The sequence below is a fragment of the Phyllobates terribilis genome, unplaced genomic scaffold (genome assembly GCF_046119375.1).
Source record: "Phyllobates terribilis strain yellow unplaced genomic scaffold, ASM4611937v1 Scaffold_8__6_contigs__length_399053987, whole genome shotgun sequence".
Lineage (NCBI taxonomy): Eukaryota > Metazoa > Chordata > Amphibia > Anura > Dendrobatidae > Phyllobates > Phyllobates terribilis.
The window spans coordinates 109,914,947-111,068,379 of record NW_027362768.1 but is presented as its reverse complement, the minus strand read 5'-3'; the positions used below and the strand labels follow the sequence as shown (position 1 = coordinate 111,068,379).

Here is a 1,153,433-nt window from a genome sequence, read left to right as displayed (position 1 = left end):
CCTCCGGTTTCTAGCTGAGGGTCATTTCCCGCCTCCACTAGTTTCGGGGACCGGTCTCCCCCTTTGGCCTGACCCCTCCACGCAGGTGGATTCGGGCGTGCGGTGGCAACTCACCCGTCCGCACCCCTGGGACCCCTTCATTCCTCGTTCATGGAGCCTTCTCCGCTCCTCTTCCTTCCTTCTCCCTCTTCCAGGCCTGGGCCTCTGTTACTAGGCCCGCCTCCGGAGCAGAGCTCATGCAGAGCCCCTGCTCCCTGCTACTTCTGCTCAGACTTCTCTGCACTGAACTAAGATGGTGCCCACCTTTTATACTCCCTTCTCAATGCACCCAGGAACTGCTTCCTCCCTGCTCCTGCACTACAGGGTTCCCCTTCCTCAGTGTTCCCTCCCCCCACTCCAGCCAGGGACAGGGACTGTCGTGCCCATCTCAGAGGCATATTGGTCGCCCTGCCCCACGGCAATGTGGTGTAATGCATGCAGGTGTCGGGTCCTGATCCACACTCCATCCTTACCTGAGAGTGAGATATCACACCTCTGGGTGAGGTGCAATACCTCTGTAGCAACCGAGCCCTCAGGGTGCTACAGTTCCATTTATCTTCAGTCTAGGTGACGTATTGTGATACAGGGCCGTGATTTTGGCTATAAAAGGGTCCCCTAGACCCCTACCCCAAGCTTTTTAAGAGAATCATATATGGCGTGCCAGGAGACTCTATGGAATGCTTTCTCAGCATCCAACGAGAGTATCTAATTACAAATTTTTAACTGCATCTAGCCCAGGAAATACTTTGTGCCTAGTAGCAGTGTCTGCTAGTCAGCGGATTATCCCGGCTGTTAAGCAAGCTACACCACCTGTAGTTTAGACACTTAATTTTTTCAAAGGAAATGCTTCGGGACCATGGGATACTCAGTGAAGAGCATCAGGAGGCACCCCAAGGCATAGGGGCTGGGACTGGCAGTAGGATGCCTTGCGGTGGACAGCCGAGCTCGATCCTTATAAAAGCTTTTTAACTGCAGCAGCTTTAGTGGACGCTACTGGAGCTGGAATTACGCGGCTGCTGGCATGAGACTTGCCCTCCAATAGATCCTTGTAAATGGATTTAAAGTGTATTCATTCAAATTAGAGAGACAATTTAAATTAAAAAGCTTAGAGCTGCCTCCACCACAGGGGGGCTCGCTCGACCCACCAGCGGACAGGCACCAGTATTGGGAGAGGGGGGCTGGCCATCAGGGTTCACCGCGGCTCTGGCACAAACCCGGCGACACGGAGGTGGCACGGGCAGGAGCGGACTGGCCGTGTCGGCTTCTCACTTTTTGGATTTTAGAAGGGCATGACATGCCTATATCTGTGTCTCCCCCTCCTTTTACTCCTCCACCTCTTTTATTTTCGCATGACTATATGTACTTGTCACTTTTCCATGTGTTAGTTATGTCTTCTGAGCAGTTTGTCAGCTTTTGGACACCTTTGAAGGTGTTTTCTATGTGTTTCTATGTGTTTTTGTTTGCCTGCCATTGGTTTTAACGGTGTTCGAAGGTGTTCGACGAACAGTTCGACGAACAGTTCGGCGAACACACGGGTGTTCGACGAACCGAACCAAACTCGAACACTACGGGGGTGGCTCAACACTAGTTGTTACGTTTATAGCTATGAGTAGATCCATAGTCCTCACGTGATTTATTCTTTCCAAAATATCTTGTCCGGATGGGTCGACTGGTGGAAATTTCGTTCTCAAAACCAGAAGTGCCATTACTGGCTATTGATGAAATGGATGACATAGAAGAATTTCTTATCATCTTATTTTTATCCTCCATATTTTTATATTGCCAGCGGAATACTCTCTTATTCTCATAATTACCAAGATCACGTAAGTATTTTTTAGATTTTATTTTGCTGACATTGTCTTCCCACTTTTCCATCTCTTTGTTCATATCCAGAAAAAAATTGTCCACGTTCTTGATCTATTTCTCCCAATATAATAGTATTCTTCTCGTTAATAATTTCAATGAATGTCAATGAGCAAGATGAAGTCATCAAATCCAAATTACCTCAAACAAAAAATTATACAGAGAGGGTTGAGAATCCAGTTATTCCCCACATTTGGATTTGATGACGTTAAACTCAATAAAAAATGGGAAATAGCAGCTTCATCTTGCTCATTGACATTCATTGAAATTATTAACGAGAAGAATACTATTATATTGGGAGAAATAGATCAAGAACTTGATCAAATTCAGAAACAAATGTCCCGTGACATCTCTGCTGAATTGATGGACAAATTTTTTCTGGATATGAACAAAGAGATGGAAAAGTGGGAAGACAATATCAGCAAAATAAAATCTAAAAAATACTTACGTGATGTTGGTGATTATGAGAATAAGAGAGTATTCCGCTGGCAATATAAAAATATGGAGGATAAAAATAAGATGATAAGAAATTCTTCTATGTCATCCATTTCATCAATAGCCAGTAATTCCACTTCTGGTTTTGTGAACGAAATTTCCACCAGTCGACCCATCCGGACAAGATATGGTGGAAAGAATAAATCACGTGACGACTATGGATCTACTCATAGCCATAAACGTAATAACCAACCTAAGGTAATAAATCTATCCACCCATATCCTCACACAACAACAAATTCATGTGCTGGAAAAAGGCTTAGGCTGAGTTCACACGATGCGTTTTTCATGCGTTTCCGCGGCGTTTTTGCAGTTGCAGAAACGCCGCGGAAACGCATGAAAAACGCATGGTAGAAGGGCAGCAATGTTCCCCAATTGAAATCCGCATGTGCTGTGCCCATGATGCGGATTTTTCCGCAGCGTAAACGCTGCGCTCAAAAATCCGCAGCATGTCAATTAATTTTGCGGAAACGCTGCTTTTTTGGCACCATTGACTTGCATTAGACCGCATGGAATCCGCATCACTGTATATGTTGATGCGCTTTTCATGCGGTCTAATGTGCGGATGGTACCCGGGTGTGGATGAGAGGACTCTCATCCAGACCCAGGTACCATTAAAAAAAAAAGAATAAAATAAAAAATATATATATACTCACCTTCTGACAGCCCGCGCAGCGCTCCTGCTTGGTTCCCCGCACTTCGCGGTTGAACGAAGAAGGACCTTCGCTGACGTCAGAGTCATGTGACGGGTCACGTGACGCTGACGTCGGCAGGTCCTTCAGTCTTCACTGCCGGTAGCCAGGACCGAGCAAAGCAAGACACCGGGGGCCATCAGAGGGTAAAGTATATATTTATTTTTTATTTTTTGACATTCACACACTATATAAATCCATGCCGGCTGCATGGATTTATATAGTGTGAAGTTGACAAGCACTTTCCAAGTGATGCTAAAATCTCTTGGGAAGCGCTTGTCAACCCGCATGCGGAAATGAAAGTGAAGACCGCTTCATTTCCGCATGTCCCTGGCAGGAAACCGCATGTACAATCCGCATGCGTTTTTTCCTGCCAGGGAGATGCAGAAATGCTCAGGAAAAAATCCTGAGCATTTCCGCATCGTGTGCACATACCCTTAATATTTTCTCCTCAATCCCTAGATGCCTTTACGGCCGTAAATAATGTACATCTTTTCACAAGAAAGCTCATATTTAAAAGAATTCATGAGAAAAAGAGCTTGGGTCTTACGTTAAGTACTGAGGAAGAGAAAGCTGCCTTGTCTATCCTTGAATCATTGGCCAACGATGAACCTGAACTGGTAAGTACTTTCCCTATCCATCTAGTCAATAAATCTAATAAATTTCACAATTTAAACGTGTCCTGCTGTGGACATTTTTGTCAGATTGGTTACTAGAGATATAGAACAATTAAAAACTATTGGCCTTCCATACCATGGTAACAAACAATTTATGGAAGTCATTCAAGAAATTGGGAAATGGGATGATTGCTTTCTAAAAACTGCTGATAAAGGCGGCAATTTGATTATTTGGCCTAACTGTTTATATGAAAAACAGACACAAAAATTGTTACTTGACCATCATTGTTATAAAAAATTACCTCAAAATCCTTTAAATAAATTCCAATCCCAATTGATAGAAATACTTGAAAAAACATATGACAATGGCATTATCCCCAAGAAATTTCTGGATAGTATACAAAAATTAAAACTCTGCATCCCTACCCTATATTTAATTGCAAAGATTCATAAAGATATAGTGGACCCCCCCCAGGCAGACCACTAGTGTCTGGCAATAGGGGAGTATGCGGGTTAATATGTCTAATGATTGATCACTACCTAAAACCCATTGTAGCCACCCTTCCGTCTAGACCAGCTCCACCTTGATAGCCAAATGATACTGGTGACTGCCGACGTTGAAGCGCTTTACACCTCTATCATGCATACACACGGATTGAGGGCCACTTCTTGGTTCCTCAACAGTAGCAATCTTGATGCAGAGCTGGTTGATTTGATTATGTTGTTGCTTGAGTTTGTCCTGACACATAATTGTTTTCTTTTTAAGGATGAGGTTTTTTTGCAAATACAAGGGACAGCAATGGGGGCGGCATGTGCCCCCTCTTATGCCAATTTGTTCTTAGGAGCCTGGGAGAGGGAGATCTTTCAAAGCCCTGCCTTCCCTGGAAGTGAGAATATTCATAATTGGGCAAGATATATTGACGACATCCTATTTGTGTGGGATGGCAGTATCAATGATCTTCATGAAATCATGCGTTTGATGAATAACAATCATCTCAATATCAAATTAACTTATACCTATGGACGCAAAGTCAATTTTTTGGATATTGATATTGAGGTGTTCCCAGATGGGGTGATTCATACTGATATATTTCGCAAACCTACGGCTACTAATTCTATCCTAAGGGCAGATTCATCTCACCTTCCTTCTACCATTCGAGGCATACCGGTTGGGCAATATTTAAGAGCCAGAAGGATCTGTTCTACTGATGAGGCATTTGAGCAACAGGCTTCTGAACTTTATGTCCGGTTCAGAGAAAGGGGATACTGACATAGACAAATCCGACAAGGATATTGGCAGGCTAAGAAAATCAGTAGGAATCAGTTACTTTACTCCACAAATATCCCCAAAGTAAAACCAAGTTCCAACCAAGTGAGGCCGATCACTCCATATAATTGCCAGTGGAAAGACTTTCTGAAATTATCCACAAACACTGGTCTGTTTTACAAACTGACCCAGTATTGGGCAAGATCTTACCTGGAAAACCCTGTATCACTGCAAAGAGATCGAAAAATTTTAAACATTTTTTGGTCCGCAGTGAATACCAATCTGCGAGGACAAAGTGTGGCACCCCAGGGGTCTGATTTCCACAGTAATGTAATGTTATGTCTGAGAGCAGGTGGGAGGTCCTTTGGTCAGGGATCCTGTGCATACCACACCTCCTGCCCAGTCTTGGGAGGGGAAGAACTTCCCCTATATAAACCCGGGGCTGAAGCAGGGTTAGCAGTCTAGGAGAGTAGAGACAAGAAACAGTCATAGGAAGAAACAGCAGAAGCTCAGTGGGAGCAATACTACTACAAGTCAGGGGCTGGCAGCTGCAGAGCTCGCCCTGACTGAGAAGCTTTCTTACCGGACCCAGCGTCCGAGGCTGTGGGGACTAACTCTTACCCAGCAGCAGAAGCCGACCGGCAGGGGATTTCAGGTCCTCAGGCCCAGAAACCCGAAGGCACGGTCCCACGCGTGGGACCAGCACCGCCATCGTGGAGCGGAAGCTACTAGAAGGCCCCGAGTCACCAGCCATACGGGTGAGCACCACACGGTACACTCAGGGACGTGGGCTACTTATATCCGCTTCTAGCAAGGTAGCCAGAAGAGTACAGCCAGTTTGGGAGGCCTACAACTCCGCCTGGCCAGGGGAGATCCCATCTGCTCAAGGACTGACCAGGCCCCGTTCGCTAGCAAGTACTCCAGGAGGGTCTATCGTTGTTACCAGTAAAGACCCTGAATTACACCGCACCGTCTCTGAGTGGTTCCTGCTACCCTCATTTTCCACGTCGGCTGCCCTGAGGCCATACCCCTCCCGTTGGGGGTTATACTATCACGCTGCACAATTCTACACCGGCCTCAGCGGTCTGCCCTGCAGCGGCAGCTCCATAGCTGCAAATCAAAGGGTGGCGTAGTCGTCACTCAAATAACATCTATCAAGACTGCCACACACTGAGTTTGACTCCCTGGGCACGGACCGGGTCCCCGCCACTCGGAGACTACAACCCTCATCTGATCCGGTTCCGGGTAAGCCCCCGTGTGCGAGACGCTGCGCGACACAGCAGGCCCAGGGGCGCGTCAACTTTGGCGTAGTCGGCAGGATTTCGTGCCCGCAACCACCGGGTACTGCGTGCCTGAAAAAGAGACTTTTCAAACTTACCTGTGGTGAAGATTCCCGCCATCCGGCGCCATCTTCAGCCTTCTTCCTGCCATCGGTGAAGTTTCCCGCCATCCGGCGCCATCTTCTGCCTTCTTCCCGCCATCCGTGGAGTTTTCCCGCCATTGGACGCCATCTTGAGGACGCCGCGCGGGAAGAAGAGGGGCGTGGACTCCGAAAGCGCGCGAGAACTGAAGCCCCGCCTCACGTCCGGACGTTGCGTAAGGTCCTGGAAGGAGCCCAGCAGACGCCGACGTCACAGGAGCGCGACGGAAGGTCCTCAACCCTGACGATCCACTGCGGAGCCGCGGCCTACGGAAGAGGATCATCGCAAGGTAGGCCACGGTCCACTAGGGGGGAGAAGGATGTCGGATACGGAGGAGAGCTTCACTGCCTCAACCCCCGCCAGCGCTACCGCTGCTGCAGTTATGCCCTTCACCATGCCCTATATCCCGGGAGCAGCTTGGCTACCCCAGTACTCAGGGGAGTCACATACCCTGCATGACTTTAGAGAAAAGCTGGATAGCCTCTTCCAGGTGTACCCCCTCACAGAAGAGCAGAAAGTGAGCATCCTGGTGGCCCAACTAACCGGGGCAGCCAAAAGGGAAGTAAAATCCTGGCCACCTGGGAGGAAGACTGTCGCAGGGATACTAACCCGGCTGAAGGACACCTTTGATACCCGCACCTCAGCCGAGATTAAGCTTAGATTCTACGGGTGCAAGCAGCGAGCGCATGAGAGTATAAGGGACTATGCACTAAACCTACAAGAGGCCCTGAGGGCCATTAAGCAGACCGACCCTGATGGAGTGGGAAACGAGGACAGGCTGTTGACCGAGCAGTTTATAGAGGGACTATATTGTAATACCCACCGAACCCAGTTGCGGGCAATGGCCTTACAGGATCCCCATCTGGGCTTTGCACAGTTCAAGGACAGAGCCATCCGGGTGCTCCGAGAACCGGCACCGGGTGGCGTTGTGACCCACAGGCGCCCTGCTATCACTTACCACCAGGATGCGGCGCCTTTGTCGGCAGGGCCTGTGGGAGCTGATGCGCAGGCTTTGGACAATGACCCGGCTCCAGACCTACACTATCAGGTCCAAGAGCTAGCTAAGAGCGTTGCTGCGCTAACCCGAACTGTGCAGTCTTTACAGGCTTCCACCCCAGGGAAGATCCAGCTGGCATCCGAACCGGAGGACATCCCGTGGCGTCGACCAAGGAGGACCCCACCGGCCAGAGGAAGACCCAGTGACCGATACAGCGAGGACGGACGACCCATCTGCCGCCGCTGCAATCAACCCGGACATATGGCAAGGTACTGTTCTTTAAACGGGCACAACCTGGGGTAGAGGGCCAACCCCCAGGAAAAAGATCACCAGGCCCATCGAACTGGCGCGACAGATATGTGGGAGGACGACCAGTCTTGCCTGTGGTACTGGATGGCATTCCCATGAGTGCCCTACTGGACACCGGGTCACAGGTCACCACTATCCCGTACGTGCTCTTTAAGCAGTACTGGAATGACTCGGATATTACCCGCTACCCTGACGACGACTTGAGTATCATCGCCAGCAATGGCCAGCCCGTGCCACAGATCGGATTTAAAGAGGTGACCATCAAAATCGGTAGAGTCGAACTGGCAGCACAGGGACTGATCATTGTAGATATTGACAAACATGAGAGTCACCCAAAAATAACTCTAGGAACTAATGTAATTGAAAATTGTCTTGCAGAGGTGATTTTCCTTTTACAACAGGTTGCCAAGAACGCCAGCTCCGGCGAGCAGCGGGTGCTCCAGAAAGAGATCCGGGCACTGATGCGACGGCAACAGGTGGAACTCTCCGGCGGTGAGATTGGTAGCGTAAGAATGTGTGACCCTTTTCCTATTGCCATGCCCCCAAAAAGTGAAATGATGATTTGGTGCCGGGCAGCTATTGGTCTGAGAGGTAGGGATTACCAGGCAATGGTAGAACCAGTTTACTCGGACAGTAGGCCCACCATTTTGACAGCACGGGGGGTGGTTGATGTACGCCATGGGAGGGTGCCCGTTCGCATAATAAATATCGGGGAGAGGGAAGTGTACCTGCCCCGGTATGCCACGCTAGCCAAATTATATACCATTAACCAAAATTCTATACAATCTGTGGAACCCTTGCCTCCATCTCACCCGCAGGAAGGTAACGGCTCTAAGAAAAACATGGAGGACTGGTGTCAGCAACTACATCTGGGTACTGACTCCACTCCCGCACACCAGAAACAAGGAGTCTATCGGGTGGTTCAAGAGTACGAGAGAGTGTTCAGTAAACACCCGTTAGACTTCGGGCGAGTCAAGGGGGTAGAACACCACATCCCCACGGGAGACCATCCTCCTATAAAAGAGAGGTATCGACCCGTACCTCCTGCCCACTACCAACACGCCAAGGGGATGCTTAGAGACATGAAGGAGGCTGGGGTGATCAGGGATAGCTGTAGCCCCTGGGCAGCTCCACTAGTCTTAGTCAGAAAAAAAGACAACACCATGAGAATGTGTGTAGATTACCGGAAAATCAACCGTATCACACACAAGGATGCGTACCCCTTACCAAGGATAGAGGAGTCATTGGCTGCTTTAAGATCTGCTAACTTCTTCTCTACCTTGGATCTCACTAGCAGGTACTGGCAGGTTCCTGTAGCAGAGGCGGACCGGGAGAAGACCGCATTTACCACCCCGATGGGACTTAGCGAGTTCACCTGCATGCCGTTCGGACTCTGCAACGCACCAGGAACCTTCCAACGACTAATGGAGTGTTGTCTGGGCCACAGAAACTTCGAGACGGTCCTGTTGTACCTGGACGATGTCATCGTATACTCCAAGACGTATGAGGACCACCTGAAACACCTGGCGGAAGTGTTCGAAGCTCTGGCGAGTTACGGCCTAAAGGTGAAACCCTCCAAGTGTCACCTCCTGAAACCAAAGGTGCAGTACCTGGGACACGTGGTGAGCACTGACGGAGTGGCTCCCGACCCTGATAAGATCACCGCAATTAAGGAATGGCCAAGCCCCTCCAGCGTAAAAGAAGTGCGGCAGTTCCTCGGGTTGGTAGGCTACTACCGAAGGTTTATTCCCGGTTTCACCAAAAAGGCAGCACCTATGCAGGACCTCCTGATAGGCCAGTCCCGGAAGGCCAAGAACCAGAAGCCGCCCTTCAAATGGGAGGAGCTGGAAGAAGAGTCCTTCCGCCAGCTGAAGATGGCCCTCACGGGGGACGAAATCCTGGCGTACCCGGATTATAGCCAGCCCTTTATCCTCTACACCGACGCCAGTAACATCGGGCTAGGAGCCGTACTGTCCCAGATCCAGCAGGGGAAGGAACGAGTAATCGCCTACGCCAGCCGAAAACTGCGACCCACCGAAAGGAACCCCGAGAATTACAGCTCATTTAAGCTAGAGTTCCTGGCCGTAGTATGGGCAGTCACCGAGCGCTTTAAGCATTACCTCGCTTCTTCCTGGTTCACCGTGTACACGGATAACAACCCGTTGACACACCTGGACACGGCAAGACTCGGTGCCCTGGAGCAGAGGTGGATGGCCCGTCTGTCCAACTACGAGTTCACAATCAAATACCGGGCCGGACGCTCCAATACCAACGCGGACGCCCTGTCCAGGATGCCCAACCTGCCGGACGAAGGAGAAGATCCGGAGTGACTGGAAGAAGTTGAACTCCCTGCGTTCCACCGTCATGGGACTATCCAGTATTCCCACCGGGTAAGGAGTAAGCAGGCTGTTACGTTGAACCCCTTACCTCATTACAACTGGGCGGAAACGCAAGACAGCGACCCTGCCGTCCGACTGGTGAAGGAGATGCTGACTCGCCCGGAGGCTTGCCTTGAACCAGACGCTCCGGAGGAAGCCAAACAACTATGGGCAGAGAAGAGTCGACTGTTCCTTTACAAGGGGAAGTTGTGCCGCAGAATGGTTAACTCCCGGACGCATGAACTACTCTGGCAAGAAGTGGTGCCACGAAGAGACGCAGCCATGGTGATGGAGGCATACCACGACGGAGCTGGACACTTCGGGTGGAAGAAGCTGGAGTTCCTGCTGCGCGAGCGATTCCACTGGGTAGGCATGAGGGGAACCATTGAGAAGTGGTGCAGAGACTGTGGCCCGTGCAACCTGAGAAGGAAGGACCGTGCCAGCCAGAAGACTCCCCTGCAGTCCATCGTCACCCGGCAACCGTTGGAACTGGTAGCCTTGGATCATGTAAAACTGACCCCAAGCAGAAGTGGCTACGTCTACGCGTTAACCATCGTGGATCATTACTCCCGGTTTTTGGTTGTCGTCCCCGTCAAGGACTTAACGGCTCAAACAGCAGCTAGAGCCTTCCAGCAGCACTTTTGCCATCCACACGGGTACCCGGACCAAGTGCTGACGGACCAGGGACCTGCCTTTGAAGCGGAGGTCTTCCAGGAATTCTGCAATCTGTATGGCTGCCGGAAGATAAGGACGACACCCTACCATCCGCAAACTAATGGACTTTGTGAGAAAATGAACCAGGTGATAATGGATCTTCTAAAAACGTTGCCCCTGGAAGAACGCAGTCTGTGGCCTGAGAAGTTGCCCGATCTGGTGGACCTATACAACCACATCCCGGTAGGTTCCACCAACTGTACCCCGGCTTACCTAATGAGGGCAAGACCTGGTAAGTTACCTGTTGACCTGGAAATGGGAGTCCTGACACCCGAGGACACTTCACCAGAAACAGACTGGGACACAGAGAGGCAGCAGCAGTACCGGAGAGTACAGGAGAGCGTGGAGCAAAGTCTCTGTCAGGCTAGGGAAAGACAAGAGAAAATTTACAACCAGTATGCTCCCGCTGTTCCCCTGGTACCCGGAGAGCAGGTCTTGAAGAGGAAGAGACGGCTCCACAAGTTGGACGACCAGTGGGAGAAGGACCCGTACACCGTACTGCCCTCAAGCCACGAAAACCCGAAGGTTTGTACCATCAGTAAAGACGGAGGGGAAACCACAGCCATTGTATCCCGGGACCACCTGAAGAAGTGTCCCGAACAACTGAGGAACCCTGAAGAGGAACAAGAAGACCATCGACCCGTAGAGGAAAGGGAAGATATGGTTAGTACTGTGCTCGGGGACTTCCCTCGGTCTTGGACTCAAGTCAATGGTGCAGTTGTGGTACCCGTACTCACCTTCCTCCAACCAGCATCCCAAGCACCTACGGAGCAACCGGTAGAGCTGGAGCAACAGCCGGTCCAGGAGGCCGAAGACCCCACACCCGCAGACCAGGAGGATCAACCCTCTGCTTGCAGTGGGCCTGCCATATCCCTAGTGAGTCAAAGAGCCGGTAGACAGCTACCCAGTTTACCCTTGACAGCTCCTACACCCTGTAGTTCAGGGCTAGGCAGTCAGCTCCGTAGGTCCACTAGGGCCACTAGAGGCCAGTTACCCGCACGCTGGAGGATTTAAAGTGTATAAATTGTTTTATTTATGTTTACCTGTGTATTGTTGCTTGTGTATAATTTTGTGTTTCTAGTTATTTTTAGGAATCCTTGGTGGATCTACCGGGAATCCTTGTACAATTAGTTGGAGCGTAACCCAGGATGGACTAGAGACTGTTAAGGACTCGGGGTAGGACAGACCCCTACCTGGTTATGTCTCCCTGTTTTGGTGAAATGGACACCTTGCTTCCCCTCAAAGACTGCACCCGGTTGCGGACACGCCGTGACCATTGTTATGTGTCTCTTTATTATAATGTTTTGGTTGTACTCTGTTATGTTTACAAAAATGTGTTTAGTCCCGGAGTACTAAATTTCACTAGGGGGGAATGTGGCACCCCAGGGGTCTGGTTTCCACAGTAATGTAATGTTATGTCTGAGAGCAGGTGGGAGGTCCTTTGGTCAGGGATCCTGTGCATACCACACCTCCTGCCCAGTCTTGGGAGGGGAAGAACTTCCCCTATATAAACCCGGGGCTGAAGCAGGGTTAGCAGTCTAGGAGAGTAGAGACAAGAAACAGTCATAGGAAGAAACAGCAGAAGCTCAGTGGGAGCAATACTATTACAAGTCAGGGGCTGGCAGCTGCAGAGCTCGCCCTGACTGAGAAGCTTTCTTACCGGACCCGGCGTCCGAGGCTGTGGGGACTAACTCTTACCCAGCAGCAGAAGCCGACCGGCAGGGGATTTCAGGTCCTCAGGCCCAGAAACCCGAAGGCACGGTCACACGCGTGGGACCAGCACCGCCATCGTGGAGCGGAAGCTACTAGAAGGCCCCGAGTCACCGGCCATACGGGTGAGCACCACATGGTACACTCAGGGACGTGGGCTACTTATATCCGCTTCTAGCAAGGTAGCCAGAAGAGTACAGCCAGTTTGGGAGGCCTACAACTCCGCCTGGCCAGGGGAGATCCCATCTGCTCAAGGACTGACCAGGCCCCGTTCGCTAGCAAGTACTCCGGGAGGGTCTATCGTTGTTACCAGTAAAGACCCTGAATTACACCGCACCGTCTCTGAGTGGTTCCTGCTACCCTCATTTTCCACGTCGGCTGCCCTGAGGCCATACCCCTCCCGTTGGGGGTTATACTATCACGCTGCACAATTCTACACCGGCCTCAGCGGTCTGCCCTGCAGTGGCAGCTCCATAGCTGCAAATCAAAGGGTGGCGTAGTCGTCACTCAAATAACATCTATCAAGACTGCCACACACTGAGTTTGACTCCCTGGGCACGGACCGGGTCCCCGCCACTCGGAGACTACAACCCTCATCTGATCCGGTTCCGGGTAAGCCCCCGTGCGCGAGACGCTGCGCGACACAGCAGGCCCAGGGGCGCATCAAAAGCATATCTCATTCAGTGAACAAATTCATGGCTTTTGCCCTTGTGGTCAATGTAAGGCCTGTCTCAACACTGTTCGGAGTAAGGAATTTTTTAATTCAACTAAGGATCGAAAATCTGTGATAAGACAGTTCCTTACTTGTTCAACAAAGGCGGTGATCTATGTGGCGGAATGCCCATGCCACAAAATATATGTGGGCATGACCACCAGGGAGTTCAGGATTCGCGTAAGAGAACATGTACGCGATATCGAAAAGGCCTAAAATTCGGATGAAGAGGAACAGCTAAAAACTCTCCCCAGACACTTCAAACGCTTTCACAATGCTGATGCAACATTTTTAACAGTGAAAGCCATAGACAAGGTATCCTTGGGAAGTAGGGGGGGTGATTTATTTAAGACCCTATCCCGTGTTGAAAGTCGGTGGATCTATCGATTAAATTCCATAGTATCCCATGGGCTTAATGAAAATTTTGGTTTTGGTTCATTTTTGGAGGTTACTGTGTATTTTATTCCTGTGTGTTCTTAATTGTTTTTAATATCATCTTTTGTTCATTTTTATATATAGTGGAGATTTCTTACTATCCATCTTTTTGCTGTGATCATTGTGGTCGTTTGTCGTTTGGGAATCCATTTCGCTTGAGTATATGCGTGACGGAGATTATCATGAGATTTTCATGATGGAGGATCAGCATAAATGTGTGGGTTTTTTGTTTTTTTTTCTTCATATTTATTCATGACAGTATATTATTTGGATTTAATGTCATATTGATACATGTTTGTCTGTTCACCATTTTATATGCACTGTTGTTTCAGACCTATTTGGTCTTTTTACATTTGGCACTTTAATTCATGTGTCACTTATTCCGGCACACACTTGAATTTAATGTTATATTCATGTTATTATGATCTTCATTCATCTATTTCATACATGCATTTGATATTTCCGACCTATATGGTCCATCGGCACTTGACACTTTCAGTACGCATCACTTATGTTAGCACACACTTGGTCCCATGTTCTAACCTAATATGTTATCACACTGTTTGTATATTTATTATATATAACTCAGCAATGTCTTTGATCTATATCATCTCTTGGCACTTGGCACGTTCATCATGCATTATTTATTTTATTATGTAATTATTTAACATATCATTATTCATATTAATTTTTATTTTTCATTTTTTCTTTTATTCTATGCATAATATATGAGGTTAATTATATTTATTGTATATTTATTGCTATTTCATGTATTTGATATATATATTTTTTATGTATTGTGTGATATATTTTTTTAATTCATTTTGGTTATTCAAAATATTACAAATATAATGAATTTCATATATATATTTTTTATGTATTTTTGTACACTTCTATGTAATTCTCCTCACATGATTTTTCAATATAGCATAAAATTCTCAATACATTCATTCATAACATTTAGTTAATACAAAATAACCCATGTTACTAAAATCGCCTTAATTTTGTACATTTATAATAATACTTATTCATTTGGGTATACTCTGCTCGGCACTGACCTCTCTATATATTCCCTGTAGTGCAGATGGGTGCGCGCATGTAGGATAGACTAACTTCCTGGTTCTTTCCAACATGGGCAATGTGACCGCTGGCGTTTGTATTGCTAAGCAACCCAGCGCTTACGGGTCACGGACCATGAACGGAAGTCCGCCTTTCATAGGAAGTCATCATCTGACACGCGCGCCGAGCACCATCTGACTTCCGGCGGCTGTTGATTGAACAGCTGCAAATGCTGTTCTAACGATCAGCAACCCCTATATATAACTCACATTACACATCTAACATTGCGCTCCCTGAAGAAGGCTGATGAAATGCGCGTCGGAGCGCGTCTTGTTTGTTCACCCCTCTATTCCACCAGGTAATGGACACCACGGCAAACACTGTACATGTGATTATATGTATATTGGGTTTATTTTAAACCATGAATGCGAGCTACTAACACCAATTCCATGTCATAAGATTGCTGTGCAACTTTATTTATATTTTTGGGCATGTTATAGCTACTGGGTCCAATTTGTATACTTTATATACCACAACTTTGCTGTTAGCACCTTGTGAGCCATTTGTATGGTAACGTGATTCAATGCCATTTTTTTGACGATACCCACCTTATGAAGTTACTGGTGTGCTTTTTATCAAGCTTTTATTGTGTTATGACTTTATTTAATAAAAGTTAAATTTTATGATCTGATATACTCAATTTCTTGCTCTTTTTTGGATTAATATCCTATATGCAAGTAGTCGCTACATATTGTTTGAGTTTTTTGTGATCAACATCACTATATATGGGATACCATTGTGGGACTTTTGTAAGCTCATATTTAATATTCTGTTTTATTACAGATTTAGTTCCAGGATAATAGACCTCAAAGCCAGGATGCAGTCCTGGCAGGATAAGGCCTCCTATACCTGATTATAAACATTACCTTGTACGGTAAATTGTCTCTTCAAAGAGAAAGAGGGCTTGAACTCTAGTGCCACCTTTTGAAAGTAACAATTCTAAAAGTCAAAAAACAAAAAAGCAGCCTCACCGTGTCCTATTTATATGACTCAGTCCGTCTTACAATGTTGTGGGTCTCCAACCAGTAGCCGTGACTTACGGCTTCACATCGGAAAATAATTTTGGTGAGTCCCAAAAATAATTAAAATCCTCAATTTATTTCAAAATAATTTAAAAGATCATACAGGTTGGGAATACATCTCAACGCGTTTCTGGCAAAAAGCCCTTATTCACTGAGATACAGATTCCTTATGATACATGGTATAAAAACAAATGGTAACCAACCCGTTGATCAATAAACACATATGTTGACAATCAATCACATTTGAGAATAGTTGGCATAATCACAAGGCTAAATCACAAGGAAAACCAGAAGGAGAGAAAAAAAACAGAAGAAGAGAAAAAAAAAAAACTCTATGAAAAATGTGTTTATGATATCCTGGATGATAATGAGACGTATAAAAGGATACAATTTAATCCTACAGAATCATGAGAAAAATCTTGAGTAAATTGGTTGAAGATGGAGAAAAAATGGGGGTGTTTACTGAAAAAATGAGTTATAATATTATACCTGATAATCCGAAAACACCAATTTTCCATGGGCTTCCTAAAACCCACAAACTAGAATTTCCTACACCTTTACGCCCCATTATATCGAGTATCTCTTCTTTGAATGAAAATTTGGAATGGGTAGATTTTTATCTAAAGCCATTAATTCCCAGAACATCGGGTTACTTAAAAGACACGTCATCAGTAATTGATTATATGAAAAATGTAAAATGGTCTGAAAAATCTAAATTTCTGTCTTGTGATGTGGTAAATCTGTTTTCATCTATTCCACATAATCTGGCATTAACTGCTGTGTTCCACCATTTACAAAAATATAGCGGCTATACGGACGAAATGAAGGAAATGATTATCCGTAGTATTGAATATCTCTTTGGGCATAATATTTTTATGTTCAATGAAGAATATTATTTCCAAATCAAAGGTTGCCCAATGGGCTCATGTTTCTCCCCATCTTTAGCCGTACTTTTTGTATCATGGTGTGAAGAAAGCGCTATTTTCACAGACAAAAATCCTTTTAAAAATTACATTGAACTATATGTTAGATATTTGGACGATGTTTTACTAATATGGGTAGGAGAAGTGGAAAAAATCCCATATTTTTTATCCTATATCAATGCTAATGATGTTAATTTAAAATTTACTTATGCTGAACCGCAAGACAAAATCAGATTTTTGGATTTGTATCTCATGGGGGATGTAAAACAACAAAAGGTTAGATATCGCAACTATAGAAAACCTATTAGTGGGAACACTACGCTTAGAGCAGACAGCTGCCGCCCCGCCCATTCTGTGAATTCAATCCCCTATGGTGAATTAAATAGAATTTATAGAAATAGCTCTGATATCACACTATTCAATGAACAAGCAAAAGTATCAACATCTAGATTAATGGAAAGGGGGTATAAGAAAAAACATATTGATTCAGCATCAAAAAAAAAGTTCTTGTAAGAAATACAAGTACAATACAAGTATTAATAACAACCAGAAACAACCAGAAACCAATAACAATAAAATCAAATAATATGGACAAAAACACCATCTTCAATACCCCATATAGTTGCCAATTTCAGGAAATAAAAAATATTATAAACAGATATGTCCCTGTATTATTCCAAGATCGGGACTTAAATAAAATCCTGAAAAATTGATTAGTATGTGTGCTGAGAAAAGGGAGATTAATAGGTGCTACTCTTTCCCCAAGTCTATACATACCACGAAAAAGTGATAAAAAAACCTGGCTAAGTTGTAAAGGTTTTTTTAAATGTGCATGTTCCAAATGTACGATGTGCCAGTATACATTGCAAACTCAAAAAAATTGATGCAGCCAATGATATTAAAAGATTTATTAATTGCAATACAAATTATGTTGTGTATTGCATATTTTGCAAAGAATGTAAAATAAAATACATTGGCTGCACAATACGTAAATTAAAGAAAAGGATGGCAGAACATGTCACCAACATCAAAAATAAAAACACATCCTATTCAGGAGCATGCAAGCATTTTGTAGAGAGACATAAAGGGGAATTAAACAATTTTTCATTCTATGGGCTAGAAAAAGTGGATATTCCTATTAGAGGAAAAAACTCCTCCTAAGAGAATCATTTTGGATCATTAAACTTGATACAAAATACCCCAACGGCATGAACCATAGGAATGATACTCTTTACCTATATTAAATCTTAGGGATTTGAATGCAGGTTTTTGTTTTTGTTTTTTTTCTTATGTTTTTTTTTCTCTCCTTCTGGTTTTCCTTGTGATTTAGCCTTGTGATTATGCCAATTATTCTCAAATGTGATTGATTGTCAACATATGTGTTTATTGATCAACGGTTGGTTACCATTTGATTTTATACCATGTATCAAAAGAATCTGTATCTCAGTGAATAAGGGCTTTTTGCCAGAAACGCGTTGAGATGTATTCCCAACCTGTATGATCTTTTAAATTATTTTGAAATAAATTGAGGATTTTAATTATTTTTGGGACTCACCAAAAATTACTTTCCTAAAAGTCAATATCGACTCTTTAATGAGCCTTGCCACATGACTTAGGATAAAAGCCAAACAAGAATCTCAATTTGCAGCCCCATGTTCCAGGGTGTTGCGCCTCCTCAGTGCAAAGCATGATATCTGATTTGGCTATCTAAGGAATAACATTTCTCCTTGTGCAGAGAGTGATATGCCTGACATGCCAGTGTAAGGAGACTTATAGGCCATGCAATGCTCCTCTGGAAAATGTAATATGCCAATTGCCTATATTAAATTTCCCAACCGAGCATTGCGTGGCCTATAAGTCTCCTTACACTGGCATGTTAGCCATGTCATTCTCTACAAGCAGAGAGATTACATTGAAAGCCTATTGTTCTTTCATTTTATGTATGTATCCTTCTATCTATCTACGTACAAATCGGTCTATTTCTCATACATCTACAAATTATTATATTTTATTTTATTTTCATTAACTATATAGCTAATTAATTACATATTTTAGTTAATTTAGCATGTATTATTTTATTTTAGTTAATTATATCCTTTTTATTATTTTTATTAATTTATTAATTTATTTAATGCAATAATTTATTGTAATGCATTTATTTTATTTTAGTTAATTATCTAGTTAGTTAATTATTTATTTTAGCTTTATTTTAGCTAACTCATCATGTATTATTTTATTTTAGTTAATTATGTCCTTTTTATTATTTTATTAATTAATTTTATTTAATAATTTATTTTAGTATTTTATTTTAGATAATTATGTAGTTTAGTTATCGTATATACTCGAGTATAAGCCGACTGCTGCAGCTACTAGGTGTGCCCGTTGCTAAAGGAAAATGAATATTTACCCTTCTCCACGCCCATGGGAGTGGAGAGGAATGAATATTAATTTCTTTAATAGCGTGCGCACAGTGTCAGTGTAACATACCTGGCGGCGTCCTTGCATGGTGGTCCATCTCCCACTGTGCAAGAGCGCGCACTTGATCTCCAGTCCAGAATGTCTCTCTGGCTTCCCTCCATGCTGTCTGTTTGTGTCTGTTTCTGCTGCTTAAGGGCGGCGCCCGATCACTTCCTGCTTTTTGTACCTGCTGTGGGTCACACCCCTTGTGCGTCCTCAGCCTATTGCTGTCTGTCACCTGGTATATAGCTCAGCTGCTCCCATCTATCCCTGCCTGAGCATAGTGTTTCATCCAGTGTGTGCTTGCACTCTGAAGGTGCCAGGTCCTGTTCTTTGTCTCCTGCCTTGCGGTATCAGTTCCCGTGTCTGAACTGAGTCCTGTCTATGTCTCCTGCCTTGCGGTATCAGTTCCCGTGTCTGAACTGAGTCCTGTCTGTGTACTCTTGCCTGCTGCCTTTCCTGGAGGCTGTATTTCCAGGCCTGTCTGAACACGCTCCTAGCCTGTTCCTCCCACCTTCTAGGGGCCGATTACCTAGATCCGTTCCTGTATCTTGTCTTTCATTTTGTCCTTTCTTCTGTCCTTTCTGCCATCAGATATGTCCCCGTCATCCTCCTTTCCATCGCTTTCCCCTGTTGTTTTACATATTCTTTCTCCCCTTTGTCCGTACCCTGTATCTGGGTCTCCGCCCCTCTCTTACATCGCCGCATTCACTTGGGTATTTCCCTTTTAGTATACATGGGTACCGCCCCCTATCAACACCGCTATCTCCGTATGGGGATTTTCTCTTGGAGTGTGCGCATGCGCCTGTACGGACCCGCGGACTTCCTGTCATGCGCACTAGACACGCCATGCGGTTCACCGCGTGCGTGTGAAGCGCTTGCAAACAGGAAGTCCATTTAACACGGCGGTCTTTCCTGTACATGTACGCATGCGCCGAACCCCTCCAACACTCACCTCTATTACTGACAGCTGGCTGAGATGTATTTAAAACCAGACAGGATTCATACACACACACGCCCCCTCAGAAGAAGCACTCGCGAAACGGCGTCGTCGGGGTGGTTCCCTACAAGCTCTTTTCTCTGGCAAGTAATATATCCTTATTCTTGGACTTCCTTTATACACTCTATATATATTTGTATTTCTATATGTGCAACATTTATTTTTTTATGTATGAGCATTCTCTATATGCATTAGCATCTTACACTTACCAAGTATGAATATCCTTTATATGCACTAGCACTTTATATTATTAAGCATTTATTACCAATACTATTTTTCAGTATTTATGCCCTTGTTGGGTATGAATATCCTCTAGTTGCACTAGCATTCTATATATTTAAGGATCCATTATTAATGTGATTTTGAACCTATGTATTCGCATTTCCTATGATTGCTATTTGTAAGGAGATATACTCCTACCTAAACATCGGACTCATTATTAGCATTAATTGGTTCAGTGAGCTATTGTGTAGGGAACTCAAGGGTTCCTGCCTTTTTTTAACATTTTTTTATTGTTTGTCTACTTTTTATATGTATACCTCAATAAAATTATATTTTTAATTATGAGTTTTATGCTTTCCGGTTATAGCTGCACTTATTTGCGGCAGTTTTTGTGTCTTTAGTGTATCTTGTCTGTCCTGTCTGAACATGCTCCTTGCCTGTTCGTCCCGCCTCTCTGGGGGCCGATTACCCAGACCTACTCCTGTATCTTGTCTGTCCTGTCTGAACACGCTCCTTGCCTGTTCCTCCCGCCTCTCTGGGGGCCGTATTCCCAGACCCGCTCCTGTGTCCCGCTCCTGTGTCGGTCTCGTCCGTACACTCAGTTCCAGTCTGTACTCTCTCCTATCTTTCATCTGTCTTTTCTCTATGTCCGTTCCTTTCCTTTTTCTGCAGAGTCTGAACTCGTACCTAACTCCTGCCTGTTGTCTCTGTACTCCCGTTTGTGAGTTTGTGGTCCACTCGCTACTTCACTGCAAGTACCCTGTGGGTGTCTGGCTCTGCCTTTCCCTTCCTGTCTGTTCAGTGTGAACAGAGCCCTGTCCCCCCTACTCAGCCTTGCCTGCTCTGACTCCTTTGCTCACCGCTCCGGCGGTTCTAGTCTGCTCTGACTCCTTTGCTCACCGCTCCGGCGGTTCTAGTCTGCTCTGACTCCTTTGCTTACTGCTCCGGCAGTTCTAGCCTGCTCTGACTCCTTTGCTCGCTGCTCCGGCAGCCTTGCTCCGCTCTGACCCTTTTGCTCGCTGCTCCGGCAGTCTCGCTCCACTCTTGCTCACCGCTCCAGGCGGCCTCGTCCTGCTTTACTCTTGCTCACTGCTCCAGCAGTCTCGCTCAGCTCTGATCCTTTGTTCACCGCTCCTGGCGGCCTTGTCCTGCTCTACTCTTGCTCACCGCTCCAGGCGGCCTTGTCCTGCCCTGTTCTCGCTCACCTCTCTGGGCGGCCTCACTCTGCTGTGTTTGTCCGCCACATCTGTGGTTCTGTTCCTGAGTCCCAGTGTGTACTGGGTCCTATCCCGCCAGTGTCCCTACCTGCTAGTGCCTCCCTGTCTGCACTCTAGCTGTGCTTGCCTGTACCCCCCTGCCTGCATACCCGCCTGCCTGCATACCAGTCGTGCCTGCCTATACCCACCAGTCTGTGTGCCAGCCTACCAGTCTGTTCCTGTATTCCCCTGTGTGGGTCAACAGCTGTGTCCGGGGTCTGTCCTGGAGTAGCACCTGGTCCCTCTGCTCGGTTCCTCCTTGGTGCACTGGCGTCGTATGCCGTCGTGCGACCCTAGTCGGATCGGGTGAATACCTAGTTAAGCCCCTCCAGGCATTCACTCTCCGGCACGGTCCAGTGGAATCACTACAATCACACGCACACGCCGCTCAGCCCGGGCGTGTGCATAACAGCATGCTCAGGCCATGGTTCCCGTTGAGCCCCACGGCCTTCGCTCTCTGAGAAGTTTTCCAGCGAATACATGCATTAAAATAAATAAGTAATTTTTTTTTTCCTTAGCTGAGTTCCAGGCGAATTACGCACCGTCCAGATGGATCTATCAGCTCTCGTTCCTGCGGATCCGCCACGTTACTATGGGGATCCAAGACAGTGTCGTGCATTTGTGGAGCAATGCATGCTACACTTTAAGGCCTACCCTCTCTATTTTCCTTCCGATTGGGCTAAAGTGGCCTTTATGATTGACTACCTAGCGGGTGATGCCTTGAAATAGGTCACCCCCCTATGGGAAGCATGGGATCCTGTCGTCCTTGACCTGCAGGCCTTCCTGGTGGCCTTTCGTATGGTCTTCGAGGACCCTAACCCTGAAGCCCCTGCTGAAGCTTCACTTCCCAATATCCCGGAGCAGCCCCGACGGGTAATGTGTGTGGGTAGCGCAATAGTCCTCCAGCCCAATGAGACTACTGCCCACCCAGAATCCTCACAGGGTGACTACGCTTTCTGGAATACTTCTCCCAACCTCAAGAGGCAGTCCAGACGTGCTAGACGTAGAGGCAAGCCGTCACGCCAGGGTCTGTCCTCCCTGAGACCTCCTGACCGCAACCTTGAAGTCCCTACTGAAGCTTCATCTCCCTGTATCCCGGAGAAGCCCCAACGGGTAATGTGCGTGGGTAGTGCACCAGTTCTCCTGCCCGAAGAGACTTCTGCCCATCCAGACTCCACACAGGAGAACTTCCTGCACCCGGCATCAGATGCTTCACCCACTTTAACCGGTGTGCATGTCCAAGGATGCTCCAAAGCTGTGGTTACCTCAGAGTCTGTGCACCTCTACTACCTGGTGGAGGACCCCCTGTTGCCTCCTGAATCCTCCGGGATACCACTCGATGACAAATGGAGAGAGACTTCTCTACACCCGGTACTCGATACTTTGTCCGCTTCGTCCTGTGAGCCTGACAATGGGTACCCCAAAGTGGTAGCTACCCCCGAGTCTCTACACCCCTCCGACCAGGCGGAGGACCTCCAGTTGTCTCCTGAACCCTTCGGGGTGCTACCTGGTAGCGAAAGGACAGAGACTCTCCTATACTCTGTACCTGATACCTCGCTCGCTTCGTCCAGTGAGTCCAACCTAGTGTACTCCAAAGCAGAGGTTACTCCCGAGTCTCTACACCCCTCCAACCAGGCGGAGGACCTCCAGTTGTCTCCAGAACCCTTCGGGGTGCTACCTGGTAGCGAAAGGACAGAGACTCTCCTATACTCTGTACCTGATACCTCGCTCGCTTCGTCCACTGAGTCCAACCTAGTGTACTCCGAAGCAGTGGTTACTCCCGAGTCTCTACACCCCTCCGACCAGGCGGAGGACCTCCAGTTGTCTCCAGAACCCTTCTGGGTGCCACCTGGTGGTGAATGGACAGAGACTTTCCTATATCCTAGATCTGATACCTCGCTTGCTTCGTCCAGTGAGTCCGACCTAGTGTACTCTGAAGCAGAGGTTACCCGTGAGTCTCTACACCCCTCTGACCAGGCGGAGGACCGCCAGTTGTCTCCAGAACCCTTCGGGGTGCCACCTGGTGGTGAATGGACAGAGACTTTCCTATACTCGGTACCCGATACCTCGCCTGCTTCGTCCAGTGAGTCCGACCTAGTGTACTCTGAAGCAGATGTTTTCTCTGAGCCTCTGCACTCTTCTGACCCGGCGGAGGACCTCCAGTTGTTTCCTGAATCCTCCGGGGTACCACCAGATAACAAAGAGACAGTGACTTTTCCTCATTATGTACCTGATAACCCGTCTATTTCTTCCTGTGAGCTTGACAAGATGTACCTCGAAGCAGAGATTACCCCCAAGTCTCTGTCCCCCTCCAACCCGGTGAAGGACTTCCAGTTGTCTCCTGTACCCTCTGGGGTGCCACCTGAAAATATGTGGAGAGAGACTCCCTTGTGTGCTGTTCCTGGTACTCCACCCGTTTCGTCTGTTGCTGAGGATGGCTGGATAGGAGGTAGCATCCTAGTTAACCAGATGAGATCAGTTTTTCCTGTGGACAGTGGAAGTGATCTCCTTGAAGTGAACGACTGGTCCTCGAATTCCCTGCGGAAGATTCTGGCAGGCCTGAAGAAGAGGGGGCGTAAGGGGGGGGGTACTGTAACATACCTGGCGGCGTCCTTGCATGGTGGTCCATCTCCCACTGTGCAAGAGCGCGCACTTGATCTCCAGTCCAGAATGTCTCTCTGGCTTCCCTCCATGCTGTCTGTTTGTGTCTGTTTCTGCTGCTTAAGGGCGGCGCCCGATCACTTCCTGCTTTTTGTACCTGCTGTGGGTCACACCCCTTGTGCGTCCTCAGCCTATTGCTGTCTGTCACCTGGTATATAGCTCAGCTGCTCCCATCTATCCCTGCCTGAGCATAGTGTTTCATTCAGTGTGTGCTTGCACTCTGAAGGTGCCAGGTCCTGTTCTTTGTCTCCTGCCTTGCGGTATCAGTTCCCGTGTCTGAACTGAGTCCTGTCTATGTCTCCTGCCTTGCGGTATCAGTTCCCGTGTCTGAACTGAGTCCTGTCTATGTCTCCTGCCTTGCGGTATCAGTTCCCGTGTCTGAGCTGAGTCCTGTCTTTGTCTCCTGCCTTGCGGTATCAGTTCCCGTGTCTGAACTGAGTCCTGTCTGTGTACTCTTGCCTGCTGCTTTTCCTGGAGGCTGTATTTCCAGGCCTGTCTGAACACGCTCCTAGCCTGTTCCTCCTGCCTTCTAGGGGCCGATTACCTAGATCCGTTCCTGTATCTTGTCTGTCCTGTCTGAACACGCTCCTTGCCTGTTCGTCCCGCCTCTCTGGGGGCCGATTACCCAGACCTGCTCCTGTATCTTGTCTGTCCTGTCTGAACACGCTCCTTGCCTGTTCCTCCCGCCTCTCTGGGGGCCGTATTCCCAGACCCGCTCCTGTGTCCCGCTCCTGTGTCGGTCTCGTCCGTACACTCAGTTCCAGTCTGTACTCTCTCCTATCTTTCATCTGTCTTTTCTCTATGTCCGTTCCTTTCCTTTTTCTGCAGAGTCTGAACTCGCTCCTAACTCCTGCCTGTTGTCTCTGTACTCCCGTTTGTGAGTTTGTGGTCCACTCGCTACTTCACTGCAAGTACCCTGTGGGTGTCTGGCTCTGCCTTTCCCTTCCTGTCTGTTCAGTGTAAACAGAGCCCTGTCCCCCCTACTCAGCCTTGCCTGCTCTGACTCCTTTGCTCACCGCTCCGGCGGTTCTAGCCTGCTCTGACTCCTTTGCTCACCGCTCCGGCGGTTCTAGTCTGCTCTGACTCCTTTGCTCACCGCTCCGGCGGTTCTAGTCTGCGCTGACTCCTTTGCTTACCGCTGCGGCGGTTCTAGCCTGCTCTGACTCCTTTGCTCGCTGCTCCGGCAGCCTTGCTCCGCTCTGACCCTTTTGCTCGCTGCTCCGGCAGTCTCGCTCCACTCTTGCTCACCGCTCCAGGCGGCCTCGTCCTGCTTTACTCTTGCTCACTGCTCCAGCAGTCTCGCTCAGCTCTGATCCTTTGTTCACCGCTCCTGGCGGCCTTGTCCTGCTCTACTCTTGCTCACCGCTCCAGGCGGCCTTGTCCTGCCCTGTTCTCGCTCACCTCTCTGGGCGGCCTCACTCTGCTGTGTTTGTCCGCCACATCTGTGGTTCTGTTCCTGAGTCCCAGTGTGTACTGGGTCCTATCCCGCCAGTGTCCCTACCTGCTAGTGCCTCCCTGTCTGCACTCTAGCTGTGCTTGCCTGTACCCCCCTGCCTGCATACCCGCCTGCCTGCATACCAGTCGTGCCTGCCTATACCCACCAGTCTGTGTGCCAGCCTACCAGTCTGTTCCTGTATTCCCCTGTGTGGGTCAACAGCTGTGTCCGGGGTCTGTCCTGGAGTAGCACCTGGTCCCTCTGCTCGGTTCCTCCTTGGTGCACTGGCGTCGTATGCCGTCGTGCGACCCTGGTCGGATCGGGTGAATACCTAGTTAAGCCCCTCCAGGCATTCACTCTCCGGCACGGTCCAGTGGAATCACTACAATCACACGCACACGCCGCTCAGCCCGGGCGTGTGCATAACAGTCAGCAGCGCCGCAGCTACAGCTGTGGCTCAGTGATCCTTTGTGCCAGCTACTAAAGAGAATGCATATTCACTCTTCTCCACACCCATGGGAGTGGAGAAGGGTGAATATAAATTCTCTTTAGCAGTGGGCACGGAGGATCGCTGAGCCGCAGCGGGAGCTGCGGCACTGCTGACACTGTGCGCACGCTATTAAAGAACAGGGATATTCACTCCTCTCCACTACCATAGTCCCGGCATGGAGAGGAGTGAATATCCCCGCAGCTCACCTCGTTATCTGAGGGCACATGGCAGTGACGTCATGTGCTGTTCAGATGCCAAGGTGAGCTGCTGGCAGAACAGGAGCAGCGCTGGAGTAGAGGGAAGGAAGGTGAGTAGAAGTGTTTATTTTTTTAATGTGTGCAGTGCTGGGGGGCCATGCACACCAGGATTGGGGATGATGGGGGCCATGTATACTAGGATTGGGATGAGGGGGCCATGCATACCAGGATTGGGATGAGGGGTGCCATGCATACCAGGATTGGGGATGATGGGGCCATGCATGCCAGGATTGGGGATGATGGGGCCATGCATACCAGGATTGGGGATGAGGGGTACCATGCATACCAGGATTGGGGATGATGCGGCCATGTATACCAGGATTGGGGATGAGGTGGCCATGCATACCAAGATTGGAGATGAGGGGTGCCATGTATACCAGGATTGAGATGAGGGGAGCCATGCATACCAGGATTGGGGATGAGGGGTGCCATGCATACCAGGATTGGGGATGAGGGGGCCATGCATACCAGGATTGGTGATGAGTGGGCAATACTTACCAGGATGGGGAAATTTACCAGTAGCTGCTGCATTTCCCACACTAAGCTTATACTCGAGTCAATACGTTTTCCCAGTTTTTTGTGGTAAAATTAGGTGCCTCGGCTTATACCCGGGTCAGCTTATACTCGGGTATATGCGGTGATTATTTATTTTAGTTAATTTATTATGTATTATTTTATTTTAGTTTCTTATGTCCTTTTTTTTAATTATTGTATTCATTTATTAATTATTAATCAACACATCTGTCCTTTTTATTAATTATTATTTGCTTCCTATGAAGTCTCTAGTATTTGGATACATTTTTTTTTATTTTTTCTTTGAGGTAAAACATTGATTAAAAAACAAGCAGTGAAATGTTTTACCTCACAGAAAGAATCAGTTGTGATCCCATGCTGTAATGTCTGCATACTCTTTTGCGTCCTCCCCTGCCCAGGAGATGTGGTATGATCAGACCATGTCCCTGTACGGTCAGACACAGCCATTACACAGTACACAGCAGGGGACATTTATAAGATTATCTCAGCACAGGAACATTTTATTTAAACACATCCAATTGTGGAACTTATTATTATTCCAAGATCTATTCATTAAAATGTACTTTGTTCGTGGGAAAACACCTTTAAGGGCTATGGATTTTAGAATGGAGGGTCATAAAGGCTCTTGTAGGTATTAAAGGTAGATATCCCAATGTTTTTATCAATATAGTATCCGAAGTAAAGTAAAAATCATTATTCAGCTATAAATTCTTGTCAACCAGCATGAAAAAGGAGTGATAGGTGCCTGATAGTTGTAGATAAGATTTGTACATATGGGTAGAGAATTTATAGGGGGTATAAAATGCCGATATAAGATGTGTTATAGTCGACAGTGTAGATGGTTCTCAGTTCATTTATGTAATACTGATCTCCAAGTTCCCATGAACGTTAAACTCCTTCAAGACAGCAAATGTGAAGTTTCATTTTCAAGTTCATATGAAATCCACGTGTCTGCCGCCTGCATGTGGCTTTGCACATCATGTTCCCAGTTTGTGTTTTGACTCATATACACAGACGGGTCTTTGGCTCTTGGATGACTGCGGTTCTCCAGAGAATTTGGCTTACCACCCATGCTGGATGATTCTTTTTCATCGAGGTGATTCATATTTTTCCCAAGCATGAGAAAATATACAAAAGCTCATATACTTCTATTTCTGTATCTGCTATTGTTTAATTCTGCTGACAACTGGTATCTACATAAATGTTCCTATCCTAAAATAAGTTTGTTCCAATGTCTTCATAGAAATGTTTGAAGCCCGTATTCTGAATATCTCAGACGAAATCCTGAGCAATTATGGTAATTATTACATAGGATATAATAATCACCTCTCACAAAGTATAATTAACAACTTACAAATTTCCCCAAAACTTTGACCCCTTTATGGCTATTTTCTGTGTTTTTGTTGTTTTTTTCCTCCCCTTCTTCCAAGAGCGATAACTTTTTTATTTTTCTGTACACATAGCCATATGAGGGCTTCTGTTTTGCGGGACAAGTTGTTCTTTTGAATGACACCATTCATTTTACCATATAGTGCACTGCAGAGTGGGAAAAAATTCCAAGTGCGTTGAAATTGCAAAAAAAAAGTGCAATTCCACAATTATTTTTTTTATATTTTATTCACTATGTTCATTATATGATAAAACTGACCTGGCAATATGATTGTCCAGGTCAGTACGAGTACGCAGATACCAAACATGTATAGGTTTTTTTTTTATTTAAGTGGTGAAAAAAAATTCAGAAATTTGTAAAAAAAAAAATGTTTGCTTTTGTTGGCATTTTCCGAGACCCCTAACATATTCATTTTTTCAGGATATGGAGCTGTGTTATGGCTGGTTTGTTTTTACTGATACCATTTTGGGGTATATACGATGTTTTGATCGCTTCTTATTGCATTTTATTGCAATTTTGCAGCTGCAAAAAAAAGTAATCCAGTGTTTCAATTTTTTTTTCGTTGCGCTGTTTACCGATCGGATTAGTTAACTTTATATTTTCACAGATCAGATTTTTATAAACGCAGTGACACCAAATATGTGCATTTTTTTAAATCTTTTTATTTGTAATGGGGCAAAAATCGGGTGATTTGAAGTTTTGTATTTTTTTTTTTTTTTTTTTCTCACTTCTTACTGTCCTTATTAGTCCCCTTAGGAGACTTGAAGCTGCAATCATCCGATCGCTTGTACACTTGTACTGCACTACTATGTATAGAGAAAATCAAGATCTCCTATGAATTCCTGCTAAACGCTGGCATTCACAAGAGTACAGTAATGAAAGGCATGGGAGTCTTCAGCAGACCCCTTCAGTGTCAGAGATTAACAGCAGAATTTAACATGTTAACAGACGTGGATGGAGCTCTGCTCCACCCACAGCTGTTAGAGGCAGTTGATGGCTGAATAAATCAGCCATCATCTGCTGGGAAAGTTAGGGACACAACATATGACGTAACTGTACGTCATGTGTCTTGAATATCATAAATAGATGGATATATTTCAGATTTACTGAGATTTGTATACTGTTGTATAGAGTTCATTGGACTCTATGGGGGAATTTATTATTCATTCTATGCCAGTGTCCAAAAAGTCACTAATTTATTTAGTAGAATTTAGCAGATCTTCCAAAATTAATTTCCACAGATTCACTCAAAATGTCTTGCAGATTTGATTCAGTCCGAATAAAATTTGGGCCAAATCGAATCTTCTCCAGTAAAATGTTTATTATGATCTGCGGTCTCTCCTGACCCTAAATAACAATTGTTGGTTCCGGAAGGGGATCAAAATTAATAAAAGTTTATGCTTACCTTTCCTAGGCCAGCCCCTCACCTGTCACACCACCACATCTCCTCACCCAGTCTTCTTGTTGTCTACTCTTCCAACTGGATCTTCCAGTATTGACTAGGCTTCACATGACACAATGGGACACATCACACGTCATTAACATCATTGATGTGCGTTGTGCTCGACATGACGATGTGAGGTCTACTCAGTGCTAAAAGACCCGGACTGAAGACCAAGCCAAAGACTGACCTGAAGCAAGAAGAGGATAGGAGGGGAGCTGAGGTGACAGGAGAGATGAGAGATTGGTCTAGGACAGGTGAGCATGATCTTTATTATTTTTTAATCCTTTCTTGACATTAAAAAGAATCTAGCAAAATGATGGCTAATTAATTACAAAACTTTGTGCTCATCTCTAATAGTTAGTGCATGTAAACCTTACAACTATATGAATCCATAATGTTAAAAGGACTCTGTGAGCACAGAATGACTGTTCAAACCAAGTTCAGGTGCTTGGTGCTTCATGATGGGGCCAATAATTTAAGTACACCTTCACATCTGCTTGGTTTCCATCTATCTCCAGTTCTCCACCCTTCTCTGGCTCTATGAAGGCAGAGCAGTCAATTAAATAAGGGGGCGGTGGAGGTAGAGAGACAACAAGCAGGTAGGAAGGTGTATTGGAAGGACTGACTCCGCCATAACGCACCGAGTGCCGGGACTCGGTTTGAGCAGTCATTCTGTCCTGACAGAGTCCCTTTAATAGATTCTTACGTATATTGAGGTTTGTAATAAGACTTTAGCTTAGTGAGTTTTGTTTCATTCTTTTCTTGCCTTCATATAAGGTTATTTATTGAATAACCGAACAAGTAAAACTGAGATCATGTATCCCAGTATTCATTTGTCATCACCACACAACCAATTTTCATTACATGTAACTGACTGTTTTGTCAGGCACACACTTCTGCCGTCTGTTTCCTGGCCCTTGGACATGACTACAAATTTGTGGCAAAGGATTTGTTATAGACAGTGGTTGAATGATACTGAGCCAGTGGAAGTCTGAAGTTATTGGGAAACACGTAAACTTTATTCATCTATTCAAGGGGTTTCCTACTTAAATCTGTTTCACATTTAGGAATACATTTTAGGCAATTGTAAGTTCCGATAATTTTCAAAGCTGAGGGAAATGAATTCTGGGCAGAGAAGGCTATCAATAGACTAGCCGATGGGTGGACAGGGCGGGCTACTAGGATTTTCCACTTTTCCAGACAGCCTTGCTATTATTATGGGAATAATCCAGCTGTTTAGTTGAAGTATTTCTAATTTCCGACTAGTAAACTGAGCAAGGTCAATGTTGTAATAATGAGTTATATATGTGTGATGTCCAAATCATTCTCAAGTCATTTTTTCGACTCCGGTTAGATACCTAGTCTGGTCGGCAGCAATGTGTATCAGTGATGTGTCTGTACAGCTTCTTAATCATTGATTCCTGCTCCATTGTCGCCTCCAGGTTTTAACTATGGTTGGTGCAAAATGCTGTGGCTACCAACGCTACCTAGTAAAGTCATCATTGTTATTATAGACAATTTAATCTAGAATTTCTGAATTCCAGTCTTCAAATTAACCTCCAACAGGTTGTGTTCAGGATTTCTTAGTATTGTATTTGTATTATACTCATTTTTTATTGGATTAGGAATTGCCATAATTGTTCTCTCTCTGGAAAAACCTCAATTCATAACCTGTTATGGTCACTTTAAGACTGGAGTTGAGAAACATTAATTGAAAGAGGATCTGTCTCTGCTCCTAAAATGGTTGTTTTATGAAATACTTGTAAAGGTGGGCTCAGGGCCGGAGGTGTGGGCCAGTTCTGACTTCTATACACCCTGAATCCCTTCTTCTAAACAGATATTTTTCCCATGTGTACTGTGTTGCAGTATTTACTCTGCTATTACTTGTAGGCCGGAAGCTTCTGCTACATCTCTGTCATTTGGACTGAGATTAGTAACACACGCCAGGAGACCTTGGTTACGGTTCAACAGGTTCGGTTTTACATATATAGTTCAGATACATTCGGCTGCGACATACAGTATGGAGCAGAGCCCTCTCTGGTTGATGTTCCCATTGCACAGTTCCCATTACACAGTACGCTTCAAGGTCCTGCCTTCGGTCTGCCCGAACTGTCCCCACATCAACAGCTTCTGTTGGCACAGGTACTCCCTGTCCGGCAACCCAGCTTTCCTGAGACCCGCCACCGTTCCCTCTCGCTTTTTCCTGACTGGCCCCTTCCTCTTGGGAGAGAATGAGACATGGACTCCAATGCCTCTTCCGGGCCATAGGCCCCAGTCTATCAAGGGATCTGCGCTACACTTCCGATGCGCCCTCATGCTATTTGGAAGCTTGGTAATGTTGCAGCTTGTACTTGAACTGACCTTGACCCTTGCACTAACTGCCTGAGACACTCTATCTAGGAAGTGCTTCCCATTTTTGCTTGCTATAATCCCTCCCAGTAGATAGGCTATTTCTAGTGTTGAGCGAGTATGTTCTATTAACCCTTTTGCCGAGTATGCTCGGGCCGAGCTCTGAGTAGTTACAGCTGCTTGGTGATAAGGTTAAATCGCTCCCGTGTGCATGATTTGCAACTGTTTGACAGCTTTATTACATGTGAGGAATGTCTATTTCTTACACATTCCTCCCATGTAATAAAGCTGTCACAGTCGCCACAGAGGTACTGCATCTCACCCAGAGGTGTGGTATCTCACTCTCAGGTAAGGAAGGAGTACTGCCCGGGACCCTAACACCTGCATCCAACACTACACTACTCCAGACCGGCAGGAGGGGCAAGATGCGCTGCTCTTCTGCTGAGCCCTGTCCCTGGTTGGAGCGGGGGAACCAAAGTAGGGGGATCCATGTAGTGGGTGTGGGTGGAGGAAGAAGTTCAGGGGAGCTCAGTAAGAAGCGATATAAAAGAGAGGGTGGAACATTCTAGAGGGGGGTTCTGAGGAGATTGAGTCAGAGGAAGAGTTGGGAGCAGGAGCTCTGCAGGAGCTCTGCTCAGGGAAGCGCGGGCCTGAGTGAGTAGGCTCAGGAGAAGGAGAGGAGGAAGGAACGGGAGCAGAGAGAAGGCTCCAGGAGTGAAGAAAGGATCCCATGGGTACGTCCAGTGCTGGAGGCCACCCGTACGCCCGAGTCAACCAGGCGGTGGAGGGATCGAGTCGCAGAGGGGACCGGCCCCTAACTTGTGAGAATTGCAATATTCAACTAGGTAACCGGAGGGTGCAGCATTTCAGGTGCTGCAGCCACAAGCCACATCTATCTCACCGAGAAGGTGGCAATAGAGGACCCAGGGGACAGAGAAGACGTCGCCCTACAAGGTCCGCGGTCACTGGATTGGGACACTAGGTGTGAGGTGCAGGGAGATGACCAGAAGGAACACACAGAAGGGGGTCCCGTTATGTACTCCGGAGGTACCTAGGGTTGGCTGAACCCCTCCCTGAGTAAGCACAGGACGACGTGGGAAGTTATGATCTGCGGTTGTAACCAGGAGCAAAGTGAGAACTGTGAGTAAATCCGGAAGACTGCACCCCACTGTCTCTGTGAATTATTACTGCTGCGCCATCACTCCCTGCACTACACTGCACTGCAACCTCCATAACATCACCATTTACTGCCCTGGAGCTAAGCTCTACCTGTGGAGAGCTAAACCAACTCTGCTGCATTAACAACAGCTCCAGAGGACCAGCTCCACAGCGGCGGCTCCCTTTAGCCGCATACCACAGGTGGCATCACGAACTGTATATAAGAACTATAAATCCCCTGTAAATAACCCCTTTTGTTGACAGCCCTGGGTCACAGACCGGCTCACCGCCACTGTGACATCTCCCCTAGCAACGACTGGGCCAGCACCGAGTACTCCACAGCCCAGGGGGCGCGTCATTTACAATTAGCTTCTTTTGGATGTGTTAAAGGTAAATTTCATGCAGTAGTTTACCAAGTGCCCCTCCAATCCTGGCACATAAATTTCATTGAGAATTTCATTGCATATGTATTGATAATTTAATTTGTATTGCCAGGGACTTATAATATATTGTCTCTAAGTTTACATAAAAATTAGGCAAATATTTGTGAGTTAGAGAAAACCACAGTTTACAAATACCCAAAAATATTTGAATGTTACTCATTTTACGTAAAAAGTTAATTTCTAGCTATGCAAGATACATTCAATAGTAATATGTGATCTTAAAGACCGTTGGGGGTCTTGTTTTGTTAGGGGTCCATTATTTGTACAAAACTTGGGCCAGTAAAAACTTCACCATTTTAAATAGAAGATCATGTCTGACAATGACTTATAAGACAATGATAATTTCTTCCAGTACAGGCAAGTTAAGGTTATTGCAAATATCTGGAGTTTTTGTATCACCTTACTCTAAATATCAGCTCTGTAAAGATCATAATGTGCAGTGAGTTATGTTTATTCAGTCTTTTGATCTGTCTTATGTTTATTTTGCATCCGGCAGAAAATCTAAAACGGGACCACACTTGTATCGAGAGCAGCATTTCCATTTATTCCACTTCCATGTGCCGTCACCACACGTTCAAGATGGGGCTTGTCCGCAGGTGGCTCCACTCCAACATCGGCTAACAGCAGATATGGGCCTGCTTTCGGAAATACCCAGAAACTGATTGCAACATTCAACATCCAGTTTTAATGTTTCTTCTTTTCCTTAGTATTTATAGTATTGGGAGATGTCAAATATTTTTTAGCCTAATCTTTATTTATGAGCAGTTCCGACCCCTGCCGGCACCACCGATCGCACCTAGGACCTATAACTGAGGATGGGCCATGAAGTCTCAGACAACCCCTTTAAAGTGTGTCTGTGAGCACAAAAATGACTGTTCAAACCAAGCACATATCATGTGCTCGGTGCACCCTTAGCGTGGCCTTCCAACCTATTTGTCCATCTATCTCTGCCCTTCTCTGGGTTCTGTAAAGTTATAGCTGTCAATAAAGGAAGAAGAGGGCGAAGATAGATGGAAAACAAGTAGGTGGGAAGGTGCCAAAAAAGTAGAAAATTCTAGCTTTTTAAAATTCTGAAATTTATTTACTTATTTTAAAATCGAAATACATGGATCCATAATGTGATCAAAAGGAACGCGTTTCAAGCGCTTTCCATCGTTCTTTCTCAAAGCTGGGAAGGTGCTCACCTAAATGTCACCAAGGGTTCATTGAGTACCTGTGCTTGGTTTGAACAGTCATCTTGTGCAGAAAGACTCTCTTTAAAGCAGAGATTTAAGAATTTTTTTTGAAGCCAAGGTTGAGGTTTTTCGTCGTAGTACCATGGATAACAGTGATATGGATAACCTCAAGAACCAGCACGATTAAAAAAAGGGAAAAAATTATTCACAAACCTGCTGCACGGGTTCAGCAAAATGCACGACCCAATGTGAGTCACTTAAATCACTTCTTCATATGGATTAATTATGCTTAAATAAATATTGGTAAAGCCTTATGGTTTGTGAAAATCACAAGAATGTAAGAAATGCTTAAAGAGGTTCACCACAAGAGTCGAGACTTGTTCCCTAGACCTAACATTCCTATACAGAGGCTGTCCACCATTAGAGACATTGTGGTCTTATCCCTCCATTCAGTCACTTGTGACTATGGGTCATTGATGATGTGATTAAAGATGAGCTCACACTAAGAAGTGTTTCATGTAATCCTGTGTTTTTCTCTGGAAATAGGATGAGAGGTGTGTTTTTTTGGCATTAGTAACAGGAACTGCAGGTTGGATGACCACACAGCTATGGAGAAGCAGGAGCCTTTACAAAGAGTAACACAAAATAACATTATAATGAGTTATGTATGACTTTTATAGTGTTGGAAGAATTACTGTATGGAAAAAAAGAAAAGGTTTTCATTCAAGGAGTTACTCAGTGATACACTGACTACTTTTGGGGTCTTTTGCCTGAAAAGTTTTTGACCATATAAAGCAATAATATTAAGATTTATACATATAATGGCATGTCAATGAGCTGTAAAAAGAAGTAATAATGTAATATATTTGGAAGTCTAGCAGATAAGTCTAACGGCTTGTTCAGACGATTGCCTTTTTCTGGCTACGTAGAGGCTTAAAAACATAAAAGCTTTTCTGAATTTAATATGACACGGGCTTCTGTGCTTTTTATCCCTATAAGAACACTTTTTTTTCTATACACTTAAAATGTAAATTCTTTGTTCTCCATCCATTCCCTCTTCCAGATGACTTTAGGGGTTAACTTGAACTTGGAACCCGCAAACTTGTGATTACACTTTGCTTTCCGGGAACAAGGCAAGATGTTTTGTCATGTGGATGCAAGCACATGAATGGATAACACAGGAATATATTGCCGATAGCTCAGCAAAAAAATAAAAAAGATATTCAATTCGAAACATTTTTTTAACCAGATTGGGAAAGTTTTACAGAACTTATGGGAGTTCTCATCTAAATTCACTATTAACTATTACAAAACTTATCATCCTATTGCTTAAAAAAAACTTTTAATTTGTAGAAATTATAGTATGATAGTCACTTATTACAATTATATGACAAGTAAAGCTTGGACATAAAAGAAATCTGTCAGCAGGTTTTTGCTTTGTAATCTGAGTGCAACATTATGTAGAGTCAGAGAGCCTGATTCCAGTGATGTATCACTTATTGTGCTGTGTGCTGTTTCAATAAAATCAGTGTTTTATCAGCAGGAGATTATCACTAGAGGACTAGGTGTCTCGTGCCTCCTAGTCAACTACTCTATGTAACCCCGCCCCCACCACTGATTGGCAGCTTTCTGTCAATATACACAGAAAGCTGCCAATTAGTGGTGTGGGCGGGGTTATAAAGGGCTCAACATTTTGCTCTCTGCTAGATCTGCAGCAGAGAAATCTGTTATATCAAAATGACAGCAAGTAGACAACAAAGTGACACATTGCTGGAATCAGGGTTTCTGCCCCTACATCATGCTGTTCTCAGGTTACATAGAAAACACCTTGTGACAGATTCCCTTTAATTGTGAATTCATAATAGATACTATATTCTAGGGTCCCAAGAGGTAAGGGGGTCCATTTTTACTTTCAATTCAGCAAAGGTACTTCACAAACACAAAGAGGGGCCCATATACTATTTTTTCACAGGGGCCTTCTTGCATTTGTGTCCGCCGCCGATAGGGCGTATCATGATATCCGTACATGTTTGTCAATGCAATTACTCAATTTTCTGTTGCTATTATAGAAAAATGGAACTTACATTGGAGCCAATGAATGTATCTCACTTGTGGACGTGTAATAAAGGGAAGCCCACCAACAAAAGGTATAACTGGGCTTGGTGCATCTGGCTGGCAAGGTTCTGTGTAAGACTGTGTTCACACTAGGCGTTTATTCAGCTTTTTTTTTTCTGCAGCTAAACCTGATCTCTTGGCTGGAAAGAAGCCACTTCAGAAACGCAGGTATTGGTGCGTTTTTTGATGCATTTTTGCTGCATTTTTGGTGCGTTTTTCAGGATCTCAAAGTTCAGCTTTGCTTCCACCACAGAAGCATAAACACAGGTCACCAATGCAAGACATATATGAAACCATATTAACCAGAATTACAAATGTAACAGTTGGGGAGGTGAATTGTTTTTCTAAGACATTGGCAGAACATTGAGATTGTAGGTCACTGTTTATTTTCACACTATAGTCTGCCATTCAGTTGCTCAGAGATTTTTCAATTTCACACCTCCATGGACCACAGGTTTTGTTCAATCTCATACCTAGGTGAGCCAATGTTTACACTTCTACACATCACTAACTTAACAAAACTCTCCTAATCCAAACTGCCATCTCAGGTGACCAAGACAAGATAGTAACATCATAAAAATAAATGAGTTTCACATACTGCTCTACTTTTTTTTCACTAAAAACATAGCAAAACCTGATAGCTATGTTCACACTAGGCATTTTTTCACCACCCATTACTTTCAATTGGTGAAAAACACTGAAAAAAAGCTGAAAAAATACTGAAGTGGCATGTTCTATTGTGCAAAAAAACACGCAAAGCACAAAATACTGAGGACAAAAAAAACAATGTGTGTGCATGAGATTTCTGAAATCTCAGACTTTGCTGGAACGGTAAAATGCAGCTGAAAATTTGCATAAAAAAACGCTGAAAAAACACCTAGTGTGAACATAACCTAACAGTGACTGTCATATAACAAAGTGGCTGCAACAGGGGGGTTTGGGCTAGTATCTGAGCTATTCAGAGCATTAGTGTCGCCATTGACAGCATTGCATCCGCCGAGGAAACTATGGCTGGCATAATACCCATTATGTCTGTTATGTGGGCATTGTGGTTGGCATAGGAGTGATGTTAATGAATTTGTGGTTGTCACAGAGACATTGTGGTTTCCGTAAGGGGTATTGTGGCTAACATTGGGTCATAACTTTGAGCCATATTGAAAAGAGATTGAATGGGATATTAAAATAAAACCTCAAACTCTTTTTCTTTGACAGTTTCATAATGTCAGGAAAAACGGGATGGCTTTATTGTTGCATATATTACAGAAAAGAGCGATAACAAGTAATGCTTTCATTAACACTTTGCACGTGAGGAATATGATGCAATCTGTATTCAAAAATATCAATAATATCAGCAAAAACAATATAAGCATCAATATTTACCCTATGGTAATACAATTAGTTATACCACCTTTAAAACAAAGAAGTTGCAGATATGTAGGACATGGCAAATGCCCTAAGCATGAATGGGATTTAAAGCCTCACAACTAGTGTTGAGCATTCCGATACTGAAATATCGGGTATCGGCCGATATTCGCGGTATCGGAATTCCGATACATAATTCCGATACTTTTGCAATATCGTATACCGGAATCGGAAGTTCCCATAATGCAATGAGCCATTTTCATTTTATTCAGCCAATGAGGATCCTAAGAAGTGTGGGCACATCCTGTTAGGCATGTAGGCATCTTAACTAATGGCATGGCTGTGATTGGCTGCTGAAATGATGTCATGATGCACTATAAAAGCCGCCGCCGCCATTTTGAGCTCACTCTGCTGTGAATTCAGTTAGGGATAGGATGCTGTTGTTCTGAGGGACAGTTTTAGCTACCTATTTGGTCTATTCTGCTTTACCCAAGCTACTTTATAAATCGCTGTGCCTTGCAGTGCTAGTGCACAGTTCTCTGTGCTGTTCACCGCTTTCTGCAAGGTCTCTGTGTGTGAGTGCAGCTCACCCTGTAGTGTGTGCTTCAACCACGTCTGGTTGTAGTGCACTCAGTGTGTGTCACTGCCTCATACATTGTCCTTTTTTGCCAATTCATAATTTTTCCTGATATCTCCTATTAGTGTGGTGGTTCCATCCGTATTCAGCTAAATTGGTTCCAAACACACTATATAGGAGTAGATAGAGAAATTTTTTTGGTCTTGCAGCGCTAGTGCACAGTGCTCTGCATCTGTACTGTTCACCGCTGTCTGCAAGGTCTGGTGTGTGAGTGCAGCTCACCCTGTAGTGTGTGCTTCAACCACGTCTGGTTGTAGTGCACTCAGTGTGTGTCACTGCCTCATACATTGTCCTTTTTTGCCAATTCATAATTTTTCCTGATTTCTCCTATTAGTGTGGTGGTTCCATCCGTATTCAGCTAAATTGGTTCCAAACACACTATATAGGAGTAGTTAGAGGAGCCTTTCTGCAGCATTGGACCCTGCAGCCCCAGCCAGATTAGTATTAGCCTATTTTTTGCAGCCTCATCTATTGCATTGTAGGTTACCTTCCTACATTGTAATAGCTACAAAAAGTTTGTGATACTATCGTTATTACATCTTTAGGCACATCCAGTGTCTTTTTGGGACAAAAAAAACCTAAATAAAGTTCACCAAACACTCCACTTTACAGTTGTGTAGGCCACATTAGCTCATATTAAAGTCTAGTCCACACTTTATAAAATTAGTGTTTCTTATACCTGTTAGCAGCTGTTCAGGAATAAGCACACTAAGCCCTTAGTATTTTTCTGCCTATCTTTATCAGTCTACCAAGATGAAGAAGGCAGGGAGTAAGGCATGTGGTCGTGGGCGTGGGCGTGGAGTTTCTGCAGGGAGAGGACGTGAGGATTCTGTGCCTGCAGGGAGAGGAAGTGGGGATTCTGTGCCTGCTGCGGGCACCAGTGACTCAGCATCCCCCAGTTTTACCAGGGAACAGTCCTTTATGCGCAGCTTTGTAGGAGCTAGCCGTACCCCACTGCTGCGGGAGGACCAAATTGAAGCCGTTGTCGGATGGATGGCAGCTAACGCATCGACTTCAATTAGTTCCAGATCCTCTCAGGTCCTGAGCACTGAAGAGCACCCATCTGTCTCTTCACCACCTGCCAAATTGCCCAGGCAGTCAGAGAGCCCTGGACAGGAGCCATCTCTACTTCTGTTCTCTGAATCTCTTGGCTTGGAAAGAGGGGGCCAGCCAAGCAGAATTCGAGAATTTGAAGAAGAGGTAGTATGCAGTGATGCGCAACCGTTTTGTCTCTCTGAATCTGAAGAGGCGGGTGGGCCAGTGCCTATGGTCAGCAGCACACCTCAGTACGCATCTGATGATGAGACTCAGGTGCCACTTTCTGGTGCTTACTGTGCTGTCGAGACTACCCAGGAGAAGCAGTTGTTTGAAGAGGGTGGTGTAGATGATGAGGTCCTTGACCCATCATGGCGTGAGGGACAGGAAGGTGGTGGGAGCAGCTCTGAAGAAGAGATTCCCCGAACAGCTCAAAAAGGAGGGAGAGGGAGGGGGCAGACTTGGTTGCCTGTAGCCTCCACTTCGGCACCCATTAGGAGCATGGCTCTTCCAAAATCCAAAGCGGGCACTCCCAAGACTTGCAGTGCCCGGTCCTTTTTTGACACAGTTGCAGATGACATTTGCTTTGTCAAATGCAAGCTGTGTAATCAGAAGGTGAAAAGAGGGAAAAGTGTCAGCAACCTCAATACCACAAATATGTGGAAACATGTGCGGACCAAGCACGTGGTGGAGTTACAAAAACACACTGAAGACCTAGGCGAACCTACAGCGCCACCTACCACCTCTTCAGCTCGTGTTGTAGCCTCTTCCTCCAGCTCACACACAGCTGGTTCGGCTTCCTCACAGGATCGCCATGGAAGAATCTCTGGCTCTGTTGTACAGAGACACAGTGTAATTCCACCCACAGCACCACTTTCCCAGTCATCCTCACACTCCCAGGCCAGTCTACAGCCATCATTAGCACCGGCATGGGAGAAAAGGCGCCCATACTTGGCAAACCACCACCGAGCACAGGCTCTGAATGCTGGCATTGCTAAACTACTGGCCCTTGAAATGCTATCATTCAGGCTGGTGGAGACTGACACATTCCGTAACTTTATGGCATTGGCAGTCCCACAATACAACGTGCCCAGCCGATTTTATTTCAGCAGGCAAGCCGTCCCTGCCCTGCAACATCATGTGGAGGGAAAAATTAAACATGCGCTAAAAAAACGCCGTCAGTAGCAAGGTCCACCTGAACACCGATGCGTGGACCAGTAAGCATGGACAGGGACGATACCTTTCCCTCACTGCCCATTGAGTAAATGTTGTGGAGCCGGGTACAGATCTTGAGAGTGGCGCTGTACGTGTTCTGCCAACTCCAAGGATTGCAGGAATCCAGTCTGTACACATTGACTCCTCCTCATACTCCAGTTCCTCTGAATCAGCGCTGCAGGAGCCGTCACGGTCTACCTCCACATCGACCCGTGAACGGGTTACCTGTTATGGTGACCAATATGAGCACAGCCGTGGCCAAACGTCAACAGGCCGTATTAAAATTAATTTCTTTGGGGAATCGAAGCCACACAGCGCAGGAGCTCTGGAATGCCATCAAGCAGCAGAGCGACGTGTGGTTTGTGCCAGCGAATCTCCAGCCAGGCATGGATCTTGATGCACTGCTTCACAAGGTCCGCATAGAGTGCGCTCACTTGCGGCGTTCCAGCAATGCAAGATCACGCATTGCAGCTCTGCAGCGCCGATTACGTCTTCCGGAACATCGCATCATATGTGACCTACCCACCAGGTGGAATTCAACGTTACATATGTTGGAGAGGTTGTGTGAGCAGCAGGCAGCAGTAATGGAGTACCAGCTGCAGCAGGCGCAAAGAAGTCGCAGTGCGCGCCGTTCACACTTCACCACCACTGAGTGGGCCTCTATGAATGACATTTGCCACGTTTTGCGTGCCTTCGATTATTCCACGCGGATGGCGAGTGCAGATGATGCACTAGTCAGCATGACTATCCCCCTTATCTGCCTGCTTGAAAAAACACTGCAAGCACTAAGGGGCGAGGTTTTGGAAGAGGTGGAGGATGAGGAGTCACAAATGCCATCTGCTTCTCTACAGTCTGCGCAACGTGGTTCCTCACAAAGGCCTAGGCAGGGGACACTTTGTGAGGAGGATGAGGAGGAGTCAATGGATGAGGAAGACATCTGTCCAGAGGAGGGAGGTACACAATGCTCTAGTAGTCAGTATCTAGAGTGAGGGTAGGGTGATGCAGAGCAGGCAGAGATCACGCCTCAAGCAGGGGACAGCGTTTCTTGGCCAGTTGGCAGTCTGCAGCACATGGTTGATTTCATGCTGCAGTGCCTGAGAAACGACCGCCGCATCGCCCACATTCTCAACACGGCTGATTATTGGGTGTCCACCCTCCTAGATCCTCACTACCGGGACAACTTACAAAGCCTCATAACACCGTTGAACCGGGAGCGTAAAATGCGGGAGTACCAAGACGCACTGGTGCATTCCATCATGTTCTCCATTCCAACCGAGAGCAGTGCTGCTAGTGCTTTACAAAGCAGCTCAGTGCGTCGAGGCAGTGGAGGAAGCTCTGCACAAAGAGGGAGCAGAAGCAGCGCCTCAGCACAAGGCAAGACCAGTATGGCCGAAATGTGGCAAAGTTTTTTGCCCCCGCCGCCACAAATGTCTACACCATCACAGACGGCTCCAGTCAGCAGGAGGCAACGTTTCCGTTAGATGGTGACAGACTACATGTCTTGCCCTCTTAGTGTACTCCCAGACGGCTCTTCTCCCTTCAAGTTTTGGGTTTGTAAGCTAGATACATGGCCAGAGCTAAGTCAGTATGCATTGGAGGTGCTAGCTTGCCCTGCTGCTAGTGTATTATCGGAACGCGTCTTTAGTGCCGCAGGTGGTGTACTAACAGACCGTCGCATGCGACTATCCTCCGATAACGTTGACCGGCTTACTTTTCTCAAAATGAACAAGGCCTGGATCTCTCATGAATTTGCCAGTCCTCTTCCAGAATAAATAATTGTTGGCAAAAGTATCCAGGTCTCCTGTTCTGTTCATGTTTCTACCACCTGAACTGTAATCCCTGAGCTCCAACACCGCCAGTTGGCGCTCGGAAGTGCCATCTGCACAGTCAATACTTGCTGCCGTGTCATTGGGGTTCAGTAACGTCAGCTGTTCCCCGGCTGTGCGGACGGCAATTTCTCCTGCTCTGTCCACATTCTCACTACTACAGATTTTAAAGTTGCTCCAATTACACCTCTGGCTCCTCTGTTTTCAGTATTATCCCTGAGCTCCAACACCGCCAGTTGGCGCTCGGAAGTGCCGTCTGCACAGTCAACACTTGCTGCCATGTCATTGGGGTTCAGTAACGTCAGCCGTTTCCCTGCTGTGCGGACGGCAATTTCTCCTGCTCTGTCCACATTCTCACTACTACAGATTTTAAAGTTGCTCCAATTACACCTCTGGCTCCTCTGTTTTCAGTATTATCCCTGAGATCCAACACCGCCAGTTGGTGCTCGGAAGTGCCGTCTGCACAGTCAACACTTGCTGCCGTGTTATTGGGGTTCAGTAACGTCAGCTGTTCCCCTGCTGTGCGGACGGCAATTTCTCCTGCTCTGTCCACATCCACTGTACTACTGATTTAAAACCTCCTCCAAATACACCTCTGGCTCCTCTGTTTTCAGAATTATCCCTGAGCTCCAACATCGCCAGTTGGCGCTCGGAAGTGCCGTCTGCACAGTCAACACTTGCTGCCATGTTATTGGGGTTCAGTAACGTCAGCTGTTCCCCTGATTTGCAGACGGCAATTTCTCCTGCTCTGTCCACATTCTCACTACTACAGATTTTAAAGTTGCTCCAATTACACCTCTGGCTCCTCTGTTTTCAGTATTATCCCTGAGCTCCAACACCGCCAGTTGGCGCTCGGAAGTGCCGTCTGCACAGTCAACACTTGCTGCCGTGTCATTGGGGTTCAGTAACGTCAGCTGTTCCCCTGCTGTGCGGATGGCAATTTCTCCTGCTCTGTCCACATTCTCACTACTACAGATTTTAGAGTTGCTCCAATTACACCTCTGGCTCCTCTGTTTTCAGTATTATCCCTGAGCTCCAACACCGCCAGTTGGCGCTCGGAAGTGCCGTCTGCACAGTCAAAACTTGCTGCCGTGTCATTGGGGTTCAGTAACGTCAGCTGTTCCCCTGCTGTGCGGACGGCAAGTTCTCCTGCTCTGTCCACATTCTCACTACTACAGATTTTAAAGTTGCTCCAATTACACCTCTGGCTCCTCTGTTTTCAGTATTATCCCTGAGCTCCAACACCGCCAGTTGGCGCTCGGAAGTGCCGTCTGCACAGTCAACACTTGCTGCCGTGTTATTGGAGTTCAGTAACATCAGCCGATCCCCTGCTGTGCGGACGGCAATTTCTCCTGCTCTGTCCACATCCACTGTACTACTGATTTAAAACCTCCTCCAAATACACTTCTGGCTCCTCTGTTTTCAGTATTATCCCTGAGCTCCAACACCGCCAGTTGGCGCTCGGAAGTGCCGTCTGCACAGTCAACACTTGCTGCCATGTCATTGGGGTTCAGTAACGTCAGCTGTTCCCCTGCTGTGCGGACGGCAATTTCTCCTGCTCTGTCCACATTCTCACTACTACAGATTTTAAAGTTGCTCCAATTACACCTCTGGCTCCTCTGTTTTCAGTATTGTCCCTGAGCTCCAACACCGCAAGTTGGCGCTCGGAAGTGCCGTCTGCACAGTCAACACTTGCTGCCGTGTCATTGGGGTTCAGTAACGTCAGCTGTTCCCCTGCTGTGCGGACGGCAATTTCTCCTGCTCTGTCCACATTCTCACCACTACAGATTTTAAAGTTGCTCCAATTACACCTCTGGCTCCTCTGTTTTCAGTATTATCCCTGAGCTCCAACACCGCCAGTTGGCGCTCGGAAGTGCCGTCTGCACAGTCAACACTTGCTGCCATGTCATTGGGGTTCAGTAACGTCAGCTGTTCCCCTGCTGTGCGGACGGCAATTTCTCCTGCTCTGTCCACATCCACTGTACTACTGATTTAAAACCTCCTCCAGATACACCTCTGGCTCCTCTGTTTTCAGTATTATCCCTGAGCTCCAACATCGCCAGTTGGCGCTCGGAAGTGCCGTCTGCACAGTCAACACTTGCTGCCATGTTATTGGGGTTCAGTAACGTTAGCTGTTCCCCTGATTTGCAGACGGCAATTTCTCCTGCTCTGTCCACATTCTCACTACTACAGATTTTAAAGTTGCTCCAATTACACCTCTGGCTCCTCTGTTTTCAGTATTATCTCTGAGCTCCAACACCGCCAGTTGGCGCTCGGAAGTGCCGTCTGCACAGTTAACACTTGCTGCCATGTCATTGGGGTTCAGTAACGTCAGCTGTTCCCCTGCTGTGCGGATGGCAATTTCTCCTGCTCTGTCCACATTCTCACTACTACAGATTTTAAAGTTGCTCCAATTACACCTCTGGCTCCTCTGTTTTCAGTATTATCCCTGAGCTCCAACACCGCCAGTTGGCGCTCGGAAGTGCCGTCCGCAGAGTCAACACTTGCTGCCGTGTCATTGGGGTTCAGTAACATCAGCTGTTCCCCTGCTGTGCGGACAGCAATTTCTCCTGCTCTGTCCACATTCTCACTACTACAGATTTTAAAGTTGCTCCAATTACACCTCTGGCTCCTCTGTTTTCAGTATTATCCCTGAGCTCCAACACCGCCAGTTGGCGCTCGGAAGTGCCGTCTGCACAGTCAACACTTGCTGCCGTGTTATTGGGGTTCAGTAACATCAGCCGTTCCCCTGCTGTGCGGACGGCAATTTCTCCTGCTCTGTCCACATCCACTGTACTACTGATTTAAAACCTCCTCCAAATACACTTCTGGCTCCTCTGTTTTCAGTATTATCCCTGAGCTCCAACACCGCCAGTTGGCGCTCGGAAGTGCCGTCTGCACAGTCAACACTTGCTGCCATGTCATTGGGGTTCAGTAACGTCAGCTGTTCCCCTGCTGTGCGGACGGCAATTTCTCCTTCTCTGTCCACATTCTCACTACTACAGATTTTAAAGTTGCTCCAATTACACCTCTGGCTCCTCTGTTTTCAGTATTATCCCTGAGCTCCAACACCGCAAGTTGGCGCTCGGAAGTGCCGTCTGCACAGTCAACACTTGCTGCCGTGTAATTGGAGTTCAGTAACGTCAGCTGTTCCCCTGCTGTGCGGACGGCAATTTCTCCTGCTCTGTCCACATTCTCACTACTACAGATTTTAAAGTTGCTCCAATTACACCTCTGGCTCCTCTGTTTTCAGTATTATCCCTGAGCTCCAACACCGCCAGTTGGCGCTCGGAAGTGCCGTCTGCACAGTCAATACTTGCTGCCATGTCATTGGGGTTCAGTAACGTCAGCTGTTCCCCTGCTGTGCGGACGGCAATTTCTCCTGCTCTGTCCACATTCTCACTACTACAGATTTTAAAGTTGCTCCAATTACACCTCTGGCTCCTCTGTTTTCAGTATTATCCCTGAGATCCAACACCGCCAGTTGGTGCTCGGAAGTGCCGTCTGCACAGTCAACACTTGCTGCCGTGTTATTGGGGTTCAGTAACGTCAGCTGTTCCCCTGCTGTGCGGACGGCAATTTCTCCTGCTCTGTCCACATCCACTGTACTACTGATTTAAAACCTCCTCCAAATACACCTCTGGCTCCTCTGTTTTCAGAATTATCCCTGAGCTCCAACATCGCCAGTTGGCGCTCGGAAGTGCCGTCTGCACAGTCAACACTTGCTGCCATGTTATTGGGGTTCAGTAACGTCAGCTGTTCCCCTGATTTGCAGACGGCAATTTCTCCTGCTCTGTCCACATTCTCACTACTACAGATTTTAAAGTTGCTCCAATTACACCTCTGGCTCCTCTGTTTTCAGTATTATCCCTGAGCTCCAACACCGCCAGTTGGCGCTCGGAAGTGCCGTCTGCACAGTCAACACTTGCTGCCGTGTCATTGGGGTTCAGTAACGTCAGCTGTTCCCCTGCTGTGCGGATGGCAATTTCTCCTGCTCTGTCCACATTCTCACTACTACAGATTTTAGAGTTGCTCCAATTACACCTCTGGCTCCTCTGTTTTCAGTATTATCCCTGAGCTCCAACACCGCCAGTTGGCGCTCGGAAGTGCCGTCTGCACAGTCAAAACTTGCTGCCGTGTCATTGGGGTTCAGTAACGTCAGCTGTTCCCCTGCTGTGCGGACGGCAAGTTCTCCTGCTCTGTCCACATTCTCACTACTACAGATTTTAAAGTTGCTCCAATTACACCTCTGGCTCCTCTGTTTTCAGTATTATCCCTGAGCTCCAACACCGCCAGTTGGCGCTCGGAAGTGCCGTCTGCACAGTCAACACTTGCTGCCGTGTTATTGGAGTTCAGTAACATCAGCCGATCCCCTGCTGTGCGGACGGCAATTTCTCCTGCTCTGTCCACATCCACTGTACTACTGATTTAAAACCTCCTCCAAATACACTTCTGGCTCCTCTGTTTTCAGTATTATCCCTGAGCTCCAACACCGCCAGTTGGCGCTCGGAAGTGCCGTCTGCACAGTCAACACTTGCTGCCATGTCATTGGGGTTCAGTAACGTCAGCTGTTCCCCTGCTGTGCGGACGGCAATTTCTCCTGCTCTGTCCACATTCTCACTACTACAGATTTTAAAGTTGCTCCAATTACACCTCTGGCTCCTCTGTTTTCAGTATTGTCCCTGAGCTCCAACACCGCAAGTTGGCGCTCGGAAGTGCCGTCTGCACAGTCAACACTTGCTGCCGTGTCATTGGGGTTCAGTAACGTCAGCTGTTCCCCTGCTGTGCGGACGGCAATTTCTCCTGCTCTGTCCACATTCTCACCACTACAGATTTTAAAGTTGCTCCAATTACACCTCTGGCTCCTCTGTTTTCAGTATTATCCCTGAGCTCCAACACCGCCAGTTGGCGCTCGGAAGTGCCGTCTGCACAGTCAACACTTGCTGCCATGTCATTGGGGTTCAGTAACGTCAGCTGTTCCCCTGCTGTGCGGACGGCAATTTCTCCTGCTCTGTCCACATCCACTGTACTACTGATTTAAAACCTCCTCCAGATACACCTCTGGCTCCTCTGTTTTCAGTATTATCCCTGAGCTCCAACATCGCCAGTTGGCGCTCGGAAGTGCCGTCTGCACAGTCAACACTTGCTGCCATGTTATTGGGGTTCAGTAACGTTAGCTGTTCCCCTGATTTGCAGACGGCAATTTCTCCTGCTCTGTCCACATTCTCACTACTACAGATTTTAAAGTTGCTCCAATTACACCTCTGGCTCCTCTGTTTTCAGTATTATCTCTGAGCTCCAACACCGCCAGTTGGCGCTCGGAAGTGCCGTCTGCACAGTTAACACTTGCTGCCATGTCATTGGGGTTCAGTAACGTCAGCTGTTCCCCTGCTGTGCGGATGGCAATTTCTCCTGCTCTGTCCACATTCTCACTACTACAGATTTTAAAGTTGCTCCAATTACACCTCTGGCTCCTCTGTTTTCAGTATTATCCCTGAGCTCCAACACCGCCAGTTGGCGCTCGGAAGTGCCGTCCGCAGAGTCAACACTTGCTGCCGTGTCATTGGGGTTCAGTAACATCAGCTGTTCCCCTGCTGTGCGGACAGCAATTTCTCCTGCTCTGTCCACATTCTCACTACTACAGATTTTAAAGTTGCTCCAATTACACCTCTGGCTCCTCTGTTTTCAGTATTATCCCTGAGCTCCAACACCGCCAGTTGGCGCTCGGAAGTGCCGTCTGCACAGTCAACACTTGCTGCCGTGTTATTGGGGTTCAGTAACATCAGCCGTTCCCCTGCTGTGCGGACGGCAATTTCTCCTGCTCTGTCCACATCCACTGTACTACTGATTTAAAACCTCCTCCAAATACACTTCTGGCTCCTCTGTTTTCAGTATTATCCCTGAGCTCCAACACCGCCAGTTGGCGCTCGGAAGTGCCGTCTGCACAGTCAACACTTGCTGCCATGTCATTGGGGTTCAGTAACGTCAGCTGTTCCCCTGCTGTGCGGACGGCAATTTCTCCTGCTCTGTCCACATTCTCACTACTACAGATTTTAAAGTTGCTCCAATTACACCTCTGGCTCCTCTGTTTTCAGCATTATCCCTGAGCTCCAACACCGCAAGTTGGCGCTCGGAAGTGCCGTCTGCACAGTCAACACTTGCTGCCGTGTAATTGGAGTTCAGTAACGTCAGCTGTTCCCCTGCTGTGCGGACGGCAATTTCTCCTGCTCTGTCCACATTCTCACCACTACAGATTTTAAAGTTGCTCCAATTACACCTCTGGCTCCTCTGTTTTCAGTATTATCCCTGAGCTCCAACACCGCCAGTTGGCGCTCGGAAGTGCCGTCTGCACAGTCAACACTTGCTGCCATGTCATTGGGGTTCAGTAACGTCAGCTGTTCCCCTGCTGTGCGGACGGCAATTTCTCCTGCTCTGTCCACATTCTCACTACTACAGATTTTAAAGTTGCTCCAATTACACTTCTGGCTCCTCTGTTTTCAGTATTATCCCTGAGCTCCAACACCGCCAGTTGGCGCTCGGAAGTGCCGTCTGCACAGTCAACACTTGCTGCCGTCTTATTGGGGTTCAGTAACGTCAGCTGTTCCCCTGCTGTGCGGACGGCAATTTCTCCTGCTCTGTCCACATCCACTGTACTACTGATTTAAAACCTCCTCCAAATACACCTCTGGCTCCTCTGTTTTCAGTATTATCCCTGAGCTCCAACATCGCCAGTTGGCGCTCGGAAGTGCCGTGTGCACAGTCAACACTTGCTGCCATGTTATTGGGGTTCAGTAACGTCAGCTGTTCGCCTGATTTGCAGACGGCAATTTCTCCTGCTCTGTCCACATTCCCACTACTACAGATTTTAAAGTTGCTCCAATTACACCTCTGGCTCCTCTGTTTTCAGTATTATCCCTGAGCTCCAACACCGCCAGTTGGCGCTCGGAAGTGCCGTCTGCACAGTCAACACTTGCTGCCGTGTCATTGGGGTTCAGTAACGTCAGCTGTTCCCCTGCTGTGCGGATGGCAATTTCTCCTGCTCTGTCCACATTCTCACTACTACAGATTTTAGAGTTGCTCCAATTACACCTCTGGCTCCTCTGTTTTCAGTATTATCCCTGAGCTCCAACACCGCCAGTTGGCGCTCGGAAGTGCCGTCCGCAGAGTCAACACTTGCTGCCGTGTCATTAGGGTTCAGTAACATCAGCTGTTCCCCTGCTGTGCGGACAGCAATTTCTCCTGCTCTGTCCACATTCTCACTACTACAGGTTTTAAAGTTGCTCCAATTACACCTCTGGCTCCTCTGTTTTCAGTATTATCCCTGAGCTCCAACACCGCCAGTTGGCGCTCGGAAGTGCCGTCTGCACAGTCAACACTTGCTGCCGTGTTATTTGGGTTCAGTAACATCAGCCGTTCCCCTGCTGTGCGGACGGCAATTTTTCCTGCTCTGTCCACATCCACTGTACTACTGATTTAAAACCTCCTCCAAATACACTTCTGGCTCCTCTGTTTTCAGTATTATCCCTGAGCTCCAACATCGCCAGTTGGCGCTCGGAAGTGCCGTCTGCACAGTCAACACTTGCTGCCATGTTATTGGGGTTCAGTAACGTTAGCTGTTCCCCTGATTTGCAGACGGCAATTTCTCCTGCTCTGTCCACATTCTCACTACTACAGATTTTAAAGTTGCTCCAATTACACCTCTGGCTCCTCTGTTTTCAGTATTATCTCTGAGCTCCAACACCGCCAGTTGGCGCTCGGAAGTGCCGTCTGCACAGTCAACACTTGCTGCCATGTCATTGGGGTTCAGTAACGTCAGCTGTTCCCCTGCTGTGCGGATGGCAATTTCTCCTGCTCTGTCCACATTCTCACTACTACAGATTTTAAAGTTGCTCCAATTACACCTCTGGCTCCTCTGTTTTCAGTATTATCCCTGAGCTCCAACACCGCCAGTTGGCGCTCGGAAGTGCCGTCCGCAGAGTCAACACTTGCTGCCGTGTCATTGGGGTTCAGTAACATCAGCTGTTCCCCTGCTGTGCGGACAGCAATTTCTCCTGCTCTGTCCACATTCTCACTACTACAGATTTTAAAGTTGCTCCAATTACACCTCTGGCTCCTCTGTTTTCAGTATTATCCCTGAGCTCCAACACCGCCAGTTGGCGCTCGGAAGTGCCGTCTGCACAGTCAACACTTGCTGCCGTGTTATTGGGGTTCAGTAACATCAGCCGTTCCCCTGCTGTGCGGACGGCAATTTCTCCTGCTCTGTCCACATCCACTGTACTACTGATTTAAAACCTCCTCCAAATACACTTCTGGCTCCTCTGTTTTCAGTATTATCCCTGAGCTCCAACACCGCCAGTTGGCGCTCGGAAGTGCCGTCTGCACAGTCAACACTTGCTGCCATGTCATTGGGGTTCAGTAACGTCAGCTGTTCCCCTGCTGTGCGGACGGCAATTTCTCCTGCTCTGTCCACATTCTCACTACTACAGATTTTAAAGTTGCTCCAATTACACCTCTGGCTCCTCTGTTTTCAGTATTATCCCTGAGCTCCAACACCGCAAGTTGGCGCTCGGAAGTGCCGTCTGCACAGTCAACACTTGCTGCTGTGTAATTGGGGTTCAGTAACGTCAGCTGTTCCCCTGCTGTGCGGACGGCAATTTCTCCTGCTCTGTCCACATTCTCACCACTACAGATTTTAAAGTTGCTCCAATTACACCTCTGGCTCCTCTGTTTTCAGTATTATCCCTGAGCTCCAACACCGCCAGTTGGCGCTCGGAAGTGCCGTCTGCACAGTCAACACTTGCTGCCATGTCATTGGGGTTCAGTAACGTCAGCTGTTCCCCTGCTGTGCGGACGGCAATTTCTCCTGCTCTGTCCACATTCTCACTACTACAGATTTTAAAGTTGCTCCAATTACACTTCTGGCTCCTCTGTTTTCAGTATTATCCCTGAGCTCCAACACCGCCAGTTGGCGCTCGGAAGTGCCGTCTGCACAGTCAACACTTGCTGCCGTCTTATTGGGGTTCAGTAACGTCAGCTGTTCCCCTGCTGTGCGGACGGCAATTTCTCCTGCTCTGTCCACATCCACTGTACTACTGATTTAAAACCTCCTCCAAATACACCTCTGGCTCCTCTGTTTTCAGTATTATCCCTGAGCTCCAACATCGCCAGTTGGCGCTCGGAAGTGCCGTGTGCACAGTCAACACTTGCTGCCATGTTATTGGGGTTCAGTAACGTCAGCTGTTCGCCTGATTTGCAGACGGCAATTTCTCCTGCTCTGTCCACATTCCCACTACTACAGATTTTAAAGTTGCTCCAATTACACCTCTGGCTCCTCTGTTTTCAGTATTATCCCTGAGCTCCAACACCGCCAGTTGGCGCTCGGAAGTGCCGTCTGCACAGTCAACACTTGCTGCCGTGTCATTGGGGTTCAGTAACGTCAGCTGTTCCCCTGCTGTGCGGATGGCAATTTCTCCTGCTCTGTCCACATTCTCACTACTACAGATTTTAGAGTTGCTCCAATTACACCTCTGGCTCCTCTGTTTTCAGTATTATCCCTGAGCTCCAACACCGCCAGTTGGCGCTCGGAAGTGCCGTACGCAGAGTCAACACTTGCTGCCGTGTCATTAGGGTTCAGTAACATCAGCTGTTCCCCTGCTGTGCGGACAGCAATTTCTCCTGCTCTGTCCACATTCTCACTACTACAGGTTTTAAAGTTGCTCCAATTACACCTCTGGCTCCTCTGTTTTCAGTATTATCCCTGAGCTCCAACACCGCCAGTTGGCGCTCGGAAGTGCCGTCTGCACAGTCAACACTTGCTGCCGTGTTATTGGGGTTCAGTAACATCAGCCGTTCCCCTGCTGTGCGGACGGCAATTTTTCCTGCTCTGTCCACATCCACTGTACTACTGATTTAAAACCTCCTCCAAATACACTTCTGGTTCCTCTGTTTTCAGTATTATCCCTGAGCTCCAACACCGCCAGTTGGCGCTCGGAAGTGCCGTCTGCACAGTCAACACTTGCTGCCATGTTATTGGGGTTCAGTAACGTCAGCTGTTCCCCTGCTGTGCAGACGGCAATTTCTCCTGCTCTATCCACATTCTCACTACTACAGATTTTAAAGTTGCTCCAATTACACCTCTGGCTCCTCTGTTTTCAGTATTATCCCTGAGCTCCAACACCGCAAGTTGGCGCTCGGAAGTGCCGTCTGCACAGTCAACACTTGCTGCCGTGTCATTGGGGTTCAGTAACGTCAGCTGTTCCCCTGCTGTGCGGACGGCAATTTCTCCTGCTCTGTCCACATTCTCACTACTACAGATTTTAAAGTTGCTCCAATTCCACCTCTGGCTCCTCTGTTTTCAGTATTATCCCTGAGCTCCAACACCGCCAGTTGGCGCTCGGAAGTGCCGTCTGCACAGTCAACACTTGCTGCCGTGTTATTGGGGTTCAGTAACATCAGCTGTTCCTCTGCTGTGCGGACGGCAATTTCTCCTGCTCTGTCCACATCCACTGTACTACTGATTTAAAACTTCCTCCAAATACACCTCTGGCTCCTCTGTTTTCAGTATTATCCCTGAGCTCCAGCACCGCCAGTTGGCGCTCGGAAGTGCCGTCTGCACAGTCAACACTTGCTGCCATGTTATTGGGGTTCGGTAACATCAGCTTTTCCCCTGCTGTGCGGACGGCAATTTCTCCTGCTCTGTCCACATTCTCACTACTACAGATTTTAAAGTTGCTCCAATTACACCTCTGGCTCCTCTGTTTTCAGTATTATCCCGGAGCTCCAACACCGCCAGTTGGCGCTCGGAAGTGCCGTCTGCACAGTCAACACTTGCTGCCGTGTTATTGGGGTTCAGTAACATCAGCCGTTCCCCTGCTGTGCGGACGGCAATTTCTCCTGCTCTGTCCACATCCACTGTACTACTGATTTAAAACCTCCTCCAAGTACACTTCTGGCTCCTCTGTTTTCAGTATTATCCCTGAGCTCCAACACCGCCAGTTGGCGCTCGGAAGTGCCGTCTGCACAGTCAACACTTGCTGCCATGTTATTGGGGTTCAGTAACGTCAGCTGTTCCCCTGCTGTGCAGACGGCAATTTCTCCTGCTCTGTCCACATTCTCACTACTACAGATTTTAAAGTTGCTCCAATTACACCTCTGGCTCCTCTGTTTTCAGTATTATCCCTGAGCTCCAACACCGCAAGTTGGCGCTCGGAAGTGCCGTCTGCACAGTCAACACTTGCTGCCGTGTCATTGGGGTTCAGTAACGTCAGCTGTTCCCCTGCTGTGCGGACGGCAAGTTCTCCTGCTCTGTCATCATTCTCACCACTACAGATTTTAAAATTGCTCCAATTACACCTCTGGCTCCTCTGTTTTCAGTATTATCCCTGAGCTCCAACACTGCCAGTTGGCGCTCGGAAGTGCCGTCTGCACAGTCAACACTTGCTGCCATGTCATTGGGGTTCAGTAACGTCAGCTGTTCCCCTGCTGTGCGGACGGCAATTTCTCCTGCTCTGTCCACATTCTCACTACTACAGATTTTAAAGTTGCTCCAATTACACCTCTGGCTCCTCTGTTTTCAGTATTGTCCCTGAGCTCCAACACCGCAAGTTGGCGCTCGGAAGTGCCGTCTGCACAGTCAACACTTGCTGCCGTGTCATTGGGGTTCAGTAACGTCAGCTGTTCCCCTGCTGTGCGGACGGCAATTTCTCCTGCTCTGTCCACATTCTCACCACTACAGATTTTAAAGTTGCTCCAATTACACCTCTGGCTCCTCTGTTTTCAGTATTATCCCTGAGCTCCAACACCGCCAGTTGGCGCTCGGAAGTGCCGTCTGCACAGTCAACACTTGCTGCCATGTCATTGGGGTTCAGTAACGTCAGCTGTTCCCCTGCTGTGCGGACGGCAATTTCTCCTGCTCTGTCCACATCCACTGTACTACTGATTTAAAACCTCCTCCAGATACACCTCTGGCTCCTCTGTTTTCAGTATTATCCCTGAGCTCCAACATCGCCAGTTGGCGCTCGGAAGTGCCGTCTGCACAGTCAACACTTGCTGCCATGTTATTGGGGTTCAGTAACGTTAGCTGTTCCCCTGATTTGCAGACGGCAATTTCTCCTGCTCTGTCCACATTCTCACTACTACAGATTTTAAAGTTGCTCCAATTACACCTCTGGCTCCTCTGTTTTCAGTATTATCTCTGAGCTCCAACACCGACAGTTGGCGCTCGGAAGTGCCGTCTGCACAGTCAACACTTGCTGCCATGTCATTGGGGTTCAGTAACGTCAGCTGTTCCCCTGCTGTGCGGATGGCAATTTCTCCTGCTCTGTCCACATTCTCACTACTACAGATTTTAAAGTTGCTCCAATTACACCTCTGGCTCCTCTGTTTTCAGTATTATCCCTGAGCTCCAACACCGCCAGTTGGCGCTCGGAAGTGCCGTCCGCAGAGTCAACACTTGCTGCCGTGTCATTGGGGTTCAGTAACATCAGCTGTTCCCCTGCTGTGCGGACAGCAATTTCTCCTGCTCTGTCCTCATTCTCACTACTACAGATTTTAAAGTTGCTCCAATTACACCTCTGGCTCCTCTGTTTTCAGTATTATCCCTGAGCTCCAACACCGCCAGTTGGCGCTCGGAAGTGCCGTCTGCACAGTCAACACTTGCTGCCGTGTTATTGGGGTTCAGTAACATCAGCCGTTCCCCTGCTGTGCGGACGGCAATTTCTCCCGCTCTGTCCACATCCACTGTACTACTGATTTAAAACCTCCTCCAAATACACTTCTGGCTCCTCTGTTTTCAGTATTATCCCTGAGCTCCAACACCGCCAGTTGGCGCTCGGAAGTGCCGTCTGCACAGTCAACACTTGCTGCCATGTCATTGGGGTTCAGTAACGTCAGCTGTTCCCCTGCTGTGTGGACGGCAATTTCTCCTGCTCTGTCCACATTCTCACTACTACAGATTTTAAAGTTGCTCCAATTACACCTCTGGCTCCTCTGTTTTCAGTATTATCCCTGAGCTCCAACACCGACAGTTGGCGCTCGGAAGTGCCGTCTGCACAGTCAACACTTGCTGCCATGTCATTGGGGTTCAGTAACGTCAGCTGTTCCCCTGCTGTGCGGACGGCAATTTCTCCTGCTCTGTCCACATTCTCACTACTACAGATTTTAAAGTTGCTCCAATTACACTTCTGGCTCCTCTGTTTTCAGTATTATCCCTGAGCTCCAACACCGCCAGTTGGCGCTCGGAAGTGCCGTCTGCACAGTCAACACTTGCTGCCGTGTTATTGGGGTTCAGTAACGTCAGCTGTTCCCCTGCTGTGCGGACGGCAATTTCTCCTGCTCTGTCCACATCCACTGTACTACTGATTTAAAACCTCCTCCAAATACACCTCTGGCTCCTCTGTTTTCAGTATTATCCCTGAGCTCCAACATCGCCAGTTGGCGCTCGGAAGTGCCGTGTGCACAGTCAACACTTGCTGCCATGTTATTGGGGTTCAGTAACGTCAGCTGTTCGCCTGATTTGCAGACGGCAATTTCTCCTGCTCTGTCCACATTCCCACTACTACAGATTTTAAAGTTGCTCCAATTACACCTCTGGCTCCTCTGTTTTCAGTATTATCCCTGAGCTCCAACACCGCCAGTTGGCGCTCGGAAGTGCCGTCTGCACAGTCAACACTTGCTGCCGTGTCATTGGGGTTCAGTAACGTCAGCTGTTCCCCTGCTGTGCGGATGGCAATTTCTCCTGCTCTGTCCACATTCTCACTACTACAGATTTTAGAGTTGCTCCAATTACACCTCTGGCTCCTCTGTTTTCAGTATTATCCCTGAGCTCCAACACCGCCAGTTGGCGCTCGGAAGTGCCGTCCACAGAGTCAACACTTGCTGCCGTGTCATTAGGGTTCAGTAACATCAGCTGTTCCCCTGCTGTGCGGACAGCAATTTCTCCTGCTCTGTCCACATTCTCACTACTACAGGTTTTAAAGTTGCTCCAATTACACCTCTGGCTCCTCTGTTTTCAGTATTATCCCTGAGCTCCAACACCGCCAGTTGGCGCTCGGAAGTGCCGTCTGCACAGTCAACACTTGCTGCCGTGTTATTGGGGTTCAGTAACATCAGCCGTTCCCCTGCTGTGCGGACGGCAATTTTTCCTGCTCTGTCCACATCCACTGTACTACTGAATTAAAACCTCCTCCAAATACACTTCTGGCTCCTCTGTTTTCAGTATTATCCCTGAGCTCCAACATCGCCAGTTGGCGCTCGGAAGTGCCGTCTGCACAGTCAACACTTGCTGCCATGTTATTGGGGTTCAGTAACGTTAGCTGTTCCCCTGATTTGCAGACGGCAATTTCTCCTGCTCTGTCCACATTCTCACTACTACAGATTTTAAAGTTGCTCCAATTACACCTCTGGCTCCTCTGTTTTCAGTATTATCCCTGAGCTCCAACACCGCCAGTTGGCGCTCGGAAGTGCCGTCCGCAGAGTCAACACTTGCTGCCGTGTCATTGGGGTTCAGTAACATCAGCTGTTCCCCTGCTGTGCGGACAGCAATTTCTCCTGCTCTGTCCACATTCTCACTACTACAGGTTTTAAAGTTGCTCCAATTACACCTCTGGCTCCTCTGTTTTCAGTATTATCCCTGAGCTCCAACACTGCCAGTTGGCGCTCGGAAGTGCCGTCTGCACAGTCAACACTTGCTGCCGTGTTATTGGGGTTCAGTAACATCAGCCGTTCCCCTGCTGTGCGGACGGCAATTTTTCCTGCTCTGTCCACATCCACTGTACTACTGATTTAAAACCTCCTCCAAATACACTTCTGGCTCCTCTGTTTTCAGTATTATCCCTGAGCTCCAACACCGCCAGTTGGCGCTCGGAAGTGCCGTCTGCACAGTCAACACTTGCTGCCATGTTATTGGGGTTCAGTAACGTCAGCTGTTCCCCTGCTGTGCAGACGGCAATTTCTCCTGCTCTATCCACATTCTCACTACTACAGATTTTAAAGTTGCTCCAATTACACCTCTGGCTCCTCTGTTTTCAGTATTATCCCTGAGCTCCAACACCGCAAGTTGGCGCTCGGAAGTGCCGTCTGCACAGTCAACACTTGCTGCCGTGTCATTGGGGTTCAGTAACGTCAGCTGTTCCCCTGCTGTGCGGACGGCAATTTCTCCTGCTCTGTCCACATTCTCACCACTACAGATTTTAAAGTTGCTCCAATTACACCTCTGGCTCCTCTGTTTTCAGTATTATCCCTGAGCTCCAACACCGCCAGTTGGCGCTCGGAAGTGCCGTCTGCACAGTCAACACTTGCTGCCGTGTCATTGGGGTTCAGTAACGTCAGCTGTTCCCCTGCTGTGCGGACGGCAATTTCTCCTGCTCTGTCCACATTCTCACTACTACAGATTTTAAAGTTGCTCCAATTACACCTCTGGCTCCTCTGTTTTCAGTATTATCCCTGAGCTCCAACACCGCCAGTTGGCGCTCGGAAGTGCCGTCTGCACAGTCAACACTTGCTGCCGTGTTATTGGGGTTCAGTAACATCAGCTGTTCCTCTGCTGTGCGGACGGCAATTTCTCCTGCTCTGTCCACATCCACTGTACTACTGATTTAAAACCTCCTCCAAATACACCTCTGGCTCCTCAGTTTTCAGTATTATCCCTGAGCTCCAGCACCGCCAGTTGGCGCTCGGAAGTGCCGTCTGCACAGTCAACACTTGCTGCCATGTTATTGGGGTTCGGTAACATCAGCTTTTCCCCTGCTGTGCGGACGGCAATTTCTCCTGTTCTGTCCACATTCTCACTACTACAGATTTTAAAGTTGCTCCAATTACACCTCTGGCTCCTCTGTTTTCAGTATTATCCCGGAGCTCCAACACCGCCAGTTGGCGCTCGGAAGTGCCGTCTGCACAGTCAACACTTGCTGCCGTGTTATTGGGGTTCAGTAACATCAGCCGTTCCCCTGCTGTGCGGACGGCAATTTCTCCTGCTCTGTCCACATCCACTGTACTACTGATTTAAAACCTCCTCCAAATACACTTCTGGCTCCTCTGTTTTCAGTATTATCCCTGAGCTCCAACACCGCCAGTTGGCGCTCGGAAGTGCCGTCTGCACAGTCAACACTTGCTGCCATGTTATTGGGGTTCAGTAACGTCAGCTGTTCCACTGCTGTGCAGACGGCAATTTCTCCTGCTCTGTCCACATTCTCACTACTACAGATTTTAAAGTTGCTCCAATTACACCTCTGGCTCCTCTGTTTTCAGTATTATCCCTGAGCTCCAACACCGCAAGTTGGCGCTCGGAAGTGCCGTCTGCACAGTCAACACTTGCTGCCGTGTCATTGGGGTTCAGTAACGTCAGCTGTTCCCCTGCTGTGCGGTCGGCAAGTTCTCCTGCTCTGTCCACATTCTCACCACTACAGATTTTAAAATTGCTCCAATTACACCTCTGGCTCCTCTGTTTTCAGTATTATCCCTGAGCTCCAACACCGCCAGTTGGCGCTCGGAAGTGCCGTCTGCACAGTCAACACTTGCTGCCGTGTCATTAGGGTTCAGTAACGTCAGCTGTTCCTCTGCTGTGCGGACGGCAATTTCTCCTGCTCTGTCCACATTCTCACTACTACAGATTTTAAAGTTGCTCCAATTACACCTCTGGCTTCTCTGTTTTCAGTATTATCCCGGAGCTCCAACACCGCCAGTTGGCGCTCGGAAGTGCCGTCTGCACAGTCAACACTTGCTGCCGTGTTATTGGGGTTCAGTAACATCAGCTGTTCCTCTGCTGTGCGGACGGCAATTTCTCCTGCTCTGTCCACATCCACTGTACTACTGATTTAAAACCTCCTCCAAATACACCTCTGGCTCCTCTGTTTTCAGTATTATCCCTGAGCTCCATCACCGCCAGTTGGCGCTCGGAAGTGCCGTCTGCACAGTCAACACTTTCTGCCATGTTATTGGGGTTCGGTAACATCAGCTTTTCCCCTGCTGTGCGGACGGCAAATTCTCCTGCTCTGTCCACATTCTCACTACTACAGATTTTAAAGTTGCTCCAATTACACCTCTGGCTCCTCTGTTTTCAGTATTATCCCTGAGCTCCAACACCGCCAGTTGGCGCTCGGAAGTGCCGTCTGCACAGTCAACACTTGATGCCGTGTTATTGGGGTTCAGTAACGTCAACTGTTCCCCTGCTGTGCGGACGTCAATTTCTCCTGCTCTGTCCACATCCACTGTACTACTGATTTAAAACCTCCTCCAAATACACCTCTGGCTCCTCTGTTTTCAGTATTATCCCTGAGCTCCAACACCGCCAGTTGGCGCTCGGAAGTGCCGTCTGCACAGTCAACACTTGCCGCCATGTTATTGGGGTTCGGTAACGTCAGCTGTTCCCCTGCTGTGCGGACGGCAATTTCTCCTGCTCTGTCCACATTCTCACTACTACAGATTTTAAAGTTGCTACAATTACACCTCTGGCTCCTCTGTTTTCAATATTATCCCTGAGCTCCAACACCGCCAGTTGGCGCTCGGAAGTGCCGTCTGCACAGTCAACACTTGCTGCCGTGTCATTGGGGTTCAGTAACGTCAGCTGTTCCCCTGCTGTGCGGACGGCAATTTCTCCTGCTCTGTCCACATTCTCACTACTACAGTTGCTCCAATTACACCTCTGGCTCCTCTGTTTTCAGTATTATCCCTAAGCTCCAACACCGCCAGTTGGCGCTCGGAAGTGCCGTCTGCACAGTCAACACTTGCTGCCGTGTTATTGGGGTTCAGTAACATCAGCCGTTCCCCTGCTGTGCGGACGGCAATTTTTCCTGCTCTGTCCACATCCACTGTACTACTGATTTAAAACCTCCTCCAAATACACTTCTGGCTCCTCTGTTTTCAGTATTATCCCTGAGCTCCAACACCGCCAGTTGGCGCTCGGAAGTGCCGTCTGCACAGTCAACACTTGCTGCCATGTTATTGGGGTTCAGTAACGTCAGCTGTTCCCCTGCTGTGCAGACGGCAATTTCTCCTGCTCTATCCACATTCTCACTACTACAGATTTTAAAGTTGCTCCAATTACACCTCTGGCTCCTCTGTTTTCAGTATTATCCCTGAGCTCCAACACCGCAAGTTGGCGCTCGGAAGTGCCGTCTGCACAGTCAACACTTGCTGCCGTGTCATTGGGGTTCAGTAACGTCAGCTGTTCCCCTGCTGTGCGGACGGCAATTTCTCCTGCTCTGTCCACATTCTCACCACTACAGATTTTAAAGTTGCTCCAATTACACCTCTGGCTCCTCTGTTTTCAGTATTATCCCTGAGCTCCAACACCGCCAGTTGGCGCTCGGAAGTGCCGTCTGCACAGTCAACACTTGCTGCCGTGTCATTGGGGTTCAGTAACGTCAGCTGTTCCCCTGCTGTGCGGACGGCAATTTCTCCTGCTCTGTCCACATTCTCACTACTACAGATTTTAAAGTTGCTCCAATTACACCTCTGGCTCCTCTGTTTTCAGTATTATCCCTGAGCTCCAACACCGCCAGTTGGCGCTCGGAAGTGCCGTCTGCACAGTCAACACTTGCTGCCGTGTTATTGGGGTTCAGTAACATCAGCTGTTCCTCTGCTGTGCGGACGGCAATTTCTCCTGCTCTGTCCACATCCACTGTACTACTGATTTAAAACCTCCTCCAAATACACCTCTGGCTCCTCTGTTTTCAGTATTATCCCTGAGCTCCAGCACCGCCAGTTGGCGCTCGGAAGTGCCGTCTGCACAGTCAACACTTGCTGCCATGTTATTGGGATTCGGTAACATCAGCTTTTCCCCTGCTGTGCGGACGGCAATTTCTCCTGCTCTGTTCACATTCTCACTACTACAGATTTTAAAGTTGCTCCAATTACACCTCTGGCTCCTCTGTTTTCAGTATTATCCCGGAGCTCCAACACCGCCAGTTGGCGCTCGGAAGTGCCGTCTGCACAGTCAACACTTGCTGCCGTGTTATTGGGGTTCAGTAACATCAGCCGTTCCCCTGCTGTGCGGACGGCAATTTCTCCTGCTCTGTCCACATCCACTGTACTACTGATTTAAAACCTCCTCCAAATACACTTCTGGCTCCTCTGTTTTCAGTATTATCCCTGAGCTCCAACACCGCCAGTTGGCGCTCGGAAGTGCCGTCTGCACAGTCAACACTTGCTGCCATGTTATTGGGGTTCAGTAACGTCAGCTGTTCCCCTGCTGTGCAGACGGCAATTTCTCCTGCTCTGTCCACATTCTCACTACTACAGATTTTAAAGTTGCTCCAATTACACCTCTGGCTCCTCTGTTTTCAGTATTATCCCTGAGCTCCAACACCGCCAGTTGGCGCTCGGAAGTGCCGTCTGCACAGTCAACACTTGATGCCGTGTTATTGGGGTTCAGTAACGTCAACTGTTCCCCTGCTGTGCGGACGGCAATTTCTCCTGCTCTGTCCACATTCTCACCACTACAGATTTTAAAGTTGCTCCAATTACACCTCTGGCTCCTCTGTTTTCAGTATTATCCCTGAGCTCCAACACCGCCAGTTGGCGCTCGGAAGTGCCGTCTGCACAGTCAACACTTGCTGCCGTGTCATTGGGGTTCAGTAACGTCAGCTGTTCCCCTGCTGTGCGGACGGCAATTTCTCCTGCTCTGTCCACATTCTCACTACTACAGATTTTAAAGTTGCTCCAATTACACCTCTGGCTCCTCTGTTTTCAGTATTATCCCTGAGCTCCAACACCGCCAGTTGGCGCTCGGAAGTGCCGTCTGCACAGTCAACACTTGCTGCCATGTTATTGGGGTTCAGTAACATCAGCTGTTCCTCTGCTGTGCGGACGGCAATTTCTCCTGCTCTGTCCACATCCACTGTACTACTGATTTAAAACCTCCTCCAAATACACCTCTGGCTCCTCTGTTTTCAGTATTATCCCTGAGCTCCAGCACCGCCAGTTGGCGCTCGGAAGTGCCGTCTGCACAGTCAACACTTGCTGCCATGTTATTGGGATTCGGTAACATCAGCTTTTCCCCTGCTGTGCGGACGGCAATTTCTCCTGCTCTGTCCACATTCTCACTACTACAGATTTTAAAGTTGCTCCAATTACACCTCTGGCTCCTCTGTTTTCAGTATTATCCCGGAGCTCCAACACCGCCAGTTGGCGCTCGGAAGTGCCGTCTGCACAGTCAACACTTGCTGCCGTGTTATTGGGGTTCAGTAACATCAGCCGTTCCCCTGCTGTGCGGACGGCAATTTCTCCTGCTCTGTCCACATCCACTGTACTACTGATTTAAAACCTCCTCCAAATACACTTCTGGCTCCTCTGTTTTCAGTATTATCCCTGAGCTCCAACACCGCCAGTTGGCGCTCGGAAGTGCCGTCTGCACAGTCAACACTTGCTGCCATGTTATTGGGGTTCAGTAACGTCAGCTGTTCCCCTGCTGTGCAGACGGCAATTTCTCCTGCTCTGTCCACATTCTCACTACTACAGATTTTAAAGTTGCTCCAATTACACCTCTGGCTCCTCTGTTTTCAGTATTATCCCTGAGCTCCAACACCGCCAGTTGGCGCTCGGAAGTGCCGTCTGCACAGTCAACACTTGATGCCGTGTTATTGGGGTTCAGTAACGTCAACTGTTCCCCTGCTGTGCGGACGGCAATTTCTCCTGCTCTGTCCACATCCACTGTACTACTGATTTAAAACCTCCTCCAAATACACCTCTGGCTCCTCTGTTTTCAGTATTATCCCTGAGCTCCAACACCGCCAGTTGGCGCTCGGAAGTGCCGTCTGCACAGTCAACACTTGCCGCCATGTTATTGGGGTTCGGTAACGTCAGCTGTTCCCCTGCTGTGCGGACGGCAATTTCTCCTGCTCTGTCCACATTCTCACTACTACAGATTTTAAAGTTGCTACAATTACACCTCTGGCTCCTCTGTTTTCAATATTATCCCTGAGCTCCAACACCGCCAGTTGGCGCTCGGAAGTGCCGTCTGCACAGTCAACACTTGCTGCCGTGTCATTGGGGTTCAGTAACGTCAGCTGTTCCCCTGCTGTGCGGACGGCAATTTCTCCTGCTCTGTCCACATTCTCACTACTACAGTTGCTCCAATTACACCTCTGGCTCCTCTGTTTTCAGTATTATCCCTGAGCTCCAACACCGCCAGTTGGCGCTCGGAAGTGCCGTCTGCACAGTCAACACTTGCTGCCGTGTTATTGGGGTTCAGTAACATCAGCCGTTCCCCCGCTGTGCGGACGGCAATTTTTCCTGCTCTGTCCACATCCACTGTACTACTGATTTAAAACCTCCTCCAAATACACTTCTGGCTCCTCTGTTTTCAGTATTATCCCTGAGCTCCAACACCGCCAGTTGGCGCTCGGAAGTGCCGTCTGCACAGTCAACACTTGCTGCCGTGTCATTGGGGTTCAGTAACGTCAGCTGTTCCCCTGCTGTGCGGACGGCAAGTTCTCCTGCTCTGTCCACATTCTCACCACTACAGATTTTAAAATTGCTCCAATTACACCTCTGGCTCCTCTGTTTTCAGTATTATCCCTGAGCTCCAACACCGCCAGTTAGCGCTCGGAAGTGCCGTCTGCACAGTCAACACTTGCTGCCGTGTCATTAGGGTTCAGTAACGTCAGCTGTTCCTCTGCTGTGCGGACGGCAATTTCTCCTGCTCTGTCCACATTCTCACTACTACAGATTTTAAAGTTGCTCCAATTACACCTCTGGCTTCTCTGTTTTCAGTATTATCCCGGAGCTCCAACACCGCCAGTTGGCGCTCGGAAGTGCCGTCTGCACAGTCAACACTTGCTGCCGTGTTATTGGGGTTCAGTAACATCAGCTGTTCCTCTGCTGTGCGGACGGCAATTTCTCCTGCTCTGTCCACATCCACTGTACTACTGATTTAAAACCTCCTCCAAATACACCTCTGGCTCCTCTGTTTTCAGTATTATCCCTGAGCTCCATCACCGCCAGTTGGCGCTCGGAAGTGCCGTCTGCACAGTCAACACTTGCTGCCATGTTATTGGGGTTCGGTAACATCAGCTTTTCCCCTGCTGTGCGGACGGCAAATTCTCCTGCTCTGTCCACATTCTCACTACTACAGATTTTAAAGTTGCTCCAATTACACCTCTGGCTCCTCTGTTTTCAGTATTATCCCTGAGCTCCAACACCGCCAGTTGGCGCTCGGAAGTGCCGTCTGCACAGTCAACACTTGATGCCGTGTTATTGGGGTTCAGTAACGTCAACTGTTCCCCTGCTGTGCGGACGGCAATTTCTCCTGCTCTGTCCACATCCACTGTACTACTGATTTAAAACCTCCTCCAAATACACCTCTGGCTCCTCTGTTTTCAGTATTATCCCTGAGCTCCAACACCGCCAGTTGGCGCTCGGAAGTGCCGTCTGCACAGTCAACACTTGCCGCCATGTTATTGGGGTTCGGTAACGTCAGCTGTTCCCCTGCTGTGCGGACGGCAATTTCTCCTGCTCTGTCCACATTCTCACTACTACAGATTTTAAAGTTGCTACAATTACACCTCTGGCTCCTCTGTTTTCAATATTATCCCTGAGCTCCAACACCGCCAGTTGGCGCTCGGAAGTGCCGTCTGCACAGTCAACACTTGCTGCCGTGTCATTGGGGTTCAGTAACGTCAGCTGTTCCCCTGCTGTGCGGACGGCAATTTCTCCTGCTCTGTCCACATTCTCACTACTACAGTTGCTCCAATTACACCTCTGGCTCCTCTGTTTTCAGTATTATCCCTGAGCTCCAACACCGCCAGTTGGCGCTCGGAAGTGCCGTCTGCACAGTCAGCACTTGCTGCCCTGTCATTGGGGTTCAGTAACGTCAGCTGTTCCCCTGCTGTGCGGACGGCAATTTCTCCTGCTCTGTCCACATTCTCACCACTACAGATTTTAAAGTTGCTCCAATTACACCTCTGGCTCCTCTGTTTTCAGTATTATCCCTGAGCTCCAACACCGCCAGTTGGCGCTCGGAAGTGCCGTCTGCACAGTCAACACTTGCTGCCGTGTTATTGGGGTTCAGTAACATCAGCTGTTCCTCTGCTGTGTGGACGGCAATTTCTCCTGCTCTGTCCACATCCACTGTACTACTGATTTAAAACCTCCTCCAAATACACCTCTGGCTCCTCTGTTTTCAGTATTATCCCTGAGCTCCAGCACCGCCAGTTGGCGCTCGGAAGTGCCGTCTGCACAGTCAACACTTGCTGCCATGTTATTGGGGTTCGGTAACATCAGCTTTTCCCCTGCTGTGCGGACGGCAAATTCTCCTGCTCTGTCCACATTCTCACTACTACAGATTTTAAAGTTGCTCCAATTACACCTCTGGCTCCTCTGTTTTCAGTATTATCCCTGAGCTCCAACACCGCCAATTGGCGCTCGGAAGTGCCGTCTGCACAGTCAACACTTGCTGCCGTGTTATTGGGGTTCAGTAACGTCAGCTGTTCCCCTGCTGTGCGGATGGCAATTTCTCCTGCTCTGTCCACATCCACTGTACTACTGATTTAAAATCTCCTCCAAATACACCTCTGGCTCCTCTGTTTTCAGTATTATCCCTGAGCTCCAACACCGCCAGTTGGCGCTCGGAAGTGCCGTCTGCACAGTCAACACTTGCTGCCATGTTATTGGGGTTCGGTAACGTCAGCTGTTCCCCTGCTGTGCGGACGGCAATTTCTCCTGCTCTGTCCACATTCTCACTACTACAGATTTTAAAGTTGCTCCAATTACACCTCTGGCTCCTCTGTTTGCAGTATTATCCCTGAGCTCCAACACCGCCAGTTGGCGCTCGGAAGTGCCGTCTGCACAGTCAACACTTGCTGCCATGTTATTGGGGTTCGGTAACGTCAGCTGTTCCCCTGCTGTGCGGACGGCAATTTCTCCTGCTCTGTCCACATTCTCACTACTACAGATTTTAAAGTTGCTCCAATTACACCTCTGGCTCCTCTATTTGCAGTATTATCCCTGAGCTCCAACACCGCCAGTTGGCGCTCGGAAGTGCCGTCTGCACAGTCAACACTTGCTGCCGTGTCATTGGGGTTCAGTAACGTCAGCTGTTCCCCTGCTGTGCGGACGGCAATTTCTCCTGCTCTGTCCACATTCTCACTACTACAGATTTTAAAGTTGCTCCAATTACACCTCTGGCTCCTCTGTTTTCAGTATTATCCCTGAGCTCCAACACCGCCAGTTGGCGCTCAGAAGTGCCGTCTGCACAGTCAGCACTTGCTGCCCTGTCATTGGGGTTCAGTAACGTCAGCTGTTCCCCTGCTGTGCGGACGGCAATTTCTCCTGCTCTGTCCACATTCTCACTACTTCAGATTTTAAAGTTGCTCCAATTACACCTCTGGCTCCTCTGTTTTCAGTATTATCCCTGAGCTCCAACACCGCCAGTTGGCGCTCGGAAGTGCCGTCTACACAGTCAACACTTGCTGCCGTGTCATTGGGGTTCAGTAACGTCAGCTGTTCCCCTGCTGTGCGGACGGCAATTTCTCCTGCTCTGTCCACATCCATTGTACTACTGATTTAAAACCTCCTCCAAATACACCTCTGGCTCCTCTGTTTTCAGTATTATCCCTGAGCTCCAACACCGCCAGTTGGCGCTTGGAAGTGCCGTCTGCACAGTCAACACTTGCTGCCATGTTATTGGGGTTCGGTAACGTCAGCTGTTCCCCTGCTGTGCGGACGGCAATTTCTCCTGCTCTGTCCACATTCTCACTACTACAGATTTTAAAGTTGCTCCAATTACACCTCTGGCTCCTCTGTTTTCAGTATTATCCCTGAGCTCCAACACCGCCAGTTGGCGCTCGGAAGTGCCGTCTGCACAGTCAACACTTGCTGCCATGTTATTGGGGTTCGGTAACGTCAGCTGTTCCCCTGCTGTGCGGACGGCAATTTCTCCTGCTCTGTCCACATTCTCACTACTACAGATTTTAAAGTTGCTCCAATTACACCTCTGGCTCCTCTATTTGCAGTATTATCCCTGAGCTCCAACACCGCCAGTTGGCGCTCGGAAGTGCCGTCTGCACAGTCAACACTTGCTGCCGTGTCATTGGGGTTCAGTAACGTCAGCTGTTCCCCTGCTGTGCGGACGGCAATTTCTCCTGCTCTGTCCACATTCTCACTACTACAGATTTTAAAGTTGCTCCAATTACACCTCTGGCTCCTCTGTTTTCAGTATTATCCCTGAGCTCCAACACCGCCAGTTGGCGCTCAGAAGTGCCGTCTGCACAGTCAGCACTTGCTGCCCTGTCATTGGGGTTCAGTAACGTCAGCTGTTCCCCTGCTGTGCGGACGGCAATTTCTCCTGCTCTGTCCACATTCTCACTACTTCAGATTTTAAAGTTGCTCCAATTACACCTCTGGCTCCTCTGTTTTCAGTATTATCCCTGAGCTCCAACACCGCCAGTTGGCGCTCGGAAGTGCCGTCTACACAGTCAACACTTGCTGCCGTGTCATTGGGGTTCAGTAACGTCAGCTGTTCCCCTGCTGTGCGGACGGCAATTTCTCCTGCTCTGTCCACATCCATTGTACTACTGATTTAAAACCTCCTCCAAATACACCTCTGGCTCCTCTGTTTTCAGTATTATCCCTGAGCTCCAACACCGCCAGTTGGCGCTTGGAAGTGCCGTCTGCACAGTCAACACTTGCTGCCATGTTATTGGGGTTCGGTAACGTCAGCTGTTCCCCTGCTGTGCGGACGGCAATTTCTCCTGCTCTGTCCACATTCTCACTACTACAGATTTTAAAGTTGCTCCAATTACACCTCTGGCTCCTCTGTTTTCAGTATTATCCCTGAGCTCCAACACCGCCAGTTGGCGCTCGGAAGTGCCGTCTGCACAGTCAACACTTGCTGCCGTGTTATTGGGGTTCAGTAACGTCAGCTGTTCCCCTGCTGTGCGGACGGCAATTTCTTCTGCTCTGTCCACATCCACTGTACTACTGATTTAAAACCTCCTCCAAATACACCTCTGGCTCCTCTGTTTTTAGTATTTACCCTGGGCTCCAATACCGCTAGTTGCTGCTCAGAAGTGCCGTCTGCACAGTCAACGCTTGCTCCAGTGTTATTGGGGTTCAGTAACGTCAGCTGTTCCCCTGCTGTGTGTACCGCAAATTCTCCTGCTTTGTCCACATCCACTGTACTACTGATTTAAAACTTGCTCCAATTACACCTCTGGCTCCACTCTGTTTTTAGTATTTACCCTGGGTTCCAGCACCGCCAGCTGGTTCTCGGTAGTTCCATTTGCTCTTGTACCTTCTAGTACCCATCCGGGTTCCAGTACCGTCAGCTTGTTCTCGGCAGTGCCTTTGGATTAGGTGCCTCCTTCTCGGTATCCAAGTTCCACCAACGTCTGCTGGTTCTTGGTAGTGCTTTCTGGCACAGGTACCTCCTGCTTAGTAACCGAGTTCCAGTACCGTCAGCTGGTCTTCGGCAGTTCCATTGGCTCTTGTACCTTCTGCTACCCATCCGGGTTCCAGTACCGTCAGCTGGTCCTCGGTAGTTCAATTTGCTCTTGTACCTTCTACTACCCATCCGGGTTCCAGTACCGTCAGCTGGTTCTCGGCAGTGACTTTGGCACGGGTACTCCCTCCTGCCCAGCCTGGTTCCAGCACGCCAGCTGTTTCCGGGTAATGTCAACGTCACTTTGCCTCCAATGCGTTGTCCTGTCGTGTTGCGGTCGGGTTAGCCGACTCTATGGTGCCTGCAGTTTAGGTGACTCCTATGTGGGCTGCGGGATCTGGCAATGAAGGCTGGTTCCATAGTGCCAATAGGACAAGCACCCCCTGTAGGACTGTGGGTTTTGGTAACTGCGGCCGGCTCGCGGCCTTGAACTTTTTTTTACATGGGTACCTTCTGCTACCCATCCGGGTTCCAGTACCGTCAGCTGGTTCTCGGCAGTGCCTTTGGATTAGGTGCCTCCTTCTCGGTATCCAAGTTCCACCAACGTCTGCTGGTCCTTGGTAGTGCTTTCTGGCACAGGTACCTCCTGCTTAGTAACCGAGTTCCAGTACCGTCAGCTGGTCTTCGGCAGTTCCATTGGCTCTTGTACCTTCTACTACCCATCCGAGTTCCAGTACCGTCAGCTGGTTCTCGGCAGTGTCTTTGGCACGGGTACTCCCTCCTGCCCAGCCTGGTTCCAGCACGCCAGCTGTTTCCGGGTAGTGTCAACGTCACTTTGCCTCCAATGCGTTGTCCTGTCGTGTTGCGGTCGGGTTAGCCGACTCTATGGTGCCTGCAGTTTAGGTGACTCCTATGTGGGCTGCGGGATCAGGCAATGAAGGCTGGTTCCATAGTGCCAATAGGACAAGCACCCCCTGTAGGACTGTGGGTTTTGGTAACTGCGGCCGGCTCGCGGCCTTGAACTTTTTTTTACATGGGTACCTTCTGCTACCCATCCGGGTTCCAGTACCGTCAGCTGGTTCTCGGCAGTGCCTTTGGATTAGGTGCCTCCTTCTCGGTATCCAAGTTCCACCAACGTCTGCTGGTCCTTGGTAGTGCTTTCTGGCACAGGTACCTCCTGCTTAGTAACCGAGTTCCAGTACCGTCAGCTGGTCTTCGGCAGTTCCATTGGCTCTTGTACCTTCTACTACCCATCCGAGTTCCAGTACCGTCAGCTGGTTCTCGGCAGTGTCTTTGGCACGGGTACTCCCTCCTGCCCAGCCTGGTTCCAGCACGCCAGCTGTTTCCGGGTAGTGTCAACGTCACTTTGCCTCCAATGCGTTGTCCTGTCGTGTTGCGGTCGGGTTAGCCGACTCTATGGTGCCTGCAGTTTAGGTGACTCCTATGTGGGCTGCGGGATCAGGCAATGAAGGCTGGTTCCATAGTGCCAATAGGACAAGCACCCCCTGTAGGACTGTGGGTTTTGGTAACTGCGGCCGGCTCGCGGCCTTGAACTTTTTTTTACATGGGTACCTTCTACTACCCATCCGGGTTCCAGTACCGTCAGCTGGTTCTCGGCAGTGCCTTTGGATTAGGTGCCTCCTTCTCGGTATCCAAGTTCCACCAACGTCTGCTGGTCCTTGGTAGTGCTTTCTGGCACAGGTACCTCCTGCTTAGTAACCGAGTTCCAGTACCGTCAGCAGGTCTTCGGCAGTTCCATTGGTTCTTGTACCTTCTACTACCCATCCGGGTTCCAGTACCGTCAGCTGGTTCTCGGCAGTGTCTTTGGCACGGGTACTCCCTCCTGCCCAGCCTGGTTCCAGCACGCCAGCTGTTTCCGGGTAGTGTCAACGTCACTTTGCCTCCAATGCGTTGTCCTGTCGTGTTGCGGTCGGGTTAGCCGACTCTATGGTGCCTGCAGTTTAGGTGACTCCTATGTGGGCTGCGGGATCTGGCAATGAAGGCTGGTTCCATAGTGCCTATAGGACAAGCACCCCCTGTAGGACTGTGGGTTTTGGTAACTGCGGCCGGCTCGCGGCCTTGATCTTTTTTTTACATGGGTACCTTCTGCTACCCATCCGGGTTCCAGTACCGTCAGCTGGTTCTCGGCAGTGCCTTTGGATTAGGTGCCTCCTTCTCGGTATCCAAGTTCCACCAACGTCTGCTGGTCCTTGGTAGTGCTTTCTGGCACAGGTACCTCCTGCTTAGTAACCGAGTTCCAGTACCGTCAGCTGGTCTTCGGCAGTTCCATTGGCTCTTGTACATTCTGCTACCCATCCGGGTTCCAGTACCGTCAGCTGGTCCTCGGTAGTTCCATTTGCTCTTGTACCTTCTACTACCCATCCAGGTTCCAGTACCGTCAGCTGGTTCTCGGCAGTGACTTTGGCTCGGTTACTCCCTCCTGCCCAGCCTGGTTCCAGCACGCCAGCTGTTTCCGGGTAGTGTCAACGTCACTTTGCCTCCAATGCGTTGTCCTGTCGTGTTGCGGTCGGGTTAGCCGACTCTATGGTGCCTGCAGTTTAGGTGACTCCTATGTGGGCTGCGGGATTTGGCAATGAAGGCTGGTTCCATAGTGCCAATAGGACAAGCACCCCCTGTAGGACTGTGGGTTTTGGTAACTGCGGCCAGCTCGCGGCCTTGAACTTTTTTTTACATGGGTACCTTCTGCTACTCATCCGGGTTCCAGTACCGTCAGCTGGTTCTCGGCAGTGCCTTTGGATTAGGTGCCTCCTTCTCGGTATCCAAGTTCCACCAACGTCTGCTGGTCCTTGGTAGTGCTTTCTGGCACAGGTACCTCCTGCTTAGTAACCGAGTTCCAGTACTGTCAGCTGGTCTTCGGCAGTTCCATTGGCTCTTGTACCTTCTGCTACCCATCCGGGTTCCAGTACCGTCAGCAGGTCCTCGGTAGTTCCATTTGCTCTTGTACCTTCTACTACCCATCCGGGTTCCAGTACCGTCAGCTTGTTCTCGGCAGTGCCTTTGGATTAGGTGCCTCCTTCTCGGTATCCAAGTTCCACCAACGTCTGCTGGTTCTTGGTAGTGCTTTCTGGCACAGGTACCTCCTGCTTAGTAACCGAGTTCCAGTACCATCAGCTGGTCTTCGGCAGTTCCATTGGCTCTTGTACCTTCTGCTACCCATCCGGGTTCCAGTACCGTCAGCTGGTCCTCGGTAGTTCAATTTGCTCTTGTACCTTCTACTACCCATCCGGGTTCCAGTACCGTCAGCTGGTTCTCGGCAGTGACTTTGGCACGGGTACTCCCTCCTGCCCAGCCTGGTTCCAGCACGCCAGCTGTTTCCGGGTAATGTCAACGTCACTTTGCCTCCAATGCGTTGTCATGTCGTGTTGCGGTCGGGTTAGCCGACTCTATGGTGCCTGCAGTTTAGGTGACTCCTATGTGGGCTGCGGGATCTGGCAATGAAGGCTGGTTCCATAGTGCCAATAGGACAAGCACCCCCTGTAGGACTGTGGGTTTTGGTAACTGCGGCCGGCTCGCGGCCTTGAACTTTTTTTTACATGGGTACCTTCTGCTACCCATCCGGGTTCCAGTACCGTCAGCTGGTTCTCGGCAGTGCCTTTGGATTAGGTGCCTCCTTCTCGGTATCCAAGTTCCACCAACGTCTGCTGGTCCTTGGTAGTGCTTTCTGGCACAGGTACCTCCTGCTTAGTAACCGAGTTCCAGTACCGTCAGCTGGTCTTCGGCAGTTCCATTGGCTCTTGTACCTTCTACTACCCATCCGAGTTCCAGTACCGTCAGCTGGTTCTCGGCAGTGTCTTTGGCACGGGTACTCCCTCCTGCCCAGCCTGGTTCCAGCACGCCAGCTGTTTCCGGGTAGTGTCAACGTCACTTTGCCTCCAATGCGTTGTCCTGTCGTGTTGCGGTCGGGTTAGCCGACTCTATGGTGCCTGCAGTTTAGGTGACTCCTATGTGGGCTGCGGGATCAGGCAATGAAGGCTGGTTCCATAGTGCCAATAGGACAAGCACCCCCTGTAGGACTGTGGATTTTGGTAACTGCGGCCGGCTCGCGGCCTTGAACTTTTTTTTACATGGGTACCTTCTGCTACCCATCCGGGTTCCAGTACCGTCAGCTGGTTCTCGGCAGTGCCTTTGGATTAGGTGCCTCCTTCTCGGTATCCAAGTTCCACCAACGTCTGCTGGTCCTTGGTAGTGCTTTCTGGCACAGGTACCTCCTGCTTAGTAACCGAGTTCCAGTACTGTCAGCTGGTCTTCGGCAGTTCCATTGGCTCTTGTACCTTCTGCTACCCATCCGGGTTCCAGTACCGTCAGCAGGTCCTCGGTAGTTCCATTTGCTCTTGTACCTTCTACTACCCATCCGGGTTCCAGTACCGTCAGCTTGTTCTCGGCAGTGCCTTTGGATTAGGTGCCTCCTTCTCGGTATCCAAGTTCCACCAACGTCTGCTGGTTCTTGGTAGTGCTTCTGGCACAGGTACCTCCTGCTTAGTAACCGAGTTCCAGTACCGTCAGCTGGTCTTCGGCAGTTCCATTGGCTCTTGTACCTTCTGCTACCCATCCGGGTTCCAGTACCGTCAGCTGGTCCTCGGTAGTTCAATTTGCTCTTGTACCTTCTACTACCCATCCGGGTTCCAGTACCGTCAGCTGGTTCTCGGCAGTGACTTTGGCACGGGTACTCCCTCCTGCCCAGCCTGGTTCCAGCACGCCAGCTGTTTCCGGGTAATGTCAACGTCACTTTGCCTCCAATGCGTTGTCATGTCGTGTTGCGGTCGGGTTAGCCGACTCTATGGTGCCTGCAGTTTAGGTGACTCCTATGTGGGCTGCGGGATCTGGCAATGAAGGCTGGTTCCATAGTGCCAATAGGACAAGCACCCCCTGTAGGACTGTGGGTTTTGGTAACGGCGGCCAGCTCGCGGCCTTGAACTTTTTTTTACATGGGTACCTTCTGCTACCCATCCGGGTTCCAGTACCGTCAGCTGGTTCTCGGCAGTGCCTTTGGATTAGGTGCCTCCTTCTCGGTATCCAAGTTCCACCAACGTCTGCTGGTCCTTGGTAGTGCTTTCTGGCACAGGTACCTCCTGCTTAGTAACCGAGTTCCAGTACCGTCAGCTGGTCTTCGGCAGTTCCATTGGCTCTTGTACCTTCTACTACCCATCCGAGTTCCAGTACCGTCAGCTGGTTCTCGGCAGTGTCTTTGGCACGGGTACTCCCTCCTGCCCAGCCTGGTTCCAGCACGCCAGCTGTTTCCGGGTAGTGTCAACGTCACTTTGCCTCCAATGCGTTGTCCTGTCGTGTTGCGGTCGGGTTAGCCGACTCTATGGTGCCTGCAGTTTAGGTGACTCCTATGTGGGCTGCGGGATCAGGCAATGAAGGCTGGTTCCATAGTGCCAATAGGACAAGCACCCCCTGTAGGACTGTGGATTTTGGTAACTGCGGCCGGCTCGCGGCCTTGAACTTTTTTTTACATGGGTACCTTCTGCTACCCATCCGGGTTCCAGTACCGTCAGCTGGTTCTCGGCAGTGCCTTTGGATTAGGTGCCTCCTTCTCGGTATCCAAGTTCCACCAACGTCTGCTGGTCCTTGGTAGTGCTTTCTGGCACAGGTACCTCCTGCTTAGTAACCGAGTTCCAGTACCGTCAGCTGGTCTTCGGCAGTTCCATTGGCTCTTGTACCTTCTACTACCCATCCGAGTTCCAGTACCGTCAGCTGGTTCTCGGCAGTGTCTTTGGCACGGGTACTCCCTCCTGCCCAGCCTGGTTCCAGCACGCCAGCTGTTTCCGGGTAGTGTCAACGTCACTTTGCCTCCAATACGTTGTCCTGTCGTGTTGCGGTCGGGTTAGCCGACTCTATGGTGCCTGCAGTTTAGGTGACTCCTATGTGGGCTGCGGGATCAGGCAATGAAGGCTGGTTCCATAGTGCCAATAGGACAAGCACCCCCTGTAGGACTGTGGGTTTTGGTAACTGCGGCCGGCTCGCGGCCTTGAACTTTTTTTTACATGGGTACCTTCTACTACCCATCCGGGTTCCAGTACCGTCAGCTGGTTCTCGGCAGTGCCTTTGGATTAGGTGCCTCCTTCTCGGTATCCAAGTTCCACCAACATCTGCTGGTCCTTGGTAGTGCTTTCTGGCACAGGTACCTCCTGCTTAGTAACCGAGTTCCAGTACCGTCAGCAGGTCTTCGGCAGTTCCATTGGTTCTTGTACCTTCTACTACCCATCCGGGTTCCAGTACCGTCAGCTGGTTCTCGGCAGTGTCTTTGGCACGGGTACTCCCTCCTGCCCAGCCTGGTTCCAGCACGCCAGCTGTTTCCGGGTAGTGTCAACGTCACTTTGCCTCCAATGCGTTGTCCTGTCGTGTTGCGGTCGGGTTAGCCGACTCTATGGTGCCTGCAGTTTAGGTGACTCCTATGTGGGCTGCGGGATCTGGCAATGAAGGCTGGTTCCATAGTGCCTATAGGACAAGCACCCCCTGTAGGACTGTGGGTTTTGGTAACTGCGGCCGGCTCGCGGCCTTGAACTTTTTTTTACATGGGTACCTTCTGCTACCCATCCGGGTTCCAGTACCGTCAGCTGGTTCTCGGCAGTGCCTTTGGATTAGGTGCCTCCTTCTCGGTATCCAAGTTCCACCAACGTCTGCTGGTCCTTGGTAGTGCTTTCTGGCACAGGTACCTCCTGCTTAGTAATCGAGTTCCAGTACCGTCAGCTGGTCTTCGGCAGTTCCATTGGCTCTTGTACATTCTGCTACCCATCCGGGTTCCAGTACCGTCAGCTGGTCCTCCGTAGTTCCATTTGCTCTTGTACCTTCTACTACCCATCCAGGTTCCAGTACCGTCAGCTGGTTCTCGGCAGTGACTTTGGCACGGGTACTCCCTCCTGCCCAGCCTGGTTCCAGCACGCCAGCTGTTTCCGGGTAGTGTCAACGTCACTTTGCCTCCAATGCGTTGTCCTGTCGTGTTGCGGTCGGGTTAGCCGACTCTATGGTGCCTGCAGTTTAGGTGACTCCTATGTGGGCTGCGGGATTTGGCAATGAAGGCTGGTTCCATAGTGCCAATAGGACAAGCACCCCCTGTAGGACTGTGGGTTTTGGTAACTGCGGCCAGCTCGCGGCCTTGAACTTTTTTTTACATGGGTACCTTCTGCTACTCATCCGGGTTCCAGTACCGTCAGCTGGTTCTCGGCAGTGCCTTTGGATTAGGTGCCTCCTTCTCGGTATCCAAGTTCCACCAACGTCTGCTGGTCCTTGGTAGTGCTTTCTGGCACAGGTACCTCCTACTTAGTAACCGAGTTCCAGTACTGTCAGCTGGTCTTCGGCAGTTCCATTGGCTCTTGTACCTTCTGCTACCCATCCGGGTTCCAGTACCGTCAGCAGGTCCTCGGTAGTTCCATTTGCTCTTGTACCTTCTACTACCCATCCGGGTTCCAGTACCGTCAGCTGGTTCTCGGCAGTGACTTTGGCACGGGTACTCCCTCCTGCCCAGCCTGGTTCCAGCACGCCAGCTGTTTCCGGGTAGTGTCAACGTCACTTTGCCTCCAATGCGTTGTCCTGTCGTGTTGCGGTCGGGTTAGCCGACTCTATGGTGCCTGCAGTTTAGGTGACTCCTATGTGGGCTGCGGGATCTGGCAATGAAGGCTGGTTCCATAGTGCCAATAGGACAAGCACCCCCTGTAGGACTGTTGGTTTTGGTAACTGCAGCCGGCTCGCGGCCTTGAACTTTTTTTTACATGGGTACCTTCTGCTACCCATCCGGGTTCCAGTACCGTCAGCTGGTTCTCGGCAGTGCCTTTGGATTAGGTGCCTCCTTCTCGGTATCCAAGTTCCACCAACGTCTGCTGGTCCTTGGTAGTGCTTTTTGGCACAGGTACCTCCTGCTTAGTAACCGAGTTCCAGTACCGTCAGCTGGTCTTTGGCAGTTCCATTGGCTCTTGTACCTTCTGCTACCCATCCGGGTTCCAGAACTGTCAGCTGGTTCTCGGTAGTTCCTCAGCTTTCTTGTACCTTCTGCTACATTTCCAAGTTCAACCTTTTTGAAATGGTTCTTGGTAATCACTCTGGATCTCCCTGACGAGGACCCTGAAGACGAGGACCCTGAAGACCAACCCTAAGAAGACGAGGACCCCGAAGACAATGACCCTGAAGACGAGGACCCTGAAGACCACCCCGAAGAAGACGAGGACCCTGAAGACCACCCCAAAGAAGACAAGGACCCTGAAGACCACCCCGAAGAAGACGAGGACCCCGAAGACGAGGACCCAGAAGACCAACCCGAAGAAGACGAGGACCCCGAAGACGAGGACCCCCGAAGACGACTCTGAAGACCACCCCGAAGAAGACCAAGAAGATGACCCTGAAGAAGTTGACCAAGAGGACAAAGAAGAGAAGACAAGCACCAAGATACAGAAGAACAAGAGACAGAAAACCAAGAAGCAGAAATACAAGAAGCTGCAGAACAAAAAGCGGAAGAACATTAAGCATAAGACTAAAAATCAGAGCAAAAGATAATATCTAAATTATAAGCAGAAGATGACTAAGCATTGTATGGGGGTGAGTCCGTTCCTCCTCTTGGTGCCCCTGGAAAAGACCTGCTGCTGCAGGCCAAACTGAACGCGGACAAATCCTGTTGTAAATCTTTTGTGACGGGCAGAACGAAAGGTGTAATGTCCAACCTTTTATAGATAACAACTACAGGAATGCCTGTCACAAATAAGAATATGATGAAGAAGAAGAATATGAAGAAGATGAAGAAGTAGAATATGAAGAATGTAAAAAAAAAGAATAATACGAAGAAGGTGAAGAAGAAGAAGATGAAGAAGGTGAAGAAGAAGAGGATGAAAAAGATGCTGAGGATGATGAAGGAGAAAGTGTGGGAGAAGTAAAAAAGAAGGTGAAGAGCATGGAAGTAGTGAAACATAAATATCTGACAAAATATAAAAATACTTAACATAGTCAATATTTCCGTAACTCAGAACGTCTTAAAAAAAATATTAATTCCTGCTATTCCATTTGATTGGGCTAAACCTCTATGCCTTTATTGTCTCCCCCACCTCCCCCAATACATTCTACATTATTCTTAGTTGTTTTCCTTCATGTAGAATTAACCTACAAGGAAAGAAAGGGTTTATTTTCATTCCGATATTTCTGTCCCATTGACTTGCATTGGTTTCCGGTATCGGAATCGGCGATATCCGATACTTTTTCGGTATCGGTCCGATCCAATCCGATCCGATATTTCCCGATATCGGAAGGTATCGCTCAACACTACTCACAACATAACCTTTTCCCATGGTCTCTTCTGTTTACGTCTCTGATGGTTTGCTATTGGACACAAAAGACATTACAACAAATTGCCGGAATGTTGGATGGTGCCAGGGAACATAAAATTGTCTACTTTAGTCATTATCGGTCTTTACTCCTCTTTGGTCAGACCTCATCTGGAATACTGTGTACAGTTTTGGGCACCACATTTTAAAAAAGACATAGACAAACTGGAGCAAGTTCAGAGAAGAGCGACCAGAATGGTGACTGGTCTGCAAAACATGTCCTATGAGGAACGGTTACAGGATCTGGGAATGTTTAGCTTGCGAAAAAGAAGACTGAGAGGAGACTTAATAGCTGTCTACAAATATGTCAAGGGCTGTCACATTGTAGAAGGATCATCTTTATTCTCATTTGCACAAGGAAAGACTAGAAGCAATGGGATGAAACTAAATGGGAGGAGACACAGATTAGATATTAGAAAAAACTTTTTGACAGTTAGGGTGATTAATGAGCGGAACAGGCTGCCACGAGAGGTGGTGAGTTCCCCTTCAATGGACGTCTTCAAACAGAGGCTGGACAGACATCTGTCTGAGATGATCTAGTGAATCCTGCTTTGAGCAGGGGGTTGGACCAGATGACCCAGGAGGTCCCTTCCAACTCTACCATTCTATGATTCTATGATTCTATGATTCATTATCATGGCAACGTACTTTATTGTAATCACTGAAGACATAAAAAAGAATACTGCACATTTTGGCAGAAATTGAGATTATGAGCTAAACCAAGATAAAATTCAAGATTTTCCAAGAAAAATGACAATATTTATTGATACTGATAAGTTAGGCTGCACAAGAGTATGGCACAAGGACATGTGGTTCAAACCACTAAAGAATTGTATCTAATGGTGCAACACTGAACCCGTGCTTAGTGGTCAGTCATACATTTCAATGTTAACTCTTTCTAGTTCTGAATTATACATAGTTTTAAAATAGAGATACCTTTTTGGGGGTGATATTTACTTTGGTATGAGATCTATGTAATAGATAGGCAGAGGAAACTGCATGAGCCATCTCCATGAAGGCTAGACATTGACTTTATAACAAGAGAATTTGCTGCCAAATACTCACTAATTTTCTCAAATATTGATTATTTTTCATTTTATAAAAAGAATATGGCTTTATTTTCAGTAAGTCCTTTGCTTTCTGCAACTTTGTTGGAAAAAAAAAAGTCTGAAAGCATACCTGCCCATTCACACAAACCATGCAGGAAAACATGATCTTGTAGCCCTCAACCCCAACCGTTACCAGTCGGTCATAAGACTGCCCATAGAGCGCTCACTTTTGCAAGCAGTAGTGCTTAGCTCCTGCATGAGCACATGAGCAGACCTATAGACTTTTTATTGAGCACCTAAAACTTTTTGACCATGGGAGTATTAGTTCCTGGACACTCGCCAATCTATAGCATGTTTAATGGGAAAAAATGTTATAAAAAAATTTAAGTGATAGGTGCACTATAAGATGAGATGGCCAAAAGCTTGTTTGATCTGATTACTCCGAAAACATTCACACTCATGGAGATGGTAAGAAGCTGCTGCCAGCGATGTAGATTTTCTGCACCATTTCTACACTCATTAAAATAGGTTTCTTGCATTTTTTCAAAAAATATGCAGCTTAAAAAACGAACCAAAAACTCATCATGGGAATGTAACTTTACTAGTTCCCTGACCTCTGTTATTAAGAGGTCTGGAGTTCCAGTCCTGCCATAATCACTTTGTCTTATGTGTATGGCCAGCACTATTTTTCCTTCTAATCTATTGATGCCCTAATTTAAAATGAATTAACTACTTAACCATGAACTACCTAGTGCAGTCTACATTTGCCCAATCACATGGTGAGATTTTTAACTAAAATATATGGCAACAAACCATCTGCAGACTATCTCCAATGCTCCCTTTGCAGTATGATCTGATGTCATGGCTTCTTTGGCTTCCATAGATCGCACTTCCATCATTTGTCATTTACTAAACATCCTCATGTCACCCATTAATCTATTCCAGAACATCAGATTTATCTCTTATTTCTTTGGTTTTCGGGAGATCTTAGCAGACCCATGGGAATAAGGGACAGTTTAATTCTCTGTTGCTTGACGAGATCTATTTCCTATTAAGTAATACCACAATTAGCTATTCCGTAGATGTAATGCATGGGAAAGCGCAGTATAATGCACATACTATGGAGTAATTAGTTCCATGCTAGGCATCACGTATATATGTCTGGTATTTTTACACAGTACAAATTTCCATAGTAAAAGAATATTATAGTGGTTTTCTGCTTTTAAGGGAATGTCTGTGATCCATTTTATTAAGGCATGACATGAAAATAGAAAACTAAGCACATTGAATATTTGGGGTAAATAACTTCATATGTAGCAATATACATGTGATATTTCAGTTTTTCTTTTTTAATAAATTTGCAAAAATTTCTACATTTGTGGGTTTTTTTCAGTCAAGATGGGGTGCAGAGTGTACTTTAATGAGAAAAAAATGAACTTTTTAGAATTTACCAAATGGCTGCAATGAAACAAAGAGTGAAACATTTAAAGGAGTCTGAATACTTTCCGTACCCACTGTACATATACTAACCCTCTGTCTTATCTCTATGCTACATGACAAATGCTGTACATCATGTTTGATCTTTGCCTTCCAACCTTCCCATTGGTAATCACGATTAATATCACAATAATATCACAAAACTTTGATAAAAATGTATTTTCATGTTTTTTTTCTAAATTAATTATTCTAAGTACATGGTATCCTCAGTGAAACATGGTGGTGGCAGTGTCCTTATGTGGGGCAGCATGAGCGCTGCTGGTGTCAGGGAGCTACATGTCATTGATGGTAACATGAATTCACAGATATTCTGCTCTATATTGAGCCAGAAAGTTATTATCATCACTCTTGCCCTTGGTAGACTTGCACTTTTCCAATATGCCAATGATGCAAAATACACATTTGTTGTATTTCTGAAGAAGAACAGGGTGAAAGTGGCCAAGTGTCTCCTGATTAGTGTTGAGTGATACCTTCCGATATAGGAAAACATCGGATTGGATTGGATCCGACCGATACCCAAAAAAGATCAGATATCGCTGATTCCGATACCGGAAACCAATGCAAGTCAATGGGACACAAATATCGGAATGAAAATAAACCCTTTCTTTCCTTGTAGGTTAATTCTACATGAAGGAAAACAACTAAGAATAATGTAGAATGTATTGGGGGAGGTGGGGGAGAAAATAAAGGCATAGAGGTTTAGCCCAATCAAATGGAATAGCAGGAATTAATTTTTTTTTTAATACGTTCTGAGTTACAAAAATATTGACTATGTTAAGTTTTTTATATTTTGTCAGATATTTATTTTTTACTACTTCCATGCTCTTCACCTTCTTTTTTACTTCTCCCACACTTTCTCCTTCATCATCCTCAGCATCAGCATCTTTTTCATCAACTTCTTCACCTTCTTCATCTTCTTCTTCTTCGCCTTCTTCATATTATTCTTTTTTTTTACATTCTTCATATTCTTCTTATTCAACTATTATTCTTCTTCATATTCTACTTCTTCAGCTTCTTCATATTCTTCTTCTTCATCATATTCTTATTTGTGACAGGCATTCCTGTAGTTGTTATCTATAAAAGGTTGGACATTACACCTTTCGTTCTGCCCGTCACAAAAGATTTACAACAGGATTTGTCCACGTTCAGTTTGGCCTGCAGCAGCGGGTCTTTTCCAGGGGCACCACGAGGAGGAACGGACTCACCCCCATACACTGTTTAGTCTTCTTTTGCTTATAATTTAGATAATATCTTTTGCTCTGATTTTTAGTCTTATGCTTAATGTTCTTCCGCTTTTTGTTCTGCAGCTTCTTGTTCTTCTGCTTCTTGGTTTTCTGTCTCTTGTTCTTCTGTATCTTGGTGGTTGTCTTCTTGTTCTTTGTCCTCTTGATCATCTTCTTCAGGGTCATCTTCTTGGTCTTCTTCGGGGTGGTCTTCAGGGTCGTCTTCAGGGTTGTCGTCTTTAGGGTCCTCGTCTTCTTCGGGGTTGTCTTCAGGGTCCTCGTCTTCAGGGTCCTCGTCTTTGGGGTCCTCGTCTTCTTTGGGGTGGTCTTCAGGGTCGTCATCTTCGGGGTCCTCGTCTTCTTCGGGGTGGTATTCAGGGTCCTCGTCTTCAGGGTCCTCGTCTTCGGGGTCATCGTCATCGGGGTCCTCGTCTTCTTCGGGGTGGTCTTCAGGGTCCTCGTCTTCAGGGTCGTCATCTTCAGGGTCCTCGTCTTCTTCGGGGTGGTCTTCAGAGTCCTCGTCTTCAGGGTCGTCATCTTTGGGGTGGTCTTCAGGGTCCTCGTCTTCAGGGTCGTCGTCTTATGGGTCCTCGTCTTCTTCGGGGTGGTCTTCAGGGTCCTTGTCTTCAGGGTCGTCGTCAGGGAGATTCAGAGTGATTACCAAGAACCATTTCAGAAAGCTTGAACTTGGAAATGTAGCAGTATGTACAAGAAGGCTGAGGAACTGCCGAGAACCAGCTGAAGGTACTGGAACCCGGATGGGTAGCAGAAGGTACAAGAGCCAATGGAACTACCGAGGACCAGCTGACGGTACTGGAACTCGGTTACTAAGCAGGAGGTACCTGTGCCAGAAAGCACTACCAAGGACCAGCAGACGTTGGTGGAACTTGGATACCAAGAAGGAGGCACCTAAGCCAAAGGCACTGCCGAGAACCAGCTGACGGTACTGGAACCCGGATGGGTAGCAGAAGGTACAAGAGCAAATGGAACTACCGAGAACCAGCTGACGGTACTGGACCCCGGATGGGTAGCAGAAGGTACAAGAGCCAATGGAACTACCGAGGACCAGCTGACGGTACTGGAACTTGGTTACTAAGCAGGAGGTACCTGTGCCAAAAAGCACTACCAAGGACCAGCAGACATTGGTGGAACTTGGATACTGAGAAGGAGGCACCTAAGCCAAAGGTACTGCCGAGAAGCAGCTGACGGTACTGGAACCCGGATGGGTAGCAGAAGGTACAAGAGCCAATGGAACTACCGAGGACCAGCTGACGGTACTGGAACTTGGTTACTAAGCAGGAGGTACCTGTGCCAGAAAGCACTACCAAGGACCAGCAGACGTTGGTGGAACTTGGATACCGAGAAGGAGGCACCTAAGCCAAAGGCACTGCCGAGAACCAGCTGACGGTACTGGAACCCGGATGAGTAGCAGAAGGTACAAGAGCAAATGGAACTACTGAGAACCAGCTAACGGTACTGGAACCCGGATGGGTAGCAGAAGGTACAAGAGCCAATGGAACTACCGAGGACCAGCTGACGGTACTGGAACTCGGTTACTAAGCAGGAGGTACCTGTGCCAGAAAGCACTACCAAGGACCAGCAGAGGTTGTTGGGACTTGGATACCGAGAAGGAGGCACCTAAGCCAAAGGCACTGCCGAGAACCAGCTGACAGTACTGGAACCCGGATGGGTAGCAGAAGGTACACATGAAAAAAAAAGTTGCAAGGCCGCGAGCCGGCCTGAGTTACCAAAACCCACAGTCTCACAGGGGGTGCTTGTCCTATTGGCACTATGGAACCAGGCTTCATTGCCAGATCCTGCAGCCCACATAGGAGTCACCTAAACTGCAGGCACCATAGAGTCGGCTAACTCGACCGCAACATGACAGGACAACGTATTGGAGGCAAAGTGACGTTGACACTACCTGGAAACAGCTGGCGTGCTGGAACCAGGCTGGGCAGGAGGGAATACCCGTGCCAAAGACACTGCCGGGAAACAGCTGGCGGGGCTGTAACCCAGAGTAAATACTGAAAAAAGAGTGGAGCCAGAGGTGTAATTGGAGCAAGTTTTAAATCTGTAGTAGTAGTGAGAATGTGGACAGAGCAGGAGAATTTGCTGGACACACAGCTGGGGATCAGCTGACGTTACTGAACCCCAATAACACGGCAGCAAGTGTTGACTGTGCAGACGGCACTTCTGAGCGGCAACTGGCGGTGTTGGAGCTCAGGGATAATACCGAAAACAGAGAGGAGCCAAACGTGTAATTGGAGGAAGTTTTAAATCTGTAGTAGTAGTGAGAATGTGGACAGAGCAGGAGAATTTGCCGGACACACAGCAGGGGATCAGCTGACGTTACTGAACCCCAATAACATGGTAGCAAGTGTTGACTGTGCAGACGGCACTTCTGAGCGGCAACTGGCGGTGTTGGAGCTCAGGGATAATACCAATAACAGAGAGGAGCCAGAGGTGTAATTGGAGCAAGTTTTAAATCTGTAGTACAGTGGATGTGGACAGAGCAGGAGAATTTGCCGGACACACAGCTAGGGATCAGCTGACGTTACTGAACCCCAATAACACTGGACCAAGTGTTGACTGTGCAGATGGCACTTCTGAGCGGCAACTGGCAGTGTTGGAGCTCAGGGATAATACTGAAAACAGAGAGGAGCCAGAGGTGTAATTGGAGCAAGTTTTAAATCTGTAATTGTAGTGAGAATGTGGACAGAGCAGGAGAATTTGCCGGACACACAGCAGGGGATCAGCTGATGTTACTGAACCCCAATAACACTGGACCAAGTGTTGACGAAGGCTTCAGGAGAAACGCGCGTCGGGGTGGGCGCCTTCGCAGAGCAGCAGTCCATCATCCACGTGTGAGTATGCTCACCTCTTAGCAACACGTAAGTTCCAAACATTGCATGGGATTTGTCTTTATGTACCATTAGTGCCCCACAGATAAGCATGTTCAGTTTGTGAACTTTCTGGGTTACTTAGAACCATGATCATATCCACTTATATACACCTGTCAAAAACAGCAATGTGAACATTGTTTTACATCAGCACTGTGCTGTTTATTTTCTTCTTCTGGCATATCGTACAATTTTAGGCTATTATACAGGCCAGATACGCCAAATGGATATTGAATGGGCTTGGTTTTTCACATACTATTAGTGCCTCAGTGGTAAGCTTGTCCGGCTTATTTATTTTAGGTTGCTTAGAACCATGTTTACATTTATGCACATTTCTCAGAAACAAGAATGTGATTTTTCATACTAGCACTGTGCCGCTTACTCTTTTTCCAGGCACATTGTACATTTCTGGTCATTATATATGCCAGATACGTTAAACAAATATTTGACTGTCATCCATACCTAGATGGGTCTGCTGTGGCGCCCCCTTTTTGTATGTTGTTTTTACTCCCTTGTCCGCGTGCCACACTTTGTCGTTCATGTCAGCACTTTGAACAAATAAAATTTGCTTCATTTATATTGGATCGGTATTCAAAGTTTTTTTCCTTGGTTTTTGTTAATTTATCTCATTCGATGGTCCGTTTTCTACATAAGTCCATACGTGGGTTATATAATAAATGGTACATAAATAGGTACCTACAAAAATATTTACTTACCTTTGTATATCTCTTGTCTATATGGTTTTTCCTAAGTGTTGACTGTGCAGACGGCACTTCTGAGCGGCAACTGGCGGTGTTGGAGCTCAGGGATAATACTGAAAACAGAGAGGAGCCAGAGGTGTAATTGGAGCAAGTTTTAAATCTGTAGTAGTAGTGAGAATGTGGACAGAGCAGAGAATTTGCCGGACACACAGCTGGGGATCAGCTGACGTTACTGAAACCCAATAACACTAGACCAAGTGTTGACTGTGCAGACGGCACTTCTGAGCGGCAACTGGCGGTGTTGGAGCTCAGGGATAATACCGAAACAGAGAGGAGCCAGAGGTGTAATTGGAGCAAGTTTAAAATCTGTAGTACAGTGGATGTGGACAGAGCAGGAGAATTTGCCGGACACACAGCTGGGGATCAGCTGACGTTACTGAACCCCAATAACACTGGACCAAGTGTTGACTCTGCAGACGGCACTTCTGAGCGGCAACTGGCGGTGTTGGAGCTCAGGGATAATACCGAAAACAGAGAGGAGCCAGAGGTGTAATTGGAGCAACTTTTAAATCTGTAGTAGTAGTGAGAATGTGGACAGAGCAGGAGAATTTGCCGGACACACAGCTGGGGATCAGCTGACATTACTGAACCCCAATAACACGGCAGCAAGTGTTGACTGTGCAGACGGCACTTCTGAGCGGCAACTGGCGGTGTTGGAGCTCAGGGATAATACTGAAAATAGAGAGGAGCCAGAGGTATAATTGGAGCAAGTTTTAAATCTGTAGTAGTAGTGAGAATGTGGACAGAGCAGGAGAATTTGCCGGACACACAGCAGGGGATCAGCTGACGTTACTGAACCCCAATAACACGGCAGCAAGTGTTGACTGCGCAGACGGCACTTCTCAGCGGCAACTGGCGGTGTTGGAGCTCAGGGATAATACATAAAACAGAGAGAAGCCAGAGGTGTAATTGGAGCAAGTTTTAAATCTGTAGTACAGTGGATGTGGACAGAGCAAGAGAATTTGCCGGACACACAGCTGGGGATCAGCTGACGTTAATGAACCCCAATAACAATGGACCAAGTGTTGACTGTGCAGACGGCACTTCTGAGCGGCAACTGGCGGTGTTGGAACTCAGGGATAATACCAAAAACAGAGAGGAGCCAGAGGTGTAATTGGAGCAAGTTTTAAATCTGTAGTACAGTGGATGTGGACAGAGCAGGAGAATTTGCCGGACACACAGCTGGGGATCAGCTGACGTTGCTGAACCCCAATAACATGGCAGCAAGTGTTGACTGTGCAGACGGCACTTCTGAGCAGCAACTGGCAGTGTTGGAGCCCAGGGTAAATAGTGAAAACAGAGAGGAGCCAGAGGCCTAATTGGAGCACGTTTAAAATCAGTAGTAGTGTGAATGTGGACAGAGCAGGAGAAATTGTCGGGCACACAGCAGGGGAACAGCTGACGTTACTGAACCCCAATAACACGGCAGCAAGTGTTGACTGTGCAGACGGCACTTCTGAGCAGCAACTGGCGGTGTTGGAGCCCAGGGATTACAGTTCAGGTGGTAGAAACATGAACATAACAGGAGACCTGGATACTGTTGCCAACCAATTATTTAATCTGGAAGAGGACTGGCAAATTCATGCGAGATCCAGCCCTTGTTCATTTTCAGAAAAGTAATCCGGTCAACGTTATCGGAGGATAGTCGGATGCGACGGTCTGTTAGTACACCACCTGCGGCACTAAAGACGCGTTCCGATAATACACTAGCAGCAGGGCAAGCCAGCACCTCCAATGCATACTGGCTAAGCTCTGGCCATATATCCAGCTTAGAGACCCAAAACTTGAAAGGGGAATAGCCGTCTGGGAGTACACTGAGAGGGCAAGACATGTAGTCTGTCACCATCTGACGGAAATGTTGCCTCCTGCTGACGGGAGCCGTCTGTGATGGTGTAGACATTTGTGGCGGGGACACAAAACTTTGCCACATTTGGGCCATACTGGTCTTGCCCTGTGCTGAGGCCATGCTTCTGCTCCCTCTTTGTGCAGAGCTTCCTCCACTGCCTCGACGCACTGAGATGCACTTCTCTCGGGTGGAATGGAGAACATGATGGAATGCACCAGTGCGTCTTGGTACTCCCGCATTTTACGCTCCCGGTTCAACGGTGTTATGAGCCTTTGTAAGTTGTCCCAGTAGCGAGGATCTAGGAGGGTGGACACCCAATAATCAGCCGTGTTGAGAATGTGGGCGATGCGGCGGTCGTTTCTCAGGCATTGCAGCATGAAATCAACCATGTGCTACAGACTGCCAACTGGCCAAGAAACGCTGTCCCCTGCTTGAGGCGTGATCTCTGCCTGCTCTGCATCACCCTACCCTCACTCTAGATACTGACTACTAGAGCATTGTGTACCTCCCTCCTCTGGACAGATGTCTTCCTCCTCCATTGACTCCTCCTCATCCTCCTCACAAAGTGTCCCCTGCCTAGGCCTTTGTGAGGAACCACGTTGCGCAGACTGTACAGAAGCAGATGGCATTTGTGACTCCTCATCCTCCACCTCTTCCAAAACCTCCTCCCTTAGTGCTTGCAGTGTTTTTTCAAGCAGGCAGATAAGGGGGATAGTCATGCTGACTAGTGCATCATCTGTACTCGCCATCCACGTGGAATAATTGAAGGCAAGCAAAACGTGGCAAATGTCCTTCATAGAGGCCCACTCAGTGGTGGTGAAGTGTGAACGGCGCGCACTGCGACTTGTTTGCGCCTGCTGCAGCTAGTACTCCATTACTGCTGCCTGCTGCTCACACAACCTCTCCAACATATGTAACGTTGAATTCCACCTGGTGGGTAGGTCACATATGATGCGATGTTCCGGAAGACGTAATTGGCGCTGCAGAGCTGCAATGCGCGATCTTGCATTGCTGGAACGCCGCAAGTGAGCGCACTCTATGCGGACCTTGTGCAGCAGTGCATCAAGATCCGGATAGTCCCTCAAAAAACTCTGCACAACCAAGTTGAGCACATGTGCCAGACATGGGATGTGAGTGAGTTTGCCTAGGCCCAGAGCTGCCACCAGATTTCGGCCATTGTCACACACTACCATGCCTGGCTGGCGATTCGCTGGCACAAACCACATGTCGCTCTGCTGCTTGATGGCATTCCAGAGCTCCTGCGCTATGTGGCTTTGATTCCCCAGATAAATTAATTTTAATACGGCCTGTTGACGTTTGGCCACGGCTGTGCTCATATCGGTCGTAACAGGTAACCAACCGTTCACGAGTCGATGTGGAGGTAGACCGTGACGGCTCCTGCAGCGCTGATTCAGAGGAACTGGAGTATGAAGAGGAGTCAATGTGTACAGACTGGATTCCTGCAATCCTTGGAGTTGGCAGAACACGTACAGCGCCACACTCAAGATCTGTACCCGGCTCCACGACATTTACCCAATGGGCAGTGAGGGAACGGTATTGTCCCTGTCCAAGCTTACTGGTCCACGCATCGGTGGTCAGGTGGACCTTGCTACTGACGGAGTTTTGTAGCGCATGTTTAATTTTTCCCCTCCACATGCTGTTGCAGGGCAGGGACGGCTTGCCTGCTGAAATAAAAGCGACTGGGCACGTTGTATTGTCAGACTGCCAATGCCATCAAGTTACGGAAGGTGTCAGTCTGCACCAGCCTGAATGATAGCATTTCAAGGGCCAGTAGTTTAGCAATGCCAGCATTCAGAGCCTGTGCTCGGGGGTGGTTTGCCGAGTATGGGCGCCTTTTCTCCCATGCCTGTGCTAATGATGGCTGTAGACTGGCCTGGGAGTGTGAGGATGACAGAGAACGTGGTGCTGTGGGTGGAATTACACTGTGTCTCTGTACAACAGTGCCAGAGGTTCTTCCATGGCGATCCTGTCAGGAAGCCGAACCAGCTGTGTGTGAGCTGGAGGAAGAGGCTACAACACGAGCTGAAGAGGTGGTAGGTGGCGCTGTAGGTTGGCCTAAGTCTTCAGTGTGTCTTTGTAACTCCACCACGTGCTTGGTCCGCTCATGTTTCCACATATTTGTGGTATTGAGGTTGCTGACACTTTTCGCTCTTTTCACCTTCTGATTACACAGCTTGCATTTAACAAAGCAAATGTCATCTGCAACTGGACCAGGCACTGCAAGTCTTGGGAGTGCCCGCTTTGGGTTTTGGAAGAGCCATGCTCCTAATGGGTGCCAAAGTGGAGGCTACAGGCAACCAAGTCTACCCCTCCCTCTCCCTCCTTTTGGGGCTTTTCGGGGAATCTCTTCCTCAGAGCTGCTCCCACCACCTTCCTGTCCCTCACGCCATGATGGGTCAAGGACCTCATCATCTACACCACCCTCTTCAAACAACTGCTTCTACTGGGTAGTCTCGACAACACAGTATGCACCAGAAAGTGGCACCTGAGTCTCATCATCAGATGCATACTGAGGTGTGCTGCTGACCATAGGCACTGGCCCACCCGCCTCTTCAGATTCAGAGAGACAAAACAGTTGTGCATCACTACATACTACCTCTTCTTCAAATTCTCGAATTCTGCTTGGCTGGCCCCCTCTTTCCAAGCCAAGAGATTCAGAGAACAGAAGTAGAGATGGCTCCTGTCCAGGGCTCTCTGACTGCCTGGGCAATTTGGCAGGTGGTGAAGAGACAGATGGGTGCTCTCCAGTGCTCAGGACCTGAGAGGATCTGGAACTAATTGAAGTCGATGCGTTAGCTGCCATCCATCTAACAACGGCTTCAATTTGGTCCTCCCGCAGCAGTGGGGTATGGCTAGCTCCTACAAAGCTGCGCATAAAGGACTGTTCCCTGGTAAAACTGGGGGATGCTGAGTCACTGGTGCCCGCAGCAGGCACAGAATACCCACGTCCTCTGCCTGCAGAAACTCCACGCCCACGACCACGACCACATGCCTTACTCCCTGCCTTCTTCATCTTGGTAGACTGATAAAGATAGGCAGAAAAGTACTAAGGGCTTAGTGTGCTTATTCCTGAACAGCTGTTAACAGGTATAAGAAACACTAATTTTATAAAGTGTGGACTAGACTTTAATATGAGATAATGTGGCCTACACAACTGTAAAGTAGAGTGTTTGGTGAACTTTATTTAGGTTTTTTTTGTCACAAAAAGACACTGGATGTGCCCAAAGATGTAATACCGATAGTATCACAAACTTTTTCCTTACAATGCAGGAAGGTAACCTACAATGCAATAGATGAGGCTACAAAAAAATAGGCTAATACTAATCTGGCTGGGGCTGCAGGGCACAATGCTGCAGAAAGGCTCCTCTATCTACAACTATATAGTGTGTTTGCAACCAATGTAGCTGAATACGGATGGAACCACCACACTAATAGGAGAAATCAGGAAAAATGATCAATTAGCAAAAAAGGACAATGTATGAGGCAGTGACGCACGCTGAGCGCACTACAACCAGACGTGGCTGAAGCACACACTACAGCGTGAGCTGCACTCACACACAGAGACCTTGCAGCCAGGCGTGAACAGTGCAGATGCAGAGCACTGTGCACTAGCGCTGCAAGACAAAATAAAACTTCTCTATCTACTCCTATATAGTGTGTTTGGAACCAATCTGCCTGGATACAGATGGAACTACCACACTAATATGAGAAATCAGGAAAAATGATCAATTAGCAAAAAAGGACAATGTATGAGGCAGTGACACACACTGAGTGCACTATAACCAGACGTGGCTGAAGCACACACTACAGCGTGAGCTGCACTCACACACAGAGACCTTGCAGACAGCGGTGAACAGCACAGAGAACTGTGCACTAGCGCTGCAAGGCACAGCGGTTTACAAAGTAGCTTAAGTAAAGCAGAATAGAGCAAATAGGTAGCTAAAACTGTTCCTCAGAACAGCAGCGTCCTATCCCTAACTGAATTCACAGCAGAGTGAGCTCAAAATGGCGGCGGCGGCTTTTATAGTGCATCATGACATCATTTCCGCTGCCAATAACAGCCATGCCATTAGTTAACATGCCTACATGCCTAACAGGATGTGCCCACACTTCTTAGGATCCTCATTGGCTGAATAAAATGAAACTGGCTCATTGCATTATGGGAACTTCCGATTCCGGTATCCGATATTCTAAAAGTATCGGAACTAAGTATCGGAATTCCGATGCCACGAATATCGGCCGATACCCGATATTTCAGTATCGGAATGCTCAACACAACTCCTGATCTGAACCCAATAGAACACCTATGGGGAATTCTGAAGAGACAAGTCGAGCATTACTCTCCATCCAGCATCCAGGCTCTGAAAGAGGTTGTTCTCGGAGAATGTGAGAAGATAGATGTTGCAATATGTCGCCAACTTGTTCATTCCATGCCTAGAAGACTTGGTGCTGTCCTTAAAAATCATGGAGGTCATACAAAATACTAGATCTAGTAGTTTATGATGTGCGATGTACTCATTTTTGTATCAACTACTTTGAGTGAATCTGAACATTTTGTAATGAAAGCTATATTATTACCTTACTTTCATATCATGGGTTAAAAAAAACTTAGTCTTCTCAAAATTTTGGAAATAACTCTTGTATTCAGTGAAATATTGATTCAAATTTTACTTTAAATGGGGTGTACTCATTTATGCTGAGCACTGTATATTTTTATCCCCAATGCTGGGCTATTTTTTAAAATTTGGCATATACTGTAGGAAATGCAATGCACTTAGTGTGTCTGGGAGAAGTTGTGTTCACCAACAGAAGAGTAAAGCTGAAAACCTGGATGTAAGTAAGACGCAAAGGAAATAATTATTGAAAGGAATTTGTCACCATGTTTTTGCAACCCCATCTGAGAGCAGCAGTGTGTAGGGGCAGAGACTCTGAATTTAGCAATGTATAACTTACTGGGTTGCTTGCTGCAGTTTTGATATGAGCTCTGATTTCTCAGCTTCAGATCTACTAGTTCTCTGAAATCGGAGCTTTGTATAACCCTACCCACATCATTGATTGGCTTCTTTCTGTGTACACTGTGCATAGGCAGAAAGCTGCCAACCAGTGTTAGGAGGCGGGGTTATACAGAGCTTATGAATATAGAGGACTACCTTGCAGCAGGTTTACTCTTCCTCTAGTGATAATCTTCTGCTGATAAAACTGTGATTTTAATGAAAACTACATTAAGCAGCCCAGTAAGTGACACATCGCTGGAATCAGGGTCTCTGTCTCTACATTATGCTGCTCTCAGATTAGGCTTGGTCATAAATAGAAGCTTTGACACTGGTGTGAACTGATCCCAAGACCCATATGTACACATTCGGTCATGTTTCACTTGCAAGTTTTTTGATTACAGTGAGATAAGGTTAAAACATCTATTATCTAAAAAATGCATTATCTCGTCTCTATATCAACATTATTGAGAAACTCGGCTGAAGTAATGCTTTATTAAGAATTAAGAGGAATTCTGAAACTGAAAATCTCCTTAAAAAACAAGGATTTACCGAAAAGCAAATCTTTACTTATCAATCAGAAATCTGAATTGTCCTTAAATAATGGAATGATTCTGATAAATGCAACCACATCCCATGGATTTATTCTAATGGACATTTTGCAATCTAAAATTTATAACATTATATGACATGACAAAGACTGATAAAAGGTTATTTTAGAGAAAATATTTGTGGAATATCAGATAAACCAATTTTATTCTATGGGAACATTTATTTCGTATAGAGAACTGCACAATATTACAGTAGTTCTAGAAGAATAACAACAATTAAAAACAATTGTAACAATTTCACCCCTCAGTGCTGAGCTCTCTGTGCAGTGATTGACAACTCAGTTGTCCAGTCTGGTGCAAGGGCATGATGAGCTGTCTGTGCAGTGATTGACAGCTCAGTTGTCCAGTCTGGTGCAGGGGCGTGCTGAGCTGTCTGTGCAGTGATTGACAGCTCAGTTGTCCAGTCTGGTGCAGGGGCGTGCTAAGCTATCTGTGCAGTGATTGACAGCTCAGTTGTCCAGTCTGGTGCAGGGGCGTGCTAAGCTATCTGTGCAGTGATTGACAGCTCAGTTGTCCAGTCTGGTGCAGGGGCGTGCTAAGCTATCTGTGCAGTGATTGACAGCTCAGTTGTCCAGTCTGGTGCAAGGGCATGCTGAGCTGTCTGTGCAGTGATTGACAGCTCAGTTGTCCAGTCTGGTGCAGGGGCGTGCTAAGCTATCTGTGCAGTGATTGACAGCTCAGTTGTCCAGTCTGGTGCAGGGGCGTGCTGAGCTGTCTGTGCAGTGATTGACAGCTCAGTTGTCCAGTCTGGTGCAGGGGCGTGCTGAGTTCTCTGTGCAGTGATTGACAGCTCAGTTGTCCAGTCTGGTGCAGGGGCGTGCTAAGCTATCTGTGCAGTGATTGACAGCTCAGTTGTCCAGTCTGGTGCAGGGGCGTGCTAAGCTATCTGTGCAGTAATTGACAGCTCAGTTGTCCAGTCTGGTGCAAGGGCATGCTGAGCTGTCTGTGCAGTGATTGACAGCTCAGTTGTCCAGTCTGGTGCAGAGGCGTGCTAAGCTATCTGTGCAGTGATTGACAGCTCAGTTGTCCAGTCTGGTGCAGGGGCGTGCTGAGCTGTCTGTGCAGTGATTGACAGCTCAGTTGTCCAGTCTGGTGCAGGGGCATGCTGAGCTGTCTGTGCAGTGATTGAGAGCTCAGTTGTCCAGTCTGTTGCAGGGGCGTGCTAAGCTGTCTGTGCAGTGATTGACAGCTTGGCTGTCCAATGTGAGACCGGGAGGTGCTGAGCTCTCATTAGTTCCCATTATTTCTCAGCTATTTAACTGAGCTGGCAGTCCCAGATAGCTGTCAGCCATAGCTTCAGCTAAACATGTTGGTTTACTCTGTGCCTTATATTTTGCTCATTGATCTATTTCTGCCTGACCTTGGACCTCGTGCTGACCATCCCTCTGTTTAACCCCTTTGCTCTGATCCGCTATCCTCCTGGTATTTTGACCTCAGACCGTTACCTGACTACGACTTTGTCTCTTCTCTCTGTTTATGATGTACCCTCCTGGTTATTGACCTTGGACTCCTCGACTATCCCGACTCACGATTTGTCCGTGAGATGTGACTCAATGTCACAGTAATCAATTACGAGACTCCATAAAGTAAAACAATGGGACCTTTCTACTGTTACATGTACCATTTGTATACTCTTCAAAGGTCATTCTATAATCTGAAACATTTGATAATCTTTCACCTATCTGTTCATATTAATTCTGGATAAAAATTGGTAAAAATAACAATATTTTTTAGCTTAACGATAGGAAAAAGGTAACAAACAATTAGTGAGCATCCTATTGGGATCTTCGTTTTCCATGTGTTCTATTAGGGCATGTGGATAATATTGAGAGCAGGCACTTGGGACCCTCTCTATAACACAGAGCTGCTCAGAAGAATTTGGTGCGACTACAAGTTATATGGTCAGCCACTAATTGTAGCTTCTCCAGGCAACAACAGATGACAATTGTGGGGTTCCGCAGCCAGAACCCCTTTGATAAGCTGATTACAAAGAGGTTGTTTTTATGGTGGGATGTAAAATGCAAGGGAAAAACTAAAGGGGTTGTCCACACCTGGAAAAAAAATACAGGCCAGAAATGTGTAAGATAAAAAAAATAGATATGTATACTCACCTATTGATCCGCCATGGCTCCTTTCTACCGGAATATGACTGCTTCAGTCAATTACTGCCTTGGTCACTTCTGCAGCTATTGACTGGCTACATCAAGCATATGTTTTACAGATAGAATAGTATATACAGAGACCGGCTGTGTACATCTTGTTATGACCACTGCTGCCAATCACTGCCCACAGCGGTGAGCAATATGTCAGCCACTGATTGACTGCAGCAATCATACGCCCATCTCCTCCGGAAGGGAAAGCACAGATACCGTTGTGGGATCCGTGCAGCACTAGGAGAGGAGCAGTGGGGGATTGGTAGGTGACTACATTTTATTTTTATGTTGCAAAATGCTGGGACATTTAAAGAAAATAATAATAGTAACACAGTAAGGCTATGTGCCCACGATGCAGAAATGCTGCATATTTTTTCCGCTTCTCCCTGGCAGGAAAAATGCATGCGGTTTTTACATGCGTTTTTCCCGCCAGGTAGAAGCGTTTGTCAAGCGTTTTTGCAGATTATACTCACCTTCCGATGTCCTCCCGGTGTTTTCTCCGCTGCGTCCGGTGTCTTGGGTGGCTCGCGGTGGTGTGAAGGACCTGTGGTGACGTCATTGAGTTATGTGACAGGTCACATGACTCAATGACGTCATGGCAGGTCCTTCACAACACCGCGACCCATACAGCAGACCAGACGGAGGGGAGAAAACACCGGGAGGACATCAGAAGGTTAGTATATTCTTTAATTTTTATATTAAATTCTTTTTTTACAGTTTCTATGGTACCCAGGTCTGGATGAGAGTCTCCTCTCCTCCAGACCCGGGTACCATCCGCACATTGAACCGTGTGATATCCGCATGTGCAGATGCAGTGATGCGGATGTCACGCGGTCCAATGCAAGTCAATGGCGGCGATTATGCTGCGTGTCTGCAAAATTAATGGACATGCTGCGTATTTTTCCGCAATGATAATCCGCAGCGGAAATTTCCGCAGCATGTGCACAGCACATGCGGATTATCATTGGGGACCATGGGGCACGTATTACCAAGCTTTTTTTAAGCGTTTTCGTTGCGGAAATTCCGCGGCAAAAACGCTTGAAAAATGCATAGTGGGCACGCAGCCTAACATAGTTTTTAAGGTTGAAGGAAGACTAAGTCCATCTAGTTCAACCCATAGCCTAAGATGTTAATGGGGTGGACAATCCCTTTTAATGTTTGCATGAGTTAACCTAGTGCAAAAAAAACTATTTCTCAGGAAAGTTAATCATTATCTCTTCATTGCTACTGACACAGCTTTGTTATTTCTACCGAGAAACTTTGTCACATAGAAATGTTTGTTTCTGCGGGCTGCGATTATTTGTTCTCTGTTGAGAGCAGAAATGAATGCCAGCAGAAACTATCAATGTAATTGACGCGCCCCCTGGGCCATATTCTTTAGGGGGAATATCCGGAGCCGGATCAGATGGGAGTTGTAGTCTTCCGAGTGGCTGTGACCCGGTCCGTGCCCAGGGTGTCAAACTCAGTTGTATGTGGCAGTCCTACAGATGTTAATAAGTTCTTAATGTCGACTACGCCACCCGTTGTATTGCGGTCACTACGGCCGCCGCTGCAGCAGGGTCCGCTGAGGCTGATGGTGTAGGTGCAGCTTTGGTGATATAACCCCCAACGGGTAGGGTATAGCCTCAGGGGGATCAGGTGCAGAGGATGGGGGTTGTGGTGATGCAGTGTGGACGGCAATCAGAGACAGAGTCGGGTTATGCAGTTTAGGATGTTTACTCACTGCTGATGTTCCGGTCACTCCAGCTTCGAGTGACCTCCCGAGCCGTGCTGCGTCCACCAGGTTCTGGATCCAGCCAACCCCCAAATAAGTCCGGAGCGTGACCCTGAGCTCTCCTTCTGTCCTTTCTCTGGCCGTCCCCACTATTGATCCACCCAGGTCCAGCTCCCTCGGGCCTTCTGTTGGGAGACCCTTGGCCTTGGGTTCCCTGACCCTCCACGTGGTATGCCTTCGTGGTGGATGTGGTGGGTGGCCGTGGCAGACGCTGCCCACGGCCTCCGGTCTCTGGCTGGGGTGTGTTTTTGCCCCCACCAGCTTGGGTTCCGGTACCCTGATGCCGACTCTTCACCCGGGGATTTAATTTGGGTTCTTAGAGTCCTCTCTTCTGTTTCCCCCTCTGGGTCTCTCTTTCTCCTCTCTCACTCTGGGTCTCTCTTCTCCTCTGCTCGCTGACTTTCTCTCTGCAACTGACCCTGTTCTTAGTTGGTGCCCACCTTATATATCCCTCTATGTGTGAGCTCAGGTGACCAGCACCCAATGAGCTCCTATCTTTACCCAGGCTGCTCCCCCTATCTGCCCCTACACTACTTGGGATGTACCACCCCCCTCCCACTCCAGCCAGGAACAGACTCGGTCGTACCTGCACATTTCTAAGTGGGAGTACCGTCGGTCTGCTCCTCGGAAATGGGATGTATGTAGTGCATGCAGCCTACCGAGCTCCGTTCCACACTCCATCCTTACCCGGGAGTGGAATATCACACCTCTGGGTTGAGGTGCAATACCCCTGTAGCAGCCGAATCCTCAGGGTGCTACATAATTCCTCTATAAATCTAACCTGGTATTTATAACCTAAAAACAATGTGGACTTTGTAATCCAAGATGATTAAAATCTTTACAAAAATCACCAATCTGGAACATAATGTGGGTATTTGGAAGCTTCTCATATCAGCAAAGCCGGGAACAAGAATGCTACAAAGAAATGTGGGACTGATACTCTATCAGCCAAAGGCAATTAACAATCCAGAGGGACAGACTTCTATCGAGGAGCATTAGGAATTGCATGCATAGTGATAACCAGGGGTTGTTCCCTATCAGATCATTTCTGTCCATGCTGCATTTTGCTAGAACATAACAAACCGCTCTATACTCACCGTCCCCCTAGTCTACCGCCGAGTGTCCACCGCTGCTGCTGATGTCTGACATTGGCTGCAGCGCTTACATCATGGCGACAGCACTGCAGTCAATCCATACGCTCAGCGGCTCAGAAGGGGACGCTCCATCTATACAAGCAGAGCCGCTGATGTTGGCTGCCACGCTGTTGACCTGATGTCAGTGCCACAGCCAATGCTCGATTACTGGTTCCAGTAGATAACATCGTCTTTAACCATGAGATATTTCAGGCAGTTTACACTATGCGTTTATAGACATAGCTACAATGTGGATGAAATGCTAATTAACCATAGAATCACTGTTTATTAGTATCCATTAAAAAATTGCAAAAAACAAACAAAAGGCAATTCCCTCAAAAAATTTGACCATGTCCAATATAAAGATAAAAATAAAAAATGAGGTACTGTGAGAGTAGGGGCCAGTCACCGTAAAATGACCACTGACCTTGTGGAGATTGGCACCCTCTTGGACCAAAATGGCGCTCCCACTCCACTGCGGCTCTCCCTTATAGTCCCTAGAAGACCCTAGTCTAATAAGAAATCATTGGGCCAATACACAATCTAATTACAAATGATCAAAAGAGATAGGATTGAAAATGTTGAGATGAGTGAATCACTTCGAGGTAAACTGAATTCACATCAAATTTTACAAAAAAGTTTGTGTTCTCACAAATTTGAATTTTTCGTGATTCACTTCCAAAAAAATAGCGTCCGTGAAAGGGATGAAGAAAAGTAATACCTTGCTGCTCACCTGTCTCGCCACCACAGCCTCCTGTCAGGTCCTCTGTGTAGCTCCTTCTGGTCTCCTCTTTGTCTACTTCTCTCCGACAAATGGGCATGCAACATCTACTTCCTCCATCTTTACACTGTGCTGGAGCTTCTGGGGTCCTCCGGTGTCATAATGCATGGCCTACTGGAAGCCTACTCGGTGCTGGAAGCTGTGGTGGAGATTAAAGATGGTAGAAGAGCATATTTCATTCCACGGAGAACCAAAGAAGAGGCCAGAAGGAGCTTTGTGGTGAGTGGATGGGGGGCAGGGTGGTTGGACTGGTGCTTGGCCAGGTGAATATACGTTTTTTTTTTCATCCCTTTCCCAATCGTTTGCAAATCAGCAAACTAACAGCCAGCTGGCCTCTTTGCTCCCCACTCTCATACTTGGTAATTCCCGTACACTGGCTATTTGAATACTGATGTTTACTGATCAGAAGGTGTAAGAATTTTCTTAAGAATCATGAACAGGGCATTGTAACAGTACTTCAGCTTGGTATTTAGGAGGGGGGATGCAAAATAAGGTAATGAAGTATATTATAAAAAAAATCATCACTTTGCGATGTCTTGAGGATAATAAAACAAAAAAAAAATTGTAAAGTTAAGTTACTCAGTAAGCTTAAAAGTATTCACGGAAATCAATAGGATGTTTGTCTACTGCAGAAATGTTGGTTCTTCCAGAGTAAGAGATGATCTTTGTAGCCATTTTCTGCTCAAACTATTTGACTGCTGTATTAAATGTTGTAATTAATAATGCCCTAATACAATGGCAACTTAATAAATGGGTTTTCTAAACCCCACAATCCCGTCAATAAGTGTATAAGTGACTGTATAATGCATATAAACATTTCCAAACATTGCTCTGTCCTTATACACGCTAGCTCCCTATAGGTGGCAGTAAAGACACAGTGTTCTTCTGGTGGCGAGCTATCTTCTAGCACACTTTTCCAATCACGATGCAATAAATGATTTTGCAAGGAACTGAAGCAAACTTTGAGAAGTAGTCCTTTTCATTATGTCAGTGCCTTGTAACTAGGAGCAAAACTGAATATAAAAAGAAATCTAAAACATTAAAGGGGTTGTCTCTAATTCATAAATTAAAATGTAAAAAACAAGCAACTTTGTAATTTGCCCCTTATCAAGAATACTCTCTGTTCTCAAAAACAGAGTTTTTTATTTTAAATGTTATAGTGCACAGTTCATTGCCTAGTTTGCTGGCCACTCACAGTTCCAGCCTGGCCAGTCTCTTAGGTAAGTAGGCTATATGCCTTAATGCCTGTTCACACAACACGCTGAAGATAGCCGGATCGATGAATTTGACCAGCCTCAGTCCCCTGCTGTGAAGCCTCTGCTAGCAACTTGGGAGAGAGCACACTTCGGACCAGAGAGCACTCTGTCCCCATCAAAGAAGGAAGCTTGGGGCTGTTAGCGGTGTGTAATGAGGTGGACAAGAGAGAAGACGAGTACAGTTGATGCCTAGCTGAGTAACTGCAAGTGAACACCGCCATCTGCTGGTCAAAGGTGAAAGTAAAGAATGAATTATAGTAGTAGGAACCACAAGAGTGGAAGTGAATGTTGCCGGGGAAGAGATTGAAGACGATACCGGGTCCGGTGACACCTGTGTCACAGTTACTAATTCTAAAAGGCCTGACCGGGCCAAGAAGGTGGCATTTGAACCTATACCAGCCATCATCGCAACAGCAGGGTCCGAGAGCAGTCAGATGCCGGAGAAGGCCTGAGTTGTGAGGAAGACTGTGACCCGCGCCAGTTAAAGACTGTAAGCAGCGCCAGTAGAAGTCCATAAGCAGCACCAATAGAAGACCATGACCAGATCTGAACCAGGCTCGGGAGACTGTAACAGAGGACCGTTCCTGTGGGCCGATACTTCCAGCATAGATGCACGGTACAGGGTCGTCTTCAAAGGAAGTCGGGGCCGTGCTTCAAAGAATTGAGACAGCCAATGCAATGAACACACTGTATATCTAGTGATTCGCATATCTAGGACTTGCAGCCTAGCAGGAAACACCGCTGACCCCCGTTAGGTCCAGTGTAACGATCAGAGGAGCTTACAGAGACTACGACAGAGACGGGCCTAGTACTGAGAGTGACGCCTGTTAAGCTGAGACATAAAGGCATTAATAGTCCTTTAACTGCTAGATAATAAGAACTGTTAGAACTCTCCTGTTAGGTTTTTTCTATCTTGCTGGTCACATGACCTTTTTTGCCTATTTAATCCTGCTCCGCCCTCCTGGCCGTGCTGGACTTCATTGTAATTTCTACTCTTTAGCTAGCCTGGTGCTTAGTTACCTTTCTCAGTCAGTTTTGCTAGGTCTTCGGACCTTTATGTTCTATGTTGTGTGTTTGTCTTTTACTGCTACAATTTCTGCTAGGAGGTGTCCAACTTTATCCCAGTCCCTAGTTCTTGTAGGGATCCCTCCCTTGCATCTATAGGTCTTCGTACAGACTAGCCGAGGACTTTAGCGGGTCTGATCGCAGGATCAGGTTCCCCGTTACATCGTAGGGATCTAGCTTAGTTCTATTGTAGGGACAGATCTCCTTTCTTTCCTTAGTGCTTGTAGCAGATCATAACAGTAAGTCCAGCATTTTTTCAGAATCTTATTAATGACATCCTTAGACCTTTGATCGGCAAAAATGTGGTTGTGTATTTGGATGACATTTTGATTTATTCACCGGATCTGGAGTCTCATTGGCGGAGCGTACTTGAGGTATTACAGTTATTAATTGACAATTCGCTTTTTGCTAAGCTGGAGAAATGTGAGTTCGCTGTACAGAGAATTCGTTTTTTGGGCTACATTATCTCCACCGAGAGCTTTGAGATGGACCCTGTGAAAGTTCAAGCTGTGCAGGAATGGCCTAGGCCTATTGGTTTGAAATCGATACAGAGGTTTTTGGGTTTCGCCAATTATTGCAGAAAATTCATTAAAAGTTTTTCTATTATTGTCAAACCACTGACCGATCTCACCAGGAAAGGTGCTAATGCGGTTCAGTGGACTACTGAGGCCATTGATGCTTTTGTGTTTCTAAAGGAGAGGTTCAGCTCTGCTCCCATCCTTATGCAGCCTGATGTGACTAAGCCATTTTTGGTTGAGGTTGATGCTTCTTCGGTGGGGGTCGGTGCGGTGTTGTCTCAGAAAAACAAGGATGGAGTACATCCCTGTGCTTTTTTTTCAAAAAAATTTTCTGAGACTGAACTTAATTACGATATTGGTAATCGGGAATTGCTGGCTATTAAACTCGCATTTGAACACTGGCGTCATCTCTTGGAAGGTGCTGAATTTCCCATTCAGGTTTTCACTGATCATAAAAATCTGATCTATCTTGATGCTGCCAAGCGCTTGAATGCCCGTCAGGCTAGGTGGGCACTTTTTTTCTCGCGGTTTAATTTTTCCGTTACTTACATCCCGGGTACCAAGAATGTTAAAGCTGATGCTTTGTCTCGCAGCTTTTCTCCCATGGTCGGTGCTGAGGAGGAGGGGAGCATTTTACAAGAAGGTGTTATGATTGCTGCATTGGACTCCGTTTTGGAAGATGAGATTCTTAAAGCACAGGAGAATGCCCCATCTAACACTCCCCATGGGAGGTTGTTTGTGTCTAGGACCTTTAGGAGAGATTTGTTTGTTGAGTGTTATGAGTCTCGGTTGGCAGGTCATCCAGGAATTTCTGAGACCAAGAGACTTGTGGGTCGCAGTTTTAAGTGGCCTGGATGGCAGAAGGAAGTCATTAAGTGGGTGCGTCAATGTACGGTGTATGCTAGATCTAAGTCTTCACATACTCCTGCAGCGGGGTTGCTTTGCCCTCTGGAGGTTCCTAGTGCACCTTGGACACATCTGGCTATGGACTTTATTACTGACCTTCCCCCCTCTGAGGGTTTCACAGTCATCTGGGTGGTCTTTGACCGTTTTAGCAAGATGTGTCACTTGGTTCCTTTCATCAAACTGCCCTGCGCTAAGACACTCGCTAAGGCCTTTGTCAAGGAAATTGTCAGACTACATGGCATTCATACTGACATTGTTTCGGATAGGGGACCTCAGTTCGTGGCTCGTTTTTGGCGTGCTTTTTGTGACAGGTTGGGAGTTCATTTGTCGTTTTCATCCGGATATCATCCTGAGTCTAATGGCCAGACAGAAAGGAAGAATCAGGATTTTGAGCAGTTCTTGCGTTGTTTTGTGGCAGACAATCAGGAGGGGTGGTCTGAGTTTCTGCCACTTGCTGAGTTTGCTCTTAACAACCATACATCCTCTTCTGCTGGTTGTTCGCCTTTTTTTTGATGTTCTGGGAGACATCCGTCTTTTGGGTCATTCTCCAAATTGGTATCGGCTGTGCCTGAGGAGGAGAGTTTTTCCGGTGATTTGGAGCGAGTTTGGACGGATGTGCGTGGTAATCTTCAGGAGGCTAACAAAAAATCTAAGAGGTACTTTGATAGGAAACGGCAAGAGGTTTTGTTTGCTATTGGTGACATGGTATGGTTGTCCTCTAAGAATCTGCGGTTGAGGATTCCTTCTAAAAAATTGGGTCCCAAGTTTGTAGGGCCCTTTAAGGTGCTTCAGGTAGTTAACCAATCTGCTGTTAGGTTGGAGGTTCCTACCTCCTGGAAGATTAATCCGGTGTTTCATGTTTCTCTGTTGAAAAGAGCTTATGTGTCGGATGGAGACGCCTCTGCCACTGTTCCTCCGGTGGTGGAGGACGGGGAATACGAAATTTCCCGCATCCTAAATTCTAGACGGTATAGAGGGAGTTTGCAGTATCTCGTCGCTTGGAAGGGTTTCGGACCCGAGGATAACTCATGGGTGAGGGCGGATGATGTTTCTGCTTCCAGACTTGTCAGAGCGTTTCACAAGAGGTTTCCTGATAAGCCTGGGCCTAGGGGATCCGGAGGATCCTCATAGAAGAGGGGGTACTGTTAGAACTCTCCTGTTAGGTTTTTTCTATCTTGCTGGTCACATGACCTTTTTTGCCTATTTAATCCTCCTCCGCCCTCCTGGCCTTGCTGGACTTCATTGTAATTTCTACTCTTTAGCTAGCCTGGTGCTTAGTTACCTTTCTCAGTCAGTTTTGCTAGGTCTTCGGACCTTTATGTTCTATGTTGTGTGTTTGTCTTTTACTGCTACAATTTCTGCTAGGAGGTGTCCAACTTTATCCCAGTCCCTTGTAGGGATCCCTCCCTTGCATCTATAGGACTTCGTACAGACTAGCCAAGGACTTTAGCGGGTCTGATCGCAGGATCAGGTTCCCCGTTACATCGTAGGGATCTAGCTTAGTTCTATTGTAGGGACAGATCTCCTTTCTTTCCTTAGTGCTTGTAGCAGATCATAACAAGAACATTAAGAACAGTATATACAATAGAACGTTGCATAGATATTATATTTAGTCGCATCGCTGTGTTCTGATAGTGTCATAACATACTGTATTAACCTTGCTACTGTTACCCATAATACAGTGCTTACTTGTATGTACCATATTTTTCGGATTATAAGATGCACTTTTTGCCCCCCCAATTTGTGAGGAAAAAGGGGGTTTGTTTTATAATGGAAAGATACGGTATTTTACCTAGGAGGCAGCGTTGGTGGAGCGGGGTCACAGATTCAGGAGGTTGGCGTTGTCTGTGGCAGGAGTGGGGTGATGCTGCAGACCCTGTGCTCTCAGAAGAAGTTGGCGGTGAGCTGAGGTCCCCTCTCCAGTACATATATAATGAAGAACTTGAAGCTCAAATAGCTGAAATAACCTTGAAAATTTAATGGTGAGAAGGTAGCACATAGGCACAAACGTTTTGGTCAAATGTGACCTTCATCAGTGTAAGAGATGTTAGATAGAGGACGTATAGGGGAAGTATAGTATCCAGCCTCTGTATTAACCAGTAACCGGTTCCTATGTGTGTGAGATACGGGGGTGAGAACGAGGCGTCCACCACTTGTTCTGGGAAGCGCTCCCAGGTAAAATACTGTAACTTCGAATTATAAGACGAACCCCCTTTTTCCTCCCAAATTTGGGGGGAAAAAAGTGCGTCTAGGACGCACGGCCCCGACCCACACCCTGTACCGGGTAGCGCTACCCAGAACAAGTGGCGGACATCACGTTCTCACCGCCGTATCCCTCACACATAGGAACCGGTTACTGGTTACTACAGAGGCTGGATACTATACTTCCCATATACATCCTCTATCTAACATCTCGCACACTGATGAAGGTCACATTTGACCGAAAGGTTTGTGCCTATGTACTACCTTCTCCCCATTAAATTTTCAAGATTATTTGAGTCATTTGAGCGTCAAGTTCTTCATTATATATTATTGGCATTGGACTCTACTTGTGCACCAACCATTTCCAGGAATGCGGTAGTTTGTCTTATTATCCCTCTCCCGTCCATAGTCCTGTGGTGGACGGAGCATGAGCAGATTGAGTTCTCGGGAGACGAGATCTCGGGAGACGAGATCTCGATCTGCGTTTGAAATTTGTACAAGAAATACCCAAAATACTGTATATAAATAATAACACCATACAGTGCATAAATATTACCAAACAGTATACAAATAATGCCACCATACCGTCTATAAAAAAATACCATTATACAGAGTAGAAGTTAAACTATCTTACAGTGTATAAATAATACTGCCAAACAGTTCAGATATAACACCTCTCCTAAATAGCTATGTATTCATGATTAATATTGTACAAATGCTGCAGATTACATATCATGTCATTTTGCATATGGTTATATTTTCTACATCTAATATATAGATTAATTTTCCATCGAATATAAAGCTCGAGCCATTTATGGGACGTGAAGCTGAAACAGAAATGTCGGTTGGCGTCAAGTATCTGTAATCACGACCCATGTGTAATCTCTGATTCATTGCCAGACAAAGCACTCAACAGCTTATTGTTTTCTGGAACAGATCATACAGCCGCTGGCCCATGTAGAGATCAGCAACCTCTCCACCAGGATGACAAGGTCAGCTCATTCTGTAAATGGGATTAATTTACTGAAAACCGACTTCCGAAACTCCTCATCAGATCTTTGTCTCGTTGACGTGTAAAAGTTACTGGGGACATGGTAATGGAGTATTAGCCCAGTATAGCCAATGTTAAATAGTCACGATTTATGTTACATTTGTGAACATTGGTCAGGCTTTATTACACGAGGACCTCAATAAGCCAATTTTATAATAAAGTAATAAAACTTCAATTTTTTAGTTATTATTTTCCCATCATAGCCCTTTTAATACTGGTTATATCTTTGTGCTTTTAGCTTTGTCTTTTTTGTGAAAATTTAAGAACGATTTCACAAAAAGTTCCTACTTTATTTTGTGTTTTTTGTTCAGTTGTGTTTTTTATACAGGTAAATGCACTTTTATACAGGTAAAAGTCAAAGGTCCTGATTCATCAAAGTGATTACGCCAGAATTCTGACATAAATCTATTTGGAAAGTCACAAAATTTGCACAAAAAAGTAGCGACTTTTGGAATTTTCACGCCAGTTTCACCCAGCTCCTCCTGTATACAGGGGAAGCTGCGATGGGGCTGTGACGCCACAGGTCAGAGGCGTATTCAGGGGAGGGCAGCGGGGGCATGTGCCCAGGGCACAGCCTGCAGGTGGGGCACAGTCGGGTGCCCCCGGCAGCAGCATTGTGACTGAGAGTCGGCCGTTCTCTGAGCCGGGTGTCAAGCTGACAACCTCCTCACAGAACGTGCAGCGCGCCAGCTCCCAGTGATTGTACTCGCGGCTGAAAGATGAGAGTACAATTGAAGCTCTGACCGAAGGGTCAGAGCGATGCCAGCAGCGTGATCAGGTCATGTGATCACGCTGCTGACGTTACTTGTCGGCGCTGCAGACAGGGGTGCGCATTGATGGTAAGTGCTCCACACTGGAGCTGAAGACACCAGAGACTTAGTGTAACGTGGGGGGAATTCAATGTGTGTTGGTGGGGGGGGGGATTTTTGATGGGGGTATTCAATGTGCATGGAGGTTTTTATGATTGGGGTATTCAATGTTCTTAGGGGGTGATTTAGGATGTGGGCATTTAGTGTTTGGGAGGAGATTTGAGATGAGCGTATTCTATGTGCGTGGGGGGTATTTAGTGTGTGGGGAGATTCGGGATGGGGGTATTTAGTGTGTGGGGGTGATTAATTTAGTGTAATGGGGGAGGGGTTGGGGAGATTTGAGGACACTAGTTTGAGGAGCAAGGAAGGGAAAGGTGCAGACACAATATGGGAAGCGAGATAAATTTGAAGACACAATATGAAGAACAAAGGGCGGTGATGGGGGGCATGTATGAGGAAACGGTATCGGGGGATGGGTGTGAACACAGTATGGTGAATGGGGGGATGATGCGGACACAGTATGAGGAGTCTGGAGGCGGGGTTAGTAAGAGTTAGAGAGAGGAGTTGAAGACAGGACAGCGATGAGGAAAGACCTGGGGAGTAGAGCTGTGAGTCAGCTCACCCCAGAGGGAAGCGCAGAAGAACCGGACACCGGAGTCCGAGGTTGTGGGGCACTGAAGGCCCAGCAGCAGAAACCGGAGGGCAGGAGACTGCAGTTCTCCTGGCCCCATCAGACTCCCGGAGGCTCAGCAGCACATAGGGCCCAGCACCGCCATGTGGAAGAGACACTCCAGGAAAGTCCGAGCTGCCTGCCATACGGGTGAGGAACAGACATTTTACTCAGGCATGAGGGCCGCAGCACAGCTATAAGCAGCAGGGCTAAAGAGATTAGCGCAAAGGGAAGGCCTACAACTCCACCCGGCTAGGTGGATCCCCCAACTTGCTTCCAGGCCACCCGGACCTCTACTACCAGCTAGTTCCCGTACCCCGGTCTGCTTAACAACCGCAAGTAAAGATAAGAGGAAACAGCCATTAAGTTGTGGACTGGTCATTATCTGCTCCATCACCTGCATTACACCGCACCAACCACATCTACCCTATAGTACCGCTACATCCTGCCCTGGTGCTTAGCTCTGCCTGTGGAGAGCTGAACCAACTCTGCTGCGTCACCATCAGCTCCAGAGGATCTGCGCCGCAGCGGCGGCTCCATATAGCCGCATACCACAGGTGGCGTCACGAACAATATATATAAAAAACTTTATTCCCCTTCTACCTTTCCCTTTTAATGACTGCCCTGGGTCACGGACTGGGTCACCGCCACTGTGATATCCCCCAGCATCGACCGGCCCGGCTACCGAGTACCCCACGGCCCAGGGGGTGCGTCACATGCATGGCCTTACTCAATGACAATGAATTGAGGCTGGACACGTCTAGTCAGAATGTGGCCAGAAGTATACAAATCGCATACTTGTGCTGACATGAGCATCCACTCTTGCCACCGGCAAGGAAGAATCCTAAAAGTGTGTGTGGCGTCCTGCTGCGCACTGGTGCCACAGAACCCAGAAGGGTGCATGGATGGACTTCTCCACAAGAGGCCCTCACACATTCACACACCTCCACCCTACCACCTCAGACCAGCAGAGGGAGCCCGTTAGGGATATATATATGGAGGGTGGAGCTAGGCAGTTAGTCAGTCTCTCAGTCAGAGAGAGAGTGTGCTGACACTTAGACCAGTGAAGAGGCAGCACGCTGGCTGCTGTGCTTAGGCGAGCCAAGGCCTACAGCATGAGTGAAAGCCTAGTGAGGGCCCTGAGTTTGGCCGAAAGCGAGAGGAGAAAGAAGAAGTAGCGAGGGGGCAGAGGAGCATACCAGGCTCACCCCGAGATATATACCGGACACCGGTTCCGCGCCTACAGGGTCCCCTTATACCCAGTAGGGACCACCGGAACCCCAGGAGGACTACAGGTCCCAGGTTTACCAAACGCTGACTACAGTACCAGGGCTAGGAGTTACGGAGGCCCCAGCATCCAGGGAGAGTGATCTCCAAGAGAAGGCCCTACCACCAGGTCAGCAGGTGCAAGAGAGAGACAGTAATCAAGCTAGGCCTAGCTCCAGTCAGGTCAGAAGCTTAGCGAGTAAAGCCACGGATCAGGATGCCCTATACCCGCTCACTGGGGAGAGTCCAAAAGTGCACCCTTCGTCCGGAGGACCCTGGACCGTGCCTGCATCATCACCAGTAAAGGTACTGAAGCTTACCCCCATGTGAGTGTCCGTCTTTCCTCCGGGACCGTCCTGCCGTCTCTCACCAGCATCCACCATCTGCCCCTACACTGCCCTGAGGCCCGCTTCACCTGTGGGGAGCCGTCCTAACAAAGCTGCCAAAACACCTGCCTCAGAGGACTGTCGCAGCGCTGGTAATCCACACAGGTGGTGTCACGAACTTATTACAAACACTATAAACCCCCTATAAAAACCCCCCTTTTTATTGACCGCCCTGGGTCACGGACCGGGCCAGCCACCGTGATATCCCCCACCAGCATCCATAGGGCAGGCTGCCGAGTACCCCCACGGCCCAGGGGGCGCGTCATGTGCAGTGCATGCTCTGTGAGAATTCAGAAGCTTCAGTTACCTAGAGTGACTGCAGTCTTTCATCTCAAACTTGGACAAGCCCTTTAATTATAAAATAAAGCCCTGCAGCATGCCGATCCTAACAGCGTGTAACTGAATGGACTGGCCGGCACCTTTCCTGACCTGAGCATAACAGCGTGATGGATTTCTATGCAGCTGTCAAGCTCCGGTAAGGAGGACAGAGAGCCAGTACGAGGTTTATGATGCGATCCTCGCACAAGTTGTACGGACGTCTGTCTCTGCCCTTAGGATCCAGCTCTGCTTGCAGGTTTCAGCAGTCATCACATGGCCCCTTCACTCATATGTGATTTTCATACTTACGGTCACGTGATAATGAGCTATCTTTTTGCTTCTGTCAGTTTTTCACTGAACATTTAATTAGGGAGAGCAGCTTGTCGGCACATGACTAAGTGTACAAATCGCATATGTGCTTGGGGTTGTGGGGGGTTGGGGGTGGCCGCCAAATTGAATTCTTGCCCTGGGTGCCAGAAAACTTAGATACACCTCTGCCACAGGTTGTGTAATTCATGACACCAGAAATTGTATTCCAGTCACGGACTGGAATTAGATTTGCGACGAGGCACACACCACTTGTCAGACTTTCTGATTCATTAAGAGGTCTGCCCATCTTAAAGAAGCACTCCTCCCATCAAAGTTTTTATCTTCTTAATACTACTGCAGTCATCATATTATACAGCACTGTGTACTTACAATTGCTCATTTTGCCTTTCTATCTAGTTAATTATTTTCTTTTCACTGCTCTACGTAGAAACAGGAAGTCTCTTTTGCCTGCATTTATCATTTCCCTCTTTAACTACTGACCCAGCTGCTCCTCCTCCCCTACCTGTGACTATTGCAGTCACTCATGACTTGTGCAAAGAAAATTGACCTCCTGCTTCTACATTGAGCTTAGAAGGATTCAGCTAGTCAGTTTTTAATCACGTGATGTCATAAACCTAATGGAAAAGAGAAGAATTAACTGGGTAGAAAGGCAAAATGAGCAATTGTAAGTACACAGTGCTATATGATATGATGATTGCAATATTTTAAGAAGATAAAAACTTTGATAGGAGGAGGAAGAGGGCTTCTTTAATGAATCAGGAGCACCTGACTCCAGCATACCACCTCATCGAGAACGATATGAACACCGCTGGTCTTGATCAATCGAAGCCAAATATTTTTTCAATGGTCCAAAATGGGATGTTCTCCAGCAACAAAGGAAAGTCGTTAACACTTTATGAGCACATATTAAAAAAGAGATCCCATAATGTTTACGCATTTCCAGCTATGAATAAGGGTTTTTCTACCAGAAACGCATCTGTATTATGGGTTTTCTTTTTTAATATGTGCACACTCTACCCTTTTTTTTTCTTACATGATTAAAGGCTAAGTTTCAACTACTTTCCTTTGGTGCTGGAGAACATCCTCTTTTGGAATAGTGAAAAACTCTTTGGCGGTGTTCATGTCATTCTTGATGAGGTAGTATGCTGGAGTCAGTCACTCCTGCTTCATTAAGAGGCTTAAGCCTCTTAATGAATCAGGAGTATCTGACAAGTAGTAGATCTCTGTGCCCCTCGCCACAAATCTAACTCCGGTTAGGGACTGGAATAAGATTTCTGGTGTAAGGAATGCTACAGCTCGTCATGAATTACACAAGCTCTGGCATCACACCATTTAGGAGGGGGCTGACCACAGGGCCAAAAATTACTAAAATGAAGGAGATGGGCAGATCTTTTGTCTCTTTAGTCCTTTAACTTAAAGGAAGTCTTAAAGGGGTTATTCACTACTTTTACATTGATGCCCTATCCGTAGGACAGGGCATCAATGTATGATCAGCCAGGGTCCCGCACGTGGCACCCCCGCCAATCAGCTGATATCAGTGCCGATGGTGGCTGGCACCAGCCGGATGTCCTTACCTGCGGGGCTCGGCAGTCCATGTATAGTGGCCGCTGCTTGTTACTGCACATCCGCCTGCTATTCAATTGAATGGGAGGCGGATATGCAGTACACCGGCACCAATAACAGCTGATCGGCTGATAGGGCATCAATGTAAAAGTAGTGGACAACTCCTTTAAAGTCAATTCATGCTGCTCAAACTACAGGCAACATGAATCAGATCCTGGTTGCATGATTGTACCAAGTTTATTTATCTCATAAACACTCAGGCATTTCGGAGAAAATTTAGTTAAAAGCTCCAGACGGGGTCCATAGTTGGCTTTTTCCAGTACCGCTCCAGATGATTGACAGGTGTTTCAATATGAGAGAGACCTGTCAATCATCTTTAGCAGTGCTGGGAAAACCAGACAGGGACTCATCTCCGGCTATGGTCCTCGTCTAGATATTCTAACTATATTTTCAGTTAAACGCTGGAGAGATATATCCAAGTTTGCAGCCAGGCTCTGATTCATGCAGCTTATGGTTTGGGCAGCATAAATTAGCTGAGCAGTTCAATTTAACATGACTGCACACTTTATAGGATGCAATTCACAGGAAAACAATTCATCTTCCAGATTTTAGATCTGTGGGGAATCAGTTTGTTGCAAAAATCTTGTAGCATTTTCCCATTAAACCGAGTGCAACAAGGCTGCATTACTGGGCACCACTATGACTAAGTATACAGATCCCCTTTGACCTCTACAATTACCAGTACCATTATTAGCTACAATAATTGCAACTAAATGTTCCCTAGAATTTTTATTGATCTTTTACATCACAAGTGAGGAATTTTACTGGAATTTTACTGCACTGCCTTCATTCAGACACATTAGTGGGTTTTTATAAATGAACTACTTATTTCAGGACCCCCCCATGACATCTCTATTGAGTTCCATTCAAGAATGTGTCTAGTTCACTCTGAAACGTTAGTCCCAAACCTCAGACTTTTGTATTTTGATCACTGCATTGTTGTGTATGCCAATTAAGTCTTCTGCTTTAGTTTAAAGACAGATGACCAGATAATCTCCTGAAAAAGTTTTTAGCACTTCATTGTATTTTTCAACAATGACAAACTGGCCAGGTCAGGAGACAGAAAAGCATCAGCACACGGTCACACTACCGGCCTTTCATTGTGGAATGCAGACATTGTGGAATTTGACCCATGGAGGCCAGAAAAAATGATGGGGCTTGAAGTTTCCTCTTCTTGGCAAATATGGTCTATCAGGAGCTGTTACTTAAAAGGGTTGTCTGAGCTTCTGATAAGTCTGCAGTCACTCTATATGACGGCATACTTCTGAAACCTGACAGTGTATGGTGCGCACGCTGTAAGGATTCACTGATATTGCCAGCAAGATCAGGCTATCGGCTCATGGCAATTATACAATTTGCATACACGCAGTCTTGTGCTGACTTGACGTTCTCGGTTTCTCTTACCTAACTTGTCTTCAGAGAAGTGTTATGCGCTGTGTAGAGGGACCCAGCAAGACTGACACCAAACCAGCAAAGGCGCAGCCACAGACGCACTTGGCACAAGCTGCCCATCTAGGCGAGCCCTTGAGGGCCCGGAATATTCTTCACCCAGCTTCCAGTAAATGGAAGGGGGACTTTGGCAGAGCCCTTCCCAGGCCCACTGTCGCCGGACAGCTGGCGTCTGGTGATGCAGCTGGTGCCCAGTCATGAACCAGTTGAGTACCGCTGCAAGAACCCCAGAAAGTGAAACCAGAAGAGAAAATGAGAAAACCCCTGAAAAGACAGCAAGACTAATGCTAGCACCTCTCACCACCAATCACATAGGGAACTGCAATAAACAGCAATTGACTGAGCAGGGAGCAGGATTATATAGCCCGTCTAATGATCAGGTGTTGATTACCTCCCAATCATCCCCAGATAGCCACTCACTGCTAGCTTCAACAGCAGACCGGACAACATCCCACCACTGCATAGTACCAGACAAAACAGACTCCTGCATTGCCTGGCAACCAGGGAAGACAGCATCCCATCTTCCCTGGACAGAGAAATCAGTGATAAACACGGCGTCCAGTGTCCTCATACATCCCACAACACCAGAACGCGATGCTCCACAAGAATGAGACAGTTTCCCTGCATGTGTAGTAACTCTACCTCCAGGGTAAGGACAATGGCAGCGCTTGCAACTGGAGCAGCATAGCACTGGACCTGCTCCATTCCCAGGTGGGAGCACAGAGCCACGATTCGTAACAAGAAGCCAGGCATGTCTAGTGTCTAGTTGGAATGTGTCTGGGAGTATGCAAATCGCATACTTGTGGTCACGTGACTTCCCGCTCTCACGGCAATGCCAGTGAATTGTGACAGTGTGCACACCACATGCAGTCAGATTCAGAAGTCTGCAGTCACGCAGAAGATTGGACAACCCCTTTAAGGAATTTATTTGTAATGTGGCCTTGTAGAAATGGTAGTGAAACATCTTCAGTGTCATAATAAAGGTGCCCCTATACATTAGATAGCACAATCCCAGATCCCCCGATGTCAGCAGGATCAGTATGCAATCTAATTTGCATTGAGCCCTCCCGATTCTCCTCTGATAAGAGATACCTAGAGACAAAAAAAAAGCATTTAATATGTTAGATTTTAATATTCCCAATCTTTTGGATCCAGAGAAATTAATCCATTGCCAGTGATGGCTGGCAGTAACTTATTTTCCTCTCTTCATCGAATGAAACATGCAGAGCGTTCATATTTATGGAGGAGTCTCTGGGAAAATGACTAGCTATGCTGATAGTATGTAAAGAAGGCCTGTTACCACCAGGTCAAAAGAGGACATTTTTTGCTGATATTTTTTCCTATTGCTCCCATCAGAATTCCAATTTTTTTATTTTTAAAATCCACCATACAATACCAAAGATATAGACCTTTTTATTTAGTAATGACTTTGATGGTTTTTTACCAAGTGGGCATGGCTCACAGGATCCTCTAGGGCGTGTCATTAGACTGATTTCTACACCCCATTGTAAAACCATAAAAGTTAGCACTAAATAAAAAGGCCCATATTTCTGGAAATGTATGGCGGATTCTATGCTGCCATTATTTGTATGATTGCCTGCCAGGTAGAGGAAAGACAAGAGATCATTGACACAACACCAACCTTATTTATTTTATTTCCTAACAATAAATGCATTATGGATTACCCATATTCTCTTTCTATAAAAATAGGTAGTACAATTATTATTAATTCTTGATTAAAAGCAATAAAGTATATCCCACTAATCACTGAACAATCAATGATACAATAAAATGGTTGGAGGAAATCACTTTGAAATCTTAATGTAAAACACACAACATAGAAATTGCCATCTGACTACATAAGGATCAGACTGACACTGACTTCACTAACACATGGTGACAACCACTGGATATTGCTTTCTGTTTAGATTATTCACCTCCTGAAAGAGCCGGTAGCTAAGGCTGGATCTAATATACAGCCACATAAGTGCTTACTCTGTCTGCACAGGGGAAAACATGGAGCGTTTTACCAGACTGGATGTTCCATAAGTCAGCAAGACTGCAAAAATGTGAGTCATCCGCAGAGTTACCTTGTGAGTCAGTGCTCACATCATTTATGGCAGACGGCTCCATGTGTCAGAGCAGGAATGCAGAAAAGTGTATGGAAGGTGCTACACTCGCCAATGTTGACCGTCTTTTTACATTGTATATCACATACAGTAGAAGTGCTGAAGCCTTAAAATTCCCTGGTATTGTATGTAAGGCACCACTCCAGCATTTTTCTTTTATTTCAGCGTTGGAGTGGTGCTATTAATCTAAGTTCCCTGCCCCTAATATTACACTTACCAGCTGCCATCTTCAGCTCTTCCCAGTGCCACTCTGGTCCCGATCAACCATCTTGTGACCGCAGCTCCTAACTGACCGGAAATCAGAGGTAACAGTCACAAGCTCTCAATGTAAGTCTATAAAAACCTGGTTCTCATAGATTTACATTGAGCTTCGGCTTGCCCAGCAAATACTGGAGCAATTTGACAGGTCACAAACAGCAGAAGACCCTTCCCGTATCATGGACCGAATCTGGAATTAAAAAACTCAAAAGATATTCATAACGGAAAAATAATTTCTTAACATTCAAAGACCTCAAATCAAAATTCGGCCTATTATCCTCAGAATTCATATTCTTTACCATTTTAAAAGAACACGTCCATTTCTCTCTAACAAATCACCAAAATCTGAAATAATCTGTTCCCTCCTAAGTAACGTTGAGCACAGTATTTTTTGGAGTACCAAAGTCTATATAATTGTTTTAACAAAGACAATACTTTTAATAAAAATATCTACATGTCTAGATGGGAGGCCGATCTGAAAATTACATTACATCCTGAACAATGGGAAAATGCCATCAATTATTCCTACGCCTCAAATATTTCTATGAGGCTCCACGACTCCTTTTACAAACTTCTAGTTAGATGGTATTACACCCATTCCAGATTAGCGCATGTGTGGCGCCCCTGAGGGTTCAGTCGCCACAGAGGTACTGCATCTCACCCAGAGGTGTGGTATCCCACTCTCAGGTAAGGATAGAGTGCTGCCTGGGACCCTAATGACGCGCCCCCAGGGCCGTGGGGTACTCGGCAGCCGGGACACTGGTTGCTCGGGGGATATCACGGTGGCTGGCCCGGTCCATGGCTCAGGGCGGTCACCCAAAAGAGGGGTGTTTGTTATAGGCAATTTAAGTGTTCGTGACGCCACCCGTGGATCGCGGCTAGAGGGAGCCGCCGCTGCGGAGCAGTCCTCTGGAGCTGGTGTTACGGCAGCAGGGGTGGTGTGGCTCTCCACAGGTAGAGCTAGCTCCAGGGCAGTGTAAGGTGGTGTGGTCGTTGCGCTGGGCGTTATAGTGCAGGGAGGGAATGATTGTGCAGACGAAATAACTGGACACAGGCGGTGCGGTGCAGTCATCCGTGTCTTTACTCACAGATCCTTAGTTTCACAGGATGCACTGTCAGATTACAGCCTCCCACGTCGCGCTGCGTTCACCAGACAGGGGTCCAGCTCTTCCTCAGGGGATTTAGGAATGCCTGACAGAACCCCACTTTCTCATGTTCCTTTCTAGACCGACTTCACACTGGGTCTTTCGCTCTCCTGCCCTGCGCTGCCCACTCTCAATCCCACTCGGGTGCTCCGAAGTCCTTCCTGTACGTCAGATCCCGGACCTGCTTGACCCTCCTGGGGATTAGAATGCGGCTTACGATCCTTCTGTCTTCTGGCAGATGCGGGGCGTACGGGTGCCTTCCTGCACTCGCCGTACCCCCTAGGATCCCTTCTCAGAACGGAGTCTACTCCCTGCTCCCCTCCTGGGCCTCCGGACTTGGCCCTACTTGTGGAGCAGAGCTCCTTATGAGACTCTGCTCCCAGACTGTTCTTCTGAACTGTCCCGAGCTGTTCTTCTGAACTGCTCTCCTCACTGAACCTAACTCTGATCTCTCCTGCCACCCTAAGATGGCTTCCCTATATATACTCCTACTAAAGTGCTCCCTCTAACTACTTCCTCCTCCCACACCCACTACTGGTTCCCCCTACCTTTGGGTTCCCCCCACTCCAGCCAGGGTCAGGACTCAGCAGCTGCGCTCTGCATGTTGCCCCTCCTGCCGGCCTGGAGCAGTGTAGTGTTGGATGCAGGTGTAGGGGTTCTGGGCAGCACTCCTTCCTTACCTGAGAGAAGAGAGACACCACACCTCTGGGTGAGGTGCAGTACCTCTGTGGCGACTGAACCCTGAGGGGCGCCACACTAACACCTGCATCCAACACTTCCACTTCAGTAGGGCAGGGCGAGATTGCTCCTAAGGGAGAGCACAGTCCCTGGTCCCTGGCTGGAGTGGAGGGGAAGCAAGTGAGGGGGAACCATGTAGTGGGTGTGGGTGGAGGAAGAAGATTAGGGGAGCATGAAAGGAAGTGATATAAAAGAGGGAACCATCTTGGGAAGTGAGCTCAGTCAGATCAGTCAGAGGAGGAGAAGTGAAAGGAGAAGAGGCTCTGCAGGAGCTCTGCTCGGGAGGCGGGCCTAGCCCGAGAGGCCCAGGACTGAGAGAGGAGAGGGAGCAGGAGAAAGGCTCCAGGAACAGAAGGGATCCCAGGGGTACGGGAAGAGCTGGAGGGCACCCGTACGCCCGAATCTGACAGGCGGTGGAGGGATCGAGCCGCAGAGGGGACCGACCCCTAAACTAGTGGAGAACTCCAAGGCTCAGCTAGGAACCGGAGGCTTCTGTACTTGCAAGGTGCAGTGGCCATAACCACAATTATATCACCGAAAAGGTGGCCACAGTGGGTCCAGGGGACTGCAGGTCGCCCGACAAGACCCAAGGCTACCGGATTGGGACACTGATTGTGAGGAAGGCACATAGAAAGGGTTCCTGTCAGGCACTCTTGAACTACCTGAGGGATTGCCGAACCCCTGCCTGGTGAACGCAGCACGACGTGGTAGGTTGTAGTCCGGAACCTGTAACCTGAGGAATTTAACAACTGTGAGTAAACTCGGAAGACTGCACCCCACTGTCTCTGTGATTATTGCTGTGCCATCAAACCCTGCACTACAACGCCCACCATCACCTATAACATCTACACTGCCCTGGAGCTAAGCTCTACCTGTGGAGAGCCACGTCAGCTTTGCTGCACTAACATCAGCTCCAGAGGACCTGCTCCGCAGCGGCGGCTCCCTTTAGCCGCATACCACAGGTGGTGTCACGAACTTTGTACATAAAAGCTATAAAATTCCCTTTTTACTGACCGCCTTGGGTCACGGACCAGGTCACCGCCACTGTGACATCTCCCCTAGCAATGACCGGCCCAGCACCGAGTACCCCACGGCCCAGGGGGCGTGTCACATGTAAACCCTGAAAATTCCCCATTATGCTAGAGGAACTGTGGTTTTCCTGGCAACCTACTCCACATCTTTTGGAGCTGCCCAAAAATAAAGAATTTATGGAAACAAACTTCACTTATCATAAATAGACTCCTTGGTAGAACGCTCCTAATTACTCCTCAGATGGCTCTCCTTTCCATAGACCTTGAAGACTTAGGCTGTGTGCCCACGATGCGTTTTTCAAGCGTTTACGCTGCGGAATTTCCGCAGCATAAACGCTTGGGAAACGCTTGGTAAACCTTCCCCCATGGTCTCCAATGCAATTCCGCACTTTCAATGCCCATGCTGCGGATTTCTCCGCAGCGTTTATGCTGCGCTCAAAAATCCGCAGCATGTCCATTAATTTTGCGGAAGGGCTACGTTTTCGCCGCCATTGACTTGCATTAGAACGCGCCAGTTCTGCAAGACTGCATCTGTACTTGTGTAATTGGCACGTTCTAATGTGCGGATGGTACCCGGGTGTGGAGGACAGGAGACTCTCATCCACACCCAGGTACCATTAAAAGATGTTAAAAAAAGAATAAAATAAAAAATAGAGATTATATTCACCTTCCGACGGCCCCCGGACTCCATCCCTGTGCTGGCTGCTGGCAATCGCGCAGGACTGAAGGACCTGCGGTGATGTCACAGTCATGTGATGGTAGGTCTTTCAGTACAGCGTACCGCGATCTGCCGGCAGCCAGCACAGGAGCGCAGCAAGTCTCAGGGGCCATCGGAAGGTAAGTAAAGGGTTTATTTTTTTATTTTTAACCATTCTCTCGGGTCACGCTATATAAATCCTTGCCGGTTGCATGGATTTATATAGTGTGACCTAGTTGTCACAAGCACTTTCCAAGTGATGCTAAAATAGCTTGGAAAGCGCTTGTCAACCAGCATGTGACGTGCCCAGGAGATGGGGACGACTACTCGGCACCCGGGCCTTGCTGTTAGCTTTGGGGGGATGCCGCGGTGGCCGGCTCCCGGGCCCGTACCCTGGGGTCACTCTTAAAAGGCAAGGAATAATGGGGGGAAAGGTGTATGGGATAGGAAAAGTTCGTGACGCCACCCGTGGTGTCTGGTGAGGATCAACAGCGCTGCTACAGTCCTCTGAGGCCGGTGGTCAGGCAGCTTAGTTGGTGCGGCTCCCCACAGGTGGAGCGGGGCCTCAGGGCAGCGTAGGAAAAGGAATGCAGGACTGAGGGGACCCAGCCGGGTCAGGAGAAGAATAGGCACACTCACAACAGTTCACTTCAGTACCTTTACTGGTGGTGTTTCAGGCACGATCCAGGGCACTGTAGGGTGAAGGGTGCATTTCAGGACTCTCCCCAGTGAGTGGGTGTGGGGCCTTTTGTTTCTTGCCTTTTCCTTGTAAGTTTATGACCTGCCTGGAGCTAGGCCTAGCTTGGTCTCTGTCTGGCACCTGCTGACCTGGTGGTAGGTCCTTCTGTTGGAGATCACACTCCCTGGTCTCTTGGGCCTCAGTGATTCCTGACCTTGGGATAACGGTCATCTTTTGGTGTTCCTGGGACATGTAGTTCGCCAGGGGTTCTGGTTGTTTCTGCGGGTCCTAGAGATCCGTGCAGACACGGACCCGGTGTCCGGTATATGGTCTTGGGGTGAGCTGGCTAAGCTCCTCTGCCCCCTATGTAGCTCGCTTACTCCACTTGCCTTCGGCCACGCTCGGGGCCCTCACTAGGCTTCACACTGGCAGTGGGCCTCACTACTCTTCACCGCTCTTATGGCGTCGGCACGCCTTGGGCTCACTGACCTGAGCTCCCTGAATCTGGGCTGGACTGACAACCTCTCTGGCTGCAGCAGACTGACTTTAGACTGTGTCTCCAGGCTGTAGATTCCAGACTCGACCGACTGCCTAGCTCCACCTTCCCTATTTATATCCATATCCGGGCTCCCTCTGGTGGTCTGAGGTGGAAGGTGGAGGTGTGTGAATGCTATGAGGGCCTCTTATGGAGGAATCCGTCCATGCACCCCTCTAGGATCTGTGGCACCAATGTGCAGCAGGGCGCCACATTCCCCCCTAGCAAAGCTCAGTACTCCCGGACTGAAGTACTTTTTATAACAACAATAACAATAACTCTTCCCTTTATGGGAGGCACTTTGCTTAAACATTACATATACAGCATTATAAATAATAAATAGATATATACAATTCAATAAGCAACCCCAGAATTCAAGTCTCTTCCGGTGAGGTTCCCCGACAGGATGACCATCTCACAGGGTAGAGTACAGTCATGGCCAAAAGTATTGAGAATGAGACAAATAGTAATTTTTCCAAAGTTTACTGCTTCATTTTTTGTAATGGCAATTTGCATATACTCCTGAATGTCAAAGAGTGATCAGCTTAACAGCAATTACTGTACTTGCAAAGTCAATATTTGCCCAGAAAATGAACTTTAACCCCCAAAACACATTTCAACATCATTGCAGTCCTGCCTTAAAAGGCGCAGCTAACATCGTTTTAGTGATTGATCCATTAACACAGTTGTGGGTGTTGATGAGGACAGGGCTGGCGATCAATCAGTCATGATTAAGTAAGAATGACATCACTGGACACTTTAAAAGGAGGCTGGTTCTTGGTATCATTGTTTCTCTTCAGTTAACCATGGTTATCTCTAAAGAAACACGTGCAGCCTTCATTGCACTGCACAAAAATGGCCTAACAGGGAAGAGTATCGCAGCTACAAAGATTGCACCTCAGTCAACAATCTATCGTATAATCAAGAACTTCAAGGAGAGAGCTTCCATTGTTGTCAAAAAGGCTCCAGGGCGCCCAAGAAAGACCAGCAAGCGCCAGGACCGTATCTTAAAACTGTTTCAGCTGCGGGATCGGACTACCAGCAGTGCCGAGCTTGCTCAGGAATGGCAGCAGGCTGGTGTGAGTGCTTCTGCACGCACTGTGAGGCGGAGACTCTTTGAGCAAGGGCTGGTTTCAAGGAGGGCAGCTAAGAAGCCACTTCTCTCCAGAAAAAACATCAGGGACCGACTGATATTCTGCAAAAGGTACAGGGAGTGGACTGCTGAGGACTGGGGCAAAGTCATTTTCTCTGATGAATCCCCTTTTCGATTGTTTGGGACATCTGGAAAACAGCTTATTCGGAGAAGAAGAGGTGAGCGCTACCACCAGTCTTGTCTCATGCCAACTGTAAAGCATCCTGAAACCATTCATGTGTGGGGTTGCTTCTCAGCCAAGGGAATCGGCTCACTCACAGTCTTGCCTAAAAACACAGCCATGAATAAAGAATGGTACCAGAATGTCCTCCAAGAGCAACTTCTCCCAACCGTCCAAGAGCAGTTTGGCGCCCAAAAATGCCTTTTCCAGCATGATGGAGCACCTTGCCATAAAGCAAAGGTGATAACAAAATGGCTCATGGAACAAAACATAGAGATTTTGGGTCCATGGCCTGGAAACTCCCCAGATCTTAATCCCATTGAGAACTTGTGGTCAATCATCAAGAGACGGGTGGACAAACAAAAACCAACAAATTCTGGCAAAATGCAAGCATTGATTATGCAAGAATGGACTGCTATCAGTCAGGATTTGGTCCAAAAGTTGATTGAGAGCATGCCAGGGAGAATTACAGAGGTCTTGAAGAAGAAGGGGCAACACTGCAAATATTGACTTGCTGCATTAACTCATTCTAACTGTCAATATAACCTATTGGTACTCATAATATGATCGCAATTATATTTCTGTATGTGATATAAACATCAGACAAACACTAATAAAAACCAGAGGCCAGCAGATCATGTGAAAATATAATTTTGGTGTCATTCTCAAAACTTTTGGCCATGACTGTACTTGGTAGCTTGAGGGACCCGTCCAAAGCAAACCCTCCACGTAGGCCCTGAGGTGGCTGCAGGGCATGGCGATCCTGAGTTGGACCTTCGCTTGTGCCACCCAGACAGGTTTTTCTTCTGAGGTCACCTAAAGGGGCACTCCAGGGAGTGCAATTATTTACAGCAAATAGTTTTTGGGCTGCACACAGTCCTCAGCCACAAAGTTCTTTATGTACCCTGACAGGTAACTAGAGGTCACAAGGGAAGTGTCCATATCACTTAAATTGTCCATCATAAGGCAAAACACAAGTTAATAAATACATATACATGAAGATACACAATATAATACCCCAGGGGCAACTATTTACACTGTCAGAGTTTCTTTCTCTACTCTCTGTATCTGACAGGGGTCTGACCTCGGGTGCTACGTGTCGACCTACGTGGTACTGGGATACGTGAGGCACTAGTATTTGCACTACCTCCCATTCTGTCAGTTCTAAGTGTTGGGGGACTGCAGGGTTGCCTTAACCTCGCTACAGGACTGGCAAGTATACCATTGGCTGGGCCTTCTAGCTCTGCTCCAACCGGGGATTCTTCTTGAGCAGGCTCTTCTGAAGCACTTACAGGCTCTACTTGCTGTGGAGGGTCTTCTGGCTGTTGAAAGAAGTGGATCACAGGTATTATTACTGCTCCTCCTAGTTGAGGCCAATCTGCCGGGAAATCTCCTAAGTCAGTATGGAGTACTGCTTCTTTAGGCTCCTCCGGTACGGTGAGAGGCACTTCTCCTTGGGGCTTTAGCAGGTCTGGACACAACTTCAGATGGTCTCTAGATACCGTTGCAGTCGTTATTCCTCCGTCTTTACTAATCAAACAGGTCTTCTTGTTATCAAATCTTGAATTTAACACAGTGTAGGGTTCTCTCTCCCACTGGTCATCAAGTTTGTGGTTTCTCCTTTTCCTCTTTAACACCACTTCTCCTGGTGTGAAGGGTTCTGCGGGCGCACTTTTATTGTAGTGGGCTTCCTGCTTGTCCCTCACCCGAGTGAGACTGTCTTCGACACAGGCCTGTACGCTTCTGTACTGCTCCTGTCTAGTCGTGTCCCAGTCCTCAGTGGACATATCTGCTTCTGGTTCTACTACACCAAGCTCCAGGTCCATGGGCAACTTCCCGGGTCTGGCTCGCATGAGATATGCTGGAGTACAATTGGTGGAACCTGGTATGTGGTTGTACAGATCTACCAGGTCAGGTAGTAGGTCTGGCCACTGATTTCTCTCCTCTAGTGGTAAGGTCTTCAGCACGTCGATGATGATGTAATTCATCTTTTCACAGAGACCGTTGGTTTGGGGGTGGTACGGTGTAGGCCGGATCTTTTTACACCCGTACAGATGGCAGAACTCCTTGAACAGTTCAGCTTCAAAGGCTGAGCCTTGATCCGTCAGCACCTGCTCCGGGTATCCGTGGGGCCTGCAGAAGTACGCCTGGAATGTCCTCGCTTCTGTCTCTGCCAGCAGATCCTTGACGGGGGCGACCACCAGGAACCGGGAGTAGTGATCCACCATGGTCAAGGCATAGAAATATCCTGACCTGCTGGGTGACAGCTTGACATGATCTAGGGCCACGATCTCCAAGGGTCGAGTTGTCTTGATGGGTTGCAGGGGTGCCTTCTGGCTGCTGTAGTCTTTTCTTCTGAGGCTACAGGGTCCACAATTCCGGCACCACCTCTCAATGGAACTGCACATTCCTACCCAATAAAACCGACCCTTCAGCAGGGTTTCTAGCTTCTTCCAGCCAAAGTGCCCCGCCTGAACATGGTAGGCCTCCAACACCATCTGGATGTCTGTCTTGGGCACCACTATCTGCCATACCATCTCATGGGTTTTGGGGTTGACGTACCTCCGGCACAGCTTCTCTCTATAGATGAACAGCCGGCTCTTCTCATTCCACAGCTGCTTGGCTTGGAGAGACGCTTCCTTCTCCAGGGAGGAACCTTCCTGGGTTTATCAGTTCTTTGATACGGCTGACAACCAGGTCGCTACCCTGGGTCTCCTTCCAGCTGTGGTGAGGCAGGGGGTTTAACGTCTTACCACGTTGCCTCCTGGAGGCTCGTTGCTCATGGACCATTCCATTCCGATGAAAGGCAGGTAGTTCAATCTCCTCCAGGTCGTCCACTTCTTCTTCAGTGTCCGACTGGTGGGGCATCCTGGACAGGGCATCGGCGTTGGCGTTCTTGCGGCCCGCCCGGTACTTAATAGTGAATTGGTAGTTTGACAGCCGAGCAATCCATCGTTGTTCCATGGCTCCTAGCTTGGCTGTCTCCCGATGTGTCAAGGGTTTGCTATCAGTGAAGGCAGTGAATTTACTGGAGGCTAGGTAGTGCTTGAACCTCTTGGTGATGGCCCAGACCAGGGCCAGGAACTCCAACTTACTTGAAGCTGCTATAGTTCTCTGGGTTCCTCTCGGACGAGCGGAGCTTCCTGCTTGCATAGGCGATCACCTTCTCTCGGTCATTCTGCTTCTGACTCAGTACAGCTTCTAATCATTCATTGCTGGCATCAGTGTACAGCAGGAATGGTTGGCTGTAGTCAGGGTAGGCTAGGATCTCTTCGCCGGTCAGGATCTCCTTCATCACCTTAAAGGATTCAGCTTGCTCCTTACCCCACTGGAACAGGGGGTTTCTGCCTCTGGGGGACTGTCCTACCAGGAGGTCTTGCAGAGGCGCCGCTTTCTTGGTATAGTCCTTCACAAACCTCCGGTAATACCCGACTAGTCCCAGGAACTGACGGACCTCCTTGAGGCTCTTCGGCTCCGGCCATTTCTGGATGGCAGTGACCTTCTCCGGGTCTGGTGCTACTCTCTCTGGACTAACGATGTGCCCCAGGTACTGTACCTTTCTCTTGAGCAGGTGGCACTTTGAGGGCTTCAGCTTCATCTCATACCGGGACAGCGACTCAAATACCTCCGCCAGGTGCTTCAAGTGGTCCTCATACGTTTTGGAGTACACTATCACGTCGTCCAGGTATAGTAGCACAGTCTCGAAGTTGCGGTGTCCCAGGCAGCACTCCATCAATCTCTGGAACGTTCCAGGGGCGTTGCAGAGTCCAAACGGCATACTATTGAACTCGCAGAGTCCCATCGGGGTGGTGAAGGCCGTCTTCTCCCGATCCTCCTCAGCAACAGCTACTTACCAGTACCCACTAGTGAGGTCAAGGGTGGAGAAGTAATTTGCAGACTTTAAGGCAGCCAGGGATTCCTCTATACGTGGTAAAAGGTATGCATCTTTATGTGTAATGCGATTTACTTGTCTGTAATCTACACACATTTTCATGCTTCCGTCCTTTTTCCTGACTAGAACTAGGGGAGCTGCCCAGGGACTACAACTATCCCTTACTACTCCTGCCTTCTTACTATCGTGCAACATCTCCTTTGCCTTCTGGTAGTGTGCTGGTGGTATAGGCCTGTAACGTTCTTTGATGGGTGGATGGTCACCTGTGGGGATATGGTGTTGAACCCCCTTAATCCTCCCAAAGTCAAGTGGGTGCTTACTGAATACCTGCTCGTATTCCTGAACCACCCGGTGTACACCCTGCTTCTGATGGGCAGGAGTGGTGTCTGTCCCAACATGGAGCTGTTGACACCAATCCTCCACCTGCGTTCCCGGGTCATTATCCTCCACTTCGTCTGGTGAGGTTAAGGACTCCGCCGTGTGTATAGAGTTGTTATTTACGGTGTACAGTTTGGCAACAGTGGCGTAGCGTGGTAATCTAACCTCGTCCTCCCCATAGTTTAGGAGGCATACGGGCACTCTCCCATTGCGTATATCCACTACCCCTCTGGCAGTTAAGAGTGTAGGTCTATTCTCTGAGCTAAGGGGCTCTACTACCGCCTGGTAGCTCCGTCCTTTGAGACCTATTGCTGCTTTACACCAAATCAGCATTTTACTCATCGGGGGAATCACAATGGGTACCGGGTCTGTCACCCGTACATTACCAATTTCACCGCTTGTTAGCTTTACCTGTTGCTGGTACATAAGGGCTCAGATCTCTTTCTGGAGCACCCTTCTCTGCCCTGGTCTGGCAGTGTCAGCTATCTGTTGGAGCAAGAACAACACTTCTCCCAAACAGTTACTAACAATATTAGTGCCAAGTACCATATACAAGTCTGTATCATCAGGATTAGTCTCTACTACAATTAGTCCCTGGTCCTTCAGTTCCACTCTTCCCACCTTTACTGCCACATCCTTAACCCCGACTAGGTTAAGGGGGAGGCCGTTTGAGGCATACACGGAAAGATTTGGATCTGGTGGGTGAAGTTCGTCTATGGACCAGAACCTTTTGTAGAGGACATCAAGCATGATGGTTACCTGAGATCCTGTGTCCAGCAGAGCGAGTGTCGCGATGCCGTCCAGCACAATGGACAGGAAAGGTCTTCCTCCCACGAACCTGCGGTACCAGTTTGATGGGCCTGGGGGGTCTACTCCTGGGTTTCAGCCCTCGGCCCCAGGGTTTTCTCGTTTATAGGACAGTTCTGGACAGCGTGACCTGTCTTGTGGCAGCGGTGGCAGACAAGGTCCCTCGGCGGGCGGCGTTGGTCGCTGGTCCTCCCAGGGGATGGCGTTGTCCTCTTCCTCCTTCTCATCCAGGGGACATCCTCAGGGCTGTCGGCTAGCAGGATCCTTCCTTCTGCCTCGGGCTCCGTCCTCAGCTGCAGGGCATTCAGTACAGTAAGTAGTCTGAGTTTTGTCCAACTGACGCACTTCAGAGCGCAGGCTGTCCAGCTTACTAGGGGACATTGCTTGCACTTTGGCTTCAGCAGCCACCGGGGAAAAGGTGCATGCTGCAGGCACTGGGGTGGCCCCACCCTGGTAACAATGGATAGCTGTTGTTTCCAGAGGCTGCAGTCCTTTTATAGCCATGTCCTTAAGGGTGTCAAAGGTGGCATCTGGATGATCCAGGGACCACCAACGCACAGTCCTGCTCTCCTCTTGGGACCTCAGTTCCCAGATAAACTGTTCCTTCAGCATTTTATTTTCATTATCGATGCTGGTTGGACTGACCTGTTTCAGAGCTCGCAGGGCCCCTTGTAAACACCAGGCATAGTCCCGAACACTGTCCTCCGGTTGCTGAGAGAAGTTGTAGAACCTCATCCGGAGGTCTGTCTCAGTACGATTCTCAAAGACAGTCTGTAACTTTTTAAAGATGGCGGAGACTGACTCCTGGTCTGCGGCCGACCAGGTTTCCACTTCTCGCTCCGCAGCACCAGTCAATTGTCCCAATACAACAGCGGCTCTTTGCTTGCCTGTCATAGAGTACATGTCCACTATACCGCATATTTTCCTTTTGAATCCAGACAGGGTATCTGGTTTGCCGCTGTACTGGAGGAGCCACTTCGCTCCAGGGATGTACGGTAGGGCCATGGGTATGACAGGGGTTACAAGCCCTGCTGGTGGAGCGGCTGCTTCGGCCTGCTCGGCGCCGAGCGCGGGTTGAACTTCAGGGCGGTTAACTGGTACTCCGGCGTTGTGCTGCTCTTTGGACATTCTGGCACCCCCCTAGCGAACCGTGGCCTACCTTCTTTTCTTTTCTTCCGGTAGGCCGCAGCTCCGCAGGTGACGGTCTTCCTTCAGGACCTTGCGTCGCTTGCGTCCTACGTTAGAGCTTTCACCGGCGCTCCTTCCAGGACCTGGCGCTTCCTTGTTTGACGTCGAGACGTGGGGCGTGTCCGGGACTTCGCGTGCTTCAGCAGGTACGCCTCTCAGTTTTCCCGCGGTTACACCCTTCTTCCCGCTCGGCTGCACAACAATGGCGGCGATCTTCGCCACAGTTAAATACACAGTTCTGATTAAAGGCTAACAGTACCCGGTGGCAACGGGCACAACACTCCGTCGTTGCAGCGGGCACGGAATCCTGTTCGTGACGCCAGGAAGAGATGACACGCCCAGGGGATGAGGACGACTACTCGGCACCCGGGCCTTGCTGTTAGTTTTGGGGGGATGCTGCGGTGGCCAGCTCCCGGGCCCGTACCCTGGGGTCACTCTTAAAAGGCAAGGAATAATGGGGGGAAAGGTGTATGGGATAGGAAAAGTTTGTGACGCCACCCGTGGTGTCTGGTGAGGATCAACAGCGCTGCTACAGTCCTCTGAGGCCGGTGGTCAGGCAGCTTAGTTGGTGCGGCTCCCCACAGGTGGAGTGGGGCCTCAGGGCAGCGTAGGAAAAGGGATGCAGGACAGAGGGGACCCAGCCGGGTCAGGAGAAGAATAGGCACACTCACAACAGTTCACTTCCGTACCTTTACTGTTGGTGTTTCAGGCATGATCCAGGGCACTGTAGGGTGAGGGTGCATTTCAGGACTCTCCCCAGTGAGTGGGTGTGGGGCCTCCTGTTTCTTGCCTTTTCCTGGTAAGTTTATGACCTGCCTGGAGCTAGGCCTAACTTGGTCTCTGTCTGGCACCTGCTGACCTGGTGGTAAGGCCTTCTGTTGGAGATCACACTCCCTGGTCTCTTGGGCCTCAGTGATTCCTGACCCTGGGATAACGGTCAGCTTTTGGTGTTCCTGGGACATGTAGTTCGCCAGGGGTTCTGGTTGTTTCTGCTGGTCCTAGAGATCCATGCAGACACGGACCCGGTGTCCGGTATATGGTCTTGGGGTGAGCTGGCTAAGCTCCTCTGCCCCCTATGTAGCTCGCTTACTCCACTTGCCTTCGACCACGCTCGGGGCCCTCGCTAGGCTTCACACTGGCAGTAGGCCTCGCTACTCTTCACTGCTCTGATGGCGTCGGCACGCCTTGGGCTCACTAACCTGAGCTCCCTGAGTCTGGGCTGGACTAACAACCTCTCTGGCTGCAGCAGACTGACTTTAGACTGTGTCTCCAGGCTGTAGATTCCAGACTCGACCGACTGCCTAGCTCCACCTTCCCTATTTATATCCCTATCCGGGCTCCCTCTGGTGGTCTGAGGTGGAAGGTGGAGGTGTGTGAATGCTATGAGGGCCTCTTGTGGAGGAATCCGTCCATGCACCCCTCTAGGATCTGTGGCACCAATGCGCAGCAGGGCGCCACACATGCGGAAATGCAAGTGAAGAACGCTTCATTTCCGCATGTCCCTGGCAGGAAAACGCATGTACAATCTGCATGTGCTTTTTTCTGCCAGGGAGATGCAGAAACGGTCAGGAAAAAATCCTGAGCATTTCTGCACCGTGGGCACATAGTCTTAGACCCCTCAGTTATACATGTTGTGATTCATGTCTTTCTGGTGGCAAAAAACACAATAGCTCATTTTTGGAAAAAAACAAACGTACCTAGCTTATCTGATGTTTTAGAAAAGATGTCATTACATAATTCACTAGATCTCAATTTTGCTACCTATAATAATTGCCTGCTAAAATATTCAAAGAAATGGGATCGTTGGAATTCCACATTCCCCAACTCTTAGTTTCATTCTAACATTTTTTCTTCTTTTTCTTCTAGTCTTATTCTCTCTAATGGCTTAAATCAATATACTATTATGTTTATCTATTCCATAGTATGCTTGTGATAGGTTTTTGTTATGATATTGTATGTTTATACATAGGATACGATAATTAAGTTGTTAACATGTTATATTTACACTTGTAATTGAGTATCCGGGTTCTCTCTTTTCCCCCTTCATGCCTATCTTCCTGTACCCCCTTTTACACCCCATCTCCCCCCACCCCTTGTTACTTTATCTTTAACCCCCTTTACCACACTTTTTGAAAAATGTAATAAAAATTATTGAAACACAAACAGCAGAAGACACAGAGGAGCGACACCAATAAAAGAAGAAGTCCGAGGCTGGTAAGTATAAGACCGGGTGCAGGAAATTTAGATTAATGGCACCACTCCAGTGGTAAAATTAGAAGAAAAAAAAACGCTAGAATGGTGCTTTAATAACACTGGGTTAAAAAGTAAATGGCATATAATGGTATTTAAAACAGGCCTATAATTGTGGGCTAGCTCATTATAACATTTATGGATTGATACTTCTTGGTGGTTACCTCCACTTGACCCTTTGCAGGTTAATGAATGACATATGTGAAGTGGATAAACCAGTTTTTCTGCATTTTCTACAGTATTTCTTCAACACACAATAATGGTTAATTCTACTTTCTTATCACATTTTCTTTTCTACACTGATCTTGTAGTTCACAGTCCATTTTTCATGCCTGAAGTTCTATTCAATTTCTCCGCAGACATTATACCAGTTCAAGAGAAAGTAAGTAAAAGTTGTCTACAATTGTATATCTTTAGAGATCAAATGGGTATTTGAGTGAATAGGCGACTGCTCAATCCCTGGAAGCTGGTAAAGTCTTTAGAAAAGTTTCTCATGTCTGAAGTTGGACCTATCTTTAATAGTTGTCAACGTCATGACCACCCTAAATGCATGCACATTTAGTTTGGCTGAGAGTCCATGTGTTCTCATTGGGAAAGGAGACTAAGTCACTGCCAGGAATTTCTGGCTGCAGCGTATCCTCCTTGAGAACAAATGATCGGAGATCTAACATAATCCATCCTTCTTCTGGCTAACACGGTACCAAAACCTTTTTTTCTTGTGACAACTCGAAGGCAAGTTGTCATAGAAAACAGGTAGAAGACTACAATTAGAAAAATAATGGGGTACATTATTTCATATTAAATATAGCTCATGTGCTGAAACCCCTAAATATCCACAAAAAATGGGAGCATTATGTCAATGTGTCCTGTATGTGATATGCAAAACTTCCCACAAATACTGGCCACAGGCATAGCCCCATCATGCCCCCAAGTTCCAGCCACGAGGTCATAAATAGAACAGACAGGGCCACTTAGCAAACTTTTAAATTGGGCCAACACCTATTCGCCTCTGCCATCTGCCTTTGGTGCTGCCCACTCTGACACCTACCCCCTCACATTTAGAATTGCAGGCGGACCCGGCGGAAATTAACAAGGGTTGTGTCTCACTGGGTGGCCTTCAGAAAGGTTTGGTGATGTGCCCACATGTTTTCTTCTTGCCTACTAGTGTCCCGGGTCTAGAAACCACTAAGGCTATAGTTCTGCTCCTGGGAGGAATGCAACGATTGTGGTCGCAGAGGGTGCAACCACATCCAGGCCCATGCTGCAGGGGGGCCCAACAATGCCAGTGCCAACTTTAACTGGATGAACATTCAAGGATGCACATTCAGCTAAAATGTATTGTAGTGTCGAGATCCGTCGGGTCCCTGCAGCGTAATACACGCTGCTGGGCAATCAGAAGCCAGCATGCCAAGCATTGGCATCACATAATAGTGATGTCATGCGTCGCCATAGCAGGCATGTCAATGTCAGCTGCCAGCCTCTGCACCGGTTACAGAAGAGGCAGCCGTGTGCCGTGGGAGCGGAGAAAAGTGAGAAGAATGGGGGATTTATGCCTTAGAGAGCAGTTGCAGAACCAGGGACATATATACCAGGGAGGGACCCAGGATGTGGGACATATATACCAGGAAGGGACCCATTATGGGTGACATATATATCAGGAAGGGACCCAATATGTGGTGCCCCTGCGGGTCCAGTTGCCACAGAGGTACTGCATCTCATCCAGAGGTGTGGTACCCCACTCTCAGTTAAGGAGGGAGCACTACACGGGACCCACACATTCACATCCAACACACACCACTCCTGAGGGAAGGGCGAGATTGCTCCCGAGGGAGAGCACAGTCCCTGTCCCTGTCAGGAGGGTAGAACTAAGTGGAGAAGGTGGGTGGAGGAAGGAGTTTAGGGGAGCACTGACAGAGCAGTATATAAGGAAGGTGGAAACTTCTAGAAGGGGAGAGTCTCCTGTTCCAGTGCTTGGAGCAGGAGCACGGTTCAGTGGAAAGTGAGGAGTAGGGCCCAGCCAGAGAGGGCCAGGAGGAAAGTGACGAGAGGAACCAGAGCAGTGAGGAGGGCTCCAGAGAGAGAAGGGATCCCAGGGGCACGGCGAGTGCAGAGGCCACCCATGCACCCGAATTCACGCTGACGTGGAGGGATCAGGCCGCAGTAGGGGACCGGCCCCAGCCTAGTGGAGTACTTTAGGGCTCAGCTAGCAAACCGGAGGTTGCAGTATTTCATGTGCTGTAACCACATTCCACACACAATCGCCGAAAAGGTGGCCATATAGGACCAAGGAGACAGACCAGACGTCGCATGACAAGGCCCGCGGCCACTGGCTTGTGACACTGAGTGTGAGGCGCAGGGCAGGAGGGCGAAAGCCAGCACAGTGAGACGACCTGGAGAGGTGCACAGAAAGGGGTCCCATTCAAGTGCTTCCAAGATATCTGAGAGTTGGCTGGATCACTTCTCCGGAGGATACAGGATGACGTGGGCAGTTACAGACCGGCAACTGTAACCTGGAGAACTTAACAACTGTGAGTAAAACCTGAAGACTGCAAACCACTGTGTCCTTGAATAATTGCTGCGCCATCACCTGCCTTGCACTACACAATCTATCTCATCAATCCCCATATACTGCCCTGGAGCTAAGCTTTACCCGTGGAGAGCTGAACCAACTCTGCTGTGTCACCATCAGCCCCAGTGGATCTGCACTGCAGCGGCGGCCTCATATAGCCGCATACCACGGGTGGCGTCACGAACATTATCCCCAAATCTTTATTTCCCCAAGTTGACTGTTCTTTATTTAACTGCCCGGGGCCACGGACCGGGTCACTGCCACCGTGACATCCCCAGCACCGACCGGCCCGGCTACCGAGTACCCCACGGCCCCTGGTGGTGCGTCACATATATATCAGGAAGGGGACAAAATTGGGGACATATATACAAGGAAGTGGCCTAGGATGGGGGACATATATACCTGGATGGGGGGCATATATACCAGGAAGGGGCCCATGATGGAGGACATAAATACCAAGAAGGGACCCAGAATAGGGGACATATATACCAGAACGGGGACATATATACAAAGAAGGGTCCCAGGATGGGGGACATATATACCTGGAAGAGGCACAGGATGAAAGACATATATACCTGGAAGGGGCCTAGGATGGAAGACATATATACCTGGAAGGGGCCCAGGATGGGGGACATTCGTACAAGATGGGGGACATTACTACATAATGAAGAGGGGCAACACGCACTGTATGTCTTTATAGGATTTAGAACGCTACAAGGGCCCATTAATCTGACCAACGTTCTGGGGTTTGCCCAGGTCCAAATTTTGCATTAGGGCCCATCGGACTCCGATGACAATTATGACACTGGCTCCTTTCATTGGCAGCCTGTATATACGCATTTGTGGCACCCCTGAGGGTTCAGTCGCCACAGGGGTACTGCACCTCATAATGAGGTGTGGTATCTCCTCTCCAAGGTAAGGATGGAGCACCACGCAGGACCCCACCACACACTCAACACTACACCACTCCATTTCTGTAGGGGACGTAAAAGCACCATAGTGCTGCCCTGGGCCTGAATGGAGGAGTTGGGGGGAACCAAAGTTATGGGGAACCAAGTAGTGAGTGAGGGTGGAGGAAGTACTTTACTTTAGCACTTAATAGAATCATATATAACTGGAGGCCATTTTAATAACCGGGTCTTTAGTCGTGGGTCTTTGGGACGGCAAGTTAGCACAAGGCTGCTGCCGGCTGGAGGGTCCACGGTTCCCGGTCTCAGGCCTCGAGACAGGGGACTGGGGCCGAGTTAAAATCGGCTCTGTCCCCTGTCAGAGTCCAACCAAGAAGGCCCAAGAGGGGAGCAGAGGAGTTAGGCTCCACAGGCGAAAGGATCTCAGGGGGTGCGGACGGAGCGGAGTCGCCACCTGCATACCTTATTCTGGCCCTGCCAGAGAGACCCTGCCGCAAGAGTGGGTACCGGTCTCCGATTATCTGACTTTGCACTTCACGTCTCTGTCGGAAAAGTCCGGAGGCTTATGTGGATCCCAGGGGGATACGGACGGAGCGGAGTCGCCACCTGAATTCCTTAATGTGAGTTAATCCAGAGTGACCCGGCCTTTCGACAAGTTCTCACCACTAGTAACTAAGAAGGGCACCCAGTCGGTCCAGGAGCTACAAACTACCCATCAAGGACATCGCAGTACCCGTACGGGACGCAGTGGGGGACACAAGGCGGGAAAAGCTTCACAAGGAGAGGAACACTTTACAAGCGGGGGGTCCTGTCAAGCGCTCCTGAACTACCTGGAGTGTGCTGAAGCCCACCCTGGCGGTCGCAGCTCGCGGTGTGACAGCAGAGAGAAGCTCTGAGCTGAGAAAGCACTACCGTGAGTAAAGACTTGGATGACTTCAAATCCTGCCTCTGTCTGTTCTTTCCTCCGCGGCTCTGCACTCGCCAGCGCTCTGTTCTGCATCCCTTCTCCTACGCTGCCCTGAGGCCCCGCTCCACCTGTGGGGAGCCGCACCAACTAAGCTGCCTGATCACCGGCCTCAGAGGACTGTAGCAGCGCTGGTGATCTTCACCAGATACCACGGGTGGCGTCACGAACTTTCCCCTATCCCATAAACCTTTTCCCCATTCCTTCTTGCTTTCAAGAGTGACCCCAGGGCACAGGCCCGGGAGCCGGCCACCGCGGCATCCCCCAAAACTAACAGCAAGGCCCGGGCGCCGAGTCCCCATCCCTTGGGCGCATCACATTTGCATGATCTTTATTAGACTGTGTTTGCCAGTAGACAGATGATTGACACCTACATACTGTAGCATCGTTCATCCTCGTATGATTGGCTCACTCTAATCTCAGAGCACAAATATTGTACAAATACAAATATCCTTGCACATTGATATATTATAGATGCATTTTGCAGACTACACAGCTCGATTTAGTATTATTACACAATATCTTAAATAATATATATTAAATAAAACAGCATTCATTAGCCAATCCACCTATATTTTATTACTGCAAAGTAAAGAATAAAGAATGAGCTGTATATTTGTGTCTGTTTTTGAGTTGCTACGAGCTTCTCAGTAGGAGTCCACACTACTACATTTTGAGGTTATATGCTCTAAAGTAAAAGGAAAAATGCTGCAGGTAGTAAAAAATGACTCATACAAACCCCGCAGACCGCTGCGTGTAATATAAGTCACATTGAGTTTCCATGTTAAGCCGTAGCCACAGATGCGTCCGTCTGCACTTCTCATTATATGTGAGTGAAAGTTATGAATAACAAATATCTCCAAACCACCGGAAGCATCGGAGAGATGAAGAATTGTATGAATGGAATTACAGTGTCATTTATAAGAGGCTTTCTTGTCTGAGTAACATGGTGCTGAGGTCATTCATTCATTGCTGGTAGTAGGAGACCTGGCTGCAGTCTGCGGCTGATTGCATGCCGCTGCTATGTAGGGCACAAGCCAGAAGTGCGGCTGCATTATGCAATGTACAGCAGTGATGTCATCGCACAGCTACTTATATATACACATAGTTCTGCTGAATGGTAATGACAGGTGGATTAGAAATAAAGAAAGTTCTTTACTATTTAATGGACTGCTAATAGGCTGTAATGACTCAGCCTGACTTCTCAACTCTTGGACGTATCAATCATACAAGGATATGTCACTCACCGCTAATAATCTATTGTCCAAAATGTGGGAAAAATAGCAACATTTATTGTAATAATACCATAACTATAATAATTCCATAACTATAATGATGCCATAACGTCTCTTTTGTCAAATACTATATACAAATTGTTGAAAAACTATATTCTATATTGACTCACCCCCATATCACAACATACACACATCAGCTATGAATATGTTTTTTGTTAATGGTGTTCTTCACTTTGGACAATCCCTACAGGATTTATTAAAAATAAACTGATCCCAAAATGTTCCCCTGTTGGGACCCACAGGGATCAGTTCTTATCCCTGGGGACCCCTCGGAATAAGGATTCAATTTCTCTGCAGCGCTATTGCAGAGGAAATGAAGTATTACACTGTGACTATTCAAATCTTTGGGTTATTTGTGTAATGCCGTTCCACCAGAGACACACTTTGTAACCACTTTATACTCTGGCCAAAATATAAAGATCTAGAACAATGGATCCAACTTTATATTAATCCAGAGTTTCTAACAGGTTAGAGGAAAATGGGTTTTCTAAACTGGAAACATCCCTTTAAGAAAATAGATGGCAAGTGACTAATATGGTGATTTTTATCTAATAGAAGATAAAGCATTTGTAGCAACATTTTCAGTGTTTCTGAAGCAGAGACAGGTGACTGAAACATGAGTGACCTGTCACTCAGAGACAGGAGGCAGGCAGCGGGTGGGGAATATTGAGAGAAGCAGAAGAGCTGTAAGTGCAGCGCTCGCCCACTGCATTTACAACTCATTAGCATATCATTTCAACTATGGATTTCTCTAAAACCAATTTCTACAAGCAAGGTGAGGATTTACTCAGTATTAAAGCACCTTTACATACACATCATTATTTTGGGGTAAAAAATCCTTATAGCAAATTCTCTTCAAATCCTGATTTGTGTTTCACTTTTACAGTGGTTATATTTGAGTGAAATTATAGCCTGGTAAATAATTCTAGGGTGTTTTACCCACCCCTGCATCAAGTTATTATTTACTTATTTTTTTTATTAAATACAGAATTGGTATTAGGGGTTCCCCAAGAGTAGAAACTATTTTTGACGAGTTTCCCTGCAGCAATACTATAAATATTGCAATTTTTTTGCAATTATTCGTTTCTATAATAATGCAATTACTGTTTGAGTGCTTTCCCTTTTAAAAAACAGAGACCGACTAAATAGTTTTTAAGAATAATTTACCTCCTTTCCTTTTTCATAATACAGGGGTACAACACCACCTGATGGTTATAGTTCTCATATGAGGCACAGAAAAGCACAAACACACTTGAATCATTTATAGAATTTATCACGTACCTGTTGACTTTCCATTGGCCTACAGGTCAGTATTTTAGTAAGTTGTGATGGCCACCACCTTCATTTTAAATACTGCGGCAACTTTATCTCTAAAGTGGCAAATAGCTTAACGGGTTCACATCAACATAAACAGTTCTGTTAAACATCAATTAATGAACATTCGAATTACAACCCCAAAACAAAGCTCAAAGCCCTAATTCCCCTCAGACTGACTTATTGCATTCACTCAGTCTCACGCTTCAGCGACAGCCCACACAGGCTTATACAAGTTGCTACTTCTCGGACTAAGACTTTCCTAGCCCTTTACTCAACAATGGTACTGATCTCCCCCAGGTCATCTCACTATCTGCTTATTACTCTCCTGGCATCACTCGGTAATGCCAGTGATCACTTATGGTTCTCCCAGGCCTCCTGTCAGTAGAGCTAAGCAAACCTTTACCAGGTAGAACAATGCATGTTCACCTCCTTAACGTGCCTACTACTGCTGCAGTCCCTTGGTAAAAAAAAAAATGTTTGCTGGCAGCCTCCACTAGAGGGAGCTCGTTGTATACAGATTTGGACAATGTAAAGGGGTAGTCCAGCCTAAAACGTCAAGTCTGCAGTCACTCTATGTGACTGCAGACTTGTTAATCCTCACAGCGCATGCACTGCGTGTCAGCACTGGGAACGGCGGTCACGTGACCGCAAGTATGCGATATGCAAACTCCCAGCCAGAATCCAACTAGACGCGCTAATTGCAAGGCTGGATACAGTCTGGTCGGATTTTGCCCGGGAGTTTGCATATCGCATACTTGCGGCCACATGACCGCTGTTCCCGGCGCTGACACCGGAGAATCCTCACCGCATGCAGTGTGTTCGCTGTGAGGTCACAAGTTTGCAGTCACATCGAGTGACTGCGTTTTTTTCGTTTTAGACCGGACAACCCCATTTAAAACAGTTTTCCTCTTTCTGTAAACTTTTTGCCATGTTCTGAGTTATTTAAAAAGATAAACACAACTGAGTATTACTCATCATCCCCAGGATCCAGAGCCGTCTCTCCGCCTGGTGTCTGTTGTTTTGCTGCAGTGGTAATGTCAAATCAACATTGCTACGGCTCATCGGATAGTGCCATCCACATGGACAGAGCTGCTGAACTCAGTGATTGGCTGCAGTGCTGTTCACATGATGTTACCACTGCAGCCAATCAACAGAGATAGGGACAGTGACGGAGAATCAGCACCGGACCCGGGGAGGGTAAATAATAGTCAGTTTGATTTTTTTTATTACTAACTCAGTGTATGGCATAAAGTTTTCGGGAAAGAGAACAAATCCATGTTCAGCATAACCACAGAAGTTGTGTCTATGAGACTCATATAAGAAGCAGTACCTTCAAAGTTTCTTTTTCCCAAATACTCCACTGTGGTTTCCTTCTGGCCATAGACTCTTTTTCCACATTTTTTATTTTTCTTTAAACATACAATATGAAGCCAATATTCCTTTATGTGCTGGTTTACAGCTCGGAAATTCTTACTTCATACTCATTAAGCCTATTATTCAGCAATTCGGTGAAAGTCAGCTATTTGAACTTGTTATGAATGACTCTTACTGTGCTTCATAGCTAAAAATGAACTAAGGAAACTTTGTGCAGTAATAGACAGTCTCCCTAAAAGAAAAGCTGCATGACCAGTCTTCTGTAGCCAATATATATATATATATACCTGTCATTCAAAAGAATGTGATCTCATTCGCAGAATCAAACAGGTCCAATGTGCTGTATGTTTGGATGTATGGCTTAAAATCACAGACCACTAGCATTTTACCAAGTTTCTTCCTTACTGATATTACTCACTTCAAATTCCCCACTATGAACATCACATATGGTGCGTTCATCATAGATGTGAAATACAGTGGTGGCCAAAAGTATTGGCACCCCTGCAATTCTGTCAGATAATACTCAGTTTCTTCCTGAAAATGATTGAAATCACAAATTCTTTGGTATTATTATCTTCATTTAATTTGTCTTCAATGAAAAAACACAAAAAGAATTGTCCTAAAGCCAAATTGGATATAATTCCACACCAAACCTAAAAAATGGGGTGGACAAAAGTATTGGCACTGTTTGAAAAATCATGTGATGCTTCTCTAATTCGTGTAATTAACAGCACCTGTAACTTACCTGTGGCACCTAACAGGTGTTGGCAATAACTAAATCACACTTGCAGCCAGTTAACATGGATTAAAGTTGACTCAACCTCTGTCCTGTGTCCTTGTATGTACCACATTGAGCATGGAGAAAAGAAAGAAGACCAAAGAACTGTCTGAGGACTTGAGAAACCAAATTGTGAGGAAGCATGAGCAATCTCAAGGCTACAAGTCCACCTCCAAAGACCTGAATGTTCCTGTGTCTTCCGTGCGCAGTGTCATCAAGAAGTTTAAAGCCCATGGCACTGTGGCTAACCTCCCTAGATGTGGACGGACAAGAAAAATAGACGAGAGATTTCAACGCAAGATTGTGCGGATGGTGGATAAAGAACCTTGACTAACATCCAAACAAGTTCAAGCTATCCTGCAGTCCGAGGGTACAACACTGTCAACCCGTACTATCCGTCGGCGTCTGAATGAAAAGGGACTGTATGGTAGGATACCCTAGGATACCCAGGAAGACCCCACTTCTTACCCCGAGACATAAAAAAGCCAGGCTGGAGTTTGCCAAAACTTACCTGAAAAAGCCTAAAACATTTTGGAAGAATGTTCTCTGTTCAGATGAGACAAAAGTAGAGCTTTTTGGGAAAAAGCATCAACATAGAGTGTACAGGAATAAAAAAGAGGCATTCAAAGAAAAGAACACGGTCCCTACAGTCAAACATGGCCGAGGTTCCCTGATGTTTTGGGGTTGCTTTGCTGCCTCTGGCACTGGACTGCTTGACCGTGTGCATGGCATTATGAAGTCTGAAGACTACCAACAAATTTTGCAGCATAATGTAGGGCCCAGTGTGAGAAAGCTGGGTCTCTCTCAGAGGCCATGGGTCTTCCAGCAGGACAATGACCCAAAACACACTTCCAAAAGCACTATAAATGGTTTTAGAGAAAGCACTGGAGACTTCTAAGGTGGCCAGCAATGAGTCCAGACCTGAATCCCATAGAACACCTGTGGAGAGATCTCAAAATGGCAGTTTGGAGAAGGCACCCGTCAAATATCAGGGACCTGGAGCAGTTTGCCAAAGAAGAATGGTCTACAATTTCAGCAGAGCATTGTAAGAAACTCATTGATGGTTACTGGAAGAGGTTGTTCACAGTTATTTTGGCTAAAGGTTGTGCAACCAAGTATTAGGCTGAGGGTGCCAATACTTTTGTCCGGCCCTTTTTTGGAGTTTTGTGTGAAATGATCAATGATTTGACTTTTGCTTCATTCTCTTTTGTGTTTTTTCCTTGCAAGCAAATTAAATGAAGATAATAATACCAAAGAATTTGTGATTGCAATCATTTTCAGGAAGAAACTGAGTATTATCTGACATAACTGCATACTTTTGGCCACCACTGTACATTGTCTAATTTTATTTTTAATTGGAATGTATTAATCTACCAACTTTAAAAATTAAGAATAAATTTAGTGTGCACTCTAGTTAAAAACAGATTTAATATAAAGCCAATTGTAGCAATTGTAATATAATATACAGTATACCCTTTGATACGCTTTCATGCTTTACCCAGATTTAGTGGGCACCCTTGGAGAAGGGTGGACCACCTTGAACCCTCCAGAGAAAATGAAAGTGATTGGACAGAACAATGAAAAGTCCCCTTTAATTACATCATAAACTCTGTGGATCTCAAAAGTCCTGTTGGGTCAAGGGATCATGTGCCCCCATAGGATTCTACTGTCCTCCTATATTGAACCTTGTGAAGAAGGACAGAGACATGTCTTTAAGTGCCATCTATAATATTCACTTGGTGGGACCTTGTTAAAGAGTAAAATATCCTGATTTATACACAACATAAAGATCATTATTGATCTTGATTGTTATTGCTAATTTTATGGATCCATTGGCATTTTACTATGTGGTAAGATGGTTCATGAGATTATATAAATCACCCCAAATAGGATCCCAGTTGATTTTAATGTCCATCACAGTCCAAATCTTGTCATGTACCTGCGATTGTTCTTTTTTCTTGGGATGGTGATCACACATGACGCTGCTCTATGCAAAGTTTATGGAATTAGAACTGTCTCTCTTCGCCATTCCCATAGAGATTGAATGAACTGTTAGGACACATGGATGACCATCATTCTCTTTTTTGGGAACCTGTCTTTTGATTCATGCTTCACAAACCACGGGCAGCATGAATGAGAGCCTGACTGCATGATTGCAACCAGGTATGGTTCTTCGAGGTCGCTGCAGTATTTTGCAAAAACAGGCTGAAAAGACAACCGGGGACAATAGCGATGAGACTAGTCTGGCTTCACCCCTCGTCACTGTAGTTGACAGGTTTTTCCCATGTATATACATAGGGAAACATCTGTTAATTAACTGGAGCATAGCCAGAAGGAGCAATCTACCTGACTGCAATCAGGCTGCCTATGGTTTAGGCAGTATGAATTGAGTTCCCTTTAAACTCCTCTTTGGTTCCCCATCGATAATACATTTATCACATCCTCTACATCAGTGTTCCCCAACTCAAGTCATCACGGCCCCCCACAGGTCATGTTTTCAGGATCTCCTTAGCATTGCACAGGTGAGAGAATTCCTGATGCCTTGATGATACTTCAATCACCTGAGTATTACTAAGGAGATCCTGAAAACATGACCTGTGGGGGGCCGTGTTGATGGGGTTTGGGAAACACTGCTCTAGATGGATGCTCAATTCTTATTCTTGTGGGACAACCCCTTTAAGGGATTTAAATAATGAGTTCAAGTCTAGTAAAACCCCATTTCTCATCATTCTGCGCACCAGGACCCCATTTACCTCTTCAACCCCACAGAGCTGTACCCCTGTAACATATCCTTAATTTTAGTTCATATAAGCTTCAAAGGAAACCCTGGATTGTAAAAAAAAAAAAAAAAAAAAAAAGAAGACATACGTAATTATTACAGAAGCAGCTGGTTTCTAACAGACTGGAAAGCAATTAGAAGGATTTCCAAGTGAGTAGCAGAGCAGCCGGCTCGGCAGCACACTGTGCCACTGTTACGGGGGGCTCTCTGATGAGGTTATCCGAATCTACCATGGTGATGACCAACTACACTGTCCTCAGATTCAGAAGGGATTCTATGACAATGACTAATGATAGAGCAGTGGAAAACCTTCCGTAGATCCTTATCCAGCTTGTGGAGTTCCTGGAAATATACAGTACGTGCCTCTGAGAAGATCTCAATGCACGTTGCTTCATTTTTCAGCTACATGTAGTACTAGGCTGTGAGTCTGCACAATACCAAATTATGTCTATATCAAACACAAGATACAGGCACATTGTTTAAAAGGCTATATAGACATTTCTGTCCATATCTTTCTTATAAAAACATTTTGTGTCTACAACTCCTTTGCAGACTTGTGTGTCTCCATGATTACGGACTGCAAACAAATCTTGCCTAGTCTGACCGTGTAGCCATACTCCAGACCAGTAGTGTTTTGATCATGGAATTAGGGATTTAATTTCTTGTCACAAGACTAAGGCCTCCAACATACACTACATTAATGTCGGCCTGAACACGCCGATATTGACAGGCTCGGCGGTCAGTCTAATGTGTATACGGGCCCTGGACAATTGATTTCCAAGGAAGTTAGAGGGGTGGTCCAGAAGTAAAAATTATTTTAATCCTAAATGTCTATCTACTAGATAAATTAACCTATGGTAGATAAATTATATATCTATATATATCTTGTATATATGTATAATTGCATATCTACTACGGACACTTAGTGGTTCCCTGTCCAAAAATTCGCTGCCTTTGATAGTGAGTAGCCTAATAGCGCCTCCTACACCTACAACACTAAATGTCTATCTATTTAATGCCATAATCTAATCTCTTTTCTAATTTACTTTCATTAAAAAGTCTATCGCCCCCCTGTTCTCTGAGGAAATTTTTTTTACTACATCCTCTTTGATGACATTCTTTTGAGAATCCCAGTGCATTCTGGGATAGTCAAAGGAGTCATTATCAGGGGGCAGAGGCTGTGGTCACTGCTGGAACCTCTGCCCTCTTTCTGAAAGCGTCATCAGTGGCGTCACTTTCAGGGGTTGAGCTTGTCCCTGCTCTACTAAGCATGTGTCGGTTTTCGATTCCGACATATGCTCAATTGATTCTTGTTACTGTGCAACATGTACAGTGACAGTGCGCTCGCTCGCCAGCTCTGATCAGAAGTAAGGAGCCAGAAAGAGAGCGCACTGTCAGTGTGCATTGTAAAAAGAATACCCGGAGTGCAGAAAAATCAGAGACAAGAAGGACAGCTGTAATTGCAGGGCCCACCCACTGCACTTGTGACTCATTAGCATACAATTTCAAATATGGATTTTTCTAAAACAGCAAAACTTTTTTTGCAACAAAGGTGAGGATTTAATCAGCATTAAAACCCTTTACATGCATGGCATTAGTTTGGAGTATAAAATCCTGATGACAGGTTCTCTTTAAAGATCCGGCATGTTCGATTTTGGACTACAGATCCTTTTGTACTCCTGAAGCCTAGATGCCTCCAGAGATGTCTGTCGGTGGCTTTCTCATAGAGAACACAGGAGCGCTCGGCTGAGCGCGTGCTCCTGTGTATATGACTCGCCCCCTGGGCCGTGGGGCACTCGGATCCGGGCAATTAGGGAAACGATGGGAGTAGTAGTGGCAACCCGGTTCCGTGGCTCAGGGTGGTCAGGCCAGTGGTAGTCCGTTATATTGATTATGTCCGACTACGCCACCCGTGGATTGCGGTTATTAAGAACCGCCGCTGCATGCAGACCGCTGGGGCTGATGAGGTGTGCAGCTAGGGTAGTGTGACTCCCCACGGGAAGAGTGCGGCCCCAGGGCAGTATAGTGGATGGTGGGAGTGATGGTAGTGAGAGTCCCAGTGATGACAGTGCTGGAGGAGCAAGGAGCACACAGACAACAGGTTGCAGTCCAGGGTCTTTACTAAACAGGTAAACTGACCCACAAACAGTCCCAGCTAGGAGGGGACCTGGATGTCTGAGAGCAACGGGGAAATTGGCCCTGGCCAGGGTGAGGGTGTAGGCCTACCGTGCTTTCTGCGCTCCTTCTGGCTATCTCCTCCTGATAGGATAACAGCCCACGTTTCAGAGCTTTCCGTGTACTCTCGCCTGTATGGCCTGCGACGTGGGTTCCTTTCTGCTCCCAGCCTTGTACGGCTTTACTGGTCCCTTCGGTTGTGGCAGGGCCTCCAGGCTTCTTAGGCCAAGGAATGTACAGTCCCTTGCGAACTGGTTCTCTGCTGGGGGATGTGGAATCCTTCCAGCCTCAGACACCAAAGTCTGGTAAAATGAAGTCTTTTCTCTGCCAAGACAGGCTCTCTTCGCCTCTTGTCTCTGGCTTGTGGCTCTCTCCTCCTGCCACACTTCCTCTTAGGTGCAATCAACTTTCTGTCCCTGCTCTGGGACACGTCTCAAAGCTGAGACAGGCAATCCAGTTCTCTCTAACCCTGTCCCCAGTACCAGCTTTTATAGGGGCAGCCTGCTCCCCCTACTGGCCTGAGACAGGAGGCATTGCATGCTAATGTTCCCCTGACCAGAGAACCTCCCCCTTGCTCTCAGACACAGCTTTATTACACTTGTGGCATCCAGGTAGGGTGACACATTCCCCCCTAGTGAAATTTAGTACTCCGGGACTAAACAATAAACAAGGATAATATACATAACCATAAAACATTAATAGACAGACGGCGCACAAATTGAGTTCTTTAGGTCACAGTGTGGTCTGTGACCGGGTGTCCATATCACCAAAACAACGGGGAGCCTTAACCAGGTGGGGGTCTGTCCTACCCCAAGTCCTTCACAGTCTTAGTTCATTCCTGGGTTAGGCTCAGAATGCAGTCCACACAAGGTCCCGGTTATAAAAAGTCCATAACCTGTGAGTCCTTACGGTTGCTGCAAGAGACTGAAACACACTATCAATAAATATGCAGTTAACTTTGGCAAACAATTCAACATTTGGCAACAAGGTTATTTACAATTTAGTACACTCTGTATTCTCCAGCGAGCGGGTATCTGTCCCTTTGTGCTCCTGGTTGACCTACGTAGCCCACTGTCTGGTGGTGGACCAACCTGGCTTTCCTCACTAGCGTTAGGGGTACAGCTACCAGCTGGGTGTACAGGTAGGGCAGGCAGCTGTCTGCAGGTTCTTTGGCTCACCGCAGGCATGGCAGGCTCACTGTCAGCAGAGGGTTGACTCTCCTGGGCTGCTGGTACAGGCTCTTCTGCCTCTGGAACCGCTTGCTCCACTTCACCTTCCGGCTCTGGTGTTGGTTGTTGCTGGGCCGGTTGCAGGAAATGCAGGACAGGTACCACTATGGCATCATTTATGCGAGTCCAGGACTGAGGAAACTCTCCAAGAACGGTGCTGATCATTTCTTCCTTGTCCTCTGCGGGTTCAAGGTCACTCTGATCCTCTTCTGCACTACGGAGTTGCTCGGGGCATCTTTTGAGGTGGTCCCTGGAGACGACACTAGTGGTTTCTCCTCCGTCCTTGGTGATTACGCACACCTTTGGGTTGTCGTGGTCAGACTGCAGTACGGTGTAGGGTTCCCTTTCCCATTGGTCGTCCAACTTATGTAGCCTTCTTTTTCGCTTTAGGACTTGTTCACCAGGTTCTAGGGGACTAGCAGGGGCGTGTTGATTGAAGAGTCTTTCTTGCTTCTCTCTCACCTGGGCCAGGCTCTTCTCCACACTCTCCTGTACCTTCTTGTACTGCAGTTGCCTATCCGCATCCCAGTCCGCATCCGGGGAGGTGTCCTCAGGTATTAGGACTCCCATCTCCAGGTCTACGGGCAGCTTACCTGGTCTAGCTCGCATCAGGTAAGCCGGGGTGCAGTTTGTAGCGTTCACCGGGATGTTGTTGTACATGTCTACCAGGTCCGGCAATTTTTCTGGCCACAGGCTGCGTTCCTCCAGGGGCAACGTCTTCAGGAGATCAATGACTATATTGTTCATCTTCTCACACATCCCGTTGGTTTGGGGGTGGTAAGGCGTTGTCCGAATCTTCTTACAGCCATAGAGGTTGCAGAACTCCTGGAAGATTTCAGCTTCGAACGCTGGACCCTGGTCTGTCAGGACCTGTTCCGGATACCCGTGTGGACGGCAGAAGTATTGCTGGAAGGTTCTGGCCGCTGTTTGGGCTGTCAAGTCCTTTACCGGGACCACCACTAGAAAACGGGAATAGTGGTCCACGATTGTCAGGGCATAGATGTATCCGGACCGGCTTGGAGCCAATTTGACGTGGTCCAGAGCTACCAGCTCAAGAGGCTGCGTGCTGACGATGGGCCTCAAGGGTGTCTTCTGGCTGGTGCGGTCCTTCCTCCTCAGGTGACAAGGGCCACAGTCTCTGCACCATTTTTCTACAGCTCCTCTCATGCCGACCCAAAAGAATCTTCCTCTTAGCAGGAACTCCAGTTTCTTCCAACCAAAGTGTCCCGCTCTGTCATGGTAAGCCCCCAGGACCATAGCTGCATCCCGCCTTGGGACCACGACTTGCCAGGTCAGCTCGTGCGTCCGGTGGTTGACAATCCTTCTGCACAACTTGCCTTCATAGAGGAACAGCTTGCTCTTCTCCTTCCATAGCTGCTTGGCTTCCTCTGGGGCATCTGGATCTAGGCGGGCGTCTTCCCGGGTCAGCAGATCTTTCACCAGGCGGACTGCAGGGTCACTATCTTGGGTCTCGGCCCAGCTGTGGTGAGTTAGGGGATTCATCATCACAGTTGTTAGATCCTCCTCCTTCACGCGGTGAGAGTGTTGAGCGGCTCCATACCGGTGAAACGCGGGGAGTTCTACCTCTTCCAGCTCTTCTGGGTCTTCGTCACCTTCAGGTAAGTGAGGCATTCTTGATAGGGCGTCCGCGTTGACGTTGGTTTTGCCTGCCCGGTACTTGATCACGAAGTCATAGTTGGAGAGACGGGCCATCCACCGCTGTTCCAGGGCACCCAGTCTTGCATTGTCCAGGTGTGTCAACGGGTTGTTGTCCGTGTACACGGTGAACTTTGCAGAGGCCAGGTAATGCTTGAAGCGTTCCGTCACGGCCCACACCACCGCCAAGAATTCTAGCTTGAAGGAGCTGTAATTCTCCGGGTTCCTCTCGGTGGGCCTCAGCTTCCGGCTGGCGTATGCGATCACCCGTTCTCTGCCCTGTTGGTTTTGGGACAGTACGGCTCCCAGTCCCACATTACTGGCATCTGTGTGGAGAATGAAAGGCTGGCCGTAATCAGGGTAGGCCAGGATCTCATCCCCCGTGAGGGCCAACTTTAGCTGGCGGAAGGACTCCTCTTCCGGTTTATCCCACTTGAAGGGTGGCTTTTGACTTCTGGACTTGGACTGTCCGATCAGGAGGTCCTGCATAGGAGCTGCCATCTTAGTGAACCCGGGGATGAACCTTCGGTAGTAGCCTACCAAACTGTCTCACCTCTTTGATGTTCGAGGGGCTTGGCCAGCTCTTGATTGCCGTGACCTTGTCAGGGTCGGGGGCCACTCCTTCCGCGCTTACCACGTGCCCTAGGTACTGGACCTTTGGTTTCAGCAGGTTACACTTCGATGGTTTCACCTTCAGGCCATAGCCTGCCAGGGCTTCGAACACCTCAGCCAGGTGCTTGAGATGGTCCTCGTAGGTCTTCGAATAGACGATCACGTCGTCCAGGTAAAGGAGGACCGTCTCGAAGTTTCGGTGCCCTAGACAGCATTCCATCAGCCGCTGGAAGGTCCCTGGTGCGTTGCAGAGCCCGAAGGGCATACAGTTGAACTCACTCAGTCCCATCGGGGTGGTGAAGGCGGTCTTCTCCTTGTCAGCCTCTGCCACAGGAACCTGCCAGTACCCGCTAGTAAGGTCCAAAGTAGAAAAGAAGTTAGCAGATTTTAGTGCGGCTAAAGACTCTTCTATTCTAGGCAGCGGATATGCGTCTTTGTGGGTGATACGGTTGATTTGTCTATAGTCCACGCACATTCTCATGGTGCCGTCTTTCTTTTTGACCAGAACCAAGGGGGCTGCCCAGGGGCTACAGCTGTCTCTAATGACCCCAGCTTCTTTCATCTCCCTTAGCATACCCTTGGCGTTCTGATAATGTGCAGGGGGTACAGGCCTGTGTCTCTCTTTTATTGGTGGGTCGCTCCCTGTGGGGATGTGGTGTTCTATCCCCTTTACTCTGCCGAAGTCTAGCGGGTGCTTACTAAAGACTCTCTCGTACTCCTGTACCACCCGGTAGACTCCTTGTTTTTGGTGCAGGGGAGTGGAGTCAGCACCCACATGGAGTTTCTGGCACCAGTCCTCCTTTTGTTTCTGGGAGCCATTACCCTCCGCCTGTGGAGATGGAGGCAAGGGTTCCACGGCCCTGATAGCTTGGTGTTCGACGACAAACAGTTTGGCGAGTGTAGCGTACCTGGGTAAGTGTACTTCCCTCTCCCCAATGTTGAGGATGCGGACGGGCACCCTCCCATGACGGACATCAACCACCCCCCGGGCTGTCAAAATGGTGGGCCTGCTGTCTGAGTACACGGGTTCTACCATGGCTTGGTAGTCTCTACCTCTCAACCCGATTGCAGTCCGACACCAGATCATCATTTCACTTTTGGGAGGCATGGAAATGGGGAATGGATCACTGAGTCTTATGCTACCGATCTCACCACCAGACAGTTCTACCTGCTGCCGTCTCATCAGGGCTTTTATCTCCTTGTTGAGGACTCTCTGTTGGCTGGAACTAGCATTCACCGCCACCTGTTGTAGAATTACAATTACTTCTGAAAGACAATTTTCAATTATGTTAGTACCCACAGTTATTTTAGGGTGACTTTCATGACGGTCAATGTCCACAATAATCACTCCCTGTGCCGGCAGTTCAACTTTACCAATTTTAATGGTCATCTCCTTGAACCCCATCTGCTGCACGGGTAAGCCATTACTGGCGATGATGCTCAAGTTACTGTCTGGATACCGTGTGATATCAGCATCAGTCCAATACTGCTTAAAAAGTACATAAGGGATTGTGGTTACTTGCGACCCAGTATCCAGCAAGGCGCTCATGGGGATACCGTCCAGCACCACGGGTAAAACCGGGCGCCCCCCAACGTACTTATCACGCCAATTATAAGGGCCTGGTGATCTTATGCCTGGGGGTCGGCCCTCTGCCCCAGGTTGGACCCGTTTAAATTACAGTACCTGGAAATGTGTCCGGGCTGGTTGCATCGACGGCAAATGGGCTGTCCATCCTCTGCGTAGCGGTCTGTGGGCCTCCCTCGGAACGACGGGATCCTCCTCTGTCGACGCCACGGGACATCCTCCGGACTTGAAGCCAGCTTGATGGGTCTTGACGGGTCCACTTGCAATGCCTGGACGGTCCTGGTCAACGCCGCGACGCTCCTGGTCAGCTCCTGGACTTGGTGGTGCAGGCCTTTCGACGGGGCTTGGTTCAGGGCCTGTGCATCAGCCTCCACGGAGTCCATAGAGGAGGGCGCCGCCTCCTGGTGGTAGGTGATAGCAGGGCGCTGGGGGTTTATAGCGCCACTGGTTGTAGATTCACGGAGCACCCTTATGGCCCTGTCCTTAAATTGGGCAAAGGTCAGGTCGGGGTTCTGGAAGAACATGAGGCGCAGCTGGGCCCTGTGGGCGCTGGACAGCAGACCCTCTATGAATTGTTCTGTTAGCAGCTTATCGGTTTCCTGCACACTGCCAGGGTCAGTTTGTTGAATAGCCCTCAAGGCTTCCTGCAGATTTAGGGCATAGTCTCTGATGCTGTCCTGTGCCCGCTGCTTACATCCATAGAACCTCATTTTAATTTCAGCGGAGGTACGTGTATCAAAGGTACCCCGCAGCCGGGCCAGAAAACCCTTCACAGTCCCTTTCTCCTCAATGGGCCATGATTTTACCTCCCTTTGGGCTGCGCCAGTTAACTGCCCTGTCAATATGCTGACCTTCTGTTCCTCTGTCAGGGGGTAAACTTGGAACAAACTATACAGTCTTTCCTTGAAGTCAGTTAGGGCATGGGGCTCCCCTGAGTATTTGGGCAGCCAGGCCGCTCCAGGGATGTAGGGCAAGGAAAAGGGCATCACCGCTGCTGCAGCTGTGTTGGTGGTAGTGGGCGCCTCTGTGTCCGACATCTTCCTCCCCCCCTAGTGAAGTGTGGCCTACCTTCCGACGATCCTCTTCTGTAGGCCGCGGCTCCGCTGCTGCTCTGGACGAGGACCTGGCATCGCACTCCGATGACGTCAGCGTCGCTCTCTCTCCCTTCCAGGACCTTGCGCAGCGTCGGTGCGTGGGGCAGAGCTTCGGATCTCGCGCGGTTTTGACGTCCACGCCCCTTTTCTTCCTGCGCGGCGTCCTGAAGATGGCGTCCGATGGCGGGAAACAGCTGCGGATGGCGGGAAGACGGCAGAAGACGGCGGGAAAAGGTCCAAGATGGCGTCTGATGGCGGGAATCGGCTCCGGACGGCGGGAAACTTCGCCACAGGTAAGTTTACAACAGTCTTTTTCAGGCACGCAGTACCCGGTGGTTGCGGGCACGAGATCCTGCCGACTACGCCAAAGCTGACTCGCCCCCTGGGCCGTGGGGCACTCGGATCCGGGCAATTAGGGAAACGATGGGAGTAGTAGTGGCAACCCGGTTCCGTGGCTCAGGGTGGTCAGGCCAGTGGTAGTCCGTTATATTGATTATGTCCGACTACGCCACCCGTGGATTGCGGTTATTAAGAACCGCCGCTGCATGCAGACCGCTGGGGCTGATGAGGTGTGCAGCTAGGGTAGTGTGACTCCCCACGGGAAGAGTGCGGCCCCAGGGCAGTATAGTGGATGGTGGGAGTGATGGTAGTGAGAGTCCCAGTGATGACAGTGCTGGAGGAGCAAGGAGCACACAGACAACAGGTTGCAGTCCAGGGTCTTTACTAAACAGGTAAACTGACCCACAAACAGTCCCAGCTAGGAGGGGACCTGGATGTCTGAGAGCAACGGGGAAATTGGCCCTGGCCAGGGTGAGGGTGTAGGCCTACCGTGCTTTCTGCGCTCCTTCTGGCTATCTCCTCCTGATAGGATAACAGCCCACGTTTCAGAGCTTTCCGTGTACTCTCGCCTGTATGGCCTGCGACGTGGGTTCCTTTCTGCTCCCAGCCTTGTACGGCTTTACTGGTCCCTTCGGTTGTGGCAGGGCCTCCAGGCTTCTTAGGCCAAGGAATGTACAGTCCCTTGCGAACTGGTTCTCTGCTGGGGGATGTGGAATCCTTCCAGCCTCAGACACCAAAGTCTGGTAAAATGAAGTCTTTTCTCTGCCAAGACAGGCTCTCTTCGCCTCTTGTCTCTGGCTTGTGGCTCTCTCCTCCTGCCACACTTCCTCTTAGGTGCAATCAACTTTCTGTCCCTGCTCTGGGACACGTCTCAAAGCTGAGACAGGCAATCCAGTTCTCTCTAACCCTGTCCCCAGTACCAGCTTTTATAGGGGCAGCCTGCTCCCCCTACTGGCCTGAGACAGGAGGCATTGCATGCTAATGTTCCCCTGACCAGAGAACCTCCCCCTTGCTCTCAGACACAGCTTTATTACACTTGTGGCATCCAGGTAGGGTGACACATATAGGAGAGACAACTGAGGTGGCTGCTGGTCAAATGATCTTCCGAATCATCATTCAGCCATCATTCATCTAATGTGTATAGTGGGCTTAAGGAGCCCCATATAAAATAGATAGCCGTTGGACATACAATGGCTTGGCCAATTGTTTATGTGGCAGCTATCTCTCCTGACTCCTCCATACATAGGAGCGCTTGGCCATGTTGACTAAGAAAAAATCGCTGGCAGACTCCTCTGGCGGCAGCTTATCTCACCAAGAACAAAAAGATTGACAGTCTGAAATCAGATTCTTACCTTCCCTGGCATCATTTGTCATGTGGGTGACGCGCCCCCTGGGCCATGTTCAAGGGATACCCGGAGCCGGATCTGCATGGGGGTAGTAGTCCTTGTGGCGGTGACCCGGTCCGTGCCCAGGGTGTCAAACTAAGTGGCAGTCTAAGGCAGTAGATGTTGTTAAGTGTCGACTACGCCACCCGTTGAGTGCGGCTTTGAAGCCGCCGCTGCAGAGCAGTCCGCTGAGGCCGGTGGTATATGTGCAGCAGTGATGGTATAACCCCCAACGGGAGGGGTATGGCCTCAGGGCAGCAGGTGTAGATGATGGGGGTTGTGATGGTGTAGTAAGAAGACTCAGAGTCGGGAGATGCAGTTCAGGGTTTTTACTTACTGGTGTCCTTTTAGTCACTCTGGCCTTGATTGACCACCCGAGCCGTGCTGCGTCCACCAGGTCCTGGACTCGGCCAACCCCCAGGCAATTCCGGAGCGTGGTCCTGAGCTCCTTTCTGACTCTCCCTTCCTCTGGCCGTTCCCACCAGGGATCCACTTTTGGCCGGCTCCCTCGGGTCTCTTGGTGGTCAAGCCTCCTCTGGGCTCCCTGACCCTATACTTGGTGTGCCTTTCTAGTGGATTTGGTGAGGGTCGCGGCAGATCCTGACCACGACCTCCGGTTCCTGGCTAAGGTTTACTTCTGCCTCTGCCAGCTTGGGTTCCGGTACCCGTGTCCGCCAACCCTTCACCCTTTCTGGTCTGTTTCTGGGTTCTTGGAGTTCCTTCTGTTTCCTCTCTGGGTCCTTCTGACTCCTCTCTCTCTCTGCAGGCTCTGTTCTGGAGCTGGGCCCAGCCGGAGCCACAGCTCCCTGTCAGCCCTCCTGGCTGAGCTCCTCTGCTCTGCTTCTCCTCAGGCTGAACTCACCCTGATCTAAGATGGTGCCCACCTTTTATACTCCCTCTATGTGTGAGCCCAGGTGACCAGCACCCAATGAGCTCCTAGCTTTACCCAGACTGCTCCCCCTATCTGCCCCTACACTACTGGGATGTTCCACCCCCCTCCCACTCCAGCCAGGGACAGACGCTGTCGTACCTGCACATATACTGGTGGGAGTACCGTTGTTCTGTCCCCCGGAAATGGGATGTATGTAGTGCATGCAGCCTACTAAGCTCAGTTCCACACTCCATCCTTACCCGGGAGTGGAATACCACACCTCTGGGTTGAGGTGCAATACCCCTGTAGCAGCCGAATCCTCAGGGTGCTACATGGGCATCAGGGAATCCCCTTACATATTAGACTGTTGTCTAAGCCTAACAGCATCAGTGAGTTTGGCCAATGTTAGAATAATGTGTATTTTTCCTATTTTGTAACATCACCGTGAGCAGTATTTTTATAATAACCATTTCCTATGATATCACAGGGTTGATTAGCAAAGAACTTTGAACTCACTGTGTTTATTATCCATGTTCTGTGACATCACTGTGTGCATTATAGTGTTTGCTTAATCATTATGTTTATTACTGCTGTATTTGATGAGAAATACTAATTCGAGACGGGCCCTCAATGCTGACCTCCGTATAACTGCACAATAACCATTTATGGAACATCCTGGTTCATAACGAACATGTCCTCTCTGCCAACAAATGCTTTATTCACCCTTGATACACCTGAATTAAAAGAGGGTTAATATATGAACTATATAAAGAACTGACATAATTGATTACATTTGGAAAAAAAATATTGGTTGAGATCAGGTTTTATTACTTGAAGATAAACAGATGACGCCAACAATGGTGATACATCGTCACGGCTTGTTCTACAATCCTCTTGTTTGAAGGGAATGAGAATTGTGTCATTGGTTTCTGCCTGAAGAACAATGCTTCACCAATGACAAAGTGTTTCATTAAATAGGAATCTTTCCTTATAGGGACTAAGATGTAGCACGGAAGTAGGCTTGGCTTCTACTTTTCAGAGGACGCATGCTCCCTGCTCCCGGTATTTGTTCTTGTTCTCCTATTCGGTGGGTGGGGTAGTGAATAACACTTTAAAAATGTAGAGTTCTGTGACAATGATCAGTGTAAAGTTTCTTTATAACTCTTGCTTCACTTTCTGCAGCCGAGAGAAGAATGTCGTGTAAAATTAGAAAGCCATATTGCATTTTTACTCTAAGTATGGAAATGGCATATTTAATGAGAAAGCTGTTTTAAAGTTTGTTTATCTGTACTGAATGTAAGACCAAGCAGGATACATCTAGGTGCACAATGAGGATATCCATTTTTCTTTCTTGCTTAAATATCCTCCCTTGAGGAGCCCACTGACCAAATCGGATCATCCCCATCTCCTGTATATCATGGCCTGCAGGTACAGTTTACAGTAGCTATGCTATGTATGCACTTGTTTATTATATAAGTCATTCTGACATGCCACCATCCATCCTTCTTCTGCACTCATTAAAGCCTACCTGTAGTTTCAGATAATTTTTCAGAAAAAAAACTGTCAAGTCTGTACAGGAGAAATAACACCATTTCTGGCCATTATATGACTTGTGTCCTGCATTTGTCAACAGTTGTCTCATCTTCAGGTTCTACTTCTAATTTTCAGCTGTCTCTGAGCTAGTGAGTGGAGACTAGTAGCTATGATGCCTCCCATACACAGCACATACAGTTGTGAGGGATTCCTACTCTCCTCTCTCTATGTAGCATATGCTCAGAAGCTGCAACCGCAGCATAAAGAACATTATACAGCAGTTCTGAGCAGTTTAGCTGTGAAATCAGTTCTGGGGTGAAACATAACACTTACTAGAAAGCAGCAGCACCATGTGTGAGTCTATCTCACACTGCCAGTTTCACATATCAACATTTAAAATCTGTGTGATAAATGTGTCTTCAGAACCAGATGCTAGTCTTTAGACCAAAATTTAACAGCCTCATATATACCTATGAGTTTCTTGAGTTCAAACCAAAAGACCCATAGCCAGCCAGACCCAGACCATTAAAGGGTTATTCCCATCTCCAATATCCTATACCAATATGTTGTAGGTGTAATAATAATAATACTAGAAAATACCTTCAATTAGAAAAGTAATATAGTTCTTCTGATAAGCTATGATGTTGCTTACCCCATGTGCAGGCCATTGCGGTAGCTTAGGTATCCATGGTCACAACCACTCATATAGTGACAGTTAGTTAGTAGTCAGTGGTCGTAACCATGGATACCTAAGCTACTGCAAAGCCCAGCATATGTGTTAAATGTGATAGCTAATCTGAAGAACTTTCTAATTGGAGGTATTTGCTAATTTTATTTTTATTACACCTACTACATATTGGGATAGGGTCTTGGAGATGGGACTACCCCTTTAATATCAGATTTGTTAAACCAGTCTTATTGGAAAAGTAGGATTGGAACCTCTCTTGCATACAGGTGACTTATAAAAAGTCAATATCCCATGGGTCCATCAGTCATTAAGCAAAGTATTAAAGGGAATCTGTCACTACTTTGGAGTTATCAGACCTCTACTATAGGCATACAGGTTATAGAAAAGTAAATCTATACACACCTGTATGGCCCATAGTAGAGGTCTGATTACAGAGAAATCTGTTTTTATAAACTCCATTTTGCATAGGCTTGGTGTCCCCCAGACGCCAAGAAATCCCCGCCTGTCTGTTTATTATTCACCCAAATCCCCGTCTATATGCTTAATTATCATATTCCCCCCCTCCCCTGCACATCACAGGGCCCTATGACGTGCACTGTGCTCCCTGACTTCCGGGAATGCGCAAAGCACCGCTCACATAGAGCTCACATAGAGCGCACTTTCCATCCTCCCGGACAGTCTCTGTGCACTGCGCCGCAGGGTTCTATTGCGCAGGCGCCGGGAAATGACAGTGACTCCCCGGCGCCTGCGCAATAGAAACCTGCAGCGCAGAGCAAAGGCAGACGGGGCCGGGATGAAGCAAAGCACGCTCTATGTGAGCTCTATGTGAGCGGTGCTTTGCGCATTCCCGGAAGTCAGGGAGCACAGGGCCCTGTGACGTGCAGGGGCAGGGGGGATATGATAATTAAGCATATAGGTGGGGATTTGGGGGAATAATAAACAGATAGGCGAGGATTTCTTTGCATCCGGGGGACGCCAAGCCTATGCAAAATGGAGTTTATAAAAACAGATTTCTCTGCAATCAGACCTCTACTATGGGCCATACAGGTGTGTATAGATTTACTTTTCTATAACCTGCATGCCCATAGTAGAGGTCTGATATCTCCAAAGTGGTGACAGATTCCCTTTAAATGGAGAACCTGTCTATGAACTAACTGATCTCTGCAAGCCTGACTTCATGAATCTTGGATTATAACAGGTGATCTCTGTGGGTTTCTAAAGTGACAGGAGAAATGTAATATTGGTTGCACTTGGAAGTCTCCCTCTAAGGGCTCATGCAGACGTCCATGATACTCGGTCCGAACATGGACCACAATCCACAGACTGGCCTCGGGTCTGGTGACCATATATGCCTATGAGGCTGTTAGGTTCGGGCCATGAGACCCGCGGCCAGTCCATGCATTATGGTCCATGCTCGGACCGAGTATCATGGACGTCTGCATGAGCCTTACGACTGAGCTCACGTGCCAGCAATCATCTGCTTGAAACGGATCCTCCATTAATCAGTTATCATAGCAGGATCAATAAGTTGAGCAGACACAACTTATTTGTCTGAAAAATAAAGCGGATTTTAACTTGATCGGATTTTTCTTTTTTTAGCTTTGAAGCCTATGGCAAATGGATCCATTAAATATCCATCCATTTTTCTTCCCTTTGAAACTGACGTTTTTGGGTTTTTTTTGCTTTCTGGATCTGTTTTACACAGGTGATTACTGGACATATGAGCTTCGCCTAATATATTTATGACGCGACTTGAAAAAAATTGCAGTGAATTTGTACAAGTTTAAAAGTTTTTTTTCTCTTGTCAGTTTGGATTCAGGCTTAATTTGCAGGTGACGTACTGTACTATGCTAATGAACACACCTTTGTTGAACATTCAGTTGAAGATTTATAGACATAAAGGCTCTCAGACTTGCAGGTCAATAGTTAGGTAAATAGTCCACGTACAAAGATGCTCACTTCACTTATTGTGGTTTCGCAACAGGAGTGTCTGAGGTACATTATTCATTATTCGTGCTTTTTTAAAAAGAATAAATAAAATATGTTGGGTTTTTTTCCAATTTTATAAGGTATTTATTTTGTCTTGTGATAATATGAGTTTGAATTAGGCCATACATTTATTAGGAGGGTTTCTAAAACTTATAAAACTTTTTATATAAAACTTCTGTTTGTTTTCATGACTATGCACTGCACTCAGGGTATAAGGAGTGTCTGGCAAAATCTAATTATTTCTTCAAATTATGTCATGTAACATAAAATGTTTTAGTATTCACGAGGTTTACATCCGTGTGTCCATGAGATAAGGTTTAGTCCTCTTCACACGTCCGTGTTTCCGGTACGTGTGGCATCGATTTTTTTTCACAGATACCACACGTACCTATTATAACCTATGGGGCTGCTCACATGTCCATTTTTTACTGGCAGCACCGATGACAAGGGCCAATACAAGTCTATGGGTCTGTGTAAAGGCGTACAGCACACGGATGGCATCAGTATACAGTCCGTGTGCCTTACGTATTTAGCATTGCAAAATATAGGAGAAGCTTTGTAATTTCTTTTTCTTTAGCCATACCGGAAAAACACTGATCCAAAACACTGATGGCACACTGACCTAAAACACTGATGGCACACTGATCTAAAAGACTGATGGCATACTGATCCAAAACACTGATCCAAAACACTGATGGCACACTGCTCTAAAACACTGATGGCACACTGATCTAAAAGACTGATGGCATACTGATCCAAAACACTGATCCAAACCACTGATGGCACACTGCTCTAAAACACTGATGGCACACTGCTCTAAAACACTGATGGCACACTGATCCAAAACACTGATGGCACATTGATCTAAAACACTGATGGCACACGGATTTAAAACACTGATGGCACACTGATCTAAAATACTGATGGCACACTGATCCAAAAATCCAAAAAACTGATGGCACACTGATCTAAAACACGATGGCACACGAATTTAAAACACTGATGGCACACTGATCTAAAAGACTGATGGCACACTGATCTAAAACACTGATGGCACATTGATTTAAAACACTGATGGCACACTGATACTGATGGCACACTGATACTGATCTAAAACACTGATGGCAAACTAATCTAAAACACTGATGGCACACTGATCTAAAACACTGATGCCACACAGATATAAAACACTGATGGCACACTGATCTAAAAGACTGATGGCATACTGATCCAAAACACTGATCCAAACCACTGATGGCACACTGCTCTAAAACACTGATGGCACACTGCTCTAAAACACTGATGGCACACTGATCCAAAACACTGATGGCACATTGATCTAAAACACTGATGGCACACGGATTTAAAACACTGATGGCACACTGATCTAAAATACTGATGGCACACTGATCCAAAAATCCAAAAAACTGATGGCACACTGATCTAAAACACGATGGCACACGAATTTAAAACACTGATGGCACACTGATCTAAAAGACTGATGGCACACTGATCTAAAACACTGATGGCACATTGATTTAAAACACTGATGGCACACTGATACTGATGGCACACTGATACTGATCTAAAACACTGATGGCAAACTAATCTAAAACACTGATGGCACACTGATCTAAAACACTGATGCCACACAGATATAAAACACTGATGGCACACTGATCTAAAACACTGATGCCACACAGATCTAAAACACTGAGGGTATGTGCCCACGTAGCCATTTACAAGCGTATATGCTGCGGAATTTCCGCAGCGTAAACGCTTGTGAAATGCTAGGCAATCCGCCCCCCATGGTCCCCAAGGGGAATCCGCAAGTTCAATGCCCATGCTGCGGATTTTTCCGCAGCGTTTCTGATGCGCGCAAAAATCCGCAGCATGTCAATTAATTTTGCGTTTCTGCAAGCGGAATTGCCTTGGCAATGCAATAAAAAACGCACGGCAATTCCCCATGTCGAAAACTCGTGCGATAAATGCACGATAAACACGTGCGGAATTCAGCATGCGTTTTTCCGGGAGAGGACATGCGGAAATGAAGTGTGGCGCCCCTGAGGGTTCGACCGCCACAGGGATGCTGCACTTCTTTAATGGAGTGTAGTGTTCCTCCTCTGAGGTAAGAACAGTGTGATGGTCGGGACCCAACCTTGGCATCCAACACCACATTTCTCCACCAGAGGGGGCTAGTATGCACCAGGTGCTGCCCTCCTGGTTACAGGGAGACTGGGGAACCAAGAGTGAGGGGAACCAGTTAGTGGGTGAGGGTGTAGGACTCACATTTTAGTGACACTGTAAATTTCATATTTAATAAAAAGCCATCTTTGGTTTTGGTCTTTTCTGCTGTCAATTACTGAGTGGTACTGAGATCTCCCACCCTGAATGCGGATCCTGTGTGGGCCTGCATTGGATGGGGACACAGCCCTCGTACCCCGGCCTTGGGACGAGGGGCAGGTTGTAGACGAGGAATGTCTCAACCCGGTCAAAGACCATGACCAAGAAAGCCCGGAGCTCAGGAGTGTAGCTCCACAGCAAATGGATCCCAGGGAGGATGCAGACGGAGCGGTGTACGCCACCTGTCCTCACCACCTGATATATTCAGAGGGAGTCCGGCTGCAAAAGGGGTACTGGCCCCCGACACCCGACCTTGCTACTCCATGTCCTGGTCAGGAAAGCCCGGTAGGCCCTGAGGATCCCACCGGGTATCGGAAGGAGCGGAGCTGCCACCCGTGCCCTTGTTCTGAGAGGAGCTCAGAGGGAGACCCGGCCTATTCACACACACAGACAGGAGAGGATACGGTCTGTAGTTCAGGAACACTCTGGTGGATGGTCCAGATTGAATGCTGGACTTGCTCGGAGGTTGTCGGATCCCCGTGCCTGGTGACCGCAGGACTGCGCGGGGAGCAGGGAGTCGCCTTCCTTCTGCCATCTCTAATGTGAGTAAAGCCTTGGAAGTTCACCCCTATGGCCTCCGGACTGTTTATTCTGCGCTACACCGCACGACGCGGCACCCGTACTCCTCTACTACTACCCTCTCCATCCTGTCCCTCTGCCCTGAGGCCTCGCTCCGCCTGTGGGGAGTAGTAATAACTTTGGCCGCCATAACACCATGCATGACAGTGTCGTGCAGGGCCGATGGCGCAGGCAATGAACAGAAAACACATTAATGGCGGTTTCCTCTTATCGTTACTTGTGGTTTGTCAGAGCACACCGGGGCATGGGTACTATCTGGTAGTGGAGGTCCGGGCGGCCTAGAAGCAAGTTGGGGATCCACCTCGCCAGGTGGAGTTGTAGGCCTTCCCTCTGCGCTATTCTCTTTGGCCCTGCTGCTTGAAGCTATGCTGCGGCCTTCGTCCCTGAGTAAAACGTCTTTTTCCTCACCCGTATGGCAGGCAGCTCGGGCCTTCCTCAATTATCACTCCCACGTGGCGGTGCAGGGCCCTAGCGTGCTGCTGTGCCGCCGGGCGTCTGGTGGGGCCAGGAGACCTACAGTCTCCTGCCCTCCGGATTCTGCTGCTGGGCCTTCAGTGCCCCACAACCACGGACTCCGGTGTCCAGTTCACTTGCGCTTCTCTCCTCTGGGGCGAGCTTGTACACAGCTCCCTTCCCCAGGTCATTCCTCATCGCTGCCTTGTCTCCAACTCCTTTCCACTCACTCTTACTAACCCCACCTCCAGATTCCAGTGTGTAGGGGAGGAGCTCCCCTTTCTGTTCTGGAGCCAGGAAAGTGTTGTATGCTGGTATACCTGATTAGGGGACCCCTCCTTGCTTCCAGGCATGGCATCACCCCTTGTGAGGGAGGCAATGCCACTGTGGCAACCGGACCCCTGGGGTGCCACATTTCTCCCCCAGGGAAGAGCAGAGGGGCTAGAAGAGCAATATTGATTGTCTGTTATTTGTAATTCTTTCACAGGTATAAATTATTTATGCCAAAATGATGCATATACAATCCATATAAAGCATGAATAATGAAACAGCACATGGCAGCAGTATTTAACAAACAACAGTAGATTCACTTGGACTATATGCAATTTTACATTTCTAATAAATTAGGATGTTGGAACTGAATAGTAAGCATGCATTTCACATGGGAATAAATTATCTGCAGGGATAATTGTGTTTAATATAGTTGCAGTTTGTAAAAGGCTCAACCATGCCATGATATGGGCGCTCCATGCTCGGTCTCGACAGTTGCTATGGTCTAAGGCAGTGTTCTCCAATTCCAGTCCTCAAGAGCCACCGACAGGTCATGTTTTCAGGATTTCCTTGGTATTGCACAGATGATGGAACTATTATCTGGGCAATACTAAGGAAATCGTAAAAGCATGACTTCTTGGTGGTTCTTGAGGACTGGAGTTAGAAACACTGGTCTAAGTCATATCTTGTGGTTACAATTTCTACTGGTCATCACTTATAGTCATCACTGATCTACATTCTCTACTTTACTCATAAATGAGTATTATACATTCTGACCATTCATGAATAATCCATAGGGGACATCAATAATCTGATGGGTTGTGTGCGCTCATGTCTTTGCTACAAAGTTGGGCTACAGTCCCACAAATTCAATGTGACATTGGAGTAGGTCTTCTACAGTGCAACTATTAAAGAGGAGATATCACTTGCCATAAATACAGGTATGTTGTTATTTTTTAACCTGGTGTAAATGCTGCTGTTCTCCTGAATCCGTCATTATTCTTCTTTTGTCCCCATGGTTCTCCATTCCTCAGATATATCTCCTTCTTTTCTATATATAATTCTATTTTTTTAGCCAAATAGGCATGTTTATTGAGAAGACTCCCATGCAGAAGAGTTAAAGGTAACACCTACTTGGCTATAAAGACTACATGCAGGGAAGAGAGGACCATATCTCAGGAAGAGATAGGCATAGAAACAAAAGAAAAATAACACCAAATTCAGGAGAAAAGCAGCATTTACATCAGTTTAAAAAACATATTTATGGTAAATTACAGGTCTTTTATAAGTAACAATTAGTGACCTTAGTATAATCTCTATTGTTTTAGAAATGTTGGCGCCTAAAGTTAAGTTGAGGAACATTTATCCACTTAAGGAAACAAGTAAGGCTGTCACCATCTAACCCAAGTCATGTCCGGTAATGTCCATAGGCAAGGATGACATCTGGGAAAACTCACATGGACCACAGCCTGCTTAAACCAGACAAATCACAGAAGCCTTGGCTTCTAGCTATACAGTGTTATGGTCCAAATTTTTGTTAACAGAACAAGTGACCCGAGAGTGAACTCCACAAGGACCCTGTTTGCGAAATAAAAACCTTTTTTTGTCTTTTTTTTTTTTCATATAGTCTGGAACCAGATAACTATTCCCAAAGACTTTGGAAATTGCACAAAATTGTATTAATATATAAAAATATTGTGAGCGAGCTTCTGAAAGGATCAATTAGCATTCATCATGCTTTACAATAAACAGCCAGACCACCAGAGGTATTGGCACCCGTCCCCTTCACGTCTCTGGACCACCTAGTATTTTGGAGTTATTTATTCTGATTGTAGACCACCAGGGAAACGACACTAAATTGTACTTGATGTGGGAACTCTGGGCAGAATAGGGTTACACTAGTGGTACCATCTCCATGAAAAGCATGAAAACTTAGAAGAGCTAAAAAGTTGGTGGAAACAAAAATAGAAGCAGATCGTAAACAGCTAGATTATAACTTTATTGAGTTAGTGAAATCTTTTAGCAAATATGTAAAAGTGAGGCAGATGATGAAGGCGAGTCCTTCCCACTAAATAAACAAGATAGCATTAGTGTTATCAAATATTAAAAGTTCCCTGACTCATTTCCCTTAACAAGGCTCTCGCTGCACCCGATGCCTACTAATATGACATCCTGGAACAACAAATTCTAGAATGTGATCGTTTACAAGGTTCTTTTTACTTCTCACCTTAATTTATGGATCAGTATGGATCCAGCAATCAACAAAAATAAGGCAACATTTTTTTTACTGGGTCAATAATTGTGGGGTTTTTTTGTGCTAAATCTAAAATTTGCTTAGAATACTTTAATTTTCCATTGGCAAATTCAATCCAATCCAATGAGAGGACAATTTAATGCATATTTTAAAGGAATTGTCTCAACAAAGATATTGGCAACATATTACTCGAATATGCAAGTAATATACCAACAATGTCTCTTCCAAGACAATGCCTCTAAGGTGAAGAGTTCTGTTAATTAAGAAATACAGATTGCATGACTGAGGATATGTCTCTGTGTTTTAACTGATCTTAAAACTTTAGGAAAGTGCATAGAGGCCATGCTTCAATATATGGACTGGGTTACTAAAAAAACAGAACTCTTTCTTTTTGAAGGAAACAATACTCCGTTGGCTGTGCATAGACGATGTCCATGTTCATTGCTACGTTCACATTTTCATGAAAGAAACACAATCAGCGTAACAAGACCTCACACCAACCTGCAATTTTTGGATCATGAAGTGTCTGTTGGTGCAGCTTATGTGAATTTTTTTGTGTGCCAATAATTAAAGGAGTGTTCTCATCTTCTGTCTTCAGGAGCTCATCGCTCCTCTGCCTCTCGGCTTCCAGAAAACAGTGGCGATGTGCTCCTGATGATTGGTAGTTCAGACCAGCAGCGTTGTCGTCCTGCTGGTCCTGAATACTCTCACATGCTGCTAGTAGTGGTAACGTTATGTCTTCGGCATGGTAAAGGTTTCAGAGGAGCATGTGCAGGCTTTAAAGCATAGTTCCTACAAGAGGGTTGTGCTCCTTGCCTAGGAAACTGGCCACTTTGAGAAAGCAGAGGTGACTGGTAATCTTGGCAAGTCAAGATTTTTGACTCGCACTTGGCAGTGTAAATTCCACAGTCTGACTTCACTCACAGGGGAGATTGTGTTACACTTAGAAGAATTCTCAAAGAATGTTTCCTTGTCATCTGCTTGGAGTAAGAAAAATTTCCATTCTACAACCTGTACGGTAACTAAATCCCCAGCAAAGGACATTTAGGAGCAGGAGTCTTGTGCAATGCAGGAAACATGCATTTTTTTCCATTCTGCATACGCAACAACTTTAACATCTTTAACGTTTTCCCTGCAGTGTTTATTGGACAGGTAGATAAATATCCCAAGAAGAAATATTGGTGACAGGAAATTGTTAGGTTATGTGCACACAGTGCATTTTTTATGCGGTAATTCCGCACGAAATTGGCCTCAAAAACGTATTGCAAACCTTATCCCAGCATTTTCTATGTGATTTTGCCAGATCTGTACACATGATCAGGATTTTTCCTTACAGAATTTTATGTGCGTTAAAAGAAGCAACATGTCAATACTTTTTGCGTTTTTGCCTTCATTTTTCCTATACAATATATTGTAAAAAACGCATGGCAAATCGACAGGCAAAAATGCATCGAAAATGCTGCAGATTTTCCACAGTGTTTTTGCCGCCAAGAGGTGCAGAACCTTGCAGAAACGCTGCAGAAATTTCGGCAAGCAAATCCTGATAGTGCGCACAAAACCTTAGGCTATTAGCAGCAGTGTGCTACAAATGTGTGGCTATAGGTAGATAATTTAGTCATGCAGATTAAGTTTAAAGTGTCCCAACCCGATAAAAAATTATATTTTTATATTACAAATATATCAATTTCTTGTATGTGCGTGCCGGTATTTCTGAGAATCTGGTTAAACTGAAAGACAAATGCTTGTACGAAGGATCTTTAATTGTAGCCATATTGATTGTTACAAAGTGTCACAACGAAGAGATGTAACCAAGACATGTTTAAAATTCCGTCTTTAGAGCAAGACACTTTAGAATAGCCTTTAATGATTTTTACGTTTTACAATGAAATGTGCTTTAACATGAAGGAGCATCTGAAATGGACAACACGATAATGAACAATGGGAATATATATGATTTCACCTACAACATGACCATATGAATGCCCTTGAGACAAATCATAACATATACAGAAATAGACCTTTCAGATTTACCACAAACTCTTCTCTGGAGGCATGCACTTTGTCCTGTGTATGACATTGACCAATCATAAGCAGATAGCGTCATATAGGGGAAAAAATAACATGCCCTGCTCTTAGCCCGTATTTGTACAGCTACTGTACTGCCATACATCCACTTGTTCACTGAAGCCAATCACTGGCCTCAGGAGTGAAGTTTGTATGTACGACTGGCTGCAGCGGTCATGTGGATGTATGTGATATCTTTGCTAGAATGGCAGGGATTAGGCAGATAAGTATTGGGTTTGTATTGTTTTTTTATTTTTAAACCTTTTCCTGTTGCTCGTTTTGTGTGTGTGTGTTTTTTTTAACTATGGGCACCCTTTTTAATAAATGCTGCCTACAGTACACACATAGAAACAAATGTACCAAATATACAGTACAGACCAAAAGTTTGGACACACCTTCTCATTTAAAGATTTTTCTGTATTTTCATGACTATGGAAATTGTACATTCACACTGAAGGCATCAAAACTATGAATTAACACATGTGGAATTATATACTTAACAAAAAAGTGTGAAACAACTGAAAATATGTCTTATATTCTTGGTTCTTCAAAGTAGCCACCTTTTGCTTTGATGACTGTTTTGCACACTCTTGGCTTGATGAGCTCCAAGAGGTAGTCACCGGAAATGGTTTTCAGTTCACAGGTGTGCCCTGTCAGGTTTAATAAGTGTGATTTCTTGCCTTATAAATGGGGTTGGGACCATCAGTTGTGTTGTGTCTGGTGAATACACAGCTGATAGTCCTACTGACTAGACTGTTAGAGTTTGTATTATGGCAAGAAAAAAGCAGCTAAGTAAAGAAAAACGAGTGGACATCATTACTTTAAGAAATGAAGGTCAGTCAGTGCGAAAAATTGGGCAAACTTAGAAAGTGTCCCCAAGTGCAGTTGCAAAAACCATCAAGCGCTACAAAGAAACTGGCTCACATGAGGACTTCCCCAGGAAAGGAAGACCAAGAGTCACCTCTGCTTCTGAGGATAAGTTTATCCGAGTCACCAGCCTCAGAAATCGCAGGTTAACAGCAGCTCCGATTAGAGACCAGGTCAATGCCACACAGAGTTCAAGGAGCAGACACATCTCTACAACAACTGTTAAGAGGAGACTTGATGCAGCAGGCCTTCATGGTAAAATAGCTGCTAGGAAACCACTGCTAAGGACAGGCAACAAGCAGAAGAGACTTGTTTGGACTAAAGAACACAAGGAATGGACATTAGACCAGTAGAAATCTGTGCTTTGGTCTAATGAGTCCAAATTTGAGATCTTTGGTTCCAACCACCGTGACTTTGTGCGATGCAGAAAAGGTGAACGGATGGACTCTACATGCCTGATTCCCACCGTGATGCATGGAGGAGGAGGTGAGATGGTGTGGGGGTGCTTTGCTGGTGACATTGTTGGGGATTTATTCAAAATTGAAGGCATACTGAACCAGCATAGCTACCATAGCATCTTGCAACGGCATGCTATTCCATCCGGTTTGCGTTTAGTTGGACCATCATTTATTTTTCAACAGGACAATGACCCCAAACACACCTCCAGGCTGTGTAAGGGCTATTTGACCAAGAGAGAGAGTGATGGGGTGCTACGCCAGATGACCTGGCCTCCACAGTCACCAGACCTGAACCCAATCGAGATGGTTTGGGGTGAGCTGGACCCCAGAGTGAAGGCAAAAGTGCCAACAAGTGCTAAGCATCTCTGGGAGCTCTTTCAAGATTGTTGGAAGACCATTTCCGGTGACTACCTCTTGAAGCTCATCAAGAGAATGTCAAGAGTGTGCAAATCAGTCATCAAAGCAAAAGGTGGCTACTTTGAAGAACATAGAATATAAGACATATTTTCAGTTGTTTCACACTTTTTTGTTAAGTATATAATTCCACATGTGTTAATTCATAGTTTTGATGCCTTCAGTGTGAATATACAATTTTCATAGTCATGAAAATACAGAAAAATCTTTAAATGAGAAGGTGTGTCCAAACTTTTGGTCTGTACTGTATATGCACATATAAATTGACACCTGGAAGAAGTGAACGCTGTGGCTGCACTCTGGCGTCATCCGGGTGTCAGTTACATCCAAAGTAAGTGAGAGGGAATATGCTGCTGATTGGCTGCAGGGTTCATGTGACATAACAATGTTACCCAGCCCCTGAGAGACCAGTTGCCAACATCATAGGAACAGCATTGCCACCAGAGGTGAGTATAGGTGTTTCTATCTCTAGAAATCCCATGTCCACTATGCATGCATCAGACGCTGCAAATCACCCGTGGACACTGACATACGGCGCGTCTTTCAGGACCGCAGCATGTCAAATTCTCTTGCGGAGTCGCTAGTGTCCATAGCAGAAATTTGACCACTAGAAGGTCTAGAATGTGGTAAATACGCATGGTTCAGTGTGGATTTCCCTGCGTTCAATAGAATGAAACGTTTTGGACGCAGCAAAAAATATGCGTCCAAAGCGCTGCTACATGCGGATCATGTTCGCAGAGCCTAAATGAAAAAAATGAAATGGCATGGGCTCATTTTTATAACCAGCAGAGGGAAGCCTGGCAGTACAGTACCTGCGGTGACTTGAGAGATCAGCTGATCGCTATGTCACCGCAGGTCCTGGCAGTATAGTACATTTCTGGGAGCCAGCTCGCTCCCGTCAGTGTACCGCCTGCCACCGGGAGGAGAGGATCGCCGCCGGGGACCAGGAGCACACCGGGGGGTACAGGGCAGGTGAGTATAAGGTTTTTTTTTATTTTTACTTTTTCTTTTCTTTAACTACCGTGGGCACGCAGGCTGGGCAGATCAGACTACTGCTCCTCCCAGTCACGCCGCGCTCGCTGTTATCAGTGGGAGCGACGGTTGGATGAGAGGAGTAGTAGTCCTCTCCTGATCCGGGCACCACCCGCAGCGTGTTTCCGGCGCGAATTTGCGCCCATTGGCTTTAATTGAAATGCAGCAAATCCGCAGGTACAGATATTATACCTGCGGGTTTGCTACGATTCAATGTAAGTCAATGGGTGCAGATTCGCGGCGGAAACGCCCAAACAATGGCCATGCTGCGGGTTTGTTCCGCAATGGTAATCCTGAGCGGAAATTTCCGCATCTTGTGCACAGCACATCAGGATTACCATTGCTATAGCTGGCAGACCTATTAACAAGCGTTTCCGTGGCGGGAAAACCGTCGCGAAAACGCATCACAAACGCTCCCTGTGCACATAGCCTAAAAGGGGTTGAGGAAAGGAGTGATCTTTTTGGGGTCACAAACCAAAGAGAAGTCAAAGACTGAGCGCTACAGAACATAAACCACAGCAGTAGGAAATTAACACATTATTCCAGCTTTATTTCTGAGCCTAAACAAACTTGTTCTTATCTAGACAAAAACAACAGCAGCAGGATGGACAAAGCAATATACAGCATGTGTACTTAAAGCCTACCAGCCATGTCAGTCTTCTTTTCAGAATAAGCTATTATATGTGTATACATGAGGAATAATACTATTTCTGGCCATTATATGACTTGCATCCTGAATTTTGCATCAATTTTTCCCTCTGAAGGCTCTGTCTCTAATTTTCAGTTGTCTCTGAGCTGCTTAATGAAGACAAGCTCCTATGATGTCTATCATAAACATGTCACTGATGGATTCCTGCTCTTCTTTCCCTGTAGCACCACTAATAATAATACGCTCTCCGATAACCGCTTGGCATTTGCAAGCCGCTGACATGGAGCGCTGATTTATAGTGGTCGGTTTAGTTACCCTGGAGTCCCCTTATGCACCTCATATTGGAGGGACAGAATGGGATAGTGCAATGCTACTGAACTCTCAGATGAATATATATCTCATAGGATGTTAATACACTATTTCATACATATTCGTTTGTTTGGACCATTCTATATTTAATACTTTATATCAGTTATTTATGGGTGTTTGGCGCCCAATCATGGGCAGCACGATTCAGAGTCTGGCTGCATGATTGCCTATTCCAAAGCCCCTCAACTGGCTTCTATCCTCCCCGCTCCGGATGACTGACAGGTCTCTCCCTATATACACATTGGAGATAGTGATGAGTGAGTATGTTCTGTTAACCCTTTCGGCAAGCATGCTCGGGTGCTCGCCGAGTATCTTCAGCGTGCTCGGGTGTTATATTTTAGTTACGCCATGCACATGATTTGCGACTGACAGCTTTAATATATGTGAGGAATTCCTAAGAAACAGGCATTCCTCACATGTATTAAAGCTATCAAACAGTCGCAAATCATGTGCACGGAGCGACTAAAATATAACACCTGAGCACGCTGAAGATACTCGGCGAGCACCCGAGCATGCTTGTAAATCTCAAGTAACGAGAATGCTCACTCATCACTAATTGGAGAGATCTGTCATTCAACTGGAGCGAGATGGGTTGAAGATGGACTGGGGCACACCAGACGAGTCACATCTATTCCTATGGTCCCTGGTCAGCTTTTCAAACTATGTTTTCTCGGAAACACAAGAGCGTTTAGGAGTAAAATATACCTGGATGCAATCATGGAGTCAGTTTCTGATTCATGCTGCCCATGGTTTATACAGCATTAGTTGAGCAACAAGTTCTCTTTAATGCATATCTAATAAAATTAGTATTTTCAGACGGCGTTTTCATGTACTTTATAATAGTTTATATACTTTTATATAGTTTTATATTTTATAGTTGTTTGTGCTACTGCCCCTCACTCCTCCTCTCTTCCCATCTCCATAGAGTATAGTGAGAGATGTAACCTGATACCTCACCGGGTTGGCATAGTAAGTTTAGGAGGCATAGGGGAGGGGAAGAAGTGGCTCATAAGTGGAGAAAGAAACAGATTTCTCTGATAAGGTATATTACAAAGTTCTTATATTTTCTTGATTTATGCAAAGATTGTGGACACAACAATGACCACTTAAAGAAATACTTCCATATAACCAATAGATGCAGTATCTATGGTCAACAGTATGGTCAGAGCACTTTCACTGTTCCTTTAGAGTAGTGTTATTTATGAAACATAAAATAAGGGGTGTTACAGTACACTTAGGCTGTAAATATATTCCAGTCTACCATTCAGTGACACGCTATCTGGTTGCATTCATGCACAAACAAATAAAGTGAAAATGCAGACATCATTTTTTTTAAAGAATGGTTCACAGTTTGTTCCACAAAGGCTTCAGACAGGAACAAGTTTTGGGATTTCTCCAGCAAGGAATTAACCTTTTAACTTTGCTCAGTGTTTATTGCATGCAGTCTGTGATTTAAATTCCATATTAATGATGTTCTTACACCGAGCGCTGGTTAATGTTTGTTATGTATCTTGTGGACTGATATAACGACCTATGTGACTTTGTATGCTGTAATATAAATATGCAGAATAGTTTTAAAGGGCTCGAGGGACTTCTAAACTCAAAGGTTTCATTACAAAAACAACATACTGACTATATTACATGAGCCAAAGTCTCTGGATACTAAAAAGATTTTAGACCACCATATGCATGTGGATGCCAAAATGGGATTATTGAAATTACAAAAATAATATCACATATTCTGCTCACATTTACTAAAAGCAACTTCCCGTACAAATAGATACATTATGATTTATATTCAGATTTGCATGCCATTAATGTTTAATAATAATAAAACAACATTCATTGCCCTAAACAATCAGATACATTGGCACCAGGCTGACCTTGTGGGGGGGGAATGCAGATTTTTATTAGCATTCTTTCTTCTAGGTAAAAAAAATAAGAAAGGAAATATATAAGTATTATACACTGTAAAGTCATTAGAAATATGCATTATTATGTGTCTTTGATATTTAGATTGCAGCTGTCATGTATGAAGAAACCTGATTGGGTGATATTACCAACTCTTCTCCTTTGCACCAATTTTTCTCAGTGCACAGTGACAGTGCGCTCCCTCTGCGGCTATAATCAGAAGTGTAAGGCCGAAACAGAGAGCACTGTCAGTGTGCATTGTATAGAAATAAGGAACACGGTGAGACCAGTTTCCCCCCCAAAAGTGATGTCTTTTTTGGGGGCGTGGCTGGTCACTGCTCACCAGGTTATTTCCTTAGGCCACTGCCCCACTATCAGTATTTGATCAGTATTCGGTCAGTATCTTTTCTTAGGAGTGGGAGCAAAACCAGGTGAGAAACAATTCAGAGAAAAGGTATAATAGAAACAAGTGCACCAATTCTGCATTTATCACCCACTTCTGGTTTTGGCTCCCACTCCTGAGAAAAAATACTGACCGAATACTGACCAAATACTGATAGTGGGGCTGTGGCCTTCCAATGCAAACTGACAGTGCGCTCTGTTGCCGCCTCATTACTCCTAATTAGAGTTGGCTATGGAGCGAACTGTCACTGTGCACTGAGAAGAATATTGCATAGTACTAAGGGAGCTCATACCCCTCATCAGTGCAAAGCAGGAATTCTGATTTGGCTGGGTGAGAGGACTCTGGCTTGATGCTTAAGGGCAACATTTCTCTTTGTGGAGAGTGCCAAGTCAGAGTAAGGAGACTTACAGGTCATGCAATGCTTTTCTGGAAATTTAAATAAGACAATATCCTCTTCAATGAAGAAGAGGACTTGAAGTCTATTTGCATATTAAAATTCCCAAAGGAGTATTGCATGGCCTATAAGTCTCCTTACGCCAGCTTGGTACTATCCACAAGGAGAAACGTTCCCCCTTAGACCGCATGTCTATAAGGCAACATGCTTCAGCAGACACCTTTCCCCACCTTATGCAATAGAACAGTCACAAATTATTCAGACTTAGTCTTTGTTCACACAGTTTTCTGAACAGTTTTTTTAGATTCAGTCTAAAGGCTGCTTTAGAACAGTTTGGTAAGCTCTTCTTATTGACCTCTATTCACTTTGCTGCTCAAATGAGGAGATTTTTAAGCTTTTTAACTGAAGAAGTTTTGAAAAATGTCTGGTGGGACAAAAAATTTCATGTCACTTCTTTGAAGCAGATGTTGATTAAATCTAATTCGAGCTACTGTAAGCCCTGGCAAATCGAATAGCTGCAAAAAAAAAAAAAAAAAAAAAATTCAGTCATTTTTTTTTCCAAAGCTCTTACGGAAACAAGTAAGGAAAGAGACTTTGTTAGAAACTCCCCAAAGAGAAGTGTTTCTTGAAGACATTTTTGCTTAAAAAAATAGTGAATAGTTCCCTGTGAACATAGCCTAAAAAAATGTACAATATTTTTCTTATGTTAACTTGCATTATTCACTTTACCATTCATTTCCTTCATCAATTCTGAAATGTTTTCTGCGCAAACAAAGTTTATTTAGCCATAAATTGGAGTTAATCCTTGAGTGTAAGAATTACCCACCTGTATGCCAGGGGATTCACCTTTCCATATTCACACCAGATGTACTGTAAGGCTGTGTGCCCACGATGCGTTTTTCAAGCGTTTATGCTGCGGAATTTCCGCAGCATAAACGCTTCAAAAACGCATGGTAATCCACCCTGTAATGCACGCGCCCGGACTGACTGGCGTGTGCGTGTTTATGTAGTGATTCCACTGTGCCATGAACCGGAGAGTGCCTGGAGGGGCGTAACTAAGTCTCTGCCCGATCCGACCAAGGTCGCACGACGGCATACGACACCAGTGCACCAGGGAGGAACCGAGCAGAGGGACCAGGGTCTACTCCAGGTCAGACTCCGGACACGGCTGTTGACCCACACCGGGGAATACAGGAACAGGCAGACTAGAGCGCAGGCTGGGTAGGGTCCAGTAGAGACTGGGAGACAAATTCGAAACCGCAGACGCGGTGGACAGGGCAGAGCAAAGCTAAACCGCAGAAGCGGTGGACAGGGCTGGGCAAAGCGAAACCGCAGACGCGGTGGACAGGGCAGAGCAAAGCAAAACCGCAGACGCGGTGGACAGGGCTGAGCAAAGCGAAACCGCAGACGCGGTGGACAGGGCTGAGCAAAGCGAAACCGCAGACGCGGTGGACAGGGCTGAGCAAAGCGAAACCGCAGACGCGGTGGACAGGGCTGAGCAAAGCGAAACCGCAGACGCGGTGGACAGGGCTGAGCAAAGCGAAACCGCAGACGCGGTGGACAGGGCTGAGCAAAGCGAAACCGCAGACGCGGTGGACAGAGCTGAGCAAAGCGAAACCGCAGACGCGGTGGACAGGGCTGAGCAAAGCGAAACCGCAGACGCGGTGGACAGGGCTGAGCAAAGCGAAACCGCAGACGCGGTGGACAGGGTTGAGCAAAGCGAAACCGCAGTCGCGGTGGACAGGACTGAGCAAAGCGAAACCGCAGACGCGGTGGACAGGGCTGAGCAAAGCGAAACTGCAGACGCGGTGGACAGGGCTGAGCAAAGCGAAACCGCAGACGCGGTGGACAGGGCTGAGCAAAGCGAAATCGCAGTCACGGTGGGCAGGGCTGAGCAAAGCGAAACCGCAGACGTGGACAGGGCAGAGCAAAGCGAAACCGCAGACGCGGTGGACAGAGTTGAGCAAAGCGAAACCACAGACGGGGTGGACAGGGCTGAGCAAAGCGAAACCGCAGATGCGGTGGACAGGGCAGAGCAAATGGAAACCGCAGACGCGGTGGACAGAGTTGAGCAAAGCAAAACCGCAGACGCGGTGGACAGAGCTGAGCAAAGCGAAACCGCAGATGCAGTGGACAGAGCTGAGCAAAGCGAAACCGCAGACGCGGAGGGGACAGGGCTCTGTTCAGACGGAACAGACTAGAAGGGAAAGGCAGAACCAGATACCCACAGGGTACTTGCAGAGAAGTAGCGAGTGGACCACAAACTCACAAACGGAAGTACAGTGACAACGAGCAGGAGTTAGGTACGAGTTCAGACTCTGCAGAAAAAGGGAAGGTACGGACATAGAGAAAAACAAAACAGGCTAGGAGAGTATTCAGACAAGAACAGACACAGCAGCAAGATACAGGAGCGGGTCTAGGTATGCGGCCCCTAGAAGGCGGAATGAACAGGCAGGAGCGAGTTCACACAGGCCTGGAAATACAGCCTCCAGGATAGGCAGAAGACAACAGGCTAGAAGATAATACAGACAGGACACAGTTCAGACACGGGAACTGATACCGAAGGCAGGAAACATAAACGGGACCTGGCATATCAGTGACCAAAGGCCAACTGACAGAACACAATGCTCAGGTAGGGATTCATTGGAGCAGCTGGGTTAAATACCAGATGACAGACAGCAATAGGCTGAGGACGCACAAGGGGTGTGCCTGCAGCAGGTACAAAAAATCAGGAAGTGATCGGGCGCTGCCCTTAAGCAGCAGACACAGAGACAAACAGACAGCATGGAGGGAAGCCAGGCTAGCAGACTGGACTGGAGATCAAGTGCGCGCTCTTGCACAGTGGGAGATGGACCACTATGCAAGGATGCCGCCAGGTATGTTACACACCCCCCATGGTCCCCAATGACAAGCCGCACTGTCAATGCCCATGCTGCGGATTTTTCCGCAGCGTTTATGCTGCGCTCAAAAATCCACAGCATGTCCATTAATTTTGCGGAAGCACGGCGTAATCGCCGCCATTGACTTGCATTGAGACGCACATAATCCGTGTCAGTACATTTGTACTCACGGATTATATGCGTTTCAATGTGCGGATGGTACCCAGGTCTGGAGGAGACCTCATCCAGACCTGGGTACGATTGTACCTGTAAAAAAAAGAATAAAATAAAAAAAAAAGATTATATTCACCTTCCGACGGCCCCCGGTCTCCTCCTCTGTGCTTGCGGGCAGGACTGAAGGACCTGCGGTGACGTCACAGTCATGTGACCGCAGGCCCTTCAGTGCAGTGTCCCGCGATCAGCTGGCAGTCAGGAAGGAGCGCAGCTACACACCCCGGGCCATCGGAAGGTAAGTATATATTTACTTTTTTATTTTTAAACATTCTTACGGTCACACTATATAAATCCATGCTGTTTGCATGGATTTATATAGTGTGACCTAGTTGTCAAGCACTTTCCAAGTGATGCTAAAATCGCCTGGAAAGTGCTTGTCAATCCGCATGCAGAAACGCATGTGAATAAGCTTCAAATCCGCATGTATTTGGCAGGAAAAACGCATGCACAATCTGCATGCGTTTTTTCTGCCAGGGAGATGCAGAAATGCTGCAGAAATTTTCTGCTTCATTTCTGCATCGTGGGCACATAGCCTAAGTGGAACATTATTCTTTCCTAGGAGGTTATAAATATTGCTGATGATCTCCAATCATTTTTTTGGACTCCACACATATTTCTGGATGAACATTTAAGGTCATGAGATCAACTGCAGATACATCAATTATGCATTTTGCAGGCTGCAGCCCAAGTACTCATGGAAAGGTGCAGAAGTGTTAAATATACTGCTATATAAGTACATTCCGGTCTAGAAAGCATTCCTATATAGATCATAGCAAAGCCATCACCGGCTGGTACCCCTGCTTATCGGTAGCTGGACTGAGTGGACTTGTCTAACATCTGTTTTCATTAGCTATGCCCGGAGTATGGAAACTTGCCAGCAAACCTGCTTTATGTCAGAATATATACATCACAGCCACCTGACCAGCTACCCATTTGCTGTGGTATTACAGCAGCTCCAGGTTCCCACACTGAGGAATTCCCAGCCTTGTGTTAATAAAGAAGACCACAAACCACTCTGCCGAACACCCTCTGATTATTATTGTTCTTCACTTCTAAGGGGAATGAGCAATTAACTTGGTGGGTGATAAGTGTATGAAATGTTCTACAAATCTAATATCCCACAGTTTATCAAAGCATTACCCTGATGAGTCAACTGTTACCTCCCGAAAATACTTTCCTCCTCCGAGATTTCTTCCTCTTTCAGCGGTTCTAATACAGATATACTAAAACAATGTAACTCCAGTATAAACATGAATACGATGGTTTAAATTTTTTTTTTTTGCATGTTTGTTCTTTCCTCCCCCTCAACACCCCCAATAACATTTGTTCTTTCCTCCCCTTTCCTCCACCTATGTCCACATTTTCATTTTTCTGAGAACATAGCCAAATGAAGACTTGTTTTTTTTGCAGAACAAGTTAAAGTTTTGAGTAATACCATTCATTTTTTGAAAAAAAATCTAAATGGTGTGATATTGTGGAAAAAACGCACTTCTATTGTGTTTCAGGTTTTAAGTCGTTCACTGTGCAGTAAAAATGAGCCAATAACATCATTACAGTTACACAAAACTTAATATTTTTTTTTATTTTAGTGGTTTAAAAAAATACAGAACTTTGTAAAAAAAAAAAACATTTTATTTTTGTCTTTATACACTGCTCAAAAAATAAAGGGAACACTTAAACAACAGAATATAACTCCAAGTAAATCAATCTTCTGTGAAATCAAACTGTCCACTTAGGAAGCAACTGTAGCGTTGGCGTCCCTGCCTCCTGCTAGGCAGGGACGCCGTTCCCCTCACCTCTCCGCTCCGTGCCCGGCGTCCTCCTCCCGCTCTGCTGGCAGCGCGCGCTGCTTCCCGGTCACTGTGCTTAGGGCGCGCGCGCACTCCCTCTCTCTTAAAGGGGACGCGCGTGCCGTCCTAAGGAGTCCCCGGCCAATGGCCGGAGGATCTCACCATATATAAGGCACCTCCTCCAAAATGGAGGTGCCCGAGCAATGTTGTTGCAAAGCCTTTCAACTCTGCTTCAGCCCTCAGGTCCCGTTGCCAGCTTGTTTTCCAGTGCTGTTTACCTGTTTGCAATCCTGCGGTCCGACAGTCTGCCTACCAGCATCTGCCAGTCTGTCTATGGATCAGTCCGCCTGCGGACCAGGAAGCACCTGCCAGATACCTGCCTGATACCTGCCTGATACCTGTCTACCTGCTTGCAATCCTGCGGTCCGACAGTCTGCCTACCAGCACCTGCCAGTCTGTCTATGGATCAGTCCGCCCGCGGACCAGGAAGCACCTGCCAGATACCTGCCTGATACCTGCCTGCCTGCCAGCCTGTCCAGAGACTCTTACCCGCGCACCTGGGAGCGCTCACCTGCTACCCGCCTGCTAGCCTACCTGGAGGCTTAGCCGTCACTTGCTGTGACCACCTGCCTGTCCAGAGACTCTTACCCTGCTGTCACTTGCCGTGACCACCTGCCTGTCCAGAGACTCTTATCCTGCTGTCACTTGCCGTGACCACCTGCCTGTCGAGAGACTCTTACCCTGCTGTCACTTGCCGTGACCACCCGCCTGTCTAGAGACTCTTATCCTGCTGTCACTTGCCGTGACCACCCGCCTATCAAGAGACTGTCCCCGTCACTCGCCGTGACCTCCTGCCCTTCTACCCAGAGAATATCCCTGTCACTTGACGTGACTGCCTGCCCGCTTTCCCTGGGAGCCACCCGCTTCCTTACAAGGACTGCCCCTTTGTATAGTAGCTCAGAGGTTCCACCTCCCAGACCCGTTACAGCAACACTGATTGACAATCAATTTCGCATGCTGTTGTGCAAATGGAATAGACAATAGATGGAAACTATTGGCAATTATCAAGACACATTCAATAAAGGAGTGGTTCTGCAGGTGGGGACCACAGACCACATCTCAGTACCAATGCTTTCTGGCTGATGTTTTGGTCACTTTTGAATGTTGGCTGTGCTTTCACACTCGTGGTAGCATGAGACGGACTCTACAATCCACAGAAGTTGCTCAGGTAGTACAGCTCATCCAGGATGGCACATCAATGCGAGCTGTGGCAAGAAGGTTTGCTGTGTCTGTCAGCGTAGTGTCCAGAGGCTGGAGGCGCTACCAGGAGACAGGCCAGTACACCAGGAGACGTGGAGGGGGCTGTAGGAGGGCAACAACCTAGCAGCACGACCGCTACCTCCTCCTTTGTGCAAGGAGGAACAGGAGGAGCACTGCCAGAGCCCTGCAAAATGACCTCCAGCAGGCCACAAATGTGCATGTGTCTGCACAAACGGATAGAAACAGACTCCATGAGGGTGGTATGAGGGCCCGACGTCCACAGATGGGGGTTGTGCTCACAGCCCAACACAGTGCAGGACACTTGGCATTTGCCACAGAACACCAGGATTGGCAAAGTCGCCCCTGGCATCCTGTGCTCTTCACAGATGAAAGCAGGTTCACACTGAGCACATGTGACAGACGTGACAGAGTCTGGAGACACCGTGGAGAGCGATCTGCTGCCTGCAACATACTTCGGCATGACCGGTTTGGCAGTGGGTCAGTAATGGTGTGGGGTGGCATTTCTTTGGAGGGCCACACAGCCCTCCATGTGCTCGCCAGAGGTAGCCTGACTGCCATTAGGTACCGAGATGAGATCCTCAGACCCCTTGTGAGACCATATGCTTGTGCAGTTGGCCCTGGGTTCCTCCTAATGCAGGACAATGCCAGACCTCATGTGGCTGGAGTGTGTCAGCAGTTCCTGCAAGATGAAGGCATTGAAGCTATGGACTGGCCCGCCCGTTCCCCAGACCTGAATTAGATTGAGCACATATGGGACATCATGTCTCCCTCCATCCACCAACGCTGTCCACCACAGACTGTCCAGGAGTTGGCGGATGCTTTAGTCCAGGTCTGGGAGGAGATCCCACAGGAGACCATCCGCAGCCTCATCAGGAGCATGCCCAGGCATTGTAGGGAGGTCATACAGGCACGTGGAGGCCACACACAATACTGAGCCTCATTTTGACTTGTTTTAAGGACATTACATTGAAGTTGGATCAGCCTGTAGTGTGCTTTTCCACTTTAATTTTGGGGGAGACTCCAAATCCAGGCCTCTATTGGTTAATAAATTTGATTTCCATTGATGATTTTTGTGTGATTTTATTGTCAGCCCATTCAACTTTGTACAGAACAAAGTATTCAATGAGAATATTTCATTCATTCACATCTAGGATGTGTTATTTGTGTGTTCCCTTTATTTTTTTGAGCAGTGTATATTGAGACCTGTAATTTTTTTGTTTTTTCCATTGAGGAAACTGTTAGTTAGGACTTGTTTATTGGGCAGAGTTGATGTTTTTATTGATACCAACTGGGGTACATATTGTCGCAGAGTGCATCTTCTTACAGTCACCACTGTACTTACAAGAGCTTCAATCAGCAAGATATCTTGAGTAAACAGTATTTACTTCATACTGGTTAAACATGAGATACAATTCAGTGTCACACAGTCCGTGTGCTGCTGACATAACACATTCAGGAAAAGAAAGAAAAACACAGGGAGTAAAAACAACCAACAATTGAGAGCTTTTCTCCCACATTTACAGCAAGCATATAACTTTACACACTATCGCCATCTGCTGTCTGGTTAGCATAAAGTCCTCCTTTCACTTATAATAAGTCCTAATCTGTTGTGTATGCCAACACATATAACATTTTGATAGCTTTTTATTGCATTTTTGGGGAAAGTGCTGCAACTGAAATTCTGTAAATCTAGTGTTTTGATTTTTTTTTTCTTTTTGGGTTTTAATATATGGTTTAAATGTATGGTTTAAATACTTTTATATTTTGATAGATCGGACTTTTATAGACACAAGACCAAACATTTTTTTTTCTTTATTTTAAAAACTGGGAAAAGGGTAGTTATATAAACTTTTATAATTTTTTATTTTAGATTTTTAATATAATATTTTATTCAATATTTTTAAAACTTTTTATTTTGCAGCACTTTATTTTTGGTCCCCGTAGGGGACTTGAACCTGCAATCATTTGGTTGCTTACATTATTTATTACCAGACTGCAGTATTGCAGTATATAGTTAAATTTACATCTTCTTAAAAAGGCCAGCTATAGACTGGGCTTTATGTGATGACTGGAATGGGAGAGATGGGGACCTTCAATATGCTGCTGGCTTCCAAAATAATCCATCGAAACCTTGAGATTGAGTCGCGGTAGGGCCGACCACAGCTGGTCCATGAGTGCACTCGCGAGATTGTGCCATTTAATCGCTACTGTGCATGATTGACAGCAAGATTTGTAAAGTTAAACAGAAGCACTCGGAGCTACATTTACAGGGAGATGTCGACTGTGTTACACAGCCGGAATTTGCCCACTGTAGAGCGGGCTCATCTTCCATACACGCATACCATTACTGTGGTGAATGGTTACATTAGGGTGTGCAAAAGGGTTAAAAGCACGGGACAAGGGCTCTAATCTTATATTTACCTATACTAGTAATTACAATTTGTTAGCTTGTTTTTAAATGATTGAAACAATTACTGTCTAATCTTAATACATTAGATCAGACTGGCTGCCCAGCACTATATAAGTGCACTTGTCATGGACAGACACCCCAAATCCCCCCACCAACGGCATAGGGCATGAATGTACCCTACAAAACATGGAAAAAATACATGACCTATTGGTTGGTATTTTGACCAAAGTGCGCAAACTCGCAACCCAACAAGGGTCCTCACTATCTTGTGAGCCGCTACATTAAAATGAAAGGCAATTCACTGAAAAGGACCTGAAATCCCCAAAATATTACAGAAAAAAAAAAGCAGCCATCATTTCCCAGCAGATGATGGCAGAATTATTCAGCCATCATCTGCTTTTGACAGCTGCGGGTGGAGCAGAGTTCCACCTGTGGCTGTTAAAATTTTCAATGCCGCTAACACCAGCATTAAACATGTGCCAGCAGGGGCGGCGGGTTATTCCATGAAGCCATTGGCGTGCCTGTGATGTGATTGAGGTGCACCAATGGGTTGCATTACAGCCAGGGTTTGCTGAAGACTTCTGAGCTTGTTATGACTATTCTCTTGTGAAAACCAGCCTGCAGCTGACGTTCATAGGAGACCATAATTTTCTCTATACATTGCAGTGCTGTAGTACTGCTGTGAATAGTACAAGCGATCAGACGACTGCAGGTTCCAGTCCCCTAAGGGGACTAATAAGTAGAGTAAAAAGTGAGAAAAGTGTTTTTAAAAATATAAAAAATACAATAAAAGACAATGAAAACATTGTATCAACTCAAAAATGGTATCAGTAAAAAACGTCAACTCAGGGCACAAAAAATAAGCCATCACATGGACCCATATCCCGAAAAATGAAAACGTTAGGGGTCTTGGAAAATGACAACACAAGCAAAAAATTTTTTTTTACAACTTCCTGAATTTTTTTCACTACTTCAATAAACAAAAACTATACCTGTTTAGTATCTCATAGTGACTTGGAGAACCATATTGCCAGGTCAGTGTTACTGTATAGTGAAAATGGTAAATAAAAAACCCAAAAACAATTGTGGAAATGTACTTTTTTTGCAATTTCATCGCACTTGGAATTTTTTTCCCACTTTCCAGTGCATCACATGATAAAATGAATGGTGTCATTCAAAAGTACTACTCTTCCCTCAAAAAACAAGTCCTCATACGGCTTATGTGTACGGAAAAATAAAAAAGTTATGACACTTAGAAAAGAGGAGGAAAAATCGAAAACGAAATAAATGGAAAATGGCCCGGTCATGAAGGGGTTAAATGATGTTAATATTATGAAGAATGCCTAAGTATTAAAAAAATATTAAGAGATTTCTGATTAATATTTTTAATCTACGTATATTTTTGGATAGCTTTAGGATCATCTCACTAATTATGCAAACTCAGTTTTAAAAAGGAACCAAAAGTTTGTCTAAGTTTATTAAAGTTTGGCAAGAAAATATATTGTTAGCTTAGCATTATGATAATATTATTATATAATGGGTATTTTACTAGGCTCTTTCTGTAGACATAATATCACTTACCTTTTATAGTCAAGCTGTTCATATGATGATGGGTTCACTACTTATCACACAGATAAATCTTTCGAAAAGATTGGAAGCTGTTGAAATGTGATACTTAATAAAATCTCCAGCTGCAGACACAGTGAGCATTTCCATGGGATGACATTACATTAATAACACAGATATATTCATAAGATAAAAATATTACAGACGTGTTAGATCCTTTCTTAGATAAATTCATAAACTGCAACAAAGATGTTTTTTCCTGTGTGATTTTGTGTCCTTTCTATTTAAATTGAATGTCTCATGTATTTAATCCTATTGTACTCCATTAGATAATGAGAAGAAACAAAATAAAATATATTTCTTTAGCTATTTATTTTTATTTATAAAATCCTCATTGGGTGGCTGTATTGGAGACATAATTTTTCTGTATGGTCTGCATAGACAATACTGTAAGGAGTGTGCTTTGTTGCAGCTGACGATTGGGAGTCATAAATCATCAGTCGCCAAAAAGTTATGGAGTACAGCCACCTCTCCTGGAGACCAGGGAAGATGGATAAGTCTTTCTATATGTGTCAAGGATTTAGGCTGTGTGCCCACGATGCATTTTTTAAGCGTTTCCGCAGTGGCAAAAACGCTGCAGAAACGCTTAAAAAACGCTTGGTAGAAGGTCTGCCGTGTTCCCCAATGATAATCCGCATGTGCCGTGCACATCCTGCGGAAATTTCCGCTGCGGATTATCATTGCGATAAAAAACGCAGCACTACCAATTATTTTGCGGAAGCGCTGCGTTTTGCCGCCATTGACTTGCATTGGAACGCATGGATTACGCATCACTATGACTCGCCCCCAGGGCCGTGGGGTACTCGGCAGCCGGGCCTCCGGTAGCCGGGGGATATCACGGTGGCTGGCCTGGTCCGTGGCCCAGGGCGGTCACTGAAAAGGGAAATTATTGGTTGGGGAAATTGTCGTGACGCCACCTGTGGTGTCTGGTGAGGATCACCAGCACTGCGACAGTCCTCTAAGACAGATGATAGGGCAACTTGAGATGGAACGGCTCCCCACAGGTGGAGCAGGCCTCAGGGCAGTGTAGAGAATATGGAGGAGGTGCGCTGGGCGTTGTAGTGCAGGGAGGGAAATGGTACCGGCAAAATGAAGGAGCGGAGGCAGTTCAGTGCAGTCATCCGAGTTTACTCACAGTTCTGTTCAAATTCCTCAGGTGCACAGTACTGGTGCAAGCCTCCCGCGTCGCACTGCGTTCACTGGGCAGGGGTTCAGTCCTTCCTCAGGCAGCTCGGGTGTACCTGGCAGAACCCCACTTTCATATATACCTTCCTAGACCGACTTCACGCTGGGTCTTTACTCCCTCCTGCCCTGCGCTTCTCACTGTGAATCCTGTTCGGGTGCTGCGAGGTCCCCCCTGTCCGTCGGAGTTGCACAGATCTGCTCGACCTTACTTGGATTGTAGTGAGAGTTTGGCTTCTGGCTATAGAAGTGAGAAGTCTCCGTTTTTTCCAGCCGAGGCTTGAAGCTGCACGACTGGGCCAGGGGCCGGTCCCCTTCTTGCGGCCTAGATCCTCCTGACACTTGGCAGGTTCGGGGTGTACGGGTGCCGCCTGCACTCGCCGTACCCCCTAGGATCCCTTCTGTAGAACGGAGCCTACTCCCTGCTCCCCTCCTGGGCCTCAGTCCTGGGCCCTTGTACTGGAGCAGAGCTCCTAGAGAGACTCTGCTCCCGAACTGTTCTCCAACTACTAGTCCACCGCCCCAAGATGGCTTCCTTATTTTATATCTTTACTGAAGGAGTCCTCCCATGAACTACTTCCTCCACCCACACCCACTACTGGTTCCCTCTAACTTTGGGTTCCCCCCGCCCCAGCCAGGGTCAGGGCTCAGCAGAAAACTACATTGCATCTTGCCCCTCCTGCTGACCAGGGGTAGTGTAGTGTTGGATGTAGGTGTTGGGGTTCCGTGCAGCACTCCCTCCTTACCTGAGAGAAGGGAGACACCACACCTCTGGGTGAGGTGCAGTACCTCTGTGGCGACCAAACCCTCAGGGGCGCCACAACTGCATCTGTACATGCGGATTCCATGCGCTTTAATGTGCGGATGGTACCCGGGTCTGGAGGACAGGAGACTCTCCTCCGGACCCGGGTACCATAGTGCCTGTAAAAAAAAGAATAAAATAAAAAATAAATATTATATTTACCTTCTGATAGCCCCCGGTGTGCTTGTCTTCGCTTGCCGGCAGATTGCGGTGGACTGAAGGACCTGCACTGACGTCATTTAGTCATGTGACGGCAGGTCCTTCAATGTACCGCGAGCTGCCGGCAAGCCAGGACGGATGGAATAAAGACACCGGGGGCCATCAGAAGGTAAGTATACATTTTTTTTTTTTTTTTTTACCATTCTTTAAGGTCACACTATATAAATCCATGCCGTTTGCATGGATTTATATAGTGTGACCAAGTTGTCAAGCACTTTCCAAGTGATGCTAAAATCGCTTGGAAAGCGCTTGTCAACCCGCATGCGGAAATGCATGTGAAGAACGCTTCACATCCGCTTGTCCCTGGCAGGAAAAACGCATGTACAATCCACATGCGTTTTTTCTGCCAGGGAGATGCAGAAATGCTCAGGAAAAAATCCGGAGCATTTCTGCATCATGGGCACATAGCCTTAGTGTTGCTATCTTTTCTTATCTAAGGCTCCAGCTGGAAAACAGAGCTGTGATAAAATCATCAATACAGTAATTATACTGAGAAGACTCTGCTAATTCTGACCCAGTCTACAAAGCAAAGCTGAAACATCGACTGCAAAAAAATAATATATAAAAATGTAAAAAATACATTTTCATGAAAGCCTTAACTAAAAAAAGGCATTTTTTTATTGTAAAGGTAATTTACATCTTCTCAACCAATTCACAGGACAATTTATTCTTAAACAAAAAAAAATAATAATAGGCACCAGAAATAAAAGTCAAATAAATTGCAAATTAGACTGAATCTTTTTTCCATAAAACTATATATAAATCTACTCAACAAATATAACATGCAAAAGCAGATGAAACTATATGTTCAATGTAACTGGTTCAGTATAAATGTAGCGCCCTGAGGGTTCGGCCGCTACAGGGGTATTGCACCTCTGCCAGAGGTGTGATATTCATCTCCCGGGTAAGGATGGAGTGTGGACCAGGGCCCAGTTAGCTGCATGCATCACACACACCCCATTTCCGGGGGACAGCTCAACGGTGCTCCCATTAGTACAGTAATGCAGGCACGACAGACCATGTCCCTGGCTGGAGTGGGGAGGGGGGAGGAAAACCCAGTGATGTAGGAGCAGAAGGGGACGGTTTCTGAGCATAGGTAGGAGCTCATTGGTTGCTGGTCACCTGAGCTCACACACTAGGGAAGGGTATATAAGGTGGGCACCATCTTAGTTCTGGGTTGTGGAGTTCAGTGAGAGAAGGAATTCAGCCAGAGAGGGCTGACAGGGGGCTGTGGCTCAGTCTGGGCCCAGCTCCACGAGGCAGGCCTAGGGTGAAGGCCGGAGCCAGAAGGAAGGAACAGAAACAGCAAGGAACAGTAACAGAAAGGAACAGCAAAGAAAAGAGAAGTACCCAAAGTGTAGAAGGGCTCAGAAACAAGAAGGCAGAAGGGACCCTAAGAGCCCATGAGAATACCGGGTGAAGGGTCAGGCAGATTAACGGTACTGGATCCCAAGTTGGTGGAGGAGAAACTACCCTCAGCCAAAGACCGGAGGTCGTGATCATTTATTGGTGCGACACCTCACCAAACCTGCTAGGAAGGCACCATATAGGACAGCGGGGAACGGGGCCCACGTTTACCAGCACAGATCCGCGGTAGCTGGACAAAAGTTGGTCACTGGTGGGGCAGGCCAGAGAAAGGATGGAATTGGGTCCTGTGCCATATTCCTGAACTGCCTGGAGGTTGACCGAGCCCCTCACTTGGTGGACGCAGCACGGCTCGGGCGGTCATTGCTGACAGAAGTGACTGGGAATATATGAACTGTGAGTAAAAGACCCTGGACTGCAACACGTTGTCTTTGTGCTTTTTGCTTCGCCAGCACTAACGGTACTGGGACTCCCTGCACCATCACCCCCACCATCCACTACATTGCCCCGAGGCTATACTCCTCCCGTGGGGAGTTATACCATCTCAGCTGCACGCACCATCAGCCTGCAGCGGCGGTTCATAGTAGCCGCAATCCACGGGTGGCATAGTCGGACATTACCTAAACACATAGTAGACTACCACTGGTCTGACCACCCTGTGCCACGGAACTGGGTCGCCACTACTACTTCCAGCATTGCCCGGAAGCCCGGTTCCGATTGCCCCACGGCCCAGGGGGCGAGTCATAAACACTAGACTTTGAAGATCTCAATAGAAACAGAGGACTGTCGTTAAGGTAATAATGTAAGATCCTGAGCTGGTGTGTAAAGACTCCCCATACACATTAGACTTATGTTGTCTCATATCGACAGGTTTGGTTGACACTCTGGGGCAGATGTCAATCAGGTATGTCCAATTTCGGACTGCCAATCGCTTGTTCTCAGGGAGATTAACCTGCCGACAGAAATGTCTGTCGGCAGCTTTCGCATAGAGAATGGCCAAACCAATTTTATGGGTCAGCTTAACACTTTGTCTTTGACTAATGCACAGTTCAATGGTAACTGTTGTTTTTTTTGGCTGGAGAAAGGCCATTGTGTGGCCTAAATGATGCTGTTGTTTTTGCCATATCTTTAATGAAATTAAGATTGAATTGAGGTGAAGTTCCACTGACTAGTGCACAGAAAGTATGAACAATGTGGGCTGCAGTAGAGTAATTTATTCTCAAAAAGTAGATCATGATTGTCCGGCTAAGCTCTGATTTTACACTTTAAGTCTATAGAACAGCAGATGATGCGGCAGAGCACGCACAGGACTTCAGAGTCCCAGGGCAGTGACAACATTGTACAGCACCGAGACTCTGATGTCCTGTGCGTGGGATGACAGCGCGCCGATCAGCCAGCTCTTTGCCAGAGAACTCATCAGGATCCTGGATTAGGTAAATATAGGATGTTTTTTATTTTATTTAAAACGTGTGAGGTGAGACTGTGGGGGCATCATAAAGTATGGGACCTAAAGTGTGGGGCATTATACAGCATGGGAGCTAATCCGGGGCCCTTATACAGCATGGGAGCTAGTCTGGGAGCCCTTATACAGTGTGGGAGATAATCTATGGGCCCTTATACTGCGTCTGAGCTAATCCAGGGTCCCTTAGTTAATCCAGGGGCCCATATAAAATGTAGGAGCTAATGCAAGGGCCATTATACAGTGTAGTAGCTAATGCTGGGGCCCTTATACAGCGTGAGAGCTAATGTCAGGACCCTTATACAGAGTGGGAGCTAATCCAGGGGCCCTTATACAATGTGGTAGCTAATACCAGGGCCATTATACACTGTGGGAGCTAATGTGAGGAAATTATACAGTTTGAAGGCTACTGTGGGAGCACTTATACAGTGTGGGGGCCCTTAAAGTGTGAGGGCTACTGTGAGGGCCATTACACAGTGTGGGGGCTACTGTGGGGACCATTAAACAGTGTGGAGGCTACTGTGGGGACTATTGTGCAATGGGGGGCCATTATACAGTGTGTGGACCATTATGCTGTGTTTTGGAGAGGCTGTGGTGACAACATACTGTTTATAGGGGAGCTGTAGGCCCATCATACTGTAAATAGGGTAGCTGTGGGCCCACTATACTGTGTGTAAAGGTGCTGTGGGTCTATCATGCTGTCAAGAGGGGAGCTGTGGGGGCATTATAATGTGTATAGGGGATCTATAGGGCATTATACTGTGCATAGGGGAGCTGTGGGGGCATTATACTGTGTATAGGTGAGCCGTGGGGTTATTATTCTGCATAGAGGAGCTGTGGGCCCATCATACCGTGTATAGGAGAGCTGTGAAACTATCACACTGTATATAGAGGAGCTGTGGGACCATCTTACTGTGTATAGGAGAGGTATAGAGGCATCATACTGTGTATAGGGGAGCTGTACATGGGGGGACTCAGGGGACATTATTAAAAGTTAACTGGACACTTAAGAAGCATTACTGTTATAGGGGCACTCAGAGTATTGTGACCGTCAAAGGTGCACAAGGGGCATTATCACTTTCTAGGGCATTTGCACAGGGCATTAATATTTTCTAGGGGGCAATTTTACCATTTAGAGGGCACAAAGGAGGTATTTTACTATGTAAGCGGAACAGTGGTGGCATTATTATGTAGGGCACTAAGAGGAGCGCTGTTTTTGTACCACACAGCAGGTGCAGTAATTGGGGTATCATAAGGATGAGGAGTTTGTGCAGGTTGGGAATAGATGAGGACGGTGCAGGATATGTGAGAAGTCAGATATGTGTTTGTTGCAATCTCTGCCAACGAGACCTGGCTGGAGAAGTTGTCATGTCAGACTGAACAGATGGAAAAGGCGGATGAAATGAACGACTCCATCAGAAAGAACATCAGCTATAAATCACCATTTATAACTTTACTGTGATCTCTTATATGTTCTGCAGGACTGATATCTACCACTATATGGTCACCATATTTATTTTTATTTATTTTACTCACTTATATAGCACCATTAATTTCACAGAGCTTTACAGACATTATCGTCATTGTCACCATTGGGGTTCACAATCTAAATTCCCTATCATTATGTCTTTGGAATATGGGAGGAAACCAGAGAACCCGGAGGAAACCCACACAAACACGGGGAGAACATACAAACTCCTTGCAGATGTTGTCCTTGGTGGGATTCGAACCTAGGACCCCAGTGCTGCAAGGCTGCAGTGCTAACCATTGAGCCACCGTGCTGCCCTATATGGCAATAATATCAGTGTTGGTCTTTTTGTAGAGATTTATTTTCGGCAACAGCGAGGTCAACTGCTGAGGTTCTCCTACACCAACTATTAGGGTGCGCCACCGTAGTTGTAATCAGGGTTACCTGGTTAGGGGCCCACTCAGATCTTTCGCCCCCCTTAGCTGAACCTCTAGCTATGCCCATGGACCCAAAAACTCCAAAAGAAGGCAACCAGATATGGAGTTGATTTTGGGGCCATTCATTTGCCATTCGGGTCTTTTTCAAACGGGTGATTCACAAACAAGCGATTGAGCTTATTTATATGTCCTACGTGTTCAATGACTACAAGAAAGATGATAATTAAATAAAAGTGGACGTTCTGTATAGTTAAAGGTGGACTCACAAAATCCATGTCCTGTGGACAGAAGGACTTTAAATGGCAAATAAAATTTGGGGGACCCTAGTACAGGTTTTGTATGTTTGTGGCTTCTTTGGCCACCATTCAGCTCTGGCCCCATTAACCACATAGGTATGTTCATTCTTTTTCTCCTCCTGGCCATAAATTTCCAGACCCATCTGTACTTTATACTGTATATTATATTAATGTCATCATACCAAATATATAATAACTAGGTTCAGGCTCAGCTACGAGGAAAAAGTTGCTCGAGGCATTTATTGAAATGTTGTTACCATTGATAAATTTGTTTTGTAAATTAGGCAGGTCGATGAACTTCTACATTCTTTGTCATGATCAGACATGAACGTGGTAAACTTGAGTCAGCTAAGAAGATAAATAATGAATAAAGAATATACAGGGTTATGCAAGAAATCCAGACAAGTTCATGTTCACACATTCTGTACAATGAAACTGGGAAAGAGTCAAAGTAAAACTCAGAAATAACCTGATATCGCTCCAATAAGAATTGACATCCCAGAGGCTTCACCACCAAGTTCTCTATCCAGCATCTATCAACATAGGTCACTTCATGACCACCACACGACCATTTACATCAGGTTCATAAGTATGACCAAACATTTCTATCTGTTCCATGTATGCTCTTTTTCATTAGTTGTAGGGTTTCCCGACGAATCTGACACATGGACAGTGGAAACATATTACAACTTGCTTAAAGCAGGATTCTACCAGATGTAGAGTAATAAAATACATACATTCAGTCATGGCCAAAAGTGCTGGCACCCTTGAAATTGTTCCAGAAAATGAAGTATTTCACGAATAAAATTATTATAATTACACATGTTTTGATATACACATGTATATTTGTGTGTATTAGAACAACACAAAAAAAGAGAAAAAAGGCAAATTGCACAGACAAAACCCCCAAAATGGGCCGGACAAAATTATCGACACCTTTAAGAAATTGTGGGTAATCAACTTTGTTTCAAGCATACGATGCTCATTCAAATTCACCTGTGGCAAGTAACAGGTGTGGGCAATATAAAAATCACACCTGAAACCACATAAAAAGGGGAGAAGTTGACTCAATTGTTGCATTGTGTGTCTGTGTGCGCCACGCTAAGCATGGAGAACAGAAAGAGGAGAAGAGAACTGTCTGAGGACTTAAGAACCAAAATTGTTGAAAAATATCAAAATCTCAAGGTTACAAGTCCATCTCAAGAGATCTTGATGTTCCTTTGTCCACGGTGTGCAACACAATAAAGACGTTTACAACTCATGGCACTGTAGCTAATCTCCATGGAGGTGGACAGCAGAGAGAGTTTGATGAAAGGTTGCAATGCAGGATAGTCTGGATGGTGGATAAGCAGCCCCAATCAAGTTCCAAAGAAATTCAAGCTTTCCTGCATCAGTGTCAGCGCAAACTATATCTTGACATTTAGCTGAGGCTCCACTATACTAGGTGAGTAGTTGACACTGACCTGTGGTGGGGATGATGAAAGTACAATGATGCTTTATCTCGCTACTTGTAAGCTTGTTGCTATAATTGATGTGGTGCTCCATGCTGGTAGGTCGTGGCACCATGATTCAGACGGCATCCCAGCCGGTGGGTTGCATCTGAGGTCGGATCAAGTTCTGCGTCTGGATTCTAAGATGATTCCCCGATGCTCGGTGAACTCCTGCAGTCTTGTTAGTGACGTCACAGTGATGGTTATAAGGATTTTAGGACCAATTCCTAAAACTACTCACCTAGTATAGTGGAGCATCGGCTAACTTTGACAGCTATATTCACAATATACGGGAAATAGAGAGAGGGATAAGGAGACAATCTTCTCTCAGTGCACAGACACATACGCTGTATGCCTATGTACTGATCAATTTGCGCAGCATTGGGACAGAGTATTAATGACTTTCCTTTATAATTTAAATTATCTGAAGTCTATATAACTGCATCATTGTCTAACTACAAATAACAATAGTAGGACAGAGTATACCTCCCCTCTTAGTATCACCATCTACCAGGATCATTTGCTATTTTAATACTTTTTAGAGATGTGGAAGATATTAACCTAGAAAATATTCCTATATAGGAACAGTGACCTTCCTGATAAATAAAGCCCTTATTGTCACGGGTGTGTCAGGTGTGACAGACAGTCGCTCTGGAGCCGGCTGTAGAAGGTCACTGCGCTTGGCATTGCAGACGCCTTCTTGATTCCCTCATCTCTGTAGTACAGGTATATCCTTCTTCCTTTAGGACCCAGCGGAGACCTCCACCTTCTGTTGCTGATTGGCACACCCTTGCTGGGTAGTTAAATAGTTTAAGTTTCTCCAGAGAATCGCCGGTGATAATTCTATGTACCTCTGTGAAGGCTTGGAGAACTAGCAGTCAGCTAGTTTCTTCTGTGGTGCCCTTGGAGGACAGTTGGCATTATCTCTCTGGTGTTTGCTCAAGCTAATTGTATCCCCTTTGTTTGTCTACCTTGTTGTATTTGTTTGTAGTGGGGCCTGACTAATGCTCACCCTGTCCCCTCCCTATCTAGGGCCAAGCTCTAGGGATATTCAGGGCTTACGTTTCTGCTTGTAGATAGGCGTGGAACCTATATAGAAACGATAGGGTAGGCAGGGTATTATTAGATCTGCCTAGGGGTCTCCACTCCCCCTAGTGTTTGGGCTTCCTCCCCCTCTTCCCTTCATGTTGCACTTAGTCTTTCCCTCATCTTGGGTGACACTTATGTACCGCTAACCACCAGTGCTAATTGGGTACAATTTACTTGTTTTCATTTTTACCGTATAGCAATATGTGGAAGTTGTCATTCCAATAAAGCAGCGGGGGAAAGTTTTTGTAAAAGCTTCTGGAAACGATCAGTGAAACCGAGCGCCAGTGCTACCATTTTCTAATATAAATCTGTTGACATTTGAATGAAATTAAACGCTATGGCAGGAGGCCCAGGAGGACCCTACTGCTGACACAGAGACATAAAAGAGCTAGATTGCAGTTAGCCAAAATGTACATGAGTCCAGATCAGGGATAAGCAGCCCTCCTGTTATCTCTCCTGTAAATTTTATAAATAAACTCACAACTAAGTTGTTACCAATTTTTTTGTCAAAGGGTGTGACCCGACACAGTCCGATAATGACATAAAAAAATTGGACAATGTCAGTGTGTAGGGTCATACCTCATGTGGTAACACCTAGCTGTGAATTAATTCATTAAATTCAATAACAGTAGAACAGCACAATGTATATATCTAAGAAATGATGCTCCAGAATAGTTATTTCTTGGGGAATAAATGTAAAAAATAAAAAAGTCATGAGAGTTAATAGGTCCTATTGGTCCAAATTGAACCCATAGGGGGGAAAATAAGTCCCTGGGTGCATCTCACGTTCTCCTCCATTGCTAGCGCACATGAATGTGAAACGTTCAGTCATATTTACTGAAGCTATCTAATATTGGGACACCATAAACTTTTCAAACATTTGAAATGTGAGTTTACATCTAGTTTACATCTAGGTGCATTTCCAGTGTAAATTGTTGCATCTTAATTGAGATGCTCTTGCTGAGCCAGAAAATCTAGACAATTGAGCAAGTGGATTATTTTTTGGTGCATTTGTTTCTTCAATAAGTTGAAAACACAATCCAATATTATATGCCAGAAATTTGCCAAATTTTGGTGAATTTCATGTCAAGGTTTTGGCCTCAGGTTGGGTGATGATACGTTTAACTTATTTCCCTGCCTATTCCCCTGACTTCTGTATTGTCATCTGACTCTGACTCTGGTTCTGTCCCATCAGTTCCTGACCCAGCTGGTTTGACTATCCTAGCCTTAGGCTCTCTCCTTTCTCGAGCAGCTAATCCATGAACGCAACCAAGGTCCCCGTTGAAAGTCCAGATACCTAAGAAGTCGAGGGTTCCTCTGAGACGAAGTGGCAAGCGCCACGTCTGTCCAAGGTAGCCCTTTTCAGCTGCTGGCATATGACAAAGCTCACATGGATACAGACTACTTTAAAAGAAAAACATGCCATGTTGCAATATACAGTACAGACCAAAAGTTTGGAAACATCTTCTCATTTAAAGATTTTTCTGTATTTTTAGGACTATGAAAATTGTACATTCACACTGAAGGCATCAAAACAATGAATTAACACATGTGGAATTATATACTTAACAAAAAAGTGTGAAACAACTGAAAATATGTCTTGTCTTATATTCTAGGTTCTTCAAAGTAGCCACCTTTTGCTTTGATGACTGCTTTGCACACTCTTGGCATTCTCTTGATGAGCTTCAAGAGGTAGTCACCGGAAATGGTTTTCACTTCACAGATGTGCCCAGTCAGGTTTAATAAGTGGGATTTCTTGCCTTTTAAATGGGGTTGGGACCATCAGTTGTGTTGTGCAGAAGTCTGGTGGATACACAGCTGATAGTCCTACTGAATAGACTGTTAGAATTTGTATTATGGCAAGAAAAAAGCAGCTAAGTAAAGAAAAACAAGTGGCCATCATTACTTTAAGAAATGAAGGTCAGTCAGTGCGAAAAATTGGGCAAACTTTGAAAGTGTCCCCAAGTGCAGTTGCAAAAACCATCAAGCGCTACAAAGAAACTGGCTCACATGAGGACCGCCCCAGGAAAGGAAGACCAAGAGTCACCTCTGCTTCTGAGGATAAGTTTATCCGAGTCACCAGCCTCAGAAATCGCAGGTTAACAGCAGCTCAGATTAGAGACCAGGTCAATGCCACACAGAGTTCTAGCAGCTTACACAGCTCTACAACAACTGTTAAGAGGAGACTTTGTGTAGCAGGCCTTCATGGTAAAGTAGCTGCTAGGAAACCACTGCTAAGGACAGGCAACAAGCAGAAGAGACTTGTTTGGGCTAAAGAACACAAGGAATGGACATTAGACCCGTGGAAATCTGTGCTTTGGTCTGATGAGTCCAAATTTGAGATCTTTGGTTCCAACCACCGTGTCTTTCTGCGACGCAGAAAAGGTGAACGGATGGACTCTACATGCCTGGTTCCCACCGTGAAGCATGGAGGAGGAGGTGTGATGGTGTCGGGGTGCTTTGCTGGTGACACTGTTGGGGATTTATTCAAAATTGAAGGCATACTGAACAAGCATGGCTACCACAGCATCTTGCAGCGGCATGCTATTCCATACGGTTTGCGTTTAGTTGGACCATCATTTATTTTTCAACAGGACAATGACCCCAAACACACCTCCAGGCTGTGTAAGGGCTATTTGACCAAGAAGGAGAGTGATGGGGTGCTATGCCAGATGACCTGGCCTCCACAGTCACCAGACCTGAACCCAATCGAGATGGTTTGGGGTGAGCTGGACCACAGAGTGAAGGCAACAGGGCCAACAAGTGCTAAGCATCTCTGGGAACTCCTTCAAGATTGTTGGAAGACCATTTCCGGTGACTACCTCTTGAAGCTCATCAAGAGAATGCCAAGAGTGTGCAAAGCAGTCATCAAAGCAAAAGGTGGCTACTTTGAAGAACCTAGAATATAAGACATATTTTCAGTTGTTTCACACTTTTTTGTTAAGTATATAATTCCACATGTGTTAATTCATAGCTGTTATGCTCGCGCCTGGACTGACTGGTGTGAGCGTGATTAGTGATCCCACTGTACCATGAACCGAGGAGTGCCTGGAGGGGCGTAACTAAGTATCAACCCGATCCGACCAAGGTTGCACGGCGGCTCAGTCGACTCCGTGAACCAAGGAGGAACCGAGCAGAGGGACCAGGTGCTACTCCAGGTCAGACCCCGGTCACAGCTGTTGACCCACACCGAGGAATGCAGGAACAGGCAGGTAGACTGGCATGCAGACAGGTGGGTATTGGCAGGCACAGCTGGTATGCAGACAGGTGGGTACTGGTAAGCACGGCTGGTATGCAGACAGGTGGGTACTGGCAAGCACAGCTGGTATTCAGACGGGTGGGTCCTGGCAAGCACGGCTGGTATGCAGACAGGTGGGTACTGGCAAGCACGGCTGGTAAGCAGACAGGTGGGTACTGGCAAGCATGGCTGGAGTACAGACAGGGAGGTACGAGCAGGCTGGAGCGCAGGCTGGATAGGGTCCAGTACAGACTGGGAGACAGGAACAGAGCCACAGATGCGGTAGACAAGCAGAGTAAAGCGAAACCGCCAGAGCGGAGGACAAGGCAGAGCAAAGCGGAACCGCCGGAGCGGTGGACAAGGCAGAGCAGAGCAAAACCGTCGGTGCAGTGAGCATGCAGAGCAGAGCGAAACCGCAGGTGCGGTGGACAAGGCAGAGCAGAGCGAAACCGCTGGAGCGGTGGACAAGGCAGGGCAGAGAGGAGCCGCCGTAGCGGTGGACAAGGCAGAGCAGAGAGGAACTGCAGGTGCGGTAAACAAGGCAGAGCAGAGAGAAACCACCGGTGCGGTGAGCAAGCAGAGCAGAGCAAAACCGCAGGTGCGGTGGGCAAGGCAGAGCAGAGCGAAACCGCAGTTGCGGTGAGCAAGCAGAGCGAAACCGCAGGTGCGGTGGGCAAGGCAGAGCAGAGCGAAACCGCAGGTGCGGTGAACAAGGCAGAGCAGAGCGAAACCGCAGGTGCGGTGAGCAGGCAGAGCAGAACAGGGCTGAAGGTGCAGGCAGAGAGGACAGGGCTCTGTTCACATGGAACACACTGGAAGATACAGGAAGAAGGCTAGAACACAGGAGGTAGATACGGAGGAAGGGAAAAGGGACAAGCAGAACCAGATACACACAAGGTACTTACAATGAAGTAGCGAGTGGACACAAAACTCACAAACAGAAGTACAGAGACAACGAGTTGGAGTTAGGTGCAGGTTCAGACACTGCAGGAAAAGGGAGGGTACGGACATAGAGACAGAGGGGTAACAGGCTAGGAGACAGTTCTAACAGGAACTGATACTGAAACAAGATACAGGAACGAGCCTGGGTATACGACCCCCAGAGGCGGAAACAGACTAGAAGTCACAGGTAAGAGGCCTGGGTATACAGCCCCCAGGGTGGCAGAAACAGACTAGAAGTCAGAGATAACAGGCCTGGGTATGCAGCCCCCAGGGTGGCAGAAACAGACAAGATACAGGACAAGACCTGGCAACTCAGAGGCAGAGAGCACACTGATAGTTAGTGTTGCTCAGGCACCTCCTTCTGGGTGGAGGGGGTTTAAATATCCAGTGACTCACAGCAATAGCCTGGAGACGCATTAGGAGTGCGCCCACAGCAACTATAAGAATCAGGAAGTAACCGGGCCGCCGCCCTAAGCAGTCAGACAAGAGACATGCACACAACATGAACTGGAGCAAGGTTTGCAGGCTGGACTGGTGGGTAAGATTGCGGTCTTGCATAGTGGGAGGTGGTGCACTATGCAAGCATGCCACCAGGGATGTTACAGTACCACCCCCCCTTTACGCCCCCTCTTCTTCAAGCCTGCAAGGGTCTTCTGCAGAGAATTTGGAGGCCAATCCTTCTCTTCAAGAGGATTACCTTTTCTGTCCACTAGAGGAAACGAAACTGGTCTCATCATCTTGGTGACTAGGATGCTTCCTCCTATCAAGCCATCCTCAGCAACAGATGAAGTGGGTGAAGTACCAGGAACAGCACACAGGAAAGTCTCTCTCCATTTGTTATCAGGTAGCACCCTGGTGGATTTAGGAGACAACTGAAGGTCCTCCGCCTGGTTGGAGGAGTGCAGAGACTCGGGGGTAACCACCGCCTTGACGAACACTTTGCCAAGCTTACTGGATGAAGTGGGCGGCGTACCAGGTACCGGGTGTAGGAAAGTCTCTCTCCGTTTATCAGGTAGCACCCCAGGGAATTCAGGAGACAACTGGAGGTCCTCCGCCTGGTTGGAGGGGTGCAGAGACTCAGGGGTAATCACTGCTTCGAAGTACACTTTGCCAAGCTTACTGGATGAAGTGGGCGAAGTACCAGGTACAGGGTTTAGGAAAGTCTCTCCATTTGTTATCAGGTAGCACCCCGGAGGATTCAGGAGACAACAGGAGGTTCTCCGCCTTGTTGGAGGGGTGCAGAGACTAGGGGGTAAACACCGCCTTGATGGACGTAAGGCCAGATTTATTAGAGATGGAGGGTCCTTGCTTTGGGACCATCTTCAATCTAGTTTCAGAGATGACATGTCTGTGAGGTGGGACGGTACCTGAAGCCAGATCATTGGTACAATCGTCGAGACTGTGTGGGGACATCGCCTCCCCTTCTCTTCCTTTGGAGACTTCAGCGCACAGCGAGTCAGCGACTAGCAGATCTGATGAAGAAGAAGAAGAAACTGCTGACTGTCCTGAAGATATGAGGATTGGACACCCCTTGTACCTTAGCAGTCCCCCAGGATACACCATGCAGGATCTCCAGACCTGAGTGGGCACTAGATCTCTCGGCTCTGGACGACCTGTGGGTAAACCAGTCAGCACCTGGAATGTGAACTTCTTCATGTGTAATGCTCCAATCTGGAGCTTAATTTGTACAGACATATTTTGACTGTTTCTGAGTAGGGCCCGTCCTTCCACTGACAATGCCCAAACCGGCTTCTGGAGTTTTCGGACCGGAATCAAACACTGACTCTTCAAGGCTTTAAGCCCGAAACTTCCGGTTAATCCGAGGCCTTCACTTGCCACGGAGACAGTCATGGTCATCTGTGGAGAGGAAACACTAATGCCAAAGGCAGCCTCTCCTACAGGCCTAATGTCTTGGGATTCTCCAACCTTCGCTGGACAAAGACCGTCAGGGGGTCCCAAACAACAAGTTTCGGCCTCTGCTTTGCCTGACGAACATGGTCCGCCTTCATGGATTCAGTGCGGATAGCTAACTTTACAGGCTGGGGAACAGGAGGTCTTTGGGAGGACAGAACCTGGCGTAATGGTTTACCTCTACGCCTTTGTGGCGCCCTGCTGCGCACTGGTGCCACAGATCTCAGAGGGGTGCATGGATGGAATTCTCCCCAGTGGCCTCAATACATACAGACACCTCCACCCAAGTCCACTAGAGGGAGCCCTGTCAGGTATATAAATACTGGGGGGTGGAGTTCAGGGAGTCAGTCAGTGGGAAGCAGACAGTGTGACACCATGCTGCAGCTCCAGACAAGCTGAAGTCTGTGTGGCTGAAGGCCAGGCTAGGCCCAAGCTGCGGGCTAGTCTGGCCAGTGAGAGCCTGGAGTGGGCTAGAAGGCAAGTGAGAGTTCCGGTCAGGCACATACAGGGACAGAACTCAGAGAGTCTGCTCAGGGAGGCTGCATGAGAGAGTCTGCAGACTGAGGAGAAGAAGGAGAAATGCATAGGGGGCAGAGGAGCATAACAGGCTCACCCCGAACCAAATACCGGACACCGGGTCCGAGCCTACAGGGATCTTTATGACCAGTAGGAACAACCGGAATCCCTGGAGAACTACAAGTCCCAAGTTAACCAACCGCTGACCACAGCAACAGGGTTAGGTACCACTAAGGCTCCAGCGACCAGGAATAGTGGGAACCAGGAGAAAACCCTACCGCCAGGTCAGTAGGTACAAGAAGCAAGCAGTAACCAAGCTAGGCCTAGCTCCAGGCAGGCCCGAAGCTTAGAGCGTAAAAGACACAGATCAGGAGACCTTACACCCGCTCACTGGGGAGAGTCCAGAAATGTACCCTTTGCCCTGAGTGCCCTGGACCGTACCTGCATCACCACCAGTAAAGGTATTGAAGTTTACCCTTGTGTGTGTGCCTGTACTTCCTCTGGAACCGTCCTGCCGTCTCCCTCCTGCTTCCACCATCTTTCTACACCTCTACACTGCCCTGAGGCCTGCTCCACCTGTGAGGAGCCGTTCCATCATAGCTGCCCCTAACATAAGCCTCAGTGGACTGTCGCAGCGCTGATGATCCTCACAAGACACCACAGGTGGCGTCACGATAAATCCCCTATAAATATTCTTCCCCCCATTTAACTGACTGCCCTGGGTTACGGACCGGGCCAGCCACCGTGATATCCCCCGGCAACCAGAGGCCCGGCTGCCGAGTACGGGGCGAGTCACCTTGCACATCTGGACTGCCTCTTGAGGTTGGGAAGAGAAGTATTCTGTAGAGCATAGTCATCCTGTGTGGATTCTGGGTGGGCAGCATTCTCTTCGGGCTGGAGAACTGGTAGGCTACCTACACACATTACCCATCAGGGCTGCTCCGGGATATTGGGAAGGGAAGCTTTAGCAGAGGCTTCAGGATTAGGGTCATCGAAGACCATTAGAAAGGCCACCAGGAAGGCCTGCAGGTCAAAAACGATAGGATCCCATGCTTCCCATAGGGGGGTGATCCATTTCAAGGCATCACCTGCTAGGTAGGACATCATAAATGCCACTTTAACCCGATCGGTAGGAAAATAGTGAGCATAGAACTTGAAATACAGCATGCATTGCTCCACAAATGCACGGCTTCGTTTTGGATCCCCATAGTACCGTGGTGGATCAGCAGGAACGAGTGCTGATAGATCCATTTGAGCTGGTGCGTAAATCGCCGGGACCTCGGCTTGCGAAAAAAAAAAATTTCTTGGTGCACGTATTCGCCAGACAAGGATTCAAAATGTCTCTGAGAGCGAAGGGCCGTGGGGCTCAACGGGAACCATGGCCTGAGCAAATTGTTACGCTCGCGCCTGGACTGACTGCCGTGAGCGTGATTAGTGATCCCACTGTACCATGAACCGAGGAGTGCCTGGAGGGGCATAACTAAGTATCAACCCGATCCGACCAAGGTCGCACAGTGGCTCAATCGACTCCGTGAACCAAGGAGGAACCGAGCAGAGGGACCAGGTGCTACTCCAGGTCAGACCACGGTCACAGCTGTTGACCCACACCAGGGAATGCAGGAACAGGCAGGTAGACTGGCATACAGACAGGTGGGTATTGGCAGGCATGGCTGGTATGCAGACAGGTGGGTACTGGTAAGCACGGCTGGAATGCAGACAGGTGGGTACTAGCAAGCACGGCTGGTATTCAGACAGGTGGGTACTGGCAAGTACGGCTGGTATGCAGACAGGTGGGTACTGGCAAGCACGGCTGGAGTGCACACAGGGAGATACTGGCAAGCACGGCTGGAGTACAGACAGGGAGGTACTAGCAGGTTGGAGCGTATGCTGGATAGAGTCCAGTACAGACTGGGAGACAGGAACAGAGCCGCAGATGCGGTAGACAAGCAGAGTAAAGCGAAACTGCTGGAGCGGAGGATAAAGCAGAGCAGAGGGGAACCGCCGGAGCGGTGGACAAGGCAGAGCAGAGCGAAACCGCCGGTACGGTGAGCAAGCAGAGCAGAGCGAAACCGCCAGAGCAGTGGACAAGGCAGAACAGAGCGAAACTGCCGGAGCGGTGGACAAGGCAGAGCAGAGAGGAACCGCCGGAGCAGTGGACAAGGCAGAGCAGAGAGGAACTGCAGGTGCGGTAAACAAGGCAGAGCAGAGCGAAACCGCCGATGCGGTGAGCAAGCAGAGCAGAGCGAAACTGCAGTTGCGGTGGGCAAGGCAGAGCAGAGCGAAACCGCAGGTGCGGTGAACAAGGCAGAGCAGAGCGAAACCGCCGGTGCGGTGAACAAGGCAGAGCAGAGCGAAACCGCCGGTGCGGTGAGCAAGCAGAGCAGAGCGAAACCGCAGGTGCGGTGGGCAAGGCAGAGCAGAGCGAAACCGCTGGTGCGGTGAACAAGGCAGAGCAGAGCGAAACCGCAGGTGCAGTAAGCAAGGCAGAGCAGAACAGGGCTGAACGTGCAGGCAGAGAGGACAGGGCTCTGTTCACATGGGACAGACTGGAAGATACAGGAAGAAGGCTAGAACACAGGAGGTAGATACGGAGGAAGGGAAAAGGGACAAGCAGAACCAGATACACACAAGGTACTTACAATGAAGTAGCGAGTGGACACAAAACTCACAAACAGAAGTACAGAGACAACGAGTTGGAGTTAGGTGCAGGTTCAGACACTGCAGGAAAAGGGAGGGTATGGACATAGAGACAGACAGGTAACAGGCTAGGAGACAGTTCAGACAGGAACTGATACTGAAACAAGATACAGGAACGAGCCTGGGTATACGGCCCCCAGAGGCAGAAACAGATTAGAAGCTAGAGATAACAGGCCTGGTTATGCAGCCCCAGGGTGGCAGAAACAGACTAGAAGTCAGAGATAACAGGCCTGGGTATGCAGCCCCCAGGGTGGCAGAAACAGACAAGATACAGGACAAAGAACCTCGGCACTCAATCGTCCTTTGCAAGAGAAAATTTATTGATTTTGTGGAACAAATCTGCACACAGAAATAACACCAAAACGTTTCGGTCTTAACGACCTTCTTCAGTTGACTGTAGAAAATAGGACAATGTCATAAAAGATGAAATACAAAAAGGTCAGAATATCTCTCCTAGATAACATAGTGAAATAGAACAGTATATTCCAAAAAGTGAAAAAAACAAAACGAAAACATTTTTTTCCTTTCTATATACAAGTGTGCACAATAATGCATAAGTGAAAAACCCAATAATAATTGAGAAGTATATAAGTTAGTAATATGCAGAGGGATTACTAGGGGGGGGGGAGGGGAGAAGGACTGGGAGAAGGGGACACAGGGATGGAACAAATGGGCTAGAGGGGAAGGGGAAGAAAAAACAAAATCGCTGACAATAGTGGGTAGGCACATACCGGATAGATCTGCGGGAGGTGTGAGCAACAAATGATTCCCAATGGGGCTGCCTAGAGGTGAAAGGGTAAAAGGAATGAGAGGCTAAGACCTCACAAAGAACTCAAGAGTAGCGCGCTGAGCCAAAAGTTACCTGCTGAGAAGCGCGTAGGGGCATGGACATCGCAACGCGGTCTCCACCGCTAGTTGGAGTAGCTCCCAGAGCAAGGAGAGAGGTTTATAAAGGGCCTATATGGGCAAATACGAAAAAAAAAACGTGGCGCCCGACCACGCATGACCGGAAGCGCCAAATGACGCAACCGGAAATGATGATTGCGGGTCACCGTATGTGTTCCACGTGAAGGAGAACGCATACCGGAAGTTCCGGTGTGACACGAACAGGAAGTGACGAAAGCCGGTGCGTTCCACGGAGAGATCTTTGCGTTCCAGGAAGATGCACGCAGCCAGGAGAGGGAAACAACGAGAGGTACAGATGGATAACGAAGGGGAGGTGGGAGAGGACCACAGTACAAGGTGAATCTGCAACAAAAGAGACAGAAGTTAAAACGTACATAGGATCTTACACAACAACAACTGTCAAAATAGTAATGATGGATTGGCTATAGGGTCACAGTGTGTCAAACAAGTAATAAATAACAGACTCAATATTTGATAATATACAACAACGGACCGGAAGGACAAAAGTACCTTGGGCCTAAATGTATGGAATGGTCTACCTAGATAGAGAACCCAGATGATAGTGTACCAAGAGGTGTATCACAACAACCCTGCATACAACCAGATGGAGGAGCAAGGAAGACTTTAGTTAAAGGAGAGGAGATTGTATCCCCTATTTAGTCCCCTGGGAGAAAGGGTGTCCAACGTGTGGATCCAGAAGGCTTCCCTCTGTTTAAGGAGCAGGGTTCTGTCTCCACCGCGGCGCGGTGGTGCCACTTGTTCCAGAACCTGGAACCTCAGCTGGGAAATGTTGTGACCTGAGGTAATGAAATGGTGGGGGATGGGTAAGAGTAGATTTTTACATCTGACCTTAGACTTGTGCTTTGAAATTCTGTCACGAATCGGTTGTGTGGTTTCGCCTACGTAAAGAAGGCCGCATGGACATTTAATGAGGTAGACGACAAACGAGCTGTCACACGTGAAGTACCCTTTGATAGTATATTTCCTGCCGGTGTGTGGATGGTAAATTAAATTCCCTTTAGTGACGTTGTTACACTGTCTACAGTGAAGGCAAGGGAAGGTACCAGTTTTGGGTTGTTGAAGGAAGCGTTGTGTCGAGAGAGATCTATTAGTACCAATGTCAGCTCTGACAAGTGAGTCTCTCAAGTTTGGGGCACGTTTGAAGCAGGGCATAAAAGGTCTTTGAAAGCCAGTAATAGAGGGATAGCCAGTGCATAATATACCCCAATGCCTACGGATGGTTTTGTGCAATACATAGGCAAATGGGTGGAAAGTGTGGACAAAAGGGATACGACAAGAGTTATCAGGGCGTGTACGGGAAGAATCACTAGGGGATTGGAGAAGCGCTGGTAGATAGCCCCTATTAATGAATTTGCGATTCATTTCATGAAGTCTGTGTTGGCGGGTGACAGGATCGGACACTATGCGTTCCACCCTTTTGAACTGGGATTTGGGTATGGATTTTTTGACATGCACAGGATGGTTGCTGGTATAGTGCAACAGTCCGTTGCGGTCCGTGGGCTTGGAATACAGGTCTGTAGTGAGTAAGCCATTTTCGTCTTTGATGACCAGTGTATCAAGGAAGCTAATCTGGTTTAGATCGTATGTAATAGTAAACATAAGGTCGAGCCATGCAGAGTTAAGGTCGGTGAAGAATGATTCAAGTGTAGATAAAGGACCATCCCAGATGCAAAAAATGTCGTCAATAAATCTCTTCCAGACAACGGAATGTGACTGGAAGAGGGGATGGGTGTAGACAATGTGGTCCTTGAAAGCCGCCATATAGCAATTAGCGTAAGGTGGTGCCACATTAGAGCCCATTACAGTGCCTTTTGTTTGTAGAAAGTATCTGTCTTGAAAAAGAAAATAATTTTTGTGAAGTATGATGGATAATAAGTCTATCACTAAGTCAGTAATCTGTGGGTCTGTATGGGACTGGGTCAAGAGAGATTTGACTGTATGGATGCCCATGTCATGTGGAATAGACGTATAGAGACTCTTCACATCAAATGAAACCAAAAAGGCAGATGTAGAAATCTGTCTGTGATCAGCCAGAACCTTGAGAAAAGAGCCCGTGTCGAGTAGGAAAGAGGGGCTTTTTTGGATGAGAGGAGTGATTATTTTTTCTACAAAGATAGAAAGAGGGGAGAACAATGAGTCTGTAGAAGCTACAATGGGACGACCCGGGGGTTCTATAAGGCTCTTGTGTATCTTTGGTAGGATGTGGAACACTGGGGTAATGGGGTTTGTTTTAGTAAGGTATTCACTTGTTTTGGCATCGATAGTCCCTGCTCTAAGGTGACGCTCAATGGTATCGCGTATCAGATCCCTGAATTCGGGGGTGGGGTCCCGAGGTAGCTGATGGTAAGTCGTGGTGTCACTCAGTTGGCGTTCCACCTCCCTAGTATATTGGGCTTTGTCCATAACGACAATAGCACCCCCCTTGTCCGCCGGTTTTATAATCAAGTCATTGTCATCACGCAGGCTGCGTAGTGCCTGTTGGTCTAAAGCGGATAGGTTGGGTTCGAAGTGTAATTTCCCTCTATCCATATTGGACCGTAATCCTCTAAAAGCTGAATCAATAAAACCTATGAATGTTTCGAGAGCATGAGAGTTGTGGGGGGGCCTGTATGTGCTCTTGGTATAAAGACCCAAACTTTTAGCAGTGATGGCTACATTAGTGTTAGATGTCTGAGTTTGTTGTGTAGCACCGGAGGGTATAGGGCTTTGATCGAAATGGACCTTGAGCCTGAGGGAACGATAGAATCGTTGTAACTCCATGTCCAACTTAAAGGTATTAAACCTCATTGTTGGACAGAAAGTAAGACCTTTCTTCAATACAGATAGCTGGGCCATGTTCAGAGTCTTTGAAGAAATATTTACCACCAAGTGGGGCGCGTCTGGGACCTGGTCACTCTGCCGTAGTCTGTGCTGTCTCCGATGCCAGCCGCCCCTCCTCGTTTTCTTCGTGACGGATATCTCCGCGGATGAACTAAAAAACTAGAGGGATTTATGAGCCCGTCCCGTCTCTCAGGTTCGGAGCCAGAGGAGGACGCGTCAGTCGAAAGGTGGGTGAACCGTGATGAATGGCCACCTGGTGGATATCGCTCCTGCCACCAGTACACCCTATTCGCCTCGTAGTCCTCTGTGTCGCGTTGGAACTTGGCCCTTTTCTTGGATTCAGTATCTCTCTTATGTTGGTCAACGTTGGATTGGATTCTGGTTTTCAGGTTGGACCAATCATCCGGTTACAGATGTTTCTCCCGCTCAGGTTTTGACTCCTGTACTACTATAACATTGCTGACCAATAGCCAGTATTAACATCTTCCAATAACAGACACCAGGAGAAGTGGAGGAGACTCAACACGTGGGTTACAAGGGGATTCTGAAACTGGAAAACCCCTTTAATGCAAAAAAAAGACTCATTTATTTAAGTATCTCTAAAACTGATCATAGACATAGGACAATCACTGGCTGGAGCATGATAATACTGCCTATTGGTCAGCAATGTTATTGTAGAACTGAAGTCAAAACCTGACCCAGGGAAACATCTGCACAGAGCTTTCTGTTCTCCCTGTGTTTTACCTAGATATCCTTTTTTCATAGGCTCCAAAAACATACTGGTAGGTTAACTGGCTTCCTATTAAAATTATAATGATATAATGATATTATAGTGTGCAGGGACAGGGATAAAGGATAAAGATGACAACCTTTGTACAGAGCTGCAGAATATGTTGCAACTATGTAAGAAATGGAAAATAAATACATTATTAGGTACCATTGCCAACCTCCTATTAACATGTTCACTTGGTTGAAAACACACATCAGTTTTAATCTAATCAGGTAGGGTGTTAAGAGCTGGACAACCTTGGACTAGATAGATAGATAGATAGATAGATAGATAGATAGATAGATAGATAGATAGATAATAGATAGATAATAGCTAGATTGATAGATAGATAGATAGATAGATAGATGATAGATAGATAGATAGATAGATAGATGATAGATAGATAGATAGATAGATAGATAGATAGATAGATAGATAGATAGATAGATAAGATACATAAAGAGTTGTAGATAGATAATGGATGGATAGATAGATAGATAATGGAGAGAGAGATGATAGAATAAATAAATGGATAGATAGATGGCTAGATAGATGGATGGATGGATAGATAGATCTATATTAATAATAATATTTTTATAAATAAATTTATTATTATTATTATTATAGTTTGATAATGGAGAGAGATGATAGAATATATACATAGATGATTGATAGATAGATAGGACTATATTCTGAGAGATAATAGATAGGTATCAGATAATAACTAGACTGCTCTGAGTACTAATAAATCTGCAGACCAGCCATGTGATCCGCACTTTATCACCAGTGACCACTGTCTGTCCTGATTACAGAACTTCTGGCTCCAGGAGACTCCGAACTTCTGCAATTTGTAGAAGTAATTAGCGCAGAGAGCGGCCTCTGGCGGCACAGGGCGGTAATGACAGGAAGAGCTGTGCAGTGAGTCAGGCAGAACTCCCCTCCCAGTCAGGTGAGTATAAAGGCAGCTGCAGGCAGGACAAGGCACACAGACAAGGCAAACACAGCTCTTCATACAGCAGCATAGCCGGGGAGGACTGACAGTATCATCTACTCTGCAGTGTCAGCGTCTGCTCCCCGGATTATCAGAACTACTGCCATAATCTCACCCCCCCGGATTATATCACATCATGCGCTGTCTACAGACTCTGCTGCTTGTGGCTGTCTTCTGCTGGCGGGGGACCTCAACACAAGGTAAGACCACCAGCCTGTAATCACAGTATGCCATTCTACCATTAAACCCCCTATAAATGTCATATAAAGTGATGAGCCAAAAAGGGACACTGGACATTTCTTCTAAAACACTTTGCCCTGCTTAAACTGTATTCTTGGTCACTGAATATTTAGTATTTCCAATGGCAAATCCCACTGTTGGTCACAGTGAAATCCAGTACGTGTATCAGTTATCTAAACATTGTGTTATTCAGAGTATAAACTCTTATTATATTGTTGTAAATATTTATAGTTCTAATGTTCTGAAGATTCTAAGAATATTACAAATTCCTTGCCCATATAAGGACATGACACTGAAGGTCAAGTACAGGATGACACCTAGATCAAGGCAGAGATTCATCTAATATTCTGATATCATCATAAAAAGTGTTAACTAATATATTATATTACAATGCATGTTATATTCACACTGTCTCATACTATATTACGATGTTAGTCTACAAGTGATTTTTCAATAAAAAATAACAGTGGGCTGCAACATGAAATATGTAAAGCTTATGTTCACATGGAGTTTTTTTAGGCAAGTTTTTCAAGTGGAAACTTCTTCAGGGAACGCTCCTTTATGGAGATGTTTTCTTTACCTGAAGGTTATGTAGAAATGGAAGGTCTGTGTGTGGGGTGTTATTTATTTATTTATATATATATATATATATATATATATATATATATATATATACATACATACATACATACATATTTTGAACCAGACCAACTTCAAAATCCATATATAAAATCTCTCTTCAATGCAGTTTTTGAAATGAATCTGCATGGGGAAAAAAAACAGTTTGATCATACCTGAAGGGTTTCCTAAAGATTTTTTGAAAAAGGGTTGTTTTTGTTTTTTGATTTGACAATGACTAGTGTGGAGTAGATTTCAACAGGATCCACTTCAAAGAAGCAATGTGCACTTTTCTTTTTTTTATTTATTCCAAACTTCTGCAGGAAAAAAAATGCTTAAAAACCTCAATTCCCTATAGAAATTAATAGGAAGTGTTTTGAAGGGTCTAATCTCAGGATTACCGCAAGAGTTTGGTTTAACTGACACCCCACATGGGATACATCATTTCCAGACAGCTCTAATGTTATCTGAAGCATCTGCAGTAAAGCAAGGTGAACAGATCTGGTTTGGAATTTTGTACACTCCTACTTCCTCCAGCCTATAGGACATCAAGCAAGGAAGGGTATGGGGTTGCATGTGTCTCCTCCTAATTGGCTCCACCCAGATGACTCTTCAGGGAGTTATTCTCATATAGCGCATCCTTGTCCCTGTATGCACCTGTCAAGGTAGAGCCTCTCTTTGTATATAAATAATCCTAAAAAGCTCCATCCTGAGCAAGGAAGACATGGCTGCAGGAGATCTAGGCTTTCTCCACATTTCACATCCTTTTTTCCCCATTCTGGTATATGCTGCATACCATAGTATCAGTACCTTGTGTTCTCACATTCTGTAGCCCTGGGTATTATTGGGTGTACAGCCCTTTAATCTTCACATCACAGGAAGAACATATGGGTGCATTCTACACAACCAGGAGGTCACAGAACTTCTGTGATTGCAGAACTCCGACTAAATGACAGTGTCCAATGTTAAACATATGTTCATGGGATAAAATAATTTACAGGGATCTTCTGAAGTCAGAGCCGCACTCTCAGGAGGACTTCGTTTTATTGTGACCCCTAATTAACTCCGTATGTTTTACATTTACAAGCGGAAGATAAATCCATGGAGAGAATTGTGAAACAAGTCATGTTTTAAGGATCAGTTATCCCAAAGTCTTGCACAATGAATGCAAAAATAATATCTTCACACATAATTTTTGTCTTGTGACATTTCACATGATACTAACACATTTGTGGGACGGCATCAGGCACCATATTGTTCTGTATTGGCCATTCCAGATTGGGGAAAGGCTGGGTACAACTTTCATTGGTGGGATTACTGGGCAGGAAGTCTAGAACATCATATCATGTATCATTGGGATTAATTAGATAAAGACTGTGTATGTGCAGCAATCAGGAAAGAAAAAATAGTTTGTCATCTAAAAATATTTTTGTGCTTTTTGTTTTGTTTTTTACCTGAGATTTTTTAAGGCCCCGTCACACTTAGCGACGCTACAGCGATCCCGACAACGATACGACCTGTCAGGGATCGTTGCTGCGTCGCTATGTGATCGCTGGTGAGCTGTTAAACAGGCAGGCTCACCAACGATCAGGGGAGCAGCGACATCGTGGGAAGAATCTTTCCACGATGTCCTGCTCCTGGTTACCAGCCTGCTGAAGCAGGAGCAGGCTGGTAACCATGATAAACAGCGGGTTACCAGGGGCACACCCGCACCTAGTAACCCGCTGTTTATCATGGTTACGAGCCTGCTACGATGAGCGGGAGGTTACCGCTCACCGTAGCAGAGTGGTAACCATGATAAACAGCGGGTTACTAAGTGCGCGTGTGCCCCTAGTAACCCGCTGTTTATCATGGTTACCAGCCTGATCGCTGCTCCCGCTGGTCACACACAGCGATGTGTGCTGACCAGCGGGAGGGCAAAGACCGAAAAATGGTCCAGGACATTTTGCAGCAATCAGCGACCTCACAGCAGGGGCCTGATCGCTGCAAAGTGTCACATATAGCGACATCGCTGGTGAGGTCATTGTTGCGTCACCAAAACCTTGACTCAGCAGCGATCTCGCTAGTGATCTCGCTATGTGAGACGGGGGCTTTAGGTATTTATTATCACTGCTCATTGTTTGTTTGGCAAGAGACATTGTTTTAGTTAGGTGGTCAACTGGCCATGCATGGTCTCTATATTGTAATGTATGCTGGGGGTGAACTACTGTAGAATAATATTGCTCCCTTGAATATGGTGAGACACCTAATTTTGCATCTTTAAGTGTTTATAGAATTTGTCTTGGTCATGTATAAATCTATGGAAGCATTCTCTTTATTACATTTTCCTGGTTGCTGCTTATATTTTCTCTTGTTATATTGTACTTGCTTTGTAGCATCAAGTCTCATATACTGTAGTCAGTGCCAGTCTTTTCTCTTTTTTTTTCTTTTTTTTTTTTTTTTTTTCAGTGGGTTTAATTGTTAATATTAATGTTTCAGAATAAATTTTCTTATCTGTTATTCTCCTTTTAAATTCCACTGTTAGGCTATGTTCACACATGTTGGGTTTTGCAGCGTATTTTTATGCAAATTTTCAGCTGTTTACACATAATTTTTTTTTTTTTTTTGGGCTGCGTATTTTGTGGCTTGTTTTTGGAGAATAGAGCATGTCACTATTTTCAGTGTTTTTGCAGCAGAAAACACACTTGTGTTTTTGCAGCGTTTTTTCACCCATAGGAAGTAATGGGTGGTCAAAAAAAATGCACCAAACCCTGCGTTTTTAATGCAGCTGTTTTCCTGCCAGAGAAAAGTTAGCACCAGATTTGCAGCAGAAAAAAACACAACGTGTGTGAACATAGCCTTACTGTAACCCATGTGTTCTTCAGACATACTTTGTTCTCAGCAGCCTGGTCACGCTTTATGGCCATATAGGATGTGGACATGCAATATCTGAACAATTTAAAAAAGGTTTCCCACTTTCTATTACCTCATTTAGATGATCGATTTTTCACATACGTGTTCTACCTGTGTTTTTCATGGATAACACATGTACCTATTAGGCTCTCTGTTTGCTGAATGTTCTCCCTTTTCAACTAGTTAATCGGTAGGAGAAGCTTGGAATTATTATTTTATTTTATTTTTGCATTTTAGACACAGATGACACACTGATAGTAAAAACTGATAGACCGACCATACGCTGATGATCCAGCACACTAAAAGAAATCGGTCCTTTTTTATTTTTTTTCACATACATGAAAAAAAAATGGACATCTGAATGAAGCCTTAGACAGCATCAGAAGTTTTGATTTACTGTTCTGCTTTTGCTAATAATGTGATCCCACAGACAAGTTTTCCGACCTTTGCCGTATAAAAAGCTGCATTTACTATGTTTTCATAGCAAAAATCAATATGACGATATTTTGTGTTGCCTTTTGTATATTTTGTGAACTTTTAGAAAGTAGCAATGACTAGAAATTAAGTTTAATTTGGAAGTACATGATCAGAACTCTTCGAACAATATCATTCAATTAGAAATCGTATTGCCCCATCATCTTTATGCCTCCTTCAGTTTGATGGTATTTAACACTTGAAAAGGGATACAGAACATTGTGCAGCCGGAGCTCATGCAAGTTGATGTCTATTGTCGACTTTCCTTGTTGCTCACCATTATACCTCCATATGCTATAATGCACAGCCCATAGACATCCATGTAGTAGCAGGGCCACCGTGTACTCACTGATTTTATTTATTTTTTTTAAATAAATACATAAATGAATAAATGCTCCCTTGCCGCGTGGAGTCCTCTTCTGATGCCGGCCACGGACTCCAGCGTGGAAGGGACGAGAGAACATGACATCTCTTTCATGAGCCCCCGGTAATGTGCACGCCAACGTCAGCTGCTGGTCTCTGATTGGCCGGCAGAATGTATTGTGGTGCAGGAACCCGATGGGTCTGTGCACTGCAATACACTTCAGCTGGATTTGCATCCAAGGACGGACATCCAGCTGAAGTATTTGCAGGCGCCTTACCTGCCGGACCTGGTCTCAACCTGAAAAAAAGACATACCCTAAGTGGCAGAGCAACCACGTAAACCTCTAATATCACTTACTTTTGAGTTGTAGAATTAAAAGCGAAGTATCTTTGAAACAGAAGCTTGTTAACCCTTGAAATGCCATTCTTATTTTGTAGATGTGAACTTTCCCACAGCAACAGACATCATGTGGTCTTCCATCAACTTTAAAACCATTTTAGACTGGAACCCCAAACCTATAAACTATACGTACTCTGTTTTGTTGAGAAGGTGAGTCGTAAAGGACTGTCATCATTTTATAGATGGTGGCTTAGACTTTAAAGTTATAAAAAAAAAAAAAATATGTATATAAATATATTTAACAAGTTATATTGTTTTTTTGGTAAAGATAGGTGGCACCCCCTGCGGGTAGGCATTGGTTTTAATATTGGCCACCGCATTGTGGCACCCCCAGAGGCACAGCAAATTATTCATTAATCACAGCTATTGCTTTACTTTGCTGGTAGAATTATCTGACAATACTTGTCTGCCAATGATTTACTGGAATAGCTGGATGGAAGTTGCTTTGTCAGGATCTTTGCCTTTTACCTTTTTTGTTTTTTGAGGTGTGGAACATTTATTCTAGATTACTTGTACCTGCCGAATTGCTGATAGTGGAGGTATTAACATTCTGTAGGGGTAGTCTTAATGTGGGCTTGTTCCTGCATGTTATGTTACAAGTACTTGTGAAGTTTTACATTAGAAGGAATGAGAAGAGCTGCAAGGTAATACGATAACGTGCATTCCACATTTATTTATGACTCAAAGGATCAGTAAACCTGGTTCATAAGCTACAGAATAGGTGTAGGAATAACAACGCACAGTGCTGTGCAAAAGTTTAAGGCAAGTGTTGCAAAAATGCTGCGAAGAATGCTTTCAAAAAATGGTTACAATTTTATTTCTAACAAAATGTAAAGTGACTGAACAAAAGTGCAAGCTTTCTTTTCTTTTCATTTTTTTTTAAATCATTCTTGCATGGCATTTTTTTTTCCACACCTGCCTAAAACTTTTGCTCAAATCGGTATACATTAGACAATCTGGATTATAGGATGATGAGAGTATATAAAATGTACTTGCTGATAATGGAGAACTGCTAGAAGTAGAATTGTAACTTTAAATATGTTGCTACCACCCGATTACACACTGGTGGTCCCCCTAATTGGATATCTTTGATCTGTCCTCTACTTCTGGGCTTGTGAGATTTCAGTTTGTTGGATCTATCTTCCCAGAAGAAAAGAGTAAATTGTTTCTTCAGAGAGGAGAGGACTAGAACTTTACTGCCACCTATTGGAGGTAGCAATCCTAAAAGTCAATATCGACTCTCTAACAAGCCTTGTCACATGACTTAGGATAAAAGCCAAACCACAGCGTCTGCAAATTGAGATTCTGGTTCTGGCTTTTATCCTAAGTCATGTGGCAAGGCTTGTTAGAGAGTCGATATTGACTTTTAGGATGGCTACCTCCAATAGGTGGCGCTATAGAGTTCTAGTCCTCTCCTTTCTGAAGAGATAATTTGCATATTTCCAAGAGGAGCACAACAAGGTTAAAAAGTCTCCTCACTTTGGCATGTCAGGCTTGAAATGTCACTATCCGCAGGGAGAAACATTACCCCTTGGATCCAGGAGAAAAGAGAAATTTTGTCCTCTTTGCTGCTGTTGGGTTGAATGAGAGCTGATAAACAACCATATATATATTATGTGCAAATTATTATTTTTTTCACCAATTCAGAGGGACCATTAATTGTGCATGATATCATACCCATTGATTTAGCATTTTTAGGATATCTGTCTTCTCTTTACGTTTTTACGTACGTCTCAGGTTGCTCACGGGAATCTGGCAGCCATCTTATACACAGAGATAAAGAAATGTCAACTAATATCTTCAATAAACAGTTGAATTATGAAATTGAAATCTGTGTTTGTCTTTCTAGTTCACTTTCTCCAGACTGGAAGAAGAAGTGTCCGTACATCATGGACACCACATGCGATGTGTCAGATCTTATGCGGGATATTAACAGCACTTATGAAGTTCGGATTGTTTCAGAAATCAAATCATCAGAAATTCTTGCCGAGGAGTTTCCTTATGCGGATGGACCAACTTTATTACCTTATTTGCAAAGTATGTGTTCTTTATATTCTAATAATAAAAACTTTGTGGGGGGGTCAAGAAATCTGTAATGAATATATGAGGATGAAACCTTATTACTATAATTGCACTGTTCTCATAAAATTATTGAAGGATCTCTGTTTATTTTCTATTGAGTTGTTGCAGGGGTTTTTTCCCGTTTTTAGTCCTTATGTATTGAATATTGAATATCTGAATCAATTGACTGTTGGATGTCACGCACAACTGGGCATTTAAAGGGTTTTTCAGCCTAATTTCCATTGTTAGGATCCACTTTGAAAGCAAATGATTTTGCTTCTGGCACCAGCAGTTGACATGTTGGAAATTTGGGGTTTCTCTTCGACTGTATTGACTTCCATGCTTTTCAGTCTTTAAAGTATTTATGCTGTAAATCATTCTTGACAATAACTGATAGGGCCATTTTTGATGTTTGGATCAAAACATACCCTAAAAATTTAGGCAAGCCCTTAAGTTGTGTCATCCGTCAGTATCAGCGGATCCATATCTTTGGCATAGAGTTGAATTATCGAAACATGAACTATGTGTTTTTGTTTTGGGTTTTTTTGGGCAAATATTCCTGCTTTTTGTTCTAGAATATTACTTTGTTGCCATTGCTTACATGATCTTATTTCTTTTTTTGTTGTAGCAAGAATTGGAAGGCCGATAATTCAAAACTACACATTTGATAAAGACCACAGCCGTCTCACTGTAGTTGTCAGAGATACCCCGACACCCTACAGAAATGCTGATAACACTCCGATCACAGTTCGGGATATGTTTAAAGATGACTTTGCCTATACTTTATACTACAGGAAGGCTTCGAGCACAGGAAAGGTAAGCAGAGGTCCTTATATCATTATCATGTCCTACTGGAAGAGATGAGAAATTCAGACTACCCACCCTGGTACAGCATTCTTCATACTTCATGGCAGCCCGACCTTTCTTGGCCATCACCTAAATACCTGAACCCTGGGAACCTCTTCATTACTAGGTCTCTGATGTCATTACATGTGGCGCAATATCATGACATCACAGGTACCTAGTAATCGTAAGAGGCACTCAAGATGCCGACATTTGAGTGTGGGCCAAGAAAGTTCACTCTGGTCTAGTCCAGCTGGAATATTGATGTGGAATCCGGACCAGGTTAATTCAAATCTTTTTGCTCTTTTCTAACTATTGGTATGAAACCCTTTTGTATTTTTGGGCTGATCTAGACTATATTGGACCCTTTTTTTTATAGTAAATGTCAAAATTCAATGCCATCCTGAAGAAGCACTCCTCCCATCAAAATTATTATCCTCTTAATATATTGTAGTCATCATATTATACAGCACTGTGTACTTACAATTGCTCATTTTGCATTTCTACCCAGTCAGTTCTTCTCTTTTTTTCCATCACGTCTATAACATCACATGATTAGAAACAGACTAGCTGAATCCTTCTAAGCTCTATGTAGAAACAGGAAGTCTCTTTTTCCTTGCATGAGTCATCATTAGAACTACAATTCTACATCTCTGTGGGGAAGGAGTGGAGAAGCTGGGTCAGTAGTTAAGGAGGGGGTGACTCATGCAGGGAAAAGAGACTTCCTGCTTCTACAGACAGTAGAGAAAAGAAAAGAATTGACTGGGTAGAAACTGGCAAAATGAGCAATTGTAAGTACACAGTGCTATAAAATGATGACTGCGATATATTAAGAGGCTAAAAACTGATCGGAGGAGTGCTTCTTTAATATGAAATCTCCTACTGATCCAATATTACCACATGTATAATAGACGAGCATAGTTTACAATTTTAATGGGTTCAGAGCTGAAATATCTCACTGTTCCTTACATTTTTTCCTGCATAGAGCCTGCTTTGATCTGCATTCTGGCAAGTGCTTGCTTTACATATGGCACTGTACAATCTGATAAAGGACAAGTAGTCTGCAATGTTGCTGATTGTCTGCAATTATTATTTTTTTTTTTATTATTGTCTTCGCAGAAGTCACAATCATCCGCCACCAATGAGATTGTCATAAATACAGAGAAAGGTGAAGGTTACTGCTTCTATGTCCAGGCATCTGTTCCATCTCGAACGAAGAACCGTGTGAGCCAAAACTCTGAGGAACTGTGCACCCCATCAAATGGAAATGGTGGAGGTATGTGTCCAAAAAAAAGTTTTTTGTGTGTATGTTTTGATGGAAAAAAAATACAATTCTGCTCAAAAATGTAAGAAAGAATGTGGAAGAACAAACTGGCTGTAAAACGAGAAAGGGGAGATTTTTCTGCCGCTCTGATAGATATTGCCTATGGCAAGGTCATTATGCTTCCATCTAGCTGTTGGAAAGAATCAGGTCCCATGACGGTGAAAGTGATCCGTAATGGAATGTGCCATAGATAACAAGGCGCCTGTGTACTACGGTATGAGGATCTTTTCCTAGACCTACAGGTGAAGCAGCATTTTTCTGTTTCGCCGTCTGCACAGTATCTGATCTATTGATTCAATTAAATCTCCACCTGTAAAGAGTGATTTTGTCAAGGATTTGTTTAAAACAAATTCTTAAAGCCCCTAATAAAAAAGATATATATGTAGTTGGTCAATATTTGGGAATGGTGTCACTTGCCTTACAAGCAGAGAAGACTCATGGGATGTGTTCTAGACAGCCATAACCCACCATGTCATGCCTTCATATGGCATCACACTAGCGCCGTGCATTCCACCACTCCATTCATGGTCTATGGGATTGTCAGTATTCAGCTTTCTCCCTCAGTCCCATAGATAATAAAGTAGTTTCGCTCATGTGCCAGCCACCGCTTCATTTCAATGATCCTTTTTTGGAAGCCCTTTCTTGGGATTAATGGGAGTCGCAGCAGTGATCAAAAAGTTATCACCTATCCTGTCGATAGCTACTAACTTTCAAAGTTGGGAATAGCGCTCTAAGTAAAAAAAAAAAAAAATACATTGTAATTCCTGAAAAGTTTTAGTTTCTACAAATTCTATGGGTCCTTGGAGAAGCCTTTCTACTTTTAATGTCTAAGCCAATGTAAATGTCATCGACTCTGAATTTGCTTTTGCTTTCCAACTGCCAGTGGGTATTTACCCTCCACTGGAGTTTTGTGCCTCATTGTAAGTTGACTCCTCTCGTATGACCTCGGTACACATGTGGGAGTTGGGTCCTATTGCATAACACTTTTATTAATTCTTCGCAGTCCGTTCCCACCACGCAATTAGGTCAATAAGTCAAATGTGCTTCCATGTAGACTCCTCTCTGTTCCCACGAGTTCTGCTATTTTTCTGCCCCCTCTTTTTAACCAACACATTACGTGCAATGTGTTGTGGCTTCCTATCTTACTAATTAGGGGACTTGTACAGGGCGGTGTGTATGAAGCTGAAGCAACAACTATGGGTCCAAAATTGGATTTTACCATTTCAGACATTCATGACCTATCCCCAGGATCTGCTGTTAATACCTTGTAGGTGGAGATGCCACCTCGGGAAGCCACTGTCCAGAAGATGGGGGTATCCTCTACCACGCATGGCAGCCACATCCAGACAGTGTGAATGGCAGGATGACTCTACATGTGCTTGGCAATTTCCATCCAAGTCTTTAGAATTTTATTTTTTGTCAGAAACTGAGCAGAATCTCCAGTGTTTTGAGTTTGAGGAGGATTAGGAGTTTCTGCTCCAAAACCTCCCGAAAAAAGAAAAATTGTGTGCACACAGACCCTTAGACATGAATGAAAAATTGCCACACATGCACAACCACTTCTGCATTAAGTTTGGATTTGTCTGACCAGATGGGCATCAGTGGACCCCACTTTTTTTTCAGTAGGTGGGGATCCCTAAGTTAGCACATCTATGGCAAATCCATATGGTGTTTGAGATGGGAAAACCCTCTTCAATGGGCCGTACATCACTTATGTCCTGAAATGTGGTAGCTACATAATGCATTCAGGTACTGCTCTTGCTACAAAGTTTCTGCCTCTCGTGAATATAATAAATCCCCTAGAACTATTTTAACTGCTGCAATACATGGAATATTTTACTAATAGGAGGTGGAGCTTTGGTGAAGAAGGGAATAACCCCCATATGTATCTTGCCAGTATATGAGATACATATTTTATTTCATGCTATATTTAATGCATGCTTATATAAAGTTAATTATTTAGTGTTTTTGACTTCCTCTAACCCACCTTTTGTCTCGCTTTTCTCTTTCCAGATGTGGATATTACTATATTAGTTGCTGTGGGAATAGCAGTGGCTCTCATCGTGTTAATAATAGTGCTGTCAGTCGTCCTCTGCAAATGCGGGAAAGGGCAAAAACAAAACACAAAGGAGACAACGCCGCTGAATTCTGTATAGACGAGGGTTGCTGTGAACCCACTTCATGCGGATTGACTACTGCTCTCATGGACTTCTCAGTGCACACTACCTGCTGCTCTCCGAGCAGCACAGGACTTTCCTGGTTTCTGTGAAACTTATAATTTTATATTTCTTGATCACGTCAACATTTGACAGGGTACAAATTCCGGATGCATTCCTATATATGTAACACTATATGATGATGGATGCTTTGTGTGTCGTCGGTTGAGGCCGTTGGGCATTATCAGCGTTACTGGACTTGGTGCTGAATGAGGAATTTCTAAGGATAATAATAGTAAAATAAATAATATGTTACTTTCAAAGCACTACCAGCAAAAAGGTACAATAATATTCAGTCTATTGTGTATGACTTTCCATTAGATGCTTCCTAAAATGGGAAATGCAGTGCTACGCTGCCCATAGAAGTCTATGGAGGTGGCAAAATAAGGAGCTCAGTCATGATTGGCGATGCTCTTCAGGATTCCAAATCCTACAAAATCTGACCTTCCTTTGGTGGATGAGCAGTGACTAATTCCTGTTTTTCAGTGACGGTCAAACTAATCATTTTAACTTAAAGGAACATTATAGGAAATGCATAGATACTGTGCTATGCCTATTGCAGGCACTTAAAGGGGTGGTGCATGACCCCCAAAAAAAAAACGTAAAGGGTTGTTGTCACATGTAATTTTCCCAAGTTTACCTCTCCCCTGCCCCCTGGCTTCCTGCTTGCTGATTGGGAGGCAATACTAAAAATTAACCGTTTGGATCAGTGGCATGGCCATTAGACCAATCTATGCACTCTCCAATGCTGCAACAGTGAGGGATGGCAGGGGTCAGCTCATGCACGCCAGCTTTAGATCAGAATTTTCAACTTCTATTAAAACAATTTGTAAACAATATGCATATTCAGCATATTTTTTTTTACAAGTACTTTGCAGTTTTAACTATTAGGACTATTGCGACTAACCTTTTAAAAGCATCCAGGGAAGCTTATTCAGGCACCAGTCCCAACTTTTAGCGGTGTGTGTATACCTTTAAAACCCTCACTTACAGAGCAACATGCTGTGTATCACAAATATATATAGGTTATGCTCACATTAGAGTTCCAAGAAAATTGAAGAAAAGCAGCACTCACCAGTTATGTGATTCAAGAATCCTTAATTTCTAGTACATTGGAACAGGATCCAACTGAGCGGAGGGCAGGGAGTGTGCAGGGGAAGGAAGGAGAACTCCCTGCCCTCCGCTCAGTTAGATCCTGCTCTAATGTACTGGAAATTAAGGACTCTTGAGTCGCATACCTGGTGAGTGCTGCTTTTCTTCAATTTTCTTGGATGCATTATAACCTTTTAAAAGATTACCAGAAAGTATGCTTGTAACATGCACAGCCCCCTCGGACCCTGCACTGGGCTTACCACAGTTTTTGACATCACTCAGATGCCATCCATGTGGTGGTCAATTTACTGACTGCTAGGAGAAGCTTGAGGAATCCCTCCCCCCCCAATACACCCAATACACCCAATACACCCAATACAAGAAAAACTGACCAAACTCCAATGAGAATTGGACTTTTTTTTTTTTTTTTTTTTTCCCCCCCATGCAAGAAAAATCGCTGCCGCCTGAATGAGCCCTTACTCATTAGGTACTAATGGTGAAACCTATTAATGGATATTACAAAGCTGCTTCTCTACTTGTGAAACCATATAGATGCCTTAAGGTTAACACTACTGTAAAAGTATACTGCTCCTATCACATAGATCTAAGAAACACTACCTGCAAATCACTGCAGGACCGCACCCTGCACGAGAGATGTAGATACGTGTCCATGCCAGACACACAGCACTTATCAGGACAATATTGTATTTTTATAAAGGGACTTGCATAGGATATTGTTGTGTTTGGTGATAACTTTTCTACATTGACAATCATGGGTACTATTTATATAATATATGATTTTTTTATGGATATGGTTATTATGAGATGAATTTATTTCTATTTGTAAAAGGATATAGCTTATTTTTATAGGATTTATTTTCAAAATAAAGGTGAATGGGAAATTTAATGGAGTCTTGTAATGATTGATGCTACATCTATTGGATTGCGCTTTATTTTCAGCGTCCTTTGTTTTCTCTACTTTGTCAGGTTATAACAATGAGAAACTTTTAACGTTTCTCTCTCCTCAGACAATCGGCGGTAATCTCCAGCAGTAAGTGTTCAGTTTCCCTGCAGCGCCACCACAGGGGCAAACTAAGCACTACACAGCGCCCATTCAAATCAGTGGACTGTATGTGTTATGCTGGGTTGGTCATCCACAGATGTTCTTTGTAACTCTTTTCCCTGGCCAGGGGATCGGGGTCCCAAATAGATGGTCGCCTTCTTTTTTAACTCATTTGCAAATGTTTTTGAGGATCTTTAAGTCCCAACATGGGAATGCCCCCAAATCCTCTCAGTAATACCCCAAGTCAGTCTCAGAACACCCACTTTGGGGCAGTTTGTATATTGAGAAATCTGGGACCATTGGTAAGTATGTTAGTTCTAAGAGTGTGTTCACACTGAGGTTTTTTTTTTTTGTGGGGTTTTTTTTTGGAGTGGAAACTCTCCAAGTTCTTAAACTTTTAGTTTCCACTCCAAAACTCAGCAAGGAGATTCCAAGTGAACACACCACTAAGTTTTTGTTTTGGAGCAGAAACATAACCAGATCCATCAACTGCTTCCCATTATAGGGGTTGTCCCAAAAGGATAGCTCTTTCTATATGTCCCGTAAGAGCCCATGTGTGCCATAAATGGGGTCCACAGCTTGGCGGGCTACCATATCTGAACACATATAATCGCAAGTATGGACACATAAGATTGGTGGGGTGCTGGACCCCAAACCAGATACTTGCAGCTCTGGATGTTGTACATTGCTGATATAGTGCAGCTCCATACACTGTACAGTGGACATTTTCCGGTACCCGCAGTACCTGTGAACAGCCACTGAGCAGTGTATGGCGCTGTTATTCTTGCTACATACATCTGCTCCCCACAAAAGCCGCAAGCAGCTGATGGGTGGGAGTGCCAGTTTTTGTACCCCAACCGATCTTATATTAATGGCCTATCCTGAGGATATATCATAAATATCTAAGTAGTGGGCAACCCCTCTAATGGGTAAATTAGCTACATGATGTGGAACTTCACCTTTGAACACTATTTGCCAGTTTACATATTGATAGAATTTATTCCAGTCAATATTTTATTACTTTTATCTTATCTGTACCGGATGTAAAGACTACACCTCACACAAAATAAAGAGATAAATGGTGAGCAGATGCCCTACTAGAGAATACACATAAACTGTCCATACAAGAGGCTGAGAAAGCCAACAGCTGCTTCTCACAACTCGCCCATAATTGTGCACATTCACCAGAGGGTGCAAGACCTGCGCAACAAAGTTATGAAATCCAAAATAACAGATCCATTTTTTTCCCCAACAGGTCCTAGAGGATGAAACCGGAGACTTCGGGGCTCGTGTGATCATCGGTAGGTTACTCTTGTAGACAGAGGTAGTGTAGAGAAAAAGGTGCATGTATCATATGGAGACAACTTATCTAGCTGCTATGGGACCTCTGGAGAGAGGGAGAAGGAGTCCAGCTCATGTTGGCTGAGTCCCTTATTCCAATGGATGGGAAGAGCCTGTGCAGGAATTCCCTCTACACAGGTACTAAAATGCATAAAACTGTGAATTAAGCCATGGATGAAACAAAATAAATAATTGGCAAACAAGTATTAAGTCTTGCACTCAGGAGTGTTAGGCAGCACAAGAAGAGCCCCAGTATTTTGTATGAGGCCTTTTTACCTATAAATGCTCCTGGTCAGACCTACTGTAAGGAATATTGATGAAAAATATGAGAAAGTGGTTAACAATTCAGGCACTGTATGCCCCTGCCAGGAACACATTGATGGAATATCCTAGGGATATGCCACATATGTTTAAAGGTCATAAAACTATTTGTACAAATGAGAGAATAAAAGCAATTCTACCTTTTTAACTTCCATGGTGGTCATAGATTAAGATGTTGGTTTAAAACCTTTTCAACATTTTTATATTTATTGTTATGGCTGTAAGTATATGGCGTCAACTGTTATGTTCAATCATGATAGTTGTATGGATTCACCCTCTCTGGTAGATATTATGCCTTAGGTATAGAGATGAGCGGTGTTCGACTCGAACTGTTCGCCAATCTCAAATTCGAGCTGTTTTGGGCGGTGTTCGAGCCGTTCGGCGAACACGAACAATTTGAAAAAAATTCGGCTGTTCGAGGTTATGTTCGATAACTGTTCGTGCACCAAAATCACAACTGGATTTTTTCTCAGTAATGATGAAAATTAATGTTAATACGCAGTTTGAGTGTACAGCGGGGCGGGGGGAGGGGCAGGGGATGGATCTCTGCAGGAATAATGAAGATCTCCATTTTTTTTTCTCTTTCCCGCATTTACAGTGGGGAGGTGCAATCTGTCAGCCTATCAGCAGCGCACACACGGAGCGAAGTGCTTTTTATCACACAAGCAAGGGCATGTGTCATTGGCAGTGTATGTCACATGTCCTTGCCCTATAAGACCAAGCCATTTTCCCCGTCGCCACCATTTTCTCACTGCTGCAGCTGCGTGTTAGACGGCACCGCTGTTGCTGTGTGCGCTATACCATGTTAATTTCAAGCCAATTTTCGCACAAATCTACAGATAGCTTGGGAGTAGGGAATAGTTGTGATTGCAGTCCTTTTAAGGACTAGGTTACAGCATTTCCTACGACTTTTATCAGGCAGGTCTGTGCTCTTAAATAGATAGGTTGTGGGAGTAAAGACTAATTGTAATTGCAGTCCTTTTCAGGACTAAGTTACTTCAGTTCCTATCAGTTTTTGCCAGGCAGGTCTGTGCCAGTGCTGTGCAAGTTTTTTTCACAGCATTTGGCTAAATCTAGCAAAGCAAATCCTTTTTGGCCTCTTGCAATGTGTGTTAGACAGTGGTGAAGCCTATCTGTATAGCAAGCTACACCACCTGTGTATAGAATACAAATTTTTTTTTACTGCACCTAGTGAAGTAAAACCTTTTGGGCATAGCATCATTCTATTAGTCCATCTATACTGACCTCCACCAGGTTGCAAATTCAAAATAATTTTTATCTGCATCTAACCCAGCCAATACTTTTGGGCTAATACCACAGTTTGGCCACTCAGCTCTGCTCGGTTCCCATCCATTGTTTTTTGTGCAAACAACTCCAGAGTTGTCAAATAGTTAACCACCAAAATGAGTAGAAATAGGCCTGCTGCTGGTGGAAAAGGGAATAGGCGTGTTGGGAAGGGAAAAAAAGGTTGTGTCCGTGGGGTAGGTGTTAAAGCAACAGTAACATCTGTAGAAGAAAGACCATCTTCCAGCCAAACTAAGATGTCAACTTCTTTTAGCGGACAATGTGATAAGATCCCTTTCTTACGGCCACGCCAATCGCTACAAATTCCAGATGAGGCACAAAAACAGCAGGTGCTTCAACGGATATCAAGTGTTCCTTTAAGTGGGCTCTCCTCCACATCAACTTCAACATCACAAATACTCCAGTCCTCAAAGGTGTCACCCCAATCGCACTTGCTTCCTCACAGCTCCCAAGTCTCCAGCTGCCCATCTGAGTATGGGGTAGAACAGATGGTTGAGTCTGCAGAGCTGTTTACTCATACTATAGCCTGGGAATCAGAGGTCGGCTCCAGAGCTTCTGTGAATCCTGACGAGGAAATGATCTGCACTGATGCCCAGAATCTTTATGAGTCGGATCCAGGACCAGACGCAGAAGGTTCTGACTATAATGTAGACCCTCGTTCCCAAACTGTAACTCCTGTTGGTGGAGACAATGAGGAAGACGATGATGAGACTCAAATACCTGATTGGAGCGATAACTTTAGTTTTTTGTCAGGGCAGGAAGAGGTTGGCTCTGAGGACGACGGGTGTGATAACACACAGGGTGATGATGACGAGGTTGGAGTTCCAACTTACTGTCAACCCACAGTCAGCCAGTCGATGAGGTCAGCAGAGGAGGTGGAGGAGGATGCTAGTGACGACAAGGTCAAGTTGCGCTTTCCTGGACAGAGACGTAGTACTGGAAGCACGTCAACAACTGCATCCTCAAACACAACTCTGCCTCTGACCACAAGTCATGGTGGCTCTTCAGGTCGCATGGGTGCTAAGCCTTGCATAGCCTGGGCATTTTTTCAGATCGATAAGGATGACCCAACTCGTGTTATCTGTAACATTTGTCAGCAAAAGCTAAGTAGAGGCCAAAAAATACATAGTTTGAGTACTTCATGCATGAACCGGCACATGGATATGAAGCATAAGTTGCAGTGGGAAGCTCACTGTGCTACAATGCGGCCTAGCCGGCCGGGCCAACCACCGTCTGCCACATCTTATGCATCTGCGGCCTCTTCATCCTCTGTGACTGGGGGGACAGCAGTCACACCTGTTTTGGGACGCAGACCTGCAACCTCTTTACCCGCAACAGCCAGCGTGATTGGCAGGTCATCATTTTCTTTGGAGGTGGAAACACCAGCTGGTGTTCAGCGCTGTCTGACATCGATAGCACCACCTTTGGATCAAGGCAACCTAACATGTCCGCCTGCATCTTCCTCACAGACCGGCAGTTTGCCGGGGACACCCTTCTCAACCCAGTCTAAGCACAACAGCCAGCCCTCGGTCCCTCAGATGTGGACAAGTAAAAGACCATTTCCTCCTAGCCATGAGAAAGCTAAGAGGTTGAATTTCACCATCTGCAAGCTCTTGGCTACAGAAATGCTGCCTTTCCGCCTGGTGGACACAGAGGATTTTCGAGACCTTATGTCCATCGCAGTGCCCCAGTACCAGATGCCCAGTCGGCACTACTTCTCAAAGAAAGTTGTGCCTGCACTGCACCAGCATGTCGCACACAACATCACCGCTTCTTTGAGAAACTCTGTGTGTGTCAGGGTGTATTTCACCACAGACACTTGGACGAGTAGGCATGGACAGGGGCGTTACAAGGGGCTGCTGTCCAAGTCTTGCCGTCCCCACGAGTTGTGCATCAATCCTCTTTATCTCGAAGTTCCTCCACTGCTTCTACCTCCTCAACCTCCTCTCGGTCCTCCACCTGCACCCAAAGCCTGTCTGGTCATGCTACAAGCTTTCTAACTGCGCAGAAGGGATCCTGCACACCTCCTTACTATGCTGGCAGCAGGGCTCAACGTCATCAGGCGGTTTTTACTTTGAAATGTCTGGGAAATGTGAGTCACACAGCTGAGGAGTTGTGGTCAGCTCTGGAGAACCAGTTTCATGAATGGTTGTCTCCACTGGACCTGAAACCAGGGAAGGCCGTGTGCGACAATGCTGCAAACCTGGGTGCGGCCCTTCGCCGGGGCAATGTCACACACGTGCCTTGTATGGCTCACGTGTTGAACCTGGTTGTCCAGCAATTTTTAGCCATTATCCCGGACTAGATGGCCTTCTGCAGAGGGCACGGTTGCTGTGTGCTCACTTCCGCCGTTCGCATCCTGCAGCTCAGCGACATACATCTCTACAGAAGTCGTTGGGCCTGCCACTTCACCGGCTAAAATGCGATGTGCCTACCCCGTGGAATTCAACTCTGCACATGTTGCAGAGACTGTGGCAGCACCGACAAGCCCTGGTGCAATACGTTCTGACGTATAGCCTGGGGCAAATCACGCTGGAGGAGTGGTCTCAGATCAGGGACCTATGCACCCTTCTGCACAGTTTTGAAATGGCGACAAAGATGTTTAGTGCTGACGATGCCATTATCAGCATGACTATTCCGGTGATTTACATGCAGGAGCACATGTTAAACAGAATTCGGAGTCAGGTGGTGACACAAGAGGAGGTGGAGGAAGTAGAGGAGGAGGAGTTGTATGCGGAAGGGCTAACATTTGCAAGGTCCAGACGGTCGGCAGCACCAAGGCGGCAGGCATGTGAGGGTGGGGGAGATGGTTTTACGAGGACGCATGGTAGCAGCCAAACTAGTGAGGAAGGTGCAGGAGCCCAGGAAGGAGTGGAGGACGAACTGATGGAAGACTCATCAGATGAGGGAGACCTTGATCACACTTCTGTTGTGCGAGGTTGGGGGGAGAGGGCAGAGGAAGGAAGCATGATTGTTACCTCGCTACCAACACAACAGGGACTTGGTGCTCCTGGATGCGCAAGACACATGAGTGCCTTCTTGCTGCACTACCTGCAACATGACCCTCGAATTGTGAGAATTAGAAATAATCCTGACTACTGGGTTGCCACACTGTTAGATCCCCGGTACAAAAGTAAATTTGCAGAAATTATTCCTGCCATAGAAAGGGATGCACGCATGCAGGAGTATCAGCAGAGACTGTTGCAGAATCTTACATGTGCTTTTCCACAAAACACTAGTGGTGAATCTCCCAGTTCCAACTTGCCAACCGTGGTACCGTCGAGTGTTCAGCACTCAAAACGTAACAGAAACACAGTATCTGCTGGTAACATCAATTTTGTGGAATCATTTCACCACTTTTTTAGCCCATCCTTTGCAAGGCCACAGGAGACAAGAAGTCTGACACATAGTCAACGCCTAGAGACGATGGTAAATGAGTATCTCCAAGTAAACATTGAAGCCATGACTGTGTCACTGGACCCTTGCTCTTTTTGGGCTTCCAATCTGGATAAATGGCCGGAGCTTGCCACTTACGCCTTGGAGATCTTGTCATGCCTCGCAGCCAGCGTTCTGTCTGAACGTGTGTTCAGCGCTGCTGGTGGTGTGCTGACAGATAAGCGCACGCAGCTCTCCACTGATAATGTAGACAGACTCACGTTCATAAAGATGAACAAATCATGGATCCGAAACAACTTTTCTACCCCTGTGTCATCCTGGGGAGAGTAAAAGCTTGATGATTTGTTAAAATCACCTCACCAACCGTTTTACGCTTTCAAATTACGAATCATGTTTATCTGTATCTTGGCTGGAAAATAATTTGGGCCTTGTAGCAGTGTGCAGTACTGATTCTATTAGGCCATCTAAATGTCACGCTGTCTCTGTATACTGGAGGTAGGGGGCCTAAGCTGACCCTAAGCTGGGGCCCTGACTAATCCCTCAACCTGGAGGTACTGTTAAAGGTACAGAGGTCCAGGCCGCCAGCGTAACCCCTACCTCCTGAGGATCCCTGCACCTAAGTAATCTAGTCCTGAGAAGGACCCCGATCACAACAAAAGAGGACAAGTAAAAATATGCCCACACACAGTACTTAGACGAACGAGACAGTACAAGGGAAAAACCAAAACCACCTTGCATACAAAAACTACACAACTACAACAGAGGGAACACCAACGGGAAAGGAGATAAATGATAAAGCGAGGAAGGGAAAAACCACTCCAAATACACTTATCTCAGAAACTCCAAATACCACGATCCGCTCTGTAAGTCTGTATGAAATGCTTTCACCGACACTTCCCAAACAGACCAGCAGGCATTTGAAGGAGACTCACTACAGCAGCATTGATTGCAGCTGGGCGAGGCTGGACCTCGTCTAGCACAGAGAGAGAGAGAATTAACTCCCTCACTGCCGAAAACACAAAGCACCAAAAAGTCAGCTGCGAGAAGTCAGGCTGTGTAATCGTGACGATCTTCGTGGCGACACACCCGTGACAGTACCCCCCCTTCTACGAGGGGCCTCCGGACCCTCAGGGCCAGGTTTATCCGGGTGAGTCGTGTGGAAGGCCCGAACTAATCGGTCTGCGTTAATATCCGACGCAGGAACCCACATCCTCTCCTCAGGACCATACCCTTTCCAATGAACCAGGTACTGAAGGGACCGGCGATTAAAACGTGAATCGATGACCCTTGATACCTGGAACTCCAAGTTACCATTGACCACCACTGGAGGGGGAGGTAAAGGTGACGGTACCACCGGCGCCACATACCTCTTAAGCAACGATCTGTGGAACACGTTGTGAATTTTAAACGTAGGGGGGAGGTCAAGACGGAATGCCACCGGATTAATAATAGAGCTGATTCTGTACGGCCCGATGAACCTGGGACCCAGTTTCCAGGAGGGAACCTTAAGTTTAATATTCCTGGTAGACAACCATACCAGATCGTTCACACTTAGGTCCGGACCAGACACTCTCCTCCGATCAGCCATACGTTTGTATCGGTTCCCCATAGTATTCAGATTCTTCAGCACCCCTCTCCATACTGAAGCGAGTGATGAGGAAAATCGTTCCTCCTCAGGAACCCCCGAAGAGCCCCCCCTACTGAAAGTACAAAACTGGGGGTGAAAACCATATGCCCCAAAAAACGGGGACTTACCAGTGGACTCGCTCCGCCTATTATTAAGAGCAAACTCTGCCAGAGGTAAGAAAGAAGCCCAGTCCTCCTGGTTCTCTGACACAAAACACCGGAGATATGTCTCCAAGCTCTGGTTCATACGTTCCGTCTGACCATTGGTCTGAGGGTGAAAAGCCGATGAGAATGACAAATGCATCCCCCGCCGTGCACAAAACGCCTTCCAGAACTTGGACACAAACTGAGACCCCCGATCAGACACCACATCGGAGGGTACCCCGTGAAGCCTCACAATCTCCCCAATGAACACCTGCGCAAGAGTTTTAGCATTAGGGAGAGCCGGAAGAGCGATAAAATGTGCCATCTTGCTGAACCTGTCCACTACAACGAGTATGACCGTTTTACCCGAAGACGGAGGGAGGTCCGTAATAAAGTCCATAGACAGATGAGTCCAAGGACGCTCCGGGATCTTCAAAGGTAAGAGGGCCCCAGACGGACGGGTATGTGAGGTCTTAGAGCGCGCACAAACCCCACAGGACGCGACAAAAGTTACCACCTCCTTATGTAAGTTAGGCCACCAAAACCGACGCGAGAGGAGATCCACAGTTGCTTTACTCCCCGGGTGTCCTGCCAAAACTGAGTTATGGTGTGCCTCGATCACCTTTTGTCGCAACTGATCTGGAACAAACAGTCTCCCCGGAGGTCCAACAGGGGCGTCCCCCTGAGCCTCCAATACCTCCTCCTCCAGCTCAGAGCATACTGCCGAAACCACCACCCCCTCCTGAAGGATAGGAATCGGGTCGTCCGTATTCCCGGCCCCAGGGAAACTGCGAGATAAGGCATCCGCCTTTACATTTTTTGACCCAGGACGATATGTAACGACAAAATTAAACCTGGTAAAAAACAATGACCACCTAGCTTGTCTGGGATTCAGACGTTTCGCGGACTCCAGATATAGCAGGTTCTTGTGATCGGTGATGACGGTGAACGGATGGACTGCCCCCTCCAAAAAATGGCGCCACTCCTCAAAAGCTAACTTAATGGCCAAGAGTTCCCTATTGCCGACATCGTAATTCCTCTCAGCGGACGACAATTTTTTAGAGAAAAAGGCGCACGGATGCCACTTACCAGGGGACGAACCTTGTGACAATACTGCTCCCACCCCTACCTCAGAAGCGTCTACCTCTACAATGAATGGCTGTGACGCATCAGGTTGAATGAGTATGGGTGCCGAGGCAAAACATTTTTTCAAGCAGGAGAATGCTTGACAAGCCTTGTCAGACCACCTAGAAAAATCCGTCCCCTTTTTAGTCATGTCTGTGAGAGGCTTAACCATGGACGAGAAATTACGAATGAACTTCCGGTAATAATTAGCAAACCCCAGGAAACGTTGTAGTGCCTTAAGATTCTCTGGCCGATCCCACTCAAGAACTGCCCGCACTTTCCCAGGGTCCATACGAAAACCGGAAGCCTAAAAACTGGAGTTCCTGTACGGCGAACACACACTTTTCCCATTTGGCATACAGTTTATTATCCCGCAAGATCTGTAACACCTGCCTAACGTGCTCCTGATGAGACACCAGATCCGGCGAGTAAATTAAGATATCATCCAGATATATGACAACAAACTGTCCCACCAGGCGGCGAAAAATGTCATTAACAAAGTGTTGGAACACCGCCGGGGCATTAGTCAGACCGAATGGCATGACAAGGTTCTCATAATGCCCCTCCGGAGTGTTAAACGCCGTCTTCCACTCATCCCCCTCCTTCATCCTAATCAGATTGTACGCCCCCCTGAGATCCAACTTAGAGAACCATTTGGCGCCCACGATCTGATTAAAGAGATCGGGAATAAGTGGGAGTGGGTACGGATCTCGGACCGTAATCCGATTAAGTTCACGGAAATCCAGGCAAGGGCGTAGGCCTCCATCTTTCTTCTTAACAAAGAAGAACCCCGCAGCCACCGGTGAAGATGAAGGTCTAATATGCCCCTTAGCCAGACTTTCTGAAATATAATCCTTCATGGCCTGCCTCTCAGGACCAGAAAGGTTATACAACCTAGCTTTAGGTAACTTGGCCTCAGGGAGCAGTTTTACAGAACAGTCATACTCGCGATGAGGAGGTAGTTCCTGACACCCTTTCTCCGAGAATACATCCTCAAAGTCCGCCAGAAATGGAGGTAAGACCCAAGGAGTAACCGCACCGATGACCGTGTTCATGCAGTTTTTATTACAGAATTTACTCCATTGGCTTATCTCTCTGGTTTGCCAATTAATAACCGGGTTATGCTTAGTTAACCAAGGAAGGCCCAACACTATAGGAGTGGGAAGACCCTCCAACACGTAGCAAGACAACAGTTCTTTATGTATCGCCCCCACTTGAAGTTTTACGTCATGCACAGCTTGCAGAAAACTTCCCTGACCGAGAGGCCTGGCATCGATCGAGAATATGGGGATGGGTTTAGCCAACTCACTCAATCGCATACCTTGAACCCGGGCAAACCGAGCATCAACCAGATTAGCCCCGGCCCCACTATCCAGAAGAACAGATATCCTCTCAGTTCTCGTACCCACCACCACCTCCGCCGGTACGAGAAACTGAGACGAACCTAGGGACGAAATACCTACTCCCAGATTGCCGTCCACCACACAACCTGGGATCAACAGTTTTCCGACGACTCTTCACTCTGCAAGGGACGGGATGGACACCCCCCAATAAAATGTCCCTTTCTCCCGCAGAAGAAACACCTTCCTGTCTTATGGCGCACCACCGGTCCCCTCCCCCGAAATGATGTCCCTCCTAATTGCATAGGCTCCTCTGGACTGACCAGGGGAACCACCATATGAGGGGACCTTGTAGGAGGTGGAGTCATCACAGGGGGTCGAGTTATCCCGCACCTCTCCCGAAGCCGTCTGTCAACGCCAATAGCCAGGGCCATAGCGGCTTCCAGTGACGCGGGAGAGTCATACTGTGCCAACACATCCTGTAATTTGTCTGATAAATCTTGACAAAACTGGCTCCTAAGAGCCGGGTCATTCCACTGGGTGTCCGTGGCCCACCTACGGAACTCCGAACAGAATTCCTCCGCCGGACGATCTCCCTGCTGGATCCTACGTAACTTAGACTCAGCAAGGGAGATCCGATCTGGGTCATCATATACGAGTCCCAGAGCAGCGAAAAACCTATCCACTGACTGGAGAGCCGGGGAGCCCGGGGGAAGAGAGAACGCCCAAGATTGTGGGTCCCCTTGTAGGAGCGAGATGACAATTCCCACCCTTTGTTCTTCACTCCCCGATGACCGAGGCCGCAGCCGAAAGTACAATTTGCATGCCTCCCGGAAAACAAAAAACTTGTCCCGCCCCCCAGTGAACCTGTCAGGGAGAGCTACTTTAGGTTCTGGTCCGGCTTGCTCCTGAGGATGCAAAACCTTGGACCTAACGTCCGCCAGCTCCATGGACAAACTCTGCAACTGCCGAGCTAGACCGGCTACTGGATCCATGGTAGCTGGAGAAAAACTAAGTGGGTCAGTGAAAATGTCACGCTGTCTCTGTATACTGGAGGTAGGGGGCCTAAGCTGACCCTAAGCTGGGGCCCTGACTAATCCCTCAACCTGGAGGTACTGTTAAAGGTACAGAGGTCCAGGCCGCCAGCGTAACCCCTACCTCCTGAGGATCCCTGCACCTAAGTAATCTAGTCCTGAGAAGGACCCCGATCACAACAAAAGAGGACAAGTAAAAATATGCCCACACACAGTACTTAGACGAACGAGACAGTACAAGGGAAAAACCAAAACCACCTTGCATACAAAAACTACACAACTACAACAGAGGGAACACCAACGGGAAAGGAGATAAATGATAAAGCGAGGAAGGGAAAAACTACTCCAAATACACTTATCTCAGAAACTCCAAATACCACGATCCGCTCTGTAAGTCTGTATGAAATGCTTTCACCGACACTTCCCAAACAGACCAGCAGGCATTTGAAGGAGACTCACTACAGCAGCATTGATTGCAGCTGGGCGAGGCTGGACCTCGTCTAGCACAGAGAGAGAGATAATTAACTCCCTCACTGCCGAAAACACAAAGCACCAAAAAGTCAGCTGCGAGAAGTCAGGCTGTGTAATCGTGACGATCTTCGTGGCGACACACCCGTGACACTATACTAAACTCCACCAGATTTAAAATTACTAATCATGTTTATCTGTATCTTGGCAGGAAAATAATTTGGGCCTTGTAGGAGTTTGCAGTACTGATTCTACTAGGCCATCTATACTAAACTCCACCAGATTTAAAATTACTAATCATGTTTATCTGTATCCTGGCTGGAAAATAATTTGGGCCTTGTAGCAGTTTTCAGTACTGTTTCTATTAGGCCATCTATACTAAGCTCCACCAGCTTTCAAATTAATAATAATTTTTAGCTGCATCTAGCCCGGAAAATAATTTTGGGGCTCCTAGATGTGCAAGACACATGAGTGCCATCTTGCTGCACTACCTGCAGCATGACCCTCAGATTGTCAGAATTCGAAATAATCCTGACTACTGGGTTGCCACACTCTTAGATCCCCCACACTCTTCGATCAACCTTTTCATATTAATAAAGAACAAAAAAATGGTCATTTTTGAAATTATAAGCATTAGCAGGTTATTAGAAACTGAAATCAAACAGTTTTCAACTCAAAACTTTATTCTAGGTGATGTTACATTTGCACATAGGACCCCTTGTTTGAAAGGAGCTTCTGAACTCTCTCGTCCATTGAATTTGTCAGGTTTTGGATGGTTTCTGCTTCAATTGTTTTGCATGAAGACAGAATACCCTCCCAGAGCTGTTGCTTAGATGTGAACTGCCTCCAGCCATCATAGACACTCCTTTTGATGATGCTCCAGAGGTTCTCAATGGGGTTGAGGTCAGGGGAGCATGGGGGTCACACCATAAGTTTGTCCCCTTTTATGCCCATATCAGCCAGAGATGCAGGTGTGTTATGTGCAGCATGAGATGGTGCATTATCATGCATGAAAATGATCTTGCTGCGGAATGCACGGTTCTTCTTCTTGAACCATGGCAGGAAGTGCTGTTTGAGAAACTCCACATACATAATGCAGTTCATCTTTACCCCTTCAGGGATCCTAAAGGGGCCGACAATCTCTCTCCCCATGATTCCAGCCCAAAACATTACTCCACCTCCTCCTTGTTGGCGCCGTAGCCGTGTTTGCATGGGATGTCCATCAACCAGCCATCCTCCACTCCATCCATCTGGACCATCGAGCGTTGCACGGCACTCATCGGTGAACAAAACAGTTTTGAAGTCAGTCTTCATGTATTGTTTGGCCCACTGGAGCCGTTTCTGCTTGTGTGCAGTGGATAGAGGAGGTCGACAGGATGGCTTACGAACAGCTGCAAACCTCTGAAGGACCCTGCATCTTGTTGTTCGGGGGACGTTGGAGGCACCAGCAGCTTCAAAAACTTGTCTGCTGATATGACAAGGCTTTTTTGCCGCTGCTCTTTTAACCTAACGTAATTGCCTGTAGGAAAGAGTCCTCAATTTTCCCTTATCAGCACGCACACGTGTGTACTGTGAATCAGCTACATACTTCTTGATTGATCAGGATGAAGTGTCTTGGCAATGTTGATTGTAGTCATGCCTTGACCTAAACACTCCACAATTTGTTGCTTCTCAGCAGCTGACACATCCTTTTTCTTTCCCATTTTGGCAGAAAATGTAGGCTGCTTAATAATGTGGGACAGCCTTCTTAAGTAGTTTTGCCTTTCATTGGACACACCTGCCAAACTAATTAGCACAGGTGTCTGCAATTGCTTACAGTGATATAAAGAGCCCTGACACACATCACCATCAATGAGTTTAACTGACAAACAAAAAAATTCTTACCTTATCACTCCTAAACACTTTTTGCATAATAATTTGGAACACAGTGTACATGTGCTTTTCCACAAAACACCAGTGGTTCACGTAGTGAATCTTACAGTTCTAACTTGCCAACCGTGGTCTGTATGGAGTTGTTCAATAAAGGACCCAAAATTAAGATAACATAGACGGGAGAGGTCTCTATGAATACGAATTCCTAAGTATTTGATACCCTGTGAGGGCCAGGCAAAGGGAAAGTTGGACTGGATGGAATCCTGTATGGATTTGGGGAGGGAGACATCGAGGACCTCAGACTTCACTGCATTGATTTTAAAATTTGACCATGTAACAAAGTGATCTATTTCAGCCATAACAGCAGGGATGGATATATGTGATTGAGTGATATATACTAGGACATCATCAGCAAATGCAGAGCACTTGTACTCGGTGCCTCCCACCTCAATCCATCTAATATTGGGGTTATGGCGAATTGATGAGAGCAGGTGCTCCATCACTAGGATGTATAAGAAGGGGACAGAGGACATCCCTGCCTTGTCCCATTGGTGATTATGAAAGGTGATGAAAATGTTCCATTTATCTTCAGCCTAGGTGACGTATTGCGATACAGGGCCGTGATTTTGCCTATAAAAGGGTCCCCTAGACCCCTACCCCAAGCTTTTTAAGAGAATAATATATGGCGTGCCAGGAGACTCTATGGAATGCTTTCTCAGCATCCAACGAGAGTATCTAATTACAAATTTTTAACTGCATCTAGCCCAGGAAATACTTTGTGCCTAGTAGCAGTGTCTGCTAGTCAGCGGATTATCCCAGCTGTTAAGCAAGCTACACCACCTGTAATTTGGACACTTAATTTTTTCAAAGGAAATGGTTCGGGCCCCCGGGACACTCAGTGAAGAGCATCGGGGAGGCACCCCAAGGCACAGGGGCTGGGACTGGCGGTAGGACGCCTTGCGGTGGACCACCAAGCTCGATCCTTATGAAAGCTTTTTAACTGCAGCAGCTTTAGTGGACGCTACTGGAGCTTGAATTATCGCAGCTGCTGGCATGAGACTTGCCCTCCAATAGATCCTTGTAAAAGGATTTAAAGTGTACTCATTCAAATTAGAGAGACAATTTAAATTAAAAAGATTAGACCTGCCTCCACCGCAGGGGGGCTCGCTCGACCCACCAGCGGACAGGCGCCAGTATTGGGAGAGAGGGGCTGGCCATCAGGGTCCACTGCAGCTCTGGCACAAACCCGGCGACATGGAGGTCGCACGGGCAGGAACGGACTGGCCGTGTTGGCTTCGCACTTTTTTGGTTTTAGAAGGGCATGACATGCCTATATCTGTGTCTCCCCCTCCTTTTACTCCTCCACCTCTTTTCTTTTCGCATGACTATATGTACTTGTCACTTTTCCATGTGTTAGTTGTGTCTTCTGAGCAGTTTGTCAGCTTTTGGACACCTTTGAAGGTGTTTTCTATGTGTTTCTATGTGTTTTTGTTTGCCTGCCATTGGTTTTAATGGTGTTCGAAGGTGTTCGACGAACAGTTCGGCGAACATACGGGTGTTCGACGAACCGAACTCGAACACTAAGGGGGTGGCTCAACACTACTTAGGTAGCGTTCATAAAGGCAATACAATTTTGGTCCAAAAACGTGCAGTTTTTATTGCTTTCCACAGGTTGCACAGCACCAACATAAACTAATAAACATAGCCTTGTCCAGTCGCTAACTAAACAGAACAGACCCTAGTTACTCATACACAGCTGAGCTAGCCCCAGCTCGGTCAAACAAAACAGCTATGGTCCATAGCAACCAATGATACCTGCAGTTCTCTGCACAAGGCCTGTGCAGACTCTTCTCAGAGAGGGATTCTGTCCTGTCTCTCTCTTGAGATCCAAGACACATCCAGTCTGGTCAGCTTCCCTGAGCTGACTGACTAAGGAGAACAGCTAACCTAGTTATATGCAGGTGATCTAATCAGAACCTGTACAGCTAGGATTTAACCCTAGCCTAGCTGCTTTTGCTACATACCTCCCGTCCTGCCCAAAGCCAAACTGGGAACCATCTGCCAACACATAGAGCCTACAGGGCTTTAAATTGACCTGGACGTGAGGCTTATGCTTGATGACACGAGGGTGACCTAGTAACTCCAAGAACCTGCCCCTATTTTGGGTACCGATTTTCAGCAGTGCTAATTCTTGGAAGGTGGCAAAGTTCCTGCCACTTTGACAACCGCAAGGTTGGCTTCTGAACGGGCCAACCAGCAAGGGATTTTGAGCGGATCCCTACCTTTCCTGGGTTTTAGTAGATTGCCATAATATATGGGAAAGGCCTTCCTTTTCCTCGATCGGTGTACTGTATAGTTGACCTCTCCCACTTTTTCCACCACCCTATAGTGCCCCTGCCACTGGTAAGAAACTTGCTCTCTCCTGTGGGCACTAACACAGGTAACCGATCCCCAGTCTTAAATTGTCTCACTTGAGCCAATCGATTATACCCCCTGGAATTTCCCTCTTGGCCCTTGAGGAGACGCTCTTCTACCTCTCCCTTCACTTTGTTCCCATGGCAAAACAAATCATTAGGCCTGGCCCCTTGTGAAAACTGACTATTGGCTCCCGTCTCCTGGGAAACATCATTTACATTTTTCAGAGTAACTTTTACTGCTAAGTCCCTGAGCTGGGCAATGCCATTGTTGTCCTGGGACTCTTCCAGGTCAGGGATATTGGCTTCAATAGAGGCTTCCTCATCTTCTTTTCTAGCCACTACAGTGAGTGGAAATTCACCATTAAAGTGCTGTGCTTTTGATACTACAGCTGATTTCTGGCGACATACTGGACTACTGTGTCCCACAGCTTTAGCCCATAAGTCCCAGAACAAAGGAAAATCTCGACCTATAACAATAGCATACAACAAGTTCTTCACCACTCCCACTTGGTGGGACAGGGGACCACAGTCATATGCAGACCTGGGCCATGGATAGTTCATGACCACCAAAAGCATTCATGGAATCAGTGTAGGATATCAACATATTATGTGCAAATTGCCATAGGCAAATAAGTCCCTAATAAAGGTTTCTAAATATAAAAATTAACTTTTAATAATTCTCTTAATAGATATATGTAAAAAAAAGTGCTCAATTAAAATGTCATTTGACGTGTATCTCCTCCATTACGGGAGAACGTGACCATCACATTATATGCGATTTTAATTGAGCACTATTTTTTCCATATATAAAGAGAATTATTAAAAGTTAATTTTTACATTTAGGAATCTTTAGTTAGGAATTATTTGCCTATTGCAAATTGTAAATAATGGGCCAGTTCTTGGCATTTCCATTGATACACCTTAGCCCCATCCCCTTCCCAAGGATTAGCACAGGGTCACAAAACTCCTTGAGTCCAGAAGTCCCGTCACTTGGACACCGTTCACATTCACCTGGCATTTCTGAGGCCCCTCGCAAGGATGAGGAACAGCACTGCACGCTGGGTAGGCAAAGTAGGAGTGGTGCAGCCTACGCTTCAGTCCATCGGCTTCGAGGTCAAGGGACAAATGGCAACTATATGACTTGGGACTCGACACCCCAACAGATAATGGTACGAGATGTAACCTTTGAACCCAGCCCTGACCTTAGGTTCCCTTGATTGCTCCAAGGCCAAGTATCTTTCCACGAGGGTCACAAGGTCATCTGCATTCTGTGGATCTCATTGGGCAACCCAGCTTTGCACGGATTTGGGTAGGGAGAGGATATATTGGTCTACCACCACTGACCGAATCGGTATGGGAATAAAATCTCAGCATGCACTAGTTTCTTCTGTAAATCTGATGAAACTCACCCATTCAAGTCTAAGGGTGAGTATAAAAAAATTGGATGCTATGCGAAGCCACAATATCTGATTTTTATGGATACATTGCAATTTTATAACGCAGGAAACTGTAAATTGTCTTGTAAATGATTTATAGCTGCTGCTGTAAAAACAGAAATTGCACACGGATGTCAAAGGAGAAAAAAAAATTGTCCCACTTTTCTAGATGAAACTCACATTTTTTTTTATACTCATATGAACTTACCCTAACAGAAATACAAAAATGACAGAACTGCCGGACTCCCTGTATAGCAACACCAGATAGATCCCATTAACTATAGAGTCTATCTAGTTTCCATCATGGTGTCCAGCATTTAAAGGGACTCTGTCAGCACAGAGTGACTTCTCAAACCAAGCACAAGCGCTTGGTGCACCCTTGGCACGACCAAACAGATCAGTGCAACTTTGCACCTACTTGTTTTCCACCTATTGCCCCCATCCTCTACTTTGATTGACAGCTCTGACATTACAAGTGACTCGCCCCCTGGGCCGTGGGGCACCCGGAATTGGGCTTCAGTGCGATGATGGGGGTACTAGTGGCAACCCGATCCCGTTGCTCAGGGTGGTCAGACCAAATGCTGTGGCAGTCTATTTGTAGAGTTATGAATGTCCGACTACGCCACCCGAGAATTGCGGTCAGGGATGACTGCCGCTGCAAGGCACACCGCTGAGGCTGATGTTGGTGTGCAGCACATGGGATAGGATAACTCCCCACGGGAAGAGTGTAGGCTCAGGGCAGCGTATGTGAATGCTGGGGGTGATAGTGCAGGCTGCAATAATAAGAGTTCAGAGTCCGCTTCAAACAGTCCAGGGTCTTTATTGTAGGTATTACTAATGACCCAACAGGAGTACCGGGTAGGAATGGGCCTGGTGTCTGAGAGCATTCAGGCGAGCCCCACTGGTCAGGGTGAGTGTGAAGGCCTACCGTTCTCTCTCTGCCCTTGCTGACTATCTCCCTTTTCGCGGTGTAATAGCCCACGTCCCTGAGCTGGCCGTGTACTTCGCCTGTATGGCTTGCGACTCGGGCCTTAGGTACCTTTTGCTTCTCCGTGCTGTACTGGTCCCGCTGTGTGGCGGAGCCTCCAGGCTTCTTAGGCCAAGGGACCTGAAATCCCTCGCGGGTTGGTTCTCTGCTGCTGGGCTTGCAACCCTGACAGCCTCGGACCCCAATGTCCGGTAGTGTAGTTCTCTAGGCCAGGACCGGCTCTCGTCGCCTCTGTCCCTGTCTCGCAGCTTCTCCTCTGCCTCCCGGACTCCTCAGCTACAGCTGAACTGTCCCTCCTTCTCTGGGACTAGTCTCAGTCCTGAGCTAGGTCATCCAGTTCTCTCTAACCCTGCCCTCAGTTCCAGCTTTTATAGGGGCAGCCAGCTCCCCCTACTGGCCTGGGACAGGAGGTGCTGTATGCTAATTGTCCCTGACCAGGGAACCTCCCTCCTGCTCTCAGACACAGCCTTTAATATTTGTGGCATCCAGGCCTGGGGTGACACATTCCCCCCTAGTAAAATTTAGTACTCCGGGACTAACAGGAATCACAAATACAAGGTATAAACAATAACATATTTACAAGTGCATTTTGTCCTTAAGGTCACGGCGCTTCCGTGACCGGGTGTCCACATCACCCACCTAGGTGTAGTTTTCCACAATATGGGGACCTGTCCCTATAAACCCCAAGATCCTGGCCTTGGGCGTGGCGGCAAGGTAAAAGGTAACTACTTTGGACCACAAGGGAGCCACTCCGGACAGGTTTTTCTTCCGTGGTCATCTTCGAAAGAGGGCACCAGGTGCAACTATCTACATGGTAGTTCCGGTTATTCACTGTCCATAATCTGTCAGTCCATTGTATCTAGGAAAACTGGAAAAACATTATTAATAACCAGGGTACAAACATAAAACATTAAATATATACACTGTGCATTTAGATCTTCCAGCGAGCTGGTGTTTGACCCCTAGTGCTCCGGGTTGACCTGCGTAACCCACTGTCTGGTGGCGGTCTAACCTGGCTTTCCCCACTATCATTAAGGGTACAGCTACTAGCTGGGATCACAGGCAGGGCAGGCAGCTGTCTGCAGGTCCTTTGGCTTACCGCAGGCATGGCAGGCTCACTGTCAGCAGAGGGTTGACTCTCCTGGGCTGCTGACATGGGTTCTTCTGCCTCCGGGGCTGCTTGTTCCTCTTGTTCTTCCTGCTCTCCTGTAGGCTCCTGCTGGGTAGGTTGAAGGAAGTGTAGGACGGGTACCACTATCGCGTCATTTATCCGAGTCCAGGTCCGGGGGAACTCTCCGAGAACGGTGCTGACCATTTCTTCCTTGTCCTCTGAGGGTTCAAGGTCATCTTGATCTTCACTTGGACTCTGTAGTTGCTCGGGGCACCGTTTTAGGTGGTCTCTGGAGACGGTGCTAGTGGTTTCTCCTCCATCCTTGGTAATTACACATACCTTCGGGTTGTTGTGGTCGGACTGCAGTACTGTGTACGAGTCTCTCTCCCACTGGTCGTCCAGCTTGTGAAGCCTTCTCTTCCGCTTCAGGACCTGCTCATCAGGTTCCAGGGGACCAGCAGGGGCATGATGGTTGAAGAGCCTCTCTTGCTTTTCTCTCGCTTGAGCCAGACTCCTCTCCAGTCTTCTTCTCCTTCAGGTAGGTGGGGCATTCTTGATAGGTCGTCTGCGTTGGCGTTGGTTCTGCCTGCCCGGTACTTGATTGTGAAGTCATAATTGGATAGCCGAGCCATCCACTGCTGTTCTAGGGCACCTAGTCTTGCATTGTCCAGGTGTGTCAGCGGGTTGTTGTCTGTGTACACAGTGAACTTTGCGGAGGCCAGGTAATGCTTAAACCGTTCTGTGATGGCCCACACCACTGCCAAGAATTCTAGCTTGAAGGAGCTGTAATTCTCTGGGTTTCTTTCAGTGGGCCTCAGCTTCCGGCTGGCGTACGCAATCACCCTTTCTCTGCCCTGTTGGTTCTGTGACAGTACTGCTCCCAGCCCCACATTACTGGCGTCTGTGTGGAGGATAAAAGGCTGGCCATAATCGGGGTAGGCCAGGATCTCATCCCCCGTGAGGGCCATCTTCATCTGGCGGAAGGACTCCTCTTCCGGCTTGTCCCACTTGAAGGGTGGCTTTTGGCTTCTGGATTTAGACTGGCCTATCAGGAGGTCCTGCATTGGAGCTGCCATCTTTGTGAACCCGGGGATGAACCTTCGGTAGTAGCCTACCAACCCGAGGAACTGTCTCACTTCTTTGATGTTTGAGGGGCTTGGCCAGCTCTTGATGGCTGTAACTTTGTCGGGGTCGGGGGCTACTCCCTCTGCACTCACCACGTGTCCTAGGTACTGGACCTTCGGTTTCAACAGGTGACACTTTGAGGGTTTCACCTTCAGGCCATAGCCTGCCAGGGCTTCGAACACCTCGGCCAGGTGCTTTAGATGGTCCTCGTAGGTCTTCGAATAGACAATAACATCGTCCAGGTAGAGTAGGACCGTCTCAAAGTTTCGGTGCCCTAGACAGCATTCCATCAGCCTCTGGAAGGTCCCAGGTGCGTTACAGAGCCCGAATGGCATACAGTTGAATTCGCTCAATCCCATTGGGGTGGTGAGGGCGGTGTTCTCCTTGTCAGTCTCTGCCACAGGAACCTGCCAGTACCCGCTAGTAAGATCCAAAGTAGAGAAGAAGTTAGCTGATTTTAGTGCGGCTAAAGACTCCTCTATCCTAGGTAACGGGTATGCGTCTTTATGGGTGATACGATTGACCTTTCTATAGTCCACACACATTCTCATGGTACCGTCTTTCTTTTTTTACCAAAACTAAGGGAGATGCCCAGGGGCTACAGCTATCTCTAATGACCCCAGCTTCTTTCATTTCTCTCAGCATGCCCTTTGCGTTCTGATAATGTGCGGGAGGTACAGGTCTGTGTCTCTCTTTTATTGGTGGGTGGCTCCCCGTGGGGATATGGTGTTCCTCTCCCTTTACTCGCCCAAAGTCTAGCGGGTGCTTACTAAAGATTCTCTCGTACTCCTGAACCACCCGGTAGACTCCTTGTTTTATGTGCAGGGGAGTAGAGTCAGTACCCACATGGAGTTTCTGGCACCAGTCCTCCTTGTGTTTCTGGGAGCCATTACCCTCCACCGGGGGAGATGGAGGCAAGGGTTCCACGACCCTGATAGCATTGTGTTCGACGGCAAACAATTTGGCTAGTGTAGCGTACCGGGGCAAGTGTACTTCCCTTTCCCCGATGTTTAAGATCCGGACGGGCACCCTTCCATGGCGGACATCAACCACCACCCGGGCTGTCAAAATGGTGGGCTTGCTGTCTGAGTACGCGGGTTCTACCATGGCTTGGTAGTCTCTCCCTCTTAACCCGATTGCAGTCCGACACCAGATCATCATTTCGCTTTTGGGAGGCATGGCAATGGGGAACGGGTCGCTCATCCTCACGCTACCGATCTCACCACCAGACAGTTCTACCTGTTGCCGTCTCATCAGGGCTCTTATCTCTTTCTAGAGGACCCTCTGTTGGCTGGCGCTGGCATTCATCGCCACCTGCTGCAAAATCACAATTACTTCTGAAAGACAGTTTTCAATCACATTAGTACTCAAGGTTATTTTAGGGTGACTTTCACGACGGTCAATGTCCACAATGATCACTCCCTGTGCCGGCAGTTCAACCTTACCAATCTTGATGGTCATCTCTCTGAACCCCACCTGCGGCACGGGTTGGCCATTGCTGGCGATGATGCTTAAGTCATCGTCTGGATAGCGGGTTATGTCAGCGTCACTCCAGTACCGCTTGAAAAGTACGTAGGGGATGGTAGTCACTTGAGGCCCGGTGTCCAGCAGTGCACTCATAGGGATACCGTCCAGCACCACGGGTAAAACCGGGCATCCCCCCACGTACTTATCGCGCCAATTAGACGGGCCTTGTGACCTTATGCCTGGGGGTTGGCCCTCTGCCCTAGGTCGGACCCATTTAAAGTACAGTACCTGGCTATGTGTCCTGGCTGGCTGCAACGGCGGCAAATCGGCTGTCCATCCTCAGTGTAACGGTCGGCGGGCCTCCCTCTGAACGACGGGATCCTCCTCTGTCGACGCCACAGGACATCCTCCGGGCTGGAAGCCAGCTTGATTGGTCCTGACGGTTCCACCTGCAACGACTGTACGGTCCTGGTCAATGCAGCCACACTCTTTGTTAGTTCTTGGACCTGATTGTGCAGGTTTGCAGGCTGGGATGGATTTAGGGCCTGTGCATCAGCCCCCACAAGGTCTGCGGGGTAGGGCGCCACCCCCTGGTGGTAAGTGATGGCAGGGCGCCGGGAAGCTACAGCGCCACCTGGTGCGGGTTCTCGGAGCACCCGGATTGCCCTATCTTTGAACTGTGCAAAAGTCAAATCGGGGTTCTGTAGGGCCATCAGGCGCAGCTGGGTTCTGTGGGCGCTGGACAGCAGACCTTCTATGAACTGGTCAGTCAACAGCTTATCGGTGTCCTGCACGCTGCCAGGGTTAGCTTGTTTGATTGCTCCCAGAGCTTCTTGCAGGTTTAAGGCATAGTCTCTGACACTATCTTGGGCCCGCTGCTTACATCCATAGAACCGCATTTTGATTTCTGCTGAGGTACGGGTATCAAAGGTGTTCCGTAGACAGGTCAGAACCCCCTTTACAGTCCTTTTCTCCTCAGCTGTCCAAGACTTTACCTCCCGCTGGGCCGCACCAGTTAACTGCCCTATTAGTATGCTTACTTTCTGTTCTTCTGTCAGGGGATAAACTTTGAATAAGCTATACAGTCTTTCTTTGAAGTCGCCCAAGGTATGCGACTCGCCGGCATACTGTGGCAGCCAGGCCCGCTCCGGGGATATAGGGCATGGAGAACGTCATCACAGCTGCAGCGGCTACGCTGGTGGTAGAGGGTCCCTCCACGTCCGACATCCTCCTCCCCACTAGTTAACCGTGGCCTACCTTCCGATGATCCTCTTCTGCAGGCCGCGGCTCCGCTCGCGCTGCTCTGGGCGAGGACCTTGCGTCACGTCCTAGTGATGTCAGCATCACTCTCTCTCCTTCAAGGAGCTTGCGCAGCGTCTCAGCGTAGGGCGGAGCTTCAGGTCTCGCGCGTTTTTGACGTCCACGCCCCTCTTCTTCCCGCGCGGCGTCCCGAAGATGGCGTCCGATGGCGGGAAAACGGCTGAAGATGGCGGGAAACGGCTCCGGATGGCGGGAAATGGCCCCGAATGGCGGGAAATCTCTTTTTAAGGTACGTATACAGTCTTTTCAGGCGCGCAATACCCGTTTGTGGCGGGTTGGTCACAATCCTGCCGACTACGCCAAAGCTGACTCACCCCCTGGGCCGTGGGGCACCCGGAACCGGGCTTCAGTGCGATGATGGGGGTACTAGTGGCAACCCGATCCCGTGGCTCAGGGTGGTCAGGCCAAATGCTGTGGCAGTCTATTTGTAGAGTTATGAATGTCCGACTACGCCACACGTGGATTGCGGTCAGGGATAACCGCCGCTGCAAGGCAGACCGCTGAGGCTGATGTTGGTGTGCAGCACAGGGATAGGATAACTCCCCACGGGAAGAGTGTAGGCTCAGGGCAGCGTATGTGAATGCTGGGGGTGATAGTGCAGGCTGCAATAATAAGAGTTCAGAGTCTGCTTCAAACAGTCCAGGGTCTTTATTGTAGGTATTACTAATGACCCAACAGGAGTACCGGGTAGGAATGGGCCTGGGTGTCTGAGAGCATTCGGGCGAGCCCCACTAGTCAGGGTGAGTGTGAAGGCCTATCGTTCTCTCTCTGCCCTTGCTGACTATCCCCCTTTTCGTGGTGTAATAGCCCACGTCCCTGAGCTGGCCGTGTACTTCGCCTGTATGGCTTGCGACTCGGGCCTTAGGTACCTTTTGCTTCTCCGTGCTGTTCTGGTCCCGCTGTGTGGCGGAGCCTCCAGGCTTCTTAGGCCAAGGGACCTGAAATCCCTCGCGGGTTGGTTCTCTGCTGCTGGGCTTGCAACCCTGACAGCCTCGGACCCCAATGTCCGGTAGTGTAGTTCTCTAGGCCAGGACCGGCTCTCGTCGCCTCTGTCCCTGGCTCGCAGCTTCTCCTCTGCCTCCCGGACTCCTCAGCTACAGCTGAACTGTCCCTCCTTCTCTGGGACTAGTCTCAGTCCTGAGCTAGGTCGTCCAGTTCTCTCTAACCCTGCCCTCAGTTCCAGCTTTTATAGGGGCAGCCAGCTCCCCCTACTGGCCTGGGACAGGAGGTGCTGTATGCTAATTGTCCCCGACCAGGGAACCTCCCTCCTGCTCTCAGACACAGCCTTTAATATTTGTGTCATCCAGGCCTGGGGTGACACACAAGAGCCAAAGAAGAGCAGAGATAGATAATAAGTAGGTGCGAAGGTGCACTAAACTGCTCAGCTCAGCCACACCAAGAGTGCACCGAGTGCCTGCGCTTGTTTTCACCAGTCAATAGTCTCCCTTAATCCAGACAAAAAAGCTAAGTATGGTATTTTTGGACAGATCTGCAATGATGGCTTCAACGTAGGGGTGAGCAAAGCCTACATTATGATGTTAAAACTGGAAAGCTGCGGTGTGGCCTGCAAGACAAGGTGGCAGCAGCTTAACTGCATAGCTCCAGCCAGCCAGGATTAAAACCAGCTAAAAGCAGCACACAGCATCGTCCTACAGCCTATTACCTAACACCCAGTGGCAGCAGAATACCCAGGGCCCATGATGACCAGGGGAAGGTCTCAAAAAAGAGGATCCCCGGCGAGATTGGAGGCTTTCTTTCAAAGGGGACAAACAACCAGAACAGTGAGTAAGATGGCACCTGCCTCTCCTGCAACTTCTTCACACTCCTCAGGGGGAGGGGAAGCAGAGAATGTGAAACACAGCAGCAGGGATAATGAGCCCACAGCACCAATGACAAGGGGAGATATGCAAGAATTTCTGGCTGCAATTCGCTGCTCCATGAAGGAAAATATGCAGGCAATGTTACTGGAGATGAAAGGGGAGATTACTTCCATAGGGGATCGTACTTCCCACATTGAAAACAAGATGGAAGAATATGCCAGAACGATCAATGCCTTGGTAGATGAAAATGAGGTACTCAGGGAAGAGATGTCTCGAGTCACTGATAAAGTTTATGACTTAGAAGATAGATCCAGACGTAACAATGTGAGGCGTAGGGGAATCCCTGAAGAAGTGCCAGATAAGGATCTCTCTGAGTTCATGCGACGCTTCCTGGTGGCTGTATTACCTGAGGTTGCCCCTAATGAATTAATGGTGGACAGGATTCACAGAACACCGAAGCCCAGACACGTAGATCCTACCCCGCCTAGAGATACCTTGGAACACATTCATTTCTTCACTACGAAGGACATGTTCCTATACCAACTAAGGAAAACCCCCAGGCTGCCTGAGGAATTTCAAAATCTGCAGGTCTTTCCAGATCTTTCTGCGGCTACCCTGGCAAAGAGAAGAGAATTTGCCCATTTGTGCAGGGCATTGAGAGAGGCCGGCATATGGTATAGATGGGGATTCAACCCAGTAAAAATTGGATTTTTGTATGCGGCTCATAACAATTTCCTCCTTTATGTGTAACTATGAGTATACAATTTTTCTCGTTGAAATGGTTAAATTCACCTGCCAAACGCTCTATGTTGTGGAGGGAGGTGAGGAAATCGAAGGCAGATATTGTGTGTCTGCAGGAGACGCATTTATTGGCAGCTGATAATCATAGATTGCATCAGGCACAATTCCCCCATATATTCTTTGCAAATGCCCAGACTAAGACAGCAGGAATCTGTATTATGATAAAAAATTCAGTGGCCTTCCAGAACATTCAGATGTGTACAGACCCCATGGGTAGATACTTGGTGTTGGTGTGTACATTGAATGGGACCCCTCATACGATTTCAGCACTATACGCCCCAAATTCTGCCCAGCTCCCATTTGTGCGAAAAGTCCTCTCTACCATTTCAACACTTAAACAAGGGGAGGTTATTGTATGCGGGGATTTCAACATGCCAATGGATGGTACTTTAGGCTGCTCATCTAGATCAGGTCGCCCTCGGAGAGAATTGGGCAAGTTGGTCCATGAATTTGGTCTGCACGATTTTTGGAGATACTCTCATGCCAGTGAAAGGGACTATACTTTTCATTCTCTCCGACATGGGTCATATAGTAGGATTGACTTATTCCTAGTAGACAATAGAGCTCTCAATAGATGTATATCTGCGGAGGTTGGAACGCTTACGTGGTCTGACCATGCACCGATCTACCTACGTGTACATCTTGCGCACCAATTCAACCCAACACCACACTGGCGACTAAACACCTCTTTATTATTGAATGACTCTATAATGACAAAAGCAACAGCAGAATTGACATCTTATTTTGAATTAAACGACAATGGCACAGTTTCCGACGAGACTTTATGGACAGCGCACAAAGCGGTGATACGGGGAGTCTTCTTACAACAAGCGTCACAATTGAAAAGAAAGAGGGAGCAACACAGGACTGACCTCCTGACTGAGTTGAAAAAGCTAGAAATATTAAATAAAACCTCCCCCTCCCCAGCTACCACTGAGGCCATATATCAGCTCAGATTTAAACTGCGTTCTGATCTGCTGGCAGTATATGAATATAACCTCCGCAAGTTCCAACTTAGTCACTACGCCATGGGAGATAGGCCTGGAGCCGTTTTGGCCAGGCGGGTCAAGAAAAGGGCTGCAAAATCCAGAATAGATCATCTACGGGACTCAAAAGGGTTGATAGCCAGAAGTCCGAAGGACATAGCTGCAGTCTTTGCTGCATACTATAAATCTTTATATAACCTAAAAGATGATGTTGATACCCCACAGCCACAACAGTCAGATATTGATCAATATTTGAGTGATTTGAAGCTCCCGAAGGTTTCCCGGGAACAGTTACAAATATTGAATGCCCCCTTCACAGAAGTGAAAGATGTTATTAATTCATCCAAATGTCACAAGACCCCTGGCCCAGACGGCATGGCTAATGAGTACTATCGTGGTTTCCAAAAAATTCTTACCCCATACCTTATCAGGTTATATAATACCTGGAGAGACTCGGAAAAGGTAGCAGTACCTAATTTGGAGGCTACGATCGTCACATTGCCTAAGCCTGGAAAGACCCCTGATTCTCTCTTGGCTGTTAGACTAAATTGTGTCATTCCTTCCCTGATATCCTCGGATCAAGTTGGTTTTGTAGCTGGTAGGGAAGCTAAAGATGGTACGAGGAGGATGTTGGATCTGATCAGAGTGGCAGAGTTGAGCGGCCTCCCCAGTGCACTCCTGTCGCTAGATGCTGAGAAAGCGTTTGATAGGGTGCACTGGGGATACCTTAAAAGTCTTTTGCTTAAATTTGGACTAAAAGGACCTATTCTGTCTGCGATTAACGCATTGTACTCCACTCCTTCCGCTGAGGTTTTGACGTCTGGTTTCCTCTCTGAATCCTTCCCCATAACAAATGGAACACGGCAGGGCTGCCCCTTATCTCCAGTCATATTTGCTTTATGTATGGAGCCCTTGGCTGAAAAGATTAGAAATAACTCAGAGATTTCAGGCATCTCGGTGGGGGGGGTCCTCCCACAAAATCGGTCTTTATGCAGACGATGTGGTTATCCCATGCACTGATCTGGACAGGTCCTTCTCTGCCATTATGTCCGATCTCAAAACGTTTACAAACATCTCGTATTATAAACTGAATGCAGCTAAGACGGTTGTCCTGCCGATTCTTGTTCCGTTGTCACTTAGGCAAAGACTGGAAGGGGCATACCCTTTTCAGTGGGCGCAGGAAGGAATGACGTATTTGGGTATCACCTTAACCCTTTCAAAACAATTGGTGGAAGTAAATTTTACTAGACTGATAAATACGGTGCGGGAGGAGCTGGCGGTATTACAAAACGTTGTTGCATCGTGGATAGCCAGGATAAGTATTTTTAAAATGAAGGTCCTTCCAAAAATGTTATACTATTTTAGGTGCATCCCAATTAAAATCCCTTCTAAAATCATAAATACCCTTCAAAGACTGGCTAATAATTACGTTTGGGACAATAGGAGACCGATGGTGTCTGGTAGACTTCTGTATTATCCATATGACATGGGAGGGATGGGCATGCCCAATCTCATAGCCTACTATAGAGCGGCGGTCTTGATGGGAATCAGGGACTGGTGGAACATGGACAACGGCCACAAATGGTTGCAAATAGAGTTCTTACTTGCCCAAAACCATTCTACCAGATTGATATTGGAGACAGAAGTAGTGAAGCGAAACACTATGGTCGCCGTGTTACCAACATCGGAGGCTACTATGCATTGTTGGAGGAATTTGGCATCCAAACTGCTGTTACTCCCCAGGACTGAGATCTCTTTACGAGCTCTAGAATATCATATTCCATATATTAACCTTCAACGTTGGGTGTCAGCTGGAGTTCAATCGCTAGCAGACCTGTTGGAGGACAATGTAATAATTCCTTTTGATAAACTAGTTATGAGATTCCCGGACCTACGGCCCTTGTTTTACCAGTATTTGCAAGTAAGGCATTTACTTCACTCTACACAGACATCCCCCTTTTTTATTCTACCTAAGGATAAAAGAGCTATGGGTTATTTTCTCCACTCTAAGACCGGTTCTAAGGGGGTTTCTATACTTTATAGGGCTCTAAACGACCCAGATCTGGACGATAAATTGACGTATATGACTCATTGGGAACGGGATCTAAGAATTTCTACGAACCCTCAGGACTGGCGGGATGGTTTGGATGAGGTCCAGCGAGTTTCGTCGCGTTTAAACCACCTAGAGCAGCTTAAAAAGACGCACATGAAATGGTACTACTACCCGGCACAGATGGTACACTTCGGGTCTGAATCATCATCTTTATGTTGGAGAGGATGCAATGGGGAAGGCTCGTTGGGCCACATGTGGTGGTTTTGTCCAAAACTTCAATCACTATGGAGGGCATTGGATAGTTTGATATGGGATCTACTGGGGACTCACCTGGAGATAACACCTAGTATGGGAATACTTCATATAGGATTAATGGATGTCCCCTGGGAAATTAGAGGAATTTTGTCACATATCCTGATCGCAGTTAGATCAGCTATCGCGGCTAAATGGAAAGGAGTGGGCATCCCTGCGGTGGGGGAGATAGTGACCAGACTAAACACGAACTGTCAATATGAAAGGGCTCTGGCACACACACTCAAGGCAAAGAAGAAAACTGATAAAATATGGGAACCTTGGTTAAACAGCCCATTGTTTATACATGGGGAACGCTGAGGAAGCGGGATATTTTGTGTGCCGTTCTGAGTTTGGGTGACGCGCGGGACGATTCTGGGCCCCTCTCCCTACCTTGCACCTCCGATCTTGCAATAGAGAAAATATGAGCCATGCGACATTCACAGCACTTACGGATATAAATTATTTCTCACAACCATCTAATATATGGGGAATTTAATGTAATTAATCCATTGTTTTTTCTTTTGTTTTCTTTTATGTATATGTATTTTCCTTTCATTTTATTTTTATACTGTTCATTTTATACATTTTGCAAGCCCAGAGGTTGGGGCACAGTTTTGGGCATCTGTTGGCCCTATAGATTGTATGTTCTGATTTTTGTGCAAAATTCAATAAACACATTGTTTAAAAAAAAAAACTGGAAAGCTGAGAATATTGGGAAACTCTGTTTCCATCAGAACAAGTGCTACGCATTTATGGTATACTGCATGACATCATAAGGGGGTGATTAGTATCTCCCACTATGAACCACAGTAAGGAGCCACTAACAAGAAGTTCTCTATGGCGGTCTTGGTTCTTCCATGCCAATAACCGTATGCAGTTTAATCCTTTTAGTCGAAAGCAGGAGGATATTCCGATTTGCAATATGAAATGACATGACGACAACCTCATTGGAATCACAGCGCTCCCTAAAGTCTCTCGGCCCTCACATGTTATAAAGCTGTTTTATGTATATCTCCCTTCGGCCACTTCTTCTTGCTTACAGTGACAGTTCACTGCTTTTTGCTGAAATCTTTCCGACACGGGTGGTTGCACTTATCCTAACAATTTCACAAGGACAGGTTTATGCAGTTTGTACCTTTGCTGCCTGGGTGCTTGTCCTGTCATGTACCTCTTGTACTAAAAAACAACAGAGGAATGGGACAGACTCTCCGGGAGAGCTCACAATGTGTAATAGAGGCTACAGGATGGGCGGCATTCATTAGAGGACTTTGTATCCATGTATTAGCAGATGTTTGTACATTTTGTATCTCTATGATATCCTGTACATTCCTATCATTTCTCTTACCACCAGACTGCATGTAAAAATTTTCCCATGATTTGTACTAGATTTAATCCCATACATCTGTGTGTAAACAGCTAGAAGTTATATTTTGCCTGATTAATACATGAACATTGCTATATCCAATGCCTTGAAAAAGTATTCATACCCTGTGAACTTGTCCACATTTTTTCACTTTGAGACTATTAGGGATCAAACAGTATCATGAAGAAAAGGAATACACCAGACAGGTCAAGGATAAAGTTGTGGAGAAGAGTAAAGCAGGGTTAGGGTATAAAAAAAATGGCCCAAGCTCTGAACGTCTCATGGAGCACTGTTCAAGCCATTACCCAAAAATGGAAGGCATATGGCTCAGTAATTCTACATTTTTGGGGTTTTCCGGTGGGTACATAGCGGCCTTTGTACACACATTTCATCTTGCAGAACATAAGATAAAAACAAAATAAGAAAATACCCTTTAGTAAGCAAATAAATAGTAATAGTACATTTAAATAACATGAGTTACTTAGTTCACATTGTTTTAATAAAAAAAAAAAGTTAAATCAGTTTTTTTTTAGGTTTCATTTTTGTTTTTTGTACCTTGTACAAACAGGGTCGTGTCTCCTCCTTTTTGGGCTGTTCATTTTATTTATATAGCTATCCATAGGCCGGTGTCTGAACAGTCGGGATCCAGGTCTTGCTCTGCCTTTATATATTTTTACGTCTGCTGACACATCGTGAGGTGAACTACAAGAGTTAGGTACAGTCCCAATAATTTATTTAGACATTAATCTTCATCTTATAAGGAACAGCAAAATAAAACACGGTATCTGTGGAGCACACGGATGAGGTTTCTATGGTCCCGGTTGCATGTTATGATGGAAGAATTACTGCTGGAGGAAGAATTACTGCTGGAGGCTTTGCTACCGTGCACTTGTATAGAATACATAGATTCCATTATATGGTTGACTTTACAGTATATGTTATCATTACAAGGTTCATCACGTAATCTGGCTGGTGTCCTGTACCAGTGTAACCCAATACAGCTTTTCTCAAAAACTTTTTAACTCTCAGTTCCAAAATAAAATGACTAATTGTTACGGCATGGCAAGCAGTCACCCCTGTAGTATTTTATCTGCTGCTATTGAGATAGCAGTAGTAATTGCACAGCTTTATACTGCTGAAAGACATAACACTTGTGTGATCCTAGTGGGAGAAATGCAACCAAGTGCAATAAAAGTGAAGAACATAATGACATTTCCCTGATTTACCTTGATTACTTTACTTTTTACCATTATTTAAAGCAAAAACAATTGCACTTAGGCAGGATTGAGTCTTTTTCTGCTTTTAGTAGATTTGAGCTATCCCTACAGGAGTATTAATTTTGATTAGATCACATATCCCTAACCCTAAAGTAAAGATCCACTTTTATTGTTATGTAAAAGAGTAGCCATTGTTTTGATTTTTTTTTCCATAAATCCACAGAACATGTGAAAATAAGCAACTGTGTAATATATCTTATCAGAAAAATCTGCGTTTTTTTTCTCGTCCTGGACTGAACTTTCATTCTCAGTTCATGGGTAAAATCTCTATTCAGTGAAAACAGATGTTCACATTACTGAGATCAGAGACGAAAGTTGGTGCTCATAAAGTTCTATGGAGATGGGAGGAGCTAGATGCAGACACAGACATTCTGCTGCAAGTCCTCCTTAAAAAACAGTTACAGTTCTACATAGGAGATGAGAGTTGTTGCATGCAAAGTTCTATCACAGTAATGGGAAAATCTGTATTTACTGAAAGCAGATTTTACCAGTGAATTGAGAATTTTGAGAATAAATGATATACAGTTAGGTCCATATATATTTGGACAGAGACAACATTTTTCTAATTTTGGTTCTAGACATTACCACAATGAATTTTAAACAAAACATTTCAGATGCAGTTGAAGTTCAGACTTTCAGCTTTCATTTGAGGGTATCCACATTAAAATTGGATGAAGGGTTTAGGAGTTTCAGCTCCTTAACATGTGCCACCCTGTTTTTAAAGGGACCAAAAGTAATTGGACAATTGACTCCAAGGCTATTTCATGGACAGGTGTGGGCAATCCCTTCGTTATGTCATTCTCGATTAAGCAGATAAAAGGCATGGAGTTGATTTGAGGTGTGGTGCTTGCATTTGGAAGGTTTTGCTGTGAAGTAAACATGCGGTTAAAGGAGCTCTCCATGCAGGTGAAACAAGCCATCCTTAAGCTGCAAAAACAGAAAAAAAAACATCCGAGAAATTTCTACAATATTAGGATTGGCAAAATCTACAGTTTGGTACATCCTGAGAAAGAAATAAAGCACTGGTGGTGAACTCATCAATGCAAAAAGACCTGGGCACCCACGGAAGACAACAGTGGTGGATGATCGCAGAATAATCTTCATGGTGAAGAGAACTAAGTGAACAACACTCTCCAGGAGGTAGGCGTATCAATATCCAAATCTACCATAAAGAGAAGACTGCATGAAAGTAAATACAGAGGGTTCACTGCACGGTGCAAGCCACTCATAAGCATCAAGAATAAAAAGGCTAAACTGGACTTTGCTAAAAACATCTAAAAAAGCCAGCACCGTTCTGGAAGAACATTCTTTGGACAGATGAAACCAAGATCAACCTCTACCAGAACGATGGAAAGAGAAAAGTATGGCGAAGGCGTGGTACAGCTCATGATCCAAAGCATACCACATCATCTGTAAAACACGGCGGAGGCAGTGTGATGGCTTGGGCATGCATGGCTGCCAGTGGCACTGGGTCACTAGTGTTTATTGATGATGTGACACAGGACAGAAGCAGCCGAATGAATTCTGATGTATTCAGAGCTATACTGTGTGCTCAGATCCAGCCAAGTGCAGCCAAACTGATTGGTCGTCGTTTCATACTACAGATGGACAATGTCACAAAACATAAAGCCAAAGCAACCCAGGAGTTTATTAAAGCAAAGAAGTGGAATATTCTTGAATGGCCAAGTCAGTCACCTGATCTCAACCCAATTGAGCATGCATTTCACTTGTTAAAGACTAAACTTGAGACAGAAAGGCCCACAAACAAACAGCAACTGAAAACCACCGCAGTGAAGGCCTGGCAGAGCATCAAAAAGGAGGAAACACAGCGTCTGGTGATGTCCATGAGTTCAAGACTTCAGGCAGTCATTGCCAACAAAGGGTTTTCAACCAAGTACTAGAAATGAACATTTTATTTACAATTATTTAATCTGTCCAATTACTTTTGGTCCCTTTAAAAACAGGGTGGCACATGTTAAGGAGCTGAAACTCCTAAACCCTTCATTCAATTTTAATGTGGATACCCTCAAATGAAAGCTGAAAGTCTGAACTTCAACTGCATCTGAATTGTTTTGTTTAAAATTCATTGTGGTAATGTCTAGAACCAAAATTAGAAAATGTTGTCTCTGTCCAAATATATATGGACCTAACTGTATTCAGGAGGAGAAAAAATGGATTTCTCTAATAATGTGAAAATAACCAACTTTGTAATGTATCTTATTAGCAAAAACCATTTTTTTCTCCTCCTGAATTGATCATTGATTCTCAAAATTTTCAATTTACTGGTAAAATCTGCCGTCAGTAAATACAGATTTCCCCATTAATGAGATAGGAGATGAGAGTTGTTATATGCAAAGTTCTATGTAGGACTGTAACTTAAGGAGGACTTGCAGCAGAATGTCTGTGTCTGCCTCTAGCTCCTCCCATCTCCATACAACTTTATGAGCAGCAACTGTCATCTCCAATCTCAGTAATGGGAAAGTCTGTATTCACTGAATATAGATTTTACCAGTAAATTGAGAATTTTGAGAATAAAAGATAAGTTCAGGAGAAGACAGAAGCACATTTCCCTGATAAGATATATTACAAAGTTTCTTATTTTCAGATTTACTATTGATTGCTGGAAAAAAATTAAAATTGACGGTTATTCTTTAAGGCCTGGCCACCGCAGACAATAAAGGTATATATGTAGACTATGCTATCATTACACCATCAGTGGGAGGGCTGACACCTTCAGGCTTTGAACCTTTCAGCTTTCATAAAGGCACTAAGGGGCCGATTCATCAAATGGATTTCACCAAAATTTTGGCATAAAACTGTTGAAAATGTTGTAAAATTTTTGCTTAACACATAGTTGCCAATGCCATTAACTATCTTCAGTGTAAAAAGAAGAAAGAGTCCTGGAAGTAATTATATGGCCCCCCACAGAACCGTGATCTAAACATCATTGGGTCTATGTGGGATTACAAGGAGAGAAAGAAGGATATTTGCAAGCCTAGTCTGGTCTTTTCTGCAGTAACATATGGATGCGAAACCTGGATGATGAAGAAACAAGACAGAAGAATCAATGCCTTTGAAATGTGGTGCTGGAGAAGGATGTTATCAATACCATGGACGGCATGAAGAACAAACAAATCAATTTTGGAACAAATCAAGCCAGACGTGTCACTCGAAGCAAGTATCATCAAGCTACGACAGGCCTACTTTGGACACATCATACGAAGATAGCAATCACTGGAGAAGGACATCATGGTCAGAAGAATAGAAGGAATAAGGTGAAAAGGAAGACCAGCAACCCAATCACTTGATACTATCAAGATAACGGCAGAGAAGACCCTGGTGGACCTATCTAGGCTTGCACAAAATCGATTTTCCTACAGAGCGTTCATCCATCAAGTTGCCGTGGCTCGAGATCAAGCTGAAAGCCGCTAATTATAATAATACATCTACAGAAGATCTGTAGTTAGCTCTCCAAGGTGTTTGGAGCAACCATTCTGTCGAGTTCCTACAAAAACTATGTGCAAGTGTATCGAGAATTGATGCTGTTTTGAAGTCAAAGAATGATCACTAGATATGGGCAGATCAATTTGCGGGACTTTAGTCCATCAATTAGGTCACAGTTCTGGTACGGGATATCTGGAAACCTCTTACTTTATTCTGGGCTTTTGATTTGCCAGGCTGGCACAACGTCATCTGTGCGTCATATAGCAATGATGACAGTGATCCAGCCTGGCTAATCAAAAGCCATGCCGGGAATCTCATAAGAGACTCACGAGCCTCCTGCCCAGCGGCCAGAGACTACAAACCTGACAAAGGGACCGGCGTTCTGGACGTCAATCCATATCTAGTGATCACACTAAATATTGATTTGATGATTTCTCTTTTGCTATTTGATAAAAATAAGCAGAACACCTCTATTTTTGAAAATATTACTTTCCAGAATTTGTTCCACATCTTTCTAAAACCATGGCACATTACGGAATGTTTTTTCTCGCTTTGGCTTTCCTTTCCGTGCTGATGTTCAATATTCGAAAGATCAAAGCTGGACATAAAAAGTCTATTGTACTCACAGAAACTGAAAAACAGAGCACAGAAACTGGCTGGTTCAGATACAATGGGGTTTGGAGTTACACATTACCACTCAGCTATTCATACGTTAATGTAGATTATGGTTTGGACTGCAGGGAGTTAAAAGTTATCCAGGGAAAAGGGGTATATAAAACTCATTCTCTCATCACTTCCCATGGCACTTCTGTACCGCTGGAATCTCAGGAATCCCAAACAAGTTGAGCTTTTATCTTCTTTTGTTATCAAAAAGATTAGAAGGAAACTTCTGCCCACCACATCAAAACACATTTCCTCCAGATGCATTCATGAATTTTCTGTTTGGGAGAAGGAACGAATACAGTGGGCTAACAGCTGAGCTATCATCAGAAAAGTTACACTATATATAGATCAAGGCGAGAGTGGAGCAATGCAAATGTTATCAGCGACCTAGAGTCCTGATTGCTACAGTAATCTAGTAATGCGGAGAGGAGGGAGTGTTGGATTTATCGCTCTACACCTTGTTCATTAAGAAGCAAAACTAGTAATGCTGATGTAGGAAGTTTCTGGATTGTGACTCATATAATAACTTTTTTTTATTCATCAGGGAAACCAGGAATAAATATGGACCTGGGAAAAAAATATAATCTTGGCCAATGTCTTGCAAGTAAAACTAATACATTAAATGTTGTATAGACAGATATAAGTGATAAGATGGTAGCTATTTCAGATATGTCTAGATGAAAGCCATGACTGGGTATTCAGTGTGCAGGTGTCACGGGTGTATCAAGTGTCACAGACAGTCACTCTGGATCCGACTGTAGAAGGTCACTGCACTTGGCATTGCAGACGCTTTCTTGATCCTCTTATCTCTGTGGTGTAGTGATAGCCTTCTCCCTTTAGAACCCAGCAGCGACCTCCACCTTCTGCTGCTAATTGACACACCCTTGCTTGGGAGTTAAAAACTCTCAGTGTCTCCATAAAGTCACAGGTGATAGTTCTATGTTCCTCTCTCCATGCCTGGAGTGCTAGTAGTCGGCTAGTTTCTTCTTGGAGTTCCCTTGGATGACAGTTGGCGTAATCTCTCTGGTGTCTTCTCAAGCTAAGTGTATACCCTTTACTTGTTTACCTTGTTATCTTTAGTTTCAGTGAGGCCTGACTAGTGTTTAACCCGTCCCCTTCCTACCTAGTGCCTAGCTCTAGAAACATTCAGGGATTAGGTTTCCTGCTTGGCGATAGGTGCGGAACCTACACTGCTCAAAAAAAATAAAGGGAACACTTAAATAACACATCCTAGATCTGAATGAATGAAATATTCTTATTTAATACTTTGTGCTGTACAAAGTTGAATGTGCTGACAACAAAATCACACAAAAATCATCAATGGAAATCAAAGTTATTAACCAATGGAGGCCTGGATTTGGAGTCACCCCCAAAATTAAAGTGGAAGAACACACTACAGGCTGATCCAACTTTGATGTAATGTCCTTAAAACAAGTCAAAATGAGGCTCAGTATTGTGTGTGGCCCCCACATGCCTGTATGACCTCCCTACAACGCCTGGGCATGCTCTTGATGAGGTTGCGGATGGTCTCCTGTGGGATCTCCTCCCAGACCTGGACTAAAGCATCCGCCAACTCCTGGACAGTCTGTGGTGCACCGTGACGTTGGTGGATGGAGCGAGACATGATGTCCCAGATGTGCTCAATCGGATTCAGGTCTAGGGAACGGGCGGGCCAGTCCATAGCTTCAATGCCTTCATCTTGTAGGAACTGCTGACACACTCTAGCCACATGAGGTCTGGCATTGTCCTGCATTAGGAGAAACCCAGGGCCAACCGCACCAGCATATGGTCTCACAAGGGGTCTGAGGATCTCATCTCGGTACCTAATGGCAGTCAGGCTACCTCTGGCAAGCACATGGAGGGCTGTGCAGCCCTCCAAAGAAATGCCACTCCACACCATTACTGACCCACTGCCAAACCGGTCATGCTGAAGGATGTTGCAGGCAGCAGATCGCTCTCCACTGCATTTCCAGACTCTGTCATGTCTGTCACATGTGCTCAGTGTGAACCTGCTTTCATCTGTGAAGAGCACACAGGGCGCCAATGGCGACTTTGCCAATCCTGGTGTTCTGTGGCAAATGCCAAGCGTCCTGCACGGTGTTGAGCTGTGAGCACAACCCCTATCTGTGGACGTCGGGCCCTCATACCACCCTCATGGAGTCGGTTTCTAACCGTTTGTGCAGACACATGCACATTTGTGGCCTGCTGGAGGTCATTTTGCAGGGCTCTGGCAGTGCTCCTCCTGTTCCTCCTTGCACAAAGGCAGAGGTAGCGGTCCTGCTGCTGGGTTGTTGCCCACCTACGGCCCCCTCCACGTCTCCTGGTGTACTGGCCTGTCTCCTGGTAACGCCTCCATCCTCTGGACACTACGCTGATAGGCACAACAAACCTTCTTGCCGCAGCTCGCATTGATGTGCCATCCTGGATGAGCTGCAATACCTGAGCAACTTCCGTGGGTTGTAGAGTCCGTCTCATGCTACCACGAGTGTGAAAGCACAACCAACATTCAAAAGTGACCAAAACATCAGCCTGAAAGCATTGGTACTGAGATGTGGTCTGTGGTCCCCACCTGCAGCACCACTCCTTTATTGAGTGTTTCTTGATATGTGCCAATAATTTCCATCTATTGTCTATTCCATTTGCACAACAGCATGTGAAATTGATTGTCAATCAGTGTTGCTTGCTAAGTGGACGATTTGATTTCACAGAAGTTTGATTTACTTGAAGCTATATTCTGTTGTTTAAGTGTTCCCTTTATTTTTTTGAGCAGTGTATTTAGGGATGATAAGATAGTCAAGGTGATATTAGTTCTGCCTAGGGGTCTCCACTCCCTAGTTGTTGGGCGCCCTTCCCCCTCTTCCCGTTGTTGTACACTTGTTCCTTCCCTCACCTTGCTTGAGAGCAGGGCTACATCTTGCTTGTATAAGGTTAAAAAAAATAAAAAAGGAGGAGAGGCTTGTATGTTCCTAAAATCTTGAGATGCTCTTGACAAAGCCGGAAGGGTGAAACCCTTTGGGCAAGAAATATGAAGTGTGCTGTTTTATGGAGTTTTAAATGATCTTAAAACACTGTTTTATCTATGCGAGTAAAATACATTGGCCCTAATAAATCAGTCCTTACTGTTTTACTCTATTAGTTGGATTGTTTGTTTGTCCTATAGAAGTAGCGCTGAAGGATTATTCCCCTGGATGCTGTGTAATGTGGAGGAGCTGATAAAGATCCACTGTCATCTTTGAAACCACTAAATAGACTATCAGTACATCTGACGCTGGTTGTGAGTAAATATTGAATCTGTATTACCTTATGTTTTGAGTGATCCAAAATTATATTTATTATGATGTTTCAAAAATCCAGCTTTTCAGGCTCTAATCACTTCTGTATGGAGAGGTGAGTGCCGCTGATGACATTACGTCAGCTCATAAAAAAACTAAATGTCTGCTAAATTAAATAGGTAATCCCCTATATGAAAAATATGAAAAATAAATATCTATAACCTACAAGAAGGGTAAGAAAGCCAAGAATAGTTACAAATTTAAAAAAATATATATATGTTCAATATAGATTTAATAAAATACTAAGCATAAGGTATAAGAGGAGGCAAAAAGGGACCCCAATAAGGATCTAGGGACCACTGTATGACACAAAGATAAAGATATAAAGGTCTCTCACATATGTCAATAATACTGCTACATAGTAAAATAGAAATGTCAATATGCACACAAATAAGCAAAATATTTCATGGAGAAGCTATATCTATTAACACTAGTGTTGAGCGAGTATGTTCTATTAACCCTTTCACCGAGTATGCTCGTGCCGAGCTCCGAGTATTTACAGCTGCTCGGTGATATGTTTGAATCGCTCCCGTGTGCATGATTTGCAACTGTTTGACAGTTTTATTACATGTGAGGAATGTCTATTTCTTACACATTCCTCACATGTAATAAAGCTGCCAAACAGTTGCAAATCATGCACATGGGAGCGATTCAACCTTATCACCGAGCAGCTGTAAATACTCGGAGCTCGGCCCGAGCATACTCGGACAGAACATACTCGCTCAACCCTAATTAACACACAAATGGGTAATATATTGCACAAAAAGGTATATCACTATATTAGTTATTGCCTATAATATGACAATATATTATAGAAATACCTCAGAGCCCCGTTTTGACATGCATTTCACCGCCACCTGCGGTTTTGTCAGGAATAATTATTACAATTTGTGCTGCTCACTAGTGTTGAGCGAGTATGTTCTGTTAACCCTTTCGCCGAGTACGCTCGGGCCGAGCTCCGAGTATTTATAGCTGCTCGGTGATATGTTTGAATCGCTCCCGTGTGCATGATTTGCGACTGTTTGACAGTTTTATTACATGGGAGGAATGTCTATTTCTTACACATTCCTCACATGTAATAAAGCTGCCAAACAGTTGCAAATCATCCACACGGGAGCGATTTAACCATATCACCAAGCAGCTATAAATACTCGGAGCTCGGCCCGAGCATACTCAGACAGAACATACTCGCTCAACACTAGTGCTCACCCATCATTTTTTTTCTTGTATTTAAGGATCAGCCATCTCCAGGGAACCGCTATGGGGGTGGTGTGCACACCCTCATATGCTAATTTATTCCTAGGGTTGTGGGAGAGAGAGGTGGTCCAAAATATGTGTGAATTTGATGTGGCGGTCTCGTGGTCTAGATATATTGATGATCTTCTATTCATATGGATATACCTTCTCTATGAAATATTTTGCTTGTGTGCATATTAATACTTGTATTTTACGATGTAGCAGTATCATTGACATATGTGAAACACCTCCACATCTTTATCTTTGTGTCATACAGTGGTTAGGTCAGCACATACCTGCAGAGATGGCGGGCGCAATTAGCAAGTATTATGCATGTGTATGCATGTGGAAACTTAATGTCATCAGTGCCGCTCACTTCTATATCAAGAGCTGAGTGACATAGGAGAAATCAATGTTGAATGAAGAAGTTGTGATGGTGGTCCGGGCCAGATGGGGAACGTGAAGAACTTTAACTGCGTCTAAACATCGGTGTATTTAATTCTCCATTTCTAATGCGTGATGCTAACTTAGAGGTAATATTGGTCTTCATGTAGTGTTTTTTGTTTTTTCTTATTCAGCAAGTGTGCAAAGATGAGAGAATTATAACAATACTCATCCAGTGTAGCTTTTAATGGGGCAGTTTAAACTAGTGCCTAGGATAGCATGAGCTGTAAGAACAGCCCTCGGGAAGGGGAAATAGAAGAATTATCCTCATCTAATTTCAGAAGTATTTAAGAAAATTATGTTTGTTCTTTTGTACTAAATGGATCAAGGTACTGCTTATTTCTAGATTTACTGGGCATTATGATAACATTATCAGTATACAATTGTCTTTCGATAAAAAGTTAAAATAGGTTAGTGATGTGATAGGCCTGCCTAAAAATATTTATTTTGGGGCATGCTTTAAACTGTGGACATTGGGAATTTACCATATTGTCTGGGGTAAAGTATTACAGACAACTGGTCCAGCGCAATAAAAGTCTTGGAGATGAGAGTGGCAGATTCAGATACTGGAATATGTTAGGATCATTAGCAGAATGGAGAACACAAATAATGAGTGATACATTTATATTCTATAGCAGAATGGCAACCAGTTTAATGACTGGCACAGGGTGGAGGCATCGCTGTAGCAGTTGGATAGAAACATGAGCCTGGCTACTGCATTTGGGAAAAGTTGGAGAGGGAAGAGTTTAGTGAGAAGAAGGAGCTGCAGTAGCTTAGACGAGAATGAATTAGAGAACTCATATGCAGCCAACAAGTTATACAGAAGCATGGGAAATATTGGTTTGAACTTGTGCCATAAATCTAGTAATGCCAAAGGCAAATGCTTATTTGCTTATTCTGCTTCTCCCAAAGTCTTTACCTATGAGTTGAGAGTTAGCTATTTCCCATGGATATCAAGTGTTTTTTTTATATATGAGCAAAGACATGCTGAGAACAGAAGGTTTCACCTTCTCTATATTTATCAAGGACTTAATATACTACTCTGTGGCTGCAACACTATATGAAGGCGTGATCAGTGATTAGAAGATTAATCAGCTACATGGATTAGTACTTTTAGTTTAAAAATGAAGTTGCCTTCCAATACAAATCTGTAATATCTGTAGATGCTCCAAAAGTTATAAAGAAGTGAATGCTCATACTAAAGTCCACTAGCCTGTAAAGGGCCTAGCCCCTCTGTGGACCTTTTCAGCCATCCAAGATTACTTATAGTAGAAATAACAGAAAGGTGTTCAGACCAATTGATACTTAGAGGTTATCTGTCAGCAGGTTTCTGCTATTTAGGCCAGTGCCCCACTATCAGTATTCGGTCAGTATTTTTTCTCAGGAGTGGGAGCCAAAACCAGGTGAGGAACAATCAGAGAAAAGATATAATAGAAACAAGTCACCAATTCTGCATTTATCACCCACTCCTGGTTTTGGCTCCCAATCCTGAGAAAAAATACTGGCCTAATACTGACCAAATACTGATAGTGGAGCCGTGGCCTCAGGCCGGTTTCATGGATCTGTATATATCCATGTCCCATGTGTCCGCGTGTGTCATATGTGTGGCAACCGTGTGCCAGGGAATCAGTGGTTCATTTAGCGCTGTTCCCAAGCACCGGGTGCTGAACACTGCCCTCATTATTATCCCCTGCCGGCACTGCGATCAACACCAGCAGGGACAGTGATGAGGGTAGTAGTCTGTTCCTGCAGTGTCCACCTGTGTAAAAATAAGATTAAAATAATAAAATCCTTATACTCACCTGTCCTAAGTGTCAACAGTTGTAATCCATGCGACCGCTCAGCAGAGGAGCCGGGGAGAATAACTCCTGCAGCGAGGGGCCCCGATCCTCCACTGAGCTCAAGAGAAGTGTCCTGTCTCTCACTGAGCGCTGCTCCAGGGCCGCTCGCTGCAGCGCTTCATTCTCCCCAGCTCCTCTGCTGAGCGGTCGCATAGATTACAGTGAGGGACACTTAGGACAGGTGAGTATATGGATTTTTTTATTTTATTCTTATTTTTACACAGGTGGACACTGCAGGAGAAGACTACTACCCTCATCACTGTCCCTGCTGGTGTTGATCGCAGTGCCGGCAGGGGATAATAATGAGGGCAGTGTTTCAGTGTGTGAAAACACACTGAGATGTGCACAGACCCATTCATTTGAATGGATCTGCGTGTGTCAATGTCTCCGGCACGTGTGGAAACTGACACCACTCATACCAGAGATACTGACATGTAAAAGAGCCTTTAATATGAGAACAGCATAATATAGGGTAAGAACTAGATCCCAGCGATGTGCCTCTAGCTCAGCAGCTTGCTATAGTTTCAATAAAATCAGTGTTTTATCAGCCAGAGATTATCACAGAAGGACTAGGTGTCATGTGCCAGGCAGTCCAGCTAATCTGTGTAACTCTGCTTCCACCACTGATTGGCTGATAATGTCCAGTGTATATAGCAAGCTGCCAACCATTGGGGTTATACACAGATCAGCATTTATAGAGCTGCTATATCTACAGCAGAGGAAACATGGATTTTATCAAAACTGCCGCAAGCAACCGAGTAAGTGATACACTGCTGGAATCAGGGTCTCAGCCTCTACATTATGCTGCTCTCTGATTCCACAACAAGAACCTGCTGACAGATTCCCTTTAAAAAAGATTGCAGTATTATGACTGCAGCTGTCTCCTCTGATTGGGAATCCACATAGGGGATGGTGCATCAGGGGTGCAATGAAGATAGAAAAGATGAGAAAAGATGAGAAACTCAATCTTCATAAGATGGTTACACAACTGTGTAGCCATATGATGAAAGTCCCTTCCCAGGGTTGAAACACATTAATTGGATAATATTTCACGTTTCCAAACGTATTCTTGGGTGTCAGAGCTCATTACAGGTTATTCATGTTTCCTAACTTCATTACAATCCAGGGCTACATGACATGACATGTTTCACCCTGAGGATGATTTTTGGTTAGTTTCAAAAGAGAAATTGGAAGCTGAAAGTATTGAAGGCAAAACTGTGGAGCAAGTGCAGTAAGTAATTAAAGGAGTTGTCTCAAGTTCTTAAATGGTTAAAATGGCAAAGTGCATGCAAAAACAAGCAAGTGTGCAATTTACCTCTTATTAATACTCCTTTCCAGAAGAATTTTTCATTCTATAGGGTACAGTTTGTTGGCTACGATACAAGCCACCTGCAGTGTCAGAGTGCTCAATTAACTAAATAAGGAGTGCACGCCGCTAGCAGGCTCAGTGCTTTACAGCTTGCAAATGGTGCTCTGAATTGGATCAGATCGCAGCCTCGGTACCCCTGCGCCTCTCCAATAATGCAGAGACAAAACTGGCTCTGCTAGCTGCTTTGCAGAGTGAAAAATTTGGGCCAGGAACGCAGCCATGCCGCTGGTCCGAAATGCCAATCTTCAGGAGTGCATTGCTCCCAGGAACAGGAGAAGTCTGGGAGGCAGAGGAGCGTCGTGCTCCTGAAGAAACATGAGAGCTCTCCTTAAACTGCATAAGTCAGCAGTATTTTGGGGAATATGAAAAAAAGTTAAAAAAAAAATTTCTCTGTACCATGTGTCCTTTCCCAGGTGTCAGATAGATGACTTAACTCAGGATCCACAAACAGTAGATGCTATACTAAAACAATGGCCACTTCTACAAAAAGGGGCTATTAGCCATAACCTTTTCTGAAAGTTGAGCTGAACTTTGAGATGAGCTTAAAAGAAGGAAGTTAAGAATTATAAATTGTCCCATCAGAACAAGCTCACTGATTATGCTCAGTTAACTCATTCTGCAGCCAGCATTAGACAATGCAAAACAGAGGCTGTAGAAGACAAAATGAATATTGACACCCAATTGCAAAAGTGATTTTTAGGCAAAAATGTATGCATTTCAAATACAATGTCAGGAGAGGGTTGGTAATAATGATACCATCATTGACTCTTAAAAAGTTTACCCTCTTATGTGGTATTTAGTTCCTGGACGCCGTCTTCAGTGTGACTGCTTCCTATCTCTCATCACTGAATGACGTTAAATAAAACATGTACATGTAATTCCATGATGTAGTAATATCTAGTTTTAATATAATAATGTGGCAATCTCAGTACTATTATGTGAACCTACAATATAACATGGTGTATTATGAGATACATTTCAAGACCTCAATTATAAAGTGCGGCAGAGTATGTTGGAGCAATAGAAATAAATTTATCATATCAGACCCAATATCGTATTTAGGGCAACCAGTATATACCAATACAAAATATGGATTCAGATTTTTTTGTTCCTACCTTGCAAATTGCTTCTTCAGAGAGAGGAAGAGGACTAGAACTCTACTGCCACCTATTGGAAGCAGCAATCCTAAAAGTCAATATCGACCCTTTAACAAGTCCTGCCATATGACTTGGGACAAAAGCCCAATTAGAATCTCAATTTGCAGACATGGTGTTTTGGGATATTCTCCCTCGCCAGTTCAAAGTATGAGATCTGATTTGGCTGTATTAAGACTGGGACCTAAGGGGCAATGTCTCACCTTGTGGAGAGTGACAAGTCAGGCCTGGCATGTCAGAGTGAGGAGACTTATACAGCATGCATGCTCCTCTGGGAAATTAAATATTCAAAATGTCTCTTCAGAGAAGTAGAGGACTAGAACTCTGGTAATTTCCCAGAAGAGTATGCATTGTGTTTAAGTCTTCTCATCCTGACATGCCAGGCCTGGCTTGTCACTCTACACAAGGAGAAACGTTACCCCTTAGATCCCAGTCTTAACCCTCTCACCTAGCCAAATCGGATCTCATACTTTGCACTGACGAGGGTCAAAACCCCAAAACAAATTGAAATTCTGGTTTGGTTCTTATACTAAGTCACATGGCAAGACTTGTTAAAGAGTCGATATTGACTTTTAGGATTGCTGCTTCCAATAGGTGGCGCTAGAATTCTAGTCCTCTTCCTCTCTGAAGAGACAATTTGCATATTTAATTTCCCGGAGTAGCATGCATGGCTTATAAGTCTCTTCACTTTGACATGCCAGGCTTGGCTTGTCTCTCTCCACAAGGAGAAACGCTACCCCTTAAATCCCTGTTCCTACCATGTAATTCATTTTAAATCTGTCCTAAACACTCTAACATAATGCAATGTATAAATCAGCAAGAAAATCCTTGTATAATGTGTTGACAAGACCTATAAGGGTATGTGCACACAGCATCTTTTAGAAACCGATGTACCCACTGAGTTTTTTTTTGAAGCAGGAGATGTTTCGGGAAAATGTTGGCAGCATACTTTGGACCCATCTTGTCCGCTTTGCTGCCAGCATCCTTTTTTTAACGGCATATCTATAAACTCCAGTGAGCAATGGTCAGATTACATCTTTTAGCCGCTTCGCAACTTTCAAAGTTTGGTTAAAAGAAGCTCAAAAAGATGGACCGTATGCACAGCAAGTCATTTTTACACTGTAGTTCATATGTTAATTCTTCACTACATTTTTTTTTTTACACATATTTCAGGTGGAATTTGCCTAAAAATTTGTTGTGTACACAAACCATAGATGCATAAAAAGTTTTCAAACCATTAAAAAATGCTATACAAATTTGTCATATAGAGTACATACCTACACGGCCATCATCTGTACCCCAAATGAGTACGTTCTGATATTAATGCAGCTGAAGGCAGGAAAATAAACTCGGGAAAAGCCGGGATTTGGAAGCCACTTACTTAGAATTTTTTTTTTTTTTTTTTTTACAAGAATGAAGACAATTTCCGTGATCAAGAGATTTGCAAAGTTTCAAAACTTTCCATGCTGGACAAAATGATTAAAACAGAAAGAAAGTTTAGTTTCTCTTTCACTCATATGTTTCCTGTTCAGCTGTAGAAAAAGAAAAACAATACAGTGATCTCGACATTAATAAGCGTGTCCTAGTTACTGGCTGAAAAATAAACCATGAATAAACCCTGTGTACTTATGCCCCGGACAATCTGCCATAGTTCGGGTAAACCATATCAAAACAGTTTACGCAGCTTGTGATTAAATTTTGTGTCTTCTTTAGAACTTTAAAGCCTTTGACCCAGTCCTAGCAATCTCTTGCATAGTTCAGAATGCCTGTCCATCTGTGAAATACTCTGGAAATAGATGGCTACAGTGAGGAATGCAGCCAATAAGTCACTGTCCAATAACTCGGGCAAAAATGATTTATTCCATTTGGTTTCCCTGTGAGAAGACTTTCTGAATCTGCATAAAACGAAATATTAGAGCAACTCCAGCTACGAGTTATAAGTGACCGTAAAAAGAAAGTAACACCATCGTATTCAGTCATTGTTCATCAATCCTAGTATTTAGAAAAGAATATTAACCCCTTTGGCCCTTACAACAGATTTTTTATCTGTTTTCTACTTGTGGCTTTCTAGCAGCCATAACTTTTTTATTTGTTCATTTATTTCAACAACAGTTATTTGAGGGCTTTTCTCTTTCTATTACTTTTATTTCTTTATTACATAAGTAATACACTCTTTGTAAAAAAATAAATAATTTCTATTTTGAGCTTTAAGCTTTACAATTTTCCTCTAGCATAGCTGTATAGAGGCTTATTTTTTGTGAGACAAGCTGTCATTTTCATTTGTGCCATTTTGCGGTAGATACAACTTTTTGATCACTTTTTATTACACTCTTTGGGACACAAAGAACCAAAAACAGCTATTATTGTTATATATAAAAAAAAATAGTATTTTTTTTTTTTTACACACATGGTTAGGTTTAATTGATGTTATCTTTACTCTGTGAGTTGAAATGATCTGAACAGTGACAACTTTATAAAAGGTTGTTTATAGGTTTTCTTAGTTTTGCACAAGAAATGATCATACTTTAAAAAAAAACATGTTCTTTTTTGGTTACCATATTCTGATACCATAACTTTCTTAATTTTCCATAGATGGAGTTATGGCATTTTTTATTTATTTTTTTTGTGGTACAAAGTTGTACTTTTACTGGTACCATTTTTGGGTTTATACAACTTTTTAGTTCTTTTTTTTGGTTGTAGACATGAACAAAAAGCATTAAAACCAGAAGCGTTTTGACATTTTATCACTTTTTGCAAAGTTCATGGTGGAGTATAATCGACATGTTAACTTTACTCTTTGATTTAATATGATTACTACTCTTGTTTTTATGTTTCACTACTTTTTCAGAAGAAAAAGAACTTAAAAAAAAAAGTTTTTTTTTTAATCTTCATATTTTAAGAGCCGTAACTTTTTCACTTTTCTGTCTGCAAAGCTGTATGAAGGCTTGTTGTTTTGTGTAAGGAACTGTAGTTTTTATTGCTAACATTTGGAGTACATACGACTGTTTGATCACTTTTTTGATTAGTTGACATTAACCAAAACAGCAATTATGGCATCATATTTTTTTTTTTTTTTTCCCATTTGAGAGAGATGAAATATAATATAGTCTGATAGTATGGGTCATTACGAACGTGGCAATACCAAACATGTTTAGTGTTTGCAGAAGGTTGTTTTTTTCCATAGATAAGGCATTTAATGTCTTTTTCTGGTGGATTCTGATCAGAAAACGATCAAAAGAATGAACGCACGCATTTCTATGTAAAAACATCTTGCTGTGCATATGGTCAGGCTTTTGAACATATTTTAACCACTTCATGTATCTAAAAATGCCAAGCAGTTAAAAGAAGTGACCAGTCCATTCTTTTGGCGTTTTTTGCTCAGCAGACGCTCTGTGCTTTACAGTCAAAGGGAAAACTCAAAAGACAACAGGACTTTTTTGGAGCATTTTTTTTATTATTGTTTTTGCTTTAAAAACGCTAGCGGTTTCTTTGTTATTTAATGGAGCGGAAAAAAAAATACGTATCAGAAAACAACAGTAAAAAAGACATTACAAAAATCATAGGAAAACACTATATACACTGCTCAAAAAAATAAAGGGAACACTTAAACAACAGAATATAACTCCAAGTAAATCAAACTTCTGTGAAATCAAACTGTCCACTTAAGAAGCAACACTGATTGACAATCAATGTCACATGCTGTTGTGCAAATGGAACAGACAATAGATGGAAATTATTGGCAATTATCAAGAACCCCTCAATAAAGGAGTGGTTCTGCAGGTGGGGACCACAGACCACATCTCAGTACCAATGCTTTCTGGCTGATGTTTTGGTCACTTTTGAATGTTGGTTGTGCTTTCACACTCGTGGTAGCATGAGACGGACTCTACAACCCACAGAAGTTGCTCAGATAGTGCAGCTCGTCCAGGATGGCACATCAATGCGAGCTGTGGCAAGAAGGTTTGCTGTGTCTGTCAGCGTAGTGTCCAGAGGCTGGAGGCGTTACCAGGAGACAGGCCAGTACACCAGGAGATGTGGAGGGGGCCGTAGAAGGGCAACAACCTAGCAGCAGAACCACAACCTCCGCCTTTGTGCCAGGAGGAACAGGAGGAGCACTGCCAGAGCCCTGAAAAATGACCTCCAGCAGGCCACAAATGTGCATGTGTCTGCACAAACGGTTAGAAACTGACTCCATGAGGGCGGTATGAGGGCCCGACGTCCACAGATGGGGGTTGTGCTCACAGCCCAACACCGTGCAGGACGCTTGGCATTTGCTACAGAACACCAGAATTGGCAAAGTTGCCACTGGCGCCCTGTGCTCTTTACAGATGAAAGCAGGTTCACACTGAGCACATGTGACAGACGTGACAGAGTCTGGAGACGCCGTGGAGAGCGATCTGCTGCCTGAAACATCCTTCAGCATGACCGGTTTGGCAGTGGGTCAGTAATGGTGTGAGGTGGCATTTCTTTGGAGGGCCGCACAGCCCTCCATGTGCTCGCCAGATGTAGCCTGACTGCCATTAGGTACCGAGATGAGATCCTCAGACCCCTTGTGAGACCATATGCTGGTGCGGTTGGCTCTGGGTTCCTCCTAATGCAGGATTATGCCAGACCTCATGTGGCTGGAGTGTGTCAGCAGTTCCTGCAAGATGAAGGCATTGAAGCTATGGACTGGCCCGCCAGTTCCCCAGACCTGAATCCGATTGAGCACATCTGGGACATCATGTCTCGCTCCATCCACCAACGTCACGTTGCACCACAGACTGTCCAGGAGTTGGCGGATGCTTTAGTGCAGGTCTGGGATGAGATCCCACAGGAGACCATTTGCAACCTCACCAGGAGCATGCCCAGGCATTGTAGGGAGGTCATACAGGCACGTGGAGGCCACACACAATACGGAGCCTCATTTTGACTTGTTTTAAGGACATTACATGAAAGTTGGATCAGCCTGTAGTGTGTTTTTCCACTTTAATTTTGGGGGTGACTCCAAATCCAGGCCTCCATTGGTTAATAAATTTGATTTTCATTGATGATATTTGTGTGATTTTGTTGTCAGCACATTCAACCTTGTACAGCACAAAGTATTCAATGAGAATATTTCATTCATTCAGATCTAGGATGTGTTATTTGAGTGTTTCCTTTATTTTTTTGAGCAGTGTATATATATATATATATATATATCAAAAAATCACCGATGTCCATAGGAGACATGCTCAGGAAATGACTTGAAAAAAATGTCACAAAAAAACACTACAATAAGAAAAAAACTAAGAAGTCTTCTCCTTGAAATACTAGACCGGTTCATCTGAGTTTAAAAGACATCATGTGCACATACCCGCAACCATTTCCTTTTATTATTATTAACATTTAAAAACTTTTTTTCCTTTTACAGTGCTTACTAGTTGCACTAGGAGACTTGAACATGTGATCATTTGATCCCATTGATTATACACTATACAACCTATATTGTATCTAACCTATCAGTGTTTGGCTGACAGCCAATCAGACAAGGAGACCATTATTAGGCCTCAGGTTGCCATAGCAACTCATTGGCATTCCACAATCGCACTGCGGTGGTGACAATGGGCTGAAAGAGACAGTCATTTCTAACGCCTCACGTCGCGGTCACTACACTGTGTGCAGAATTATTAGGCAAGTTGTATTTTAGAGGATTACTTTTATTATTAATCAACAAATATGTTCTCAATCAACCCAAAAGACACATAAATATCCAAGCTTAAAATTTTTGGAAGTCGGAGTGGTTTTTTTTAGATTTGGCTATCTTAGGAGGATATCGGTTTGTGCAGGTAACTATTACTGTGCAGAATTATTAGGCAACGTAATAAAAACCATCTCACTTGTTTATTTTCACCAGATAAACCAATATCAGTGCACAAAATTTAGAAATAAACATTTCTGACATGCAAAAACAAAAAAATTAGTGACCAATATAGCCACCTTTCTTTATGATGACACTCAACAGCCTTCCATCCATAGATTCTGTCAGTTGCTTGATCTGTTTTCGATCAACATTGCGTGCAGCAGCCACCACAGCCTCCCAGACACTGTTCCGAGAGGTGTACTGTTTTCCCTCCCTGTAGATCTCACATTTTATGATGGACCTGAGGTTCTCTATGGGGTTCAGATCAAGTGAACAAGGGGGCCATATCATTATTTTTTCTTCTTTTAGACCTTTACTGGCCAGCCACGCTGTGGAGTAGTTGGATGCATGTGATGGAGCATTGTTCTGCATGGAAATCTTGTTTTTCTTGAACGATACCGACTTCTTCCTGTACCACTGCTTGAAGAAGTTGTCTTCCAGAAACTGGCAGTAGGTCTGGGAGTTGAGCTTCACTCCATCCTCAACCTGAAAAGGTCCCACAAGTTCATCTTTGATGATACCAGCCCATACCAGTACCCCACCTCCACCTTGCTGGGGTCTGAGTCGGAATGGAGCTCTCTGCCCTTTACTGATCCAGCCTCTGGCCCATCAAGTGTCACTCTCATTTTATCAGTCCATAAAACCTTTGAAAAATCAGCCTTAAGATATTTCTTGGCCTATTCTTGATGTTTTATCTTATGTTTCTTGTTCAAAGGTGGTCGTTTTTCAGCCTTCCTTACCTTGGCCATGTCCCTGAGTATCGCACACCTTGTGCTTTTTGATACTCCAGTAATGTTGCAGCTCTGAAATATGGGAAAACTGGTGGCGAATGGCATCTTGGCAGCTTCACGCATGATTTTCCTCAATTCATGGGCAGCTATTTTGCGCCTTTTTTGGCCAACGCGCTTCTTGCGACCCTGTTGGCTATTTGCCATGAAACGCTTGATTGTTCGGTGATCACGCTTCAAAAGTTTTGAAATTTCAAGACTGCTGCATCCCTCTGCAAGACATCTCACAATTTTGGACTTTTCAGAGCCCGTCAAATCTCTCTTCTGACCCATTTTGCCAAAGGAAAGGAAGTTGCCTAATAATTAAGCACACCTTATATAGGGTGTTGATGTCATTAGTCAACACCCCTCCTCATTACAGAGATACACATCACCAGATTTACTTAATTAGTAGTTGGCTCTCAAGCCTATGCAGCTTGGAGTAGGACAACATGTATAAAAAGTATCATGTGAGCAAAATACTCATTTGCCTAATAATTCTGCACACAGTGTATTGACAGCTGCCTCAGAGGGGTTAAAATGCTGAAATCATAACTTTGTCCAGTCCCAAGTTAGTTGTGTGTAACAGCAGATGCATGGGGCATTTCCGCTGCCCGCGCCATCTATCCAGTGATTACTTCTGGCTACTACCAGGGCAAATAACAGCAGATAATCCAAAGTACTAGTCCCAGCTATGAGTGCCCGAGTATGGCAGCCATCTTTTCGTGACTATACAGAGATCTGGGCAGTAGGAAGTCCCAAAGTCACAAAGCCTGGTGTAGTCACCATCTGACAGTTTACAGCAGATGAGCAAGATTTGGCCAAAGATGGTGGCAAGTCATAAACAGTAGTCAGGCAGGAGGAAAACATATCAGGGGTCAAACAGTAGCACTAGTTACAAAACATCAGGATGAGGTTACAAGCTGCATCACGCCCAAGTGTCAATGCTCACTATCAAAGAATGGAAACAGACACAAAATGAAAGAACAAATCCTGGCACCAACCTTTGCACACGAGTGCAGCTCGGCAAAAAGATTTGTGGTGCTCTAGTCCAGCATCCAGTCCGGTACACTACGGTCCTCCATGGCAGCCAGGGAGTCTTCACTTCTCCAGCCAGAAAACATATAGCACTTATTAGATCCCATGACATTGTGGGGTTTAGTGGGCGAAAGAGCCCAGCATGATGGCTGCAAAAGCAAAGACTGCCCTGCTCAGAGTACTAGACTGTATGCCAGACCAGGACAGGGGACATCTTTTTGCTCGACACTACACCTGAGGCATTCATGTAGAGCTGTCTTATGCTACAATTGTCTGATCATCCGGGCACAGATGGCTTGGCCGACATGTGCATTGGGCACGTGGCATAGCGTCTCCACCATAAGCCCTGTTTCAGCAGCCGGTTACCGGTGGGCACTCTGCACTTGTAATGATTTATATGTAGGCATTGTCCAAGAACTACCTCCCGCTGATGATGACTATAATGCGACGGAACAAGGTAGCTAACAATGTTCCTGTAAATTTCACAGGCAGCAGCACATGGGAAGAGGGAGAATAGCACGCCCCCAGAACATGCTTAGAACAGGCTCAATGTGGGACATTTACTGACAAACAGTCTCCTCTCCTCACTGCAGAGTGATGATGTGCTGGAGAACAGCAGACCTGAGTGTGATAAACTAACAGGCATCAGCTGTCATCTCTGGCAGTCTTATTACAAACACTTCTTTTCACTAAATAGGCCTGTAAATGTGCCCTATATATGGTACCAAGCATAGAACCAGATTTGGCATTATGAAACAAGGAAAGATTCCTTTGGGAAGTAAGAATCCACTGGTGACCACAGCCAGTTACTGAAGTCACATCTAAATGTTTTAGTATTCAGTGCAGTAAGAATAAGGCTCAGGCTTAAAGGGGTTGTCCACTACCAGGACAACCCCTTCTTGATCTGAATGTTTTCCCTCGTGAAAATAAAGAGGTTTGTTTATAGTGTGCAAGTTACAGTGATAATAAATTCTTAGTCTTAAAGGGGTTTTCCGGTCTAAATAGATAAGCTTGCACTCTGTGTGACTGCGGACTTGTGAATCCCAACCAGAGCATGCACTGTGCACTGCGAGGATTCACCGGTTTCTGAGCCAAGAGCGGCGGGTACATAAGCGTTATGCACACTCCCGGCCAGAGCCCGTCCAGTGGGCGCGGCCTCGCTCCATACACTTGTATTGAGAGACCACACCCCATTTAGTGACATGGGCATGGCCAACTAGTGGGCACGACCTCATTCAATACAAGTGTATGGAGCGAGCCAGAGCCCACTAATCAGGCTCTGGCCGGGAGTATTTATAACGCATACATACCCGCCAGTCCCAGCTAAGAAACAGGCAAATCCCCATAGTACGTGAGCTGGGGGGATTCATAAGTCTGCAGTCAAACAGAGTGACTATAGACTTATTGATTTAGACCTGACAACCCCTTTAAAGATGTTATCAGACTACTATGAAAAAAATATACAGAGGGTACGGAAAGTATTCAGACTCCTTTAAATTTTTCACTCTTTGTTTCATTGCAGTCATTTGGTAAATTCTAAAAAGTTCTTTTTTTTCTCATTAAAGTACACTCTACACCCCATCTTGACTGAAAAAAAACAGAAATGTAGAAATTTTTGCAAATTAAAAAAAAAAACTGAAATATCACATGGTCATAAGTATTCAGATCTTTTGCTCAGACACTCATATTTAAGTCACATGCTGTCCATTTCCTTGTGATCCACCTTGAGATGGTTCTACTCCTTCATTGGAGTCCAGCTGTGTTTAATTAAACTGATAGGACTTGATTTGGAAAGGCACACACCTGTCTATATAAGACCTCACAGCACAAATGAGAATCATGAGCTCAATAGGAACTGCCCAAGGAGCTCAGAGACAGAATTGTGGCAAGGCACAGATCTGGCCAAGGTTATAAAATAATTTCTACATTACTCAAGGTTCCAAAGAGCACAATAGCCTCCATAATCCTTAAATGGAAGAAGTTTGGGACCACCAGAAGTCTTCCTAGACCTGGCCGTCCAGCCAAACTGAGCAATCGTGGGAGAAGAGCCTTGGTAAGAGAGGTAAAGAAGAACCCCAAGATCACTGTGGCTGAGCTCCAGAGATGCAGTAGGAAGATGGGAGAAAGTTCCACAAAGTCAACTATCACTGCAGCCCTCCACCAGTGGGGCCTTTATGGCAGAGTGGCCCGACAGAAGCCTCTCCTCAGTGCAAGGACTCCCAGACAATGAGAAATAAGATTCTCTGGTCTGATGAGACAAAAAACTTTTTGGTGATAATTCTAAGCGGTATGTGTGAAGAAAACCAGGCACTGCTCATCACCTGCCCAATAGAATCCCAACAGTGAAACATGGTGGTGGCAGCATCATGCTATGGGGGTGTTTTTCAGCTGCAGGGACAGGACGACTGGTTGCAATTGAAGGAAACATGAATGAGGCTAAGTACAGAGATATTCTGGATGAAAACCTCTTCCAGAGTGTTCTGGACCTCAAACTTGGCCGAAGGTTCACCCTCCAAGACAATGACCCTAAGCACACAGCTAAAATAACAAAGGAGTGGCTTCAGAACAACTCTGTGATCATTCTTGACTGGCCCAGCCAGAGCCCTGACCTAAACCCAATTGAACATCTCTGGAGAGACCTGAAAATGGCTGTCCACCAACGTTCACCATCCAACCTGATGGAACTGGAGAGGATCTGCAAGGAAAAATGGCAGAGGATTCCCAAATCCAGGTGTGAAAAATTTGTTTCATCATTTCCTAGAAAACTAATGGCTGTACTAGCTCAAAAGGATGCTTCTACTCAATACTGAGCAAAGGGTCTGAATACTTATGACCATGTGATATTTCAGTTTTTCTTTAATAAATTTGCAAAAATGTCTACATTTCTGTTTTTTTTTCAGTCAAGATGGGGTGCAGAGTGTACTTTAAAGAGAAAAAAAAATGAACTTTTTATAATTTACCAAATGGCTGCAATGAAACAAAGAGTGAAAAATTTAAAGGGGTCTGAATACTTTCCGTATTCACTGCATATATGTACATATACACTTTTCCACAAACACTTATTGCATCTGCGTATCTGGTACAGTCCAGGCCATTTTAAGAGAACCAGAGCGCAAAATAAAATTTGCTTAGGATAATGGCACCATCTAGAGGCAGTAAAATTATATAACATATTCAGACCTACTTAGTAACATCATTGCTTTTTTAGGCCTGATTCATCATTTGCAGGTTTTATTTTTTTTTTCTTTCTAATTGTGGCAATAGTGAGGCGCCCCCTGGGCCATGGGGTGCTCGCTGCCGGGCCGGTCATTGCTAGGGGTGATGTCACAGTGGCGGTGACCTGGTCCGTGACCCAGGGCGGTCAATCAAAAGAGGAATATTTACAGGGGATTTAAAGTTTTTATATATATATATATATATATATATATATATATATATATATATATATATATATATATATATATATATATATATATATATATATAGTTCGTGACGCCACCTGTGGTATGCGGCTATGTGGAGCCGCCGCTGCGGTGCAGATCCTCTGGAGCTGTTGTTGTTGCAGCAGAGTTGGTTTAGCTCTCCACAGGTAGAGCTTAGCTCCAGGGCAGTGTAGATGTTGCTGGGCGTTGTAGTGCAGTGAGTGATGGCACAGCAGTAATTCACAGAGATAGTGGGGTGCAGTCTTCAGAGTTTACTCACAGTTGTTAAGTTCCTCAGGTTGCACTCTCCAGCTTACAGCCTCCCACGTCGCGCTGCGTTCACCAGGCAGGGGTTCAGCAATCCCTCAGGTAGTTCAAGAGTGCCTGACAGGACCCCGTTCTATGTGCCTTTCTCACTCGTCTTCCAGCGCTGGCTCTCACCCTCCTGCCCTGCGCCTCACAATCAGTGTCCCAATCCGGTAGCCCCGTGTCTCGTCGGGCGACCTGCAGTCCCCTGGGCCCTCTGTGGCCACCTTTTCGGCGATGTAATTGTGGCTGTGGCAACTGCACCCTAAAAGTACAGAAGCCTCCGGTTTCTAGCTGAGCCTTGTAGTTCTCCACTAGTTTAGGGGCCGGTCCCCTCTGTGGCTTGATCCTTCCACACCTGGTAGATTCAGGCATACGGGTGGCCTCCAGCACTGCCCGTACCCCCTAGGATCCCCTCGTTCCTCCTGGAGCCTTCCTTCCTTCCTGCTCCTCTCTCTCTCTCCTGGGCCTCTCACTAGGCCCACTCTGGAGCTGAGCTCATGCAGAGCCCCTGCTCCCCTCACTTTCCTCCTCCAACTGACCTGTTCTTTCAAGATGGCTTCCCATTTTATACAACTCCTTCACAAGTGCTCCCCTGATCTTCTTCCTCCACCCACACCCACTACATGGTTCCCCCTCACTTGGTTCCCCTCCACTCCAGCCAGGGACCAGGGACTGTGCTCTCCCTTAGGAGCAATCTCGCCCTGCTCTACTGAAGTGGATGTGTTGGATGCAGGTGTTAGGGTCCCAGGCAGCATTCTATCCTTACCTGAGAGTGGGATACCACATCTCTGGGTGAGATGCAGTACCTCTGTGGCGACTGAACCCTCAGGGATGCCACAATAGCATCTTCAGAAAGAAGACTACTTCACCTCTATTTTTTTTTTAAGTTTTTCTTTTTTTTTTTGTCTTGTAATTGTTGACATTCTTTACTCCAAATTCTTCCCAATGGTGGTTCATTCATTTTATGGAAAATCAAAAGCGTTTATATATATTTTTTCATTAACCTTTTTGGTATCTTTTTAACATAAAAAGTAGCTTGTTCCACTAAAATGTCATATAAAAGTTATAATTGACAAGTCAGTCAAAATCATTTGGAAACCCCAAAGCCTACACATGATGGGCAAAAATAAATTGGTAATAGACTATAAAAAAGCTGTAAATGAAATAAAGCACAAAAACAAGCAAAATACCAAAAATGTGATTAAAAAAAAGGTGTAATAGCTGTAACGAATCTGGCACTGTCTTTCTCTTTTTTTTTACTTTAAACAAAAGATTTTTGCTTATTGCTTGTTTCGCTGGTACCAAATCAACCCCTTTAGGACCAGCCCTTAGAACAGAGCTTTATTTTGTATATATTTTTATTGTTGCGTTCCAAGAGCCACAACTTTTATTTTTCGTCATCTCATTAGTGACTGGCTGATTTTTCATTTTTTGCACGTCACTTTTCCCCCCTCTTTCTTATGAGAACAAGGTCTTTTTTTTTATTATTTTTTTTGTATTGGGCTTATTTTTTGCAGGAAGAGTTGTAGCTTTGAATGACACTATTCAATTTACCATACAATGTACTGAAAAAAAGGATATTTTTTTTTTCTTTTTAGCATTTAACACATGGTTTAAGTAATTTTATATTTGTGTTAGACTTTACTTTTTACGAACATAACGACAGCAAATATATATTTTATATTATGGAAAAGGGGGCAAGTTAAACTTTTAGAATTACATTTTTAAAACATTTTTTTACTTTATTTTTTTTAGTTTGATTAAAGGATCAGAGGTTCAAGTTGCCCGAGTACTTATACTACATAGAGCAAAACTGCAATATTTAAATTGACACTTTCCTATAAAAATCAGGACAATTTTTTTTGTTATATACGTTTTGTGACTTTTGCACACAAAGAAATTCAGTTTAAAAAAAATAAATAAAAAAAAATAAAATCACTTTTTGGTTGCCGTATTCTTAGAAATTGTTTTGTTTTCTGTAGAGGCAGCTGTATTGTCTTTTTTGTGGGACTAGATGTACTTTTCACCAGTACCATTGACGAGGTTATACATGAACTTTTGATCACTTTTTATTATTTTTTTGGGAAGTAAAAATGAACAAACAACAAATCTGGATTTTTTTTTCATGCTGTAGAACTGACATGTTAAAATGTATTCTCCGAGCTCGCTACAATTAAGGTGATACCCAAGTGACATTTTTTTTTACTACTTATGCACAAGAAAATCACTTTTTAAATTAAAATAAATTTTAGCTTTTCTGAGAGCCACAACTTTTCATTTGTCTTTTTACAATGTTTTTTTTTTTATTGCAGGAAAAAGTAAAAGGTTTTATCAGCACGATTTTTGGGGATACATAGCGTAATTAGACTGATTTTCACAGATGTGGAAAAAACGGTTGTGTGACCCTATCCTTATACTGAAAAGCAGTCTGTCAGGTCTAATAGGTTGCCATTGTAAAGCATGTGGGTGGTTGCATTGCAGGAAGGATGGGAACACTTTCCATATGTCAGACTTCTTGGATGCTGCAACCGTTATTAATTGCAGCATCTAAGGTGTTAACAGCCTGAACTGCACATAGCTGCAATCTTAGTTGTTGGAGTGGGAGCCCTGCTGTATGTTGAAGTTGTATTCCCATCTCCAAGATCCTATCCTAATATGTAGTAGGTGTAATAATAATAATATTAGCAAATACCTCCAAATAGATGTGTAGTATATCAGCAGCAGCATAAAGAACATTATACAGCAGTTCTGAGCAGTGTAGCTGTGAAACCAGCTCTGGGGTAAAACATAACACTTACTAGAAAGCAGCAGCACCATGTGTGTGTCTTTCTCACACTGCCAGTTTCACACATCAACATTCAAAGTCTGTGTAAGAAACGTGACTTCGGAGCCAGTCGCTAGTTTTTAGACTAAAACTGAACAGCCTCATATATGCCTATGAGTTTCTTTAGTTCAAACCAGAAGATCCATAGTCAGCCGGACCCAGACCATTAAAGGGGTATTCCCATTTCCAATATGTAGTAGGTGTAATAATAATATTAGCAAATACCTCCAATTAGAAATGTAGTATAGTTCTGATTCGCTATGATGTCGCTTATCCTATGTGCAGGGCATTGCAGTAGCTTGGGTATCCATGGTTGCGACCACTCATATAATGACAGTTGTTAGTGGTCGTAACCATGGATACCTAAAGCTACTGCAATGCCCTGCACATAGGATAAGCGACATAGCGAATCAGAAGAACTATACTACATATCTTATTGGCGGTATTTGCTGATATTATTACACCTACTACATATTGGGATAGGATCTTGGAGATAGGAATACCCCTTTGACATTGAAGTATGAGTAGTGGAATCCGGCTTAAACCCAAAACTTAGAGGAGAATATCCAGGACAAAATGTAAATGTAATTAAAAAATAAGAATAAAAACGTCAGAAGACACAGTGAAAAGGATTTACACAGATCCCATTTATTGCATTACTCAGTGCATGCCTTTATGTATCATATTCCAATGTTGAACATATCCAGTTAATGCCCTTACCTTCCCAGTCCTGTGTACAATAAATGGTCTATTACCCTGCTCAGTGGTCTCCTGATAAAGAGCTTACAATTCATCCACTTAACTACTATCTTAAGTTAATAGGTTACAATAAATCACATGGAAAGTATCGGAAAAATACACTGAAATCTGCACGTGGGACGTGTAAATCTGTTACATATAAAATTGGAGACAGAAAGCATCAGTGTAGACATACTCGGTGGAATACAAGTATTCTACGCCTGCCTGCCTTCTCGTGGATGCTGGCCGAGTTCTCCGGGGTTTGCATAGCCTGCCTAGCAGACATTACAACCTGCCAAAGCAATAGCCACTCAGTGTTTTCTTGTTGGAATCCCTATCCGGTGTTTTTTTGGCATCATAATAACAAGAAATATAGTAAATCCTACAATTAAGTGCATGTTGTCCATTTATATCTGCATTATCTCAAAATATAACCTGAGATCAGTTTTAAACAAAATAATAATTAAAAAAAAAAAAAAAAAAAAGGACGCTAAACGTGTTTTACTGCGATCACCAGAAACCCTTCCAGTCCCGGGCCACAGTGCAGTCAATACTTAGAGAGGAGGCGCAGAAGCAGGCCGACTCTCTCCTAGTCATGAAGGATAGGACAAGCTAAGCGGACAGATCGCTCACTCCTTCCTGGAAATTAGACGCATTTGTCACTAGCCAAGAAAGTCTGGAGTAATTTATTTTTAGAAAGACTATTCAGATCCACTGATTTGAACCTCATGGAGGACTTCATTGTACAGTAGTGTTAATTATATTAACGTATTAGACTTCAATTGTGTAAAATTAGGCAAAAAAAAAAAAATAAATTGCTAAGAGAAAAGTAAACTAGGTGATAGTTTTGTTTTCCCATGAGTTGGCGCCGGATTACGAGCTCTAAGATCCAAACTCAATTGTTTCATCTGTAATTGGCTTGAAATCGTAGTTGCCTCGTCCGTCCATGTGCAGGTAGTACTGCAAAGAGAAGGGAGAAAAATACCCAAACACGTTACTTCATCGTGACTAGCCATTGAAAAATACCAGCACACAAGATGTATAGTAAGGGCTAGAGATGAGCGGTGTTCGACTAGAACTGTTCGCCAATCTCAAATTCGAGCTGTTTTGGGCGGTGTTCGAGTTGTTCGACGAACCCGAACGATTTGCAAAAAATTCGGCTGTTCGAGGTTATGTTCGATAACTGTTCGTGCACCAAAAGCGTGTCCTGCATGTCTGGCGCTATTTAGAGCACCAATCATGCAGGGATTGTCTGCCACTCACTGTAATGCCACAGCCATGGTGGTTGTGGCATTACAGTGATTGCCCAAATCGATGGGAACAGTGCCAACAGTGAAACATGAAAAGCCGGCAATTCAGCAGCGGCATACACCGGTACCCGACAATTTAGAACCGAAAGAATAGAGCTTCACACATAGATTAGATAGATAGAAACATGTCAGCCACATATATATGAAGTACAGTGAAAGTGTTGCTTACTGTACTTGTCATTTAGTGTAAAGGATTTATCAAAAAAAAAAATAGTGTTTTCATGCACCGTCTCTTTAAAAAAGCCGACCGGCAATTCAGCATCTGTACCCGACAATTTAGAATAGAAGGAATAGAGCATCACACATAGATTAGATAGATGGAAACATGTCAGTCATATATATAAGAAGTACAGTGATAGTGTTGATTACTGTACTTGTCATTTAGTGTTAAAATAAAGGATTTATTTAAAAAAAAATTGGCGTGGGGTTCCCCGTAATTTTAGGCTCTAGCGGAGGTTAAGCAGACGGCTGGGGCAGATGTTTGAAGCCTGAGAAGGGGGTAATACCCACGGAGCTTCCCAGGCTACTAATATCAGCCCCCAGTGGAATACCTAGCCTTTACTAGCTATTAAAATGGGGGACCCCCCCAAAAAAAATGACGTGGGGTCCCCCCTATTTTAATAGCTAGCAAAGGCTAGGCAGACAGCTGGGGGCTGATATTAATAGCCCAGGAAGGGTGCCATGAATATTGGCCCCCTCCCAGGCTAGAAACACCAGCCGTCAGCCGCCCCAGAAATGGCGCATCCATGGGATGTGCCAATTCTGGCACTTAGCCTCGCTCTTCCCACTGCCCTGTAGCGGTGGCAGTGGGGTAATAGGGCTGGGGTTGATGTCAGCTTATAATGCCAGCTGACATCAAGCCCAGGTTAGTAATGGAGAGGCGTCTATAAGACACCCCCATTACTAACCCCATAGTCAAAGTTAAAAGAAAACACAAACACCCAGAATAAAGTCCTTTAATTGAAATAAAGACACAATCCTTTATTGTTCTAAATTAAACCATACTTACCACCACGCCCATTCCAGCTGAAGCCAACGATCTCCTGCAATAAAAGTAAAATAATAAAGCAACCTCATCCTTACCTTTCCATGGTTCCCAGGACAGCTTCAGCTCTGCTACATCGAGATGACAGGCTGGACCGCTGCCATCCAGCCTGTCATCCCGCGGACACTGAGAAGCGCAGGCATGCTTGCGCTCCTCAGTGTCTCGCTGTGACGGCATCCAGATGAGCCGACAATGAACTCGGCTCACCTCATGCACGTCACTGACAGCGTGGGAAAATTCTCCTGCACTCAGCGCTTCAGCGTGAGAATTTTCCCACGCTGTCAGTGACGTGCATGAGGTGAGCTCATTCATGTCCATTGAACTCAGCTGACCTCATGTACGTCACTGACAGCGTGGGAGAATTCTCACGCTGAAGCGCTGAGTGCAGGAGAATTCTTCCACGCTGTCAGTGATGTGCATGAGGTGAGCCGAGTTCATTGGACATGACCTCGGCTCATCTGGATGCCGTCACAGCCAGACACTGAGGAGCGCAAGCAAGCCTGCGCTTCTCAGTGTCTGCGGGATGACAGGCTGGATGGCAGCGTTCTGCTGCGGTCCAGCCTGTCATCTCGATGTAGCAGAGCTGAAGCTGTCGTGGGAACCATGGAAAGGTAAGGATGAGGTTGCTTTATTATTTTACTTTTATTGCAGGAGATCGTTGGCTTCAGCTGGAATAGGCGTGACGGTAAGTATGGTTTAATTTAGAACAATAAAGAATTGTGTGTTTATTTCAATTAAAGGACTTTTTCTGGGTGTTGTGTTTTTTTTAAATACTTTACTAGAAATTCATAGTGGTCATGTCTAATATTGGCGTGACCCCATGAATTTCGGGCTTAGGGCCAGCTGATAATGCCAAGCTGGCCCTAACCCCTTTATTACCCAGTGAGCCACCGCACCAGGGCCCTGGATGAGTTGGGTACAGCGCCAGAAGATGGCGCTTCTATGAATGCGCCATTTTCCGGGGTGGCTGCGGACTGCAATTTGCAGCTGGGGGGACCCAGAAAGCTTGGGCCTCCCTGCGCTGCAGATTCCATCCCCCAGCTGCCTAGTTGTACCTGGCTGGACACACAAATAGGGACAAGCCCCACGTATTTTTTTTTTTAATTATTTCATGAAATTCATGAAATAATTAAGAAAAAAAGGGCTTCCCTATATTGTTGTGTCCGGCCAGGTACAAATAGGCAGCTGGTGGTTGGGGGCAGCCCGTTCCTGCATGCTGTACCTGGCTGGACACAAATATAGTGCGAAGCCCCACGTCAATTTTTTTTTAAATTATTTCATGAACCTAGATGGTGGCCCGATTCTAACGCATCGGGTATTCTAGAATATGTATGCGGCAGACCCGGCGCAATCAGCAGAGCGGTGTTTAAATTTGGCGCCAAAATCGCTGACTTGTCGCGGCCAGCAACCGCGACCAATCAGCAAAGCGGTGTTGAAATTTGGCAACTATATCACTGATTGGTCACGGCCGGCGGTCGCGACTAATCAGCAGAGCAGGGTTTAAATTTTGCGCCAATAATGCTGATAGGTTGTGGTTGCGACCAATCAGCAAAGCGGTGTTTAAATTTGGCGCCAATAATGGTGATTGGTCACGACCTCGACCATTCAGCAGAGCGGTGTTTAAATTTGGCGGCAACAATGTTGATTAGTCGCGGCCGGCATCGCGACCAATCAGCAGAGCGGGGTTTAAATTTGGCGCCACTAATGCTGATTGGTCGCAATCGCCAGCCGCGACCAATCAGCAGAGCGGTGTTTAAATTTGGCGTCAAAATCGCTGATTGGTCACAGTTGCCTTCCGCGACCAATCAGCAGAGCGGGGTTTAAATTTGGCACCAATACTGCTGATTGGTCACGGTTGCCGGCCGCGACCAATCAGCCGAGCAGGGTTTAAATTTGGCGCCAATACTACTGATTGGTCGCGGACGGCGACCGCGATCAATCAGCAGAGCGGGGTTTAAATTTGGCGCCAATCTCGCTGATTGGACGCGGACGCCAGCCGCGACCAATCAGCAGAGCGTTGTTTAAATTTGGCGCCAAGCTCGCTGATTGGTCGCGGCCGCTATTTAAATGTGGCGCCCAAATCGGTGATTGGTCGCGGGCAGCGTCCGCGACCAATCAGCAGAGCGGTGTTTAACTTTAGCGCCAAGATCACTGATTGGTCGCGTGCGGAGAGCGCGACCAATCAGCTAATCGTATTGGTGAGGACCGGGGAGCGCCGCTGCCTAGTCGGATACTTCCGTTGCGAGAAGCCGGGAGATGAGCGACTGCTCGCAGCAGAAGTATCTCGACCCGCAGCGCCGCTCCCCGGTCCTCCCTTGACACCCTACCCGCTGATGTCCCCACAGTATCCGCATGGTGTTACAAAGATCCGGACATTTGTGTTAAAAATCGCTGATTGGTCACTGGCGCTGCCCGCGACCAATCACCGATTTGGGCGCCAAATTTAAATATCGGCCGCAACCAATCACCAATCTTGGCTCCACATTTAAACACCGCTGTGCTGTGCCACATTTCAATAGCGTCCGCGACCAATCAGTACAGCGGTGTTTAAATGTGGAGCCAAGATGGGTGATTGGTCGCGGAGGATATTTAAATTTGGCGCCCAAATCGGTGATTGGTCGTGGGCAGCGCCAGCGACCAATCAGCGATTTTTAACACAAATGTCCGGACCTTTGTAACACCATGTGGATACTGTGGGGACATCAGCGGCTAGGGTGTGAAGGGAGGACCGGGGAGCGGCGCTGACATCCAATTGGTCGCGGCCGCTATTTAAATGTGCCGCACAAATCGGTGATTGGTCGCCGTCTTGACCGCGACCAATCACTGATCTTGCCGCCAAAGTTACACACTACTGTGCTGATTGGTCGCGGACGCTGCCCGCGACCAATCACAGATTTGTGCGCCAATTTAAATATAGGCCGCGACCAATCACCGATCTTGGATCCACATTTAAACAACGCTGTGCTGATTGGTCGCGGCCGATATTTAAATGTGGCGCCCAAATCGGTGATTGGTCGCGGTCTTGGCGCGCGACCAATCACTGATCTTGCCGCCAAAGTTAAACACTACCGTGCTGATTGGTCGCGGACGCTGCCCGCGACCAATCACCGATTTGTGCGCCAAATTTAAATATCAGCCTCATGCACGTCACCGACAGCGTGGGAAAATTCTCCTGCACTCAGCGCTTCAGCGTGAGAATTCTCCCACGCTGTCAGTGACGTACATGAGGTGAGCTGAGTTCATTGGACATATGCTCACCTCATGCACGTCACTGACAGCGTGGGAGAATTCTCACGCTGAAGCGCTGAGTGCAGGAGAATTTTCCCACGCTGTCAGTGACGTGCATGAGGTGAGCCGAGTTCATTGGACATGAACTCGGCTCATCTTTATGCTGTCACAGAGAGACACTGAGGAGCGCAAGCATGCCTGCGCTTCTCAGTGTCTGCGGGATGACAGGCTGGATGGCAGCGTTCTGCTGCGGTCCAGCCTGTCATCTCGATGTAGCAGAGCTGGAGCCATCGTGGGAACCATGGAAAGGTAAGGATGAGGTTGCTTTATTATTTTTCTTTTATTGCAGGAGATCGTTGGCTTCAGCTGGAATGGGCGTGATGGTAAGTAGAGTTTAATTTAGAACAATAAAGGATTGTGTCTTTATTTCAATTAAAGGACTTTATTCTGGGTGTTTGTGTTTTCTTTTAACTTTGACTATGGGGTTAGTAATGGGGGTGTCTTATAGACGCCTCTCCATTACTAACCTGGGCTTGATGTCAGCTGGCATTATAAGCTGACATCAACCCCAGCCCTATTACCCCCTGCCACCGCATCAGGGCAGCGTGGAAGAGCGAGGCCAAGTGCCAGAATTGGCGCATCCTATGGATGCGCCATTTCTGGGGCGGCTGACGGCTGGTGTTTCTAGCCAGGGAGGGGGCCAATATTCATGGTACCCTTCCTGGGCTATTAATATCAGCCCCCAGCTGTCTGCCTAGCCTTTGCTAGCTATTAAAAAAGGGGGGACCCCACGTCATTTTTTTGGGGGGGTCCCCCATTTATATAGCTAGTAAAGGCTAGGTATTCAGCTGGGGGCTGATATTAGTAGCCTGGGAAGCTCCATGAGTATTACCCCCTTCCCAGGCTTCAAACATCTGCCCCAGCCGTCTGCTTAACCTCCGCTAGAGCCTAAAATTAAGGGGAACCCCACGCCAATTTTTTTTTAATAAATCCTTTATTTTAACACTAAATGACAAGTACAGGAACCAACACTGTCACTGTACTTCTTATATATGTGACTGACATGTTTCTATCTATCTAATCTATGTGTGATGCTCTATCTTTCTGTTCTAAATTGTCGGGTACCGCTGCTGAATTGCCGGCCGGCTTTTTTAAAGAGACGGTGCATGAAAACACTATTATTTTTTTAAATAAATCCTTTACACTAAATGACAAGTACAGTAAGCAACACTGTCACTGTACTTATTATATATGTGATTGGCATGTTTATATCTATCTATGTGTGAAGCTCTATTCTTTCTGTTATAAATTGTCGGGTACCGCTGCTGAATTGCCGGCTGGCTTTCTTAAAGAGACGGTGCATGAAAACACTATTATTTTTTTAAATAAATGCTTTACACTAAATGACAAGTACAGTAAGCAACACTGTCACTGTGCTTCTTATATGTGTGACTGACATGTTTCTATGTATCTAATCTATGTGCGATGCTCTATTACTCTTGTCTAAATTGTCGGGTACCGGTGTATGCCGCTGATGAATTGCCGGCCGGCTTTTTTAAAGAGAGCGTCTTCTGAGCAGTTTGTCAGCTTTTGGACACCTTTGAAGGTGTTTTCTATGTGTTTCTATGTGTTTTTGTTTGCCTGCCATTGGTTTTAACGGTGTTCGACGGTGTTCTAAGGTGTTCGACGAACAGTTCCTCGAACATCCCGGTGTTCGACGAACTGAACCGAACCCGAACACTACGGGGGTGGCTCAACACTAGTAAGGGCTCATTCAGACGTCCGTTTTGTCGAATAGGAGATAAACAGTCCTCATTTCAGCACTGTTTTGATAAGAGTGCCAGCAGAGTGCCAGCACAGGGCCAGCAGAGTGCCAGCACAGGGCCAGCAGAGTGCCAGCACAGAGCCAGCACAGAGCCAGCACAGAGCCAGCACAGAGCGGTCTGAGTTTCATCAGTTTTTCTTTGATTAGACAAAAAAAAATAGATTTGCATTGCTGAATTTGATCCAACAGTCAGACTACGATTTTGCATGGACCACCTGGTCCGCAGATAAATTATAAAGAAAAAAAAAAAAAAAGTGGACGTGTGAACAGCCTTATTGATTATAAGACTTTACTATATACAAGTTATATCCGTGAAAAACACAGATAGAACTCATATGCGGAAAAACGCTAGTCTGAATGAGCCCTAAAGCTTCTCAGGTATTAGACAGAACATATCAAGGCACCACAAGCAGCATGAATCAGAGACCAGCTCCTTTATTGCAGCCATAAATGTTTCACTCTGACTCTACATTTTAGAAAAAAAACTGCTTGGAACAGCAGCCAGGGTCCCTGCGACTAGGACAGGCTAGTCCCCGCTGCGCCTTCTTACAAGCGCCGGCATGGAAGGGGAGTATAAGCTTTTTTATTTTATCGGGGCCAAGAGTGGGGTATGAGAAGGAGTTGTCCTAGTAGTGGACAACTTCCTTCAGTTTGCAGCCAGATGGACGCCACATCTCCAGCTCTGAGCCAATAGTCATCTTGTCAGTCGCAGGTGCGGCTAGCTAGATATTTCCCTTATACAAGCAAATTAAGAACAGACTGATCAGATACATGGCCATCCATGTATGTTACAGAGGTGCCATACCAGGCGTGCAGCCCCACTCATCAAAAGACAGCCATTTAGTGATAATAGCACATTATATGATGGGCTGCCGATATTGAGGAGGCTCAAGGACAAATATGCCATTTGCTTTCCTAGAATTCAGGACTGTACATTCTGCTAGATTCAGGCCATTTTTTATGCCATGAGATATCACTGATGAATAAAGTTGATGCCACATATTACCCGCACTTACCTCATGGTGTTTCCACAGGGACTTTCTGTGTGACACAGTGAAAAGGGTGATTCCAACCTAGGAAGAAATAGGTCTGGTTTATTGCAAACTAAAAAATTCAACAATAAGATGCTTCACTTTTTAAAGTTAATGTCACACAAAGACAACTGTTAATACGGCATAAATCCGCCACGAGCTGTGATGCCACGTGGGTGTAAGCCACCGTGTGAGTGATTGATGTGACCACTGCGACATCCTCCCAGCTCAAATCACCATTGTAGTAATTATAGCAGAACTCCAATGGATCCATTTAAGCCAGGAGATCGATAATCCGCTCTCTGATGACCCAAAAGCCTAATCCATGTAATCCTTCATCTTGTATGAAAAATGGAGAAAATAAAAAAGCAGCAAGGAAGCCATGACAAATCCTGACTAATACACTGAATCACAGCAGGTTCATCATGGACAAAAAATTAGTAAAGTTAATGACATGCTGTAAATCCATGTGCAGAATATCTCCCAACTACAGGATAATACACTGAAATTGCTTATAATGGTTTTAAAATAAAGGGTACAAAGAGAGTTCCTCTTTATTAAGTATTAGAATAAGGATGCTTTCACACTGCGCTCAGGCACCAGTTCGGTGGCTCCGTTGGGGCTTGCATCCGAACTCCCCCCTGCAAAACAGGACTCACACGTATGTGCTGATGGGGCCATGCTATAATGGTGCCGGCAGAGCGAACGGGCGCCCTGCTGTGCATCATTTTCAAGCGTGTACGCCTAGTGGAGGTGGATGCTGAGACATAGTAGACTGCACCTGGGTGTCCGCTTCCAGTAGGCATATACACCCGAAAATGATGAACAGCAGAGCGCACATTCGCCGCCTCAACCAATGGCCCCTTTTGGCGCATACGTCCGAATCCTGTTTTGCAAGGGGTTCAGACATAAGCCCTGAGGGGGCCACCAAACAGGTGCCGGAGCGCAGTGTGAAAGTACCCCAAGAGGTAATTTGGTAATATAATAAGAAATAACTATGAAAGAGTCACTCTCCATTTACATCTTATTTAGTATCTGAATTATAGGTCATTCCTCTTTATTTAAACACACAGATTGCCAAAGGCAAAGAGGGTTCCCTAATAAAGACCTAAAAATAAAACACAACTGTTATTTCACTTCTCAAGTATAACGGAAGGATACACACACTTTAAAAACACATAGTGCTGGATAATGATAGTCCTTCAGCGAAGGTTTGCATAACCCGTAACTACTAAAGTGCTTGTGCTTATAAGTTGGTACTTGTATCTGTTACTTATTGTAATTCTTAGGACATCAACACTGGAAATCAGTCTTCAGTCCAATTTTACTAAGTGCATTCTGATCATCTACTAGTGAGATTTAATTTATCCAGGACTAGGATACAAGATGTTATGCCATACAAAACCGACAAAAACTGCTTTGAATGGATCTTACTGATTCTATAATTAATCAGCAGTCTACAGTTTCCATATATGAGGAAACTATTTAGATCACAGTTGGTAACCGTTTATATCCTCGTTAGTCCTATAGGACTTCCAGCATATCCTTCCTTAACCAGCAGCTAGCATCTGCTCATACTGTCGCCACTGAAGCAGATCTCACAGCCTTATGATCTGTAGCACTTATTGATCATTGTTTTTAGGTCTTCATTAGGGATCTCTATTTGCCTTTGGCAATCTGTGTGTTTATTAAGTAAAACCCTAAGCTGGTCTCTGAACAGATTTTTTCTAGTGCACATTCCTCTTTATTTGGCATTAGGTTAAGAGCTAAAATAGAGATCCTCCTTACTTGTTCAGTGAAGAGCATTAAAAACAGATGAATACTACACTCTATACTTCTAATATCAGCCTGGATGACTGCAGGGTAAAAATAAATGCCTTTCAGATATAGTGGTCAAAAAGGGTCTTCTGAAACCAATCTACACATTTCCTTTATTAAGTGGATGATCTGTGACATCAATACTGCGGTATAATATGGGCTCAGTAATAAGTGGCTCAGTCATGAGACTAAGCTGCCACATCTACTCTCCTTTTAGACAAAACGGCACAACAAATATGCCATTTGGCTAATAGAAGGAATCGGAGAATACATCAGACAGTTTATGGATCCACTATAGTCCTGATGGGAGCGCTGACTCCCATCCCCCCCCCCCTCCCCCAGGGAATTAGGGCAGTGAATGGCAGCTGTATTGGCACCCACACAGCAAATAGCACTTTATAGGAGAATGGATCAGTCGCCATACCGTGCTGACCTTAGGGAAGCACAGCCTTATATAATGGATCCACTTTAAATGGGTATACAGAAAGGGATTATCTATCATTTACAAAAATTGCTTGTCATCCTCTACCATGACAAGAACAGCGGAGGTAAAGGCATAAGGTATTATTATTTATTATACTTTGCTTATATAGCGCCATTAATTTTACAGACATTATCGGCACTGTTCCCATTGGAGCTCATAATCTAGATTCCTTATCAGTATGTCTTTAGAGTGTGATAGGAAACCCACACAAACAAACTCCTTGCAGATGTTTCCTTGGTGGGATTTGAACCCAGGACCCAAGCGCTGAAAAGCCACAGTGCTCCTAACCACTGAGCCACTGTGCTGCCCAGGTAACAGGGGTTCAATGAAGGTGCACATATTCAGCCTCTGCCAATCTGATTTATAGCCTGTGGTTCAGGGATAAAGGTTTCCCATCAGAATATCCCTGTGTGCCTCTATGGTCACTCACCTTCCTACAGTGGCTGTAAATGTAACCTTCAACATCCACGCTGACCGCGCTCGTGCACTCATCCAATATGGCAAACTGAGGTTTGTGGTAAAATAACCGAGCCATCTGAAAGGACAATACGATTAATATAGTAAAAGTGTTAGATATTACCATGTCCTTTACTTCATACAAGTAATGGACATCCGGACTGGCAGTAATGGAATATCAGCATTCAGGGGTGACAGGAGTATATAGCGTTACTTAGGTTCATGGTAAATTAGATATCTTTGCAAGGTCATAATGATCTTACATACATCCTTGGTTGCACTGACTAATAAGACGAGCAGTTATTTTAGTTAATGATCATATAAATACATATTTGATTGTAGATCCATCCAACAAATACAAAATGAATATGGCCACCTCTTCAGCCTAATGATTTGGTCTGGCCAACTTTCCTCTAAAGGTCAGAGAATCCGGTGAAATGCAGCAGATGCTCTGATCCCAAACGTGAATGTTGTCTATGATCATTATCACCCTTTAACATAAAATGCATCGCAAGGACACATTTATTACATACCGCCATCCTTTGCTTCTCTCCTCCACTGAGAACATCCATCCAGTCCTGGACACTGTCCCAGCCGCCCTCACGGTCCAGGATCTGCCCTAGCTGGACATTATCCAGGTATTCTTTCAGGACCTGTGTTGAGATGTAAACAAAGAAAACACTTTAGTTAAAAATAAGGTTGTAAATTAATAAAAAAATAATTGAGGGCTCAGAAACCTAAACGACCAGTCCTAGTTCTTCTTACCTTATCAGATATGCCTCTGCGTTTCTGATCTTCTTGGGTGTCTGGATAGATGACTTGGTCCCGTAATGTCCCGAGAGTCATATATGGCCTCTATGGTATGTAAATTATGGAGATAAAAATCACCACTCGTCTAGATCGAAAATTATCACACAAAGTATTAAATCACATCAGAGAGTAAACCTTTACCTGAGGAACATAAAATAATTTTCCCCGATCAGGTTTTGTAAGAGATCCACCAAAAAGCGGCCATAACTATAAGAGAAAAAAGAAACACAATTTGAAAAAACTAAAAAAAGAAATCAAGCAATAATGTGCTGTATTTCTTACGGCTTCTTAAAGGTTACTTATTTTTTAATGAGAACACATAGAAAAATGACATTAAAGACCCATTAGTCCATATAAATGTGTGTAATTCTTGAGAAAGGCCCCACTTGCTGTCACTGTGCAGTGTTATCACAGGGATAAAGTGACTGAATAGCTAATAGACGAGTAAGAAGAAAGGTAATAGATTGCTACAGAGGTGCAGAAGAAACATTGTAATGACATATGTAAAGTTCATCTAACTAGCAGCCTGTAACAAAAAAGGTTAATAATTTTCAGTAACCAATCACTTTAAAAATGAGATACTCGCTTCCCGCACGAGTGCCCCTCCAGTCATTTCAGCCCCGGGGCTGGCGTAACATTATTATGTAGCAAGAGCCCTGCAGCCAATAAGCGGTCGATTCGGTCCCATTTCTTCTGGTTGTCCAAAGTTCATTTGAGGGAATTATTTTGGAGAAAGATATAACTGCCCAATCATGCAGTCAGACCCCGATTCAAGCTGCCAGAAGTTTGGGCAGCATGAAACAGGTGACAAGTTCCCTTTAAGATTATCAATAATAGTGTTATTAAAACTAAGAACATGTGAGGAATGTACTGGTGTGAGCATGTATTTCATCCAGAACCATAAACTAAAACCTCAATTAGGTGGAAACTTACCTCTCCTAATACACGGAATAGGGAACTCTTCCCGCATCCATTTGGCCCACAGACAAGAACATTGGTACCGGACTTCACCTATACAGAGGAATACGAGAAATTCAACCTTTTTCATGTAACTAAATATGAATAATAATATTATGTCATATTAAAACTACCAACACAAAAGCTAAGTGAATCAACACATAACATGATACCAATTACAAAAGAGCAGCAGGGTGTAGTGCCTGCAGAGAAGGAGGAAATCGAAAAGGTGCCAGTACAGCTTAGATACATGCTCTCTCTAATCCCCAGCATATACATACACATTGGGCTCAGCAGAGCATATACGTATATGTATTTTCAACAGGGAGAGTGAAGTAAGACGCAGGACACCTTTAGTGGCAGCTTATCTCAAAATATTTGGGCTTTCTAATGTAACAGGCCTAATTCTTTTCTTACCTAAAATTCTGTTGAAGGAGTCATGAGGCCAATGTAGACATAAGATGGTTGGCAAGTGTGGCCAATTATAATGGGTTAAAGGATCTTAACCTCTATCCGACATACTATTACATCCCATGTTTGGTGTGGACACATGGAGTGAGCTCTGGAGCCAGGGCCCCTCCGCAGAAATCGGGTGCCAGCTGTGCAATACAGCCAGCATCCATCTCTGACAGCAGCTACCAGACCAATTTTTGATCTCAGCAGTTTCATCCCTTAAATGCCATTGTCAATCTATGAGAGTAGGTTTTAAGTGGCATGATCCTGGACTGTCTGCGTTTTGGGCAACAATTTACCCCCCACCCCTACGCGATGGGTAGCAATGGTACCTGGTGGCCCTATGAAGGGCCCCATCTTCATACACCTGTAAAGCTCAGCCATAAAACAAAGAATGATACAACTGCAGGTCCAAATCCCCCAAGTAAAGAAAAAATGCTTTTATGTTTTTAAAAGATATAAAAAATAAAGCATGATTCACCCTCCTTTTCTCAGTTTAAAAATACACACAAAAAATACACATATTTGGCATCGCCGTGTCTGTAAAAATCTGATGTATAAAAATATTAGATTAACAGTAAGGTAAAAACCATAAAATAAAAACACTAAAAATTGCCAGCTCCCTAAAAAACAATCAAACATAGTATGTATGCAAAACAGTATCAATGAAAACGAGAGCTCGCCATGCAAAAAATCAAGCCCTCAACTAAAAAATAAAGTGAAAAAGTATCAGAAATTGGTGAGTCTATCCACCCCCCCCCCCCCAAAAAATGTTGATTTACCTTTTTCCTCCTACTAATAAAAAAAAGAAAACACTATACAAGTTTGGCATCACTGTAATCGTACTGAAGAACCAGGTCATTTTTAACGTACAATAAACACCGCAAAAACATATACAACAACGTCGAAAGAAAAATTTTAAAAAAGCTATGATTCTTGGAAAATTGGGAGTAAATAATGGAAGCGCAGAAATAAAAATTGCGTGGACATGAAAGGGTAAACATACTAGATACAGACATTCAATTCTAATGTCCAGGAGGATCAAAACATTAAAAAACATGGATATACTGTACAAGTAACAAGGTAGCCGGAAGAAAAGCTCAATCTTATTTACCTCGAAAGTCAGGTCTCTGATGAGCATATCTCCATTTGGTGTTGCAAGGGGGACATGATCAAACCTAAAAAGGCAAAAAAAATGTGCAAATAGATAAGTGCAACAATCTGATAAAACAGAATACTACTGCAGGATACAGGACAATTCATCTTGTCCCTTTAACTGGATTTATGTTCCCTTGAGAAACACTCAACAAGAATTTTCTCACTTTTATGGGGTTGCAAAAAGTTACGATCTATCCACAGGACTGATCAGTAGGGGTCCCACCATTGGGACCTGCACCAATTGGCAGATCGGGGAATTTTTATCCCCATAACAAAAGGGAGCAAGCAGTAGGTCAGACGTTCGACCACCACTCCATTCATTCAAAAAAGCCAAGCACAGCTCTAAGCAGTCCCATAGGGAAGGTATGGAGCAGTGGTCAAGCATGTGCACTGCGGCTTCATTGTGCCCTGCGATCAGCGCCCCACCAATCAATAAGTTATCACATATCTTGTGGATAGATGCAAACTTTATTTCACTGGAGAACCCAGTGAAATACTATTGCTGATGGGAATATGTTGTTTGGCTTCCAGCAATTCCTAAATTAATACAGCTGTACCAAGAGAGGGATGTAAATGATTAAAACTCCCAACACTACATAGTTTATAGTGGTGAGGTAACTTTAACAAGAATTATTCTGCAATGGAGGTGACGGATCAGTTTTCCAAGACCAGTATAGTGTAAAACAAAAAAAAAAGTCAGATTTTTCCAGTAAAATAACACTGCCATTTCCTGTGATGATTATGAAATTTTGGCTTTTCCCACCATTGGTTTATAATGCGGTCAATCAACACGCCACACCACTAATAAAATCGTAGCTATGAAGCCAGCTTCAGAAAAGAATTCCCAAACTTACTTTATGATGTTGTCAGTGTTGATAACTTTTCCACTTCCAGGTATTAAGGGAATGCTGGGAAGACATTCTGTCTCTGCAATGTCAGAGGAGATTTGGTATTAATACATGTGTGTGTACATGTGAGGCTGTGCACCCATTACCACAATGCTAGCGTCACCTTTTTCCTGTTGAGAAACCATGGTTCGTTCATATTTCCCTTGATTTAAGTCTTTCAGCACTTGCATCAGTTCTGTGATCCGGGCTGTGAATCTATAAAGGATGACACATAATAGGATTACAGTTCAAATTATGCAGCAAGTTCGTTCCTAAATGCAATTCACAGAGCTGCGGTATTATTCAGAATTACTGTAGGTCCATGTACCCGCAATGCTGTAAAGAAAATTTGCAAAATTTGACTCAATCATTTCTGTTGCAAACTTAATCACACATCGGTCAATAAGCTGCCAGACTAAACGTCCGCTTACAAGGACCGACAAGCGGCACTAAACGACCGCTGATCGGTAAAGATTTTCTTGACCGGCGGTCATTTTATAGCAAAAGCTACAGGCAAACCGCACCAAACAACAAAACTGGATGATCTGCAATACATCGCTCAGTGTGTGCAGGCTGCCATGTTCTCAACAGAGCAAGTCCTGTTAACACAGGATTATGAGCGGCCGAGAACGATGATCTTTATGCAGCACACCAGCTCATTGCACTAGACAGACGAGCATTTTGCTCATCGATCAAGTGATCAGCAGCCTGTTTACACTGCAAGAATATTGTGAAGTGAGAGTCCAGGGTACTGAATATGTAAAGGTTTGCTCCAAGATTATATACCAATTTACTCTTTTAGATCAAGCTAATCATAAGTTCCTAATTAGAATGTTCCTTTTTTCTTTTAAATGCCAGGTAATACATACTTGCATTCTTTGGATTCCCGTCCAGAGAGTACATCCAAGGTGTCCTGTGCTGGGGTAAAGCAGACACAACAGCGCAAAATAACCGTACTACCCAAGTACAAGATGAGCCGGATGGTGGAACCGAGCTACTGAGTCACATTACCAATGGAAAAAAAGAACAGCAGGGGGCGCCATATCACAAATGCCACAGCAAAATATACACCCAGGAGCATTATTTTTTTCAATGATCCAAATTATAAACCTGTGTTTTGCATGATCCAAGTGTAAAATCATGATTTAGGCTATGTGCCCACAATGCAGAAATGCTCCGGATTTTTTCCTGAGCGTTTCTGCATCTCCCTGGCAGAAAAAACGCATGCGGATTGTACATGCGTTTTCCTGCCAGGGACATGCGGAAATGGAGCGTTCTTCACATGCATTTCTGCATGCGGGTTGTCAAGCGCTTTCCAAGCAATTTTAGCATCACTTGGAAAGTGCTTGACAACTTGGTCACACTATATAAATCCATGCAAACAGCATGGATTTATATACTGTGACCCGAGAGAATGTAAAATAATAAAAAAATAAATATATATACTTACCCTCTGATGGCCCCTGCAGTCTTGCTTCACCGTCCTGGCTGCCGGCACATCGCGGTACACTGAAGGACCTGCCGACGTCAGCGTCACGTGACCCATCACATGAGTATGACGTCAGCGCAGGTCCTTCATTCCATCGCGAACTGCTGCCAAGCAAGGAGGAGCGCACCGCGGGCCGCCAGAAGGTAAGTATATATTTATTTTTTATTTTATTCTTTTTTTTTTTTTTTTTTTTTTTTTTACAGTTTTCTATGGTCCTCCGGACCTGTAATGAACGCTGCATCTAATAAGACTTAGTGGCACTCCTATTCACACACACATCAATAGCAGTTGTATGCACAGTCATATTTAAGGAGACAGCTCCCAACATTTCTTCACAATGTTTTTTTCTTTCATATCTCTAAATCTTTATTAAAAAAAAATTCTTACAAATTTCTGAAAGTTTTTTCACCACTTAAATAAAACCAAAACCTATAAATGTTTGGTATCTGCGTACTCGTACTGATTATGAGAATCATATTGCCAGGTTAGTTTTACCATATAGTGAACATTATAAATAAATAAAAAAAATAAAAACAATTGCGGAATTGAACTTTTTTTGCTATTTCACCGCACTTGCAATAGTTTCCCCGTTTTCCCCTACACTATGTGGTAAATTAAACTAAGTCATTCAAAAGTAAAACTCGTCCTGCAAAAAACAAGCCCTCATACGGCTATATTAATGGAAAAATAAAAAAAAAAGTTATGCTTCATGGAAAAATGGGAGGAAAAACGAAAGTAAAAAAAAAAAAATCACAAGGTCATGAAAGGGTTAAACAATGGTTCATTTTCTGATTCCAAACTTTAGAGGTAATATATCACAGTTAGTTTTTATCATTAATAAACTTATTTTTAAAACAGTGTAACAATGGTTTTAAATGTTTTATTTACTGGTGTGTAAATATTAGAGCAGGACACTTACTGCAAACATGGCAGGCAAGGTCATAGAAGACTGCTGCCATCAGATACCACCCGCATCACCTATACCGTGGCTGCATCAGACATGAATTATGCACTCCCCCCCGTCATGCGCAGTTCACACCTATGGGGGAAGCCAGGTGCCATCTCTTATTGTAGCCCAGCGCTGAGCTGCAATACCCCAGTCACTATTAGTTACAGCAGTGAGCGGCGACAGCAGGTTTGGGCAGCAGCGGTGACAGGAGGTGTGGACACGGTGCAGCAGCTGTAGGAACATGTCGGGAAGCCCGACACTGGATTACAAATGCCAGGCTATTGACCTGTTTTCACTGCTAGAGGAATGTCACCGCCACTGCCCTCATCGCTGTAAAAAGTAGTGAGAGCATGGCAGCAACGGTAACTTCTTCCAACAGTGAGAACAGGTTGGTAGCCTGGCATTTATAGTCCAATGTCAGGCTGTCTAATGTGTTCTCACCGCCACTGCCACTGTGTGTTCCAGGCACAGCAGCGTAATCATCACGCTGCAATGCTGATCACTGACTCAGCTCTTCTCAATAAGTGTAAAGCCTCAATCAGATGTCCCTCATACACAGACGTCTGAATGAGTCTTGACTGCTGCCTGTGCAAAGCACATTACATGAGATGACTGTTGCTGGCTACAGTGCACTCTGCACGTTCAACTTCACTGTGCACAGAGCAATAACCAGTGACAAAGTCATCTCATCTGCGGAGCTGGACATCTAAATGGGGCTTTACACTCACTGAGCACAGCAGAGTCAGTGTGCAGCAGCAGTGAAGATTTAACTACCGTACTCTACATAGTTATTAAAAAAGAAAGATTAATATAATGTAAAAAAGTAAATTCAAATCATCCCTTTCTCACAAATTAAAAATAAATTAAAAAAAAAAAACATATATTTGGTATCTCAGAATCCGTGTATCTGCATTCTTTTGTGTATACACACACACACGTGTATGTGCATTCTTTTGTGTATACACACACCTGTATGTGGATTCTTTTGTGTATACACACACCTGTATGTGCATTCTTTTGTGTATACAAACACACACACGTGTATGTGCATTCTTTTGTGTATACACACACCTGTATGTGCATTCTTTTGTGTATACACACACCTGTATGTGCATTCTTTTGTGTATACACACACCTGTATGTGCATTCTTTTGTGTATACACACACCTGTATGTGCATTCTTTTGTGTATACACACACCTGTATGTGCATTCTTTTGTGTATACACACACCTGTATGTGCATTCTTTTGTGTATACACACACCTGTATGTGCATTCTTTTGTGTATACACACACCTGTATGTGCATTCTTTTGTGTATACACACACACCTGTATATGCATTTTTGTGTATACACTCACGTGTATGTGCATTTTTGTGTATTTGTATTTTTTTTTTTTGTTCAAGAATGAATGTGGATTGTTATTCATGGAAAAAAATAAGAAAACCCCTGAAAATAAGCCCTAACACATCTTTCGGAACAAAAAATAGTATAAGACGCTTGTCTTACTTTTGGGGAAACACAGTAGTCACCTGTATTAAAAGTAGGATGAAAAAGATTTGAAAATCTTTATTGGGCCAAATGAAAACATAAAATTGGACTTCTTAATATCACCTACAAGAATACTTTTCGAGTAGCTTTGTGAAGTGCAGCTTTTTCTATAGCTGTACATGTTCTTACCCTGCCAGCCTGGTCATTTCACGGCCTGCTAGGACAATCCTTCCAAGTGCTTGAGACATCCTTAGTAACATCCTTCCACTCTGGTAGTAATCCTTCCAGAGAAAGACAAGTGATCGGTCAGAGGAATAATGACACAGATGGAAAAGTCGGCATGTACTAAAAACTCTCATCTCACCTCCAGGAGCTCGGCGTGGCTGCTGTTCAGATGTCGTGGGTGATTTATTGCAAGGAAAGGACGGCTGACAACCAGATAACCGACAACTGTCGCAAGATCTGAAATAACAATTTGTTACACAAGTGTATAGAATGAGGTCAGTAAATGGGACGCGGTTGTGACTTATTTTCATTAATTTTAAAGCTAAAAGAAAAAAAAGAGCAGAAACTCTGCTGCGGTGCGCAGAAATCTTCTGTACTCCAGCTGTTGTGAGACTACTACTCCCAGTTTTTCCTGACGGCCACATGGAGTCAGATGGTTGTCAGGGCAAGTTGGAAGTTCCAGCTATAAAACACCTAGATAGAGGGCCACAGTTTGCAGTTCCCGGCTATAATGTACACACAAGTAGAGTACATTGACTATTAAAGGAAGACTGTCACCACAAAGTGACTGCTCTAACCACACACCCCGATGCACCATTGGCACAGCCACACAGTTCAGAGCATCATCCACCTACTTGTTTTCCTGTCTTTTTATGCCACCTCTAGATTGAAAGCGCTCACTTTACAGGCGCAAGAGGAGGGCAGAGGCAGACAGAAAACAAGTAGGTGGCCACGACAAGAGTGCCTGGGCTTGGGCCGAACAGTCATTCCCCTTTAAAGGGCTTCTAGCCCCATCAGCTTTCTGTAGTTGAAAATAAAATCAGTGTTACTTGCCTTTTTTACAGGCTGACAACTACAGTGCAAGTGGCCTCCGCAGCCAATCAGAGCATAAGCCGCTGAGCTCACTGACAGACTGCAGCGGTCACGGGCGCTGTAGTTGAGAGATCACCGCTGCAGCCTTTAACCACTTTGCGCCAGAGCCTGTTTTTGCCTTCGTGACCGGGCCAATTTTTACAATTCTGACCACTGTCACTTTATGAGGTAATTACTCTGGAACGCTTCAACGGATCCCCCTGATTCTGAGACTGTTTTTTTCGTGACATATTGTACCTCATGATAGTGGTAAAATTTCTTCGATATAACTTGCGTTTATTTGTGAAAAAAATCGGAAATTTGGCGAAAATTTTGAAAATTTTGCAATTTTCAAACTTTGAATTTTCATGCCCTTAAATCAGAGAGATATGTCACACAAAATAGTTAATAAATAACATTTCCCACATGTCTACTTTACATCAGCACAATTTTGGAAACAAATTTTTTTTTTGTTAGGAAGCTATAAGGGTTAAAAGTTGACCAGCGATTTCTCATTTTTCCAACAAAATTTACAAAAACATTTTTTTTTAGGGACCACATCTTATTTAAAGTGACTTTGAGGGGCCTTTATGACAGAAAATACCCAAAAGTGACACCATTCTAAAAACTGCACCCCTCAAGGTGCTCAAAACCACATTCAAGAAGTTTATTAACCCTTCAGGTGTTTCACGGGAATTTTTGGAATGTGGAAGAAAACAATGAACATTTACATTTTTTTCACAAAAATGTTACTTTAGACCCAATTTTTTTATTTTCACAAGGGTAACAGGAAAAAATGGAATACACAATTTGTAGTGCAATTTCTCATGAGCGCGCTGATACCCCATATGTGAGGGAAAACCACTGTTTGGGCGCACGGCAGGGATCGGAAGGGAAGGAGCGCCATTTGACTTTTTGAATGTAAAATTTGTTTGAATAATTAGCGGACGCCATGTCGCATTTGGGGAGCCCCTGATGTGCCTAAACAGTGGAAACCCCCCACAAGTGACACCATTTTGGAAACTAGACCCCTTAGGGAACTTATCTACATGTGTGGTGAGCACCTTGCACCCCCAGGTGCTTCACAGAAGTTTATAATATTGAGCCGTAAAAATAAAATTTTCACATTTTTCTCACAAAAAATGTTTTTCATTCCCTAATTTTGCATTATCTTAAGGATAACAAGAGAAATTGCACCATGAAATTTGTTGTGCAATTTCTCCTGAGCACGCCGATACCCCATATGTGGGGGAAAACCACTGCTTTGGTGTACGGCAGGGTTCGAAAGAGAAAGGAGCGCTATGTTGGCTGGGATAGGTTGCAGACACCATGTCACATTTGAAGAGTCGCTGACATGCCGAAACAGCAGAAACCCCCACAAGTGACCCCATTTTGTAAACTACACCTCTCAAGGAATTCATCTAGGGAAGTAGTGAGTATTTTTTAATTTTTTAATTTATACCAATGGGCAGTGAAGAAAACAATTATATTTTTACCACAAAAAAATGTTTTACCCTCAGATTTTATATTTTCACACAGGGCAATGGGTAAAAATGGTGCCGAAATGTGTCACACAATTTCTTCTAAAAGTGGCAATACCCCATATGTGGCTGTATCGTACCGCTCAGCCATACGGCGAGATCTGGGGGGGACGGAGTGCTATTTGACAATTGGAGAACAAATTATTGTAGTAACTTGGAATATTTTTAACAGATGACGGACCTGAGTGGGGACTAGCTTTTTTTGAGGACTGAGTTGAAGCTTTTATTGGGAACAATTTACGTAACATTTATCCGGCGCTCTAGGCTGAGCACTTACATCGGGATTTCCAAGTGATGTAATTCAGATGAAACCCCTGCGGGATCCATTCACTGTAATGAGGCAGCAGAGTTACTCTGGACTCCGTCTGGCCTGTGTTTAGCGGTGTCCTTTTTTTCTGAAGTGCACAAAACTGTGGCCAACCGCACTTTTATGCACGCCTAAAAAAACTGACACCATGGGATCACAGGCCAGACTGCATCCACAGTGGCCTATATCTGCCTCATTACAGGGAATCTTCCGTCATGGGTTCCGGTTGAATCACGTATTTCAGAGATTTACACGGAAACTCTGGTGTAAGTGCTCAGCGCAGAGCGCAGGATAAATGTGAGCAGAGCCTTACTGCGATCTTTGGGAGACATAATAAACAAATCAGTAGCAGGTGAAGAATTGGTTTTATTTATTTTTTACGCCGTTCCTCGTGCAGTATAAGTGATGAGATTACTTTATTCTTCGGGTCGGTGCGATTACAGAGATACCAGATTTATATCAGGTTTTTATGACTGACAGCTGTCACACACTAAGACACTTTTTTTTGCAAAATCTAGTTTTTGCATCGCCATATTTTGAGAGCTATAATTTTTCCATATTTCGGCCGACAGTCATGTGACGGCTTGTTTTTTGCAGGACAAGTTGACATTTTTATTGGTACCATTTTGGGGTACGTGACATTTTTTGATCGCTTTCTATTCCGTTTTTTGGGAGGTAAAATTAACAAAAACCAACAATTCAGGAATTGTTTTTTGAGGGTTTTTTTTATGCCGTTCTGCGTGTGGTAAAAGTGATAAGGCAGCGTTATTCTTCGGGTCAGTATGTTTACAGCGATACTACACTTACTGTATATTTTTTTGTGTTTTGGCGCTTTTACACAATAAAACAATTTTATAGAAAAAATATTTTTTTTTGCATCGCTTTATTCTGAGAGCTATGACTTTTTTATTTTTCGGCTGTTTTTTTGCGGAACAAGATGACGTTTTCAGCGGTACCATTTTTATTTACATTTTGCTTTTTGATCGCATTTTTTTCCACTTTTTGTTTGGCGATATGATGAAAAAGCATAGTTTTTTTGCTCTGTTTTTTATTTATTTTTATTACGGTGTGCACAGAAGGAGTTAATTAGTGTGACAGTTTTATAGATTGGGTTGTTTCGGACGCGGCGATACCAAATGTGTACTTTTTTTGTTTTTGCATAAATATACGGATTTATTGGTTTAATATTTTAATTTATTTATTTATTTTTATTTATTTTGTGATTTTTTTTTAACAGTTTGAAAACATTTTTTTTTTACATTTTTTACTTAGTCCCTGTATGGGACATTAATTTTTATTTTTCTAATCACTGATCTCATCCAATGTAATAGACATGTACACTGTCTGTCTCCTGCTAGAGTTCAGCTGCAGGCTGAGCCTAGCAGGACACCATATATGGCAGATCTGGAGGCGGTCATGTGACCTCCAGCTGCCATAACAACGGCAGGTCCTGGAAGGCATCAGGGGGCCGTCGGAGAGGTAAGTTGACGACCCCCTCTCCTCTCACCATCTTCTATATGCCGCGATCACTATAGATCGCGGCATATAGAAGATAGAAAAGGGTTAACATCATTGGGACCTGATCCCATCAGGTCCCGATGATGTCCCCTGTCAGAGCTATCGCTCTGCACCGGAACCGCAGTACTTGCAGGACCCTGGGGGTCCTGAGGGCTGCGGGACCACCCACCGTTTTTAAACGTCGGCGCTGCACAGAGCCCAGGCGGCGCCGACGTGTATGTACAGTGGGCGGTCCTGAACCGGTTAAACAAGCACAGAGAAAAGAGCCAGCGTTGGAGCAGGGAAAGGAGAGTACAGACGATTTTATATTTTTAACTACAGAAAGCTGATGGGGGTTAAAAAACAATTATAGGAAAACCCCTTTAAAATATTTGCAGATTATATAAATCTCAACCCACCCACATGTGAGCATTCAATAAACTGTGCAAGCTTCGCTGCACAGTGCTCTGGGAGTTACCCATTCATCACAATACATAACCAAGAGCAGATTAGTACTTACATTTGGCGACAATGTTGTCTACAAAGCCCATGGAAAAGCGGAAAACAATAAACTTATGTAAGTGCTCCACCTGTGGAATACAAAGTAACAGTAATCCGATTATGAAGCATGTGACAATCCGCCAGCCTTCACTGAGAGCACACAAATCTGCACCAAACGAATGGAAGGTGTCAGTTTCCACTGAACTTATGCAAACATTTCATTTTTAACACTTATACATACAAGTCTAAAGCTGGAACTATGGATTTTTATAGCCATTATCATCACTGAACTTGTTCTGAAGCCAGTAATGTGCAATTTTTTCTTTTCACAAAAATCAGCAATCAAATTTGCAAATTCTCTCTAAATCTATGACTACAGTGATCCCAGAACTGGTTTTCTTACCAATTTGTTAAATGCAGAATGAATGGTTAGTTTTTCCCTTTTGTTTCCATTGTAGAAGGCAATTTCTTCACTAAAAAAAAAAAAAAGTCAAATAAAAGATTTCACTGATGGAAGGTATGTACAAGCCAGGTCCTTCAAAGCACCTCGATTGATCAATTGTTATTTAAAAGGGGTTGTCTGCTGCCTGGACAACCCCTATTAAAATGAAAATACCACATACTCACCTCCCATACCAGCGACACTCTGGCATTATTATACCACGTGAGCCCTGCAGTCAATCAGTGACTGTATTAGGCTGCTGCAATCTTCCTACTTCCACTTGTCCAAATAAGTAATCCTCGGACAAGCGGAAGAAGTGAAAGCACTGCAGTCAATAGCGGCCATTGACAGGCGGCAGGGGTCACATAGCATAACAATTTCACATGAGCCCCGGCATTGAAATCGCTGGACTGACGCCGGTATGGGAGGGGAGTATATGGTGGTTTTATTTGACAAGGAAGACTACTACAGGCAGTGGACAGCTCCTTTAACAGCCTGTTAACACAGGTTAGCTGTGAATTCGATGCACACAGACCGATCAGTAATAAATCGCTCAGTGCGCATAAGCGGTCATTGTTCTTGGCAACACAGGGAGTTTTTACTCAGAGCGACGCACTGGCAAGAACGATGATTTTTATTTCACCCGACGAACAAGTGTTTTTTTTCTCTTTTGTCAAGTGATTGGCATCCTTTTTAGACAGAACCATCATTCCCAGGTACTCGCATTTCCTGATAATACTCAGGATACTGCTGCAAATACTGTGTTGGTAGTTAAGACGCTGCCAATAATTGCCGCATTTTTGGTGCGTATTTTCCCCTACTCATTAGTGTGGGTGCAATACGCTGCAAGAATTGACATGCTGTAGATTTGTATCTGCAAGGAAAAAGTAAGCAGAGTGTGTGCGAGATTTCAGCACTCTCATTCACTTTGTTGGTACTGTAAAACACTGCATACTTTCCACAACAAATGCGGGCAGGAAAAAAAAAAGAAAAAAAAAAAAAAACGCAACGTGTGCACATACCCTGATGGTGCCCATAATTATCAGAGCAACTCAGCCTCCAGACAATCCCCTGAAAGATGATGCCAGACCAAATAAGGATTGGGCATGTTTAATTTCAACAAGCCCAATCCTTTTCTTATTACAGAGTGGCTTACTTCTCTGTCCTTACTGAGAACATGAGCCAAGCATGCAAGTATATGGAGGGGGGAGGAATAGCTGGCAGCGAAATGAGTATTCAGCCAACTGCTACTGAATATGTACGGCCGCCATTAAGCACAAAACCCAGTTTGGTGGTCGGAAATCCTGGAAATAAGTACTTTCAAAGTATACATTATTAGTAAGGACCACCACCCCAGATATGCAAGTTCTTGAGGCTAAACTTCCAATAAAAGTAATCAATAAACTAAAAGGAAAGAGGTCAGACAAAAAAAAAAATCACGAGTAAACGCAATAGCTTTCATAATACGAATACTGGAAGTCTTTACAGGGTTAACTATAAAAATAGCTTTTCCTGGAAACAAAAATGATCATTACCTATTGGTAATGAGCCGTGAGTTGACATATCTGTATTCGCCTTCATATCTCTGCTCAGTAATAGTCATTTTACCAATAGGTCTCCTGAGGCGTGTAAGGAAAAGTCCTGAGACCAGCAGATAAGCCATCATGCTCGCTGGCCCCTGGGGAAAGAGAACAGCAATGGTTAGTAAGAGAGCGTGAGGAGCGGGGAGGTGGGACACAAGTGGGCATTATTACCTGAGCTCCAATGGCACTTGTTAGCTTGAAGATGTACAAGACTATATCCAGAAATGGCTGCAACACAGAACGATGTATGCATGAATATTAAAGCGTGTAAAAAAAAATATATACGGCATTAAATTTTAAAGGATTAACCGCCATTTTAATCTTCATTCCATAAATCAATAGTACACATAAAACAAGCAACTTTGTAATATATCTTATCAGAGAAAAATCAGCTTCTTACTCCTCCTGGACTGATTTTTCACTCACAAGTCAGGGGTAGAATTTGTATTCAGTGAAGACAGATTTCCCAACTATGGAGATAGGAAATGACAGTTGGTGCTTATAAGATTCTATAGAGCGGGAAGGGGGAGGAGCTAGAGCAGACACATTCTGCTGCAAGTTCTCCTGATATGACAGTTATAGCTCTCCATAGGAGATGACACTTGGAGCTGATAAAGTTGTATGGAGAACTGTAACTGTCCTTTCAGGAGAACTTGCAGCAGAATGTCCGTGTCTGCCTCTAGCTTCACCTTCCTCCCAACCTTCCCTCACCATAGAATCGTATAAGCACCAACTGTCAACTCTTATATCAGTAACAGGAAATTCTGAATTCGCTGAAGAGAGATTTATCGCATGAATTGAGAATTTTGAGAACAGCTGATTAGCTCAGGAGGATAAAGAAGCAAATTTCTCTAATATGACCTATTACAAAATTTCCCATTTTCTGTGTACTATTGATTTAAGAAACAAAAATTAAAACGATTACTCCAAATTCTTACTTACATGCTGTATACAATGAACAAATCATTAATTGCATCCTAACAGAGGATTCATGTTGTTTATCCCAAGACATATTCAAGAATATCAGACTATCCTTCTAAGCTGCTTATTAAGATTATACCATAGCCTCCTCTACTTTTATAATATCACTGCAAAGTGGCCCCACTGAGCACATCACAGCTGACAGGTCTGACATGGACAGTCTAAAAGATGACATTTCACCAGTCTGAGCATGAACTGGCCACATCATGGAATAGTTAATGCAAAGTTAAGTAAAACCTTTCCCAATTTTTTTTTCCATCTCCATTGCGAAGATTTTATCGTGTAAAATTTATATGCTAATTTCAACTACAACAAAGGTGATTTTAGCCTCTGGGGGCGTGTATTTTTTTCCCATGCATGATGTTGACCAATCATAAGCAGGAGGAGTCATGCAGGGGAAAAAAAACAAAACTCCCCCAGAGAAGGTAAGCCCTGGATTTCTCTATGTGATATGGTAAGACACGTAATAACCCTCAGCTCTGCTCTCCTCCTCAGGTTATACAGATCTCACTGCTGGCACCTACCATGATTACAAGTGAAGTAGAAGTGGAAGAGAGCAGAGTTGTCTGTCATTAAAAACACCTCTCTACATCTTTTCAAGGCATCACAAAATACTGTCCTGGTGGCTGGCACAGATCCAGAGTTGTGTATATGACACGCTTCAGCACTCATCTCACAGGACTGTCAGCTTTGTTCTTCTCCTTATCTCCCACACACTGACAGTTCTGTGAAATAAGAGCTGCAGTGTATCACATACACCACTTTAAATTTATTCCAGATTTCATAACATTATTCCTCGATGCCTGAAGCCATTGTCCCCTGTAAAAAAAAATAAAAAATAAAAAAACAACCATAATACTCATTTGTCCGACATACTGTCCCACGCTGTAATCCATCTGACTGACAATTCTGCATTAGCGTCTGCGGTAGCTTGAGGCAACCACACACGCTGAGGAGCAGCGGAGAATGACTCGCTGCAGCGAGCTGACCCCTGACCTGCGCTGATCTCACTGAGTGAAAGGACACTGCTCAATGAGCTCATCGCAGGTCAGGGGCCTACAGGTCATTCTCCTCAGCGTGTGCGGTCAGATGGATTACAGCGTAACACTTGTTTAATCTTTGGACAGGTGAGAATAAGAATTTTTTTTATTCTTATTTTTACACTAGGAGACAGTGGGAGCAGACTACTACTCTACACATTGTCCCCTGCTAGTGCTGATCGCAGTACCCAGAGGGGATAATGATGAGGGAAGCATTCAGCACCTGGCGCTTGGGAACAGCGCTAACTGTAACGCTGATTCCCAGGCACCGGTATGTGCGATAATGATGCGGCACACAGTTGCCACACATATCATACACACGGGCATCTCCAGTACTGTTTTTTCCAGTACCAGAAATATCCAAATGTGTGAAAGAGCCCTTAGAGAGTGCATAGTCCGGAGCAGAGATTTAATCATGCAGCTCTTCTGACCTGTCAATCATCAGGTGCGCCCTCTTCCCCCACGACAAGCAAGAAAACCTATAAAGAACATTTTTTTCTGCACCTCTAAGACTCACCTTGCTCAGGTTGGAGTACAAGTCCACCACACTGTTACAGAACTTCTCCACATCCTGTGTGAGAAGCTGGTCAGCATTTGCTATCCGATTATCCAGGTTGCCCATTTTGTAATAAGTAAAGGATCTAATGCAAAAAAATATATTATACCGATATAGTATTTCACTAATATATAATAAATATCATACTCCTTCATACTCTTCTGTTTATAAGGCTCCTCACAGTGTGTGGTGTCAGGATATATGGGCAGAAAATGTTTCCCCTGATGAAACAATAGATTTTTGCATTCTAGACTGGGCATCTAGAAAAGTGACGTACAAATACAATGCTGAATCGTTCCCAACACCGGATCCATTTCTTGTTTTTGCAGTGATACACAAAGTAAGATCACAACACAAGCTCCATACTACGTAGCAGAGGTGGATATATGGCTGGTGCAGACGGATCAACACCACAAGGGACCAGATGGGAAGAGGAGCCAACACCGGGAGCGTACAGACCAGTGATCGACATAAAGCAGCACTGCCAATATGTGAAGAGGGCCCTGTAAAATGCTACACAGCCCCGTAGTGAGAGGGGGGGCTTAGCGGTAAAAAGGTGGGGCTTAACAGGGATGAAGGAGGAGCTAAGTTGTGCCATGGTCTGCTACCAACTAAGATTTTTTTTTCTTTATTATTTTTTAAACATTAAAGTCGATCAAATCTTTCGATTTTGGCGGGACCAGCTGATCTGTATGGGGGCTCTCGACTCTCCCCTGATAGAGGATGTTGGGAGAGAGAAGAATCGGGCTGACTTGCTTTCCACAACCAATCATTTTGTTTTCAGAGGTAACAGAGTCTGACAGTAGATTTTCCTCTGTCCCCATTGAAAAAACAAACAATTTTGATGACAAAAAAATATAGTGTTGCGCGCTGAACACACTTTTTGCATGTGTGAAAAATTACAAAAACTGCAATGGCAGCATGTGTGCATTGTGTGTAGCGTGGGAAGAGTGTCTGAAGAAGCACATAATGCTATTGATAGGGAATTTAGATTGTGAGCCCCAATGGGGACAGTGATGATAATGTATGTAAAGTGTCGCAAAATATGATGGCGCTATATAAGCAAAGCATAATATTATTATTATTATTATTATTAATACTGTTTAAAGCACAGTTCTAAAAATTAAAGGGAATCTTTCACTCACCCTGGGTGATATCAGACCTCTACTATGGCCATACAGGGTATAGAAAAGTAAGTTTATACTTTACCTGTATGGCCAATAGTAGTGGTCTGACTGCGGAGAAATCTTCTTTAATAAAAAAAAAGGCCCTGTGATGTTCCCTGTACCGACACCCATCCCGCGCATCCTCCCTTGGAGCCACACTTTGCTTCCCTCCGGCCCTGTTTGGCTGCACACTTGTGGTGACATTGACGCAGCCTCGCATTGCGCAAGCGCCGGGGTGTCATCCTGCACATGCGCGGGATGGATGTCAGCGCAGGGAACGTCACAGGGCCTGTCACAGCGACCTGTGTCGGGGAGGGGGAGAATATGTTAATTTCCAAAAGAGGCGTCGAATTACGTGTATAATAAGCAGATAGGAGGGGTTGGCTTGGCATCCCCCGGACGCCAAGCCTCTGCAAAACGGATTTTATTAAAGAAGATTTCTCAGCAATCAGACCTCTACTATGGGCCATACAGGTATGTATAGATTTACTTTTCTATACCCTGTATGCCCATAGTAGTGGTCTGATTTTGCCCAGGGGAGGGTGACAGATTCCCTTTAAAAGTGACAAGACCCGTTAATATTTGCTTCGCGGCTTTTTTCCTGTTCTGGGTACTTTGGAATATGCATTTTTCCACTGATTTATACACACAATTTATACAACTGGCCACCTCTAGTTGCCTTCTTGCAAATGTTTGATTATCATATAATATATTTTAGAGCTGAAAACAAAAAAAAAGGTTTGCAGGACACTGGTCCAGCAGCCACGTTGACAGTCTATGGCTGTCAGACTATATCTCCTCCACCTATCTTGCCAGCGCCTCTGTTGATTAGTAGGCCGGGCACACCGCCATAAGAGCATGACACGGCAATGATAACATTGCCGCTAGGCATACAAATCAAAACGGGGAGGTTTGCAGGGTTCTAATCTGGCAACCATGGACATTGCCACCAGATAAGGCCAGAGTCCTGTGGATCTTTTCGCTCAATTCTAATGTTACACCTTATATACTATGCATGTGTGTTATGGAGTAATAGATATTGAATTGTCAGCTTGTGTTGTGTGCATTTTATGAAAGGAGTAGTGGTGTGATATTTGGGCATACAATTCTATGTATCGGTGTCTCCATGTAAGTAATCGATAAAGTAAAGTTAATGTAAAAGGGTTACAGAATGTAGGCAACGCACATTTTAAATACAGGACCCTTCTAACAAATAGCAATCTACGTAAGTGTGTGTTATTCCACTTCATCGCTGCCCTAGAAATGAATTCAAGTTGGTACTTACTTCAGATACTCATCATAAAGGTGCTTGGTCAGCCGTTCTCGGAAACACAGCTTCAGCTCATTCAGACCAAATTTTAAGAAGTTATTCACTAATGAGATCTGCAAACAAGCAGCACATGCATCAGTACACGGCATCAGTACACGGCATCAGTACACGGCATCAGTACACGGCAAACCCAGCAGGTTACAACAAGGCACATTTAAGAGTAAATTCACACCTTGCTTATTTGTTGCAGAAATCTCCATGGCTGAACCAATCATATGAATGGGTATTGCCGAAATGTATGTGTCTGATCCACATATAACCCATCCCATTCAGACGTAGAAATGGAATTTCAGTTAAATATTTTTTTGCAATGAATGGACCACGTATGAATAAATCTTTCACATGCTCAATTTTAGTAGCACAGCTGTTTTAGTCACGTGTTTTAAGTCACATTTTCTTTTATATCCGCATTGGATTCTGCCATTTATGCCCAGACACCGTGTGATTCTTTGTTCTTGTAATATCATATTCATGCAATGTCATGACAGTCGTCAGACCGCATAGTTCCGGCTCAGTATACGGTAATACATGTGCAGAGACTATAAGCCAGGAAGATACTTTAGAAGGACAGACGTAAAAGAGGTGTACAGTTACTTAGGAGGAACATACAGGCAAACAGCATCTATATTCTCATTATACCATCTTAGCGACATTGCTAGCCTATAAATTCCTTGTAAAAGGGGCCAAACAAATGTAAAAAAATATTCTGTACATTGCAGTTTAAAGGGAACATATTCCCTGACAGGGAATATATGCTGCCTGATTCACGGGCAGCATGTTTCCAGCACTGGGTGTATGATTTCAGCCAGGTACGTTTTACAAAAACATACATTTAAAGCCGGCCAGACTGAGCTGCACGGGAGCCTAGTCAGACAGGCGGGTCCCTGGCAGCTTATCCCCACCCGATCCCCTGGAAATACAGGTTTCTCAGTGCATAGGTATATAGGAAGAGACCTGTCACTCCAGGAAGAGGGCGGGGAAAGGGCACTGAGGACTGGCCTTCTCGACTAGTCTCCAGTTGAACTTGGTCTCCAGCAACTTCTAAAGTATGCTTTACTCTGATATACTGCAGCGTTTCAGAGTCAAACATAAATGGCTGAAATGATACATGTATCACCAGTCAGGTTCCCTTCAGCTGGGACTTTTTCCTACACACAACCCTTTAGCATGTGAGAGTTGAACTCTGTCTATATAGTGATCACAATTACTGTCAGTGATATTAGTGCAAGTTAAAGGGTTATTCTGGCTCTTCTCACATCTGTGTCAGGCGGTGAGCGGTGTCAGTGACGTCACATCTGACACAGGTACAATCTGCAGGTATCGTGTGTCTGCCCCATTCACAAAGAGGAAAAGTGCACGATATCTGCCACGCTCCTATACAGAAGTGAGCAAAGCCAGAATAAACTTTTAAGGCAGGCACGAGGATTTCCACACGTCCCATCCTGGATTATGCAAAGGAGCCATGTACTAATGTAATGCTTTGTGAGCAGGAGAACGGTTATAAACATATAGGGACATTTTATCACATCCTAATTGCTGGGGGTTTGACAGGTGGGGCCCTCTATGAGAACGATAGGACCACAGAGCAGTTCTTTGAGATCCTAAAAAGTTTGGACTTTTATTAAAAATAATAGAAGGACCATTGTCTTGATTAGCGATGATATCCCATCTTCCCACATGACAGCAGCAGCCAATCACTAGCCTCAGTGATGTAAGGCATGAGATAACGGAGGCCAGCGATTGGCTGCAGGAGGGGATGTCACTGCTGTGGCACAGTGGTAAAGGCTGATTGGTGCATTGCAGCGGTGCTGCAGAGGGCGATTTATCAGGTTATTTAATAAGTGACTTTATGTCATCCCCTTCCTCTGGACACTATTTTAATGATTTTTGAAAACCCATTTAAGTGATGTGGACACTTTAGCCCTTTAGTCAAACGGATGTTCCTCATTTACAAGAATGGAAAAAGATCAAGATCTAAAAGTGTCCAAGAAATCCCTGTTGATCATAAAGTTGTGACATATCTCTAGGATATGGCATAACATTAGAAAATAACATCAAACTTTACATATCAATTTTTGTGCAATAAAATCAATACTAAAAAGTAAAAGCAGACTTACGGCAGGCATGGCGGCGATAAAGTTGAAAAGATATTTCTTAAAATCTTTTGTGGAGCGACCAATGATTGCACTAGAAACCATCACATGCACAGTGTTAATAACATACATATCACAAAATACAACAGCGAGAGCTCTACATTCATAGAATTGGCACAATGTAGCATTTAGCAGGTTAAGATCGTGACTAGATGACGTATCACTGTCCTATATGGATCATAACATGTGGCATACTTTATTGTTTAGTGAAGTTTTACAAGAGTTTTTAGGCTCCAGTTCATCAAGATGGGAGATTTTCTTGCCTGTCTCGATGAGGGTGTGTGCTGGAGACAGATGCTCCCGATTCATTTAGAGGAGCACGTCTCAATGAATCAAAAAAAGTGGAGTGTGCCTGCGTGCACCTCACCAGACGTCTTCCTCCAGTCGGAGTTATACAAACTTTAGTGTCCTAGTCTCACCTCATATCTGACCATTTTGGAGGAGATGGGAGAACTTGGTGTGAAGACACTATGTTCACACATGTTGGGTTTTTCAGCGTCACAAATCTGCAGCAAAACCTAATATCTGGCAGGAAATCAGCTGCGTTTTCAGCGTTTTTTTTCACTGTCCTTCTGTCTCTATGCATGTAAATAAAGTTCTGTGAAAAAAAATAAGAACCCCATTGTATTTTGCCATCAAAAACACAGAAAAAACGCTGATGCAAATTTTGGTGCACTTTTCAGCATTTTTTTCACCACCCATTACTACCTATGGGTGAAAAAACGCTGAAAGAAGTGACATGCTCTATTTTCCAAAAACCCAGCCAAGGCACAACATTCTGGTTTCTCATAGACTTTGCTGGTACTGCAAAATGCAGCTAAAAATTTGAATAAAAATCTGCAGCAAAAAACGCTGAAAAACCTAACGTGTGAACATAGCCTAAAAGCTGCACAATTTTTGCGCAACTACAAAATGTGCAAATATTATGCAACTTTTCAAAGACATTTATACCAGAGTTCTGGTGAAATTGCTTTGATGAATCAGGACCATTGTGACAATTGCATAAAAAAAAAAAAAAACACTGTTAAAAGGTTACAAAAAATAATGACCGTGTTCATTGACCTTTGGGATATTTACACAATTATTTTATTAGACATGTTAATATTTAATAAATCAGAAAAGCAATGAATCATTAAAAAACACAATTGTTTTTCGACACTTTACATGCTGCGTGCAGTTTTGCAGCAGGTCACAAATCATGTGCCATGTTCTCAAAGCCGGGGGAGTATTTCCACAAAGTGTTACCAGTGGAATTGCCGCTATATACTGGAAAAAGTACGTCTTGAAAACGTCTCTATTCCTGCTAATGATTCCGCTGCAACAAAAGCAACAGAAATATTTTACAGGTTGAGAGAGAAAATGCCGTCAGAAAAGGACTTATTATTAGGTTTATAACCATTTTAAATCACAAACTAAAAATAAATTGGTACAGAAATTATTAGTACCTGTAATATAAAAAAATATAGGTGTTAGGTTTCCTTTAAGAGGTAAAAAAAAAGCAAAAATGAGAAGTATACAATTAGTGGTCTAAGGGATTATTTCCAGCATTTAAAGGTAACACCGATCCTTTTGATAAGTCATAACTGGTGGATCTGACCACTGGGATCCCACTGATCCTAAGAGCAGGGCTCTGAAAAGCCTCGACCAAAACAAAAGATGGCTGCGCAGGCTTAGCATCCATTTATTTATGATTTATGGGAGATAACCGGCTGATCGGTGGTGGTGCTAGGTGTCGCACCCCCACCGATCTGATATTAATGACCTATCCCATGGGTAGGTCAACAATAAAAAAAAAAAGTCATGGACAACCCCATTAACACCCTCCTGAGAAAAACCATGAAGAGAATAATGTTGGTTCAGAAATACTGTACCTTTCAATAAAAGTGCCATTCTGAATCATCCAAATGTCACAGTATGTGCGTGCGACCAGCATGACCGCTATCAGCGTCAGATATCCACCCTGTAACACGTCAAAAACACGAATATAGTGATCAGCACAGTACAACGTAACCTGAAGCAATGGTAACAGCACAAATGGAAGATATTAAGGCACATCAAATGCTCACTTCTTTAGAGAAAGTTTTGGGAACCAATATTCTCAGGATGCGGCCAATCCTGGCAAAGAAGACTCGGTCCACCACGGCTTTTTCTTTTTTTCCATCTTTCTGTAAAAACAGGAGATTGAAGAAGAAATTAAAGTAAACCGGTCACAAGGTTCGCTGCCTGCAGGCAGAATAATACTAAAGATGAGCAGATTGTTATATAGTTTTCTGAGAAAAGGGTCAGTAACGTCTCATTTACTGAGGTCTATGTCAGCAAACACAACGTTACGGACAGCATCTTGTGCCTGTTCAGGCGGAGATCACCGTCAATCACTGACTAAGAGTGGCCAGTGGACCAATAAGCCAAGATGGCAAGTAGATCGAAACCATCAGAACTATATAGCGAAGACCACAAAAAACGGCATAGAATAGAGGCCTCCGAGAAGAGTGGGCAAACTACCAGTATGGACAATATATGCTGTACCTGAAAACCCTTCATAATAAATCGAGTATTCTTAAACAGGTCGTTTTTAGGAGGTTTCCCTGTATATCAATCTCCTCCCCCTGCACAAAAACATGATCCCCAAAGATAGTAAGGCAAGGTCAACGTGACAGGTTCTTGGTCAACGTGACAGGTTCTTGGTCAACGTGACAGGTTCTTGGTCAACGTGACAGGTTCTTGGTCAACGTGACAGGTTCTTGGTCAACGTGACAGGTTCTTGGTCAAACAGGGGCACGGCAGTATCATCCCCCTACAATCACACAAGCGACATTTATTGCAAACGGTGCCTAGGGGTTTAAATACCTTAAAAGATTTTTTTTTGCCCCATCCACGTTTGTGTGGAGTCAAGGGTCAGCGATCTGATGTATATGACTATAGGGTATATCCTGATTTTTCCGCCTCCGGGCGCAGACAGAAAGAGGCAGAACAACAAAGAGGCAGCAACAAGTCAGACATTGGACGTTACCTCATTGTTCTGGGCTGGTGTCCTTCCACTTCTCTTCCTATAAAAGAAAGAGCAAAGATTAATACACGAGCAGCGTACATATCCGTGTTAATATGCATTTAAATGAAGCAAAACCCTAATGACTCATTGGCTTTCTGATATTTGCAGCTGCCTATTCACACGCGGAGAATTTTTGTTAAGATGAAAGCAAAACCAGTCTCCATCATAGGAAGATAAAAACATCATAAATATAACTACTACTCAAAACCACAAGCACATAAGCATCGCTGCCCTCTCAGACCCTACCTGCCCTAGAAATAAAGCGTCTGCATTGGTTCTTTTGGACAATGCAGGGATTCACATCTGCCATGAAGACTTAGGAGGATGATGTACAGGGTCTGTATACAAGGCTTTATGGACAGTATTCTAGATAACGTGCCCTGCAAAGCGACTGTTGAAAAAATCGTGCAGCAAAACCTTCTGCAATTTGTTGCAGACACAGACGCTTCTTGTATGGGCTCCTTAAGTCACTATTGCTATAATCATCCATGTTGGTTGGATCAGTGAGTCACCCTGCAAATAAGGTTAAAAGGGTTATCCGGGACCATTTTATTTATTTTTTTTCTCATGGGGCTAAGAATTTACAGGCAATTAGTTACTAACTGCCCGACGCCTGCTCTCAGCAGTCACTAAACACTCCTGCTGGCAATTCTGCTGCTTAATTTGATCTCAAGCCAACAGAGTAGCTCTTAAGGCCCCGTCACACATAACGAGATCGCTAGCGAGATCGCCAATGAGTCACGGTTTTGGTGACGCAATAGCGATCTCGCTAGCGATCTCTTTATGGCTGACAGGTAGCAACGATCAGGCCCCTGCTGTGAGATCGCTGATCGTTACAAAGCTTCCTGGACCATTCCTGGGTCGTTGCGCTTCTGCTGGGCAGTGTGCATTGCTGTATTTGACACCTTATCAACGACCTCGTTAGCGATTCAGAACTGACACACGTAGGCGTGCATAAATTGGACTTTTCTGCGCTCCTCGTCCCCCATTGGTGGTCGCTACTGCATCCTTGTTTTTCAGATCCCACCAGCGCTCTCCGGCTGTGAATCCATTTGAAGAAATCAGGCATCTTTAGCGAGGTGGGTATTGTTTGGGGTCTCAAATGACTTTCCATTTTTAATGGAGAAGCAGTAGAAATCCGATCTGACCGGAGACGCAGTGTTAAACCAAGGCCACCTAATCAGAATGCAGTAGCGTCCACCAATTGGAGATGAGGGGGCGCGGAAAAGTAATTTTATGCACGCCTTTCTGACACAGTACAGTTCCTATTAAGGTGTGGATCGTTGAAATAGCTGCTGTGTGAAAGTGTCCCAACGACCGCCGAGATCATTGGTTAGATCGCTGGGGCGGCAGAGATCGTTGGGAAGTTATGCATGTTTGACATCTCCCCAGCGACCACAAAACGACTTAACAGCGATCCCAAAACCGTGACGCAATAACGATCTCGCTAGCGATCTCGTTATGTGTGACGGGGCCTTTAGTCTTTGGCTCTGCTCTGTCGTCAGGGCATGACTGTTGACGTTATGCTGATTAACAGCTAGCTCCCTGCAGTTAGGCAGCGGAGAGCTAGGTATCAATCAGCATGATATTGGCAGAAATGCCCTATTCACAGAGCAGAGCAAAAAAAAAAAAAAGCTGCTCTGTTGACGCAATATCATTATAAGGCCACAGCCCCACTATCAGTATTTGGTCAGTATTCGGTCAGTATTTTTTCTCAGGAGTGGGAGCCAAAACCAGATGAGGAACAATCAGGGAAAAGGTATAATAGAAACAAGTCACCAATTCTGCATTTATCACCCACTCCTGGTTTTGGCTCCCACTCCTGAGAAAAAATACTGACCGAATACTGACCAAATACTGATAGTAGGCTATGGCCTAAGATGCAGAAACACTCGCAGAAGTGGTCTGTGACCAGACAACAGGCAGGCCAACCATTTAATTAGCAACTACCTGCCTGTAAATTCTTAGGTCCATAGGAAAAAAATAAAATAGTCCCAAATAAACCCTTTAAATTATTATTTATTCATATAGCACCATTGATTCCATGGTGCTGTACATAAGAAGGTTTTACATACAAAATACAGATATCACTTACAGTAAACAAACTAACAATGATAGACAGGTACAGAGGGGAGAGGAGCCTGCAATTGCGGTTTTACATTCTACAGGAAATCTGTAATTACTATACATACTGTGGATAAATCTGCACAGATTTATTTTTTATGTGTTTTTTGGAGTAAAAAGAAAAAAAAAAGCAGCCGGTCACTCAATATATTATAAGTGCAGCTTATATGACAGTAGTGTGGCTTAATATTAACGTCTTCAGTATTTGCATACATCTCGGTGGACAGCGTGCCGCTGCACTTTTTTCTATGCATATATTGCAGTCACTATAGCTTGCACCTGTTCACATTTGCATCACTTTGTTAGGATGAGCCGGACAGTTTAGTTTTGTTTTAGGCACTTTAAAGTAGTGGGAAAAATGCTGCATAGATGACACAAACAGGTCACCAAAAAAAGCTAAGAAAGATGGCATGCCATGTGCGCTCTAGGAAACACGGTAATCACCTCCAGGGCAAGTTCTTTCACCTAGTCTCACACAGACATGTCGCAGAACCTTTGGCCTACTCCGACACACCCGTCACGGATCAAAGTTTACCCAACATGATGAAGATTGTACTAAAACTGCTGCCGCGTCCAACTCTAGTGCAGCCATCCAAGGGGACACAATGGATATGTTCCACTTTGTTTAAAAAGACCTGTCACCAGGTAAAAGTGGGCAGCTTTTGGTCTTATTTTACTCCCACTACTCCCCTTAGTGTGCCTCGTACCTCTAATTTCATATAGAAGGTATTTTTGTTGGTTTCTGTGCCTGGCATTCTCTATCACATGCGTTATGTACACAGCTTCTAGCATTGCTTCCAAGAGAACGGCAGCTGTGATGGCGGCTGTACAGCAGCATTATGCCCGGGCACTGGAGTATTGGTTCTATGCAAACAGCTCTGCCATGTGCATAATGCCTTAGGGTCCTGACACTGAACACAGCTTAGTCACAAGTGACTTTCTTTCCCTGATTAAAAGGGCTTTCCCATAAAGGAATTGTATCATTTAACCACAGGATAAAGGTCTGCTCCCTCTGACCCCCATTAGAATGGTTGTGCGGAGCCCCTTGTACCTCCACACTGCATAACGGCAGTGCTGGCATGGAGCAAGGGTCTAGCATGCCTCCTGCTTCTCCATTTAACGCCAATGGGGCTAAAGAAAAAGTGCTGCAGTCTCCACCAGTCCCATAGACTTGGATAAGAGAAGCAGGGTGCACGCTCCAATGCTCGGGGGTGGTCCGAGAAATCAGACACGTATATAAAATTAAGGCTATGTTCACACTAGGCATTTTTTCAGTTGTGTTTTTTATGGAAATTTTCAGCTGCGTTTTACAGTACCAGCTAAGTCTATCAGAGTTCAGAAATTTCATGCACACAGCTGGTTGTTTTTGTCCTCTGTATTTTGTGCATTGCACAATAGAGCATGTCACTTCTTTCACAGCGTTTTCACCCATCGAAAGCAATGGGCAGTTGAAAAACGCTGAAAAAAACGCAGGTATCAGGTTTTGCTGCGTTTTTAGTGAAAAAAGCAAGTACAGCAGTATGTGAAACCCCTTTATTCTTGCGATTTTCCCAAGTTTAAACCATCTTGTCTTGGCCACCTGAGATGACAGTTTTGATTAATGTAGTTTAATTAAATTAGTGATGTGCAAAACGTAAACATTCGCCGACCAAGGTGTGAGATTGAACAATACCTGTGGCCGACCAAGGCGTGAAATTGAACAATGCCTGAGCAACTCAAATAGCAGACTAAACTGTGAAAGTAAAAACAGTGTCCTACAAACTCAATGCTCTTCGAATGTCTTCGGTAAACTATTCCAGACCAGTTCCCCTCCCCCCACTGATACATTTGTAATTCTCGTTACACTGCTCAAAAAAATAAAGGGAACACTCAAATAACACATCCTAGATCTGAATGAATGAAATATTCTCATTGAATACTTTGTTCTGTACAAAGTTGAATGTGCTGACAACAAAATCACACAAAAATCATCAATGGAAATCAAATTTATTAACCAATGGAGGCCTGGATTTGGAGTCACCCCCAAAATTAAAGTGGAAAAACACACTACAGGCTGATCCAACTTTGATGTAATGTCCTTAAAACAAGTCAAAATGAGGCTCAGTATTGTGTGTGGCCTCCACGTGCCTGTATGACCTCCCTACAACGCCTGGGCATGCTCCTGATGAGGTTGCGGATGGTCTCCCGTGGGATCTCCTCCCAGACCTGGACTAAAGCATCCGCCAACTCCAGGACAGTCTGTGGTGCAACGTGACGTTGGTGGATGGATCGAGACATGATGTCCCAGATGTGCTCAATCGGATTCAGGTCTGGGAAACGGACTGGCCAGTCCATAGGTTCAATGCCTTCATTTTGCAGGAACTGCTGACACACTCCAGCCACATGAGGTCTGGCATTGTCCTGCATTAGGAGGAACTTAGGGCCAACCGCACCAGCATATGGTCTCACAAGGGGTCTGAGGATCTCATCTCGGTACCTAATGGCAGTCAGGCTACCTCTGGCAAGCACATGGAGGGCTGTGCGGCCCTCCAAAGAAATGCCAACCCACACCATTACTGACCTACTGCCAAACCGGTCATGCTGAAGGATGTTGCAGGCAGCAGATCGCTCTCCACGGCGTCTCCAGACTCTGTCACGTCTGTCTCATGTGCTCATTGTGAACCTGCTTTCATCTGTAAAGAGCACAGGGTGCCAGTGGCAACTTTGCCAATCCTGGTGTTCTGCGGCAAATGCCAAGCGTCCAGCAAGATGTTGGGCTGCAAGCACAACTCCCATCTGTGGACGTTGGGCCCTCATACCACCCTCATGGAGTCGGTTTCTAACCGTTTGTGCAGACACGTACACATTTGTGGCCTGCAGGAGGTCATTTTGCAGGGCTCTGGCAGTGCTCCTCCTGATCCTCCTTGCACAAAGGAGGAGCTAGCGGTCCTGCTGATGCGTTGTTGCCCTCCTATGGCCCCCTCCACATCTCCTGGTGTACTGGCCTGTCTCCTGGTAGCGCCTCCAGCCTCTGGACACTACGCTGACAGACTCAGCAAACCTTCTTGCCACAGCTCGCATTGATGTGCCATCCTGGATGAGCTGCACTACCTGAGCAACTTCTGTGGGTTGTAGAGTCCATCTCATGCTACCACGAGTGTGAAAGCACAACCAACATTCAGAAGTGACCAAAACATCAGCCAGAAAGCGTTGGTACTGAGATGTGGTCTGTGGTCCCCACCTGCAGAACCACTCCTTTATTGAGGGTGTCTTGATAATTGCCAATAATTTCCATCTATTGTCTATTCCATTTGCACAACAGCATGTGAAATTGATTGTCAATCAGTGTTGCTTCCTAAGTGGACAGTTTGATTTCACAGAAGTTTGATTTACTTGGAGTTATATTCTGTTGTTTAAGTGTTCCCTTTATTTTTTTGAGCAGTGTAGTTTCACATGTCGTGCATTGGTGACCTGTGTTCATGCTCCTGTGTTGGAAGCAAAGCTGAACTTTGGGATCCTGAAAAAGGCAGCAAAAATTGCACCAAAACCTGCGTTTTAGACGCTGCTTCTTTTCTGCCAAGAGAGCAGGTTTTCCTGCAGAAAAAAAAAATGCATCAAAAACGCCCTGTGTGAAAATAGCCTAACAGGGTCCTTGCAGAGTCAGAAATAGACATATTTGAGCTTTCAAATCAGCAGTTCCGGACATCCAGGGTTAACTGCAGACACCAATGATTTATCAGTAATGAGAAATGTAATCCTTCAGTATTAGGTGTGGCTCAGAAATACAGGTTTACTGTAGACGAATCGAACAACTTCCAAAGTAAGCTCCAAAATGCACGTCACCCCTCCTGGAAGGACGGATCGATGCCTCGTGAATCAGCTCTATACTGTAAGTGATATGTGCGGTTTACTAGGGAAACCACGAGGTTGGAGAAGTTAAGGTGTTTTCAAGCCACTGAAATTTGCATAGTAAATGAAGAGGTGAGTGAGGTGCCATAGTGAGGGCAAGGTGGCAGGAAACCAGGCAATCACTATATACAACTAAGGCTACAGCCAGCCCACGTTACCCAGTAATAAGAGCCAAGAGGGAAGCCACACCCTACAGCGATTCACATATAATCAGATGGTTATACACTTACATGGAATGGATCTACAGAATAACAAGTACATGTACTTCATCACATGGGAGACAGGTGTCTGACTGCTGAAGGGTATGTGCACTGCCGCACCATTCAAAGTCTATGGGACTGATAGAGATAACAGTACAGCGCTCCATTATCATCATCATCAGTCCCATAATCATGTGCGGCCATCGCTCAAAGTGGGGGGGCTACAAGACCCTTGTTCTCATGATCGCTGGGATCAGGAGCCTATCCTGTAGACAGAACCTAGAATAAAAACAAAATGAGCAAATACCCTGCAGCAAGTAAGTAAATAAATAGTAATAGTACATGGAAATAACATAGGGGACTTAGCTGACACTGTTTTGATCAAAAAAGCGTAAAAGTCATCCCACTGCAACAAGGTGTACCCAATCAGGATGGACCCTAACTCTTGTAGTTCACCTTGAAAAATATAAGAGGGCAGAGCAGGGGCATAGTTGTCCCTTTTTGGGCACGTGCAGGTGTTGAAAAAAGTGACATGCTCTATTTTCCAAAAACCCAACCAAGGCACAAAATACACAGCAACAAAAAAGAACATGCGTGAACAGAGAATACTGGTTTCACATAGACTTTGCTGGTACTGGAAAACGCAGCTGAAAATGTGCAAAAAAATCTGCTGCAAAATACGCTGAAAAACCCAACGTGTGTGAACATAGCCTAAAGGGGTCTGTAATCACTATATGACTGCAGCTGCCGAATCGTGACAGTCTACAATGTGCACACAATAACAATTCCACAGTATTCCCAGTGTAAGTGGGAGATCGAATGGATGCCATTTGCATCTCCAGTGTTTTTAACAAAAAAAATACCCCAAAATATCAGATAATAGTTTTACCGGTAACTTAATTTCCATGCTATTATTTAAATCAGAAGATCTGGATCACGCTGTCATTGATCAGGAAGTTAAAACAATAAATAAATAACGTTACAATTTACTCTTTTCTGAATTGTAGATTTCTTATTCTTCAATAAAAGACTTTAAAAGTAAGCACAGTAAATTGTCTTATGTGTATTGCACCTGTTATCTGGGCAGATTGCAGGTAAAAGGTCCTGAATTATTAATGTGTAAGTGCGGGGTGACAAAACAGTGACATATGCTACCAATGAATCATCAGGCTCCTTCCATAAAGCTGTAGATCAGGGGCCGAGGTCAAAGATTTATCTCCAGCTCCTTCCTAAGGAATAAAATTACTTAAATGACAGATTCACGGTATATTTGGTGACCATTCAAAAACATATTGGGGTAATAACAATTCCCCTTTGGAAACTGGAACATTCCTTTAAAGTGTCATTCGCCCTACAAATCCTTTTAAATTCTATAATCGGGGTAACGTTAAGATGGTTAGGCTCGGTCCAAATCTGCAATATGAGATTGTGCGGACTAACATTGCATCACTGCTGATCCCAGTGATTGGCTGCAGCGGTCATGTGTGCTGTAGTCGTGATATCTCTGCATCAGCATGTAAACAATCACCGGAAGCAGCGGCAGAGAGGCAGCGCTAAACAGGGAAAGGCAAAGGGAGTTAAAATATTTATAGGAGGAACAACCCATTAATAAATGTGGGCTGAACGCTGCACAAGTCAGGTGAACTAGCAAAGTGACAGCGTACGTCAGTGCCATCTTTACATCCATAGTGTGATCCAAACAAACCCTATGATTGTCATCTCACCTTTATACACACTACGGCGGTAAAGAAACTTTATGAACGCTCGTGCGGTTGTAACCTTTGCCTTACTGAGGCCATGCCGCATCCTCCGTCACACCTAGTTAATAATATAAGGAGACATCAGCACATTGAACAGTCTGAGATAAAAAGGACTTGATAACGTCTTGTCCCCAGTTATGAAATTATGTAACAGGAGGCTCCTTCTGCTCTGTGAAGGTTTCGACCGTCACCTCCTCACTGTGTGGTTTATAACTACTGGTCCCATACCAGTGACTTGGGAGAGCCGTGGGGCTCCCATATATTTTTTGGGGAAAAAAAGCAATTCTGGCCTTGTATTTGAGCTTTATTTTACAGCATTCACCAAGCAGTATAAATGACTATTCTGCAGGTGGATACCATGGCAGAGATTACAAATGTATGGTTTTCTTTTACGATTTTGGAAGCACTCAAAGACTTGGGGAGGATTGGAGCAGCTGGGTCAGGAGTTGAAGAGGGGAATGATAAATGCAGGGACAAGTGACTTCCTGTTTCTAAATAGAGCAGAGAAAAGAGAAGAATTAACTAAGCAGAAATGAAAATGAGCAATTGTAAGTACACAGTGCTATATAATATGATGATTGCAATATATTAAGAGGATAAAAACTTTGACAGAAGGAGTATTTCTTTAATCAATAGCTCTTGGAATAATAATTTCCACAATTGGAAGTGTTTTAAAAAAATAAAAAAAATAGTTCTTCTGCTGCGATAATCTTATAAATGTGCCCCTGCTATGTATTGTGTAATGGCTGTGTCCGGCCATAAAGAGCTGCTCCAGTTTATAGTCGGCACTACCGCAGCCCTGGGAAGATAGCGTAAATCACTTCTGGTAAGTGACTATATGGACAACAAAGCAGGGACTCGCAGCTGCTGCTGAGGTAACACATTTCCCTGCCTGTTTGATCATAGGAGTGAGTGTTTCTGCCGCATGACCAGCCCTGTGAGCTCATCATAAATCAAGCTGGTGACGTAGAATCTTTAGCAGTTGCGGAGCTTATAGTCATATACAGTTAGTGTATATGTCACTAACTTGATTTAGAATGAGCTCACAGGGCTGGTGGTGCAGCGGAAACAATCACTCCTGTGATAAAACAGGCAGGGAAATGTGTTACCTCAAAGCTGTATAATATACTTACTTATATGTGACTTATGCCATCTCCCTTGGCCAGGAGCTGTAGTATATGCCAATCATGAACTTCTGCAGCTCTGCATGGTCCAACACAGCCCTACACAGTACATAGGAACACATTTATAAGATTCCCAGGACAGGAACATTATTTCACACATCAAATTGTGGAACTTATTATTCCAAAATCTATTAATTAAAATGTACTTAATTTTTAGGACAACCCCTTTAATTCCTTAATAACCAGGCCTAAAACAGCCCAGAGGGGCTTTACATTATTAAAAAAAAAATTAGCTTCAATCACTTGGGTGTAGCCACACCGGTACTCCCCATCATTCTCTATTTGCTTTTCTTCAGAAGTAGTGCTGTCTAAGCACAGAACCAATAACAGCCGACTAAAAAGAAAACCACTTCAAACAAAGTTTATCACTAAAGTTAAAAATTACATGATAGAATAAAAAACATTATAAAATACTTAAGGTGGTAGTTATGTCAATGCAACCCATGTTATTGGGGGTAACCTGTACCTATAATCAAGTCCAATAAATCCTGAAACTTTCAGAGACAGAAGTACTTGTGAACAATTGGCGAGTCCTCAGATTTCACGTCTCCAAAACACAATTGTAACTGTTCTTTTTCACACAGTGGATCCTTTGTCCTATTCTCCAGCATTGGGTTAGGAATTCTACTTTTTGTAAATCAGCTTATTATTTCTTAAAAGGACATGAATGACTAATTATCCACAATGCAAAGTAAAAATCCAACACCATGCTATATAATCCAAAGGAAGAAAAAAAACTTTGATTTCACTTTTTATCTACGAGTTTCCAGGTCCTAACAAATTATCTATTTTTTCGGATCAACTTTAAAATGTTTGTTATACGCTGTTATAGATATACCGTAATATACACAAAAATACATCAAACACCTATCAAGAAATGAAGTGAAATCCCAGTCAGCAGAAAAATACCATGATCTTACTCAAAACAGAATTAAAGTACATATATGAAAACAGTGATGTCTATCAGGAAAGATACCTGATCGCTACATTCTATGGGACATAGAATGTGAAGAGAATTAGAAATTGCACCAACTCTCGTGTCGAAGCATTAATAATAATAAAAAAAAAAATGTATAATCATGTACGATAAACATCCAAGAGGAAACACAACTATCAGCAAAAATCTACGTATATAATACACCTATTATACCACAGTCAGGTAGACTGAACAATAGCCCCAAAAAATAAAGTGAAAGTCTCAGCACCATCTAATGTGTTTCGCTTTAGCTTCCTCAAGGGCGCTTATGTATCCAGAGTTAGAGCTTTTACTCTAGTACGGAGCTGCATTCACAACTATTGGAAACATCATATGACTGATCTGTACAGACATTAGGCCAACAAGGTACGATGTCAGAGTTCCAAAGCTGAAGCCAGCAGAATTATGCATTCAACTCAATAGAAAACACCGGATGTAAATTGGCATAATTACAAGATAAGCAACAGAATGTAGATGAAGTGATATTGTTGTATCACACGACTGTTGTAGCCTCTAATATTTCAGCAGCACGGACGTCTGCTCAGACAGAATACTGATGATCAGTAAGTGGTTGTCCAGTAGTGGACAATCTTTTAAAATAACCAAGGACAGGTCCTGACAAAGTTTGTCTATATAGTCTTCTTGTGGAAGTATACCTTCCACTTTGGAGGGTGCAGTTTTGGGCACCTTTGGCTCATTGTGGTCCACAACTTGTGGGCCTACAGCTTTTGCAAAACTACAACTCAGCAGGTTGTACCAAAAAAAAAAAAATACAGGTCAAGACGAAGTAGGAACTGGATATGTATCCATCATAGCGTTGCCTAATTTTAAAACTAGTTAAAAAAAAAGGGATCAATGTTTAGGAAACCCATATACCAGCTTATGTTTATTTATGGTGCTAAGACTTCTTTAAAATACAATCAAGTTCTTTTTAACCCAAAAAAGCCTGCATCACCCCTTTCATACATGCCTTCATGGTTTCACAATCCAACAGAAGCATTACCATACAATTCCTGTTACACCACATGGTGGTCTGTACAGTGACGGCTACTCATGGCTGTCAGCACAGGAAACAGAGGAGCGAGTGCATCATATAACGTCCCTATTGTGAGGTCCGGAGTACGGAGGTGCTGTACATTATTTGCACATGTAATCCCATAATTACAATTTATGGGATGGCTGTATAAACAGGCAGAAACACAGTGATAATGAGCTTGTAAGAGCAGGTATGTCCTATAAAGGTTCCCAGGGAGGTCAGGAAATAGGCAGATTTCAGCAGGATAAATGACATGCTGCGGATCTCACAGCCGCAGTGCTGGTCACTTTATGCTGCAGATACATGTCACAGCGGCTGCAAGAGATTTCTTAACATGTTCACTGCTGGTTCTGTAAAATGCAGTGGATTTTTAATGCAGCAGATCTTCCGCCTAGAAAATCCGCTGAAGTCGCACTCTATGGGAATGTACCTTTAAGTTGTCGTTATGATCAGCTGATCCCTATGGGGGTCACTACCGGCAGGTGAAATGTGGTATTACATGGTGGCCATTTAAATTAATGAATATCTATTAAAAGGGATTTCTGGTTTCAATTTTTTTTATGGCAAAGGCTTCCGGTACATAAAAATATAGTCAGATACACAACCCCCTGCTGCACCAAATCTTTTTTTTTTTTATATGGCTGCAAAAGGTGAAGATGCAACAGCATTGCATGACCAGTGCAGCCAATCAACTGAGCTTGGTGATTGGCTGCAGCAGTCACATGATATCATTATGACATCACTGCTGCAGCCATATTGAAAAATACTGGGGAGGGGAGAGATGCAGTGGAAAACCAGAGCTGGAGTGACAGGGGTTAAAAGCAGCTAACTTACTTATTTTCACATGCAGCAAATCTGCCAAAAAAAAGAATAAAATCATTGATACAAGGAATAACCCTGAAAACACTGCAACATTCTCTGTAATGTGTAAATGTAGCTCAAGGCTGTTGTGTCTGGATCCAAAACAAAATTATATATCCAACCGAAACAGGGGATGGGCCAAGCCTGGTCACAGGTGTCTATTCACTGACAGCAAGCAGAGATGGAACACATAAATTACAAAGTGGAATTGCTGATTGTACAATGCTTACGTCTTATTTAGGTAGCGCCAGAAATCCTTTTCAGGCTAAGTTCAGATACTGAATTATGGGCATTTAAAGCACCACTCCAGCAGGTTTTTTTATTGCAATGCTGGAGTGGAGTCATAGTAGCGTATGGCACCGGATGTGATATGCTAATGACATTCAACTCCAGCTCGTGAGCTAAGTGTCAGTGCTCTGTGCTCAGATCCTCTCTCATCAGAGAATCCCAGCACAGGTGCGGGGGAGACAGAGAAATTAATTTCTCCATTGCCAGTGTCCGCAGGAATCACAATGCACTTGGATGACATCCGAGTGCAGTGCGATGTTTCACACGCACCCATAGACTTCTATGAGTGCGTGCGATCCAAACAGATGAAGATGGCAACTGGTGAGAAAGACAAGGGGCAGGGAACTTAGATTGGTAGCACCACTCCAGCTCTGCAATACAAAAAATGATGGATTGCTACTTCTATGGCTGATCCCTATAGCACAGGGTTCCCCAACTCCAGTCCTCAAGGCCCACCAACAGGTCATGTTTTCAGGATTTCCTTAGTATTACACAGGTGATAATTGCATCACCTGCACAGGCAATAATTCCATCACCTGTGCAATACTAAGGAAATCCTGAAAACATGACCTGTTGGTGGGCCTTGAGGACTGGAGTAGGGGAACCCTGCTATAGCAGACAGGTGCAGGAGCGGCCTGATATTTACATGTGCTATAGAAGCCTACAAGCTAGCTCAAAATTAATGCATCCTTCCCAATGTTAAGAAACACACACAATAAAATATGCAGAAACCCCCCTAAAACCACTGTAGGGGACCCCAGAAAACACCTGCTCATACCACATAAGTAATCTACAAAGGAGTCCACAGGACAATGGAGAATCCACTACGCAGATCACAAGCTGCATCCCACCACATAATAGTTATGCAGTCAGAGTCCTCAATGATTCTAGCCCCTGTAGATGTGAAGAGGCAGGAGAGATCTGCCGGCTGAGCGAGTCTCATCTACTTTTCAAAAAAAGCAGAAATGAAAAAACAACAGCAAACACAGTACATGTGAACACGGCCTAAAACTGCTTTGGTTTGGATACTTCCTGTTACTTAACTTTGCTTAAACTTTACTAATAATGTCAGGTGCGGATTACAAACGTTTTCGCTATAGAAATGCAAATGCATTTTATTTTTTTATCTGTGGATTTTCCACTTCTCCTTCAAGTCTATGGAGAAAATCCACATAAATAAATCGCACATTTACCCAAAGAGAAATTGTCATTTTACGGAATGCAAAATCTCTCGCAGGTCAGATTCTGCAGCTGAAAACAAAAGCCCCAATGAGCAGAACTACATTACATTTTTTTGCACAACGAAAATATGCAGCGGAGAAAAAAAAGCAGCAAATACCGGTCCTCAGGGTGAGACTATGGCTTTAGGGTATGTGCACAGGCTGCGTATTTGCTGCGGAGCTTCAGTGCAGATTTGTAAGTATATAATCTGCAGGGTGACACAGCGCCGGATTACACCGAACACGGTTCATCTACAGGCTGCAAAAACTGTAAAGTGTAGAAGCGGATGTGGGAGCAGCAGGGGGCAATGTGCAGAGATTATCATACGACACCCGGATATCACTCACATGATACAAAGGTTACAATAATGAATTCATCAGGATTCCTCTTATCAGGGGAGAATCTCTCCAGCCCTGTCCTATAAATACACTATACAGCCATCCCCCGCTAGATGCCCCCTACATGGCAGCTGTCAGTGCCAGCGCCACCCATCCCCTATTTACATGCTGTCAGTGCCACCACCACCCGCCCCCTATATACCCACTGTCAGGACCGCCACCACCCGCCCCCTATGTGCCCGCTGTCAGTGCCGCCACCACCCGCCCCCTATGTGCCCGCTGTCAGTGCCGCCACCACCCAGCCCCCTATGTGCCCGCTGTCAGTGCCGCCACCACCCGCCCCCTATGTGCCCGCTGTCAGTGCCGCCACCACCGAGCCCCCTATGTGCCCGCTGTCAGTGCCGCCACCACCCGCCCCCTATGTGCCCGCTGTCAGTGCCGCCACCACCCGCCCCCTATGTGCCCGCTGTCAGTGCCGCCACCACCCAGCCCCTATGTGCCCGCTGTCAGTGCCACCACCACCCGCCCCCTATGTGCCCGCTGTCAGTGCCACCACCAGCCCTCTATATACCCGCTGTCAGTGCCACCACCTGCCCCCTATATACCCGCTGTCAGTGCCACCACCTGCCCCCTATATACCCGCTGTCAGTGCCACCACCTGCCCTCTATATACCCGCTGTCAGTGCCACCACTGGCTCCCTATATATCCGCTGTCAGTGCCACCACCACCAGCCCTCTATATACCCGCTGTCAGTGCCACAACCCGCCCTCTATATACCGGCTGTCAGTGCCACCACCACCTGCCCTCTATATACGCGCTGTCAGTGCCACCACCACCTGCCCTCTATATACCGCTGTCAGTGCCACCACCACCTGCCCTCTATATACCGCTGTCAGTGCCACCACCACCTGCACTCTATATACCCGCTGTCAGTGCCACCACCACCTGCCCTCTATATACCCGCTGTCAGTGCCACCACCACCACCTGCCCTCTATATACCCGCTGTCAGTGCCACCACCACCACCTGCCCTCTATATACCCGCTGTCAGTGCCACCACCACCTGCCCTCTATATACCCGCTGTCAGTGCCACCACTGGCCCCTTATATACCCGCTGTCAGTGCCACCACCACCAGCCCTCTATATACCCACTGTCAGTGCCACCACCACCAGCCCTCTATATACCCGCTGTCAGTGCCACCACCACCTGCCCTCTATATACCCACTGTCAGTGCCACCACCACCTGCCCTCTATATACCCACTGTCAGTGCCACCACCACCTGCCCCCTATATACCCACTGTCAGTGCCACCACCATCTGCCCTCTATATACCCGCTGTCACTGCCACCACCACCTGCCCTCTATATACCCGCTGTCAGTGCCGCCACCACCACCTGCCCTCTATATACCCGCTGTCAGTGCCGCCACCACCACCACCTGCCCTCTATATACCCGCTGTCAGTGCCACCACCACCACCACCTGCCCTCTATATACCCGCTGTCAGTGCCACCACCACCACCACCTGCCCTCTATATACCCGCTGTCAGTGCCACCACCACCACCTGCCCTCTATATACCCGCTGTCAGTGCCACCACCACCTGCCCTCTATATACCCGCTGTCAGTGCCACCACCACCTGCCCTCTATATACCCGCTGTCAGTGCCACCACCACCTGCCCTCTATATACCTGCTGTCAGTGCCACCACCTGCCCTCTATATACCTGCTGTCAGTGCCACCACCACCTGCCCTCTATATACCTGCTGTCAGTGCCACCACCTGCCCTCTATATACCCGCTGTCAGTGCAGCCACCACCTGCTCCCTATATACCCGCTGTCAGTGCCACCACCACCTGCCCCCTATATACCCACTGTCAGTGCCACCACCACCTGCCCCCTATATACCCACTGTCAGTGCCACCACCACCTGCCCCCTATATACCCACTGTCAGTGCCACCACCACCTGCCCCCTATATACCCACTGTCAGTGCCACCACCACCTGCCCCTATATACCCACTGTCAGTGCCACCACCACCTGCCCCTATATACCCGCTGTCAGTGCCACCACCACCTGCCCTCTATATACCCGCTGTCAGTGCCGCCACCACCACCTGCCCCCTATATACCCGCTGTTAGTGCCACCACCACCTGCCCTCTATATACCCGCTGTCAGTGCCGCCACCACCTGCCCTCTATATACCCGCTGTCAGTGCCACCACCACCTGCCCTCTATATACCCGCTGTCAGTGCCACCACCACCTGCCCTCTATATACCGCTGTCAGTGCCACCACCACCTGCCCTCTATATACCCGCTGTCAGTGCCACCACCACCTGCCCTCTATATACCCGCTGTCAGTGCCGCCACCACCTGCCCTCTATATACCCGCTGTCAGTGCCGCCACCACCTGCCCTCTATATACCCGCTGTCAGTGCCGCCACCACCACCTGCCCCCTATATACCCACTGTCAGTGCCGCCACCACCTGCCCCCTATATACCCGCTGTCAGTGCCGCCACCACCACCTGCCCCCTATATACCCGCTGTCAGTGCCACCACCCGCCCTCTATATACCCCGTGCAGGTTACTCCTTATGGCTCTGACAACTCATAACTAGCTCCGCCAGTCCCCAGGTTGTCAGTTCCTTTCCCCGTGCAGCAGGTGTGAGGTGACGGCTGCACAGAATCACTGACATATTAATAAGGACATTTCTGGGGGCTTCTGGCAATTCAGGGGGGTAATACAGTCTTAGAGGAGGAGCATGAGGAGAACTAGAAGTCCCAGCAATCCGTTGCAGGAGCAGCCGGGGGCTCAGGTGTCTCAATGACACAGGCAGGTGACAGAGTCCTCGGCCTGATCTCCGTGCCCGCAGCCGTCAGTCTCAATCCCGCCTCAGGCCTCCCCCCGCCACTCTCACCCGTTCGCTCCCCGCCGCTTGCTCAGCAGGTACAGCAGGACGAGAGCCGCCCCGGCCGCGGAGGAGTTGCGGACAGTCAGGTACTTGCTGTACACCGGCGCCATGGTCACTGTCAGAAGAGGAGGCGGGGCCGCCGGCCAAGGAGCATGCCGGGAACGTCGGGTGGCTCCACCCACAGTGCCATCACCATGGTAACGGCGTCTTTTACCGTGCCGGTCGGGCCTGTGCAGCCTGGTGTGCTGTTTGTTATAGTCAGTTCTAGCCCTATACACGATAAGCACTGTGTAGGGGAGAGCGCTGGGACCTGCGCCACTTGTGGGACTACAGATCCCAGACAGACAGGAAAGAGGGGCGTGTATTACCCATTACACCAGGGAAAGACAGCTATAGTGCCCCTTGTGATCCCATTAGTGTCCCCACCTACTACTGTACCACCAAAATGCCCCTCCCCACAGTATGATACCCTCTCAGTGCCCCCACACAGTATATGATACCCTCTCAGTGCCCCCACACAGTATATGATACCCTCTCAGTGCTCCCACACAGTATATGATACCCTCTCAGTGCCCCCACACAGTATATGATGCCCTCTCAGTGCCCCCACACAGTATGATGCCCTCTCAGTGCCCCCACACAGTATATGATACCCTCTCAGTGCTCCCACACAGTATATGATACCCTCTCAGTGCTCCCACACAGTATATGATACCCTCTCAGTGCTCCCACACAGTATATGATACCCTCTCAGTGCTCCCACACAGTATATGATACCCTCTCAGTGCCCCCACACAGTATATGATGCCCTCTCAGTGCCCCCACACAGTATGATGCCCTCTCAGTGCCCCCACACAGTATATGATACCCTCTCAGTGCTCCCACACAGTATATGATACCCTCTCAGTGCTCCCACACAGTATATGATACCCTCTCAGTGCTCCCACACAGTATATGATACCCTCTCAGTGCTCCCACACAGTATATGATACCCTCTCAGTGCTCCCACACAGTATATGATACCCTCTCAGTGCCCCCACACAGTATATGATACCCTCTCAGTGCCCCCCACACAGTATGATGCCCTCTCAGTGCCCCCACACAGTATATGATACCCTCTCAGTGCCCCCACACAGTATGATGCCCTCTCAGTGCCCCCACACAGTATATATGATACCCTCTCAGTGCCCCCACACATTATATATGATACCCTCTCAGTGCCCCCACACAGTATGATACCCTCTCAGTGCCCCCCACACAGTATGATGCCCTCTCAGTGCCCCCACACAGTATATGATACCCTCTCAGTGCCCCCCACACAGTATAATGCCCTCTCAGTGCCTCCACACAGTATATGATACCCTCTCAGTGCCCCCCACACAGTAGGATACCCTCTCAGTGCCCCCACACAGTATATGATACCCTCTCAGTGCCCCCACACAGTATATGATACCCTCTCAGTGCCTCCACACAGTATATGATGCCCTCTCAGTGCCCCCACACAGTATATGATACCCTCTCAGTGCCCCCACACAGTATATGATACCCTCTCAGTGCCCCCACACAGTATGATGCCCTCTCAGTGCCCCCACACAGTATGATGCCCTCTCAGTGCTCCCACACAGTATATGATACCCTCTCAGTTCCTCCACACAGTATGATACGATGCTGAAGTTGGTTTCTTATTCAGGTTTAATTACAAAAAATAGATAAATGAATGAAAAAATATATTACAGCGAGGTGCCCTGATGTGAAAACGCTTAATGTCATAAAACTGGCACAAAAATGGGCATCAAAGTGGGCACTGAAGGGCGTTACTGAAAGCGTTAAATGACTTTGGGCCACTGATCTCATACCAGTATTTCATACATAGCGATGACCCACATAATATTCTGGTTCCTCCAGCCTGGCCCAAATGGGTTATGGGCATCAAAATGGGCATCAAAGTGGGCAAATAGCCACTTTTCACAGATTTGAATAAGTAACTGGTGTTTTTCAGGGATTAAATTACTTTGGGCCACTGATCTCACACCGTCACTACAAACAGAATGATGGCCCACATCAAATTCAGGTCACTCCAGCCTGGCCCAAATGGGTTCTGGGCATCAAAATGGGCATCAAAGCAGGCAAACAGCCACTTTTCACAGATTTCAATAAGTAACTGGTGTTTTTCATTGGTTAAATGACTTTGGGCCACTAATCTCACACCACCACTACATACATAGTGATGGCCCACATAATATTCAGGTCACTCCAGCCTGGCCTAAATGGGTTCTGGGCATCAAAGCGGGCAAATAACCACTTTTCACAGATTTGAATAAGTAACTGGTGTTTTTCAGGGGTTAAATTACTTTGGGCCACTGATCTCATACCGCCACTACAAACACAATGATGGCCCACATCAAATTCAGGTCACTCCAGCCTGGCCCAAATGGGTTCTGGGCATCAAAATGGGCATCAAAGCAGGCAAATAGTCACTTTTCACAGATTTGAATAAGTGTTACTTATCGGCCACTGATCTCATGAGTGCATTATACTATATAGGGGTGCATTGTACTGTATGGACTATGGAGTGCATTATACTATATGGGAGTGCATTATACTGTATGGACTATGGGGGTGCATTATGCTGTATGGACTATGGGGGTGCATTATGCAGTATGGACTATGGGGGTGCATTATGCTGTATGGACTATGGGGGTGCATTATGCTGTATGGACTATGGGGGTGCATTATACTGTATGGACTATGGGGGTGCATTATACTGTATGGACTATGGATGCATTATACTGTATGGACTATGGGGGTGCATTATACTGTATGGACTATGGGGGTGCATTATACTGTATGGACAATGTGAAGGTTTGTGTGGGGTCCATCATGCTGTGTGGGGGCCATTATATAGTGTGGAGAGGTGGGGGGCCATTATATTGTATGTAGGCCCATTATACTGCATGGAGTGCTGTGTGGGGGCACAGTTGCGGGATCATACTGTGTTGGGGTCACCATACTCTTCCGGGACAGTTGAGGGGTGGGGTTCAGTAGGAGAGCACACATTACCAGTAGTATGGACACATATGACAGCGGCTCAGTATTGGGGTATCAGCAGGATAAGGCGTTTGTGCAGCTTGGAGATAAATGGAGACGCTGCCTGAAATGTGAGAAGTCAGGTGTCATGTCGGTTTTGGCCAGAAAATATGGAAAAAGTGAACAACTCCACCAGAAAGAACATCAGCTGTAAGTCACTATATATAACTGAGCTTTAACCCTTTTATGACATGTTCCGTAATAGTACGACACACGTCATAACCCCCTGTTTGGTGCACCTTTTGAGTCGTACCTTTACAGGCAATTGTCAGCTGATCTATACAGCTGACATGTGCCCGCAACATCCGCGGGTGGAATCGCGATCCACCAGCGGCTGTTAAAATGTTAAATGCCAATGTCAATCTCTGACAGCGGCATTTATCTTCTGCTTCCGGGAAGCGCGTCATAGGCTCCACCCATCGGTGAACCAGTCACATGATCACGGGTCACCGATGGGTTATTATTGCAAGTGAGTAAATCTGCTACACACAGGCCATCTGTTCATCGTCTGTATATAGCAGAGCCAATCAAGCAACTGCTGCTTCTAGTCTCCCATGGAGACTATAGAATCAAACAAAAAGTGTAAAAAATGTTTTTAAAAATATAAAAGTTTAAATCACCTCCCTTTTGCCCCAAACAAAATAAAACATGTACATATTTGGTTTCGCCTAGTTCAGAATTGCCCGATCTATCAATATAAATAATTAATCCAATCGATAAACGGCGTAACGAGAGAAAAAATCGAAACGCCAGAATTAAATTTTTTTGGTCGCCGCAACATTGCAATAAAATGCAATAATGGGCGATCAAAACATCAAATCTACCCCAAAATGGTATCAATAAAAACGTCACCTCAGCGCGCAAAAAATAAGCCCTTACCGGCCTCAGATCCCGAAAATGGAGAAGCTACAGGTCTCGGAAAATGGCGCAATTTTTTTTATGTTATGCAAACTTTTTTTTTTTTTCTCCACTTAAATAAAAAATTAACTACACATGTTTGGTGTCTACAAACTCGTTAAGACCTGGGGAATCATAATGGCTGGTTAGTTTTAGCATTCAGTGAACGTGGTAAAAAAAAAATCAGCTGTGGAATTGCACTTTTTTTGCAATTTCACCACACTTGGAATTTTTTTCCCAATTTTCTAGTACACAAAATGCTAAAATCATTGATGTAGTTCAAAAGTACAACTTGTCCCACAAATAATAAGCCCTCACATGGCCATATTGACCAAAAAAAAAAAAGTTATGGCTAAGGGAAGAAAGGGATCAAATCTGTGAAAAGTGGCTATTTACCCACTTTGATGCCCATTTTGATGCACAGAACCCATGTGAGCCAGGCTGGAGGAACCTGAATTTGATGTGGGCCATCACTATGTATGTAGTGGCAGTGTGAGATCAGTGGCACAAAGTCATTTAACCCCTGAAAAACACCAGTTAGGCTATGTGCCCACGATGCAGAAATGAAGCAGAAAATTTCTGCAGCATTTCTGCATCTCCCTGGCAGAAAAAACGCATGCAGATTGACAAGCGCTTTCCAGGCGATAGCATCACTTGGAAAGTGCTTGACAACCAGGTCACACTGTATAAATCCATGCAAACTGCATGGATTTATACAGTGTTAACCGTAAAAATAAAATAAAATAAAGGTATACTCACCCTCGATGCTCCGGCGTGGCTGCAGCGCTGCTTCCTGTCTGGTTCCCGGCTGCCGGCATATCGCGAGACAGAGCGGTGAAGGGCCTGCGGTCACATGACTGTGACGTCACCGAAGGTCCTTCAGCGATGCCGGCATGCAGAGAAGCCTTCGGAAAGGTGAATATAACTTTATTTGTTATTTTATTTTTTTTTACAGGTAGAATGGTACCCAGGTCTAGATGAGAGTCTTCTCTCCTCCAGAACTGGGTACCATCCGCACATTGAAACGCATATAGAATCCGCTTGTCAAATGTACAGACGCGCATTCTATGCGTCTCAATGCAAGTCAATGGCGGGAGTTCCGCTGCGCTTCCGCAAAATTAAATGACATGCTGTGGATTTTTGTACGCAGCATAAACGCTGCGGAAAAATCCGCAGCATGTGCATAGAACATGCGGAATCCGCTTGGGGACCATGGGGTGCGGATTACCTAGCGTTTCACAAGCGTTTACGCTGCGGAAGTTCCGCAGCATAAACGCTTGAAAAACGCTACGTGGGCACCCAGCCTTACTTATTCAAATCTGTGAAAAGTGGCTGTTTGCCCAATTTGATGCCCATTCTGATGCCCAGAACCCATTTGGGCCAGGTTGGAAGGAACTGAATTTGATGTGGGCCATCACTATTTATGAAATACTGGTATGAGATCAGGGGCCCAAAGTCATTTAACCAATATAAAACACCAGTTACTTATTGAAATGTGTAAAAAGTGGCTATTTGCCCAATTTGATGCCCATTTTGATGCCCAGAACCCATTTGGGCCAGGCTGGAGGAACCTGAATTTGATGTGGGCCTTCATTCTGTTTGTAGTGGCGGTTGTGACATCAGTGGCCCAAAGTCATTTAACCCCTGAAAAACACCAGTTACTTATTCAAATCTGTGAAAAGTGGCTGTTTGCCCAATTTGATGCCCATTCTGATGCCCAGAACCCATTTGGGCCAGGCTGGAAGGAACTGAATTTGATGTGGGCCATCACTATATATGAAATACTGGTATGAGATCAGGGGCCCAAAGTCATTTAACCAATGAAAAACACCAGTTACTTATTGAAATGTGTGAAAAGTGGCTATTTGCCAACTTTGATGCCCATTTTGATGCCCAGCACCCATTTGGGCCAGGCTGGAGTGACCTGAATATTATGTGGGCAATCACTATGTATGAAATACTGGTATGAGATTAGTGGCCCAAAGTCATTTAACCCTTTCAGTAACGCCCTTCAGTGCCCACTTTGATGCCCACTTGTGTGCCAGTTTTATGACATTTGTAGCTGCTTTTAAGCGTTTTCACATCAGGGCACCTCGCTGCAATAAATTTTTTCATTTATTTATCTATTTTTTGTAATTTAACAGCAAAACAGAAATTGACGAATAAGAAACCAACTTCAGCCCCGAATAAGAAACCAACTTCAGCCCCGAATAATAAACTGGCCGAATAAGAAACCAACTTCAGCATCGTCAGTATGATGCCCTCTCAGTGCCTCCACACAGTATGATGCCCTCTCAGTGCCCCCACACAGTGTGATGCCCTCTCAGTGCCCCCACACAGTATATGATTCCCTCTCAGTGCCCCCACACAGTATATGATTCCCTCTCAGTGCCCCCACACAGTATATGATTCCCTCTCAGTGCCCCCACACAGTATATGATAACCTCTTAGTGCCCCCCACACAATATATGATACCCTCTCAGTGCCCCCACACAGTATGATGCCCTCTCAGTGCTCCCACACAGTATATGATGCCCTCTCAGTGTCCCCAACACAGTATGCTACCCTCTCAGTGCCCCCCACACAGTATGATGCCCTCTCAGTGCCCCCACACAGTATATAATGCCCTCTCTGTGCCCCACACAGTATATGATGCTCTCTCAGTGCCCCCACACAGTATATGATACCCTCTCAGTGCTCCCACACAGTATGATGCCCTCTCAGTGCTCCCACACAGTATATGATGCCCTCTCAGTGCTCCCACACAGTATGATGCCCTCTCGTGCCCCCCACACAGTGTATGATACCCTCTCAGTGCCCCCACACAGTATGATGCCCTCTTAGTGCCCCCCACAGTATGATGCCCTCTCAGTGCTCCCACACAGTATATGATGCCCTCTCAGTGCTCCCACACCGTATATGATGTCCTCTCAGTGCCCCAACACAGTATATGATGCCCTCTCAGTGCTTCCACACAGTATATGATGCCCTCTCAGTGCTCCCACACAGTATATGATACCCTCTCAGTGCCCCCACACAGTATATGTTGCCCTCTCAGTGCCCCCACACAGTATATGATACCCTCTCAGTGCCCCCACACAATATATGATACCCTCTCAGTGCCCCCACACAGTATATGATGCCCTCTCAGTGCTCCCACACAGTATATGATGCCCTCTCAGTGCCCTCACACAGTATATGATGCTCTCTCAGTGCCCCCACACAGTATATGATACCATCTCAGTGCTCCCACACAGTATATGATGCCCTCTCAGTGCCCCCACACAGTATGATGCCCTCTCAGTGCCTCCACATAGTATGATACCCTCTCAGTGCCCCCACACAGTATGATGTCCTCTCAGTGCCCCCACACAGTTTGATGCCCTCTCAGTGCCCCCACACAGTATGATGCCCTCTCAGTGCCCCCACACAGTATATGATGCCCTCTCAGTGCCCCCCACACAGTATGATACCCACTCAGTGCCCTCACACAGTATATGATGCCCTCTCAGTGCTCCCACACAGTATATGATACCCTCTCAGTGCCCCCCACACAGTATGATGCCCTCTCAGTGCCCTCACACAGTATATGATGCCCTCTCAGTGCCCCCACTCAGTATATGATACCCTCTCAGTGCCCCCCACACAGTATGATACCCTCTCAGTGCCCCCACACAGTATATGATACCCTCTCAGTGTCCCCCACACAGTATGATGTCCTCTCAGTGCCCCCACACAATATATTATACTCTCTCAGTGCCCCCATACAGTATGATGCCCTCTCAGTGCCCCCACACGGTATATGATACCCTCTCAGTGCTCCCACACAGTATATGATGCCCTCTCAGTGCCCCCCACACAGTATGCTAACCTCTCAGTGCCCCCCACACAGTATGATGCTCTCTCAGTGCCCTCACACAGTATATGATGCCCTCTCATTGCTCCCACACAGAATATAATGCCCTCTCAGTGCTCCCACACAGTATATGATACCCTCTCAGTGCTCCCACACAGTATATGATGCCCTCTCAGTGCCCCCACACAGTATGCTACCCTCTCAGTGCCCCCCACACAGTATGATGCCCTCTCAGTGCCCCCACACAGTATATGATGCCCTCAGTGCTCCCACACAGTATATGATGCCCTCTCAGTGCCCTCCACACAGTACGCTACCCTCTCAGTGCCCCCCACACAGTATGATGCCCTCTCAGTGCCCCCACACAGTATATGATGCCCTCTCAGTGCTCCCACACAGTATATGATGCCCTCTCAGTGCCCTCACACAGTATATGATGCCCTCTCAGTGCTTCCACACAGTATATGATGCCCTCTCAGTGCCCCACACAGTATATGATGCCCTCTCAGTGCCCCCACACAGTATGATGCCCTCTCAGTGACCCCACTCAGTATGATACCCTCTCAGTGCCCCCACACAGTATGATGCCCTCTCAGTGCCCCCACACAGTATGATGCCCTGTCAGTGCCCCCACACAGTATGATGCACTCTCAGTGCTCCCCGCACAGTATATGATGCCCTCTCAGTGCCTCCACACAATATGATACCCTCTCTGTGTCCCCCACATAGTATATGATACCCTCTCAGTGACCCCGCACAGTATCATGCCCTCTCAGTGCCCCCACACAGTATGATGCCCTCTCAGTGCCCCCCACACAGTATGATGCCCTCTCAGTGCCCCCCACACAGTATATGATACCCTCTAAGTGCCCCCACACAGTATATGATGTGGGGCTGAAGCTTTACCATTTAGCCATAATGTCAAGTGATAATGACTGGCAGCTTTTCTTGTCTTATGGGATCAACCATGAAAATACTCAGGATGTCTAAAAGTCATTGTGATTGTGATATTTGAAGAAAGTCAGATATCAGACTCACATATGAAAGTTACTCATCATTTGAATTTGGCTTGCTTGAAGTCTGTGTGAAAGTCCCAATGAGTTTCTGACAGGTTTGCACTGAAAAATCACGTAACCAAATAGAATGCCTAAGTTTCTTCAACTGAGTGTATAGCTCAATGGTAAGTGTACTCAGGGCCGGCTCCAGGTTTTTCTGGGCCCCGGGCGAAAGAGTCTCAGTGGGCCCTTTTAACACATACACGATTCATGATGCACAGATACGGCGGAGAAATAAATATATATATATTTATTTATTACACATGGCCCAGCCTGCCCCCTCATCCTTCACATACGCAGACATATGCGCGCGCACACACGGTACGCAGACATATGCACACGCACACACGGTACGCAGACATATGCGTGCGCACACACGGTACGCAGACATATGCACGCACACACGGTACGCAGACATATGCGTGTGCACACACGGTACGCAGACATATGTACACATACAGACATACACATAGATAAAACAGACAAATATATATACACAGTCATATACACTGACATTCACATACATGCACTCACACAGACCCATTACTAATATTTTTAATATGGGGATTGGGGAAGCCTCACTCACCTGTCCCCGGTCCAGTGTCCTGTCCAGCAGCTCCTCGGGTATGGGGCAGTGCAGGGCCCCCGGCGTGTCACAGACTTCATGGCCCTGGAACATCAGAGGGGCCCACTTGCGGTCGGGTCCGGGCCGCTCCCCCCCCCATCTGTGCAGGACCTCCGCTCCGACGGTGTTTGATTGCCGGCACTCCCCCAGACATGGCTGCGCGCTGTGCGGCTGTGTCTGCTAGTAATGACGCGGCAGGAGCGACACACAAGCACAATTAAAGGTGCAGTGCCGTCAACCCTGCCGTGTCATTACTAGCAGACACAGCCAGACAGCGCGCGGCCATGTCTGGGGGAAGTGCCGGCAATCAAGCAGCGTCTGCGTCCCTGAACAGGTGCCGAGGAAGCGGCCAGGGCCCCGACAGTGAGTGAGTGGGTGTGTGGGCCCGGCCCCGACAGTGAGTGGGCGGGTGGGTGTGTGGGCCCGGCCCCGACAGTGTGTGGGCCCGGCCCCGACAGTGAGTGGGCGGGTGGGTGTGTGGGCCCGGGCCCCGACAGTGAGTGGGCGGCTGGGCCCCTCTGATTTTCCAGGGCCCCGGCACTTGCCCGGGTACGCCGGGTGCTGACGCCGGCCCTGAGTGTACTGGCTTCCAGACAAAGTTTTGGGTTCAAGTCCAAGAAGTGTACAGTGAACTTTTTTTATTATTATTATCTGTTGTAAAAGTCACATATCAAAGTCAGCTCTCAGACAGTGTATTTAGCCTCAAACTGACATTATTCTGATGTTTGACTTTGATTTGTGATCCTGTCCTAAAATGGACACTGTAGTACACTGTACTGTGCATTGTGAAGGAGTTTGCTTTGGAACCACATATAAAAAACTTATTGTGAACAAAAAGGTGGTTGGCAGTAAAACTTCGCCACCTGGTGGTCAACAACACAGTATAACAAATTTTTACATTGCAAAGTAAAGGTTTCCTTTAAAATAAGTTATCCATGTCTTTTGTTTTTACAAAAAAGGGAAAATCATCCCTGTAGATAGGAAAAGAAAAACATTCTCTAGTATTGTGTGTGCAATGACAAAAAGATGAATGATAGCACACTTCTTCAGCAAACAGTCATTTAAGTCATAATATGCAAAAGTACTAAATGCTTAAAGGGAAACAGTCACTTCCAGAAACACTATTTACCTGCATATATTGTGGTAATCTGCAGGTAAATAGTATTAACCCCTTTCTGACATTTGTGGTCATAGCACGTCCTTGTGCCCTGGGCCTATTGGGCCAGTGACGTACCATTATGCAGTATGTGATCACGCCCGCACACAAGCTGTGCAGGGCGATCGCCGCCAGATGTCAGCTGATTGTCACAGCTGACACTCGGTATTTTGTGCCAAGAGTGGTCCCGCACCGCTCTCAGCAAATTAACCCCCGAAATACTGCGATCAAAGTTGATTGCAGCATTCCGGTGGCAAGGGGGGGTAAGCGGCGATACTTACCTCCTCTCCGGCATCCAGCGCTGTCTCTGCCGGGTCCCAGAAGTTGTCATGGTGACCCGATGTCGTCATGACGACATCCGGCTCACCAGACAGCAGGAAGTTAGGTATACCGTGCTCAGTGGCGGTCTAACTAACTTGTGTGCGCAGGGTTGCAACATTTCTATGCTATGCAAGCGATCTGGGTGAAAAAAAATGAAAGTCTCATAGTGGGACAAAGTGTAAAAGTTGAAAAAGTATCAGAAAGTGAATAAAAAATTACAAAAATCTTAAAAAAAAATTAAAAATATCCCCAAAAATAAAAATATATTGTACCCATGAATAAATATTATTCTGAAAAAAAACAATAAAAGTACACATATTTGGTATCGCCACATCCGGAATGACCTGACCTATAAAACTGTCTCACTAGTTAACCTCTTTAGTGAACACGGTAAAAAAAAAATAATAAAAAACGAAGCAAAAAACAATGGTTTATCATCATACTGCCAAACAAAAAATGGAATAAAACACAATCAAAAATACGAATGTAAATAAAAATGGTACTGCTGAAAACGTCATCTTATCCTGCAAAAACAAGCCGCCATAGAGCTCCATCAGCCGAAAAATAAAAAAGTTATAGCTCTCAGAATAAAGCGATGCAAAAAAATTATTTTTTCTATAAAATAGCTTTTATTGTGTAAAAGTGCCAAAACATTAAAAAAACTATATAAATGTGGTACCTCTGTGAATGTACTGACCCAAAGAATAAAGCTGTTTTGTCAATCTTAACACATGCAGAAGAATGGCATAAAAAAAAAAAAAAAAAACAATTCCTGAATTGTTGGTTTTTGTTTATTCTGCCTCCCAAAAATCGGAATAGAAAGCGATAAAAAAATGTCACATGCCTGAAAATGGTACCAATAAAAACATCAACTTGTCCCGCAAAAAACGAGCCGTCACATGACTCTGTCGGCCGAAATATGGAAAAATTATAGTTCTCAAAATATGGCAAAACAAAAATTAGTCTTTGCAAAAAAAAAGCGTCTTTTAGTGTGTGAGAGCTGTCAATCATAAAAAACATATATGAATCTGGCGTCTCTGTAATCGCACCGACCCGAAGAATAAAATCGTCTAATAACTTATACCACATGAGGAAAGGTGTAAAAAATAAACTCTAGGGTTGTGCTAGGGTTAGGGATAGGGTTATGCTAGGGTTAGGGTTGTGCTAGGGTTAGGATTGTGCTCTGGTTAGGGTTGTGCTAGGGTTAGGGTTGTGTTAGGGTTAGGGTTGTGCTAGGGTTAGGGTTGTGCTAGGGTTAGTGCTAGAGTTAGGGCTAGGGTTATGGCTAGTGCTAGGGTTAGGGTTGTGCTAGGGTTAGGGTTGGGATTATTTCAAAAGTAAAGAAAAAGAAATGATGACGATATGGCGACTAGTGTTGAGCGCAAGTGCTCGCTACTTGAGTTTGCATCAGGTGCTCGGGTATAAACTGAGTATCGCAGGTGCTCGAGTGACATGCTCGAGTCTTCGCCCCATATGCTTTGCGCCCCAAAAAAACTCACGGTGATTGCCTGCCATGCACGAGCGATCTCCGCATGTTTTTTTTTGGGTGTCTAACAACCGTGAAACATGCGGGGCGGGGACTCAAGCATGTCACTCAATCACGCGCGATATATGGTGCATACCTGAGTACCCAATGCAAACTCAAGTAGCGAAAACTTGCACTCAAGACTAATGATAACTTATTCAATATGATGACCTAATGTTATCAATTTCTGTGTCTTACCTCTGGGTTCAAAATGTTCACTCTACCCCTTGATAAAATCCTTGAGGGGTCTAGTTTCCAAAATAGGGTCACTTGTAGGGGGGGTCCACTATTTCAGCTGTATCAGGGGCTCTCCGAATGCGACATGGTTTCCGCTCTCAATTCCAGCCAATTTTGCGTTCAAAAAGTCACGCAGTGCTCCTTCCCTTCTGAACCCTGCTGTGCGCCCAAACATTGTATTTTCCCCACATATGGGGAATCAGCTTACTCAGGAGAAATTGCTCAAAAGTTTTTGGGGTCCAATTTCTCTTCTTACCGTTGTGAAAATAAAAAAATTGGGGTTAAAACATCAATTTGTGGAAAAAGTTTGATTTTTTTATTTTCACGGCGCCATGTTATAAACTTCTGTGAAGTACCTGTTGATTCAGGGTGCTCGCCACACATCTTAACATAACTTCCCTAAGGGTCTAGTTTCCAAAATAATGTCATTTGTGGGGGGTTTTCACTGTTTAGGCACATCGTGGGCTCCCCAAACACAACATGGCGTCCGCTAACTATTCAAGCTAATTTTACATTCAAAAAGTCAAATGGCGCGCTCCTTCATTTCCAAACCCTGCCGTGCGCCCAAAAAGTGGTTTTCCCCCACATATGGGGTATCGACGTGCTCAGGAGAAATTGCACAACAAATTTTGGGGTCCATTTTTTCCTGTTACCCTTGCAAAAATAAAAAAATGGGGTCTAAAGTAACATTTTTGTGAAAAAAAATAAATGTTAATTTTTTCTTCCACATTCCAAAAATTCCTGTGAATAAACTTCTTGAATGTGGTTTTGAGCACCTTGAGGGGTGCAGTTTTTAGAATGGTGTCACTTTTGGGTATTTTCTGTCATAAAGGCCCCTCAAAGTCACTTCAAATGTGACGTGGACCCTAAAAAAATGGTTTTGGAAATTTTGTTGGAAAAATGAGAAATCGCTGGTCAACTTTTAATCCTTATAACTTCCTAATTAAAAAAAAATGTTGGTTCCAAAATCGTGCTGATGTAAAGTAGACATGTGGGAAATGTTATGTATGAACTATTTTGTGTGACATATCTCCCTGATTTAAGGGCATGAAAATTCAAAGTTTGAAATTGCGAAATTTTCTACATTTTCACCAAATTTCAGATTTTTTCACAAATAAACGCAAGTGATATCGAATAAATTTTACCACTATCATGAAGTACAATATGTCACGAAAAAACAATCTCAGAATCAGTGGGATCCATTGAAGCGTTTCAGAGTTATTCCTCATAAAGTGACAGTGGTTAGAATTGTAAAAATTGGCCTGGTCATTAACGTGCAAACCACCCGAGGGGGTAAAGGGGTTAAACCATGCCTTGTCGACATAGTGGAGCAATGGCTACAGGGAGAATATAAAGTTATATTCTCCCTGCAGCCGCTTGCTTCCAATCATCAGGTGGTGCAGGGTACTGGTATAGTTACCGCTTACTATGCAGCCTGCACATTGATTGACAGCCTCCTCTGCACATATGCTGCACACACACACTGTAGCGCAGCTGTCAATCAATTTGTAAGGGAGGGATTACAGTGCACTCACTGTGTAGAGAGCAGTGACTGAAACCACTCCCTGCACCGCCCTGATAAAAATACCCCTTTATAGATCCCGTCACAATAACAGACCTACTAAAATTGGGAAATCAGTGTGATACCCTAATAGAGATACTGTACACTAGTTATTGCATGTTAGGTATGTGCTCTAGTTACTGAATTCACATGCCAAGAATTTTAATCTATGCGCAGCCTATAAATATACAGTATCTTTCTTCTAAGATGATTGGAAGAGACAGCTCAGATGCAGGTTTCTCTTGGTTTAAAAAACATTGTGGCAGATTTCCCAAAACTGTTGAAGAAAAGAACGCTTTGTCCCTCATAGCAACCAATCACATCAAAGCTTTCATTTTACCAGTACAATTTAAGAAATAAAACCTTGATTGTATGAAGTCATCAAATTTAAGGTCTTCCTCTTCACCTTGTTCTATTCTTCTGACCATGATGTCCTTCTCCAGTGATTGCTCTCTCCGTATGATGTGTCCAAAGTAGACAAGTCGTAGCTTGGTAATCTTGACTTCGAGTGACACGTCTGGCTTGATTTGTTTCAAGATTGATTTGTTTGTTCTTCTTGCCATCTATTTGGTAACTTTAGTTAATATAGAGGGGGACCTTCATGCATTAATGAACTGCAGATAAAAAGTCTCTTATATGGATAGCTCATTATAAGGTTCTTGCTGTCAGAATGTTTGCTTACAGATTCCCCCACAGACTCCGTGATTTGCTTGTTTTCTGGGCAATCTTCTAATAAAAATAAGTATTGTCCCAGCTAATCAGGTAACTAATAAAAAAAAAAGGATTCACTTAGTCTCTGTTCACCGGCTTTGCCCAAAAGCAGTCTTGGACTGGCCCACAGGAGAAAAGGTGAATCCCCCGGAGGGCCCCGTGTAGTATATGAGCAGTAATTGGTCCAATACACCTGATTTATCAAACTAGCCAGTTAAGGATAACTGTGGATAAGGGTAATGTAATATTTGCATGTTGCTGAACAGTGGGAAAAAGCGACGGAAAACCACCACGAACAATGACTGTAGTGCACAGCAATGTCAAAATGACATTGCTGTGCACATGTTCCATCATATGTCACTTCTTTTAACCACTCAGAGTTCTGAAACCATCAAGCGGTTAGAAGAAGTAAATATTCATTCTTTGGGTGGCACAGTTGAAAGCCGTCCGCTCTATACACTTAAAAGTACAGAGCAAATAACTGAAGAGACACTGGCGAAGAGGCTCCAGGAAAACGATCGCCATTCTTATCCTGAAATGTTTTTGCAATGGAAAACTCAGTGGTTCCGCCAGCATCTTAAAGACACAATAGGAACATTCCCTAAGGCTGTGTGCACACAATGCGGATTTGGTGCGTTTTTTGTGCGTTTTTTTCCGTGCGGAAATGCAGCAGAAACACATTGCACATCTTATCCCATAACATCCTATGACATTTTGCAAGTTCTGTGCACATGGTCAGGATTTTTTCTGCGCGGATTTTAGGTGCGGGAAAAAAACGCAGCATGACCATTTCTTGTGCGTTTCCACATGCGGATTTGCCTATACAATGCATTGGAAAAACGCATACGTTTTTTTCTGCCAAGGACATGCAGAAATGCTCCGGAAAATTTCTGCTTCATTTCTGCATCGTGGGCACATAGCCTTAGGGTGTAGTCACACTGTTATTTTTCCTGAGTTTTCAGAGCAGAAACTCTCCAATTCTCTAATCAAAACTCTGGGGTTTTTAACTCCTTGTGTTTTTTGGGGAAGTTCTGTTCCAAGAACTCAGCAAAAAACCTTAGTACGGGCAAACCCTGGGGGTATGTGCACACATGATCATGTAGACAATGGTGCGGCCTCTGAATTTTCCCTGGTGAAGTCGCTTCAGAAAAACGCCAGAGGTCATTTTCCAGAAACGGTAATGCCAGTGGCTTTGCGGTCGTTCTTGCAACGTCTCCACCACCTGCATCTTTCTCTCTATACTGTGAAGCAGGGGTGGGGAACCTCAGGCTTACGGCCTTGATGACCTTTTATCCGGCCCCCCAAGCAGATTCCTGGGAACTGTAGTGCTTGAGCCGGCAGCTCTATTTTGATGGCCCATTACTTTCTTCTTGCTCTCTGAGCTAACGCACACAGGGTTCACTACTGAACGCTAAGGCGCGTACAGTGACAGATCATGTCCTGACACTAGTGCCAGCGTCAGGACGTACTTTGTGGGTGAAGTTAGGGCACAATTTGTACGGCCCCCAAAAGATGGTATAAATATCCAAATGGCTCTTGGCAGAGTTCCAAACCTTGAAGCAGTTAAAAGAAGTGACATAAGGCAAAACATGTGCACAGCAATGTCGTTCTGACATTGCAGTATGGTCATTCTATGGGGCACTTTTATGGTGCTTATTCAGGAGAATACACCTGAAGAAGACGTATGCACATACTCTGAAAAAGTTTTTTCCAGAAGCGTTTTTTTTTTACCCGATTGCAAAGTGTTTTGTTTGGGGTGGAGACGATTAGGAAACACTCCAAAGAAATGACCTGCACTTTCTTTTTCCTTGAAGTTGGAAAAAATGCTCAAAATACTGAACATATGAACAGCAAAATGGTTTCACAATAGAAATAAATAGGAATGGTCCTTCAAGCATTTTTCAAGTGATTTTTCAGGTGTTTTTTTTTGGAGTGGACCTGCTAAAAAAAAACAAAATTCAAATAACTCCTTAAAAAACTCAGTATGCACTTAGCCTTATAGACAACGGCGCAACCCAAGGCTTCAGCTTCTACCCATGTTGCCACTAGAGGGCAGCAGTGGTCTGTAATGCTATCAGGAATGTGGCATTGGCTAATTAGTGCTGCTGCAATCCTGGAAGAAAAGCAATTTCCCGGCTGAACATACTGCAACTAATGAGCCCTAACATCATATCTAAAGCAACTTACCTTGATTTACTTCTTATTTCTAGCTCATAGGTCATGTTCACTGCTATATAGGAGTCTCCCTTTGTCGCTGATTCCACTGCACTTCATGGAAAAAAATGCCGCAGCAAAATTTTCCTAGTCAAATGGGCAGACAATCACTCCATAACCCAACCACTTCTGCTATGACTAGAGGCACAACACTAATGTGCGCTGAGCCTTAATTATTTTCTTTTTTTATATGTGTTTAGAAGAGATAAAGAAATGTGAATGAGGTTGTTTTTAATGGCTTATAATTTCTATGGTTTGTACATAAATTATGTTTTTCTGTGCTATTTCAGGTAAACAATATATTATGTTTTATATCATATTTCGTAGAGAAAATATTGCAATATTATATGATACAGTGTGAAAAAATATGTTTCTATTCTGCAAAAAAAAACACGTGGTTGAAAGGGAACCTGTCACCAGCATTTTACTATCCCAACAAATGCCACCACCTTTTCCTGCTGTTGTTATGCATTTCACAAATGATTACATTGCCTGCTGATTCCCCCTGTACAGCTCAAAAATACCATTTGATTTGGTCGCGCGCTGTATTTAAATTAGGCTGGTCCGATGGGCACCCTCCTTGCGGCGTTTCTTCCTCCTCTCTGCTTGTAAGATCCATCCTCTTGCTCTGATGTGTATGACGTGTCCTACATCATCCAGATAGCTGAAAGAAGTCTTGTGCTTGCGCAGTAGCATCGCCGGCCGCACAGGCGGGCTTTGCGCTTCTCTACTGCGGGCATATGAATTGATGTCTTCTGCACTGCTGTCACGACAGGTGTGAGTGAAACACAGAGGGGAAAGGAAGCCCAGACAATAGGGAAAGGGGGAAGAGGTGACCTCCTAATCTGGACTAGCGTCACCCTGTCTCCCCCTAACGTCCTCCGCAGCTGTCGCCGATCACGTGCCTCACCCTACTATCCCTGGCATAAGGCTAAAGCAGGTGGGGGGAAGGAGATGAGCACTAGTCAACCTTCGCTAGCACTCTAAAGACAAAAGGGAAAGACAACACAGGGAAATAATAACTTATCTTTAGAAGAACTCCAACAGGGCACTGTTATGATCTGCAACATAAACTAAGGAAAGAATGGGAAAAGCTGTCCCTACAGTAAGACTAAGCTGAATCCCTACGATGTAGCGGGCAGCCTGTTCCTTGTGAACAGACCCGCCTTCGTCCTCGGCTAGTCTGAATGGAGACCTATAGAATAAATTGAGGGGTCTCTAAAAGAACTAAGGACTGGGACAAAAATGGGACACCTCCTATCAGAAGTTGTTGCAGAGCAAAAGACAAACTGACAAAAAGTACTAGAGGTCCCAGAGGACCAAGCAAACTAGACAGAGATAGGCACAAAAGCACCTGGCTAGAGAGACAGGCAAATAACACTGAAGTCCAGCAAAGCCTGAAGGGCGGAGCTGGAATATATAGGCAGCTGGTCACGTGACCGCAAAACACAAGATAGCAAAAACTAACAGTACCCCCTCTTCTATGAGGATCCTCTGGATCCTCCAGGCCCAGGCCTATCAGGAAACCTCCTGTGGAAAGCTTTAACAAGCCAAGGAGCAGAGACATCATCCGCCCTTACCCAGGAGTTGTCTTCGGGACCGAAACCATTCCAGGAGACAAGATACTGTAATATCCCTCTATGCCATCTTGAATTCAAAATACGAGAAATTTCATATTCACCGTCTTCCACCACAGGAGGAACTGTGACAGTGGCGTTCCTATTAGAAACGTCAGCCTTTTTCAACAAGGAAACATGAAACACAGAATTAATCTTCCAGGAAGTAGGGACATCCAACCTGACAGCAGATGGGTTAACAACCTGAAGCACTTTAAATGGACCCACAAACTTAGGACTAGTTTTTTAGAGGGAATCCTCAACCTCAAGTTCTTCGAGGACAACCAAACCATGTCACCCACAGTAAACAAAACCTCTTTACTTTTCCTGTCAAAATATTTCTTGGACTTCTTGTTAGCCTCTTGCAGGTTACAACGTACATTAGTCCAAACTCTCTCCAAATCACCGGAAAAATTCTCCTCCTCCGGCACCGCCGACCCCAATTTGGAGAACGAACCAAAAGACGGATGTCTCCCAGTGCAACAAAAAAAAGGAGAACACCCAGCAGAGGAGGATGTATGATTGTTAAGAGCAAATTCTGCGAGAGGCAGAAACTCCGACCACACCTCTTGATTGTCCGCCACAAAACAACGCAAAAACTGTTCAACATCCTGGTTCTTTCTTTCAGTCTGTCCATTAGACTCAGGATGATAACCAGACGAAAATGACAAATGAACTCCCAACCTGTCACAAAAAGCACGCCAAAAGCGAGCCACAAACTGAGGTCCTCTATCAGAAACAATATCCGTGGGAACGCCATGGAGCTTGACAATCTCCTTAACAACCGCCTTAGCGAGTGTCTTGGCGCAGGGATAGTAAGATTAAACAAGCGACTTTTGGGAAGAGTAGCACCTGGAACAAACTCAATGGCGCAATCATAATCCCTATGAGGAGGTAAAACTTGCGACTCCTCCTCCGAAAAAACCCTCCAAAAATCTTGAATAGGTACTGGTAATTCCCCTTTTTCCACAGCCGCAATGCGACCATTACAACATTTATCATAGCACTTCGGACTCCAAGACTTAATCACAGTAGTAGACCAGTCCAACAAAGGATTGTGCAGTTTTAACCAAGGCAATCCTAGAACAACTGGAGAGGGCAAATTATCCAAAACAACCAAGTCCAAAATTTCTTGGTGAACACCATTGATAGTGAGAGGAAATGCAGCAGTTTTGTGAGTAATACATTTCAAAGGAGTGTTATCAATTGCAACCACAGAAATAGGAGATGACAAAGGTTTGGATTTCAATTTAAGTTTTTCCAAAAACCCTTTATCAATCACATTAAGTGTTGAACCACAATCCACAAATACCTGAAATTCAATCAAATCTCCCCGCAGAGTAGTACACCCAGAAAGGAACACTCCTGCAGAGCGTAAACAAAGCTATATGGGCGTAACTGACCTTTTTTTTTTTTTAACTTAAACGACGCTCACAATACTTAATCAAATGATCAGCTTTACCACAATAAAGACACAAACCTTCGGCGAATCTCCGATCTCTTTGTTGAGAGCGGAGTGACATCGCCCCAACCTCCATTGGTTCTCCTTTGTCAGAGCAGATTTTCTGGAAACTAGGACCTGAAGTTACAGGAGTTTTTACATCATTGACCCTGGACCTTATTCTCCTGTCCACACGAACAGCTAACTGCATAGCTTCCTGCAGAGTCTCAGGTGCAGGGAATGCAATTAGCAAATCCTTAACCCATTCACTCAGACCAGCAAGAAATAAACTTTTCAGCGCCGAATCATTCCACTTAACTTCTGAAGCCCATCTCCTGAAGTGTGTGCAATAAATTTCAACATCATCTGACCCCTGATTCAAACGTCTAAGTTCTGATTCAGCAGATGAGATTCGATCAGGATCGTCATATAATAGCCCCATAGCAGAAAAAAATTCCACAACAGAACTTAAACACGGATCATTAGGTTGGAGAGAAAAGGCCCAACCCTGTGGTTCTTTGCGCAAAAGTGACATAATAAAACCAATGCGCTGTGATTCATTCCCAGAGGACCTCGGTCTCAAACGAAAATATAACAAACAAGCATTTTTAAAGGAAAAAAAATCTTGCCGTTACCATAAAAAATATCAGGCAGTCCTACCTTCGGTTCCACAAAATGCGCTCCAGGACAGCTACTCACGTGTTGCTGAAGCTCGGCCACCTCCAGAGACAATCCCTGCAGGCGTTGAGCCAACTACTGGACGGAAACCATATTGATCCCCGAATTTCTTTCCTTTTAGTTTTTTTTTGGGCTGGACTTACTGTTATGATCTGCTACATAAACTAAGGAAAGAATGGGAAAAGCTGTCCCTACAGTAAGACTAAGCTGAATCCCTACGATGTAGCGGGCAGCCTGTTCCTTGTGAACAGACCCGCCTTCGTCCTCGGCTAGTCTGAACGGAGACCTATAGAATAAAGGGAGGGGTCCCTTAAAGAACTAAGGACTGGGACAAAAATGGGACACCTAACAGAAGTTGTTGCAGAGCAAAAGACAAACTGACAAAAAGTACTAGAGGTCCCAGAGGACCAAGCAAACTAGACAGAGATAGGCACAAAAGCACCTGGCTAGAGAGACAGGCAAATAACACTGAAGTCCAGCAAAGCCAGAAGGGCGGAGCTGGAATATATAGGCAGCTGGTCACGTGACCGCAAAACACAAGATAGCAAAAACTAACAGGAGGGTTCTAACAGGCACATGGCTTCAAGACTCCAAAGAGGACGTGATGCTGCTTCAGCCAAGTTCCAAGTAGAAATGAGTATAACCGGCGACGCCCACCTAGACACACCAGGTATATATACACCCAGACTAATGGGAGGTAGTCGCTGGGTCCTAAACACAGCCTCCTATCTAGGCAGCTGTCTGCATTGCCAAACGTGGAGATCTCCTGCAAACCACTGCAGGGCGACTGTTTGTCACTTCTGACACCTCCTTGACACCTGCCCCCATACACATCACGCTAACATCAGCTGAAGTGACAGCCTAATGTATGTGGGGGCCTACTGACTCCCCCCAGATGATGTCAGAGGAGGGCATGTTAAGAATCTGGCATGTCTGGTTTCAGACTGCCAATCCTTCTATTCTCTAGGGATAAGATGTTGCCAAAGATGTCTCTCATAGGGAACATAGGAGCGCTCGGCTGATCGAGCGATCCTGGGCATGGGACAGTTGGGAAACGTACTAGCCTTCAGAATGATTGGCCAAACTATCCTTTAGCCAACAGCTCTCTAATGTGTATGGAGGGCTCTATTGTATAAAACCCTAGGTGTTGGTGGCCTGACAATTTCCCTTTAAATTTATAAAAATGTTATACCCATAGTCCACTCTTGAGGGCGATGTGCTGCAAAACAAATGGCAGTAAATTCATTTATGCTTTATTTTCTTTTACTGGAAGGTTTTTATGTTTTTTAAACAAACTATTATCATTAGGTAATAACCTAAAAAGCAAGTCACCATAAGGTGAGATGCTATCTCCAAATAACAAAACAAAAACCCAACTTAGAGTCTAATAGGTATCATAAAGGTAGTCATATCAACAATAACATAACAGGGAAGAATAAATAAATACCTAAGACACATAGGAGATATATAGAATATATTATAGTTTTATTAGATACAAAAATATTTCTTTATATGAAACATCACATACTCGGTGTTGGGAAAAGAACAGCTAAAACAATAGGGGATACAAAGTTCAGAATCCCAATAAGTGACAGGGAAAAGACTGCACTAACAGTCCCAGGTTATTACAGACCCTCCATAGGCTGTTACATAGGTATATCTAATATAGCTAATACAATAAAAATCCAGATGATCCGGATAATATGGTAATACAAATCAATAGATATCCGAAATAGATGAACATCACTTGATAGCTCAATCCACTATACATCAATTAATGTCGGTTAAATACAAAAAGGGTATTTGTGCTATAATAGTGCATGTAAGATGATAGCTGGCATGTCATTTAATCATCTAATGGTAATAGTGCGGCATGCTAACCAGTGGAGTGAATGTCAGCTCAGTATAGATACCTTGAGTCATGGTGGGGGACCTGAGACTTGTAGTGACAGTCAACCAAACGCCTCAACGCGCGTTTCATCTCGGCTTCGTCAGGAGGCGTGATTATGGTAAGAGGTGGGTCCTATTTATATGAATAAGGTGTGCTAGTCACCAATCGGCGCGCAGTCCCTCACAATGCTGCGCCCCTCGTGATGACGCGGCCCGGCGCGCAGCCCGCGAGATGAGGAGGAACGACGTCATCCCCCCCGTCACCCGGGCGACGATGCACAGACCACAACGCCACCGGGGCGCCGCAGTGCCCGAGCGAAAGCGCGTCCCTATGTAGGAAATGAAAGGCTGCGGGCAGAAATTACGTTGTTTCCTGAGTGGCATCATTGCGGACGGGGGGTGGCCAGTCCCCCACCATCAACGAGGGCAGGTCAGGATAGATGATAATGATGGGCATAACATGATATCTAATCAAAATGGTAGAAATTTCTACCTTACTGCTCGCCAGATATAGCATACACTAGTTATCTCCCATAAAATAATCATATTCTATCCCCAGATAATATTCGGAGGTGTACCGCATTATTAGCAATAAGCCAGTAAAAAGAGCAAAAGGGAGTAATCATCATATATAATATAACTGCATAAACGACAATTACAAACAAAACTACATTATAATAAATGCAGAAATAGATACTGATCATCAAATAAAGATCTTGACAGAAGAAATCATGCTGGTGTTATTCCCTCAGATGATGCATGACACATTTTCTAGGACTTGATAGAACATCAGATCTCCATATAGGAATAGGTGGTCATAACAGCAAAATAGCAGCCAATAAATGACAAAATGCTAGAGATATCAAAGAGCATTTCATTAGTGACAATATTAGTATAATAACACAGGAAGAGAAATAAGAAACGGAAACAAAAAAATAATAAAAAGAATAAAAAACACACATATAGGAACCCATCATTAAAATAGCGCTGATATTCGAAAGATTATAGGAAAGACTTCAAGCTAACAGACTCGTTCAGGCCAGAGGGCATGACCATATCCAACACAGTGATCCAACATGTCTCCTTTTGGAGCAGTTTTTGTTTAATGTTACCTCCCCTTATACCCATATACACTCTATCGATGCCCCGAACCGAAAGACCCTTGGGGCTACAGTTGTGGGCATCGAAAAAGTGTCTAGGGATAGTTTTGAGCTGTTGAGGATCCGGACAGGTAGTGGCTTTTTTAATGTCCCTAATATGCTCTTGAATGCGGATTTTAAGAAGTCTTGTGGTCGTGCCTATGTAGACAAGACCGCAGGGGCATCTAATATGATAAATAACCGCTTCTGTTTCGCATGTGATATGATGCAGAATTTTAACATTTTTCTCTTTGCCGGAGTCCGAAAATTCAACTGTTCTAGTAATATATTTACATATTGAGTATCTACCACAGGGGAAACAACCCCATGGTGGGCCCTTACTGCCAAAAAGAAATTGTTTTTTAGGGGGGGACATAATGACTTCTGGAGACTATGTCTCCAAGAGTCTTGGCTCCACGCCCCGTTATCAATGGTTGTTTAGTAAGTTGATAACGTAGGTCACGATCCGTGAGCAAAATAGGCCAATGTTTAGAGAAAATCTTTCTGATGTTAATCCAATTGGCATTAAATGTTGTGATGAATCTTGGTGCTGTGTCAGTAGTACTTGACTTGTTTTTGGGGCCAGATAATAGATGTTGTCTATTGGTAGTTTTGGCTCTCAGGAAACCACGTTTGATATCCTGATTGGGATAGCCCCTATCTTGAAACCTACGAGATAGGTCATATGCTTGTTGATGAAATTTATCATCATTGGAGCCGATGCGTCGTGCTCGTAAGAATAGGCCTACAGGGATAGAACTTTTAAGTTTAGGTGGATGTGAGGAAGAATAATGTAACAAGGCATTAGTGGAGATTTTGTTAGAACCCTCCTGTTAGTTTTTTCTATTTTGCTGGTCACATGACTTTTTGCCTATATAATCCAGCTCTGCCCTCCTGGCCTTGCTGGACTTCAGTGTTTCATTTACTCTTAAGCTAGCCAGGTGCCTTGTACCTTACTCTGTAGTTTGCTTGGTCTTTTGACCACTAGTATTTCTGTTTGTTTGTTTGTCTTTGCTCTGCTACAGGGGGTGTCCAACTATATCCCAGTCCTTAGTTCTTGTAGGGACCCCTCCCTTATATCTATAGGTCTGCGTTCAGACTAGCCGAGGACTTAGGCGGGTCTGTTCACAAGGAACAGGTCCCCCGCTGCATTGTAGGGAATCAGCTTAGTCCTATTGTAGGGACAGTTTTCCTATCTTTCCTTAGTGTTTGTAGCAGTTCATAACAGTAAGTCCAGCCTAAATATACTCTAAGGAAAGAAATCCTGATTTCAGCATGGTGTCGGTTCAGGAGTTGGCTCAACGCCTGCAGGGACTGTCTTTGGAGGTGGCCGAGCTCCAGCAACACGTGAGTAGCTGTCCTGGAGCGCATTTTGTCGAACCGAAGGTAGGACTGCCAGATTTTTTTATGGTAAACGGCAAGATTTTTTTTCCTTTAAATACACTTGTTTATTATATTTTCATTTAAGACCCAGATCCTCGGGGAATGAATCACAGCGCATTGGGTTTATAATGTCACTTTTGCGCAAAGAACCACAGGGATGGGCCTTTTCTCTACAACCTAATGATCTGTGTTTTAGATCTGTGGAAGATTTTTTTTCTGCTATGGGGTTGTTGTATGATGATCCTGATCGAGTCTCATCTGCTGAAACTGAATTAAGACGTTTGAAGCAGGGATCAGGTGATGTGGAAAATTATTGTACATACTTCAGAAGATGGTCGGCTGAAGTGGAATGGAATGACTCAGCATTAAAATGTTTTTTTTTTGATGGTCTAGGTGAAAGGGTTAAGGATCTGCTGATTGCCTTCCCAAAACCTGGAACCTTGCAGGAGGCAATGCAATTAGCCATACTTGTGGACAGGAGACTGCGTGCTAGGAGTAATGAAGAGAAATCTACTGCTATGGCAGCTCCTAGTTTTCAGAGGGTCTGTTCGGAGGGTGGAGAACCGATGGAGATTGGGGCGATGTCACCCCACTCTCAGCAAAAAGACCGCAGGTTTGCTAAAGGATTGTGTTTTTATTGCAGTAAATCTGACCACTTTATTAAGAACTGTGTGCTTCGTTTGAACAAAGAAAAAAAAAGAGGTCAGTTACGCCCGCATAGCTTGTTTAAACTCAAAAGGAGTATTTCTTTCTGGATGCACCCCATTCCAGGAGGAGTTGATTGAATTTTGGGTATTTGTGGATTGTGGTTCTACACTCAATGTGATTGATGAGGGTTTTTGGGAAAAATTTAAATTAGAATCCAAACTTTTGTCATCTCCTATTTCTGTGGTTGCTGTTGATGGCTCTCCCTTGAAAGGTATTACTCACAAGGTTTTTGAATTTCCCCTCACCATTAATGGTATTCACCAAGAGAATTTGGATTTGGCGGTATTAAATAATTTGCCTGCTCCAGTGGTTTTGGGGTTACCTTGGTTAAAATTGCACAATCCTGTACTGGACTGGTCTACCAATGAAATTAAGTCTTGTAGTCCTAAGTGTTATGATAGATGTTGCAACGGTCGCATTGCTGCTGTGGAAAGAGGGGAATTACCTGTACCTATTCAGGATTTTTGGAAGGTTTTTTCTGAGGAGGAGTCACAAGTTTTGCCTTCTCATAGGGACTATGATTGTACTATTGAGTTTGTCCCTGGAGCAACTCTTCCCAAGAGTCGCTTATTTAATCTTACTATCCCTGAGAGAAAGGCCTTGGAGGAATACATACAGAAAAGCTTGGCCGCCGGTCACATTAGACCTTCTAAGTCACCTGTGGCTGTTGGATTCTTTTTTGTGAAAAAAAAGGACGGCGGTTTACGTCCATGTCTGGACTTTCGCGAAATTAATAAAATTACAGTACGCAATTCCTACCCACTGCCATTAATTCCTGACTTGTTCAACCAGTTAGTGGGGGCCAAGTGGTTCTCTAAGATTGATCTCCGGGGGGCATACAATTTGTTATGTATGAAGGAAGGTGATGAGTGGAAAACTGCTTTTAACACTCCAGTGGGTCATTTTGAGAATCTGGTTATGCCCTTTGGTCTTACCAACGCACCAGTGTTTTTTCAGAACCTTATTAATGACATCCTAAGACCGTTGATCGGTAAGAATGTGGTGGTGTATTTGGATGACATTTTGATTTTTGCGCCGGATCTGGAGTCTCATTGGCAGAGCGTACGTGAGGTATTGCAGTTGTTAAGTGACAATTCACTTTTTGCTAAGCTGGAGAAATGTGAGTTCACTGGGCAGAGAATTCATTTTTTGGGCTACATTATCTCAAGCGAGGGCTTTGAGATGGACCCTGTGAAGGTTCAGGCGGTTCAGGAATGGCCTAGGCCTATTGGTTTGAAACCAATACAGAGATTTTTGGGTTTCGCCAATTATTACAGAAAATTCATTAAGAATTTTTCTATAATTGTTAAGCCGCTGACCGATCTCACCAGGAAAGGTGCGAATACGGTTCAGTGGACTATGGAGGCCATTGAAGCTTTTGTGTATCTCAAGGAGAGGTTCAGTTCTGCCCCCATCCTTATGCAGCCTGATGAGACCAAGCCTTTTTTGGTCGAGGTTGATGCTTCTTCGGTGGGGTCGGTGCTGTTTTGTCTCAGGAGAACAAGGATGGAGTACATCCCTGTGCTTTTTTTTCAAAAAAAATTTCTGAGACCGAACTTAATTATGATGTCGGTAATCGGGAATTGCTGGCGATTAAACTCGCATTTGAACATTGGCGTCATCTCTTGGAAGTTGCTAAATTTCCCATTCAGGTTTTTACTGATCATAAGAATCTGATCTATCTTGATGCTGCCAAGCGCTTATATGCCCGTCAAGCTAGGTGGGCATTTTTTTTTTGCGGTTTAATTTTTCTGTTACTTACATCCCGGGTACCAAGAATGTAAAAGCTGATGCTTTATCTCGCAGTTTTTCTCCCATGGTTGGTACCAAGGAGGAGAAGAGCATTTTACAGGAAGGTGTTGTGATAGCAGCATTGGACTCCGTTTTGGAAGATGGGATTCTGAAAGCCCAGGAGGATGCCCCATCTAACACTCCCCATGGGAGGTTGTTTGTGCCTAGGAACTTTAGGAGAGATTTGTTTGTGGAGTGTCATGAGTCTCGGTTGGCAGGTCATCCAGGAATTTTGGAGACTAAGAGACTTGTAGGTCGCAGTTTTTGGTGGCCTGGGTGGCAGAAGGAAGTGATTAAGTGGGTGCGTCAATGTACTGTGTGTGCTAGATCTAAGTCTTCACATGCTCCTGCTGCGGGGTTGCTTTGCCCTCTGGAGGTTCCTAGTGCTCCTTGGACGCATCTTGCTATGGATTTTATTACTGACCTTCCTGCCTCTGAGGGTTTCACTGTTATCTGGGTGGTCGTGGACCGTTTTAGCAAGATGTGTCACTTGGTTCCCTTCATCAAACTGCCCTGCGCCAAGACACTCGCTAAGGCTTTTGTTAAAGAAATTGTCAGGATCCATGGCGTTCCTACCGACATTGTTTCCGATAGGGGACCTCAGTTCTGGCTCGTTTTTGGCGTGCCTTTTGTGACAGGTTGGGAGTCCATTTGTCATTTTCATCTGGTTATCATCCTGAGTCTAATGGACAGACAGAAAGAAAGAACCAGGATGTTGAACAGTTTTTGCGTTGTTTTGTGGCTGACAATCAAGAGGGGTGGTCTGAGTTTCTGCCACTGGCTGAATTTGCTTTTAACAACCATACATCCTCCTCTGCTGGGTGTTCTCCTTTTTTTTGTTGTACTGGGAGACATCCGTCGTTTGGGTCATTCTCCAAATTGGTATCGGCTGTGCTGGAGGAGGAGAATTTTTCCGGTGATTTGGAGAGAGTTTGGACTGATGTACGTCGTAACCTTCAAGAGGCTAACAAAAAATCCAAGAGGTACTTTGACAGGAAACGTCAAGAGGTTTTGTTTACTGTTTGGTGACATGGTTTGGTTGTCCTCTAGGAATCTGCGGTTGAGGATTCCTTCTAAGAAATTGGGCCCGAAGTTTGTGGGTCAGTTTAAGGTGCTTCAGGTAGTTAACCAATCTGCTGTTAGGTTGGAGGTTCCTACCTCCTGGAAGATTAATCCGGTGTTTCATGTTTCCTTATTGAAAAAAGCTGATGTTTCTGATAGGGACGCCACTGTCTCTGTTCCTCCGGTGGAGGAAGACGGTGAATATGAAGTATCTCGCATTCTTAATTCTAGATGGCATAGAGGGAGATTTCAGTATCTCATCGCTTGGAAAGGTTTCGGTCCCGAGGATAACTCCTGGGTAAGGGCGGATGATGTCTCTGCTCCTAGACTTGTCGGAGCATTTCACAGGAGGTTTCCTGATAGACCTGGGCCTGGAGGATCCGGAGGATCCTCATAGAAGAGGGGGTACTGTTAGAACCCTCCTGTTAGTTTTTTCTATTTTGCTGGTCACATGACTTTTTGCCTATATAATCCAGCTCCGCCCTCCTGGCCTTGCTGGACTTCAGTGTTTCATTTACTCTTAAGCTAGCCAGGTGCCTTGTACCTTACTCTGTAGTTTGCTTGGTCTTTTGACCACTAGTATTTCTGTTTGTTTGTTTGTCTTTGCTCTGCTACAATTTCTGCTAGGAGGTGTCCAACTATATCCCAGTCCTTAGTTCTTGTAGGGACCCCTCCCTTATATCTATAGGTCTGCGTTCAGACTAGCCGAGGACTTAGGCGGGTCTGTTCACAAGGAACAGGTCCCCCGCTGCATCGTAGGGAATCAGCTTAGTCCTATTGTAGGGACAGTTTTCCTATCTTTCCTTAGTGTTTGTAGCAGTTCATAACAGGTTTCTTTCCTAAAAATGTCTGTCTCAATCCTGTTGTCTCTGGATTTAGTAATTAATAAGTCCAGGAAGTCAACTGATGTCTGGCTGTATTTCAATGTGAGATGAATATTAAGGGTATTGTTATTCAGACTATTAAGGAATGCATCCAGTCGTGACATGGAGCCCTGCCAGATGAATAATACATCATCAATGTATCTTGACCAGGACATAACGGCTTCATGACCCGATGTGCTAAGGACCGTATCCCTCTCCCACAGCCCCAGGAACAGATTGGCATATGAGGGTGCACAAGACGCCCCCATTGCCGTGCCCTGGAGCTGTAGGAAGGGGTGGTCCTTAAACACAAAATAATTGTGTTTAAGGATGAAATCTAAAAGGGAAAGAATAAACGATACAAGATCTGAGTCTAGATTAGTCATGGTCAGAAAGAATTTCACGGCCGTCATGCCCTGGTCGTAACGTATCGAAATGTATAAGGACTCCACGTCGCAGGTGACCAGCCACATGTCCTCCTAAAGAACAATCCCATCAAGATGTCTCAGGACGTCAGTAGTGTCCTTTACAAATGATGGGAGAGTCTCCACACACCTCTGCAAATAAAAGTCCACAAATTTACATATGGGTTCACAAAGACCCCCGATGCCCGACACGATAGGTCTACCGGGCGGGCAGAGGGGGTCCTTGTGAACCTTGGGCAGCAAATAAAAGGTCGGCACTATTGAAAATTCCAACAGCAGAGCCTCTTTCATGTTTGGAGGAATAACTGAGTTTTCTACAGCATCATCAAATAGATGTGAGAGTTCTCTTGTAAAGGCTACGGTAGGAATGGTGTCTAACCTCCTGTAGCATTTAGCATTATTAAGATGTTTGAAGGCCTCTAGTTCGTATGCTTGAATGGGCTATAACACGACGTTCCCGCCCTTGTCCGCCCTTTTCATTACAATATCCCTAAGATTTTTAAGTTCATAAATGGCTTGTCTGTGTGATCTAGATAGATTATCACCAAAGACACCTTCCTTCAGTTGGAGGAGATCCTTTTTTACAAGTTTAACAAAAATGTCAACCTGGGAACAGGCGGACAGAGGCAGGAACACATGTGAACGTCCATACAAGTGTGTAGGGAATTTCACTATGTCATCATTGCTCTGTTCTGCCGCCAACGATTCAAGATCCTGTAGGGCCTGGATCTTGGCGGCTGAGGAGAGCATATCTGGCCTATGTGGTAAGGGGCTGAAGTACTTCTTGAAAATAAGCTTATGAGCGAATAGTTCCAGATCTTTAATGGTGGCGAAATGATCATATCCATCTACCGGTGAAAAAGAAAGGCCCCTGGATAGCACCTCAATTTATGATTTAGATAGGTCGTATTTGGATAAATTAATTACATTTAGATTTTCTTTACTTTCTTTTCCCTGAAGTTGTATGGATAGTTTTTTCTTTTTGTATATGACACCCTGAGTTGTTGGGAAGTGTTTGTAGGCATTGCCTCGCCAGGCATGGCCCGTTTGTCTAAAAAATGACCTCCACATTCTTCCTCAGAAGTAGACGAAATGCTAGAGGCCGATTGGGACCTGGGTAGCAATTTGTTATGCTTATTTTTATGACTCCCATATTTTTAAGATTCCCATTTAGTAAGCTCTTCCTCCAATGATAGATCGAAATTTTTAAACTCGTCAGTCGAGAGTGAGGACTGAATTTTCTCTCGTAGGACATCGATCTCTTTTTCAATAGGTTCTAGTGCCTTTTTATCAGCACCAATGAGAATTTCCAATAAAGTGCGGGAGCATTTGGTAAGCGTCTCCTCCCACTTGCCTATGAACACTGAGTCCTCAGTGTCCAGAATAGGGAACAGTTGGATACGGAGCCCTCTAGGTATAATATCTTTATGCAGATCATTTTCACTTGTATCTTTAGAAGTAGTTGTCTTCTCACCAAACACCGTCCCGGGTTGAATAACTCGGGCTTTATCTCTCTTTCTAAAGTCCATAAATTCTGTTGAGGAATCTGCAATAACAATGCAATCAGATAATAACCTAAAAAGCAAGTCACCATAAGGTGAGATGCGATCTCCAAATAACAAAACAAAAATCCAACTTAGAGTCTAATAGGTATCATAAAGGTAGTCATATCAACAATAACATAACAGGGAAGAATAAATACCTAAGACACATAGGAGATATATAGAATATATTATAGTTTTATTAGATACAAAAATATTTCTTTATATGAAACATCACATACTAGGTGTTGGGAAAAGAACAGCTAAAACAAAAGGGGATACAAAGTTCAGAATCCCAATAAGTGACAGGGAAAATACTGCACTAACAGTCCCAGGTCATTACAGACCCTCCATAGGCTGTTATATAGGTATATCTAATATAGCTAATACAATAAAAATCCAGATGATCCGGATAATATGGTAATACAAATCAATAGATATCTGAAATAGATGAACATCACATGGTAGCTAGAAGTATGAAAAACTTATGATTAACACGCAATAGTATAGCTCAATCCAATATATATCAATTAATGTCGGTTAAATACAAAAAGGGTATTTGTGCTATAATAGTGCATGTAAGATGATAGCTGGCATGTCATTTAATCATCTAATGGTAATAGTGCGGCACGCATTATCATTAGGTTCCAATTTCAAAACAATAAGAAAACACATAATAAAAAACATAATAATATGTTTCAGGTTACGGCTTATTATGTAAATACATTTATGATAGCCTTATGGGATATTAAATATGTGCTTTTACAGGGTTTAGTAGCTGGCAACCTACTGATTGTGACCTGGCAGAGCTTTTCTGGTTGTTTGCTTTTTTTTTTATTATTTTTAAATTGTGGGCACAAGGTGGAGATTTGGTCACATTTATGTAGAGTGAAATCACAGGATTCGTACATCACAGACTTCTAGAAGTATTCTGGTAAGAAGTTGTCATCTACCCATGGAATTAGTGATAATGTTACACGCACGGCGCCAGGTTCAGATAGGGCGAGACGGATTTTATGAATTCGTTGGAATCCTGGGGGAACCGTTACTCAGGGCGACCATAGGCTGCAGCTTCTCTCAGGCACACAATAGATTCAATTGCTGACCAGACACATCTGACAAGAGTCTTTTTCAACAGTTTAACAGTGGAATTTAATATGAAGCACGGCCCGTGCAATTCAGGGATATTACAGCAACAATCTTCATTACAGTGCAGTCTTATAAAGCATGCACAGTAACGTCAGTCCCTTGGGTAACATAACTCAGCACAGATTAGATCTCTTAGCAGCACACTTCTATGTATAAACAGCAGGCTTTTCCTTCACAAGGACTCACTAGTACACAGCATTCTTTATCCTGCATGGAGATGGAGGTTTGATGATCCCTATAACACGATTCCTTCCAGTCCTTATCTTTCTGCCCAATAATACTCAGCAATGTTAGCTCAGGGAGTCTATCTGACCCATGTTTAGCTTCCCTCCTGACCTGAATTCTGTTCCCTTGTCTTCTGTGAGATACAAATCACACACCACCTTTCTCTACTTCTCCAGTCAGGACAGTAAACACCTCCCCCACAATCTCCATGGGGCTCTGCTAAAACACTCCCTGTCTCCTGTGATTGTGTTAACCCCTCTAGTTGCTGTATGCTTCTGGAGCACAACAGTTCCTGTCTCCTGTGCTTGTGTCACTTCTGATAGTTGTTGGATGCTTTTGAAACAACAGCACTACTTCTGCATGTCACAATAACCAACAGATTGGTGGAGGTCCATCCATTGAGACTTCTGTTCGCAATTTGAATGGAGGGGTTGTTCTGTTCTGATGATCAGTGGGGGACTCAGAAGTTGTACCCCCACTTATTTTGTAGTTATCATCTATCCTGGGGATAGGTGGTAACTTCTTACCAAATACCCATTTAATATTTCTTTATGAGAAACGTATGTTGATGACCTTGCAAAAGTCATTCTGTCTCACAAGGATGCATGCAATAACTGTAACTTATAGCATATTATAGGTATTTCTAATTGCTTCATATTATAGAAGGAATAAGCTATGATATTGTCACGGGTGTATCAGAGGTGACAGACAGTCGCCCTGCAGTTGAATGCAGGAGATCTCTATGTTTGGCATTACAGACATCTTCTTAGATGAGAGGCTTTCTCTAGGACCTAGCGGCTACCTCCCTCTGGTAATTAGCTCCCTGGCCTGGGTGTATATATACCTGATATGTCTGAGATGGAGGTGCCGGCTATATTAATTTCTACTTGTGAATGCTTAGCAAGAGCAGTACTTCGTCCTCTCTGGAGCTTGAGGCCAAGTTTGCGTTTGTCTGGAGTCGTCTAAAGCTAAGCATTCTCCCCCTGTTTGTCTACCTTTGTTGTCTACAGAGTTTAGTGGAGATCGACTAGTGCTCATCTCCTCCCATCCCTAGCCTTAGCCATACTCCAGGGAAAGACAGGGCGAGGCACGCGTGCGGCGAATGCTGAAGAGGCAATATAGGGACGGTATTTGAGATAGGGTGACACTAGACCAGACTAGGAGATCTTCACTTTCCCCTTTCCCTAGTGTTTGGGCTCCCTTTCCCTCTTCTCTCTGTGTTTCACTAAGTTTTTCCCACACCTGGCGTGACATTTACTGTCACGGGTGTATCAGAGGTGACAGACAGTCGCCCTGCAGTTGCGTGCAGGAGATCTCTACGTTTGACATTACAGACATCTTAGATGAGAGGCTGTCTCTAGGACCTAGCGGCTACCTCCCTCAGGTAATTAGCTCCATGGCTTGGGTGTATATATGCCTGGTGTGTCTGAGAGGGAGGTGCCGGCTATATTCATTTCTACTTGTGAAGGCTTAGCAAGATCAGTACTTCGTCCCCTGTGGAGTTTGAGGCCGAGTTCACATTTGTCTGGAGTCGTCTAAAGCTAAGCATTCTCCCCCTGTTTGTCTACCCTTGTTGTCTATAGAGTTTAGTGAAGATCGACTAGTGTTCATCTCCTCCCATCCCTAGCCTTAGCCATACACCAGGAAAAGACAGGACGAGGCACGCGTGCGGCGGTTGCTGAAGAGGCAATATAGGGACGGTAGTTGAGACAGGGTGACACTAGACCAGACTAGGAGGTCTCCACTTTCCCCATTCCATAGTGTCTGGGCTCCCTTTCCCTCTTCCCTCTGTGTTGCACTAAGTCTTTCCCTCACCTGGCGTGACATTTATATCCCATTTCTCCAAATGGAGTATGCTTATGATTTGAAGCCAGTCAATGCCCAATGTATTGAATTTGCCACCTGGCATTACATTATTATGACCACTACCTCAGCCTAGTGTTCACTACAATGTTCCACCACAATTCCCATTAAGAAAGCAGTAAGCAAAATGCACCTCGGAATAATGTGTAGGACCCAGTATTTCCATATGGGTAAGCACCGCACTTTATAAGTGTATTGATCTTTGCACATTATCTATAAGAATGGGAAATGATAGACATTACTGTTATAATGTTGCATTGCCGCTGTGTCTTTGTAACAGTATATTATTGTAGAGCTCTATTTATATTGCATGCATTTTTATATTTTTTGCACTATATTGAATCATATTAATTGAAATTCTTTTGTTCTGTCATTTCTTTTTGATAGACCTCTAATATAATGTAAGAATTTTAAATAATAATTTTAAATAAAGAAACTTTTAGATATATTTTTGTAAAATCTATTTTGGTAGATTTCAGTGACATCCTGTCTTTTTAGGTTGTTAAGGTTACTGGTATAATCCAGAGGCGGACATATCGCTGGTGCAGCTGTATAGGGGCCCAGAGGTGGAGGGGCCATATGTCAGCTTTGCAGGGGTGGTTTATAATGAGAGCTTACCATTTGTAATCCGAGGCTTTGGGAGGCCTGTGGCCAAATTGTTCCTATAGTTCCGCTGCCTAAAGTAGAAAATAGTAGCAGAGCTGCAGGAATACGTCCTTAGGTTCTTGCCCAGATCTTTCGTTTTCACTCGGGTTTGTGGCATGATGAGGTCAGCAGTGCACACCACCTAAATAATTCAGAGTGTGCCCGGCCAGAAGAGGAAGGAAGCTATGCTGCGGGGGATTGTCTGAAGATGTGAGTGATTATTTTTTTATTAAACACAGTGGGGGAGATGGGATAGGATGACAGGGACTTATAATGAACTGGAGGTAGAGAAGGCTACACATGGCTTTATACTGAATTGAAGGTGGGGGGAATGCAATACAGGAACTTATAATGAATTGGGGGCGGGAGAAAACAGGGGCTTGAATGGGGAGAGAGAACAATATACAGGGACTTGTAATGAAATGGGTTTGGGAGAGAGTACTATACAGGGACTTATAATGAATGGGGAAAGAGAGGACAATATAAAGGGACTTATAATGAAATGGGGAGAGAGAGGACACTATATAGAGACATAATAAATGGCAGGGTGGTAGAAGATGCCATACAATGACCTATAATGAATGGATCAAGAGAGAACACTATACACTGACTTATATTTAATTGAGAGATACCAATATACAAGGACTTACAATGAATTGGGGGTTGGAAGATAATGCTATACAGGGACTTATGAATGGGGGGGCTACAAGATAACACTATGCAGGGATAACGCTATACATAGTTTCCTCTCTTATTATGTATAGCCCTGTCCCTTATCTCATAGTGTCCTCTCTTGTTATGTATAGCCCCATCCCATTACTACCTAGTATCATCTCTTGTTATGCATAGCACCGTCCCTTACATGGCAAATTCTCTTTATTTTTGTTATTCAAAGCAAATAATTGAACACGCGTACTGAAATGTAATTAATACTTTTTAAAAAATCCTTTGTTGGTGAAGACAGCTTCAAAACACCACCTGTATGGAGAAACTAGTTGCATGCATTGCTCAGGTGTGATTTTGGCCCATTCTTCCACACAAACACTCTTCACATCCTGATGGTGTCACACAAGGTGTAGGAAAGACTAAGTGCAACACAAAGGGAAGGGGGCCCAGACTCTAGGGAAAGGGGGTAGTGGAGACCTCCTAGGCTAACCTATATCACCCTGTCTCCCCTAAGATCCCTATATTGGTTCCTCACCAATCGCCACACAGATATCTCGCCCTGTGTTTCCCTGGCGTTTGGCCCTGGCTAAGGAAGGGAGGGGATGAGCGCTAGTCGATACCCACTGACAACTAAAGACAGCAAGGGGGAACAAACAAGGGAAGATAGCTTAGCTTTAGTCAACTTCAGAGAGATGAACACACATCCTCATAGCACCAAAGAGGAAAAATTACTGCACTAGCTCCGAGCTTTCACAAGGGATCATGTGAGTATTGCCGGCACCTCCCTCTAGCAAACAGCAGGTATTTATACACCCAGGCCAGGGTGTTAATTAGCTAGAGAAAGATAGCCACTGGGTCCTAGAAAGACAGCTTCCGAGAAGGTGTCTGTAATGCCATATGAAGAGATCTCCTGTTGACACACCCGTGACAGTACCCTCTTCCTCTACGAGTGGCCTCCGGACACTCAGGACCAGGTTTCTCAGGATAAGAGTCGTGGAATGAACGAACCAACCTGGGAGCGTTCATCTCTGATGCTGAAACCCACATCCTCTCCTCTGGACCATAACCCTTCCAGCGCACCAAGTATTGTAGCAAATGACGTTGAAGACGAATCTACAATTCTCGAAATCTGGAACTCCAGATTACCATCAACCATTACTGGGGGCGGTGCAAGAGGTGAGGGCTCAAGAGGTTCCACATACTTCTCGAGTAAGGACCTGTGGAACACGTTGTGGACCTTAAGGGCCTGAGGAAGTTCAAGACGAAACACTGCTGCGTTAATGACGGTGGTTATTTTATAGGGACCAATAAACCTAGGTCCCAGCTTCCAAGAAGGAACTTTCAATTTTAGATTCTTGGTAGACAACTACACAAAGTCATTCACATTCAGGTCCGGACCTGGCAAGCGTTTTCTTTCAACCATACGTTTATACCTGTCTCCCTTGATCTTTAAATTACTCAGAACACTCCGCCATACCGAAGAGAGCAACGAAGCAAACAGTTCCTCCTCAGGAACTCCTGAAGCTCCTTCCCCACTAAAGGTACCAAACTGCGGGTGGTAAACGTATGCAGAACAAACAAGGGGGAACAAACAAGGGACGATATCTTAGCTTTAATAGACTTCAGAGAGATGAACACATGTCCTCTTAGCACCAGTGGTGAAGAAGTACTTCACTAGCTCCAAGCCTTCACAAGGGATCATGTGAGTATCGCCGGCACTTCAATCTAGCAAACAGCAGGTATTTATACACCCAGGCCAGGGTGTTAATTAGCAAGAGAAAGGTAGCCACTGGGTCCTAGAGAGACAGCTTCTAAGAAGGTGTCTGTAATGCCAAACGAAGAGATCTCCTGCAACCAACTGCAGGGCGACTGACTGTCACTTCTGACACACCCGTGACAGATGGTTCCGTAGGCCCCTTCTATGAACTCTGAGCTTTAGTTCTTTCCATACATTTTCTACTGGATTCAGGTCAGGTGATTGGCTGGGCCATTCTAGCAGCTTTATTTTCTTTCTCTGAAACCAATGGAGAGTTTATTTGGGTGTCTGTTTGGGATCATTGTTTTGCTGAAATGTCCACCCTCATTTCATCTTCATCATCTGGTAGATAATAATAACAATTTTTATTTTTATAGCGCCAACATATTCCGCAGCACTTTACAATTTTAGAGGGGGCTTGTACAGACAAAAAGACGTTACAGAATAAGCATAACTCAGATATTAAAAGGAGCGAGGGCCCTGTTCGCAAGCTTACAGTCTATAAGGACACAGGGGAGACACAAAAGGTAAAATATACATATATTGTATAATCGTAGCAGATTTTTTTCAAGAATGTCTCAGTACATTTGTCCATTCATTCTTTCTTCAAATGCATAAAGATTGCCAGTGCCATATGCTGAAAAACAGTCCCACACCATGATGTTCCCACCTCCGAACTTCACTGTTGGTATGGTGTTTTTGGGTTGATATTCAGTGCCTTTTTGGCCTCCAAACATGATGTGTATTGTGGCACCCAAAGAGTTAAATTTTGGTCTCATCTGACTAATAATAATAGTCAATAATAATCTTTTTATTTATATAGCGGCAACATATTTCGCAGCGCTGTACAATTCAGACAATTTACAGACATTAATCGGCACTGTCCCCATTGGGGCTCACAATCTACATTCCCTCTCAGTTTGTCTTTGCGTGTGGGAGGAAACCAGAAAACCCGGAGGAAACACAGGGAGAACATACAAACTCCTTGCAAATGTTGTCCTTGGTGGAATTTGAACCCAGGACCCCAGTGCTGCAATGCTAACCACTGAGCCACCGTACTGCCCAGCTAAACTATATTCTCCCATTATTTCACAGGCTTGTCTAAGTGTTGAGCAAACTTTAAAACTCACTTGAACATGCTTTTTGTTCAGCAATGAAGTCTTGCGTGGTGAGCGTGCATACAGGCCATGGAGGATGAGTGCATACTTAGCCTTGTCTTATAAACAATTGTACTTGCTGATTCCAGGTCTTTCTGCAGATCTCCACAGGTGGTCCTTGGCTCTTGGACAACTTTTTTGATATTTTTTTTCACTCCTATGTCTGAAATCTTGCAGGGAACACCTGGTATTGGCCGGTTTTTGGTGAAATTATGTTCTTTCTATTTCTGGATTATGGCCCCAACAGTGCTCACTGGAACCTTGAGTAGTTTAGAAATTCTTCTGTAAACAATGACATCAGTATGTTTTGCAACAATAAGGTTGCGAAGATCTTAAAACAGCTCACTGTTTTTACCCATCATGAGATTTTTCTTGTGTGGCACCTTGAAAAAGACACACCTTTCTATAGGCCATCAATTGAACCAGCTGATATTATTTTTCACTGAGTGGCAGGATTGCTTTGTAATTACTGATAGATTTCAGCAGGGGTCATGACTTTCCTTGGCTTTTTCCACTTCTCTTTCTTCATAACTTAATTGATGGACATCTGTGGTTTGATTTCTTTGCCTGTGTGGACTGGATAAGTTGTTACCGACATCTGGTGAGAATTTCATGTTAATGGCACCTTTAGTAATATATTTTCTTAGAAAATTAGTGACGTGTTCAATACTTACTTCACATGCTATACTGTATTATTCATATTATAAAACGCACTTTTTGCCCCCAATTTGGGAGAAAAATGTGGGTGCGTTTTATAATCCAAATGTAGCTTACCAAAGATGGGAGTGGCAGCGATGGAACGAGGTCACGGGGGGCAGGGTTGCTGCTGCATGAGGCTGGCGATGGCAGGAGTGGGGCGATGCTGCGGACCCCGGGATGGCCGGAGGGGATATCCCAGCGCTACGAGGCTGCGGGACCTGGGCTTGGGCCCCATTTTCCTCCCCAAAATTTGTGGTGCGTCTTATAGTCCTCAAAATACGGTATATATATATATATATATATATATATATATGTATATATATATATATGCAGCCTATATCTATATGTAAATCCAGGGGCAACCATAAATATATATATATATACAATCATGGTCGAAAGTTTTGGCACCCTTGCAATCACTCCAGAAAATTAAGTATACAGTCATATGAAAAAGTTTGGGCACCCCTATTAATCTTAAGCTTAATGTTTTATAAAAATTGGTGTTTTTGCAACAGCTATTTCAGTTTGATATATGTAATAACTGTTGGACACAGTAATGTTTCTGCCTTGAAATGAGGTTTATTGTACTAACAGAAAATGTGCAATCTGCATTCAAACAAAATTTGACAGGTGCATAAGTATGGGCACCTCACCAGAAAAGTGACATTAATATTTAGTAGATCCTCCTTTTGCAAAAATAACAGCCTCTAGTCGCTTCCTGTAGCTTTTAATGAGTTCCTGGATCCTGGATGAAGGTATTTTTGACCATTCCTCTTTACAAAACAATTCCAGTTCAGTTAAGTTTGATGGTCGCCGAGCATGGACAGCCTCTTCAAATGATCCCACAGATGTTCAATGATATTCAGGTCTGGGGACTGGGATGGCCATTCCAGAACATTGTAATTGTTCCTCTGCATGAATGCCTGAGTAGATTTGGAGCAGTGTTTTGGATCATTGTCTTGCTGAAAGATCCATCCACTGCGTAACTTCAACTTTATCACTGATTCTTGAACACTATTGCCAAGAATCTGCTGATACTGAGTGGAATCCATGTGTCCCTCAACTTTAACAAGATTCCCAGTGCCGGCATTGACCACACAGCCCCAAAGCATGATGGAACCTCCACCAAATTTTACTGTGGGTAGCAAGTGTTTTTCTTGGAATGCTGTGTTTTTTTGCCACCATGCATAACGCCTTTTTGTATGACCAAACAACTCAATCTTGGTTTCATCAGTCCACAGGACCTTCTTCCAAAAAGAAATAGGCTTCTTCAAATGTGCTTTTGCATACCTCAGCCGACTCTGTTTGTGCGTACTTGCAGAAACGGCTTCTTTCGCATCACTCTCCCATACAGCTTCTCCTTGTGCAAAGTGCGTTGTATAGTTGACCGATGCACAGTGACACCATCTGCAGCAAGTTGATGCTGCAGCTCTCTGGAGGTGGTCTGAGGATTGTCCTTGACTGATCTCACCATTCTTCTTCTCTGCCTTTCTGATGTTTTTCTTGTCCTGAAACTTCTGGCCTTAACAAGAACTGTCCCTATGTTCTTCCATTTCCTTACTATGTTCCACACAGTGGAAACTGACAGGTTAAATCTCTGAGACAGCTTTTTGTATCCTTCCCCTGAACAACTATGTTGAATAATCTTTGTTTTCAGATCATTTGACAGTTGTTTTGAGGAGCCCATGATGCCACTCTTCAGAGGAGATTCAAACAGGAGAACAACTTGCAAGTGGCCACTTTAAGTAGCTTTTCTCATGATTGCATACACCTGGCTATAAAGTTCAAAGCTCAATGAGGTTACAAAACCAAAAAAAGTGCTTTAGTAAGTCAGTAAAAAGTAGGCAGGAGTATTTAAAACAAGAAAATGATAAGGGTGCCCATACTTATGCACCTGTCAAATTTTGTTTGAATGCAGATTGCACATTTTCTGTTAGCACAATAAACCTCATTTCAAGGCAGAAACATTACTGTGTCCAACAGTTATTACATATATCAAACTGAAATAGCTGTTGCAAAAACACCAATTTTTATAAAACATTAAGCTTAAGATTAATAGGGGTGCCCAAACTTTTTCATATGACTGTATCTCCCAGAAAGTTATTGAAATGACACGTTTGTTATACACATGTTTATTTCCTTTGTGTGTATTGGAACAACACAAAAAAAACAAAGAAAAAAAGCAAATTGGACATAATTTCGCACAAGATCATAAAAATGGGCTGGACAAATTTGTTGGCACCCTCAACTTAATATTTGTTTGCACACCCTTTGAAATAAATAACTGCAATCAATTGCTTCCTATAACCATCAAAAGCTTTTTACACCTCTCAGCTGGAATTTTTGACCACTCTCCTTTTGCAAATTGCTCCAGGTCTCTCTTATTTGAAGGGTGCCACATTCCAACAGCAATTTAAAGATCTCTGCACAGGTGTTCAATGAGATTAAGATCCGGACCCATTGCTGGCCACTTAAGAAATTTCCAGCACTTTGTTTTCATCCATTTCTGGATGCTTCTTGAAGTATGTTTGGGGTCATTATCCTGCTGGAAGACCCATGACCTAGCAAAGGAAGCTTTCTAACACTGGGTATCAGTGTTTTTGCGACCCAAAATCCTTTGGTAATCTTCAGATTTCATGATGCCCTGTACACAGTAAAGGCACCCAGTGCCAGAGGCAGCAAAATGGCCCCAAAACATCTTTGAACCTTCACCATATTTGACTGTATGTACTGTGTTCTTTTCTTTGTTGGCCTCATTCCGTTTTCGGTAAACAGTAGAATGATCTGCTATGCCAAAAAGCTCTGTCTTGGTTTCATCTGTACACAAGATGCTTTCCCAGAACGATTTTGGCTTACTTTGGCAAACTGCAGTCTAGTTTTTTATGTCTCTGTCTCAGTAGTGGGGTTCTCCTGGGTCTCCTGCCATAGCGTTTCTTTTCATTCAAATGTCAACGGATAGTTTGCGCTGACACTGATGTACCCTGAGCCTGCAGGACAGCTTATATTTCTTTGGAACTTGATTGGGCTGCTTATCCACCATCTGGACTGTCCTACTTTGCAACATTTCATCAATTTTTCTCTGCTGTCCATGTCCAGGTAGATTATCTACAGTGGGTTGTAAACTAATTGATTATGTCGCACACCATGGACAAAGAAACATCAAGATCTCAGGAGACGGACTTGTAACCTTGAGATTGTTGATATTTTTCAACAATTTTGGTTCTCAAGTCTTCAGACGTCTCCTATTTCTATTCTCCATGCTTAGTGTGGCACACACAGACACACAGAGCAAAGATTGAGTCAACTTCTCCTTTTTTATCTGGTTTCAGGTGTAATTTTCAAATTGCCCGCACCTGTTATTTGCCACAGGGGAGTTTGCACGAGCATCACATGGTTTCAACAAAATTGTTAACCTACAATTTTGGAAAGGTCCCAACAATTTTGTCCAGCCCATTTTTGGGGTTTTGTGTGAATTTTTGGCTAATTTGCCTCTTTTTTTTCTGTTTCTTTTGTGTTGTTCCAATACACACAAAGGAAATAAAGGTGTATAACAAAAAATGTGTAATTGCAATAATTTTCTGGGAGAAATACTTCATTTTCTGGAACAATTTCAAGGGTGCCAACACTTTTGTCCAAGACTGTGTATATATATTACTCCAGGCAGGGCAGACATAAACGTGTGTGTGTATATATATATATATATATATATATATATATATATATATATATATATAATATACATACACACACAGCATATGTATATTTATTTAATGCAGTGGCTTTCATGACAGTGCAGTAATGAGGCAGTGGCCCAGGTTAGTCCAAATTGAATGGCTTCATTTTTGTCAACTTACAAAAATAACTCAAACTTTATCCTCTGGTTTGCAGGCAGATTGTCCATAACAGTCCGTATCAAATCCGTTGCTGTGGGCGACTGCTCCACCGTATCACTCGTGGATGTGTTAAAGAAGTTGTGCACTACTGTAGACTACCCCCCCAATGTATCCTCTCAGGGCCCCAAGACTTTTTGTAAATACCTTCCGTTGCAGAAAATGCCTGTGAGCGGCTCTATCGGTGGCCGCTCACAGACATCACATGACCCCGCACTGATGTCACGACAAGTGAGGCGTGACTCATCGCTGGGGTCCCCGCGGTGGCTGCTGGGTTGTGGGCAGGGTTTACCCCCCCGCGTCACACCCAGTATCCACTGCGCGCTTTCCCAATGAATCGGGAGGGGCGGGCGGGAACCAGGAAGACTAAGACCCCCGGCTGCTGCCAGCACTTGTAGTGACATCAGCGGATGTCAGAGCCGGCAGCAGCCGTGGGTCACGTGATGCCTGTGAGTGGCCAGTGATAGCGCTGCTCACAGACATTATCTGCAACGGAAGGTATTTACAAAAAGTCTTAGGGGCCCCGGGGGAATACATTGGGGGGTAATCTAAAGTAGTGGACAACCCCTTTAATGGCTTTGCTTTCTCCTGCTCTGGTCTGTGTTCAGTCTCACACAGACCTGTCCTACACAGAGCCTCCTGCTCTTTTGCTTGCAAACCAAAAACTGACACACCCAAACCTTAACTGAAAGTTTAATGGAATTGTGGACATGGACCACTCCCAAGACCCGGAGTGGAGGGAGAGATCCATCCCACTACCATCCTACGGATCTCTCCAAAAATAAAAGCCCTTGTCAGGTTTTCCTAAATCTGACTTGGTCAAATAGCTTGACCAAGTCCACACTCTCTTTTATTTTGCATTGTAACCACAGCTATGGTTGTAATTACAATGCTTTCCAGCGGGTTCAGTATGTTTCTATGCACATCCTGGGGGACACATAATGACCCTCGTATATGATCCCCCTCACTGCCTCACAATATATATACACACACATATTTATGCCCACCCCTGTAGTGATCCACCTATTATTGTCCGTGGTTGTTTATAGGAGGATCTGTACACTTGGCTGTGTTCCTGACCTGGAAATTTTTCAATGTTCCACTCATAATTTAGGGAAATAATGTTCCACAAAATAGATAACATTCTGCAGAGAAGAAGTCAAGTAAAAGAAGTGAAAATTGCTGAATGGCCGCAGGATCCCTTTTATATATTAGTCCAAACAGTTGAAACAAACAATCCAGCTTATTGCATTTCAAATGCCAGCTCCATATTGAATGGGACCAGCGTTGAAACTAATTCTTCCTTTTCTGCGGGGTTTATAGCACAGCTCAACTCAATACCATACAGCAGGCATGAGGCTATTTCTGATTCTGTAGCTGCTGAATTGTACAAAAATAAGGACCTGGGGTGTTTGTTGAGTTAAATCTGCTGATACATCATACGGCAGCCTACAACACGGGCTTTGCAGCAACGAACAATACTGTAATCCCTTCCTTATATTAATCAAAGAGCAATGGAGTGGTTATGTATGTGCCAGGGGAGCCAAACAATAACTGTTTACTGTCTCATCTGCTGTTTTGCGCATGTTATAATTAAATGCCCAATGGTTACATAAACAATGTGAAGATAGAAACCATGGCGCAGGAATATGTATGAAATCTCTCTGGAGTATAATTATCTCCCAGTAATCACAAACGCACAATATCAAAACACATAAAAACACACAGGTTACTGCCCTCTAAAACAAATATCTCATTTGTCATGGGCTCCCGAAGACAAGTAATGAAAGCACTGCAGAACAGAGCAAAGATAGAGCGTTTTGTTGGAGGAACCAACAGAAAAGGTGCCACAAATGGAGAGATGGTATCTAACAGAGGATTTTGCAGAGGATGGGATGGTGCAGTGAAAAAGGCATAGTCTTTTGTGCTGTCACAGTTCTGCATGGGAGTCTAAGCGGAGAAGAGTTTGGTACAGATTTCCCAGAGGAGACAGAAACAGGTTATAGAGTTAGAGCAGAACCAGTGAAAATGATGTATCCTTTTTATGGTCCATCCCCAACACAGCCAAAAGTGTCAGAGATTGAGTATTAGCAGCAACACTCCCAAGTTGACAACATTTCCTCCAGATCAGAAGCTGCGCGGGGTTTCAGACCCCCACCGGTCTGACATCGACGACATAGCTCAGATATAGACATACCCATACGTAAGCACACTGCTACTAGTGAATGCATGAACTCCAATATTGCTGCAGACGTTAAAAACATAAGGTACTTAGTTACCATTTTTGATTCAAGAGTGCAAAAGTAATCCAACCATGTCAAGGTGACCTCTTAGTATGGATGGTCCCTAAACACTCAATGTCCTACCTCTCCATGTGCCAAACCAGGCCTCATCTGAGTGGGGAGTGAAAAGGAAGCCAGGTTTAGCTTGCAATTAAAACCTTATATGGAAACGGTGGGTGGATAAGGGTGCTTACGTTTTTAACGTTTGCAGCAATATTGGAGTCATTAGTCGCAGTGTGCTGACGCATCGTGTATGTATATGTTCGTATATCGGCCACATAGTGTATTTTTGCACTTGTTCATTAATTTAATACTAAAGGTGCGCGGGCCCTGTTTTATATCTCAGATATACAGTACTGACCAAAAGTTTGGACACACCATCTCATTTAAAGATTTTTCTGTATTTTCAAGACTATGAAAATTGTACATTCACACTGAAGGCATCAAAACTATGAATTAACACATGAGGAATTATATACTTAACAAAAAAGTGTGAAACAACTGAAAATATGTCTTATATTCTAGGTTCTTCAAAGTAGCCACCTTTTGCTTTGATGACTGCTTTGCACACTCTTGTCATTCTCTTGATGAGCTTCAAGAGGTAGTCACCGGAAATAGTCTTCCAACAATCTTGAAGGAGTTCCCAGAGATGCTTAGCACTTGTTGGCCCTTTTGCCTTCACTCTGTGGTCCAGCTCACCCCAAACCATCTCGATTGGGTTCAGGTCTGGTGACTGTGGAGGCCAGGTCATCTGGCGTAGCACCCCATCACTCTCCTTCTTGGTCAAATAGCACTTACACAGCCTGGAGGTGTGTTTGGGGTCATTGTCCTGTTGAAAAATAAATGATGGTCCAACTAAACGCAAACCGGATGGAATAGCATGCTGCTGCAAGATGCTGTGGCAGCCATGCTGGTTTAGTATGCCTTCAATTTTGAATAAATCCCCAACAGTGTCACCAGCAAAGCACCCCCACACCATCACACCTCCTCCTCCATGCTTCACGGTGGGAACCAGGCATGTAGAGTCCATCCGTTCACCTTTTCTGCATCGCACACAGACACGGTGGTTGGAACCAAAGATCTCAAATTTGGACTCATCAGACCAAAGCACAGATTTCCACTGGTCTAATGTCCATTCCTTGTGTTCTTTAGCCCAAACAAGTGTCTTCTGCTTGTTGCCTGTCCTTAGAAGTGGTTTTGTAGCAGCTATTTTACCATGAAGGCCTGCTGCACAAAGTCTCCTCTTAACAGTTGTTGTAGAGATGTGTCTGCTGCTAGAACTCTGTGTGGCATTGACCTGGTCTCTAATCTGAGCTGCTGTTAACCTGCGATTTCTGAGGCTGGTGACTCGGATAAACTTATCCTCAGAAGCAGAGGTGACTCTTGGTCTTCCTTTCCTGGGGCGGTCCTCATGTGAGCCAGTTTCTTTGTAGCGCTTGATGGTTTTTGCAACTGCACTTGGGGACACTTTCAAAGTTTGGCCAATTTTTCGCACTGACTGACCTTCATTTCTAATGATGGCCACTCGTTTTTCTTTACTTAGCTGCTTTTTTCTTGCCATAATACAAATTCTAACAGTCTATTCATATTCAGTAGGACTATCAGCTGTGTATCCACTAGACTTCTGCACAGCACAACTGATGGTCCCAACCCCATTTATAAGGCAAGAAATCCCACTTATTAAACCTGACAGGGCACACCTGTGAAGTGAAAACCATTTCCGGTGACTACCTCTTGAAGCTCATCAAGAGAATGCCAAGAGTGTGCAAAGCAGTCATCAAAGCAAAAGGTGGCTACTTTGAAGAACCTAGAATATAAGACATATTTTCAGTTGTTTCACACTTTTTTGTTAAGTATATAATTCCACATGTGTTAATTCATAGTTTTGATGCCTTCAGTGTGAATGTACAATTTTCATAGCCATGAAAATACAGAAAAATCTTTAAATGAGAAGGTGTGTCCAAACTTTTGGTCTGTACTGTAGGTCATCACTATCATGTGACCAGACAATCCTTCTACAGATAATCTGTCACAACACAGCCATCACCTACATGTAAGGGGTAGAAGAAGATGTTGAGTGAAGAGAATGTGAACACTAATGATTATGAATGTTTTTATAATTATATGTTTTTATAAATTTTAGCATTTTATCCTTATGGCTAATTTGTGTCTCAGTTTTCCTGGAGGTTTTACCTCAAGGCCGTCCTCAGGGAATGGGGAGGGCTGTCCACTAGGGGAACCATTACAAGGCATAGGGATATAGTTGCAGCACTCAAGGAAGTATATAGTTAAGAGTTTGGGAATAGCCCTCATATTGGGAGGGGTTAGATCAGATAAGAAGGGGAAGGACGTCCTGTTTGAGAGTACACATCAGAAGTTTTGCGCAGACACCGGGTCGGTCCAGAGAATAGGACTCAGAAGAGGAATTGATTTCCATGACTCTTTCCTCCCTTGGTGGAGGAGGCCAGTCGGGTTACAGTGAGAGGGGAAGATGGTGGGCCTCAGGGACGCTGTAACGCCAGATTGGAAGTCCCTGGTACCAACAGGAGCTGTTGAGGCGGAGCAGGTCGGGCTTAATGGAGGCAAGAACTGACAGAGGACTGGGCAAAGGGAACATCACATAAAAGGGACTCTGTCTCAATCTGTATGCCGCAGACGTATGTATCCGAAACACACAGTAAAGCTGAACCTGTTTAACTGGACCAAATATCTCCTGGTCGGGGATGTAACAAGGACTCCCGTACGACAAGTGAGTACAGAAAGAATCCCACAGCACACCACACACATGCCAAGTTCCTGTTTAGAAGAGGTGTTTCAGGGCAAAAAGAACTTTGTTCTGGCCCACAGCACCGTGCCCTGACCCCCCCATCCTTCTCTTCATGCCCATTCAGGGCGGGGAAGGGTTTGGTTTTGTTATCTCCGTATCCTAACCTTACAATTACTGGATAATAAAGATTTTAAAAACAAAGATTTTTTTTAAATATCTAAAGTCCAACTTGTGTTTTAATCTTAGAGAGCCTTTGATTATTTCACTTCCTCATAGATTGTAAACTTTTGAGCAGGGCCCTCTCTCCTCCTGGTACCTGTTGATTTATGTGATTAATGTTATTCTGTAATGTCTTTTATTGTCTGTACAAGTCCCCTCTAAAATGTGAAGTGCTGCGGAATATGGTGGCGCTACAGAAATAAAAATTATTATTATTTTTCCTCTGGTATAGCAAACGACAAGGCCTTGGATAACCAAATTCATTAAAAAGTGACTTTTCGAGGTGTCACTGCCAATTTATGATGTAATTTTGTGTCTACTAAATCATTAGGCTTATTGTTATGAGCCAATAAAATAAATCCTTTTATCTTTTGTTAATGAGCGAATATCCATCTCTCTGACACCAACACTGCCAAGGTAAGAATGGAATATAGACCTAGACCAAAGGAAACTCTCCGTACTGTGACTCATGGTAAGATTAAAGTCATTGTATATTATTACTCTTTACCTCCTAATCACTGTATGCTATAATTATATAATATAGACTAATTTAGGATCTGGATGGATGGTGCTGACTGCTGACAGACATGTTTCAGTGTAATAAAAAAGTACGGGATAACATAAATTGTGCTGTAATCCTCTCCTGGAGTCGTACGTACTGCTATAGCCTATATTGGCTGTGGGTATATGGAGCGGGTTCAGTAGCTACAATATAAGTGACAAAAAAAGATTTCAGATACTTATCTCATCAGAGGGCACTGTCCCGTCCCAACGCGTTTCTCCCCACTGGTTTATCAGGTTCATCAGGGGACTTTAAACAGATCAAAGATTCAGAATTACAGACACAGGTACCATCTTTGTGGAATTCCTGGGGCCACAGACTTGATGTTGCCCCAGGTACCTATGTCTGTAAGTCTGAATCTTTGATCTGTTTAAAGTCCCCTGATGAACCTGATAAACCAGTGGGGAGAAACGCGTTGGAACGGTACATTGCCCCCTCATGTGATGGGACAGTGCCCCGCCATGGGATAAGTATCTGAAATCTTTTTTGTCACTTATATTGTACCTACTTACCTTAGACTCCAAAATTGGAATAAGGGGGAAGTATTGAACTTATCAAAGTTTTCTATGGGCCTTCGTCTTGTGCAATACACCATTGAAGTGATCGGATTACTATTTGGCTATGTCCCCACGATGCAGATTTGAAGCAGAAATTTCCTGAGCATTTCTGCATCTTCTTGGCAGAAAAAACGCATGTGGATTTTACATGCGTTTTTTCAGCGTTTTTATATGTTTTTATGCATGCTTTTTTTTTCAAGCGTTTTTTCCAAGCGATTTTGAGCATCACTTGGAAAAGGGCTTGACAAGTTGGTCACACAATACTCCTCTGCTCCAGACCCGGGTACCATCCGCGCATTGAACCGCATAACATCCGCATGTATACATCGCGCCCGAATTGGTTGTGCTGCGGATTTTTCCGCAATGATATCCGCAGCGGAAATTTCCGCAGCATGTGCACAGCACATGCAGATTATTATTGGGATACATCCCAGACATCTTACCAAGCATTTTTAATGCGTTTCGGAAATGCCGCCGCGGAAACGCATTAAATCCGCATCGTGGGCATATAATCATATATACTGTAAAATCTGTTATCATGCGATGCTGAGCTGTTGTTTCTATATGCTACTATACAAGATCTGATTGGAATAATCAGACTATCATTATTATTGCATTTAGTATTTAGACTACGAAGGTTCTGAATATTGGATTGTAATGCTAAACTCCTATAGTGTCATTTAGACATTGGAGACTGAGATTTTCAGTATTGGATGTATGCCCAGGGGCCTTGAGAAGGGGTAATATCTATTAGTAATCATTTTAACCATATATTCATTGTTGTTTTGGCACGTGTTTAATGCACTATTTTTGGTGATAGGGTACATAGTTGGGCATACAAGGGCCTGCCGACGAGTGGTGGGGGCGCCAATTCGCCTATTTAGGGTGCCAACCTCCCCGGCTAGGTAGGGTAAGTGGACCAGGGCAAATACAGGGATAGTATGTAAGTTTGCAATATCTGGTTTCTGTAATCCCTACTATTATACCCATCTCTGTGCTAAACACGTATTTGTTATTCTGCATTGGGAGTATATACCGAATTGGTATTTTAAATTGATGAATAAAGGATTATTGTTTATATTGGAGTTCTTGTTTGGTTTTGATTTATTGACAACGTATATATATTTTTTTCTTTGGATAAGGAGATACACAGTGACCACCGTCTGGCTAAAAATCACATCTACGTTCAGTTTTATTGAATGAGAGCCAGTAGTGGTAGCTTTAGCCTAAAGCATAAGTGTCAAACTCAAGGCCAATGGGACAGCTGTTTTAGCTTTACTACCCAGGGACAGCTCTCTCAGTCCTACTACTCAGGGACAGCTCTCTCAGTCCTACTACTCAGGGACAGCTCTCTCAGTCCTACTACTCAGGGACAGCTCTCTTAGTCCTACTACTCAGGGACAGCTCTCTCAGTCCTACTACTCAGGGACAGCTCTCTCAGTCCTACTACTCAGGGACAGCTCTCTCAGTCCTACTACTCAGGGACAGCTCTCTCAGTCCTACTACTCAGGGACAGCTCTCTCAGTCCTACTACTCAGGGACAGCTCTCTTAGTCCTACTACTCAGGGACAGCTCTCTCAGTCCTACTACTCAGGGACAGCTCTCTCAGTCCTACTACTCAGGGACAGCTCTCTCAGTCCTACTACTCAGGGACAGCTCTCTCAGTCCTACTACTCAGGGACAGCTCTCTCAGTCCTACTACTCAGGGACAGCTCTCTCAGTCCTACTACTCAGGGACAGCTCTCTCAGTCCTACTACTCAGGGACAGCTCTCTCAGTCCTACTACTCAGGGACAGCTCTCTCAGTCCTACTACTCAGGGACAGCTCTCTCAGTCCTACTACTCAGGGACAGCTCTCTTAGTTCTACAGTTCAACTACCCAGGGACAGCTCTCTCAGTCCTACTACTCAGGGACAGCTCTCTTAGTTCTCCAGTTCAACTACCCAGGGACAGCTCTCTCAGTCCTACTACTCAGGGACAGCTCTCTCAGTCCTACTACTCAGGGACAGCTCTCTCAGTCCTACTACTCAGGGACAGCTCTCTTAGTTCTACAGTTCAACTACCCAGGAACAGCTCTCTCAGTCCTACTACTCAGGGACAGCTCTCTCAGTCCTACTACTCAGGGACAGCTCTCTTAGTTCTACAGTTCAACTACCCAGGGACAGCTCTCTCAGTCCTACTACTCAGGGACAGCTCTCTTAGTTCTCCAGTTCAACTACCCAGGGACAGCTCTCTCAGTCCTACTACTCAGGGACAGCTCTCTTAGTTCTACAGTTCAACTACCCAGGGACAGCTCTCTCAGTCCTACTACTCAGGGACAGCTCTCTTAGTCCTACTACTCAGGGACAGCTCTCTTAGCCCTACTACTCAGGGACAGCTCTCTCAGTCCTACTACCCAGGTACAGCTCTCTTAGTCCTACTACCCATGGACACCTCTCTCAGTCCTACTACCCATGGACACCTCTCTCAGTCCTACTACCCAGGGACAGCTCTCTTAGTTCTACAGTTCAACTACCCAGGGACAGCTCTCTCAGTCCTACTACTCAGGGACAGCTCTCTCAGTTCAACTACCCAGGGACAGCTCTCTCAGTCCTACTACTCAGGGACAGATCTCTCAGTCCTACTACTCAGGGACAGCTCTCTCAGTCCTACTACTCAGGGACAGCTCTCTCAGTCCTACTACTCAGGGACAGCTCTCTTAGTTCTACAGCTCAACTACCCAGGGACAGCTCTTTCAGTCCTACTACTCAGGGACAGCTCTCTTAGTTCTACAGTTCAACTACCCAGGGACAGCTCTCTCAGTCCTACTACTCAGGGACAGCTCTCTTAGTTCTACAGTTCAACTACCCAGGGACAGCTCTCTCAGTCCTACTACTCAGGGACAGCTCTCTTAGTCCTACTACTCAGGGACAGCTCTCTTAGCCCTACTACTCAGGGACAACTCTCTCAGTCCTACTACCCAGGTACAGCTCTCTCAGTCCTACTACCCATGGACACCTCTCTCAGTCCTACTACCCATGGACACCTCTCTCAGTCCTACTACCCAGGGACAGTTCTATCAGTCCTACTACTCAGGGACAGCTCTCTCAGTCCTACTACCCAGGGACAGTTCTCTCAGTCCTACTACCCAGGGACAGCTCTCTCAGTCCTACTACTCAGGGACAGCTCTCTCAGTCCTACTACTCAGGGACAGCTCTCTCAGTCCTACTACTCAGGGACAGCTCTCTCAGTCCTACTACTCAGGGACAGCTCTCTCAGTCCTACTACTCAGGGACAGCTCTCTCAGTCCTACTACTCAGGGACAGCTCTCTTAGTTCTACAGTTCAACTACCCAGGAACAGCTCTCTCTGAGTCCTACTACTCAGGGACAGCTCTCTCAGTCCTACTACTCAGGGACAGCTCTCTCAGTCCTACTACTCAGGGACAGCTCTCTTAGTTCTACAGTTCAACTACCCAGGGACAGCTCTCTCAGTCCTACTACTCAGGGACAGCTCTCTCAGTCCTACTACTCAGGGACAGCTCTCTCAGTCCTACTACTCAGGGACAGCTCTCTCAGTCCTACTACTCAGGGACAGCTCTCTTAGTTCTACAGTTCAACTACCCGGGAACAGCTCTCTCAGTCCTACTACTCAGGGACAGCTCTCTCAGTCCTACTACTCAGGGACAGCTCTCTTAGTTCTACAGTTCAACTACCCAGGGACAGCTCTCTCAGTCCTACTACTCAGGGACAGCTCTCTTAGTTCTACAGTTCAACTACCCAGGGACAGCTCTCTCAGTCCTACTACTCAGGGACAGCTCTCTTAGTCCTACTACTCAGGGACAGCTCTCTTAGCCCTACTACTCAGGGACAACTCTCTCAGTCCTACTACCCAGGTACAGCTCTCTCAGTCCTACTACCCATGGACACCTCTCTCAGTCCTACTACCCATGGACACCTCTCTCAGTCCTACTACCCAGGGACAGTTCTATCAGTCCTACTACTCAGGGACAGCTCTCTCAGTCCTACTACCCAGGGACAGTTCTCTCAGTCCTACTACCCAGGGACAGCTCTCTCAGTCCTACTACTCAGGGACAGCTCTCTCAGTCCTACTACTCAGGGACAGCTCTCTCAGTCCTACTACTCAGGGACAGCTCTCTCAGTCCTACTACTCAGGGACAGCTCTCTCAGTCCTACTACTCAGGGACAGCTCTCTCAGTCCTACTACTCAGGGACAGCTCTCTTAGTTCTACAGTTCAACTACCCAGGAACAGCTCTCTCTGAGTCCTACTACTCAGGGACAGCTCTCTCAGTCCTACTACTCAGGGACAGCTCTCTCAGTCCTACTACTCAGGGACAGCTCTCTTAGTTCTACAGTTCAACTACCCAGGGACAGCTCTCTCAGTCCTACTACTCAGGGACAGCTCTCTCAGTCCTACTACTCAGGGACAGCTCTCTCAGTCCTACTACTCAGGGACAGCTCTCTCAGTCCTACTACTCAGGGACAGCTCTCTTAGTTCTACAGTTCAACTACCCGGGAACAGCTCTCTCAGTCCTACTACTCAGGGACAGCTCTCTCAGTCCTACTACTCAGGGACAGCTCTCTTAGTTCTACAGTTCAACTACCCAGGGACAGCTCTCTCAGTCCTACTACTCAGGGACAGCTCTCTTAGTTCTACAGTTCAACTACCCAGGGACAGCTCTCTCAGTCCTACTACTCAGGGACAGCTCTCTTAGTCCTACTACTCAGGGACAGCTCTCTTAGCCCTACTACTCAGGGACAGCTCTCTCAGTCCTACTACCCAGGTACAGCTCTCTTAGTCCTACTACCCATGGACACCTCTCTCAGTCCTACTACCCAGGGACAGCTCTCTCAGTCCTACTACCCAGGGACAGCTCTCTCAGTCCTACTACCCAGGGACAGCTCTCTCAGTCCTACTACTCAGGGACAGCTCTCTCAGTCCTACTACCCAGGGACAGCTCTCTCAGTCCTACTACTCAGGGACAGTTCTCCTAGCCTTAATATCCAGGGACAGCACTTTTAGCCCTACTATCCAGGGTAAACTCTCTTAGTCCTACTACTCAGGGACAGCTCTCCTAGCCCTATTACCCAGAGACAGCTCTTTTAGCCCTACTTCCCAGGAACAGCTCTCTTAGCCTTATTACTCAGGAACAGCTCTTTTTGCCCTACTACCCTGCAACTGCACTCTTAGCTCTACTGCACAGGGATAGTTGTCTTAATCACTACTACCCAGGGACAGCACTCTTAGCCCTACTACCCAGGGACAGCGCTCTTAGCCCTACTACCCAGGGACAGCGCTCTTAGCCCTACTACCCAGGGACAGTGCTCTTAGCCCTACTACCCAGGGACAGCGCTCTTAGCCCTACTATCCAGGGACAGTGCTCTTAGCCCTACTACCCAGGGACAGCGCTCTTAGCCCTACTACCCAGGGACAGTGCTCTTAGCCCTACTACCCAGGGACAGCACTCTTAGCCCTACTATCCAGGGACAGATCTCTTATAGCCCCTGGCCAGTCCATGTATTGCAGTCCATACTCGTACCATGTTGCACGGACGTCTGCATGAGCCCTTACAATTTCAATTGGCCCTTTGAAAGCAACCATCATGCTGATGTGGCCCTTGGTAAAAATGAGTTTGACACCCCTGCTAATGGATCCCATACACATTAGACTAGAGTTATCCAAACTTGATGATTTGGAGCAACCATTTGATGTGTATAGGGAGCCTCCCAAGGAGAATTGGGGATATTAAAATGAAATACCCAATCATTTTGTTCTTCAGGGAGCTGAGCACTGTCAGAGGTGTCTGGCAGCGTCTTTCGTCTCCCGATTAAAAGCACATGAACACTTGATAACATACCCGCTCCACTGCTGCCGCTTTGACAGTCCCTGCTTACTTCTTGAAGTTATGGCACGCCATTCATGCACACTTGACTTATACAGCTTCTTCCTGGCCTCAGCGATCGTGCAATGTACATGCAGGCATCACCATTGAGGCCAGTGATTGATGCAGCGGTCACATGCGCATGCACAAAGGCTGCCATGGGTAAGAAGAGACCATTGGGGATCCCCATTGCGGCAATACTGAAGTAAGTGGGGTTTAAACAGGTACGTTCCTTCTTTATTTTATACCAATACCTACTTTTTGCCAGTTGTTCTAAAATACTAGAAAACCCATTTAGTGTAACTGAGCACTTCTGTATGGTCCTATACTACCAGACAGTTTGCATGGCCGTGTGCTTGATCCCTTACATTACATAACATTTTACATCAGATACTTTTTTCACAGCATCGAAATATAACGTATATACCATGTATTGTTTCAATTGACAAGTACGTGCTGCTTTTGAGCCATACAAAGCAAAGTGATGATGTATGTGTGCCCGGACAGTGGACAATCCCATGGCGTGTTAGCACCTTTATAATTTGTTGACTAGTGACTTGTGCGGACTTCCACCTCCCAGCTGGGACCTATTGTCCTATTTCTTCCCACACTTTACTACATGACCATAAATCCACTTGACTAAGTATATTACTTGCTGCTTACTTCCAGCCTCATCCAGCATTTCTCCCATTAACACTCCAGTAATAAGTGATTCTCAGGTCACTGATCAGTTTGTCTCTCCTCCTTTGGTTGAAAAACTGAGACAAAACAAATGACATCGACTTAACTCTATATCTACCATAGGCAATTCCAGAGCAATAACAAGGGGAGTCATAAAATAAAGTACAGTAATGTAGACCGAGTGACTATTTTTGCTCAGCTGTACTCTGCTCATCACATACACAAATATATGAGATTTTAATCCACGTCAAAAAGGGGTTTGCAGGATTAGGAACCGCTCCCCTCTTGTCCATAGGCTGTGCCTGGTATTGCAATTCAGTTTTCTGAGCTTATAAACAAATTTATAAAAAGATAGAAACGAGCCTTTGTAGATCTGAATGAACACAAAATGTTTCCACCATAGTTCAGATGTTATTGTTTTTCATGATTTTAGCCAGGTGTGAGCCTCATCTTAGTTTTGGCAATGCGAAGGACTACTAATGTGCTGCATCTTAGTTTTGGCAATGCGAAGGACTACCAATGTGCCGAATTTTAGTTTTGGCAATGCGAAGGACTACTAATTTGATGCATCTTAGTTTTGGCAATGCGAAGGACTACCAATGTGCCGTATTTTAGTTTTGGCAATGCGAAGGACTACCAATATGCCGCATCTTACTTTTGGCAATGTGAAGGACTACCAATGTGCTGCATCTTACTTTTGGCAATGCGAAGGACTACCAATGTGTTGCATCTTAGTTTTTGCAATGCAAAGGACTACCAATGTGCCGCATTTTAGTTTTGGCAATGCGAAGGACTACCAATGTGCCGCATTTTAGTTTTGGCAATGCGAAGGACTACCAATGTGCCACATTTTAGTTTTGGCAATGCAAAGGACTACCAATGTGCGGCATCTTAGTTTTGACAATGCGAAGGACTACCAATATGCCGCATCTTAGTTTTAGCAATGCAAAGGACTACCAATGTGCGGCATCTTAGTTTTGACAATGCGAAGGACTACCAATATGCTGCATCTTAGTTTTGGCAATGCAAAGGGCTACCAATATGCTGCATCTTAGTTTTGGCAATGCAAAGGACTACCAATATGCACCATCTTAGTTTTGGCAATGTGAGTGGGATTACCAATGTGAAAGATTATAGTTCCCATGATTTCTTTTCCCTCTCATAGACATTGCATCTATTTAATCATGCTCCTCTATTTCAGTCTGTAAGGGAGTGCTGAGATTACTCCATCTACTCTGTTAAGGTGCTGTTGTGGCGCCCCTGAGGGTTCGACCGCCACAGGGATGCTGCACCTCTTTAATGGGGTGTAGTGTTCCTCCTTTGAGGTAAGAACAGTGCGATGGTCAGGACCCTACCTCCACATCCAACACCACACTTCTCCCACCAGAGAGGGCTAGTAGGCACTAGGTGCTGCCCCTACTGGGAATTGGGAGACTGGGGAACCAAGAGATAGGGGAACCAATTAGTGGGTGAGGGTGGAGGATTCACATTTTAGTGACACTTTAAATTTGATATTTAATACACAGCCATCTTGGTTCTGGGTTCATTGATCATGATCTCTCTCACTCAGCGTGGATCCTGTGTGGCCAGCAGAGGATGGAGACACAGCCCTCGTACCCTGGCCTTGGGTCGAGGAGAAGGTTGCAGATAATGTATGTCTCAGCCCGGTCAAGGACCATAACCAAGAAGGCCCGGAGCTTAGGAGTGTAGCTCCACCACAAATGGATCCCGGGGGGATGCAGACGGAGCGGTATACGCCACCTGTCCTCGCTAAACTGATCTATTCAGAGGGATTCCGGCTGCAAGAGGGGTACCGGCCCCCCGACACCTGACCTTGCTACTCTATGTCCTGGTCAGGGAAGCCCGGTAGGCCCTGAGGATCCCACCGGGTAACGGAAGGAGCGGAGCTGCCACCCGTACCCTTTTTCTGAGTGAAGTTCAGAGGGAGACCCGGCCTATCTACACACACACAGACAGGAAAGGACCTGGTCTGGAGTCTAGGAACACTGTGGTAGGTGGTCCTGATTGAACACTAGACTTATTCAGAGGTTGTCGGACCCCCCCCCCCTGTCTCTGGTGACCGCAGAACTCCGCGAGGAGCAGGGAGAAGCCTTTCTACTGCAGTCTCCACCGTGAGTAAAAACCCTGGAAGTTAACCCCTATGGCCTCCGGACTCTTTATTCTGCATTGCACCGCACTACGCAGCACCAGACTTCCTATACTAGAACCCCCTCTATCCTGTCTCTCTGCCCTGAGGCCCTGCTCCGCCTGTGGGGAGTAGTAACAACGACGGCTGCCAAAACATCCTGCCTCAGCGGACTGCCGCATCGCTGGTGGCCTTCACCAGGTGCCACAGGTGGCGTAGTCGAGATCAGCCACTCAACCCGGATAAGCCCGTACCATCCTTTTTAATGTGACGACCCTGGGCACGGAGCGGGTCCTGGCCACGGCTACACCCCATCGACAACATTAGGACCCGGCTCCGAGTCCCCTATCTCCCAGGGTAGGGCTTCCGAGAGTCACACACTGTCACATTGCGTTTACTACACGCTGGGTGGCCCCATCGGAACATATGTCTGAACCCCCCTGCAAAATGGAATTCGGACGTCTGCGCCAACGGGGTCATAGACTGTAATGATGCACACAGAGCGAATTAGAGGCGGACACCCACTGCGATTGAGTGTCTGCCTCCAGTAGGCGTACACTCTCGAAAATGATGCACAGCAAAGCGCACATTCGCTGTTGGCACCACTTCAGCCTATGGCGCCGTCAGCGCATATGTCCAAATCCCGTTTTACAGGAGGGGGTTTGGACATTTGCCCAGACGGGGCCACCGAGCGTGTACTAAATGCAATGTAAAAACACCCCTATTCTTTTGCTCACTCTCTCTGCATTATCTGCTGACCGCATTTGAGTATAAAGTATTTGGGAGTTGAGTGTAAGAGTTTTTTTATTGTACGTGGGGGACTACAGCATTTAAGAAGGGGTTGTCCAAGTAGTGGACAGCGGCTTTAATTATCCAAATTGTTGTCTGCAGTGTGTGGTTGTTTGAACGTTGAGAACTTGTTAATCAAATATAGAGACACAATGGTTCAACCTTCAATATGGTGCAGTGTGAAAATATTTTATTCTATAATGTTTTCTGAAACTCCATGTAGCAATCCTCTTGACTCAGACATTTGTCGCTCTATACACTGTAACACTTACCTACGTTGATGCACTTGACAGGTAAAAATGTATAATTAGTAGGTTACGCATGTCGGCCATGGGATCTTGTGTATGTGATATAAAAACTGAATATTCCTATAAGTTCTTTGAGCCTGTGATAAAAAGTTTAATTTTATGTGGTTAAAGTATACATCAATATATTATCGCCATGTTAAGACATTAACACATTAGTACTCTGGACTCATACATAGATACTGCCATTCTGAAATGGATTTTCAAAGAAAAGGTATGTGCACACAATGTCATTCTAAGGCAGATTCCACCCAGAAAATGAACACAATGCACAGGAATGCTAAAATGATGTCTCACGTCACTTCTTTTAACCGCTTCAAGATTGGGAAACCCTGAAGCGATTAAAACAAATTACATGCTCATTCCCCGGTGGCTTTCTATGTATAGAATGAAAGCCAATGGCTGGGAGTTGCCACAAGAATGACATTAAAGCCACCGGCAAACCCGTCTCCGTAGGACGCTGCCATTTTCCTAAAACGGTTTCACCTGGGAAAACTCGGCAGCTACATCGGTGTCTAAATAACGCCCTGTGCACATACCCAAAAGGTATGTTCGCACTGAGTTTTTTCAGCAGAAGCAGAATGGAAACTCTCCAAATCCTCCTCAAAGCTCCTTAAAAACTTGGAGTTTCTGCTCAGTTTTCGCTACAAAAACTCAGGGTAAGTGCACATGGAGTTTTTGGAGCATCCTCTTCAAAGAATGCAGGAAAATTTGCTTGAAAAGTAACTAATTTTTTTCCATTATTCTTTACATTTGCTGTTCTCTTAATTGCAAGTAGATAAGTGGGGGTCCAGGCCCTGGGAGGTGCGCAGCTCAGGCAACACGAGAGCAAAGCTCATGGCTTAGCATGTACACAGATCAGAGTACGGATGTACAGTAGCGGGCAAGCATAGGCATTTTCCGCGTCCGTCGGGTGATTGGCATCCTGTTTAGACTACAAGATTTTCTTATACCAAGAAAAGAGAAGCTTTTAAAATTGAAAAAGATAATTACCTTTAAAATACCTTTCACCCCTGGACGAAGCATTTCAATGCAAAACACGCGTCGGGTATGGTGGGCCCCTGAACATCGATTTTTAAAAGGTAATTATCTCCTGTACATGTAATGATTTCCCGCTCATGCATTGCAGATATATATGTGTCTCAAAACTATAACTACTCTGCAATATTGTGTTTATACTTACAGTGGTGGCCAAAAGTATTGGCACCCCTGCAATTCTGTCAGATAATACTCAGTTTCTTCCTGAAAATGATTGCAATCACAAATTCTTTGGTATTATTATCTTCATTTAATTTTCTTGCAAGGAAAAAACACAAAAGAGAATGAAGCAAAAATCAAATCATTGATCATTTCACACAAAACTCCAAAAATCGGCCAGACAAAAGTAGTGGCACCCTCAGCCTAATACTTGGTTGCACAACCTTTAGCCAAAATAACTGCGAACAACCGCTTCCGGTAACCATCAATGAGTTTCTTACAATGCTCTGCTGGAATTGTAGACCATTCTTCTTTGGCAAACTGCTCCAGGTCCCTGATATTTGAAGGGTGCCTTCTCCAAACTGCCATTTTGAGATCTCTCCACAGGTGTTCTATGGGATTCACGTCTGGACTCATTGCTGGCCACCTTAGAAGTCTCCAGTGCTTTCTCTCAAACCATTTTATAGTGCTTTTGGAAGTGTGTTTTGGGTCATTGTCCTGCTGGAAGACCCATGACCTCTGAGGGAGACCCAGCTTTCTCACACTGGGCCCTACATAATACTGCAAAATTTGTTGGTAGTCTTCAGACTTCATAATGCCATGCACACGGTCAAGCAGTCCAGTGCCAGAGGCAGCAAAGCAACCCCAAAACATCAGGGAACCTCCGCCATGTTTGACTGTAGGGACCGTGTTCTTTTCTTTGAATGCCTCATTTTTCCTGTACACTCTATGTTGATGCTTTTTCCCACAAAGCTCTACTTTTGTCTCATCTGACCAGAGAACATTCTTCCAAAACGTTTTAGGCTTTCTCAGGTAAGTTTTGGCAAACTCCAGCCTGGCTTTTTTATGTCTCGGGGTAAGAAGTGGGGTCTTCCTGGGTATCCTACCATACAGTCCCTTTTCATTCAGACGCCGACGGATAGTACGGGTTGGCACTGTTGTACCCTCGGACTGCAGGGCAGCTTGAACTTGTTTGGATGTTAGTCGAGGTTCTTTATCCACCATCCGCACAATCTTGCGTTGAAATCTCTCGTCAATTTTTCTTTTCCGTCCACATCTCGGGAGGTTAGCCACAGTGCCATGGGCTTTAAACTTCTTGATGACACTGTGCACGGAAGACACAGAAACATTCAGGTCTTTGGAGATGGACTTGTAGCCTTGAGATTGCTCATGCTTCCTCACAATTTGGTTTCTCAAGTCCTCAGACAGTTCTTTGGTCTTCTTTCTTTTCTCCATGCTCAATGTGGTACACACAAGAACACAGGACAGAGGTTGAGTCAACTTTAATCCATGTTAACTGGCTGCAAGTGTGATTTAGTTATTGCCAACACCTGTTAGGTGCCACAGGTAAGTTACAGGTGCTGTTAACTACACGAATTAGAGAAGCATCACATGATTTTTCAAACAGTGCCAATACTTTTGTCCACCCCCTTATTTAGGTTTGGTGTGGAATTATATCCAATTTGGCTTTAGGACAATTCTTTTTGCGTTTTTTCATTGAAGACAAATTAAATGAGGATAATAATACCAAAGAATTTGTGATTGCAATCATTTTCAGGAAGAAACTGAGTATTATCTGACAGAATTGCAGGGGTGCCAATACTTTTGGCCACCACTGTATAATTTTAAATAACTATTAAAGGGATGTTATATCTTGATTGATTTGCAGGATTTTACTATTTATTTATTTCTCTAATGTACACTGTATCTGAGTATGACTTATACATTTCTGTCTGGGTATACCCACCATTGGCCTCTTCTGTAGTTTTCCATTTTTAGATCTATTTATATATATTGTTTTTTTCTATGATTGTTGAAATAAAGTTATTACATTTTACTTGGCCTATATTTAAAGCTTCTCTTTTTTCGTATATCAGTTAATATGCTTTATGGCTTATCTTTAAGGATTGTAGTTTTAGGTGTTTCATTCTACAAGACTTTCTTAGGAACATTCATTCATAATCATCGTCCAGTGTAAATGGACCTTAAGAGATCTGTTTAATAATGTGTTCCAATTGTTTTTTTGAACTTTAGGGACAGATCATTCCGCAGACACAGATGTGTGCGTGCACACGTGCCGAGCTCTATGTGAGACCCCAGCCTTGGGACTCATTTGGACATCCATATTTTTCATCCATTTACTTACCAATGTAAGTTAAATTCATAAAAGCTTAATTACAAAAGAATGCATATGCTATTTACATGTTATCACATTTTTTTTTTTTTCATATTTGTGAAAACACATCATGCGCCAATTTCATATAATAAAAACACTGAGCTTTTAACTCTCCTGAAATGAACAAAATGGGGATGAAAATTAAAAACATACTAAATACTGAACAAACACTGACATCAAAACACATCTGTTTATGGACATATGGAGTTTTTCTATCTGATTGTGTCTATTTCAGAACAATCTTACGAATGAGACATTAGTTATACAGAAGATAAAACACTTAGGAGCACATTGCTGGATCATGAACCCGCTTATTACAAGGTTCACCCAAACAGGTCCTGCTGGTACACAAGTCAAAATTACCTGAGATTTAAGAGATAACTTTTATTGGCACTAGTCGCTCCACCTGTCTGGATGATTACAAGACTGCTGTAGGTTTCAACGATTATTTTAAAATGTATGTGAACCCCCCCAAGGCAGAGGTCTCAACCAGTTTTAACTTGTTGGCTTCATTGAAGTACTGATAAATCCCAAAAGTGTTCTTCATGTGAACAGACCCACGGCTTTTAGAAATCCATCATGTATAATCCTTCTTTTCCCAACATCTGCCATCGAGGTAAAGTTCGGACACCCCCAGACTATTTACAGACTTTCTCCCGTTCAGGATTTGGTCAGTATCTTACATCAGTATTTGTAAGCCAAAACCAGGAGAGGAACAATCAGAGGAAAAGTATAATAGAAACACGTCACCACTTCTGCATTTATCACCCACTCCTGGCTTTGGCTTCCAAAGACTGATGTAAAATACTGACCGAATACTGAACGTGTGAACGTGGCCTTTGGACAATTATTATACAAGGTGTTGTATAATGTGTCAGTGATACTATTTTCATCCTGGTAATAAATGTCATTATGACTACCTGATGATAATAATACTGTTCTATAAAGCATCATTAAGTAGTAATTACAACTCCTCACTTACTTTTTTGCTTCCTACCTGTTTCCTAAATAACATAAAAATGTTTCATGAGTTATAGGGGAAATCTGACACCTTCAAAATGTCTCCTTCGGGGCTATTTTCCGTTTTTTAGTTTTTGTTTTTTGCTCCCCTTCTTCTAAAAGCCATAACTTTTTTATTTTTCTATCCACATAACCGTATGAAGGCTTGTTTTTTTTTGCGGGACGAGTTGTACTTTTGAATTATTCATTTTATCATATGAAGCACTGGAAAGTGGGAAAACAATTTCAAGTTCATTAAAATTGCTAAAAAAGTGCAATTCCACAATAGTTTTTTTTTTTTTTTTTATTTACCATGTTCACTATATGGTAAAACTGATCTGGTAATAGGATTCTCCAGGTCAGTACGAGTACACAGATGCCAAACATGTAAAGTTTTTTTTTTTATTATTTAAGTGGTGAAAAAAAATTCGGAAATTTGTAAAGAAAAATTTTGCCTTTGTTGCCATTTTTTCAAAGACCCCTAATATTTTACGAGTAGCCCATCGAACCAGACTGCACCATCTGTGAGTATAATAAAAGGTCTCTACTGGGATCTGTAGAGGGGATTGCAGACTTTTTTATAGCATTCTAGTATGCTGTAAAAGGTGCCTTTATGGTGGTGGCTGTACTTTATGTGGGGAAAACCTGGTGACAGTACAGAGATCTTTCTAATGATTGTTTTACACCTAGACCTGCGACGGTGACAAGGGGCATCCTCTACGTCTAGAGCAAAGAAGGTTCAATCATAATCACAGTGCAGATTCTTTACTGTAAGAGCAGTGAGACTATGGAACTCTCTGCCACACAATGTTGTAGTGGGTGATTCACTACAAAAGTACCTAGCTGCCTTTCTCCAAAAATATACTACATGTTATGGGCACTAGATTCTGTGATGGGACGTTCATCCAAGGAACTAGTCTGATTGCCGTATGTGCAGTCGGAAAGGACTTTAGCCCCTAATTTGGGGCAATTAGCAGCTGCCTCATGCGCCTTTTGCCTTCCTCCGTATCAAAATGTTAGGTTATAGGTTGTATTTGACGGAGTTGTCTACCTCTAACCTTATTATAACATATAAAAACTATGAATCTATAAAGGAGTTGCCTAATCAAAGTCATTTGTTTCATTGGTAGGTTATGGCACCAGTGTCCTTTCATCTGGAGTCTGTTTTCATTAACCAAAGTCAATTGTTAGTACAGAGTGGCAAAAGGCCTAGAAAGGAGCAGGGCCGCTTGGTCTCCTGTTGCCTCTAATTAAAGGCAATGGCTATCCATGTGCCATCCAGAAGCTGCCACTTCATGCTGCAGATCGGCAGGGGCCTTATGATTATGACGTTACTGCAATCAAGTCCCGGGAAAACCTCTTTAAAACTCTGTGGTATAGGTGGCCTTCTGGCACATAGAAGTTCAGACTACTCGGTTGAAGAATTGTAAACTCAGGGCAGTAAAAAATGATAAAACTTGTAACTTGTATGAGCTTCTTAACTGTGTTTCACAATTTGCACATCCTGTAATGCACATACTGTTGCAATACGGTCTCTACATTGTAGCAGCTCATGGCTGTATCACCTTTTTCCCAACCAAGAAACAACTCAGCTATATATTATTTTGCTTCTCCTAAACAGTTGTCAGTGTTATTTCTTTCCTCTAATTATTGATAAGTGGATTTCTCCTGCCAGTCAGAGCTCAGATTTTTTTTCTTGTGATAGAGCCTCTTCACACCCAATACCATCTACCCTATCCGGGCTCTCAGCTCTCACTAACAGTAACATTGGTGATCGCTGTCGGTGTTCCCACCCCCACTGACTATGGCTAAGTGGCACAATTACATTAAAGGGGTTGTCTGGGACTTTAACATTGATGGTATATCCAATGTCTGATCAGTTTAAGGATGACAACTGCCACTCCCACCGATCAATCATTCCCAGTGTCGGCGGCAGCCAGAACTGCTCACTTGTGGACAGCTCCATCGACAGAATAGTGGCCGCAACTGGGTACTGCACATCTGCCACCTATTAATTTGAATAGGGGGGCAAATGTGCAGTACCCAGCTGCAGCCACTATAAAAGTAATGGAGCTGTGCTGAGCAGCTCTGTAACAGAGCAGTTCCAGGCCCTGCCGACACCGGGAACAACTGATTGGCAGGGATGCCTGATGTCGCCCCTCCACAGATCAAACATTGATGACCTCTTTTAAGGAACAGCCTTCAAGCCCTTTAAATATTTATTACAGTGGGTACGGAAAGTATTCAGACCCCTTTACATTTTTCAGCCATTTGGTAAATTCTAAAAAGTTAATTTTATTTCTCATTAATGTACACTCTGCACCCCATCTTAACTGAAAAAATACAGAAATGTATAAATTTTTGCAAATTTAGTAAAAAAGAAAACCAGAAATATCACATGGTCATAAGTATTCAGACCCTTTGCTCAGACACTCATATTTAAGTCACATGCTGTCCATTTCCTTGTGATCCTCCTTGAGATGGTTCTACTCCTTCATTGGAGTCCAGCTGTGTTTAACTAAACTGATAGGACTTGATTTGGAAAGGCACACACCTGTCTATATAAGACCTCACAGCTCACTGTGCATGTCAGACCAAATGAGAATCATGAGCTCAAAGGAACTGCCAAAGGAGCTCAGAGACAGAATTGTGGCAAAGCACAGATCTTGCCAAGGTTACGAAAGAATTTCTGCAGTACTCAAGGTTCCTAAGAGCACAGTGGCCTCCATAATCCTTAAATGGAAGAAGTTTGGGACCACCAGAAGTCTTCCTAGACCAGGCCGTCCAGCCAAACTGAGCAATCGTGGGAGAAGAGCCTTGGTGAGAGAGTTAAAGAAGAACCCCAAGATCACTGTGGCTGAGCTCCAGAGATGCAGTAGGGAGATGGGAGAAAGTTCCACAAAGTCAATTATCACTGCAGCCCTCCACCAGTTTGACCGTTATGGCAGAGTGGCCCGACGGAATCCTCTCCTCAGTGCAAGACATATGAAAGCCTGCATAGAGTTTGCTCAAAAACACATGAAGGACTCCCAGACTATGAAAAATAAGATTCTCTGGTCTGATGAGACGAATATAAAAGTTTTTGGTGATAATTCTAAGCGGTATGTGTGGAGAAAACCAGGCACTGCTCATCACCTGCCCAATACAATCCCAACAGTGAAACGTGGTGGTGGCAGCATCATGCTGTGGGGGTGTTTTTCAGCTGCAGGGACAGGACAACTGGTTGCAATTGGTTACAGAGGTGTCCTGGATGAAAACCTCTTCCAGAGTGCTCTGGACCTCAGACTTGTCTGAAAGTTCACCTTCCAACAAGACAATGACCCTAAGCACACAGCTAAAATAACAAAGGAGTGGCTTCAGAACAACTCTGTGACCATTCTTGACTGGCCCAGCCAGAGCCCTGACCTAAACCCAATTGAGCATCTCTAGAGAGACCTGAAAATGGCTGTCCACCAATGTTCACCATCCAACTGGATGGAACTGGAGAGGATCTGCAAGGAAGAATGGCAGAGGATCCCCAAATCCAGGTGTCAAAAACTTGTTGCATCATTCCCAAGAAGACTCATGGCTGTACTAGCTCAAAAGGGTGCTTCTACTCAATACTGAGCAAAGGGTATACTTATGACCATGTGATATTTCAGTTTTTTAATAAATTTGCAAAAATTTCTACATTTCTATTTTTTTTCAGTCATGATGGGGTGCAGAGTGTACTTTAATGAGAAAAAAATGAACTTTTTAGAATTTACCAAATGGCTGCAATGAAACAAAGAGTGAAAAATTTAAAGGGGTCTGAATACTTTCCGTACCCACTGTATCTCCAGTATTCATTGTACTGCTTTTTCCCTTTGACCAGCTTCCCTACCCCTGGCTTACCACTTATTTACACTGGCACATTTTGGTCACCCCTTTTGATGTTCCCTCTACTGAGGATTTCCAGCTGGCAGGAATACATTGATAGATTGATGGCCATTATCAAGTACGTCCCAGAGGTTTTCTCCAATCACAAAAATTATGACATGTTCTTTAAAGAAGCACTCTCAACTAGTGATGAGCGAGCACTAAAATGCTCGGGTGCTCGTTGCTCGGGTCGAGCAAATCGTAATGCTCAGGTGCTTGACCCAAGCAATGAGTCCAATGTAAGACAATGGGAAACTAGAACATTTTTCCGGCAGCCTCCTCGGAGGTCTAGAGGAGCCTAAAAAATGGCCAGTTTGATGGAAATAATGCTCAAATGATATGGCAACAGCATGGGGAAGACCCCTGGAAGCATCTCTGACTCCCAGGACACTGCTGTGAACAATGTTGTCAGAGGTATTACGCCACTTTTACGGACTCACAATAAAACATGCAAAAATGAAGCCAAAATGGATTTTCCTAGAAAAAATGTTAAGGAACATTTTTTTCCAGGGTAATGACTAGTATATAAGGCAAAATAAATAACTAAAAACAAAAATGCTCCTCCACACCTTGGGCTATGTTCACACGTAGCATTTTGGATGGTGAAAAATACATTCACCAGTAAATGTAATTTTAACATTTTACTACCTTATCTGGCCATGTGGTGTGAGACATGATGAGACACATCCTGTTTCATTTAAGAAAGAGGGACTCTGCCAGTCAACAAGCCTATTTTTACAAAGCCATCAGGCAGCCCTCGCTATTGTTAGAGGGCCAATACCCCTTTTTAGAGACGTTGAGGAGGTTTTCATTAAGAACATTTTTACCATTGTTAAGGAGTGGGTCTCCTATACTGGTAATGCCCATGCAATGACTGCAAGGGCTGCCCAAAAAATTGTACGCACTCCAATGCTCCTATGAAGAGACGTAGAGGAGGTCCTCATTAAGAAAATTGTTACCATTGTTAAAGAGTGGGTCTCCTATACTGGTAATGCCCATGCATTAAGTGCATTGGCTGAAAAACATTTACCCCTTCATTTATACATGAACATACTGTATATCTTATATAATGTTAGAGGTAGGCCTCTAAAAATATTCCCTACGGGCATCATAAATACCCTTAAAAAAATGATGTGGGTGATGCATCACAGTCACCCTGGTGATCTGGTGGTGGAGGATGAGGAGAAGGAGAAGGAGGAGGACAACAGAAAATAGACAAAATCAGGAAGCGTATACCCATGTCTGGGTGTGAAGAGGTGCATGGACCTCCAAGGCGCAGAGAGCCAGTGTTATGATCTGCAACATGAACTAAGGAAAGATAGGGGAAAGCTGTCCCTAAAGTAAGACTAAGCTGAATCCCTACGATGTAGCGGGCTGCCTGTTCCTAGCCAACAGACCCGCCTTAGTCCTCGGCTAGTCTGAACGAAGACCTGTAGCATAAAGGGAGGGGTCCCTAAAAGAACTAAGGACTGGGGCAAAAAATGGGACACCTAAACAGAGAAGTTGTTGCAGAACACAAAAAGACAAACTGACAAAAAGGTACTAGAGGTCCCTGTCAGGACCAAGCGAACTGACAGAGAAAGGCACAGAAGCACCTGGCTAGAGAAACAGTCAAACACTGAAGTCCAGCACAGCCAAAAGGGTGGAGCTGGAATATAAAGGCAGATGGTCATGTGACCGCAAAACACAAGATGGAAAAAACAAACAGAAGGGTTCTAACAGTACCCCGTCTTTTATCAGGATCCTCCGGATCCTCCAGGCCCAGGCCTATCCGGAAACCTCTTGTGGAAAGCTTTAACAAGCCTAGGAGCAGAGACATCATCCGTCCTTACCCAGGAGTTGTCTTTGGGACCGAAACCCTTCCAGGAGACGAGATACTGTAATCTCCCTCTATGCCATCTAGAATTCAAGATACGAGAAATTTCATATTTGCCGTCTTCCACCACAGGAGGAACTGTGACAGTGGCGTTCTGTAACATACCTGGCGGCGTCCTTGCATGGTGGTCCATCTCCCACTGTGCAAGAGGGCGCACTTGATCTCCTGTCCAGAATGTCTCTCTGGCTTCCCTCCATGCTGTCTGTTTGTGTCTGTCTCTGCTGCTTAAGGGCGGCGCCCGATCACTTCCTGCTTTTTGTACCTGCTGTGGGTCACACCCCTTGTGCGTCCTCAGCCTATTGCTGTCTGACACTTGGTATATAGCTCAGCAGCTCCCTTCTATCCCTGCCTGAGCATAGTGTTTTCCTTCAGTGTGTGCTTGCACTCTGAAGGTGCCAGGTCCCGTCTTTGTTTCCTTGTCTGCCTTTCCTGGAGGCTGTATTTCCAGGCCTGTCTGAACTAAGTCCTGTATGTCTCCTGCTTTTTGTATCAGTTCCCGTGTCTGAACTGAGGTCCTGTATTTCTCCTGCTTTGCGGTATCAGCTCCCGTGTCTGAACTGTGTCCTGTATGTCTCCTGCTTTGCGGTATTAGTTCCCGTGTCTAAACTGAGTCCTGTATGTCTCCTGCTTTTTGTATCAGTTCCCGTGTCTGAACTGAGTCCTGTATTTCTCCTGCTTTGCGGTATCAGCTCCCGTGTCTGAACTGTGTCCTGTATGTCTCCTGCTTTGCGGTATTAGTTCCCGTGTCTGAACTAAGTCCTGTATGTCTCCTGCTTTGCGGTATTAGTTCCCGTGTCTGAACTGAGTCCTTTCTGTGTATCTTGTCTGTCCTGTCTGAACACGCTCCTAGCCTGTTCCTCCCGCCTTCTAGGAGCCGATTACCTAGACCCGCTCCTGTATCTTGTCTGTCCTGTCTGAACACGCTCCTTGCCTGTTCGTCCCGCCTCTCTGGGGGCAGTATTCCCAGACCCGCTCCTGTATCCCGCTGCAGTGTCGGTCTCCTCCGTACACTCAGTTCCAGTCTGAACTCTCTCCTATCCTTTACCTGTTTTGCCTCTATGTCCGTTCCCTTCCTTTTTCTGCAGAGTCTGAACTCGTACCTAACTCCTGCTTCTTGTCTCTGCAAGTACTGTGTGAGTATCTGGCTCTGTCTTTCCCTTCCTGCCTGTTCCGTGTGAACAGAGTCCTGTCCTGCCCTGCTTCTGCCCGCTGCTCCGGCAGTCCTGTCCTGCCCTGCTTCTGCCCGCTGCTCTGGCAGTCCTGTCCTGCCCTGCTTCTGCCCGCTGCTCCGGCAGTCCTGTCCTGCCCTGCCTGTACCCCTCTGCCTGTAATGTTCCTGAGTCCCAGTGTGTACTGGGCCCTATCCCGCCTGTGTTCCTACCTGCTAGTGCCTCCCTGTCTGCACTCTAGCTGTGCTTGCCTTTACCCCCCTGCCTGCATACCCGCCTGCCTGCATACCAGTCGTGCCTGCCTATACCCTCCAGTCTGTGTGCCAGCCTACCAGCCTGTTCCTGTATTCCCCTGTGTGGGTCAACAGCCGTGTCCGGGGTCTGTCCTGGAGTAGCACCTGGTCCCTCTGCTCGGTTCCTCCTTGGTGCACTGGCGTCGTATGCCGTCGTGCGACCCTGGTCGGATCGGGTGAATACTTAGTCACGCCCCTCCAGGCATTCACTCTCCGGCACGGTCCAGTGGAATCACTACCAATCCCACGCACACGCCGCTTAGCCCGGGCGTGTGCATAACAGCATGCTCAGGCCATGGTTCCCGTTGAGCCCCACGGCCTTCGCCCTCTGAGAAGTTTTTCAGCGAATATATGCATTAAAATAAATAAATAAATTTTTTTTTCCTCTTAGCTGAGTTCCAGGCGAAATTACGCACCGTCCAGATGGATCTATCAGCTCTCGTTCCTGCGGATCCGCCACGTTACTATGGGGATCCAAGACAGTGTCGTGCATTTGTGGAGCAATGCATGCTACACTTTAAGGCCTACCCTCTCTATTTTCCTTCCGATTGGGCTAAAGTGGCCTTTATTATGTCTTACCTGGCGGGTGATGCCTTGGAATGGATCAACCCCCTATATGAAACACAGGATCCGATCCTCCGGGACCTAATGGCCTTCCTGGTGGCCTTTCTAATGGTCTTCGATGATCCTAACCCGGAGGCTCCTGATGAAGCTTCACCTCCCAATATCCCGGAGCAGCCCCGATGGGTAATGTGTGTGGGTAGCGCAATAGTCCTCCAGCCCAATGAGACTACTGCCCACCCAGAATCCTCACAGGGTGACTACGCTTTCCGGAATACTTCTCTCAACCTCAAGAGGCAGTCCAGACGTGCTAGACTTAGAGGCAAGCCGTCACGCCAGGGTCTGTCCTCCCTGAGACCTCCTGACCCCAACCTTGAAGTCCCTACTGAAGCTTCATCTCCCTGTATCCCGGAGAAACCCCAATGGGTAATGTGCGTGGGTAGTGCACCAGTTCTCCTGGCCGAAGAGACTTCTGCCCATCCAGACTCCACACAGGAGAACTTCCTGCACTCGGCATCAGATGCTTCTTTCTCTTTAACCGGTGTGCATGTCCTAGGATGCTCCAAAGCTGTGGTTACCTCAGAGTCTGTGCACCTCTACTACCTGGCGGAGGATCCCCTGTTGCCTCCTGAACCCTCCGGGATACCACTCGATGACAAATGGAGAGAGACTTCTCTACACCCGGTACTCAATACTTTGTCCGCTTCGTCCTGTGAGCCTGACAATGGGTACCCCAAAGTGGTAGTTACCTCCGAGTCTCTACACCCCTCCGACCAGGCGGAGGATCTCCAGTTGTCTCCTGAACCCTTCGGGGTGCTACCTGGTAGCGAAAGGACAGAGACTCTCTTATACTCTGTACCTGATATGACGCGCCCCTGGGCCTGTGTCGCGCTGCGTTGCGCACGCGGGAGCTTACCCGGAGCCGGATCTGTTTAGGGTTGTAGTCTCGTGGCGGTGACCCGGTCCGTGCCCAGGGAGTCAAACTGGACGGCAGTCTGTTAGCGGTAGAAAATGGTTGATGACTACGCCACCCGTTGAATGCAGCCAGGGGGCTGCTGCTGCAGGGCAGACCGCTGAGGCCGGTGGAAGGATGGTGCAGCGTGATAGTATAACCCCCAACGGGAGGGGTATGGCCTCAGGGCAGCCGACGTGGATGATGGGGGTAGCAGGAACCACTCAGAGACGGTATGGTAGCGTTCAGGGTCTTTACTGGTAACAACGATAGACCCTCCCGGAGTACTTGCTAGCGAACGGGGCCTGGTCAGTCCTTGAGCAGATGGGATCTCCCCTGGCCAGGCGTAGTTGTAGGCCTCCCAAGCTGACTGTACTCTTCTGGCTACCTTGCTAGAAGCTGATGTAAGTAGCCCACGTCCCTGAGTGTACCGTGTGGTGCTCACCCGTATGGCCGGTGACTCGGGGCCTTCTAATGGCTTCCGCTCCACGATGGCAGTGCTGGTCCCACGCGTGTGACCGGGCCTTCGGGCTTCTGGGCCAGGGGACCTGAAATCCCCTGCCTGGCGGATTCTGCTGCTGGGTAGAAGTTAGTTCCCACAGCCTCGGACTCCGGGTCCGGTAAAGAATCTTCTTAGTCAGGGCGAGCTCTTTAGCTGCCAGCCCCTGACTCCTTGTGACTCTGCTGCTTCCTATGCTGCTCTTGTCTCTACTCTTCCTGGACTCCCTAACCCTGCCTCAGCCCCGGGTTTATACAGGGGAAGTTCTTCCCCTCCCAAGGCTGGGCAGGAGGTGTGGCATGCACAGGATCCCTGACCAAAGGACCTCCCACCTGCTCTCAGACGTAATATCTCTATCACTGTGACAACCAGACCCCTGGGGTGTCACAGATACCTCGCTCGCTTCGTCCAGTGAGTCCAACTTAGTGTACTCCGAAGCAGAGGTTACTCCTGAGTCTCTACACCCCTCCGACCAGGCGGAGGACCTCCAGTTGTGTTCAGAACCCTTCGGGGTGCCACCTGGTGGTGAATGGACAGAGACTTTCCTATACTCGGTACCCGATACCTCGCCTGCTTCCTCCAGTGAGTCCGACCTAGTGTACTCTGAAGCAGTTGTTTTCTCTGAGCCTCTGCACTCTTCTGACCCGGCGGAGGACCTCCAGTTGTTTCCTGAATCCTCCGGGGTACCACCAGATAACAAAGAGACAGTGACTTTTCCTCATTATGTACCTGATAACCCGTCTATTTTTTCCTGTGAGCTTGACAAGATGTACCTCGAAGCAGAGATTACCCTCAAGTCTCTGTCCCCCTCCAACCCAGTGAACGACTGGTCCTCGAATTCCCTGCGGAAGATTCTGGCAGGCCTGAAGAAGAGGGGGCGTAAGGGGGGAGGTACTGTAACATACCTGGCGGCGTCCTTGCATGGTGGTCCATCTCCCACTGTGCAAGAGGGCGCACTTGATCTCCTGTCCAGAATGTCTCTCTGGCTTCCCTCCATGCTGTCTGTTTGTGTCTGTCTCTGCTGCTTAAGGGCGGCGCCCGATCACTTCCTGCTTTTTGTACCTGCTGTGGGTCACACCCCTTGTGCGTCCTCAGCCTATTGCTGTCTGACACTTGGTATATAGCTCAGCAGCTCCCTTCTATCCCTGCCTGAGCATAGTGTTTTCCTTCAGTGTGTGCTTGCACTCTGAAGGTGCCAGGTCCCGTCTTTGTTTCCTTGTCTGCCTTTCCTGGAGGCTGTATTTCCAGGCCTGTCTGAACTAAGTCCTGTATGTCTCCTGCTTTTTGTATCAGTTCCCGTGTCTGAACTGAGTCCTGTATTTCTCCTGCTTTGCGGTATCAGCTCCCGTGTCTGAACTGTGTCCTGTATGTCTCCTGCTTTGCGGTATTAGTTCCCGTGTCTGAACTAAGTCCTGTATGTCTCCTGCTTTGCGGTATTAGTTCCCGTGTCTGAACTGAGTCCTTTCTGTGTATCTTGTCTGTCCTGTCTGAACACGCTCCTAGCCTGTTCCTCCCGCCTTCTAGGAGCCGATTACCTAGACCCGCTCCTGTATCTTGTCTGTCCTGTCTGAACACGCTCCTTGCCTGTTCGTCCCGCCTCTCTGGGGGCAGTATTCCCAGACCCGCTCCTGTATCCCGCTGCAGTGTCGGTCTCCTCCGTACACTCAGTTCCAGTCTGAACTCTCTCCTATCCTTTACCTGTTTTGCCTCTATGTCCGTTCCCTTCCTTTTTCTGCAGAGTCTGAACTCGTACCTAACTCCTGCTTCTTGTCTCTGCAAGTACTGTGTGAGTATCTGGCTCTGTCTTTCCCTTCCTGTCTGTTCCGTGTGAACAGAGTCCTGTCCTGCCCTGCTTCTGCCCGCTGCTCCGGCAGTCCTGTCCTGCCCTGCTTCTGCCCGCTGCTCTGGCAGTCCTGTCCTGCCCTGCTTCTGCCCGCTGCTCCGGCAGTCCTGTCCTGCCCTGCCTGTACCCCTCTGCCTGTAATGTTCCTGAGTCCCAGTGTGTACTGGGCCCTATCCCGCCTGTGTTCCTACCTGCTAGTGCCTCCCTGTCTGCACTCTAGCTGTGCTTGCCTTTACCCCCCTGCCTGCATACCCGCCTGCCTGCATACCAGTCGTGCCTGCCTATACCCTCCAGTCTGTGTGCCAGCCTACCAGCCTGTTCCTGTATTCCCCTGTGTGGGTCAACAGCCGTGTCCGGGGTCTGTCCTGGAGTAGCACCTGGTCCCTCTGCTCGGTTCCTCCTTGGTGCACTGGCGTCGTATGCCGTCGTGCGACCCTGGTTGGATCGGGTGAATACTTAGTCACGCCCCTCCAGGCATTCACTCTCCGGCACGGTCCAGTGGAATCACTACCAATCCCACGCACACGCCGCTCAGCCCGGGCGTGTGCATAACACGTTCCTATCAGATACATCAGCCTTTTTCAACAAGGAAACATGAAACACAGGATTAATCTTCCAGGAAGTAGGGACATCCAACCTAACAGCCGCGGGTTAACATCCTGAAGCACTTTAAATGGACCCACAAACTTAGGACCCAGTTTTTTAGAGGGAATCCTCAACCGCAGGTTCTTCGAGGACAACCAAACCATGTCACCTACAGTAAACAAAACCTCCTTACGTTTCCTGTCAAAATACTTCTTGGACTTCTTGTTAGCCTCTTGAAGGTTGCAACGTACATTAGTCCAAACTCTTTCCAAATCACCGGAAAAAATTCTCCTCCTCCGGCACCGCCGACCCCAATTTGGAGAACGAACCAAAAGACGGATGTCTCCCAGTACAACAAAAAAAGGAGAACACCCAGCAGAGGAGGATGTATGATTGTTAAGAGCAAATTCTGCGAGAGGCAGAAACTCAGACCACACCTCTTGATTGTCCGCCACAAAACAGCGCAAAAACTGTTCAACATCCTGGTTCTTTCTTTCAGTCTGTCCATTAGACTCAGGATGATAACCAGACGAAAATGACAAATGGACTCCCAACCTGTCACAAAAAGCACACCAAAAGCGAGCCACAAACTGAAGTCCTCTTTCAGAAACAATATCCGTGGGAACGCCATGGAGCTTGACAATCTCCTTAACAAACGCCTTAGCGAGTGTCTTGGCGCAGGGCAACTTAATGAATGGAACCAAATGACACATCTTACTAAAACGGTCTACAACCACCCAGATGACAGTAAAACCCTCAGACACAGGAAGATCAGTAATAAAATCCATAGTGAGATGCGTCCAAGGTGCACTAGGAACCTCCAGAGGGCAAAGCAACCCCGCTGCAGGAGTATGTGAAGCCTTTGACCTAGCACACACAGTACACTGACGCACCCACTTGATGACTTCTTTCTGCCATCCAGGCCACCAAAAACTGCGACTGATAAGTCTCTTAGTCTGCGAAATTTCTGGATGACCTGCCAACCGAGACTCATGACTCTCCACAAACAAATCTCTCCTAAAGGCTCTTGGCATGAAAAACCTCCCATGGGGAGTGTTAGATGGAGCATCATCTTGAGCTTTCAGAATCCCATTCTCCAAAACGGAGTCCAATGCCGCCACCACAACTCCTCTCTGTAAAATGCTCTCCTCCTCCTCGGCACCGACCGTAGGAGAGAAGCTGCGAGATAAAGCATCGGCTTTAACATTCTTAGTAGCAGGGATATAGGTAACAGAAAAATGAAACCAAGAAAAAAAGAGTGCCCACCTAGCTTGATGGGCATTTAAGCGCTTGGCAGCATCCAGATAGATCAAATTCTTATGATCTGTGAAAACCTGAATAGGAAATCTAGCGCCTTCCAAAAAATGACGCCAATGTTCAAACACAAGTTTAATAGCCAGCACCTCCCGATTTCCAACATCATAATTCAGTTTGGTTTCCAAAAATTTTTTCGAAAAGAAGGCACAAGGATGTACTCCACCCTTGTTCTCCTGAGACAAAACTGCTCCGACCCCCACCGATGAAGCTTCGACCTCGACCAAAAAAGGCTTGGTCTCATCAGGCTGCATAAGGATAGGGGCAGAACTGAACCTCTCTTTGAGATACTCAAATGCTTCAATGGCCTCAGTAGTCCACTGGGCCGTATTCACACCTTTCCTGGTGAGATCGGTTAGAGGTTTAACAATTACAGAAAAATTCTTAATGAATTTCCTGTAATAATTGGCAAAACCCAAAAATCTCTGTATAGATTTCAAACCAATAGGCCTAGGCCATTCCTGCACAGCCTGAACCTTCACAGGGTCCATCTCAAAGCCCTCGCTGGAGACAATGTAGCCCAAAAAACTAATTTTCTGCACAGCGAACTCACATTTCTCCAGCTTAGCAAAGAGTGAATTATCACTCAATAACTGCAAAACTTCACGTACACTCTGCCAATGGGACTCTAGATATGGTGAATAAATCAAAATGTCATCCAAATACACAACCGCATTCTTACCAATCAAAAGTCTCAGGATGTCATTAATAAGGTTCTGAAAAAATGCAGGTGCATTGGTAAGACCAAAAGGCATCACTAGATTTTCAAAATGACCTACCGGAGTGTTAAAAGCAGTTTTCCATTCATCACCCTCCTTCACTCGTAACAAATTGTATGCTCCCCGGAGATCAATTTTAGAGAACCACTTGGCTCCCACTAACTGGTTAAACAAGTCAGGAATTAACGGCAATGGGTAGGAATTGTGTACGTAATCTTATTAATTTCATGAAAATCCAGACATGGACGCAAACCCCCGTCCTTTTTTTTAGCAAAGAAAAATCCAACTGCCACAGGCGACTTAGAAGGTCTAATGTGACCAGCAGCCAGGCTAGTCTGGATGTATTCCTCCAAGGCCTTTCTTTCAGGGATAGTCAGATTAAACAAGCGACTCTTGGGAAGAGTAGCTCCCGGAACAAACTCAATGGCGCAATCATAATCCCTATGAGGAGGTAAAACTTGCGACTCCTCCTCCAAAAAGACCCTCCCAAAATCTTGAATAGGTAGAGGTAATTCCCCTTTTTCCACAGCCGCAATGCGACCTTTACAACATTTATCATAGCACTTCGGACTCCAAGAATTAATCACATTAGTAGACCAGTCCAGTAAAGGATTGTGCAGTTTTAACCAAGGCAATCCTAGAACAACCGGAGAGGATAAATTATCTAAAACAACCAAGTCCAAAATTTCTTGGTGTATTCCATTGATAGTGACGGGAAATGCAACAACCTTGTGAGTAATACATTTCAAGGGAGTGTTATCAATTGCAATCACAGAAATAGGTGATGACAAAGGTTTGTATTTCAATTTAAGGTTTTCCAAAAACCCTTTATCAATCACATTAAGTGTTGAACCACAATCCACAAATACCTGAAATTCAATCAAATCTCCCTGCAAAGTAGTACTCCCAGAAAGAAATACTCCTGCAGAGCGTAAACAAGCTATACGAGCGTAACTGACCTTTTTTTTCTTTACTTAAATAAAGCTCACAATACTTAATCAAATGGTCAGCTTTACCACAATAAAGACACAATCCTTCGGCGAACCTCCGGTCTCTTTCCTTAGAGCGGAGTGACATCGCCCCAACCTCCATCGGTTCTCCGCTATCTGAGCAGATTTTCTGGGGACTAGGAACTGACATTACAGGAGTCTTTACCTCATCCAGCCTGAATCTCAGCCTCATGTTCACACAAACAGCTAATTGCATGGCATCCTGCAGAGTCTCAGGTGCAGGAAATGCAATTAGCAGATCCTTAACCCTTTCACTCAGACCAGCAAGAAATAAACATTTCAGCGCAAGATCATTCCATTTAACTTCTGAGGCCCATCTCCTGAAGTGTGTGCAATAATTTTCAACATCACCTGACCCCTGATTCAAACACCTGAGTTCTGCCTTAGCAGATGAGATTCGATCAGCATCGTCATATAATAGCCCCATAGCAGAAAAAAATTCTTCAACAGACCTTAAACACGGATCATTAGGTTGGAGAGAAAAGGCCCACCCCTGTGGTTCATTGCGCAAAAGTGACATAATAAAACCAATGCACTGTGATTCATTCCCAGAGGACCTTGGTCTCAAACGAAAATATAACAAACAAGCATTTTTAAAGGAAAAAAAATCTTGCTGTTTACCATAAAAAACATCAGGCTGTCCTACCTTGGGTTCGACAAAATGCGCTCCAGAACAGCTACTCACATGTTGCTGAAGCTCGGTCACCTCCAGAGACAATCCCTGCAGGCATTGAGCCAAATCCTGGACGGAAACCATACTGATCCCCGAATTTCTTTCCTTTTAGTTTTTTGGGCTGGACTTACTGTTATGATCTGCAACATGAACTAAAGAAAGATAGGGGAAAGCTGTCCCTACAGTAAGACTAAGCTGAATCCCTACGATGTAGCGGGCTGCCTGTTCCTAGTGAACAGACCTGCCTTAGTCCTCGGCTAGTCTGAACGAAGACCTGTAGCATAAAGGGAGGGGTCCCTAAAAGGACTAAGGACTGGGACAAAAAATTGGACACCTAAACAGAGAAGTTGTTCCAGAACACAAAAAGACAAACTGACAAAAAGGTACTAGAGGTCCCAGAAGGACCAAGCGAACTGACAGAGAAAGGCACAGAAGCACCTGGCTAGAGAAACAGTCAAACACTGAAGTCCAGCACAGCCAAAAGGGTGGAGCTGGAATATAAAGGCAGATGGTCACTTGACCGCAAAGCACAAGATGGAAAAAATTAACAGGAGGGTTCTACAGCCAGTTCATGCCATGTGTCCAGCTTGGACACCCAAAAATTCTGAGGCACAGAGGTATCACGGAGGACATTGGTATGGTCAGCAAGGTACCCCTTCAGCATCTTCCAAGACTTTTCCCTCCTTGTCAGAGTACCCCGTGCATCAGGGCCTGGGCACTGGGAGGGTCTGAGAAAACTGTCCCACACCTTTAACAGTGTTCCCCTGCCTCTGCTGCATCGTATTTGTGTCTCCCTCGCCTGTACTCCTTGGTTGTCCAAGGAACTGTGACCTCTGCAGCCAGCGTTTTCAGATGGGAATTTTTTAAATAATTCCTTAACAAGGGCCTTCTGGTACTGCAACATTTTATTAGACCTCTCCATCATGGGAAGGAGAGATAGAAAGTTCTCCTTGTAGGGTGGGTCTAGAAGTGTGACCAACCAGTAATTACTGTAGGCCAAAATGTGTACAACGCGAGAGTCATGGGAAAGGCAGCAGAACTTAAACTCAGCCATGTGTGCCAGACTGCCAACAGCCAAGTCTTCCCTGTCCTGACCAAGAGGACGACTGTCCATTGTAGCGTCGGCGTCCCTGCCTCCTGCTAGGCAGGGGCGCCGTTCCCCTCACCTCTCCGCTCCGTGCCCGGCGTCTTCCTCCCGCTCTGCTGGCAGCGCGCGCTGCTTCCCGGCCTCTGTGCTTAGGGCGCGCGCGCGCTCCCCCTCTCTTAAAGGGGCCGCGCGCCGTCCTAAGGAGTCCCCGGCCAATGGCCGGAGGACCTCACCATATATAAGGCACCTCCTCCAAAATGGAGGTGCCCGAGCAATGCTGTTGCAAAGCCTATCAACTCTGCTTCAGCCCTCAGGTCCCGTTACCAGATACCTGCCAGTGACCTGCCCGATCTCTGCTTGATACCTACCTGATTCCTGTCTATCGGCTTGCATTCCTGCGGTCCGACAGTCTGCCTTCCAACACCTGTCAGTCTGTCTATGGTTCTGCCCGCCCGCTCACCTGGGAGCGCTCACCTGCTACCTGCCTGCTAGCCTACCTGGAGGCTCTGCCGTCACTTGCCGTGACCACCTGCCTGTCCAGAGACTCCTGCCCGCTCACCTGGGAGCGCTCACCTGCTACCTGCCTGCTAGCCTACCTGGAGGCTCTGCCTTCACTTGCCGTGACCACCTGCCTGCCCAGAGACTCCTGCCCGCTCACCTGGGAGCACTCACCTGCTACCTGCCTGCTAGCCCACCTGGAGGCTCTGCTGTCACTTGCCGTGACCACCTGCCTGTCCAGAGACTCTTGCCCGCTCACCCTCGAGCGCTCATCTGCTACCTGCCTGCTAGCCTATCTAGAGACTCTTTCCCTGCTGTCACTTGCCATGACCACCTGCCTGTCTGGAGACTCTTACCCTGCTGTCACTTACCGTGACCATCCGCCTGTCAAGCGACTGTTCCCGTCACTTGCCGTGATCTCCTGCCCTTCTACCCAGAGACTGTCCCTGTCACTTGCCGTGACTACCTGCCCTTCTACCCAGAGACTGTCCCTGTCACTTGCCGTGACTACCTGCCCGCCTTCCCTAGGAGCCACCCGCTTCCTTACAAGGACTGCCCCTTTGTATAGTTGCTCTGAGGTTCCACCTCCCAGACCCGTTACATCCATGCTCTCCTCCTCATCTTCCTCCTGGTCCTCCTCCTTGTTCTCCCTCTCCTCAGACCATCGACTCTGGACAAACGGTATGACTGTTGTGTGCGTAGTACCGTCTATAGCGCAGGAAAACAGCTTCTGTTCCTCCTCCTTGTCTTCCTCCTCCTCATTATCACCCAATCCACGTTGAGATGAAATGAGACTCGGCTGTGTGGCATCACCCTGTATGGTTCCTTCCATCTCATCGTGCTCTGCCTACAATGCCTCCTCTTTAATTGTGAGCAGCGAGCGTTTTAGTAGACAGAGAAGCGGGATGGTGACGTTAATTATGGCATCATTGCCGCTCACCATCTTGGTGAAATCCTCAAAGTTTTGGAGGACGGCACAGATGTTAGACATCCATGCCCACTCATCAGCACTTTTGTGCAAAGGCTGACAAGAATACTGATGGGCGTGTTGAAGCTGGTACTAAACAACTGCTGACTCGCCCCCTGAGCCGTGGGGTACTCGGAACCGGGCTTCTTTACGATGCTGGGGGTAGTAGTGGCAACCCGATCCCGTGGCTCAGGGTGGTCAGACCAAATTGTGGCAGTCTATTTATAGATTTGTGAATATCCGACTACGCCACCCGTGGATTGCGGTCAGGGATAACCGCTGCTGCGAGGCAGACCGCTGAGGCTGATGTTGGTGTGCAGCACAGGGGTAGGATAACTCCCCACGGGAAGAGTGTAGCCTCAGGGCAGTGTAGGTGGATGCTAGGGGTGATAGTGCCAGCCGCAATAGTAAAAGTTCAGAGCCCGTTTCAAAACAGTTCTGGGTCTTTATTGTAGATGTTATTAATGACCCAATAGTAGTACCGGTTAGGAATGGACCTGGGTATCAGTGAGCATTCGGGCGAGCCCCACTGGTCAGGGTGAGTGTGTCGGCCTACCGTTCTCTCTATGCTCTTTCTGACTATCCCCCTCTTCGTGGTGAAATAGCCCACGTCCCTGAGCTGGCCGTGTACTTCTCGCCTGTATGGCTTGCGACTCGGGCCTTGGGTACCTTTTGCTTTCTCCTCGCTGTACTGGTCCCTCTGTGTGGCGGAGCCTCCAGGCTTCTTAGGCCAAGGGACCTGAAATCCCTCGCGGGTTGGTTCTCTGCTGCTGGGCTTATAACCCTGACAGCCTCGGACCCCAATGTCAGGTTGTGTGATTCTCTCAGCCAGGACCGGCTCTCGTCGCCTCAGTCCCTGGCTCGCAGTCTCTCCTCTGCCTCACGGACTCCTCAGCTGCTGCTGACCTGTCCCTTTTCTCTGAGAACCTGTCACGCTGTCTCTGTGTACTGGAGGTAGGGGGCCTAAGCTGACCCTAAGCTGGGGCCCTGACTAATCCCTCTACCTGGAGGTACTGTTAAAGGTACAGAGGTCCAGGCCGCCAGCGTAACCCCTACCTCCTGAGGATCCCTGCACCTAAGTAATCTAGTCCTGAGAAGGACCCCTGATCACAACAAAAGGGGACAGGTAATAATATGCCCACACTCAGTACTTAGACGAACGAGACAGTACAAGGGTAAAACCAAAACCACCTTGCATACAAAAACTACACAACTACAACAGAGGGAACACCAACGGGAAAGGAGATAAATGATAAAGCGAGGAAGGGAAAAAACACTCCAAATACACTTAGCTCTGAAACTCCAAATACCACGATCCGCTCTGTTAGTCTGCATGAAATGCTTTCACCGACACTTCCCTAACAGACCGGCAGGCATTTGAAGGAGTCCCACTACAGCAACATTGATTGCAGCTGGGCGAGGCTGGACCTTGTCTAGCACAGAGAGAGAGAGTTAACTCCCTCACTGCCGAAAAACACAAAGCACCAAAAACTCAGCTGCGAGAAGTCAGGCTGTGTAATCGTGACGATCTTCGTGGCGACACACCCGTGACAGAACCCTTCTGGTCACTTCAGAAGTGGGTTCTGGTCTCTCTAACCCTGCCCCAGTTCCAGCTTTTATAGGGCAGCCAGCTCCCCCTACTGGCCTGGGACAGGAGGTGCTGCATGCTAATGGTCCCTAACCAGGGAACCTCCCTCCTGCTCTCAGACACAGATTATTGTTTGTGGCATCCAGGCCTGGGGTGACACATTCTCCCCTAGTAAAATTTAGTACTCCGGACTAAACAACAGGAAACACAAATACAGGGTATAAATGATAACATAACATATATACAAGTACATTTTGTCCTTAAGGTCACGGCGCTTCCATGACCGGGTGTCCATGTCACCCAACTAGGTGAAGTCTTGAACGGTGCGGGGACCTGTCTCCATAAACCCTAAGTTCCTGGCCTTGGGTGTGGTGACAAGGCTGAGCTACCTACTTTGGACCACAAGAGGGCCACGCCGGACAGGTTTTTCTTCTGTGGCCATCTTCTCAAGAGGGCACCAAGTGCAACTATCTACAAGACAGTTCCGGCCATTCAGTGTCCATGACCTGTCAGTCCATTGAACTAGAAAAAAATGGAAAAACATTATTAATAACCAGGTAACAAACATAAAACATTTGCAACATACAGGTAAATATATACTTTGCATTTAGATTCTCCAGTGAGCTGGTATTTGACCCCTAGTGCTCCGGGTTGACCTGCGTAACCCACTGTCTGGTGGTGATCTAACCTGGCTTTCCCCACTAGTGACTCGCCCCCTGGGCCGTGGGGCACTCAGATCCGGGCAATAGGGAAATGATGGGGGTAGTAGTGGCAACCCGGTTCCGTGGCTCAGGGTGGTCAGGCCAGTGGTAGTCTGCTAGGTGCTGTTGTTAACGTCCGACTACGCCACCCTTGGATTTGCGGTCATTAGGAATCGCCGCTGCAGGGCAGACTGCTGGGGCTGATGGTGTATGCAGCTGAGGTGGTGTGACTCCCCACGGGAAGAGTGCAGCCCCAGGGCAGTGTAGTGGATGGTGGGAGTGATGGTAGTGAGAGTCCCAGTGCTGATAGTGCTGGAGGAGCAAGGAGCACACAGACAACAGGTTGCAGTCCAGGGTCTTTACTAAAACAGGTGAACTTACCCACGAACAGTCCTGGCTAGGAGGGGACCTGGATGTCTGAGAGCAATTGGGAAATTGGCCCTGGTCAGGGTGAGGGTGTAGGCCTACCGTGCTCTCTGCACTCCTTCTGGCTATCTCCTCCTGGTAGGGTAACAGCCCACGGTCCCGAGCTCACCGTGTATTCTCGCCTGTATGGCCTGCAACGTGGGTCCCTTTCTACTCCCTGCCTGGTACGGCTTTGCTGGTCCCTTCTGTTGTGGCAGAGCCTCCGGGCTTCTTAGGCCAAGGAACATACAGTCCCCTGCGGACTGGTTATCTGCTGCAGGACGTGGAATCCTCACAGCCTCAGACACCAAAGTCTGGTAAAATGGAGTTCTTTGTCTGCCAAGACAGGCTCACTTCGCCTCTTGTCTCTGGCTTGTGGCTCTTCTACTGCCACACTTCCTCTTAGGGTGCAATACAACTGTCCCTCTCTGCTCTGGGACACTTCTCAATCCTGAGACAGGTCGTCCAGTTCTCCCTAACCCTGCCCCCAGTTCCAGCTTTTATAGGGGAAGCCCGCTCCCCCTACTGGCCTGAGACAGGAGGTATTGCATGCTAATGTTCCCCTGACTAGAGAACCTCCCCCTTGCTCTCAGACACAGCTTTATTATATTTGTGGCATCCAGGCCAGGGTGACACATTCCCCTCTAGTAGAATTTAGTACTCCGGGACTAAACAATAAACAAAGACAATATGCATGACCATAAAACATTAATAGACAAACGACGCACAGGTTGAGTTCTTAAGGTCACAGTGTGGTCTGTGACCGGGTGTCCATATCACCAATACAACGGGGAGCCTTAACCAGGGGGGTCTGTCCTACCCCAAGTCCTTTTCAGTCTTAGCTCATTCCTGGGTTAGGCTCCGAACGCAGTCCATACAAGGTCCCGGTTATAAAAAAGTCCATAACCTTTGAGTCCTTACGGTAACTGCAAGAAACTGAAATACACTATTAATAATCATGCAGGTAACTTGGCAAACATTTCAACATTTGGCAACAGGGTTATTTACAATTTTAGTGCACCCTATATTCTCCAGCGAGCGGGTATCTGGCCCTTTGTGCTCCTGGTTGACCTCCTTAACCCACTGTCTGGTGGTGGACCGACCTGGCTTTCCCTACTAGCGTTAGGGGTACAGCTACCAGCTTGGTGTACAGGTAGGGCAGGCAGCTGTCTGCGGATCCTTTGGCTTACCGCAGGTATGGCAGGCTTACTGTCAGCAGAGGGTTGACTCTCCTGGGCTGCTGGTACAGGCTCTTCTGCCTCTGGAACTGCTTGCTCTTCTTCACCCTCCGGCTCTGGTGTAAGTTGTTGCTGTGCCGGTTGCAGGAAATGCAGGACGGGTACCACTATGGCATCATTTATTCGAGTCCAGGACTGAGGGAACTCTCCGAGAACGGTGCTGATCATTTCTTCCTTGTCCTCTGCGGGTTCAAGGTCACTCTGATCCTCTTCTGCACTACGGAGTTGCTCGGGGCACCTTTTGAGGTGGTCTCTGGAGACGGTACTAGTGGTTTCTCCTCCGTCTTTGGTGATCACGCACACCTTCGGGTTGTCGTGGTCAGACTGCAGTATGGTGTAGGGTTCCCTTTCCCACTGGTCGTCCAACTTATGTAGCCTTCTCTTTCGCTTCAGGACCTGCTCACCAGGTTCTAGGGGACCAGCAGGGGCGTGTTGGTTGAAGAGTCTTTCTTGGCTTTCTCTCACCTGGGCCAGGCTCCTCTCCACACTCTCCTGTACCTTCTTGTACTGCAGTTGCCTTTCCGTATCCCAGTCTGCATCTGGGGAGGTGTCCTCAGGTGTTAGGACTCCCATCTCCAGGTCTACGGGCAGCTTACCTGGTCGGGCTCGCATCAGGTAAGCCGGGGTGCAGTTTGTAGCATTCACCGGGATATGATTGTATAAGTCTATCAGATCCGGCAGTTTTTCTGGCCACAGGCTGCGTTCCTCCAAGGGCAACGTCTTCAGGAGATCAATGACTATGTTGTTCATTTTCTCACACATCCCGTTGGTTTGTGGGTGGTAAGGCGTTGTCCGAATTTTCTTACAGCCATAGAGGTTGCAGAATTCTTGGAAGATTTCAGCTTCGAACGCTGGACCCTGGTCTGTCAGGACCTGTTCCGGATACCCGTGTGGACGGCAGAAGTATTGCTGGAAGGCACTGGCCACTGTTTGGGCTGTCAAGTCCTTTACCGGGACCACCACTAGAAAACGGGAATAGTGGTCCACGATTGTCAGGGCATAGATGTATCCTGATCGGCTTGGAGCCAATTTGACGTGATCCAGAGCTACCAGCTCAAGAGGCTGCGTGGTGACGATGGGCCTCAAGGGTGTCTTCTGGCTGGCACGGTCCTTCCTCCTTAGGTGACAAGGGCCACAGTCTCTGCACCACTTCTCTACAGCCCCTCTCATGCCGACCCAAAAGAACCGTCCTCTTAGCAGGAACTCCAGTTTCTTCCAACTGAAGTGCCCCGCTCTGTCATGGTAAGCCCCCAGGACCATAGCTGCATCCCGCCTTGGGACCACGACTTGCCAGGTCAGCTCGTGCGTCCGGTGGTTGACAATCCTTCTGCACAGTTTGCCTTCATAGAGGAACAGCTTGCTCTTCTCTTTCCATAGTTGCTTGGCTTCCTCTGGAGCATCCGGATCTATACGGGCATCTTCCTGGGTCAGCAGATCTTTCACCAGGCGGATGGCAGGGTCACTATCTTGGGTCTCGGCCCAGCTGTGGTGAGGTAGGGGATTGATCGTCACGGTTGTTAGATCCTCCTCCTTCACGTGGTGGGAGTATTGAGCGGCTCCATACCGGTGAAACGCGGGGAGTTCTACCTCCTCCAGCTCTTCTGGGTCTTCGTCACCTTCAGGTAAGTGAGGCATTCTCGATAGGGCGTCAGCGTTGGCATTGGTTTTGCCTGCCCGGTACTTGATCACAAAGTCATAATTGGAGAGACGGGCCATCCACCGCTGTTCCAGGGCACCAAGTCTTGCATTGTCTAGGTGTGTTAACGGGTTGTTGTCCGTGTACACCGTGAACTTTGCGGAGGCCAGGTAATGCTTGAAGCGTTCCGTCACGGCCCACACCACCGCCAAGAATTCTAGCTTGAAGGAGCTGTAATTCTCCGGGTTCTTCTCGGTGGGTCTCAGCTTCCGGCTGGCGTACGCGATCACCCTTTCTCTGCCCTGTTGATTTTGGGACAGTACGGCTCCCAGTCCCACATTACTGGCGTCTGTGTGGAGAATAAAAGGCTGGCCATAGTCAGGGTAGGCCAGGATCTCATCCCCCGTGAGGGCCATCTTCAACTGGTGGAAGGACTCCTCTTCCGATTGATCCCACTTGAAGGGTGGCTTTTGACTTCTGGACTTAGACTGTCCTATCAGGAGGTCCTGCATAGGAGCTGCCATCTTAGTGAACCCGAGGATGAACCTTCGGTAGTAGCCTACCAACCTGAGGAATTGCCTCACTTCCTTGATGTTCGAAGGGCTTGGCCAGCTCTTGATTGCCGTGACCTTGTCAGGGTCGGGGGCTACTCCTTCCGCACTTACCACGTGCCCTAGGTACTGGACCTTTGGTTTCAGCAGGTGACACTTTGATGGTTTCACCTTTAGGCCGTAGCCTGCCAGGGCTTCGAACACCTCGGCCAGGTGCTTTAGATGGTCCTCGTAAGTCTTCGAATAGACGATCACGTCGTCCAGGTAAAGGAGGACCGTCTCGAAGTTTCGGTGCCCTAGACAGCATTCCATCAGCCTCTGGAAGGTCCCTGGTGCGTTGCAGAGCCCGAAGGGCATACAGTTGAACTCACTCAGTCCTATCGGGGTGGTGAAGGCGGTCTTCTCCTTGTCAGCCTCTGCCACAGGAACCTGCCAGTACCCGCTAGTAAGGTCCAAAGTAGAAAAGAAGTTAGCTGATTTTAGTGCGGCTGAAGACACTTCTATTCTAGGCAGCGGATATGCGTCTTTGTGGGTGATACGATTGATTTGTCTATAGTCCACGCACATTCTCATGGTGCCGTCTTTCTTTTTCACCAGAACCAAGGGGGCTGCCCAGGGGCTACAGCTATCTCTAATGACCCCAGCTTCTTTCATTTCTCTTAGCATGCCCTTTGCGTTCTGATAATGTGCAGGGGGTACAGGTCTGTGTCTCTCTTTTATCGGTGGGTGGCTCCCGGTGGGGATGTGGTGTTCTATCCCTTTTACTCTGCCGAAGTCTAGCGGGTGCTTACTAAAGACTCTCTCGTACTCCTGTACCACCCGGTAGACTCCTTGTTTTGGGTGCAGGGGAGTGGAGTCAGCGCCCACATGGAGTTTCTAGCACCAGTCCTCCTTTTGTTTCTGGGAGCCATTATCCTCCACCGGGAGAGATGGAGGCAAGGGCTCCACGACCCTGAGAGCATTGTGTTCGACAGCAAACAATTTGGCTAATGTAGCGTTCTGGGGCAAATGTACCTCCCTTTCCCCAATGTTTAAGACCCGGACGGGCACCCTTCCATGGCAGACATCAACCACCCCCCGGGCTGTCAAAATGGTGGGCCTGCTGTCTGAGTACACGGGTTCTACCATGGCTTGGTAGTCTCTCCCTCTTAACCCGATTGCAGTCCGAAACCAGATCATCATTTCACTTTTGGGAGGCATGGCAATGGGGAACGGGTCGCTCATCCTCACGCTACCGATCTCACCACCAGACAGTTCTACCTGTTGCAGTCTCATCAGGGCTTTTATCTCCTTGTTGAGGACTCTCTGTTGGCTGGAACTAGCATTCACCACCAACTGTTGTAGAATTACAATTACCTCTGAAAGACAATTTTCAATCACGTTAGTACCCACAGTTATTTTAGGGTGACTTTCACGACGGTCAATGTCCACAATAATTACTCCCTGTGCCGGTAGTTCAACTTTACCAATTTTAATGGTCATCTTCTTGAACCCCATCTACGGCACGGGTAAGCCATTACTGGCGATGATGCTCAAGTTACTGTCTGGATACCGTGTGATATCAGCATCAGTCCAATACTGCTTAAAAAGTACATAAGGGATAGTGGTTACTTGCGACCCAGTATCCAGCAAGGCGCTCATGGGGATACCGTCCAGCACCACGGGTAAAACCGGGCGCCCCCCAACGTACGTATGTCAAAGGTACCTCGCAGCGGGGCCAGAATGTCCTTCACAGTCCTTTTCTGCTCAGCGGGCCACGACTTTACCTCCCGCTGGGCTGCGCCAGTTAACTGCCCCGTCAGTATGCTGACCTTCTGTTCCTCTGTCAGGGGGTAAACTTGGAACAAACTGTACAGCCTTTCCTTAAAATCAGTCAGGGCATAGGGCTCCCCTGAATACTTAGGCAGCCAGGCCGCTCCAGGGATGTAAGGCAGGGAAAATGGCATCACCGCTGCTGCAGCGGCACTGGTGGTAGTGGGCGCCTCCGTGTCTGACATCTTCCTCCCCCCTAGTTAAGCGTACCTTCCGACGATCCTCTTCTGTAGGCCGCGGCACCGCTGATGCTGCTCTGGACGAGGACCTTGCGTCGCGTCCTGGTGACGTCAGCGTCACTCTCTCTCCCTTCCAGGACCTTGCGCAGCGTCGGTGCGTGGGGCGGAACTTCACATCTCGCCTGGTTTGGACGTCCACGCCCCTCTTCTTCCCGCGCGGAGTCCTGAAGATGGCGTCCGATGGCGGGAAAGCGGCTGAAGATGGCGGGAACCGACGGAAGATGGCGGGAGACGGCTGGAAATGGCAGGAAACGGCTCCGGATGGCGGGAAACCTCTTTTCAGGTGCATGTACAGTCTCTTTCAGGCACGCAATACCCGTTTGTGGCGGGTTGGTTACTATCCTGCCGACTACGCCAAAGCTGACTCACCCCCTGGGCGGTGGGGCACTCGGATCCGGGCAATAGGGGAACGATGGGGGTAGTAGTGGCAACCCAGTTCCCTGGCTCAGGGTGGTTAGGCCAGTGGTAGTCTGCTAGGTGCTGTTGTTAACGTCCGACTACGCCACCCGTGGATTTGCGGTCATTAGGAACCGCCGCTGCAGGGCAGACCGCTGGGGCTGATGGTGTATGCAGCTGAGGTGGTGTGACTCCCCACGGGAAGAGTGCAGCCCCAGGGCAGTGTAGTGGATGGTGGGAGTGATGGTAGTGAGAGTCCCAGTGCTGATAGTGCTCACTAGCATTTAGGGTACAGCGACTAGCTGGGTTTACAGGCAGTGCAGGCAGCTGTCTGCGGGTCCTTTGGTTTACCGCAGGCATGGCAGGCTCACTGTCAGCAGAGGGTTGACTCTTCTGGACTGCTGGCATGGGTTCTTCTGCCTCCGGGGCTGCTTGTTCCTCTTGTTCTTCCCTCCTGTAGGTTCCCGCCGGGTTGGTTGAAGGAAGTGTAGGACGGGTACCACTATTGCATCGTTTATCCGAGTCCATGACCGGGGAAACTCTCCAAGAACTGTGCTGATCATTTCTTCCTTGTCCTCTGCGGGTTCAAGGTCATCTTGATCTTCTCCTGCACTCTGTAGTTGCTCAGGGCACCGTTTTAGGTGGTCTCTGGAGACAGTGCTAGTGGTTTCTCCTCCATCCTTGGTAATTACACATACCTTCGAGTTGTTGTGGTCGGACTGCAGTTCTGTGTATGAGTCGCTCTCCCACTGGTCATCTAGCTTGTGAAGCCTTCTCTTCCGCTTCAGGACCTGCTCACCAGGTTCCAGGGGACAAGCAGGGGCGTGTTGGCTGAAGAGCCTCTCTTGCTTTTCTCTCGCTTGAGCCAGACTCCTCTCCACACTCTGCTGTACCTTCTTGTACTGTAGCCGCCGTTCCGTATCCCAGTCCGCGTCTGGGGAGGTGTCCTCGGGTGTCAGGACTCCCATCTCCAGGTCTACCGGCAGCTTACCTGGTCTTGCTCGCATCAGGTAAGCCGGGGTGCAATTTGTAGCATTCACCGGGATATGGTTGTATAAGTCTATCAGGTCTGGCAGCTTCTCCGGCCATAGGCTGCCTTCTTCCAGGGGCAACGTCTTGAGGAGATCAATGATATTATTCATTTTCTCACACAGCCCACTGGTTTGCGGGTGGTAAGGCGTTGTCCTAATCTTCTTACAGCCGTAGAGGTTGCAGAACTCCTGGAAGACTTCAGCCTCAAACGCTGGACCTTGATCTGTCAAGACCTGTTCCGGATATCCGTGGGGACGGCAGAAGTGCTGTTGGAAGGCTCTGCCCGCTGTTTGGGCTGTCAAGTCTTTAACAGGAACCACCACCAGGAACCGGGAGTAATGGTCCACAATCGTGAGGGCATAGATGTAGCTGGACCGGCTTGGAGCCAACTTCACATGGTCTAGCGCTACCAGCTCCAGAGGCTGCCTGGTAATGATGGGCCTCAATGGAGTCTTCTGGCTGGCACGGTCCTTCCTTCTGAGGTTACATGGGCTGCAATCTCTGCACCATCTTTCTATGGCCCCTCTCATTCCTATCCAGAAGAACCGCTCCCGTAACAGGAACTCCAGTTTCTTCCACCCAAAGTGTCCTGCTCTGTCATGGTAGGCCTCCAGGACCATAGCCGCATCTCGCCTGGGAACTACTACTTGCCAGGTCAACTCGTGTGTCCGGTGATTGACAAGCCTTCTGCACAGTTTACCTTCGCAGAGAAATAGTCTGCTCTTCTCCTTCCACAGCTGCTTAGCTTCCTCAGGGGCATCCGGATCGGGATAGGCATCTGCCTGAGTCAGCATTTCCTTCACCAAGCGAACTGCAGGGTCACTATCCTGCGTTTAAGCCCAGCCGTGGTGAGGTAATGGATTGAACATGACGGTGGTCGAGTCTTTGTCTCTTACACGGTGGGAGTACTGAGTGGCCCCATACCGGTGGAATGCAGGGAGCTCTATTTCCTCCAGCTCGTCTGGATCTTCTCCCTCATCGGGCAAGTGGGGCATTCTCAATAGGGCATCTGCATTGACATTGGCTCGGCCTGCCCGGTACCTGATGGTGAAGTCATAGTTTGCTAGCCGGGCTATCCACTGCTGCTCTAGGGCACCAAGTCTCGCAGTGTCCAGGTGCGTCAACGGATTGTTGTCCGTGTACACAGTGAACTTCGCTGAGGCCAGGTAATGCTTGAAGCGTTCCGTTACGGCCCACACCACTGCCAAGAACTCCAGCTTAAAGGAGCTGTAATTCTCCGGGTTTCTCTCGGTGGGCTTCAGCTTCCGGCTGGCGTACGCAATCACCCTTTCTCTGCCCTGTTGGTTCTGTGACAGTACGGCTCCCAGCCCCACATTACTGGCGTCCGTGTGGAGGATAAAAGGCTGGCAATAATCTGGGTAGGCCAGGATCTCATCCCCCGTGAGGGTCATCTTCAGCTGTCGGAAGGACTCTTCTTCCGGCTTGTCCCACTTGAAGGGTGGCTTTTGGCTTCTGGTCTTAGATTGTCCTATAAGGAGGTCCTGCCTAGGGGCTGCCATCTTGGTGAACCCGGGGATGAACCTTCGGTAGTAGCCTACCAACCTGAGGAACTGCCTCACTTCTTTTATGTTAGAGGGGCTTGGCCTGTTCTTTATTGCCGTGATTTTGTCAGGGTTGGGGGCTACTCCTTCTGCACTCACCACGTGTCCCAGGTACTGTACCTTCGGCTTTAACAGATGGCACTTGGAGGGTTTCACTTTCATGCCAAAGCCTGCCAGGGCCTTGAACACCTCGGCCAGGTGCTTTAGATGGTCCTCGTAAGTCTTCGAATAGACAATAACATCGTCCAGGTAGAGTAGGACTGTTTCAAAATTCCTATGTCCTAGGCAGCATTCCATCAGCCTCTGGAAGGTCCCTGGTGCGTTGCAGAGCCCGAACGGCATACGGTTGAATTCACTGAGTCCCATCGGGGTGGTGAAGGCGGTCTTCTCCTTGTCAACCTCTGCCACAGGAACCTGCCAGTACCTGCTAGTAAGATCCAAAGTAGAGAAGAAGTTAGCTGATTTTAGTGCGGCTAAAGACTCCTCTATCCTAGGTAATGGGTACGTGTCTTTATGGGCGATACGATTGACCTTTCTATAGTCCACGCACATTCTCATGGCACCGTCTTTCTTTTTTACCAAAACTAAGGGAGCTGCCCAGGGGCTACAGCTATCTCTAATGACCCCAGCTTCTTTAATTTCTCTCAGCATGCCCTTTGCGTTCTGATAATGTGCAGGGGGTACAGGTCTGTGTCTCTCTTTTATTGGTGGGTGGCTCCCCGTGGGAATGTGGTGTTCCACTCCCTTTACTCGGCCGAAGTCTAGCGGGTGCTTACTAAAGATTCTCTCGTACTCCTGAACCGCCCGGTAGACTCCTTGTTTTTGGTGCAGGGGAGTGGAGTCAGCACCCGCATGGAGTTTCTGGCACCAGTCCTCCTTGTGTTTCTGGGTGCCATTATCCTCCACCGGGAGAGATGGAGGCAAGGGCTCCACGACCCTGAGAGCATTGTGTTCGACAGCAAACAATTTGGCTAATGTAGCGTTCTGGGGCAAATGTACCTCCCTTTCCCCAATGTTTAAGACCCGGATGGGCACCCTTCCATGGCAGACATCAACCACCCCCCGGGCTGTCAAAATGGTGGGCCTGCTGTCTGAGTACACGGGTTCTACCATGGCTTGGTAGTCTCTCCCTCTTAACCCGATTGCAGTCCGAAACCAGATCATCATTTCACTTTTGGGAGGCATGGCAATGGGGAACGGGTCGCTCATCCTCACGCTACCGATCTCACCACCAGACAGTTCTACCTGTTGCCGTCTCATCAGGGCTCTTATCTCTTTCTGGAGGACCCTCTGTTGGCTGGAGCTAGCATTCATCGCCACCTGCTGCAAAATTACAATTACTTCTGAAAGACAATTTTCAATCACGTTAGTACCCAAGGCTATTTTAGGGTGACTTTCTTGACGGTCAATGTCCACAATAGTCACTCCCTGTGCCGGCAGTTCAACCTTACCAATCTTGATGGTCATCTCTCTGAACCCCACCTGCGGTACGGGTTGACCATTGCTGGTGATGATGCTCAAGTCATCGTCTGGATAACGGGTTATATCAGTGTCACTCCAGTACTGCTTGAAAAGTACATAGGGGATGGTAGTCACTTGGGAACCGGTGTCCAGCACTGCACTCATGGGGATACCGTCCAGCACTACGGGTAAAACCGGGCGTCCCCCTACGTACTTATCACGCCAATTAGACGGGCCTGGTGACCTTATGCCTGGGGGTTAGCCCTCTGCCCCAGGTCGGACCCATTTAAAGTACAGTACCTGGCTATGTGTCCCGGCTGGCTGCAACGGCGGCAAATCGGCTGTCCATCCTCAGTGTAACGGTCGGCGGGCCTCCCTCTGAACGACGGGATCCTCCTCCGTCGACGCCACGGGACATACTCCGGACTGGAAGCCAGCTTGATTGGTCCTGACGGGTCCACCTGTAACGACTGTACGGTCCTGGTCAATGCAGCAACACTCTTTATTAGTTCTTGGACCTGATGGTGCAGGTTTGCAGGCGGGGATGGGTTTAGGGCCTGCGCATCAGCCCCACAAGGTCTGCAGGGTAGGGCGCTGTCCCCTGGTGGTAAGTGATGGCAGGGCGCTGGGAAGCTACAGTGCCACCTGGTGCGGGTTCTCGGAGCACCCGGATGGCCCTATGTTTAAACTGTGCAAAAGTCAAATCGGGCTTCTGTAGGGCCATGAGGCTCAGCTGGGTTCTGTGGGCGCTGGACAGCAGACCTTCTATGAACTGTTCGGTCAATAGTTTATCTGTATCCTGCACGCTGCCAGGGTCAGCTTGTTTGATTGCTCTCAGGGCTTCTTGCAAGTTTAAGGCATAGTCTCTGATACTATCTTGGGCTCGCTGCTTACATCCATAGAACCGCATTTTTATTTCTGCTGAGGTTCGGGTATCAAAGGTGTCCCGTAGACGGGTCAGCACCCCCCTTACAGTCCTTTTCTCCTCCGCTGTCCAAGACTTTACCTCCCGCTGGGCTGCACCAGTTAACTGCCCTATCAGGATGCTTACTTTCTGTTCTTCTGTCAGGGGATAAACTTTGAACAAGCTATACAGCCTTTCTTTAAAGTCACCCAAGGTATGCGACTCGCCGGCATACTGTGGCAGCCAGGCCGCTCCGGGGATATAGGGCATGGAAAACGGCATCACAGCTGCAGCGGCTACGCTGGTGGTAGAGGGTCCCTCCGCGTCCGACATCTTCCTCCCCCCTAGTTAACCGTGGCCTACCTTCCGGCGATCCTCTTCTGTAGGCCGCGGCTCCGCTCGCGATGCTTCCAGGACCTTGCGCAGCGTCTCAGCGTAGGGCGGGGCTTCAGGTCTCGCGCGTTTTTTGACGTCCACGCCCCTCTTCTTCCCGCGCGGCGTCCTGAAGATGGCACCCGATGGCGGGAAACGGCTCCGGATGGCGGGAAATGGCCCCGAATAGCGGGAAACTTCACTCAGGTATGTATAAAGTCTTTTTCAGGTACGCAATACCCGTTTGTGGCGGGTTGGTCACAATCCTGCCGACTACGCCAAAGCTGACTCGCCCCCCTGAGCCGTGGGGTACTCGGAACCGGGCTTCTTTACGATGCTGGGGGTAGTAGTGGCAACCTGATCCCGTGGCTCAGGGTGGTCAGACCAAATTGTGGCAGTCTATTTATAGATTTGTGAATATCCGACTACGCCACCCGTGGATTGCGGTCAGGGATAACCGCCGCTGCGAGGCAGACCGCTGAGGCTGATGTTGGTGTGCAGCACAGGGGTAAGATAACTCCCCACAGGAAGAGTGTAGCCTCAGGGCAGTGTAGGTGGATGCTAGGGGTGATAGTGCCAGCCGCAATAGTAAAAGTTCAGAGCCCGTTTCAAAACAGTTCTGAGTCTTTATTGTAGATGTTATTAACGACCCAACAGTAGTACCGGTTAGGAATGGGCCTGGGTATCTGAGAGCATTCGGGCGAGCCCCACTGGTCAGGGTGAGTGTGTAGGCCTACCGTTCTCTCTATGCTCTTTCTGACTATCCCCCTCTTCGTGGTGAAATAGCCCACGTCCCTGAGCTGTCCGTGTACTTCTCGCCTGTATGGCTTGCGACTCGGGCCTTGGGTACCTTTTGCTTTCTCCTCGCTGTACTGGTCCCTCTGTGTGGCGGAGCCTCCAGGTTTCTTAGGCCAAGGGACCTGAAATCCCTCGCGGGTTGGTTCTCTGCTGCTGGGCTTTTAACCCTGACAGCCTCGGACCCCAATGTCCGGTTGTGTGATTCTCTCAGCAGGACCGGCTCTCGTCGCCTCTGTCCCTGGCTCGCAGTCTCTCCTCTGCTTCACGGACTCCTCAGCTGCTGCTGACCTGTCCCTTTTCTCTGAGAACCCTTCTGGTCACTTCAGAAGTGGGTTCTGGTTTCTCTAACCCTGCCCCAGTTCCAGCTTTTATAGGGCAGCCAGCTCCCCCTACTGGCCTGGGACAGGAGATGCTGCATGCTAATGGTCCCTAACCAGGGAACCTCCCTCCTGCTCTCAGACACAGATTATTGTTTGTGGCATCCAGGCCTGGGGTGACTACCCTCTGCTGCTCACAAATTCTTCCCAACATTTGTAACATTGAGTTCCAATGCGTGGTGACATCGCACACCAGTCGATGAGCTGGAAGCTGCAAACGCTGCTGAAGCACGGCGAGGGTGGCGGAAGCTGTAGGTGACTTTTGGAAATGGGCACACACGCGATGTACTTTCACAAGCAGATCAGGCAGATCTGGGTATGTTCTGAGAAACTGCGGAACCACTAGGTTGAGCACATAGGCTAGGCATGGTATGTGTGCAAGCTTGCCTAGCTTCAGAGTGGCCACCAGGTTCCGGCCATTGTCACACATGACTATGCCTGGCTGTAGGTTCAGCGGTGACAGCCACAGATCTGCCTGCTCTATTACAGCTGTCAACAACTCTGCAGCAGTGTGCAGTTTGTCGTCTAAGCAGATAAGCTTCAGCAGAACCTGTTGCTGCTTGGCCAAGGCAGTGCTACAGTGGTTCCAGTTTCTGACTGATGTGGTCATTCCAGAGATGGAGGCTGAAGAAGAGAAGGAGGTGCAGGAGCTGTGTTACGGATCCGGGTGGTGGAACCTCTGTGCTGCGGTGCAAGGAGGGAACCAGAGGGGCGTAACTAAGCATCAACTCGGACCGACCTAGGTCGTACGGCGGCTAACGACTGCGTGACCAGGGAGGGACCGAGCAGAGGGACCAGGTGCTACTGTGGGGATGACCTTGTAAGAGAGCAGGTGACTCCCTTGGGTCAGATAGCTGAGACTGACCGATACTGCGGATGGGCACAGCAGGCAGGCTGACCAGTGATCCGGATAGATGGACTGGCAGAGACAGCAGGCGACAGGCGGGAGCCTCTAGGTAGGCTGTCAGGTGGTCACGGCAAGTGACGGGAAGGAGCCTCCAGGTAGGCTGACAGGTGGTCACGGCAAGTGACAGGCAGGAGCCTCTAGGTAGGCTGTCAGGTGGTCATGGCAAGTGACGGGAAGGAGCCTCAAGGTAGGCTGACAGGTGGTCATGGCAAGTGACAGGCAGGAGCCTCTCCGAGCGGTCCTAGACTCTGGAGTTTCCCGGCTTCACCGGGCAAGAACGGATCAGGTGCTCCTTACTACCACAGTAGAAACAGCTCCCCTCGGCTCGGCGTGTCTCTTGGCGAGATTTGACCATCTTGGTCTGGTCGATCTGCATAGGTTCGGGCAAGCATGCCCGGGGAATTGCTGATTGGGAAGCTGGTTTCTGGAAAACAGGAGCAAGACAAGGAAATCCTCTCTCCCGGGTAGACTCCTTAGCACGTTTTAGGAAACAAATGTCAATCCGGGTTGCTAGTGACACCAGGTCATCCAGGGTCGTAGGAATGTCCCGGCCGGCTAACTCGTCCTTAATCCGACCAGAAAGACGCTCCCAGAAGATGGCCACCAGGGCCTCGTTGTCCCAGGCAAGCTCAGAAGCGAGGGTATGGAACCGTATGGCATATTAGCCCACGGTGAGACTCCCTTGGCGGAGACGTAGCAGAGAGGAGGCAGAAGAGGATTTTCGTCCAGGTTCATTGAAGACTTTCCGGAAAGCAGCGAGGAAAGACGATAGATTGGACACCAGGGGATCCCCTCTCTCCCACAGGGGATTTAGCCATGCCAGTGCTTCTCCAGTGAGATGGGACATGATGAATGCCACCTTGGCCCGGTCGGAGATGAACTGGTGTGCCAAGAGTTCAAAGTGCAGGGTGCACTGGTTAATGAAACCTCGAGCTAAAGCGGGGTTGCCAGCAAAACGTGGAGGTGCCGAGAGCCGGGGTCCATAGCCGGACACCATAATAGGACTGGGTTGCGGTGCCGTGGAAGCAGGCGCCGCTTGACCAGAGACGGACCCAGACGGGTCGGACAATGTGCCTTGGCGAGAGTTAACAGACCGCAGAAAGGACAAGACCGACTCCTGTTGAACTCTCTGACGTAAGACCTCCTGGTGCAGGTCGGAGAATGCGGGGGTCTGGGTGCCACCGGGTTCCATGGCCCGAGCAAACTGTTACGGATCTGGGTGGTGGAACCTCTGTGCTGCGGTGCAAGGAGGGACCCAGAGGGACGTAACTAAGTATCAACTCGGACCGACCTAGGGCGTACGGCGGCTAACGACTCCGTGACCAGGGAGGGACCGAGCAGAGGGACCAGGTGCTACTCTGGGGACGACCTTGTAAGAAAGCAGGTGACTCCCTCGGGTCAGATGGCTGAGACTGACCGATACTGCAGATGGGCACAGCAGGCAGGCTGACAAGAGATCCGGGTAGATGGACTGGCATAGACAGCAGGCGACAGGCGGGAGCCTCTAGGTAGGCTGTCAGGTGGTCACGGCAAGTGACGGGAAGGAGCCTCCAGGTAGGCTGACTGGTGGTCATGGCAAGTGACAGGCAGGAGCCTCTAGGTAGGCTGTCAGGTGGTCATGGCAAGTGACGGGAAGGAGCCTCCAGGTAGGCTGACAGGTGGTCACGGCAAGTGACAGGTAGGAGCCTCTAGGTAGGCTGTCAGGTGGTCACGGCAAGTGACAGGTGGGAGCCTCTAGGTAGGCTGTCAGGTGGTCACGGCAAGTGACGGGCAGGAGCCTCCAGGTAGGCTGACAGGTAACAGGCAGGTGCTTCCAGGTAAGCAGGCGGGCAAAGCCCATAGACAGACTGGCGGACTGAACGGAAGACAGACTGTCGGGCTGGAGAGTAGTCAGGCTGGTGGACAGGACTGATAGTCAGGCTGGCGGGCAGGACTAGTAGTCAGGCTAGCAGCGGGACCTGAGGGCTGAAGCAGAGGTAAGTACACTGTGCATCAACTATTGCTCGGGCACCTCCATATTGGAGGAGGTGCTTTAAATATGGGATGACCTCCGGCAATTGGCCGGGGACTCCTTAGGGCGGCGCGCGCGGCCCCTTGAAGTGGAAGGGAGCGCGCGCGCGCCCTAAGCACAGTGCCCGGGAAGCTGCGCGCGCCGGCAGAAGCAGGAAGAGGAGCGCTGGAGGACGCCGGGCGGGGAGCACGGCGGTGAGAGGGACGGTGTCTCTGCCTGGCAGGGGGCAGAGATGCCGATGCTACAAGCTGTAACATGTGGAGGTAATCCTGACTGACCCAGGGCCCGCAATCATCGGCGTCGGGAGGACGTGTTCCGTCCCAGGGTGCAACTGGGTCCCGACTTCCACTATATTAAGGTAGTGTGCCATCAGCAAGATGTACCGTCACTGGCCACAAGCACTTGTCCACGTGTCCGTGGCTAGGTGGACCTTCCCAGTAACTGTGTTGTTGAGGGCACAGGTAATGTTCTGAGACATGTACCTTGTACTTGTGTAAGGTGGGGACGGCACACCGGGAGAAATGGTGGCGGCTGTGGACTGAGTACCAAGGGATGGCCGCAGCCATGAGGTTACAGAAAGATTCCATCTCCACAAGCCTAAAATACAACATTTCAAGTGCAAGCAGTGTAGAAATGTAGCAGTTTAGCGCTGTTGACTGTGGGGGGTTGGCTGCCTATTTGCACTTGCGTTCCAATGACTGGGGTAGGGACAACTGAACGCTGCGCTGGGACAAGTACGTGGACGTGGTTGCTGATGGTGGTGGTTGCAACGCCAGGTGCAGGGTGGGAGACATATTCACCTGCGCCGTGGACAGGGGATTGGCATACCTGCGCAACAGCAGAACAGACAGTGGTGTCACCCTCAGACACTGTTCCTGGACCCTGGCGTTTGGCCCAACTAGTCGGGTGCTTTGCTGTCATGTGCCTGAGTATGCTGGTGGCGGTCAGGCTGAAAGTTTTGCTGCCCCTGCTGATTCTGGCATGGCAGATGTTGCAAATGGCCTTTTTGGGGTTATCTGGACAGTCTGTAAAAAATAGCCAGACTCTGGAAGACCTAACAGTTGGACTGGCAACTTCCCTTATGTTGGTGTTTCGGGGAACATTTGCCCGCCTTGTGTCTGTGGTCACCCCACTGCTTGTTCCTGCCTGTTATGGTGCTACGCCTCCCTCCCCCTCTGTGCTGCAGTCCTCGCTATGCATGTCACCTTGCTAGGTTGGGTCAGTGACTTCATCGTCCACCATCTCGTCTTCCACGTACACACCCTAAGCCTCCTCCTGACTTGCTGCCAATTGTGTCTCATTATCATCATCCACCTCTTGTGACAGTAATTGCACTTTCCCACTGTCGCTTTTGTTTGACCTTGGCTGCTCAAATATTTGGGCATTGCTGCATGCAATCTCCTCTTGCCCCGCTTGAGGCCGGGCGAGAGGCCTGAATCTATAAATGGAAAAGTGAACATCTCTTTGGAGCGTCCAAGTGTGGGATCACTTGTCTCTGGGCACTCGGCATGGTGGGAGGAAGGAGGATCAGGGTGAAGAATATGTGGTCCAGTCTCACGGCTACTGAGACTGGACCGTGTGGAAGACAGGGTGATGGTGGTGGTGGGAAACTGACTGGAAGCATTATCTGCTGTCCAATCAACAACCTTTTCACACTGCATTGGCTTAAAGAGTGGTGTTCCGCAGCCCCCTAGAAATTGGGATAGGAAGGTAGTTCGACATGATGTGGGTATTTGTTGTGCTCCCTCAGCAGGCAAAGCTTCATCTTGCCTGTGGCCTCGGCCTCTGCGTGAACCATCAGCATCATGTCCACTTCCCCATTATAAATGGAGTGTACTATTTGGCAAGCTCCAAAAAATGTGACGATTATTACGGCAGTAATATCAGATCACGTCTGATAACCACGGTTTTAGGCAGTGGCATTAGAGATATAAGTAATCAGGATTAAGAGCAAAAAAAAAAAGTTAGCCCTGATATTGAGGGCTATGGATATCGGTAACAGCAGCAGACAGAACATGCAATGGACCCTATTCTGCTACATACACTGCCCACAAACCCTGCCTGCCTAACTCCTGCTATCACCAGGAATAATATATGTAGCTGGATTAGTCCTTTATAAGGACTGTTAGTTCAGATGTATAAATATATATTGCTGTGAATGTGGAATATCCATACCTAACTAATAAACCACCAATTCTCTCCTGTCTGAAGGGTAGACTGTGACGAGCATAGGGTGCTGCATTACAGTGAGTGGCAGACAATCCCCGCATGTTTATTCGCTGTTAAAACAGCATCAAACATGCAAAGCAGGGACTTGAGCTCCCGCCCGAGCATCACAGAAGTACTCGCCGAACATCTCAATCAGTGAGATGCTCGAGCGAGTACAGAGCAGAAGCGAGCACGCTCGCTCATCACTACTCCCCACCAAAGTTTTTATCCTCTTAATATACTGCAATTATATTATACAGCACTGTGTACTTACAATTGCTCGTTTTGCCTTACTACCCTGCTAATACTTCTCTTTTCTCTGCTCTATGTAGGAACAGGAAGTTTATTGTCCCTGCAGAAATCATTCCTCTCTTCAACTCCTGTCCTGACCCTGCTGCTCCGCTTCTCCCTGCCATTGACTTTTGCAGTGAATGATGAGTCATACAGGGAAAAAATGACCTCCTGTTAATATGTAGATCTTAGAAGGATTCAGCTAGTCTGTTTTTAATCACGTGATGTCATAAACCTAATGGAAAAGAGAAGAAATATCTGGGTAGATAAGTAAAATGAGCAATTGTAAGTACACAGTGCTGTATAATATGATGATTGCAATATATTAAGAGGATAAACATTTTGATGGGAGGAGGGCTTCTTTAAATAAATAAGTTCTTTGGTACTTTTCCAATCCCATCAATTTAGGGACAGCATTGGTGTCCAGGTAATGGAAAAATACGGTACTTATATTTCAAACCCTATCTATACTGAAACCCTATGGAGGATTCATCTGTATTTGTAACATTCTGTAATCAGCATAACATGGTGCCAGAAGTGTGAACTATGACATTAGACATCAAATTGTAATATTCAACACACCTACAGAAATTGTTGACACAAAGGCGTCAACAAAAGACTTTTAAAAATTAGCAATTTTTTCTCCTCACCCATGACAGCACACCTTGTTAGAGGGATCTGACGCGCCCCCAGGGCCGTGGGGTACTCGGCAGCCGGGCCTCCGGTTGCCATGGGATATCACGGTAGCTGGCCCGGTCCGTGACCCAGGGCGGTCAGTAAAAAGGGGAAAATTTATAGGGGATTTAAGTGTTCATGACGCCACCTGTGGATTGCGGCTAGAGGGATCCGCCGCTGCGGAACAGTCCTCTGGAGCAGGTGGTACGGCAGCAGGGATGGTGTGGCTCTCCACAGGTAGAGCTAGCTCCAGGGCAGTGTAGGTAAATGGTGGTTGCACTGGGCGTTGTAGTACAGGGAGGGAATGATGGCGCGGATGAAATAATGGACAGAGGCGGTGCAGTGCAGTCATCCGAGTCTTTACTTACAGTTCTTTAGCTCCTCAGGGTGCACTGTCAGCTTACAGCCTCCCGCGTCGCGCTGCATTCACCAGGCGGGGGTTCAGTGCTTCCTCAGGTAGATCAGGGGTACCTGGCAGAACCCCACTTTCACATGTTCCTATTTAGACCGTCTTCACACTGGATCTTTCTCCCTCCTGCCCTGCGCTGCCCACTCTCAATCCCGCTCGGGTGCTCTGAAGTCCCTCCTGTGCGTCGGATCCCAGACCTGCTTGACCCTCCTGGGGATTAGAATGCGGCTTATGATCCCTCTGTCTTCTGACAGATTCGGGGCGTACGGGTGCCGTCCTCCACTCGCTGTACCCCCTAGGATCCCTTTTTAGAATGGAGCCTACTCCCTGCTCCCCTCCTGGGCCTCTGTCACTAGGCCCCCGTGTGGAGCTGAGCTCCTACTGAGACTCTGCTCCCGGACTGTTCTTCTGAACTGTCCTGAGCTGTTCTTCTGAACTGCTCTCCTCTACTCGACCCGCCACCCTAAGATGGCTTCCCTATATATACTCCTACCAAATTGCTCCCCCTAACTACTTCCTCCACCCACACCCACTACTGGTTCCCCCTACCTTTGGGTTCCCCCCACTCCAGCCAGGGTCAGGGCTCAGCAGGAAACATACATTGCATCTTGCCCTTCCAGCCGGCCTGGAGCAGTGTAGTGTTGGATGCAGGTGTTGGGGTTCCGGGCAGCACTCCCTCCTTACCTGAGAGAAGGAAACACCACACCTCTGGGTGAGGTGCAGTACCTCTGTGGTGACTGAACCCTCAGGGGCGCCACACTCCCCCCTGGTAAAACACAACACGTCCGCGGGCTGGAACAGAGTAAAACAGGGATATTTAACATGCAAAATTTTAAGAATGCATTCGCATATAAGATTATAAAACTTTCTTCCCTTTATGGGAGGCACATTACTTTAACGTTGCTGGTTACATTTTTCAAACATTATAAAACACTTTTCATAAACGTTTCCTGTAATAGGTTACAGTTCATACTGTAACCGGATGTCTATTTTACTTTAAAACAGGTGCAACAAGTAGCAGCATGAGGGACCCGTCCGCAAACCCTCAACGTAAGCCCTGGGCGTGGCTGCAGAGCATGGGTGATCCTGGAGTCGGACCACGGCTTCCGCCACGCCAAACGGGTGTTTGTTCTGTGGTCATGGTTACTAATATAAAACCAATAGGGTGCACTTTAAGAAGTGCAGAACTATTTACAAAGTCAGTCTCTGGCTGTTCATAGTCCCCAGGCTGGACTCTATATACCCAGAAGGGTAATCCTATAAAAACTCACTGCAAACCATATAATTACACTCTAGGAAAACATTATTTCAACTGCACCCTTCTGGGCGACTATTTACAGTTTCAGTGCCACTTGCTAAACTAATAGTGGGGTCCGCGCCTGGGGTACGGCTGATTTTTACCTGACCCAGCCGAGTCATACGGTATGTCCTGCGGGGGGGTGTCCTCGATGACGCGGTACACTTGCAGGGCGTACCACCCGCGCTCCCTGTGGTGTCTTTTAGATATTTCTCCCTCCAGGGTGAGGGGGGTCTCTTGTCGCTGCAGCATGCCAGAGGCAGAGGCTTGGTCCTGGCGTCCGTCCATGCTGGCAGCCGGGTGCAGTCTGTCTAGACTGGTTAAGACCACACCCTGTCTCCATTCCTTCTCTCCTCCTCCTCTCCTCTTTCGGGGGCGGTCTCATGGCAATCTGCTGTCGGTCACTCCTAGTGATGGCCTCCCTGCCTTGACGGACACATCTATGCGGACAGTCACAGTTGCAAGGGGCAGGGTATGTTTTTGGCGCCATTCTGGGACCCGGCCCACGATGGGAGGTTCCATATTGTTGTTTTTGATCACGCACATAATGGCGCCCGTTCTTCTGGGGCGGGCGCACATTCAGTAACATAACACAGTTCTTTAGGCACACTTCACCCGCCGATAACAGGCTGGTCACGTATCCTGTTCGTGACGCCAAGACATGACGCGCCCCCAGGGCCGTGGGGTACTCGGCAGCCGGGCCTCCGGTTGCCGAGGGATATCACGGTGGCTGGCCTAGTCCGTGACCCAGGGCGGTCAGTAAAAATGGGAAAATTTATAGGGGATTTAAATGTTCGTGACGCCACCTGTGGATTGCGGCTAGAGGGAGCCGCCACTGCGGAACAGTCCTCTGGAGCTGGTGGTACAGCAGCAGGGATGGTGTGGCTCTCCACAGGTAGAGCTAGCTCCAGGAAGTGTACGTGTAGCGCCCCGAGGGTTCGGCCGCTACAGGGGTATTGCACCTCAACCTGAGGTGTGATATTCCACTCCCGGGTAAGGATGGAGTGTGGACCAAGACTCAGTAAGCTGCATGCATCACACACACCCCATTTCCGAGGGACAGCTCAACGGTGCTCCCACTAGACAGAAGTGCAGGCACGACAGCATCTGTCCCTGGCTGGAGTGGGGAGGGGGGAGGAAAACCCAGTGATGTAGGAGCAGATAGAGGTTGGGTTTCTGGGCATAGGTAGGAGCCCATTGGTTGCAAGTCACCTGGGCTCATGTTCTAGAGGGAGGTATATAAGGTGGGCACCATCTTAGGACAGGGAGTGAGTTCAGAGAAGTTCAGTCAGAAGGAGGAGGGGAGAGGAGCTCGGCCGGAGAGGGCTGACAGGGAGCTGTGGCTCAGTCTGGGCCCAGCTCCATGAGGCAGGCCTGGAGCGAAAGCCAGAAACCGCAGAGAGGAACGGAAACAGCAAGGAACAGGAACAGAAAGGAAAGGAAGAAAGAAACACAACACTAGGAGAGGCCCAGAGACACGAGGGCAGAAGGAACCCCAAAGGCCCAGGAGATTGCGGGTGACGGGTTGGCAGAACAGGGTACCGGATCCCAAGTTGGTGGAGGCGACTTATCCTCAGCCAAGGACTGGCGGTCGTGATCACATCTTGGTGCGACCCCTCACTACACCTACTAGAAAGGCACACCACATAGGGTCAGGGAGGTGAGCAGGAAGCCCTCCCATGAGAAGGCCCGCGGGAGCTGGACAGACATAGTGTCACTGGTGGGGCACAGCCAGAGAAGGGAATAGAAGGGAGCCCTGTGCCACACTCTGGAATTGCCTGAGGGTTGGCCGAGCCCCTTGCCTGGTGGACGCAGCGCGGCTTGGGCAGTCACTACCGATACCGAAGTGATTTGGAATACAAAGAACTGTGAGTAAAGCATTTGAACTGCAACCCCACGTCTCTGTGCTTCATCGCCGCACCAGCACTATTAGTGCTGGGGCGCCCGCACCATCACCCCCACCATCTATTACACTGCCCTGGGGCTGCACTCTTCCCGTGGGGAGTTACACTACCTCAGCTGCATACACCATCAGCCCCAGCGGTCTGCCTTGCAGTGGTGGTTCGCACTGACCGCAATCCACGGGTGGCGTAGTCGGACAATTAACTTAAAACCTTACAAATAGACTGCCACAGGTTTGACCACCCTGAGCCATGGGACCGGGTCGCCGCCACGGAGACTACAAACCCCAGCATTCCCCAGAGACCTGGTTCCGGGTAACCCACTACACGTGTACGCTGGGCCCAGGGGGCGAGTCAACTTTGGCGTAGTCGGCAGGATCGTTACCAGCCCGCCACTAACGGGTATTGCGTGCCTGAAAGAGACTTTGCACTTACCGGAGAGAAGTTTCTCGTCATCCGGAGTCGTTTCCCGCCATCGGACGCCATCTTTGGTCGTTTCCCGCCATCTTCAGCCGTTTTTCCCGCCCCGGCAGAGCGGACTCCATTATGTGCGCACCAAAGGACAGCAGGAGGCCACCTCCCATCGTGGGCCAGGTCCCAGAGTGGCGCCAAAGAAGGAGCCGCCCCCAACAGCTATGAGTGCAGCTGTGGAGATGTCCATCAACGTGGGGGGACTGCCCCTAAAGGTGATTGTCAGCAGGTGGCCCCAAGACCACCCCCCATGGGGGCGGACAGGAAAGAAAACCGTGGGACAGGGTGCGGCCTGGATCAGTCTGGACGTACCGCACCCGGAGATGGAAGGAGCAGCAAACCCCACCAGCACCCTGGCCCGCAGCCTGCTGCAGGCTGAACCACCGTGCAGCCTAACGGAGTTGCTGGCACAGCTGCCCAGAGACCCGGAGTGTGCGTGAGCAGCGCTGGAAGATTTAAATCGGAGGATGGTCCGGGCGCAGCGAGATGTGTTTGCCGGGTGGAAGGAGGAGTTAGCCCAGCAGCATGTAACCCGCCAGCAGGATACATTACCAGGGCAGAGCAGCACGCCTGCCTCCGAGGGCGGTGAAGGTGGACCGGCGGCCGTGGACGGTGCCGCGGAGGAGGCCACAGAGACCGAGGCAGGTAACGGGGACGTCATCACCCCAAGCCCTGAGGCCGCAAACCTGCCCCCGCCTCCCTTTGCGGGACCCGAAGCCCCGGGGACCGTACCTGACACCACGCCTCCACCGCCGCCAGCTAGGCCTCAGTCAACAAGCGACGCTGTCACGCCCCGCCCCGCGCTGTGCCCTTTGAACCCGGGCGCAGTAAAGAGGGAGACGTCACAGGCCGAGACGCAAGGCCTAGTGCACCCGGGCGCCGCTGCCTCACCAGCGCCCCCTACCTTGACTGCACCACTCCCGGGCACGACCAGCAGACGACCACCGGCCTGGTCGCAAGGCCGAGAGCCCCCGGGCGCTGCTCCCCGACTGGGGTCCCCTGCCATACCACCGCTGGGCGGGTGTGGACCTGTTTGCCCATCATACTGGTCCGGATGGACTGCCGCTGGAATGCCCGGCTGAACTGACCAGCGGTCAGCCCTGGAAAACCCAGCCCCCGCGCGAGCCTCTGATACCGGCTCCGGAGCCCGTAGAGGACACCCCGCTCCCGCTAGAAGACGCCCAATTTGATTGGGACCCCACTGGCGAAAATCTAATAGGGTTCCCCCAAGAAACCCGGGCGGACGCAGCCCATCGCCTGGAGTCCTGCCATCAGCAGCTGGCCACCTTCGAGAGAGAGCGGCGGCAGAGACGCATCAGGGAGGAGCGACTCCAAGCCCGGAGCGCAGAACAAAAGCGGAGAGCCCTTCAGGACCCCCACGCCGTCCGCGGTCCCCGAGCCACCGCGACCGTAGTAAAGTTCCAGCTGGAGCACGGCTGGGGCTTCATTAGAGACCCGGAGGCCGCAAACGACGTCTTCGTGACCAGAAGGGACGTCGAGAGTCACCTGCCAGAGGGACATCACGGACGTGACCAGTACCCTGGTGACGTGGTCACTTACACCCGGCACAAAGGAGCCAAAGGACTGTATGCCCTCCACGTCCACCGTTTAACCGAGGAGGAACTGCAGTACCGCCCAGACACTGAGTACCCAGAGGGTCCGGACGGACCTGAAGACTACCCGGAAGAGCAAGGAGCATAAGGAGGACACCGCTACTGAAAAGTGTCAGCGCACAAATGTAAATAGTTACCCGTCAGAGTATAAGAACTGTTATGGGACTGTTACCGGTTTGAAAAGTTGCCCTATTCCCTAAGTTATCTGGCTGGGGACTGAGAACAGCCATCCCCCCTTTCCCTAACCTGGCTGGGGACTGAGGGCAGCCATTCCCCTTCCCAAAACTGGCCGAGGACTGAGAGCGGCCATCCTGTACATAGTTACGCTTCCTAAAGCGCCCCCTACTGGTTTTATAAAAAGACTGCAACGTCTACCTCAGGACGAATTTGCTGGACTGTTGCACCTTTAAGAAGAATGAACACCTGGTCGCAAGTTGCACCGCGGCCAGTACCCAAGAATATGTTTTACTTAAGAATGTTTTATACTGAAAAGTTTAATATGCTGCTAAAAGAGTTTTATAGTATTTTATATGTGTGAAGAAAGTCTTGTAATATTTGCTAAAAGAGAAAAAGTGTACCAGTAACGTTAAAAGAGAAAAGTGCCTCCCATAAAGGGATGGGTTAAATGGTTGATGTCTTATATGCGAATGCATTCTAAAAAAAATTTGCATGTTTTTAAATTGTCTTTACTCTTTTCCAGCCCGAGGACGTGCTGTGGTTTACCAGGGGGGAATGAGCGCCCCGAGGGTTCGGTCGCTACAGGGGTATTGCACCTCAACCAGAGGTGATATTCCACTCCCGGGTAAGGATGGAGTGTGGACCAAGACTCAGTAAGCTGCATGCATCACACACACCCCATTTCCGAGGGACAGCTCAACGGTGCTCCCACTAGACAGAAGTGCAGGCACGACAGCATCTGTCCCTGGCTGGAGTGGGGAGGGGGGAGGAAAACCCAGTGATGTAGGAGCAGATAGAGGTTGGGTTTCTGGGCATAGGTAGGAGCCCATTAGTTGCAAGTCATCTGGGCTCATGTTCTAGAGGGAGGTATATAAGGTGGGCACCATCTTAGGACAGGGAGTGAGTTCAGAGAAGTTCAGTCAGAAGGAGGAGGGGAGAGGAGCTCGGCCGGAGAGGGCTGACAGGGAGCTGTGGCTCAGTCTGGGCCCAGCTCCATGAGGCAGGCCTGGAGCGAAAGCCAGAAACCGCAGAGAGGAACGGAAACAGCAAGGAACAGGAACAGAAAGGAAAGGAAGAAAGAAACACAACACTAGGAGAGGCCCAGAGACACGAGGGCAGAAGGAACCCCAAAGGCCCAGGAGATTGCGGGTGACGGGTTGGCAGAACAAGGTACTGGATCCCAAGTTGGTGGAGGTGACTAATCCTCAGCCAAGGACCGGCGGTCGTGATCACATCTTGGTGCGACCCCTCACTACACCTACTAGAAAGGCACACCACATAGGGTCAGGGAGGTGAGCAGGAAGCCCTCCCAAGAGAAGGCCCGCGGGAGCTGGACAGACGTAGTGTCAGTGGTGGGGCACGGCCAGAGAAGGGAATAGAAGTGCCACACTCTGGAATTGCCTGGGGGTTGGCCGAGCCCCTTGCCTGGTGGACGCTGCCCGGCTTGGGCAGTCACTACCGATACCGAAGTGATTTGGAATATAAAGAACTGTGAGTAAAGCATTTGAACTGCAACCCCACGTCTCTGTGCTTCATCGCCGCACCAGCACTATTAGTGCTGGGGCGCCCGCACTATCACCCCCACCATCTATTACACTGCCCTGGGGCTGCACTCTTCCCGTGGGGAGTTACACTACCTCAGCTGCATACACCATCAGCCCCAGCGGTCTGCCTTGCAGCGGCGGTTCGCACTGACCGCAATCCACGGGTGGCGTAGTCGGACAATTAACTTAAAACCTTACAAATAGACTGCCATAGGTTTAACCACCCTGAGCCACGGGACCGGGTCGCCGCCACGGAGACTACAAACCCCAGCATTCCCCAGAGACCTGGTTCCGGGTAACCCACTACACGTGTACGCTGGGCCCAGGGGGCGAGTCATACGTAAATGGTGGTTGTGCTGGGCGTTGTAGTACAGGGAGGGAATGATGGCGCGGATGAAATAATGGACAGAGGCGGTGCTGTGCAGTCATCCGAGTCTTTACTCACAGTTCTTTAGTTCCTCAGGGTGCACTGTCAGCTTACAGCCTCCTGCGTCGTGCTGCATTCACCAGGCAGGGGTTCAGTGCTTCCTCAGGTAGATCAGGGGTACCTGGCAGAACCCCACTTTCACGTGTTCCTATTTAGACCGTCTTCACACTGGGTCTTTCTCCCTCCTGCCCTGCGCTGCCCACTCTCAATCCCGCTCGGGTGCTCTGAAGTCCCTCCTGTGCTTCGGATCCCGGACCTGCTTGACCCTCCTGGGGATTAGAATGCGGCTTATGATCCCTCTGTCTTCTGACAGATTCGGGGCGTACGGGTGCCGTCCTCCTCTCGCCGTACCCCCTAGGATCCCTTTTTAGAACGGAGCCTACTCCCTGCTCCCCTCCTGGGCCTCTGTCACTAGGCCCCCGTGTGGAGCTGAGCTCCTACTGAGACTCTGCTCCCGGACTGTTCTTCTGAACTGTCCTGAGCTGTTCTTCTGAACTGCTCTCCTCTACTCGACCCGCCACCCTAAGATGGCTTCCCTATATATACTCCTACCAAAGTGCTCCCCCTAACTACTTCCTCCACCCACACCCACTACTGGTTCCCCCTACTTTTGGGTTCCCCCCACTCCAGCCAGGGTCAGGGCTCAGCAGGAAACATACATTGTGTCTTGCCCTTCCAGCCGGCCTGGAGCAGTGTAGTGTTGGATGCAGGTGTTGGGGTTCCAGGCAGCACTCCCTCCTTACCTGAGAGAAGGAAACACCACACCTCTGGGTGAGGTGCAGTACCTCTGTGGCGACTGAACCCTCATGGGCGCCACAGATCCGCCCCATCAAGGACAGGAAACCGTCTGAAATAAAAGGACGGTACCTCTCCCTCGCTTCAGTTGGTTTCCTGTCCTTGATGGGAACCTGTCTGGAAAGAAGATGCAAGCTTACCTGGTATGCCTTTCCCCCATTAGTAATGGTTCCGGCAGTGGTGACAAAGATTCGGAAGGATGGGGCGAGGATAATTCTTATAGCCCCTTTTTGGCCAAAGAGACCCTGCTTCTCCCTACTTCGTCTAATGTCGGTTTCAGATCCCTGGGCCCTACCAGAAAGGCCGGACCTTCTCATTCAGGGACTGGTACCAATAACAACTAAAATTTATAGCCGAGTCTGGGGGAAGTTCCTAGATTTTATAGATGCCCCGTTATCAGATAAGCCTCCAATCAAGGGAATCCTGGAGTTTCTGCAAAAGGGGCATGACCTGGGTCTAGCCACAGGGACTCTTAAAGTTCAGGTGTCTGCCTTGGGGGCGCTCTATAATTGTAACCTGGCAGGGAACAGGTGGGTCTCTAGATTTATTAAGTCCTGTGCCAGAGCCAGACCGGTTCGGTCTCTTAAAGTTCCTTCCTGGGACCTGAATCTGGTCTTGAATGCACTCACCAGTGACCCGTTCGAGCCCCTACAGGACGTCTCTGCAAAGATCCTCACCCTTAAAACCATCCTCTTAGTGGCCTTAACATCAGCCCGTAGGGTGAGTGATCTGACCTGCAGGCCCTTTCGGTCGATCCTCCGTACACGCAAATTCATGATGATAGGGTCACCTTGAGTCCGGATCAGGTATATCTTCCCAAAGTGGTGTCTAGATTCCACTGTAACCAGGAGAATTGTATTACCCTCATTTTGCAGCAATCCAAAAAATCTCGGGGAAGTTAGATTCCATAACCTAGATGTTAGAAGATCCCTGCTACAGTACATTAACATGACTAGTGAATGGAGGAAGGACCATTCCTTGTTCCTGGCCTTTCAGGGGAGTAGGAAAGGTCACGGGGTGTCCAAGGGTACCATTTCCAGGTGGCTTAGGGAGGCCATTTGTCTAGCATATACAGCCACAGGAGTTCCAGCTCCGGACAATGTCAAGGCTCATTCCACCAGAGCCGTAGCAACCTCCTGGGTGGAGAGAGCAGACGTCTCAATCGATCAGATATGTAGAGCTGCTACTTGGTATACTCCATCCAACTTCTATAAGCACTATCGGATGGATCTGTCCTCCTCTGACCTTACCTTTGGGAGAAGGGTACTTCAGGCTGTGGTCCCTCCCTAGGGTGCTCATAATTCTCCAAAATTCTCTCAAGGTGTGCTGTCATCATAGGTGAGGGGAAACCACCAAGGTTACTTACAGGTACCCGTAGTTTTCCCCCCATTTTTTGTTTCTCACACCCTGGTGTGCACTTATTTGGGGGTTATATATATATTGTAGGTGTTGGTTATGTGTCTAACCTTTTCGGGAGGTCCTCTCAATGCTCTGTAATCAACTGAAGCGAGGGAGATGTACCGCCCTTTATTTCAGACGGTTTCCTGTCCTTGATGGGGCGGATCCTTCTCTCAAGGTGTGCTGTCATGGGTTCAGGAAAAACCGGCTACCGGTAAGTAACCTTGGTGTTTTTCTTGTATGTTTCAGGTCACATAACCTCAATTCTACAATATATTATCAGTATTTGGCTGGATTGAAAAAAACAACCATAACACTATGGAATCTTGCATGTGCAGTATGAGTCTCTCTTCTATTTTTAATATAAAACTCATGCCAACAAAACAATCCTATCAGGTTCTACCCACAAAATCGATATGGGATATGATGACATTTTCTTAAAACAAGTGTGCATATACTACACCTAAGTTTACCAGATTGTTTGCAAAGTGACTAATCAGGAGGAAAAAAAATTATCAGCGAAGACATTTCAGTATATGCTTAAATATGAGAGAGAGCAGGGAGAAAGAAAGCTGAAAATTCAGACAAATTTAGGGCAGCATGAATCAAAGACTCTGTTCAGGCAGCAATGCATGTTGGCAACATCACAGGAGGAGAGGAGAGATTACTTTGCTTATCTGGGAAAAAGAGTTATAGTAAATACTTTTTTATTATATTTAGAGAAACACAAAAGTGAACAAAGGGTTTATTTCACTAATTCTTTTGGGGGTATTACAATGTAAGGAAGAAGGAAACAATATTACATATCATTGCTACTCAGCGAAAGTTAATGACTTTTGAAAATATTGGTGTCTTGTAATTTATCTTTGCTAGTAGCTGAGGGATTTATATAGAATAATGTCACGTTACGTAGGATTAATATAAACTATAAAAAATTATTCTCGTCATTGCATAAAGCACAAATAAGAATCTTAATCTCCCTGGGGGGACACACAAAGGATACCTTACCCTGTTGGAGTATTATTATTAAGTGACAAAGAATGTAATATTACAGTTGGGAGCACGAAGAGGAGAACCATAAAAATGTGGAGCCTAAAGGGGTACTATTAGAATGGGGATCTAAATGGGGGCAATTTTTCAGAGTGGAGCACAAAAGAGGGTAGTCATTTAGGCCCTATTATTTTGTGTGTGGCACTATCTGGGGCACTAACGTTTTGCATTATTATTATTTTTGAGATAATATACTTTTTGGCACTATCTGTTTATCACTGTTATTTTCTCCTGAACATTATTTGAGGGGCACAGCAGGTACAGTAATAGGGTAGCAACAGGAACAGCATTCAGGATAGCAGTAGGATGTAAAGTTTGTATACGCGGTAAGGAATAGCTTTGGAAGGTTCTGAAAAAGCAAGGAGTCAAAAATATTAAGGCAACAAACTCTACAAAGAGGAGTCATGACTGGCTGACGTTGTCCCAATCCCAGGTCCAGAGCTAGGCGACACTCCCTTCCCATGTGACCGCTGACCTTTGCTGTTGTCTATGTTGGGATTCTCAAGTTTCCCAGCGAGATCCTGTGACATCATCACCCCAGGCCTTTTAAGGCCGACTCATACAGCTGTGTGTGTCTAGAAAGCAAAAGCAATGAATGTAAGTTGGTGTGCATGTAGCATGTAAGTGCATGTTCACGCTGGCCACTAAACAGACAAAACCCAAGAGAAAAACAAAATGGGAAAGTACCCGCAGTAAATAAATAGCAACAATGCATGAAAATAATATAGGGTACTTAGCTAACATATTTTTATCAAAAAAACGTCACCACATCACGGTGACCCTATTCAGGACAGTCCTAACCTGCTGTGTGTCTGAATATCCAGTAAGCTTTGTGTTCAGTTACCATGTGCTTTGGAGTTTTCCGCCATCCAGTTCTCTCAGCTTAAAATCCTCTCTTCAGCAAACTCCTGTTTGTTACCTTCTATCTGCATTTACTTCCTGGCTCAGATCTATTGATTAACCCTTCATGTGTTATAAACGTAAAAAAACCTCTTCACTGAAGCTGTTCACACTACAAGTGCAGCTGCAATAACGTTTATCATCTCTACAAGCAAGTGTTCAGATTACAAGGATCATCTTCCTGCTGATAGTATACAACTCTTTTTTTTATTAGTCGTTTGCTGCAAGCCCTGGACTGACTATAACTTTACAGTTCAAGTGTATGTCTGTCTCCACTCCTGGCTCAGTGTCTTCTGGTGTATCCTGCTCCACTGATCTGCCTGCTATCCTGCATATCCTACTGTTCCAGTGCTCACTGATCCATCTGGCAAATCCTGCCTTTGGTCCTCGTTGCTCACCCTGACCCACCTCTTAGAGAATCCATCTCACCAGGTGATCCCATAACACATAATAGTGTGGGCCAGATAGAGGAAATAAAGGAAATTAAATGACTACGGAGAAGACCTCATATTTGGGTCAAAACCATGGTATCATTTATAGACCCAATACAGTGGTATATTCTGCAAGTTCCTGGTTTGGGTTTGCTGTAGTTCAGATAACTAGTTTATCTGATCACAGTACTCATGCCTTATTTATTTGACCAATAAGTCAAAGTGATGAATGTTTTGGTTTGTAGGAAAGGTTGAGCTCGATGGAATACTCCTTCTCAATTTACCATTCTGATGTATTTGTTACTTGAAAAATGACTCTGGGAATAACTGAATGACTGGCTTTAGGCTTTGCTCTTACATGTTCGTTTATCTATCTGAAAAAAAGTAATATTAGTCTGTATTAATCACATGAAATAGAAAAGGGGATTGTTGTCAGAGAGTCTTTTATGGGATTACATAATATGATGTATGACAATAGACCGATAGCAATCTGATACCTGGGGCTACAAGACTACTAGTAAAATACTGTATCCATGGACTTCAAAAGAACTCAAAATGACATATTACAGTGTAATTATCCTGCCACAAGTAAATAGCAGGGAGAAAGATATCCTAGCTATATTCTGTCTTTTGTCCGTCAGACACCGTGGCTTTTCTGTTATGTAAAAATTAACCAAAGGGATGTGATTAATAATATGGGACTTCCTATCTTGTAAAATATTCAGTGTACTATGTAACCACTTATATTTCCCAATATTTAGAGCTCTAAAGGCCCAGGAGGCCAATCCACATTCCACGGTTAAAGAAGTATTCGAGATGTTATTACCAATTCCTTTGCTATTCACTGCATAACTGTCTATGGGACTACAGGAGTGCTGTACTTGGCTGTGTCAAAATTGTTATCCAACTTGGTCCAATTCCTAATTATAATCTAAGAATATAATCCAATAACATCCAAAATAGAAAAAAAAAACTCTATCATCAAAGACAATAATTCTTTATTCTTTCAAAATTGTCAGAATATATTAACAATAAAATCGTATACAATTCAGGGAAAATACATAATGTGGAAAACAAGGTCAGGTGACATATGCAATACGTTTTAGGAATGCCAAATGTGTACATGATTATATGGGTCAATTCATTCCTCAAAAGACTGATACTAGTATGTACAAAGTCAATGTCACGGGGATACCGCAACAGAGAGAGGCCAGAAGATCGCAGCATCTGGTTTCACGAACTCCTGCACTGATTAGAACTGCTTCACCATCTTATTAAACAGTGCAAGTTGCTGGCAGTGCAAGGGTTAATCAATTCAGTTGAAACTCCTGGAGCTCTCCATCCTGGATTGTCTCAGCTGTTCAGTGTTGGCCACTCCCCTCTTCTATATATGCTCGCCACTGGCACTTGGGAATCACCAGTGATAGTTCTTAATGCCTGGTTAGGAGTTGGAGGTGAAGTTCAGTGTTTGAAGTTGGCTGTTGGAAAGTTGTTCTGGAGATTTCTGCGTGGAATTTGTTGGTGTGTTGATCCTCATCCTATCTAGTTTCACTTTCCTATGCCTCCCCTGTGTTCCACTCTGTTGTTTGGTGAGTGTATTTTATATGATTGTAGTTTTCATTTATCGCTGTCTGTCTGGTTAGTGTTGTCCTATACATTTTGGCCTCACACTAATCTGGATGGGGGAGGGAACAGATAAGGGTTAAGATAGAAGCATAGCAAGGTACATATCTCCGGCGTCTACACCTTCAGGAGCAATCAAGGAGACAGGGATGGACTAAGGCACCCCTAGTTCGAGGGATTGGGTAGGTGCCCACAGTCTGTAGTTACTACGTGTGTCATTGTTGTGTCAGAGGTGACAGACAGTCACCCTGCAGTGGGTTTCAGGAGATCTCTACGTCTGGCATTGCAGACAGCTTCTTAGATAAGAGGCTGTCTTTAGGACCAAGCGGCTACCTCTCTCTTGCTAATTAGCTCTCTGGCCTGGGTGTATATAAACCTGGTGTGTCTGAGAGGGAGTCGCCGGTTATACTCATTTCTACTTGTGAAGCTGAGCTGGAGCAGCACTTCGTCCTCTCTGGAGCTTGAGGCTGTGTGCTTATTTGGAGTTCATCGAAAGCTAAGCCGTTTTCCCCCTGTTTTGTCTACTCTTGTTGTCTATAGAGTTTAGCGGAGGTTGACTAGTGCTCATCTCCTCCCATCCCTAGCCGTAGTCTTACGCAAGGGAGAGTAGGGCAAGGCACGCGTGCGGCGATTGCTGAAGAGGCAATATAGGGATGTTAGGGGAGACAGAGTGACGCTAGACCAAACTAGGAGGTCTCTACTTCCCCCTTTCCCTAGTGTCTGGGCTCCCTTTCCCTTTCCCTCTGTGTTGCACTAAGTATTCCCACATCTGGCGTGACAACGTGACAGTCAGTAAGTGAAAAAAGTGCAATTACCTCTTCTAATCCTACCCAAGATAGTAACAGTATTAGTCTAACATATACAGTGTATATGCCTGTTATACTCCTCCACTAGGTGTAATAGTAATGGTCTCATAACTGGAAAAAAGTGCTTAGTGCAATAAGAGTTCTCCCAAATGGGAAACTACAATGCATACATGCGTCACCTACTTAAATCAATATCATGACAAAGGAATATAGAGAACATGATGAACCATCTTAAGTTTACCATGCAGCATGAGGGCTTCCTCAGAGGACCATTTTAAAATACCCTACCACCGCTCAACCTACTGTCTCCTTTACCATCAACTTGTAGATTGTAAGCCCGTTAGAACAGGGTCCTCTTCCCTTCTGTACCAGTCTGTTAGTTTAATTCTCTGTATGTATCTGAGCCTTTTCACATGTACAGCACGATGGAATTAATGGTGCTTTAAAGCACCACTCCAGTAGCATTGAAGTGGCGCTACTAATCTAAGTTTCCTGGTTCTGGTCTTATATTTACCAGTTGCCGTCTTCAGTTCATCCCGGTGCCGCTCCGGTCCTGCGTCGACATCTTGCTTTCAATGCTGGAGGCAGAAGTAAATAGTCTTTATGACTTTGTCCCCTAGATTTGTTTAGCCCTATTATGCCATATGTTAGCCACACTATAACAAATAGTTATTGGATCCATTCTTCTTGACATCAGAAGGTCAGACACTCTTATGGAAAGAAGGGTCTAAGCTTTAACCTCAGAAGTAATAGAAAGATTGTGTATATGGAAAGTGGGCAATAAGCCCAGCCTCTGAAGTGATTCTCACAGGTGCACACAATATGGCAAAAGCCTTCTGCCTGCTATGTAGTCAATCAGAAGTAAAGATTGCTGTACTTTAATCTGGAACATCCAGATGTTGTTCTCTATAGTAGAGAAGTAGAATGCTCACCCAACGACCATACATGTACCTATATCACTACAAATTATCCAGTTTTTCGGATATCCTGAACCACAGTGTCAATGTTATATTTGTGCCTCCACCTGATCATGCATGACTTTAGATCCATTTACACTGCAAGATTGTGAATAAGTGTTCCTATGAACGCTCAATAATCATGCAGTGTAGTAAACAGGATGCTGATCACCAGACAAATTTATTTATTTTACTCACTTATATAGCGCTTCATATTTCACAGCGCTTTGCAGTCATCAGCATCACTGTCCCAATTGGGGCTCACAATCGAGATTTCATATCAGTCCTTGGAGTGTGGGAGGGAACCAGAGAACCCGGAGAAAACCTACATAAACATGGGGAGAATATACAAACTCCTTGCAGATGTTGTCCTTGGTGGGATTTGAACCCAGGACCCCAGCGCTGCAAAGCAACAGTGCTAACCAGGTAGCCACCGTTCTGCACAATGCTTGTTTGTCGGGACAAATGATCTTTTGTGCTGCACAAAAGATCATTGTTATTGGCAGCACATCGTCCTTGGTCAAGAGGACTTGCATTGCCAAGAACAATGGCACTATGTGCACTAAATGGTAGTTCATATGAACTGCGGTAAGCCTAAGGATCGGCAAATAGCGTTTAGTTTCACCAGTCAGTTTGTGTAAACGAACCTTTGTGACACATGTCATCGGACAATGACATACTAGATTTAAAATTATATAAAATCTTTACAAGCTTATGTAAAACATTTTTTCCCCATCTTTTGTCATATTGCACGTTCTGAATTGCATGTACTAAATAAAATCCATAGAATCCATTCTCCCCTCTAATTACACCATATAATTAGCAATAAAATCTGACTCTTGGCCATGGCCAACCAATACTGAGTGTTGTGTGTCACTCTTGAAATTTGTGAACAGGTCTCTGGTACGGTTCACTTCTGGGGCTTCCTAGATGTAGACCATTGTACCGCGTACTCATGATTATTACTTTTGGAGCTACCAAACAATCCTTCAGGCAGATCCGGGGAGCGGTGTTGGGGTTTTCCTTTGCAAGACCAGACTGTGGTGTACAGATATGTTACGGATCCGGTTGGTAGAACCTCTGTGCTGCGGTGCCAGAGGGGCGTAACTAGGTATCAACTCGGACTGACCAAGGTCGCACGGCGGCTCAATCGACTCCGTGAACCAGGGAAGGACCGAGCAGAGGGACCAGGTGCTACTCTGGACCAGTCCTTGTATGAGAGCAGGTGACTCCAATGGGTCAGAAGGCAGGGACTGACTGGTACAGCAGAGGAGCACGGCAGGCAGGCTGACGGGTTATCCGGGTAGATGGACTGGCAGACACCACGGGTAACTGGCAGGAGCCTCCAGGTAGGCTGGCTGGTAGGCACGGCAGGTAACTGGTACGTTTGCCGGGTAGGCAGGCAAGCCTGGCCCATAGACAGACTGGCGTGTTTTGACCGTAGGCAGACCGTCGGGCTGGAGAGTGTACTTGGCTGGCGGGGACAGGTAGCAGGTAAAGGCTCCGGATAAGCGGACTGGCCAAGCCCATAGACAGACTGGCGGGCTGGGCTGTAAGCAGACTGTCTGGCTGGACTGGTAGTCAGGTAGGTGGACTGGACTGGTAGTCAGGCTGGCAGACTGGACTGGCAGTCAGGCTGGCGGACTGGACTGGCAGTCAGGCTGGCGGACTGGACTGGCAGTCAGGCTGGCGGACTGGACTGGCAGTCAGGGTGGCGGACTGGACTGGCAGTCAGGCTGGCGGACTGGACTGGTAGTCAGACTAGCAGCGGGACCTGAGGGCTGAAGCAGAGTTAGTATACAGTGCTACAACCTTACACGGGCACCTCCATTTTGGAGGAGGTGCCTTTTATATGAGAAGTCCTTCGGCCATTGGCCGGGGACTCCTTAGGATGGCGCGCGCGGCCCCTGTAAGAGGGAGGGAGCCCACGCTCCCTAAGCATAGTGCCCGGGAAGCTGCGTGCGCCGGCAGCAGCAGGAGAGCCGGAAGACGCCGGGCCAGGAGCCCCCTGACAGGCAGAGACGCCGATGCTACAAGATAAAATGTAGATAGTCTTGTTCTCGAATGATTTGGTGCCGGCTGGAGGATTGCCACATAGAAGTTGTCTCAACATTGCAGTTCAGGAGTGCACCGCTTCCCTGCCTTCCAGCTTCCAGCTTGTCACGGCGTTGTGTGCTGCTGATTGTTTGATGGTTTGGTCCAGCAGGGTGATTGCCTTGTTGGACTGAACTGTGTGCTCTCCAATGCTGCAAGCAGAGGCAGCTTTGCTTAACGGCATCGGAGGAGCAAATGGCACTCCATAGTTCTGGCCAGCATCAGAGTAACCCTTGCAAGCTCTATAAGACAGAGCTTGTAAGTAGGGATGAGCGAACCCGTGGAAGTTTGAATTCTGGTAGCCGACCTGAACTTTATTTCAAAGTTCGGTTTGGGTACCAGAACTGTATCCAAACTTGAACTAGAACCAGATCCCAATTGAAAACAATGGGGACCCGAACTTTTGATCTGGAAACTATTCTCCCTCTCTCTCCCCTGACTTCCCCCAGAACTCCGAACATTCCAGGCGAAGTCCGTGTTCAGTGATCAGCACCGGACACTAACTGTCCAATACGAACTTTTACGTTCGGGTTCGCTCATCTCTACTTGTAAGTACTGTACTTCTTTCTTAGGATGCCGGCCACCGCTGGCAGATTTGGCCGTAAAACTAGGCAATAAGTAGTAATCAGTGAAATTAAAAATTCCTCAGGTCTTAGATAACGGAGAAAATTTTTCATAACAAGCAAATTGTTTTTGGCTCTTTGCAATTTTAGTCATTTATTATGTTGAGAAATCCCATTCAGTTCATGGAAATATGTCCCGTACAGGTAGGTTTCGCAGTTAGTGGCTCGCAGAGTAGCCACTAATTGGTGGTCACTGCTAAGACAGAAAACAAACTGATACTTATTTTACTATGTCCCATTGCTGGTAAGGACTAATCTGATACAGCAAACAGACAAACCAGGAGTCCAAGCGAAGATCATGGAGCCGATATGGTGACGTAGAAGGCAAAAAGTCATCACCGGGAACACACAGGCACCTGCAGAGCAGTATACCGCCCTGGACACAAGTCACCACCAGGAACACACAGGCACCTGCAGAGCAGTATACCGCCCTGGACACAAGCCACCACCAGGAACACACAGGCACCTGCAGAGCAGTATACCGCCCTGGACACAAGTCATCACCAGTAACACACAGGCACCGGCAGAGCAGTATACCACACTGGACACAAGTCATCACCAGGAACACACAGGCACCGGCAGAGCAGTATACCGCCCTGGACACAAGTTATCACCAGTAACACACAGGCACCGGCATAGCAGTATACCGCCCTGGACACAAATCATCACCAGGAACACACAAGCACCTGCAGAGCAGTATACCGCCCTGGACACAAGCCACCACCAGGAACACACAGGCACCGGCAGAACAGTATACCGCCCTGGACACAAGTCCTCACCAGGAACACACAGGCAACTGCAGAGCAGTATACCGCCCTGGACACAAGTCATCACCGGGAACACACAGGCACCTGCAGAGCAGTATACCGCCCTGGACACAAGTCCTCACCAGGAACACACAGGCACCTGCAGAGCAGTATACCGCCCTGGACACAAGTCATCACCGGGAACACACAGGCACCGGCAGAGCAGTATACCGACCTGGACACAAGTAATCACCGGAAACACACAGGCACCGGCAGAGCAGTATACCGCCCTGGACACAAGTAATCACCGGAAACACACAGGCACCGGCAGAGCAGGATACTGCCCTAGACACACGAGCAGCATTTAGTGACAACTGTAACATGATGATAATTACAGTCACACTGCTCCACACCTCATACTGGCACACAGTTCTGGTACGTGCTTAATGCCAGGATACATTTGTAATTCTGAACAAGAACAACAATGATGGAGTCTTCGAGTTTCTGTAATAAAACACATTGCAGACAAAAGGGGAAATAATTGCCCATAGCTATGAATCAAATTACTGCTCAGATTATTAAAGACAGGTTGGGAAACTAAAGTGACCTAATTGGTTACTGTGAGCAAACTACTCCACTTTTTAGTTGATGAATCCCTGTATGTTTTAGTATGTATATTCACAGATGCCTCCAGATGGCGATGTTTTTCCCTCTACCACTACCTCCAGTAGTCGCTGCGCCATAAAACCTCAGCAAGCATTGTATTGACTAGTAGTCATTTTTTTTACCTGTTAGGCTATGTGCCCACGTTGCGGACCTGAAGCATATTTTTTACGCTTCTCCCTGGCGGGAAAATCGCATGCGGATATTACATGCGGTTTTCCCGCCAGGTAGAAGCGTTTGTGAGGCGTCTTTGCATGCATTTCCGCATGCGGGTTATCAAGCACTTCTCCAAGCATCACTTGGAAAAGTGCTTGACAACTTGTTCAGAATGGTAAAAAATAAAAAAATAAACTTTATACTCACCTTCTGATGCATTCTCTGCCCCGTCCGGAGGCTTGAGCGGCTCACGCTGTTGTGTGCAGGACCTGCGGTGACGTCATTGAGTCATGTGGTGGGTCACATGACTCAATGACGTGGCAGGTCCTTCAGACAACAGCGCGACGGAGGGAAAACATCAGAAGATAAGTATAAACTTTATTTTATTCTTTTTTTTACAGGTTCTTTGGTACCCAGGTCTGGAGGAGAGTCTCCTCTCCTCCAGACTTGGGTACCATCCGCACATTGATTCCGCAGCGCTTCCGCAAAATTAATGAACATGCTGCGGATTTTTGACTGCAGCATATACGCTGCGGAAAAATCCGCAGCATGGGCATTGACATTGCGGAATGCCATTGGGGACCATGGGGTGCGGATCTACATGCGTTTTTCAAGCGTTTACGCTGCGGAAATTCCGCAGCATATACGCTTGAAAAACGCTACGTGGGCACACAGCCTTATGCATTATATAAGCGCAACCATATTCAGAGCAACCAAATAAGACTGTAAACTTATGCTATATTATTTTTCATCATGTCTTTAGTAAATCTGATTTACCCAGGGGTGGACAAATCATTGGAACAACCTGCGCGTTTGCGCAGGGGCCCAAGAGGTAAGCAGGCCCATTTCCATCTCCAAAGCAGGTGCAATTGTGCAATATGATGACCTACTAAACTGCAAAGGGCCCATATATTGTTCTTGCACAGGGGCCCTCTTATGTCTGTATCCGCCTGTGGATTTACCCCATGTGCCAAACTGTCTCATGTATAGTCAGATTCACATTATGCTGCATGTACATCCATATACAGTATAAAAAGTCTGCATGTAACAAGGGGTGGCCCTATGTGTGGGACCTGAGCTATAAAACAGCAGGTTTGCCAATTGTCCCTAAATTTCTGCATTGTCCGTAAAAATAGGGGACCTTTTTCCTCTATCCGGAAAAAGAAGGTGTATGTGATTTTTTTTTTTCACGATGGCGAACCTGTGCACATTATTATAATGGTAATTACCAAAATAGTCATAGTTCACAATGAATGGTGCCCAGGTGGTCACATCAGTATCTAACTTGTAGACTTATGGGGCTCTTTAAGATTCATTATGGTTTCCCAATATCTCTGTAAAAATGTCAGCTGCCTGTGATTTTTGGATAAGTTGTCCATAAAAAACAAAATGTAGGGATGGCTTAGTATTTACACTACAGACCAAAAGTTTGGACACACCTTCTCATTTAAAGATTTTTCTGTATTTTCATGACTTTGAAAATTGTACATTCACACTGAAGGCATCAAAACTATGAATTAACACATGTGGAATTATATACTTAACAAAAAAGTGTGAAACAAATGAAAATATGTCTTATATTCTAGGTTCTTCAAAGTAGCCACCTTTTGCTTTGTTGACTGCTTTGCAAACTCTTGGCATTCTCTTAATGAGCTTCAAGAGGTAGTCACCGGAAATGGTTTTCACTTCACAGCTGTGCCCGGTCAGGTTTAATAAGTGGGATTTCTTGCCTTATAAATGGGGTTGGGACCATTAGTTGTGTTGTGCAGAAGTCTGGTGGATACACAGCTTATAGTCCTACTGAATAGACTGTTAGAATTTGTATTATGGCAAGAAAAAAGCAGCTAAGTAAAGAAAAACGAGTGGCCATCATTACTTTAAGAAATGAAGGTCAGTCAGTCCGAAAAATTGGGCAAACTTTGAAAGTGTCCCCAAGTGCAGTTGCAAAAGCCATCAAGCGCTACAAAGAAACTGGCTCACATGAGGACCACCCCAGGAAAGGAAGACCAAGAGTCACCTCTGCTTCTGAGGATAAGTTTATCCGAGTCACCAGCCTCAGAAATCGCAGGTTAACAGCAGCTCAGATTAGAGACCAGGTCAATGCCACGCAGAGTTCTAGCAGCAGACACATCTCTACAACAACTGTTAAGAGGAGACTTTGTGCAGCAGGCCTTCATGGTAAAATAGCTGCTAGGAAACCACTGCTAAGGACAGGCAACAAGCAGAAGAGACTTGTTTGGGCTAAAGAACACAAGGAATGGACATTAGACCAGTGGAAATCTGTGCTTTGGTCTGATCAGTCCAAATGTGAGATCTTTGGTTCCAACCACCGTGTCTTTGTGCGACACAGAAAAGGTGAACGGATGGACTCTACATGCCTGGTTCCCACCGAGAAGCATGGAGGAGGAGGTGTGATGGTGTGGGGGTGCTTTGCTGGTGACACTGTTGGGGATTTATTCAAAATTGAAGGCATACTGAACCAGCATGGCTACCACAGCATCTTGCAGCGGTATGCTATTCCATCCGGTTTGCGTTTAGTTGGACCATCATTTATTTTTCAACAGGACAATGACCCCAAACACACCTCCAGGCTGTGTAAGGGCTATTTCAGGGCCGGCGTCAGCACCCGGCGTACCCGGGCAAGTGCCGGGGCCCTGGAAAATCAGAGGGGCCCACCGCTCACTCACTATCGGGGCCCGGGCCCAGCCGCCCACTCACTGTCGGGCCGGGCCCACACACCCACCCGCCCACTCACTGTCGGGGCCGGGCCCACACACCCACCCGCCCACTCACTGTCGGGGCCGGGCCCACACACCCACCCGCCCACTCACTGTCGGGGCCCTGGCCGCTTCCTCGGCACCTGTTCAGGGACGCTTGATTGCCGGCACTCCCCCAGACATGGCCGCGCGCTGTCCGGCTGTGTCTGCTAGTAATGACGCGGCAGGGTCGACGGCACTGCACCTTTAATTGTGCTTGTGTGTCTCTCCTGCCGCGTCATTACTAGCAGACACAGCCGCGCAGCGCGCGGCCATGTCTTGGGGAGTGCCGGCAATCAAACACCGTCGGAGGTCCTGCACAGATGGGGGGGAAGCGGCCTGGACCCGACCGCAAGTGGGCCCCTCTGATGGTCCAGGGACATGATGTCTGTGACATGCCGGGGGCCCTGCACTGCCCCATACCTGAGGAGCTGCTGGACAGGACACTGGACCGGGGACAGGTGAGTGAGGCTTCCCCAATCCCCATATTAAAAATATTTGTAATGGGTCTGTGTGAGTGCATGTATGTGAATGTCAGTGTGTATAACTGTGTATATATATTTGTCTGTTTTATATATGTCTTTAAGAATTTGTGTAAAAATATGTGTATGTCTGTATGTGTACAAATCTGGGTACCGTGTGTGCGTGCATATGTCTGGGTACCGTGTGTGCGCGCATGTGTCTGGGTACCGTGTGTGCGCGCATGTGTCTGGGTACCGTGTGTGCGCGCATGTGTCTGGGTACCGTGTGTGCGTGCGCGTGTCTGCGTACCGTGTGTGCGTGCGCGTGTCTGCGTACCGTGTGTGCGTGCGCATATGTCTGCGTACCGCGTGTCTGCGTACCGTGTGTGCGTGCGCGTGTCTGCGTACCGTGTGTGCGTGCGCATATGTCTGCGTACCGCGTGTCTGCGTACCGTGTGTGCGTGCGCGTGTCTGCGTACCGTGTGTGCGCATATGCCTGCGTACCGTGTGTGCGTGTGCATATGTCTGCGTACCGTGTGTGTGTGCGCGTGCGCATGTCTGCACATGTGAAGGATGAGGTGGCAGGTTGGGCCCTGTGTACTAATATATATATATATATATATATATATATATATATATATATATATATATATATATATATATATATATATATATATATAATTTCTCCGCCATATCTGTGCATCATGAATCGTGTATGTGTTAAAAGGGCCCACTGAGACTCTTTCGCCTGGGGCCCAGAAAAACCTGGAGCCGGCCCTGGGCTATTTGACCAAGAAGGAGAGTGATGGGGTGCTACGCCATATGACCTGGCCTCCACAGTCACCAGACCTGAACCCAATCGAGATGGTTTGGGGTGAGCTGGACCGCAGAGTGAAGGTAAAAGGGCCAACAAGTGCTAAGCATCGCGAATGTACAATTTTCATAGTCATGAAAATACAGAAAAATCTTTAAATGAAAAGGTGTGTCCAAACTTTTGGTCTGTACTGTATCTCAGCAGGGGCAAATTAAATGGTCAGGATTTTAACCACGATCATCTTAATATTAGAGCCGTCACCTCCCTTTAATAAAAGGGAGATGATAAAAAAAAATCCTTTATAAAAGAATAAATATTATATACTCCTCCATTCCTCATCCTGCTGCTTAAGTCCCCTGATAGTCATCTCTCCATCTCTTTAGTCTAACACGTTACCACGGCTGCCACCCTTTCAGTACATCGGTCAGCTGTTAAGCAGGCCAGTAGAGAAGTAAAGGAGATAGGAGGGAATCTGGCTAGAGGATCTATGGCTGACTGAGTAGGTACTATTTATTTTTTTGATAGCACACTCGGACCGTATGTTCAATAATTAAAGGGAACCTGTCAAAGCCGGCTGACAGTCAGTGCCTGGCGTGCTTACAGCCGCCACTGTCAGTGCTGTGAGCAATTAATTTAAGGCTGCGTGCCCACGTTGCGGATTACAAGCGTTTTTGATGCGGATTTTCCGCAGCGTAAACGCTTGTAAAACACTTGTTAATCTGCACCCCATGGTCCCCAATGAGAATCCGCAAGTTCTATGCCCATGCTGCGGATCTTTCCGCAGCGTTTATGCTGCGTTCAAAAATCTGCAGCATGTTCATTAATTTTGCGTTTCCGCATGCGGAATTGCCTTATTCAATGCATGAAAAAACGCAAGGCAATTCCGCATTGTCGAAAACGCGTGAAAAACGCACGATAAACGCGTGCGGAATTCCGCATGCGTTTTTCCGGGAGAGGACATGCGGAAATGAAGCAGAAATTTTCTGCTTCATTTCCGCAACGTGGGCACATAGCCTAATTGCTTCAACCACACCCGCATGACTGAAAGCAGGCGGCTTCTGAGAGAAATAAAGTTAATTTTCTCCCAGGTGCCGCACTTTCAGTACAGTGGCACCTGCATAATGCTATAAATCAGCAGATTAACCCTAGATCTGCAGGTTAAGAGCTTTATTGAGCCTGACAAGTTCCCTTTAAAAGAAAAGGGTGGAAAACTGTTTAGTGGTATTATTAGTTAATAACCGTTATTCACTTTCTGCGTCGTCATTGTATGGTGGTTCTATTTTAGCACTATATGATGGCGTTAACTGTGACATTCCCATTTATAAACTGTACCATATATTACATGTCTAGTAGTATTGTTTTTTAGACAACTGTATGTATTATTTAGTAAACGTACACCATTGTTGTTTGGGCACATTCATCATTGCATTTCCGCCAGTTTTTTGGCATGAATACCTCTCAATTTGTGATTTGCGACAAATTCATCAAACAATTTGCGCTTTTTTGAAGTTTTCTTTTGTGGTTTAGTTAGTTTTCTGATTTTTACATCAATGTGGCTTTTCTTGATGTTTTAGACTGATTCATCAATTTAACTATTTCAAAAGGTTTAAAAATTTGACGCAACTCTAACTCTGGTTTCACCATGAAATTATTTTACGCGTGCGCCAGTTTAAAAGTCCTTTTTCAGTGAGATTTTGTAAAACGTGCAACTTTTTTTCCTGCTAAGAAATTGCAAAAAGGTTGAAGGCGGAGGAAATGAAAGATAACTCTTTTGGCTTTAAAATTCATGAATTGCGTGTGCCATTTTGCATTTGGTGCAAAAAATGTCAGCGAAAACCACAAATCAAAAAAGAAAGGTGACTTTAATAAAAACATAAAATGATGAATCGGGTCCATTGTTTTTAGTTGCTGGACACGACATTGCGCTTTTGGGACTTCTTACATATAATTTGCCTTTCCCTTAAATAAGGGATCAGTGCTCCACTTTCAAGGTTTGGGGCCTGGTTGCAACTAAAACCTCCTCCTACCCCATAGCTATGTCGATAACACTGCAATATTTCAGGTCAGGTCAAGCTCCAAAATGATGTAACGAGTATATTAGCGGGATGTAAATCATTCTTTTTTCCACTTGAACAAGGTTCATCTTGGTTTCTTTAGATCCAAGGTCTTCCAGGAGGTTTAGTGAATGGGACTAAAATTACTAAGCGTCAACTAAGGTCACTGACCAGTTACAAAAAGAGTAACCATTTATCTGTCTGTTTTATACTTCTCCAATACAGGAAACATGTTTCCGAGACTCATGGACATTGATATCTGGCAAAATACAATTACTGCTGTCACTAGTGTGTAGTTGGTCTAGCTTAATACCAAGAAGTAAAAGTCGTGGAATTATGGAAATCACAGGATGGATAGACAGGTTAATGATCTGCAAATGATAAAAAAACGGAAACAAAATGTTCAAAATATCTTGATTTATTCAGTATTGAGTATCAGCGCCACGTGCAGAAATCCTCGCATTCATAGCCTTGCTGCTATCGATAAGGTTATTAATGCTTGTCTGAGAAATGTCCTGCTGCGCTGAATGCACTTAGGCACATCATCAAGATCCACTGCTGGCAGTTCCCTCTTCAATTGCCAACCAATGAATTCCCAGATGTGCTCGATAGGAGACAAGTCCGGAGACGCTACAGACCATGATAGTAAGCGTAGGTTACACAGCCCTCTCCCAGCACTATGAGGAACATGCGGTTTGAGGTTGTTTTGTTGAAAAACGGCTTCAGGGACATAAAGAGAAATGGTTCTATAACCAAATCAATGTAACGCCGAGCTGTTATAGTGTACCGGGGATGATGACTAGAGGGGTCCAACTACTGTGCACTATGTCACCACACCGTAGGACCGGTGTGATGTGCCCCCATGGAGACCTCTTCATGGGATTGTCCATGAAACAGTAATACACCCCAGTAGATACAACCTCCCCTGTTGCATAACTGTGCAGCTCAAGAAATGCTGGGTGACAGCAGACGTGTACTGGTGGGCCATACTTCCTCTCAGCATTTCCTCTTGCAATTTGTCTTACTTACATTCTAGGATTGGTTTTGTGACAGTGTAGCAGGACAGAGGCCGCATTACATGTCTGCCACACATTTGTAGCTCTGTCGGGGCTTCTGGCTGAAGCCATAAAAAAAAAACAGGATTTAGACTGAACACCATGATGTAGCCATTCAGTATAATGAGGCAGGTAGAGTCACTTTGTGCTCCTTCTGGCCTCTGTTCCAGCAGTCTCCTTTTTAGGCAGGCACAAAAGCATGGTGAGAAGCTCTGCAGCAGCGATGAGTCAGAGAAGTTCCGCGGCGGCGCCTGGTTCGTCAGAGAGGCCCCGCGGCGGCGCTGGCGAGTCAGAGAGGCCCCGCGGCGGCGATGATGTATCATCATCGCCCATGAGCTTCAAGTTATGCTACTGGAAATCGGACAGGTCTCCGAAGGGCCACAAAAAGAAAAACCAGACATGTTGAAAAGCAAATAGGCTACATTAGATTTGTATAGAATCTGAGAGAAAAAAAAAACAGAACATGTAGGAGAATATCAGGCATCTGAATGGGATTTAAAACGAAAACTGTCTTTGTTGTGACGCGCCCCCTGGGCCTGTGCTGTGCAGGGGGATACCTGGAGCCGGATCGCTGGGGGTTGTAGTCCTCCGTGGCGGTGACACGGTCCATGCCCAGGGCGGTCAAACCAGTGGCAGTCTATATGTAATAGCAAATGTCCGACTACGCCACCCGTGGATTGCGGTCAGTGGGGACCGCCGCTGCGCTGCCGACCGCTGAGGCTGATGTTGTTTGCGCAGCCGAGTATGGAATAACTCCCCACGGGAGAAGTATTGCCTCAGGGCAGCTTATGTGGATGATGGGAGTGATGGTGTGAGCGTCCCAGTAGTAATGGTGCTGGTGCGGCAAGGAATCACAGAGACGTGTGGTACAGTTCAGGGTCTTTACTGATGGTATAAAGCAGACCCTCCCGGGAGTACTGGTTAGCAGTAGGGGCCTGGTCAGTCTGTGAGCAAGCAGGATCTCCCCTGGCCAGGTGGAGTTGTAGTCCTCCCCGACTATCTGCACTCTTTCCTGGCTACCTTGCTCTATGCGGGTAGAAGTAGCCCACGTCCCCGAGTATACCGTGTGGTGCTCACCCGTATGGCCGGTGACTTGGGGCCTTCCGTCAGCCTTCGCTTCACGATGGCGGTGCTGGTCCCTTGCTTGTGACCGTGCCTTCGGGTTTCTAAGGCCAGAGGACATGGAATCCCCTGCCGGTTGGATTCTGCTGCTGGACCTGGATGTCCCCACAGCCTCGGACTCCGTGTCCGGGTATAGTGTCTTCAGCCAAGGCGAGCTTTCTAGCTTCCAGCCTCTGGCACTCACTCCTGCTCCTACAGAGCTCCTGTTGTCACTTTCCCTCTCCAGGCTCTGACTAACTTAATCCCGCCCCAGACCCAGTTTATAAGGGCAGATTCCTCCCCTCCCAGGTCTGGGCGGGCAGTGTTGCATGCTTAGGGCTCCTGACCAGAGAAACCTCCCACTTGCTCTCAGACATAATATCTCTATTACTGTGGTAACCAGACCCCTGGGGTGCCACAGTTGCTCATAGCAACCAATCACAGCACGGCTTTCATTTTACCAGAGCAGTTTAAGTAATGTAAGCGGAGCTCAGATTGGTCACCCTGAACAATAAAGAGTCTTCTTTCCTTTAGACCCTCTTTAGTCCCTCTTATGAACTGTGAGCGCCATTGTGATAAATTTGGCGCAAAACATCAGCAAATTCCACACGACAAAAATAGAAAAGTGACTTCAATGAATCACAAATGATGAATTAGTCCCAGGGTGTTTTGAAGAGTACTTTTGGAGCCACAAGGGTGTTTTGCGTGGAATTTGCCTTAAAAGCACGAACAAAAAATGAACATTGTGCGCAGCAATGTAAAAACGACATTACTCTGCAGGTTCCGTCTCTTGTTACTTCTCTTAACTGCTTCAGAATTCGGAAACTGTGAAGAGATTAAAAGAAGTAGCATTTCTAATCTCAAGGGGTTTTCACTGGGAAGCTGCTCGCTAGCTAAGGAAAGAAAAAAAAAAAAAAAAAAGACGCCAGTGACAGAACAGCTGCAAAAACTACAGCAAAAAATGACAGCAAAATCACCAGTGAAGCAACTTCAAGAAAATGACTGCCGGCATCTTCCGGGCTCAGTTTTGCCCAGAAAACCACAGTAGCTCTGTCTCCACAAAAAGCCCAAGTGTGTACAAAGCCCAAAATCCTCCTCAAAAACAGCTACAAAAACGCCTGGAAATCCCTTCCAATTAATTTAATTTCAGAAGTTTTACGAGTATTTTTTTTCTCCTTAGGCTATGCTTCCACGATGAGCGTTTGATGTTGCAGATTTTCAGCACCTATTAAGTAAATTAGGTTACTTTCGCTTTTTTTCCTATTGTGTGCGGTATTTTTTTTACATGCCTTTTCATCGCGTTTTTTACATTACATTTTTTTGTCTGTTGATGTGTCACGTTTTAAATAAAGTGGCTTTGTTTTTTATACTTTCTTGAATTTGGCCTTAACAAAACTATAGTCATGTGCAGATTACATGCATTTTTGGTGCGTTTCTGCTTTGGAAACACACTAAAAACTCATGTGTTTTTCACTTGCGGATTTTATGCATCTAATGTGGGGAAAAAAACTCAGTGTACCGGCAAGAGAAATTGATGCTGCGGATTTGAAAAAAAACGCACTGCAGGTCAGTGTACGGGGAGAAAAATAGAAGCACAGTTAATGAGATTTCTATAAATCCCATCCACTATTGCTTTTTCCTTACTTACAACAGAGTATATGTTCATTTTGTTTCTATACCAGGTTTTGTCTGGATAATGGCCAGTGTGAACATGCTCCTAAACATTGCATGTATACCAACTTATACTCCAGTTCATTTCTTTCGGTTTTGCTCAGCAGTTTTTAAGCCAAAGCCAGGAGTCGGTAAAAAAAAGTGGGTAAAAATATGCAGCATGAAAAACTTACCAAAAACTCATCATGAGGCTTCATTCCCACAATGAGTTTTTAGCAAGTTTTTTTTTTTTTTTTTTTTTTTTTTTTTTACACTGCATATTTTCCAAAAAATGAAAGTAATCTATTTTACTTAATGGGTGCAGAAAATCTGTAACATCAAAAACTCCCCAAATACTCAGCGTGTGCACGTGGCCTCAAGAGGTGCTGAAAAAACTCCTGGGGGGAAAAAGAAAGTCACTTATTTGAAGAAAAAAAAGTCTCCATGCAAGTTGCTGTTAGATCAAAAGATTGTAGACAAAAGTTCAGGAAAAAACAAAAACACCACAATAAAATCTGCACCAAAAAAAACGCATATTTTGCAGCAATTTCTAGGTGGAAAAGATGCCAAAGAACTGACACGACATTATTTCTACCAGGTGCTTAAAAAAACAGCATCATGGGCATTATCGGCGCAGTTTCCCATTGAAATTAATAGAAAAAGCTTATCTGTATGAATAAAAGCACGAAAAAAAGCTAAATTAATAAAAGCAAAGCAAAAAAAGGAAAAAGGAAAAAAAAAAAAAAAAAAAAAAAAAAACGCAAAAACAGCAAAAAAGGCAAAAGAATAAAAACAATAAATAAAGGAAAGAAGGGCAAAAAAAAGCAAAACAAGGCAAAATAAAAACAAACAAAAAAAGCAAAATAAAAACAAAAAAATAAATAAAAGCAAAATCAAAAAAAGGCAAAAGAGTAAAAACAAAACAAAAAAAAAGCAGAAGAAAAAAAAAAAAACGACTGCAAAACCGTTTGTGAAGGAAGCCGCTCTGGTGCAGGAACATGACAGTGTGGCGCTGCGCTTCTTTCTGGAGGAATGTGCTCCGCTCCTGACCTCACATCTCCCTATAAGCCACAGTGCAGACATGAGAGCGGACCACCTGTTTCTGGGCTCAGCCGCCGCAGCGTTCCCGGGTGGGCGTGGCGACACCAGAGAGTGGGCGGAGGCTCTCTGGTTTAGAAGGCACTCGTGGAATGAAGGCGGGGACAGGGGGTGGTGATTGACAGCATATAGGCGTGGCTTGTGAGTGATGTACTAACAGCATGGAGGCGTGGCCTCTGGGAGAGTGGGCGTGTCTGTGTGCCCTGTGTGCGCTGGAGAGCGGTGGCGGCGCCAGTCGGTCAGAGGAGACGCTGCGCGGCGGTCGTCGGGTAGTGGTTGAGTGTTGATTTAACGCTTGTATCGGAACCGTTACGGAGCTCGGGCGGCCTGGGAGTGACGTGGAGTTATCGGGGATGCTGCAGTGCTGCCCTTCAGGTAATGCCGGCACCGCCGGGTTACGGGGGGATGATCCAGGACTTGTTTTGCATCTTTGTGAGGTTTAGGGCACAGATCTGCAACCTGTGGCTCCAGCTGTTGGGAGACTACAGCCCTCAGCATGCAGCTGTCAGGGCATTATGGGAGTAGTAGTTACAAGTCAGCCTGGGGCCACAGATGCGCTGGAGGCAAGGACTGATCGGCAGTGTGGACTGTGGCCTCACTGGCTGCTGGCGATCACTGGCCCCGGACAGGGCTGGCATGCCTTCATTATAATGAATGGTGATCACATCTGGTCTGATGATTGGCACAATCTGATTGGTGATCAATCAAAGTCTTTACAACTTTTTGTAGTGTTGCACTCAGAAGATTCTGTTGTATGGTGTCTGTACTGCGCTGTGGAATTTGTTGGCTCTATATTAATAGTTATTATTGGCTGAATGTGGTCCTACAGGGTCCGGGGCTGGTATTACAAGGCTCTTAGTATTATTGGGCACTGCTGTGCCCGTCATATGGCTCTTGTTTACTTTCTGCGGTTTTCTTTGACTGTTCCAATGTTGTATTGCGCTCTGTAGAGCAGGACGGCGTCCATTACAGTGTTTTCCAGCTGTTGTATCACTGACGCCTGGTGATTGTGTGTCCTATAGTGTTATACCAGCTGCTTCATACCAAGAAGTGGCACATGTCGCCATCCTGCCCTCACAGTACACACTGTACATGGCGTGTATCAGCAGGCGGGCGTCTTAAGTGCTAGCAACGTAGGGGAAGTTGGCTTCATTCAGTAGGATTGTTCTACAGCTGATGAGTATTATCAACATTTATTCACCTTGTAATGCTGCCTAAATGAACGAATGACATGGGGAGATCAGCGGTGCCACAACTTGTGACATTGGGGTAGAAGATGAGCGGTGCCACAACTTGTGACATTGGGGTAGAAGATGAGCGGTGCCGCGGCTTGGGACATTGGGGTAGAAGATGAGCGGTGCCGCGGCTTGGGACATTGGGGTAGAAGATGAGCGGTGCCGCGGCTTGGGACATTGGGGTAGAAGATGAGCGGTGCCGCGGCTTGGGACATTGGGGTAGAAGATGAGCGGTGCCGCGGCTTGGGACATTGGGGTAGAAGATGAGCGGTGCCGCGGCTTGGGACATTGGGGTAGAAGATGAGCGGTGCCGCGGCTTGGGACATTGGGGTAGAAGATGAGCGGTGCCGCGGCTTGGGACATTGGGGTAGAAGATGAGCGGTGCCGCGGCTTGGGACATTGGAGGGGGAATCAGTGGTCCCGAAATGTATCTTCATGCAGTTTATAAATGGGGAATAAAGGTCTGAAAAGAAAAGGCTGTCCAATTATTCCTCAAAGATTTGGGTTTGTAGACATAAGATTGTTTTCAGATCCAGAGAGTTGGAATCTGATATATGTGACCGGCCTTGGGGCTAACATTTCATCATCTGCTGAAGTCTGAGTTAATTATATTCTTGGATGAGGAAGTGAGAGCTGAGAGGGCACGCTCTACCCTCTTTTTAACTTTAAGGGGCGCTCTGACATACCTTGAAGTATGCATCCATCCAGGAATATTTCAGATTTATGCCCCCCATCCCTGCATCGCCAGTTATTTACATCCAGCCCATTTGTGCATAAGGTTCAGCCATTCACCAAGTACTCGTATGTTTTCCTAATTTGGGAGCCAAATTACAGAACAGCATATATTACAAGGTATGATACATCCAGGCCTTATTTCATTTACCTCTTAGGCTGTAGATGCAGGGAGCCCATTTAAATCAGACTTTGACACTCCTGCACCATTATTCCGTGCACATATGACTCGGAGTGAGGTGTGTGTCAGTCTATACGATACGGGATGTGTTTATATGGACGGACTGATGGATTACGGGGTTTTGGTTCGTAGCTGTTCTTGGTGGAATCGCTGCTTACAGAATATTTACACATGGCTGCCAGACCGTGGTGAACATGAGCCTATAAAATCCATCTGTGGTCAGTGTGTTCTTAGCATTCGTGCTGTATAATACTCTGATGTGTGCATTTGCAGGGTGGCACTTTAAAACTGCTCCTGGAGTTTGGAAGGAGGGCATTTATTCCAGAGTTTCTAGTAAAGTGAAAAATCTTGGAGCTCTCGGACACATCAGAACCTGGATGTCTGACAAAGACTTACTGATAGGGAATGTAGATTGTGAGCCCCATTGGGGACAGAGCTGCGGTATATGATTGTGCTATATAAGTAAAATAAATAAAATGAATACATAAGTATGAGCATGATGCCTATGTACATAGATGGATCTATGGCCGAGCCCTCTCCTGCTGAGGTCCCAGAGATCGCTGCTCCAGGATCTAGTAGCTGCATGTGCTCTGTTGGATTGGCTCTATTTGTTTTTTTTAAGTGATCCACTCCTTAACTTCTCAGTATAAATGAAGGGACCTGACACTGATTTTAATGAGATGACCACCCATGTGTAGTCAGTCGCCTGTTTGGGACGGAGGTGGGTGGGGTTGGTGCAGGTCTGTCATTCGGCATGAACAGCTTTCCAACTAAACCTCCAACTAATTTCCTGAGAGAATGACTTTTATGTTTTCATTGGCTGTAAGCCATAATCATCAACATTAACAAAAATAAACACTTGAAATAGATCACTCTGTAATGACTCTATATAATATGAGTTTCACCTTTTGTATTGAAGAACTGAAATAAATTAACTTTTTGGTGATTATTCTAATTTAGTGAGCTGCACCTGTAGCACTTTGCTCTAGTTTCAAGGATCAGCTGAGCACTTCTGCCTCTTTGTTTCTGTGATCAGTAGGGGGTCTTAGGACCCCAAAATCTACCAGTTATAGATTCTGATGTGGTAATAGTTCAAAAGTTTTTTAAAAGTTTTTAATTCAATTCGTAAGTTTCATACATATATATCTCTCTGAAGCTGCTTGGAGAGAGGACTGCTGCTTTTTTTGCTTGCCTTCATTTCCAATATATACACATTTAGATATTGGGCATCGGTTTGTGATTGTGTCTTTAGTGTCTTCACTTGCGGTCTGGGTGTCTGGATTGCTCTCTTGCCATTACTGAGCCATTCTCTTTCTCCAAGTTGCTAATGTTTCGTCAATATTTACTAATTACGGTTACTCTCTGAAGTTTTCACATGTAAACCTTAAAACAGCAACCTGGAAATTGAAACATTGTAGCAAAACAAGAATGAGTGAATCATCTTGGTCTTGGTCATGACTTTCTTTCCCTTTGGGGAAAGTTCCCACCTTCTTTCTTTGTCAGGTGGAAACCCAAGAGGTGGAAGGTTGTATGTTGTACACCATGGTCCCCTTCTAATCCTATCTGTCTATATAATGAGTATCGGTGCTATATATACTGTATGAAGTGAATGGAAATTTACATTTTAACAATGTGATCATTGTTTCAAATATGCATTGGGGATTAAGGCCCCCATTCACAGGATATCTGCTGCCAAACTCCTCTGATGGCGGCTTATCTGACCAAGAACAAAAAGATCAGAAGTCCAAAATTGGACACTCCGGATCCTTCTCTCTGGATTTGGTAGGCACTGGATATCTGTGGGTTCAGCCAATGTTAGTCTAATGCAGGGATGCCAAACTCAAACACACAGAGGGCAAAAATGAAAAACCTGGACAAAGTCGCAGGTCAACCAGTATACCGAATAATGGGCCCCACACACTCTTCCATATAGTATAATGGGCCCCACATAGTCCTCCATATAGTATAATGGGCCCCACACAGTCCTCCATACAGAATAATGGGCCCCACACAGTCCTCCATACAGAATAATGGGCCCCACACAGTCCTCCATACAGAATAATGGGCTCCACACACTCTTCCATACAGAATAATGAGCCCCACATAGTCCTCCATACAGAATAATGGGCCCCACACAGTCCTCCATACAGAATAATGGGCCCCACACAGTCCTCGTTTTCAGAATAATGGGCCCCAAACAGTCCTCCATACAGTATAATGGGCCCCACATAGTCCTCCATACAGTATAATGGGCCCCACACAGTCCTCCATACAGAATAATGGGCCCCACACAATCCTCGTTTTCAGAATAATGGGCCCCAAACAGTCCTCCATACAGAATAATGGGCCCCGCATAGTCCTCCATACAGAATAATGGGCCCCGCATAGTCCTCCATACAGAATAATGGGCCCCACACAGTCCTCCATACAGAATAATGGGCCCCACACAGTCCTCCATACAGAATAATGGGCCCCACACAGTCCTCGTTTTCAGAATAATGGGCCCCAAACAGTCCTCCATACAGAATAATGGGCCCCGCATAGTCCTCCATTCAGAATAATGGGCCCCACATAGTCCTCCATACAGAATAATGGGCCCCACACAGTCCTCCATACAGAATAATGGGCCCCACACAGTCTTCCATACAGAATAATGGGCCCCACACAGTCCTCCATACAGAATAATGGGCCCCACACAGTCCTCCATACAGAATAATGGGCCCCACACAGTCCTCCATACAGAATAATGGGCCCCACACAGTCCTCCATACAGAATAATGGGCCCCACACAGTCCTCCATACAGAATAATGGGCTCCACACAGTCCTCGTTTTCAGAATAATGGGCCCCAAACAGTCCTCCATACAGAATAATGGGCCCCGCATAGTCCTCCATTCAGAATAATGGGCCCCGCATAGTCCTCCATTCAGAATAATGGGCCCCACATAGTCCTCCATACAGAATAATGGGCCCCACACAGTCCTCCATACAGAATAATGGGCCCCACACAGTCCTCCATACAGAATAATGGGCCCCACACAGTCCTCCATACAGAATAATGGGCCCCACACAGTCCTCCATACAGAATAATGGGCCCCACACAGTCCTCCATACAGAATAATGGGCCCCACACAGTCCTCCATACAGAATAATGGGCTCCACACACTCTTCCATACAGAATAATGAGCCCCACATAGTCCTCCATACAGTATAATGGGCCCCACACAGTCCTCCATACAGAATAATGGGCCCCACACAGTCCTCGTTTTCAGAATAATGGGCCCCAAACAGTCCTCCATACAGTATAATGGGCCCCACATAGTCCTCCATACAGTATAATGGGCCCCACACAGTCCTCCATACAGAATAATGGGCCCCACACAGTCCTCGTTTTCAGAATAATGGCCCCGCATAGTCCTCCATACAGAATAATGGCCCCGCATAGTCCTCCATACAGTATAAGGGGCCCCACATAGTCCTCCATACAGTATAAGGGGCCCCACATAGTCCTCCATACAGGATAATGGGCCCCACATAGTCCTCCATACAGGATAATGGGCCCCACATAGTCCTCCATACAGGATAATGGGCCCCACATAGTCCTCCATACAGGATAATGGGCCCCACATAGTCCTCCATACAGTATAATGGGCCCCACACACTCTTCCATACAGAATAATGGGCTCCACACACTCTTCCATACAGAATAATGGCCCCACATAGTACATACAGTATGGTGGGCCCCGCACAGCCCCCCCATACAGTATGGTGGGCCCAGCACAGTCGTGGCGGTTCTGGTGTCGCAGGCCAAATATATTCACCCTGCTAGCCAGATTTGGCCCATGGGACAGAGTTTGACATGTATGGTCTAATGTGTCTGGGGGGAATTTAAGAGAACATAATGGCCTGAAAAAAGCAGGTTCTACTACTAAATATTTTATACTTTTTTCTCAGATCTCTTGTATATTGTTAAGACATCTACAATGTATGCTATTGGATTAGTGGACCATTGTGGGAGATTTATTAAAAACTAGTGAAAGCAGAAGCGGTGGCGTTTTTGTACATGCCTTGTAAGACTCTGAAGCTGGCCACACACATAAAATGGCTCATGAGATGGCTATCTTCTCCAACATAACCATATAGACTCCGAGCATTATCTCCTTCTGGAACAAAGGTTCTGGCATAAAGATATTGCCCCACAGTATTTGCCATCAGGGCACAGTGTAGGCCCCTTATACACATTAGAACCTGCCTGACATAAACCTCCCACGGAAACCCCTGATAAGGCCTTCAGTTGCATGTGTTGCCCATCATAAGAAAAGCGCACCACACACAGTTTTTTTTTTTTTTTAATTTATTGTTGTGTTATGTTTTTTCCGTAGAAAAAAATCAACGAGGCTTTTCATAAATATAAAGAAAAGGAATAGTAGCAATGTAAACCCTTCACTTTTTTTTGTCTCAATTGGGTGAATGGATAGATATACCCGCAGGAAAGGGAACCAAACCAGGGAATAAAGGCGCTTGTAGGGTTAATGTGTAAGGGTAGCAAATAAGACAAGATAGCGCAACACCCTAAGGTGAGCCTGGCTATATCGGCACAACACTATTCTAGGCGTGTGAAAAGGGACAGGGCAGCAAATGTCACAATTCTTACAAAACAAGTTGCAGATCTTGGTTGAGGAGCATCAGTATGTAGAATAACCTCTGGGGTATGGCGGCAATTTGGTAGTATATAGGACATCAGACTGGGCACATAGTTCCAAGGAGAGAATAGTTTCGTCAAAGAAAAAAATACTTTATCGAAGATGAGGCTCAAGCGCGCAACACGTTTCAAGGCACCGAAGCCTCTTTCTCAAGGGAGTTGAGACATTATACATATTGGAGGACATTCAGCACATGCATGCATACAGAAATGGTGCAAAAGCACCACAATTCCAGAAACAGGAACATCTATGAGGAGTAATTGCATTGTAATTAGAGATGAGCGGATCGATTTGTTGGACTTCGGTCCAGGGCAGTGGTACCTGTCGGCTAGTCAGGAAGCTCGCAAATCTCTTACCTTCCCGCGTCATCAGAGCTGGCGCGACGTCATGATGTACATATGTCGTCGCACCAACCCTGTCTAATGAAAAGCCATGCCGGAAGGTAAGAAATTCCAAAGGTACAGTTGACCTGGTCCTCCGAACCGTTCCTCTCATCTCTAATAGTAGAGTACATGTCAATTAAACAGAATCCAAATTATAAATATGAATTGATGGAACTAATAAGCATAGAAGACCTGTATCAAATAGATGTAATGAAATAAAAAGTAACAAGGCTGGGGAATGGAAGGCAGGTAATAGCTCAGTACCGCTGTCTAGAATGCGTGCCAATGTGGCTGAGTAGCCGAGATGCTGATTTGGAGCTAGAAAACTAGCGCATGCGCTCTGAGAACATCATGAAAAAGAGAGACAAAGACGCTAATAAATATCGAAATGTTCCAAGATTATTAGGTAACTGGGAATCTGGACTTATAGTGGGCGGTATGTGCCCTGGTCTTGGGGAAGGGCATGTAGGGTGCCCTGTTTTGACTGTAGAGAATGGAGCCATAATTCGACCTTGTGTAAGGGACCTTACGGCGAACAAACTCATTACTTAGAAGTAGGTTGACGGATGAACAAACAACCGCCTGGTGAAGGATAGTTACGCTCATGCAGCCATACACGTTGTAGTCCATTTTGGCAAACTACATGTTGCATTGGCAGAGGCAACGAAGAAGATCTTCCTGGGAAACTTCTACCAAGGAGAGGTCGTTCAACCATCAGACAAAAGATTCAGACGCATTAACCATCAGGATCTGTGATCAGTCGGATAAAACTATCTTCATTGTTTAATTTCATTAGAAGATAGTTCGACCACTTTCATCAACTTTAGACTGATGTATAGTGGCACGTTGGCCTAGGTTGTTGTGTGCCGAATCGAAAAACTTTAATTTAAAAAAATAATCTGTAATATACTTCTGCTTTGTAATGGCTCCTCTGAAACTGGAGCCTGGTTTAGTGCTATACATAGTACAGAGACAAGATAATTTAGATGCGGTGATAAATACAGTAACTCAAGGGCCCAGACGGTGTGAAACTTATCTGCGACTTGACGCGCGTCCCCTCTGGCCATTTGAAGTTGGGATCTAATCTCGCCTGGAACTGCTACTGGCACATCTGCTTTTTAACAGGTTTGTGTGGAATTCTTGGGTGTAGTATTTCTATCTTGGACGTAATGCTAGTCAGAGAATTCTACGAAGAGGCGAAAATACTTTTCATTTTGGTTTCTGTCCTGTGAAGTTGTATTGTTTCCTGGAACAAATTTCAAAGCAGATGCAGCTTGCAAAAGAATTGGGCAACGTCAAGTGGTGACAATGGGGTATAGTATAATTAGCACTGCTGTTTAAAGGGGTTGAGCAAGAATTTTATATTAATGACCCATTGTTGGGATATCTGATCTTTTGGGGGGTCAGACACCATGCACCCCCACTGTGGGCTGGCATGCCCGAATTACTTTGCTGGTGCAGTGTGCCCTGCAGCTCAGCTCCTGTCCTGTTCTGGCTCTTTACACCGAAGGACATTTATAATTGTATTTCCGGCAACATTTTTGAGCAGATTGAGACATTTCACTGTCATAAATGTGCAAGTCAAATCTATCAGTGTTTTTACTACATTTATGACACCAGTTTATAGTATCTGCGCCAAAAGTTACAATGACGAGAAAATGAGTTTGACATATTTATGACTACATTTCTACACAAGTCACATTGTAGACAGGTCGAAGGGCTTTAAAAACAAAAGGTTTGGAATTAATGCATTTATGTTGCAACTATTTTTAAGGCATAAAAAGTAACTGTTAGCACAAAATTTGACCTCACTGTGTGACACTTGACATAGGTTTCCTTTTTTTACTTTGCAAAGGATACCAGGTAGAGATGACTAATTGATTCGCAGCACCCTGGTCAGGCAGCCAGGTCGGTATTTTGCGACTTTTCAGCATTTGACACATTGATTTCAGACTCTGATCTAAAATTGAATGGTGTACTGCCATGCCTAAGAAGTTAGTAAATTTTTCAAAAGGTGCAAGATTTGGCACAAGTGACGCCATTTTTGCTAAATGTGGACCTCTGCATACAGCTGGTCATCGCCAGAGCTGCAAACAACTGACCAGCGCAGGTGTCGGTCCCCCACCAATTCGGTGTTGATGATCCGATTGATGGATAAGCTCTGGACAAACACCATCTACTATAAGCCGTCCCATGGCTATCCTACCTGTACATCAGTCATTTGGTGCGCATTGTTAATAAAGCTGTTGCATTTCTTGACTCCGAGTGCTCCTTTTTTCATCTCGTTATTGAAGTATAGTTCTCTCACGCAATCGGACCTTGTGGTATTGGTGACGCTTCTGCGCTCTGAATCGTACAGAATCTGTAACAACTGCCCTCCTTCAGAAGAGTCTCATACTACCCGGGAATGCAGAAGGCGGCACACCATGCTAGATGGTCCGTCACATAGGAGAACCAAGGTGTTGGTACCGTTTTAATGCATGCCCCTGATAGTTTTTTTTTGGCACAATTTGTGTCTTGCTGGTCATTCTACTGTATTAGGGAATGCTCTATAACGAACACATGATCACGGATGTAAAACATTAACATAGTTTATCTTCTCTGCTGACCATTTAAAGGGGTAACAAATGACGTCCTATCAGGATAGGTGATTATCATGAGATTGGTGGAAGTCCGACACCTTCCGATCAGCTGAAATCTGCTCTGGCATTGGTTGGATAGAAGCGGCAATTGGGTAAAAAACCAAAACGCTGTACATTGTGGCGTGGAGGCTACCAAGTACTGCAGTTTTATCTCTCATTCAAGTGAAGTCCCTTTAAATCTAAATATCGGAAAATTAGTCTGTGCAAGCGCTAGTACCGTCCAAAGTCTCAGCAACAGTAAACAAGGCCTGATATCTCTTACTTTATGAAGTTATTTATTTTTATTTGTGAAAGACAGAATAAAAGTGACTTCTGTTTTTGGCACCCTGTCCGTGTTTTGATTTTCCCTTATCACTTGAGTTAATGGAGATAAATGGTACAAAACCAAAATATCATGTATCCTCTTCATGGGCAACATCTAACTGATCAGATTAAGAAATCAGGCCCGGAGTGTGGAGGCCCGGAGTATGATCCATAGTAGCAATCCATGTGTAATGGGCCTGTACGTTCACTATTGTGTATCTGGAATATATCAATAATCAGTGATCCTATTATGTAATAAAGGTGTGTGAGTTACACACAGATGTTTTCCTTGAGTCATATTGATCACTTGTCAGTTTTACGGCTTCTTAGAATTTTTCTCACTGGTATGACATGATCATGGTGCCTAAAATGTGTCCATCCGTCCGCGCCTATTATAGTCATTCATCCAGATAATGATGGCTTCTGCTAGGGGGCATTCTAGGCCGTGCAGAGCAGGTGTTACACAAGTGAAGATGAGGTCACTGTTGCTCCATTTCCTCTTATCAGGTTTCAGTCCTTATTTTTTTCCCCTGGAACTTTTTACAAGTTTGTTTTATTGCTTCTTGCTGTTTTGATGCGGGAGGCTGTGGTTAATGGGGACCTGTCACTGGGACACGTCTATAAAACTAGTGTATCCTAGAGTGCTTTGCAGTAAGACCAGAAATGGGTTGCAATTTTTGACTGCAGCTCTCTCGCCCATGAACCGTTGCGTGTTGCCTCCACCAAATCCAGATGTTTTTGCAATAATCCCATATTATATGTACATTATAAACTACATAGTCGAAGGTCTTTGCAACAGTAAAGAACAAAGCAACACTTTTGGATATTTTCTTACCTTTCATAGTCCTGAGGCAAGAATGAAATTTACTGCTACCTGTCATCCATTTCCATTACAACATCTCATTGAGGTCTTGTCTGCCCTACAGACATGTCAAATGCTTATAATCCTCCTTAAAATAATACCATCGTTCCTTTTCTTAGAATTTTAAAATTGTTTCATCCCTCTGTTATTTTGCCTGGCAATGTCTGAGCAGAACTAGGGCTACACGGGGACTTATGGCCATACGATAGAAAGTCTCAATGTCCTGCTGCCACAACCGCAGGTAGTCATAGTAAATAGGGTTGAATTTCTGATGACTTTGGGTCATGGTCGTGGCCAACTATGGTCTCAATTTGACCCATTTAATTTCATCACTTGCATTAAGGACATGGCAAAATTTTGACACATGGGCACAAGTTGACTTGAACTTCCTGTACGGACTACGAAAGCCGGACATACACATTACATGGCTGTCGGCTAAGCAATGCATTGGGCGATCGGTTGTCCTCCAGCTATCTCAGCCAACTCTCCCATACTGATAAGCGCTAGCTCGGCTGAGCGCTCCTATGAGAAAGCCGCCGCCTGACACGTCAGCCACATTGTTCTCAGGGAGAACAATGTGATCAACAGTCCAAAATCAGACATGCGCAATCGATATCTTTCCCAAACCATCAATCGGCCGGCTTCCTCCACACACTGGACCACTGAACGAACCTGTAAATATATTCAGGTTCAGCCAACATTAGTCCAATGTATATGGGGGACTCGAGTGCTACTGTTACCCTTGTCAGTAGGGCATGCCCTCTATCCTTTCAGCACTGATTAGTATCCCTGATCATGTTTCTGCTGGACATTGCGGGCTTTTTAGTTTTTTTTCCCTCTTAGTAATGAAATGGTAACACCTCCATCATTTTATTTTTCTTCCTTATCAACTTTTGTGCACAATAGGAGTGGAATCTATCCGAGCTGTAATCATCTTTTCACTTTCCCCGGGCCTTGCCAGGGCTCCTTGTGCTGAATGCGGGATGGTTATCAGCCTCGGTGGCTCTCGTCCGTCTGTGTTTTTCCTGTTGGTGAACGCTATCGATTGTATTTAAATACCCCAGAGAGTGTGGGATTTGGCAGCTGATCACATTAAGGCTTTTGACTTTCGTCTTCTCCGAACAACAAAGGACTGAGGAAACTAAACTAATCTTAAGTGGCTGAATCGTGTTCATACATTCCAGTGGTGGCAAATATAAAAGCTTAACTTTTTCCCCAGCCACTTAATTCTCATCCTCTTACAAATTTTTGGGAGAATTTTGGAGCCATCATGGGTGGAAAAAAATGTGAAAATTAATAGCATTCAGCTTTTTTTGCGTGGAAAAGCTGTGGTTTTGTACCATTGAATGCCAAAGGGTTCTTGTTAGGTTTTGCGACATACCTGTAACTACTGGTCCATTTAGAGGGGCTGATAATCGGGCAACGAGCCTACTTAGGAATTTGTACTTTTTCCACCAATCATCCAACGAATGAGCAAAAAGCTCATTGTTCAGGTAATTTGGATCAGCTTTGCCAATATAAAAATCGTGGTCATCAGCAGCTCATGTCCCCTGTTTTGCCAACAAACACAATGCTATATGAGGACAGAACGATCGTATTAATGATCATCCCACTCCCGTCAGTATTCATCAAGTTAGTAAACGAGCGCCGTTTGACCTATATAGTGATTGGTACTTAATGGGCCAAAATCGACTGGTGTTGATGGAACCTTGTCCATGGCAGAGTGCGAGCTTCTGACTTCTGCAGATCTTCTAGTTCGAGATATGCGCTTTTTACTATACGAATCTGTCATGTGTGAACATACCACGAAGAGTAGCTCCCAATCGGTGTGGCCATGTTTTACTTGTTCTCACATTCCGAGTGTAGCCTATTGTTTAAAGTAGTTGTCCACCGGTAAAATATAGCTTCCAAATGTACATCGGCTTACCACTACCAGTGTTTCATCTGCAATTCATCTATTGAGAACCACTGTTTTTTTTGGCTTTAGAGAGGTGTAAAGACCTAGAAGGCTTAATGGATCCTAGAGCTGAGTCATCCTGGTGGTCAGATTGGACTGCATTTTCCGTCTTACGCTTCAGTAGGCTGGCAGTCTTTGTAATGATTTACAATGTGAGTTGGCACAGTGGTCAAAACAACATTGAGCAAGCAACCTGCTGAACTGTGTCAACTGGTCCTGTCCGGAACTACATGTTTCCAGATCTGCTTACATGGCTAGTCATACACTATTCTGACAAAAGTAGTGGGACACCTACACATTACACCTACAGGAGCTTTCATGATCTCTTATTCAAATTCTATAGGCAGTAATATATAGTTGGTCCCTTTGCAGGTACAGCTTGTGGTGCTCTGTGAAGACTTTGTAGAAGATTTTGGAGGTGTCTGTTGGACGTTTTGCCTCTTCATCCAGAAGAGCATTTGTGAGGTCAGACACTTGTTGTGGAGGAAATGCTGGGATCACAATCTCCTTTCTAGTAAATTCCAAAAGTGTTGGATGGAGTTGAGGTCAGGACTCTGTGTGGGCGGTCATGTGCTTCCACACCAAACTTTTCCCCGACCATATCTTTTTGGACTGGGGACCAGAAAAGGGCTTTTCCTTACCTGTTACCACAAAGTTGTAAGCTACAATTGTCCAAAATGTCTCGGTATACTGAAATATCAAGATTTTCCTTCACTGGAACAATGGGGCCTAGGCCAACCCCAGAAAACAATCCCATAGCATTATCCCTCCACTATCTTTACAGTTGGCACAATGCGGTCAGGCAGGTAAAGTTCTCCCGACATTCGCCAAACCCAGACTTTGTCCATCAGATGCCTCGTAGAAAAGCGTGATGCGTCTCTTCACAGAACACGTTTGCAATGCTCAAGTCCTGTGGTGGCGGCTGTACACCACTCGATCTGATGCTTGGTAATTTAAGGCTTTGATGCATCTGCTTGGCCATAAAGCTCCAGTTGAACAGATTTTGGTCTAATATTAATACCAGAGGAGGTCTGTACTGTGCAGTTATGGGGTTGAAGAGCGTTGTAGACTTTCATGCCCTCTGATCCTTAGTATTCTCTGACCCTGATGTGACATGTTACTTGGTCTCCACTTCGTGGCTGAGTTACTGCGGTTCCATCTACCGCTCAATAATATCACTCACAGGAGATGGTAGAATATTTAGGATTGAAGAAATCTCATGATCTGACTTGTTCCACCAGTGGCTCCTATTACAGGACTGCGTAGGTATCGGTGATCTCTTTCCCACCAGCCATTCTTTCACAATGTTAGTAAAGACAGATGGCATGGCCAGGGTCCAGAGGCATAGGTAATGAATGACAAACCTGGATTCTGTGATGTGTCCCAATACTTTTCTCAGTGTAGTGTATTTTCTACCTGGTAAGTAGCTTACTTTTCCTATCTCAGCAGTTGCACATTACATCTAATATCATACGGAGCCATTAGAATCGACAACATGTTTCTAGCATGGAGGAAACTGCAGTACCGAGAGCAAATTCACCCAAAATGGACCATAAACGGGTCAAAAAAGGATTATCTGCAACTCCTCCTTTATTAACTGGACAGTTCATTGATGAACTAATTGTCGCAGGTTCATCTTCTTTAATCCCTACCGATCAGCTAATACCACTGGGTGAAGCCATTTAGAATCGAAAAGGCGAAACACTGTGTTTATGATCCAACAAGGATGCTGTAAAATTAATGGGTTAAAACTTTTAAACCTCCTTATCCGAGTCGCACATTTACTTGTTCTTGTTTGGTCATGTCAAGCTGTCTCTAGTTTAGATGGTGGTTGAGGGTCACTTCCTTAAGCCTGACTCCCTGTTCTGAAGTTTTCTCTCCTGTAGCGACTTTAGTGGCTGGCTGTTTTACAAAATTAAAAGTGTTAGAGCCGTCTGATTGTCCATAATTACAGTAATGCCTATAATTTCTCTTTATAATCATAAGTGACAAACGAAATAATCGTAGTTTCTCATTTTACTCCATCCATCTTTATCGGTTGGTTAGATCTTTGGTGCGCCATGAGCGGGGACCCAGTTGATCCGGAAATCAGAGTGACTGCTGTCCTGGGTAATGCACCTGAAAAACTGTCCTCTGCTGATCATAACCTCCTATTTTTCATTCTAGTGACCATAAGTAGCACAAGATATATTATGCCCAGCTCTACAGCCATAACGTAAGAATACCCTCTGAATTCATTCCTTTTTTTTCCCTTCCTCTAGGGTTGAATTTGTGGCCTATGGGCAAAGAGTGGCACTGAATGCTTGCTGAGGACCTCTCAGAAGCACGCTGGGATGTTGCGTCAGAACGGAGGAGGTAACAGGCGTGGTTTGGGATTTGCACGGTTTTCTACCTCGAACTTCTTCACCATCTCATCTTCGGCCACCTTAGGAATGGGGAGAAGCACCAAGAGTAATTCTCTGAGCAGTATCAGCACTAACTCAGATTGCTATGACAGCTCCGTGGTGGATCCGGAGTACATCATGCAGCTGGTGAATGACGTGAGGAGGTTTGCTGATGTGCTGCTCTATCTGAAGGAAGCCTTCGTGTCTCCAGGTGAGTGCTCAACTTTATCCACCATCTTCCTGTGTGATGTCCACCATGATCATTTACTTCTTCCTGCTCGTGATCTAGTATATATTAATGTCTTTGTGTTGACCACTTGGTCTTGTGTTGTATAAAGTATAAGTCAACCCAATCCTTGACTTCCACGTGATCCTACAATTTCCTGGTGCATAAGGAACGCCTAGCTGGCCATGGCTTACCTTTGCGAAATCAAGTAATTGCCCTTGTGAACCCTTTAAGGTCAGTTTTGCACGTCCTATAACAAGGACCGTGCCTGTAATGTAATACCTGGCCAGACCTCTCCGTCTACTTGCTTGATCTTATTTCCTCAAAGTTCTGGTGGTGGGGCTGAGTATTACCATACGAGCACGGCTCATTTTTTGCGACTTGTAAAACCAGACTTAGAGTATGTTAACATTTACAAATTTTCTGCTTCAGAATTTGCCACCTAATTTACAGATTTTGCTGCAGATTTGGAGGAAATTTCAACATGTGCACTTCATGGTGAAATTTAATGCAAAATCCGCAAGGTAAAATTGACATGCTGCAGGTTTGACATCCGCACCGCAGGTCAAGTTCCAAAGCCACAAAAAGCCCTAAAAGTAGTGATATATAGTTGTAATCAAATAGTTGAACGAATATGTGGTGCAACATCAATGAAATCGAGGAATACCAATTTAACCAATATCTGAATGGACATAATAATAATCATAAGACATAAGGAACTTTGATCTCCTGCCTCGGTTAACATGGCTGCCACCTGGTGCTCGGGAGACTTCTGCTTTGAAAATTTCAGACTTTGTATGAACGCTGTTGTGGGTATTCATGGTGAAGTGTTGCCCGCTGGATTCCTAAGAGACTCTTTCGCAAACACGACACTTCCCGGCTATTGACAGAGACTTGGTTGGTTTCCAAGTCTTGTTTGTGAAGCAGAACATTAAGGTAGCAGTGAGCTCCTTAATAGCGGCGAACAAAGTGCTCGGGACCCTCCTGGCAGCGGAGGAGCGCCGTTATCTTTTGATGTCGATGTAAAAAGTGTCTTGGTGTGAAACGATTAGTGGCTCAGACCAATGCACCGTCCCATCGCTCTTTGTAATGAGAGTGGCTGGATGAGTACAGAATGCCTCGCTCTTTCAGCTCGGACATGGTAAATGAGGGCTCTTTGTGCTCATGGCTTGTTTTTTTGCAGGACTTTATTTTTCTTTTTTTCCATTTGCTTGTGCATATACGTCTCGGCTTAACGTCTTAACAGGAAGTGCATATTTCTGTATCCTTAATTACATGTAATAGGCTAAAGCGTGTTGTCTTGTTTGCTCACCTCCTCGTGGAAACGGGTACTTGGCATGCCTCCTATGCAGATACAGTATATTAAACTATGTAAATTGCCATTAATTTCTTACCATAGCAGTGACACATACTTAATACTGCAGGACGGACGTGTAAGGAAATGATGCAGTTAGGCCGTGTTTGGCCGGATCATGTGTATGGTCGGCATTAACCCATACGCTCTTGTATCAGTTCTAGGACACACAAGGAGCGGTCCTCTTAGGCTATGTTCACACGTTGCGATTTTGCTGCAAGCTGCTTTTTACAGTACCAGCAAAAGCTGTGAGATTTCAGAAATCTCATGCACACACTTGTTTTTTTTTCTGAATGAATTGGGAAAACTGCTGCGGTTTTGCAAACTTCAGCATGTGAATTCTTTCAGAATTTTTGCAGCATTTTTTCACCCATAGAAAGCATTGAGTAAGTGAAAAAATGTAGCTATCAGTTTTTGCTGAAAAAAACGCAGGTACAGCAGTATGTGAAGCAATTTTATTTTATTGATTTTTCCTTAGTTTAAACTATAATGTTTTGGTATCCTCACATGAGCATGGCTGTTAGTTTTAGTACAGTTTAGTAAACATTGCCCTACCAACTCAATGCCCTACCAATGTGTGTCAGTAAACGGTGCCCTACCAACTCAATGCTCTACCAACTCAATGCCCTACCAATGTTTGACAGTAAACGGTGCCCTACCAACTGAATGCCCTACCAATGTGTGACAGTAAACGGTGCCCTACCTACCTAATGCCCTACCAATGTGTGACAGTAAACGGTGCCCTACCAACTCAGTGCCCTACCTTCTGTTTTACTTTTGCAATTGTGTACTTTTTCATGAACTCGTATAACCTTAGTTCACAGCTGCGCTTCATACTTGAATCCATATTGGAATAGTCACTATTTTTTTAGACATAAAAAAAAAATTTTCCACTAAGTAATTTGATCAAATTGCCTTTTTTTTTCCAAAAATGTTTTATGGTGTCACATATGTCTTGCATTGGTTCCCTAACACCTTGTATTGTTCATGCTTGCATAGTGGAAGCAAAGCTGAACTTTAGGATCCTGAAAAGCGCAGCAAAAAAGCCATAAAAATCAATGTTTTGGCTGCAGAAAAAAAAAGCCGTAAAAAGCAACGTGTGAACATAGCCTTACAGACCATCGTTCTGTTTTAATTTCGATTGCCCACCATCCCTTTATCATATTCTGTCGTTAGGGTGGGGAATGGGATACATTATGTTTTTGATTTTCTTTCCCCTGATAATTAGCAGAACCGCAGGTACCTGGCAGGGGCTTACGCTGCTTCTCTGTTGTAAACATGCATGTTCAGCTATCCTAACATTCACATTTATGGGCAAGTTGTCCAATATTCTCCTTCATGTGAATATAACTATTGGGCCAGTTTCATACATCGGTAAAACACGGAACACAAGATCCAACCTGGCCGCCGGGTCTCCTGACCTGAGTATAGGCATATGATACCTGAGACCCAGTAGTTGGGCCGGTTCTTGCCAACCGAGCACAGTCCGTGTGTCTTAATGTGTGGAGCCGGCCATCTTGTTTTATTCAGCTTCATTTTATATTAATAGTAAAATCAAGCACATCTTGCCCTTCTTTTCCAACATCCGATCTTGAGTCTGGACCCCCATTATACATTTACATGAGTATTTGCTGAACCCACTAATTTCAGGGGATTAGCCAATCCTCTAATGTGTATGACCACCTTTAAATAAACTATAACTACTAGTGCATCAATCGCATCCAAAATGTTTGCACACCAAGCCCAAAATTAAGAACCCTGCTTGGCAACACGAGTCAAGCTTCTGTAGGGATCTCAAGCTGACCATAAACTTGAGAACTGTTGACCACAGTTTGGCCATTAGCCATTTGTCCCAAAATTTTACATTTTCAAAGATTTATGGACTTTTTAATTCAAGGCAGGCAAGTAATTGGACAATGAAAGTTGAAAGGGAAGTTCCAGCTTCGTCTTGGGAGAAGATTGCTTTTAAAGCTGCGTACAACAATGCAGCTGAAGATCTTTACAAGAAATGAGCTATCTTTTTAATTTTCTTGGATTTTTGACCTCTTTTATCATAGGCAATCTTGAGATCTTTTATAGAGCTGTTAGGATAGAGCTGGACTTGTTAAAGAAGTTGAGTGAAGATAAGAGATATTACATGGGTGTTGTATGTAAAAATCCCCGGCTGACCCGTCTCAAAGGTTATCTGCCTGTTCTCCTGTGTACGTTTTATCAAGGTGCACGTAACCAAAGGGTAGGACTAGTCCAACCTGTTCCTATACCCTTGACCTGCCCAGTAACCTAGAAACACATTCTGAGAACTGAGCGCTATTCATTCTGATGGAATTCTACTTTTAGCATCGTGAGTGACGTAATGCATTAAAGGGAAATCATGTCCCTTAAAGGGAGTCGGTCGGCAGATTTGTCCCTACTAAACCACAATGGCATCGTGTAGTAGTCTTCAAGACATTCAATATCATAACCTTTTTTTGGCGCACATCGACTTTTCTTTGGCAAAAAAATAAGCATTTATATTGAGATTGCAGGTGACCAATGGGCTCTCAGAATACCATAACATAATAAAATAAAGCGGGACTTGCCGCTCTCTTTATAACACCTCCCGGTAGCCCGCCATCCTGTCTACTTCCTGTTCTCAGTGGCTTGATAAACTCTTTAAGAGCAAATAACATTTAGGAAAGGAACCTACCACAAGAGTAGAGCGTTTGCCAAAATGGTTGGCTGGGGTGAAAAATTTTTAATTGGTCTCTATTAGATTTTTTTTTTTGAGTTTGCTTATTTTTATTTTTTTGTTTTTGCCGTGTCAGTTCCAATCTGCAGACATGTTGCGCTTTACAAAGACACAAAGCGACTGTCGGCAGCATCGGTAAGGTCTATTGTGTGTGTTTACTACGGCATGGAGTGTGTTGATAGAATGCTCTCCGAATTCTTTCCAGCTATTCTTTTCATTTTTTTTTTGTGGATTTAGTGTTCAAATAAGAGGGATTTAGAAGGAATTTATGGTAAATAAAAAGTTATGAAGCGAACCAGAGTAAAAAAATGGCACGTTAGAGAGCTGAAGTTTAGCAAGGCTGGATAAACAAAAGAGTTTGTAGATATCTAAATATATATAAATAAATATGGAGGACCCCGATCACTTATTAAAAATACCAATGCTTCATAGGTCAGTAGGGTTGATAAATGTATAGGGTCAGCACAGTTGTGCTTGAACTTAAAGCTGGCCATACACAAACGGTTCTTCAGCCATTCATTCAGCTGACAGCCATCTCCTACACGGGCGTTTGTTTGGTGATCGCTCCTGTGCCCAATTGGCATGTCGGCTTGCGGCTTATCTTTGGGATAATGAAAGCTAAGTATATTTTTCTCTTATACGCTTTGGCCCATGGCTGGAGACGAGACAAGTCTGGCACCGACTTTGGCCAGCTTGTTCCTGCTCTGCCCCAGGTGATTGATAGTGTCTTCCATGTGTGTACATAGCAAGATACCAGTCAGTCACCTGGAGTGGCGCTGGGAAAAGCCGGCCGGAGGCGGTGTCAGACTAGTCTCGTTTATCCCTTTAAAGTCGGGACCCTTTTAGTCCCCGACTTTTTAAACTATGCTGGAGAATTTCCGAGAAAAATTATACCTGGCTGCAGTCGTTCAGCCAAGCTCCAGTTCATGGTTGTGGTTTGGGCAGCATGAATCGAGTGACCGGTTCCCTTTAAGAGCATGCAATACAAAAACGTCCTCTTGCCTTTAATTTACTGAACATATTGAGTAATTATAATAAATGTAAATGATTGTTCATGACGAGGTAAAGATACATTTTTCAGCCTGTTTTATAATGTTCGCACATCTCTAAGGAATTTTTTTTTTTCTTATGTATTTTACTTTAATTTGATTTTAGAAAAATATGCCCTTGTGCCACATCTCTACAAGTTGTTTGCACTTGGCTTCCACTCTTCTGGGAAGGTTTTTGAAAAGACTTTGTGAGTGTCTGTGGGAATTTTTACCCGTTCATCCAGAAGAGCATTTGTGAGGTCAGACACTGATGTTGGGGGAGGCCCGGGTCACAGTCCAAAAGGTGTGGGATGGGGATGAGGTCGGGGCTCTGTGTGGCCGGTCATTTTCCTCCAAAATGCTACCCTGACCATGTCTTTATGGACCTTGCGTTGTGTACTGGGTCACAATCTTGGGGAAAGAAAAGGCCCGTCATTAAACTGTTCCCACATAATTGCAGGCTACATTTGTCCATAGGGTGTTTTCCTTCACTGAACTAAGGGGTTAAGCCAAGCCTGGGAAAACAATCCCATAGTATTATCCCTCCTCCACTAAACCTTACAATGCAGTCAAGTAGGTAACGTTCTCCTGGCATACACCAAACCCAGACTTGTCCATCAGATGCCAGATAGAGAAGTGTGATCAGTCCCTTCACAGGACTTCAGAGTTCAGTGTTGGTGATTTTACACTACTACATCCGACACTTGGCATTGTGCTTGGTAATGTAAGGCTCCATTAAGCCCCCAGTGCATAGTTTTTTTGCTGATGTTTATACCAGAGGAGATTTGGACTCTGCAGTTATGGAGTCAGCAGAGCGTTGGTAACTTTTTTGCCCTCTTCTGCTCAGCACTCGATGACACGGCTCTGTAACTTTGCGTGGTCTCTACCTTGTGGCTGAGTTGCTGCGGTTCCTTCCACTTCTCAATAATATTGAGGTGATGAGGGACCAGCCGTCCTGTCACATATTAGTAAAAGCAGATGGCATGGCCGGAGGCTGTATGCCGGGGAGGGGGCCAGTGGGGCCTGAGGCTGTAGGCCGGGGGGGGGGGGGGGGGGCAGTGGGGCCTGAGGCTGTAGGCCGGGGGGGGGGGGGGGGGGGCCTGAGGCTGTAGGCCAGGGGGGGGGGGGGGCAGTGGGGCCAGAGGCTATAGGCCGGGGGGGGGGCCAGTGGGGCCTGAGGCTATAGGCCGGGGGGGGGCCAGTGGGGCCTGAGGCTGTAGGCCGGGGGGGGGAAGCAGTGGGGCCTGAGGCTGTAGGCCGGGGGGGAGGGCAGTGGGGCCTGAGGCTGTAGGCCGGGGAGGGGGGGGGGTGGCAGTGGGGCCTGAGGCTGTAGGCCGGGGGGGGGGGGCCAGTGGGGCCTGAGGCTGTAGGCCGGGGGGGGGGGGGGGAATTGGGGCCTGAGGCTGTAGGCCGGGGGGGGGGCCAGTGGGGCCTGAGGCTGTAGGCCGGGGAGGGGGGGGTGGCAGTGGGGCCTGAGGCTGTAGGCCGGGGGGGGGGCCAGTGGGGCCTGAGGCTGTAGGCCGGGGGGGGGGCAGTGGGGCCTGAGGCTGTAGGGGGGGGGGGGGGCAGTGGGGCCTGAGGCTGTAGGCCGGGGGGGGGGGGGGGCAGTGGGGCCTGAGGCTGTAGGCCGGGGGGGGGGGGGGCAGTGGGGCCTGAGGCTGTAGGCCGGGGGGGGGGCAGTGGGGCAAAACCCGAATTCAATGATTACAAGGTGTACCAATACTTTTGACCACATGGTGTATATAATGTTAATTTGCCTCCATTTGAAAAACCAAATAACATTTATTTTATAATGTCTTGAATTATAGCAAAACCGGACCTTTAAAGCACAGTCTAAATCAGTTGCCACAATGCACTTGAAGGGGTTGTCCAAAGATTAGAAAAACATGACTGCTTCCTTCTGAAACAGCTCCGTGCATGTCTACAGGTTGTATGTGGTATTACAGCTCAGCCGCTTTCATTTTCATACAGCTAGGCTGCAATGCTAAACATGAGCCATGGATCAAGGTGGCGCTGTCTGATAGTCAGTCATGTTTTCTAATCCTGAATAGCCCCTTTTAAGAGGTGTTTTTTTTTTTTGTTTGTTTTTTACGGACCTCAATATCTTTGCCCAAAAAAGTCGCTAAACCCTGTTATAAGAAAATATATCACTGAAACTCAGACGAAACAAATGCCAATGTGCCCGTACTATAGCGAAGTCTTGGTAAGCAGCCGGCGGAGCCAGCCTCCCCCTCCCTCACCAAAGTTTTGCTTTCCCAGAAGCCCAATTCTTCAGGTCGTCTTTTGAAATGGAATTTTCTTTTATCACATTGCTTATTACGCAAAGGATAATTTTGAGATGGTTCTAAAAGATGAAAGCCCAGCGAAGGAATTTGAGGGTTAGTGGAGCGGCCTGTCGTTCTCAGCTGTATCCCCTCCCCCCACTCGCATACCCCGCATTCCTCCCGAACAAACCTCTTCTTGTTGCTATAGTGTCTAAGATCAACAGTCATTAGGTGCATGTGCCACCGCTGCACCATCGGGGCCATATCAAGAAATCCCGCAACTGCTGTCAAATCTGGACCAGATAGATTGTTCTCTAGAAATGAAACATTTCCAGAATTATGATTTGTTAATGAAAATGACTTTAAAAATATTAGAAATCACGTGTAACTTTAGAATCTTTTGATATTTAATGCATATTCATTGTCGATTTTTGTTTCATTTTTGTGTTATTTTTCCATGCATTTTGCCTTTTTTTTTTTTTTTTTTTTTTTTAAAAAAAGCAGGGTTTTACTGTCCAGCAATGTGAATGAGATTTCTAAAATCTCGTGCACACGCTGCTTATTTTTTCCTTGCAGATTTGAAACAAGTTAATTCTTTCAGCGTTTTTCCAGCCTTTTAAATCCATTCTAATGAATAGGGGAAATAATGCATCAAAAGCATGCATATTTTACCCAACGTTTTCCAAACTAAGGCTATGTTCACACGTTGCGTTTTTGCTAAGTTTTTTTTGCTAAGTTTTTTTAGTGCAAATTTTAAGCTACGTTTTACAGTACAGCAAAGTATTTTTTTTTCCTGACTGATTTGGAAAACTGCTGTGTTTTTGCAAACTTCAGCATGTCAATCCTTTTCAGCGTTTTTTTCACCCATAGAAAGCAATGGGTAGTGCAAAAGCGCAGCAAAAAAAATGCAGGTATCAGGTTTTGCTGTGTTTTTGGTGCAAAAACCCAAGGAAGTTGAATCCTCTTTTTTGGGGGGGCACTAAACTTTATCAGCAGTTTATCAACTTTATCAGCATGCACAAGAGACAATAAAAATGCAGCAAAAACGCAGCAAAACCTGCTTTTTTGAAGCTGCTTCTTTACTGCCAAGAGAGAAGGTTTTGCCTGCGGAAAAAATGCAACGTGTGACACAGCCTAACACTTTTCCACAGTTTTTTCTGCTGCAAATACTGTGCATGTGCACATAGCCTTACAGTAAGTGCAAAGTAGATGAGACTTGACACATCTTACCTGCTTGTAAGGGCTCATTCACACATCCAATTTTTCCATGTACGAGAAAAACGGACGATTGTTTTCATCAGAATGTGTCCCGAATGCCATATGTTTTTTCTCATATGTGGAGAAATAAAAATAAAGAAAAAAGTTTCTTCATTCTGTCAGTCCGTGAAAATCGGACAGCACACAGATGTCATCCATTTTTTTTTCCACGGACCCGTAGATTTGCATTGCTGATTTTGATCCGACCCTCAGATTAACATCAGCCATGTCTGCGATTTTCCTCTCTGTCCGTGAAAAGTCATGTGAGTGCCCCATAGACTATCACAGGTACGAGTGCTCGCCGTGAAAACCACAGAAAAGACTCGTACAAGAAAATCTGACGTGTGAATGAGCCCGTGCTGATCTTTTCCACGTATCAGATCTTTTATATCGGCTTCATGTCTGTTCCTTTTGTGAAACTGATTGCGGATAAAATCTGCGCCACAACAGAATTCCTGTGTGACACATGTGAATCTTGTCTTTCATTCACGTTGATTTTTCTGCAAAATCTTGGCTGGATATTTCCATGGGCAAATACACCCCATGTGCAGGTGACATATTGATGGTCATCTATCCCAAGGATAGCTCCTCAATATCAGATCCATAGAATCATAGAATGGTAGAGTTGGAAGGGACCTCCAGGGTCATCGTGTCCAACCCCCTGCTCAATGCAGGATTCACTAAACCATCTCAGACACATGTCTGTCCAGCCTCTGACTGAAGACTTCCATTGAAGGAGAACTCACCACCTCTTGTGGCCGCCTGTTCCATTCATTGATCACCCTCACTGTCAAAAAGCTTTTTCTAATATCTAATCTGTATCTTCTCCCTTTCAATTTCATCCCATTGCTTCTAGTCTTTCTTTGTGCAAATGAGAATAAAGTTGATCCCTCTATGTGTAACAGTCCTTCAGATATTTGTAGACAGCTAGTAAGTCTCCTCTCAGTCTTCTCTTTTGCAAGCTAAACATTCCCAGGTCCTTTAACCTTTCCTCATGGGACATAGTTTGCAGACCGGTCACCATTCTGGTAGCTCTTCTCTGAACTTGCTCCAGTTTTCCCGCACCTACATTAATCAGCTGTCCTTTCATTTCTTCTGGCCGCAGCCGGTATGATACTGGTCATCTATCTATGGGAAGGTCATCCATATCATGTCCGCAGACAGCCTCACCATTTAGTGTCTATACACGTTAGAATAATCTAGATGGAAGTTGACAATTTCAGCCATGACTAATGTTTGGTGCACGTTTATTTTAGCCAACTAATGACACTGTTATTATCTGGAATATAATTGGCCATATCTGAACTTTCCTTAAAATAGTTGAACAAAAGTTTTTTTTGGTGTATGAAAGATCGTTCATTGGTTGGAATGGAATAAATTTAATGGACAAAAATGTGTGTGGTGGAGTCTAAGAAATGATCGGTCACCAAGCAAATGGTCATTCAACTACTTTTCGTCCTTCATCCTGCTTGAACCTAATGTGCTTGACTCTTTTAACCTTAGGCCTCATTCACACCATAGTTCTTCGCATATAAGTGCGATCTGTTTTTTTTTTTTTTTTTTGAGACTTGATGGTCTATGTGCTGTTCACATGTCCATGACACTTTTGTGGACCAAATGGTCCATGCCACTTCGTGGAGACATGTCCGATATTGATTTGTGTGTCGCATCAAACTCTGCAATGAAAGTCTATGGTCCGTGAGAAAATCTGACAGTACTCGGATGCCATCTGAGCGTTGTCCGTTTTTCACTGACCGATAGGAGAAGGTGGAGAAACTTCTTTTTTTTTCTCATCGGGAAAAAAAAAAACTGACGAGGCTCAATCTGCTTTTCTTGTACTTCTAAAGAAAACCTGATGTCTGAATGAGGCCTTACTGGGATGTGGTAATTATGGGGTACAAGATCCTTTCAAATTGTGATTATCATTTTATCGTTGCAGCGGTGTAATCCGTGTAATGTGTAATCTACTTGATATCCCAGTTCAGGCGTTGGATGAGGGTCTAGATATAGGTAATTAGCAGTTTATTCTGTAATTAGTGTTTTAATGGCAAATATTGCTTGTCCAGTCAGGACGACATCTCCCTTACATATCCTTTAATGATATATTGATGTTCTAGAGGAGAATCTCCTTTGTAGAGGATTCGAAAAAATGCCTGTAATTATATCTGGCCACTACTGAAGTTTAATAATGGCTGATCGGTGGTGATACCAGGTGTCGGACCTCCATTAATTCAGCGCGATTTTTTGTAATTTTTTTTTCTTCCAACAAACAGTGCCACACATGTCTACAGGTTGATTTTGGTATTGCAGCTCATCACTGTTCACTTTAGCCACATACAACCAGTGGAGGTGTGATGCCAGTTTTGTAAAGGAATCAGCCATGTCTTTTTTTTTTTTTTTTTTTTTTAAATCCTGGACGTCTTCTTAAAAAGAGGGCCTTTCATTTGCCATAATTTTTATGGTGTAAATGCCCTTATTTTCCTGATTCTGGTAAAGTTTTTTTTTCGTTCCTGTGTCTCTTCCTGAGATAGGGCCCCCTCTTCATGGTATAGAAATCTGGCATTTTTTTAATTTTTATTTATTTTTTTTAGCCAAGAGGGCGTGATCCTCAAGATGACACCGAAGTAGAAAAGCTGAAGGCCACACCCAGTTGGTTAAAAATACTAATTTAACCTTGACAGTTTTCAGCCTCTTGGGTAAATCTCTTCTCCCTATTGTTGCAGTTTCTGTGGTTATGAGCAGAGTTTGGACAAATGTTAAAACCACCGAGGCCCCATAACGAGTGTTGGGAAAGCCGAATCCGATATCACTTGAAAGCAAAGTAAACACAAATATTATTTTCCGATGGTGAAATAGTTTTTCCATGCAGCGTTCCGACATAACCTGGCAACAGTTAACTCAGAAGCCAATGTTTACGGCGCTCATTTAGAAGCGGATTAATGGATTAGAATTGTTGTTTCAAAGCAGAAGAAAAAAACTACTTTCAAGCCGACTTTTGTTCTTTTATGTGGAGGTAGTTGAGATATTACAGGTTTTTATCTCTAAATATTGTGGAGACTAAAAATAACCATTCATTCAGGGATTAGGACTAATCGCCAACCTTTACCCTATCATTACTCAAATATTGAGTCCATCGAAAATAGTTTATATTGGAACATATATTCTTTAGTCTACTGACAGACTACAGGCTGCCATAACCAGCAGCCTCTATTCTGATGAGTGATTTGCAGGCCATAGTAAAATTCTTAACCGTTTGATATTTTATGATTTAACTTTGCGGGAATTTGGTTCCTTTAAACGTGTTTCCAATTTTACGAAAGTGGACCCCTGCCGATCAGAATCAGATAATCAAATAAGAGAATACTTACCCTTGATTGGTCCAATGCCAACTCTCTCCTGCTCTGTGCTTTGGCTGTTGCCGTGAGATCATGACAACATCGCACATTACTGCTGCAACCAATCGCTGAGCTCAGTGACTGGCTGCAGTGGTGATGCGCTGCTTAATGATTGGCTGCAGTGATGATGCCCGCTGATGTCGTGATGTCTCAGCTACTGCCAGAACACAAGTGACGGAGCAGCAACAGGGAGTTGGCTCTGGACCGATCGAGTGTAAGTACTCTCTTTTTTTATTCTACTATCTAATTCTGATCAGGAGTCCACTTTTGTAAAAGTGGAAAACTCCTCTTAATATAGACTTTGAAAGCATTGTAGAGGTGTGCAAGAATCCCCCAAATACAGTACAGACCAAAAGTTTGGACACACCTTCTCATTTAAATTTTTTTCTGTATTTTCATGACTATTAAAATTGTACATTCACACTGAAGGCATCAAAACTATGAATTAACACATGTGGAATTATATACTTAACAAAAAAGTGTGAAACAACTGAAAATATGTCTTATATGCTAGGTTCTTCAAAGTAGCCACCTTTTGCTTTGATGACTGCTTTGCACACTCTTGGCATTCTCTTGATGAGCTTCAAGAGGTAGTCACCGGAAATGGTTTTCACTTCACAGTTGTGCCCTGTCAGGTTTAATAAGTGGGATTTCTTGCCTTATAAATGGGGTTGGGACCATCAGTTGCGGTGTGCAGAAGTCAGGTGGATACACAGCTGATAGTCCTACTGAATAGACTGTTAGACTTTGTATTATGGCAAGAAAAAAGCAGCTAAGTAAAGAAAAACGAGTGGCCATCATTACTTTAAGAAATGAAGGTCAGTCGGTCCGAAAAATTGGGCAAACTTTGAAAGTGTCCCCAAGTGCAGTTGCAAAAACCATCAAGCTCCACAAAGAAACTGGCTCACCTGAGGACCGCCCCAGGAAAGGAAGACCAAGAGTCACCTCTGCTTCTGAGGATAAGTTTATCCGAGTCACCAGCCTCAGAAATCGCAGGTTAACAGCCGCTCAGATTAGAGACCAGGTCAATGCCACACAGAGTTCTAGCAGCAGACACATCTCTACAACAACTGTTAAGAGGAGACTTTGTGCAGCAGGCCTTCATGGTAAAATAGCTGCTAGGAAACCACTGCTAAGGACAGGCAACAAGCAGAAGAGACTTGTTTGGGCTAAGGAACACAAGGAATGGACATTAGACCAGTGGAAATCTGTGCTTTGGTCTGATGAATCCAAATTTGAGATCTTTGGTTCCAACCACCGTGTCTTTGTGCGACGCAGAAAAGGTGAACGGATGGACTCTACATGCCTGATTCCCACCGTGAAGCATGGAGGAGGAGGTGTGATGGTGTGGGGGTGCTTTGCTGGTGACACTGTTGGGGATTTATTCAAAATTGAAGGCATACTGAACCAGCATGGCTTCCACAGCATCTTGCAGCGGCATGCTATTCCATCCGGTTTGCGTTTAGTTGGACCATCATTTATTTTTCAACAGGACAATGACCCCAAACACACCTCCAGGCTGTGTAAGGGCTATTTGACCAAGATGGAGAGTGATGGGGTGCTACGCCAGATGACCTGGCCTCCACAGTCACCAGACCCGAACCCAATCGAGATGGTTTGGGGTGATCTGGACCGCAGAGTGAAGGCAAAAGGGCCAACATGTGCTAAGCATCTCTGGGAACTCCTTCAAGATTGTTGGAAGACCATTTCCGGTGACTACTTCTTGAAGCTCATCAAGAGAATGCCAAGAGTGTGCAAAGCAGTCACCAAAGCAAAAGGTGGCTACTTTGAAGAACCTAGAATATAAGACATATTTTCAGTTGTTTCACACTTTTTTGTTAAGTATATAATTCCACTTGTGTTAATTCATAGTTTTGATGCTTTCAGTGTGAATATGCAATTTTCATAGTCAAGAAAATACAGAAAAATCTTTAAATGAGAAGGTGTGTCCAAACTTTTGGTCTGTACTGTAGTTCCTTTAGCCTACGTTCCCACAATGAGTTTTTGGTGGGTTTTTGACGCTGCTTATTTAAAAAAAAAAAAAAAAAAATTGCAGGGTAACTTATTTTACTTAATGGTTTCAGAAATGGTGCAAAAAATCTGCAATATCAAAAACTCGCCTAATGTTCATCATGGGAAAATGCCGGAGTTTGGCCGGAGTTATAGGTCTTGATGTTAAACTACAGCCTATCATGCCGTTAGTTTGGGTCACAAGACCTGTGGTTGGTCTTAGAACAATAAAAAATTGTACTTTATAGGAATCCCATATGACTACGTTGAGAAATCAAGCTTTGAAGCCTGCAAGTGTCTATCCAGGTATTGTGCATTTAGCGTCAAAGCTTGATTTCTCCTCTAATTCCTACAGAACGGGTGTTGTTTATGTTCTTGTTCTCCTGTCTTTACAGTCCTACCACTTTCATTAGAAAAATCGTCCTGACCAATTCCCTTTAAAGCAAGAATGCTGCTGAGTCCGACATTCCTCGTAATAATTACTAATAATTACTGGTGTCTTTAGCTTCTAGTCCAGGGGAAGGTTACAGGTCGCCCGCTTACCCTTAGGCCTGTAGCGACTTGACTGGTATTAGCTACAAAGAAATGGCTGTTTCGCATAGTTCACGTACCCATATATTTTATGCGGAGACAATAAGCTCCGCTGTCCGTGAATTACCATAATGCCGATGTACTGTAATACTGTTTACAATAGGGCCGGTCAGATTTATAAATGTTCTTCTTGTAAAATATGCGTCTGTTCATTCATATTCAATGTTTTCATTACTTTTTCCCATTTGGATTTTGTGCAAGGTTGTGGGAAAATGTGTCACTTTGGTTTCGTTGTCGTGACTTGTGGTCAATTTTGTAAGCGTTGTGACTTATGCTGTCTATTATTATATGTGAACTTTTATTTATTAACCTTTTCAGTGTTCTGACTGATTAGCTCACTATTTGCTTTATGACCAGCCCTCGGAGGACCACGTACGCTGTCATACTGGTCGGCTTGTATAACAGACTAATCGCATTCTTTGCAGGTTACAGGACCTTTATGTGACCTGCCCTCCTCTAAATGCATTCAGTCTGTCTCTTCTGGTTCCCATAGGCAGTATATTAACGACTGCCAAACCTGGCCAATAGTCTAGGGTGTGTTCACACGTGATCTATTTAGGACTCATTCCGATTTATCCACATACGAGAAAAACGGACCGATTGTTCTTATCAGAGTGTGGTCTGAGTGTCATCCGATTTCCCTGTACACGAAGAAATAAAAATAAAAATTCTCCACTTTCTCCAATCTGATAGTCCGTGAAACTTGGACTGCACTCAGATGTCATCCAAGTGCGGTCCGTTTTTTTTTTTTCCCCATGGACTCATTGACTTTCATTGTCGATTTTTGATCCGACCCTCCGTTCAAATCGAACATGTCTCCTTGATTTTCCATGGACCTCTCAGTCCAAGGAAAAGATCGGACACTTGAATGGCCCCATAAACGATCGTGGGTACAAGTGCTATTCTTGAATATCACGGATAGCACTCGTATGTAAAAATCGGACGTCTCAATGAGTTCTTACTGTGCACATTCATCATCAAATTCACAGTAAAAATACAACACTTGCTGAGATTTTGTAGAGAAACCAGGAGTATGTATAGGTAGAGAACTGTCGGTCAACTGTTTTCTCTGAAAAATGCCGCAGGCGGGCAGGAGAAGCCGCTGGGGACCTTCCTCGGGCTAGTCACGTGAGAGGCATTGTTCCTGGCCATCTTTTCAAAGTACCGTATATTTGAACATGCATGACTATTATAATTTAGCCAGTGTCTGATTCTTGCTGCTTGTGATTCAGACAGCATAAATTAGATGTCTGGTGATATTTAAAAACAGTAACATGTAACATAAAAATTTGATTTACGGTAATCACTAGGTCATTTTCTGATGACACATAGACAGGAAGGAATGGAGACTGAGCTGACCGGGAGTATTGCTTTCAGAACTGATACTGCACAGCATTGAACAGCTTGCAGTGTATTGTAATACATGCAAGCTGCTGAAGTAAAATGGTTAAAAAATAAATTAAAAAAAACAGAATTGTTCACTTTAAATTGTTCATAGATCTTAATGTACATAAATATTTGCGACTATCCAAGCCAGGAAGGATATGCATCTAATATAGGGGACAACTCGCTGATTGCTGAGGGTCTGACTACAGGTTGGAAACCCCAGCAATGCCAAGAATAGAGCTCTGGATATAGAGCCCCATTCTTGGGTTTGGGAGTGGTACGCACAGTCGGACACCCAGCAGTCGGTAAGTTATCCACTATTCTCTTTATAGGGGATAACTTTTAATTCTGTTAATAACTTTTTGCTCTCCATGACAAGGCAACACCTGAGAAATCTGTTGGGGACATATTTTCATCAGAATCTCTCGATGGCACAGTCTAGGCTTTTGTTCCAGTCCTAAATTTCTTCTGGTAGCTCACCCTGAAGTCTGTGGTCATTTTTAGGAGGTTAGTTGTTTTTTTATATATATATGTAACATTTCTAAATGAATCTGTTGTATGATAGGAGCAGCTAGGAGTCTTTACACGTTCCAGGCTGGTATTTTTTCTTTTCTATCCTGGATTTGTGACAGGGAGGGTGGAGAACGGCTGTCCTTAGGTCATCGTGCTGTCATCAGGTTCCCACCACAGGTCTTCTAATCACCACATGTCACTCATACCGACCACCTGTGGCAGACACGCTTGTTCTGCTTGCTTTGTGCTACGTTTTGGAGGGCCGCTAATAGCACCTAGGGCATTCATAATGCTCGTCCCCTACTTAAAGGAAACACAATCTGTAAACCGCTTCAGGGTTGGATTTTGTGCAGTCAATTAAAGCATCAGAGACGGAGTTTGTTTAATTTTTCTCCCTTTGGCCGATGAGATGAGTGCTCTTTGGTTGTATTAATTTTGGCGTAGAACGTCCGTACCTGCTGAGCGCAAAATGAATGAGGCAATCATTAGTCTTGTTCTTGCTCAATTCGCAAAGGCTTTCGTTTCTTTTATCTGGTCACTGGCGAGAGCTGTGTTGTTATCAATAACCTTGTTTGTGGCATGTGGACTAGATTTCCTAGGAAGCGGTTTAGAAAGTTGTTTCTTTACTTTTCAGTATTCAAAATATTTTATGGGAGGTTTTTAGGACCGTTCCTGGTCTATGATGGCTCTGGTTTTGTGCATTATATTTTCATTGACTCTTACTGGAAACCCATCAGATGATTCTTTTGGGGCAGCAGGAGTCTCCTGGCTCCCTTTACAAATGACCAGTCATATGCTCTAAATTATGTCATTTTTTTTACCTGGTGTAAATGGCACTGTTCTGAGTCTTAGGGTTTTTCTTTTGTTCCCGTCCCTTTGATATGGTCCTCTCTTCCCTCTGTCTAGTCTTTTTAGCCAACTGGGTGTGATCCTCCAGAAGACACTCCCTAGAGAAGAAATGACAACACACAGTTGGCTTAAAAAAGACCATATTTACATATATGGTGAAGAGGGGACCATATCTCAAGTGAAGAAGCGCAGGAACAAATGGGGAAAAATGCCAGATTCAGGAGAACATGGCAGCTGACACCTCCTCTTTAATTCAGGAGGACATAGCAGCTGACACCTCCTCTTTAATTCAGGAGGACATAGCAGCTGACACCTCCTCTTTAATTCAGGAGGACATAGCAGCTGACACCTCCTCTTTAATTCAGGAGAACATAGCAGCTGACACCTCCTCTTTAATTCGGGAGAACATGGCAGCTGACACCTCCTCTTTAATTCGGGAGAACATGGCAGCTGACACCTTCTCTTTAATTCGGGAGAACATGGCAGCTGACACGTTCTCTTTTAATTCGGGAGAACATGGCAGCTGACACGTTCTTTTAATTCGGGAGAACATGGCAGGTGACACCTTCTTCTCTTTTAATTTGGGAGAACATGGCAGGTGACACCTTCTTCTCTTTTAATTCGGGAGAACATGGCAGCTGACCCCTCCTCTTGAATTCAGGAGAACATGGCAGCTGACCCCTCCTCTTGAATTCAGGAGAACATGGCAGCTGACCCCTCCTCTTGAATTCAGGAGAACATGGCAGCTGACCCCTCCTCTTGAATTCAGGAGAACATGGCAGCTGACCCCTCCTCTTGAATTCAGGAGAACATGGCAGCTGACCCCTCCTCTTGAATTCAGGAGAACATGGCAGCTGACCCCTCCTCTTGAATTCAGGAGAACATGGCAGCTGACCCCTCCTCTTGAATTCAGGAGAACATGGCAGCTGACCCCTCCTCTTTAATTCAGGAGAACATAGCAGCTGACACCTCCTCTTTAATTCGGGAGAACATGGCAGCTGACACCTCCTCTTTAATTCGGGAGAACATGGCAGCTGACACCTTCTCTTTAATTCGGGAGAACATGGCAGCTGACACGTTCTCTTTTAATTCGGGAGAACATGGCAGGTGACACGTTCTCTTTTAATTCGGGAGAACATGGCAGGTGACACCTTCTTCTCTTTTAATTCGGGAGAACATGGCAGGTGACACCTTCTTCTCTTTTAATTCGGGAGAACATGGCAGGTGACACCTTCTTCTCTTTTAATTCGGGAGAACATGGCAGGTGACACCTTCTTCTCTTTTAATTCGGGAGAACATGGCAGGTGACACCTTCTTCTCTTTTAATTCGGGAGAACATGGCAGCTGACCCCTCCTCTTGAATTCAGGAGAACATGGCAGCTGACCCCTCCTCTTGAATTCAGGAGAACATGGCAGCTGACCCCTCCTCTTGAATTCAGGAGAACATGGCAGCTGACCCCTCCTCTTGAATTCAGGAGAACATGGCAGCTGACCCCTCCTCTTGAATTCAGGAGAACATGGCAGCTGACCCCTCCTCTTGAATTCAGGAGAACATGGCAGCTGACCCCTCCTCTTGAATTCAGGAGAACATGGCAGCTGCCCCCTCCTCTTGAATTCAGGAGAACATGGCAGCTGCCCCTTTCTCTTTAGGGGAGTAGTGGTATCTTATGATGCCTCTACACCTTCTGATGTGCACTATATGATTCCTTGTGACTGCTGCTTATAATTGCCTTGTAAATACTTTTGCACAACCACATAGACTATTAACATACCATTCCTGTTTATCCAATAGCTCATTATGTAGCCATGCCGTGTCTATGTAGTAGTCATTCTCTCTACCGATTAAAATTAGTAAGGGAGGGAATGCCAAAAGAAATGATTACTATGAGTGAAGCCTTTCTAGAATAGAGACCATAGATTCCTATCATCTCTCAATCCTCTGCAGGCTTGTGACTTAGGGTTCATTCACACGTCCATTTTTTTTTTTATTTTTTTTTTTATCACGTACGAGAAAAAAAGTTCCTAGAATTACTATTGAGTTTTGTTTCTTGTTTCGTCACATGAAAATTATTTTTCTCTCTATTCCGATCTAGCAGTTCATAAAAGAAAGGACAGAACTTCGATGCCTGTCGATTTTACCTTGACCCTTAGACTTTGACCCTTAGACTTTGACCCTTAGACTTTGACCCTTAGACTTTGACCCTTAGACTTTGACCCTTAGACTTTGACCCTTAGACTTTGACCCTTAGACTTTGACCCTTAGACTTTGACCCTTAGACTTTGACCCTTAGACTTTGACCCTTAGACCTTGACCCTTAGACCTTGACCCTTAGACCTGCATTGCCAATTTTTCTCCGACACTCAGATCAATACCTGGCATGTCTCTGCGATTTTGCACGCAGAACTCTGTCCTCACAAAAATCAGACATGTGAACAGCCCCGTAGACTATGCTAGGTACGCGTGCGATTTCTAAAAAACACGGATAGAACTCCTATGTGAAAAACTGATGTCAGAATGAGCTGTCAGGGTAATGGCAAAAGTACCGCTGTGCTGTGATTGCTTTGCAACCAGCAACTACTGTGTGTTTTCAGTTTGCTTGTTAAGCAATTCATTGATTTAGCGGGGAAACGGAAAAAAATCTGCAGCATAAATTGACTCGCCAAAGGTTTGAGCGCCGGGCATACTTACTTAATTACTCACTTTGTAGGCTCCATTATAGCCTATGGCCCCCTCAGCGCATACATCTGCATTCTGTTTTTGTGGGCTGTTCAGACGTATGCCCCGACGGGGCCACTGAGCGGGTGCCTAAATGCAATGTGAAAGAACCCTTATGTCCTCATAGGCCAATTCAACTTTCAAGTGGTCATAAATCAGAAACGTGGAGTTCATCAGAAGGAAGATAATTTCCAGTCACACCAAGGTCACTTGCTGATTCTCTGATGAAGGGATTGTCTGGCCTTGGGGTACAAGTCTGCAGTCACTCTGTGGGCATTTGCCACCGCTGGGAGCGGTGGGTGCGTGACCGCAAGTATTTGATTTGCATACATGTGGTCACATGCCAAGTAGTCGGGCGCGGCGTCGCTCAATGCAAGTGTATTGAGCGAGGCCAGATACAGTCTGGTCGGAATGTGGCCGGGAGTATGCAGATCACATTCTAAGGCCACGGCCCCACTATCAGTATTCGGTCAGTATTTTTTCTCAGGAGTGGGAACCAAAACCAGGAGTGGGTGATAAATGCAGAATTGGTGACTTGTTTCTATTATACCTTTTCCCTGATTGTTCCTCACCTGGTTTTGGCTCCCACTCCTGAGAAAAAATACTGACCGAATACTGACCAAATACTGATAGTGGGACTGTGACCTTACAGTCACATTACTCTCCCAGTGTTTGCACCTGAAAATCCTCAGCGCACAGTGCGTGTAATGTGAGGATTCAGGGTGACTGCAGACTTGTATCTTAAGACTGGACAACCCCTTTAACTCATTCTGCAGCCAGCAATAGACCGTGTAATACAGCAGCTATAGGACACAAACCATGCAACATTTTCAGTGAATCCCAAGTGCAAAAATCATTTGGCTAAAAAAAATAAATACATGATTTAAGTTAAAAAAAAAAAAGAAAAGTTTTTGTCCTGTAAGACTCATTTAGCCAATAATTGACTAAATGAGCATGTGTAAGGACGCCTATTCCTGTTCATTGACCCTTATAATTTTAACCTCCTATATTTGTTCATTTGCATTGACCCATATAAAGGGCCATTTAATTGAGCGTGGATTGACCAGTAACACCATTGGTTCACGCTCCTTCAGTGAGAAATTTGGCAATGTAAATGCAGCCTTAGCTTGCCATTTACACTTTTTATAGGCCTTCAGAGACCAATATAAGTTCTCGGCATTGGCCATGACTCTGATGTTATACTGGTAGTTGTAGTTCATTCACTGAAGGATTGTTGTGCCTGAGCCTTGGGTAAACCAATGAAGCGGAAGTCCAATATTCTTGGCTGTTCCAGCTGGTCAGTAAATGATGTGTTCATGTTCGTAGCACAAGACTGTCTCCATAGAGTATAGCGTACCATTAAACCACATGCTCTGTCTGTGATTTCAAAGGTGCAATTATAAGGAAAATTAGGGGTTACGGCTCAGTGGCAGGGTAGGAGATACATAAACCTGTCAATACTAAAGTCAGCCGAGCCGCCCTAATGTCAGGCAATACAAAGAGCGTCCATTATAGTTTATGGCTCAATTGACGTGCTTGGAAAAGGCTTGGCCAGCCGGCTTTTATGCGACTGTCTTTTAAAATGGCTCTGTCCACACCGTGTATTTGTGTTACGTCAGACATGTACTGTAACATACCTATAGGCTATAGAGTGTGTGTATATATTATATACAGTACAGACCAAAAGTTTGGACACACCTTCTCATTTAAAGATTTTTTTCTGTATTTTCATGACTATGAAAATTGTACATTCACACTGAAGGCATCAAAACTATGAATTAACACATGTGGAATTATATACTTAACAAAAAAGTGTGAAACAACTGAAAATATGTCTTATATTCTAGGTTCTTCAAAGTAGCCACCTTTTGCTTTGATGACTGCTTTGCACACTCTTGGCATTCTCTTGATGAGCTTCAAGAGGTAGTCACCGGAAATGGTCTTCCAACAATCTTGAAGGAGTTCCCAGAGATGCTTGGCACTTGTTGGCCCTTTTGCCTTCACTCTGCGGTCCAGCTCGCCCCAAACCATCTCGATTGGGTTCAGGTCTGGTGACTGTGGAGGCCAGGTCATCTGGCGTAGCACCCCATCACTCTCCCTCTTGGTCAAATAGCCCTTACACAGCCTGGAGGTGTGTTTGGGGTTATTGTCCTGTTGAAAAATAAATGATGGTCCATCTAAACGCAAACTGGATGGAATAGCATGCCGCTGCAAGATGCTGTGGTAGCCATGCTAGTTCAGTATGCCTTCAATACCAGCAAAGAACCAGCAAAGCACCCCCACACCATCACACCTCCTCCTCCATGCTTCACGGTGGGAACCAGGCATGTAGAGTCCATCCGTTCACCTTTTCTGCGTCGCACAAAAACACGGTGGTTGGAACCAAAGATCTCAAATTTGGATTCATCAGACCAAAGTACAGATTTCCACTGGTCTAATGTCCATTCCTTGTGTTCTTTAGCCCAAACAAGTCTCTTCTGCTTGTTGCCTGTCCTTAGCAGTGGTTTCCTAGCAGCTATTTTACCATGAAGGCCTGCTGCACAAAGTCTCCTCTTAACAGTTGTTGAAGAGATGTGTCTTCTGCTAGAACTCTGTGTGGCATTGACCTGGTCTCTAATCTGAGCTGCTGTTAACCTGCGATTTCTGAGGCTGGTGACTCGGATAAACTTATCCTCAGAAGCAGTGGTGACTCTTGGTCTTCCTTTCCTGGGGAGGTCCTCATGTGAGCCAGTTTCTTTGTAGCGCTTGATGGTTTTTGAAACCTAGAATATAAGACATATTTTCAGTTGTTTCACACTTTTTTGTTAAGTATATAATTCTACATGTGTTAATTCATAGTTTTGATGCCTTCAGTGTGAATGTACAATTTTCATAGTCGTGAAAATACACAAATTTCTTTAAATGATAAGGTGTGTCCAAACTTTTGGTCTGTAATAAATATATATATATATATAACCGTTGTATATTTCTGGGAAAACAAAACGGCCAGGAAACGCTTTTGAAAAAATCTGTTGATTTGAATATCAATCATACGCAGCTACATCCAATTATTGATCTTTTTCAACATTTGAGCGCGTGGGTAGGAGGTTGTAAATTTTTTTTTTTTCTTTTCATGCTTTTTGACATTTTTGCAACAAAGTCATCACAATGCAAGCACGATGTTTGATGAATGGGTGCAAACTCAAGGATGATTATTTTTTTGACTGCTGTATTTGTTTGCACAGTTTTACACTTGGGGTACGTGCACATGATCCTGAGCCGCTGCGGGTTTGATGCTGCGTGTTTATGCAGCTTCAAACCCGCAGCGGGCAGTTGTTACAGCATAGTGGATGGGATTTCTAGAAATCCCATGCCCACTATGCGCCTCCGTGCACTTGCGGATCACCCGCGGAAACTGACATGCGGCGTGTCTTTCCAGACCGCAGCATGTCAATTTCTCTTGTGGGTCCGCATGCGGGCTTTCCCCATAGACATGACCTCTGAGTAAAGTCCGCATGTGAAAAAAATAAAAATAAATAAAAAAATGGCGCCACTCATTAGCATATTGAGTGGAAGACACCAGCGGCTATTCCGCAGTGTCTGGGCTGGAGCCAGTCCCGATCCTTGTGCACATACCCCAAAAGTCGCACGCTCCTTTTAATAAGCATTAAAATTTCACACTTTAGTATTTAACTGCACAAGTAAATTGCTAGACTGATTCTGCACTCCATTAGTGTACTGAAGCACAGTATTGGAATTGATGAATTCATAATGCCGGATGAAAAAAGGATAACAGACTAAAACCAGGCCTGCAAACTAAATGATGAATAAGAGACCAGTAAAAAAAAAAAGTCACTATATTAGAACCATTTTTATTCCAGAAAAAAGGCGCAAAAGCAATGATTAATGGACCCCTTTGATTGCAAACTTCAGGTCATTAGAGCTCTGGGGACGCCCCAGAAATGGCCACTTTTGGACATGGTTTTTTGAAGTTGGATAGATGTTTTTGGTTGTGTGGCTTGTCTGAAAATTGCTGTCATGCAACAGGTGTAGCCCTATCCTAAGGCTGGGGCTACACAGCGACTTTGGCCACACACCCATAAAGCACAGCGCAATGTAAATGAATGGGGTCGCCTTGTGACCCTTAAGGTACCACGACAAGCAAATACACAAACTGGTTCCGACTTTTTGCAACTTGCTTGTGGTGGTCGTAGTACCCCACTGCTCGCAATGTGACCCCATTCACATGCATTACACTGCAATGTAGCATCAGCGTAGAGCGATCTTCGGCTGTTGAGCGTGTTGCCGCCAAAGTTACTGTGTAGCTGTGGTCTAATACATTTGCATCTACTACATACAATATGTATATCAGACATCTGTTGTCTGTACTCCCCGTGGGGCATGGAAGCATTTTCTGACATTATCGTTGTCGTTGCCTACAATCCCACGCCTTGTATAGTGATATCTCTATGAGCGCGCTCTACTTTCTGTCCTGTTTACAGCCGTATTCCCACCAGAAATAGTTTGCTGCTACTTGTTCTAACCCGAGCGCCTCTAACAGATTGTTGTGTGTGTTTCCGCAGACTGGAATTTGTGGTCTGGAGTATAATTCGGATCCAACGTTTTATTTATTAATTTTTTATTATTTCCTTATAAAAATGCAGCTTCTGAGCCACAACTTATGGATTTCTCTTTGTTCCCGCCATTGTCACCTTTTTTTATACACTTATTTTTCCTCTTCTCAGCAGAGACTCTATCCTCAGCCCTATACAATACCCCGTGCGTGCGTATATGAGGGCGGTGAATGTGGCTATTACATATAACATGTGGGCTCTGTATAGACAGAAACATAACAAAAGGGGCCTCGATGGGTGTCTCGTTCAGCCACGAGGGTGCGATTCTGTGCACACAGCCGTGTCACACTTCAGAGGCTCTTGGGGAAGTGGTTGCTGATGATGAAGCACATCTATACTGAGCACGCTGCTTCCACCAAACATCAAAGCTTCTTGTCTTTTGGTTAAAGTTGGTGAAGAGCTACTGGAATTTTTTTCTTGTAAAAGATCTATTTTCTGTGTTTTTACAGATCATGTGCAGTGTAGTATACACAAGTGACAAATCCGGATTTGTGAGCTATTTTATCAAAAATGTCAGTGTGCACCGTTCTTAAGGTTTAGTTTATGACCTACTTCCCTTTTGCTTGTTTGTGTAACGTAGCTCTAAACCACAGGTTCGCTTTACACAGCAGCTTCTGAACAATCCTATAAAACGGATCTAGGCTTGCCAAACCTAAAAATCTGGTAGTGGTGGAAAATGTTCATCACATTAATGAGGACTTTAGTGGATTTTTTAACTAAATACTTCCTAAATTTGGTGCTGCTCCACTGATTCTCAAACAGTTTTTCTTTTTCTTCTGTGACCCTCCGTTCCAAAGTTATGTTCCCTGGAAATAATGGTGCAAAATCCCTTTAACCAACTGGGCGTACAGCACAAAACTTCTCTGTGGGTACAACTTCTTTTTGATTTGACTAGCATCAGATGAGAAAATGCAATCAAAGCACAACCACACCCACAGAGATGTTCTATGGTATACACCCAGTTGGTCGAAGGGAAAATTTGCACCATTATTACTGGGGGATCATAACTTTGGAAAGGAAGGGCACAGAAGAAGAAAAAAAAGCTGTTCCTCAATCAATGGAGTAGCACCAATTGGTGGAGGCGCTTAGTTTAGATTAAAAAAAATCATGTGAAATGTCTTCTTTAATGGGGTTTTTCCTCTAAAGCCGGCCACATACAGTAGATGACTGTTGGCCGAACAATGCTTCATCCAATCGTTCACCAAAAGCCATCTTAGCTTCCTCTCCCACACACAGTAGTGCTTGCTCGGCTTAGCGCTCCTGTGTTCTCGGAGATAGCTGCCGATGGCTTGCGATCAACAGTCTAAAGTCAGACAAGCACAATCAACATCTTCCCCGACAATCAGTTTGCCGGCGCCACCATACACTTTAGACTGTTGGCCAAACCAGTTTATCGGCAAGTTTGGTTGACATTTGTCTAATGTGTATGTGGGCCTTTACTCACAAATTACTAAAATAGTGCTGATGCCAAAATGTACAACTGCTCTAAGACAAATGAATGCCTATTTAAAAAAAAAAATACTTTGTGCCCCCCCCCACCTGGCTTGCTCTTATTTGCTTGTTTCTGTTTTCAAAATGGGATTGAGCTGTGCGCTTCCACCTAACGTGATTTTGGTCCTTACAATTCCCCAACCCAGAGCTTTTCATTGGGATCCTATGAGATATTTCAAATCTGTTACATACTCTGATTCCCACTGATTTCTGTGGGATCCATAGAAGTAAAATCGATACTTTGATTAAGATTGAGCATGCGCATATCTTGGAGCATGCACAAAACTAGTAAAGCACTGCTTCTACAAGAGAACCACTCTAGGGGGTGGGGGGAAAACTTGATTTGACAGACCACTTCTTGGATTCGGGACATGCGGCACAGTTGCATTACTAACTCTGCAGCAGCACAGTTAAAGTACGGTAAGTAAGAAAGTTTTTAGATTTTAATATGGAAGCTGTAGGTTTTTGGGAAAACATAGGACATTTAGTTACTCCAACTTTCCAGATGAATATGACCATTTTATCTTTTAAACCTCAAATATTTTCCTTTTTAACCAGCGTCTCCAGCGGAGAGATGAGCTTTGCCCTAGGGAGTTGGGGACATGACAATGGAAGCTTGGTAGAGTTTCCCATGTCCGTCTGGTGATCCTTTTCTACATGTTATCTGATTTTGAAGCCCACAAAACACTCCCTTGATCTATCCTAGAAAGTTCCTCTAAATAATAGTCTTGGGGCCATTCAGAGCAGCAGAAGACAGACTGGTTTAGAAGTTTTTGTTTACCGCTTCTTTGGATTGCAGGTCGAAAGGTAAATTGCTCATAAATACTATGAATGGGAATTGTCACTTAAAAGCTTTTATTGTATCGGGCACCTCTGGCCTTGTACATGGCTTCTCTGCCATTATCGTCTCAGACTGCTGCTCAGAGCCTAGATGCATTTGATAGAAGAAAATGACCATGGAGTACAGCCGGCCATTGACATGACTGATGCGTGACTAATTGGTTAGCTCACTATACTTTTTGACCAAAACCAATACAAATATTTAGGACCATGTACAGATAGGTTATCTATTGTAGTAGGAAGACGTAGAAACGGAACGTCCGATAGCACTGTAATATGCAGTTTATGGTGATGCAAATTTCACTACTTTGGCTTTAATTTACTCCAAAATTTTGCACCAAATACAGCCCATGGTCTTCAAAAATTAGATAAAAGCATGTTCCTTTTACCTGGCACTTTTCAAAACTGTCGGTGTTAAGTGTCTAAAACTTCCAGTAAATTTGACTGTTATGTGCTCCCTTAAGCCCCCCCATACACATTAGATTAATGTCGGCCAACGGCCTGGCGAGATCGGCCCGCCCAGCCGACTGCCTGGTGAGGTCCAGCTGACGGCCTGGCGAGATCGGCCCGCCCGGCCGACGGTCTGGTGATCCTGGAGATGAGCAGCAACCACACATGTCAACCGACGGCCTGGCGAGATCGGCCCGCCCGGCTTACGGTCTGGCGATCCTGGAGATGAGCAGCAACCACACATGTCAAGCGACAGCTGTCTAGTAGAGAACACCGGAGTTCTCATCCAAACGAACGCTCTTGTGTATGGGAGAGACTGCTGTGATGGACACCGACCAAACAATCGAGTGTACCATCTTTGAGCTGACAGCCATCTCCTGTGTATGGCGGCTTTACTTTTTGAAGTTGCCTGCTCTGTATATTTCCCTTATTATTCTAATTGGGAAGATAGATATTGTGAGATAATTGCTGAATATATGTAGTCGCCTACAAATCTTGGAAGCCACAGCCTTGTGCACTTAATTAACTCGCTGGGACTAGGGAACTGATGTCATTCACATCACACAGAGAATGGACGCTACTACGGATTTGTTTATTTTCCCCTCTTTTGTTCCTACATCTGACCTCTTCCCAATGAAGACCATTTCTCCAGGAGATTCTCAAATAACAGGAAGGAAAAGACGAGAAGGGATGCTGGTTTGTAATGGTTTTGTCAGCACCTGATACATATAGAACGTCTTGTGTGTTGCAGCTGCAAGACCAAAACACTGCTCCCCCCTCCGTGGCGCTACTGAACCCACTGCCCCATAGTAATCTAAGATAATGCATGGTGTTTTTTTATGCATTTTTTTGGTGCTAATGACGCGCCCCCTGGGCCGTGGGGTACCCGCAGCCGGGCCTGTAGATGCTGGGGGTTGTAGTCACCGTGGCGGTGACCTGGTCTGTGACCCAGGTGGTCAATCCAAGGGTAGTAGATGTATATAGGTTATATAATGTCCGACTACGCCACCTGTGGAGTGCGGTTAATAGAGACCGCCGCTGCGGAACAGTCCTCTGAAGCCGGTGGTATAACTCCCCACAGGAAGAGTTGGCTTCAGGGCAGTGGTGGTTGTGCAGGGTGTCGCTGTGCAGAAATAACCACAGAGTCCGTGCAGTGCAGTCCCAGTCCCTTTACTAGTAGCAATTAGACAGGCCTGGACTGGAGTACTGGCTAGAAGTAAGAGTCTGGTCAGTCTGGGAGCAAGCATAGAGTCCTCCTGGGCAGGTGGAGTTGTAGGCCTGCCGTGCTCACTATTCTCTTTGGCTTTGCTGCTTGTAGCTGTGATTTAGCCCACGTCCCTGAGTGTAACGTGTGGTGCTCACCCGTATGGCTGGCAGCTCGGGCCTTGTGGATGCCTCGCTCCTCCGTAGCGGTACTGGTCCCTCGGTGCTGCTGAGTCTCCGGGCGTCTGATGGGGGCCAGGAGACCTGCAATCTCCTGCCCTGCGGTATCTGCTGCTGGGCCTGAAGGGTCCCACAGCCTCGGACTCCGTTTCTTTGTGTAGCTCCAGCTAGGACGAGCTATCTGCAGCTCCAGTCCCTAGCTCCTCTCTCCTTGATGTCCTAAACTCAACTCCCTGCACTGACTAAACTAACCCCGCCCCCAGATACCAGTTGCCAAGGGGAGGAACTCCCCTTGCTGGCCTGGAGCCAGGAAGTGTTGCATGTATTGTGTTCCTGACCATGAAACCCCTGCTTACCTCCAGACATGGCATTACCTCTTTTAAGGGAGGCAATACCACTGTGGCAACCAGACCATCTGGGGTGCCACACTAAGCCGTTTTGATCTCAATGGAGAAAAACTTCAGTAAAAAAAAAACCCTTAAGGAATTGACATGCACACCATAGGTCAAAAAATTGCAAGGAAAATAAAGAGCACCTTGTGAATGAGACTTTAGAAATCTCATTCATTAGGTGGGAAAAATAAAAAATTGTCATTCCTGTCATGCCACTTTGCATTAATCTCTGAAAAGAACCTGAAGGGTTAATAAACTACCTGACAGCAGTTTTTAATATATTGAGGGTTTTTTCCCAATTTATAGGTCCCCCAAAGGCGCTTCAAAACTGAATAGGTCCCTAAAAAAAACAAATTATGTAAATTTCCTTTAAAAAATGAAAAATTACTACAGCATTTTTAAACTTTCTGATATCTTTAAAAAAAAACAAAAACATTTTACCGATTGTGCTGATGTAAAACAGACATGAACAAAATTTTAACTTTTTTTGTGTGTTATAACCATCTGGATTAAAGGGATAATCATTCAAACTTTGAATATTGCTAATTTTTTTTGGTCAAATTTCTGATATTTTTATAAAGAAATCCAAAAGATTTCAAAAGAAAATGGTAACCTAAATTTACCATTAACGTAAAGTATAATGTGTCATGAAAAAACATTCTCAAAATCACTGAGATGTTCAAACATTCCAGAGTTATTACACAAAGTGACACGTGACAAGATTGGCCTAGTCATTAAGGGGTTAAAAAAATAAAAGTTCTTGGCAGCACTTTGTTGGGTATATACAGAAGATGTGCTGCCAAGAACAGTAGTATTCTATGCATTAAGAACAAATGTATTGACAATCCTGTGTTCATGGAAGTACAGTTGGCTGGTCTAAACAAACTATTAACTACTTCTGGGCTGCCCATCTATAATTTAGCGGGGGATGCGTCCCTCTGTCTGAAGCCTCAATAGACTGCGCATGCGTGACGCGCAGTCTGGCTCCAGACAGAAGCAGGCATCCAGCAGTTACATGTAAGAGGAGTGTATGGCGTCGGAGATCGCTTTATGTGTAGACACTGAACGCATACCGTGATCTCCGGCGCCATACTTGCATACTTACCTGACCGGGAGGAGCGTTGCCGCGGCGCCTCTCTTCGCCAGAGACCGGGGCAGGAGTGAGGATTCGGATCGGCGCATGCGCATAGCGCTATCCGGCGCCATTTTACTGAAGACACATTTACAGTGTGTCTTCAGCAAAATGGCGCCGGACAGCGCGGTGCTCCTGCACCTCACTCCTCCCCTGTCCTCCGGCAGAACAGGACGCAGCAGCGCTGGAGTACAGAGAAGAAAGGTAAGTATAAGTGTTTTATTTTTTTTTGTGTACAGTGTGAAAGTGACGAGGGGGCCACACATACCAGGATTGTGGGGTGAGGGGACCATGTATATACCAGGATTGTTAGGTGAGGGGACCATGCATATACCAGGATTGGGGGGATGAGGGGTACCATACATACCAGGATTGGGGGGATGAGGGGTACCACACATGCCAGGATTGGGGGGGCGTGAGGGGTACCACACATGCCAGGATTGGGGGGGGTGAGGGGTACCACACATGCCGGGATTGGGGGGGGGGGGGTGAGGGGTACCACACATGCCGGGATTGGGGGGGGGGTGAGGGGTGCCACACATGCCGGGATTGGGGATGAGGGGTGCCACGCATACCGGGATTGGGGATGAGGGGTGCCACGCATACCGGGATTGGGGATGAGGGGTGCCATGCATACCAGGATTAGGGGGTGAGAGGTGCCATGCATACCAGGATTAGGGGGTGAGAGGTGCCATGCATACCAGGATTGGGGTTGAGGGGTATCATGCATACCAGGTTTCTGGTATGAGGAGGCCATACATACCAGAATTGGGATGAGAGGTGCCATTCATACCAGGATAGGGATGAAGGGTGCCATGCATACCGGGATTGGGGACGAGGGGTGCCATGCATACCGGGATTGGGGACGAGGGGTGCCATGCATACCGGGATTGGGGATGAGGGGTGCCATGCATACCGGGATTGGGGATGAGGGGTGCCATGCATACCGGGATTGGGGGTGAGGGGTGCCATGCATACCGGGATAGGATGGTGGGGACAGGATGGGGGCAGCACATACCAGCATGGGAGACAATATACCCATAAAAATGCTCGCAACCCGGGCGTAGAACGGGTTCAATAGCTAGTAGACTATAAACGACCAGGCAGTCCACACTGTACTTTGCACTGACGTTCTGAAACGTCAGTGCAGTCTAAGCAGCTTGCACTGGATTATGCAGCTGTGTGGGAGGGAAGCCAGCTGTCAGACACAGCCAGACTCGCCACAGAAAAGATGGACATGGTTATTACCATGTTTACTTCCTCCATCTTTGTATATAGAGCGATGACTGTGCTTCTTCCTCTGGACCCAACTTTCATGTGATTGCTGGTTGTAGGGAGGGAACAGGAGCTGTTTGGTCATGGGAGACCTAATTACCACCAGTCTAAATCACTGTTTAAAGCCCTGCCCTAATCAAAAAAGAAAAGAAGAACAATGTATAAAAATAATTTCCGCATAAAATGGGTTTTAGCAGTCCTTTTGTGGTCGTAAAAATAAAAAAAAAAATAAAATACACATATTTCCTATTTTTCTTTACATTTTTCATCTGATATTCGCAAAAACTAAGATAAAAATTACACAAAAATTAATTCCAATGTATCTCAAACGAAAAGGCAAAAATTATTTGAATATCTGAATGAGAAAGCGACAGTGTAAACGCTACCTAAAGACTTAAAACTTGCAAAAATATTAAGGAAACTCCAAAATTTACAGGAGACTTCCCCTTTATAAACAACGCCCCTCTTCTAGTGAAACCCACTCTTCATCCTCTTTGTATCGGCCACTACTTCAGGGCTCGGTTTCGCCCTCCCTGTACTGTATGCCGTATTGTTTTCAACAGCAGAAAATGAAATCAGATTATAAATTGCAATAATGTATTCTGGAGATTAAAATGCATGAGCGAGCACATCTAGGTTGGATGGGATCGGAATCTGCAGGCTAATAAATACAAAAGATGGAGGAATGCGGCATACAGCATATTGAAATGGAATGATGAAAAGCCGCATTGTGGTGGTCTCCTTCGTCGTGGTGGGGGAGGGAGCTAATCTATGAATTTCAATGTAGGGCTGATGCTGGAGCAGCAATTAAATGGATGATATCAAGTGACTAATCTGTTAGTTTAGCCAAATATTTGCTGCTTTTACCTTTTAATTAAAGAGAATAAAAAGGGACAGGATAAATGTTCCTTTTTATTGTCCGTGTCTGGACGGAGGGGCTTGTGAATAGGGGATGAACCTGCACATGGCAGTCATTAGATTAACCCTTCGCGTATAAATAAAATAAACCAACTTCTAGACCTGGTGTATAAACATTTAATGGGGTTTTTATTTTTACCTTTCTAAAGCTTTTTTTTTTTTTGGAAAACTTTTATATCATTCAGGATTTGGTGTTTAGAGTAAGACTGACCTCCACGGCACATTTAGGTTCTTCTTCACACACAACAGGAACCATGACGCAAATCCGAGTCCTTCATTTTCTGCATACGAAGCGCTTGGTGGACCTCGTTGACTTTCAGTTGGGTCTGTTGGGCTCCATCTTGGTTTTTGACACTTTAACTGGAAAACTAATCATACATGTAGCACCATTCTTCCTGTCAAATCTGTTGCGGACCTCAATTGGTATGTGAATGTAGCTTTACCACGACTCCCTTCTCTGGACAAAGTTCAGAGCTATGGAATAAGGCTGCATTCACACATCCTTGTGAACTTTACCATCCATGAGAAATGAACCTTTTTTTCTCTTACAATTTGCATCAGTGTTTCATGGATCACCATAGACTTGAATGACTGACTGATTCTGATCCATAAACACATCTATCTATCTACAGTACAGACCAAAAGTTTGGACACACCTTCTCATTTAAAGATTTTTCTGTATTTTCATGACTCTGAAAATTGTACATTCACACTGAAGGCATCAAAACTATGAATTAACACATGTGGAATTATATACTTAACAAAAAAGTGTGAAACAACTGAAAATATGTCTTATATTCTAGGTGCTTCAAAGTAGCCACCTTTTGCTTTGATGACTGCTTTGCACACTCTTGGCATTCTCTTGATGAGCTTCAAGAGGTAGTCACCGGAAATGGTTTTCACTTCACAGGTGTGCCCTGTCAGGTTTAATAAGTGGGATTTCTTGCCTTATAAATGGGGTTGGGACCATCAGTTGTGTGTGCAGAAGTCTGGTGGATACACAGCTGATAGTCCTACTGAATAGACTGTTAGCTGCTTTTTTCTTGCCATAATACAAATTCTAAGTAAAGAAAAACGAGTGGCCATCATTACTTTAAGAAATGAAGGTCAGTCAGTGCGAAAAATTGGGAAAACTTTGAATGTGTCCCCAAGTGCCGTTGCAAAAACCATCAAGTGCTACAAAGAAACTGGCTCACATGAGGACCGCCCCAGGAAAGGAAGACCAAGAGTCACCTCTGCTTCTGAGGATAAGTTTATCCGAGTCACCAGCCTCAGAAATCGCAGGTTAACAGCAGCTCAGACTAGAGACCAGGTCAATGCCACACACAGTTCTAGCACATCTCTTCAACAACTGTTAAGAGGAGACTTTGTGCAGCAGGCCTTCATGGTAAAATAGCTGCTAGGAAACCACTGCTAAGGACAGGCGACAAGCAGAAGAGACTTGTTTGGGCTAAAGAACACAAGGAATGGACATTAGATCAGTGCAAATCTGTGCTTTGGTCTGATGGACTCTACATGCCTGGTTCCCACCGTGAAGCATGGAGGAGGAGGTGTGATGGTGTGGGGGTGCTTTGCTGGTGACACTGTTGGGGATTTATTCAAAATTGAAGGCATACTGAACCAGCATGGCTACCACAGCATCTTGCAGCGGCATGCTATTCTATCCGGTTTGCGTTTAGTTGGATCATTTATTTTTCAACGGGACAATGACCCCAAACACACCTCCAGGCTGTGTAAGGGCTATTTGACCAAGAAGGAGAGTGATGGGGTGCTACGCCAGATGACCTGGCCTCCACAGTCACCAGACCTGAACCCAATCGAGATGGTTTGGGGTGAGCTGGACCGCAGAGTGAAGGCAAAAGGGCCAACAAGTGCTAAGCATCTCTGGGTACTCCTTCAAGATTGTTGGAAGACCATTTCCGGTGACTACCTCTTCCAGCTCATCAAGAGAATGCCCAGAGTGTGCAAAGCAGTCATCAAAGCAAAAGGTGGCTACTTTGAAGAACCTAGAATATAAGACATATTTTCAGTTGTTTCACACTTTTTTGTTAAGTATATAATTCCACATGTGTTAATTCATAGTTTTTATGCCTTCAGTGTGAATGTACAATTTCCATAGTCAAAAAAATACAGAAAAATCTTTAAATGAGAAGGGGTGTCCAAACTTTTGGTCTGTACTGTATAAATAGAACCAAAATCTCATGGACCTCACACACTTGGATCTGTGTTTTCCATTGATGTGTATGATGGATGTGTATGTATATTATATAATATTTTTCCAAGAAAAAAAAAAAACAGCACAGGATGCATGAATATAGCCGGAAATTTGAAAATGTTAGCAATTACGACTTGCTACTTTTTTGCTTTGTGAATTCCCCCTAATGTAGGCAGCAAATATAGGCAGCCACCTAGTAATGCTGGGTGCTGCTTCTTGGCATTTACCCCTGGTACACTGCAGTCACACTATGTAGTAATTAAATACTGCAATGCTGTTTCCAATGGCCAGATCATGCTCCTTTAGAAGCTACTTTCAACTGCTGCTCAGCCAAGATCTATAATCTATTTACAATCAGAGTATGGGAATTTCTGTCTGACTAGTGGAATGGAGATCAGAGCGGTGAATTCCCATACTGTGATTGCTTGATCTTAGTTTTGCAGCTGAAAGCAGCTTCTAAAGGAGCATCTACTGGATATATGAAACAGCACAGCGGCATGTAGTTTGGGAGAGAAGGAAGCAAAGTAAGAAGTATATTGCCAATATTAATAACTTTACAATGCCTGTTGGATAAAAAAAAATAGTTTTTAATTAGCTACTAGGTCCTCTGGAACCCCCACCAATCAAAAAGATGGATTGATGGGGGTTCCAGAAGTTAAAACTATGATAGGGAATTACTTTTTAATGGAAGTTCACAAAGTCAAAATTCTGCCATCCAAGTCAAAATATTTGTCATGCATTTGCATAGCACACGAAGGCTTCATGTTACGGCTGTGTGAATGAGCCGTATACCTCTATGGTTCTGATCTCATACGGATAATAGAATTTTTCAGCGCTAGGAACAAGGCTACAAGAAAAAATACAAGTACCCTCAGTGCCAGGTCCCAATGGCCTCGTATTGGATAAAGGTGAAGCAAAACTTTAGCACTCCTTGTGGGAAAAAAAACACTAGGAAAAATTTCATTTACAAAAAAAACGCCGCAATGTTTCAACCCAAATGTCGCATCCTTGTTTGGGTTGAATTGTTTTCTTTATTTTTTTGGCCGTTAAAGCTGATTTTTCCAGAAATTAGTGCTGTGGTTTCCTTCATCTGATCATCTCCTGGGTTAGATCAGGGGGACATTGCCATCTTGTTTGTTCTCCCGAATATATGACTATGCATGAGCCTCTATGGCCGCTCTTCCATTTGACTTTATTAATCTTATTAATTCCTACTGTTATATGGTGCGACTTGTATAAAACAGCCTTCCCCCTCCATACTGGTAGAGTACCTGTATTTATTATGAAGATGGCCAATATTTTCTGTATTGTATATAGATTGGTATGTAGAGAATGTTGTCCTGTTTCTTGCAAGAAAAATGCTTGAAATTTCGAGTTAATTCCAAAAATGGCTTCTTTTTTTTTTTCTCCATTTTGAGGATTTTTACTAAATGAACAACTATTTAACATAAATCAATCATCCTCTGCTCATTTTTTAGTAGCAGGGATGAAAGCCCAAGAATGAATTCTAATTTTAATTGAATTTGGCGACGTAGAGATTCGAGAAGTCTTCTGATTTCCTAAGGTCTTCGCTTAGTTATTATGTCTTGCAGTCTGTTTCCTGTGCTGGTATTTACTTGTGCAAGCGATGTCTCTATCTCTGGGCGATGTGGGTTTCTAAGCGGATACCAAGAGGAGAAGTTTCTTTCTCTTTGCTAAATGAAAACCAAGCAAAAATCTGCATCAGATTAAAGATCGTAAGCTAGAAATGTTGCCATTTTTAGGTAATGAACTTTTCTATGCTTGTTGGGGCTTGTGTCAAAGCTTCCATCATATAGCCTGCCAAAAATCCTTGACATAGTAGCGCTATTGACTCGCCCCCTGGGCCGTGGGGCACTCTTGAGCCGGGCAACAGGGCAATAATGGGGGTAGTAGTGGCAACCCGGTCCGTGGCTCAGGGTGTTCAGACCAGTGGCAGTCTTCTATATGTTTTGCAATGTCCAACTACGCCACCCGTGGATTGCGGTCAGGGCTAACCGCCGCTGCAGTGCAGACCGCTGAGGCCGGTGTTGTGGGTGCAGCAGGGAATGGTACAACTCCCCACGGGAGGAGTGTAGCCTCAGGGCAGTGAACGTAGATGGTGGGAGTTGTGGTGCAGGGCGTCCCAGTACCGTTAGTGCTGGCGCGGTAAGAAACACAACGACAACGTGTTGCAGTCCAGGGTCTTTTACTCACAGTTCGTATACTCCAAGCCACTTCTGTACAGGTAGTGACTGCCCAAGCCGTGCTGCGTCCACCAGGTGAGGGGCTCGGTCAACCCCCATGCAATTCAGGAGTATGGCACAGAACTCCCTTCTATCCTTCCTCTGGCCGTGCCCCACCAGTGACCAACGTTCTGTCCGGCTGCCTCGGGCCGTCTCTGTGAGAACTTGGCGCCAGCTTCCCTGGCCCTATGTGGTGCCTTCCTAGTAGGTTTAGCGAGGGGTCGCACCAATAAATGATCACGACCTCCGGTTCTTGGCTGAGGATTATTTGCCTCCACCAACTTGGGATCCGGTACCCTTTTCTTGCCTGACCCGTCACCTGTAATCTCCTGGGTCCTTAGGGTCCCTTCTACCTTCGTGTTCCTGGGCCTTTCTATTCTTTTGGTTCCTTCTCTTCCTGTTCTGTTCCTTTCTCTTTTCTCCCTCTCGCCCTGCCCGTGTTCTAGGCCTGGCTCTGGAGCAGAACTCCAGCGGAGCCTCTGCTCCCCTTCTCCTCCACTCACTTTCTCCTCACAGACTGCACACTGTACTAAGATGGTGCCCACCTTTTATACCTCCTCCTCTGTGTGTGAGCTCAGGTGACCAGCACCCAATGAGCTCCTTCCTATGCCCAGGAACCAGCCCCTATCTGCTCCCACATCACTAGGGTCCCCCCCCTCCCCACTCCAGCCAGGGACATAGTCAGTCGTGCCTGCATACTAATGGGAGCACCGTAGAGCTGTCCCCCGGAAATGAGGAATGTATATGTGTGCAGCTAACTGAGCCCTGGTCCACACTCCATCCTTACCCGGGAGTGGAATACCACACCTCTGGTTGAGGTGCAATACCCCTGTAGCGGCCGAACCCTCGGGGCGCTACACTATTAATATAAAAGGATAGATCCCATGATGTGATGAAAGCTGGAAAGACCCTATAATAGATAATTGAGTCCGAAAGTGTCTGTTGCTTGCTTGTTTTAGAGCGCAGTCCCCCTTGTTCCAAGCTTCTGATTGACCATGATCATCGGTGGTAGATGCTAAGGCTCCAATTACAGCAGTAAATTTGGCCCAGAAAAGTATTGATCATGAATCCTACCCTATCTGAGTGTTGGAAAATATCTCAAGAAATATAATCTTGTTGTGCTCCTGGGTCTTGACGGTTAGAGCAAGAAACTCCACGCAGAACATTGCATAAGTGGCATCCTGCAACAAGGTTGAGTTCCTTCTTTCTTACAGTGAATTTGCGACCCTGTCTGTGCTAACTCTTATGGATTGGTGTCATGTTGGTCTGCAACCTGGCCACAAATATCATTGGTGCAACCTGTGCAGATGTATAGGGGTCCAAAAGGTAAGGGGGCCCATTACCACTTCCAAAGCAGATGGAATTAGGCTTTATGATGAGATATCGAACTGAAAATGACCCATATATTGTTCTTGCCCAGGCGCCTCTTCGGTCTGTGTATGCCTCTGTCTCCAGTCTTAGGCCCAAAGAGAACCTCTTACTGCGGAAGGTCAGATGCCCGACTTTCACTCAATTTTTTTCGTTTTCTATGGGGCTGCCGGAAATAGCTGCGCGATGCTCTCTGCAGTCTCATAGGGAATGAATGGAGCATGTAAACTGCCGCTGAATGTTGCAGTCATCATTAGTGATGGGCGAGAATGCTCGACAGCTGTTTGACAGCTTTAATACATGTGAGGAATACCTGTTTGTTAGGCATTCCTCACATGTATTAAAGCTGTCAAACAGTCGCAAATCATGCACACGGAGTGACTCAAACATAACATTCGAGCACGCTGCAAATATTCGGTGAGAACCCGAGCATGCTCGCCGAAAGGGTTACCAGAACACGCTCGCTCATCACTAGTCATCATCTACCTTGTAGACTGGTCATGACTTGTTTTCACCAGAAAACCCTTGTAAGTTCAGTAAAAATGTAGGGCATCCTGTTGTTGACTCTATAAGATAGACCTTTAAATGCCACCATATTAAGACCTTGTGAATCCAGTCTTTAAGGGGTTGGACATTTTTTTTTTTTTTCCCCCAAATGTGTTGGACATGATTTTTTGCCACTTACTAATGCATAAGTATGACCTTTTCTCCTCCTGCACTTGTTAGTGCCGCCTTCCTCACTGCACAGAGCCCCTTCCACAAAGTCAAGGAGCTTCTGACCAGACCTTGTCCGTCAGCCTCCTCCAATTGAAAAACACTTCACATCCAAAAGCCGTTTTCCAATTGGTGGAAGCCGACGGACAGGTCAGGTCACCTACTTCTCCATCAATAGCCAATTTATGGACTGGATAGCTGCGCAGTCTGCAAGGAAGGCGGCGCCAACAGGAGGTAGCCTGAAATATTCAATACGTTGAACGCCACAAAGTCTTGTCCCCCCAACATATTTATTAAAATAAAGTGGTGAACCCTCTTAAAATACAGATTATTAAAATGAATATCGCAAGATCACAACAGATCTATGAATTAAACCTGAGATTGCACAATGAGCCTATTTGGTAGCGATATAGAAAGGTAGATACAATTTATTTAAAAGTAGCAAAGTGGTTGTCACTTCTCTATAGAAGTCAATTACAAGTCACAAATTTCTATTTTGTTCCATATAATAATGGATCAGGGTCCTGAACTAGAAATAGAAAACGAGATTTATGGGTTTTTTGGGTTTGTTTTTTTTTTTTAGTAGAAAGTGTTTGCTGCACATCTACGGTTGTCTTTTTAAGCTCTTGTCACCTGTAAAGACCCTAAATCTTTTCTCTATACTGGACACATAATAAAGCGTGGGACAAAAACATGGTAACCTCAGGTCAGTGCCCTCAGCGCAGACACATTTGTCTGCACAAGGGTATGACCCGAACTCCATATGGGAACCTTGGAAACATCTTCTCCTTACTCGCTCTGAGGATCTTGATGATCTGAGAAAGGAATCCCTGTATTTTATGGTGTCAATCCTTAAATTTATGTCTCGTATATTCACTTGGATCAATGGCAAAAAAAAACCTGGACAGCTGCTTTCTAGACTCTTGTTAGTCAAAAGACTTTTAGTGGATAGTTTATTAATGAGTTAATTGTCCTTTGACGTTAAATAAAGTTCTGATAAACAATGGAGTATTTTTTTTTTACCCTCTTTTTTTAATCTTTTTTTATTAGGAATCCGTCAGCTCATTCTATGCTCCCATATCAGTTACACGTGTGTAGGTAATATATACACAAGTGAATCCATAGCTTTATTAAACAAAAAGGCTGTTCCAATGCAGAGAAATTCACTTTTGAAGTGATATGCAAATGAGCTGCTCTGGGTGGGGCGGAGCACTTCCACTGCCTCCGCTTCCAGATTCATTTTCAGCCTACCACCGCTTAGAGTTACGACCCTCTGGCTGTTATGACCTGATGTGAATGTGATGCATAGCCAAATACCAGCTTCTGTCAGCGTTCCTGAGGAATCTTGGCTCATTTCTCATGGTCCATGGCCTCCAGTTCATTACTAATTTTGGGATTAAATTCTTCAAACGCTTAGTTGAAATCCCACCAAAGATTTTCCTTGGTTTCAAGTCTGGCAAATGTGTCGGCCAGTCCAGAATCTTGCAGGACTTTGTCTGAAACGAATTATTGTTGGACTTTGAGATATGCTTGACATCATTTCTTGTTGAATGGTCCACTGATGCCCAAGTTTCAGCTTCCATACAGGAGGCGTGATGTTTTCTTCTAGGATTTCCTGATATTTGACTACATTTTATCATGTCCTATACATGCTGCTGGTTTCCAGTGCCAGAGGATACAAACCAGCTGCAGAGGATCACTGAGCCCCTGCCATGCTTAACTGTAGTCATCACTGAGCCCCCACCATGCTTTACTGTAGGTAGGGTGATTTTTTTTTTAAGCATGTTTCATTCCTCATCCAGACATGCCGCTGATCCATAGGCTCAAAAAGTTCCAGTTTTGTTTCAGTAGAGGTGCATGTCTTTAAAATTCATGCATTTAATTTGTGAGTTACTGTGAAAACTAAAACCTTGATGTCTGCTGCCGCCAGTTCTTGCTGCAGGTTTTATGCAGCCACTCAAGGTTTTTTTTACCACCTCATGTTTTTGATGACCGTTTGATTCTTCTTCTGCCACTTCCAGGTAGTGTAGCCCATATTCTTTAGGTTTGTATTTGAGAGCTCTGCTTCCAGCTGTATCTTTAGAAATATTCAATACCTCTGTAATTTTTTTGTATCTTTTTCCTTGTTTGTGCAAGGCTATGATTTCTTCTCTTAGATTATAACTAAACCTTTCTGACTTTTTTAAAATACTCATCGATCCTTCAAGTTCAAGCATCCATATCCTGAGATCCCCACTGATTTCTCAAAAAAACCTCCGAGGAGTGCACAACTCCAGCCTGTGCACGCATGCAGATTTCAATACAATATAAAGCATAAACTTTGTAGCCTTGACAAGCCAAGAATATTAGTTAACTAGATGCCATTGTCAGGAGGAATGGGCTAGGATTCCTCTGGTACGATGCCAGAAGCTGGTCCCTGGCTATGCATCTAATTTGCATCAGGTCACAGCAGCCAAAGTGTGCTCTACCAAGTACTAAAGACACTGCCTTCACAAGGGAATGTCGCACCAGTTTTGCTTTCGGGATCATGGTGTGGGGTGGCAGCCGGACCTCTCTAGTCTTAATTCTAGTTACACTATTTGCTTGACATTACATTGATTTGGTCATGGAACCAATGTTACTGCCATTTCTCCAAAGTGTCCTAGGAGACGTTTTTCAACCCAACACTAGGCCGCATGTTGCTCGTGCTACTGTGAGCAGCCTGGGTGGCCTCAATGTGGTATCATTGCCCGCAGCATCTCCAGACTTGTCACCCAACAGGCATATCTGGACATGCAATGATTAAAGATGCAGGTCTGAAACGCGTTTGCTAATAACTACATTTTGGCTGACTGTGACCTAGGTTGATGGTTTTTATCTATTTGTCCACAATAATTTTTCAAGTTTTAACCCTATCCTGACGCTGGAACATACTTCTTTCCTACATTGGCCTTCTGCTGCACTGCTGTTTCCAAGCACTAATTTGCTACCAGGGTGAGCTGACTATTTGCCTTTTGTCTTTCTACAATTTCCAAAAATTTGTTTCCTTTTTTTCATCATTTGCAGATCAGTAAATGTCTGTCCATCCTGGGATTTCCATAATTCCACAACTTTTCCTTCTTTGTGTTGTAACTTCGATGTTGAGGAGTGTACTTACACCCCTGATGACCAGTATACTAAATTTAGACTAATTTGAGGGATTTTTTTTTCTTTATGCTCTCATGTTTAAATAAGAAACACTTTGTGCGGAGATAGTCCTTGAACCAGTTTTCCCAGTCACTTTTGAAGAGATTATCATTCCCTATACCAACCAGACTTGTTTACAGGTGTGATCTTATTGTGCTACTACTACTGCCGGAGTATCTAAATTCTGAATTCATTAGGGTAACCTTCAACTTTTTATATAAAAAAAAAATAAATTAAAAATTTACATGCAACATATTTGTTGCAAAAATTTCCACGAGTGTCTTAATCTCCTGTATGATATCCATGCATATTAGGAAAAAATTACACCAATTTTTAATTTTCAGATGCATAAAATTTTGCAACAGATCCACGATATCAGAACCTCACTTTAGAAATGATGGGCTTTCGTGTAGACCGCTTATCATGCAGAGTTTTGTTTCCCTTTTACATAAACAGCTGGACGGTTCGTGCATGATCCGCATGGTTGGTTCCCTCTCTGATGGTTTCGGGTTCAGTTTCTGCTTGCAGGAGGCTATCGATTCTGGCACAAGTCACACTTTCCCCTCCTGGGTTTCCGTAGATTAGCCTGCCCCTGTGGGGGTGACCAGATTGTGTCTATCTGAGTAACTAGACTGGGCTTAGGTTATAAAAAGTTTCTCTTTTATCACCGTGAAACAAACATGACGCTTTGTGCATTGTTTCTTTGTTATCTGTGCTGTAGATGGCTTCTTTACAGATGGACGGCATCACAAGAGACATCCTGTACCGGCCGGATCAAATGTGCTACTGTGGACTGCGGTGGTTTCTTTTCTGTTTAGCGCCACAGAACTTTTGTTTGTTGTTGGTGCATTTATTATATTTTTTATTTCCTCCTTCAGTTTTTGGTTGCGTAGGTAAAGGAGGTCAGATTGGATCACATGTAGAATGTGGCCAGACTAGTTGCAGATCATCTCTTTGGCACGAGACTCCTCACTACCTGATCCGACTCTTGGCTCCTGCGGATCCTAAATTCCTCCTGTTTTGTTTGATTAATGCGCACTATGTGTTTGCACCGATCGTTGTAATCATGTAACGCCTTCCCACAGCTCAGTAAGGTTTTATTTCTTTGCTCAGTTCTTATGTCCAGTTATCATCCATTTATTCCACAATAATAAAAAAAAGACTGTATTTGTCATAAATGAAGCAAAAAATTGATGCACATTTTGTTTTCCGCTTTGCATCATCTTTTTTTTTTTTTTTTATAGCTGATTTGTTTTTACTACAGGTGTTTCTGATCACCTCCAGTGTTCTGGTCATGCTCAGAGCTCCCTTAAAGGGAATCTGTCAGCAGGTTTTGCTATGTAATATGAGAGCAGCATGATGTAGGGACAGATATCCTGATTCCAGAAAGGTATCGCTTATTGGGCTGCTTTGTGCAGTTTTAGTAAAATTTGTTTTCTTCTGTAGATGTAGCAGTGCTATGACTGCTGAGCTATTTATAACCCCGCCCACATCCCTGATTGGCAGCTTGTTGACCATGTACACAGAAAGCTGCCAATCAGTGGTGGGGGCGGAGTTACTCAGATTAGCCTGACTTTCTTGCACGTGATACCTAGTCCTCTAATAATAATCTCCTACTGAATATATTAAAACTACAGCACACAGCTTGGTAAATGACAAATCCTTGGAATCAGACTGAATGGCAAATTGCACCGTGTCATTATATACCAAAAACTAGCCCAAAATGTGAAGAGGCAATGTGGGGGAAATTAAGTACACCCCTTGCACCAATTGCTTGTAGCTGCAATAACTTGAACTAATAATTTTTTTTCTTCATTTTTCTCATGACTGCTTTTCACATCTGAAAGGTGTCCCAGTTACAAGTCCTGATAACGCCTGCTTTGTCGACGTCACGCTGATTGATAGCCGGCTCCCCGCAGTTAGGTCCTGTCAACAGAGCAGAGCAGAAGAGAAGTCACTGCTTTGTCGATTTGACATCATCTGAAGCCAATGAATTGCCGGCAGGAGCAGTCTGTGATCAATCTGTGTGGGCAGAGATGGCCACCTGCCTGTTGTGCCTGGTGCCGATCAACTATGCTCATGTTAGTTCTTAGCCCTGCAGTTAAAAATTGAAATAGTCCTGGATAACTCCTTTTAAGTTATGTTCTGATACAGGAGAGGCTGTCCTCCAAGGGACTCAAACATACAAGAGGACCTACCATGTTACAGCTTGTCACTGAAGATCACGACACCAAAGTATATTCATTTGCATAATTTACTAATTTTAAACTCCTAGAAGTAGGATTTATTTTTTAATCTGGACCACCCCCTTTGACCAGACACGAGATTAACAGCGATTTAAGGATCTTTGATGGGAGATGGTAACAAGGCTTTCAGACTTCTTACAACTTTACAAACATAGAGTTATGCTGCCTGAATGTATCCTGGCTGCAGGACCACCATTTCAGGCAGTGATGTGTTGTCACAACTACATTGGAGCTGAGAAAGACATTATTGCAAAGTACAGTTATAAATTCCAGAATTAGCAGCTTTTGTCTCTGGTAAGATCTGGTTCAACTGAGCTCCCATTGGATCCATTTCAAAGCGGTTTCATCTGTGCATGATCAAAGGTAGCGTAGAGAACAGAAAAGATATTTTGCCAAATCGATCCTATTTTGATCCATTCCAACTTAACCTATTGGCAGTACTTGTCCGAAAGCCATCTCAGCTGACTCTGTAATTACACAGGAGCGCTCGCTCAGCCGACTCTCCCATATACAGGAGCGCTCACTCAGCCACAGCCATCTCAGCTGATTCTCCCATACACAGGAGCGCTCGCTCAGCCACAGCCATCTCAGCTGATTGTCCCATATACCGGAGCGCTCGCTCAGCCACAGCCATCTCAGCTGATTCTCCCATACACAGGAGTACTCGCTCAGCCACGGCCATCTCAGCCAACTCTCCCATATACAGGAGCGCTCGCTCAGCTGCAGCCATCTCAGCCGACTCTCCCATATACAGAAGCGCTCGCTCAGCCAGTCATCTCAGTTGATTCTCCTATACACAGGAGAGCTCGCTCAGCCAACAGCCATCTCAGCCGACTCTCCCATATACAGGAGCACTCGCTCAGCCGCAGCCATCTCAGCCGACTCTCCAATACATGGGCGCTCGCTCAGCCGACAGCCATCTCAGCCGACTCTCTAATTACACAGGAGCACTCGCTCAGCCAACAGCCATCTCAGCCGACTCTCCCATATACAGGAGCGCTCGCTCAGCCACAGCCATCTCAGCCGACTCTCCCATATACAGGAGCGCTCGCTCAGCCACAGCCATCTCAGCCGACTCTCCCATATACAGGAGCGCTCGCTCAGCCACAGCCATCTCAGCCGACTCTCCCATATACAGGAGCGCACGCTCAACAGACAGCCATCTCAGCCGACTCTCCCATATACAGGAGCGCTCGCTCAGCCACAGCCATCTCAGCCGAATCGCCCATATACAGGAGCGCTCGCTCAGCCACAGCCATCTCAGCCGACTCTCCCATATCAGGAGCGCTCGTTCAGCCACAGCCATCTCAGCTGATTCTCCCATACACAGGAGCGCTCGCTCAACAGACAGCTATCTCAGCCGACTCTCCCATATACTGGAGCACTCGCTCAGCCACAGCCATCTCAGCCAACTCTCTAATTACACGTGAGCACTCGCTCAGCCACAGCCATCTCAGCTGATTCTCCCATACACAGGAGCGCTCGCTCAGCCACAGCCATCTCAGCTGATTGTCCCATATACCGGAGCGCTCGCTCAGCCACAGCCATCTCAGCTGATTCTCCCATACACAGGAGTACTCGCTCAGCCACGGCCATCTCAGCCAACTCTCCCATATACAGGAGCGCTCGCTCAGCTGCAGCCATCTCAGCCGACTCTCCCATATACAGAAGCGCTTGCTCAGCCAGTCATCTCAGTTGATTCTCCTATACACAGGAGCGCTCGCTCAGCCAACAGCCATCTCAGCCGACTCTCCCATATACAGGAGCGCTCGCTCAGCCGCAGCCATCTCAGTCGGCTCAGCCTCAGCCATCTCAGCCGACTCTCCCATATACAGGAGTGCTCGCTCAGCCGCAGCCATCTCAGCCGACTCTCCAATACATGGGCGCTCGCTCAGCCGACAGCCATCTCAGCCGACTCTCTAATTACACAGGAGCACTGGCTCAGCCAACAGCCATCTCAGCCGACTCGCTAATTACACAGGAGCGCTCGCTCAGCCTACAGCCATCTCAGCCGACTCTCTAATTACACTGGAGCGCTCGCTCAGCAGACAACCATCTCAGCCGACATTCCCATTCATAGGAGCACTTGCTCAGCCGACTCTCCAATACACGGGCACTTGCTCAGCCGACAGCCATCTCAGCTGACTCTCCCATACACAAGCGCTCAGTTAAGCGCTCATGTGTTCTCTTTGGGAAAGCCGCCGGCTGACCCGTCAGCTTATCTGTCAGAAAACAATGCGATTGGCAGTGCAAAATTGGACATGTGCAATCGACATCTCCCCCAACCCCATACACATTAGACCGTCAGCCGAACTGGCGGTTTCAGACGACATTAGTCTGTTTATGGGGACCGTTACTTGTGGGTTATTAGAAGAGGTAAGTCTTCAGGGCACTTCTGCCCATCCCACATTTTGTTGCAGGAAAACTCCTATTACTCTCCTGATTATTGAAACTTGATGGCTCTTTGTGCTGGATATTCTTCGACAGCTTTGCTATAGAAATACTAGAGCACCCCTGATCACCTGGAACATGAGTAGCAAATGGATAATTCCTAGAAAGTAAACCTCGCTCCGGCAGGTTTTGTCTCGCTGCTGCTTGAGGTTGTCATGCTATGATTGGGAGGAATGTGTATGTACATAGGTCTTGTAAGCCATTTCCTGTATTTTTGCTATTTTTTCAGCTGCTTGCAGACACAAGCTTCACACTTCTTTGTGGTTTATTTGTGTGCGCCTTTCTCAGGAGCTGTCAGATAAGTAACGTCCCTATCTGGCACGGGAGCTGGACTGCCCGGTATACAGCATTCAATCATGCCAAATGGTGCCTGGCAAAGTGTGCCAGCCTTTTCTTTTAAAGCTTTTGGCCTATTGTCCATCTGCACATTTCATAAAACAAATGTCAAATTATGTCTGTGTGTGCGCTGACACGGTTCTGGGTCACTGCTCCATTTAAAGACTCACCCCCATTGTTAGGTGCCCACAACCTGGCCTGTGAATTTGAGAGGCTGACTTTTTTTAAGTTGATTTTTTTTCTTCAAAGCACAATGGTGCTGGTTTAATAATCGGTGCATAACCGAAAAATGGAACGAATAGCTCAATGTACGTGGTATACATTGTGGCAAATTTCACCCAAAATGGAAATAATGCACCCATCAGCCTTAACATTAAGGCCACTGACAAGGTGAAACGCATTGATCTCTTATCATAGTGGTTGGGATATACAGTAATAGGTGGCAAGTGACCAGTCAGTTCTTGAAGTTGACCTGTTCGAAGAGGGAAAAGTGGACAAGTGTAAGTGACTTTGGAAAGAGCCAAATTGTGATTTCGAGATCACTGGGTAAGAACATCTTCAAAATGGCAGGTCTTGTGGCGTGTTCATGGTAAGTTGTCCAGTGAAGTAATGATGGTATCATGGGTCTCTAAGGCTTATTAATGTGTGTCGGCCGGGCTTCCGCGGTGGGGGGAGGGGCAGTGTCGTTCGGGCTTCCGCGGGGGGTGGGGGGGCAGTGTTGGCCGGGCTTCGGTGGGGGGCCAGGCTTTCTGTGTTTGCTAGTGACATCATTGCTTACTTTTGAGGATAAAGTTTCATGGCATCACTTGCATGAGCTTCACAGGTCACACGTCATCGCTGCAACTTTTCGTTGAAAAGCTTTGCATGAGTGCTAGTAATGCAGGGAATTTTCCATGGGCAGGAAATGTTAATGTGGAGCTGTAGCTTTAAATGTATGGCAGGCGAAATATGACTTGCCGCCCACTTTCCCCGGTTGAGACGGATCAAAGTAGTTTTGTGATATTTTTAGAATATTTTGCAGATGTTGCCACATGATCTATTATACATGGATGCTATTAAGAGCCCGTTCAGTCCAGTTTCTATAACTTGATGGGTGTTTTTCTGTCCTTTAAATGTTAGCAGAGATGTTAAATGTCTGTAATTTACAGTGTATTATGAGGCAGCAGCTCTTATACTATTACTATTAGCACCCTTAAAGATGACTGATTAGTAATTCTGAGTGAGCTTTACAGTAATAGCCAGTTTAGTCACTGATGGAAGTTTCCATCGTGTCAGTATACGAGCCTTCTCTCTTATTGTGCTGTACACCTACAAGAACAACGCATGCAGGCCAAACATTAAAGGGGTTTTCATTTATTTATTTTACTCATTAATTCCACAGCGCTTTAAAGTAATTGTCATCACGGTCCCCATTGGGGCTCACGATCTACAGTACAGACCAAAAGTTTGGACACACCTCATTTAAAGATTTTTCTGTATTTTCATGAATATGAAAATTGTACATTCACACTGAAGGCATCAAAGCTATGAATTAACACATGTGGAATTATATACTTAACAAAAAAGTGTGAAGCAACTGAAAATATGTCTTATATTTTAGGTTCTTCAATGTAGCCACCTTTTGCTTTGATGACTGCTTTGCACACTCTTGGCATTCTCTTGATGAGCTTCAAGAGGTAGTCACCGGAAATGGTTTTCACTTCACAGGTGTGCCCTGTCAGGTTTAATAAGTGGGATTTCTTGCCTTATAAATGGGGTTGGGACCATCAGTTGTGTTGTGCAGAAGTCTGGTGGATACACAGCTGATAGTCCTACTGAATAGACTGTTAGAATTTGTATTATGGCAAGAAAAAAGCAGCTAAGTAAAGAAAAACGAGTGGCCATCATTATTTTAAGAAATGAAGGTCAGTCAGTCCAAAAAATTGGCCAAACTTTCAAAGTGTCCCCAAGTGCAGTTGCAAAAACCATCAAGCGCTACAAAGAAACTGGCTCACATGAGGACCGCCCCAGGAAAGGAAGACCAAGAGTCACCTCTGCTTCTGAGGATAAGTTTATCCGAGTCACCAGCCTTAGAAATCGCAGGTTAACAGCAGCTCAGATTAGAGACCAGGTCAATGCCACACAGAGTTCTAGCAGCAGAAACATCTCTTCAACAACTGTTAAGAGGAGACTTTGTGCAGCAGGCCTTCATGGTAAAATAGCTGCTAGGAAACCACTGCTAAAGACAGGCAACAAGCAGAAGAGACTTGTTTGGGCTAAAGAACACAAGGAATGGACATTAGACCAGTGGAAATCTGTGCTTTGGTCTGATGAGTCCAAATTTGAGATCTTTGACTCTACATGCCTGGTTCCCACCGTGAAACATGGAGGAGGAGGTGTGATGGTGTGGAGGTGCTTTGCTGGTGACACTGTTGGGGATTTATTCAAAACTGAAGGCATACTGAACCAGCATGGCTACCACAGCATCTTGCAGCGGCATGCTATTCCATCCAGTTTGCGTTTAGTTGGACCATCATTTATTTTTCAACAGGACGATGACCCCAAACACACCTCCAGGCTGTGTAAGGGCTATTTGACCAAGAAGGAGAGTGATGGGGTGCTACGCCAGATGACCTGGCCTCCACAGTCACCAGACCTGAACCCAATCGAGATGGTTTGGGGTGAGCTGGACCGCAGAGTGAAGGCAAAAGGGCCAACAAGTGCTAAGCATCTCTGGGAACTCCTTCAAGATTGTTGGAAGACCATTTCCGGTGTCTACCTCTTGAAGCTCATCAAGAGAATGCCAAGAGTGTGCAAAGCAGTCATCAAAGCAAAAGGTGGCTACTTTGAAGAACCTAGAATATAAGACATATTTTCAGTTGTTTCACACTTTTTTGTTAAGTATATAATTCCACATGTGTTAATTCATAGTTTTGATGCCTTCAGTGTGAATGAACAATTTTCATAGTCATGAAAATACAGAAAAATCTTTAAATGAGCAGGTGTGTCCAAACTTTTGGTCTGTACTGTATGCCGCACTTTGCTTCGAGGTACAGACAGTTATATACCGCAGATCAGATATATCCATTGGGCATTATGCCGGTAAAATGCTGGAGTCGTGGAGTGATGGGGGCAATATGATTTTTAGTGCTCACTGTTGTGTATACCAAGGGGGAGGCTTAAAGTGACTCTAAGGCCACGTGCACACGTTGAGTATTTGGTGTGTTTTTTACCTCAGTATTTGTAAGCCAAAACCAGAAGTTGAGTAAAAAATTACAGAAGTGGTGACGTGTTTCTATTATACTTTTCCTCTGATTGTTCCTCTCCTGATTTTGGCTTACAAATACCGAGGTAAATAACTCACCAAATAGTCAACGTGTGCTCGTGGTCATATACAAAACCAGGCACTTGTAACACCAAGTGGAGCAGAAGGTCATCTGCTCTGCTGGCCACGTCTGGTGGAGTCCCAGCCATCTACGTGAGGTGGCAAGGTGAGGCTTGTAGACTTTCCTTTTTTGAGTCCGGTTCCTCACCATCAAGATTAACTATAGTTAACATTGAAGGTACTTTATTAAAGGTCGGAAACGAGATCTCGGTGCGGATTGTTGGCCGGAGTTCTTCAGTTCACCAGAGTTCATATCTTGATTTGTCAAGTGTCACCAGTCACCAAGTGTTAAGAACGTGGACGTCGTCCTGTAATGTATCCATAACCTGGGCACCTTCCATTTCTGCTGAAGTAATTGCTGAGGAAGAGATGGTACTGGACATGTAAGGTGGACATGGCAGCGTGCAGTGCTTTAGCCTTCTCGTTTTCGAGCTGCTCGCACTGCACACATCTAACCCTCCACCGTCTCGCTGCCATGTCTGTGATATGTTTGTGGTATTTGTCATTTGCCCGCAGCAGAAAGATCTAAATTTACTGTGTGCGGCTTCCTCTGTAAGTTTCTCTGCAGTTACAAGTTTTTGTTTTACTTTACCATAAAGGAGCTTGTCCTGACGAGTTCCTATTTTAAGCTGTCGGTACAATGCCCTATTCATAGCTAAATTAGGGGATGCACTTAGATCTTCACAACACATTTTGGGTTTCTTTTCTCCCAATCTTTGCAGCCAAAGCAAAATCTCAAAGTGTTCAACTGCATTTTGCAGTGCAAGCGCCAATCTCTGTACAGTATCACCTAAAAGCTATGATCACTTCTCATTTTAGCCACACGCCACTGGCTCTGTCTGGACTTGCATCTGAAGCCCTGAAAAATTGGATTCAGGTGTATCATCCGGCAAGACCATTGACTTTAATGAAGTAGACGGAGTCACTTTGTGCTCTTGTTGGACATAATTTTCAAACTATTTCAGGCAGGCACCACAACGTCATCGGCTGCATTTTGGTGTCCTCCTCAAATAGGTGCATACTGCCAAAAATGGTATCCGTTAGAGCACAAAGTAACTCCGTTTGCTTCATTAAAGTCGAAGGCCGTCAGCGGGGTCAATGGCCCCTTCCGACGTAAGCACGTTGCTAAAATGTGATGTGAATATAGCCTTAGAGGAGTAAAGAGTGTAACGTCTGCCTAGGGTACAATATCCTCACCTATATTATTTTTGTAATAATTACCCCACAGGGAGAAGGAGGATGTGAGCTGTTAAATCATCTATTGTAAATGGTGAATTCTATATTATCATCACCTGTATACAGATGAGTTACATAAAAACCTAATACATCTAGTACATACATGTGCAGATCTATGTGTATCCATGGCTACAGACTACAAAAAACCCCTGTGTGTAGTCTGACCGTGCTGTCATGTATTACTTCCTTACATCTTTTAGTTAACTTGCTGTTTCCCCTCAGAAATTCCCTAAATATTGTGTGCCATATGTAAAAGTTTCTATCTGCAATCTGTTGACTCGGTCTACACATTTCACGGACTACTGTCTTTTATCTTCCAGAGAATCAGGACAGCTTACACCATGTTGTGCACGAGCGTCTGGGGGAGCTGCTGCGTGTGCTGAAAGGGGTGATAAGCAAACACCAAACTCTAAATTCCGTGGATATTCTTGGCGCTGCCGGGACGGTGATCGCTAAAGTGAAAGGTGAGCGACGGGCGATGTGTGCTGGGATGATCGGTGTTCTGCCAGAACCATTACATTAGTGCCATAAGTCTTCATTACAAGGCGAGCAAGCCAGAAATAGAGATTCATGAGCTCAGCGTTGACAAATTTGTAGGAACAGGATATTGTCACATCCTGTCTTGTATATGAGTATGGTGCTTTTTTTTTTTTTTTTTTTTACTGTAAGATACATACACGTCAGATGACCTGGCCGACCCCCCTCTCCCCTCTGAAAACGTACCAAACCAAGGGAAGGTTGGGAGGAATAGGTGTCTGCCGAATGAGTATTGGTATATATGCCCGATATATTTGCTATTTTCTTGTAATTTTTCAATGGACAGTCATGTGCTGCTAGGTGGTGAAGGAGGGCCTAGAAGGCCTCATTTTAAAACATAACCGAAAAACTGTGATTGTTGCTCTGAGCTATCAGTCATTCTGTAAAAAAATGTAAGCTGCCCTGCTATGGTTTGCAGTCAGTATCCATGACTGTCATAGTAAGAGGTGCAGTATTTATGGTCAGATCCATTTCACTATTGTTGCAATGAGAATAAACCTAAATACAATGAACTGAAGAGCTTCGTTCCCTTGGGATCAGTATCTGAACTTAGGTTGCTACAGTCCTTGACAACCGATCTAAAGTGAAGTGTTAGTCTCTGTGAGTGGGTATAGCCAAAATATGATATTGTTCAGGGGCCAATTGGATTGCTATTTTGAATGTCTTGGTGATCCAGCTAGGACTGGCAGAATACAGATGTTGTCATAATACCATATTGAATATATCACTAATATTGGAGAAAAACATCCAAAAGCAGCAGTGTGAGCAGCCTCTCTTTATCTCTGCACTCCTTGTGTCTCCAGTACTACAGTAGATCAGCCAGAGAGGGTGGACAGCATTCTGAACAGCCTCTTCTTACTTCAGCACCTCTGGTATCTCCAGTATTAGATCAGACAGGGTGGACAGCAGTGTGAGCAGTCTCTTCTTACTTCAGCACCTCTGGTATCTCCAGAATTGGATCAGATAGACAGGGTGGATAGCAATGTGAGCAGCATCTTCTTACCTCAGCACCCCTGGTATCGCCAGTATTAGACCAAATAGACAGGGTGGGCAGCAGTGTGAGCAGCATCTTCTTACCTCAGCACCTCTGGTATCTCTAGTAATAGATCAGACAGGGAGGACATCAGCCTCTTCTTACCTCAGCACCTCTGTTATCTCCAGTTTTATATCAGATAGACAGGATGACAGCATTGTGAGCAGCCTCTTCTTACCTCAGCTCCCCTGGTATCACCAATAATAGATCAGATAGATTAGATGGATAGCATTGTGAGCAGCCTCTTCTTACCTCAGCACCTCTGGTATCGTCAGTATTAGATCAGATAGACAAGGTGGGCAACAGTGTGAGCAGCCTCTTCTTACCTCGGTAATCTCCAGTATTGGTTTAGTATATCCACTGTGAGCACATCATGCTACACAGGAAGGGAGGGGGCAGAGCTTCCTACTGCACATGCTCAGAGGCACCTGTACTATTAACATGTAGTGATTACCTCCCTAGACAAAACGAGTGTGATTTGCTCATTAAACTTATTGAGGACTATATTTATAATAACATTACCTAAAGTTATTTTTTTTTATTCTCAAAGAGCCACTTAAATGATGAGATGACTAATAGTTTATTTGGCCAAAAACTATTCCCCTACCACCATAACCTCATACACATGGACACTAGACCGAAATTGCATTTGTTGTGTATGGAGAGAGGGGAATAAGCTGCCGCCACTCATCTCCTGTGAAGGGTCCAACATGCCCTTACCTTCATTGTCTATGGGACTGCCGCGGATAGCTGAGCGCTGTATCTCCACCAGAACTATAGGCAATAACTTGCTTATTTGAATCAATTCCTTCAACCTACCACTACCTATTCTTGTTCCCACTCTTCTACTTAAAATCTTGTTCTTTTAAGAATGTGACCCATTGCACTATTAAATTTTTGTTCTGTCTCTTCCTGAATGTGATTCATTGCTAGGAACTAGGTCATAAGAGCAGAAAAATCACTCTGCAATGATCTGGTCTCCAGCTGGTTCTGGCGAGCAGAAGAAAAAGTCAAGTCCTATTTAGCCTAGAGCTTCTAGAGAGGGGACATGTTTTACATAGTTATGGCACAGCTGGTACAGCGCCCGGTGTCATCCATTTATCATACGTGCTGAGATTGAAGACTCATTGCTGAAATTCCATCCATCACACAACTATCATCCTGGAAGACCATTGAGGTGTTTTGCTCTTCTTGACTTTTGTAGTACAACCCGGTTGTATGCGTTGTCGTAACTGTGATCTAGAGCCGTCGTTACCAGCAGATTCCTTATTATAAAGAGTATTCCGCTAGTGGAAGTCTTTATGTATTATAGCGGTATATTTACTGGATAATGTTACTCTTTAGAAAGAAGCGGTACATTGAACTCTTCACCTTTAAATCTGCAATAGACAGAATTTTATAAAATTGACGCAGGTCAGTGATTTTCTTTTTTTTTTTTCTCGAACGCACAAAAACGGTTGTTTTACATTAGCGTTTTTGATCAGTGTCATCAGAGATCAGTCAGTGTCTGTTTTTACCATCAGTTTTAGTCAGAGTCGAAAAAAAAAATGTTAGAGGTTCTCTGAAGCTTTTCCTATCAGTCTGTGAGAAGCCGACAGTATAAGGATAGCATTCAAGTGTTGACCATATGCTTGTATTGGCGATTTTGATCAGAAAGTCGGATCAATATTGGACAGGTCTCCTTGCTTTTATATGGACCTCCTCGGTCCGAGGAAATATCGGACATGTGAATTAACCCATAGACTTTCATGGATATGAGTGCTAGCCCTGAAAAACACGTGTAGTGCTAGTACCATAGAAACTGAAGTCTGAATGAGCCCTAATTTTCTTATTTGCTTGAGCCATGAACAAATGGTTCAGCACCCGGTCTCCTGCAATATACCACTGTCAGGCTATAGTATTATAGTTGACTAAGAATGAAGGTTCACTTTGGGGGAGAGTTGAGACCCCTATACACGTTAGCTATTCGGCCGTTCCAACTGAAATCTGTTATTTCTGCCAACTTTTCTCATATGTGTATGGAGACCTTAAAGGGAGTATGTCAGCAGGTTTGTGCTATGTAATCTGGAGACAGCATGCTGTAGGGGTTAAAACACTGATTTCAGCGATGCCTCTCTTATCAAGCTCCATGGTTTTGTTTTCTTGCAATGATTGTTTTAGCACCAGGAACCTTTTATGGATGGAATACAGCAGCGGTGCATGCTAGTCTGACACGCCCCCTCCTGTGATAGGCAGCTCACGGTCTATGGTCATTGTATATACAGAACCTGGTGGGGGCGGGGCTAGCTTCCTCAGCTCTGCTACATACTAAATCTAAAAACTGATTGTGTCAGAATGGCTGCTCCCAGTAAACTACCTGATACATTGTTGGATTCAGCTCCTCTTTGTCTACATTATGCTGCTCTCAGATGAGGTAGCACATATCTGTTGACAGATTCCCTTGAACTGTGACCATACACATTGGATGAACATCAGCCAAACCAGATTTCAGTGGTACCAGTTAAACGGTGTATTGGAGTGTCCTGACTCTGCTCGCAGACATCTCATCTGATCTAATTGCATTCCCTGTGAAATACCAAATCTGGATAAAAATTTTTTAGAACTTTTGCATTGCTTTGTTCCTTTTGTTATTCATCCTAGAACTTTTTGAATAAACTGACAAACATTGGAGATGTCACCTGCTGGGTACTGCAGATCAGCTCCTTTTTAAAGGTCTATGAGCTGATCTGCAGTACCTGGCAACAGCTACTACAAATTGAATTGTGCTGTGCAGTTCTGCTCCTTTCATTGTTTGCATCCAGTGGGTGTCGAACTTCGGCAGATCCAATATTGATAAACTATGAAATGGGTCCTAAATATGATCAGCTCAGACATTAAGCCTCGGCCCCCCAAATCACTAGGCGTGACCCTTTTTAAAGTTAATTTTGGAGACTTGTACATTCAAAATTGGGAGTATTGCCAAGTGTTCTGAATCACGTTGGGACGCTGATTCAAAGACTTTGAAACAATAGGTAGTTAAAGGGATATTCTCAAATTATTAAATTGCTTTAATTAAACAGCATGAAAATAAACAAGTTTGCAGTTGACTTGCTTTTTCTATTTGCTGTCATTCTCCTGCAATGAGAGCTTTTATCTTTCATAGTGTACAGCTGGTTTCCATGGAGCTTGGCCACTAGTTCCAGCCCAGACCTTGGCTAAGAGTACATGGTAGTTATATTCTAGGAGAGAAGTTAACTCTTAACCTAGCAGAAACCTCTTTCCAGCCCTTTCATTTCAATTGAGCAGGTAGCTTCTCACCCCCATCTCAGCTCTTGACAAGCCGCTCTTATAAATCTTGAAAAATCACCAGCCTATTGCTTTGGCTTCTAACACAGTAATTCTCCTAATCATGGCTCTCACTGTCCCAGAATCACGGCTCTCACTGTCCTGAGCCATGTGATTATTCAAATGCCCTATTATCTCTGTGTGTAAATAAAGTGATTGCAGTCTATACTTCATACTTTGACAACTTGAAAATCCCCCTTATTGCAAACATTTGCATTAACATGAATGCAGCAGGCATATTTGTTTTTTACATTTGCTGGTATGCTCCCCCCCTCTTGCATCCCACAGTCAGTGTGAATGTCAGTGGAGCGCTACTTTTGTTTTCTGCATGGTGAAGTTGGCAGAGAGGCGTCTGTATGTATTAAGCCAGACAATCTGTGATTTTACACTAAGCAATACACCTTTTCAGCCCATACCTAAGCCCTGATGCATGTCATCCTTTGTTGCTCGAAGAACGCCGTCTACACAAAGCAAATCCACTACTATTAGTAGGAAATGACAGATACACAGAGCGCAACAAACCTTTTCACATTGTGCATTGGGGCCCTGGTGATTGTTGGGAACGACCATTGTGTGCAGCCAGGATGTCCTGGGGAAAAGTGCGTGCGTGTTTTTAAAGAACTGGGTATAGCCGCCGTACATGCAGGCAGAAAGGACGGCACCGGGCAGCCTCGCAAACATTATTACAAGTCTTTAAAGGAAGGCAAGTGTCCTGTAATTGGGCTGGACCGCATGCAGATTTTTTACTTTGGATGCTTCCATTAGCTCTCATTCCTACTGCAAATGTTTCCCCCAGCACTCAACAGTTCAAAGGCCTAGCACAACAGTGACGACACAGCCTTCCTGACACAGGAAAAGTATTCACGGCAGATAAATTCTTGGTTTCAGAGGATTACAGTGGAACAATCTCTGTTCTCTCCAGCTTTCTTCGGGGAGGCTGCTGACGCGAATACGCTGCTTTTAATTTTTCTTTTTTCTTGACATTTTTCATTTTACCATTGGAGTATAAATACACTTATGCCATTTTTTGAATCTTGGACTAAGTTTTGCTAACTTTTTTTTGGGGGTCAAACCGGGAACACATTGAGGTGTGTCTGGCGACTGTTTCGAGGTAAGGAATCTTTTTTTTTTTTTTTTTTTTTTTTTTTTTTTTCACTTTCTTGTTTTGCGGTAACTTTCCACCTTTCTCCTCCTGCTATGATGTTACTATCTGGCTCATTAATTTTAGGTAGTTAGGTTTGGTATTCTGCTTATTTTGGGCACTGGTTAAATAGAAACTAGGGGAAAGTGTGTCACGTATAGATCCTTTAACCTGCAATGTTTTCCAGGCTTAGATCATGCTTTTTTAGATTGCAGGCAAAATGCAATCCACATTCTTCACTTGTGACTACATCCTTTTTACAAAAGGCTCTGTGGGAACACGGGAGGACATTCCCTTTTTTTTTTTCTTTTTTTTTTTAATCTGAATGGACAGCTCTATTGCCATGCCGTGTATATACTAGAAAATAATGGCTTCGTGGGCCACGTCTGGAATTAAATGGCTGGTGTAGATGTTCTGTCTTTGTGCAATCGAGTGTTAAATTTTTGTATGTTGTGTTTTCGAAGATGGGAAATTATACACCAAACACACCCTTTCCAGTCGCGCCCCTCAGGCACATGGCATGTTTTAGGCTCCTGACTAGATAAAATATGTATTTGTCTTTTTGGAAAACATCTTGGGATTAATATTTTAGGTCCGGATTAGTTATTAGTTGTATTTTATTATTCACTTTTATATTGGACGAGTTCATTCTTGGGCTTTGTTCACATGTTTGTTCGTTCTGATTGTTTTCCAAACGTGGACTAATTTTATTCAATTGTTTTGTTCAGATGACCATTTTTTTTTACATGGATCAAGTGTCGGCGTGAAACAAAATGCAGCATGCACTAGTCTCCTCTACCCATTCAATTCTGTGGATCCCCCCCCAAAAAGTCAGTTCCCATACGGATCAAACATCTAGAATCCTATTTTTCCAGATGCATTGTGAATAGTGATGAGCGCAAGTTCTCGTTACTCGAGTTTGTTGAGGGTGCTCGGGTATGCACAGAGTATCGCGGGTGCTCGAGTGACATGTTAAAGTCCTCGCGGCCAAATGTTTCGCAGCTGTTAGACACCCACAAAACATGGGGGGATTGTTCATGTATGTTAGGCAATCCCCACGTTTTGGGGCTGTCTATGAGTTGCGAAACATGCGGCCGCGGGGACTCCGAACATGTCACTCGAGCACCCGCGACAAACTCTACTAACGAGCACTTGTGCTCGTCACTAATTATGAACTGGTTTTGGTCTTGTAAACTTTTATTTACTGCCATTGTATACAATTCTGATGACAATACAGAGGAGAAATGGTCACATTTTCATTTAGTAAAAATTTGACAATTTTTTTTTTATGTGCTCGTGGGAACTTTTTACACTGATGAGCTTTTTTTTTTTATTGAAGTGTGGACAATGGGAGATGTGAAGAGTGAGACGGTCTGGATCAATAATTGTTAAAGTTTATCTTGAGCTTGCTGGGAGTTAGTCTTCCACGCTGAAAGATGAGTAGTCATGGCTTTAAAGGAATTGACGAATCTGGGATCATTTCCATTTTTTCATTGCAAGTTAATTCAGCGCCCAATTTCAACTCCTGTGCTAATGTGAACATAATCCACAGTGACATAAGACCTCTGTCGCCCAGTGGCTAATCATGGACGCACAATAAAAAGTGCTGCTTTCTAAGAATATGGTAAGCCTCCAAAAATCTTCTTCATAGCCTGTAGAGAGATGTCAGACTGAATGTTAAGGAGTCAGTCGCATGTCCTGAATCGTTCCTTCCTCGATCATCTACTGTGATAGGACATGGATCCATCTCCATTAAAGAGAGATGACCTAGATAATATATACCCTATTTACTTTTTGTTTGTCTCCTATATATGGACAGAAGTCCTATGCCCCCTCCATATTGCACCTACAGGAGCTTTTCTGTCGTCCTATTCTGAATCCACAGACATTAATATGGAGTTGGTCCCTTTGATTCTGTAACAGCTCTCGCTCTTCTGGGAGGGTTTTCTACAAGATTTTGGAGGTGTCTGGGAAATTTTGCCCGTTCATCCAGAAGAGCATTTGTGAGATCAGACACTGATTTTGGAGGAGGTCGAGGTCACATTATCCTTTCTTGTTCATACCAAAGGTGTATGATGGGGTTGAGATCGGGGCTCTATGTGGCCGGTCATGTTCTTCCACACCAGACTCCCCCAACCATGACTTTATGGACCTCGTTTTGTGGACTTGAGCACAGTCATGAAGAACAGAAAAAGGGCCTCCCACAAAGTTAGAAGCCTCAATTGTCCAATATGTCTTGTGTGCTGAAGCATTAAGATTACCATTCATTGGAAGGAACTAAGAGGCCAAGACCGACCCCTGAAAATTATCCTCATATCATTTTTTTTATTTATTTTTCTTCAAATGATTTTTATTGAGTTTAACAATAGCTAAATGGTATGTCAACAATATCAATAATAATTAACTTTTAATCAGGAAATGGAAGGAGGGAGGGAAGAGCGGAAAGGAGACGGGAAAAATTAGGACGAATTGCATATATAACATACAACTAAAATTATTCATGTAATAGGGATAACTGAAAGGGAAGGGAAGAGGAACAGAAGAGATTTGGGAAAGAAGGGTACATACAAAACAATCACATGAACAAACAAAGAACACAGAGATAAAAAATGGTTGTGCCTGTAAGCTTATTCTACCAGGCTATCCATCGTATTATCATAGGTAGATAGATTTATAATATTCTTAAGACATAGAAGAGTGGAATTTCTTGTTCCAAATTCCCACAATTATTAACATAATCGAACGGCTTGCTGAACATAATATTGAACATAACCACCCCTTAAACAACAAATTTTCTAAAATACGAGAGGGCACGGTCTCTTTGGGCCATACTCATATCAGATCATTATCCCTCCTCCACTTAACTGTACAGTTGGCACAATTCCGTTATGAAGCTAACGTTCTCCTGGAATCACAAAACTCATCCATCAGATTTCAGTAAGAGAAGCCTGATCCGTCACTCCACAGAACGTTTCCACTGCTCCTGAGTCTAGTGGTGGGGTTCTGGACATTGGCATTGTGCTTGGTGATGTAAGGCGGCTTGCATTCAGCTCTTTGGCAAATGGACACCCATGCCGTGAAGCTCCCTGCACCGTTTTTGTTCAGATATTAATATCTGGAGGTCTGGAGCGTTGTTGACTTTTATGCATTATGCTCCTCAGGACTCGGTGACCCAATCTCTAACACTATGGGGTCTCCACTTTGCGGCTAAATTGCTGCAGTTCATTCCGCTTCTCAATAATCTCACTCACAGGTGATGGGGGAATATTGAGGAGGGAAGAAATGTCATGAACGGACTTATTATGCCAGTGGCTCCTATTGCAGCACTGCGCTGGTATCAGTGAGCTCTTTAGAAGGACCTATTTTTTCACAAATGTTAGTAATGGCAGACGGCACAGCGAAGGGCTGGATCTTATATACTTGTAAGAATGGGACTGAATGAAAAATCTATGGTGTGTCCCAATACTTTTGTGCCTATAGTCCATCAAGTATTTATCTCTGATTTTACCTGATCGTTGAGTTAGGTGGTGAAAAATATAGGTATCGTATGGCCAATTTATATCACTTGGTCACCTTGACAGGAGAAAAGATGTGTTTTCAATGGTGAGAGCGTCTGATACCTCTGCTGGCAACTTTATCTTCCATGAGAACAAAAGTGTATGAAGTGTCAAAATTTGGTGTTCCCGAATACCCAGCCTTTTTTTTTTTTTTCTCTCTGACATCAGTTGAGCTAAAGTCAGGAGGCCCTTAGACCATAAAGTCGTCCGCTTGTGCTGCTGAAATCTGCAGGTTCACCTGCACTGATGTGTATGGACACCTAAAAGATCATTTACTGTGTGCAGAAAATGTTTTATACTAAACAGATCCTGAATAAATTTTGTAATGCGTAAATAATAACTAGTAGCATTTGGATGCCTTAAATCTATAAAAAGTCAGATAATGATACAAAACCACACACGGATTTTGGGTTGTAATGCAGTGCCGGATATGGTCCGTATTTGTTGTGTTCTTGAAGGGTAAAACTGGGTTCACAACCTATCAAAATCTGTCCACATGTATTAAAGGAGTTGCCTCAATACGGACATCTCCTTTAAAAATTGGAGCTGTTGCAGCAATCTGTTTATATACACTGATCCTGATCTCCCTAGCTGATGGTGGCAGGTGTTGGCAGCCATTTACATGCAGGACAATTGTACCTTATACATGGCAGCCATTCTGATTTCTTTTTTTCTGCTCTATGTGAATTCTCTCAACCACATTCACATGATGATTTTTGTCATTTTAAAATCTAAAAATCAATTCTTATCAGAAGTGATAATTTTCTGACCTTTTAACGGTCCTGTTTCTATTCTGATCATCAGCCCAGACCTTATATCTGAAATATTGTGAGAAGAATCCAAATAGATCCTCAATCTACTCCAAACATTTTCATTTCTTAAAGCAGGTGGGGAAGTTCAGGCCTTTTATCCAGCCTTTTATTAACCTTTTATCCGACCTGAAAAGTGTTTATCCACTTCTCATGCATAGTCGCCCTATTTGATGCTCGCCTCCTGCCGCCATCTCTTCCTCTCGCCTCCTGCCGCCATCTCTTCCTCTCGCCTCCTGCCGCCATCTCTTCCTCTCGCCTCCTGCCGCCATCTCTTCCTCTCGCCTCTTAAAGCCGCCTCCTCTCGCCTCCTGCCGCCGCCTCCTCCTCCTCTCGCCTCCTGCCTCCTCCTCCTCCTCCTCTTGCCTCCTGCTGCCGCCTCCTCCTCCTCTCGCCTCCTGCCGCCGCCTCCTCCTCCGCCTCTCGCCTTCTGCCGCCGCCGCCTCCTCCTCTCGCCTCCTGCCGCCGCCTCCTCCTCTCGCCTCCTGCCGCCGCCTCCTCCTCCTCCTCTCGCCTCCTGCCGCCGCCTCCTCCTCCTCCTCTCGCCTCCTGCCGCCGCCTCCTCCTCCTCTCGCCTCCTGCCGCCGCCTCCTCCTCCTCCTGCCGCCGCCTCCTCCCCCTCTCGCCTCCTGCCGCCGCCTCCTCCCCCTCTCGCCTCCTGCCGCCGCCTCCTCCCCCTCTCGCCTCCTGCCGCCGCCTCCTCCCCCTCTCGCCTCCTGCCGCCGCCTCCTCCCCCTCTCGCCTCCTGCCGCCGCCTCCTCCCCCTCTCGCCTCCTGCCGCCGCCTCCTCCCCCTCTCGCCTCCTGCCGCCGTCTCCTCCCCCTCTCGCCTCCTGCCGCCGTCTCCTCCCCCTCTCGCCTCCTGTCGCCGCCTCCTCCTCCTGTCGCCGCCTCCTCCTCCTCTCGCCTCCTGTCGCCGCCTCCTCCTCCTCTCGCCTCCTGCCACCGCCTCCTCCTCCTCCTCTCGCCTCCTGCCGCCGCCTCCTCCTCCTCCTCTCGCCTCCTGCCGCCTCCTCCTCCTCCTCTCGCCTCCTGCCGCCGCCTCCTCCTCCTCCTCTCGCCTCCTGCCGCCGCCTCCTCCTCCTCCTCTCGCCTCCTGCCGCCGCCTCCTCCTCCTCCTCCTCCTCCTCTCGCCTCCTGCCGCCGCCTCCTCCTCCTGCCGTCGTCTCCTCCCCCTCTCGCCTCCTGCCGCCGTCTCCTCCCCCTCTCGCCTCCTGCCGCCGCCTCCTCCTCCTGCCGCCTCCTCCTCTCGCCTCCTCCTCCTCCTCCTCTCGCCTCCTCCGCCTCCTCCTGCCGCCGCCTCCTCCTCTCGCCTCCTCCTCCTCTCGCCTCCTCCTGCCGTCGCCTCCTCCTGCCGTCGCCTCCTCCTCCTCTCGCCTCCTCCTGCCGTCGCCTCCTCCTGCCGTCGCCTCCTCCTCCTCTCGCCTCCTCCTGCCGTCGCCGCCTCCTCCTCTCGCCTCCTCCTGCTGTCGCCTACTCCTCCTCTCGCCTCCTCCTGCCGTCGCCTACTCCTCTCGCCATCTCCTGCCGCCACCGCCTCCTCCTCTCGTCTCCTGCCGCCACCGCCTCTGCTCAGATCAGTGCTCTGTTCCTCTTGCTTCTATACAGTGGCCACTTCAGTGGGATGGAGAGTGCAGAGGTAAGTCTAAACCATGCTCCTCTACCTCTCCTGTACTGTGGGATAGGATAGGTGGGAAAGCTTTGGTTTAGCATTATCCCAGCACTCCTATGCCATTGCTGCGGCTATCTTGGAAGCAGGAGGAAAGAAAGGGAGATCTGAATAGTGGAGACAGTGGGAGGCAAACAGAAAGCACCAGAAAGGGTGGTTATGCATGAGAGAAATAGTGGAGTGAAGGGCCGACATTAAGGGTCTATGTACATGGACCAACCAGCGGCACAATTAAACCGCCAATCAATAGACATTTATAGATTAATAGCCTGTTTACACAGTCAGACCAAAGTAGATGATGCGCACTGAGCAATCTATAACAGATCATTCAGTGCGCATAAGGTGCCATGGTTCTCGGCAGCACGCGTCCAGTCTTGGATAGAAGGTTTTACACCGCCGGGTGATTTTTGTATTTTTTTTTTTTGCACTGCTTAAAAGATCATTTCACCCCATGAATGAATGAGTGTTATGCTTCAGCAACAGGTTTTTTGAGAGTGCTCGTTCACAATTCAGTGTAAAGTCCGTGTGGTTCTTGCAATTACAGAAGTCAAACACTGGAAATTTTTGATTTCTTTTCGGACTTCCCTAGAAAACCTACTTCCTCTTTTTGCTGTCTCTTCACAAAAATTTCTGAACGGAAGTGTCCTGAAAGAGCTGACTATTGTGTGATACTTGAGCAGAGCTCGTCTGCAACGACTTCATTTCCTGCTGGAAGCCACATTATTGGAGCAGTATGCACAGGGCTAAAGGCTTCGTGGGAATGAATGAAAAGCTGTTTTAGCACTGTACTGTTTTCTTTACGGTTATATGCAGCAGTGAAAAAGAATGGGGCCGAGGGATTACTAACTTTTTTTTTTTTTCTCCCCAATTATTTTTTTTCTATGAGGCTACTAAAATAGAGTTGAATACGTTTTAAGCCTTTAACCCACTCATCGCCCAAATGCCAAACTGTTCATGACTGAAAGGTTTGTCCTACACGGCTCGATCTTCTATTTTCCCTCGTTTGATTACACTGATTCTATTACCACGAATGATGATTGTGACATTACGGCACTCACCGAACATTTGTGCCTTCTGTGTAAGGCTGCGTGCCCACTATGCGTTTTTTCAAGCGTTTTTGCCGCGGAATTTCCGCAGCGAAAACTCTTAAAAACGCTTGGTAATACGTGCCCCATGGTCCCCAATGATAATCCTCATGTGCTGTGCACATGCTGCGAAAATTTCCGCTGCGGATTATCATTGCGGAAAAATACTCAGCATGTCCATTAATTTTGCAGACACGCAGCGTAATTGCTGCCATTGACTTGCATTGAAATGCATAATATCCGTGTCAGCACATTTGCACACACGGATATTATGCGATTCAATGTGCGGATGGTGCCTGGGTTTGGAGAAGAGGAGACTCTCCTCCAGACTCGGGTACCATAGTACCTGTTAAAAAAAAGAATTTAAAATAAAAATTATACTTACCTACTGATGGCCCCCGGTCTCCTCAGCGATGCGTCCGGTCTGTTGTATGGGTCACGGTGGTATGAGGACCTGCCATGACGTCATTTAGTCATGTGACAGGTAACGCGACCGCTGACATCGGCGGTCGCGTGACCTGTCACATGACTCAATGATGTCACCGCAGGTCCTTTCACACCACCGCGACCGATACAACACACCGGACGTAGCGGAGAAATCACCGGGGGCCATCGGAAGGTAAGTATAATCTTTATTTTTTACCATTCTTATTCTTCTTTTTTTTTCTAAACTATTTATTTGGTCACACTATATAAATCCATGCCGGTTGCATGGATTTATATAGTGTGACCAAGTTGGCAAGCACTTTTCCAAGTGATGCTAAAATCGCTTGGAAGAGCACTTGATAACCCGCATGCAGAAATGCATGCAAAAACGCTTGACAAACGCTTCTACCTGGCATGAAAAACGCATGTACAATCTGCATGCCTTTTTCCTGCCAGGGAGAAGCAGAAAAAATATGCAGCATTTCTGCATCGTGGGCACATAGCCTAAAGCTGGATGTACACGCAGATTTCTGACCAGACAGATGATGACATTAGTCTGATCTGGACCTTTATACCCACTGATATTTTGTTAGGATTTCTCAACTGTTGCGATTGTGGCCCACTCCTCCATACAGATCTCCAGATCTTTCAGGTTTTGGGCTATCTCTGGGCAACAATGAGTTTCAGCGCCCTCCAAAGATTGGGTTTATGTCTGGAGACTGGCTAGGCCACTCCAGGACCTTGAAATGCTTCTTACGGAGCCACTCCTTAGTTGCCCTGGCTGTGTGTTTCGGTTCAATGTCATTCTGGAAGACCCAGCCACGACCCATCTTCAATGCTCTTACTCAGGCAAGGAGGTTGTTGGCTAAAATCTCGCGATACATGACCCCACCCATCCTCCCTTCAATACGGTGCAGTCGTCCTGCCCCTTTGCAGTAAAGCACCCCCAAAGTATGATGTTTCCCCCACCATGTTTTGAAGCCAAATGTCGGTCACACCAAATATTGATTTGGTTTAAATTACTGTTTTACTCATTCACTTTGCATCTTGTTAATCGATTAAAAATAAACTATTGCCATTTCTATTTTTGCAGCATTTTTTTCACACTTGCTTAGATAATTTACATAGCACTGCATATGTATATGGGTAATACATATATTACACTCCTTAATCTGAATAATCAAGACTCCAAATACGCAGTAAACTAGTGAATGTGTAATATACACACACACCCACTCATAATACGCAGTTTTGGGAACGAACTAAAAAAAATGCCCCAACAATTCTGCATAACAATTAAAATACTGAAAGCCTTTTCTTTACCAGTCTAGATTAGTCAGTACAAAGGAGTCGTCTTTCCAGTTCAGTCGTCCATACGTGTACGAGATGTTCTGAGTGAGAGGGTGGTACGTCTGACCAAATAATGACAAGTACTTGAACTGAATAGGGCAATTGGGGATAAGTCTCAATCTTCATAAAGAAAAGCTATTTGAGCCTATGGAGACCAACGATCAGTATGCGGCTTGTGGAAGAGCAGATTAAGACCATGTAAATGTCTCCACCGTGTACAGATTAGACTATGACCACTACTACAGCTGGAGTTTTTGCCCAGCTCACTTCCATCCCCCTCCAGTCTTCCTCCTGTTCTCTTCTCATTTCTCTGAGCTACGTGTCGGTGTCTGGACTCTCCCATCGTATTCATTCGGGCCTCGCACAAATGTATTCTGCTCATAAATAATTCATCAAACAATTAATCAAACATGTCCTCTCATTTAGAAAAGACATCAAGAAGGTTTCATCATTACAAAACAAATTTTTGGGTAGAATTCAGATTTGTATTTTTCATTAATTTGTTTTGAATTGCATGCTACAAAAATGCTACGATATTTAGTTTTACCGTTCTTGGTACCTTTTCTTATTTCTTCATAAATCTATGACAATGCTCCAACATCTTTATTTTCCAAAGATCTATACATGGTCTAGTGTACGGCCAGTTGATTGTAGGCCAAAATATGGTAAAGTGTACGAAATAGAAGAAGGTGTGGCAGTGGCGGCACCAACCCATTGTTTGTGGGAGAATGGCGAGACACATGCTTGATCATCTATAACCATGTTATGCTTGGCTAAGATTGTAGGGGCCAATTTCATGGGATATGTCAGGATATTCCACAAGAAGCAGCTTTTGCAGAGACGGTGTAGATTTGAACCTAGAAGAAGTGAAGTGTTCAATATGATTGTCAACAAAAATGTTTTGAAGTGATATCGCAAAAATTCTGGCACTCACTCGTGAATTTCTTAGCAATCATAAAATATAAATTGTGCTTCGAGAAAACTTTTTAAAAGTTTTGATGAGTGGGTTCCAGGATCTGTAACCCTTTCGCATTGCTAAAATGATGAGGTCAAGCTTAGCGAAGCTCTGCTCTCCTCCAAGACTGGAGAGGAGCACAGATTCATGTGGAGGAGAGCTGCACTTCACTGAGTACTTCTGCCCCTCTCTTCTAGTGATCGGTGGAGGTCTCAACATCCAGATCATGAAATCATCAAAACTTTGGACTTTCAGAAAAATTTGACCTGTCAATTTTATGTTTTAACATTTACCCATAAATCTGGCAACAGAATTGTAATTTTTTACAGGCATGCTCCTTCATGAACAAGTTTAAAAATACCAGAGCGCTCATAGAGCCTGGTAAATCTACGGGACCAGTTTTACAACATTTATCAAGTCAATTTTTAACCAATACAACATCAAAGGGCACAGGGTGAAAATATGCTTTACAAACTGAAAAAAAAAAATGTTTTGCTTGAAAAATCATCCTTTTCTTTCACTGCCACTCCCATCATCCTTTAAGAGTATATTTAGGTGCATCTGTCTTGTTTGTTCTTCATAGGCCTCTGACCACCACCCTGGTAAATCCAACTCATGAATACAATGGTTTTACTAAAACAGATGCGAGTACAGGAAAGGGAGGCCGTCTTTGTTTTCATGTCACAAGCTTTTGTGTAGTGTAGGAAGATTCAATCAGTGTCTTTAAGAATGTCACAAGTTCTTTTTACTCCTCGGGTTGTTGGTTTATTTCTTTTTCTTGGTTTAACTTTGTATTTCTTTGCTGTTCTCATGTCTTCTGGCATTGTTCCTCACCGTCAACAATCAGATGACCTTGTTGGTTCAGTACAATGTTACATTCCAATTTTTTCTTGGACGTTCTTGTAGCTAAACTGATCAGATATACGGTAATCGAGGCTGTACATATTAGGTAAATGTTGGCTAAACCCTCTGATTTCTAGTTTTAGCTGACCGTTTCGGGTAAGGTGGGGTTTCCCTATTGAGGAATGGAAAGGGATCGGTATGTTGGATTTCAACCTGCCCTAGCCACACACATTAGATTAGATGGTCAACTGGTCCAGTCTGGTCAAATTTGTAGGTTTGTCCAACTTTAATGTGGATGTGGATCTTGGGATTTCCTGTAAAGAAAAATCGAGCAATACTTTTAAATGGTCAGTCTGTTTCTTCATTACTGAGAAATCAGTGTTTGAATTAACATGCAAAATGAGGCTGGAGAACTATTTGTAGATTTTGAAGCCTCCGTCACTCCAGCTCTATTCCTTCGCCCAGCGTCGCCTCTTCCTGCTTTACTGATGTTTTCTTGGCCTGAAATCACACAGCATAGAGGCCATCATTCAAGAAGAAGGCGGCGGCGGTAATAGAGCTGCAGTGACAGAGGCTTCAGATCTACAAGACTTTTGTATTGAGACCTCTAACGAGTGATTGCAAAGGTCACTGTAACCGGAATAGGAACAAGGTACGCTGTGACATTGCCTATTGTGATTGGTGGCTCTTGTGTTATCAGCTGTGTAGAGAGGCTTTACCTGTCTTTATTATCCTGCCTCTGATGATAAGGAAACTGCTGTAAACTCTTCTTGAAAATACAGGAAGTACGAGTCTAAAAAAAGATTAAAAAAAATATATTATTCTTCTGCCAAATTTTATTATTCCTAGTGTTAGAAGATCAAAGATTGGTAACAATGAACATAAATTTGAACTAAAACTTTTTGTCTGATAAACCTGTGCTTGTATAAAATACTCATTATATCATTTGTTGTAATTTTTGTCATTTTTCCTAGTTGGTGTTTCAGCATCTTCCAAATCCCCTCTAGTATAGTTGCTATAGGTCTGGATGGGTGGAGATGTCAACGGCTTTTCTGTAGGTTTCTTGAGTACACTTTCGATGACCTGTGGTCTATGACACAATGACGAGTCCCCTGCCACTTTAAAGAGGAATGTTTAGAGAATATGGTGGGAAGGGTAACAACCTATTGTAACATGGCATGAGTCACTTTTACAGGATTAAAAGCCCCTCTGAAAGAGTGTCCTTCAAGTGATACAAAGGCTTTATTTTTCTTCGCTAACTTGATTAACAGGCTATTAACTCACGTTGCCAAGGGAATGTATCATATTGCTGTGCCCTACTAACAGAGGGGCAATTACATTTAATTTTACTCTTAAGAGTACATTTGATGTATGGGTATATTGTGTGCATGCACCTTGCGCCAACTTTTCAGAAACTGCTGAAATAAGCCGGGTGATTTGAGAGGTTTTTTTTCTTTATACAGAAGTACCATTACCCTCTGTAATCACAGGTTGTGTTTTTGCTGCTCTCCGACTGCTTTTCTACAGTTGCATTATGGTCGCTGTTGATGGTTCAGTTACTGAAATTTCGAAAGGGTCACAGAGAAGTGGAGGGAGATGTGCTGTGCCGAGGGCGTCTTGCGTGTTGTGCCGAGGGCGTCTTGCGTGTTGTGCCGAGGGCGTCTTGCGTGTTGTGCCGAGGGCGTCTTGCGTGCTGTGCCGAGGGCGTCTTGCGTGCTGTGCCGAGGGCGTCTTGCGTGCTGTGCCGAGGGCGTCTTGCGTGTTGTGCCGAGGGCGTCTTGCGTGTTGTGCCGAGGGCGTCTTGCGTGTTGTGCCGAGGGCGTCTTGCGTGTTGTGCCGAGGGCGTCTTGCGTGTTGTGCCGAGGGCGTCTTGCGTGTTGTGCCGAGGGCGTCTTGCGTGTTGTGCCGAGGGCGTCTTGCGTGTTGTGCCGAGGGCGTCTTGCGTGTTGTGCCGAGGGCGTCTTGCGTGTTGTGCCGAGGGCGTCTTGCGTGCTGTGCCGAGGGCGTCTTGCGTGCTGTGCCGAGGGCGTCTTGCGTGCTGTGCCGAGGGCGTCTTGCGTGTTGTGCCGTGAGCAGATTTCTAAATAATCCAATTGATCTTACACAAGATGCTTTAAAAAGTAATTTTTAAAGTCAAACCATATGCTCCCTTCTGCCCCTTATAAATTATGATCAGGACCTCCTGTACTGAACACCATGTTGGCCTGTGTGCACACAGAACCGCCTGTTATTGCTCACTCTGTGCACCTCTGAAGCGCGCTCTGTCCTCCTAAATGACTATTAGGCAACCAACGTTTGGCAAATACGTTACCGTAAACCTGGACTCTGGCAGCGGCTTATCTACCTGGACACAATAGGATCGGGTGTTGAAATTCCAGCTGCCTCATCCTCCTGTCTCCCAACATTCTGTAGGGGAAGAGTTGGAAGGTCCCCATAGACATCAGATGGCGAGATGTACTGTTCATGTATGTGAATGCCTGGTTGGACTGGCCCACCTGGAGGTACAGGAGGATGAATAATGGGGCTGTGAAAGAGAACCAGACTTTAAAGGGACACTGTCAGCACAGAATGACTGATCAAACCAAGCACAGTCACTCTGTGCATCATGGCGGGACCAAACATTTAAATACACCTTCCCACCTGCTTGTTTTCCCTCTATCTCTGCCCTTTTGTGGCTCTATAAAGCTAGAGCTGTCAATCAAAGAGGTGGCCGTGGAGATAGATGGGGAAACAAGCAGGTGGGAAGGTGTCATTAAAGATATATGGCTCCGTCATGATGCACTGAACACCTGTGCTTGGTTTGAACAGTCATTCTGTGCTGACAGTCCCCTTAAGCTGACCTGGGAGCCTGCCTCTTAGGGTATTATAGGTTGGCAAATTGTAAGCTAATAAAAATGAAAAACTTATTGATGCCATGTCCTGTGTACAATGATACTTTACATACAAATATATTTGCGTAGTCATGTACTGATGAGTAAATTACATAGATACAGCGACCAATGTAACTATAAAGTCAGCTACCTCCGAGTCATAAAGTCTAAAATAAGATCCAAAAGTTAATTAGCATTTTTATTGATGATGAATGGCATGATTTTACTTTTTTTTTCTTTGTTTCCCTCTAGCTGTGAACTTCAAAAACATTAATGAAGAGAACAGGAGAGAGCAACTTGGAGAAATCTTCTCATCCGTTGACACTTTAGCCTTCACCTTCGGTAACGTGTAAGTACAGGAGTGTGGGCTCGCACACGGAGATGAAAGGGGCGAAGAGAAGTTGTTGGTTACATGGTCATACACTGATGGAGGCTTTGAGGGAATCAGATGACTGGTCAACAACAATAAGTCCTGTGACCAGCCACCTGCAGAAAGGAGCTACATAGGCCAAAAATCATCATCAAGAAATACTTGAAACGCGACAGTTTGTGTTTTGCTCTGTTGTCTAGTAGACTGAATGTGCCGCACCATGAGGAGTGAACGGTTACAGCTGCCTTAGTTGGCAAATATACTGGGCGCCAACCAGGTCTTCCGAAAAGCTGGTTTCAGGAAACTTTGGTGGCATTCAAGCTCAGGTTCAGGGGGATGTGGATGCACATCGCCTAATGGATGGACAACATTATCTGTTTATTGCAAAGTTATCAAGTATGACGAGGCCAAAAAAGACTGAAAAGCAAATGAAGTTTAGGAGCGTACTCCATACGGTTTATTCATTGAGGTCAATATACTTTGTGTCTTAGAAGTTCCTCTTAGTGGTGTGCAGACACAGAATCGTATCATATAACTTATCTCTACGGGTGTACATACTTATTTAGATTTTTCCTCATTTTCTTCTCATGCATATTTCATACATTTTCCCCACCCAAGTGGTTTATCATCTGCTTCAACTAGTAATGTAATGGCCTTCTTTTTATCTCATCTCCGCAGTGTTTCCGATTTCCTTATGGGAGATGTAGACAATGGCTCATCACTGGGGCTTCATGCATCTCGGAGAAGTCGGGTAGGTGTTCCCCTTAAAGATCTGACTAACTAATGTTAATGTAAATGTATAATCTACATTCTTCTTTATTTTATTTATTTATTTTTTTTACTAATTGAAACCAGAGACATATATTCTTAGTTTTTTTCTGATATTTTTTGTTCTATTTTCTGTACATGATTATTGGGCCATTTTGCCTTACTTTCTGTTAACATTTAAAGATATGCTGTACAGTAGTCACATGGGCCACAAGAACCTGTAGACAGCAGATGTTCATAGCCTTCTAGGGCAGTTTTCTGGGTGTGCTCCGTGACTTGTGCAAAGGTTATTACGGTGAAGGGGAGGAGGTGAGCTGTGAACATTACCTGTTGTTAGCCCCTTCCTTTTGCAGGGAAGGGGAAGGAGGTGAACTGTGAACATCACCTGTTTTTCACCATCACCCCTTCCCATAGTGGGGAAGAGGAAGAGTTGGGCTGTGAACATTACCTGTTGTCAGCCCCTTCCTTTTGCAGGGAAGGGGAAGGAGGTGAGCTGTGAACATCACCTGTTTTTCACCCCTTCCCAATGGAGGGAAGGGGATGGGGGGGGGGGGGTGACCGGTGAACATCACTTGTGGTCCTCCGCTTCATTGCATGGAAGGGGGGAGGTAGTGAGCTTTGAACTTCTTCTATTGTCCATGGTGGATCATGTTTGTAATAGAGGCATTATTTTTCTGTAATCCTGCATGTAATCATAATGTGATGACTGTTGAGAAGTGATCTCTACAATACAGGAAGTATCAGTTTAATAGGAGAGTCAGTGAAGAAGCTAAAGGAAAGGAGAAACTGCTGAGGCTTCTAGTACATGGGGAAAACTATTAAAAATGCAGGATACAAGTCATGTAATGAACAGATATAGTCTTATTTTCCTATGTCTTATGTGCACAGACATGATGTCTTATTCTGAAAAGTCACCTGAAAGGGCATTTCCACTTTAGAAGAACAGAAAACATACAAATTATACAGAAAAATATAAGATTTCCCAGCAGTTGATCTTGTTTTGTCGCATACCAAAATTAAAACTGAGAAATATATAAAAAAAAACACCTCCTGTTTTAGGAGGTAAATCCCTGCTCTCTAAACTGTTCCCCAGCCAAAATTTTAAACAGATTACCAGGATTTCTACTATACACACTGACAAATATTGGGGCAAATTCGTCACTCCTTTTCTCATTCATTTCTTGTTTCAGTTGGTCTTTAAAGGGGTTGTCCGGTCTTCTGCTGAAAGTCTGCTGTCACGGTATGTGACTGCAGACTTCTGTATTCTTACAGCTTGCACACTGTCAGGATTCTTCTGTATTGCTGGTGAGAGCAGTCGGTCACGTTACCACAAGTGTGTGATTTTGTATACATGCGGTCACATGCTGACTAGACGTGTGCAGCCTCACCCAATGCAATTGGATTGAGCAATGCTGAGCACGTCTAGTCTGAATATGACTGGGAGTGTACTAGCCACATATTTGCGGTCCAGTGACTGCCTTCTCTCACCGGCAATACTGGAGAATCCTGACAGCCTGCAGTGTGCATGCTGTTAGGATTCAGAAGTCTGCAGTCAGAGCGTGAATGCAGACTTTCAGCAGAAGATCGGACAACCCCTTTTAAGTAGTGACTGGTTCATGTGGACATTGATGTGGATGTTGATTGTGATCCGTGTCCCTGCTATGAGGCTGAACTAGGTCTCAGCATAGAATAGGAGGAGCAGAGACGCTCCTCCTGGTATTAGACCTGAGCTCTCCGCCACCAATAATACTGAGAAGAAGTCCACTATTATAAACGATAGTTTAGTAAATACACTGCTCAAAAAAATAAAGGGAACACTCAAATAACACATCCTAGATCTGAATGAATGAAATATTCTCATTGAATACTTTGTTCTGTACAAAGTTGAATGTGCTGACAACAAAATCACACAAAAATCATCAATGAAAATCAAATTTATTAACCAATGGAGGCCAGGATTTGGAGTCACCCCCAAAAGTAAAGTGGAAAAACACACTACAGACTGATCCAACTTTAATGTAATGTCCTTAAAACAAGTCAAAATGAGGCTCAGTATTGTGTGTGGCCTCCACGTGCCTGTATGACCTCCCTACAACGCCTGGGCATGCTCCTGATGAGGTTGCGGATGGTCTCCTGTGGGATCTCCTTCCAGACCTGGACTAAAGCATCCGCCAACTCCTGGACAGTCTGTGCTGCAACGTGACGTTGGTGGATGGAGCGAGACATGATGTCCCAGATGTGCTCAATCAGATTCAGGTCTGGGGAACGGGCGGGCCAGTCCATAGCTTCAATGCCTTCATCTTGAGGAACTGCTGACACACTCCAGCCACATGAGGTCTGGCATTGTCCTGCATTAGGAGGAACCCAGGGCCAACTGCACCAGCATATGGTCTCACAAGGGGTCAGAGGATCTCATCTCGGTACCTAATGGCAGTCAGGCTACCTCTGGCGAGCACATGGAGGGCTGTGCGGCCCTCCAAAGAAATGCCACAGAACACCAGGATTGGCAAAGTCACCACTGGCGCCCTGTGCTCTTCACAGATGAAAGCAGGTTCACACTGAGCACATGTGACAGACGTGACAGAGTCTGGAGACGCCGTGGAGAGCGATCTGTTGCCTGCAACATCCTTCAGCATGACCGGTTGGGCAGTGGGTCAGTAATGGTGTGTGGTGGCATTTCTTTGGAGGGCCGCACAGCCCTCCATGTGCTCGCCAGAGGTAGCCTGACTGCCATTAGGTACCGAGATGAGATCCTCAGACCCCTTGTGAGACCATATGCTCTCCCTAACAATGCTTGGTCTTTTTTTTTTTTATTCAGTCTATCTTGGCACTACGGCTGAGCCCAGGGATTAGCGGCTTTAGTTGTGATGTCACCGCTGTGGCCGTGTCGGCAGAAAACAGAGAGTGCCGTAGAGCCAGCAAATAATTTACCATGGAAAACCCCTCTAATATCGTTTACGGTCCCTGTATTATCTGTTTGCAGAACTCCTCCTGTTCTATAAGCCTGCCATTATTTTACTGTTTGTCGAAAACAACTAAAGAGCCACCTTGGTCATAAATCTCAGACAAGGAAATATCAGTTATTATGGGGCGGTCTGAACTGCTTTAATAATAAATCTGAGAACAGAACAGATCACTCTTTGTCTACTTGTTCAATGTAATAATCAAAAGTCCTAAAAACAAACAGAAAAAAAGTGAACTACGCATGTCCAGTACCTAATGTCCTGGGCTGATGCCTTGCTTTTGATATCTTACACTTTCTTCACCCTAATGAGGCACCGGAGGCAGAAATACAGGCGTAAGGGGCACAGCAAATATTGAGATCGGGTCTCTACTGAGTGATGGTTATCCCACCCGCACCACTAACTGTGCGGCAGGGTTACTTGCTTACTTTAGTGTTTTCCATAACACTGCATTCACATACACATTTACGGACCGACCACTGGTTTCCAAACTACGCAGCCTTGAGTCTGTCCAGTTCGGATCAGGAGAACCACAGCCAGTTTGGCCATTATGGTTCCTACTTGGACACATGGATGCGTGAATCTGACACAATCCATAAGTTAGTGCTAAGGAAAACCTGTTCTCAATACCAATAAAAGGATTGTAGTCTGAGCCCCCCTATCCCGGCACCCCATTGTTTCTATAGGTTGCTTTGCAGTTCACACTTTGTTTTTCTTTCTTTACTGACCGGCCAATTTTCACTTTCTTTAGTCATTTGAAAATGTTTCCATGGAGGATTCTGCTGGGTCGATTCATGAGAGAGATGATCTTCAAGGTAAAGTCTTTATTTTTGGTATTTTCTGTAGGTGTTTCTATGCGACTTATGATATTTGTGGTTGTATTGGAATAATGAGCGTCACAGCTCTCGGGTTTCTCTTGAGAATATTTAGGTTCATGATGCTTTCCGTGATTAAATTCATGCAATTCATCAATCTATGTCAGTGTTACCTTCCGACTAGTCAACCCACTGTCCTGTCATGGTGGCCATACACGTTGCACTTAGCTTGGCCGCACTTGTTGATTTTGTGGGACCTGTTGACCATCTGTTGCTTTATTAGATATTTGTCCATCATTTGATCAGCAGAGGTCTGGGGGGGTTGTAGATCGGGCATGTTAAATGTCAGCAAACCTGACTTTCTGTTCTCGGGTGAGATAACGGTCTAGCGGAAGCTTGCCCCCATCGGTCCAGCGAGCGTTGTGGTAGGAAGCCAGAGGACTGGCCGTCAGCCATCGGATACTAAAAGTGTATAGCCACCATTAGTGTCAAATACTGTTTAAAGAATGTCTACCACCAGATTTCGTAATATAACCTGCATACATTAAGTAGATCTAATCCCTGATGAGGCTGGTGTACTTTCCTTGACTGATGGCCATAGAATGCTATATAAGCTAGAGCTGGACTATAAAAAATAATGCTAACTTAATATCAAGCAAGGAAACGTTCAAAATGTGTCTTGTGTTGTATGGAGTTTCTGATTTTGGAGTTTCAAATTGGGTACACCAGCCTCATCAGGTCCTAGACATTTTTTTAAAGGCACATTTAAAAGTCTGGAACTTTAACATGGATGGTTAACGTTCTTATCCATTTCATGCCGTGCCCAACCTTTTTGGGAATACAATTTTTTTTCAATAATGCTTTGGGAAAAAAATTCTACTACTATATCTACTAATATAACAGTATCGTCATTGGGTAAAGCGGATCTGTGACCAGATTTCACGATGCATTATTAAAGGGGTTGTCTGGGACTTTAAAATTGATGGCCTATCCTTAGGATAGCTCATCAATGTCTGATCAGTGGGGTGTGACACACCAGGCACCCCCTGCCGATCAGCTGGAACTACTCAGTTGTGAGCATTATTGAAAAAGTGTATTCCCAAAAAAGTTAAAACACATAGTGGAATATCATTTAGGCAAATTAATGGAAGAATGAGACGGGAAAGGAGCAAAGAAAATCAATCCTGCTTCATCCTGCCACACACTTCACAGGACAGGTGATCTATACATTGTAATTGGTAGACAGCAGGCAGGGCGGATTGGATAAAGTATTATTATTATTAATTATTATTATTATTATTTTATAATAATAATGATTGTGTGGATTGTGTGTATGTATTAGTGTATGTATGTGTGTACATACACATATCTATACATAAATACGTATATATGCATGTACAGTACAGACCAAAAGTTTGGACACACCTTCTCATTTAAAGATTTTTCTGTATTTTCATGACTATGAAAATTGTACATTCGCACTGAAGGCATCAAAACTATGAATTAACACATGTGGAATTATATACTTAACAAAAAAGTGTGAAACAGCTGAAAATATGTCTTATATTCTAGGTTCTTCAAAGTAGCCACCTTTTGCTTTGATGACAGCTTTGCACACTCTTGGCATTCTCTTGATGAGCTTCAAGAGGTAGTCACCGGAAATGGCTTTCACTTCACAGGTGTGCCCTGTCAGGTTTAATAAGTGGGATTTCTTGCCTTATAAATGGGGTTGGGACCATCAGTTGTGTTGTGCAGAAGTCAGGTGGATACACAGATGATAGTCCTATTGAATAGACTGTTAGAATTTGTATTATGGCAAGAAAAAAGCAGCTAAGTAGAGAAAAACGAGTGGCCATCATTACTTTACGAAATGAAGGTCAGTCAGTCCGAAAAATTGGGCAAACTTTGAAAGTGTCCCCAAGTGCAGTTGCAAAAACCATCAAGTGCTACAAAGAAACTGGCTCACATGAGGACCGCCCCAGGAAAGGAAGACAAAGAGTCACCTCTGCTTCTGAGGATAAGTTTATCCGAGTCACCAGCCTCAGAAATCGCAGGTTAACAGCCGCTCAGATTAGAGACCAGGTCATTGGCACACAGAGTTCTAGCAGCAGACACCTCTCTTCAACAACTGTTAAGAGGAGACTTTTTGCAGCAGGCCTTTATGGTAAAATAGCTGCTAGGAAACCACCGCTAAGGACAGGCAACAAGCAGAAGAGACCTGTTTGGGCTAAAGAACACAAGAAATGGACATTAGACCAGTGGAAATCTGTGCTTTGGTTTGATGAGTCCAAATTTGAGATATTTGGTTCCAACCACCATGTCTTTGTGCGACGCAGAAAAGGTGAACGGATGGACTCTACTTGCCTAGTTCCCACCTTGAAGCATGGAGGAGGAGGTGTGATGGTGTGGGGGTGCTTTGCTGGTGACACTGTTAGGGATTTATTCAAAATTGAAGGCATACTGAACCAGCATGACTACCACAGCATCTTGCAGCGGCATGCTATTCCATCCGGTTTGCGTTTAGTTGGACCATCATTTATTTTTCAACAGGACAATGACCCCAAACACACCTCCAGGCTGTGTAAGGGCTATTTGACCAAGATGGAGAGTGATGGGGTGCTACGCCAGATGACCTGGCCTCCACAGTCACCAGACCTGAACCCAATCGAGATGGTTTGGGGTGAGCTGGACCGCAGAGTGAAGGCAAAAGGGCCAACAAGTGCCAAGCATCTCTGGGAACTCCTTCAAGATTGTTGGAAGACCATTTCCGGTGACTACCTCTTGTTGCTCATCAAGAGAATGCAAAGAATGTGCAAATCAGTCATCAAAGCAAAAGGTGGCTACTTTGAAGAACCTAGAATAGAAGACATATTTTCAGTTGTTTCACACTTTTTTGTTAAGTATATAATTCCACATGTGTTAATTCATAGTTTTGATGCCTTCAGTGTGAATGTACAATTTTCATAGTCATGAAAATACAGAAAAATCTTTAGTCATAGTTAGTAAAGCCGAATAAAGACTTGCGTCCATCAAGTTCGACCTGTTAGTTCTGTAATTGCTAAAGTTGATCCAGAGGAGGGCAAAAACCCCAAATGATTTGGCCAATCTTCACCTGAGGAAAAATTCCCTCCCGACTCTGAAACCAGCAGTCAGAATAAATCCCTGTATCAACCTACTATTTTATTCTATTTTTAAGTATATGCAGAAATCTGCCTGGTATCTAGAAAAGCATCCAGTCCCCGCTTGAACTGGTTTAGTGAATCTGACATTACCGTCTCCTCACTCAGTGAATTCCATATTCTCACTGCTCTTACCGTAAAGAACCCCTTCCTATGCTGGTGCTGAAACCTTTTCTCTTCCAGTCTTAGTGAATGCCCTCTTGTTACCGTAATATCCCTCCTTTTGAACAAATCCCGGGCAAGATCTCTATACTGTCCCCTAACATATTTGTACACATTTATTATGTCCCCCCTCAACCTTCTCTTTTCCAGGCTGAATAGTCCTAGTTTTGCCAACCTCTCTGGGTATTGCAGTCCCTCCATTCCCCTTATTAATTTTGTTGCCCTCCTTTGTACCTTTTCAAGCTCATTTATATCCTTTCTATATATTGGGGCCCATCTATATATATATATATATATATATATATATATATATATATATATATATATATATATATATATATATATATATATATATATATATATATATATAGATATATCTATATCTATCTATAAATGAGAATGTGTCCAAACTTTTGGTCTGTACTGTATGTATAGATATAGTGTATGTAAGTATAGATATAATGTATGTATAGACAGTGTATGTATATATACACACACACACACACATATATCCATACACATATATCTATACGTGTGTGTGTATATATACAGTACTGACCAAAAGCTTGGACACACCTTCTCATTTAAAGGTATGGATCATGAGCACTCACTCATGATTCAAGGGCATTATATTTTTTATATATTTTTTTTTAAAGAATTCAGTGTGTTTTTACTTGCTTGCGATCTGAGAAAGAAATGTAAAAAAAAAATGCCACACTCTGTGTCTGATGTGTGGGCATGCAAGAATAACAATGGTCATATGGCAGGTGACGGGCTCATCGTAGTTGCTTGTGACTCTGACCCTTTCTTTCTAAAATCCTTGTCAATCCTATTTAGTGTCAAGCTGCATTAAAGAACTATCCAAGATCAGAGTAACTTGAGCGTTGCCGGTCAGCCGGCGCTCCCCGGAGCCAGTGTGGGGCTTCTGATAGGAATAATTAATCTTCCCATCCTATGATTCTTTCAGGGCATCTTCGAGCGGAAGAAGTGGACAGCATGCTCCTCCAGATTGACAGCGGTGTTGAATCTGCCTTATCTTATGCTAAAGCATGGTCAAAATACACCAAGGACATACTGGCCTGGGTAGAGAAGAGGCTTAATGTGGGTGAGTGCCTTCTCTTGGAGCCTAATGAGCTTTGGAATGAAATCTGTTGCCAGGCTTGTGCTTCAGACTGTCAGTAATGTGATTTCTCAATTACCGCCTGTTCCACTGACTATTCTTCGTCACTTTTCTCTTTTTAGCAGAATCTGTATCACTGCTTTTTCCTTTTTCCATTACAGAAGCTGAAGCTGCTAGGAATCTCGCAAAGATGGCTGAAACGGCAAAATCCATTGTTGGCCCACAGGTTGGTCTCTGTTCACATGAACATGTTGTAAACGATCAATAATTTTGCACTTCATATCATTGATCAGTTACTTACCTTTCATCCTTAAATAAACACTATGAAATCAGTGATGTTAGCCCGGCTTACGTTGTATTCCTGCTAGATTTCTTTTAGGAAGCCATATTGTACCCAAGTTGTAATGTCTGTTTTCTGGAGGTAAGAGCTGGTCTTCTGCTGCTCTCTCGAACTGGACTTGCTCCAACCAGAACACCACTTTATTACCTTTCCATAGGATAGGTGATAACTTTTTAGATTGACCGGATCGGACCACTGGGACTGCCACCAGTCGGTAGAACGGAGCACTTTGATCCTCATTGGGATAGAGCGGCAGTGCGCCTGCTCGCCAGCAGCTCCATTCATTCCCTATGGAGGCCTTAGCACTCTAATCTCCCTTCTCTGGCACTCCCATAGGGAATGAATGGAGTGGCGGTTTAGCAGGCGCTCTACTACTTTATTCTAATGGAGATAAACGTGCCCCATTGTGGTGATCAGGGGCAGTACCAGTAGTCACACCCCCTTTGATCTAAAAATCATCACCTATCCTTGTCTTAACCAAATACACCTTTTAAAGAAGAAGTCTCTGTAATTTTTTTTTTTTTAACCCTTTTCATTATCTATGGTAAGCAATGCAAAAGTGTTATAAATGCTTACCGATCGCCATCTTCCCTGGTTTGCAGCGCCACTCCGATCCTCTTCCGGCCCACATGCCCACTCTGTAGTGTTGCAGGCTCACAGCATGTAGGGCGATACTTCTTTTCCAATATATGCCTATCAGCACTAAAACGAGGCTTCATAGATTTACGTTAACAAAATGACTTCTGCTCCATACACAAATGCCTGTGTGTTATAGCTAGTCTGTTTTCAAGAAATGTGGGCCGGAAGCGGACCGGAGCAGCGCTGAAAACCAGGGTAGATGGCGATCGATAAGTCCTGTTGCGCTCCATCGCATAACTAAGAGGGGAAAAAATGTGTGGAGAAGACTTCTTTAAGTTGGCACACTACGGTGATCATTAAGTTCAGTTTAGGAGAACCCCCGAGGGTCCAGTGTTAGATCCGTAGTGTTAAAACCGGTAAAGGGGTCGTCCTGTTAACAAATGTTATAAAATAACAGCAACAAACGAAATTCCACAACTCTTCTCCCGTCAGCTGAGTGAAGTTACCCCAGTGGTCCCCCGCCAGAGTTTGTTTACTTTGCCGCTGCAGCCGTTCAGTGTATGACATGTGACTGCTGAGGTCACTGACTGGCTGCAGCTTTGCCATGCTGGTTTTTTTTTTAAACAAAGATTACCGGGGAACCGCCAGAGCATGAATTATCCAGTATCCCATCTGAGATCTTACAAAAGTTTATATAAAGCCACTAATATGTAATCTTCATCTTAGAATGGTGGTTATGGACAAATCTAGCTACACAATGTAATATAGGGTCAGGCGTGACCGGGCTTCTCTTTTTATCATTGTAAAGAACGTGCTTATTAGACGTTTTGTTGCTCAGTGTCCTTTATAAAGAGCGCCAGTCCTCTGCTGCCTGCGGCTTCATACCATCACCCTATGCTGCCGCCTCACTCAATATTGCCCTTTGTGAGATTGTTTTTCCCAGTTGTTGCCATGCAGCGGGTCCTCGAATATCAGCAGATCTGTCCAACTTGGCACCTACATGAATAAATCTATTCACCGCGTCCTGTTTGTTTTCATTTCAGGAGTTTATGCCGTTCCAGCCAATTTTCACAACTGCTTTTCAGAATGACATTGACTGCAGCCAGTTGTGTCTCCAAACCATCAGTGCACTCCAGAGCAACAAGTTCATCCAGGTGAGACGTAGACCAGGTATGCCGCCATTGTGTGCATACGGGAGGCGCGTGGTAACCGTCTGCCATATAATCCTAGCTGGAAAGGGAAAGGTTTTTTTTGTTTGTTTGTTTTTTTACTTTGTTTTGCATATTTCTACCAACGAGATGTTTGCCCTGTTCCAAGATTCATCTAGCTGTTTGGCGGAATAATAAATGTAATCTTCTGAGAGGTCATGGACACATGAGAAGATCACATGCTTACTCTATACAGAGATCAGACCCCTTTTTGTATTTGCTCGCTGATTGAAGAGGGTATCCATGTTTGGGCTAAAAGTCTGGAGTGACTGCTTGAAGATTGCCAATTCGAGTGGGCGGCCACATGCCGACTAGACTGATTGCCAATTCGAGTGGGCGGCCACATGCCGACTAGACGGATTGCCAGTTCGAGTGGGCGGCCACATGCCGACTAGACGGATTGCCAATTCGAGTGGGCGGCCACATGCCGACTAGACGGATTGCCAGTTCGAGTGGGCGGCCACATGCCGACTAGACTCACTCGGTCGGTTTCTCTAAATAGAAGTGAATTCAGAGAAGCCAAATGGGACAAGTCGCCTCATGACCACATGTATACAAACTGCAGACATGCAGTCACATGACCACTTGCTCGCACCACGTGCTGTCACATAGAGTGACTGCAGACTTTTGTCTTGAGCCTGGACAACCCCTTTAATTTCACTGAAAATGTCACATAATACTCCATGTACGCTGCCATTAATGTCAAACGGCCATATATTATTACTACCGATAATCTACGGGCGGTGCCGAAGGACGGTGAGCTAAAGAGTCGTTTCTTTGTGGAAATCGCTCACTCGCTTTTCGTGTAGTCGTCTCCGATAAGTAGCATAAGTATAATGGAAATGGATCACTTGGATTTTAGTTTTTGCTAATTAAATTACCATAGAAAAATGTTAAAAAACAATTTTTGTTCCAATCATAGAATTTTGTCTTATATTTTCTGTACATAACTATGGGGCAGTCATCTATGGGAGAGTTTTCTAGCTGTGGTCACTGTGCAGGGAAGGGAAGGAGGAGAGCTGTGTCTTTTATCTACTGTGAATGGTTTATCCTGTAATAACTATATATTAGTTTCAGGCTGTATTTAGACTGTCCGACCTCTGCCCGTAAACGACCGCCGATCATCTGTATGCAAACTAAGCAGCGGTCATTAAATGATCTGTTTAGATAGGCTGATCACACTCCCATGCGCACAGAATAATCGTGTGCATACAATATCATTTTATCGGCGGCATATCACCCGTTTTCACAGGACAATGTGCTGCCGAGAGTGATTATTTTTATGCTTGCTGAAAAATAATCTCTCCCAACAAATGAGCTTTCTTAAATGTTTAACTGAAAAGCTTTATTTAAACATTAAGGGGGTATTCCCATCTCCAAGATCCTATACAAATATATAGTAGGTGTAATAATAATATTAGCAAATACCTCCTATTAGAAATGTAGTGTCGTTCTTCTGATTCGCTATGTCGCTTACCTTATGTGCAGGGTATTGCAGTAGCTTAGATTTCCATGGTTACGACCACTCATATAGTGACAGTCAACTGTTATTGGTCGTAACCGTGGATACCTAAGCTACTGCAATGCCCTGCACATGGGGTAAGTGACATAGCAAATCAGAAGAACTATGCTACATTAATAATAATATAATATTAATATAATAAAAATTATTATTATTATTATACCAACTACATATTGGGATAGGATCTTGGTGATGGGAATACCCCTAACTGGACTTTCCCTTTTAAGGTGTCTTATGGAGCGTTGTTCCTCGTGAGCTCATACTGGCAGCATTCACTGATTTTATAATCATGTCAAACATATCTTATAGATATTTATATGTTGCGTGACTGATTGCTGGGGCTTCTGTAGGTGCACACATGGCTGTCAGATGAAAACGGATAAAAAGGGGGATGTTCTGATGAATTAACCCCTGTGCGCTGCAAATCTCGGTGAAAGAAAGGTTGTGAAATCTCATTGTAGCCGACCGTGGATTGTGATCCAGATACGCTCCGGCACGTATTGTTATATACACGCTTCATGTACAGGCTCATAATAGTCTTACTTTGACTCTAGCCTCTTCAAGCCCGAAGATCGGAGCTCGACAGACAAAGGAAGGAAATGAAAGATCTGTGGCAGAGAGAACAGAAGAAAATGGTTCGTACACTGGAGTTCCAATTCTCTTTTGCTCCTTCTTTCTTGATTTTCAGGCTTCATCTGCCGCTGATACTACAATTGTGTTTTCTGCATTTGTGCCCACATTACAACTAGTAGCCACACAAGAAAAATGGACTTTCTGTTATAATATATTGTAACACAATGAGCCATTGTCTAAGATCTGATTACTGCAAACTGTGTCTGTATAGCCATGGATGTTGGTAATCTTACATTAGACTTTTCCTATGAGCTGCATTCCGTTTGTTAACAAACTGTGCATAAAACAATAGTACAGGCTAATATAAGAAACTATGTAATATATCTCAACAAGAAATCTGCTTTCTTCTCTGCTTATGAGCCACTTCTCCTCATTCCCATGCCTCCTGAACTCCCCATCCACTCTTGGAGGGGGGGGACTGATCAACACAAGATGGACTGCCAGCACAGTGAGGTGTCAGGTTACACCTATCATACTTTATTGAGGGGGGAGGAGGGATGAGCATAGTGAGGAAACAAGCAGAGGGAGACACAGCTTAAGCTGAGTTCTCTAACAAGTCTCTTACCTCACCCCAGAGCGAGATTCACATTTACACTGCTCAGTACTGCTGAATAATGTTCTCCATGCTGCTGCTATATCTGTCTGTGTAACTAAGGATTGAAGAGCAGGAATGCATTTTGTGTGCAGTGTATGGGAAACATCCTAGAACTGCAGTGAAGTACCCACTAAGAGCTGCTTTGAGAGCCCTCATAGACTCTCATCTTAAATGGGTTATCACATCTCCTAAAGCTCCAACTTCTGGAACAGTCATGATCCTGAGAATGAAGGAGCTGCTGCTTTGTTACAGGGTTGTGGACCTGTTAGTGTGTTGTTGCATAGTGGTCACCTGGCCACCTGCTTCAGGTGAAAGTAGCATTATTTAAGCGTATGGGGGCTGGCTACTGTTCCCTGCACATCCAATGGAGAGGCGCATCACTGTGCTCCCTCACATTCATTGTCGGCATCGGTGTTCCTAGAGGTCAGACACCTTACCCCTCACCGGTGTCGGACTGGGTGCCAAGGGCCCACCAGTTATCAACTCCAGGGCCCCACTTTTCAGCTTCATGCAAATGTGACATTATCCTCAATCACAAATTTTTATGGCAATGATTTGGGTAGATTGTTAAATGAATAAGATTCTGCCTTTGTCTGTACATAGTGATTCAAGTATATTGTGCCAAGTACTGCTCATATAAAGAGGGTGGTGGCCCACCGGAGGATTCTCCCTTTCTCCAGTGGGCCAGTCCAAGCCTGCCCATCACCTAGAGATATGTGGGATTTGGCAATATCCTCTAAACTTGAGTGCTCACTTTTTCCACTAACAATTGTCCTTACCTGTGAACATTTAGAGCAGGACACATTTTTTTGGGGCCATTTTGAGTATTATTTTGCCCTTTTCTTTAGCTTTTTTGGGCATTGCACAGATTCCCTAATCTCATAGAGCCTGTTACATTTTCCTTTGTCATACAATAGGATTACAGTGGTATTTTTGTTTTACACCTTGTGGTTTCTGATATTATTTTATGCAGCAAGAATTGGAAACTGCTCTTCGGAAAGCCAAATTAATGAATGTCCAAAGGCAAGACGAACATGAGAAAGCAAAATCCAGCACAATCCGTGCTGAGGAGGAGCAGCTTAGTATATCTGGAGGACTCATGAAAGATGGGAACAAACAAGTGGAGAAGAGGAGACGCTTGGAGGAAGAAGCCTTACAGAAGGTGCGAGGTGGAGGGGAGTGGTAAAAAAAAAATAATCGCACAGGAATCAATCCCATGATCAATTTTATAACTTCTCAAAAAAATTTAATTTGATATGTTCTTGTAATTTTACATGTAGCTAAGCCCCATCATTTACATTAGTCAGCTTGGTTTTCTGAAGGAAAGGCAAATGGCTGCCTGCACCCTCTGGATAACATTGGGCTACAAGATTATTCCATTTTACCTGTCTTAATAGACTTGATCTCTATTTTCTAGGCTGAAGAGGCTAAAGAATATTACAAGTCTTGTGTAGCTGAGGTGGAAGAGAAGAGAATAGATATGGAAAACGTGAAGAGTGAAATATTAACGCAGATCCGAGAGCTCGTCTACCAGTGTGATCTCACCCTAAAGGCCGTAAGTGTCCTACAGACGAGCTGGCGTCTCACTGCTCTCAAGTCTTTAGTAGTTGGCAATGTGTGACATCAAAAAAGTTAGATGATTGAATATGTATGGAGATAAAAATGGTCGAAATGATGTACTAGATTATTGGAACCACTGTGGAGAAGATTAGGCACAGGGTTATTTCACCAATATGATTATTTTTGGACCGTTTCTCAGAAGACCTGTCAATGCCAACCCTGAAGTTATCATAATTTAGTCATGGTGTTGTCCATTTTGTACAACCCAGTTTTAGATTGCTGCTACTTATCTTTTTGTAAAATGCATGTCGTAGTGTTAAAGAGGTTCTCCACTATTTGATCAACCCCTACTTAAATAATGTATTCCTTCGTGTATACTCGCCTCACACCGGCGCCGTTCCTGCGATGTTGGCGCTGGGTTTCCGGGGACTCATGTAATGTGGTTATGCCACATGAGCACTGCAGCCTATGAGCGGCCACTGTTTTGCCCATACTTTCTTTGGACAAAACACAGGCGCCCATTGAAGATATGAAATCTGCTAAAGAGCTATATATACGGAGCCAAACTGCACCAATACATTCAAGAATACTTATATAGAAATGTGCAAGACTCAAAATTAATAAAAAATTATTCTTTATTGGATAACACAATAATTAAAACCTAAAAATAGACCTAAAATACTAATGGTAGGTAAGTTATAATCACAATACTTCCTTGTATGAGTAATACAAATCAATACAGGGATGTATTGTATGTAATCACAATATTGAGGATACTCAAAAGGTACAAGCCAAAATGGCCATTACTGTATAAGTTAATGCCCTTTATGATACATACTGGTAAATAAGGAGAGAGTGATATCACATGAAAGTACACATAATGATAGTAATGCACAGTGGCAAGGAGTACACTTTTTAACAATCAAAGAGAGCACACCCGACGCGCGTTTCACATCAAGCTTCGTCAAGGGGTGTCTATTTACGGCCACTTATGGGCTGCTTTGCCCATACTTTCCTCAGACAAAACACGGACATCCAGAGGAGATATGAAATTACATAGTTAATAAGGTTTAAAACAAGAGAAAAGTCCATCAAAGTCAAGCAAGAGATGGGGGGAAAAGTTGTATGTACAACCACAATGTGTGATCTGGTTCTCCCCAGAAGAGCTAATCTTTCACTCCTAAGCCCAAATGTCGATCCACTGGTTGATTGCTGTGCTCATACTATCATTGGATGAAGCACAGGTACCCAAAGGAGAAATGAGAACTGCAGCCCATTATGTTCACACGAGTCCTGGGGAGCCCGGCGCCAACATTGCTGGAACGACACCGGTGCAGGAGGTGAGTATCTGTTGTTCTTTACTGCGGGACTCAGTATTTAAGAAGAAGTTGCCCAAATAGTACACAGTCCCTTTAAGTCTGCTTTACATGGGCACATAATCAGGTTAGGGAGTGTTTTGTAAGAAGCCAACGATTAACCCATGCAGATATGGCATAGATCAGCTGACTGCTGTCGGCAGCACATCTTACCATGTAAATAGCGAATGTGCTGCTGACAATATGCAAACTACATGAAGACCGAACGATCGTATTCATGATCTTTCATCCCTATACGGTATGTAGTAGGGCCTTTACATAAGCAATATAGACTTGTCGTATCATCGATCAGCGTTATGGCCTGAAATCTGCCAGTGTCAAAGAACTATTGATTTGAGATTACCATAGGGAAGCATTACAGTCTCCATTGTAATCGTCAACGTCTACGTGGTCTATTGATTACATGGGTGTATCCTCTTGGGTCTCCAGAATGTCCCCATCTGTCTGCTGACCATGCCCTTATTATATCTGGGAGACCTCTCCAGTTTTGTGAGGTCGCTTTCATAAACCGGTTACAGATCCTTGGAGGAGCCGTGTATTTCGAGCCCGTGATGGGACCAGTTTCCTAGCTGTGAGGTCGGGTAAGCTGATGCCAAAGAACAGTTTGGACTTGTCTTCGTGATCTCACAGGAAGGAATCCAGTCCCGTCTGACAGTAAATATATAAGGCTTCTGCACGGAGCCATAATGATATTATACTTGTGGGAAACCAGCCTTATACAAACATGCATGTACCGCAATCATTCCATCAATTCCAAGTATTAGAAGTTGTTCACCCGAGGGAATCTCGCATTAGTTTGTGTAGAAATGCCTGTTTACAAGTCAGCGGAGATTCCAGCGGACAGCGGCTCTTAAAAAAACCCTTTAGGAGAACACACCTCGACTTATATGATTAGAAAAGTAGCTTGATCTGCTGTTGTCTTTCGAAGTACGCGCTGTACGTGCCCACCTGTTTTTTTTCTTTTTTATTGAATTCTTTTTACCTCTTATTTTTCATATGTGTTTTCATTGTTTCCTCCCCTTTAGAAATGTTTTTTTTCTTCTTTCTTTACATTGACTTAGAGGGCTTGTTTTTTTTGCGGTAATAGTCCTAATTTTGGAAGACCCCATTCATTTTACCATATAGTGTAGGGGAAAAAAAAAATCCAAGTGAGGTGAAATAATAAGAAATATCCAATTCTACCATTGTGTTTTGGGTTTATTTTTATCAATTAAATTATGTAGTAAAATTGCCCCGGCAGGAAAATTCTTCAGGCCAGTACATTTACAGCAATACCAAACTTGTATACTTAATTTTTTATTTTTTTTTTAAGCTACAAAAAAAAAAGTTTGTGAAAGACTTGATTTGTTTCTCCATTTTCTGAGGACATCAATTTAAAAAAAAAAAAATAAATTGTCAATGAAGCTGTGTGAAGGTTTGTTTTTTCTGCAGTGAGATGGCGGTTTTTTCTTTTTTTTTATGGGGTACATACTACATTTTGATCGTTTATTATTGCATTATTTATGGAAAATGCCTCAGCAAAAAGAAACAATTATGGCGGTTCAGTTTTTTTTTTTTCTTAAGACATCTACCGCATAGATGAAACCATTTATATTTTGATAGATTAGACTTAAATGAATGTAGTGATATTATAAATGTATGTATTTTTATTATTTTAGTTTTTGTTTTTTTTTAACTGGGGAAAAAAGGAGTGATTCCATATTTCATTTTTGTATTTTATATTTTTACAAAGTCTTGCAATCGTTTGATCAATAGCACTATGGAATCCCATCTGCACCCCACAATTACGGCATGGGGTGGGCAGATGGGAGCCCCAATGCTGCTTTTAGAAGGAAACGCCGGCTATCTCTCACAATGGGAATCTGCCCTGTGTTTGGAGTGGGTTTAGCTCCTGAGCCTGCTTTTACTACCAAATTACCCAGAGGGTAAATAGACCCAGTCAAAGGGGTGTATTAAAAATGACTTTTAGTATGTTCTCTTTAAAAAATGGTAGAAATTTAAAATTACAGTAGTAAACCTGTATTTTTATTATTAAACTATACGTTTTAGATTACTATCTACTTTGCTATTTGTATTACTAGTTATATACTGGCTGCAGTCCATGGATCAGTGCAGCATCATCTGGATAGCCATCTTTCATAAGATTCACAGGTATCACTAAAGCTAACTAAAATCAACACATAGCGTTTCGCCTATACATGCTTCCTCAGGGGGGTGGGGCTATAATGCTTTATGCTCCCTGACTTGCTGCATGATGTATATATTCGGCATCGTACATTAAGGGGTTCAAACTTTTTTAGGAGGCGCCTGATTATGGTGGTGGCAGAATATGTAGCGTATAATGACCACTGTTAATTATGCGCACACATGGCAGACGTATGAAACAGACATGGACTCTGATAATCATATATTGAGAGCTGGTGCGGAGTGGCTTTTTGTTGAGTCGGGCATTTCAATGGGCTTGTGCGGCTTTGTAGTGTCGACAGAACTGTCAGCAGGGAAGGGGTTAGATGGTGCGGGTGCGGTAAGCTTCTCCTTGGTGCATGTATCCAAAAAGGCTTTTTGCCAGAACCTTCTCATTCCCCCTTTATAATCCCAAGATGAGCCCGGTCTTGTAGTAAACGCCATTCAGTTCCTTTGAAGACGGACGACCGTTCTGATCTTGCCTATTTCATCTCCTTCGGTGGGAAGATGAAAACAAGTTTTTGGTCTTAACATGATTCCCCGTCATCCAGAGTTGGAATAAAAAGTAGCTTTCTTTTTGAAAGCCGTCCAGCGGCAGAAAGCCCCTCACTTCTGGTATCTTAGGACATTGTCTTCGGCTCTCCTGCCATAGTGAAGGGCCTTGTACAACAAATCTAGCCTGTGTGCGCCCGAGCTGTGACTGTTGAACCAGCGTTCTCTCTTGTAATAAGTTAATTATTTCGCTGAATGAGTCTTTTATTACTGGGATTGACAATCTTTTAATCCTCGAGTGCCTTTCTCTTAAAATGGAAGTGCTTCAAAGTTTAGTACTTCGGGGCAGATAACAGGTTGTGTCTAAATAATACTGCCCCCTCTCTGCAAAGGGTAAGAAGGCTCTGTAATATCAAAGATCATACAGTATTTTAAGTCATTGGTTCTGAATGATCAGTGTGGGGTATCCTCATTCTCTAGTGGGGGACATATGAAGAATGGTGTAAGGCTTTGGACTAATGGGTTAAAACTGATCATTATATTAGAAAGTTAGAGTAATTGTTTTTTTTTTTTCCCCCCATAAATCAGTAGCACAGATGAAAATAAGCAACTAATATGTTATCAGAGAAATTCGCTAATTTCATCTCCTGGACTGATCATTCATTCTCAGTTCATGGATAAAATCTGTATTCAGTGAAGATTGATTTTCCCATTGCTGATAGGAGAGATCACAGTTGGTGCTCATAACATTCTATGGAGGGGAGAGGAGGAGCTAGAGGCAGAAACACACATTCTGCTGCAAGTTCTCCTGAAATGGCGGTTACACTTTGAGTCTATGGTTAAAATAAAAAAAAGTTAGGGTAACTGTCATTTCAGGAGAACTTGTAGCAGAATGTACAGTGGCAAACAAAAGTTTTAGCATTTTTTCTTTTAAAAGTTTAAAAGATTACTTCTGTCTGCTTTTTGTGATGATATTTTCCTGGAGATTTTAGTAAACCGGAAGCAAATGGTTGTCAGCTAGAAGGACAAAAATTGTTTGACATTGTTTTATCCCTTTATGTGTTAGTTTTCAACATTTGCTGGGCCAAATGTTTTGCATATTTTGTCATGGGTAGTCAAATTTTGCCTAAAATATTTTATTTATTTTTTTGTGTGTTTGTTTTTAGATTAAAACATGGCAAAGACAAAGATACATTTATCACCAGATGTCAGGGAGCTTATTATTCTGAGAGCGAAGTCAGGCAGAAGCCAAAAAGAGGTAGCTATGGAATTCACCTGCTGTCAGAGTCAAGTGTGACGTGTGTTAAAGAAAAAGAAGGTTATGGAACAGCTGACAAACCTAGAAGTGGACGACCACGGAAAACTATTTCCAGAGTTTATCACGTTATTAAGAAAAAGTCAGTATCTGATGTCCAGAAAAGTGCTGTACAGATTTACCACTTGAACGAAGAATATGGGGTCAAAGTGAGTCGCCAAACTGTGGTGTGATGGTTGAATGCACGAGTTCCAGACAAAAAGCCTTTCATCTCTGCAAAGAACCGGAAGGTCCGAATCGAGTTTGCCAATGGAAAGAGACAGATTGGTCTAAGGTGTTGTGGTTGGATGAATCCAAGTTCAATCTGTTTGGTAGTGATGGCAACCACTATATATACCACCCAATTGGAAAACATAATGATGGAAGGTAGCAAACACCTACAGTGAAACATGGTGGTGGCAATGTCATGGTTTAGGTCTGCTTTTCTGCATCTTCCATTGGCCCTCTGCATAGAATTGATGGAAATATGAATGCTACCATGTACAAGGATATACTGGAGAATATAATGCTGCCATGTGGTAAAACCAAAGTAGGCAGGGGATGGAGATTCCAGCAAGACAAAGATCCTAAGCACACATCCAATTTAATCAAAAATTGGTTAGCAAAGAAAAATGTTCGCCTGTTGCAATGGCCAAGCCAATCACCTGATTTACACCCTATAGAGCACCTTTGGGATGAGTTGGGGCCCGTACCCATAGCAATAAAGACGAATTGTTTGCAGATTTGTAAATGGTGTGGAGCAAGACCCCTCAAGATGTCTTCAATGCCCCGTCAGTGTGGTGCAGTAGTTAAAGCAAGAGGTTATGCTACAAAATACTACTTTATGGCATTGTAAGCAATGAATTACTCTCTATGATGTGATCAATAAATAGTAGATGCAAAAATTTTGGCAGTCAGTTTTCTTTAATTAAATGACCTATATTCAAAAGCATTTTGGTTAAAATTAAGATCTTGCATGATGACAACTTCATGCACTTTCAATTCATCAACAGGGAAATGGCATCACAACAACCAAACTGACTTTAAAAAAACAAATCGCCCTTTAAAAAAAAAAAAAATGCAAAACTTTTGTTCGCCACTGCTGTATGTGCCTGCTTCTAGATCCACCCATCTCCATAGAATCTTATATGCACTAACTGTCATCTCTTATCTCAGTAATGGGAAAATCTTCACTGAATACACTTTCTATGAACTGAAGATGAAAGATCAGTCCAGAAGAAGAAAGAAGCTAATTTCTCTGCTTAAGATATATTACAAAGTTTCTTGTTTCTATCTGGATATTATTTATCCTGTTTGATATTATAAAGTAACCTATACCGCCTTCTTGATCATTTATCATTTTGGTAACTAAAGCGACAGATGCCATTGATGGTGTCAGGGATGCGATGTTGTAGATAAATTGGAAGAAATGTCTTTTGATCGTATGTGTGATTTTATAGTGTTTCATGGATTAGGGCGATTTATATGTGTTAGTAACGTTTCTAATATCTGAAATCATTTTGTGTACAGGCAACCGTGAATTTATTCCAGATGCAGCATGCCCAGGTGGTCTCGCTGCCCGTCAACTGCCAGACCCTGTGTGAGAACGGCAAGCGTTACGAGCCAGGCCAGCAGTATTCAGAGTTTGTGAAGAACCTGCCCAAAGATGACTGTGGCATCGAAGTGGGGTCCTGTGAGGCCTCGCATGCACAGATTGGGCGGTGAGTACATGATATAATACTGGGGTACTACTGTGTGTGTACTGGCGCCTAATATTTCCTCCTGGAGAGGATAGTTGCAGAGAGCAGCATGTTCTTTGTTGGATTGGATGCTCCTATTTTTGGGAAAAATAGTATTTTATGTTTTTTTAGGCTAATGTCAAAGGGAGAAGAGAACAGTACCCGTGCATCACATGGAAACCTATCCCAAGGTTCTGCTGAATATCCAGCCCAGACTCCTGAAGAAATCGGCAGTCCACTCTATAGCCGATCTCGGAAAATTGGGCAGAAGAGATCGAGTAGCAGTACAGATATTCAGGGTAGGATGTCTGATCAGTTCCTCGATACATCGTCTTGCCCCTTCCTCCCGTGATTTTCAGAGTCTGACTGTTCTGCTGGGTTAATACTCTTACAGCCATCAGAGGTCCACCATTCAGGTCGTGGTCTACAGGTAATCAGAGCGGAGGCATGTGCAGCGACTCTGAGAGCGCAGGGGGCAGTAGCGAGTCCCGTTCTATGGACTCTCCATCAGCCAGTCCAGGTACATTTCTGTATTAGTAGCTTCTAAGCAACTGCCTGTATAGAAGGGGATCCGGGGTCTAAGGTGTTCTTGTATTTCAGGAGACTTTAAAAGACGCCTTCCTAGAACGCCATCCACAGGAACTATGTCTTCAGCTGACGATCTGGATGAGCGAGAGCCGCCTTCTCCCTCAGATAATGGTAAGTAGACCTGCTGTTGGTAAATGAGTGTCGAGATGAAGATTAGGATCCTGCTAGGAGTCTACCATCTTTATTCTAGATGCATTGGAATAAGATGAGGAAATGTCCCTTCCTAAAATTAAAAGGTTTGTCTCTTTTCAGAACAGTTTTTTCTATTAAAGCTCTGTTAGTATTAGAAAAAAAAAAACAAACAGTTCCTTACTCACCCTCCTTGGGTCCAGCGCTGAATTTCTGCTACTTATTGTCTGCAGCCAATCACTGAGCTCAGCTGCTCTGCCGATGTAAAGGGCATGAGCCCCTCAGTCACTGAGCTCATTGTTTGGCAGCAGCGCTGTCTTTGTGAAGTCAATGCTGCAGATAATAACAGACTCTGGGGGCAGCAGCAGAGACCGGGGAGAACGAGCACAGTTTTTTTTTTTTTTGTTTGTTTGTTTTTTATACTACTAATGGAGTTTATAGAATAAACTTTTCTGAACGTATACAACTCCTTTTAAAGGGTTTTTCTCACAAATCCACATGATCACTAGGGCCCCCCACTGATCTCTAATGAGAGGGTCCTAAGTCCCTCTTATTCCTAGCTGTGATTGCAATTAAATGAAGCAGCTTTGTGTCCTATGCAGCGTCACTCCATTTACTGTGCGGAAATAGCGGAGTACCGCACTTCTCTGTCTGCCCCGTCGTGCAGCAGCGCACATGTGCAACCATTCTGCTCCATTCACCTAGAAGGAACAGTGGGTTCAGAACCTGTTTCTATAGATCGGCGGGGGTCCCATCGATTAAACATTTATTCCTTATCCCGCTGATGTCTTTTGTAAGAAAATCCCCTTAAATGCTAAAATGTATTCTTGAATCGAAAGGCATTCTGTATATTTCCGAATCAATGACACATACTTACGAACTTTTTGTAAGATTTTATGAAGAAAAAAAGAAGAAAAATAATGACTCTCCCACTATTTATTATATTCTCGTTTTCCTTTGTAGGCTTGAATGACCTCGTTTCTGAGATCGCCAATTCCCCAGGACCCTTCCGCAATACCATCATGTCCAAAGCGGCCCAGACACACAAGCTGCGGAAACTAAGAGCCCCCTCTAAGTGCCGAGAGTGTGACAGCCTGGTGGTGTTTCATGGGGCCGAGTGTGAGGAGGTAAGCCTGGCTAGTAGAAAGCTATGGGACTTTGCTTCTCTTGTGCATGCTTTGTATGGGCTTACTGCATTTCCCGTCCCACCCAGGACTTCTTTCCACCCTAGCTTTAAGTCAATGATTACACAATTGTTATTATCAGCCTTTGCATAAAGGGACAACAGCCCATTTAAAGCGTTCCTTTATTGCAGTGTTCTCTTGCTTGCCATAAGAAGTGCCTGGAAACATTAGCCATTCAGTGCGGACACAAAAAGCTTCATGGAAGACTTCATCTCTTTGGAGTAGAATTTACTCAGGCCGCTAAGAACAGTCCTGATGGCATTCCTTTCATTATCAAGAAGTGTACCTCCGAAATCGAGAGCAGAGCACTGTCCATAAAGGTAAGGGTTAAAATACACCCATGTTGGAAGTTCACCATTTACCTTTTTGGTTGTACAGTAAAACATGTAAACTGCTTATTTGCACATTCATGGACCGATCTTGTATAACGAGAATGTTACACATAAGACCAGCTTTAGTTTTCCTATTAGGTGAATGCTGTAAAATGACTAACTTTTAGGGAGGGGGAGATTGCGTTACTCTTCTGGGTGTTGACTACGCAATTTTTTTTTTCAATTTTTTTTTTTTAAACATGGTTATCTCTTGTTACGGGAAGTCTGAAAGAAAGATTAGATTTAGTCACAGGTTGATGACATGGTGAAGTCACCAAGTTTATAGGTCATCCTTTATTGATAGGCTGGGCTATAATTTATAGATCTCTAGGGGTCCGACAACTGGATCCACACTGACAATGGGGCTCTGCAGAATAGAGGGGAAGCCAAACATGAACCCCTCTGCTCCGTTCTCTCTGTATGGGACTGCTGGAGATAGAGGGGTATTGCTCGCAGCAATTTCTTGCAGTCCCATAGACCAGGGATGTCGCAGAGGGCCAAAATGAAAAACTTGGACAAAGTCACAGGCCAACAAGTATACAGAATAAAGGACCCCACATAGTCCACCATACAGAATAATGGGCCCCACATAGTCCACCATACAGAATAATGGGCCCCACATAGTCCACCATACAGAATAATGGGCCCCACATAGTCCTCCATACAGAATAATGGGCCCCACATAGTCCTCCATACAGAATAATGGGCCCCACATAGTCCTCCATACAGAATAATGGGCCCCACATAGTCCTCCATACAGTATAATGGGCCCCACATAGTCCTCCATACAGAATAATGGGCCCCACATAGTCCTCCATACAGAATAATGGGCCCCACATAGGGATGGTGGTTCTGATGTCACGGGCCAAATAAAACCACCCTGCAGGCCAGAGTTTGACATGTATGCCATAGACAGTAAGTGGAGTGGGTTGTGCATGCTTGACCTCCACTCCGTTCTGCAGAGCTCCATTATGAGGAATGGTGGGATGGTGGGGATACCAGCTGTCAGTCCCCCAGTGTTCAATGAGTGATTTCTTATCCTACTGGTAGAGAATGACATATATACTCGGTACAACCCCTTTAAAGCATGGTATCTTCTCCAGTCTGAGTCTTTTGTTCCTAGTTGTCAGGTGGGTGCTCACATTTTTACAAATCCACCTGCAGAGGAATAAAGGTCACCAGATAAACCTAATATTTCAGCTCTTCTGGTGGTGCCAATAATAGTTTATAAGATTTTATTGGTTCCATCCCATTAAGTGAAGATGTTCAGCATTGACTTCGAAAAAGCTTCAGGTGCAGACGCTGAATGTTGCCTAGGGCCTCCATACACACAAGAAATGTACACCACACCGTGTGCTGGCAATAATTGAATATCCAGTCTGACAATACATTTATGATTGATCCGTAGTGCTATCCAGGTGCCAGCACAATGGAAAAGTAATGGACCCATTGTTAGTGGTCATGTACCAGTGGTAAGAAGTATTATGTCTATAGGTGCCTGGAGGTCAGTAGTATAAGGACATCTTCTTGTTCATGGTCACCCTTGGGTTGCGCTTTGGATGTTTTACCCTTTGTACTTTGGAAACATTTGTCAACAATTTTTGTAAATTTTGGAACACTAAAATGTATGCAAAAACTACTGGAAGTTGATATTGGTTTTCACTTTCCATTGTTTTTTTGGCAAATTGTGTCATCCAGTTTGCTTTATGGGGTATAATATTATGACTTTCAGGGCATCTATCGAGTGAATGGAGCAAAGTCCAGAGTTGAGAAACTGTGCCAGGCATTTGAAAATGGAAAAGACTTGGTGGAATTGTCAGATCTGTTTGCGCATGACATCAGCAATGTCCTCAAGCTCTACCTCCGACAGGTATGTGATTTGGGGTGGCTAGAATTGAGCAAAAACAGATTTTCCAGACTATGATCCAGTGAGCGCACATGGTGTTGTCCATGGCCACTGACCCAAGAGGCCTTTGTACCTTGTCCTACCTGCCGGCATCCCCAACGTCCCTTCTGATTGGTAGGACCGGTGTCATAGGTTTGACGTGCCTCAACAATGATGTTGCACCATCCTACTAGTCAAAAGAGATTCCAGGGATGCCCTGTAAACTTCCTAGCTGCCAGCTTCCCCAGAGCCTCATCTTATCAGTAGGAAGATGCAGCTTCATCATGGCGGTGCCAGAAACCCACCTTTATGGGCCTACTAATCAGAAGGGGAGCCAGGGATGTTCTGCGAACCTCCCACCTGCAGAAATCCCCAGTTTCTCTTATTAGTAGGAACATGCGGCACCACAAACCCATGATGCCGAACCTACTAATCAGCACGTGTGGCGGGGATGCCGACAAATAGGACGAGGTTTGCAGGGCTCGGTCACTGACTACTGAGGGTCCTGTGAATCTTTTTGCTCAACTCTACGAATTAACATTTGTCATCTGACCCTTTCATTCTGTTATTCCCCAGCTGCCAGAGCCTTTGATTTTGTTTCGTCTTTACAATGAGTTGATTGGATTGGCCAAAGAGAGTCAACGTGCCACCGATGAAGTTGACTCGAAAGCAAGCAGCCCTCCGTTAAAAAGGCAACCATCCGGAGTGGAGCTGAACAGAGTTGTCATCAAGATCCGAGATTTGCTGAAACAGCTGCCACCGGAGCACTACGACACCTTACAGTTCTTAGTAGGACATCTTCATAGGTAACTATAGAGCAGAACGATACGTCAGTGGGTAATAGAAGCCGATCCGCCCTAATGTCTGTAAAGGGGTAATCTGGTCCCATTCACTTCTGCATAGGGTGCAGAGCGGGGTCCGATGACGTTATGTGTGCATGCTAGCTGTGTCTGTATCCCACACCTGTCCTAGTGATTGGAGTAGGTGCACAATACCGTATGCTCCTTGCCATCTTGTTGTCTTACATGATGTATTCTGTGGTTCCATTTATTAAATGCAGGGTCACGGAAGAAGTGGAAGAAAATAAAATGACTGCTAGCAATCTAGGAATAATATTCGGCCCCACTCTGCTTAGACCACGTCAAACCGACGCCACCATCTCGCTCTCCTCCCTGGTGGATTATCCTTATCAGGCCCGTATAGTGGAGCTCCTGATATCGCACTACGATAAGATATTCGATGTGTCCCGTCAGATGATTAACCCCGTGGATAAGGCGGAGGATCGGGAGCCACAACACATCCGAAAGTCCCAGTCACTGCCAGTGGGGAATGAGGTAAGAGTCACACAGTCATTCTCATTTCTACAACCCGCAGAAGGTAAACTGGAACCAGATTGATCTTGCGCAATTTTTCTTGGCTCCGTAGAGTATTATTCTGTCAAAGCGTGCCAGCTCTCTTGATGAAGCAGCATTGGAATTTAAGGGCGTGGAAGAGAGGGAAATCCGAAGTCACAGTATGGATATTGTCGAGGAGAATGGTAAGCAAAGCTCCAAAACGAACTTTGATGCCCAAATCAGACAATCACAGAGCAGCTTTTACTTTATTAGAGCAATTAAAAAAAAACATATTTCATTTTTTTCCAACTATAAACTGAAGAAGCCACCTTTTTTTATATATATTTTATGATGTTATATGTATTGCCTGATAGTATAATTTCTCTGTTAGATTAAATTGCTTGTTGAAACACCTTGGATTATACACAATTTGTGAAGTGCTTGGAAAAATCATCAACTTTACAATTTACTTCTCATTAAAAATACTCTGTTCTTGAGATTTTTAATGTTATACTTCTGTTTACTGCACACTATCTGCTAGCTTACTATTGATAGACTTCAGCAGTGATAAGCCGGTAAGCAGTGCAGCACTTACAAGCTCTTTGCTATAGAGCTTGTAAGTGCTGCTCTGAAGCTGGTTGGAGCCCCTTTTACTCCTCCCATGCTGCAAAGCTGTCTGTTTGCAGCACTGGAAAGTGTACAGTTCAGGTCAGCAGATCAGCCATGTTGCAGATCTGAGCTGTGCATCTTCATGAGCAGTCTGCCCCTTGGCAAGCAGGAGGCAGAGGAGAAGACTGTCCTTGGCCAGCAGGAGGCAGGGGAGCACTGCATTCCTAAAGCGCTACCTTGAGACAACCCCATAAATAATACTTTAGGGTACGGTCTGAACAGTTAAAAGTTTCATACATTTATGGGTTTTGTGATATTTTAAAATGATTTTTTTTTTTTTGCAGTTGTAGTGGAATTATTTGAATGTATCGTTAGTGCTAGGTTTCTTGCCCTCTGGTTATTCCTGTATACTCTACCAGTCTTGGCTATAGTGCGATATAGATATAGTTAAATAATATGAGATTTTATTCAGTGATCCAGTCCATCCATTTGTTCTTAATTTGAATTTTGCAGAAAATAATCTTAGTGAATCTGAAGAGAGGAGAGATTCCTCCGAGCCAGTCAGTCCTGTCTTTACACTGCATGGGTCAGATGAACAAGGTGAGTTTCCAGCCTCATGCAATGTAACAACTATGGTAGTAAATAACACCCACACTCATCTGAATTGGGGTTCAATCCATAATCTACCCTGAGCTTTTGCTATAAGTGTCCATGAGTGGCATTGTGTTATCAGCAGACCATCTTCAACTCTGTACACAATGTATTTAAAGGGAATCTGTCTGCAAGTTTTTTTCTACCTAATCTGATAGTAGCATAATGTAGAGGCAGAGCACCTGATTCCAGCGACGTGTCACTTACTGGGCTGCTTGCTGTAATTTTGATAATCCCATGATAAAACACTGATTTTATCAGTAGAGGACTAGTAAACCTGCTGCTAGTTAGTCCTCCATATTCATGAGCTCTGTATATCCCCGCCCCTCCACTCATTGGCAGCTTTCTGCCTATACACAGTGTACACTGAAAGCTGCCAATCACTGGTGGGGGGTGGGGTTATACAGCGCTCAAAACTGCAGCAAGCAACTCAGTAAGTGATCCCTAATTTGGACATATGTTTGGTGAGTGTCACCAAATGTGTGGGCTAGACGTGTGCAGATGTATGACTGGCTGATCACTAGAACCCTCACCAATCACTAGACTAGGGGTCCCCAAGGCCAGCGTTTTGACTGCACAACTGTGATAAGGTACGACTAATCACTAGGATCCTTCTTATCAATAAGAGTTTTATAACCTAACTAAATCCTTTTAGTGTAAAACAAATATACAAGTTGTGCTGTCACAATTGTTGAGCAAGTAATAATGGAAATGCTGGTATGAAGTTTTAGGCTATGTGCCCACGATGCAGAAATGAAGCAGAAAATTTCTGCATCTCCCTGGCAGAAAAAACGCATGCAGATTGTGCATGCGTTTTTCCTGCAGAATACATGCGGATCCACATGCGGGTTCACATGCGTTTCCGCATGCAGATTGACAAGCGCTTTCCAGGCGATAGCATCACTTGGAAAGTGCTTGACAACTAGGTCACACTGTATAAATCCATGCAAACAGCATGGATTTATACAGTGTGAACCGTAAAAATTAAAACAAATAAAGCTATACTCACCCCCGAGGCCCCGGCGTGTGCAGCAGAGCTCGTTCCTGTCTGGTTCCCGGCTGCTGGCATATCGCGAGACAGAGCGGTGAAGGGCCTGCGGTCACATGACTGTGACGTCACCGCAGGTCCTCAAGCGATGCCGGCATTCAGAGAGAAGACGCCGGACAGGTGAGTATAAACTTTATTTGTTATTTTATTCTTTTTTTACAGGTACAATGGTACCCAGGTCTGTATGAGAGTCTTCTCTCCTCCAGAACTGGGTACCATCCGCACATAGAAACGCATAGAAGCCGCTTGTAGAAATGTACAGTCGCGGTTTCTATGCGTTTCAATGCAAGTCAATGGCGGGAGTTCCGCTGCGCTTCCGCAAAATTAAATGACATGCTGCGGATTTTTGTACGCAGCATAAACGCTGCGGAAAAATCCGCAGCATGTGCATAGAACATGCGGAATCCGCTTGGGGACCATGGGGTGCGGATTACCTAGCGTTTCACAAGCGTTTACGCTGCGGAAATTCCGCAGCATAAACGCTTGAAAAACGCTACGTGGGCACACAGCCTTAAACCGCTTTACTTCCTCCTTCAAAGACATTATGTAAAACTGCTGAGAAAAGTATAATTGATTCTGCGCAGTCTGCACAGTATTTTAGGGTTCATTTCATCTCCATGTTGTGACAAAGCCATATACATTCATATCGATGTGGGTCACTGTTAAACAGCATATTAGGAACCAGCAGTAGCTGCTGGTAATCACCTGATTTTTCCTGCTAGAATTACTATTTTGATCTGATGTCACTTACCCCATGTGCAGGGCAATGCAGTAGCTTGAATATCCATGATTATGGTTACTCACATAGTGACAGTTACTTTGTTAGTGGTCGTAATCATAGATGCCTAAACTACTGCAATGCCCTGAACATGGGGTAAGCGGCATAGCTAGTCAGAAGAACTATACTACATTTATAATTGGAAGGTATTTGCTAATATTATTATTACACATACTACATATTGGAATAGGATCTTGGAGATTGGAATACCCCTTTAACGTTAGTTAAGTCCAAGTGGGTGTCATCAGATACTTTTCACTGGAGGTGTGTACTTCTCCCCAGTATGAGCTGACAATTCTTAAATCCAAGTGGGTGTTATTAGACAGCAACTGGTACAGGGAGAATAAGTCCATGCCCCCAGTGAAAAGTAGGAGTTAACTTTAGTGAAAAAGTTTTATTCCGCTCTGCAGCTCCTATTACATTGTGTCCAACTCAACATGAAAAATTTGGTGAAAGGTCCTCTTTAAGGAAATTTAAAGTAACAAACCATTGGAGAGTAAAAGAAAACCATTTTTTTCTTAGGCTTTTGCGCTAGTGAAATAACCCGTCCTGATCACAATAATTGCTTATAGGGCTCCTAATGACAGACAGGTCATTTTAGAAATATCCAAAGGTTTCAGGTTTAGAGTTTTTTACATTTTGGAAGGACGTTATGACTACAAACGGTGATGTAAGTCTTATTCCCCACACACAGAGTTTGAAAAGAGAAAAAAGTTCTTGAAGCCTTGGCACGACCATAACAAGACACTTGGTCACCCAACAACTTGCATGGACACTATTGCTTTACTGCCTAGCAGATGCGTAGTGCCGGCGACCTACCCTACAATAATAGGCTACCAGCTGACCACAAGCCACCCCTTTAGGGTTCTGATGGTGGGACTGCCCATCCCAGTATGTACAGAAGGCTAATATTTTATTTTCTGCTATTTGCCATCAACGTCTCTGGTACTTTGCAATATAGAGGAGGAAAAAAATTACTAAATATTTTAAAAATGTTATTTTGTTAGGCGGGCTATGGCAGTTTTCATAAGATGACCACCACCAAAGTATTTTTTAGGTTGTTAGTTGAAGCACTTGCAGACAATTTTTTTTTTGTTTTTGTATTATTGGGGTTCATGGTTCATTTTAGGCTGAGGAGTTTCGAAACGCTCCAGGAAAAGCCTAAGGTTACTATGTGCTATCTAATGGTCTTTGAATCTCGCTGTCCAATTATCTCTCATTTCTGCTTTTGTATTTGTGGTTGCTTTAGCTCACAGGTTTGACAAGTTTTAAATAATCCTTTTTATAACTTAAAAGTGATGTGCATATATAGTGAATGGTTTACAAACGCCATCCATAATGCTTAATGTCTTCTCCTAGATTGCTCCATGGATACCATTTCAGACGGTGACGTTGCTGTTGGAAGGAGCAGCTCAGAAGACCTTTCAAAGACAAACGTCTCTGTTCCTGTAAAGTCTTATAGGCAAATCCCCAAAGTTCCGCTGAGAGCCCCCCGGTCAAAACCAGTGGTTCGTCCTGTAAGTCTGCCCGTGGATCGACTTCTTCCTCCGTCTGTGCTGAACGAGAATTCCAGGAATGTGGGTGTCACCACCTCTGATAAACTTGGCAAAAGTCCTATCATTGAAGAGGTCTCCGAACACAAACCTTTACCTACGATCAATTCTTGCCATAGACTTTCATGTTACGACTCCCTAAGTTATCGTAAACCGTGGGATAAGCAGTACAAACAGTATGACATAACGCCAAGGACTGCAATGATTATGACCAATGTGCCACAGGAGATAAGAGCACACGATGGTGGACCAACCAGTTTGCCCTCAAGCACTACCTGTATAAGTGCCACACTGCCAAAAATACCATCTGCTACTCAACTCAAGCCCATCGCCATTGATAGTAATTCTGCAGAAACCAGTCTGCTGTCCACATACAGGGCTCCAAGAACTTTGCAGCCACCACCAGGAACTTTTTACAAGCCACCTTCTTATAAAACCAAGCCAAGCGAAGAGACGTCTCCAAGCGATGCTTCATCTCCAAGTCTGGTGAAGGCTCAATGTCAGATGAATAACAACAATGTGAACCTTATTGGAGACTCTGATGTGGCAACTGACCTTCAGGGACAAGACAAAAACTCAGAAAGAGCCACTTCTGAGGATAGTCCTCAGGCGGATGTGAAGTCAACGTTTCCAAGACTAAGGCCAAAGCGCGTACAGGAACTGGAACACAGAGAGGCACACTTTGTGTAGCGTTAGGACTGCAGAGACCTCCTCTCGTCCGGAGGAGACCGGTGTGCCATTTTCAGAATTATTTTTATAAGGACTGTTTAACTGGAAGAAAAAAAAAACAAAACAAACACAAGTGCTTTTCTATACAGAACTGTCTTTTTGTATGCATTCCGGAAAAAAAAAACGGAAGTGTTTTTAAAGGTGCACTTAGTGGAATATGTTAAAGTCAATGCTTATTTATACCAAGAAACAGTATTCATTTATGGATCAAACTGTTTTCATGTAAATTTGTTTAGTAACTGAAAAAAATAATATTGCATTTCTTATGACAGCAGCAACATTTGCTGAAGGAAAGCATGTAATCTGTGCAATTAAAATGTACTCCTGTATAGATTTATACAAAGCCCGGAGGATGCATCTGTTTATCGTACCTGTATGTTTTATTGTTTTTTTTATTTTTTATTTTAACGCCTGTTTCATCCATTGACTGTTTGTGTTGTCACTTTAATGTCATATTTACAGAGAAGATGCACTTAAAATGTATTTTTTTTAGATAAGTGGGGGAAAAAAAAAGATGTCTGCTTACTAAGGGTTTCGGAGATTTTGCTACTGGAATTCTACAATTAGTCTGCTGGCGAAACTTTAGATGCTGAAGATTTTACACCGCCTCGAGACGTATTAAATGCAGCATCATTTCCTTTTTATGTAGTAGTTCCCTGGTATTTATTCCTCATTTGATTAGTATGGTAATCCTTGCCGCCTTCAGTCTCTGTATGACCAGCTTCGCCTACAAGTTACAATGTGCGTCCATTAATATTCTTCTTATTCTTCCAGTAATAGAAGTCTTAAAAAATGACTGTGTTCAATTTCTCTTATGGCGCAGTCAGACGTCCTTATAACACGGAAGACAAGCACATCGCAATGCGAGGACTGGCCGGCGGCTCTCCTGACCTGAGCGTGACATCATGTATGTCTATGCAGCTGTCACACTCGGGTCAGGAGAGCCGCCGGCCAGTCCGTGCACTGTGATGCGATTGTCGTCCGTGTTATATGGCCGCCTGACTGCACCCTTAAAGGAAGTCTATCTCACCACCCTCCCCCCAAAACAACAAAACAATTTATACCGAGCACATATAGGGGAGTTGGCCTCTATACAAATCATACCTTTTGTGCAAAAATGCTCTCTATTCCTTTATGCTAATTAAAGTGATCCGTGTACCCTTGGCGTGGCCGAACAGCTTCAGCAAACTATTGCACCGCCCTGAGCTTGGATAGCCCGGATCCCTCTCTGTTGATTGATAATGCTGAATTGTCCATAGGCAGTGCTGTCTCAGGAGAAAGCTGGTGCCTGCGCATGCTCACTGTCGGAGTCGCTAGTTTGAAGCACGCACACAGCTTTTCTCTGCTGCAGCCGCACGCTGAACAGTGTAGTGGGGCAGATGCAGCAGAGAGGAGACTGGTGTGCACACGCTCTCCGATTTGACATCTCCCATCAGTGAGTGACCGCAGGTACCAGCTTTCTCCTAGGCAAGCCAGCACTGTCAATCCCCAGAGAGGCAGACATGAGCTTTCCCATAAGACAGTGCTAGCTCTGAGCATGCCAGCACTGTCCATTACAAGAGAGGGATGGAGGGGTATCCAAATTCAGGTTGCTGAAAGGTGAACTGAGGCTGCTCAGCCACGCCCAGTACCCTAATTGGCATATGGGGATAAAGAGCGTTTTTTTAACTGATTTATACAGTAAAGATGAGGCTAGATATGGACAGATTTATACAGTAAAGGTAGGCTTTGTATACGTACAGATTTATACAGTAAAGGTAGGCTTTATATAGGGAAAGATTTATACAGTAATGATAGACTTTGTATAGGGACAGATTTATACAGTAAAGGTAGATTTTGTATAGGGACAGATTTATACAGTAAAGGTAGGCTTTGTATAGGGACTGATTTATACAATAAAGGTAGGCTTTATATAGGGGTTTATTCCCCCTTAGCAGTATGTGCTCAGTTTGATTTATGTTTAAGGGGTGATGGACTCCTTTTTTTATATTTTGGAAGACTTATGTAGAACAATGGTGTCTTATCTGCCAGCAGCAGGTTGTAGAGCTGCTTGATATTTTGAAGGGAAGGATTCATTTATTTTCCTGCTCATTTTGTGCTTGGGAGTCCAGTGAGCTGTACTAGTCAGTGATTTGAAAAATAAAAATCTCTATCCACAACTGATTAGGGCAGCCCGCTGGACTCCTAAGCTTAGAGTGAGCACAGATTTAAATGACCACGATACTGGTTCTACAGAATCTTTTTCCCACATATTTATATATCCATTCTGCACAGCTCCTCCCGCTCTATATTGGGCTGCCCACGATTCCCTTTTACAGGGGTTTTGCCTGCAATTTTCATATGTCAGACCTATCATAATGATCAAAGCCAAGAGGATCCAGTATTTGGCATCACCAATGAAACCAATACTTGACCCCATTTTGTAGTGGAGCGTTGGCCATTTCGTTCTTGAAAGTCATAACTATGGAATTCAATAAATAACATAGTCCCAATTAAAAGGGACACTTTTCCCCAATAGGCAAAAGATTGTTTGGATTTTTTTGTGGATAGTTGGGCATCACATCTGCCAGACCCTTCTTAATTTGGGTCTTATGATATGTCTGCACCCTAGGGTAACTGGCAACCGATTCTTGTTCCCATGTACTGACTGCGCATCGACATACCATTGTCTGTTCAAGGAGCCGCCGCCGATCGTATTTGAATGTTATGCGTATGGAAATAATTTCCACCAAATTATATCGGCAATGTCTTCTGTTCAGATGATCTCCTGACATTTTTTAGCACCTGTATGTACAGTAAATATCAGGCGCAGTAATGGAATGTATTTTTTTTCTTATTGTATTCCTTGCTGCGCATATTGGTTCATCCCAAATATATTTAAATAGACTAAAGCTGAGCCTATCAATTCACTGGACGCAATCTAATGATTTGATGGATCAGTCCAAAAATTGCTGCCTTTACTGCAAGTAGGTGGCCGGGCTTTTTTTTAATCAGATGCCTCCTAGAGGCGACATTTGTAATGATTGTTGTAGATCATCAGCTTTACCCGCTCAATGGTTTTGCTCTTGTTGCCATTTAAACCGGACATTAAAATGATTCTTAATTTATATAGTGGGGGGAGTCCACAAGTTCTGCGAGATCAGAATAAAGTCTTGATGATGTAAATGCATTAACATTATACAACCAAATGACTACCAAAAATGTCCATTGTACCTGCATCCAGTGTTTTTCTTTATTTTGTATTGAATATATATATTTTTCGTTATATACATTAAACTGTTACACCCAAATATATTAACTTCTTAACTTTCTCAGAGTTCATGGTTTATATAATCTTGGTTTCTTTTTAACTTATTAAAAATGTAGATTATTATACACTCGTGGCCAATTTTAATGCTTGTGCTGTAAGATTTTTTTCACCTATCAGCCATACTCTCAATCTAAAATGAAAAGCGTTTTGTGCACAAATGTATATTGCAAAGGTTTTTCATATTAAATATAAAATATTTTATTACAATAGTAGTCAGAGCTTTTTTTATAAAATAAATAAATAAATAAATAAAATTGGAACAAATATAGTAAAATGAACATGACATTTCATTAAGTACATGTATTTTGGGCTTAAAATACACTGCTCAAAAAAATAAAGGGAACACTCAAATAACACATCCTAGATCTGAATGAATGAAATATTCTCATTGAATACTTTGTTCTGTACAAAGTTGAATGTGCTGACAACAAAATCACACAAAAATCATCAATGGAAATCAAATTTATTAACCAATGGAGGCCAGGATTTGGAGTGATTTGGATTTGACAGGCTGATCCAACTTTGATGTAATGTCCTTAAAACAAGTCAAAATGAGGCTCAGTATTGTGTGTGGCCTCCACGTGCCTGTATGACCTCCCTACAACGCCTGGGCATGCTCCTGATGAGGTTGCGGATGGTCTCCTGTGGGATCTCCTCCCAGACCTGGACTAAAGCATCCGCCAACTCCTGGACAGTCTGTGGTGCAACGTGACGTTGGTGGATGGAGCGAACATGATGTCCCAGATGTGCTCAATCGGATTCAGGTCTGGGGAACGGGCGGGCCAGTCCATAGCTTCAATGCCTTCATCTTGCAGGAACTGCTGACACACTCCAGCCACATGAGGTCTGGCATTGTCCTGCATTAGGAGGAACCCAGGGCCAAACGCACCGGCATATGGTCTCACAAGGGGTCTGAGAATCTCATCTCTGTACCTAATGGCAGTCAGGCTACCTCTGGTGAGCACATGGGGGGCTGTGCGGCTCTCCAAAGAAATGCCACCCCACACCATTACTGACCCACTGCCAAACAGGTCATGCTGAAGGATGTTGCAGGCAGCAGATCGCTCTCCATGGCGTCTCCAGACTCTGTCACGTCTGTCACATGTGCTCAGTGTGAACCTGCTTTCATCTGTGAAGAGTACAGGGTGCCAGTGGCGACTTTGCCAATCCTGGTGTTCTGTGGCAAATGCCAAGCGTCCTGCACTGTGTTGGGCTGTGAGCACAACCCCCATCTGTGGACTTCGGGCCCTCATACCACCCTCATGGAGTCTGTTTCTAACCGTTTGTGCAGACACATGCACATTTGTGGCCTGCTGGAGGTCATTTTGCAGGGCTCTGGCAGTGCTCCTGTTTCTCCTTGCACAAAGGCGGAGGTAGCGGTCCTGCTGCTGGGTTGTTGCCCTCCTACGGCCCCCTCCACGTCTCCTGGTGTACTGGCCTGTTTCCTGGTAGCGCCTCCAGCCTCTGGACACTACTCTGACAGACACAGCAAACCTTCTTGCCACAGCTCGCATTGATGTGCCATCCTGGATGAGCTGCACTACCTGAGCAACTTCTGTGGGTTGTAGAGTCCGTCTCATGCTACAACGAGTGTGAAAGCACAACCAACATTCAAAAGTGACCAAAACATCAGTCAGAAAGCATTGGTACTGAGATGTGGTCTGTGGTCCCCACCTGCAGAACCACTCCTTTATTGAGGGTGTATTGATAATTGCCAATAATTTCCATCTATTGTCTATTCTATTTGCACAACAGCATGTGAAATTGATTGTCAATCAGTGTTGCTTCCTAAGTGGACAGTTTGATTTCACAGAAGTTTGATTTACTTGGAGTTATATTCTGATGTTTAAGTGTTCCCTTTATTTTTTTGAGCAGTGTATATTTTGTGATTTGGTTTCATTAAAAATATTGCAGTTTGCCTTTTACAGGCTTCGACTTAACTCATTCTGCAGCTAGCAATGAAGACTAACTGAGGATCCATCAGTAAGAGTTGCAAGCGCCTTGTCAGAACAAGCTATCTGTTTGGTTTTTGTTGTTTTTGTTTTTTTATATATCTCCTTTTAGCTGATTTATGACCACATCAAAGTTCATCTCAACTTTGATGTGGTCTGTGGTCAATAATTAGCACAGAGGAGTTCAATAAAAGACTAGATAAAAAGTTACCATTTCTTTGATCAGGACAAGCTCACTGACAGATTCTTAGTTAACTCATTCTGCAGCTGGTTTGGAGAAATAAAGCGCCAGTAAAAGGCAGACTTTGTAAAGCTGTTTTCATACTGAAAGATGATCGTGCATGAGCATTTTCAAGAACTTTCAGTGTAAATAGGCTGATGATTAGAGCAAAAGTTCATCGTTTTTGGCAGTGCATCATCGTTGGATAAACAGGACTCGCACCGCCAAGAATAATGGCAGCCAGGGCCGGCATCAGCACTCTGCGCACCCGGGCAAATGCCAGGGCACTGAGCAGGCAGAGGGGCCCACTGGCGGTCGCGCACCCCGCTGGGCTATGGGCGGAGGAGAGCGGTGTCAGCGCCCGCCCTTCCCGCCGCTTGCTCAGGGCCCCGGCAGCCGGATACTTACCTCTCCCCGTGCCTCCGCAGATCAGCTGTCTTCCTGCTGTGCGCTCCCTGTGACGTCTCAGGTCAGAGGGCGCGGTGATGTCTTTACACCGCGCCCTCCCCTGAGCCGTCACAGGGAGCGCTGAGCGTGAAGACGCCGACAACGCTGGAGTTCGGACCCGAGCAGCGGGCAGCAGGTAGCAGGTGAGGAGAAGGGAGGTGAGTATTTGATTTTTTTTTTTTTTTTTAATGTATGGAGGCATGGGGCATTATAAAGAGAAGGGGGGGGGTGGCATCCTCCATGGAGCAGTATAAAGAGAAGGGGGGGGTGGCATCCTCCATGGAGCATTATAAAGAGAAGGGGGGGGTGGCATCCTCCATGGAGCATTATAAAGAGAAGGGGGGGGTGGCATCCTCCATGGAGCATTATAAAGAGAGGGGGGGGGCATCCTGCATGTGGCATTATAAAGAGAGGGGGGGACATCCTGCATGGGGCATTATAAAGAGGGGGGGTGACATCCTGCATGGGCCATTATAAAGAGGGGGGGTGACATCCTGCATGGGGCATTATAAAGAGAAGGGGGGGGTGGCATCCTCCATGGAGCAGTATAAAGAGAAGGGGGGGTGGCATCCTCCATGGAGCAGTATAAAGAGAAGGGGGGGGTGGCATCCTCCATGGAGCATTATAAAGAGAGGGGGGGGCATCCTGCATGGGGCATTATAAAGAGAGGGGGGGACATCCTGCATGGGGCATTATAAAGAGGGGGGGTGACATCCTGCATGGGCCATTATAAAGAGGGGGGGTGACATCCTGCATGGGGCATTATAAAGAGAAGGGGGGGGTGGCATCCTCCATGGAGCAGTATAAAGAGAAGGGGGGGGTGGCATCCTCCATGGAGCAGTATAAAGAGAAGGGGGGGTGGCATCCTCCATGGAGCATTATAAAGAGAAGGGGGGGTGGCATCCTCCATGGAGCATTATAAAGAGAAGGGGGGGGGTGGCATCCTCCATGGAGCATTATAAAGAGAAGGGGGGGTGGCATCCTCCATGGAGCATTATAAAGAGGGGGGGGGCATCCTGCATGGGGCATTATAAAGAGAGGGGGGGACATCCTGCATGGGGCATTATAAAGAGGGGGGGTGACATCCTGCATGGCGCATTATAAGGTGGGGAACAGCCTGCATGGGGCATTATAAAGGGGGGGGGGGGGCAGCCTGCATAGTGCATTATGTGGGGGGGGGGAGCCTGCATGGAGCATTATAAGGGGTGGGGCAGCCTGTATGGGGCATTATGTGGGGGGTAACAGCCTGCATGGAGCATTAAAAGAGGGGGGCCTGCATGGGGCATTATGTGGGGGGTAACAGCCTGCATTGAGCATTATAAGGGGGGACAGCCTGTATGGGGCATTATGTGGGGGGTAACAGCCTGCATGCAGCATTATATGGGGGCCAGTATCCTGTATGGAGCGTTATAAGGGGACCGGTATCCTGTAAGGAGCGTTATATGGGGGCCAGTATCCTGCATGGAGTTTTATAAGGGGACCAGTATCCTGTATGGAGCGTTATATGGGGGCCAGTATCCTGTATGGAGCGTTATATGGGGGCCAGTATTCCGTATGGGGCCTTATATGGGGGCCAGTATTCTGTATGGAGCCTTATATGGGGGCCAGTATTCTGTATGGAGCCTTATATGGGGGCCAGTATTCCGTATGGGGCCTTATATGGGGGCCAGTATTCTGTATGGAGCCTTATATGGGGGCCAGTATTCCCTATGGAGCCTTATATGGAGGCCAGTATTCCGTATGGAGCCCTATATGGGGGCCAGTATTCTGTATGGGGCCTTATATGGGGGCCAGTATTCCTTATGGGGCCTTATATGGGGGCCAGTATTCCGTATGGAGCCTTATATGGGGGCCAGTATTCCGTATGGAGCCTTATATGGGGGCCAGTATTCCGTATGGAGCCTTATATGGGGGCCAGTATTCCGTATGGAGCCTTATATGGGGGCCAGTATTCCGTATGGAGCCTTATATGGGGGTCAGTATTCCGCATGGGGCCTTATATGGGGGCCAGTATTCAGTATGGGGCCTTATATGGGGGCCAGTATTCCTTATGGGGCCTTATATGGGGGCCAGTATTCCGTATGGGGCCTTATATGGGGGCCAGTATTCCGTATGAAGCATTATATGGGGGCCAGTATTCCGTATGAAGCCTTATATGGGGGCCAGTATTCCGTATGGAGCCTTATATGGGGGCCAGTATTCCGTATGGAGCCTTATATGGAGGCCAGTATTCCGTATGGGGCCTTATATGGGGGCCAGTATTCCGTATGGAGCCTTATATGGGGGCCAGTATTCCGTATGGAGCCTTATATGGAGGCCAGTATTCCGTATGGGGCCTTATATGGGGGCCAGTATTCCGTATGGGGCCTTATATGGGGGCCAGTATTCCGTATGGAGCCTTATATGGGGGCCAGTATTCCGTATGGGGCCTTATATGGGGGCCAGTATTCCGTATGGAGCCTTATATGGGGACCAGTATTCCGTATGGAGCCTTATATGGGGGCCAGTATTCCGTATGGAGCCTTATATGGGGGCCAGTATTCCGTATGAAGCGTTATATGGGGGCCAGTATTCCGTATGGAGCCTTATATGGGGGCCAGTATTCTGTGTGGAGCGATTCACCGGTTTCTGAGCTATTGTGGAATTTACAATAGATATCACTCATGTAATGTAAGAAGTGAAATCTTTGCATTGTACTATATATATATATATATATATATATATATATATATATTTCTCCGCCGTATCTCTGCATCATGAATCGTGGTATGTGTTAAAGGGGCCCAATGAGACTCTTTCGCCCGGGGCCCAGAAAAACCTGAAGCCGGCCCTGATGGCAGCCTATGTGCACTGAGCGATCTATTGCTGATCACTCGGTGCCCATCGTTTACTGCAGCCTGCCTTGTAAACAGGCTATCAAACGATCGCTGATCAGTAAGTTTTACCAAACGCCGGTCGTTTAATCGTCTAGCGCCACCAGTTGGTCCGTGTAAACGGACCCTAACATTTTTTAATAAACCCAATTGCAAAAATTATTTTTACCCCAAAATACATGCAACTGGGTAAATTAAAAAATGGTTTCCAAAGGTTTCCATATCCGTAAACCCTGTGCCTAAGAAAGAATGGGCAGCCGTGTATTACAAGGCCATGTTGGGCCTTCCAGAGTTGGACCAGACATACAGAAGCATAAAAGGAATTCGGCACTGTTGCTGTAAATCCCAGATGGACCACTGCTTTATCAACCCAAACTAACTGTACCATAAATCCCATTAAAATTAGCATTTTATGAGTTCAGGTCTGGCTAGACTCCTAAAATGTTCATGCAAATATCAGTACTATACAGCCATTCTGACATGGATTTTCAAAGTAAGTACACCAGTTTCATTAGGTTTATGGGATCTATATAATAATGCAGGCCGTTTTTATTGTGAGAGCTTCTGAATGAGACTATACACATGACAGACTTTGTTGAAGAAATGTTTACGACTGTCTCATTCTATTGAATAGGTTTCATCTGTGGCGCCCCTGAGGGTTCGGTCGCCACAGAGGTATTGCATCTCATCCAAAGGTGTGGTATCTCACTCTCAGGTAAGGAAGGAGTATGGCTCAGGGCCCTAACACTACATTCACTACACCACATTTCCGGGGGACAGGGCAATAATGCTCCTACGGGAGAGCACAAGTGTCCCTGATCCCTGGCTGGAGTGGGGAGGAACCACTTAGAGAGGGGGAACTATGTAGTGGATGGGTGGAGAACGTAGATCCTGGGAGCACTGAGTAGGAGATATAAAAGTAGGAACCATTTTGGTTCAGGGGACAGTAGTGGTGAGGAGAAGTGACAGGAGCAGAGGCTCTGCAGAGCTCTTCTCCACAGGTGGGCCTAGTCAGGAGGCCTGAGCCTGAAAGGAGAGAAGAGAGGAAAGAGGGAGCAGGACAGGAACCGAAAGGACCCTAGGGGTACGGGCCGTGCAACCGCCACCCGTACGCCCGCCGCTGCCAGGAGGTAGGGGGGTCAGCCCAGAAGAAGGGAACCAGGTCCCTCAACCAGCAGAGACTACAGGACTCAACTGGGAACCGGAGGCTGCAGCACTTCAAGTACAGCAGGCCGTCCACACCAGCCACTAGGAAAGTAGCCACATAGGGTCAGGGGACGGAACACACGTCACCCGCCAAGGCCCGAGGACACTGGACAGAGGTGCCGCTAGGTGTGAGGTACGAGGAGAGAGGCCAGAGAGGACACACAGAAGGGGGTCCTGCTAAATGCTCCAGAGATACCTGAGGGTCGACCGAGCCCCTTACTGCGTGAGCACAGGACACCGTGGGCTCTTACACTGGCACTGTAAGTGGAACTGCTTAAACCGTGAGTAAAGGATCTGGGACTGCATCATCTGGACTCTGTGATCATTCTTGCACCGCGACACATTGCACCATCACCACCATCATCCCTACATGCTGCCCTGAAGCTACACTCTACCTGTGGGGAGTTACATCACCTTGCTGCACATACCACCAGCTTCAGCGGACTGCCCCGCAGCGGCGGTTACCAATAACCACAATCCACAGGTGGCGTAGTCTGACATTAATATTAGTACACATAGACTACCCTGGTTTGACCGCCCTGGGTCACGGACCGGGTCACCGCCACGGTGCCTACAACCCCCAGCATCTGCGAGGCCCGGCTCCGGGTATCCCCACGGCCCAGGGGGCGCGTCAACTTTGGCGTAGTCGGCAGGATACGTAACCAGCCCCTTATCATTGGGTAATGTGTGCCTAAAGACTGTTTCACTGTACTGAATGTGGCGTCCACCCCTGAAGAACGGACGCCATTATGTGCGAGTCAAAAGGCAACAAGAAACCACCTCCCATCGTGGGCAAGGTTCCAGAATGGCGCCAAAAGCGGAGCCCGCCCCAACCAGCAGTGATCATGTATGTGGATGTGTCCATCGACGTGGGGGGGCTGCCCTTGGAGTTGACCGACAGCAGACTGCCCTGGAACCGCCCCCGAAAGGGGAGGGGAGGCAAGAAAACTGAGAGACAGGGTGTGGTCTGGACCAGTCCAGGCAGGCCGCACCCGGGAAAGGAGATGGACCGTGGCAGCTCCGGAGACCCTGTCGGCGACATGCTGCCGACCGAAGCGCCTTATACCCTGGAGGAGCTGGTGGCCAAGCTCCCCCGGGAGGATACTGAATTCCTCCGCGTCGGCATGGAAGATCTGGGCTGGAGGATGGCCAGGGCGCAGCGAGATGCCATCGCGGACTGGAAGAGGGAGATGGAGCGAAGGATGGCGGCCCGGAAGCCAGCAATGCTGCCCAGCACCGGCAGCGCCCCAGCCTCCGAGGACCGGGATCGAGATCAGGAGACAGCGTCTGACGCAGGAGCGGCCGCAGGAGCAGGTAGGAGAAGTTCTCCTGTGCCGGACGCTGTAAGCGTCAACCTGCCCCTGGGCCCCCTGGTGGAGTCGCAGATCCCGGGCGTCTACGAAGCTGCCCCATTCCCGACGCCAGAGCCAGGCCCTTTAAACCAGGGTGAGACCGCCACGTGCCTCCCATGCCTATACCAGGGCACGCCAGTTCCAAGTGCCCTCCAGACCCCGGAACCAGCTCCAGACGCCAGCGATGCCGGCCCGCTCCTAGGCCCCCTGCAGGAGCCGCCCCCTCCGACACCCGAGTGGGTGTACGGGGGCTTCCCCTGGGACTGGTCCGCGGAGGTGGAGGACCAACGGCCTTCACTCCTGCCCGCTCCACAGGCCGCCGCCGCCACTTTCCAGGTGCCGGAGGATGAGGCCCAATTTCAGTGGGATTACTCAGGGGAGGATTTAATGGGGTTCTCCCAGGAGACCAGGGCAGCCGCAGTACGCCGCAAGGAGTTCTGCTACCAACAGCTGATCAAGTTTGAAAACGAGCGGAAACAGCGGCGCGAGCGGTGGGAGCAACTCGAGGCCAGGAATATGGAGGAAAAGGCCCGGACCTGCCATGACAAGCGAGCGGCTCGTGGTCCCAGAATTACCGGGACCGTGGTGAAGTTCGACCTGGACGCAGGATGGGGGTTCGTCTGGGACCCGCTGACAGACACGGATCTCTTTGTAAATAGGAGAGACGTGCAATCCTGCCTGCCAGAGGGACACCCAGATCGGGACTTGTATCCCGGGGACACCGTGTCCTACACCAGGCACCGGGGAGTCAGGGGCTGGTATGCCCTACATGTCCACCGGGTGGAGACAGAGTTCCACCATGCTGATGACCCGGCTGGGTCAGCCTGTGATAGGCCAGCGCCTCCCCGCAGGGAGCACCCTTACTAAGTACTGTAAGAGGAACAGACCTTTGTGTGTAAATAAGTTACCCATCAGGGTATGCAGGGACACTGCAAAAAGTTTGTTGTTTACCAGGTTGCCCGAAAGTGAACAGTTCTACGTTGAAAAGCTTGTGAGTGTTCACTAGTTACTCGGAACGGGTCCAAAGACTAACCGGCTAAGGACTGGGAGCAGCCACTTCTTGTAAATAGTTGCACCTCTTAAGGTGCCCCTTATTGGTTTTATAAGAACTACAACGAGTACCTCAGAGCAAAAACCCGTTGGAGGTGGCCGAAGACGAGGTCCAGCATCTGGATCGTCTAAGCCCTGCAGCCACCCCAGGGCCTCCGTTGAGGGTTTGGGACGGGTCCCTCATATTCGAGTTTGCAAGTTGGCCTTTTATTGAAAAATGGACACCTGGTTGCAGACATCACTGTGACCGGTTGACCAAAAGTTTACTTGAAAAGTTTATGTGAAAATTGTTTTTGATATGACAAATGCCAAAATATGAAGAATGTTTGTGATGGAAATGTTTTATACGCAAAGGAAATGTTTATAATGTCTTATATATGTGAAGAAATGTTTTATAACATGTGAAGAAAGTGTTTATAATGTTTTGGTAAATGAAACGTAACCAGTAACGTTAAAAGAAGTATGCCTCCCATAAAGGGAAGAAGAGTTATTTATGATCTTGTATGCGGACATGTCCTAAAATTTTGTATGTCTTTTGCTCTGTTCCAGCCCCTGGACGTGCTGTGTTTTACCAGGGGGGTGTGTGGAGCCCCTGAGGGTTCGGTCGCCACAGAGGTATTGCATCTCATCCAAAGGTGTGGTATCTCACTCTCAGGTAAGGAAGGAGTATGGCTCAGGACCCTAACAATACATCCACTACACCACATTTCCGGGGGACAGGGCGATAATGCTCCTACGGGAGAGCACAAGTGTACCTGATCCCTGGCTGTAGTGGAGAGGAACCACTTAGAGAGGGGGAACTATGTAGTGGATGGGTGGAGAACGTAGATCCTGGGAGCACTGAGTAGGAGATATAAAAGTAGGAACCATTTTGGTTCAGGGGACAGTAGTGGTGAGGAGAAGTGACAGGAGCAGAGGCTCTGCAGAGCTCTTCTCCACAGGCGGGCCTAGTCAGGAGGCCTGAGCCTGGAAGGAGAGAAGAGAGGAAAGAGGGAGCAGGAAGACTCCAGGACAGGAACCGAAGGGACCCTAGGGGTACGGGCAGTGCAACCGCCACCCGTACGCCCGCCGCTGCCTTGAGGTAGGGGGGTCAGGCCAGAAGAAGGGAACCGGATCCCTCAACCAGCAGAGACTACAGGGCTCAACTGGGAACCGGAGGCTGCAGCACTTCAAGTACAGCAGGCCGTCCACACCAGCCACTAGGAAAGTAGCCACATCGGGACAGGGGACGGAACACACGTCACCCGCCAAGGCCCGAGGACACTGGACAGAGGTGCCGCTAGGTGTGAGGTACGAGGAGAGAGGCCAGAGAGGACACACAGAAGGGGGTCCTGCTAAATGCTCCAGAGATACCTGAGGGTCGACCGAGCCCCTTACTGCGTGAGCACAGGATGCCGTGGGCTCTTACACTGGCCCTGTAAGTGGAACTGCTTAAACCGTGAGTAAAGGATCTGGGACTGCATCATCTGGACTCTGTGATCATTCTTGCACCGCGACACATTGCACCATCACCACCATCATCCCTACACGCTGCCCTGAAGCTACACTGTACATGTGGGGAGTTACATCACCTTGCTGCACATACCACCAGCTTTAGCGGACTGCCCCGCTGTGGCGGTTACCAATAACCACAATCCACAGGTGGCGTAGTCGGACATTGATATTAGTACACATAGACTACCCTCGTTTGACCGTCCTGGGTCATGGACCGGGTCACCGCCGCGGTGACTACAACCCCCAGCATCTACGAGGCCCGGCTCCGGGTATCCCCACGGCCCAGGGGGCGCGTCACATCGACTTGTGCTGTAAACTTTACTGCTGTTGCCATGAAAGAAACCTTTGACAAAGTAAAAAAGATGGATGTACGCAAGGCCCTGACTAGACATGTCCAATTATATAACATACCGTACTTTTTTTTATATATATATATATATATGTATATATATATATATATATATATATATCTATATATATATAGATATATATATATATCTATATATATATATTTCAGTTATGAAAATTAGAAAATTACACTTCTAATTATAGATGATTGAGTCGGTTTGTAGGACCATGGCCGACGGATGGGAGCCCTGCAGACCTTCTACCTGCTGGCATTCCTGGCGCCTCTTCTGGTGAGAAGGCCCAGCATGATGTCGTGTGCGTCTTGCTGCAACGATGATGTTGCACCAGGTTTATAGATCGTAAGTGGTGCTGGCAATTCCTACCTACAGGTTGGAGGTGGTGGTTTGCAGAGCTCCTACCCAGCAGCAGTCCTGGTCCAGTGGATCGATTCGCTCATCTCTACTTACAATGCGCTCATCTGACCATAACACATTTTCCCATATGCTTTTGGCAGACTATGTAGATTTTAGCAAAATATAACTAGGTTTGGATGTATTTCTTTGTAAGAAAAGGCTTCCTTCCTGTCACCTTACCCCACAGGCCAGACATATGAAGAATACGTTAGATTGTTGTCACATACAGGACACAACCAGTACTTGCCAGAATTTCCTTTAATGTTGCTGCTGTAAGCTTCTTGCAGCCTCAGGCCCAATTTTTTTAGAATCCTAGAATGTTAGAGTTGGGTCATCGTGTCCAACCCCCCCTGCTCAATGCAGGATTCACTAAACCATCTCAGACAGATGTCTGTCCAGCCTCTGTTTGAAGACTTCCATTGGAGGAGATCTCACCACCTCTCATGGCAGCCTGTTCCACTCATTGATCACCCTCACTGTCAAAAAGCTTCTTCTAAGATCTAATCTGGTTCTTCTCCCCTTCAGTTTCATTGTGTTACACGCACGCCGCTAGGTTCAGATAGGGAAAGATGGGTATCATGAATTCTTTGGAATCCTGGGGGAACCGTTACTCAGAGCGACCATAGGCTGCAGCTTCTCTCAGGCACACGATAGATTCAATTGCTGACCAGACACATCTGACAAGAGTCTTTTTCAACAGTTTAACAGTGGAATTTAATCTCAAGCCCGGCCAGTGCAATTCAGGGATATTACAGCACAATCTTCATTACAGTACAGTCTGAGTTTCTTGAGCACCCGGCTCCAGTAACAATACAGTAGTTTCTTCACAAGGCACAGTATTACAGTCTCTTGAGTAGCATAATTCAGCATAGATTAGATCTCTTAGCAGCACACTTATATGCATACTCAGCAGGCTTTTCCTACACAAGGACTCACTAGTACACAGCATTCTTTATCCTGTATGGAGATGGAGGGGGAAGGGTTTGATGAGGGAGATGATCCCTATGACACGATTCCTTCCAGTCCTTATCTTTCTGCCCGATTAACACTCCACACTGTTAGCTCAGGGAGTCTATCTGACCTGTGTTTTGCTTCCTTCCTGACCTGAATTCTGTTCCCTTGTCGTCTGTGAGAAAGATCACTCACCACCTTTTCCTATGGCTCCAACCAGAACAGTAAACAACTCCCCCACAATCCTCCTGGGGCTCTGCTAACCACTCCCTGTCTCCTGTGACTGTGTTAACTCTTACAGTGCTGGCCAAAAGTATTGGCACCCCTGCAATTCTGTCAGATAATACTCAGTTTCTTCCTGAAAATGATTGCAATCACAAATTCTTTGGTATTATTCTCTTCATTTAATTTGTCTTCAATGAAAAAAACACAAAAAGAATTGTCCTAAAGCCAAATTGGATATAATTCCACACCAAACCTAAAAAAGGAGGTGGACAAAAGTATTGGCACCGTTTGAAAAATCATGTGATGCTTCTCTAATTCGTGTAATTAACAGCACCTGTAACTTACCTGTGGCACCTAACAGGTGTTGGCAATAACTAAATCACACTTGCAGCCAGTTAGCATGGATTAAAGTTGACTCAACCTCTGTCCTGTGTCCTTGTGTGTACCACATTGAGCATGGAGAAAAGAAAGAAGACCAAAGAACTGTCTGAGGACTTGAGAAACCAAATTGTGAGGAAGCATGAGCAATCTCAAGGCTACAAGTCCATCTCCAAAGACCTGAATGTTCCTGTGTCTTCCGTGCGCAGTGTCATCAAGAATTTTAAAGCCCATGGCACTGTGGCTAACCTCCCTAGATGTGGACGGAAAAGAAAAATTGACGAGAGATTTCAACGCAAGATTGTGCGGATGGTGGATAAAGAACCTCGACTAACATCCAAACAAGTTCAAGCTGCCCTGCAGTCCGAGGGTACAACAGTGTCAACCCGTACTATCGGCGTCTGAATGAAAAGGGACTGTATGGTAGGATACCCAGGAAGACCCCACTTCTAACCCCGAGACATAAAAAAGCCAGGCTGGAGTTTGCAAAAACTTACCTGAGAAAGCCTAAAATGTTTTGGAAGAATGTTCTCTGGTCAGATGAGACAAAAGTAGAGCTTTTTGGGAAAAAGCATCAACATAGAGTGTACAGGGAAAAAAAAGAGGCATTCAAAGAAAAGAACACGGTCCCTATAGTCAAACATGGCGGAGGTTCCCTGATGTTTTGGGGTCGTTTTGCTGCCTCTGGCACTGGACTGCTTGACCGTGTGCATGGCATTATGAAGTCTGAAGACTACCAACAAATTTTGCAGCATAATGTAGGGCCCAGTGTGAGAAAGCTGGGTCTCCCTCAGAGGTCATGGGTCTTCCAGCAGGACAATGACCCAAAACACACTCCCAAAAGCACTATAAAATGGTTTTAGAGAAAGCACTGGAGACTTCTAAGGTGGCCAGCAATGAGTCCAGACCTGAATCCCATAGAACACCCGTGGAGAGATCTCAAAATGACAGTTTGGAGAAGGCACCCTTCAAATATCAGGGACCTGGAGCAGTTTGCCAAAGAAGAATGGTCTACAATTCCAGCAGAGCATTGTAAGAAACTCATTGAGGGTTACCGGAAGCGGTTGTTCGCAGTTATTTTGGCTAAAGGTTGTGCAACCAAGTATTAAGCTGAGGGTGCCAATACTTTTGTCCGCCCTTTTTTGGAGTTTTGTGTGAAATGATCAATAATTTGATTTTTGCTTCATTCTCTTTTGTGTTTTTTCCTTGCAAGCAAATTAAATGAAGAGAATAAGACCAAAGAATTTGTGATTGCAATCATTTTCAGGAAGAAACTGAGTATTATCTGACAGAATTGCAGGGCTGCCAATACTTTTGGCCACCACTGTATAGTTGCTGGATGCTTTGAATCAACAGCACTACTTCTGCATATCACACTCTACCCTCCTTTTTAAATGTCATCTTTGACATTTGTCTTAATTGGTCAATCTGACCAATTCTGAAACAGTGGTAAAAGTTGAATAACTTTATATACAAATTGGCATTGTCAAATTGGCAGAACGTTTACAAACATCAATAACCAACCTTTGCTTACGACCTTCTGCTTGTAGAACTCATGTAAGAAATAAATAATTAAAACAATCAGCATCTTTTCCGCTGGAGCTTTTCATATGTCTTCAACCAGCTCTCTCTCTCACTAGGCCAAAACAAGTCTTTCCACCAGGTAACATTGTCCATACTGTCTCTCGGTGGTTGAATACCACTCAAATGAGCTTACCTGGTCAGTAGGCAGAGACACCTGATTCCAATTGACAGTCCTTGGCTCTTGGCTCTGTTCACCAAGTGTCTCATACGTCAGCATCACAGGACTCCTCACTTCTCGAGTCGACATCTTCCTGGTGGGTTGTTCCTCAGATACCACGGGTTCCTCAGTTGCAGGAGTTTCTTCTGCCGCACTCATTTCTTGTACTTCCTCAGATGATCTTGGAACTGCCTATGTAAGTTCCTGTGCTTCTCTTGAATCGTCCGTTTCCACTTGGTCTGATAATTCTGCTACTCCTAAGTGTCGACCGGTCTCTTCAGCGACCGATGTTCGATCATCAGATCTGAATTGGACTTCATCTGTACTCCTTGGTACAAACTCTGGAGCCTCAGGATTTAGTTCACTCTCCTGAGGATGGTACATCCCTCTCCTTGCCGGTCCGAGAAATAGAACGGTGTGTTCTTCTTCATCTGAACTTTCAAGATCACTATCCACCTTCGGAGCCACAGTCTGTGATGGTCCCTTAGTCGATGTCGGTCTACTTCTGGGAAGTCTTGTTGTGGTGGGAGATTATCACAGGGTAGTAGTAAATTCCGATGGACTATTCTGGTTTTCTTGTCTCCCGTTTACAATCGGATTTCATACACTGGGCTGTCATCGGCTTTCCTCCTTATGACCACATACACCTTGTCTTCCCAGTACAAACGAAGTTTTCCTGGACCACCTTTCTCATGTACGTTCTTGACTAGCACCCGGCTTCCCAGTGCCAATTCTGCTCCATAACATTTTCGATCATAGTACTCCTTGCTCTTGCTCTGTCCTTGCATAACCACTTTGGACGCTATGCTGTATGCCTCTGCCATCCATTCCTTCCATTTCTGAACGTACTCCGGATACATTCTGTAAGTCTCTGACACCGGAGTATTGAACATGATGTCGATTGGCAGTCTTGGCGATCGTCCATACAATAGAAAGAAGGGTGAGTAATCCGTTGCATCGCTCTTTATACAGTTTTAGGTATGTACCACTTTTGATAGAGAACTCTTCCAGTCTTTCTTCTCGTCAGCTGTTGAAGTACGCAACATCGACAATAATGTCCGGTTTAAACGTTCCACTTGTCCATTACCCTCTGGGTGATAGGGCGTTGTGTGGGATCTCTGAATCCTACAGTACTTTCCTAGCTTGGCAAAGAGCTGGTTCTCAAATTCTCTTCCTTCGTCATAGTGTAACCTAGTAGGGAACCCAAACCTCAAAGCAAAATCATTGAAGATCTTCTCTGCCGCTGTTCGACCCGCTTTATTGTCGATGGCATATGCTTTAGCAAATCGAGTAAAATGGTCCATCACCATCAAGATGTATTCGTAACCACCCTTGCACGTCTCGAGATGTCAAAAGTCTATTGAGACCATCTCAAACGGATACATAGTTTAGATGTTGCCCATAGGTGCCGGGGTTGATGCGTTGGGACGTTTATCTTTCAGACACCCACACTCCCTGATCACGTACCTCTCAATATCTCTCTGCATGTACGGCCAGAAGAAACGTTCATGGATCAAGTTTGTTGTCCTTTCCACTCCCAGGTGTCCCATGTTTTTATGGAGTTCTTTGAAGACCAACCTACGGAATACTCTGGGTAGTACCAACTGTCGGTTTTGACCTCCTTTACGATACAGTATACCATCTTCACTGAGGTAGAGCTTCGTCCATTCTTTAACTAAAACAGATACTGCTGGTGACTCATTGTCTCTCTCCCATTTACTTGGAAACCGATTTTGGTCCACATAAAGTAGTATTCTACCAATTATCTGATCTCCCCGTTGTGCTCTATGAATTTTTCCTTTTGGTAGTTGTTGAATAGACGGGGTGATCTTGTTCTCTCACTTTTATGGTGGTTTCCACCGTCAACAGACACCACAATGGTGTGTCTTCCTCTTGATAAGCTTGTGCTGCTTGGGTAGTGCTCTCAATTGCTTCTAGACTGACTTCCTCCGAGCATTCTTGCATGAACTCCTCAGGCTCTAGAGGCATTCTCGACAATCCATCAGCTTCCGCATTGCATTTTCCTGGCCTGTATTTGATGCTGAAATTGAAGTCCGCTTGTTAAGCGACCCATCTCTGACCCGCTGCATTCAGTTTGGTGGTAGCGAGGACATAGGTCAAAGGGTTGTTGTCAGTGTATACCTCAAACTCTTTGCTGTAGTAGAGATAATCTCTAAATTGTTCACAGATAGCCCATTTCAACTCCAGGAACTCCAATTTTCCGGAATTTAGATGGTAATTCTTCTCGGCGCTTGTCACCGTTCTAAATCCGTAACCGATGACTCTCAATTTTCCATCTTGATGCTGATACAGGGCAGCTCCCAGTCCAACTTGAGAAGCATCATAATAAAGAACAAACGGTAATTTGAAATCAGGATATCCCAAGATGGGTGGTTTTACCAGGTAGTCTACTAGTTCTTCCAATACCTCCTGGTGGTCTGCTGTCCAGAGAATGGGCTGTTGGGACGAAACGGTGTTGTTTCTTTTAAGCCCGGTCCTACCCACGTTCTTCTTTTTCTCCATGGGTGTTGTTAACTCTGTCGTCTCCCCCCAAGAGGAGGTATAGTGGGGCGGCAAACCTGGAGAAGTTCCGAACCTAAGTACGATAGTAGGAGAGGAATCCTAATATCTGCCTCAACTTCCCGACAGTAGAGGGCCGCTTGTCTTTTAAGGCCAGTACTGGAACGATTTCTACTGGGTCTATGGTATATCCTTCTCCGGACACAATTTTCCCTAGAAATTGGACTTGCCTTTTGAACAGTTCACACTTCTTTGGGGGCCAACTTAACTCCGTGTTGTTGATACCGCTGTAATACGGTCCTCACGTGTTCAACATGCTCCCGGAAGGTTTTGCTGTGTACCACATTGTCATCCAAGTACGGATGGCTTTTCCTTCACAAGGACTCACTAGTACACAGCATTCTTTATCCTGCATGGAAATGGAGAGGGGAGGATTTGTTGAGGGAGATGATCCCTATGACATGATTCCTTCCAGTCCTTATCTTTCTGCCCAATAATACTCCACACTGTTAGCTCAGGGAGTCTATTTGACCTGTGTTTAGCTTCTCTCCTGACCTGAATTCTGTTCCCTTGTCTTCTGTGAGATACAGATCACACACCACCTTTCTCTATGACTCCAGCCAGAACAGTAAACAACTCCCCCACAATCCTCCTGGGGCTCTGCTAACCACTCCCTGTCTTCTGTGACTGTGTTAACTCTTATAGTTGCTGGATGCCTTTGAAGCAACAGCACTACTTCTGCATGTCACACATGTGCAAATGAGAATAAGAATGATCCCTCTACACTGTGACATCACTTTAGATATTTGTAGACCGCTATTAAGTCTCCTCTGAGCCTTCTTTTTTTTCTAAGCTAAACATTCCCAGATTCTTTTAACCGTTCCTCGTAGGACATACAGTGATGTGAAAAAGTGTTTGCCCCCTTCTTGTTTTCTTATTCTTTTGCATGTTTGTCACACTTAAATGTTTCAGATCACAAAACAAATTTAAATATTAGGCAAAGATAACACAAGTAAACACAAAATGCAGTTTTTAAATGAAGGTCTATATTATTAAGGGAAAAAGAAATCCAAACCTACAGGGCCCTGAGTGAAAAAGTAATTGCCCCCTAAACCTAATAACTGTTTGTGCCACCCTTAGCAGCAACAACTACAATCAAGCGTTTGTGATAACTGGCAATGAGTCTTTTACAACGCTCTGGAGGAATTTTGGCCAACTCATCTTTGCAAAACTATTCTAATTCAGTCACATTGGAGGGTTTCCGAGCATGAACCGCCTTTTTCTTAAGCCATTCAGAGGTGGACTTGCTGGTGTGTTTTGGATCATTGCCCTGCTGCATAACCCAAGTGTGCTTCAGCTTGAGGTGACGAACAGATGGCCGGACATTCTCCTTCAGGATTTTTTGGTAGACCGCAGAATTTATGGTTCCGCTTACCACAGCAAGTCTTCCAGGTCCTGAAGCAGCAAAACAGCCCAGGCCATCACACTACAACCACCATATTTTACTGTTGGTATGATGTTTCTTTTCTGAAATGCTGTGTTACTTCTATGCCAGATGTAATGGGATATATACCTTTCAAAAAGTTCAACTTGTGTCTCGTCAATCCACAGAGTATTGTCCCAAAAGTCTTGGCGGTCATCAAGATGTTTTCTGGCAAAACTGAGATGAGCCTTTATGTTTTTTTTGCTCAGAATTTGTTTTCGTCTTGAAACTCTGCTATGCATACCATTTTTACCCGTTCTCTTTCTTATGATGGAGTCATGAACACTGACCTTAACTGAGGCAAGTGAATCCTGCAGCTCTTTGGATGTTGTTGTGGTTTTTTGTGACCTCTTGGATAAGTCGTTGCTGCGCTCTTGGGGTAATTTTGGTCGGCTGGCCACTTCTGTGAAGGTTCACCACTGTTCCATGTTTTTGCCATTTGTGAATAATGGCTCTCACTGTGGTTCGCTGGAGTCCCAAAGCTTTAGAAATGGCTTTATAACCTTTTCCAGACTGATAGATCTCAATTACTTTGTTTCACATTTGTTCCTGAATTTCTTTGGATCGCGGCATGTCTAGCTTTTGAGGATCTTTTGGTCTACTTCACTATTTAAGTGATTTCTTGATTGAGAACAGGTTTGGCAGTAATCAGGCCTGCGTGTGGCTAGGGAAATTTAACTTGGCTTCCCAAAGATGTGATAAACCACAGCTAATTTATGTTTTAAGGTGGGCGGGGCAATAACTTTTGCACACAGGGCCATGTAGGTTTGGATTTCTTTTTACCTTAATAATAAAGACCTTCATTTAAAAACTGCATTTTGTGTTTACTTTTTTTATTATTGTCTAATATTTAAATTTGTTTCGTGTTCTTAAACATTTCTTGTGACAAACACGCAAAAGAGTAAAAATTCAGGAAGCTGGCAAATACTTTTTCACACCACTGTAGTTTGCGGTCCGCTCACCAACCTGGTAGCGCTTTTCTGAACTTGCTCCAGTTTTTCGATGTCTTTTAATATGCTGTGCCCAGAACTGGACACAGTACTCCAGATGACGTCTGACCAAGGAGAAATTAGAAAGGGATAATTAATTCACATGATCTACACTCTATGCTTCTCTTAATACATCCAAAAACTGTGTTTGCCTTTTTGCTGCTGCATCACACTGTTGACTCATGCGCAGTCTCTGATCTGTTAGTATACACAAGTCTTTTTCACATGTTCTGTTGCTTAGCTCTATTCCTCCCATTCTGTAGATGTAATTTTCGTTTTTCTTGCCCAGATGTAGAATCTTGCATTTCTCCCTGTTAAATACCATTCTATTAGTCGCTGCCCAATATTCAAGCTTATCTAGACCCTTCTGAATCCTTTTTCTGTCTTCTCTAGTGTTATCTATTAGGAATGAGCGAGCATGCCGCTAAACATGTGGAGAATGCCTGTGTATAGGACATTCTCCGCATGCTTAGCCTCAGTGTATCAGCCACGATACATGCGGCCGCGGCTACCTGAGCATTTGACTCCAGCACGCCGGCTCCTCTCTCTGAACCCAAGTATGGTATATCTAATGCCTTGGAAATTTTTTTGTACTCTTCTGCTGCCTGATAACTTTCAACAATGAGATCCCTTTGCTGTGTTGTAAGTTGTTTACGGGCTATGGCTTTTGCTGTAAAATGCAACTAAGAAATTGTCAGAATATTCCTACTAAAACATTCAGACTTTATATTGGGTTAATCAGAATCACTAAATGATGGCGGTTGTGTACTGACTACTATGTAACATGAGCTTAAATATGATTGGGGATGCGGTTGTGCTCAGAATTAACCAGTTATAAGAGGGTGTTCAAACTTATGCAACCACATTATTTTAGTTTTGTTATTTTTATTTCCCCTCAAAATGATTTCAGCTTGTTTCTTAATGGATTTATACAGATTATGGTTAACATGTTGGTATGATTTTTATTTTGCATGGCAAAAACCTTGTATTTTAACAGCCATGTGTAGACATTTTATAACCACTGTATGTAAATATAGTGATAGCTGTGTAGAGTCCAGAACAAACCACTGATGGCTGAATGTTTTACAGCAGAAAATATGCTGAGCTTTATAATTCTACTAATATTATTCACCAGAGCTGTCACTCAAGGAAGAAAGCCCATCCTGTCAGAAAGCAGGATGTAAGGAGACTGCATAGCTATGAGCTGCTCAAGAGGCAACTTGAGTATATACCTTTAACTTCTTCATGATTGGGCCAATTTCCGTTTTGGCGTTTTTGTTTCTTCCTCCCCTTCTCCTCAGAGACATAACTCTTTTATTTTTCTGTCCACATAAACGTAGGAGTGCTTGGTTTTTGTGGGACGAGTTGTACTTTTGAATGGCACCATTCAGTTTACCACATAGTGTACTGAAAAACAGGAGAAATTGTGAAAAAAAACAAAAACGCAATTATGATAATGGTTTTTGGGAATTGTTTTTACGGTGTAAATCTTGTGGTAAAAAATGACCTTGCAATACGATTCTTCTCATCAGTACGATTATGGCGATATCAAAAATGTCCATTTTATTAAATTATTTTAGTGGTGAAAAAAAAAAATCAGAAGGTTGTAAAAAAGAAAATAAAATCTTTGGGTTGTCGCTATTTTCCTAGGCGTTTTTATCTTTCAGTCCATGGAGCTCTGTTAGGGCTTATTTTTTTGCGGGATGAGACATTTTTATTGATACCACTTTGGGATAGATGTTATGTTTTGATTGCTTGTTATAGCATTTTTATGTGGAATCGCATCTCAAACCCCCCCCCCCCCCCATAATTTCGGTGTTCTTGATGTTCGTTTACAGTGTTTACTGATCGGGTTAATTATTTTTATATTTTGATAGATCAAACTTTTCTGAAAGCGGTGATATCACATATATACATAATTCAAAAAATTGGAGGCAGCACACCATTCTGTGTGAAAAAAAGTGCTGTTTAATGGCCAATCGTGACAACTTTTCAGCACTGTAGTGAGAACCCATCATAGCGCGAGCAAGGGACAATGATGAGGGCAACGTTCAGCACCCGTGGCTTGGGAACAATGCTAACTGTGCACTGATTCCCAGGCACCGTGTGCTCCTGATGTGGCACACAGTTACCACACACTGACACGGACATCTCCGGTACCGGTTTTTCCGGTACCGGAAAAATCAGGACATGTGAAACCGGCCTAACACACAGCCATGACCTGCTGGGCTCACCCAGTGAGCCCGTTCCACACACCCGCTTCTGACTTGTGCTGTACATGTACGGCTGATGTAGTGAAGGGGTTAAAGTACTACCCATGATGGATGCAGTATAAATGATTCACAGATTTGATACATTAAACACCCAGTGAACATTCGCAAAGCAGAAATAAGGGAAGTGCATCATGCCACGTTACTTCTTTGCTCTTGAGAAACCCGGCACCCCCGCCAATCAGCTGTTATTAGTGTCGGTCGTTGGTCGGAAGTACTCTCTTGAGCTTCTCCGTCTTCTGATAGTGGCCGCCACAGGGTACTACACATCAGCCTCCCATTCAAATCAATAGGAGGTGGATGTGTAGTGCCCTGGGGCAGCCACTTTCAGAAGACGGAGCAGCTCAAGAGAGTACTTCCGGCCAATGGCCGTCACTGATAGCAGCTGAATGGCGGGGGTGTCGGGTGTCAGACCCTGACCGGTCAGTCATTGATGATCTATTCTAAGGATAGGCCATCAATGCTAAAGTAGTGGACAACTGTTTTAACCTTGTTTGCAACTTGTTAGCACAAAAAGTCGGACATTTCGTAAAAATAAAAATAGCTAGCATACATAAAGTCATTCTTTGGTTGGGACTGGAGAACATTTACAAATTTTGCAACTTGATTAAAATAACAAAAGAAAACACCTGGAAACTCTAAACTCAGAACACACTGACAAGCTACAAAAAAACACATGCGAACACACGTAAGATAGACTTTAAAAAGGGCGCTAATGGAAAGATGAATATAGTGCAGACAAGAAAAAGGTGTAAAACACATACACCCTGCCAAATAAACAGGCAATTGAATTGGGCCCTATGTATCCAGTCTAGGCAATCAATGATCCGTAGGGTAAACTCTTTGGACTCCAAAACTGATACAAGTTACCTACATTGTAGGAAACGGATAGGACAGAGGTTAAAGCTGCCTCTATTTAGCCCACAGAGGACTTTCTAGGCTTCATACAATATTTTACACAGGTTTCAATTTCCAAAACCATTCACTGCCTGTAAGCAGTAATCGTGAATATTGTGTAGGGCTGAGGCACCTTCATATAAAACAGTAACGCCTTTGAATTATGTATATTTTAACTATCACAGAAGAAATTTACCTCTCACCTCCCAATACTTTTCACAAATTATGGACAGAAGAAAAAAAAAAATATCTGACCGTACTATAGTGAGAGTGACCGGGTCATGGGAAAATGTCCTTTGCATGTGACCTGTAGCCTCTGTCTTTGTCCTTCTGTCCTCTATTGTCCTTTTCACTTAATTAATTGCTCATCATGTGTGAACCATTCAGTTGTTTTCAAGTGGCCATAAGATCTGTATTTAACACTCGCATTAGAAAGATCAAAGAGTTCACAGGACATCACGGTCACCGATGTAATTGGCTACATGTGTCCTGTGAATACAAGAAAGCGCAGAGTACAATACGGCATCTCCAATACTCTCAGAAGTCAATGTGTGGTCAGATCTACAGAGTCACGGTATGTTTACACTCTAATTGACGCCATATTTTCATACTACTATAATAAATTGTTGAATTGATAGAGAACATTCATTCCCTCGATCCATTAATCACAGACAGATTCCCTCAATCCACGTTACAGACAAGATCATCACTGTCCCATCAAGTTTCGCAATCAAAATTCCTTATCTGTATGTCTTTGGAGTGTGGGAAGAAACCTATGTAAACACGGGGAGAACATACAAACTCCTTGAAGGTGTTGTCCTTCGTGGGCTTGAACCCAGGACAAGGCTACAGTCCTAACCATGGAGTTATCTAATTTCTGATTAAATGGGTCCTGTCACCAGGTCTAAAGTGGAGAGTTTTTGCTCTTATTTTATCCCCGTTGCTCTCCTGAGTAGTCCTTTTTTTTTTTAATTCGTCATACAGTTCCAGAGATATAAGCCTCTTTATTCAGTACTTATTTCTATGGTCTTTACTCAGGGAGTGTGGCTCACAGGATCCTCTGGGGGCATGTCTTTTGGCTGCTCTACATAATTTGTCTATTAGTAAAAAATAAATAAATAAATAAATAAGGCCCACAAAAATTAGCATTAAATAAAAAGACCCATATCTTTGAAATATGTCGGCTTTGAAAAAAAACAAAAAATAGAATATTCAGGCTAGTAGCAGGAAAAAGATAAGAGCAAAATCTGATCACTTTTCACCTGGTGACAATTCCTCTTTGAGTGACCAATTATTGAATTGATCAACATGTGACATCAGGCGACAGATTTTTATGCATCTCTCTGGTGGGTGTTTAGTTTTTCTGGTTTCTATGCAAATATTTTACCAAATTTGGCCCTCTTTTTGCCACTTGCAGCTTGCTCTTAGGCCTCCTTCACACGTCCTTATAAAATATGTACGTGAAAAACAGGTACTGGTGTCTTCCGTGTGTCCGTCTTTGCCATCCGTGTGTCATCTGTGTGTCCGTCTTTACAGTCCGTGTGTCATCTGTGTGTCCATCTTTACCATCTGTGTGTCCGTCTTTACCATCTGTGTGTCATCTGTGTGTCCATCTTTACCATTCGTATGTCATCTGTGTGTCTGTCTTTACCATTTGTGTGTCCTTCTTTACCATCCGTGTGTCATCCGTGTGTCCATCTTTACCATCCGTGTGTCATCTTTACCATCTGTGTGTCATCTGTGTCCGTCTTTACCATCCGTGTGTCATCTGTGTATCCGTCTTTACCATTCGTGTGTCCGTCTTTACCATCCGTGTGTTATCTGTGTATCCGTCTTTACCATCCGTGTGTTATCTGTGTATCCATCTTTACCATTCGTGTGTCATCAGTGTGTCAGTCTTTACCATCCGTGTGTCACCAGTGTGTCAGTTTTTACCATCACTGTGTCATCCGTGTGTCCGTTTTTTACCATCAGTGTGTCATCAGTCTTTTTTTGGTATGGATAAAGAAAGAAATGACAAAGCTTCTCCCATACTTTGCTATGTTAATCTCGGACGGCACACAGACTGTACACTGATGCCATCCGTGTACTGTATGAGTTTTTCACGGACACATAGACTTATTTTTGCCCTTGTCATCTGTGCTGCCAAAAAAACCAGACATGTCTCCGAGTGTTTTGCATGGATATAACACACGGGCATGTGCATAGCACTATAGGTTATAATGGGTACATGTTGTATCCGTGTTTTTTTGGTTGGAAATTCGGATGTGTAAAGGAGGCCTTAGGACGAGTTCAGACAGTACTAAGAAGACTTGATTTAGTCACGTCTGCAGATTGCGTGTGCGGCTCTGTGTGCTTGTCCGCAATGCGGATGGGGCAAAAGCTGGCCGCAATTGACTTCTTATTTTATAGAGATTTCTTTCCAAGAACTTCTGGGTCAGGTTTACATATCTGAAATCCATCTAGACAATTATTTACCGGATCAATACATGGGCAGATGCCGGACGGGATCCGGAGCAGGTCAGGCTGTGCGCCGTCTTATCAGGTAGCAGGTGAGGCCGCGGCACACACTTATGTCAGGTGGCTGCGACTTAAGATTCTGCAGACTATTGGCTTTCATAATTTAATATCCTAATCGGTGCTGACACCTGTCCCTTTCTTCTCAGGTCATCATAAGTGCAGGGCGGAGGTTGTCCGATTATTTCCCAGCGCACTGCTGTGTATGTGACCGCTTTTTCTCCGGGGGCTTCGGTCTCCCATCTGCACATTAATAAGTCTGTTTTCCCTGGACGTTGTGTGTGTGATATTGTGCTTATAGGGCCGCTCCATGTTGAAACAAAGGATTACAGAAATCTGATTAGGACTTAGCTGTGTGTGGAAGAAACTACCTCGGAAAATGCGTTCCTTTCATGAAATGCCCACCTGACACGGTTCATACCTCATGAAGACCCTCACGATGCTGTAATTTCCCGATATATAAGGTAAGAGAGTCATTATTTTATAGGCTCCTTGTTACTGACATGAAACTCCATGAGGCTGGACCTGGATAGTCACAATGGCTGCTAGGCCTGAGATCACACAGCTTGTACGTGAGGACAGGACCTGACAAGGAGAGGAGGTGCGGAGGCTCGGGGCAGGCGGCCCTCACAGGGTCCGCACATTGCACTGTCTCTGGGGCTTCTAGATAAAATATTAGATGAGAATTCATTGTTACATTGTTATTAATAGATAACATGGCGTCCTCATGATGCGTCTCGCGTCCAGTATATGTAATGAAACACTTGGAAAAATTGATAGATACTGTAATAGATAGATAGATAATAGATAGATAGATGCTGTAATAGATAGATAGATACTGTAATAGATACTGTAATAGATAGATAGATACTGTAATAGATAGATAGATACTGTAATAGATAGATAGATAGATAATAGATAGATACTGTAATAGATAGGTAGATACTGTAATAGATAGATATTGTTATAGATAGATAGATACTGTAATATATAGATGGATAGATAGATACTGTAATAGATAGATAATAGATAGATACTGTAATAGATAGGTAGATACTGTAATAGATAGATATTGTTATAGATAGATGGATAGATACTGTAATAGATAGATACTGGAATAGATAGATAGATAGGTAGATACTGTAATATATAGATATTGTAATAGATAGATGGATAGATAGATAGATAGGTAGATACTGTAATAGATAGATATTGTAATAGATAGATAGATAGATAGATAGATAGATAGATAGATAGATAGATAGATAGATAGATAGATAGAAAAAACTAGTGGCAGCCCTCCAAAGTCAGATAGTGAGAAAATGGATTTTAATCAGGGCTGATTAGTTTCCTCACCATCTAACCTTGGAGGGCTGCCACCGTTTTTTGGATTTGTATACACGAGGTTCTGGTGATAACCTTGGAGGTTTTGTACCCATCTTGGCATAAAAAAAGTGTTGCTTTTATTTTTCGATAGATAAAAATCAAAAAGCGGTGCTCCAAGGGGATGAATGCAAATATAACAAGGACTTTATTGGCCCATGTGTGACATATCAGCCAGGGGCGGACATATCATTGGCGCAACGTGCGAAGCAGTACAGGGGCCCAAGATGTGAGGGGGCCACAACCACCGTCAAATCAGCAAGCAGGTTCTGTTACAGACATGGAGGGGCCCATATCCTGCTCCTGCATCGGGGCCTCTTCCGTCTGTATCCGCCACTGGGTACTTAGGCTTTTTACAAGCACCTTGGCCTGTAACGCAGATCTTGGGCCAGTTACGCCCCCCTTGCAGTGCTGCCTCGTTTTCATTTTTTTTTTAAGTGTAGGATTGAGATCCGGGCACCCGACGCTTGCAACTAGGTGGGAAACATCTCATAGTTCTGATAATATTTCCTTTTAATGGAAAGACAGGTAATGAATGATCAATAGAGAGAGATTTTTTTTTTTTTTAAAAGAGAAGATGTAATAGTCCGGAGCTCTGTTAGAAATTTTGTATTGGGTCCCACAAGCTTCAAGTTACACCACTGTGTGTGTACAATGTTAGACAAGCGTATTCACACAAAACACAAACCTGTTGTAATAAGATCCGTCAGCTGTTGATGTCAAGTGTTGATCTGCTTGTTGATGGTTTCCAGGTATTAAACAGTCATTTTATTTCATGCTTCACTGGGTAAAAACTAATTTTAATAATGTAATGTACAGTTCTGAAAACTTGCTATTTGCTAAGAAGTAATATCAATTTATTAAAGCAATTGATTAACCATTTAGTTGGCAAAAAAAAATCCCGATTGGAGCTTTGATCCAGTGCTGGGTAAGAGATTTCTTGGTGAGCGTATATACACTGCTCCAAAAATAAAGGGAACACTTAAAACAACAGAATATAACTCCAAGTAAATCAAACTTCTGTGAAATCAAACTGTCCACTTAGGAAGCAACACTGATTGACAAACAATTTCACATGCTGTTGTGCAAATGTAATAGACAATAGATGGAAATTATTGGCAATTATCAAGACACCCTCAATAATGGAGTGGTTCTGCAGGTGGGGACCACAGACCACATCTCAGTACCAATGCTTTCTGGCTGATGTTTTGGTCACTTTTGAATGTTGGTTGTGCTTTCACACTCGTGGTAGCATGAGACGGACTCTATAACCCACAGAAGTTGCTCAGGTAGTGCAGCTCATCCAGGATGGCACATCAATGCGAGCTGTGGCAAGAAGGTTTGCTGTGTCTGTCAGCGTAGTGTCCAGAGGCTGGAGGCGCTACCAGGAGACAGGCCAGTACACCAGGAGACTTGGAGGGGGCCGTAGGATGGCAAAAACCCAGCAGCAGGACCGCTACCTCCACCTTTGTGCAAGGAGGAACAGGAGGAGCACTGCCAGAGCCCTGCAAAATTACCTCCAGCAGGCCACAAATGTGCATGTGTCTGCACAAACGGTTAGAAACCGACTCAATGAGGGTGGTATGAGGGCCCGACGTCCACAGATGGGGGTTGTGCTCACAGCCCAACACCGTGCAGGACACTTGGCATTTGCCACAGAACACCAGGATTGGCAAAGTCGCCACTGGCGCCCTGTGCTCTTCACAGATGAAAGCAGGTTCACACTGAGCACATGTGACAGACGTGACAGAGTCTTGAGATGCCGTGGAGAGCAATCTGCTGCCTGCAACATCCTTCAGCATGACTGGTTTGGCAGTGGGTCAGTAATGGTATGGGGTGGCATTTCTTTGGAGGGCCGCACAGCCCTCCATGTGCTCGCCAGAGGTAGCCTGACTGCCATTAGGTACCGAGATGAGATCCTCAGACCCCTTGTGAGATCATATGCTGGTGCGGTTGGCCCTGGCTTCCTCCTAATGCAGGACAATGCCAGACCTCATGTGGCTGGAGTGTGTCAGCAGTTCCTGCAAGATGAAGGCATTGAAGCTATGGACTGGCTTGCCCATTCATAGAATCATAGAATGGTAGAGTTGGAAGGGACCTCCTGGGTCATCTGGTCAAACCCCCTGCTCAAAGCAGGATTCACTAGATCATCTCAGACAGATGTCTGTCCAGCCTCTGTTTGAAGACGTCCATTGAAGGGGAACTCACCACCTCTCGTGGCAGCCTGTTCCACTCATTAATCACCCTAACTGTCAAAAAGTTTTTTCTAATATCTAATCTGTGTCTCCTCCCATTTAGTTTCATCCCATTGCTTCTAGTCTTTCCTTGTGCAAATGAGAATAAAGATGATCCTTCTACAATGTGACAGCCCTTGACATATTTGTAGACAGCTATTAAGTCTCCTCTCAGTCTTCTTTTTTGCAAGCTAAACATTCCCAAATCCTGCAACCGTTCCTCATAGGACATGGTTTGCAGACCAGTCACCATTCTGGTCGCTCTTCTCTGAACTTGCTCCAGTTTGTCTATGTCTTTTTTAAAATGTGGTGCCCAAAACTGTACACAGTATTCCAGATGAGGTCTGACCAAAGAGGAGTAAAGACCGATAATGACTTCACGTGATCTAGACTGTATGCTTCTGTTAATACATCCCAGAATTGTATTTGCCTTTTTTGCTGCTGCATCACACTGTTGACTCATGTTCAGTCTATGATCTATTAGTATACCTAAGTCTTTTTCACATGTACTGTTGCTTAGCTCTATTCCTCCCATTCTGTATATGCTTTTTTCATTTTTATTGCCCAGATGTAGTACTTTGCATTTTTCCCTGTTAAAAACTATTCTGTTGGTTGCTGCCCACTGCTCCAGTTTATTTAGGTCTTTTTGAATCCTCTCTCTCTCTTCTCTAGTATTAGCTATCCCTCCTAGCTTTGTGTCATCAGCAAATTTAATCAGATTACCCTCAATTCCTTCATCTAAATCATTGATAAAGATGTTGAACAATACAGGTCCCAGGACGGAGCCCTGTGGTACCCCACTTGAGACATTCATCCAGCTGGATGTGAAGCCATTTACAACCACCCTTTGAGTCCGATCACTAAGCCAGTTATGAAAGTTCCCCAGACCTGAATCCGATTGAGCACATCTGGGACATCATGTCTCGTTCCATCCATGTCTCGCTAAGCGACACTACTCTGTCCTCCTCCTCCTAGACCTGTCATCTGCCTTTGACACAGTGGACCATTCCCTCTTACTACAGACTCTCTCATCTATCGGTATCACAGACTTGGCCCTATCCTGGATCTCCTCATACCTAACAGACCGGACATTCAGTGTCTCCCACTCACACACCACCTCCTCATCTCGCCCCCTATCTGTCGGTGTCCCCCAAGGTTCAGTTCTAGGACTCCTGCTCTTCTCCATCTACACCTTCAGCCTGGGACAGCTCATAGAGTCCCATGGCTTTCATTATCACCTCTATGCTGATGACACACAGATCTACCTCTCTGGACCCGATATAACCTCCTTACTAACCAAAATCCCACAATGTCTGTCTGCAATTTCATCCTTCTTCTCTGCCAGATTTCTAAAACTTAACATGGACAAAACAGAATTCATCATCTTTCCGCCATCTCCTTCAACCTCCCCAACTGACTTATCTATCAACGTCAATGGCTGCCCACTCTCCCCAGTCCCTCAAGCTCGCTGCCTTGGGGTAACCCTGGACTCTGAACTCTCCTTCAAACCACATATCCAAGCCCTTTCCACTTCCTGCCGACTCCAACTCAAAAATATCTCCCGGATCTGCACATTCTTCAACCATGAATCTGCAAAAACACTAGTGCATGCCCTCATCATCTCCCGCCTTGACTACTGCAACCTCCTGCTCTGTGGCCTCCCCTCTAACACTCTCGCACCCCTCCAATCTATCCTAAACTCTGCTGCTCAACTAATCAACCTGTCCCCCCGCTATTCCCCGGCCTCTCCTCTCTGTCAATCTCTTCACTGGCTCCCCATTGCTCAGAGACTCCAGTTCAAAACCCTAACCATGACATACAAAGCCATCCACAACCTGTCTCCCCCATATATCTGTGACCTAGTCTCCTGGTACTTACCTGCACGCAACCTCCGATCCTCACAAGATCTCCTTCTCTACTCCCCTCTTATCTCCTCCTCCCACAATCGCATACAAGATTTCTCCCGTGCTTCCCCCCTACTCTGGAACTCTCTACCCCAACGTATCAGACTCTCGCCTACCGTGGAAGCCTTCAAAAAAAACCTGAAGACCCACCTCTTGCGACAAGCCTACAACCTGTAGTAACCACCGCTCCACCATATCGCTGCACGACCTGCTCTACCCTCACCTACTGTATCCTCACCCATCCCTTGTAGATTGTGAGCCCTCGCGATCAGGGCCCTCGCTCCTCCTGTACCAGTCGCTGTCACATTGTGTTCAATGTTGTAATTGTTCTTGTATTATACCCCTTTTTCACATGTAAAGCGCCATGGAATAAAGGGCGCCATAATAATAAATAATAATAATAATCCACCAACGTCACGTTGCACCACAGACTGTCCAGGAGTTGGCGGATGCTTTAGTCCAGGTCTGGGAGAATATCCCACAGGAGACCATCCACAACCTCATCAGGAGCATGCCCAGGCGTTGTAGGGAGGTCATACAGGCACGTGGAGGCCACACACAATACTGAGCCTCATTTTGACTTGTTTTAAGGACATTACATCAAAGTTGGATCAGCCTGTAGTGTGTTTTTCCACTTTAATTTTGGGGGTGACTCCAAATTCAGGCCTCCATTGGTTAATAAATTTGATTTCCATTGATGATTTTTGTGTGATTTTGTTGTCAGCACATTCAACTTTGTACAGAACAAAGTATTCAATGAGAATATTTCATTCATTCAGATCTAGGATGTGTTATTTGAGTGTTCCCTTTATTTTTTTGAGCAGTGTATATATATTGCATTTTAAGTGGCTGTGGCAAAAGTCAGAGGTGGCGGGAGTAAAATGGTATAATTTCTTTAATTATTGTATATCTTTTAAAATATTATAATATTATTACAGTTATATTATATAATATATAATACTATATTATATTATACTATATTATATTTGCAATATTATAATATTATTACAGTTATATTATATAATATAGAATACTATATTATATTATACTATATTATATTTGCAATATTATAATATTATTATGGTTATCTTTTGCAATATTAGGCACATTGGAAAAGATAACGACCATAAAATGTTTTCACAAAAAAAAAAGGAGTTTTCTGGATGAAACTCATAATATTTTTTATTTTCTTATTCGTCACCCATGTGCAATCTGTTTTTATACATCAGCAGTTATTAAATATTTATAAGACCAAATACAGTTTCCCATGTTAAAGAACTGCAACTTATCTGTAAAAATCGGACGTTATATTGCGGCTCCGTTCGGAATCCAATTTTGTTTGAGCACCCATCGAGTTGAATTGGGTGAACCTCATCTGACACATGGAAGTAACTAGGGCCTGCTGATTTTTTTCACATTCGGATTCAGGCAGTAAAAAAATCGCTCATCAGCACTGCCCCATTGAATAACATTGTCTGAGTGCAGTCTGCGTGATGCCTGGTTCTTCACGGACATCACCACGACTAAAAATATGGACAAGTGACCTTGGCCTTACAATGTGATTGGTCTGTTAGCAAACCATCTTAAGGGCATATGACGCGCCCCCTGGGCCGTGTGTGAGGGAATACCCGGAGCCGGGTCTCTGTGTAATGCTGGGGATTTGTAGTCTCCGTGGCGGCGACCCGGTCCCGTGGCTCAGGGTGGTCAAACCAGTGGCGGATCTGTTTATTTGGTTTTTAATGTTTAAATGTCCAACTACGCCACCCGTGGATTGCGGTCACTGAGAACCGCCGCAGCGGGGCAGACCGCTGAGGCTGATGTTGTGTGTGCAGCAGAGGGTAGTATAACTCCCCACGGGAGGAGTATGGCCTCAGGGCAGCGTGTATAGATGGTGAGGGTCGTGGTGCATGGGCGCAGCAGAAATAACTCAAGAGTCCGTGCAGTGCAGTTCAGGGTCTTTACTGTGGGTAATGAAGAAGACCCTGCCGGGAGTACTGGCTAACATTAGAAGCCTGGTCAGTCTGTGAGCGAACAAGAGTCCCCCTGGCCAGGTGGAGTTGTAGGCCTTCCCGTCTGACTTCACTCTTCCTGGCTACCTTGCTGTAGTCGTGTAGTAGCCCACGTCCCTGAGTGTACCGTGTGGTGCTCACCCGTATGGCTGGTGACTTGAGGCCTTTGGTACCTTCCGTTCCTCGATGGCGGTGCCGGTCCCTTGCATGTGACTGAGCCTCCGGGCTTCCTATGGCCAGAGGACCTGAAATCCCCTGCCAGGTGGTTTCTGCTGCTGTATGTAGAAATCCTCACAGCCTCGGACTCCTGTGTCCAGTTCTCTGCGTCTTCGACCAGGACGAACTCTGCTAGCTCAAGTCCCTGGCCTTCAGCTCCTGTCTCCTACAGAGCTCCTTGCTTGCTGCTCTGTTCCTTACTAGACTCTGACTCGACTCGACTCCTCTAACCCCGCCCCAGATCCAGTTTATAAAGGGAAGGTTCCTCCCCTTCCTGGACTGGGGCAGGAGGCGTTGTATGCAACAGTGCTCCTGACCAGGAAAACCCATGCTCGCTCTCAGACATGGTATTTCTACCACTGTGGCAACCAGACCCCCTGGGGTGCCACACATAAATGTAAGACTACGTTCCCATGATAAACTTTTGGTGAGTTTTTGATGTTGCAGATTTTCTGCACCCAATAAGTAAAATAGATTACTTCCATTTTTTCGAAAATATACAGCGTAAAAAACTCATCAAAAACTCAATGTGGGATTTTTTTAAAGAGTCTTTTGTTAAAAAACCCGCCTAAAAAGACACTTAAAAGACTCTTCCTATCCATTTCTCTTGTAAGGTTAAGTTCCTACGATGACTTATTTGGTGAGGTTTTTATACTGCGTATTTTCACTGCATTAAAAAAGTGGCGTTTTACAGTTCCAGCAACGTGGATGGGATTTGTAGAAATCTCGTGCCCACTGTGTTTTTTTTTTACTCAGTGTAAACTGACCTGCAGTGCATTTTTTAAAACTCAACTTCTCGTGCGGGTACGCTGAGTTTTCTGTCCACATTTTCCCCATAGACTTACATTAGATGCAGAAATTCCACAAATAAAAAAGCGCACAAACGCTGCGGAAACTCACTAAAAGCGCTTGTAATCCGTACCTGACTGTATCAGTGTCAAAGCCAAATACCAGGAAGTATCAAAAACAAAGCAGCTTTATTTAACATGACATAGCAAAATCAGCTGTTATCCTGTGCTGTCCTGTCTGTATACTCTTTTGCTCCCTCCCCTACTCAGGAGATGTGGTATGATCAGACCATGTTCCTGTACAGTCAGACACAGCCATTACACAGTACACAGCAGGGGACATTTATAAGATTATCTCAGCATAGGGACATTTTATTTAAACACATCCAATTGTGGAACTTATTATTATTTAAAGATCTATTGATTAAAATTACCTTTGTTAGTGGGAAAACCCCTTTAAAGTGGCTCCTGATGGAATCCGCTCTAAACTAGGCACTGTCCAATCAAATGACTGCAAAAAGTCCTTTAGGCTATGTGCACATGGCGTCTTATACTCACCGGTGCAGCCACCCAGTTTTCCTAAGCGAATGACCATGTCACTTCTTTTAACCGCTTTACAGTTTTCAAACCCTGAGATGGTTAAAAGAAGTGACTCAAGACGGAACGTGAACAGCAACGTCAGTCCTTTTTACATTGCTGTGTATTATGTTCATTTTAGGGGGCTTTTGTGGCCTCTTTTAAGATTTTGCTGAATCAGCCTGAAAAAGACGTCATGTGCACATCTCTTTAAGTGCTTCAAAAACTCTTAAAAATCACTTCAGGAAAAAGAAAATCTCCTCGAAACTCCCCAGAAAAGGAACCGTTCCAGAAGCTGATTCGGCTTGAAAAACTGTTTGGTTTTTTTTGAACACTTTAAACAGCTCTGTGTGAATCCTGACGAGACGATATCCAAGATATCCAATGTACCTTTACTGACCACTGACTACGGACGCGCCCGCTGTGTACAAGTGACAGCTATGTATAATAACATTCCTGGCATTCTAGAAGCACCCGGTGCAGAATGTTCCTAAACCTGTTAGTTTATTTCCAAAGCCACATATTTTCCCAGTCCAAGTCTTGTGATTTCTCAACGTTCTGCATCGATGAGAACAAACCCGGCTGTGACTGATCTGGGTGTCAGGGTTAGGGCACTGCACCCTCTCGTTAGGACACCGTACCCTCTCGTTAGGACACCGTACCCTCTGTTAGGGCACCGTACCCTCGACTGCCTTTTTTAGATACAACTGTGAGGTTCCTCGCAACTTTTATCAGTTGTTAGCATGCTACATCTTATTACATATCAGTTAGGAGTTTAAAGGGGTCGTCTGTCTTCAAACAAAATTGCGCCATAGGTCATTAATTCTTTAAAATAATAAACTTAAAGGGATTGTCCACTTTCAGAAAATCCAAGTGCCCGGAAATAGTTTGTATAAAAAAAAAACCTTCATTTTACTTGGCCGCCCCGAGTCCAGAGTTGAGTCTTCTCTAATATTTCCTACCATGCTGCAGCCAATCACTGAGCTCAGCGGCTTTGCCCTTGTAGACAGGACGCCTTGCATTAAGCAGCTGAGCTCAGTGATTGGCTGCAATGCTGTCAACATGATGTCAGCGCTGCAGCCAATAACGGGAAATGGAGCAGCAGCAGAGACCCAGTGCTGGACCGGGGGAGGATGAGTAAAGTTTTTTTTTTTTTTTAATAATAATAAACTATGCCCGGGGACCAGGATATTCTAAAGGGGGGATCAATCCCTTTGATGTTCACGTACACATTACAGAAAAGCTGGCCAAACCTGGATCAGTGACCTCCTAATGTGTATGAGACTTCCAGTCTGTCTCTACAGATGATGTCTAGAATATAAGGATCGCTCATTTGAACTTATTTGCCCGATCCTTTTGTTCTGCATTAGATAAACCACTGCCAGAAGAGTCATGGAGAACACTGGAACGCTTAGGTGAGCCTAGCTCGGGAGACATAGATGTTGGCCGACAAACATCTGAAGTGTATGAGACCGTAAGCATTACCAACCGGGGGAGCCCCAGCCTTTCCAGCGTCATCTCTTCCACTTGTTGTTTATAAGGCTGCATCAGCGGTGCCCTGACCACAACAAAAAATAGTGTCAGCCTCCGGCTTTCAGTCATAGAGTCGCGACCGGTGCAGCATCAGTCACCACTCAGTGTATAGTGAGTGGCGGCTGTAACCACGCCCTGGCACTGGCTGACAGCTGGCTCTGTACTGTCAGTCAGTGCCGGGGTGCGGCTACAGCCGCTGCGCACTATGCACTGAGCGGTGTCTGAAGCTGTGCCAACCACACCTCTATGACTGAAAGCCCAAGGCTGCCAGGAGGAATAAAATGTATTTCCTCCCAGTAGCCGGGCTTTCAGTTCTGTGGCCAGGCAATTTTAGAACGCTATTAACCTGCAGATTAACTCCATATCTATAAGGTAATAACATTTTTTGACATGACAGGTTCCCTTTAATGCCATGCACATTATGCAATTTTTTTCCAGACTCCGCATGGAAATTGTTTTTGTTCTTTTTTTAAATCCGTAGAATGTCATTTCTTTGTACAGAATCAGAGCAGATTTCACCCTTTCTGATTAAATTTGTATAAAATCTGCAGCAAAAATTTCGACACAGTCTGTTTATTCTGCAGCAGAAAATCTGTGAAAAATCCACATCCTATACACATGTGAACATACCTTAAGGCTTACTTTCCCACATTGAGCTTTCGATGAATTTTTGATATAGCAAATTTTCTGCACCCATTGAGTAAAATAGATTGCTTGCATTTTTTCAAAAATAAGCAGCTTAAACAACGCACCCAAAACTCATTGTGGGAACTTAGCCTTACAGTTCCAGCAAAGTGGATGGAATTTATAGAAATTTCATACCAACTGCGCTTCTTTTTAGCGCAGCGTAAACCGACCTGCGGTGAGTGTTTCAAATCTGTAGCATGTTAATTTCTCTTGCGGGTACGCAGAGTTTTCTGTGCGGAATTTCCCCATAGACTTGCATTGGATACGGAAATTCCACAGGTAAAAAACGCACATGCGTTTTAAGTGCGTTTCCGTGGCTAAAACAAATCAATAACGCACGTAATCCGCACTTAAGTATAGCGGTGAAGTTTTTGTCCAAGCCAAATACCAGGAAGTATAAAAAAAGCAGCTATTTTTAAAGCATGATGGAACAAATAGACACAAAAACCGCAGAGTCAAAAACATCATAAAACACAGAAAAAAAATGTACATAAAAACGCAATGAAAAGCCACAAGTAACCGAATTTAAATAATAGGTGCAGAAATTCTGCATCATCAAATACTCACCAAAAGCTCATGATGGGAACGTAGTCTAAAATGGATTAGGTCCCTTTAGTAAAATTATCATATAAACATCACACAATAAATGAATCATTTAACAGGCATAAAAATTAGGTCAACTCTGTGAATAGACGCATCAGCAATACATCATCCGCCTGTATAATATAATCTCATTACACCAGATTACTCTATATAATTCCCTGGGTCGTTAGTCCTTGCCACCGCGCTGCTTCGTGTTTGTGTTCTCTGAGTATTGGAAAGTTTATACAGTGGGAGGAAATCTAAATGATGATTTTTTGGGGGTCTTCTTACGTTTTGGAGAGCAGCAGTCTGTGGATATGAATGCAATGCTGCCTTATGATTATTTGTTCACATACAATGTGAAAAGTCTACTGTTTAGGTCTCTTAGTAAGTTCTTTACCTTTTCATTTCTGGATCATGTAACAAACCCCTTTCTGTATGGACCTGCACTGAATTATGAAATATTAATGAATCCAAAAAATGAACACGCCATTGTGCCAATACAAGTAAGGAAGAAAAACACATAATGAACAATGCAGATCCATCAACAGCAGCTTGTTAGGGGTCTCCACTCCAGGTACTAGTATGTGTGGCACCCCAGGGGTCTGGTTTTCCACAGTAATGTAATGTTATGTCTGAGAGCAGGTGGGAGGTCCTTTGGTCAGGGATCCTGTGCATGCCACACCTCCTGCCCAGTCTTGGGAGGGGAAGAACTTCCCCTGTATAAACCCTGGGCTGAGGCAGGGTTAGTCAGTCAAGGAGAGTAGAGACAAGAGACAGTCACAGGAAGAAACAGCAGAAGCTCAGTGGGAGCAATACTACTACAAGTCAGGGGCTGGCAGCTGCAGAGCTCGCCCTGACTGAGAAGCTTTCTTACCGGACCCGGCGTCCGAGGCTGTGGGGACTAACTCTTACCCAGCAGCAGAAGCCGACCGGCAGGGGATTTCAGGTCCTCTGGCCCAGAAACCCGAAGGCACGGTCACACGCGTGGGACCAGCACCGCCATCGTGGAGCGGAAGCCATTAGAAGGCCCCGAGTCACCGGCCATACGGGTGAGCACCACACGGTACACTCAGGGACGTGGGCTACTTATATCCGCTTCTAGCAAGGTAGCCAGAAGAGTACAGTCAGTTTGGGAGGCCTACAGCTCCGCCTGGCCAGGGGGATCCCATCTGCTCAAGGACTGACCAGGCCCCGTTCACTAGCAAGTACTCCGGGAGGGTCTATCATTGTTACCAGTAAAGACCCTGAATTACACCGCACCGTCTCTGAGTGGTTCCTGCTACCCCCATCATCCACATCTGCTGCCCTGAGGCCATACCCCTCCCGTTGGGGGTTATACCATCTACGCTGCACCATCCATCCACCGGCCCCAGCGGACTGTCTTGCAGCGGCAGCTCCATAGCTGCATTCAACGGGTGGCGTAGTCGTCCTACATCTACCGCTGTTACATCGCCGCTCAGTTTGACTCCCTGGGCACGGACCGGGTCACCGCCACGAGACTACAACCCTCAAGAGATCCGGCTCCGGGTAAGCTCCCGCGTGCGCAACGCAGCGCGACACAGGCCCAGGGGCGCGTCAACTTTGGCGTAGTCGGCAGGATTTCGTGCCCGCAACCACCGGGTACTGCGTGCCTGAAAAAGAGACTTTTAAAACTTACCATCCGTGAAGTTTTCCCGCCATCGGTGAAGATTCCCGCCATCCGGCGCCATTTTCAGCCTTCTTCCCGCCATCTGTGAAGATTCCCGCCATCCGGCGCCATCTTCAGCCTTTTTCCCGCCATCCGTGGAGTTTTCCCGCCGTTGGACGCCATCTTGAGGACGCCGCGCGGGAAGAAGAGGGGCGTGGACTCCGAAAGCGCGCGAGAACTGAAGCCCCGCCTCACGTCCGGACGTTGCGTAAGGTCCTGGAAGGAGCCCAGCAGACGCCGACGTCACAGGAGCGCGACGGAAGGTCCTCAACCCTGACGATCCACTGCGGAGCCGCGGCCTACGGAACAGGATCATCGCAAGGTAGGCCACGGTCCACTAGGGGGGAGGAAGATGTCGGATACGGAGGAGAGCTTCACTGCCTCAACCCCCGCCAGCGCTACCGCTGCTGCAGTTATGCCCTTCACCATGCCCTATATCCCGGGAGCAGCTTGGCTACCCCAGTACTCAGGGGAGTCACATACCCTGCATGACTTTAGAGAAAAGCTGGATAGCCTCTTCCAGGTGTACCCCCTCACAGAAGAGCAAAAAGTGAGCATCCTGGTGGCCCAACTAACCGGGGCAGCCAAAAGGGAAGTAAAATCCTGGCCACCTGGGAGGAAGACTGTCGCAGGGATACTAACCCGGCTGAAGGACACCTTTGATACCCGCACCTCAGCCGAGATTAAGCTTAGATTCTACGGGTGCAAGCAGCGAGCGCATGAGAGTATAAGGGACTATGCACTAAACCTACAAGAGGCCCTGAGGGCCATTAAGCAGACCGACCCTGATGGAGTGGGAAACGAGGACAGGCTGTTGACCGAACAGTTTATAGAGGGACTGTATTGTAATACCCACCGAACCCAGTTGCGGGCAATGGCCTTACAGGATCCCCATCTGGGCTTTGCACAGTTCAAGGACAGAGCCATCCGGGTGCTCCGAGAACCGGCACCGGGTGGCGTTGTGACCCACAGGCGCCCAGCTAGCTCTTACCACCAGGAGGCGGCGCCCTTGTCGGCAGGGCCTGTGGGAGCTGATGCGCAGGCTTTGGACAATGACCCGGCTCCAGACCTACACCATCAGGTCCAAGAGCTAGCTAAGAGCGTTGCTGCGCTAACCCGAACTGTGCAGTCTTTACAGGTTTCCACCCCAGGGAAGATCCAGCTGGCATCCGGACCGGAGGACATCCCGTGGCGTCGACCAAGGAGGACCCCACCGGCCAGAGGAAGACCCAGTGACCGATACAGCGAGGACGGACGACCCATCTGCCGCCGCTGCAATCAACCTGGACATATGGCAAGGTACTGTTCTTTAAACGGGCACAACCTGGGGTAGAGGGCCAACCCCCAGGAAAAAGATCACCAGGCCCATCGAACTGGCGCGACAGATATGTGGGAGGACGTCCAGTCTTGCCTGTGGTACTGGATGGCATTCCCATGAGTGCCCTACTGGACACCGGGTCACAGGTCACCACCATCCCGTACGTGCTCTTTAAGCAGTACTGGAATGACTCGGATATTACCCGCTACCCTGACGACGACTTGAGTATCATCGCCAGCAATGGCCAGCCCGTGCCACAGATCGGATTTAAAGAGGTGACCATCAAAATCGGTAGAGTCGAACTGGCAGCACAGGGACTGATCATTGTAGATATTGACAAGCATGAGAGTCACCCAAAAATAACTCTAGGAACTAATGTAATTGAAAATTGTCTTGCAGAGGTGATTTTCCTTTTACAGCAGGTTGCCAAGAACGCCAGCTCCGGCGAGCAGCGGGTGCTCCAGAAAGAGATCCGGGCACTGATGCGACGGCAACAGGTGGAACTCTCCGGCGGTGAGATTGGTAGCGTAAGAATGTGTGACCCTTTTCCTATTGCCATGCCCCCAAAAAGTGAAATGATGATTTGGTGCCGGGCAGCTATTGGTCTGAGAGGTAGAGATTACCAGGCAATGGTAGAACCAGTTTACTCGGACAGTAGGCCCACCATTTTGACAGCACGGGGGGTGGTTGATGTACGCCATGGGAGGGTGCCCGTTCGCATAATAAATATCGGGGAGAGGGAAGTGTACCTGCCCCGGTATGCCACGCTAGCCAAATTATATACCATTAACCAAAATTCTATACAATCTGTGGAACCCTTGCCTCCATCTCACCCGGAGGAAGGTAACGGCTCTAAGAAAAACATGGAAGACTGGTGTCAGCAACTACATCTGGGTACTGACTCCACTCCCGCACACCAGAAACAAGGAGTCTATCGGGTGGTTCAGGAGTACGAGAGAGTGTTCAGTAAACACCCGTTAGACTTCGGGCGAGTCAAGGGGGTAGAACACCACATCCCCACGGGAGACCATCCTCCTATAAAAGAGAGGTATCGACCCGTACCCCCTGCCCACTACCAACACGCCAAGGGGATGCTTAGAGACATGAAGGAGGCTGGGGTGATCAGGGATAGCTGTAGCCCCTGGGCAGCTCCACTAGTCTTAGTCCGAAAGAAAGACAACACCATGAGGATGTGTGTAGATTACCGGAAAATCAATCGTATCACACACAAGGATGCGTACCCCTTACCAAGGATAGAGGAGTCATTGGCTGCTTTAAGATCTGCTAACTTCTTCTCTACCTTGGATCTCACTAGCGGGTACTGGCAGGTTCCTGTAGCAGAGGCGGACCGGGAGAAGACCGCATTCACCACCCCGATGGGACTTAGCGAGTTCACCTGCATGCCGTTCGGACTCTGCAACGCACCGGGAACCTTCCAACGACTAATGGAGTGTTGTCTGGGCCACAGAAACTTCGAGACGGTCCTGTTGTACCTGGATGATGTCATCGTATATTCCAAGACGTATGAGGACCACCTGAAACACCTGGCGGAAGTGTTCGAAGCTCTGGCAAGTTACGGCCTAAAGGTGAAACCCTCCAAGTGTCACCTCCTGAAACCAAAGGTGCAGTACCTGGGACACGTGGTGAGCGCTGACGGAGTGGCTCCCGACCCTGATAAGATCACCGCAATTAAGGAATGGCCAAGCCCCTCCAGCGTAAAAGAAGTGCGGCAGTTCCTCGGGTTGGTAGGCTACTACCGAAGGTTTATTCCCGGTTTCACCAAAAAGGCAGCACCTATGCAGGACCTCCTGATAGGCCAGTCCCAGAAGGCCAAGAACCAGAAGCCGCCCTTCAAATGGGAGGAGCTGGAAGAAGAGTCCTTCCGCCAGCTGAAGATGGCCCTCACGGGGGACGAAATCCTGGCGTACCCGGATTATAGCCAGCCCTTTATCCTCTACACCGACGCCAGTAACATCGGGCTAGGAGCCGTACTGTCCCAGATCCAGCAGGGGAAGGAACGAGTAATCGCCTACGCCAGCCGAAAACTGCGACCCACCGAAAGGAACCCCGAGAATTACAGCTCATTTAAGTTAGAGTTCCTGGCCGTAGTATGGGCAGTCACCGAGCGCTTTAAGCATTACCTCGCTTCTTCCCGGTTCACCGTGTACACGGATAACAACCCGTTGACACACCTGGACACGGCAAGACTCGGTGCCCTGGAGCAGAGGTGGATGGCCCGTCTGTCCAACTACGAGTTCACAATCAAATACCGGGCAGGACGCTCCAATACCAACGCGGACGCCCTGTCCAGGATGCCCAACCTGCCGGACGGAGGAGAAGATCCGGAGGGACTGGAAGAAGTTGAACTCCCTGCGTTCCACCGTCATGGGACTATCCAGTATTCCCACCGGGTAAGGAGTAAGCAGGCTGCTACGTTGAACCCCTTACCCCACTACAACTGGGCGGAAACGCAAGACAGCGACCCTGCCGTCCGACTGGTGAAGGAGATGCTGACTCGGCCGGAGGCTCGCCTTGAACCAGACGCTCCGGAGGAAGCCAAACAACTATGGGCAGAGAAGAGTCGACTGTTCCTTTACAAAGGGAAGTTGTGCCGCAGAATGGTTAACTCCCGGACGCATGAATTACTCTGGCAAGTAGTGGTGCCACGAAGAGACGCAGCCATGGTGATGGAGGCATACCACGACGGAGCTGGACACTTCGGGTGGAAGAAGCTGGAGTTCCTGCTGCGCGAGTGGTTCCACTGGGTAGGCATGAGGGGAACCATCGAGAAGTGGTGCAGAGACTGTGGCCCGTGCAACCTGAGAAGGAAGGACCGTGCCAGCCAGAAGACTCCCCTGCAGTTCATCGTCACCCGGCAACCGTTGGAACTGGTAGCCTTGGATCATGTAAAACTGACCCCAAGCAGAAGTGGCTACGTCTACGCGTTAACCATCGTGGATCATTACTCCCGGTTTCTGGTTGTCGTCCCCGTCAAGGACTTAACGGCTCAAACAGCAGCTAGAGCCTTCCAGCAGCACTTTTGCCGTCCACACGGGTACCCGGACCAAGTGCTGACGGACCAGGGACCTGCCTTTGAAGCGGAGGTCTTCCAGGAATTCTGCAATCTGTATGGCTGCCGGAAGATAAGGACGACACCCTACCATCCGCAAACTAATGGACTTTGTGAGAAAATGAACCAGGTGGTAATGGATCTTCTAAAAACGTTGCCCCTGGAAGAACGCAGTCTGTGGCCTGAGAAGTTGCCCGATCTGGTGGACCTATACAACCACATCCCGGTAGGTTCCACCAACTTTACCCCGGCTTACCTAATGAGGGCAAGACCTGGTAAGTTACCTGTTGACCTGGAAATGGGAGTCCTGACACCCGAGGACACTTCACCAGAAACAGACTGGGACACAGAGAGGCAGCAGCAGTACCGGAGAGTACAGGAGAGCGTGGAGCGAAGTCTCTGTCAGGCTAGGGAAAGACAAGAGAAAACTTACAACCAGTATGCTCCCGCTGTTCCCCTGGTACCCGGAGAGCAGGTCTTGAAGAGGAAGAGACGGCTCCACAAGTTGGATGACCAGTGGGAGAAGGACCCGTACACCGTACTGCCCTCAAGCCACGAGAACCCGAAGGTTTGTACCATCAGTAAAGACGGAGGGGAAACCACAGCCATTGTATCCCGGGACCACCTGAAGAAGTGTCCCGAACAACTGAGGAACCCTGAAGAGGAACAAGAAGACCATCGACCCGTAGAGGAAAGGGAAGATATGGTTAGTACTGTGCTCGGGGACTTCCCTCGGTCTTGGACTCAAGTCAATGGTGCAGTTGTGGTACCCGTACTCACCTTCCTCCAACCAGCATCCCAAGCACCTACGGAGCAACAGGTAGAGCTGGAAGAACAGCCGGTCCAGGAGGCAGAAGACTCCACACAAGCAGAACAGGAGGATCAACCCTCTGCTTATAGTGAGCCTGCCGTACCCCTAGTGAGACAAAGAGCCGGTAGACAGCTGCCCAGTTTACCCTTGACAGCTCCTACACCCTGTAGTTCAGGGCTAGACAGTCAGCTCCGTAGGTCCACTAGGGCCACTAGAGGCCAGTTACCCGCACGCTGGAGGATTTGAAGTGTATAAATTGTTTTATTTATGTTTATCTGTGTATTGTTGCTTGTGTATAATTTTGTGTTTCCAGTTATTTTTAGGAATCCTTGGTGGATTTACCGGGAATCCTTGTACATAGTTGGAGCGTAACCCAGGATGGACTAGAGACTGTTAAGGACTCGGGGTAGGACAGACCCCTACCTGGTTACGTCTCCCTGTTTTGGTGAAATGGACACCTTGATTTCTTCAAAGACTGCACCCGGTTACGGACACGCCGTGACCAGCTTTATGTGTTTCCTTATTGTAATGTTATTGTTTATACTTTGTTATGTTACAAAAATATGTTTAGTCCCGGAGTACTAAATTTCACTAGGGGGGAATGTGGCACCCCAGGGGTCTGGTTTTCCACAGTAATGTAATGTTATGTCTGAGAGCAGGTGGGAGGTCCTTTGGTCAGGGATCCTGTGCATGCCACACCTCCTGCCCAGTCTTGGGAGGGGAAGAACTTCCCCTGTATAAACCCTGGGCTGAGGCAGGGTTAGTCAGTCAAGGAGAGTAGAGACAAGAGACAGTCACAGGAAGAAACAGCAGAAGCTCAGTGGGAGCAATACTACTACAAGTCAGGGGCTGGCAGCTGCAGAGCTCGCCCTGACTGAGAAGCTTTCTTACCGGACCCGGCGTCCGAGGCTGTGGGGACTAACTCTTACCCAGCAGCAGAAGCCGACCGGCAGGGGATTTCAGGTCCTCTGGCCCAGAAACCCGAAGGCACGGTCACACGCGTGGGACCAGCACCGCCATCGTGGAGCGGAAGCCATTAGAAGGCCCCGAGTCACCGGCCATACGGGTGAGCACCACACGGTACACTCAGGGACGTGGGCTACTTATATCCGCTTCTAGCAAGGTAGCCAGAAGAGTACAGTCAGTTTGGGAGGCCTACAGCTCCGCCTGGCCAGGGGGATCCCATCTGCTCAAGGACTGACCAGGCCCCGTTCACTAGCAAGTACTCCGGGAGGGTCTATCGTTGTTACCAGTAAAGACCCTGAATTACACCGCACCGTCTCTGAGTGGTTCCTGCTACCCCCATCATCCACATCTGCTGCCCTGAGGCCATACCCCTCCCGTTGGGGGTTATACCATCTACGCTGCACCATCCATCCACCGGCCTCAGCGGACTGTCTTGCAGCGGCAGCTCCATAGCTGCATTCAACGGGTGGCGTAGTCGTCCTACATCTACCGCTGTTACATCGCCGCTCAGTTTGACTCCCTGGGCACGGACCGGGTCACCGCCACGAGACTACAACCCTCAAGAGATCCGGCTCCGGGTAAGCTCCCGCGTGCGCAACGCAGCGCGACACAGGCCCAGGGGCGCGTCATATGCTTATGTATTCAATGTACTGAATAATACAAAGTGGCAGAAGATAAATAAAGGAGATAATAAAAAGTTTATACTTTGAAAATTAACACATAAAGTGTGAAATATTGTAAACAGTCAGTCTTCTTTGAATGAAAGATACCTGTTTATGGGAATCTGTCAGCAGAATTCCCCCGACCCCCCCCAAACTATTTATATACGTATGTAACTCTTTTAAAGACAAGTCCAGCAATACCTTTACATGGCCAGTCCATTCCTCCGTTATTGAGAAATCAGCGTTTGAATTGATATGCAAATTAGGCTTAAGAGCTATGGTAGATCTGAAGCCTCTGTCACTCCAGCTCTATTCCCTACCCAGCGCCACCGCCTCCTGCTTGACTGACGGTCCTTTGCCTGAAGTCACACAGCATAGAGTCTGTTAATCAAGCAGGAGGAGGCGGCGCTGGGGGGAGAATAGAGCTGGAGTGACACAGGTTTCAGATCTATCATAGCTCTTCAGCCATATTTGTATATCAATTCAAACATTGATCTCTCAGTAATGGAGGAACAGACTGGCCATATAAAGGTAGTGCTGGACTTGTCTTTAAAAGAGCTACATAAGCATATAAATAGCATGTTGGAAGGCGGGCAGTGAAATCTTGCTGATAGATTCCCTTTAATTGTGCACTGTACACATAAATAGGAAATTTCAAAGCTATATGGTGCTGCTACATTACAGCCTAATGGGGTCACATTGCAACCTGCTACGTACTGTGAAAGTGACAAGAAAGGATCAATTTTTATGACTTGCTTGTTGAAGTTGTAACTTGTAAGTCACGTTGCGTCCCCACTCATTTGCAATATACTACAATGCACCATATAGCATATGCACCATGTAGCTCCAGCCCCATACATCTCCCCTTCCACCACTGACATTGTTTATTTCATCCTTTATAAACTCCATACATCCAAGCTGTCATTGTGGATGTATTAGACAAGACGTTAACTGACCTTTAATGGCCTCATATGTTTTATCATAAAGTTGTTTCATCGTTGAGATAATTATCATTGGATGTAAACGAAGCTGCAAGTGCACCGATCCTCCACACTATCCCCCGCCTAGCACCACATCTATGGGCCTGATTGAACTTCTCTCTTGCTTCCCTACCCAACTGTGTAATTCGTTTGGGGACCCCGGGTCCACACGTTGCATATTTGGTGCAGGCTTCACATGTGGAATTCTAAACTGAAACCAAATTTAATATCTGCACATGTTTTCCGTACTTACAGTAGAAGTATACGGCACTCCGTGAGTTTGTGGTGTGGTGCTCAAGTAGGAGTCAAGCCCATATATAGAAATATATAGCACGGATACGTTTTCTGTACTTATTCATGCATTTTTGTGTGAGTTTTTCATTTTGAAAACCAGGAGCGGACATAGAAATAATGGGGCCCCTTAGCAGAAATCCTAATTGCCCCCCCCACAAAAAAATTATATTCAGCAGGTAACAGGAGAACATATCCTCCAATTTTGCAGCCCTTACAAAGTGATATTGCCCCTATTGAAGCCTCTTAGTGTTCCCACACATAATACCCCTTTAATGGCCCCCAAAACTATGATGCCAACAAATGTGCTCCCCAAACACAGTAACATACCCCCACAGTGAATTCCTCCACAGTACCCTCCATACGCACAGTATAATGACCCTACAGTATCCCACGCAAAGTATGATACACCACAGTGACCCCAACACAGTATAAAGGCCTCCATAGTCCCCCACACACAGTATAAAGGCCTCCATAGTCCCCCACACATAGTATGATGGCCCCTACACAGCCCTCCATACAGTATGATGACCCCTACACAGCCCTCCATATAGTATAATGGCGCCATACACAGCCGTCCATACAGTATGATGACCCCTACACAGCCCTCCATACAGTATAATGGGCCCCTACACAACCCTCCATACAGTATAATGGCCCCTACACAGCCCTCCATACAGTATGATAGCCCCTACACAGCCCTCCATAAAGTATGATGGCCCCTACACAGCCCTCCATGCAATATTATGGTTCATACAGAGCCCTCCATACAGTATGATGGTCCTCTATACAGTATAGTGGGCCCCACACAACCCTCCACACTGTATACAGTGCGGCTATGCGGATACAGTTGAAAATCAGGTGGGGGGCCCACAGCTGGCACCAGGCCCGCCATACTCACGGGCCCCATAGTGGACACATTGTCTGACACTATTAGCTGTACACACCAAAACATGCAATTAAACAATACCAGCCCAGTGGTTTAAACTGTGGATTTAGAGTCCACATTGAAATAAACAACAAAATCTGCATTTCCGCAATGGTTATTGACATGCTGTGGATTCTAAAAAATACACATCAATCGCCAATTTCCACGCATATAATGCACCCAAAAAGTGTGGCGTCTGTATAAGATTAAGGGCTCTTTCACACGTCCGTGTTTCCAGTAAGTGTGATGACAGTTTCTATACGTACTGGAGACACTGACACATGTAGACCCATTCATAGGAATGGGTCTGTGCACATGTCAGTGTGTTTCCATGGACCATGTGTCCAAGTGCTCCACACGCTGACATGTCCGTTTTTTTGAGGATGCACGGTCCGCAAAACGTCCCACATGGATGACACCCGTGTGACACGTACCGGCGCCTGGGAATCAGCGGTACTGTTACCGCTGTTCCCAAGCGCCGGGTGCTGAACACTGCACTCATCATGGTTCCCTGTTGGCGCTGCGATCAGCACTAGCAGCGACAATGATGAGCAAAGTAGCGTCTGCTCCCCCAGTGTCCCTGTGTAAAATAAGAATAAAATAATAAAATCCTTATACTCACCTAAGTGTCCCCCACTGTAATCCTCTGACTGCTGATGCCGAGTTGCTGGGGAGAATGAGCCGCTCTGGAGCTGCGCTCAGTGAGTGACAGGACACCGCTTCTGAGCTCAGCTCCGGGCCCCGCTCATTCTCCCTGGCTCCTTGGCATCAGCGGTCATAGAATTGCAGCAGGGTACATCTCCGGACAGATGACTATATGGATTTTATTATTTTATTCTTATCTTACACAGGGACACTGCGGGAGCAGACTACTATTACCCTCATCATTGTCCCCTGCTGGTGCTGATCACAGCGCTGGCAGGGAACCATGATGAGGGCAGTGTTCAGCACCCGGCGCTTGGGAACAGCGCTAACTGTAGCTCCTGATGCGGCACACGGACAGCACACGGTTGCCACACGTGTGACACACACAGACACACGGGACCCGGATATCTCCAAATATACGGACGTGTGAAACCGGCCTAAGTTAAAGCTCATCCACTGTGCTGGTACTGTAAAATGATGTAAAATCTGCACCAAATACGTAATGTGTGAACCCAGCCTAAGGGTGAATTCACACACTAGATTTTGTTACAGAAAATTCAGTAATTCTTCCATTCGTCTGAAATAACCCCATTAACATCAATAGAATTGGTTTTCAGCAGCTAGAGAATCCACCCTGAGGGCATGTGCACACAATGTTTTTTTCCTGGTGGGTCCACTCTGAAACCCACTCGAAAAAGCGCTTACTAAACGCTCAGAAGTATGAACACATAAAGGCGACTTACTGTTATGTTCAGTATTTTCAGCGTATTTTAATATCTTCAAGTTTCCAAAGGCGACAAGAGGTTAAAAAAAGTAAGGTGACCATTCTTCAGGCGGTTTCCGCTCTGAAGACACTCTATACTTTACAACACAAGTCAATGGATGCCCAAGCGTTTTTTTGAGTGTTTTGTCAGCATTTGTGATTCATAATTGAATGAGGTTAAAAAAAAATGCCAGTAAGCAAAAACGTTGAAAAATATCTCAGGAAATTAATGAAAAAACGTTAAAAAAGGCTCTCCAGAAAAAAAAATTACTGGCATTTCCTGAAGTGTCTTCCTCTGAAAAATTAGGGGAAAATTCAGCAAATTCAAAATTGAAACAATCCGCTCATCTCTAACGTCTGAACTTTTTATATCAATTGACTTAGTAATAGATCAGTTAAAAGTGGATGAAACACGGATAAAAGTGAATTAAAACATTTTTCATGCGTTTTTTAACAGAACCCCTTTAGTGATTGATTTGCAAAATGGATAACAATAACATATGCTCTGACTCTCACAGATTGAACACATTGATCTTTGATCAATGAGATCTTTTAGGACACAAGGACGAGAATAAACGGATATGTGAATGTAGCTTAATAATAAATAAATGCTGTGCTGCTGGAATTATAATGTTACTGACTTAGTCATTCTTCTTCTATGTTCCCAAAACCCCTGTGTGCAGCAAATCTTGAGTCCCCCCTGAATTTCTCCCGCTGGATGTGTTTGCACATTCTTGGATGCAATAAGGAGGTCCGCTCTTGGCACGGCTTATTGGTTTAATACTAAACTATTTGCAGTCTTTGCATTCTCGGCGGCCTCCTCCTTCAGAATTATGCAAGTGTTTCTTCACTAAACTTGTCAAGAAAAGGTAGGCAGCATATATCTGCTGAGCGAAACAAACTCCTGAGTATAAACAAAACCTCCCAAGTATTTCCAAACCACTTCTCATTTTTGTGATAAAGATTGCATATATTAAGAGAGAGGTGAAATGTCTGGCGAGGCCGCTCTCCTCTTGGCTTTTACTGCTCAGATTTAAAGGGAAAAAATACATTTTTTTTAATAAGAAATGCAAAACAAAAAATAGAGTTTACTTTTCAATGTCTTAAGAAGGGCTGTACTTACCTAAAAACATAATAGACAAGTGCCTATGTTAACAGGTACACGGATGCAACAGCGCAGACAATGAGGAGACAGTGGTTCTTAAACCAACAACTATTTATAAGATTAACACAATCAAAGGGAAGCCTAAGGCACAATATCAGGGGATAATGCATACTGTGAAAATGAAGCAAGTTATATTACAAGAAGAATACAGCAATTCAGATGAACAGGATATTGACATAATGCTACTTACACACTATTGTTCTATTATTACAATTATACAGCTGTTATCGTCAATGATGTCCTAGCCCTAAAACCGCAACCCTCAGGGCATCACTGTCACTACTGGGCCTGTCACCATCATCACTCTCTAGGCAACACAAAACGTCACACAGGCTCTAATGGCGATACTACCTGCTAGCCCGCAAGTCCCAGGTTAGTGTTCTACTTGGCCCATTCGTCACACTGGCCGCCTTCATTCTCTGAAGCACGATCCAGTCCCCACTTTGTACTGTATGTCTACACTGGAGGTGACAACTCACACGAACGTCCCTCTGCATGTGGCCTAGTCATCTTTCTCTCGGCTCTGTCTCTGTTTACTCGGCCCAGCTCTCCCAGCTCTGGTCTCTCTCAGGTCTTCACTTGGGTCTGGCCTCTCTCAGGTCTTCACTCAGGTCTGGTCTCTCTCGGGTCTTCATTCGGGTTTAGTCTCTCTTAGGTCTTCACTCGGGTCTGGACTCTCTCGGATCTTTACTTGGGGATGGTCTCACTTAATGGCGGCTATAAGCCAGCATGCTGTACCGCATATTCATCCTGCTACAAGTTTGGGTGGCAACTCCTCACCTTCACTGCCCTCCTGGGCCTTTTATAATTACTAACTGTGCCACAGGTATCACATGACCTCGTGTCTCCTCCAATCTCTTCCCCGAGGGAACATGCACTTCACCCTTAAGTTCCTAACGCATTTCTTTCTGCTTTCACTTTCTTTATCATCTTTGACCAGCAGATGGCGGTGTTCGCTTGCAGCCTTTCTGTTAGGCATTTGACGCGCCCCCTGAGCCGTGGGGTACTCGGTGCCGGGCCGGTCGTTGCTAGGGGAGATGTCACAATGGCGGTGACCCGGTCCGTGACCCAGGGCGGTCAATTAAAAGGGGTATTTATTTACAGGGGATTTTATAGTTTTAAATATATAATTTGTGACGCCGCCTGTGGTATGCGTCAATATGGAGCCGCCGCTGCTGTGCAGAAAACCTCTGGAGCTGATGTTAGTGCAGCAGAGTTGGTTCAGCTCTCCACAGTCAGAGCGTAGCTCCAGGGCAGTGTAGAGATGTTGTAGATGTTATAGGTGGTGCTGGGCGTTGTAGTGCAAGGGTGATGGCGCAGCAGTAATTCACAGAGACAGTGGGGTGCAGTCTTCAGAGTTTACTCACAGTTGTTAAGTCCCTCATGTTGCACTGTACAGGTTACAGCCTCCTACGTCGGGCTGCGTTCACCAGGCAAGGGTTCAGCAATCCCTCAGGTAATTCCAGAGCACTTAACGGGACCCCTTTCTGTGTGCCTTTCTCGGTCGTCTTCCTGCGCTGGCTCTCACCCTCCTGCCCTGCGCCTCACAATCAGTGTCCCAATCCGGTAACCTCGGGTCTTGTCGGGCGACCTGCAGTCCCCTGGACCCTCTGTGGCCACCTTTTCGGCGATGTAATTGTGGCTGTAGCAACTGCACCCTAAAAGTACAGAAGCCTCCGGTTTCTAGCTGAGCCTTGTAGTTCTCCACTAGTCTAGGGGCCGGTCCCCTCTGCGGCTTGATCCTTCCACACCTGGTAGTTTCGGGCATACGGGTGGCCTCCAGCACTGCCCATACCCCTAGGATCCCATCGTTCCTCCTGGAGCCTTCCTTCCTGCTCCTCTCCTCAGTCTTGGGCCTCTCTGCTAGGCCCTCCTCCTGAGCAAAGCTCCTGCAGAGCTCCTGCTCCCTTCAACTCCACTGACTGACTGGCTTGTCTTTCCAAGATGGTTTCCTCTTCTATATCACTCCCTTTCCTGTGCTCCCCTGAACTACTTCCTCCACCCACACCCACTACATGGTTCCACCCTTCAGCTAGGGACCAGGGACTGTGCTCTCCCTTAGGAGCAATCTCGCCCTGCCCCCACTGAAGTGGAATGTGTTAGATGCAGGTGTTAGGGTCCCAGGCAGCACTCTATCCTTACCTGAGAGTGAGATACCACACCTCTGGGTGAGATGCAATACCTCTGTGACGACTGAACCCGCAGGGGTGCCACACATTAACTGTGTGCATCTTCTTACTTGTCTATCTCCTTACACCCATGGGCATTCTATATAATCCCACATCTTTTATAGGATGTTGTGGTTCTCTTTTAAACTGCACCAAGCTCTATATCTGAAATGCTAGCAAGCTGTGTCCAAAAATCTAGAGATTTTCCGAAGAACTGCTTAGCAATTTTTTAATAAGAATCCTGTATTTTACCCAGGGTATATAGCACCTTAATACCTTAACATCCATTACAGGCCAAACATGGTATCTCATCTCTCACTTTTCAGCTTCTTAGTTGCACCCTTTACCACTCAATTAAGTTATGTGATCGAATGGCATGCCTATGTGGGCACAGTCTAGAAGACAATAAATGGAATTTTATTTGAGAGGCCCCCAGAAAACCTCTTATCATACTAATAGCTCGTGCAGACGACCATAATAATCAAATGAGTGCTATCTGTAGTTTTGATGGATAGAACTTGGACCAATGTTATGCTATGGAGCTGTGCACATGTCCAATTTTTTCCTCGGGCAGTGTCTAAGGATAAAAATCACAGCATGCTCGAGTATGATCCAATATTGAGATTGCTCTCAGCCATCCAATTCAATGAGTTCATGAAAACCATCGGACCAGACTCAAATTAAATGTGAGTGCCGTCTGATTTCCACGGACTGACACAATGGAGAAGATAATTTTTTTCTCTATCTTCTCCACATCCTAAAAAATCAGATCACACTATAATCAAACTCTGATCAAAGTATGATCATAGATTGATTAGCATAATCGACCCAATTCACTCGGATGACAAAAAATACGCTCATCTGCACCTAGACTAATTCTGGAGACCTCAAACGAAAATGTAATGATCTGGTTCCTAGTCTTAGCATGAGCTTCCCATTCAGTACTAGGCTATCAACCCTATAGCTGCAGGGGTTATACAACTTTAGTAATGTAATACAAACATGGAGGACATGTCTTCGTATCCAATGTTTTTTTACTATTAATGAACAAACACAAATGCTACATGGCAAAAAGTGATCCACTTTTATTTGGTGGTCCATCTATTTCTGCTCCACCAATGGGGGTGTAGTAGAGGCAAATACGCAAAGAACTGTACCTAAAAGCTCTGTGATACACTTTTTATCCTGTAGACCCAATTGTCACTTTTCCGACTTGCTCCAAAAGAGAACATACAGATCAATTAATGATCTATAGAAGCACAGTGGGACCAAATCCATATCAGTCTCCTATCTCCTACCACTTTACTGCTGCAGTTTTTCCCTTAGCTAACTCAACCCTATCAGAGCTCTGCTCCCAACCCTGCTCCTTCTCTCGCTTCTCTCAGTGTAAGGGTAGGGTGACACAACCATTTTCTCAACATCTGAGAAAAACAATCCGATTATTGTGATCAGACATTGATCAGAGTTTGATCGGAGTGGCATCAGTTTTTCTCAGACGTGAAGAGAAAAGAAAAAGGTTCTCTACCTTCTCCATTCTGTCAGTCCATGAAAATAGTTTTTTTCATGGACCCATAGCTTGCTTTGCCGATTTTGATCCAACACCTGGATCAAAATCGTACATGTCCCCTATTTTTTATGCAGACCACACTTCGAGGAAAAAATTGGACATGTTCACAGGCCCATAGAACATCATGGATACAAGTGCTATCCTTGAAGACCACAGATAACACTCTGATGAGAAAATCGGACGTGTGCATGAGCCCCTAGAGATAGGGTCAGGGAAGACGAGGACGTTGTATGTGACAGATCAGAGAGGAGAGAAGGGGAAAAGCGTTCAAGATATTAAGGAGGGCAAATAAGTCAGAAAGGGAGGAAAATACATGATGTTTCATAAGATTTAGAAGAGGAATCAAGGTGTTCTCATATGTGAGATATAGTTAGGACAAAACCATCTTGGACACCCAGACCTCACATCTAGTATATCTTACTGGGAGGAACAAATATAAAAGACGACAAGAATGAAGGAATGAAGATTGAAGAAACTCACTGCAACTCTTTTAACTTAAGGGAACCAATCAAATTTGTAGAAATAATATTACCGATGTCTACGTTGCCCTCAGCCTCAAATGTTCTATGAGCTTGGTGTCTTCAGATGTTCTTGCTCACTAAATAAGATGATTTGAATGGTAAACTCACAGAGTCTAAAAATAATTATGCAAATGATGAAACCACAAGATGGTGCATACACTATTACCAGTATTTTTATATAGAATGGATGTCCATCATCCATCATTTCTGAATTTGCCGTACACTATAACTTTTTTTCCTCTTTTTCAGCCCTCAGAGGTCTATATTCAGAAGGATGAGGTTCAGTACCAAGGTTAAGCTTCTGCTATGGAAGAACTGGACCCTCCGGAAAAGGCAGAAGGTATTGTCAGGTTAAGCACAAGACATTTCTTATCACTAGATAATGTACACACTGAAAACAAGGATTTGCTTTGAAGATGTCTATAAGTTATAACTCCATGTTCTGAAAACAAAGTTGTCTTGGAAAGTAATTCTTGAAAAAACTCAAAATTGCCCAATTCCCCATAACTTTTTTTCCCTAGTACGTTTCCTAAAATTTCCTGCTACTTTCCATCCTCTGGTGGTTACAAAGGTTTGTGTCATGTTCTTGTCTTCCACATTCTCTCCACATTTTTTTTCAGTCCATATCCAATCATTTCATGTCATCTGTGAACCACCAACAGGCGGCTGTTCACAGATCTCTAATTCTTATTGAAATTGAAATGTAATGGGAGCTGTTAGCACAATTTCCAAGCTCACATCATAGTCTCAGCAAGCAGTGGAGATTTATAGCTTAATCAGAACATTTGGATATGACGCGCCCCCTGGGCCAGTGCTGTTAGGGATACCCGGAGCCGGATCAGATGGGGGTTGTAGTCTCCGAGTGGCTGTGACCCGGTCCGTGCCCAGGGTGTCAAACTCAGTGTGTGGCAGTCCTACAGATGTTATTAGAGTTCTTTGTGTCGACTACGCCACCCGTTGATTTGCGGTCAAAAGGCCGCCGCTGCAGCAGGGTCCGCTGAGGCTGTTGGTATGTGTGCAGCTTTGGTAGTATAACCCCCAACGGGAGGGGTATAGCCTCAGGGGGTCAGCCGTGGAGGATGGTGGTTGTGAAGGTGCAGCAAGGAGACTCAGAGGCATAAAATGCAGTTCCAGGGTTTTACTTACTGGTGTTGCTCGGGTCACTGTGTACAGCAGTGACCACCCAAGCCGTGCTGCGTCCACCAGGTCCTGGACTCGGTCAACTCCTGGGCAATTCTTGAGTATGGTCCTGAGCTCCTTTCTGACTCTCCCTTCTTCTGGCCGTTCCCACCAGGGATCCACTTTTGGCCGGCTCCCTCGGGTCTCTTGGTGGTCAAGCCTCCTCTGGGCTCCCTGACCCTATGCTTGGTATGCCTTTCTAGTGGATTTGGTGAGGGTCGTGGCAGATCCTGCCCACGACCTCCGGTTCCTGGCTAAGGTGTGCTGTAGCCTCTGCCAGCTTGGGATCCGGTACCCTTTTGCCGACCCTTCACCCTTTTGTCCTTATTCTGGGATCTTGGGGTCCCCTCTGCGCCTCTGGGTCTCTCTTCCTTCTCCTCTGCTCTGCTTCTCAGGCTCTCAGACAGACTGTCTGACTGGCTGACTGACAACTGACTGACCCTGATCTAAGATGGTGCCCACCTTATATACTCCCTCTATGTGTGAGCTCAGGTGACCAGCACCCAATGAGCTCCTAGCTTTACCCAGGCTGCTCCCCCTATCTACCCCTACACTACTGGGATGTTCCACCCCCCTCCCACTCCAGCCAGGAACAGACACTGTCGTACCTGCACATTTCTCTAGTGGGGGTACCATCGGTCTGTTCCCCGGAAATGGGATGTGTGTAGTGCATGCAGCTAACTGAGCTCAGTTCCACACTCCATCCTTACCCGGGAGTGGAATACCACACCTCTGGCTTGAGGCGTAATACCCCTGTAGCAGCCGAGTCCTCAGGGTGCTACAGATACAATAATTAGCACTTAAACTACTGAATAGATGCAATAGCAAATCACCCCTCCACACATGCAATGAAGATAGAAGCGTTCTTTATACATCAACCTGGTTTATTTTCCCAGTGAGAAATGTTCTTCTTAAAGGGAACTTGTCATATTGTGCATGCCGTCCGATCTGTGGACAGTACAGTAGAAAGAAAGAGAAGCTGAGCGGAATGATATATGGGTTTGTTGGAAAAGATTCAGCATAACTTGTATTTTATTAATTGAAATCCCTGTTGTTTGTATGTATAATATGGGTCCAGAGGGCGGCCCTAATCAGTGATTGACAGCTATCTCTCGATGCACAGTCAAAAAGGGAAGACTGTCAATCACTGGATAGCACCGCCCACTGGACTCATACATACAAACACCAGAGATTTCATTGAATAAAATGCAAGTTTTACTGAAACTTTCCCCCAAAAGTATATATCACGCTGATCAGCTCTTTCTGCTCTATAACATTCTGCTGAGGATTGCATGCTATTTTAATATGACAAGTTCCATTTAAAGTTGGTTAGGCGATTGACAATAGATAGATTTACACAAAAGACATCCGACAGCCATCTTCCCGACCTTCTCATACTGTTTGTAGCATCGGCATCTCTGCCTCCTGCCGGGCAGAGACGCCGTTCCACTCACCGCCGCGGTCCCGGTCCGGCGTCTTCCTGCTCCCCTGCTGCTGCTGTGGCGCGCACTGCGCGCAGATTTCCGGGCACTGTGCTTAAGGCGCGTGCGCGCTCCCTCCCTCTTAAAGGGGCCGCGCGCGCCGTCCTAAAGAGTCCCCGGCCAATGACCGGAGGACTTCCCCTTTATAAGGCACCTCCTCCAAAATGGAGGTGCCTATTCAAGGTTGTTGTTCCGTGTGATAACACTTGCCTCAGCGCTCAGGTCCCGCTGCCTGTCAGTCCAGCCCGCCAGTCTGTCTAACAGTCCAGCCCGCCAGTCTGTCTACAGTCCAGCCCGCCAGTCTGTCTAATAGTTCTGCCCGCCAGCCTGCCAGTAACCAGCCAAGCCCGCCAGCCTGCTTACCTGGAGCACCTGCCAGTAGCCTGCCGTGTCCGCCAACCTGCCTACCTTGAGCACCTGCCAATTAACTGCCGTGCCCGCCAGCCTGCCTACCTGGAGCACCTGCCAGTTACCTGCCGTGCCCACCAGCCTGCCTACCTGGAGCACCTGCCAGTGTGGCGCCCCTGAGGATTCAGTCGCCACAGAGGTACTGCACCTAACCCAGAGGTGTGGTGTCTCCTTCTCTCAGGTAAGGAGGGAGTGCTGCCTGGAACCCCAACACTCACATTCAACACTACACTACTCCAGGCCGGCTGGAAGGGCAAGATGCATTATGTTCCTGCTGAGCCCTGTCCCTGGCTGGAGTGGGGGGGGAACCAAAGGTAGGGGGAACCAGTAGTGGGTGTGGGTGGAGGATGTAGAGTAGGGGAGCACCATTGTAGGAGGTATATAAAGGGAAGCCATCTTAGGGTGGCAGAGCAGTCAGTGGAGAACAGTCAGTGAGCAGTCTGAGGAGCAGAGTCTCTTCAGGAGCTCTGCTCCACAAGTGGGGCCTAGTGATAGAGGCCCAGGAGGGGAGCAGAGGAGAAAGGCTCCGTTCTACAGAAGGGATCCCAGGGGGTACGGTGAGTGCAGGACGGCACCCGTACGCCCCGAATCTGCCAGGTGTCAGAGGGATCAGGCCGCAAGAAGGGGACCGGCCCCTGGACCAGCCGTGTTACTCCAGGTCTCGGCTGGAAAAACCGGAGGCTTCTGCACTCCCATGGTGCAGTTGCCACAGTCTCATCCTAGTCACCGTGAGGGTCAAGTAGGTCCGGGAACTCCAGGTTGCCCAGAGGGACTTCAGAGCACCCAATCGGGACTGTGTGTGTGGGAAGCGCAGGGCAGGAGGGAGAAGACCCAGCGCAGGAAGTCGGTCTAGTTAGGAACATAAAGAAAGCGGGGTTCCGTCAAGCGCTCCTGACACATCTGAGGAAGAGCTGAACCCCTGGTCTGGTAGACGCATTGCGACGCGGAGGCAGACACCCGTACAGTGTACCTGAGAACCTTGAATAAGAACTGTGAGTAAAACTCGGATGACTGCACTCCCCTGCCTCCATCAGTTATTTCCGCTGCGCCATCTCTCCTGCACCACAAGTCCCAGCACCACCCACCATCAAACTCTACACTGCCCTGAGGCCCGCTCCACCTGTGGGGAGCTGTTCCATCCTAGCTGCCTATCAACTGCCTCAGAGGTCTGCAGCCGCGCTGGTACAAATTACCAGAAACCACAGGTGACGTCACGATCAAACTACAAATCCCATATAAACTATCCCCATTTTGTTGACCGCCCTGGGCCACGGACCGGGCCAGCCACTGTGACATATCCCCCCTCCATAGGCCCGGATGCCGAGTACCCCACGGCTCTGGGGGCGCGTCATCTCTGGCGTCACGAACAGGATATGTGACCAGCCCGTTATCAGCGGGTATTGTGTGCCTAAAGAACTGCTTTTCTACATTGAATGTGGCGCCCGCCCCAGAAGATGGAACCTCCCATCGTGGGCCGGCTCCCAGAATGGCGCCAACAGCACAACCCGCCCCCTGCAACTGTGACTGTCCGCATAGATGTGTCCATCAAGGCAGGGAGGACGTCCCAGGGAGTGACCGACAGCAGGCAGCCATGGGACCACCCCCGAAAAGAGAGGGGAGGAGGAGAGAAGGAATGGAGACAGGGTGTGGTCTTCACCAGTCTAGACAGACCGCACCCGGCAGCCAGCATGGATGGAAGCCAGGATCAAGCCTCCGCCTCTGGCCTGCAGCAGCAAGTTCCCCCCCTCACCCTGGAGGGAGAGACAAGCAACCTTTCCCCTGAGGATGCGGAGTTCCTCCAGAGCGAGATCCAGGAGCTGAGCCAGCAAGTGGAATGGGCCCAGCAAGCAGCGGTCGCCAGGTGGAAGAAGGAGCTGCTAGAGAAGTTAGCAGCTCGGCGGCAGTCAGCCCTGGGTACTATCAGCGGCGCCCCAGCCCCGGCGGAGCCAGATGAGCGCCAGGAGGCCGTGTGCAGCACAAGCGCCGACCTGCTCCTGGGCCTCCTACAGCAGCATCCCCCGTACCCAGCCATGTACACCCTGGAGCAGCTTCTAAGCCAGGAACCTCCACCCCCGGGCGCTGACTCCGAGGATCTCCTGCTCGGCTCCCTCCCGGAACCTCCACCCCCGGTGACTACTCCGCGGGCCTTTTGCTCGGCTCCCTTCCGGAACTGCCACCTCCGGCACTGGTGGCTGGTGTCGGGAGTCACCAGCAACCTGCCGTGCCCACCAGCATGCCTACCCGGAGCACCTGTCTGGCTATCTGCCATACCCGCCTACTTGCCTACCCGGAGCACCTGTCTGACTATCTGTCGTACCTGCCTGCTGATCTACCCGGACCACCCGTCAGCCTTCCAGCCGTGCTCATCCACTGTACAGGTCAGCTCCTGTCATCTGACCCGTGGGAGTCACCTGCTCTCACACAAGGTCGGTCCCAGAGTGGCACCTGCCCGGTCCCTCCCTGGTTCACGGAGTCGACTAAGCCGCCGTGTGACCTGGGTCAGGCCGAGTAGGCACTTAGTCACGCCCCTATGGTCCCTCCTTGCACCAAAGCACAGAGGTCCCACCACCCGGACCCGTAACACTGTTACACAAACTAGATTTAGGCAAGCATCCTTGTTTTTTCCAACAAAGAGCAGGAGACAAATGACCTATAGCGTTAACTTATCTCCTGACAAAACAGGATTAGGCATTCTGAAATTCAACATGTCTGATAATCGTTTCAAAGTTTCACTCTGTAGCGCTATAACATGTATACATGACATATATGAAATTTGAATTGCATTGCTGCTCTGGCTAATAAGAAAAAATTGAGACGCTTAACACATAACTTGGCCAATTCATGCATTCCCAGAAGCCAACGACAAGGCGATCTTCTGTTACTGGGAACCTATCTAATGTGAATCCTGTCCAAGGCTGAGGCCTGCATTTATGGGTGGGTAGGTTCCCAGCAACAGGAGATCGCCTTCTCGTTGGCTGATGGGTATGCATGAATTGGCCAAATTAATTGCTAAGCGTCTCCATTTTTTCCTATTATCTAGAACGGTAATGCTATTCAAATTTCATATATTTCATGTTTACATGCTATAGAGCTATGGAGTGCAACTTTATTTGTTTGTTATGTATGAAGATGGCTACTCTTCGTTTGCACCTGTACACACCAGTTTTCTGATTTGGAAGTGCCAGTCAGTCTTTTGTTATTTGATCCTCGTTTCATTGACTTCCCTAATCTAGTCCAGTCAATAAACCCCTTTATGCATTTATATTCTGGAGGGGTATAATTACATTAAAGGGTTTATGATCTGACATCTTTTCAGGAGTGTACAGCTCCCCTGCCTCTCCGCTTCCTTCCTGCTGTGGGCAGTGTGCTCATGATTTATTGGCAGTTTGGACCAGTAACATTGTCATTCTGTTAGACCGAGCTATGCGCTGCCAGTGCTGCTCTATGAGGCAGCTTTTCCTGTGCAGCATTGGAGGAGCTGGCCAGGAACTGTGCACCCTAGCGATCCTGGCTAGCTTCAGTGCAGTGCTTACAAGCTCTATTGGAAAAAGATTGTAAAAACTGAACATATTCAGCCAGCGCTGCTAGATAAAGTCATGAACAATATTATATAAAAATGAATCCCATTTTCAGAACGAAGAGATCTTTTAATAACAAGTAAATAGCAAAGTTGCTTGTTATTCTAAGTACTTTGCAATTTTATCCAAGTTTGGAATAAACCATTAGAGCAGTGTTCTACAACTCTGGTCCTCAAGACCCACCAACAGATCATGTTTTCAGGATTTCCTTAGAATTGCACAGATAATAATTCCATCACCTGTGCAATGTTAAGGAAATCCTTAAAACATGATCTGTTGGTGGCTCTTGAGGACCGGAGTTGGGTAACACTATTTTATGTGCTCTTACCATACCAGGATTAAATAAAATGGCAGCCATTCAGTCTGATTGAGTTTAGCTGCAATATCAGACACAATGTATAGACTGACATGAAACTTTTTTGCATCCTAGACAACCAATTTAATCTATTGTTAAGTGTATGGGCAGCCAAATATTTTTAAAGGGAGCATGTACCTTTCAGGTTCTCCCCCCAAATGCCCCTATTATACAGAGTCCTATTCCTGCATTTGTTGTGGAATGAAAATCTGCAGCTACATGCGACAAAAACACTATTATTTTGCTGCTCATGATATGCTAATTAGCCGGGACTAGTCCAAGGACAGGGGTCTATTATCCCTGGACTAGTCCCAACCTCAGGACATCTTCTTCATAATCATATTTCATTGCTCCAGTGCAGGAAATCTGGCACAGGAGCACAACGTCCTGCAGTAAAGCTATGACTAAGTGAAGATGTCAATCACACATAATGAGTGTTATCATAGCACGCAAAAATGGGGGAAAAGCACTATAAACTTCATTACAATGCAGGATTAGGGCTTTGTATGATACTTGTGGCAGTTTGGGGTCTTGGGAAACCTAACAGGTTTCCTTTATCTCTACTGAATGAAATAGCAATGCCATATTTGTAGAGGAAATATGATATGACTGTGAGCATGCCTTTGCTGGTTTGTTATGCCAGGAGATAATCTCTTTACTTAACTAATAACTTTATAAATGCAGACAGAGCGCTTCAACATGAACAGTAAATGTCACATTATAACTTCACACCCATAATACACAAGGTGAAGGTGTGAGAATTGGCTCCAGCCATCTCTTGGTGCAGGCAGATTCGCTCTAGGTGCGGTCTGTGAACTTGTCTCAGGTGAAAACTCTTTGCAGATTTATCATTATTTCACAGTTGTAAAACTGGGATAGGAGGCTCCTGACAACTTGGAGGGATTGAAGTGGTGGAATGGCTTGTTGTCAGCTGTGTGACATTTTCATAAAGTCATTGATCATGAGACATATTAGAAAACATATCGCCTGGCCTTGTCCCTATGTCATTACTGATAATTCCATTCTACTGTATAGTAGGTAACCCTAAGCGCCGTATAGATAAATAGATTCCAGGTTAATTTAAAGGGAAAATCTATGATTAAATAAAGCTGTAAGGGTGTTACGATCCAGCATAGTACTGCTGGAAACCAGAGGCCGAAGGAGCATGAGCAGGAGCAGGAAGCGGTAGTAGAAGTTCTTGGAATTAGTAAAAGGAGTTGTAGGAAACAATCCGTAGATAAGTGAGAACAGTCTGTGTAAGAATGTTCAGGAGCTGGAGACTGCAACTAGGCTAACAGCTAGACACAATACTCAAGCAATGAGTGAAAGATCCATGCAGCTTTAAGTAGGCCCAAACAGGAAACAAGATGGATGCCACAGGTTCAGAATCTGCCATCTTAGTAAAGGGCAATTGCAGAACACAACAGCAGCCTCCAGGGGTAAGGAGTGGGATTGCAGCACAACTATTAAGGTGAACAATAGCAGTCACTAGTGGTCAAACTGTAGAAGGACAACAGGAATTCTGAAAAAGAGGCACAATAAATGATAAATAATGGCAGCAAAGATTGATACAAAAGGGATCATTACCAAAGAAAGTAAAAATAATCTGAAAATATCATTTAATTATATAAGCAGTAAGAAACTAAAAAATGATAGTGTTGGCTCCCTCAAAAATAATCTGGGTGAAATGGTGAAAGAGGATGAGGGAAAGGCCAGTCTGCTAAACGCCTTTTTCTCTACAGTATTTGCACAAGAAAATCCCATGACAGATGATCAGGAATACCAGAAATCCTCCATTAATATCACCTGCGTAACCAGCAGGAAGTACGGCGCTGCCTCAAACACACTAAAGTAAACAAATCCCCGGGACCAGATGGCAGACACCCCCGAGTCCTGCAGGAATTAAAGGAAACCTGTCACTAGATTTTCCCAATATAAACTACGGCTACCACCTTTAATGCCTCTTTTACAGTAGTCTAGAAAGAAGTCCCCAACCCTCTCTGTGTAGCCCAAAAATACCTTTTATAATCCGCCACATACAGCGCAGTTTGGTTTGATGGTGTTGCTGGTCTTTCTTTGGCGCCTCCTCTCTCGTCACAATCGCCATCCTTCTCCCCTGTCCCGTCCTACCTCCACACAGTGTCTGCCAATTGCACGCCTGCACAGGCACACTTCTCTCTACCCTGCTGAGGTCAGAGCAAAGTACTGCAATGAGCATGCACCGGGAAAGCTGTGATAGCTTTCCATGCTGTGATAGACAGATCATTATTTCTAATATTCAAGGATTCCATAATAACAGGGTCTATACCACCAGACTAGCGCTTTGCAAATGTGGTACCAATATTCAAAAAGGGGGAAAAAAATCTGAGCTTAGAATTTATACGCCAGTAAGTTTAACCTCTACTGTGTGTAAAATCCTTGAGAGTTTCCTTAGAGATGCTATCCTAGAGTATCTCAATAAGAATAACCTCTTGACCCAACATCAACAAGGGTTTATGAGGAATCGGTTCTGTCAGACTAATCATTGAGGTTCCAGACTGGATCAGGGTAAGGGTTAGGGTTTGTTCTCTATCTGGATTTTTCAAAGGTGTTTGACACAATGCCACATAAAATGTTGATGCCTAAAATGAGAGAATTGTAAAAAGGGAAAAATATCTGTAATTTGCATGACAACTGTCTCAGTGGTATGACACAAAAGGTGGTTATTAATGAAACACACTCTTGTTGGGTCACAGTTAACAGTTGGGTACCACGGGGGGTCAGTATTGGGCCCTCTTCTTTTAACATATTTATTACCTGGTTGATGGCATACAGGGTAGAATTTCAATATTTGCAGATGATACTAAACTCTGTAAAGTAATCTACGCAGAATGGAATGACTTAACAGGTTATCAAACTTAGGGTTATTTCGTTTGGAAAAACAAAGCCATAGTGGTGATCTTATTACAATGTACAGATATATGAGGGGACTGTACAGAAATCTGTAAAATCTTTTTACACTAGACCTGTGATGGTGACAAAGGGGATCCTTTACATGTAGAGGAAAGAAGGTTTAATCATAATCACAAATGGGGATTCTTTACTGTAAGAGCAGTGAGACTATGGAACTATCTGCTCTCCTGAATGTGGCATTGTTTATTTTTTGCTCCTGCACCTCTCCATTCTTGAGATAAGGCTCTCTTCTCCCTGTGTATAAACCTACAATTTTATCCAATTGGGTGTGGTTATCAAGAAGACTCCAATACAGTAGAATTTATGGCCACTCCCACTTCTAGTATCTTTATAGATTTATATCCAGGGTAGAGGGTCCATATCTTAGGAAAGGAGAAGGGCAGTAATACAAGAAAAACATCACCAGATTCAGGAGAACAGCAATATTTACAACTGGTAAACAATATTACATATCTATTGCAAGTGACAGATCTGTAAGGCAAAAAAACAGCATGATGGTGTAAGACCCAGAGACTCTCTCTTCAGTGTTCTTTTCACTGTTCTCTAAGTCTCTGCATTAGGCATGACCCAACATGTGTTTTGGGACTGTTTCAGTTGTCCGTGATTATCGGACCAATGTTGGATGGCAATGCACCGGCTGGCTGCACATCTCTTGACCCGAGTGTGACAGCTTCATAGAAATATATGAAGCTGTCATGCTCGGGTCAGGAGGTATGAGGTCAGCTGGTGCATTGCCATCCAACATCAGTCCGATTATCACGGATATCTAAAATATCCCTTACCCAGAGTTTTCAAGTAAAGGTGTCATCTGGATCCTAAATTGGAGGGGGTGCAATACTTGTCATCCACTTGGCAACTATCAAGTCACCATCATCGTTTACTAAGCAGAGTTCTGTACTTTTAGTTATAGTGTGGTATCTAAGTTCCTCTGTCGTCAAATTTAATACCAGGCACTGCCACTACTAAAATTAGGGATCTGTGCCTGGTGAACAATGTAGGAGATGTGGAGCTCAGCCCCATCACACAGCGAATTAGTGTTGATAGCTTTAGGCCATCGATTTTGAAGAACCACATAACTCATTTTGTGTTCAGGTAGAATACTTCTAGAAAGATGGTCCATATTAAAAAACCATGTTTATTTGGCTGATAGTCAAAGAATGCTCAAGAGGTTATTCCTTATCTGTAGTAGTAAGGATAACTTTCTGATCTTTGGGAGTCTTTCTTCTGGGACCTCCAGTGATCCTGAAAATGGGGCTCCATAACCTTGACAGAAAGACTCTGGAACCCCAAGAATGGAGCTCTGCAGAGCCCCAGCGTGAATGTACTAGAGTTTGAATGCTCAGCCTCCAATCCATTCACGGAATATTGGACTGTCGGAGAAAGTCAAATATAGCGTTCGGTTATTGTCCCTTAGACAATGAATGGAGTCGAGGCTGAGGATTTGCAAATCTGCTCCATTCTACAGAGTCTCATTCTAGGGTTCTGGAGCCCTGTTTTTGGGATTGCTAGGTGCTCTAGCGCTTGATATGTGATATGCAAGTTGTTTGGATAGGGAATAACTTGCAGTTTTTGGGAAAACCTTTTTAAGATCAATTTGCCAAATATGCTCACATTCAGCGATTGCTAAAATTTTGCAAATTCATTTGTAACCATAAAGAGAGAATGTAACATACTGATTCAATATCAGTGTTGTCTAATGCGTAATACTTTTTGTCTATTTCGTTCCTATCATTACACACTTTACATCATATGTCACATTTAGGGTTCAGACGGCCGCATAAATCGGAACGAGATCGGACCTCAATGCTCAGACTGGCCGGCATCTCTCTCGACCGGGTAAAAAAACAGGAAGCTATTATGCTTGGGTCCGGAGAGCTGCCCGACAGTCCATGCATTGCGTTCCGATCCTGGTTCGATTTATATGGCCTTCTGAATGTACCTTTATAGGCAAATTTTCTACTAGAACTATTATTACAGTTGACTCTTTCCGATATTCATTATCTTCAAGGGAATTATAAATGGGTTTGAGCCTACTATTTGACCTCACCTGTTCAGTCTTTCCAAAAGGCACTTTTGGGATTGCAGCATTAGGTGTAGGCAGATTCTGGAGACAGCTCTTGGCAGTAGAACAGCAGGCGTATCTTCACACCCACGTTCATAAATCTCCCCCAGGCAGTCTAGATTTCTATATTAGCTAGAAATTATTTCCTTCCATGTGTTACAATGTGTAATTGTTCTTAATAATTTTGATGCTGAATTTAACATTTTCTATCTGACAGCTTCGCTTTTTTGTGGAAATTTTCTGGCCCTTATCATTGATTATTGTCCTCGTGTGGCTGAGAAATGCGAACCCCTTGTACCGCCAACATGAATGTAAGGAATCTCTGGTTTTGTTTGTTTTTATCAGAATCATTTCAATACATTTTGCACTGTACACGACAAGTTATGTGCTATGGAAACCGAAAAATATGTGTAGAATGAAGATGTTTGGTGCTTTCCTAGAATTATAATTTAATAAGCACAAGCATTGTATTAAGAATAGCATGTGAAGCCATGAACAGAGAAAGCTAACTCTGCCCCAACCAGGCTTTGCATATACAATGGCTATAGACAGTGAGCGGCTTATCACAGAAGGGGGCGGAGTCAAACTCCACATGAACATCACTTGACATATGGTAAGGTTTTAATATTAGAGGTTAGGACCATCCCGAATAGGGTCACCGTGACGTGGTCGGATGGCTTTTACATTTTTTTTTTATCAAAATTTTGTTAACTAAGCACCCTATATTATTTTCATGCACTATTGCTGTTTATTTATTTACTGCAGGGTATTTGCTTATTATGTTTTTATCTTGGATTTTGTTTGTTTAGTGGCCAGTGTGAACATGCGCTTACATGCTGCATGCACACCAACTTATATTCCAGTTCATCACTTTAGGTGTTTTGTTTCACTATTTTTTTTATTGATGGCCTATCCTACTCTTCTAGCGGTGGCAGGAAGTTTTTAGATGCTTCCAGAAGACAGCAGCTCCATCACTTCTTTAGTGGCTGCGGCCGGGTACTGCAGATCCATCCTCTATTCATTTGAATAGGGGATGGATCTGCAGTACCCACCGCAGCCACTAAAGAAGTGATGGAGCTGTTGTCTTCCGACAGCATCTGAAAACTTTCTGCCACAGTCAGCGGAGTTGGATAGGCCATCAATAAAAAAAAAGCAGTGGCTAACCCCTTTAAGTAGGTTTCACAGAGTATCTACAATCTAGAACAATTCCAGAATATTTCATCATAGGGAGAACACTTTATGAGCCTGAATGACTCTTTAATGATTGATCCGCGGCTGTAGTTAATGTTATATTCAGCGTATGCGTGTTGTAATTATTTCCACCATTATTAAACCATGAAGCATTAAGTTAGCTTGTGGATGTTAAAGAGACAGGTGTTTACATTTGCTTGAAAAATGTACCACCTTATCAGGAATCCAAAATTTTCCACTGGTCATGGTAGAGAATAAGACGTCAAGATGTGCCCCTCAATTGCATGGGTTTAAGAGATGCATACCTTCAGGCAGATAAAGTCCAGACACAAGCAAAAAAAAAGAGCCTTTCAAGTAACCTAAAAGGAATGTAGCACATAGACGTCTGATGTTTTGACAAGTGCTGTTTTAAATACTAAAGCTAAATTTTAATTCTTTTCCTGGTATTTATCCATTTATGCAGGCCATTTCCCAAACAAGGCAATGCCATCGGCAGGGGTTTTGCCGTGGTTACATGGAATTTTCTGTAATACCAACAACCCTTGTTTTAGAAGTCCTACACGTGGAGAGTCGCCCGGCTTCGTCTCAAACTACAACAATTCTATGTAAGTAGTCATCGCTGTATATGTATACATTCTCGGGGGATCTGTTTAACACAATGCATTAGTAGATGAGTCTTCATGTTGCCGCATAGGCCGTCACATCAAGGTAAAAGTTCACCCACAGGTAAATCATTCCCCGACATTCTTTAAAGGGAAGGTGCCGCATTTTTACATTATGTAAAATAAATTAAAATGTTAAATTCCTTAATGTTATAACATATTTTCAAGTTCCCAGTATTTATAGTTTATTTTTTATTAATTTGTTTTGCAGCTACTGGGGGCTGCCATCTTGCTTTTCAGGAGTGTAAGAGTTACTACACTACACTCACACTCCTTCAAATAGGGCAGCCCTAGACATAGGCTTCAGCGGTCCATGCCGACCCTATCTGTAACATTGTAGCCACATTAGCTGTGAACTGGGCACGCCTCTGTGGGCTGCTCAATTCACAGCTGTAGGTGTGTCTAGGTGCCATTTCATTGTGGCCCAGAGCTTCCACACTGAGGACATGTAATTGGAAGCTTTTTACACACACACAAGCTCCCCCAGCTCTGCTCTCATATTCTCCCATCCTCCACTGCCTGTGCAGTAAAGCTATGGACCCTCACCGCTGCACTGTTTAGTCTCCTCGGTCCTGGCCTCGCAGCTGCTCTCTTCTCCACTGCGTGCAGCTCTGCTCCTCAGGTCCACGTTGCTCCACAGTCCGTTGTCTTCCTTCTGCTTGCTCTTCTGTAAATATACTGAGATCCACTTCCTGTTTAGCAGCTGGTTGAGATTAGATCACAGTGCAGTCACCAAGAAAATGGCGGTGCATTGTCTCTAGTCTTTATTCTGCCTCCCCCACTTTTGGGTGTAGTATAACACCTAAAAGGGGAGGGAAACATTGATGTCACAAGGACACTGCCCCAATTTTGCAGCTAACGTAAAATGCAAGTAAGCATTACTGTAGCTGCTTGAGGTCTATACAGGAAGATGCTCCCCCTAGCTGCAAGTATAGGTAATCTTTTTTTTTATATAAATATTTTGCATGTTGCAGTGTTTGCAATCTATGCAAACACTGCATTACGAAGCTTAAATTAATATTATAATGTTATTTTCACAAAAAAAAAAAAAAAATTGATGGCACCTTCCCTTTAAGAGTATTATAGAGCAGTTTAAATGGCAAATACATTGAAATGAGTAGGGAAAGTCTGAGTGGTTACACCAGTTTGGCTGTATGTCGTAGAGTTAGGAGAAGCTGTCATCTCCTGTTTGTTTTTAAAAAAAATTAAATGAAATAAAAATAAAATTTTTCTTATGTTAAGACTTTATGTTGTGCGGTTCCTCAATTTTTCCTCTCGGAAATTAATAACTGTGTGTTACCAGTTGTTGATGTTATCTCTGCTGGACTTTATAAAAGAATTCACAAAATATAAACTTGATAAAAAATATGTTGTAGAGTTAGGAGGAGCTGTGATCTCCTGTTTGTTTAAAAATAAAAACAAAAAAAACCCAATTTTTCTTATGTTAAGACTTTATGTTGTGCGGTTCCTCAATTTTTCCTCTTGGAAATTAATAACTGGGTGTTACCAGTTGGAGGGGTGTTCCTACTGACAGTGCCATACTTTATAGGTATGCAAATAGCCTCTTCAGAAGGAAGAGCAACCTATTGGAGGTAGCAATTCTAAAAGCCAATATCGACCCTTTGATGATCCTTGCCACATGACTGAAGATAAAAATCAAACCAGAATTTCAATTCACAAAGACGTGTTTCGGGGAATTACCCCTCTTCAGTACAAAGCATGAGATCTGATTTGACAATATGAGAGGCCTCTGACTAGGCTCTAAGAGGTAACGTCTCTACTTCTGGAGAGTGACATCCTTGACATGCCAGTGTAAGGAGACTTATAGGCCATGCAATACTCCTTTGGCAAATTAAATATGCAAATTGCCTCTTCAGAGAAGAGGAGGTCTTAAACTCATACTCTATAGGAAAATTCTCTTTGATAATCAAAATGGTAACATCCAGTTGTCAAATTATTAGTCAATTTATAGGAAGAATAACTGGGGGCCAGCATAATGCAGAGTTGTAAGACAGAGCTATTTGTTAGCATTTCTGCTAGCACCCAAGGCATACGCCCACCAGTCCTCAGGATCAGGTTATCAGTCACGGAGCAGGAGGAGCTACTACAGCATACTCACCGTATAGTAAGTGCTAATTATTACAGTCCTGTGCACATCCCACATGACTAGAAATGAGCAGCAACAGGGGAAATATAACTTAATTTTCTCCCTGTAGGTGATTTTTTTTCCATTAAAAAAGTCGAACATGTTTCAAACTGTTTTTATATGAAACTGACTACTACTGTATGTCTGCAGCTAAATACTAGGTTCCCTTTATGGTAATAGGGGACAACACCTATACTGCAACTTTCCATTTTGGTGGAACCTTTCTCATTCTATGTGAGAATATTATAACAATATGGATATAAATAACATAATAAATAGTTTTTCCCATAAATTAACAGTACAAGTGAGGATGAGAAACTTTGTAATATATCTTATAAGAGAAAAATGTTTCTTTCCCCACTTATCAGTCACTTATCATTTCACTGCACTGAATATTCACTCTCCAAATTTGCGTAAATCTGTCTACAGATCTGTCTTCAGGGAGTGATCTAATCACACTTGCTGCCTATAAAAGTCTGTAGAGAGAGGAGATATATGAAACTGCAATCACAAAGAATGATAATGGACTTTGAAAATCTTTATAGGTTAATTTTGATTAAGTTTCTAGACCATGCTTACCAACTTTTATAAACTGTTCGCCTGGGAAAATCAATTTTGCAATTTTCTTTTGCATAATCACACTCCCTCTTTCACAGATCATGCATCTTTTTTCAGTCTACACCCAATATATGCCCCATTCGTGCTCGCTGATTAGAAGAAGCTGGAGGGAGATAGATGTAGAGACAAAGAGAAAGTGATGAAAGTTCTAATTCCGACCACCTCTCCGCTGACAGTGGCGTGCAATAAGACCCTGTTCTTGAGATATACAAAGGTCGCATTGGTGGTTTTAGCATCTTCTATACGTTTATGGTATATCCAATGGATATGTACGAGAAGGGAATACCCCATAAAGCCCTGAGGGGGCCCAAAAGTTCCCCTACCATATAAGAATACCCAATCTTGGCTTGATGAATGAAGCCATATTACTATAATGAATATTTCAGCATTTATGTCTTTTCACACAGGTTGTGTGATGTCTCTGACCAACCAAGACTCAACACAATTGAGTGTTCACTAATATATGTCAGTCTGTATACTCCTTTATTGCAGAAAAAAGTAGAGGGACAAGTGCGCTCCCATAAAAAGTATCACTAATATAAATATATTCAAAAGTAAATATATACTCTAAATGCTTGTGAGCGATGCAATTAGGCATAGCAATGTACAACCTCAGCCATCTCCTTCCTGGATCACCTTCAGTGCCCACGGTGTATATAATAGACAACAAAGAAAAATGTTGTATTTTTTACACTGTCTGGTTATTGAAAGAAATTTTCTTACTTCCAACGATTAAACTTGACAGCTGATACATGCTACCTGATCCAGCATGTGTCAGAAACTGGCTGAATGATCTCAGCCAGGTTTGTTTGACTCTGGAACGTTGCGGCGTTTCAGAGAAAAACATACTTTAAATGCCGCCAGGGACCAAGCTGCACAGGAGACTAGTTGGACAGGCAGGTCCCTGGCGGCCCCTCCATGCCCGATCTCCTGGAGTGATGGGTCATTCCTGTACACGCACACATTGAGAGATCTGTCACTCCAGGATGTAAGGGCTGACCAGGTAAGGTGGTTCCGTAAAGTCTCTGCTCAGGGTGGGCACACGGACCCCAGGCATTGGTGCAACTACTAGAGGACAAGTGGAATCATGGGGACTAGCACTATCTGGAAACTCAGGAGCAGACGGACAGATGGAGTGGAACCCCGCAGGCATGGATGCGAGGTGAAACACAGTAGTTCAGGTAATGGAAAATACCAAACATGGAACACTAGAGTCTCAATCCCAAGCCACATCTGTGTGTCTAAATGGGTCTTAAATAGGTTTAGAGTGATGATGTAACTGATCCATTCTGGGCAACTTGCAAAACCAGATGTGGAGCACAGCAGAGGGCAGTGGAGCCAGGGGTAGGAAATGAAGCCGGGGATTTCCAGGACAGGTGTGTAAAACAGTGGAGTGGGTGAGGTGAAACCACCGGGGATCTGCCTGCCCCATTAGTCTCCTGTGCGGCTCGGTCGATGGCTGCTTTTAAAGCATGTATTTCAGAATCAAATATACATGGCTGAAATCAGACAAAAGGTGTCTGATACATGCTATCCGCGTGAATTGGGCAGCATGTATCAGCTGTTAAGTTCACGTTAATTAAGTTACTTATTTTATTTTCCAGAAGTTATAAAATCTATATATAAAAGTCTTTAAGAACAAACGTGTTTTGTAGAACACATCTTCTGATTAAGATTCTGGTAGAGGCTTGAAAACGCGTTTGTTCTTTTAGGAGCATATACTTTTATGCCCCTTTCTCTATTACTTTGGAAAATAAAACAAATAACTTAACTGTTGGAAGTAAGAAGACTTCTTTCAATAACTAGATTGCCCAAAATACTCCTTTTCTTTATTGCCCACTCTAATCTTTTAGACACAGGAACAACAACAAAAAAATTTGATGAAAGCTTTGCAGCATTTCAGGTCAGTGAATGATAGGACACAGACCTTCTAAAAGCAAGAATAGAACAATTTTAGAAAGTTGCAGATAGCAGGTAGTGGTTAAAGTACATTTTTAGACGTGAACTTTTTTGTAATTGCAAACAAAAGACTCATTGTGGGCAAAGCCCGGATGTTACAGGATATGTAACAAGGGTGATAAGAAAATAGGTGCTATGGTATCAATCATAGTCCTGGTTGCCACCGCTTTACAACAAACCTTTGTATGAAGCCTTTGTTATTATAAAGGTTCTTTGCTGATATTTTGAGGACACCGGGGAGCAAACGTGTACAGAGATGTTTCATTGGTAAAGGATATGTATTAACACCAAGTATTTCATGGTGGAGACACTCGATATCCTTTATCATAAGGAATAAATCTTATTGACTTCAAGACAGCTTCCCCCACTCAATGTTTTCTTAGTTCTTGAAATGCCCACCACCCACTTACTTCTAAATTAGTTAATTAAATTACCTGGATATTCTTGTCAATATCCTAATGATCGTTCAGGCAAATCATTGGATCCAAAGAAGTATTTGGTTACTACAACTATGTTTTAGATATGTTGTGAATTGAATTTTGGAACATGGTAATAGACAATGGGATGACTTGTTCCAGGGTGAAATTAAAACTTTGAAAACTTTATGTTGTCAATGATGACAACACCTGTTTTTTAATGGAGCTGTCCATTTAGACTGTAAGCTTCTAGATTAAATCTCGACGTTGCTGTTTTATTTCTTTGTTACGCTTGCCCAGTCTCTAGGTTCATGGGTTACCTTTGCTCTGATATGAACTATGATTTAGATGTACTCCTCCTGGGAAAATGTACGAGATTTGCTTGAGGTCAGTATGGATCAGTTATGGAGCAGTGTTTCTTAACGTTCCTTGCCAAAGTCAAATATCCCCACTATTACTTAGATTAATTATGTCAGAGTACCCCCAGAGGCAAGCTATAGTGTGAGCCTACGCTTTGATATTGGAAGCCCACCTTGAAAATCAAGACTGTAAACTATAAAGTCTCAGTGGTATAAATGGTATAAATTTCTGTGAGGCACATGTGGTGTCAACATGCTCACTGCACCCCTAAATGAATTCATTGAGAAGAGTAGTTTGTAAAATGACGTCACTTATGGGTGTTTTTTGCTGTTCTGGCACCTCAGGGGCTCTGCCAATGTGACATGGCACCCTCAAACCATTCCAGCAAATTATGAACTCCAATATGGCGCTTCTTAACTTCTGAGCTTTGTACTATGCCTCAAAAGTAGTTTTCGATCACATATCGGGTATTGGTGTACTCAGGAGAAATTGCACAACAAATTGCATGGTCCATTTTGCTCCTGTTACCCTTGTGAAAATGAGAAATTTGGGGGCAAAACCAACATTTTTGCAGGAATTTTTTTTTTTCATTTTCACAGTTCAACGTTATAATTTATAAACTGTTCTATAAAGCACCTGAGGGTTCAAAATGCACACCAATCATCTAGATAAATTCCTTGAGAGGTCTAGTTTCCAAAATAGCGTCACTTGTGTGGTTTTTCCACTGCTTAGGCACGTCAGGTGCTCTCCAAACCCGACATGGCATCCACTAATGACTCCAGCCAATTTTGCATTCAAAAAGTCAAATGGCACTCCTTACCTTCTGAGCCCTGCTGTGCATCAAAATAGTAGTTTTCCCCCACATATGGGGTATTGGCATACTCAGGAGAAATTGCACAAAAATTTTTGGGGTCCATTTTCTACTGTTACCCTTGTGAAAATAAAAAAAATTGGGGCTAAAGTAAATTTTTTGTGAAAAAAAGTAAATGTTCATTTTTTCCTTCCACGTTGCATTAATTCCTGTGAAGCACCTGAAGGGTTATTACACTTCTTGAATATGGTTTTGAGGATTTTGGGTGGTACAGTTTTTAGAATGGTGTCATTTTGGGGTATTTTCTGTCATATAGGCCCCTCAAAGTCACTTCAAATGTGATGTTTTCCTTAAAAATAGTTTTGTAAATTTTTGTTGGAAAAATGAGAAATCGCTGGTCAACTTTTAACCCTTCTAACTTCCTAACAAAACAAAATTATGCTTCAAAAATTGTGCTGATATAAAGTAGACATGTGGGAAATGTTATTTATTAACTATTTTGTGTGACATAGCTCTATGGTTTAAGGGCATAAAAATGAAAAGCTTGAAAATTGTGAAATTTTACATTTTTTTGCCAAATTTTCGTTTTTTTTCACAAATAAATGCAAGTCATATCAAACAAATTTTACCACTGTCATGAAGTACAATATGTCATGAAAAAACGATCTCAGAATCAGGGGGATCCATTGAAGTGTTCCAGAGTTATTACTACATAAAGTGACAGTAGTCAGAATTGTAAAATTTGGCCTAGTGATCACAGGCTCAGGGTGAACAGTTAATATTTGTGCAGTTAAACATAATAATATGATGGAAGTGTTCAAATTTGTTTTATTATTTTTGCTTTATTAAAAATTGAACTTGACAAGCAGGATTTGAGCAGCTATGAATACATAACCTTATGGTTGCGCTTTGGGGGACAGTGTAGTGAACCCAATACTCTACTTACATGAACATGTTTCTGGGATGCCAAAAAATGGGATTTAACCTTATAGTTGTACATATAGGATATTAAAGACTGCACATCCCCAATGAGAGAATCCTATATTGGTTATCCTACAAAAAAGAACAACTCCTGGAGCCTCGTGCATCGGCTGATACATGAAGTTGTGTAATTTCACTAAACATGGTTGGATGGGAACTGCAAGGAAAGAGCTGCATAGACACCTTGATGGCCACAATATATATATTTGCCATTACAAAATGGTTATAATGGTGCTGCTGATAGTAAAATAAAAATTAATTTCAGCAAATCCAAATTTTTTTCATGGGTTAATAATCGTTGTGAATGGTTAAAGTTTGAATTTATCAGATTGGGCAGGATTACAGTATATTCCTATAAAGTGACCCTCTAGGATAAAGATGAAAATGACAATTTTGTACAGTGAATGCTTACCCCATCCTCAAAATAATATTAACATGGCCTATGTGGATCCATGAGGGTGTTGAGATGGTTGACTCCTCTACCATGACTGCTTGTTCAGATCTCAGGTTACGCTTGTAATGAGCTGATTAGATACTTGAACACTGAAACTTTTTGTATACCCTATGGGCTTGTTACATTATTTGCTTTGTATTTTAAGTGTTTTTTTTTTGTCTTTTCTATTGGTGGATTTTGTGCTAAATTTATCAAAATGGGCACGCAATGTTTGCTTGATTTGATACAAATTCAATGATGGTCATTCTTTTAAATCTTTTTTTTGCATATTTTTAAAGTCCTTTCAATAAGATTTAAAATGTTGCATGTTTGTCTTCAACTGTGGGGGGGGGGGGGAATAAAAGATTTTGTACTCCTCAAGAATACTGGAGTAATATTGCGCAAAAATCGTGTAACATTTAGAAAGGTCACTAAAACAGCTGGATAACTGAACCCATTATGCCAAACAAAAATCAAAACACAAAAACAAAGTGATGTTAACTTAAGAAAGGCAAAAAATGAAATTTAGAATATAGCGCAAATAAAAAAAGTTACTATTAACAGTTATGAATGGGACCCTATAATTTTACAAAGGAGCCAAAGAAACAGAATTTTTTGCAGTTTTGGAATAAGTATTCAAATGGCACTTAAAACTAATTATTATATATTTATTACAGACAAAACAGTTTTTATGCAAAATTGGTTACAGTGTTGGTTAAAAAAAAGGGAATTCGGCGTGTATTGTATAATCCAAGTAACCTCGTGCTGGCGTCTGTTAATCTACAATAATCCTGGTATATTTCATGAGAACTGCTCAGGTCTCTGAAGTTTTATCAGTTTGCTGGTTTAGTATTTTGTGTAACAAGTAACCATTTGTTCTTTGTTTCCTCTAAGCCTTGCAAGAGCTTATAAAGATGTCCAAGATGTGCTTTTCGAAAAGCCTGAAATACAGCATCTTGGCCGGATCTGGAAGGAACTGTATACTATATCCAATTTTATGGATACCATTCGGACTAACCCTGGAAGAGTTTATGGTAATTTCCAAGTCATTGAACTGTTCATTTGAAATTAGACTTCCTTGTCTTGGCAAATATAGAAGAATAAATTATAACTTTTCACTGACTTTTTATGTAGTCAGTTGCAGAGTAAAAACATACAAAATGAATCAGTGGCAGAGGGATCTCGCACGCATTAGTTATCATCTGAGTTTTAGGCAGATGAACTTTGTTGTTATCTCTAATGTTACCTGTCCAAACATTAGCATATAAGGATTGTACTTAATTAAACTAAATCCTATAAAACTAATTATATAACTCTCCTTATGTTCATAAAATCATTTGCATATACAGTACAGACCAAAAGTTTGGACACACCTTCTCATTTAAAGATTTTTCTGTATTTTCATGACTATGAAAATTGTACATTCACACTGAAGGCATCAAAACTATGAATTAACACATGCGGAATTATATACTTAACAAAAAAGTGTGAAACAACTGAAAATATGTCTTTTAATCTAGGTTCTTCAAAGTAGCCACCTTTTGCTTTGATGACTGCTTTGCACACTCTTGGCATTCTCTTGATGAGCTTCAAGTGGTAGTCGCCGGAAATGGTTTTCACTTCACAGGTGTGCCCTGTCAGGTTTAATAAGTGGCATTTCTTGCCTTATAAATGGGGTTGGGACCATCAGTTGTCTGAATAGACTGTTAGAATTTGTATTATGGCAAGAAAAAAGCAGTTAAATAAAGAAAAACCAGTGGCCATCATTACTTTAAGAAATGAAGGTCAGTCAGTCCGAAAAATTGGCCAAACTTTGAAAGTGTCCCCAAGTGCATTTACAAAAACCATCAAGCGCTACAAAGTAACTGGCTCACTTGAGGACCGCCCCAGGAAAGGAAGACCAAGAGTCACCTCTGCTTCTGAGGATAAGTTTATCCGAGTCACCAGCCTCAGAAATCGCAAGTTAACAGCAGCTCAGATTAGAGACCAGGTCAATGCCACACAGAGTTCTAGCAGCAGACACATCTCTACAACTGTTAAGAGGAGACTTTGTGCAGCCGGCCTTCATGGTAAAATAGCTGCTAGGAAACCACTGCTAAGGACAGGCAACAAGCAGAAGAGACTTGTTTGGGCTAAAGAACACAAGGAATGGACATTAGACCAGTGGAAATCTGTGCTTTGGTCTTGTGACGCCCAGTTGCGCTTGGTATCACAGATCCTAGAAGAGTGCATTGATGGATTCCTCCACAAGAGGCCCCCATAACCATTCACATATCTCCACCTTCCACCTCAGACTACCAGAGGGAGCCCATTAGGGATAGATAAATAGGGAAGGTGGAGCCAGGCAGTGCAGTCAGGAGTCAACGGAGAGCCAAGTCTGTTGAGAGAGTTCCTGCAGTAGAGAAGCCTGAGAGAGGTCAGTCTGCAGTGGAGCACAGTCCAAACTCAGTTGTAGCTCAGAATAGTGAGCTTTAGGTGTGCCGGCGCCACAAGATCGGTGAAGCGCGGCAAGCTGCCGTTAGTGTGTATAGCCTAGTGAGGGCCCGAGTAGGCCGAAGGCGAGTGGAGAGTTAGTACATAGGGGGCAGAGGAGCTTAACCGGCTCACCCCGAAGCAGTTACCGGACACCGGGTCCGAGCTTACCGGGATCTCTATGACCCAGTAAGGCATAACCGGAATCCCTGGAGAACTACAAGCCCCAGGATCGCTAAAGTGCTGATACGTAACAGAGCCAGGAGACTCATAGACCCCGTAAGCTGAGGTGCGTGTATTCCAAGAAAAGGCCCTACCACAAGGTTAGCCAGCGCAGGACAGAGACAAAGTTAGGCCTAGCTCCAGGCAGGTCAGAAACTTACTACGCAGAGGCAAGTAACAGGAGGCCCTACACACGCTCATTGGGGAGGATCCTGACATGCACCCTTCACCCTACAGTGCTCTGGGATGTGCCTGAATTTCCATCAGTAAAAGGTACTGAAGTGACTACCGTGTCCGTCCCCATTCTTGCTCTGACCCGGCTGGGTCTCGCCTGTCCTGCATCCCCCCTTCATACGCTGCCCTGAGGCCTAGCTCCTCCTGTGGGGAGCAATACCATCAAGCTGCCTTATCACCAGCCTCAGTGAACTGCGCAGCGCTGGTGTTTCTCACCTGAAACCACAGGTGGCGTCACAAACTTTTATAAAATAAACAAACTATCCCTTTTTAAAGAGTGACCCCAGGGTACGGGCCCGGGAGCCGACCACCGCGACATTCCCAAAGGCCAGACAAAGGCCCGGGTACCGAGTCATCCCCATCCCCTGGACTGGTCATCCTTCCCTGGCATCACGAACAGGATCGCGTGCCTGCGGCAACGACGGAGTGTTTTGCCCGTTGCAACTGGGTACTGTGCGCCTTTATTGAACTGAACTGTATATGTGACTGTGGTGAAGATTGCCGCCATTGTGGGGCCGCCGAACGAGAAGAAGGGCGTAACCGCGGGAAACTGAGGGGCGTACCTGCAAAAGAGAGCGAAGCCTCGGACACGCCCCACGCCTCGACGTCAAAGCGGGAAGCGCCAGGTCCTGTAAGGAGCGTTGCTGAACGCTCTGATGTAGGACGCAAGCGACATAAGGTCCTGAAGACGACCGTCACCTGCGGAGCTGCGGCCTACTGGAAGAAAAGAAAAGAAGGTAGACCACGGTTCGCTAGGGGGGCGCCAGAATGTCCGAGGAACAGCACGACGCCGGAATACTGGCCAACGTCCCTGATGTTCAACCCGCGCCCGACGCCGGGCAGGCCGAGGCGGCTGCGCCACCAGCAGCGCCTGTAACCCCTGTCATTCCAATAACTCTACCGTACATCCCTGCAGCGAAGTGGCTCCCCCAGTACAACGGCAAACCAGATACAGTGTCTGGATTCAAACGGAAGATATGCGGTATCTTAGACATATACTCTATGACAGGCAAGCAAAGAGCCGCTGTTGTATCAGGGCAATTGACTGGTGCTGCGGAACGGGAAGTGGAAACATGGTTGGCCGCAGACCAGGAGTCAGTTTCCGCAATCTTTAAAAAGTTACAGACTGTTTTTGAGGATCATACTGAGGCGGACCTCCGGATGAGGTTCTACAACTGCTCTGAGCAACCGGAGGACAATGTTCGGGACTATGCCTGGTGTCAACAAGGGGCCCTGCGGGCTCTGAAACATGTTAGTCCAACCAGCATTGAAAATGAGAACAAAATGCTGAAGGACCAGTTTGTCCGGGGCCTGAAGTCTCCAGAGGAGAGGAGGACTGTACGTTGGTGGTCCCTGGATCATCCAGATGCCACCTTTGACAATCTGAAGGACATGGCTATAAAAGGACTGCAGCCCCTGGAAATAAATGCCATCCAATGTTACCAGGGTGGGGCTACCCCAGTGCCTGCTACACCCACCTTTTCCCCAGTGGCTGCTGAAGCCAAGGTTCCAGCAACGTCCCCTAGTGAGCTGGACAGCCTGCGCTCTGAAGTGCGTCAGTTGAGCAAAGCCCTGACCACTGTGCTGAGCGCTCTGCAGCTGCGGACGGAGCCCGTGGAAGGAGGAAAAATCCTGATAGCCCTGAAGATGTCCCCTGGATGCGAAGGAGGAGGAGGACAACACCACCCCCTACGAGGATCAGTGACCAGCGCCGTCCACAGAACGACCCTACCTGCTACCGCTGCCGTAAGACCGGACACACCGTCCAGAATTGTCCTTTAAACGAGAAAACCCTGGGTCCGAGGGCCGACACCCAGGAGTAAGTTCCCCAGGCCCATCAGACTGGTACAACAGGTTCGTCGGAGGAAGACCATTCCTCTCCATTGTGCTGGACGGCATCCCGATGCACGCTCTGCTGGACACAGGATCTCAGGTATCCATAATGCCTGACGTCCTCTACAAGAGGTTCTGGTCCATGGACGACCTGCGTCCGCCAGCTCCAAATCTTTCTGTTTATGCCTCAAACGGGCTCCCCCTTAACCTAATCGGGGTTAAGAATGTGACTGTAAAAGTAGGGAGAGTGGAGCTGAAGGACCAGGGGCTAATTGTAGTAGAGACTAATCCTGATGACACCAATCCGTATATGGTACTAGGCACTAATATTGTTGGTAACTGTTTGGGAGAAGTTGTGTTCTTGCTCCAACAGATAGCTGACACTGCCAGACCAGGACAGAGGAGGGCGCTGCAGAAGGAGATCCGAGTCCTGATGTACCAACAGCAAGTAAGGTTAACAGATGGTGAAATCGGTAATGTGCGGGTGACGGACCTCATACCCATTGTGATCCCCCAATGAGTGAAATGCTTATCTTGTGTAGAGCCGCCATAGGTCTTAGAGGACAGAGCTACCAGGCGGTAGTAGAACCCCTTTGCTCCGAGCACAGACCCACGCTCTTAACCGCCAGAGGAGTGGTAGATGTACGCAATGGGAGGGTGCCCGACCGTCTTCTCAATTGTGGGGAAGATGAGGTCAGATTGCCACTTTATGCCACCGTTGCCACATTACATGTTGTAAATAACAGCTGCATTCACAAGGCGGAGTCCTTAACCCTACCAGATGAAGTGGAGGATAATGACCCTGCAACCCAAGAGGAGGATTGGTGTAAACAGCTCCATGTTGGGACAGACACCACTCCTGCCCATCAGAAACAGGGTGTACACCGGGTGGTTCAAGAATACACGCAGGTGTTCAGTAAACATCCACTTGACTTTGGTAGGATTAAGGGGGTTCAACACCATATCCCCACAGGTGACCACCCCCCAATCAAAGAACGTTACAGGCCTATACCACCAGCTCACTACGAAGGCTAAGGAAATGTTGCAAGACATGAGGAAGGCGGGGGTAATAAGGGATAGTTGTAGTCCTTGGGCAGCTCCCCTAGTGCTAGTTAGGAAAAAGGACGGGAGCATGAGAATGTGTGTAGATTACCGACAAGTAAATCGCATTGCACATAAAGATGCATACCCTTTACCATGCATAGAGGAGTCCCTAGCTGCCTTAAAGTCTGCAAATTACTTTTCCACCCATGACCTCACTAGTGGGTTCTGGCAAGTAGCTGTGGCTGAGGAGGATCGGGAGAAGACGGCCTTCACTACCCCGATGGGACTCTGCGAGTTCAACAGTATGCCGTTTGGACTCTGTAATGCCCCCGGAACGTTCCAGAGATTGATGGAGTGCTGCCTGGGACACCGCAACTTCGAGACTGTGTTACTTTACCTGGATGACGTAATTGTGTACTCCAAAACGTATGAGGACCACTTGAAACACCTGGCAGAGGTATTCGAGTCACTGTCCCGGTACGGGATGAAGCTGAAGACCTCAAAGTGCCACCTGCTCAAGAGAAAGGTACAGTACCTGGGGCACATTGTCAGTCCGGAAGGGGTAGCACCATACCCGGAGAAGGTCACTGCCATCCAGAAGTGGCTGGAGCCTAAGAACCTCAAGGAGGTGCGTCAGTTCTTGGGACTAGTAGGATACTACCGGATGTTTGTTAAAGACTACACTAAGAAAGCAGCTCCTCTGCAAGACCTCCTGGTAGGGCAGTCCCCCAAAGGCAGAAATCCCCCATTCCACTGGGGTAAGGAGCAAGCCGAGTCGTTTCAGGAGATGAAGGTGATCCTGACAGGTGATGAGATCCTAGCCTACCCTGACTACAGCCAACCGTTCCTGCTGTATACTAATGCCAGCAACGAATGACTGGGAGCTGTCTTAAGTCAGAAGCAGAATGGCCAAGAGAAAGTGATCGCATACGCAAGCAGGAAGCTCCGCCCGACTGAGAGGAACTCAGAGAACTATAGCAGCTTTAAGTTAGAGTTCCTGGCCTTGGTCTGGGCCATCACTGAAAGGTTCAAGCACTATCTAGCCTCCAGCAAGTTCACTGCCTTCACTGATAACAACCCCTTGACACATCTTGAAACAGCGAAGCTCGGAGCACTGAAACAACGATGGATGGCTCGGCTGTCAAATTATCAATTCACAATTAAATACCGGGCGGGCCGCAAGAATGCCAACGCCGATGCCCTGTCCAGGATGCCTCACCAGTCAGACACAGAAGAAGTGGATGACCTGGAAGAGATAGAGCTACCTGCCTTTCACCGGAATGGGATGATCCACGAGCAACAAGCCTCCAGGAGGCAGCGTGGAAAGACGTTAAACCCCCTGCCTCACCACAGCTGGAAAAAGACCCAGGACAGTGACCCGGTTGTCAGCCGCATCAAGGAGCTGATAACCCAAGAGGGTGCTTCCCTGGAAAAAGAAGCGTCTCTGCAAGCAAAGCAGCTGTGGAATGAGAGAAGCCGGCTGTTTATCTACCGTGAGAAGCTGTGCCGGAGGTACGTCAATCCAAAAACCCATGAGATGGTATGGCAGATAGTGGTCCCGAAGACAGACATCCAGATGGTATTAGAGGCTTACCACGATCAGGCGGGACACTTTGGCTGGAAAAAGCTAGAGACCCTGCTGAAGTGTCGATTCTACTGGGTGGGAATGCGCAGCTCCATTGAAAGATGGTGCCGGGACTATGGACCCTGTGGCCTTAGAAGAAAAGGCTACAGCAGCCAGAAGGCACCCCTGCAACCCATCAAGACGACTCGACCCCTGGAGATGGTGGCCCTGGACCATGTCAAGCTGTCCCCCAGCAGGTCAGGGTACTCCTATACTCTGACCATGGTGGATCACTACTCACGTTTCCTGGTCGTCGCCCCCGTCAAAGACCTGACGGCAGAGACAGCGGCAAAGACGTTCCAAGCGTATTTCTGTAGACCCCATGGTTATCCTGAGCAGGTGCTGATGGACCAAGGCCCAGCCTTTGAGACTGAGTTGTTCAAGGAGTTCTGCCATCTCTACGGGTGTAAAAAGATAACAACTACACCGTACCACCCACAAACCAACGGTCTCTGCGAAAAGATGAACAACATCATCATCGACCTGCTAAAGTCTATACCACTTGAGGAAAGAAACCAGTGGCCAGACCTACTACCTGACCTAGTGGATCTGTACAATCATATACCAGTAAGTTCCACCAACCTTACTCCGGCATATCTCATGCGGGCAAGGCCAGGAAAGCTGCCCATGGACCTGGAGCTTGGTGTTGTTGAGCCTGAAGCTGATATGACCACTGAGGACTGGGACAAGACCAGACAGGAGCAGTACAGGAGGGTACAAGCCTGTGTCGAGGATAGTCTCACTCGGGTGAGAGAAAAGCGGGAGGCTCAATACAACAAAAACGCGCCCGCAGAACCCTTCACACCTGGTGAAACAGTATTGAAAAGGAAAAGACGAAATCACAAGCTTGATGACCAGTGGGAGAGAGAACCCTACACTGTGTTACCGTCAAGATTTGATAATAAGAAGACCTGCATAATCAGTCGAGATGGAGGAAGAACATCTACAACAGTGTCCAGGGACCACCTAAAGTTGTGTCCAGAATTACTGAAACCCCAAGAAGAAGTGCCACTCACAATCCAGGAAGAACCTAAAGAAGCAGTGATCCACACTGACTTAGGAGACTTCCCAGCAGATTGGCCCCAACTAGGAAGAGCAGTAGTCATCCCTGTAATTACCTTCTACCCACAGCAAGAGGAACCTATAAGTGCTGCAGAAGCGCCTGCTCAAGCAGAATCCCCGGAAGGAGGATCCCCGGTAGGAACAGAGCAAGAAGGCCCAGCCAATGGTATGCTTGCTAGTCTAGTAGTGAGGTCAATACAGTCACGTAGCCCCTCCACACCTAGTGCTGACACATTGGGGAGTAGTGACCTACTAGCACTTCACGTATACCGGTACTACGCAGATCAGCATGTAGCACGAGAGGTAAAACCCCTGTCAGGTACACTGAATAAAATAGTTAAAACTTCTGACAAGTGTAGAAAGTTACCCCTGGGGTATTGTGTATTAAAATTGTAATGTACTGAATTAATTGTATATTTGCGTGCAAATGTTTATTAATTTGTACTTTGCCTATTTACTTTCTTATTTACCTAAGAACTTCGTGGCTGAGGACTATGTGCAGCCCAAAAACTGCTGTTGTATATAATTGCGCTCTTTGGAGTGCCCCTTTTAGGTAACCTCAGAAGAAAAACCTGTCTGGAGTGGCTCTAATGGAGGTCGAACTCGGGATCTTCATGCCCTGCAGCCACCCCAGGGCCTACGTTGAGGGTTTAGGACAGGTCCCTCAAAACCACCAAGTACTCTACCCAGTGAGATGGACATCCTGTATGGGAACCTCACCACAGGAGACTTGAGTTCTGAGGACACTTCGTATTTGTTATTGTTATGCAACGTTTAAGATTGGTGCCTCCCATAAAGGGAAGATTGTTCTTGTATTGCTTATGTTTCCTATTGTTGTTGTTTTATAAAATGTACTTCAGCTCAGGAAAGCTGAGTTTAACTAGGGGGGAATGTGATGCCCTGCTGCGCTTGGTATCACAGATCCTGGAAGAGTGCATTGATGGATTCCTCCACAAGAGGCCCCCATAACCATTCACACATCTCCACCTTCCACCTCAGACCACCAGAGGGAGCCCATTAGGGATAGATAAATAGGGAAGGTGGAGCCAGGCAGTTCAGTCTGGAGTCAACAGAGAGCCAAGTCTGTTGAGAGAGTTCTTGCAGTAGAGAAGCCTGAGAGAGGTCAGTCTGCAGTGGAGCACAGTCCAGACTCAGTTGTAGCTCAGAATAGTGAGCTTTAGGTGTGCCGGCGCCACAAGATCGGTGAAGCGCGGCAAGCTGCCGTTAGTGTGTATAGCCTAGTGAGGGCCCGAGTAGGCCGAAGGCGAGTGGAGAGTTAGTACATAGGGGGCAGAGGAGCTTAACCGGCTCACCCCGAAGCAGTTACCGGACACCGGGTCCGAGCTTACCGAGATCTCTATGACCCAGTAAGGCATAACCGGAATCCATGGAGAACTACAAGCCCCAGGATCGCTAAAGTGCTGATACGTAACAGAGCCAGGAGACACATAGACCCCGTAAGCTGAGGTGCGTGTATTCCAAGAAAAGGTCCTACCACAAGGTCAGCCAGCGCAGGACAGAGACAAACTTAGGCCTAGCTCCAGGCAGGTCAGAAACTTACTACACAGAGGCAAGTAACAGGAGGCCCTACACCCGCTCATTGGGGAGGATCCTGACATTCACCCTTCACCCTACAGTGCTCCGGGATGTGCCTGAATTTTCCATCAGCAAAAGGTACTGAAGTGACTACCGTGTCCGTTCCCCATTCTTGCTCTGTCCCGGCTGGGTCTCGCCTGTCCTGCATCCCTCCTTCATACGCTGCCCTGAGGCCTAGCTCCTCCTGTGAGGAGCAATACCATCAAGCTGTTTTATCACCGGCCTCAGTGGACCTTGCAGCGCTGGTGATTCTCACCAGAAACCACAGGTGGAGTCACGAACTTTTATAAAATAAACAAACTATCCCTTTTTAAAGAGTGACCCCAGGGTACGGGCCCGGGAGCCGACCACCGCGACATCCCCAAAGGCCAGGCAAAGGCCCGGGTACCGAGTCATCCCCATCCCCTGGGCTGGTCAGTCTGATGAGTCCAAATTTGAGATCTTTGGTTCCAACCACCGTGTCTTTGTGCGACGCAGAAAAGGTGAACGGATGGACTCTACATGCCTGGTTCCCAATGTGAAGCATGGAGGAGGTGTGATGGTGTGGGGGTGCTTTGCTGGTGACACTGTCGGGGATTTATTCAAAATTGAAGGCATACTAAACCAGCATGGGTGCCACAGCATCTTGCAGCGGCATGCTATTCCATCCCGCTTGCGTTTAGTTGGACCATCATTTATTTTTCAACAGGACAATGACTCCAAACACACATCCAGGCTGTGTATGGGCTATTTGACCAAGAAGGAGAGTGATGGGGTGCTACGCCAGATGACCTGGCCTCCACAGTCACCAGACCTGAACCCAATCGAGATGGTTTGGGGTGAGCTGGACCGCAGAGTGAAGGCAAAAGGGCCAACAAGTGCTAAGCATCTCTGGGAACTCCTTCAAGATTGTTGGAAGACCATTTCCGGTGATTACCACTTGAAGCTCATCAAGAGAATGCCAAGGGTGTGCAAAGCAGTCATCAAAGCAAAAGGTGGCTACTTTGAAGAACCTAGAATATAAGACATATTTTCAGTTGTTTCACACTTTTTTGTTAAGTATATAATTCCACATGTGTTAATTCATAGTTTTGATGCCTTCAGTGTGAATGTACAATTTTCAAAGTCATGAAAATACAGAAAAATCTTTAAATGAGAAGGTGTGTCCAAACTTTTGGTCTGTACTGTACATCTAGTTCTCATAAACACATTCAGGAAGAAATTGTGTTGGCACACCAAAACATCTTCAAATGCCATTGAATCATGAGTGAGTGCTCATGATCCATACCAAAAGACATAGACGGCCCTTATACATGAGACGCAACCAAAGATACCAAACTACAGCACCCCTGGTCCCTGAACAGCCCCCAGCTCACATAAACAGACCCCAGCTGAGCACCCTTTAAGAGGACCTATCGCCTCCTGAAAAACTTATTGAAGTCTAAAATATAAAATCTTTCTCAAAAATTTAACATTTTGAAATTAAAATTCTCTCTATTTTATTGATAAAAGCTTTGGCCCTTTATGATTATGGAAACTGGTGTTGTCTGGAGTCAGGCTCTCCTCTGGCAACTATTTTGACAACTTTGGGAGACTTCCTGCTTTTGAGCTTGGCCATACCATAGTGAGAGGGAAAACTGTGAGTGTACAGCATGTAAACACTGCAAGATCTGTGCTGCCGCCTGATGTAGTTTTATAAGCAGCAATGTAAGATCAATTCAGCAATAATTGAAATAAACACTTTCACAGACTTCCGGTGTTGCTGAGAAGTCTAGAAGATTTAGGCCAAATTCACACATTTAAAGGAGAGAGGAGTGCGGTGGATCCCAGGCGCTGCTGCTGACAAACATTAATCCAGGCGGTAAGTATACAAAAATTCCAATTTATTGCAATATGTCTCAGAGTAGAACCTACTCCATCCTCAGGCATTCTACTCCTTCATCATTGATGCCTAAGGAATGAGTAGGTTCTACTTTGAAACGCGTTGCGATAAGTTTGAAGTTTTTTATACTTCCCGCATGCATTAATGTTTGTTAGCAGCAGTGCCCAGGATCTACTGCACTCCTCCTTCTCTCTCCTTTACTTGTTATGTCCTCTCTCCATTTGGTGTGAATACAGCTGCCGCAGCAGCCACGATTAGATGATGCATCACTCTTCATACAGTTGTGCAGCACACAACCTGGACATGTGAGCGTCCAACCTTCCAAGTCACCCTTGCCTGTTGCCCACGGTGTTACACAGGGCACGCCTCTTGTTTTCTATCTCTATAGGAATTCACACATTTGTAAAACATGGATCAATTTCAGACTGCACTACCTGGTATAAGCAGTTGGTATCCTGATCATAATTATATGAGGCAGTAACCTCAGGTCAGGCGATTTTGAGATCCTAACACCGTCTGAACTTTGTGGATGTGCAGATTTGGCCTAACTCTTTAGAAGCAGCTATGTCCTCCTCTTGCAAAATAAACCTTTTCAAGCAGTCATGTTCTCTTCTAGGAGATTAACTTGTTTGGACAATTAACTGAATTAGCTTTTCTGCATGACATACTGTGATCTCTTATTACATGGTTGGTGAATAACAATATTCTTTATGTAGTTCAGGACTCTGGTGGAAAGTGAAGATAATTTCCATCTGATTTGTGTATCACTAATTTTCTGCCAATTGAAATGCAATGGTGGAATTATTCACCATATCTGTGACTTGTTTTTACTGACTTTTATAAACAAAAATAAATCAATTATATTATTTTGTGGACCAGCAACTTGATGAAATAATGAAACAGGTGAAGTGATGAATCCACCTGGGACCTGCCAGATCTGAGCTCAAAGTCTCATTTGTCATCAAAAAGATGTTATATAAAATCAGCACCCCCTCCCCCTCACAGCTGATATCCACCATTGAAGAGAATTGCACCAGATTATGAGCTCACTCTGCCACAAATGAAAGTAAAACCAGTGTCATTGTAATACAGAGCAAAATAATCTGATTTGCTAATGATATGTGTTTGAGAAAAGTCTTATAATACCATTTTCTGACACTTTTTGAGTTTTTTCTCAGAAACGATAGATGCCCTTTAAGCATCCAGTGCTACCGCCCTTTCCTCTCACAGACCAAAGCAGGAATGAGGAAGGGACCAAAAGGTCACAAAAAGGGAAGCAAATTGAGTATATTAGGTTTTTGTCATTTCCATTGAGACAACCTCGTGAGCGCCCTGATGTCCTTTACTATGTATGAAGCAAGTTCTTGTTTCGCAACATATGTCAAATGATTTTGTCTGAAGGTCAGATACTGCGCTTATGAGAGAAAAAATTGACTGCAAGTTCAGGAGAACGTTCTACAAAGTATATCAGAAAGTATAGAGGTGTTAACACTGTACTTAAGATTTCTGCTTGGAAGATAGACCCACATGTCTGTATATCCTCCAGCTACAGAGTAACAGACACTTCATTAGTCACTGTCAGTTTTAAGTGGGGCTTTTTAAAAGACCCTGTTGACTGGCAAATACCAGACGACTGAACATTTTAAACAATTGTAACTTGTGTTCTGTTACTTTGTCCTGGTATATAAGCTACATTCCAATCACACTGCTACAGTCAGAAGCTTGTTCCCTTTGTTTCCTTCTAGTAGCAAACATATGTATATAGAAATGTACTCATTGTCTGCCTTTGGCGATCATTCTTTTTTCTTTCATAAATACATGTATTTTTGGCTAAAAATATTTTTTGCAATTGGTTTAGTTAAGAATGTTTGCACCATTTGCCTTCTATAGCTTCTGTGTTGCACTATCTATTCCAGGCTGCGGATTGCGCTAACTGAGAATCCATCAGTGAGCTCTTTCTGTCGATCTACTGGGAGGCTTTCTAACTCTTTTATCTGTCTTTATTTGAGCTCCTCTCAGCTGATTTATGACCACAGGCCAAATCAAAGTTGAATGTGCAGAGGAAGTGTGAAAATATCATGGTACCCCACTGTATTTGAATTAGAAATCAAAGGACCCAATAGCAAAAAGGCAGGACTGGGCCTTCTCTATGTTATGCACCTGTCTCAGATCCAGGCTTTGCTCCCCTCACCACAGTCCGCTGAACTCTATTGTGCTCCACATCGGCCTTTGCAGATGGCCTGGCTTGATACCATGATATCATCTGCCTGGGCCTATATAAGTCCTACCAAGGCAAGCACCTTTCTTGGTATTAAGACTTTCTAGTTACTCCAGAGTTCTGTCTGCTACCTGTCTGCGGTCTTCCAGGACCTAGGCTGCTGGTCTGCGGTCTTCCAGGACCTCTGTTACCTATTCCTGGTCTTCCAGGAACTCTGCTACCTGTTCACGGTTTTCCAAGATCTCTGTTATGTGTCCTTCTGTGGCTTCCAGGATGTCTCCTGTCCACCTGTGGCTTCCAGGACCTCTGTTCCCGGTCTTCCAGGACCTCTGCAACATGTCCGCTGTGGCTTACAGGACATCTCCTGTTCGCCTACGGCTTCCAGGACCTCTGCTTCCTGTTCCCATGCTTCCAAGATCTCTGCTACGTGACCACCTGCAGCTTCCAGGATGTCTACTGTCTGCCTGCAACTTCCAGGACGTTTGCTACCTGTTCCCGGTCATCCAGGATCTCTGCTACTTATTTGCCTGCGGCTTCCAGGACTTCTCCTGTCCACCTGCAGTTTCCAGGACCTTTGCTACCTGTTCCCAGTCTTCCCGGACCCCTGCTATGTGTTTACCTGTGACTTCCAGGACATCTCCTGTCTGCCTGTGGCTTCCAGGATCTCTGCTACCCATTCCCAGTCTTCTAGGACCTCTGCTATGTGTCCACCTGTGGCTTCCAGGATATCTCCTGTCCACCTGTGGCTTCCAGGATCTCTGCTACCTATTCCCAGTCTTCCAGGACCTCTGCTATGTGTCTATCGGTGGCTTCCAGGACATCTACTGTCTATCTGCAGTTTCCAGGACCTTTGCTACATCTTCCCAATCTTCCCGGACCCCTGCTGTGTGTTCACCTGTGGCTTCGAGGACATCTCCTGTCCACCTGCAGTTTCCCAGACCTTTGCTACCTGTTCCCAGTCTTTAATATCATATAATTTGGTCCAAATCCGATAAATACACCTAAGACCAAATTAATTCAGCAAACACGAAATTTTATTAAGGTTAAATATACATACACATGACAAGTATAAAAAAAAACGTCCCCTGAGGAAATCAACTGATGAAACGTGCGTAGGGGACGAGGGACTCTGCAGTACAGCGGTGCCTGCACTGTAGTGGCTCTGTGGTATGTTACCATTATTTACTATTTGATTATTGATATTTGTATTGTATTTTATTATGGTCTAACATACGGTTTACTGGCTGTGCCATGGCATACTTTTGAAACATTAGCACACTCTAAGCAGGCACATATATTTTTGGATTTTATGCAATCTATGGTCCCTTACAGTACGGAGGTGCTTTTTTATACTTGTCATGTGTATGTACAGTGCGGACCAAAAGTTTGGACACACCTTCTCATTTAAAGATTTTTCTGTATTTTCATGACTATGAAAATTGTACATTCACACTGAAGGCATTAAAACTATGAATTAACACATGTGGAATTATATACTTAAAAAAGTGTGAAACAACTGAAAATATGTCTTATATTCTAGGTTCTTCAAAGTAGCCACCTTTTGCTTTGATGACTGCTTTGCACACTCTTGGCATTCTCTTGATGAGCTTCAAGAGGTAGTCACTGGAAATGGTCTTCTAACAATCTTGAAGGAGTTCCCAGAGATGCTTAGCACTTGTTGGCCCTTTTGCCTTCACTATGCGGTCCAGCTCACCCCAAACCATCTCGATTGGGTTCAGGTCTGGTGACTGTGGAGGCCAGGTCATCTTGCGTAGCACCCCATCACTCTCCTTCTTGGTCAAATAGCCCTTACACAGCCTAGAGGTGTGTTGGGGTCATTGTCCTGTTGAAAAATAAATGATGGTCCAACTAAACGCAAACCGGATGGAATAGCATGCCGCTGCAAGATGCTGTGGTAGCCATACTGGTTCAGTATGCCTTCAATTTTGAATAAATCCCCAACAGTGTCACCAGCAAAGCACCCCCACGCCATCACACCTCCTCCTCCATGCTTCACGGTGGGAACCAGGCATGTAGAGTCCATCCGTTCACCTTTTCTGCGTCGCACAAAGACACGGTGGTTGGAACCAAAGATCTCAAATTTGGACTCATCAGACCAAAGCACAGATTTCCACTGGTCTAATGTCCATTCCTTGTGTTCTTTAGCCCAAACAAGTCTCTTCTGCTTGTTGCCTGTCCTTAGCAGTAGTTTCCTAGCAGCAATTTTACCATGAAGGCCTGCTGCACAAAGTCTCCTCTTAACAGTTGTTGAAGAGATGTGCTAGAACTCTGTGTGGCATTGACCTGGTCTCTAATCTGAGCTGCTGTTAACCTGCGATTTCTGAGGCTGGTGACTCGGATAAACTTATTCTCAGAATCAGAGGTGACTCTTGGTCTTCCTTTCCTGGGGCGGTCCTCATGTGAGCCAGTTTCTTTGTAGTGCTTGATGGTTTTTGCAACTGCACTTGGGGACACTTTCAAAGTTTGCCCAATTTTTCGGACTGACTGACCTTCATTTCTTAAAGTAATGATGGCCACTCGTTTTTCTTTACTTAGCTGCTTTTTTCTTGCCATAATACAAATTCTAACAGTCTATTCAGTAGGACTATCAGCTGTGTATCCACCTGACTTCTGCACAACACAACTGATAGTACCAACCCCATTTATAAGGCAAGAAATCCCACTTATTAAGCCTGACATGGCACACCTGTGAAGTGAAAACCATTTACGGTGACTACCTCTTGAAGCTCATCAAGAGAATTCCAAGAGTGTGCAAATCAGCCATCAAAGCAAAATGTGGCTACTTTGAAGAACCTAGAATATAACACATATTTTCAGTTGTTTCACACTTTTTTTGTTAAGTATATAATTCCACATGTGTTAATTCATAGTTTTGATGCCTTCAGTGTGAATGTACAATTTTCATAGTCATGAAAATACAGAAAAATCTTTAAATGAGGTGTGTCCAAACTTTTGGTCTGTACTGTATATTTAACATTAATAAAATTTCGTGTTTGCTGAATTAATTTGGTCTTCGGTGCATTTATCGGATTTGGACCAAATTATATGATATTAATGGTTATGTTGTGTCAGCAACTCCATTTGTATGTGTAGGACGAATATGGTTCTTTGATTATAACGGTTCCCAGTCTTCCAGGACTTCTGCTATGTGTCCACCTGTGGCTTCCAGGACATCTCCTGTCTGCTTGTGGCTTCCAGGATCTCTGCTACCCATTCCCAGTCTTCCAGGACGTCTGCTATGTGTCCACCTGTGGCTTCCAGGATCTCTGCTACCTATTTCCAGTCTTCCAAGACTTCTGTTATGCTGTTATGTGTACACCTGTGGCTTCCAGGACATCTCCTGTCCACCTGCATCTTCAAGGACCTCTGCTACCTGTTCCTGGTCTTCCAGGACCCCTGTTACCTGTTTCCCGCATGCCTCAACTTATTTTTCCCCACAAATAAAACACTGTTCTGGCACCTTAGTGCTCCCCATCAACCTCTGAACCCCACAGCCATCACACACATGGCCGTATAACAGCTCTACTATGTACAAGCTCCATAATATGGCATCCATAAAAGTCCCTGGCTACACTGTACCTCATATGTCTCCAATTTCAAACAAGCAAATTAAAGAATGGTCACCATATCAGAGCATTAATTCTTGACTTTATGGAATCAGTTTAATAATATAATCTAGTCTAATCCAGAATATCTAATAATAATGTCTAGTTTCTTAACACCCCACATTCACATCAAATGAAAGTCAGCAGAACCCGCCAATCTCGGCAGGAACGCACAACCATCTGATGCATATGCGGGACTCACGATTCTCTCCCAAAAACACTATGTTGGTGGAGATCAGAAAGTGAAATTTTCAATGCCAGTTTATTTTGTTTTCAGAAAAGATAAGCAGCTGCCAGAATGGTTGGCAGCGGCTTTCTCTTCTCTCCCATGAATGCTTAGCCAATTTGAGCGCTCATGTGTTTGCGGAAATTGGGATAGATAACTATCTGCCCAATGATCGTTCAGCTCTATGATAACCTATTGATGAAAAAGGATGATGGATACAAGATGTCATGACTATGCTGCTGTATCATTTCACCTGTGACATTTTTTTATACAGGACGCGGTTTACGAATCAGAGACATTTTAAAGGACGATGAATTGCTGACACTGTTTTTGCTAAAAGATATCGGACTGTCTGACTCTGTGGTGTATCAGCTCATAAACGCTCAAGTGCGAATTGAACAGGTAAGAACAAGGTGAAATTCCCATCACCAGACCAATCCTCATGGCCTCACTGTCTATGATGCAGGAAGACTCTTGTATCTCTCCACCTGCCCCGGTCTCCTAGCATGAAAGCCTTTTGTTCCAAGTCTCCTTATCCTAAGGACACTTAAATTACTTTGCCGCCATTGTAGTAAGGCTTACAGCGCTACACCAGGAGCTTTTGGTGCTTTCTATGGCTGGCACCTGGCCGGTCTCCTCAGGGGCCCAGTGGTTAGAGGTCCCATTTTTGCCCCTTAATACATTGCAGTCTCCACATTATATAGCACTGTGTTCTTATAATTGCTCATTTTGTCCTTCTACCTAGCTAATTATTCTCTTTTTCATTAGGTCAATGACATCATGTGATTAAAAAGTGAGCTGAATCCTTCTAAGCTCTATGTAGAATCAGGAATTATCTTTTCTCTGCATGAGTCATCATTAGAACTACAATTCTACATCACTGTAAAGTCCCTCGCAGCCCAGCTCCACCCCATCTTCAACTTCTGATCCAACTGCTCCCTCCTATCCCTGCCACAGACTTTGCAGTGATGTGGAATTGTAGTTCTAATTATGACTCATGCAAGGAAAAGAGACTTCCTGGTTCTACATAGAGCTTAGAAGGATTCAGTTAATCTGGCTTTAATGACGTGATGTCATAGAACTAATGGAAAAGAGAAGAATTAACTGGGTAGAAATTCAAAATGAGCAATTGTAAGTACACAGTGCAATTTAATAAGATGACTGCAATATATTAAGAAGATAAAAACTGATGGGAGGAGGAGTACTTCTTTAAAGATACTTCAAGCTGTGTGGGGGAACTGATAGTTTAATATCCTATGTAGTGGCACTAAGGTGGCATTTTATTGTGCAGGCGAAACAAAAGGTGCAATATACAACATATGTGAGTATCACAAATGGGACATTATGCTGTGCGGGGGCACTGGCAGGACTTCATATAGTGTGGGGGGACTAAGGGGGCATTTCGATGTGTGTGGGCACTAAGAGAGTACTATACTGTATGGGTCCATCATATTGTGCGGGGCGCTCCGAGGGAGGATTTTATTGTATGAGGGTATTAAGTGGACATCATACTGTATGGAACTAAGGGGGCACGACTACTATAAGGGGGCATTAAGGGGACATTAGTATTGTGAAAGGGCACCAAAGGGACATAACCACAGCATGGGATTATAGTTACAATGTGCCACGAAGAAAGCGTGTGCCAGTGTTACTGTTTGCTGCACACGGGGTGACACTATTGTGTTTGCCTATAGATTTTTTATGTAATGCACCTTGTCAGGAATGTGTATAAAGGGAAGGGCAGACTCATAAGTTTGCTATGGGACCCAGCCTTTTCTAGTTACGCCCCTGAGTACAGTATCATATGAGAGTGTAATTGGTAATGGCAGGAAGCTACGTATTAATCCATATTTTGAAACAGAGGACACTCCTCACTCTGAAACCATTATGTGATTTGTGTGCTGATTTCATATTTACTAATATTATTATGTGACACAGTATATGCCGGAGAGATTATATTTTGTGCTGTCGGATCGGTATGTGTCTCTTGCTCCAGTTGTTTCTATAAACAATAAGTCACTTTGTGTGTAATCTGAGTTAATCTTTTACTCATTGTGATCGGATACTTTGTGACAGCTATTCGTTTAGACTGACACAACTACTGGTATTTCCAGCGAGATCAGTAAGCAAAAAGTTTAGTAGAGGCCAGGGCTGGGTCGTGATCTGATGGGCTGTGAAATAAAGTGGAAATGTTATCCACAACCAATGTTTAAAAAAAAAATAAATTAGACGATGCTGAGTGAGTTTATCAGAAATAAATGTATTCTCATGCTCATAGTTAAAGGGGTTGTTCACACTTGGGGCTCAAGTCTGCAGTCATTCTATGTGAACTTGTGAAGCCTCACAGTGCGCATGGTGCACGCTGTCAGGATTCCTCGGTGCCAGGAACGAGTAGTCATGCGACTGCAAGTGTTCAATTTGCATACATTTGGCCACATTCCGACTAGACATGTCTGACCTCACTCAATTCACTTGAATTGAGCAAGGCCGCACAAGTCTAGTCGGCATATGACTGCATGCATGCATATCGCATAAGTGCAGTCACTCGCCCACCTGCTCTCCGCACCAGAGAATCCTGACAGCGTGCACACTGCTCGGTGTGAGGATTCACAAGTTTTCAGTTAAATAGAGAGACTGAAGACTTGAGCCTCATGTGTGAGCAATCCCATTAACAGAGATTAGAAAAAAAAAATTAGCTTTTTTTCAGAAACAGCATCACTCTAGTCTGTGGGTTGTGTCTGGATTTGATGGTAGCTGCCCCACAGCAGAATGGCACAATAAGAAAATAGGAAGGAAAATGGAATTAAATGCAACAAATCATTGTTTACTGACACAAAGTTGTAAAAGATGGGCCAATCCAGGCCTTAAACAACCACTGATCGACTATATATAAACTGATCATTGGTCATTTATTAGCATGACTATACAGGCTGACAAACATTCAATGCCCACAGAACGATCATTTATATGACTGTTCTGTGCCCATAGAATATCACCTCCAGTCTCATGTGATGTGTTAACGATAGTAATGATTTTTTAAGCCGGCATAAAAATTTTCACACCAGATGAACAAAGGCTTGCTTGTATGTGAAGTGATTGCCACTGTTTAGAGCGGTCAATAGAAGGGAATGAGTCTTCATACAATTGCTAATTTTCAGATCATTGACATTAGCAGATGCACAATTCAGGCACCCAGTATGACAGCTTTACTGCAGAACCATATGTAGTCTTTAAAGGGGTTGTCCAGTACTTTATATTACCCCCTCAATGTATCCCCCCGGGGCCCCTAAGGATTTGTTGTAATTAGCTTACGTTGCAGATACTGCCTGTGAGCGGCGCTATCACTGGCCGCTCACAGGCATCACATGACCCCCGGCTGCAGTCAGCTCTGACATCTGCTGATGTCACGACAAGTGCTGGCAGCAGCCCGGGGTCTCTGTCTTCCTGGTTCCATGGTGTATGTGACTCGCCCTCCCTGAGCTATGGGGTTACTCGGAGCCGGGTCAGTGTAGAGGTGGTGGGGGATGCAGTCGTGGCCTTGACCCGTTCCGTGCCCAGGGCTGTCACATAAAAAGATTGGGCTTTCAAGGATGAGTGGTTATTCGACTACGCCACCTGCGGTTCCTGGTGATGGCCACCAGCGCTGTGACAGTCCTCTTAGGCCGGTGTTCTGGCAGCACAGTTGGTACTACTCCCCACAGGCGGAGTAGGCCTCAGGGCAGTGGGTAGAAGGACTATATGGAAGAATGGTGGGTACAGTGCCGCGCAGGAATAAACAAGCGGAGGCGGTGTATGAAGTCATCCGGGTCTTTACTCACTTTAGATGAACTTTCAGCCGCAAAGCTTCTCTCTGCTACACACGGCGTACTGCGGCCACCGGGTAGGGGGTTCAGCACTTTCCAGGTAGATCAGGAGCACCTGTCGAGACCCCGCTGGTGTGTTCCTCTCCTTAGTTTGTTCTCCCACTGAGTCTTCTCCTCACTGTGTGTGGTATGAACGTGGTGTAAGGCCGGGTCCCACTGGATAAACGCAGTTTGGAGAGATACTGGTGGCGACTCCGCTCCGTCCGTATCCCCCTGGGATCCACTGAGCCTCCGGGCTTTTCTGACTGAGACTTGAAGTGACAAAGTCAGATATCGAGGGCCGGTTACCCCTTTTGCAGCAGGAATCCCTCTGGCTAGGCCAAAATGAAGAATACAGGTGGCGACTCCGCTCCGTCCGTATCCCCCTGGAATCCTTTTGCCTGTGGAGCCTATCTCCTCTGCTCCCCTCCTTGGTGTAGTGTTGAGTGGTGAAGTGGGGTCCTGTGAGATGCTCCATGCTTACCTGAAAGAGGAGATACCACACCTCAATCTGAGGTGCAGTACCCCTGTGGCGACTGAACCCTCAGGGGCGCCACAGATGCCAGGCTGTGGGCGGGGTTACCGTGATGATTCTCCCATTCCGGTGCCGAGAGCAGGCAGTCATGTAACGGCAAGTATGCGATATGCCAAATCCCTGCCACATTCCGACTAGACTTGTCCAGCCTCGCTCAATACACTTGCATTGAGTGAGACCGCGCCCATCTAGGTGGCATGTGACTGCATGTATGCAAATCACATACAACCCCTGGCAAAAATTATGGAATCACCGGGCTTGGAAGATGTTCATTCAGTTGTTTAATGTTGTTGAAAAAAAGCAGATCATAGACATGGCTCAAAACTAAAGTCATTTCAAATGGCAACTTTAGGGCCTTAAGAAACACTAAAAAGAAATCAAGATTAAAAATGTGGTACTCAGTAAGGGTAATTTTTTTCAGACCAAGCAGAGGGAAAAAATTATGGAATCACTCAATTCTGAGGAAAAAATTATGGAATCATGAAAAACAAACACACAAAATAACACTCCAATACATCACTAGTATTTTGTAACAGCTTGCAGCTTGCAGTCTCTGAGGCATGGACTTAATGGGTGACAAACAGTACTCTTCATCAATCTGGCTCCAACTTTCTCTGATTGCTGTTGCCAGATCAGCTTTGCAGGTTGGAGCCTTGTCATGGACCATTTTCTTCAACTTTCACCAAAGATTTTCAGTTGGATTGAGATCCGGACTATTTGCAGGCCATGACATTGACCTTATGTGTCTTCTTTCAAGGAATGTTTTCACAGTTTTTACTCTATGGCAGGATGCATTATCATCTTGAAAAATGATGTCATCATCCCCAAACATCCTTTCAATTGATGGGATAAGAAAACTGTCCAAAATATCAATGTAAACTTGGGCATTTATTGAAGATGTAATGACAGCCATCTCCCCAGTGCCATTACCTGACATGTGGCCCCATATCATCAATGACTGTGAAAATTTGCATGTTCTCTTCATGCAGTCATCTTTATAAATCTCATTGTAACAGCACCAAAAGTTCCAGCATCATCACCTTGCCCAATGCAGATTCGCGATTGATCACTGAATATGACTTTCATCCAGTAATCCACAGTCCACGATTGCTTTTCCTTAGCTCATTGTAACCTTTTTTTTTTCTGTTTAGGTGTTAATGATGGCTTGTGTTTAGCTTTTCTGTACAGTTGTATGAAAAAGTTTGGGCACCCCTATTAATCTTAAGCTTAATGTTTTATAAAAAGTGGTGTTTTTGCAACAGCTATTTCAGTTTGATATATGTAATAACTGTTGGACACAGTAATGTTTCTGCCTTGAAATGAGGTTTATTGTACTAACAGAAAATGTGCAATCTGCATTCAAACAAAATTTGACAGGTGCATAAGTATGGGCACCCTTATCATTTTCTTGTTTTAAATACTCCTACCTACTTTTTACTGACTTACTAAAGCACTTTTTTTGGTTTTGTAACCTCATTGAGCTTTGAACTTCATAGCCAGGTGTATGCAATCATGAGAAAAGCTACTTAAAGTGGCCACTTGCAAGTTGTTCTCCCGTTTGAATCTCCTCTGAAGAGTGGCATCATGGGCTCCTCAAAACAACTGTCAAATGATCTGAAAACAAAGAATATTCAACATAGTTGTTCAGGGGAAGGATACAAAAAGCTGTCTCAGAGATTTAACCTGTCAGTTTCCACTGTGAGGAACATAGTAAGGAAATGGAAGAACACAGGGACAGTTCTTGTTAAGGCCAGAAGTGGCAGGCCAAGAAAAACATCAGAAAGGCAGAGAAGAAGAATGGTGAGATCAGTCAAGGACAATCCTCAGACCACCTCCAGAGAGCTGCAGCATCAACTTGCTGCAGATGGTGTCATTGTGCATCGGTCAACTATACAACGTACTTTGCACAAGGAGAAGCTGTATGGGAGAGTGATGCGAAAGAAGCCGTTTCTGGAAGCACGCCACAAACAGAGTCGGCTGAGGTATGCAAAAGCACATTTGGAGAAGCCAATTTCTTTTTGGAAGAAGGTCCTGTGGACTGATGAAACCAAGATTGAGTTGTTTGGTCATACAAAAAGGTGTTATGCATGGCGTCAAAAAAACACAGCATTCCAAGAAAAACACTTGCTACCCACAGTAAAATTTGGTGGAGGTTCCATCATGCTTTGGGGCTGTGTGGCCAATGCCGGCACCGGGAATCTGGTTAAAGTTGAGGGACGCATGGATTACACTCAGTATCAGCAGATTCTTGAGAATAATGTTCAAGAATCAGTGACAAAGTTGAAGTTACGCAGGGGATGGATCTTTCAGCAAGACAATGATCCAAAACACTGCTGCAAATCTACTCAGGCATTCATGCAGAGAAACAATTACAATGTTCTGGAATGGCCATCCCAGTCCCCAGACCTGAATATCATTGAACATCTGTGGGATCATTTGAAGAGGGCTGTCCATGCTCGGCGACCATCAAACTTAACTGAACTGGAATTGTTTTGTAAAGAGGAATGGTCAAAAATACCTTCATCCAGGATCCAGGAAATCTTTAAAAGCTACAGGAAGCGACTAGAGGCTGTTATTTTTGCAAAATGAGGATCTACTAAATATTAATGTCACTTTTCTGGTGAGGCGCCCATACTTATGCACCTGTCAAATTTTGTTTGAATGCAGATTGCACATTTTCTGTTAGTACAATAAACCTCATTTCAAGGCATAAACATTACTGTGTCCAACAGTTATTACATATATCAAACTGAAATAGCTGTTGCAAAAACACCAATTTTTATAAAACATTAAGCTTAAGATTAATAGGGGTGCCCAAACTTTTTCATATAACTGTATGTAAATCCCATTTCCTTTAGGCGGTTTCTTACAGTTCGGTTACAGACATTGACTCCAGTTTCCTCCCATTCGTTCCTCATTTGTTTTGTTGTGCATTTCCTGTTTTGATGACATATTGCTTTAAGTTTCCGGTCTTGACGCTTTGATGTCTTCCTTGGTCTACCAGTATGTTTGCCTTTAACAATCTTCCCATGTTGTTTGTATTTGGTCCAGATTTTAGACACAGCTGACTGTGAACAACCAACATCTTTTGCAACATTGCGTGATGATTTACCTTCTTTTAAGAGTTTGATAATCCTCTCCTTTGTTTCAATTGACATCTCTCGTGTTGGAGCCATAATTCATGTCAGTCCACTTGGTGCAACAGCTCTCCAAGGTGTGATCACTCCTTTTTAGATGTAGACTAACGAGCAGATCTAATTTGATGCAGGTGTTAGTTTTGGAAATAAAAAATTACAGGGTGATTCCATAATTATTTCCTCAGAATTGAGTGATTCCATATTTTTTTTCCCTCTGCTTAGTCTGAAAAAAATTACCCTTACTGAGTACCACATTTTTAATCTTGATTTCTTTTAGTGTTTCTTAAAGCCCTAAAGTTGCCATTTGAAATGACTTTAGTTTTGTGCCATGTCTGTGATCTGCTTTTTTCAACAACATTAAACAACTGAATGAATATCCTCCGAGCCCGGTGATTCCATAATTTTTGCCAGGGGTTGGACTTGTGGTAATGTGCCCGCCGCTCCCAGTGCCGGCTTTTCACATGCTATTTTAACCCCTGCCCTGGTCACTAGGTGGCGCAGCAGTAACTATGATTACTGCTGGACGACGGCAGCATGTGGGTGTTGAGGTTCCAGACTGCTGAGACTGTTTCCTCTTTGTTTTTAACTTGTGTTTTGCTGCAGTGAGCTGGTAGGTAATTATCTCACTGCTGGGAGCTCCCTTCTACATAAACCCCAGCAGACTGATACTAGCTGCCAGTTATTACTGTGATTAGCTAGCACTAGGTTCTCTCTGATTTTTCTTTGACTTGGCTCTTGTGGTCTTTTTATTATTATTATTATTATTTATTTATATTGCGCTATTGATTACATGGCGCTGTACATAAGAAAGGGTTACATACAAAATACAGATATCACTCAGTAAACAAACCAACAATGATAGACTGGTACAGAGGGAAGAGGACCCTGCCCTTGTGGGCTTACATTCTACAGGAACGGGGAAGGAGACAGTAGGTTGAGGGGTTGCAGCAGCTCTGGTGTTATTGAGGTGGCAGCAAGCAAGGTCATGGCAGGCTGTAAGCTTGTTTGAAGACATGGATTTTCAGGTTCCGTCTGAAGGATCCAAATGTGGAGGCTAATCAGATGTGTTGAGGCACAGAATTCCATAGGATGGGGGATATTCAGGAGAAGTGTTGGAGGCGATTGGGTGAGGAACGAATAAGTGTGGAGGAGAAAAGGAGGTCTTCGGAGGACCGGAGATTACGTAAGGGAATATATATTGGGAGATTAGTTCAGAGATGTACAGCGGAGAAAGGTTATGGATGGCTTTGTAGGTCAGTGTTAGTAGTTTGAACTGGATATGCTGGGTAATTGGGAGCCAGTGAAGGGATTTGCGAAGGGGGTAGCAGAGGAGTAGCGAGGCGAGAGATGAACCAGTCGCACAGCAGATTTGAGGATGGACAGGAGGGGTGTGAGAGTGTTAGCAGGTAGGCCACAGAGGAGGATGTTGCAGTAGTCGAGGCGGGAGATGATGAGGGCATGCACAAGCAGTTTAGTAGATTGAGGGTTGATTAAAGGACGGATTCTGGAAATATTTTTGAGCTGGAGGCGACAGGAGGTAGCCAGAGTTTGGATGTGGGGCTTAAAGGACAAGGCAGAGTCAAGGGTTACTCCGAGGCAGCGGACTGCCGGTACAGGGGAAAGTGTGATGTCATTTATTGGGATAGAAAGATCAGGTGGGGAAGATATGTGAGATGGGGGAAAGATGATGAGTTCAGTTTTGTCCACATTGAGCTTGAGGAAGCGAGAGAAGGAGGATATGGTTGATAGACATGCTGGGATTCTGGACAGCAGAGAGGTGACATCTGGGCCAGAGAGGTAGATCTGGGTGTCATCAGCGTACAGCTGGTACTGGAAGCCATGGGATTTTATGAGCTGTCCCAGGCCAAGGGTATAGATTGAGAAGAGTAAAGGTCCTAGGTCAGAGCCTTGAGGGACTCCAACAGAGAGGGAGCGGGATGAGGAGGTAGTGTGGGTTAGAAAGGTATGAGGAGATCCAAAATAAGGCAAGGTCTTTGACGCCAAAGGAAGAGAGGATCTGTAGTAGGAGGCAGTGGTCAACTGTGTCGAAGGCAGAGGGCAGGTCAAGAAGAAGGAGCACAGAGAATTGTCCTTTAGCTTTGGCTGTAAGTAAGTCATTAGTAATTTTGGTAAGGGCAGTTTTGGTGGAATGGTGGGGGCGGAAGCCAGATTGTTGGTTGTCGAAGAGAGAGTTAAACTCAAGGAGTTTGGAGGCATATGGGAGCAGCGGTATGGGGCAATAGCTGGACAAGGCGGTTGGGTCGAGGGATGGCTTTTTGAGGATTCGCGTGATTGTGGCATGTTTGAAGGTAGCGGGGAAGGTACCAGAAGTTAGTGATAGGTTGAAGAGATGGGTTAGGGATGGGATGAGTGTGGGGGTGAGGTCGGGGAGGAAGTGGGATGGGATGGGGTCGAGTGCACAAGTGGTGAGGTGTGATTTGGAGAGGAGATGAGTGAGGTCTCCTTCTGTGATGTTGGAAAGGGAGGTTATGGGGGAAGGACAATGGTCTAGGAAACAAAGGGGTTGTGGTGGTCGGACAGTAAAGACTTGCCGGGTTTGGTCAATCTTGTTTTTGAAGTGTGTGGCAAACTCCTCAGCAGAGATGACGGAGGTCGAAGGGGGCAATGGAGGGCGGAGGAAAGAGTTGAAAGTGTTGAATAACTGTTTGGGGTTGTAGGATAAGGAAGATATGAGGTTTGTGAAGTAGGCCTGTTTAGCAGAGGTGAGGGCTGATTTGAATGCGAGTGTTGCTTGTTTGAATGGAGTGAAGTCATCTTGCGAATGTATTCTCTTCCAACGCTGCTCCGCAACCCTGGACGCTTCCCGAAGCTGTTTAGTGAGGTTGTTGTGCCAGAGTTGCCTATTGACTCGTTGCGCTCTGCCATACACAAGAGGGGCAACCAAGTCAATAGCTGATGCGAGAGTGGCATTGTAGAAAACAGTTTTCCTGTGTAGAAAGCATTGTAGAAAGCAGTCTTTTCCGTGTTCAGACTCTTGCTTGAATTCTGACTACCCGTTTGCCTCCTGATTTTGTCCTTGATGCGTCTTCTCGGCTTTGACTCTGCTTTGCAACCATTCTTGCCTCTGAACGGCAGCCCTTCCTTGGTATCTATCCACTGGATCCTTTTGTAAAGGGTGCCGGGGTTTCTCTGGAATCTGCCAGATGGAGTAGCTCGTGCCAAATCTCTCCGAGGAAACCTTTTTGAGGTTGTGGCCTCAGACATACGTAGCAATGGCAGAATCAATTAGCACGACTCCTTTTCCATTGACCAGGTCAATAATCTGTATCCCTTGGATGTGAGGCCTGTGAATCTCCCTCTCCCCCCAGCATTCCCAGCTCTACTTTTGGGGCTGATGCAACATCGTAAGTGTGTCATACCGTAATGATGACGCTGGACCAGCCTGGTCAGTCAAAAGAAGAGCTGGGAATGATGGGAGGTAAGCAGATTCCCAGGACTCCCATCTAGTGGTCACAGATTACTGACATGGTCAATGAACTGGAGTCCTGAAAATCGATTCTCCCACCTTTACGGGGAGGACATAATGGTCAGGTGTTTAGGATTCAACTGTCCAAGCCTTTTGCGGATTCCTGCAGCAGGTCTCTCATAGAGAACACAGGATCACTGCCGAGCCAAGCGTTCCTGTGTATGGGAGAATCTGAGGACATAGCTGCCCCATTAAGCTGTATGTCAAGTTTAAAGGGACTTTCTCTCTGTAAATACCAGATCTTATCGTTTCTCTGTTACATTTTGCAATAATTGCATTAATCCTAGTAAAACCAATAAGTAATGTAATCACCGCATAACAAACCTGACAAACATTTCTTTCTGACTTGTCAGACCAGATAATAGGAGAAATAAATGTGTCCGAGCCTTTCTCCTCCCTTTCTGTGACTCAGAATACTTTCTGTAACTAGGCCTCATTTATGATTCCAGTACTAGGCTTCACAAAGTGAATAATTCTTCTCATTCCTGGCCTTTCCCAGAAATCGAGTGTCACAAGGAGAGTGCAGTAGTGACAAGTGCTGAGTCAATGGGAGCAGAATGATCCACTAGGTATTCGGCATTATCTGCACTGGTGACTAACCCTGGAGTGGTTGGTGTCAGGCTGAGCTTTATGAAGACGTCAGCTTCTGGTTCTGGTTACTAGAATGCTGACCTATTGATCTGAGCCTGAATAGAAATAAAGTATCTATAAAGAACAGAGTGGAGATTACTCACATGACGTGGCGGAGAATAACCCCGAAAGACTGCATCTGCTAAGCTGATTACTATGGGAGACTGAGAATTAGTCCATTTTGCTGACTCAGTATCTCACAACTAAGTAACCACGTGTAGATGACAACTAATACATACAATTAATCTGGTTAAGGTGCACCCAACTTTCCTTATATGAGGCTTATAGAAGGGCAATGACCATGGTTACAAATAAAACTTTGAGAACAGATGTTGGCTGGAGCAATTTTTGTTTACTTTTAAATATGCATCATATACACTGACTATCAGGGGCGGACACTGATGGACGGGGCCCCCATACAAGAAATGTGTTTGGTCGCCCCCTCCTTTTATGACGACCAAACTACAGATGGTAAAGCTTTTGTAATGGAGGCGGCTGATGGACTGGTCTTCTGGTCAGATGCTGCCCCATCAGCAGTCAATTTATATCTAATAAGAGAGGACTATGTAAAGAGGGCGCTGTGATTAACAATAACGAGAATACGCTATGTAAGGGACAGAGCTGTACATGACAAGAGATTATGCTATTTAATAATGGATGACGCTGCACATACCAACAGAGGACGTTATATAATAAGGGACGGCACTATACATACAGTAACTACTGAGGATGGTACGTAATAAGAGAAGGTGTTATATACTGTATAATATAAAATAAGAAAAGTGGAGAGAGGGGAGAGAGCGCAGATTCTAAGTGCAGTATCAAGATTAAAATATATATTAAATAAGTGCTGGTTGCACTCACCTTTTTGATGTCATAATAAACTTGTCAATAATTCCACTGGGTGGGTTAGTTGTAGGTTCCTCCTGTTGACGGTTTGCAGCACAATCCTGGGCACTTGTGAAAGCACTCGAGGTGTTTCAATAGGAAACCACATATGTAATTCTTCTCCAGGTGGTATGCACTCCCGGAACACAGTAGGTAGGATGCGGTGATATATTAAATACATATATGTATTAAATACATATATGTAATACCTGAAGAAGGCTCATAAGAGCTGAAACGCGTTGTATGCTATGTTAATAAAATTTGGTTATTTAATATATCAAAGCATCCTACCTACTGTGTTCTGGGAGTGCATACCACCTGGAGAATAAATACATATGTGATATACTGTATAATAAAAGATGAAACTATGCAATTAAGGACGGTGCTATTTATAACAAGAGTGTACACCATATACTACAGAAATGTGCTATACATAACAAGTCTACAATACTGTATCTGTGGGAACTGTCGGTGTGCTACCTGATTTTTTTCTCGGACAGCACACAAACCCATTTAGTATAGCCTCAAAATCAGATCAGAAATAGACATGCTCTGAGTCTCACAGATCTCATTATTGGATCCGTGATTTTCACAGATATGTGAATGGATCTTGTAAAAACTCTGAGGCCATGTGCAGTCCGATAAAAAAATCTGTCAGCTCATGGACATTTCACATGAATGTGAAAATGTGGCCTAAGAGAGGTCGTTTTACAAATAACAGAATTACTACAAATCACATGGTATAAAAAAAATAATTACATTCAGGTAATGACAGCTGACATCTCATCTGATTAGAGCCGTTTTCTGCTGTTTCTTCTCCATCTGGTCAGACCTTCATGTTGACATCTCCCAGCCATAACCCGTCTTGTTACAATGATCACCACAGTTCTAAAAAATAACAAGGTCACATATATTTGAAACCAGAAGTTTATATACACTATATAAAAAGACACATATGCATGTTTTTCTCAATATCTGACATGAAATCAGAATAAACCTTTCCCATTTTAGGTCAATTAGGATTACCATAATATTTAATATTTGATAAATGCCAGAATAATGAGAGAGAGGATGTTTTAAGGCATTTTTATTACTTACTGCAAAGTCAAAAGTTTACATACATTTCATTAGTATTTGGTACCATTGCCCTTAATCTGAATGACTTGGGTCAAACGTTTGGGATATCCTTCCCCAAGCCTCTCACAATAGTTGGTCGGGATTTGGGCCCACTCCTCCTGACAAAACTAGTGTAACTGATCCAGGTTTGTATGTCGCCTTGCTCGCACCTGCTTTTTTAGCTTTGCCCATAAATTTTCAATAGAATTGAGATCAGGGCTTTGTGATGGCCAAACATTGACTTTGTTACCATTTTGGCAGTATGCTTTGGGTCATTGTCCATTTGGAAGATCCATTTCCACCCAAGCTTTAACTTCCTGGCTGATGTCTTAAGATGTTGCTTCAGTATTGCCACATAATCATCTTTTCTCATGATGCCATCTATTTTATGAAGTGCACCAGTCCCTCCTGCAGCAAAACAACCCCACAACATGATACTGCCACTGCCGTGTTTCACAGTTGGGATGGTGTTCTTAGGCTTCCAAGGTTCTTCCTTTTTTCTCCAAATGTAACGATGGTCGTTATGCCAAAAAATCAGTCCACATGACATGTCTCCAAAAATTAAGGTCTTTGTTCCTGTGTGCATTTGCAAACATTAATCTGTCTTTTTTTGTTTCTTTTGGAGTAATGGTTTCTTCCTGGCAGAGTGGCCTTTCAGCCCATGTTGATACAGTACTCGTTTCACTGTGGTTATTGACACAATCTTACCAGCTCCCGCCATCATCTTGACAAGGTCTTTTGCTTTTGTCCTTGGGTTGATAGGCACATGTCGGACCAAAGCATGTTCATCTCTGGGACACAGAACTCGTATCCTTCCTGAGCGGTATAATGGCTGGACATTCCCATCTTGTTTGTACTTGCGTATAATTGTTTGTACAGATGAACAAGGCACCTTCAGGTATCTTAAAATTGTACCCAAGGATGAGCCAGACTTGTACAAGTCCACAATTCTCTTCCTGATATCTTGGCTGATTTCTTTAGACTTTCCCATGATGCTACACAAAGAAGCTGTGTGTTTCAGGTGTGCATTAATATACATCCACAGGTTTGTCTGTAATTAACTCAGATGTTGCCAAAAAACCTATTATAAGCCTCCAAACACATGACATCATCATATGGGCAGTCCAGAATTGTTTAAAGGCATAGTAATCTTAGTGTATGTAAACTTTTGACTTTTCAGTAAGTAATAAAAATGCCTTAAAACAGTCTGTCTCATTATTCTGGCATTTGTCAAATATTAAAATTTATGGAAATCCTAATTGACCTAAAATGGGAAAGGTTTATTCTGATTTCATGTCAGATATTGAGAAAAACATGCATTATTGTCTTTTTATGTGGTGTATGTAAACTTCTGGTTTCAACAGTATATTGTATATATACATTTGTCTGTCTCCCACATAAAAAATCTCCCCACTGTGCCTCTGACTACAAATATGTACCCCACTATTAATATACTATTAACCACACACCATCTATCTATATAATTGTCTTATCCCGTCTGTCTGTATGTCTGTCTGTCCAGAAAATCCCGCGTCGCTGATTGGTCCTGCCGCGGCCAATCAACGACGCGGCATTTCACAAAAAGATGGCGGCCGTTAGCGGCTGATCTGCCGCACGGAGGTCAGTGGCGATGCAGCCGGTAGATGAAGCCGGCTGCTCGCAGCATACGTCCCCCGACCGGAGGCGCCGCTGACCCCCATGCAGCTACTGTCGGGAGATCAGCGGCTACGGCCGCTTATCTCCAGACGGTAAAAGTGACGCCCCTCCCCTCTCCTCCCCTCCTCTACTCTCTCCTCCCCTCCTCTCCTCCCCTCTCCTCCTGTCACCCCCCCGCTCGCTCAGGACCCGGGCACCCGGTGCCATACTTACCCCTCCCCGTGCCTGCGCAGCAGCTCCTGTGTCTTCCGCTGCTGCTGTGTGATGTGTCAGGTCAGAGAGCGCGGTGACGTCTTTACACCGCGCTCTCTCCTGACCGGTCACAGCGCACAGCGGGAACAAGCGGGCTACGCTGGAGTCCAGAGGAGCAGCTGACAAGTGAGGTGAGTATTGGATTTTTTTTTTTTTATTGTATGGGGCCATAGGGCATTAAATGGTGGGGTGGGGAAGTGTGACATCGTGGAGGGGCCATTATAAGGGAAGGGGGATGTGACATCCTCCATGGGGCACTATGGGGAGGATGTGACATCCTGCATGGGGTATTATATAGGGGGGATGTGACATCCTGCATGGGGCATCATAAGGGAGGGGGGGATGTCACATCCTGCATGGGGCACTATGGGGGGGATGTGACATCCTGCATGGGGTATTATAAGGGAGGGGGGGATGTCACATCCAGCATGGGGCATTATAACGGACGGGGAATGTGACATCCTGCATGGCGCATTATATGGGGGGGGGAGTCACATCCTGCATGGGGCATATTCTAGAATACCCGATACGTTAGAATCGGGCAACCATCTAGTTCAACTTATAAACTGATAAGCAAGAGCTGTGCCCCCTGTTAACTACACTGCTCAAAAAATAAAGGGAACCCTCAAATAACACATCCTAGATCTGAATGAATGAAATATTCTCATTGAATACTTTGTTCTGTACAAAGTTGAATGTGCTGACAACAAAATCACACAAAAATCATCAATGGAAATCACATTTATTAACCAATGGAGGCCTGGATTTGGAGTCACCCCCAAAATTAAAGTGGAAAAACACACTACAGGCTGATCCAACTTTGATGTACTGTCCTTAAAACAAGTCAAAATGAGGCTCAGTATTGTGTGTGGCCTCCACGTGCCTGTATGACCTCCCTACAATGCCTGGGCATGCTCCTGATGAGGTTGCGGATGGTCTCCTGTGGGATCTCCCCCCAGACCTGCACTAAAGCATCTGCCAACTCCTGGACAGTCTGTGGTGCAACGTGACATTGGTGGATGGAGGTCTGGGGAACAGGCGGGCCAGTCCATAGCTTCAATGCCTTCATCTTGCAGGAACTGTTGACATACTCCAGCCACATGAGGTCTGGCATTGTCCTGCATTAGGAGGAACCCAGGGCCAACTGCACCAGCATATGGTCTCACAAGGGGTCCTAATGGCAGTCAGGCTACCTCTGGCGAGCACATGGAGGGCTGTGCGTCCCTCCAAAGAAATGCCACAGAACACCATTACTGACCCACTGCCAAACCGGTCATGCTGAAGGATGTTGCAGGCAGCAGATCGCTCTCCACGGCGTCTCCAGACTCTGTCACGCCTGTCACATGTGCTCAGTGTGAACCTGCTTTCATCTGTGAAGAGCACAGGGCGCCAGTGGTGACTTTGCCAATCCTGGTGTTCCGTGGCAAATGCCAAGCGTCCTGCATGGTGTTGGGCTGCGAGCACAACCCCCATCTTTGGACGTTGTGCCCTCATACCACCCTCATGGAGTCGGTTTCTAAACGTTTGTGCAGACACATGCATATTTGTGGCCTGTTGGAGGTCATTTTGCAGGGCTCTGGCAGTGCGCCTCCTGTTTCTCCTTGCACAAAGGCGAAGGTAGCGGTCCTGCTGCTGGGTTGTTGCCCTCCTACGGCCCCCTCCACGTCTCCTGGTGTACTGGCCTGTCTCCTGGTAGCCCCTCCAGCCTCTGGACACTATGCTGACAGACATAGCAAACCTTCTTGCCACAGCTCACATTGATGTGCCATCCTGGATGAGCTGCACTACCTGAGCAACTTCTGTGGGTTGTAGAGTCCGTCTCATGCTACCACGAGTGTGAAAGCACAACCAACATTCAATAGTGACCAAAACATCAGCCAGAAAGTGTTGGTACTGAGATGTGGTCTGTGGTCCCCACCTGCAGAACCACTCCTTTATAGAGTGGGTCTTGATAATTGCCAATAATTTCCATCTATTGTCTATTCCATTTGCACAACAGCATGTGACATTGATTGTCAATCAGTGTTGCTTCCTAAGTGGACAGTTTGATTTCACAGAAGTTTGATTTACTTGTAGTTTTATTCTGTTGTTTAAGTGTTCCCTTTATTTTTTTGAGCAGTGTATAATCTCTGCCACCCAATAAACATAAATATGTGCACACATTGTGTTTTTGTTGCGGAAAATAAGCAATGTTTTAAAGTACATTGATTAGATTCATGCACACGTTGCTTATTTTTTCCTTGCAGATTTGCAGCAGATTAAAATCTACATAATGTCAATTCTTGCAGTGTTTGTCACCCATGAGTGGAGAAAATATGCAACAAAAACACGTTAAAACCACGTATTTTGCTAAGCATTTTTCCTGCCAACTCATCAGGAATTGCAGCAGAATTTTCTGCTGCAAATCCTGAACATGTGCCCATATTTTTAGTCGCTGTCCTCTGTCGGCCCCCCATATACATATTCATTAAAAGGTCCTGATAGCGTGAAAAAGAATTAGGAGGTGGGAGAAGACGCTATCAGGGTCCTATAATGATATAGTGGGTGGGAGAGGATGTTGTCAGGTAATAATCAGGCTTCCAGTAATAAAGTGCCCCATACTGGGCCCCTTCCTGGGATAATGTGTCCCAACCAGGCTTCCTTCTTGGTATAACGTGCCCCATCCTGGTCCCCTTCCTGGCATAATGTCGTACTCCTTTCTGGTATAATGTGCCCCATCCTGGTCCCCTTCCTGGTGTGATGGACCCCATCCTTCTACCCTTCCTGGTGTGATGAGCCCCCTCCTGGTCCCCTCCCTGGGGAACTATGCCCCATCCTAGTCCCCTTCCTAAGGTATTGTGTCCCATCCTGGTCCTCTTCCTGGGGTAATGTGCCCCATCCTGATCCCCTTCTTGGTGTAATGTGCCCCATCCTGGGACCCTTCCTTGAGTAATGTGTCCAATCCTGGTACTCTTCCTGGGGTAATATGCCACATCCTGATCCCGTTCTTGGTGTAATGTGCCCCATCCTGGGACCCTTCCTTGAGTAATGTGTCCCATCCTGGTCCTCTTCCTGGGTTAATATGCCCCACCCTGGTCCCCTTCCTTGAGTAATGTGTCCCATCCTGGTCCTCTTCATGGCGTAATGCGCCCCATTCTGGTATAATATGCCCCATCCTGGTCCCCTTCCTGGGTTAATATGCCCCTTCCTGGTCCCCTTCCTTGAGTAATGTGTCCCATCCTGTTCCTCTTCCTGGTGTAATGCGCCCCATTCTAGTATAATATGCCCCATCCTGGTCCCCTTTCCCTTCCTGGCATAATGTCCCACTCCTTTCTGGTATAATGCGCCCCATCCTGGTCCCCTTCCTGGTGTGATGGACCCCATCCTTGTCCCCTTCCTGAGGTACTGTGACCCTTCCTAGTCCCCTTCCTAAGGTATTGTGTCCCATCCTGGTCCTCTTCCTGGGGTAATGTGCCCCATCCTGGGACCCTTCCTTGAGTAATGTGTCCCATCCTGGTCCTCTTCCTGGGGTAATATACCCCATCCTGATCCCCTTCTTGGTGTAATGTGCCCCATCCTGGGACCCTTCCTTGAGTAATGTGTCCAATCCTGGTACTCTTCCTGGGGTAATATGCCACATCCTGATCCCGTTCTTGGTGTAATGTGCCCCATCCTGGGACCCTTCCTTGAGTAATGTGTCCCATCCTGGTCCTCTTCCTGGGTTAATATGCCCAATCCTGGTCCCCTTCCTTGAATAATGTGTCCCATCCTGGTCCTCTTCATGGTGTAATGCGCCCCATTCTGGTATAATATGCCCCATCCTGGTCCCCTTCCTGGGTTAATATGCCCCTTCCTGGTCCCCTTCCTTGAGTAATGTGTCCCATCCTGTTCCTCTTCCTGGTGTAATGCGCCCCATTCTAGTATAATATGCCCCATCCTGGTCCCCTTTCCCTTCCTGGCATAATGTCCCACTCCTTTCTGGTATAATGCGCCCCATCCTGGTCCCCTTCCTGGTGTGATGGACCCCATCCTTGTCCCCTTCCTGAGGTACTGTGACCCTTCCTAGTCCCCTTCCTAAGGTATTGTGTCCCATCCTGGTCCTCTTCCTGGGGTAATGTGCCCCATCCTGGGACCCTTCCTTGAGTAATGTGTCCCATCCTGGTCCTCTTCCTGGGGTAATATACCCCATCCTGATCCCGTTCTTGGTGTAATGTGCCCCATCCTGGGACCCTTCCTTGAGTAATGTGTCCAATCCTGGTACTCTTCCTGGGGTAATATGCCACATCCTGATCCCGTTCTTGGTGTAATGTGCCCCATCCTGGGACCCTTCCTTGAGTAATGTGTCCCATCCTGGTCCTCTTCCTGGGTTAATATGCCCCATCCTGGTCCCCTTCCTTGAATAATGTGTCCCATCCTGGTCCTCTTCATGGTGTAATGCGCCCCATTCTGGTATAATATGCCCCATCCTGGTCCCCTTCCTGGGTTAATATGCCCCTTCCTGGTCCCCTTCCTTGAGTAATGTGTCCCATCCTGTTCCTCTTCCTGGTGTAATGCGCCCCATTCTAGTATAATATGCCCCATCCTGGTCCCCTTTCCCTTCCTGGCATAATGTCCCACTCCTTTCTGGTATAATGCGCCCCATCCTGGTCCCCTTCCTGGTGTGATGGACCCCATCCTTGTCCCCTTCCTGGGGTACTGTGACCCTTCCTAGTCCCCTTCCTAAGGTATTGTGTCCCATCCTGGTCCTCTTCCTGGGGTAATGTGCCCCATCCTGGGACCCTTCCTTGAGTAATGTGTCCCATCCTGGTCCTCTTCCTGGGGTAATATACCCCATCCTGATCCCCTTCTTGGTGTAATGTGCCCTATCCTGGGACCCTTCCTTGAGTAATGTGTCCCATCCTGGTCCTCTTTCTGGGGTAATATGCCCCATCCAGGTCCCCTTTCCTGGGATAATGTGCCTCATTCTAAGCCCCTTCCTGGGGTAGTGGGCCCCTTTCTGGGGTAGTGTGCCCCTTCCTGGGGTAGTATGCTTGTTCCTGGGGCAGTGTGCCCCTTCCTGGGATAATGTACTGCATCATGGGCCCCTTCCTGGGGTAGTATGCCCCTTCCTGGGGTAGTATGCCCATTCCTGGGGCAGTGTGCCCCTTCCTGGATTAATGTGCTGCATCATGGGCCCCTTCCTGGGGTAGTATACCCATTCCTGGGGTAGTGTGACACTTCCTGGGGTAATGTGCCCCATCCTGGCCCCTTCCTGGGGTAATATATCCCTTCCTGTGCATAATGTCACCCCAGTCACATGCATGGCGACGTCGGCTGCCAGTCTCTGATTGCAAGTGGCATTTATTGCAGCGCAGGTAGCTGTTGGGTCCCATGTGCCGCAATGCTCATTTCGGCTGAATGTGTGTCCGAGGAACCACATCCAGCTGAAATAGTCGCTGGTGCCTGCGGGCCCCCTCCAGCTCCAGGCCCTGGCAAAATGTCCGCCCCTGCTGACTGTACATACAGATACATGTATGTACTTTACACACCCTGTAGACACAATGCTTGATAATGCTTGTGTGACACCCCAGGGGTCTGGTTGTCACAGTGATAGAGATATTACGTCTGAGAGCAGGTGGGAGGTCCTTTGGTCAGGGATCCTGTGCATGCCACACCTCCTGCCCAGCCTTGGGAGGGGAAGAACTTCCCCTGTATAAACCCGGGGCTGAGGCAGGGTTAGTGAGTCCAGGAAGAGTAGAGACAAGAGCAGCATAGGAAGCAGCAGAGTCACAAGGAGTCAGGGGCTGGCAGCTAAAGAGCTCGCCCTGACTAAGAAGATTCTTTACCGGACCCGGAGTCCGAGGCTGTGGGGACTAACTTCTACCCAGCAGCAGAATCCGTCAGGCAGGGGATTTCAGGTCCCCTGGCCCAGAAGCCCGAAGGCCCGGTCGCACGCGTGGGACCAGCACCGCCATCGTGGAGCGGAAGCCATTAGAAGGCCCCGAGTCACCGGCCATACGGGTGAGCACCACACGGTACACTCAGGGACGTGGGCTACTTACATCAGCTTCTAGCAAGGTAGCCAGAAGAGTACAGTCAGCTTGGGAGGCCTACAACTACGCCTGGCCAGGGGAGATCCCATCTGCTCAAGGACTGACCAGGCCCCCGTTCGCTAGTACTCCGGGAGGGTCTATCGTTGTTACCAGTAAAGACCCTGAACGCTACCATACCGTCTCTGAGTGGTTCCTGCTACCCCCATCATCCACGTCGGCTGCCCTGAGGCCATACCCCTCCCGTTGGGGGTTATACTATCACGCTGCACCATCCTTCCACCGGCCTCAGCGGTCTGCCCTGCAGCAGCAGCCCCCTGGCTGCATTCAACGGGTGGCGTAGTCATCAACCATTTTCTACCGCTAACAGACTGCCGTCCAGTTTGACTCCCTGGGCACGGACCGGGTCACCGCCACGAGACTACAACCCTAAACAGATCCGGCTCCGGGTAAGCTCCCGCGTGCGCAACGCAGCGCGACACAGGCCCAGGGGCGCGTCAACTTTGGCGTAGTCGGCAGGATCACGTGCCCGCAACCACCGGGTACTGCGTGCCTGAAAAGCAAAGACTGTTCAAACTTACCAGTGGTGAAGATTCCCGCCATCGGTGAAGATTCCCGCCATCCGGCGCCATCTTCAGCCTTCTTCCCGCCATCGGTGAAGTTTCCCGCCATCCGGCGCCATCTTCAGCCTTCTTCCTGCCATCCGTGGAGTTTTCCCGCCATTGGACGCCATCTTGAGGACGCCGCGCGGGAAGAAGAGGGGCGTGGACTCCGAAAGCGCGCGAGAACTGAAGCCCCGCCTCACGTCCGGACGTTGCGTAAGGTCCTGGAAGGAGCCCAGCAGACGCCGACGTCACAGGAGCGCGACGGAAGGTCCTCAACCCTGACGATCCACTGCGGAGCCGCGGCCTACGGAACAGGATCATCGCAAGGTAGGCCACGGTCCACTAGGGGGGAGGAAGATGTCGGATACGGAGGAGAGCTCCACTGCCTCAACCCCCGCCAGCGCTACCGCTGTTGCAGTTATGCCCTTCACCATGCCCTATATCCCGGGAGCAGCTTGGCTACCCCAGTACTCAGGGGAGTCACATACCCTGCATGACTTTAGAGAAAAGCTGGATAGCCTCTTCCAGGTGTACCCCCTCACAGAAGAGCAAAAAGTGAGCATCCTGGTGGCCCAACTAACTGGGGCAGCCAAAAGGGAAGTAAAATCCTGGCCACCTGGGAGGAAGACTGTCGCAGGGATACTAACCCGGCTGAAGGACACCTTTGATACCCGCACCTCAGCCGAGATTAAACTTAGATTCTACGGGTGCAAGCAGCGAGCGCATGAGAGTATAAGGGACTATGCACTCAACCTACAAGAGGCCCTGAGGGCCATTAAGCAGACCGACCCTAATGGAGTGGGAGACGAGGACAGGCTGTTGACCGAACAATTTATAGAGGGTTTATATTGCAATGCCCACCGCACCCAGTTGCGGGCAATGGCCTTACAGGACCCTCATCTAGAATTTGCACAGTTCAAGGACAGAGCCATCCGGGTGCTCCGAGAACCGGCACCAGGTGGCGTTGTGACCCACAGACGCCCCACTACCACTTACTACCAGGAGGCGGCGCCCTTGTCAGCAGGGCCTGTGGGAGCTGATGCGCAGGCTTTGGACAATGACCCGGCTCCAGACCTACACCATCAGGTCCAAGAGCTAGCTAAAAGCGTTGCTGCGCTAACCCGAACTGTGCAGTCTTTACAGGTTTCCACTCCAGGGAAGATCCAGCTGGCATCCGGACCGGAGGACATCCCGTGGCGTCGACCAAGGAGGACCCCACCGGCCAGAGGAAGACCCAGTGACCGATACAGCGAGGACGGACGACCCATCTGCCGCCGCTGCAATCAACCCGGACATATGGAAAGGTACTGTTCTTTAAACGGGCACAACCTGGGGTAGAGGGCCAACCCCCAGGAAAAAGATCACCAGGCCCATCGAACTGGCGCGACAGATATGTGGGAGGACGTCCAGTCTTGCCTGTGGTACTGGATGGCATTCCCATGAGTGCCCTACTGGACACCGGGTCACAGGTCACCACCATCCCGTACGTGCTCTTCAAGCAGTACTGGAATGACTCGGATATTACCCGCTACCCTGACGACGACTTGAGTATCATCGCCAGCAATGGTCAGCCCGTGCCACAGATCGGATTTAAAGAGGTGACCATCAAAATTGGTAGAGTCGAACTGGCCGCACAGGGACTGATCATTGTAGATATTGACAAACATGAGAGTCACCCAAAAATAACTCTAGGAACTAATGTAATTGAAAATTGTCTTGCAGAGGTGATTTTCCTTTTACAGCAGGTTGCCAAGAACGCCAGCTCCGGCGAGCAGCGGGTGCTCCAGAAAGAGATCCGGGCACTGATGCAACGGCAACAAGTGGAACTCTCCGGCGGTGAGATTGGTAGCGTAAGAATGTGTGACCCTTTTCCTATTGCCATGCCCCCAAAAAGTGAAATGATGATTTGGTGCCGGGCAGCTATTGGTCTGAGAGGTAGAGATTACCAGGCAATGGTAGAACCAGTTTACTCAGACAGTAGGCCCACCATTTTGACAGCACGGGGGGTGGTCAATGTACGCCATGGGAGGGTGCCCGTTCGCATAATAAATATCGGGGAGAGGGAAGTGTACCTGCCCCGGTATGCCACGCTAGCCAAATTATATACCACTAATCAAAATTCTATACAATCTGTGGAACCCTTGCCTCCATCTCACCCGGAGGAAGGTAACGGCTCTAAGAAAGACATGGAGGACTGGTGTCAGCAACTACATCTGGGTACTGACTCCACTCCCTCACACCAGAAACAAGGAGTCTATCGGGTGGTTCAAGAGTATGAGAGAGTGTTTAGTAAACACCCGTTAGACTTCGGGCGAGTCAAGGGGGTAGAACACCGCATCCCCACGGGAGATCATCCTCCCATAAAAGAGAGGTATCGACCCGTACCCCCTGCACATTACCAACACGCCAAGGGGATGCTTAGAGACATGAAGGAGGCTGGGGTAATCCGGGATAGCTGTAGCCCCTGGGCAGCCCCACTAGTTTTAGTCAAAAAGAAAGACAACACCATGAGGATGTGTGTAGATTACCGGAAAATCAACCGTATCACACACAAGGATGCGTACCCCTTACCAAGGATAGAGGAGTCATTGGCTGCTTTAAGATCTGCTAACTTCTTCTCTACCTTGGATCTCACTAGCGGGTACTGGCAGGTTCCTGTAGCAGAGGCGGACCGGGAGAAGACCGCATTCACCACCCCGATGGGACTTAGCGAGTTCACCTGCATGCCGTTCGGACTCTGCAACGCCCCAGGAACCTTCCAACGATTAATGGAGTGCTGTCTGGGCCACAGAAACTTCGAGACGGTCCTGTTGTACCTGGACGATGTCATCGTATACTCAAAAACTTATGAGGACCACCTGAAACACCTGGCGGAGGTGTTCGAAGCTCTGGCGAGTTACGGCCTAAAGGTGAAACCCTCCAAGTGTCACCTCCTGAAACCAAAGGTGCAATACCTGGGACACGTGGTGAGCGCTGACGGAGTGGCTCCCGACCCCGATAAGATCACCGCAATCAAAGGATGGCCAAGCCCTTCCAGCGTAAAAGAAGTGCGGCAGTTCCTAGGGTTGGTAGGCTACTACCGAAGGTTTATTCCCGGTTTCACCAAAAAGGCAGCACCTATGCAGGACCTCCTGATAGGCCAGTCCCGGAAGGCCAAGAACCAGAAGCCGCCCTTCAAATGGGAAAAGCTAGAAGAAGAGTCCTTCCGCCAGCTGAAGATGGCCCTCACGGGGGATGAAATCTTGGCGTACCCGGACTATAGCCAGCCCTTCATCCTCTACACCGACGCCAGTAACATCGGGCTAGGAGCCGTACTGTCCCAGATTCAGCAGGGGAGAGAACGAGTAATCTCCTATGCCAGCCGAAAACTGCGACCCACCGAAAGGAACCCCGAAAATTACAGCTCATTTAAGCTAGAGTTCCTGGCCGTGGTATGGGCAGTCACCGAGCGCTTTAGGCATTACCTCGCTTCTTCCCGGTTCACCGTATACACGGATAACAACCCGCTGACACACCTGGACACGGCAAGACTCGGTGCCCTGGAGCAGAGGTGGATGGCCCGTCTGTCCAACTACGAGTTCACAATTAAATACCGGGCAGGGCGCTCCAATACCAACGCGGACGCCCTGTCCAGGATGCCCAACCTGCCGGACGGAGGAGAAGATCCGGAGGGACTGGAAGAAGTTGAACTCCCTGCGTTCCACCGTCATGGGACTATCCAGTATTCCCACCGGGTAAGGAGTAAGCAGGCTGCTACGTTGAACCCCTTACCTCACTACAACTGGGCGGAAACGCAAGACAGCGACCCTGCCGTCCGACTGGTGAAGGAGATGCTGACTCGCCCGGAGGCTAGCCTGGAATCAGACGCTCCAGAGGAAGCCAAACAACTATGGGCAGAGAAGAGTCGACTGTTCCTTTACAAGGGGAAGTTGTGCCGCAGAATGGTTAACTCCAGGACGCATGAACTACTCTGGCAAGTAGTGGTGCCACGAAGAGACGCAGCCATGGTGATGGAGGCATACCACGACGGAGCTGGACACTTCGGGTGGAAAAAGCTGGAGTTCCTGCTGCGCGAGCGGTTCCACTGGGTAGGCATGAGGGGAACCATCGAGAAGTGGTGCAGAGACTGTGGCCCGTGCAATCTGAGAAGGAAGGACCGGGCCAGCCAGAAGACTCCCCTGCAGTCCATCGTCACCCGGCAACCGTTGGAACTGGTAGCCTTGGATCATGTAAAACTGACCCCCAGCAGAAGTGGCTACGTCTACGCGTTAACCATCGTGGATCATTACTCCCGGTTTCTGGTTGTCGTCCCCGTCAAGGACTTAACGGCTCGAACAGCAGCTAGAGCCTTCCAGCAGCACTTTTGCCGTCCACACGGGTACCCGGACCAAGTGCTGACGGACCAAGGACCTGCCTTTGAAGCGGAGGTCTTCCAGGAATTCTGCAATCTGTATGGCTGCCGGAAGATAAGGACGACACCCTACCATCCGCAAACTAATGGACTTTGTGAGAAAATGAACCAGGTGGTAATGGATCTTCTAAAAACGTTGCCCCTGGAAGAACGCAGTCTGTGGCCTGAGAAGTTGCCCGATCTGGTGGACCTATACAACCACATCCCGGTAGGTTCCACCAACTGTACCCCGGCTTACCTAATGAGGGCAAGACCTGGTAAGTTACCTGTTGACCTGGAAATGGGAGTCCTGACGCCCGAGGACACTTCACCAGAAACAGACTGGGACACAGAGAGGCAGCAGCAGTACCGGAAAGTACAGGAGAGCGTGGAGCGAAGTCTCTGTCAGGCTAGGGAAAGACAAGAGAAGACTTACAACCAGTATGCTCCCGCTGTTCCCCTGGTACCCGGAGAGCAGGTCTTGAAGAGGAAGAGACGGCTCCACAAGTTGGACGACCAGTGGGAGAAGGACCTGTACACCGTACTGCCCTCAAGCCACGAGAACCCGAAGGTCTGTACCATCAGTAAAGACGGAGGGGAAACCACAGCCATTGTATCCCGGGACCACCTGAAGAAGTGCCCCGAACAACTGAGGAACCCTGAGGAGGAACAGGAAGACCATCGACCCGTGGAAGAAAGGGAAGATATGGTTAGTACCGTGCTCGGGGACTTCCCTCGGTCTTGGACTCAAGTCAATGGTGCAGTTGTGGTACCCGTACTCACCTTCCTCCAACCATCATCCCAAGAACCTACGGAGCAACGGGTAGAGCTGGAAGAGCAGCCGGTCCAGGAGGCAGAAGACTCCACCCAAGCGGAACAGGAGAATCCACCCTCTGCTTATAGTGAGCCTGCCGTACCCCTAGTGAGACAAAGAGCCGGTAGACAGCTGCCCAGTTTACCCTTGACAGCTCCTACACCCTGTAGTTCAGGGCCAGACAGTCAGCTCCGTAGGTCCACTAGGGCCACTAGAGGCCAGTTACCCGCACGTTGGAGGATCTAAATGTTTAAGTTGTTTTACAATGTTTACCTGTTTATTGTTGCTTGTGTGTAATTTTGTGTTTCTAGTTGTTTTTAGGAGTCTTCGGTGGATTTACCGGGAATCCTTTGTATATAGTTGGAGCGTAACCCAGGATGGACTAGAGACTGTTAAGGACTCGGGGTAGGACAGACCCCTACCTGGTTACGTCTCCCTGTGTTGGTGAAATGGACACCTTTGCTTTTCTTCAAAGACTGCACCCGGTTGCGGACATCCGTGACCATCTTATTGTGTTTCCTTATTGTATTTTATTGTTCTTTGATATACCTTGTTATATTTTTCTAAAAAGTGTTTAGTCCCGGAGTACTAAATTTCACTAGGGGGGAGTGTGACACCCCAGGGGTCTGGTTGTCACAGTGATAGAGATATTACGTCTGAGAGCAGGTGGGAGGTCCTTTGGTCAGGGATCCTGTGCATGCCACACCTCCTGCCCAGCCTTGGGAGGGGAAGAACTTCCCCTGTATAAACCCGGGGCTGAGGCAGGGTTAGTGAGTCCAGGAAGAGTAGAGACAAGAGCAGCATAGGAAGCAGCAGAGTCACAAGGAGTCAGGGGCTGGCAGCTAAAGAGCTCGCCCTGACTAAGAAGATTCTTTACCGGACCCGGAGTCCGAGGCTGTGGGGACTAACTTCTACCCAGCAGCAGAATCCGTCAGGCAGGGGATTTCAGGTCCCCTGGCCCAGAAGCCCGAAGGCCCGGTCGCACGCGTGGGACCAGCACCGCCATCGTGGAGCGGAAGCCATTAGAAGGCCCCGAGTCACCGGCCATACGGGTGAGCACCACACGGTACACTCAGGGACGTGGGCTACTTACATCAGCTTCTAGCAAGGTAGCCAGAAGAGTACAGTCAGCTTGGGAGGCCTACAACTACGCCTGGCCAGGGGAGATCCCATCTGCTCAAGGACTGACCAGGCCCCCGTTCGCTAGTACTCCGGGAGGGTCTATCGTTGTTACCAGTAAAGACCCTGAACGCTACCATACCGTCTCTGAGTGGTTCCTGCTACCCCCATCATCCACGTCGGCTGCCCTGAGGCCATACCCCTCCCGTTGGGGGTTATACTATCACGCTGCACCATCCTTCCACCGGCCTCAGCGGTCTGCCCTGCAGCAGCAGCCCCCTGGCTGCATTCAACGGGTGGCGTAGTCATCAACCATTTTCTACCGCTAACAGACTGCCGTCCAGTTTGACTCCCTGGGCACGGACCGGGTCACCGCCACGAGACTACAACCCTAAACAGATCCGGCTCCGGGTAAGCTCCCGCGTGCGCAACGCAGCGCGACACAGGCCCAGGGGCGCGTCACTTGGCTATATTATCAAGTTAGAGAGAAACGTGCGTTTTTTTATCTATACACTGTGTATATTGTAATCACAGATTCATTGCTTTCATTAAAGGTTTTTTTTTCTACTGACTACTTGGTCCGAGGAGAAAATTAGACATGTGCACAGCCCCATAAAATATCATGGGTACGAGTACTATCCGTAAAAATCCAAGGATAGCACTCGTCCGAGAAAATTGATTGTGTGCACAAGCTCTAAGAGTCTAAGAGAATGTTGCAATTTTCACACTGGCCACTGGGGCTTTTTTAGATTCATACTTCCTGTACTTTCAGGAAGAGTTTTCAGCAGGCTCAGAATCATCACAGACAGGATTACAATGACAGATAACACCTCTATTCACAGCTGATAACACAGGACCCATCTATCACAATAAGCCTAGAGTCTGATCATTGTGGCTATGCACGTGTGGATTTTCTGAAACTACAGGAAATATAGGTCTAAAAAAAAGCCCCAGTGGCCAGTGTGTAAACTGCAACATTTCTATTTTTTTTATTTTAATACATATTGTTATATGGAAAAAAAATACATTGCCAACAATTTATGGAAAAAACACACAGTTAACATTTGATATAAACAATAAATCATGTTCTGAAGATAGTTTCACTTTAAAAATATTTTTTTAGCTGCTGGACAACCCTATAAGAAATCGATGTTTGTTTCCTGAATAACAGAATTACAGTACTATCAAGAATTGTGCCAGTTGAGTTGCATCCAACTAGACATCCAGGCTTTGGAAATAAACATTTTCATACATTCTTTTTATAATTATTGTTTCCCTATTGGGATAATTCAGAAGAGAAACTATGAATCGGGCTTCTTATTAATATAGAAAATTGATTCCAAGTGGAAACAAGAGATTCCTTACAATTTAGCAATAAGAAATGAAATGATGTCTTGAGAGATTGGGCTTGTGCATTGATTGTGCAATGTTGGCTTCCCTTGCACAGAAGTGGAGTAATGACTGTCTGTCTCCATATTGCTGAACATGCTGTGAATGGCGGTATTATGCTTTAGCCCAATCGGTTCAGTCATCTCTCTCAGTCAAGCATACATTTATTCTTAAAATGAGAACCAGTAATAGGTAACTGAATCCACCCCTGCCGACATTAGTTCTACTCTGATGATTCCTCATTTCCCATATTGATTTGTAAGAAAAGACTTTCCATTATGTTCTCAGCAGATAAATATGTCCAGTGTATGCATGAGGTCTATTACCTTGTTTGCCAGACTAATCGTGGCGTACTGATAACACTTTCACTGACTGAAATGCTCAGATCAAGTGATCATTTTCTGACACGTTAACTACTCCGGGTTTCTCAGGACAAACCCCCCGACGGGAAGTCTATTAAGTCATTGGATTTGTAATACTACTACCATTATGTGTAAAGAGCTAAACTTCTTCAGGTTCATGTGCTGGAAATATAATAAAAGGTGTCACATACTGCAACACTGTGTAAGGATATGGACATGCCCATGTTTCCCCATTGGAGGAACAAGTTTTATTGTTGTACTGTCATGTGAATTGTGTCCTGCGTCTTTTGTATATATTGTGTAACGTGAATTGTAATGTATTGTGATATGGTTATGTATAGTGTGTAGTAATGTTAGATAAGTAATTTATAGTCTAGGATGTATAGTGTAAGGTATAGTGTTATAGGACAGATAGTATAGGGATGTAAATAGTTGACTATAGCATAGGTAGTCACGATAGGGTAAGTTAGGATAGAGTTAATTTTTGAGACCAACCCATAGTGTGTGGAGTTAGTGTTAGGGCAAGTGATTGCTTCCTGTGAGTTAGGGAATTAAAGTTTGCCTACAGGGTGATCCATAGTGAGAGGAGACTAAGGACGAGAGATAGTGTGATCCTGAAGAGAAGTGACTGATGAGACAAAGTGGGCTTCCGGAGAAGGGTCCTTGGAGAAGACGCCGAGTCACGAAATCTCATAGCTTGTATCGCAGAAGATAATGGACCCAAGCAGGATTGACTATGTAGGACTAGTGGGGGTCTCAAGTTCAAGGGTTCCAGGGTGCCAGTAATGGAAAAAAAGGGACGCATAACCAAAGAGCAAGTAAGGAGACTTGCCAATCAGGACTACAGCGTTAAAGCTGAGTTGTGACGAAATAGGGAGAAACTTGAAGTAGGCTACAGTGGAAGGACACTGTGTGGAAAATGCTTCATACTGTGAAGGAAACGTCCATACGACTTTGTACCTGCTATCCCTTGTATATAATCCTTACCAAGTTACCGCTCAGTAAAGACTTTATTTTTGAATGGTGGTCTCCCTCATTGAACGGTGGAACAAATGGTCCTACCGAGCCCACACCCCTGGCTATATGCTGTCGGTACCGGCGTAAGTTCCTCAAAGAACAAGTCCACACACCCAGCCAGGACCCACACTTTCATGTAATGCGCTGGGGCACTAGAGATGAGTGCTTCGCCCGCGGTTACCACCCCGTTCCACATTACAACTACGCTGCATAGTCCTGTTAAAAATCTTGTAGGTGATTTAAAGGGAATTTATATTGAAGGCCAATAAGTTGGCAGTATGTTAAAGACTTTTCCCATCTGTAGCCATGCTCTATGGATCATTCAGCCACAGCCTATATCTCCTTGTGTGTCCTAGATCAGCTAAGCATTATATCAACACTTCCCTCCATGTCAGTCCTGATTTACTGGGACCCAAAGTGCAGTCTGGATCATATCATATCCATTTCCATGTGTCCAGACTTTTACTTTATTAAATATATGGGAGATTGAAATTACACATAAACCTTTCCATTGTTATGGAGTCTACTGCGATTTTCAATTTATTGGAATGTTACCAAAATTGTCATTTGCTAAAAGCAGCATTTTTATCTTATTCTGATTGCCAATGGCCTATAGGGTCAAGACTCTGTGAATATGAATGTAACAAGATTTTCTCTGTCCTTTTCTCCTTTTTAGTTTGCGTCAGGTATACCAGACCTGTCTCTAAAGGACATAGCGTGCAGCCAGAGTCTCCTGGAGCGATTCATCATATTCAGCAGTCGCAGGGGAATGCATACAGTGCGTAATGCTATGTGCATCCTGTCCCAGCAGAGGTTACAGAAGATAGAAGATGTGCTGTATGCCAACATTGATTTCTTCAAAGTCTTTGAAGTTGTAAGTACTCTCCTCTCTTCTGAAAGGTAATGAAAAGTCTTGCTGAAAGTAAGTGGAGAAGAGTTAGGATATGTGCACACAATGTCAATCTAGATGCCAGTGCAGCCGCTGAGTTTTCCAAGGAGAAACTACTTCAGGAAAACGCTGGTGGTCGTTGGCAATTTTGCCATCATTCTTGCGGCAGCACTGTCGTCTTTCACTCTATCCCGTGAAGTATAGAGAGCAGCAGGTGTCTTCCTGTTGGAAGCCTCCCTAAGGCTGTGTGCCCACGATGCGTTTTTTAAGCGTTTCCGCAGTGGCAAAAACGCTGCAGAAACGCTTAAAAACGCATGGTAGAAGGCCTGCCATGTACCCCAATGATAATCCGCATGTGCTGTGCACATGCTGCGGAAATTTCCACTGCGGAAAAAAACGCAGCACTACCAATTATTTTGTGGAAGTGCTGCGTTTTCGCCGCCATTGACTTGCATTGAAACGCATGGATTCCACATCACTGCATCTGTAGATGCGCATTCCATGCGTTTCAATGTGCGGATGGTACCTGGGTCTAGAGGACAGGAGACTCTCCTCCGGACCTGGGTACCATAGTACCTGTAAAAAAAAGAATAAAATAAAAAATAAATATGATATTTACCTTCTGATGGCCCCCGCTGCGCTCGTCCTCCCTTGCCGGCAGCTCGCGATGGACTGAAGGACCTGCGCTGACGTCATAGTCATGTGACGGCAGGTCCTTCAGTGTAGTGTACCGTGAGCTGCCGGCAAGCCAGGACAAAGCAAAGCAAGACTCCGGGGGCCATTGGAAGGCAAGTATAGATTTATTTTTTTATTTTTAAACTTTCTTTAAGGTCACTCTATATAAATCCATGCCGTTTGCATGGATTTATATAGTGTGACCAAGTTGACAAGCACTTTCCAAGTGATGCTAAAATTGCTTGGAAAGCGCTTGTCAACCCGCATGCGGAAATGCATGTGAAGAACGCTTCACATCCGCATGTCCCTGGCAGGAAAAACGCATGTACAATCCACATTTCTGCGTCGTGGGCACATAGCCATAGAATGAGAATAGAATACAAAATAGGAGCGCTCCATGGTGAAGTCCTGGTGATAAGAAACAGGGAAGAGTAGATGGAATCTGCTCATCTGGTGGAATTGTGTAGGTCAGGCACAACTCTGATGATGTGACTCTTGTCACTACTCACAGAAAAGCCGTGAGGCTTGGGCAGTCAAGAGGTCCAGGGTCAGATACCAAGAGGGCTCTTCATATAGAAAGTGTAAGGCAAAGGTGTAGTCAGGTCACAGTCCGAGATCAGAATTCCAGGAAGGTAGCGGATCAAGAGAAAAGGTCAAGGCAAACTGATGGTCAAAGGCAAGGTGAAAAATAGGGCAGCAAAGATCAAATACAGAAACAAAGAGAACAAAACAAGCATACACCATTTGAGCAAAGCTACAACTGGCACTAACTGGATGCAGAGAGACAGCTAAATAGCCAGGTAATCACTCGAATAACAGACATATGGAGGAAGCCCCAACACTCCCTGGCACTGATTAGATGGCTGAGCAGTCCATCACCAAACTGACAGCTCGGCACCCCCCTGTCCTAGATTGGATGGCTGAACTGTCACTCACTGCTTCCAGACACACCAATAGGTGGAACTGTGACAGATGAGAGTAGAAGTGAAGTTGGGTTCCTCTTATAGACTGCTGATCCACCCGTTGAAGCCAACAGAACGGCTCATTAGAACAATTATGAGGCAAAAGATAAGAAAAAAAAATAGTGGCGGGCGCCGTCACTCACGATGGAGACAAATAATCATAATACAAATAAAAAAATTGTATTATGCATTATGTTTATTTGCATTATGTTGATTTGCATTTTGTTTATTTGTATTATGATGATAAACTATTCATATGTTGTTTTATTGTGTGTCCAGTAGTGTTGAGCGAGCACTAAAATGCTCGGGTGCTCGAAGCTCGGGCCGAGCTCGCCGTGATACTCGGGTGCTCGACCCGAGCAACGAGCCCAATGTTAGTCTATGAGAGACCCGAGCATTTTTGCGGCGGCACCCCCGGCAGTCTTTTAAAAGCCTAACAAGTGCCCAAAATGATAGTGACAGTGCTCAAATGACATGGGGACAGCATGGGGATCGCTCCAGGAAGCATTTCTGACCCCCAGGTCACAGCTGTCAACAACATGGTCAGAGGTATTAAGCCACTTTTAAGGGCTCACAATAAAACGTTCAAAAACGAAACTGAAACTGCTTTCCTGTGAAATATGTTAAGGAAGTTCCTTTCCAGGGTAAAGACTTGTGTATAAGGTAAAATAAATAACCCCCCCAAAAAAATACTCCTCCACACCTTGGGCTATGTTCACAAGTAGCATTTTTTATGCGTTTTTGCACTTTTGTATTGCTTTCAACCATGACAAATGCATTCACTGGGAAATGTCATTTTAACATTTTACAACCTTATCTGGCCATGTGCTGTGTGGCACATGCATACAGTGCTGAAAAGACATGGGAACAGCATGGGGAAGACCCCTGGAAGCATCTCTGACACCCAGGTCACTGCCTAAAAGTGTGCCCATCAGAAGTGATCCTTGAAGCATCAGAAGATGCAGACTTGCAAGTATCCCCGTGCAAGTCCTTGTCCCAGGGCAGTGTTCAATTGTACCTCCCCATTCCTTGCAATGCAAGCGCAAATATGCAGCCAACCACCCACCCACCCGCAGGCTGCAATACTATACTGCTAGCTTGCGCTTGAAATGGGGCCTTTTAGTTTGGAGGAGGCCGAAGCTGGCCACTACCTCATGGCTGCTTCGGCAGCGAGGTATCCATACTCAGTCCCCAGCTGCCCGGCGGCCGGGTGTCCACGCTCGGTCCTCAGCCGCCAGGGGGCGGCCGGGTGTCCATACTCGGTCCCCAGCCGCCCCGCGGCCGGGTGTCCACACATGGTCCCCAGCTGCCTGAGGGCGGCCGGGTGTCCATAAACGGTCCCCAGCCGCCCCTATTTCTCCTGTCACCTTCCCACACACTTTTCTTAGCCTGGCCTGCTTTAGGGCAGCATTGGACGAGCCCACCAGAGAACCAGACTCCTCCGGTGGGCCCTGGCTTCTCCATCAGGGGAGTTGAGAGTGCCAAGGTGAGGAGCATGATGATGATGATAGAAGTTAGCATCTGCTTTGTTTTCTTTGAATGCAAGCGTAAGTGTGCAGCCTGCCACCCACCCACCCCCAGGCTGCAATACCATACTGCTAGCTTGCACTTGAAATGAGGCCTTTTAGTTTGGAGGAGGCCGAAGCTGGCCACTACCTCATGGCTGCTGTGGCAGCGAGGTATCCAGACTCAGTCCCCAGCCACCCCTATTTGTCCCGGTGTGCCTTATACATAAGATTAAGCGTGCATACCAAAACATTACCTGTGCCCTCCCCAGTGCATTTAGTGGGAAGAACAGCCTATTCCGCTGTAGTGTGTGCATGCCAAACCCCTGTTCATGGTACATGCGAAGATACCTCCCACCCTGCACCTGTTGTTGCAGACTTGCAACTATCCCCGTTCAAGTCCTTGTCACAGGGCAGTGTTCAATTGTACCTCTCCATTTCTTGCAATGCAAGTACAAGTATGCAGCCTGCCACCCACCCACCCCCAGGCTGCAATACCATACTGCTTGCTTGCTTGCACTTGAAATTGGGCCTTTTAGGCATGTGGAGGCGGAATCTGGCCACCACATCATGGCTGCGTTGGCGGCTTGGTATCCATACTCAGTCCCCAGCCGCCCGACGGCCGGGTGTCCACACTCGGCCCCCAGCCGCCAGGGGGCGGCCGGGTGTCCATATTCGGTCCCCAGCAGCCCCGCGGCCGGGTGTCCACACATGGTCCCCAGCCGCCCCTATTTCTCCTGTCACCTTCCCACACACTTTTCTTAGCCTGGTCTGCTTTAGGGCAGCATTGGACGAGCCCACCAGAGAACCAGACCCCTCTGGTTGGCCCTGGCTTCTCCATCAGGGAAGTTGAGAGTGCCAAGGTAAGGAGCATGATGATGATGATAGAAGTTAGCATCTGCTTTGTTTTCTTGGAATGCAAGCGCATGTAAGTAGTAGCGGCTAGGCCTGAGGTGGTCAGCGTTTTGGCGCATATCCTACCTCCTCCGAGGATTGCTGGATGTTTTCCTGCTACTATCCCAGTTCTATGACTCCCACTAAAACAAAGCTTCAGGTGATAAATGATGGATGAGGTTGTGGCAAAGGAGAAAGAGCAGGAGGAACAGGGACCATTCACACCAATATCAGGCCAGTCAACCACATATGTCTTGTAGGATATGTTTCTGTAACAAAAGGAGCGGTTCGGCTACACAGTTATAGGGCATACAGTGAGTGCAATGCCTACCAAAAATTTCGAGGCACTCCAATGCCCCTTGGAAATGACATGGAGGTCAGAGGGCCTTAACTAAACCGTTTTTTCCATTTATAGCAACTGGGTCTCCTGTACACTGTTGGCCTAAACAGTGAATGGAAGGCTTTCCAAAAATTATGAGGAACTGCAATACCCCTTGAAACAGACGTGGATTACAGCGTACTAAAAACCTTCTACCCATTATTGGGGAGTGGGTCTCCCTTAGTTTTCGCCTCTGCATTGAAAAGCAAAAGCTGACTAAAATTAGGAGGAAATGCAATGCCCGTTGGAAGAGTCGTGGAGGTTAGAGGTAATTAAAAACAACATTTCAATGCCCCTTGGAAGAGCTGTGGAGTTCAGAGTGGTTTAACAAGACACTTTTAATGCCCCTTTGAAGAGACGTGGAGGTCACAGTAGCTTAACAAGTTGGTTATAATGCCCCTCGGAAGAGACGTGGAGGTCACAGTAACTTAACAAGATGGTTTTAATGCCCTTCGGAAGAGACGTGGAGGTCCCAGTAGCTTAACAAGACGGTTTGAATGCCCCTTGGAAGAGACGTGGAGGTCACAGTAGCTTAACAAGATGGTTTTAATGCCCCTTGGAAAAGTGGTGGAGGTCGCAGTAGCTTAACATGACGGTTTTAATGCCCCTTGGAAAAGTGGTGGAGGTCACAGTAGCTTAACAAGACGGTTTGAATGCCCCTCGGAAGAGACGTGGAGGTCACAGTAGCTTAACAAGATGGTTTTAATGCCCCTCGGAAGAGACGTGGAGGTCACAGTAGCTTAACAAGATGGTTTGAATGCCCCTTGGAAGAGACATGGAGGTCCCAGTAGCTTAACAAGACGGTTTTAATGCCCCTTACAAGAGCCATACAGTACAGCATCTTAAAAACATTATTCCCATTATTGGGGAGTGGGTCTCCCATAGTCTTTGCTTATGCCTTCCAAGCAAAAGCTGCCAAAAATTAGGACGGAGGAACTTGCAATGCCCCTTACAAGAGCCATGCAGTACAGCATATTGCAAACATTATTCCCATTATTGGGGAGTGGGTCTCTCATAGTCTTTGCTTATGCCTTCCAAGCAAAAGCTGCCAAAAATTAGGAGGAAATGCAATGCCCATTCGAAGAGTCGTGGAGGTTAGAGTTAATTAAAAACAACATTTCAATGCCCCTTGGAAGAGCTGTGGAGTTCAGAGTGGTTTAACAAGACGCTTTTAATGCCCCTCGGAAGAGACGTGGAGGTCCCAGTAGCTTCACAAGACGGTTTTAATGCCCCTTGGAAAAGTGGTGGAGGTCGCAGTAGCTTAACAAGATGGTTTAAATGCCCCTCGGAAGAGACGTGGAAGTCCCAGTAGCTTAAGAAGATGGTTTTAATGCCCCTTGTGAAAGTGGTGGAGGTCGCAGTAGCTTAACAAGACGGTTTTAATGCCCCTTGGAGAAGTGGTGGAGGTCACAGTAGCTTAACAAGACGGTTTTAATGCCCCTTGGAAAAGTGGTGGAGGTCATAGTAGCTTAACAAGACGGTTTTAATGCCCCTCGGAAGAGACATGGAGGTCACAAAAGCTTAACAAGACGGTTTTAATGCCCCTCGGAAGAGACGTGGATATCCCAGTAGCTTAACAAGACGGTTTTAATGCCCCTTGGAAATGACATGGAGGTCAGAGGGCCTTAACTAAACCGTTTTTTCCATTTATAGCAACTGGGTCTCCTGTACACTGTTGGCCTAAGCAGTGAATGGAAGGCTTTCCAAAAATTATGAGGAACTGCAATACCCCTTGAAACAGACGTGGATTACAGCGTACTAAAAACCTTCTACCCATTATTGGGGAGTGGGTCTCCCTTAGTTTTCGCCTTTGCATTGAAAAGCAAAAGCTGACTAAAATTAGGAGGAAATGCAATGCCCGTTGGAAGAGTCGTGGAGGTTAGAGGTAATTAAAAACAACATTTCAATGCCCCTTGGAAGAGCTGTGGAGTTCAGAGTGGTTTAAGAAGACGCTTTTAATGCCCCTTTGAAGAGACGTGGAGGTCACAGTAGCTTAACAAGACGGTTTTAATGCCCCTCGGAAGAGACGTGGAAGTCCCAGTAGCTTAACAAGACGGTTTGAATGCCCCTTGGAAGAGACGTGGAGGTCACAGTAGCTTAACAAGACGGTTTTAATGCCCCTTGGAAAAGTGGTGGAGGTCGCAGTAGCTTAACAAGACGGTTTTAATGCCCCTTGGAAAAGTGGTGGAGGTCACAGTAGCTTAACAAGACGGTTTTAATGCCCCTCGGAAGAGACGTGGAGGTCACAGTAGCTTAACAAGACGGTTTGAATGCCCCTTGGAAGAGACGTGGAGGTCCCAGTAGCTTAACAAGACGGTTTTAATGCCCCTTGGAAGAGTGGTGGAGGTCGCAGTAGCTTAACAAGATGGTTTGAATGCCCCTTGGAAGAGACGTGGAGGTCCCAGTAGCTTAACAAGACGGTTTGAATGCCCCTTGGAAGAGACGTGGAGGTCACAGTAGCTTAACAAGACGGTTTTAATGCCCCTTGGAAAAGTGGTGGAGGTCGCAGTAGCTTGACAAGACGGTTTTAATGCCCCTTGGAAAAGTGGTGGAGGTCACAGTAGCTTAACAAGACGGTTTTAATGCCCCTCGGAAGAGACGTGGAGGTCACAGTAGCTTAACAAGATGGTTTGAATGCCCCTTGGAAGAGACGTGGAGGTCCCAGTAGCTTAACAAGACGGTTTTAATGCCCCTTACAAGAGCCATACAGTACAGCATCTTAAAAACATTATTCCCATTATTGGGGAGTGGGTCTCCCATAGTCTTTGCTTATGCCTTCCAAGCAAAAGCTGCCAAAAATTAGGAGGAAATGCAATGCCCGTTCGAAGAGTCGTGGAGGTTAGAGTTAATTAAAAACAACATTTCAATGCCACTTGGAAGAGCTGTGGAGTTCAGAGTGGTTTAACAAGACGCTTTTAATGCCCCTCGGAAGAGACGTGGAGGTCCCAGTAGCTTCACAAGACGGTTTTAATGCCCCTTGGAAAAGTGGTGGAGGTCACAGTAGCTTAACAAGACGGTTTAAATGCCCCTCGGAAGAGACGTGGAGGTCCCAGTAGCTTAAGAAGATGGTTTTAATGCCCCTTGTAAAAGTGGTGGAGGTCGCAGTAGCTTAACAAGACGGTTTTAATGCCCCTTGGAGAAGTGGTGGAGGTCACAGTAGCTTAACAAGACGGTTTTAATGCCTCTCGGAAGAGACGTGGAGGTCACAAAAGCTTAACAAGACGGTTTTAATGCCCCTCGGAAGAGACGTGGATGTCCCAGTAGCTTAACAAGACGGTTTTAATGCCCCTCGGAAGAGACGTGGAGGTCACAGTAGCTTAACAAGACGGTTTAAATGCCCCTCGGAAGAGACGTGGAGGTCCCAGTAGCTTAAGAAGATGGTTTTAATGCCCCTTGTAAAAGTGGTGGAGGTCGCAGTAGCTTAACAAGACGGTTTTAATGCTCCTTGGAAAAGTGGTGGAGGTCACAGTAGCTTAACAAGACGGTTTTAATGCCCCTCGGAAGAGACGTGGAAGTTACAGTAGCTTAACAAGACGGTTTTAATGCCCCTCGGAAGAGGCGTGGAGGTCCCAGTAGCTTAACAAGATGGTTTTAATGCCCCTCGGAAGAGACGTGGAGGTCCCAGTAGCTTAACAAGACGGTTTTAATGCCCCTTGGAAGAGTAGTGGAGGTCACAGTTGCTTAACAAGACGGTTTTAATGCCCTTTGGAAAAGTGGTGGAGGTCACAGTAGCTTAACAAGACGGTTTTAATGCCCTTTGGAAAAGTGGTGGAGGTCACAGTAGCTTAACAAGACGGTTTTAATGCCCCTTGGAAAAGTGGTGGAGGTCACAGTAGCTTAACAAGACGGTTTTAATGCCCCTCGGAAGAGACGTGGAGGTCACAGTAGCTCAACAAGACGGTTTTAATGCCCCACGGAAGAGACGTGGAGGTCCCAGTAGCTTAACAAGGCGGTTTTAATGCCCCTTGGAGAAGTGGTGGAGGTCGCAGTAGCTTAACAAGACAGTTTTAATGCCCCTTACAAGAGCCATACAGTACAGCATCTTAAAAATATTATTCCCATTATTGGGGAGTGGGTCTCCAACAGTCTTTGCTTATGCCTTCCAAGGAAAACCTGACAAAAATAAGGACGGAGGAACTTTCAATAATGGCAACACGGACCATGGTCACCCTGATGGTATAGTGGTGGTGGAGGCTGAGGATAAGGAGAAGAACATATAACTGCTGAAATGAGGAAGAATATACCCATGTGTGGGTGTGAAGCGGTGCATGTGAATACACCTCCCGAACACAGTGGATTTGACTTTATGTTACTCTGCTGTCATTTGGTGGTGATGAGAAGTCTGGCCCAATCCAGTCCTTGTTCATTTTGATAAGGGTCAGCTTGTCAGCATTGTCAGTTGACAGGCGAGAGCGCTTATAAGTTATAATTCCCTCAGCGGCACTAAAAACAAGCTCCGATAACACGCTAGCGGCAGGGCAGGCCAGGACCTCCAAGACGTACAATGCGAGTTTATTCCAAGTGTCCAGCTTGGATACCCAATAATTAAAAGGCACAGAGGAATCACGGAGGACGCTGGTACGGTCGGCAAGGTACTCCCTCACCATCTTTTGAAACTTTCCACTCCTTGTGAGAGTACCCCGCGCCTCAGGGTCTGTCCGAAGGGAGGGTCTGAGAAAACTGTCCCAGAACGTTGACAGTGTTCCCCTGCCTCTGCTGGATTGGAGTTGCGTCTCTCTCGCATGTACGTCTTGGTTGGGCAACGAACTGTGACCTCTGCCGCTAGCGTGTTCAGATGGGAATTCTTTTAACAGATCTGCAGCAAGGGCCTTCTGGTACTGCCCCATCTTTGTAGACCTCTCCACCTCAGGAATAAGAGAGTGAAAGTTCTCCTTGTAGCGGGGGTCTAAAAGTGTCACCAACCAGTAATGACTGTCACCCAACATTTTCACAACGCAAGGGTCACGGTTAAGGCAGCGTAACATAAAGTCAGCCATGCGTGCCAGACTGGTAACGGGCAAGACTTCAGTGTCCTCACCAAGATGAAGACTGACCATGCTCTCCTCCTCCTCCTCCTCCCCCCTGTCCTCAGGCCACCCACGCTGAACCGACGGTATGACAGTTGTACAGGTACTACCGTCTACAGCGCATGATACAAGCTCCTGTTCTTCCTCCTCCTCCTCCTCCTCTCCCTCATTGTCCCCCAATGAACATTGGGATGAGATGAGGCTGGGCTGTGTGTAATCGACCACTATGGCCTCTTGATCCATCTCATCATACTCTGGCTGCAATGCCTCCTCTTTAATTCTCTGCAGAGAGCGTTGCAAAAGACAGACAAGTGGAATGCTGACGCTAATGATGGCGTCATCGCCACTCACCATCTTGGTGGACTCCTCAAAGTTTGTCAAGATGGTGCATATGTCAGACATCCAGGTCCAATCCTGAGGTCTTATGTGTGGATTCTGACCTGAATATCGACGACCTTGTTGCAGCTGGTACTCCACAACTGTTCTCTTCTGCTCACAAATCCTTTGCAACATGTGGAGGGTAGAGTTCCAACGTGTGGGGACATCGCACACCAGTCGGTGTGACGGAAGCTGCAAACGCTGCTGCAACACAGCAAGGGCAGCAGAAGCTGTAGCCGACTTCCGAAAATGAGCTGACAGGCGGCGTACTTTGACGAGCAGATCTGGCAACTCGGGGTATGATTTAAGAAACCGCTGAACCACGAGGTTAAGCACATGAGCCAGGCATGGTACGTGTGTGATCTCGCCTCGCCTCAGAGCCACCACCAGGTTACGGCCATTGTCACACACGACCATGCCTGGATGTAGGTTCAGCGGTCTCAGCCACAGATCTGCCTGCTCTTTCACAGCTGTCCACAACTCACAAGCAGTGTGAGGTTTCTCACCTAAGCTTATGAGTTTCAGTACAGCCTGTTGCCGCTTGGCTGAGGCTGTACTGCAGTGCTTCCAGCTTGTAACTGATGTGGTGATATCTGAGATGGAGGCTGAACATGAGGAGGAGGAGGAGGATGATGCGCAGGAGCTGTACACTGTGGGGGCAACTCTGACTGACATAGGGCCCGCAATCCTCGGTGTGGGGAGGATGTGTTCCGTCCCAAGGTCCGACTGGGTCCCGGCTTCCACTATGTTTACCCAGTGTGCCGTCAGGGAGATGTACCGTCCCTGGCCACAAGCACTTGTCCACGTGTCCGTTGTCAGGTGGACTCTCCCAGTAACTGCATTGTTGAGGGCACGGCAGATGTTTTGGGACACGTGCTTGTGTAGTGCGGGGATGGCACACCGGGAAAAATAGTGTCGGCTGGGGACCGAGTACCGAGGGACGGCCACCGCCATAAGGTTGCGGAAGGATTCCGTCTCCACCAGCCTAAAAGGCAGCATTTCCAATGCAAGCAGTCGTGAAATGTGCAAATTTAGGACTGTGGCCTGTGGGGCGTTAGCTGCGAATTTCTGATTTCATTCAAAGGTCTGGGATAAGGACAATTGAACACTGCGGTGGGACGTGGACGTGGACGTTGATGCTGTTTCTTGAGAAGCTGCCATAACAAGTGAAGACTGAGAGGAGGGGGCATCTTTGCATGCAGTATGGACAGGGGATTGCCTTGCACACACAACAGGGGGTTCTATTGCATGCATAACAGCGGAAGAAGCAGTGGTGACACCCGCTGACACTGGTCGTGGACCCTGGGGTTCGCCCCACAAAGTCGGGTGCTTTGCTGCCATGTGCCTGATCATGCTGGTGGCGGTCAGGCTGGTAGTTTTGTCACCCCTGCTGATGCTGGCATGGCAGGTGGTACAAATGGCCGTTTTGGGGTTATCAGCAGAGTCTTTAAAAAAATTCCAGACTCTGGAAGACCTACCGGTTGTACTGGCAACGTCCCTCGTGTTGGTTTTACGGGGAACTGTTGCCTGCTGTAACGGGTCTGGGAGGCGGAACCTCTGAGCTACTATACAAGGGAGCGGCCCTTGTAAGGGAGCGGGTGGCAGTCTCTGGATGAACGGACAGGGAGATACGGCAAGTGATCAGGGCAGTCTCTGGGTAAAGGGTAGGTACGACCTGTGATGGCAGAGCCTCCGGGTAGGCTAGCAGGCAGATGGTAGATGTGTGCTCCCAGGTGAGCAAGCGAGAGTCTCTGGAATAACAGGTGGTCACGGCACTTGACGGCGGAACCTCCGGGCTGGCAAGCAGGCAGGTAACGGAGAAGCGCTCCCAGGTGAGCGGGCAAGAGTCTCTGAAGTAGCTGATGGTCACAGCACGTGACAACGGAGCCTCCGGGCTGGCAAGCAGGCAGGTAACGGAGAAGCGCTCCCAGGTGAGCGGACAAGAGTCTGAAGTAGCTGATGGTCACAGCATGTGACAACGGAGCCTCCGGGCTGGCAAGCAGGCAGGTAACGAAGAAGCGCTCCCAGGTGAGCGGACAAGGGTCTGAAGTAGCTGATGGTCACAGCACGTGACAACGGAGCCTCCGGGCTGGCAAGCAGGCAGGTAACGGAGAAGCGCTCCCAGGTGAGCGGGCAAGCTGGTCCATAGACAGACTGACCGGAGTTGTAAGGTAGACCGTCGGACCTCAGGAAAGTAGGCAGGTAGCTGATGTGCGCTCCCAGGTGAGCGGGCAGGCTGGTCCTTTAGACAGACTGACAGAAGCAGTAAGGCAGACCGTCGGACCTCAGACTGGCAGACAGGTAACAAGTATTCAGGCAGGAATCAGGCAGGTAACTGGCAGGAAACTGGCAGGTAACTGGCAACGGGACCTGAGGGCTGAAGCACAGGTGAGACACAGGTGCAAACAACATTGCTCGGGCACCTCCATTTTGGAGGAGGTGCCTTATATATGATGAAGTCCTCCGGCCATTGGCCGGGGACTCCTTAGGACGGCGCGTGCGGCCCCTTTAAGAGGAGGGGAGCGCGCGCGCGCGCGCCCTAAGCACAGGGGCCGGGAAGGAGCGCGCGCTGAGAGCAGAGCGGGGAGAGGACGCCGGGCACGGAGCAGAGCGGTGAGGGGAGCAGCGTCCCTGCCTAGCAGAGGGCAGGGACGCCAGCGCTACAGTACCCCCCCCTTTAGGCCCCCCCTTTTTTAGGCCAGACAGAAATTTAGCTAGGATGAGAGGGGCATGGATGTTCTCCCGGGGCTCCCACGTTCTCTCCTCAGGACCAAACCCCTTCCAATCTACCAGAAAAAGGGTCTTTCCTCTTACCCTTTTGGTGGCAAGAATGTTCTCTACCTCAAACTCGTCCTCAGCAGAAACTGGAGCAGGAGGCGTACCTGTAGACTTGAAAAAAGAGTTAAGTACCACAGGTTTGAGGAGAGATACATGGAAGGAGTTAGGGATCCGTAAGTTGGCCGGGAGTTTCAATTTATAGGCCACCGGGTTGATCTGACTGATGACCTCCAGTGGGCCGATGAACCGAGGCCCTAACTTATAGGAAGGGATCTTGAGTCGGACATATTTGGACGAGAGCCAGACTTTATCCCCAGGACGGAATTGAGGAGGGTCCAGACGTTTTTTGTCAGCGTGTCTTTTCATACGCTCGGAAGACTGAAGGAGTGCGGATCGGGTACTCTCCCAAATGGAGGAAAATTTGCTAACGAGAGATTCCGCAGCCGGGTTGTCCACCGAGGTGGAGACAGGAAAAGGAATCCGAGGATGCTGACCAAAGACTACAAAAAACGGGGATTTGGAGGAGGATTCGCTCTCGTGATTATTGTAAGAGAACTCGGCCCATGGTAGGAGATCCACCCAGTCAGAATGGTGGGCATTAACGAAGTGCCGGAGGTAACTGGTCAGGTTCTGATTGATCCGCTCCACTTGACCATTGGACTGTGGGTGGTAAGCGGAAGAGAAGTCCAGGGTGACGTCTAGTAGTTTACAAGTGGCTCTCCAGAAGCGTGAGGTGAACTGTACCCCACGATCCGACACGATGTGGAGGGGCAGGCCATGAAGACGGAAGATGTGACGAATAAATTCTCTAGCTAGCTCGGGTGCAGACGGGAGGCCTGGCAGGGGAACGAAATGAGCCGTCTTGGAGAAGCGGTCAGCGACCACCCAAATGACCGTACAACCGGCAGAGAGTGGGAGGTCAGTTATGAAGTCCATTGCAATATGCTGCCAGGGGGCAGCAGGTACTGGGAGCGGAAGGAGGCGACCGGCTGGCAGATGTCTCGGAACCTTGTTGCGGGCGCAGGACACACAGGCAGAAACAAAGTCTATTACATCCTTGTGCAGGGTAGGCCACCAGTAGTGCCGGGAAATAAGCTGGAGGGTCTTCTTCTGACCAGCGTGACCAGCCAGTTTAGACGAGTGACCCCAGTGAAGGATCTTCTCCCGATCAGGTACTGATACGAACGTCTTTCCGAGAGGGAGACGATTTAGACTCACGGGAGCCACCTGTATTACTCTGGCGGGATCGATGATGTGTTTCGGATCTTCCTCGAGATCAGATACCAGAAAGGATCGAGACAAGGCGTCCGCCTTGACGTTTTTGTCAGCCGGGCGAAAATGAAGGACAAAATCAAAACGAGCAAAAAACAAGGACCACCGGGCTTGGCGCGGGTTAAGTCTCTGGGCATGCTGGAGGTAAGCCAAGTTCTTGTGGTCAGTGTAAATTATTACCGGGTGAAGAGCCCCCTCAAGCAGGTAACGCCACTCCTCCAATGCCAGTTTGATGGCCAATAACTCTCGATCTCCTATGGAATAATTGCGCTCTGAGGAGGAGAAGAGTTTAGAGAAGAAGCCGCAAGTTACCATCCTCCCGGAAGAAGATTTTTGAGTAAGTACCGCTCCAGCTCCAGAGGAGGAGGCGTCCACTTCCAGGAAGAACTGCTTGTTGCCGTCCGGGCGATGCAGCACCGGGGCGGAAGAGAAGGCCTGTTTTAAGGAAAGAAAGGCTTCTTCTGCTTCGGGCGGCCACTCTTTGGGATTAGTGCCCTTACGGGTGAGCGCGGAAATTGGGGCAGTCCGGGAAGAGAAGTGTGGTATGAAGAGGCGGTAGTAGTTGGCGAAGCCCAGGAACCGCTGAATGGCCTTCAGCCCCTCCGGTCGAGGCCATTTCTCGATGGCAGACAGTTTCTCTGGATCCATTCGTAGGCCGGTCTGAGAAATAATGTAGCCCAAAAACGGAAGCGAGGTCTGCTCAAAGAGGCACTTCTCGTATTTAGCGAAGAGGAGATTCTGCCTGAGCCTGAGCAGAACCTGACGAACGTCCCTCCGGTGAGTCTGGAGATCCGGAGAGAAGACCAAGATGTCGTCCAGGTACACCACTACGCAGGAGTAGAGAAGGTCCCGGAAGATGTCATTGACCAACTCTTGAAAAATGGCAGGAGCGTTACAGAGACCAAAGGGCATTACCAGGTATTCATAGTGGCCGTCCCGGGTGTTGAATGCCGTCTTCCATTCATCCCCTTGACGGATACGAACCAGGTTGTACGCCCCACGGAGGTCTAGTTTGGTGAAGATTCTAGCCCCCCTCAGACGATCAAATAATTCTGGAATGAGCGGAAGGGGGTACTTATTCTTCACCGTGATCTGGTTAAGGCCTCTATAGTCTATACAGGGACGGAGAGAGCCGTCCTTCTTTTTGACGAAAAAGAAGCCCGCTCCCGCCGGGGAGGTAGATTTCCGGATGAATCCCCTGGCCAGATTCTCCTCAATATATTCGGACATCGACCGGGTCTCAGCAGCGGATAAAGGATAAATACGCCCACGGGGAGGAGTAGTACCGGGTAACAGGTCGATGGGACAGTCGTATGGTCTATGAGGGGGTAATGTCTCTGCCTCCTTTTTATTAAAGACATCAGCATAAGACCAATAAGGAATTGGAAGTCCAGGTAGATTAGCTGGGGTAGGAGAGGGACGGACGGGATGGACGGGAACCAGGCAGGTCTTATGACAGTCTTGTCCCCAGCGAAGGACTTCTCCGGTTTGCCAGTCAAGCACGGGTGCATGTTTCTGGAGCCAAGGCAGACCTAGCAAGAGGGCGTGAGAGAGTCCAGGCAGAACATGAAAGGAGATACTCTCAGAATGTAGCATTCCCACCTGCAGAGTAATGGATTCGGTGATGAGTTGGATGGGGCGTGGTAAGAGCCCCCCATCCACGGCAGCCACAGACAAGGGTACAGCCAGAGGTTTGGTGGGGATGCGGTATTTCTCTACCAGGGACTGTGAAATAAGATTCCCGGCTGCTCCAGAGTCCAGTTGGGCTAGTTCGAAATAACGGTTCTCCCCATAGACGATTGAAACTGACAACAGCAGGGATGGAGAGGATTTATTCTTGTCTAGGTGGACCTCTCTGAGCGAACCTAGACACAGGCGTTTCCCGACCTCTCCGGGCAGGCACGGATTCGGTGCTCCTTACTGCCACAGTAGAAGCAGGTCCCCTCGGCACGGCGTAAGTCCTGACGGGTCTTGACCATCTTGGTCTGGTCGACCTGCATAGGCTCAGGAGGGTGTACCTGGTTAGAGACAGAAGGAGTGACGGGTTTCTGAAAAGTAGGAGCTAGACGTGGTAACCTCCTCTCACGGGTGACCTCTCTGGCACGCTCCTGGAACCGTAGGTCAATCCGGGTGGCAAGAGTTATTAAGTCATCGAGAGTGGTAGGAATGTCCCGACCGGCAAGTTCATCTTTAATACGGCCGGACAGACCCTCCCAGAAGACGGAAACCAGAGCGTCGTTATCCCAGGCCAGCTCCGAGGCAAGGGTACGGAACCGTATGGCATATTGGCCCACGGTGAGACTCCCCTGACGGAGGCGTAGCAACGATGATGCAGATGAGGTCTTCCGTCCGGGTTCGTCGAAGACTTTCCGGAAAGCCGTGAGAAAAGCAGGCAAGTTGGACACCAGGGGGTCTCCTCTCTCCCATAGAGGATTCAGCCAGGCCAGGGCCTCCCCGGTGAGATGGGACATGATGAAGGCAATTTTGGCCCGGTCGGAGTTAAACTGGTAGGACAAAAGTTCAAAATGCAGGGTGCACTGATTTAAGAAGCCCCGAGCCTGGACGGGGTCGCCTCCGAAGCGAGGAGGTGCAGAAAGCCGGGGTCCGGGGTAGGATACCATAGTATTAGTGGGCAGCGGAGCTGCCGGATTGCAAGATATGGCACTGGCGGAGGTTGTTGGTGGATCAGACAGAGTGTTCAGGCGAGTATTAACATTCCGCAGGTGACCCAGGATGGCCTCCTGTTGGGACCTCTGACGGGACAGTTCAAGACAGAGGTCCGAGAGCGAGGGAGCTTGGGTGCCACCGGGTTCCATGGCCCGAGCAAACTGTAACGGGTCTGGGAGGCGGAACCTCTGAGCTACTATACAAGGGGGCGGCCCTTGTAAGGGAGCGGGTGGCAGTCTCTGGATGAACGGACAGGGAGATACGGCAAGTGATCAGGGCAGTCTCTGGGTAAAGGGTAGGTACGACCTGTGATGGCAGAGCCTCCGGGTAGGCTAGCAGGCAGATGGTAGATGTGTGCTCCCAGGTGAGCAAGCGAGAGTCTCTGGAATAACAGGTGGTCATGGCACATGACGGCGGAACCTCCGGGCTGGCAAGCAGGCAGGTAACGGAGAAGCGCTCCCAGGTGAGCGGGCAAGAGTCTCTGAAGTAGCTGATGGTCACAGCATGTGACAACGGAGCCTCCGGGCTGGCAAGCAGGCAGGTAACGGAGAAGCGCTCCCAGGTGAGCGGACAAGAGTCTGAAGTAGCTGATGGTCACAGCATGTGACAACGGAGCCTCCGGGCTGGCAAGCAGGCAGGTAACGGAGAAGCGCTCCCAGGTGAGCGGACAAGGGTCTGAAGTAGCTGATGGTCACAGCACGTGACAACGGAGCCTCCGGGCTGGCAAGCAGGCAGGTAACGGAGAAGCGCTCCCAGGTGAGCGGGCAAGCTGGTCCATAGACAGACTGACCGGAGTTGTAAGGTAGACCGTCGGACCTCAGGAAAGTAGGCAGGTAGCTGATGTGCGCTCCCAGGTGAGCGGGCAGGCTGGTCCTTTAGACAGACTGACAGAAGCAGTAAGGCAGACCGTCGGACCTCAGACTGGCAGACAGGTAACAAGTATTCAGGCAGGAATCAGGCAGGTAACTGGCAGGAAACTGGCAGGTAACTGGCAACGGGACCTGAGGGCTGAAGCACAGGTGAGACACAGGTGCAAACAACATTGCTCGGGCACCTCCATTTTGGAGGAGGTGCCTTATATATGATGAAGTCCTCCGGCCATTGGCCGGGGACTCCTTAGGACGGCGCGCGCGGCCCCTTTAAGAGGAGGGGAGCGCGCGCGCGCCCTAAGCACAGGGGCCGGGAAGGAGCGCGCGCTGAGAGCAGAGCGGGGAGAGGACGCCGGGCACGGAGCAGAGCGGTGAGGGGAGCAGCGTCCCTGCCTAGCAGAGGGCAGGGACGCCAGCGCTACACCTGCCTTCTGTGTGTGGCCACCACACTGCTTCTTCCTGCCTGTTGGGGTACTCTGCCTCCCTCACTCTGTGTGCTGCTGGCCTCGCTCTGCATGTCCTCCTGCCATGTTGGGTCAGTTACTAGATCATCCACCACCTCATCCTCTTCCACTTGCGCACCACGATCCTCCTCCTCACTTCCTGGCAATTGTGTCTCGTCATCGTCCACCTCTTGTGACAGATTGCCAGCGTCGACTTCCTGTGGCCGTGGCTGTTCAAATATTTGGGCATCGCTGCATGGACTCTCCTCTTCCACCACTTCAAGCGGAGCAGGCGAGGGGCACAAATCTGGAAATGAACCAGTGAACAGCTCTTCAGAGTGTCCAAGTGTGGGATCAGTTGCTGTCTGACGACACTCGGCATGGTGGGAGGAAGGAGCATCAGGGTGAGGAGGAGTATGTGTTCGAGACTCACGGCTACTAAGATTTGACCATGTGGAAGACAGACTGGAGGTGGTGGTGCCCAGGTAACTGGAAGTATTATCTGCTATCCAATTAATAACCTGTTCACACTGATCAGTTCGCAATACTGGTGTTGTTCTGTGCTTCCCTAGTAATTCGGTCAAGAAGTGGGAGCGAGAAGATGTGGCTGTTGGTTGTGGAACATTTTCACCTTGGCCACTGCCCCGTCATCTGCATGCACCATCACCAGAACGTCCAGTTCCACGTCCCTTGTCACGCGCATTGCCCATTGTAAAGAAAGTAAAATAGCTTACAATCGCACTATCAATGGAAAAAGGGTAATAAAAAGTAGATTAGAACCATGGAAGAGGAAAACCACAGTTCTATTTCTCTGGCCTACACCCGACTCTTTTAAACAATCTGAACAATCAGGGAGAAACTATTACTGCTTTTCTTTACGGAAAAAATAACAAAAGCTGGATAATAGACATTTTTTACCGTGGAACGACAAAACCACAGTTATAATTTACTGGTGTATACCAGACTTTTTTAAATATATATATTTGCGGCTGAAAAGTGAGCGACACACTCAAACTGTTTTTTTTTAGATGCAAATGGCCCAAAAGTGGATAATACAGAGGTTTGAACCGTGGAACTGCAAAACCACACTTCTGTTTCTCTGGCCTATTTTCAACAGATATATTTGTGTCTGAAAAATCAGGGAGACACTATTAGTTTTTTTTTTAAGGCAAAAAATGCCAAAAGCAGGATAATAGAGATTTTTTACCGTGGAACAGCAAAACCACAGTTATAATTTACTGGTGTATACCAGACTTTTTTAAATATATACAGTCATATGAAAAAGTTTGGGCACCCCTATTAATCTTAAGCTTAATGTTTTATAAAAATTGGTGTTTTTGCAACAGCTATTTCAGTTTGATATATGTAATAACTGTTGGACACAGTAATGTTTCTGCCTTGAAATGAGGTTTATTGTGCTAACAGAAAATGTGCAATCTGCATTCAAACAAAATTTGACCGGTGCATAAGTATGGGCACCCTTATCATTTTCTTGTTTTAAATACTCCTGCCTACTTTTTACTGACTTACTAAAGCACTTTTTTTGGTTTTGTAACCTCATTGAGCTTTGAACTTTATAGCCAGGTGTATGCAATCATGAGAAAAGCTACTTAAAGTGGCCACTTGCAAGTTGTTCTCCTGTTTGAATCTCCTCTGAAGAGTGGCATCATGGGCTCCTCAAAACAACTGTCAAATGATCTGAAAACAAAGATTATTCAACATAGTTGTTCAGGGGAAGGATACAAAAAGCTGTCTCAGAGATTTAACCTGTCAGTTTCCACTGTGAGGAACATAGTAAGGAAATGGAAGAACATAGGGACAGTTCTTGTTAAGGCCAGAAGTGTCAGGACAAGAAAAACATCAGAAAGGCAGAGAAGAAGAATGGTGAGATCAGTCAAGGACAATCCTCAGACCACCTCCAGAGAGCTGCAGCATCAACTTGCTGCAGATGGTGTCACTGTGCATCGGTCAACTATACAACGCACTTTGCACAAGGAGAAGCTGTATGGGAGAGTGATGCGAAAGAAGCCGTTTCTGCAAGTACGCACAAACAGAGTCGGCTGAGGTATGCAAAAGCACATTTGAAGAAGCCTATTTCTTTTTGGAAGAAGGTCCTGTGGACTGATGAAACCAAGATTGAGTTGTTTGGTCATACAAAAAGGCGTTATGCATGGTGGCAAAAAAACACAGCATTCCAAGAAAAACACTTGCTACCCACAGTAAAATTTGGTGGAGGTTCCATCATGCTTTGGGGCTGTGTGGTCAATGCCGGCACTGGGAATCTTGTTAAAGTTGAGGGACGCATGGATTCCACTCAGTATCAGCAGATTCTTGGCAATAGTGTTCAAGAATCAGTGATAAAGTTGAAGTTACGCAGTGGATGGATCTTTCAGCAAGACAATGATCCAAAACACCGCTCCAAATCTACTCAGGCATTCATGCAGAGGAACAATTACAATGTTCTGGAATGGCCATCCCAGTCCCCAGACCTGAATATCATTGAACATCTGTGGGATCATTTGAAGAGGCTGTCCATGCTCGGCGACCATCAAACTTAACTGAACTGGAATTGTTTTGTAAAGAGGAATGGTCAAAAATACCTTCATCCAGGATCCAGGAACTCATTAAAAGCTACAGGAAGCGACTAGAGGCTGTTATTTTTGCAAAAGGAGGATCTACTAAATATTAATGTCACTTTTCTGGTGAGGTGCCCATACTTATGCACCTGTCAAATTTTGTTTGAATGCAGATTGCACATTTTCTGTTAGTACAATAAACCTCATTTCAAGGCAGAAACATTACTGTATCCAACAGTTATTACATATATCAAACTGAAATAGCTGTTGCAAAAACACCAATTTTTATAAAACATTAAGCTTAAGATTAATAGGGGTGCCCAAACTTTTTCATATGACTGTATGATTCGGTCGACAAGGGTAGGGGTACTCGGATACCGGGATGGATGAATTACTTCTGTGAGGATCACGGTTGGTCGTTTCCCGGTTCCGTGCCCTGGACTGTCAGTAAAGGGATGGGGGTGAGGATGATGGGAGTATTGTGTCTTGACGCCTCCTGTAGTAACTGGTAAAATCGGTTACCAGCGCTGTGTATGGTTGCTGAGGTGATCGGCATACGGCTTGTACGAACGCTATTGGCAGTAATGTCAAAGTAGGCAAACACACACATTAAGTCTTTGTTTCAGTACCTTTCTTTTAATGATGTCCGGTAACAGGTACAGTTCAGGAGGGTAACCAGCTTTTCGGTGCAGGTAGATATTCACTCTGGAGATTTGTGAGGCCTCCTCTAACAATGTGTGCATTGTTTGGGATCAGTCCTGCCTTAAGCTGAACCTGCCACCTTTTACTTTCTTTGGGGTCCTTCTCCACAACTGACAATGAGGACCTATCCTTGGGGCTACCAATTCTCTTTCTGGGGCCCTGGTCCTATACTTGGTCAAGTTTGGCAACTCTTTCCCCTTCTTCTTCAGGGGGAGTAGATCCTACTGATCTGTCCGGGTTTTCTATGCTATTCCTGAATTAATAGCAATCTCGGACTCCGGTGTCCGGGTGAGCTAAAGGGAGAATAGTTTTATCTCTTTCTTTCTCCTTCTAGCCTCCGTCCCTCTCTCTAGGGCGCTTCACAACACAGATCAGTTTCCTAGTTCAGGGCTTCACTGGTCCTCAGCCAACAGCTCTCTGTCTCTCTCTCCTCCTTCACCCCTCACAAGATTAACAGCCACTTTTGCTGTCTCCCTGGAAACTGACTCCTCCCCTCAGTCCTGGGGTGGAAGGTGTTGTGTGTGCCCAAGTGTACATCTCTCCCTGCACCTATGGATCATGTGGTAATCCACCGCAGGGGTGCCACATTCCCCCCTAGTTAACTTCAGTCCTCCGGGACTGAAACATTTTTTTTTTTAACAAAGATAATATAACATTAACATTTATATTTGTAATTTGAACAGAGTATCAAAAAATAAAATTTACAATAACCAGGGAAAATGGGAAAAACGGATATCCAGTCCATACAGCGCTAGTCGATCTGCTGCAAGCTGTAAAAGGGAAAGTGTTTTTTCTACCACCAGTCCTGTGGCTTCGGTCCATTCTTAAAAAATTTTCAAAAAGTTTCAGACGTCCAAACAGGTAAAGTCTCTTTAGGCTTAAAGATTCAAATAGACTTAATAATTCACAATACACAACAAAACATTTACTACGTGTGCCTCGGCGCAAGGGTCCTAGGTACTGCAGGGGCCTCTCTCGGTCATAAGCACTGTAGGCCTTTTGGCCCTGGGGTCACCTATTGGCCAAGATTTTGCTCTCCCTAGACAGCTTCTTACGCCAACTCTACTCACCCTTTTTTTTATGTTGTGTACCTGATGTGACCTGTTTTGGTCTACTCGTCACCCTTCTATATACTGACTTTAACTACATATTTACATTTTTGAACCTAGTTACATTTCCCTTTTGTTATGGTTTACTCCCTGTATCTGAGTGGTGGGTGTCCAAAATTAATACGTGATGACCTCCGTAAAACTGGTATCCCACTGGTGCGTAAGCCTGGTGTGGAGCGAACTCTACTTACTGGCTCATGTGTTGGTCTACGTAGCACAGGTATGCTGGAGTGTCTTCCCACTCCCCTAGTGGGAATGGCAGGTACTCCGATTGCAGGATTCCCCAGCTCGGCTGCAGCAGGTGATTCTTCTGCTCTTGATCCTTCTACTGGTTGTGGGAATGTCAACATGGGAATTAAGTATGCTCCTTCTATTTGAGGCCAATTTGCGGGTAACTCTCCTAAGATTGTCTTAATTTCCTTGGCGTCTCTTCTTATGGTATGGGACAAGGGATATATTCTTTTTGTTGTAAGGGTTGAGGACACATCTTTAAGTGGTCTCGGGACACTGTTGCTGTTGATTTTCCGTTATCCTTGCTGATTTGACAGGTTTTCTGGTTGTCAAAATTGGATGGTAATACAGTGTATGGTTCTTCTTCCCATTAATTATCTAGCTTATGAAGTCTCTTTTTCCTTTTCAAAACCAATTCTCCGGGGGTTAACGGGATTCCTTGTGCGTTTTTATTGAAATTGGTTTCTTGTCTTTCTCTGGATTTTGCTAGACTTTTCTCAACACACTCCTGTATTTTCTTGTATTGTTCTGTTCTTCTAGTATCCCAATATGCACTTGAGTGGTCTTCCTCAGGAACTACAATGCCCATTTCAAAGTCCACTGGCAATTTTCCTGGTCTCGCTCTCATCAAGTATGCCGGGGTGCAATTAGTTGAACTTACTGGGATGTTGTTATAGATGTCAATAAGATCTGGTAATTTCTCTGGCCATCTATTTCTGTCTTCCAAGGGCAGAGTCTTCAGCAATTCTATTACCACGTGATTCATTTTTTCGCACATTCCGTTAGTTTGGGGATGGTAAGGCGTGGTACGAATTTTCTTGCATCCATACAAGCTACAGAACTCTTGAAATATTTCCGCTTCAAAGGCAGGACACTGATCTGTCAATACCTCTTCTGGATATCCATGTGGCCTGCAGAAATAAGCTTGAAAGGTTCTTGCTGCTGTCTGAGCTGTCAAATCCTTCACAGGAGCTACCACTAGGAATCTGGAATATTGGTCCACCATGGTAAAAGCATAAGTATAGCCTGATCTACTGGGTGTGAGTTTGACATGATCCAAGGCTACTAGTTCCAAGGGCTGATTGGTTATAATAGGCTGGAGTGGTGCTTTCTGGTTGTTACGATCTCCTCTTCTTAATGAGCATGGGCCACAATTTTTACACCATTTTTCTATGGAAGACCTCATGCCAATCCAATAAAACCTCTCACATAACAGTATTTCCAGTTTTCTCCATCCAAAGTGTCCTGCTCCATTATGGTACGCTTCCAATACCATTTGGACGTCTCTCTTTGGAACCACAACTTGCCATACCATTTCATGTGTCCTTGGATTGATATACCGTCTGCACAATTGGTTTTTATAGATAAATAACCTGCTTCTTTCTTTCCACAGGTATTGGGCCTCGGGGGGGAGCATTCTTCTCAATTTTGGAATCCGGTTTCTTTCCATCCATAATGAGGCAGCGGGTTTAGTGCAACATCCTGACGGTTCTGGTAGATATGGGTTTCTGTCATTTTCCATTTTCTACTTTTATGGAAAGCTGGAAGTTCTATTTCCTCCAAGTCAACTGTTTCTTCTTCAAGCCCTTGCAAATGTACTTGAGGGTTTCTGGACAGGGCATCAGCATTTGCATTTCCACGGCCTGTTCGGTACTTGATGGTAAAGTCGTAGTTCGATAGCCGGGCCATCCAGCGCTGCTCCAATGCATCAAGCTTTGCAGTATCCAAGTGTGTTAGCGGATTATTGTCCGTAAAAATGGTAAATTTTGAAGCTGCTAAGTAATGCTTGAACCTCTCCGTGACTGCCCAGACCAAGGCCAGGAACTCCAACTTAAGGGAACTGTAATTTTCCGGATTCCACTCGGTAGGTCGAAGTCTTCTACTGGCATAGGCAATTACTCTTTCCTTGCCTTCTTGTATTTGGGACAGTACTGTTCCCAGGCCTACATTACTTGCATCCGTGTAGAGGACAAATGGTAGGTCATAATCTGGGTACGCCAAGATTTCCTCACCGGTCAGGGCCTGTTTCATTTGTTGGAAGGAGTCTTCTTGTTTCTTTCCCCATTCCAACGGCGGCTCTGAAGACCTTCTCTTCTTAGCTTGGCCTACCAGAAGATCTTGTAGGGGCGCTGCCATCTTCGTGTAGCCCTTAATAAATCTTCTGTAATACCCAACCAAACCTAAGAACTGACGTACCTCTCTGACGGTGGTCGGCCTCTGCCAGTCCTGGATAGCTGTCACTTTTTCCGGATCTGGTGCTACGCCATCCGCGCTGACCACATGCCCTAAGTATTGGACTTTGGGCTTCAGCAGGTAACATTTAGATGGTTTGAGCTTCATTCCATACTTTGTTAGAGCTGTAAATACCTCCACCAGGTGTTCCAGATGTTCTACATAGGTTTTGGAATACACTATGACGTCATCCAGGTATAAAAGTATCGTCTCAAAATTCCGGTGTCCCAGGCAGCACTCCATGAGTCTCTGAAATGTCCCCGGTGCATTGCATAACTCAAATGGCATGCTATTGAATTTGCATAGGCCCATTGGTGTTGTGAATGCTGTTTTCTCCCGGTCTTCTTCTGCAAAGGAGACCTGCCAATACCCACTAGTGAGATCTAATGTGGAGAAATACTTAGCCGTCTTTAATGCAGCAAGAGACTCCTCTATCCGGGTAATGGGTAAGTATCTTTGTGAGTGATCTTATTGACCTCCCTGTAATCCACACACATCATCATAGTGCCCTCCTTCTTTCTGACTAAGACTAAGGGGGCCGCCCAGGGACTACAGCTATCTCTTATAACCCCGGCCTCCTTCATGTCCTGCAGCATCTCTTTAGCACACTGGTAGTCGTTTGGTGGGATGGGTCTATGTCTCACTTTAATCGGGGGATGATCTCCTGTGGGTATGTGATTGTGTACCCCTTTTATCCTCCCAAAATCTAATGGGTGCTTTCTGAATACTTGACTAAACTCTTGTACTACCCGGTAAACTCCTTGCTTCAGGTGGTCGGGAGTGGCATCAGTCCCTATGTGCAACTGCTGACACCACTCCTCCAGCTGTCCCTTGGGGTTGTTGTCCTCCGCCTGACTTGACAGGGGCAAGGGCTCTAATGTCTGTATGTTGTTATTACTGACAGTGTACAGCTTTGCTACAGTAGCATACCGGGGTAGTTTCACTTCTTCCTCACCACAATTCAACACACGGATTGGTACTCTTCCCCTGCGTACATCCACCACCCCTCTAGCTGTCAGCAGTGTAGATCTATGCTCTGAATATACCGGTTCTACAATTGCCTGGTATTCCTTTCTTCTGATACCCATAGCTGCTCGACACCATATCATCATTTCACTGTTTGGTGGTAATACAATGGGAAACGGGTCTGTTACCCGCGCACTGCCCATCTCCCCCCCAGACAGATTTACCTGTTGCTTGTGAATTAAGGCACGGATTTCTCTTTGAAGGACTCTCCTCCGCCCAATGCCAGCAGTCTCTGTAATCTGTTGGAGTAAAAGCAGCACTTCTTCAAGGCAGTTTTCAATCACATTAGTACCAAGCACCATGTAAGGACATTTGTTATTGGGGTCATCTTCTACCACACATAACCCTTGGCCAGGGCCGGCTCCAGGTTTTTCTGGGCCCCGGGCGAAAGAGTCTCAGTGGACCCCTTTAACACATACCACGATTCATGATGCAGAGATACAGCGGAGAAATATATATATATATAGTACAATGTAAAGATTTCACTTCTTAGATTACATGAGTGATATCTATTGTAAATTCCACAATAGCTCAGAAACCGGTGAATCGCTCCACACAGAATACTGGCCCCCATATAAGGCTCCATACGGAATACTGGCCCCCATATAACGCTTCATACGGAATACTGGCCACCATATAAGGCTCCATACGGAATACTGGCCCCCATATAAGGCTCCATACGGAATACTGGCCCCCATATAAGGCTCCATACGGAATACTGGCCCCCATATAAGGCCCCATACGGAATATTGGCCCCCATATAAGGCTCCATACGGAATACTGGCCCCCATATAAGGCTCCATACGGAATACTGGCCCCCATATAAGGCCCCATACGGAATACTGGCCCCCATATAAGGCCCCATACGGAATACTGGCCTCCATATAAGGCTCCATACGGAATACTGGCCCCCATATAAGGCTCCATACGGAATACTGGCCCCCATATAAGGCTCCATACGGAATACTGGCCTCCATATAAGGCTCCATACGGAATACTGGCCCCCATATAAGGCTCCATACAGAATACTGGCCCCCATATAACGCTCCATACAGGATACTGGTCCCCTTATAAAACTGCATACAGGATACTGGCCCCCATATAACGCTCCATACAGGATACCGGTCCCCTTATAACGCTCCATACAGGATACTGGCCCCCATATAATGCTGCATGCAGGCTGTTACCCCCCACATAATGCCCCATACAGGCTGTCCCCCCCTTATAATGCTCAATGCAGGCTGTTCCCCCCCACATAATGCACTATGCAGGCTGCCCCCCCTTTATAATGCCCCATGCAGGCTGTTCCCCACCTTATAATGCCCCATGCAGGATGTCACCCCCCCCCTCTTTATAATGCTCCATGCAGGATGTCCCCCCTCCCTCTTTATAATGCCCCATGCAGGATGCCCCCCCCCTCTTTATAATGCCCCATGCAGGATGCCCCCCCCTCTTTATAATGCCCCATGCAGGATGTCCCCCCTCTCTTTATAATGCCCCATGCAGGATGTCCCCCCCCTTCTCTTTATACTGCCCCATGCCTCCATACATTAAAAAAAAAAAAATCAAATACTCACCTCCCTTCTCCTCACCTGCTACCTGCTGCCCGCTGCCCACTGCTCGGGTCCGAACTCCAGCGTTGTCGGTGTCTTCCCACTCAGCGCTCCCTGTGACGGCTCAGGGGAGGGCGTGGTGAAAAGACGTCACCGCGCCCTCTGACCTGAGACGTCACAGGGAGCGCAGAGCAGGAAGACAGCGGATCTGCGGAGGCACGGGGAGAGGTAAGTATCCAGCTGCCGGGGCCCTGAGCAAGCGGCGGAGAAGGGCGGGCGCTGACAAAGCTCTCCTCCGCCCATAGCCCAGCGGGGTGCGCGACCTTCAGTGGGCCCCTCTGCCTGCTCAGGGCCCCGGCATTTGCCCGGGTGCGCCGGGTGCTGACGCCGGCCCTGCCCTTGGCCTCTCAACTCCACCCTCCCCAGCTTTATCGTCATCTCTCTAAACCCCACCTGATTCAGTGGTTGACCATTAGCTGCTAAAATGACAAGACTAGAGTCTGAGGGGCTAAGATCAGCATCAGACCAAAATTGCTTGTAAAGGATATGTGGGATGGTGGTGACTTGTGACCCAGTGTTCAATAGGGCCAATGTGGGGATTCCTTCTGGCGTAATGTTGAGGTACGGGCGGCCTCCCACATACCGACTACGCCAGTCATATGGGCCCTGCCGTTTTATTCCTGGGGGTTGGCCCTGGGACCCAGGAATCTCGGGTTTAAACGACATCTTCTTGCAAAGTGGCCCGGTTTGTTGCAACGAAGGCAAACAGGTTGTCCTGAAGAATCCGTGTGGTCGGTGGCTCTGCGTCGGAATGGTGCGTTGGTCCCTGAATGGGCGTCTTGTTGATCCCCTCCACGGGCGACATGGCTCTGCGTTGGAATGGTGCATTGGTCCCCTGCACAGGCGACATGAGCTTTCTCCTCATCCACGGAACATCCTCAGGGGATTCAGCTAACTGGATTTTGCTTGGTGGTTGTGCCTCCGGTCTGGCTTGCAAGAGTTTTAGCACGTAGTCCATGTTTTTGGTTAGTTGTAACACTTGATTACGTAGGTCATCAGCAGATTCGGGTACGGCAGCTTGTCCTACCGCCTTTACAGAGTCTTTAGGGGTAGGCTCTAAGTTCATGTGAGAGGTATTAACCTGCCAGGATGTGATTGCAGGTTTTGCAGGTAATGGGTCTCGTAGTACAGTTATAGCACAGTCCTTTAAGGTATTAAAATCCACATCTGGATGATCTAGGACCCACATGTGCACCTGCTGACGGTGAAAATCTGATCTCAACCCATTCATAAACTGTTCTGCAAGCAATTTATCTTCGTCTTGCACACTTGCTGGATCTACCTGTTTTATGGACCGGAGTGCCGCTTGTAAACGTAGGGCGAAGTCTCTGATGCTATCTTGCGGTCTCTGCTTGCATTGGTAGAATAGCATCCTTAGTTCAGACTGTGTGCGTTTTTCAAAAGCAGCTTTGAGCTTATCAAACACATTTTCTATACAGTCTCCATCAGCATCACTCCAAGTTTCAGCTTCTGGCTCCGCTGCACCTATTAATTGTCCCTGCACAACAGAAGCTCGCTGCTTTCCTGTCATTGCATACATGTCCAGCACCGCACACATTTTTCGTTTGAAAGCTGCTAAGGTACCGGGTTTACCTTCATACGTCGGTAACCATTTGGCCCCCGGTACATACGGTAAGGCAATTGGCATTATCGGGGCCATCGCTCCAGATGCTGCGGCTCCTTCACCAGCTGAGGAACCGGCTGCTGCTGCGTGTTGGGCATCCCCTCCCTCAAGGTCTCGGACATCATCTGTTTCACTCATGATGGTGCCCCCCTAGTTAACCGTTGCCAGCCGCTACGATCAACTCCTTCAGTAACCGGTGACTGTAAAAAAAAAAACGGCGGGGCTATCCTCGCGCTCCTTTAGCCGCGCCCCCCGACTCTCTTCCCGCTCTGTGACGCAGTTTAATTTCTCTATGGCGCAGTAATGACCGCCTTTTTTTACAGTACACAAACATTCTATAAAGTCCAATTTAAGCACACAGTACCCGGTTCTACCGGGCCCGGTATCCTGTTTGTGACGCCAAACTGATTCGGTCAACAGGGTTAGGGGTACTCGGATACTGGGATGGATGGGTTACTTCTGTGGGGATCACGGCTGGTCGTTTCCCGGTTCCATGCCCTGGACCGTCACTAAAGGGATGGGGGTGAGGATGATGGGAGTATTGTGTCTTGACGCCTCCTGTGGTAACTGGTAAAATCGGTTACCAGCGCTGTGTATGGTTGCTGAGGTGATCGGCATACGGCTTGTACGAACGCTATTGGCAGTAATGTCAAAGTAGGCACACACACACATTAAGTCTTTGTTTCAGTACCTTTCTTTTACTGATGTCCGGTAACAGGTACAGTTCAGGAGGGTAACCAGGTTTTCGGTGCAGGTAGAGATATTCACTCTGGAGATTTGTGAGGCCTCCTCTAAGAATGTGTGCGTTGTTTGGGGTCAGTCCTGCCTTAAGCTGAACCTGCCACCTTTTACTTTCTTTGGGGTCCTTCTCCACAACTGACAATGAGGACCTTTCCTTGGGGCTACCAATTCTCTTTCTGGGCCCCTGGTCCTATACTTGGTCAAGTTTGGCAACTCTTTCCCCTTCTTCTTCAGGGGGAGTAGATCCTCCTGATCTGTCCGGGTTTTCTATGCTATTCCTGAATTAATAGCAATCTCGGACTCCGGTGTCCGGGTGAGCTAAAGAGATAATAGTTTTATCTCTTTCTTTCTCCTTCTAGCCTCCGTCCCTCTCTCTAGGGCGCTTCACAACACAGACCTGTTTCCTAGTTCAGGGCTTCACTGGTCCTCAGCCAACAGCTCTCTGTCTCCCTCCTCCTTCATCCCTCACAAGATTAACTGCCACTTTTGCTGTCTCCCTGGAAACTGACTCCTCCCCTCAGACCTGGGGTGGAAGGTGTTGTGTGTGCCCAAGTGTACATCTCTCCCTGCACCTATGGATCATGTGGTAATCCCCCGCAGGGGTGCCACATTTATATTTGCGGCTGAACAGTGAGCAACACACTCAAACTGTTTTTTTTTTAGATACAAATGGCCCAAAAGTGGATAATACAGAGGTTTGAACCGTGGAACTGCAAAACCACACTTCTGTTTCTCTGGCCTACACCAGACTATTTTCAACAGATATATTTGTGTCTGAACTGTCACAGACACACTTTTTTTTTTGGGGGGGGGGGGGGGGACACCAAAAGGTTAATAAGACGGGTTCTTGTACAGTGCTAAGAAGGAAAAAAAAAGAGGATTTAGCTGAAAAAAAAGGATTTTTCCTAGCCCCCGAGACCTGGAGCTAAGTCCAGCAATTTCAGCAACAGTAGCACACAGGACTGTAATGCAGCGTTTGCTGGTATAACCACTGCGTCTCCTATACAGCCTGCCTGTCTGATATCTGGGATGGATATTAGTCCTGAGAAGGACTGTTTGTTTGATCTGGCAGCCTTTACAGACCCTACACTAACTATTTCGCAGTATATATCTCTCCCTAAATCAGCAGCGCTGTCCCTACACTGTCTGATCCCAGCCGTCTGTGTCCAAGATGGCGGCACCTGGTTTTAAATACTCGAGGTAACGCTGTGCGGCCAGCCAATCAATGTAATGCCCACAACCAACATGGCTGCAGCATTACAGTGACTGGCTGGCAATCCCTGCATGTTCATTGGCTCTGTAAAGAGTGCCAAACATGCAGGCGGAGACCCGAGCTCCCGCCCGAGTAACCCGGAAATGCTCGGTGCTCGCCGAACATCCTGAGTAGCGTGATGCTCGGGCGAGTACCGAGCAGTGTCGAGCATGTTCGCTCAACACTAGTGTCCAGGTTTTGTTAATCATCAGTAGGTGGGACAAGTAATTTCCTTGGGTCACGGCTTCCTTTATAACATGGATGTACAACTCCAGTCCTCAAACGCCACCAACAGATCATGTTTTCAGGATTTCCTTAGCATTGCACAAGATGTTGGAATCATCACCTGTACTAGTGATTAAATTATCACCTGTGCAATACAAAGGAAATCCTGAAAATATGCACTGATGGTGGCCCTTTGTAGCATCGGCGTCCCTGCCCCCAGCTGGGCAGAGACGCCGTTCCCCTCACTTCCGTGGGCCAGATCCGGCGTCCTTCCGCTCCCCTGCTGCTGTGGCACGCCCTGTGCGCAGCTTCCCGGGCTCTGTGCTTAGGGCACGCGCTCCCTCCCTCTTAAAGGGGCCGCGTGCGCCGTCCTATAGAGTCTCCGGCCAATGGCCGGAGGACTTCCCCTATATTAGGCACCTTCTCCAATATGGAGGTGCCTGTGCAAGGTTGTTGTTCTGTGTGCTAAACACTTGCTCCAGCCCTCAGGTCCCGCTGCCTGTCAGTCCTGCCTGCCAGTCTTCTGTCAGTCCAGCCCACCAGCCTGTCTAACAGTTCTGTTCTCCAGTCTATCTACAGTTGTGCCTGCCAGCCTGCTTACCTGGAGCACCTGTCTGTAACCTGCCGTGCCCGCCAGTCTGCTTACCTGGAGCACCTGCCTGTTACATGTCGTGCCCGCCAGCCAGTCCACCCGAAGCACCTGCCAGTTACTTGCCGTGCCCGCCTGCTTGCCTACCCGGAGCACCCGTCTGGCTATCTGCCGAACCTGCCTGCTTATCTACCCGGTCCACCCATCAGCCTTCCTGCCGTGCTTATCCACTGTACAGGTCAGTTCCTGTCATCTGGCCCGTGGGAATCACCTGCTCTCACACAAGGTCGGTCCCAGAGTGGCACCTGGTCCACCTGCCCGGTCCCTCCCTGGTTCACGGAGTCGATTGAGCCGCCGTGCGACCTTGGTCAGACCGTGTTGCCAATTAGTCACGCCCCTCTGGTCCCTCCTTGCACCGAATCACAGAGGTTCCACCACCTGGACTTGTAACAGTTTGCACAGGCCATGGAACCCGGTGGCCCCCAGGCTCCTTCACTCTCTGACCTGTACAAGGAGGTCTCACGACAGAGATCCCAACAGGAGACTATCCTGTCCTATCTGCGGACTGTCAACTCCCGCCTGGACACGCTGCCCACCCCGTCTGTGTCCATCTCTAGCCGAGCGGCACCTGCTCCGGCAGCACCTCAACCTACTGGCGCTATGGCACCCGTCTCTGGACCCCGGCTCTCTGGGCTGCCACATTTTGGTGGTGACCCCGTCTTATGTCGGGGCTTCTTAAATCAGTGCACACTGCACTTTGAACTCCTGGCACATCAGTTCCCCTCCGACCGGGCCAAGGTGGCGTTCATCATGTCCCACCTCACCGGGGAGGCATTGGCATGGCTAAACCCTCTGTGGGAAAGAGGGGATCCCCTGGTGTCCGATCTTCCGGCATTCCTCGCTGCCTTCCAGAAGGTCTTCGATGAGCCCAGACGAAAATCTTCTACTGCCTCCTCACTTCTCCGTCTCTGCCAAGGGAGTCTCTCCATGGGCCAGTATGCCATACATTTCGGAACCCTCACATCTGAGCTTGCTGAAACAACGAGGCCCTGGTGTCCACCTTCTGCGAGGGTCTTTCCGGATGGATCAAGTATGAGCTAGCCGGACGTGACATCCCTTCCACCCTGAACGACCTGGTGTCATTAGCTACCCAGATTGACCTCCGTTTTCTGGAACGTGCTAAGGAGAATACCCGCGAGAGAAGATTTCTGCATCTCGCTCCTGTATTCCAAAGGCCAGCCTCACAACCAGCAATTCCCTGGGCATGCTCGCCTGAGCCCATGCAAATTGACCAAACCAGGATGGTCAAGTCTCGTCAGGAGACGTACCGAGCCGAGGGGAGTTGCTTCTACTGTGGCAGTAAAGAGCATCTGATCCGTTCCTGCCCGGTGAGGCGGGGAAACTCCAGTGTCTAGGACCGCTTGGAGGGGTCGTCCTAGGCAAAAGTAAATCCTCTCCGTCCTTGACTCTGTCTGTTTCTATTTCCAGTGGTGAGACCCGCTTCTTCGAGATTGCCCATCTGGATTCTGGAGCCGCTGGGAATCTCATTCAACAGGCTGTTGTGGAGCGGGATCAGATTCCTACTGTACGCCTGGCTGAACCGTTGGTTGTTACCTCCGTGGATGGGAGGCTTCTTCCGGAGACCATCTTACTCGTCACTGAGCCTGTAACTCTTCAGGTGGGAATGCTGCACTCGGAGAAGATCTCCTTTCATGTGCTGTCCGGTCTCTCTCACCCCCTCTTGCTTGGTCTACCCTGGTTACAAAGACATGAGCCCGTCCTGAATTGGAGATCTGGTGAAGTGCTCCGTTGGGGTCAGGAATGCCATGAGTCCTGTCTCGTTCCGGTTCGTCCAACTCGAAGCCCGTCTACTCTGGCTAATCTACCTGGTCTGCCGGCACCCTACTTGTCCTATGCGGCCATCTTCGACAAAAAGGAAGCAGCAGAGACACTACCACCTCATAGTCCGTATGATTGCCTCATCGACCTGGTACCTGGTGCTTCTCCTCCCCGCGGGCGTATCTACCCTTTATCGCTGGCTGAGACCCGAGCCATGTCTGAGTACATAGAGGAAAATCTTGCTAGGGGATTTATCCAGAAATCCACCTTTCCGGCTGGTGCAGGATTCTTCGTCGTCAAGAAGAAAGACGGCTCCTTACGTCCCTGTATCGATTACAGGGGTCTTAACCAGATTACCATCAAAAATAAGTACCCCCTGCCTCTCATCTCGGAGCTGTTTGACTGCCTTAAAGGCGCGAAGATCTTCACTAAGCTCGATCTTCGTGGGGCGTATAACTTGATCCGGATCCGCCAGGGAGACGAGTGCAAGACGGCATTCAACACCCGAGATGGTCACTACGAGTACCTCATGATACCCTTTGGTCTCTGTAATGCTCCGGCCATCTTCCAGGAGCTGGTTAACGACATCTTCCGTGATCTTCTGTATTCTTGCGTAGTGGTATACCTGGACGATATCTTGGTCTTCTCTCCGGATCTGCCCTCACACCGGAGGGATGTTCGTCAGGTTCTGCTAAGGCTCCGGCAGAATCGCCTATACGCTAAGTTCAAGAAATTCCTCTTTGAGCAGACCTCTCTACCATTCCTGGGCTATATTATCTCCGAGACAGGTCTGCGGATTGATTCCGAGAAGGTCTCTGCCATCTTATAGTGGCCCCGTCCGGAGGGGTTGAAGGCGATTCAGCGATTCCTGGGCTTCGCAAATTATTACCGCCTCTTCATTCCTCATTTCTCCTTCAGGACTGCTCCTATCTCTGCGCTCACCCGTAAAGGAGCAAATCCCAGGGAATGGACTTCCGAAGAGGAGGAGACCTTCATCTCCATGAAACAAGCCTTCTCTTCCGCCCCGTGCTACACCGTCCGGATTGCAACAAGCAGCTCTTCTTGGAGGTTGATGCGTCCTCCTCCGGAGCCGGAGCAGTGCTCACCCAGAAGTCTTCGTCCGGGAGAATGGTAACCTGCGGCTTCTTCTCCAAGCTCTTCTCCTTGTCTGAGCGCAATTACTCCATAGGAGATCGTGAACTGCTGGCCATCAAATTAGCGCTGGAGGAGTGGCGCTACTTGCTGGAAGGGGCTCTGCACCCGGTGGTCATCTACATTGACCACATAAACATCGCTTATTTGCAGAACGCCCAAAGATTAAATCTGCGCCAGGCCAGGTGGTCTCTTTTCTTTGCCCGATTCTGCTTCACTCTGCATTACCGCCCGGCAGACAAGAACATTAAAGCTGACGCTCTATCCCGCTCGTTCCTGTCTTCCGACCAAGAAGAGGAACCTCTACATATCATCTACCCCTCCAAAGTAATGACTGCGGCCCCGTTTGACCTGTCTCACCTTCCACCCGGTAAGTCCTTTGTAGCGGTTCCGGATCGTAAGAAGGTTCTACTCTGGGGCCATTCATCCAAACTAGCCGGTCATGCTGGCCAGAAGAAGACCTTTTTGCTCATCGCCCGACATTGCTGGTGGCCTTCCCTGCGCAAGGATGTTGCAGACTTTGTCGCGGCTTGTTCCTCCTGTGCCCGTAACAAGGATCCCAGGCACCTTCCATCGCTGTCTTCTTCCTCTTCCCGTGCCTTCTGCTCCATGGCAACACATTGCAATGGACTTTATTACGGATCTCCCTGTTTCTGCCGGTTGTACTGTTATTTGGGTGGTCGCTGACCGCTTTTCTAAAATGGCCCACTTCATCTCTCTGCCTGGTCTTCCATCTGCATCTGTCCTGGCTAAGGACTTCATTCATCACATTTTTCTTCTCCACAGCCTACCCCTCCACATTGTGTCTGATCGCGGGGTTCAGTTCACTTTGCGCTTCTGGAGAGCTACATGTAAACTGCTGGATGTCTCCTTGGATTTCTCATCTGCTTATCATCCTCGGTCCAATGGTCAAGTGGAACGTATCAACCAGGTTCTTACCAGCATTCTTCGGCACTTTGTCAACGCTTACCATAACGATTGGGTTGAGCTCCTGCCCTGGGCCGAGTTCTCCCATAATAACCATGAAAGCGAATCCTCTTCCAAATCCCCGTTCTTTGTGGTCTAGGGTCAACACCCCCGGATTCCGTTTCCCGTCTCCTCTTCAGTGGACAATCCTGCCGCAGAGTCTCTGGTCAGCGAATTTTCAGCCATTTGGGAAGACACTAGATCGGCACTTCTTCAGTCCTCCGAGCGGATGAAGAAACATGCTGATAAGAGACTCCTGGATCTGCCTCAATTCCGCTCGGGAGACAAGGTCAGGCTTTGCTCCAAATATGTTTGTCTCAAGATACCTTCCTATAAGTTGGGTCCGCGGTTCATCGGTCCGTTCGAGGTTCTGAACCAAATCAATCCCGTGGCTTACAAGCTGAAACTCCCGGTCACCTTACGGATTCCCAACTCCTTTCATGTATTCCTCCTCAAAGCTGTTGTCCTTAATTCTTTCTCTGACGATCCAGGTACCGCTTCAGCTCCAGTCTCTGCTGAGGATGTCTTTGAGGTAGAAAACATTTTGGCCACCAAGAGGGTAAGAGGAAAGACTTTCTTTCTTGTGTATTTGAAGGGGTTTGGCCCTCAGGAGAGGTCTTGGTAACCCAGGGAGAACATTCATGCCCCTCATCATCTTAAAACATTTCTTGCGGGCCTGAAGAAGAGGGGGCGTAAAGGGGGGGGGCACTGTAGCATCGGCGTCCCTGCCTCCAGCCGGGCAGAAGCGCCGTTCCCCTCACCGCCGCAGTCCTTCCGCTCCCCTGCTGCTGTGGCACGCTCTGTGCGCAGCTTCCCGGGCTCGGTGCTTAGGGCATGCGCGCGCTCCCTCCCTCTTAAAGGGGCCATGCGCCGTCCTATAGAGTCCCCGGCCAAGGGCCGGAGGACTTCCCCTATATTAGGCACCTCCTCCAATATGGAGGTGCCTGTGCTAGGTTGTTATTCCGTGTGCTAAACACTTGCTCCAGCCCTCAGGTCCCGCTGCCTGTCAGTCCTGCCTGCCAGTCTTCTGTCAGTCCAGCCCGCCAGCCTGTCTAACAGTTCTGTTCTCCAGTCTGTCTACAGTTGTGCCTGCCAGCCTGCTTACCTGGAGCACCCGTCTGGCTATCTGCCGAACCTGCCTGCTTATCTACCCGGTCCACCCGTCAGCCTTCCTGCCGTGCTCATCCGCTGTACCAGTCAGTTCCTGTCATCTGGCCCGTGGGAGTCACCTGCTCTCACACAAGGTCAGTCCCAGAGTGGCACCTGGTCCACCTGCCCGGTCCCTCCCTGGTTCACGGAGTCGAATGAGCCGCCGTGCGACCTTGGTCAGACCGTGTAGGCACTTAGTCACGTCCCTGTAGTCCCTCCTTGCACCGAAGCACAGAGGTTCCACCACCTGGACTTGTAACACCCTTGAGGACTGGAGTTGTGCACCCCTGCTTTATAAGTTGCTTTATATACTTCTTTGTATGATATGTAACCAAAGAGAAAAAAGGGGGATGTGCCAGGAACAACGTACAACAATGTTTTAGAAAAACATAAATTTTATTGAGTCAGTCAAAAAATATATATAAGCAGCAATACAGTAAAAGCAAAAAACAAACACAATACAGACACAGACAACAAAGAAAACTGGTGAGTGAGCTAATCACATAGAAGATTACATGTGTACATGGGTATACCAAAAACAAATCACCATGAAGTAGATTTCATAGTAACATAACAGAACACATGTTGGTTCACCTAGACTGTTAAAGCCTGTCTAGAAGGCCTTAAGTATGGCAGCTGTTAGTAATGTATCCCAATTATAGGTGAATCCCTTTTAAGAGGAATAATGTGTATAATCCATAGTAGAGAATAAATACAAGAAAAAGAAGGGGAAGAGTTGCAAATGGCATACATACAAACTATCAATAATACCTAAATGTGGTCAGCTCACCCACCAAGAGACCCGATACGTGTTTCACCACAGCTTCATCAGGGGTCCTTCTTTGTATGATAGCCTGAGGAAGAAATCAGATGGATCATGAAACGCGGTGCTGTCTGTTAATAGATGTTCATTGTTTTTCTACACCTTGTCAGTCTTGTCTTCATCGTGACAGCGCCCAGCACAATGTTTTTCTCTTATTATTTGCCCTGCGAAGAATGAGCATGTCACTTCTTTTAATTGCTTTCAGATTTCCGAACCCTGATATGCTCATTTTATGGGGCGCTTTTGAGGGGCTTTTTCAGTCAGATTCTGGCCAGAACATAACACATAACTCATAAGGAGTTTCTGGGTACATAATATTTATGTCCTATCAGATCCGTGGGGGTCCTAAACCCGGCACCATCACCGATCAGCTCTCATTAGTGACTGCTACCAAGAATTGTACATCAGCCCCGCTTCACTTGTTATAAGAGTTGTTTGGCATGTGTCACTGACCCTCACTAATCATTTGTTTGCTTGCCCACTATTTTCTTGTTTACTTTTGTTTTTTACGTCTCCATAATTACCTGAAAAGTGTCCTGATATTGTTCTTTTTATGGGTAAAAGGCATGGCAGAGAAAAAAATATACCGTATTTCCCTAAAAATCTACCGAAAATGCACATCATTGGCATACAGATCAGTTGACGGCAGTATGCCTTGTTTCTAAATGATAAAAATCATCTAGCCGCATTTATATCACCATAATTGTCCTCATCATACATAGTTTATGTGAATCAAAAAATCAAGAATACTTGTGACGCGCCCCTGGGCCTGTGTCGCGCTGCGGTGCGCACGCGGGAGCTTACCCGGAGCCGGATCCGTGGAGGGTTGTAATCTCGTGGCGGTGACCCGGTCCGTGCCCAGGGAGTCAAACTAGACGGCAGTCTATTAGTAGTAAATAGTTGATGACTACGCCACCCGTTGAGTGCAGCCAGGAAGCTGCTGCTGCAGGGCAGACCGCTGAGGCCGGTGGTAGGATTGTGCAGCGTGATAGTATAACCCCCAACGGGAGGGGTATGGCCTCAGGGCAGCCGACGTGGATGATGGGAGTAGCAGGAACCACTCAGAGACGGTACGGTGTAGTTCAGGGTCTTTACTGGTAACAACGACAGACCCTCCCGGAGTACTTGCTAGCAAACGGGGCCTGGTCAGTCTTTGAGCAGATGGGATCTCCCCTGGCCAGGCGTAGTTGTAGGCCTCCCAAACTGACTGTACTCTTCTGGCTACCTTGCTAGAAGCTGATGTAAGTAGCCCACGTCCCTGAGTGTACCGTGTGGTGCTCACCCGTATGGCCGGTGACTCGGGGCCTTCTAATGGCTTCCGCTCCACGATGGCGGTGCTGGTCCCACGCGTGTGACCGTGCCTTCGGGCTTCTGGGCCAGAGGACCTGAAATCCCTTGCCCGACGGATTCTGCTGCTGGGTAGGAGTTAGTCCCCACAGCCTCGGACTCCGGGTCCGGTAAAGAATCTTCTTAGTCAGGGCGAGCTCTGCAGCTGCCAGCCCCTGACTCCTTGTAACTCTGCTGTTTCCTATGCTGCTTCTCTTCTCCACTCTCCTTGTCTGACTCACCCTGCCTCAGCCCCGGGTTTTTACAGGGGAAGTTCTTCCCCTCCCAAGACTGGGCAGGAGGTGTGGCATGCACAGGATCCCTGACCAAAGGACCTCCCACCTGCTCTCAGACATAATATCTCTATCACTGTGGCAACCAGACCCCTGGGGTGTCACATTCCCCCCTAGTGAAATTTAGTACTCCGGGACTAAACACATTTAGAAAAACATAACAAAGTATAACAATAACAATACTATAAGAAAAACACATAAGATGGCTACGGCGTGTCCGCAACCGGATGCAGTCTTTGAAGAAAAGCAAAGGTGTCCATTTCACCAACACAGGGAGACGTAACCAGGTAGGGGTCTGTCCTACCCCGAGTCCTTAACAGTCTCTAGTCCATCCTGGGTTACGCTCCAACTATATACAAGGATTCCCGGTAAATCCACCAAGGTTTCCTAAAAATAACTAGAAACACAAAATTATACACAAGCAACAAGACACAGAAAAACATAAATAAAACAATTTATACACTTTAAATTCTCCAGCGTGCGGGTAACTGGCCTCTAGTGGCCCGAGTGGACCTACGGAGCTGACTGTCTGGCCCTGAACTACAGGGTGTAGGAGCTGTCAAGGGTAAACTGGGCAGCTGTCTACCGGCTCTTTGTCTCACTAGGGGTACGGCAGGCTCACTATAAGCAGAGGGTTGATTCTCCTGTTCTGCTTGTGTGGAGTCTTCTGCCTCCTGGACCGGCTGTTCTTCCAGCTCTACCCGTTGCTCCGTAGGTTCTTGGGATGATGGTTGGAGGAAGGTGAGTACGGGTACCACAACTGCACCATTGACTTGAGTCCAAGACTGAGGGAAGTCCCCGAGCACGGTACTAACCATATCTTCCCTTTCTTCCACGGGTCGATGGTCTTCTTGTTCCTCTTCAGGGTTCCTCAGTTGTTCGGGACACTTCTTCAGGTGGTCCCGGGATACAATGGCTGTGGTTTCCCCTCCGTCTTTACTGATGGTACAGACCTTCGGGTTCTCGTGGCTTGAGGGCAGTACGGTGTACGGGTCCTTCTCCCACTGGTCGTCCAACTTGTGGAGCCGTCTCTTCCTCTTCAAGACCTGCTCTCCGGGTACCAGGGGAACAGCGGGAGCATACTGGTTGTAAGTTTTCTCTTGTCTTTCCCTAGCCTGACAGAGACTTCGCTCCACGCTCTCCTGTACTCTCCGGTACTGCTGCTGCCTCTCTGTGTCCCAGTCTGTTTCTGGTGAAGTGTCCTCGGGGGTCAGGACTCCCATTTCCAGGTCAATAGGTAACTTACCAGGTCTTGCCCTCATTAGGTAAGCTGGGGTACAGTTGGTGGAACCTACCGGGATGTGGTTGTATAGGTCCACCAGATCGGGCAACTTTTCAGGCCACAGACTGCGTTCTTCCAGGGGCAACGTTTTTAGAAGATCCATTACCACCTGGTTCATTTTTTCACAAAGTCCATTAGTCTGCGGATGGTAGGGTGTCGTCCTTATCTTCCGGCAGCCATACAGATTGCAGAATTCCTGAAAGACCTCCGCTTCAAAGGCAGGTCCCTGGTCCGTCAGCACTTGGTCCGGGTACCCGTGTGGACGGCAGAAGTGCTGCTGGAAGGCTCTAGCTGCTGTTTGAGCCGTTAAGTCCTTGACGGGGACGACAACCAAGAACCGGGAGTAATGATCCACGATGGTTAACGCGTAGACGTAGCCACTTCTGCTTGGGGTCAGTTTTACATGATCCAAGGCTACCAGTTCCAACGGTTGCCGGGTGACGATGGACTGCAGGGGAGTCTTCTGGCTGGCTCGGTCCTTCCTTCTCAGGTTGCACGGGCCACAATCTCTGCACCACTTCTCGATGGTTCCCCTCATGCCTACCCAGTGGAACCGCTCGCGCAGCAGGAACTCCAGCTTTTTCCACCCAAAGTGTCCAGCTCCGTCGTGGTATGCCTCCATCACCATGGCTGCGTCTCTTCGTGGCACCACTACTTGCCAGAGTAATTCATGCGTCCGGGAGTTAACCATTCTGCGGCACAACTTCCCTTTGTAAAGGAACAGTCGACTCTTCTCTGCCCATAGTTGTTTGGCTTCCTCCGGAGCGTCTGGTTCAAGGCGAGCCTCCGGCCGAGTCAGCATCTCCTTCACCAGTCGGACGGCAGGGTCGCTGTCTTGCGTTTCCGCCCAGTTGTAGTGGGGTAAGGGGTTCAACGTAGCAGCCTGCTTACTCCTTACCCGGTGGGAATACTGAATAGTCCCATGACGGTGGAACGCAGGGAGTTCAACTTCTTCCAGTCCCTCCGGATCTTCTCCTCCGTCCGGCAGGTTGGGCATCCTGGACAGGGCGTCCGCGTTGGTATTGGAGCGTCCTGCCCGGTATTTAATTGTGAACTCGTAGTTGGACAGACGGGCCATCCACCTCTGCTCCAGGGCACCGAGTCTTGCCGTGTCCAGGTGTGTCAGCGGGTTGTTATCCGTGTACACGGTGAACCGGGAAGAAGCGAGGTAATGCTTAAAGCGCTCAGTGATTGCCCATACTACGGCCAGGAACTCTAACTTAAATGAGCTGTAATTCTCGGGGTTCCTTTCGGTGGGTCGCAGTTTTCGGCTGGCGTAGGCGATTACTCGTTCCTTCCCCTGCTGGATCTGGGACAGTACGGCTCCTAGCCCGATGTTACTGGCGTCGGTGTAGAGGATAAAGGGCTGGCTATAATCCGGGTACGCCAGGATTTCGTCCCCCGTGAGGGCCATCTTCAGCTGGCGGAAGGACTCTTCTTCCAGCTCTTCCCATTTGAAGGGCGGCTTCTGGTTCTTGGCCTTCCGGGACTGGCCTATCAGGAGGTCCTGCATAGGTGCTGCCTTTTTGGTGAAACCGGGAATAAACCTTCGGTAGTAGCCTACCAACCCGAGGAACTGCCGCACTTCTTTTACGCTGGAGGGGCTTGGCCATCCCTTAATTGCGGTGATCTTATCGGGGTCGGGAGCCACTCCGTCAGCGCTCACCACGTGTCCCAGGTACTGCACCTTTGGTTTCAGGAGGTGACACTTGGAGGGTTTCACCTTTAGGCCGTAACTCGCCAGAGCCTCGAACACTTCCGCCAGGTGTTTCAGGTGGTCCTCATACGTCTTGGAATATACGATGACATCGTCCAGGTACAACAGGACCGTCTCGAAGTTTCTGTGGCCCAGACAACACTCCATTAGGCGTTGGAAGGTTCCTGGTGCGTTGCAGAGTCCGAACGGCATGCAGGTGAACTCGCTAAGTCCCATCGGGGTGGTGAATGCGGTCTTCTCCCGGTCCGCCTCTGCTACAGGAACCTGCCAGTACCCGCTAGTGAGATCCAAGGTAGAGAAGAAGTTAGCAGATCTTAAAGCAGCCAATGACTCCTCTATCCTTGGTAAGGGGTACGCATCCTTGTGTGTGATACGGTTGATTTTCCGGTAATCTACACACATCCTCATGGTGTTGTCTTTCTTTTTGACTAAAACTAATGGGGCTGCCCAGGGGCTACAACTATCCCGGATTACCCCAGCCTCCTTCATGTCTCTAAGCATCCCCTTGGCGTGTTGGTAATGTGCAGGGGGTACGGGTCGATACCTCTCTTTTATGGGAGGATGATCTCCCGTGGGGATGCGATGTTCTACCCCCTTGACTCGCCCGAAGTCTAACGGGTGTTTACTAAACACTCTCTCATACTCTTGAACCACCCGATAGACTCCTTGTTTCTGATGTGAGGGAGTGGAGTCAGTACCCAAATGTAGTTGCTGACACCAGTCCTCCATGTCTTTCTTAGAGCCGTTACCTTCCTCCGGGTGAGATGGAGGCAAGGGTTCCACAGATTGTATAGAACTTTGATTAGTGGTATATAATTTGGCTAGCGTGGCATACCGGGGCAGGTACACTTCCCTCTCCCCGATATTTATTATGCGAATGGGCACCCTCCCATGGCGTACATTGACCACCCCCCGTGCTGTCAAAATGGTGGGCCTACTGTCTGAGTAAACTGGTTCTACCATTGCCTGGTAATCTCTACCTCTCAGACCAATAGCTGCCCGGCACCAAATCATCATTTCACTTTTTGGGGGCATGGCAATAGGAAAAGGGTCACACATTCTTACGCTACCAATCTCACCGCCGGAGAGTTCCACTTGTTGCCGTTGCATCAGTGCCCGGATCTCTTTCTGGAGCACCCGCTGCTCGCCGGAGCTGGCATTCTTGGCAACCTGCTGTAAAAGGAAAATCACCTCTGCAAGACAATTTTCAATTACATTAGTTCCTAGAGTTATTTTTGGGTGACTCTCATGTTTATCGATATCTACAATGATCAGTCCCTGTGCGGCCAGTTCGACTCTACCAATTTTGATGGTCACCTCTTTAAATCCGATCTGTGGCACGGGCTGACCATTGCTGGCGATGATACTCAAGTCGTCGTCGGGGTAGCGGGTAATATCCGAGTCATTCCAGTACTGCTTGAAGAGCACGTACGGGATGGTGGTGACCTGTGACCCGGTGTCCAGTAGGGCACTCATGGGAATGCCATCCAGTACCACAGGCAAGACTGGACGTCCTCCCACATATCTGTCGCGCCAGTTCGATGGGCCTGGTGATCTTTTTCCTGGGGGTTGGCCCTCTACCCCAGGTTGTGCCCGTTTAAAGAACAGTACCTTGCCATATGTCCGGGTTGATTGCAGCGGCGGCAGATGGGTCGTCCGTCCTCACTGTATCGGTCACTGGGTCTTCTTCTGGCCGGTGGGGTCCTCCTTGGTCGGCGCCACGGGATGTCCTCCGGTCCGGATGCCAGCTGGATCTTCCCTGGGGTGGAAACCTGTAAAGACTGCACAGTTCGGGTTAGCGCAGCAACGCTCTTAGCTAGCTCTTGGACCTGATGGTGTAGGTCTGGAGCCGGGTCATTGTCCAAAGCCTGCGCATCAGCTCCCACAGGCCCTGCTGACAAGGGCGCCGCCTCCTGGTAGTAAGTGGTAGTGGGGCGTCTGTGGGTCACAACGCCACCTGGTGCCGGTTCTCGGAGCACCCGGATGGCTCTGTCCTTGAACTGTGCAAAGTCCAGATGGGGATCCTGTAAGGCCATTGCCCGCAACTGGGTTCGGTGGGCATTGCAATATAAACCCTCTATAAATTGTTCAGTCAACAGCCTGTCCTCGTTTCCCACCCCATCAGGGTCGGTCTGCTTTATGGCCCTCAGGGCCTCTTGTAGGTTTAGTGCATAGTCCCTTATACTCTCATGCGCTCGCTGCTTGCACCCGTAGAATCTAAGCTTAATCTCGGCTGAGGTGCGGGTATCAAAGGTGTCCTTCAGCCGGGTTAGTATCCCTGCGACAGTCTTCCTCCCAGGTGGCCAGGATTTTACTTCCCTTTTGGCTGCCCCGGTTAGTTGGGCCACCAGGATGCTCACTTTTTGCTCTTCTGTGAGGGGGTACACCTGGAAGAGGCTATCCAGCTTTTCTCTAAAGTCATGCAGGGTATGTGACTCCCCTGAGTACTGGGGTAGCCAAGCTGCTCCCGGGATATAGGGCATGGTGAAGGGCATAACTGCAGCAGCGGTAGCGCTGGCGGGGGTCGAGGCAGTGAAGCTCTCCTCCGTATCCGACATCTTCCTCCCCCCTAGTGGACCGTGGCCTACCTTGCGATGATCCTCTTCCGTAGGCCGCGGCTCCGCAGTGGATCGTCAGGGTTGAGGACCTTCCGTCGCGCTCCTGTGACGTCGGCGTCTGCTGGGCTCCTTCCAGGACCTTACGCAACGTCCGGACGTGAGGCGGGGCTTCAGTTCTCGCGCGCTTTCGGAGTCCACGCCCCTCTTCTTCCCGCGCGGCGTCCTCAAGATGGCGTCCAATGGCGGGAAAACTCCACGGATGGCGGGAAGAAGGTCGAAGATGGCGCCGGATGGCGGGAAAACTTTGCGGATGGCGGGAAGAAGGTAGAAGATGGCGCCGGATGGCGGGAAACCTTCACCACTGGTAAGTTTGAACAGTCTTTGCTTTTCAGGCACGCAGTACCCGGTGGTTGCGGGCACGAAATCCTGCCGACTACGCCAAAGTTGACGCGCCCCTGGGCCTGTGTCGCGCTGCGGTGCGCACGCGGGAGCTTACCCGGAGCCGGATCCGTGGAGGGTTGTAATCTCGTGGCGGTGACCCGGTCCGTGCCCAGGGAGTCAAACTAGACGGCAGTCTATTAGTAGTAAATAGTTGATGACTACGCCACCCGTTGAGTGCAGCCAGGAAGCTGCTGCTGTAGGGCAGACCGCTGAGGCCGGTGGTAGGATTGTGCAGCGTGATAGTATAACCCCCAACGGGAGGGGTATGGCCTCAGGGCAGCCGACGTGGATGATGGGAGTAGCAGGAACCACTCAGAGACGGTACGGTGTAGTTCAGGGTCTTTACTGGTAACAACGACAGACCCTCCCGGAGTACTTGCTAGCAAACGGGGCCTGGTCAGTCTTTGAGCAGATGGGATCTCCCCTGGCCAGGCGTAGTTGTAGGCCTCCCAAACTGACTGTACTCTTCTGGCTACCTTGCTAGAAGCTGATGTAAGTAGCCCACGTCCCTGAGTGTACCGTGTGGTGCTCACCCGTATGGCCGGTGACTCGGGGCCTTCTAATGGCTTCCGCTCCACGATGGCGGTGCTGGTCCCACGCGTGTGACCGTGCCTTCGGGCTTCTGGGCCAGAGGACCTGAAATCCCCTGCCCGACGGATTCTGCTGCTGGGTAGGAGTTAGTCCCCACAGCCTCGGACTCCGGGTCCGGTAAAGAATCTTCTTAGTCAGGGCGAGCTCTGCAGCTGCCAGCCCCTGACTCCTTGTAACTCTGCTGTTTCCTATGCTGCTTCTCTTCTCCACTCTCCTTGTCTGACTCACCCTGCCTAAGCCCCGGGTTTTTACAGGGGAAGTTCTTCCCCTCCCAAGACTGGGCAGGAGGTGTGGCATGCACAGGATCCCTGACCAAAGGACCTCCCACCTGCTCTCAGACATAATATCTCTATCACTGTGGCAACCAGACCCCTGGGGTGTCACATTTGGACTATCTTAGCTTTGTATAGTACTTAGTATAATGGCATTTTTATGTAGTTGTATGAAGATATTCCTAAATCACATAAACCGGATCTGTCACTTGCTCTCACAATATAAACGACATACTTTACTATATACGGTAGATTCTTTAGACCTGGTGAGGCTATTGTACTTATTGTTAAAATTAATGTTTGAAGAGCTGTATAATACTGATATTAAGATGAGCATTTTATGAGTCCAGTTATAAAATTAAATATCTTATGAGTAAAAGTATATTCAGTGTCAAGCCACCCAGCCTGACTGAAAGCAGCAACTTGTACTGAGCAGTGTGAGATGTCAGCAGGGAAGAGGAACATTGAAGAGCTGTCAGTCAGGCTTGGTTGGTTGAGATTAAGTTTAAACTTTTAGAAAAGATTGGAAGGTTATTCTGAGATGAGTTTCAAAGTAAATACACCATGATCATCAGGTGTAAGAGATCTATTTAATACTGTATGCAACTTGCATTGCAAAATCACCTGACAGATTGTCTGTAACCACCTTAGAGGACCACTAACCGTTTTAGGCTGTAAAGAGGTTGAGTTAGGTGTTTGTTTATTGAGTCACTGACAGAAAGTTGAGAAAAAAATGTCACCCATCTCTATGAGAATTACTTTATCTCAAATACATCAGCACTTATGAGAACCTCTGGAGAAAAAAATACTAATTTGTCTTTCCCTATCTCATTTTATTTATTTATTTTACTCACTTATATAGCGTTATTAATTCCACAGCGCTTTACAGACATCATCATCACTGTCCCCATTGGGGTTCACAATCTACATTTCCTATCAGTATGTCTTTGGAGTGTGGGAGGAAACCGGAGAACCCGGAGGAAACCCACACAGACATGGGGAGAACATACAAACTCCTTGCAGATGTTGTCCTTGGTGAGATTTGAACCCAGGACCCAGTGCTGCAATGCTAAGCAATGAGCCACCATGTTCATTGCCATGTAATTGCCATGGAATCTTTCTAGATCTTCAAAGCTTGGGGTTAACTGCTGCTAAATACAAGGGTGTCACCTCACATTTAGTCTCTGTAAGAACCCAAAAGTTTTATGGTACATCTGACTGTTATGCACCTCCTTCTTCTACGGCTGCCGACATTTACTGTGCTCCACGTCAGGCTTTACAAGTTACCTGGTGTATCCCAGTGATATCATATCCCTAGCCCTTTAAAGGACCAGTTGGACACAGCATGTCAGTTTCCATATGTTTGAACTCTGTCAACATCCAGATTCTTCTAATACTGTTGTCTCCTCTACCTTCTTTGATTTCTGCAACTAGCTCCTACTGCTCCACAAGACCAGCTGCTTAACCTTTAATTTGCTACAAACGTCTTAAACTAAAACCTAAAGACTATTCATTCTAGGAAGCATTTATCTTTGTAAACTCCTCTGATTTTTACAAACCCTCAGATCTGCTGGTTAACTCATTGTTTGCCATAAGCCTCACAACCTGCTATTAGAGTTTGTTTACATTATTTGCACCTGCTGCGGGTTTACTCATTGTTTGCTACTAGAATCATGAACTGTAATTAAAGACTGTTCTCACTATTTTACAATCTGCTGTGGATTTTATAAGTTGCAACTGCTTTAGTTAATCCATTGTTTGCTATAAGCTTCACAAACTGTTATCAGATTCAGTTTGCATTACGCAGCTACATGCTGCTGCTGTGGACATTGCTACCTGTATATGTGTGCTGCTTTAGACCAGATATTTTCATCTGCATATGCCCTATTTGTTCTGTAGGTTCTGATATGCTATGCCTCACTTGTTTGTTTGCTGCCCAGCATAGTCTGATGTCCAGGTCCTCTCTGTTACTTGTGGTTTCCAGCCTGATGTGCTTCTACTTATGTCCACTCTGAGCTTTAGCTTTGTGAATCCACCTCTCCAGGCTAACGCTGGCTGTTGACCACTGCACTTTGGAGATAAATTGATGAAAACATGATATACCATCATCATCTGGAGCAAAATCAGCCATTTTTTAAATTTGCATTCGTTGGATGAACTAAAGATAAATTTTTTTTCAAAGAATGTTCCCAAATAGATCGTTCATCCTCCGCGTAATTAAACATACAAGACCAGCTTGATTGACTTTAACAGCGATATGGATTAAAATACCTATGGCTGCATCTATGAAATGATCGTTCACCAGTAGTGTTGAGCGAGCACTAAAATGCTCATGTGCTCGAAGCTCGGGCCGAGCTCACCGTGATACTCGGGTTCTCGACCCGAGCACCGAGCCCAATGTTAGTCTATGGGAGACCCGAGCATTTTTGCGGCGGCACCCCCGGCAGTCTGTAGAAAGCCGAAAAAGTGCCCAAAACGATAGTGACAGTGCTCAAATGACATGGGGACAGCATGGGGATCGCCCCAGGAAGCATTTCTGACCCCCAGGTCACTGCTATCAACAACGTGGTCAGAGGTATTAAGCCACTTTTACGGGCTCACAATAAAACGTTCAAAAGCGAAACTGAAACTGTTTTCTTGTGAAATATGTTAAGGAACATCCTTTCCAGGGTAAAGACTTGTGTATAATGTAAAATAAATAACCCAAAACAGAAATACTCCTCCACACCTTGGGCTATGTTCACAAGTAGCATTTTTTATGCATTTTTGCACTTTTGTATTGCTTTCAACCGTGACAAATGCATTCACCGGGAAATGTCATTTTAACATTTTACAACCTTATCTGGCCATGTGCTGTGTGACACATGCATACAGTGCTGAAAAGACATGGGAACAGCATGGGGAAGACCCCTGGAAGCATCTCTGATACCCAGGTCACTGCCTAAAAGTGTGCCCATCAGAAGTGATCCTTGCAGCATCAGATGATGCAGACTTGCACCTCCCCCATTCCTTGCAATGCAAGTGCAAATATGCAGCCAACCACCCACCCACCCGCAGGCTGCACTACTATACTGCTAGCTTGCACTTCAAATGGGGCCTTTTAGTTTGGAGGAGGCCGAAGCTGGCCACTACCTCATGGCTGCATCGGCGGCGAGGTCTCCATACTCAGTCCCCAGCCGCCACTATTTGTCCTGGGAACCTTCCCCACACTTTTCTTAGCCTGGCCTGCTTTAGGGCAGCATTGGACGAGCCCACCAGACAATCAGACTCCTCCGTTGGGCCCTGGCTTCTCCATCAGGGGAGTTGAGAGTGCCAAGGTGAGGAGCATGATGATGATGATAGAAGTTAGCATCTGCTTTGTATTCTTGGAATGCAAGCGTAAGTGTGCAGCCTGCCACCCACCCACCCCCGGGCTGCAATACCATACTGCTAGCTTGCTTGCATTTGAAATGAGGCCTTTTAGGCTTGTGGAGGCAGACGCTGGCCACCATGTCATGGCTGCGTCGGCGGCCTGGTATCCATACTCAGTCCCCAGCCGCCCGGCGGCCGGGTGTCCACACTCGGTCCCCAGCCACCCCTATTTGTCCAGGTGCGCCTTATGCACAAGCGCGCATACCAAAACATTACCTGTGCCCTCCCCAGTGCATTTAGTGGGAAGGACAGCCTATTTCGCTGTTGTGTGTGCACGCCAACCCCCTGTTCATGGCACATGCGAAGATGCCTCCCGCACTGCACCTGTCATTGCAGACTTGCAACTATCCCCGTTCAAGTCCTTGTCCTAGGGCAGTGTTCAATTGTACCTCCCCCATTCCTTGCAATGCAAGCGCAAGTATGCAGCCTGCCACCCACCCAACCCCAGGCTACAATACCATACTGCTTGCTTGCACTTGAAATTGGGCCTTTTAGGCATGTGGAGGCGGAATCTGGCGACCACGTCATGGCTGCATCGGCGGCCTGGTATCCATACTCAGTCCCCAGACGCCCGGCGGCCGGGTGTCCACGCTTGGTCCCCAGCCGCCAGGGGGCGGCCGGGTGTCCATACTCGGTCCCCAGCCGCCCCGCGGCCGGGTACCCACACACGGTCCCCAGCCGCCTGGGGGCGGCTGGGTGTCCATAAACGGTCCCCAGCTTCCCCTATTTGTCCCGGTGCGCCTTATACACAAGCACGCATACCAAAACATTACCTGTGCCCTCCCCAGTGCATTTAATGGGAAGGACAGCCTAACCACAAACACGTGGACAAGTGAATGTGGCCAGGGATGGTCCATCTCACTGACGCCTTCACACTGGGTTAATATTGTGGAAGCGTGGACACAGTTGGACACTGGGATGCAACACGTCCTCCAGACATAGAGGATTGCAGGACCTGGGCCAATCAGGCTTCAACACAAAGTTCAGAAGGTAGACAGCAGCAGTGGTCGGCCTCCTACACAACGAGTAAATTATTCATGATCATGAGGCCATCCATCTCCTTAGCTTTCTGTTCCTTGGAATGCAAGCGCATGTATGTAGTAGCGGCTAGGCCTGAGGTGGTCAGCGTTTTGGCGCATATCCTACCTCCTCCGAGGATTGCTGGATGTTTTCCTGCTACTATCCCAGTTCTATGACTCCTGTTAAAACAAAGCTTCAGGTGATGAATGATGGATGAGGTGGTGGCAAAGGAGAAAGATCAGGAGGAACAGGGACCATTCACATCAATATCAGACCAGTCAACCACACATGTCTTGTAGGATATGTTTCTGTACCAAAAGGAGCAGTTTGGCTACACAGTTATAGGGCATACAGTGAGTGCAATGCCTACCAAAAATTTCGAGGCACTCCAATGCCCCTTGGAAGTGACATGCAGGTCAGAGGGCCTTAACTAAACCGTTTTTTCCATTTATAGCAACTGGGTCTCCCGTACACTGTTGGCCTAAGAAGTGAATGGAAGGCTTTCCAAAAATTATGAGGACCTGCAATGCCCCTTGAAACAGACGTGGATTACAGCTTACTAAAAACCTTCTACCTATTATTGGGGAGTGGGTCTCCCTTAGTGTTCGCCTATGCATTGAAAAGCAAAAGCTGATTAAAATTAGGACGAAATGCAATGCCCGTTGGAAGAGTCGTGGAGGTTAGAGGTAATAAAAAACAACATTTCAATGCCCCTTGGAAGAGCTGTGGAGTTCAGAGTGTTTTAACAAGATGGTTTTAATGCCCCTTTAAAGAGACATGGAGGTCACAGTAGCTTAACAAGAGGGTTTTAATGCCCCTTGGAAGAGACGTGGAGTTCAGAGTGGTTTAACAAGACGGTTTTAATGCCCCTTGGAAGCGACGTGGAGGTCCCTGTGGAATAAAAAGACAATATCAATTCCCCTTGGAAGAGTGATGGAGGTCCCAGTGGAATAAAAAGATAATATCAATGCCCCTTGGAAGAGTGGTGGAGGTTACAGTGGAATAAAAAGACAATATCAATGCCCCTTGGAAGAGTAGTGGAGGTCCCAGTGGAATAAAAAGACAATATCAATGACCCTTGGAAGAGACCTGGAGGTCACAGTAGCTTAACAAGACGATTTTAATGCCCCTTGGAAGAGACGTGGAGTTCAGAGTGGTTTAACAAGATGGTTTTAATGCCCCTTGGAGGAGACGTGGAGGTCCCAGTGGAATAAAAAGACAATATCAATGCCCCTTGGAAGAGTGGTGGAGGTCCCAGTGGAATAAAAAGACAATATCAATGCCCCTTGGAAGAGTGGTGGAGGTTACAGTGGAATAAAAAGACAATATCAATGCCCCTTGGAAGAGTGGTGGAGGTCGCGGTGGAATAAAAAGACAATATCAATGCCCCTTGGAAGAGTGGTGGAGGTCTCAGTGGAATAAAAAGATAATATCAATGACCCTTGGAAGAGACGTGGAGGTCACAGTAGCTTAACAAGACGATTTTAATGCCCCTTGGAAGAGACGTGGCGTTCAGAGTGGTTTAACAAGATGGTTTTAATGCCCCTTGGAAGAGACGTGGAGGTCACCGAAGCTTAACAAGATGGTTTTAATGCCCCTTGGAAGAGACGTGGAGGTCCCAGTGGAATAAAAAGACAATATCAATGACCCTTGGAAGAGACGTGGAGGTCCCAGTAGCTTAACAAGACGATTTTAATGCCCCTTACAAGAGACATGCTGTACAGAATATTAAAAACATTATTCCCATTATTGGGGAGTGGGTCTCCCATATTCTTTGCCTATGCCTTCCAAGCAAAAGCTGCCAAAAATTAGGACGGAGGAACTTGCAATGCCCCTTACAAGAGCCATGCAGTACAGCATATTAAAAACATTATTGCCATTATTGGCGAGTGGGTCTCCCATAGTCTTTGCCTATGCCTTCCAAGCAAAAGCTGCCAAAAATTAGGACGGAGGAACTTGCAATGCTGGCAACACGGACCACGGTCACCCTGGTGGTATAGTGGTGGTGGAGGCTGAGGATAAGGAGAAGAGCAAAAAACAGCCGAAATGAGGAAGCGTATACCCATGTGTGGGTGTGAAGCGGTGCATGGGAATACACCTCCCGAAATAATACAGTGGATTTGACTTTATATTACTCTGCTGTCATTTGGTGGTGATGAGAAGTCTGGCCCAATCCAGCCCTTGTTCATTTTGATAAGGGTCAGCTTGTCAGCATTGTCAGTTGACAGGCGAGTGCGCTTATTAGTTATAATTCCCCCAGCGGCACTAAAAACATGCTCCGATAACACGCTAGCGGCAGGGCAGGCCAGATCCTCCAAGGCGTACAGAGCGAGTTCATTCCAAGTGTCCAGTTGGATACCCAATAATTAAAAGGCACAGAGGAATCTTTTGAAACTTTCCACTCCTTGTGAGAGTACCCCGCGCCTCAGGGCCTGTAAGCTGGGCAGGTCTCAGAAAACTGTCCCAGAATGTTGACAGTGTTCCCCTGCCTCTGCTGCATTGGAGTTGCGTCTCTCTCGCCTGTACGCTTTGGTTGGGCAACGAACTGTGACCTCTGCCGCTAGCGTGTTCAGATGGGAATTTTTTTAACAGTTCTGCAGCAAGGGCCTTCTGGTATTGCCCCACTTTTGTAGACCTCTCCACCTCAGGAATAAGAGAGTGAAAGTTCTCCTTGTAGCGGGGGTCTAAAAGTGTCACCAACCAGTAATGAGTGTCACCCAACATTTTGACAACGCGAGGGTCATGGTTAAGGCAGCGTAACATAAAGTCAGCCATGCATGCCAGACTGGTAACGGGCAAGACTTCCGTGTCCTCACCAAGATGACGACTGACTATGCTCTCCTCCTCCTCCTTCTCCCCCCTGTCCTCAGGCCACCCACGCTGAACTGACGGTATGACAGTTGTACAGGTACTACCGTCTACAGCACATGATACCAGCTCCTGTTCTTCCTCCTCCTCCTCCTCCTCTCCCTCATTGTCCCCCAATGCATGTTGCGATGAGATGTGGCTGGGCTGTGTGTAATCGCCCGCTACGGATTCTTGATCCATCTCATCATACTCTGGCTGCAATGCCTCCTCTTTAATTCTCTGCAGAGAGCGTTGCAAAAGACAGAGAAGTGGGATGCTGACGCTAATGATAGCATCATAGCCACTCACCATCTTGGTGGACTCCTCAAAGTTTGTCAGGATGGTACATATGTCAGACATCCAGGTCCACTCCAGAGGTCTTATGTGTGGAGTCTGAACTGAATACCGACGGCCTTGTTGATGCTGGTAATCCACAACTGCTCTCTTCTGCTCACAAATCCTTTGCAACATGTGGAGGGTAGAGTTCCAACGTGTGGGGACATCACGCACCAGTCGGTGTGCCAGAAGCTGCAAACGCTGCTGCAACACAGCAAGGGCGGCGGAAGCTGTAGCCGACTACCGAAAATGAGCTGATAGGCGGCGTACTTTGATGAGCAGATCTGGCAACTCGGGGTATGATTTAAGACACCGCTGAACCATGAGGTTAAGCATATGAGCCAGGCATGGTACGTGTGTGATCTCGCCTCGCTTCAGAGCCGCCACCAGGTTACCGCCATTGTCACACATGACCATGCCTGGATGTAGGCTCAGCGGTCTCAGCCTCAGATCTGCCTGCTCTTTCACAGCTGTCCACAACTGACAAGCAGTGTGAGGTTTCTCACCTAAGCTTATGAGTTTCAGTACAGCCTGTTGCCGCTTGGCTGAGGCTGTACTGCAGTGCTTCTAGCTTGTAACTGATGTGGTGATATCTGAGATGGAGGCTGAACATGAGGAGGAGGATGATGCGCAGGAGATGTACACTGTGGGGTCAACTCTGACTGACATAGGGCCTGTAATACTCAGTGTGGGGAGGATGTGTTCCGTCCCAAGGTCCGACTGGGTCCCGGCTTCCACTATGTTTACCCAGTGTGCCGTCAGGGAGATGTATTGTCACTGGCCACAAGCACTTGTCCACGTGTCCGTTGTCAGGTGGACTCTCCCAGTAACTGCGTTGTTGAGGGCACGGCAGATGTTTTGGGACACGTGCTTGTGTAGTGCGGGGATGGCACACCGGGCAAAATAGTGTCGGCTGGGGACCGAGTATCGAGGGACGGCCACCGCCATAAGGTTGCTGAAGGATTCCGTCTCCACCAGCCTAAAAGGCAGCATTTCCAATGCAAGCAGTCGTGAAATGTGTGAATTTAGCACTGTGGCCTGTGGGGCGTTGGCTGCAAATTTTCACTTTCGTTCAAAGGTCTGGGATATGGACAATTGAACGCTGGGGTGGAACGTGGACGTTGATGCTGTTTCTTGAGAAACTGCCATAACAAGTGAAGACTGAGGGGAGGGGGCATCTTTGCATGCAGTATGGACAGGGGATTGCCTTGCACGCACAACAGGGGGTTCTCTTACATGCACAACAGCGGAAGAAGCAGTGGTGACACCCGCTGACACTGGTCGTGGACCCTGGGGTTCGCTTGGGTGCTTTGCTGACATGTGCCTGATCATGCTGGTATTGGTCAGGCTGGTAGTTTTGTCACCCCTGCTGATGCTGGCCTGGCAGGTGGTACAAATATCCTTTTTGGGGTTATCAGCAGAGTCTTTAAAAAAATTCCAGACTCTGGAAGACCTACCGGTTGTATTGGCAACGTCCCTCGTGTTGGTGTTACGGGGAACGGTTGCCCGCCTTCTGTCTGCGGCCACCACACTGCTTCTTCCTGCCTGTTGGGGTACTCTGCCTCCCTCCCCCTGTGTGCTGCTGGCCTCGCTCTGCGTGTCCTCCTGCCACGTTGGGTCAGTTACTAGATCATCCACCACCTCCTCCTCTTCCACTTTCGCACCACGGTCCTCCTCCTTACTTCGTGGCAATTGTGTCTTGTCATCGTCCACCTCTTATGACAAATTGCCAGCGTCGCCTTCCTGTGGCCGTGGCTGTTCAAATATTTGGCCATCGGTACATGGGATCTCCTCTTTCACCACTTCAAGCGGAGCAGGCGAGGGGCCCAAATATGGAAATGGACCAGTGAACAGCTCTTCAGAGTGTCCAACTGTGGGATCAGTTGCTGTCTGATGACACCCGACATGGTGGGAGGAAGGAGTATCAGGGTGAGGAGGAGTATGCCGTCGAAACTCACGGCTACTAAGACTTGACCGTGTGGAAGACAGACCGGAGTGGTGGTGCCCAGGTGACTGGAAGTATTATCTGCTATCCAATTAATAACCTGTTCACACTGATCAGTTTGCAATAGTGGTGTTGTTGTGTGCTTCCCTAGTAATTCGGTCAAGAACTGGGAGCGAGAAGATGTGGCTGTTGGTTGTGGCACATTTTCACCTTGGCCACGGCCCCGTCCTCTGCACGCACCATCACCAGAACGTCCAGTTCCACGTCCCTTGCCACGCGCTTTGCCCATTGTAAATGAAGTAAAATAGCTTACACTCGCACTATCAATGGCAAAAGGGTAATAAAAAGGAGATTAGAACTGTGGAAGAGGAAAACCACAGTTCTAGTTCTCTGGCCTACACCAGAATCTTTTAAGCAGATATATTTGTGTCTGAACAGTCAGCGAGACACTGGAACTGTTTTTTTTATGTAAAAAAGGCAAAAAGGTGGATTGAACCGTGGAAGAGGAAAACCACAGTTCTAGTTCTCTGGCCTACACCAGAATCGTTTAAACAGATATATTTGTGTCTGAACAGTCAGCGAGACACTCAAACTGTTTTTTTTATGGAAAAAAGGCAAAAAGGTGGATAACACCCAGATTTGAACCGTGGAAGAGGAAAACCACAGTTCTAATTTCCTGGCGTATACCAGACTTTTTTTAAATAGATATATTTGTGTCTGAACAGTCAGCGAAAAGTGGATAATACAGAGATTTGGGACTGCAAAACCACAGTTCTAGTTATCTGGCCGAAACGAGACTCTTTTAAACAAATATATTTGTGTCTGAACACTCACAGACACACTCAATTTTTTTTTTTTGGGGGGGGAACCAAAAGGTTAATAAGATGGGTATTTGTACAGTCTGACTGAGGGAAAAAAAAAAAGAGGATTTAGATGAAAAAAAAAGGATTTTTCCTGGCCCCTGAGACCTTGGGCTAAGTCTAGCAATTTGAGCACACAGGACTGTAATGCAGCGTTTGCTGGTATAACCACTGCGTCTCCTATACAGCCTGCCTGCCTGATATTTGGGATGGATATTAGTCCTCAGAAGGACTGTTTGTTTGATTTTGCTGGCTTTAGAGACCCTACACTACCTATTTCGCAATATAAATCTCTCCCTAGCTCAGCAGCACTCTCCCTACACTGTCTGATCCGGAGCGACTGTGTCCAAGATGGCAGCGCCCGGTTCTAAATACTCGAGGTGACGCTGTGCGGCCAGCCAATCACTGTAATGCCCACAACCAACATGGCTGCAGCATTACAGTGACTGGCTGGCAATCCCTGCATGTTCATTGGCTCTGTAAAGAGCGCCAAACATGCAGGGTGGAGAACCGAGCTCCCGCCCGAGTAACCCGGAAATGCTCGGTGCTCGCCGAACATCCCAAGTAATGAGATGCTTGGGCGAGTAACGAGCAGTTTCAAGCATGCTCGCTCAACACTATTCACCAGACGATCGTGTGTTCAACCATTGTTCAACCATCAATCGGCTTCTATCCCTTGTGCATGACCACCTTAAGATCTATTAGTGCTGACTTCTTTTACCTGGGTTCTGGTCACACGGATTGTTTTTTTATTTTAACATTTCTACACAAATAGTTCAGAAAAAGAAAACAAGTCATGTTTATAGGCTATCTTTTGATCGGAAAAGGAAGCATATTTATGTTGGCGCAGGACGCAGCAAGTCACATTGGTACCTGTGGAGTAGAGAACCAGCAGTGTGATTCTAGTGCTTTGTATCTGGTTTTCTCAGCTGTAGCTGGTAAAGTGAGCCTCTGCCTGGATCTCCGCTGTTATTACAGCTGTCAGCTTCATTGTGCTTATTACAGGAAAAGGGTCTACTGCCGCTACGGCATGTACACCACAAGAAAAGAGATGACGAGGAAGACATAAATGAAGAGATATTTGTTGCTATTATTCTCTGTTATATATTTACAATATCATTTCCATCTATTTTATGGATCCTTGTATTTTTCCTATTTTTTTTAGCAGTTTTTCATGTTTTTTCCACTTTTTGCAAAGTAGAGGTAGCCTTCTTTTAGAGATGAAAGATAAATAATGAAACTATTTAGGCCACATTCAGACAATGGCCGCACCAAAAATTCTCAACAAAGTATAGTATATTGCTATTGCATGGGGTTTTGCAAAACCCTATTCTGAAATGAAAAAAAAAAAAATCAATGCAAAATTTGGGGCTTGCTGAGGCAAATATGAATCAAAAGAATATGTAAGGAAATTAAAGCAGAATATTTTCATTATGGCTATGCGCGCAATATTTTTGCCAAAAAAATAAATATCGTTATTTTTATCAAAAAACATCATAAATTGCTGCGCATACCTTAATGGCTACATAGACCGCCACATAGATTTTTTATTTATTGTTCATTTGCTTCCTAAATGTAAAATAAAGCAACTTTGTAAATAGTCTTCATTATTTATTTTTACCATTTTGCAGCATAAGTTCTGTATCTAGCTGAGTGCTCTGCAAAAATGTTACAAATCTATCAAAGCGCCTCCTTCTGGTTCTGACGACTTTCTGCTCTCTGTTCCTTTCAGTGTTAGGCCCTCTTCACTTGTCCTGATGGTAGCCATACTGACAAAAACAGTACAGGTGTTATCAGTGTTGCATATCGGTGTGATATACGTGTAGCATCCGTGTGACTTGTACCAGAATAAAATGACTTGAAGAAAATAATGATTTTTATATGTTAAAGGTTTGCAAACTTTGCAAAAACCCCTGATAGATAGATCTAATTTCACAACACCAGGACACATTATAAAAAATGGCACCCTTTAGTGCCTTGTGTGTTATCTAATGTTACAGCTATTAACCTAATAAATGAGTCAATGAAAAAAATGACGTGGGGGTCCCCCCCCCCCCATTTATTGTAACCAGCAAAGGTAAAGCAGACCGCAGAGAACTGATATAATCAGGCTGGGAAGGTCCATGATTATTGTGCCCTTCCCAGCCTAAAATTACCAGCCCACAGCTGCCCCAGAAGTGGCGCATGACATTAGATGTTCAATTCTGGTGCTTTGCCTCAGCTCTTTTCGATGCCCTGGTGCATTGGCAATCGGTGTAATGGTAGTTGTGGTTGATGTCAGCTGTGAATTGTCCAAAAACACAGCCCTGTGGCTGGAAGCCAAATGCTGCCAGGGTAATAAAGCTCATTTTCTCCCAGCAGCAGTTGGCAGGTTAATAACGCTATTACCCTGCAGATTAACCTCATATCTGCAGGTTAATAGCGTTTTCCTGGTGACAGGTTCCCTTTAATAGTGGAAAATTAATTCTAGGCAGAAGTGTTATTTCTAGAGATTTGCCAAATTTATCAAACATGAATTTTGTGCAAATAACAGCAATGCAGAAAGAAGCCAAACCAACGTAAAGAATTCCTCTCATAATGAATTCCCTCTATTGTTCCATAAGGCACTTTAAATAGTTTGTCCTCAGGAAAAGAAGACTTACTCATAAGCTTGGTATCTGAAGGAAACGTGAAGCATTAGTTGTTAGGTACAGTTTGCCAAAGAAAATATTATAATATACAATTTGATTTTGTTTTTGAGGGTAAACATGGGCAATAAACAGCACTTATGAGTTAATCTTGAGAATAGAAAAAAAGCTGAGCTTTAAGGGACAAGGGGTGCCCTGATCTATTAGGGCTCATTCAGATGTCTGTTTTTTAAGTACAAGCGCCATCCGGGCTTTTACGGATAGTACTTGTACTTGTAATAGTGAATGGGGTCATTCACATGTCCGTGATTTTTCGTAGACTGAGTGGTCCGCACAAAATCACAGGGACATGTCCGATTTTGATCAGAGTGCAGGATCAAAATCGGCAATGCAAGCCTATGGATCCGTGAAAAAATTGTAAAGCACTCAGATGCCATTTGCGTGCAGTCCAATTTTTACAGATTGTTAGGAGAAGGTGTAAAAAGAATTTTCTTAAGTACGAGAAAATGCTGATACTTGGACCACACAGTAATAAAACTCTTGCTCCAGATGATGATGATATATTATGTTTTCTTTAATTTATCTTCAAAGTGCAGTGGTCAACAGTCAGTGTTAGCCTGGAGAGGTGGATTCACAAAGTTGCAGCTTAGGATAGATGTAAAAACCCAGGCTGGACACCACATGCAACAGAGAGGACCTGAACAACAGGCTATGCTGGACAGCAAACAAACAAGTGAGGCGTAACACATCAGAACCTACAGAACAAGGAGAGCCTATGCAAATGAAAATGGCTGGTCTAAAGCAGCACACAGATATAAGTAGCAAAGTCCACAGCAGGTAGCCGTGTAATGAAAATTGACTCTAAGAACAGTTTGTGATGCTTATAGCAAACGATGGATTAACCAAACCAGATGCAAGTTATAGAATCCACAGCAGATTGCAAAATAGTGAGAACAGTCTCTTATTACAGTTGACGATGCTAGTAGCAAACAATAAGATAACCAGCAGGTGCAAGTAATATGTACAAACTAATAACAGTTTGTGAGGCTTATGTCAAACTCGGTGAGTTTTTATCATACGAGAGAAAAACTGAAGTGTGAATAAGCTCATAGTCAGAGCAACTCACACTATGGAAACCGCAGCTTGTTCATGCATTGCAAGAACAGTCCTTTGATTTCAATGGGCACTGTGTTATGTATAATGACTTCTTAAATAAGCGCTGCAGAGTTTTCCGCTGTTGAAAAATTAAAAGCTGCAAATGTTATAAAATGACGATAAAACTTTTCCACTGTCCCGGAAATGCTCTGGTGGTCACCTAAAGATCCTTGCAAGTTGCCATGATTTCACATGACTGCTCACAAGCCTTACTACTGCCATTAACTCCTGGTGATGCCAATAAGTAGAGAAAAGAAATTACCACTTCAGTGTTTATGTGATATTGGATTTCTTCAATGATTACATGTGACTTCTTTGGGCTTCAATAATGGGGTACCCTATAATCAACTTATTGTCAGGGGACCCATTAAAATAATAAAGTACATACTCATAAAATAACAGTATAGTATTAGAGGCAGCCAGGTTGGAAAAAAAAAGTTTCTTCTAGTTCAACCTTTCATGTTCCACTGTTGATCCAGAAGAAGCCACCATAAAGTAAACATTTTTAAAGCCCTGGAATTAGGAGCCATATTAACAATCAATGTTGAACTGTAAGGAGAATGCATACCTGTAATTTATGTGCATTCTCAAATTTCCCCTTTTCTACCCGAGAGACCGAGAAGAATGAAGAGTACAGATTGTGGTGACTTTTGACTCAATGTGTGAATCAATGTTTGCTGTCAGTAATCTGTACACAGAGCAGTAAAGGAAGTGAAATCTGTATTTTAGGGTCAGGGCAAGTAGCTGATGATGCATCAGAGTCAGAGAGATATGTTATTTTTGAGTAAAAATTAATTAGTCTAAAACTTTTAAATTGAGTCTGTCATGAATCAGAGCTTGACAGCACGTTGGCAGCTTAGGTATGTTTTACTCTGAAAAGCTCCAATGTTTCAGAAAAAAATTGTTTGAAAAGCTGGCTGGGGACTATAGGGAAAGACAAGTTTAGCCCGGTGACACCCTCACGGGCTTCTTCTCAACACATAATCAGTTGATTGACAGGTCTCTCCTATGTGTATACATCGGCAGTGACTTATCAATCATCTGGAGCGGCGCTGGGAGAAGGCGGCCAGGGGCTGCACTGGAATAGTCTGGTCTCTCCCTATGGTCCCTAGTTTTTCAAACTATATTTCTTCTGAAACGCTGCGGCTTGCAGAATAACATATACTTGGCTGCAATGGCACAGCCAGGCCCTGATTCATGCTGCCCGAGGTTCCCTTTAAAATTATTTTATTTATAGAGTATTTCACATGTGTTGAAGCAAAATCTGGTCCTGTGCAGTGCGTTCTGTTGACGCTCCTTGCTTCTGATATGGTTGACTATACTCTGCATACACTGTTCAAATTACCAGACAATGCCTAATTGTCAGTGCCATAAAATAACCAAATATCGGCACATTCGTTAGCAAAATCACACTTTCATACAGTTGTCTAAAGGGGCACTTACACTTCAAGATAATCATGAAGGAGCGTTGTTCAAAACGCTCGTTTCACAATCATCTTGCCATGTAAACAGGCTGCCGATCGCCCAATGAATGAGTAAAATGCTCGTTCATCAGGTGACATGATCTTTTGTGCAGCACAAAAGATAATCATTTTTGGCAGCACATTCTTGATAGTGCTGCCGAGAACAGTGGCACGCTATGCGCACTGAGTGATCCAGTATAGATGGCCCAGTGCGCATTGTTTGCATTTGTCTGCTTCTGTAAACAGGCTGTCAAATGACCGCTGATCTGTAAAAGTTTACTGATCAGCAACCCATCTAAACAGACCCTTAGTTAAAATGCTATACAATTAATCCACAATCATTTACTGTAAAAAATATTATGGTATGCAGTGCCAAAAAATACTACCAGACATCGCTAAAGACAAGGACTAGATACAAGATTTGGTGGATACAAGATTTAGGTGCCAGGTAGCCACGTGCCAGGTTGTGCCCCTATAACTTGGAACAGCTAAGGAACCCTGAGACAGTTGCAGATCCCCAAAGCTGACTCTCTACAAAGCTATTGGTAACCAGCAAACTTTTGAATGATTTTCCTGTTCTGACGGCTGCTACAGTGTAATTTATTTAGTAAATATTGAGGGAAAGTTTCACTTAGTTTAAACTGTTTGCTTTAAGCATTGCTCAATATTGAAAAAGTATTTGCAAAGTGCCAACTAAGTAAAAGAGCCTGCATTGTTTCCTGGTATAAAGAGACTGATTATATTTTGCTGAGGCTCACAGACAGCTTGGAGGCATACCTTCCATCAGATTACAAATCACGGGCACCTCACGTGTGGTATGCACAAACTCTGGTGTAATAGCAGCCGTGGTTTGTCAATACTTCAGTCCAGAAAATCCAGGAGAAAAGGGTATATTTTATTGCAGTTGTTGCGCCAGAGAGGAGACATGTGCACCTGTCCCGGGGCTTTTCGTGGCACGCGGCAGAACTGCATTTCTTAAAGGGGTTCTCTAGCTCAGTGGTCGGCAAACTTTTTTGCACCAGGGACCGGCTTTAAGCAAGACCAGTTTTCAATGGCCCGGTGGGGGCGGGGCTTTGGTCATATGTGGGTGGGGTTATGGAGGGGTGGAGCTTAGTGCATACTTATCATATAATTATGACATTTATAATGAGAATGTGATTCAACTTACCATAGGTTCAGAATGAGTGGGAGCACCAGGCTTGTTTCCTTGGATCAGTGGGAGCACTGGGCTTGTTTTCCTGCAACAAGACTGTCCCATCTAGGTCCCATCTGATGATGATGACCACTACTGCTGCTACTGGACACAGCCACTGCTGCTATGAATTTTCACTGTTATTTGCTTTTTTCACTTTAACCAGAAAATCTGCTGCTGGGCCGCACGACACCAGAACACAGCTACCGGAGTCATAAGGGTGGGACACCTGATGTCATATCTAGCTTCCCATTAGCATCCAGAGCCCCTCCCCCTCCAACTCGCAGCTAGCAGGAGGGGAAGGAGCGCTGGACACACATGACCTGCTTGTCCCTGCTCCTGCCTGAGCACATTCTGTGAGTAGGGCCGCATGGCTAATTATCTATTCACTGCCAGTCCCTCCTCCTCTTTTCTTATAGGCTACTGATCACATGCTGGCTTTCTCCCTGCTGATCCTCTACAACTGTCAGCGGCGCCGCGGACCGGCTGAAAAACCCCAACGGCCCGGTCCTGGTCCGCGGACCGGCGGTTGGGGACCTCTGCTCTAGCTGTAAAATCTCTGAGTGGGGGCTTTCGAGATAGAACTCCAATAAACGTTTTCTCAATATTTCAAAGAAACAGGCCATCGAACATATTTAAGAAGTTTTGAATATTTTTTCAAAAATTTCCCATTGCCATTGTGAATATTTAAACAATCTATTTTTATACTGATCACTTGTTAAAAGTCATCAGTAATGACAGGTAGGATTACAATCTCCTACATATAGATAACGCAGGATGTCGCAAAAGTTCATAGACGCAGCTCATCCCTCACCATGACCTCTGAACAGGACACTGACCATGTCCAGAAAACTCTCCATTAAAAGTCAACGAACAGGATCAGGTTATTATGATTAATGTGTCTACTGTAAGGCATGTCTGATGGCTGCTAACAGCAGCTCAGAGAAGATCATTGCCCCCATAATCATGTATGGAAACAGAGAGTTAAAATTTACAGTAAAAAATAAAAACAGATTAAAAAAGAATATGTAACATTATCTTTATTAAAAAATAATAATACAAGTGATACATTCTGTTCCTTATATTGTAGTAATCCAGTGCAGAACATGTATGATAGTGCTGCACATCCTGTGTACTGCCTATATGCACTTCTCAGCATTGAAATTGCATCACCAAAAAGGAAAAGTCATGGAATTATAGAAATCACTGGATGAATAGACCTGTTAATGGTCTGCAAATGTGAAAAAATTTAAAAATTGAAACATTTTCGAAAAATCTCAATTTACTCAGTATCAAGTATGAGTGCCATATGCAGATGCCAAGTCTTGGCTGCCATCAGTGAGGTGATTAATGGTTGTATGAGGAATGTTCTACCACGCTGAATGCACTTGGGTACAAATGTCATCAAGATCCGCTGCTGGCAGCTCCCTTTTGTAATTGCTGACTAATGATGTCCCAGATGTGCTGGATAGCAGACAAGGCCAGAGACGGTAATTGTAGCACCTTTAGGTCACACAGGCTGCTCACAGTAGCATGAGCAACAGGCGGCTTGGTCTTGTCGTGTTGAAAATGGCTCCTGAGACACTTTAGAGAAATGGCAGTACCAATGGTTCCATAAGTAATCCATTATGTGCTGCAAGTAAAATTGGACGTTCCATATCAATGCGTCATTGACCTTATTGCACCGCTCTCAAAGGCTATAATGGTGTAGAACAAGACCACAATGGAGGCTGGAATGGAAATCTATCCTCTTCAGTGATGAGTCCCTCTTTTGTTTTGGAAGCAGTGATAGCTGGATATTGGTCTGAGGACCACATAGGCAACACCATGAAGAAGGCTTCACGATGGAATGTCACACCTGTCCTACTCTCAGGATTATGGTGTTGGGTGGTATAATGTACAGCAGAAGGAGCCCTCAAGTCTTTATTCCAGGTACACTAATAGCTCGGTGTTATATTGATTTGGTCGTGAAACCAGTGATGCTGCCATTTCTCCAGAGTGTTCCCGGAGCCATTTTTTACAATCCAGCAGCATGTTGCTCGCGTAGCTGTGAGCAGCCTTAGTGGCCTAAATGTGTTACCATGGCCCGCAGCATCCCCGGACTTGTCTCCCATCAAGCACATCTGGGAAGTCATTGCTTGGCAATCACAAATGGAGCTGCCAGCAGCGAATCTTGATGATTTTCATGCCTAAGTACATTCGGAGTGGCAGAAAATTCCCCAGACAACCATTAATAACCTCACTGATAGCAGTCAAGGCTGTAAGTGCAAGAATTTCTGCACGTGGAGCTCATACTTAATGCTGAATAAACTGAAATGTTTTGAAAGTTTACTTTCCATTTCTTCATCATTTGCATATTATTAACATGTCTGTCCATCCTGTGATTTCCATAATTCCACGACTTTTCATTCATGGTGCTGCAATTTCAATGTTGAGGAGTGTGGATGGATGGATTGATGGACAGATAGATATTTTATGCTATGTTTTCTAAATAAAAAACACATGGAAGACATTGAAGGTGAATCATTGTTACCTTTTTTTCTTGTGAGTTCTTTTCCTTCTGGTTTTATATTTATATATTATCTTCTTTTTATTTAATGTCTCTGCAGCTTCCAACTATTCTAGACAGCAGTTCTCGTGGGATCGATCTCAGATTCTGGGGAAAAGTTGTCTCTAATATGTCAGACGCACTGAGAGAGGTATGTGCTCGACCTATTTCTTGTCTATTTTATGGTTTCAGTTGCGTTTTTATAGAAGCCGACCAGTACTCTACAAGGGGCCAGTACTGAAAAACAGCTGTCTACAGTTGGGTGTCAGGTTTGGATAATATTCTTAGTCTTATTTCTAAACCTCTTAAAGGGTCAGACTATAATTTATATGGTATTTGCGCCCAATATGTGGCAATGCAGAGACCATATTCTTCCTTCTGGAGGAGAGCTAATCTGTATGTCTTTATTTTGACCCCAAAAATGAGCAGAGTTTTATCTACCTAAGGACTAGAAGTATAAGATTTTCATTACTTTTATTAAAACTCTCTTCACGAATCCTATCTACTATTTGTATTGTTCTTTTCACTGTAGTTGTCACAAAAGCAAAGTATCCAGGATCTTCTATGGGTTTTGCGACCTATTGTGCAAGAAGGAGGACCAGCGACCTTCACACAACTCATGAGTTCTCTTTCACTCTTGTTTTGTGGTTATCCGGAGGGAGGTGGTTCCAGAGTTTTCTCCTTTAACTGGTATGAAGATAATAACTACAAGGTTTTCCTCGGAGTGAACTCATCCAAGAAAGAATCTAATTATTTATACGACAAGACAACCAGTAGGTGTTCCAATGGAACCATAAAGTAACCGATATGGTTGTAGTTTGATCTACCAGTCTGACAAAACATAGATGAAAAAAGTGTAAAGTTGTGGCCAAAAGTTTTGAGAAACTCCACAGATCTCAATTTCATAGGAAACCTGTGATCAATCCTGAAAAAGAGGGAGGACAAACAAAAGCACAGAAATGATGATAAACTCCAAGCACTGATTAGGCAAGAACAAGATGTCATCAGTCAGGATTTCACCCAGAATCTGATATCCAGCTGCCAGAGTGAAGGGCAGTTTTGGAAAATAAGGGTCAATACTGTAAATATTGAATCTGCATAAACTCGATGTATTTGTCAATAAAAATGTAAACACCTATGAAATGCTGATATTTGTAACCAGAGAAACATCCGACTAAAAAATCTAAAAACACTGAAGCAGCAAAGTTTGTTAAAACCAAAACTTGTGTCAGTCTCAAAACTTTTGGCCATGACTGTATAGTCACATTCACAAACCGGATAGCAGCTGAGAGATGCATTTGCATGAATGGGGAGAAATGAGGATGGGGAGAAGCCATATAAGGCTGAAATCATGCAGGGATCCTCTGCGCAGACGCCGGGAAAGCAGAGTGACTCGCCGTCTTCTGCGCAGAAGATCCCTGCTCCACGAGGATACACAGACTGCCGGAATTACCGCGCCTTGCATACCAGGTAAATTGCGCAGGCGCGGGATCCGGCCACGGGAACTGCACGTCACAAGACCCTGTGACATGCAGGGGAGGGGGGGGGGATATTGAAATTAATTAAGTAGGCTGGGATTTCTTGGCGTCCCTCGGACGCCAAGCATAGGTAAAAGGATTTTATAAAAAACATTTTCAAAGCAATCAGATCTCTAATATGGGCCTTACAGGTAAGTATAGATTCACATTTCTATCACCTGTATGCCCATATTAGAGGTCTGATAAGTCCCAGGGGGGTGACAAATTCCCTTTAATATGTATTGGATATGGACACCTTTGGATCAAAAGGCTGTTGCCTGTCACATTATCTGCACTGTTAACAAAGCATCCTGAGAGGCACCAAGCAGGGAGGAATAATTAGGAGCAGTGACTGCAAGTGCACTTGCAAAGCCCAGTGCACTTGCAGTCTAATTTACGTAGGGATAAAAGAGCAGAATGCTTTGCAATAAAGCAATGGATTGGGATGATATAGGAATCATATAATTATGTAACACTGTAATTCATCAGAAGCATCGGTTGTCCCTCTAAAATGCTACCGACAGGTTTTCTCTAAATAGTGTAAAGTACAGTATAATTAAGGATATATTAATGTCTATCATGTTTATCAATAGCACCATTTTGTAATGCCCTGATGCAAAGTATGGAGTCCAATCCTGCAACCAAAATCGCATGGAGTGCAATGAAACCATTGCTCATGGGAAAAATTCTTTACACTCCTGATGCCCCGGCAATTCGAGAAATTCTGAAGAAAGTAAGGCTTTTTTTTGCTGCTGCTATAATATAGTCCAAACTATTGCCTTTATAGATTTTTATAGTTAAATATATAAATGTCCAGAGTCAGCCATAGTTAGTCGAGGACTTTTTTGCATTGTGTAAAGGGGTATTCTCAAGTTTGGAAGTCATCCTGTATCCACGGTCGGTCTGACAGCTAGAACCACGACCAATCCTTAGAAAAGTTACAAGTTATATCCTATCCATTGGATAACATTCCCGTCGCCGGAGGTTCGACTGCTTGGACCCCCACCGATCCCGAGAACTTGGGCTCTTAAAAGCCTTGTGTGAATGGAGTGGAAGTCGATCATGTGCACTGCCGCTCCATTTATACTAAATGAGAAAGCCAGAGATAACGGAGTGCTGAAATTGACTGGTTTTTGGCACTCCCATGAGAATTAATGGAGCGGCTGTGCACATGATCGACTTCCGCTCCGTTCACATAAGGCTTTTCAGAGCCCAAGTTCTTGGGATCGGTGGGGGTCCAAGCAGTCGAACCTCCGGTGACGGGGAAGTTATCCGATGGATAGAACGTAACTTCTAACTTTTCTCAGGATTAATGGTGGTCCTAGTTGTCAAACCGGCCGTGGATACGAGATGACTTCCAAACTTGAGAATACCCCTTTAAGGTTTCCATTCAATGATCTTACAAATCAGGAGAATTTGAAATACAAAGTACTGTGTATCAGAAGCCTGCAGTCACCCGACTCCGTGCTTCTACATATCTTATAATGTTTTCTGACCAATATTGTAAAATGACTCAGTGATTTATTCATTAGTAAGAGAAGCTGATGTTCTGTGAATTTAATTAGAATAATTGGAGATTCGCATGAATATCTTATGCATCTAAAGCACAGAGCTCGTAATCTTGTATTTCAGGCTAATACTACCTTTGAGCAACTTGAACGCTTGAGGCAAATGGGCAAAGCCTGGGAAGAAGTGGGACCTCAGGTGTGGCACTTCATGCAAAGCAGTGTTCAGATGAATGTCGTCCGGGTACGTTTATTAATTACTTCACATGTGTTTTCTATTGGTAGCTAAAGAAGATAGAGTTAAAAAAAAAAGTGCAATAAAAAAATTAAAAAATATTGGAAAAAAATATGCTTCAATATTCAGTTTTACTTAGTTGCAAAATTGTAATTGATACCTTAAAGGGTAGTCCACTTTCATCAAAGTGGGCTGCAAACTGTGTGAAATAAGCTGCTGAGCTCAGTGACTGGTTAGAGAGGTTGACGTGACATCACCGCTGCAGCCAAAGCACCAGGACCGGAGCTGCGACAGGGAGCTGGCACTGGGCTTATGGAGGGTGAGTACCTGCTGAGTTTGTTATTTTAGGTATTCTACACAGTTTGGGGTCCACTTTCCTGAAATCTCTTTTAGGCCGCATTCACATGTTATGACGATGCATCTTTTTTTTGCAGTGGTGCTGCTTTTTTGCCACAATAAAAAATGCACCAATTTTCACAATTTTAAAAAATCACAGCAAAAAGCATGCATTTTAACCTCAATTACTGCAAAAGAAAGCACCGTGACCGCAAAGTAGCCTAAGAGTATGTTTACACATGATTTCAATACATTTTTTTCTGTTTAGAAAATTAAGGCTATGGCCAGAAATGCGCAGTGGAAATCAGGTTTTTTTATAGTGGGTTTTTGATTCATTAAAACAGCTGAAAGAATTGACTTTGTGCATTTTTGAGAAACACACCTCAGTCAAAAAAACGCAAAGTAAAAAAATATAGCATGTTTAGAAATTTCATTTTTATGTTAGAGTAGAAGAAGAAATCAAAATGCTTTGTGTATACATTTTTGGACAAAATGTTTTGGAAACGTGTAATGCAGGTGCCGGGATGCAACGCACAGAGACACAAGGCGAGAACAGTAAGAGTTGAATATAAACAGTTTATATATATATATATATTAACAGGTACGCTGAACAAGGGATTGCAACAAGGGTAATAAACAGTAATTTGAAGTATTAGCAAAATGCGAAGTCTCTCAAGGTAATGTGGTGCCCTAGATCATGGGAGACACCACGTGAGTTCCTTAACTGTGCATATGGCTCTAGCGGGGGTCACCGGTTATTCCTGCTAGGCCGTGAGTCTTTTTCCGGATAAATTCAATTAGGTCACGTTGAGCTTCTTTAGCCCCAACCGTTCCCCTCCCAACCTGAGTACCTAAACCCAATTGTCCCCGGTACAGTGAGTGAACAGTAGAAGTGACGGCCCTGTTCACGTATGCAGCTCCTCTGCTTTCGCTCGCGTGACTTTCCTGGGGCAGCCGTCTCTCAAGTCCTCTCTGCTTGGCCGTTGGAGGCAGTCTCTCAAGCCTTGGGTAGGGGGGTCCAGACCTCGTCTGTCGGCGGGCGACGTCGGGTTCCGCGAACTCACTCAGCACCGCAAGCAGGTTCCGAGTCTCCTCAGCAGGCACAGCACTCGGGTCACATCTGTGAGGGATCCGGAGCTCTTCTACTGGTGCCCGGCTGTGGCACCTCACAGGCATCTGGCTTAGGCCTGTCACGCGGGGCTTCTCAGCACGCAGGGAACACGTCTGCTCCTTTCTGCTGCTTGGCGCCAAAGACCCCTCAGGTTTGGCTCGCTGGCCTCTTATCTCCCGGAACTCCTTCCTGGAAGTCACCTGATCGGGTCCAGCGTCTAAATCTGCTCTCCTTTCAACTTCCCTTGCATATCTTGGTTCCGCTTGACTGTGTCTGGCCAGCAAATGGCAGCCTCTCTCCATCTTTGAAACATCATATAGGAATTCCCTTACAAGCTCTCTCGCCTTTGCTACAAACGTATCATGTATGATTACATGATACGTTTCCAAAACATTTTGTCCAAAAATGTGATAAAACCCCTTCTTTTTACCACGTTTTTAGAAGATTAGAGCTCAAACACTTTTCATGAATGCATCACGTGAATACTGCCTGAAAAGTAGGTTTCTCCAAATTAGATTGTTATAACTATATCCTAAGTGTCTTCTCATTTACCACCAATCCCAAGAATGGACATGACTTTTCCTACCAATCTCAAGAATGGACTGATTTTTCCCACCAATCCCAAGAATAGACAGATTTTTCCCACCAATCCCAGGAATGGAATGATTTTTCCCACCAATCCCAAGAATAGACAGATTTTTCCCACCAATCCCAAGAATGAACAGATTTTTCCAACCAATCGCAAGAATGGAATGATTTTTCCCACCAATTCCAAAAATGGACAGATTTTCCCCACCAATCCCAGGAATGGAATGATTTTTCCCACCATTCCCAAAAATGTAATGATTTTTCCAACCAATCCCAAGAATGGACAGATTTTTCCCACGAATCCCAGGAATGGAATGATTTTTCCCACCAATCCCAAGAATGTAATGATTTTTTTTCTTGGTCACTAACAAAGCAGTAGATTTGAATGTGTGGTCAGGCTCCATTAATAAATGGGAGCAGTCAATAGCTGGGAGAGAACCTGCCAATATGGCGCCCAGTAGGGCACACTGCGCAGCAAAGACGCGCGGCAATGTCAGTTGTTCTTTTTGGGTGAAACACTGCAAGGGACACAAACATTTCCGACCCCGTCTAACTTCACTTTTTGTTTAAAGGATACTGTCAAAAACCCAACAGTGAAAGACTTTCTCAACCGGCAACTTGGAGAGAATGGAATAACTGCCGATGATGTGATTAATTTTGTGGACAATAGTAATCCAGATGCACGACAGGAAGGACAAGCAGATTTTGACTGGAGAAATGTGTTTAATTTCACTGATCATGTTGTGCGGCTCTCTAACCAGTACATGGAGGTAAGTCAGTTCATATATAATAATCTCTGTTTATCCAATTGTGCAATAACCCAACACTAGAGATCAGAGGGTCCAGTTCAAGTTGAATTTCCTGAAATTCATGGTTTCAAGCAAATTCCAATACTTTGATATTTGATTCACACTTTTGCAATCATTTCCCACCCTGCTGAAGCATCAAAGAGTGGGCTAGCATCAATTTGCATTGTTGTGCAGTCTCCGCATAAAGTCCTGCAGCTATGACATCTATCGGATTATCACACCTTGTACACTGGTGGTAAGTACCTGGGACATCACGGATCAGTTATTCCCAGAGGAGCACAGTTTGCATGAAAGAGTCGTTTTCTATCTCCAGAGTCACTGAGTAAGGCCACGGCTCCAATATCAGTATTCTGTCAGTATTTTTTCTCAGGAGTTGGAGACAAAACCAGGAGTGGGTGATAAATGCAGAATTGGTGACTTGTTTCTATTATACCTTTACTCTGATTGTTCCTCACCTGATTTTGCCTCCCTCTCCTGAGAAAAAATACTGATCGAATACTGACCAAATACTGATAGTGGGGCCGTGGCCTAAGTCTCCCTCTCCTGTAGAGTGTAAGTTTTTATGGTCAGCACGGTCCTCTCTCTCTCCTGTAAAGTGTAAGCTCTTAAAGTCAGCGAGGTCGTGTGTCTCGCTCCTGCAGTGTATAAGCTCTTATGGTCAGCGGGCTTCTCTCTCGCTCCTGTAGAGTGTAACCTCTTATGGTCAGCGAGGTCCTCTCTCTCTCCTGTAGAGTGTAAGCTTGTATGGTAAGTGGGGTCCTCACTCTCTCCTGTAGAGTGTAAGCTCTTTTGGTCAGTGGGGTCCTCTCTCTCTCTACTGTAGAGTGTAAGCCATTATGGTCAGCAAGGTCCTCTCTCTTTCCTGTAGAGTGTAAGTTCTTCTGGTCAACGAGGTCCTCTCTCGTCTGTAGAGTGTAAGCTGTTCTGTTCAGCAGGGTCCCCTCTGTCTCTCCTGTAGAGTCTAAGGTCTTATGGTCAGCTGGGTCCTCTCTCTGTCCTGTAGAGTGTAAGCTCCTATGGTCAGTGAAATCCTCTCTCTTCTATAATGTGTAAGCTGTTATGGTCAGTGGGGTCCTATCTCTCTGTCTTTTGTAGGGTGTAAGCTCTTATGGTCATCGGGGTTCTCTCTCTCTTGTAAGGTGCAAGCTCTTATGGTCAGTAGGGTTCTCTCTCCCTCCAGTAGAGTGTAAGCTCTTCTGATCAGCGGGGCCCTCTCTCTTCTATAGAGTGTAAGCTCCTATGGTCAGTGGGATTCTCTCTCTTCTATAGTGTGTAAGCTCTTATGGTCAGTGGGGTCCTCTCTTTCTGTCTTTTGTAGAATGTAAGTGTAGCGCCCCGAGGGTTCGGCCGCTACAGGGGTATTGCACCTCAACCGGAGGTGTGGTATTCCACTCCCGGGTAAGGAGGGAGTGTGGAACAGGGCTCGGTAGGCTGCATGCATCACACACACCCCATTTCCGGGGGACAGCTCAACGGTGCTCCCACGAGACAGAAGTGCAGGCACAACAGCATCTGTCCCTGGCTGGAGTGGGGAGGGGAAAGCACACCCAGTGATGTAGGAGCAGGAGGGAAGGGTTTCTGGGTATAGGGAGGTGCCCATTGGTTGCAAGTCACCTGGGCTCATACACAGAGAGGGAGGTATATAAGGTGGGCACTATCTTAGAACAGGGAGAGAAGGAGACAAGACAGTCAGAGAGAAGGAGTTCAGCCAGAGAGGGCTGACAGAGAGCTGTGGCTCAGCCAGGGCCCAGCTCCACGAGGCAGACCTAGAGTGAAGGCCGGAGACAGAGGAGAAGGACAGTAACAGCAAGGAACAGTAACAGAAAGGAAAGAAAGAAAGGAACGGAACACCAAGAGAGGCCCAGAGACACGAAGGCAGAAGGAACCCCAAAGGCCCAGGAGATTGCGGGTGACGGGTTGGCAGAACAGGGTACCGGATCCCAAGTTGGTGGAGGCGACTAATCCTCAGCCAAGGACCGGCGGTCGCGATCATATCTTGGTGTGACCCCTCACTACACCTACTAGGAAGGCATACCACATAGGGCCAGGGCAGTGAGCACGAAGCCCTCCCAAGAGAAGGCCCGAGGCAGCTGGACAAAAGTAGTGTCACTGGTGGGGCACGGCCAGAGAAAGGAATAGAAGGGAGTTCTGGGCCACACTCCGGAATTGCCTGGGGGTTGACCGAGCCCCTTGCCTGGTGGACGCAGCACGGCTCGGGCGGTCCTACCTGCGCACAAGTGACCTGGATGAGAACTGTGAGTAAAGCATTTGAACTGCAACACCTTGTCTCTCTGCTTTCTCACCGCGTCAGCACTATTAGTACTGGGAAGCCCGCACCATCACCCCCATCATCCACATTCCCTGCCCTGGGGCTGCACTCCTCCCGTGGGGAGTCACACTACCTCAGCTGCATACCCCATCAGCCCCAGCGGTCTGCCTTGCAGCGGCGGTCCGCACTGACCGCAATCCACGGGTGGCGTAGTCGGACAATTAACTTAAAACCTTACAAATAGACTGCCACTGAATTGACCACCCTGGGCACGGGCCGGGTCACCGCAACGGAGACTACAAACCCCAGCATCCCCCAGCGATCCGGCTCCGGGTATTCCCCGCACACACGTGCACGCACAACAAAGGCCCAGGGGGCGAGTCATAAGCTCTTATGGTCATCGGGGTTCTCTCTCTCTCATAGGATGTATGCTCCTATGGTCAGTATAGGTCTCTCTCTCTTCAGTAGGGTGTAAGCTCTTAGGGTCAACCGTGTTCTTTCTCTCCTACAGAGTGTACGCTATTATGATCAGTGGGTTTTTATCTCTCTTTGCCTTTTCTGTAGGATTTAAAGAAGTTGTCCACTACTATTTAAAATACCCCCAATGTATTTAAACTGTGGAGAGAAGTTTTTTTCTAATCACTTTGTGTGTTTTTTATTGCCTGTGAGCGGCTGACAGGCATCATCTGCATACGTCACCTCAAGTTGGGCGTGAGCCAGTGATGCGCTCCCTGCTGATTGATGGGCTGTGACCCCGCCCACAGCCCATCAATCAGCGGGGAGCGCAGCACTGGGTCACGCCCGGCTTGACGTATGTGGATGACAGAGCTGGCTGCAGCCGGGGGTCACGTGATGCCTGTGAGTAGCCAGTGATAGCGCCACTCACAGGCAATAAAGAACACACAAGGTAATTAGAAAAAAACTCTCTCTTACAGTTTAAATACATTGGTGGCATTTTAAATAGTAGTGGACAACTTCTTTAAGCTCTTATGGTCAGCAGGGTTCTCTACCCACGTATATTTTCCAAGCAATTACAAGCTTTATAATATTGAGGTTTGCACAAATTAATTCACTGCAAATCAAATTTTTTGAGAAAATTCATTGAAGTCGGAAAATTCAAGTTTCAAAAGTTCCACTTATCTCTGACCAACACCTAAAATGTGAGGTCTTACTAGAGCTTAGCTCAGTATCGCACTGCCTTCCACTTACATCTGGGACGCCGTATGTTGGGTCCTTGCAGTGAAGACGAGGATCTTCTATTACATTCATTACATGGTCTAATGAATGTGATTCTCCCCCATTATATTACATTATCTTCACCCCATACATACAAACATAAGGACATAGAGGTCACTGAAGAGCAGTCAGGCGTCTACTGTCAGTGAAGAAACCGTCCGAGGTGTTTTATGTCCCCTCTTACTTTTCTTTTACAACCCTTCTTCTATTAGATTTCACTTTCATTTGTTTCCTTATGGTAATTTCTCCATTCATTAATTAAAAGGAGCTATATAATTTATGGAATATGTAAATGAGCTCTATATGTAAACAATGGACTCACAACAATGCATCCATATACTGTACTGTAATGAGGAAAGCTGCCCGCACACTTTCTTCAGTCTTTTCTATTGTCCAGGCAGGGATGGGTTTGTCAATCCCATTGTCTTGTAACTCTTCCCATAGCTTCTAATTGAAGCTTAAATAATTCTGTCAGTTATTAAAATAAGAAGTGACCCACAATGCCTTCATTTAACATGTCAAATTGTAACTTGAATCTTGAAGTCCCAACTCAAGACGGCTGACACTAAAGAACTGGAATGTAATAAGTTTGTATCAAATTATAATATTCTTGATTTTCACCATAAAATGGAATCTGTCAGTAGGATCAAGCCTGCTAAGCAGTCTATAGGGGCATAGGAAGCTGAATAAAATGATACCTTGATATCTGCGATCCGGTATATTATTCCAGAGGAATCAACATTTTTATTAATATGTAAATGAGCTGTTAAGATCTATGGGCCGGACATAGATCTCCCTTAGAATCAGCCTCCAGAGGCTATTATAAATGAAAGGGGGTGTTACCAGTGTGAGACATGTAATGACTGACAGTCCGCTCTCCTAATCTACGTATCTCACACTGGTAACTCCTCCCTTTAATTTAAAATAAGTCCTGGAGGCAAATTCTCATGGAGATCAGTGTCCAGCCCATAGATCTTAACAGCTCATTTACATATTAAGAAAACTATGGATTTCTCTGGAATAAAACATTGGATCTCTGATATCAAAGTATAATTTTATTCAACTTTTTACGACCTTCATGTCTATATAGACAGCTTAGGAGGGTTGATCCTACTGACATATTCCCTTTAAGAGACATTTGGCTAGATATCAATAATTGTCATGTAATAAATCCCAAGTCATGTTTTAAGGCTTTTTTATGAGTCAGACATTGACTTACAGATTAACTACCTCATATGTATTAATTTTCGGGTGTGTCCTGATTTTTCTAAAACAATCCCGGCAAATTTGTAACATCCTGGAACAAAAATGTGTAGGGTTTAAATAAACCACGCCCATGAATGGTTGATTTCAGAAAGGGATGGGGTTGAGTCAAGGCAGGACTGAAACTTCGGCTAAGTGCAGACAGCCATATATTCTCTCATCGAGAATATGCAAATGACACTCTCACCAAACTCTGGTCATTGTTTGATCAGAGTGTGATCAGAGTGTGTTCTGATTCTTTCGGACAAGGAGGAGATGGAGAAATTTTTTTTCTATCTTCTCCATTCTGTGTGGCCCCAGAAATCGAACTGCACTCAGATGTCATCCGAGTGCAGTCCGATGTTTTTAACGCACTCGTTGACTTGCATGGCCGAGTGTGATCCGAATATCCACGGAAAAAATCGAACATAGGCACGGCCCCACAGAATAATATTAGTCCGAGTGCGATTCAATGTTTTGTCATATCACACTCTAACTGAACATACTCTCGTCTGCACCTGCCCAAAGTTTGTAACTATAATACCTATGTCGTTTTCTTTCATCTGGAGGTGGGAAAATTTGGAAAGCCTTCTGATTGTCAGTTTAAAGGGTTGTTCATTTAAAAAATATATATACATAACTAAGCTGAAAAAGTAAATTTTATCTTTTATAAATATGCTTCAGCTTTCAACAGAAACCCCACTGTTCCAGGTTCGACAGCTTCACTTCCAGTCAAGTGCTCTACCCACAGAAGGGAGAGTTTCCTGTGTCACCATGTGACCAGAGTGGGTGTGAAGAGGACTGGCTGACTGGTTCATTTCAGTAGATAAACCAGTCCCCTATTTCATGGGGAGAAGGGGGCTGGCTTTGCCATTGAAATGCACAGTCAGCCAGCCCCTTACACAGACATCACTGGTGTGGTGAAACTCTATCCAGTGCTATGTGTGGCTGATTGACTGGCTCATATTAATAGCTGAGCCAGTCCCCTTCTCTGCTTATGAAACCTGCCTTGACCAAGGAGGAGACTGGCTTAGCTAATAAAATGAGCAGCGATTTGCAAAACCATTTCAATATGTTTTTGCATCTTCAATACCACTAATTTCAAAGTTGCAAAACACAAGCACTTATTCTCTTTTTTTACAACCTTACCAGCTATTACCCATCATTTCACGATGTGTCGCACTGAATGTGATGACATGATTCATTGCATTATTATTTATTAACATTCATTGAATAAAATACTTTATATGTGAAATTACTTTACAGTTCATTAATCTGAAAAAAAATAAAATTGAAAAATTAAAAGACAAAAATCCGGAATGATTGTATTATTAGTCAACAGGAAATATAAAGCCACAAATTAATAAAAACCCAATCTAATATATTCAGTTTCATCTGCCCTGGAAAATTGCTTCTTAGATCATCCAAAAATGTATAAACCCGTAAAGTCCAATTCTGCAAATGGGAGGGTTAAACAATACAGCCTTTACTTGTAAGAGATGTCTGCCAAGAGAGTAACAACCTGAGAACATCATCTTTGATGTGAGGTAATTGCTCGTTTTTACTATCGGTCTGTTTCAGGAGAGAGGATCAAACAACTTATTGGAATTACTGTTATGTGAAGTGTTCTCCCATCCCAAATTGCTTCCCAGTGACTTTATACACAAGGTCGGGCGGCCCTACTATCCAATATTGTGCAAGCCTTGACTTGGTAAATGATCAAACCCCAATTATTTGTCCCTTTCCTCTCTGTGTGGGCAACAATAATATTAATATGTTGTAAATTGACTTGCTTTTGCAGTGCTTAACCTTGGATAAATTTGAAGGTCACAATGATGAATCCCATCTGACACATCACTCTCTTTACCTGCTTGAAGAAAACAAATTCTGGGCCGGTGTTGTGTTCATGGACATGTTCCCGTGGACTAATCAGGTTCCACCTCATGTGAAATACAAAATCCGCATGGATATTGATGTAGTGGAGAAAACTAATAAGATTAAAGATAGGTAGGTATCTTACGATTTGTTGCATTATTCGAGACATCACTTTCCTCCTTCATGCAAGGTGAAGCTCACATGAAGGTATAAAAATAATCGTCTTTCATCCAGAAAAAAACTGACAATTTTCATCTCTAATGGCATTAATTTTTATACCTGGGCTGGTATTAAACTTTACAAGATCAAATTTAAGTTTCCTACTTTAAGAATTGCAATGTATCCTTATGCAAATTGCCTCTTCAGAGAGGAAGAAGACTAGAACTCTACTGCCACCTATTGGAAGCAGCGATCCTAAAAGTCAATATCGACCCTTTACAAGCCTTGCCACATGACTTAGGATAAAAGCTAAATGAAAATCTCAATTTGCAGACACAGTCTGTTGGGGTATTACCCCTCATCAGTGCAAAATATGAGATCTGATTTGGCTGGGTGAGAGGCTTAAGACTGGGATCTAAGGAGTAACGTTTCTCCTTGTGCATATGGCAAGGCTCGTTAAAGAGTCGATTTTGACTTTTTGGATTGCTACTTCCAACAGATGGCACTGAAGTTCTAGTTCCCTTCCTCTCTGAAGAGGCAATTTGCATATTTACTTTCCCAGTGAAGCATGCATGGTGTATATATGTCTCCTCCCTCTGTCATGCCAGGCCTGGCTTGTCACTCTCCACAAGGAGAAACGTTACCCCTTAGATCCAATTATTAAGCCCCTCACCTAGCCAAACCAGATCTCATACCTTTGCACTGATGAGGGGCAACACCGTGTCTGCAAATTGAGATTCTGATTTGGCTTTTATTCATGTGGCAAGGCTCGTTAAAGGGTTGATATTGACTTTTTAGGATTGCTACTTCTGATAGGAGTCACAGAGTTATAGTCCTCTTCCTCTCTGAAGAGGCGATTTGAATATTTAATTTCCCAGAGGAACATGCATGGCGTATAAGTCTCCTCACTCTGACATGCCAGGCCTGCTATCAGGTTGGTCCGTATGGGATCCTTTTTTTTGTGCAACCATAGAGTTGACTGAGCGAGTCTCATCGACATACGAAAGAAACTAGTACACGCTACAATTCGGTCCGTGAAAAAAAAACACTTATCTGAATTGTCCCATTGAATAACATTAGTCCTAGTGCTGTCCATGTAATGCCAGGTTTTTCACATACAGTACTCAAACCTAAAACACGGCCGTGTGAATTTGTCCTGAGATAGGTTATTTTGTACATCAAACCACTATTTTTTTGGAGAATATCACCCTTGACTAAACAAGGATGCTGCATGTTTTCGAGATCCAGCGGGCCTTCCCTGCCAGTGGGCTTTTTCATTTTATTTAACTCACTTATATAGCGCCATTAATTCCACAGCGCTTTACATACATTATCATTGGCACGTTTCACTGGGCAGGAGTTGGGCGATGCTGCGGGCCCCGTCCTATCAGCAGGGTCTCTGATTCAGGATGACTTGGACAGTGGTGGCTGCGGGAGTGGGGTGATGTTGTGGGCCCCGTCCTCAGAAGAAGTCGGCGGTGAGCTGAGGTTCCTTCTCCCGTACATAGCACTGAGGTGGGCTTAGTGAAAATGGCCGCGGGAGCATGCGCAGATCGAGATCTCGAGAGATGAGAACTCGTCTCCCGAAATCTCGTCTCTTGAGATCTCAATCTGCACATGCTCTGGCGCCCATTTTCCTAAAGGCCACCGCAGGGCTATGTACGGGAGAGGGTAATCATGTCATTGATTACATTTTATTCATCTAAAACTCCGTGTAATACATTCTGTATAGTTAAAAAAAAAGTCCAATATTTGCACCTACACAAATTGGGTTTGGTTTTTACTTGTTTTTAGTATTGATTATTAATAGGAACATAATCCCCTTCCCTAATGACAATATAATCTAAGTAATTTTGCAGTTTTACTTTGCATTTTTGGTGGACTTCTCTGAAGACCTTTTGAGCCTATAATTTTCTGCCCCACTAGTGCCAAAAACTGCATTCTAAAGGTAGATTTAATCCTATTTTGGACGCATGGTTCCTAAGTAACAGGATTACAGCACGTGAACATTCAGTTGGGTGGTCCCAGGTTCAAATATGCAGGTTCATGGGATCAAAGACAAATAGAAGTGAAATCCTCTTATTTGACCCTTGACCTTGAACACTTTTGACCTCTGCAGGTTTGGCTGCTTTCAATAATAAAATTACCCCTTGGTGATCTCTTGTGGTTCCACTCAGAGTGTTAGTGCCTTTGTGTTAAGGAGTAACACAGAAACATGGAGTAAATAATGATTCTTCAGGTCTTCAACATTAGAACATTGTGGATAACAGTCAATGGTAAAGAAAAGAAACAAATTAGAGAAACGGTCTTTCCACATTTCACCCAAATTATTAACTTAACATATTTTTATATAAAGTTTACTACATTTATTTACCGAAATGAAGCCAACATAATTATTTTTGAAACATAAAACTTCTGGTACACTGATGGCTGTCAGCTATTTCTTCTGGCTATGAGACATAGTGTCAGGCTCACCTTTTGAAGTGGACCCACTAAGCCCCAGGTCCGGGTGGGTACACAGTCCCTGGTCATTGGTGCAGCTGGCAGGATGGCACGTGGGAAGCGAGGACTCTTCACAATCTGGAATCTCAGAAGCCACAGGTCAGATAAAGTGTAACTCAGCAGGGACGGATGCAAATAAACACGGTATGAACAGAAAGTGGAGGACACCAAGCGTAGAGGTATAGAAACTAAATCCCAAGACACAGGTGTGTGTCAATGGGCGTTAAATAGGTCTAGAGAGATGATGTCATTGATCCACACCTGGCAACCTGTAAACCCAACATTGAGCACAACAGAGGGCAACGGACCCTGGAGAAGGAAACGCAGCCCGGGATACCCGGAACAAGTGTGTAACATATACAACCACTCTTGCCAAATGTGGATTTTTTCCTAAGGATAGGTGATAATTTGTTTTCACCAAACAAACCCTTTTACCTTTCAGATGCTTTTTAAACAAAAAAAACAGGTGCAGGCCATTGTCAGCCTCATCCCTCTTTCGATGTGTTGGGAACGTTAGATTGAAGGTATCATATGGCTGCAAAAAGGTTTAACAATAAAGGAAATACATGACCTTCAGTTCTCTAAACATTTCCAAATCTACCTAGAAGTATTGACCACCTGACCAGTCTGACCTGCCTGATGCTTGCACTGTCTAAGAAAGTATGAAAAATTGCAAAAATTATTTTAAAAAATTGCTTGTATTGTATTATTTATATTGTCATGTTTTGTGAAGATGTAGATTTAGTATTAATAGTAGTGGTAATAGAACATATCTTGTTTTGATGCAGATATTGGGACCCAGGACCAAGGGCTGACCCTGTAGAAGACTTCCGATACATCTGGGGAGGCTTTGCTTACCTTCAGGACATTATTGATCATGGCATTATAAAGACCCAGACTAACAATGACTTGCCGGCTGGATTATACGTACAGCAGATGCCGTACCCCTGCTTCGTGGATGATGCGTGAGTGAGAACAAAGACTAAAACTTCTAGACTTAATCTAATCGCTGGCGTGATGTGCTTGACATGTACAGTTTAGATGTTTGCACTTTGACCTTGACTTTAGATAAGCTCATATGTTCCCAGCTCCTGTGCTACAAAGCATGCCTCCGGGGTCCTGACAATTATTGGTTTTCTGTTACATCAAGATACAGTGGGTACGAAAAGTATTCAGACCTCTTTAAATTTTTCACTCTTTGTTTCATTGCAGCCATTTGGTAAATTCTAAAAAGTTCATTTTTTTTCTCATTAAAGTACACTCTGCACCCCATCTTGACTGAAAAAAATGAATGTAGACATTTTTGCAAATTTATTAAAACAGAAAAACTTAAATATCACATGGTCATAAGTATTCAGACCCTTTGCTCAGACACTCATATTTGAGTCACATGCTGTCCATTTCCTTGTGATCCGCCTTGAGATGGTTCTACTCCTTCATTGGAGTCCAGCTGTATTTAATTAAACTGATAGGACTTGATTTGGAAAGGCACACATCTGTCTATATAAGACCTCACAGCTCACATTGCATGTCAGACCAAATGAGAATCATGAGCTCAAAGGAACTGCCCAAAGAGCTCAGAGACAGAATTGTGGGAAGGCACAGATCTGGCCAAGGTTATAAAAGAATTTCTGCATTATTCAAGGTTCCTAAGAGCACAGTGGCCTCCATAATCCTTAAATGGAAGAAGTTTGATACCACCAGAAGTCTTCCGAGACCTGGCCGTCCAGTCAAACTGAGCAATCGTGGGAGAAGAGCCTTGGTGAGAGAGGTAAAGAAGAACCCCAAGAACACTGTGGCTGAGCTCCAGAGATGCAGTAGGGAGATGAAAGAAATTTCCACAAAGTCAACTTTCACTGCAGCCCTCCACCAGTCGGGCCTCTATGGCAGAGTGGCCCGACGGAAGCCTCTCCTCAGTGCAAGACATATGAAAGCCCGCATAGAGTTTGCTCAAAAACACATGAAGGACTTCCAGACTATGAGAAATAAGATTCTCTGATCTGATGAGACAAAGATAGAACTTTTTGGTGATAATTCTAAGCGGTATGTGTGGAGAAAACCAGGCACTGCTCATCACCTGCCCAATACAATCCCAACAGTGAAACATGGTGGTGGCAGCATCATGCTATGGGGCAGGGGCGTACATAGGAATCATAGTGACGCGCCCCCTCGGCCGTGGGGTACTCGGCAGCTGGGCCTCTGGCTGCTGGGAATTTCACGGTGGCTGGCCCGGTCCGTGACCCAGGGCGGTCAGTAGAAAGGGGGGTAGATTTATAGGGGATTGGGAAAGTTCGTGACGCCACCTGTGGAATGCGGCTAAAGGGTGCCGCCGCTGCGGAGCAGTCCTCTGGAGCTGGTGTTACGGCAGCAGGGATGGTGTGGCTCTCCACAGGTAGAGCTAGCTCCAGGGCAGCGTGGGGAGTAATGGATGGTGCAGGGGAGAGACGGCAGGACGGTCCTGGAGGAAAGACGGACACTCACACGGGGTTAAGCTTCAGTACCTTTACTGGTGATGCTGCAGGCACGGTCCAGGGTACTCCAGGTGAAGGGCGCACTTTTGGACTCTCCCCAGTGAGCGGGTATAGGGCCTCCTGATCCGTGACTTTACTTATTAAGCTTCTGACCTGCCTGGAGCTAGGCCTAGCTTGGTTACTGTCTCTCTCTTGCACCTGCTGACCTGGTGGTAGGGCCTTCTCTTGGAGATCACTCTCCCTGGACGCTGGGGCCTCCGTGACTCCTAGCCCTGGTACTGTAGTCAGCGTTTGGCAAACCAGGGACCTGTAGTCCTCCAGGGGTTCCAGTAGTCCCTACTGGGTGTAAAAAGTCCCTGTAGGCGTGGACCCGGTGTCTGGTATATATCTCGGGGTGAGCCTGGTATGCTCCTCTGCCCCCCTTGCTACTTCTTCCTTCTCCGCTCGCCTTCGGCCCACTCAAGGCCCTCACTAGGCCTTCACACATGCTGTAGGCCTTGGCTCGCCTAACCACAGCAGCCAGCGTGCTGCCTCTTCGCTGCTCTCTGAGCGTCAGCATGCTCTCAGCTCACTCTGAGCTCTGTTCCTCTCTGTCTCTGACTAACTGAGCTTCTTGGCTCCACCCTCCCTATATATATCCCTATTAGGGCTCCCACTGCTGGTCTGAGGTGGTAGGGTGGAGGTGTGGGAATGTGTGAGGGCCTCTTGCGGAGAAGTCCATCCATGCACCCTTCTGGGTTCTGTGGCACCAATGCGCAGCAGGGCGCCACATTCCCCCCTAGTAAAACTCAGTACTCCTGGACTGAAGCATTTTTCAAAACAAATTAACAATAACATTTCTTCCCTTTATGGGAGGCACTTTGCTTGAACGTTACAGGTAACAAAACGTAATAAATATTAAATATATGTACAATTGTTAGAGTTTTTGAGCAATTGTCAGTGAGTCCCCTAACAGGGTGTCCATTTCACTGCAAAGTACATGGTAGCTTGAGGGACCTGTCCGTAAACCCTCCACGTAGGCCCTGGGCATGGCTACAGGGCATAGGTGATTCGGAGTTGGACCACGTTTCCCGCCACGCCAAACAGGTTTTTGCTCAGTGGTTACCTACAGGGTAATGCAATTATGTACATGTAAACAGTTTTTGGGCTGCTCACAGTCCTCAGCCACAGAGTCTTTTATATATACCCTTACGGGTAACTAAATGCGTATATAAATTGTCCATTGTGAGGCAAAAATAAGTCAATAAATACATACATGAAAATTACACAAGAATAACTTACCCCAAGGGGCAACTATTTATACTGTCAGAGTTTCTCTTTCTACTCTCTGTATCTGACAGGGGTCTGACCTTGCATGCTATGCGTTGACCTACGTAGTACTGGGATGCATGTGGTACTGGTGTTTGTACTACCTCCCATTCTGTCAGTTCTAGGTGTAGAGGAACTGCAAGACTGCCTTAACCTCTCTACGGGACTGGCAAGTGTACCATTGGCTGGGCCTTCTTGCTCTTCTTCGGCCGGTGATCCTTCTTCTGGGGATTCTTCCTGAGCAGGCTCTTCTGGGGCACTTACAGGTCTTACTTGCAGTGGAGGGTCTTCTGGCTGTTGGTAGAAGTGGATCACAGGTATTATCACTGCTCCTCCTAGTTGGGGCCAATCTGCCGGGAAATCTCCTAATTCAGTATGTATTACTGCTTCTTTAGGCTCCTCCGGTACGATGAGAGGCACTTCTTCCTGGGGCTTTAGCAGACCTGGACACAACTTCAGATGGTCTCTAGATACCGTTGCAGTCGTTCTTCCTCTGTCCTTGGTAATTAAACAGGTCTTCCTGTTATCAAATCTTGAATTTAACACAGTGTAGGGTTCCCTCTCCCACTGGTCATCAAGTTTGTGGTTTCTTCTTTTTCTCTTTAGCACAACTTCTCCAGGTGTTAAGGGTTCTGCTGGTGCACTCTTGTTGTACTGTGCTTCCTATTTCTCTCTTACCCTATTCAGACTGTCTTCGACACAGGCCTGTACTCTCTTGTACTGCTCCTGTCGAGTCGTATCCCAGTCCTCAGTGGACATATCTGCTTCTGGCTCTACCACTCCAAGCTCCAGGTCCATGGGCAACTTTCCGGGTCTTGCTCGCATGAGATATGCTGGAGTACAATTTGTGGAACTCACAGGTATGTGGTTGTACAGATCTACCAGGTCAGGTAGCTTGTCTGGCCACTGGTTTCTTTCTTCTAGCGGTAAGGTCTTCAACAGGTCGATGACTATGTTATTCATCTTTTCACATAACCCATTGGTTTGGGGGTGGTACGGTGTAGTCTGGATCTTCTTACACCCGTACAGATGGCAGAACTCCTTGAACAATTCGGCTTCAAAGGCAGGGCCTTGATCCGTCAGCACCTGCTCCGGGTATCCATGGGGCCTGCAGAAGTACGCTTGAAACGTCTTTGCCGCAGTCTCTGCCATCAGATCCTTGACGGGGGCAACCACCAGGAACCGGGAGTAGTGATCCACCATGGTCAAGGCATAGGAGTATCCTGACCTGCTGGGTGACAGCTTGACGTGATCCAAGGCGACGATCTCCAAAGGTTGAGTTGTCTTGATGGGCTGCAGGGGTGCCTTCTGGCTGCTGTAGTCTTTTCTTCTGAGGCTACAGGGTCCACAATTCCGGCACCATCTCTCTATAGAACTGCGCATGCCAACCCAATAAAACCGACCTTTCAGCAGGGTTTCTAGCTTCTTCCAGCCAAAGTGCCCCGCTTGATCATGGTAGGCCTCCAACACCATCTGGATATCTGTCTTGGGCACTACTATCTGCCATACCATCTCATGGGTCCTGGGGTTGACATACCTTCGGCACAGCTTCTCTCTATAGATGAACAGCCGGCTTCTCTTATTCCACAGTTGCTTGGCTTGTGGAGGAGCGTCCTTCTCCAGGGAGGAACCTTCCTGGGTTATCAGTTCTTTAATACGGCTGACAACTGGGTCGCTGTCCTGGGTCTCCTTCCAACTGTGATGAGGTAAAGGGTTTAGTGTCTTACCATGATACCTTCTGGAGGTGCGCTGTTCGTGGACCATCCCATTTCTGTGTAAGGCAGGTAGCTCAATCTCCTCCAGGTTATCCACTTCTTCTTCAGCGTCCGACTGGTGAGGCATTCTGGATAGGGCATCGGCATTGGCGTTCTTGTGGCCTGCCCAGTACTTGATGGTGTACTGATAGTTTGACAGTCGGGCCATCCAATGCTGTTCCATGGCTCCCAATTTGGCTGTCTCTAGATGCGTCAAGGGGTTATTGTCAGTATAGGCCGTGAACTTACTGGAGGCCAGGTAGTGTTTGAATCGTTCAGTGATGGCCCAGACCAAGGCCAGGAACTCCAACTTGTAGGAGCTATAGTTTTCTGGATTCCTCTCGGTTGGACGAAGCTTCATGCTGGCATAGGCAATCACCTTCTCTTTGCCATACTGCTTCTGACTCAACACAGCTCCTAGTCCCTCGTTGCTGGCATCAGTGTACAGCAGGAAAGGTTGGCTGTAGTCAGGGTAGGCCAGGATTTCTTCGCCAGTCAGGATCTCTTTCATCACTGCAAAGGACTCAGCATGCTCTTTACCCCACTGGAAGGGGAGGTTTTTGCCTCCGTTGGACTGTCCTACCAGGAGATCTTGCAAAGGCGCAGCCTTCTTGGTGTAGTCCTTTACAAATCTCCGGTAATACCCGACCAGTCCCAGGAACTGACGTACCTCCTTGAGATTCTTCGGTTCTAGCCATTTCTGGATGGCAGTGACCTTCTCCGGGTCTGGTGCTACTCCTTCTGGACTGACGATGTGCCCCAGGTACTGAACCTTCTGTTTGAGCAGGTGGCACTTGGAAGGCTTCAACTTCATCCCATACCAGAACAACGACTCAAATACCTCTGCCAGGTGCTTCAAATGGTCCTCATACGTCTTGGAGTACACTATCACGTCATCCAGGTATAGCAGCACGGTCTTGAAGTTACGGTGTCCCAAACAGCACTCCATCAATCTCTGGAACGTTCCAGGGGCGTTGCAGAGTCCGAACGGCATACTGTTGAACTCGCAGAGTCCCATTGGGGTACCCCCTGGTAGCTCCGTCCTTTGAGACCTATTGCTGCTCTACACCAAATCAGCATCTCACTCATCGGGGGGATCACAATGGGTATCGGGTCTGTCACCCGTACATTACCAATTTCACCACCATAGCTTTACCTGTTGCTGGTACATAAGGGCTCGGATCTCTTTCTGGAGCACCCTCCTCTGTCCTGGTTTGGCGGTGTCAGCCATCTGTTGGAGCAAGAACAACACTTCTCCCAAACAGTTACCAACAATATTTGTGCCAAGTACCATATACAAGTCTGTATCATCAGGATTAGTCTCTGCTAAAATTAGTCCCTGGTCTTTCAGTTCCACTCTTCCCACCTTTACTGCCACATCCTTAACCCCGACTAGGTTAAGGGGAAGGCCATTTGAGGCATACACGGAAAGGTTTGGATCTGGCGGGTGAAGTTCGTCTATGGACCAGAGCCTTTTGTAGAGGACATCAGGCATGATGGTTACCAGAGATCCTGTGTCCAGCAGGGCAGGTGTCGCGATGCCGTCCAGCACAATGGACAGGAAAGGTCTTCCTCCCACGAACCGGCGGTACCAGTTTGATGGGCCTGGGGTGTCTACTCTTGGGTGTCGGCCCTCGGCCCCAGGGTTTGCTCGTTTAAAGGACAGTTCCGCGCTGTGTGGCCTGTCTTCTGGCAGCGGTAGCAGATGAGTTCCTTTGGAGGGCGGCGTTGGTCGCTGGTCCTCCCACGGGGTGGCGTTGCTCTCTTTCTTCTCCTCATCCAGGGGACATCCTCCAGGCTGTCGGCTAGCAGGATCCTTCCCTCCGGCTCAGGCTCCGTCTGTAGCTGCAGGGCGCTCATGACAGTGGTTAGAGTTTTGCTTAGCTGACGCACTTCAGAGCGCAGGCTGTCCAGCTCGCTAGGGGGCACTGTTTGCATCTTTGTTTCAGCCGTTACTGAAGGAGCAGTGGGTGCTGCGGGCACTGGGGTGGCCCCACCCTGGTAATGCTGGATAGCAGTATCTGATGTTTCCAGGGGTTGCAGACCCTTTATAGCCATGTCCTTAAGGGTGTCAAAGGTGGCACCTGGATGGTCTATGGCCCACCACCGTACAGTTCTGCTCTCCTCCTGGGACCTCAACCCAATGAACCTCAATGAACTGTTTCGTCAGCATTTTATTTTCATGTTGTATGCTGGCTGGACTAACCTGTTTCAGGGCCCGCAGGGCTTCCTGTAAGCGCCAGGCGTAGTCCCGGACACTGTCCTCAGGCTTCTGGACACAGTGGTAGAACCTCATCCGGAGATCTGTCTCAGTGCGGTTTTCAAACACAGCTTGCAGCTTTTTAAATATTGCGGATACTGACTCGTGGTCTGCGGCTGACCAGGTTTCAATTTCCCGCTCCGCAGCACAAGTCAATTGTCCAAGTACAACAGCGGCTCCCTGTTTGCCTGTCATCGAGTACATGTCCAGCACACCGCATATTCTCCTTTTAAATCCGCACAGCATATCTGGTCTGCCGCTGTACTGGGGGAGCCACTTCGCTCCAGGGATGTATGGTAGGGCCATGGGTATGACAGGGATTACAGGCCCTGCTGGTGGAGCGGCTGCTTCAGCCTGCTCAGCGCCGAGCGCAAGTGGAACATCAGGGCGGTCCGTTAACCGGTACTCCGGCGTTCTGCTGGGCTTTGGACATCGTTGTGCCCCCCTAGCGAACCGTGGCCTACCTTCTTTACCGCTTTCGGGTAGGCCGCAGCTCCGCAAGTGACGGTCTTCTTCCAGGACCTTGCGTCGTTCGCGTCTGACGTCAGAGCGTCCACTGGACTCCTTCCAGGACCTGACGCTTCCTGGTTCGACGTCGAGGCGTGGGGCGTGTTCTGTTCGTCACACCAAGACATGACGCGCCCCCTCGGCCGTGGGGTTCTCGGCAGCCAGGCCTCTAGCTGCTGGGGAATTTCACATGGCTGGCCCGGTCCGTGACCCAGGGCGGTGAGTAAAAAGGGGGGTAGATTTATAGGGGATTGGGAAAGTTCGTGACGCCACCTGTGGAATGCGGCTAAGGGGTGCCGCCGCTGCGGAGCAGTCCTCTGGAGCTGGTGTTACGGCAGCAGGGATGGTGTGGCTCTCCACAGGTAGAGCTAGCTCCAGGGCAGCGTGGGGAGTAATGGATGGTGCAGGGGAGAGACGGCAGGACGGTCCTGGAGGAAAGACGGACACTCACACGGGGTTAAGCTTCAGTACCTTTACTGGTGATGCTGCAGGCACGGTCCAGGGTACTCCAGGTGAAGGGCGCACTTTTGGACTCTCCCCAGTGAGCGGGTATAGGGCCTCCTGATCCGTGACTTTACTTATTAAGCTTCTGACCTGCCTGGAGCTAGGCCTAGCTTGGTTACTGTCTCTCTCTTGCACCTGCTGACCTGGTGGTAGGGCCTTCTCTTGGAGATCACTCTCCCTGGACGCTGGGGCCTCCGTGACTCCTAGCCGGGGTACTGTAGTCAGCGTTTGGCAAACCAGGGACCTGTAGTCCTCCAGGGGTTCCGGTAGTCCCTACTGGGTGTAAAGAGTCCCTGTAGGCGTGGACTCAGTGTCCGGTATATATCTCGGGATGAGCCTGGTATGCTCCTCTGCACCCCTTGCTACTTCTTCCTTCTCCTCTCGCCTTCGGCCCACTCAAGGCCCTCACTAGGCCTTCACACGTACTGTAGGCCTTGGCTTGCCTAAGCACAGCAGCCAAAGTGCTGAATCTTCTCTGCTCTCTGAGCATCAGCATGCTCTCAGCTCACTCTGAGCTCTGTTCCTCTCTGTCTCTGACTAACTAAGCTGCCTGGCTCCACCCTCCCTATATATATCCCTATCAGGGCTCCCTCTGCTGGTCTGACGTGGTAGGGTGGAGGTGTGTGAATGTGTGAGGGCCTCTTGTGGAGAAGTCCATCCATCCACCCTTCTGGGTTCTGTGGCACCAATGCGCAGCAGGGCACCACAATAGGGTCCCATAGCAGAAGTTCTAATTGGGCCTCCCTCCCCCCAAAAAATGTAAATAATTGTCGGGGTCACAGAAGAGCAGATCTCACAACTTTCCATCCTTTACATAGTAACTTTCCTCCTGCTGAAGTCCTAGATTCCTCTTTCATTGCCCCATAAAGTGTGATGCCAACAAAAGTGCCCCCCCAAACACAGTATGATACCCCCATGGTGAATTCCTCCACATGCGCAGTATAATGACCCTACTGTACCCCACCTCAACTCCCAGGGCAAAGTATGCTGACCCCAACACAGTATGATCCCCCAACTATGACCCCCTAGACCTAGAGAGGATGGTACATAATAAGGTATTGTGTCATAGATAATAAAAGAGGAAACTATATAACTAAGGATGGCGCTATACATAATAAGTGAGTACACTATATACTAAGGGAGTATGCTATACATAATAAGTGAGTACACTATATACTAAGGGACTGTGCGATACATAATACGGCTACATTCCTGTATCTGTGTGCAGTGTTGGTGTGCTGCCCGCTTTTACAGACGTATTGAGCATGTCCTATTCTAACCCTCAAATTCAGATCAGAACAGGACAGTCTCTGACCCTCACAGATCTCATTCTCAGATCCGTGATTTTCATGGGTGTGTGAATGGATCTATCAAACTCTACGACTCCATGGACCATCTGATAAAAAAAATCTGGCAGCACACGTACACTTCACACAAATGTGAGGAGGTGACCTAAGGGATTTTACAGATAACATTATCACTCCATGTCACACAGTGCAGATACAGAATATTTACATCCAGGCACTGACGTCTCATCTGATCAGAGTCGGTTTCTGCTGCTTCTTCTCCATCTGGTCAGACCTTCATGTCGACATCTCCCAGGCACGACTCATCTTGTCACGATGATCTCCAGCCTAGAAAATAACAAGGTCACATATATTGTATATATACATGTGTCTCCCTCACACTGCTCCCCTGACTACAGATATGTACCCCCCATTAATATACTATTAGCCACTTAGTAATCAAAATATAAAGTGATAAGCAGCACTGTGCCCCACATTAACTATAATCTCCATGGCCAATAATATAAATTATTCAGTCTCTGTGACTCTCCCCAATTAACTGTAAGACTATGTGCACACGGAAAATATACAAGGCTTTACAGTTCAAGCAAAGTGAAACCCCTATCATTGCTCTCTCCCACCACCTCCATCATTGCTCTGTCCCAGCACCTCCATCATTGCTCTCTCCCAGCACCCCCATAATTGCTCTCTCACAGCACCCCCATCATTGCTCTCTCCCAGCACCCCATCATTGCTCTGTCCAAGCACCTCCCGTCATTGCTCTCTCCCAGCACCTCCATCATTGCTCTCTCCCAGCACCCCCATCATTGCTCTGTCCCAGCACCCCCATCATTGCTCTCTCCCAGCACCCCATCATTGCTCTCTCCCAGCACCCCCATCATTGCTCTCTCCCAGCACCCCCGTCATTGCTCTCTCCCAGCACCCCCGTTATTGCTCTCTCCAGGCACCCCCGTCATTTCTCTCTCCCAGCACCCCCACCATTGCTCTGTCCCAGAACCTCCATCATTGCTCTGTCCCAGCACCCCCGTCATTGCTCTCTCCCAGCACCTCCATCATTGCTCTGTCCCAGCACCTCCCATCATTGCTCTCTTCTAGCACCTCCATCATTGCTCTCTCCCAGTAACTCGTCATTGGTCTCTCCCAGCACCTCCATCATTGCTCTCTCCCAGCACCCCCGTCATTGCTCAACTCCAGCACCCCCGTCATTGCTCTCTCCCAGCACCCTGTCATTGCTCTCTTCGAGCACCACTGTCATTGCTCTCTCACAGAAACCCCTGTCATTGCTCCCTCACAGCACCATCATTGCTCTCTCCCAGCACCCCCATCATTGCTCTCTCCGAGCACCCCCATCATTGCTCTCTCCCAGCAACCTGTCATTGCTCTCCCCAGCCCCACCATCCCCATCATTGCTCTCTCCAGCCCCATCACTGCTCACCCCATCGCCACCACCCTCATCATTGCTCTCCCCAGCCCCATCATTGCTCTCCCCAGCCCCCCATCCCCATCATTGCTCTCCCCAGACCCATCATTTCTCTCCCCAGCCCCGCCATCCCCATCATTGCTCTCCCCAGCCCCATCATTGCTCTCCCAAGCCCCATCAGCACCATCATTGCTCTCCCCAGCCCCATCATTGCTCTCCCCAACCCCATCAGCCCCATTATTGCTCTCCCCAGCCCCATCAGCCCCATCATTGCTCTCCCAACCCCATCAGCCCCATTATTACTCTTCCCATCCCCACCATCCCAACATTGCTCTCTCCAGCCCCATCACTGCTCACCCCATTGCTCTCTCCCAGCAACCTGTCATTGCTCTCCCCAGCCCCACCATCCCCATCATTGCTCTCTCCAGCCCAATCACTGCTCACCCCATCGCCACCACCCTCATCATTGCTCTCCCCAGCCCCATCATTGCTCTCCCCAGCCCCCCATCTCCATCATTGCTCTCCCCAGACCCATCATTGCTCTCCCCAACCCCATCAGCCCCATTATTGCTCTCCCCAGCCCCATCAGCCCCATCATTGCTCTCCCCAACCCCATCAGCCCCATTATTGCTCTCCCCAGCCCCATCATTGCTCTCCCAACCCCATCAGCCCCATTATTCCTCTCCACAGCCCCATCAGCCCCATTATTTCTCTCCCCAGCCCCATTATTGCTCTCCCCAGCCCCACCATCCCATCATTCCTCTCCCCAGTCCCATTATTGCTGTCCCCAGCCCCACCATCCCATCATTGCTCTCCCCCACCTCCCCTCCCCAGCATATCAGTAAAAAAAACAACAACTTACCTCAGCTTGCTCCCCTGCAGCATCCTCCTGCTCACTGGCAGCATTCTTCCTGACCCAGGTGCATGCTGCATGATGACATCATCAAGCTGCGCGTGCCTTGGTCAGGGAGGAAGCAGAGGACAGATCCCTCCAGCTCCACTGCTATTCTTCTGTCAGCAGCGGAGCTGCAGGGATTGCTTCCTGACCGACGTGTGCAGGGAGCAGCTGTACCGGCGGGCCTCTGGTGCAGCTGCATCGGGGGCCCCGGCACAGCTGCACCGGCGGCGGAATGTCCTCCCCCGGACTGCTATGGGCCCCCACGGCTCACGGGCCACATAGTAGTCGCGTGGTCTGCCGCCACTGCTATGTGGGCGTTTTTCAGCTGCAGGGACAGGATGACTGGTTGCAATTGAAGGAAACTTGAATGCGGCAAAGCACAGAGATATCCTGGATGAAAACCTCTTCCAGAGTGCTCTGGACCTCAGACTTGGCCGAAGGCTCACCTTTCAGCAAGACAATGACCCTAAGCACACAGCTAAAATAACAAAGGAAAGGCTTCAGAACAACTGTGATCTTTCTTAACTGGCCCAGCCAGAGCCCTGACCTAAACCCAATTGAGCATCTCTAGAGAGACCTGAAAATGGCTGTCCACCAACGTTCACCATCCAACCTGACGGAACTGGAGAGGATCTGCAAGGAAAAATGGGAGAGGATCCCCAAACCCAGGTGTGAAAAACTTGTTGCATCATTCCCAAGAAGACTCATGGCTGTATGTTACGGGTGCAGATGGTAGAACCACTGTGCCTTGGTACAAGGTGGGACCAGAGGGGCGTAACTAAGTGCCTACCTGGACCAACCCTGGCTACACGGCGGCTTAGTCGACTCCGTGAACCAAGGAGCGACCGGAAAGGTGAACCAGGTGCCACTCTGGGACCGACCTTGTGTGAGAGCAGGCGACTCCCACGGGGCTGATAGCCGAAGCGGATTGGCACAACAGATGGGCAGACAGATGTGCACAGCTGGTAGGCAGACGGACGGAGCTGACTGACGGACAGGCTCGGCTGGCAAGCTGATTGGCGGGCAAGGCTCATAGACAGGCTGGCAGGCACAGCTGAAAGACAGGCTGGCGGGCACAGCTGATAGACAGGCTGGCAGACAGCACTGGGACCTGAGAGATGGAGAGAGTGTTAACACACAAACTACAACATTACACAGGCACCTCCATTTTGGAGGAGGTGTCTAAAATATCAGCTGTCCTCTGGCCATTGGCCAGGGACATATTAGGATGGCGCGCGGCCCCTTTAAGAAGAAGAGAGCGCGCGCGCCCTAAGCACAGTGCCCGGGGATCTGCGCGTGGTGGCGCACCCCGGGCACACACAGACAGGGGAGTGGAGGACGCCGGAGCAGAGCCGTGGCGGTAAGGGGGTCGGCGTCTCTGCCGGGCAGGAGGCCGGCGCTACACTGTACTAGCTCAAAAGGGTGCTTCTACTCAATGCTGAGCAAAGTACTTATGACCATGTGATATTTCAGTTTTTCTTTTTTAATAAATTTGCAAAAATGTCTACATTTCTGTTTTTTTCAGTCAAGATGGGTGCAGAGTGTACTTTAATGAGAAAAAAATGAACTTTTTAGAATTTACCGAATGGCTGCAATGAAACAAAGAGTGAAAAATTTAAAGGGGTCTGAATACTTTCCGTACCCACTGTGAGTTTTTTGAAATTGTTAGAAATGGACAAAACAGAATTTTAACTGTTAAACGACCATATACATTAGATGACCATCAGCCAAACCATGCTTTGGCTAATCGTTTGACATACAACCATCTCAGTCTACTCTCCCATACACAGGAGTGCTCATTTGGCCGAGTGCTCCTGTGTTCTTTATGAGAAAACCGCCAACTGACCTGTCGGCCAAAAGCTTATCTCAGGGAGAACAATACAATCAGGAGTCCAAAATTGGACAATTCCAATTGACATCTGTCCCGATGATCAGTTGGCCGGTTCCCCCATACACATTAGAAAGTTGGACGAAACAGCATTTCTACTAACAGTCAGAATACATAAGTAAATTAATTATACATTTTTGAGATTCAAGTAGTCAGATATTAAGCTGGATCTCTACAAATTATAAAGTTACTGTCCTGTTGGCTCCCAGTTTTGGCTCATTTCCTTTACGTGATGGCTCACATTGTTTTTTCATTTTATACAGATTTATAGATTTCACATTAGACTCTCCTGTCCATGAATTTGAATATGGGGTAAACTTGCTCTTTTCTGATGGATACAGTTATATGAAAAAGTTTGGGCACCCCTATTAATCTTAAGCTTAATGTTTTATAAAAATTGGTGTTTTTGCAACAGCTATTTCAGTTTGATATATGTAATAACTGTTGGACACAGTAATGTTTCTGCCTTGAAATGAGGTTTATTGTACTAACAGAAAATGTGCAATCTGCATTCAAACAAAATTTGACAGGTGCATAAGTATGGGCACCCTTATCATTTTCTTGTTTTAAATACTCCTACCTACTTTTTACTGACTTACTAAAGCACTTTTTTTGGTTTTGTAACCTCATTGAGCTTTGAACTTCATAGCCAGGTGTATGCAATCAGTTATTACATATATCAAACTGAAATAGCTGTTGCAAAAACACCAATTTTTATAAAACATTAAGCTTAAGATTAATAGGGGTGCCCAAACTTTTTCATATAACTGTAACTTCTGTGGCATCAGTAGCACTCTATGCAGGAGCACAAGGGGGGAATTAGCAAAAAAAAAAATCACCTTAAGTTTTGTTTTATGGGTCTGCTGCATGACAATATCATTACGTACCATTATGAATAGCAGAGACTATCTATTTTTTTCTCTTTCCTTCCAAACCTCACAGTAGAAATTTGCTTGGCTCCATTTTACTGGTTTCCTACTGCCATCTCTGCACTGGTCCTCTAAAATAGGGATGCTGAGTAAGGCTGATGCAGACTTACTCTATGTGGAACGGTGGTAAAATAACCTTTCTGGGATAGTATCCTCTTAGAATGTGTCTCTGTTATACATTTTCTTTTTATTTTGTTCTGTTTTATTAGAAGTATATGATAAAAGGGTTGTCCTTTTTTAACTTTTATTCCTCCATAAGCTCATAGACATATAAAATATCAAACTGAGCTTTTAGTCACCAACTCTGGGTCCAGTGTAACCTCTCCGCCACTGCTCCAGTGCTCCAGTCTTTGTTGATCAGCTTAACCGGTGACTTTATGTTAGGTCTACAAAACCACTGCAGCTTCTGATTTTTAATTTCTGAAATGTCCAACAGATAGTAAGTTAAGAAAAGCGAGTAAAAAATGCAGTATATAGATAATTTAAGTACATACACTACATATAAAACACATGGTAAAGAAATGTTATGTTTTGAGAAATTCTTTTCGAGGTGAGACAAAATGATCTCATCAACAATTGGATTGGAGTCTAACATGACTTTCTTGTTATGTCTGCATTTTACTGTCCTATCTGGGAGTATCTACAGTAGAGAATCTTGCCTTAGTCAAACACACAAAAACACACTATTCAGATACTGAAGTGCTCTGCATATTTGTAGGTGGTGTCATATATGTAACCTAAGCTTGCAAATAATCTGACCTCTTACCTAGAAAGGATAAAAAAAAAGTCTACTAAAGATCAACCTGTTATTTTCTTTGCTGATCCAGAGAAAAGCAAAAAAACAATATGTATAGCATCTACTTGTTGGATCTGATATAACAGAAAAAAGTCTTAGTTCCAAACTCAAGAATCAAGTAATGTACATGGATCAACCATCAGACTGAAATCAATGACAAGTGAAGACAATATTGATGAATCTCATAATGGTGGCTCCAGCCAAGAGTGAATATAGAAGTCAGTAAGTGAACAGTTAGTTATTGGAATAGATGTGTTAGAGGCAGGAAAATGGGCAAGTATGTGGCTCCAAGCGACTTTGACACGAGCCATATTGTGATGTCTAGATGTCTGGGTTAGAGCATCTCCAAAATGGCAGGTGAAGTTTGGTATTCCCAGTAAGCAGTTCTTAGTTCCTACCAAAGTGGTTGAAAGGACAACTGGTGAACTGGCAAAAGGGTTATGGCATCTAAGACTTATTAACACATACAGGTGCCTCTCACTAAATTAGAATATCAAATTTATTTCAGTTCTTCAATACAAAAAGTGAAACTCATATATTATAGAGTCTTTACAGAGTGATCTATTTCAAGTGTTTATTTCTGTTAATGTTGATGATTATGGCTTACAGCCATTGAAAACACAAAAGTCATTATCTCAGCAAATTAAAATAATTAACAAAAAACACCTGCAAACACTTCCTAAGCGTTTAAAAAGGTCCCTTAGTCTGTTTCAGTAGGCTCCACAATCATGGGGAAGACTGCCCACTTGACAGATGTCCAGAAGGCAGTCATTGACACACTCACAAAGTCCCAGATTTCCAATTTTCATTTGGAAATCAAGGTCCCAGAGTCCGGAGGAAGAGTGGAGAGGCCACAATCCAAGCTGCTTGAGGTCTAGTGTGAAGTTTCCACAATCAGTGATGGTTTGGGGAGCCATGTCATCTGCTGGTGAAAGTCCACTGTGTTTTATCAAGACCAAAGTCAGCGGAGCCGTCTACCAGGAAGTTTTATGCTTCCCTCTGCAGACAAGGTCTTTGGAGATGGAAATTTCATTCTCCAGCAGGACTTGGCACCTGTCCACACTGCCAAAAGTGCCAATACCTGGTTTAAAAACAACAGTATGGCTGTGTGCCCACGATGCGTTTTTTAAGCGTTTCCGCAGCGGCAAAGATCAGCCAGCCTGGGTTAACCCAACAGTCCAATCTTTGGACTGCATGATATAGAGATGGAGAAGATGAGCAGAATGATATACGGGATTGTTGGAAAAGTTTCAACCAAACTTGTATTTTCTTTATTGAAAGTCTTGATTTTTATATGTATACGAGTCCAGTGAGCGGTCCTAATCAGTGATTGACATCTATCTCTGGATGCACAGTACAAGGGAGACTGTCAATCACTGAGTAGGACCGCCCACTGGACTCGTATGCATGCAAACAACAGCAGTTTTAATGAATGAGTGCAAGTTTTACTGAAACTTTCCCCACAAAAAGGTCTATCAATCCAATCAGCTCCTCCTGCTCCATAACATCCTGCCTTCAAATCAGATATAATTTTCAACATAACAGCTTCCCTTTAACCCCTTAGTGACCAAGCTAATTCTGACCTTAATGACCAGGCCAAATTTTAGAAATCTGACCAGTGCCACTTTATGTGGTAATAACTCTTTGTGATTCTGAGATTGTTTTTTGGAAACTACACCCCTAAAGGATTTTATCCAGGTGTATAGTGAGGATTTTGAACACAAAGGTACTACACATTATTTGACAACATTAGGTCATCATATCGTCATCATTTTTTTTAACTTTTGAAAAAATTTTAACCATAAGCCCAACCCTAACCCTAAACTCAACCCTAACCCTAAGCCCCATCCTAACCCAAAGCCCAACCCTAACCCTAAGCCCAACCCTAACCCTAACTGCAAAGAATGAAAGAAATAAAAATTATAAAACAAAAAAATAATAATATGACTAAGGGTATGACACTGGGGGGTATGATTTACTAATTGGGCTTTTGATCACTGTGATAGGGTTTATCACAGTGATCAAAAGTCAGGAACTAATAAAAGAAAATCCCTGCTGTTGCCGGGAGCCAGCAAGCAGATCTTGGCAGGTGCTCTGCGCATGCGCCTGCCATTTTTCTTCATGAAAAGGAAGCGAGGGGATGAGGCAGAAGGGCCGGGGGATGGTGGAGGTACCGAGTGGGGTTTGGGGACATCGTTTCTCTCTCCTCTGACATGTTGTATCTAGTAATATCGATCATGAGATCCGGGACCGGAAGTACCAGCCCTGTATGTGTTCTCCAGGGTCTCAGCTACCCGACCCTGGAGATTTTCCGGCTCTTGGGGCCTCTATACCCTTATTCCCGATGGCCATTTTAAAATGGTGATGAGGAAATAAAGCCCCTTAGCGACCGCCGTTTTAATGCATATCGGCAGTCGTTAAGGGTTTAAACAGCTTGTTTCATCTTTGCAATTTACATCTTAAAAATCCTCTCTGTTTTTAAGAATGAGGAGGGGATTTTTAATTCAGTAGTGTACAGCTCATTGCTAAGGTTACTGGCCAACTCCAAGGTGGCTGATTGTCTAGGTAATGAGTGTGTGCTTGCAAGCTGTTTGCTATGCAGGTTGCAAGTGCTGCTCTGAAGTTGCCTTGATCATTGGATCTGGTCAGCCTCTGTGTCCCTGCCAAGGCTGCCAACTTGATTTTTTATTTTTGCTTGACAGCTGATAAAATGATCATGGACAGCCAACATTTTTTATGGGCACATTGTAACACCATAATAAATCATTAAACATAATTCTGATGTGAGCACATTGCATTTAATGTGAAGACGATTCTCCAGCTTATTTATTTATTTTACTCATTTGTGTAGCGCCATTAATTCCACAGCTTTAGCGTTCGCTCACACTTGCGTATAAATCGGATGAGTGCAATACGATAAAAAAACGGATTGTACTCAGACCAACGTTATTTAATGAGGCAGTGCAGATCTGCATATTTTTTAGCAGCTGTTTTCTGCATGAGAAAAAAATTACAGCATGCTGCATTTTCACTCCGAAATCAGATAGTGCGAGAAAAAAATTGCATGCCATAAAGACCATCAGAGTGGCATCCTATTTTTACGGATACATTATAATTCTGTAGCAGGGGGAACTGTAAATGGTCTTGTAAAATATTAATAGCTGCTGAGTAAAAAAACAGATTGCATATGGATAGCAAGTGAGAAAACAATCTGGAATTTTTGGACGCTTTGCAACCCTGGTCTCTGTACTGCTCCTTTGCTGCAGAGGTAATGCTGCCTCTGCTAGCACCATGGAAGCGTACACAGTTCAAACCAGTGCCTTAGCAATGCTGCTATCCCGAACAGTCAATCTTCAGGAAGCAGGATGCCAGAAGGCAGGGGAACAGTGTGTTCCTGAAGATCTGAATATTAGACATCTCCTTTAATAGTGGCTATAAAATAAAGGTGTCACATGTTGCTGCATATGGAGACGTGTAGCCTCAGACCAAACAGAGTGCCTTTGCTAAACCCCCTAAACTGCTACAGGCACCTATAATGGGCATGTGTGCATCAGGACTGGACCATAGAGCAATAAAAGAAAGTGATCTGGTCTCATGAATCACATTTTCTTACGTATGAAGAGGAACCACCATGATTCACTGCAGAAAGAAGGCAAGGCGGCTGAGGCAGTTAACATTCTGGTGGAAAATCATGGATCCTGGCAATCATGCAGATGTTTATTGACATGTATCACCTACCTAAACATTGTACAAACCAAGTACACGGTTCCATGACAATGGTACTCCATAATGACAATGGCCTCTTCCAGGAGATAATGCTTCTACTGCACTGGACATACTGGTTTTAGGAACATGTTCAAGGTGCTGAATTGGCCTCCAGATTTCCCAGATGTCAATCTTTTTAAGCCCATGTGAGATGTGTTGGAGAAACACGTCAGATCTATGAAGGTCATGGTTGGCAACTTACAGGATTTAAAAGTGTTGTCCGCTAGTGGACACCTGGAGCTTAATAACGTAAGGACCCTATGTAAAATAAAAACAGTGGATAGAGATGAGCAAACCCGAACTTTTACATGGTGGTAAACTCTGAACACAAACTTCTTCCCGAAGTCCGTTTTAGGCTATGTGCCCACAATGCAGAAATGCTCCGGATTTTTCCTGAGCGATTCCGCATCTCCCTGGCAGAAAAAACGCATGCGGATTGAACATGCGGATTGTACATGCGGATTGTACATGCATTTTTCCTGCCAGGGACATGCGGATGTGAAGCATTCTTCACTTGCATTTCCACATGTGGGTTGAAAAGCGCTTTCCAAGTAATTTTAGCATCACTTGGAAAGTGCTTGGCAACTTGGTCACACTATATAAATCCATGCAAACGGCATGGATTTATATAGTGTGACCCCAAAGAATGGTTAAAAATCAAAAAATAAATCTATACTTACCTTCTCATGGCCCCCGGAGTCTTGCTTCGCTCCGTCCTGGCTTGCCGGCAGATCGCGGTACACTGAAGGACCTGCCGTCACATGACTATGACGTCAGCGCAGGTCCTTCAGTCCACCGCGATCTGCCGGCATGGGAGGACGAGCGCAGCGGGGGCCATCAGAAGGTAAATATAATCTTTATTTTTTATTTTATTCTTTTTTTTACAGGTTCTATGGTACCCGGGTCCAGAGGAGAGTCTCCTCTTCTCCAGACCCGGGTACCATCCGCACATTGAAACGCTTGGATTCCGCATCTGCAGATCCAGTGATGCGGAATCCATGCGTTCCAATGCAAGTCAATGGCAGCGAAAACGCAGCGCTTCTGCAAAATAATTGGTAGTGCTGCGTTTTTTTCCACAATGATAATCCGCAGCGGAAATTTCCACAGCATGTGCACAGCACATGCGAATTATCATTGGGGAACATGGCAGGCCTTCTACCATGCGGTTTTTTTAAGCGTTTCTGCAGCGGAAACGCTTAAAAAACGCATCGTGGGCACACAGCCTTAATGTTTGGAGTTCCGGGGAAAGTCCAGGGATGAGAGAGAGCAAAAGAGAGAGACAGAGATCCACCCTGATGGAACATTAAGAGCGGCCACTGATTGGTTGCACCCGAAAGATGACACAATAAGTGTCATGACTGTGCCCAAATGCGTGTTATACGGCCGTCTGACTGTGCCTAAATACTGATGTAAAATACTGACCAAATACTGAACATGTGAACGTAGCCTTCTTGTCACATTTTCTTATCTATATATTGTAAGTTAGTGTCTATAGATGACATATTGTATGTTCACAAACTTCATGGTCTTTGTAACTTTCCAGTCTGGTCTCCAGTCTCCAGCTATCACATGAGCAGTGGAAACTAAAGAGAATTTCCATGGCCAGTAACAATGGCTCATTATTTCATCTGTGATATTATATTATTTCACATTTTTTTATTTTCTCATTGCAGCTTCATGATAACACTGAATCGTTGCTTTCCAATTTTCATGGTGTTGTCGTGGATATATTCCATCTCCATGTTGGTGAAAGACATTGTTCTAGAGAAAGAACTGCGACTGAAAGAAACCATGAAGAACTTGGGAGTCACTAATGAAGTCATTTGGTTCACATGGTTCATAGACAGTTTTAGTGTCATGACTCTTAGCACCTTTCTCCTCACCATTGTGATTGTGGTAAGTGCCCAGCGTTGTTATGTTCTTGGTTGTCTAAAACTTTTTTTTTTGCAAGACATAATAAATTCTTCTTAACTGGTGACTGCAGTGGATAGAAGCAAAGTGCCACAATATTTATCCAGAGGTGACACATTGTATTGCCGCAGCGCCACCTACTGGAGAAGTGGCGGCCAATGTTTTTCTTAATGTGTATCTGAGCATAAATGGTCCCCGTGCACTTCACAAATACATGCCTTTTCCCCATTCATTAGAATATTACAAAAACACTGAAGGAAAAAATAAGCAACTTGTGCATGAGATGTCAGGAATCTCATTCACTTTCCTGAGACAGTAAAATGTGTTTCTCGCGGCAAAAACTCCCGGGAAAAAACGTAACGTATGAACATACCCGTAGCGTTACCAGGGTCTAAACCATATCACTGAAAGAGACCCGAGAAGATAAGATACAGCATGTCGAAAACACATTATTGCATTTTTGCCATGACACATGTTCTGAAGTATATGTTGTAGTGGATGCTAATGTAAAACCAAAGCAAATCTTGAAACTTACTGTACAGCTAGATGTTAAATGATGTTTTTTTTCCCAAAATCACAAGTTATCCACTATCCAGTCATTGTCATTGTCAATGGGACTGCTGGAAATAGCCAAGTGCTACTTTCTCTGGAAGTCCCATAGACAATGAATAGAGTGGAGCCTGAGTGTGTGCATTTCTGCTCCATTCAGGATTAGGCTCTGTATAACCTATATTTTCAGGGCTCCGGGGCCCAATTCTCAGCTTTGGATGGGGATCCCTGCGGTCAGACCTCCAGCGATCAGCTGGATTCTAAAGATAGGGAATCACTTGCGATTTTGAGAAATCCTCTTTAAGTAGTAGATGAAGAATATCTTCAAATCAGGGTCAAAAAATGAGTTGAGATGTTTACTTCCTTGAAAGAGATCTATTCAGATAATAAATCATATTAGCAAATTGTTGTTTGTACAATATGTCGTTCTTACTTAAAACCTTAAAGGGAACCTGTCATCATGAAAAAAGCATATAATCTGCAGGCCCCATGTTATAGAGCAGGAGGAGCGGAGCAGATTGATATATAGTTTTGTGAGTAAAGATGCAGTATACCCTGTGTTTTCATCATTTAATCGTCAGCTGTTTCTGGGATTTTCAGTCCAGTGGGCGGGGCTATCAGTGACTGACAGCTCACTGAATGCACTCTTATACATAGAAAGCTGTCAGTCACTGATAGGACCGCCCACTGGACTGAAAATCCCAGAAACAGCTGACGATTAAATGATGAAAACACAGGGTATACTGCATCTTTACTCACAAAACTATATATCAATCTGCTCCGCTCCTCCTGCTCTATAACATGGGGCCTGCAGATTGGATGACATTTTCATGGTGACAGGTTCCCTTCAAGATGTAACCAAAGGTGGCGCTATAAAAGAGTGTTGTGTTTACAATACAATAAGACAGTTTATTACAAGAAGTATTATAATAGTAATATTTCTGCGTACAAGATGGCAATACTATACTGTTTTTGAGTCTGTACATTAGCTGCCTCATATATAATAATATATGGCAGGATAGGTTATAAGAACGGTATTTATTTATATGCAATACAACACACTTCAGCACAACATACGCAGCATTGTGAACATTCAGATTATCAGATTTCCTAAGGAAACGACGGCTGTAGTTATCCGGGATTATCACTGGTTTGCACAGGACTGCTACCTGTGTTTTACATTCTTTACGTGCTTTATCAGCCCTGTCAGATCTGACAAGAAGGAGCGTAATTGGAGCTGGATCAGGGTATGTGCTGGAATGTGAAGAGCATATTTCCCCCCAGCTGAAATTCTTGGAAAATGTAGAGCTTGTGGATACATTCTCAGCCATTCATGCAGTACAGGTCAGGCCATACATGTCTGCAGATACACCCAAGTGATAGCAGTCAATGGTTAAGAAAAGCCGCTTTTATAAATAAACACAACCGCCAATAGTGATCATATATAAAATACGTACATATGTATACTAGTACATGCTGACATTGTGGTATAAGAACTATACTATACCACAAATGTATTTATTTATTTTACTCACTTATATAGCGCCATTAATTCCACAGCGCTTTACACACCTTATCATCACTGTCCCCATTGGAGATCACAATCTACATAGCACCTTTAAGATTCCAGCTTTCCTTGTAAGAAGGTTGTAGAACAGTTGAAGGGATCTTGCTAGGGTACCCTATTCTCTACCCATACATTCAGTAAGATTAAATTGTTGTAGTGAAGCATTTGTAAAGGATTAATTTTTATTTTTAGAAACTGCATAATTTTTGTCGAAGTTCTGTGTGCGATATCGCATTTAAAGGGTTTGTTCCCTTTAAATTAATTTTCAATCCTGGCTGCAGTCTGTTCTAAAAACAACAAACCGTGTTGTACTTACCTTCCCGGGGTCCACCAGCGAGTCTCTGCCACTGCTCCCAGTGCCTGACATTGGCTGTGGAGCTGACATCACATCAACAGACCGGCAGCCAATCAGTGAGCTCAGCAGCTCTGAAGCGGGCATTTCATCTACATTGGTAGAGCTGTTGAGCTCACTGATTGGCTGCCACACTGTCCAGGTGACGTCAGCGCTGCACGCTATACAAGGCACAGTGGTGGAGACTCACCGGTGGACCTGGGGAAGTTGAGTAAATCATAGTTTGTGATTTGTTGTATTATGACAAACTGCAGCCAGGGCAGAAACTTAATTGAAAGGAAACAACCCCTTCAAGGGAATAATGCTGAACTGTAATACCAGATATAACCAGTGTAGGGCTGTTTATTAAAAAGAAACTGAGTCTTTTTGATGTTATAAAGCCCATGCATTGCTCAATTTTGCCAATTTCAAATGAAAATCCTCCAAAAAAAGGTTTAAAGACCAATGATGATGGAAGCATTTGACTTTTTTTAAACTTGTGAAACATGTAGAACTGCTGGATGGTTTGGAAATTGTCACCTATTAAGAGAGGGCACGTTTCTGTCCTGCTATAGACCTAAGGTTGTTGTACTGATGTCTTTTGAATTGATTTAGTTTTTGGTAGAATCTAGTCCTTTGATATAAGGCAATCAGAAGCGTATCAGGAAATACAATTATATCATGTTCAGCCCATTCTTTATTGGTGTCTGACCTCTCGATAAAGGAGCACTGTAACAGAAACTTTCGTACTTGCTAGTGAGCTTGGGAACACATTATTGCAGCCAAAGTAGAAATATTTGGATTATAATAACAGGGTGAGAACCGGCAGAGTGTTTCAGATTTTTAACTAGACATTAGGAATCTGGAAATAACAAATCAATATAACGTTGGCCTTTTTAAAGCCACATACACATAAGACTTGAGTTGACCAAACCCACCGATATTGGCAGGATTGGTGTGTATGGGGGCCTCCTGACTCTCTCCCTACAGATAATGTCGGGGAACATAATGATCCGCCACTTGAAATTCCAACAGACGATTCTTTTGTTCTGCGCTGAGAAAAGCCGATGCCAGACTCCTCTGACTACCCTCTATAGAGAACACTGGAGGACGCAGCCGAGCGTTCCTATGAATGGGAGAGAATGCTGTTGGACAAATGATCGATCGGCCGACACTAATCTAATGTGTATAGGGGGCTTGACATTGCAGCTTCCCTTTGCCAAGAGTTGGTTCTGGGAGGCGAGGCAGCGGTGTTTAGTGTTCCTTTTAGATGTTGCACAGTCTGTCAGCAATTATTGGACAGTGTTCCACTGTGTAGAACATGCCCCATTGACAGGGGTAAAGGTAACACCCATTTGTCAACTTATTTTTACATTTCCAGGAGGAATATCACAATGCAACTGTTCTAAAAAAAAAGATGCTCCAGAATTATTTCATTTATAATACAACTATATATTTCAATATATACAACTATATATTAATGTAGACAAATCAAGGGAATTTACAGCTCCTAAATGGATTGATAATATGTATCCAATTTTCTGATAATTTAATTAATTTTCTTATTACGATGCATATACAAAGTACAGTATATTTATTTAATCTAAACCTAAAATACTTCCATCTATACTCATACTCCACTGTGCAACCTCAGATTATTTTAGGATATTTTTCTAACATAATCCCTATTATATTGTTTTTGTAGCTACCTTGTGTAGCCAATTGGGAAACAATTGAAAATAAAACACCTTTTTTTTCCTTCGCAAATGTATTATATTGATTTTCCTTGTTAGCAAAAAGTCTTTAATTGACCGGTTCTTCAGAAAAGCACCGTTGTTCTTCAGTTTATAACAGAGAAATATTATATGGGTTTTATCTATCGTGAGTATAAAAGTCTACCAGATTCCTTGAATACATCCAATAAGTTGTGTTCTGTGCAGGATGTTCTGCTTTCTTTCCACTCCATTCTTATCTATAATATGTCAAAATCTCATTTTCTTCCATTCTTTTGTGTTCCATACAAAAAAAAAAAAGATCTCCTGCTGATCGGTTTTCCTTTTCTGTTTGCAGGGTGGCGGAGTTCTTCACTACAGCAATCCCTTAATCCTGTTCCTCTTTCTGATGGCTTTCACGCTGTCCACCATCATGCAAGGGTTCCTCATGAGTGTCTTCTTCTCTAAAGCCAACCTGGCAGCCGCCTGCAGCGGAGTTATTTATTTCACACTCTACTTGCCGCACATCCTGTGCTTTGCTTGGCAGGACCGCATGACTTCCAAATTGAAAACTGTGGCAGTACGTCCCCGTGTGGCTTTTGATAGCACACAGTCATTGATGATTTTTAGATTTTGCAAAAATAAACCTGTACTAGATACAAGTTCTTTGACATTAGACCCGTCAATCTTAATATTTTTTCTAAACCCTCTTATTTGTGCTTGGCATTTGTTTTGCAGAGTTTGCTGTCACCGGTTGCTTTTGGCTTTGGAACTGAATATTTATCCAGATATGAGGAGCAAGGCCTTGGGTTACAGTTTGGCAACATACAGAAGAGTCCGGTGGAGGGAGATGAATACAGCTTCCTATTCTCCATAATCATGATGCTCTTTGATGCTTTTGTCTATTGGATTATTGCATGGTATATTGACCACGTGTTTCCAGGTACGCAGCTTGGTGAACTATAGGACAAACTTGTCATTTACATGGTAGACAAATCAAGAATAGCCATAAACCTAAATTATTCTAGTGAATAAATATATGTGTTGCGATTCCTCCGCTCAGTGTGTCCTGGACGCAGTGAGTGACAGTTTTGCTGCCCTAAGGAATCATGGTCATGCTGAGCTGTCAATTTGGTGAGTGACAGGGTTCACTCTGGTGCAGGGGTGTGATGAGCTGTCAGTATTTTGATAGACAGCTCAGCCGTCCAATCTGAGACTGGGAGGTTCTGGGCTGCCTTCAGGTGGTCCCTGTTCTGAGTGATTACCCAGCTACTTAGCTAAGCTGTGAGTCAGTCCTGGCACTTGCTTAATGGTGTATATTTATCTTGTATTTCAGTGCTCTGTTTGTTGATCTTTTACTGCCTGACCTTGTTCTGACCATCCGTTTGCCTAGCCCCTTTGCTTTGATCCGCTATCTTCCGGGTATACTGACCTCTGACCGTTTGACTACCCTGCTTCACGGCTTGTCCATGAGTAGTGACTAACGCCACCATATGGTTAATATCTTGTAGACTTATAAATAAAATAAATATAAGTTAATATCTTGTAAATAAATAAATATAAAAGAAATATAAGTAAATAGATGGTTAATATCTTGTACAGAAATAAAAATAAATATAAGTAAATATAAGGTTAATTTCTTGTAAATAAATAAATATAAGTAATTATATGGTTAAAATCTTGTGCATAAATAAATACCAGTAAATATATAGTTCATATCTTTTATATATATAAAAAAATAAGGAAATATATGTTTAATTTATTGTAAATAAATTTAAGTAAATATATGGTTAATATCTTACAAAATAAATAATGTGAGGAGTTAGCTCTGGGTAGACGCAGGTTTACATAGGAATGCAGTGCGAAGGTTCAAAAACAAACTGGTGGTTTATTAAATGTCCATAAACCAGTCAGGAAAACAAAACATAACAGCCTCTTCCTGGCACCAAAAGGTATAACTGAATAAAAACTCCAAAATAACAAGTCCATAGAGCACAGCCTCAGCCGTTTAAATAAAGTTCCTTTCTCTGCCTCCAGCAGAGTCTGAGCAGCACATGCAAGGCTTGCTCACTTTACACAACACATAGCCACACTGAGACAGGCGCAGCTGTCTTAAATCAAGCCTTCCAAGACCTGTACTGAAGGTAAGTGAGCAGCTGATCCCCCCAGCTCTTTCAGCTGCTAGTAAAACCCAACCCTATAATCCGGGCCCATTAACCACCTCTCAGCACTATGTGTGCTAGAGCCTGCTTTTCCGAGTCCTACATCACCAAGGCTTGGCACCTTGAGGACACATACCTCCCATCCACGACCTGTCCAGCTGCAACCTTACAATAAATATAAGTAAATGTATGGTTTTGAAACAACAGCACTACTTCTGCATGTCACATGTACTTTGCTTACACACAAACATCCATCTGTGTTCTTACTTATAGGCACAGACATCCTCCCAAACACTTGCCTATTCATACAAACATGGTCCCATGGGACATCCTATACACTCGGTCAAGCACATCCATTGGTCACTGATAGAAAAAACATGCACACATAAGATATTGCACCGTGGACTCGTGGGGCATCACATTGCCATTCTTTAAATCCTACTACTTGAAAGTTAATAACATGAATGTGAGTCAGCCAGTCCTGTGCAAACCAACACCTAGGTTAATGCTATATACTTTGAATTAAAAGGTTAATACATTATGACATCAGTTGTGACTGGGCATGTTGTGCTCCATGTACCATTGCAATCAAAATTATTCAACTTCCATTCCAAATTAGGTTTATTAGCCACATTTATAGAATTTCTGCTATTTGCAATAAACCAGTCAACAAGAAAAATCATAATTGCTTGCTTAAAGGGTATAGGGAAAAACAAATCTTGTGGCTAAGCAGTTACAGGCAGGTAATTGCAACTTACCTGCCGGTTGTGCACGGCGGCGTTCAGCGCCGGCCCAGAGTGGTCACACACCACTCCTGCTGGGGATTCAGCTGCATCTGCGACGTGACGGGCTGACTTCTAACGTCATTCAGATTGACCACCGGCTCCCCCAGTTAGGCAGCAGGGATCTGGCTGTCAATCAGAATGACGTCAGAAGTCCCGTCCCGTTGACAGTGCGAAGAGGAAAATAAGCCTCCGCTCTATAGACGTGACATCAGCAGAGGCTTTAGAGTCCCGGCTGGAGCAGTCTGTGACCTCTCTGTGCCGAGGAAAAACAGCGCCGGGCACAACAGGCAGGTAAGTTGCAATTACCTGCCTGTTAGTGCTTAGCCACATTTTTTGTTTTTTTTATAAAGTCCAGGATATCCCCTTTAACACAACTGATATAAGAAGTGGATTCTCCAAATTCCACACAAGATGGCACTTTTAATGACTACTGCAGTCTCAGGGATGATTCAACCTCTTCATGACAAGCGTCTTTAGTACTTACTAGATTCCCCTTGGCTGTTATAACCTGCTGCAAACATTGTGCATAGCCATATATCAGCTTCTAGAATCGTTCCTAATGAATCTTAGCCCGTTCCTCATGTGCTATTCACAAATATTGTTGGGTTGTCAATAAAGTGGTCTAAAAGGGATCACTGCCTCACACAAACAAGGAAAAAAATAGAGATATAGTTGGAAACAGAGTTCACCAGTTCAAAATTATAGGAGCATTGATTACACGACCTGGATGTAGCAGAAGAAGGAAGTTGTCACCATCTGCCACCAGATTATTTAGGAGGCTGGTAGTCAAAACCCTTAAGTTACTGCAAAAGACCTACAGGCTCTGAGGTTTCAGTTTGCACAATAAGGTGCATACTAATTGCTGAAGTTTCCCATTCCCGAACTCCAAAACATTCACCTCTACTGACCCAAAAGCACAAAAATATTCCACTTCAATATGCTCAAAACTCTATAAACCCGATATATAATCCACAGAAGTTTTGAAATTCTTTTTTATACAGCAATGAAAGATAACTATAAATGTTTGGGCCAAAGGATCAGTGGCATGTCTGGAGGAGGAATGAAGCATACACTGAGAAGAACACACTGCCTGTAGTGGGACATGGTGGTAGCATGGGGATGCCTACATTGAAGCATGGTGGTGGCTCAGTGATACCTACAGTGAAGCATGGCGGTGGCTCAGTAACGCCTATAGTGAAGCATGGCGTTCTCCGGGGATCCTTCCTTCCTCTGGGAGTGGAAACCTGCAGCGTGTGGAGGGTAAGAAGGATTCAATCAAATATCAGGAAATCCTAGGAGAATATGTCATGCCTTTTGTGAGGAACCTGAAGCTTGGGCATCATTGAAGCTCCCAACAGGACAATGATCCCAAACATTCCTCAAGGTCCACCAAGGCTTGTTTCAGTCATTAAAGAGTCTGAAATAGCCGTCACAGTCGTCTGACTTGAACCCCTTAGAAAATCTTTGCTGGGACGTGAAGATAGTTTTTGCAGCACACAAACCCAAGAATATTGGCAAACTGGAGGCCATTGCCCATGAGGAATGGGCTAAAATTTTAAGATTCCTCAAGAAGGCTGCCACAAGCTGGTGCCTGGCTATGTGGTAAGTTTGTAGCAGGTCATAACAGCCAAAGGGTTCTCTACCAAGTACTAAAGAAGCTTGTTATGAAGGGATTGAATAAATATGACACTGCAGTGTCAGTAAAAAGTCACATTTTGTACTGAATTTGGAGAAACCACTTGTTCTTGTTTGATTGTTTTATTGCTAACATCAGAAAGTTTGTAATTGTTGCTAAAAATTAATTTGCAATGGGGAGGATTGAATAATTTTGATTGCAGCTGTTTTTATGGCTCTAAAGACACCCATGCACAGTAGAGTAAAATTGTCCAAACCCTCAGATTTGAGCAGCAACGATTGAGCTTGTGATTAGTGATGAGCGAACGTGCTCGCCACTACTCCGTACTCGCCCGAGCATCATGGTGCTCCACAAGCTCGGCGAGTATTTCCGGGTTGCTCGGGTGGGAACTCAGGTCCCCTCCCTGCATGCTTGGCGCTCTTTAGAGAGCCAATGAACATGCAGGGATTGCCTGCCATACACTGTAATGCCGTAGCCATGTTGGTTGTGGGCATTACAGTGATTGGCTGGCTGCACAGCGTTATCTGGTCTATATCAGACCTGGCGCCGCCATGCTCGTCACAGTCACTCTGGATTAGACAGTGTAGGGAGAGCTGCTGCTGTGTCAGGGAGAGATTTAATCGTGTATTAGGTAGTGTAGGGAGAAAAACCGTACATTACACATATCCATCTTAAACAGTCCTTTTGAGGACTAATCCATCTGCAGAGATATCAGGCAGGTAGTGTATATAGGCAGGCAGTGTATATAGCAGACTGCAGTGCACATAGCACAACAGGCTCCATTCCAGTTCTGTCGGCTGCTGCTGTTAGATATTTCTGGAAATAGACCCAGGTCTCAGGGGCCAGGAATAATTTTTTTTGCATCTTAATCCTCATTATTTGCTTAAAAAGCAATCCAGAGAACACCATTTTTTTCTGCGCCATTTGCTTGTTGGCACTGCAGAATACAGCCAGGTCCTTGCCATATTATAGCGCTAAAAATCCATCTATTTAAAACTGTGTTTTTTCCGTCACATGGATCACATATATGTTTTCATAAAATACTGCCATTTCTGGCCTCCATTAAAAAAAAATTTCAGTGTGTCAGTGAAGCAATTGACACCAGATTGCTGTTCAAAGTAGTTACCTACAGGCCAGGTATTTAAAACTGTGGTTTCTCCTTCACACGGCTCACATATACGTTGTCAGAAAATACTGCCATTTCTGGCCTTCATTAAAAATTTCTTTCAGTGTGTCAGTGAAGCAATTCACAGCAGTTTGCTGGTCAAACTACTTACCTACAGGCCAGGTATTTAAAACTCTGTTTTCTCCGTCACACGGATCACATATAAATTTGCTCCAAACTCAGTCATTTGTAGTGAGCATGGAAGATACTGTCCTGCATTTAAAATGGGCAAGGCATGTGGCAAGGGACGGGGGAACTGGACGTGATGGTAATGGTGCATGCAGAGGCCGAGGACAAGGCCGTGGGCAAGCCGAAATTGTGCCACAACAAACACCCACATCTTCTCGCCTGACCTTCCTGTCCCAATTTCTAGGGGACCGCAGCACACCACTATTGAACCCAGAGCAGTGTCAAAAGGTTGTTGGTTGGATAGCAGATAATTCTTCCAGTCACTTAGCCACCACCACCACCACCCTGTCTTCCACACGGTCAAGTCTCAGTAGCCGTGAGTCTGGACCGCATATTCCTCACCCTGATCCTCCTTCCTCCCACCATGCCGAGTGCCCGGAGACCACTGATCCCACACTTGGACACTCTGAAGAGCTGTTCACTTTTCCATTTATAGATTCGGGCCTCTCGCCCGTTCCACTTGAAGCGGGGCAAGAGGAGATCGCGTGTAGCGATGCCCAAATATTTGAGCAGCCACGGTCACACGAAGGCGACTGTGGGAAAGTGTCACAAGAGGTGGACGATGATGAGACACAATTGCCAGAAAGTCAGGAGGAGGAGCAGGGTGCGGAAGTGGAAGACAAGTTGGTGGATGATATAGTAACTGACCCAACCTGGCAGGAGGACATGCAGAGCGAGGACAGCAGCACACAGGGGGAGGGAGGCAGAGCACCCGAACAGGAAGGAAGAAGCAGTGTGGTGGCCGCAGACAGAAGGCAGGCAACCATTCCCCGTAACACCAACACGAAGGAAGTTGCCAGTACAACTGTTAGGTCTTCCCGAGTCTGGTTGTTTTTTAAAGACTCTACCGATAACCCCAAAAAGGCCATTTGCAACACCTGCCAGGCCAGCATAAGCAGGGGTGGCAAAACGACCAGCCTGACCACCACCAGCATGATCAGGCACATGGCAGCAAAGCACCCAACTTTGTGGGCTGAACCCCAGGGTCCAGGAACATTGTCTGCGGGTGGCACCATTGCTTCTTCTGCTGTTGTGCATGCAAACCAATCCCCTGTCCATGATGCATGCAAAGATGCCTCCTGCCCTGCACCTGTGGTTGCACATTCTCAAGTAGCAGCATCAGGAAGCACATCCATGTCCTTGTCCCAGAGCAGCATTCAGTTGTCCATACCCCAGTCCTTGGAACGCAAGCGCAAATATGCAGCCACACTACTAAATTCTCACATTTCTCGACTGCTTGCGCTCAAAATGTTGCCTTTTAGGCTCGTGGAGACGGAAGCATTCCGCAACCTGATGGCGACGGCCGTCCCTTGGTACTCGGTCCCCAGCCGCCACTATTTTTCCCGGTGTGCCGTCCCCGCATTACACAAGCACGTGTCCCAAAACATTAGCCGTGCTCTCAACAACGCAGTTACTGGTAAAGTCCACCTAACCACGGACACGTGGACAAGTGCTTGTGGGCAGGGACGGTACATCTCGCTGATGGCACACTGGGTTAACATAGTGGAAGCCGGAACCCTGTCGGACCTTGGGACGGAACATGGCCTCCCGACACCAAGGAATGCGGGCCCTAGGTCAATCAGGGCTGCCCCCACGGTCTACAGCTCCTGCACCTCATCCTCCTCCTCCTCTTCAGCCTCCATCTCCGAAATGACCACATCAGTCACAAGCTGGAAGCACTGCAGCACTGCCTCGGCCAAGCGGCAACAGGCTGTGCTGAAGCTAATATGCTTAGGTGAAAAACCGTACAATGCTGAAGAGTTGTGGACAGCTCTGAAAGAGCAGGCTGATCTGTGGCTCACACCGCTGAACCTACAGCCAGGCATGGTCGTGTGTGACAATGGCTGGAACCTGGTAGCGGCTCTGAGGCAAGGCGAGCTCACACACGTACCATGCCTGGCCCATGTGCTTAACCTCGTGGTTCAGCGGTTTCTCAAATCCTACCCAGAGCTGCCGGATCTGCTTGCTAAAGTACACCACCTGTGTGCCCATTTTAGAATGTCAGCTACAGCTTCCGCTGCCCTTGCAGTGTTTCAGCAGCGTTTGCAGCTTCCGGCTCACAGACTGGTGTGTGATGTCCCCACGCATTGGAACTCTACACTGCAGATGTTGGGAAGGATTTGTGAGCAGAAGAGGGCAGTTGTTGAGTACCAACATCAACAAGGCCGTCGGTATTCAGTTCAGACTCCACACATAAGACCTCAGGAGTGGACATGGATGTCAGACATATGTACCATCCTCCAAAACTTTGAGGACTTCACCAAGATGGTGAGCGGCGATGATGCCATAATTAGCGTCACCATCCCGCTTCTCTGTCTTCTGAAACGCTCTCTGCTCACAATCAAAGAGGATGCATTGCAGGCGGAGCACGATGAGATGGAGCAAGGAACCATACAGGGTGATTACACACAGCCAAGCCTCATCTCATCCCAACATGGATTGGGTGACAATGAGGAAGAGGAGGAGGAGGAGGAAGGACAGGAGCTAGTTTCATGCACTATAGACGGTACTACCTGCACAGCTGTCATACCGTCTGTTCAGCGTGGATGGCCAGAGGACAGAGAGGAGGAGGAGTAGGAGGAGGAGAGCATGGTCAGTCATCCTCTTGGTGAGGACACGGACGTCTTGCCTGTTAGTAGTCTGGCACGCATGGCCGAGTTTATGTTACGCTGCCTTTCCCATGACCCGCGCGTTCTCAAAATTTTGGGTGACAGTCATTACTGGTTGGTGACACTTCTAGACCCACGCTACAAGGAGAACTTTATATCTCTAATTCCTGTGGCGGACAGGTCTACAAAAATGGGGCTATACCAAAAGGCCCTTGTTGCGGAACTATTAAAAAAATCCCCATCTGAAAACGCTGGCGGCAGAGGGCACACTTCGTTGTACAACCAAGGAGTACAGGCGAGAGAGACACAACTTCAATCCAGCAGAAGTAGGGGAACACTGTCAAAGTTCTGGGAGAGTTTTCTCAGACCCTCCCATCGGACAGGCCCTGAGGCGCGGGGTACTCTCACAAGGAGTGCAAAGTTTGGAAAGATGCTGAGGGAGTACCTTGCCGACCGTACCAACGTCCTCCGTGATTCCGCTGTGCCTTATAATTATTGGGTATCCAAGCTGGATACGTGGAATGAAGTGGCTCTCTATGCCTTGGAGGTCCTGGCCTGCCCTGCCGCCAGCATTTTATCAGAGCGGGTTTTTAGTGCCGCTGGTGGAATTATAACTGATAAGCGCATTCGCCTGTCAACTGAAAATGCTGACAGGCTGACTCTTATAAAAATGAACAAGGGCTGGATTGGGCCAGACTTCTCAACACCACGGAATGATAGCAGCTTAACATAAACTCCAATCCAGTGTCTTTTCTTGGGAGGTGTATTCCTATGCACCTTTTCACACCCACACATGGGTATACGCTTCCTGATTTTGGCTATTTGCTCTTGTCCTCCTCCTTCTCCTCATCCTCCACCACCATATCACCAGGGTGACCGTGGTCCGTGATGCAACACCCACCTAATTTTTTTAAAGGGTGTTTATGATGCACATAAAAAAAAATGTTATACAGTATGTTCATGTATACCCCCCAGGTGTAAATGTTTGTCAGCCCATACACTTAGTGCATGGGCAAGTATAGGAGGCCCGCTCCTTTCTAATGGGAACATTTTTTTTATGAGGCCCTCCTCCACATCTCTTCCAAGGGGCATTGAAGTGCCTCCACATTTTTGGCAGCCCTTGCATTCACTGCATAGGCCAAAACTATGGGAGACTCTCTCCTTTCTAATGGGAATTTGTCGTTACTATGGCCCTGCTCTGTGTTTCTTTAAATTCTTAGTGGGGTTTTTCCTAAAATTGTCAGCCGTTGGACTCACTGCATACCCTATAACTGTATATATATATATTTTTTTACATTACCAATGTTATGATCTGCTACAAGAACTAAGGAAAGAAAGGAAAACTGTCCCTACAATAGGACTAAGCTGATTCCCTACGATGCAGCGGGCAACCTGTTCCTTGTGAACAGACCCGCCTTCATCCTCAGCTAGTCTGAACGCAGACCTATAGATATAAGGGAGGGGTCCCTAAAAGTACTAAGGACTGGGACAAAATTGGACACCTCCTAGCATAAGTTGTAGCGGAGCAAAAAGACAAACAGACAAAAAGTACTTAGAGGTCCAAGGACCAAGCAAACTATAGAGATAGGTACAAAGCACCTGGCTAGATTAAGAGTCAAAGTAACACTGAAGTCCAGCAAAGGCAGGAGGGCGGAGCTGGAATAAATAGGCAGCAGGTCACGTGACCACAAAATAGAAAAAAAACTAACAGGAGGGTTCTAACAACCAATAACTGTATAGCAGACCCTCTCCTTTCTAATGGGAACATGTCGTACCTTGTTACTGTGGAACATGTCGTACCTTGTTACCGTGGCCTTGCTCTATGTGTCTTTAAATTCTTAGTGGGGTTTTTCCAAAATTTTGGCAGCCCTTGCAGTCACAGCATGGGCATTACCACTATAGGAGACCCGCTCCTTTATAATGGGAACATTTTTTTTACTGAGACCCTCCTCTATGTCTCTTCAAAGGGGTATTGGGTTGCGTCCAAATTTTTGGCAGCCCTTGCAGTCACTGGATACGCAATAACAGTATAGGAGACCCACTTGTTAATAATGGGAACAACAAAGCATAGCCGGTTGATGGCTCTCTAACAATAGCTAGGGCCGACTGCTGGCCTTTTAAGAATAGTAAGGGCCGTCTGATGTCCCTATAAAAATAAGCTTTATGACTTTCAGAGTCCCTCCATCATAAATAAAACAGGATGTGTCTGATGATGTGTCACACACCACAGATAAGGTTGTAAAATGTTAAAATGACATTTCCCGGTGAATGCATTTGTCTTAAAAAAAAACGTAAAAAAAACAAAACAATAGGATCTTTCTTTAGTATAAAAAACAGCGTCACCAAATTAACAGCAATGTAATCACATTGTTCAGCTCATGCACCTCCTCCTCCATCTCCGAAATGACCACATCAGTCACAAGCTGACAGCACTGCAGCACTTCCTTGGCCAAGCGGCAACAGGCTGTGCTGAAGATAACATGCTTAATGCTTAATTGACAAACCGCCCAGCGCTGCAGTGTTGTTGAAAGCAGTAGCACAGCAGCCTGATCTGTGGCTCTCACCGCTGAACATACAGCCAGGCATGGTCGTGTGTGACAATGGGCGGAACCTGGTGACGGAGAAATGACAGGGTAGATACGGTTTCCCTCTATGCCAGTCCTTTCACAGAGCTAAAGAATATGGCTGTGGTGAAATACAACTCCCACTGAGAAGCTGTTTCAGATTGAAAAACATTGTGCCCACCAGAGGATTTGATTCTGAGGGCTAACCTTTCTCCCCTGCTCAAGAGCCCCATAACAGCTGCAAAGTTAGCGCTATCATGAACTCTCCTGAGGTAGAAGCCAAGGCACACCAGAGGATTTTCTGGTGGGACCGTCCAACGCTGCCAAGAATCAGTTCTGGCTAAGAAAAGTGTGTGAAAAGGTTCCCAGACACTCTATGGCTGCTTTTTTACTGAGGAGGAAACACACGCAAACACGGGGAGAACATACAAAGTCCTTGCAGATGTTGTCCTTGCTGGGATTTGAACCCAGTATCCCAGCGATGCAAGTCTTCAGTGCAAACCACTGATTCAATGTGCTGCTGTTCACCCTCTAATATCTAACAGCCTGGAGAAACTTGCACCTACTGCCACTCTATCTTCAGCTCCTTTGTGAGGAAATGTAGTTGGGCAGCCACTCAGTCTACCAAATAAAATTACTGAGAAGGAAATTGGGGATGGCTTCACTACTGGTACTGGGGGCAGTGCTAATACCATGGCGTCATACCATAGTTGGCTGGAAATATTCTAGGCTGGTAGGAGGCAAGCAGATTCCAACAGAAAAGTACCAGCAGTAATGTTCAGGGACCCGCGCTTGTAGAAGACGGAGACAACACCGGGAGAAATAGTGACGGCTGGGGACCGAGTATGGACACCCGGCTGCCGCCGGCATGAGGTTGTGAAAAGCTTCCGCCTCCAGGAGCCTAAAAGGCCACATTTCAAGTGCAAGCAGCTGTCAAAAATTTGGCAGTATAGTATTGCAGCCTGTGGGTGGGTGGGTGGCTGGCTGCCTACATACTTGCGCTTGCATTCCAAGGAATGGGGTAGGGACAACTGAACGCTGCCATGGGACAAGGACGTGGACGGTGATTGTTGCAAGTCTGCAACGACAGCTTCATGGCGGGAGGCATTTTCGCATGCGCCAAGGATCACTTATGATGGGCCCACTTTTAGGCAGTGACCTGGGAGTCAGAGATGCTTCCAGAGGTCTTCCCCATGCTGTTCCCATGACTTTTCAGCACTGTATGCATGTGTCTGATGATGTGTCACACACCACATGGCCAGATAAGGTTGTAAAATGTTAAAATTACATTTCCCAGTGAATGCATTTGTCTTGGTTGAAAGCAATGCAAAAGTGCAAAAACGCATCAAAAACGCTACGTGTGGACATAGCCCAAGGTGTGGAGGAGTATTTTTGTTTTTGGTTATTTATTTTGCTTTATATACATTGTACATGTCATGGAAAGGATGTTCCTTAACATATTTCCCAGGAAAATCAATTTTGGTTTCGTTTTGGTATTGTAGCATCGGCTTCTCTGCCTCCTGCCCAGCAGAGACGCCGTCCCCCTTACCGCCGCGGTCCTGTTCTGGCGTCTTTCGGCCTCCCTGCAGCTGCTGCTGGTGCACGCAGCTTCTGCGGCACTGCCCGCCAGCCTGACTACCAGTCCTGCCCACCAGCCTGACTACCAGTCCTGTCCACCAGGTTGTCTACTCTCCAGCCCGACAGTCTGCCTTCGGTCCAGTCCGCCAGACTGTCTATGGGCCCAACCTGCCTGCTTACCTGGAAGCACCTGCCCGTTACCTGCCGTGCCTACTAGCTAGCCTACCTGGAGGCTCCTGCCCGTTACCTGCCGTGCCTACTAGCCAGCCTACCTGGAGGCTCCTGCCTGTTACCTGCCGTGCCTACTAGCCAGCCTACCTGGAGGCTCCTGCTTGTTACCTGCCGTGCCTGCCTGTCCGTCTAGCTGGATCACCCGTCAGCCTGCCTGCCGTGCTCATCTGCTGTACCGGTCAGTCCCTACCTTCTGACCCGTGGGAGTCACCTGCTCTCATACAAGGTCGGTCCCCAGAGTAGCACCTGGTCCCTCTGCTCGGTCCCTCCCTGGTCACAGAGTCGATTGAGCCGCCGTACGACCTTGGTCGGTCCGAGTTGATACCTAGTTACGCCCCTCTGGTCCCTCCTTGCACCGCAGCTCAGAGGTTCCACCACCCGGATCCGTAACAGATATGTTTTATTGTGAGTCCGTAAAAGTAGCGTAATACCTCTGACAACGTTGTTGACAGAAGTGACCTGGGAGTCAGAAATGCTTCCAGGGGTCTTCCCCATGCTGTCCCCATGTCATTTGAGTACTGTTCCCATCGATTTGGGCAATTTTTAGGCCCTCTGCAGACCGCCGGGGGGAGCCGCCTGAAAAATGCTCGAGTTTCCCATAGACTTACATTGGGCTCGTTGCTCAGGTCGAGCACCCGGGTATTCCAATTTGCTCGACCCGAGCAAAGAGTACCCGAGCATTTTAGTGCTCGCTCATCACTAGTTGTGATGTGTTTGGGAGCTGCCAACTGTTCCTGATGATGTTGGGGAAGATAAGGATCGGACAGTTCGAATTCAAATCCCCGATCCTTTGGTTCTCCTGGGAGATAAACAGCTGCCAGAGGCTTCTGGCAGTTACTCGCTATTCTTTCCCCACTGATAACACATGAACATGCGGCCAGGTGTTTGTGTGTATGAACGAGGTAGTTGTCAGCAAGAAAGCTATCTAAGGTGTATGGGCACCTTTAGGCAAATACTATAGCTATACATTCAGCAAGTTGTAAGCCAGGCAGCTTTGACTGCTTGTTCGTGGAGTTATATGATGGATGCATCATCTTTATGTTATTGAGTCATTACATTTTCATATGGATTATTTAGTAAAGTTATCTATAAGGAACTTCTCCAGAACTGAAGGATACTAATATTTTTTAATAATCTGGGAGTAATATTTATTAAACCCAGGAGATAGAGAAAACATTTGCAAATGATACGTATTTTTAAGCATTCTTTATAATTAAAAAATTTCCAACAGCATTCCACTATTCCCAGCAGAATATGTACAGTATACGATCCAAATGAATCATCTCTCCCCATACCTTACCGACTCTTACTTACTCCCGCACTTTCATTATCTTTACTTCACATTTGACAGAAGCAGTTACACTTTGGCCCATGCACTTGCTCCCTGAGAAATTAAATTCCTTTGGGATCTATGTTGATAAATCTTACAATGCCTCAATGCAAACATTCCCTAGATTACGTTACATTAGAATGTCTAAAAGCGCAATCCAGGACTTTCTATCTTGTTTCTAGGTAATTGCAATCTTCATGTTGCTCTGACTTCAACTTTTTTAGGATGTTTCTTTAGTGGGCATTACCTGTTAGAAAAACAGCATTGTACAGTGGGTACGGAAAGTATTTAAACCCCTTTAAATTTTTCACTCTTTGTTTCATTGCAGTCATTTGGTAAATTATAAAAAGTTTATTTTTTTCTCATTAAAGTAGACTCTGCACCCCATCTTGACTGAGAAAAACAGAAATGTAGAAATTTTTGCAAATTTATTAAAAAAGAAAAACTGAAATATCACATGGTCATAAGTATTCAGACCCTTTGCTCAGTATTAAATAGAAGCACCCTTTTGAGCTAGTACAGCCATGAGTCTTCTTGGGAATGATTCAACAAGTTTTTCACACCTGAATTTGGGGATCCTCTGCCATTCTTCCTTGCAGATCCTCTCCAGTTCCATCAGGTTGGCTGGTGAACGTTGGTGGACAGCCATTTTCAGGTCTCTCCCGAGATGCTCACTAGGGTTTAGGTCAGGGCTCTGGCTGCGTCAGTCAAGAATAGTCACAGAGTTGTTCTGAAGCCACTCCTTGTTATTTTAGTTGTGTGCTTATGGTCATTGTCTTGTTGGAAGGTGAACCTTCGGCCAAGTCTGAGGTCCAGAGCACTCTGGAAGAGGTTTTCATCCAGGATATCTCTGTACTTGGCCGCATTCATGTTTCCTTCAATTGCAACCAGTCGTCCTGTCCCTGCAGCTAAATAACACCCCCATAGCATGATGCTGCCACCACCATGTTTCACTGTTGGGATTGTATTTGGCAGGTGATGAGCAGTGCCAGATTTTCTCCACACATACCGCATAGAGTTATTACCAAAAAGTTCTATCTTTGTGTCATCAGGCCAGAGAATCTTATTTCTCATAGTCTGGGAGTCCTTCATGTGTTTTTTAGCAAACGCTATGCAAGCTTTCATATGTCTTGCACTGAGGAGAGGCTTCCATCTGGCCACTCTGCCATAAAGGCCCGACTGGTGGAGGGCTGCAGTGATAGTTGACTTTGTGGAACTTTCTCCCATCTCCCTACTGCATCTCTGGAGCTCAGCCACAGTGATCTTGGGGTTCTTCTTTACCTCTCTCAACAAGGCTCTTCTCCCAAGATTGCTCAGTTTGGCTGGACGGCCAGGTCTAGGAAGACTTCTGGTGGTCCCAAATTTATTCCATTTAAGGATTATGGAGGCCACTGTGCTCTTAGGAACCTTGAGTAATGCTGAAATTCTTTAGTAACCTTGGCCAGATATGTGCCTTGCCACAATTCTGTCTCTGAGCTCCTTGGGCAGTTCCTTTGAGCTCATGATTCTCATTTGGTCTGACATGCACTATGAGCTGTGAGGTCTTATATAGACAGGTGTGTGCCTTTCCAAATCAAGTCCTTTCAGTTTAATTAAACACAGCTAGACTCCAATGAAGGAGTAGAACCATCTCAAGGAGGATCACAAGGAAGTGGACAGCATGTGGCTTAAATATGAGTGCGCAAAGGGTCTGAATACTTATGACCATGTGATATTTCAGTTTTTCTTTTTTAATTAATTTGTAAAAATGTCTAAATTTTGTTTTTTTTTCAGTCAAGATGGGGTGCAGAGTGTACTTTAATGAGAAAAAAAATGAATTTTTTAGAATTTACCAAATGGCTGCAATGAAACAAAGAGTGAAAAATTTAAAGGGGTCTGAATACTTTCCGTACCCACTGTATCATCTATTACACTCTCCTCTGTGTGAGATTGTAAGGTTTTTAAAGATTCCAATACCTATTAATACAAGTCATGCAAAAACGATTTCAGTGGGACCAGCCAACCATCTAATGTGTATGACGGCCTCCTGAATCTACCCAAACAGATGAATTTTATCGGATGATCCTTTTCTTCTTCACGAGATAAGCTAGACAGACAGTAAGGCTTGAGAGAGAAAAACCATAAGGATTATTCTACGGAACCTGAGTATAACCACCTGAGACCTGTAACAGCCTTAAAGGAAAATCACCACTAAGGGAGCTCATCAACATTGCACTGTTCCAACTAAAGACTTTGGTGCCATTTCATCATTTGCAGGTTTTTTTTAAGTCACTTCTTTTTTGTCTTTTGATATTTGTTGGCATTTTTGTGTCACACTCTTCAAAATGGCACATGTGATTCATGAAATTTGCCTGAAGCCAAAAATGGTCTTCAACCTCTTGGCAAATTTTTAGCTCAAAAAGTTGTATATATTGCAAAATGGCTCAAAATTTGCGCCAAAATATCTGGCCAAAATAAAATCACTCCAGGGTGGGAGTGGAGTTCATTGGTGACAAATTTTGTGCTTTTCAAAAAGTCGCAAATGATGAATAGGGCAACAACAGCTGGAAACTTTACCCACATTGGTTAGCTAAAAGAAAAAGAAATGGGCAAACACATAAAATGGACTTAAACATACGCGCAAACTAAAAGAAGAAATCCAAAACAGTCCAAAAACATTAAAAACTAGAAAAAAAAGGCACAAATGTAATAATAAAATGGGCCCATTAAAGGAAACGTGACAGCGGATACATGCAATCCATTCCACAGGCAGCATGTATTAGACACTCGCTGTATGATTTAATTCAGGTATTTTTGACTCTGAAGTTGGGTGAGAGGAGGGAGAAGAAACTGCTGGGTCCTAGGAGTCACAGTAAGATATTCTATGCAGGCAGCAGCTTCAAATTCCTCTGTAACTAGGGCTAATATACCAGCCCCAGTTACAGAGGAAATCAGCAATTAAAAGAATATATTAATATGTTAAAAAATAAATTTAAAAAAGCCCCTCCGCAGGTCTTTTGTTTTAAGACCTTATGGGGTGTAAAATAAATGAAAAATAATAAGTAAAAAAAAGCATAAACAATAATATAAACATAAGCATAAACAAATCTAACAAAACTAAAGCAAATAGAGATACAGCCAGTCTGAATTGTTCTTTCTAGCCCTGCCCCTTTGAAAAAAATATGTACAACATATAAAAATAGTTTCTATGGAAAGAGGAACGCATTTTAAAATGTTTTTAGTGCTTCTTGGTGGTCGTAAAAAAAAAAATAGATTAAAAAATGGACACATATTTCCCATTTTTCTTCACTTTTTCCCCCGATATCAACAAAAAAATGTAATTTAAAAATAACATATAAATTAAGCCTCATGTATCAGGAAAGAAATAAAGAGACAAAATTAGTTGAATACTCGAGAAATAAAAAATTTTTTTAGAGCCATTAAAAGTGCATGTATGATAAAATCCAAAATTGTGACGGGACAGAAATGGGGGGAAATAGCCTGGTCATGAAATGGTTAAGCAAGAAGATTTTTACAATAATGATACAGCACAACAATATAACACTGAATGGGGGGGGGGACGGGGCCGCACCACAGATCTCAGGGCAGTTAATCTCCCGCCACACACACCGGTCACCAGCCCCTCCCAGGCTGAAGTCCTACATAATACCAACAAAATTAAAAATTAAAGCCTGTCGTTTTGTGTTTTTTTTAGGTGAATACGGCATACCAAGGCCATGGTATTTTGCATTTTTACCAACATACTGGTGCAATTTTCAAAATCCCTCGCAAGGAGATGGTAAGCAATGTCCTGTGCTAATCTTATTAGATGAATTTACAATGTACAGTCATTGTCTGACCTGGTAAAAGCATTACATCCAGTACAGTCAATGGGAATATTATGGAGTGGCTTTGAACAGCTAATTGGCCAGTAATTATTATCATGGAATTACTAGGAGCTGAGTCACCAGAATGACTTTGATGCTAATGAGAAAGATCAAGTACAATGAAACAAAAGCTAATTCTACCGCAAAGTAGGAGAAGATAATCTCGTCTGAAGAGGTTATTTTTGTTGTTCCAAATGTAATTGGAAATATCTATTGAGATCAAGTTGGTGGAATCTCTGGATGGGGTTACAGAAGAGAAGCTTTCTTCCTTCCTGACAATCGGTGTAATACTAGCAGTACAATCACTACTGTTCCATTGACTCATAATCCCATAAATACCTACCAGCTGTTCCTTTGGACTCCCATGCCCTTCTATTAGACGTCGCTACTCTTTATTGTTTTAATTAAAAGATTTTCACACAACTCATCATTTATTTTCTTATCTTGGCATCACAAGACAGTGCTTGTGGTTGTGAATACTTTATTGAATTTTCCATAAGAAAAAAAAGGGGAATAGGTAAAGGGATGGTGGAACATGTTACTGGTTCACACAGCAGTTTGTGGTTGAGAATATTTTCTTGAAGTTCTTGAGACGTGATGGGCATTATAGCCCCAAATCATGTGTAAATTATATACTGCATATGAAAATATTCTAGTTCATCACTTTTGTAAACCATTACATTTTTTTTCAATTTCTTACACTACGTTTTTATGATAATTTTTAACCCACAGCTGATTCTGTAGAAACAGAAATCTCAAGCCATGAAAATGTGGGGGATGATGAAGGAAATGCAGAAGGTAAGGATTGGTAAAGACAGATTGTAGACTAAGATGCTCTCTCACAGCTAATGGGGCACTTTATTCATGTTTATTCTTCGCTATGGCAATTTGTGTGCCAGAAATGACACGAGGAAGAATACAATTACCTATAGACAGACGTTTGTTTGTAAATTTAAGATACTCTTTTTTTTTTTGTGATAATCGAGTTTCCGTGAATTCAAGCTTTTAAAATGACTTGATATGTCTCCTATGTTTTGGTACATTTTATAATTTATAGATACGTCTCAAGAAGAAGTTAAAGAAGACCCATCCAAAAAAGTGGAGAATGCACAAGAAGTCCATGATAACAAAGTTATGGACAGATGCAAACATAAAGTAAAGAAAGAAAAAGACAAAGAAGAGAAGCAGCTGAAGGATGAACAGGAGAAGGAAAGAAAGGACAAGGATCAGATGACTGATGGTAAAAGGGAGTAATAGTGCAATAAAACCAGACTTACAGCAGTACAAAAACGTTGTTTCTTATGGCAGAAATCTTGCAAAATGGAAATTGTAACACTTATGACATTGATATAGACATAGGGCCGATTCATGACAGCTTTCAAGCCAGAATTCTGCACCCAAATGTTGCGACTTTTGGCATTTTCATGCCGAAATTGGCAGAGGTGGGGCGGGGTGGGGCGCGGGGGAATGGCACCACAGCTCATCTAACTCATGATGATCTGTGGTGTTCCGTACACCAGAAATCTTATTCTAGTATCTGACTGGAGTAAGATTTCTGGCAATAAAATGTTATTTTATATTCACAACAACTATTGCCTGGTCTAACAGAGGCATTACTGAGATGCAGGATTAAAGGATTATTCCATGAAAATAAGTTTATCTCCTAAATTTAGGATGAGGAATAGCATGCTGGTCATTGAGGGTCTGACTGCCAGTATCCCCATTCATCCAGAAATGGGAGCTTTTAAACCCAAAGAAAGGGGCTTTGCAGCACAGTCCTTAGTTGAGTGGCAGTGCGCATTCTCGGCCTCCACTCCATTCATTGTCAGAGGGACTAGCCATTGCACTCGGCAGTCCCATATACAATGAATGGCGTAGAATATATGGAAGCGCAACTTAGCTATGTTCAGGGATTTTAATGCCCTGTTCTCAGGATCGCTTTGGATCCCAGCAGTCGGACCCCCAGCGATCAGTAAGTTATCCTCTATCCCAATTTGTATTTTGTTCCTTTTAAAATTTTATAAGGCCTGTCCAGCCTACAATACACTAGTGCACATCCACCACAAGTTGTGATTGAATACATTATGGTCACCAATGTGTTTACTTGAGTCACAGATCAATTTCTAATTGGGAATTAATTTTGTTTGTTGAAACCCCTTAAAGATAACCAGTCAGCATGATTTTGGAATGTGAAGTAAAGACATGTCTGTAATGGTCCTGTAATACTGACTATATTGATACCTTTGGTGAAGAAATCCACTTTGCTGTTTTTTTGTAATGATCGAAGGCAGGCGGAGGGGCCAGGGAATCACAGACCGGAGGCAGGCGGAGGGGCTGTGGAAACACAGACAGGAGGCAGGGGGAGGGGCCGGGGAATCACAGACCGGAGTCAGGCAGAGGGGCCTGGGAATCACAGCCCGGAGGCAGGCGGAGGGGCCTGGGAATCACAGACCGGATGCAGGCGGAGGTGCCGTGAAATCACAGACCGGATGCAGGCGGAGGGGCCTGGGAATCACAGACCGGAGGAAGGCGGAGGGGCCGGGGAATCACAGACCAGAGGCAGGCAGAGGGGCCTGGGAATCACAGACCGGAGGCAGATGGAGGGGCCGGGGAATCACAGACCGGAGGCAGGCGGAGGGGCCAGGGAATCACAGACCGGAGGCAGGCGGAGGGGCCGGGGAAACACAGACCGGAGGCAGGCAGAGGGGCTGGGGAACCACAGACCGGAGGCAGGCGGAGAGACCGGGGAATCGCAGACCGGAGGCAATCAGAGGGGCCAAGGAATCACAGACCGGAGGCAATCAGAGGGGCCAGGGAATCACAGACCACCAAGGGGCTGGGAAATCACAGACTGGAGGCAGGAGCAAGGGCCGGGGAATCACAGACAGGGAGGAGAAAACCTTGTATACAGTCTGGCCCCCTGTGCACCGAAATTTAATTATCAGAAAACTTCAAATACTGATTAAAGAAGAACTATAAAGCGGATTTCTTCACCAAAGGTATCAATGTAATCAGTATTATAGCGTCACTACTAGTGTTGAGCGAGTATGTTCTATTAACTCTTTCGGCGAGTATGCTCGGGCCGAGCTCCGAGTATTTACAGCTGCTCAGGATATGTTTGAATCGCTCCCGTGTGCATGATTTGCAACTGTATGACAGCTTTATTACATGTGAGGAATGTCTATTTTTTACACATTCCTCACATGTAATAAAACTGTCAAACAGTTGCAAATCATGCACATGGGAGCAATTTAACCTTATCACCGAGCAGCTGTAAAAGCTCGGAGCTCGGCCTGAGCATACTCGCCGAAAGAGTTAATAGAACATACTCGCTCAACACTAGTCACTACATAAAGTTCTGTACTTTACATTACAAAATCATGCTGACCGGTTCTCTTTGCTTTAACGTTGTGATGATAATAAGAATGATTGGGAACTATGAGAAGTCTGTTAGGAATGCAAGTGTAATATAAAAACATTTATTATCTCAATTCCAGTTTTAGAAAATCCCTTTTTTGAACCTGAGCCCCCTGGGATGATCCCCGGAGTGTGTGTTCAAGATTTGGTGAAAGTCTATAAAAATAGTTACAAGCCGGCAGTGGACATGATGAATATCACATTTTATGAGGGCCAGATTACTGCTTTCTTAGGGCATAATGGAGCTGGGAAAACGACAGTACTGTAAGTGTCTCTATTTTTCCATACTATTCTACCATCAGTAATATTAGTGAGCCTTTGTCAGTAAACAGTATTTATTTGGGCTGTTCCCTCCAAAGAACAGTGTTGTTAATATTGAACACATTTTCTGTCTTCTTATTCAGGCTAAATTGCTTGCACGACTATAATTATTTATTTATCTTTTACTTCCACTTAGGTCTATAATAACAGGATTATTCCCACCTACCTCTGGTACAGTGTGGGTCCGCGGCAGAGATATTCAGACGCATTTGGATTTCATCAAGCAAAGTCTTGGCATGTGCCCCCAGCACAATCTTCTTTTTCATCGGTAAGAGATAAAAAAAAGCTCAATGAATCATATAATAATCACCTACAATACTTTTTTTATACAGCTGATTGCTACCGATTACAAGAAGGAAGGTCTCGATATCCCAGTTTGAATGAACAGTGGTCATTTTAGTGCTTGGCCATTTCCAACAGGCCTATAGACTGCGAATGGGACAACAGTTTGCATGATAGACCATTTGAATGGAGCAGCCATCATGCATACGCACTGTCATTCCATTCAAAGCCTGTAGGACTAATGGAGGTGAATGCGCTCAACCGTTGCTCCATTTCATGCATGATAATGCCCCGTCTCATGCTGCACATAACACATCTGCATCTCTGGCTGCTATGGGCATAATAGGGGACAAACTTATGGTGTGGCCCCCATGCTCCCCTGACCTCAACCCCATTGAGAACCTCTGGAGCATCATCAAAAGCAGTGGCTATGATGGCGGGAGGCAGTTCACATCTAAGCAACAGCTCTGGGAGGGTATTCTGTCCTCATGCAAAACAATTGAAGCAGAAACCATCCAAAACCTGACAAATTCAATGGACGAGAGAGTTCAGAAGCTCCTTTCGAACAAGCGGTCCTATGTGCAAATGTAACATCACCTAGAATAAAGTTTTGAGTTGAAAACTGTTTGATTTCAGTTTGTAATAACCTGCTAATGCTTAAAATTTCAAAAATGACCATTTTTTTGTTCTTTATTAAAATGAAAAGGTTGAAAACTCTGCTGTGCATAATAATTTGGAACATGCATTTTGAGTGCAGTTTGAGTTTTTTATTTTTTTAAAAATATATTGTTATCATAGGCAGTTTGTACAAAAACCTTTCAATTGTACTCTAATAGTTATTTGACTGGAAAATTACAATGACTGCAATTCATATAGGTAATTTGGGAAAATCTGAGAAAATATTATTTGCATAATAATTTGGAACACAGTGTACACATGAGTTTCTCTCTTGCGAATACTATACATGTTATTCACAGATAGCACTTATACCTATAGTGAATGATGCAGTTCACATGTCCGTGTTTTCTCGCAGAACGAATGCAGAGTCATATGACGCGCCCAGGGGATGGGGATGACTCGGCGCCCGGGCCTTGTTGTTGCCTGACCTTGGGGGGATGTCGCGGTGGTCGGCTCCCAGGCCCGTACCCTGGGGTCACTCTTAAAAAGGGGGGAAATTGTATGGGAAAGGGGAATGTTCGTGATGCCACCTGTGGTGTCTGGTGAGGATCACCAGCGCTGCGACAGTCCTCTGAGGCCGGTGTTCAGGCAGCTTAGTTGGTGCGGCTCCCCACAGGTGGAGCGGGGCCTCAGGGCAGCGTAAGTGTAGGGATGCAGGACAGAGGGGACCCAGCCGGGTCAGAGGAAGAATAGGCACGAACACCGGAGTTCACTTCAGTACCTTTACTGGTGGTGTTTCTGGCACGGTCCAGGGTACTTCAGGGTGAAGGGTGCATATCAGGACTCTCCTCAGTGAGCGGGTGTGGGGCCTCCTGTTCCTTGCCTTTTCTTGATAAGTTTATGACCTGCCTGGAGCTAGGCCTAACATGGTCTCTGTCTTGCACCTGCTGACATGGTGGTAGGGCCTTCTGTTGGAGATCACACTCCCTGGTCTCTTGGGCCTGGTACGTAATCAGCTTTTTGGTGTTCCTGGGACATATAGTTCGCCAGGGGTTCCGGTTGTTTCTGCTGGATGTTGGAATCCCTGCAGACACGGACCCGGTGTCCGGTAAATGGTTGTGGGGTGAGCTGGTTAAGCTCCTCTGCCCCCTATGTAGCTCGCTTACTCCACTCGCCTTTGGCCACGCTCGGGGCCCTCACTAGGCTTCACACTGGCAGTAGGCCTCGCTACTCTTCACCGCTCTTTTGGTGTCGGCACGTCCTAGACTCACTAACTCGAGCTCTCTGAGTCTGGACTGGACTGACTGAGCTCAACTGTAGGATAGCTTCTGCAAGAGCTCCTCTCAACAGACTGACCTTCTCACAGACTGACCTTCTCACAGACTGTAGACTCTAGACTGCTGACTCCAGACTTCAGACAGACTGAGCTGCCTAGCTCCACCTTCCCTATTTATATCCCTAACGGGCTCCCTCTGCTGGTCTGAGGTGGAAGGTGGAGGTGTGTGAATGCTATGAGGGCCACTTGTGGAGGAATCCGTCCATGCACCCCTCTGGGATCTGTGGCACCAATGCGCAGCAGGGCGCCACACATATATCCATTTAAACTGAGGATTCGGGGGGGGGGTCTTCCAGAGATCAGCAACTCATCATTTATCTAGAGGATGCAATCTTTGTACAATCCCATTAAGCAACAATTTACAAAAACAAGAATCAAGACCCAAATTCTCGTGATCAATGGAATCCCAATAATGGGACAATTAGAAATTAACAATTTATCAACTATTGACAGGATAGGTGATAAGATGCAATCCAGTGGCGTCACTAGTGTCTGATTGGCCCTGATGCAAGATTTTGACCGGGCCCTACCCCATCCTGATTATTGTCCTCCATATAGTATAATGCCCAGCCCATAGTCCCACCTATAGTATAATGCACCCCCATATAGTATAATGCACAGCCCATAGTCTTCTATATAATATAATGCACTCCCCATAGTCCTCCATATAGTATAATGCACTCTCCATAGTCCCACCTATAGTATAATGTGCCCCCCCATATTCCTCCATATAGTATAATGCACCCCATAGTTCTCCATATAATATAATGTACTCTCCATTGTCTTCCGTATAGTATAATATACAGTCCTTATCTTTCATATAATATAATGCACTGCCCATAGTCCTCCATATAGTTTAATGCATAGCCCATAGTCATCCATGTAGCAGAAGTATGGCCACCGTGTACTCACTGATTTAAAAAAAAAAAATACTCCCCTTCCCTCCGCTCCCCCGCCGTGCGGCATCCTCTTCTGAAGCCGGCAGCTGTGACCGCGGTAGTTACACCCCTGGTGCAATCCATTTTAAAGAGGTTGCCCAATATTAGAAAAAACATGACTGTGTACAGGTTATGTCTGACCTTGCAGCTTTCCACCTTCACTACACTTGGGCTGAGCTGTGATACCAGATACATCATGTAGGCCCATTCGGCATAGTTTTTGGAAGAAAGCAGCTATGTTTTTCTAAAGCTGAAGTACCACTTTAAGTTACAATATATAATTTAGGGCTGGTTGTTCTAATCTCATCCAAGCTGTTTTAACCCCATTCTAACTAAACCTCAATCATGTGATAATACTTCATGCAAAATTTTGGTTAGATTTTTCTCAGCATTTTTACTTTGTTATTCTTGCAAAAAATGTTCCCCGGAGCGTTGTGACCTTCCTTCTCTGTGGACGAGTGTTAAGAACACCTACGAGAAGACTTTAATATTTATTAAAGTATGGTAAATATGGCCGAACTGCATAACTTTACTGTCTCTGGCCTGTGACCAGACACAACATGTGACCTTTCATACTGTTTTACGGGCATCATCATGGTTTTCTCAAGAAGTGTGAAAACGGCGCATAACCTCCTGTAAAAATAATGGGAAATAGGAGTGGGAGTAGATGACTCCAGCCAGAAATAACAGCACTGACATTTTTTTTTCTACAAGTGTTTAAATACGAAAGGTCAGCAAGTAAAAAATGTGAGGAAAAATAAACCCGCTCATTTAATGTCACACTGACAGCTGTGTAAAATGAAAGTCCGTCATTGTGACAAGCTAGCTACACAGTCTACATTGCCTTTGATGTTTCCTCATATATGTAGCTCATCCAGGCAACTTTTCGGTATGGATGAGCTTGCTGATGGTGTAAGCAAGCAATCAAGTATATACAAATATCAACCCCCAAAACCTCATCTGGGGGTATACCTGTAACGGGGGGCAGGGTTGTAGTCGGTGGCGAGTGGCATGTCAGTTTCAGTGTTTGGATCTTCACCCTGGCCCACTACAGACAATGGGGACTCTGAGAATCCCGGGGTGGGTGTGTTGTTGTGACACTGTGGAGGGAGCCTCCATACCCACTTCTGACCCGCCGTCCCGGGTGTAGACTCTTTCAGCCTTCAGAAAGAGGAGACCGGACAGTTTGATAAAAACCAAGTCCATTTTACTTGTCAATCAGCATACAAAGGATAGCAGGAATTACACTTATTCACTTCTGCACTAAACAGAGGCACATTCTTGGCGGTTCCTGGCAACGGCACAATACTTGTGGCAAACGTTACTGGAAATTCACAGTTCAAGCAGAGGACCTCCATATTACTAATGCAGCGCCACCCGGGTCGATGTGTTTCGCCATGGAACTGCATTCAGACCAATCTTTCCTCGGGAACAGAAGTAAGGGAGCTTCTCCCACTATCTTCTTCCTATTCGTGCCCAGACCCCGCTGTCTCCGTCTATCTGACTGCAGCTCTCGGGCCTATCCAGCACTAGGGCCATTCCCACCACCTCTCTTAGAAAGGTTCCTCGAACGTCTCTTCCTCTTGTAGGTCCCCCAACTTGCCTGTGTCCGGAGAACACTGTCACACTGTAGTTTTGCTGAGAACACTTGCTTCCTTTTAACACTGACTTCCACACACACACCCTCCTGTTGTACTTGTTACTGTGTCCTCCTGACATGTCTCCACTCTTCACTGTCCCTGAACAACTAAGATGGCCGAAACTAACCTCCCAGAGATCCCTTAGTTCCCCCTTGTCACGGAGGGCGACCCATCCTAGGTTAACCCTATATGTGCCCCTAACTACCATGAGGGTAAGATAATACAAGTATAAACCTCTGCTGCCATCTAATGGCCGTGCCTGAAAACAACAGTCTTTTTCAGATGACTAAAACATACACAGTTATTAAAACAGTACAGTTCTATAGGGGAGTGGAGTACACAATCTCCCCACACCCCTCACATACTCTCAAAACAAAATTTGCTAATTAACGCTGCTCCTTGAGAGATTTACCAACCCTTTAAAGCATATATAACAAACTCTGGCCCCTGGGCCAGATCTGGTCTGCAGGGTGATTATATTTGGCCAGCAACACCAGAACCACCACCCCTATGTGGGGCCCATTATTCTGTGTGGGGGACTATCTGGGGCCATTATTCTGTATGGAGGACTATGTGGGACCCATTATAATGTATAGAAGGCAATGTGGGGCCCATAATACTATAAGGAGGACTATGTGGGGCCCATTATTCTGTATGGAGGACTTTGTGGGACCCATTATACTGTATAGAAAGCAATGTGGGGCCCATAATACTATAAGGAGGACTATGTGGGGCCCATTGTACTGTGCGGAGGACTATATGGGGCCCATTATACTGTATTGAGGACTATATGGGGCCCATTATACTACTGTATGTACTGTGTGGGGCCCATTATACTGTATACTGGTTGGCCCGCGACTTTGTCCAAGTTTTTAATTTTGGCCCTCTGTGTGTTTGAGTTTGACATCCCTGCTTTAATGTCACGCCAGGTGTGGGAAAGACTTAGTGCAACACAGAGGGAAGAGGGAAAGGGAGCCCAGACACTAGGAAAAGGGGGAAGTGGAGACCTCCTAGTCTGGTATAGGGTCACCCTGTCTCAACTATCGTCCCTATATTGCCTCCTCAGCAATCGCCACACTCATGCCTCACCCTGTCTTTCCCTGACGTATGGCTAAGGCTAGGGATGGGAGAAGATGAGCGCTAGTCGATCTCCACTAAAGTCTATAGACAACAAGGGTAGACAAACAGGGGGAAATTGCTTAGCTTTAGACGACTCCAAATGTGCACACAGCCTCAAGCTCCAGAGAGGACGAAGTACTGCTCCTGCTAAGCCTCACAAGTAGAAATGAATATAGCCGGCACCTCCCTCTCAGACACTCCAGCATAGGCGGCTTATAATGAGGGCAATCTGGGCTACCGGGGCCCAGCCCTGGGTCTCCTGTTACTACCAAACTTAACTGTGAGTGCATCACGCCAACATGACCAGAGGGCTGCGCCTGCACCGGTCCCCGATCAGCTGTTGAGGGGTCTGCAGTCATAGCAGCCGCTGGCCGGCACTGTGTGATAATGCCCCGTCTCATGCTGCACATAACACATCTGCATCTCTGGCTGCTATGGGCATAAAAGGGGACAAACTTATGGTGTGGCACCCATGCTCCCCTGAACTCAACCCCATTGAGAACCTCTGGAGCATCATCAAAAGGAGTGTCTATGATGGCGGGAGGCAGTTCACATCTAAGCAACAGCTCTGGGAGGGTATTCTGTCCTCATGCAAAACAATTGAAGCAGAAACCATCCAAAACCTGACAAATTCAATGGACGAGAGAGTTCAGAAGCTCCTTTCGAACAAGGGGTCCTATGTGCAAATGTAACATCACCTAGAATAAAGTTTTGAGTTGAAAACTGTTTGATTTCAGTTTGTAATAACCTGCTAATGCTTATAATTTAAAAAATGACCATTTTTTTGTTCTTTATTAAAATGAAAAGGTTGAAAACTCTGCTGTGCATAATAATTTGGAACATGCATTTTGAGTGCAGTTTGAGTTTTTTATTTTTTTAAAAATATACTGTTATCATAGGCAGTTTGTCCAAAAACCTTTCAATTGTACTCTAATAGTTATTTGACTGGAAAATTACAATGACTGCAATTCATATAGGTAATTTGAGAAAATCTGAGAAAATATTATTTGCATAATAATTTGGAACACAGTGTATAGGTGATAATGTGACTGCTGTGTATACATTATATATGTGATACTGCTGTATATATGTTACAAAGGTGATGGTGCAATTATATACAGCAAACACAGTATCACTTATATATTATATAGGTGATAGTGAGACTGCAGTATATTCAGTGTATACACAGCAGTCACAGTATCACCTATATAATGTATATACAAGAGTATATACATTATATAGGTGATACTTTGACTGCTATATATACACAATATATAAGTGATACTGCAACTGTGTATAGCTGCAGTATCACCTATATAATATATATGCAGCAGTCTCTGTGATATATATTTAGCAGTCGTGGTGTCTCCTACGTGATGTATAGTATACAGTATAATGCGGTCTTAATTATAATGTAGAGTTGTATATATATAGTGTAGAAATGTTTATATAGTATGATGCTGTGTATATACTGTAGTATATAGTGTGGAATCCCCACTATGTACACTGGCACATCTCTACACTATATACTATGTAGTATACACACAGCTCCACTTGATATTCTTTTGTACAGTATATACAGTCATATGAAAAAGTTTGGGCACCCCTATTAATCTTAAGCTTAATGTTTTATAAAAATTGGTGATTTTGCAACAGCTATTTCAGTTTGATATATGTAATAACTGTTGGACACAGTAATGTTTCTGCCTTGAAATGAGGTTTATTGTGCTAACAGAAAATGTGCAATCTGCATTCAAACAAAATTTGACCGGTGCATAAGTATGGGCACCCTTATCATTTTCTTGTTTTAAATACTCCTGCCTACTTTTTACTGACTTACTAAAGCACTTTTTTTGGTTTTGTAACCTCATTGAGCTTTGAACTTTATAGCCAGGTGTATGCAATCATGAGAAAAGCTACTTAAAGTGGCCACTTGCAAGTTGTTCTCCTGTTTGAATCTCCTCTGAAGAGTGGCATCATGGGCTCCTCAAAACAACTGTCAAATGATCTGAAAACAAAGATTATTCAACATAGTTGTTCAGGGGAAGGATACAAAAAGCTGTCTCAGAGATTTAACCTGTCAGTTTCCACTGTGAGGAACATAGTAAGGAAATGGAAGAACATAGGGACAGTTCTTGTTAAGGCCAGAAGTGTCAGGACAAGAAAAACATCAGAAAGGCAGAGAAGAAGAATGGTGAGATCAGTCAAGGACAATCCTCAGACCACCTCCAGAGAGCTGCAGCATCAACTTGCTGCAGATGGTGTCACTGTGCATCGGTCAACTATACAACGCACTTTGCACAAGGAGAAGCTGTATGGGAGAGTGATGCGAAAGAAGCCGTTTCTGCAAGTACGCACAAACAGAGTCGGCTGAGGTATGCAAAAGCACATTTGAAGAAGCCTATTTCTTCTTGGAAGAAGGTCCTGTGGACTGATGAAACCAAGATTGAGTTGTTTGGTCATACAAAAAGGCGTTATGCATGGTGGCAAAAAAACACAGCATTCCAAGAAAAACACTTGCTACCCACAGTAAAATTTGGTGGAGGTTCCATCATGCTTTGGGGCTGTGTGGTCAATGCCGGCACTGGGAATCTTGTTAAAGTTGAGGGACGCATGGATTCCACTCAGTATCAGCAGATTCTTGGCAATAGTGTTCAAGAATCAGTGATAAAGTTGAAGTTACGCAGTGGATGGATCTTTCAGCAAGACAATGATCCAAAACACCGCTCCAAATCTACTCAGGCATTCATGCAGAGGAACAATTACAATGTTCTGGAATGGCCATCCCAGTCCCCAGACCTGAATATCATTGAACATCTGTGGGATCATTTGAAGAGGCTGTCCATGCTCGGCGACCATCAAACTTAACTGAACTGGAATTGTTTTGTAAAGAGGAATGGTCAAAAATACCTTCATCCAGGATCCAGGAACTCATTAAAAGCTACAGGAAGCGACTAGAGGCTGTTATTTTTGCAAAAGGAGGATCTACTAAATATTAATGTCACTTTTCTGGTGAGGTGCCCATACTTATGCACCTGTCAAATTTTGTTTGAATGCAGATTGCACATTTTCTGTTAGTACAATAAACCTCATTTCAAGGCAGAAACATTACTGTGTCCAACAGTTATTACATATATCAAACTGAAATAGCTGTTGCAAAAACACCAATTTTTATAAAACATTAAGCTTAAGATTAATAGGGGTGCCCAAACTTTTTCATATGACTGTATTTATATCTATATAATTGATTGTAGTATATACTGTGGAGCTGTGTATACTTCTCCTGTCCTGTATACTTGGGGTAATTCTCAGTAACTGCTCTTATGTATGTAGATATATATATAAGCACTCCGATCAATTGTCAAAAAAGTGGAGGACTCCTTATTAACCCAAGTGATAATGTTTCGGATCCACAACAGAACATTTCTCTGTTACGGAACTGAAATGTCGTCACGTGGGCTTGTGGTGCCCCTGAGGGTTCAGTCGCCACAGGGGTACTGCACCTCAGATTGAGGTGTGGTATCTCCTCTTCCAGGTAAGGATGGAGCATCACTCAGGACCCCACTTCACACTCAACACTGCACCACTCCTGTCCTGAAGGGGGCCTAAATGCACCAGGGTGCTGCCCCAGTCCGGAATAGAGGAGATGGGGGGGAACCAAAGATAGGGGGAACCAGGTAGTGGGTGAGGGTGGAGGACACACTTGCAGGAAGCACATATAGAATCTATATAATTCACGGCCATCTTAAGTTCAAGGTCTTTGATTGTGGTCTTCTGTCAGGGTCCAGCAAGAGTCTGTAGCTGGCTGAAGATACACGGTCCTCGTACTCTGGCCTTGAGACGAGGAGCGGGTCTGAGTTAACCACTGTCTCTACCCGGTCAGGGTCCTGTCCTAAGAAGGCCTTGGAGGGGAGCAGAGGAGATAGGCTCCACAGGCAAAAGGATCCCAGGGGCATACGGACGGAGCGGAGTCACCACCTGTATTCTTTACTCTGGTTTAGCCAGAGGGATTCCTGCTGCAAAAGGGGTGACCGGCCCCCGATATCTGACTGTGTACTTCACGTCACTGTTGGAAAAGCCAGGCGGCTTAGTGTATCCCAGGGAGGAACACAAGCGGGAAGAGAAGGAGAAGGAGAAGGAGAGGAACACACTGATGGGGTCTTGACAGGTGCTCCTGATCTACCTGGGAAGTGCTGAACCCCCTTCCCGGTGGCCGCAGTACGCCGTGTGTAGCAGAGAGAAGCTTTACGGCTGAAAGTTCATCTAAAGTGAGTAAAGACCCGGATGACTTCATTCACCGCCTCCGCTTGTTTATTCCTGCGCGGCACTGTACCCACCATCCCTCCTTACAGCTCTCCAACCACTGCCCTGAGGCCTACTCCGCCTGTGGGGAGTAGTACCAACCGAGCTGCCCAAAACACCAGCCTCAGAGGACTGTTGCAGCGCTGGTGGCCTTCACCAGAAACCACAGGTGGCGTAGTCGAACAAACCACTTATCCTAAAAGAAGCCCATTATTTTCATGTGACAGCCCTGGGCACGGAACGGGTCTAGGCCACGACTGCTATCCCCGCGACACCTACACTGACCCGGCTCCGAGTAACCCCACCGCTCAGGGAGGGTGTCGCAACTTGGCGTAGTCGGCAGGATTGCGTGCCCGCAGCAACGGAAAAAGATAATCCCCATTGCCGACGGGTACTGTGCGCCTTTTCACAAAAAGACTGTCGTTTCACACTCAATGTGGCGCCCGCCTAGGAAGAACGGACGCCATTATGTGCAAAAACAACAGCAACCTAAGCCCTCCCATCGTGGGCCTGGCTCCCCAATGGCGCCAAAAGTGCCGACCGCCCCCTCCAGCAGAGAAAGTCCGCATAGTAGTGTCCGTCAAGACGGATGGGACGTCCCAAGGAGTGCCCGCCAGCCAGCCGCCCTGGAGCCGCCCCAAAAGAAGGAGGAGAAACAGACCGCACCCAGCAGCAAAGATGGACGCAGCCAAAGAGAAGCTCTCCGTCGCTGGCCCACCAGCTGCTACCCCCCTCACTATGGAGGGAATCTACTTGACCGTGGAGGAGGCCGACTTCCTCCGCGGTGAAACGCCGGATCTGACCCGGAGGGTCGAAGAGGCCCAACTACTGGCCGCCGCAGAATGGAGAAAGGAGGTGCTGCAAAAGATCCAGGCCCGCCGCCAGGGCCCGTCGCGCCTGACCAAAGAGGCCCCAGCCCAGGCGGAGGAAGCCCAGGAGGCCCTGTGCAGCCCAGGAACGGGTAAGCCTGAAACCCCTATCCCAGGCGCGAGACGCACCGAAGCCCTCCTGGATCTCATGCCATCACCCCCGTCCCTGGGCGCCATCGTTTGGGAGCAACTCCTGGCTCCAGAGGCCGAGGCCCAAGCCACCGCCACTCCCGGAAGTCTGCTAAGCCTCCCGACTCCCGGTCCAGTAAAGCCTGCATTCTCCGGGGTGTACACCTGCCCCAACCCAGACTGGGCCGCACCAATAGAGGGCCCGCAGTGACCCCCGCTATTGCCGCTGCCCACGCCACCAGTCGCTTGCCCGGCGGCAGAAGAGTTTGCCTGGGACAACTGGGGGGGGGCAACCTGATGGGCTTCCCCCGGGAAACCAAGACCGAAGCGCGGAGGTGGGAGGAGACTTGTCGCAAAGAGCTCCTCCAGCTCGAGAAAGAGCGGCGGGAGAAGAGGGTCCGCTGTGAGCGGCAGGAGATGCGCGCCAAGGCTGCCAAGTCACAGGCCCGTCAGGCGGAGGCCACCCGTCCAAGTCCCCGGGAGGAAGGCCTTATCGTGCTCTTCCACCAGGAGGCAGGATGGGGCTTCATTCGTAGCCCACAGTTTAACCGGGACGTATTTGTCAACCGGCGAGACGTCGAGCCGCGGCTGGAGCAGGGCCACCCTGGCCGGAACCTCTACCTGGGCGATTTTGTGTCCTACACCCGCCACCACGGGGAGCGTGGGTGGTATGCCCTGGATGTCCACAGGGTATTCAAGGAGGATGCCCCACTCACCTACCTACAGAGGACCGGTCAGGCTCCGTCGGGAAAGATGAGCCATTTCCCCAGAGGGGATACCACTTTTGAGCAGCCCCGGGAGATGCGTCTCCCCTTTGTGTGAACAGTTATTTGTTTTCAAGTTTTGCTTCACCCAGATTTAGTTGAAAGAAACATTTGTCCCTGCGGACGCTGAGCAAGAGACAGACTAATTTTGTATATAGCTTGCACCTATTTAGGTGCTCCCTATTGGTTTTATGCAAAACCGCTTCTACCTCTGACCTCAGAAGCAAAACCTGTCAGGTGTGGCTCTACTGGAGGTCCAACTCGGATCTCCATGCCCTGCAGCCACCCCAGTGCCTACGTTGAGGGTTTTGGGCAGGTCCCTCATGCTGCTGAATTGATACTTTTCTACAATGTTTTCTACCGACCTGTCTGCATGCATAATGTCTCTTTGATGTTTTCCTATATTTATACTATATATATATATATATATATATATATATATATATATACATATATATATATATATCATGCAACGTTAAAGTATCCGAACCTCCCATAAAGGGAAGACTGTTTCATGTTTACAAAAGCTTTTAAAATTTGAATGTCTGTACCAACTCTTTACTCTATTGCAGCCCGCGGACATGATGTGATTCACCGGGGGGGAATGTGGCGCCCCTGAGGGTTCAGTCGCCACAGGGGTACTGTACCTCAGATTGAGGTGTGGTATCTCCTCTTCCAGGTAAGGATGGAGAATCACTCAGGACCCCACTTCACACTCAACACTGCACCACTCCTGTCCTGAAGGGGGCCTAAATGCACCAGGGTGCTGCCCCAGTCCGGGATAGAGGAGATGGGGGGGGAACCAAAGATAGGGGGAACCAGGTAGTGGGTGAGGGTGGAGGACACACTTACAGGAAGTGTAGCACCCCGAGGGCTCGGCTGCTACAGGGGTATTGCACCTCAAACCAGAGGTGTGATATTCCACTCCCGGGTAAGGATGGAGTGTGGACCAGGACTCGGTAGGCTGCATGCACCACACACACCCCATTTCCGAGGGACAGGTCAACGGTGCTCCCACGAGACAGGAGTGCAGGCACGACAGCATCTGTCCCTAGCTGGAGTGGGGAGGGGAAAGTACACCCAGTGGTGTAGGAGCAGATAGGGGTGGGTCTCTGGGCATAGGTAGGAGCCCATTGGTTGCTAGTCACCTGGGCTCACACATAGAGGGAGGTATATAAGGTGGGCACCATCTTAGGACAGAGTTCAGTTCAGTCAGGAGTTCAGCCAGAGAGGGCTGACAGGGAGCTGTGGCTCAGTCTGGGCCCAGCTCCAAAAGCAGGCCTGGAGTGGAGGCCAGAAACAGCAGAAAGAGAGAGGAGAAGGAACGGAAAGTAAGAAAGGAACTGGAACAGAGGAGAAAGGAAGCAAGTAACACAGAGAAAGGCCCAGAGACGCGAGTAAAGAAGGAACCCCATATGCCCAGGAGATACAGGGTGAAGGGTTGGCAGAGCAGGGTACCAGAACCCAAATTGGTGGAGGCAACAAATTCCTCAGCCAAAGACCGGAGGTTGTTACCACATCTTGCTGCGACCCCTCACTACATCCACCAGGAAGGCATACCATATAGGGTCAGGGAGACCGGAGATAGGTTTCGCCAATAGAGGGCCCGAGGGAGCTGGACAAAGGTGGGTCACTGGTGGGGACGGCCAGAGAAAGGAAAGGAAGGGAGCCCTGTGCCACGCTCTGGAATTGCCTGGGAGTTGGTCGAGTCCCTTGCCTGGTGGACGCAGCACGGCTTGGGCAGTCATCGCCTGCAGGATTGACACGGATAACAACTGTGAGTAAAGCATTGGAAACTGCAACCGCACGTCTCTGTGTTTCATCGCCGCACCAGCACCATTAGTACTGGGACGCTCACACCATCACTCCCACCATCTTCCACACTAGCTGCTCTGAGGCAATACTTCTCCCGTGGGGCGTTATTCCATACTTGGCTGCGCATACAACATCAGCCTCAGCGGTCTGCACCGCAGCGGCGGTCCCCACTGACCGCAATCCACGGGTGGCGTAGTCGGACACTTGTTATAACATTAAGACTGCCACTGAATTGACCACCCTGGGCATGGACCGGGTCGCCGCCACACGGAAACTACAATCCCCAGCATCTTACAGAAGGCCCGGTTCCGGGTATCCCCTGCACAACACAGGCCCAGGGGGCGCGTCAACTTTGGTGTAGTCGGCAGGATTCAAACCAACCCGCCACCAACGGGTATTGCGTGCCTGAAGAAGATTGTACATGTACCTTGAAAAGAAGTCTCCCGCCATTTCCAGAAGTTTCCTGCCGTCCGGAGTCGTTTACCGCCATCCGGAGCCGATTCCCGCCATCAGACGCCATCTTGGGTCGTTTCCCGCCATCGGACGCCATCTTGGGTCGTTTCCCGCCATCTTCTGCCGTCTTCCCGCCATCCGCAGCCGCTTCCCGCCATCGGACGCCATCCTCGGGACGCCGCGCGGGAAGAAGAGGGGCGTGGACGCCGAAAGCGCGCGAGATCCAAAGCTCCGCCCCACGCACTGACGCTGCGTAAGGTCCTGGAAGGGAGAAGGAGCGACGCTGACATCACAGGAGCGAGACGCAAGGTCCTCAACCCCGACGATCGACTGCGGAGCCGCGGCCTACGGAGGAAGATCAACGCAAGGTGGGCCACGGTCCACCAGGGGGGAGGAGGACACCAGGAACGGAGAGCAAGATGGCGGACCGGCAGCAGACTAAGCTGCCCAGCATCAGCAGTGCCCCAACCGTCGCGGGCCCCGACCAGCGCCAGGAGAAGACGCGTGATGCAGGAGCGGTCGTGGGAGCAGGTAAGAGGAGTCTCCCTGTCCCGGACGCTGCCAGCATCAGCTTGCTCCCGGGCCCCCTGGTGGAGCCGCCAATCCTGGGCGCTGCAGACACCGACCTGCTCCAGATCCCGCAACAAGCCCTGCAGCCGAGCCCTCCAGCCCTGGGCACTGACACCACCAGCCCGCGCCCAGGCCCAAAGTCGCACCCTCTGACCCCGGGCGTCATCAACAGCGGCCTTCTCCAGGCCCCGCCGCAAGGCCTGCTGCACAAGGGCGCAAAGGGATTGTACGCCCTCCACGTCAACCGGCTAACCGAGGAAGAGCTGCGGTACCGCCCAGACATGGACCATCCTGAGGGCCCGGACGGGTCTGAAGAGTACAAGGAGGAAGCATCAGGAGGACACCGTTACCAGTGAACGGTAAAGTGGAACTGTATATAGTTACCCGTCAGGGTACAGAGAACTGTTTGTTGTTGTGAAACTGTTGACTGTGTGCAAGTTAACCCCCTCCATCCCTAACCAGGCTGAGGACTGTGAGCAGCCATTCCCCTATCCCCACTGGCCGAGGACAGAGAGCGGCCAATCCCTTGTAAATAGTTGCGCTTCTTAAAGCGCCCCCTACTAGTTTTATACAAAAACTGCAACGTCTACCTCAAGACGGATTAACTGGACTGTTGCACCTTTAATAAGAGAGAACACCTGGTCGCAAGGTGCACAGCGGCCAGAACTGAAGAATATGTTTTGAAAATGTTTTACTTGAAAATGCCTTAATGTGAAAAGTTTATGTGCTGCTAAAATAGTAATGCCAAAGTTTTATATGGTGTTTTTGCAAAAAGAGTTCCGGTGGCATTAGCAAAATGTTTTATAATGTTTATACCAGTAAGGTTAAAAAGAAAAGAGTACCTCCCATAAAGGGATGAGTTTTCGGTTAATGTCTTATATGCAAGTGCACTTTAAAAATTTGTATGTTTTAAATTGTTTTGCTCTTTTCCAGCCCGAGGACGTGCTGTGATTTACCAGGGGGGAATGTAGCACCCCGAGGGCTCGGCTGCTACAGGGGTATTGCACCTCCAACCAGAGGTGTGATATTCCACTCCCAGGTAAGGATGGAGTGTGGACCAGGCTCGGTAGGCTGCATGCACCACACACACCCCATTTCCGAGGGACAGGTCAACGGTGCTCCCACGAGACAGGAGTGCAGGCACGACAGCATCTGTCCCTGGCTGGAGTGGGGAGGGGAAAGTACACCCAGTGGTGTAGGAGCAGATAGGGGTGGGTCTCTGGGCATAGGTAGGAGCCCATTGGTTGCTAGTCACCTGGGCTCACACATAGAGGGAGGTATATAAGGTGGGCACCTTCTTAGGACAGAGTTCAGTTCAGTCAAGAGTTCAGCCAGAGAGGGCTGACAGGGAGCTGTGGCTCAGTCTGGGCCCAGCTCCAGAAGCAGGCCTGGAGTGGAGGCCAGAAAGAGCAGAAAGAGAGAGGAGAAGGAACGGAAAGGAAAGTAAGAAAGGAACTGGAACAGAGGAGAAAGGAAGCAAGGAACACAGAGAAAGGCCCAGAGACGCGAGTAAAGAAGGAACCCCATATGCCCAGGAGATACAGGGTGAAGGGTTGGCAGAGCAGGGTACCGGAACCCAAATTGGTGAAGGCAACAAATTCCTCAGCCAAAGACCGGAGGTTGTTACCACATCTTGGTGCGACCCCTCACTACATCCACCAGGAAGGCATACCATATAGGGTCAGGGAGACCGGAGATAGGTTTCGCCAATAGAAGGCCCGAGGGAGCTGGACAAAGGTGGGTCACTGGTGGGGACGGCCAGAGAAAGGAAAGGAAGGGAGACCTGTGCCACGCTCTGGAATTGCCTGGGAGCTGGTCGAGTCCCTTGCCTGGTGGACGCAGCACGGCTTGGGCAGTCATCGCCTGCAGGATTGACACGGATAACAACTGTGAGTAAAGCATTGGAAACTGCAACCGCACGTCTCTGTGTTTCATCGCCGCACCAGCACCATTAGTACTGGGACGCTCACACCATCACTCCCACCATCTTCCACACTAGCTGCCCTGAGGCAATACTTCTCCCGTGGGGAGTTATTCCATACTTGGCTGCGCATACAACATCAGCCTCAGCGGTCTGCAGCGCAGCGGCGGTCCCCACTGACCGCAATCCACGGGTGGCTTAGTCGGACACTTGTTACAACATTAAGACTGCCACTGAATTGACCACCCTGGGCACGGACCGGGTCGCCGCTACACGGAGACTACAACCCCCAGCATCTTACAGAAGGCCCGGCTCCGGGTATCCCCTGCACAACACAGGCCCAGGGGGCGCGTCAGAAGCACATATAGAATCTATATAATTCACGGCCATCTTAAGTTCAAGGTCTTTTGATTGTGGTCTTCTGTCAGGGTCCAGCAAGAGTCTGTAGCTGGCTGAAGATACACGGTCCTCATACTCTGGCCTTGAGACGAGGAGCGGGTCTGAGTTAACCACAGTCTCTACCCGGTCAGGGTCCTGTCCTAACAAGGCCTTGAAGGGGAGCAGAGGAGATAGGCTCCACAGGCAAAAGGATCCCAGGTGGATACGGACAGGCCGGAGTCGCCACCTGTATTCTTTACTCTGGCTTAGCCAGAGGGATTCCTGCTGCAAAAGGGGTGACCGGCCCCCGATATCTGACTGTGTACTTCACGTCACTGTTGGAAAAGCCCAGCGGCTTAGTGGATCCCAGGGAGGAACACAAGCGGGAAGAGAAGGAGAAGGAGAAGGAGAGGAACACACTGATGGGGTCTTGACAGGTGCTCCTGATCTACCTGGGAAGTGCTGAACCCCCTTCCCGGTGGCCGCAGTACGCCGTGTGTAGCAGAGAGAAGCTTTGCGGCTGAAAGTTCATCTAAAGTGAGTAAAGACCCGGATGACTTCATTCACCGCCTCCGCTTGTTTATTCCTGCGCGGCACTGCACCCACCATCCCTCCTTACAGCTCTCCATCCACTGCCCTGAGGCCTACTCTGCCTGTGGGGAGTAGTACCAACCGAGCTGCCCAAAACACCAGCCTCAGAGGACTGTAGCAGCGCTGGTGGCCTTCACCGGAAACCACAGGTGGCGTAGTCGAACAAACCACTTATCCTAAAAGAAGCCCATTATTTTCATGTGACAGCCCTGGGCACGGAACGGGTCTAGGCCACGACTGCTATCCCCGCGACACCTACACTGACCCGGCTCCGAGTAACCCCACCGCTCAGGGAGGGTGTCACAGGCTGACTAATAGAGTCCACTGCTTAAGATTTGGTTCTGCTCAGAGTACCACTCCTCCTGTTCTGTATATATACACCGCACAGTACCACTTCTCCTGTCCTGTATATATACACCGCACAGTACCACTTCTCCTGTCCTGTATATATACACTGCACAGTACCACTTCTCCTGTCCTGTATATATACACTGCACAGTACCACTTCTCCTGTCCTGTATATATACACTGCACAGTACCACTTCTCCTGTCCTATATATACACTCCTCAAAAAATAAAGGAAACACTTAAACAACACAATGTAACTTCAAGTCAATCACACTTCTGTGAAATCTACCTGTCCAGTTATGAAGCCACTCTGATTGAGAATCATTGCCAGAGAAAGTAAAAATAATCCCAAAATATTCTTTAACTACATAAATAGTAAAAAACTAAAAAATGATAGTGTTGGCCCCCTTAAAAATAGTCTGGGTGAAATGGTGGATGAGGATGAGGAAAAAGCCAATATGCTAAATGATTTTTTTTCAACCGTATTTACACAAGAAAATCGCATGACAGAACACATGATCAGTGATAACAAAAATTCTCCATTAAATGTCACTTGCTTAACCCAGCAGGAAGTACTGCGGTGTCTAAAAATCACTAAAGTTGACAAATCCCCGGGCCCGGATGGGATACACCCGCTAGTACTGCAGGAATTAAGTAACGTCATAGATAGACCATTATTTTTCATCTTTAACCCCTTAAGCCCCGAGGGTGGTTTGCACGTTAATGACCAGGCCAATTTTTACAATTCTGACCACTGTCACTTTATGAGGTAATTACTCTGGAACACTTCAACGGATCCCCCTGATTCTGAGATTGTTTTTTCGTGACATATTGTACTTCATGATTGTGGTAAAATTTCTTCGATATCACTTGCGTTTATTTGTGAAAAAAACGGAAATTTGGCGAAAATTTTGAAAATTTAGCAATTTTCAAAATTTTAATTTTTATGCCCTTAAATCAGAGAGATATGTCACACAAAAGAGTTAATAAATAACATTTCACACATGTCTACTTTACATCAGCACAATTTTGGAATCAAAATTTTTTTTTTTTAGGGAGCTATAAGGGTTAAAAGTTGACCAGCGATTTCTCATTTTTCCAACAAAATTTACAAAACCATTTTTCTAGGGACCACATCACATTTGAAGTCACTTTGAGAGGTCTTTATGACAGAAAATACCCAAAAGTGACACCATTCTAAAAACTGCACCCCTCAAGGTGCTCAAAACCACATTCAAGAACTTTATTAACCCTTCAGGTGCTTCACAGGAATTTTTTGAATGTGGAAGAAAAAAATGAACATTTAACTTTTTTCCCAAAAATGTTACTTTAGACCCAATTTTTTTTATTTTCACAGAGGTAACAAGAAAAAATGGACCCCAAAATTTGTTGTGCAATTTCCCCTGGGCACGCAGATACCCAATATGTGGGGAAAAAACACTGTTTGGGCGCACGGCAGGGCTCGGAAGGGAAGGAGCGCCATTTGACTTTTTGATTGTAAAATTTGCTTGAATAATTAGCGGACGCCATGTTGTGTTTGGAGAGCCCCTGTGTGCCCAAACATTGGAGCTCCCCCACAAGTGACCCCATTTTGGAAACTAGACCCCCCAAGGCACCTATCTAGATGCATAGTAAGCACTTGGAACCCCCAGGTGCTTCACAAATTGATTCGTAAAAATGAAAAAGTGAAAAAAAAAACACTTTTTCATTTTTATGAATCAATTTGTGAAGCACCTGGGGGTTCCAAGTGCTCACTATGCATCTAGATAGGTGCCTTGGGGGGTCTAGTTTCCAAAATGGGGTCACTTGTGGGGGAGCTCCAATGTTTGGGCACACAGGGGCTCTCCAAACGCAACATGATGTCCGCTAACAATTTGAGCCGACAATTTGTTAGCGGATACCATGTTGCATTTGGAGAGTCCCTGTGTGCCCAAACATTGGAGCTCCCCCACAAGTGACCCCATTTTGGAAACTAGACCCCCCAAGGCATCTATCTAGATGCATAGTGAGCACTTGGAACCCCCAGGTGTTTCACAAATTGATTCATAAATATGAAAAAGTGTTTTTTTTTTCACTTTTTCATTTTTACGAATCAATTTGTGAAGCACCTGGGGGTTCCAAGTGCTCACTATGCATCTAGATAGGTGCCTTGGGGGGTCTAGTTTCCAAAATGGGGTCACTTGTGGGGAAGCTCCAATGTTTGTGCACGCAGTAGCTCTCCAAACGCAACATGGCGTCCGCTAACAATTTGAGCCGATTTTCCATTCAATTTGCTAGCGGACACCATATCGCGTTTGGAGAGCCCCTGTGTGCCCAAACTTTGGAGCTCCCCCACAAGTGACCCCATTTTGGAAACTAGACACCCCAAGGCACCTATCTAGATGCATAGTGAGCACTTGGAACCCCCAGGTGCTTCACAAATTGATTCGTAAAAATGAAAAAGTGAAAAAAAAAACACTTTTTCATATTTATGAATCAATTTGTGAAACACCTGGGGGTTCCAAGTGCTCACTATGCATCTAGATAGGTGCCTTGGGGGGTCTAGTTTCCAAAATGGGGTCACTTGTGGGGGAGCTCCAATGTTTAGGCACACAGGGACTCTCCAAATGCAACATGGTATCCGCTAGCAAATTGTCGGCTCAAATTGTTAGCGGACATCATGTTGCATTTGGAGAGCCCCTGTGTGCCCAAACATTGGAGCTCCCCCACAAGTGACCCCATTTTGGAAACTAGACACCCCAAGGCACCTATCTAGATGCATAGTGAGAACTTGGAACCCCTAGGTGCTTCACAAATTGATTCGTAAAAATGAAAAAGTGAAAAAAAAACACTTTTTCATATTTATGAATCAATTTGTGAAACACCTGAGGGTTCCAAGTGCTCACTATGCATCTAGATAGGTGCCTTGGGGGGTCTAGTTTCCAAAATGGGGTCACTTGTGGGGGAGCTCCAATGTTTGGGCACACAGGGGCTCTCTAAACGCAACATGATGTCCGCTAACAATTTGAGCCGACAATTTGTTAGCGGATACCATGTTGCATTTGGAGAGTCCCTGTGTGCCCAAACATTGGAGCTCCCCCACAAGTGACCCCATTTTGGAAACTAGACCCCCCAAGGCATCTATCTAGATGCATAGTGAGCACTTGGAACCCCCAGGTGTTTCACAAATTGATTCATAAATATGAAAAAGTGTTTTTTTTTTTCACTTTTTCATTTTTACGAATCAATTTGTGAAGCACCTGGGGGTTCCAAGTGCTCACTATGCATCTAGATAGGTGCCTTGGGGGGTCTAGTTTCCAAAATGGGGTCACTTGTGGGGAAGCTCCAATGTTTGTGCACGCAGTAGCTCTCCAAACGCAACATGGCGTCCGCTAACAATTTGAGCCGATTTTCCATTCAATTTGCTAGCGGACACCATATCGCATTTGGAGAGCCCCTGTGTGCCCAAACTTTGGAGCTCCCCCACAAGTGACCCCATTTTGGAAACTAGACACCCCAAGGCACCTATCTAGATGCATAGTGAGCACTTGGAACCCCCAGGTGCTTCACAAATTGATTCGTAAAAATGAAAAAGTGAAAAAAAAACACTTTTTCATATTTATGAATCAATTTGTGAAACACCTGGGGGTTCCAAGTGCTCACTATGCATCTAGATAGGTGCCTTGGGGGGTCTAGTTTCCAAAATGGGGTCACTTGTGGGGGAGCTCCAATGTTTGGGCACACAGGGGCTCTCCAAACGCAACATGATGTCCGCTAACAATTTGAGCCGACAATTTGTTAGCGGATACCATGTTGCATTTGGAGAGTCCCTGTGTGCCCAAACATTGGAGCTCCCCCACAAGTGACCCCATTTTGGAAACTAGACCCCCCAAGGCACCTATCTAGATGCATAGTGAGCACTTGGAACCCCCAGGTGTTTCACAAATTGATTCATAAATATGAAAAAGTGTTTTTTTTTCACTTTTTCATTTTTACGAATCAATTTGTGAACCACCTGGGGGTTCCAAGTGCTCACTATGCATCTAGATAGGTGCCTTGGGGGGTCTAGTTTCCAAAATGGGGTCACTTGTGGGGGAGCTCCAATGTTTGTGCACGCAGTAGCTCTCCAAACGCAACATGGCGTCCGCTAACAATTTGAGCCGATTTTCCATTCAATTTGTTAGCGGACACCATGTCGCGTTTGGAGAGCCCGTGATGTGCCTAAACAGTGGAGCTCCCCCACAAGTGACCCCATTTTGGAAACTATACCCCTCAAGGATTTTATTAAGGTGTATAGTGAACATTTTGAACCCAGAGGTGCGACACAGAATTTGTTTACATTAGGTCATCATATTGAATGAGTTGTCATTAGTCTTGAGCGCAAGTGCTCGCTACTTGAGTTTGCATCGGGTACTCAGGTATGCACCATGTACAGTGTGTGCTCGAGTGACATGCTCGAGTCCCTGCTCCGCATGTTTCACGGTTATTAGACACCCAAAAAAAAACATGTGGGGATCGCTCGTGCATGGCAGGCAATCCCCGTAAAGTTTTTTTGGCCGCGAAGCATATGGGGCAGAGACTCGAGCATGTCACTCAAATACCCACGATACTCAATGCATACCAGAGCACCCGATGCAATCTCAAGTAGCGAGTAGAGATGAGCGGTGTTCGACTAGAACTGTTCGCCAATCTCAAATTCGAGCTGTTTTGGGCGGTGTTCGAGTTGTTCGACGAACCCGAACGATTTGCAAAAAATTCGGCTGTTCGAGGTTATGTTCGATAACTGTTCGTGCACCAAAAGCGTGTCCTGCATGTCTGGTGCTATTTAGAGCACCAATCATGCAGGGATTGCCTGCCACTCACTGTAATGCCACAGCCATGGTGGTTGTGGCATTACAGTGATTGCCCAAATCGATGGGAACAGTGCTCACAGTGAAACATGAAAAGCCGGCAATTCAGCAGCGGCATACACCGGTACCCGACAATTTAGAACAGAAAGAATAGAGAATCACACATAGATTAGATAGATAGAAACATGTCAGTCACACATATAAGAAGCACAGTGACAGTGTTGCTTACTGTACTTGTCATTTAGTGTAAAGGATTTATCAAAAAAAACAATAGTGTTTTCATGCACCGTCTCTTTAAAAAAGCCGGCCGGCAATTCAGCATCTGTACCCGACAATTTAGAATAGAAGGAATAGAGAATCACACATAGATTAGATAGATAGAAACATGTCAGCCACATATATACGAAGTACAATGACAGTGTTGCTTACTGTACTTGTCATTTAGTGTAAAGGATTTATTAAAAAATATAATAGTGTTTTCGTGCACCGTCTCTTTAAAAAAGCCGGCCGGCAATTCAGCAGCGGTACCCGACAATTTATAACAGACAGAATAGAGCTTCACACATAGATTAGATAGATAGAAACATGTCAGTCACATATATATGAAGTACTGTGACAGTGTTGCTTACTGTACTTGTCATTTACTGCAAAGGATTTATTAAAAAAAATAATAGTGTTTTCATGCACCGTCTCTTTAAAAAAGCCGGCCGGCAATTCAGCATCTGTACCCGACAATTTATAACAGACAGAATAGAGCTTCACACATAGATTAGATAGATAGAAACATGTCAGTCACATATATAATAAGTACAGTGACAGTGTTGGTTACTGTACTTGTCATTTAGTATTAAAATAAAGGATTTATTATTAAAAAAAATTGGCGTGGGGTTCCCCGTAATTTTAGTCTCTAGCGGAGGTTAAGCAGACAGCTGGGGCAGATGTTTGAAGCCTGGGAAGGGGGTAATACCCACGGAGCTTCCCAGACTACTAATATCAGCCCTCAGCTGAATACCTAGCCTTTACTAGCTATTAAAATGGGAGACCCCCCAAAAAAATGACGTGGGGTCCCCCCTAATTTAATAGCTAGCAAAGGCTAGGCAGACAGCTGGGGGCTGATATTAATAGCCCAGGAAGGGAACCATGAATATTGGCCCCCTCCCAGGCTAGAAACACCAGCCGTCAGCCGCCCCAGAAATGGCGCATCCATAGGATGCGCCAATTCTGGCACTTAGCCTCGCTCTTCCATGCTGCCCTGGTGCGGTGGCAGGGGGTAATAGGGTTGGGGTTGATGTCAGCTTATAATGCCAGCTGACATCAAGCCCAGGTTAGTAATGGAGAGGCGTCTATAAGACACCCCCATTACTAACCCCATAGTCAAAGTTAAAAGAAAACACAAACACCCAGAATAAAGTCCTTTAATTGAAATAAAGACACATTCCTTTATTGTTCTAAATTAAACCATACTTACCGTCACGCCCATTCCAGCTGAAGCCAACGATCTCCTGCAATAAAAGAAAAATAATAAAGCAACCTCATCCTTACCTTTCCATGGTTCCCACGACAGCTTCAGCTCTGCTACATCGAGATAACAGGCTGGACCGCAGCAGAACGCTGCCATCCAGCCTGTCATCCCGCAGACACTGAGAAGCGCAGGCATGCTTGCGCTCTGCAGTGTCTGGCTGTGACGGCATAAAGATGAGACGAGTTCATGTCCAATGAACTCGGCGCACCTCATGCACGTCACTGACAGCGTGGGAGAATTCTCCTGCACTCAGCACTTCAGCGTGAGAATTCTCCCACGCTGTCAGTGACGTGCATGAGGTCAGCTGAGTTCATTAGACATGAATGAGCTCACCTCATGCACGTCACTGACAGCGTGGGAGAATTCTCACGCTGTAGCGCTGAGTGCAGGAGAATTTTCCCACGCTGTCAGTGACGTGCATGAGGTGAGCTGAGATCATTGGACATGAATGAGCTCACCTCATGCACGTCACTGACAGCGTGGGAAAATTCTCCTGCACTCAGCGCTTCAGCGTGAGAATTTTCCCACGCTGTCAGTGACGTGCATGAGGTGAGCTCATTCATGTCCAATGAACTCAGCTGACCTCATGTACGTCACTGACAGCGTGGGAGAATTTTCACGCTGAAGTGCTGAGTGCAGGAGAATTCTCCCACGCTGTCAGTGACGTGCATGAGGTGCGCCGAGTTCATTGGACATGAGCTTGTCTCATCTTTATGCCGTCACAGCGAGACACTGAGGAGCGCAAGCATGCCTGCGCTTCTGAGTGTCCGCGGGATGACAGTCTGGATGGCAGCGTTCTGCTGCGGTCCAGCCTGTCATCTCGATGTAGCAGAGCTGAAGCTGTCGTGGGAACCATGGAAAGGTAAGGATGAGGTTGCTTTATTATTTTACTTTTATTGCAGAAGACATTGGCTTCAGCTGGAATGGGCGTGACGGTAAGTATGGTTTAATTTAGAACAATAAAGAATTGTGTGTTTATTTCAATTAAAGGACTTTATTCTGGGTGTTGTGTTTTTTTAAATACTTTACTAGAAATTCATGGTGGTCATGTCTAATATTGGCGTGACCCCATGAATTTCGGGCTTAGGGCCAGCTGATAATGCCAAGCTGGCCTTAACCCCTTTATTACCCAGTGAGCCACCGCACCAGGGCCCTGGATGAGTTGGGTACAGCGCCAGAAGATGGCGCTTCTATGAACGCGCCATTTTCCGGGGCGGCTGCGGACTGCAATATGCAGCGGGTGGGGTCCAGAAAGCTTGGGCCTCCCTGCGCTGCAGATTCCAGCCCCCAGCTGCCTAGTTGTACCTGGCTGGGCACAAAAATAGGGCGAAGCCCCACGCATTTTTTTTTTAAATTATTTCATGAAATTCATGGAATAATTAAGAAAAAAAGGGCTTCCCTATATTGTTGTGTCCAACCAGGTACAAATAGGCAGCTGGTGGTTGGGGGCAGCCCGTACCTGCCTGCTGTACCTGGCTGGACACAAATATAGTGCGAAGCCCCACGTCAATTTTTTTTTAATTATTTCATGAAATAATTATTTTAAAAAAGGGCTTCCCTATATTGTTGTGTCTGGCCAGGTACAAATAGGCAGCTGGTGGTTGGGGGCAGCCCGTTCCTGCCTGCTGTACCTGACTGGACACAAATATAGGGCGAAGCCCCACGTCAATTTTTTTTAAATTATTTCAGGAAATTCATGAAATAATGAAAAAAAAATTGATGTGGGGCTTCGCCCTATATTTGTGTCCAGTCAGGTACAGCAGGCAGGAACGGGCTGTTCCCAACCACCAGGTGCCTATTTGTACCTAGCCGGACACAACAATATAGGAAAGCCCTTTTTTTCTTAATTATTCCATGAATTTCATGAATTTAAAAAAAAAATACGTGGAGCTTCGCCCTATTTTTGTGTCCAGCCAGGTACAACTAGGCAGCTGGGGGCTGGAATCTGCAGCGCAAGGAGGCCCAAGCTTTCTGGGCCCCACCCGCTGCAAATTGCAGTCCGCAGCCGCCCCGGAAAATGGCGCGTTCATAGAAGCGCCATCTTCTGGCGCTGTACCCAACTCATCCAGGGCCCTGGTGCGGTGGCTCACTGGGTAATAAAGGGGTTAAGGCCAGCTTGGCATTATCAGCTGGCCCTAAGCCCGAAATTCATGGGGTCACGCCAATATTAGACATGACCACTATGAATTTATAGTAAAGTATTTAAAAAAAACACAAACACCCAGAAAAAAGTCCTTTAATTGAAATAAACACACAATTCTTTATTGTTCTAAATTAAACCATACTTACCGCCACGCCCATTCCAGCTGAAGTCAATGATCTCCTGCAATAAAAGTAAAATAATAAAGCAACATCATCCTTACCTTTCCATGGCTCCCACGACATCTTCAGCTCTGCTACATCGAGATGACAGGCTGGACCGCAGCAGAATGCTGCCATCCAGCCTGTCATCCCACAGACACTGAGAAGCGCAGGCATGCTTGCGCTACTCAGTGTCTGGCTGTGACGGCATCCAGATGAGCCGAGGTCATGTCCAATGAACTCGGCTCACCTCATGCACGTCACTGACAGCGTGGGAAAATTCTCACGCTGAAGCGCTGAGTGCAGGAGAATTTTCCCACGCTGTCAGTGACGTACATGAGGTGAGCCGAGTTCATTGTCGGCTCATCTGGATGCCGTCACAGTCAGACACTGAGGAGCGCAAGCATGCCTGCGCTTCTCAGTGTGTGCGGCATGGCAAGCTGGATGGCAGCGTTCTGCTGCGGTCCAGCCTGTCATCTCGATGTAGCAGAGCTGAAGCTGTCCTGGGAACCATGGAAAGGTAAGGATGAGGTTGCTTTATTATTTTTCTTTTATTGCAGGAGATCGTTGGCTTCAGCTGGAATGGGCGTGATGGTAAGTATGGTTTAATTTAGAACAATAAAGAATTGTGTCTTTATTTCAATTAAAGGACTTTATTCTGGGTGTTTGTGGTTTTTTTTTAACTTTGACTATGGGGTTAGTAATGGGGGTGTCTTATAGACGCCTCTCCATTACTAACCTGGGCTTGATGTCAGCTGGCATTATAAGCTGACATCAACCCCAACCCTATTACCCCCTGCCACCGCACCAGGGCAGCGTGGAAGAGTGAGGCTAAGTGCCAGAATTGGCGCATCCTATGGATGCGCCATTTCTGGGGCGGCTGAGGGCTGGTGTTTCTAGCCTGGGAGGGGGCCAATATTCATGGCTCCCTTCCTGGGCTATTAATATCAGCCCCCAGCTGTCTGCCTAGCCTTTGCTAGCTATTAAATTAGGGGGGACCCCACGTCATTTTTTTGGGGGGGTCCTCCATTTTAATAGCTAGTAAAGGCTAGGTATTCAGCTGGGGGCTGATATTAGTAGCCTGGGAAGCTCCGTGGGTATTACCCCCTTCCCAGGCTTCAAACATCTGCCCCAGCTGTCTGCTTAACCTCCGCTAGAGACTAAAATTACGGGGAACCCCACGCCAATTTTTTTTAATAATAAATCCTTTATTTTAATACTAAATGACAAGTACAGTAACCAACACTGTCACTGTACTTATTATATATGTGACTGACATGTTTCTATCTATCTAATCTATGTGTGAAGCTCTATTCTGTCTGTTATAAATTGTCGGGTACAGATGCTGAATTGCCGGCCGGCTTTTTTAAAGAGACGGTGCATGAAAACACTATTATTTTTTTTAATAAATCCTTTGCAGTAAATGACAAGTACAGTAAGCAACACTGTCACTGTACTTCATATATATGTGACTGACATATTTCTATCTATCTAATCTATGTGTGAAGCTCTATTCTGTCTGTTATAAATTGTCGGGTACCGCTGCTGAATTGCCGGCCGGCTTTTTTAAAGAGACGGTGCACGAAAACACTATTATATTTTTTAATAAATCCTTTACACTAAATGACAAGTACAGTAAGCAACACTGTCACTGTACTTCGTATATATGTGGCTGACATGTTTCTGTCTATCTAATCTATGTGTGATTCTCTATTCCTTCTATTCTAAATTGTCGGGTACAGATGCTGAATTGCCAGCCGGCTTTTTTAAAGAGACGGTGCATGAAAACACTATTATTTTTTTAAATAAATTCTTTGCAGTAAATGACAAGTACAGTAAGCAACACTGTCACAGTACTTCATATATATGTGACTGACATGTTTCTATCTATCTAATCTATGTGTGAAGCTCTATTCTGTCTGTTATAAATTGTCGGGTACCGCTGCTGAATTGCCGGCCGGCTTTTTTAAAGAGACGGTGCACGAAAACACTATTATATTTTTTAATAAATCCTTTACACTAAATGACAAGTACAGTAAGCAACACTGTCACTGTACTTCATATATATGTGACTGACATGTTTCTATCTATCTAATCTATGTGTGATGCTCTATTCCTTCATGTCTAAATTGTCGGGTACCGGTGTATGCCGCTGCTGAATTGCCGGCCGGCTTTTTTAAAGAAAGCGTCTTCTGAGCAGTTTGTCAGCTTTTGGACACCTTTGAAGGTGTTTTCTATGTGTTCCTATGTGTTTTTGTTTGCCTGCCATTGGTTTTAACGGTGTTCGACGGTGTTCTAAGGCAGGGTTCCCCAACTCCAGTCCTCAAGGCCCACCAACAGGTCATGTTTTCAGGATTTCCTTAGTATTGCACAGGTGATGGAATTATTGCCTGTGCAGGTGATGCAATTATCACCTGTGTAATACTAAGGAAATCCTGAAAACATGACCTGTTGGTGGGCCTTGAGGACTGGAGTTGGGGAACCCTGTTCTAAGGTGTTCGACGAACAGTTCGACGAACAGTTCCTCGAACATCCCGGTGTTCGACGAACCGAACCGAACCCGAACACTACGGGGGTGGCTCAACACTAGTAGCGAGCACTTGCGCTCAACACTAGTCGCCATATCGTCATCTTTTTTCTTACTTTTGAAAAAAATCCCAACCCCATCACAACCCTAACCCCAACCCTAACCCCAACCCCAGCCCTAACCGTAGCACAACCCTAACCGTAGCACAGCCCTAACCGTAGCACAACCCTAACCCTAGCACAACCCTAACCCTAGCACAACCCTAACCCCAAACCCAGCCCTAACCCTAGCCCAATCCTAACCCAAGAGTTTATTTTTGACGCCGTTCCTCGTGCGGTATAAGTGATTAGACGACTTTATTCTTCGGGTCGGTGTGATTACAGCAATACCAGAATCATATGGGGTTTTTATGACTGACAGCTGTCACACACAAAAAGACGCATTCTTTGTAAAATCTAGTTTTTGCATCGCCATATTTTGAGAGCTATAATTTTTCCAGATTTTGGCAGACAGTCATGTGACGGCTCATTTTTTGCGGGATGAGTTGACTTTGTTATTGGTGCCATTTTCAGGCACGTGACATTTTTTAATCGCTTTCTATTCCGATTTTTGGGAGGCAGAATAAACAAAAACCAACAATTCAGGAATTGTTTTTTTTTATTTTTTATTCTGTTCCGCGTGTGGTAAAAGTGATAAGGCAGCTTTATTCTTCGGGTCAGTACGTTTACAGCGGTACCACATTTATATCGTTTTTCTATGTTTTGCACTTTTACATAATAAAAGCAATTTTATAGAAAAAAATATTTTTTAGCATAGCTTTATTCTGAGAGCTATAACTTTTTTATTTTTCGGCTGATGGAGCTGTATGTCAGCTTGTTTTTTGCGGGACGAGATGACGTTTTCAGCGGTACCATTTTTATTTATATTCGTCTTTTTGATCGCGTGTTATTCAATTTTTTATTTGGTGGTATGGTGATAAAGCATTGTTTTTTGCTTCGTTTTTTTTTTTTTTTTTTACCGTGTTCACTGAAGGGGTTAACTAGTGGGACAGTTTTATAGGTCAGGTTGTTCCGGACGCGGCGATACCAAATATGTGTACTTTTATTGTTTTTTTTGTTTTTTTTTATAATAATATTTATTGATGGGTACATTATATTTTTATTTTTGGTGGATTATTTTATTTATTTATTTTTATATTTTTGCAATTTTTTTTTTTATTTTTTTTTTTCACTTACTGACAGTTTTTATACTTTATTACTTTGTCCCACTTTGGAACTTTCACTTTTTTTTCTCTGATCGCCTGCATGGCACAGGAATGCAGCACCATCCCTGTGTCATACAGGCTATCAGCGCTGCACAGTGAGAAGATTGTTTGGAGATGCACTGCGCATGTCCAAACAATCTTCCTGCTGTCTGGTGACCCGGATGTTGTCATGACGACATCGGGTCGTCATGGCAACACCCGGGAAGCCTTTGCAGACAGCGCTGTAAGCCGGAAGAGGAGGTGAGTATCTGCGATCACCTCCCCTTGCCCCCGCAGCATCGCAGGGGTTAATGTGCTGGGAGCGGTGCAGGACCGCTCCCTGCACATAGTATCGGGTGTCAGCTGTGACAATCAGCTGACACCCGGCGGCGATCGCGCCCGCACAGCCTGTGTGCGCGCGCGATCGCGATGACGTACTAATACGGGTCTGGCTCTTAAGTCCCAGGGCACAGACACGTATTAGTACGTCAGATGTTATTAAGGGGTTAAAGACTCCATAATAACAGGGTCTGTACCACAGGACGGGCGTATAGCAAATGTGGTGCCAATATTCAAAAAGGGGACAAAAACTGAACATGGAAATTATAGGCCAGTAAGCTTAACCTCTACTGTGGGTAAAATCCTGGAGGGTTTCCTAAGAGATGCTATACTAGAGTATCTGAAGAAGAATAACCTCATGACCCAATATCAACATGGGTTTACCAGGGACCGTTCCTGTCAAACTAATCTGATCAGTTTTTATGAGGAGGTAAGTTCCGGACTGGACCACTGAAATGCAGTGGATGTCGTGTATATGGACTTTTCAAAAGCTTTTGATACGGTTCCACACAAAAGGTTGATACATAAAATGAGAACAATGGGGATAGGGGAAAATATATGTATGTGGGTTAAGAACTGGCTCAGTGATAGGAAACCAAGGGTGGTTATTAATGGAAAACACTCAGACTGGGTCTCAGTTAACAGTGGGGTACCACAGGGGTCAGTATTGGGCCCCCTTCTTTTTAACATATTTATTAATGACCTTGTAGGGGGCATACAGAGTAATATTTCAATATTTGCAGATGACACTAAACTCTGCAGTGTAATCAATACAGAGGAGGACAATTTTATATTACAGGAGGATCTATGTAAACTAGAAGCTTGGGCTGATAAATGGCAAATGAGCTTTAATGGGGATAAATGTAAGGTAATGCACTTGGGCAGAGGAAATAAAATGTATAATTATATGCTTAATTGTAAAACACTGGGCAAAACTGTAACTGAAAAAGACCTGGGTGTATTGGTGGACCACAAGCTCACGTTTAGTGGCCAGTGTCAGGCAGCTGCTGCAAAGGCAAATAAAATAATAGGATGCATTAAAAGAGGCATAGATGCTCATGAGGAGAACATAATTTTACCTCTATACAAGTCATTAGTGCGACCACACTTAGAATACTGTGTACAGTTCTGGTCTCCGGTGTATAAGAAAGACATAGCTGAACTAGAGAGGGTGCAGAGAAGAGCGACCAAGGTTATTAGAGGACTGGGGGGTCTGCAATACCAAGACAGGTTATTACACTTGGGGTTATTTACTGTGGAAAAACGAAGGCTTAGGGGTGATCTTATTGCTATGTACAAGTATATGAGGGGACAGTATAAAGACCTTTCTACTGATCTTTTTACTCTGAGGCCAGAGACGGGGACAAGGGGGCATCTTCTACGTCTGGAGGAAAGAAGGTTTAGTCATAATCTAAGACGCGGATTCTTTACTGTAAGAGCAGTGAGACTATGGAACTCTTTGCCGCATGATGTTGTAAGGAGTGATTCACTACTAAAATTTAAGAAGGGCATGGATGCCTTTCTTGAAAAGTATAATATTACAGGTTATATATACTAGATTCCTTAATAGGGCATTGATCCAGGGAACTAGTCTGATTGTCGTATGGAGTCGGGAAGGAATTTTTTTCCCCAATGTGGAGCTTAGTGTTTGCCACATGGAGTTTTTTTGCCTTCCTCTGGATCAACATGTTAGGCTATGGGTTGAACTAGATGGACTTAGTCTTCCTTCAACCTTAAAAACTATGTTACTATGTTACTATGTAATTTCTCCTGCTGTTGTGCAAATGGAAGAGACAACTGGTAGAAATGATAGGGAATTAGCAAGATACCCCCTATAAAGGAGCGGTTCTGCAGGTGGTGACCACAGACCATTTCTCTGTTCTCATCCTTTTTGGCTGTTGTTTTGGTCACTTTTTAATTTTGCCATTGCTCTCACCCCTAGAGGTACAGTAGCATGAGGCGGTGTCTACAGTACAACCCACAGAAGATGCTCAGGTAGTGCAGCTCATCCAGGATGGCACATCAATACGAGCTGTGGCAAGAAGGTTTGCTGTGTCTGTCAGCGTAGTGTCGAGAGGCTGGAGGCGCTACCAGGAGAGAGGCCAGTACACCAGGAGACGTGGAGGGAACCGTTGGAGGGCAACAACCCAGCAGCAGGACCGCTACCTCCGCCTTTGTGCAAGGAGGAACAGGAGGAGCACTGCCAGAACCCTGCAAAATGACCTCCAGCAGACCACAAATGTGCATGTGTCTGCACAAACAGTTAGAAACCGACTCCATGAGGGTGGTATGAGGGCCCGACGTCCACAGATGGGAGTTGTGCTCACAGCCCAACACTGTGCAGGACGCTTGACATTTGCCACAGAACACCAGGATTGGCAAAGTCGCCACTGGCGCCCTGTGCTCTTCACAGATGAAAGCAGGTTCACACTGAGCACATGTGACAGACGTGACAGAGTCTGGAGACACCGTGGAGAGCGATCTGCTGCCTACAACATCCTTCAGCATGACCGGTTTGGCAGTGGGTCAGTAATGGTATGGGGTGGTATTTCTTTGGAGAGCCGCACAGCCCTCCATGTGCTCGCCAGAGGTAGCCTAACTGCCATTAGGTACCGAGATGAGATCCTCAGACCCCTTGTGAGACCATATGGTGGTGCGGTTGGCCCTGGGTTCCTCCTAATGCAGCACAATGCCAGACCTCATGTGGCTGGAGTTTTTCTGCAGTTCCTGCAAGATGAAGGCATTGAAGCTATGGACTGGCCCGCCCGTTCCCCAGACCTGAATCCGATTGAGCACATCTGGGACATCATGTCTCGCTCCATCCACCAATGTCACGTTGCACCACAGACTGTCCAGGAGTTGGCGGATGCTTTAGTCCAGGTCTGGGAGGAGATCCCACAGGAGACCATCCGCAACCTCATCAGGAGCATGCCCAGGCGTTGTAGGGAGGTCATACAGGCACGTGGAGGCCACACACAATACTGAGCCTCATTTTGACTTGTTTTAAGGACATTACATCAAAATTGGATCAGCCTGTAGTGTGTTTTTCCACTTTAATTTTGGAGGTAACTCCAAATCCAGGCCTCCTTTGGTTAATAAGTTTGATTTTCATTGATGACTTTTGTGTGGTTTTGGTGTCAGCACATTCAACTTTGTACAGAACAAAGTATCCAATGAGAATATTTCATTTAGATCTAGGATGTGTTATTTGAGTGTTCCCTTTATTTTTTTGAGCAGTGTATATACACGGCACAGTACCGCTTCTCCTGTCCTGTATATATACACTGCACAGTACCACTTCTCCTGTCCTGTATATATACATCGCACAGTACCACTCCTCCTGTCCTGTATGTATACACCGCACAGTACCACTCCTCCTGTTCTGTATATATAGACTGCACAGTGCCACTCCTCCTGTCCAGTATATATACATCGCACAGTACCACTCCTCCTGTCCTGTATATATACACCGCACAGTACCACTCCTCCTGTCCTGTATATATAGACTGCACAGTGCCACTCCTCCTGTCCTGAATATATAGACTGCACAGTGCCACTCCTCCTGTCCTGTATATATACACTGCACAGTATCACTCCTCCTGTGCTGTATATATAGACTGCACAGTGCTACTCCTCCTGTCCTGTATATATACACTGCACAGTATCACTCCTCCTGTCCTGTATATATAGACTGCACAGTGCCACTCCTCCTGTCCTGTATATATACAGTACAGACCAAAAGTTTGGACACACCTTCTCATTTAAAGATTTTTCTGTATTTTCATGACTATGAAAATTGTACATTCACACTGAAGGCATCAAAACTATGAATTAGCACATGTGAAATTATATACTTAACAAAACAGTGTGAAACAGCTGACAATATGTCTTATATTCTAGGTTCTTCAAAGTAGCCACCTTTTGCTTTGATGACTGCTTTGCATACTCTTGGCATTCTCTTGATGAGCTTCAAGAGGTAGTCACCGGAAATGGTCTTCCAACAATCTTGAAGGAGTTCCCAGAGATGCTTAGTGTAACATACCTGGCGGCGTCCTTGCATAGTGGTCCATCTCCCACTGTGCAAGAGCGCGCACTTGATCTCCAGTCCAGAATGTCTCTCTGGCTTCCCTCCATGCTGTCTGTTTGTGTCTGTTTCTGCTGCTTAAGGGCGGCGCCCGATCACTTCCTGCTTTTTGTACCTGCTGTGGGTCACACCCCTTGTGCGTCCTCAGCCTATTGCTGTCTGTCACCTGGTATTTAACCCAGCTGCCCCAATCAATCCCTGCCTGAGCATTGTGTTTCATTCAGTGTGTGCTTGCACTCTGAAGGTGCCAGGTCCTGTTCTGTGTTCTCTTGTCTGCCTATCCTGGAGGCTGTATTTCCAGGCCTGTCTGAACACGCTCCTAGCCTGTTCCTCCCGCCTTCTAGGGGCCGATTACCTAGACCCGCTCCTGTATCTTGTCTGTCCTGTCTGAACACGCTCCTAGCCTGTTCCTCCCGCCTTCTAGGGGCCGATTACCTAGACCCGCTCCTGTATCTTGTCTGTCCTGTCTGAACACGCTCCTTGCCTGTTCGTTCCGCCTCTCTGGGGGCCGTATTCCCAGACCCGCTCCTGTATCCCGCTGCAGTGTCGGTCTCCTCCGTACACTCAGTTCCAGTCTGAACTCTCTCCTATCTTTTACCTGTTTTTTCTCTATGTCCGTTCCTTTCCTTTTTCTGCAGAGTCTGAACTCATACCTAACTCCTGCTTGTTGTCTCTGTACTCCCGTTTGTGAGTTTGTGGTCCACTCGCTACTTCACTGCAAGTACCCTGTGGGTATCTGGCTCTGCCTTTCCCTTCCTGTCTGTTCCGTGTGAACAGAGCCCTGTCCCCCCTGCTCTGCCTTGCTCACCGTTCTGGCGGTTCTAGCCTGCTCTGACCCTTTTGCTCGCTGCTCCGGCACCCTTGCTCCGCTCTGACCCTTTTGCTCGCTGCTCCGGCAGCCTTGCTCCGCTCTGACCCTTTTGCTCGCTGCTCCGGCAGCCTTGCTCCGCTCTGACCCTTTTGCTCACCGCTCCAGGCGGTCTCGTCCTGCTCTGCTCTTGCTCACCGCTCCAGGCGGTCTCGTCCTGCTCTGCTCTTGCTCACCGCTCCAGGCGGTCTCGTCCTGCTCTGCTCTTGCTCACCGCTCCAGGTGGTCTCGTCCTGCTCTGCTCTTGCTCACCGCTCCAGGCGGTCTCGTCCTGCTCTGCTCTTGCTCACCGCTCCAGGCGGTCTCGTCCTGCTCTGCTCTTGCTCACCGCTCCAGGCGGTCTTGTCCTGCTCTGCTCTTGCTCACCGCTCCAGGCGGTCTCGTCCTGCTCTGCTCTTGCTCACCGCTCCAGGCGGTCTCGTCCTGCTCTGCTCTTGCTCACCGCTCCAGGCGGTCTCGTCCTGCTCTGCTCTTGCTCACCGCTCCAGGCGGTCTCGTCCTGCTCTGCTCTTGCTCACCGCTCCAGGCGGTCTCGTCCTGCTCAGCTCTTGCTCACCGCTCCAGGCGGTCTCGTCCTGCTCTGCTCTTGCTCACCGCTCCAGGCGGTCTCGTCCTGCTCTGCTCTTGCTCACCGCTCCAGGTGGTCTCGTCCTGCTCTGCTTTTGCTCACCGCTCCAGGCGGTCTCGTCCTGCTCTGCTCTTGCTCACCGCTCCAGGCGGTCTCGTCCTGCTCTGCTCTTGCTCACCGCTCCAGGCGGTCTCATCCTGCTCTGCTCTTGCTCACCGCTCCAGGCGGTCTCGTCCTGCTCTGCTCTTGCTCACCGCTCCAGGCGGTCTCGTCCTGCTCTGCTCTTGCTCACCGCTCCAGGCGGTCTCGTCCTGCTCTGCTCTTGCTCACTACTCCGGGCGGTCTCGTCCTGCTCTGCTCTTGCTCACCGCTCTGGGCGGTCTCGTCCTGCTCTGCTCTTGCTCACCGCTCTGGGCGGTCTCGTCCTGCCCTGCTCTTGCTCACCGCTCCGGGCGGTCTCGTCCTGCCCTGCTCTTGCTCACCGCTCCGGGCGGTCTCGTCCTGCCCTGCTCTTGCTCACCGCTCCGGGCGGTCTCGTCCTGCTCTGCTCTTGCTCACCGCTCCAGGCGGTCTCGTCCTGCTCTGCTCTTGCTCACCGCTCCAGGCGGTCTCGTCCTGCTCTGCTCTTGCTCACCACTCCGGCGGTCTCGTCCTGCTCTGCTCTTGCTCACCGCTCTGGGCGGACTCGTCCTGCTCGGCTCTTGCTCACCGCTCTGGGCGGTCTCGTCCTGCCCTGCTCTTGCTCACCGCTCCGGGCGGTCTTGTCCTGCCCTGCTCTTGCTCACCGCTCCGGGCGGTCTCGTCCTGCCCTGCTCTTGCTCACCGCTCCGGGCGGTCTCGTCCTGCCCTGCTCTCGCTCACCTCTCTGGGCGGCCTCACTCTGCTTTGTTTGTCCGCCACATCTGTGGTTCTGTTCCAGAGTCCCAGTGTGTACTGGGTCCTATCCCGCCTGTGTTCCTACCTGCTAGTGCCTTCCTGTCTGCACTCTAGCCGTGCTTGCCTGTACCCCCCTGCCTGCATACCCGCCTGCCTGCATACCAGTCGTGCCTGCCTATTCCCACCAGTCTGTGTGCCAGCCTAACCAGTCTGTTCCTGTATTCCCCTGTGTGGGTCAACAGCCGTGTCCGGGGTCTGTCCTGGAGTAGCACCTGGTCTCTCTGCTCGGTTCCTCCTTGGTGCACTGGCGTCGTATGCCGTCGTGCGACCCTGGTCGGATCGGGTGAATACCTAGTTACGCCCCTCCAGGCATTCACTCTCCGGCAAGGTCCAGTGGAATCACACGCACACGCCGCTCAGCCCGGGCGTGTGCATTACAGCATGCTCAGGCCATGGTTCCCGTTGAGCCCCACGGCCTTTGCTCTCTGAGACGTTTTCCAGTGAATACGTGCATTAAAAATAAATAAAAAATTTTTTTTCTTTAGCTGAGTTCCAGGCGAAGTACGCACCCGTCCAGATGGATCTTTCTGCACTCGTTCCTGCGGATCTGCCACGGTACTTTGGGGATCCAAAACAAAGTCGTACATTTGTGGAGCAATGCATGCTACACTTCAAGGCCTACCCTCTCTATTTTCCTTCCGATTAGGCTAAAGTGGCCTTTATGATTGACTACCTAGCGGGTGATGCCTTGAAATGGGTCACTCCCCTATGGGAAGCATGGGATCCTGTCGTCCTTGACCTGCAGGCCTTCCTGGTGGCCTTTCGTATGGTCTTCGAGGACCCTAACCCTGAAGCCCCTGCTGAAGCTTCGCTTCCCAATATCTCGGAGCAGCCCCGACGGGTAATGTGTGTGGGTAACGCACTAGTCCTCCTGCCCGAAGAGACTACTGCCCATCCAGACTCCACACAGGATGACTACGCTCTCCGGAATACTTCTCACAACCTCAAGAGGCAGTCCAGACGTGCTAGACGTAGAGACAAGCCGTCACGCCAGGGTCTGTCCTCCCTGAGACCTCCTGACCCCAACCTTGAAGTCCCTACTGAAGCTTCATCTCCCTGTATCCCGGAGAAGCCCCAATGGGTAATGTGCGTGGGTAGTGCACCAGTTCTCCTTGCCCGAAGAGACTGCTGCCCACCCAGAATCCACACCGGAGGACCCCCTGTTGCCTCCTGAATCCCCCGGGATACCACTTGAGGACAATTGGAGAGAGACTTCCCTATACCCTGCACCTGATACCTCGCCCGCTTCGTCCAGTGAGTCCGACCTAGTGTTCTCCGAAGCAGAGGTTACCCCTGAGTCTCTACACCCCTCCGATCAGGCGGAGGATCTCCAGTTGTCTCCTGAACCCTTCGGGGTGCTACCTGGTAGCGAATGGACAGAGACTTTCCTATACTCGGTACCTGATACCTCGGCTGCTTCATCCAGTGAGTCCGACCTAGTGTACTCTGAAGCAGAGGTTACCCATGAGTCTCTTCACCCCTCCGACCTGGCGGAGGACCTCCAGTTGTCTCCTGAGCCCTTCGGGGTGCTACCTGGTAGCGAAAGGACACAGACTCTCCTATACTCTGTACCTGATACCTTGCTCGCTTCGTCCAGTGAGTCCCACCTAGTGTACTCCGAAGCAGAGGTTACTCCCGAGTCTCTATACCCCTCCGACCAGGCGGAGGACTTCCAGTTGTCTCCAGAACCCTTCGGGGTGCCACCTGGTGGTGAATGGACAGAGACTTTCCTATATCCTGGAGCTGATACCTTGCTCACTTCGCCTAGTGAGTCTAACCTAGTGTACTCCGAAGCACAGGTTATTCATGAGTCTCTACATCCCTCCGACCAGGTGGAGGACCTCCAGTTGTCTCCAGAATCCTTTGGGGTGCCACCTGGTGGTGTATGGACAGAGACTTTCCTATACTCGGCACCCGATACCTCGCCTGCTACGTCCAGTGAGTCCGACCTAGTGTACTCTGAAGCAGATGTTTTCCCCGAGCCTCTGCACTCTTCTGACCCGGCAGAGGACCTCCAGTTGTTTCCTGACTACTCCGGGGTACCACCAGATAACAAAGAGACAGTGACTTTTTCTCACCCTGTACCTGATAACCCGTCTATTTCTTCCTGTGAGTTTGACAAGATGTACCTCGAAGCAGAGATTACCCCCAAGTCTCTGCTCCCCTCCAACCCGGTGGAGGACTTCCAGTTGTCTCCTGTACCCTCTGGGGTGCCACCTGAAAATATGTGGAGAGAGACTTCCTTGTGTGCTGTTCCTGGTACTCCACCCGTTTCGTCTGTTGCTGAGGATGGCTGGATAGGAGGTAGCATCCTAGCTAACCAGATGAGACCAGTTTTTCCTGTGGACAGTGGAGGTGATCTCCTTGAAGTGAAGGATTGGCCCTCGAATTCCCTGCGGAAGATTCTGGCAGGCCTGAAGAAGAGGGGGCGTAAGGAGGGGGGTACTGTAACATACCTGGCGGCATCCTTGCATAGTGGTCCATCTCCCACTGTGCAAGAGCGCGCACTTGATCTCCAGTCCAGAATGTCTCTCTGGCTTCCCTCCATGCTGTCTGTTTGTGTCTGTTTCTGCTGCTTAAGGGCGGCGCCCGATCACTTCCTGCTTTTTGCACCTGCTGTGGGTCACACCCCTTGTGCGTCCTCAGCCTATTGCTGTCTGTCACCTGGTATTTAACCCAGCTGCCCCAATCAATCCCTGCCTGAGCATTGTGTTTCATTCAGTGTGTGCTTGCACTCTGAAGGTGCCAGGTCCTGTTCTGTGTTCTCTTGTCTGCCTATCCTGGAGGCTGTATTTCCAGGCCTGTCTGAACATGCTCCTAGCCTGTTCCTCCCGCCTTCTAGGGGCCGATTACCTAGACCAGCTCCTGTATCTTGTCTGTCCTGTCTGAACACGCTCCTAGCCTGTTCCTTCCGCCTTCTAGGGGCCGATTACCTAGACCCGCTCCTGTATCTTGTCTGTCCTGTCTGAACACGCTCCTTGCCTGTTCGTTCCGCCTCTCTGGGGGCCGTATTCCCAGACCCGCTCCTGTATCCCGCTGCAGTGTCGGTCTCCTCCGTACACTCAGTTCCAGTCTGAACTCTCTCCTATCTTTTACCTGTTTTTTCTCTATGTCCGTTCCTTTCCTTTTTCTGCAGAGTCTGAACTCGTACCTAACTCCTGCTTGTTGTCTCTGTACTCCCGTTTGTGAGTTTGTGGTCCACTCGCTACTTCACTGCAAGTACCCTGTGGGTATCTGGCTCTGCCTTTCCCTTCCTGTCTGTTCCGTGTGAACAGAGCCCTGTCCCCCCTGCTCTGCCTTGCTCACCGCTCCGGCGGTTCTAGCCTGCTCTGACCCTTTTGCTCGCTGCTCCAGCACCCTTGCTCCGCTCTGACCCTTTTGCTCGCTGCTCCGGCAGCCCTGCTCCACTCTGACCCTTTTGCTCGCTGCTCCGGCAGCCTTGCTCCGCTCTGAACCTTTTGCTCACCGCTCCAGGCGGTCTCGTCCTGCTCTGCTCTTGCTCACCGCTCCAGGCGGTCTCGTCCTGCTCTGCTCTTGCTCACCGCTCCAGGCGGTCTCGTCCTGCTCTGCTCTTGCTCACCGATCCAGGCGGTCTCGTCCTGCTCTGCTCTTGCTCACCACTCCAGGCGGTCTCGTCCTGCTCTGCTCTTGCTCACCGCTCCAGGCGGTCTCGTCCTGCTCAGCTCTTGCTCACCACTCCAGGCGGTCTCGTCCTGCTCTGCTCTTGCTCACCGCTCCAGGCGGTCTCGTCCTGCTCTGCTCTTGCTCACCGCTCCAGGCGGTCTCGTCCTGCTCTGCTCTTGCTCACTGCTCCAGGTGGTCTCGTCCTGCTCTGCTCTTGCTCACCGCTCCAGGCGGTCTCGTCCTGCTCTGCTCTTGCTCACCGCTCCAGGCGGTCTCGTCCTGCTCTGCTCTTGCTCACCGCTCCGGGCGGTCTCGTCCTGCCCTGCTCTTGCTCACTGCTCCGGGCGGTCTCGTCCTGCCCTGCTCTTGCTCACCGCTCCAGGCGGTCTCGTCCTGCTCTGCTCTTGCTCACTGCTCCAGGTGGTCTCGTCCTGCTCTGCTCTTGCTCACCGCTCCAGGCGGTCTCGTCCTGCTCTGCTCTTGCTCACCGCTCCAGGCGGTCTCGTCCTGCCCTGCTCTTGCTCACCGCTCTGGGCGGCCTCACTCTGCTGTGTTTGTCCGCCACATCTGTGGTTCTGTTCCAGACTCCCAGTGTGTACTGGGTCCTCTCCCGCCTGTGTTCCTACCTGCTAGTGCCTTCCTGTCTGCACTCTAGCCGTGCTTGCCTGTACCCCCCTGCCTGCATACCCGCCTGCCTGCATACCAGTCGTGCCTGCCTATTCCCACCAGTCTATGTGCCAGCCTAACCAGTCTGTTCCTGTATTCCCCTGTGTGGGTCAACAGCCGTGTCCGGGGTCTGTCCTGGAGTAGCACCTGGTCCCTCTGCTCGGTTCCTCCTTGGTGCACTGGTGTCGTATGCCGTCGCGCGACCCTGGTCGGATCGGGTGAATACCTAGTTACGCCCCTCCAGGCATTCACTCTCCGGCACGGTCCAGTGGAATCACACGCACACGCCGCTCAGCCCGGGCGTGTGCATTACACTTAGCACTTGTTGGCCCTTTTGCCTTCACTCTGCGGTCCAGCTCACCCCAAACCATCTCGATTGGGTTCAGGTCTGGTGACTGTGGAGGCCAGGTCATCTTGCGTAGCACCCCATCACTCTCCTTCTTGGTCAAATAGCCCTTACACAGCCTGGAGGTGTGTTTGGGGTCATTGTCCTGTTGAAAAATAAATGATGGTCCAACTAAACGCAAACCGGATGGAATAGCATGCCGCTGCAAGATGCTGTGGTAGCCATGCTGGTTCAGTGTGCCTTCAATTTTGAATAAATCCCCAACAGTGTCACCAGCAAAGCACCCCCACACCATCACACCTCCTCCTCCATGCTTCACGGTGGGAACCAGGCATGTAGAGTCCATGCATTCACCTTTTCTGCGTCGCACAAAGACACGGTGGTTGGAACCAAAGATCTCAAATTTGGACTCATCAGACCAAAGCACAGATTTCCACTGGTCTAATGTCCATTCCTTGTGTTCTTTAGCCCAAACAAGTCTCTTCTGCTTGTTGCCTGTCCTTAGCAGTGGTTTCCTAGCAGCTCTTTTACCATGAAGGCCTGCTGCACAATGTCTCCTCTTAACAGTTGTTGTAGAGATGTCTCTGCTGCTAGAACTCTGTGTGGCATTGACCTGGTCTCTAGTCTGAGCTGCTGTTAACCTGCGATTTCTGAGGCTGGTGACTCGGATAAACTTATCCTCAGAAGCAGAGGTGACTCTTGGTCTTCCTTTCCTGGGGCGGTCCTCATGTGAGCCAGTTTCTTTGTAGCGCTTGATGGTTTTTGCAACTGCACTTGGGGACACTTTCAAAGTTTGCCCAATTTTTTGGACTGACTGACCTTCATTTCTTAAAGTAATGATGGCCACTCGTTTTTCTTTACTTAGCTGCTTTTTTCTTGCCATAGTACAAATTCTAACAGTCTATTCAGTAGAACTATCAGCTGTGTATCCACCAGACTTCTGCACAACACAACTGATGGTCCCAACCCCATTTATAAGGCAAGAAATCCCACTTATTAAACCTGACAGGGCACACCTGTGAAGTGAAAACCATTTCCAGTGACTATCTCTTGAAGCTCATCAAGAGAATGCCAAGAGTATGCAAAGCAGTCATCAAAGCAAAAGGTGGCTACTTTGAAGAACCTAGAATACAAGACATATTTTCAGCTGTTTCACACTTTTTTGTTAAGTATATAATTCCGCATGTGTTAATTCATAGTTTTGATGCCTTCAGTGTGAATGTACAATTTTCATAGTCATGAAAATGCAGAAAAATCTTTAAATGAGAAGGTGCGTCCAAACTTTTGGTCTGTACTGTACGCTGCACAGTTCCACTCCTCCTGTCCTGTATATATACACTCCACAGTGCCCATCCTCCTGTCGGGTATATATAGACTGCACAGTACCACTCCTCCTGTCCTGTATATATAGACTGCACAGTGCCACTCCTCCTGTCCTGTATATATACACTGCACAGTACCACTCCTCCTGTCCTGTATATATACACTGCACAGTGCCACTCCTCCTATCCTGTATATATACACTGCACAGTACCACTTCTCTTGTCCTGTATATATAGACTGCACAGTACCACTCCTCCTGTCCTGTATATATATAGACTGCACAGTGCCCCTCCTCCTGTCCTTTATATATACACTGCACAGTACCACTCCTCCTGTCCTGTATATATACACTGCACAGTACCACTCCTCCTGTCCTGTATATATACACTGCACAGTACCACTTCTCCTATCCTGTATATATACACTGCACAGTACCACTCTTCTCCTGTCCTGTATATATACACTGCACAGTACCACTTCTCGTATACATGTTTTGTTCAAACCAAGTTTAAGAGCGCAGGTAGAGCTCAAACATGTCTCGTGATGAGACCCCCAAGTTCTCCCCTCACATCTTAGATTGTTAGTATACATTTCTTCATCTTTTTGTAAAATATTTCTAACTTTTTGCCAATATACTTGGATCGGAAGCCGGATCCTTCCAACCTCTCATGAATAATAATATTGAGCAGAATTAATTTCGACCTATTGTTTCGGCCACCACAACAGTCACGGTCTCATGTGGCCCCTTGGGAAATTGAATCTCTTCCCTGCTCTATTATGTATAGTGCTGTGCACAAGGCAAAATGTTCAAGGAGCACACAGCGCTGCGATACCTGTCTTTTTCCATCTACAGATGTGCACCAGATCACCTGTGTATTACTCACATGACCTATCACATGATCTATCAAAGGCGATCGCGTGACAGGTCACATGATACATCGGGTACCTGGGGGGGGCCATGCCTTCTAAACTGCCTGGGGCCCTGGCTACTCTTAATCCACCCCTGCACACCGGGTATATATACACCCAGGCCAGGGAGCTAATTACCAGAGGGAGGTAGCCGCTAGGTCCTAGAGACAGCCTCTTTCATCTAAGAAGATGTTTGTAATGCCAAACGTAGAGATCTCCTTCAACCAACTGCAGGACGACTGTCTGTCACCTCTGATACACCCGTGACATTTAAAGAGAATATGTTGTCAGAAAATCTGCAGTTTTTTTGTTACATAGAGTTTTAAAGAAACATTGGCAATTTGTTTTTCATATCATGATCTTTAATAAAAAACAAGATTAGTAATCTTGCAATCATGCCCTATTATATGTACAACTATCAAAGACTGACCATCACTTCCAAACAGAGAACAGGTGTGAACAGAAGCCATCTCCATATATAAACTAACAATTGAAGTTGCATTCTGCTATGGCATGCCAACATGAAATATATTAAATTAAAATTGCCTTACTGCTCTAGAAAAAAATGAAGATACTTAGCGCATAAATTGGCCAATTCATGTATGCTCAGCAGCCACAACAAGGCAATCCTTTTTGCTGAGAACCTATCCTAATGAGAGGATTCACATTAGGATAGGTTCCCAGCAAAGAGGATCGCCTTGTCATTGCTGCTGGGCATATATGAATTGGCCAATTTATGGGCTAAGTATCCTCGTTTTTTCCTATTTTCTATTACAAGAACAGATAATTGGCAAATAAGCGTTTGTAGGAATGCTGATTCCTAATTATCTAATGTGCTTATAAAAAAAGATCTTTCATGGACTAAGAACTATTGGAAAAACATGTTCCCACATCTTCCCAGACAATACTGGTCTTTCTTTGGTTGGCTAAAATGACCTTTCGTTGTTACATTTCACCCAACGAGCAATTGCTTACTTTTGCTCAACTTTAGACTAATGGCCACCCATAGTCTGTGAGCGTTTTGTTTTGGGAGGTTGAGTATCACCAATATGGCTGCAATTTTGCCTAACTTTTCCAAATCCTGAATGAGCTCACAGATAAAGGAATAAATTAATATTAAAGAATCCCCGTCACATGCCGAATTCTTACCTCCTCAGCTTAACCGTGGAAGAACACATTCTGTTTTATGCTCAACTAAAAGGTAAATCAAAAAGACAAGCTGAGAAGGAATTGGAAGTAATGCTGGAAGATATTGGGATTCCTCACAAAAGGAACGAAGAAGCTCAGAACTTGTCAGGTTTGTATCATATTATCATGAATATACTTTCCAATAGTCAGCCAAGGGACATCTATAATATCATTACATCCTTATATAGGCTTGGGGATCAACAGTAAAATCTGGGGCTTGAGCTCACTCTGATGTTATAATCCCTTAAAAGGGATGTCCACTACCTAGCTATTGATGACTTCTTCTTAGCCTTTGTCATCACTATCAAATTGATGGGATTCCAATACCTGCCACCTCCACTAATTAACTTTTTCAGCTCCGGTTGTGGCTGGATATAAACAGAGTATGGCACTGGAATTGCACAGCTCCGTACACTGTAGTGGCCGTTCTCAGGTCATATTGAACTGAACGGAAGCTGAAACTGCAGTACCTGGGAACGGCCATTACACTGTGTGCTGTTCCAGCTCTGTATACTGTGTACTTCAAGCCAATACTACAGATAATGTCGGACCCCCACCAATCTGATATTGAAGACCTATGGTATCTTTGTAGTGGAAAACACCTTTTACACAAAGCTATTAATCCATATTTCAAAAAAAATAGTCTGTTGGTAATATGATATTTTTCAGCACAGCGGGATTAAATATCAGAAGTACACACGTGGTCAAAATTGTTGGTACCCCTCATTTAATGAAAGAAAACCCCACAAAGGTCACAGAAATAACTTGAATCTGACAAAAGTAATAATAAATTAAAAATCTTTGAAAATGAACAAATGAAAGTCAGACATTGCTTTTCTGCTTCCACAGAATTTAAAAAAAAATTAAACTCATGAAATAGGCCTGGACAGAAATGATGGTTCTTCTTAACTTAATATTTTGTTGAACAACCTTTTGAGGCAATCTCTGCAATGAAGCGATTCCTGTAACAGTCAATGAGACTTCTGCACCTCTCGACAGGTATTTTGGCCACTCCTCATGAGCAAACTGCTCCAGTTGTCTCATGTTTGAAGGTTGCCTTTTCCAGACGGCATGTTTCTGCTCTTTCCAAAGATTTTCAATAGGATTTAGGTCAGGGCTCGTAGAAGGCCACTTCAGAATAGTCCAATGTTTTCCTCTTAGCCATTCTTAGATGTTTTTAGCTGTGTGTTTTGGGTCATTTTCCTGTTGCAAGACCCATGACCTGCGACTGAGACCAAGCTTTCTGACACTGAGCAGCACATTTCTCTCTAGAATTCCTTGATAGTCTTGAGATTTCATTGTACCCTGCACAGATTCAAGACACCCTGTGCCAGATGCAGCAAAGCAGCCCCAGAACATAACAGAGCCTCCTCCATGTTTCACAGTAGGGACAGTGTTCTTTTCTTGATATGCTTCATTTTTCCATCTGTGAACATAAAGCTGATGTGCCTTGCAAAACACTTCCATTTTTGTCTCATCTGTCCATAGGACATTCTCCCAGAAGCTTTGTGGCTTGTCAATATGTAGTTTGGCAAATTCCAGTCTGGCTTTTTTATAATTTTTTTTCAACAATGGTGTTCTGAAACTGATGTTCCTTGAACTTGAAGTTCACCTTTAATCTCTTTAGAACTTATCCTGGGCTCTTTAGTTACCATTTAAATTATCTATCTCTTTGATTTGTCATCAATTTTCCTCCTGCGGCCAAGTCCAGGGAGGTTGACTACAGTCCCATGGATCTTAAATTTCTGAATAATATGTGCAACTTTAGTCACAGGAACATCAAGCTTGGAGATGGTCTTATAACCTTTAACATGCTTGTCTATAATTTTCTTTCTAACCTCCTGAGACAACTCTTTCCTTTGCTTCTTCTGGTCCATGTTGAGTGTGGTACACACCATGTCACCAAACAGCACAGTGAGTATCTGTAGTCCTATATACAGGCCCACTGACTGATTGCAAGATTGTAGACACCTGTGATGCTAATTAGTGGACACAACATGATTTAACATGTCCCTTTTGTCACATTATTTTCAGGGGTGCCATCATTTCTGTCCAGGCCTATTTCATGAGTTTAATTTTTTTTTACATTTTGTGGAAGTGAGGTTGAAAAGCAATGACTGACTTTCATTTTGTTCATTATCATAGATTTTTAATTTATTATTACTTTTGTCAGATTCAAGTTATTTCTGTGACCATTGTGGGTTTCTCTTTCATTAAACGAGGGGTACCAACAATTTTGACCACGTGTGTATAATCTGACCAACCAAGTTTGTGACCTCCATGACACCCTTATACACTCAGCTCTCAAAAGAAGGAAATTTGCGGAACCCTTCTATATGGACGAGGGGTGGTTTCCGTAAAGTAATGTTTTGTTTCATTATAGGTGGAATGCAGAGAAAACTATCTGTTGCCATGGCATTTGTTGGCGAATCCAAAGTTGTCGTTTTGGATGAACCCACATCGGGTGTAGACCCATATTCCAGACGATCTATTTGGGATTTGCTCTTGAAATATCGATCAGGTAGGATGTGCTAGTCATAAATGACTGTCCAATGCCTGGAAGAGCCTCCAAGAACCTATAGAAAGTAAAAATAACTTATAGCCAAGTATAAAGAGATATTTGACATGGTATATGCTGAAATATACCCAACTGAAAATTATTTATTATCACATACAGTACAAACCAAAAGTTTGGACACACTTTCTCATTTAAAGATTTTTCTGTATTTTCTTGACTATGAAAATTGTACATTCACACTGAAGGCATCAAAACTATGAATTAACACATGTGGAATTATATACTTAACAAAAAAGTGTGAAACAACTGAAAATATGTCTTATATTCTAGGTTCTTCAAAGTAGCCACCTTTTGCTTTGATGACTGCTTTGCACACTCTTGGCATTCTCTTGATGAGCTTCAAGAGGTAGTCACCGGAAATGGTTTTCACTTCACAGGTGTGCTCTGTCAGGTTTAATAAGTGCCATTTCTTGCCTTATAAATGGGGTTGGGACCATCAGTTGTGTTGTGCAGAAGTCTGGTGGATACACAGCTGATAGTTCTACTGAATAGACTGTTAGAATTTGTATTATGGCAAGAAAAAAGCAGCTAAGTAAAGAAAAACGAGTGGCCATCATTACTTTAAGAAATGAAGGTCAGTCAGTCCGAAAAATTGGGAAAACTTTGAAAGTGTCCCCAAGTGCAGTTGCAAAAACCATCAAGCGCTACAAAGAAACTGGCTCACATGAGGACCGCCCCAGGAAAGGAAGACCAAGAGTCACCTCTGCTTCTGAGGATAAGTTTATCCGAGTCACCAGCCTCAGAAATCGCAGGTTAACAGCAGCTCAGATTAGAGACCAGGTCAATGCCACACACAGTTCTAGCAGCAGACACATCTCTACAACAACTGTTAAGAGGAGACTTTGTGCAGCAGGCCTTCATGGTAAAATAGCTGCTAGGAAACCACTGCTAAGGACAGGCAACAAGCAGAAGAGACTTGTTTGGGCTAAAGAACACAAGGAATGGACATTAGACCAGTGGAAATCTGTGCTTTGGTCTGATGAGTCCAAATTTGAGATCTTTGGTTCCAACCACCGTGTCTTTGTGTGACGCAGAAAAGGTGAACGGATGGACTCTACATGCCTGGTTCCCACCGTGAAGCATGGAGGAGGAGGTGCGATGGTGTGGGGTGCTTTCCTGGTGACACTGTTGGGGATTTATTCAAAATAGAAGGCATACTGAACCAGCATGGCTACCACAGCATCTTGCAGCGGCGTGCTATTCCATCCTGTTTGCGTTTAGTTGGACCATCATTTATTTTTCAACAGGACAATGACCCCAAACACACCTCCAGGCTGTGTAAGGGCTATTTGACCAAGAGGGAGAGTGATGGGGTGCTACGCCAGATGACCTGGCCTCCACAGTCACCAGACCTGAACCCAATCGAGATGGTTTGGGCTAAGGTGGACCGCAGAGTGAAGGCAAAAGGGCCAACAAGTGCTAAGCTTCTCTGGAACTCCTTCAAGATTGTTGGAAGACCATTTCCGGTGACTACCTCTTGAAACTCATCAAGAGAATGCCAAGAGTGTGCAAAGCAGTCATCAAAGCAAAAGGTGGCTACTTTGAAGAACCTAGAATATAAGACATATTTTCAGTTGTTTCACACTTTTTTGTTAAGTATATAATTCCACATGTGTTAATTCATAATTTTGATGCCTTCAGTGTGAATGTACAATTTTCATAGTCATGAAAATGCAGAAAAATCTTTAAATGAGAAGGTGTGTCCAAACTTTTGGTCTGTACTGTATATGGTAAGAAAATTTGGTAACACTTATTTCTCTCAGGCAGGACCATTATTCTTTCTACTCATCACATGGATGAGGCTGATCTCTTAGGGGATAGAATTGCAATAATTTCTCAAGGAAAACTTTACTGCAGCGGATCACCCTTATTCCTAAAGAACTGCTTTGGAACAGGCTTCTACTTAACCCTGGTCAGGAGAATGAGAAAAGTGAAAGATGAAGTCGAAAATGATTCTGTAAGCCACTTTTCTCAATTTACAGCCAAAAATAACATGGCACATCCTTCTGTACCTTGGATTATACGCTAATACGGGATATGTGCTTTCATTCTTAGGCTTCCTGTCGCTCTGACTGTTCCTGCCCTTGTCCAGGTTGTGCTCCAAAAACTAAAGAAGATCCTCTGGAGCAAGAGATGGACGGTAAGATTGTCAAATGGTACCCTAAATATTCCCCATATATAATATAAACGGTTCTTCTACATGCTAATAATACAGATTTAACTCAAGAAGTGTCTAATATTGGATCGGTCACCAGATTTAACAAAGCAAATTGCCTGAAAATGCGCTCACTGGGAAGGCTCAAAAGACGGGCGTATTTTTGAGCAATTTTTCAGCGTTTTTGCTTTAAGAACCGCTACCAGTTTCTTCATTGTTGAACTGAGTTTCAAAAAAAGGACGTCCTGAAAACACTACGCTCCCAAACTCTAGAAAAACACAAAAAATGTTAAAAAAAAAAAAAAACACCCAGGAAATTACCAAAATAATCCTAAAAAAGACAAATCAAGGTTACAAAACACCAGAGAAAAGGAATGATTCCTGAAGCATCTTCCACTTGAAAAACTGACAATTTTGGCATCCTGGAAAAAAAAATCTTGTGTGTACCTACCCTTAGCCCTGATGAGGCTGGTGTAATTTAAAAATGCTTGTCAGAATGGCTGTATAGTCCTCAAATTAAAATGCTCATGTTAGGCAGAGAAACTTTCACAAAGGATAATGCCGCCGTTCTGACTTCATATGTCATATAAGTACTGTATCAGGTCTAAGAGACCTATGTAATAATGTATTCCATTTGTATTGGTGAAATCTACTGGCAGATCAAACATAAAGGGGTACTCCGGCAGGAAGAAGTTATCCCTTACCACAGAGTACGTGACAACTTAAAGACTGGTCAGTGGTTGACCGCTTGGACTTTTACTAGTCACCAGAACGTGCCATTTTTACTCCCATTAGGGCTCGTAAAAATGACAGTAGTTTCGGTCATAGTGCAATATGTCAAAACACTCAGACCAATGTTATTCATTGAGGCTGAGCACATGTCTGATTTTTTTTCTTTGGACCGAGTGGTCCTAGGAAAAAATGAAACATAGCGTGCACAATTTGTCTCTGATATCAGATAGCACTCGGCCATTCAAATCTATGGGTCCGTTAAAGAAAAATCAGACCGCACTCGGATGACATGTGAGTGCAGTCCGATTTTCACAGACTGACAGATTGGAGAAAATCCCACTCTGATCAGACTCTGGTCAGAGTCTGATCAAAGTGTGTTGGCATAATCAAACTGTTTTTCTCGGATGGAGAATATACAGTCGTGCGAACCTAGCCTCAGACTGATGCGACAGTGCACAAACCGCTGCAGGAGCGCTGTAATGGACGATCTCCAACAATCCCATAGGGAATGAACAGAGCGACAGTCATGCGTCATTGCTCCAATCCAATGGGGATAAAAGCGTCTCATATTAATGATTGGTGTGGATCCCAGCTGTCAGACCCCACCAATCTAGAAGTTATCTTCTACCTACCAGAACATCCCTTCACACTTTATCTTTCTTTGCAGTAAACTTATAATTTGACTTTTTATGCAAGAGCCATGCAGTGCATAGCAGATCGTTATTAAGTATCTTGCAGTTTTTTCTGCTGGTAAAATTACTGCGGGGTGGTTAATTATTCCTAGTTTCTATACCATCTTACAGGCAATGTGTCTGGGCTCACTGAGCTAATTCACCATCATGTTCCTGATGCAAAACTTATCGAAAGCATTGGGCAGGAATTGATTTATCTACTACCTGGTAAAGATTTCAAGTACAGAGCCTACGCCAGTCTGTTCAGAGAACTGGAGGAGACTATGGGCGACCTGGGACTGAGCAGTTTTGGAATCTCGGATACACCATTGGAAGAGGTAAACCAGTACAGCCAGATTGTAGTGTGACGCCCAGCTGCGCTTGGTATCACAGATCCTAGAAGAGTGCATTGATGGAATCCTCCACAAGAGGCCCCCATAAGCATTCACACATCCCCACCTTCCACCTCAGACCAGCAGAGGGAGCCGTTAGGGATATAAATAGGGAAGGTGGAGCTACGCAGTTCAGTCTAGTTTAGAGTACAGAGTGATTCAGCAGTTCCTCTGGAGAGTTCAGCAAGTACAGACCTGAATACAGAGTCGAGCTCAGTCTAGTCAAGTCTGTTGAGAGAGTTCCTGCAGTAAATGTACCTGAGAGGAGTCAGCTGCAGTGGAGCACAGTTCAGACTCAGTTGTAGCTCAGAATAGTGAGCTTTAGGTGTGCCGGCGCCATAAGATCGGTGAAGAGCGGCAAGCTGCCGTTAGTGTGAGTAGCCTAGTGAGGGCCCGAGCGTGGCCGAAGGCGAGTGGAAAGTGAGTAGCAGTGGGGGCAGAGGAGCTTACCCAGCTCACCCCGAAACATATACCGGACACCGGGTCCGAGCTTACCAGGATCTCTACGACCCAGTAAGGCATAGCTGATACGTAACAGAGCCAGGAGACATATAGGCCCCGTAAGCCGGGAGCGTGCACTCCAAGAGAAGGCCCTACCACAACGTCAGCCGTGCAGGACAGAGATAAAGTTAGGCCTAGCTTCAGGCAGGTCAGAAACTTACTACGCAGAGGCAAGAAACAGGAGGCCCTACACCCGCTCATTGGGGAGGATCCTGATATGCACCCTTCACCCTACAGTGCTCCGGGACGTGCCTGAATTTCCATCAGTAAAAGGTACTGAAGTGACTATCGTGTCTGTCCCTGTTCTTGCTCTGACCCGGCTGGGTCTCGCCTGTCCTGCATCCCCCCTCTTCGTACGATGCCCTGAGGCCTAGTTCCACCTGTGGGGAGCTATACCATCGAGCTGCCTTATTACCGGCCTCAGTGGGCTGCCACAGCGCTGGTGATTCTCACCAGAAACCACAGGTGGCATCACAAACTTACATAAAATTAACAAACAATCCCTTTTAAAAGCTGACCCCAGGGTACGGGCCCGGGAGCCGACCACCGCGAGATCCCCAAGGCCAGGCAAAGGCCCGGGTACCGAGTCATCCCCATCCCCTGGGCTAGTCAGTAGCGTTGTCTATATCACTTCAAAATGCAATATGTATTTGATAAAAAAGACTATCTAATTGTTTTTAATAAGCAAAACAAAGTTCAACTCCTTAAAGGATTCTAATATTATTATTGTTCAAAAAGGGGTTACGTTGTATTATATGACGCATGTTATATATGCATTGCCAGACACAAACATCAATGTACACACTTACCTTAATGTCTGGCCTAATTGTAGTACTTAACCCCTTATCAGGGTTATCAAAACTAACAGTGTCACATTTCTTTTTTTATTACAAGGCATTTTTTCCCATTTTTTTAAGAAGGTGGTGAAACCTAAATATAACAATTTTGCCAAAGCATCTAGCTGTGATTTACCACGATTGCCTAACATTTGCAATTTTGCAATAATGTTGCGTGGGCAGGTATTGGTGCCCAAATGGATGCCCCACCAGTATTTCTCCACTTATATGCCACTGTCAGAGATTGATCGTGGTATTTTAGTGGCACAAAAAAAAAGCAGCAATCAGAGCTAGCTCCAATCGCTGCTTTTGGAAGCAGGTGCTGGCTGTATAACCCAGCTGGCACCTGCCCTCTGTGGAATGGTCTCAGCTCCTCCGTCCGCTCCATATGACGCGCCCAAGGGAAGGGGACTCGGCGCCCGGGCCCAGTTGTTGGTTTTGGGGACAACTCCCGAGGCCATACCCTGGGGTCACTCTTTAAAAGAAGAAGGAATGGGGGGAAAGGTGTATGGGAAAGAGGAAAGTTCGTGACGCCACCCGTGGTGTCTGGTGAGGATCACCAGCGCTGCTACAGTCCTCTGAGGCCGGTGATCAGGCAGCTTAGTTGGTGCGGCTCCCCACAGGTGGAGCGGGGCCTCAGGGCAGCGTAGGAGAAGGGATGCAGGACAGAGGGGACCCAGCCGGGTCAGAAGAAGAATAGGCATACTCACAACAGTTCACTTCAGTACCTTTACTGGTGGTGTTTCAGGCACGATCCAGGGCACTGTAGGGTGAAGGGTGCATTTCAGGACTCTCCCCAGTGAGCGGGTGTGGGGCCTCCTGTTTCTTGCCTTTTCCTGATAAGTTTATGACCTGCCTGGAGCTAGGCCTAACTTGGTCTCTGTCTTGCACCAGATGACCGGGTGGAAGGGCCTTCTGTTGGAGTTCACACTCCCTGGTCTCTTGTGCCTCATTGACTCCTGACCATGGTATATCAGTCAGCTTTTGGTGTTCCTGGGACATTTAGTTCGCCAGCGGTTTCAGTTGTTTCTGCTGGTCCTAGAGATCCTTGCAGACACGAACCTGGTGTCCGGTAAATGCTTGTGGGGTGAGCTGGTTAATCTCCTCTGCCCCCAATGTAGCTCGCTTACTCCACTTGCCTTCGGCCTCGCTCGGGACCCTCACTAGGCTTCACACTGGCAGTAGGCCTCGCTACTCTTCACCGCTCTTATGGCGTCAGCACGCCTTGGGCTCACTAACCTGAGCTCCCTGAGTCTAGGCTGGACTGGCAACTTCTCTGGCTGCAGCAGACTGACTTCCTCACAGACTAGACTGAACTGCCTAGCTCCACCTTCCCTTTTTATATCCCTATCCGGGCTCTCTCTGCTGGTCTGAAGTGGAAGGTGGAGGTGTGTGTATGCTATGAGGGCCTCTTGTGGAGGAATCCGTCCATGCACCCCTCTAGGATCTGTGGCACCAATGCACAGCAGGGCGCCACACATACAGTACAGACCAAAAGTTTGGACACACCTTCTCATTTTAAGATTTTTCTGTATTTTCATGACTATGGAAATTGTACATTCACACTGAAGGCATCAAAACTATGAATTAACACATGTGTAATTATATACTTAACAAAAATGTGTGAAACCACTGAAAATATGTCTTATATTCTATGTTCTTCAAAGTAGCCACCTTTTGCTTTGATGACTGCTTTGCACACTCTTGGCATTCTCATGATGAGCTTCAAAAAGTAGTCACCGGAAATGATTTTCACTTCACAGGTGTGCCCTGTCAGGTTTAATAAGTGGGATTTCTTGCCTTATAAATGGGGTTGGGACCATCAGTTGTGTTGTGCAGAAGTCAGGTGGATACACAGCTGATAGTCCTACTGAATAGACTGTTAAAATTTGTATTTTGGCAAGAAAAAAGCAGCTAAGTAAAGAAAAACGAGTGGCCATCATTACTTTAAGAAATGAAGGTCAGTCAGTCCGAAAAATTGGGCAAACTTTGAAAGTGTCCCCAAGTGCAGTTGCAAAAACCATCAAGCGCTACAAAGAAACTGGCTCTCATGAGGACCGCCCCAGGAAAGGAAGACCAAGAGTCACCTCTGCTTCTGAGGACAAGTTTATCCGAGTCACCAGCCTCGGAAATCGCAGGTTAACAGCAGCTCAGATTAGAGACCAGGTCAATGCCACACAGAGTTCTAGCAGCAGACACATCTCTTCAACAACTGTTAAGAGGAGACTTTGTGCAGCAGGACTTCATGGTAAAATAGCTGCTAGGAAACCACTGCTAAGGACAGGCAACAAGCAGAAGAGACTTGTTTGGGCTAAAGAACACAAGGAATGGACATTAGACCAGTGGAAATCTGTGCTTTCGTCTGATGAGTCCAAATTTGAGATCTTTGGTTCCAACCACCGTGTCTTTCTGCGACGCAGAAAAGGTGAACGGATGGACTCTACATGCCTGGTTCCCACCGAGAAGCATGGAGGAGGAGGTGTGATGGTGTGGGGGTGCTTTGCTGGTGACACTGTTGGGGATTTATTCAAAATTGAAGGCATACTAAACCAGCATGGCTACCACAGCATCTTGCAGCGGCATGCTATTCCATCCGGTTTGCGTTTAGTTGGACCATCATTTATTTTTCAACAGGACAATAATAATTAATAATAATTTTTATTTATATAGTGCCAACATATTCCGCAGCACTTTACAGTTAAGCGGGGACATGTTCAAACAATAAATTCAATACAAGGTGAGACAGTTTTAACAGTTACATCAGGAGTGAGGTCCCTGCTCGCAAGCTTACATTCTACAAGGAAATGGGGGGACACAATAGGTGGAAAGTGCTTGTTTTTTCAGGTCTGGCAATTATAATAATAATAAGTCGGGATTATCATATAAAGCTGTATGATCCGGTCATCAGCCTGTATGTTCAAGTGCAATACTCAATTACCGAGTGCAGTTATCGTGTGCATGGAGGGTGTAGAGACAGATGAACAGTAGGGAGCAGATTCTGAATAATATTTAGGAGGGAACAGGGGAAAGCTAGTTTACTGGGTATTTGAGGTGGTAGGCTTGTTTAAAGAGATGGGTTTTTAAAGCGCGCTTGAAGACATCGGGGCTAGGCATCAATCGGATCGTCTGGGGTAGAGCATTCTAGAGAACTGGTGCAGCACGAGAGAAGTCTTGGAGACGGAGGTGCGAGGTTCGGATTATGGGGGATGTTAGTCTTAGGTCATTTGTGGACAATGACCCCAAACACACCTCCAGACTGTGTAAGGGCTATTTGACCAAGGAGGAGAGTGATGGGGTGCTACGCCAGATGACCTGGCCTCCACAGTCACCAGACCTGAACCCAATCGAGATGGTTTGGGTGAGCTGGACCGCAGAGTGAAGGCAAAAGGGCAAACAAGTGCTAAGCATCTCTGGGAACTCCTTCAAGATTGTTGGAAGACCATTTCCGGTGACTACCTCTTGAAGTTCATCAAGAGAATGCCAAGAGTGTGCAAAGCAGTCATCAAAGCAAAAGGTGGCTACTTGGAAGAACCTAGAATATAAGACATATTTTCAGTTGTTTCACACTTTTTTGTTAAGTATATAATTCCACATGTGTTAATTCATAATTTTGATGCCTTCAGTGTGAATGTACAGTTTTCATAGTCATGAAAATACAGAAAAATCTTTAAATGAGAAGGTGTGTCCAAACTTTTGGTCTGTACTGTACATCTGCACCCACTCCATGAGGTCATGGAGCGGAAGGGAGATAATTACATATAAGAGTCATTCTTAATCACCACATTCCCATAAATAGGAAATAAATATTAGATATTATGAGATACTATCCAAGCCAAAACCTGGATGAGCATTAGGGCGATCAGATACAAATGCATGAGATCATATTAAATATCTTGAAACAAATCTAAAAATTATATTTCTCATAAAAAATAAATGTTTTTGGAGTATCTTTTTCATAAGTCCGCATTGTGCAGCTCCTCTATTACTCCCAGTAGAAATACATGTATAAAAACAATTGGGTGTTACCATTTCCCTTGTCAAAGAGACGTGACCCTACAGAGTCCGGAACTGTGAGCATTGATTGGGCAGTGTCAGACTACACAGGGTCACAATCCCAATTAGTAACACCCAATTGTCAATTTATTTATAAATGTCTAGGAGGAATTACTGATGTTGAGCACAACACAAAGTAATATTGCTCAAGAATTATCACTTTATAGGAAATACAAGTATTCAAAAATACGAACATGTTAGCAGGCTTGTCTGATCCTCTCTAATTCCCTGCAAAAATTGTACCAACTCAATTGTCTTTAAACATTTATCTCACCAGATCTTCTTGAAAGTTACAGCCGATTCAGTGACTGGAACAGAAACTCCAGGTATTGCCGTCTTTTTAACAAGTAGCTTCTACAAATCATAGTTTTTCTGGACTTGATATACATTCTTAGATTCTTATTTTGTTATTTTCCTTCCAATACCCAATTTCCGAAATAATAGGAATCATAAACCAGAGGAGGATGCAACATGAATACTCAAAATAGTTTTTTGAAAATATATTATAAATTAAGTTTATATGATTGAATCAGTGTGCCTTATTAACTAAGGCTGCATTCACTCGTGACCGCAGTGTGTGTTTTTTATCATGCGGTAAAATCTCATAGCTTTTGCTGTGATTTTTGAAAACCTATGTGGCACAAAAATTGCTCTGTGTTCTTAATGTGTTGATAGAACACAGATCAGGAGGTGAACGTTAGACATTCTTACATTTCATTTGAATAAATTAGCTTGTTTAGAAATTGCTGTCAGCAACACATCTCAAAAAAGATAGGACAAGTGTGACACACAGAGCGCAGGGAATCCAGTACAGCGGGCATGGGTCGGGCACACCAGTGCAGTGAAAGGGCACATGGCTGTGGATGTGCGGGGGTCAACACTGGCATTAATGTCCCTTTGCCTTTGGGTGTTTAGTGGCGTTCCCCCATGAGGTTGGTGTGGTGAAGGGAGACAGGAGAGTCAGCAAGCACGATATAAGGGTGAAATAGTTGAAAAACTTTACTAAAAACAGCAGCAGGTGACAACACAGCAGTAGATGATAGTACATGGTCTGTGAGGACAGGTTCCAAAATACAGACAATCAATGGTAGCAGATATTGAGATGACAGCCAGGTGCATATGAGGAGTGCATTGCAGCAAGTCCATCTTACTCGCCCCCTGGGCCGCGGGGCACTCGAGACCGGGCCTCTGTACGATGCTGGGGGTAGTAGTGGTGGCAACCTGGTCCCGTGGCTCAGGGTGGTCAGACCAAATTGTGGCAGTCTATCTATCAGTATTTTGAATGTCCGACTACGCCACCCGTGGATTGCGGTCAGGGATAACCGCCGCTGCTAGGCAGACCGCTGAGGCTGGTGTTGGTGTGCAGCTCAAGGGTAGGATAACTCCCCACGGGAGGAGTGTGGCCTCAGGGCAGTGTAGGTGGATGCTGGGGGTGATAGTGCCGGCTGCAATAGTAAAAGTTCAGAGTCCGTTTCAAAACGTTTCTGGGTCTTTATTGTAGATGTTATTAATGACCCAACAGTAGTACTGGTTAGGAATGGGCCTGGGTGTCTGAGAGCATTCGGGGGAGCCCCACTGGTCAGGGTGAGTGTGTAGGCCTACCGTTCTCTCTATGCTCTTTCTGACTATCCCCCTCTTCGTGGTGTAATAGCCCACGTCCCTGAGCTTGCCGTGTACTTCTCGCCTGTATGGCTTGCGACTCGGGCCTTGGGTACCTTTTGCTTTCTCCTCGCTGTACTGGTCCCTCTGTGTGGCGGAGCCTCCAGGCTTCTTAGGCCAAGGGACCTGAAATCCCTCGCGGGTTGGTTCTTTGCTGCTGGGAATGATAACCCGGACAGCCTCGGACCCCAATGTCCGGTTAGATTGATTCTCTGCCAGGACCGGCTCTCGTCACCTCTGTCCCTGGCTTGCAGTCTCTCCTCTGCTTCACGGACTCCTCAGCTGCTGCTGACCTGTCCCTTCCTCTAAGAAACCCTTCTGGTCACTTCAGAAGTGGGTTCTGGTCTCTCTAACCCTGCCCCAGTTCCAGCTTTTATAGGGCAACCAGCTCCCCCTACTGGCCTGGGACAGGAGGTGCTGCATGCTAATTATCCCTAACCAGGGAACCTCCCTCCTGCTCTCAGACGCAGATTAATCACATTTGTGGCAACCAGGCCTGGGGTGCCACATTCCCCCCTAGTAAAAGTTAGTACTCCGGGACTAAGCCTTTTTGGCAAAAACAGCTGGGCAACATAAGCACGACCATAAACACAACATTAATAAATGGCAACAAACAAAACACAATTGAGTTCTTTAGGTCACAGTGTGGTCTGTGACCGGGTGTCCATGTCACTTAAACAGGTAAGGCTCAAACCGGGTGGGGATCTGTCCTAAGCCCCAAGTCCTTGACAGTCTTTGCTTGGACAGTCTTTCTTCCGTGGTTGAGCTTCAAAAGGAGGCACCTTGTGCAATTATTTACAAGCAGTCCCGGTTACTCAAAGTTCATAACCTGTTAGTCCATTTGTCACTATGAGAAATTAGAAAAACATAATTACTGGTCATGCAATTAACTTTTGTAAACTTTTTCAACATTAGGCATCATTTACAGGAAAATATATACAGGTCACACTATTGGCACAACCTATATTCTCCAGCGCAAGCGTTTCTGTCCCCTAGTGCTCCGGGTTGACCTACGTAACCCACTGTCTGGTGGTGGTCTAACCTGGCTTTCTTCACTCTTATTAGGGGTACAGATACTTGCAAGGCCTACAGGTAGGTCGGGCAGCTGTCTGCGCGTCCTTTGGCTTACCGCAGGCATGGCAGGCTCACTATCAGCAGAGGACTGACTCTCCTGGGCTGCTGGTATGGACTCTTCCTGCTCTCCTGTAGGTTCTTGCTGGTTTGGTTGAAGGAAGGTAAGGACGGGTACCACTATGGCGTTGTTAATTTGAGTCCAGGACCGGGGGAACTCTCCGAGGACAGTGCTGACCATTTATTCCTTGTCCACTGCGGGTTCAAGGCTATTCTGGTCTTCACCAGCACTCTGTAGCTGCTCGGGGCACCTTTTCAGGTGGTCTCTGGAAACAGTGGTGGTGGTTTCTCCTCCATCCTTGCTGATTACACACACCTTCGAATTGTCATGGTTGGAAGGCAGTACCGTGTACGGGTCCTTCTCCCACTGGTCGTCCAGCTTGTGGAGCCGCCTCTTCCTCTTTAGGACCTGTTCTTCAGGTGTCAGGGGACCAGCAGGTGCGTGTTGGTTGAAGAGCCTCTCCTGCTTCTCTCTCGCCTGGGATAAGCTCCTCTCCACACTCTCCTATACCTTCTTGTACTGCTGCCTCCTTTCCGTGTCCCAGTCTGCTCCTGGGGAGGTGTCCTCGGGTGTCAGGACTCCCATCTCCAAGTCCATCGGCAGCTTACCAGGTCTTGCTCGCATTAGGTAAGCCGGGGTGCAGTTAGTAGATCCCACCGGGATATGATTATACAAGTCTATTAGATCTTGCAGCTTCTCAGGCCACAGGCAGCGTTCCTCCAGGGGCAACGTTTTGAGCAGGTCTATGACGACCTGGTTCATTTTCTCACACATCCCATTGGTCTGGGGGTGGTAAGGCGTCGTCCGTATCTTCTTACAGCCGTAGAGGTTGCAGAACTCTTGGAAGACTTCAGCCTCGAACGCTGGACCTTGGTCTGTCAATACCCGCTCCGGGTACCCGTGTGGACGGCAGAAGTGTTGCTGGAAGGCGCGGGCTGCCATTTGCGCTGTCAAGTCTTTAACAGGAGCCACCACTAGGAACCGGGAGTAATGGTCCACAATCGTGAGGGCATAGATGTAGCCGGACCGGCTTGGAGCCAACTTCACGTGGTCTAGTGCTACCAGCTCGAGGCTGCCTGGTGATAATCGGCCTCAAAGGAGTCTTCTGGCTGGTACGATCCTTCCTTCTGAGGTTACAGGGGCCGCATTCTCTGCACCATCTCTCTATGGCCCCTCTCATACCTATCCAGAACAACCGCTCACGTAACAGGAACTCCAGTTTCTTCCACCCGAAGTGTCCTGCTCTGTCGTGGTAGGCCTCCAGGACCATGGCCGCATCTCGCCTTGGGACTACTACCTGCCAGATTAACTCGTGTGTTCGGTGGTTGACAAGCCTTCTGCACAGCTTCCCCTCGTAGAGGAATAACTTGCTCTTCTCCTTCCACAGCAGCTTAGCTTCCTCAGGGGCATCCGGATCGGGATAGGCATCTGCCTGAGTCAGCATTTCCTTCACCAAGCGAACTGCAGGGTCACTATCTTGCATTTCAGCCCAGCCGTGGTGAGGTAAGGGATTGAACATGACGGTGGTTGAGTCTCTGTCTCTTACACGGTGGGAGTACTGAGTGGCCCCATACCGGTGGAATGCAGGGAGTTCTATTACCTCCAGCTCTTCTAGATCTTCTCCCTCATCGGGTAAGTGGGGCATTCTCGATAGGGCATCTGCATTGGCATTGGCTCGGCCTGCCCGGTACTTGATTGTGAAGTCATAGTTTGATAGCCGGGCCATCCATCGCTGCTCTAAGGCACCAAGTCTTGCAGTGTCCAGGTGCGTCAATGGATTATTGTCCATGTATACTGTGAACTTAGCAGAGGCCAGGTAATGTTTAAAACGTTCCGTTACGGCCCACACCATGGCCAAGAACTCCAGTTTGAAGGAACTGTAATTCTCCGGGTTTCTCTTGGTGGGCCTCAGTTTCCGGCTGGCGTACGGAATCATCCTTTCTCTGCCCTGTTGGTTCTGTGACAGTACGGCTCCCAGCCCCACATTACTGGCGTCTGTGTGGAGGATAAAAGGCTGGCCATAATCGGGGTAGGCCAGGATTTCATCCCCCGTGAGGGCCATCTTCAGCTGGCGGAAGGACTCCTCTTTCAGCTTGTCCCACTTGAAGGGTGGCTTTTGGCTTCTGGTCTTATATTGTCCTATCAGGAGGTCCTGCATAGGGGCTGCCATCTTGGTGAACCCGGAGATGAACCTGCGGTAGTAGCCCACCAACCCGAGGAACTGCCTCACTTCTTTGATGTTAGAGGGGCTTGGCCAGTTCTTTATTGCTGTGATCTTGTCAGGGTCGGGGGCTACTCCTTCTGCACTCACCACGTGTTCCAGGTACTGTACCTTCGGCTTTAACAGATGGCACTTGGATGGTTTCACTTTCATGCCAAAGCCTGCCAGGGCCTCGAACACCTCAGCCAGGTGTTTTAGATGGTCCTCGTAAGTCTTTGAATAGACAATAACATCGTCCAAGTAGAGTAGGACCGTTTCAAAATTTTTGTGTCCAAGGCAGCATTCCATCAACCTCTGGAAGGTCCCTGGTGCGTTGCAGAGCCCGAACGGCATACAGTCGAATTCACTGAGTCCCATCGGGGTGGTGAAGGCGGTCTTCTCCTTGTCAGCCTCTTCCACAGGAACATGCCAGTACCCGCTAGTAAGATCCAAAGTAGAGAAGAAGTTAGCTGATTTTAGTGCTGCTAAAGACTCCTCTATCCTAGGCATCGGGTACGTGTCTTTATGGGTAATACGATTAACCTTTCTATAATCCACGCACATTCTCATGGTACCGTCTTTCTTTTTTACCAGAACTAAGGGAGCTGCCCAGGGGCTACAGCTGTCTCTAATGACCCCGGCTTCTTTCATTTCTCTCAGCATGCCCTTTGCGTTCTGATAGTGTGCGGGGGGTACAGGTCTGTATCTCTCTTTTATTGGTGGGTGGCTCCCCATGGGGATGTGGTGTTCCACCCCTTTTACTCTGCCGAAGTCTAGCGGGTGCTCTCTAAAGATTCTCTCGTACTCCTGAACCACCCGGTAGACTCCTTGTTTTTGGTGCAGGGGAGTGGAGTCAGCACCCACATGAAGTTTCTGGCACCAGTCCTCCTTGTGTTTCTGGGAGCCATTATCCTCCACCGGGGGAGATGGAGGCAAGGATTCCACGACCCTGAGAGCATTGTGTTCGACAGCAAACAATTTGGCTAGTGTAGCGTACCGGGGCAAGTGTACTTCCCTTTCTCCAATGTTTAAGATGCGGACGGGCACCCTCCCATGGCGGACATCAACCACCCCCCGGGCTGTCAAAATGGTGGGCCTGCTGTCTGAGTACACGGGTTCTACCATGTCTTGGTAGTCTCTTCCTCTTAACCCGATTGCAGTCCGACACCAGATCATCATTTCACTTTTGGGAGGCATGGCGATGGGGAATGGGTCGCTCATCCTCACGCTACCGATCTCACCACCAGACAGTTCTACTTGTTGCCCTCTCATCAGGGCTCTTATCTCTTTATGGAGGACCCTCTGTTGGCTGGAGCTAGCATTCATCGCCACGTGCTGTAAAATTACAATTATCTCTGAAAGACAATTTTCAAATCACGTTAGTACCCAAAGTTATTTTAGGGTGACTTTCACGACGGTCAATGTCCACAATAATCATCCCCTGTGCCGGCAGTTCAACTTTACCAATCTTGAAGGTCACCTCTTTGAACCCCACCTGCGGCACGAGTTGGCCATTGCTGGCGATGATGCTCAAGTCATCGTCTGGATAACGGGTTATATCAGTATCACTCCAGTACCACTTGAAAAGTACATAGGGGATGGTAGTCAGTTGGGACCCGGTGTCCAGCAGTGCACTCAGGGGGATACCGTCCAGCACTACGGGTAAAACCGAGCGCCCCCCCCACGTACTTATCGCCCCAATTAGACGGGCCTGATGACCTTATGCCTGGGGGTTGGCCCTCTGCCCCAGGTCGGACCCGTTTAAAGTACTGTACCTGGCTATGTGTTCCGGCTGGCTGCAACAGGGCAAATCGGCTGTCCATCCTCAGTGTAACGGTCGGTGGGCCTCCCTCTGAACGACGGGATCCTCCTCCGTCGACGCCACGGGACATCCTCCGGACTGGAAGCCAGCTTAATTGGTCCTGACGGGTCCATCTGTAACAACTGTACGGTCCTGGTCAATGCAGCAACACTCTTTGTTAGTTCTTGGACCTGATGGTGCAGGTTTGCAGGCGGGGATGGGTTTAGGGCCTGCGCATCAGACACCACAAGGTCTGCAGGGTAGGGCGTCGCCTCCTGGTGGTACGTAATGGCAGGACGCCGGGAAGCTACAGCGCCACCTGGTGTGGGTTCTCCGAGCACCCGAATGGCCCTCTCTTTAAACTGTGCGAAAGTCAAATCGAGGTTCTGTAGGGCCATGAGGCGCAGCTGGGTTCTGTGGGCGCTGGACAGCAGACCTTCTATGAACTGGTCAGTCAATAGTTTATCTGTATCCTGCATGCTGCCTGGGTCAGCTTGTTTGATTGCTCCCAAGGTTTCCTGTAAATTTAGGGCATAATCTCTGATGCTGTCCTGTGTCCGCTGCTTACATCCGTAGAAACGCATTTTAATTTACACTGAGGTGCGGGGGTCAAAAGTACCCCGCAGCCGGGCCAAAATGTCCTTTGCAGTCCTTTTCTCCTCAGCTGGCCATGATTTTACCTCCCGCTGGGCCGCACCAGTTAACTGCCCGGTCAGTATGCTGATTTTCTGTTCTTCTGTTAGGGGATAGACTTTAAATAAACTGTGCAGTCTTCCTTAAAGTCAGTTAATGTATGGGATTCCCCTGAGTATTGGGGCAGCCATGCCGCTCCGGGGATGTAGGGCATGGAGAACGGCATCACCGCTGCTGCAGCCACGCTGGTGGTAGTGGGCCCCTCCGCTTCCGACATCTTCCTCCTCCCTAGTTAACCGTGGCCTACCTTCCGTTGATCCTCTTCCGTAGGCCGCGGCTCCGCTGGTGCTGCTCCGGGCGAGGACCTTGCGTCGCGTCCTGGTGACGTCAGCGTCGCTCTCTCTCCTTCCAGGACCTTGCGCAGCGTCGGTGTGTAGGGCGGGGCTTCAGGTCTCGCGCGGTTTGGACGTCCACGCCCCTCTTCTTCCCGCGCGGCATCCCGAAGATGGCGCCCGATGGCGGGAAAACGGCTGAGGATGGCGGGAAACAGCCCCGAAACCTCTTTTTAAGGTACGTATACAGTCTTTTTCAGGCACGCAATACCCGTTTGCGGCGGGTTGGTCACAATCCTACCGACTACGCCAAAGCTGACTCGCCCCCTGGGCCGCAGGGCACTCGAGACCGGGCCTCTGTACGATGCTGGGGGTAGTAGTGGTGGCAACCCGGTCCCGTGGCTCAGGGTGGTCAGACCAAATTGTGGCAGTCTATCAGTATTTTGAATGTCCGACTACGCCCCCCGTGGATTGCGGTCAGGGATAACCGCCGCTGCTAGGCAGACCGCTGAGGCTGGTGTTGGTGTGCAGCTAAAGGGTAGGATAACTCCCCACGGGAGGAGTGTGGCCTCAGGGCAGTGTAGGTGGATGCTGGGGGTGATAGTGCCGGCCGCAATAGTACTAGTTGAGAGTCCGTTTCAAAACGTTTCTGGGTCTTTATTGTAGATGTTATTAATGACCCAACAGTAGTACCGGTTAGGAATAGGCCTGGGTGTTTGAGAGCATTCGGGGGAGCCCCACTGGTCAGGGTGAGTGTGTAGGCCTACCGTTCTCTCTATGCTCTTTCTGACTATCCCCCTCTTCGTGGTGTAATAGCCCACGTCCCTGAGCTTGCCGTGTACTTCTCGCCTGTATGGCTTGCGACTCGGGCCTTGGGTACCTTTTGCTTTCTCCTCACTGTACTGGTCCCTCTGTGTGGCGGAGCCTCCAGGCTTCTTAGGCCAAGGGACCTGAAATCCCTCGCGGGTTGTTTCTTTGCTGCTGGGAATGATAACCCGGACAGCCTCGGACCCCAATGTCCAGTTAGATTGATTCTCTGCCAGGACCGGCTCTCGTCGCCTCTGTCCCTGGCTTGCAGTCTCTCCTCTGCCTCACGGACTCCTCAGCTGCTGCTGACCTGTCCCTTCCTCTAAGAAACCCTTCTGGTCACTTCAGAAGTGGGTTCTGGTCTCTCTAACCCTGCCCCAGTTCCAGCTTTTATAGGGCAGCCAGCTCCCCCTACTGGCCTGGGACAGGAGGTGCTGCATGCTAATTATCCCTTACCAGGGAACCTCCCTCCTGCTCTCAGACGCAGATTAATCACATTTGTGGCAACCAGGCCTGGGGTGCCACACATCCAGTGTCTAAGGCTGGTGTCCAGCGCTAACACTATGGAATGTTCTTCCACCCCTCTAGGCTGTGACTTCTACCTGGCCTCCATGTCACAGTCCCACTAGTCTTCATTATATGTGGTTAACTGGAATTTCCCATATGTACTGTGGGTGACTTACTTCTGGCTGAGTACTCCTCCTGTGTCCAGGGCACACCTGCACTTAGACTGTGTACTCTTGGAGACCAAGGTATTCCTTTACTTCCAGTGGTAGAAGTCTAAGATGCTTCCCCCACTTTCTTCGACTAGTCTGCTCCGTACAGCCTGCTGGAACAGGGAGAGTAAATCTTCTACATGCTGTTGTGCTGCTCTCTAAATGGACTCTGACTAGACTCTATAGTTGCAGCAGTTTTGTACCCCAAACTCTGGCCACAGAGCTATTCCCTAGCTACCAGCTAAGTGGTGTAATTAATTACCCAACTACCTGGAGCTGGAAACTCTATGGTATATGAAATGCTAAATCATTCTTCTTAAAGTAAGTTACACACACACAGTAAAAGACCAAATAGCAAATTTACATGCACAAAACAATACAGATCTCTGCAGGAAACAGTGCAAAACTACCAGTATTTTAACATAATAAAACACTTTTGTAGTCCGCAATGCTAGGGTATTACACAGGGTTAACAAAAAGCTGGTAAAAGCGGTACTAATGAAAGACAGCTGGAGGGTTAGTCTTCACACATGACTGTGTATAAAAAGAGCAAGATAGAGAGGCAGAGTCTCCCAGAAGAATAGATGGTCAGAGATTCAACAATCTGTGAACAATTGTAAAATTGTCACTATGTAACACAATTTTTGTTCCTGGCTTCCAAGTGTAATATTTCAACTGGTTATGTTTAAAGACTATGGAAAAACAACTACATTCAGCACAAACTTTGATTTTATGACCACAGCCCAGAAACATTTTGTATTTATTGTGATAAAAAAAGGAAATTATTATATTTTCGTTCATGCGGTCTGATAAAAAACAACACTTGCATGGTAAATAGACAAAGACTGTCAAGAATCACTCAAAAAGGTTCAGAAATGAGTAGGTTTTCTAGATTTGCAAGTGTACTGCAAATCGCTTTCTCGAAGAAGCCCCCAAATGAAATCCCCCATCATGTTTTTGTTATACTGTCCTTGGTAACGACGTTCAAAGTCCAATATATCTTGATGAAAGCGCTCGCCTTGCTCCTCTGAGTAAGCTCCCATGTTCTCCTTGAACTTGTCAAGATGAGCGTCAAGGATATGGACTTTGAGAGACATTCTGCATCCCATTATGGAGTAATTCTTTATGAGAGTCCGAACCAACTGCACATGGTTTTCAGCCTTGTGATTACCCAGGAAACCATGAACCATTGCAACGAAACTGTTTCAAGCCGTTTTCTCCGTCCTATTCAGCAGCTTGGCGAACTCGTCACATTCTATGATCTTCTTGACCTGCGGTCCGACGAAGATACCAGCCTTGACATTTGCCTCGGACAGCTTTGGAAAGAGATCTTCGAGGTACTTGAAAGCTGCAGACTCCTTGTCAAGAGCCGTGCTTGATGAGGCCTAGCTTGATGTGCAGTGGTGGCATCAGCACCTTCAGAGTTTCTATCAGCGGCTCCCACTTGACGTTGCTCTTCCCCACAGAAAACTCGGTCCGTTGTGGCCAGTCCTTTCTGTGATAGTGTGTTACAAGGCTCGGATGCCGCACACAGCACGCAGAGAGTATGGCAGAGGTTTAATTCAAGATTTGGTTTCTCCACGCAGGGAGTGTAAATTTAAGTAACACAACAATAAAACAGTAAAATTGGACAATAAACGATTGTGGTTTAACTATAACACGGAAAGGATGAACAATACGGCGCAGTCCCAAAAGTTCAGGCTGAATAAGAGAAGGTAGATTACTGGAGGCTTGCACTTATCTGTCCTTTAGCGATAACTACGTCCGTCTTCAGACACTCACTCCGGAGGGTGTCCGTCTTCTGGCGGCAGTGGGCGGTCTCGGGTCTCACCCACTGGGCCCCCAGTCCTTTTGACCACACGACAGGGGTCAAGACTCCTTTAAGAGCCGTAGCAAGCTCCTCCGGCATACAACAAACTGCGTTAGGATCACTAATCCCGGGTGCGTCCTCACCCGTAGGTCACCGTCAGATGTCTGGAAAACTGTGGTGATGCAGGTAACTGAACGATCACTTTCTGTAGGCCCGGTACAGACCGCACGCCCCTTGTTTTGCGGCAAGCTGTGTCACCCGTTCGTCCGTCACCACAGACAGGTCAGCACGTCTCTATTTCACCGAGGACAGGGCAGCACGTCTCTTTCTCGTTGTCGGCAGGTCAGACTGTTTCTCCCCAACTGCCGGTCTGCTCTCCACAACCAACTGTCCCTTTCGCTCGAGCCCAGACACCTGACTTTCTCTCTTCCGTCCCTCTCCTCTGTCCCCCAGCACTGTCCAGGAAGTCCCCCCATGCACTCTTAATCCCGTCCCCTGGCAACACTGGGCAGGACCCTGGCAGTTCCGGAGCTCCGCACCTGTCCCTAGGCAAGTCTTCCTTCTTACAAGTGCGCCTTAGTGTCATGGCTGTCCCAGAGGCAAAGGAAACAAGGAAATTTTGTGAAACTGCCTTGAAGGCCCATCAGGAATGACACCATTTTCTGGTTAGGAAAGTATGGCCTTCTCTCCTCATCCGCATCTGTGAAAACGTAATCTTGATCTCCAATATCTTCCTCACTGTCTGACTTGCTGCTTTTTCCTGAAGATGACTGATCCCTCTTCGGGGGAGTTGGAACAGGCAGCTCGGGGCAGTGTGGTACTGGGACAATGGAAGAAGGAATGTCTGGATAAACGATTTGAGGTGCATTCTTGCCTGTGCGACGTTTGCAGGATCCACCATGCAGAAGTAGCAGTTGCTTGAGCGGTATGTCGGTTGCCGCCAAATTAGCGGGATAGCAAGATACATACATAGCATAGATGCAGCAGCTGGACTATTCCTGTTTTCTTATAATGGAGAGGACTAATGTACCAGCTCCTTGCAGGGCCTGACAATGCTGATAACATGGAAACTACAAAAGGTAGAATAATGATTTTACATGTTTTTAAAAGGTCTGCCCAGGCCCTATTCAAGGGTAATATAAGTATCATACTGAAAAATGACCTGACAGTGTCCCTTTAACTACGATTCGTTATTCTCTTACTCAGCAATAACATAAACCAAAATGTTGAACAGTCCGAGAACGTTCTAGAAAGTTCTAAAAGTTTCTAGAAACTTCTAGATAATTCTGAAAAATTTTAGAAACTTCTGCACAATTGTAGAAGTTCAAGAATATTCTAGAAGACTACTCAGTATTGAATATGAATCGAGAATTTTCCCGAAAACAGACAAATTTCAAAATTTCATTGTCCTGACCACAGAAGCAAAGCTTTTGTGGAACAACAACTATTTTCTATTTGTTTTAGGCATAACGGGGTTAGGAAAACACACTTTGTACCCAGGAACAAAAAAAAATAATCATTTGTTACATAGTGATAATTTAAACTAAAAATGTTCGTAAACATAAAATGTGTCCTGCAGACTCAAGAGGAGAGGGTCCATCCAGTTTGTTATCAGCACACCGTTCCTGCATCCCTGATGGTATAGGGTTGTATTAGTGCTTATGGTAGAAGCAGCTTACACCATCAATGCTGAGCATTGGATAGAGGTTGTGGAACAATACGCTCCATCCAGACAATACCTATATTAGGGAAGGTCTTGTACATTTCAGCAAGACAATGCTAAACCACATAGTGCATCCATCACAACAGTATGGCTTCACAGAAGGAGAGTTTAGGTGATGAAATGGCCGCCGGCAGTCCAGACCTTTCACCAATAAAAAACATTTGATGCATTATGAAATGAAAAATCTGACATATAGCAGCTAATATTGTACATCAGACAAGAATGGGACAACATTCCTCTCCCAAAACTTCAGCAATTTGTTTTCTCACTTCCTAGATGTTTGCAGACTGTTGTAGAAAGAACAGAGAATGCTATACAATTGTAGACACATCCCTGTCCCAACTTTTTTGAGATGCTTTGCTGCTGTTATTTTCTAAATTAGTTATGTTTTTCAAATGAAATGGAAAACTTCCAACTTCTAGTCTGTGATCTGTGTTCTGTTGAGAATAAATTATGGCTATATCAGAGTTCCAAATCATTGTATTTTTGTTTTCTTTACATTTTACACAGCATCCTAACTTTTTGGGAATTGGGGTTATATGATTCCTCAAGATCCCAGTAAAAATAAAGTTTTAAATAGTTGATGAAATGCACTACTTTTTTTTTTTTTTTTACTTCTTTTCGCCTGATCTTATCCCCAGAGGAATGGATGATACAGCAGAGGAAATCCAGAACCAGCCTAGCAGCGGATAACAAGTCAACAGTTGTTAATGTCGATAACAAAGGTGATTCAGGCAGAATAAGATGGGTAAACTGATCGGAATGTCTGTTCTTGCTTATCTTAAAGAGAAGCAGACGTAGGATTTTGCCCTTTAGTTCACAACCAGTGCTGTATTAATATCTTGCCCCTGATATATAAAAGGTGCATCTCACAAAATTAGAATATCATCAAAAAGTTAATTTATTTCAGTTCTTCAATACAAAAGTGAGACTCATATAATATATAGAGTCATTACAGAGTGATCTATTTCAAGTGTTTATTTCTGTTAATGTTAATGATTATGGCTTACAGCCAATGAAAACACAAAAGTCATTATCTCAGTAAATTAGAATACTTTATAACAACAGCTTGAAAAATGTTTTTAAAATCCAAAATGTTGGCCTTCTGAAATGTACGTTCAGTAAATGCACTCAATACTTGGTCGGGGCTCCTTTTGCATCAATTACTGCATCAAAGCGTCGTGGCATGGAGGCGATCAGCCTGTGGCACTGCTGAGGTGTTATGGAAGCCCAGGTTGCATGGATAGCAGCCTTCAGCTCGTCTGCATTGTTGGGTCTGGTGTCTCTCATCTTCCTCTTGACAATACCCCATAGATTCTCTATGGGGTTAAGGTCAGGCGAGTTTGCTGGCCAATCAACACAGTGATACTGTTGTGTATAAACCAGGTATTGGTACTTTTGACAGTGTAGACAGGGGCCAACTCCTGCTGGAGAATGAAATTTCCATCTCCAAAAAGCTTGTCAGCAGAGGGAAGCATGAAGTGCTCTAAAATTTCCTGGTAGACGGCTGCGCTGACTTTGGTCTTGATAAAACACAGTGGACCTACACCAGCAGATGACATGGCTCCCCAAACCATCACTGATTGTGGAAACTTCACACTAGACCTCAAGCAGCTTGGATTGTGGCCTCTCCACTCTTCTTCCAGACTCGGGGACCTTGATTTCCAAATGAAAATTGGAACTCTGGGACCTTGTGGAGTGTGTCAATGACTGCCTTTTGGATATCTGTCAAGTCAGCAGTCTTCCCCATGATTGTGGAGCCTACTGAAACAGACTAAGGGACCTTTTTAAATGCTTAGGAAGTCTTTGCAGGTGCTTTTTGTTAATTATTCTACTGAGATAATGACTTTTGTGTTTTCATTTGCTGTAAGCCATAATCATCAACATTAACAGAAATAAACACTTGAAATAGATCACTCTGTTTGTAATGACTCTATATAATATATGAGTTTCACTTTTTGTATTGAAGAACTGAAATAAATTAACTTTTTGATGATATTCTAATTTTGAGATGCACCTGTAACATCCAGTCCCTTGATATCCCATCTGCCATTCAGTTGTGACAGAATGACTCGTTCTAAAGAACCCGCTGATGCCAGCATGGTCCTATATTTGGGCGCCACCAATGGAACAAGTCAGTAATCCATGTAAACACACTTTATAAAAGTAGGACGTTTCCTAAGCAGTCGCTCCAATCCTCGGAGGTGCTCAGCACATTTTCAAACAGTCCTTATAATTCAAAATTTGTATAAATGCAGATGCAGCACTCAACATGGGTACAATAATTTGTGGCTGCTTTATCCCATATACAGTGGGTGAAATAAGTATTGAACACGTCACCAATTTTATAAGTAAATATATTTCTAAAGGTGCTATTGTCATGAAATTCTCACTAGATATCGGTAACAACCCATCCAATCCACACAGGCAAATAAATCAAACCATAGATGTCCATAAGTTAAGTTATGTGTAATAATGAGAAATGACACAGGGAAAAAGTATTGAACACCCTTACTGAAATATATTTAATACTTAGTACAGAAGCCTGTGTTGGTGATGACAGCTTCAAGACACCTCCTGTATGGAGAAACTAGTCGCATGCATTGCTCAAGTGTGATTTTGGCCCATTCTTCCACACAAACACTCTTCAAATCCTGAAGGTCCTGTGGACTCCTTGTATGAACTCTGAACTTTAGTTCTTTTCATAAGTTTTCTATTGGATTCAGGTCAGGTGATTGGCTGGGCCATTCTACCAGCTTCATTTTCTTTCTCTGAAATCAACTAAGAGTATCCTTGGCTGTGTGTTTGGATCATTGTCTTGCTGAAATGTCCACCCTCGTTTCATCTTCATCATCCTGGTAGATGGCCACAGATTTTTATCAAAAATGTCTCTGAACATTTGTACATTCATAATTCCTTCAATTTTATGAAGTTTTCCAGTGCCGTATGCTGAAAAACAGCCACACACCATGATGTTCCCACCTCCAAACTTCACTGTTGGGATGGTGTTTTGGGGGTGATATGCCCTCCAAACATGGTGTATATTATGGTATTCAAAGAGTTCAATTTTGGTCTCATCTGACCAGACTATATTCTCCCAGTATTTCACAGGCTTGTCTAAATGTTGTTGAGCAAACTTTAAATGCGCTTGAATATGCTTTTTACTCAACAATGAAGACTTGCGTGGGTGAGCATGCATACAGGCCATGGAGGTTGAGTGCATTATTAACAGTTTTCTTTGAAACAATTGTACCTGCTGATTCCAGGTCTTTCTGTAGCTCTTCACAGATGGTCCTTGGCTCTTGGACAACTCCTCTGATAATTCTTTTCACACCTCTGACTGAAATCTTGTGGAGACCACCTGGTTGTGGCTGGATTATTGTGAAATTATGCTCTTTCCACTTCTGAATTATGGCCCCAACAGTGCTCACTGAAACCTTCAATACTTTAGAAATTCATCTGTAACTAATGCCATCAGTATGTTTTGCAACAATAAGGTTGCAAAGATCTTGAGACAGCTCATTGGTTTTACCCATCATGAGAAGTTTCTTATGTGGCACCTTGGTAATGAGACATCAGTTGAACCAGCTGATATTATTTTTCACTAAGTGGCAGGATTGCTTTCTAATTACTGATGGATTTCAGCTGATGTCATGACTTTCCAGAGCTTTTTACACCTCTTTTTCTTCATGTGTTCAATACTTTTTCCCTGTGTCATTTCTCATTCTTTGCCGGTGTGGATTGGATGGGTTGTTACTGAAATCTAGTGAGAATTTCATGCCAATAGCACTTTTAGAAATATATTTACTTAGAAAACTAGTGATCTGTTCAATACTTATTTCACTCGCTGTATTGCATATGATCCTGAGGTGTTTGCAGATATCAGCGGCTACAGCTGTTTCGCGTATAGTCACACATCTTCAAGGCTGTGAAGATGGCAAAACTCAAACACAAATGCTTGTATCCATGGAGAGTGCCACATCTTATTTTCTCAATATCTTGTATTATTGAAAAGCAGAACAGTTTAGGAACTGCAGCAAATTGGTCACGAAGTGTAGACCACATAAAATTACAGATTGGGTTCACCGAGTGCTGAGACACCTAGTGCATAAAAGTCCCAATGCTCTGCTTACTCCATAACTGAAAAAAGAAGAAAAATAACCGAACATAAGATCCAAAAATAATAATAGAAAGGCAGGGATATAGTGTATAAAATACCTTTATTAGACAGAGTGGTATACCATACGGTTAATAAAAAAGCGTACGCTGAACCGGCGATTACATAATTAAAGAAAAAATTATGGACATATAAAACACATGATAGAGAAATGTATGAGTGACTGCTGTCAAGAAACTTCCAAGAAACGTGGTATGTATAGGCAGGCAATAAATATTAATAATAATAATGTGATAGTAATAAGTGATAAATATTATAATAAATACAGTATTTTAAAATACCAAAAGTGTGCACTGCCAGACCAAATAATAACCACTAGACCACTATCGATTGAATAGAAATGGTAGAAAAAATACACTACTGACAATAATGACTATCATAGAGTAAAAAGGAAAGAAAGGGAAGATTCAAAAGGTATACAAAACGAGGGAGTAAATACAAAAACGCTCATATTGTACCTGAGAGTAATAGCCGGCCACGTGACGCTGCCCCGACGCGCGTTTCGGACCGCCGTCCTTCATCAGGGGGTTACTCCATAACTGCAGAGTCCAAACCTGTTCTGGCGTTAAGCTCAGAATAAAAACTCTGTATCATGAGCTTCCTGGCATGGGTTTTCTATTGCTGAGCAGATGCATGCATCCTTACATGACCAAGCACAATGCCAAGCGCCAGATATAGTGGTATAAAGCAGCCGCCACTGGACTCTGGGGCAGTGGAAACATGTTCTGTTTAGATACGAATCACGCTTCTTTATCTGGCTTCTCTGTCTGGGGTGGTTAAAGCTAGGAGAACGTTACCTGCCTGACAATACTGTGACAGCTGTAAAGTTTGGTGGGGAGAAAATGCTATAGGGTTGTTATTAATGGGTGGCCAAGTCCCATTACTTACAGTTATAAGGAAAATCTCAATGCTTCAGCATACCAATTCATTTTGGACAATTGTAGCTTCCTTATGGGAACAATTTTGGGAAGGCCCTTTTGTGCAGAGTGCACAAAGCAAGTTCTATAAAGGCATGGTTGAGATAATTTGGTGTTGAAGAATGGCCACACAGAGCCCTGACCGCAACCCCATCCAACACCTTTGGATGAACCAGAATGGAGAGTGCGAGCCCCATCTCTCGTCCATTACCATCTGACCTAACAAGGACTCTTCTGGATGATAGGGCAAAAATTTCCACAGACACCTCCAAAATTTTCTGGACAGCCTTCCCAAAAGAATGGAAACTGTTTTATCAGCAAAGGAGAGGGACTGACACTTTAGGAATCTATCACAAGGTTTTTGTCACCTAATCTGAGAGCGAAACCTGGACAATAAAGAAACAAGATAGAAGAAGAAATGACACCTTCAAAATGTGGTGCTGGAGCAGGATGTAATCAATACCATGGACAGCAAGAAGAAGAAACAAATCAAGCCAGACGTGTCACTCGATCACCAAGCCAAGACTTTCCTACAAACAGAGCAATCACTGGAGAAGGACATCATGGTCAGAAGAATAGAAGGAACAAGATGAAGAGGAAGACCAGCAATTTGAAGGTTTGATACTATCAAGATAACAGCTGAGAGAACCCTGGTGGACCTATCTAGGCTTGCACAAGATTGATCTTCCTACAGATCGGTCATCCATCAAGTTGTCGAAGGCCTTTAAATAATAAAAAAAAAAGAAGTCTGAGAGCAGCTTAATTCAGAGACAGAGACCCTGATTCCAACAATGTGTCACTTAATGGGCTTCTTGCTGTAATTTTGATAAGATCACTATTTTACTAGCAGGAGATTATTATTAGAATACTAGTAAACCTGCTGCCATGTAGTTTTCCATATTCATGAGCTCTGTATAACCCCGCCCCCACCACTGATTGGCGGCTTTCTGTCTATGCACAGTGTAAACAGAAAGCTGTCAATCAGTGTTGTGGGCGGGGTTATACAGAGCTCAGCATTCAGAGAACTTTTAGATCTACAGCAGATAAAACAGTCATTTTATCCAAAACTGCAGCAAGTAGCTCATTAAGTAATACATTACTGGAATCAGGATCTCTGCCTTACATCATGCTGTTCTCAGCAAAATCCTGTTGACAGATTGCTTTTAATAGGTTAAACATTGACAAAAGAGCAGCTAACTATAGATTACACTAGAAGACAGTTACCTTCCTTCTGGAGGAACTAATTTACATATTTTTTTCCCCAGGGAGCATTGCTTTAAAAGAGTACCTGTCACCAGTGTTCTCTCTACTTTCTTTGTTTTGTAAAGGAAAGTAGTGAAACAACATTATTAGGAGGTTACACCCGGATTGTAGTGGTTCCTGCCTGCCGGTTTTGATATTTTTAAATTTGCTTAGAGGGAACAATGTCTGTCACCTCACTTGGCATGTCTGTTTTAGTAAAATTATACTCCCTGTACAAAAAAAATAATCCCGAGCATCTTTTCATAGGTCGCAGAGATTGTGCCACTTTTCCTTTCTTCTACAAATTTATGAATATATTGATAACTGGGTGTTACCCAATAGCAAGTTTGTCCCTACACACTGACACTGTCCAATCAGGGCTGATAGTACACTCCTCGTCATTGAATTTTATAACACCAAGAAAGAAAAGCTGTGGAATTATGGAAATCACAGGATGGATAGACATGTCAATGATATGCAGATGATGAAGAAATGGAAACCATTTTCAAAACATCCTGATTTATTCATAATTGAGTAATGAGCACCTTATACAGAAATCCTCGCACTTACATGTCTTTACTGTTATTAATGATGTTATTAATGGTTGTCTGAGGAATCTTCTTTTACGCTGAATGCACTTGGGCAAATCATCAAGATCTGCTGCTGGCAGCTGCCTTTGCAATTGCCGACCAATGACGTCCCAGACGTGCTCAATGGTAGACAAGTCTGGAGGGCATGGTAGCACATTTAGGTCAAGCAAGCTGCTCACAATAGCATGAGCAACATGGTATTGTTGAGCTGAAAAATGGCTCCTTGGACGCATGGAGCATTGGCCTCCAAATGTTATAATCTTCCTAGCCTATGCTATTATTACAAAGGGGATGATGGGGCTCTATTAATCTCATATAAAAATTCATAAAATCAGACTTCCTAGAGTAGTTGTGATTGTGCAGATACAATGATAAAGGAAAATATACTAATCAAATACACGCCTAACGTCAGATTGTAAGATAACGGTGGGACTAAGTACATTTGTGTTCTGTCCGGAATATAGTACATGATAGCTCGCAATGTGGTAACCAGACAGACATTCTTCAGTTTACCCATACTTATTTATTACCTGAAAAAAATATGCTTGTAAGACCTTCCTAGGCTTACCTTCTGCTTCTGCTGATGCTGCATGTTTGGTGAGGCATGCAACCTATAGGCTGGACAAGGGCATGGCTGGCATTTATGGCTATGTTATTACTGGTATTAGTAATATTATTAGATGCATTAGCTTGCTTACTATCAACAAAATATTATTCAAAGTCAACTACGCTGGACTATGTGAGTGTCCCCTATGTGTTGGTCAAACCTGAGTTATCCTTGTCATTCATGTCAATGAAGAGGCTTGGGAAGCTCAGCATTCCCTTCATTGTTTATGCAGGAATAGCTCCATAAACACGAATGTGGCTGTGTCAGGTACTGCAGCTTACTGACCACATTTCTTACATATTGTGATATCTGCAGATAAACATCATAATTATAATTATTGCCAAAAACTTAGCCTTGGGTTTGGTACTTATATCAATGCAGCCTTTCAAAGTAATCTCGTTATTTGCATAGCAGAGATTAAAGGGGCTGGATAGATGAAAAAAGTATTCACATTAATATAATTTCAAAAACTATAAAGGCTTACATCTATAGAAGTTTTTCAATTGTCACAGTATCTGCTATTCAGTACTAATAAGTAGGATGGAGTCTCAGCTCCTGAGTGTTTCCCCTATCTTCTGGGATGCCATGTCACAAATCAGGGGGTGTGGCTTGTTACTGGCTTCTAATACATGCAGACCCCCTAATAATAGCTCCTTCCATTCAGTCACAGATCGGGGGTGTGGCTTTCTCACTGCTAGTAAAACAAGCCATGCCCCCTGACCACGCCTGATGCCCTGTTGCTGGGTTTGTAATGCCATTCCATTGTTTGTGCTCTACCTGGATAACTCACCCTGTGAGCTTCTTCACAGCTTATCTGAGATAGTAATAGTTTCCCTTCACGCTCCTTGGCATTTCACAGATAAGCTGTGCATCTGCAGACTGTATCTCTCCTAAAGTTTATTTCCCCCTCACGAGAACTGCTCTCCCTTTCCCCATTCTCACCATGTAGTTTCCAGCTCCCTGCAACCACTCTTATCACTGTTTCACACATACCTCTGCAGCTACCATATAACTCCACCAATTGCCCTCAGTATGCTCAGTCCTCAAGCTAGAGAGGTATGTGTGAAACGATCTGACTGCTCCTCCACAGCTTATCTGTGAAATGCCAAGAAATCTGGAGGGAAGCAATGGCTATCACGGATAAGCTGTGGAGGAGCAGTCACCCAGACAGAGCAGAAAAGACTGAATGACATTATGAAGGACATTAGGCTTGATTTGAGAGTGTGGTTTACTTTACAAACAATAAGAAAGCCATGTTCTCTGATTCTGATCAGTGACTGCGGTGAAGGAGTTATTAACAGGACTGGCATGTCTTGGAAGCTGATAAAAACTCACACCTCCTGATTTGTAACATAGCATCCCAAAAGGGAGGGGGAGCACTCAGCAGATGCATCTCCGACACAGTGAATAGTTCTCAATAGCAGATACTCTGACAATTGAAAACACTACTATGATTGTGAGCTTTATAGTTTTTCAAGTTATGTGGACATTAATACATTTTTATCTCTCCAGAGTACCCCTTTAGTTATACCAAAGTGGAAATTTTATGTTTGTTATAAGTTATATAGAATCATATTCTTAGTTACAATTGCTTAAAACTATACTCTGCGCCTTTCCTGTGCTCCATGCGCATAATGTCTCCTATTATTTCTTACATACAGTACATAATATCTTATTACTTCCAATTCTCTAACACAGATGACGCAGAGTGTTTGAGAAAAGAGTCTCAGAGAAGTACGGCTGAACATGCTGCACCTGATGCCTGCAATAACCAACCTGGTCCAACAGAAACTGAAGGGAAAGGATCCCGGCAGATAAAAGGCAGTGATCTCCTCCACCAACAATTCAAAGCGCTTCTTATAAAACGTTTCCAACATGCAACTCGTAGTCATAAAGACTTTTTTGCCCAGGTAACTTTCTCTCTCCCATCCTCCCTACCTGCCTCCTTCAAGCCTTTCCCTTTGCTTTCTTTATAGCATATAACCACAACTATCATTTCAAAATTTGTCACAATTCCAACATTGGCCGGAGAGTTGGGTTTCCCAATTTGGGCTTACTTCCTTATATATGCATTTGGTCCAAGTATTTTGATCCAAGAGTGGTCCATGATTCATGGACATGTGAAATTGACCTTAGGCAGTGACAGATGTATATTTTAGTCTGAAATGTTGCGTGGAACTTATGCTGCTTTCTGTAAGTGCTAAGTTTTCTCTTGTTGATTGGTTGTACTCTTTCTGGTTTGTTGTAAGAGCTCTGCTGCGCACTTTGAGGCAGCCAGATGCCTCCCCATCTTTATCACACAGCTTGAGTCTCATACAAAGGGTTAGTGAACATGACCAATTTTCTCGAACAAGTGCCATCTGTGGTTTTCACGGATAGCACTCGTACCTATGATATTCCATGAGGCTGTGCACGTGTTCGACTTTTTTTTCCTCGGATCGAGTTGATGAGATCCGAGCGTGGTCCAATTTTCACGGACTGACAGGAGAAGGTGGAGAAACTTTTTTTTTCTCTCTACATCCAAGAAAAACTGATGTCAGTCTGATCAAACTCTGATCAAAGTCTAATCAGAATAATTGGACTGTTTGTCTTGGATGTGGAGAAATCGGTCATGTGAACCTACCCAAACACTAAGGCAGAGATACTGTTGCACTCCAAAACCCCCTATAGACTTTAGAAAGCTGATGGGCTTGTAAGAAGGTTACTAGGATGCAACACGCAGACAAGAACAAGGCGGAAGTAACCAACTTAACAGTTTATTTTCTTGATACAAATATAGGGAGCGGTAGTTAGGGATAGAAAGTAGATATTGTATTCTGAAATATTCTGTCGACAAAGTTGATATCAAACAATATAAATCTTAGAGCAGGGTTCCTTTTTCCTATCTAGCGAATTCCTATTAGGTGTAGCGTTCACAGAGATAAGGGTGTCACTGAAGTGGTTCCACTCAAGTAATGCCCACTAAAGGTGATCATCAAGTTTTCCCGCTAGGCCACACGTCCTTCTTACAAAGTCAATTAAAGCTTTCTGGTGCTTGTTCACACTGACCGGTCCCAGCCCCGTCTGCTGCACTGCCCCGGACTGAACCCTGAATCGTACGTCAGCGTTGTAAGTAACTGCCCAACTCACTTCCGGATTTGAGTCTGCACTCGGTCTTCGTTGCATGACCTGTGACGGTCGTCTGTCAGTCCAGGACGAATGAGGGCTGGGCCTCTGGTCTTGCCCAGAGTAGGCTGGGTCATGGATCTTGACCAGCATAGGGCTAGGCGTCAGGTCTTGACAGGCGTAATTTGGGTTGCGGGTCTTGACCGACGCAAGACTAGGCCTCAGGTCTTGACAGGTGTAGTCTTGGAGGAACCTCCCCACTCATATGCCAACTGTATCCAAATGGCTTCTTGCATCCAGTGTATGCCAAAAGAGTGTCACTTAGGCATTGGCCAGGCCAGTATGTGTCAGAATATAATGTTTTTACTGTACAGTCTACATTGTGTGGTGCTCTCTCCCCTAAAGATCAGTAAAAAAATGTATTTTGTGGGGTAAATGGATGACATATGCCGTAATATGCCTATAAGCGACGTACTGTATATATATATATATATAGCATGCCCGCATACAGTATATGCTCACAGCTAGAACATGCAAAAACAAAATGTCTAACATTAGGTAAGCCGCAATTCCTCCCTCCATATCATTCCTCCATATCATTGCTCTCTACTGTTCATTTGTTAAAGAGGTTGTCTGATGACTAACATTTATGGCTGGTAGGTGAGAGTGTCACCACTTTGGGACATTCACCAATCAGGAGAAAAGAGGTCCCATTAGGTTATGTTCTTACAAGATGACATTTTGTCAGGTTTTTGAAATTTACTATGAAAATTGCCTACAGCGTACTTTAAAAAAACCTGTTAATGGTGTTATGAAAATCCCACTCACAAGTAGCTGTAATAATCGGCACCAAATTCATGGAATGCTGCAGATTATCAAATGTTCGATATGTTGTAAACAATGAAGGTCACGGGACACTCATGGTGCTAATCATCTTTGGGACACATACTTTTTATACATTTATGTCATATCCTAAAATTATACCATAAATATCAATGGTAAGAGTGCCCCTTCAACTCTGCATGGTGGACTGTGAAATATATGAATCCCTTCTATATTATGGTCCATCTTGTGAACACTAATCTTTTCTCTGACACTGTTTCCTTTTCCTTTCTGCAGATCGTGCTCCCTGCCAGCTTTGTGCTTCTGGCCCTTATTTTTACCCTTATTGTTCCACCCTTTGGTGAATATCCCAGTCTAACACTTCATCCATGGATGTACGGACAACAATTTGTATTCTTCAGGTCAGAAAAACCTGTAAAGTAGAGATGTCCCTACATTTCAATCCAGAGATGGGCAACACGGCATCCAAGAGCCATAATCTAACTTCCATGTTTTTATGCAACACCGCAACAATTTCCCTAGCAGTTCAGTTAATTAGCCATAGCTTCTACTTTTTGGAGATGCCATTTTTATAGTGCAAGAGGTTCTCAAGGAATAAAACACTTAAGGCCTAAGCTTGATAAAGGCTGATCAATGTCTGATCAGTGTGGGCTCAACCTCTGTGACCTTCGCTGATTAGTAGAATGAAGGAGCGAGCTCCAGACCTCTGATTTATTGATTTCAGGTATTGTTACCCAGTGTCAGTGACTTTGACACCTGATGCCATCATCTCAAAGGTGTTTTCCAATATTATAGGGTTATATAGTATATTAAGGCTGTGTGCTCACTATGCGTTTTTAAGCATTTCCGCAGCGGCAATTCCGCTGCAGAAACGCTTAAAAAACGCTTGGTAGAAGGTCTGCCATGTTCCCCAATGATAATCCGCATGTGCTGTGCACATGCGCGGAAATTTCCGCTGCGGATTATCACTGTGGAAAAATCCGCAGCACTACCAATTATTTTGCGGAATCACGGCGTTTTCACCGCCATTGACTTGCATTGAATCGCATAATATCCGCACCACTACATGTGCACATGCGAATATCATGCGGTTCAATGTGCGGATGGTACCCGGGTTTGGAGAAGAGGAGACTCTCCTCCAGACCCGGGTACCATAGTACCTGTAAAAAAAAAGAATAAAATAAAAAATATACATTATACTTACCTTCCGATGGCCCCCGGTCTCCTCAGCGATCCGTCCTGGCTTCCCGGCAGCTCGCGATGGTCTAAAAGGACCTGCCGTGACATCTTTAGTCATGTGACGGGTCACATGACCTCTGATGTCGACGGTCGCGTGACCCGTCACATGACTAAATGACGTCATGGAAGGTCCTTTTAGACCACTGCTAGACACCGGGGACACTGGACGGATCGGATAAGGACACTGGCGTCCATCAGAAGGTAAGTATAATATTTATTTTTTATTTTTTACCATTCTTTTACGGTCACACTATATATGCCGCTTGCATGGATTTATATAGTATGACCAAGTTGTCAAGCACTTTCCAAGTGATGCTAAAATCGCTTGGAAAGCGCTTGACAACCCGCATGCGGAAATGCATGCAAAAACGCTTCACTTCCGCTTGTCCCTGGTAGGAAAAACGCATGTAAAATCCGCGTGCATTTTTTCTGCCAGGGAGATGCAGAAACGCTCAGGAAAAATACGGAGCATTTTTGAATCGTGGGCACTTAGCCTAAACGGCAAAATCCTAACTTTAAGAAATTGCAGCTGAACATCAGCCACCTGCTTACACGAGCCACTGTCTTCCATCAGAGGTCTGGAGCTCGCTCCTTCATTCTATGACACTGGGTGCCCACACTTGATAAAAGACAATCAATTGTACAATTAGACATGGTTAACACAGTTAAAAAATGTAATGTGATATGTAATCTAAATCATTATGATCACATATAGCAATGGCTTCTTATTGTAAATGACATATAGTCATTATTTTCAATAACTATCACTAAAAATTGAAGCTGCTAATGGAGCCCCGGTGGACTCAATATATGGACCCTTAGGTACACATTGTGCACCAAATTCTGCATCCAAAATCCAAAATGTGCTTTTATATAAAATCATTGGCGTAACGATAGTCTCACCATTAGGCCACATTCACACGTTCAGTATTTGGTCAGTATTTCACATCAGTATTTTTAAGCCAAAACTAGGAGTGGGTGAAAAAGTTAGAAGTGGTGACGTGTTTCTATTATACTTTTCCTCTGATTGTCCCACTCCTGATTTTGGCTTACAAATAATGATGTAAAATACTGACCAAATACTAAACGTGTGAACGTGGCCTAGGAATGATTTATCCATTTTAGTGTTTGGCCACATTTATACTGTGTTTTTTTGATACACTTGGGAATGCTCACTGTGTAAATGCAGACTTTTTTTCAACTGTATTGAAAAGCATAGCCTACAAAAAAAATGTTAAGGCTAAAATCAGGTGAAACACGGTCTGAGTATAGACTGAAATGTTTGGACCGGCTGTGGGTTTTTTGGCTTGAAGTCGTCATCACAGACCATACTTGGACCACGCATCATGGACATCTGAATTCAGCCTAAGGCTTTATTCACACATCAGTGTTTTTGATCAGTATTTCATCTGTATTTTCATGCCAAAATCAGTAGTGTCTCCAAAACACAGAACAGGTGTCTATCTTTCAATTATACTTTTTCTCTGTATGTTCCACTCCTGGCTTTGGCGTACAAACAGTGGTGCAAAAATACTGACCAATTACTGACGTGTGAAGAAACCTTAATGCAGAGGCATCTACCAAAAAAAAGGCAAAAAAAAGGCAAAAAAAATGCAGTGTACAATTTTTTAATGGGTGACATTGAGCATTATTATATATTCATTATTAATTCAATTATGTTATCACTATTACCCTAGTAATGAGCAGCCGGGCAGTGAGCACATCGTGCCCATGTCAAATGCATTCCTGAACAGTCCAGGCTTTGGGACTCGCTGTATGAAAGATCTGTCTCTTGGGTAAGTAATACAGTGAATATGGTTCTTGAAGATACGTAAGGCTCAGTTCACACGGTGCGAATATGTTACAATTTTTCCGGTGTGTATTTGAATGCGGAAAATACCGCAGCATACAACAGTACCAGCAAAGTGGATGAGATTTCAATTAATCTCTTGCCCACTGTGGGTTTTTTTTGTGCTGCAGAAATTGACCTGCGTTACGATTTTGAAATCATCAGCAAGTCAATTTCTCATTTCTATTGCAGTAATGACGCGTTTTCTTTGCTGATTTGAACAATAGACTTGAATGAAATGTGGAAATTCCGCAGATAAGAAACGTTTTTAGTGCGTTTTTAATTGTTCACACAATGGATACGCAGTAAAACGCATTTAATCCACAAAGGACTTTATCAGTAAAGTTTTATGAAAGATAAGTTAGTGAAAAAACAGGAAGTTTCCAAAACAAAATGGTTTTATTTAAAACTTAACCTACCAAATAGTAATAAAAACCACAGCTTAAAAAAAATTATAAAAATGTATGTTAAAATAAGGTAATAAAAAAACGCAAGTAATTTCATTAGTTAATTGGTACAGAAAATTTGAACCCTTGAATCTGAACGTAGCCTAATAGTTTAGCGCAAATATTTAATAATTGATTTGTGAGAATCTGAAGGATTTTTTATTTTTTTTTGTAGAAATTTTAGACATTTCATTACAGATCCATATTGCTTCCTCAGTTGAATAATTTGTAAGTAATTCAACCCTCGATGTAATTCAGAGATTGTCTCATAGATGGTCTTTTTCAGAGAGATTTTTAAAGGTAGTCTGTCACCCCTAAAATGCCCTTTAAACTTCACCCCTATAAAAATCATACAAGCACTCTACCTGTTACTGATACGGTGCATGTGAAGATAACTTTTACCCCACAACACAACTGATGGTCCCAACCCCATTTATAAGGCAAGAAATCCAACTTATTAAACCTGACAGGGCACACCTGTGAAGTGAAAACCATTTCCGGTGACTACCTCTTGAAGCTCATCAAGAGAATGCCAAGAGTGTGCAAAGCAGTCATCAAAGCAAAAGGTGGCCACTTTGAAGAACCTAGAATATAAGACATATTTTCAGTTGTTTCACACTTTTTTGTTAAGTATATAATTCCACATGTGTTAATTCATAGTTTTGATGCCTTCAGTGTGAATGTACAATTTTCATAGTCATGAAAATACAGAAAAATCTTTAAATGAGAAGGTGTGTCCAAACTTTTGGTCTGTACTATATGTGTGCATGCACACCGATACTGGCTGTGCCGGCTGCGCGCACACAGAGGCTGGTCGGGTTCTCGTACCTGGCTCTCTGCTCATGCCGGTCTCTACACTTCCGGGTGGTTCTGTCCCATAAGTTTAAAGTGTTTAAAACATGTCAAACTGAGAAAGGAAAGGAAAGAATTATGTGATAACCAAATGATAACCTTATGATACTCATAACCATTGTTAAAGTGATTGTCCACTACTCAGACAACCCATTCTGAATCCCTATGTTTCCCCCCAGTAAAATAATAACACTTATATTCACCTCCTGTGCAGGTGCTGTTCCAGCAGTGCCGGCGCTGTCTCTCCTGGAGATTGCGTTACACTGTTATGTCACGCTATCACTGCGGCCAATCAGTGCTGTCTTCATTCTCCTCTCCTACTGACGTAATTAACATCCGGAGGAAGTGAGAGCTGTGGCCTGAAGAAGGGGATTCGCCTGAAGAAGGGGAGAGTGAAGCCAGCCAGCGGGATCACGTGACATAACGATGTGAGAGCCAGTGCTGACACCGCTGGAACTGCTCCGGCACAGGAGGTGAGTATAAGTGTTATTATTTTACAAGAGGGAAACATAAGGATTCAGAAGGGGTTGTCCGAGTTGTGGACAACCCCTTTAGTCATTTTTTTTTTCCATTTCATAGCAAGAAGTTCCCCTGTGCAAACACATCAAATGAGTGGACAATCCCTACCGTATCTCCAACTGTAACCAATATACTGTTAGCTCATGAGTGGACTCCTAATAATCCATCCCCATCATGTACATGTAGTACAAAAAATAAGCTTATAATGCTGCCGGAATGTCCCGAGGGGGCTGGAGGCCGACCGCCGCCACAGGTAAAGTTCACACCAGTTCCTTCACGCACCTGTATCCTACGTACTAGTTGTGATTTATTACATTCTAGTTATTTATTTATTATATTGAAAGAATACCAATAATTATAAATCATGCTAACAAAAGACAACTTCATGAATATTTTTTCTTATCAAAGAAACTAAATGAATCTTTATTGCATTTTGCTATATTCTCAGAGGATCCAGCCGAGCTTCGAGATTCTCCAGGACCTCACAGAACGAAATATTTCAGATTATCTCCTGAAAACATACCCCACTCTGATAAGAAGCAGGTGCCGTGGACATCACATTGATGGATAGATATGTTTGACTCTTGAGCAGATCTGTCGTAAATTATCCAGTTACCTGTCTAATGCACATAATCCAGTCCGGCACAGGTCGTGGGCTCATTCCTTTTTGTAGGAAGTTGCGCCATGAGTGTAGAAAGTTAATTATTTACAGCGTTGCTCAAGGTGCCGCATAGAGTTATCAGAAATAAGAACGTTATTAGGAAATATCTACTGGTCAGATATTACATCAGAGAGATTATCTAATGTGTGAACCAGTCCTGGTTAGAGGTGACCTTGGAGATAATGTTTATAATCTCTTGGATTATGACACTAGTATTTTGGACAGCTTGAAATATGCAAATTGCCTCTTCAGAGAGGAAGAGGACTAGAACGCTAGTGAAACCTATTGGAAGTAGCAATCCTAAAAATCAATATCAACCCTTTTATGAGCCTTTCCATATGAATTAAGATAAAAGCCAAACCAGAATCTCAATTTGCAGACACAGTGTTTCGGGGCATTGCTCCTTGTCAGTGCAAAGTATAAGATCTGATTTGGCTAGGAGAGAGGCTTAAGATTGGGATCTAAGGGGCAACGTTTCTCCTTGTGGAGAGAGGATGATGGAAGATGATTGCTCTCAGTGGGAAAAGCAAGATAATTTGTCCTTGTGGAGAGTGACATGGCAATTTGCATATTTAATTTCCCATGCATGGCTTATACACTACTGTTCAAAAGTTTGGGGTCATTTAGAAATTTCAATATTTTTGAAAGAGAACAACATTTTTTTTCAATGAAGCTAACATTAAATGAATCAGAAACACACTCTATACATTGTTAATGTGGTAAATGACTATTCTAGCTGCAAACGTCTTGTTTTTATTGCAATATCTACATAGGTGTATAGAGGCTTATTTCCACCAACCACCACTCTAGTGTTTTAATGGTACATTGTGTTTGCTAACTGTGTAAGAAGGCTAATGGATGTTTAGAAAACCCTAGAAAACCCTTTCACAAGTATGTTAGCCCAGCTGAAAACGGTTTGGCTAATTTGAGAAGCTATAAAATTGACCTTCCTTTGAGCTAGTTGAGAATCTGGAGCATTACATTTGTTTGTTCTATGAAACTATTAAAATGGCCAGAAAAAGAGAACTATTCTTGTTCTTAGAAATGAAGGCTATTCCATGCAAGAAATTGCCAAGAAACTGAAGATTTCCTAAAACGGTGTGTACTACTCCCTTCAGAGGAGAGAACAAACAGGCTCTAACCAGAGTAGAAAGAGAAGTGGGAGACCCGCTGCACAACTGAGCAACAAGACAAGTACATTAGAGGCTCTAGTTTGAGAAATCGACACCTTACAGCTACTCAACTGGCAGCTTAATTAAATAGTACACGCAAAACGCCAGTATCAACGTCTACAGTGAAGAGGCGACTCCGGGATGCTGGCCTTCAGGGCAAAGTGGCAAAGAAAAAGCTATATCTGAGACTGGCTAATAAAAGGAAAAGATTAATATGGGCAAAAGAACACAGACATTGGACAGAGGAAGATTGGAAAAAAGTTTTATGGACAGACGAATCAAAGTTTGAGGTGTTTAGATCACACAGAAGAACATTTGTGAGATAAAGAACAACTAAAAAGATGCTGGAAGAGTGCCTGATGCCATCTGTCAAGCATGGTGGAGGTAATTTGATGGTCTGGGGTTGCTTTGGTGCTGGTAAAGTGGGAGATTTGTACAAGGTAAATGGGATTTTGAATAAGGAAGGCTATCACTCCATTTTGCAACGCCATGCCATACCCTGTGGACAGCGCTTGATTGGAGCCAATTTCATCCTACAACAGGACAATGACCTGAAGCACACCTCCAAATTATGCATGAACTATTTAGGGAAGAAGCAGGCAGCTGGTATTCTATCTGTAATGGAGTGACCAGCGCAGTCACCAGATCTCAACCCCATTGAGCTGTTGTGGGAGCAGCTTGACCGTATGGTACGCAAAAAGTGCCCATCAAGCCAATCCAACTTGTGGGAGGGGCTTCAGGAAGCATGGGGGGAAATTTCTCAAGATTACCTCAGCAAATTAATAGTCTAGCTGCCAAAGGTCTGCAATGCTGTAATTGCTGCAAAGGGAGCATTCTTTGACGAAAGCAAAGTTTGAAGGAGAAAATTATTCATTCAAATAAAAATCATTATTTCTAACCTTGTCAATGTCTGGACTATATTTTCTAATCATTTTGCAACTCATTTGATAAATAAAAGTATGAGTTTTCATGGAAAACACAAAATTGTCTGCGTGACCCCAAACTTTTGAACGGTAGTATAAGTATCCTCAATCTGACATGTCAGGTCTGACTTGTCACTCTCCTCAAGGAGACATATTACCCCAGTCTTAAGCCTCTCACCTAGCCAAATCAGATCTCACATTTTGCACTGAGGAAGGGCAACACCCTGAAACACAGTGTCTTTAAATTGAGATTCTGGTTTGTCTTTTATCCTAAGTCATATTACAAGGCTCGTTAAAGGGTCAATATTGACTTTTAGGATTGCTACTTCCAATAGGTGGCACTAGAGTTCAAGTCCTCTTCCTCTCTGAAGAGGCAATTTGCATATTTAATTTCCCAGAGGAGCATGCATGGCCTATAAGTTTCCTTACTCTGACATGCCAGGCCTGGCTTGTCACTCTCCACAAGGAGAAACGTTACCCCTTAGGAAAGCTTGAAAGAAACGCATAAAGGAGAAGTAATTCCAGTTATATTAATAAAGGCTTTAAGAAGTGATACCTGGTAGAAAGTCGCTGGACAATTTGAAGGTGGTAAAATATCCAGTCAAAAACTGAAAAGTCCCCTAGTTCACCTTAGTGCAGGGGCCTCAAACAAGCGGCCCCCGGGCCTCATGCAGCCCTTCAGGCTGCTTCATGCGGCCTCTGAAAGGCCGGCGGCTGCCACTGGTATTGCTGTGCAGAGAGCCGATCTCTGCGCGGCAATACACTGAACTGAAGCGCAGTTCGGGCCGCGATCGGGGTGTATGGTGCCTGCGGGCCACAGGTTCAGAAAGGACATCGAGGGAACGGAGGACAGGTGAGAGAAATCTTTTTTTTTTCTCTTGTATGTGTAGAGCGGAACAGGGGACAGTCCTAAAAGATGGGGACCAGGCTGGGGACAGTCCTAAAAGATGGGGACCAGGCTGGGGACAGTCTTAAAAGATGGGGACCAGGCTGGGGACAGTCCTAAAACATGGGGACCAGGCTGGGGACTGTCCTAAAACATGGGGACCAGGCTGGGGACAGTCCTAAAACATGGGGACCAGGCTGGGGACAGTCCTAAAACATGGGGACCAGGCTGGGGACAGTCCTAAAACATGGGGACCAGGCTGGGGACGTTACTACAAGAGGGAGACCAGAATGGGGACATTCCTAGAAGATGGGGACATTACAACAAGATGGGGACCAGGATGGGGCATTACTACAAGATGAGGACATATCTACAATATGGGGACCGGTATGTGACATTACAACAATATGGGGCCCAGTATGGAATATTACGACAAGATGGGGACAAAGATGGGGGACATTACAAGATGCAGACCAGGGTGGGGCACATTACTACAAGATTTTGGCAGAAAAACTTCAAAATAAAGCATGAAAAAATATTTTGCCACTAAAAATGCTGCTTTATATCTAAACTAAAGTAAACAAAAAAAGTGCATGTTTTATTATCGCCACATCCATAACGACCCAAGCTATAAAAAATAAAACAGCAAAATTGTTCAAAAGGTGTATAGAAAAAAAAATTGTATCACTAAAAATGTCACTTTGTCCTGCAAAGAATGCGGCCCCCCAAATTAAATTTTGTTCCGTGTGCGGCCCATATACCCAGCCGAGTTTGAGACCCCTGCCTTAGTGGTTACAGAAAGTCTGCTCAGGATGGATTTTATACAAAATGGGGCTTTGGGCAACAAGTGAAGGAGGGTTTCCCACTCATTTTTTTACAGAATTTTTAAAGTTGCACATGTAAAATAATAATGTCCTACAATACCATGTAACCTGTATAAAGTATCCAAATAAGACTACTATGTAATGCCTAAATAATACCGCCCACAAATATATTTCATACTGCCAAAGAGAGCTGCTATTCACAGTTTAAATAATGGCACTGTAAAATGCCTAAATAATATTCCTATACAGTATCCATATAATATTTCCACGAACGGCCCACATAATGCCACCATATAGTAGCAACATATTATATTGTACTTGACATTTACAGATATACGGATATAAAAGTCTATAGACTCCGGTTAAAGAGGCAGGTTTTTGTCATGTAATAAAAATCACACTAAGAAGAATCATTTCAGAACTTTTTAGATATTTATTGTCACCCAATCTGAACAATTCAGTTGAGAAACAAACTGAAATATTTTTTTGCATGGAAAAAGAAAAAAAAAAAGAACTAAAATAATGTGGTTGCATAAATGTGCACACCCTTAGACTAATACTTTGTTGAAGTCCCCTTTAAATTTATGATCACATTCAGTCTTTTTGGGTAGGAGTCTATCACCATGGCACCTCTAGAATGCAGTGAAGACAGATTTTATCTTTATTTAAGAAAGGGGATGACAGTTGGTGCTTATAAACTTCTATGGAGAAGTGTAACTGTCATTTCAGGAGAACTTGCAGCAGAATGCCTGTGTCTGCTTCTAGCTCCTCCCTGCTCCTCTCCCCTCCAATTTTCATAGAATTTTAAAAGCAACAACTGCCATTTCATATCTCAGTAATACAGATTTTATCCATGAATTGAGAGTGAGAGGTTATTCAGGAGAAGAAAGAACCAGGTTTCTCTAATATATATTACAAAGTTTGTTATTTTCATGTGAACTATTGATTTCTGAAATAAAAATTAAAACAATGGTTATGCTTTAAATGCAAGTAATCAGAGCTAAACATCATTTTTGCAATTGGTTTTCATAAAAAAAATTGCACAGCTTGCTTTATAAAGCCTCTATATTGCTCTGTCTATTGTTGGCTGCAGAATGAGTTAACTGAGAATCTGTCAGCCAGCCCGCTATGACATTTATCGGAAAGTTTTTTTCTGAGCTCCTCTTAGCTGATTTATGGCCACAGATCACATCACTTTAAAAGTCAGACAGTGCAACTTTTTTAATGAATCCAAATTGCAAAAAAAAACATTTTTCAGCCCTAAATACATGCATTTCAAAAAGTAACCACCGTTTTAATTTTTATTTCATAAATCAAATAACACACATGAAAATAAGCAACTTTGTAATATATCTTAGAGAAAGCTGCTTCTTCCTCATCCTGGATTGACTTTTCACTCTCAATTTAGGGGTAATATCAGTAAATTCTGTATTACGTGAAGACAGTTTTCCCATTACTGAGATAGAATTTTATAAGCACCAACTGTCATCTCCTATCGAAAATGGAGGGGAGGAAGGAAGAGCTAGAGGCAGAGACAGATATTCTGCTGCAAGATCTCCTGAAACAAGCTAGAGGCAGAGACAGATATTCTGCTGCAAATTCTCCTGAAACAAGCTAGAGGCAGACACAGATATTCTGCTGCAAGTTCTCCTAAAACAAGCTTGAGGCAGAGACAGATATTCTGCTGCAAGTTCTCCTGAAATGAGCTAGATTCAGAGACATATTCTGCTGCAAGTTCTCCTGAAGCAAGCTAGAGGCAGAGATAGATATTCTGCAGCAAGTTCTCCTGAAATGAACTAGAAGAAGAGAGAGATTTTCTGCTGCAAGTTCTCCTAAAATGAGCTAGAGGCAAAGACAGATATTCTGCTGCAAGTTCTCCTGAAATGAGCTAGAAGAAGAAACTGATTTTCTGCTGCTAGTTCTCCTGAAATTAGCTAGAAGAAGAGACAGATATTCTGCTGCAAGTTCTCCTGAACTGAGCTAGAAGAAGAGACAGATATTCTGCTGCAAGTTCTCCTGAAACGAGCTAGAGGCAGAGACAGATGTTCTGCTGCAAGTTCTCCTGAATTGAGCTAGAAGAAGACACAGCTTTTCTGCTTCAAGTTCTCCTGAAATGAGCTAGAGGCAGGCACATATATTGTGCTGCAAGTTCTCCTGAAACGAACTAGAGGCAAACACAGATATTCTGCTGCAAGTTCTCCTGAAATAACAGTTACAGTTCTCCATAAAGCTTTATAAACACCAACTGTCATCTGGGAAAATATGTCTTCACTGAATACAGACTCTACCCTTAAAATGAGAATTCAAGATCAGTCCAGGAGGATAAAGAAGCAGATTTCTTGTTTTTTATTGTCATGTGTACTATGAAAAAATATTACGACGGTTACTCTTTAAGTATAAATATAAAAAAAAGGCCATAAAGGTGGACAACCCATTTAACCCCTTAGTGACCGATAGACATCTTTTTACTGACCTGTGATATAAGAGACTAGCATCCCCTGACAGGTGACAATCCTGTAGCTGTCACCTGTATACTATAGCTGACAAGTTGCTGCAGCAGCCATGATCACTGTTGGCTGATGCCACTTTCCATTACTTCCTGAAAAGCACCTGAAGGGTTAATGAACTACCTGAAAGCCATTTTGAATACGTTGAGGGGTGCTGTTTATAAAATGGTATCACTTTGGGTGGTTTCCAACATATAGGGCCCCCAAAAGTCACTTCAAAACTGAACAGGTCCCTATAAAAATAAGTTTTGTAAATTTTCTTGAAAAAGTAAAAAATTACTGCTCCATTTTTAAACCTTCTGAAATGCTAACAAAATAAAACAACACTTTACAAATGGTGCTGATGTAAAGCAGACATGAGGGAAATGTTATTTATTAATGTTTTTGTGTGGTATGATTGTCGGGATTAAAGGGATAATCATTCAAAGTTTCAAAATTGCAATTTTTAAAACATTTTTGTAAAATTTTGGACAGTTTTATAAATAATCTCAAAACAAATCAACCTAAATTTAACATTATTATAAAGTATCATGTGTCACAAAAAAAAAACAAAGCTCAAAATCAATGGGATATGTTGAAGCATTCCAAATTTATTACTGTATGAAGTGACACTGGTCAGATTTTAAAAAATTGGTCCGGTCACTAAGGGGTTAAAGTTATCAGTAACAAGTACAAAGCATGTTTATTTTTTTCCCTAACATAATAAAGGGTCAGTAAAGTGGTTGGAAATAACCAGTAGTTGGGTATTGTGTGATAAAACATGCATGATGTTGTTTTTATGAATGTATTACATCTGTACATCTAGAAAATTCATACCATCATGTCATTGACAACATATGAATTTACTTTCTGGTGTTTTTTATTGCTTTTAGTATGAAGAGCAAATATTGGGTCAATGAACAAAGGTGAGTGTCCTATGTATTATACACCCAAACGCCCCCATTTCTGTTCCCTGTAGTAAAGCTGGGTGATGTTTCCTTATAATTCAGTAGGTTGTGCAATGTTGCGTAAGATTAAAACTGATTTCCTGTAAAGTTTGATAATATTGTGCCATGTGAATACTGTGCAGATCCATTGGGTTTCGCTGCCCACATTGTGCCACCAGCTCTGTGCACTCCTATGGCTGTGACCATTGTGCAATGTTAGGTACCTGTTATAAAAGCTTCCATGAAACGTTAGATATTTCACAAAAGCAAGAGTTATTAATTACATTGTGTGATCAGGGACATAGTGTGGTCAGGATTGACCTCTAGTGGTAGTTACGAAAAATGTACCCTGTAAAAACTGTCACATCTCAATAATAGGAAACATGGACAACATAGAGGTGGGGCTGGGTTTACAGACACGATAAACATTATATGCAGTTCTACACACAAAACTAACATGCAGAGTTTCAGTGAAGAGCTGAGTTAAACAATTGACAAAGTCATTAAAGTCATTTTTACATTAATCTGACAAATTTTTCTATTCTGGTGCATCCAAAACTGTTATCACAGGAGCAATGATTATTATACCCCTGATGAAGGCTAACAAGGGTGAAACGGCTGTATGTAAGCTGAATGCTGTATCATCCCTATGCAAAAGTGTTCTTCCTATACTTTTCTCCTTCTGACTTTGATGGTTCAACCTTTAGCCGATAGTGAGCAATGTAGTAAATAACAATTTCCATTGTCTATTCCCTATAGATATGGAGGGATTTCTGTTGGTGGAAAGCTTCCAGTTCTTGATGTAGAAGGAGAAGACATTAAAGACTTTTTCAGGCATCTTGGTCAAATGACAAATGTATCTGGAGTAAGTAAGAAATTAAAGTATTTTCAGATTAGGAAATTAAAGGTTACAATAAAGTTCCTGATCATTCCTGGCTCTGTATCTGTGTCTCCGGCAGGGCCCCGTTACTCAGATCGTATCGCGAGAACTACAATTTTTCATAAAGAACATGGAAGCTGAGAACAACATCAAGGTACAGCACTGACATTCTGATGTTTCCATTAGAAAATGCCGATTTCCGCGGGTCGTCTCTGTGCTGTGTCCATACACTTCACCATCATTATTATCAACAAAGCCCACTGGCACAGAAAATTGGGAAAAACAATTGTAGTTGTTTATTACCCTTATTTCCACAGTGGTCCGACTGCATATTTTTTCGTACAATTTTCCCAGTATTTCTTTATTTTCCTTCTAAGATTATTTTAGGCATATAAATTACAAACAAAGCAAGTATTCCCCCTTCCCGGGTCCAGGACCGACTCCTCGATGCTGCTCAGATCTTGGTATTCTGGCTGCAGTGGTGATGTCATGTGGATTGTGCACATTACCGCTGCTGCCAATCACGGAGCTCATCGACTGTACCGAGGTGGAAGTGATTGGCTACAGCGGTGATGTACACTGTTGACGTCATGTAATTACTACAGCCAAAACACCAAGCAGTGAGCAGTGACGGGGAACAAGCCCTGGACCCAGGAAGGGTGAGTACATGCTCTGTTATTTTAGAGCATTTGAGATCCACTCTCCTGAAGTGGAAAACTCCTTTAAACAGTCCAAAGAGACGTCGTCTGCACCATTGTACTCAATGGATCTGTTGGGGGTTTTCTCTGAATTCTGTTTTTTAGGGATTTAGACAGAAACCTTGGCGCAAGAGTAAAGCTCAGGATAAACGTGTCAGGAATCAGGAGAACCTGTAATACTTATATATTAATACATGCCATAAAATCCTATCCCCAGCTTATTTAGTTATCGAAAAATAAAGTGTATACAAATTATATAAACCAAGCAGAGCAGACTAGTTTTGCAGACAGGGCTCTATCCAGCCAAGACCAGCCATGCTGTGCTATTTCCATAACTCCTCTTCATTTCCATGGGAGATATGAATCAGAGCAGTTCAGACGCCTTTGGCTGATTTTATATCTCAACCTCCAATGGTCAGAACCAAGACAAAGATATTCTCGTCTCAGCCATGAATGTCTGATGGGAATCATCCTTTACTTGTGCTGTAAATGACACTGGAGCATAAGAAGGTGCTTACTCTCCCCCAGGTCTGGTTCAATAACAAAGGCTGGCACGCGATGGTTATCTTCATCAATGTTGCCAACAATGCTATTCTCAGAGCCAACCTCGGAGAAGATAAAGACCCTGAGGAGTATGGCATAACTGCAATCAACCATCCACTCAATCTCACCAAGGATCAGCTGTCGGAGGTCACAGTGTAAGTACAGAGCAGGTACTTAGCAGTAAGTTGTATACATACAGTGGTGGCCAAAAGTATTCTGTCAGATAATACTCAGTTTCTTCCTGAAAATGATTGCAATCACAAATTCTTTGGTATTATTATCTTCATTTAATTTGCTTGCAAGGAAAAAACACAAAAGAGAATGAAGCAAAAATCAAATCATTGATCATTTCACACAAAACTCCAAAAATGGGCCAGACAAAAAGTATTGGCACCCTCAGCCTAATACTTGGTTGCACAACCTTTAGCCAAAATAACTGCGAACAACCGCTTCCGGTAACCATCAATGAGTTTCTTACAATGCTCTGCTGGAATTGTAGACCATTCTGCTCCAGGTCCCTGATATTTGAAGGGTGCCTTCTCCAAACTGCCATTTTGAGTTCTCTCCACAGGTGTTTTATGGGATTCAGGCCTGGACTCATTGCTGGCCACCTTAGAAGTCTCCAGTGCTTTCTCTCAAACCATTTTATAGTGCTTTTGGAAGTGTGTTTTGGGTCATTGTCCTGCTGGAAGACCCATGACCTCTGAGGGAGACCCAGCTTTCTCACACTGGGCCCTACAATATGCTGCAAAATTTGTTGGTAGTCTTCAGACTTCATAATGCGATTCACACGGTCAAGCAGTCCAGTGCCAGAGGCCGCAAAGCAACCCCAAAACATCAGGGAACCTCCGCCATGTTTGACTGTAGGGACCGTGTTCTTTTCTTTGAATGCCTCTTTTTTTTCCTGTACACTCTATGTTGATGCTTTTTCCCCAAAAGCTCTACTTCTGTCTCATCTGACCAGAGAACATTCTTCCAAAACGTTTTAGGCTTTCTCAGGTAAGTTTTGGCAAACTCCAGCCTGGCTTTTTTATGTCTCGGGGTAAGAAGTGGGGTCTTCCTGGGTATCCTACCATAGAGTCCCTTTTCATTCAGACGCCGACGGATAGTACGGGTTGACACTGTTGTACCCTCGGACTGCAGGGCAGCTTGAACTTGTTTGGATGTTAGTCGAGGTTCTTTATCCACCATCCGCACAATCTTGCGTTGAAATCTCTCGTCAATTTTTCTTTTCCATCCACATCTAGGGAGGTTAGCCACAGTGCCATGGGCTTTAAACTTCTTGATGACACTGCGCACGGAAGACACAGGAACATTCAGGTCTTTGGAGATGGACTTGTAGCCTTGAGATTGCTCATGCTTCCTCACAATTTGGTTTCTCAAGTCCTCAGACAGTTCTTTGGTCTTCTTTATATTCTCCATGCTCAATGTGGTACACACAAAGACACAGGACAGAGGTTGAGTCAACTTTAATCCTTGTTAACTGGCTGCAAGTGTGATTTAGTTATTGCCAACACCTGTTAGGTGCCACAGGTAAGTTACAGGTGCTGTTAATTACACGAATTAGAGAAGCATCACATGATTTTTCAAACAGTGCCAATACTTTTGTCCACCCCCTTTTTTAGGTTTGGTGTGGAATTAGATCCAATTTGGCTTTAGGACAATTCTTTTTGTGTTTTTTCATTGAAGACAAATTAAATGAAGATAATAATACGAAAGAATTTGTGATTGCAATCATTTTCAGGAAGAAACTGAGTATTATCTGACAGAATTGCAGGGATGCCAATACTTTTGGCCACCACTGTATATTACATATTCAACATGTCCACTACTCGACCTGCAAGCTATGCTTGTCACATGCCAGTACAATGTCTCCTGTAGTACATATGAGTAGCTCATACCAGCCAAACCAGAGACCCGTGGTGCATATTTTTTTTTACCTTAGAGCATTGCCTTCAAAATAAATCTCAGAGCCTGAAGAGTCCTACATCATTTATTTATTTTACTCTTTTATATAGCGGCATCATACTTCTCAGCACTTTACAGACATCATCATCTCTGTCCCCATTGGGGCTCACAATCTAGATTCCCTATCAGTATGTATTTGGAATGTGGGAGGAAACCGGAGAACACGGAGGAAACCCACACAAACATGAGGAGAACATGCAAACTCCTTGTAGATAGAGTCCATGGTGGGATCTGAACCCAGTACCCAAGGGCCGTAAAACCACTGTGCTGTGCGCACATAACTTGTGACCTGCTATACTTATATGCTGCCACACAGTTGTCAGATACATAGTATAGTACAGTGCCCAAATTAAGTGTCAAATAGTGCCCATATAAATAGTGCCATACACTGCCCATATGAAAAGTATCAATATAATGCTCAAATGTTCAGTACATTGCCCATATGAATTCTGTAATATCTAAATGCCCATTACCACACATTTTATGACACCCTAGTAGTGAATAATCAATGTTCATTACTTAATAATCCCTCATTAATGAGCCCAATAGAGGTGAAAAATACATTGGTACTCAGCTCCTAAACTGGCAACATGATCCTCCATACTCAGTGCTGCATCCCCGTATGTCTGCTGGGATCGATATCCAACAGGGGAGTCACATGACCACAGCAGCCGATCAGTTTATAGGCTAAGACAACACCCCCATTCCAGCACAGCGGAGGAGGATGCAGGACTGAGTATGGAGGAGCAGCATCGGTGCGGGAAGTAAGCATCAAATTTTTTTTAACATTTTTTTTTTTACCTCTGCCCATTAATGAGCCATTGTCCAGTAGTGGACAACTTCTTTAAAGCAAAGGTGCAGCGATTTTTAATTTTGTATTAATAATTATTGATTATAAAATCAATTATTTTTAATACAAAATTAAATGTAGTACTTCAATAGTTTTTTTTGTACTCATTTTTATTTCTGCCACTGGAGGCTGCCATTTGCATTTGGGAGTGTGTAAGTGTCTGAGCATGACACTTACACACCTGAAATACTGCAGCCCCTGGGCATGAAAGTCTGCGGTCGCCGTCCGACCACATCTCTTTTATTGAGGCTGCTTCTCCTGCCTCTAGCTCTGGCCTGGGCACGCCCCCTGGGCTGTCCAGGTCACAGCTGTGGGAGATAATAGCGGCCATCTTTGTGGAGCCCGCAGTGCATGCTGTGAGCTCCATTTTCACCTTGTCATCACACTCACTGCTCAGTGCGTGTGATGACAGGAGCTGCCGAGGAGAGGATGTGCCTGGAAGTGGAGGTCCTGGGTGAGGTGAGTATCTGCAGCGAGCGGTCATCACAGCCTGTCAGTATTACAGAGCAGACTGCGATCACCGCTCACCACCGACCTGTTCAGAGCAAAACAGGGAGATCACCAGCTGTAGTGCTCTGAACACACAGGTTAGGAATCAGTGCTGCGTGGGAGCGCTGGGAAGGTAAGTACAAGTGTTTGGGTTTTTTTCTATGCATTGAATATATGGGGCCATATACCAGCCAATTCGATGATCAACAACAAAAAAAATGTCTGTATATTGATAAGCTTTTCTTTTCCAGGCTGACTACTTCGGTGGACGTGGTGGTAGCAATCTGTGTGATATTTGCAATGTCTTTCATCCCAGCAAGCTTTGTGCTGTATTTGATTCAAGAAAGGGTCTCGAATGCCAAGCACCTTCAGTTTGTCAGTGGGGTGACACCAGCCGTCTACTGGCTCACAAACTTCGCCTGGGATATAGTAAGTTACCTACAATTTACTTTTTTGTCACAAAGTGCTGTGGTTTTCATGGTCTGCGTATAGCTACCTGTCTTTATAATAGCGTTTTCCTTGCAGCATTGTCACATCCTTTCGTTCCAGGATCGGGGTGGGTGGCTCGGATTAGACATTGAGCAATTATAATATTATTATTGCTATAGCTGTTTATTCTGCCACCGATGTACGTGGGGCGAGATGTGTCTGAGGGATGTGACACAGATCTCTGTATAAGCAATGGCATATAGCGTCAACTCACTGACCTGCGCTCCTGTTCCTCATGAACTGCACGTGGTAATCCGGAATGATGATGCAGTGATGAATTCAACAGATTTATTTACAGTTCTTGATGAGGTGAGTGAGGGAAGGTGAAGGATGAGGAAAGGGTAGGAATTGTAGGTATTAGAAGCGCCAGCTAAAGTGGTAACAAGAGAATCCTTTCTCCAGTCCTGCAGCATGTGTAGTCAAGATGGATGTGATGAAGAAGAAGGAAGTGAGGCGCAAGAGATAGGAGGAGTTACAGACCGAAAGGTGTTGTGGGTAAGGCTATGTGCCCACGATGCAGAAATGAAGCAGAAAATTTCTGCAGCATTTCTGCATCTCCCTGGCAGAAAAAAACGCATGCAGATTGTGCATGAGTTTTTCCTGCAGAATACATGTGGATCCACATGCGGGTTCACATGCGTTTCCGCATGCAGATTGACAAGCACTTTCCAGGCGATAGCATCACTTGGAAAGTGCTTGACAACTAGGTCACACTGTATAAATCCATGCAAACAGCATGGATTTATACAGTGTGAACCGTAAAAATTAAAGCAAATAAAGCTATACTTACCTCCGAGGCCCCGGCGTGGCTGCAGCGCTGCTTCCTGGCTCGTTCCCGGCTGCCGGCATATCGCGAGACAGAGCGGTGAAGGGCCTGCGGTCACATGACTGTGACGTCACCGAAGGTCCTTCAGCGTTGCTGGCATTCAGAGAGAAGACGCCGGACAGGTGAGTATAAACTTTATTTGTTATTTTATACTTTTTTTACAGGTACAATGGTACCCAGGTCTGGATGAGAGTCTCCTCTCCTCCAGAACTGGGTACCATCCGCACATAGAGACGCATAGAAGCCGCTTGTAAAAATGTACAGTCGCGGTTTCTGTGCGTCTCAATGCAAGTCAATGGCGGGAGTTCCGCTGCACTTCCGCAAAATTAAATGACATGCTGCGGATTTTTGTACGCAGCATAAACGCTGCGGAAAAATCCGCAGCATGTGCATAGAACATGCGGAATCCCCTTGGGGACCATGGGGTGCGGATTACCTAGCGTTTTACAAGCGTTTCCGCTGCGGAAATTCCGCAGCATAAACGCTTGAAAAACGCTACGTGGGCACACAGCCTAAAACACAGGAATAATACATGTTATAACAACGGCCAGTAGATGGCAGCAAAGTACAACAATACAATAATCATGTAACATTAGGTAATGCACAAAATGTCTGAAAGTCTTTTCAAACAAAGAGCTGGACAGCACACTCCCCGTCTGAAATCCCTGGATTTCACTATATTAACAGTCTTGAGGTGGAGGTGTTTTCCTGAAGTACTGAGGGATACCTCAACCTGAAAGACAAACAATGCATGCAATGCAACAATAACAAACGAGGTAGACGAATGTCTATAACAGTTCCTGAAGCAATCCAAAGGATGCCCATCTTCGGATTGGAGAAGCCGCACTAGGCCAAACTGTCTCCAACCCAATTGTAATCCAGTGGTTAGAGTTCCTGGTTGCAATCAGATGAGTGTCTTTAGTAGTCCAAAAGTTTCTTGAAAGTTCAAATTTCAAGTTCCAGATGTGTTGGCGCAAACAAGCCTTGTCCATCTGGAGAAGTGTTCAAATTGCTGTCAGCCCAAGCCAACCTTCTCTTTGGCAATGGGGGTGCTGACATCAGGACGGATCTCTGGGTCAACGTCTGGATCCTGAAGACTGAAGCTGTCTTCAACAGCAGTCTCTTCACACGGGCCGTAAAGGAACTCCTGGTCCTGTTAACCAAGAAGAGTTTGCGAAAGCACCAACAGACACTGGCCTAGTAGCAAGGTCAGCAGGGTTAAGATGGGATGGAACATACTGCCATTGCTCAAGTTTAGAGGATTTCCTGATCCTTTCAACGCGGTTACTGACATAGACATAGACGCGTTTTGTCTGGTTGTATATGTAGCCCAGAACAACCTTGCTGTCTGTGTAGAATCTTGTGTCATCGACGTGAATAGCTAGTTCACTCTGTATGAAGTCTGTAATCTCGATGGCTAGTACAGCCCCACAAAGCTCTAATCTGGGTATGGTGTGTTCAGGTTTAGGAGCCAATTTAGCCTTTCCAAATAGAAATCCAACATGGGCTTCATTGTTAGAGTCTTTAACCTTCAAATAGGCAACAGCTGCAATAGCTTCAGTAGAGGCGTCAGAGAATATATGGATCTCTTTCCTTTGACTCGTAGCAAGAGATGCTGGAGTGTAACAACGTGGTATGTGGATTTTATCTAAGGTACAAAGAGATCCCCTCCATGACTTCCACTTTAGTTGTTTGTCAGCAGGGAGTGGTACGTCCCAGTCCTTAATAGACTCTGAGAGTTGCCTTAACAGAAGCTTGCCTTGTATAGTCAGGGGTGCAACAAACCCGAGTGGATCGTATAGATTGTTCACCACTGACAGAACCGCACGCTTAGTAAATGGTTTTTCTGTACCACTAACCTGAAAGCTGAACAAGTCCTTTAGCAAGTTCCATCTCAAACTCAGACTTCTCTGTACTGGTGGGTTGTCTGAACCTAGATTCAAGTCTCTGAATTCTGAAGCATAATCATTAGAGTGAAAAGCCTTCATGACAACAGCACTGTTGGAGGCAATTTTATGCAATCTTAAATGAGCTTTAGAAAGCATACCTTGTGTCTGTGGCGCCCCTGAGGGTTCGGTCGCCACAGAGGTGTTGCATCTCAGCCAGAGATGTGGCATTTCACTCTCAGGTAAGGAAGGAGTACGGCTCAGGACCCTAACACCTGCATCCAACACACCACTCCAGGCAAACAGGGGAGGGCAAAATGTCTCTGGTGCTTTCTGAGCCCTTCCCTTGGCTGGAGTGGGGGGAACCTAGAGAGGGGGAACCATGTAGTGGGTGTGGGTGGAGGAAGTAGCTTAGGGGAGCACATGAGAAGGAGGTATAAATTGGGAAGCCATCTTAGAAAGTTCAGTTCAGTCACAGGAGGAAAGTGAGGGGAGCAGAGGCTCTACAGGAGCTCTGCTCCAGAGGCAGGCCTAGCCAATGAGGCCCAAGTCTGAATAAAAGGAGAGAAGAGAGGAGAGTGAGCAGGAGAAAGGCTCCAAGAATCAGGAAAGGACGCCAGGGGTACGGGCCGTGCAGAAGGCCACCCGTACGCCCGCATCTGCCAGGCGGTGGAGGGGTCAGGCCATAAAAAGGGAACCGGTCCCTCAACTAGCGGAAGACTTTATGCCCAACTAGAAACCGGAGGCTGCAGTACTTTATGTCCTGTAGCCACAAGTCCACACCAGTCTCACCAAGAAGGTAGCCATATTGGACCCAGGGGACGGAACAGACGTCGCCCGCCAAGGCCCGCGGGTACCGGATTGGAGATACTAGGTGTGAGGTGCAGGAAGAAGGCCAGAGAGTGAGGACACACAGAAGGGGATCCTGCCGAGTACTCCAGAGTTACCTGGGGGTAGACTGAACCCCTCCCTGAGTAAACACAGGACGACGATCGCAGTTACATGGATCCCTGTAATCTGGACTGCAATAACTGTGAGTAAAGGCCCTGGGACTGCACTTCCTTGTCTCTGTGTTTCTTGCTACGCCATCAACCCCTGCACTACAATTCCCAGCACAACCTGCAATATCTACACTGCCCTGGAGCTAAGCTCTTCCTGTAGAGAGCCACACCATCCCTGTTGCAGTAACATCAGCTTCAGAGGACTGCTCCGCAGCGACGGCTCCCTTTAGCCGCATTCCACAGGTGGCATCACGAACTCTATAAAAACACTATAAATCCCCTATCCATAACCCCTTTTATTGACCCCCCTGGGTCACGGACCGGGTCACCGCCACTGTGACATTCCCCAGCATCCACTGGCCCGGCACCGGGTACCCCACGGCCCAGGGGGCGCGTCATGTCCGTTTCCGAACATGTGCACCTTCATGCGGTATTCAACCATTTCCTTGCTGGTGTCGTTGTCTCAGTGCCATAGAAAACAGAGATAATTTCTGTGATCTTGTCGCACGATGAAACAATGGAACATTTGTTCAATGTCAGCAGTAATGGCGACTGGCTCTTTTCTGAATCTCATGAGCACTCCCACCAGGTTATTATTCAGGTTGGAACCAGTGAGGAGAACATCGTTCAGAGATACACCATCATGTTTGGCGCTTGAATCGAACACCACTCTGATTTATTTAGGCTTTCTTGGATGGTATTGTAGCACCCCGAGGTCTCGGCTGCTACAGGGGTATTGCACCTCAAACCAGAGGTGTGATATTCCACTCCCGGGTAAGGATGGATTGTGGACCAGGACTCGGTAGGCTGCATGCACCACACACACCCCATTTCCGAGGGACAGCTCAACGGTGCTCCCACTAGACAGAAGTGCAGTCACGACAGCATCTGACCCTGGCTGGAGTGGGGAGGGGGAGGAAAACCCAGTGGTGTAGGAGCAGATAGGGGTGGGTCTCTGGGCAAAGGTAGGAGCCCATTGGTTGCTAGTCACCTGGGCTCACACATAGAGGGAGGTATATAAGGTGGGCACCATCTTAGGACAGTTAGTCAGTTCAGTCCGGGGAGTCTGTTCAGTCAGGAGTTCAGCTAGAGAGGGCTGACAGGGAGCTGTGGCTCAGTCTGGGCCCAGCTCCAGAGGCAGGCCTGGAGTGGAGGCCAGAAACAGCAGAAAGAGAGAGGAGAAGGAACGGAAAGGAAAGTAAGAAATGAACTGGAACAGAGGAGAAAGGAAGCAAGGAACACAGAGAAAGGCCCAGAGACGCGAGTAAAGAAGGAACCCCATATGCCCAGGAGATACAGGGTGAAGGGTTGGCAGAGCAGGGTACCGGAACCCAAATTGGTGGAGGCAACAGATTCCTCAGCCAAAGACCGGAGGTCGTCACCACATCTTGGTGCGACCCCCCACTACATCCACCAGGAAAGCATACCGCATAGGGTCAGGGAAACCGGAGATAGGTTTCGCCAACAGAAGGCCCGAGGGAGCTGGACAAAGGTGGGTCACTGGTGGGGACGGCCAGAGAAAGGAAAGGAAGGGAGCCCTGTGCCACGCTCTGGAATTGCCTGGGAGTTGGTCGAGTCCCTTACCTGGTGGACGCAGCACGGCTTGGGCAGTCATCGCCTGCAGGATTGACACGAATAACAACTATGAGTAAAGCATTGGAAACTGCAACCGCACGTCTCTGTGTTTCATCGCCGCACCATTAGTACTGGGACGCTAACACCATCACTCCCACCATCTTCTACACTAGCTGCCCTGAGGCAATACTTCTCCCGTGGGGAGTTATTCCATACTCAGCTGCGCAAACTACATCAGCCTCAGCGGTCTGCAGCGCAGCGGCGGTCCCCACTGACCGCAATCCACGGGTGGCGTAGTCGGACACTTGTTACAACATTAAGACTGCCACTGAATTGACCACCCTGGGCACGGACCGGGTCGCCGCCACACGGAGACTACAACCCCCAGCATCTTACAGAAGGCCCGGCTCCGGGTATCCCCTGCACAGCACAGGCCCAGGGGGCGCGTCAGTATACTCCAAAGGAAGGTAGATACCAGCATTCTTCATTGGCTTGCAAGGGTGGAGCTGGCTCTGCATGGTCATTGCGAAATATCTTCTCCATAAAGGCTACAAAATTGTCCTTAATTTCAGGCTTATTTCTCAATGTTCTCTGCAGTGAGGTGAACCTTGATAAGGACTGTCCACGGTTGTTAGGAAGAATGGCCCTTGTACCCTTGAAGGGTAAGGGAGCGACCCAACAGTCAGATTCGTTCTTGAAGAATCCACTGTCCATTATTTTAATAAATTCCTTGTCTTCTATGGATAAGGCGACCTTGTTGTCATCTTGTGTGAAACACTGTTCTCCCTAAGTCGTCACCATATGGAGTGGGAATGATGTCAGGCTCTTGGATGAAGTCAGAGAACCTTTCTTTCACTTCGTAGTGATGAGAGCATGGTTTGAATTGAGTTGTGCAACCATTTTGAAGTACATACGTTTTAAAGGAGTTGACTTCAGATGCCTTGTGACTCTTATCCAGACATACATTGCCCACGATTACCCAGCCTAGATCAAGTCTTTGGGCGTATGGAGCATCATCTGGGCCATTGCATTGTTGGCGCACCTTGTGGACCCTTAGAATGTCCCTCCCCAGTAGGATTAGAATATCAGCATTCGTGTCCAGAGGAGGAATTTCGTTAGTTAGGTGCCTCAAGTGGGGATGATGAAGCGTGGCTTCCGGACTAGGAATTTCTTCCTTGTTATCAGGTATCTGGTCACATTCAATTAAAGTTGGCAAGGGTATGTGCACGTTCCCCTTGATTGAAGAGATAATGTACCCAGAGACTCTCCTACCAGAAGTCTCAATACGACAAGAACAGGTGTTGAAGGTGTACGGAGCCGTTTGTCCTTTTATATTGAAGATCTCAAAGAGTTTTGGCTTTGCTAGAGACCTGTTACTTTGCTCATCTATTATGGCATACATTTTGGAGGCCTTGTCGGGTTGTGCTTCTGGATAGACCTTGACCAGACATACTTTAGTGCGGCATTTAGGAGCAGTCCCTTCTCCACATACTTCCATACATGAGAAGGAAACAGCAGTTGCAGCTGGATCAGGAACATGTGGCTGCCTGCCATGCTTTTGAGCAGGATTGGGTGCTGCAGAAGGTTGTAAATTGTGTGGAGCTGGTGTGGGATGCATAGATGTAACGTGTTTGTCACTATTGCATTCGGTGCACTTAATGACAGCCTTACAGTCCTTAGCAAGGTGGTCTGAGGAGGCGCAACACTTGTAACATATCCCTAGCTCCTTGAGAGTATCTCTGCGTTCCTGCAAAGTCTTTGCCCTGAATCCACGGCATTCCTTAAGTGGGTGAGGTCTTTTGTGAATAGGATACATACGGTTACTGTCCATAGCTTTAGGAGCAACATCGTTTGTTTTGGTAAAAGAGGGTGCAGTAAGTGGAACGTCAGTCTTTCTCACGGATACTGTGCTCCTTAACTCTCTACGTTTGGTGATATTGTTATCATACCTTGTAGATGATGATGATGATAAAGCTGATGGAGTAGGTTCAGTGAAGTCAAAGCTGGGATCATTCTTCTTCCGAGCTTGATCACTGACGAACCTGGAAAAATAGGAAAAGGGAGGAAAAGACACATTATGCTGTCCTTTATACCGTGAGCCATAGTCTGCCCATTTATCCTGCATGCCTTTTGGCAACTTGAGAACTACTGGAGTCACGCCATGAGCAGTATCAAGGTAGCTCAGTCCTGAAAGACGTGGGTCTAATTTTGCCAATTCTATTTCCTTTAGCAGGTCACTCAGGTCTTGAAGTTTTCGATTGTCCTTGTTAGTTATTTTTGGGAAGGCTTGCAGTTTCTTAAATAAGGCAGACTTCTGAGCTGCCGTAGGTTTGCTCCAGTCTCTCCCATACTGCAATAAGACCTGCATCTGAATAGTCCACATGAACTGCCCATATTGTCTTGATGCGCTCCGCTGATTCAGGACCTAACCAGTTGACAAGCAAATCTAGTTGTTTCTTGCCAGTGAGATTAAGGTCTTGGATTACTGCTTGAAAGGTCGATTTCCAGGCTCTATAATTTTCGGCACAATCATCAAACTTTGAGAGACTGATGTTTATTAACTCCCTGCGAATCATATATCTGGCGAATTCAGACATGTCCGACCTCCCGGTCATAGTTGCAAGGTTAACTTGTAGTATCCCTGGGGAATGTAAGTTCTATGGCTTATATGACTGAGACGGATCAGGACGGAATGATGTGGCATGAGTGTTAAGTTGTGGTTTAGTCTCTATAGGGTCTGCTGGCTGCGGCCTAAATTGTGGGTTAGTGCTGGAAGTTACCTTGTCAGCAGTAGGTGGCGACATTTCTTGGCTTACGGGTGCATCCATTTGGTGGATTGGAGGTGGCGCTGGTACAGATGGTAAATGTTTTAGCACATAGTCTGTAATGCGATCAGCTGGGTCCTCCATTTCTCTTGGAATAAAGCAGTCCATATCAGCATCTTGACCTAGTGCTTGTTCAAGGACCTTCAGTTTAGCGAGGGCTGCTGCTTCTTCCCTTTCCGCTTGGAGTATTTTTAATTGAGTTTCCATCTCAGTTTCCTGCTTTTTTTAATTGGGCTTCTACATCAGCCTCCTTCCTAGCAAAGGAGCTTCTTACTCTAGCTTCCTCTGCAGATGCACGGATTTCCAGTATCTTGTCAGACAATGTTGACTTCCTGGACTGAGATGATCTGGAAGACCGAGATGTGATTTTGGTCGAGGCTGTACGATGTGACCTAAGCTCTTGGAGGTGTGCGATGCAGAGTTCTGCCTTATCCTGGGCATCTCGCACTAATGCGGTCTTTTCTTGGAGAAGAGTCTCCCTTTCAGCCAGCTCTGCTGGGGCATCATCCATATCACAGTTACTCAGGAATGCGATGTACTTAACAGACAGTCTCTGGTAGCGATCATAGGCGGCAGATAAACTCTTCAATTTGGTGGTTAAATCTGCTGCATCATTGTTAGCACATAGAAGAGCTGCTAAATAATGATCAACTATGCCCCATAAATGATCTATGTTATCATGGACCTCATCTCTGGTTGTCTGCAGGTTCTCTCTGACCTTTTGTGTTGGCTTGGTTACACGTTTTGGTCGTACATCCTGCTCTGCAGTAAGTGTGGACTCTGCTCCTGGAGCATCTGTGGTGTCAGGAACATGATGTGCTTCTCCCACAGAGGGATCCACTGTGCCCTTTGTAGACATGCATTAGCTAAGATGATGGACGGTCATAGACTTGCTAGCAGACATGCATATGCACACAGACACTGAAGACTTAGGTCTCGTTACTATTCTGCCACCGATGTACGTGGGGCGAGATGTGTCTGAGGGATGTGACACAGATCTCTGTATAAGCAATGGCATATAGCGTCAACTCACTGACCTGCGCTCCTGTTCCTCATGAACTGCACGTGGTAATCCGGAATGATGATGCAATGATGAATTCAACAGATTTATTTACAGTTCTTGATGAGGTGAGATGAGGGAAGGTGAAGGATGAGGAAAGATTAGGAATTGTAGGTATTAGAAGCGCCAGGTAAGGTGGTAACAAGAGAATCCTTTCTCCAGTCCTGCAGCATGTGTAGTCAAGATGGATGTGATGAAGAAGAAGGAAGTGAGGAGCAGGAGATAGGAGGAGTTACAGACCGAAAGGTGTTGTGGGTAAAACACAGGAATAATACATGTTATAACAACGGCCAGTAGATGGCAGCAAAGTACAACAATACAATAATCATGTAACATTAGGTAATGCCCAACATGGCTGAAAGTCTTTTCAAACAAAGAGCTGGACAGCACAATGTTATCATATTAAAAGATGAGAATATCCCTAAGGGCCCCGTCACACTAAGCGATGCAGCAGCGATCCCGACAACGATACGACCTGTCAGGGATCGTTGCTGCATCACTAATACATCGCTGGTGAGCTGTCAAACAGGCAGGCTCACCAGCGATCAGGGGAGCAGCGATATCGTGGAAAGAATCGTTCCACGATGTCCTGCTCCCGTTACCAGCCTGCTGCAAGCAGGAGCAGGCTGGTAACTATGGTAAACATCGGGTTACTAAGCGCGCGTGTGCCCCTAGTAACCCGCTGTTTACCATGGATACCACTCTGCTACGGTGCGCGGGAGCCTCCGTGCACCGTAGCAGAGTGGTATCCATGGTAAACAGCGGGTTACTAAGTGCGCGCGTGCCCCTAGTAACCCGATGTTTACCATAGTTACCAGCCAGATCGTTGGTCCCGCTGGTCACACACAGCGATGTGTGCTGGCCAGCGGGAGGCTAACGACCAAAAAATGGTCCAGGACACTTTGCAACGATCAGCGACCTCACAGCAGGGGCCTGATCGTTGCAAAGTGTCACACACAGCGACATCGCTGGTGAGGTCGCTGGTGAGTCACCAAAACCGTGACTCAGCAGCGATATCGCTAGCGATATCGCTATGTGAGACGGGGGCTTTAGTGTCAGAGTTGAATATGTAGTTAAATAATTACTCAACTTGTCTGCATGATAACGCAAGGAAGAATAGGAATTGTTGCATTACTAAAAGAATAATACATGTCTGGTAGATGTGCATTCAAGAAAAAGGGAACCCCATAATTCATTTAAAGGGGTCTTAATCCTGTTGCCGGCTACTAGTGCCCACATGCTAAGTAGAAACTCAAAGCTTGGAGTCTAGAAAGTGCAGCTCGAAGCTCCGGGTGCCAATTGTAATTCTGTAACAGGGCCCCTACTGTAACAACCATGTGATAATTGACAGGGTCTTATTTGCTTTTTTTCTCCCTACTCCCCCCTTTAAAGGGAATCTATTAGCAATATCAAGTCTCCTAAGCCGTATATAGGGGCATGTAGGTGAGTGATAGAAAGTTGAATAAAATGATACCTTGATATCTGTGATCTGAAGTTTTATTCCAGATAAATTCACATTTTTCTTAATATGTAAATGAGCTGTTAAGATCTATGGGCCGGACATAGATCTCCCTGAGAATCTGCCTCCGGAGCTTATTTTAAGTGAAAGGGGGTTTTACCATTGTGAGGCATGTAATGACTGACAGTCTGCTCTCCTGATCTACATGTCTCACAATGGTAACTCCTCCTTTAACATTAAGCTCTGGAGGCAGATTCTCAGGGAGATCTATGTCCAGCCCATAGATCTTAACAGCTCATTTACATGTAAGAAAAATGTGGATTTCTCTGGAATAAGACATCGGATCGCCAATATCAAGATATCATTTTATTCAGCTTCCCATGACCTACATGGCCATATAGATGGCTTAGGAGGGTTGATTCTACTGACAGATTCCCTTTAAGGAACAAAAACCCAGGTACAGCTTTTACCTCTACACCCTTGTTGAGAGGCTTCAGGTCCTTTTATCTGTTAACCACATGTAAATTGTGTGGTTTTCTTCTTGTATTCCACAAAGACTAAATGGAAGATGCGATGCAGGTCTATACAATAGTGTTCCTTAAAGGGGCTGCCCCATAAACTACACAGGATAGATGATAAATGCATGATCCCTGGGTCTACTGAGCCCTCCACTGATCTCAAGAATGGGCGTCCCCTGTGTGAATGGCATATTAGTGAGCATGTGCGACCACCATTCATCCAGACAGTGAATGTTGGGACTTTGGGACCCTTGTTCTTGTGATTGGTTCCAAATATCGGACCCCCATACATTTATCAGATATCAGATGTTCAGTAAGCAAATTAAGTTTTTATCTATCTGGACAATATTCACATACTATTGTACAATGGTCACTTGTACTCTTTGTGTCTCAGGCAAACTATGCTATAAGTGTCGCCATGGTGGTATTAATATTCATCGGTTTTGAAAAGAAGGCATATACTTCCGCTACTAACCTACCAGCGCTCATAGCTCTGCTCTTTTTCTACGGGTAAGTGCTACAGATTTGCAATTAAACTGGTTGTATGTAGCTTATAGTGTTTCATGAGGTTTTCTGTATATACGAGCCATTCTATTCATTCAATTTACGAAAGAACAGCATGACAAGCTGGCGAGCACCTGTCCCCACCATCAATGGGAAAATAGCTTCTTATATATTTAAATACCAGATTTCTCTAAAATCTAACATTTTAGGCTTTATCAGAGCACTATTGCAGTTGCTAGTTGATAAATGACCACTAGGTGGCAATCCTTTGCTCAGACCAGTATAGTAAATGATGCATATTAGTGATTTGGAAAACATTTGCCCTCCTCTGTTTTGGTTATGTCTTACAGTAATAACAAATATAAATTATATATATATATATATATATATATATATATATATATATATATATATACAGTACAGACCAAAAGTTTGGACACGCCTTCTCATTTAAAGATTTTTCTGTATTTTCATGACTTTGAAAATTGTACATTCGCACTGAAGGCATCAAAACTATGAATTAACACATGTGGAATTATATACTTAACAAAAAAGTGTGAAACAACTGAAAATATGTCTTAAATTCTAGGTTCTTAAAAGTAGCCACCTTTTGCTTTGATGACTGCTTTGCACACTCTTGGCATTCTCTTGATGAGCTTCAAGAGGTAGTCACCGGAAATGGTTTTCACTTCACAGGTGTGCCCTGTCAGGTTTAATAAGTGGGATTTCTTGCCTTATAAATGGGGTTGGGACCATCAGTTGTGTTGTGCAGAAGTCAGGTGGATACACAGCTGATAGTCCTACTGAATAGACTGTTAGAATTTGTATTATGGCAAGAAAAAAGCAGCTAAGTAAAGAAAAACGAGTGGCCATCATTACTTTAAGAAATGAAGGTCAGTCAGTCCGAAAAATTGGGAAAACTTTAAAAGTGTCCCCAAGTGCAGTTGCCAAAACCATCAAGCGCTACAAAGAAACTGGCTCACATGAGGACCACCCCAGGAAAGGAAGACCAAGAGTCACCTCTGCTTCTGAGGATAAGTTTATCCGAGTCACCAGCCTCAGAAATCGCAGGTTAACAGCAGCTCAGATTAGAGACCAGATCAATGCCACACAGAGTTCTAGCAGCAGACACATCTCTTCAACAACTGTTAAGAGGAGACTTTGTGCAGCAGGCCTTCATGGTAAAATAGCTGCTAGGAAACCACTGCTAAGGACAGGCAACAAGCAGAAGAGACAAGTTTGGGCTAAAGAACACTAGGAATGGACATTAGACCAGTGGAAATCTGTGCTTTGGTCTGATGAGTCTAAATTTGAGATCTTTGGTTCCAACCACAGTGTCTTTGTGCAACGTAGAAAAGGTGAACGGATGGACTCTACATGCCTGGTTCCCACCATGAAGCATCGAGGAGGAGGTGTGATGGTGTGGGGGTGCTTTGCTGGTGACACTGTTGGGGATTTATTCAACATTGAAGGCATACTGAACCAGCATGGCTACCACATCATCTTGCAGTGGCATGCTATTCCATCCGGTTTGCGTTTAGTTGGACCATCATTTATTTTTCAACAGGACAATGACCCCAAACACACCTCCAGGCTGTGTAAGGGCTATTTGACCAAGAGGGAGAGTGATGGGGTGCTACGCCAGATGACCTGGCCTCCACAGTCACCAGACCTGAACCCAATCGAGATGGTTTGGGGTGAGCTGGACTGCAGAGTGAAGGCAAAAGGGCCAACAAGTGCTAAGCATCTCTGGGAACTCCTTCAAGATTGTTGGAAGACCATTTCCGCTGAATACCTCTTCAAGCTCATCGAGAGAATGCCAAGAGTGTGCAAAGCAGTCATCAAAGCAAAAGGTGGCTACTTTGAAGAACCTAGAATATAAGACATATTTTCAGTTGTTTCACACTTTTTTGTTAAGTATATAATTCCACATGTGTTAATTCATAGTTTTGATGCCTTCATTGTGAATGTACAATTTTCATAGTCATGAAAATACAGAAAAATCTTTAAATGAGAAGGTGTGTCCAAACTTTTGGTCTGTATTGTATATATATATATATATATATATATATACACCATATAATAGTATATATATATATATATTTTTTTTTTTCATTTATTTACTTTTTTTTAAATATACATAATATTTAAGAAAAAATTGAAAATAATTCTGAATCCTAATTTAATGGACTGTACACACTAAATATCTGTATTTCCTGTGAATTATTTGCATTTGCAGATGGGCTGTAATCCCTATGATGTATCCAGCATCATATCTATTCAATGTGCCAAGCACGGCCTATGTGGCTTTGTCCTGTATAAATCTGTTCATTGGCATAAACAGCAGTGCCATTACCTTCATCCTGGATCTTTTTGAGAGTAATAGGGTAAGTAAAGCTGAACCCCAATATATACAATATTATGTTGTTTTAGCTTATTTACATATTGATTTTTTTTTCAAAAAGTTATTATATATAAACATTATAAACACATTAAAGAAGTTCGTGTGACCCTGCAGCATGATCCCTGATCTGCAGTATGGTTGTGACAACTTCTCATTTCTTCATGGAAATACATATTGGTTGTCAGGGCCTAACCCTTTTATTGCAAGGAAATTTAAAGGGAATTTGTCACCAAGTTTTTGCTATCTCATCTGAGAGCAGCATAATGTAGGAAAAGAGACCCTGAATCCAGTAATGAGTCACTTAGTTTACTGGGTGCAGTAATTGTGACACAATCAGAGTTTTTAGATGTAGCATGAAGCAGAGCTCAGAAAGCTAAACCCGCCCACACCATGGCTTTCTGTGTACATTGTATATTGACAGTGAGCTGCTTAACACAGGAAGGGGCGTGGTCAGACCAGGAGGCATGCTGGAGCTAGTCTGGCATTGATAATCTCCTGCTAATAAAACCTTCATTGTAAGCAAACAACAACACACAGCCTAATAAGTGATACATCGCTGAAATCACTACCACAGCACCTACTTCATGCTGCCCTCAGATTACATAGCAAAAACTTGCTGACAGAAAAAAGAAACTGAAGTTGGCTGAAGTCGAACTCTCTGCTGTCTCACTATTTTGACAGCTGTTTGAGACTTCCTGCTTCTGAGCTGGGAGATACCACTGTGAGGGGAGGAGACTGGGAGTGTGCAGCATGAAAACAGCACAGGGGGATCTGTGCTGCTGTCTTACTTTTTGCTGGATATATTTATGTAAGAACAAATATAAGATGGATTCCTGTGTATTATGAATCAGCATTGGGCTAGAAAAAAACCTGCAGTAAATCCTGTCAAAGCATTCTCCTCAATATTTTGTGACTGTGGCTGCCTATGTTCAGTGAGAGACTCTGATTAATCCTTTAAAAACAGGTTATTTATTCATTGTTATGCTGATGAAAGGGGTTTTCCCACAAACAAAATTACATTTTAATCAATAGATCTTGGAATAATAATAACTTCCACAATTGGATGTGTTTAAATAAAATGTTCCTGTGCTGAGATAATCTTATAAATGTGCCCCTGCTGTGTACTGTGTAATGGCTGTGTCTGACCGTGCAGGAACATGGTCTGTTCATACCACATCTCCTGGCCAAGGGGAGAGAAGAAAAGTATACAGACATTACAGCAGGGGATCACAGCTGATTCTTTCTTTGAAGTAAAACATTGTTTACAAACAGGCAGTGAAATGTTTTACCTCACAGAAAGAATCAGCTGTGATCCATGACTGTAATGTCTATATACTTGTTGCTTCCCCCCTGCCCAGGAGATGTGGTATGATCAGACCATGTCCCTGTACGGTCAGACACAGCCATTACACAGTACACAGCAGGGGACATTTATAAGATTATCTCAGCACAGGAACATGTTATATAAACACATCCAATTGTGGAAGTTATTATTATTCCAAAATCTATTGATGAAAATTAACTTTTGTTTGTGGGAAAACCCCTTTAATTCTTTTTTAAGCAGCTATGTCCTCCTCCTGTATATTTAGAGACAGTTGTGTCCTCCAACTTTATCTGGACTGCATAATACACAGGGACCTCTGATTACTCCATGCTGAATATTCTTATTTATGACTAATAAGAGTAAAGTTCAGGCTCCTGACAGGCCGTGAGGTTCACATTTCACTTAATTTTGCTGATTCTCTGCCTATTGGGATGTATTGGTGAATTAATTCACCATGTTTGTGCTTCTTTTTAGGTGAATTCAATAGTACAATAGGTAAATTGATTCTCCTGTAGACCACTGGGTTCCCAAAAACTGTAAAGCATGTAAAATCCTGCCAGATTTGAGCACAAGGCTTCACTTTGTCAGGATTATCAGTGGTGCAGTAATGCAATGATTCCTAAATGTACAATATTGTAATCATGGAGCATATTGTGAATCATCTTCTGTATGGTCAAAGAGTAGATAGGACTATCTGGTCACTGACTAATACAGAATTTCTGGTGTAAGGTGTAGTCAACCTTTGTATTTATCACTTTATAGGGACACTATGATCAGAAAGTAACAGAATTTACAATATTTTGTTGTTTTATAATGGTCAATTTTTTCTATATTTTTTTTACTTGGTTTCAATGTATTTTTTGTTTGATTCATTCTAGTCTTTATTGAAGTTCAATGAGAAGCTAAAAGATTTGCTCTTAATCTTCCCGCACTTCTGCCTGGGGCGAGGACTTATTGATTTGGCAATGAATCAAGCAGTGACTGACGTGTACGCCCGCTTTGGTAAATACATGGATATTCCTCTAGGGTTAAACAAGGGGAATGCTTTAGATTTGGCTATGAGAACTGCAGTTCTCCTGAGAAGTTCTCAAGTAGTTGTTCCTTGCTGTACAAGATTATCAGGGAATGCATATTGTGTTTCCTTATAGCACCCATTTATTGCAAACGGTAAAAAGTGCACAGATAAAACAAAGAATGCCAGCTTCTGCATTTTTGGGCATATATTGCCCAAAAACATAACGGGTGCTACAATCCCCACAGGGCCATACTTTGCCCAGACAATGTCTTTCCTTACATAAAGCCATACTGTGCCCACATCAAGTGAAACAATTCCCAAATAGCTCCCCCATAGAGCCCTTTCTTGCCCATTTTACCTTGTCCCCATGTAGTGCTCACAGATTGACATACTTTGCCCACATAGTGCTCAAAGTTCTCTTATGTAAACCAGCACTCAAAAAGGACCAAACAATGGCCAAATTAAAAAAAAATGGGTTATTGCACCTTTTTGGTCTTTATAGCTCCCGATCCTCATTGACTAAGCTTTATTACCACCAACATATATTGCACCCCTGCATAGAAATTGCCATTATTGTGGGAACCACTGGTAGAAGTAATAACATCTTACTGACATAACTAGTCTTACTGTATCTCTAAGTGAGTAGCTCTAGCCAGGCCTAGACTGACCCACAGAAGAACAGTAGAATCCTCCAGTGGGCCCCCACCCTCTTATATGAGCAGTACTTGGCACAATATACAGTACAGACCAAAAGTTTGGACACACCTTCTCATTTAAAGATTTTTCTGTATTTTCATGACTATGAAAATTGTACATTCACACTGAAGGCATCAAAACTATGAATTAACACATGTGGAATTATATACTTAACAAAAAAGTGTGAAACAACTGAAAATATGTCTTATATTCTAGGTTCTTCAAAGTAGCCACCTTTTGCTTTGATGACTGCTTTGCACACTCTTGGCATTCTCTTGATGAGCTTCAAGAGGTAGTCACCGGAAATGGTCTTCCAACCATCTTGAAGGAGTTCCCAGAGATGCTTAGCACTTGTTGGCCCTTTTGCCTTCACTCTGCGGTCCAGCTCACCCCAAACCATCTCGATTGGGTTCAGGTCTGGTGACTGTGGAGGCCAGGTCATCTGGCGTAGCACCCCATCACTCTCCTTGGTCAAATAGCCCTTACACAGCCTGGAGGTGTGTTTGGGGTCATTGTCCTGTTGAAAAATAAATGATGGCCCAACTAAACGCAAACCGGATGGAATAGCATGCCGCTGCAAGATGCTGTGGTAGCCATGCTGGTTCAGTATGCCTTCAATTTTGAATAAATCCCCAACAGTGTCATCACCAAAGCACCCCCACACCATCACACCTCCTCCTCCATGCTTCACGGTGGGAACTAGGCATGTAGAGTCCATCTGTTCACCTTTTCTGCGTCGCACAAAGACACGGTGGTTGGAACCAAAGATCTCAAATTTGGACTCATCAGACCAAAGCACAGATTTCCACTGGTTTAATGTCCATTCCTAGTGTTCTTTAGCCCAAACAAGTCTCTTCTGCTTGTTGCCTGACCTTAGCAGTGGTTTCCTAGCTGCTATTTTACCATGAAGACCTGCTGCACAAAGTCTCCTCTTAACAGTTGTTGTAGAGATGTGTCTGCTGCTAGAACTCTGTGTGGCATTGACCTGGTCTCTAATCTGAGCTGCTGTTAACCTGCGATTTCTGAGGCTGTTGACTCGGATAAACTTATCCTCAGAAGCAGAGGTGACTCTTGGTCTTCCTTTCCTGGGGCAGTCCTCATGTGAGCCAGTTTCTTTGTAGCGCTTGATGGTTTTTGCAACTGCACTTGGGGACACATTCAAAGTTTGCCCAATTTTTCGGACTGACTGACCTTCATTTCTTAATGATGGCCACTCGTTTTTCTTTACTTAGCTGCTTTTTTCTTGCCATAATACAAATTCTAACAGTCTATTCAGTAGGACTATCAGCTGTGTATCCACCAGAATTCTGCACAACACAACTGATGGTCCCAACCCCATTTATAAGGCAAGAAATCCCACTTATTAAACCTGACAGGGCACACCTGTGACTTGAAAACCATTTCCGGTGACTACCTCTTGAAGCTCATCAAGAGAATGCCAAGAGTGTGCAAAGCAGTTATCAAAGCAAAAGGTGGCTACCTTTAAGAACCTAGAATTTAAGACATATTTTCAGTTGTTTCACACTTTTTTGTTAAGTATATAATTCCACATGTGTTAATTCATAGTTTTGATGCCTTCAGTGCGAATGTACAATTTTCAAAGTCATGGAAATACAGAAAAATCTTTAAATGAGAAGGTGTGTCCAAACTTTTGGTCTGTACTGTATAAATATATATATATATATATATATATATATATACTGCTCAAAAAAATAAAGGGAACACTCAAATAACACATCCTAGATCTGAATGAATATAATATTCTCATTGAATACTTTGTTCTGTACAAAGTTGAATGTGCTGACAACAAAATCACACAAAAATCATCAATGGAAAGCAAATTTATTAACCAACGGAGGCCTGGATTTGGAGTCACCCCCAAAATTAAAGTGGAAAAACACACTACAGGCTGATCCAACTTTGGTGTAATGTCCTTAAAGCAAGTCAAAATGAGGCTCAGTATTGTGTGTGGTCTCCACGTGCCTGTATGACCTCCCTACAACACCTGGGCATGCTCCTGATGAGGTTGCGGATGGTCTCCTGTGGGATCTCCTCCCAGTCCTGGACTAAAGTATCCGCCAACTCCTGGACAGTCTGTGGTGCAACGTGACGTTGGTGGATGGAGCGAGACATGAGGTCCCAGATGTGCTCAATCGGATTCAGGTCTGCGGAACGGGCGGGCCAGTCCATAGCTTCAATGACTTTGTGGCGCCACTGAGGGTTCGACCGCGGCAGGAATGCTGCACTTCTTTAGTGGAGTGTAGTGTTCCTCCTCCGAGGTAAGGCCAGTGTGATAGTCGTGACCCAACATCTTGCATCCAACACCACACTTCTCCACCAGAGGGAGCTAGTATGCACTAGGTGCTGCTCCCCTGGTTACAGGGAGACTGGGGAACACAAAGTGGTAGGAACCAGTTAGTGGGTGAGGATGGAGGACTTACAAGTTAGTTACACTTTAAATTTCATATTTAATAAAAAGCCATCTTTGATCTTGGTTCTTCTGGTCCTTTTCTGCTAGTCTTTTGGCTGGTCCTAGTTAGTCAAGTTCTAGTGGTCGTACTGTGCTGTTCAACTACTGTGTGTTAATGTGACTTCCCTCCGGGAGTGCAGATCCTGTGTGGGCCTGCACCGGTAAGGGACACAGCCCTCGTACCCTGGTCTTGGGATGAGAGGTAGGTTGCAAACAAGGAATGTCTCAACCCGGCCAAGGACCAGGATCAAGAAGGCCCGGGAGCTGTAGAGTGTAGCTCCCCAGCAAATGGGTCCCGGGGAGGATGCAGACGGAGCGGAGTACGCCACCTGTCCTTGCCTACCTGATCTATTCAGAGGGATTCCGCCTGCATGAGGGGTACCGGCCCCCGACACCCGACCTTGTACTCTATGTCCTGGACGGGAAAGCCCGGTTAGGCCCTGAGGATCCCACCGGTCATCGGATGGAGAGGAATTGCCACCCGTGCCCTAGTCCTGAGAGGAGCTCAGAGGGAGTCCCGGCCTATCTACACGAGCACAGACGGGAAAGGGTGAAGTCTGTAGTGCAGGAACACTCTGGTGTAGGGTCGCTACCGAACACTGGACTGTCTCGGAGGTAGTCGGACCGTCTCTGGTGGCCGCAGAACTCCACGGGGAGCAGGGAGTCGCCTTCCCACTGTCATCTCTAAGTGAGTAAAGCCTTGGAAGTTCACCCCTATGGCATCCGGACTGTTCATTATGCGCCATACCATGCGACGCTGTGCCCGTACTCCTCGCACTACTACCCCCCCTTACATCCTGTCTGCCTGCCCTGAGGCCCTGCTCCGCCTGTGGGGAGCAGTGAGAACTTTGGCCGCCATGACACCGGGCCTCGGCGGACTGTAGCGGCGCTGGTGACCCTTCACCAGGCACCACAGGTGGCGTAGTCGTTAATCAGACACTCAACCCGGACAAGCCCACACCATCTCTTTCTAATGTGACGGCCCTGAGCACGGGTCGGGCCCGGGCCACGGCTGCAACCCACCTCTCGATCACAGGGCCCGACACCGAGTCCCCCAACACCCAGGGTAAAACACGGGCTTCTCTGAGTAGAGGCGTCACACCTTCATCTTGCAGGAACTGCTGACACACTCCAGCCACATGAGGTCTGGCATTATCCTGCATTAGGAGGAACCCAGGGCCAACCGCACCAGCATATGGTCTCACAAGGGGTCTGAGGATCTCATCTCGGTACCAAATGGCAGTCAGGCTACCTCTGGCGAGCACATGGATTCTCCGGTGGACCCACGTGCTGGCACTGTCTGCAGACTACAGCTACAGGCACAGAAGTGATAAAATGCCGGCTGATCAGAACAGTGTTCCGTTCAGTACACATGAGCTGCGGAAGAGAGAGATTCACCGATCCCTGGTTGATCAAGGTGCTTTATCGCAGTGTTCAGGATCCAGCAGGATTGATCAGTGTTCTGGTCAGTATGAGAAGTGAGCTGCAGTCTGCAGCTGAAGAGATGCAGTGTCCTGTGCACTGCTCTCCTGGGATGTCTAATGCTGGGAGGAGCAGTCAGCAGCACTCAGTGACACTAGCACATGACACGCTGCAAGCACGGCAGCTCACACGTGTTAGTGCTACTGATTACTATTCACCGCTCCTCCCAGCATTACACATTCCGGCAGCAGAGTGCATGGGTCACTGAATCTCTTCTGTTGCAGTGCAGACAGCAGCTCACTTCTCATACTGACAGAACGCTGATCAATAAAGCTGGATCCTGATCACTGCAATACCGTACCTGGAACAACCAGGGAGAGCGGTGCTGCTGTTGGTAAGTCTAACAGTGATTGGCAGCAGCGCAGCCAATCAGTGTTAGTTTTGTTTGTGGCCTCTCCCCCGCACTGACAGCACAGCTCAGGTAATGAGCCATGATGTGCTTAGTAACAGTGCTCCTCCCTCACTGTGTCACAGGCTGACAGTAAGGAGCACAGGGAGAAGGATCATGGCTCCCTGCTACATCACTCACCAAAGGTTAGATATATGTAGCTGAGCAGGATTATCACCCATAACTAAGTGAGCCCCTGTCAACACCAACAGTGAGTGTCATAGGGGGGCTTTACTAATTGGTGATAGAGGGTGAGAGGGCTCAGTCACTAAGCGAGGACTGACCCATGACTGACTGAGCCTCCCCTGTATCACCACTCACTGAGCCTCCCCTGTATCACCCCTGAATGATATAATGTCCCCATTTTGGTATAATGTACCCCATCCTGGGCCCCATGTTATAACCATGTCCGCCATCCTGGTGTAATGTCCGCCATCCTGATATAAAGTCCCCATCCTGATATAATGTCCTCCATCCTGATATGATGTCAGCCATCCTGGTATATTATCCCCATCCTGATATAATGTCACCCATTCTGATATAATGTCCTCCATCCTGATATAATGTCCATCATCTTGATATAATGTCCCCATCCTGATATTATGTCCTCCATCCTGGTATAATGTCCTCCATCCTGATATAATGTCCCCATCCTGGTATAATGTCCGCCATCCTGGTATAATGTCCTCCATCCTGACATCCTGATATAATGTCCTGTCCGCCATCCTGATATAATGTCCTCCATCCTGATATAACGTCCCCCATCCTTGTATAATGTCCCCAATCCTGATATAATGTCCCCATCCTGACATAATGTCCGCCATCCTGGTATAACGTCCTCCATCCTGGTATAATGTCCTCCATCCTGATATAATGTCCTCCATCCTGGGATAATGTCCTTCATCCTGGTATAATGTCCTCCATCCTGGTACTATGTCCTATCTGCCATCCTGATATAATGTCCGCCATCCTGATATAATGTCCGCCATCCTAATATAATGTCCCCCATCCTGGTATAATGTCCCCCATCCTGACATAATGTCCGCCATTCTGGTATAATGTCCTCCATCCTGGGATAATGTCCTCCATCCTGGGATAATATCCGCCATCCTGTTATAATGTCTGCCATCCTGATATAATGTTCTCCATCCTGATATAATGTCTTCCATTCTGGTAAAATCTTCTCCATCCTGGTATAATGTCCTCCATCCTGGGATAATGTCCTCCATCCTGGTATAATGTCCCCCATCCTGGTACTATGTCCTGTCTGCCATCCTGATATAATGTCCGCCATCCTGATATAATGTCCTCCATCCTGATATAATGTCCCCATCCTGACATAATGTCCTCCATCCTGGTATAATGTCCTCCATCCTGGTATAATGTCCTCCATCTTGATATAATGTCCTCCATCCTGATATAACGTCCCCCATCCTTGTATAATGTCCCCAATCCTGATATAATGTCCCCATCCTGACATAATGTCCGCCATCCTGGTATAACGTCCTCCATCCTGGTATAATGTCCTCCATCCTGATATAATGTCCTCCATCCTGGGATAATGTCCTTCATCCTGGTATAATGTCCTCCATCCTGGTACTATGTCCTATCTGCCATCCTGATATAATGTCCGCCATCCTGATATAATGTCCGCCATCCTAATATAATGTCCCCCATCCTGGTATAATGTCCCCCATCCTGATATAATGTCCCCATCCTGACATAATGTCCTCCATCCTGACATAATGTCCGCCATTCTGGTATAATGTCCTCCATCCTGGGATAATGTCCTCCATCCTGGGATAATATCCGCCATCCTGTTATAATGTCTGCCATCCTGATATAATGTTCTCCATCCTGATATAATGTCTTCCATTCTGGTAAAATCTTCTCCATCCTGGTATAATGTCCTCCATCCTGGGATAATGTCCTCCATCCTGGTATAATGTCCCCCATCCTGGTACTATGTCCTGTCTGCCATCCTGATATAATGTCCGCCATCCTGATATAATGTCCTCCATCCTGATATAATGTCCCCATCCTGACATAATGTCCTCCATCCTGGTATAATGTCCTCCATCCTGGTATAATGTCCTCCATCTTGATATAATGTCCTCCATCCTGGTATAATGTCCTACATCCTGGGATAATATCCGCCATCCTGTTATAATGTCTGCCATCCTGATATAATGTCCTCCATCCTGATATAATGTCTTCCATTCTGGTAAAATCTTCTCCATCCTGGTATAATGTCCTCCATCCTGGGATAATGTCCTCCATCCTGGTATAATGTCCCCCATCCTGGTACTATGTCCTGTCTGCCATCCTGATATAATGTCCGCCATCCTGATATAATGTCCTCCATCCTGATATAATGTCCCCATCCTGACATAATGTCCTCCATCCTGGTATAATGTCCTCCATCCTGGTATAATGTCCTCCATCTTGATATAATGTCCTCCATCCTGATATAACGTCCCCCATCCTTGTATAATGTCCCCAATCCTGATATAATGTCCCCATCCTGACATAATGTCCGCCATCCTGGTATAACGTCCTCCATCCTGGTATAATGTCCTCCATCCTGATATAATGTCCTCCATCCTGGGATAATGTCCTTCATCCTGGTATAATGTCCTCCATCCTGGTACAATGTCCTATCTGCCATCCTGATATAATGTCCGCCATCCTGATATAATGTCCGCCATCCTAATATAATGTCCCCCATCCTGGTATAATGTCCCCCATCCTGATATAATGTCCCCATCCTGACATAATGTCCTCCATCCTGACATAATGTCCGCCATTCTGGTATAATGTCCTCCATCCTGGGATAATGTCCTCCATCCTGGGATAATATCCGCCATCCTGTTATAATGTCTGCCATCCTGATATAATGTTCTCCATCCTGATATAATGTCTTCCATTCTGGTAAAATCTTCTCCATCCTGGTATAATGTCCTCCATCCTGGGATAATGTCCTCCATCCTGGTATAATGTCCCCCATCCTGGTACTATGTCCTGTCTGCCATCCTGATATAATGTCCGCCATCCTGATATAATGTCCTCCATCCTGATATAATGTCCCCATCCTGACATAATGTCCTCCATCCTGGTATAATGTCCTCCATCCTGGTATAATGTCCTCCATCTTGATATAATGTCCTCCATCCTGGTATAATGTCCTACATCCTGGGATAATATCCGCCATCCTGTTATAATGTCTGCCATCCTGATATAATGTCCTCCATCCTGGTATAATGTTCCCCCATCCTGGCATAATGTCCTCCATCCTAGTATAATGTCCTCCATCCTGGTACTATGTCCTCCATCCTGGTACAATGTCCTCCATCCTGGTACAATGTCCTCCATCCGGGTATAATGTCATCCATCCTGGTATGATGTCCTTCATCCTGATATAATGTCCTCCATCCTGGTATAATGTCCTGACATAATGTCCGCCATCCTGGTATAATGTTCTCCATCCTGGGATAATGTCCTCTATCCTGGGATAATATCCGCCATCCTGGTATAATGTCCTGCATCCTGGGATAATGTCCTCTATCCTGGGATAATATCCGCCATCCTGGTATAATGTCCTCCATCCTGATATAATGTCCTCCATCCTGGTATAAGGTCCTCCATCCTGGTATAAGGTCCTCCATCCTGGTGTAATGTACTCCATCCTGGTATAATGTACCCCATCCTGGTATAATGTCTTCCATCGTGGTATAATGTCCTGCATCCTGGTATAATGTCCTGCATCCTGATATAATGTACCCCATCCTGATATAATGTCACCCATCCTGATATAATATCCTCCACCCTGATATAATGTCCCCATCCTGGTATAATATCCACCATCCTGGTATAATATCCCCCATTCTGATATAATGTACCCCATCCTGGTATAACGTCCGTCATCCTGGTATAATGTCCGCCATCCTGATATAAAATCCCCCATCCTGGTATAATGTCCTCCATCCTGGTATAATGTCCACCATCCTAGTATAATGTCCTCCATCCTGGTAGAATGTCCACCATCCTGGTAGAATGTCCTCCATCCTGGTATAATGTCCTCCATCCTGGTATAATGTCACCCATTCTGATATAATGTCCTTCATCCTGGTATAATGTTCTCCATCCTGGTATAATGTCCTCCATCCTGATATAATGTCCTCCATCCCGGTATAATGTCCTCCATCCTGGTATAATGTCCACCATCCTGGTATAATGTCCTCCATCCTGGTAGAATGTCCACCATCCTGGTAGAATGTCCTCCATCCTGGTATAATGTCCTCCATCCTGGTATAATGTCATTCATCCTGATATAATGTCTTTCATCCTGGTATAATGTTCTCCATCCTGGTAAATTGTCCTTCATCCTGGGATAATATCCGCCATCCTGTTATAATGTCTGCCATCCTGATATAATATCCTCCATCCTGATATAATGTCCTCCATCCTGGTATAATGTTCCCCCATCCTGGTATAATGTCCTCCATCCTCGTATAATGTCCTCCATCCTGATACTATGTCCTCCATCCTGGTACAATGTCCTCCATCCTGGTACAATGTCCTTCATCCGGGTACAATGTCATCCATCCTGGTATAATGTCCTCCATCTTGGTATAAGGTCCTCCATCCTGGTATAATGTACCCCATCCTGATATAATGTCACCCATCCTGATATAATGTCCTCCATCCTGATATAATGTCCCCATGCTGGTATAATATCAGCCATTCTGATATAATGTACCCCATCCTGGTATAACGTCCGTCATCCTGGTATAACGTCTGCCATCCTGGTATAACATCCTCCATCCTGGTATAATGTCTTCCATCCTGGTATAATGTCAACCATCCTGATATAATGTCAACCATCCTGGTATAATGTCCACCATCCTGATATAATGTCCACCATCCTGGTATAATGTCACCCATCCTGATATAATGTCCTCCATCCTGATATAATGTCCTTTATCCTGATATAATGTCCACCATCCTGGTATAATGTCCACCATCCAGGTATAATGTCCTCCATCCTGGTATTGTTAGAACCCCCCTGTTTGTTTTTTTTCTATCTTGTGTTTTGCGGTCACGTGACCACCTGCCTTTTTATTCCAGCTCCGCCCTTTTGGCTGTGCTGGACTTCAGTGTTGTTTGACTGTTTTTCTAGCCAGGTGCTTCGGTGCCTATCTCTGTCAGTTCGCTTGGTCCTTCTGGGACCTCTAGTACCTTTTTGTCAGTTTGTCTTTTTGTGTTCTGCAGCAACTTCTCTGTTTAGGAGGTGTCACATTTTTGTTCCAGTCCTTAGTTCTTTTAGGGACCCCTCCCCTTATGCTATAGGTTTTCGTTCAGACTAGCCGAGGCCTAAGGCGGGTCTGTCATGAAAGTTAGCCGCCATCTTAGGTATGATACGTCATACCTGAAGATATTCCCTATTGTCATTTCTAAAAATCCCTCACACAGCTCCTACCATGTCACATCTCTCCAGCCCCTGGTAAACAGAGCAATTCGCCCCCCACCTCTGGAGATCAGTCTCCAGGGACTTCTTTGATATGGTAAATAGATGGGCCAGCCTTGTTGTGTCCAAGCAAGACAGAGTCAGCGAGACCCTAGGGTGTAATTAACACCTTGATGTCACTTGAAACCAGAAGCAAACCATTTGTGCAAGCCTGAAAACCTCTCCATTGCCTCAAGAAACCATGTGCTTTCTTTGTGGAAAATGGCCGCCAAAAGATACAGATATACTATCAATTCATAACCACACGATACAAGTTAGGGAACCCGAACAAAATGTATCATGTGGGGAAGGTGCCCGCGGACACAATCATGGGACTTATAAGTCCATGAGTTGCCTGGAAAGCTAGATATTTAGAAGAACCATATACAAGGTCCCAGGGGAGGCATGTTTAGAGTCAATGGCTTCCCCAGAAGAGTAGGGTCATGACGAGACCTCTGGTGATACGATGAGATCACCCCAGGGAAAGTTATGGGTACTTTTCTCAAATGGAGCCAAAACTTGCATTGGTAGGGGGGGGGGCTTAGTAAACTGACATCACGAAGAGTGGGCGTGACAGGACTCTAGTATAGCCGACAGCCAGAAACCCCCTTCAGTTTTGACCCTGGAGATGATGTGAACAACTCCTAACGTCGGGTCCAGGTCTCTGAGTGGGAGGAGCACCTTTGCTATGTGCTACTGAGGCCTGGACGACTGCAACTAAGCTTGAACCTGTGGGATAGCAGAGCCTCCCTTGCACCACAAGAACGGTAACTGATTTATCGTTGTTATTCCTGTGTTTTGTATTTCTAATTGTTATATCTCTTATTCTGGCCAAATACCGTTGTATAGTTAATTGTATAGCCTTGTAATCTAGTGTATTCTTATAATCGATTAAATCATAAATTAATCGTGGGCTGTATCCTTTACTCTGCATATACGAATCCATTGGTCCAGAAACGCTTGGCTGAAACGCTACTGGGTTGGTTCCTGACCCGATACAAGTCTATTAACGGACTGGGCTTGTATCAAACGAGAACTGGTGGCAGAATACCATCTGGGGGATTTGAGGAAGGCTGGCAGTGACGGTTGGAGGTGTGGATATATATTACTGGCGCAGACAGGGAAATATATATACCACCCTCACTGCAGAGGGCCTCAAATACCCAGTGGGCTACAGGACGGCCTCTCCGGCGACCACTAGGTGCAGTACCTTGACTGATCTGAGAGGCAAGGGGGCGCCAGAGAGTTGTGCCTGTATCGTGGCATCACGGATTGGTGACGTGTAAGGGACAACACACCACCGTGTTTTCCCCCGCTGGTAGCAGCTTCCTGGCACTACTTACTCTAGGTGCAGTACCTTGACTCACCTGAGAGGTAAGGGGGCGCCAGAGAGCTGCACCCACCGGCCGGCATTTCATCACATTGGTGGCAGAGCGGTGGGATTGCAGAGTATAGTGTACGTGGGATCCCTACTCACAGACACTAAAGACAGCCAGTGGTAATTTCCACTGCTGGAGTCTTAAGGTCAGCCCAACACTAGACGGTCAGAGTAAAATTATAACAAGGTGTGTGCAAACTCAGGGTTGCAGCGGTGTCAGTGACCCAAGGTTACCAAGATGGCAGAAGGCACCAGGAACAAGTTGAAGGAGAAGACCAATGCTTTGGTCGGTGAGCAGGTGGGGGAGGACAATGTTACTCATAGTGGGGAGGAGCTCAGCTCGGGCACCTCATGAGCCAGTCCCCAGTACTCGGTCCCGCAGTGGACTGCCCACCACCTGCCCACCACAGCCTGTCCAGCATGGATGCCCTCCTGCAATCGGCCCTGGCCAGTCAGCAGTCTGGGGACACCGCCACTTTTCGGCTCCTCATGAATGAACGCCGGCGAATAGAAGAGGCAGAGCGTGCAGAAGAAGCTGCAGAGCGTGCAGAACGAGATGCGGAGCGTGCAGAGCGAGATGCGGAGCGCAAGCATCAACTGGACCTGGCTCAGCGTGGATTACTTCCGGCACCTCCAGCACAGCAGGAGGCGAAGACCTGTAAAGTCCGAGCCGAGGACTCCCCCCTGATTGAGAAAGATGGAGACCTGGACTCCTTTCTGTTGTCATTTGAAAGGACCTGGCCAGGGATCAGTGGGCAAGATACCTGACCCCCCGTTTGAGGGGTAAGTCCCTGGATGCCTTGGGGGACTTACCTGCCGGGGAGGTACAGGACTATGACAGCATCAAGCGGGCCCTGATCCTGCAGTACAACCTCACTCCGGAGTCGTAGCGCCAGAAGTTCCGGAGCCTGCTGCGTGGCCCCAAGGACACCTGGACCGATCATATGCGGGCGCTGTTGAGAGCCGCAGAGCACTGGACCTCGGGTCTAGCGCTTACTACCCGCCAGGAGGTCCAGGAACTATTCGTCATGGATCAGTTCTTGTGGAACTGCCCGGAGGACCTCCGACAGTTCCTCCGTGACCGAAAACCAACTGGGGCTTCTGCTACAGCCGCCCTGGCAGATGAGTATGCCAATAACAGGGCGCCTGAGCAGAAGAAGTCTGCCAGCAGCACCTGGAGAGGGGGTAAGCCCAATCCTGCCCCTGTTTCCCCAGCCCCCAGAACACAAGGGGTGTATCCCCCTGTTGCCCTCTCCAGGCAAGGAACAGATGTAAGACGTTGTCATCATTGCTACAAGCCAGGACACATTAGGGCTGAGTGTCCCCAGCGCCAAAAGGCCCCATCCCAGTCCCAGAGAGCGCCCAATGTTCTGTGTGTGAGAGGGGGTGGTGGTAGGTCCCTGGACAATATCCAACCCGTCACCATAGGCCGTTCTGCGGTCATGGGACTGCGGGACACTGGCGCTGAATGAACCCTGGTACGGCCTGAGGTGGTGTCCCCTCAAGATTTTGTACCGGGAAAGACCCTTTCCGTCTCCGGGATTAGAGGCGTGAAGCCGGCACTTCCCGTTGCCATGGTGTATTTAGATTGGGGTGCCGGGAGGGGGATGCGGGAGGTGGGAGTAACACTAAATATTCCCGCAAACGTTTTATTAGGGACCGACTTGGGGCGGCTAGTGTCGCAGTATGTACCCACTGAACCCCAAAGTTCGGCTCCCCCAGAATGTCTTGATTTATCTGCTTCTAACGCCAATAATGTTGTATGGAGTGTGTCTCCTGCGGAGGAGGAGGGAGTGGAACCTGAGAGTAACACACACACAGACACAACACAAACAGTGTTGTTAGTGAGAGCAGGCGAGGAAGGTGAGGATGCCCCCAGAGGTGCTCACCCAGCGCACAGGGACCTCTTGTTCTCCGGTGAGGGAGGAGGGGGGCAGGATCCTGTAGAGGGAGGCTCAGGGATGGAGAGGAAGGTTGCTACCCGCAGTGTAGGGCTTCCAGGAGAATCCAGGCCGCTGAGTCTAGGGCCTCTGCAGGGGGGGGAGCGAGCCATGGGGGGTGGGGATGTCCCAGGAGAGGAACCGCCAGGTAAGACCCCAGAGCAGGAGTTCCCCACGTCCGGGATGTCGACAGGCTTAGGAAGCCTGCCTGATCTGGCGGCTTGGTCAGAAACCGAGGGGAAGCGGGCACTACCCACGGTCACAGCGGTCATAGCTGCTGTCACCAGGAGTGGGAGCGCCGGAGCCCAAGGAGCCTTGCAAAGGTCCGAAGGCTTCCCCATTTCTGACCAAGTGGCAGCTGGGTCAGACAGCGGCCAGGAGACATGTCCGGAGGTGCTGACGGAAGATGTGGCAGTTTCTTCGATTCTTGCCCCATCGAGTCAGGAGTTTCGGGCTGCGTTGGAAGCCGACGACAGCCTGAAAGCGCTCAAGGAGCGGGCGGCACAGCCTCCCCAGGACTCAGACGGTGAGCATATGGTCTGGGACCAGGGACGGCTGTACCAGATGACGGTCCAGCAGGGTTCACCGGAGGCGTGGCCCTGGGACCGACAGTTAGTGGTACCCTATCCGTTCAGGGCGGAATTGTTGCGGCTCGTGCACGAGATTCCGATGGCCGGACACCTGGGGATCGCTAAAACCAAGGCCAGGATAGCTCAGCATTTCTACTGGCCTGGGATGAGAGCCAAGGCGACGGCCTACTGCAAGTCATGTGTCACCTGTCAGAGGGTGGGGAAGTCGGGGCGGCGCTCAAAAGCCCCACCGATACCTCTGCCAATCCTTGGAGAGCCTTTCTCGAGGGTGGCTGTGGATCTCGTGGGACCCCTGCCCACTGGCCCCCGCGGGAAACGCTTCATACTGACTGTAGTAGGCTACGCCACCCGGTACCCGGAAGCAGTAGTTTTGTCGTCCACCAAGGCCGACAAAGTGGCAACCGCCTTATTGGAGATTTTCTCCAGAGTAGGATTTCCCCAGGAAATGCTCACCGATCAGGGGACCCAGTTCATGTCGGAGCTGATGGAGTCCCTATGTAAGCAAATACAGGTGCAACACCTGGTGGCCAGCCCATATCACCCACAGACTAATGGCCTGTGTGAGCGGTTCAATGGCACCTTGAAACAGATGCTTAAGATGTTCGCCGACTCCTACAGGAGCGACTGGGAACGTCTTCTCCCGCACCTGCTATTTGCTTACCGGGAGGCTCCGCAGGCCTCAACGGGGTTCTCCCCCTTTGAGCTCCTGTACGGGCGACGTGTACGGGGATCCCTGGCTCTGGTGAAGGAAGCATGGGAAGGGCATTTAGCCACCTCGGAGGTGTCGGTCATCGAGTATGTCGCGCGCCACCGGAACAGGATGATGGCCTTGGCAAAGCTGGTGCAGGACAATATGGCCCAGGCCGACCAGAAGTGGTGGTACGACCAGAATGCTTGTGAGAGGACCTACCAGGTGGGTAAAAAAGTGTGGGTACTGGTCCCCTTACCACAGAACAAGCTTCAGGCAGCCTGGGAAGGTCCATACCTCGTGCACCAGAAACTCAACGCCGTCACCTATCTTGTCACCCTGGACCACGCCCGTGGGAGGAGGAAGGCCTTCCACGTGAACATGATGAAGGCTCATCATGAGCGGGAAGCGTATGCCCACCCAGTGTGCAACCTTTCCGAGGAGGGAGAAGTAGAAACCCTCCTGGATCTGCTCGCCAAAGCCAAGGCGGGTGGATCCATCGAGGATGTGAGGGTTGGCCACCAGCTCACGGAGGACCAACGGTCCCAGCTGGAGGCCACCCTGCACTCCTTCCGGGAGCTGTTCAGCAGCCAGCCCGGAAGGACTGAGATGGCTGTCCACGACGTGGTCATCTGCGATCAGCCCCCGATCCGGCGTTCAGCATAACGGGTCTCTTTCGAGGTGCAGGAAAAGCTGCGCCAAGAGATAGACGAGATGCTGAAGCTGGGGTTGATCCAGGCATCCAACAGCGCGTGGGCCTCACCTGTAGTCCTCGTTCCTAAAAAGGACCAAACTATGCGGTTCTGCGTGGACTACCGGGGGCTCAACGCGGTGACGGTCCCCGATGTGTTTCCCATACCACGCATCGATGACCTGCTCGATCGTATGGCCGGGGCCAAGTACCTGACCATCATGGATCTGAGCCGGGGATACTGGCCGATTCCCATAACCTCCGCGGCAAGTGAACGCTCTGCCTTTATCACCCCTTTTGGACTATACGAGTCCACGGTGATGCCATTCGGCATGAGGAATGCCCCTGCCACTTTTCAGCGGATGGTCAATACGCTGCTTGAGGGACTTGGAGGGTACAGCTGTATGGTAACCATACAGGCACATGCCCGCTGTATAACGTATTTCTTACATGTTGTGTGTGAAGTGGGCTCCACTCCTGAGCCAACTCCACACATGCAGATCCTGCTATGGACGTACTGGTACTGTACATTCATCTGTGCCAAGGCATTAATATTTTGAATTGATTTTATGTATGTGCATGGGGAGAGGAGCGCCCTTATCGGCACTTGCTTTCTTAAATAAGGCACGGAACAAATGCATTTAGAACCTTTTTTACATGCATAAAAAGTTGCAATTTGCACAAAATTATATAACTATGGAACATTTGACACACTCAACGTCAGCTCTTTTTTTAACATTGAAAAGTGTGCTACCATGCTTAAAATGTTGCGCTTAAATAATTTGCACCAAATTTATCGTTAGGGATGAACTATGATAAATATGGAATAATGGAGTTGAAGTGAGTACACAAGATTTGGCTCAAATTACGCCATTTTTGATAAATGTGAACCATTGTGATTTTATGTTACACCACAATATTAGCAAATTTTACCACACAATTGGTGGGCTTGTACTATTTCTATGTAGCTACATAGTGGGCCCCAGGAATGATTTTCTCTGGTGGGCCCAAGGCACACCAGTCTGACGCTAGTTATATCTGTATATACCTTTTGTACATACTACTGGGGCAATCAGAGCAATGATGACATTTTAATTCTTCTGTTCACTCATTTGGGACTTTTTATTCCTGTTTATAATACATGTATTATTTCTAGTTTTCTGTTATAATTTACCCATAACGCTGTGTTTCATTCAGGTGAAGAGCATATAACAAATCCTTTCCAATGGGAGTTCCTAGGAAGAAATATTATTGTGATGGCCGTTGAAGGAGTTGTGTATTTTGGCCTGAATCTACTTATTCAAAACCGTTTCTTTCTCAGCACTTGGTGAGATATACTGTACATTATAAACTCAATAGATCTGACTCTATATAGGGACAGTTCCAGAGCATTGTGTTATGGCTGACCTGGTGTGGTGGATCAATTAAGCCATAGGTCAGAGTGAGCATGCCAATTAGCTCCCTCCTAAAAAGAAAAGGACTCTCTCACCGGTGACACCTATAGAGGAAGCTACAAAGTAAGTCAATGTCCACCCCCTTAAAGAGCCGTGTAACATGCCTGGGGATAAACATGTTGGAAGGCTTATATATTATGCTTTGCTTATACAACACCAACATATCCCATAGCGCTTTACATACATCATGATCACTGTCCCCATTGGGGCTCACAATCTACATTCCCTTTCAGTATGTATTTGCAGTGTGGAAGGAAACCGGAGAAACCTTGTAGATGTTGTCCTTGGGGAGATTTGAACCCAGGACTCCAGTGCTGCAAAGCAACTGTTATGATTGAATCCTAACCCTTACATGGGGATGAACAAAACAGGGCAGATGGTAAACCTGAACACCACAGCTTTGTATACAGACTAGGCAATCCCTAACCTGACCATAATTTTTCCCTGCCTGACTGCGGAAGCAATAAAGAAAACCTCAGCAAAATAATCCTTCACTGGGGAGCTGGGACTCCAAACATCCATCTAACTGGGAATATAGCCAGCAAAGACTGCATGTGACAGGAGAGTATAAATAGCACCTCCCAAGATGTGATAGGACAAACCAAAATGAGGTAGTGAAAACGCCTGCACAGAAGCAAAACAGCAAAGCAAAGACAAGAACATTATCAACAGTTGGACAGAGACAACACAGGCTGTGGCTCAGCAGAGAGGGAAACTGACCCACAGCCAGAGATCACTGAGTCGAGCCTTGACACCAACAGTGCTAACCACTGAGTCACTGTGCTGACCAAGGCTTCTTAAAGGGTCAGACATTGTCTTACAGAATAGCCTCAAGAGAGCTAATTTGCATGTTTTTCAATGGAGTATTGCCAGTAAGATGCCATACTCTGGTTTTCTTAATATGAGCCAATGAAAACACATACAAATTGGACCAAACAGAGCACTCATGTGAAGGGGGAATGAGGTTTTAGGTGGAATAAATGTGGCTAAACAAGTTCAGCTCTATATGGCATGTTATGTCCCAGGTGCACCATTCGTTGCAATTTTTAGAACAGGAATACTCATTAGTTGATTTTCACATGTTTTGCAGGTTTGCACAACCTCCAAAAGATCATATCGAAGGAGAAGATGAAGATGTTGCGCAAGAGAGACATAGAGTGATAAAGGGTGGAGGGAAGAATGATATATTGCGACTAAAGGAATTAACAAAGGTAAATTATTGCATTTGGTTACATATGACAATAGCTGATTGAAGTATAGGCCCAAGATACAGTCGTGATATTTATTAGTATATTTAAAGGGAATCTGTCATCAGGATTTTGCTATGTAATCTGAGAGCAGCATGATGTAGGGACTGAGATCCTGATTCCAGAGATGTATCACTTACTGAGCTGCTCGGTGCAATTTAGATAAAATCACTGTTTTCTTTGCTGTGGATCTTCCAGTTCTCTGAATGCTGTGTTCTGTATAACCCCGCCCACACCACTGATTGGCAGCTGTGTACACTGTGCATAGGCAGAAAGCTGCCAATCAGTGGTGGGGGCGGGGTTACACTGATTAGCTGGTCTGACTTGCTACTTTTTGTTTCTTCAAAAACATTTCTATACATGCATAGTATTATTAAGTGTCCTAACGTTATGTTTTGCAAATTATTTGACTTAGATTTATGCTGGCAAACACACCCCCGCTGTTGACAAGCTCTGCATTGGTGTACGACCTGGAGAGGTATGTTCAGAGACAATTTTAAAACAGATCATTTTACCCTGTTGTTGAATCATCAGGCCGAATTTCCATGCTGGATTTTCTCACAGATTTTACTGTTTGCAATGTAAAGCATGATAACTGCATCACATCCGCCCCAAAATGTGCAATCAAATCCAGATCTAATACTCACTCATGAAATATTTATACCTGTTCTTGGGATAATTTTTAGTAACCCCTGCCAAAAAAAGTGAGAACCATCTTATTTTCTATGTTATCAGTTGAATAAATTATTTCACATAACATTAGGAATAATGAGTAGAATATTTACAGTGGACTGCTTGGTCACACAAAGGATAACATTACCAGGACTAGAGAATAGGTTCGCCAAGATCTGAGGCCATGGACATAATAATGGTTTGCTGCCTAAAACAGAGTCACAAAATAAAGACGCACACATGCCAGCTTCATGAGTGTATACTATAAAGATGACATAAAATGCAAATAAGGAAATTGTCCTCTACACAGAGGTGAACTGCCAAGAAATGCTAGGAGATGATTTCAGCTCTAAAGGTTGCAGATTCGTTAAACGAAGCTCTATAAAATAACACGGGCTGTAACTCCAATACAAAAATGTTATGCAATATATTTAAACAAAATATGAAAAAGGAGCAATCAGCTCTCCTGTCCATGTGCACAGCAAAATACTCCAGTAATAGCAACAGTCCAAATGATAGCTGGCACACACATCTTCTTATGATAATTGCTTTATTGATCCAGTATTATAAAAGTCACAAAAAAATGGTTGAACACAACAGCACAAAAATTATAAAGGTAGAAAAGAAAGATCCGCTGCGCTCCCAAGCAACATGTTCAAGACGTGCATGATCCTTTGTCAAGGTCTTAACAAAGGACCATGAAGGTCTGAAACATGTTGCTTGGGAGCACAGCGGATCTTTCTTTTCTACCTTTATAATTTTTGTGCTGTTGTGTTCAACCATTTTTCATGCATTTTATAGTTATATGAAAAAGTTTGGGCACCCCTATTAATCTTAAGCTTAATGTTTTCTTAAAATTGGTGTTTTTGCAACAACTATTTCAGTTTGATATATGTAATAACTGTTGGACACAGTAATGTTTCTGCCTTGAAATGAGGTTTATTGTACTAACAGAAAATGTGCAATCTGCATTCAAACAAAATTTGACAGCTGCATAAGTATGGGCATCCTTATCATTTTCGTGTTTTAAATACTCCTACCTACTTTTTACTGACTTACTAAAGCACTTTTTTTGGTTTTGTAACCTCATTGAGCTTTGAACTTGATAGCCAGGTGTATGCAATCATGAGAAAAGCTACTTAAAGTGGCCACTTGCAAGTTGTTCTCCTGTTTGAATCTCCTTTGAAGAGTGGCATCATGGGCTCCTCAAAACAACTGTCAAAGGATCTGAAAACAAAGATTATTCAACATAGTTGTTCAGGGGAAGGATACAAAAAGCTGTCTCAGAGATTTAACCTGTCAGTTTCCACTGTGAGGAACATAGTAAGGAAATGGAAGAACACAGGGACAGTTCTTGTTAAGGCCAGAAGTGGCAGGCCAAGAAAAACATCAGAAAGGCGGAGAAGAAGAATGGTGAAATCAGTCAAGGACAATCCTCAGACCACCTCCAGAGAGCTGCAGCATCAACTTGCTGCAGATGGTGTCACTGTGCATCGGTCAACTATACAACGCACTTTGCACAAGGAGAAGCTGTATGGGAGAGTGATGCGAAAGAAGCCGTTTCTGCAAGCACGCCACAAACAGAGTTGGCTGAGGTATGCAAAAGCACATTTCGAGAAGCCAATTTCTTTTTGGAAGAAGGTCCTGTGGACTGATGAAACCAAGATTGAGTTGTTTGGTCATACAAAAAGGCGTTATGCATGGCGGCAAAAAAACACAGCATTCCAAGAAAAACACTTGCTACCCACAGTAAAATTTGGTGGAGTTTCCATCATGCTTTGGGGCTGTGTGGCCAATGCTGGCACCGGGAATCTTGTTAAAGTTGAGGGACGCATGGATTCCACTCAGTATTAGCAGATTCTTGACAATAATGTTCAAGAATCAGTGATAAAGTTGAAGTTGCGCAGGGGATGGATCTTTCAGCAAGACAATGTTCCAAAACACCGCTCCAAATCTACTCAGGCATTCATGCAGAGGAACAATTACAATGTTCTGGAATGGCCATCCCAGTCCCCAGACCTGAATATCATTGAACATCTGTGGGATCATTTGAAGAGGGCTGTCCATGCTCGGCGACCATCAAACTTAACTGAACTGGAATTGTTTTGTAAAGAGGAATGGTCAAAAATACCTTCATCCAGGATCCAGGAACTCATTAAAAGCTACAGGAAGCGACTAGAGGCTGTATTTTTGCAAAAGGAGGATCTACTAAATATTAATGTCACTTTTCTGGTGAGGTGCCCATACTTATGCACCTGTCAAATTTAGTTTGAATGCAGATTGCACATTTTCTGTTAGTACAATAAACCTCATTTCAAGGCAGAAACATTACTGTGTCCAACAGTTATTACATATATCAAACTGAAATAGCTGTTGCAAAAACACCAATTTTTATAAAACATTAAGCTTAAGATTAATAGGGGTGCCCAAACTTTTTCATATAACTGTATACTACTGAATAAATAAAGTAATTCTTTTAAGATGTGAGTGTCGGGTATCGTTTGGATGGAATCTATTTAAACAGTTATCTACATTTTTATGTATGCAGTAAAACATAGCCCTATGATAGTTTGAAAAACCTCCAAAAGATCATATTGAAGAAACAAAATTACAATATTTACCTGGAAGTAATCATTTTGCCTCATTTGTTTGGGGTTTTTTTTTTTTTTTTTTGAGTGGTGATGGGAGGGGACTGCACATACGGTAATTAAAATTGCACATTCCTTTTACCTAGTGTTTTGGTCTTCTGGGTGTGAATGGAGCTGGGAAGACCACCACTTTCAAGATGTTGACTGGAGACATTGATGTGACATCAGGAGATGCCACTGTGGCTGGATACAGGTAATTCTGGATTAGAAAAATAGATAATTCTGTTGAATCTAAAATTCATCCTTAAAAATCATTGTGTTTAAGAAGGACCTTGTCCGGCTCCTGACGATTCTGTCTTAGTAAATACTACTATTCTTCACAAGGTTCTGGAGAAATTTTTCCTTGAAGTCTACTTTGTGCTGTTCATCTTATATTATTCATGAATATTTATGAATTAATTGACAACTGGGTGTTTACATTCTCCTTGTCAAAAGGGTGTGTTACTAGTTAGTCTACACCAATTGGCCAACGTCATTGTGTGCAGGGACGCACCCCCAACTAGTAGGGAATAACAGGGATGGCACAAGGCGCTCTAAGAAAAGACGCTTCAGAATTGTGATATTATGGGTAACACAGATATTTATTAAAATAGACAAGTCAGGAGATGTGATGGGTCTTCTTTACCCCAGTAAATAACATCATAAGTAATATTTACTTTTAGGCTATGTGCCCACGTTGCGGACCTGAAGCATATTTTTTACGCTTCTCCCTGGCGGGAAAATCACATGCGGATATTACATGCGGTTTTCCCGCCAGGTAGAAGCGTTTGTGAGGCGTCTTTGCATGCATTTCCGCATGCGGGTTATCAAGCACTTCTCCAAGCATCACTTGGAAAAGTGCTTGACAACTTGTTCAGAATGGTAAAAAATAAAAAAATAAACTTTATACTCACCTTCTGATGCATCCTCTGCCCCGTCCGGAGTCTTGAGCGGCTCACGCTGTTGTGTGCAGGACCTGCGGTGACGTCATTGAGTCATGTGGTGGGTCACATGACTCAATGACGTGGCAGGTCCTTCAGACAACAGCGCGACGGAGGGAAAACATCAGAAGATAAGTATAAACTTTATTTTATTCTTTTTTTTACAGGTTCTTTGGTACCCAGGTCTGGATGAGAGTCTCCTCTCATCCAGACTTGGGTACCATCCGCACATTGATTCCGCTGCGCTTCCGCAAAATTAATGAACATGCTGCGGATTTTTGACTGCAGCATATACGCTGCGGAAAAATCCGCAGCATGGGCATTGACATTGCGGAATGCCATTGGGGACCATGGGGTGCGGATATACATGCGTTTTTCAAGCGTTTACGCTGCGGAAATTCCGCAGCATATACGCTTGAAAAACGCTACGTGGGCACACAGCCTTAGGCTATGTGAACACGATGCAGATTTGAAGCAGAACTTTCCTGAGCATTTCTGCATTTCCTTGGCAGAAAAAACACAAGCGGATTTTACATGCATCTTTTCAGCGTTTTTACATGCGACTATGCATTCGTTTTTTTTTGAGCATCACTTGGAAAAGGGCTTGACAAGTTGGTCACACAATATAAATCTATGCAACTGGTATGGATTTATATTGTGTAACCAGCTTAGGGGAAATTTCTACTTCAAATGCTGCATCTAAAAAGTAAAAAAAAGAATTAAAAAGTAAAAAGAAATAAAACTTATATTCACCTTTCCGGCGTCCCCCGGTGTCCTCCCGGCCGCATCAGCTCTCCTCGGCGTCCCGCGGTGTACTAGCAGGACCTGTGGTGACGTCATTTAGTCAGCTGAAGGTCACGCGACCGCTGACGTCAGCAGTCAGGTGATGGTCGCGTGACCATCAGCTGACTAAATGACGTCACCGCAGGTCCTGCCAGTACACCGCGGCCGGGAGAAGACCGGGGGCCAACGGTGAGGTGTGTATGCAGGGCCGGCTCGAGGTTTTTGTGGGCCCTGGGCGAAAGAGTCTCAGTGAGCCCCTTTAACACATACCACGATTCATGATGCACAGATACCACAGAGAAATATATATATAGTACAATGCCAAAGATTTCATTTCCTACATTACATGAGCAATATCTATTGTAAATTCTACAATAGCTCAGAAACCTGCGAATCGCTCCACACAGTATACTGGCCCCCATAAAACGCTCCATACAGGATACTGGCCCGCACATAACGCTCCATACAGAATACTGACCCCCTTATAACGCTCCATACAGGATACTGGTCCCCATATAACGCTCCATACAGAATACTGGCCCCCATAAAATGCTCCATACAGGATACTGGTCCCCATATAATGCGCCATACAGGATACTGGTCCCCATATAACGCTCCATACAGAATATTGGCCCCCATAAAATGCTTCATACAGGATACTGGCCCCCATATAACGATCCATATAGAATACTGACCCCTTTATAACGCTCCATACAGGATACTAGTCCCCATATAACTCTCCATGCAGAATACTGGCCCCCATAAAATGCTCCATACAGGATACTGGCTCCCATATAATGCTTCATACAGAATACTGACCTCCTTATAACGCTCCATACAGGATACTGGTCCCCATATAACGCTCCATACAGGATACTGGTCCCTATATAACGCTCCATACAGAATATTGGCCCCCATAAAATGCTCCATACAGGATACTGGCCCCCATATAACGCTCCATATAGAATACTGACCCCCTTATAACGCTCCATACAGGATACTGGCCCCCATATAACACTCCATACAGAATACTGGCCCCCATTTAACGCTCCATACAGAATACTGGCCCCCATATAACGCTCCATGCAGGCTGTTCCCCCCCTTATAATGTCCCATGCAGGATGTCACCCCCCCTTATAAAGCCCCATGCAGAATGTCACTCCCCCCCCTTTAATGCCCTATGCAGGATGTCACCTCTCCCCCCATATAATGACCCATGCAGGATGTCACTTCCCCCCCTTTTAATGCCCCATGCAGGATGTCACTGTGTGACGCTCGCAGCCCTACCCTGGGAAGATGGGGGGTTACTCGGAGCCGGGTCAGATGTTTGGTGGGGTTGTACCCGTGGCCTGGACCCGTTCCGTGCCCAGGGCCATCACATTAAAAAGGGTGTACGGGCTATCAGGGTTGAGTGGTTGCTATCGACTACGCCACCTGTGGTACCTGGTGAAGGCCACCAGCGCTGCTGCAGTCCTCTGAGGCGGGATGTTGTGGCAGCCGACGTTGATACTACTCCCCACAGGCGGAGCAGGGCCTCAGGGCAGAGACGAGGATGGAGGGAGTCGTAGTGGAGGAGGTCTGGTGCTGTGCGGTGCGGTGCAGAAATAAAGAGTCCGGAGGCCATAGGGGTTGACTTCCAGGGTTTTTACTCACGGTAGAGCATGCAGCTGCAAGGCTTCTCCCTGCTCCTCACGGAGTTCTGTGGTCACCAGGAACGGGGGTCCGACAACCTCCAAGTAATTCAAGTGCTTAATCAGGACCCCGCACCAGAGTGTTCCTAGACTTCAGACTGAGTCCTCTCCTGTCTGTGTGTGTAGAAAGGCCGGGTCTCCCTCTGGACTACGCTCAGAACAAGGGTACGGGTGGCGACTCCGCTCCTTCCGTTACTCGGTGGGATCCTCTGTGCCTGCCAGGCTTCCCTGACTAGGACGTAGAGTAGCAAAGTCAGGTGTCGGGGGCCGGTACCCCTCTTGCAGCCGGAATCCCTCTGACTAGGCCAGAATAGCGAGGACAGGTGGCGTATACCGCTCCGTCTGCATCCCCCTGGGATCCTTTTGCGATGGAGCTACACTCCTAAGCTCCAGGCCTTCTTGGGCAGGGACCTTGACCGGGATGAGACAGCCGTTAACTCAAACCCGCTCCTCGACTCAAGGCCCGAGTACGAGGACCGTGTCTCCATCAACTGCAGGTTCACACAGAAAGCCACATTCAGTGATGAAGATCACAATCAAAAAGACCATGAGCCCAAGATGGCTGTGTATTAAATATGAATTATTAAGTGTAACCTAAATGTGCGTCCTCCACCCTCACCCTCTACATGGTTCCCCCTATCTTTTGGTTCCCCAGTCTCCCATTATCCCGGGAGGGGCAGCACACTGGTGCCTATTAGCCCCCCCTATTGGTGGGAGAAGTGTGGTGTTTGATGTAGAGGTGGGGTCCTGACCATTGCACCGTTCTTACCTCACATACCCCCCTTTTAATGCTCCATGCAGGATGTCACTTCCCCCCCTTTTTTTGCCCCATGCAGGATGTCACTTCCCCCCTTTTAATGCCCCATGCAGTAGGTCACACACCCCTCCTCCCTTATAATGCCCCATGCAGGATGTCACTTGCCCCCCTTATAATGCCCCATGCAGGATGTCACCTCTCCCTCCCTCCCTTATAATGCCCCATGCAGGATGTCACCCCCCCTCCCTTATAATGCCCCATGTAGGATGCCACCCCCCCTTATAATGCCCCATGCAGGATGTCACCGCCCCTTATAATGCCCCATGCAGGATGTCACACACACCCCTTATAATGCCCCATGCAGGATGTCACCCCCCTTATAATGCCCCATGCAGGATGTCACCCCCCCCTTATAATGCCCCATGCTGGATGTCACCCCCCTTATAATGCCCCATGCAGGATGTCACCCCCCCTTTATAATGCCCTGTGCAGGATGTCACCCCTCCTTATAATGCCCCGTGCAGGATGTCACCCCCCCTTATAATGCCCCATGCAGGATGTCACCCTCCCTTATAATGCCCCATGCAGGATGTCACCCCCCCTTATAATGCCCCATGCAGGATGTCACCCCCCCTTATATTGCCTCATTCAGGATGTCACCCCCCCATTATAATGCCCCATGCAGGATGTCACCCCCCCTTTTAATGCCCCATGCAGGATGTCACCACCCCCCTTATAATTCCCCATGCAGGATGTCCCCCCCCTTATAATGCCCCATGCAGGATGTCACCCCCCCTTATAATGCCCCATGCAGGATGTCACCCCCCCTTATAATGCCCCAAGCAGGATGTCACACCCCCCCTCCCTTATAATGCCCCATGAAGGATGTCACTTCCCCCCCTTTTAATGCTCCATGCAGGATGTCACTTCCCCCCCTTTTAATGCCCCATGCAGGATGTCACTTCCCCCCCTTTTAATGCTCCATGCAGGATGTCTCTTCCCCCCCTTTTAATGCCCCATACAGGATGTCACTTCCCCCCTTTTAATGCACCATGCAGTAGGTCACACACCCCTCCTCCCTTATAATGCCCCATGCAGGATGTCACTTGCCCCCCTTATAATGCCCCATGCAGGATGTCACCTCTCCCCCCTCCCTTATAATGCCCCATGCAGGATGTCACACCCCCCTCCCTTATAATGCCCATGGAAGGATGTCACCCCCCTTATAATGCCCCATGCAGGATGTCACCCCCCCATAATGCCCCATGCAGGATGTCACCCCCCTCCCTTATAATGCCCCATGCAGGATGTCACCCCCCCTTATAATGCCCCATGCAGGATGTCACCGCCCCTTATAATGCCCCATGCAGGATGTCACACACACCCCTTATAATGCCCCATGCAGGATGTCACCCCCCTTATAATGCCCCATGCAGGATGTCACCCCCCCTTATAATGCCCCATGCTGGATGTCACCCCCCCTTATAATGCCCCATGCAGGATGTCACCCCCCCTTTATAATGCCCTGTGCAGGATGTCACCCCTCCTTATAATGCCCCATGCAGGATGTCACCCCCCTTATAATGCCCCATGCAGGATGTCACCCCCCTTATAATGCCCCATGCAGAATGTCACCCCCCCCCATAATGCCCCATGCAGGATGTCACCCCCCTCCCTTATAATGCCCCATGCAGGATGTCACCCCCCCCTTATAATGCCCCATGCAGGATGTCACCGCCCCTTATAATGCCCCATGCAGGATGTCACACACACCCCTTATAATGCCCCATGCAGGATGTCACCCCCCTTATAATGCCCCATGCAGGATGTCACCCCCCCTTATAATGCCCCATGCTGGATGTCACCCCCCCTTATAATGCCCCATGCAGGATGTCACCCCCCCTTTATAATGCCCTGTGCAGGATGTCACCCCTCCTTATAATGCCCCATGCAGGATGTCACCCCCCTTATAATGCCCCATGCAGGATGTCACCCCCCCTTATAATGCCCCATGCAGAATGTCACCCCCCCCTATAATGCCCCATGCAGGATGTCACCACCCCCCTTATAATTCCCCATGCAGGATGTCCCCCCCCCTTATAATGCCCCATGCAGGATGTCACCCCCCCTTATAATGCCCCATGCAGGATGTCACCCCCCCTTATAATGCCCCAAGCAGGATGTCACACACCCCCTCCCTTATAATGCCCCATGAAGGATGTCACTTCCCCCCCTTTTAATGCTCCATGCAGGATGTCACTTCCCCCCCTTTTAATGCCCCATGCAGGATGTCACTTCCCCCCCTTTTAATGCTCCATGCAGGATGTCACTTCCCCCCCTTTTAATGCCCCATGCAGGATGTCACTTCCCCCCTTTTAATGCCCCATGCAGTAGGTCACACACCCCTCCTCCCTTATAATGCCCCATGCAGGATGTCACTTGCCCCCCTTATAATGCCCCATGCAGGATGTCACCTCTCCCCCCCTCCCTTATAATGCCCCATGCAGGATGTCACACCCCCCCTCCCTTATAATGCCCCATGCAGGATGTCACCCCCCCTTATAATGCCCCATGCAGGATGTCACCCCCCCATAATGCCTCATGCAGGATGTCACCCCCCCTCCCTTATAATGCCCCATGCAGGATGTCACCCCCCCTTATAATGCCCCATGCAGGATGTCACCGCCCCTTATAATGCCCCATGCAGGATGTCACACACACCCCTTATAATGCCCCATGCAGGATGTCACCCCCCCTTATAATGCCCCATGCAGGATGTCACCCCCCCCTTTTAATGCCCCATGCTGGATGTCACCTCCCCTTATAATGCCCCATGCAGGATGTCACCCCCCCTTTATAATGCCCTGTGCAGGATGTCACCCCTCCTTATAATGCCCCATGCAGGATGTCATCCCCCCTTATAATGCCCCATGCAGGATGTCACCCCCCCTTATAATGCCCCATGAAGGATGTCACACCCCCCCTTATAATGCCCCATGCAGGATGTCACCCCCCCTTATAATGCCCCATACAGGATGTCACCCCCCCTTATAATGCCCCATGCGGGATTTCACCCCCCCCATTATAATGCCCCATGCAGGATGTCACCCCCCCTTATAATGCCCCATGCAGGATGTCACCCCCCCCCTTATAATTCCCCATGCAGGATGTCGCCCCCCCTTATAATACCCCAAGCAGGATGTCACCCCCCTTATAATGCCCAATGCAGGTTGTCACCCCCCCCTTATAATGCCCCATGCAGGATGTCACCCCCCTTATAATGCCCCATGCAGGATGTCACCCCCCCTTATAATGCCCCATGCAGGATGTCACCCCCACTTATAATGCCCCATGCAGGATGTCACCCCCCTATAATGCCCCATGCAGGAAGTCACCCCCCTTATAATGCCCCATGCAGGATGTCACCCCCCCTTATAATGCCCCATGCAGGATGTCACCCCCCCTTATAATGCCCCATGCAGGATGTCACCCCCCCTTATAATGCCCCATGCAGGATGTCACACCCCCCCCTTATTATGCCCCATGCGGGATGTCACCCCCCTTATAATGCCCCATGCAGGTTGTCACCCCCCTTATAATGCCCCATGCAGGATGTCACTTCCCCCCCTTATAATGCCCCATGCAGGATGTCACCCCCCCCCTTATTATGCCCCATGCAGGATGTCACCCCCCTTATAATGCCCCATGCAGGTTGTCACCCCCCCTTATAATGCCCCATGCAGGATGTCACTTCCCCCCCTTATAATGCCCCATGCAGGATGTCACCCCCCTCCCTTATAATGCCCCATGCAGGATGTCACTTCCCCCCTTTTTAATGCCCCATGCAGGCTGTTACCCCCCCCCCCCATAATGCCTCATGCCCCCATACATTAAAAAAAAAATCAATACTCCCCTCCCGCTCTGCGCTGTGACGACTCAGGAGAGAGCGCAGTGTAAAGACGTTATCGCGCCCTCTGACCTGAGACGTCACAGTCAGAGGATGCGGAAGAGACCGGAGCTGCCGGGGCCCTGAGCAAGCGGGGGGGGGTAGCGGGGCGCTGACACCGCTCTCCTCCGCTCACGGGTCCCATAGGGCAGCGGGGTACCCGACGGTGAGTGGGCCCCTCCGCCTTCTCAGGGCCCCGGCATTTGCCTGGGTGCGCTGGATGCTGACGCCGGGCCTGTGTGTATGAATAAATGTTTTCATTTTTTACTTTATAATTCTCTTTTTACTTGCAGGTACGATGGTACCCGGGTTGGATGAGAGTCTCCTCTTCTCCAGACCCGGGTACCATCCGCGCATTGAACTGCATAATATCCGCATGTATACATGCAGATATTATGTGGTTCAATGCAAGTCAATGGCGGTGATTCCGCAATGATAATCCGCAGCGGAAATTTCCGCAGCATGTGCACAGCACATGAGGATTATCATTGAGATGCATCCCAGACCTTTTAACAAGCGATTTTAATGCGTTTAAATTAAATCCGCATAGTGAGCATTCAGCCTTACCATGATTGTTTTATTTTCACACTATGCTGAGTGATCCTATATCATTTGCAGTTACCAGAAGCACATTGTGTACTTTAAAACACATTATAGGTTCCCCAACTAATTTTAATTTATCAACTCTATATTAAAGTCTATGTCCACCTACAGACATCATTTTTAATTGTTTATTTGCTTTCTTAATGCAAAGTTAAGCAACTTTCTAAATAGTTTAAATATAGATGAGTGCTCAGCAAAATTGTTACAAATCTATCAGAGCACCTACTTAGTCCTGACAGTTCTCGCTACTCTACCTCCGTTATCTCTACGTTGGACTTGGTTTTACACAGATATTCACAATATGAACGAGGGAGAAAGCATGTGTTGTCTCAGGGAAGGCAGAGAATACAGTCTATGGAAAAGGAAGAAGAAACAAGAAAAGGAAATAAGTGCAGGATAGAAGCCGTGCTGATAGATGAGCTAATAAATATAGCAGTAACCTGGATACACACAGATCTCACATTCAGCCTATATTTCTGGGAGAGACACTCTTACAAATAAAAATATCAATCTTGGATCAAGCTATAAACCGCATACCAGAGGATCTCCCATCCAGCCTATATTTCTGGGAGAGACACTCCTACAAATAAAAATATCAATCTTGGATCAAGCTATAAACCACATATCAGAGGATCTCCCATCCAGCCTATATTTCTGAGAGAGACACTCCTACAAATAAAAATATCAATCTTGGATCAAGCTATAAACCGCATATCAGGGGGTCTAAAATGAATGAAGGAATGAAGATTGCAGACTGAAACTTAGTGCAATTATATTAAATAAATGTAACCACTAACATTTAGAAAATTATTTTTTCCATGTCAAAGGTGTCCATTGAATTTAAACATATACGTATATAGATAGAGCAAGGTATGGCTTATGGACGACCAACCTCAACATGCTGATGCCAAAGTTTCAAACTGGCTCTTAAAGATGCACTTTTTTCTCTACTATCCTAATACTAAGGCTACGTTCACACGTTCAGTATTTGGTCAGTATTTTACATCAGTATTTGTAAGTTAAAAACCAGGAGTGAGTGAAAATTGTAGAAGTGGTGACGTGTTTCTATTATACTTTTCCTCTGATTGTTCCACTCCTGGTTTTGGCTTACAAATACTGATGTAAAATACTGAACGTGTGAATGTGGCCTAAGACTCTGTCTACAACTTTATCATGGGTTTCCATGTATAGCGGAAACCTCAGTAATGTGCTGAACATGGCAATGTCACAACCGTAGCTGATAGACCACATTGACTTATATAATCTAATTATCTATTTATTGATGTTAGATGAGAAGCTGTCAACCTGGATGACATAATGACAGGTGACATTAATCAAGAAATACAATCAGCTCCACCTGTAAAGACAATTCCACTTTCTACCTGACATCCAAGGACAGAACCACCTGAGCTCCTATCTGTAGGCACCGCCATTATACCTGTACTCAGCTCTTCTATTCTACTTGCCGTTCTTTTTAATACTAGATATTTTATTGTTATTACACTTACCGGATTGCAAGCATTACCATTTAGAAAGACTTGTTCTAAGCCAAGTATTAGAACATTGCTGTAAATATTAGGTTTCTGTGCACCATCATCGATTTGCACTTTGCTGCCTTTTCACATGTTATTCCTCAGGCGATCATAAATTTTATCAGGACTTTTAGATTGTGGTAAGTGGAAGAAAAGCAAAAGTAGTGGAATCATAAGCGATGCGTCCTCACTTTCATTATAGTAATAGAATTTATATTACAGGAGTTTTCTGATAGAGGTTCATGCCATGTCACTCAGGGCAGCAGTCATCTGTGGTTTCCATTCATTTCAATAGAAAGGAGGCCACATGTTTAATCATATCTAGTGGATTGGGCAAATTTTCAATATCAAGAGTCCCAACAGATGGACTTACACATGTCTAAATAATATAATGTACAGTGAAAAATAATATTATAGAAGTGTATATATGTGTATAAGTGTATTATGTATACTGTAGGGGTTCGCGCTCTTTGGTAGCCATTGAGGTCCACATAGGTACGAGTTTCCGTGTCAATCAGGTTAAAGTTTATTTTCTTGCATAAACTTTCAACATGACGTAAACAGCTTTTCTTCAGCCAAAACATCCAGTAACAAAACAAAGTCCTTTTTCAGGCACAAGAAAGTTGCATGGTCACACTCACAGAGCAGTAGAGGCAATGCTTATCCTCAAGCACAATCTCTTCACCATTAGTGATCTTTTCCTCTACGACACTACAGACCACACCTTAGCCAACCCAGATACCTTATGTAGGACCTGCAAGTCATGGAATGGAATGTATGGGAGCGACCTTTCCCACCCAAGCTCTTTTGGTCGCTCCTAAATCCCGGACCCACAATCTGATTCACTAAAATTCCTCTCAGTAACTTATTGTTACCGGAGCACTCTTTTCCAGGATTTATATCACCGAGGCCATGGACCTCGGTGACACATACCTGCCATCAAGGACCTTACCTCCTGCTTTTCAACAATATATATATATAAACATATAATAAAATCTGCAATTTAACCTGGAAAAGTATTTTTTAGATTGCACAATCTGTACCATTATTTGATTGAAGGACTATTCCAATCTATAAAAAATATAATCTATCCACTGGAGTGGTGTCAGTGCTATACACTTTGCACAGAGGGCCATCAGGACACACATGACCCGACACTCTATTTAACTTTTCAGCCAGAGGAGAACCAGAGAGGTTTTTTTAAGGATTTTTTTTATAGTAGTGCAGGAGATCCTCCTTTGTGAAGACATTTGCACATTATATTGCTGGCATGTAAATGTAGCCTGTATGCCAGCAGACCACATAAGTATTGTATGTCCATAATATAGACCTGAAGACACCCCTTGGACCATTATATAGATCTTTCTTAAGGCACTGTATTCTTCCTCAGAAGCAATGCATCTAGGGAAGTATCCCTCCTTTGCTCCAAGATTCGGCATGCAATGGGGCTTTTCACAATATTAGTGTCACGTTTCCATCCCTCAGTGTGTCTGGGATGCAGTTACTGACAGCTCAGCCGTCCAATCTGGTACAGGGGCGTGCTGAAGATGTCAGTACTTTGTCAGTTCAGTCGTACAGTCTGGTGCAGTGGTGTGTTGAGATGTCAGTGTGTTGATTGACAGCTCGGCCGTCCACTCTGAGACTGGGAGGTGCTGGCTGTCTCCAGGTGTTCATTGTCCCAGGTGATTGCCTGGCTACTTAGCTGGGTTGTTTCTCCCAGACCTCTGCCAGACGTACATTCAGCTTCTGTGTGGTTTGTCTATCTGTGCCTTGTGTTCTGTTTGTAGATCTTTTGTTGCCTGACCTTGGACCTCGTTCTGACCGTCCGCCTGTTTAACCTCTTCTGCTCTGATCTGCTATCCTCCTGGTATTCTGACCTCGGAACATTACCTGACTACGCCTTTGTCTATTCCTTCTGTTTATGATGTACCCTCCTTGCTTTTGACCTCAGACCCTGACTTTCCCATATCACGGCTTGGCCGTGAGAAGTAACTCAGCGTCACAATTAGATTTGAAGGATTTCTGGTAGAGGGACTGAATTTTAGATGAAAAAAAAGGTACACAGCGGTACAGTGTGCAGTAATTACATGTTCATGTAATATATGTGCACTACACAGTAAAAACAAAAAACATTTTTAAGCCGATCTGTCACTAGATTTAACAATACAAACTGCATACATCATTAAATAGACCGGATAATGATGCTGTATTTACCTTAAAAATCTGTGCTGGACATTAATTCAGTTTTGGTCTACCCAGCCTTATTGACCGTTCCCCAGTGTCCCTCCTCCCTGCTAATGTGGCACCCCAGGGGTCCGGTTGCCACAATGGCATTGCCTACCTCACAAGAGGTGCTGCCATGCCTGGAAGCAAGCAGGGGTCCCCTAGTCAAGTATACTAACATGCAACACGTTCCTGGCTCCAGATCAGCAAGGGGAGCTCCTCCCCTTATCAACTGGGATCTGGAGGCGGGGTTAGTTAGTGTGAGGAGAGCAGAAAGGAGTTGAAGTCAGGACAGCGAAGAGGAAAGACCTGGGGAGTGGAGCTGTAAGCCAGCTCACCCCAGAGAGGAGCACGGAAGGACCGGACACCGGAGTCAGAGGTTGTGGGGCACCGAAGGCCCAGCAGCAGAAACCAGAGGGCAGAAGACTGCAGGTCTCCTGGCCCCACCAGACGCCCGGAGGCTCAGCAGCACCGCAGGGCCCAGCACCGCCACGTGGGAGCGACGTATCAGCAAGGCCCGAGCTGCCTGCCATACGGGTGAGCACAAGGACGTTGCACTCAGGGACGAGGGCCACCGCACAGCTACAAGCTGCAGGGTCAAGGAGATTAGTGGAAAGGGAAGGCCTCCAACTTCACCTGGTGAGGTGGATTTCTTACTTGCTTCCAGGCTGCCCGGACTTCCACTTCTAGCCAGTACCCTAGTCCCGGTTTGCCTAATCACCGTCAGTAAAGATAAGAGGAAACCACCATTAAGTTGTGGACTGATTATTGCTGCGCCATCAAATCCTGCACTACAACACCCAGCATCACCTATAACATCTACACTGCCCTGGAGCTAAGCTCTACCTGTGGAGAGCCACACCATCCCTGCTGCAGTAACATCAGCTCCAGAGGACCTGTTCCGCAGCTGCGGCTCCCTTTAGCCGCATACCACAGGTAGCGTCACGAACTTTGTACATAAAAACTATAAGATCAACTTTATTTACTGACCGCCCTGGGTCACGGACCGGGTCACCGCCACTGTGACATCTCCCCCAGCAACGACCGGCCCGGCACCGAGTACCCCACGGCCCAGGGGGGTGCGTCACTAAGGTCTCACACTTCTCAGTACAAGCTGTAGCTATCAGATTGGGTAGGTGGAGACTTAACACACTTGGACTTGTGAGCTATTTCATTCCACAGCTGGACTCTTTCTTAATATCAGAATTATACAGCCATTCTGCTATGGATCTTCAAAGTAAACGTACCAGTCTCATCAGGTCTAAAGGATCGATTTAATAATAAACGCAGTTTGTGTTAGGAAATCTGGTAACAGACCCGCATTAATTGAATTATCATATGTATAAAGATATTTATATACAGTTGTGCTCAAAAGTTTACATACCCCGGCAGAATTTTTCCTTTTTGGCCTTGCTTCAGAGAATATGAATGTTAACAAAAAAACTTTTTCTCCACTCATGGTTATTGGTTGGGTGAAGACATTTATTGTCAAACTACTGTGTTTTCTCTTTTTAAATCTTAATGACAACCAAAAACGTCCAAATGACCCTGATCAAAAGTTCACATACCCTTGTGATTTTGGCCTGATAACATGCACAGAATTTGACAAAAATGGGTTTGAATGGCTACTAAAGGTAACATCTGTTATGCACACGCCCGGGCTAAGCGGCGTGTGCGTGTGATTGGTAGTGATTCCACTGGACCGTGCCGGAGAGTGAATGCCTGGAGGGGCGTGACTAGGTATTCACCCGATCCGACCAGGGTCGCACGACGGCATACGACGCCAGTGCACCAAGGAGGAACCGAGCAGAGGGACCAGGTGCTACTCCAGGACAGACCCCGGACACGGCTGTTGACCCACACAGGGGAATACAGGAACAGGCTGGTAGGCTGGCACACAGACTGGTGGGTATAGGCAGGCACGACTGGTATGCAGGCAGGCGGGTATGCAGGCAGGGGGGTAAAGGCAAGCACAGCTAGAGTGCAGACAGGGAGGCACTAGCAGGTAGGAACACAGGCGGGATAGGACCCAGTACACACCGGGACTAAGGAACAATACAGGCAGAGGGTTACAGGCAAGCACAGCTAGAGTGCAGACAAGGCTGAGCAGGGAGGACAGGGCTCTGTTCACACGGAACAGACAGGAAGGGAAAGACAGAGCCAGATACTCACACAGTACTTGCAGAGACAACAAGCAGGAGTTAGGTACGAGTTCAGACTCTGCAGAAAAAGGAAGGGAACGGACATAGAGGCAAAACAGGTAAAGGACAGGAGAGAGTTCAGACTGGAACTGAGTGTACGGAGGAGACCGACACTGCAGAGGGATACAGGAGCGGGTCTGGGAATACGGCCCCCAGAGAGGCGGAACGAACAGGCAAGGAGCGTGTTCAGACAGGACAGACCAGACACAGGAGCAGGTCTAGGAAATCGGCCACTAGAAGGCGGAGCGAACAGGCAAGGAGCGTGTTCAGACAGGACAGACCAGACACAGGAGCGGGTCTAGGAAATCGGCCACTAGAAGGCGAGAGGAACAGGCTAGGAGCGTGTTCAGACAGGTCAGACAAGATACAGGAACGGGTCTAGGTAATCGGCCCCTAGAAGGCAGGAGGAACAGGCTAGGAGCGTGTTCAGACAGGACAGACAAGAGAACACAGAAAGGACTCAGTTCAGACACGGGAACTAATACCGAAAAGCAGGAGACATACAGGACTCAGTTCAGACACGGGAGCTGATACCGCAAAGCAGGAGACATACAGGACTCAGTTCAGACACGGGAGCTGATACCGCAAAGCAGAAGACATACAGGACTCAGTTCAGACAGGCCTGGAAATACAGCCTCCAGGAAAGGCAGACAAGGAAACAAAGAACGGGACCTGGCACCTTCAGAGTGCAAGCACACACTGAAGGAAACACTATGCTCAGGCAGGGATAGAAGGGAGCTGCTGAGCTATATACCAAGTGCCAGACAGCAATAGGCTGAGGACGCACAAGGGGTGTGACCCACAGCAGGTACAAAAGGCAGGAAGTGATCGAGCGCCGCCCTTAAGCAGCAGAAACAGACACAAACAGACAGCATGGAGGGAAGCCAGAGAGACATTCTGGACAGGAGATCAAGTGCGCCCTCTTGCACAGTGGGAGATGGACCACCATGCAAGGACGCCGCCAGGTATGTTACAACATCCTCACCTGTGACCTGTCTGCTTGTAATCAGTGTGTGTGCATAAAAGCTGAGTGAGTTTCTGGGATCCAGACAGACTTCTGCATCTTTCATCCAGCCACTGACGTTTCTGGATTGTGAGTCATGGGGAATGCATAAGAATTGTCAACGGATCTACGGGAAAAGGTAGTTGAACTGTATAACACAGGAAAGGGATACAAAAAAATATCCGAGGAATTGATAATGCCAGTCAGCAGCGTTCGAACTGTGATTAGCAAATGGAAAATCAGGATCTCTGTAAAAACCAAACCACGGTCAGATAGACCAACAAAAATTCCAGCCACAACTGCCAGGAAAATTGTTTGGGATGCAAAGAAAAACCCACAAATAACATCAGCTGAAATTCAGAACTGAAATTCAGGAGCTGAAAACTAGCAGTGTGGCTGTTTCAAGATGCACAATAAGGAGGCACTTGAAGAAAAATGGGCTCCATGGTCGAATCGCCAAAAGAAAGCCATTACTGCACAAATGCCACATAGTATCTAGCCTAAAATACGCCAAACAGCACAGAGACATGCCTCAATACTTCTGGTACAAGGTAATTTGAAGTGATGAGACCAAAATGTAACTTTTTGGCTACAACCATAAACGTTATATTTGGAGAGAGGTCAACAAGGCCTATGATGAAAGGAACACCATTCCTACAGTAAAGCACGGAGGTGGATCGCTGATGTTTTGGGGATGTGTGAGCTACAAAGGCACAGGAAACTTGGTAAAAGTTGAAGGAAAGATGAATGCTGGATGTTACGGGTCCGGGTGGTGGAACCTCTGTGCTTCGGTGCAAGGAGGGACCAGAGGGGCGTGACTAAGAGCCTACTCGGCCCGACCCAGGTCACACGGCGGCTTAGTCGACTCCGTGAACCAGGGAGGGACCAGGCAGGTGAACCAGGTGCCACTCTGGGACCGACCTTGAGTGAGAGCAGGCGACTCCCACGGGTCAGATGACAGGAGCTGACTGGTACAGCGGATAAGCATGGCAGGCAGGCTGGCGGGTGGTCCAGGTAGATAAGCAGGCAGGTACGGCTAATAGCCAGACAGGCACTCCGGGTAGGCAAGCAGGCGGGCACGACACGTTACTTGGCAGGTGCTCCGGGTTGGCGGGCTGACGGGCACGGCAGGTAACTGGCAGGTGCTCCGGGTTGGCAGGCTGGCGGGCATGGCAGATAACTGGTAGGTGCTCCAGGTAGACAGGCTGGCGGGCACGGCAGGTAACTGTCAGACTAGCAGGCGGAACTATAGACAGACTGGCGGGCTGGACTGTAGACAGACTGGCGGGCTGGACTGTTAGACAGACTGGCGGGCAGGACTGACAGGCAGTGGGATCTGAGGGCTGAAGCAAGTGTTAGCACATGGAGCAACAACCTTGCACAGGCACCTCCATTTTGGAGGAGGTGCCTTATATAGGAGAAGTCCTCCGGCCATTGGCCGGGGACTTTTTAGGACGGCGCGCGCGGCCCTTTTAAGAGGGAGGAAGTGAACGCGTGACGCGCCCCCTGGGCCGTGGGGTACTCGGTGCCGGGCCAGTCTGTGCAGGGGATGTCACAGTGGCAGTGACCCAGTCCGTGACCCAGGGCGGTCAATAAAAGGGCATTATAGTTTTTATAGTTTAATGTTCGTGACGCCACCTGTGGTATGCGGCTATATAGGAGCCGCCACTGCGGTGCAGATCCACTGGAGCTGATGGTGACGTAGCAGAGTTGGTTCAGCTCTCCACAGGTAGAGCTAAGCTCCAGGGCAGTGCAGTGATGATTAATGAGGTAGATGTTGCTGTGCAGTGTAGTGCAGGGGATGGCGCAGATAATAATTCTAGGACACAGTGGGGTGCAGTCTTCAAGGTTTACTCACAGTTTTTGAACTCCAGGCTACCAGTACCAGGGTAACCACCCACGTCGTACTGTGTTCACCAAGGAAGGGGTTCAGCAATCTCTCAAGTATCTCAGGAGTACTTAAACGGGACCCCGTTCTATGTGCCTTCCTCGGTCGTCTTCCTGCGCTGGCTCTCACCCTCTTACCCTGCGCCTCACAATCAGTGTCCCAAGCCGGTAGCCTCGGATCTTGTCAGGCGACCTGCAGTCCCCTGGACCCTCTGTGGCCACCTTATCGGCGATTTAATTGTGGTGGTTGGCAGCTGCACCTTGCAAGTACAGCAGCCTCCGGTTTCTAGCTGAGCCTTGTAGTTCTCCACTAGTTTAGGGGCCGGTCCCCTCTGCGCCTGATCCCTCTACGTTCCTGCAGATTCGGGCGCGCGGGTGGCATCCGCACTCCCTGCGCCCCTAGGATCCCTTCTGTTCTTCCTGGAGCCTTCCTCTGCTCCCTTCCTCGTCCTGTCAGTCCTCCTGGGCCTCTCTCTCTAGGCCCGCTCCTCTGAGCAGAGCTCCTACAGAGCCCTGCTCCCACTGCTCCTCCTCAGGTTGTCTTCTCTGACTGGACTCACTCTCTCAAGATGGCCCCCCTTTTTATACACCTACTGAAGTTCTCCTCTAAACTAGTTCCTCCACCCACACCCACTACATGGTTCCACCCTCCAGCCAGGGACAGGGACTGTGTTCTCCCTTAGGAGCAATCTCGCCCTTCCTTCTGAAGTGGAGTGTAATGGATGCAAGTGTGTGGGTCCCGGGCAGTACTCTATCGTTACCTGAGAGTGGGATACCACACCTCTGGATGAGATGCAGTACCTCTGTGGCGACTGAACCCTCAGGGGCGCCACACGCACGCGCGCCCTAAGCACAGTGCCCGGGAAGCTGCATGCGGTGTGCGCCACAGCAGCAGAGTAGCAGGAAGACGCCGGACCTGGACCGCGGCGGTGAGGGGAACGGCGTCTCTGCCCAGCAGGAGGCAGAGCCGCTGTTGCTACACAGGATGTTATCAGCAAATACTGGAGGCAAATTTGCACTCATCAGCCCGGAAACTGCGCATTGGACGTACTTGGACGTTCCAACATGACAACGATCCAAAACACAAGGCCAAATCGACCTGTCATTGGCTACTGCAGAACAAAGTGAAGGTTCTGGAGTGGCCATCTCAGTCTCCTGACCTCTGTATCATTGAGCCACTCTGGGGAGATCTCAAGCGCGCAGTTCATGCTAGACAGCCCAGGAATTTACAGGAACTGGAGGCTTTTTGACAAGAAGAATGGGCAGCTTTACCATCTGAGAAAATAAAGAACCTCATCCACAACTACCACAAAAGACTTCAAGCTGTCATTGATGTTAGAGGGGGCAATACACAGTATTAAGAACTGGGGTATGTGAACTTTTGATCAGGGTCATTTGGATGTTTTTGGTTGTCATTAAGATTTAAAAAGAGAAAACACATAAGTTGACAATAAATGGCTTCACCCAACCAATAACCATGAGTGGAGAAAAAGATTTTTTGTTATCATTCATATTCTCTGAAACAAGGCCAAGAAAGGAAAAGTTCTGCCGGGGTATGTAAACTTTTGAGCACAACTGTACATTATATATATATATGTAGCACCCTGAGGATTCGGCTGCTACAGGGGTATTGCACCTCAACCCAGAGGTGTGGTATTCCACTCCCGGGTAAGGATGGAGTGTGGAGCTGAGCTCAGAAGGCTGCATGCACTACACACATCCCATTTCCGGAGGGCAGACCAACGGTACTCCCACTTAGAAATGTGCAGGTACGATCGAGTCTGTCCTTGGCTGGAGTGGGAGGGGGGTGGTACATCCCAGTAGTGTAGGGGCAGATAGGGGGAGCAGTCTGGGTAAAGCTAGGAGCTCATTGGGTGCTGGTCACCTGAGCTCACACATAGAGGGAGTATTTAAGGTGGGCACCATCTAAGATCAGGGTCAGTCAGCCACGGTCAGACAGGCAGACAGCAACTAGTCAGCCTGTTGTAGTGAAGACTTTGCAGAGCAGTGGAAGAAAGCAGAGGAGCAGAGCAGCCCCAGGCCCAGAGTGAGAGAGGAGAGAACGAAAGACCCAGAGGGGGAGAAAGAAGGAACTCTGAGAGCCCAAATACAACCACAGGGTGAAGAGTTGGCAACAGGGTACCGGATCCCAAACTGGTGGGGGCTACAGCATACCTCAGCCAGAGACCGGAGGCCGTGGGCAGCATCTGCCACGGCCACCCACCATATCCACCCGGAAGGCAGACCACGCGTAGGGTCAGGGAACCCAGAGTCAAGGGTTACCAACAGAAGGCCCGAGGGAGCCGGACTTAGGTGGATCCCTGGTGGGGAAGGCCAGAGACGAGGACAGGACAGAACGGGAGCTCAGAACCACGCTCCAGAACTACTTGGCGGTTGGCCGAGTCCAGGACCTGGTGGACGCAGCACGGCTCGGGTGGTCACTCAAGGCCGGAGTGACCGGAACATCTGCAGTAAGTAAAGAACCCTGAACTGCACAACCCGACTCTGACTCTCATTACCATCTTCCCTGCACTTCCACAACCACCATCCTCTGCACCTGACCCCCTGAGGCTATACCCCTCCCGTTGGGGGTTATACTACCTAAGCTGCACAAACACCATCAGCCTCAGCGGACCCTGCTGCAGCGGCGGCCGTAGTGACCGCAATTCAACGGGTGGCGTAGTCGACATAAAGAACTTTAGTAACATCAGTAAGGACTGCCACACACTGAGCTTGACACCCTGGGCACGGACCGGGTCACAGCCACTCGGAGACTACAACCCCCATCTGATCCGGCTCCGGGTATTCCCCTAAAGAATATGGCCCAGGGGGTGCGTCATATATATATATATATATATATATATATATATATATATGGGCGTGTGTGTGTGTGTGTGTGTGTCCAACACCCCCTTAAGCCGCTTCCACCCAAATCTTTCTGTGAGCTCTAGGTGAATGCAGTAGGGTCTTCTTCTTCTGCCAGGGGTCAGCTCTGGAAACCCTTTTCCATGCTCTGTTCAGACTCACAAGAGATGAGGTTAAAACAACCAAATAGAGTTTCCTGCAGTCCTTAAAAAGCACTGGGCATATTGAGGAACAGCAAACAAATGATTTCACACAAACACAGCAGATATGTGATGCTCTTAAAGGTAAAGGATGTGCATTGCAGCAGGCCTGAATGCTGTGATAGCACAGGGTACTTCCTGGGTTTAAAACATTACAGCTATCAAACCATAAAATCGCCAATACTACCTATGCTGCTGGTGTTATGATCTGCAACATAAACTAAGGAAAGAATGGGGAAAGCTGTCCCTACAGTAAGACTAAGCTGAATCCCTACGATGTAGCGGGCAGCCTGTTCCTTGTGAACAGACCTGCCTTCGTCCTCGGCTAGTCTGAACGGAGACCTATAGAATAAAGGGAGGGGTCCCTAAAAGAACTAAGGACTGGGACAAAAATGGGACACCTCCTAACAGAAGTTGTTGCAGAGCAAAATGACAAACAGACAAAAAGTACTAGAGGTCCCAGAGGACCAAGCGAACTAGACAGAGATAGGCACCGAAGCACCTGGCTAGAGAGACAGTCAAACACTGAAGTCTAGCACAGCCAGAAGGGCGGAGCTGGAATATATAGGCAGATGGTCACGTGACCGCAAAACACAAGATAGCAAAAACTAACAGGAGGGTTCTAACAGCTGGTCCACAAGGATAACATTTTCCTTATAAGTGACAACAAACACATTCCAGACTAATAACACTTAATCCATAAATGACTGCAGCAGTACAAGTAATACAGTCCATCATAGGGGCCGGTTGCCACAGATGTTGGCGCGCTTTCAGGAACCATTGGTGCACTTAATAGCTCAATAAGTGACAAATCCCCTTACTAGATGCTCCTCTTATAAACTCCTTGCACATGGAACCACAATTACCAACTATATTCCATTAGCAAGTAGTTCAGTTATAAGCTTCTAAACAGTGGAACTACAAGTCCCAACAGCAGCTACGCACTCCTTGATGTAGCTCACACTGCGATCCAGCTTGAATCTGCAGCATCTAGATGCCTGGGACATAGGTAATGGATGGCCTCTTCTGAGTTAAGCCAGGTGGCGGCGGACCTCTGCTGGTACCCTGGCTGGTCTGCAGATGTGGTTCACCTGCAGGATTATCCTCATCCCTGACACACTGAGCAGCAGGGCTGTCAGCACTCACTCTGTGCATCTGTTCTCTGCTCTCCAGTGTCAGGCTCTCACCAGTGTGCAGTGAAGAATCACACACATGTCCATATGCCCAGCTAGCTTCTCCCTTCTTCTCCAAGTTGCTCAGTCAATCAGTCTCTTCCTCTGCTACTCCTCCTCTTCCAGCATGTAAAGTGGAGAAAAGTCTGCTGGGAGTTGTTTTCCAGGGCAGTGCAGCAAAAGAAGCATTAATACCTGCTGCTGTGAATGCTGTGTAATCCCAGCGGCAGTAGTCTCGTGACCATGTTATGTATGGATAGGCCAGTTGCATTTGAGCAAGAACAGCTCTTTGTTAGTAGCGCCCCCTTTCACTAATAAGGAAGCTGCCTGCACGGGACCTGCCTCTATGGTGTCCATGGGTCCCAATAGGCCTCATGCACATGTCCCTTTACAGGCCCATACTCTACCTCTATGTGCCTCCAATTTTATATAATTTTATATAGAGGAACATGAAAGGATTTTTTTTTGGTCAGATTCATGAGACAAAATTTCTTGGGATGCAACATTCCAAGAACGATCATTGAGGCATTCTGGGGGTGAAGGCGATACAGAACTGTAGCGCCCCGAGGGTTCGGCCGCTACAGGGGTATTGCATCTCTGCCAGAGGTGTGATATTCCACTCCCGGGTAAGGATGGAGTGTGGACCAGGACTCGGTAGGCTGCATGCATCACACACACCCCATTTCCGGGGGACAGCTCAACAGTGCTCCCATTTATACAGTAATGCAGGCACGACAGACCATGTCCCTGGCTGGAGTGGGGAGGGGGGAGGAAAACCCAGTGATGTAGGAGCAGAAGGGGACGGTTTCTGAGCATAGATAGGAGCTCATTGGTTGCTGGTCACCTGAGCTCACACACTAGGGGAGGGTATATAAGGTGGGCACCATCTTAGTTCTGGGTTGTTGAGTTCAGTGAGAGAAGGAGTTCAGCCAGAGAGGGCTGACAGGGAGCTGTGGCTCAGTCTGGGCCCAGCTCCACGAGGCAGGCCTAGGGTGAAGGCTGGAGCCAGAAGGAAGGAACAGAAACAGAAAGGAACAGCAAAGAAAAGAGAAGTACCCAAAGTGTAGAAGGGCTCAGAAACAAGAAGGTAGAAGGGACCCTAAGAACCCATGAGAATACCGGGTGAAGGGTCAGGCAGATTAAGGGTACCGGATCCCAAGTTGGTGGAGAAGAAACTACCCTCAGCCAAAGACCGGAGGTCGTGATCATTTATTGGTGCGACACCTCACCAAACCTGCTAGGAAGGCACCATATAGGACAGCGGGGAACGGGGCCCACGTTTACCCACGCAGATCCACGGTAGCTGGACAAAAGTTGGTCATTGGTAGGTTAGGCCAGAGAAAGGATGGAAGGGGGTCCTGTGCCATATTTCTGAACTGCCTGGGGGTTGACCGAGCCCCTCACCTGGTGGACGCAGTACGGCTTGGGCGGTCATTGCTGACAGAAGTGACTGGGAATATACGAACTGTGAGTAAAAGACCCTGGACTGCAACACGTTGTCTTTGTGCTTTTTGCTTCGCCAGCACTAACGGTACTGGGACTCCCTGCACCATCACCCCCACCATCCACTACACTGTCCTGGGTCTGCACTCTTCCCATGGGGAGTTACACTACCTCAGCTGCCTACACCATCAGCCTCAGCGGTCTGCCTTGCAGCGGCGGTTCATAATAGCCGCAATCCACGGGTGGCGTAGTCGGACATTACCTACAGCACATAGCAGACTACCACTGGTCTGACCACCCTGAGCCACGGAACCGGGTCGCCACCACTACCCCCCAGCGTCTCCCTATTGCCCGGCTCCGAATGCCCCACGGCACAGGGGGCGAGTCAGAACTAGTACCAGCTGCTAGCATAGTCCCTATGGGTTCATAAATCAAGGGGAACCTGAGAAAAAAAAAACAGTAACTTGCAAAAGAGGGACATATTTGATTTACTATGTAGGATCATTTACACATATTTATATTTTTGCCTTATTTTATTTTCTTGGATAGTATTTTAATGTTGAATATACATTTAGGCCTCACTTGCCAGTAATTGCTACAATAACAAAGATTTTCTTAACAACCTAATGACACTGTGATAAGCTGATGCCACAAGCGGTGAGACGTGCCCTCTCATCTAATGACCAGAATCACATAAACATGTTGTGCTGGGTACGTGCTTTGGTGCGATGCAGAAAGTCAATATGCCCCTTTATTTGCATAGTATCAAAAAACACCATCAGCAAAATGAATTTGTTTTTTTGCAAAGAGTTTATGTCCAATCTGCCGGGTCGTTTTCACAACATGTTTTTGATATCTGGGCTACTAGGGTGGAAAATACGGCTCAGCACGTGAACAGCTCATGGCAGTCTGACGGTTCAGTGTGTTTGTGCCGCCCGGTGCCCAGGAAGGTGATATTCTCTGCAGAGTGTGTGTCTGTATCTGCAGACGATCAATACAGTATAAGTGATCACATCGGGTGGGGTGGGCTTGACACAGAATGTGGGAAAGAGTGAATTTAAAGTATTAAGGTTGAGGAGTTGGACTAACCTGAGTTAATAAAAAAAATAATATCAACATTTTTTGCTAATTCTTTTTTTTGTACAGAGAAAAGTTAAACAATTTTCCCATTGTGTAAATTCTTCTCAGTTTTTAACCATTTAAGCACATGGCCTTGGGTATTACTTAATGACGCATTCCAAATACATAACTTTTTATTTTTCTTCCTTTGAATATATAAGACTTTGTTTTTTTTGCATGATGGGTTGTACTTCAATGCCACCAATTATGGGTACATATTAGTTATTGATTAAAAGGGGTTATCCATGACTATATCTGTTTTTCTACTATGGGCCTAAAAACTAACAGGCAGGTAGTTGCTAATTGAGGCAACTACCTGTCTGTTCTGCCTGGCTCAGAGCGGTCATTGACTGCTCCTACCAGCAGTTCAGCTGCTCCATGTCAACAGAGCAGTTCTTCCTCTTCTGGGCTGCTCTGTCGATTTGGGGTGTGAGTGCTGACGTCATGCTGATTGAAACACGAGTCCTCACAGCAATGTCTGTGAGGCACGTTAGCAACTACCTTCCTGTTAGTTCTTAGGCCCATGTGGCGCCCAGCTACGCACAGGTGCCACAGAACCCAGTAGGGTGCATGGATTGACTTCTCCACAAGAGGCCCTCACACATTCACACACCTCCACCCTACCACCTCAGACCACCAGAGGGAGCCCGTTAGAGATATAAATAGGGAGGGTGAAGCCAGGCAGTTCGAGTTTAGTTTAGTCAGAGAGTCTGAGAGTGTGCTCAGAGAGAGAGAGCAGCACACAGGCTGCTGTGTGAGGCTAGTTCAGGCCTACAGCGCGCACTGAAGCCTAGTGAGGACCCCGAATGTGGCCGAAGGCGAAAGGGGAAAGGAAGCAACGAGGGGGCAGAGGAGCGTACCAGGCTCACCCCGAACTATACACCAGACACCGGGTCCGCGCCTACGGGGCCCCTTTATACCCAGTAGGGACCACCGGATACCTGGAGGACTACAAGTCCCAGGTCAACCAAGGCTGACTACCGTACCAGGGCTAGGAGTCACGGAGGCCCCAGCGTCCAGGGAGAGTGATCTCCAAGAGAAGGTCCTACCACCAGGTCAGCAGGTGCAAGAGAAAGAGAGACAGTAATAAAGCCAGTTCTAGCTCCAGGCAGGTCAGAAGCTTAGCAAGTGAAAGCAACGGATCAGGAGGCCCTATAACCGCTCACTGGGGAGAGTCCAGAAGTGCACCCTGCGTACCGAGTACCCTGGACCATACCTGCATCTACACCAGTAAAGGTACCGAAGCGAACCCCTGTGTGAGTGTCTGTCATTTCTCCCTGAACCGTCCTGGCCGTCTCTCACCTGTACCACCATCTATTTCTCCACGCTGCCCTGAGGCCCGCTCCAACAGTGGGGAGCCGTTCCATCATAAGCTGCCCTAACACCTGCCTCAGAGGACTGCTCCGCAGCGGCGGCTCCCTTTAGCCGCATTCCACAGGTGGCGTCACGAACACTTTACAAATCCCCTATAAATAATTCCTCCTTTAGTTGACCGCCCTGGGCCACGGACCGGGCCAGCCACCACCGTGATATCCCCCCACCGGCATCCAGAGGCCCGGCTGCCGAGTACCCCACGGCCCTGGGGGCGCGTCAGCTTCTGGCGTCATGAACAGGATTTCGTGCCCATTGCAACGAACAGGATTCCGTGCCCGTTGCCACCGGGTACTGTGCGCCTTGAAAGACTGTAATACTTACTGTGGTGAAGATTTCCCGCCATTATCCGCCATTTTCCTGTCGCCGCGCAGGAAGAAGAGGGGCGTAACCGCGGGAATCAGAGAGGCGTAACCGCTGGAAGCACGCGAAGCCCAGGACACGCCCCACCCTTGACGTCGAACCAGGAAGCGTCAGGTCCTGGAAGGAGTCCAGTGTACGCTCTGACGTCAGACGCGAGCGGCGCAAGGTCCTGGAAGAAGACCGTCGCCCGCGGAGCAGCGGCCTATCTGATAAAAAGTGAAGAAGGTAGGCTACTATTTACTAGGGGGGGCGCAACCATGGCCGACGACCAGCAAGCCGCCGGAACGCCGGTTAACGCTCCTGATGCTCAACTTGCGCCCGGCGCTGCACAGGCCGGGGTAGCCGCCCCACCAGCAGATGTCGTGACTCCGTTGATACCCATGGCCCTGCCGTATATCCCTGGAGCGAAATGGCTTCCCCAGTATGATGGCAAACCAGACACCCTGTCTGGGTTCAAGAGAAAAATATGCGGTGTACTGGACATGTATTCTATGACTGGTAAGCAGAGAGCCGCTGTTTTGCTGGGACAATTGACTGAAGTTCAAACCTCACCAGCCGCAGACCAGGAATCAGTATCCACTATCTTTAAGAGACTGCAAACTGTGTTTGAAAACCGCACTGAGACAGATCTCCAGATGAGGTTCTACCACTGCGTCCAGAAACCTGAGGACGGTATCCGGGACTACGCCTGGCGCTTACAGGAAGCCCTGAGGGCCCTAAAACAGGTTAGTCCAGCCAGCATACAAGAGGAAAATAAAATGCTCCAGGAGGAGAGCAGGACTGTACGGTGGTGGACTTTAGATCATCTTGACGCCACCTTTGGCACCCTCAAGGACATGGCTATTAAGGGTCTACAGCCCCTGGAAACATCAGAGACTGCTATCCAGCGCTACCAGGGTGGGGTCACCCCAGTGCATGCAGCTCCCACTGCTCCTTCATTAACGGCTGAAACAAAGATGCAAACAGTGCCCCCTAGCGAGCTGGACAGCCTGCGCTCTGAAGTGTTTCAGCTAAGTAAAACCCTGGCCACTGTCCTGAGCACCCTGCAGCTACAGACGGAGCCCGAGCCGGAAGGAAGGATCCTACTCGCCGACAGCCCTGAGGATGTCCCCTGGATGAGGAGAAGAAGGAGGACAACGCCACCCCATGGGAGGACCAACGACCAACGCCGCCCTCCAGGAGACTTCATCTGCTACCGTTGCCACAAGGCAGGCGGAACTGTCCTTTAAACGAGCAAACCCTGGGGCCGAGGGCCGACACCCAGGAGTAAATCAACCAGGCCCATCAAGCTGGTACCATCGGTTCGTAGGCCCATCGTGCTGGACGGCATTGCTACACCTGCGTTACTAGACACCGGCTCACAGGTAACCATCATTCCTGATGTCCTCTACAAAAGGTACTGGTCCGTAGATGAACTCCACCCGCCAGCCCTGAACTTCTCTGTGTATGCCTCTAATGGCCTTCCTCTTAACCTAGTTGGGGTTAAGGACGTGACAGTGAAGGTGGGGAGAGCGGAACTAAAGCACCAAGGACTGATTGTAGTAGAATCTAACCCTGGTGATACAGACTTGTATATGATACTTGGTACGAATATTGTTGGTAACTGTTTGGAAGAAGTGTTGTTTTTGCTCCAACAGATTGCTGACACTGCCAAACCAGGGCAGAGGAAGGTGCTCCAGAGAGAGATTCGAGCCCTCCTGTACCAGCAACAGGTAAAGCTAACAGGTGGTGAGATTGGTAATGTACGGGTGACAGACCCGATACCCATTGTGATCCCCCCAATGAGTGAGATGCTGATTTGGTGTAGGGCAGCAATAGGTCTCAAGGGACCGAACTACCAGGCGGTAGTGGAGCCCATTTGCTCAGATCACAGACCTACACTCTTAACTGCTAGAGTGGTAGTTGATGTACGCAATGGGAGGGTACCCATACGTCTCCTAAATTGTGGGGAGGAGGAAGTTAAATTACCAAGATACGCCACTGTTGCCTGATTGTATACTGTGAATGATGACGCCATACACACAGTAGAGTCTTTAACCTCATCAGACACAGTGGAGGGTAATGACTCAGAAACCCAGGTGGGGGATTGGTGTCAACAGCTCCATGTTGGGACTGACACCACTCCTGTCCATCAAAAACAAGGTGTACACAGGGTGGTCCAGGAATACGAACAGGTATTCAGCAAACACCCACTTGATTTTGGGAGGATTAAAGGGGTACAACACCATATACCCACAGGTGACCATCCACCCATCAAAGAACGTTACAGGCCCATACCACCAGCACACTACCAGAAAGCGAAGGAAATGTTGCATGACATGAAGAAAGCAGGGGTAATAAGAGATAGCTGTAGCACCTGGGCAGCTCCCCTGGTCCTGCTCAGGAAAAAGGATGGAAGCATGAAGATGTGTGTAGATTACAGACAGGTAAACCGCATAACACCTAAAGATGCATACCCTTTGCCCCGTATAGAGGAATCCCTGGCTGCACTAAAGTCTGCAAATTACTTCTCTACCCTTGACCTCACTAGTGGGTACTGGCAAGTAGCAGTTGCTGAGGAGGACCTGGAGAAGACGGCCTTCACTACCCCGATTGGACTCTGCGAGTTCAACAGTATGCCATTCGGACTCTGCAACGCCCCTGGAACGTTCCAGAAATTGATGGAGTGCTGTTTGGGACACCGTAACTTCGAGACCGTGCTGCTATACCTGGATGATGTGATAGTGTACTCCAAAACGTATGAGGACCATTTGAAGCACCTGGCGGAGGTATTTGAAGCATTGTCCCGGTATGGGATGAAATTGAAGCCTTCCAAGTGCCACCTGCTCAAACAGAAGGTTCAGTACCTTGGGCACATTGTCAGTCCAGAAGGAGTAGCACCAGACCTGGAGAAGGTCACTGCCATCCAGAAATAGCCGGAAACGAAGAATCTCAAGGAGGTACGTCAGTTCCTGGGACTGGTCGGGTATTACCGGAGGTTTGTAAAGGACTACACCAAGAAGGCAGCGCCTTTGCAAAATCTCCTGGTAGGACAGTCCAACAGAGGCAAAAGCCCCCCCTTCCAGTGGGGTAAAGAGCGGGCTGAGTCCTTTGCAGTGATGAAAGAGATCCTGACTGGCGAAGAAATCCTGGCCTACCCTGACTACAGCCAACCTTTCCTGCTTTACACTGATGCCAACAACAAGGGACTAGGAGCTGTGTTAAGCCTGAAGCAGTATGATAAAGAGAAGGTGATTGCCTATGCCAGCAGGAAGCTCCGTCCTACCGAGAGGAATCCAGAAAACTATAGCTCCTTCAAGTTGGAGCTCCTGGCCTTGGTCTGGGCTATCACTGAACGATTCAAGCACTACCTGGCCTCCACTAAGTTCACGGCCTATACTGACAACCCCTTGACACATCTAGAGACAGCCAAGTTAGGAGCCATGGAACAGCGTTGGATGGCCCGAATGTCAAACTATCAGTTCACCATCAAGTATCGGGCAGGCCACAAGAACGCCAACGCCGATGCCCTATCCAGAATGCCTCACCAGTCGGACACTGAAGAAGAAGTGGATGACCTGGAGGAGATTGAGCTACCTGCCTACTGTTATGTTCTGCTACCAAAGCTAAGGAAAGAGAGGAGATCTGTCCCTACTATGAGACTCAGCTGAATCCCTACGATGTAACAGGGAACCTGATCCTGCGATCAGACCTGCTAAAGTCCTAATCTAGTCTGTACGAAGACCTATAGATGTGGGGAGGGAATCCCTACAAGTACTAAGGACTGGGAGGAATATGGGACACCTCCTAACAGAAATAGTAGCAGACAGACGAACAAACAAAATAGATAGAACATAGAGGTCCGTAGACCAAGCAAACTAACAGAGTTAGATACAGAGCACAGGCTAGCTAGAAAGTAGATATACAATGAAGTCCAGCAAAGCCAGAAGGGCGGAGCAGGACTAAATAGGCCAACAAGGTCATGTGACCAGCAAAGGAAAAAAAACCTAACAGCAAGGTTCTAACAGTACCCCCCCTTCTAAGAGGATCCTCCGGATCCCCTAGGACCAGGCTTATCAGGAAATCTCCTGTGAAACGCTCTGATAAGTCGGGACGCGGAAACATCATCTGACCTCACCCAAGAGTTATCCTCGGGTCCGAAACCTTTCCAGGCCACAAGATACTGCAAACTACCTCTATACCGTCTAGAGTCAAGGATGCGAGAAATTTCATATTCCCCGTCCTCCACCACCGGAGGAACAGAGGCAGAGGCGTCACCATCCGACACAACAGCTTTTTTTAACAGAGAGACATGAAAGACCGGATTAATTCTCCAGGAGGTAGGAACCTCCAACCTAACAGCAGATTGGTTGACAACCTGAAGCACCTTAAAGGGCCCTACAAACTTGGGACCCAATTTCTTAGAAGGAATCCTCAACCGCAGATTCCTAGAGGACAACCAAACCATGTCACCAACAGCGAACAAAACCTCCTGTCGTTTCCTATCAAAGTAGTCTTTAGATTTTCTGTTGGCCTCCTGAAGATTACCACGCACATCCGTCCAAACTCTTTCCAAATCACCGGAAAAATTCTCCTCCTCAGGCACGGCAGATCCCAACTTGGAGAACGACCCAAACGACGGATGTCTCCCAGAACAACAAAAAAAAGGCGAACAACCAGCAGAAGAAGATGTATGATTGTTCAGAGCAAATTCGGCAAGTGGCAGAAACTCAGACCACCCCTCTTGATTGTCTGCCACAAAACAACGCAAGAACTGCTCAACATCCTGGTTTTTCCTTTCTGTCTGGCCATTAGATTCAGGATGATATCCGGACGAAAACGACAAATGAATTCCCAACCTGTCACAAAAGGCACGCCAAAAACGAGCCACGAACTGAGGACCCCTATCAGAAACAATGTCAGTAGGAACGCCATGAAGTCTGACAATTTCCTTGACAAAGGCCTTAGCGAGAGTTTTAGCGCAGGGCAGTTTGACGAAGGGAACCAAGTGACACATCTTGCTAAAGCGGTCCACGACCACCCAGATGACAGTAAAACCCTCAGAGGGGGGAAGGTCAGTTATAAAGTCCATAGCCAAATGTGTCCAAGGAGCACTGGGGACCTCCAAAGGACAAAGCAACCCCGCAGCAGGAGTATGTGAGGACTTAGATCTAGCACATATAGTACATTGGCGCACCCACTTAATGACTTCCTTCTGCCATCCAGGCCACCAAAAACTGCGACCCACCAGTCTCTTGGTCTCAGAGATTCCGGGATGACCTGCCAACCGAGATTCGTGACACTCAACAAACAAATCTCTCCTAAAGGTCTCAGGCACAAACAACCTCCCATGAGGAGTGTTAGATGGGGCATTCTCCTGAGCTTTAAGAATCTCATCTTCCAAAACGGAGTCTAAAGCAGCTATCACAACACCTTCTTGTAAAATGTTTTCCTCTTTCTCAGCACCGACTATGGGAGAAAAACTGCGAGACAAGGCATCCGCCTTAACATTCTTAGTACCAGGGATGTAAGTAACGGAGAAATTAAACCGCGAGAAAAACAGTGCCCACCTAGCCTGACGGGCATTCAGGCGCTTGGCAGCATCAAGATATATCAGATTTTTATGATCCGTAAGAACCTGAACGGGAAATTCCGCACCTTCCAAGAAGTGGCGCCAGTGTTCAAATGCGAGTTTAATAGCCAATAATTCCCGATTACCAATATCGTAATTCAATTCAGTCTCCGAAAATTTTTTTGAAAAAAAGGCACAGGGATGTAATCCATCCCCGTTATCCTGAGACAATACTGCGCCAACCCCCACAGAGGAAGCATCAACCTCAACCAAAAACGGCCTAGTAACATCAGGCTGCATAAGGATGGGAGCAGAGGTGAACCTCTCCTTGAGATACACAAAACCTTCAATGGCCTCAGAAGACCACTGAACCGCATCCGCACCTTTCCTGGTGAGATCAGTCAGAGGTTTGACAATACTAGGAAAATTTTTTATGAACTTTCTATAGTAATTGGCGAAACCCAAAAACCTCTGTATCGATTTCAAACCAATAGGCCTAGGCCATTCCTGCACAGCCTGAACCTTAACCGGATCCATCTCAAAACCTTTGCTGGAGATAATGTAGCCCAAAAAACTAATTCTCTGTACAGCAAACTCACATTTCTCCAGCTTAGCAAAAAGCGAATTGTCCATTAATAACTGTAATACCTCACGCACGCTCCGCCAATGAGACTCCAGATCTGGCGAATAAATCAAAATGTCATCCAAATACACAACCACATTTTTACCGATCAAAGGTCTAAGGATGTCATTAATCAGATTCTGAAAAAATGCAGGAGCATTAGTAAGACCAAAAGGCATAACCAGATTCTCAAAATGACCCACAGGAGTGTTAAAAGCAGTCTTCCATTCATCACCCTCCTTCATGCGCAACAGATTGTATGCCCCCTTAAGGTCAATTTTAGAGAACCACTTGGCCCCCAATAACTGGTTAAACAGATCAGGAATCAATGGCAGTGGGTAAGGATTGCGTACCGTAATTTTGTTAATCTCACGAAAATCCAGACAAGGACGTAAACCGCCATCCTTTTTTTTTACAAAAAAAAATCCAACCGCCACAGGAGACTTAGAGGGCCTAATGTGACCGGCGGCCAAGCTTGTCTGTATGTATTCCTCCAAAGCCTTCCTCTCAGGAATAGTAAGGTTAAATAAACGACTCTTAGGAAGAGTCGCTCCAGGGACAAATTCAATAGAACAATCATAGTCTCTATGGGGAGGCAAAACCTGCGATTCCTTCTCAGAAAAAACTCTCCAAAAATCCTGAATAGGAACAGGCAATTCTCCCCTATCCAAAGCTGCAATACGCCCGTTACAACACTTGTCATAACATTTATGGCTCCAGGATTTAATTTCACTGGTAGACCAATCCAGTACAGGATTGTGAAATTTTAACCAGGGCAAACCCAATATTACTGGAGAAGGCAAGTTATTCAACACTACCAAATCCAATTTCTCATGGTGAACACCATTAATAGTGAGAGGAAATTCACTGACCTTGAGAGTAATATTCTTCAAAGGGGAGCCATCCACAGAAACCACAGCAATGGGGGATGACAAAGGTTCAGGTTTTAAATTGAGTTTTTCCACGAATCCCCCATCAATTACATTCAGTGTAGACCCGCAATCAACAAACACCCGAAATTCCATTAATTTTTCCTGAGCAATCGTGGAAGCAGCTAAAAATATACCCTTGGAATTTAAACAGGCAATACGGGCGTGACTGACCATTTTTTTTTCTTTCTTCATACGAAGCTCACAGCCTTTAATCAAATGACCAGATTTTCCGCAGTAGAAACACAAGCCTTGCGAAAAACGACGGTCTTTTTCTTGAGAGCGAGGTGCCATCGATCCAATCTCCATCGGTTCACCACTGTTAGTACACACATTATCATAACCAGAAACTGACATAGCAGAGGATTTGCTCTCATTAACCCTAGCACGCAGTCTTCTATCCACCCGTATAGCTAATTGCATAGCCTGTTGCAAATCTTCAGGTGTAGGATAAGCAATTAGCAGGTCTTTAACCCTTTCACTGAGCCCAGCAAGAAATAGACTTTTCAGAGCAGAATCGTTCCACCCTGTTTGAGTGGACCAACGACGAAAATGTGTACAATATTTTTCCACATTACCCGATCCTTGTTTTAGACGTCTCAACTCAGTCTCAGCTGATGCGACACGGTCAGGATCATCATATAATAGTCCCAAAGCAGAAAAAAAACTATCCACTGATCTGAAGCATGAATCACTAGGTTGCAAAGAAAAGGCCCACTCCTGAGGCTCTTTGCGCAAAAGTGACATTATGAACCCTACGCGCTGGGATTCATCCCCAGAGGACTTAGGTCTCAAACGAAAATACAATAAGCAAGCATTTTTAAATGAAAAAAATTCTCGGTGTTCACCAAAAAACAAATCCGGCAAACATACCTTAGGCTCCAAGAAATGTGCTCCAGGACAGTTACTCACGTGCTGACGGAGCTCGGCCACCTCCAGAGAGAGTCCCTGCAGGCGATGAGCCAAATCCTGAACCGACACCATGATGGAACAGAAAAATCTTTCCTTAGAGAATTTGCTGGCTGGACTTACTGTTATGTTCTGCTACCAAAGCTAAGGAAAGAGAGGAGATCTGTCCCTACTATGAGACTCAGCTGAATCCCTACGATGTAACAGGGAACCTGATCCTGCGATCAGACCTGCTAAAGTCCTAATCTAGTCTGTACGAAGACCTATAGATGTGGGGAGGGAATCCCTACAAGTACTAAGGACTGGGAGGAATATGGGACACCTCCTAACAGAAATAGTAGCAGACAGACGAACAAACAAAATAGATAGAACATAGAGGTCCGTAGACCAAGCAAACTAACAGAGTTAGATACAGAGCACAGGCTAGCTAGAAAGTAGATATACAATGAAGTCCAGCAAAGCCAGAAGGGCGGAGCAGGACTAAATAGGCCAACAAGGTCATGTGACCAGCAAAGGAAAAAAAAACTAACAGCAAGGTTCTAACACCTTCCACAAAAATGGGATGGTCCACGAGCAGCGCACCTCCAGGAGGTATCATGGTAAGACACTAAACCCTTTACCTCATCACAGTTAGAAGGAGACCCAGGACAGCGACCCGGTTGTCAGCCATATCAAGGAACTGATAACCCAGGAAGGTTCCTCCCTGGAGAAGGACGCTTCTCCACATGCCAAGCAACTGTGGAATGAGAGAAGCCGGCTGTTCATCTATAGAGAGAAGCTGTGCCGAAGGTATGTTAACCCCAGGACCCATGAGATGATATGGCAGATCGTAGTGCCCAGGACAGACATCCAGATGGTGTTGGAGGCCTACCACGATCAAGCAGGGCACTTTGGCTGGAAGAAGCTGGAAACCCTCCTGAAGAGTCGGTTTTATTGGGTTGGAATGCGGAGTTCCATAGAGAGGTGGTGCTGGGATTGTGGACCCTGTAGCCTCAGAAGAAAAGACTACAGCAGCCAGAAAGCACCCTTGCAGTCCATCAAGACACCCCAGCCCCTGGAGATCGTTGCTCTGGATCACGTCAAGCTGTCGTCCAGCAGGTCAGGCTACTCCTATGCCCTGACCATGGCGGCTCACTACTCCCGGTTTCTGGTGGTAGCCCCCATCAAGGATCTGACGGCAGAAACTGCAGCAAGGACGTTTCAAGCATACTTTTGCAGGCCCCATGGATACCCGGATAAGGTGCTGACGGATCAAGGCCCTGCCTTTGAAGCCGAGCTGTTCAAAGAGTTTTGCCATCTGTACGGGTGTAAGAAGATTCAGACTACGCCGTACCACCCTCAAACCAATGGTCTATGTGAAAAGATGAACAATATCGTCATAGACCTGCTGAAGACCTTACCTCTAGAAGAAAGGAATCAGTGGTCAGACAAACTACCTGATCTGGTAGATCTGTACAATCACATACCTGTGAGTTCCACCAATTGTACTCCAGCGTACCTCATGAGAGCAAGACCCGGAAAGTTGCCCATGGACCTGGAGCTTGGAGTGGTAGAGCCAGAAGCAGATATGTCCACTGAAGACTGGGATACGACCCGACAGGAGCAGTACAAGAGAGTACAGGCCTGTGTCGAAGACAGTCTAAATAGGGTGAGAGATAAGCAGGAAGCACAGTACAACAAGAGTGCACCCACAAAACCCTTAACACCTGGAGAAGTTGTGCTGAAGCGAAAGAGAAGAAACCACAAGCTTGACGACCCGTGGGAAAGAGAGCCTTACACTGTGTTTAATTCCAGGTTCGACAATAGAAAAACCTGTTTAATCAGTAAATATGGAGGTAAGACAGCTGTAACAGTCTCAAGAGACCACTTGAAGTTGTGCCCAGGTCTATTGAAGCCACTGGAAGAAGTACCTCTTATAGTGACTGAAGAACCCAATGAAGATGTACTCCATACAGTCTTATGAGATTTCCCAGCAGATTGGCCTCAACTGGATGGAGCCATAATAATACCTGTGATGCACTTCTACCAACAGCCAGAAGACCCTCCACTGCAAGTAAGACCTGTAAGTGCCCCAAAAGAGCCTGCTCAGGAAGAATCCCCGGAAGAAGGATCACCAGTAGAAGCAGAGCCAGCAACCAGTGTACCTGCCAGTCCTATCGAAAGGTTAAGACAGTTCTACAATTTGCCCACACGTAGATCTGACAGGGTATCAGACCGTGCAAACACAGACATCAACAACACCCCAGTACCACGTAGGTCAACACGCAGTACAAAAGGCCAGATCCCTGCCATGTATAAGGAATAAGTTAGAAATACCTGCAGTGTAAATAGTTACCCAGTGGGGTATTGCCTACTAATGTTTATTGTATAAACTGAAATATATGTGTTTATGTAGTTACCCGTCAGGGTATAAAGACTCTTAGGCTGAGGACTGTGAGCAGCCAAAAACTGTCGTGTAAATAGTTGCACTTATCAAAGTGCCCCCTTATAAGACCACAGAACAAAAACCCGTTTGGCTTGGCCGAAGACGTGGTCCAGCACCTGGATCACCTATGCCCTCCCTGTAGCCACGCCCAGGGCCTACGTTGAGGGTTTTCAGGCGGGTCCCTCATGTTCTTTCTTCGGTGAAATGGACACCAGGTTACGGGACTTACTATAACTTTATTAATGTTATTATAATTATTGTTGTTACCTGTTTTGAAAAAAATGCTTCAGTCCAGGAGTACTGAATTGTACTAGGGGGAATGTGGCGCCATGCTACGCACAGGTGCCACAGAACCCAGTAGGGTGCATGGATGGACTTCTCCACAAGAGCCCCTCACACATTCACACACCTCCACCCTACCACCTCAGACCACCAGAGGGAGCCCATTAGGCATATAAATAGGGAGGGTGAAGCCAGGCAGCTCGAGTTTAGTTTAGTCAGAGAGTCTGAGAGTGTGCTCAGAGAGAGAGCAGCACGCAGGCTGCTGTGTGAGGCTAGTTCAGGCCTACAGCGTGCACTGAAACCTAGTGAGGGCCCTGAGTGTGGCCGAAGGCGAGATGGGAAAGTAAGCAACGAGGGGGCAGAGGAGCGTACCAGGCTCACCCCAAACTATACACCAGACACCGGGTCCGCGCCTACGGGGCCCCTTTATACCCAGTAGGGACCACCAGATACCTGGAGGACTACAAGTCCCAGGTCGACCAACGCTGACTACCGTACCAGGGCTAGGAGTCACAGAGGCCCCAGCGACCAGGGAGAGTGATCTCCAAGAGAAGGTCCTACCACCAGGTCAGCAGGTGCAAGAGAGAGAGAGAGACAGTAATAAGGCCAGGCCTAGCTCCAGGCAGGTCAGAAGCTTAGCAAGTGAAAGCAACAGATCAGGAGGCCCTATACCCGCTCACTGGGGAGAGTCCAGAAGTGCACCCTGCGTACCGAGTACCCTGAACCATACCTGCGTCTACACCAGTAAAGGTACCGAAGCGAACCCCTGTGTGAGTGTCTGTTATTTCTCCCTGAACCGTCCTGGCCGTCTCTCACCTGTACCACCATCTATTTCTCCACGCTGCCCTGAGGCCCGCTCCACCTGTGGGGAGCCGTTCCATCATAAGCTGCCCTAACAGCTGCCTCAGAGGACTGCTCCACAGCGGCGGCTCCCTTTAGCCGCATTCCACAGGTGGCATCACGAACACTTTACAAATCCCCTATAAATAATTCCCCTTTTTGTTGACCGCCCTGGGCCACGGACCGGGCCAGCCACCGTGATATCCCCCACCGGCATCCAGAGGCCCGGCTGCCGAGCACCCCACGGCCCTCGGGGTGCTTCACCCATATTAAGCAAATTAAATAGTCCTGGATAACCCCTTTAAAGGGGTTCTGCAGGACTCTGCATAAATTTCTTCAGTTACCTTTTGTAACAACAGATTGCTGAATCCTGACAGTAAGCAATGTGCGTACTGTCATTGATTCTTCTGCCAATTTAGTTTCTCATCTGCTCTTCTCAATGTTTTATTAAGAATAGCGGATGAGAATCTAGTCACCACTTGACCAATAGTATACAAATCACATACCTATGGTCAGAAGACCAGCAATACTTATTGAGCCTGCAAAACCCCTTTACCTTTTATTAGCTCCTTCTTGGTAGAAATGAAAAAAAATCACTTAAAAAACAAACATATCTTTCTTTGTGTTACCGTATACTAAAACCAATAAACTTTTTGGGGCTTGTATTTTGTGGGGCGAGCTGTAGTGTTTATTGGTATCATGTTCATTAAAGGTTATAATCTTTATTTTAAGAAAAGTATTTTTTTAGTAATAACATAGGATTGGATTACTTATGGTAATTGTACTGGGTTATTTTTTTTTTACTTTCCAGCATACTGACCAATATAGCTGATGTGCATCAGAACATGGGCTACTGTCCGCAGTTTGATGCCATTGACGAACTGTTGACTGGTCGCGAGCATCTGCAATTATATGCGCGGTTAAGAGGAGTTCCCAAAGATGAAGTGGCTATGGTAAACTATATTTTAGCTTCAGAACACAAATAAATTTGTAATTTCCTTCTAAAATTGTATATACCTATACCATTATATCGGGGGGGTTTTAAGAAACTTTGGAAACAATACTTGGAAAATAGTGGCCGCCTGTTGCCACAATTAGAGGGGAGGGAATTTTTATAAAGCCGTATTATAGCAATCAGCATTAAATTCATCTCTAGTGGTAGGAACAGGCATAATGGCTAATCTGTTATTTTCCAGGTTGCAGATTGGGGGATTGACAAATTGGGCCTTAAAAGATATGCAGACCAACCAGCAGGTACTTACAGTGGTGGAAACAAGCGCAAGCTATCAACTGCAATTGCTCTTATTGGATGCCCTCCGGTGGTATTGTTGGTAAGGTTTAGATATATTTAACTTTTAATTGGGGATGAATGAATCTTTATAAAATCTTCATTGTTGCTTCGTTATGCAATCACTTTCCTCATCTCCTTCTTTTCTCTTTATATATCTATAATTGAATTAATCAGCTAATTATAAACACTGTACCTTATTAAAGAGATTCCCAAGAACTATAACATTAAGGACTATATTTTTTTTATTGATCATTTGATTCCTAACTGCGAAGTTAAGAACTTCTCTAAATTGCCTTAATTAAAAATATTTTATCATTTTCTTGTCTGCAAGTCCTACATCAAGCTGAGTATTCTGAATTTTTTTTTTACAAATCTGTGAAAACTCCTGCTATCCCCCGTCCCTTCTCTCAGTTTTAGAGAAAGCAGAATGTGGGAGAGGGTTTTACTCAGATCTGTAATAGAATAAGAGGAAATAATAATAATAATTTTTATCTATATAGCGCCAACATATTCCACAGAACTTTACTTTAGGAAAGTACCTCAGAGAGTACAGAAAAAATGCTATAGAAAAGGACAAAAGTACATGGGCAGGAAATAAGTGCAGGATAGAAGTTGTGCTGATATATGCGCTAATGAAAACTACAGTTCCCTAGATACACACACACACACAGCTTACATCCAGCCTGTATTACTGAGAGAGAAACTCACACAAAATAAAAATGTAAAACTTGAATCAGACTGTAAGGTACAAATGAGGCAAGAAGATTGTAGACAGAAATTCAGTGCAATTTTATTAACGAATAGTAATTTTTTACATGTCAGAGTGTTACGATACTGGCATAGTGCTGCTGGAAACTAGTGGCCGAAGAAGCACGAGCAGAACAGCAAGCGGTAGTAGAAGTTCTTGTAGTTAGCAAAAGGAGTTGTAGGAAACAATCCGTAGATAGGTGAGAACAATCTAGGTAAGAATGTTCAGGAGCTGGAGACTGGAAACTAGGCTAACAACTAGACACAATACTCAAGCAATGAGTGAGAGATCCATATGGCTTTAACCCCTTAACAACATTAGACGTACTAATACGCGTCTGTGCCATGGGACTTAAGAGCCAGACCCGTATTAGTACGTCATGGCGATCGCGCGCGCACACAGGCTGTGCGGGCGCGATCGCCGCCGGGTGTCAGCTGATTGTCACAGCTGACACCCGGTACTATGTGCAGGGAGCGGTCACGCACCGCTCCCAGCACATTAACCCCCGCGATGCTGCGATCGAAGTCGATCGCAGCATTGCGGTGGCAAGTGGAGGTGATCGCAGATACTCACCTCCTCTTCCGGCTTCCAGCGCTGTCTGCCGTGGCTTCCAGGATGTTGCCATGACGACCCGATGTCGTCATGACAACATCCGGGTCACCAGACAGCAGGAAGATTTTTTGGACATGCGCAGTGCATCTCCAAACAATCTTCTCCCTGTCCAGCGCTGACAGCCTGCATGGCACAGGGATGGTGCTGCATTCCTGTGCCATGCAGGCGATCAGAGAAAAAAAAGTGAAAGTCCCATAGTGGGACAAAGTAATAAAGTATAAAAACTATCAGAAAGTGAAAAAAAAAAATGTTAAAAAAATTGTAAAAATATAAAAAAAAAATAAAAAAAATAATCCACCAAAAATAAAAATATAATGTACCCATCAATAAATATTATTATAAAACAAAAACAAAAAAAACAATAAAAGTACACATATTTGGTATCGCCGCGTCCGGAACAACCTGACCTATAAAACTGTCCCACTAGTTAACCCCTTCAGTGAACACGGTAAAAAAAAAAAAAAAAAAACAAGCAAAAAACAATGCTTTATCACCATACCGCCAAACAAAAAATGGAATAACACGCGATCAAAAAGACAAATATAAATAAAAATGGTACCGCTGAAAACGTCATCTCGTCCCGCAAAAAACAAGCCACCATACAGCTCCATCAGCCGAAAAATAAAAAAGTTATAGCTCTCAGAATAAAGCTATGCTAAAAAATATTTTTTTCTATAAAATTGCTTTTATTATGTAAAAGTGCAAAACATAGAAATACGATATAAATGTGGTACCGCTGTAAACGTACTGACCCGAAGAATAAAGCTGCCTTATCAATTTTACCACACGCGGAACAGAATAAAAAAAAAAAAAAAAAATATTCCTGAATTGTTGGTTTTTGTTTATTATGCCTCCCAAAAATCGGAATAGAAAGCGATCAAAAAATGTCACGTGCCTGAAAATGGCACCAATAACAACGTCAACTCATCCCGCAAAAAAACAAGCCGTCAAATGACTGTCTGCCAAAATCTGGAAAAATTATAGCTCTGAAAATATGGCGATTCAAAAACTAGATTTTACAAAAAATGCGTCTTTTAGTGTGTGACAGCTGTCAGTCATAAAAACCCCATATGATTCTGGTATCGCTGTAGTCTCACCGACCCGAAGAATAAGGTCGTCTAATCACTTATACCGCATGAGGAACGGCGTAAAATATAAACTCTCAGGTTAGGGTTGTGCTACGGTTAGGATTGTGTTAGGGTTAGGGCTGGGGTTGGGGTTAGGGTTGGGGTTAGGGTTGTGATGGGGTTGGGATTTTTTTCAAAAGTAAGAAAAAAAGATGACGATATGGCGACTAGTGTTGAGCGCAAGTGCTCGCTACTTGAGTTTGCATCGGGTGTTCTGGTATGCATTGAGTATCGTGGGTATTTGAGTGACATGCTCGAGTCTCCGCCCCTTATGCTTCCGGCCCAAAAGACTTTGCGGGGATTGCCTGCCATGCACGAGCGATCCCCGCATGTTTTTTTTTAATAACCGTGAAACATCCGGGCGGGGACACAAGCATGTCACTCGAGCACACGCAGTACATGGTGCATACCTGAGTACCTGATGCAAACTCAAGTAGCGAGCACTTGCGCTCAAGACTAATGACAACTTATTCAATATGATGACCTAATGTTATCAAATTCTGTGTCGTACCTCTGGGTTCAAAATGTTCACTATACACCTTAATAAAATCCTTGAGGGGTATAGTTTCCAAAATGGGGTCACTTGTGGGCGAGCTCCACTGTTTGGGCACATCAGGGGCTCTCCAAACGCGACATGGTGTCCGCTAACAAATTGAATGGAAAATCGGCTCAAATTGTTAGCGGACGCCATGTTGCGTTTGGAGAGCCCCTGGTGCCTAAACTTTGGAGCTCCCCCACAAGTGACCCCATTTTGGAAACTAGACCACCCAAGGCACCTATCTAGATGCTTAATGAGCACTTGGAACCCCCAGGTGCTGCACAAATTGATTCGTACAAATGAAAAAGTGGAAAAAAAAATACTTTTTCATTTTTACGAATCAATTTGTGAAGCACCTGGGGTTCTAATTGCTAAATTTTTGACAAATTTCCGTTTTTTTCACAAATAAACGCAAGTGATATTGAAGAAATGTTACCAAAATCATGAAGTACAATATGTCACGAAAAAAAAATCTCAGAATCAGGGGGATCCGTTGAAGCGTTCCAGAGTAATTACCTTATAAAGTGACAGTGGTCAGAATTGTAAAAATTGGCCTGGTCATTAACGTGCAAACCACCCTCGGGGGTTAAGGTGTTAAGTAGGCCCAAACAGGAAACAAGATGGATCCCACAGGTTCAGAATCTGCTGTCTTAGCAAAGGACAAATGAAGAACACAACAGCAGCCTCCAGTGGTAAGGAGTGGGATTGCAGTGCAATTATTAAGGTTAATAATAGCAGCCACTAATGGTCAAACTGTAGAAGGACAACTGGAATTCTGACACAAAGTTATCCATAGATTTTAATCTTTCAACATCTACATTGGTGGAATGGTCCATCTGTACGCATTGTGGTGCCTACTACTGCAGCTTGTTCACACTGAGAACAATACAGCAGCACATACAGAATAACATTGACTCTATAAGATGACATACAACCATGTGCATGAGACCCTTCTCTTGAGTCTAACAATATTGCTGACCTTGGAATGATCAGATCGGCATTATACATTGCTACGTAGTTTATAAATACCTCCAGATTTATGTACATTATTGATTCTAGCGTTACATCCCCCATATATTAAGACATGTCTAATTTTAACCATTAGAGAAACCATACATTTATACAAAATGGCTTTAATCTCCAATATAAATGCCCAATCTTCCATGTAACAACAGTTTTGAAATGACCCTATATAAATAATGAATCTCCACTTGTAGGACGAGCCGACCACAGGAATGGATCCTCAATCACGGCGCTTCCTGTGGAATTCTATTGTCAGTATCATCAAGGACGGCCGAGCCGTAGTCCTGACCTCACACAGGCATGTTCACTTTTATAAAAAATGTCATTACAGTGTGTCCAATCACATGCATGCCATAATAATTGTATTGTCCTCTGCTTTCTGCAGTATGGAGGAATGTGAAGCTCTCTGTACTCGTCTCGCCATAATGGTCCAGGGAACCTTTAAATGTCTCGGAACCATTCAGCATTTAAAATATAAGTATGTTATGTCACATTTTCCATGTGTGATTTTTTATGCTAACTCCATTATTATTACTTTTTGTAGATATTACATATATTATCTTGAAGATTCAGGGACCAAAAATTTTTGGAAGTGTCATGGACCTCCAACTTGAAATGAATGTATTTATAACTCTATTTTGCACCTTGTATGGAAAAAATTTGTACCGCTGTAGAAAATAATCAGAAATGACTCATGCACACGAGTCTAATTTTTAGTATTATTATTACTATTATTATTATTATCTATGCCAATCTGTAGGATAGGATAGACTTTTTTTCCTTAATAAGTCCACACAAGTGCTACCTATGGATCTTTTGATTTAAAGAGGTTATTTTCATTTCAGCCGATCATGCCTAGATGGGAATGTCAACGTCCAAACGCCCGCTATAGGAGGTGTGCTCAGGAACCAGTTGAGCAAGACTGATCTTTGCTGTTCCCATAATTCTAATTCACACCCTGATGCCAAATTGTATCTGATGATTTAAAAATGGCTAAAATCCAAAGATCACAGAAACCACTATGGACCTAATGAAGAGTCTATCCTATTTCCGTACAGATTTCCGTAGAGATGTGATACCCCATAGTAGGAGCAGACAGATATTATGAAGACATACTAAAAAGCACAATATGGATGCAGTTGTCCCCAATACATTAGTATTATCCATACACATTCAGGGGTGGATAAATCATTGGTATAACCTGTGCCGCTACACAGGGGCCCAAGAGGTAAGGGGGGCACTACTGCCCCCAAAGCAGATGGAATTGTACATTGTCATGAGCTATTGGTCTGAAAAGGTCCCATATATTGTTCTTGCACAGGGGCCTTCTTCTGTGTCCTACACATTAGACTAATGTCAGCCGTACCCACCAATATCGACTGCTTCGGCCAACAGTCTACTGTGAATGGGGGCCCCGGACAGAAACTGGAATGTCCAATTTCACTCTACCGATCCTTGTGGTCTCTGACGGTGGCTCTCTCGTAAGGAATCCAGGATTGCTCAGCAAGCACTTCTATGTATGGGAGAGTCAGGCACTGTAGCTTCCAGCTGAACCACCATTTGGCCAACAGCCAAATAAAATATATGAAAGAGGTTTTAGTTCTCACTCTGTATTTTGTCTCTCAGATTTGGAGATGGCTATATCGTTACCTTGAAGATCAGAGCACAGATGCCAGGATTGGCCCCTGACCCCGGACCGGCAGAGAAGTTTATACTGGCAAACTTTCCTGGCAGTTTACAGCGAGAAAAACACTACAACATGTTACAGTATCAGATCTCCTCCTCTTCCCTGGCCAAGATATTCCAGCTTCTTATCTCCAACAAAGACACCCTTCACATTGAGGAATACTCTGTGTCCCAGACGACGTTAGACCAGGTAATCCGTGCTGGGGCTCTGGCACTATGTTTGTGATATCCTAATCATGTAAAGCGCCAAAATACATGTAAAGCGCCATGGAATTAATGGCGCTATAATAATAATTAATAATAATATCAGATTTATTAAGGGTTGTTCAAACAGATGTAAAATACTACTGCATTTATGGTATGTTTTTTTATGCTTTTTATTGAGAAACACATTAGTGATGAGCGCAAGTGCTCGTTACTCGACTTTCCCTAGGGTGCTTAGGAATGCACCGAGCATCGCGGATGCTAGTGACATGCTCGAGTCCCCGTGGCCGCATGTTTCACCGCTGTTAGACAGCCACATAAAATGGGGATTGCCCGTGTTTGTTAGGGAATCCCCACGTTTTGTGGGTGTCTAAGAGCCGTAAAACATGCAGCTGCGGGACTCGAACATGTTACTCGAGCACCCGCGACACTCAGTGCATACCCGAGCACCCTCGGCAAACTCCAGTAACGAGCACTTGCGCTCATCACTAAAACACATGTTAATTTTAAGGGCATATGTATTATGGACCAATAAACACTCTACATTGGTGCATGTCTTAAAAAAATATTCTAGTGGTGAAAACCTTCATAAGGCTTCATTCAGGTATCAGTGATGGTGTTTGATCCATTTTTATCATCAGTGGTTCATAAGTGATTTTCACGTATGCAAAAAAACATTTCAGAGCTTCTCCTAACCATTATGACATACAATTAAAAAAATATAACAGAAAAAAGCAACCGTACTTACCAACGCCAGCTCACAATAGTAATGCAGTGCAGGATGCAACATTCCCCCATGATAAAGGCGGAGGCAGCACAGGTACAAAATACTGATGAAACAACCACTCACACACCGACCACTGATGGACGGGTATGCCTAGTATTATAAATGCACATGCATAAAGCTTGTATAGGGCATCAGTCACACAGCCTATTAATGTTAGCTTAGGCGAGCTGCCCAGCACTATATTGGTGCACCTCAACTAGACAGACACCCCAGATTCCCCCCAGCCAACACTATGGGGGGTGCTGGCTTTATGCTGTAGAAAGATGAAAAAATGTGCAATAGAAAGGTGTAGTGCATTTGCATGGTGACCTGGCGTTGGTAAATATGGCTGCCTTTTTTCTGTGATTTTTTTATATATAAGGTTAGGCATCTTTCTCTTACTTGGCTTACTTTAGACTATTTATTTGTGCTAATATGCTGGCACATTGCACTAATACATTTGGAGCAAATTATAATTACACTTAGAGTGTCCATTTTCAAGCTGAGAAAACAAGTGATACACAACACTTCTTTTTGGTACAAAACATTAATATATGATTCTCCTCACCTTGGCATGCTAGGCTTGGCATGTCACTCTCCACAAGGAGAAAGTTAGACCTTGGATCCCAGTCATACGCCTCTCACCCAGCCAAACCAGATCTCTCTCTGTACTGATGAGGGGCAGCACCCTGAAACACAGTGTCTGCAAATTGAGATTCTGGTTTGGCTTTTATCGGAAGTGATGTGGCAAGGCTCATTATTGACTTTTAGGATTGCTACCTCCAATAGGTGGCACTAGAGTTTGTCCTCTTCCTCTCTGAAGAGGCAATTTACATATTTAGATGAGTCTAATAAACTTTTTAGGACGTCATTTGCCGGCACCGCATGCGCAAGAGAATTCTCCCACGCTGTCAGTGACGTGCATGAGGTGAGCCGAGTTCATCTGGATGCCGTCACAGCGAGACACTGAGGAGCACAAGCATGCTTGCGATCCTCAGTGTCTGCGGCATGGCAAGCTGGATGGCAGCGTTCTGCTACGATCCAGCCAGTCATCTCGATGTAGCAGAGCTGAAGCTGTCGTGGGAACCATGGAAAGGTAAGGATGAGGTTGGTTAATTATTTTACTTTTATTGCAGGAGGCATGGGATTCAGCTAGAATGGGCGTGATGGTAAGTATGGTTTAATTTAGAACATGAAAGAATTGTGTGTTTATTTCAATTAAAAGATTTTATTCTGGGTGTTGGTGTTTTTTTTCACTTTCACTATGGGGTTAGTAATGGGGGTGTCTTATAGTGGCCTCTCCATTACTAACCTGGGCTTGAGGTCAGCTGGCACTATAAGCTGACATCAACCCCAGCCCTATTACCCCACTGCCACCGCTACAGGACAGTGGGAAGAGCGAGGCTAAGTGCCAGAATTGGCGCATCCTATGGATGCGCCATTTCTGGGGCGGCTGACGGCTGGTGTTTCTAGCCTGGGAGGGGGCCAATATTCATGGCACCCTTCCTGGGCTATTAATATCAACCCCCAGCTGTCTGCCTAGCTTTTGCTAGCTATTAAAATAGGGGGACCCCACGTCATTTTTTTTTGGGTCCCCCATTTTAATAGCTAGCAAAGGCTAGGTATTCAGCTGGGGGCTGATATTAGTAGCCTGGGAAGCTCCGTGGGTATTACCCCCTTCCCAGGCGTCAAACATCTGCCCCAGCTGTCTGCTTAACCTCCGCTAGAGACTAAAATTACGGGGAACCCCACGCCAATTTTTTTTTTAATAAATCCTTTATTTTAACACTAAATGACAAGTACAGTAACCAACACTGTCACTGTACTTCATATATATGTGTCTGATATGTTTCTATCTATCTAATCTATGTGTGATGCTCTATTCTTTCTGTTTTAAATTGTCGGGTACCGATGTATGCCGCTGCTGAATTGCCGGCTTTTTTAAAGAGACGGGTGCATGAAAATCAGAGGGCACTAGTGTGTTCCCAGTGCCCTGCTATGTTTTTCATACACCCTCCTATATACCCTGCCTGCCTGCCTGCCTATATATTCTGCCTGCCATGCTTCATTGAGCACTGTTCGCATCGATTTGGGCAATTTTTGACCTTCTGCAGACCGCCGGGGGGACCGCCAGAAAAATGCTCGAGTTTCCCATAGACTTACATTGGGCTCGTTGCTCAGGTCGAGCACCCGAGTATCACGATGTGCTCGGCCCGAGCTTCAAGCACCCGAGCATTTTAGTGCTCGCTCATCACTAATTATTACCATTATTATATAGCCATTCTGGCATGGATTTACAAAGTAAATACACCAGTGCTGTCAGGTCAAAGATATATCATTAGTAATTACATATGCAATTTGGATTGCGAAATATGGTGACAGATCTGCTTTAAGATAACATTGCACAGACTATATATATTATTTCCTGGAGGAAGCTTCATGCAATCCTTATGTTCCAGACTTTTTTCACCTCTTCCCTATCCAGTCTGCTTCGCTCCAATTTTTAGCAGAAAAAACATCTTTAAATCACTTCATATCTATAGTAAAAACGTCTTCTTTTCCATCTACAGGTATTTGTAAACTTTGCTAAACAGCAGACGGACGATGAGGATATCCGTCTTCATCCCCGAGCGGCTGGAGCGTCACGAGAAATCAGAGTTGCACCTGCTCCACCACCAAAGGCACCATAAAGATCAGGCTACATCTGCCCTAGGCATCAGGGCATAGGAGCGGACGGTGATGGTGCTTTTCTGAAATGTGAAATTGTGTCTACAAGCACAAAAGAAGCCGTTACTTATGACATTTGCTTCAATCTGAGCAAAGTTTTAGGGCAGTGTCCCAGCACACTCCAGCAATGATGCATCGCAGATACACTATGGTGGTCACTTCCAGCTACTGCTTTCTCCTATGTGGGTCAGTGTTATAGAATGATGTTGCTTGGCACATAGGTGTGAGTTGTGCCAAGTATATACAGAGGGCAATTCATGACAGTTTAGCAATTATAGCTTCTTATAGGAACCAATGTCAATCAAAACCGAGAAAAGGCAAATTCCGTGAATGCCCCAATTATATTCCTGAATTTCTAAAAATAAATAAATAAATAAATAAATGTATCACACATTTTGTGACACATTTTGAAAACTTTTATAAACTTTTATTTCACGTCAAGATGATTATCACCTATAAAAAAAACCTTTTTCATATGTATATGTTTCAACAGTACAGTATCAGCAGCTATAAGGAAACATTTCTCTGCTTGTCGTACAGTGAAGAGGCAGAAATACTAAGTCTAGCAGATGAGAATATTTGCAATTGGGAGTAATATTGCAATGTATTTACTGACTTTGATTGGGGAGTAGATTTACTTTCTTTTTTCATTTGCTTATTAACAAATAAAGTATAAAGTTTAGTGAACTGAATCTAACTTCTTTGGTTTATCATAAAGTACAGTTGTGATATTAATGCACGCTATTATAATAAAACATAGACACCAACTATAAGATTTCAATTCCTACATTGTGAGCTGTGATGTCCCCGGGATTACAGATGATTGCTTTTTTAGTACAAATGATTTTCAGAGCAGTGAACTCTCAAAGAAAATTTTCAGATCCCATTGGTGAATATACTTGTGTGCAGGCTTGGACTGGACCACTGGAGAGAAGGTGAATCCAATGGTGGGCCCCTGTGAAGAAGTGGGCCGACCTATCCCTACTAGTGTTGAGCGAGCATGCTCGACACTGCTCGGTACTCGCCCGAGCATGACGCTATTCGGGATGTTCGGCGAGCACCGAGCATTTCCGGGTTACTCGGGCGGGAGCTCGGGTCTCCGCTCTGCATGTTTGGCGCTCTTTACAGAGCCAATGAACATGCAGGGATTGCCAGCCAGTCACTGTAATGCTGCAGCCATGTTGGTTGTGGGCATTACAGTGATTGGCTGGCCGCACAGCGTCACCTCGAGCATTTAAAACCGGGTGCCGCCATATTGGACACAGTCGCTCCGGATTAGACAGTGTAGGGACAGCGCTGCTGAGCTAGGGAGAGATTTATCCTGCGAAATAGTTAGTGTAGGGTCTGTAAAGGCTGCCAGATCAAACAAACAGTCCTTCTCAGGACTAATATCCATCCCAGATATCAGGCAGACAGGCAGGCTGTATAGGAGACGCAGTGGTCATACCAGCAAACCCTGCATTACAGTCCTGTGTGCTCCTGTTTCTGAAATTGCTGGACTTAGCTCCAGGTCTCTGGGGCCAGGAAAAATCCATTTTTTTTTCATTTAAATCCTCTTTTTTTTTTTCCTTATTCACACTGTACAAATACCCGTCTTATTAACCTATTGGTGTCCCCCCCCCCCCAAAAAAAAAAGTGTGTCTCTGATTTTTCAGACACAAATATATCTGTTGAAAAGAGTCTGGTATAGGCCACAGAAACAGAAGTGTGGTTTTGCAGTTCCACGGTTGAAATATCTGTATTATCCAGTTTTGTGCCTTTTGTATCTAAAAAAATACAGTTTGAGTGTGTCGCTCACTGTTCAGCCGCAAATATATATATATTTAAAAAAGTCTGGTATGCACTAGTAAATTATAACTGTGGTTCTGCTGTTCCACGGTAAAAAATGTCTATTATCCTGCTTTTGGCATTTTTTGCCTTAAAAAATAAATAATAGTGTCTCCTGATTGTGCAGACACAAATATATCTGTTGAAAATAGTATGGTATACACCAGTAAATTTTAACTGTGGTTTTGCTGTTCCACAGTAAAAAATCTCTATTATCCTGCTTTTGGCATTTTTTGCCGTAAAAAATAAATAATAGTGTCTCCTGATTGTTCAGACACAAATATATCTGTTGAAAATAGTCTGGTATACACCAGTAAATTATAACTGTGGTTTTGCTGTTCCACAGTAAAAAATCTCTATTATCCTCATTTTGTCATTTTTTGCCGTAAAAAATAAATAATAGTGTCTCCTGATTGTTCGGACACAAATATATCTGTTGAAAATAGTCTGGTATACACCAGTAAATTTTAACTGTGGTCTTGCTGTTCCACGGTAAAAAGTCTCTATTATCCTGCTTTTGGCATTTTTTGCCGTAAAAAAATAAATAATAGTGTCTCCTGATTGTTCAGACACAAATATATCTGCTGAAAATAGTCTGGTGTAGGCCCGAGAAATACAAGTGTGGTTTTGCAGTTCCACGAGTCAAATCTCTGTATTATCCTGCTTTTCGCAATTTTTGGCCGTAAAAAATAAATAATAGTGTCTCCTGATTGTTCAGACACAAATATATCTGTTGAAAAAAGTCTGGTATACACCTGTAAATTATAACCGTGGTTTTGCTGTTCCACGGTAAAAAATCTCTATTATCCTGCTTTTGGCATTTTTTGCCGTAAAAAATAAATAATAGTGTCTCCTCATTGTTCAGACACAAATATATCTGTTGAAAATAGTCTGGTATACACCAGTAAATTATTACTGTGGTTTTGCTGTTTCACGGTAAAAAATCTCTATTATCCTGCTTTTGGCATTTTTTGCCGTAAAAAATAAATAATATTGTCTCCTGATTGTTCAGACACAAATATATCTGTTGAAAATAGTCTGGTGTAGGCCCGAGAAATACAAGTGTGGTTTTGCTGTTCCACGGTAAAAAATCTGTATTATCCTGCTTTTCGCAATTTTTGGCCGTAAAAAATAAATAATAGTGTCTCCTGATTGTTCAACAACAAATATATCTGTTGAAAATAGTCTGGTGTAGGCCCGAGAAATGCAAGTGTGGTTTTGCAGTTCCACGGGTCAAATCTCTGTATTATCCTGCTTTTCGCAATTTTTGGCCGTAAAAAATAAATAATAAGGTCTCCTGATTGTTCCGCGGTAAAAAATCTCTATTATCCTGCTTTTGGCATTTTTTGCCGTAAAAAATAAATAATAGTGTCTCCTGATTGTTCAGACACAAATATATCTGTTGAAAATAGTCTGGTATACAACAGTAAACTATAACTGTGGTTTTGCTGTTCCACGGTTGAAATATCTGTATTATCCAGTTTTGTGCCTTTTGTATCTAAAAAAATACAGTTTGAGTGTGTCGCTCACTGTTCAGCCGCAAATATATATATATTTAAAAAAGTCTGGTATACACTAGTAAATTATAACTGTGGTTCTGCTGTTCCACGGTAAAAAATCTCTATTATCCTGCTTTTGGCATTTTTTGCCTTAAAAAATAAATAATAGTGTCTCCTGATTGTTCAGACACAAATATATCTGTTGAAAATAGCCTGGTATACACCAGTAAATTATAACTGTGGTTTTGCTGTTCCACTGTAAAAAATCTCTATTATCCTGCTTTTGGTATTTTTTGCCGTAAAAAATAAATAATAGTGTCTCCTGATTGTTCAGACACAAATATATCTGTTGAAAACAGTCTGGTATACACCAGTAAATTTTAACTGTGGTTTTGCTGTTCCACAGTAAAAATTCTCTATTATCCTGCTTTTGGCATTTTTTGCCGTAAAAAATAAATAATAGTGTCTCCTGATTGTTCAGACACAAATATATCTGTTGAAAATAGTCTGGTATACACCAGTAAATTATAACTGTGGTTTTGCTGTTCCACAGTAAAAAATCTCTATTATCCTCATTTTGTCATTTTTTGCCGTAAAAAATAAATAATAGTGTCTCCTGATTGTTCAGACACAAATATATCTGTTGAAAATAGTCTGGTATACACCAGTAAATTTTAACTGTGGTCTTGCTGTTCCACGGTAAAAAATTTCTATTATCCTGCTTTTGGCATTTTTTGCCGCAAAAAATAAATAATAGTGTCTCCTGATTGTTCAGACACAAATATATCTGTTGAAAATAGTCTGGTATACACCAGTAAATTATAACTGTGGTTTTGCTGTTTCACGGTAAAAAATCTCTATTATCCTGCTTTTGGCATTTTTTGCCATAAAAAATAAATAATATTGTCTCCTGATTGTTCAGACACAAATATATATGTTGAAAATAGTCTGGTGTAGGCCCGAGAAATACAAGTGTGGTTTTGCAGTTCCACGGGTCAAATCTCTGTATTATCCCGCTTTTTGCAATTTTTGGCCGTAAAAAATAAATAATAGTGTCTCCTGATTGTTCAGACACAAATATATCTGTTGAAAATAGTCTGGTATACACCAGTAAATTATAACTGTGGTTTTGCTGTTCCACGGTAAAAAATCTCTATTATCCTGCTTTTGGCATTTTTTGCCGTAAAAAATAAATAATAGTGTCTCCTCATTGTTCAGACACAAATATATCTGTTGAAAATAGTCTGGTATACACCAGTAAATTATAACTGTGGTTTTGCTGTTTCACGGTAAAAAATCTCTATTATCCTGCTTTTGGCATTTTTTGCGGTAAAAAATAAATAATATTGTCTCCTGATTGTTCAGACACAAATATATCTGTTGAAAATAGTCTGGTGTAGGCCCGAGAAATACAAGTGTGGTTTTGCAGTTCCACGGGTCAAATCTCTGTATTATCCTGCTTTTCGCAATTTTTGGCCGTAAAAAATAAATAATAGTGTCTCCTGATTTTTCAGACACAAATATATCTGTTGAAAATAGTCTGGTATACAGCAGTAAATTATAACTGTGGTTTTGCTGTTCCACGGTAAAAAATCTCTATTATCCTGCTTTTGGCATTTTTTGCCGTAAAAAATAAATAATAGTGTCTCCTGATTGTTCAGACACAAATATATCTGTTGAAAATAGTCTGGTATACACCAGTATATTTTAACTGTGGTTTTGCTGTTCCGCGGTAAAAAATCTCTATTATCCTGCTTTTGTCATTTTTTGCCGTAAAAAATAAATAATAGTGTCTCCTGATTGTTCAGACACAAATATATCTGTTGAAAATAGTCTGGTATACACCAGAAAACTATAACTGTGGTTTTGCTGTTCCACAGTAAAAAATCTCTATTATCCTGCTTTTGGCATTTTTTGCTGTAAAAATAAATAATAGTGTCTCCTGATTGTTCAGACACAAATATATCTGTTGAAAATAGTCTGGTATACACCAGTAAATTATAACTGTGGTTTTGCTGTTCCACGGTAAAAAGTCTCTATTATCCTGCTTTTGGCATTTTTGGCCGTAAAAAATAAATAATATTGTCTCCTGATTGTTCAGACACCAATATATCTGTTGAAAATAGTCTGGTGTAGGCCCAAGAAATACAAGTGTGGTTTTGCAGTTCCACGGTTCAAACCTCTGTATTATCCACTTTTGGGCCATTTGTATCTAAAAAAAACAGTTTGAGTGTGTCGCTCACTGTTCAGCCGCAAATATATATATATTTAAAAAAGTCTGGTATACATACACCAGTAAATTATAGCTGTTGTTTTGCTGTTCTACGGTAAAAAATCTCTATTATTCACCTTTTGGTATTTTTTCCGTGAAGAAAAACAGTAATATTTTCTCCCTGATTATTCAGATTGTTTAAAAGAGTCGGGTGTGGGCCAGAGAAATAGAACTGTGGTTTTCCTCTTCCACGGTTCTAATCTTCTTTCTATTACCCTTTTTCCATTGATAGTGCGAGTGTAAGCTATTTTACTTCCTTTACAATAGGCAAGGCGCGTGGCAAGGGACGTGGAAGTGGACGTTCTGGTGATGGTGCATTCAGAGGACGGGGCCGTGGCCAAGGTGAAAATGTGCCACAACCAACAGCCACATCTTCTAGCTCCCACTTCTTGACCGAATTACTAGGGAAGCACAGAACAACACCAGTATTGCGAACTGATCAGTGTGAACAGGTTATTAATTGGATAGCAGATAATACTTCCAGTTACCTGGGCACCACCACCTCCGGCCTGTCTTCCACACGGTCGACTCTTAGTAGCCGTTAGTCTCGACCGCATACTCCTCCTCACCCTGATGCTCCTTCCTCCCACCATGCCGAGTGTCGTCAGACAGCAACTGATCCCACACGTGGACACTCTGAAGAGCTGTTCACTGGTCCATTTCCAGATTTGTGCCCTTCGCCTGCTCCGCTTGAAGTGGTGGAAGAGGAGATCCCATGTAGCGATGCACAAATATTTGAACAGCCACGGCCACAGGAAGTCGACGCTGGCAATTTGTCACAAGAGGTGGACGATGACGAGACACAATTGCCAGGAAGTGAGGAGGAGGATCGTGGTGCGCAAGTGGAAGAGGAGGAGGTGGTGGATGATCTAGTAACTGACCCAACGTGGCAGGAGGACATGCAGAGTGAGGCCAGCAGCACACAGGGGGAGGGAGGCAGAGTACCCCAACAGGCAGGAAGAAGCAGTGTGGTGGCCGCAGACAGAAGGCGGGCAACCGTTCCCCGTAACACCAACACAAGGGACAATGCCAGTACAACCTGTAGGTCTTCCAGAGTCTGGAATTTTTTTTAAAACTCTGCTGATAACCCCAAAAAGGCCATTTGTACCACCTGCCATGCCAGCATCAGCAGGGGTGACAAAACTACCAACCTGACCACCAACAGCATGATCAGGCACATGGCAGCAAAGCACCCGACTTTGTGGGGCGAACCCCAGGGTCCACGACCAGTGTCAGCGGGTGTCACCACTGCTTCTTCCGCTGTTGTGCGTGCAATAGAACCCCCTGTTGTGTGTGCAAGGCAATCCCCTGTCCATACTGCATGCAAAGATGCCCCCTCCTCTCAGACTTCACTTGTTATGGCAGTTTCTCAAGAAACAGCATCAACGTCCACGTCCCACCACAGCGTTCAATTGTCCATATCCCAGACCTTTGAACGAAAGCGGAAATTCGCAGCTAATGCCCCACAGGCCACAGTCCTAAATTCGCACATTTCACGACTGCTTGCGTTGGAAATGCTGCCTTTTAGGCTGGTGGAGACGGAATCCTTCCACATCCTTATGGCGGTGGCCGTCCCTCGGTACTCGGTCCCCAGCCGACACTATTTTGCCCAGTGTGCCATCCCCGCACTACACAAGCACGTGTCCCAAAACATCTGCCGTGCCCTCAACAACGCAGTTACTGGGAGAGTCCACCTGACAACGGACACGTGGACAAGTGCTTGTGGCCAGGGACGGTACATCTCCCTGACGGCACACTGGGTAAACATAGTGGAAGCCGGGACCCAGTCGGACCTTGGGACGGAACACATCCTCCCCACAACGAGGATTGCGGGCCCTATGTCAGTCAGAGTTGCCCCCACAGTGTACAGCTCCTGCGCATCATCCTCCTCCTCCTCCTCATGTTCAGCCTCCATCTCAGATATCACCACATCAGTTACAAGCTGGAAGCACTGCAGTACTGCCTCCGCCAAGCGGCAACAGGCTGTGCTGAAACTCCTAAGCTTAGGTGAGAAACCTCACACTACTTGTGAGTTGTGGACAGCTGTGAAAGAGCAGTGGCTGTCATTGCTGAACCTACATCCAGGCATGGTCGTATGTGACAATGGCCGTAACCTGGTGGCGGCTCTGAGGCGAGGAGAGATCACACACGTACCAAGCCTGGCTCATGTGCTTAACCTCGTGGTTCAGCGGTTTCTTAAATCGTACCCCGAGTTGCCAGATCTGCTCGTCAAAGTACGCCACCAGTCAGCTCATTTTCACAAGTCGGCTACAGCTTCCACCACCCTTGCTGTGTTGCAGCAGCGTTTGCAGATTCCGTCACACCGACTGGTGTGTGATGTCCCCACACGTTGGAACTCTACCCTCCACATGTTGCAAAGTATTTGTGAGCAGAAGAGAGCAGTTGTGGAGTACCAGCTGCAACAAGTCCGTCGATATTCAGGTCAGACTCCACACATAAGACCTCAGGAGTGGACCTGGATGTCTGACATCTGTACCATCTTGACAAACTTTGAGGAGTCCACCCAGATGGTGAGTGGCGATGATGCCATCATTAGCGTCAGCATTCCACTTGTCTGTCTTTTGCAACGCTCTCTGCAGAGAATTAAAGAGGAGGCATTGCAGCCAGAGTATGATGAGATGGATCAAGAAGCCGTAGCGGTCGATTACACACAGCCCAGCCTCATCTCATCCCAACGTGCATTGGGGGACAATGAGGGAGAGGAGGAGGAGGAGGTGGAAAAAGAACAGGAGCTTGTGTCATGCGCTGTAGATGGTAGTACTGAGGACAGGGGGGGGGGGGAGGAGGAGGAGGAGGAGGAGAGCATGGTCAGTCGTCATCTTGGTGAGAACACGGAAGTCTTGCCCGTTACCAGTCTGGCACGCATGGCTGACTTTATGTTACTATGCCTTAACCGTGACCCTCGCGTTGTCAAAATGTTGGGTGACAGTCATTACTGGTTGGTGACACTTTTAGACCCCCTCTACAAGGAGAACTTTCACTCTCTTATTCCTGAGGTGGAGAGGTCTACAAAAATGGGGCAGTACCAGAAGGCCCTTGCTGCAGAACTGTTAAAAAAGTTCCCATCTGAACACGCTAGCGGCAGAGGTCACAGTTCGTTGACCAACCAAGGCGTACAAGTGAGAGAAAGGCAACTTCAATCCAGCAGAGGCAGGGGAACACTGTCAATGTTCTTGGACAGTTTTCTGGGACCCGCCCAGCTTACAGGCCCTGAGGTGCGGGGTACTCTCACAAGGAGTGGAAAGTTTCAAAAGATGGTGAGGGAGTACCTTGCCGACCGTACCAGCGTCCTCCGTGATTCCTCTGTGCCTTTTAATTATTGGGTATCCAAGCTGGACACTTGGAATGAACTCGCTCTGTACGCTTTGGAGGTCCTGGCCTGCCCTGCCACTAGCGTGTTATCGGAGCGTGTTTTTAGTGCCGCTGGGGGAATTATAACTGATAAGCGCACTCGCCTGTCAACTGACAATGCTGACAAGCTGACCCTTATCAAAATAAACAAGGGCTGGATTGGGCCAGACTTCTCATCTCCACCAAATGACAGCAGAGTAACAAAGTCAAATCCACTGTGTTTTTTCGGGAGGTGTATTCACATGCACCACTTCACACCCACACATGGGTATACGCTTCCTCATTTCGGCTGTTTTATGTTCTTCTCCTTATCCTCAGCCTCCACCACTACTATACCACCAGGGTGACCGTGGTCCGTGTTGCCATTATTGAAAGTTCCTCCGTCCATATTTTTGTCAGCTTTTACTTGGAAGGCATAAGCAAAGACTGTGGGAGACCCACTCCCCAATAATGGGAATAATATTTCTAAGATGCTGTACTGTATGGCTCTTGTAAGGGGCATTGCAAGTTCCTCCATCCTAATTTTTGGCAGCTTTTGCTTGGAAGGCATAAGCAAATACTATGGGAGACCCACTCCCCAATCATGGGAATAATGTTTGTAATATGCTGTACTGCATGGCTCTAGTAAGGGGCATTGCAAGTTCCTCCGTCCTAATTTTTGGCAGCTTTTGCTTGGAAGGCATAAGCAAAGACTATGGGAGACCCACTCCCCAATAATGGGAATAATGTTTGCAATATGCTGTACTGTGTGGCTCTTGTATGGAGCATTGCAAGTTCCTCCGTCCTAATTTTTGGCAGCTTTTGCTTGGAAGGCATAAGCAAAGACTATGGGAGACCCACTCCCCAATAATGGGAATAATGTTTGTAATATGCTGTACTGCATGGCTCTTGTATGGGGCATTGCAAGTTCCTCCGTCCTAATTTTTGGCAGCTTTTGCTTGGGAGACATAAGCAAAGACTATGGGAGACACACTCCCCAATAATGGGATAATGTTTGTAATATGCTGTACTGCATGGCTCTTGTAAGGGTATTGCAAGTTCCTACGTCCTAATTTTTGGCACCTTTTGCTGGGAAGGCATAAGCAAAGACTATGGGAGACCCACTTCCCAATAATGGGAATAATGTTTGTAATATGCTGTACTGTATGGCTCTTGTAAGGGGCATTAAAACCGTCTTGTTAAGCTACTGGGACCTCCACGTCTCTTCTGAGGGGCATTAAAAGCGTGTTGTTATACCACTCTGACCTCCACGTCTCTTCCAAGGGGCATTAAAACCATCTTGTTATACCACTCTGACCTCCACGTCTCTTCTGAGGGGCATTAAAACCGTCTTGTTAAGCTACTGCGACCTCCACCACTATTCCAAGGGGCATTAAAAGCGTCTTGTTATGCTACTGCGACCTCCACGTCTCTTCCGAGGGGCATTAAAACCGTCTTTTTCAGCTACTGCAACCTCCATGTCTCTTTCAAGGGGCATTAAAAGCGTCTTGTTAAGCTACTGTGACCTCCACCACTTTTTCAAGGGGCATTAAAACCGTCTTGTTAAGCTACTGTGACCTCCACGTCTTTTCCGAGGGGCATTGAAATGTTGTTTTTAATTACCTCTAACCTCCACAACTCTTCCAACGGGCATTGCATTTCCTCCTAATTTTAGTCAGCTTTTGCTTTTCAATGCAAAGGCGAAAACTAACGGAGACCCACTCCCCAATAATGGGTAGAAGGTTTTTAGTACGCTGTAATCCACGTCTGTTTCAAGGGGCATTGCAGTTCCTCATAATTTTTGGAAAGCCTTCCATTCACTGCTTAGGCCAATAGTGTACAGGAGATCCAGTTGCTATAAATGGAAAAAACGGTTTAGTTAAGGCCCTCTGACCTCCATGTCACTTCCAAGGGCCATTGGAGTGCCTCGAAATGTTTGGTAGGCATTGCACTCACTGTATGCCCTATAACTGTGTAGCAGAACTGCTCCTTTTGTTACAGAAACATATCCTACAAGACATGTGTGGCTGACTGGCCTGATATTGATGTGAATGGTCCCTGTTCCTCCTGCTCTTTCTCCTTTGCCACTACCTCATTCATCGTTTATCACCTGAAGCTTTGTTTTAACAGGAGTCATAGAACTGGGATAGTAGCAGGAAAACATCCAGCAATCCTCGTAGGAGGTAGGATATGGGCCAAAACGCTGACCACCTAAGGCCTAGCCGCTACTACATACATGTGCTTGCATTCCAAGAAAACAAAGCAGATGCTAACTTCTATCATCATCATGCTCCTCACCTTGGCACTCTCAACTCCCCTGATGAAGAAACCAGGGCCTACCGGAGGAGCCTGGTTCTCTGGTGGGCTTGTCCAATGCTGCCCTAAAGCAGGCCAGTCTAAGAAAAGTGTGTGGGTCGGTAACAGGAGAAATCGGGGCAGCTGGGACCATTTATGGACACCCGGCCGCCCCCATGCGGCTGGGGACCGTGTGTGGACACCCGGCCGCGGGGTGGCTGGGGACCGAGTGTGGACACTCGGCCGCCCTCTGGCAGCTGGGGACCGAGCGTGGACACCCGGCCGCTGGGCGGCTGGGGACTGAGTATGGATAAAAGGGCCGCCAACGCAGGCATGACATGGTGGCCGGCGTCTGCCTCCACATGCCTAAAAGGCCCAATTTCAAGTGCAAGCAAGCTAGCAGTATGGTATTGCAGCCTGGGGGTGGGTGGGTGGCAGGTTGCACACTTACGCTTGCATTCCAACAAAACAAAGCAGATGCTAACTTCTATCATCATCATCATCATCATGTCACAGATGCTTCCAGGGGTCTTCCCCATGCTGTCCCCATGTCTTTTCAGCACTGTATGCATGTGTCACACACACATGTCAAATATTAAAATGACATTTCCCGGTGAATGCATTTGTCACAGTTGAAAGCAATACAAAAGTGCAAAAACGCATAAAAAATGCTACTTGTGAACATAGCCCAAGGTGTGGTGGAGTATTTTTGTTTTTGGTTATTTATTTTACCTTATACACAAGTCTTTACCCTGGAAAAGAAATTCTTTCACATATTTCACAGGAAAAAAGTTTCACTTTCGTTTTTGAACGTTTTATTATGAGCCTGTAAAAGTGGCTTAATACCTCTGACCACGTTGTTGACAGCAGTGACCTGGGGGTCAGAAATGCTTCCTGGGGCGATCCCCATGCTGTCCCCATGTCATTTGAGCACTGTCACTATCGTTTTGGGCACTTGTTAGGCTTTTAAAAGACTGCCGGGGGTGCCACCGCAAAAATGCTCGAGTCTCCCATAGACTAACATTGGGCTCGTTGCTCGGGTCGAGCACCCGAGTATCACGGAGAGCTCGGCCCGAGCTTCGAGCACCCGAGCATTTTAGTGCTCGCTCAGCACTAATCCCTACATAAGCAGTGCTAATGCACTTAATTCACTATTTACAGACAAAGGCAGAATCTAATAATTCACAAAACAAATGAGCCAGTTTAATATTACATTGAACTATATGAAAACTTTTGTGCTATGATCAGGTTATTTTTGCATGTAGCTTAAAGGGGTTGATCAGGTGTGAGGTTCAAGTCTGCAGTTACTCTGTGGCTACAGACTAGTGAATCCTCACAGCGCACAGTGTGCACGCTGTCAGGATTCTCTGGTGCCAGCACCAGAAGCTGCAGCATTACTGCAAGTATGCGATCTGCATACATGCGGACACATTCCGGCTAGACAAGCGCGACCTCGCTAAATACAAGTCAATTGAGTGAGGCCGGATATGTCTTGTCGGAATATGGCCAGAAGTATGCAAATCATATACAGTACAAACCAAAAGAATGGACACACCTTTTCATTTAAAGATTTTTCCGTATTTTCATGAATATGAAAATTGTACATTCACACTGAAGGCATCAAAACTATGAATTAACACATGTGGCATTATATACTTAACAAAAAAGTGTGAAACAACTGAAAATATGTCCTATATTCTAGGTTCTTCAAAGTAGCCACCTCTTGCTTTGATGACTGCTTTGCACACTCTTGGCATTCTCTTGGTGAGCTTCAAGAGGTAGTCACCGGAAATGGTTTTCACTTCACAGGTGTGCCCTGTCAGGTTTAATAAGTGGGATTTCTTGCCTTATAAATGGGGTTAGGACCATCAGTTGTGTTGTGCAGAAGTCAGGTGGATACATAGCTGATAGTCCTATTGAATAGACTGTTAGAATTTGTATTATGGCAAGAAAAAAGCAGCTAAGTAGAGAAAAACGAGTGGCCATCATTACTTTACGAAATGAAGGTCAGTCAGTCCGAAAAATTGGGCAAACTTTGAATGTGTCCCCAAGTGCAGTTGCAAAAACCATCACGCGCTACAAAGAAACTGGCTCACATGAGGACCGCCCCAGGAAAGGAAGACCAAGAGTCACCTCTGCTTCTGAGGAGAAGTTTAGCCAAGTCATCAGCCTCAGAAATCGCAGGTTAACAGCAGCTCAGATTAGAGACCAGGTCAATGCCACACAGAGTTCTAGCAGCAGACACATCTCTTCATCAACTTTTAAGAGGATACTTTGTGCAGCAGGCCTTCATGGTAAAATAGCTGCTAGGAAACCACTGCTAATGACAGGCAACAAGCAGAAGTGACTTGTTTGGGCTAAAGAACACAAGGAATGGACATTAGACCAGTGGAAATCTGTGCTTTGGTCTGATGAGTCCAAAGTTGAGATCTTTGGTTCCAACCATTGTGTCTTTGTGCGACGCAGAAAAGGTGAACGGATGGACTCTACATGCCTGGTTCCCACCGTGAAGCATGGAGGAGGTGGTGTGATGGTGTGATAGTGCTTGCTGGTGACACTGTTGGGGATTTATTCAAAATTGAAGGCATACTGAACCAGCATGGCTACCACAGCATCTTGCAGCGGCATGCTAATCCATCCGGTTTGCATTTAGTTGGACCATCATTTATTTTTCAATAGGACAATGACCCCAAACACACCTCCAGGCTGTGTAAGGGCTATTTGACCAAGAGGGAGAGTGATGGGGTGCTACGCCAGATGACCTGGCCTCCACAGTCACCAGAAAAGAACCCAATCTAAATGGTTTGGGGTGAGCTGGACCGCAGAGTGAAGGCAAAAGGGCCAACAAGTGCTAAGCATCTCTGAGAACTCCTTCAAGATTGTTGGAAGACCATTTCCGGTGACTACCTCTTGAAGCTCATCAAGAGAATGCCAAGAGTGTGCAAAGCAGTTATCAAAGCAAAAGGTGGCTACTTTGAAGAACCTAGAATATAAGACATATTTTCAGTTGTTTCACACTTTTTTGTTAAGTATATAATTCCACGTGTTAATTCATAGTTTTGATGCCTTCAGGGTGAATGTACAATTTTCATAGTCATGAAAATACAGAAAATCTTTAAATGAGAAGGTGTGTCCAAACTTTTGGTCTGTACTGTACCATATTTTTGGGACTATAAGATGCACTTTTTTTCTCCAAAATTTTTGAGGAAAGTGGGGGGTGCATCTTATAGTCCAGATGTACAGTCCGGCTGTGGATTGTATGGGGGGAGCGGCAGTGGTGGAGGAGTGGGGCACAGGAGGCAGGAGCCGCCTGCTGCAGCTAACACTGCCTGCTGCTAAAGAAAATGAATATTCACTGCTCCCCACGCCCATAGGAGTTGGAGTGTGAAAGCACAACCAACATTCAAAAGTGACCAAAACATCAGCCAGAAAGCATTGGTACTGAGATGTGGTCTGTGGTCCCCACCTGCAGAACCACTCCTTTATTGAGGGTGTCTTGATAATTGCCAATAATTTCCATCTATTGTCTATTCCATTTGCACAACAGCATGTGAAATTGATTGTCAATCAGTGTTGCTTCCTAAGTGGACAGTTTGATTTCACAGAAGTTTGATTTACTTATAGTTATATTCTGTTGTTTAAGTGTTCCCTTTATTTTTTTTAGCAGTGTATATACATATATAATCAGGATGGGGGGGTATTAGTACAGAATTGGGGGACATTACCCCTATAATAGTTACAGCAGCAGACCCCCTCCCCCTTAACAGTGCATCATGACCACATTTTTTGTTCCAAATTTTTTTTTTCTATTTTCCTCCTCTAAAATCTAGGTGTGTCTTACACTCCAGTGCGTCTTATAGTCTGAAAAATATGGTACTTGTGGTCACATGACCACCTGCTACCGGCACCAGCACCCAGAGAATATTGACAGTGCACACCATGCATGCCGTGAGTGAAAACTTGAGCCCCAAGCCTGAACAACCCTTTCAACAATGGACTCCCAGAATTAATGTTACTGGTGGGCTCTTGGCACCCCAGTCCAACATTGCTTGTATGCAAGTCATAACAGCCAGCATCATGCTAAACAACTAGATGTTCTCTTTCATCTTATGTGCTCTTTTACACCATTTTTGTATTGTTTCAAAGCATCTAGAATAATTAAAAACACTTTGCAAATAGTTTTGTTTAGAAATATAATGGTTTATACAGCTATGCAGAACTAGGTGTGTCCATGGTTACAGACTACAGAACCCTGTGTGTAGTCTGATATTTAGTCATCTGTTACTCTCTTCCATCTGCCCCATTTTTTGTAGACTGGGTAGAGCTTAAATAAAGTTCTCAGTAAGGGTTTAAAAGTACAGACAGGATTTGTTTGCCATCTCCAGCCACAGAGATACACAGGTCTGAATAGGAGCTACAGATATAAAATAGCAGCAAAATTATCTATTTTAGGTGAATGGTTGCAAAGGTGCACATATACTTAAAGGGAAATGGTCAGCAGGTTTTTGCTATGTAATCTGGAGACAGCATGCTGTAGGGGATAAAACACAGATTTCAGTGATGCTTCTCTTATCAAGTCCTGTTGTTTACTTGCAATGATTGTTTTAGCACCAGGAACTTATTATTGCTGAAACTGAGCAGCAGATACCTCCTGGTCTGACTCCGCCCCCTCCTGTGATAAGCAGCTCCCTGTCTATAGCCATTGTATATACAGAATCTGGTGTGGGCGGGGTTCGCTTTCTCAGCTCTGCTGCATTGCTAAATCTAAAAACTCTGTGTCAGAACGGCTGCACCCAGTAAACTGAGTGATATATCGTTGGATTCAGCTCCTCTTTGCCTACATCAGGCTGCTCTCAGATGAGGTAGCAAAAACCTGCTGACAGATTCCCTTTAAATGATATTTTCATTTTAGACAATTATGGCATATCCACAGGATATAGTTTGATAGGATGAACATCTATGGTGAGAAGAGGAGTCCACTGAGTCTACTGAGATGTGCATCACATACAGGAAGAAAGAGTGTACAAGTAGCTGCATATTTGCAATGTTCTGTCCATTCTGTATTTTGAAAATAAGTGGAGAGATAGGGGCGCAATAGCGCTGTTGTAGCGCCCCGAGGGCTCGGCTGCTACAGGGGTATTGCACCTCAGTCCAGAGGTGTGATATTCCACTCCCGGGTAAGGATGGAGTGTGGACCGGGGCTCAGTAGGCTGCATGCACCACACACACCCCATTTCCGAGGAACAGACCAACGGTGCTCCCACTAGACCGAGTGCAGGCACGACAGCTTCTGTTCCTGGCTGGAGTGGGGAGGGGGAGGAAAACCCAGTGGTGTAGGAGCAGATAGGGGTGGGTTTCTGGGCATAGGTAGGAGCCCATTGGTTGCTAGTCACCCGGGCTCACACATAGAGGGAGGTATATAAGGTGGGCACCATCTTAGATCAGAGTGCAGTCCGGTTCAGTTCAGAGAGGAGAAGAAGAAGAGAGGAGCTCAGCCAGAGAGAGCTGACAGGGAGCTGTGGCTCAGTCTGGGCCCAGCTCCAGAGGCAAGCCTGGAGTGGAGGCCTGAGACAGCAGAAAGAGAAAGGAGAAGGAACAGGAAAGAAAGTGAGAAAGGAACTGAAACGGAGGAGAAAGGAGGCAAGGAACACAAAGAAAGGCCCAGAGACACGAAGGCAGAAGGAACCCCATATTCCCAGAGGAGATACTGGGTGAAGGGTTGGCAGAGCAGGGTACCGGAACCCGAATTGGTGGAGGCGACTAATCCTCAGCCAAAACCGGAGGTCGTGACCACATCTTGGTGCGACCCCTCACTACATCCACCAGAAAGGCATACCGCATAGGGTCAGGGAGACCGGAGAGAGGTTTCACCAACAGAAGGCCCGAGGAAGCTGGACAAAGGTGGGTCACTGGTGGGGACGGCCAGTAGAAAGGAAGAGAGGGGAGCTTTCAGCCACACTCTGGAATTGCTTGGGAGTTGACCGAGTCCCTCACCTGGTGGACGCAGCACGGCTCGGGCGGTCACTGCTGGCCGAAGTGACCGGAGCAACAACTGTGAGTAAAGCTTTGGAAACTGCACCACACGTCTCTGTGATTCCTTGCCGCTCCAGCACCACTAGCACTGGGACCCTCACACCATCACTACCACCATCATCCACATTAGCTGCCCTGAGGCAATACTTCTCCCGTGGGGAGTCATCCCATACTCAGCTGCGCAAACAACATCAGCCTCAGCGGTCTGCAGCGCAGCGGCGGTCCCCACTGACCGCAATCCACGGGTGGCGTAGTCGGACACTTATTACCATACAAATAGACTGCCACTGGTTTGACCACCCTGGGCACGGACCGGGTCACCGCCACGGAGAACTACAACCCCCAGCGATCCGGCTCCGGGTATTCCCCCTGCACAGCAGCAGCGCACAGGCCCAGGGGGCGCGTCACTGTTATCCAACAATAACCAAGTAGGTAAAAGAAAATGTGCTCACCTTTATGAGTTGTGTAATGCACAACTCATAAGAATTAGTAGCGAAGGGCTGCAGCCAGCACAGAATCCCTAGGGATCTTGTAAGGTTGTCTGTAATAGGATGAAGTTGGTGCCGGGAATAAAACCGCACTCCTCCGTGTTGAAGAAATTTGACGAGAGATTGTATATATTAAACAATCTTGTAGTTTATTACTAAAAAGCTAAGATTACTACGCGTTTCGAGGACATCCCGTCCACTTCCTCAGGTACATAGCTATGTACCTGAGGAAGTGGACGGGACATCCACGAAACGCGTAGTAATCTTAGCTTTTTAGTAATAAACTACAAGATTGTTTAATATATACAATCTCTCGTCAAATTTCTTCAACACGGAGGAGTGCGGTTTTATTCCCGGCACCAACTTCATCCTATTACAGACATTCTGTATTTTGTAAGTTAGATGTAACAGATGTATAAACATACGTATGCTTAGATTTCTTATTGCACATTTACATTTTTAAAAGTTGTTTTCCTATGAACAAAGTACATTATAACTAAAAGATCTTGGAATAACAACAACTTCCACAAATGGATGTTAAAAAAAAATGTTCCTGTGCCCAGATAATCTTATAAAAGTGCCCCTATTGTGTACTGTGTAATGGTTGTGTCTTACTAAGCAGAGCTGCTCCAGTTCATGGTCAGAACATACCACATCTCCTGGCTGGGGGATGGGGAGCATAAGTCACTTAGATAAATGAGCATACAGATGAAACAGCATGGGCTCATAGCTGCTGCTTTGTGAGGTAACACATTGTGACTGTGCGCGCATCACACTGTCATTATTCGGAAGTTTGTAGTCATAAAATGACTGCAGACATTTGTCTGGACAACCCCTTTAAGGCTGCATGCTCACTCTGTCATCACATGCAGTGAACACAAATATATGTATTTTTGGGTACAATATGCCTCAACTATATTCCTAAAATGTGATGTGAAAGGGATCAGAATGGATTGTTTATTATCCAAATCAAACAGCCAAAAACTGTGAGGCTAGTGATTAGAGATGAGCGTTGTTCTACTCGAACTGTTCGCCAATCTCAAATTCGAGCTGTTTTGGGCGGTGTTCGAGCCGTTCGGCGAACACGAACAATTTGAGAAAAATTCGGCTGTTCGAGGTTATGTTCGATAACTGTTCGTGCACCAAAATCATAACTGGATTTTTTCTCAGTAATGATGAAAATTAATGTTAATACGCAGTTTGAGTGTACAGCGGGGTGGGGGGAGGGGCAGGGGATGGATCTCTGCAGGAACAATGAAGATCTCCATTTTTTTTTCTCTTTCCCGCATTTGCAGTGGGGAGGTGCAATCTGTCAGCCTATCAGCAGCGCACACACGGAGCGAAGTGCTTTTTTTCACACAAGCAAGGGCATGTGTCATTGGCAGTGTATGTCACATGTCCTTGCCCTATAAGACCAAGCCATTTTCCCCGTCGCCACCATTTTCTCACTGCTGCAGCTGCGTGTTAGACGGCACCGCTGTTGCTGTGTGCGCTATACCTTGTTAATTTCAAGCCAATTTTCGCACAAATCTACAGATAGCTTGGGAGTAGGGAATAGTTGTGATTGCAGTCCTTTTAAGGACTAGGTTACAGCATTTCCTACGACTTTTATCAGGCAGGTCTGTGCTCTTAAATAAATAGATTGTGGGAGTAAAGACTAATTGTAATTGGAGTCCTTTTCAGGACTAGGTTACATCAGTTCCTATCAGTTTTTGCCAGGCAGGTCTGTGCCAGTGCTGTGCAAGTTTTTTTCACAGCATTTGGCTGAATCTAGCAAAGCTAATCCTTTTTGGCCTATTGCAGAGTGTGTTAGTCAGTGGAGTAGCCTATCTGTGTTGCAAGATATACCACCTGTGTATAGAATACCAATTTTCTTACTGCACCTAGTGAAGTAAAATCTTTTGGGCATAGCATCATTCTATTAGTCCATCTATACTGACCTCCATCAGGTTGCAAATTGAATATAATTTTTTTCTGCATCTAGCTCTGAAAAAATATTGGGCTTCTAGCTGTGTGTGGGACTTGCTCTATTAATCCATCTATACAGACCTCCATCAGGTTGCAAACTGAATATATTTTTTTCTGCATCTAGCTCTGAAAAAATATTGGGCTTCTAGCTGTGTGTGGGACTTGTTCTATTAATCCATCTATACAGACCTCCATCAGGTTGCAAACTGAATATATTTTTTTCTGCATCTACCTCTGAAAAAATATTGGGCTTCTAGCTGTGTGTGGGACTTGCTCTATTAATCCATCTATACAGACCTCCATCAGGTTGCAAACTGAATATATTTTTTTCTGCATCTAGCTCTGAAAAAATATTGGGCTTCTAGCTGTGTGTGGGACTTGTTCTATTAATCCATCTATACAGACCTCCATCAGGTTGCAAACTGAATATATTTTTTTTCTGCATCTACCTCTGAAAAAATATTGGGCTTCTAGCTGTGTGTGGGACTTGTTGTATTAGTCCATCTATACTGACCTCCATCAGGTTGCAAACTGAATATATTTTTTTCTGCATCTACCTCTGAAAAAATATTGGGCTTCTAGCTGTGTGTGGGACTTGTTCTATTAATCCATCTATACAGACCTCCATCAGGTTGCAAACTGAATATATTTTTTTCTGCATCTACCTCTGAAAAGATATTGGGCTTCTAGCTGTGTGTGGGACTTGTTCTATTAATCCATCTATACAGACCTCCATCAGGTTGCAAACTGAATATATTTTTTTCTGCATCTACCTCTGAAAAAATATTGGGCTTCTAGCTGTGTGTGGGACTTGTTCTATTAATCCATCTATACAGACCTCCATCAGGTTGCAAACTGAATATATTTTTTTCTGCATCTACCTCTGAAAAAATATTGGGCTTCTAGCTGTGTGTGGGACTTGTTCTATTAATCCATCTATACAGACCTCCATCAGGTTGCAAACTGAATATATTTTTTTCTGCATCTAGCTCTGAAAAAATATTGGGCTTCTAGATGTGTGTGGGACTTGTTCTATTAATCCATCTATACAGACCTCCATCAGGTTGCAAACTGAATATATTTTTTTTCTGCATCTACCTCTGAAAAAATATTGGGCTTCTAGCTGTGTGTGGGACTTGTTGTATTAGTCCATCTATACTGACCTCCATCAGGTTGCAAACTGAATATATTTTTTTCTGCATCTACCTCTGAAAAAATATTGGGCTTCTAGCTGTGTGTGGGACTTGTTCTATTAATCCATCTATACAGACCTCCATCAGGTTGCAAATTGAATATAATTTTTTTCTGCATCTAACCCAGCCAATAGTTTTGGCCTAATACCACAGTTTGGCCACTCAGCTCTGCTCGGTTCCCATCCATTGTTTTTTTGTGCAAACAACTCCAGAGTTGTGAATTAGTTAACCACCAAAATGAGTGGAAAAAGGCCTGCTGCTGGTGGAAAGGGGAATAGGCGTGTTGGGAAGGGGAAAAAAGGTTGTGTCCGTGGGGTAGGTGTTAAAGCAACAGTAACATCTGCAGAAGAAAGACCATCTTCCAGCCAAACTAAAATGTCTACTTCTTTTAGCGGACAATGTGATAAGATCCCTTTCTTACGGCCACGCCAATCGCTACAAATTCCAGATGAGGCACAAAAACAGCAGGTGCTTCAACGGATATCAAGTGCTCCTTTAAGTGGGCTCTCCTCCACATCAACTTCAACATCACAAATACTCCAGTCCTCAAAGGTGTCACCCCAATCGCACTTGCTTCCTCACAGCTCCCAAATCTCCAGCTGCCCGTCTGAGTATGAGGTAGAACAGATGGTTGAGTCTGCAGAGCTGTTTACTCATACTATAGCCTGGGAATCAGAGGTCGACTCCAGCGCTTCTGTGAATCCAGACGAGGAAATGATCTGCACTGATGCCCAGAATCTTTATGAGTCGGATCCAGGACCAGACGCAGAAGGTTCTGACCATAATGTAGACCCTCATTCCCAAACTGTAACTCCTGTTGGTGGAGACAATGAGGAAGACGATGATAAGACTCAAATACCTGATTGGAGCGACAACTTTAGTTTTTTGTCAGGGCAGGAACAGGTTGGCTCTGAGGACGACGGGTGTGATAACGCACAGGGTGATGATGATGAGGTTGGAGATCCCACTTACTGTCAACCCACAGTCAGCCAAGAGATGAGGTCAGCAGAGGAGGTGGAGGAAGATGCTAGTGACGACGAGGTCAGGTTGCGCCTTCCTGGACAGAGACGTAGTACTGGAAGCACGTCAACAACTGCATCCTCAAACACAACTCTGCCTCTCACCACAAGTCGTGGTGGCTCTTCAGGTCGCATGGGTGCTAAGCCTTGCATAGCCTGGGCATTTTTTCAGATCGATAAAGATGACCCAACTCGTGTTATCTGTAACATTTGTCAGCAAAAGCTAAGTAGAGGCCAAAAAATACATGGTTTGAGTACTTCATGCATGAACCGGCACATGGACATGAAGCATAAGTTGCAGTGGGAAGCTCAGTGTGCTACAATGCGGCCTAGCCGGCCGGGCCAACCACCGTCTGCCATATCTTGTGCATCCGCGGCCTCTTCATCCTCTGTGACTGGGGGGACAGCAGTCACACCTGTTTTGGGGCGCAGACCTGCCACCTCTTTACCCGCAACAGCCAGCGTGATTGGCAGGTCATCATTTTCTTTGGAGGTGGTAACACCAGCTGGTGTTGAGCGCTGTCCGACATCGATAGCACCACCTTTGGATCAAGGCAACCTAACATGTCCGCCTGCATCTTCCTCACAGACCGGCAGTTTGCCGGGGACACCCTTATCAACCCCGTCTAAGCACAATAGCCAGCCCTCGGTCCCTCAGATGTGGACAAGTAAAAGACCATTTCCTCCTAGCCATGAGAAAGCTAAGAGGTTGAATTTCACCATCTGCAAGCTCTTGGCTACAGAAATGCTGCCTTTCCGCCTGGTGGACACAGAGGATTTTCGAGACCTTATGTCCGTCGCAGTGCCCCAGTACCAGATGCCCAGTCGGCACTACTTCTCAAAGAAAGGTGTGCCTGCGCTCCACCAGCATGTCGCACACAACATCACCGCTTCTTTGAGAAACTCTGTGTGTGACAGGGTGCATTTCACCACAGACACTTGGACAAGTAGGCATGGACAGGGGCGTTACATGTCGCTGACTGGGCACTGGGTAACTATGGTGACAGCAGGACAAGGGGCTGCTGTCCAAGTCTTGCCGTCCCCACGAGTTGTGCGTCAATCCTCTTTATGTCAAAGTTCCTCCACTGCTTCTGCCTCCTCAACCTCCTCTCGGTCTTCCACCTGCACCCAAAGCCTGTCTGGTCATGCCACAAGCTTTCTAACTGCGCAGAAGGGATCCTGCACACCTCCTTACTATGCTGGCAGTAGGGCTCAACGTCATCAGGCGGTTTTTACATTGAAATGTCTGGGAAATGTGAGTCACACAGCTGAGGAGTTGTGGTCAGCTCTGGAGAACCAATTTCATGAATGGTTGTCTCCACTGGACCTGAAACCAGGGAAGGCCGTGTGCGACAATGCTGCAAACCTGGGTGCGGCCCTTCGCCGGGGCAATGTCACACACGTGCCTTGTATGGCTCACGTGTTGAACCTGGTTGTCCAGCAATTTTTAGCCCACTATCCCAGACTAGATGGCCTTCTGCAGAGGGCACGGTCGCTGTGTGCTCACTTCCGCCGTTCGCATCCCGCAGCTCAGCGACTTACATCTCTACAGAAGTCGTTGGGCCTGCCACTTCACCGGCTAAAATGCGATGTGCCTACCTGGTGGAATTCAACTCTGCACATGTTGCAGCGACTGTGGCAGCACCGACAAGCCCTGGTGCAATACGTTCTGACGTATAGCCTGGGCCAACGAGATTCAGAGGTGGGGCAAATCACGCTGGAGGAGTGGTCTCAGATCAGGGACCTATGCACCCTTCTGCACAGTTTTGAAATGGCGACGAAGATGTTTAGTGCTGACGATGCCATTATCAGCATGACTATTCTGGTGATTTACATGCTGGAGCACATGTTAAACAGAATTCGGAGTCAGGTGGTGGCACAAGAGGAGGTGGAGGAAGTAGAGGAGGAGGAGTTGTATGCGGAAGGGCTAACATCTGCAAGGTCCAGACGGTCGGCAGCACCAAGGCGGCAGGCATGTGAGGGTGGGGGAGATGGTTTTACCAGGGCGCATGGTAGCAGCCAAACTAGTGAGGAAGGTGCAGGAGCCCAGGAAGAAGTGGAGGACGAACTGATGGAAGACTCATCAGATGAGGGAGACCTTGATCACATTTCTGTTGTGCGAGGTTGGGGGGAGAGGACAGAGGAAGGAAGCATGATTGTTACCTCGCCACCAACACAACAGGGACTTGGTGCTCCTGGATGCGCAACACACATGAGTGCCTTCTTGCTGCACTACCTGCAACATGACCCTCGAATTGTGAGAATTAGAAATAATCCTGACTACTGGGTTGCCACACTGTTAGATCCCCGGTACAAAAGTAAATTTGCAGAAATTATTCCTGCCATAGAAAGGGATGCACGCATGCAGGAGTATCAGCAGAGACTGTTGCAGAATCTTACATGTGCTTTTCCACAAAATACCAGTGGTGCACGTAGTGAATCTCACAGTTCCAACTTGCCAACCGTGGGACCGTCAAGTGTTCAGCACTCAAACCGTAACAGAACCACAGTATCTGCTGGTAACATCAATTTTGCGGAATCATTTCACCACTTTTTTAGCCCATCCTTTGCAAGGCCACAGGAGACAAGAAGTCTGACACATAGTCAACGCCTAGAGACGATGGTACAGGAGTATCTCCAAGTAAACATTGAAGCCACGACTGTGTCACTGGACCCTTGCTCTTTTTGGGCTTCCAATCTGGATAAATGGCCGGAGCTAGCCACTTACGCCTTGGAGATCTGCCGGAGCTAGCCACTTACGCCTTGGAGATCTTGTCATGCCCCGCAGCCAGCGTTCTGTCTGAACGTGTGTTCAGCGCTGCTGGTGGTGTGCTGACAGATAAGCGCACGCGGCTCTCCACTGATAATGTAGACAGACTCACGTTCATAAAGATGAACAAATCATGGATCCGAAACGACTTTTCTACCCCTGTGTCATCCTGGGGAGAGTAAAAGCTTGATGATTGGTTAAAATCACCCTACCAACCGTTTTAAGCTTTCAAATTACTAATCATGTTTATCTGTATCTTGGCTGGAAAATAATTTGGGCTTTGTAGCAGTGTGCAGCACTGATTCTATTAGGCCATCTATAATAAGCTCCACCAGATTTAAAATTACTAATCATGTTTATCTGTATCTTGACTGGAAAATAATTTGGGCTTTGTAGCAGTGTGCAGCACTGATCCTATTAGGCCATCTATACTAAAGCTTCACCAGATTTAAAATTAATAATAATTTTTAGCTGCATCTAGCCCGGAAAATAATTTTGGGGCTCCGAGATGCGCAAGACACATAAGTGCCTTCTTGCTGCACTACCTGCAGCATGACCCTCATATTGTCAGAATTCGAAGTAATCATGACTACTGGGTTGCCACACTCTTAGATCCCCCAAACTTTTCGATCAACCTTTTCATTTTAATAAAGACCAAAAAAATGGTCATTTTTGAAATTATAAGCATTAGCAGGTTGTTAGAAACTGAAATCAAACAGTTTTCAACTCAAAACTTTATTCTAGGTGATGTTACATTTTCACATAGGACCCCTTGTTCGAAAGGAGCTTCTGAACTCTCTCGTCCATTGAATTTGTCAGGTTTTGGATGGTTTCTGCTTCAATTGTTTTGCATGAGGACAGAATACCCTCCCAGAGCTGTTGCTTAGATGTGAACTGCCTCCCGCCATCATAGACACTCCTTTTAATGATGCTCCAAAGGTTCTGAATGGGGTACAGGTCAGGGGAGCATGGGGGTCACACCATAAGTTTGTCCCCTTTTATGCCCATATCAGCCAGAGATGCAGATGTTTTATGTGCAGCATGAGATGGTGCATTATCATGCAGAAAAATGATCTTGCTGTGAAATACACGGTTCTTCTTCTTGAACCATGGCAGGAAGTGCTGTTTGAGAAAATCCACATACATTATGGAGTTCATCTTTAGCGCCTTCAGGGATCCTAAAGGGGCCGACAATCTTTCTCCCCATGATTCCAGCCCAAAACATTACTCCACCTCCTCCTTGTTGGCGCTGTAGCCGTGTTTGCGCGGGGTGTCCATCAACCAGCCATCCTCCACTCCATCCATCTGGACCATCGAGCGCTGCACGGCACTCATCCGTGAACAAAACAGTTTTGAAATCAGTCTTCATGTAATGTTTGGCCCACTGGAGCCGTTTCTGCTTGTGTGAAGTGGATAGAGGAGGTCGACAGGATGGCGTATGCACAGCTGCAAACCTCTGAAGGACCCTGCATCTTGTTGTTCGGGGGACGTTGGAGGCACAAGCAGCTTCAAAAACTTGTCTGCTGCTATGACAAGGCTTTTTTGCCGCTGCTCTTTCAACCTGACGTAATTGCCTGTAGGAAAGAGTCCTCAATTTGCCCTTATCAGCACGCACACGTGTGTACTGTGAATCAGCTACATACTTCTTGATTGCCAAGACACTTCATCCTGATCATCGCACAATGTTGATTGTAGTCATGCCTTGACCTAAACACTCCACAATTTGTTGCTTCTCAGCAGCCGACACATCCTTTTTCTTTCCCATTTTGGCAGAAAATGTAGGCTGCTTAATAATGTGAGACAACCTTCTTAAGTAGTCTTGCCTTTCATTGGACACACCTGCCAAACTAATTAGCACAGGTGTCTGCAATTGCTTACAGTGATATAAAGAGCCCTGACACACATCACCATCAATGAGTTTAACTGACAAACAAACAAATTCTTCCCTTATCACTCCTAAACACTTTTTGCATAATAATTTGGAACGCAGTGTACATGTGCTTTTCCACAAAACACCAGCGGTTCACGTAGTGAATCTTACAGTTCTAACTTGCCAACCGTGGTCTGTATGGAGTTGTTCAATAAAGGGCCCAAAATTAAGATAACATAGATGGGAGAGGTCTCTATGAATAGGAATTCCTAAGTATTTGATACCCTGTGAGGGCCAGGCAAAGGGAAAGTTGGACTGGATGGAATCCTATATGGATTTGGGGAGGGAGACATCAAGGGCCTCAGACTTCGCTGCATTGATTTTAAAATTTGACCATGTAACAAAGTGATCTATTTCAGCCATAACAGCATGGATGGATATATGTGATTGAGTGATATATACTAGGACATCATCAGCAAATAGAGAGCACTTGTACTCGGTGCCTCCCACCTCAATCCACCTAATATTGGGGTTATGGCGAATTGATGAGAGCAGGTGCTCCGTCACTAGGATGTATAAGAGAGGGGACAGAGGACATCCCTGCCTTGTCCCATTGGTGATTGTGAAAGGTGATGAAAATGTTCTGATGCACCCCCTGGGCCTTGGGACACCCGGAGCCGGACCCTTTTTGGTGGATGCTGGTGGTTGTAGTCTTCGTGGCGGTGACCCGGTTCCGTGGCTCAGGGTGGTCAAACCAGTGGCGGAACTATTTATGTGGTTTTGATGTTTAAATGTCCGACTACGCCACCCGTGGATTGCGGTCAGAGTGAACCGCCGCTGCAGGGCAGACCGCTGAGGCTGGTGTTGTGGGTGCAGCAGAGCGTAGCATAACTCCCCACGGGAGGAGTATAGCCTCAGGGCAGTGTATGTGGAGGATGGGGGTGATGGTGCAGGGCAGCAGCAGTAACGACACGGAGTCAGTGATGCAGTCCAGGGCCTTTACTCACAGTTCTTATTATCCAGACCACGTCTGCAGGTAACGGCTGCCCACGTCGTACTGTGCTCACCAGGTGAGGGGCTCAGACAACTCCCAGATAACTTTGGAGCGCTTCACAGGACCCCCTTTGTGTGTCCTTTGTCTGGCCTTTCTTACCAACCCTTCTGTCCGGCTGCCTCGGGCCTCCTCTTGGTAAACTTGGCGCCAGTTTCCCTGACCCTATGTGGTGCCTTCCTAGCGGGTGTAGCGAGGGGCTGCGCCACATAAAATGTCACAGCCTCCGGTTTGTAGCTGAGGGTCGTTTCCTGCCTCCACTAGTTTCGGGGACCGGTCTCCCCCTTTGGCCTGACCCCTCCACACAGGTGGATTCGGGCGTGCGGTGGCGACTCGCCCGTCCGCACCCCTGGGATCCCTTCATTCCTCGTTCCTGGAGCCTTCTCCGCTCCTCTTCCTTCCTTCTCCCTCTTCCAGGCCTGGGCCTCTGTTACTAGGCCCGCCTCCGGAGCAGAGCTCATGCAGAGCCCCTGCTCCCTGCCACTTCTGCTCAGACTTCTCTGCACTGAACTAAGATGGTGCCCACCTTTTATACTCCCTTCTCAATGCACCCAGGAACTGCTTCCTCCCTGCTCCTGCACTACAGGGTTCCCCTTCCTCAGTGTTCCCTCCCCCCACTCCAGCCAGGGACAGGGACTGTCGTGCCCATCTCAGAGGCATATTGGTCGCCCTGCCCCACGGCAATGTGGTGTAATGCATGCAGGTGTCGGGTCCTGATCCACACTCCATCCTTACCTGAGAGTGAGATATCACACCTCTGGGTGAGGTGCAATACCTCTGTAGCAACCGAGCCCTCAGGGTGCTACAGTTCCATTTATCTTCAGCCTAGGTGACGTATTGTGATACAGGGCCGTGATTTTGGCTATAAAAGGGTCCCCTAGACCCCTACCCCAAGCTTTTTAAGAGAATCATATATGGCGTGCCAGGAGACTCTATGGAATGCTTTCTCAGCATCCAACGAGAGTATCTAATTACAAATTTTTAACTGCATCTAGCCCAGGAAATACTTTGTGCCTAGTAGCAGTGTCTGCTAGTCAGCGGATTATCCCGGCTGTTAAGCAAGCTACACCACCTGTAGTTTAGGCACTTAATTTTTTCAAAGGAAATGCTTCGGGACCATGGGATACTCAGTGAAGAGCATCAGGAGGCACCCCAAGGCATAGGGGCTGGGACTGGTAGTAGGATGCCTTGCGGTGGACAGCCGAGCTCGATCCTTATAAAAGCTTTTTAACTGCAGCAGCTTTAGTGGACGCTACTGGAGCTGGAATTACGCGGCTGCTGGCATGAGACTTGCCCTCCAATAGATCCTTGTAAATGGATTTAAAGTGTATTCATTCAAATTAGAGAGACAATTTAAATTAAAAAGCTTAGAGCTGCCTCCACCACAGGGGGGCTCGCTCGACCCACCAGCGGACAGGCACCAGTATTGGGAGAGGGGGGCTGGCCATCAGGGTTCACCGCGGCTCTGGCACAAACCCGGCGACACGGAGGTGGCACGGGCAGGAGCGGACTGGCCGTGTCGGCTTCTCACTTTTTGGATTTTAGAAGGGCATGACATGCCTATATCTGTGTCTCCCCCTCCTTTTACTCCTCCACCTCTTTTATTTTCGCATGACTATATGTACTTGTCACTTTTCCATGTGTTAGTTATGTCTTCTGAGCAGTTTGTCAGCTTTTGGACACCTTTGAAGGTGTTTTCTATGTGTTTCTATGTGTTTTTGTTTGCCTGCCATTGGTTTTAACGGTGTTCGAAGGTGTTCGACGAACAGTTCGACGAACAGTTCGGCGAACACACGGGTGTTCGACGAACCGAACCGAACTCGAACACTACGGGGGTGGCTCAACACTACTAGTGATAGCTTTTTATGCTTTTAGACTTTTATTCCTAAGCTCTCTCAGCTCAATACCAGTCACCAGCTTTTTTCTATTAAATAGTTACTAGTTAAAGGAAATCTGTGTTTTTTTCACCTAATTTGAGAGCAGCATAATATAGAGAGTGAGAGAGACTTACTGGGCTGTTTGTTGCAGTTGTGATAAAACCACAGTTTTAATCAGCATGAAATTATCCCTAGAGGACTAGTAAACCTACTGGCTTGTAGTTTAGCCACACCCCCACCACTGATTGGCAGCTTTCTGCCTATGCGCAGTGTACAAATAAATCTGCCAATCAGTAGTGTGGGCGGGATTATACACAGCTCAGCGTTCAGAGAACTGGTAGATCTGCAGCAGATGAAACAGTGATTTTATCAAAACTGTAACAAGCAGTCCAATAAGTGACACATCGTTGGAATCAGGCCCTCTGTCCCTACATTATTCTGCTCTCAGATAGAGTAGCAAAATCCTGGAGACAGATTCCCTTAAAACTGCATTAAAGTACGAATTTAAAATATAAAAAACTGTCCGTTTTGTGGTTTGTTTTTTTTACCCAAAAATCATGCCACTATTGTTCACAGGTTGTGTGTTGTATTGCAGCTTACTCAAAGCTGAGCTGCAGTCCCAGATACAACCCCTGGACATGGGTGGAGAGTAGTGATGAGCGAGCGCGCTCGTTTAACCCTTTAACCGAGTATGCTCGGGTGCTTACCGAGTATCTTCGGCATGCTCGTATATTATGTTCGAGTCCCTGTGTGTGCATGATTTATGACTGTTAGCCGCAACACATGTGAGGATTCCCTATCAAAAAGGTAATTTCTGTATGTGCTGAGGCTGTCCAACAGCCATAAATCATGCAGACACAGGGACTCGGACATAATATACGAGCACACCGAAGATGCTCGGTGAATGGGTTAAATGAGCACGCTCGCTCATCACTAGTGGAGACGTTTCAGGATGAAAGCAGCCATGTTTTCTAAATTTTTTTTTTTTACTACCCTTTTAATTGCAATATATAGTTGGCTCGACAAGCGACACTTACTATCCAATATAATGAATCACACATAAAAATGATCATCTATAAAAACTCATTTTATTACTCGATGTACAGATTTATACAGACTGTATGGCTTTTCTACTGCTGTAAAAAATACACAGCACAAAACAGCAACGGTTTATTAGTTGGTTATATGGCTTCAGTTGGTATTTTAGGAAAACTCTGTAATAAGCTTTGGCTTTTAAATGGTGCATAAGGCTTCTTGTATATATCGAGGACCTAAAAAGAAGTTTGATTTCTACAAAGCTTTTTGCGCCTCTGTGCTGGGATTGAACAAGGTGGTTAAATGCGTGATCTAATGTTCCTTACGCTTGAGTGGCCACATAAACTTTATGACCTCGCAAATAGTTTTTCAGCTAATTCTCAGAAAGTTTTTGCTCTCTCTAATTCAATTTTATTTTTCCATTATATTGTGATTTGGTAATTAGTAGAAAAATTGGATAAAGCACCTAAAACAAAACACTAGACAGAACATTAATAAAATATGTTCCAATAAAAATTACTTAAAGGGTTATTACCATCTTCATAAATAGGTATTGTTGGATAGCACCTGTAAAAGCAAGCACTTTGGCTGAAAATTGTAATAAATCGTAAACTGCAATTCTTGAGATATTAACACTTCCTTTCTTTTCAGCTTGTTGCCTTGGAGATTGACCACCTCTGCTGTCTATTATAATAGACATAATATAAATATTTAATAGATTAATATAATATTTATTAGTGGCCGAACATGAGCAGTGCTAACAAGCTCTTTGAATTGAGCTTGTAAGCACTGTTTTGAGGCTGACGGGACCGCTGAAGCAGCTATTACCTCCTAATTCTGGCCAGCTTCACTGCAGTGCTTACAAGCTAGACAGCAGCGGTGGTCGGTCTCCTAGGAATCAAACTGTACAACAGAATTTAAAAGTGTTAATATCTCAAGACCAGCTGCAAATTCTAACAAACAGTATATTGAAAAAGTGAATACGAAGATGGGATTAACCTTTTAAAACTGAGGAAAATTAGAAAAATTATTTATTGCATTGAGGGAGGCAAAGTACCGACAAATGTTTCACCAGCACCAGGAATCAGGGAGTCATCTTCCAGTCCTAACATGAGTGCTAAACACCATCTTTCACTTTCCGGAATAAAATGTATTTTGGAGTCACACAAGCCTTGACCTCTCATTTAAGGTCCACGCACATGTAGTCCATAAAGGTCCACATTACAAAGCTATGGGCACTCCGTGTACTGCCATATGCCATAAAAAGATCCAATCAAACCAATAGTAAAAAAAATAAAGAAAAAAGGCACTCCAGTTATGATACTCAATTGGTCATCAGCTCAACTTTCACGTGTTGTGACTTTACCAGGGAGTCGGTAACCAAGGTCCGGACCTGTTAAAACTTGTATAAGTAGAAAAAAACAGCTCACCAAGGCTCTAGGCGTGTAGAAACGCGGATTCCATGGGACCAAATGTGGAAGTAAATAAGGAAAAAGGGTTCCTGCTTCATAAACATTGCAAAATTTTATTGAGAAAAATGTTTAAAAAGATTTCATGTCATGGTGGAACAAGCAACACGTTTCGAACGCAAGCTGCGTTCTTTGTCAAAGCTTAAACTTGCTTTGCCAAAAGCTGATAAAACAATAAAATAAGTTTGCATCATAACTGAAGTACCTTGGTTCTTCTCTACTGAGGGTAGATGAGAACAACCAACAATGGACAATACTTTGAGAAGGAGTATTATTTTTTTTCCTAAACATATCTTTGCAATTTAGGGTTTATCATCCTGCCAAGGAAACTAAAGTTGGTCATACACTTATGTTAAAAGGACAACCTTTTTTTGCATATATTTGCCAATTGAAGTCTAATTGAGCCTTGTGGACATCAGAGCAAAATTCAGAGCTTTAGGAAAAAGGGTGTCTAAATCAATTAAAAGTTCAGTGAATGGTCCCACACTGTAGGTGTAGCTGTCAAATCAAACAGGGAATGGTGAAATCATTGCGTAGGACCATCCAATGGACGCCAAGTAAGCAGAGATTCCAAGCAGCTCAATATTACGCCCTTCAGTCGGTAGAGTAGCTGCTATGGGGGGAGGGAATAGTGGGTGTTTATCCTAGACCCAATCACACAGTTGGGTTGCTGCGAAGTGACCACCATGTTTAACTGTGTGGGCATGCACAGAAGTCGCCCTGCCCTACCACACTCCGCTCTGTAGACCGCAGGACACTTTGGGCCAGAGGCCTACAGAATCGCAGGAGCATGCACAGAATGTCAGAGTCCCATTAGAAGTGGTGTGATGCTTTACCACGTCACTCCGCCTAGATGCTGACTGCACTCAAGGACACTCCAGGATCCGATGGTTAGGTGAATACATAGACCCAAATTCATTAAGACTGGCTTTGTACACGCCGTTCTTAATGACTGTAACGCTAGAGAAAGATGTGCCTAATTCATTAAGAAGTGCACGCCACTGTATGAATTAGGTGCACCTTACAAGTGTCTTTGGCAAAATTACATTTCTGGTTACACCACTAAATTGGCGTAACAATTTATGAATTAGACAGGCCGGCCTAGCCATGCCCCGTCCCACTCATGGTGGGGACTACTGGTGTGAAAACTCCAAAGTCACAACATTTCTGAGTTGCACAAAAATTTTGTGACATTGATGGTGATTTATGCCAGAAAACAGGCGTAAACACCTTTATGAATCGGGCCATAGTGTTTATTTCTTTTAGTTTGAGTCGCCACTTGTCTGGGGATGTGAGAACATCATACTTTGTGTGGGAGACCTGTGCGGCCCTCATACTGCGTGCAGGGGGCTGTGGGTGCCATCATACTGTATGTGGAGTGCTGTGGGGGTGATAATCTGTGTGTGCAGGGCTAAAGGTCATCATACTGTGTGAGAAGGGCTTGGGGGGCCATTATATATGTGTGGGGGGCTTTGGGAACCATCATACGGTGTAAGGTGAAACTGTGGGGTCCATCATTTTGTGTATGTGGAGGGAACTTTGGGGTGCATTACACTTTGTGGTGGGATGCTATGGGGGCCATCATACCATAAGTAGAGGGCTGCGGGAGCCATCATACTGTGTGTGGGGGAAACTGTGGAGTACATCATACTGTGTATGGGGGGCTATGGAGGCATTGTACTGTGTGGGGAGGGCTGTGGGGGCCATCAAAATATGTGTGGGTGGCTGTGAGGGATCACATTTTGGGTTGGGGCTGTGGGATCCCTCATACTATGTGTGGGGGTTGTGGGTTCCACCTTACTATGTGGGGGCCAGTAGAGCCATCATGCTGTGTGTGCAGGACTGTAGGGGCCATCATATAGCGTGTGGGAGGCTTTATGAGCAATCATACAGAGTGTGGGAGGCTGTGGGGGCCATCAAGCAGATTGTGGGGGTAACATCGGGTAACATTATTATTTTATAGGGGCACTCAGAACAATTTTAGCTGTTAAGTGGGAAGTTAAAGAGAAATTAATACATTATAAGGGACACTCATGATATTATAACTTTCAAAAGGGGCACACAGAAGGCATAATGATTTTCTAGAGGCAAAATGTGAGTACTATTACTTTCTAGGGCACTCACAGAGGGCATTATTATTTTCTAGGGGTAATTTTACCATCTATAAGTCATTTTACTACGTAAGGGGCACAGTGTTGGACATTATTATGGGGGGGCGCTAAGAGGCGCACTGTTTTGTGTCACACAGCAGGTGCAGTAAAAGGGACACATACCACAGCAACGGCTCAGTGTTGGGGTATCAGCAGGATGAGGAGATTGTGCAGATTGGGAATAGATGAGGACGAGGCTGGAAATGTGAGAAGTCAGATGTGTGTTTGTTGGAAACTCTGCAGATGAGTCTGGAAGAAATTATAATGGTGGTGTGAGCCAGATAGAAAACATTGGAAAAGTGAACGACTCCATCAGAAAGAACGTCAGCTGTAAGTCACCATCTATAACTGTACTGTAATATCTTATACGTTCTGCAGAGCTACTAGAGACCACTATACAGTCACTGTATGGCAGTAATACTTATTAGGGTGTGCTAATGTAGTTGTACACAGGGTTATGTACGTTAGGGGCCCACTCAGATGTGTTTTGCCCCCCATGCGTATTATGATGACCCCGACAGCGCCTGTGCTAAACCCCTAGCTACGCCTCTGCCTTTAGTAAACAGTACAGGAAAAATCTTTGACGAATGAAACATGTTATGTCCTGAAATGTGTACCGTGAGACCCAGCAGTGTCACATTCATTGAGGGTAAAACCTTATTGACACATACAGTATGGCACATTGTATTGTGATGTCTGCATCCTCTTTAAAAACGGCCGTTGTCACTGTTATAACTGTATGCAGTTGTTTTACAGTAATGGATGTTACATTGTTCCAAATCTGCAGAAAAAGCCATACGAAAAAAATATGTTAAAAAATGTAATGCTGTTCTGAGCATACCCTTATAAGCTAGAATTCAGTATCAAATGTTAAAACAAAGTATTAGAAATGTCCTCTTTGCATATGTGTCTTCAGAGTAGAAAGGGGATTATTGACATCCGAATTCTTGGATAGTCCTTGAACTCCCTGATATATCTATGATGTTTTTCTTTTGCCCAGATTGTCATCTGAATAAAACCAATCAATGTAAACAGTCCAACTGCGAACAAAAATAAGATGGGACATGAGACAGAGAATTGACATGGAGAGCAAGTATAGATTGTGGTAGGGCAAAGAATTCATACCTGGAACACACTGGGTCATCACAGTGAAACTAATCCAACTTCCTACCTAGAAAATAATGTCTAGCGTTAGAGAAAAGGCTTTTCTTTCATGTCTGGTATTGCTGCCCTGCCTTTACCATTTAAGTGAATGGAGCTGAAATACCAGACACAACCTCATGGAAACTAGTTCCCATCATCAAAAAAAAAAAAAAAAAAACAGATTTTTTTTTCTTTTCTTTTTTTTTTTTTTTTCATGCTTTACTCTTGTTGGAAAAGTTCAATTATTTCAAATGAAATGTAAGTGATAACTGACTATCTGGACTATCTGGACTATTGTCTGGACGCCAGACAATGAAATTATGGATGTCTACGAGGGGTTATTACAATTATATATGTATATCACGGCCAGCGTTAGGCAGGAGGGTGGGGAACTGGGCCATTTCTCAGGGGTGCCACTCTATTAGGGGCCCCTGGCATTTCTATTCCAAAGTTAGGACTGCTAAAGGACTATTGGTGACATCACGGACATATGACCAAGGGTCCTTTAACTGTAGAAGTTTAAAAGAATTAAAGAGGAGATCTCTGGAGATGGACTTGAACAAAAATTGTTGAAAAATATCAACAATCTCAAGGTTACAAGTCCTCAGACAGTGCTCTTCTCCTCTTTCTGTTCTCTATGCTTAGTGTGACACACACAGACACACAATGCAAAGATTAAGTAAACGTCTCCCCTTTTTTATCTGGTTTCAGACGTGATTTTCATATTGCCCATACCTGTTACTTGCCACAGGTGAGTTTAAACGCAAGTCACATGCTTGAAACAAAGTTGTTTACCCACAATTTGGAAAGTTGCTAACAATTTTGTCCGGCCCATTTTTGGGGTTTTGTGTGAAATTTTGTCCAATTTGCCTTTTTTTCTGTTTTTTGTTTTGTTCCAATACACACAAAGGTAATAAACATGTGTATAACAAAACATGTGTAACTGCAATAATTTACTGGGATAAATCCTTCATTTTCTGGAACAATTTAAAGGGTGACAACACTTTGGGCCATGACTGTATGTGTATGTGCATATACATGTTTATGTTGACATGATTATATTTGAATACATGTTCATTTTTGTTCAAGAATAAATGTGGATTGTTGTTCATGGACATTCCCTGAAAATAAGCCCTAACCCATCTTTAGGTTTTGTATACAATGGTATATTGGATAGCAATCACATCTAGAGCCAAGAAGTTATAAATGTGAAGTGCAGAGGCTCAATGATAGATGAGGTTAATTATTTTTAAGTGCATTCATCCTAGTAGATAAATGGTAGTCACATAAAGAAAAAAGATAAAATGTATGTTCACCCAAGGCAAATGGTACTGCAGAAATTTCCAACATTGAAAAATCGGGTGTTTATGCATCGTGTGCAAATATTTCTGCACAGCCCATTCAGATGGTCATTGACATTTCTGGAGCAAATCTGCTATGTGAGAATATAACCTTATATTTCACATTTTTAGATTGTATGCCAGGTTTACAAAGAAAAAAAAAAGAAATGCATGCTTAAAATTGCTAAATCTGCTATTAAGTAGAGATTAGCTAACCCGTTCAGGGAGAGAGAAAAAGAGAGAAAAAGAGAGAATAAGAGAGAAAAAGAAAAAGAGAGAGAAAAAGAGAGAGAGAGCAAGAGCGAGAGAGAGAGCTAGAGAGAAAGAGAGAGAGCGAGAAAGAGAGAGAGCGAGAAAGAGAGAGCGAGAGAAAGAGAGAGCGAGAGAAAGAGAGAGCGAGAGAAAGAGAGAAAGAGAGAGGAAGAGAGAGAAAGAGAGAGAGAGAAAGAGAGAGAGAGGAAGAGAGAGAGAGGAAGAGAGAGAGAAGAAGAGAGAGAGAAGAAGAGAGAGAGAGAGAGAGAGAGGGAGATCTTCCAGCTCCAAAGTTTGGGTCCCCATTGATTTCTATGGAGTTCCGGTTCAAGTTCTAGTACCCAAATCAATTTTGAATTAAAGTTTGGTCGAATCCGACGAACCCAAACTTCCGCGGGTCCGCTCATTCCTGCTATTAAGTCAGGTTTTTCACGGTACATGTATTTTTAAATGGCAATATTTTTGATTATCACAATTTTTATTAGGAAAAATAAAATTTTAATCTTGCAATTTGAATACTGGCCACTGGCGATCTTATAAATTCCTACTTCTTGTCCTTTCATGGAGAATTTACAGCAGGCTCCTTATCATCAGAGGCAGGATTACAATGGCAGGTATCGCCTGTATACACAGCTGATAGCACAGGATCCACTTATCAGAATAGGCGATGTCACAACTCCTCCTGCTCTCCCTCCATTTGCACATGCTCATTAGATGCTTCAATACAAAATATAAGGTCGGAGTTCATTGTGGCTAATGTACATGTGCTGTTTGCTGAAACAGCAAAAAGTTAGAATCTAAAAAAAAAAAACAAAAAAAAAAATAGTACCCAGTGTAAAAAAAGCAAGATATCATTTTATTTTATTTTTAATACAAATTGTGATATGCTTAAAAAAGATTTTTAAAAAAATTGCCAAAATGTTTTAAAAATGTATTTAAACACGAACCCTGATTTAATCAATAGGTAATTTTCTGATGAAAGCTTCCCTTTAAACCATCTATGTAGGACATAATCATTTGAACAGCACCCCCATGTAATACTAGAGAAATGTCCGGCTAGCCATAGTTTTCCCTACTTCTGTTTTCTTTACAATCTAAACACGTATTTTATTTTCCTCTACTCTTAAATGTAGCTTTAGGAAAGAAACTGACTGCACTGCACATCTAGCTAAGCCTCTGCACTCTATTTGTTATATATGTCAGCAGGAGAAAGGGACGTCAGCAAACTTACAGACGCTTCTGCCAGAACTTCCATTATAGCCAGCATTTACTTTAATCAGATTAGGACGTTAATTTGTTCACGGAGTGATGAGATGCCAATACCTACCTCATAGGTATAGTTAGGACATGACACAAAGAAAAACAACCATGTAAAAGGATTCCGTGTGGGAAAGGGATACTTCCGAGACCTGGGACCTGAAAGGGATGAAAACCCATTAAGTTATGTTCAGATACTGAGGATTTTTATCAGATGCTTACAAAAAAATCCACAATTATTTTAGAATACAGTACTAGTGAATGTGGTTTTACAAAACCCTCTCACACGGAATTTAGAGCATGTGGAAGGTTTTTTTTTTATCTATTTTTTTTAACTAGCAGATTTAAAGAGGTTGTCCACTACTTTTACATTAATGTTCTATCCTTAAGACAGGTTATCAATGTCTGATCGGCCGGGGTCTGACAACCGGCACCCCAGCTGCTATCAGTGTCAGTGGCCACCGGCCGGAAGTACCGTATTTTTCGGACTATAAGACGCACTTTTTCCCTCCAAAATTTTTGAGGAAAATTGGGGGTGCGTCTTATAGTCCGAATGTTGCTGGGGGGGGGTGTATATATATACACATATACAGTATATATACATACATACACATACACTGTGCTGGGGGAGCGGTTGCGGCGGAGGAGCGGGGCACAGGAGGCAGCAGCCGCCTGCTGCAGCCTACACTGTCATAGGCGTGGGTAGCACTAAATATTCATGCTCCTTAATAGCGGCACACAATGTATCAGCAGCGCGTGGGGGTGGGTAAATATTCATGCCCTTTAACAGCAGGCACACGCGATCGCCCGGCAGCAGGAGCCGCGCTGTGGCTATGCTGTGTGCCGGCTATTAAGGAGCATGAATATTCACTGCTCCCCGCGCACACAGTCCCGGCGTGGGGAGCAGTGACTTCCGGCAGCTGATCTCTCCTTGTGAGCCACGCTTGGCAGTGACGTCATACACGGCTCACATGTAGAGATCAGTGCGGGCAGACAGGATGCAGCGCTGGAGGTGAGAAGAAAGGTGAGTAGGAGTGTTTATTTTTTTATGTGCAGCCTGATGGGAATTAGGGGGACCATGCATACCAGGATAGGGATGAGGGGTGCCATGCATACCAGGATAGGGATGAGGGGTGCCATGCATACCAGGATAGGGATGAGGGGTGCCATGCATACTAGGATAGGGATGAGGGGTGCCATGCATACCAAGATAAGGATGAGGGGTGCCATGCATACCAAGATAAGGATGAGGGGTGCCATGCATATCAGGATGGGGATGGGAGCCAGGTATAATAGGAAGGGGGGCATATCTACCAGGATGGGGGATTTTATCAGAATTGGGGGACATTACCCCTATTCCAGTGTCAGCAGCAGACCCGCTCCCCTTAACAGTGCATCGTGACTACATTTTTTGCTTACATTTTTTTCTATTTTCCTCCTCTAAAATCTAGGTGCGTCTTATGGTCCGGTGCGTCTTATCGTCAGAAAAATACGGTACTTACTTGCGGAGCTTGGGCGTCTACTTGTAGTGCCCGCCGCAGGGTACTGCACATCCGACTCCTATTCAAATCAATAGGAAGCGGATGTGCAGTACCCTGCGGCGGCCACTATCAGAAGTCAGCCAGTTCCGCAAGCAAGTACAGGTGCATCTCACTAAAATAAGAATATCATCAAAACGTTAATTTATTTCAGTTCTTCAATACGAAAAGTGAAACTCATATTATATAGAGTCATTACAGAGTGATCTATATCAAGTGTTTATTTCTGTTAATGTTGATGATTATGGCTTACAGCCAATGAAAACACAAAAGTCATTATCTCAGAAAATTAGAATACTTTATAACAGCTTGAAAAATTATTTTAAAATCCAAAATGTTGGCCTACTGAAATGTATCATAAAAAAGAAAAATGAGCTGCACTCACCAGTCCTTAAAAGCAGTATCTTTATTCCATAAGGATAAAAAGTCCGGCAAGCAGGGAGAGAGGGGAAGAAAAAAGCTAATTTTTCTTTCTTATGGTTATTTTGGACTGTTTAAACTTTTTTATGAGCTTTTGCACCTGAAATGTTACAAAGCCCTATTTAGGTGTCTGCATTGTACATGTTCATCTTTGCACTGACTATTGCAGCTGCTTGCAGGTGGTGCAGGTTTTTTACTTTCCTTGCTGTAAGATCTACTGAACTGTATGTTCAGTAAATGCCCTCAATACTTGGTCGGGGCTCTTTTTGCATCAATTACTGCATCAATGCAGCGTAGCATGGAGGTGATCAACCTGTGGCACTGCTGAGGTGTTATGGAAGCCCAGGTTGCTTTGATAGCAGCCTTCAGCTCGTCTGCATTGTTGGGTCTCTCATCTTCCTCTTGACAATACCCCATAGATTCTCTATGGGGTTAAGGTCAGGCGAGTTTGCTGGCCAATCAAGTACAGTGATACCGTTGTTTGTAAACCAGGTATTGGTACTTTTGGCAGTGTGAACAGGGGCCAAGTCCTGCTGGAGAATGACATTTCCATCCCCAAAAAGCTTGTCGGCCGAGGGAAGCATGAAGTGCTCTATATGTCCTGGTAGACGCGCTGACTTTGATCTTGGTAAATCACAGTGGACCTACACCAGCAGATGACATGGCTCCCCAAACCATCACTGATTGTGGAGACTTCACACTAGACCTCAAGCAGCTTGGATTGTGGCCTCTCCACTCTTCCTCCAGACTCTGGGACCTTGATTTCCAAATGAAATGCAAAATTTACTTTCATCTGAAAACAACACCTTGGACCACTGAGCAACAGTCCAGGTCCTTTTCTCCTTGGCCCAGGTACGAGGCTTCTGGTGTGGTCTATTGGTCATGAGTGGCTTGACACAAGGAATGTGACACTTGTAGCCCATGTCCTGGATACGTCTGTGTGTGGTGGCTCTTGAGGCAATGACCCCAGCAGCAGTCCACTCCTTGTGAATCTCTCCCAAATTTTTGAATGGACTTTTTTTAACAATCCTTTCAAGGCTGTGGTTATCCCGGTTGCTTGTGCACCTTTTTCTTCCACACTTTTTCTTTCCACTCAACTTTTCATTAATATGCTTGCATACAGCCAGCTTCTTCAGCAATGACCTTTTGTGGCTTACCCTCCTTGTGGAGTGTGTCAATGACTGCCTTCTGGACATCTGTCAAGTCAGCAGTTTTCCCCATGATTGTGGAGCCTACTGAAACAGACTAAGGGACCTTTTTAAACGCTTAGGAAGCCTTTGCAGGTGTTTTTTGTTAATTATTTAAATTTACTGAGATAATGACTTTTGTGTTTTCATTGGCCCTAAGCCATAATCATCAACATTAACAGAAAGAAACACTTGAAATAAATCACTGTTTGTAATGACTCTATATAATATATGAGTTTCACTTTTTGTATTGAAGAACTGAAATAAATCAACTTTTTGATGATATTCTAATTTTGTGAGAAGCACTTGTAAGTACTTCTGGCCGGTGGCGATGGCGCCAGCCACCAATAACAGCCGATCGGCGAGGGTGCTGGGTGTTGGACCCTGGCCGAACAGACATTCATGCCCTATCCTAAGGATAGGCCATCAATGTAAAAGTAGCGGACAACCTCTGATTTTCACAGACTGTTATATAGAAAAGAATAGAGAAACATTTTTTTTTTTTTTTTATTGTTCACATAGAAGAAAAACTGATGAAACTGTCAATTTTGCTCATACATGAAAAAAAACTAAAATGTGAATGAGCCCTTATTCTGCACCAAAATTGACTCATGCAGATATTTAGGACTGTTTAGCTGTGTGCAGATATTCTCACAATTCAACTGATCAAAACCGTAATGACTTGAGTGGGTTCTGCTAATAGTGTCCGTTCACACAACATCTTTCAGACAGATTCTGCTCTGACACCTGCCTACAAAAAAGCACTAAATAAAAGATTAAAAGAAAGAACATATGCATTTCTATGAAAACATTTTCATATATTCAGGGTTTTGAGCATCTTTTAACCGCTTCAGGTTCCCAAAGATGCCAAGTGGTTAAAAATTAAGTGACCCGACCAATATTCAGGTGGTTTTGAAGACGCTCTGTACTTTCTAATAAGTCAATAGGAAAGATCAATTTTTTTGCACTGAGCAATATAAAAGACAATATTTGGCCTCCTGTGTAAAAACTATTCTAATTGTTAGCGATTATCATCGCAGTCAGACCACTTCTTTCACATTTACTTCTGCTCTGAAAAAAAATTAAAGGCCAAAATCTTATTGGTTTCTTTGTACGACACATTTTTAATCCTGTACCACTGGCTTAGTCCCCAGAAAAAGAAAATAACGGACTGATGACAGGCCCTTTTATCCCCTTAGTGATGGAGCCAATTTTGACCTTAATGACCAGGCCAATTTTTTTTTTTTTTTTTAACTCTGACCACTGTCACTTTTTGTGGCAATAACTCTAGAAAGCTTCAACAGATCCCGCTGATTCTGAGATTGTTTTTTCCTGACATTTTGTACTTTACGATAGTAGTGAAATGTACTTAATACAACTTGTGTTTATTTGTGAAAATATCGGAAAGTTGGCAAAATTTTGAAAATTTCACAATTTTCACACTTTGAATTCTTATGCCCTTAAACCAGAGTTATGTCATACAAAATAGTTAATAAATAACATTTCCCACATGTCTAATTTATATCAGCACAATTTTGAAACATATTTTGTTTTGTTAGGAAATTATAAGGGTTAAAGTTCACCAGCGATTTCTCATTTTTCCCCAAAAATTTACAAAACCATTTTTTAGGGACCACATGTGAAGTGACTTTGGGAGAACCGAAAATGTGTTGTGCAATTGCTCCCGAGTACGCCGATACCCCATATGTAGGGGAAAAACTATTGTTTGGGTGCATGGCAGGGCATGGAAAGGAAGTAGTGAAGTTTTGGAACGCAGAATTTCATGGAATGGTCTGCGGGCGTCATGTTGAGTTTGGAAAGACCTTGATGTGCCTAAACAGGGAAAACGCCCCACAAGTGACCCAATTTTGGAAACTACACCCCTCAAGGATATTATTCAAGGGTATAGTGAGCATTTTGAACCACCGGGTACGACACAGAATTTGATATTAGGTCGTCATATGGAAAATTTTAATTTTTTTTCACGAAAATGTTGTTTTCAAATTTGTTATTTTCACAATGGATACTAGGTGAAAACGGACCCCATAACTTGTTACGCAATTTCTCCCAAACGCGATGATACTCCATATGTGGTCAAAAACTTCTGTTTGGATACATAGTAGGGCTAGGAAAGGAAAGAGCGTTATTTGTCTGAAATAAATTATGAAAGCCATGTCACATTTGGAGAGCCCCTGTAATGCAGAAAGCCCCACAAGTGACCCCATTTTGGCAACTAGACCCCTCAAGGAATTCATGTAGGGGTGTACTGAGCATTTTTAACCTAGAGGTGATTCATGAAACTTTATAACATTTAGATGTGAGAACAAAAAAAAAAAATTCCACTAAAATACTGTTTTAGCCCAACCGTATAATTTACGTAAGGGGTAATAGGAGAAAATGGACCCCATAATTTGTTATGCAATTTTTACCGAACACAGTGACACCCCATATGTGGTTGCACACTACTGTTTGAGCACTCAGCAGGGGTTGCATGGGAAGGAGAGCTACTTGGCTTTTAGAATGCAGATTCCGTTTGTATAGATTGTGGGCTCCATTAGCCGAGCCTCTGAGGTGCCAGAGCAGCAGAAACCCCCCAGATGACCCCTTATTAGAAACTCCACTGCCTAAGGAATTCATCTAGGGGTGTAGTGAGTATTTTGAACCCATAGGTGCCTCACAGAATTTTATAACATTGAGACATGGAAATAAGACATTTTAGTTGTAAAAATGTAATTATTGTATTTACTGCTAATTTTTCAGGTACACAAGGGTTCAGAGGTGAAACTAGACCCCATCATTTATTGCAAAATTTCTCCTGAATGCGGTCATGCCCCATGGGTCGTCAGAAATTACTGTTAGGCCACACGTCAAGGCTGAGAAGGAAGGAGCACTATTTGACTTTTGGAGCACAAAATTTTGCTAAAATAGTTGGCAGGTGACATTTGCAGAGCCCCAAAGATGGCAGAAAAGCAGAAAATTCCCAACAATGACCCCATGGTAGAAATTGTACCTCTCAATTAATCTAAGGCTGCAGTGTCTATTTTGTAACATCCACGCCAGGCTTTATTCTGGAAAATTGCAAATATGGCAGTTTAGTGCCCATACAGTGTAGTGCCCCCATACATTGTACCCAGCTTGTGCGTCTGGCGATACGCACCCCATAAATTGTCAAGTGCTCTCCCTGCTACAATAATGCCAAACATGTGGCTGCTTACTGTGGTTTAAACACAGTGGCGCTCAGAAGGAGGGGGCATTTGGTTTTGGGAGCGCAGAATTAACTGGATTTTATTTGAGGGGGTGGGAGCCATGTTGCTTTGCCAGAGCTTGTTCTACCAGTAACGTGGGAACACCCTATAGTTCCAGTGACAGATGACGGACCTGGGTTTGTGCGGGATAAATTAGGTTTTTTATTGGTAACATTTTGGGGTACAGAATTTTTTTGATCACTTCCAGAATAAGGCTGGATCACATTCTTGTGTTCACGCTGAACACTTAAGTCGGGGTTTCCGTGTAATTTCCACAAAAATGCGATTCAGACGAAACCCCCAACATAATGAGGCAGATGGAGACACTTTGGGCTTCGTTTGGCGTCTGCTCCCGTGGTATTCATCTGTTTAGGCGCACACAGATCTGTGGTCGCCCACACTAGTGCACTAAAAAGACACCTATAATGATGGGACACCGCTGGAACAGAAACCAGTCCAAAGTGACTCCATCGGCCTCATAAGTGAGTGGTTCCATCTAGGGTTTTGTCTGAATCGCGGTTTTGGAGAATTTACACAGAAACTCTGACGTAAGCGCTCAGCGGAGAGAGCAGGATAAATGAGAGCCGAGCCTTATTCTGATTTTTGGGAGGCAGAATGAACAAATAGACATCATTACCAGAATAATTCTTATTTTTATTTTTGCACAGTTCTCCTTGCGGTATAAGTGATAAGGCGGATTTATTCTTCGGGGCCGTGCGATCACAGCGATACCAGATTTATATAGTTTTTTTCTAGGTTTTGCAGCTATCATACAGTAAAAATGCTTTTTTTTTATAAAAAGTAGTGCTTTAACTTTTTTATTTTTTGGTGAACAGAGCTGTATGATGGCTTAATTTTTCGAAAAGAGTTGCAGATTTTTTGGTACTATTTTGGGGTACATAATATTTTTTGATCACTTTTTATTCAGATTTTTCAGACACAGAATTAACAAAAACCAGCAATTCAGTTATTGTTTTTATTTTTTGCGCCGTTCACTGTGCGATAAAAGTGACCAATTTATCCGTCGGGTCGGTACGATTACAGGGATACCAGATTTATATTGTTTTTTTCATGATTTGCTATTTTTACAGACTAAAAACAATATTTTACAAAAATTAATTTGTTTTTGCATCATCATATTCTGAGAGCTATAACTTTGTAGTTTTCATTTATACCATTTTTTTTTTTTAACATACACTATGACTTTTTGATCGCTTTTTATTCACTTTTTTGTGAGTCAGTAAGCTAAAAAAAGCATAATTTTTGGCGTGTTTTTTACTTTATTTGTTTATGGCGTTCGCCAAACGGAGTAAGTAACATGTAAGTCTTATATAGCGGGTAATTCCGGATGCGGCAATACCAATTATGTGTACTTTTCTTTTGTTTATTTTTGTTTTATCACAAACGCTGCGTTTTGAGTGGCGAAACTGTTTTTAGTTATTTGTGTGCGCTTTTTTGTGTTTTTTACATACTTTAATTCAATTTTTTTTACTTTTTTTACTAAGTGGGACATGTTTGTTTTTTATTTTATTGCTGGTTTCATACACTGCAGTACTCGTCATCTCACAGGCCACCGTACCCTGGGGTCATCACATAACAATGGTAACCATTGGTACCCACGATCCTCATCGCGGGGGGGGGGGTCCTATGGTTACTAAGAGGGTCTTGTGACCCCTTTGTAACAACTTAAATACTGCTGTAGTGATTGACAGCGGTATTTAAGGGGTTAATCAGCCCCGATCAGCATCGAAACCGGCCAATATTGCAGGATGTCAGCTATCACATACAGCCGACACCTGCAGGAATTGACGCCCGCCGGGCAGCGCTATTCCCGAGGGAATAAGGCCCCTTAACAACTGCTGTTTTGATGTGTTTCAGCAGTCGTTAAGGGGTTAAGCGCAAGAATGCTAGGCTGAAGCATTTTCCTTATAAAGTTCATACAGTTTTTTCAATTCCAGAACAAACTCTCTCCTTCTCTTTATTCAGTACATTTTGTAGGCTTTGGCTCCGATTTATCAAAGCTTTTACGCCAAAGAAGGGGCGATAAAGTTTTGAAAAGTTGCAAAATGTTGGTGTCTTCAAGCCAGTTTCTTCCAACTCTATCAAAATGAGGGGAGCTAGGGTGGGACGGGAACATGAAGTCACAGCTCGTCTAATTCATGACGATCTGTGGCATTTTGTATGTCACAAGTCTCACTCCAGTCCATTTATCAGGACATATACACTGAGGAAAATCTCCTGGCCTTTACATTGAAGAAGCACTCCTCCTCCTCCCATCAAAGTTTTTATCCTCTTAATATATTGCAATCATCATATCATATAGCACTGTGTACTTACAATTGCTCATTTTGCCTTTCTACCCAGCTAATTCTTCTCTTTTCCATTAGGTCTATGACATAGGTCTTTTCAATTAGGTCTGTGTGATTAAAAACTGACTAGCTGAATCCTTCTAAGCTCTATGTAGAAACAGGAGGTCAATTTTCCCTGTATGAGTCATGAGTTACTGCAAAAGTCCCTGGCAGGGGGAGTAGGGAACAGCTGGGTCAGGAGCTGAAGAGGGGAATGACTTCTGCAGGGAAAATAGACCTCCTGTTTCTACATAGAGCAGAGAAAAGAGAAGAATTAACTGGGTAGAAAGGCAAAATGAGCAATTGTAAGTACACAGTGCTGTATAACATGAGGATTGCGATATGTTAAGGGGATAAAAACTTTGATGGGAAGAGTGCTTCTTTAAAATAGGTCTCTATTTACAAGACCACTATTGCCCTTTTGGCTTCTGTCTGGCCTGTATATGTCAGCCTACTATCTATTTAAAGGAGTTGTTCCCTTTGAAATAGAATTCATTTTTTTAAAACAAAATTCAGCAAGGAATGAGTTATATTTGAAAATGGAACAACCACTTTAAGGTTATAAAAAAGTGCAGCAGACAGTGTGCTTCCTTATATGAAAGACCGCCGCAAAAAAAGTATATCTGATATATATATTAATTATATGTATATATAATTTATTTATTTATTTATTTTTTACAATGGGTCCCTATAGTGGAATGACGTCATAGCATCCAAAGGAGACTGTGGACATAGATATATACCTAAAAAATATACACCAGACATTGGGGGCAAACACAATGTAAAATTAAAAATTACTAAGGCATGGCTTTCCAGTTATGACTTGCAAATCCTCAGCAATGCTGCTTGCCTGCCATCCAATGATGGTAGTTGTGCACCTAATGAGAGTTTTATTTGCTGTCAAATTGGAAAAACAATTCATAACATTAAAATAAATTGCATACCTTCTATTCTCAGATTACTCAGTGCTACATGAATGAAGAAATTACCAGTTTCACATATCTGTAAGAAAACAAAACAAAAACACAAAACACATAAAAAGAGTCTATAAATGAGCTCCTATGAAATGATTACCCTATAGGATAAATGTAACTAATCATACACAGCTTATTACATTAAGTATTGCAGCAGGCTGTAAATCCACAGTCCTAGCTATGGCACGCTGCACAGGTATCTGGTGCTCAATATGAAAATTACAATAAAATAGGATTTAAGAAAACACATAACAAATGGCAAAAAAATATATATATTTAAATTGTGAAGATACCCACCAAAAACATGATCATAGATAAGCTTATCTGCTTTTTCCCATAAGCTGTAAGACATTAAAACAAAACAAATAATGGATCTTGAAGAATACACCGGGGAGTTTAAGTCAAAACATCTCTTTCTCAAACTTACAAGGTGGAGTGTACAAAGGGTGATTGATATAGTATGCGAGCCATGCTGCAAAGCCCCAGTAGTAGAAACAATTCTGTAAAACAATCTGACAGTTATTCCATTGTATAATACCAAGATCCTCGGGAAAATAGAATAACAACACGTTAACACAATATTATATATATATATACATAATACATTTCTTTGCACAGTAATCTACTGTGTATCTCCTGACTAGAACGCTGGGATTGCATGACTGTTTTTCTCCATTATCAGCTGGGCATACATGATACAATCTGCATTGAATTTGATTATAATTATAAGGGTATGTTCACACGGTGCATTTTTGCTGAGTATTTCTGCACATTTTTGCCACGAAAACAAACTCTGCATTTTACTATACCAGCAAAGTGAATGAGATTTCTGAAGTCTCATGCAGACGCGGCTTATTTTTTTCCTTGCAAATTTGAAGCAGTTTCATATCTGAAGCATGTCAATTCTTCCAGCTTTTTTGAAACGTTTTCACCCATTCTAATGAGTAGGGAAAAAAAGTATCAAACACGTACACAAAAACACACATATTTTAAGCATCATTTTTCCTGCCAATAGACACATTTTTGGTGCAAAACTGTCTGCTGCAAATACTTAAAAATTAAAACAGTAAGGCCATGTTCACACTAGGCGTTATTTCAGCTTTTTTTCAAGCGTTTTTTTATGCAAGTTTTCAGCTGCGTTTTACAGTACCAGCAAAGTCTATGAGATTTCAGAAATCTCATGCACACACATTGGTTTTTGTGTCATCAGTATTTTGTGCTTTGCATGTTTTTTTGCACAATAGAGCATGTTACTTCTTTCAGCGTTTTTTCACCCATTGAAAGTAATGGGTGGTGAAAAAACTCTGAAAAAAATGCCTAGTGAACATAGCTAGCAGGTTTTGCTGCGTTTTTAGTGGAAAAAAAGCAAGTAGAGCAGAATGTGAAACTCATTTATTTTTGTGATTTTACCATCTTGTCTTGGTCATCTGAGATGGCAGTTTGGATTAGGACAGTTGAATTAAATTAGTGATGTGTAAAATGTAAACATTGGCCGACCAAGGTGTGAGATTGAACAATACCAGTGGCCCACAGAGGTGTGAAATTGAACAATCCCCGAGCAACTCAATGGCAGACCATAGTGAGAAAATAAATAGTGTCCTACAAACTCAATGCACTGCCAGTGTCTTAGGTAAACGATTCCTGAACAATTCACCTCCCCCACTGTTACTTTTGAAATTCTGGTTAATATGGTTTCACATATGTTTTGCATTGGTGACCTGTGTTCATGCTTCTGTGGTGGAAGCAAAGCTGAACTTTGGGATCCTGAAAAACGCACCAAAAAACACACCAAAACCTGCATGCATATTTGATGCAGCTTCTTTCCTGCCAAGAGATCAGGTTTTGCTGTAGAAAAAAAAACACTTAGTGTGAACATAGCCTTACTCTTTATTCCATAAATCAATAGTACACATGAAAATGATAAACTTTGTACTGTATCTTATTAGAAAAATCTGCTTCTTTCTCTGCCAGGACTGATCATTCAGTCCCCAAATTCTCATTTGACAGGTAAAATCAGTATTCAGTGAAGATAGATTGTTACATTACTGAAATAAGAGATGACAGCTGGTGCTTATAAGATTCTATGTAGAAGGGAGGAGGGAAGAGCTCAGCCTCTAGCTCCCCCATCTTCCTCCTCACTTCCCTTTACATGGGAAATGACAATTGCTACTGATAAGATTGTATCTCAGTAATGTAAAAATCTGTCTTCACGGAATACAGATTTTACCCGTGAATTTGGAATTTTAAGAATAAAAGATAAGTCCTGGAGAAAAAAGAAGCAGATTTCTCTGATAATGTCATGCACAGTGTAGGAAAGACAAAGTGCAACACAAAGGGATGAGGGGAAGGGAGCCCAGACGCTAGGGAAAGGGGAAAGCGGAAACCTCCTAGGTTGATCTGCAATCACAGTCTCCCCGTACCGTCCCTATATTGGTTCCTCACCAATCGCTGCACAGGAACCTATCGCTGTATTTCCTTAGCGCTTCGCCCTGGATAGGGAATGGGGGAGGAGCGCTAGTCGATCCCAACTGACAACTAAAGACAGCAAGGTGAGACAGACACGGGGGAAGTAGCTTAGCTTGAGTTGACTGCAGAGAGATGGCACACACGTCTTCTTAGCACCAGAGAAGAATAAGAACTGCACTTGCTCCAAGCCTTCACAAGGGGTCATGTGAATATCACCGGCACCTCTGTGTAGCAACCAGGAACTATTTAAACACCCAGGCCTGATTGTCAATTAGAGCAGGAGGGCGGTAGCCGCTGGGTCCTAGAGTGAGACAGCTAAGAAGGTGTCTGTAATGCCAAACGAAGGGATCTCCTGCAACCAATTGCAGGGTGATTGTCTGTCACATCTGACACCCCCGTGACAGATAAGATACATTACAAAGTTGCTTATTTTCATGTATACTTTTGATTTTATAAATAGAAACTAAAACAACAGTTTCTCTTTAAGGTTGCACATGCCCTATAGTAGATTCCCCGCCAACCTAAATTTGAAGAATTTGCAAATTAGCTCTCTTCCAAGTGGAAGAAAAGAAAGCTGGCTATCAAATGAACAGCTTTCCAAGAATGGGTTTCGTTTTCCTTTCGAAGACGACTCCGGTTTGGCTAAATATCTAAAGTCATGTGGCAAGGCTCCGAAAATGGTTGAACACTAATTTGTAGGGTGGCAGCCTCTAATAGGTGGCACTTCAGTGTCAGGGTTCTTCTTCCTGGAGGAGAATGAATTTGCATCTACTACCAGTGAGACACTACTTCTGTCAGCAAGTTGCCCACAGCTCAGACGTTAGACATGATTCCACCTCTCAATCTCAAAATTTCAGGTTCTTTCGCACAAACACTATTAGACTAGGGTCAGACAGCCGTAGAGTCTCTCAAATGACACTCTGATCAGAGTTTGATGCAAGTGTCAGCACAGTGTGATCAGATTCTCTCGGATGAGGAGAAGATGGAGAACAAAATGTCTCCATTTTCTCCATTCTGTAAGTCTGCGGGAAACCAGACTGCACTCATATGCCATCTGAGTGCAGCCCAATGATTTCCACGCACTCATAGACTTGAATAGGTGCGTGCCATCCGATTTCAAAGTGAAATTCCAGAATGCTGCGATTTTTCCCACTGACAGATTGTGTCAATAAATGAAAAAAATTGTGCATTGAATAACATTGGTCTGTGTCCTATCCGATAAGAAAAAAAAAAATCAGATAGCACTTGTCTGATGTATACACTGATGTGAGCGAGCCCTAATCCTTTGAATAGACAACACCCTCAGCAAGATATATTGATTAGCAAAGTTGTCAAAGTCCTCAAAAGGCTGGAGAGCGACATTTTTCCTGTCTGCCTATCTAGCCTAATTTGGCTAGGTGCTAAGAAAAGATAAAACTTTGAGTAAAAGCCCGTTATTCTGACATTCTGTAGACCTCATTATCCAGAAAAAATGAACAGTGAGCGAGATGCCTATTTTGATAAGTAATGGTAGCATACTGTATGGCAGAGAGATGTTCTGCGGCATGGATGACATATTAGTTTAGTTCACATAGTTTTACTTCTTAGACATTAGTAGATTCTTCATCTTCAGTTCAGTTAAGCTTTAGACATTGCAAGAGAAATGGTGCCAACTGGAGGTACAGTTAAAGAGTTATTCCCAATAAAACAAATTATGTCCTCTTCTGCAGCCCTATATTGAATGGGGCAGAGATGTGCATACTAGGCCACCGCTCCATACATCGTCCTCCCGGAAATAGCCGAGTACATGGCTCAAATTTCTACCGCACAGTATCACAGAAAATGAATAGCGCAGAAGCCGAGCATGCATACCTTTGCTCCACTTCCACTCAAGACAGAGCCCCGATCTCGGGATCAAAATCACCAACCTTGGGATTGCAAGAGGTCAGCAAGTTATCCTCTATTCATATTGACGCGCCCAGGGGACGGGGGAAGACTCGGCGCCCGGGCCTTGTTGTTGCCTGATCTTGGGGGATGTCGCGGTGGTCGGCTCGCGGGCCCGTACCCTGGGGTCACTCTTAAAAGAAGGGGGGAAGATGTATGGGATAGGGATGTTCGTGACGCCACCCGTGGTGTCTGGTGAGGATCACCAGCGCTGTGCCAGTCCTGTCAGGCCGATGTTTAGGCAGCTTAGTTGGTACGACTCCCTACAGGTGGAGCGGGGCCTCAGGGCAGCGTAAGTGTAGGGATGCAGGACAGAGGGGACTCAGCCGGGTCAGAGGAAGAATAGGCACACACACAACAGTTCACTTCAGTACCTTTACTGGTGGTGTTTCTGGCACGGGCCAGGGTACTTCAGGGTGAAGGGTGCATATCAGAACTCTCCCCAGTGAGCGGGTGTGGGGCCTCCTGTTCCTTGCCTTTCCTTGATAAGTTTCTGACCTGCCTGGAGCTAGGCCTAACTTGGTCTCTGTCTTGCACCTGCTGACCTGGTGGTAGGGCCTTCTGTTGGAGTTCACACTCCCTGGTCTCTGGGGCCTCCGTGATTCCTGACCCTGGTACGTAATCAGCTTTTGGTGTTCCTGGGACATATAGTTCGCCAGAGGTTCCGGTTGTTTCTGCTGGGTGTAAGGAATCCCTACAGACGTGGACCCGGTGTCCGGTATATGTTCCTGGGGTGAGCGGGTAAAGCTCCTCTGCCCCCTATGTTACTCGCTTTCCACTCGCCTCCGGCCACGCTCGGGGCCCTCACTAGGCTTCACACGGGCAGTAGGCCTCGCTACTCTTCACCGCTCTTTTGGCGTCGGCACGCCCTAGGCTCACTAACTTGAGCTCTCTGAGTCTGGACTGAACTGACTGAGCTCCACTGCAGGCTAGCTTCTGCAGGAGCTCCTCTCAACAGACTGACTGCCAAACTCCACCCTCCAGTATATATATCCCTATCCGGGCTCCCTCTGGTAGTCTGAGGTGGTAGGGTGGAGATGTGTGAAAGCTATGAGAGCCTCTTGTGGAGAAGTCCGTCCATGCACCCCTCTGGGATCTGTGGCACCAATGCGCAGCAGGGCGCCACATTCCCCCCTAGCAAAGCTCAGTACTCCCGGACTGAAGTAATTTTTTTAACATGTAACACAATAATTCTTCCCTTTATGAGAGGCACTTTGCTTGAACGTTGCATAATAAAACATTATAAATAATAAATATATACATACATACATACATACAATAAGCAACCTCAGAATTTAAGTCTGTTCCGGTGAGGTCCCCTGACAGGGTGTCCATCTCATGGGTAAAGTACAAGGTAGCTTGAGGGACCTGTCCAAAGCAAACCCTCAACACAGACCCTGGGGTGGCTGCAGGGCATGGCGAACCTGAGTTGGACCTCCACTTCTGCCACGCCAGACAGGTTTTTGTTCTGAGGTCACCTAAAGGGGCACTCCAGGGAGTGCAATTATTTACAGCAAACAGTTTTTGGGCTGCACACAGTCCTCAGCCACAAAGTTCTTTATGTACCCTTACGGGTAACTAGAGATAACAAGGGAAGTGTCCATATCTCTTAAACTGTCCATTAGTAAGGCAAAGCACATATCAAGATATACATAAAAGAAAATACACAAGACAATACCCCAGGGGCAACTATCTACACTGTCAGAGTTTCCTTCTCTATTCTCTGTATCTGACAGGGGTCTGACCTCGTGTGCTACGTGTCGACCTACGTGGTACTGGGATGCGTGAGGAACTAGTATTTGCACTACCTCCCATTCTGTCAGTTCTAAGTGTTGGGGGACGGCAGGGTTGCCTTAACCTCTCTACGGGACTGGCAAGTATAGCATTGGCTGGGCCTTCTTGTTCTGCTCCAACCGGGGATCCTTCTTCCGGGGATTCTTCTTGAGCAGGCTCTTCTGAAGCACTTACAGGCTCGACTTGCTGTGGAGGGTCTTCTGGCTGTTGAAAGAAGTGGATCACAGGTATTATTACTGCTCCTCCTAGTTGAGGCCAATCTGCCGTGAAATCTCCTAAGTCAGTATGGAGTACTGCTTCTTTAGGCTCCTCCGGTACGGTGAGAGGCACTTCTTGGGGCTGTAGCAGGTCTGGACACAACTTCAGATGGTCTCTAGATACCGTTGCAGTCGTTATTCCTCCGTCTTTGCTAATCAAACAGGTCTTCTTGTTATCAAATCTTGAATTTACCACAGTGCAGGGTTCTCTCCCACTGGTCATCAAGTTTGTGGTTTCTCCTTTTCCTCTTTAACACCACTTCTCCTGGTGTGAAGGGTTCTGCGGGCGCACTTTTATTGTAGTGGGCTTCCTACTTGTCCCTCACCCGAGTGAGACTGTCCTCGACACAGGCCTGTACTCTTCTGTACTGCTCCTGTATGGTCGTGTCCCAGTCCTCAGTGGACATATCTGCTTCTGGTTCTACTACACCAAGCTCCAGGCCCATGGGCAACTTCCCGGGTCTTGCTCACATGAGATATGCTGGAGTACAATTGGTGGAACTCACAGGTATGTGTGTACAGCTCTACCAGGTCAGGTAGTAGGTTTGGCCACTGATTTCTCTCCTCTAGTGGTAAGGTCTTCAGCAGGTCGATGACGATGTTATTCATCTTTTCACAGAGACCGTTCGTTTGGGGGTGGTACGGTGTAGTCCGGATTATTTTACACCCGTACAGATGGCAGAACTCCTTGAACAATTCGGCTTCAAAGGCTGGGCCTGATCCGTCAGCACCTGCTCCGGGTATCCATGGGGCCTGCAGAAGTACGCCTGAAATGTCCTCGCTGCTGTCTCTGCCGTCAGATCCTTGAAGGGGGCGACCACCAGGAACCGGGAGTAGTGATCCACCATGGTCAGGGCATAGGAATATCCTGACCTGCTGGGTGACAGATTGACATGATCCAGGGCCACGATCTCCAAGGGACGAGTTGTCTTGATGGGTTGCAGGGGTGCCTTCTGGCTGCTGTAGTCTTTTCTTCTGAGGCTACAGGGTCCACAATTCCGGCACCACCTCTCAATGGAACTGCGCATTCCTACCCAATAAAACCGACACTTCAGCAGGGTTTCTAGCTTCTTCCAGCCAAAGTGCCCCGCCTGATCGTGGTAGGCTTCCAACACCATCTGGATGTCTGTCTTGGGCACCACTATCTGCCATACCATCTCATGGGTTTTGGGGTTGACGTACCTCCGACACAGTTTCTCTCTATAGATGAACAGCCGGCTCTTCTCATTCCACAGCTGCTTGGCTTGTAGAGACGCGTCCTTCTCCAGGGAGGAACCTTCCTGGGTTATCAGCTCTTTGATACGGCTGACAACCGGGTCGCTGTCCTGGGTCTCCTTCCAGCCGTGGTGAGGCAGGGGGTTTAATGTCTTACTGCGGTGCCTCCTGGAGGCTCGTTGCTCGTGGACCATCCCATTCCGATGAAAGGCAGGTAGTTCAATCTCCTCCAGGTCATTCACTTCTTCTTCAGTGTCCGACTGGTGAGGCATCCTGGACAGGGCATCGGCGATGGCGTTCTTGCGGCCCGCCCGGTACTTAATAGTGAATTGGTAGTTTGACAGCCGAGCCATCCATCGTTGTTCCATGGCTCCTAGCTTGGCTGTTTCCAGATGAGTCAAAGGGTTATTATCAGTGAAGGCAGTGAACTTACTGGAGGCTAGGTAGTGCTTGAACCGCTCGGTGATGGCCCAGACCAGGGCCAGGAACTCCAACTTGAAGCTGCTATAGTTCTCTGGGTTCTTCTCGGTCGGGCGGAGCTTCCTGCTTGCATAGGCGATCACCTTCTCTCGGCCATTCTGCGTCTGACTCAGTACAGCTCCTAATCCTTCGTGGCTGGCATCAGTGTACAGCAGGAATGGTTGGCTGTAGTCAGGGTAGGCTAGGATCTCTTCACCGGTAAGGATCCCCTTCATCACCTCAAAGGATTCAGCTTGCTCCTTACCCCACTGGAACGGGGGATTTCTGCACCTCCTACCAGGAGGTCTTGCAGAGGCGCCGCTTTCTTGGTATAGTCCTTCACAAACCTCCGGTAATACCCGACTGGTCCCAGGAACTGACGTACCTCCTTGAGGCTCTTCGGCTCCGGCCATTTCTGGATGGCAGTGACCTTCTCCGGGTCTGGTGCTACTCCCTCTGGACTAACGATGTGCCCCAGGTACTGGACCTTTCGCTTGAGCAGGTGGCACTTTGAGGGCTTCAGCTTCATCCCATACCGGGACAGCGACTCAAATACCTCCGCCAGGTGCTTCAAGTGGTCCTCATACGTTTTGGAGTATACTATCACGTCGTCCAGGTATAGTAGTACAGTCTTGAAGTTGCGGTGTCCCAGGCAGCACTCCATCAATCTCTGGAAAGTTCCGGGGGCGTTGCAGAGTCCAAACGGCATACTATTGAACTCGGAGAGTCCCAGCGGGGTGGGTGGTGAAGGCCGTCTTCTCCCCATCCTCCTCAGCAACAGCTACTTGCCAGTACCCACTAGTGAGGTCAAGGGTGGAGAAATAATTTGCAGACTTTCAGGCAGCCAGGGATTCCTCTATATGTGGTAAAGGGTATGCATCTTTATGTGTAATGCGATTTACTTGTCTGTAATCTACACACATTCTCATGCTTCCGTCCTTTTTCCTGACTAGAACTAGGGGAGCTACCCAGGGACTACAACTATCCCTTACTACCCCTGCCTTCTTCATGTCGTGCAACATCTCCTTCGCCTTCTGGTCGTGTGCTGGTGGTATAGGCCTGTAACGTTCTTTGATGGGTGGATGGTCACCTGTGGGGATATGGTGTTGAACCCCCTTAATCCTCCCAAAGTCAAGTGGGTGCTTACTGAATACCTGCGCGTATTCCTGAACCACCCGGTGTACACCCTGCTTCTGATGGGCAGGAGTGGTGTCTGTCCCAACTTGGAGCTGTTGACACCAGTCCTCCACCTGGGTTGCCGGGTCATTATCCCCTACTTCGTCTGGTGAGGTTAAGGACTCCGCCGTGTGTATGGAGTTGTTATTTACTGTGTACAATTTGGCAACAGTGGCATAGCGTGGTAATCTAACCTCGTCCTCCCCATAGTTTAGGAGGCGTACGGGCACCCTCCCATTGCGTACATCCACTACCCCTCTGGCAGTTAAGAATGTAGGTCTATGCTCTGAGCTAAGCGCCTCTACTACCGCCTGGTAGCTCCATCCTTTGAGACCTATTGCTGCTCTACACCAAATCAGCATTTCACTCATCTGGGGAATCACAATGGGTACCGGGTCTGTCACCCGTACATTACCAATTTCACCGCCTGTTAGCTTTATCTGTTGCTGGTACATAAGGGCTCAGATCTCTTTCTGGAGCGCCCTTCTCTGCCCTGGTCTGGCAGTGTCAGCCATCTGTTGGAGCAAGAAGAACACTTCTCCCAAACAGTTACTAACAATATTTGTGCCAAGTACCATATACAAGTCTATATCATCAGGATTAGTCTCTACTACAATTAGTCCCTAGTCCTTCAGTTCCACTCTTCCCACCTTTACTGCCACATCCTTAACCCCGACTAGGTTAAGGGGGAGGCCGTTTGAGGCATACACGGAAAGATTTGGATCTGGTGGGTGAAGTTCGTCTATGGACCAGAACCTTTTGTAGAGGACATCAGGCATGATGGTTACCTGAGATCCTGTGTCCAGCAGAGCAGGTGTCGCGATGCCGTCCAGCACGATGGACAGGAAAGGTCTTCCTCCCACGAACCTGCGGTACCAGTTTGATGGGCCTGAGGGGTCTACTCCTGGGTGTCGGCCCTCTGCCCCAGGGTTTGCTCGTTTAAAGGACAGCTCCGGACGGCGTGACCTGTCTTGTGGCAGCGGTGGCAGACAGGGTCCCTCGGAAGGCGGCGTTGGCCGCTGGTTCTCCCAGGGGGTGGCGTTGTCCTCCTCTTCCTTCTCATCCAGGGGACATCCTCAGGGCTGTCGGCTAGCAGGATCCTTCCTCCTCGGGCTCCGTCCGCAGCTGCAGGGCACTCAGTACAGTGGTCAGGGTTTTGCTCAACTGACGCACTTCAGAGCGCAGGCTGTCCAGCTCACTAGGGGACGTTGCTGGAACCTTGGCTTCAGCAGCCACTGGGGAAAAGGTGGACGCTGCAGGCACTGGGGTGGCCCCACCCTGGTAACATTGGATAGCAGTTGTTTCCAGGGGCTGCAGTCCTTTTATAGCCATGTCCTTAAGGGTGTCAAAGGTGGCATCTGGATGATCCAGGGACCACCAACGCACAGTCCTGCTCTCTTCTTGAGACCTCAGTCCCCGGATAAACTGTTCCATCAGCATTTTATTTTCATTATTGATGCTGGTTGGACTAACCTGTTTCAGAGCTCGCAGGGCCCCTTATAAATGCCAGGCATAGTCCCGAACACTGTCCTTCCGATTGCTGAGAGCAGTTGTAGAACCTCATCTGGAGGTCTGTCTCAGTACGATCCTCAAAGACAGTCTGTAACTTTTTAAAGATTGCGGACACTGACTCCTGGTCTGCGGTCGACCAGGTTTCTACCTCTCGCTCTGCACCACCAGTCAACTGTCCCAATACGACAGCGGCTCTTTGCTTGCCTGTCATAGAGTACATGTCCAGTATACTGCATATTTTCCTTTTGAATCCAGACAGGGTATCTGGTTTGCCGCTGTACTGGGGGAGCCACTTCGCTGCAGGGATGTACGGTAGGGCCATGGGTATGACATGGGTTACAAGCCCTGCTGGTGGAGCTGTCATGTGCATCTAACAGCCGTGGGTGGATTTGCAATCCACTCACGGCTCTTAACAAGTTAAATGCCGCTGTCAATCTCTGACAGCAGCATTTAACACACGCTAACCGCAAGCGTGTCACCCATCGGCACCTCTGTCACGTGATCGCAGGGCACCAATGGGTTGTCATGACAGCCGGGGGTCTGCAGAAGACCCCCATGCCTGTCGTTGTAAATCTACTATGAACGCCGGCCTCCAATTAAGTAGGTGAAAGGTCTGGAACTGATTCCAGGAGTGGAATTTGAATTTGGAAGCTGTTGCTGTGAACCCACAACATGCGGTCAAAGGAGCTCTCAATTGAAGAGAAACAGACTATCATTCAGTTGAATAAAGACGAAATCCATCAGAGAGAGAAAAAATGTTAGAAGTGGCCAAATCAACATTTGGTACATTCTGCAAAAAAAAAAAAAAAAGTACACTGGTTTGAGAACTAAAAAAAAAAAAGGCATAGACGTCCATGGAAGACAAAATTGGTGATTGATCACAGAATCCTTTGCAAAGAAAACCCCTTCACAACATCCACCGAAATGAAGAACACTCTCCAGGAAGTCGGTCTTTCAGTTTTCTAAGTCTACAATAAAGAGAAGACTTCACGAGAGGAAATACAGAGGGTTCACCACAAGGTGCAAACCATTAATCAGCCTAAAAACAGAAAGGCCAGATTAGACTTTGCCAAAAAAACATCTAAAGTAGCCGCCCAGTTCTAGAAAAGCATTCACAGGATAGAAGAAACTAAGATCAACCTGTACCAGAATGATGGGCTAGGAATGGCTACTGATCCAAAGAACAGCACATCCTCTGTAACACATGGTGGAGGCAATGTGTACAACTGTATTCTCTCAAGTAAGTATTCACAATGTGTGTGCGCATGAGCAGTAACACTATCTCTGGCCAATATATGTCTTGTATTCTTCATTTTCACCAGTTTTTCCCTCTGCAGACTCTGTTTCTTTATTTGCAATTGGAAATTAGCTGCTATAATGTCTCCTATATAGAGCACAGCACAAAGAGAGGGATTCCTGTTCTTCATGCCTTAGTTAGCACAAAGACAAAAGCAGCATGGAGGAAATTAAACAGCAGTATTGAGCAGTATAGATGTGAATCCAGCTCTAAGGTTGAGTTAGAAGACTCATTATAACGCTCAGCACGATCTGTATTTGCCTGCCTGTTTTCTCACTCTAGTCCTTATTCCTCATTTTCCCTCCCTAAAGTATAGCGGGAGGAGTAGACTGACAGCTCACCGAGTTGGCAGTGCATCTTGTCTGAGCACCATAGAGTTGAGACCTGTTTCAGAGTGGATGACAAGTTTGGGAGGCAGGGAGAAGTGGAATAAGTGGCTCATAAGTGGAGAAAGAAGCATGTTTCTCTGATATATTTCAATGTTTTTTATATTTGAATGGTCCCATTTAAAGTCTAAAAGGCTAGGTTCCTCCCAGCCAATGCGTACTAGAATGCCATGAAGCTATGGGCTCCTTTGCAGTTCCTGGTCTGCATCTGACATATTTGCTCTTACATAAGAGTTGCAATGTAATAGGCCATAGATCATTCTGTATACTGCAAAATATGCATTTATTATAAAAATGGTGATTCTAGAAGGATTTGTCCAGTGGGGACTTCCCTGTATGAGCCAGAACAGAGTGTATTTCTGTAAGAGAGGCTGATCATCTGATCGCCGGTAAGGTCACAATCGGAAATGATTGGCTCTGAGTTAACATCTTTTACATATAATTATGCATAGAAAAGCTCCTTAAAGAGAATCTGTCGCCATTTTTTTGCTATGCAGTCTGAGAGCAGCATGATGTATGGGCTGATACCCTGATTCCAGCGATGTGTCATTTGCTGGGCTGCTTGCTGTCATTTTGATACAATCAGTTTTCTCTGCTGCAGATCTATCAGTTCTCGGAATGCTGAACTCTGTATAACCCCGTCCACACCACTGATTGGCAGAATTCTGTATACACTGTAGAAAGCTACCAATCAGTGGTGGGGGAGGGGTTACACAGAGCAGTTGACTAGGAGGCACTTAGTGATAATCTCCTGCTGATAAAACACTGATTTTATTGAAAAAGCAACGCACAGTCCATTAAGTGACACATGACTGGAATCAGGCTCTCTGCCCCTACATCTTGTTGCTCTCAGAATACATATCAAAAACCTGCTAATAGATTCCCTTTAAATTAATATTATTCGCTTGACCCATATATATTATTCCTCAAATTTGTTTTAATGGTTATTTACATATCACAAATATTTTATAATTTTTACATATAATTTTAGTACAAAGACTGAAAAGGATCATCCTTTTGGTCCATAAGGCATATTCTTAAGATACTCATATTTTGATACAATGATTGCAGTGAAAGCCACAGATATTAATTTACCCCCTTTTATACATCACAGATATAAATACTGAAGGGTTTCCCAACCATTCTCTTCGTACAAGCGTTGTACTTAGATCTATATACATGAATGATGCTACAAAAGCAGCCGTATGCCTTACCTTTACTATACTCTTCAGCGGCATTGTCCCATGTGAAAATCGATGAACAAATATTGTTTCTATCAATCTTTTGATATAGTGGAACGAATGACAACAGCAAGCCAAGCTGTAGAAGAAAATGCGTCTCGTCAGCAGGTTACAACAGCCCATCTCAGAGCGTAACATCAAGCAAACGCAACGTTACTTCAATATGGAACTTACTGAACGACGGAGTGAGGACTTGATGTAAAAGCCTTGGCTAATCCGTAGAAAAAAGGCATCCGAAAATAGAACAAAAAATATACAAAAAGTGGCCCTGCATATTCTGTTAGAAAAACCTGGAGAAAAAGAAAGAAAAAAAACAAACAGATATTGAATCAGCCGAGTCCCTCGTGTAAAGTATTGTCAGGTTATGGGAACTTGAATGGACCGTCCGAAATTTGCAGCGTCTCCGCTTCATTCCCCCCCAATAACAATCTTCCTGTTCTGTATGCTGTCAGCTAACCATAGTCATAGGAACATAGGGCTCGATTTATCACTACTATTGTGCCTTTTTTGTCTAGTTTTTGTGCCGTTTGTTTGCACGATACTAATTTTTTAATGTCGCCTTTTTATAAAGTGACTTTTTTATGTGTTTGTCTGATTTTTTCGTTTTTATTTTGCCCTTGTGGGTGGATTTTAGTCTTTCCAGATGTTTTGACCTGACTCGTCATTTGCAACATTTCAAAAAGGAGCAAAAATTTTTCTGCAAATGTACTCCAGTTCCCCCTTGAATTGATTTTCTGTGCACCCCTCAAAAAAAATTTGCACAATGTTTGCGACATTTTTCAAAGCGTGCAACTTTTTGAGCTAAAAAGTCGCAAGAAAGATTGAAGACAAAACTAAAGACGATTCAAAATTCAAGTATTTCGTGCGGCATTTTGCAGAATTTGGCACAGAAAAAGGCAATGAATGCCACAAGACGAAAAAAGAAGATAATGAATTGGGACCATTGCGTAGTGCCAAAGCACGATCCACATCAGAAATAGATTTAATAGCTGCAATCATAAGGACATTGATGTGGATGGTGATTTTGAGCCACTCTACGTCAGGATGAGCTGACCGACCAGCCACAATTCTGCACCGGAGCTTACCACTCCAAACAGTTGACCCTGTTAACATCTCAGCTTTACCCCATATTACAAACAAGTATCTAAAATTCATGACTGCATAATGGGGCTGAATAGAAAGAGAAGAGATTGAATGCAGATATGTAAATGAGGCAGAGCTGCAATATTAAAAATAACCTGTAGTGGCAAGGTGGCTCAGTGGTTAGCACTGTTGCTTTGCGGTGCTGGGGTACTGGGTTCAAATCCCACCAAGGACAACAATTTAGCCAGAATTTCCCACCCCTCCCCAAGTTGGAAAACCCTTTTATTTCAACTATAGATGGATAATTTGACGGATTACCATAGTCCATCCAATTTGAGGACCTAAGTCTCTAAAATATAAGGTAGCTGTGGTGCCAACTGGGAGCTCTCGCAGGACTTCTTCGTCTTTTAAGGACCTTCCCTCTATATTGAAGACATGGAAATACTTGTAAATGTACAGTAAATCATGTTCAGACTTCTGTCTCCTCCGGAGAAACCAGTGTACTATGTAGATATTACAGTGGTAGATAGTTACATAGTTCTGATGATTTATTTCTTATGTATGTTGCACTAGACAATGGGTTAAGGGACTAGAGAGTATTTACATTGTAGTATAATAAAAGCTCCGCAATGGATGGTAAAAACGTTAAAATTATAAGACTACAGAGCTACGTATATATTTTTTTATGTCAAAATTTTAGGCTATTCAATAAAACACCAATTCTGCATAAGCCAGCACAATGAACATTGTATAAACTGATGTGAATTCTTAATATTCAGATGAACCTGAGTGATGGTGTTCAGTGTGAAGATGAGGATTAACATCTTCTATATGAACATTAACAAAAGTTAAGCAAAACTTTGTCTACAAGTTATTTACTCCTAAGGGAATCTCCCCTACATACTGGGGTCTAACCGTATTGATTGTCTTGCTGGATACCACTGAGGATCTGTAAGAGAAGAAATAAGCTTTAGCAAACAAAAAGCAAAAAACAATAAATGGAAAAAAGTCATACGTAAAGGTAATCTGCAGTCGAATTCTAAAAACTCACCTTTGCCACCTAGATTCCTAAAATCTCATTACTAGGTGCCCCCTACTTGTCCAATTTTCCAATCAATATTGTGCCACGTTTTTTTGGGTTTTTTGGCTGTTGTTTTTTAAATATTTATGATATATGGACTGTAATGGACAGCCCCTTTTAACAGTTCAGCCATAACCTACCTTCCTGCTGTCTTACTTTTAAAACACTTTCTAACTGAGCCTGGGGTGGTCGGGGACTAGTGCCACTTCTCTGCACTTAGTCCCTTGCTGCTCTCTTGTCTTTTTCTGGTGAAGGGCATCACATGAACACTGCTGTCAATCGGCAACGCTGCAGCCTTCACATTCTGTACGAGCTAGAATAAACAATCTCTTCTGGATTAGGTGGAATGAGAAGGCGGCTGCCCATGATCCCCTTTGCTGGAGAAATAAGCCAGGAAGCCAGTGGGGGACACAGTGCTAAGTCTGTAGACAAGTATTGATTCTTTGTTTCCTCCACCCTTAGCCCATTTGGAATGGGTTATCATGTAGTGGACAAATTCTGTGGGTTGGTTATGCAGAGGCGTATCTGGGGGTGGGGTGGGGCACAATCGGGCCACCTAATGTGGCAGTCCGATGTGTCTCCCCCGGCGGCTGCATTCTGCTGCCCCCCCAGACTGAGCTCACAGAAGCTGCTATGCGCCGGCTCCCGATGATTGCACTCGCGGGATCGGGTTATGTGATCACGCTGCTGACGACACTCGCCGGAGCCCAGCACGAAGAACAGGTGGAAAGTGCTCTAGACTGGAGACTAAGACACCGAAGAATAAATGGGGGATATTTGATGTTGGGGGTGTTTACTGTGTGTGTGGAATACTTATGCTAGGTGGGGGTAAATAAACTGTGCGGGGAAATATTTACTGTGTGTGGGGGAGTATATTTACTGTGTGTGTGGGGGGGTATTTAGTGTGTGTGTGGGGGGGGGTATTTACTGTGTGTGGGAGGGGAGTATTTACGGTGTGTGGGAGATTTAGTGTAACAGGGTGGGGGACATTTAGTGTAACGTGTTGGGAATGATTTGAGAACACAAGGGAGCAAGGGAGAGATCGGTACAGACACAATATGGGGAGCAGGAGAAATTTGAAGACACAATATGAGAAGCAAGGGGTAAGATGGGGGCATGTATGGGGAGTCGGGGGGGGATATGTGAGCAGGCAGTATGGAAAGTGGGAGGGGGGAACGTGTGAGGAGACTATTGAGTGGAATAGTATGAGGAGACAGTATGGGGGGAGAATAGTGTGAGTGGGCACAGAATAAAGACTGAGCAGTGTGTGTGTGAAGGGGTAGCATGGGATGACAGTGTAAGGGCACAGCCAGGAGGGGACAGTAAGCCAAGGAGGGGGAGTGTAATGAGGGGGCACAGTACAGAGACTGGGCCCTATTGGGGGGACACAGTGTGAGAGGACAGTGTGAAGAGGGGACCCAGCATGGTAAGGAGGGGGCAATGTGGAGGGTATGTACCATAAGAGAGACAGTGTGGAGGTCATATTTTGTGCAGGGAATATAGTGAGGGGCAATTATATATTCGGGGGCTCAGCGTAGGGCAGATATTTTTTTATTCAGGGTCATTATAATGACTCTGCTATCTATAAGGGCATCGTTGACGATGTGCTGCAGAAGACCGGAGAAGATAGAAGTCTGCAGAGACGAGTTGTGGATGAGAAAAGTCATCATGGCATCTGGACAAGATGAAGAAGAAAAGAAAGAAAACGACTCTAGAGACAACATCTATAAGGTACCTGGATGTAAATGTTTTTTTGTGATACTGACTAATGCTCATATTTTTATTTATGTTAGGAGCATTAAAGGGGTTGTCCAAATTTGTGATGAGTCTGCAGTCATTCTATGTGACTGCAGGCTTCTGAATTCTCACAGTGTTTACTGCACGCTGTCAGGATTCTCTCATGCCGGCGATTTGCATACATGCGGTCACATGCTGACTAGAGATGCGTGCCCTCACTCAATGAAAATGAATTGAGCTAGGCGGGACACGTCTATTTGGAATGTGGCCAGAAGTATACAAATCGCATTCTTGTGCAAGGGAGAATCCTAAGTGTTCAGTGTGTGCGCCAGGAGAATTCAGAAGCCTGCAGTCACATAGAATGACTGCAGACTTTCTTCTTAAACCTGGACAATTCCTTTAATTACAAAATGAAGCCCTGTAACCAATCCTAACCGCGTGTAATAGGCTATGTGCCCACGATGCAGAAATGCTGCATATTTTTTCCGCTTCTCCCTGGCAGGAAAAACACATGCGGATTTTACATGCGTTTTTCCCGCCAGGTAGAAGTGTTTGTCAAGCGTTTTTCACATGCATTTCTGCATGCGGGTTATCAAGCGCTTTTCCAAGCGATTTTACCATCACTTGGAAAAGTGCTTGACAACTTGGTCACACTATATAAATCCATGCAGCCGGCATATATAGTGTGACCAAGTAATAGTTAAAAAAAAAAAAAGAATAAGAATAAAAAATAAAGATTATACTTACCTTCCGATAGCCCCCGATCTCCTTCTCCGCTCCGTCCGGTCTCCCCGGTGTCTCGTGGTGGTGTGAAGGACCTGCGATGACGTCATTGAGTCATGTGACAGGTCACATGACTCAATGACATCATGTCAGGTCCTCACACCACAACGAGCCACACAACACACCGCACGCATCGCTGAGGAGACCGGGGGCCATGGGAAGGTGAGTATAATCTTTATTTTTTATTTTAAATTCTTTTTTTTACAGTTTCTATGGTACCCAGGTCTGGATGAGAGTCTCGTCTTCTCCAGACCCGGGTACCATCCGCACATTGAATCGCATAATATCCGCGTGTGCACATGTAGTGATGCGGATATGAAGCGTTTCAATGCAAGTCAATGGCGGCAATTACACTGCGTGTCCGCAAAATTAATGGACATGCTGCGTATTTTTCCGCAATGATAATCCGCAGCGGAAATTTCCGCAGCATGTGCACAGTACATGCGGATTATCATTGGGGACCATGAGGCACGTATTACCAAGCGTTTTCGCTGCGGAAATTCTGCGGCAAAAATGCTTGAAAAACGCATAGTGGGCACGCAGCCATATACTCACTGTCAGGATCCAGCTCTGCTTGCTGGTTCCAGCAGTCATCACATGGCCACTTCACTCATATGCAATTTTCATACTTACAGTCACGTGACAACTCACTTCTCTTCTTGCTTCTCTCAGTTTTTCACTGAACATTGAGAGAATTAGGGAAAGCAGCTCGTTGGCACATGACTAAGTGTACAAATCTCATATGCGCTGGAGGGGGAAGGCACCAAACTGAACTCTTGCCCCGGGTGCCAGAAAACCTAGATACACCTCTGGGTTATGCTTTGAGTATTCCGCTGACACAGGGGAGGGATTCAGCCAGTTCCCACCGGTTCGGGGAAAACCAATTGTTAAAATTACAGCCGGTTCCCTGAACCGGCAGTAAGCAGTGCGCGGGTGTGGTTTCAGGGGCCAACCCGCCAGTTTCAACTGAATGTGCATCATCGGATGCACATTCAGTTGACATATTATGGTGGAGGAAGCCCTCCCGGCACCACAATAGTTGAAATAGTTGCTAACCTGGCAGCTGACATCAGAGCACATGTCGCTGGTGTATGACGTCACTGCCATGCACTGGCGCGTCCGCGCTGCAAATGAAGAAGGAAGAGGATAACTGCTGGACCGCGGACAGGAAGAAGAATCTTGTTTTATTTTAATTCATTACAGAATCAATGGGAGACATATGGGGCCCAAAAAGGGGGATATAATTACAGGAAGGGGTCCAGAATGGGGACATAATTATAGAAAAGGCCCAGGGGACGGCACTATGTCATTTTTTCCCCCATCATATCCTGTGTGTATTATCACCCGTGATCCCTGTATTACCTGTACACTATATACAGAACTCCTGTGTATAATGTCACCAGTGATCACTGTATTACCTGTACACTATATACAGAGCTCCGGTGTATAATGTCACCAGTGATCACTGTATTACCTGTACACTATACACTATATACAGAGCTCCTGTGTATAATGTCACCAATGATGATGCTCTGCACAGAGACAAGTCCGTTTTTTTGAGGACACACGGTCCGTAAAACGTACCACGCGGATGACATCCATGTGTCATTCGTGTGACACGTACCGCTGCCTAGGAATCAGCTCTACAATTAGCGCTGTTCCCAAGCCCAGGTGCTGAATACTGCCCTCATCATGGTTCCCTACCAGTGCTGCTATCAGCACCACCAGGGACAGTGATGAGGGTAGTGGTAGTCTGCTCCCGCAGTGTCCCCACCTGTAAAAATAAGAATAAAATAAAATCCATATACTCACCTATCCTAGGTGTCCCCCGCTGTAATCCAGGCGACTGCTGCTGCAGAGGAGCCAGGGAGAATGAGCCTGAGCTGCGCTCAGTGAGTGACAGGACACCTCTCCTGAGCTGCAGCTTCGGAGTGGCTCATTCTCCCCGACTCCTCTGCAGCAGCGGTCGCATGGATACAGCGGGGGACACCTTGGAGAGGTGAGTACATGGATTTTATTATTTTATTCTTATTTTCACAGGTGGGGACACTGCGGGATCAGACTACCACTACCGTTATCATTGTCCCTGCTGGTGCTGTTCCCAGGGCCGGCAGGGAACCATGATGTGGGCATTGTTCAGCACCCGGTGCTTAGCAACAGCGCTAACTGATTCCCAGGCTCCGTCCGTGTGATCCTGATGCGGCACACAAGTAACACACTCGGACACACGGAAACACGGGACACGGATATCTCCGGTACCGTTTTTTTCTGGTACCGGAGATATGCCGACGTGTGAAACGGCCTTATACTGTGTAGCCTTATATGACCCTGACTGACGTTCTTCTGTCAGCAGATCCCAATATTGGCTGCATCTTTGCTACATTTGTAAATCAAAAATAACTTTAAAGAAAGGTTTGCAAATGGAGATAGCATTTTTTTAGGCTTGCCAATAATTCTTGTTTGTACCGTTCACTAGGCAGCAGCCTGTGTGTGTTTAACCGAGTTTTACGTTACAAGGAAACTCTGGCAAATAAAAAAAAAAAATAGAGTTTCCTATGGAAATTATTTCTTCTTATCTCTCTTTCTAGGCAGTGGCCAAAATAAATTTGGACCATTGCTTAGCAACAGGCACTAAACTGCGCAGGCACAACGTACTCTTCTGTCATTTGCCCTATTGTTGAAGAAATGATTGTCCTGTAATGATGATCCTCTATCAGAACTTCCACATCAGGTTTTAAGAAATATACTACAACTGATGAAAATCTTGTGTGAATTAAATGATGTTGACACCATTGGGGCAATTGATTTTTAGTCAAAAATATATATTATATATATATATATATATATATATATATATATATATATATATATATACATATACACACACACATATATATATATATATATATATATATATATATATATATATATATATATATATATATATATATATATATATATATATATATATATATATATACACAGTAGAGACCAAAAGTTTGGACACACCTTCTCATTTAAAGATTTTTCTGTGTTTTCATGACTATAAAAATTGTACATTCACACTGAAGGCATCAAAACTATGAATTAACACATGTGGAATTATATACTTAACAAAAACGTGTGAAACAACTGAAAATATGTCTTATATTCTAGGTTCTTCAAAGTAGCCACCTTTTGCTTTGATGACTGCTTTGCACACTCTTGGCATTCTCTTCATGAACTTCAAGAGGTAGTCACCGGAAATGGTCTTCCAACAATCTTGAAGGAGTTCCCAGAGATGCTTAGCACTTGTTGGCCCTTTTGCCTTCACTCTGCGGTCCAGCTCACCCCAAACCATCTCGATTGGGTTCAGGTCTGGTGACTGTGGAGGCCAGGTCATCTGGCGTAGCACCCCATCACTCTCCTTCTCGGTCAAATAGCCCTTACACAGCCTGGAGGTGTGTTTGGGGTCATTGTCCTGTTGAAAAATAAATGATGGTCCAACTAAACGCAAACCGGATGGAATAGCATGCCGCTGCAAGATGCTGTGGTAGCCATGCTGGTTCAGTATACCTTCAATTTTGAATAAATCCCCAACAGTGTCACCAGCAAAGCACCCCCACACCATCACACCTCCTCCTCCATGCTTCACGGTGGGAACCAGGCATGTAGAGTCCATCCGTTCACCTTTTCTGCGTCGCACAAAGACACGGTGGTTGGAACCAAAGATCTCAAATTTGGACTTATCAGACCAAAGCACAGATTTCCACTGGTCTAATGTCCATTCCTTGTGTTCTTTAGCCCAAACAAGTCTCTTCTGCTTGTTGCCTGTCCTTAGCAGTGGTTTCCTAGCAGCTATTTTACCATGAAGGCCTGCTGCACAAAGTCTCCTCTTAACAGTTGTTGAAGAGATGTGTCTGCTGCTAGAACTCTGTGTGGCATTGACCTGGTCTTTAATCTGAGCTGCTGTTAACCTGCGATTTCTGAGGCTGGTGACTCGGATAAACTTATCCTCAGAAGCAGAGGTGACTCTTGGTCTTCCTTTCCTGGGGCGGTCCTTATGTGAGCCAGTTTCTTTGTAGCACCGATAGTTTTCGCAACTGCATTTGGGGACACTCAAAGTTTGCCCAATTTTTCGGACTGACTGACCTTCATTTCTTAAAGTAATGATGGCCACTCGTTTTTCTTTACTTAGAATTTGTATTATGGCAAGAAAAAAACAGCTAACAGTCTATTCAGTAGGACTATCAGCTGTGTATCCACCTGACTTCTGCACAACACAACTGATGGTCCCAACCCCATTTATAAGGCAAGAAATCCCACTTATTAAACCTGACAGGGCACACCTGTGAAGTGAAAACCATTTCCGGTGACTACCTCTTGAAGCTCATCAAGAGAATGCCAAGAGTGTGCAAAGCAATCATCAAAGCAAAAGGTGGCTACTTTGAAGAACCTAGCATATAAGACATATTTTCAGTTGTTTCACACGTTTTTGTTAAGTATATAATTCCACATGTGTTAATTCATAGTTTTGATGCCTTCAGTGTGAATATGAAAATTGTACAGTCATGAAAATACAGAAGCTTTAAATGAGAAGGTGTGTCCAAACTTTTGGTCTGTACTATATATATATATATATATATATATATATATTTATATATAAAATTGCAATTGGGATTCATTACAAAATGTGCACTGTTTGCCTGTACATTGCGAGCTGTAGCATGAGTTAATGAGTTAACTGAGAATCCGCCAGTGAGCTCGTTCTGATAAGAGAGTTTACAATGCTTATCTTCATTCATCTGAGGTCCTCTTTAACCGATACATGAAAATATAGATCAGCTCAACTTTCACATATTTAAAGGGGTTTTCTGGGACTGTAACATTGATGGCCCATCCTTAGGATAGGTTATCAATATCTGATTGGTGCGAGTACAACACCCAGCACCCCTGTCGATCATCCGGTCCTGGTGTTGGCGACGGCCAGGACAGCACATAAACCCCCTAATGGTTTGAATATGTGGTGGATGTGCAGTACCCAGCCGTGGCCACTATACAGTCGACGGAGCTGTGCTGTGCAGCTCTGTAGCTGACCAGTTCCAGCTGCCTCGGATTCTGGGAACACTTGATCGGTGGGGATACCTGTCAGACATTGATGACCTATCCTAAGGATAAGGCATCAATGCTAAAGTCCCAGACAACTCTTAATGGAAAAAATTTTTTTTTATAATAACATAATATAAATATATATATATATATATATATATATATATATATATATATATATATATATATATATATATATATATATATATATATATATATATATATATATATATATATATATATATATATATATATATATATCTTGTTTATAATGCTGTTGTCCAAAAGAGAAAGTTGGCAGTCATTCACCAGTGCTAGAGTAAAACTTTCTAAGTAATCATTATTTAGATTACCTTTTTTTCACTTTCGCGGATTTGGGTTGGGGAGGATAGCTAAAGGTCTTTCTCACTCAATCGACTATTTATTATCACACTTGCACCTTTTTTTAGTTTAGTTGTTACCTGTTTATTATTGTGCCTTATTATTTTTTTACACCTTGGATACACTTTATTTTATTTATCTCTGTTTCTTTTTATATGTTCACCACTGTGGGTGGGTTTGGGGTAGCCAGAGGTTTTCAGGTGATTCATCAAAGTCATCACATTTTCACACAGATGTACTCCAGTCCTCTGCTGGAGAGATTTTATGTGGGCCTGTAATTTTTGCAACATTTTAGCAGAACATGAATTAAAAAGTTGCAAAAAGGATAAAAACAAAAATAAAGAACATTTTTGATTTTGCACAAAATTCATGGACCACGTGCATCATTTTGAAGAATTAAGCACAAAAAAGTAAACTACGGTAATAACAAGACTAAAAAAAGAAAAGTGACTTTAGACTAGATTCATCATTTGCGGGGGGTTTTTTTTCTACTCTACACACGTGGTCAAAATTGTTGGTACCCCTCGTTTAATGAAAGAAAACCCACAATGGTCACAGAAATAACTTGAATCTAACAAAAGTAATAAATTAAAAATCTATGAAAATGAACAAATGAAAGTCAGACATTGATTTTCAACCCCGCTTCCACAGAATTTAAAAAAAAATTAAACTCACAAAATAGACCTGGACATAAATGATGGTACCCCTGAAAATAATGTGACAAAAGGGACATGTTTAATCAAGTTGTGTCCAGTAATTAGCATATCAAGTGTCTACAATCTTGTAATCAGTCAGTGGGCCTGTATATAGGGCTACAGATACTCACTGTGCTGTTTGGTGACATGGTGTGTACCACACTCAACATGGACCAGAAGAAGCAAAGGAAAGTTGTCTCAGGAGATTAGAAAGAAAATTATAGACAAGCATGTTAAAGGTAAAGGTTATAAGACCATCTCCAAGCAGCTTGATGTTCCTGTGACTACAGTTGCACATATTATTCAGAAATTTAAGATCCATGGGACTGTAGCCAACCTCCCTGGACGTGGCCGAAGGAGGAAAATTGATGACAAATCAAAGAGACGGATAATAGGAATGATAATAAAAGAGCCCAGGATAACTTCTAAAGAGATTAAAGGTGAACTTCAAGCTCAAGGAATATCAGTGTCAGATCATACCACCCGTCGTTGTTTGATCCAAAGTTGACTTTATGAGAGATAACCAAAGAGAACACCATTGTTAAAAAAAAAATCATAAAAAAACAGACTGGAATTTGCCAAACTACATGTTGATAAGCCACAAAGCTTCTAGGAGAATGTCCTATGGACAGATGAGACAAAAATGGAAGTTTTTGGCAAGGCACATCAGCTCTATGTTCATAGACGGAAAAATGAAGCATATCAAGAAAAGAACACTGTCCCTACTGTGAAACATGGAGGAGGCTTTGTTATGTTCTGGGGCTGCTTTGCTGCATCTGGCACAGGGTGTCTTGAATCTGTGCAGGGTACAATGAAATCTCAAGACTATCACGGGATTCTAGAGAGAAATGTGCTGCCCAGTGTCAGAAAGCTTGGTCTCAGTCGCAGGTCAAGGGTCTTGCAACAGGATAATGACCCAAAACACACAGCTAAAAACACTCAAGAATGGCTAAAAGGAAAACATTGGACTATTCTGAAGTGGCCTTCTACGAGCCCTGACCTAAATCCTATTGAGAATCTTTGGAAAGAGCTGAAACATGCCGTCTGGAAAAGGCAACCTTCAAACACGAGACAACTGGAGCAGTTTGCCGAGTTTGTCGAGAGGTGGAGAAGTCTCATTGACAGTTACAAGAATCGTTTGATTGCAGTGATTGCCTCAAAAGGTTGTTCAACAAAATATTAAGTTAAGAAGAACCATCATTTCTGTCCAGGCCGATTTCATGAATTTAACTTTTTTTAAATTTCTGTGGAAGCAGGGTTGAAAAGCAATGTCTGACTTTCATTTGTTCATTTTCATAGATTTTTATTTTATTATTACTTTTGTCAGATTCAAGTTATTTCTGTGACCATTGTGGGTTTTTCTTTCATTAAACGAGGGGTACCAACAATTTTGACCATGTGTGTATATAGGTGGCTCTTGTCACAAAATAAGAAATATAACACATATAACAAAAGAACACATACGATAATACTTACAATATTTATAAAACATCAATTTGATGTCGTTAACTGTAACATTTGGTTCTACCTATGTGGGTAAAAACAAGAAAATTAGAAGTTGCTAAAAATGTTAGGTGGAAACACCTCTTTAAAGGGGTACTTTAAGGAGATAAAAAAATCAATTTCAATCCACATTCTGTCTAAAACTATGAAGGCTCATATCCCTCTGCCTTAGGCTGTGTGCTCACTATGCGTTTTTTAAGCATTTCCGCAGAGGCAATTCCGCTGCAGAAACGCTTAAAAAATGCATGGTAGAAGGTCTGCCATGTTCCCCAATGATAATACACATGTGCTGTGCACATGCTGCGGAAATTTCCTCTGCGGATTATCATTGCAGAAAAATCCGCAGCACTACCAATTATTTTGCGGAAACGCAGCGTTTTTGCTGCCATTGACTTGTATTGAATCGCATAATATCCGCATCACTACATGTGCACATGCGGATATCATGCGGTTCAATGTGTGGATGGTACACGGGTTTGGAGAAGAGGAGACTCTCCTCCAGACCCGAGTAGCATAGTACCTGTAAAAAAAAGAATAAAATGAAAAAACGGAATTAGTCTTACCGGTAATGATGTTTCCAGGAGTCCACATGACAGCACCATAGGAGGAGTAATCCCATATCCTGTGTAGGGACAGGAAGCACAAGAGGTTAAAAGCCCTCCCACCCCCAACCTCCTCAGTGATTTTCCAAGAACCACATTGGCTGGGTACAACAAAATTTTATTTTTAGACTTGCTTATACATATGTTAGAATCACATACAGTAGCAATATAGGGAGGGAAATAAGGGTGCTGTCATGTGGACTCGTGGAAACATCATTACCGGTAAGACTAATTCCGGTTTTCCAGTACGTCCCCATGACAGCACCATAGGAGTATACCCAAGAACTCATAGCTTAGGGTGGTATAACAGCATGAAGTACCTTCCTACCAAACGCAGATCTCCGCTGTGAGAGAACATCTAGCTTGTAATGTTTGCAGAAAGTAGTATGTCCTGACCATGTGGCTGTGGTACATATCTGTTCAATGGTAGCCCCTGCTCTAGTTGCCCATGAGGTGGAAATTGCTCTGGTGGAATAGGCTTTGTTAGTTTCAGGGGGAGGCTGTCCTTCTGAAAGATATGCTAGATTAATCATGGATGTAACCCATCTAGCTAAGGATGGTTTTGAAGCCTTCCTGCCTCTATTTTTTCCCCCAAACTGTATAAAAAGATTACAGTCTAATCTCCAGTTCCGAGTGGCTTCCAAATAGGCCAACACTGCTCTGCGGACATCGAGATGGTGGAACTCTTCCTCCCTCTGATTCCTAGGGTTTTCGCAGAATGATGGAAGAACCACTTCTTGGTTTAAGGTCATTGATGACACCACCTTCAGGGAGAAACTTGGATCCAGCTTCAGAATGATGCAATCATCCCGAATCTGCATACAAGGCTCGACAATAGATAGAGCCTGGATTTCACCCAACCGTTTAGCCGTGGTGATTGCCACCAAGAAGACTGTTTTCAGAGTCAAGTTCTTTATTCCCAATTCATTAACTGGGCCGAAGGCAGGCTTACAAAGGACTCTCAGGACAAGATTCAGATCCCACGGAGGGGAAGAAATTCTCTGGGTAGGCCTAAGTCTCTGGATTGCCTTGACAAACCTGATTATCCAGGGATGCGAGGACAATGATGTGTCGAAGAAAGCACCTAGTGCCGCAATCTGCACCTTCAAGGTACTTGGTCTAAGACCTGCGTCAAATCCTGCCTGCAAGAAATCAAGGATCGCAGGGATGTCTGGCTGAGATGTGTCTACCGTCCTATGGAACTGACAAAAGGTCTTCCAGACTTTTTTATATATGACCTGAGTTACAGGTTTTCTACTAGCCTGCATAATCTGGATCACTCTGGCGGATAAGCCCTTATTCTTCAGGATCTCCCCTTCAGAAGCCAGGCTGAGAGCTGGAATTGTTGAAGATTCTGATGCAACAGTGGATCTTGCGTCAGAAGATCCTCCTGAAATGGTAAAATGATTGGGTCTTCCAATGCTAGATGACGTAGAAGGGAGAACCAACTCCTCCTTGGCCAGAACGGGACAATTGCTATGACTGTCGCCCAATCTTCCAGAATTTTCCGCAGCATTCTCGGAATTAGAGGGGCAGGTGGGAAGGCATATGTTAGGCCTTCTCCCCAATATTGTGAGAGCATCCACATCCAGAGGATGATCTCCTGGGTCGAGAGAGAAGAAAGATGTTGTCTTTGCATTCGTTCTGGATGCAAAAATGTCTAGGTGCGGCTGACCCCATCTGCGAGTTAGTTGCTGGAACACCTCTTCGTTCAGTTCCCATTCTGAAGCCTTCATCTGACGCCTGCTGAGATAATCTCCCTCCTGATTGTCGGATCCCAGAAGGTGAACTGCTGAAATGGAGCTCACTATTTTCTTTATCCCTAAGAATATCCTTTTGGTCAGGGACTGGAGAAGTGGATGTCTTGGTCCGCCCTGATGTCTGATGAAGGAGACTGCCGTGATGTTGTCCGACAGGATATTTACATGTCTGTCTCTTAGGACCGCCCGGCTTCTCTGTAAGGCTTCCCAGATCGCCTGTAGTTCCCGAAAATTTGATGATCGGGTCTGAATTTCTGTGGACCATGTTCCTTGGAGATAAGAATCTCCCACTCGAGCTCCCCATCCCGAGAGACTTGCGTCCGTGGTCACTAAAAGACAAGGTTCCAGGATCCACTGCACTCATGTCTGTAGATTCTTCTGGTCGAGCCACCAGTGTAGAGAGTCCTGGGCGTCTCTGGACAAAGACATCCTCCTGTCTAGGTAATTCTGATGTCCGTCGGTCACTTCCAGGATGCATTTCTGTAGAGGCCTGGAATCGAACTGGCTCCATCTGACGCAGGTGATACATGACGTCATAATTCCCAAAATACTCATTGCCTTTCGGATTGAAGGCTTCTCTCTTGAAAAAGAACGAATCCTTTGTGGAATTGAGAGCATTTTGTCTTCCGGGAGATAAGACATTCGCCTTTGGGAGTCGAGCTGGACTCCCAGGAAGATGTGTGAAGTACTGGGGATAAGATTGGATTTTTCTTTGTTCACAATCAAACCCAGGTTGGTAAATGTCTGTAGGACAACTTCCAGCTGTTGCGTCATACCTAGAGGAGATCCTGCCACCACCAGGAAGTCGTCCAAGTACGGAATGATGGCAATATCCCTGAGTCGGATATAGGCCACTACCTCTGCCATGATCTTCGCAAAGATTCTGGGAGCAGATGACTGGCCAAAGGGAAGACATCGGAACTGGTAGTGTAGAATCTGACTGCCTGATGGTAGTGCAAACCTCGGATATTGCTGACTTGAGGAATGTATTGGCAGGTGATAGTATGCATCTCTGAGGTCCAGGGTGCACATTACCGCATCTGCGTCTATTAGAGGAATGGCTGATCTTACTGATTCCATGCGGAATTTTTTGTAACGGACCCATCGGTTTAGGGGTTTCAAGTTTCTTATTGTACGGAACTCCCCTGACGGTTTCTTTATTGAAAACAGAGAGGAGTAATGGCCCTGATGTTGTTCGTGTTCCGGAACTGGCACAATAACCCTCTGATGTAGCAGCTTCTCTATGTCTGCCCGAAGACGGGAAAGAGGTAGGGGAACCCTTTGTCAGGCGGAATTTTTGAGAGGGATATTGAGAAAATTCTATCCTGTAACGCTGTGCTATAGTTGTAATATCCAGGGATTTTGAGTGACCCGATGCCAACTGTTTTTAAAAAACTTTAATCGCCCCCCCCACTCTGATATAGTCATTGTCGTTTTGGACGGGAGCTAGTACTGGACTGGTATTTCCTATCTTTGTTCCCCTTATTAAAACTTCAGCTTGTGGACCCCCTTTTTTCTGAGTGTTATATTTACGGGAGGGGAAGGGTTTACGAAAGGGCTGCTCCTTCCTTTTTCTCCTCGGGGAAGCCCTTCTTTCTATCGGACGTTTTTCTAGAATGTCATCTAGTACTGGTCCGAATACTCTGAGCCCTGAAAATGGAATAGAGCACAGCTTGTTCTTAGAAGCTGTATCTCCCGACCATGTTTTTAACCAAACAGCTCTACGGGCCGAGTTGGAAAACACATTATTTCTGGCCGCCGAAGCGTCGGCCAAAAAATTTGTTGCCATCTTTAACAGGGGCAATGATTGAAGGAGAGTTTTCCTCGGGGTGCCATCCCGTAGGTGACTCTCTAACTCTTCTAGCCAGATTCTCATGGCTCTTTGGGAGGGAGAGGCACTAGTCCTTCCTACCACCTGGTGGGGCACATTTTTATACTTTGAGGTAATGATTTTGTTGATATACATGGATGCTCATGGGGTACTTAGGGGGATCGATTATGATAAGGCACAGCTATATCATTGAGCTGTGGGCTCTAGGAGACGAGCATTACTGCCTATATGATTGCACTATATCATGCAGGAGATAGAGCACTAAGCTTTACAATATTGTTTATATATTTATCTCTTGTGATATACTACTGTTCATCTCCATCTATCCCTATCGAGTCCCATGCATTCTGATAAACGCAGGATTGATTGATCGATTCTCTACCTCTATGTGTCCCTGCTGCTTTTCGGTATTGCCATTCTTTTGTACACACATCCCTTGCACTTGCAGACTTTTAAATGTGTATTTTTTGTATCAATAAAGTTGTTATATTTTTGTACCAACCGTTAAGACTTCATTTCCCTTTTTTCTATTCTATGCGTTTGAAGTGGTTGTTTCAGTGAAACCCATCTGCAATTTTTTGTAGAGGTCTGTCCACTGAATATGTTTCTGAGACTTGTGGTTCTAACAACTGGCAATAGATGTAGCAGCAATATTAGATTTAATGATTGCCACCGAAGATTCCCAGGCTTTTTTCAAAAGTCCGTCCGCCTTCCTCTTTAAGTCCTGACGAGTCCTCAAAGGGGATAGAGGTTTTCTTGACCATTTTAGCCACTGGGACATCAATTTTAGGAACAGTGTCCCACACGTTGGTGTCCTCTGGGTCAAAAGATAGTCGGGCGCGGAAGTCTCGTGGTATAGAGAGTCTCTTCTCCGCATCTTAAAATAAGTAGAAAGATAGGGGCGCAATAGCGCTGTTATCCAACAACAACCAAGTGGGTAAAAAGAAAATGTGCTCACCTTTATGAGTTTTGAAATGCACAACTCATGTAAGAATTAGTGACGAAGGGCTGCAGACAGCACAGAATCCCTAGGGATCTTGTAGGTAGTCAGCTATGTACCTGAGGAAGTGGACGGGACGTCCACGAAACGCGTAGTAATCGTAGCTTTTAACAATAAACTACAAGATTGTTTAATTATACAATCTCTCGTCATATTTCTTCACTACGGAGGAGCGCGGATTTTTTACCAGCACCTACTTCATCCTACTACAGACTTCTCCGCATCTTACCATTCCTCCAGTATCATGTCCTTCACATGAGCATTAACAGGAAAAACCATGGATCTCTGGGTTTTAAGACCACCAAACATCTCATCCTGAATGTTACTGCTCTTCTCCGTTTCCTTTACTTGCATCGTGTTTCTGATGGCTCGTAGAAGAATATCCATATCATCTGAGTGGAACATATATCTTTTCCGTTCCCCGCCCTGAGGTAGACTAATGGTCTCACTGTCAGAGTCGCCAGATGGGTCGATTTCACCCTCAGAAGATGGTGCTATATCTTCTCTGGGTCTTTTGGGTCCCGGGACTTCCTGGATGTAGCATCGGCGTCTCTGCCCCTTGCTAGGCAGAGACGCCGTCCCTCTCACCTTCCCGCTCCTGGCGCGGCGTCCTCCAGCGCTTCTCCCCCCGCTGCTGCCGGCCCGCGCTCCTTCCCCGGCAATGTGCTTAGGGCGCGCGCGCGCTCCCCCTTTCTTAAAGGGACCGCGCGCGTCATCCTAAGGAGTCCCCGGCCAATTGCCGGAGGACCTCCCATATATAAGGCACCTCCTCCAAAATGGAGGTGCCCGAGCAAAGTTGTTGCACAGTGTCTGATCTCTGCTTCAGCCCTCAGGTCCCGCTGCTAGCCTGACTCCTCGTCCAGCCTGCCAGCCTGTTATATGCCCGTTACCTGCCGAGCTTGCCAGCCTGCTCACCTAGAGCGCTCACCTGTTACCTGCCTGTTACCTGCCCTGTCTGCCAGTCCGCTCACCTGGGAGCATCCGTCTATTACCTGCAGAGTCCGTCCGCCCGCTCACCTGGGAGCACTCACCCGTTACCTGCCTTTTTCCTGCCTAGTCGGTCTGCCCGCTCACCTGGGAGCGCCCCCCTGTTTCCTGCCAGCTTGCCTGGAGGCTCTGCCGTCACTTGCTGTGACCACCTGCCTGGTAAACCAGAGACTACTTCCTGCTCTGCCGTCACGTACCGTGACCACCTGTCTGCCACCAGAGACTTCTGCCTGCTTGCCGTGTCCATCCGCCATACCGGTCAGTCCCAGCCATCTGACCCGTGGGAGCCACCTGCTCTCTTACAAGGTCGTCCCCAGAGTAGCACCTGGTCCCTCAGCCCGGATCCTCCCTGGTCACGGTGTCGTTAGCCGCCGTACGACCAGGGTCGGTTCGGGTTGATACTTAGTCACGCCCCTCTGGGTCCCTCCTTGCACCTCGGCACAGAGGTTCCACCACTCGGACCCGTAACACTGGACTCCTGAACCTGGGGGCTGTAGAGAAGTGATAGAAGCCTGAACTTCTTCTTTAATTATACTGCGCATCTCATTTAATAAAGGCCCCTGCTCCTCCTTTAGCATGGAGGCTCTACATTCAGCACATAGACGCTTTGCATATGAGTCGGGAAGTTTGATATTACAATCCAGGCACCTCTTGGATTTTACGGTGGCCTTTTTTCCCGTATCCTTCTTTTTTCCAGAAGGAGGTGGTAACTGGCCAGAGACATCCTATAAAATATATTTAGGGCCTGGTAAGTGTAAGCCCCATTAGCCATATAAAAAGGGGTAATGGTACACTTACATGACTCTGGGGTGATCCAGGGTGGGTATCAGGGTGTGACACATCAGCCATTGTACTGCCAGGGGTGCCAAAGCTGTAAGCCTGCCTATGCTGCTCCCCAGCCCCCCTTCTTATACCTTACCTGGTCATCCAGTCATTTCCTCCTGCTCCATGGCATCTGGTCTAACCGCGGTTAGAATTTCCCGCGCGAAAGCCACCGGAAGTCGTCATCTCCGGACTTCCGGTTTCGACGCCGGGCGGTCCTGGCGCCGGGAGAAGCCGGACCCGCCCAGAGCAGGACGCCGAGAGCCCCGGCGATGGGGAAGCGGCACCCGGAGGCTCCAGCACACCGGAGGGCTGAGAGACTCTCGGCAGGGAGTGTCGGCCCAGGACCCACTTGACGGCGGGAAGGAGAGAGCCGGGGCCCCCCCGATCCCCCGGGGTCCCTCGAGGTAAAAACCTTTTCTTCAGTGCTCCTGCACCAGCGCTCCTCCTGCACTCCCTGTCCTGTGTAGGGACAGGAAAAACACTGAGGAGGTTGGGGGTGGGAGGGCTTTTAACCTCTTGTGCTTCCTGTCCCTACACAGGATATGGGATTACTCCTCCTATGGTGCTGTCATGGGGACGTACTGGAAAATATAAATTATACTTGCCTTCTGATGGCCCGCGGTCTTCACAGCGATCCTTCCGGTGTCCCCGGCAGCTTTGGATGGTCTAAAAGGATCTGCCATGACGTCATTTAGTTATGTGACGGGTCACGCGAACGCTGACGTCGGCGGAAGGTCCTTTAAAACCACCGCGAGACACCGGACGGATCAGATAAGGACACCGGGGGCCATCAGAAGGTAAGTATAATATTTGTTTTTTATTTTTTACGATTCTTTTATGGTCACACTATATAAATCCATGCCGGTTGCATGGATTTATATAGTGTGACCAAGTTGTCAAGCACTTTCCAAGTGATGCTAAAATCGCTTGGAAAGCGCTTGTCAACCCGCATGCGGGAATGTGGAAGAAAAAAAATGAATATTTAACTTTTTTCACAAAAATGTTACTTTAGACCCAAATTTTTTAATTTTTTCAACGGTAACAGGAAAACATGGACCCCAAAATTTGTTGTGCGATTCCTTCTGAGCTTGCCGATACCCCATGTGTGGGGGAAAACCACTGTTTGGGTGCACGGCAGGGTTCGGAAGTGAAGGAGCGCCATTTGAGTGGAACAGTGGAAACCCCCCCACAAGTGACACCATTTTGGAAACTACACCCCTCATGGAACTTATGTAGATGTGTGGTTAGCACCTTGAACCCCAGGTGCTTCACAGAAGATTACAACATTGAGCCGTAAAAATAAAATTTTCACATTTTTCCCACAAAAACGTTTTTTTTTCAGCCTACAATTTTGCATTTTAATAAAGGTAACAGGAGAAATTGCACCATGAAATTTGTTGTGCAATTTCCCTGAGCAGGTTAATACCCCATATGTGGGGGAAAGCCACTGTTTTGGTGCACAGCAGGGTTCAGAAGGGAAGGAGCACTATTTGACTTTTTGAATGTAAAATTTGCTTGAATAATTAGCGGACGTCATGTTGCGTATGGGGAGTTTCTGATGTGCCTGAACAGTGGAAACCCCCCACAAGTGACACCATTTTGGAAACTACACCCTCAGGGAACTTATGTAGATGTGTGGTGAGAACCTTGAACCCCCAGGTGCTTCACAGAAGTTTATAAAATTGAGTCTTTAAAAAAAAAAAAAAAAAATCAAACTTTTTCCACAAAAATGATCTTTTAGCCCCAAATTTTTTATTTTCACAAGGGTAAGAGGAGAAAATGGACCACAAAAACTGTTGTGCAATTTCTCCAGAGTACGCCGATACCGCATATGTGGGGTAAATACACTGTTTGGGCGCACGGCAGGGTTCAGAAGGGAAGGAGCATTGTGTGACTTTTTGAAAGCAAAATTGGCTGGAATCGAGAGTGGACACCATGTCGCGTTTGTAGAGCCCCTGATGTACCTAAATAGTGAAAAAAAACACAAGTGACCCCATTTTGGAAACTACACCCCTCAAGGATTTTATCAAGGGGTATAGTGAAAATTTTGAACCCAGAGGTAGGACACAGAATTTGATAACATTAGGTCATCATATTGAATAAGTTGTCATTAGTCATGAGCGCAAGTGCTCACTACTTGAGTATGCATTGGATATTCACCATGTATCACGGGTGCCTGTGTGCGGGCGAAATCGCCAGGGCGTACTAATACGTATCATGCCCAAAAGGCCCAGGGCACAGATACGTATTAGCAGTATTGGCAGAAAAACGCATGCAGTTTTTACATGCGTTTTTGACACTTTTTGCCATGCGTTTTTCCAATGCATTGTATAGGCAAATCTGCATGCAGAAACGCACAAGAATTGGTCATGTCAGGATTTTTTCCACGCAGAAAAAATCCTGACCATGTGCACAGAACTTGCAGAATGTCATGGGATAAGGTATGCAATGCGTTTCTGGAGCGTTTCTGTGCTGCAAATCCGCACCAAAAACGCATCGTGGGAACACAGCCTAATAAAGAACTTCATTTAAAAACTGCATTTTGTGTTTACTTGTGTTATCTTTGTCTAATATGTAAATTTGTTTTGTGATCTTAAACTTTTAAGTGTCATAAACATGCAAAATAATAAGAAATCAGGAAGGGGGCAAACACTTTTTCACACCAATGTACATACACGATGCGTCAGCAAACTCAGATTAATGAACATATGAGCTGTAATATTGCGGTAAACATTAAAAACGTAAGGTACTTAGTGTTTTTTGATAAAAGAGTGCAAAAGACATCCAACCACGTCAGGGTGTACCTAATTATGGATTGTCTTTAAACACTATAATCCTACCTCTCCATGTGTTAAAGCAGCCCATATTAAAAAAGGTACACACTGACGTGGTTGGATGGCTTTTGCGTTCTTTGATCAAAAAACGCTAACTAAATATATTACATTTACAGCAATATTGGAGTTCATGTATTCATTAGTCGCAGTGTGCTGACGCATCGTGTATCGGTCATGCTGCTAGATTGGAACCCTTGGTTCTGTGTTCTGTGGTCTGCCTCTCTTTCCTCTGCACCACAACAGATACAACTTTTCTTTGGGTGTTTTAGTTCTGTTATCTTTGTTTCTATCGGTTTTGGGTAACAGGTGTTTTTCCTTTACACCGTTTGCCTGTCCTATCACCTTTTGGGTGCAGCTTTAAATACCTTCCCCAGTTGTGTTTCCTGCTGGTGATAGACCTTGTTGGATTCATTCACTTTGCTGTAGTTTGTGTTGGTTGCAGTTATTTTGTGTGTGATTCCTTTACTCCTTAGGGAACTGCTACTCTAATGATCCTAGGAGTTGCAAAGGACATTCAGGGTACGTCGCCGTAGAGTGGGAGCGCCATTGTGTTATCTTAGGGTGCCAACCTCCGTGGTTAGGCAGGGACAGACCAGGTTCAGAGAAGGGCTTTTCCTAGTCTGAACAGGGACCTGTCAGACTCAGGTATTTGCCACCCTGGTTTGTACGTTACCCGTGTGAATGTGCTTTGTCATAAGAGTATCTATATGTGTGACCCCCAGCAATCAAGAAGGTATCCCCTATGCCATGTATAGGGAATAATTTCCAAACTTGGCACAAACCCTTTTAATATATTTCTGCTTAATATCTTACCTTATCTAGAAAGCACAATTGCTGCTTGGTTTTGCAGTCCAAGATTTCTACCTGAAATAGATAAAAAAAAATTCTTAACACGGTTAAAGGCCCCTATCGACAAGAACACTACATTACTCCAAAACCGAAGCACATAGATGGCACGTCACCTCACTGGTACATGTGTGTTTGTTATACCTGGACCAATATATGTGCGTTATTATAAGAATTATTACAGAGATATCCTGCCCTATAGCTGCTGACAATCTTACTGCCAGTCAATCACTTCCCCCTAGGGTTTAGAGGAGTGGGCTAGATCAACTCAAACACACTGGACTCGAACTACCTATCCATTGTATTCTTTCAGAACTCCTAGTATCCAATAATTTGTGCTATTTTGGGTACTGTGACTACGGACTTGTAGCTGTAATATGATAATAGTCTTAAAGGGGTCTTCCAATTCTCTAAAATTCATGTCTCATCCTTGTGATAGGCCATCAATATTACTTCAGTCGTGGTTAGACTCTCTATCCATGCTTCATTGTCTATATTCATAGAGAATAGACCTACTTTTAGCAATGGCTGTGTCTATTATTGAACTTCAGTTGCATTCACTAGAAAGGAGCAAAGATGTAATTTTAGGCACAAATGATACTAAAAAATGAAGAGGAAGCGAGCCCACCAAAGAGCTAACTGGAGGAAGTGAAGTAGGAGAAAAGTGGAGAGATGGATCTTTGCAGAGCTGCTGAAGACACCAATGGATTTTGCCGGTGTATATGGTGGAAGTATCCAGGAGGCAATATTAGCAGATAGCGTTTTTTTATTGTCAACGCGTTTCGAAGTTCACAGACGTCTTCATCAGGACAAACCATCAACGTCTGAACTTCAAAACGTGTTGACAATAAAAAAAAACTCGATCTACTAATATTGCCTCCTGGATACTTCCACCATATACATACCAAAATTCATTGGTGTCTTCGGCAGCGCAGCAAAGATCCATCTCTCCACTTTTCTCCTAATGGACATCCCTCCTTGGATCTGCAGCAGCTAGTCTGGATTATTTTTAGTGAGCTAGTGGGTAGAAACTAGCTGGTATAAAGTCTCAGATACACAGCAGACACAGACATGAGGGATTCCTGCTCTCCTGTAATTATACAAAACCCAAGGCAGACTAAATACAGAAACCTGAAATTTAACCAAAACAAATGTACATGCCGCTATTTTGCATGCATACCAACTTATACTCCAGTTCATTTTTTCAGTTAAGTCTCCTTTAATTATAGAGTAGTACAGAGCAGTGTAGCTGTGCATACTGCTCTTGGGTAAGATACACTTACTAGAAAGCAGCAGCCGGATTTGTATATGTCTGTACCTCTTTCTTTCACTCTGTTCCTCCCCTTTAGCGTAATCTGATGCCTCAGTAAACTAACAGTCAGTTGATTTGACCAAGACTTGGTTTTTCAGAGTGATGAAAGGGAGAAGAAAGTGGCTGATAAGTAGAGACAGCATCAGATGATGCCTCTGATAAGTTTCTTATATTCACTTGTACAAATGACTTATGCAAAGTTTATTGAAATGACAGAGACCCTTTCGTTCTGTATACAGGTCGGAGTGTTATAAAATCCGATCTTTATCTTGGTGTAAACTATGGCGCTCGGATGATATCATGCATCTGTTCCTCTCACACAACCTCGGGCCTCACTAGTATCAGAACTTATTGTTAGCTGTATATAGAAGCCCTGGGAATTTTTAAGATGTTTAACCTTTTCTGTAATACAGGAACAGCTATTAATTCCGAATCAGAACGACTGAGTCACAGCGATATAAACATCACACGAGGGGACAGGGCGGCTTATGAAGGATTTAAAGTTAAAACTCAGCCCATTATATCTAGGACAAATGCTAGGTCTGTGATCAAGAGTACACATCTAAATTAAGTTACAACAGATGGCATGCATTACAGAATCAATGGCCGGACCGAAAACAAATCTATCGCCTTATTTCATTACATTATTTACTAGAATTTCATTAGAAATTGTTGTTTCATTTCTAAAAAAGATGTCATGTGCAATACACAATGGACGGTGCACGAGTACTTGGCTGCACACACAACTGTGGATAGATATAAATGGAGAGAGATGTATTTTTGCTCTAAATTGTACAAATATGACTATACAATCTGTGTTCTCCCCTTATTTATCCTCCTCCTCTTTCCTTTTCTTTCCTTGTTGTCCTTACTTAATAAATATTTCCCTTTCCTTGTTTCCCATTTTTTCCCTTTTTCCCCATATAAGAATTAATACCCAATAAAAATTATTGAAACACAAATGAGGAGAGAAGATAGAATAGCCACAATTCCATCATTTGTATTTTTTAGAAAATAATTTATTTTGTCTTGTCTATCTTTTAGCACCGGAGTATTTTTTTTATGTAAAAAAAATCAAAAGGACACAAGATGTTTTCGCTCGACCCTTTCAATAAAGATTTAAAGTGTCACACGTTAGACTTCAACTGCATGAAAAGAAATTTAAAAAAATAGACCCAGTTTTGTACTCCACTGGAGTAAAATTGCATGAAAATGTTGCAAATTTTGAACAAATAATGAATTAGCCAAAAATATTTGGATAATAAAAACCATCTCTACATTATCGCGCAAACCTAAAAAAAAAGACTGGAAAAACAAGAGTAAAAGAAAAAAAAAAGTAGCAATTGGCCATTTTTTGTCTTTATTTTTAGTTCTGACCAGACAAGTCCTTACTGATAAGATTCAGGGGTATTCCCCAGCCCTCCAGTCATTTCCCCTGCAGCAGATGACTCAACCTCTGTTTTGGCTCATACAGGGGGATCCTAAACAGGAGACATCCATAACCCCTAATAAAGATTAATGTCTGATCCTTGTAATAAATTCCTGTTTCTGAAATTGAGTTTTTAAAGGGAAAGATTTTTCACCTTACACCACCCCCACCCAAAAAATTTGGCTTAGTAGAAATATGGGGTCTGTTAAATAGGCCTTAGGCTATGTGCCCACGATGCAGAAATGAAGCAGAAAATTTCTGCAGCGTTTCTGCATGGTCTTGGCAGTCAAAAACGCTTGCGGATTTTACACGCATTTTTGCAGCGTTTTTACATGCGGATTTGACTTGCGTTTTTTCAAGTCTATTGGGACCTCAAATCTGCATGCAGAAACGCACAAATAATGGACATGCTGCGTAAAAATCCGCTGCATGGGCACAGAACATGCAGATTTTCATTGGGGATCATGGGGCACGGATTTCCAAGCGTTTTTAACCCTAGAACGCATACCTGGGGCCTCGCAGGCCCGTCCTGTTAATTGTTTTCTATTTTCTGCAAGATTACTTTAGTTAGAATTTTGAAACTCTAGGTATTCCTCAGGTATATAGTTGTTTGTCATTTTTGTTTGAGTTATTCCATGTTATTTGCACACGGGCCTAAAAGGCCCCAGGTATGTGAAAAAGTAGATTTTTATGGTCATGCATTCTAGGGTTAAAGCATTTCTGCTGCGGAAATTCTGCATCAAAAACGCTTGAAAAACGCTTGAAAAACGCATAGTGGGCACACAGCCTTAAACTGAACTTTACATGTAACAAATGTGTTCACAGCCTCCAATATATTCACTCCCCTGATCACTGAATCAACCAAACTCTGTAAAGGCTAAAGGTCCTTTTACAAGGGTTGATAATCGCTCAAATGAGCATAGGGCAGCATGGTGGCTCAGTGGTTAGCACTGCATCCTTGCAGCACTGGATCCTGGGTTCAAATCCCACCAAGGACAACATCTGCAAGGAGTTTGTATATTCTCCTGTGTTTGCATGGGATTCCTCTGGGTTTCTCCTGTTTCCTCCCACACTCCAAAGACATACAGGTAGGGAATCTAGATTGCAATCCCCAATGGGGACAGTGCCCACAATGTCTGTAAAGCACTGTGGAATTAATGGCACTATATAAGTAAGTAAAATAAATAATTAAAATAAAATTCCTAAAAATGTCCATTTCTGATTATAGGCTTGCTTAAAGGGAATTTGTCAGCATGTTTTTGCTCTATAATCTGAAGACAGCATGAGGTAGGGGTTAAAACACTGAATTCAGTGATGTGTCACTTATTAGGTTGGGTGCTGTTTACTTATAATTAGTGTTGAGCGAGTATGTTCTATTAACCCTTTCGCCGAGTATGCTCGGGCCGAGCTCCGAGTAGTTACAGCTGCTCGGTGATATGGTTGAATCGCTCCCGTGTGCATGATTTGCAACTGTTTGACAGCTTTATTACATGTGAGGAATGTCTATTTCTTACACATTCCTCACATGCAATAAAACTGTCAAACAGTTGCAAATCATGCACACGGGGAGCGATTCAACCATATCACCGAGCAGCTGTAAAAACTCGGAGCTCGGCCTGAGCATACTCGGAACAGAACATACTCGCTCAACACTACTTATAATGAAGGTTTTATCACCTGGACATTAACATTGCTTGGGCCATAGCAGCGCTTACAAGCTAGTCCGACTCCGCCCTCTACTGTGATAAGCAGCTGTCAACAGACAATCTACAGAGCCTGGTGTGGGCGGGGTTAGTTTCCTCAGCTCTGCTGCATTCTATATCTAAGAAAATCCCAGTTTGTAACCTCCCATGTGAAAGTTAGCAAAAATCTACTGGTAATATCAACAAATAAATGAGAGTTTTACTAAGTAGGATCTGTAAAGAATAGGATCTATAGGACTCACCAGCTAACTCCACCTGCAAATAATGTCTGCCTTTTGATGGTGCACAGGTAGGCCAAACACGCAAGCCAGCAATCCAAAAATAGCAAAAGTGAAATTCAGCACATGTACGGGTGTAATTTTCTCTGACTTTATTGTATGGTCATATGTACACACACAAACATCTACATAAAAACCACCAATGCGTTTCAAACCATTCAGCTCTTATTCATGGCTTACAGGAAGTCAGGAATAAGAATGGAATACTTTAAAACACGTTGAGGCTTTTGAGTTTTTTTTCTTTTATGCAATAAAATCAGAGGAAATAACACTGCTGTGTACAGTGTCCATTTTAGGACATGATCAGATATCAAAATCAAACATCAGAATGATGTCAGTTTGAGGCTAAATACCCTGTCTGACGAGTGACTCTGACGAGTGACTTTCACAACTGTAATAATAATAAAAAAAAAAAGTAACTGTTTGCGGATGGGACTTGAACCCAAAATTCTGTGTCCTGAAGCCCGTGCACTAACCACTGAGTTATAAACTCAATTGTAAACACCTAGGAGTTCTATTTGGTTATATGATTTTCAGTGCAAACTTGTCTAAAACTCATTGGGACACACTGCAAGCAAGCCAAATTCAAATGAGGTTTGATTTTGATGTGAGTCTGATGTGTGACTTTCTTCAAACATCAGAATCACAATGACTTTTAGTCACGCTGAGTATTTTCATGGTTGATCTCAGAAGACAAGAAAAGCTATCAGTTAATATCACTTGATTGGATAGCTTAATGGTAAGGCATCAGCCTCTGAAACTACAGTGTTAGAGTTCAAATCCTAAGAGGAATAAAAAAAAAATTTATTTTTTTTTATTATGACTATTTAGCATACAAACTACAGGGGTGTTTTATTTTAATATCTGACACTCTGATTGTCATCCTGATGTGTTAAGAGTATCAGACACTCTGTCTATTTGCATGGTAAATTACATAGCCAACATAGCCAAAGTAAATTGGGAGGCAATAATTTACATATCTATTTCCAAGTGACTTTATATTTGCAACATTTCTTAAAAGGGTCTAATGATAAAATGTCTTTATTGTAAATTTTTATTTCCATCCACCCAAGTACTGGCTGCAAACTCCCAATTTACTTTTCATATGTAATTTACCATGCAAATAGACAGCGTGTCTGAAACTCTTAACACATCAGGATGACAGAGTGTCAGATATTAAAAGAAAAACACCCCTGTAGTTTGTGTGCTTAATAGCCATAATAAAAAAAACAAAAAAAACACCTTATTCCTATCAGGATTTGAACTCTTAATGACACGCCCCGTTGGGTACCTGGAGCCGGGCCGGTAGATGCTGGGGGTTGTAGTCACCGTGGCTGTGACCTGGTCCGTGACCCAGGTGGTCAAACCAAAGGGGTAGTCTATGTGTAGTATTTATAATGTCCGACTACGCCACCTGTGGAATGCTGTTATTGGGAACCGCCGCTGCGGAGCAGTCCACTGAAGCTGATGGTATGTGCAGCAAGGTGATGTAACTCCACACAGGTAGAGAGTAGCTTCATCGCAGCGTGTATGGATGATGGTGGTGATAGTGCCTGGATCAGTAATAATAACACGGAGTCTTTGCAGTGCAGTCCTAGGGTCTTTACTGGTGGTAATTATATAGGCCCCAACAGGAGTACTTGCTAGGGATGAGGGCCTGGTCAGTCTGGGAGCAATCCTAGAATTCCCCTGGCCAGGTGGAGTTGTAGGCCTGCCGTTCTGACTGTACTCTTTTGGCTATCCCGCTTATAGTCGTGTTGCAGCCCACGTCCCTGAGTGTGATGTGCTGTGCTCACCCGTATGGCTGGCGACTCGGATTCTGTGTATTCCTCGCTCCTCTGTGGCGGTACTGGTCCTTTCGTGTGGCTGAGCCTCCGGGCTTCTGTTGGCCAGGAGACCTACAATCTCCTGCCGTGCGGTTTCTGCTGCTGGATATACAATCCCCACAGCCTCGGACTCCGGTGTCTGGTTCTCGGTATGTACTCTGGACAGGACGAGCTAACTTCAGCTCCAGTCCCTGGCTCTTTACTCGTTTGTGTCCTATCTCACTCCTGACACTAGACTAGACTCACTAACCCCGCCTCCAGACCCAGTTATAAAGGGCAGGATGCTCCCCTTTCTGGTCTGGAGCAGGAGGTGTTGCAGGTAATGTGTTCCTGGCCAGGAAACCCCTGTTTTGCTCCCAGACATGGTATTACTACCACTGTGGCAACCAGACCCTCTGGGGTGCCACATTAACACTGTAGTTTAAAGACTGATGCCTTACCATTAAGCTATCCAGTCAAGTGATACTAACTGATAGCTTTTCTTGTCTTCTGAGATCAACCATGAAAATACTCAGGGTGACTAAGGCTATGTGCCCACGATGCAGAAATGCTCCAGATTTTTTCCTGAGCGTTTCTGCATCTCCCTGGCAGAAAAAACGCATGCGGATTGTACATGCGTTTTTCCTGCCAGGGACATGCGGAAGTGAAGCGTTCTTCACATGCATTTCCGCATGCGGGTTGACAAGCGCTTTCCAAGCGATTTTAGCATCACTTGGAAAGTGCTTGTCAACTTGGTCACACTATATAAATCCATGCAAACGGCATGGATTTATATAGTGTGACCTAAAGAATGGTTAAAAATAAAAAATAAATCTATACTTACCTTCTGATGGCCCCCGCAGTCTTGCTTCGCTGCGCCCTGGCTGCCGGCAGATCGCGGTACACTGAATGACCTGCCGACATCAGCATCGCGTGACTCGTCACATGACTGACGTCAGCGCAGGTCCTTCAGTCCATCGCTAGCTGCCGGCATGGGAGGACGAGCGCACCGCGGGCCATCAGAAGGTAAATATAACATTTAGTTTTTATTTTATTCTTTTTTTTTTACAGGTTCTATGGTACCCGGGTCCGGAGGAGAGTCCTCTTCTCCACACCTGGGTACCATCCGCACATTGGAACGCATGGAATGCGCATCTAAATATACAGTGATGCGGAATCCATGCGTTCCAATGCATGTCAATGGCGGCGAAAACGCAGCGCTTCCACAAAATAATTGGTAGTGCTGCGTTTTTTTCCGCAATAATAATCCGCAGAGGAAATTTCCGCAGCATGTGCACAGCACATGCGGATTATCATTGGGGAACATGGCAGGCCTTCTACCATGCATTTTTTAAGCATTTCTGCAGCGTTTTTGCCGCTGCGGAAACGCTTAAAAAACGCATCGTGGGCACACAGTCTAAATGTCATTGTGATTCTGATTCTGATGTTTGAAGAAAGTCACACATCAGACTCACATCAAAATCAAACATCATTTGAATTTGGCTTGCTTGCAGTCTGTGCATAAGTCCCAATGAGTTTTAGACAAGTTTGCACTGAAAATCATATAACCAAATAGAACTCCTAGGTTTTTACAATTGAGTTTATAACTCAGTGGTTAGTGCACGGGCTTTGGGACACAGAATTTTGGGTTCAAGTCCCATCAGCGAACAGTTACTTTTTTTTTTATTATTACAGGTGTAAAAGTCACTCGTCAGAATCACTCGTCAAAATCAGTTCTCAGACAGGGTATTTAGCCTCAAACTGACATCATTCTGATGTTTGATTTTGATATCTGATCATGTCCTAAAATGGACACTGTAGCTCTGCTCTGGGCTTCACTTCTACTATACTCTGAAGAATAATTGCATATCTGCAATACAAAATCTTGACCCTTCTGTCTGACCCGTGGGTCATACTCTAAACAAATATGGATTGACCTCACATTGTGTTAAAATATTAAGATATTTGCATCCAATTAAAGGGGGTTTCCACTACTTGGACAACGCCTTTTCAAATGCTGTATAACTCCTGCACCAGCGCCATTCCAGTGATGTCAGCACCAGGTGTCCCATGACCTGTACAGGAGCGCTGCAGCCGATTAGCGGACCCGACGTCGACATTGCTGGCAGCAGGTGGTGAGTATTTGGCTTTTTTTATTTTAAATGGGAGAATACAACGTTGAGGAAGGGCTTGTTCAAGTAGTGGAAAACCCATTTAATTAACAACTGATTGACTTTGTACAACTCACCAATCTAGTAATGAATGAAGTCAGTAGTAAAAGAAGATGAATGCATTTAATTATCACAGTCAGCACATGAACAGTTGTCGTCTGAGGACTGGGTTTTATTTACTAGATATAATTTGGAAAATTTCACAGAAAAGCTAGATCTTAGAGCAATCTTACCATAAGGGAAGGAAGGAGCTTTTTTTTGGCTGCATTTCCTTGCAAAATTGATTCAGTATTGTTTTTCTTATGCAGAAGGACTATGCTATCTGCACAGCAACAGGTCAAGCCATTTCTATTTGTCATGTAAATCATGGTAACCAAATTCTTAATTTAAAGGAGATTACAAAAAAAAAAAGCTTATATAATCTACGTTGAATATTGCGTTAAAAGTCTGGGGAGTGCACGTTTTTTCAATGGGGTGAATGAAACAGACGTGTCTGAGAGTGGCTTATCTGTAAGGACAAAGGACATTCCTGATTATCCTTTCCATTGACATTTGCAACCTGGGGAGTTTCATGAACCCCATACACACTAGATGGCCGGCTGGTTTGGCTGACATGTACGTGGAGCACTGTTAGACATCAATATAAAACTACCAAAAATGTAAACTTTCCTCAGTTTGGAAATGCATCTCCCTAGAATTTGCCCCTTTCAGTCTTTGAATATATAAGAACATTGGAGTAATTTGTACCAAGTTTAATAAAGGATGCACACCTCTTAACCAATTACGCACCTTTGGACTACCTAAAACTCAATTAAATCTACATTTGCTTTGAGCAAAAGCTGGTGGAAGTGTATTAATAAAAGTAGGTCAAGGTGATAACTGGCAGATTGATGGGGGTCCGACAGCTTGGACCTCCACCAATTCCGAGAGCTGGACTAAGGCATGCACAGGAGGAGGTGGATGTGCTCCACCTCTTCAATTATTTTCTATAGTACTGCCAGAAAAGTCAAGCACTGTACTCGGCCATCTCCAACAGAGCCTTGCTCTTGGGACCGGCGCAGGTCCTAGAGGTCAGATCCCCATCGACAGGCAGGTTATCAACCAATCTGAGGGTAGGTGATATCAATAGGAGGGGCATAAACCTTTAAATAATATGTAGAATGATTTAGCAATGTCTATCTCCTTTAATACTTGGGAAAGGCCAACCTGCAGTTTCTAGGCCAGTGATCCCCAACTCTGGTCATCAAGAGCCACCAACAGGTCATGTTTTCAGGATTTCCCTAGTATTGCTCAGGTGCTAATTCCATCACCTGGGCAGGTAAGAATTCCATCACCTGTGCAATACTAACGAAATCCTGAAAACATGACCTGTTGGTGGCTCTTGAGGACCAGAGTTGGGGAACACTGCTCTAAGGCATTATGCTGGACCTCTCTGATGAGCGGCGAAATGGAGAGAAATGGCCCCCTTAGAAAGCATTAAAGGGGTTTTCCATTCTCAGAAAACTTCAATTTGGTTTAAGAAGAAAAATAAATTGTATTTTACTCCCCCTTCTCTGGTCCAGCTCTGAGTCTACTCAGGTAAAAATGCTGAGCTCAGTGATTGGCTGCAGTGCTGTCAATGTTACATGCAACAACAGACACCAGGAGCAGTGGCGGAGACTCAATGCTGGACCAGGAAAGGGTGAGCAAGCACAGTTTGGTTTTCTACAACAAACTGTGCCTGTGGACACAACATTACTGAAAACTCATTTAAAGGGGTTGTCCGGCCTTAGGCTACAAATCTGCAGTCACTCTGACTGCAGACTTGTGAATCCTCACATCACACACACTGTGCACTATGAGGATTTTCCAGGGCTAACACCGGGAGCAGCAGGCGCATGACCCCAAGTACAGTATGTGATTTGCATACATATGGTCATGTGCCGACTAGATTGGTGCGGCTTCGCTCAATGCGGGTGAATACAGTCTAGTCAGAATGTGGCCGGAAGTATGCAAATCGCATATTTGCGGTCACATGACCGCCTGATCCTGGCACCAGCATTGGTGAATCTGACGCCGTGTGTGTGTGGGGATACCCGGAACTGGACCTTTTGTGGATGCTGGGGGTTGTAGTCCTTGCGTGGCGGGGACCCGGTCTCGTGGCTCAGGGTGGTCAACCCAAATGGCGGTCTATTTATAGGGTTTTGTGATTAGATGTCCGACTACGCCACCCGTGGATTGCGGTCAGAGTGAACCGCCGCTGCAGGGCAGACCGCTGAGGCTGGTGTTGTGGGTGCAGCTGAGGGTAGTATAACTCCCCACGGGGGGAGTATAGCCTCAGGGCAGTAAATATCGATGTTGGTGGTGATAGTGCGCGGGAGCAGCAGTAACCACACGGAGTCTGTCTTGGAATTCAGGGTCTTTACTGTTGGTGGTATTAAGGGACCCGTCCGGAATACAGGTTAACAATGGAGGCCTGGTCAGTCTGAGAGCAACTGGGAAATCCCTCTGGTCAGGAGGATTTTGTAGGCCTACCTTGCTGACTTCACTCTTTCTTGGCTATCCCGCTGTACTGTGGTGGTAGCCCACGTCTCTGAGTGTACCGTGTTGTTCTCGCCCGTATGACTGGCGACTCGGGCCTTCCATACTTCTCACCCCTCCGGGGCAGTAGTGGTCCCTCTCGTGTGGCTGAGCCTCCGGGCTTCCTTGGGCCAGAGGACTTGAAGTCCCCTGCGTGGTGGTTTTCTGCTGCTGGGCTTATAACCCTCACAGCCTCAGACTCCAGTGTCTGGCTTTGCAAGTCTCTAGCCAGGATGAGCTCTGCTAGCTGCCCTCCTGGCCTTGTGTTCCTCCTCTGCCTACAGGGACTCCTCAGCCTGCTGCTGACCTGTCCCTATCTGCAACTTCACTGGAACCTTGTCTGGAACTTGTCTCTCTAACCCCGCCCCAGATCCAGTTTATAAAGGGCAGGTTTCTCCCCTCCCTGGACTGAGGCAGGAGGTGCTGCAGCTAATTGTCCCCAACCAGGGAACCTCCCACCTGCTCTCAGACATGACATTGCTGCCACTGTGGCGACCAGACCTGGGGTGCCACAAATCCTTATAGCTCGCAGTGTGTGAGATCTGAGGATTCATAAGTCTGAAGTCAGAGTGACTGCAAACTTGTAGTTTAAGGCCAGACAACCCCTTTAAGTAAAGTTGTGTCCCAGGCACAGTGCTTATTGCCCTGGTCCCCTGCACACAGCGGGCAATCACAGGCGGTAAACTGCAGTAATGTCCTTGTGCCACCTGCACCGGGACGTTGACATCTTGTAATCCATAGGCCTATGGCTCCCTACTCTACCCCAGAACCCAACTGTATTGGGGTCATGTTGATTAAAAGTAGCGCTTGCCCAGAATGCATTGCGCTGGATCTTCGATGCTAGTGACGCTGCTTAGGGGCACAACATTTCCAAAAGAAATTTAAAAAAATAAAGAAATATGCAGTATATAGTACCTTTTTTCTTTAGAAATGTTGAGCCCCTAAGAATTTTGTAACCAGGTTAACCACCCAGATGCCCCCCGACGCTCCGCCACTGCCTATTGTAACAGTAATTCAGTCACCCCATATGAGCCATAGTTAATGTCACACGGGTTGCTTAGGCAACATGAACCTTAAGATTAATAACCTAAACCCCGGTGGCTTTTAAGCCTCAGCAAATTGATACAGACATACTGCATTCCCCTGACTTGCGATGTCGGAGACATATACGCATGTGGCAGAAAAACTTGGCAGCGCTGTGGAATCCTTGGAAGGATTTATACGTGTGAAAAAGAAAAAAAAAAAAAAGAAGAAACTAACTGACTGGATGGCAGCCATTTCTTCCCTCACAAAAACGTTAAATCAGCATTGCAAATAGTAAATCACACCTAAGAAGCACATCTCTCCAGAAACAAAGAAATTAGCAGTCACTGAGGAGACGATGATTAAGAAACAACACTAAGCCATACCCCGCTCCTGAAGGCTTAGGCCGCGTCCCTAGAAACACAGATGAAAAGAAAACACTTCTTACATGATGCGTCCTGGGATGTATTACATCAAATTTACTCTGAGATTTCCAAGAGAACTTAAGAAAGCATCGGAAACAGGGGTGAAGCTATGGAAGGGGCAGATGCCACTCGCACCCAGGTCCGGTCGTCTGCAGTACCCCATGGGAAGACACCAGTACTATACTCAACATTGAAATTGAAGGAAAAATCGTGGAATTATGGAAATCACAGGATCGATAGACATGCTACTGATACAAATGATGATGAAGAAATAGAAGCAACAATTTAAAAACATCTCAATTTATTCAGTATTAAGTATGAGAGCGACACGCAGAAATCCCCGCACTTACATGTCCAGGAGAAGGTTTTTCAACATGACAGCGCCAGGCCACATGTTGCTCGTGTTGCTGTGAGTAGCCTGTGGCCTAAATGTGCTACCATGGTCTGCAGAGTCTCCAGACTTGTCTTCCATAAAGCACATCTGGGAGGTCATTGGTTGGCAACTGCAAAAGACGCTGCCAGCAGCGGATTTTGATATTCTGCATGACAGTCAGCATTGCAGAACATTCTTCAGACAACCATTAATAACCTCACTGATAGCAGCCAAAGGTGAAAGTGCGGAGATTTCTGCACATGGCGCTCGATACTCAATAAATTGAGATTTTTTACAAATTTTGTTTCCATTTTTTAACTATTTGTATATCATTAACATCTATCCATCCTGTGATTACCATAATTCCACGACTTTACTATATGGTGTTACAATTTCACTGTTAAGGAGTGTATATGGCACAAAGAAGGTGAAGGGATCTGATGTAGACTGGGGCCCAGAATGTAAAGGTCAGGGCAGGTGCAGACGACCGCATTTGTAATCTGACAAAACATCGGATCGTACTCGGACCAATGTTAGTCCATGGGGCCGTCCACATGTCCGATTTACCAAGGAAGGGGGTGAAATCGCTGTTTGCTAAAGTTTGATCCTATATTCGGATCGCACTCGACCATGCAAGTCTATGAGTGCGTGGAAACCATTGGACTGCACTCAGATGACAACTGAGTGTAGTCCGATTTCCACGGCCTCACAGAATGGAGAAGATTGAGGACATTTTTTCCTTCATCTTCTCCTCATCCGAGAGAATCAGATCACACTATGATAAACTCTGACCAGAATTTGATCGGAGTGTAATTTCCATAATCAACCAGATTCTCTCGGATGAGACATTATAAGGCTTTCTGAACCTGCCCTTACGACCTGCCCTTACGATAAGAATGGTTCTCCACCAGGTTTTATTCTTCTGCACTATTCCTACTATAACGTATGGCATGAAAAAACCTTTCCATTTCCATTCCATAACCATTGTTATAATGGGCCACAATTGCTGCCATCCTTAAAAAATTAGGTAAAAAAAAAAGAAAACCTTCTATGTTGTATGTTAATTAGTGAAGTGTCCATTGGGTATATCCAGACCTTCCAAGTGTTCATCATAGTTAATTCTAAGTTAACCCCTGTTCCTTTGAATTGTGTGGATGCTGCCTCTGACAGTTGATGCATCATAAACTATTCCTTTTGTGCTCAGAAGAGTCACTGTTTTGTGTATGACCTGACCCCCATCAAGGATAAAGCTTATGACCCCAAAAGTGAGATGGGGGCTGGGGCATGCCAACAGTGACATATAGTGGGAACATTATCCCCGGTTCTTTGCTATAGAAGCCTGTGGATGACTTCGGAGGCGTCATCTACATCATTTAAGGAAACGAGGTCTGGCTTATCCATTATTCTGCCAGATGTTTGAAAGGTTCGGATACTCCCAGCATAAGTATGTAGAAACTTAGAAGTACTCAAAAGCAATAGTGAGGTTTGGAGAAAAGTTAAAAACCCTAATCTGTAGTATTTTTGGAAACCGATCCTTCTTCATGGTATCTTCAGAGCTTGTCCCTTGTGCAAAAACAGGGCCAGGGCTAGATTAGCCTTTTTAGACACAGTAGGCCTATGCCTATGGGGGGTTCTGGGGAAAGGCAAATACTGAAGGAATGAGTTACATATATGTACATTGAATGTATTGTGCAATTATATGTCCCTGTGCTGTGGAAACAAAAGGAGGCCACCCACAGAGAAAGGGAAGATGGTTGAGAGTGCCATCATATTTTGAGAAGTGCACCACAATGTTCTGCTTCATTTTACATGCACAGACACATTTAGCATATATGGCTTAAAGGGGTTTTCCAGAATTTATTAAAAAGTGACAGAGAGAAGGGAATGGTTTAAATAAAAAAATAAATATTATACTAACCTTTCTCTCCACTACTGCTTCAATGATGATTCTCAAGAGGTCCCCGCTGGTCATCACAGCAGTAATCATGTGCCAGCCATCATTTATGTGACTGCTGCAGCCAATATCTGGATTTAATATGCTGCACATGATGGCATGAGGATTGGCTGCAGCAGTTATGTGAATGATATATGCCACATGATAGCTGCAGGAAGCAATCATTGGTTGTGGGCACCAACCCAGGAGTGGCACTGGAACAAAGGGTGGATAGAAGAGGCGAGCACAGGTTTTATTTCCTATTTAATCCATTCCCTGCTCTACACCACTTTTATAAATTTAGAAAAAACCCTCTTTAGGAAGCAGAGCCTCACGATCTGTGCCTAAAGGATCAGACAGATATTTTGTGCTGGACAGAATAACTACCGGTGACCACAGCTGTTGTATATATTACATGTAAGCAAAGAATGGTCGATGATACTGAAAATGTACTGACGCCTGGGGAGACAGAACATTCAGGAGGACTGGGGTGGAAAATGCTCTGCACCATACTGCAAAGAAGTTTAGTATTATTAGAAAAGAGGTTTTGCAAATAAAAATAAAGATTTAAAAACTTTTAGTGTATTTTTTTTTAGCAATAATCTTTAGTTCTGAAATAAAATAAAAAATTATTTCCAACATAAACATGATTTCTAGTAAATGTTTCCTAGTTCTGTGAGTGAAACCAGCAATGTATACAATGAATATTTCCACCCTGGTTGCCAACGTTATATCTACAGACATGTATACATCTCTAATGTATACATCTAATATATTCCTTCCAGTTATATTTTTTTGTAGGAAAAAATCTTTGCATGACTGTTAAACTTTCCTAATGTTCCTAATGTAGTCTACAAAATTGTATTATCGGTAAAGTGAATATTGTATAGTCTATAGATAGAATAGAGAAGAAACTAACTCCATGCATTCGGTATACAGAGAAGCATCCATTGTGTATATTTTCAGATTACATTCAAAGCAAAAGAAGAAAAATGTTTTTTTGTTTGCTTACATGATGTGTTAATAGTCGGCAGCGGCCACTTCACACTGAATGGAGCTGTGGTGTTTGGCGATTGCATCCAGCAGCAGCTAATAACAGCTGGTCGGTTGGGGTCCCGGGTGTCAGGCCTCCATAGATCTGATATTGGTTACCAATCCTGAGGACAGGTCATCAATATCATTATCCCAGACAATTGCTTTAAATTACCATATGTATCTATTTTATTGGAAGTTTCTCAAAATAAGGGGAAAGCAGGCAATATTTATCACCAAAACGGAAAAGTAAAAAAGTAGCAAAAGATTCGGCATATTGAAGTACAAAATTGTCAATTGCTCTTTCCCTCAATGGCAGTGGTCAGACTGCTGGACAGTAGGGCCTTTGGCTGATGCCACAGAAATTCACAAGCTCAGACAACAATCAACAATGTATGTGGCCAGCTGATCTCTCTATTAGTGCTGAATTCTGATCAAAGCCAAAGGGAAGCGATATTTCAGGTTCTGTATTCCCGTGGAACATAGTTACGGTTTTAAACACTGGGTAGCATGCCTGACAGTACGAAGGAACTGTGGATGTAATGGTGGCATCGGTGCAGGCTTTCTTATGTTGCTGTAATGAGGGCTTTTGAAGTTGGCACTGGTATACACTGTGTTCCAAATTATTATGCAAATAATATTTTCTCAGATTTTCCCAAATTACCTATATGAATTGCAGTCATTGTAATTTTCCAGTCAAATAACTATTAGAGTACAATTGAAAGGTTTTTGTACAAACTGCCTATGATAACAGTATATTTTTTAAAAAATAAAAAACTCTAACAGCACTCAAAATGCATGTTCCAAATTATTATGCACAGCAGAGTTTTCAACCTTTTCATTTTAATAAAGAACAAAAAAATGGTCATTTTTGAAATTATAAGCATTAGCAGGTTATTACAAACTGAAATCAAACAGTTTTCAACTCAAAACTTTATTCTAGGTGATGTTACATTTGCACATAGGACCGCTTGTTCGAAAGGAGCTTCTGAACTCTCTCGTCCATTGAATTTGTCAGGTTTTGGATGGTTTCTGCTTTAATTGTTTTGCATGAGGACAGAATACCCTCCCAGAGCTGTTGCTTAGATGTGAACTGCCTCCCACCATCATAGACACTCCTTTGGATGATGCTCCAGAGGTTCTCAATGGGGTTGAGGTCAGGGGAGCATGGGTGCCACACCATAAGTTTGTCCCCTTTTATGCCCATAGCAGCCAGAGATGCAGATGTGTTATGTGCAGCATGAGACGGGGCATTATCATGCATGAAATGATCTCGATGGTCCAGATGGATGGAGTGGAGGATGGCTGGTTGATGGACACCCCACGCAAACACGGCTACGGCGCTAACAAGGAGGAGGTGGAGTAATGTTTTGGGCTGGAATCATGGGGAGAGAGATTGTCGGCCCTTTTAGGATCACTGAAGGGGTAAAGATGAACTCCATAATGTATGTTGAGTTTCTCAAACAGCACTTCCTTCCATGGTTCAAGAAGAAGAACCGTGCATTCCGCAGCAAGATCATTTTCATGCATGATAATGCCCCGTCTCATTCTGCACATAACACATCTGCATCTCTGGCTGCTATGGGCATAAAAGGGGACAAACTTATGGTGTGGCACCCCTGACCTCAACCCTATTGAGAAGCTCTGGAGCATCATCAAAAGGAGTGTCTATGATGGCGGGAGGCAGTTCACATCTAAGCAACAGCTCTGGGAGGGTATTCTGTCCTCATGCAAAACAATTAAAGCAGAAACCATTGCATAATAATTTGGAACACAGTGTAGAGGCACATTGTTATGGGAACCCTGTGGATGTCTCTGTGTGGCCACTCTGAAGGTCCTCTTTGTGGGGAAATTTGGCTGTCCCTGAATCATAGAAACATAGAATCCTAGAATGTTAGAGTTGGAAGGGACCTCCAGGGTCATCATGTCCATGCTGAATGCAGGATTCACTAAACCATCTCAGACACATGTCTGTGCAGCCTCTGTTTGAAGACTTCCATTGAAGGAGAACTCACCACCTCTTGTGGCCGGCTGTTCCACTCATTGATCACCCTCAGGCTGCATGCCCACTATGTATTTTTCAAGCGTTTTTGAGCGGAATGACCTGTCACATGACTAAATGACGTCATAGAAGGTCCTTTTACACCATCGCGAACCGCCGGGAAGCCAGGACGCATCGCTGAGGAGACCGCGGGCCATCGGAAGGTAAGTATAATGTTTTTTTTGTTATTTTTTACCATTTTTATTCTTTTTTTTAACTATTACTTGGTCACACTATATATGCCGGTTGCATGGATTTATAAAGTGTGACCAAGTTGTCAGGCACTTTTCCAAGTGATGCTAAAATCGCTTGGAAAAGCGCTTGATAACCTGCATGCGAAAATGCATGCAAAAACGCTAGACAAACGCTTCTACCTGGCAGAAAAATGCATGTAAAATCCCCATGCGTTTTTCCTGCCAGGGAGATGCAGAAAAATTCGGGAGCATTTCTGCTTTCTGGGCACTTAGCCTCACTGTCAAAAAATTTTTGTCTAATATCTAATCTGTATCTTCTCCCTTTCAATTTCATCCCATTGTTTCTAGACTTTCCCTCTATGTGTGACAGCCCATTAGCTATTTGTAGACAGCTATTAAAGGGGTTGTCCACTACTTTGACATTGATGCCCTATCCGTAGGATGTGTGATCGGCCAGGGTCCCGCATGCGGCTCCCCCGCCGATCAGCTGTTATCGGTGCCGGTGGCAGCGGACGCTGGCCAGATGTCCTTTCCTGCGGTGCTTGGCCATCAAGTTGTAGTGGCCGCCGCTTGTAACTGCACATCCGCCTCTCATTCAATTGAATAGGAAGCGGATGTGCAGTTACAGGTGGCGGCCACTACAACTTGAAGGCCAAGCACCGCAGGAAAGGACATCTGGCCAGCGGCCGCTGCCACTGGCTCCGATAACAGCTGATCGGCGGGGGAGCCGCATGCGGGACCCTGGCCGATCACACATCCTACGGATAGGGCATCAATGTCAAAGTAGTGGACAACCCCTTTAATAGCTGTCTACAAATAGCTAATGGGCTGTCACACATAGAGGGAAAGTCTAGAAACAATGGGATGAAATTGAAATGGAGAAGATACAGATGAGATATTAGACAAAAAATGGGGGCCGATCATACATTGATGCTCGATCCTACAGATAGGACATCAATGTCAAAGTAGTGGACAACTTCTTTAAGTTTCCTCTCAGTCTTCTCTTTTGCAAGCTAAACATTCCCAGGTCCTTTAACCATTCCTCATAGGACATAATTTGCAAACTGGTCACCATTCTGGTCGCTCTTCTCTGAACTTGCTCCAGTTTCTTCATGTCTTTTTTAAAATGTGGTGCCCAGAACTGGACACAGTATTCCAGATGAGGTCTGATCAAAGAGGAGTAGAGGGGGATAATTACTTCTAGACTGTATGCTTCTGTTAATACATCCCAGAATTGTGTTTGCCTTTTTTGCTGCTGCATCACACTGTTGACACATGTGCAGCCTGTGATCCATTAGTATGCCCAAATCTTTTTCACACGTGCTGTTGCTTAGTTCTATTCCTCCCATTCTGTATATGCTTTTTTTCATTTTTCTTGCCCAGATGTAGGACTTTGCATTACTCCCTGTTAAAAACCATTCTGTTAGTTGCAGCCCACTGCTCCAGTTTGTTTAGATCTTTTTGAATCCTCTCTCTCTCTTCTCTAGTATTAGCTATCCCTTCTAGCTTTGTGTCATCAGCAAATTTAATTAGTTTACTTAATTTATTTCCTTCATCTAAATCTTTGATAAAGATGTTGAACAACACAGGACCCAGGACGGAGCCTGTTATGGGGGAACTTCCTTCTATGAGGTCAATGTGGAAATCTCTCCATGGCCACATTGGTTCTCTTTGTTATTGGGGCCCTTGTCTGTTATTATAGTGGTCTCACCGAAGTTTATGGGGGCACATTCTGAGCATTTTACAGTTTAGACTCATAGCTGAAAAAATTGTCACATCTACTTTATCTCTGAGATTAATCCTTAAAGTTGGCTTCTAGAAAAAAAAAAAAAAAAAAAACACCGCCACTGATAGCCTATCCTTAAAGGGAATTTATCATCGGAAAATAACAAATTGCCTAAATAAAGTTTCTTTGTGTTCCATGTATTTTTTTTTATTTATTTTTTAAATGCCAATGTTTTTTTTTCATATCACGATCTCTATTACAAAACAAAAATGAGTAATCTTGCAATTTTAACACTTGACACTGGGGCTATTTCACCCTCATAATTCCTTTCAGAAAGGAAACGACCACTATCTGTGGTTTTCACAGGTAGCACTTGTACCAATGATGTTCCATGGGGCCGTGCACATGTCCGATTTTGATCAGATTTTCACAGGCTGACCGAACGGAGAAACTTTGTTTTTCTCTCTATACCTCTGAGAAAAACTGATACCACTCTGATCACTCAGCATCATTTATTTTTTCGGATGGAAAAAAAAAATGGTTGTGTGACCCTACCCTAAGGCTATGTGCCCACGATGCAGAAATGAAGCAGAAAATTTCTGCAGCATTTCTGCATCTCCCTGGCAGAAAAAGCGCATGCAGATTGTACATGCGATTTTCCTGCCAAATACATGCGGATTTGAAGTGTTATTCACATGCGTTTCCGCATGCGGATTGACAAGCGCTTTCCAGGCGATTTTAGCATCACTTGGAAAGTGCTTGACAACTAGGTCACACTATATAAATCCATGCAAACAGCATGGATTTATATAGTGTGACCGTAAAAGAATGTTTAAAAATAAAAAAATAAACCTATACTTACCTTCCGATGGCCCGGCGTGTGTTGCTGCGCTCTTTCCTGGCTGCCAGCTGATCGCGGGACACTGCACTGAAGGGCCTGCGGTCACATGACTGTGACATCACCACAGGTCCTTGAGTCCTGCCCGCAAGCACAGGGAAGGAGACCGGGGGCCGTCGGAAGGTGAATATAATCTTTATTTTTTATTTTATTCTTTTTTTTACAGGTACAATCGTACCCAGGTCTGGATGAGAGTCTTCTCTCCTCCAGACTTGGGTACCATCCGCACATTGAAACGCATATAATCCGTGAGTACAAATGTACTGACACGGATTATGTGCGTCTCAATGCAAGTCAATGGCGGCGATTACGCCGCGCTTCCGCAAAATTAATGGCCATGCTGCGGATTTTTGAGCGCAGCATAAACGCTGCGGAAAAATCCGCGGCATGGGCATTGAAAGTGCGGAATTGCATAGGGGACCATGGCAGGAGGCTTACCATGCGTTTATCATGCGTTTACGCTGCGGAAATTTCCGCACCAAAAACGCATGAAATACGCATCGTGGGCACACAGCCAAAGAGTCAGAGGCAGGATTACAATGGTAGGTAACGCCTCTATACATAGCTGATAACACAGGATCCACCAATCACAATAGGCGATGTCTCTGCTGTCCCTGCTCCCCCTCTCTTCACAATGACCTTTGCACACGCTCATTGGATGCTTCAAAACAAAAAGATAGGGTCGGGATCTGACCATTGCTGCTAATGTACAAGTGCATTTTGTGAAACAACAGTAGGAGTATAGAAAAGCTCCAGTGACCAATGTGAAACTTGCAAGTTTTCTAATTTTGATTTTATTATTAAAGATTGTGAGATGAAAAAAAAATGTTTAATAACCACATTGAACACGTAAACCTGATTTAAACAAAAGGATATTTTTCTGATGACACGTTCCTTTTAATGTATGCCCAGAATTCAGGATTGGTGGGGTAGTATCCCCTGGGATCACACTCAATAAGGAGTGAAGATCTGATTATACTGTAACTTCTGTGTTTAAGATTTACAATGTATCGTTTTATTACAACCACGCTTGTAATCCAACAAGTATTTATCAACATTAGTGGAATTATTACTTTTATCCAGTAAATAAAACCATTTCCCCGGGTTTGTGAGAATATAATACTCCTGTTCATGGTGTGCAGGACTTCTGACAACCTACAAAGTGAAGATGCCCCCACAAATTAGAAGGTCAGAAATATTGGCTAATTTATCTAATCTGAATCTGGGTCTTAAAGATCCTGTTTGGTAGTTTTTATATTTTACTGTTTCTATATATTTACCTGCAATGCTTTATAAATGGATGCATATACAATAATATTGTTCTACCAGCTCACCACTTATATGAGATATCCCCCCACTCTCAGACAGTCACCATTTTATGCATGACACCTCGGATGTGCGACGACAAGCCTCTACGCTTCAACTACTCCCTCACATTCCCATTATCACATTTAACACCATACCGACGCTGTGTCGCACAGCAGTCACAACTATGCTGGTTTATCCATAGCCTATATACTAAAAATATCATAGTCAGGGCAGACATATATCTTCTATTGACTGCAAAATGATATTTATAAAAACGTCTGAATCTCTCAAAAAAAAAAAAAGGAGGTTCTCCAGCAGCTGCAGCCTATACTACACAGTATTTTGTCAAGTCAACAAGATCCACGCTTCAGATGCTGCAGACCTTCTTTCGGAAAAGGAGAACACCATTCTGTCATGGATGGGGAACCTTGCTTTACTCTTCAAAAAGAGGTTCTGCAGCAGCCCAGCCCAAGTATGCATTACAAAGAACTTATAGGTTATATAAGAATATTAGGAGTCACCCAGAAGATCTTATACTTTTACAACTTTTTAGGCCGATATCACACATCCGATATTCGCGAGTATGGACTGGGATGTACAGACTGGCCGAAAGTCTCCTAATTCGAACTCAATAGCCTCCAAGGCATATATGAAGCTCAGGTCAGGAGATCTGCGGCCGGTCCGTACATCAATGTTGAATGTTTGATATGTATGTATGTATGTATGTATTACACCCACACAGTACAGTATATTAGCTGCAATGATACATATATAATAGTACATATATTAGTTGCAGCCCAACCAAACAGAATGCTGAAGCCACTCGCACCACACGTTATTAAAGGGCTTTTCCCATAGTAGACATTTATTACAGGCAAGGCAATAGTTGGGGGTGCCACTGACCCCACTCCTATTCCTCATCTCTTTCCCACTTGGAGCAAATGGTCCCACCACATTTTAAGGTTACAGGACTGATGCAAATATCTGAGCGCTATACCCGGCTATCGCATTGACGCCACATATGTCTGATCCCATCACTGCGCTGGGGTGATGATTACTTTTGAGCAATGTGGGGCTCAGGACCCTGTTCTGTTGATCATGGGGGTTCGAGTGATGAAAAGTATCACCTTTCTGGATCATGAACATAATGGGGCACATTTATCCCCCCCCAATTTCTTTAAACCCCAACTCCATTTTTATAATAATCGTAAAAAGGACTTTTGAGAATGACTTATTTATACAAGTTTTTGCCAATTTTCTGTACAAAAAAAAAAAGTAAACTACAGCAGGTAGTGCCATGATAGTATTCCTCAATCACTGTGCGCCCTGCAGGCTGTACTGCAATTACACACTGCAAAGGTAGCGCACTGGCGTTTGCTGGGGCGCCCACGTCTCTCTTAGAAGTCATACCTGGTCAAATACGTTAATCATTTTAAATAGGTAAAATTAAGGCAGCATTCACACCTTGTGGTTTTTGCATTTCAGTAAAAACGTAGCTTTTTTGCCACAATAATCGCAGCCAAACAAAAAAAAAAAAACGTAAACGCAGCCTGGAGAGTCACAACCATCTAATCAATATTTTTTTTTTCTCAATGCTGCAAAGCTGCCCACATATGTGATCAGTACAGATGGGGCAGCTCACAACCCATAGGATGATACAGAAAGCTTTACTGCAGAGATCCAGTGCTGGCACTGAACTGGTTAAGTCCACAGCACCGCAGATGAATGGCAGTGGAAAGTTTGTGCAGCTGATCGGCGGCAGCTCCATGCAGTATACATGTATACACCGTGCAGTGACAGCTCTGCTGATAGCAGTGCATGGAGGCTGCAGTTCTGCAGATCCTGCCACTTACCTCAAAGAAACTGATTCTGCTGCTGCTCATGTTTGCTCTGTGAGGGGGTCCTCGCCAGGAAGCCATGCAGAGACAGAGAGTCGCCCGGTGCCCCCTGCACCGCACACACCGGCAGCCAGTGCCGGCCCGCAGCGGGGATCCTGTTATATAGCTTGAGCCCCTCTGCACTCAGCATCAGCAGCGCTGCGCCTCATCCCGGGAGGATCCACAGCTTATCACAGCGGCTGTGTGCGGGAAGCCGGCCAGCACTGGGAGCCTGACTGATAGCAGTGTGCTCCCCGGATTAACCCCCTCATGCCGGAGCCATAGTAGCAATTTTTTACAACTTTGCAGGTCATGTCAATGTGTATCCCCTTGAATGTGACATGTATCAGGGTTTTCCTTTAGTGGGTTCTATTGCTAGGTATTTATTTATTTATTTGTAAATAAAATGTTGCACTGGCCTCCTGACTGTCAGGCTATGTTCACACATTGATTTTTTTTGCTGCTTTTTTTCTGCTTACAAAAAGCAGGTTTTGGTGCAGATTACGGCTATGTTCCCACATTGTGTTTTTTTTTTCTGCAGGCAAAACCTGCTCGCTTGGTAGTAAAAAAAAAAAAAATACAAAAAGCAGGTTTTGTTGAGTTGGTTTTTTTTTTACTGCGGTTTTGCCAGTGTTCATTTGTCTCTTGTGCATGCTGATAAAGTTCAGTGCATAAAAAAAAAAAAAAACATGATTCAACTTCCTCAGGTTTTTGCACCAAAACCTGATACCTGCGTTTTTGCACTACCCATTGCTTTCTATGAGTGAAAAAATGCTGTAAAAACGCTGAAAGAAGTGACATGATGCATTTTGCAAATACGCAGCAATTTGCCAAATCAGTTAGGAAAAAAAGGAGTGTGCATGAGATTTCTGAAATCCCATAGTCTTTGCTGGTACTGTAAAACGCAGCTTGAGGCTGTGTGCCCACTATGCGTTTTTCAAGCATTTTTGCCGCAGAATTTCCGCAGCGAAAATGCTTAAAAAACGCTTGGTAATACGTGCCCCATGGTCCCCAATGATAATCCGCATGTGCTGTGCACATGCTGCGGAAATTTTCGCTGCGGATTATCATTGCGGAAAAATCCGCAGCATGTCCATTAAGTTTGCAGACACGCAGCGTAATCGCCGCCATTGACTTGCATTGACTTGCTTGTGCAGACTGCGTCTGCACAAGCGGATATCACACGGTTCAATGTGCGGATGGTACCCGGGTTTGGAGAAGAGGAGACTCTCATCCAGACCTGGGTACCATAGAAACTGTAAAAAATAAAGATTATACTTACCTTCTGATGTCCTCCCGGTGTTTTCTCCCCTCCGTCTGGTCTGCTGTATGGGTCACAGTGTTGTGAAGGACCTGCCATAACGTTATTACAGGACTCAATGACGTCACCGCAGGTCCTTCACACCACCGCGAGCCGCCCAAGACACCAGACGCAGCAGAGAAAACACCGGGAGGACATCGGAAGGTGAGTATAATCTTTTTTTTTATTTTTTACCATTCTTATTCTTTTTTTTTTTTTAACTAACTTGGTCACACTACTATAAATCCATGCCGGTTGCATGGATTTACAGTTATATGAAAAAGTTTGGGCACCCCTATTAATCTTAAGCTTAATGTTTTATAAAAATTTGTGTTTTTGCAACAGCTATTTCAGTTTGATATATGTAATAACTGTTGTACACAGTAATGTTTCTGCCTTGAAATGAGGTTTATTGTACTAACAGAAAATGTGCAATCTGCATTCAAACAAAATTTGACAGGTGCATAAGTATGGGCACCCTTATCATTTTCTTGTTTTAAATACTCCTACCTACTTTTTACTGACGTACTAAAGCACTTTTTTTGGTTTTGTAACCTCATTGAGCTTTGAACTTCATAGCCAGGTGTATGCAATCATGAGAAAAGCTACTTAAAGTGGCCACTTGCAAGTTGTTCTCCTGTTTGAATCTCCTCTGAAGAGTGGCATCATGAGCTCCTCAAAACAACTGTCAAATGATCTGAAAACAAAGATTATTCAACATAGTTGTTCAGGGGAAGGATACAAAAAGCTGTCTCAGAGATTTAACCTGTCAGTTTCCACTGTGAGGAACATAGTAAGGAAATGGAAGATCACAGGGACAGTTCTTGTTAAGGCCAGAAGTGGCAGGCCAAGAAAAACATCAGAAAGGCAGAGAAGAAGAATGGTGAGATCAGTCAAGGACAATCCTCAGACCACCTCCAGAGAGCTGCAGCATCAACTTGCTGCAGATGGTGTCACTGTGCATCGGTCAACTATACAACGCACTTTGCACAAGGAGAAGCTGTATGGGAGAGTGATGCGAAAGAAGCCGTTTCTGCAAGCACGCCACAAACAGAGTCGGCTGAGGCATGCAAAAGCATATTTGGAGAAGCCAATTTCTTTTTGGAAGAAGGTCCTGTGGACTGATGAAACCAAGATTGAGTTGTTTGGTCATACAAAAAGGCGTTATGCATGGCGGCAAAAAAACACAGCATTCCAAGAAAAACACTTGCTACACACAGTAAAATTTGGTGGAGGTTCCATCATGCTTTGGGGCTGTGTGGCCAATGCCGGCATCAGGAATCTTGTTAAAGTTGAGGGACGCATGGATTCCACTCAGTATCAGCAGATTCTTGACAATAATGTTCAAGAATCAGTGATAAAGTTGAAGTTACGCAGGGGATGGATCTTTCAGCAAGACAATGATCCAAAACACCGCTCCAAATCTACTCAGGCATCCATGCAGAGGAACAATTACAATGTTCTGGAATGGCCATCCCAGTCCCCAGACCTGAATATCATTGAACATCTGTGGGACCATTTGAAGAGGGCTGTCCATGCCCAGCGACCATCAAACTTAACTGAACTGGGATTGTTTTGTAAGGAGGAATTGTCAAAAATACCTTCATCCAGGATCCAGGAACTCATTAAAAGCTACAGGAAGCGACTAGAGGCTGTTATTTTGCAAAAGGAGGATCTACTAAATATTAATGTCACTTTTCTGGTGAGGTGCCCATACTTATGCACCTGTCAAATTTTGTTTGAATGCAGATTGTACATTTTCTGTTAGTACAATAAACCTCATTTCAAGGCAGAAACATTACTGTGTCCAACAGTTATTACATATATCAAACTGAAATAGCTGTTGCAAAAACACCAATTTTTATAAAACATTAAGCTTAAGATTAATAGGGGTGCCCAAACTTTTTCATATAACTGTATATAGTGTGACCAAGTTGTCAAGCACTTTTCCAAGTGATGCTGAAATCGCTTGGAAAAGCGCTGATAACCCACATGCAGAAATGCATGTGAAGAACGCTTGACAAACGCTGATACCTGGCGGGAAAAACGCATGTAAAATCCGCATGCGTTTTTCCTGCCAGGGAGAAGCGGAAAAAATATGCAGCATTTCTGCATCGTGGGCACATAGCCTAAAATTTGCAGAAAAAATGCAACATAGCCTATATGTGTTATTTGTCTAGCGTACATTGTTAATACAGTTAGTTTTGTTCACCAAGCGCATGGCTGCATTTTTTGCAGCGTTTTTTGCACTTACTCATTGCTTTCTATGGGTGAAAAAAAGGTTAAAAAATGCTGCTAAAACGCTGAAAGAATTGACATGCTGCAGTTTTCCAATTAATTCTAGAAAAAAAAAGCAATCGTGTGCATGGGATTTCTGAAATCTCACAGCTTTTGCTGGTACTGTAAAATGTGGCTTTAAATTTGCATAAAAAAAGCTGCAACGTGTGAACATAGCCTAACACTTGACAAGCAACTGCTTCAAAAGATGCCCATCTATGATCCAACTGATGCTGTATTGTATTTATGAAAAATTATACCCATCAAAGCATGCGCATGGTGGGGTAATCAAAACATGAACACTTCGATTCAAATATAACTATAATAATTTTTTTTTGTATTTAATAAATATAACACACATTAAAATCAAGTGCCTCAAATGTGACAGGTCCAGTAAATGTAATAACCACCCAGTTAATGGTAAAGAGTTCTCAAAGTATATAAAATAGATGCATAGCTAAAATTTCAGACATACAGTGGGGAAAAAAAGTATTTAGTCAGCCACCAATTGTGCAAGCTCTCCCACTTAAAAAAATGAGAGAGGCCTGTAATTGACATCACAGGTAGTCCTCAACTATGAGAGACAAAATGAGAAAACGAATCCTGAAAATCACATTGTCTGATTTGGAAAGAAATTTTTTAAAATTTTGGTGGAAAATAAGTATTTGGTTAGTTACAAGCAAGCAAGATTTCTGGCTCTCACAGACCTATAACTTCTTCTTTAGGAGGCTCATCTGTCCTCCACTCATTACCTGTAGTACTGGCACCTGTTTGAACTTGTTATCAATATAAAAGACACGTGTCTGCAACCTCAAACAGTCACACTCCAAACTCCACTATGGTGAAGACCAAAGAGTGTTATGATCTGCAACAAGTACTAAGGAAAGATAGGGGAAAGCTGTCCCTACAGTAAGACTAAGCTGAATTCCTACGATGTAGCGGGCTGCCTGTTCCTGGCGAACAGACCCACCTTAGTCCTCGGCTAGTCTGAACGAAGACCTATAGCATAAGGGGAGGGTCCCTAAAAGAACTAAGGACTGGGACAAAAATAGGACACCTCCTAAACAGAGAAGTTGTTGCAGAACACAAAAAACAAACTGACAAAAAGGTACTAGAGGTCCCAAAAGGACCAAACGAACTGACAGAGAAAGGCACAGAAGCACCAGGCTAGAGAAACAGTCAAACACTGAAGTCCAGCACAGCCAGGAGGGCAGAGCTGGAATATAAAGGCAGGTGGTCATGTGACTGCAAAACACAAGATGGAAAAACAAACAGTAGGGTTCTAACAGTACCCCCTCTTTTATGAGGATCCTCCGGATCCTCCATGCCAGGGCCTATCTGGAAACCTCCTGTGGAAAGCTCTAACAAGCCTAGTAGCAGAGACATCATCCGCCCTTACCCAGGAGTTCTCTTCGGGACTGAAACCCTTCCAGGAGACAAGATACTGTAATCTCCCTCTATGCCATCTAGAATTCAGGATACGAGAAATTTCATATTCGCTGTCTTCCACCACAGGAGGAGCTGTGACAGTGGAATCCCTATCTGATACATCAGCCTTTTTCAACAAGGAAACATGAAACACCGGATTAATCTTCCAGGAAGTAGGGATATCCAACCTAACCGCAGTCGGGTTAACAACCTGAAGCACTTTAAATGGACCCACAAACTTAGGACCCAGTTTTTTAGAGGGAATCCTCAACCGCAGGTTCTTTCAGGACAACCAAACGATGTCACCAACAGTAAACAAAACCTCCTTACGTTTCCTGTCAAAATACTTCTTGGACTTCTTGTTAGCGTCTTGAAGGTTGCAATGTACATTAGTCCAAACTCTCTCCAAATCACCGGAAAAATTCTCCTCCTCCGGCACCGCCGACCCCAATTTGGAGAACGAACCAAAAGACGGATGTCTCCCAGTACAACAAAAAAAAGTAGAACACCCAGCAGAGGAGGATGTATGATTGTTAAGAGCAAATTCTGCGAGAGGCAGAAACTCAGACCACACCTCTTGATTGTCTGCCACAAAACAACGCAAAAACTGTTCTACATCCTGGTTCTTTCTTTCAGTCTGTCCATTAGACTAAGGCTGATACCCAGACGAAAATGACAAATGGACTCCCAACCAGGCACAAAAAGCACGCCAAAAGCCAGCCACAAACTGAGGTCCTCTATCAGAAACAATATCCGTGGGAACGCCATGAAGCTTGACAATCTCCTTAACAAACGCCTTAGCGAGTGTCTTAGCGCAGGGCAACTTAATGAATGGAACCAAATGAGACATCTTACTAAAACGGTCCACGACCACCCAGATGACAGTAAAACCCTCAGACACAGGAAGATCAGTAATAAAATCCATTGTGAGATGCGTCCAAGGATCACTAGGAACCTCCAGAGGACAAAGCAACCCCTCAGCAGGAGTATGTGAAGCCTTTGACCTAGCACACACAGTACATTGACGCACCCACTTGATGACTTCCTTCTGCCATCCAGGCCACCAAAAACTGCGACTGATAAGTCTCTTAGTCTCCGAAATTCCAGGATGACCTGCCAACCGAGACTCATGACACTCCACGAACAAATCTTTCCTAAAGGCTCTAGGCACGAACAACCTCCCATGGGGAGTGTTAGATGGAGCATCATCTTGAGCTTTCAGAATCCCATTCTCCAAAAAGGAGTCCAAAGCAGCCACCACAACTCCTTTCTGTAAAATGCTCTCCTCCTCCTCGGCACCGACCGTAGGAGAGAAGCTGCGATATAAAGCATCGGCTTTAACATTCTTAGTACCAGGGATATAGGTAACAGAAAAATGAAACCGAGAAAAAAAAAGTGCCCACCTAGCTTGAAGGGCATTCAAGCGCTTGGCAGCATCCAGATAGATCAAATTCTTATGATCTGTGAACACCTGAATAGGAAATCTAGCGCCTTCCAAAAAATGACGCCAATGTTCAAATGCAAGTTTAATAGCCAGCAACTCCCGATTTCCAACATCATAATTCAGTTTGGTTTCCGAAAAAAATTTCGAAAAGAAGGCACGAGGATGTACTCCATCCTTGTTCTCCTGAGACAAAACTACTCCGACCCCCACCGAAGCATCGACCTCGACCAAAAAAGGCTTGGTCTCATCAGGCTGCATAAGGATAGGGGCAGAACTGAACCTCTCTTTGAGATACTCAAACGCTTCAATAGCCTCAGTAGTCCACTGGACTGTATTCGCACCTTTCCTGGTGAGATCGGTCAGAGGCTTAACAATTACAGAAAAATTCTTACTGAATTTCCTGTAATAATTGGCAAAACCCAAAAATCTCTGTATAGATTTCAAACCAATTGGCCTAGGCCATTCCTGCACAGCCTGAACCTTCACCGGGTCCATCTCAAAGCCCTCGCTGGAGACAATGTAGCCCAAAAAACTAATTTTCTGCACAGCGAACTCACATTTCTCCAGCTTAACAAAGAGTCAATTATCACTCAATAACTGCAAAACTTCACGTACACTCTGCCAATGGGACTCCAGATCTGGCGAATAAATCAAAATGTCATCCAAATACACAACCACATTCTTACCAATCAAAGGTCTCAGGATGTCATTAATAAGGTTCTGAAAAAATGCAGGTGCATTGGTAAGACCAAAAGGCATCACCAGATTCTCAAAATGACCTACCGGAGTGTTAAAAGCAGTTTTCTATTCATCACACTCCTTCACTCGTAACAAATTGTATGCCCCACGGAGATCAATTTTAGAGAACCACTTGGCCCCGACCAACAGGTTAAACAAGTCAGGAATTAACGGCAATGGGTAGGAATTGCGTACGGTAATCTTATTAATTTCACGAAAATCCAGACATGCACGTAAACCCCCGTCCTTTTTTTTAACAAAGAAAAATCCAACTGCCACAGGCGACTTAGAAGGTCTAATGTGACCAGCAGCCAGGCTAGTCTGTATGTACTCCTCCAAGGCCTTTCTTTCAGGGATAGTCAGATTAAACAAGCGACTATTGGGAAGAGTAGCTCCAGCAACAAACTCAATGGTGCAATCATAATCCCTAGGAGGAGGTAAAACTTGCGACTCCTCCTCCGAAAAAAACCGCCAAAGATCTTGAATAGGTACCGGTAATTCCCCTTTTTCCACAGCCGCAATGCGACCATTACAACATTTATCATAGCACTTCGGACTCCAAGACTTAATCACATTAGTAGACCAGTCCAGCAAAAGATTGTGCAGTTTTAACCAAGGCAAATCTAGAACAACTGGAGAGGGCAAATTATCCAAAACAACCAAGTCCAAAATTTCTTTGTGAACTCCATTGATAGTGAGGGGAAATGCAACAACCTTGTGAGTAATACATTTCAAGGGAGTGTTATTAATTGCAATCACAGAAATAGGTGATGACAAAGATTTGTATTCCAATTTAAGTTTTTCCAAAAACCCTTTATCAATCACATTAAGTGTTGAACCACAATCCACAAATACCTGAAATTCAATCCAATTTTCCTGCAAAGTAGTACTCCCAGAAAGAAATACTCCTGCAGAGCGTAAACAAGCTTTACGGGCATAACTGACCTTTTTTTTTTCTTTATTTAAGCGAAGCTCACAATACTTAATCAAATGGTCAGCTTTGCCACAATAAAGACACAATCCCTCGGCGAACCTCCGGTCGCTTTCCTGAGAGGGGAGCAACTTCACCCAAACTTCCATCGGTTCTCCGCCGTCAGAGCATATTTTCTTGGGACTAGGACCTGGCATTACAGGAGTCTTCACCTCATTCTGTCTAAATCTCAGTCTCCTATCCACATGAACAGCTAATTGCATGGCATCCTGCAGAGTCTCAGGTGCGGGGAATGCAATTAGCAAATCCTTAACTCTTTCACTCAGACCAGCAAGAAATAGACATTTCAGAGCAGGATCATTCCATCTAACTTCCGAGGCCCATCTTCTGAAGTGTGTGCAATAATTTTCAACATCACCTGATCCCTGATTAAAACGCCTGAGTTCTGCCTCAGCAGATGAGACTCAATCAGGATCATCATATAATAGCCCCATAGCAGAAAAAAATTCTTCTACAAACCTTAAACATGGATCATTAGGTTGGAGAGAAAAGGCCCACCCCTGTGGTTCTTTGCGCAAAAGTGAAATAATAAAACCAATGCGCTGTGATTCATTCCCAGAGGACCTTGGTTTCAAATGAAAATATAACAAACAAGCATTTTTAAAGGAAAAAAAAATCTTGCTGTTTACCATAAAAAACATCAGCCAGTCCTACCTTGGGTTCCACAAAATGCGCTTCAGAACAGCTACTCACGAGTTGCTGGAACTTGGCTACCTCCAGAGACAATCCCTGCAGGCGTTGAGCCAAATCCTGGATGGAAACCATACTGATCCCCGAATTTCTTTCCTTTTATTTTTTTGGGGGGCTGGACTTACTGTTATGATCTGCAACAAGT

General features: G+C 45.7%; 5 protein-coding genes and 2 long non-coding RNA genes across 9 annotated transcripts; 4 read left to right on the top strand and 3 right to left on the bottom strand.

Moving 5' to 3' along the window:
* Positions 1-28,029: 28,029 nt before the first annotated feature.
* Positions 28,030-34,566, top strand: LOC141156400 (uncharacterized). The gene is made up of 3 exons (XR_012247604.1): positions 28,030-28,120; positions 28,268-28,321; positions 34,305-34,566. It is a non-coding gene; the product is annotated as an uncharacterized lncRNA (long non-coding RNA).
* Positions 34,567-206,904: 172,338 nt separating this feature from the next.
* F3 (coagulation factor III, tissue factor) lies at positions 206,905-218,640 on the top strand. 2 transcript variants are annotated; one of them, XM_073643227.1, is made up of 6 exons: positions 206,905-207,146; positions 211,972-212,083; positions 213,783-213,970; positions 214,623-214,810; positions 215,957-216,113; positions 218,175-218,640. In XM_073643227.1, exons 1-6 carry the CDS (start codon positions 207,083-207,085, stop codon positions 218,315-218,317), a joined length of 852 nt encoding a protein of 283 aa, XP_073499328.1. In that variant the 5' UTR covers positions 206,905-207,082; the 3' UTR covers positions 218,318-218,640. The 2 variants fall into 2 exon arrangements, with proteins under 2 accessions (XP_073499328.1, XP_073499329.1); XM_073643228.1 differs by lacking the exons at positions 206,905-207,146; positions 211,972-212,083 and adding an exon at positions 212,439-212,577.
* A 62,673-nt stretch (positions 218,641-281,313) lies between these two features.
* ABCD3 (ATP binding cassette subfamily D member 3) lies at positions 281,314-334,990 on the bottom strand. The gene is made up of 23 exons (XM_073643226.1): positions 334,833-334,990; positions 317,999-318,035; positions 317,055-317,153; positions 316,860-316,948; positions 314,953-315,022; positions 312,791-312,888; positions 310,301-310,424; positions 307,934-307,990; positions 307,715-307,857; positions 306,141-306,210; positions 305,757-305,826; positions 301,179-301,276; positions 301,004-301,095; positions 297,011-297,102; positions 296,854-296,926; positions 295,956-296,019; positions 294,365-294,442; positions 293,573-293,638; positions 293,387-293,476; positions 293,155-293,274; positions 292,596-292,700; positions 289,849-289,905; positions 281,314-282,384 (listed from the first exon to the last, which is right to left on the bottom strand). The coding sequence occupies exons 1-23, from the start codon at positions 334,934-334,936 to the stop codon at positions 282,307-282,309; spliced, it is 1,974 nt and encodes a 657-aa protein (XP_073499327.1). The 5' UTR covers positions 334,937-334,990; the 3' UTR covers positions 281,314-282,306.
* A 134,578-nt stretch (positions 334,991-469,568) lies between these two features.
* On the top strand, positions 469,569-591,148 carry ARHGAP29 (Rho GTPase activating protein 29). Of its 2 annotated transcripts, XM_073643223.1 has the most exons (24): positions 469,569-469,769; positions 484,653-484,986; positions 537,245-537,388; positions 556,775-556,871; positions 557,571-557,643; positions 561,375-561,438; positions 565,747-565,884; positions 566,061-566,125; positions 567,862-567,972; positions 570,103-570,183; positions 571,750-571,938; positions 572,194-572,331; positions 579,213-579,403; positions 579,554-579,720; positions 579,816-579,941; positions 580,022-580,120; positions 581,102-581,265; positions 581,454-581,642; positions 583,426-583,563; positions 584,155-584,384; positions 584,639-584,912; positions 585,004-585,115; positions 586,035-586,121; positions 589,358-591,148. In XM_073643223.1, exons 2-24 carry the CDS (start codon positions 484,725-484,727, stop codon positions 590,239-590,241), a joined length of 4,023 nt encoding a protein of 1,340 aa, XP_073499324.1. In that variant the 5' UTR covers positions 469,569-469,769; positions 484,653-484,724; the 3' UTR covers positions 590,242-591,148. The 2 variants fall into 2 exon arrangements, with proteins under 2 accessions (XP_073499324.1, XP_073499326.1); XM_073643225.1 differs by lacking the exons at positions 469,569-469,769; positions 484,653-484,986; positions 537,245-537,388 and adding an exon at positions 542,905-542,929 and having other exon boundaries at positions 589,358-591,147.
* LOC141156816 (uncharacterized) lies at positions 553,021-644,154 on the bottom strand. Its single transcript, XR_012247716.1, has 4 exons — positions 644,076-644,154; positions 614,465-614,639; positions 554,372-554,445; positions 553,021-553,966 (listed from the first exon to the last, which is right to left on the bottom strand). It is a non-coding gene; the product is annotated as an uncharacterized lncRNA (long non-coding RNA).
* Positions 644,155-648,626: 4,472 nt separating this feature from the next.
* On the top strand, positions 648,627-1,036,261 carry ABCA4 (ATP binding cassette subfamily A member 4). Its single transcript, XM_073643222.1, has 50 exons — positions 648,627-648,713; positions 660,606-660,699; positions 662,043-662,184; positions 670,860-670,999; positions 688,258-688,385; positions 719,907-720,104; positions 785,763-785,852; positions 786,234-786,474; positions 787,812-787,951; positions 788,851-788,967; positions 791,566-791,763; positions 798,351-798,556; positions 801,874-802,050; positions 822,566-822,788; positions 827,321-827,542; positions 827,701-827,905; positions 844,906-844,989; positions 845,810-845,875; positions 846,135-846,317; positions 848,575-848,758; positions 848,952-849,083; positions 894,131-894,270; positions 896,545-896,682; positions 898,503-898,696; positions 898,795-898,879; positions 900,430-900,635; positions 906,357-906,405; positions 928,124-928,335; positions 930,650-930,774; positions 933,310-933,408; positions 935,339-935,531; positions 935,727-935,821; positions 943,124-943,156; positions 943,937-944,042; positions 944,137-944,211; positions 945,284-945,453; positions 948,857-949,034; positions 960,639-960,754; positions 962,988-963,135; positions 965,355-965,478; positions 982,518-982,647; positions 983,865-983,985; positions 984,437-984,499; positions 987,428-987,534; positions 1,025,790-1,025,931; positions 1,026,175-1,026,309; positions 1,030,512-1,030,615; positions 1,030,703-1,030,795; positions 1,031,944-1,032,193; positions 1,035,544-1,036,261. Exons 1-50 carry the CDS (start codon positions 648,648-648,650, stop codon positions 1,035,661-1,035,663), a joined length of 6,987 nt encoding a protein of 2,328 aa, XP_073499323.1. The 5' UTR covers positions 648,627-648,647; the 3' UTR covers positions 1,035,664-1,036,261.
* Positions 1,036,262-1,066,311: 30,050 nt separating this feature from the next.
* LOC141156813 (very-long-chain enoyl-CoA reductase-like) lies at positions 1,066,312-1,144,615 on the bottom strand. The gene is made up of 13 exons (XM_073643221.1): positions 1,144,397-1,144,615; positions 1,120,301-1,120,351; positions 1,109,622-1,109,673; positions 1,099,285-1,099,329; positions 1,098,699-1,098,802; positions 1,097,472-1,097,587; positions 1,097,271-1,097,376; positions 1,083,999-1,084,071; positions 1,083,869-1,083,912; positions 1,083,542-1,083,599; positions 1,073,930-1,074,018; positions 1,070,993-1,071,038; positions 1,066,312-1,070,907 (listed from the first exon to the last, which is right to left on the bottom strand). Exons 1-13 carry the CDS (start codon positions 1,144,460-1,144,462, stop codon positions 1,070,780-1,070,782), a joined length of 978 nt encoding a protein of 325 aa, XP_073499322.1. The 5' UTR covers positions 1,144,463-1,144,615; the 3' UTR covers positions 1,066,312-1,070,779.
* Between the last annotated feature and the right edge of the window lie 8,818 nt (positions 1,144,616-1,153,433).

Coding starts and splice junctions, on each gene's coding strand:
- F3 (XM_073643227.1), top strand. CDS start 207,083: ATGCGCTGTCTACAGACTCTGCTGCTTGTGGCTGTCTTCTGCTGGCGG. Junction 213,971..214,622: donor TTTATTACCTTATTTGCAAA/GTATGTGTTCTT, acceptor TTTTTGTTGTAG/CAAGAATTGGAAGGCCGATA. Junction 216,114..218,174: donor ATCAAATGGAAATGGTGGAG/GTATGTGTCCAA, acceptor TTCTCTTTCCAG/ATGTGGATATTACTATATTA.
- ABCD3 (XM_073643226.1), bottom strand. CDS start 334,936: ATGGCGCCGGTGTACAGCAAGTACCTGACTGTCCGCAACTCCTCCGCG. Junction 315,023..316,859: donor AATGGCACTTTTATTGAAAG/GTACAGTATTTC, acceptor GATGGTTTCTAG/TGCAATCATTGGTCGCTCCA. Junction 307,991..310,300: donor TGTACTCCAACCTGAGCAAG/GTGAGTCTTAGA, acceptor TCTGTGTTGCAG/CCATTTCTGGATATAGTCTT.
- ARHGAP29 (XM_073643223.1), top strand. CDS start 484,725: ATGTTGCGTCAGAACGGAGGAGGTAACAGGCGTGGTTTGGGATTTGCA. Junction 561,439..565,746: donor TGAGAGAGATGATCTTCAAG/GTAAAGTCTTTA, acceptor TGATTCTTTCAG/GGCATCTTCGAGCGGAAGAA. Junction 581,643..583,425: donor GCAGAGCACTGTCCATAAAG/GTAAGGGTTAAA, acceptor TATGACTTTCAG/GGCATCTATCGAGTGAATGG.
- ABCA4 (XM_073643222.1), top strand. CDS start 648,648: ATGAGGTTCAGTACCAAGGTTAAGCTTCTGCTATGGAAGAACTGGACC. Junction 846,318..848,574: donor CAAGGATCAGATGACTGATG/GTAAAAGGGAGT, acceptor TCTCAATTCCAG/TTTTAGAAAATCCCTTTTTT. Junction 965,479..982,517: donor TGACGTGTACGCCCGCTTTG/GTAAATACATGG, acceptor TGTTTCATTCAG/GTGAAGAGCATATAACAAAT.
- LOC141156813 (XM_073643221.1), bottom strand. CDS start 1,144,462: ATGGCTTCCTGGCGAGGACCCCCTCACAGAGCAAACATGAGCAGCAGC. Junction 1,109,674..1,120,300: donor AATTGTGCTTTCTAGATAAG/GTAAGATATTAA, acceptor TTACCCACATAG/GTAGAACCAAATGTTACAGT. Junction 1,098,803..1,099,284: donor ATCAATACGGTTAGACCCCA/GTATGTAGGGGA, acceptor TCTTCAATATAG/AGGGAAGGTCCTTAAAAGAC.